Here is a 1,138,208-nt window from a genome sequence, read left to right on the forward strand (position 1 = left end):
GGAATAGAATTGAAGACCCAGAAAAGAACCCACACATATAGGGTCACTTGATATTTGACAAAGAAGCTAAAAACATCCAGTGGAAAAAAGACAGCATTTTTAACAAATGATGCTGGATCAACTGGAGGTCTCCATGCAGAAAAATGCAAATTGATCCATTCTTATCTCCTTGTACAAAGCTCAAGTTCCAAGTGGATCAAAGATCTACACATAAATCAGAAACACTGAAGCTTATAGAGGAGAAAGTGGAGACAAACCTTGACATGGGCACAGGGGGAAAGTTTCTGAACAGAACAACAATGGCTTATGCTCTAAGAACAAGAATCAACAAATGGGACCTCATAAAACTGCAAAGCTTCTGTAAGGCAAAGGACATAGTCAATAGGACAAAACGGCAACCAACAAATTGGGAAAAGATCTTTACTAACCCTACATCTGATAGAGGGCTAATATCCAATGTATACAAATAATTCAAGAAGTTAGTGTCCAGAGAATCAAATAACCCTACTAAAAATGGGGTACAGAGCTAAACAGGGAATTCTTAACTGAGGAAACTCAAATGGCTCTAAAGCACCTAAAGAAACGTTCAGCATCCTTAGCTATCAGGGAAAGGCAACACTGAGATTCTACCTTATACCAGTCAAAATGGCTATGATGAAAAACTCAGGGGACAGCAGATGATGGAAAGGATGTGGGGAAATAGGAACACTTCTCCATTGTTGGTGGGATTGCAAGCTGGCAAAACCACTCTGGAAATCAGTTTGGCGATTCCTCAGAAAATTAGACAGTACTACCTGTGGACTCAGCTATATCATTCCTGGGCATATACCCAAAAGGTGCCCCTACATGTAAAAAGGACATTATTATTGCTCCACTATGTTCATAGCTGCCTTATTTATAATAGCCAGATAGTGGAAAGAACCCAGATGTCCCTCAACAGAGGAATGGATACAGAAACTGTGGTATATATATACACAATGGAGTACTATTCAACTATTAAAAACAATGAATTAATGAAATTCTTAGGCAAATGGATGGAACTAGAATGTGTCATCCTGAGCGAGGTAACCTAGTCACAAAAGAATGCACATGGTATGCACTTACTTAAAAGCAGATGCTAGTCCAAAAGCTCAAAATAAACAATTTACAATTCACCCAGCACAGGAAGCTCAAGAAGAAAAAGGGCGTAAGTGAGGGTGCTATGGTTCCTCTGAGAAAGAGAACATAATACTCAGAGGAGCAATAAGGGAGGCAATGTGTGGATCAGAGGCTGAAGTAAATGCCACCCAGCGACTGCCCTACCTGGGGATTCATCCTATAAACAGTCACCAAACCCCGACTCTACAAGTAGTGTGTACCAAAAGGAACATGCCATGGCTGTCTCCAGAGGGCCCTGCCAGAGCCTTACAAATACAGAGGCAGAAACTAGCAACCAACTATTGGACTGGTCTTGGGGTCCACAACGGAGGATCTGGAGGGTGGTCCAGAGGAGCTGAAGGGGTTTGTAGCCTCATGGGAAGAATAATGACTTTGGACACCCAGATACCCCAAGATTCCCCGGGACTGAACCATCAACCAAGGGGTACACATGGTTCCAGCCAAAAATATGGCAGAGGAATGTCTTGCTAGGCATCAGTGGGAGGAGTGGTCTTTGGACAGGTAAAGGCTCAATAGAGGCCCCAACAAAGGGAAACAGACAGGGGTTGGGTGGTGGGGGAGAGGTGGGATTGTATAGGGTAGAGGGACATATACATGGAGGCAGGGGGTTGGAGGAGGGTTTAGGGAATCTTTAGGGAGGGGGGCCTAGGGAGGGGGAAATTGGGAAAAGTTTTACCATTAGCAATGTAAGGAAGAAGATACTTAATAAAAAAAAAGAAATGTTTGATTAATTATGACAGTGCTTGGCACATAGGAAAAAGAAAGTCATTGTTAGACATCATTTCTATGGTTTGACTTTTTCCATTCAAATTTGTATGGATATAATTGTATATAACTGTCTACATGAGCATAAAATTCATTTATGAGGTTTTAGAGATATTAAAACTTGATAACATGCTTGTTCACCAAGAACACTCAGTGGATAGAAGTAACTTTTTGCAAATAAAATCTGAGTTCAAACTCTAGGATTCAAAATGTGGCACATGTTCCTAATGACCTGCATAAGACTATAGACACTTAAGTATACAAACTAACTAACTAACTAACTGAGTAACTAACTAATTGCCTATTTACCTACCTATCGACATACATACATATGTAAATAAACAAATAAACAAATAAATAAATAAACTCTCTTTCTTGTTTTCTTTTCTTTCTTTTCTGGCATGATTTTGCTTAGGTCTTTTATTTCATTTAGCAATATTTGCATATCTTTTGTCAAACTTATCTCTAAAAATGTTGTAGTTTGAATGGTGTGTAAATTGTATATGATCATTACTCAAATAAAAATTTGGCCTGGAAAATGGAATATAGAATTTGTAAAAAGTTATAATTCTGAGATTTTATGTTAAATATTATAAATAATAATTACTACTATAACTTACTGTTAATAGCCATATTCCTTTGGGGGGTTTCAAGACAGGGTTTCTCGGTATAGCCCTGGCTGCCCTGGAACTCACTCTATAGGCCAGGCTGGCCTCGAACTCAGAAATATGCCTGCCTCTGCCTCCCAAGTGCTGGGATTAAAGGCATGCACCACCACCGTCCGGCTAATAGCCATATTTCAATATCAGCTTATCCATTATAAACATTAAAAGATGAACTCATTATTTTATATTTAAATTTATAATGCATACTTGTTTTGGTGTTCTGTGAAACACCATTATAAGATGTGAATGAATGTCAACCCCAGACAAAGAAACCACAACAAACCAAAATAAATCCATCCAAATTTAGTTTAGTGAATTATTGAGCTTCTTCAGATTATATACCAGGGCATAGTTAACATAAAGTTAGCTGTATCCTTTAAAAGCCCATGTTAACAAGGGTGGCAATTCAATAAAATATACATTTGGTGGTTTTTGAATTGCCTAAAGGCAGTAGATTATCCAGTGAAAGTGTCCAACAACAGTTACCATAGATGTAATCTTATGAATACCTTTGTAAATTATGTAAGCTTCAGGAGTTTCCTGAAACTTGTAGCTTTATGTAACTTCCTGAGTCTTAACATTTATCTTTCAATCTTGTTATAAGTTATCTATAATTCTTACACTTTAGAGATGATTAAAACAAAGTGCAACAAGGAAAATATCAACGTTTACCAAATTAACCACACTTTTTTTCATTTTCCACCTGTGGATCTGTGCCTTTTACCCAAGCAAAATGACAGATCCATACAATATTCTATGGATAAGAAGTAGGATTTTATTAATAGCAGTAACTAGAAAGCCTGTTAATAATTATGTCCAGAACCATCTCAAATACATACTGAAGTTATCCTCAGAAAAGATGATTATATTTGGTTAACATTAGGAAGAAAACCAACAGAATTTCTGAGTTCGAGGCCAGCCTGGTCTACAGAGTGAGTTCTAGGACAGCCAGGGCTACGCAGAGAAACCCTGTCTCGAAAAATCAAATCCAAAAAAAACCAAAAAAAAAAAATAATCTACAACTCTACTTCATGAAATGACTAGGCTTGAAATATTTGTAAATCTTGGATTGGTCTTAATCAAAGTCCCTAAATCTCTGGGGAAACTCTTCAGATTCCTGAAGAGTACCATAGAAAACTGTAGCTCCTGTATATATGTCCCAGTACTAACAACAATATTCTCTTAGGTTTCAAGGATGCTGGGGATTTTGTTATGCCCTTCTTTATTTGGCCATGACTTGAAGAATCAGAAGAAATCAACTACATAAAACAGATACAACTAGCTTCACTCCCCATTAGGTTGAGACATTCCTTTATTAATGGTCATCTCTCCCAGTTGTTTCTCTGCTGTTTCCCACAAAAACTGACAAAGACAGAAATTGTGAAGATGCTGAAAGTGTTATCAGTCCATTCATAAATTCATGCTAATCACACATAGATCAAATGTAGCAAATAGAAATAATTCAAACAAAAGGAAAGATGATTTCAGGTGCTTTATTGCACATGAGGACATATGGGAAAATTTACTGAACACTGGAGCAAGAGGAATTCCCGGTATTTGATGGTTTCTTAGGGATTCTGGAGAAAGTCTCTTGGTTGTGATGTCAGCCATCATAATGACAGCTGAGGCTCAGACCCAGCTGAAGAGTACAGATGGAGTGTAATGAAGGATGAGTATCCTCACTGCCCTTTGCTCTTCACTAAGCCTATGTCTATCAAAGATAAATGTGCTCCTGTTTCATATGGGCTTAAAAGGTTTCAAAGCTTTTTGAGTTTGTGCAATTCCTTGAAGCTATTTCAAAAATTCTCTGAACCCATGCAATTTTCTACATATTGGTAACATGAAAAGAAGCAAGCCAATTACTAGTCAGTTAAATGTTTGTTCACTTGTTTGCTTGCTTGTTTATTTGTTTATTCGTATATTGTGTGGAGACAGCATCTTCCTAAGACTCTTTTCTGTTCTTAACTTACCCAGTTTTCAAAGAGCTATGATTGCAGGAGTAGTCTATACCTTGCCTAATACTTGCTCTTATTTTTTCCTCATTTTTTATTAGATATTTTATTTATTTACATTTCAAATGTTTTCCCTTTCTTGGTTTCCACTCCAAAAATACCCCATCATATCCCCCCTCTCCCTGCTCACCAACCCACCCAATTCCCCATTTCCTGTCCTGGTATTCCCCTATACTGAGGCATCAAGCCTTCTCAGGGCCAAGGGTTTCTCCACCCTTTGATGTCCAACAAGGCCATCCTCTGCTACATATGCAGTTGGAGGCATGGGTTCCTCTTTGGTTAGTAGTTTAGTCCCTGGGAGGTCTGGGGATACTGGTTGGTTCATATTGTTGTTCCTCTCATGGGGCTGAAAGCTCCTTCAGCTCCTTGGGTTCTTTCTCTAGCTCCTCCACTGGGGACCTTGTGCTCAGTCCAATGGTTGGCTGAGAGCAGCCACCTCTGTATTTGTCAGGTACTGGCAGAGTCACTCAGGAGAGAGCTATATCAGGCTCCTGTCAGCAAGATCTTGTTGGCATCCCCATTAATGTCTGGGTTTGGTGACTGTATATGGGATAGAACCCCAGGTGGGGCAGTCCCTGGATGGCCTTTGCTTCAGTCTCTGTTCCACATTTTGTCTCAGTATCTTCTCCCATGGGTATTTTGTCCCCCCCTTCTAAGAAGGTCCTAAATATCCATATTTTGATCTTCCTTCTTCTTGAGCTTTGGTGTGTGAATTGTATCTTGGGTATTCCAAGCTTCTGGGCTAATATCCACTTATCAGTGAGTGCATACCGACTATCAACAGGACAAAATGACAATCAACAAATTGGGAAAGATCTTTACCAACCTATGTCCATCAGGGGGCTAATATCCAATACATACAAAGAACTCAAGAGGGAGGATGTGGAGAAAGAGGAACACTCCTCCACTGCTGGTAAGATTGCAAGCTGGTGCAACTACTTGGGGAATCAGCTTGGCAGTTCTTCAGAACATTGGACATAGTAATACCAGAGGACCCAGCAATACCACTCCTGGGCATATACCCAGAAGTTTATCTAACCTGTAATAAGGACATATGCTTCACTATGTTCATAGCAGCCTTATTTACAATAGCCAGAAGCTGAAAAGAACCCAGATGTCTTCCAAATGAGGAATGGATACAGAAACTGTTGTACATTTACACAATGGAACACTACTTAGCTATTGAAAACATTGAATTCATGAAATTCTTAGGCAAATGGATGGAACTAGAAACTATCATCCCGAGTAAGGTAACCCTTTCTCTTAATTTTAATGGCTGAAAGAAAATGGCTGTTTGCAATAATTTAAGCCTTTAAAACTAGGATAGGAGAATGAAATTAAAAGTGAATTACAACTCTCAAAATGACATCCATCATGTGTTTTAATATATTAATATCTATCAAATTAATATACTATGTATAAAATATATAAAATTAATATATATGTATTCAATGATAGCCGAGGTGTTCATTTTTGTCTTTTATTTTTATTTGGGAGTAAGATGTTTCCCATTTATTTTTACCTATTCTATATTTATTTATTAAAATTCATTGTTAAACCATACTTAAATTCAAGTTATAAATTTCTTTCTTGTCCAGAAAACCAGGCATGATGGATAATTTTCTCTAATGCCGTATACTGTCTCTAGAGCTAGTTATATTGATACAGAGATTTTGCTAGCTAATTTTCTGTCTCCTTGGTACAGGCTAGTGTCATTTTATATTAGTAATTAACAATTGAGAAAATATCTCTGTAAGACTAAGCTCTAGATTATTTTTAAAATTAATGACGAGTGGAGAGGGCCAAGTCCATTATAGGGGATGGCCTCTGTGCAGGCTGTCTTGGGTTCTGTAAGAAAGTAGAGTAAGCAAGACTTGGGATACAAGCCAGTAAGCAAAAGTTCTCTATGGCCTCTGATCCACCTCTTCCTGCCCTGTGTGTGTTCCTACCCTAATTTCCTTAGTAATGAACTGCTACCTGGAAGTATAAGCAGAAATAAAACCTTCATCCCTGAAGTTGATTTGGCTATGCTGTTGGGTTTCATCACAGCAATAGTAGGAGAGATTTTTAAAAATGCTTGTAGAAAATTAAGAAACTGCTTAACACAGTACACACTCACTGAGTATAACCAATGTTCCCCATTAGAGGTAACAATTCCCTAGGGTTTACAGTCATGACATTTTTATCAAGATAGTCATAGGAACTCTCAGAAAGTCTGAGAAGAGATAGCAACACTTTTCAGATTAAGAAAAAAATTTCAGAATTTTTTGTCAGTAGATTTTCCTGTCTTGCTGGCTCTATGTTGTTTACAGATGTAATACCTTTAACTTACCAGAAAATATTAATGAGCTTACAATGTTTGACAAATAGTCATGATTGTCACTTGAGACTCATTTTTTTTTAAAAAAAAAAAATGAAAAAAAACATATAAAGAGTAAGAAGGAAAATATGGAAGTTGAAAGGGGAAAATGGCCCTTTTGAAAATAAGACAGAGGAAGTGACTAGAAAGGAAGGAGAGAAGAAAGAGTGAAACCAAGTTGGGGAGGGAAAGACAGGGTAAAAGCAAAGAGTTCTGTTGTCAACTCAACCCAGACTCTCCAGTATATCAACTGTGTGAAGTACAGAAATTTCTAATAATTCAACTGCTCTAGATATAGAATATGACTAACAGGAAGTTATGCACACAGGCCATGACCTGTAGCATTCTCTGAAGCACATGTTCTGTCTGGCAGCAGAAAGATCTCAAACAGGTTTTTTGTATAATCACCCGTGCTTTAGTCTCCCTTGTCTCTGGGTTTCTCTATCCATGGGGACTCCAGACAATTTTTACACCTTCGCAAAAGAAATGAATTACTTTGAATTACTTTTTTTTTTAACTTACAGCTTTGTCTTCAAGAAAAGGCGTTATCTCTTTTGTGTTCTCTTGTGCCTTTGGCTAAGTTCAAATACAAAGTGCTTTTGGCACCCCACAGCCTCTAGCCAGGAATACAGTAGTAATGCTGATGGCTGTTCTTAAGAACTTGCTTTACTTCACCTCTGAAATTTTCAGACATCAATCAGCTGTGCCTTTTCAATGACAACCGAGGTGTTCCTTTCTGTCTTTTATTTTTATTTGGAAGTAAAATGTTTCATTTCCCATTTATTTTCATGCATTTCTGAAGGAGGGGATTTTAAGAAGCAAAGATTTCTGACATTCTGAAGGCTCGTCTTCTAATTCTGTGAAACTTCTTTCAGTCTTTCCTCTTGTCTTCCAAACTATGCTTCTGTTTGCTCATAACCTTCTCCATACTTTTTACAAGCATCATTCATTGTGAGACCGACAAATTGTAGTGTTGAGGGAAAGAATCCATTTTTCAAAAGGATATTTTCTGTCTTCTCCTCCTAACTTTTATAATGCTACCCAAAGGATACAATTTATCCACTTAATATCTATCCCCATCACAAGATCAATCCATTGTTGTTTATTTTCCTTCCCCAAAGAATGCTTCATCTTGGCTGAGACACACCTCATGCTTGTAAACTCATAAATTTCCCTGTGGAACAGATAGGAGAAATTTTTGTTTCTGACATCAAACATTTGGATGTGTTTGTAATATACTATGGAGCAGTTTATACTTAGAATGCCAATCTTTTCTCAGGAAGGTGATGTAATTTGGAAACATAAAAGATTTTCTTATACTCATGGAAGAAAGACATAATGCTATTGTCAGCGAGAACTAGTATGTTAATTATTAACCATCTGTGCAATAAAACATAGAGAAGAGCTTTGTTATCAGTCCTCAGGTAAGTTTTGGTGTAAGCACTACACTAGTATTCAAACTTCAAATATATGTTCGTTATCATAATATTTTTCTGCTTTTAATTGATAAATAATTCACAAGTATTTATGGTCCATAATTATATTATGTCCATCACATGGAGAAAATTATTTTATTACTCTTTCTACATAATAAATTCCTTCCAGTGTGCATACATATGCATGTGAACATGCATGCGCATGTCTGTAGTATACACATCTACAAAAGAGGTTTCTGCAAGTTACTTTTGTTTTGGCATCAAAGTCTACATAAAAGATTTTCTAATTTATACCTTTACAATCCATAGCTGTAAAAATATCTGTATTACCTACTTACAGTTGATGATGTTAAAAGTTTATAAATTTTTGACAAAACTGATCATGGATTTTTTTCTCTGACTCAGCAATTCCTAATTTATAGCAAATTAAACTCATAAGCATTAGAAATGATTTGGCAAATTTCAAAAACTGAATGCATTTAACTTGTCTATCCAGAGTGCACATTCATTTAGCAATAGTGAAGTTGAGTCACCATCAGAAATAGGAGAGCAGCATGCCCATATCTAAAGAAGTCAGAATCTACCCTGTACACTCAGTAGCATTCCCCCATATGTAAGGTGGGCTGCCAGTCTGGAGCTGAGTCCATCAGTGAGTTATTCTCTCTGATACATACTCACAAAAACACAGACACATTCTCTTCCTGGAGGGGAGCCTTGAGAGCAAGAAGCCATCCTTCTCTATTATATTTTCTCTCAAATGGCTTTTAATAGAAATATGACTATAATATAAAAGTGTTATTTTTCTCAATTTAAAAACAATTTAATTTATATCATAGGGACCCTAAAATATTATCATATTGTATATAAACACATGTGCAAAGATATGCTCCTAATACTGAATAAATAAAACTCGGCTACAGTAATTCCTTATTTTAACTGATTCATTCTTATTTATTTTAAAGTCCCTACACTGAGTTTCTTCATATTCTTGAAGAAAACCATGAAGAACAAATTTTATTGACCCAACGTGTTTGCCTTTTATATTTAATTTTTTATATGAAAAATTCATAACTTATTTTCCATCAAACTCATCTCTTGGGTCTTGTGTTTTAGGGTGGGTGGGAGTGTTGAACCCAGGCCACTGTGTGTACTAAGTACACCTCTGGCTAAGGTGCCATGAAGCATTCTATCTGACTGAATCTTTCTGCATTTTCAACTCCAGTTTTCAAAGGCATTATCAGAACTTTAAACATTTTCTTTGGAAACAATAGTCATGTCTAACAAGTTTGATGTTTTGTCTGTGCCTGATATTATTGCTGATACCAAAACAGGTAGCTCGAAGTAATTTTCCTAATACTGTATTAAAGAGGAAACTTACAATCAGTGGTTATAGACAGGTTCTTCTCATATCACATTTCTGTATCTTTGCTTTATGAACTATTAAAGACATAGGCTTATTTGGTGTTAAATGATAAATTATAACAACAAACATATACAGAATATTATTATTAAATACATGTATTATAGCATCTAAAATCACCTAAAATGTGAGAACCTCATATTACATTTCTGTGTAGAAATCAAAATATGCCCAGGAGATTTTTTTTTTTCTGAATGTGAAAATGTCCAAAGATATGGCTTCAATTTCCACTTACCTGTGTCAACATGTGATCCAAGTCATAAATCTCTAACATGCAGAACTCATTAGCCACTGAGAATTTCAGATCTGACTTCAAATTTGAATTTCAGATCTACTTGGGGATGCACGTGGCCAGGAGTTCAGTTTCCTAGTGGCATTACTCATGTCTCTTTCCTCAGAAAATCACCTAGGCTCCTGTTATCTCACTCTGCATCCCGTGCATACCACCCTTCTCTAAAGCATCCACTGTATTACTTAGAGGACTGGTTCTTCAGTCACCCTAAAGCTGTGATCCTTTAATATCATTCCTCACATTGTACTGACCCCCACCATATATTTATTTATTTTTATTGTTACTTTATACATGTAATTTTTATACTGCTATGAATCATAATGCAAATATGGTTTTTGGAGATAGGGCTTTGTAAAAGGGTTGTGACCTATGGTTGAAAACTGCTTATTCAGAACTTTATCACATGTATTTCATAAGGATTTCTATTTTTTAATATTAAATATTTTCAGAATGACTTTATCTTCATATTTTAAATTTTTAATAAGAATAATTTCCATAAAGACTGGCAAAGATGGAAATGTCTATAACTAAAGCCACTAGTAAAGACCAACAAAATTAATTGAATTCATTTTTTTTGCATTGATATATTTATTTTGAACTCCATATTTTGTTCCTTTCCTGGACTACTCTCCAACTCTTCCACATCCTCTACCTCTTTCCTATCGCCCTGTCTTCATGAGAATGTCCCTACCCCCATAACCCCACGCCACAAGACTTCTAACTCTCTGGTGCCTCCAGTCTCTTGAGGTAGGTAGATTTTCTCTGAGTGAGTAGGCCACATATCAGCTGTTGTATGCTGCCTGGTTGTTTTCCAGTATATGAGAGATCTCCAGGGTCCAGGTTAGTTGAGACTTTTGATCTTCATAAAGAGTCGCCCTCTTCCTCAGCTTATTCTTTCCCCTAATTCAAGCACAGGGGGGCAGCAGTTTTTGTTCATTGACTGGGTACAAATACCCCCATCTGGCTTGTTGGGTTTTTTTGAAGAGCAGTCATGATAGATCCCTTTTTGTGAGTGCTCTATACCCTCTGTAATAGTGTCAGATCTTAGGACCTCCTCTTGTGCTGGATCCCATGTTAGCCTGTTGCTGGACCTTTTTTTTTTCCTCAGGCTTCTCTCCATTTCCATTCCTGAAGTTCTTTCAGACAGGAACAATTGTGTGTCAGCGTTTTGCCTGTGGGATGGCAACTCTATCCCTCACTTGATTCCCTGTCTTTCTGCTAGAGGTGGGCTTTTGACGTTCCCTTTACCCAATGTAGGGCATTTCATGTCAGGTCCCTCTCTTTGAGTCTGAGATTCTCTCACCTCCCAGGTGTCTGGTACATTCTGGAGGGTCACTCAACCTCCTACCTCCTGTGGTTGCATGTTTCCATTCTTTCTGCTGGTCCTCGGAAATGTCAATCCTTTTCCCCAACCAATACCTGATCATGTTCCATTTTCAGCGCCTCCCCATCCCTTTTCCATCCCAGGTCCCTCCCTGTCCCCTTTGTGGTTGCTTTCTTCTCCCTCCCAAGTGGGCCTGAGGCATCCTCATTTGAGCCATTAGGCTTGCTGACTTTTATGAGTTCTGTAGGTATTTGGGTATTTGGCATTTATTTTTTGGCTAATATCCACTTGTTAGTGAGTACATACTATGTATGTCCTTTTGAGTCTGAGTTACCTCTTTCAGGATTATATTTTTTAGTTCTATCCATTTGCCTGAAAGACTCATGATGCCCTCATTCTTATTAGATGTGTAGTATTCCATTATGTAAATGAACCATATTTTCTGTATCTATTCTGTTTTAAGACATCTGGGTTTTTTTTCCAGTTAATGGCTATCACAAACAAGGGTGCTATGAACATAATAGAACATTTGCTCCTGTGCTATGGTGGGCGTATCTTTTGGGTATATTCCCAAGAGTGATATTTATGGGTCTTCAGGTAGATCTATTTTCAATTTTCTGAGGGACCTCTGTATGGAGAAACAGGCTGAGAAAGAAATTAGTGAAATAACTCTCTTCACAATAGCCGCAAATGATATAAAATATATTGGTGAAGCTCTAATCAAACAAGTGAAAGTATGACAACAAATTACATCTCTCTCAAGAAAGAAATCAAAGAAGATTTCAGAAAATGGAAAGATCTCCCATGTTCATGGACTAGCAGAATTAATATACTAAAAATGGCGATTCTATTAAAGGGAATCTATAGATTCAATGCAATCCTTGTCAAAATGCCAAAGCGACTTTTCAAAGACATGAAAAGAACAATTTCCAAAATCATCTGGAAAGGCAATAAACTCAAAATAGTGGAAAAAATTCTTAACAATAAAGGAACTTCAGGGGGAATCACCATCCCTGACCTCAAGCTTTACTACAGAGCAATAGTGATTAAAAAAAATGCATGGTATTCATACAGAGACAGACTCATTGATCAGTGGAACAGAATTGAAGACTCAGAAATAAAACCACACACTTACTTTCACTTGATCTTTGACAAAGAAGCCAAACATATACAATGGAAACAAAAAGAACGCGTCTTCAATAAATGGTGCTGGTCTAACTGGCTGTCTGTATGTAGAAAAATGAAAATAGATTCAAATTTGTCACTTTACACAAAGCTTAGGTCCAAGCAGTTCAAGGACCTCAACATAAAACCTGAAACACTGAATCTAATAGAAGAAAAGCAGAAAAGCTTTGAACTCATTGGCACAGGGGGAAATTTCCTAAATGGAACTCCAATGTCTCATGCTCTACAATCAAGAATTGATACAATGGAATACTACTCAGCTGTTAAAAACAATGAATTCATGAAATTTTTTTAGGCATATGGATGGAACTAGAAAATATTATCCTGAATGGGATAACACAATCACAAAATAACACACATGATATAAACTAACTGATAAGTGGATATTAGCCTAGAAGCTCAGAATAACCAAGAAATAATTCACAGACCACATTAAGTTCAAGAAGAAGGAATACTAATGTGTAGATACTTCAGTCCATCTTAAAAGGGGAAGCAAAATACTCACATGGGGTAACATGGAGACAAACTGTAGATCAGAGACTGAAGGAAAGGCCATCCAGAGAATGCGCCACCTGAGGATCAATCCTGTATACTGTTTCCAAATCCAGAAACTATTGTGGATGCCAACAAGTTCTTTCTTATAGTAACCTGATATAGTTGTCTCCTGAGAGGCTCTGCCAGTGCCTTACAAATACAGAGGTGGATGCTCTCACCAAACCATTGGACCAAGCACATGGTCCCCAATGAAGGAGCTAGAGAAAGGACCCAAGGAGCTGAAAGGGTTTACAGCCCCATAGGGGGAACAACAATAAGAACCAACCAGTATGCTCAGAGCTCCCAAGGACTAAACTACGAACCAAAGAGTACACATGGAGGGACCCATGGCTCCAGCCACATTTGTAGCAGAGGAGAACCTTGTAGCACATCAATGAGAAGAGAGGACCTTGATCCTGTGAAGGCTCATTTCCCCAATGTAGGGGAATGCTAGGACAGAGAAAGAAGAGTGGGTAGGTTAGGGAGCAGAGGCAGAGGAATGGGAGAAGGAGGTTTTGGATGGGAAATGAAGAAAAGGGATAGCATTTCAAGTGTAAATAAAGAAAATACCTATTTAAAAATAAGGAATTGGCAAATGGGATCTTATGAAACATGAAAGTTTCTGTAAGGCAAAAGACGTAGTCAATAGGACAAGTATGCAATCTTCATATTTGAAAAAAATCTTCACTATCCCCACATCTGGCAGAGGGCAAATATTCAAAATATATAAATAATTCAAGAAGTTAATCACCCCCCCCCAAAAAAAACCCAACAAACAACCCAATAAAAAATGGAGTATAGAACAAAACTGAAAATTTACAACAGAGGAATCTCCAATGGCTAAGAAACACCTAAAGAAATGTTCAAAGTACTTAGTGATCAGAGAAACACAAGTCAAAACTATCCTGAGAATCTGTCTTATCCTTATCAGAATGGCTAAGATTTAAGATCTCAGGCAACAGTACATGTTGGCAAAGATGTGGAGAAAGAGGAACACTTCTCCACTGCTGGTAGGATTGCAAAGTGGTTCAACCACTCTGGAAACATTCTTAAATGTTTTAAATAAAATATTGTGAAATGGTTTCTCTGCTACTAATGAAAGGAATCTGAAGTGTCCTAAATTCAGTATGTGATAGTAATGGCTTACTTTGAAGAATACTACTATCATGCAAAATTACGGTCTTTAGAGTGCACATTTAATAATTCTGTCTCTTTTTTAAAAGAATTATTTATTGATTTTATGTATATGAGTACACTGTAGCTGTCTTTAGACACACAAGAAGAGGGTTTTCAATATCATTACAGATGGTTGTGAGCCACCATGTGGTTGCTGGAAACTGAACTCAGGACCTCTGGAAGAGCAGTCAGTGGTCTTAACCACTAAGCCATCTCTCCAGTCCAATTCTTTGTCTCTTACTTGTTTGGTCTCTTTGTTTTAATTGTGAATTCACCCAGCAAGCTTCAGAGATCTGCCTATCTCTGATTTACCAGTACTAGTGTTACAAAGATAAGTCAGTGTGCTCTGCTCTTGAACATGGCTTTGGGTGACAGGTTTTAGGTTCGTACTTGTCCAGTATGCACCTTAATGACTAAGTCATGCTCCCAGCATTCTACTTGTCAGAGGACGTTAGACTGACACTGCTAACCTTGACAAGGGGACAATTATTATTGTTGTCCTGTCATCGAACATTACTATAGCCTTTAATCTGGTTTCTTTAATTTTGTTTCAGGTCTCTTGCCTAAGTGGCCACTAGTCATGATAACCACTATGTAGGTAGGACAGGACTGAAGGGAAATGGTAAGTTCACATGTACTGATCAGGTGAGATACAATGAACAGTCACAACTAAAATGACTTAAGCAAAAGAAGTTTATAACTCAAACTTCCAGAAGTACTTGCGTGTTTCCAATGGCTGAAAGCTGTCCAGAACAGAGTGAGTGGCAAATGAAACCTAAGGACAGGATTTTATCAGTGTTGTGTTCTCCATATTTCCCCATGAAATTGTAGATCACTGGCTTATGGAAAGTTATGAGAAAGAAAAATGTGTACTGGACTCTAGTGTCTACACTCAGGGTATATCTATTTAGTATCTCTGAAATTTGTCTAGGTTTAAATCAGTGAGATAAAGCACAAACAACTCTTCAGGAAGGGGTAATTTTAAATGATCTAAAACTGAGGAGATGCAAATGAGTTTGAAAGTCAAAGTTTAAAGTGAGGTCTGAAGTAGGAAATGTATCAAGAAAGTTGATGACAAGTTCCATTACCACCCCACTTGTTGCATAACATGTCAAAGTGTGTAAGCTACACCCCATGGTGTAAATGTAATGATCCTGGCAAGGTTAGAAGCAACAGATTCATACCAGGATCTTCTTTCTGACTTGTGAAAGACATTTCCTGACTTTCAATGTGAACTTTGGTAATTGGAAATCTCCATGGGTTATCTTGTTTCCACCATCCTCCTCACAGCCGGAACAGTATGATTATACATTTGTGTGCCATTTTGCCTGGCTAATAAACTTTAGGATTCAAATTCAGGATCCCAGGTTAGGCAAATGCTTTATTTGCTACCTTCCTCCTGATATGGATAAAAATAGAAAGTCAAAGTAATTTACTTACCTTACTATATAAGCTTCTCTCCAATTTAGCTATAAAATAGTGTAAGAGGCAAATAAAATATGAAAATTTTATAGGAAAGTGTAACAAGTATAAAATCTTTTTCTAAACTTTAAAGAATACACATTAAAACATGATAGAAAACATAACTCATGAGTGAATATGGCATAAAATAGAACAATAACCTGATCACCAATTTGATAACCATATAAATCAAAATTATAGGCTAAAGTATTTATAGTATGGTTGGTAATGTTTTTAATAATTTGTGACTAATTATTTTTAACTAATAGAGAAATAAATAATCTACCATAAAATATGTAAGTAATTGGAGAAACACTCCACACACAATATAAGAAATAATAAAATATGCTTCACACTATATATCTTTAAGATAATATATCTATTTATTTACATAGAGAGATATATAGATATACAGATATATAGATATATACAAACAGTAGTGAAATATACTGATATAATTACTAACATAATTAATACAACACTGATAGTATTAAATACAGTGTAGGAAAGAAAAACAGATGGCATTTAAAATTAGCCCTTCTGACTGCAATTTGAAGATGAATTAAATTCTTTTTGATGTCCTTGACAGAATATCTGATAAAGTTAATGAAGAAGAATTTATAGTATTAGAGGCTATCACTCTATAAATTTGTCAGTAGCATGACAGCTGGGAGCACCCTGCAGTGGTGGGCTGCCATACCTTCTGGGCCACATATCTCAGCATTAGGGAATGGGAAATCAGGAAGTGATAGAAACAGGTTAATCTGAAAACTCTCAAGTGTTTTTTGCTTGTTTGCTTGTTGCTGTTTTGGTTTGGATTTTTGTCATTTTGTTTGTTTGTTTGTTTTTTTCTGCTATCTAGTGAACAGGTCCAAGGGTTTTATAACCTCTCAAACAGGACAGCAAGCTCAAAATTGATTGTTTTGAAATCATCAGCAATTGAGAATATTTTATACTCAAATCATAGCATCCTTTTCTGAGGGATACAGCTTATCATAGAATCCAAGGACTCTGAAATGCTAGACATGTTATCAGCCACAAAGCTCTCTGTCAGCTTCTAGTATTCTGATGGAGTTTTTTCTGGTTAGCTCTGGCTAGCCTTGCTAATTCTAATTAATATACTTTTCTAAAATGTTATCAGGATAAAATATACTGTTTTTGTCCTGTAAGCCTGTAGAAATTTGATACTACAAACAGAAAATTACCAATGAAAGATTCATTCTATCTTCGGGTAAAATGAAGCAAAATAGTTATTTTAAGCCACTACCTACATGCAGAAGGATTGAAGCTGGTAACCATCTGGTAAATGTGAATTCCACCTCAACTTCAACCACAGTTCATGAATGATAACAGTTCTAATCATAAGGAAATGTACAGAATTAATAAATTTATGAGGGATGTTATTAAATGGATATCACTAATGTAATGGCATTTAACATCACCCTAATATAAAGCTCAAGTACTTCCAAGGTTATCCCATCTCCATACCACTGTTATGCTAAACCTGATGTTGATCAGATGGAGGAAAGGAATCTGACCTCAGCAGATTCAAGGCCGTGGCAGAGATTACAACAAAACACAGCAGTAATTACTGAATAAAGTTTCCTTTAGCAATTCATGATTTACTATCCTATTAAACAGGTGTAATTTTTTGCATAGAAGTTAGTGAAATAAGAGGGGGAATTGGAAGATAGGGAATAGTGGAATGATTTATGAATGTATGGAGTTTGGGAAATGGAGGAAGAATGATGCTAGTCAAGGGAAATTGCTTGAACCTATGCAATGCTTTTTATCCTGAACTTCCAATTGACTACATTTAACAGTTGTTTTGACATTTTTGTTTGTTTGTCATTTCTGTCTTTGGGTTGAGGACTAAAACCAGAGCTTTGTTCAATCTGAACATGAGTTGTCACCGAGACCTTAGCTGTAATGTAATCATCCAACTGTGTCAGTAATTTTTGCTTTAATCATTTTTTATTCAATAATATCAGACACTGGCAAAAGCATTTATTGGTATATTGTTGCCAGTCATCCTCAAGATCTTCAGGAGCAACATTTATTAGTTCATAATAAAATCAACAATTTCTCATCCTGACATTTGAGGAATCTATATGGTCTAACTCATTTTGCTCCCCTTCTCTCTTCCTCTCACTAGTTCTTTGGAGTTTCAAGGTTTACATTCACTCCATCCCAACTTCTGCCTATTCCAACTCCTGTTTGATTTTTAGCCCCCACCTCTGCCTGGCACATACCTATACCTACCCCATTCAGTTTTGTGTCCTTTTGTTAAAACTATAAAGATTAATTTGTGGTAACCCACTTTGTAGCACATTACCTGGTACTATAGAGCTTCTTGTAATCTTTGTACTCACTAACTTTTATATTAAGCAGGACATATTGTGAGCACTTTTTTATATTAGAGTGTATTAAATCAAAAGTATTAGAGTGTATTAAATCAAAAGGATTGGTTTATAATTTATAGCAGACATTTGAGCCAGGACAATTTGTGATGCTGATTGGTTTTCAGAATCTCTTTAGTCTCTTCTAGTTCAATTTTCTTGCTTCATGTTTCAAAGGCCTTTAGTACTGATTTCAGGATTTCTTGTTCTCACAGTTTCTTTCTAAATGAGATAAGAGAAAGTGATTTCCTCTAGTTTTCTTTCAAAATTTCAGTAAGCTTTTGACTAGCCAACTTCAGGTGATATGGCCAATTATTTGGCTATTTACCAAGTTCAGAGAAGACTTGTCAACTAGAGGGAGAAAGGAGATGTAGACATATAGCAACAGGTCCTGCCTGCAGCAGCCCCAGTTATGCTGACCATACCTCAGCATCCTTATAAGAATCTTGTAGCATAGTCTTCCCATTTTTGACATATTCTTAATGACTTGGTAATTTCTGTGTTTAATACTAATTTGTAAACTCACCAAGGCCAAGTATGGCCTGTGTTATATGATGTTTCTAATTTTGCCACTTATCCTCATTTAGAGAATGAAATGGTATTTTTTTTACATGCAGTTTGCAGTAAAAATTGAGATCCTCAGTAATATTTGTTATGTGTTATTCAATGCATGTTGTCTTCAGAAATTATAGTTTAATATCAGCAGTGCTTTGCTCAACTATTTCTTTACTCATCTATTATTTCAAAATGATGAAGTTTAAACAATAGTTTCATTCTTCTCTTTACAAATCAGAAGGGATCACCATTTAAGTTATGACAGCCTTTTAAATGTCACTAATGGAATATTGTTTCAATAGTTGCCAGAAAGCCTATTCTTAATTATATGAAGGAAATTATGTTGAAATATATTTATATGGATTTTCATGGCTATTTGATGATTTGTAACTGTCATTCTAAGGAAGTATATGGAAAAGACAAATGATTGCCTGTGAGAGTTTCTTTTAATATTGATCCTTAATCCAGTTCTTAGAGCAGAATGGTGTTTGAGATTCATCATATTCCCAGTCTCAGTCTTACTTCTATGGATTCCGTGGAGATATGAAGGCAGAATGCCTAGAAGTTTTACAGCTGCTGGTGCTATGAGTATCCCAGTGTTTGTCTGATGGTGTTTGAATGATACTGTCAGGTACTGCTAAACTGTATCTTGACAGAAAGTGCAGTAATGATGTAGCCCACTGTGTTTCTACCTAGTTAATTTGCTGACTGTTTTCTACGTTTAGGCAGGTCCATTCTTTCAAAGTAAAAAGAAGTCAGAGAGAAGACAGCACACAATGTGATGATGTCACCATATGAGGTGGCTATGCTGTGATCATAAACACTGTATTTTGAAAGGACTAAATGAGAGATATTTTTTGTAATGATCTTCTAGTGTGCTGTCAATGCAACTCTGTGGGTAAAGTTATGTGATGTCAAGGCAAAAGATGCAAGTTCACTTCGGACACACGTGATAGAAAAGGAGCATCAATGATTTGATGTCCTATGATCTGATACATAGGCTGTGGCATGGTGGCATGTGTATGAGTACAGCCACCCCCTACACCCACCACCCCACAGAGAGAGAGAGAGAGAGAGAGAGAGAGAGAGAGAGAGAGAGAGAGAGACAGAGAGACAGAGAGACAGAGAGACAAAGAGAGACAGAGAGACAGAAAGACAGAGAGACAGAGAGACAGACAAAGACAGAAAGAAAGAGAGAGGAAGATCACAATAATTTTAAATGCTCAGATGTAGATAGAATGATAGAGATACCAATGTCTTAGTTTAAGAAATAATCATCATATTTTTATGTTTATTCAATTTTGTCTAAAAATACTGGCTTGTCTATGCATTAGTTATGATAAATAATAATTAAACTGTTAGGCATTGCATTTACAAAATGGAAAAACATGTTAACAAAATCTTATATTGATTTGGATCTAGTGTTGCAAGATCACTTAGACGTGTATCTTAGTTTATATCACCTGTCACTCCTCGATGTTATAGGGATGCATAGTTTGAATGTATGCCCAATTGTGAGCTAGTCCTTCTTATCTTCAGGTCAATAGAGTTTAGAGGAAATTAAATGATTTTAGATTTTATGAGTCTCTCTGTTTCAAAAGTGGCTTTGGGAAAAAATTAATGCTGCACTATTTGATATATTTTCCTTTGAGGCATGAGTAATAAACACAGATATATGGAGGAAAGAATTTTATATCAAGTTTTAATGAAAGGTTAATTACTTCAGCATCAATAAGTCATTTACTAGGAGAGGTATTCTAATTCATAACTGCAAGGTTTGATATGTGCTTCTTTGTATTAAAATGTAACGAGAGAAAACTCCATACAATCAAACAAGATACAGCTATTAATAGCTTGGTGCTCCTTGATGCTTAGAGAGTCCTGTCAAAACAGAATCTGATTTCAAATGACCTTGGTCAAAGTCAACTACTACAGAAATTCAATTACCTGCCACATTAGAGTAGTAATGAGGGCACTTTATTACAGGGTGTAACATCCAGAAGAGACAAAGCCCCAGAGTGCCATCTGGTAAGTGTGCCACTGAGCAGCAGAGATTACAAGGCAATGCAAGCAACTGAGAACTTGGTGTAACAAGTGTCTTCATGTAATGATGTATAGAGTCACTGCTCCTTCACAGGGAACTTTGGAATATGAGAGAGAGAGAGAGAGAGAGAGAGAGAGAGAGAGAGAGAGATGTTGTGAATAGTTACACAGTGAAATAAGATGGGCAATTGGAATAGAGGGAATACTTGAATTATTTATGAATGTGTTGAGTTGGGAAATGGAGAAAGAATGATGCTAGTCAGAACTTCCAATATACTACATGTAACAGTTTTTTGATATTTTTTTTTTAATTTCTTTCTTTGGGTTGAGGACTAAAATAAATCAGCTTTGTACAATCTGAACGTGAGTTGTCACAGAGATATTAGCTGTAATGTAAACATCCAACTGTGTCATTAATTTTTAATCTAATCATTTTTTTTTATTTAAGAATGTAAGCTGTCTTGGCACACAAGACTAATAGCCAAACATATTCATGCTTCTTTTTTCACTTTTTCTTTTCTATTTTCTTCTTTTCCTTTTAGAGACAGAATGTCATGTTGTAGCCCCAGATAGTCTGGAACTTTCCATAACGTCCATGCAAGACTTGAACAACTTTGTAGCACTACTAGATCTATTTTTATTCTACAATTTATTCTACAGTCTACAAGATTTGCTTTTTATTTCCATGTTTTTTCTAAGTGACTTTTGTGCAATGTGAAGGTGTCTCAGTGACTTGTGAGGAAAGTAAATGTTTGCTATTTTGAACTACTGATTTTCACAGAAATGAATTCCATAGCAACAGATAATCAATATTATTGATTATACTGTGTTAGAATAGCTTTCCCTTTTAGGTTTTGTTTGCGTGATGCAGCTAAAATCACTTCCCCCATCACTATACACATCAGTATTACATATGAGTAGCTCCTGTGATTATTTTTAGTTAGAAGTAACAGAAATAGAGAAATAAAATTAACTCTCCATATAAAAGCTTGGTTCATCACAAGAAAAATAATCCTGTTGAAATTTTTGACATTTTAATTGTTCTCTTAGTCGTGGTGAGGGTATATCATCACAGTATTTTCTCTTAGACCTCAGTGTCCCTCTCCAACTGTATTGAAATCTATTAGTGGCAGACATTTGGCAGCAAAATCCAATTTCTTCTGTTTCTGTTTGGCCCTTGCATGTCATAGGTTTTCTATTAGAGCAATGGAGTATAACGAAACCATACTCCAGTAGGTTTTCTGAATTAGCCTCTTTCCTTCCCAGACTAAGTTTCCTTACTCTATGATAATATTAAATTTGATATAGATGTAAAAATTCTATTCCTCATATATGATTCTTCATGGATAATTTATTGCCTCTTGTCAACACTCAAAATGGCTTGCCATTTGTCATTCACAACTCAAGGCCCATGTGCCATGCCCCACATATGCAGAGTACTGCACAAATAAGTCTCCAGGATATTTACATTTTAGTCTTAGTAATGGTAAATTGAATATATATTTATTTTCCAAGATGATAAAGAGTATATACACACACACACACACACACACACACACACACACATATATAAAATGAATTGTAGCAGCAATGGTGGGGCCACATTTATGTAAACGCTGGAGGCCGTGCAAGCCACAAAAGCATGTACTACAAGAGGACCTAATTGAGGACTACCTGAGAAACTAAGGATTACTGACACAGACAATGCCAGCCAATCAGGAACTCTTTAGAAGAGATGCTTCTTTGGGACTATGGGGAATAGGTGGAGGGTACGGAAGGAGCTTGTTTTCTTGTATGCATATGATTTCAGGCTGACCAGTTGGTACCTGATAATCAATTTGGGGATGGATTGTTCCCTGAGGAAAACTCTTTCCTTACAGGCAGAATTTCTCTGTTACCTGTTATTCTTTAAACAGTTGGGCCCCATCAAATTTACTTCTCTGTGTCGGCAAGAATCTTTGTAACTGTCTTGTTCAAGTCTTGTTTAGGCAGATATGTTATTAGTAACACTGCACAGACAGAACAGATTGTGCATATTTATATATTTAGGAATATACATCAGCAATTAAAGTAAAAGAGACCAGAGGACATGAATTTGAGATAGAACATTGTGAGAGGTACATTGTACAGTTTGAATAGAAAAAAAAGAGAAAGGGAAATGAGGAATTGTATATTAATCTTAATTTAAGAAACGAAAATAATATTTTCTGGAACACCCTGTCTTCTAAAATTTTTTCCCTGCTCTTTGGCTTCTGAACATCTGCCTCTTTCTTTCTGTGTGCATAGATCTTATATCTTTGAACATTCCTACCTGCTGTCTCATGATGTATTTCTTCATTTAAATTCATGCTGTTCAAACATCACATCCTTACCTCATTCCCAGCACCTTTCCTTCATGTAAAACAAAATTCTTCCTACCCCGTATTCTCTCTTCTTTTTATCTATCCACATTTCTCATTGACACTTGTCCCTGTTACATGTGTTTATCAGCCCTAGACAACCTAGAGTTATCTGAGAAATGAAATCCCGGTTAAATAAATGCCTCCCTGAAATTGCCTGTATATGAGTGAAGAGTTTTCTAATTTTTGATTGATGTGGAAGGGTCCAGCCATTCTATTGAATGTAGTAACCTCTCTGGACAGGTGAATCTGACATGAATAAGATAAGAAATTTAGCAAGCCGTGGAAAGCAAGTGATTAAGTAGTGTTCTTTCCTGGCCCCTGCTTCAGACGTTTTCACTGGATTCTTCCTGTGAAGTCCTGTGTGACTTCCTTTGATGATGGGATGTAATGTAGAACTATAATCTGAAATAATCCCTTTCCTCCACAGTTTACTTTTGGTCATAGTGTTGAATGGAAAATCATAAGTAAGACAACAACTAACATCAAATTTTGCATTTATTTGTTCGTAAACTTTGTCTCTGTACTAGAAAAATAAGACAGTAGCATTGTACTTGTTCAGGCTCACTACTCTGCAGAGGAACAGCCAATGATTGCACCGATGCGAGACACATCCTACGTGAGGAAGACAACCCCTGACACTATTAATGATACTCTGCTATGCTTGCAGTTAGGAACCTAACATAACTGTCTCCCGAAGGGCTTCATCTTGCACCAGATGGAGGCAGATGCTCAGACCCACAGCCAAATGTCATACAATCCCTGGGGAGATTTATGTAAAAGTGGGGGATAAAAATAAGCAAGCCAGACTGGTTGAAGACACCAAACAAGACCTACTAAATCAACTAAGCTGAGAACATGGGGGCTCACAGAGCTTGGGTTACTAACCAAAGAACATACAGGAGCTAGACCTAGGCTTCCCCCACCTTTATAGCACATGCTCAGCTTGGTTTTCATATAGATCTGCTAACAATTGGCAGTGTGGGGGCTGTTTCAGTCTCTTGCCTGCCATTGGATCAGCTCCCCTCACCCAACTGAACTACCTGCTTGGGCCTCAGTGGTAGAAGATACACTTAGTCCTGTTGGAACTAGATGTCCCGAATTGGGGTGGTACTTAAGGAAGCTAGCCTTTTCTGAGGAGAAGGAGAAGGAGCAAATGGGGGAGTGGGTTGTAGGTGTGGCACTGGGAAGTGAAGAGGGAGCGGGCAATGGTCGGGATATCAAGCGAATAAAATTATTAAAATAAATTACTGAAAAAAATGTGTAACTTGCAGCTGCCTGTCACTGAATAGTTGTCCAGCACACATTCAGATATCAAAGTGACTTATAAAGATGTTCTCATTCATCCTTGTAAAATAGAATTACAAAATTTCAATGATAAAGGTTTTTTGATTCACTATCTATATGTTTTATAAATTTATTCCCAGAACCTATGTAAAATAATACTTTTTTTTTATTATATAGTTGCAGCAAAGAGAAGGGATCTTAATTTTATTATGTTTTTAAACTTCATGTACTTTTCATAATGACAAATATTTTAAAGCATAATTTATAGTTATTAATGCCTCAAATAATTTTACTTAGTAGAGTATTCTGGTAATATAAATACATTTTCTTTTCAGTCAGGTAATGTTTTGTAGTTATTTACATACAATGCTATTTTTTTTATTTCATCGGTGTCTTTTATGGATGTTAATACCTAAGAAAAAACGTGTTTCCAATTTATAATACGTTATTTTTTTACAGAATCATAGTTTTCATTTTTTATAAGAGTTTCTTCTTCTTTCGGACTTAAGAAAAAGGAGTATCCAATGTAGAATATACTGAGCTTTCTTTCCTGGTGTATTTTCTAGCACAAAGCATCAGGTTTTTTTTTTTTTAGGTAGAAATCTAGCAGTCTGTAAGATACTGAGTTGAAGAAGAAGTGCCTTATGGGTGACTGGGAATAACAATGTAGAGAAGAGAGGATGCCTCCTGAGACAAAGGCAGGAATGAAATTAAGAGACAGAATCTGCAAAATGCAGGATAACTGCTATCATTGAGATCTAAGATGCTGGGATCTATAAATGGCTCAGTTAGACTTTTACTGCTGTGAAGGGATACCATGACCAAGGCAACTTTTATAGAGGCAATATTTAAGTGGTGTTGTCTTATAGGTTCAGAGGTTCAGTCCATTATCATCAAGGCAGCATCTAGGCAAGCATGGATCTGGAAGAGCTGAGAGTTCTAGATCTTGTTCTGAAGGCAAACAGAAAAAGACTGGGTGGCAAGGAGCTAGGATGAGGTTCTTTTTTTTAATTTTTATTTTATTTAATATTTTCTTTTTTATTTGAAATATTTTTATTTACATTTAAAATGATTTCCCCTTTTCTGGCCCCCCACTCTCCGAAAGTTCCATAAGACCTCTTCCATCCCCCTGTTCCCCCATTCACCCCTTCCCACTTCCCTGTTCTGGTATTGCCCTATACTGCTACACTGAGTCTTTCCATAACCAGGGGCCACTCCTCCATTCTTCTTCACATCATTTGATGTGTGAATTATGTTTTGGGTATTCCAATTTTCTAGGCTAATATCCACTTATTAGAGAGTGCATACCATGATTGATCTTTTGAGACTGGGTTACCTCAGTTAGTATGATGTTCTCCAGCTCCATCCATTTGTCTAAGAATTTCATGAATTCATTGTTTCCAATGGCTGAACAGTACTCCATTGTGTATAGTCCACATTTTTTGTATCCATTCCTCCGTTGAAGGACACCTAGGTTCTTTCCACCTTCTGGCTAGTACAAATAGGGATGCTATGAACATAGTGGAACACGTATCCTTATTACATGCTGGGGAATTCTCTGGGCATATGCCCAGGAGTGGTATAGCAGGATCCTCTGGAAGTGACATGTCCAGTTTACTGTGGAACCGCCAGACTGATTTCCAGAGTGGTTGTACCAATTTGCAACCTCACCAGCAGTGGAGCAGTGTTCCTCTTTCTCCACATCCTTGCCAACACCTGCTGTTTCCTGAGTTTTTACACTTAGCCATTCTGACTAGTGTAAGGTGAAATCTCAGGGTTGTTTTGGTTTGCATTTCCCTAATGATTAATGATGTTGAGCATTTTTAAAGATGCTTCTCAGCCATCCAAAGTTCTTCAGGTGTAAATTCTTTGTTTAGCTCTGTACCCCATTTTTAATAGGGTTATTTGGTTTTTGGGGGGGTCTAACTACTTAAGTTCTTTGTATATCTAGAAAGAGTAATTATCAAATTCATCTGTAATAACAAAAAACCCAGGATAGCTAAAACTATTCTCAACAGCAAAAGAAATTCTGGGTGAATCAGTATCTCTGACCTCAAGCAATACTACAGAGCAATAGTGTTAATTGGTACAGTAACAGGCAGGCAGATCAATGGAATGGGTTTGAAGATTCAGAAATGAACCCACACACCTATGGCCACTTGATCCTCAACAAAGGGGCTGAAAACATCCAGTGGAAAAAAGATAGTCTTTTTAACAAATGGTGCTGGTTCATCTGGAGGTCAGCATTCAGAAGAATGCAAATTGATCCATCCTTATCTCCTTGAACTAAGCTCAACTCCAAATGGATGAAGGATCTCCACATAAAGCCAGACACTCTGAAGCTAATTGAAAAGAAACTGGGGAAGACCCTTGAGGACATCGGTAAAGGGGGAAAGTTCATGAACAGAACACCAATAGCTTATGCTCTAAGATCAAGAGTTGACAACTGGGACCTCATAAAATTACAAAGTTTCTGTAAGGCAAAGGACACCATCAAAAGGACAAATGGGCAACCATCAAATTGGGAAAAGATCTTCACCAACCCTACATCTCACAGAGGGCTAATATCCAACATATTGCATAAGGTTCTTAAAGCCCATGCCTGCAATGACACATTTCCTCCAACAAGGGCAGACTTCTTCCAACAAGGCCACACCTCCTAATAGTGCTTCTCCGTGGGCTAAGCATATTCAAACCATCACAATAAGTTTATGACTGAATTAATGATATAAAAATGTCTCTGCCACTGTCCTTCCACTCCAGCACAAAGTGTGGAGCAATAATTATTAATTTCATATTGCCGGAAGAAAGACATCAGTGGACAATAGAGAAACAGACTACAATTGACTTACCATAGAATGGAAGATGTAAAGTCAATGATGCCACAGTTAAAAAAAAATTAGAGAGAGACATGTGCTGGAGTTTTAGATTAAGGTTAAATTGTACCATTCATATCCATAAAGATTTATAAATGCTGGAAAACAGGTAACAGGCATAAGTAGTAAAAAACAAAAAAGGCAAATATTTTATTACCATTATGAATGTGTTTGGTGACTAAATATTCGCTATATATACCGAGGCAAAGCTCTTAGGATATCCCTTGAAATATCATTGAAGACTACTTTAGTGTGGCCATAGGTCATGTGAAAAATGTTCTTTGTGCTTTCAATGGTAGATATTAGATATAGTACAGTAAAAGTGAAATATCCCTGAAAACAACCAAATGCTGACGTTCAGTATAGTAGTTTCTAGTGACTTCTTGGCTAACGAAGCATTTTTCTCTTCATTTCTACTTTACTTTTGAGATTACATATAATTACATCATTTTCTGCTTCCCTCCTTGAAAATCCTCCTATATAACCTTCTTTCTCAGCTCTCAGATTCAGTCCTATTTTATCCATGGTTTTAATATACATATGTGTATATATCAGCAAAGAAAATCTATTCAATCTGTACTTGTTTCTTATATGTATGGTTTCAGGAATGGCTTTTTGCTATTGGATAACCAATTGATGTGCTTTTCCCTAGATAACACATATTTTCATGCCTCCAGCATTACTTAGATGCCTATATACATTCTGTAGTAGAACTGTGGCCTCCCAGTCTTCTCTCATATACTTTGGCATATCTAACACCTTTGTCCTTTTTGAGTTCCTGTTTAAGCATCGTGGTAAGAATTTATGAGTACAGCTTCTGCCTTACAGAATAACCTTGCAGCAACCTGCCTGATCTTCAGCTAGCCACTTTCCCTCCTAGATCCCACCCTCCCTCCCCATTTGTGATTGCTTTATTCTCCCTCCCAAGTTGGAATAAGTTCTCAGCTTGTTGACATTTTTGAGTTCTGTGCACTGTACCTTGGTTATTCTGTTCTTTCTTTCTTTCTTTCTTTCTTTCTTTCTTTCTTTCTTTCTTTCTTTCTTTCTTTCTTTCTTTCTTTCTTTCTTTCTTTCTTTCTTGTTAATATCCACTTCTTAGTGAGTACATACCATGCATGTTCTTTTGGATCTGAGTTACGTCACTCAGGATGACATTTTCTAGTCCCATCCATTTGCCAACAAAACTCAGGATATCCTCATTCTTAATAGCTGAGTAGAATTCCATGGTGTAAATGAACCACAATTTCTGTATCCATTTTTCTATCATGGGACATGTGGCTATACAGATCTGGATATCCAGATGTCTGGCTATCCAGGTGTCCAGCTTCTGGCTATCAGAAATAAGGTCAATATGAACATAGCAGAACACGTACCCCTGTGGTATGGTGTGGCATCTTTTGGATATATTCCCAGGACTGATATTGCTTGCTCTTCTGTTAGATCTATTCCTAATTTTCTGAGGAAACTCCAGTTAAATTTCCAGAGTGGTTGTACCAGTTTTCAATCCCACCAGCAATGGAGGAGTGTTCCACTTTCTCCACATCACTACCAACATCTGTGGTCACCTGTGGTTTTGATCTTAGTCATTCTGACTGGTGTAAGGTAGAATCTCAGGGTCTTCATGATTTGTATTTTTCTGATCACTAAGGTCTTTGAACATTTCTTTTGATGCTACTCACCCATTTGAGATTCCTCTGTTCCAAATTCTCGGTTTAGTTCTATACTCCATTTTTTGATTGGGTTGTTTGGTTTTATGGTGGTTAGCTTCATACTCATGGATTGGCAGAAATAATATAGTAAAAATGGCCATCCTACCAAAGGCAATCTATAGATTCAAAGCAATCCTCATCTAAATTTCAACACAATTCTACAAAGACAAAGAAAAAGCAGTTCTTAAATTCATCTGGAAAGGCAAAAGACCCAGAATAGTGAAAATAATTCTTAACAATAAAAGAATGGCTGGAGGAATCACCATCCCTGATCCAAACTTTGTTATAGAGCAATAGTGATAAAACCTGTATGGTATTGGAACATTGGTAAATGATAAACATGTTGATCAGTGGAATAGATTCAAAAACCCAGAAATAAAATCACACACTTCTGGATAGTTCACCTTTGACAAAGACGTCAGAAACATACAATTGAAATAAGAAAGTATTTCAGTAAATGGTGCTGCTCTAACAGATCTAATAGGCTGTCTGTATGTAGAAGAATGAAAAGAGACCCAAATTTCTCACCTTGCACATAGCTCAAGTCCAAGTGGATCAAGGACCTCAACATAAAATCAGATACAGTGAATCTAATAGAAGACAAAGTGGGAAAGAGCATTAAACAAAGTGGCACAGGGGGAAATTTCCTAAACAGAATTCCAATGGCTCATGCTCTAAGATCAAGAATTAATAAATGGGACCTCATGAAACTGAAAAGCTTCTGTAAGGCAAAGGACATAGTCAAAATGACAAATCAGCAACCTATAGATTGGGAAAATATCTTCACTACCCACACATCCAATAGAGGGCTAATATCCAAAATATATAAAGAACTCATAAAGTACTTTTTTTTACATTTTTCTTGGACTTTTTTTATTAGATATTTTCTTTATTTACATTTAAAATGTTATCTGCGATCCTGGTTTCCCCTTTGAAAGCATCCTATCCCATCCCCCTTGCTACTGTTCACCAACCCACCCACTCCTGCTTCCCTGTCCCAGCATTCTCCTATACTGGGGCCTCGAGCCTTCTCAGGACCAAGGGCATATGTCCTGAGATATGACCTTTGATGTCCAACAAGGTCATCCTTTGCTACATATGCTGGGGGTGCCATGAGTCCCTCCATGTGTACTCTTTGGTTGGTGGTTTAGTCCCTGGAACCTATGGGATTATTGGTTGCTTCATATTGTTAAAGTACTTTTTAAAATATATATAAGAGAAGGATCAGCATTTGGTGTTTTGATTAAATAATTGCATGTAAATAGTTATTGAGTCAGCTTTCCATCCAACAAACACACATTCCACACAGCAAAAATGGACTTAAAAATTAACATAAAGAAAGATTTCTTTAGCTCAAAGTTTCAGAGCTTGGTGTATCATTGGTTCTATCACTGGGGATTTAAGATAGTACATGTGGAAACACACTGATGGCAGAATTAAAAGAAAAAAAAACACTTCTTAAATGTGTCCAAGAAGAAAAGAGAAGGAGAGATGACTCTGGGATCCAACTGTGCTCCAGCACATGACCCCTATGACCCAACATCTTTCCACTAGGATCTACCTTCTCCCATAGTGCCTTGGGTTGATAACTAAGCCCTTAATACATAGTTCTTTGGTAACATTTCACATTTAAACAATCACTATTACATTTAGAATAGTAAGTGTAGATAACTGTATAACTTATAAATTTGATATTTAATTTTAGTACATGAATCTCTACAATTTCTGTGAAAATTAATACTTTAAAACTAAAGGTTAAATTTATTTAACTTACAAGTTTATTTGTGTCTAAACTTCTTTCAGTATTCATGATAGCTTAAAATATAAAGTAAGCAAAAATCTCCAAGTATTAATACATCTGAAATTTCTGGACTTTATCTATCTATATGTGATTAAAGTAAATAGATGTTTCGTTCTTTCTTTTTTCTTTTATTTTCTGATTTCATTCTTATTGTAACAAATGCAGAAAGTAATAAAAATTCAAATTAAAGATATTATTAACACTTCTTGGGTAAAACTATCTAGTTATATTTAGTAGTAGTAACAGATGATACTTAGATATTGTAGGGGATCCTCTGCCTCTTGATTCCTAGTTAAAGTACTAGTTGCCAAATGGTTGTAGCATAAGCACCAAACAACTGGCAAGATCAAGAAAATAGGCAACAAATACTATCAGTTCCAGGTCTTAAAGTCCTTGTTAAATATCTGCTATCTTTTGCATGCAAGATGAAGGAATCTGCTGGTTCTGCCTCAGTCACAGACCATTATGGTCCCTCACCTGACAACTTGGAATGAGAGATAATGAATGCAGCTCTAGAAGCAGGAGGGGAATGGAAGTAGGGTTTGAATGAAAGTTATCAAGTGCTGACAATAGGAGCAAGAGACTCCGAAGGCGGCTCTCTTTATAGATTCTGTAGCCTGGCAACTGGGATGGAAAGTCTGAGCAGGCAAATGAGGCACCAGCATGTTACCTTACTGTACTGTGGCTCTTAAAGATTGATGGCTTTTTGTTCTTCTTGAACTACATGTGGGATGGATGAAAAGGGTTTGTGGTTTGCTTAATGCACTAGGTTAGTATCTTGATTTATAAGCTGCATGGACCTTTCCATCAAAGTAACAAAAAAGGCTTTATTGTTGCTTAGAATGGCATTCTGACTTTTGTCTAAGAATGAAATGTGATTTAAAGTGTATTACTGTCTTGATAGGGAATTCAAACCCCTCCCTGCTGCCAATTTTACAGCTTGTTTCAAATAAGTCTCTCAATTTGGTTTGTGGTCAGTATATTTTCAGTTTTTAGAGATTTATTTTGGTTCTGACAAAACCTCACCAAATAATGGTTGTGTTCTAAAAGGAAGGTACTTTGTTTTGCCTTTGGCAATGTAACAGCTTAGCAAGGGGATAATGTTCAATAACTAAATATCCACTGTGTGGATAGGAGCTAGCTCACATCTAGGACTTCATCTAACATGTAACCTAGTGAATGTAAAATTCAAAAGAATGATATTCTGACCAATGTTGGTGTAACATTTTTAAAAGATCAATAATTAGGCAGCAACATTTCTAATTTTTCTTACATATAACTAAGAGATTCTAAAGGCAACATGTTGCATACACACACACACACACACACACACACACACACACACACACACATCTAGAGCTGATTTATTTTGTATACTGCTATTTTGAGCAAAGTCTACAAAGCAGTATACAAAGAAGTGTTCAAAATTAGTAGCTTTCCTAGGGAAAAAAATGACCAGAATGCTAAGAAAAAAAAGGGGGAGAATGAACCCCATTCACAATTATATACTTACAAATGTTTTGAAATTCACCAAGCTAGGGAAGCAACAGACCTCTACAACAAAAAAGATAGGACACTGAGAAAAGAAACTGAGGAAGACACTGAAATGGAAAGACTTCCAATGCTCATGGATCAGGATATACAATAGTGTAAAAGAATAGAATTGTACCAAAAACCTGTGTACAGATTAAATGGAATACCAATCAAAGTTTACTGGCCATTCCTCACACATATAGAAAAGAAATCTTAAATGGCACTAAGATGTATAAAACTAAGAATAACCAAACAGCTTTGATAAAAAAAAAGTTTTATATAAATATTTGAATAAGTAACTCTTCAAACCCCCATGCTTAATAATCAGTATTTTAAAGAAAGTGGAAATATAATAGAAGCTTAAAATATTAGAGAAGGTTAAAATATTAAAACAAATTTGTTCTCTTTTTAATAAGTTAGATGTTATTATTTTTACATTATTTTGGAAACTATTTTTCACTACCTTCATGGAATCAGATAGGCTATCTGCAGACTTTCAACTCTTCCTCCACTCCTCCAAATCCATTCCCCCAGTTTCATCTCCAGCACTGTCGCAGAACATCTGCTGCAGCCTCCTTTTGTGCTTTGTCCTCACTTCCAGTAAGTTCAAGATCCTCCCCTCTAAATGTCTTTCCCCCAGTCATCACTCTATACCAGCTTACAAATCCAGTAGATATTCACCAAGAACATTCTCTCCAGCCAGAGAAGGAGGTATTCTCATTAAAGATCTTAACCTTTCTTTCCTTTTCACTAATTTGAAAGCCCCAAATCACACCCCAGCTATATAAAAAACCACTTGCTCTGGCCATCCCTTCCTCTGTACTCCCATCACTAGTGGATCAGGCAAATCTTCTCTTCCAATTTTTCTCTTCACTAATTTTGTTATCCCAACTCCCAATTCCAGCACATACTCTATGAAACTGCAAGCTTGTTATGGAGTCTCCTTATTTGCTGTCCTATTGACAGAGAACTAAGCAGACCTTGGGAAAGCCCTGCTTTCTTCTTCAGTTCAGAACTCCACAGCATACCTTTTATAAATGTAAACCCCAACACTTAAAAGCACATTGTGCCAGATAGTGCCAATGGCCACACCTAGGAAGGCCCCAGAAGAATTTCCTGCTAGGCAACACAAATCCACCACACACCTAAAATCAAGAGAGGACAGATGAAATCAAGAAGCCCAAAACCCTGTCAACAAAGACACAACCAGATATCAGCACATAGAAATACAATCTTCTAAATCCAAGATAAAAATCACAAAAATGTCCATGGCAATATCTCTTGATGAGAATACAGACACCTTTCCTTAGTGGTCACTGATAATGTCAACCTAGCAGAAACACAAAACAAACACATTAGAATGCCCTTTATGGAGATAACAGAGGTCCTAAAAGAAGAATTAAAAAAAAAATCTTTAAAGAATTCTATGAAAATGCAAATAAAATTTGAAAAAAAAATTAGTAAAACAGTTTGAGACCTGAAAGTAAATATAGAATCAATAAGGAAAACCCAAGCTAGAGAAAATATGGAAATGATATTTTAAGACCTCAAATATGACTTGGTCGGCAAGCTTAACCAACAGAACACAAGATATGTAAAGCAGGAATCTAAGGAATTGATGGCAATATAAAAGAAATGGATAATACAGTCAATAATGTGAAAAATAAAATACTGGGAAAGAAATCCAAGACATCAGTGAAGAACTCAGAATAACACCAAGGAAACCAGAGCCAAATGTATAAATATCTGATAATAAAGAGGCACGTAAACATATACCTCAAGATTTATATTTATTGCTGTGATGAAATCCAATGACCTAAAGCAAGTTGTTGTGGAAATGGGTTGATTAATCTTATACTTTAATATCACTGCTCATCACCAAAGGAACTCAGGATACGAACTCATACAAGGTAGGAGCCTGGAGGCAGGAGCTGACAGAAAGGTCATGGAGAGGTATTACTTACGAGTTTGCTCTGTATACTTTATTCATCTTGCCTTCTTATAGAACCAAAGACTACCAGGCCAGCCATCTCACTATCCACAATGGACTATGTTATCTTCCCCTAACTATTAATCAATCAGTAATTTAAAAATGCACCACAAGCTTGGCATCAACCCAGTTTTATGGAAGCTTCTTCTTAATTGAAGTTCTTTCCTCTTAGATGACTTTACTAGTATCTAGTTGACATGAAACTATCCCTAATACATTAAAATCATCATCTATGGGAAGACAAAAATACTATAAAGAAAATTTCATAAATAAATATAATGGTTGAAATAAAATGAATTGTTTTTCAAAGCACCATTGTGCAAGTAAGAAAACATAATAATAAAGGTAAATTTCTTTTTTTTTCATAAAACTGGGAATCTTAGATGTCGTTTATTATACCTTGTTCACATTCATTCTCCCTTCCTCCTGTCCTGGCCATGTTCCTTCTTCGATTTCAGGTGGATCCATTGCTTCTCCAGTCATTTCTTCATTCTGCTTTCTTATTACATCAATGCCTTTATCCTATTTCCAGCCTCTCTTAAGATCTCTTCCTCCTCTCTCATGATCCCCTGTCTGGGATCATGACCTAAAACACATATAGATAAATATACACACATATCAATATCAATACATACATATGTACATAAGTACATATTAATATATACTTATGTACATATGTCTATAAATAATACAAATGTAAACACACACACACATTAAATCTTTAAGTCTAGGTTCTACCTAATCAGAGAAAAGATGAAGCATTTGTCTTTCTGATCCTGGCTTGTGTCACTTAACACTTTGATTTCTAGTCCTAATTATTGTCTTACAAATGTCATGATTTCTGTTTCCTTTTTGGCTGTATAAAATTCCATTGTATATATGTATCACAGGTTCTTTACCCTGTTTACTCTGTTGACAGATATTCAGTTGGCTCTAGGAACAGCACAAAAAACACAGATGTACATTACATCTGTGGTGTGCACTTATAGAGTTCTTCAGTACATACTCAAGAGTCGTATGGCTGGGTCACATGAGAGTTCTGCTTTTAGCTTTTTGATGAAGTGCCCATCCGATTTCCAGAGTGGCCACACATCTTTCTATCCCCAAGTGCAATGTATACATGTTTTTTTTTTCTCCACATCCTCACTAGTGTTTGCTGTCATTTATTTTCTTGTGATTGCCAGTTGACAGGGAAGAGCTGGAGCTCAACATGCTTTTTTTTCCCTTTTTTTTTATTCGATATATTTTTTATTTACATTTCAAATGATTTCCCCTTTTCTAGACCCCCACTCCCTGAAAGTCCCATCAGCCTTCTTCCCTCCCCCTGTTTTCCCACCCAACCCTTCCCACTTCCCTGTTCTGGTTTTGCCTTATAGAAAACTGGAATACCCAAAACATAATCCACACATCAAAAGAAGTACAAGAAGAACGGAGGAGCGGCCCCTTGTTCTGGAAAGGTAAATTTCAAATTTAAAACTATTTAAAAGATAATTCTCATAACAGTCTTTCTTGCTCTACTTTTTGCCTCTAATTTTATACAAATATTTAAGAACAAATCTACTCATAATCTTATTCTAAGACTTTCACAAGTAGATACAGCACAATTCTTCACATTGTGTGATTCACAGACTATCAATTTCCTACTGCCAAACTCAACACAGACAAAAATTAAAGAAAAACTTTGTTCATTACTTGAACAAAATATTGCTAAACAACAAAAAATTAATTCTTATAGAGGAGATTTATTTATATCACATCACAAAAGAAACAGTGTCTTCATTTACCAATGGCTGAGTCCTTATATAATTAAAGTGGAATTAGGTAATATATCCCATGCTTGAACAAATAAAATCATAAATATTTCAATATGTAGATAATGATATTTAATAAGCAAATAATAAGAAACATAATCTGACATGGCTTAGTATGTCAGATATTCTACAGGAAATGTTCTTATTTTAGTTTTTAAATATGTATGTTATGTGGATGGATGTGTGTGTTCTTGAGCCGAGTGGCATACAGATGATAGGAGAAGATAGGAGATGACAGGAGAAACGTTATATTATACTTCATTGTGAGCTGTCTAGTATAGGTGTTGGGAAACAAATCAAACACTTTGCAAGTTTGCTATGTACTCTTGTTTTTATTAGATATATTCTTTATTTACATTTCAAATGTTGTCCCCTTTCCTCTTTTCTCCTCTGAGAATCCTCTATCCCACCCTTCTTCCTGCTTCTATGAGGGTCCTCGCCCACCCACCCACTCCTGCTTTCCTGCCTGGCATTCCCCTACACTGGGGTATTGAGCCTTCACTAGAGCAAGGCCCTTTCCTCCCATTGGTGCTCTATAAGGCCATCCCCTGTTACATATGCAGCTGGAGTCATGGATCCCTGCATTTCTACTCTTTGCTTAGTGGTTTAGTCCCTGGGAGACTGGGGGATCTGGTTGATTGATATTGTTGTTCTTCCTATGGGGTTGCAACCCCCTTCAGCTCCTTCAGTCCTTTTTCTAACTCCTCCATTGGGTACCCTGTGCTCAGTCCAATGGTTGGCTAAGAGCACCCACCTACTTGTCAGACTATGTCAGAGCCTCTCAGAAGACAGCTATATAAAGGTCCTGTCAGCAAGCACTTCTTGGCATCCACAATAGTGTCTGGGTTTGGTAACTGTAATTGGGAAGGATACCCAGGTGGGCCAGTCTCTGGATGGCCTGTTCTTCAGTCTTTGCTCCATACTTTGTCTCGGTATCTCCTCCTGTGGGCATTTTGTGACCTTTGATTATTTCTCCACCCTCTCTGCACTGAAAACTTTCTATGGTAAGTTGCTTATAGCTAATCTCTCTATTCATACATGAGATAAGAGTCTCAAGACTAACACAGCTATCAAATATTTAATTAGGCATACCAAAACCAAAAAGGCATGTAAAGTGTGAAAAAGAGAAGGATTTTATCAGTTATTGTAATTTGTGAATTGAGAAAAATTAAAAATCAATTAGTTGATAGTCACAGATTATTTGTTAGGTTTATATAAAAATGTAATTACTTATAAAACTCTTTAGTATGTAACTTAAAAATGCTTATAACATACATTTCTAAAAAATTCTATGAAATTATAGAATAGTACATAATGTTTATACATGTTTTAGTAAATAATAAACATACTAAAGTTTTCTATTAGCCCCTCAGAGGTATAAGAGATTCATAATGAACTTTAGATGTAGAATATTTAAAGCCAAATCATGTTTTTATTTACAGTTTTTAATTTTTATTTACTTTTGAGAAAATTGTGAATGGGATTGTCATTTTGATTTCTTTTACAATATGTCATAAGAATAAACCAAGACTACTGACTTTTGCTTACCAACTGTCCTAATATCAACTGTTGTTATCTTATAGCCCTTTACTGAATTTATCCTTTTCTATCCATCAATGATATTTCCTCTGAAATTTTATGTAGACCTGGCTTGGGGTCAATTTTGCTAGCCTGCTTTTATTATACATTATTTTTGTTTATCTTTTAATTATGTTTTATTGGGTGTATTATTGACTAAGTACTTATTATTTGCCTGATGTAATTTTGTTCCAGAGGCTTACTGCTGAATAAGTTCACCCTTTCTATTTCTTGAATTCTAGCTGGATGATTCAACTCTGCTATTCTGGCTCAAAGTCCTCTCCAAGATAATGGATTCAATCTGGCTTCTCTCAGCTTCTTACTGAATTGCCCTGCTTGGCCTTAAACTAACTGTAGCAATTGTTCTAATTTTCTAGATCCTTCTTATGCTCTGCCTTCATATGCCTCTGCTGACCTGCACTGAACTGTACAAATTCACGAACGAACTCAACTCCAATGCACTATACTCACTGTACTGACCCTCTCTCCCTCACTAAATTTAAATATCTCCTCTTCTTTGTGCTGTTCTTCTGAGAGTTATGTGTATCCTATCTCTGACTCATTCTGTCAGATCTTTCCCTGATTTATTACTTGTTATTACTTTATTAGGTATCACTTTCAAACATTTTGAAACTTTTATAAATTTTTCAAACTTTTATAAATGATAGCTACCTGCTGGCAGTTACATCAAACAGGTGACCTGGAAGGGAAGCTAGGGATATATGGGAAGGCAGAAAAAAAGAGATGGAGACCAAGATAAAACCTGCTATTCAAGGTCTCAAAATTTAACAGAGAACTCCCAATATATATAGGCAGGGGAAAAGTCTGGAGGCTTCTCAGCAGAATCAGTTCAGTTGTTACTCAGGAGACTAGTGTTTTTCAGGAAACTGCAGGTTCTTGAAGAATAGGCTTCACCTTTTTCTGAGCACTCCACCCTAGGTGGGAGGGATTATGGCTGACATAGGAGTTCCCACTCAAGGGATGGATGAGGAACTTCACATTGGTTGATGTCAAGTTCCTGCCAGGTGGCATGGCACCTCAATTAGGCTCTCTACAGTTTGAGATTAAAAGAATGTACTAACAGAGTGTCTTTATTATAGACAGAGATATTAAAGTTATGTTACTCTAATTGGATCACACAGACCTAAATGGTCTTTGGATGTAGCTCCTTGATAGAGCAGCTATGTTGTTGAATTAAAATTTCTCTAAATTTTAGACTTCGTTGAAAACTGTACTACAGAGCAATAGTGATAAAAACTGCATGGTATTGGTATAGAGACAGGCAGTTAGATCAATGGAATAGAACTGAAGATGCAGAAATGAACCCACACACCTATGGTCACTTGATCTTTGACAAAGTAGCCAAAACCATCCGGTGGAAAAAAGATATCACAATTACAGTACAAGTTATTATTTTTGATAATTAGTATCATGCCATTATAAGAATCCTTTTTTTAAGAGGTAATGCTAAGGAGACATAAATTCTCCAGGTATTAAAAAGTTAATGTCATTATACCTTAAAGCCATCATGTACTTGTTCATACAGTTGTCATTATAGCAACTGCATAACATATGAAGATTATAATCAAATAAGTTTTGTTCAATGTACTGCTTAAATATTGACACAGATGTGCAGTGGTAGATGGACGTTAACCAGTAAGATATATATTGCTTTATGACATGATATCCAATTTTATAGAATTATAAAGTGAGAACTATAGCTCAAAGTGTTGGTGGAACACTTTGAGCTATAATACTGAAGTATTATGAGACATATAATAGCAGGACTCTTTGTTAATTTATTTAGAGTCAAGATGCCCATGTATTGATCATAGAGCCTTGTGCAAAGGAGGCATGTGCTAAATTGCTGAGCTATATCCCAGCTAATGCATCTCTGCTTTTGAATAGATATGCATATGAAACAAAGCACCTAATTATAGCTCTTCTTATTGGATGTTTCCTTTATTTACATTTCAAATGTTATCCCATATCTGATTCCCCTCACTCCCTGAAATCCCCTGTCCTATCCTCCCTCCCCCTGCTTCTATGAGAGTGTTCTTATACTCAGCCCACTCCCACCTCTCTACACTTAAATCCCTTACTCTGCAGCATCTATCAAGCCTTCATAGGACCAAGGACTTCTCCTCCCATTGCCACCTGACAAGGCAATCCACTACTGCATATGTAGCTAGAGCCATGTGTACTCCTTGGTTGATAGCTTAGTCCCTGGGAGATCTGGGGGCTTCTGGTTGGTTGATATTGTTATTCTTCTGAAGAGGCTGGAAACCCCTATGTCTCCTTCAGCCCTTTTTCTAGATCCTCCATTGGGGACCCCATGCTCAGTCCAATGGTTGGCTGCAAACATCTACTTCTGTATTTGTAAGGTTCTGCTGGACCTCCCAGGAGACAGCCATATCAGGCTCCTTTCAACAAGCATTTCTTGGCATCCACAATAGTGTCAGGGTTTAGTGACTGCATATGGGATGAATCCCTAGGTGAGACAGTCTCTGAATGAACTTTCTTTCACTCCCTGCTCTATATTTTACCTCCATATTTACTCCTGTGAATATTTTGTTCTTCTCAGAAGAACCAAAGCACCCATACTTTGGTCTTCCTTCTTCTTGAACTTCATTTAGTCTGTGAATTTTATTTTGGTTATTTGAGCTTTTGAGCTAATATCTACTTATCAGTGAGTGCATACTATGTATGTTCTTTTGTGACTGGTTTACCTCACTCAGGATAATATTTTCTAGTTCTATCCATTTGCCTAAGAATTTCATGAATTCATCATTTTTAATTCTGAGTAGTACACTATTATTTAAATATATCACATTTTCTGTATCCATTCCTCTGAAGGACATCTAGGTTCTTTCCAGCTTCTGTCTATTATAAATACAATTGCTTTGAACACAGTGGAGCATGGGTACTTATTGCATTTTGGAGCATCTTCTGGGTATATGCCCAAAAGTGGTATAGCTGGTTCCTTAGGTAGTACTATGTCCAATTTTCTGAGGAGCTGACAAACTGATTTCCAGTTGGTTGTTACAGCTTGCAATCCCACCCGCAGTAGAGAAGTGTGCTACTTTCTCCACATCCTCTCCAGTATCTGCTGTCACCTGAGATTTTTTATCTTAGCCATTCTGTTTGGTGTCAGATAGGATCTCAGGGTCATTTTGATTTGGATTTCTCTGATCATTAAGGACTTTGAATATTTCTTTAGGTATTTCTCAATCATTTGAGATTGCTCTTTTGTGAATTCTTGGTTTAGTTTTATGCCCCATGTTTTTGATTGTGTTGTTTGACTTTTTTGGTGATTAGTTTCTTGACTTCTTTATATATTTTAGATATTAGTCTTCTATAAAATATGGGGTCAGTGAAGATCTTTTTCTGTATGTTGTCTATTCCTCTTGTTGTCTATATCTTTGGCCTAATATAACTTTTCCAGTTTCTTGAGGTCCCATTCATCAATTCTTGATCCTAGAGCTTGAACCATTGGAGTCATGTTTAGGAAATTCCCCCTTGTGCCCATGAGTTTAAGGCTCTTTCCCACTTTCTCTTCTATTAAACTCAGTATATCTGTTTTTAAGTTGAGGTTCTTGATCCACTTGGACTTGAGCTTTGTGCAAGGCGACAAATATGGGTCTATTTTCATTTTCTACATGTATCCAGCCATTTAGACCATTGCCATATATTGAAGATGTTTTCCTTTTTCCATTGTATATTTTTGACTTCTTTGTAAAAGGTTAAGTGTGGGTATGTGGCTTTATTTCTGGCTCTTCAATTCTATTCTATGCACCAATACCATGCAGTTTTTATCACTATTGCTCTGTAGTAGATCTAGGAGACCCTCTGGAATGTACCTGGGATGTAAGAGATGCTCTGGACTCAAAAGGAGCGACCTTGCATGAAATATCATGTAGTGGGGAGAGGGAACTTGTAGAGATGACCTCAAACAGGAAGATAGGGCATCAATTGAGGAAGGGCATCAAGCCATCCCTCCATTACTTGTTCCAGTCTGAAAGAAATACAGGGATGGAAATGGATAGGAGTCTGAGGAAAAGAATGTCCAGTGACAGATCCAAAGTGGGATCCAGCTCAAGGGGAGGCACAAGGGACTGACACTATTACTGAGGAAGCTATGAAGTGCTCACAAAAAGGGACCCATCATGACTGCCCTCTAAAAGACCCAACAACCAGCTCAAAGTGTCACACTCAAATATTTTCACCAAACCAATCAATGGACAGAAGCTTCTGACTCCTGTGGTTGATTAGGGAAATGCTGGAAGAAGCTGAGGAAGAGGGCGACCTGTAAGAGGACTAGCAGTTTCAATTAACCTGGATCCCCAAGATCTCTCACACACTGGAAAACCAACCAAGCAGCATACACTGGCTCATATGAGGCCCCCCAACATATATACAGCAAGAGTACTGCTGGGTCTGGGTTCCGTCAGAGAAGATGAACTTATCCCTCAAGAAACTGGAGGCCCCAGAGTGTTTAGAGGTCTGGTAGGGTGGGGTTAGTGGGGTGGGGACATCTTCATGGAGACAGGAGAGCAGGGAGGAGGTTTGAGAACAGTCAGAGAGTAGACTAAGAGAAGAATAAAAGCTACAGTATAAAAATATATTAAATAAAAAGAAGAAAAATCTCAGTAGGACTTAATCTGCAAATATTTTCTTTTCACATTAGGTTTTCAGGAATATATAGTCACTGAATTTTTTTGTGTTGAAATCACAAATAAGCAAATTCTTATCCCAGAAACTGGTATCATTCACAGAAATTTTTGAATGATACCACTTACAATTGAATATTCTGTCCTCAAAATAACACTCATGATTCATTTCACAGAGTTCATCTACGAACATGTAATATAGGGATTCAAATGGTCAAAGAGCAACCCTGGTTCCTATGATGACTCAGAATATTCATTCACTGGAAAATGCAATGTGAGTACATTGCTAGCCAAATAGGCAAACAGATTATCAATCTAGCAACATAATCATGTAATTATATTTAATGTTCAGGATCTCTGGTATTGTGAATAGTTCCTAGAAACTTGACCATGATTGTAAAGGAATCAAGAACGGACAGGCACAGACAAACATACAACCAAGATGAGGGAAGATGTGATCTTACATTCCAACAGAGAGTACCTCCTCTGGCCATGAACCCTCAGCTTCTTTCTTAGGTACCACACAGAGGGAGATGTGAGCTAGCTTCAATATTTGTTATTTATAGGCAAGAAGTCTCAGGCTATAAATATTTCAGAAGACTAAGAATCTACAACTGACAATTTTTACATACTCATACTTGGGCAAGAAGAAGAAGCTTTTGCCAACTTAAAGCCTGGTCCATATGGGAAAGCAGACTTGCCAATTTCTGGTGAGTCATCATTTTGTCATGGCTATGTCCATGTCAATAATATAAATCCATTCAAGACTTCACTCACTAAGGGGTTCCTCTAATTTTTACATTCTAGCCTTCCTGTAATTTTCTCTGCACCTATGATAGTCTCTTGATCTAGATACGTATGAAGTACAAAGAAAACTATGTTTTCTCATTGAGTACTCAACATCTAGCCAATTGATGAGAAAATTAACATAATTCAAAAAATTATATTTATTTGAATAATCAAAGAAAATAGAGTAAACTTCCTTTGCAGTTTGGGATGCTGAAATTCCTCTGGTCAAACAGCTAAAGGAGGAAGACAGCAGTCCCCTTCATATCTCTCCAGGGAAAAGTACCCTTACTCTGCCAGGAACTTACTTCTTCTTTAATCTGAAATGAGACCTTGCATAGGGCCTATCATTGAACAGCATTCTTTAGACCATGTAATAGATATAGTCATATTGAAACATGTTTTACGGTAGGTCATGAATCATTATATTTTCTTTCAGCTATCTTAGTAAATGTGGATCTCTCAAGAATGTAATAAGATTTTTGTCCATCAAATAAGTCACTTCCCAAGGTGGCAAAGTTACCACATAGCCCAGGGTTGTAGATCAGTGGTAGAATGCTTGTTTAGCAAATGTAAATGCCTGGATTATTCCATTCATATCATTCAAAATTTAACAGGAATGAACATAGTTAGAGCTTGCTACAGTTAGCATCATTTAGGAGGACACTTGATTCAAACAGTATGTGACAACTGTGATATAAATGGCCACACTACAACAAAAATTGAACATCTAAAAACACTTGAAAATCTTAAAGTATGTATAAATTACACATAATATTACTTTTATGTCAAAATATACTAGTTTGTTTTACACAATATATTCAATGACATTTTGGGCCTGTACAACGTTCTAAACTCATTTTTCATTTTCTCACTAAGAAAGAGCTAACAAGTCTTAAATTTCTTACAAGTGCTACTATCCCCTTTAATTATGTGACCTGCTTTCATGTAACATCCATCCTGGGATGTTGCTTTGGCTCAATGTGTGAGTAGCACTTCATCATGTATCTAAACTCATGACATAGTTATCTGGTGGGATCTGCTTATTTTTGTGTCCAATTATTTTCTTCTTATAATTCTCTACCACGTTCTCATTTCTAAAATTTATACTTATACTTGCAAGTAAACATTATTATACTGATTGAATTATTTTGTACAATTAATCATGAAGCTTCTGCTTTAAAAGTCCATTGTACCTTGGTATTATCCTAGCATTCCTGAAGGAAGAGATGTGTGAATTTGCTAAACATTTGCCCTGTCCTCAGCTACAATAGCTGAAAATGTTAAATTAGAGAAAAAATATGTTATAGCATAAACATTCTCAAAGCAAACCTTGGCTACTTGTGACTACTAGTTATTTGCCAAACAACAAATTCACTGCAAAACCCACTGAAAATCCAATGGTCAGCTTATATCCAAATATCCTAATCATGGACATATATGCTGTAGGACCTCAGCACAAGAAAAGAGCATTGGCAAAGACCACAAAACCTAAAGCCCTCCTTTGCCTTTGAACATGATATATTTGTTAGATTTATGCATATTCCACATGTGTTATAGACATATTTTTTGTCATTTATACTTTAAATAAGTATGGGCATATATCATTGTCCAGTTAGATCCAGAAGGGTCATTGTCAACATAACAATATCAGCTCCATAGAAATGGCTTATCTCCTGCTTTCTAAGGACATAGAGGCATTTTGTTTCATTTAATTTCCCAATAAGCCAAAAGAATAAAAGCTAAAGATATATTTTCTCTGTTCTAAATGAAATATGAAAAGATTATCATTTTTTAAATAAAAATTTGACGCACACATGATTGTTCCTACTATTTAGTTTTAAAATGATATTTGATTAGAAATGTCCTATTCTTTAAATATAATGGTTTCTAAGCCCTTTGTAAGATGTAAAATTTATTAGATATAAAGTATCATGCTTCTGAACAGCATTAATTAATACAATTGCTACTTGACACTAATTTTATTAAAATGTCTTTTTCTTTTTCTTTTTAAGTGTAATATTACAATAAACTATGTTCATCAATTTGAACAACTAAGTAGAAAGAAAGCTCTCTTGGAAAATTAAAACTACATTAATAAAATGAAAGTTCTGAAAATTTTTATAAAGAAACATTAGAATGATTTTCAGTAATGCAACAACAGCATAATGGGAAATTGCTAAATATTCAATGTGTTTAATGAACTAGTAATAATATGACTAAAAACATCTGTTAAATATAGAAAAATTATCTACCTCACCAATACATTCAAATAATAAAAATTTAATGATATAAACATAGTATTTTAAATATAGAGTGTGCTAATTTTCACATCAGACTTCAGATAAAATTGTAATCAATTCAACCTTCATAATTTATAAATATATGTTATACGTGCATCTTTTTATACACATGAGATTTAAACAACCATGGGTTTTATCACACTACAACAAAATGCAGCAATACCTCACATGTTAGAATATACAGAAGTGTCCAACATAAACACTTAAATGTTTTAATGTTAATTGGTGTCAGAATGTAAATGTTGTATAATTGTCGCGCGCGTCCACCTTCGCCAGCAAAGAGTACAGGACACAACGAGTTTCTTCCTTAAAATGGTTTTATTCGGGAAACCTTGAATTGAGCTTGTTTCTTCTATTGGCGGTCCTGGGCTCTCTCCCAGCCTGACCTTATAAGCCCTAGATAGCTTCATTTGCCCAGGGAGATAAGCAGCCATATTCTCATAGGTGAACTCAGTGAGTTCTTCATTAGCATGTAAGTGAAATAAGGAATGCAGCACACTGCGCATGTGTTCCAGTGATTTACTACCAGGGAGCTGCATGTGGCCAGCGCGATCTTGTAACAGAGAAGAACAAAGGGTAGCTCACTACATATAATCAGTATATATTGATGCATTTTCATAATTTAATTATTTATTGAAATTGTAATTATTATAACATATTGTAAAATGACTTGTTTAAGTAGGGACAAATGGATTTATTTACTTTACAAGTTACAATCCATCATCAGGGACACCAAGGCAGGAACTTAGAGGCAGAAACTAACTTAGGGATCATGGAAGAATGTTGCTTGCTTGGTTGCCATCATGGCTTCCTCATTTTACTTTTTTACCACCCGGTACCAACAGCTAATAGATTATACCATCCTCAGTGCTGAGCCCCCACCACCAATTATTAATCCAGAAAATGACTAAAGATTCTTGCCTATAGGAAATCTACAGAAGGCATTTTCTTAAATAATATCTCTCTTCTCAGAGACTAGATGCATGGTATGTATTCACTGATAAGTGAATATTAGCCAAAAAGTACAGGTTCTAGGATACAACCTATAGATTATAAGTATAGCAAGCAGAAAGACCCAAGTGAGGATGCTTCAATTGAAATTAGAAGAAAGAAAGTAATCGTAGGAGGAAAGGGGAGGGAGAGGACTGGGTGAGAGAGGGGAGCAGAAGAAAAGAAGAACAGGATTAGGTACCAGGTATGGGGAGGAGACAGGAGAAAAGTCCAGAGGGATAGGCAAATGGATGGAAATAAACAGCCTGGAGGTAGGGAGACTCTAGAAAGTACCAGAGACCAGGGAGTTGAGAGATTCTCAGAACTCAATGGGGTGACCTTAGCCAAAATGCCCAACATTGGAGAGAGGGAGCTAGAAGAGTCTATCTCCAGTAGAGATAGGACTTCAACTGGAAGGACAGGATTACTAACCCACTATCCAAATTTCTGACCCAGAATTTTTTTCTATCTAAATGAACTTCAGGGAGAAAAATAAAGAAGAGACTGAAGGAAAGGCAGTCCAATGACTGGCCAACTTGGGAGATTTCTCATGGCAGGCCACCAAGGCCTGACACTATTACTGATGCTGTAATGTGCTAAGGGATAGGAGCCTAGCATGGGCTCTGAGAAGCTCTGACAGCAACTGACTGAGACAGATGTAGATACTTACATCCAATCATTGGACTCAATTTGGGGATTCCTATGGTTTTATTAGGGGAAGGATTGAAAAAGCTGAAGGGGAAGGCAATCCCATAAGAAGAGCAGTACTCTCAACTAATCTGGACCACAGAGATTGAGCCACCAACCAAGGTAATACACGGACTAGTCAAAGGCTCCTGGCATATATATTAGTAGAAGTCTGCCTGGTGTAGCCTCAGTGGGAGAAGATTTATGTGAGAGAAACTTGAGAAATACTTTCTCCATCTATATTTATTGAAAATCTTCCTTGGTATAAAAATCTGCAATGGTATATGTGATCTCATAGGGTTTGTAAAATATCTAACCATACTCTTAGTTATAGCGTATCCTTGAGAAGTTTAGTGTTTCTCTAACAAATAAAATTTTCTTTTACAGGCTATTGGACTTATTTTCTTGCAGATTTTGTTTGGCAAATTGAGTGAAAAATGTCACATTATCATTTCATTAGATGCTGAGAAAGTCTTTGACAAATTCTAACACCCCTTCATGTTAAAAGTCTTCGAGAGCCCACAAAATTTAAGGAACATACCAAAACACAATAAAAGAAATTTATAGCAAACCAATACCAAACATCAAATTAATTTGAAAGAAACTAGAAGCAATCCCACTAAAATCAGGGACAAGACAAGGCTGCCCATTCTTTCTTTACCTAGTCAATGTAGAACTGAAGCTCTAGCTAGAGAAATTAGACAACAAAAGGGAGATCAAAGGATTCAAATCAGGAAGGCAAAAGCACAAAGTGTCTGTGAGTATACTCATAGTAGTTCTTTGAAATCCTTGTTTTATGCTTTAGCTACACTGCATTTCTCCAGGCCTAGTGCAGTAGGGTTGCTGGATTCTAGTGGAGAAATGTTCTGTTTGTTACTGAGTGTTTTATCATGTTTTATTTGTGAATGATATGATAATAAATACAAGTGACCCCCAAAATTCTACCATAGAACTGCTGCTGATAAACAGCTTGAGCAAAGTGGCTGGATATAAAATTAACTCAAGCAAATTAGTAACCTTCCTTTATACAAATTATGAACAGGCTGAGAAAGAAATTAGGGAAATAACACCCTTCACAATAGCAGCAAATAATATAAAATATCTTGGTATAACTCTTACCAAGCAAGTGAAATATCTGTATGACAGGAACTTCAAATCCCAGAGGAAAGAAAATAAAGAAGACCTCTGAAAATTGAAAGATCTCTTCTTGAATTTGCAGGATTAAAATAATAAAAATTTCCATATTACCAAAAGCAGTCTTCAGAGTCAATGCAATATAGATCTAAAATCCAACACGACTTTTCACAAACATGGAAAGAGCAATTCTCAACTTCATATGGAAAAAAAATTCATTTCTTGTATTCTATTGGCAAGGCTTTATCTGAGATCCTGATCAAGGAATTCTCCTGGTTGTGGAGGATACAGTTGATCACCCCAGATACTAGGTAATTATTTCATTTGAGTAAAATTTGTAGGCCTGATGTTGTTAAAAGTATTTCTTTATTGAAATTATCAAGCCATTATAAGACCAGGACTAAATGACTCATGTCTTTAAATGCTTTTATTGGTTATTTGTCTTCTTTTCCTTGTTATACTGGCTAAGTATAATTTAAGTGCAATAATAATTGTATTGATTTTTAAAATAAATATCAGTTGGACAATGCAGACTGCTACAGTTTTTCAGATCATACACACATTCATCTAATAATTTTCTTTCATTGAACTAAGGATTAGCACCAGGAAAATATAATGGTTTTAAATAAAATATTGTTATTCTATTTGTCCCATGCTAGTCATTTTTATTCTTATATTTTTTGTAATCATTTCAGTATGAAAATGTTTGAAACTATGAGATCTTTTAGAATTATTTACTTTTTTATTGTTTGATGTCTCTTGATCATTAACCATTTTTGCTCACCAAAACTCTGAGTTTAAATCTCTATAACTAAGCCTGTTGTCTTCTCTGATGAAATGGTGGCTTATGTTTTCATATCGATTTTTAACTCATTTAAGACTTTAAATGCTATGTAAGCTTCTTGCATAAAGTACATAATTGGATGTAGCTTTCATATTGGATGAAAGCTTTTATACTTAAACCTTTGTAGATTGACAATTCATTTTAAAATGAATATTCATGTAGTAGAAATACTATCTCATGCTCTGCCTCATCACTTCTCCCTTTTCACTCTGAGTTTTCTTCTAACTTCCCAGATTTGTGATTTCTCTTTTATCCTCTCATAATATCTAATGTACTTTGCAATCTGTTGATATATGGTAATATTTAAAATAAAATATATCAAAATACAGAATATCCATGATACAACTCACAGACCAATATAAAGGTATACTTCAATCTTACTTAAAAGGGAGAATAAAATAATCATGGGCTGCAGAAGGAAGGAGGGAGTTGGGCAGGAGAGGGGAGAGGGAGTGGGAGGAAAAAGAGGGGCAGGATCAGGTATCTGGGGAGACAGGAAAGAAGCCCAACAGGCAACAATAATGAACCAAAATACACAGCAGCAGGGAATTGGGTCAGGGGGTGGGAGTGGTGTGTCTAGAAAGTCCCAGAGACCTGGGATATGAGAGGCTTCCAAGAATCAATGGAGATGACCTAAGCAGAAATGAGAAAGAGTGAGTAAATGAAATCTGAAGAGACCACCTCCAGTAGATAGACATGGCCCCTTGGTGAGGCATAGGGGAACCCAGCCCTCTTCAAAATTTTGATCCTAGAATTGTGCCTGTATAAAGGAAATGTAGTGACAAAAATGGAGCAGACACTAAAGGAAAGGTCATCCAGTGACTGACCCCACTTGGAATCCATCCCTTGTATAGGTACTGAACCTGACACAATTACTGATGCCATCTTGTGCTTTACCAGCAGCTGACTGAGACAAACATAGATACTTACAGCCAACCATTAGACTGAGATTAGGGTCTCCTATGGAAAAGTTAGGGGAAAAACCTGAGGAGCTGAAGGGGTTTGCAACCTCATATGTAAAACAATAATTTCAGCTAACCTGGACCCCTCAGAGCTCACATGTACTAAGCCACCAACCCAAGAGCATACATGAGCTGGTCTGTGGCCCATTGCACATGTCTTGTCTGGCCTCAATGGGAGGGGTGTATCTAATACTAAAAAACCTTGATACCCCAGAGAAGGGGGATGCTGTCGGAGGTCAGGTAGGGTTGAGTGATTGGATGGGTAAGCACCTTATCTGAAGCAAAGGGGAGGTGGGTGGGGTGAAGCGCTTGGGGAGGGTGGACCAGAATGTAGGCAATATTGTGAATGTAAATAAATAAAAATAATTTAATAAAAATAAATAAATTAAATAAAATATATCTGTGATGTTTAATTTTCACTGTAAAAGTGACTCAGTTTATGATTATCTAGGAGACATATCTCTGGGAATGTATGCTTCCAGAGAGGCTAAACTGAGAGGATAAAGCCCTACATGGACTGTGTACTGTACACTCCCACTGGTAGCCCAGACACAACGAGGTGTGAACCTAAAGCAGTTCCTGCCTGCTTCATTATGTCCTGAGCAAGGGCATTTCCTGGCACTGTTGCCACCTTCCACTGACCCCCGACCCAACGTCTCTGACATGCCAATACAGATTCATTAGCAGAGACTCACCCAGGAACTTCTCAGTTTTCAGCATCAGATTGTAAATGTTGAGATATCTACTTTAGGTAGACTGAGAAGTTACCATTGTGTGACCTCGGCAGCATTTTGGTATTTTAAATGGTAGTAGGAACCTCAGTGATTGAAATCGTGCCTTCTTAATAGTATGATGTTTCTGTTTAATAAGAATCCCCACCCCAATATGGATAGTACCACCCTGTGTACTGCCATGCGACAAAAACTCATGAAAAGGGGGTAAGTGAGAAGAATTTGTCACTGTTCCTTGACTGCAAATGCAGTGTGACAAGAGTCCTCATGATCCTGGGGTCATGACTTTCTCACCCTGATGGGCTGTGACCCAAATAAATCCTTTCTTCCTTAAATTGATTTTTGTGATGTCTTCTGTTATAACAAAATAAGTAACTAATTCAGTGGTTAATAAAATAACAAGCATTAATCTACTCTGAAATAGTATTATACTACAGGCAGTACAGGCTGTTTTCACCAGAATAATATAATTTGTTACTCCAATACTTGTAACCCTGCTGAATCTGCTTCTCTTGCATGTATTCCATAATCACTCAATATGCTGGGAACTCTGTTACTTTAAACAAAGCAGTTTCATTTCCATATTATAAGAAAAAAGTAAATTATTTTACGTTACTCTCTAGTATGAATTCTCTGATGTACTTTTTAATTACAGTTTCTAAGCTACATAGCTTCATATCTGCTTGAATAATTTCTATTAACATTTTTTGTGGAACAGATTTGCTAAATAATAATTCTGCTTTTGTTTCGGAAAGATAATTCCTTCTCAAAACTGTAGTATAATTTTCCTAGGTTAAAAAGTTCTTGGATGATTTTCTTTAAATACATTAAATATTTGTACTTATTTTCCTTTTTATTAGATGTCTTTAGATAAGGATATGTAATGCTGATATTCTCTGATTATTTAAAGTGCGTTACCATTGCCACTTAGCTTTCCTCTTTCACTTTTCTTGTATATCGAAGATATGCCATGCATTTTTTTCATAGTTAGTTCTTCATGGTGGTGGTCAAGCACCTCACATCCCAAATACATCAGGATGCAGAATGTGAAAGTCTTCAAGGTCTGGCCCTAGTGGCCTGTAGCTTCCAGGTAGGCCCTATACAGTAAAGATCCACAGCCTTCCAAAACAGCAACACCAAGTGGAACTAAGTGATGAAACCTGTGGTGGGGACAGAATTTATATCTATTTACATTTATATTACAGAACTTACTGTGCCTGGGAATGGTGCTGCTGTTTTATTTGTTTAGCTTTCTTTTTTAAATCTTTTCTTCCTCTTATTGTATATTTTCCTTATTTACATTCTAAATGCTTTCCTCTTTTCAGGTCTCCGCTCTGAAAACCCCCTAGCCTGTTCCCCCTCCCCCTGCCTCTATGAGGGTGCTCCCCCACCCACCCACTCATCTCTTCTGGCCCTGACATTCCCCTACACTGGGACATAGAATGCCCTCAGGCCCAAGGGCCACTCCTCCCACTTATGTCCTACAAGGTCATTCTCTGCCACATATGCAGCCAGAGCCATGGGTCCTCCCAAATGTACTATTTGGTTGGTAGTCCAGTCCCCTGGAGATCCTGGGGTCTGGCATGTTGACACTGTTGCTCTACCAATGGGGCTGCAAACCCCCTCAGTTCCTTCAGTCCCTTCTCCAACTCCTCTATCAGGGACCCTGCAGTCAGTCTGAGGTTGACTGTGAGCATCCACCTCTGTATTTGTCAGTTTCTGGCAGAGCCTGTCAGAACAGGCTCTTGTCAGCAAGCACCACTATACATCTGCAATAGTGTCTGGTTTTGGTGACTGTATATGGAATGGATCCCGGGGGGTGGGGGGGGCAGTCTCTGGATGGACATTCCTTCAGTCCATGCTCCAAACTTTGTCTCCATATTTCCTTCCGTGAGTATGTTGTTCCTTCTTCTAAGAAGCACTGAAGCATCCACATGTTGGTTTTCCTTCTTCTTGAGCTTCATGTAGTCTGTGAATTGTATTTTGGGTATTCCGAGCTTTGGGGCTAATATCCACTTATCAGTGAGTGCTTATCATATATGTTCTTTTGTGACTGGGTTACCTCACTCAGGATGATATTTTCAAGTTCCATGCATTTTTCTGGTAATTTCATGAAGTCATTGTTTTTAATAGTAGTATTCCATTGTGTAAATGTACCACATTTTCTGTATCCATTCCTCTGTTGAGGGATATCTGGGTTCTTTCCACGACTGACTATTATAAATATGTTGCTATGAACATAGTGGAGCATGTGACCTTATTACACATTGGAACATCTAATGGGTATATGCCAAGGAGTGGTATAGCTGGTTCCTGAGGTAGAACTATGGCCAGTTTTCTGAGGAACTGCCGGACTGATTTCCAGAGTGATTGTACCAGCTTGCAGTTCCACCAGCAATGAAGGAGTGTTCCTCTTTCTCCACATCCTCTCCAAAATCTGCTGTTACCTGAGTTTTTTATCTTGGCCATCAGAGCTTTCTGAGCCTGTTCTTTGGTTCTTGAACTTCAAATATTGCTCTTTTCTCGAACTTCAAATATTGCTCTTTTCTCCTCTATTTCTGACATTTCAATTGTTATTATATCATCAAAAATGAGGTGCATTGTCTCACAGTCTTGGATGAAAATTTCCCCAGCAACCTCAGCTCTCTACAGAGACTAAGAAGACTAAACAGTGTTCAGTTAGTCTCATGTTGATATAAGAATTCAAATCATGGCCTATGGAATCATTATACCACAGGACATATTTTCATCTCATGCAACAGGTTACCACCTGCTGCGTCCAGTTCTTGTCAACCACCCTAGTTATCAGTTTTCTTTGATCATATTACTTATTCTATAGTTTAAATGAAATTTTAAAATAATCTCACAATTCTTTACAGTTTCTAAATATATATTTAGTTATAGAGTACCAAATTGATATTCATGATACCATAAAATTCTGTGTTCTTTCAGGATTATGAACTTAATAATTGATTAAGAGTTGTAATTAATATAACTCCAGATTTCTATAATCCAGTTGAGGAGCCATACATATAGTTCATGTAAGTAAAGTAAATTCTTATCTAGATAAGAAAATTTTACTAGCCTCTGGGAAGTAATTTTATTCCAAAATAACTTTTCTAAAACTGATATGTGAAATTACATTTACTAGAGATCAGTCTATAAACCCAATGAGAAATAAAGCTTCAAATATCTCCTTGGAGATGTAATATGCTGAGTTCAGTTCTTCTAGGGCAAAATTAGATAACAAGTCCTTTGAAGGAAATAAGAACCTGTAAGAGAAATGTAATGGATCAGATAAACTGGAAATACATACATACCTTTATATATATATATATATATGTAGGTATACACACACATACACATGTTAAGTCTTTGCTTTTAGCTCTAGATATTCTGTCAGATTCAGGAATTAGGGATGTTTTCTAATAAACAGTTAAAAAGTGAAATTGGAGTTAGAAAGGGAAGAAAAATACCTCTTCTAGCTAACCTATTTAAATTGTTTTCCATTTTCATATATCTCTTTGGTCAAAGTTTTGTTTGCTCTCAATATTTCTATAAAGAAAATCTTTGAAATATTTTTCTCATTTTCTTTGTTTAATCTTATATATTGTCTGTCTTAGGTAAATTAATGATTTTTATGATTTCTGCTAATGAAAACAGTTATAATAGATATTGAATTGATAACTAGGAATAATGCCAGAGGTGCCAATAAATAGTTGTACATGTAGGTATATATAAACGCAAGGAATGGGAAAGTATCAAAAGCTGTAGTGTTCAAAATTATGTAGGTTTTTGGGATCAGTAGTTTGCTGAACTAGACTGCAAATGAAGACCTAATGAAGCCTCACCAAACAGTAGCTGGATAGCCAAGTGCTTTATACCAACAAGATGCCAGCTATCTTGTTTCTTTTATATCAAAATGGAAATTACAATTTATATACGTAGATAGCCAACACTAACATGACTCAGAATGTTGTAGAGCAATAGTGATTTGAAGGAAAGCTAATATTGTATAATCACATGCTAAAAGTTGGTAAATATTGACTCAAAGTCCTAATGAACATGATGGAATATACCAGATAACTCTTATAACAACAGGAATCAAAAGGCTCCACCCTGTGGTTAATGACTACTAAAATAAGAACAACTAGGCAATCCCTGGGTGAATCTCTCAAATGGTTTTCTAATAACAATTGATATTAGCCTTAAACACATATAAACAGTTAATATACTCAGAAAAATTCATCTATCTATCTATCATCTATCTATCTCTCTATCCATCTATCCATCTATCCATCTATCACCTATCATGTAACTGTCTTCTATGCATGTATCTTTCTTCATATTATCTATCATATATCCATCTATGTCAATGTAAGTATGATATGACAACAATAGTTAAAGAAATAATAATTAAAGAAAAAAGCTTTAAATTTGTAAGGGACTGGAGTGGTGGCATGGAAAGACCTGGAGAGGGATAAGAGTATCCAGGAGAATATCCCCTATGACCTTTTTTTAATAAGCTAAAAATTAAATGACATAACAACATAAATTTTTAATGATGGAGAATGAATTAGGTAGGAAAGGAGAAATCACTTATTCTTTCATTTTCCAATTTTTAAAGGTTGAGAGCTCTTAAATGGAGTCACTTTGTAGGTTTAATAACTGTAGTGTGCTATTCTTATCTGTAAAACTAGCGCTGGTGCAGCCATAGCAGTTAGCATAAGGCTGAGAAAATTGATAGGTTTGCTTAGTGTAACTGTTGCACTCCATGGCATCTCTTTGCTTATATTTTGGAAACCCATGAGAAGAAATACTCCGTGTGGTCTATGATTATTATTAGAGATCAAATGCAATACTAAGCCAAAATTGAATTAGTAGTGTTAACCATGCTTTGCATTTTATAATACGTAAAATATTTAAGTGCAATATATTATCTAATATAAATGTTACTAAAGTTGATATTGTGTTTTATAAGAAAAGAATCAATTATAGTTTAGTCAACAGTGATTTATTAGCTGGGAAATAAAATATTAACCAGTTATGGTTCTACAACACAAGATATCTCTTGGGGAAACAGATCAACTCTCCATAGCTACAAGAAGCATGTCTATGTCAATCAAATTATACAAGCCCAATACAACATTTAGAATATGTCACATGAATGCTAGAATGCATATCTGACATATGAATTCATGGTATAAATGTACATTGTCTCTCATAAGAATATAAACTTATTGTTGTAAAAATTGTTCATTTTTGAATTTCATAAGCATTTAAAATATTTTCAAAATTACTTTTATGAGAGCATCCCTGTCTCTTTCCTTGACTGTTCTTTCTTCATATTCAGAACAATGTTCACTCTTTGGTTAGCATTGCTCTTGGTGTGACGAAATATTTTGGCCATAAGAAATCTGGGAAAAAATCTAATTTCACATCTAGTTTCTATATATCTGTTTATCTCTCATCAAAAGCATTAAGTACAGAAAGTCAAGCAGCACAGGAACCTGAAGGCAGGAGCTGACGCAGAGGTCGTGGAGGCGTGCTTATGAGCTCACTCATCAGAGTTTTTTTAGCCTGTTTTGTTATAGAACTCAAGATCACCTGTCCACAAACGGCACCACCCATGATGGACTGGGCCCTTCTCCAAACATTACTAATTAAGAAAATATTTTACAGACATATATTTTAGAGTCCCAACTTGACACACAACACTTTTCAAGTAGAAGAACCTTTTCTTTTTCATTTAATCCCAAAATGAAACTTCAATGTCAATATCATGATATAAATCATAAATAACTTTAAAAGTACCCATTCTTTACAAATTCCAGCACATTAAAATGTCATTCTCTTTTTAAAAAATCCTAAATATCTCAACTGTGGGTTTTTATACAGTCAAAAATAAAGTAAAATATTTTCTTAAGAGGAAAGAACCAGGGAACTGTCGCAATCTGAACAGGTAAACCAAGTCTCCTGAGCTGTTCCAAGGACTTGGGCCACTCCTCTGGCACTGCCCTCTGCAGAACACACACACACACACACACACACACACACACACACACACACACACACACACAGATTGTCTGCTAGGCTATGATTGACTCCACTGCTGCTGGTGGTAGCAGCCATCTCACAGCAATGGCATCTCTAAAAGTTGGAGACCTTTGCTTCAACTGGTTTTCAATTAAATCAATAGCCTCCTGGTGTCTCTTCAGGGACTCTAAGCCTGTCACATGGTGGCAAATAACAGCTGCTCTCTCTATGGCCCACCCCTTCATATCGCCAAATCAATACAACTTAGATGATTCCTATACTACCACATTTTACAGGCAGCATGAGGTACAACCTTGGTCATGTTTTGTACAGAGTTTCTTTGTGCTGACCATGAGAATACACTATCCAGTTGGTTACTACCCTGCAGAAATGCAGGTTCAGAAAGGGACATTATTATGTGTGAGAGAGGGAATGACCAAGAGTTTCTTTTATTTTTAAGGTAGGTTTTAATTCTTTCATCTTCAACATAATGGACACATTATGAATTTCCAGTTTACATTCATCCAGAACTTTCTGCTTCTAAGGTCATAGTGAAATTTCTTTCTGAGACCTCTGTTGTTTCTGTCTCCCACTTTGCTCATTTTCTGAGTTTTTGCAGTTCCTTATGCATTGATGATCCACAGAGTTGGTGGTTCCCATGAGACAGGATTGAGGGGTTTTCATTTCATGGATATTGGGTTTTTCCTCTGTTTGAAGCCCAAATAGCTCCCACTAGAACTATTTAAAATTAATGTTCCTGTTTGGATTTTCATGGGTTTCAGCAAGAAATAGTCTCAAGGCCCATGCCACTGTGGGCACAGGACTGTGTTTACAAATGTTTTTTGAAAAATAATTTTTTTCAGATATCTCTGTTGATAAATGCCTCTCAGTGCTGCACATGAAGTTTGGCTCCCTCACCTTCCTTTCATATACACCATTTCTTCATAAGTCTTTAACCTTGTTGGGTGTCCAGAGAGGATTGTGAAGAAATAAAATCTTTATTTCTGTCCCTATCTCTTAGATGGCAAACTCTTGTATTTTGTCATCTGTGTGATTTTTGGATGCCAAGATTCAACATGGGCAGACACTTAAGGTTAGATATGCCTTTATCACTTCCTATATTCCTCTGGTCATGGCTCCACTTGCATGGCCTAGAACTTTTCTCAGGAAAGCAGTCAGTACAAATCTCTTGTCTCTCTCTCTGTCTCTCTCTCTCTCTCTGTCTCTCTCTCTCTCTCTCTCTCTCTCTCTCTCTCTCTCTCTCTCTCTCTCTCTCTCTCTCTCTCTCTCTCTCCTTTCTGAATAGTAGGTAATTCCTCTACTATTTGGGTAAATGGCCATATTGTGGGATTTTCTGAGACCTGCTTGTGGTTTAATAATAAAGATGTGGAGACTGGGTTGGTAATATCATCCCTCCTCTTGAGGCCCTGTCTATCTACTGGAGGTGAACTCTTTGAGTCCTATCTCCACTGTTGGATATTTCATTTAAGGTAACTCCCACTGAGTCCTGAAAGTCTTTTACCTGCAAGGTCTCTGGTAATTTCTAGAGGGTTTCCCCCCTTCCCTCCTTCTGAGGCTGCATACTTCCATTCATTCTGCTGGTTTTCTGGGCTTCTCTTCTATCCCCTTGACCCCCAACATACCTGATCCCATTCCTCTTTTCCCCACTAGCTCCTCTCTCTCACCCAAATTGCTCCCTACCTTTTCCTCCCATGATTATTTTCTTCCTTTTAAATGATATTGAAGGATCCTTAGTTGGCTATTTTGCTTGATAAACTTCTTAAATATTGTGGGTTGTATACTAGGTATGAGCTCTTTTTGGCTAATATCTATATATTACTGGCACATACAATGTGTGTCTGCGGTGAATGATATTTTTAAGTTCCATCTTTTTGCCTACAAAAACTCATGACATTCCCATTATTAATAACTGAACAGTATTCTATTATGTAAATGAACCACATTTTCTATATCCATTCTTCATTTGAGGTACATCTTGGTTGTTTCCAGCTTCTGGCTATTACAAATAAGGGTGCTGTGTACATTGTGGTATAGTTCACACTATGTGCATGTGTCTCTGTAGTATAGTGTGGCATCTTTTGTGTATTTGCCCAAAAGTGGTATAGGTGGGTCATCAGGTAGGATTATTTCAAATTTTCTGAAATACCACCAGATTGATTTCTAGAGTGGTTGTACCAGCTTGCATTCTCACTAGCAATGGAGGAATGTTCCTTTTCCTCCACATCCTCACCAACATACACTGTCACTTGTATTTATCTTAACCATTCCGATGGGTGTAAGGTGGAATCTCAGGGTCATTTTTATTTGCATTACCCTGATGACTAAAGACTTTGGACACTTCTTTAAGTGCTTCTCAGCCATGCAAGATTCCTCAGTTGAGAATTCTTTGATTAGTTCTGTATCTCATTTTTTAATTGAGTTATTTGGTTTTTTGAGGTTTGCTTCTTGAGTTCTTTATATATTTTGGATAATTGCCCTCTATTGAATGTGAGGTTAGAGAAGGTGTTTTCCTAATCTGTAGGTTGTTGGTTTGTCCTATTGACTATGTCTTTTGCCTTGCAGAAGCTTTTCTGTTTCCTGAGATCCTATTTATCATTTGTTCATCTTAAACCCTAAGCCACTGCAGTTCTGTTTGGAAATTCCCCCAGTGCCAATGAGTTCCAAGCTCATTCCCATCTTGTGTTCTATTTAATTCAGTGTATTCAGTTTTGTGTTTTACTTGATCCACTTGGACTTGAGATTTATATAAGGTTATAAATATGGATGTATTTTCATTTTTCTACATACAGACAGCCAGTTAAGGGTTGTGATGCTGTTACTAACCCACAGTCAAAATTTCTTTACCAGAAGTGTTCCTGTCTAAAACAACTACATGGACAAAAATGGAGACAAGACTGTGGGAAAGGTTGTCCAATGACCAGTACAATTGTGGATTCATCTCATGGTGAGACACTATCACTGATTCTATAGTGTGGTTAAGACAGGAGCCTAACCTAGCTGTCCTCTGAGCAAACCAACAGCAGCTGACTGACACAGATGCAGATACTTATACCCAACTAATTCCACAGGTGTTGGGTGGCCCCTATGGTTGAATTAGTTGAATGATTGAAGAAGCAGAAGAGGAAGGTGACCTCCTCATAGCAATCTCAATTAATCAGAACCCCTGAAAGCACCCAGAAACTGAGCTACCAGCCAGGTCACATACACGAAATGGTTCTAGGTCTGGAATACATATATAGTGGAGGACTACCTGATAATAACCTCAGTGGAAGAAGATACACCAAATTCCCAAGAGACTTGAGGCCCCATGAATGGGGGGAGGCCCAGGGGTGGAAGAGCATCTTGTCAGAAACAGCAATAAGAAGGAACATGATGATCTTAGCCATTCTGACTGGTGTGAGGTAAAATTTCAGTGTTATTTTGATTTGCATTTCCCTGATGACTAGGGATGTTGAATATTTCCTTAGGTGCTTTTCAGCCATTCGATATTCCTCAGGTAAAAAATCTTTGTTTTGCTCTGTTCCCCATATTTTAATAGGGTTATTTGGCTCTTTGGAGTCTACCTTCTTGAGTTCTTTTTAAATCTTGGATATTAGACCTCTGTTGGATATAGGGTTGGTAAAGATGTTTTCCCAATTTGTTAGTTGCTGTTTTGTCCTTTTGACAGAGTTCTTTGCCTTATAAACACTTTGTAATTTTATGAGGTCCCATATGTCAATTCTTGATCTTAGAGCATAAGATATTCGTGTTCTATTCAGGAATTTTCCCCCTGTGCCCATGTGCTCAAGGCTCTTCCCCAGTTTCTTTTCTATTAGTTTCACTGTGTCTGGTTTTATGTGGTGGTCCTTGATCCATTTGGACTTGAGCTTAGTACAAGTAGATAAGAATGGATTTATTTGCAATTTTCTGCTTGCTGACCTACAGTTGAACCAGCACTATTTATTGAAAAGGCTATCTTTTTTCCCACTGGATAGTTGTAGCTCCTTTGTCAAAGATCAAGTGACCATAAGTGTGTGGGTTCATTTCTGGATCTTCAATTCTATTCCACTGATCTATCTGCCTAGAGCAATTAGACAACAAAAGGAGGTCAAAGGGATACAAATTGGAAAGGAAGAAGTCAAGCTATCACTATTTGCAGATGACATGATAGTCTACTTAAGTGACCCGAAACCTCCACCAGAGAACTCCTACAGCTGATAAACAATTTCAGCAAAGTGACTGGATATAAAATTAACTCAAGCAAATCAGTAGCCTTCCTATACTCAAAGGATAAACAGGCTGAGAAAGAAATTAGGGAAATGACACTCTTCACAATAGACACAAACAATATAAAGTATCTTGGTATGACTCTACCCAAACAAGTGAAATATCTGTATGACAGGAATTTCAAGTCTTTGCAGAATAAAATACAAGACCTCAGAAGATAGAAAACTCTTCCAGGCTTTTAGATTAGAAGGATTAATATAATAAAAAGGGCCATCTTGCCAAAAGCAATATACAGATTCAATGCAATCTCCAGCAACATCCCAACTCAAGTCTTCATAGAGTTAGAAAGAACAATTCTCAAAGTCATCTGGAATAACAAAAAACCCAGGATAGCTAAAACTATTCTCAACAGTAAAAGAACTTCTTGGGGAATCAGTATCTAGGACCTCAAGCAGGACTACAGATCAATAGTGTTAAAAACTGAATGGTATTTGAACGGGATGAGAAACTGTGGGAAAGGACATCAGAAGGCAGTAAGAGTTGAATTGTAAATAAGTAATAATAATAATAATAATAATAAATGATGATGATGATGATAAGGAGGAGGAGAAGGACGATGAAAATAGCAAAGATATCTAGTCAACTGCATATTACAAGACTTTTTGTCTTTTTGCTGAGGTAGTATCTCAAAGAGCCTCAAACTTAACAGGACTTCTCAGCCCTAGATGTTTGCTGTTGTGTCTCTCCAGGAGGCTCTCTCTGCCTTACCTCCATGTTCCATTCCTGCCTCCCCAGCCCTGGCATTTGCCTTCAGTGGTCAACTCTTTCTTTTTTTTTTAATATTTTTATTTTCTATATTCTTTGTTTACATTCCAAATGATTTCCCCTTTCCCAGATCCCTCCTCCCCATATGTCCCATAAACCTTCTTCTCTCCATCCATTCTCCAATCACCTCCCTCCTTTTTCTCTGTCCTTATATTCCCCTCCAATGCTAGATCAATCCTTTCCAGGACCAGGACCCTCTCCATTCCTCTTCATGGGAGTTATTTGTTATGTAATTTGTGCGTTGGGTATTCAGAGCTTGTGGGCTAATTAATGTCCTCTTATCAGAGATTGGATTCCATGTGTATTCTTTTGTGATTGGGTTACCTCACTTAGGATGATATTTTCCAGATCAAACCATTTGCTTAAAAATTTTGTGAATTCATTATTTCTAATTGCTGAGCAGTATTCCATTGTCTAAATATACCACATTTTCTGTATCCATTCCTCCTTTGAGGGACATCTGGGTTCTTTCCAGCTTCTGGCTATTATAGATAAGGCTGCTATGAACATAGTGGAGCATGTGTCTTTATTGCATGCTGGGGAATTCTTTGGGTATATGCCCAGGAGAGGTATAGCAGGGTCCTCTGGAAGTGTCATGTCCAGTTTTCTGAGGAACTGCCAGACTGATTTCCAAAGTGGTTGTACCATCTTACAGCCCCACCAGCAGTGGAGGAGTGTTCATCTTTCTCCACATCCTCACCAACACCTGCTGTCTCCTGAGTTTTTGACCTTAGCCATTCTGACTGGTGTAAGGTGAAATCTCAGGGTTGTTTTGATTTGCATTTCCCTAATGACTAATGATGTTGAGCACTTCTTTTTTTTTAAAAAAAATGTACAATTTTGTTTCTACCTTATTTGCAAGTAACATGTGACTGATTGAATAGTCTACCTACATTAATCTCCAACAATGACAACAGTTCCTATCTATTAATGATAAGACCCTGTCCATCATTATACAGATACAGTATCCCACAGACAGAGTAAATATATCTGATAAAAAAAAAATCCCACAGGGGATATTGATTTGAAAACAAAACAGAAACAACTATGGGAAAATACTGTCATTCTCAAGCCCTTTCATCTCATGTGGAATGTGTAACTCATAAATGCATGCTTAGTAGTCAACATTGCTAATCAAGGGCTAGTGTTGAGCACTTCTTAAGGTGCCTCTCGGCCATCCAAATTTCTTCAGGTGAAAATTCTTTATTTAGATCTGTACCCCATTTTTAATAGGGTTATTTGGTTCCCTGGGGTCTAACTTGAGTTCTTTGTATATGGATATTAGCCCTCTATTAGATGTAGGGTTGGTGAATATCCTTTTCCAATTTGATGGTTGCTGTTTTGTCCTTTTAACAGTGTCCTTTGCCTTACAGAAACTTTGTAATTTTATGAGGTCCCATTTGTCAATTCTTGATCTTAGAGCATAAGCTATTGGTGTTCTCTTCAGGAACTTTTCCCCTGTGCCCATGTCCTCAAGGGTCTTCCCCAGTTTCTTTTCTATTAGTTTCAGCGTGCCTGGTTTTACATGGAGGACCATGATCCACTTGGAGTGAAGTTTAGTACATGGAGATAAGAATGGATCAATTCGCATTCTTCTGCATGCTGACCTCCAATTGAATCAGCACCATTTGTTGAAAAGGCTATCTTTTTTCCACTCAATGTTTTCTGCTCCTTTGTCGAAGATCAAGTGACCATAGGTGTGTGGATTCATTTCTGGATCTTCAATTCTATTCCATTGGTCCACGTGTATGTCACTGTGCCAATACCACGCAGTTTTTAACACTATTGCTCTGTAGTATTGCTTGAAGTCAGAGATACTGATTCCCCCAGAATTTCTTTTGTTGTTGAGAATAGTTTTAGCTATCCTGGGTTTTTTGTTATTTCAGATGAATTTGAGAATTGCTTTTTCTAACACTGTGAAGAACTGAGTTGGGATTTTGATGGGGATTGCGTTGAATCTGTAGATCGCTTTTGGCAAGATGGTGATTTTAACTATATTAATCCTGCTGATGCACGAGCATGGCAGATTTTTCCATTTTATGAGGTCTTCTTTGATTTCCTTCTTCACAGACCTGAAGTTCTTGTTGTATAGATCTTTCATTTGTTTGGTTAGAGTCACACCAAGATACTTTATATTGTTTGTGACTATTGTGAAGGGTGTCATTTCCCTAACTTCTTTCCCAGCCCTCTTATCCTTTGAGTATAGGAAGGCTTTGATTTGCTTGAGTTAATTTTATAACCAGCCACTTTGCTGTAATTGTTTATCAGCTGTAGGAGTTCTCTGGTGGAGGTTTTTGGGTCACTTAGGTAGACTATCATGTCATCTGAAAATAGTGATAATTTGACCTTTTCCTTTGCAATTTGTATCCCCTTGACCTCCTAACTCTTTCTAATGTAAAAAGCCACATCCCTTACTCTTCAAGTTGATGTTGAGGCTACCTGTCCTTCCCCATAGCAGTTTGCCTTTCTTTGAGGCAAGTAAGAAAGTGATAAACAATTATATATCCAGCTAGGCTGTCTCTGCTGAGCACCCAGTAACCATTAAGAGCACAGGGACACACTTGTTTTTAGTTAGTAAAAACAATATTTTCCAGTTATCCCAATATTACTTTGAGTTCAATTAATTATTTGTCATATAAATATAAGAAGTGATAGTGGCGGTGCAATGTCTTTTTTTCAAAATTCTTTTGCTAATTTTGCCATCATCTGTCTCTAGTGAAAATAATTACTTATATGACTGAGAGAAAAAACATTATTTTTTTCATGTAGTAGGTGACATATTAGCTTCAGTGAATTATATTGGTTATTCAAATTTTTTGGATTTAAACATCTATTCAGTTAGTTGGCAGCCTACCTGCTATATAAATAAAGAAAGCTTTCATTTATCCATTTTTTTTGGACTTTCAAAGATATTTTGAAATATATATATATCAGAATAGCTCTATTTACTATGCATTTAATATATATTTAATATGCTATTCTTTTATGTTAAGAATACCTAAAATTTATTTCTATATCACATTTCAACATATTTCACTGTTAACTATAAAAAGCATGAATGAGACTTCCATAACAAATTCATCATTTAGCTACATACATATGTTGTTTGGCCAGGATCTCTTGTCACCTCTGCTGCTCTGTTCTTTGATATAGTTACTTCAAGCGTCATATTGTAAGATGATATAGTATCTTAATTGTTGTCAACTTCTGAATATAATAGCTATCTGACATTGTGTTGCAGTTATTTGGGGCATTCTTTTTTTCTTTTCATATTAATGTTGGAAATCATTTTTTATGATCATAGCAAAGTCTTTTCTTCTGAAATCTTATGTACTTATGTTCCTCAGTGTTTTAAAGCTTTCATTATAAAGGTCTTTCAGCTTTGGTTAGTTTTCCTAATAGTCCTATCACTTACTGTTTAAGTGGAATTTTTATGACATTGTATAGTTACAGAGAAAATCTAAAAAGGTTTAATAGTTTTAAATTGTACCCTTCCAATTTTTTGTAAGACAACTTTAGATTTCAGAATTTTCTGACTTAATTTTTTATTGGATATTTGCTTTATTTACATTTCAAATGTTATTCCATTTCTCAGTTTTCCCTCTCCTAGAAACCCTCTATCCCATCCTCCCTCCCCCTGCTTCTATGAGGGTGTTCCTACAGCCAGTCTACTTCCACCTCCCCACACTCAAATTCCTTACTCTGGGGCATCTATCAAGCTTTCATAGGACTAAGGACCTTTCCTCCCATTGAATGGCAATCCTCCACTGCATATAATGCTGGAGCCATGTGTACTCCTTGGTTGATGGCTCAGTCCCTAGGAGATCTGGGGTTCTGGTTGGTTGATATTGTTGTTCTTCTGAAGAGGTTGCAAACCACTTCAACTTCTTCAGCCCTTTCTCTAACTCCTCCATTGGGGACACCGTGCTCTGGCCAATGGTTGGGTGCTAGAATCTACCTTTGTACTTGTAAGGCTCTGGCAGGGCCTCTCAAGAGATAGCCATATCAAGCTTTCAGCAAGCATTTCTTGGCATTTACAATAGTACTGGGGTTTGGTGACTGTATATGGAATGAATTTCCAGAGGGAATAGTCTCTGGATGACATTTTCTTCAATTTATGCTCTACACACTATCTCCATATGTACTCCTGCAAGTATTTTATTCCCCTTCTCAGAAGAACCAAAGCACCCATACTTTGGTCTTCCTTCTTTTTGAGCTTCATGAGGTCTGTGATTATATCTTGGGTATTCTGGGCTTTGGGGCTAATAATATCCACTTATTAGTGAGTACATACCTTGAGTGTTCTTTTGTGATTGGGTTATCTCACTCAAGATGATATTTTCAGAGCAATAGTGATTAAAAACTGTATGTTATTGGTACAGAGAGAAGCAGGTAGATCAATGAAATAGAATTGAATACTCAGAAATGAACCCACACATCTATGGTCACTTGATCTTTGACAAAGGAGCAAAAACCATCTGGTGGAAAAAAAGACAGCATTTTTCACAAATGACACTCATTCAACTGGTGGTTAGCATGAAGAAAAATGAAAATTGACCCATTCTTTTCTCCCTGTAGAAAGCTCAAGTCCAAGTGGATCAAGAGCTCCACATAAAACCAGACACACTGAAACTTATAGAGGAGAAAGTGGGAAAGAGTCTTAAACACATAGGCACAAGGGAAAATTTCCTGAACAGAACACCAATGGCCTATGCTCTAAGATCAAGAATTGACAAATGGGACCTCATAAAGTTGCAAAGCTTCTGACTTAACTTTCAAATATTGTATGTTGCAGATAGCAAGTAGAAATATTTTTTCTTTGGTCTTATTTTTTTACTTCTTTTTCATTCTAACAATTTGTGCAGCATGATTCATTAAAAAGAAAACAGTAAATAGCTTTGACTTACTCAGGTTTAGCAGAAATGCTTTCACTATTTCAGCCTTTAGTGTGATCCTGTCTGTAGGTTTAGTCCCTGTATCCTTTACTATCTTGAAGTATGGTCCTTCTATTCCTACAGTCATGTGGACATTTTCCAGGAAAGGAATGCTTGTCAGAGTATATTTTTGTGTCTGCTTAAATGACTTACTCTGTTTAGCTTTAAAACTGCTTATGTGCTGTGTTTCATTAATTGATATGTGTATGTTGAAGCAACCTTCGAATACTGGAATAGAATCAGTCAGGTCATATGGATGACATTGTTAATGTGTTCTTAGGTTTGTAGGCATGTTACTAAGAATTTTTTTTACATTTATTTTAATCAGGATATAATTCAATAGATTTTTTGTGTTGTGTCCTCATATGGTTTTTGTATCAATGTAATATTAACATCATAAAGTTATTTTGCTAATGTTTATCTTCTTCCCATTTCATGCAACAATTTGATAAATCTTAGTGTCATTAGTTTCTTAAAGTTCTAGATCATGTCTGGTCTTAATTAAATTATTGGAAGAATATTACTGCTTCAGATTCACTTTTTCGTATATATTTCTTCATATTTTATGCAAATTTGATTTAATTGTAGTTTTATTATATGTCTACTTGAGCAACGATGTTTTCTAGATTTTCTCTATTAGGAAGTATGACCTTACAATATAATTTCTACTGATTCTTTGAATTTCTTTCTTGCTATCTGTTGTAATTATAGATTTTAAATATTTAATTTTATGAAATTATATTTTTCTATTTTTTTGCTTAGTTTGCTTAAGCATTTGCCAAACTTCAGCTCATTTGATGACAACTAGAAATGTATTGCTCAGTTATTTGTTTAATAAATCTATGACTGTTTCAATGTTATCAGTAAATGCAACATACTTTTTAAATCAGTTTTTTTTTAATCATATGTCAAAGTTTATATAAAGCTATACTTAATCCAAGAAAACAGTTAAGATGTTCCCAGGACTTGTTCAAAGCTCAGCCAGTACCTCGTGCATACATTACTTAGTCTTAAAAAGTTTGGATGAATTTTGTGGTTTATCTTTTCTTGATTTCTAGTTTTATTCAGTCATGATCTAAAATTTCAAAAGAAGATATTTAGATTCTTTTGAGTGGACAAAATGTTGTTTGATGGCATTAACTATTATATATTCTAAATGCATATTTGATAGACACTAGATAGAATATATATGCATATCTGTTAAGTCTATTAAATATATGTGTTCTTTCATTTTGAAGTTAATGCATAGCATTTTGTTTTAAATAGTCTATACTTATAAGAGGTGCTTATACAAATCACCAAGTGCTATTACATTAAGAGCTATATATTCTTACATGTTTTTAGATGTTATTAGGATTTTATTATTTATTTATTTATTTATTTATTTATTTATTTATTTATTTATTTATTTATTTATTGTGTGTATAGCAAACTTTATTGATGGTATTAAAGAGAGTAAGGCTCGCTAGCCGCCTCTGGTTATTATAGTGGTCTGGGATGGAAACTATGAGAGAGACGCTCAGTGTTAGGGGCTAAGTTGTGAGAAGAACTCTTCAGCATCTAAGAGCCTGTCTCTTGTTCTCCTGTGCTTGATGGGGTGAGTGGTATAGAACTTCTTTCTCTGCAGGGGTCATGTAGATCCTGAGGTTTGCCACCCTGTTGCTGTAGCTATATTCATTATCATATCACGACATGAGCTTTATAAAGTTGTCATTGAGAGCAATGCCAGCCCCAGCATCAAATGTGGAGTAGTGGCAGATACTATTCAAGTCCTCAGTGTAGCCCATGATTCCTCCTGATTCTTGTTTCTTGATATTCTCATACTTGGGAAGTTTCTCCAGGAGGCATGTCAGATATATGTTACATTGGGGGTAGGAACATAGAACGCCATGCCAGTGAGCTTCCAATTCAGTTCTGGGATGACCTTGCCAATAACCTTAGCAGTACCAGTGGATGCAAGAATGTTGTTCTGTGTAGCCCTATGATCACCATAGCACAGCTTTCCAGAGGGGACATCCACAGTCTTCTGTGTGGCAGTGATGGCATGAACTGTGGTCATGAGACCTTCCATGATGCCAAAGTTGCCATGGATGACCTTTGCCAGGAGGGCAAAGCAGGTAGTGCAGGATGAATTGCTGACAATCTTGAGCGAGTTATCATACCTTGCCTCATTCACACCCATCACAAACACCAGAGCATTGACAGAAGAAGAGGGGATGATAACCCTTTTAGCTATACCTTTCAAATGGGCCACAGCATTTTCTGCGGTGGTGGAGATGCCAGTAGATTCCAGAACAAACTCAAGACCATCATCACCCCATTTGATGTTAGCAGAATCTTGCTCCTGGATGATGGTGATGGAATTCATGTTGATGACAAGTTTCCCATTCTCAGCCTTGACTCTGCCACTACACTTGCATGGGTAGTCACACTAGAAAAGGTAGACCATGTAGTTGAGGTCAATGAAAGGGAGATTTATGCCAACAATCTCTACTTTGTCAAAGGCAGATGAGAAGGCAACCCCATTGGTAACCACTCTTGCAATACAGCCAAATTTATTCACTCCATCCTTCACAACCATGTTTAGGGGATGGATAAGTCTGGCACTGCACAAGAAAATTCAGTGGTCTCTGGAACTGGCAAGAGCAAAGACCTCTTTTTAATTATTTTTTTTAGTTATTATTTTTTAATCTTTACTTTTTTATACTTCAGTTGTTATGTTCTCCCAGACTGCCCTCTGACTGTTTCTCATCCCATACCTACTCCCCAGTCTCTAAAAGGATGTCCCCAACCCCCAGCCCCATCCTACCAGATTTCCCTACTCCCTCAAATCTATTGTGGATTAGGTGCATCTTCTCTCACTGAGGCCAGACCAGGCAGTCCTCTGCTTTATATGTGCGAAGGGCCTCATATTAGCTGGTGTATGCTTCCTGGTAGGTGGCTCAGTGTCTGAGAGATCTTTGGGGTCCAGTTTAGTTAAGAATACTGATCTTCCAACGGAGCTGCCCTTTTGAGTTATTTTTAATGAAATATAGAACCTTGATGTTTGGTACATGTACTTTTATAATTATTATTATATTTTGAATGATATTTTTCTTTTATCAGTACATACTGCTCCTCTTTAACTCTTCTGTTCAATTTTAAGACAAATTTTGATTTATTGGAGGTAAATATATATTCTTAATTCCTGTATGCCTTTCATTTACTTCATAGATATATATTCTTCCTCTCATTTGGAGTCTGTATAAACCTTTGTTAATGACATGTTTTTTGTTTGTTTTATAGACTACAGAACATTTACTTGTTTTCTTTAAAATAAGTCAAATAATTGGTGTCCTTTATTAGCTAGAGAATTTAGAGCATTTTCATTAAGGTTAACACTGAAAGAAGTTTGTGAGTCCTTATGATGTTATTCCTCATTTTTCTGGTTTGATAGATTACCTATTTCCCTGTTACTTTTAAGACTTCAATCATTTACTGTGTTGGACATGTTAGATCTTTTCCTACCTCTCTTGTAGGAGTCTATTCAAATCAAGAATATATTCTTCCTTGCATCTTGTGGTTCTGGTTTTCTTTGTTCTTCTTGTTTAGGAATTCTTCAAGTATCATTATGCACTGCTGCGGTATGAGGGATCTTTGGGGTCCAGGGGTTGTGATAAATCTCTTTTTTGTGTACCTGCTATGAAATACTCTTATTTCCCTCTTAGTTTAATTTGCTGGATTAAGCAATCTTAGTTTACAATAATTTACTTTAGCCATTTTAAGAACAGTGGGTATTTGCCCTTATACCTTTTGTTTTGTTTTGTTTGGATTTTTTTTGTTTGTTTGTTTTTGAGACAGGGTTTCTCTGTATAGCCCTGGCTGTCCTGGCACTTACTCGGTTAGACCAGGCTGGCCTTGAACTCAGAAATTCGCCTGCCTCTGCCTCCCTGAGAGCTGGGATTACAGGCATGCACCACCACCACCTGGCCCTCTTATACCTTTTAATACTGTTTCTTTCTTTTTTTTTCTTTATCTGTACTTTGGATATCTTAACTTCAACATGTGCAGAGTTTCTTCTGTGTCCATTCCAATTAAGGATACCTCTGTACTTGGATCTTCATTTATTTCCCTTGATTAGAGAAATTTTATGCAATAATTTCATTGATACATTCTATGTGTCTAGTTTTCATCTCAGGTCTTTTTTCTAGCCCTGTTTCATATTATTGATCATAACCTAGAATTATTACATATTTTGGATACTGTTGGTTTTTAAATGGATTTTAAATGTACCATTTCCTTATATTTTCACTCCATCTCCTGCTTTTCCTAGACTATGGTAATGTTTTTTTTATTTAATTTGAGCTTTAAAAGAATTCCCACTCTGGGATCCATCCCATCTGCAGACACCAAACCAAGACACTATACCTAATGTCAAGAAGCGCTTGCTGATAGGAGCCTGGTATCTCTGTCCCTTGGGAGGTGCTGCCAAAGCCTGATCAATACATATCTGGAAGCTTGCAGCCAACCTTTAGACTGAGCAAGGGGATCCCAATGGAGTAGTTAGGGGAGGGACTGAAGGAGCTGAAGGGGTTTATAACCCCACAGGAAGAACAAGAACACCAACCAAACAGACTCCCCAGAGCTCCCGGGGACTAAACCACCAACCAAAGAGTACACATGGTGGTACACATGGCTCCAGCTGCTTATGTAGCAGAGGATTGCCTTATCTGGTATTAATAGGAAAAGAGGCCTTTGCTGCTGTGAAGCTTGATGCTCCAGAATAAGGAAATGCTGCAGCAGTGAGGGAGAAGGGGGTGGGAGGGTTGGGAGCACCTTAACTGAAGCTGGGAGGAGAGTATATGAGATAGGGGGTTTGCAGAGGGGAAAGTGGGAGGAGAGACAACATTTAAAATGTAAATAAATAAATCAGTAAAAAATAATAGGGAAAAATATTAGGGAAAAATATATGAACAGGGATTTTATAAGAAACAAAGACCAGAAATAATATCCTGTCTTTTTAAGCCAGGATTGATTAAAAAAAATCATAATTAAACTTAAAAACAAAAGAAGAATTTCCACATTTCCTCTTTGTATCATCTCTTTTTTCATGTATCTCTCAACTATGATTCTGGGTTTATCTCATATGTTGCTATATTTCATGTCATTACCCTGCACTGATCTCCTCAGATCATTTATTTGGTTGTTTCTTTTGAAATTCAATGTACTAGTTTTAAAAGAATACTTTTAAATTTTTAGTCTGATATTTTCTCTGTCAGTACCTTTGGTGTCAATAAGTGAGGCGTTATCTTATTGGCGCATTATGCATCTTGAGACATGCTCATTTCTTTATTTGGAAATATCATCCATTTTTAATTGGGGATTTTTATTGAGTAGGCAACTCTGCCAGCTTGAAAACCACCAGTAGCACATAATAAGAAAAGAAAAAACTACTTCATGAAACTTAATAAGATATAGAAATACACTGACATTTGATTAACATTCAACATCATATGATCAATGCTCATAAATAAAAATACTGAAAAATATATAGTTAAGAATTATAATACATAAATAGTAATTGAATGACTTAACCAGAGTAAGAAAGGAACAGGAAAATTAGGTTAGACAAAATTAAATAATAAAGAAATGAAAAGACCCACTGGAAATAATTGTGGGAAAGAGATAGAAACACACGCACACACTCACACACATACACACACACACACACACATATACACACACATACACACACACACATACACCATACACACACACAAACATCAGGTGTGGCAAAAGAACAGCCTGTATTTTTTCATGCCAGGAACTATACTGACCTCTATCAGACTTCAAAGTTAATGAGATGTGATAAGTTCTGCTTTAAAATAAACAGGAACAGACTTCATCCTTTTTCACACTCCACCATTTGAACAAATCTTATGCATTTTAAGATTCCATTTGGATCTATGTTAGAATCTCTGACATGTAAATTTCCTTGGCTTTAAATTCCTCTGCTTCACCCAATTTTATAGAGTATATTCCTAGGCAAAATATCAACTTGCAACAACTTTCTGAGATATGGGTTGAGATATACAGGGTTTATTGTGGAGAGGTTTTTGGGGTTTTTTTTGTTTTCTTCCAGAGGTATTTAATCTAGCTCTAGCAATTCCCATGGTCTTGGCAATTATCCAAGATCTCAAAATGTCCACATTCAAACGTCCCCTAAGAGTGTCAACAATAAACTACTATGAAATCAAGAAAATGTTATATACTTTCAGCATAAAACAATGCAGAGTGAATATTTCCATCACAGCAGGAAGGGGATAGAAAGGCAAGGCCCAATCCCAGCAAAGTAAGCAACTGAGTTCTGAGGGTCGAGTGTTCTGACACGTGACACTCAGGCACAAAGGCTTTCCATTAGCCCTGCTCCTAATGGTTCTGCTGTGTGCAGACCATAGAGCTTCACCCTGGGCCAGCTCCTTGCATTCCCTGGAGCTTTCCTTGGCAAATGAGGACTCTCCTGAGATTCAGACCCCTGCTGCCAGGTTCCAAAAGAACTCAGCTAGAAAATTCTGAAGTCACCCACATGATGCTGGTACACAGGCAGAATGTAAGAGTTGTAAGAGTGACTTGTGCACAGGCTTGGCCTAAGCACTCAAAGGACAGTGAAGGAGACAGATTGGGCAGCTTGGGGGAGGGCCAGGAGCCTTGTAGTGAGAAATCAGGAATTACAGATCTGTGGAGAACTTTTTGGTGCAGCTTGGCAAGAATGTGACTTTGGGCTAGGTCAAGGAAATGGGCTTCAGGCTGGAATCTGACAATGGACAATGACAAGGAAGTAAGTTCAAGCAGGAGTAAATTTTAGGCTAGAACAAAGAAGTAGGCTTCAGGCACGAATATGTCTTTGAGCTAAGACTGGGAAGTAGGCTTAGCTATCATTGTCATCCTGATAAGCCCTTAGAAACAGTGATCAAGGGAGTGATCATGGGACTGCATTTGTTGCCTTTTTTGTTCCTTGACTATTTGTGTATATTATACGGCTTGACCTTATGACTTGTTTGTAATTAAAATGGTATAAAAGCAGATTGGGAAAAAAATAAACTCGCCTTAACCTGAAAACTCACTGAAATCATTCTACAATGCTGTCTAATTACCTTTTTTCTTTTTGAGGATTATCACTGCTGTGCTGGAAAACCTGTTGACTGACTGAGCTGGCTTGGTGAGTCTATGATTTATCTGCTCATCCTCAAGATCACTGTCTCCCCAAATTCCCAACTAAATTTGAGGTTTGTGGAACATGGGTGTTTATTATTTGAGTAAACCAGCCAGTGTTTACACACTAAGGCCATTTGACTTAATGTTTTTTTGCAAGAGGACTCTGCCAGCTGTTCATGAGTGGGACTCTCAGCTGAACTGTGCTCCTTACATCTTTCGGTGCAGTTGTCCTTTTGTCTCTTAGAAATTGTACTATTGTCTTCTATTTTCCTTTGTGATTTCTGATACAATTTTTTTCTTTGTTAGAACAGTATTTCTTCTGGGATCCTTAAAATTCTCATTCCTTTCATCACAACATAGAGCTTCTGTACCACTGTACTCAAAAGTTTTTCAAAAGTTTCTAGCATTTTAGTGGATGTATTTGGGCCAGTTATGGTAGCATACTATCTTTATTTTAGAATATCTTCATAGATACTGTTTTAACTTTTAGATTTATGTCTTTTATATTTCTCTATTTTCAAGTCCATATGTCAAATTTCCTCCTGCAGCTCAAACATGCCAATTTTGTACTAATTTGCTGACTACATTAAAAGTGAGATCTATTTTTATTATTTTTCCTTATGTTGATTTATGAACTTACCAAAAATATATTTTCAAAGAAAAGAGATTTAACATAGTTCTATCTATCAATACTATATTGGTATTTTCTATAACTGAGTGCTTGCTCATAAGGTTTTTTATGTTAATCTTTAATTTCCCTGTCCAGTGTAGCAAAATCTATCATATTATATTTTGTATAACCTATGCCTGCAATTATTTTCAACTAAGAGTTTGATATAAAAGTAAGAATTTAAGAAAAATAACATCATTATGTCTGTACCACTGTACTCAAAAGTTTTTCAAAAGTTTCTAGCATGAAACTAAATGAAAATAAAAATTAAAGATTTTTGTTTTAAATTTGTTATTATTTACAATACTTGACTCATCTTTCTCTGAGTTGTAATTATTTTAAGAAATTATTTTAAGAATTATTTAAAGAAAATTACTGAACTAGACATTCTCGTTGTATATGATACCATTGAGGAATAGAAAGAGAAAGAAAATAATGAAGAAAGTGTAGAGTTTCTATCTCATAAGAGCATATTTAGCTAGCAATGTAGATTATTGCTGATAACCAACCATGTATTTGCCTCTTGAGTCACGACTTTCAAAATAAAATAAGCATCAAAGAAGCATCAGCACAATTATACTTGTACATAAATCACTATTTATATATGCTATAGACACCTTCTCTATATTTAATTTTCATAGAAAATTTATAAAATAAATATTTTATCCTTATTCCACTTGGCAAAGATGATAAAATTTCTTCATAGTTGTTGTAGTCAATTAAAATATCTGATCTTACTTTTAATCTAGATGTAATCACATCAGAGGACAGAAAAAGAAATAAGGAAAAGAAACATATAAACTGTCAGAATAAAAAGCAAAAAAAGCACAGGACCAGATGGTTTCAGTGCAGAATTCTATGAGACCTTCAAAGAAGACTTAACACCAATACTCTTCAAACTTTTCCACCAAATAGAAACAGAAGGAACACTACCCAACTCCTTCTTCGAAGCCACTATTACGCTGATACCAAAACCACACAAAGATCCAACTAAGAAAGAGAATTTCAGGCCAATTTCCCTAATGAATATCGATGCAAAAAATACTAAATAAAATTCTTGCCCAACGAATCCAAGAACACATCAAAATGATCATCCACCAGGATCAAGTAGGCTTCATCCCAGGGATGCAGGGATGGTTCAATATAAGGAAATCCATAAATGCTATCCACTACATAAACAAACTCAAAGAAAAAAAAACACATTATCATTTCATTAGATGCTGAAAAAGCATTTGACAAAATTCTGCATCGTTTCATGCTAAAAGTCTTGGAATAGATAGGAATTCAAGACCCATATCTAAACATAGAAAAAGCAATATACAGCAAACCGGTAGCTAACATCTAACTAAAAGGAGAGAAACTTGAAGCAATCCTACTAAAATCAGGAACTAGACAAGGCTGCCCCCTCTCTCCATTTCTTTTCAATATAGTTCTTGAAGTCCTAGCTAGAGCAATTAGACAACATAAGGAAGTCAAAGGGATACAGATTGGAAAGGAAGAAGTCAAACTATCACTATTTGCAGATGATATGATAGTATACTTTAGTGACCCTAAAAACTCTACTAGAGAACCCCTAAAGCTGATAAACAACTTCAGCAAAGTGGCTGGCTACAAATCAGTAGCCTTTATATATTCAAAGGAGAAGCAGACTGAGAAACAAATTAGGGAAATGACTCCCTTCACAATAGCTACAAACAACATAAAGTATCTTGGGGTGACTCTAACCAAACAAGTGAAAGACCTATATGACAAGAACTTCAGATCTCTGAAGAAGGAAATCGAAGATCTCAGAAAATGGAAAAATCTTCCATGCTCATGGATTGGCAGGATTAATATAGTTAAAATGGCCATCTTGCCAAAGGCAATCTACAGATTCAATGCTATCCGCATAAAACCCAACCCAGTTCTTCATAGAGCTAGAAAGAGCAATTTTAAATTCATCTGGAATAACAAAAAAACCTGGATAGCTAAAACTATTCTCAACAGTAAAAGAACTTCAGGGGGATTCAGTATCCCAGACTTTAAACTTTACTACAGAGCAATAGTGATAAAAAAAACTGCATGGGATTGGTACAATATCAGGCATGTGGATCAATGGAATAGGATTGAAGACCCAGAAATGACCCAACACACCTATGGTCACTTGATCTTTGACAAAGGAGCTGAAAGCATCCAGTGGAAAAAAGATACTCTTTTCAACAAATGGTGCTGGTTCAATTGGAGGTCAGCATGCAGAAGAATGTGAATCGAACCATTCTTATCTCCTTGTACCAAGCTCAACTCCAAATGTATCAAGGACCTCCACATAAAACCTGACACACTGAACCTAATCGAAAAGAAACTGGGAAAGACCCTGGAGGACATGGGCACAGGGGAAAAGTTCCTGAATAGAACACCAATAGCTTATGCTCTAAGATCAAGAATTGACAAATGGGACCTCATAAAACTACAAGGTTTCTGTAAGGCAAAGGACACTGTCAAAAGGATAAAACATCAATCAACAGATTGAGAAAGAATGTTCACCAACCCTAAATCCGACAGAGGGCTAATATCTAATATATACAAAGAACTCAAGGTAGAACCCAGAGAGCCAAATAACCCCATTAAAAAGTGGGGTACGGAGCTAAACAAAGAATTTTCACATGAAGAACTTTGGAGAGCTGAGAAACACCTTAAGAAATGTTCAACATCATTAATCATTAGGGAAATGCAAATCAAAACAACCCTGAGATTTCACCTCACACCAGTCAGAATGGCTAAGGTCAAAAACTCAGGAGACAGCAGGTGTTGGGGAGGATGTGGAGAAAGAGGAACACTCCTCCACTGCTGGTGGGATTGCACAATGATGCAACCACTTTGGAAATCAGTCTGGCGGTTCCTCAGAAAAACTGGGCATGACACTTCCAGAGGACCCTGTTATACCACTCCTGGGCATATATCGAGAGGATTATTCAGCATGCAATAAGGACACATGCGCCACTATGCTCATAGCAGCCCTATTTGTAGTAGCCAGAAGCTGGAAAGAACCCAGGTGTCCTTCAACGGAGGAATGGATACAAAAAATGTGGTATATATACACAATGGAGTACTATTCAGCCTTTAGAAACAATGAATTCATGAAATTCTTAGACAAATGGATGGAGCTGGAGAACATCATACTAAGTGAGGTAACCCAGTCTCAAAAGATCAATCATGGTATGCACTCACTGATAAGTGGATATTAGTCTAGAAACTTTGAATACCCAGGACATAATCTACAAATTAAATGATGTCCAAAAAGAATGGAGGAGTGGCCCCTGGTTCTTGAAAGACTCAGTGCAAGATTATAGGGGAATTCCAGAACTGGGAAGCAGGAAGGGGTAGATGGAGGAACAGGGGGAGGGAAGAGGGCTTATGGGACTTGCAGGGAGTGGGTACCTAGAAAAGGGAAAATCATTTGAAATGGAAATAAAAAATATATCAATAAATAAAAAAAAGAAAAAAAGACCAGTTAATAACAAAACAATTTGTTCTGTATAAAATGTTTTTTAAAAACTTCAACTTTCATATATTTTTCTTCTGATTCTAATATTGATCTGTTCTCCAAGTAAGAAAATATTTTCTGTTCCAAGCAACTAGACGTGAAATTTATTTATTCAAGCATATTAAATGGCATATGGAATTGCTATATTGCTCCATAAAATGTCAAAAATAATATTTCAGAATTTATTCATATATATATATATATATATATATATATATACATATGTATGTATATATATATACACACACACACATTTATATATATATATATATATATATATATATATATATATATATATATATATATATGGAGAGAGAGAGAGGCAGAGAGAGAGAACAAGAGTAGAAATGGACTTGATTGGCCTGACAGTATTAAGACGAGATACTAAAATTGAGAGATATATGTTATTATATAATATGTTCCTCATTTCTGACCCATATACAGCACAAGCTTCTTCAAGATTCTGAACAGTATTACTCTTCAGTCAGGCTATAGTCGCCGACCATGATGCTTCTATTATTTAGAGTTGATTACTGCTTAAATCAACTCTAGAGAACATGTCTCTCCAAGCCATCCTAACAAAATGAATTATCTGCTTTCTGTTCATTTCTAATTGAATTTATGTTCTCACATGATTACATATGATGAGATACCCACTAGTAACTTGAGGTAAAATTAACTAAGAAATTTTCATTTTGAATTTTGATCCATTCAAGGAAAGTCACTAGATGTTGTCTGACTAACTCCCCACAGCTTCATAAACTTTATTATTTCACTCGTTTTTTTTATTGATACCTTATTACATAAGTTGACTCATGTTTGCACATAATTTAAGTCTATAATATTCAAATAATTAGGGACTTAAATGACTGCTTTATAAACCAATATAATAATTCTTATCTATATGAATAGAGTAGGACAAAACATAGTTCTGGTATTCACTTCGTTTTTCTAAACATTCTGTATAACAAGGAGCATAAGTAAAGCCTCATATGAAATTAGTACACATCTGGATAAGTATATTAGTGATGAGAACTGTTAATCAAATTTTATAAAATTGAACAACGTTGTATAGGAAATAGGGAACAATGAGAAAATTTATGTAATATAAAATCAACTATTGCTACAATCCATCAAAAATGATGTATAATTTGCAAAATGTTAAGATACCATTATATCAAAAGAACTATAATATTCATATTGTGTTATGGAATTCTCAAAGGCATGTTGATTGATACTCATGAGAACAGTGTTTGAAATGAACTGCTTTAACAGCTGTTTTTGAAAAACACAAAGCCCATAAAATTTTATAGTTCAAACAAAAGTTCTAGTTTATGATGTTATATAAAATGTCAAATTATGCCCTCTATCACACTTATGAAAACTCACCATGACTGGAATTATTTCTGTACTGTAAGGGCCTTATATAAATATAGTAGATTTCTGTCACTACAATAATACACTGAATAACCAGCTTACAGAGAAGGAAGTTTATTTTCATTCAATATTATGTTGTTTAGAGAAGATGATTTGTCACTGAATTTGGGCCTGCCATACAAGGTTGTAGTGTGTGATGCTCTATATTATTGAATGTACAAATGGTGTAGAAAAACACTCTCTTCAGAAAACAATAATGCATATGATGATGGGCTCAGGAATTTAGCATCACTATCACTGTGGTCTTCCTATAGATGTTCTACTGACTGTCCATAGTGATGTTGAAGGAGTTACTTTCCTATGCTTTAATGAAATACAATGGACAAGGCATCTTAGGGAAGAGTGATTTTCTTCTGACTTAGAGTTCCAGAGGCTTAGAGTCCATGAGAGCAGAATAAAGGTATGGCAGAAAAAGCAAGAAGCAAGGGATCATGTCATGAACACCAAGCATGAAGCAGAGAGTAAAGTGGAAATGGCAAGAGTCATTAGTCCTCAAAGCCCAACTGATGTGGCTGCTTTTCAGGGTTTTTAGATCTTACTGATCTAAATTCTTACTGAATTGATCAATAGAAGCTAAACAGGATTTTTTACTTTATTTTTTATGTGTATGAATGTTTTGTGTGCATGTATGCATGTATACCACATACATGTCTGGTGCCAGAGAAAGTCAGTATAAGACTTTAGATTTCTATGATGGGAAGTATGCATAGTAGTGAGCTTCCTTATTGGTGGTGGAAATAGAACCCTATTCTTCTGCAAAAGCAACTAGTGCTATTAGCCACTTAGTCAATTCTCCAGACAAAGCCAAGTATATATGTGATCTTGATTAAAAAATTCACAGCAGGATGACCTCCATATCTGCCTCATGAGTACATCATGGGTGTTTGGGTGAAGAAAATATGGTTTAGTGTTTGAGTGTTTATTGCTCCCAGTTTTAAAGGACATCTTCTATACCAGGTATTGTTAATGAGATTTAAAATGGATAACAATACATCCAATATTTCAGAGTTAAGTCTTCACTCCTTGCTGTAAGCTAGCATATCTAGTTACTTCCCCTGATAGGCATAACACAAAGGTAATGTGATAGTGGTAGTGACACCTGGTATTAAATGTCCCTTCTCTACTGTCCTCAATGACCACATTAATCTAGAATCTAATGTCCCTGTAGTTCATATGATCTGTTCTTTGGTTTCTTATTTGACCATGATTATAAAATGCCACGCATGAGTTCAAAATAGGAAGTTAGTACATATTCTGCAAAGACAGGATGGGAGAAATGTGTTTAGAGATATGAAAATTATATTTGAAATTAAATTGAGCTTTCTAAGTTCATTTAGACCTTTTATATAATTTCCGCTTGATAGTAGAATTCAGCTACCCACATGTGATTCACATGGGCAGTCAAATTAGACAATGTTAAACATTTTTAAAGTGGTAAATACTAATTTCCTGGGGAAAGAAGCCAATTTTTCAGTCTCCATCAATGAGGTTCAGCAAGTACTTTCCTTTAAAAGCTGTCATCCTTTTACTTTTCTTTACCATTTTTTTGAGAATTATGCATAATGTATTCTGATCATAATCATATATCTTTCCAAAATCCACAGAAATCCATAGTGACTTTCTTTCAACAGCTAATTTGAGTTAAGGGGAGCAAATTAACCTTGTTTTGCTAGGGTCATTACATTATGATTTGCTTCATCTTCTAAGAATCTTACAGGTTGTTTAAGGTTCTGACTGACAAGGAAAACAGAACTCCATACTGGTCATACACTCTCATGTTCCAGATCCTATGTAAAAGGCAAGGGTTTGTAAATAAATGGAAAAAAATGTACCTTCCAAATACAAAGAGGTTCATTAAGTTGTCCCTTAATATTAGATAGTATAATGTTCAGCAACATGTCCATTACTTTAATGACTAAAGCCAAAATGTGTAATTGGTAGCAATACTTAACATTTACAATTTATCATATCCAATGCAGAAAAATTGTACTTACTGCAAATTTCTGCTTATATTTGCCAAACTTGTGTATGATGGATATTTTCATTTTTATTTATAGTTATACTATTAATAATATATTATATTAATAAATTACTAATGATACATTACTAATATTAAGGCATTACAACAATATTTGTGTGTTTGAAACTGATCAAGAGCCGACATTAAGTTAAACTGTGTGAATTGTTTCCCAAAATGAATAACAAGTTCATTAGTAATTTTCCTTCCTGTAGTCTCATTTCCATGGCTAAATCCCAGTGATGTTTGAATAACATTTGATTACTTGACTATAAGTAAATGTCTGATGTAACTTGGATCATTGAACAAATTCTTTTATTCACTCAAGTTATTTTTGAATTATTAGAAAAGAAATTTTGTATCTACTTACTTGATAAGCATCATAAATACTTCATAAAAAGTTACCAAAGAGATAATAGATACTACCCATGAGATAACTTAAAACTCATTGTATTATTTATGAAGTAAACCACAATATCTTTTTTTAGGACATCTTACTATAAGATGAAGAAGGGTAATGGGTGATGCAGTTAAAGCCAGAAAAAAATATAACATAATGTAATCTATAACAAATTAAATAGAAAGAACTATAGGATATTTGAAATTATTTTTTGATGTTTTTTAGGTTCCAGGGCATCCATATTAATGATAAACTTGATAAATCTGGAATAATCATATTTTTATAAAAATGATTGCGGTTGTTCTTAAAATATATTTTCTAGGTATCACTATCAGTAGAAACTATAAGATGGACACTATCCAACAACATTGGTTCTCCATGTACAGCGATCTTCCATAAGATATGTTTCCCATCCTGGGGGGTTCATGAGACGTTATTGACAATACTGTAAGAAACATGGTAAAGATAAATGACAAAGGAATGACTTACAATCAGAAAAAATAGAAACCAGCTTTCAGACAAAATGAAAATTTCTGCTTCACTGGGTTGGAAAGCTTGGTTGAATTTCTTCAGCAGTATTCATTCTGAAGATTGTTCCTAGCCTGCAAAGCCTCTTAGCCCAACGTGCTGACAAGAGTCTTCCTTTTCTTCTTTTAATTCTCTAAGTTTCACATTAAAGCATGGAAATATATAAATTTTAGTGAAATCTACATCAGCCAAAGGTAAATTTATTTAATTTGCCCAACATAGTCTTGTAATCAAGGAAATAAGAGATTTTGTTATACCGTAGGATAAACCTGCTTTCAAATAATTACTTGAAGAATTGAAATGCTGAAACTTATTATTTGGTTGCCTCATGTGTGGTTAAAAAGAAAGACCCTGAGGAAATACTTCTCTTAAAAATTGCTTTTGAGAACAGATAACCCCCTCAGTAGCATTTTTACTTCCAAAAGAATTTGCGTCTTCAGAAGGGGAAGTCTTTTAAGGAAGTATCGCCTTCAGGGTAACTATCCTAGTGTCCCCATTTAGAACACTAGTTTTATGTTTAACTGTTTTGCTTCTTTTGAGTAACTTTATTTTAAACTTTGCTTAAGCTCTCTTCTTTAACAAACTACGTTCTAAAGCTATTTTGCCCATTTGTTACTTCTTTTCTCTATAGACACAGATAATAATCTTTCTTAACAATAACTAGGCCATAGGCTGAAATCCACTATGATTTAAAAGATTCTGTGCCAAACATACTTATTTATTACTTTAAAATTCATTTACCTTGAAATTCAATCTCATTCATATTTATTCTAAGGATACTGATAACCATATACTTTGCCAACATATTAGATGGAAGACATCTAACTCAGTTTGAATTCTTTTTCCTACTAAAGCTTCATGAGCAAAACAGAATCTTATGTTTTTCTGAGCCATCTGTTCTTCCAGACTTCCACTAAAATGGCTCCAGAGTTCTAAACTCTTCGACATCCTTTCTACAGAGCAGTTCCTGTGGCCTATGATCCACACAGCCCAATTTAACACAGCAACAACCTTACACCTTGATACTAATTTTTTGCATTACTTGTACAGAAAATCTCTGTATGCAGTAAGGATGCAACACCTGTCAATTAAAGCTGATTGGCCTATAGTTGATTCAGCAAATGGGAAGTGTGACATCCAATAGGCAGGAGTATACTGGCCTAGACCTATTCATGGCAGGAGTGTCATCATGCATGATGTGAGGAAGACAGATGCTGGATCTGTTGCTAGGCTGCCTGTCTGCCTCACCACTGGGGTGTTACAACCTATTAGGGGAAGCAGAGCGCAGTTCATGATATAGGTCTCCAGGTATGGTTCTTTGTAGAACCAGAAGAGATAAATCTTTGGTCCATCTGAAAAGAAATTTTCCGAGAGGCTCTGGTCTGGCCAAAGGTAGCTGGGGTTTTTCCTGCTACCTTTGCATTGCCAATGCCAATGGCAGCAGCAGTGGCAGACTGACTAAAGCTCGAGTCCCTGGGCAAGTGTCAGAGTTGGGGATATGAGACTGGCATGTTGGTGGATCCAAGGCCCAGAGATAATGCTTTAGGAGAAAAACTATTCCCAGAATGTCACAACTCAATAAAATAGTCACTCTCAAGTAATATTTGATGAAATAATACTTGTACTTTATTCCATGTGGATAGGGCCCTTATAAAGCAACCACATGGCAGAATGTAGATTAGTATGGGTTATCTTAATATATGAGCTATTGGGGAACCATTGACCAAGGTATTTGTAAATGCATATTTTGAATTTCATAAGTTGATTTTCCAGGAACTTGGAACTGGGAGGAAAACAGCCTATTTCAACTTGTCTTAATTCTACAGTATAACACCCCCACAAACCAACATAAGAGATGGAGGATTCTTTTCATATATAGTTATACCCAATACTGTTTATTACATCAAGGAGGATATGAAACTCATGATTAGAAGTGGCTGATCCATTGTATTCAAAACCATTAAGCAAAGAGTAGAAAAGTGTTTATGTTCTTCATTCCCTTTTGTATTTTTTCTGAACCTCAGCCCATGCCATTGTAATACATTCATGGAACATGTTCTAGTCTCAGTCTAATCTAAACATTATGCTATATGCTTCATAATTCCACTTACTTTCTAGCATGCCACAGCAGCAGCAGGGACCCCGGATATGACTCTGCTCTATGATCTATGCTCACCAAATCCCGATAAACAATATCAAAAGGCCAAACTTAAGAATTAAAGGAACAGAGGAAAGAGATGATTGTCCGCTCAAAATTATGTTCAATACAATCATATAAAAAATTTTCCTAACCTAAAGAAAGAGATATCAGTGAACTTACAAGAATCTGATAGAAGACAAAATACATTTGACAAAGAAAAAAATCCTGTCATATAATAATCAAAATAATAAATGTACAGAACAAAGCAAGTTTATTAAAAGTTACAAGGGCAAAGGGCAAATAACATATAAAGGCAGACCTATTAGAATTACAGCAGAATTCTCAACAGACTTTAAAGAAGATTCTGGGGCAGATGTTTTCTAGTCTCTAAAAGATCACAGATGCCAGCCCAGGCTACTATACCCAGCAAAACTTTCCTTTACCATATATGGAAAAAAAACAAGATAATCCATAATAAAACCAAATTTAAACAAAGTCTGTCCATAAATCTGGCCCCAGAGAAGATAATGAAAGGAAAGAAGTGCTAAGAGGAAAGTTCATAACACTAAGTGCTTTGTCATTAAATTAATCATATTTCATACTGTGACTTAAGAGTATACCTAAAAGTTCTAGAACAAATAGAAACAAACACATGAATGAGAACAGGAAAATATCAAACCTAGGGCTGAAATGAATAACATACAAACAAAAAGCATAATTCAAATAATCAATAAAATAAACAGTTGTTTCCTGAGATAGACAAACCCATAGCCTCTCCTTCTGTCTCTTCTGAGAATTCAACCTATATTTTCTCTGACTCAGTTTTTCATACCTTTCTCTTATTCATCTATTCTTCTGTGCCTCAGTTAGAGGTCATTTTCAAAAATTATTATTCCTTATACAAACTACTTTCAGGAATTAAATGTGAGTATTAAGGGAGTGTCTGTATGTCTGCAATAAAATACTGTAATTTTCCATCTAATTCCATCCAGATCAGAACTTTGAATGTGATCCCTTGGCAGAGAAGCTGTGTTAATATATTAAAATTTCCTTATAAAAACCCACTCTTCATGATAAAAGTCTGAGAGAGATCAGGGATACAAGACACAAAGCTATATAAAATAAACACTATAAAATATAGAGCAAGTGGATGCCTACACTAAGTTAAACGGAGAGAGCCTTAAAGCAATTCCACTAAAACCAGAGTCAAGAAAAGGCTTCCAACTCTCTCTATTTCTCTTTAATATAGTACTTGAAATTATAACCAGTGAAATAAGAGATCAAAGGATAAACCTGGAAAGGAAGATGTCAAAGTATCACTATAAGCAGATGATGTGATATTATATGTAAGTGACACCAAACATTCTACCAGGGATCTTCTATAGCAGAAAACACCTTAAACAATATGGCTGGATAAAATTTAACTCAAAATATATAAGTAGACCTACTTTATAAAACTGATAAATTTTCTAAGAAAGAAATTGAGGAAACAACTTCACAATAGGCACAAACAATATGAAATACATTGGTGAGACTCAAACAAATCAAGTAAAAGAACTTCATGGCAAGAATTTCAAGTCTTTGAAGAAAAAATTTAAAGATGATATTATAAGAGAAAATATCTTCCATGGTCATGTGTCAGTAGGATTTTCCCTGTAAGAAATGGCTATCTTACTAAAAATCATCTACAGATACAGTTTAATCCCCATCAAAATTCTAACATAGTTACTTACAGAACTTTAAAGAACAATACTCAAATTTATGTGAAAAAATAAACAACTCAGGATATCTAAAATCTCCTGTGAAGTGGCAGGAAGTTCAGAGGTATCATCATTCCTGATTTCAAGGTGTATTATACAGGGCAGTGGACTGTGAAAGAAAGCCTGGTAATGTCCCGCTAAAGACTAGGAGCCTGGGAGATCCTGAAGAAACAGTGGATCTTCGCCTGCTCCTGGCACCAGGCCCCTGTCACATAGCTGTAGCCACCTGCCCCAAAGAGGGATTTGTGGTCATAAGTCATGTAATACCCCCAAGTCCTTCCACATGAACTGACCACCATCACATAGGACCAAAACAGAATTATCCATACTAATGAGAAACCTAGAGGCACTGAGGTCTTATTAGCCAATAAGCTTTCTTTCCCAAACATCCCTACCAGCAAAAGGTATTTAATCTCAGGCCCACCTGGAGAAGTGGGTTATGGTTTTAAGAAGCTACTTTCCACCACGACAATAAACTGTTTAGAATCATGGACTGTCTTGTTTCACCAAGATCCACCACAGAGAGCCATGAAGAAGTTTTTGGCTTGCAGTATAATTTCCTGTAGAAGGTCTCTTTGCACTCTCAGCCAAAAGCCTCCCACCACCAACCTAATGACAATAATCTTTGCTGGGACAAGCCAAAGCACCCTAAGGCCCTGGCCCCAGACAAGATGCTGTCCCCAGTCTAAGGATCATCCTGACTCAGTTCTCTGCTCTTCTGCAACTCTCTGAGGTGCTTGGATTTCTATGTCTAAGAATACCACGCCCCCGGCCTTTTCACAGACCAACTCTGGATTTCCCACCCCTGGAGTGGTGACTTGGTGCTTCCCTATAACTTAGCACCTACCCAGTGAGATAGGATAAGTGCCTGACTTCAGGATAGTATAACTCCCCAACCTACCACGCTCAGTGGCAGAGCAGATGCAGGCCTACAACCCTATAATATCACAGAGCAATAATATTAAAAATTGTGTGGTGTTGGCATAAAAATAGACAGGTTGATAAATGAAATAAAGGTTGAAGGTCCAGAAGTAAATCTGTATACCTATACACAGTGATTTTTGACAAAGAAGCAGAAATCTTACTATGAAAGAAAGAAAGTATCCTTAAAAAAAAAAGATTTTGATCTAACTGGATGTTTGCATTTAGAAGAATGCAAATAGAATTGTATCTATCACCCTGCGCAAAACTCAAGTGCAATGGGATCAAATGCCTCTACATAAAAATAAATACTGAAACTGAGAGAAAAAAAAACAGGGAATGGTTGAATATATTGGGACATTAGACAGCATCTTAAGCAGATATTGATTCCTCACAGATTAAGTTCAACAATTAATGAATGTGACCTCATAAAACTGCAAAGCTTCAGTAAGGCTAAGGACACCATCAAAAGGACAAAGCAGGATACAGAATGTATAAATATCTTCAATACCTCATATCTGACAAAGGGCTGACATCCAAAACATACAAAGAACTCAAGAAAATAAATATCATTAAACAAATAGCCCAATTAAAAATTGGATAAAGATCTACAGAGAGAACTCTTTACAGCAGAATTTCTAATGTCCAAGGAACATTAAAAAAATTAACATTTTTAGTCATCAGAAAAATGCAAATCAGAATGACTGTGAGATTCCACTTCACATCAAAGCTTATAACTGAGGTCAAAATCTGAAGTGATAGCTCATGCTAGTGAGTGATTATATGGAACAAGGGGAACACTTCCCCATTTCTGATCATAGTACAAACTTGAACAGTCACTTTGGAAACCAATTTGACAGTTACTCGGAAAAATTGGACTAGATCTACTTCAAGACCCAGCTGTATCACTACTGGCAATTTACCCAAAATATACTCTACCATATTACAAGGACACTCGCTTAGTTGTGTTCAAACATATTTATTTGTAATAATTAGAAAGTGGAAAACCTAGATACCCCTCATCTGAAAAATGAAGAATGAAAATGTGGTACATTTACACAACGGAATATTACTCAGCTATTAAAACAAGTGGTATCATGAAACTTTCAGGCTAATTGGTGGAACTCAAAAAGATCATCCTGAGTGAAGTAATCCATATCCAGAAATACATATGTGATATGTACTCACATATATGTGGATATTTATCTGTAAGGAAAAAAAAGCTATTCTACAATCCACAGACTCCAGGAAGTGAAATAAAGAATGCAGAAAGGCATGTGTGTGAATCTCATTGAGAAAAGGAAATAAAACAGACATCTTTCTTGGGGATTTGAGTGGGAGGGTAGGGAAATATAGAGGAAGAAAATGCTGTTCTAGAAAAATTAGTGGGGCAGAGACACCTGTGCGATGAGCTAAAGGCCTAGGCAATGGAAACTCCCTGCAATCTATGAGGTTGACACTAGCTAAGACCCCTTGAAATAAGAAAAGCAAAGCACAAACAGGGTATCTCCAATATAACCTGGCAAGACTTCCAATGGATTTAGGCACCAAGCCTGACACAAAACTTCAGACTACAATTTGTTCTGCCTACAGATATGCAGGTTAAAGACGGAAAAGAAACCTAGAAAATGGCCAACCAATGATTGGTCCAGCTTGAGACCTATACCATAGGAGCCCACCCTTGATATTCTTAATGATATTCTGTTCTGCTTGCAGATGAAAACCTAGCATAACTCTTATTAGAGAGGCTTCACCCAGCCATGAATAGAAATAGATGCAGAGTTTCACAGCCAAACATTAGGTGAAGCATGGGAATCCTGCTTAAGAGGGGGCAGAAGAATTTGAGCAGCCAGAGGGATCAAGGGCACCACAAAATCCCCACAAAATCAACTAACCTGGGCCCATAGCTGCTCAAAGATTTTGAACCACCAAACAGACCATACATGGGTCTTACTAGGCCTTATGCACATATGTATCATTAGTGTAGCTTGGTCTTCCTGTGAGTCTCCTAACAGTAGTGACAGGGACAGTCTCTGATACTTTTGCCTAAGTTTGAGATGCATTTTCCCTACTGGACTATTTCTTTTAACTTCAATAGGATATTCACATATCCTCCTTACTATAACTTGATATTCCAAGTCTGTTTGATATCCAAGGGAGGCCTCCCATTTTCTGAAGAGAAGGAGGTACAGTGAATGGGAGCAATATGGGAAGATAGGACTAGGAGAAGACCGAAGAAAAACAGTGATAAGGATGTAAGCTAAATACATTTATTTATTTGTTAAATAAAGTAATATAAATAATTATAAATTAAAACATTTTTCTACAGATAATCACTGAGAAATGTCCCTTCAGTGTGTATAGATCCATCATTGTGAATCAATACAAGACATTGCATGTCTTAAAGTTATTTTATTTTATCTATGATCATTTTATTATTTATATATATATATATATATATATATATATATATATATATATATATATATATATAATACATATATTCTTTAGGTTCATCTTGGTGTTATTTGGAGTTAACAAATCAAGGAAATTTTTATGTAAGGTTTTATGGGATATAAAGAAATGTCTTTATATTCTAGATAACAATAACACTACAGACCAGAGTAAAGATTGTTTTCTTAATCTATTTTAGGAAGCTAATAAGATTATTACAGTTATTTAAAGGACCCTTAGTAAAGTACAGGCAGTTAAAAAGTGACAAGATGCTCCAAGTAAATTGTTTACCTTTTATACAATGGCGCCTTCTGTATTTGAGCTGTTTAATAGTGCTTATTTACTAGTCTTCCAGATGTTTTGATAAATCTGTAAGACATTCACAGTAAGACATATATTCTATGTAATTACTTTTTATTTTCTATCATTATGTGGCCCTGTATTGAAGCAACAATTTGTACTATCACACAATGATAAATAGAGGGACAATGATATTAACCTTTGTACACTATCATACATTACAATTACATGAAAATAGTCTTGGGAATCAGTGACTAAGGTATTTTACACACACACACACACACACACACACACACACACACACACCAAAAACAAAAACAAACACAAAAACAAAATCAATAGTGAAGGTTCAAAATAGCATGAAAAGTTCCCCTTGGTTATTGAACAAATATTTTATTCATCATAATGTAAATTATAGTAATTCTCTATTAGTCAGTCTGAATTGTAACCACCCATATCTGCCTGCTGAGATGACTTATGGTAATGTAATATAAATTATCTTTAACTTTGTAAGTTCTCATTTCATCTAGTCATACTTTATCAGCTTTTTTCATGTTGTCAACAGAAACATTCCATTAATAATATGCTAGCTGCACTCTAATCAGGTATAAAAACTGACTATTCACGGATCTATAGAAGAAAAACACTCAGAAAACTCTAGGGAAGAATAGATGCCCATCTATATGTTAGGCTTAATTTAGTTCATTTTAACATACTGTATATACATATGTTAATTTTTCTCAATGCTTATATTATTTGGAAGGTTATTGTTTTAAGAAATATATAGGTCCAACATATACTAGAGACCAAAGGTATTTTGCATAATAACAGGAAACTAAAAATTCTTAATTTTAACATGGAGGTCTTTCACTGGAAATCGAGCTGTGAAAGCAACTAGAGGATGTGCAATAAGGACACATGCTCCATTATGTTCATAGAAGCCTTATTTATAATAGCCAGAAGCTGGAAAGAACCCATATATCCCTCAGGGGAAGAATGGATACAGAAAATGTGGTATATTTACACAATGAAATACTACTCAGCAATTAAAAACAATGAATTCATGAAAATTTTAGGCAAATGGTTGGAACTGTAAAATATCATCCTAAGTGAGGTAACCCAATCACAAAAGAATACACATGGAATGCAATCACTAATAAGTGGATATTAATTAGCCCAGAAGCTCTGAATACTCAATATACAACTAACATATCAAATGATTCCCATGAAGAAGGAAGGAAAGAGCCTGATCCTGGAAAAACTTGATCCAGCATTGAGGGGAGACAGAGAAAAGGGAAGGGGGTGATTGGAGAATGGGTGGAGAGAAGAGGGCTTACAGGACATATAGGGAGGGGGGAACCGGGAAAGGGGAAAGCATTTGGAATGTAAACAAAGAATATAGAAAATAAATTTTTAAAAAAAAGGAAAAAATAAATAAAATGGAGGTTTAACTTAACAGTGTTACCTTACATACAGTCAGCCTTATCCACCATGTTTGGTTATTTAGGTATTCCCACCCCATGAAATAGTCTCAATTTACACTTATTGGTATGGTGACAATCACTCTTCCTGTTCTTTGATCTCCCATTTAGACTTTAAAAATATATTGAGATTGTAAAACACAAGATCTGCTTACAAGAAGCACAAGTCAATATTGAGAATAGAAATTACTTCAGAGTAAAGTGTTGGCAAGAGATATTCTAAGCAAAGAGACCTTTGGAAGTTAGTCACCAAACTTCCAAATGGATTTATCACTTCAGCCATTTATCATAAAATTATATATACATAAAATTATATATACATAAAATTATATGTACATAAAATTATATATACATAAAATTATATGTACATAAAATTATATATACATGAAATACACACACACACACACACACACACACATATAATTAAACTGAAGAGATGTGATAGACACTTCATACACATCAAAGAAAAACCCATAATGATGGCTTTTCAATTCTTAACATCTGTGCCTCAAACAAAACGGCTCAAGCTTTTGTAAAGGAAACACTACTATAGCTTCAAATACATACTGACCCTCACACAGTGATAGTGCAAGACCTCACTATCCCATTCTCACCCATGGACAGGACCTGCAGACAGAAACTAAACAGAAAAAAACATTGAGGTTAATAGACTCTATAAACCAAACGGTCCTTACAGATATTCACAGAACATGTCTCCAAACACAAAAGAACATATTTTCTTCTAAATACATGATTAAACTTTTTCCAAAATTGACCACAGATTCAGACACAAAACAATTCTCAACTAGTATATGTTAGTATACTATAGTTATTTTATAGAATAGTTACTAATAGTATAGTTAAATAACTCCCTGAGTCCTATCTGACCAACATGGATAAAACTGGATATCAACAACCTAAGCAAGAGAAAGCTGACCAATTAATTGAAACTCTCCACTGAATTAAAAAATGATAGAAATAAATCAAGACTATAGAATACTCTAGAGTGGCTCTCTGCTTCCGGATCCAGATCAGCCTGAGCAGCAACACCACATCTCCAGGTCCTGAAAGAGGCAAGTGGGGCTTCCGGGCGGGCAGCAGGGAGAGTCGGTGTGCTCAGGTGAATCCAGCGGGCCCCAGCAGGAGCCTTCAGGCGCCTGCTTTGGGATCTGAACAGCCTGGGCCACAGCACTCAGTCTCCAGGAAGTGCAGGAGACCTGGTGTGCACCCAGAGGCAGTCTGGGAGCTCACAGCACAGCTCATTCCTGAGGCGCAGAGCTTAGGCTTCAGTCCTGAGGCCTCTGGTAGTAGCCCTCAGACCTCTCCGCTTCCGGATCCAGATCAGCCTGGGCAGCAACACCACATCTCCAGGTACTGAAAGAGGCAAGAGGAGCTTCCAGGAGGCCAGCGGGGAGAAGTCGGTGTGCTCCTGTGAATCCAGCGGGCCCCAGCAGGAGCCTTCAGGTGTCTGCTTTGGGTTTGAACAGCCTGGGCAACAGCACCCTGTCTCCAGACAGTGCAGGAGGTAAGCTGTGCACCAGAGGCCAACTGGGAAGGGGCAGCTTGCACTGGTGAGTCCAGCATTGACAACACCAACGAACACCAGTGAGAACTAGATGGCAAAAGGCAAACGCAGGAACGTCACTAACAGAAATCAAGGCAATATGGCAACATCTGAACCCAATTCTCCTTTACCAGCATGTCCTGGATACCCCATCACACCAGTAAAACAAGATTTGGATTTAAAATCACTGGTCATGATGCTGGTACAGGAACACATGAAGGACATACTTAAAGAAATTCAGGAGAAAATGGATCAAAAGTTAGAAGCCCTTGCAAGGGAAACACAAAAATCATTGAAAGAAATCCAGGAGAATACAAAAGCGAATAATGAGGAAACACAAAAAACACTTAAAGAAATACAGGAGAACTTTGGTCAACAGGCTGAGGTCATGAAAGAGGAAACACAAAAATCTCTTAAAGAATTATAGGAAAGCACAAACAAGCAAGTGAAGGAGCTAAGCAAACCCATCCAGGATCTAAAATCAGAAGTAGAAACAACTAAGAAAACTCAAAGGGAGACAACTTTGGAGATAGAAAGCCATGGGAAGAAACCAGTGGACATAGATGCAAATATCAACAACAGAATACAAGAGATAGAAGAAAGAATCTCAGATGCTGAAGATACCATAGAAACCATGGATTCAACAGTTAAAGAAAATGCAAAAAGCAAAAACCTTGTAACCCAAAATATCCAGGAAATTCAGAGAAGACCAAACCTAAGGATTATAGGCATAGATGAGAGTGAAGATTTACAAATTAAAGGGCCAGCAAATATCTTCAATAAAATTATGGAAGAAAACTTCCCTAACCTAAAGAAAGAAATGCCCATGAATATGCAAGAAGCCTACAGAACTCCAAACAGACTGGACCAGAACAGAAATACTTCCCGTCACATAATAATCAAAACACCAAATGAATTAAATAAAGAAAGAATATTAAAGGCAGTAAGAGAAAAAGGCCAAGTAACATATAAAGGAAGACCTATCAGAATCACAGTAGACATTTCACCTGAGACTATGAAGGCTAGAAGATCCTGGGCTGATCTCATGCAGACTCTAAGAGAACACAAATGCCAGTCAAAACTACTATATCCAGCAAAACTCTCAATCACCATAGATGGAGAAACTAAGATATTCCATGACAAAACCAAGTTTACCCAATATCTACCCACAAACCCAGCCCTACAAAGGATAATAGGAGGAAAACACCAATACAAGGAGGGAAACTTCACCCTGCAAAAAGCAAGATAGTAACCTTTCATCAAACACAAAAGAAGTTAAGCAATCAAATTTAAAAAAAATAACGTCAAAAATGACAGGAAGTAACAATCACTATTCCTTAATATCTCTTAACATCAATGGACTCAATGCCCCAATAAAAAGACATAGAATAACTGACTGGATATGTAAACAGGACCCTACATTTTGCTGCTTACAGGAAACACACCTAAGGGTCAAAAACAAACACTACCTTATAGTAAAAGGCGAAGACAATTTTACAAGCAAATGGTCTCAGGAAACAAGCTGGAGTAGCCATTTTAATATCAGATAAAATTGACTTTCAACCCAAAGTCATCAAAAGAGACTCTGAGGGACACTTCTTGCTGGTCAAAGGAAAAATACAACAAGAAGAACTCTCAATCCTGAACATCTATGCTCCAAATGCAAGGGCACCCTCTTTCGTAAAAGAAACCATATTAAAGCTCAAAGCACACATTGCACCTAACACAATAATAGTGGGTGACTTCAGCACTGCACTTTCCTCAATGGACCGATGAGGAAAACAGAAACTAAACAGGGACACAATGAAACTAATTGAAGCTTTGGAAGAATTAGATTTAACAGATATATATAGAACATTCTATCCTAAAGCAAAAGAATATACCTTTTTCTCAGCACCTCATAGTGCCTTCTCCAAAATCGACCATATAATTGGTCACAAGACAGACCTCAACAAATATAAGAAGATCTAACTATTCCCATGCCTCCTATCAGATCACTATGGAGTAAAAGTGGTTTTCAATAGCAACAAAAACAACAGAAAACCCACATACACGTGGAAATTGAACAATATTCTACTCAATGATATCTTGGTCAAGGAAGAAATAAAGAAAGAAATTAAAGACTTTTTAGAACACAATGAAAATGAAGACACAACATACCCAAATCTGTGGAACACAATGAAAGCAGTGCTAAGAGGAAAACTCATAGCCCTGAGTGCCTCCAAAAAGAAAATGGAGAGAGCATACATTACCAGCTTAATGACATACCTGAAAGCCCTGGAACACAAAGAAGCTATTTCACCCAGGAGAAGTAGAAGGCCGAAAATCATCAAACTCAGGGCCAAAATCAATCAAGTAGAAACAAAGGGAACCATACAAAGAATCAACAAAACCAGGAGCTGGTTCTTTGAGAAAATCAACAAGATAGATAAACCCTTAGCCAGACTGACCAAAGGGCACAGAGAAAGTATCCAAATTAACAAACTTAGAATTGAAAAGGGAGATATAACAACGGAACCTGAGGAAATCCAAAAAATCATCAGATCCTACTACAAGAGCCTGTACTGAACAGAACTGGAGAATCTGGAGGAAATGGACAATTTCCTTGACAGATACCAAATACCAAAATTAAATCAGGACCAAATAGATCATCTAAACAGTCCCATAATGCCTAAAGAAATAGAAGGAGTCATAGAAAGTCTTCCAACCAAAAAAAGCACAGGACCAGATGGTTTCAGTGCAGAATTCTATCAGACCTTCAAAGAAGAGTTAACACCAATACTCTTCAAATTATTCCACAAAATAGAAACATAAGGAACTCTACCCAATTCCTTCTATGAAGCCACAATTACGCTGATACCAAAATCACACAAAGATCCAACAAAGAAAGGGAACTTCAGACCAATTTCCCTTATGAACATCGATGCAAAAATACTCAATAAAATTCTTGCCAACCGAATCCAAGAACACATCAAAACGATCATCCACCATGATCAAGTAGGCTTTATCCCGAGAATGCAGGGTTGGTTCAATATACAGAAATCCATCAATGCAATCCACTACATAAACAAACTCAAAGAAAAAAACCACATGGTCATTTCATTGGATGCTGAAAAAGCATTTGACAAAATTCAGCATCCTTTCATGATGAAAGTCTTAGGAAGAACAGGAATTCAAGGCCCATACCTAAACATAGTAAAAGCAATATACAGCAAACGGGTAGCCAGCATCAAACTAAATGGAGAGAAACTTGAAGCAATCCCACTAAAATCAGGGACTAGACAGGGCTGCCCCCTTTCTCCTTATCTTTTCAATATTGTACTTGAGGTACTAGCTCAGGCAATTCGACAGCATTAGGAGGTCAAAGGGATACAAATTGGAAAGGAAGAAGTCAAACTATCATTATTTGCAGATGACATGATAGTCTACCTAAGTGACCCAAAAAAACTCCGCTAGAGAACTCCTACAGCTGATAAACAACTTCAGCAAAGTGGCAGGTTATAAAATCAACTCAAGCAAATCAGTGGCCTTCCTATACTCAAAGGATAAGCAGGCTGAGAAAGAAATTAGGGAAACGACCCCCTTCATAATAACCACAAACAGTATAAAGTATCTTGGGGTAACTCTTACCAAACATGTGAAAGATCTGTTTGACAAGAACTTCAAGACTCTGAAGAAGGAAATGGAAGAAGACCTCCAAAAATGGGGAAATCTCCCATGCTCATGGATCGGTAGAATCAATATAGTTAAAATGGCCATTTTGCCAAAAGTAATCTACAGATTCAATGCAATACCCATCAAAATCCCAATTCAATTCTTCACAGAGTTAGAAAGAGCAATTATCAAATTCATCTGGAATAACAAAAAACCCAGGATAGCTAAAAGTATTCTCAGCAACAAAAGAAAGTCTGGGGGAATGAGTGTTCCTGACCTCAAGCAATACTACAGAGCAATAGTATTAAAAACTGCATGGTATTGGTACAGTGACAGGCAGGAGGATCAATGGAACAGGATTGAAGATCCAGAAATGAACCCACACACCTATGGCCACTTGATCCTCGACAAAGAGGCTGAAAACATCCAATGGAAAAAAGATAGCCTTTTCAACAAATGGTGCTGGTTCAATTGGAGGTCAGCATGCAGAAGAATGCGAATTGATCCATCCTTGTCTCCTTGTACTAAGCTCAAATCCAAATGGATAAAGGACCTCCACATAAAGCCAGATACTCTGAAGCTAATAGAAAAGAAACTGGGAGGACCCTTGTGTACATCGGTACAGGGAGAAAGTTTCTGAACAGAATACCAATAGCGTATGCTCTAAGAGCAAGAATTGACAAATGGGACCTCATAAAATTACAGAGTTTCTGTAAGGCAAAGGACACCATCAAGAGGATAAATCGGCAACCAACAAATTGGGAAAAGATCTTCACCAATCCTACATCAGATAGAGGGCTAATATCCAATATATATAAAGAACTCAAGAAGTTAGACTCCAGAAAACCAAACAACCCTATTAAAAAATGGGGTACAGAGTTAAACAAAGATTTCTCACCTGAAAAACTTCGGATGGAGGAGAAGCATCTTTAAAAATGCTCAACTTCATTAGTCATTAGGGAAATGCAAATCAAAACAACCCTGAGATTTCACCTTACACCAGTCAGAATGGCTAAGATTAAAAATTCAGGAGACAGCAGGTGTTGGAGAGGGTGTGGAGAAAGAGGAACAGTCCTCCACTGCTGGTGGGGTTGCAAATTGGTACAACAACTCTGGAAATCAGTCTGGCGGTTCCTCTGAAAAATGGGCACCTCACTTCCAGAAGATCCTGCTATACCACTCCTGCGCATATACCCAGATGATTCCCCACCTAGTATCAAGGATACATGCTCTACTATGTTCATAGCAGCCCTATTTATAATTGCCAGATGCTGGAAAGAACCCAGGTATCCCTCAACAGAAGAGTGGATGCAAAAAACATGGTATATCTACACAATGGAGTACTATTCAGCCATTAGAAACAATGAATTCATGAAATTCTTAGGCAAATGGATGGTGCTAGAGAACATCATACTAAGTGAGGTAACCCAGACTCAAAAGGTGAATCATGGTATGTACTAACTAATAAGTGGATATTAACCTAGAAACCTGGAATACCCAAAACATATTCTACACATTAAATGAGGTACCAGAAGAAAGGAAGAGTGGCCCCTTGTTCTGGAAAGACTCAGTGAAGCAGTATTCAGCAAAACCAGAACGGGGAAGTGGGAAGGGGTGGGTAGGAGGACAGGGGGAGAGAAGGGGCCTACGGGACTTTCGGGGAGTGTGGGTGCTAGGAAAGGGGAAATCATTTGAAATGTAAATAAAAAATATTTCGAATAAAAAAAAAGAATTTGAAAAAAAAAAAAAAAAGAATAATCCAGACTGTTTTCTGTAAGTCTCTACAATTAGAGGACTTTCTAGAATTCAGTGAAATTGAAAAACAGCACACTAAAACTTGTGGGACACCATGAAACCTGTGATAAAATGAAAGTTAATAGCACTACGTGTAGCAACTTCATACACACCTGAAATCTCTAGAAGAAAATGTAAGCTTACCTCAAAGGAGGAGATAGCAAGAAATAATCATTAAGTGCTTCTTCGTCATTCAAGATTTCTCTATTAAGAATTTTTTGTTTAGCTATGTACCACATTTTTAACTTGGATTATTATTATTATTTTGCAGTTTATCTACTTCAGTTTTATACATATATATATGTATATATATATATATATATATACATATACACATTTATATATATACATATGAATAAGTAAAACTACAGATGTACATATATACACATACATTTATACATATACATATATATATACATACATTTATACATATACATATATACATACATTTATACATATCCATATACACATTTATAAACATATATACATACATTTATACATATACATATATACATTTATACATATATATATATACATTTATACATATACACATATATACATGCATTTATACATGTGTATACATTTATACACATACATTTATACATATGCATATATACACACATATATTTATACATATACATATATATACACATACATTTATACATATACATATATATATGTATACATACATTTATACATATACATATACCTATACCTACACCTACACCTACACATACACACACACACACACACACACATATATATATATATATATATATATATATATATATATATATATATATACACAACCTATACTTTTACATATATTCACACACTCATGCACATGCACACATATACATATATATGGGTTGCAGTTTGGCAAGAAGTCCCATTTATCAATTGTTGATTTTAGAGCTTGTGCTATTGATGTTCTATTCAGGAAATTTTCTCTTTGCCAATGCAAAGGTGATTGCTCACTTTCTCTTCTATTAGATTCAGTGTATCTGGTTTTATGTTGGACTTGAGCTTTGTACAGAATGATAGATATGGAACAATTTGTGATCTACAAGCAGACCAGGACCATTTGTTGAAGATGCTTTATTTTTCCACTGTATCTTTTTGTGTTCTTTATCAAAAAACAAGTGCCTATAGATGTGTGAATTTATTTCATGGTATTTGATTCTATTCTACTGATCAAAGTATTTGTTTCTGTAGCAATATTATGCAGGTTTATCACTATTGCTCTGTAGTATGGCTTGAGGTCAGGGATGGTGATTCCTCTAGAAGTTCTTTTATTGCTCAGAATTATTTTGGCTATCTTGGGTTTCTTGTTATTGCATATAAAGTTGAGAATTGCTCTTTCAATGTCTGTAAAAATTTGTGTTAGAATTTTGATGGGAAGTGCATTGAATCTGTAGATTGCTTTTCATAAAGTAGCCATTTTCACCAAGTTATCCCTACTGATCCATAAACATAAGAGATCTTTACACCTTCCCGTACTTAGTCATCAGGAAAACACAAATCAAAATGACCCTAAGATTCCACCTTACACCAATAAAAATGTCTATGATCAAGAACTCATGAGACGGACAGGACAGGCAGCTCCAGGTAGAAAAAGATATCCTGAGTTTAACCTTACTTGAGAGACAGACCTCTAGTCTTCTGCCTGCGCCCAAGACTTGGGCAGCTCTATGGTTCGTCTGTGTGCCAGTCTATTGTAGGTCATTTGCCCTGCAGAGTAATCAGCACCTGCAGGGGCTCCCCACCACCATCTTTGTTCCCAGACAGACAGGACAGGCAGCTCCAGGCCACACAGAGACAACCCCGAGTAGAACATTGCTTGGGGCAAGGCACACCAGGGCTCCAATAGGACCCAAGAGTAGAGAAGCCTATCAGCAATCTGTGCCATGGGAAACCCAGACATCCAGAGGAGCAGAAATAGCCTTACAGGCTTACAGGATGTTCAAGCACTGGACAGTGACAACAAGACCAATTAAGGCCAGTCATCATCAGATGGTAAAAGGCAAATTTAAGAACGTTACTAACAGAAATCAAGTCAATATGGCAGCATCCGAACCCAATTCTCCAACAACAGCAAGTCCTTGATACCCCAACACCCTGGAAAAACAAGAATTGGATTTAAAATCACTGGTCATGATCCTGTTAGAGTAACACAAGACAGACATAAATAACTCTCTTAAAGAAATACAGGAGAAAATGGAACAAAATGTAGAAGCCCTTACAAGGAAAATGCAAAAATCATTTAAATCAATTCAGGAGATTATGGATCAACAGATAGAAGCCAATAAAGAGGGACTGCAAAAATCACTTAAAGAATTACAGGAGAACTTGGATCAACAGGCAGAAGTCAGAAAGAGGAAACACAAAAATCTCTTAAAGAATTACAGGAAAACACAAATAAGTGAAGGAACTGAGCAACACCATCCAGGATGTAAAAACAGAAATAGAAACAACTGAGAAATCACAAAGGGAGACAACTTTGGAGATAGAAAACCCTGGGAAGAAATCAGGGGTCATAGATGCATATATTAACAACAAAATACAAGAGATAGAAGAAAGAATCTCAGATGCCAAAGATACCATAGAAAGCATTAATTCAACAGTCCAAAAAAAAAAGGCAAAATGCAAAATGTTTGTAACCCAAAACATCCAGGAAATCCAGGACACAATGAGAAGACCAAACCTAAAGATTATAGGTATAGATGAGGTATAGATGAAGATTTACAACTTAAAGGGTCAGGAAATATCTTCTACAAAATTATAGAAGAAAACTTGCCTAACCTAAAGAGAAAGATGTCCATGAACATAAAAGAAGCCTACATAACACCAAAAATACTGGACCAGAACAGAAATACATCCTGTCACATAATAATCAAAACCCCAAATGTACTAACCAAAGAAATACTATTAAAGGCAGTAAGAGCAAAAGGCCAAGTAACATATAAAGGAAGACCTATCAGAATTAGACCAGACTTCTCAACAGAGACCATGAAAGCTAGAAGATCCTGGGCAGAATTCATGCAGACTCTAAGAGAACACAAATGCCAGTCAAGACTACTATACCCAGCAAAATTCTCAATGACAATAGATGGAGAAAACAATATATTCCATGATAAAACCAAATTCACACAATAACTTTCCACAAACCCAGGCCTACAAAGGATAATGGGTGGAAAATATCAATACAAGGAGGGAAACTACACCCTGGAAAAAGTAAGATAGTAACTTTCTTTAATCAACCCCCCAAAAAGATAACCACTCAAACATAAAAATAACATCAAAAATACCAGGAAGTAATAATCAGTATTCCTTAATATCACTTAACATCAATGAACTCAATTCCCCAATAAAAAGACATAGACTAACAGACCGGCTATGTAAATTTTGCTACCTACAGTAAATACACCTCAGTTTCAAAGACAAACACTCAGAATAAAAGTCTGGAAAACAATGTTACAAGCAAATGGTCTCAGGAAACAAGCCAAAGTAGTCATTCTAATATCAGAAAAAATTGACTTTCAACCTACAGTCATCAAAAGGGACAAAGAAGGACACTTCTTAGTAGTCAAAGGAAAAATCCACCAAGAAGAATTCTTCATCAACACTCTTCAAAATATTCCACAAAATAGAAACAGAAGGAACAATACCCAACTCATTCTAGGAAGCCACAATTACACTGACACCAAAACCATACAAAGATCCAACAAAGAAAGAGAACTTCAGACTAATTTCCCTAATGAATATGGATGCGAAAATACTAAATAAAATTCTTGCCAACTGAATCCAAGAACACATCAAAAAGATCATTCAGTTCATTCACCATGATCAAGTAGGCTTCATCCCAGGGATGCAGGGATGGTTCAATATACAGAAATCCATCAATGCAGTCCACTACATAAACAAACTCAAAGAAAAAAAAACACATTGTCATTTCATTAGATGCTGAAAAAACTTTTGACAAAATTCAGCATCCTTTCATGCTAAAAGTCTTGGAAAGAACAGGAATTCAAGGCCCATACCTAAACATAGCAAAAGCAATATACAGCAAACCGGTAGCCAACATCCAACTAAATGGAGGGAAGCTTGAAGCAATCCCTCTAAAATTAGGGACTAGACAAAGCTGCCCCCTCTCTCCATATCTTTTCAATATACTACTTTAAGTTCTAGATAGAGCAATTAGACAGCATAAGGAGGTCAAAGGGATAGAAATTGGAAGGGAAGAAGTCAAACTATCACTATTTGAAGATAATATGATAGCATACTTAAGTGACCCAAAAACCTCCAGCAGAGAACTCCTACAGCTGATAAACAACTTCAGCAAAGTGGCTGGTTATAAAATCAACTCAGGCAAATCAGTAGCGTTACAAAGCGCACTTCTCAAATTCATTTGGAATAACAAAAAACCCAGGATAAAACTATTCTCAACAGTAAAAGTTCTTCTGGGGAAATCAGTATTCTGGACCTCAAACAGTACTATAGAGCCATAGCAGCCCTATTTATAATAGCCAGAAGCTGGAAAGAACCCAGGTATCCCTCAAAAGAGGAATGGGTACAAAAAATGTGGTGTATATAATCAATGGAGTACTATTCAGCCATTAGAAACAATGAATTCATGAAATTCTTAGACAAATGGATGGAGCTGGAGAGCATCATACTAAGTGAGGTAACCTAGTCTCAAAAGATCAATCATAGTATGCACTCACTAATAAGTGTATATTAGCCTAGAAAATTGGAATACCCAAAACATAATCTACACATCAAATGATGTCCAAGAAGAATGGAGGAGTGGCCCTTGGTTTTGGAAAGATTCAGTGTAGCAGTATTAGACAATACCAGAACAGGGAAGTAGGAAGTGGTGGATGGGGGAACAGCAGGAGGGAAGAGGGCTTATGTGACTTTCTGGGAGTGGGGAGCCAGAAAAGGGGAAATAATTTGAAATGTAAATAAAAAATATATCCAATAAAAAAATAAATAAATTCATATAAAAAACTGTATTGTATTGGTACAGTGACAGGTAGGTAGATCAACAGAATGGAATTGCAGACCCTGAAATGTACCCACACACCTATGGTCACTTGATCACAAAGGAGCTAAAACCATCCAATGGAAAAAAGATAGCCTTTTCAACAAATGGTGCTAGTTCAACTGGAGGTCAGCATGCAGAAGAATGTGAATTGGTCCATTCTTATCTCCTCGTACTAAGCTCAACTCCAAGTGGATCAAGGACCTCCACATAAAACCAGACACACTGAAAGTAATAGAAACGAATCTGGGAAGACTCTTGCCATGGGCACAGGGGAAAAGTTCCTGAACAGAACACCAATACCTTGTGCTCAAAGATCAAGAATTGACAAATGAGACCTCATAAAATTACAAAGTTTCTGTAAGACAAAGGATACTGTCAAAAGGACAAAACGTCAACCAACAGATTGGGAAGAGAACTTCACCAACCCTACATCCGACAGAGTGCTCATATACACTATATTCAAAGAACTCAAGAAGGTAGACTCCAGAGAACCTATTAGAAAAATGGGATATAGAACTAAACAAAGAATTTTCACCTGAAGAATTTCGAATGGCTGAGAAGCACTTAAGAAATGTTCAAGATCATTAATCATTAGGGAATTGAAAAATCAAAATAACCCTGAGATTTCACCTTACACCAGTCAAAATGGCTAAGATTAAAAACTCATGACATATCAGGTATTGGTGAGCATGTGGAGAAGGAGGAACACTCCTCCACTGCTGGTGGGATTGCAAGCTGCTACAACCACTCTGGAAATCAGTCTGGTGGTTCTTCAGAAAACTGGGCATGACACTTTCGGAGGACCCTGTTACACCACTCCTGGGCATATACCCAGAGGATTCCCCCGCATGCAATAAGGATACATGCTCCACTATTTTCATAGCAGCCTTATTTATAATAGGCAGAATCTGGAAATAACCCAGATGTCCCTCAATGGAGGAATGGATACAGAAAATGTTGTATATTTGCACTCAGCAATGAAAAACAATGAATTCGTGAAGTTTTTAGGCAAATCGTTAGAATGGGAAAATATCATCCTAAGTTAGTAACCCAATCACAAAAGAATACACATGGAATGCAGTCACTGATAAGTGAATATTAATTAACCCAGAAGCTCTGAATACTCAAGACACAATTAACATATCAAATAATTCCCAAGAAGAAGGAAGGAGAGTGCCCTGGTCCTGGAAAGGCTTGATGCAGCATTATAGGGGAGTACCAGTACAGAGAAATGGGAGGGTGGTGATTGGGGAATGGGCAGAGGGAAGAGGGCTTATGGGACTTATGGGGAGGGGGGAACCAGGAAAGGGGAAATTACTTGGAATGTATACAAAGAATATAGAAAATTAAAAAAAAATACCTCATAATATAACATATGCTGATGAGGATGTAGAGGATGGGGAACACTGCTCTAATGCTGGTGAGATTGCCAACTTGTAAACCTCTAGAAATTAATCTGGCAGTTCCTCAGAGAATTGGAAATAGTTCTACCTAGAGAAACTGTGGTAACTCCTGGGCATATACCCAAAAGATGTTCCACCATATCAGCTGGACATGTGGTCCACTGTGTTCATAGAAGACTTATTAGTAATAGTAAGAAAGTGGAAGCAACCCCCAGATGTCCCTCAACCAAAGAATAAATATGGAAAATGTAGTTAATTTGTACAATACAATACTATTCAACTATTAAAAACAAGGACATCATGAATTTTGTAATCAAATGGATGGAACTAGAAAATATCTTCCTGAATGAGGTTACCCAGACCAAAAGGTCCTTCATGGTATGTACACACTGATAAATGGATATTAGGCAAAAAGAACAGAATACCCCTCATATATCCCACAAAACCTAAGAAGTTCAAGAAGAAAGGCTCAAGTGAGGATGTTTCAATACTACATAGAAGTGCAAACAAAATAATCATGGGAGGTAGATGGAAGGAGGGAGGAAGGGAGGAAGGGAGGGGGGAGGGAAGAAGGGATGAAGTTAACTGGGTGGGAGAAGGGATGAGGGAAAGGGGGCAGGATCAGGTATTGAGGGGAGACAGAAGAGACGCCTATATGACCAGGAGAATGAATGGAGAAAATGTGTACCTGCTGGGCAGGGTGTTAGGGGAACATCTAGAAAGTTCCACTAATGTGGGATGGAGGAGGCTTGCAGGACTCAATGTCGCTGACCTTAGCTGAAATGCCCAACAGTAGGAATATGAAACCTGAAGAGACCACATCCACTAGTTAGAGAGGCTCCCCAGTGAAGGGATAGGAACACCAACCCACCTATGAAACTTGACCCAAAATTGTTCCTGTCTAAAAGAAATGCAAGGGCAATAATGGGGCAGAAACTGAAGGAATGGCTGACCTGCCCAATGGAATCCATCCATTGTGCTGGAAGCAAATACGGACACTATTACTGATGGTAAGTTGTGCTTGCAGACAGGAACCTAGCATGTCTATTCTTTGAGAGATTTTGCCATCATCTGAAGGATATGGATGCACATGCTCACAGCCAAGCATTGGGCAGAGGTAAGGTAACTATATAAGTGTTACGGAGAGACAGAAAAGCTAAAGGAGATGACAAGCCCATAGGAAGACCAACAGCATCAACTAACCTGGACCCCTTGGAGCTTATGAGACTGAGCCTCCATCCAAAGAGCATACACAGGCTGGTCTGGGGCCCCAGGCACATATGTAGCTGAAGGCTGCGTTGTCTGGCCTCAGTGGGAATGGATGTGCCTAATGCTTTGGAGACTAGATTCCCAAGGATGTGGGCATCCTCTCAGAAGCAAGGGAGATGGGAGATGTGAAGAACTCTGCCAAGGTGAACTGGGAGGGACCAAAATATGTGTGATGTAAATAAATAAAATAATTTAAAAAGAAATATTCAAAGTGAAGTATGAAATCAATAAAAGAGAAACCAACACAAACAGTAGAATGAGAGACATTAATGGGTTCTCTGATAAAGGGAAGCTTATAGCAGTGTGCCTACATCCCAAAAAGAAAAAGAAAGAGAGAGAGGGGGAGGATGGAGGAAGAGAAAGAGAGAGAGAAAGTAAGAAGGAAAAAATGTCCAGACAGAAAGCTATTGAAGAGAGTTCTTAAAACCTGAGAGAAAGTTTCTGAAATGTAGTTCTTCACAATTCTGGTAGGACGATAGTAAAGGGCTCAGTTTTCTTTAAAAGGCCACTAGGAGTTTGCCCATACTCTAATGAGTATATTGGCAAAATGATTTGGATTTGGTGGGGTTTGGACCTTGTCTTGGGGCAGGGGCACAAGAATAGAAGGACACAACTAGAAGGAATGAGCAGCATGTGTGAGCAGGGTGCCTTGTACAAAATTCCCAAATAATTAATGAAATACAATGCAAAAAAGGAAAAAGAAACAATGAAACAATGATTTGTTCTTTGAGAAAATTAACAAGATAGACACAACTCTATGCAAACTAACTAGAAGACCTGCTATTTCTAAAGGCGGAAGTAAGGGAGTGGATCCAGGGTAGAAGGGAGGAGGCATGAGCTTAGAGGAAAGGAGGGAGGGGAAACTACGGTTGGAATTATTGTATGAAATAAGAATCTATTTTTAATAAAAAATAAATATAACTTTTAAAGAATAAGTTATGATTTTGATATGAAGGAGTTGAAGGAATTAGAGGAGATAAACATGTAGGTGATAATAATAGACTTTCTTATGTATGGAATTCTCAAAAATATAAGTAAAACTACGTGGGTATATTTAACTGTCTTCATTGTCAACATTAGAGTCATCCAGAACTTAGAATTAAATGAGTCATCTGGTTTCCATTTTAAATAATGAAAACATTTTATTCAGTAACTTTTTAAGTCATGTTTTGGTGCTAGTAAAACATATTACAGACTGATATGACAAGAAATATGCTTATTTTGGCTCATAATTCTCGTCAAAGCTCAACATCTAGTATTAGTCCTGTTGTTGGTAAATTTTTGTAGGACAAAACGACTAGATACTGAACAAACAGGAACACATACCCTCAAGTTTCAGGGTTTTTTTTGAAACGAACACTATTTAATGATGAAATAAAACTTTGAAATTTATCTAATCTTAGCCACCCCTACAAGGCCACACCTCTCATGTTCTACCATCTCAGAACCTCACACAGGAAGCATTGAAGGAACAAAGCAAGAAAGATAATGCCACAGGAATTTCATCTGTTAAATGCATAATTATTTCTCTTATGAAGTGTATTCTTACCTTCTATAAAGCCCATGTACAAAATTGAAAGAAATGTGTTATAGAGAGAAAATTATTAGTGTTCATCTTTAAGCAGGTGTGATTGACAAATCTAATTCTTTTCTTATTTTATGTATTTTTCACTAATTTTTGGAAACAATATCCATAGTACTCACACAGTTCTTTCTCTTGTGTATACATCCCTGATTGCAAATTCAAATAGTTCTGATTGCTACTAGTAATTTTAAGATAATACCAGTTTTTATAAAGATAAAAGGTGTATAAAGTTAAAAGGTGTGAGGGAGGAAATCTGACAGTGTTTTATAAAAAGGGAAGAAAGAAAGCACTTCAAGAACAGAGCACTCTGAATAGTGCTCAAACTGGTTAACACTCCCCCAGGCACAGTAAAAAGAACTAGAACTTGAGAAAATTCTTGAAAAGCAATTAGCAATTATTCTGGGGGAAAATGTAGGGTAAAAAAGAAGAAAAAAGGAGCCAAATGTGTTCCAGGTGACTGTCCTTAGATGCTGAATTCTCTGTGGCTTCAAAATCAATACCAATTGATGATCCCAGTTTTACTGCTGCCCTCATGTATTAAAAAAACCCATATTTAAAATTCTGGTATGTGCAGAAGTACAGAAAATCTGTTTATTAAAATTTAGGAAAATTCAAACCTATTAGAGAAATTCTTATTATGAAAATTATAGAAATGATGATCTTAAGCATTGTAAAAAATAAAATTATAAATTATTACTAGTATGGAAGAAAGGATGTAATGCTTTCTGAATAGACAGTTGTCTTTTAAGAAATACTTTAAAATATAGATGGAGAGAATTAACAATTTAAACAAAATTATACAGATGGGAAATTGTAAGGCAAGAAAATTGAATAAACTTATCTGAAAACAAAGCATTCATTATGTCCCTAGATAATGTAGAACCAATTTAATACATGTGAGGCTTTTTTGTGTAATTTCTTTTTCAATTTCATTTGCTGTTATTTTTTATAATATACTGTATTTTCATGATTCATAATAAAACAATAAAACATGTAAATTAAGAAAAATAACTTTCACACATTTTTGTATCCAATATTTTTGTCACATATAGTTTTTCCCCTCTCCAATAAAATCTTGTCAGGCCCCTTCTAATAAATATATTTGTACTCTCTCAAAGGGTTCAAATGTCATTCGTTTTTAGCTGATTATGAAAAGCACTTGAAATGGTGAAACATTCTTTGTTCATATATTTATTTGCTGATGTACCTTCATTTTGCCCCTGTCTGGAATTATTTTTTTTCACATACCTCCTGGATCTTTCTGATAAACTGTGGGATAACTTTGGTGAGTCTTCTTTTCAGCTCAGTGGTTATTAATTGTCCCATTTTAGAGCAAGAGTTCTAGATTCTGATGGATTTCTAAAACAATTACAACCATTATTCTTGGATCAACTTCATTCACTATTGATAGAAATAACCTAATTGTAACTTTATTCAACATAATATTATTGCCAAAAGCAAACAGAAATAGAAGGTCCAAGTTACCAGGACTCATTTCTAATGGCATAACCTATGAAGAAAAGAACATGCCCTCAAGCTGGGGAACCTAGCAAACATGTCATTAAGGGATGTTTATATGGATGACTATTGCCTTTGTGTCCTTGAATATTATTCTGGACAAAGACATAAAGGCCAACTATTATGGCCTAGAGCAAGCAAAGTTTTTAAGCAAATGATGTTCATGTTTTGAAACAAGACCATTTCTATGCAGAGAAGAATCTCTGCAGACAAAGATAAATATAAGAAGTAGTGGTTTGGCGTGAGGCCTGTGTCGTGCCCAGAGAGCAGCAGAAAGAGAGAAGTGCCTCAGCCATATTCACTCCCTGCCAGGACAGAAAAGGGTCACAAGGTACTGTATCACCCTGAGCTGTAGATCAACGGTGGTGCAAACTGTCAGGGGTCTGCCTGCACCAAAAAACTGAGCACATAGGCAGTTTGTCTGCCAGTCTGCCGGGCGTGGGGCCTGTGTCCTGCATGGAGAGCAGCAGAAGGAGAGAAGCCCTGCGGCCATAGTTGCTCCCTGCAGGGACAGAAAAGGGTCACTAGGTACTGTATCACCCTGAGCTTTAGATCTCAGGTGGTGCAAACCACCAGGGGTCTGCCTGTGCCAAAGAACTGAGCACATAGGTGGTATGTCTGCCAGCCCTCGGCCAGAGTCGCACCCTACCAGTACAGAAAAGCATCACTAGGTACTGTATCACCCTGAGCTTTAGATCTCTGGGGGATTCAAATCTCCAGGGGTCTGCCTGCACTAAGGAACTGAGCACATAGGTGGTTCATCTGCAAGCCTGTCCACCCGCAGGACCTGTGTCCTATGTGAGAATCAACAGAGGGAGTGACCCCCACCACACCATCTTCGCTCCATAACAGAGCAATCAGAGAACACCTGATTGACCTTGACAACCGAAGTCCTAAGTATAACATTGCTTGAGGCAAGACTGAACAGGGCTCCAAAGGCACAAAAGAGGAAGGTAGCATATCAGTAATCTGTGCCAGAGGAAACCCAGTCATCCAGTGTTGCAGAAATAACCTTAAAGATCCACAGTAGGTTGAAGCACCAGCCAGTGACAATAAGACCATCTAACACCAGGGAGAACTAGATGGCTAAAGGCAAATGTCGGAACTTTACTAACAGAAACCAAGGCATTGTGGCAGCATCTGAACCCAATTCTCCAACAATAGCAAGTCCTGCATACCCCAACACACCAGAAAAACAAGAGTTGGATTTAAAAGCACTGATAAGGATGCTGATAGAGGAACACATGAAGGACATAAATAAATCTCTTAAAGAAATTCAGGAGAAAAATGATCAAAAGCTAGAAGCCCTTACAAGGGAAACACAAAAAACACTTAAAGAAATTCAGGAGAATATGGTCAGAAGTTAGTAGCAAATAAGGAGGAAATGCAAAAATCACTTAGAAAATTACAGGAGAAGTTTGATCAACAGGCAGAAGTCATGAAAGAGGAAACACAAAAATCTCTTAAAGAATTAGAGAAAAACACAAACAAGCAAATGACAGAACTGAGCAAAAACTTCCAGGATCTAAAAACAGAAGTAGAAACAACTAAGAAAGCACAAAGGGAGACAACTTTGGAGATAGAAAACCTTGGGAAGAAATCAGGGACCATAGACGCAAATATCAAAAACAGAATACAAGAGATGGAAGAAAGAATCTCAGATGCCGAAGATACCATAGAAACCATGGACTCAACAGTTAAAGAAAATGCAAAATGCAAAAAGTTTGTAACCCAAAACATCCAGGAAATCCAGGACACAATGAGAAAGCCAAATCTAAGGATTATAGGCATTGATGAGAGTGAAGATTTACAACTTAAAGGGCCAGCAAATATCTTCAACAAAATTATGGAAGAAAACTTCCCTAACCTAAAGAGAAAAATGCCCATGAATATACAAGAAGCCTACAGTACTCCAAGCAGACTGGGCCAGAAGAGAACTAACTCCTGTCACATAATAATCAAAACACCAAATGTACTAAACAAAGAAACATACTTAGGGCAGTAAGAGAAAAGGTGCAAGTAACATATAAAGGAAGACCTATCAGAATTACACCAGACTTCTCACCAGAGACCATGAAAGCTAGAAGATCCTGGGCGGAGCTCATGTAGAGACTCTAAGAGAACACAAATGCCAGCCAAGACTACTATACCCAGCGAAACTCTCAATTATTATAGATGGAGAAACCAAGATATTCCATGACAAAACCAAATTTACACAATATCTTTCTACAAACACGGACCTACAAAGGATAATAGGGGGGAAACACCATTACAACGAGAGAAACTATACCCTGGAAAAAGCATGATATTTAGATTCTTCCATCAAACCCAAAAGAAGATGACCACACACGTATAAAATTAAAATCAAAAATGATAGGAAACAATAACCACTACTCCTTAATATCTCTTTACATCAATGGACTCAATTCCCCCCCAATAAAAAGACATAGGCTAACAGACTGGTTACATAAACAGGATCCTGCATTTTGCTGCACACAGGAAACACACTTCAGTGTCAAAGACAAAAACTACCTTAGAGTAAAAGGCTGGAAGACAATTCTACAAGCAAATGGTCCCAGGAAACAAGCCGGAGTAGCCATTCTAATATCAGATAAAATTGACTTTCAACTAATGTCATCAAAAGAGACATGGAAGGTTACTTCTTGCTGGTCAAAGGAAAAATCCAACAAGAAGAACTCTCAATCCTGATCATCTATGCTCCAAATACAAGGGCACCCTCATTCACAAAAGAAACTTTAATAAGCTCAAAGCACACATTGCAACTAAAACAATAATTGTGGGTGACTTCAACACTCCACTCTCACCAATGGACCAATCAGGCAAACAGAAACTAAACAGGGAGACAGTGAAATTAATTGAAGCTTTGGACCACATGGACTTAACAGATATATATAGAACTTTTCATCCCAAAGCAAAAGATTATACCTTTTTTCAGTACATCATGGTACCTTCTCCAAAATGATCATATAGTAGGTCACAAGACAGATCTCAACAAATATAAAAAGATTGAAATAATTCCATGCCTCCTATCAGATCACTATGGAGTAAAAGTGGTCTTTAATAATAATAAAAACAACAGAAATCCCACATACACATGGAAACTGAACAATATTCTACTCAATGATACCTTGGTCAAGGAAGAAATAAAGAAAGAAATCAAAGATTTCTTAGAATTTAACGAAAATGAAGGCACAACATACACAAATCTATGGGACACAATGAAAGCAGTGCTAAGAGGAAAACTCATAGCTTTGAGTGCCTCCAAAAAGAAACTCGAGAGAGCACACACTAGAATATTAACGGAACAACTGAAAGCCCTGGAACAAAAAGAAGCTAATTCACCCAGGAGGAGAAGAAGACAGGAAATCATGAAACTCGGGGCTGAAATCAATCAAGTAGAAACCAAGAGAACCATACAAAGAATCAACAAAATCAAAATCTGGTTCTTTGAAAAAATCAACAAGATAGATAAACCCTTTGCCAGACTAAGCAAAGGTCACAGAGAAAGTATACAAATGAACAAAATTTGAAATGAAAAGGGAGATATTACAACAGAAACTGAGGAAATTCAAAAAATCATGAGATCCTACTACAAAAACCTGTACTCAACACAACTGGAGAATCTGGAGAAAATGGACATTTTCTTAGATAGATAACAATTACCAAAATTAAACCAGGATCAAAGAGACCATCTAAACAGACCCATAACCCCAAAAGAAATAGAAGGAGTCATAGATAGGCTTCCGACCAAAAAATACACAGGACCAGATGGTTTCAGTGCAGAATTCTATCAGACCTTCAAAGAAGATTTTACACCAATACTCTTCAAACATTTCCACCAAATAGAAACAGAAGGAACACTACCCAACTCCTTCTATGAAGCCACTATTACGCCGATACCAAAACCACACAACGATCCAACTAAGAAAGAGAATTTCAGGCCAATTTCCCTTATGAACATCGATGCAAAAATACTCAATAAAAGTCTTGCCCACCGAATCCAAGAACACATTAAAACGATCATCCACCAGGATCAAGTAGGCTTAATTCCAGGGATGCAGGGATGGTTTAATATAAGGAAATCCATAAATGCTATCCACTACATAAACAAACTCAAAGAAAAAAAAACCACATGATCTTTTCATTAGATGTTGAAAAAGCATTTGAAATAATTCAGCACCCTTTCATGCTAAAAGTCTTGGAAAAGACAGGAATTCAAGGCCCATATCTAAAAGTAGTAAAAGCAATGTGCAGCAAACTGGTAGCCAACATCAAACTAAATGGAGAGAAACTTGAAGCAATCCCACTAAATTCAGGGACTAGACAAGGCTGCCCCCTCTCTCCATATCTTTTCAATATAGTTCTTGAAGTCCTAGTTAGAGCAATTAGACAACAGAAGGAGGTCAAAGGGATAGAACTGGAAAGGAAGAAGTCAAAGTATCACTGTTTGCAGATGGTATGATAGCATACTTAGGTGACCCCAAAACTCTACTAGAGAACTTCTACAGCTGATAAACAACATCGGCAAAGTGGCTGGCTACAAAATCAACTCAAGCAAATCAGTAGCCTTTATATACTCAAAGGATAAGCAGACTGAGAAAGAAATTAGGGAAATGACACCCTTCACAATAGCCACAAACAGCATAAAGTATCTTGGGGTGACTCTAACCAAACAAGTAAAGACCTATATGACAAGAACTTCAGATCTCTGAAGAAGGAAATTGAAGAAGATCTCGGAAAATGGAAAAATCTTCCATGCTTGTGGATTGGCAGGATTAATATAGTTAAAATGGTCATCTTGCCAAAGGCAATCTACAGATTCAATGCTATCCCCATAAAAATCCCAACCCAGTTCTTCATAGAGCTAGAAAGAGCAATTTTCAAATTCATCTGGAATAACAAAAAACCCAAGATAGCTAAAACTATTCTCAACAGTAAAAGAACTTCACGGGGATTCAGTTTCCCAGACCTCAAACTTTACTACAGAGCAATAGTGATAAAAAACTGCATGGTATTGGTACAATGACAGGCAAGCAGATAAATGGAATAGGATTGAAGACCCAGAAATGAACCAATAAACCTATGGTCACTTGATCTTCGACAAAGGAGCTGAAAGCATCCAGTGGAAAAAAGATAGTCTTTTCAACAAATGGTGATGGTTCAATTGGATGTCAGCATGCAGAAGAATGTGAATTAATCCATTATTATCTCTTTGTACCAAGCTCAACTCCAAATGGATCAAGGACTGCCACATAAAACCTGACACACTGAAACTAATAGAAAAGAAACTGGGGAAGACCCTTGAGGACATGGGCACAGGGGAAAAGTTCCTGAACAGAACACCAATAGCTTACACTCTAAGATCAAGAATTGACAAATGGGACCTCATAAAACTACAAAGTTTCTGTAAGGAAAAGGACACTGTCAAAAGGACAAAATGTCAACCAACAGATTGGGAAAGTATCTTCACCAACCCTAAATCTTACATAGGACTATTATCTAATATATACAAAGAACTCAAGAAGGTAAAACCCAGAGAACCAAATAACCCCATTAAAAAGTGGGGTATGGAGCTAAACAAAGAATTTTCACATGAAGAACTTTGGAGGGCTGAGAAACACCTTAAGAAATGTTCAACATCATTAATCATTAGGGAAAAGCACATCAAAACAACCATCAGATTTCACCTCACACCAGTCAGAATGACTAAGGTCAAAAACTCAGGAGACAGCAGGTGTTGGCGAGGATGTGGAGAAAGAGGAACACTCCTCCACTGCTGGTGGGATTGCTAGATGGTGCAACCACTTTGGAAATTTGCCTGGCAGTTCCTCAGAAAACTGGGCATGACACTTCCTGAGGACCCTGCTATACTACTCCTGGGCATATACCCAGAGGATTCTTCAGCATGCAATAAGGACATATGCTCCACTATGTTCATAGCAGCCCTATTTGTAGTAGTCAGAAGCTGGAAAGAACACAGGTGTCGTTCAACGGAGGAATGGATTAAAAAAATGTGGTATATTTACACAATGGAGTACTTTTCAGCCATTAGAAACAATGAATTCATGAAATTCTTAGAAAAATGGATGTCTCTGGAGAACATCATACTAAGTGAGGTAACAAAGTCTCAAAAGGTCAATCATGGTATGTACTCATTGATAAGTGGATATTAGCCTAGAAACTTTGAATACCCAAGATATAATCCACATATTAAATGATGTCCAAAAAGAATAGAGGAGTGGCCCCCGGTTCTGGAAAGACTCAATGCAACAGTATAGGGGAATAACAGAACAGGGACGTGGGAAGGAACTGGGGGAGGGAAGAGGGCTTATGGGACTTGCGGGGAGTGGGTACCCAGAAAAGGGGAAATCATTTGAAATGTAAATAAAAAAAATCAATTAAGGAAAAAATTTTTTAAAAAATTTAATGGCTTGTTTATGAATAAAAACATGAATAGGTTTAACTTATATGACCTTATACTTAAAACTGTTTGTGTTATAACTTCTAATGTGTTGGTATTCTTACATTTTATATATATATATAAATATATATATATATATATATATAATCTTTGCCTGTAAAACCTTTTCTATTTATTATATGTTCTTTACCAAACAGGGAAATCTCACAGACAACTACAATGAGGAGAGGCAGTGGGCTTACTTCTGTCCATATTTCTTTCATATAACATCTTGGAGAAACTTTCATATACAAGGTAAATGTGTCCAAAAGCCTTACGTGGTGACCATACAAATCCATACAAGAAACAGTCTAAAAACAAATGAGAAAACTGTATTTCTAAAGAGAACAACTGTATTAGAGATAAATTTAATTTTAGAAATTTTTTATGTGTATTCATGAGTCCAAAGGAAAAGAAAGCAAATTTAATTTTGGAAATTATTTTTTGTAAGTTCATTAGCCTAAAGGAAAGATGAAGAAAAAATTAAATTACAGTTAATCTGAGGTTTTATTTTTTTTTATAGGCTTGGCTTTACCTGTAAGATTAGTATGCATTTATTTAAAATCCAGTGCTTAATTATTACCCTATTCAGAACAATTCAATTCAAGGAAACTTAATTTTTATTATCTATTATTGCTTTGCATGAACATTACTACATGTAGAAATGAATGAATCCTGTATGCCAAGTGATACACCTAGAGTAGACACAATGGACATTCCTATATCCCCTGAAAGTGTTTCATGGAATCTGCTGTTTCTGCAGATGCTGGGTAGTCATGTTACTGATGACACAACCCATAATTCAGCAGAGTAAACATCAACATCATTTGTATGATTTGGGCAACATTGGAAGAGCAATACATGAAAACAAATATTCCTAAGTATATCATAAACTTTATTCAACTCATAGAATGAAGTTAATTGCACAAATTCAAAATGATGACTAGATTTTTAGTTGTTTAATTTTGGAGCTAAGTGTACATATTTACTGTTATTGATTACTTTGGCACTCAATGAATCTAGACTTTCTAATTAGTAGAAAAGCTCACTATAATTAAACCTATTTTTACAAGGATGACAGGAAGTAGAACTCCCCCATTGTCATCTTCAATTAACTAACCTATCACAAAACTTAAAAAGGCATATAAACACATTTTTCTAAAAATACTGAACTGTAATTTTCCTTTATCATTTTTAAAGATTTATTTATTTTATATATGTGAATACACTATTGCTGTCTTCAGACACACCAGAAGAGGGCATCAGCCTTTGAATCCCATCACAGATGGTGAACCACCCATGTGGATTCTGGAAATTGAAATCAAGACCTCTGGAAAAACAGTCAGTGCTCTTAAAAGATGAGCATCTCTCCATCCCCAGTTTTCCACTTTTTTTTAAAATTAGCCATTTATTTGTTTACATTTCAAAAGGTATCCACTGCTGGTTTCCCCTCTGCAGCCATTCATCCTGTCCTTCCTCCCCTTTGACTCTATGAGAGTGCTCCTCCATCCACTCACCCACTCCTGCCTCACCACTCTGGCATCTTTCTATGCTGGGGTATCAAGCCTCCACAGAACAAAGGGCCTCCCCTCCCATTGATGTCAGATAAGGCCATCCTTTGCTACATATGTGTCTGGAGCCATGGATTCCTCCATATGTACTCTTTGGTTGGTGGTTTAGTCCCTGAGAGCTCTGAGGGGTCTGTTTAGTTAATATAGTTCTTCCTATGAGGGTGCAAATCCTCTTCATCTCTTACAGTCTTTACCCTAGCTCTCCTATTGTGGTACTTGAGTTCATTATGATGGTTGGGTGTGAATTTCTGCATCAGTATTGTTCAGGTGCTGGTAGATACTCTCAGAGAACAGCCATAAAAGACTCCTGTCAGCAAGTGCTTCTTGGCATCAGCAGTAATGTCAAGGTTTGGTGTCTGCAAATGGGATGGTCTAGGTGGGGTGGTCTCTAAATGTCCTTTCCTTCAGTCTCTGTTCCATTTTTTGTCCCTGTCTTTCCTTTGGTCAGAAATATTTCTGGGTTAACAATTTTGAGAGGGGTGGGTAGTCCCATCCCTCAACAAAGGGTCGTGCTTATCTAATGGAGGTGGTCTCTACAGGCTTTATCTCTGCTTTGCTGTGTGTTTGCCACTTGTGGTGCAGCTCACTGGTAGGATTTGCTGAAAAAAGCAAACGCAGGAGGATCACAATTTCGTGCCCACCCTGGGATACACAATTTTTCACTTTTTAACTGAGTAGAAAATAGTCTTTAATGAAACTGAGGTGCCTTTTGAAATACTTTAGTTTTTCAAATTCTGGTCACAATCTAATAGTTTCTGAGATAGCCAAGATGTAGCAATGGCTTAGCCTAGGCTCTTCATTATTTTCTTTTATCATCATTTAAATTTAATTGATAATTATGAGAATGATGAGGTATAAGATTGTATAACCTTTCCCACTAGAAACTTGTTTGATTAGATAATATTCATAGAATACAATTCTAGTTTTCCTGTCCTGATAATAAAACATTGAAACTTACAGCCTAAAGGTACTAAAATCAATATAAATTTTAACAGTTTTACTCAGAGACATCATCTATGAATCACAGTAATGTCCAGCAAGGCAAAAATATACACAAAGGTACAATAAGTTGAAATCACACATTGGTGATAAACAAGACCTATCTAATTGGACTTAGGGTTAACTCACTCAGAGAGAAACCATGCATAGACTAGAAATTCACCCAGTTTATTGGGGTTACTGTTATCATGGACATAAGAAAAATGATCTACTACTACCACTTTCGTACCCGAAGCATAATTTCTTACATTTTATTTTTTAGCATGAGAGAATAAAATATAGTAAGATAGAGTAAATATTCCATATGGAAGTGGGACTCTGTAATCCAACAGTAGGAAATAATTCCCTGAACAAGATCCAAAATGTCAGGAACCCACTCTTTCTCACAATCAGAAGTTGCATGAAAATACGAAGCAAATACAGATGTGTATATGTGTGTGTGTGTGTGTCTAGATCTATCATCTATCTATCTATCCTTCTATCTATCTTTTTATCATAGAGATCCATATATATGTGTGTGTATATATATATATATATTAACAAAGATCCATATATATATATGGATCTTTGTCTCTGTCTCTCTGACTTTGTCTGTCTGTCCATCTGTCTATCTGTCTGTCTCTCTCTCTCTCTCTCTTTCTCTCTCTCTGCTGTTAGTTTGTGAAGAACATTCTTTTTCTTAGCAAGAGCCTAGAGTTGGGGGGATTTTCATGGTATCTACTTGGACAACTATAAAATTGAATAATCTCTAGTTCCAATACTTGAAGCCTCACATGGCTACAAGACCAACTAAAACTCTGTATCATATATTACTAAGAGTCATTATTAGAATCACCGTAAGAGATTTGAGGAAGTTTCCAGTGCATTTGGTTTACATACATACATACATACACACACACACACACCATATTCTGACCAATTTCGAAAATCTCTTTCCAAGCTATCCCTCCCCCATGAACTTTCTGCCCCCGATACCCTTTCCTAGCTCTCATGCACGCCCAGTCTGCCCATAATTTATTTCTATTTTCCCCTCCAAGTAAGATCCAAGTACCCTACCACAAAACTAATGACCTTGACTTAAATTCTCTTTGGATATGGATTATAGATTAGCTATCATTTATTTAGTGGCTAATGAAAAATAAATACTTACACTTCCGGTTCTGGATTACCTCACACAGGATGATTATTCTAGTCCAAGCATGGTCCTGCAAATTTCTTGATGTGACAGTTTTGTTGTTGTTATGTTTGTTTATTTGTTTTTGTTTTTATTTTGTATCAATTACCTAATACTCCCTTGTGTGAATATAGCACATATATTTATATTGTTTACTATATTTTGGTTATTATGAATGAAGCTACAATGAACATGTTTGAACAAGAGCCTTCTGGTAGGATGGAGTGTACTTTCAACATGTGCTCAAGAGTAGTATAGTTGGGTCTTGATAGATCATTTCCATAATTTTTGAGGAACTCCAATAGTGACTTTCATAGTTGCTATAAAACTATGACACCCAGCAACAATGAATGAGTGTTCATTTTACTCCACATGCTATCCAGGATGAGCTGGCACCTTTGCTGTTGATCTTAGCCACACAGACAGATTTAACATGGACTCCAAAAGTAGCTTGATCTGCATTTCTCTGATGGCTAATGATGTTGATTATTTCTTTATGTATTTCTTGGTCACTTGAGATTCTTCTGTTGAGAATTCTTTATTTAGTTGTGGTCCATATTTTATTTTTGAATTATTTTTTTTATATCTGGTTGTTTGAGTCTATATATTTTGAAATCTAGTCTTCTATCAGATGTTGAGTTGGTAAAACTATTTCTCCTTCTGTAGGCTGCCACTTTGTCAGATTTAGATTTTCATTTGACATACAGAAGAATTTTAGATGCAGGAGGTTCCAACTACAATTCTTAGGGCTTGCACTATCAGTGTTCTGTTCAGAAAGTTGTCTCCTGTGCCAATGTGTTTAATGTTATTCCAAAAATTTCTCCTTTATCAGGCACAGTGTATCTGGTTTTGTGTTGAAATATATAATCTAGTTGGTCGTCATTTTTGTGTAGGATCATCATGGATGAATATAGATCTATTTAAATTTTTCTATTCAGTTAGATCACTACTGTTTGCTGAAGATGCTGCCTATTTTTCAGTATGCCTTTCTTGTTTCTTTATCACAAATCAGATACTCATATGTACATGTGAAATTGTACCTGGGTCTTCAGTTTGATTCTCTTGATCTACATATCTGATTTTTTTGCCACTAACTTGCAGTTTTCATTGCTACGTCTTTGAAGTATAACTTGAAATAGGGAATGGTGGGGCATTCAGTAGTTCTGTTTTTATTTAGTAATATTGTAACTACTAGAGGCTTTTTGTTGTTTTTCCATATTTGGTTAAGAATTGTCTTTTCAATAGCATTAAAGAATTTTGTTCAAATTTCATTGGCTACTGCTTTGAATATGTAGTGGGTTGCTTTTATTAGGATGGCAGTTTTTTAGTATGTTAATCCTACACATCTATGAACATTTTTACTGTTGTTTTTAAAACCACACAGTACACTTTCCCTCTTCTGATATCAATTTCAATTTCCTTCTTCAAAAACTTAGTTTTCATGATGCCTGTCTTTTTTTATTTGTTTAGAGCTACCTTAAGATATTTATATTATTAGAGGTAATATAAGGGTTGTTTTTTCACTTTTTTCTTTCTCAGTCTATTTGTTATTTGTATTTAGTAGGACTATTAATTTTTGTGTTAACCCCATATTCATCCACCTTGGTGAAAGAATTTATCAGTTGTAGGAGATGCCTGGTAGGATTTTTAGGATTATGAACACTATCTTAGTATGGTAGTGTGAATAAAAATTGGCCCATAGGCTCATAGGAACTGGCACTATAGTGAGGAATGTCTTTGTTGGAATAGGTGTGTTTTTGTTGGAGGAAATTTTTTCTTCTGGAAGTCTTTAAGAATGCAGATGCTCAATCCAGGCCTGTATCTTACTGTCTCTTCTTGCTATCTGTTGATCTGAATGAAGAACTCTCAGTTCCTTCTTTAGCATCATGTTTGTCTACAGGCCTCCATGTTCCTTGCCAAGATGATAATAAAATAATCCTCCAAAAGTATAAGTCAGACTGATTTAAAGGGTTTCCTTATAAGAGTTGCCATGATCATGGTGTCTCTTTACAGCAATAGAACCCAAACTGGGACAAAACATTGTACCAGGGGTTACGGATTTGCTGTGATAGACCTGACTATATTTTTGTTCAAAAGAATTTGACATTAGGGACTATGGGTTAGGAAAATTGTGGAATGTTTTAAGCACTATTTAGTGGGCCATATTAGGAAGAATATAAATCACAGTAGTGCTGAGGGTGATTTGATTTGTGGGGTGGGTCCTTGATCAAGAGATTTCACAGGAGAATAATATTAATATGTGGGATAGAGACTATTTTGTGATATTTTGTAAAGAACATGTCTTATTTTTCCCTTATTTGAAAAGGTGCCTGATGCAAAGTTGAAGAGTTTTTGATTAATAAGATTGGCAGGGAAAATTTCAAACTGCTCTGGTACAGGTATGGCACTTACAAGAATAGAGACTCCCTGATGGATCAAAGGCTAGTATTGATATCAGAAGTCCAGCCTTAACTCTAACTGGAACTCCTTGCAGGACTAGAGGTCAAACAGGCCACCAGAAATACAGAACACAAAGTCTATACCCAAAGATGAAACATAAACCAAGAGAAAAAAAACCTACTCATCCAACAAAGAAAAACTCAGAAAATTGGCACCTAGATCTATATTCATCCCAAATCAAGATTCATTTATTCAAGTATAAGAATGTAACCAACAATTGCCAGGCAAGTGTGGCACCACCACACCTCAGCTGTCCTACTTCAGACACACCTGAATATCTCAATACAGCTGAAAAACAGGAAAATGACCTTATAAAGATATATATGAGAGGTCATTAAAAAAGAAATAATGAATCCCTTAAAGAAATACAAGAAAACACAGACAATTGGAAGTAATGAATAAATCTCTTTTTTAAAAGCCACAAAACAAGCAAAACATTCAATAAAACATTGAATAAAACCATTCAAGATATGGAAATAGAAATAGAAACAATAAAGAAAAGAAAAACTAAAGGAATACTGGATATTGAAAATCTAGTTAAGCAAGCAGGTATTACATGCAAAAATTACCAAGAGTATACAAGATATGGGAGAGGGAATCTCAGGCATAGAAGATATGATAGATCAAAATTAATGGTAAATGAAAATTTTAAATCTAAACAATGCCTAATATTAAAACTCATCCACAAAATCTTGGACCTATGAAAAGATCAAAGCTAAGAAAAATATGATTAAAAGAAGAAGAAGAATCCTAACTCATAAGCTCAGAAAATGTGTTTTATGAAAATTATAGAAGAAAACATTTCTAACCTTAGGAAAGATATGCTTATTTGGGAATAAGACACTTAGAGAACATTAGACATATAAGAGAAGAAAAGAAACTATCCAATCCACATAATAATGAAAACACTAAATAAAAGGTAAATAAAACACCAAGAAAAGATATGAAAAGCTATAAGCAAAAAAGGCTAAGTAACATAAAAATGCATAGCTATTAGAATTACACCCGATTTCTCCAGGAAGGCACTAAAAGCCAGAAAGGCCTAGACATATGTCTTGCAGGCTTTACAATACAAAATAAGCTAATGTAGACTACACAGCAAAACTTTTAAACACCATACATGGAGACAACAAGATAGTTCATGAAGAATCCAAATTTAAACATTATTTATCTACAAATTCAGCTCTACAGATGGTAATAGAAGGAAAATTCCAACCTAAGGATGTTAACACACACACACACACACACACACACACAAACACTCACTATACCACTACCAGTACCACTATCAAAATTAACCACAAAATAACAGAATTCAACAATCATCAGTCATAAGTGCCTCAATATCAATGGCCTCAATTCCTCAGTAAATGACACTTGTTAACAGAATGTCTGGAAGCACAGATTCATCCTGTAACAAACAAGAAACACAATTTACCACCAAATAAAACAAAACAAAACAAAACACAAAACAAAATAACAACAAAAAATACTTTACCTAAAAGTGAGTGAGAAGGACATTTCATATTCATTAAAGGAAATGTCCATCAAGATGATCGCAATTCTGAACATCACTGAACAAATGCCAGAGCAGACAAGTTAATAAAAGAAACTTTACTAAAGCTAAATTCACACATCACACTTGATATATTAGTACTGACAGACTTTATTACCTCATTTTAACCAGCGCATAGGTCATCCAGACCAAAACTAAATAGGAAAATAATGGAATCAAATAGAACTAAAAGACACCCACAGAATATTTTACTAAACACACAAAAAATATACTTTCTGCTCAGAAACAGACAGAACCTTCTTAACTATTAACCACATACATGGTCACAAGGTATGTCTCAACAGACGCAAGGAAATTGAAATAAAATTTCACATTACCTTTAGACTACCACAGAATAAAGATGAATTTAAGTAACAACAGAAACAATAGAAAGTCTACAAACTCATGGAAACTGAGCAGCTCTCCACTGAATGAAAAAGGAGTCAAGACAGCCATAAAGAAATTAAAGACTAGATTTCAATGAAAATGAGCACACGGCATACTGAAACTGGTGGAGCACAGTGAAAGCAATTTTAAGAGGAAACTTCATAGCACTGAGGCCCTACATAAAAACATTGGAGAGACCTCATACTAGCAATTTAACAGCTCACCTAAAAGCTCTAAAGAAAAATAAATAAATAAACAAGCAAACATGTAGTCTCACTGAAGAAGAGTAGACAGCAGGAAAAATCAAATTGGGTGCTGAAATCAATAAAATAGAAACAAAGAGAATAATACGAAGAATCAACAAAACCCACAGTTGGTCTAAGAAAATCAATAAGATAGACAGAGCCTTATTCAAACTAACTAAAGCTCATTTTTGTACATTGAAACATCCTTGCATCTCTGGTATGAATCCTACTTGATCATGGTGGGTGATTTTTTTGTTGTTGTTGTGTTCTTTTATTCGGTTTGCAAGTGTTGTACTGAGTCATTTTGCATATATGGTTCTGAAATAACTTGGTTTGTAATTCTCTTTCTTTGATGAGTATTTATGTGGTTTGGTTGTCATTGTAAGTTTAGACTTATAAAGTTAATTAGTCTGTGTTCTTTCTGTGTCTATTTTGTGGAATATTTGAGGATTATCAATACTAACTCTTCCTTGAAAGTCAGATAGAACTCCATGAAAAAAGTGTCTGACTGTGAGCTGTTTTTGGTTGGATGATTTTAATGACTCCTACTTCAGCGGCAGTTATATGCTTATTAAACTGTTTATATGATTTTCATTTAACTCCAGTAGGTGGTATATAACATGAAATTTGTCCATTTCCTTTAGATTTTTCAACTTTCTGAGTACAGTTATTTGACATATGACTTAATGATTCTTTAGATTTCCTTGGTGTCTGTGGTTATGACCCACTTTTTGGGGTAATTTTTGTTCATTCAGAATGCCTACTAATGTTGGAGGCCTTGAAACTGGCATGACTTGAGGGAAGGAAGGATTTGAGGGGAAGTTCCTTTTGATCTGTTGGTGATAGGGTCAGAAAGAAAGGGAGACTACAGTAGTGTGTTTCTAGCTACAATGATGGAGATAAGAATTGGTGGGAAAAATCTCAAGAGCAGTAGCAGAGATGTGGGTTTTTCTTCGGCCTATTTGTTGCTTTAAAAGGAGTTGCCCTTGTGCTAGTAGGTGTGCCTGCTGGAACTAGGGTCTGGGACAAAGCAATAAGTGGTGGTGGAGGAGGAGTTTGGAAGAGTATGCTTTGAGGGATCCACAGGAGATGTGGGTAGGCCTGATAGAAGTGTTCTTTTTCAGTGCTAGGATTGATATTGTGGTATTCTTTCTGGTGGGGGGAAGAAAGCAACAAGACAGTTTAAGGCTAGCCTTCTAATCATTTTTTGGCAGGCATGGCTAGTTACTTATCTGTGGTATCTGTTGAAGTTTTGGCTTGGAATACAGCAGTGAGTGAGATTAGGGAGGATAGGAGCAGATGGTCTATGGGATCCACAGGACATGTGGGGAAGTATGCAGGGAGGCTGAACCTGGTGCTCTGCTGCAGAGTTTAAGATAAAACTGGAGAAGAGAGACCTCCTGTCTACATTTTCAATCATATTCTCCTACCTACAGATAAATGTAGCTACCATTCCTCATTCTCTCTATTATAATTGGAATCTAACATAAACAATCAGAATAGGACATAACAGGTAATAGAGAATCATAATTTAAACATGAACAGATTATGGGGAACCTAAACTCAGGATATATCTTAGTCATAGTTTCTGCATCTGTGGCTCTGGAAACATTAAAAAAAAAAAAGAAGGAGGGTGGTGGAGGGGAGAAGAACTCCATGAAGATCTTCATAAATTGCTGAATAAAAAATGACCAAAACAATGACAAATATCAATACATACTCCTGAGGAAGTAAGGACATCACATGGAGTCCCAGCCCAAAACAAAGAACTACAGGCAACAAATGACTTCAGAAGAGGGAGAATTAGCCTCACCCAAGGGTAAGACCCTATTTTGGTTATCCAGTACAAGATGGTCACTTCTGGTATCATATACACTTACATAATAAAGTGTGTGTGTGTGTGTGTGTGTGTGTGTGTGTGTGTGTGTGTGTGTGTGTGTAAAACAGTAATAAGCAAGCAAAGTGTTTAGCTTGAGAGTGAGGAGGTGTGGGCAGGATTTAAGCGAGAGTACTTACATATGGTTGGAAGGAAAGGGAAAGGGGAATTGATGTAATTCTTTTTTAATTGAAATCAAATGAAAAGTTAACAATGCCTACTGATGTTTGGGGCCTGGTAACTGGCATGAGTTGCGGGAAGGAAGGATTGGAATCAAACTCAGGGCTCTTATATGGATGGCAATGACTCTATTAATTGGGATATTTCCTTAGCCCTTGGAATATGGATACTTTTGAACTGTATATTTAAATGGTCTTTCCTATGGAAATAATGGCATCATAGAGTTGATAATATCTCTAGAAAAGTAAAATATATTGAATATCTTTACTCCTTGGCATATATTTCATCATCATCCTTACTCTTTTATTCTCTTCACTTTATTTGTGCAGTTTGCTTATGTTTGGTTTTATTCAAATTAAGATCTTGAGTTGTATGTCAAATATTGCTCAAGAGTCTGTATTTGGGATTTGGTTTTTCTGATTTACAATATAGATAAATAGGTGCTTATGAAAGACATTAAGTAAATGTTTAGAAAATTAGAAATGTGGTATTTTACTGGTGATTTTTAGAAAAATGTAATGATTGAAGTATTTTGAGTGTCCAATATTTTTCAATCATTGAATTTAAATCAATGTAAATGAGCAAAAAATAAAAATTTATGTTTATATAAATTAATATCAATCATAAATCAATCAAATACTTGATATTTTCTTTGCTTTGAAATGTGTATATTACTGCCATGTAGTTTTGTTTTAGAGACAAGATTTCATGTTTCCCAAGCTAACCTGAGTCTCACTATGTAGCTTACAAGTCCTTTAGGACTTTGTTGAGATTCTGACCAGCCTGACTCCTGATAAGTGGCATCACAGTGTGCATATAATGCAGGTTTGATTATGCAGTGCTGGAATCAAACCCAGGGCTATCATAGGTATGACAATGACTCTATTACTTGGGTTATCCCCTTAGCCCTTGGAATATGGATATTTTTAACTGTATATTTAAATGGACTTTCATATGGAAATAATTTTATAGCACATTGGACAATGACTGCTTTAATAAGTTGCAAGATTTGTTTACTCTGTCTCCCTCTTTCTCATTTTGCCTCTCTCTCTGTTTCTCTCTCTTTCTTTCTTTCTTTCTTTCTTTCTTTCTTTCTTTCTTTCTTTTTCTTCTTGCTGTCTTCTTCCCACTCATGCACTTCATCAATTTATGTTTCTTTCCCTTTTTGAGAACTTCCTCTATTCCGTCTTTCTCTTGTAAGTTTTATATTTCATCCTTTTTCATTTCCTCTTCATTAATATCTCTTCTCCATTCTACTTCCATTCCCTTTATTACAATATTTTATTAGGATATTAGTTCATGAATTTAAAACAGCTTTTCAGCAAGGTTCGTAAAGTGATTTAATGAACAGCTTCAGTTCTGAACTTTCATTTCATCACCTGTCAACAAAGGAAGGATAAGTTATTTTTCAATACTACACTGAGTATGAAAAACATACAAACATAGCTAGAATCATGAGTTTCCCTATTTGTCTCATAATTAGTTATTCAATTTAACTCTTATGCCTTGTAAAGTTAAATTTATCTATGCCTAGGAAACAAAAATAGTGAGATATTTTGTATATTCTAAATTAACACAAATTCTTTTGACAAAAATAAAAAATGTCTGACAGCAAGGTTACACAGCTGGTCACCACTTGAACTCCAATTTGGCAGGTTCACAGCACTGAACCAAAACCCTCCAGTAGCTGTCAAACAACATTCATCACTGGGATTTTGTCTGACTAATTAACAAAAATAATTCATCTTTCTATTTCATTACTTGGCTCCTATGTACTGATTACTTTTGCATTTAATTTTTTGCATTGTTGTTATTCCATGGTTTTTTATTTAAAATTTTCAATGACAAAAGTATTTTTTGTGTATCACAATATTTTACAATTTACTGAGAATATTTGTTTCCAAACTCATGTGACAATAATTGATGCTATTATTAATAACTGTTATTTCCCCCAAAACATATTTTATTAGTATCCATGTTTTTATTAGTTAGTAAATATGTTAAGTACTTTAAGAAATATCTCATCTAATAACATTAATATAATTCATACAACTAATTAATATGTTGCTATTAAATATAATTGCTAAAATGAATATACATGATTAGTCTCATGTAACAAAGGTTATAATACTGACACTGTCAAATAACAAATAAATACAAAATTTCTAAGATATGTTCAGAGCAGCTTTATTCATAATAGCCAGAACCTGGAAACAACAAAGATGTCTCTCAACTGAAAAAATGGATACAGAAAATATGTATATTTCATGGTGAATTATTACTCAACTATTAAAATAATAACACCACAAAATATGCAGGCAAGTACTATCAAAAAATGTCATCTTGAACAATAGAACCAAGGTAATCAAGACAAATAAATATTGTCTGTATGCACTTTTAAGTGGATATTAGCTGTAAAGTGAAGGATAACAATCCACAGGCTCAGAAATGCTATGTAACAAGGAGGGTTCACTTCAGGGATTCATAGATCTATCTGGGAAGGGTAAATAGAATAGATTTTGCAAGTGGACTGGGGGTGGGTAGATACAGGAATAGCAGAGATCAGTTGAGGAAGATGAAAAGGGAAGAGAGTGTATGGAGAGGACTGGTGTCATCATGGACATTATGTTAAAACCTACTGCATAGAAAACTCCTTGGGACATGAATATAGTCACAGAACCTTCAACCTGAAGTCTCTCCTGCCTGCAAGGTGTGCCACAGCAATGGGAATATAAAACTTGTGGCACTGGTCAACCAATGATTCTTCTAAATAGTGCCTTATGCCATGAGATATAGACCCTGCCCTATATTGCCTGGATGATTAGGAACTAAAGGCTGTGTATTCCAGAAACTGAGGGTAGACTCAAATAAATCTGAAAAAAAAATCATTGAAATGAAATGATTCCTAATGATGTTCAGCTGATGGGAGTAAAAGCAGAGAACTATAACCAAACATTAGTTGAAGAGATAACTCAGTTTGGAAGTCATTTCCTTCCTTTTAGAATTCTGGAAAGATTATAGATGAGGGAGAGGAGGAATTATGAGAGACATAGTAGTTAAAGACACAGAGGGAACAAGGCCCAGTAATTAACTAGGCAGGAATCAAGGGTGAACACAGAGACTGAAACTACAATAGTGAAACCTACAGGAAGTAACGTGTCTGCCCAAATTTTTGGCACAAATGGACCCATCAAATTCTCATTGCAAACATGTCTTTTTCACCACATCTTTTTCAGATACATTGCTGAAAGTATTTCAGAATTTTATACTAAAAAATTACACTTATACTAAATAATGCCTAAAAGAGTAAAAAAGTATATTTCAAATACATTTAAATATCATTCTGCATAAATATGTAAATGTGGAGGAAAATTAACATAACCCTGACATAATATTGTAAGTAATTTTGTTAACTTCTGGAATGAATGACAATGGATAGAGTATGTTAAGAGGGGCTCCATTGATGGCTCAGAGGGTAAGAACACTAGCTTCTCTTGCAACATACCCAGATTAGTTCCTCCTGAAGTAGATGGGTGTCTTTGGGATTTTACTGATGTGAACAGACACCATGAACAAGACAACTATTTTTTCAATATATTCTTTATTTACATTTCAAATGATTTTCCCTTTCCTGGATCCCCCTCCTCAAAAGTTCCATAAGTCCTCTTTCCTTCCCCTGTTCCCCAATCCAACCCTTCCCACTTGCCTGTCCTGGTGTTACCTTACACTGCTGCACCGAGACTTTCCAGGACCAGGGGCTACTCCTTCCTTCTTCTTGGGCATCATTTGATATGTGAATTATGTCTGGGGTATTCTAGGCTAATATCCACTTATCAGTGAGTGTATACTATGAGTGTTATTTTGTGACTGAGTTACCTCATTTAGGATGATATTCCTAATTCCATCCACTTGTCTAAGAATTTCATGAATTTATTGTTTTTAATGGCTGAATAGTACTTCATCGTGCATACATACCACATTTTCTGTATCCATTCCTCTGTTGAGGGACATCTGGGTTCTTTCCAACTTTTGGTTATGAACATAGTGGAGCATGTATCCTTATTGCATGCTGGGGAATAATCTGGTATATGCCCAGGAGTGGTATAGCAGGGTCCTTCAGAACTATCCTGCCCAGTTTTCTGAGGAATGGCCAGACTGATTTCCAGAGTGGTTGTACCAGCTTGCAACCCCACCAACAGTGGAAGAGTGTTCCTCTTTCTCCACATTCTCACCAGCACCTGTTTTCTCCTGAATTGAGTCATAGGCATTCTGACTGGTGTGAGGTGAAATCTCAGGGTTGTTTTGACATTTCCCTGATGACTAAGGATGTTGAACATTTTGTTGGGTGCTTCTCTGCCATTCTATATTCCTCAGGTGAAAATTCTTTGTTTAGCTCTGTACCCTACTTTTTAATGGGTTTATTTGGCTCTCTGGAGTCTACCTCGCAACTCATTTCTTCATTGAGCTAGAAAAATCAATTCTCAAATTCATCTGGAATAACAAAAAAACCCAGGATAGCTAAAACTATCCTCAACAGTAAAAGAACTTCTGGGGGAATCAGTATCCCTGACCTCAAGCAGTCCTACAGAGCAACAGTGTTAAAAACTGCATGGTTTTGGTACAGTGACAAGCAAGTAGATAAATGGAATAGAACTGAAGACCCAGAAATGAACCCACACACCTATGGTCACTTTATCTTTGACAAAGGAGCTATAATCATCCAGTACAAAAAAGATAGCCTTTTCAACAAATGGTGCTTGTTTAACTGGAGGTCAGCATGCAGAAGGATGCAATTTGATCCATTCTCATCTCCTTGTACTAATCTCAAGTCCAAGTGGATCAAAGACAACCACATAAAACCAGATACACCAAAATTAATAGAAAAGCAAGTCGGGAAGACCCTTGATGACATGGCTACAGGCAAAAATGTCCTGAACAGAACACCAATAGCTTATGCTATAAGATCAAGAATTGACAAATGGGGCCTTATAAACTTACTAAGTTTCTGTAAGGCAAAGTACATTGTCTAAATGACAAAATGGCAACCAACAAATATGGAAAAGAACTTTACCAACCCTACATCCAACAACGGGCTTATATCCAAGATATACAAGACAACTTTTATAAGGACATACTTTAATTGGTGCTGCTTTACAGGTTCTGAGGTTCAGTCCATTATCATCAAGGTAGGGGTATGTCAACATCCAGAGAGGCATGATGCAAGAGTTGCTGAAAGGTCTACATCTTCATCTGAAGGCTGGAAGCAGAATACTAGCTTCAAGGTAGCTAGGAGGAGCCCATGCCCACAGAGAGATATCTACTCCAACAAGGCCATACTTTCTAGTAGTGCCATTCCCTGGTCTACGCGTATACAAACCATCACAATGGAACAATACAAAAACTAACAAATGGTCAATTTGTTGAGAATAGGAGATCTTGGAACATTCAACCAAAATGAGATGTTGTCATCAAATTCCTATCCTCAAGTACCAGGGAACTCTTCAGAAAAGGAGGCAGAAAGATTATAATAGCCAATGAGGATGGACCACTCCAAGAAAATATAGCTTTCTAGATGAAGTAGGACAGTGGCACTTGTGAATTCCCAGAGAACCTGACATCATATTCAGGTACTGCTGTCTAAGCCAGGTAGGGTCCCAGCAGTGATTGCCGAAGTGCATGCAAGCCCCCATTCCAACTCAGAAGCTGTCTCCAACTGATAGCCAATCACCGAGGAAATTACATTTTCTCCTGTATAGAGTCTCTGGTCATATAAACAAAAATGGAGGACAATCTCCATGCCCAGATGTAGATGGTCAACCAAAAAAAGCTTGGTATTCTGGAGGGGGAGTGCTGTTTTTGTTTCCTAATCCTTCATTGGGTCATTTCCTTCCTTCCTTCCTTCCTTCCTTCCTTCCTTCCTTCCTTCCTTCCTTCCTTCCTTCCTTCTTTCTTTCTTTCCTTCCTTCCTTCCTCCTTCCTTCTTTCCTTTCTTTCTTTCTTTTTTTCTTTCTTTCTTTCTTTCTCTCTCTCTCCCTTCCTTCCTTCCTTCCTTCCTTTCTTTCTTTCTTTCTTTCTTTCTTTCTTTCTTTCTTTCTTTCTTTCTTTCTTTCTTTCTTTCTTTCTTTCTTTCTTTCTTTTGCTCTTTCTTTCTATCCCCACTTCCTTTCTCTTTTACTTTACAAGAAAAGTCAAGGTAAATATTTATTCTTAATACATTATGAAAGCTGAAATGAACTATATCACTTAATAAAACTAAAATTAGCATTTCATTTTGTTTTCACATAATTGAAGTCTCCAGATAGACATGTATACTTTTTGATGCTTCAGATGGGTATATTTACATAGATGTTAGGAGATATCATTAAATAAGGATTTTGGCAAAACAAAATAGTGAAGTAACTATAAAGTAAATGGATAAATAAATGTAAAACGAGTATACTCTGATGCACAAGAGATAAGCATGCAAAGACATTTTCAGGACTAAAGCCTCTACTAGTCCCAATGTGAGTGACCTAATACAGACCTGTCATTTTCTTCTTTATACTATGAATTGTTTTTTGGTCCTTAATATCTGGAATAGGTAAGAGAGGAGCACACAGTGTTGATAACAATGGTGCAAGTGTTCCCAGGATGAAGGATCACTAAGAACACTCCTATGGGTATTCAGTAGATATGAGTCTATAGTGTGTGAATGTCACATCGCCTGAGAATTTGCTGGTTCCAATATCACTGTCAAATATATCTAAATGAACAACAAATCTTCAGATTCATTCTAGGATCACAAGTTTTATTTTGTTTTCTTTTGATTTTTTTTGTTTGTTTTTTTTTGTTTGTTTGTTTTTTCTTTTTTTATTCGATATATTTTTTTTTTACATTTCAAAATATTTCCCCTTTTCGGCCACCCACTCCCCGAAAGTCACATAAGCCCCCTTCCCTTCCCCTGTTCTCCCATCCACCCCTTCCTACTTCCCTGTTCTGGTTTTGCCCTATACTGCTACACTGAGTCTTTCCAGAACCAGGGGCCACTCCTCCTTTCTTCTTGTACCTCATTTGATGTGTGGATTATGTTTTGGGTATTCCAATTTTCTAGGCTAATATCCACTTATTAGTGAGTGCATACCATGATTCACCTTTTGAGACTGGGTTACCTCACATAGTATGATGTTCTCCTGCTCCATCCGTTTGTCTAAGAATTTCATGAATTCATTGTTTCTAATGGCTAAATAGTAGTCCATTGTGTAGATATACCACATTTTTTGCATTCATTCTTCTGTTGAGGGACACCTGGGTTCTTTCCAGCTTCTGGCTATTATAAATAGAGGTGCTATGAACATAGTGGAGCACGTATCCTTATTACATTCTGAGGAATCCTCTGGGTATATGCCCAGGTGTGGTATAGCAGGATTCTCTGGAAGTGAGGTGTTGTTTTCTAAGGAACCACCAGACTGATTTCCAGAGTGGTTGTACCAATTTGCAACCCCACCAGCAGTGGAGAGTGTTCTTCTTTCTCCACATCCCTGCCAACACCTGCTGTCTCCTGAATTTTTAATCTTAGCCATCCTGACTGGTATAAGCTGAAATCTCAGGGTTGTATTGATTTGCATTTCCCTAATGACTACGGAAGTTGAGCATTTTTTAAGATGCTTCTCACCCATCCAAAGTTCTTCAGGTGAAAATTCTTTGTTTAACTCTGTACCCCATTTTTTAATAGTGTTATTTGGTTTTCTGGGGTCTAACTTCTTGAGTCTTTGTATATATTGGATATTAGCTCTCTATCTGATATACGGTTAGTGAAGATCTTTTCCCAATGTGTTGGTTGCCGATTTGTCCTTTTGATGGTGTCCTTTGCCTTACAGAAACTGTAATTTTATGAGGTCCCATTTGTCAATTCTTGATCTGAGTGTATACGCTATTGGTGTTCTGTTCATGAACTTTCCCCCTGTACTGATGTCCTCAAGGGTCTTCCCCAGTTTCTTTTCTATTAGCTTCAGAGTATCTGGCTTTATGTGGAGGTCCTTGATCCATTTGTAGTTGAGCATTGTACAAGGAGATAAGGATGGATCAATTCGCATTCTTTGATTTATTGATTTAGTCATTTCCATTTTGGTTCAAGTTTAGGTTTTCTTTAGTATTCCTTTCTGTTTATTGAACTCAGTATTTATTTCCTCTATTTTTGTTTAATTTCATTGTCATTGAATACCTTGCCCTTATCCTCTGTTAGTTTACACATTTATCTGTAATCTCTGCCTTCTTTGAGCATAGGTCTTTTGAATAGTATCTTGGTTTTTGTCTAAGTTGTTGTAAACAAGAATTATTGTTATGTGATTGATGAAGTCAGAAAGAATACTTTCTATAATTTTCATATTCCTTGTAATTTCATAAGGAACTCATATATCTGGTGTTATGTTGTTAGTTGTATGTTTCGTCTTAAGACTTTGTCCACTTGGCCTGAGTTGGAGAGGTTACCTTGGTGGTTTGTGAGCATTCTTAGGGCATGATATAGAACTGACCTCTTAGTAAGATAGTGGGTGATGAGAAAATGCCACTACTGGACAGAGGACTAGGCAGGTTGAAGAGAATACCTAAGCCTTTGATGGTTCAAGGCCTAAGGAGGGATGCCAGGTCTCTTACTTGGGATCAGAGGAATCATGGCCAAGGTACGTAAAATAGAGTTCATCAGTCCACAGAACTGCAAGAGCATAATCTATATGTGTTTCTAGATTCCCAGAAGCTGCTCTAGGAGACTGAAATTGAGCATCTAGGCATAGTGAACTAGAGTTTTAAACAAAAAAATTAGTAATCTTCCCTGGTTCTACTTTTTCACATTTCCTAAATATCCTTGATCATATTAACATGCTTTTCTTGTATTCATAGAGATAAATACATTCTTATCTATTAGAATCATCTCTTTTATATTTGACATTTGTAAAGCTATTTTAATGTAATGTACTGCTTACAATTATTGTACTTTTTATATCGTTTTGTTTTCCAAATATCCTCTTCTCTTGTTGTTTTAAATTTATTTTCTTCTAGAATAATTAAACATTATTTTATTTAATCTATAATGAGCTAAAACTAATACTTCTTGTCTTCATTGCTTACTCTAATGTTACAGTATACAATTTTATCATCGCTTCCTGAATAAAGTATTGTTTCACATAAATTGTAAGAAGTTTACAAACTATAGTTTTTATTTTCTTCCCCTTACTCTTGAAATTTTGAAGATGACTTTAGTTTTGTATATGCGGTATATACATATACATATATGAATAGATAGATAGATAGGGAATATATATATATATATATATATATTAGAAAAAAAATGCATGCTCAAGTTTCTGGATTCTTCCCTGAAAGAAAAATTAACAAGAAAAGGATGACAAAACAAAAGCAAGAAACCCAAGCCTTTTAAATAACTATTAACTGGTAATTTTGACAGATGTTACTTTGTAAAACCTAAGTGTTAAAAACACTAACAATAGACTAAAAGAGTGGCTTTTATGATACATTTCAATCCTCTGTGTACATGCAGATTTTCACCAAGGCAATGGTTTCTTTTATCTCGAAAATCTGAGAGTGTTTGAATATACAGCTCATATGAGCTCATTTATTTCATTTTATTTTTATATGTTTAATTTATATAAAAAACTGAAATTTTTGTTACTTTAGAGAGGGATTCTTTTTCCTCACCTCTTTTGTTGCATCTTTTTAATCCAATGTTATACTTTGAATCATTTATGTAACTATAAATGACTATATTTGAATAACTATAAAACTCAATGTTATGATATTTTTGAGCATTTGTTTTTAAGATCCTATAATGCACTTTTTTAATATTACACTATTATTTTAGTATTGTCTACCTAAAGTGTCTTCTATATCTTTAATTATATCTTGCCTTCTTTAAATTATTATGCATATTTATAACTCAGTTAACTTCATTAATTATATTATTTACATTTTTATATTGCTCATATTTATCTTTTTTCTTCAAGTAATAAGTCATAATTTTCAGATTCATAGTATGACTGATACATTTATTAGATATCAGGATAAATTAAAGTTACCAATTTCTTAGGTTTATAATTTGTAGTCATATTTTAAATGTATTAATTTCATACACAAGAAAGTTTAAACATAACATTTCAATATATACAGACAAATTCATCCTCCTTTTATCCAGCCATTTTTTTTATTTCTAGCAATTAGTATGCTATACTTGTCAACCCTTTAAAAACATAAACATAGTGATTTAAAGACTATAGTGTGTATTTAACAGTCCTTTCAATCATTCTCAGATTTGTTTCCTACTCTAGTCTGTATGTATGTATAGATATACCTTATTCTTTATTCTAGTGATAATATAATCTATGTACTTAGAATGACTTCAGCCATACAGGCATGCAACACCCTTAAATTTTCTTGCAAAGCAAATATGCCATGTGTAGCTTTCTTCTTTTTTCTCATTCTCCCTCTCCCCCTTCTTCCTCTCCCCCACCCTCTCCCTCTTCCTCTCCCTCTCCCCTCTCTCTCTCCCTCTCTCTTTCTCTCTGCATAATGTTGAACGTATTTTATGTTCTACTTGTAAGTGGAGAACTGTGTTCACTACTTGTTTTATCAGTGGAAGGATGTGCATACTAACAAGGGAGAAGAAAACAGTATAATTGACCCAAGTAATTTCTCTCCCAACTCATTGACCATATTTCACTTGAATATCCTTATTCCTTATATTCAGTTACAAGTTGATTATTTTTATGTGGATGAATGTTTGTTTTCATGCATGTCTATGGACTACATGTATACAGAGGACAGAAGAGAATGTGAAATCTCCTGGAATATAAACTGTTATATGAGTGCTAGAAAGGAAACTTAGGGTGTCTCTGCAAGAATATCAAGTACTCCCAACTTCTGAGTTATCTGTCAAGTTCCTAGGTTCAGTGTTGTTATGTTAACAAAAAATACAAATCTGGAAAACATTTTTAAAACTACCAGAAATTAAGAAATAAGAATTTGTTTTCTAAACCTATGTCCAGGAGACACTCAGATAGGCATTTCTTTCCTATAATGATGCCATCAATAGTGTGGGTTTGGTTTCCAGTGAAGTGTGATACAGTCCTTGCTGTATATTTAGTTATATTTATTTATAGAACATAAATGTGCAATTAGAATGTCCAGGGGAGGTAAAATAGGTGTCAGCTTGAGCCCATTAAGTGTCATCTAATCAAATTCGAGAATTAATGCTCCCAGCAAGGAGAGTCTCCTGGAGATGTATTGGCCAAGGTGTGAAATGGAGAGGCAAATAAATTGAAAGTCATTTTTGTCCAGATAATAGACTCCCAGGTTATTTCCCACTGCAGATAAGCTTAAAGACACTTTGTATAATAAAAAAAGAAAAAAAAGACAACTGCATAGCCTTCCTGATTTCACTCATTATCTAATAATGCCTAAATCTCACATTCATGACCAGCTTGCAATTGTATGCCAGATATAAAAAAACACATTTTTTGAAAATTTATTTTTTGAAAATTAATTATTTTTATGTTTGTGTTATTTATTTTGTAACCTCCGTGATTATTTCTCTTTGCCACTGGTCATTATGACCATGTAAATCCAGTTCATCTTTATGTTTCTGGGAGTATTGTCTTTCAATTAGACATTTCTAGTGAAGGGACAGTAAAATGAAACACTTCATTGGAAAGGTCATTAGATCACTAAATTCATAGCAAACCTAACTGCTTCGATAACAGCACATTCATAAGCACTCAAAAATTTCTTAAATATGTGTTATTTCTGGAAAAAAATGAAAAATATATAGTTAAATTAATTATTCCCCAACTCAGAACCCTATGAAACTGAAGGTTACTTAATTTCTTCCTGTGTGACCTTATGTCATACTAACTTAGTTTGATCTTCAAAAGAAGCCCTTATTCATTAAGACAATCTGCGGAGCTAGAAAACTGTATGAGAAAAGTGATTACAAAATTCAGAACATTACAGTTATTCAAACACAGGCATCTGTCTAAGTATGTGATAATGTGACAACCATTGCTTAAGAACAGGATTTTCTAGAGAAAGGACCCAAGGAGCTGAATGGATTAGCAGACATATAGTCTTAAGAATTTCCAGACCCATAAAAGGAACAACAATATGAACCAATCAGTACCCCTTTAGGCCCTAGTGATTAAACCACCAACCAAAGAGTACACATGGAGCGGTCCATGGCTCCAACTGCATATGTAACAGAAGGTAGCCTGTTGGACATCAATGAGAGGAGAGGCCCTTGGTACTATGAAGGCTCTTATTTCCTATATAGGGGAATGCCAGGACAGGGAAGCAGAAGTGGGTGGGTTAGTGAGCAGGGGGAGGGAGGGTGGGATAGGGGTTTTTGGGGGGGGGAACAAGGAAAGGGATTACACTTGAACTGTAAGTAAATGAAGTATATAATTAAAAAAGAGAACAGGATTTTCATAGGCATAAGAAAATGATAGCCATAAGTGAGAATCAGGGCATCAAAAAAGTTTTTTTAGCTATTTAAAATTGTGTCTTGTAGCTAAGTTTTACAAAAAAAGGGTAAAGTTAGTACCAATGTTCAAATATAGGGAATAGCAGTATTTCAGTTTGGTTTTTGTCTTTATTGTTGTTGTTGTTCTTGCTCTGATAAACTTTACTAACAGTCATGTGCAGTGGAAAGAGATCATTTCTTCTTGCACTTCCAGGCAAGTCTAAGACTGAGGAAAGTCATGGCAGCAATACAAACAGAAACCTGGAGAAAAAACCCAACAGAGTTACCCACACCACTTGTCAGGGTATAGAGCAACCCACAGTGAACTGGCTTAATCTCACTTTGATTATTAATCAAAACATACTTGAATAGATATGGCACCAAGACAAAGTTATCAGGCAATTGCTCCAAGTTCACCCTTCACTTGTGTTGATGAAACCTCACCAGCTCAAATGGTGCTCTAATATTCTTTCATGAAGGAGTTGCCTCTATATTATAACTAACCTTACCTGATTTGACATTTTAGTGATTATTCAAAAATGGTAACTATTTTTGAGAACTCTCAAAGAAAATCCTATTTTAGGAACATAATTCCAGGTAGCTGCTCTTATTCCTACATGGAAATATCATTCTGTAGGTTATCATCACAGCTAGGATTCTTATACAGTTAGAAATCATTGATTTTATTTTAATATATTCACAACTAAATCCTAAGTCTAGGATTTAAGAACAACAAAACAACAATGACAATTGTTGCATTCTATATTGAGGTCACATTTCTTGGCTCCTTTTCCTAAACATACATGCTACATTTGATCCTATAACCATTCACATGTAAATATCCTTGAGCATTTCTTACAGTCTGCATTTTCAAGCCAATATATGATTTTAACATTTTTTAATGACGATTTTCCAAGAAATTAGAACTTGGAGAATCTAAATCACACTTCTTTTCTGCCTGTGTTTGTTTCTGCAAGCCTTTTGAAACATCATTTTTTGATTCTGGAATCTCTGTTGTTTTTGATGAGTAGGTTTAAATTTATGGTACTGATTCCTAGTATAAAAATATTCTTTTCTCATAATTGTTCATATGATTTTGGTTTCCTTTTGAATGTACTTGAATATGTGTTTTGACTCATTCCTCTCATTCTTAGGAAATTGTTCTCAATTTTCTTCTCAAAATGTTCTAACCTGTGCATAGTTTTTTTTTATGGAACTCTTCTATGTACACTAAACTGGTTTATTACCACAATTTCCAGCTTTGTTGTATATTTTTTCCTTCAATCTTATTTTTCTCTCTTAATTAGATAGCAACATTTCTGTGAGCAGAAAAAAATACAAAATTTTAATCCAGTTATTGTAACTGTCATTTCTATAATTTTCTCCTTTTTGTAGATGTCACTTCTCTGGACAAACACACACACACACACACACTCACCCACCCACACACACACATACACACACACACACACATATATATATATATACATATATATATATATATATATATATATATATATAACAAGAGTTACAGAATAAGGACCTATGGACAATATTGAACATTGAACATTCTGTACGATTAGGTTCTGGTCAACTCCATATATCAATAGTGAACTGAAAATGTTTATAAGTCACTGTTCCAAAATTGCAAATTCATACAATTGTTCTGCTAGTGCTTTGGAAAAAAATTTTCCAACAATGTTCTCTACTTTTCCGAAGAGTTAATATCCTACTTTTGAATGATCTTAAATATAAATGCAGATCTAGTCAATTAATTTGGTCCCATGAATCAGTAGTCATTGTAAAAATGAGACCTCTGGTGATAGCACACTGCATGTAATAAATCAAGAGGTTTATATTTGACCTTCATGTTCTCCATCACCATGAGTTGGGTATGATACATGCTTCTCAACAGTTTCCTTGATTTACTTAGGTTGTCAACTATTGAAGGAGATTGTCTGCTCTGAAAAGCAGAGGATAGCTTAAGATGTCATTTGGAAGATGGTGAGCTGAAACTTGCATCAGAGCACTATTAAGACACTGACCAAAACCCCAAGGATACTTATTCTACAATGTGCTATGTTTACCTTTTTATTGTATGTCACAAAGATTTTCCATATATATTTGTGTTGGCTATTTTTAAATCAGTTTGGCACAAACTAGAGTAATAGGAATGGAGGAAGCCTCAATTGAGGAAAAATCCCACCATATGATCTGGGTGTAGGCAAGGAAGTTTGTTGAGCATTATTTTAAATAGTGATTGACATAGTAGGGCCTGGACAATTATGTGTGTGGTCACCCGTGGTCTAGTAGTCCTGGGATCGATAAGAAAACAACTGATCAAGCTATTAGGAATCAAGCCAACTAGCATCACTTCTCCAAGGTCTCTGCATCAGCTCCTGACTCCAAGTTCTTGAATTGCTTGAGCTCATGATTGATTGTGATCCGTTATATGGAAGTGAGGATACAAACCCATTCTCCCCATGGGTTTCATCATGGTTTGTTTTTCATCAAGGCATTTCATCATAGCAATAGTAACTAAATAAGACAATCATAAACACTCTGCTATACAAAATGAGCCTGTATTTTTAACATTCTTCTTTTTGCTATGCATTATGCTTGGTACATACTTTCTGAAGTTATTCTCTGCAGAGTTGCTGACACTTTACATTATTCATAAAGTTTTAGCATCAAAATTTAAGGAGAAAGGTTCATTTTTCTAAGATGATTCTTGCTTAGTTTTATTTCACACCACTCCACATTTTATGGCACAATATAAAATATCATAGGACAGCAGCATCCATGAATCATTTAGTGTCCTAGAATATATGAACATAATTGTCATCTAAGACAATAGGAAATACATAAAAGAAATTTCCTGAACTCAATGAGCATATCTTACATCCAAAAAATATTTCTTGCACACAGAAATCTTTATCGTGGTATAATGAGCAAGAGAATGTAGATCGCATAATTCAATAATCATCTGCATAAAATAACCAGAACTCAGACCAAGATGGTTATTTAATAATGGAATAGCTCCTATTCTTAATGCTCAGAATGCTTGATATATTATGTGAGTTAGTCCAATGTATTCCTCTGTGGTAAGATACATTTTGTTTTAATATTTCTTTGAGTTTGTCTACAAGAGATAAGTAATTAAAACTGAAGATGCAATGCTTGTTCCCATCATGAATCATACCTCATTGTAATGCACAGTTTTAGATACACATTTAAAGTATATCCATCATAAATTTTTATGTTGTACATGAAAAAAGTGGCTAATATTGCAAGTAGGTAATAACATTACAAATTATATGGAAATGAATGGTGCCAATGTACTGGCAACTTTTTATTTTAGAAGTAAATAGGATAGCAGTTCAATCCATCAAACAATCATCATCCTAGAACTACCCCCCTCAATTCATCATAAATATTTTTTAATTAACAAAGAGGTAGAAAATAAAATCTAAAGGTTATTCTTTTTTCCTGCATGATTTTTAAATTCTAGAGGTAATTTTATAGCATCTGGTTTTTGTAACAAACACAGTTTCTCCTTTCTTGTATTTTTATTCTTTGTTCTTTGTGTATTGATTTGTTTTTTCTCTTCTAGAGTTTCAGAACATGAATAGAATTAGTCATGTACAAGATCAGACCTGAGGAATTGGAGAGAACTGGAAGTTAGGTCTGTAGTACTCAGCAATATTGAGGGGGAAATTCAATGCCATTGACTATCAAGTTTGTGCTCATGAACATATAATCCCTTTCGTAAGACACAGTTTCATGTGGAGTACAAAATTCATGTCAGTAGCTTTGGGTAAGGAAGGAATGGTTTTTTTCTTTTCAGATTTCACATCTTGGGGCCTCTGCTTTCCATGAGTTTCATGTTTACAATACAGGGTCCAATACAGGTTTGGGAATTGCTGAATTTAACTTGAAATGGAATTTGATAACACATTCTAATAAAATATATTTTGACCAAAAGTTATTGAGGAAAATAATTAGCATGCTTTATTTACATACCTAAATTTTGTTCCATCATTTCTAATAAGAAAACAAGAAGATATTTCATATACTTCTAATGATATTTAAATGAGTAATTAATTTTAAATATCTTTGATTGCCTCTTAAAATTGAAGATAAAAATAAATGTGAGTTCTCTTTCTCTTACATTTACTGACATAAATAAATGATTCCTGATACATTCCTGTGGGATTCCAAACAAAGAGACACACATACTGGAAATTACCCAGAAAAAAAAGAACTCTTTAGTAAGGACAAAAGAGATAAACAGTCTATTACCACAATATAGTGGTTTAAATGAGAATGTCTTTCTTTCACAAGCTCATAAATTTAAATGTTTAGCCCTCAGTTGATGGAACATTTTCAGAGAGATTAGGAGTGGGACATTGTTGGAGGAGATGCATCACTGGAAGTTGAGATTTGAGGCTTCAGAATGCTATACCATTTGCAGTTAGTTCTCTCTTTCCTCTTGCTTAAAGATGAGTTACAAACTTTCAGCTACTGCTACAGCACCAGTCTGCCTGTTGGCTGTTGTTCTCTCCATAGTAATGGTAATAGACTCTAATCCACTGAAAGTGTAAGCCCCAAGTAAACTCTTTCTTCTGTGAATTGCATTAGTCATGTTGTCTCTTCACATCAGTAGACAAGGAACTATTACACACAAAATTCAAAATACCACTGAAAGAAGTTTGGAAACTATCAATAAAAGTATTGGTTAACTTCGAAAGACATGCAATACAAATATCAAAGATAACCAAGAAATGTTCCCTACATATCCATGCTTGTAGTATTTGTACTTCTCAAGAACTGAAATTAACAAAACAAACAAAAATGAAGCAGTATAATAAGGGTAAAGACAAGAACTTCATCAAAAACAAAAAGAGCCTATCTAAAGTCTACCTGAGATGTACCATGATAGCATAATCTGATAGTTAAATTAATACACTTATAATGTGCATTATTTTGTTTCCTCTTGACTAGAATTTATTCTCTGCAAACTATACTTAAAGGATGTATGCTTCTGTTTTCATGCAATGAATATCAACAAAGATGATCTGCAATGAAGAAAAACAACAAATGCTCATAAATATGACATTAAAACTCCCCAAATACCATATTAAAAGGAATATAGGAATATACTCAAGAGAATTTCTAAGAAAAATATATCAAAATGCATGTAATATAATCACAAGTTTTGTCAATTTCAATTGTGGTACATTTAACCAATCTCTAATCAAAGCCATGACCATATCTGCAAAACCCTATACCCATGCAAATAAACCTTCTACCTCTTCTTATCTCTATTTCTTATTCCATCTGTAAAATTTCTGGATAATTTTCCTCAATATGTTCACTGAAAGCTTTCAAAGTGGAAACTTGACTCTGAGAATTATTTCTCTACATTTTTCCTATGCAACATTACTAATATACAATCAAGAGCCTTTACTGCATATTAAAAACTGGGTTAATGGACTGCCTTAGAAAACTTAATGTCTCTGAAACAAGAAAAGAAATAGAAAATCAGAGATAAATCTAAAATTTTGAAAGGAAAGTATATTTATTATGAAAACATAAAATAGAGTTTAGAAATGAGTTGGATATTTAAGGGAATCATGACAAGAAAGCAAGCAAGCAAAACAACGTGGTAAAAGACGTTAAGTGTATGACTCGACATTGCCATGAGCCCGGACTACTAACATCTTCATGTACTAAAGATAGGTTTCTTTTGCCAACAGTATGAAAAAAAATTACACAGCCTGACTCCTAATTATGGATGCCTGATCTCTTCTTCTTTAAATAGCACTTACTTTTAAAAGCTTGTTCATAAATTATTTTGTATGCTTTTTGAGATGTATGTTCTTTAATTTCTTTAAAATTTACAGTTTAAGCACATGCTTCTCAAAGAAATAAAAACCTTAATTTTGTAGAAACAACATTATGAAAATCACTAGAAACCTAATTTTTTTCTAGCTCTAATCCTTTCATAGAATTTTCACTTGGGCACTAGATATATACATAAAATATACAGTACATATTAAATATGTATCCTAAATTCTAAATTTAATCCCATTGAGTTATGTAGATCTGGGTCTGGCTACTTTTGATTTATGATGTTTGATATAATAATTATAATTATTATAATAATAAAATTTGAAAGGAAATGGATGCCAGATTCAAATTTACTTGTGTACAATGTTATAACAGCCAGATTCCAATCAAGTCTTAGCCTCTTTGATTTAATTTTTTACTTTGATAATTTATTATATGGCACAAGATTTAAGTAAAATAAAATACTAGCCTTACTATAATAAATGGACTAAGAAAAATTAGGAAATATATGTATTTGCATATTTACATATTCAATATATTAATATAATACAAAAAACCTTCTGGTAAAAAGATGGAAAATCTTCCATGTTTGTGGATCAGTAGGAAAAAGAAAAGAAAACTGACTATCTCATCAAATTCAATCTAAAGATTCAACACATTCCCCACCAAAATTCCAACACAATTTTTTACATACCTTTCATATGAAAAAAAAAACCCAAGGATAACTAAAACATTCTTGTACAATAAAAGAATTGTTTAGAGGTATCATCATCCTTGATTTCAAGCTGTACTACAGAGCAATAGTAATAAGAACCACATGGCATTACATGGTATTGTCATAGATACATAAAGGTTGATCAATGTATTTAAAGCTAAGACCCAGAGGTAAATCCTTACTCTTAAAAATTCCTGACTTTTGACAAAGAAGCCAAAATTATACAATAGAAAAAAAAACAATGGTGGTCTTCTAACTGGATGTCAACATGTAAAGAATGAAAATAGATTAATACCTATCACCCTTAAGAAACCTCAAATCCAAGTGGATCAAAGACCTCAATATAAAACCAGGTACATTGTACCTAATAAAAGAGAAACTGGGCAATAACTTTGAACTAATGTGCACTGGAGGCAACTTCCTGAACAGAGCACATACAGTCATTAAGATCAGCAATTAATAAATGGGACCTCATGAAATTGAAAGGTTTCTGGAAGGCAACAGACACCATCTGTTTTACAAAATGGCATCCTACCAATGTGGGGTTGGTAAAGATCTTACCAACCCCACATTGGACAGAAGACAAATTTCCAAATTATAAAAAAAAAAAAACTCAAGAAGCAAATACAAACAAACCAAATAATCCAATTTAAAAATGGGGTACTGATCTAAGTAGAGAAGTCTTACCAGAGGAATCTCACATGGTCAAGAAGCATTTGAACAAATGTTGAATATCCTTAGCCATCAGGGATATGCAAATGAAAATGATTCCATTTTATCCCTGTTAGAGTAGATAAGATCAAAACTACAAGTGCGAGATCATACTGACAAGAATATAGAGCAAAGGAACATTCCTCTATTGTTGGTGGGAGTACAAACTTGTATAGACATTTTAGAAATCAAATATGATATTTTTTTTCAGAAAATCAAGAATCAATTTACTCCACACCCAAGAATACCACTCCTGGGCTTATGGCATATATCCAAGACAAGATGTCCTACTGAACTATCAATCAAGTATGTTCACAGCAACTTTATTCATAATAGACAGAAACTGGAAACAACATAAATATCCCTCAACTGAAGAACAGAAAGAAAGAAAAAGAGAAAAGAAAAAGAAAAGAAAAGAAAAGAAAGAAGGAAAGAAGGCAGGAAGGAAGAAAGGAGGGAAGGAAGCGAAGACAATATTGTATATATTACATAATGGAGTATTCCTTAACTGTTATAAGCAATTACATCTTGAAGTTTGTAAGCAAAACAATAGAATTAGCAAAAATCATGCTGGGTTAGGAAACCCAGATCCAGAAAGACAAACATGGTTTGTGCTTAATTCTGCAAGGATAGTAGCCTTAAAATAAAATATAATCATGTTACAATCCACAGACCCAAAGAGGCTAAGTAACAAGGAGAGCTCAGGGTATAATGAATAATATTCCTGGAAAGGGGGAGGAGAACAGATTTCATGGACTGGGGGCTGGTAGGGGTAGAACTAGAAGGGATCAGATGGCATAGAGGGGTTGAATACTGTGAGAGTCAACTGAAATTGGGGGCTATTTTAGGGACAAGGTAGAAACTAGTGCAATGGAAATTCCATGGAATTTATGAGGGTCACCATAGGAAAGACTCCTAGTATTGTGGCATAAGGAGTCAGAACAGACTGCTATCTGGAACAAGTCAAGGCTTCCAGTGTTGGGTCTGAGAGATCAACGAAACTATAATAAAATCTACATTGTGTTCTCCATGCAGGGTAAAAGTGGGACAGAGCTTGTGGGAATGGCCAGCCAATGACTGGTTCAGCTTGATAACCATGGCATGAGAGGGAACTCACCCCTGATTGCACTTGTCAGGCCAGGACACATAGAGTGGATAGCCCAGAGACCTGGGATGGAATTAAACACAACTGGCAATTAAAATAAAAGGTCAATGAAAATTATTCCTAATGATAATTCTGCTATAATTGTTGATTGGTTCCTAGCCTAATTATCATCAGAGAGGCTTCATCCAGACACTGATGGAAACAGATTCAGAAACACACAGCCAACCATTAGGTGGAGCTCAGGGAATCCTGACGAAGAGGTATATGAGAGATAGCTGAAGACAGACACGTCAGGGCAGCACCCTGAGAACAAAATGTCTCACAGACCAAGGAGTCTGCATGTGAATGACCTAGGCCCTTTGCATATATTTTATAATTGTATAGTTTGGTCCTCTTATAGGAATCCTAACAGTGGGTGGAGGGTCTGTCTCTAACTCATTTGTTAGCTTTTGGGACTCATTTCGTTATACTCGATTGCCTCATAAGCAGGGGCCTGGTCTCATTGCATGTTGATATGCCAAGTTTGGCACATATCTACAGGAGGCCTGCCTTATCTGAAGATAAATGGAAGCTAAGTAGATGTAGGGTTAGAGGAATGTGGTGCAGAGGACTAGAAGGTGTGGAGAAAGGGGAAAATATAGTCAGGATGTAAATAATAATAATAATGATTAACAATAATAATAATAATAATAATAATTTAAGTAAAATAATTCAGCCAGATTTGGTTTCAATCTAAGGGCAAAGAAATGGCATTCTTTCAATAATCCTATAATTGCAAAGACACAGGAGGAAAACAATTTGAGAATGAAAACTGCCATCAGTGTCGGAGGTCTTTAAACTATCCTACATGACTGAGATTTCCAATACTTGCCTTTGATCAAGACAAATGATTCATGAGTATACTTTAACAATTATATTTTATGTATATTGGCTCAAATACATGGACATCTGTCCTCCTAATAATCATGTACACTTTAAAACCATGGTCCAGTAATACAAACCACTAGACATTATATTTTGGATCACTTATCACTCTAAGCAATACACCTGAAGGCATTGTATGCTTATCTTTAAAAGATGTTTCCCTTATGGCAGTGACTGTTGAATGTAGCTAGTCTGCACATCACAGTATAAAACAGACCAAGAAAGTATTTTTTCCTCCCAATTTCTTCCCAATCTAGGAGTATATATTATACACCCAGGATATATTACACATTTGTTTGTATGCTATGATACCCTAGAGACTATAGGACATTGTTTATCTAAGATACGATTGTGAAAAAGAGACAAGTTTCACTCCTTTTGGAGATGATTTCATTCTTTTTGAAGCTATATTTTACATAATTCATCTGAAGATAAAGATAGCATAATCTCAACTATGCTGTTCTCTGTAATAGTGTTAATATAAAACACAGTTTTTGTCAATTAGCTTATATGTGAAATATATAAATCCCATTACTATTCATTCAATTCAAATGATTTTAGTTTACCAGGGTTAATGAAAAAAATGGCCTATAGGTGTTGAGGAAGGAGCAGATTGCAATCACAAATAGTTAAAATGCCAACTTGAATGCTTTTGCATGGAAAATACCATCAAAATGAGTGCACACACATTCAACAGTACCCATAATATAAACAATTAAGTGACCAGAAACAACACAAGGAGGATTCATTAATCCTCTAAAGAAGTAGTTTTTTGCGTTCATCAGCACCTCTATTCCCGTGTTTCAATATGTGTAACCACGGCTTTTACATGATGTTAAGAAAACAGAATTTGCTGCTTACTCTGGACATTCCCTCAGCTTGTCAATAATTTTCTTCTGAGATCTTAATGAGAGCTTTTAAATTTTAGTAAAGAATGTTTTTCCTTTGGGAAGCTTATGAAGAGCTTAGAGCAATTCACTCCCAGACAGTATTTCAGACCACCGCTGTGACAGAATTGCCACTAAGTAATTTAACCAAAGAATTCTGTAATGACACATTGCTGTAAAATGTTGCACAGATCATAATAGCATGAACTGACTAATATCAATCTTCAAAAATATTAGCACAATACTACTATGCTGTTAAATCCCAGTTGCTACTATTGCTAATTTCCCTTTATCAATATTTCTGTCAAAATTAATTAAGCTAAAGACCCCATTAATTTTATTGTAAACTGTACTTTGTTTAAATGTGTAAATTGTATACACTTTTATATTGACAAAAATTTTTTGTACTGCTTTAACTCATTTGTAGCTAGGTAATCATTGGAGGGATGAAAGGGTACATTAAAAGCCTAATTTTGAGAACTCACATCAAAATAAATGTAGATACAATAATGTTATTCACTCAGACTGTTCATTAGTTTCTCTTTGAGCATTTAAATAATTGTGTTAGTTCTGCATTTTCTATTTATCATGCTATCAAATCATGCTAAAATGATACAAGAGGAAGACTGACCCAAAGAAATTAAATAATAATAATAATAATAATAATAATAATAATACATTCTAATGCAATTAAAACACTAACTCAGATAGTTATTAGATATTTTGGTATTTAACATCAGCATATGGAAATGCAAGTAAATACACATTCAGCACATCACTCATGAACATGAATTCTGAAACACATTCATGAACTTCTAATCTGGGATATGATGAGTTGAGTCTACATGACCTGACTCAACTCTTAACTTAGTCACTGCTCATTTAGTCTCTTTATGCCACTTCCTAGGTTGTGAGAGAAATTAATAGGGTTTTAATGGAAAAGAAGCCTTAATTTATATTGTATGATTGTAATTACATAGACATTTATTTCCTTGAGACCTGCTCATAGGTAGTGCATGCTGAACTTGGACATACTATGTAAATGGGAAATATTACTGATCTTTCTGTATATTCCTCCCACAGAAATTACATTTGTGCAGTGCTAGTGTTTAACTGATGGCCCTGGGAATGCTTTATAATCATTCTATTCCACCTAGTTACATCCCTAGCTACTAGTTACTGTTTATATAAACATTTGAAGTAGAGAAAATAAAGCCAAGATAGATTCAGAATAGGAGGCTCTAATGACAGATGAGTGCTTAGTAAGAATAAAGAGTAAAGTGCTGGCGAGGATGTGGAGAAAGAAGAACACTCCTGCACTGCTGGTGGGGTTGCAAGCTGGTACTACCACTCTGGAAGTCAGTCTGGCAGTTCCTCAGAAACCTGAGAATGATACTTCCTGAGGACCCCGCTATACCACTCCTGGGCATATACCCAGAGGATTTGCCAGCATGTAATAAGGATACATGCTCCACTATGTTCATAGCAGCCCTATTTATAATAGCCAGAAAATGGAAAGAACTCAGATGTCCCTCAATGGAGGAATGGATACAGAAAATGTGGTATATATACACAATGGAGTACTATTCAGCCATTAGAAACAATAATTTATGAAATTCCTAGACAAATGGATGGAACTGGAGAGCATCATCCTAAGTGAGGAAACCCAATCTCAAAAGAACACTCATGGTATGCACTCAAAGCTTGGAATACCCAAGACAAAATTCACATATCAAATGATGCCCAAGAAGAAGAAAGGAGTGGCCCCTGGTACTGGAAAGACTCAGTGCAGCAGTGTAGGGAAATACCAGGACAGGGAAGTGGGAAAGGGTAGACTGGGGAACAGGGGGAGGGAAGAGGGTTTATGGGACTTTCAGGGAAGGGGGATCCAGGAAAGGGAAAATCACTTGTAATGTAAATAAAAAATATATCAAATAAAAAAGAATAAAGAGTAAGAAGTTTCAATGGTAAATAAACTTACAGTAGATCATGATACAATGGTAAGCAATATAGAGGCACTCCTTAGTCCAAAGTCATCACTTCTGTAGTATTGCTTGAAGTCAGGGATACTGATTGCCCCAGAATTTCTTTTGTTGTTGAGAATAGTTTTAGCTATCCTGGGTTTTTTGTTTTTCCAGATGAATTTGAGAATTGCTTTTTCTAACTCTGTGAAGAACTAAGTTGGGATTTTGATGGGGATTGCGTTGAATCTGTAGATTGCTTTTGGCAAGATGGTCATTTAACTATATTGATCCTGCCAATCCATGAGCATGGCAGATTTTTCCATTTTCTGAGGTCTTCTTCGATTTCCTTCTTCAGAGACCTGAAGTTCTTGTCATATAGATCTTTCACTTGTTTGGTTAGAGTCACACCAAGATACTTTATAATGTTTGTAGCTATTGTGAAGGGTGTCATTTCCCTAACTTCTTTTGCAGCCTGCTTATCCTTTGAGTATAGGAAGGCAACTGATTATCTTGAGTTGATTTTATAACCAGCCACTTTGCTGAAGTTGTTTATCAGCTGTAGGAGTTCTCTGGTGGAGGTTTTCAGGTCACTTAAGTAGACTATCATGTCATCTGCAAATAGTGATAATTTGACCTCTTCCTTTCCAATTTGTATCCCCTTGACCTCCTTATGTTGTCTAATTGCTCTAGGTAGAACTTCAAGTACTATATTGAAAAGATATGGATAGAGAAGACAGCCTTGTCTAGTCCCTGATTTTAGTGGGATTGCTTCAAGTTTTTCTTAGTTTAGTTTAATGTTGGCTACAGGTTTGCTGTATATTGCTTTATTGATGTTTAGGTATGGGCCTTGAATTCCTGTTCTTTCCAAGACTTTTAGCATGAAAGGATGCTGAATTTTATCAAATGCTTTTTCTGCATCTAATGAGATGATCATATGTTTTTTTTTCTTTGAGTTTGTTTATGTTGTGGATTGCATTGATGGATTTCCTTATATTGAAGCCTGCCTGCATCCCAATGGAATAGAATTGAAGAACCAGAAATGAATCCACACACCTATGGTCACTTGATCTTCGACAAAGGAGTCAAAAACATCCAGTGGAAAAAAGATAGCCTTTTCAACAATTGGTGCTGGTTCAATTGGAGGTCAGCATGCAGAAAAATGCGAATTGATCCATTCTTATCTCCATGTACTAAACTTCACTCCAAGTGGATCAAAGACCTCCACGTAAAACCAGACACACTGAAACTAATAGAAAAGAAACTGGGGAAAACCCTTGAGGACATGGGCACAGGGGAAAAGTTCCTGAACAGAACACCAATAGCTTATGCTCTAAGATCAAGAATTGACAAATGGGACCTCATAAAATTACAAAGTTTCTGTAAGGCAAAGGACACTATTAAAAGGACAAAACGGCAACCAACAAATTGGAAAAGGATATTCACCAACCTTACATCTGATAGAGCACTAATATCCAATATATACAAAGAACTCAAGAAGTTAGACCCCAGGGAACCAAATAACCCTATTAAAAATGGGGTACAGATCTAAAAAAGAATTTTCACCAGAAGAAATTCAGATGGCCGAGAGGCACCTTAAGAAGTACTCAACATCATTAGTCATTAGGGAAATGCAAATCAAAACAACCCTGAGATTTCACATTACATCACTCAGAATGGCTAAGGTCAAAAACTCAGGAGACAGCAGGTGTTGGCGAGGATGTGGAGAAAGAGGAACACTCCTCCACTGCTGGTGGGGCTGTAAGATGGTACAACCACTTTGGAAATCAGTCTGATGATTCCTCAGAAAACTGGGCATGAAACTTCCAGAGGACCCTACTATACCTCTCCTGGGCATATACCCAAAGGATTCCCCGGCATGCAATAAAGACACATGCTCCATTATGTTCATAGCAGCCTTATTTATAATAGCCAGAAGCTGGAAACAACCCAGATGTCCCTCAAAGGAGGAGTGGATACAGAAAATGTGGTATATTTATACAATGGAATACTACTCAGCAATTAGAAACAATGAATTCACAAAATTTTTAGGCAAATGATTTGATCTGGAAAATATCATCCTAAGTGAGGTAACCCAATCACAAAAGAATACACATGGAATGCAATCTCTAATAAATGGATATTAATTAGCCCAGAAGCTCTGAATACCCAAGGCACAAAGCACATAACAAATGACTCCCATGAAGAAGTATGGAGAGGGTCCTGATCCTGGAAAGGATTGATCTAAGGTTGGAGGGGAATATAAGGACAAAGAAAAAGGAGGGAGGTTATTGGAGAAGGGATGGAGAGAAGGTTTATGGGACATATGGGGACGGGGGATCTGGGAAAGGGGAAATCATTTGGAATGTAAACAAAATATATAGAAAATAAAAATATTAAAAAAAGAAAAAGAAAAAAGAAAGAGAGAAAAGAAAAAAGTTATCACTTCTTTGCTATGACACATCTGAGTTCTTTATATGTATATTTCCCTAAATATTTTTACACATAATGATAAAATATTCACTCATCTTATTACCATAGAGTAAGTGCACCATAATATTGAAGTAGGGGAACAATGTCCTGGTAAGTCAGGGCTTGGGCTTGGGATATGTCCAGTGATCACTGGATTTCTCTTTTTCCTTCGTGGCTATAGCTGCATATGTAGCAGAAGATGGCCTCTTTGGGCATCAAAGGGAGGAGAGGCCCTTGGTCCTGAGAAGGCTTAATGCCCCAATATAGGGGAATGCCAGGACAGGCAAGTGGGAGTGGGTGGGTTGGTAAACAGTGGAAATGGGGTGGGATAAGGTGTTTTCAGAGGGGAATCCAGGAAAGGGGATAACATTTGAAATATAAATAAAGAAAATAATAAGAAAATTCCCTTTGACTTAATCTGCACAGGAAAGTAGAAGAGAATATAAGTATTGCCTTAAAAGACCTGAAAATAGAGCTTTCACCAAGATGGCTTAATTTACCTTTCCATTCATAAGTCCTGACTTAGAGTCTTCTAACACCTCCATAAAGCTTAAGCCACACCAGGAATGCTTTATTCCTGACTCAGAGGCTTGGGACAGGGTGACTTTAGATATACCTAAATATTGAGAGTAAAAGAATGTCATTTTGACTAATATATTCTCATTTTCAGCTACAGACTATGGTTTCTTTGCATTTAGTCCTTTCTTTTCTTTCATTATACTACCGAAGTAGGTGACAAACTAGTTATTGGCATATTCTTATGGGAATTTGAATCAGTTTTATATTTTATTGCTATAAATAAATATTACAATTAATTAAAACTTGCATTGTTTTTCTTCTTGATCCTGATAGTTATAAACCTTAAGCCTATTTTGAAATCTGTAAGTGCATCAGAAGTTTATGAAAATAAAATGCTTTTAAATGTCTACCCTGATCAATAGACCTTACTTCTTGGGAGTTTACCTCCTAATGATACAAACGTATGACATGATAGTCCTATGAATATTCTGGTATGATAAGATATATGTAATCAATTAAAAGATATATGTAATAAAATTAAATAGTCAAAAATCACAGTATACTCTCAAAGCTGTGATACTGTGGAAACAAAGTAGTTAATTGCTTGCATTGTCAAAAAGAAAGTTGACTAGTTAAAATTGCAGTGACAAAACAGACCATCTTGGAAATGTCAGACATTCTAGTTTAGCAAAAACATGCCAGGTATGAGTAGCTATCAATATTTTAGACTTCTAGGATCTCAATTGAGTCATTTTCATTGCACCGTGGAGCGTGATTACTTATCCAGAACAATTTGAAAATCTAGAGAACTCAGTAAAATCCTTTTCCTTTGGTCTCTTTATAGAGTTTCATATAAATACAGAGCCACTGTGCTATTTTGTTTTATGTTGTATTAGGTGTGGATCTAACAGGTGTGTCCCACTGAGCTTTTCGATTACATCTTGATAAAGACTAAGAGTCCTTCCCAAGTACACTTCAGGCCACAGGTAATTTCCTCAGAATCCTTACCGAGTCTAGGAGTTTTACCCTCTTCACTTGAGGGAGCCACTTCTGATGTTAAAACAAAACAAAAATAAAGTACTTAAAAAGGATTCAGTGCCTGCCCTATTTTTCAAAGTTATTTCTATCTACAACTGTAAAGTCTAAAGGAAAGGTAGCAAGGAAATATATTCTTAAGGCTCCTTTTCAAACCCTGTTCATTCACCACAGATTTTCCCATGTCATTAAGTATGAAAAAAGTAAACAAAGAATAAAATTAACCATATTACTGTAGCCATAAAATATGGCATTCATCAGCAAAGAACATGCAAGCTTGTTTCTATTTTCCCTTAGAAACCTGTCAAAGAAATAAACATGAAGTTGTGGCAACAATATTCTACTTTAATCCCAGTCCTCCTGAGGCAGAAGTAGGCAGATCTCTGTTAGGTCGAGCTCAGCCATGTCTACAGAGCAAATTTCAGAACAGCCAAGGTTACACAGAGAAATCCTATGTAAAACAAAACAAAAAACAACAAGCAAAATATCAAAAAAAAAAAAAAACCAAGAATAGCAAAAAATAAGCATGTATTTATCTGTAAATAAAACTAAAATATATATCAGCGCTAATGTATTATAAATTGTGTTTTGCTACACTATGATGCATTATCGATATATATCAATGTTTATTGTGAAATAGTGCTTGCTATGTGAACCTCCCCTTTATTTAACATAGCATTTTTACTGATTTTCTGAGAATTTCACATCATGAACCCAAATCACATGGACTTTCTAGTTCTTCCATGTCTGCCCCTACCATTGTGATGCTCCCCCAAAGTAGTAAAAATAAGTTTTAAAAGATGAAAGAAACAACACAATTTAAAATAAGTTTTAAAAGATGAAAGAAACAACACAATTTATGTTATCCATATATTTATTGCAGCATGATCAAACTCTCAGAAGTTGTCCCCCTTAAAGAAAACTGAGTCTTTCCCATCTCTTATCCCAACAAAACTCTATCATTTGTGGAGAGCTATACTTCATCATCCCTATTACATATATTTTTATTGGATATTTTCTTTGTTTACATTTCAATTGTTATCCCCTTTCCAAGTGTCCCCTCTAGAAATGTTTCTTTAGTGGCTTCCTGTCTCAGCTGTTACTTTTTGGGGAGGAACTGGAGGGTGGGAGGATTGAGAAACCTTCCATATCCTTTCCTCCTAACTGTGCATCTCTAGAAATCTATACCACAGCAAAACCAAACTTCATGCTCTCGATCAGTGCAAGCCGGGATTGCAGGCCTCCACATGGCTTCCAACAACAAAACAGACCACAGTCCCAGCCCTTGGCTGCAGTAGGACCCGGGACACAGCAAGGTCCTCAAAGGCAGTAAGGACCACAGACATCAACATGACTTCAGGCTTCATCACGGACAAAGGATATCTACACGGCCCTGGGTGCTAAAATTGGACAAAGATAGCAAAGTGAAGGCATGAGCTACCTATGACTTACTCATGCCAATGCTGCCTGCTGGACTGGCAGTGGCCTGTGTGTTTTGTGGCTTTCTAATGGTAAAGATATTGTCTTGGCTTTTATGGGTAAGGTCCTTTGTATTCAGCAATTGACTTATGACCAGTTGAGATGCAAAACAAACCTAAGTATTTGTTTTTAAATGGAAGATATAACAGGCGTTCAAAGTTTTCCATTGAAATCCCACGTTTCTTCATGTTTACTTACCAGGGTAGTGATTAAGAGAATGTTTATTCATTCACATAAGAATGCTCTGTTGTGTTCTATTTTTGCTAAATAATGAAAGATTAATTGAGTTCCATTGCAATGAAGAGAATTTCTTTTTCTTTCTTTCTTTTTTTTTCTGGGCAGAAACTTAATTAAAAGATAAGCTAATGAAAATAATTGATGTTTGCCAAATGTTTATCAGATATCAGGTATATAGCCATAAATGTGTGTGGAAGGATCACACAGATGTATGTTGGAGTCAGGCAAAGTTCAGATCGAATCTAACCAGTATTATTTATGATCTTAGACAAAAAACCTCCACTGAGTAACTTATATGAAACTGCAAATAGCATCAGTGATTTTTAGTAATTTCTTTAATAGTTAATTAAATTAACATGTAAATCAGTAAAATAAAATACCTGCTGTCATTAAACCATTACTTTGTTTATTCTCAAAAATCTTACACCATTCAGCCATACTAGTGTTCTGGTGAGAAAGAAGACTGGAAAGAACTTGGTACCAGAGGACTAGAAGGTCTCTTTTGCAAGGTTGTCACTCTTATAGATAAAGGGATTTTAAAATATACTCAGAAAGAAGCTTGAGTTCACTTCTTGTTTTAAAGTTTAAGAGAGAAACAGAACAACAACAACAAAAACCCATTCTAATTGCAATAGTTACCATGAAGAGCTATGTGCACAGGAAGAGAAGGAAAGCCAGGCATTTGGAATTTGAGATTAAAAAAAGCCAGCTCATCGGCGGAAATAAACTTTTTTCATCTGTAAGCACCTGCACTGAGGGTAGAAGGAGAAAGAGTATGAATAGCCAGAAAGTCAGAATCAGCAGGCTTAGGGTTTGGGCCATTGCATAAGGAAGGGAAAGAAAAGTTTAACAAGGGGGAAGTTACACTGTTTCATGTTACAGCTCAGAAACAATGGACAGGTGTAGCAGCAGGGATTTCTCAGCAACTAAAGTGAGGAAGGGGCTTCTTGGATATTGTTGACACCAAAGTAAAGTTGTTATCTTACTCTATAAGGGAAAGTTTATTCTGGAGCTAATTAGGCGTGGCCATGACATAGGAAAATGTTGAAATTTCCTAAATACCACCTTCCAAGAAGGTAGAATTTTTATTAAGGTTTCATAGTGAAAGAACTAAGACAAATCATAAATCAAGAGTTTAAAATAATATATTGGTAGAAATATCAGGTAAGATAATTAGATAGAAATAAAAATATGTCTTTGTTATAGGTCTCAGTTTTTTTTTTCTGACTATATTCTTGGCATTTTAGTTGATAAGAGTTAAGAGTTTGTTTATACATTCAGAAGATAACCCAAAAGAAGATAACCACTCAAATATAAAAAGAACATCAAAAATGACAGGAAGTAATAATCACTATTCCTTAATATCTCTTAACATCAATGGTCTCAATTCCCCAATAAAAAGACATAGACTAACAGACTGGATACAGAAACAGGACTCTACAATTTGCTGCATAGAGGAGACACACCTCAGTGTCAAACATAAAAAATACCTTAGAGTAAAAGGCTGGAAGAAAATCTTACAAGCCAATGGTCATAGGAAAAGAGCAGGAGTAGCCATTCTAATATCAGATAAAATTGACTTTCAACCTAAAGTCATCAAAAGAGACACAGAAGGACACTTCTTGCTGGTCAAAGGAAAAATCTACCAAGAAGAACTTTCAATTCTGAACATCTATGCGCCAAATGCAAGGGCATCCTCATTCGTAAAAGAAACTTTACTAAAGCTCAAAGCACACATTGCACCTAACACAATAATTGTGGGGGACTTCAACACTCCACTCTCCTCAATGGACTGATCAGGAAAACAGAAACTAAACAGGGACACAGTAAAACTAATTGAAGCTTTGGACCAATTGGATTTGACTGATATTTATAGAACATTTCGGCCTAAAGCAAAAGAATATACCTTTCTCAGCACCTCATGGCACCTTCTCCAAAATTGACCATATAATTGGTCACAAGGCAGACCTCAACAAATATAAGACGATCGAACTAATCCCATGCTTCCTATCAGATCACTACGATGTAAGAGTGGTTTTCAATAGCAACAAAAACAACAGAAAGCCCACATACATATGGAGGCTGAATAATACTCTACTCAATGACACCTTGGCCAAAGAAGAAATAAAGAAAAAAATCAGAGACTTTTTAGAATTTAATGAAAATGAAGGCACAACATACCCAAATCTTTGGGGCACAATGATAGCAGTGCTAAGAGGAAAACTCATAGCCCTGAGTGCCTCCAAAAAGAAAATGGAGAGAGCATGCACTAGAGGCTTAAGGACACAGTGTCCCAGTTTAGTTTAGTTTTGTTCCAGGCTGAAAGTCCTGGAACAAAAAGAAGCCAATTCACCCAGGAGGAGTAGAAGACAGGAAATCATCAAACTCAGGGCTGAAATCAATCAATTGGAAACAAAGAGAACTGTACAAAGAATCAACGAATCCAGGAGCTGGTTCTGGGAGAAAATCAACAAGATAGATAAACCCTTAGCCAGACTGACCAAAGGGCACAAAGAAAGTATCCAAATTAACAAACTTAGAAATGAAAAGGGGGATATAACAACAGAAAATGAGGAAATCCATAAAATCATCAGATCCTACTACAAGAGCCTATACTCAACACAACTGGAGAATCTAGAGGAAATGGACAATTTCCTTGTCAGATATCAAATACCAAAATTAATGGGGTACAGAGTTAAACAAAGAATTCTCACCGGAAGAACTTCGGATGGCGGAGAAGCATCTTAAAAAATGCTCAACTTCATGAGTCATTAGGGAAACGCAAATCAAAACAACCCTGAGATTTTACCTTACACCAGTCAGAATGGCTAAGTTTAAAAATTCAGGAGACAGCAGGTGTTGGCAAGGATGTGGAGAAAGAGGAACACTCTTCCACTGCTGGTGGGGTTGCAAATTCGTACAACCACTCTGGAAATCAGTCTGGTGTTTCCTCAGAAAACTGGGCACCTCACTTCCAGAAGATCCTGCTATACCACTCCTGGGCATATACCCAAAAGATTCCCCAGCATGTAATAAGGATACATGTTCTACTATGTTCATAGCAGCCCTATTTATAATTGCCAGAAGCTGGAAAGAACACAGGTATCCCTCAACAGAAGAGTGGATGCAAAAAATGTGGTATATCTACACAATGGAGTACTATTCAGCCATTAGAAACAATGAATTCATGAAATTCATAGGCAAATGGATGGAGCTACAGAACATCATGCTAAGTGAGGTAACCCAGACTCAAAAGGTGAATCATGGTATGCACTCACTGATAAGTGGATACTAACCTAGAAAACTGGAATACCCAAAACATAATCCACACATCAAAAGAGGTACAAGTAGAAAGGAGGAGTGGCCCCTTGTTCTGGAAAGGCTCAGTGAAGAAGTATAGGGCAAAACCAGAACAGGGAAGTGGGAAGGGGTGGGTGGTAGGACAGGGGGAGAGAAGAGGGCTTATGGGACTTTCGGGGAGTGGGGAGCTAGAAAAGGGGAAATCATTTGAAATGTAATTAAAAAATATATCGAATAAAAAAAAAAGTTAAAAAAAAAAGAAAAAAAGAAGATAACTAATAGTTATGCATGCAGAACAGAAATCAAACACAAAGTGGACAATGACAGTAAACTAAATGGAATAAGATGGTCTAGAATAATTGGATTTCAAACCTGTAACCTTGTCTTTCATTAAAAGCAGAGATGTTCTGTTTATATAATTGGCATATAAATTGCTTAACAAAGATTTGTCTCTTTTCAGGTAAATTCAGTTCACGTTGAATATGCAAATATCTCAATAAGGATATGGCTATTTCATTTTTTTCCAGATTTTTTTATGTAAATAAGATTTCATGGGTGATTTCTTCTACAGAAGTAATTGAAAGGAATATTTGGCTAACTTTTTCCTTTGTTTTGAGACTGAATCTTCCTCTGTAGCCCAGGCTGTCCTAAAGCTTACTAGTTTTGCTAGAATAGTCTGTAACTTACAGTGAGTGTCCTGGCTCAGCCTTAAGTATTACAGAATGTCAAGCTCGAGGCATTCCTCTTTTACTTGCCTTTCTTTCTTTTGGGTTAAGTCAAAGAAAGGGACCCATAGTAAAAAATTATAATTTTTAAACTCTTGGGCAGGTTAGAATCTCATGTTTCCATAAAGAGACTGAAAAATAACACAGTTCTTATTCTTTTTTTTAATTTATTGATATATTTATTTACATTTCAAATGATTTCCCCTTTTCTAGCGCCCCACTCCCCAAAAGTCCCATCAGTCCCCTTCCCTCCCCCTGTTTTCCCACCCACCCCTTCCCACTTCCATGTTCTGGTTTTGCCCTATACTGCTTCACTGAGTCTTTCCAGAACAAGGGGCCACTCCTCCATTCTTCTTGTACCTCATTTGATGTGTGGATTATGTTTTGGGTATTCCAGGTTTCTAGGTTAATATCCACTTATGAGTGAGTGCATACCATGATTCATCTTTTGAGTCTGGGTTACCTCACTTAGTATGATGTTCTCCAGCTCCAACCATTTGCCTAAGAATTTCATGAATTCATTGTTTCTAATGGCTGAATAGTACTCCATTGTGTAGATATACCACATTTTTTGCATCCACTCTTCTGTTGAGGGATACCTGTGTTCTTTCCAGCTTCTGGCAATTATAAATAGGGCTGCTATGAACATAGTAGAACATGTATCCTTATTACATGCTGGGGAATCTTTTGGGTATATGCCCAGGAGTGGTATAGCAGGATCTTCTGGAAGTGAGGTGTCCAGTTTTCGGGGGAACCGCCAGACTGATTTCCAGAGTGGTTGTACCAATTTGCAACCCCACCAGCAGTGGCCACTTGATCCTCGACAAAGGGACTGAAAACATCCAATGGAAAAAAGATAGCCTTTTCAACAAATGGTGCTGGTTCAACTGGAGGTAAGCATGCAGAAGAATGCAAATTGATCCATCCTTGTCTCATTGTACTAAGCTCAAATCCAAATGGATCAAGGACCTCCACATAAAGCCAGATGCTCTGAAGCTAATAGAAAAGAAACTGGGGAAGACCCTTGAGGACATCGGTACAGGGAGAAAGTTTCTGAACAGAACACCTATAGCATATGCTCTAAGATCAAGATTTGACAAATGGGACCTCATAAAATTACAAAGTTTCTGTAAGGCAAAGGACACCATCAAAAGGACAGATCGGCAACCAACAAATTGGGAAAAGATCTTCACCAATCCTACATCGGATAGAGGGCTAATATCCAATATATATAAAGAACTCAAGAAGTTAGACTCCAGAAAACCAAACAACCCTATTAAAAAATGGGGTACAGAGTTAAACAAAGAATTCTCACCTGAAGAATTTCGGATGGCGGCGAAACATCTTAAAAAATGCTCAACTTCATTAGTCATTAGGGAAATGCAAATCAAAACAACCCTGAGATTTTACCTTACACCAGTCAGAATGGCTAAGATTAAAAATTCAGGAGACAGCAGGTGTTGGCGAGGATGTGGAGAAAGAGGAACAGGGTTCTTATTCTTTTGACCCAAATATCAAGTCACAATGAAGATTGGAAAGATGAAAAGAAAAAAATGTACTTCTTTTCATTTTTTTATTGGATATTTTATTTAAATTTCAAATGTTATCCCCCTTTCCCGGTTCCTCTTCCTGAAAACCCAATGCCATGCTCCCTCCCCCTGCTTCTATGAGGGTGCTCAACCACCTGCCCACTTGCTCGTGCCTCCCTGCCCTGGCATTCTCCTATATTGGGGCATGGAGCCTTCCCAAGATCAAGCACCTCTCCTCTGACTGATGTCCCACAAGGCCATCCTCTGATACATATGCAGCTCAAGCCATGGTTTGCTCCATGTGTACTCTTTGGTTGGTGGTTTAGACCCTGGGAGTTCTGGGTGGTCTGGTTGGTTGAAATTGTTACCCTTCCTATGGGCTTGCAAACCCCTTCAGCATCTTCAGTCCTTTCTTTAACTCCTCCATTAGAGTCCAATGGTTGGCAGCCAACATCTGCCTCTTTATTGGCTAGGCTCTGAAATAACCTCTCAGAAGACAGCTATATCAGGTTCCTGTCAGCAAACACTTCTTGGCAATCCAGTGTCTGGGTTTGGTGTCTGTATATGGAGCTGGAGCCCCAGATGGGGCAGTCTCTGGATAGCATTTGTTTTAGTCTCTGCTCCACACATTGTCTCCATATTTCCTCCTGTGAGTATAGAAAAAAAGCTTTTCCTCTGGGCTTCAGCAATAATATCTCCATCTTTCTCATGCTCACATCACTTAGCCTTAAAGAGAGATTTCTATGATGTCACCTCTATTCCTTAACTCTGTATTTCAAATTATTAGGAAAGCCAGTGTGATATTTTTAATTTCATAAAATTATTGAGTTATTACAGAAACAAAACGTAGGATCTACAGCCAGTTTTGAGAACTGGAGGTAAAAGTGTCCATCTTGAATATTTTTCAGTCCTCATAATTGTCGAACTAGAAACCTCTTTCATAAAATTCTACCATTAACTATAACCACAGTTACCTAAGTCTTGTACATGTAATGATAATCCTATACTGATTCTCTGGAATAATAATAGATATGCCAAAGAGAGAAATTATGCAACACTCTTCTTTCAAACCCTTTTTTTTCATTTGCAAAATTAATGCATTTTTCAGTCATGCAGGACCTGGTAGTTTGAAGCTTACCTTCAAATACCCTAAGGCATAGTAGTTTTCCATCCTATTTCTGAGTTAGGAAACAGATGGAGCATGAGCAGTAAGGTATAGGACCTAATGGAAATCCTGGCCATCTGGGAAACAAACATTATCAAATAGCCTTATTTCCTGGATGGTGACCCAATCCCAATAGCCTTATTTCCTGGATGGTGACAATCCTAAACATGGTGACCTTTAAATTAGCCATCATTTTATTTATAGCATACCAAGAGCCTGACACTGGAAAGTGTTAAAGTGTTAAGGCATTTGTATCTTCTACCTTTCCCTTTAGTGTCATCTTATAAACTGCTGCACAGGGATGCTTGAGTGTCCTCTCCTCTTGGTGTTCAGCCTGACCTGAGAGAGTTTCTCTTTAACTCTTTAACTCTGAAAACTAGCTGATCACGTGCACCCTAATGAGTCTTCTGACTCCATTGTCACCCGTGTTAAAACAATGTAATCTATGACAGTGTACTAGCAGTCCTGGTTTCTTTTAGTATTTGTCAAATGACCTCAAAACATTAGGACCAACCCATGTCCCCAATGTCCAGTTATAGAATGGATGAGATCATCTCTCTTGGAAACTCAGCTGCCATTAACAGCACCCCATAAGATATCAGAGGCTTGTCCCTTAATCTCCACTTTGGTCATGGCCAGGAATATTGGTTATCCACCAAAATGGTTTTGCCTCAGACTGATTTCCAGGAAATAGATAATAGAGGTGTCCTTGGTAAGGACATACAATGAGAATGGGATGCTCTTTCAGCTGACTGAGACTGCACCCTCATGAATGTGTATCTGGAAAAATAATCTCTCTATATTCTAACCACTTTTCTATGGAATAGAGATGCTCCAAGATTCCCTCAGTAACTCCGTTTTGTGCGATCTGGCTGTGCTATCATTAACACTCCCGTGTAGTATCTCTTCCAATGATGCACAGAACTTTCTCTGTCTACCATGAAACAATGAAGTCCCTCAGGGGTAATGGATTTCTTCCATTCCCTTCTCCAGGTGCTGATAGAAAATTGGGGTGTTGACTTCTTAGGACAAAATTCTAGATCTACAAAATCTCATGCAACATAGATGGTAAAAGAAACCAGAAATGTTGCAGGTTCTCATCTGTTAAGTTTACTCTGGGTCCCATAATCCCACACCTGAAAAACTGCAGGAAGAATGTGAATCAAGAGATTAATTTTTCTTGGATCCTTAGTCCATTGAAAACAAGAATAAGAAATATTTTGGTGGATCCCTTAACTATACATGGATTTAATTTGGACCAAGTTATTGAGACTGCTTACCTGTGCCATAAGAAGCTTCTGTTTGCACCTCTTTACTTTCTATAAAATATCTACCTCTATAAGATATCCCTCTGTAAAATATAAGATACTTCCTTTAAAATATTTCTCCTTGGTACTAAAAGCTTTCTAACAGTTTACTTACTGGGTCAAATACATTTTACTCCTGATGGTGACCTAAGAGTTCCCTTGCAGAGTGTGCCTTTATTCTTGGCTTGTAAACCATAAAAGGCGATTTCACCTCTATGAACTAGAAAGCTTGAGGATAAGACTCAAGAGTTCTTTCCCTTCATAGCTTTTTGGTATGAGAGGGCAACTGTGCTGGTGTGTCTAGAGCCAATCACCCCTCAAGGACATCATGAATTAAAGAGTAGATCCTCTCATGGCTCACACCTAGCAGAATGTCAGAGAATGTCTTGACTACAATTCACAGAATAGGAAACAGAGGAAATCTTTCCCCTTTGTTGTTTTATAGCCAGGAAACTTTGCATCAAATTCCAACCCTGTTTTTTTTTCTAACTTGAACATACTTACATACAAGGACAATTTGGATCCTCTATCCAAAACAAAATGTAAATGATGCTTTATTTCACCAAAAGTTGGTCAGAAAACAAATTAGGAGATGAAGAAAATGACCCGTCAAGAGGGATAATGTGATGAAAGTGGAAAAATAAGACATATTTTGCCTAAAATAATATAAAAATTATTTGCCTAAAATTGCCTAAAATAATATAAAAATATATGCTAAAATATAAAAAATATATTGCCTAAACAAAAAGTACCTGTAGCCTGTCTTAATTGATAGCAAAACCATGGGTACTGGACTGTCTCTAGGGTGAACAGCCAGAGTGAGAAGTGAAATGCATTCATATCAAAGAAGAATAGAACTTAAGGGCCACAGGCATATATTTATATAAACCCAGAACATTCAGTCAATGAGAAAATGAGCTATGATTGTTTTGCCACAAATAGGAGCCTTCCAAACTCTTCTTTATTGAGGTATGTTCTTATTTTTTCCCCAGTAGTACAAATCTGGTAATAATCCCAGTAAACCTAATAACTTCTTACCTCAATGTGTTAGTTTGAATGAAAACTGTCCCCTATAGGCTCTTATATTTGGAAAATTGGTCCCTAGACGTTGTTTGTTTAGGATTGTTCTAGAAATCTTTGGTGATATAGTCTGTGTTACTGGAGGAAGTATGTCACTGAAAGCAGGCTTTGGGGTTTATGATCTGGTTCCATTTTCTGTTCTTTCCAGAAGAGAGAATTTCCTGTTTGGGACTAAAATGTCATCAGCCATCTTCTGGCTTCTGATACCATGTTTTCCCTGAATGGTAACACGTATACCTGCTGTCATACACTCTATTTATTTGAAATCTTAAGCCAAATATATTATTTTTTTCTTTTTCAGTCTTCCAACATAGCAACAGTAAATGAAATAATGCATAAATTGGTAGATAAAATGGAATAATTGCTGTGTTAAACTTGACTATATTGATTTTGAGTCTTTGGTTTCTGAAAAGATTGTGGATAACCTCTGAACTTTAAACTGCAGAAGCCATTCATGCAGAAATCTGTTGGCATAACAGGAGATAGAATTGGAGAAAGACATGTAACAGAAAGAGTATTAGATCATGAGATTTCAGATATGACTCTAATTTGGGTATAGGGTAGAGGTTGCACATATGATATTTTGGTGGACAATCTGGTTGCATTCTGTCATTTCCTGAGAATTTGTCTGAGGTAGAATTAGGAAATGATGAACTGCTTTGCATAAGCAATTTTCACAGGAGCATAACATTGAGTCCATTATACTTTTTCAGGTCTGCAATTACAAAGAGCAACAAGTGGGGCAGAAACAGATTCAAAAAAAAAAAATGTGTAGTTTGTGCAGGGAGATTGTAACCAAATCACATGATGAAACAAAGCTATCAATGCTAGGAATTAGCTCCAGTTAGTCTCTTCCTCTGCATTGGGTTTAAAGGAACCGCGGAGGAAACACAACTTGGCTAAGGCTCTAACTCTAGAAGGGTAGGAATAAGGACCATTCTCAATTATAAAAATGTATCTTTGGAAAGTGGGTTTTTGTTTTGTTTTATTTGTCTATTTATTTTTATTGCTTTCCCAGCAACAGCATACAAAAGCTGCAGATAACGCTGGTCCAAGATGACCAGAATTTTTATGCTGGCAGCATATTTTCTCAGTGTAATGGATTTGGAGACAAAAAAAGATGTAAGAATAGAAGAATCATGGGATTTTCTTTTTATGTTTCAGAGATGCACTGGAGCCAAACAGCCTGTAACAGTGATAGAGTCCATGAGACTCCGAGAAGCCTATGGAGCTCTGAAAATGTGGTGGAAGATACTGTAGGTGGGAGAGATGTTAGACTCTGCAAAGGAGAGCTGCTGAATTCAAGGTGCGGAACTATCTGAAAGATACACCACGGAAAGGAAGCAATGAAAACACCATAAAACAAGCAAAAAAGAAGTAAGCAAACAAACAAAAACAAAAACAAAACAAGAAATATTCCAGGCACCTGAAATTGATCTGATAAAATTTTGACCATCCATAAAACTGGTGATGGTTTCAGCAAATGAGCTGACCTGTTTGGCTACTAAATTTACACACTTGTGCCTTTGGCTTATGACATTTGTGAATTGTAAGAAGGAACAATAAGCACACATTGCCTGTTACTATTCATATCCTTTATGATTTTCAGTATGTACCTAGTTTCAAATGATGTACGATTTTACACTGGTATATTCATTATAGCAAAGAGAATTTTACAATTATGAGAGATAAATAATTTGCTTAAAGTAAGGCACACTGTTAAAATAACTTGACCCTAATTTTTTAAAGCAAGTTGGTGATTATTGGGACAATACTCTCACCTATTTCTCATTGTCCTAAGTTTACTAGATAGCAATTGTACTTATTTGACTATGCATTTCATTTTGTGCATGCATAATATAGACTTATGTCTATATCAGAATAAAAATCCCATTTAATGTTTATTTCCACTACTTCTTGGGTAAAGAATATCCATGAAAAAAAATCATTCCAGTTAGTTTTCAGGAAATCTGTAAACAATTAATAATTTTACTCTGATTAATACAAGCAAAAAACAGCCTTACACATGAGCATATTGCAATATATTAAGAATATAACAGGGATTCCTCACCATACAAACTACCTCTAAGAATTATAGATATAATTAATCATATCTCATAATTTATACATCTTAATGATTTGCAATATATAAAAATAAATTGGACCCTTTAGTTATGAATATTCTAAATATTTAGGTGTATAGAACTAGAAGGTGGCCTTCTAGTTTAGGGTTGCACACCGAGCAGATGTAGGGGGGCAAACTGCTCAGCCAGTCCCACAACACCCAGAGGAAGTTCTGCTCCCAGGTGCTCTAACATATCCAAGATCATAGGATCAGAGGTGAGGAGGACACAATATCTGTCCCAACACCAGGAGTAACTGGGACCAGCAGGACTCAGGCACACAGGAGCTCTACCAGACCAGTGGCATGGATTCCTTCCAGTCTTGGCCAGCAAACTGAGGAGACCTTGGGTGCAAACTGCATAACCAGTGCCACAACACCCAGAGGAAGCTCCACTCCAGGGCACTTTAACACACCCAGGATCCCAGGATCTTGGTCACAACAGGATCTCAGGGTCCCAGAGGAAGCTTAACTGCCAGGAACTTGGACACATCAGGATCTGAGGATCACAGTATTCCAGAATCACAGAATCACAGAAATAGTTTGACTCTGAGGAGTTCTGACACAACCAGGATCACAGGAAGGACAGGCTCCCATCAGATATAGAGAGGGCAGGTAGCACTAGAGAGAACCAGAGGGCAGGAGGCAAGCATAAGAACATAAGCAACAGAAACCAAGGTTACTTGGCATCATCAGAACCTAATTCTCACACCACAGCAAGTCTTGGACACCATCAAACTGGAAAAGCAAGATGTAGATCTAAAAATCACTTCTCATGATTATGATAGAAGACTATCATCATCAGATGACATAAGAAGGACATAAATAACTCCTTTAAAGAAATACAGGGGAAAATGGATAAAGAGCTCGAAGTCCTTAAAGTGGAAACTCAAAAATCTCTTAAAGAATTACAGGAAAACACAATCAAACAAGCAAAGGAAATGAACAAAACCATATCCAGGATCTAAAAATGGAACTAGAAAAAAATAAAGAAATAAGAAAGGGAAACAACCCTTGAATTAGAAAACCTAGGAAAGAGATCAGGAGTCATAGATTCAAGTATTACTAACAGAATGCAAGAGATAGAAGAGAGAATCTCAGGTGCAGAAGATACCATAGAAAACATTGACACAACAGTCAAAGAAAATGCAAAAAGCAAAAAGCTCCTAATCCAAAACATCCAGAAAATCCAGGACACATGGAGAAGACCAAACCTAAGGATAATAGGTATAGAATAGAATGAAGATTCACAACTTACAAGGCAGTAAATATCTTCAACAAAATTATAGAAGAAAACTTCCCTAACCAAAAGAAAGAGTTGCCCCTGACCATACAAGAAACTTACAGAACTCCAAATAGACGAGACCAGAAAAGAATTCTTCCTGTCACATAATAATCAAAACACCAAATGCACCAAACAAAAAAAGAATTTTAAAAGCAGTAAGGGGAAAAAGGTCAAGTAACATATAAAGGCAGGCCTATCAGAATTACACCAGACTTCTCATCAGAGACTGTAAAAGCTAGAAAATCCTGGGCAGATCTCACACAGACCCTAAGAGAACACAAATGCCAACTCAGGCTACTGTATCCAGCAAAACTTTCAATTGCCATAGACAGAGAAAAAAAGATATTTCATGAAAAAACTAAATATACACAGTATCTTTCCACAAATCCATCCCTATAAGGAAATGTAGGTGGAAACCACCAACACAAGGAAACTAAATCCTAGGAAAATCAAGAAAGTCATCTTTCAACAAACCCACACAAACATAATTCTACCTCTAACGTAAAAAATAACAGTATGAAAAAATCACTTTTCCTTAATATCTCATCATATGAAAATCAATAATACCAACATATCCTAAGCGATTGAAATTCAAAAATATGATGAATTAGAAATTTGTTGGCAGTGCTGTGAGATGGTTCAGTGGTTAGGAGAAATGACTGTTTTTCCACAAGTTCAGAGTTCAATTCTCGGCAACCAAATGGTGGCTCACAACCATCTGTAATGAGATCTGACATCCTTTTCTGGTATGTCTGAAAACAGCCACAGTGTTCTTACATATAACAATAAATAGATCTTTAAATAAAGAAATTTGTTAGCTGTAATCCACTTGTCTCTCTGATTTAGTAATTGGAGAAATAGATCCAATACTGTACAACCCATATACACTTTCTGCTTGTTTGTACATGACAGTGTCTTGCTGTGTACCACATAATGGTCTTGAAATCATGCTTCTCCTATCTCAACCTCTCTATTAGTAGGATTGTTTTTTTTTTATGTTTTACACTATACTATGCTTTTTAGAACCGTTTACATATTTCAAAATTATTTACACAGCCAAAAGAAACATAGACAACTAATTATGTTAAAAATTAACATAATTGTCTATGTTTCTTTTGGCTGTATATTCTTTTAGAGGTGGCTTGTAAGAGAACAACAAAGAGAAAGACTGAATATTTTGCTTGATGTTTATAATTACTGTATCAACTTTGAAGAAGAGGCCCTTATACATTTCTCTTTTTCTGAGATGACTGATTTTTAAAATCATCACAGCCAATGAATCAGAATATAACCCTTACCTAATGTCTGTGCCACCCTCTAAGCAGAACCATTGTTCATTGAAACAGCTGATGAATGAGTTCATTGATAAACCATCTTAATATACACACTATTTCTTAAATGAATGTAACCTGTTCCCTGTGGGCTGAGAATAATGACAATCACTCAAGTCAAATAACTTTTACCATAGCAGGAAATCTGTATCCAAATAATTGTGTTTACAATTGATTCCTTGATGCAGAACTGTCAACTCTTAGCTTAGCTATGGGCGTAAAGTCCATTGGTGATTTGAGGGACTTTGATGTCCATCCTTATTCCACTGAGCTTCAATGTCTAAAAATTGTTCTTATGTTGGGTTTGTACCACAGTAAGAGCCAAGATTTTAAGCTCTACTAAAAACAAAACAAAACAAACAAATAAACAGAAAAGACTTTATTTATGTTCACTTAATAAAATGTCCATTATTTTATGATTGGTATGAAAAAATATATACTGTGTTGAATATAATAGAATAGGAGGTATGGCCCTGTTAAAGGAAGTATGTCACTATGGGGGTAGAGTGTAGAGATCTCCTGTGCTCAGGGTCTACCCAGTATAGAAAAGACCCTCTTCTGAGCTGCTTGCAGAAGAGAGTCTCCTTCTGAAGGATCAACATGTAGAACTCTTCGGTCCTCCAGCACCATGTCTGCCTACATGCTGCCATGCTTCCTGCCATGATGATAATGGACTGAAACTGTAAGTCAGGCCCAATTAAATGTTTGCATTTACAAGGCAAAAAAAGAACCAGAAAATGATCTGTTGTCAACACAATAGACATGTTTACTCAATAGAGAATTCCTGGTTAGGGTAAAATTGTACGAAGAAACTTGGTACTGGTAGAGTCTGGATGCTTCATGGGTCAAGGAATGATGCTACTAATCATAGGTTATACCCACTAAAGAAAGTGTATTGTATTTTTTTTTAGGTCATCAATTCTTCCATTTAATATCAATAGTATAAATCGGTTATTTCATGCTAAATGACTATGGAAAGTGTGTGTGTGTGTGTGTGTGTGTGTGTGTCTGTGTGCATGTGTCTGTGTGTGTGTGTATCTGTGTGTGTGTGTCTGTGTGATAAGGATGATGTTGACCAAATTCTCTTGCTCCACTACTCAAATATTAGGATTAGAGTAGAATACAGTTTTTAATGTCTTTTTACCAAATAAACCGAATGCTTATCTTAGACAGATGGGAAAATTAACACTCCTTTACATAAATCATTTTTCAAAAAAAAATAAAAGTATATTGGAAAACTTAATGTGAGAGACTTTCAGGACTCAAAGAGATGGACCTTAGATGAAATGTCCTACAGCTGGTAGAGGGAACTTTCAGAGCCCACATCCATCAGAAAGACAGGGCATCAAGTAAGGAATGGGTTTGCCGTCCCACAGTCAAAACTCTGACCCATAATTGTTCCTGTCTGAAAGAACTACAGGAATGGAAATGAAGAGAAGCCTGAAGATAAGAAGGTCCAGCAACAGGCCAAAAGTGGGATCCAGCTCAAGTGGAGACTCCAAGACCTGACACTATTACAGAGGCTACAGAGCACTCACAAAAAGGGAGCTATCATGACTGCCCTCTGGAAGATCCAGCAAGCAGCTGAAAGAGTCAGATGCAGATATTTGAACCCAATCAATGGACAGAAGGTGCTGGCCCCTGTGGTTAAATTAGGGAAAAGTTGGAAGAAGCCAAGAAAGAGGGTGACCCTGTAGGAAGACCCAGTCTCAATTAACCAGGACCCCTGAAGTCTCTCAAACACTGGACCACCAACCAGGCAGGATATCCCAGCTAATATGAGGCCCTCAACACATTTATAGTACAGGACTTCTGGGTCTGGTTTCAATGAGAGAAGATTCACCTAACCCTCAAGAGACTGGAGGCCCCAGGGCATTTAGAGGTCTGATGGGTTGGAGAGTATGGAGTTGGGGACAGCCTCTTGGAGACGGGGGATGAGGAGGAGGTATGAGATAGGGAAGAGTCAGAGGATGGACCAGAATGGGGATAAAATCTGGAGTGTAAAAACATAAGATTAAATAAATTTTTTAAAGATAAAAGGTAAAATGTTTATTTCAATTATCCATTGTGGGACTCCAATTTCTTTTATGTCCATTATAAAAAATGGCATTGCAAATAAAACATGGTAACAGAAAATTAAAGTTAAATGAGGTATGTAGGAAGGAATTTAGCCTGATTTAGTTTTCTAAAACTTGACTGAGTGTTATAATTATATATATATATATATATATATATATATATATATATATATATATATATATATATATATATGTATACACACATACAACACAGACACACATTTCTGCACCCATGTTTCACCTTAATTAACCAGTCAGAAAGAAAGATACTAAAGATGTGTCCATGATGAGGAAAAAAAATCACATCATTATTTTTACCTTTAAGAATGATCCCTTAGATGATTCCATTAAAAAGGAGGTACCAGCAGTCTCAATGAACCTGGAGCCCTGAGAGCTCTCAAACACTGGACCACAAACTAGGCAGTATACACCAGCTGATATGAGGCTCCCAACCCATGTACAGTAGAGGACTTCTGGGTCTGGGCTCAGTCAGAGAAGATGAACCTAACCCTCAATAGACTGGAGGCCACAGGGAGTGTGGAAGTCTGGTGGGGTGGGGTGGGGATGGGAGGAGCATCCTTGTAGAGAAGGGAGGGGCAGGGAAGGGGAGAAGGTATGGGAATTGGAACAATGTGTGGACCTGGAGGGGGATAAAATTGGGAATGTTAAAAAAAAGTAAAGACAAGTTAAAAAAAAAAAAGAAGAAAGGAAGAGAAGAGAAAAGGAAGAAAGGAAAGGAAAGGAAAGGAAAGGAAAGGAAAGGAAAGGAAAGGAACGGAAAGGTAAGGAAAGGAAAGGAAAGGAAAGGAAAGAAAGGAAAGGGCCACAGAAAACCCAGCCATTGATTTCATGCCTATGGCACTGTTGTTACATTGTTACTAAAGGTTTTAGGATGCAGGAGAGTACAGCTTAGCCTGTGAGCTAGGCATGTTCTTCAGTAACCCTATTAGGTAAGTAATAGTAGAGAAAAGTCGAGGAAGTTTCAGTGTGACCCCTCTGGAGAGACCCAGATATATACAGTCATACCATTCCCTACAGCCTGAGTTTTGGGTTCTAATTTGAGATTTGGGTTTAGATACAGAACAGGAATATGTATCACTAAGCAGTCCTGACAAAACTGTCATGCCTTCCATTATTGGCCTGTCATTTTATCACTCCAGTCTTCTCAAGTAGCCTGACAGTTTTAGAAATTCTGGGATATAAACTTATACTCTGGCTCCTACCACTTTTCAGCATTTTTCTATCCCAGAATTAGATACCCTGGGGAATTGCAATTCTTTTGGGGAACACTATCTTGCAAATATTCAATAGTCAAGAGGAAGGGCAAAGATGTTCCTTTAGTTTAATTTCACTCCTACCAACTTGCCAATAGTTTCAAAACATGTCTGTCAGATACTTGGGGTATCTGCATACCATTAATTTCAAGAACTCTTAAGGATCTGTGACTATCTCGTGTTGTATTGCTTAAAGTCACTGAAAGGTGACATTCATGTCCTGATTTCATATATTAGGAAAACATATTTAATATTCATCATAGGTATTATATAAGGGAAGGTTGTTTATTTTTATTTTCATTGATTACTTTAGCATAGAAAGGTCCTGGAACTTATAGTACTATGATTTTATATGAGGAGTCTGAAGTAGCTAATATTTTAACAAGTTAACAATTAGCACATAAGAAGGCATCTGGAGTCAGCTAAACACTGTGATGTTCAAATTTTAGCAGTTGTTAGATATTTAAACATTTATTGATTTCTGAAGCAGTGAACTTCACTATCATCCTGCCTGAAAATACAGAGATACTCTGTTTTTAAACGCATCATCCTGTGTTCTATTTACACAGTTTCTTCCATTTTTTCTCTTTCTACTGTGGTTTGTTAGATTGCTCTAGGATATTTTTTTATCAGCACTTTAGGAGCAAAGAGACTGGTTCATAAGAATCACTTAGATAGAATTTAAAGAAAAGTGACTATGGAAAACTTCAGATCACTAACTTGCAATTTACTCTGTCCAATTAATTCTTGTTTTGGCAAAGTTATTGTAAAACACACATAATAATGGTACACATAATTCACACAATCTGTTGCTGTAATTCTATGATAATCTAAATTGACATCACTATACCAATCTCCATGAATTTTTGCTATTTTGTGTTAAATTTATTTATTTTAACTATATGAGTTAACTAGCTCAAGTTTTCAATGCTATGGAAGGTAAGTTCTACAAAATAGATGGTACAGAATATCGGATGTTAGTGCTCTACTCCAAGTTTGTGCCCTTTTCATATTTGCATGTTCAGTGATCTCCCTGTGGCTAGCACTATAGAGGAAACAAATGGGCCAAAAATTATAATCAGAAAGACAATATTAACATAATTTTCTAGTAAGATCTTTCCATTAGAAGGACCTATTTAGAAGACTGCCAGTAGCTATAGATATTTGATTCTCAGGATGCAAGAGAATTATATAGAAAACTGAAAATAGAGGTAGACATTTTGTAAGGATACTACACATTACTGTAGTAGTTTTGTTTATGAGAATCTAGACAAACATAATGCAGTCCTCTGGCTAGGAATGCCTCCTCCTCTGGTCAAGAATGCCTCCTGTGGTCAAAATTGTTAGCTGACATTGCTATAGTAGTATCTGTCACAGAGATATGCACAGGTAGATTGTTTAGTCTCTGGAGGAAAATCTCAGAATATTACTGAGAAAATATCTCCTCTGTTCTTCCTTGTTCCCTTCTAAAGAGTATCTATTTTATACTCTAATTATAAAAATATCAGCCAAGGAAAAACAGAATCCAAAACCTAGAAGATCTGAGAAGAAACTTGACCAAGACATCAACCTATTTTGAATAATTGCAGATGATTACAGGACAATTTGTTTTATTCTAATTGACTCCTGATCTCTGGGCTCTAGATTCTGCAGCCAAAGATTCACTGTACTTTAACTACTGATCACCGCTCATTCTTAAATCACTGCAATTATATACATTGTCTTGTATTTAATGGAAAAGCAACACCTTTTCTCATACAGTCTTCACTGATACTGTCTTATAGATCAAACACTTTAATTCTATAAATAAGCAATTGATTTTTAACACACCCAAACAAAGGTGAGGCTTCCTTTGGTGCATGTTAATATAGACTCACATTGCTTGCATCTAATTAATTAATTAATTATAAAATATATTTAAAAGAGCTTGCTATGGTTTATTAATCTTCCGTCCAAACTTCATGAGTTATTGCCTTACTCTTGAAAGTACTTATCTCTCTTTCAACAGTTTTCTCCTTATACATTACCCATTCCCACCCTGCCTAAAATATAAGAAATAAAACAAAGCATTTCACCTGTTTCTTCTGGATCCTTCTGAAACATCTGAAAATAATTACAGTAAATATTTATTTTTTCATATTCCGTGTTATCAAGTCCTTTTGGGAATCAATGTTGTCATTAAGTCCCTTCTGTATTATTTCTCCTTTGTTTTCCTACTGTGTAAGTATTAGTACCAGTAAGTTAGGGTTTACTTGCATTTAAAATGCTTTTTAAAACTTCAGTTAATCATCTATTTGTCATTTTCAAAAGAATTTAGCTAAATCATTTATTTTAATTGACAACTAATTATGTCTACTTACAGAACAAAACAGAAAGATGTTCTCTTGATACAGGTGCACATTGCACAATGGATGAATCATGTAATTAACTTCAACTGTCACTTAATATCCTATTTTCTTCTTTTCAAATCTATTCTCTCAGCTATTCTTAAACACATTAAAATATCCATAGTCACTATGCCATGCACACAATTTTCAGATCTTGTTCCTTTATACACTTAGTGCCATTCACACAGCACTTTAATATGGTCCAGCCTTCCTTGATGTACACCAGCAAAAACCCTTCTGTCAGCTTCAGTAAGTTCTACTACTTTACATTCAATTATTAAATGAGGTGTGGATATATTCTTTTCTTGAGCATATCTCCCTGGATATGCTCCCTGGATAATACTTCCCTGGCCCCCTCACACCTTTGCAAATATAAATTCATCTTTTTATGATCTATCAGTTTTCACTGCTCCAAATGTGGTGGAACCTTGGGGAATTGAACCAATAAATATCACATACTACTGTCTCAATCAGAATAAAACTTTATTCAGAATCTCAGACAATTTATACAGTGAAGGTTCAGAGAGGTCAGATAGGATAGAGGTAGGCAGTGGGCAGTTCTCTGAGCTACACTGTTTGGTTCTGGGTTCACCCTTAGGTTCAAAGGAGGCTTACAGGACAACAAGAGCATCCTGCTTTCACATGGAAGTCTGCGGGGCCCAAGAATAGCAAGCTTAGAACACTGCTCCACCAATCTCTTTCCAGTCCTCTCTGCTTGGAAAACAACCTGTAGAAGTGATTTTTGTTAGGTCCTTTGAAACCCAATGTCTGGCTCTTGGCTTGTCCTTCAGTCCCAAGAAGAACATCCTCCTCCCCTGTGAAGTCCTGAGGCAGGCCCAAAAACCTACCAGCTTGGAACACTTACCAGTGGGATTCACAGCTAGCAGAGTGGAGTCACATTCCCTGACCATCATTGTCTGGCACATGGCTCCCCCTTCCTTTCTGAGAAATCATTCTATCATCAGGATCATCCAGGTAACACCAGGGAAAGCCATAAATAAAGGGTGGCATGAGAACACAATCTACAGAGCCAGGGAAATATGATACCATCAAAGCCCAGCTATCCTGAAACAACAAGTCCTGGTTATCCTCATGGACAACTTTAAAGACCGAATAAATAAATATCTTAAGAAATACAAGAAAGCACATACAAACTGGTAGAGTCATTAAAAGTGTAAACAAATAAATATAAAAAATACAGTAATATACAATAAAATAGTTGAATATGATTAAAACTTACCAAGAAATGAAATGGGAAGTATAAACAACAAAGAAAACACAAGCTGAGAAAATTCTGCAGATGGAAAACCTAGTAAAAAAGCAATGGAACTAGAGAAATAAGCATGTCAAACAGAATATAGACATGGAAGACAGAATCTCAGGCATAGAAGATACAATAGAAAAAATAGATATATTGGTCAAAGAAAATACAAAATCTAAAAAAGTTTGTGCCACAAAATATCCAGAAATTTGGGACATTATGAAATGACCAAAACCTAAGAATAATAGGCAATGAAGCAAGAGAAGATTTCCATCTCAAAGGCCCAGAAAACATCTTCAACAAAGTCTTAGAAGAAAATGTCCATAACCTAAGAAAGAGATGCCTATAAATATAAAAGAAGCTTACAGATCATCAAGATGATTGGAGAAGAAACGAAAATCCTCCTGTCATATAATACCCAATACACTAAATATACAGAATAAAGAAATAATATTAAAAGTGACTAAGGAAAATGGCCATGTAACATACAAAGACAAATCTCTCAGAATTACACCTGTCTTCTCAAGAAAGACTCTAAAATCTAGAAGTTCCTGGACAGATGGCTTGCAGACCTTAAAAGATCACAGATGTTAGCCCAGAGTACTATATCCAGCAGCAAAATGTTCAATCACCATAGATGAAGAAACCAAGATATTCCATGACCAAACCAAATTTAAACATACATGTAAATAAAAAATATATCGAATAAAAAAAAAAGGAAAAAAAATAGCCTAGATGGCACAAGAAGCAAAACTCCAACCCAATGAGGCTAACTAAACTCATGAAAACACAAGAAAAAATAATTACACAATATTAAAACAAAAGAAGAAACACACACTATCACCAGCTAAATCAAAATAGAAGGAATTAAAAGTCATTGATCATTAAGATCTCTCAACATCACTGGACTCAATTTCCCTGTAGAAAGATACAAACTAACAGAAAGGATGCATAAAGGAATCCATCATTCTGCTGCATAAAACAGACACACCTCTGCAACAAATTAAGTATATCAAAGAGTAGAGAACTGGAAAAATGTTTTTTGAACAAATTAACATAAGAAACTACCTAGTGTAGCCACTCTAATATATAATAAAATAGATTTTCAAACAAAAGTAACCAGTGCACATGCACACACACACGTGTGTGTGTGTGTGTGTGTGTGTGTGTGTGTGTGTGTGTGTGTGTAAGAGAGAGAGAGAGGGAGGGGGGGAGGGAGGGAGGGAGAGAGAGAGAGAATGGCATATAGTTTCCAAATTATTTATGGATTTATGATTAATGAATCATTTTAAGCATTTTAGACCCAAAATAGAATTATTCTACATTTCCTGTTTTAATATACTGCTATGCATATATTACTTTTTCTGTTATGTATTTATTACTCAGGGACAGATTTTAAAGCACAACAAAATACTTGATACATGGCTTTCATATTTAGCAACTATAAAAATAGTAATTAAAGGCACTTTTTTGGTTGGGTTTTTTGTTGTGTTTTTGTCTGTTTCTTTGCTTTGGTTTGGTTTGGTTTGAAGACTGGGTTTCTATTTTCAGTCTTGCCTATCCTGCAACTAACTCTGTACACCAGACTGGCCTAGAATTTGGAGTTCTGCCTGTCTTTGCATCCCATGTGCTAGAATTAAAAACATGTACCACCACTGCTCGGTTTGATTGACTTATTGACTGATTGATTGATTGATTATTTAGAAGAGCAATGGCTCTACTTATTTGTTTGTTTTCTAGACAGGGTTTCTCTGTATAACAGTCCTAGCTGTGCTGTACCTCACTCTGCAGAGATGGATGTCCTTAAACTCACACAGATATGCCTTCCTCTGTTTCACAAGTGCTGGAATTAAAGCATAAGCCACCACTGCTTGACATATATCTTACCACAGAGCACTGAATAGTGAACATTTTGAAGCATAGAAAGGACATAAGAGTTTCCTCTCTAACAAAAAAATTGTTCTACTTGCAGAAAAGGAAATCATGCAGTAATACTTTGGCAATCTGGTAGCTGATTTATATCTATACCCTCTGTATTTTTTATTTTCTTTCCATTTATAAATTCTCAAATTTATTACCATGCGCACTAAAAACTTAAAGAATGTGTTTCCTGCTATAATGCATGCCATTGTATGTAGCTTGAGGACAGTGGCATCTAAGATTGGAAACTTTTTGTTATTTCAAAGCTGCCCTTGCACATCCTTATCACATTCGCTATTCCAAGAACAAAAGAAGAACCTATGCTGCTAGTTTAACAGTGCTAAGTCACCAATATGGAAATTTGGAGAGAAGACATCTCATACCTAAGAATTCTCCTTGATATTTAGAAAATGAGGAATGACTTATTCATTGACTTATTCACTGCCTTATTGACTTGGATTGGAATCACACTTACAAATCTGCTGAATTTAAGTGCAGAAACTTGATTAGTATAGCCATATCTAATTAAACAAAACAAACAAGCAACCCTGGGAAGCAGTGCCCAGGATAAGCAAACAGTTATTTATTGGGTTGTTTTCCTCCCAGTACCCTCTAAATTCACACTTTAAATTTAGAGATTCCTCACCATTTAAACATGTTTATCTTGTTCAAAAAAGATGTAATGTCTCTGTTGAGGATGCATTTTATGCTCACATAGCATTAGGGTTTGGATCAATCAATGGTGTTAGAAGAAATTGCTTTTTAATACATATTTTCTTAAATGTGTTAATAGATTCAAACTTAGCTTTGACTTACTTGGCTTATATAAATATTTTGCTATAACCCTTTGAAGTATATTTTATAGTTACAATCTTATACATTAATAATATTTTGTGTAAAATTACATTCTACTGATAAAATACATCTACTGAAAAAATATCTATTGTATTCCATAAAATCCAGTAAAAAGTGTTTCAGAAAATGATTAATACCATTTCATGTGTCAAGACAAACAATGATTATGGTATATTTTAAAAATTAATGAAATTAAAGAATATTAACTACTGATACATAACCATTCTAAATCTGTACTGAGAGAAAAATTGTACCTAAATGAATATATTTAAGCCTGCACCACCACACAATACATCAGCCAGATTGTGGTTTTAGAACATTTCTAAATGAGTAAAAATGCATTATTCATACATATGACAATGAATATGAATATAATATGAAATATAACCAGTACAGACTCACATCGTTTTTATAAAAACATAGAAAGTATGGGCACTTTTTTAAATAACAAGAACCCTAAATTCTCAGATGGCAAAGAATTTGCTTTATAGCTGTTAGATATAGAAATTAAAGAATGAAAAATGTAAACCTTCTTATCTATCAAAATAATTATGCTCATAATGAAGACAGAGTATGAGACCAAAGGTGTTCATGGCATTACCTTGATGCAATGAGTGCCCAACGCTTTAAATAACCATTATCATCAGGTTTTACACAAATACTGATTTATCCTAACATCGCAACTCTATAGAAGCAGTCCATACCTGAACACCAATCTCAATTACAACACTGGGCATATGAAAAATATGTATAGAACAATCTGTCCCATTTTTATTACAGCAGTAAATCCAAAAGGGAAAACAAATTAACAGTAAGATGATTTTAAAGATGTGAGGATTTTATAGGTTTTGCAGTAAATGCTTACAGTGATAAATTTTAAAAAAATTTTAAAATCACAAGACATATAATGTAAAATAGCTTAGCACAGAAGAACAAGCTAAAATAACATGTTTTCTTTGAAGAGTCAAAGATGTAAGTACTTAGATGTGTCAGTTTTAATTGGTCTATAGTTGTGAGTTTTAGGTTTTTTTGTTTGCTTTTCTGGGATGTTCTGTGACTTTATTGGATACTCGGCAGTTAGCTGTCATCCATGTTGTCTATAGATATTTGAATGTGGTAACATGGACAAAAGTCACCAAAGCTTTGATCTTAGTTGATGAATTCACATCCTCATTACATATTTGGATAAATGTACATGATTGTGATATAGAGCATACTTTATTAATTTGACTGAGAATGTTATATTAATGCATGCATCAGGATTTATTTAGTCCTCTATTACAATGTTTTACATTTCCTTGGATGTCTGAAGGGCTTGTTTCTCAAAGATTCTCAAAGAGAACTCTAGGATGTGTTCATGTGGGTTTATTCTAGCCATTGTTCTTTGCGCAAACAATTCTACTTGTCCCAACTTGGGAAAGCTAGTCATATAGTTTTAATGCTTTATTTATAAATGTAAAAATATTTTTTAAATTTTATTAGATATTTTTTATTTACAGTTCAAATGCTAGCGCCTTTCTACTTTTCCCCTCCTAAACCTCCTATTCCTTACCCCCACCCCTACTCACTCGGGCTTCTCTGTCCTGACATTCCCCTACATTGGGCAACAAGCCTTCACAGGACCAAAGGCCTCTCCCCTCATTGATGTCTAATAAGGCCATCCTCTGCTACATATGCAGCTGAAGACACGGGTCCCTCCATGTGTACCCTTTGGTTGGTGGTTTTGTCCCAGGGAGTTCTGGGGAGTGTTGGTTTATATTGTTGTTCTTCCTATGGGGACAAAATCCATTCAGCTCCTTCTGCCATTTTTCTGACTACTCTATTGAGGATCCCATGATCAATCCAGGGGTTGGCTGTGAACATCTGCCTCTGTGCTTGTCAGTCTCTGGCAGTTGTCTCTCTCAGAAGATAGCTATATCAGGCTTCTGTCAGCAAGCACACGTTAGCATCCACAATAGTGTCTGGGTTTGCTAATTGTACATGGGATGGATCCCCAGGTGGTGCAGTCTCTGGATGGCCTTCCCTTCATCCCACAAAAAAATTTAATTTGTTAAATTATCTAAGTATTTGCAAAGTGACTTTGAATGCATTGCTGGCTTCTCTGTGACACTTTTTGTTCTTTTATACTCTAACTTATAAGACAATCTATGTATAATGCCGAGTGTAGCATTTGTTTTAAGATACTTATTTTCTCTCATACCCTATGCTAGTTTATTATTTGGCTATAAGGAAACAGACAAACATTAATGTTTACAAAATAGTGTAGTGTCTGCAGGGTCCTGTGATTTCACACTCTTCTGTGTGGTCAGGAAAGGAGCCAGGATAACGACTATCACCCTGTGTCAGGGTAAGTCATTGTCGATCAGATGCTTATGCTCCATACTGGGAAAGAAATTCAAAGTTTAGGTAATGAACAAGAAGAACATGCATCCAGCAGAGAAGAGGTTTGTGAAGCCAGAGGGCATGAGATGGACAGGTGCATTTTGTAGTGCAAAAGATAAAGGAGAATTAAGAAATGAGGCATGCCAGAAAATCTGCTTGCACAGGCCTGCATCCGAGCTCTAGAGAGTTTGAGCCAGGGGGCTCATGAGTTCAATGATAGCTTATAGTTCAAAATAAAGAGAAAAGAGGGAAATAATGGGTATATATCAAATAGAATTGCACTCATATTCTCTAAGGTAAGCATTTTAAGGCTATGCCTAGACAGTGCTGTTGGGATATTTTAAATATATTTGCATTTCAAAGAATGTTTTGTTTATGTTTGGTAAAATGGATAAGCATGCACAATGTAGGAAATAGGAATAAAAATCTCCGTTTTTCAGCTAAATTAGTAATGGGGTTGAGGTGGAATAAAAAGAAATGAGCTAGCTGAGGATATAGGGAGTACAGAATCAAACAATGAATACAGTGAAAAATTGGAAGGCAAGTATACAGAAAAAATACACGAAGAAGACAAGGTTCCTGTGTGTACAGGATGGCCAGTGGGTAGAAGCAGGACACTCTTGAACTGGACAAATACAGGGACAGTGTGCATATGAGAGACAGATCATTTTGAGTATGAATATTTTTCTATGTTAGCTGTCAAAGTAACATCTCAGTGGAAATATTGAGTAGACTTTGCCTCAAAGTGATAAATAAGGAATTAGGTTTAGATTTATCAATACTGGTCCTATATCTTTGTTAGTTTTCTTTCTATGACCAAAACAAGAAAAATCTGAGATGTTTGATAATGAAAGAAAAAATGTTTTAGTATGCCATCTTAGAAAGTCTGATTCATAACTGGTTAATATGTCTGCTTCCTTTGGTTGATGGAAATCATCAAACTGCTCACTTTCTCATTAGAATGCAAAAGAGAAGAAAAGAAAAAAAAGAATGGGAGTGTACTGTGATCATGTAGATGGCACATGCACTCTTCTAATGACTTCCTGCCTGGGTCTACCTTTGGAGTCTCTAACACTTATTACAATAATAGCATCAGTCAGGCTAATATATAATGTTTTCTTCCTGGATATTGACAGTCTAAAACATAGCAATACATTAATCAATCATGTATAGCTTAGTAATTATTTCCCACAGTACTTTTTCCCCAGACCCTGAGTATTTGGAACAATGATACTCTTGGAGAAAAAAACAAGATGTAGGAGCAATGATAGAGAAAAATAACTACCCAGGTTTTTTTTTTTGTTATAGTTTTTAAAAAGGAGTTTATATGATTCCAAATGCTACAAATGTCCATTATTGGTCTAAGTAAACATAAGATATACTTATGCATAATTTAATCATTATACCTTAACTTAATTAAATACATTGCCTCAAGATATGTACAATAAAGGAATACATGCACAGAATATTCATAAACTTATATTCATATATACATCATAGATACATATATTATAAAAGCTTAAAATTTACTTTTTGTGATAGAAAATAACTTTTAAACAACCTGAAAACATATTCGAATAAATCTGACTGGATTTTTATTTCTTCAGCTCACGGTAAGTATTTCTCTATCCTGTTACAGACTAAATCGGCACATTCTTCTAGTGAAAAATCTTCTTTCTTCTGTCCACTTCACCTAAACTAAACAACTTTGAAATCTATACTGGCATAAAATTTCAACCAACTGTCACAAATTTCATACCTGTTGTGAGTGTTCCTTTTGTAGAAAATAAAGACGCCTCTTGCATATAGAGGAGTTAATGCATTCTTAGTTTGCATTTGACTTTCTTTGGAAAAACGAAATTGTGCTTCATAGCTATTATACAATGGTTTTTCATAATGTATGCAGAATGAATAGAATAAGAGCAATCTATAGCTCTGTATAAGAGCCTTTTATATATCCTGAATGAAGATTTGTTCTCTTATAAACAACAGATGATTATTTTATGATCTAATAGCTGCAGCAATCTGAACACACAGCTTCAATAACCGATGAAATCAGACTGTTTGAAGTCTTCAATCACGAAAAAACAGAGTGCTCAGGTCATAAAAAGTGCACTGCAATTAGAGTTTCTATGGGGGAAAATAGCTTAATCTAATTCTATTTTATAAATAACAAAAGGAACAGTGATAGTGATTTATCATCACTCAATGCCAATGGAATGCATAGAAGGGGAGAGCAGGAATATGAATGCCTGATGGCTGTATGCTGGGCTACTTTAAATCAGCAGTCGATCTTGGATTAGAACTTCAAATCTGCTCGCACTTAGTTAATAATTGAAAAAAATTAAATTATCCTACTTTTAGTTGGGTATAACTGACAAAACTATGCATATTCAAGTTATATATTTTTGGCATTTTTCTACATTTGAAGTGATTATCTATATCAATCAAGCTATTATATGTACTCCTTCACCCACATTGTGCATAAGTTGCTGCTATGAGTCCTAATAAAAAGTGTCCAGATTAGCAACTCAATGGTAAAATTTTGCCTGGGACTCCTTGTTTCCTTGCTCTTAAACTCTTGTCTATGGACACATAATACAATCATTTCTAAAGCTTACCCTGTTGGCTCCCCTAAGTCTCATTCTTAGAATCTGCAAGATCAATCTAGGAGACACTAGCCCAGAATGACTTTGGTGATGTGTGTTTTCCAGAGACCCCACTCCTTCAAATCATGGCTTACCACAGGCACCAAAATTCTGTCACTATTAAACACCCCTCTTTTGCTCTTTATCAGCAAACATCTGAGACAACCTTAAATGGCATGTTTTCCAAACTCTGAATCACAAGCTGCCTTGAAAGTCACTATGTACACCAATCTAGATTTGGACAAGTACTACTGTCTTAGTGACCTTAGGATTATTTTTACTATAGACATGAGACATCACTTAAGGTACTAACTTCTTATTTTTAACAATTTTGACATCAACTGGAAATTTTTTTATGATTACATTCTAATATTTGTACCTTGGATAACAATAACAAGCATTTAATATTATTTAAGTAAGGTATATGTGGGGTACTTCTAAATTATTTTACAATTTTCTGTTACATTTTAAGCCAGGAAAACTCATTTAAATTACTGAAATGCTACCTTTTTTTTTATACACAAGGGAATTTTGATTTAATATTATTTTCTTTTGGAGCTGCTCCTCAAGCAATTTTGCATTCCATTTCTTTTGGGACTGTCTAGGTTTGTCAGAAAATCACTTAAAGTACACACATAATTCTAGTACATTGAAATGCTTTTAACATGCATCTTCACACAGACAAATGAAATATTTGCAGCAGTGCAACCACCTCATGTTACAGAAACCTGAGAATGCTAGTTTTTATTGTGAAGAATTTTCAACCAGGCCTCCGATCATGGATCAAGCTGTCTATCTATCGATCAGCCCACATATGCTTTCATCTGGCACAACTGCAAAGGTGAATTCGTTCTTTTTCACCAGTAGGACACACCCATTCAATCTCAGTCAGGCAAGAAATTACAATTGATTCCATTCACACTGAGAATAATTACCTTTTAATTCTGAAATCAAATTCTACTAAACTGTCCCCACACCATTCATATGTTTCTCAACTCTGGTGTTCTAAATCACATCTATATAATGCTTAGGCTTTGGACCTGGTCACTATATTAAAAAAAAATATTCCTAGTGCCTGTTCTAGGCTTTGAAATTAACCAGTGAAAAGCTACTGAAGAATTTACTAACTGAAAGATAAAATTCCCAAAGATACCTATAATCTTAACAATTTCACTCCCAGGGACAAAAACATCAACTAGATAGTACACATGGTGTTAGCTCCAGATGCATAGGCAACAGAGGATGGCCTTGTTAGCCGTCAAAGCAAGGAGAGCCCCTGGTCCTGGAAAGGCTCAATGCATCAATGTAGGGTAATACCAGGACAGTGGGAAGGGGTTGATATGGGAACAGGGGTAGTGGAGATGGCTTATGGGACTTTCGAGGGGGGCCAGGAAAGGCAAAATCATTTGAAATGTAACTAAGAATATATCTAATAAAAAAAAATTCCAAGCCCATAGAAGGAACAGCAATATGAGTCAACCAGTAACCCTAGAGGTCCTAGGGATTAAACCACCAAGCAAAAGTACACATGGAGGGACCAATAGCTGCAGCTGCATATGTAGCCGAGGATGGCCTTGTTGATCATCAATGAGAGGAGAGGCCCTTGGTCCTGAGAAGGCAAGTTGCCCCAGTGTAGGGGAATGCTAGAACACAGAAGCAGGAGTGGGTGGGTTAGTAAGCAAGGGATAGGGGAGATGGGATGGGGGTTTTTGAAGGGAAAACAAGGAAAGGGGATAATATTTAAAATATAAATAAAGAAAATATCTTAAAATAAAAAAAGAAAAAGAATTTCCACAGTTGTTGTTAATAGCAATTATAGAGGACAACCATACTTTCACACTAGCTTACTGCACAGCAAATAAACTTCCTATATGTACACAGTACTGGAATTCATTTATTAGTAAAACTGTACTTAAGGTGCTTTCTTATCTGTGTGGATTAGAGTGTTCTGAAAAGGTACCCAGATTCTGTAGAAACAAAATGTTTCAAATAAATGACTCATTGAAATATACCAAATCAAAAACCATTATATTTTTTAGCAAAGTTGTAACCCACCCCTCAAAAGGCACAAAATCATTTTGCCTGGAAGTTAAGAGTTCTATATGAATATTGGAAATTCTATCCAGGGCTGGGAAGTAGCACAGTTGCAGCAGAGTCTAACATTTAAGAAACTCTGTGTCTATTTCCTAACAATGAAACTTATCACTTGCTGCTCCTCAGAAAAGGAGGGAGAAATAAGCATTACTAGGCCAGTAAGACAAGTTTAGCAGGTAATGATATTTTCCACTGAGTCTTAGGACCCAAGTAATAGAACACTGAAGTGACTCCCATAATGTTGATTTTGTCTCCCTTTATCTATACATGTTTAAGTGAATCATTCCCCACACCCATGGTAAGTAAGTAATAAATAAATAAATAAATAAATAAATAAATAAATAAATAAATAAATAAATATGTTTTAAAGTTAAAATTATTATCCAGATCATATCATTACACTTTCTATGTCTTTTATAATTATTTACTTTCTTACTGTAAGATTTTTTTCATCATTCAGGACTTTATTCTGGAATGTTTTTCTTTTTTTCAGCCATAATTCCTACCTTCATTAACTAGCCCATTTAGCAGCACATTGCTTATATTTGTACTGTTTTAATTTCTGCTTTTAGTGGCAAGGAATTTATGCCCTAAAAGTTAGCTCAACGACACTACCACTGTAGGTAAAGGTTTGTATGTTTACTTTTATACACATATCCTATCTTCAAAGTGGCATAAAAATGTCTATGCTGTGATTATTTATTCATCAAGCCAGAATTACATGCCTTAATAAAGAAAGCATAGTTGATTATAACTTTGACCTCTGTGAATCATTTCTTGGCTATCTCTGCTGCAAGACAGATTTTTTTTCTCTTTCCCTTCCTCTCGTTAAATTAGCCTAGTTTATACAAGTGTAAATTATTTTTTGGTCATAAAACAATGGAAATTCACAAAAGAAATTTGGTGTTTATACACATTTGTTTTACCTTTGTTTTCTGGTTTAATCTCAATATACCAAGTTATTTTGACTCAGTGTTAAAATAACCATAAAAATACACCTCATTTGTAATAGGAAATTTATAGCGCGTGGGTAGGAATGCCTGTCTCTCTCAGAAATTGTCAAAAATCATCAATGATAGCATGTTTAATGAAACAATATGACAGAGGCTGCAAGGAGGCTAAATGATGTCCTAGAAGCCTCTGACATCATTGACAGGTGGCAAAAGACTGGATATGAAGGCAGAGATAACAGCACACCTTGTTTTTGTTTTTTTGTTTTGTTTTGTTGTTGTTGTTGTTGTATTTTCTTTTGCTTTTTCCTTTAAAAAAAAGTCTTGTCTTTTGATTAACAAACTGGTAGCTGAGTCTCCGGTTTGACACTACCTTTCTAGAAGAAATGCACCATGAAGAAGTAACTGAGAAAACCAGAGTGATTGAAAAGTCATTAAGTGTGCTCCTTTCCCAGCAAGCTGTCTGTTGGTAAGCATGGTTACAGAGATGATTATGAGCATCCCTGCATCTGCAGATATCTAACAACGGTAAATAAGAGCTGACAGCTGAGTCTACAATGTCAGAGTCTCTGGATCACCTTTTGTGTTTTTCCCTAGCACTTTCCAACTTACAAGCCCTACATTAGGGTTTCAGATTTGTTTGGAGTTGACATTTGTATCCACATAAGGATTGAATTCATTCCGTGATCTATGGTAGCCTGGGTTTCCTGGGTAACAGTTTTTGAAGGAACCCTTTTAAAACCAATGTCTGTCTGCTTTTGACACTTAGGTCAAAATGGTGGTTGTAGCAGCATAGGTGTTGTTGGCATGGAAGGTATCTGTCTTATTCCATCTGTCTACAAGCATGCTATTTTGGGTTTTGTCCCCTCTATTAATACTATGAAATACGTATTAATTACTAAGACTTTATAACATAATTTGAGATTAGACATTGCAGTATTTCCAATGTTTCTCTTTTGCTTAGAATTGTTTTGACAGTTTAAGGCCTTTTGTTTTCAGTCATGAATTTTAGAAATATTTTTTGTAGTTCTAATCAGAATATAATAAAATTTTGATGCATCTAATTTTTACATCATTTCCAATAATATAATAATTTTTATTTATTTTTTATTTTTTATTTTTATTTTCTATATTCTATATTTACATTCCAAATGATTTTCCCTTTCCCTGTTCCCCCCTCCCCATAAGTTCCCTAAGCCCTCTTCCCTCCGCCTATTCTCCTATCAACCCCCTCCTACTTCTCTGTCCTGGTCCTTCCCTACAATGCTGGAACAAGCCTTTTCAGGATCCAGGACCTCTCCTTCTTTCTTCTTTGGAGTCATTTGATAATAGTAACACTTTTGATCAACAAACATAGAATGTTTCTCCAACTGCTGGGATTGTCTTCAGTTTGTTGTTACGTTTTATTTTGAAAGAAGTCTTTCATCTATTCTCTGGGTTCATTTCTAGACAGCTTTTGTTCCAAAATTAATTGTAATAAAATATTTCTTGGTTTATTTGTTAGCAGTTGGCTATTGGCATATATATATATATATATATATATATATATATATATATATATATATGTTTCGGTTAACAGATGAATGAGGAGAGAAATGCAGTATATATACATGATAGAATTTAATTCAACAACAAGGGAATAGTAAATCAAGAAATTTTCGCAAAAATGAATGGAGCTAAAATTGTTGTGTTCCACACAATAACCCCAAATTGGAAAAAAAAAACAGTTCAGGCTTCTCCTATGAATGAAAGTTCCCAGAAAGAAACTGGAGCTTCATCTGGACCTTCCGCAAGGCTAATAACTGATTGGAACTTCAATGGCTATTGAGAGAGAGGAAAGTAGGAGACCCATATCCTAATTACAATTTATCTTAAGCTATCTTTAGTCTCCTAAACAGCCATTCCTTGCTTACCTCTCTATGGGACCTGATCTTCTTTGGTTCACACATAAAAATGTATTTAGCATGTATTAGGAAGACCACAGTTTCTACTAACTTAAACTATAAGATGACACTAGGTAGCATCTGAGAGCTCTATTCTAGTGGAGGTTTCCTAGCCTTTCTTCAAGCTACATATTCAATGTTACCATTTCTAAGTGCCTGACTTAGAGTTACTACAAAACGTCAGTTATCACACTATAGCATGAAATATGAGGTAACATGAGCATGAAATCACACACAAGATTGGGTCTTGATAATTCAAACAAAAGTTTAATCCCTGTGAGGTGAAAGTTGTTTTCTTCATGAGGATAATCTTTCATGTAGATAAAAGTGTCCCTATTTCTGTTAGTGAGTGTCTGGGTGATTGTGTGTGATTGTGTGTGTGAGAATGGGTGTGTAAAACTGCAAAGGAAACCACTAGAGCATAAGAAGTATTTAAAGAAGGGAATCAGTGGGAGGTTTTATATATATTCATATACATACACACACACACACACATATGGTGTGTGTGCGTGTATGAGATGAGTATATATCATATATATGATGAAGATATCAAAGTTCGTCACATTGTTTTTTACACCAGCTTAATGTATACTTAAGAAAGAAACAGCTGATTGCTATGTGGAACAGATGAAGTGAAAACATTAATGGTCCTCCACAGTAAGTTATTTTTTTTTTGAGAAGTAATCCAGTCATGTAATCAGTTTGGAAAGTTCTTTGGAAAAGTTACCATTTAGACAGGGAAGAGAGTAGTGTTGCAGAACACACCAACACCAAATATTTACATATGTACAGTTGAAGCTGTGGGAAGACAGACAGTCCTTAATTTATGTGGATTTCATTCATTCCACGATATATGCTCTGAAACAATGGTGTTCATTATGAGAAATTGAGAAGTGATATTGATGATCATAAAATGTTACTAAGGACCTAAGTATAAAACTTTTTCCCTTGATTCTTTTGTGCAGGCTGTCCAAAAGCAAGCTAAGGCACAACTGCAGGCTCCATCTTTTGTCCTCAAGAACAAAGTACCTCCATTCCTATAAGTATCCATGCCTCTGAACCATTCTTTGCAAAGGGACAGGAGTACATAGGAACTTCAGTTTCTGCCTTCTAGGCTCCATGCCTGTTATATTATGAAAGGCAAAATCCCACCACTTCTAAAATATTGAAAATGCAGTCTCTGAATTGAGAACCTCTATCAACAGCTTGGCACTTGATGAATGAAAGATTGAATCTACAGATTGTTTAAAAAATCTAAAGGAAACCAAATCACAGTGAGAAAATATTTATCCAGTGCAAACATTAGGATTGTTTGCTGACTCCAGGTTGCTGACTCTGGCTTTGTGTACAGTGTGTGCAGATGTCTGTGCAGATGTCTCTGTTTCTATCTGGTTGCCTCTGTACACATTTTCATGTTTTCGAATTGAAGAGCTCTTGGGAAGTTAGCGGGAAAATGAAAAGATATGTGGAACCTTTAAATTGAGATAAACATTACCATTTATAATACTATTGAGACAAACTGATCACAAATGTGAGCACCCATCTAACACAATTACTTAAATAAGTAAGAAGCTGGAATCTGTAGTTAAAACGGATTTTGAGTAGTCTGGTTTTCTCAAAAGTCTCTGCAGTATGAGATATTATTGGACATAACATTTTTGAGTGTAAAACTTGTTCAAATAAATTATAAACATAATTCTTGTGCATTGCTTCCATGCCTTATTGAGGGTATGCCTGGCATTTTCAATATATCAAAGGAAATCCAAGCTGTTTGGATTTTATTGAAATGATAAGAATTTCTATGCTTGCTTTGAACTGTCTCAGAGTCACCAGTGATAGCTATATTAGCAACAGTGGCAACTATTTTATGAAGCTACTGGTAACTTCTGCCAAAAGGGTTTAACTTCTCTTATTCCTCCTGCAACAGGTAATTATTAAGAGTTTCTCAGACTTCAAGTCCAGCCCCACCACCGCTGTCACTTATGAATGTCACTTAACAATTTGCTTCTGTCTGCTCTCATCAGGTTCATCACATGAAGTTATGAATTTTAATGTGAGTGTTTTCTAACTAGAAGATAATTTGCCTGGAAATAACATTTTCAGATTCCTTTTTTGGGTTGTGAGCCTAGCCTTTAATGGCAGAGCCATTTCTCTAGCCCCAAATTCCTTTTTGTATGCTGTGACCATTTTACTTTATTTTTCTCTTTTATAAAAATAGATTCTTTCTCATACAATATACCCTGATTACAACTGGGCCTCCCTCTACTCTTCCAAGTTTATTCCACCTCCCCTTCCATTAGATCCACTTTTCTTCTGTCTCTCTTTAGAAAATAAGAGGCTTCTGTGTGTCCTCTAATATACTAGAGCCAGAAGAATGTATGTTTTGTGTGTGTCCAAAAAAAGAGTCTATATTTTGTCACTGCTTTCACTGTATCACCTCAAAGCATCATTCAAGGTGCAGTTAAACTGCCACATTCCAGATTAGTCAAGCTTTTGAAGATTTTTCTTGCATTCATGATGATTTCATTTCTCTGTTGATATATTTTATCACTACTTCCTTTTCATGTTTTTTTTTTTTAATGCGGTAGTATTTGGTGTTACCCTAGGTCTCTGGATCTGAATTATCCAGTGTTGGGTATAGTTTTCATGTCATGCAGTGGGCCTTAAGTCTAACCAGACATTGGTTGGTTACTCAGACAAGCTTCGTGACACCATTGCACTGGCCTATATTTCAGGATGGACAGTACTGCAGATTAAAGGTTTTCTGGATGGGTTGTTAAATAAAGCTTCTCCATTGGTAGACTGCAGAGTATTTTTCCATAGCAAAGATATTAGAACACAGGGAGGAAGATTCTATTTAGGCACCAGCTCAGTTTCCCCATGTTTAATGAGCCTCTGAAAAGGTATTCTACATATTATTTGCCAAGTCATCACACCTTCAAATTATCTCAAATTATGCCAGCATAAAAAAACTCAAAAGAACAAAAAGCAAAATAGCAAAAAGACACCAAAATATTAAATTTTCTTGGTATCATTGAATTTTAATATTCTGAGCTCAATTTCTCTTAAAAGTGTGTGTTTTGAAATATAACTTTTCTTTTTTTTCATTAAGGTTTACAATCTGTTTATCTTTAGACATGATTTGTGGAAGTGAGTCAGCTTTTCTATTTTTAATGTAAAGTATGTACGTTGCTGACAGTGTTCAGTTTTTTCATAAATATGAATTTGTGGTAATCATTCATTGACCATTACAAATTGAAAAGGTCAGTATATACCATTACAAAGATAAGTCATGCCCCAATCCATGGTATTTATTCTTTCCTTAAATATCAACAAAACAGAATTTATGAAGATTGACATGTTGATTTAGCCTTGACCTAAAAATATCTCCACAGATTTTAAATTTGATGTAATGCAAATTCTCTCTCATAAAATGGAATGTGATTGGCACTTTAAAGGTCACTGAAAATAAACGCCTAAATCTCCTGGAACTACTATTCCATAGGGGTAAAGATTTTGTGTAGATAGCTATTCTTTTAATTATTTAAAGTTAATAAATCTTTGTAAACTTGCATGAGGTGCTAAAAGTATTTAACAAAAATTAGAGGAGAGGTGGGAGTCTACACAAATTAATTCAAGAGAGATCATGAGGGAGGTCAGAAGGATGAATAGAGAACAAATATGTAGAGCTGGGGGTAAGGATGAAGAGCCTAGAATTAAATACAGTGTGCAGCATCATGAGCAGTGAAGTGTACATTTCTAAGATGCCTGCATTTCTTAAGAGTTCAAAATAATGACTTCAGGTAATGAACCTTCTACTAGCAAAACTATTCCAAATTTCTTTTAGAATGCTCATTTTTAACTACTATAAAACATTTATTGAGATATAACATTCAGTGCATGTCCATTATCCTCAGAAAACCATGGTTTCCCCAAAACATATCTATTAATGCTCACAATTGTTATAGTAATAGGAGAGGAAAAGCCAAGATTGAATATGTTTTCTGTACTTTAAAACTTGCCTCTTACTTAGCTGCTTATTTGCAAATGAATCTTTTATAATGGTCTCTAAGGAACTTCAAATACTTGTGCTCTTTGTCTTTCACAGGTGAGAAGCCTCAAGTGCCTCCTACCATAATTTCACTGGAGCCTTTGCTAGCCTTTCAAGCAAGTAAAAAGATTTGAAGTGCTGTGATATTCATCACTTAGCACGAGTTTAATGTTTATAACATTGAAAGGAACATGCACAATTAACTTGAGGTTGTCTAAAAAAAAAAAAAGAAAAGAAAAGAAAGAATAAAGAAGAAAATGAAGAGGCCTTTGTCCACAGCTCAGAATTTTGCCTAGCATAGACGAATTTATTTATACTTACATTTAGTATGTATTCTTTGGTTTCAAAGAATTTTACCTACATGCATGCATCCATATTTCTGTTCATTTGGAAATATTTCCTTACTTTTCTAAGTAAACAAGGAAATTGAAGCCTAAAGTAAAACACTACTTTCAAATAATGAAGAATCTGCTTTCAGTGGTACAGCACAATTTACAAACTGTGTGGCTTGTAAACAACAGAAATTCAGTTCCACATTGGGAAGCTGAAGAGTCAGGAAAAGTTCATTGAAGTGTAACTGCCACCTCAGGTTTATCTACATAGTGCATAGATGGTTGTCATCTAGATCAGTGTTCACATGAAAGATAGAAAGAAATTTATTTAAGAATTCTAGTTCCATTCAGAATATCAACCAGAATGTGATTTCCTGTTTAAGCAACATAAAAGAAGTAGGTACATTTTCCTTTATTTGAAATATTTGAATACAGTAGATGTCATTGTCAAGTATAGTGTTGGAAAAGAAGGGAGGATCCCTAAATTTCCTGCCCCATTGAAAATAATTCAGCAAGACACAAAGACAGAGAAAACAAAATTAAATCAAAAGATGCATACAGGTAGAAGCAGCCTTTCTCTGTAAGATCTTGATGCTCGTGAGACTTGGGGTTCCACTTCTCTTCTACCCTGCTCACTCTTGCAGAGATCACCCTTTATTCTTATTCCCACCTTTGAAACATGCTCCCTTCCCTGTGTTTGCTTAGATATACTTAAAATTTGAGTTTTCATATTTCTTTTAGAAATGACTGAATGTCTTCTGTTTGATATAATAATTCCAAGTGGGCTAGGAAATTTTTACCATTCCAAAGTTTACAAATCCCATACTTTTTAAAGTAAAGATTCAGGAGAGCCGTGTGTTGCTACCAAAAAAAAAATGTCATTCAAGTATAAAATCCAAAAATTGTGGTTTGGATTTGTGCTTTTCAGTGGGGCAATTCATTTGAGATATTAATGTAATGTGAAGTTGTACGATTTCTCCTTTTATTTTACTCTCTCTCTCTCTCTCTCTCTCTCTCTCTCTCTCTCTCTCTCTCCCTCTGTGTGTCTCTTATATCTCTCTGTGTCTCTGTATCTGTCTGTCTGTTTCTCTCTCTGTCTCTCTCTGTCTTCCTCTCTCTCTCTCTCTCTCTCTCTCTCTCTCTCTCTCTCTCTCTCTCTGCCACAGTCAATTGAGTGGACAGGAGGGTGACTAATTATAGCTGGTTCTGAGACAGGTAGCATTCCTAGGTCTGAAGAAATTTAAACATTATTCAGTAACAATAATTTCTTCTACATACTTAAAAGAAATTAATTATTCCCATAAAGGCAAGACCTTCAAATTCAGACAGGATCATCTCTTTGATTTAGAAGCCCTGGATCTTTTGTTAGGCTCAAATATCACATATCTTTCTGCTACCTCATGGAAAAAAATTAACTAAAATAGTTTTGTTTTGTTTTGTTTTGTTTTACTGATTTATTCATTTACTTTGCTTCCTGACCACAACTTTTCCTCTCTCGGCTCCTCCCAGTCCTGCTGTTTCTCCTCTGCTCCAGCTTTATCATCTTTCTCTGCTTTCTGCAGGGGAAGCATCCCATGGCTATCAAACCACCTTGACATATCAAGTTAGCATAACACTAGGAAAACTTCTCTTAATAGGCCTAGACAAGGCAGCCCAGTTAGGACAAAAGGACCGAAAGACAGGCAACAGAGTCACACAGTTCTTACTCTAGTTGTCAAGGGTCCCACATGAAGACCACACTGCATATGTATTATAAATGTGTACAGGACCTAGGTCTCATCCCATGCATGTTCTCTGGTGTTTCAGTTATCTGTGAGCCCCTATGTGTCCAGGTTAGTTGATTCTGTAGGTTTTCTTGTGGTGTCCTTCAGTCCTACCCCTCTCTGGCTCCTTCAATCCTTCCTCTCTCTCTGACACTAGATTCCCTGAGTTCCACTTAATGTTTGGCTGTGGGTCTTTCCATCAGCTGATGGATGATACCTCTCAGAGAATAGTTATGCTAGGCACCTGTCTGCAAGTATGAGACTATCATTATCAGTGTCAGGTCTGATCTCTCATGGATGTCAAGTTGGGACAGTCATTGGTTGGCCATTCTCTCAATTTCTGCCTCATCTTTACCTCCAAACATCTATTGGCAGGATAAATTGTGGATTGAAGGTCTTATGGGTGGACTGCTGTCCTTATCCCTCCATTGGAAGTCTTGCCTCATTATAGAAGGGAGTCATTTCACATTCCATATCTTCTATTGTTAGGAGTCTTAGCTTGGGTCACACTCACACGCTGCTGTGAGTCCCTTGTCCTAGGTTTCCTTGTTACCTAACCAGTACTCTCCTTCCATCCACCCTTGATATATATCTCCTTGTTAATTAGCTTTTTTGTGTCTGTGGATTGTAACAAGTTTATCCTGTACTTTATAGCTAATATCCACTTGTAAGTAAGTACATTCTATTTGTGTCTTTATGGAGTAAGTTACCTTACTCAAGATTATATTTTCTAGTTCCATTCATTTGCCAGAAAGTTTCATGATGTCTTTACTTTTAATATCTCAATACTAATAAATTGTGTAAATCTACCAAGTTTTATTTATCTGTCTTTCATTTGAGGCCTAACTAAGTTGCTTCCAATTTCTGGCCATTATCAACAAAACTGCAATGAATATAGTTTAGCAATGATCCTTATGATGGAGAATCTTTTGGGAATATGCCCACAATATTGAGGTAGATCTATTCCAAGTTTTCCTAGGAACTGTCAAATTGATTTTTAAAGTTTACACTCCCACCAAAAATGGAGAAATATCTCCCCTGCTCCACATCCACACCAGATGGTTGAAGATGCTTTTGTTTCCATTGTATGGTATTGGCTTCTTTGTCAAAAGTCAAGTGTCCATAGATGTGTGGGTTTAATTTCTGGGCGGTAAATTCTATTTCATTGTCCAATGTGTGGTTTTGTGCCAATGCCATATTTTTAATACTACTGTTCTATAGTACAAATCACTGATAATGTTATCTCCAGAAGTTCTTTTATTCTACAGGATTTTTTTATTATGATTTTGTCATTTTTTCTATATTCTTTCTTTACATTCCAAATGATTTTCCCCTTCCTGGTTCCCCCCTCTAAATAAGTCCCATAAGCTTTCTTCCCTCCACCTGTTCTCCCATCAACTCCTCCTACTTCTCTGTCCAGGTACTCCCCTACAATGCTGGATCCTTCCTTCTTCTTGGGAATCATTTGATGTGCGAATTGTGTCTTGAGTATTCAGAACTTCTGGGCTAATATCCACTTATAAGTGACTGCATTCCATGTGTGTTCTTTGTGATAGGTTACCTCACTTAGGATGATATTTTCCAGTTCCAACCATTTACCTAAGAATTTCATGAATTCATTCTTTTTAATTGCTGAGTAGTATTCCATTGTGTAAATATATTGCATTTTCTGTATACATTCTGCCATTGAGGGATATCTGGGTTCTTTCCAGCTTCTGGCTATTATAAATAAGGCTGTTATGAACATAGTGGAACATGTGTCCATATTGCATGCAGGGGAATCCTCTTGGTATATGCCCAGGAGTGGTATAGCAGTGTCCTCCTGAAGTGTCATGCCCAGTTTTCTGAGGAACTGCCAGACTGGTTTCCAGAGTGGTTGTACCACATTGCATTCCCACCAACAGTGAAGGAGTGTTCCTCTTTCTCCACATCCTCCCCAACACCTGCTGTCTCCTGAGTTTTTAATCTTAGCCATTCAAACTGGTATGAGGTGAAATCTCAGGTTTGTTTTGTTTTGCATTTCCCTAATCACTAGTAATGCAGAACATTTCTTAAGGTGCTTCTCAGCCATTTGAAGTTCTTCAGGTGAAAATTCTTTGTTTAGCTCTGTACCCCATTTTAAATAGGGTTATTTGGCTCTCTGGAGACTAACCTCTTAAGTTCTTTGTATATATTGGATATTAGCCCTCTGTCAGATATAGGATTGGTGAAGATCTTTTCCCAATTTGTTGGTTGCCATTTTGTCCTTTTGACAGTGTCCTTTGCCTTACAGAAAATTTGTAATTTTATGAGGTCCCATTTGTCAATTCTTGATCTTAGAGCATGAGCTATTGGTGTTCTGTTCAGGAACTTTCCCCCTGTGCCCATGCCCTCAAGGGACTTCCCCAGTTTATTTTCTATTAGTTTCAGTGTGTCTGATTTTATGTGGACATCCTTGATCCACTTGGAGTTGACCGTAGTACAAGGACATAAGAACGGATCAATTCGCATTCTTCTGCATGCTGACCTCCAGTTGAGCCAGCACCATTTGTTGAAAAGACTATCTATTTTCCAATGGATGTTTTCAGCTCCTTTGTCAAAGATCAAGTGAACATAGGTGTGTGGGTCCATTTCTGGGTCTTCAATCTTATTCCATTGATCTACTTGCCTTTCACTGTTCCAATACCATGCAGTTATTAACACTATTGCTCTGTAGTATTGCTTGAGGTCTGGGATACTAATTCCCCCAGAAGTTCTTTTGCTGTTCAGAATAGCTTTAGCTATCCTGGGATTTTTGTTAGTCCAGATGAATTTGAGAATTGATCTTTCTAAATCTATGAAAACTGAGTTGAGATTTTGATGGGGATTGCATTGAATCTGTACATTGTTTTAGGCAAGATGACCATTTTTTTTACTACATTAATCCTGCCAAACCACGAGCATGAAAGATTTTTTTCCATGTTCTGAGGTCTTCAATTCCCTTCTTCAGAGACCTGAAGTTCTTGTCATACAGATCTTTCACTTGTTTGGTTAGAGTCACACCAAGATACTTTATATTGTTTGTGGCTATTGTGAAGGGAGTCATTTCCCTAATTTCTTTCTCAGCCTCTTTATCCTTTGAGTATAGGAAGGCTACTGATTTGCTTGAGTTGATTTTATAACCAGCCATATTGTTGAAGTTGTTTATCAGCTGTAGGAGTTCTCTTGTAGAATTTTTTGGGTCACTTAAGTATACAATCATATCATCTGCAAATAGTGATAGTTTGACTTCTTCCTTTCCAATTTGTATCCTGTGGACCACCTTATGTTGTCTAATTGCTCTAGCTAGAACTTCAAGTACTATATTGAAAAGATATGGAGAGAGTGGGCAGCCTTATCTAGTCCCTTCATCCTGGGATGAAGATTACTTGTTCATGGTGAATGATCATTTTGATGTGTTCTTGGATTTGATTGGCAAGAATTTTATTGAGTATTTTTGCATTGATATTCATAGTGGCTAGTAGTTCTTCTTTATTGGATCTTTGTGTTGTTTTGGTATCAGCTTTATTGTGACTTCGCCGAATTATTTGGGTCGTGTTCCTTCGGTTTCTATTTTGTGGAATAATTTGAAGAGTATTAGATCTTCTATGAAGGTCTGATAGAATTCTGCACTAAAACCATCTGGTCCTGTGCTTTTTTTTTTTTTTTTTTTTTTTTTTTTTTTTTTTGGTTGGAAGACTTTCTATGACCCCGTCTATTTCTTTAGGTGTTATGGGACTGTTTAGATGATCTATTCTATCCTGATTTTATTTTGATATTTGGTATCTGTCTAGGAAATTGCCCATTTTCTCCAGATTTTCCAGTTGAGTTACATACAGGCTTTTGTAGTAGGATCTGATGATTTTTTTAATTTCCTCAGTTTCTGTTGTTTTATTTCACATTTCATTTCTAATTTTGTTAATTTGGAGACTGTCTCTGTGCCCTCTGATTAGTCTGGCTAAGCGGTCATCTATCTTGTTGATTTTCTCAAGGAACCAGCTCCAGGTTTTGTTGATTCTTTGTATGGTTCTCTTTGTTTCTACTTGATTGATTTCAGCCCTGAGTTTGGTGATTTCCTGTCTTCTACTCCTCCTGGGTGAATTAGCTTCTTTTTTTCCAAGGCTTTCAGGTTTGCCATTAAGCTGCTATTGTGTGCACTCTCCATTTTCTTTTTGGAGGCACTCAGGGCTATGAGTTATCTTCTTAGCACTGCTTTCTTTGTTTCCCATAGATTTGGGTATGTTATGCCTTCATTTTCATTAAATTCTGAAAAGTTTTTGATTTCTTTCTTTATTTCTTCGTTGGCAAAGGTATTATTGAGTAGAGTATTGTCCAGCCTCCATGTGTATGTGGGCTTTCTGTTGTTTTGTTGCTATTGAAGATCACTCTCACTCCATAGTGATCTGATAGGAGGCTTGGAATTAGTTTGATTTTCTTATATTTGTTGAGGTCTGTCTTGTGACCAATTTTGTTGAGATCTGTCTTGGGTCGATTTTGGAGAAGGTAGCATGAAGTGCTGAGAAAAAGGTATATTTTTTTGCTTTAGGATGAAATGTTCTCTCTCTCTCTCTCTCTCTCTCTCTCTATATATATATATATATATATATATATATATATATATATATATATATATATATATATGTTAAATCCAATTAGACCAAGGCTTCAATTAGTTTTGCTGTGCCCCTGTTTAGTTTCTGTTTTCCTGATCGGTCCATTGAGGAGAGTAGAGCGTTAAAGTCACCCACAATTATTGTGTTAGGTGCAATGTGTGCTTTGAGCTTTAGTAAAGTTTCTTTTATGAATGAGGGTGCCCTTGAATTTTGGAGCACAGATGTTTAGAATTGACAGTTCTTCTTGGTGGATTTTTCCTTTGACCAGCAAGAAGTGTTCTTCTGTTTCTCTTTTGATGACTTTAGGTTGAAAGTCAATTTTATCAGATATTAGAATTGCTACTCCGGCTTGTTTCCTGAGAGCATTCGTTTATAAAATTTTCTTTCAGCCTTTTACTCTAAGGTAGTGTTTGTCTTTGACACTGAGGTGTGTTTCCTCTATGCAGCAAAATGTGTAGTCCTGTTTACATATCCAATCTGTTAGTTTATGTCCTTTTATTGGAGAATAGAGACCATTGATGTTAAGAGATATTAAGGAATAGTGATTATTATATCCTGTCCTTTTTTATGTTATTTTCATAGTTGAGTGGTTGTCTTCTTTTGGGTTTGATGAAAGGTTACTTTCTTGATTTTTCCAGGGTATAGTTTCCCTCCTTGTATTGGTGTTTTCCATCTATTATCCTATGTAGAGCTATGTTTGTGGAATGATATTGTGTAAATTTGGTTTTTTCATGGAAGATCTTGGTTTCTCCATCTATAGTGATTGAGAGTTTTGCTGGGCATAATAGTCTTGTCTGGCATTTATGTTCTCTTAGAGTTTGTATGAGATCTGCCCAGTATCTTCTAGCTTTCATGGTCTCTGGTGCTAAGCCTGGTGCAATTCTAATAGGTCTTCCTTTATATGTTACTTGGCCTTTTGCTCTTACTGCTGTTAAGATTCTTTCTTTGTTTAGTACATATGGGGGCTTTGATTATTATGTGACAGGAGGTATTTCTATTCTGGTCCAGTCTGTTTGGAGTTCTGTAGGCTTCTTGTATATTCATGGGCAACTCTCCCTTTACATTAGAGAAGTTTTCTTACACAATTTTGTTGAAGATATTTGCTGGCCCTTTAAGTTTTAAATCTTCACTCTCATCTATACCTATAATCCCTAGGTTTGGTCTTCTCATTTTGTCCCGGATTTCCTGGATGTTTTGGGTTACAAGATTTTTGCTTTTTGCATTTTTCTTTCACTATTGAGTTAAAAGTTTCTATGTTATCTTTGGCATCTGAGATTCTTTCTTCATTTTCTTGTATTCTGTTGTTGATATTTGCATCTAAGGCCCCTGATTTCTTCCCAAGGTTTTTTATCTCCAAAGTTGTCTCCCTTTGTGATTTCTTAGTTGTTTCAACTTCTGTTTTTAGATCCTGGATGGTTTAATCAGTTCCTTCACTTGTTTGTTTGTCTTTTCCTGTATTTCTTTAATAGATTTTTGTGTTACCTCTTTCATGACTTCTGCCTGTTAAATCAATTTCTCCTGCATTTCTTTAAGTGATTTTGTGTTTCCCCTTTATTGGCTTCTATCTGTTGACCCATATTCTCAATTTCTTTAAATGATTTTTGCGTTTTCATTGTAAGGGCTTCTAACTTAATCATGTTCCCCTGTATTTATTTAAGAGGTTTATTTATGTCCTTTTTGTGTTCCTCTAGCACACCATGACCAGTGACTTTAAATACAAATGTTGTTTTTCTGGTGTGTTGAAGTATCCAGGACTTGCTGTTGTTGGAAAATTGGGTTCAGATGCTGCCATATTGCCTTGATTTCTGTTAATAATGTTCCTGTGTTTGCTTTTTGCCATCTGGTTATCTCTAGCGTTAGTTGGTCCTGCTGTCACTGGCTGGTGCTTGGGCATCCTGTGTGCCTGTAAGGATATTATTGTACTTCTGTGTGACTAGGTTTCCCCTGGCACAGATTACTGATGTGCTGCTCTACTCTTGGGTGCCCTTGGAGCCCTAGTGTGCCTTGTCCCAAGCAATACTATACTCTGGTTGTCTCTGTGTACCTGGTGTTGCCTGTCTGGTCTGCCAGGTAGTGAAGATGGTGGATGCCGTGAGCTCCCCCTCCAAGCACTGATCACTCTGTAGGGCAAATGGCCCAGGACAGGGCTTGCTTTTGGATTTCAAATGCTCTGCTGATGCTGGTTCTTGAATGCCCCACTTCTACAGAATAAACTGCTTCTGTCCATTCTTGAGAGAGTATCAGGATGTAGGATCTTCCCCATGTCAGATGCGGCACAGGTCTACCACATCTGATGGAAAGAGGAAGTAGCAATTAACCTGTTCATGCTGGTTTTCTAGAGAGTATCAGGAAGTGGGATCTTCCCCATGTCAGATGTGGCAAAGGTCTCTGTCCAACCAGGCTGCTTGGCTACAGTAGTCAAGATGATGGGGACCTCAGACTGCCAGGTTCCCTTTAACTGCAAGACTCTCTGCAGGTCAGATGCTACCCCTTAGGATAGGTGCCCAAGAAGCTGTAGAGCTGCCCAGCTCCCTTGTGTGGAAGGAACCCAGGCAGGCTGTGTCCTGAGCAATCCTTCACTCTGGTGTCCTTTGCATACCTGGATGAGCTGGCTGCTTTCTCAGGAGCAACCTCAGACCAGGGCTCCATCTAACTGTGGGACTCCCTGTAAGTCAGATGCTTCCCTGTAGGTGACGTGCCCAAGCATCTGTAGAGCTGCCTAGCTGCATGTGCAGAAGGAACCCAGGCATGGTCTGTACAGGATTTTTAAAGATATCCTGTGATGTTGTGTTTTTTTTTCCATATGAAGTTTAATGCTGCTCTTTCAAGACATGTAAAGCATTGTGTGTGGAAACTTTGATAGTGACTGTGCTGAATCTGTGGATTGCTTCATGAGATGGCCATTTTTTAGTATATTATTCCTACTGATCAATGAGCATAGGAGGTTTTTTTCACTTTCTGATATTTTCTTCAATTTCTTTCTTCAAAAACTTGAAGTTCGTGTCATACAGGTCTTGGATTAAGTTGTCTCAAGATATTTTGTACTATTTGTGGCTATTGTGAATGGATTCTCCCCCATATCCTTTAGCAGACAGTTTATCATTTATATAAAGTTGGGTTACTCATTTTTTTATTTAATTTCGTATCTAGTCATTTTGCTGAAGGTTTTTATGATCACTAGGAATACTCATAAAATTTAGTTACTTATGTATACTATCATATCATTTGAAAATAGCAATATTTTAACTTTTTGTCCAATTTGTCTATTTTTCATCCCATTTAGTGGTCTTATTACTCTAACTAAAACTTCAAGTACTATATTGAGTAGATACAGAGTGAGTGAGCACCCTTGTCTTTTTTGATTCATAACAAATAAATATATTGTCAGCTTTTAAGAACACTGAGGTACCTATGCAGTATACCAACTCTCAGTGTCATTTCTCTACCAGCCCTCCCTGGGATGCCTTCCTGGCTCTTCTTGCTGGAATTATCACTTCTACAATGCCAGCATTAGTTTATGTATTACCCATTCTATAGCTTGTCAGCCTTTGTTTGCAACTGCAGTGTAGTACTGCCCATGAATCTTAAAAGGTATATGATAAGTCTGAACTTATTCAGTGATTGGGTGTGTTGACCTGAATCTTAACATCTTGCCTGCCTATACCATAATCCTAAGGTTCTGGTTTGTAAGAAATTTGCTCATCTACTGAAAGCATATTTGTAAATCAAACCTTAGTATATTTGAGATCTTCTGTCTTCTTCAATGGAACAACTACAGAATGTTCGTGGTTATAGGTTTTGGTTCTTGCCACACCACCAAGACTTTTCACATTGAATATTGCTTTTGGCAAGATGGCCATTTTAAATGGCTTAGGTTAAAAGCTCAGAAGACAGCAGGTGTTGGTGAGGATTTGGAGAAAGAGGAACAGTCCTTCACTCCTGGTGGGATTGTAAGATGGCACAACCACTATGGAAATCAGTCTGGTGTTTTCTAAGAAAACTGAGCATGACACTTCTGGAGGACCCTGCTATACCTCTCCTTGGCATATACCCAAAGGATTCCCAAGCATGCAATAAGGACACATGCTCCACTATGTTCGTAGCAGCCTTATTTATAATAGCAAGAAGCAGGAAAGAACCCAGATATCCCTCAATGGAGGAATGGATACAGAAAAGGTGGTATATATACACAATGGACTACTATTCAGCAATTGAAAATGATGAATTCATGAATTTTTTAGGCAAATGGATGGAACTGGAAAATATCATCCTAAGGGAGGCAATGCAATCACAAAAGAATACACATGGAATGCAATAATTGATAAGTGGATATTAATTAACCCTGAAGTTCTGAATACTGAAGATACAATTAGCATGTCAAATGATTCCCATGAAGAAGGAAGAAGAGGACCCTAATCCTGGAAAGGCTTGATCCAACATTGTAGGGGAGTACCAGGACAGAGAAAAGGGAGGGGGAAAGATAGGAGAATGGATGGAGAGAAGAGGACTTATGGAACATATGGGGGAGGAACTGGGAAAGGGGAAAGCTTTCAGAATGTAAACAAAGAATATAGAAAATAAAATAAAAACAAACTGGGAAAAAAAACCAAGAAATCCCAAGTAGTTTATATTGTCATCATGCAAGAAATAATCTTGCCTGCTTTACATCTGAAAAATTTAAAAATTATGAAGCAGAGCACTGAAGTATTTCCTGTAATGAATTCCCTATAATAATTGTCAAATGAGAACTACCATCTGACTTTTATCATACAGAATTACTAATATTTATGTTGATGTTTAATAACATATTTTATTTATCTAATTATACCTTTTCAGAAATATGAACATATACTTGAACCTAGAACAAAAATTACATGGGTACAAATGAAATATAGTAGGGTACTTAGGAAATATTTAAATATTGTTGACATTTGTTTCAGCTAATTTACAAACAAGGTCACTGAATATTTATCATCATTTTCTGAAGTGCTAATGTAACTGTTTTCCTTGAACATGTTTGGTTTATAAGCATCAATAACAATTCTAGTGAGAAAGCTGTATCCAATTATAAAAGTTAGAAAGCAATCTCATGCAAATAATTGTATTTGTTCCTTAGTGTGTCCTTATGGTACAATAATACTTCTGGGAAGTATATGAAATGTAATACATAAAAGGTAATTTATTAATACAAAAATTTACAAGTTTATTTAGCCTTTAATTCCTTGGTAACTAATGGTCATTTTCTCAATCTTGAGTTAAACAACCTGATTACATTATGATATTTTCTACTATAGTTAAGAAATATAAGAAAACTCTCAGTAATAGCTGATAGAAGCCCATTGTGAGAAATTATATAGTTTTAGACTTCATAGCTTCTGTGTAAAAAATTATCCATTATTTGACAGATATAACTTGTGTCTTGGAGGCTTACTACTGAATAAAGTCACCCTTTCTTGCTCTTTCTGGTCCATATTCCTCTCCAAGCTGGTTGATTCAAGCTGTCTTCCTTCAGCTTCTGACTGAAATTCTCTGCTTGGCCTGAAACTAATTCTGACCATCTGTTCTAATCTTCTGCCTCCATATTCTCTGGTTTAGTCTGTCTTCACTTGCAACTTGTCTCTGTAAAACTGTATTAATAAAATTGTCTTCTCTCTCTCTCTCTCTCTCTCTCTCTCTCTCTCTCTCTCTCTCTCTCTCTCTCTCTCTCTCTCTCTCTCTCTCTCTCTGTGTTCTACTCTCAAATAGCCTTTCTTTCATGTCTGTTTTTTTGATAACTGGAAATATCCTATCTCTTGCTCATCCTGTCAAATCTTTCTCCAATTCATCACTTTGTCTTCCCCTCAATTACAAACATTGTTGCTTCCTTCTAATATATTAGCTTTACTTTTATTGTTTAAGATTAAGAGTTTATAGAAAAGACATATCTGGGCCGGGCGTGGTGACACACGCCTGTAATCCCAGCACTGGGGAGGCAGAAGCAGGCTGATTTCTGAGTTTGAGGCCAGCCTGGTCTACAGAGTGAGTTCCAGAACATCCAGGACCACATAGAAGAGAGAGAGAGAGAGAGAGAGAGAGAGAGAGAGAGAGAGAGAGAGAGAGAGAGAGAGAGAGAGAGAGAGAGAACATGTCTGTATTCCAACCAGATTATATTATAATCCAGGGAAAGTCTGAGTTCCACCTATGTCACACAATCCTAGAAGGCTTTGGATGTGATCTCTTGCCAGAACATCTATGTCACAAAAGAAGGTAAGAAGGAAAATATTTCAAAATTGTAAGAATTTCATACAGAGAATATGTTTAAAATAAAGGTGTTTGAATTACTTTTAAGAAATATAATAATAAAATATGTGTACTATATTTATACAATGAAATCAGATCAATCCACTAAAATATGCATTGTTGCTCAATGTTGCATCTTGGTCCACTGAATAATTAATGTTTAATCTATAGTCTGTGTACCTATTTCTGAATATCTCCAAAATAAAATGAGAAAATTAGGGAAGATTAACACACTAAATGTATATATCTTTAAATTAAATTTTCTGTTAAAAAACATTTTATTTTTCTCTCATATATTACATGATAACCAGAGTTTCCCCTCCTTCCACTCGTCACACCTCCTCTGTTTCCCAGATCTATTCCTCCCTCATTTCCTTTAAGAAAAAGAGCAGGCACCCAACATTCACCAAAGATGGTGTAACTTTATATAATAAGACTTGGCCACACACACACATATCAAGATATGATGCAACCCAGCCTGAGAAAAAGGGTCCCATTATATGGACAGAGTCAGAGACAACTACTACTCTCATTGTTGAGAATTCCAACAAGAACAACAAACTGTGTAACCATCCTGAAGACCTAGCTCTGACACATACCGAAACTGTGTTTGTTGCTTCAATTTCTGTATGAGTCTTGTTTTGTTGATTCTCTGGGCATTGGTCTCATGGAGTCCTCAAACTATATGCCTCCGACAATCCTTCCTTCCCTTATCTTCGCTGTTGTTCTGTCTTTGCCTAGTATTTGGCAGAGAAACACACAGGACCCTACATCAACTGAAATGAGGGAAAAGATCAGGATTCAATGCAGTACTGATACCCACTGGAGTTGTTTTAAAGAACAACAACCTCTCTTCTTGCTAAGAAGAGAGGCTATGAGAAGAGAGAAAATGGCTAAAGAATGCCATTTTACAAGGACCTGTGCTATAAAGGTAGCAGGCTGCCTCAGTCCTTCTTGAAAAGCACTCTTGGGAAACAAATGTCACAGGACTGTTGTGGGACTTGATCTGAAATAAGCACTGCAACACCAATGAAAGTGGAAGACAGGTTTCCAGTAGACTGAGGGCAGGCTAGCTCCTTGAAGACTTCTGCCCTTAGTCTGTCCTATATTACCATTTTAAAACCTATAGCTGCAAGGTGAGGTGGAAAACAAGCAAGATTGTACAAAAGAGGTGGTAGTCAGCAGGTTGTTAAGGCCCCTTTGCATGAGCTATTCCTCCACATCATTGTGCTCAAGGGAAACAGAGAAGTCGTGCTTGCCAAATAGGCAGGACAGGAATTGTTTAGAGTAAATTGCTAAAGAAACCATTATACAATAATTCATCCTTTCTACCTTATTCTACTGCATTACCGTATGCTGAAACATAGCCAGCAGAACACTGCTAGACTGTGGACAGTAGATAATCAGTCCTCCAAGGACTAATAAGTTGGAACTCATGAATGATGTAGATAATACCAGAGAGTTTACACATATGAGAAGTTTCTTTATTAATTCATTTTTTCTGTTGTTTTTTGTTTTTGTTTCTTTTGTTTTTAGTTTTACTTTTTTATTGATTGTTTTATTTATTTACATTTCAAACATTGTCCCCTTAAACAAAACCCCTATCCCTCTTCCCTCCCCTTTGTTTCTTTTTTTTATATTCTTTATTTACATTTCAAATTATTTCCCCTTTCCTTGATCCCCCCTCCCTGCAAGTCACCTCTTCCCTACCCCTGTTCCCCCATCCAGCCCTTCCTACTTCCTTGTTCTGGTATGAAAAGTTTCAAACAAGGTCAAAGCCAGCACTGGCAACTGAACTCCTCAAGGAATGTCCCTAAGTGTAACGGACACTTGGCATTTTCTTCTCTCAAGGAACAGCTTGGTTTGGTTTGTAATATCTTTCTGCCTCAGCTCCTTGGCAGCTAGAAGGTACTTCTTTGTATGATTATATTCATTACATTGCTTTACATCTCTCACACTTTTGTCCCTGTAGCATTGATTTCTGTATTGTTTCTCTCTTCTACATTTTCTCTTTAGTTCAGTATTAATCATTACCACATTCCTCTATTTTGTCTTTCTCACTTATGTCTACAATATTAGATGTGTGAAACACAGAGTACTACTGCCCCTGTGCTTCCTAAAATGATTGACACTTAAAAGACGATTGCTTCATTTCAAGATATTACTGAATCTGCATAGTGTGAATATCCTTAGTGATTGTTGCTGGAAACAATACTCTGCTTTCTAAGGAATACTGGAGCTCAAAACACCAGTTTAACTGAGGTGTAAGTTCATAGCCTTTATGTTATGCCCAGTAAATGCTCAATATATGGCCTCTATTTTTGTTGCTATTAGCGTTACTGAGAGTGGCAAAATAAGAAGAGTACAAGCTCAGAAAAATCCAGTAGAAATGGTTTAAACTACTTTTAATTTTCCATGTAGCTAGAGATTTCCTGCATCTTTTTTTAAGCACTCTGCATTAGTAAGTTTAGAAAGCATCAAACAGTACAAAGGAGTGAGTTTGGAGAGGGAAAAGAAGCAAATAAAATGAAAATTCCAGAAGAGTATCACTGAACTATCAAGAATGCTAATAACTCTGGGGTATCAACAATTACTATTAGTGTTTTGTCACATCTTAATTGTTTAGCAAAGAAGTACCTTGTTTTAATCAAAAGAAATATTCTAAGGCAAATTATGATTTATCAGAATATTTAATTTGACATTCAGAAAAATCATCTTTGACTTCATTGTTTGGGACAATTTTATGGTGGCTTGAGATATCACAAAAATAATATATTTGCTATTTTCACTTTTTAAATTCATATGTCTTTGTAAAAAATATATTCTTTTGGTTTTCAATATAGATAATGATATCCATAAAAAACCTTACATTACTTGTAAAAATAGATTCTTCTAGATTCATGCATTGCCAAACATCTCTGAGTCATGTGGGCTTTTCTGTGTGGAAAGCAAAGTGCTCACAGCCTGATCCCACTCAGAGATAACAACACTGTAGTTTATACACCCGATTCCTCTTCATGCTTGCAGAGAAATCTCTCCAAGGTGAAGTGGAGAGAAAATAGGCATAGGAGAAAGGCTAGTAAAGGCCCATTTTCTTAGCATTCCTTTAACAAAATATAAGGATTCAGAATCTATACTCAGCAGACAGTAAATCACTCGGGAACCACCTTTATCCTTACAGAGAATGGTGGAAAACTAAAGTATCAAAATTGCTTTTACTGCACATGTAGAGACACAAGATAAGCACACAATTTCCTCCAAATTCTCACTGAAAAATTAATGAACAGTCTGATAATGAGTCTATTTCCTCTGCAAGCCAAGTCAGGAAGTTATTTCCTTTCACAACCAAAGTGCAAACCGAACTCAGTTAACTACACACTCAAACTTCACATTGAAGCTTTAAATGCCAATCAATGACGTCTTTCTTCACTGACATTTTGAGAGAAACAAAACAACTGAGAATATTTTTCTCATGATCCTTTGAGAGATATGTTGAATGAAACACTTCCATTTTAACTTTGAGTTGGGCAACTTTTTTTTTTTTAGATTTTATAAGGAAATAAGATCATTCTTACCTAGATAGAATTTATGCTTATTGATATGATACAGAAATGTTTACATTTCTTAGGAAATGATATATAAATGAGGCTGAGTAACTTTTAGAGTTTGAAGGGAATTTGGAAATTATCTTTAAGTCTAAAAGAAGTTGAAATTAGAGACAGTCATCACTTTTGAAGTGTTTCAGTATCGAGCAATGCAATCTATGTTTCATAATATAAAGATCCTGGTCTGTATACTTTTCAAAAATGATGGGGTACCTTAGTTCTAAATTACAATGTAGCATTAGTATTCATTTTGTGATCTACCTTTCCACATTAGCCATTTCATTGGCAGAAACCTCTTTATGCTGCAATGAACATTGAAATAGTCAGGATTAGTAGGACATTTTCACGTGATATAAATATTTTACAAAAACTGTTATTTAACAGTTGCATTCTGATGTGTGTACTACTATTTTATTGTGTTATCTGAATTTTCCTCTTTGTAATTATTGACATGTAGTTTCACTCTGATCATCACAGTTGCAGTAGATATGGTCTTGTGCTCCAGGGTAGCCAATTCCCTTGGTTGTTCATATATCTGGATAAGAAGAGAGACTGAAACAATTATTTGTTCCTTAGATAATTTTGAATTTTTTTTCTTTTTTGAAATGAACAAAATGATAAACCAAGACTTTGAGCTACATATGCAGCTATAGGTCCCCACATAAGGACTTTTTGGTTGGTAGTTTAGTCCTTGGGAGCTCTGGTTGGGGGAGGGGGGTCTGTTTGGTTGATATTGTTGTTCTTTCTATGGAGTTGCAAACCCATTCTGCTCCTTCAGTCTTTTATCTCTCTCCTCCAATGGTTGGCTGCGATCATCCACCCCTGTATAAGTCAGGCTCTGGTAGAGCATCTCAGGTGTAGCTATATCAGGCTTCAGTCAGCAAGCAACCGCAATAGTGTCTGGGTCTGGTGTCTGTCTATGGGATGGATCCCCAGGTGGAGCAGTCTTTTGATGGTCTTTCCTTCAGTCTCTGTTCTACATTTTGGCTCCATATTTCCTCCCACTAATATCTTGTTCCCCATTCTAAAAATGACCGAAGCATCCACACTTTAGACTTCCTTCTTCTTGAGTTTCATGTGGTCTGTGAATTTTATCTTGGGTATTCTGAGCTTTTGACCTAATATCTCTTATCAGTGAGTGCATACCATGTGTGAATATCCAATATATACAAAGAATTCAAGAAGTTAGACTCCAGAGAACCAAATAACCCTATTAAAATGGGGTACAGAGTTAAACAGAGAATTCTCAACTGAGGAATATAGAATGGCTGAGAAGCACCTAAAGAAATGTTAAATATCTGTAGTCATCAGGTAAATGCAAATCAAAACAACCCTGAGATCCATCTCACACCAGTTAGAATGGCTAAGATCAAAAACTCAGATGACATCATGTGCTAATGAGGATATGGAGAAAGAAAAATATTCCTCCATTGTTGGTGGGATTGCAATTCTGGAAATCAGTCTGGCAGTTCCTCAGGAAGTTCCTGAGGACCCAGATATACCACTCTTGGGCATATACCCAAAAGATTCTCCTCCATCATATAACAAGCACATATATTCCGCTATGTTCATACCACCCTTATTTATAATAGTCAGACTCTTGAAAGAACCCAGATGTCCTTCAACAGAGGAATGGATACAGAAAATGTGGTACATTTATACAATGGAGAATTACTCAGCTATTAAAACCAATGACTTTATGAAATTCTTTGGCAAATGGATGGATCTGGAATATATCATCCTGAGTGATGTAGCCCAGTCACAGAAGAACTATTCTAATTCTGTGATCCTTTAATGTAATTGCTTGTGTTGTGGTAACTCTAAACCATAAAATAACATTTATTGCTACTTCATAATTGTAATTTTGCTACGGTTATAAAAAATAATGTTAATATTTACAGAGATATAGATTTCTAAACGGTGTCATGACCCACAGGTTGAGAACGATGGTTCTAGGCCAAGTAAAGTGCAATGGCAGATCAAGTTACACAGTTAAAGCAATAAAATTCTTTAGTGAGAGCTTATTGTGTACCTATTCATTCACATGTCTTTACATATAATTTTCTTTTCTTATTCTGCAAGCTTTGGAAATGTCTCAGCCAGTGTTCTATTACTATAAATAGATACTATAATAAAGGCAACTCATATAGAAGTATTTCCTGTGATCTTGTTTAGAGTTTCAGAAACATAGCTCATTATCATTATAACAGGGAACATGGTGTCAAGGAGCAGGAGTGCTAGAGAGTTAGTTAAGATCTATAAGGTGATCAGTGAGAAGAAATAATGAATCTTGGCCTGGCATGGGCCTTTGACTTGTCAAAGCCCATAACCAGTAACATATTTCCTCCATCAAGAGCCATAAGTATGGCCAGCCATACTAATACTATTACTAATACTAATACTAATACTAATACTAATACTAATACTAATACTAATACTCCTGATCCTTATGAACAATTCCATTCTCCGCTGACCAAGCATTTAACTATAGGAGCTTATGGGTGCTGTTCTCATTTAAACCACTATAGGAAAGGAGGATGCATTAAGAAGGGATCAAAGAGAAAAGGGAATAAAAGGAAGGAAGGAGAAATAATGAAAGAGAGAGAAAGAGAGAGAGAGTGTGTCATAATACTCATAATTTGGTATTTCCACAGTGACTCTTACTATTTATTTCTTTTCCATTTCTATCCATGACATGAGGATGGTCTGCTTCTTTAAACACTTTGAGCAGAAAGATAAAACAGGCCAGTAGTTCTAAGCAATTGATTTCTACAAGATATTTTGTGGCCCAGTGGGAATTTGGGATCATTAGACTAAAATTTTAGGCACAACAGAGCACAATTTATGTATATGGTTAAGGGAGTTTGTCAAGCCTTTAAAACTTTGGGTTTTTTTGTTTTGTTTTGTTTTGTATTGTTTCGTTTTGTTTTGTTTTCAGGCAGAATTCAATCAAGAAAGCAGAGTTTATGTGGTTTTCTCTTGACAACAGATTTATAGGGCAAGCTTTTTAAACTTATGGGCAAGCTGAGACAGCAAAGATTGGAAAGGGAATTAGAGGGACAAAATGATACTGTATTTTCAACTGGCAAAAAAAAAAAAAAAAGCATGCCCAGGACAGTTTAGAGAGAAGGAGGAGTGCACAGTTAGAATGATGCTCAGGGAAGTGACTAGGATTATTCTCAAGGTCCCTGGTAAACCCTTTGGTAAATAGACCAGCTGTCACTGGGCTCAATAGATTGAGGAAGAGCTGTGATTGAGGAGAGCTTTGGATATTGCACACCTCAGAAAGTAATCACTGGAACTTCACATCTGTTTTCCAAAAATTACACCCAATCAGCTGAACCAAGCAGAATCTGCTACTGTAAAGAGAAAGTATGAAAACCAGGGTTCTCGCCAACTCACATCAGCAGAACACAGTACAATCACACTCCTAGACCTTATGTAATTAAGTTTCATAATATGCCTATAGAGTGGAAGTCGATCAGAGAGAACACACATGTTTTAGAAGACATGGAAAAGGAGAGTGCATGTGCAATAGCATAAATAAACAGCATTTGAACACAACTGAAGAACATAATGTTTCACAAAACTTACAGTTAGTATAAGGAAGACTTCTTATTGTCACTTTGAATGTTTGGAACATAAAATTTGACTTCTCTAAAACCGAAATCATTATCAAGGGAAGAGGTTCAAAATGATTAAAAAGAACATTTTCCCCACCACACATGGAAAAGACCATTGCATTGAACATTAAAATTCTTAAACAAGAAAATAGATGTTAAAACAAAACAAACAAAGACAAAAATATACCAAGCATTATCAGAACACTAAAACTGAAAGAAAGTAGCACGCAAAGCAGATAAAGGACATACGTAACCAAACAGACATGGGACTAACAGAATTTAAATATTATTGGTTAGCACGGGAAACATGGCACATTCTAATAGCTGAAAAGAAAAACAACACACTGGAGAAGAGAGGCCAGTGCCTCAAGAAAGCTACTTTTCAAAAAACACTTGAGTAATTGTTGATGGAGACGAAGGAAAAAAAATAAAAAAGATGATACTTTCAAATTGAATATAATGTGCATATGTTTTATACACACACACACACAAACTACAACTCTTACTCTTTTAATTTTTGGATATTTTTTACTGGATTGTTTTAGACTATTTCAGAATTTCCATGTTTACTAAGTAAAATCTGAAGTATACTATTTGTTGTTAAAATAGGAATCCTGGTGGTCCTACTAGACACAAAAGTAACATTAATGTACTTACCAAAAATTGAGGAGCAGCTGCCATATTAAAACCAATTCTATGTATAGCACTGTGCATTGTTAGAATACATTATATATTCCCAACTGTACTTTCTCAGCTGCACTTGGAGGGAACTTAGCCGATCAAACATCCTCTCTGCAGTTACAATAGTGAAATGCTCCTCCCCCAGCAGGTTAATTTTTTCCAGGGCCCGGGTGAGAAGGTCCTTCAAGAGTCCTGAAATTTCAACTGTCCAAGACATGAAGTGTGTCTATTTCCTGACTCTCACAAAACTCCTCCTTGCCTCCTTCCTGAAGAAAACTCTTAACACTAAAGTGATTGATAATAATACATTTAAACTGCACAGGAACTTGAGAAACTAGACATATGGCCTTGCTCTAAACTTGATATGATTTTTCTTCAAATTTCCAAGTCATATTTGCCTGAATTTACAATTACGATAAGGCATATATATAAATTTTGAAACATGCCTAAGAAACATCATTAGTTACATTCCCTAAGTATATTGTAGTTATATAAAGATAATTTCTTGCTGAAAAAATAAAGATTTTTGACTTTGCAATTTTAAACAAGAAACAAGTTGTGAAAATAGAACCCAATTATCTATATTTCCAGAACACTATAAATCTTTATTTGCTATTAATGACATATTGATGTCAGAACAATAGGATGCCATTGCTGTTATTTACACACATTCCTGTTCACATTATAGTGTTGCTGTCTTCCTCAGCTAAAATTAATAATTTTCATCAACTAAACATCCACCTGCCTTTGTCCTGTACAAAGTAGTGAACACATTAGCAATCTGACACAGCACCTGCTCTAAACTAGCCATGCTGAAATCCCAGTATTCAACACATAGCACAGGCTTCGGTATAGTAAATCTCACTGTCTTTCACATCTATTAACTTCTTTTGCCCATTCTGCTACCATTCATATCTGTGAAATGAGGGTTCATAAAGCTTTGACTTCCTACCTAATTTAAAAATTTCATTGAGGGAAATATTAGAAATGTGGAACCAGCTCATTCCCAAACTTGTGCCTTTGCTGACCTGTTTCTATCTCATAATTCTGACCTCAACAGTCTCTCTACTCTGCTCACTAGGCTCCCAGTGGCCAGTTGCTACCAAGCCAATCCTGTGCTTCAAATTCTCCATGGCCTTTTAGGAGCCCCTCAGGCAAACCCAGACTTTGCTACCATACCTTTCTCTCTTAAAACCAGATGAGCTGCCACGTGAAGGAAAATGCAACACAAATATAGTTCAGAAACAATGGTAACTCAATCTCTGAGCACAGCAAATAAAACCTAATCTTGTAAACCTTATTAAAATCTGGTCCCTTCAGTGGTGAAAACTTGCGGATCTGCCAGGATACTAGAAAACCCTAGCAGCTACAACTTATCCCACTGCTGTCCATGCTCCAAAGAAAGCTAAGTCTCTTCTGCTTTCTCTCTTCTTCTGTCCAAGCAGAAGTCCCACCTACTCACCCAGTAATTGCCTCCTTTATTCATTAAGGGATTGGTTGACAAGAACAGCACTATGCTCATCCACAACAAAATTCAACCTCTGACAAAAAAAAGAAGGAAAGAAAGAAAGAAAGAAAGAAAGAAAGAAAGAAAGAAAGAAAGAAAGAAAGAAAGAAAGAAAGAAAGAAAGAAAGGAAGGAAGGAAGGAAGGAAGGAAGGAAGGAAGGAAGAAAAAGAAAGAAAGAAAGAAAGAAAGCCAATAGGAGGCCTGATGTTATCCCTTTCTTTTCAGAGTCCCCTACCACATTGTAGCCCCTAGCAGTCTTATCACACAACCAACTTTCCTATTAATTGCCCATTTCCAAGAGTTGATGATCGCTGGGCTGTCACTGTCTCATATCTCACCTAACTTAACAAGTCTTTCAATCCAAGCTTAAACTACACATGCCTATTGCAGAGAAGTTTGGCTATCTAACACTTTTCTCCAAAACATGTCTTTCTTAGTCAGGGTACCCCTTCAGAGCCTCCACTGTTCACTCCAAATACCACCCTAGTGTCTCTTCCCTGGTGTTCTTAACTTAGAGCTTATTTTACACAAGAATTCTATAAAGGCATAAAATGAGATATGATCCAATACAATACATCATTTCTCTCTCAAACTTATCCCAATACTGTTATCTAAAACACAGGTTTGCTCTGCTGACCAGAGGAAGAAGATTTTAACTTTCCTATTTTATTAAGTCCCATGAATAATCTAAATGAAACACTCGAAACAAGATAAGCAACATTCTAAAACTTTTAAGACACATTTACACGTAATTTTTATTTTAAACATGAGGTGGAAGCTTATAGGAAGATAAATAGTATCACACCATTTAAATGTTGAGAAAAAGACACGGATCACAAGTCCATCTAAGCTGCTCTTGGTACCCACACTCTTGGTAAGTGTTTATTTTTCAGCCAATCTTCCTGCCCTGCTGCTTCAATCCACAAGGTTTTCTGGAAGTTTAACACAGATCAAAAATAAGAAAGATATGCATTAGGCAATCTTTTGTTTGTGATACCTGCTCATTTCATGTGGTTTCCTTCTAAAGTAAAAGTCCTTTTCTGAGGTTTAAAGTGTCATCAATTATCATGAGTGGGATTTGTCCTTACATTTTGACTTTATGGAACTGCTTTGTTTGGAACCTTAATTACTATTTTAGAAAATTATATCTTTCATAATGAATATAAACTGTCTATCAAATAAAAAAAACGTATCAAATACATTGGGGTACCTAAATGATGATCTGGACTCCATATATAATTATACGAAGCAAACTAAAATCAGTTTTCTAAGAATCTTAAAAAGTCAACGTTACACATATTACATATAAAGTAGATATTGACTGTAGTGATTTGCTGTAACACCATAAATACAAATGAATAATAAGGTCCTTGACATATTGCCCACTCCGAATTAAGAGAAAGATCACACATTCATCAACATACAGACAGTACAAATAAGACTTGATAGTTTAAAAGAAAAGTGTGTGTGTGTGTGTGTGTGTGAGAGAGAGAGAGAGAGAGAGAGAGAGAGAGAGAGAGAGACAGAGACAGAGCGATTTTACATGCTCACTCATGTCTATGTATTGATTGAGTAGAAAGGGGTGCTGGATCTCTGAGGTACTGGCAGAAAATGTGAATGTAGTCCAAATCCACAGATCAAAATTCTCAAAAAAACTAAATTGAAAAATCAATAAAGTTATATAGCTCTGACAACAGAATTTGAGGAATCTGTACTTAAAATTTTGTCATATTTCTAATGGTCATATCTTTTGACTCCTTATATAAAATGGAGCGAAAGAAATCAGATCCAATAAAGAAATATAGGACTCCTAGATGGAATTGACCACTACAAATAGAATTGCATTGAAAAATATAAAAGATATCCTGAAAAATGGTAAATCACTGTTTTGCCACTAAAAAAATATTGATCTGAAACAAGACAGAATAATGAATATTCTTGATTCTTATTTATAGTTCTTAAAACTGAAAATAAATTAAAAAATCCATGAGTGCATCTATGTGTTTACACAATTACTCAAGAATTTTAAAGTAACTGAATAAATAAATTACCATTTTACACTGTATATCCTTTATTTCTCCGATAAGAAGGGGCAGCTGAGTTAGAGAAAAAATATTTGTCGTGAATTAGAAAATGAAACTGATTCCATCATTTACTTTGATTTGGTTATGTGTGTTTATAAATGTTTAAGGTAGGAATTTCCAAGGCAATATATAAATAAATAAAATTCAAAATAAAACAATTAAACTGATTAGGAATATTTATATAATTACAGCCAATTTACAAAGCCTAGAATACTCTATGTCCAAATGTTGAATTTCCTATTTCCACTACACCAATGGCTATCTCCTGTTGGAGAGAGAAAATGCAGGAAGTACCGGAAGTAATAAAAATGACAATGTTCACATTGATATTAAACCTGGCCCAGCAAGACTTTGGTAATATAGTTATCATAAATCATATATGCTCCTATAGGTGACCAGTTACATGTGTTCCTAAGAGTGGTTTTTCACAAAAGCTCCTCTTAAAAAGTATGATGAATTTGTTATCATAAGAAACTTTATTTCATCAATGCACTGTCTTGGATGAATTTTCTTTTAGTATTATATTCATTAAAAAGTCATTCCACCAAAATAAACACATTTACAGGCTTAATTCTATGTTTCTCAATATACTTTCTTATATTAAATACTCAAGTGATGTATTTGAACATAAGCAAAACTCAGGACTCTCACAGATACTTTTAATATTCCAAATAAAGTTCCAATTTGCTTTTAGAAAAGAAAAATAAATATACTTAAAATACTTGGTACATAATATATAATAAAATGTTTAGTTCTTCAGATTATATTTGGAGCTTCTGACATAACAATCATTCTATCACTTAGATATACTCCTATCCCATAAATAAATACCCTTGAACAAGAGTCTTTAAACTTAAATTCCATATAGTTGAAACTTAAATTTGTATTTAATATATTTTCTACTTCTTTAAAATGCCATTATGACTAAAGCTCTCTCTCTCTCTCTCTCTCTCTCTCTCTCTCTCTCTCTGTATATATATATATATATATATATATATATATATATATAATCTCTTAATCAAGTCAAAGTCAAATAAAGAAGTTAATGGGAAACAATTTGATATAAATTTTATCGCAACATAATCCAAATATAAATTTTAATAAAAAAGTCAGGTGTGTTTCATCAGATATAGCATGTGTGTGGAAAGGATGCAGAACTCTTTCTTGCTTCAGTTTCATATTAAGTTATGCAGATGAATCTCTTTACTCTTATGAGATGTTTGAACATATACATTCCACTGAATGTGATTAACTTAGCCCTGTATTAGCCTTTTTTTTCTGTGTCAAAATCCTGTATTCCTATAATTCTATACGTCCTAAAATACATTCAAAATGATTTTCTAGAGAAAATGTCATGGATGCATGGTCTCAGGATGAAATTCTGTATTCTTTCCATTTGAGAGAGGCAATGGAGATGGTGTTGAAATGTGGAAATGATGTATGTGTGTGAAGTGAGAACACAGCCTGCAGCACAATAAGTCTAGTGTTTTAACATCTCTTCCCAAGCTCCACACAGTGGTCCTGGAGTGATTTCCTGAGGGCATTCTTTTGGAGGGGAATTGTTGCAGCAATCTACTTAAAAGACTATAATAGAATGCTTAGGACTTTTCTGCACAATCACCCTCTAGTACCTAATTTACCTGACATCTTCCTGCACTTCCCTTCTGGTTATCTAAATTGATATCAGTTTTTAAACATCCCTATCTATTTACATCTTAAGGCAGCCATGTTCCAAGGATAAGAGAATATCTTAATATCTCTTTAATGGCAAGACTTAGTAGTACTGAGTGGATTTGGCTGATGAATTGAAAATACCTCAGCAAAACAGAAACCCTTGAAATAAAACCTTATAGACACTTCTGGACTATTATTCAAAACAAGTCTTCTTTTCCCTTGGTTATACACAACCAGTTCAGTGAGAATAAATTGTAGCATAAGTGGTTGTAAATGCATCATATAAATACACTTTTTCTATTCTCAAAGACCAAAAGCTCTAATGTACTACTTCCCACTTTTATAGTGTATAACCTCCCTCCACTAACTTCAAAAGCAGATGCTGTATAATTTATCACTGTGATTCGTTTGAAAATGAGATGTGATGTAAATTAAAATAAGTGACCTAGATTTTAAGGCCTCATTTTCTTTTTAACTTGGGGAACTTGGAAATGCAGCATTCCAGGTATATGGAAGAAACCAACAGTTATATGCTTCTGATCTTTATACCCTTCTCACAAACCTTGGTAAAGCAAAATATGGTATTCATATATTCATGATGATGGGAGTTCATTCTAAATGTACAGTGCTTTGTTCATTTTGAATACCACAATATTTTATTAAAAAATATCATTCACATGGGACCATGCTGGTATGCAACATGTTGTTTACTAGAATGTGATGAGGTAGGGCCTATATAGATTTCAGCCTATTCAACAAATTATCTCTTATACTTTTCATGGTAAAACATCTTGTAATATGCTCTTTAAAAAAATCTACAAGGAGAACATCAGTTAAATGATGTTTTATAAATATGAATTCAATTTAAAGAGAATATGTGATATGACTGATAATTAGCGTTATTTCATGACCAGGGAATAGCAAAGGAATATTGAGAATAACAGAGAATAGCAGATAAACAGAGTTGACAGAATTCAACGTGAGGTGAGACTTGATTCTAAATTCCAGGGTCACACAGTCATTTGACACTACAAGTTTCATTGGTTGTCAAAATTCACCAAATAAATCATTTCCCCCAAAACATGAATTTTTAACTACTGTATGTCCATATAATGGATTAATATAAACCACATAGAATAAAACTGTTATGATTAATATTTTGAATTACAAACATTTGAACCACAAACATAAGGAATATAAATATTTTAGCAAGACAATATCATTGAAGACAAATTACCCCAAAATTTCTCTGACAGGGAAAACACTAGTCACAGCCTGCCCCTGTGATTAAGAATGGATTAGCAATTTACTGACAGGAAAACTATTCTATTTTCTGCCTGGAATCATGAAACTTCTAAGGAGAATTTGTTTCTCTTGATTTTATTTTCCTATTGGCACTTGCTAGGTAATCAGATATCAGTAGTAAGAACTAAAACAATGAGTGATTTAATGTCTAATCTTCCTAATAATTGTACAAAATTAATTATTTTACTAACAAATTATTTACTAACTTAAATTCATTACTAACCTAACTATTTTACTACTAATCAGTGACTGCAATATGAAACACCCCCCAAAATTTATGTAAATTCAAGATCAGAGACATATATCTGTTATAAATCTGTTATACTTAACTTAACTATTAGATTTAATTTCCATTACAACTTGGGAAAGCATGAACAACATCAGGATGATAGTGCTTTTTAATCCCATAGCAAATGCTGTAGATCACATGCCAATGTAACTTGAAACTACACGCAGCTGTGTAGCTGAATGGAAGTAAAACGCCTGCAATTTCAGATATGTATATGCCTATTCAACCCATTTATTTGATATTTTGAAAACATTATATACTTGAGAATAGCTTTAGACTTGTAAAATACTGATCAAATGCAGTGAGTCAACTAACACTGTGACTTACTTCATGAACTCTTAAGAAGATGGTGGGAAAACCATCATTTTAGCAACTTTAAAACTTGCAATCCATCAATATAAAATGTTGCCTCGTTTACATACAAATTAATTTCTTTAGCGTTTTTTTTCTGGTTTTCAATAATCCTTTATATATATATTTGGCTAAAATTTAAGCTGAAATGCTCAAATTTTAAGTGCTGTTGTAGACTGACTCTTTTTTTTCTTGATTCCAAATTCCTTTGAAAATACAAGCTAAGTTTGTTGTGTATGTCTTGATCTTGTATTCCTCAACTTTATAGAAAGTATAATTAGTCAAAAGGATTTTATGGGTACTTATGATCCTTTGTTCAAAAGATTATGTGACCTGAAAATATTGTTTTGCCTTTCATTCCTGTGGACGTGCCTTCTATTTATTTTCCTTTTCTTATTTCTCTAGGGAAAAAAGTTTTATATCAGTCAAGGGTCTCATTTTCTTTTCCTGAGACTCAACTGTCTATTGGGTTCATTGTTTACAAAATCTTCTTAAGAATTAGGATATAAAAAAAACATGAAGCAATCCCACTAAAATCAGGGACTAGACAAGGCTGCCCCCTCTCTCCATATCTTTTCAACATAGTTCTTGAAGCCCTAGCTAGAGCAATTAGACAACATAAGGAAGTCAAAGGGATACAAATTGGAGAGGAAGAAGTCAAACTATCAATGTTTGCAGATGATATGATCGTATACTTAAGTGAACCTAAAATCTCTACTAGAGAACTCCTACAGCTGATAAACAACTTCAGCAAAGTGGCTTGCTACAAAATCAATGCAAGCAAATCAGTAGCCTTTATATATTCAAAGGATAAGCAGACTGAGAAAGAAATTAGGGAAATGACTCCCTTCACAATAGCTATGAACAGCATAAAGTATCTTGGTGTGACTCTAACCAAACAAGTGAAAGACCTATATGACAAGAACTTCAGATCTCTGAAGAAGGAAATCGAAGAAGATCTCAGCAAATGGAAAAACCTTCCATGCTCGTGGATTGGCAGGATTAATATAGTTAAAATGGCCATCTTGCCAAAGACAATCTACAGGTTCAATGCTATTCCCATAAAAATCCCAACCAAGTTCTTCATAGAGCTAGAAAGAGCAATTCTCAAATTCATCTGGAATAACAAAAAACCCAGGATAGCTAAAACTATTCTCAACAGTAAAAGAACTTCAGGAGGATTCAATATCCCAGACTTTAAACTCTACTACAGAGCAATAGTGATAAAAACTGTGTGGTATTGGTACAATATCAGGCAAGCAGATCAATGGAATAGGATTGAAGACCCAGAAATGAACCAACACACCTATGGTCACTTGGTCTTCGACAAAGGGGCTGAAAGCATCCAGTGGAAAAAAGATAGTCTTTTCAACAAATGGTGCTGGTTCAATTGGAGGTCAGCATGCAGAAGAATACGCATCGATCCATTCTTATCTCCTTGTACCAAGCTTAACACCAAATGGATCAAGAACCTCCACATAAAACCTGACACACTGAAACTAATTGAAAAAAAACTGGGGAAGACCCTGGAGGACATGGGCACAGGGGAAAAGTTCCTGAATAGAACACCAATAGCTTATGCTCTAAGATCAAGAATTGACAAATGGGACCTCATAAAACTACAAAGTTTCTGTAAGGCAAAGGACACCGTCAAAAGGACAAAACGTCAACCAACAGACTGGGAAAGAATCTTCTCCAACCCTAAATCCGACAGAGGGCTAATATCTAATATATACAAAGAACTCAAGAACGTAGAACCCAGAGATCCAAATAACCCCATTAAAAAGTGGGGTACAGAGCTAAACAAAGAATTTTCACATGAAGAACTTCGGAGAGCTGAGAAACACCTTAAGAAATGTTCAACATCATTAATTATTAGGGAAATGCAAATCAAAACAACCCTGAGATTTCACCTCACACCAGTCAGAATGGCTAAGGTCAAAAACTCAGGAGACAGCAGGTGTTGGCGAGGATGTGGAGAAAGAGGAACACTCCTCCACTGATGGTGGGATTGCAAGATGGTGCAACCACTTTGGAAATCAGTCTGGCGGTTCCTCAGAAAACTGGGCATGTCACTTCCTGAGGACCCTGTTATACCACTACTGGGCATATATCCAGAGGATTCCTCAGCATGCAATAAGGACACATGCTCCACTATGTTCATAGCAGCCCTATTTGTAATAGCCAGAAGCTGGAAAGAACCTAGATGTCCTTCAACGGAGGAATGGATACAAAAAATGTGGTATATTTATAGAATGGAGTACTATTCAGCCATTAGAAACAATGAATTCATGAAATTCTTAGACAAATGGATGGAGCTGGAGAACATCATACTAAGTGAGGTAACCCAGTCTCAAAAGATCAATCATAGTATGCACTGATAAGTGGATATTAGCCTAGAAACTTTGAATACCCAGGACATAATCCACAAATTAAATGATGTCCAAAAAGAATGGAGGAGTGGGTCCTGGTTCTGGAAAGACTCAGTGTAAGAGTATAGGGGAATTCCCGAACAGGGAAGTGGGAAGGGGTAGATGGAAGAATAGGGGGACGGAAGAGGGTTTATGGGACTTGCGGGGAGAGGGGACCCAGAAAAGGGGAAATCATTTGCAATGTAAATAAAAAGAAAGAAAGAAAGAAAGAAAGAAAGAAAGAAAGAAAGAAAGAAAGAAAGAAAGAAAGAAAGAAAGAAAGAAAGAAAGAAAGAAAAAAAGAAAGAAAGAAAGGCATAAAAAAAAAAAAAAAACCAAGAAGCCTGAAATAAGCAGAGGCCAGCAGAACTTCCAACAATAAAATAGACCAGCGGAGCTAAGTAGGAATCCACTGAGTCACCTGGGCAGGACACTCTCACATGTTGAGCTGCCTGCAGGCTGTACCCTGTGTCCAGGCTTCTTGACATTTGTCAGTTGCTAACCCTGTTTGGCTCAGCTTTGCTTATTCAATTATTTTTGAGTCATTTCTGCTCCGTAAGTGACCCCTTCCAACATTCCTAAAAGTTACTCATTTTCACCAAATGAAAATATTGTAGTGTCTGTACTTTGGTCTGTTGTCAGTTCCCTAACAGGTGTTTATGTGTGTGGACCTTAAATCCAATCAGACTCCAGTAATGACATGTGCCAGGTACTCAGCCTTTTCTCCTGGTCACTTCTATTCTCTGCCACCCATGATTGTAGATCCAAGAGTGGGGGGAAAGAAATAGGGGGTAAGGAGAATGTTTAGGTAAGGAGGTAATAGAGAGATGTTTAGCTAAAATAAATATATATTTGTGAGATCCTATTGAAACATACTACAATAGTCTCTTAAAATATATAGATTTAGATGTATATTTTTTAAAAATTAAAATTGAATCACTAAATAAGAATGCAGAAAAAGATGTGACTAGATCATCTCTCATCACCAAATAAAAACTTTTGTGCTTGGGATGATTTACACCTAATTGAGCTACTGACCAAATACATGGAAATCTCCTAACAATTATAGCCTCCACAAACAGATAATAAAACCCTACTGCTAAGCACAATGCCTGCATAACTCATTGTATGTAGAGAAGTTGATTTCGTACTTATCTAGAGTCCTAGCCTTTGCTGACTAGTGTTCATTGTACTGGAAGGTACTCTGTTGAAAGTCAGAGGAGAAAAATAAACAGCAAGCCAGCTACAAATCCTTAGATTTACAGCTATGACCTGTCTCTAGGTTACACTGATAAAATAGTGGTACAAAATTTGCAGGAGTAAAAAAAAAATCATTGTCTGATTGTATTTAAGGTCTACTCCATGATTTGGATCCCACAGCTGACACTAATCAGGTAGGCAGGAACCTGGAGAAAATCAAATGCTACTTATATGCTAAAGGAACACAGCAACAAAATAACTCATAAAAGCATTCTTCTATACCTGTAGACCTGTACGGTGTTCACGACCATCACAGAAGTTTTCTTAAGCAGATGGGAACTAATACTGGATGCTCACAATGGGACAACATGTAGAGACTGGGAGAGCATGAAACACTCAGTCCTAACTCAGATATTTTGATCACACTCTTCTCAGCTGAGATTAGAGAGCTCTGTGGAAGAGGCAAAAATAGCATTAAAGCCAGAGGGTTGGAATACACTAAGAAAACAGCCTTCCATACTCAACAGGACAGAAGCAAGTATTTTATGTACTCACAAAAAAAAAAAAATGTAGCAACATGCGCACTGCCTATACAGTTCCAACTTCTATGAGGTCGCAGTGCTGAGAGGGGAAGTAGACATAACCCTAAAGCAGAAGCTATCCCCAACTGACAACCTCAAAAAAATAATTTCCTTAAAGGGAGTCTCATTGTGTATACAAACATTACTTAAAGGAGGTTCCAGACCTAGCTACCCAGTGCTAGACAATAAAAAACCAAAATATTGTATTGTTGGTGATGTTTTTGTCATACAACTTTTAGCATTTTTTAACCTTGCCAGTATTTTAAGATTTTTTTTGCCTGTACTTTTGGGGTGCGGAATGTGTACAGTTAGTTAGATGGATTAAGAAGATCCGAAGGAGATGAGGCATTGGAAACTGATAATAGCATATTATATGAATAAAAATTATTTTCAAATAAAAACTAGAAAGTAACTGTGGTGGTTTATATAGTAATGCCTGATGCAAGCTGATACAGCTCAATGCTTATTAATAAGGGAGCAGCACTACTTGAGGAGAATGAGTAGTTGCTGGCTTCTTGGAAGTCATAAGACCATATCCCTAACCCAGAATCTTGTTGTGGGCTTCTTGGAGAACATATGTCACTAGGGATTGCCTTTGAGGTTTTCAGTGATCTGACCTGAGACAGGCCCAGTATCTCTTACTGCCTGCTTCCTGGAGTATATATATATATATATATATATATATATATATATATATATATATATATATATATATATATATATATATATATATATCAGCTACATCTCCAGGACAATATTTCCCTGTGTGCCTCCACACTCCTCAACATGATGAGGGACTAAACCTCTGAAACTACTGAAACTGTAAACAATGAATTGCTTTCTGACTTAGTTATAGTTATTATTGCTATGACTTAGCACCGTGACTAAAGCAACTTAATGAGGAAAGTGTTTATTCAGCTAAAGCTTCCACATCACAGTTCTTCATCAATACAAGGCAAGACAGGTACCCTAAACAGGGCAGGAACCCAGTGGCAGGAGATGATATAAATGCTATAAAGGGCTACTACTTACTGACTTGTTCTTTATAACTTTCTTCTTATACAACCCTGGACCACCAACCCAGGGATGGCAACACCCAGAAAGATCTGCGTCCTTACCCATAAATTACCACTTAAGAAAATATCCCACAGGCTTATCTACAGCCTGATATTATGAAGTTCTTTTCTTTTTTTTTTTTGAAATTAATATTTTAAAAATTCTTTTTTTTATTCGATATATTTTTTATTTACATTTCAAATGATTTCCCCTTTTCTAGCCCCCCACTCCCTGAAAGTCCCGTAAGCCCCCTTCTCTCCCCCTGTCCTCCCACTCACCCTTCCCACTTCCCCATTCTGGTTTTGCCGAATACTGCTTCACTGAGTCTTTCCAGAACAAGGGGCCACTCCTCCTTTCTTCTTGTACCTCATTTGATGTGTGGATTATTTTTTGGGTATTCCAGTTTTCTAGGTTAATATCCACTTATTAGTGAGTGCATACCATGATTCACCTTTTGAGTCTGGTTTACCTCACTTAGTATGATGTTCTCTAGCTCCATCCATTTGCCTAAGATTTTCATGAATTCATTGTTTCTAATGGCTGAAAGAGAACTTCAGACCAATTTCCCTTATGAACATCGATGCAAAAATACTCAATAAAATTCTTGCCAACCGAATCCATGAACACATCAAAATGATCATCCACCATGATCAAGTAGGCTTTATCCCGGGAATGCAGGGTTGGTTCAATATACGGAAATCCATCAATGCAATCCACTACATAAACAAACTCAAAGAAAAAAAACACATGGTAATTTCATTGGATGCTGAAAAAGCATTTGAGAAAATTCAACATCCTTTCATGCTTAAAGTCTTGGAAAGAACAGGAATTCAAGGCCTATACCTAAACATAGTAAAAGCAATATACAGCAAACCGGTAGCCAGCATCAAACTAAATGGAGAGAAACTTGAAGTAATCCCACTAAAATCAGGGACTAGACAGGCCTGCCCCCTTTCTCCTTATCTTTTCAATATTGTACTTGAGTTACTAGCTCGGGCAATTCGACAGCATAAGGAGGTCAAAGGGATACAAATTGGAAAGGAAGAAGTCAAAATATCATTATTTGCAGATGACATGATAGTCTACCTAAGTGACCCAAAAAACTCCACTAGAGAACTCCTACAGCTGATAAACAACTTCAGCAAAGTGGCAGGTTATAAAATCAACTCAAGCAAATCAGTGGCCTTCCTATACTCAAAGGATAAGCAGGCTGAGAAAGAAATTAGGGAAATGACCGCCTTCACAATAGCCACAAACAGTATAAAGTATCTTGGGGTGAGTCTTACCAAACATGTGAAAGATCTGTATGACAAGAACTTCAAGACTCTGGAGAAGGAAATGGAAGAAGACCTCAAAAAATGGGAAAACCTCCCATGCTCATGGATTGGTAGAATCAATATAGTTAAAATGAAGTTATTTTCTTAATTGAGGCTCTCTCTTCTCTGCTGACTCCAGGTCATGTCAAGTTGGTATAAAAGTAGTCAGGATAATTTCTAAGAATTGCCATGCTCCTGGTATTCCTTCACATCAATAGAACACTCTCCAAGAGAGCAAACTACACTAAAAAGCAATGTCTTAAACAAATATCTCAATTATCTCAGTTACAGAAAACATGCATGGACACAGTTCTAGAGGTTTAAATCCATGATTAAATGACCATTGCTTTGAATTAGTAATATTTTGGCTGAAGAGATGGCACAGTCGCTAACCTAGTGACTGGTAAGAGGAAAAAGAGACTGGGCATGTCTTGAATGATCTAAAAACTACCCACCCTTAAATGTTCCACCTCATCCTACAAACATATCTCTAGGGATCAAGCATCAATCCATTGTTCTTCAAAGAACATTGAAGGTCTCATGTTAGCCATATCAAATAATGCTTTTAACAGGGCACAAGTTCAGGGTTTCAAACATCACTGTGCACTATGCCCTAGCAATCGGGATGCAATTGATAAACTTTTACAGACCACCTTTATAGACAGCATAATTCTTGTGGTCTACCTCAATTTCAGAAACCTAAAAATGTATATGATATCTGAGTACCATCCTCTCTCCTGCATGTTTGTTTACATTTTTCTGTATGCATTTGTCTTAATTTCCCTTAATTAACATTCCCTAAATTTCTCAATGTCATTTGTTCCCTAGTTGTTCTGGCCTTTTAAGTAGTATCTTTTATGTATAACTTCAGGAATATGACCTGTGCCTTTTGTTCAGTGAAATAAAATTAAAAATTTAGTTTTGTACATCTAAACTGTGGTAAAAATAACCAATTCCTGTCCACTCATCAAAAATATTACATGATACGCTGAGCAAAAGTAATTTTGATGTTTGGCAATGCAACCGCACTCAAAACTCTTGTTATTCCTCATTTTTAATATTTCTAGGCTGAGAAAATTGTTGTCAGTAGGTCCAGGATTGTACAAGTCTTCCCTTTTTTCAGATGCTCCCTGCTGGATGCCTCTCTGTTCCCATATGACTTCCCTAAATCCCAGCTTCTTTCCTTCAGAAATGCACAATGTAATTCCAGTTCATTGCAAGATGACTTAAAGTGATTCTCTGACAAATTCTACTCATTTTTAGATAAGCTATCTCTTTCTGAATTATAATTCTTTTTAAATAAACATGGCCATTTTTGCCTGCCAGGCACATCTCTGATAGTTACTTTCATTGTCAGAGCATGACACTGGGTAGCTTTTCTCTTTACTTAGTTTGACTAGTTGATGGTGCTCATATAGATTGCGATTTCAAGAACAACTACAAATATGATTGAACAGAATGTTCAAATGTGTAAATTACATTTTTTTAAATCTTAGGACATTGGTACATTTAAATGACACATTAGCATGAAGATAAAGTCGGTAGCCATTAATAGGACAAATACTGAAGCTTCAATTTGAATTGAATTTTGACTGAATTGAATATTACATGTACATTATCACACCACTTTGAAAGGAAATGAAGTTGAAGATGCTGAACACAGAGGGAGTTTGAAGTGGAAAAGCCTGTGGGATCACATAACAAATTTTCTTAAATGTGTGGAAAATATTTCTCAGTTTTCTGGTTACAACTTCATGTTCATGACTACAGAGGACATGAGAGCACTTACTAACAACAGTTCCATTGGGTATAAACTTTAGATTTTAATAGAGCAAACAGGGTATTTGATTCGTGCATTTTTATTACTGTGTCATACTAAAGATTTTAAACAGTAGGACTCTAATTGAGCTGATACTTCAAAATTTATTCCTGAGCTAAAAGGTCAAAGATAATCTATTTATGCATACAGAATGGCATTGTTTCATTATTAATCATACAAAATCTATATTCGGTACATTTCCTTGACACAGTAGCTCAGTGTAAACATGCAAGCTATAGATAAATGCAGGCATATATATTTATAGCATCTCTTATAATTATCCAAATGTCATATTCACTTGCAACCTAAACTGAATTATAAAGCTCATGTGACCAGTTCTATGTCACTGACAATCAAACAGCTGCATAACATCGACTGCTGATCCATTTCATTTCTGCCTGGATATCTCCACACTTGCCTTTCACAAGTCCTGTAAATACTACCTACTGATCTATAAAAAAGGAATGTCAGTCTTTGTTCTTTATATTTTGAAATGTTTACAAATGTTTAAGAACATTATACCCGACCTGCTATAATAGTCCTAAAATAATGACCAAACATGCCTTTATTTGATACAATACACATGTTATTTCCCTTACAGATGCAAATTTGCAATTTTATGGTTTATAGTCTTTATCCTATAAGCTATAGTTAAGAGTATTTTTTATTTCCCCTAAACAGTAACACAACCAAATTATAATCTATAAATTAGCAAATACTCTTAGATGTACTATTTGTTTATATGTAGCACACCATCTATATATCTGTGAGATATAGTAAGTACTATAAAATATCTAGAGAAACCACATACATTTCAATTTTGTTATTTTAAGCACAGGAAGATCTTTTTCTTATCATCATATCACTTAAATTAAAAGTAGTTGAGAATTTCTGACTCTGAATTGTCTTGAAACAAACCACAGCCAACAGTTACTTAAAAATTTATGGATGTACTGAATAACTGCAGGTATGCTCCTTGACAAATGTGGCAGTTTCCTAGTCACTTTTTTCATTTAAAATGAATTAAAATTGGTCAAGTCAGGAAACCTTTTCTTTTATTTTAGTTAAGCCCCACTTCCAGGAACGAGCTTGTAAGACTAATACCTATATATTAATATACTTAATTAATTTCTTCTTATCAGCAACATATAATAACATCATTCTTCTGTTTTTTCTTTGGTAAAAAATGTCTAATATTTTCATACATCTATTAAGTGCATTTTGATTATATTAACCCCTAACTCATCACAATTATTTCTATCAGTTCCACCCTTGCCTCTCCAGCATCTATCAATTTTATGTGTTCTTTATTTTTTTAATGTTGAATATATACTAGCCATATTGTTACTCATGAGTATTGTCTTTCCCAGGTATCCTAAGCTGCTTTGAGGTTGCATGTGCAGACACCTTTTTCATGTCCACTGTTCAATGACCTCTGAGTCTTATTGTTTTTCTGTTCTCACATCCACAAATGTTCATGAACCCTGAAGGGAAGGATATCTGTATTCAGTGAAATTTTATTTACTTGTACAAAAGATGAAATCTGAATTACAACTGCGGTTAAAGAGATGCAAAAATAAAAACATCCCATATTATCAATCATGTGTACATCTTAGCTTTGACTCTAACAATTGATTTGTTTAATTTGGAGTAGTTATAGAATACATGAAACTACAAAGTATGGAGAGAATGAAGAAAAATCTTAAGGAGAGGAGTAGATAATATGAAAGGAAATGAGAAAAAAGGTAAAAGTTAGGTTAGTGTGAAGAGAGATGGAAAGAATAGTGGGAAGGAGAACCAATATTAAGCATGTTTTCAAAAGGCATGTGAAAACCTGCTGTTTTGTGAGTTTCCCATGGTGCTATATACTAAGGATTATGCTCTTCGAAGAGCCAAAATGTTGAGAAGTAAAAGCCTTTCCATGAAACCATCATAGTCCTAGTCCAAAAGCTTATAAAATATTCTGTCAAAAAGCTTCAGATTGCTACCCCCAAATAAATATTATAAAAACATTTCCAACAATTCGGGAAAATTATATTGTAAAGCCAAAATAGAACTAGTTCATGCATGCAAGTTTGGTCCAGTGTTAGAAAATCATTTAACTCAGCATGCTAGAAAATTACACAGAAAAAAAGACCACATGATTATGTCAATAAATGTGGAAAACTCACTTGAAAAAAATCTATATGCATAATAATGAAAAGAAAAAAAGAAAAAAGAATGGAGTTCTACAATGCTACAGAGAATAGCTGTACGCAATCTAGAGTTACCATCACATTTACTAAGAAACATTAATCTTTCTGATTAAAATAAGGAAAAGACAAAAATGTCCCACTCACTGTTTCATGCCCCACAATAGTCTTAACTAATGAAAGGAGAAATCAAATGTCTACTGGAATTAGAAGGAAGAAGTAATGTTCTATGTAGAAACTCAAAAGATTAAAAATAATTTTGAATATAATAAATGATTCTAGTAAAGTTACAGAATACAAGGTTGGTTAATAAACAAAGGCTAATCTTTGGGGTGAGAAAGAGTACTAGTTAAGAGTACGAAAGGCTCTTGCCAAAGACTAGAGTTTAGTTCCCAGATAGCACATTAGGGAGCACAAAAATACTTGTAACTCTGTCTCCAGGTAAATCTACCAACCTTTTCTGGTCTCTACAATAACTTACACATGTTATTATAGATGTACAAACATGATAAATAATAAGACAAAATTAGTTTATAAAAGTCAATTACTTTCTAATCAGCAAAAAAAAAAACTTGAGTATAATTTCAATGACATTTAAACTAAGATGTTCCTTAAAAATTAAACACATGTGGCATATATTCACACAAACACATATATAAAATCAATTTTTAAAAATTCTTAGGCAGGGGCAGTGGCAGCAGTAGCTCATCCAGTGGACAAGGCCACCACCAGTGGAACCAAGGCAACAGGGTCCAGGCAGGCCCTGTGCCCGCTACCATTGGCCACCTCCGGTCAGCTGAGCTGCCAGCAACAGTGGAACAGCAGTGGAGTTACAGCGCTTTTCACTGCACTGAAGCCACATTAAATCTCTGCCTCCCAGCAGCCAGTTATGAGAGGCTCTCTACCATCTTGGCTCCCGGACGCCAGAGAGATCTGACAGCCCCAGGCACGTAGACATAGTCTGAGGCTAACATCTCTTGGGTCTAAGCCTGACAGGCTTATGGCTGCACTGAGGCGCTAGGCAGCTCCCTGGGCCATCTGTGTACCAACCCGGCTAGGAGATTGACTGCCCAGCACTTGTAGGGACACGCGGAACCATCTTGGTTACCTGACAAAACCAGTTAGACATAGACCGAGGTGAACATTGCTCAGGCCTAAGCCTGTCAGGCCTTTGCCTGGACTCAGGGCCTGAGAAGCTAGGCTAGCCATGTGTGCACAAACCCGGTTGGGGGGGTCACCTTCCCGGTAGAGTGTTTAGCACTCAGAAAAGAAAAACAAGATTTGGATTTAAAATCACTGGTCATGATGCTGCTAGAGAAACACAAACAGGACATAAAGAAAAACAGGGGAACATGAATAAGTTAGAAACCCGTATAACGGAAACACAAAAATCACTTAAAGAAATTCAGGAGAATAAGACTCAAAAGATAGAAGCCAATGAAGAAAACACACACACACACACACACACACACACACACACAAAACCAAACAAACAAACCAAAAATAAATAAATAAATAAATTAAAGAAATGCAGGAGAAAATCAGTCAAATGGTAGAAGTCATGAAAGAGGAAACACAAAAATCTCTTAAAGAATTAAAGGAAAACACAAACAAATAAATGAAGGAACAGAGCAAAACCATCCTGGATCTAAAAACAGAAGTAGAAAAATCTAAGAAATCACAAAGGGAGACAACTTTGGAGATAGAAAACCTTGGGAAGAAATCAGGGGCCATAGATGCTAATATCAACAACAGAATACAAGAGATGGAAGAAAGAATCTCAGATGCCAAAGATACCATAGAAGCCATTGACTCAACAGTCAAAGAAAATGCAAAATGCAAAAAGCTTGTAACCCAAAATATCCAGGAAATCCAGGACACAATGAGAAGAACAAACCTAAGGATTATAGGTATAGATGAGAGTGAAGATTTACAACTGAAAGGGCCAGCAAATATCTTCAACAAAATTATGGAAGAAAACTTCCCTAACCTTAAGAGAGAGATGCCCATGAATATACAAGAAGCCTACAGAGATCCAAACAGACTGGACCAGAGCAGAAACACCTCCTGTCACCTAATAATCAAAACCCCAAATGTACTAAACAAAGAAAGAATATTAAAGGCAGTAAGAGAAAAAGGCCAAGAAACATATAAAGGAAGACCTATCAGAATCACACCAGCCTTCTCACTAGAGATCATGAAAGCTAGAAGATCCTGGGCAGATCTTATGAAGACTCTAAGAGAACACAAATGTCAGCCAAGACTACTATACCCAGCAAAACACTCAATCACCATAGATGGAGAAACCAAGATATGACAAAACCAAATTTACACAATATCTTTCCACAAACCCAGCCCTACAAATAATACCAGGGGAAAAGCTCCAATACACGGAGGGAAACTACACCCTGGAAAATGCAAGGAATAACCTTCTTTCATCAAATAGAAGAAGATAAACACATATAAAAATAACATCAAAATGACAAGAAGTAATAATCACTATTCCTTAATTTTTCTTGGCATCAAAGGACTCAATTACCCAATAAAAAGACATAGACTAACAGACTGGATAAGGAAACAGGACCCTACATTTAGCTGCAAACAGGAAACACACCTCAATGTCAAAGACAAAAACTACCTTAGAGTAAAAGGCTGGAAGACAATTTTATAAGCCAATGGTGTCAGGAAACTAGCCAGAGTAGCCATTCTAATATCAGATAAAACTGACTTTCAACCTAAAGTCATCAAAAGAGACACTGAAGGACACTTCTTGCTGGTCAAAGCAAAAATCCAACAGGAAGAACTCTCAATTCTAAAAATCTGTGCTCCAAATGCAAGGACACTCTCATTTATAAAAGAAACTTTACTAAAGCTCAAAGCGCACATTGCACCTAACACAATTCTTGTGGGTGACTTCAACATTCTAGTCTCCTCAATGGACCAATCAGGAAAATAGAAATTAAACAGGAACACAGCAAAACTCATTGAAGCTTTGGACCAATTGAATTTAACTGATATTTATAGAACATTTCACCCTAAAGCAAAAGAATATACCTTTTTCTCAGCACCTCATGGTACCTTCTCCAAAATCAACCATATAATTGGTCACAAGACAGACCTCAACCAATATAAGAAGATCAAACTAATCCCATGTCTCCTATCAGATCACTATGGAGTAAGAGTGGACTTCAATAGCAAGAAAAACAACAGAACGCCCACATACACATGGAGGTTGAACAATACTCTACTCGATGACACCTTGGCCAGAGAAGAAAGAAAGAAAGAAATCAGAGACTTTTTAGAATTTAATGAAACTGAAGGTACAACGTACCCAAATCTTTAGGACACAATGAAAGCAGTGCTAAGAGGAAAAGCTCTGAGTGCCTCCAAAAAGAAGGAGGAGAGAGCATACACAAACAGCTTAATGGCACAGGTGAAAGCTCTGGAACAAAAATAAGCAAATTCAGCTAGGAGGAGAAGAAGACAGGAAATCATCAAACACAGTGCTGAAATCAATCAAGTGGAAACAAAGAGAACCATACCAAGAATCAACGAATCCAGGAGCTGGTTCGTTGAGAAAATCAACAAGATAGATAAACCCTTATCCAGACTGACCAAAGGGCAGAGAGAAAGTATGCAAATACACAAAATTAGAAATAAAAAGGGGGATATAACAACAGAAACTGAGGAAATTCAAAAAAAATCACTAGATCCTACTACAAAAACCTATACTCAACACAATTGAAGAATCTGGAGGAAATAGACAATTTCCTAGACAGATACCAAATACCAAATTAAATCAGGACCAAATAGATCATCTAAACAGTCCCATAACCCCTAAAAAATAGAAGGGGTGATAGAAAGTCTTCCAACCAAAAAAAAAACACAGGTCCAGATGGTTTCAGTGCAGAATTCTATCAGACCTTCAAAGAAGACCTAACACCAATACTCTTCAAACTATTCCACAAAATAGAAACAGAAGGAACACTACCCAATTCCTTCTACGAAGCCACAATTACACTGATACCAAAACCACACAAAGATCCAACAAAGAAAGAGAACTTCAGAACAATTTCCCTTATGAACATCGATGTAAAAATACTCAATAAAATTCTTGCCCACCGAATCCAAGAACACATCAAAATGATCATCCAACATGATCAAGTAGGCTTTATCCCAGGGATGCAGGGATTGTTCAATATACAGAAATCCATCAATGCAATACACTACATAAAGAAACTCAAGGAAAAAACCCCACATGGTCATTTCATTGGATATTGAAAAAGCATTTGTCAAAATTCAACATCCTTTCATGCTTAAAGTTTTGGAAAGAACAGAAATTCAAGGCCCATACCTAAACATAGTAAAAGCGATATACAGCAAACTGGTAGCCAGCATCAAACTAAATGGAAAGAAACTTGAAGCAATCCCACTGAAATCAGGAATTAGACAAGGCTACCCCCTCTCTCCTTATCTTTTCAATATTATACTTGGGGTACTACTTAGGGCAATTGGACAACATAAGGTGTACAAATTGGAAAGGAAGAAATCAAACTATCACTATTTGCAGATCATATGATAGTATACCTAAGTGACCCAAAAAACACTACTAGAGAACTCCTACAGCTGATAAACAACTTCAGCAAAGTGTCAGGTTATAAAATCAACTCAAGCATATCAGTAGCCTTCCTATACTCAAAGGATAAGCAGGCAGAGAAAGAAATTAGGGAAATGACACCCTTCACAATAGCCACAAACAATATAAGGTCCCTTGGTGTGACTCTGACAAAACAAGTGAAAAGTCTATATGACAAGAACTTCAACTCTCTAAAGAAGGAAATGGAAGAAGACCTCAGAAAGTGGAAAAATCTTCTATGCTCATGGATTGGCTGGATTAATCTAGTTAAAATGACCATTTTGCCAAAAGCAATATACAGATTCAATGCAATTCCCATCAAAATACCAACTCAGTTCTTCATAGAGTTAGAAAAAGCAATTCTCAAATTCATCTGGGATAACAAAAAACCCAGGATAGCTAAAACTATTCTCAACAACAAAAGAAATCTGGGGAAAATCAGTATCCCTTACCTCAAGCAATAGTAAAGAGCAATAGTGTTAAAAACTGCATGGTATTGGTGCAGTGACAGGCAGATCCAGAAATGAACCCACACATCAATGGCCACTTGATCCTCAACAAAGGTGCTGTAAATATCCAGTGGAAATAAGATAGCCTTTTCAACAAATGGTGCTGTTTCAACTGGAGGTCAGCATGCAGAAGAATGCGAATTGATCCATCCTTATTTCCTTGTACTAAGCTCAAATCCAAATGGATCAAGGACCTCCACATAAAGCCAGATACCCTGAAGCTAATAGAAAAGAAACTTGGGATGACCCTTGAGGACATCGGTACAGGGGGAATGTTTCTGTACAGAACACCGATAGCTTATGCTCTACAATCAAGAATTGACAAATGGGACCACATAAAATAACAAAGTTTCTGTAAGACAAAGGAAACCATCAAAAGGACACTTAGGCAATCAACAAATTTGGAAACTATCTTCACCAACCCTACATCTGACAGTGAGCTAATATCCAGTATATACAAAGAACTCAAGAAGTTAGACTCCAGAAAACCAAATAACCCTATTAAAAATGAGGTACAGACCTAAACAAGAAATTTTCACCCGAAGAACTTCCAATGGCTGAAAATCACCTTAAAAAAATTACAAAGCTTCTGCAAGGCAAAGGACACCATCAAAAGGGCAAATTGGCAACCAACAAATTGGGAAAAGATCTTCACCAACCCTACATCAGATAGAGGGCTAATATCCAATATATATAAAGAACTCAAGAAGTTAGACTCCAAAAAACCAAATAACCCTATTAAAAAATGGGATACAGAGCTCAACAAAGAATTTTCACCAGAAGAACTTCAAAGGGCTGAGAAGCATCTTAAAAAGTGCTCAACTTGATTAGTCATTAGAGAAATGCAAATCAAAACATCCCTGAGATTTCACCTTACACCAATCAGAATGGCTAAGATTAAAAATTCAGGAGACAGCAGATGTTGGTGAGGATGTGGAGAAAGAGGAACACTCCTCCACTGCTGGTGGGGTTGCAAATTGGTACAACCACTCTGGAAATCAGTCTGGCAGTTCCTCTGAAAACTGGGCACCTCACTTCCAGAAGATCCTGCTATACCATTCCTGGGCATATACCCAGAAGATTCCCCAGCATGTAATAAGGATACATGTTCCACTATGTTCATAGCAGCCCTATTTATAATTGCCAGAAACTGGAAAGAACCCAGGTATCCCTCAACAGAAGAGTGGATGCAAAAAATGTGGTAAATATACACAATGGAGTACTATTCAGCCATTAGAAACAATGAATTCATGAAATTCGTAGGCAAATGGATGGAGTTGGAGAACATCATACTAAGTGAGGTAACCCATCCTCAAAAGAGGAATCATGGTATGCACTCACTAATAAGTGGATATTAACCTAGAAAACTGGAATGCCAAAAACATAATCCACACATCAAATGAGGTGCAAGAAGAACGGAGGAGTGGCCCCTTGTTCTGGAAAGACTCAGTGAAGCAGTATAGGGCAATATCAGAACAGGGAAGTGGGAAGGGTTGGGTGGGAAAACAGGTAGAGGGAAGTGGGTTGATGGGACTTTTGGGAGTGGGGGTCTAGAAAAGGGGAAATCATTTGAAATGTAAATAAAAAATATATCGAATAAAAAAATGAGAGTAAATAAATGCTCAACATCATTAGTCATTAGGGAAATGCAAATCAAAACAACCCTGATATTTTACCTTACACCAATCAGAATGGTTAAGATTAAAAACTCAGGGGACAGAAGGTGTTAGTGAGGATGTGGAGAAAAGGAACACTCCTCCACTGCTGGTGGGCTTGCAATTTGGTACAACCACTCTGGAAATCAGTCTGGAGTTTACTCAGAAAACTGGGCACATCACTTACGGAGGATTCTGCTATACCACTCCTGAACATATACCCAGAGGATTCCCCCAGCATGTAATAAGGATATGTGCGCCACTAAGTTCATAGCAGCCCTATTTATAATAGCCAGAAGCTGGAAAGAACCCAGGTATCCCTCAGCGGAGGAATGGATACAAAAAATCTGGTATATATACACAATGGAGTACTGTTCAGCCATTAGAAACAATGAATTCATGAAATTCTTAGGCAAATGGATGGAGCTGGAGAACATCATACTAAGTGAGGTAACACATTCTCAAAAGATCAATCACTGTATACACTCACTAATAATTGGATATTAGCCTAGAAAATTGGAATACCCAAAACATAATCCACACATCAAATGATGTACAAGAAGAATGGAGGAGTGGCCCCTAGTTATAGAAAGACTCAGTGTAGCAGTATAGGGCAATACCAGAACAGGGAAGTGGGAGGGGGTGGATAGGGGAATAGGGAGAGGGAAGAGGGCTTATGGGACTTTTGGGGAGCAGGAAGCCTGAAAAGGGAAAATCATTTGAAATGTAAATTAAAAATATATCGAATAAAAAATTCTTAGGCATAAATCATATAACATATACAAGGCATCAACAAGGGGAAATACATAAACTTCTGACAGATGAATTAACTATATAAATGGAAAACTCTTCCATGCTCAAATGAATGCAAACATTTTTCAAAATCCAAGTCATTCCCAACTTATTCTTTTCTAATGTGTTAATACCCAATTTATATTATAATCCCAATCAAAACCCTCATTTTATTTTTTGTTCATTGATTAACTTATGTCTAAGGTACACAGAAAATTTGAGATAAAAGATAGAACATCTAATAGAACGTTAAAACTTAAGGTGACAAAACGTCGAAAGGTAATATTCAGGCTTTAAAAAAATAGTAATCTAGAGTTACTTCACATCTTTCACAAATATTGCCTTAAGACACATCATAGACCTAATTATAAATTGAAATAACTCTAGTATATGACATAGAATAAAACATAGTAGTATTATTTGTGTTTAATGGCATTTGTGATACATGCAACCCTAAAACTATGATCATAACTGAAAATGACTACCAATTGAATTTAACTTAAGAATGTCTTTTTCACTTAATTCTTTAATCCTTTTTACAGACCAGTATAATGTGCAATCTAACCAAGATGTTTTTGGTTTATTCTTAACAAAGAACTATACCATATAAGTCTATAGTCAATAATTTAGCATTAATATATGCATTTGGATATTTTCTTTCAAAGCAAAACCAAGTTTCTATCATAGCATTTTTATTGCTGTGACAAAACACCATAACCAAAAGTAACTTGGGGAGGAAAGTATTTATTTGTCTTATGGATTTAGTCTAGCATAAAGATAAATCAGAGTAGAAGCTCAAGGTAGGGCAGTATTGATTCAAAGGGTACAAAAGTATGCTACATTCTGGCTCCTTTCTTCTGAAGGTTTGCTTTCTTATAGCACCAAAGACAACCAGTCCATGAATGTCACGCTCACAGTGTGTTGGATTCACATATCATCAATTATTAATCAATAAAATGTCCTATAACCAGGAAGTAGGAGTCGGAGGATTGGTGAGCAGGGGCAGGGGGAATGGGTTAGGGGTTTTCGAGCAGGAAAACAGGAAAGGGGACAACATTTGAAATGTAAATAAAGAATATATGTAATAAAAAAAGAAAATACCCTATAGACTGTCCTGTGGGTCAATCATATCGAAGCATTTTCTTAATTAAGATGACTTCCTCTTAATATTTGATTTATTCACCATCATTTGGGCTTGTCTCAAAAGAATTTTAATACTATAGCTGAATCTTGCTATGGTGCTATCTGCACAGTGATAAAAGTGATCTTTAAGGGAGCCACTAGTCTTTGCTTCCTCAATCAAATGATCCTGGACACACCCAAGAGACACCTGCGGGAAAAGAAGGCACCATAGTAAGAGCAGGAATCAGATGCAATGAACAACTTTTTCATGACTACATGTATGCAATTTCCATTTGTGTTCTGCTTCTTTTCATATACAATGTTATGATTCAATAGATCAGAAAACAGAAATATCAGTCCACATGAAAACTTAGTTGTCCATTTTCCTAGTTAGGGTTTTGCTGCTGTGAACAGACACCACGACCAAGGCAACTTTTATAAGAACAACATTTAATTGGGGCTGGCTTACAGGTTGAGAGGTTCAGTGCATTATCATCAAGGTGGGAGTATGACAGTATCTGAACAGGCACAGTACAGGAAGGGCTTAGAGTTCTACCCCTTCATCTGATGACTGATAGAAGAAGAATAGCTTGCAGGCAGCTAGGAGGAGGGTAGGAAAGCCCATACCCACAGTGACATACCTACTCCAACAGGGTCACACTCCCTGGGCCAAGCATATACAACCATCACATCCATCATAAGACATTACTTTGCTTCTCTTAAAGTTGTCTGCAGATGTCAGAAGAACCTTGACCCAAAATCCCAATGACATTAACTGTGAGTCAAATATGAGAGCCTTCCCACCTGGCCAAATATCTCTCCTATCTGCCATTGAAACTTTGAGTACGATTAGATATGTGGGACTATATATTCCAAGTGGCAGAATGCCCTGCACTGACATCCAAGACTCAATGAAGAGCCTTCTCATTTTTTCCAAGTTCCACTCAAAGTCAGTGGCTTTCCAAATCACTTGGAATATGGGCTCTCCCAAGAAGTACAAGTACAAAACATGTTATCCCCAGATTCAAAGAGACCTAATAGGTATTGTATGATTTTTATTCATATCCAAAGACCAACAAAACTGAATTCTGATTTTAAGAAAAAAATAGCAGCAACATTATCTAACTATTTTCTCTGATATAAAACATCATGATTAGAGATGAAGTTTGTCGAGACACAGGATGTTTTAAATGGGTTCATTTTGATTTGCACTAGCTTTCTACCTAGGGTGAGCAGATAATTGCTAATATCTCCCCAAGAGTCATATCACACAATGAACAGCACTGCCAGCCAGGAGCCAGATGCACTCACCAGCAAAGGAGGAAAGGTGAGTAGGAAGAAGCAGATCTTTTTCCACCCTCAGATCTCTTTTTCTTTTACTTTGATATTTTATTTACATTTCAATTGTTATCCTCTTTCTCTGCCACCCCCTGAAATTCCCTATCCCATTGTCCCTCTCCCTGCTTCTATAGGGTGCTCTCCCATACCCACCCACTCATGCCTCCCTACCCTTGAATTCCCCTACACTGGGGCATCTGAGCCTTCACAGGACCAAGTGCCTCTTTTCTCATTGATGCACAACAAGACCATCATATGCATCATCCAACATATGCAGCTGGATCCATGGGTTGCTCCATTTGTACTCCTTGATTCATGTTTTTGTCCATGTGGTCTCTGGAGGCTCCAGTTGGTTGATATTATTGTTCTTCTTATGGGGTAGAAAGTAGAATATTCTTAGGCATGATGTCATAGTAATGTTGTTTTAGGCTGACTAAAACAAGGTGGTTGTAAATTCTTCCTTTGTTAGTTAAAAGGATTGTGAACAAGTTATTAAAATTGTTTCTCTTGTTTATAGAACAGGTAAAAGTCAATAGATGTCTGAGAGAAATTTGAATGTATCAGAGACATTGTCATCAGAAATCCATTGTTGTTTTAGACATATAGTCTCCTTTTAAAATTTATTCATATAGAATTATCTTTACTGACCTCTTTTCACAGTTTTTCACACTGAGGTTACTTCCAAACACATGTTCCCTTTGAAAGGTTGTTCTTTATCAGTACCTATTCAAAATAGTACTCTATAGGATGTTTTCATTTTATCCCACTAGAATTTTTCCATTGAAAATAATAAAATGTATTATTTACTGCTTCTTTTCTCCCAACAGAGAAATAATTAAATGTTGCAAGGCCATTCACTCAATCTTACTCTCCACTGCAGTTCCAAGAAATGTGCCTAGTGCAGAGTAAGTGTATAGCTTTCAGATGGCTACCAGACAAAAGAAGCTGATGCACTCTAACCCTGACCCTTATATATTGCTAAATATAATAGTGGTTATGATGCATAAAGTTTTAGTAGAATATACCTAAATAGAAAATATAAAGCATAAAAATATTGTGTATTAAATGAAATGTGTTGTAATTCTTGTTTAATTTATGAAAACATTTAGTATTTATAAGAATAATTTATTACAACAAATGCTGTACACTTGCTATCTCAGTACTTGAGACACAGGAAAAAGATAGTTGCAAGTTTCAGACTGCCTGGTATTAATAATGAGACTTTTCCCCAAAAGTTGCTGTGTGGAGGGGTGGAAAATTTGTCATGGAATAGTCTTAAAAGACATGCCTTACCCACCAACCACAGTTATAAAATCATTCATGTTGGGAAATCATTTGGTGCAATATTTAAATACTAAAATTTTTGTCAAAGGTTATATCAAAACATATAGGAATAATCTTTTCTAATGGATAGGTCATAAATATAAAATTTGTACTTCTAAATTACCTCTATGTCACAATCAAACGTCAGTGTTAATGACTGAGGAAGAGGGCAAATGCACTTAGAATGCATTTCAAATCAGTCTCAAAAATAATTAATGATACCACATTTGACATATTGATATGGATAAAGGCACACAAAAACATAAGGGAGCATGGGAAGGAGAGGAAAACAGCCTCTACCCTAGAGTCTATTTTAAGATTCCTACCAGCTGAGAAACAGCAATTCTAGTACAACTGGAAACATTTTCTGTTATGTCTAATTATATACAGAAATCAGACAATTAGTAAATTGATAATTCAAACAATAATATTAAAATTACAATAACTCATGCTTAATACATTTTCTAGTGCTAAAATCCATTTACTTCAGAATGTCATGAGTAACTCTAATCATAGTAAATGTGTGATTTAATACACTAGTATAAAATCTTGCTCTTGCTTTCAGTTTAGTAGATCTAAATCCTATGTAAACTTATCTAAATCCATGCCATAGTTTTGCTGCTGCAAAAGAGGAGAAAAAACTTTCTTAGTATTGCTTTGTAATGCATTTGAGGACTGAAAAAAATGGCTTCTATGAATATTTCTTAGACAGTTTAGTACAAGTCATGTTCAGTAACCTCAACCCCAAGTTCCTGGGTTTATCTTATCTGTTCTTCAAGGCCCTCTGTTTTTCTATTAACTCTATGATTAAATCTATGTTAAAAATTTTCTTTTCAAACATTTCAATTTTCCTTCATACTAGCTTGTCCTCAAATTCTTTTCTGTGGTAAATCATGGGTCCTTCTTTGAAGGTAGTTCACTAAAGAATAATAGACATTTTCTGGCTTCATACAGCAGATCTGGCCTATGACTTCTAATGAAAAGCTACTAACAAAGTGAGAATTTGCTATAAAAAGGGTTTACAAGTTGATCCCACGTGTATTACAAATCAGTTTCAAAAATAATTAGTGATGCCACATTTGACATATTGATATGGATAAAGGCACACAAAAACATAAGGGAGCATGGGGAGGAGAGGAAAACAGCCTCTACCCCAGAGTCTATTTGAAGATTCCTACCAGCTGAGAATCAGAAATTCTAGTACAACTGGCAGCATTTTCTGTTAATTTTCTGAATTATCTATGTAATTGTACCTATGTACTTACTGTTTCTGTTTACCTCCATGTTCATGGACGCCAAAGATGCATCCTGCCCCCATCAATGATGCTATAAATGGTCAAAGCATCTCCGGCAACAGCAGTTACCACTGAAGATCTCACAAAACCCAAAGCAACTTAATAACATAGACAAATGTGGATATGTTCGTTACACATAATAGAAACAATAATTATATAACATATAAACAAGCTGAAAATTTAAATAACTCAATACAAATTAAACCACACATTGGTAAGTCTAGCTTGTGGTTTTAAAAAAAAAACTTTTAAGTCAAATTTCATAGACTCTAACCAAAAATCTATAGTGAATATTTCAAGAATAAAGGTGATATATAAATGAAATTACTTGGAGGTTCAGCATTCATATAAGAAATCTATTAAAAACTGTGGGATTGTAACCACTCAGCTGGTTTCTCTACTCCTCTTCAACCTAGCCAGGAATGACTAAGAGTAGGCTCTTTGGGGGCTATATACAACAACCACTGGAAAATCATTATAGCTCCTAGATTGCCAAAGGTTGGTAAATCAACCCTTCCATTGCACAGAGTTTAAATGTGGTGAGACAAACCATACCTTCATGTGGGCCTAAAGTTTTCAAGGCCTATTTTCTTTAGAGTTCTTAAACACTTCAGCCTTCCTTCTAGCCCACTGATCAAAGTAGGGGAGCAAAGATGTTTAATAGGACAAGTAAGTTGTGTTTAGAAGCAGTTCTTTAGGGCTATTCCACTCTTTATTGTCATGATATCATCAGTTCAGTCCAATAACAAACACCAAACAGAAATCAGTAGCAGCAGATTAATCAAGCAAAAGCCACAAAGCTCCAATGAATTGGCATGAGTCAGCTGAAGTGGCAAGAATCAGCTGGAATACCATGAGAAACTCTTTGGTCTATTTTTCTCTGTGAAGTGAAGTCTAGCAAAGCATTGCACCACTAGAAAAGCCTAGCTAAACACAAGAGCATCCTTTCACTGTCTAAGAGGTTCTACTTATAATCTTTTCAAGCATCAATTACTCTCTCAAGTTTCTGCTTCAGCAAACATCTTCTCTGTGTCTGCTTCTGCAAAATATCCTTTCACAAGACAGCTGCCAGAAAAACATCCTGGGACAATACTGAGCTTCCAAGGAAAGCAAAAATTTTCATTTTACTTTAACCTTTCATATATATATGCACATTATCTTGAAATTCTGACAGACATAAGGTAAACTCAGTAAAGTTTCATAGTTTTACTTTATTACATATTATAAGTTTTTATGTAAGAGAGTGTCTTATATGTATCTGTACTGTGGGAGCTTATGTTTTCTTAACTTTTTCTGTAACAGTTTTTTATTTATTTTCTTTATTCTTTGTTTACATTCTAAAAGCTTTCCCCTTTTCCAGTTCCCCCCTCCCCATATGTCCCATAAGCCCTCTTCTCTCTATCCATTCTCCTATCATTCCCCCTCCCTTCTCTCTGTCCTGGTACTCCCCTACAATGCTGGATCAAGCCTTTCCAGGATTAGGGCCCTCTTCTTCCTTCTTCATGGGAATCATTTGATATGCTAATTGTATATTCAGTATTCAGATATTCTCCAATCCCACCTGTGTCCTCTTCCTCCAATAATTGCCACCTCCCCTTACTCCCTCTCAAATTCAGGGCTTTTGTTGATTATTATTTCACATACCAAAATATAGGTATGTGCAGGATGTGCACATGCATGTACACACACACACACATACACACACACACACACACACACACCACAACACAAATACAGATTCTGAGTTCTTTTCCTATTGCTTGTATAAATATATTTGTGTATATATATTTATATATAAATATATATTTATATATATTTGTGTATATATATATATATATTTATGGCTGACAATTTAGTATTGGATAATCAATTAGGGACTTAATTGCATATAGCTTTTTGTCTAGGAGTATCCCCTATCATTAGTTTACTTCTTACATGTTAGCATGTCTACAAAGAAACTTTACAGCTGATGGGGACCAGCGCAGAAAAAATACAACTTACCAATCTGATTGTGGGTTGTTCAGTACCAATGAATACATCTATGACTCAACTCATAGCCACAGGATTCAAGTTGCATTGAGGATGTAGAGTGGTAAACATTGTAAACAGCAGAAGAGAAGGAAGTCTGGTTTAAAATTGTGTCTTCTAGAAGAGACAAACAAGCTGTACTTATGGTATGTCAGCCATAGGGATGCCTAACAGGTCCTAAACAAGCATAATGAAAAGACTCATTCATTCATTTTTAAGAGAGCAGCAAGTACAAGCCTGTGCTTCTGTTGGTACATCCAAAACCTATTGACCAATACCAATCTCAGGAAGCTTATACCCTTAAGTAAATCAAAGCAAAGAGTATTTTTATTTGTATCACATTATTTCTACTACATTTCATTTTCAACTAAGGAGTTGTTTTTGTTGTGTCCTAACAATAATCTTACTATCAGGCTATATTATGCTATATACTGAACAAATTACCCATACTAGAACTCATGAAATGTTACTAAACGAAAATGTATTAGCCTTAACGACTTATAGCAGACATTAATATACACATACCGAAGGGCAAAATGCTTCACTACAGAATAATATACACATACAGAAGGGCAAAATGCTTCACTACAGAATGCTACAGTGCATTAAATTAATATGCCTGTTAATACTAGTGAAATCAAGTAACAATAGTTCCCTCATTAATTAGGGCTATTTATAAAGCCTGCATCCCTGGGATTAAAAACACTTAAATGATTTTGTTTCATTAAGCCATTACATATTCTAGAACCAAAAATGTGTTGCAATTATAGACTTTAGTTTGGAAACTTATTGATGCTTCACTCACCTGAGGCTTGACTTTTGTTTGCATTTTACTTTTGTGAGGTGATGGGTGGGCACATGTCTATGCTCCTGTGTACATGTGTGGTAAGTGGAAGACAGTATGTGTCCTGCTCTGTCAGTATCATATTCCCTGGAGAGTCTCCTCTAAACATGGAGGCAGCCTGGAAGCCTGCGAGCCCTAGCAGTGCTCCTGTCTTCAGCTTCCACAGCACCTGGTTTGCAGGTAGGTGCTTCCATGCCCAAGTGAGCTCTGAGGTCTTAAACCCAGGTTCTTCATTCTTTTTTTTTTTTCTCCAAACAACTTTTATTTCCTCAAAGTCTTCCTTAACCCTATGGAGCAAGAAGCTGCCACTGATACTCTTAGCTTCGGAGCTACCTTCCCAGACTCTCTAGATTCAGTTTCTTGAGGAATTATAAATCATTTGATAAAACATTAGAAATGAATGAAACATACTCAAAATGCCTCTCTGGGAGTCTGGGGGTTGTTGTCAAGGGAATCCAACACTACAATTGCGAAGATTAAAAAACCTTAGATATCCAGGAGATTTACCATTGATAAGGTTTAACCTTGGATAATCTCACTTTACTGTGCTGTAATTTTATCAGATTAAAAAAAAGACTTTATTATGAGATTGTTTTTTTTCTTTTTTTTAATTGTGTATTTTATGAATTTGCATTGCAAATGTTATCCCATTTCCTGTTTTACCTCCAGCCTGACCTCCCATCCCCCCTCACCCTGCTTCTCTGAGGCTGTTCACACTCCCTCCCACCCACTTCCACCTACCCACTTCCACCTCACTGCCCTGGCATTCACCTACACTGTGGAATCTAGCCTATCCAGGACCAAGGGCTTCTCCTCCTATTGATGTCAGACAACACCATCCTCTGCTACATATCTGGCTGGAGCTTTGGGTCCCTCCCTGTGCACTCCTAGATTGGTGGTTTAGTCCCTGGGAGCTCTCAGGGGTCTGACTGGTTGATACTGTTGTTCTTCCTATGAGGTTACAAATCCCTTCAGCTCCTTCAGTGTTTTCTTTAACTCCTCTATGGGGCCCTGTGTAAAACCCAATGGTTGGCTGCTTTAAGTGTGTTGTTTATGTAATGTTTTGGACAAAACTATTAATACTAGGAACTCTGGTGACTATCTTTCTTCCTCTCATTCTCTGTGCCTGCTGATACACATATATTTCAATATTATTCCATTTTTCTAAATTATATTCTATTCCAATAGATTCCTTATTTAGATTTGACTACTACAAATGTTATCCTATTTAAGAGAACTTTATTTTATTAATAGCATAAGTAATAGAGACTTATCACAGTGATGGAACTTTTGTTTCTTTGTTACTTTTTTCACTAAATTGGTATTTTTAATATTCCTCTGCAGTCACCATCATATTTGTATCCAGGAAGTTTATTAATATTTATTTCAAATATCAGTACTATTATGGGAAAAGAAATAAATAAGAAAAACTGTTGAGTTTAACAGTTATCTTAATAGGTATAAGGCTTTGCATTGTGCAACATACAGTCTTGTGGTCAGTCCCATAACTGCAAAAACAGATAAGGAAATAAATAAAAGCTAACATTTTAACAAATGTAATTTGCTCTGTAGTATTTGTGTTATCACTTCCAAAATAGTAATAAGAAACAATTAGTATATAATATTTTGAAGACCTTCTTTTACAATACTGAGTGGTTCTATTAACTCCAGTGCTTGAAAAGTATTCTTGAAACAAAACAAAGTCATACAACATCCTCCATTGAGTACTGAACACAATCATTGTACCGTGTAAGACTTCAGGATGAGCATGGGAAAGACAATCTCATATGCAGAGTTTAGAATAAACAATAAGCAATACTTCAAAAAGCCATGCTGAGTTCTCCTTCGTCCTGCTCACAACCAACAGCTTGAGACACCATTCCTCTGCTGTATCAGTCAGATCTAATATCCCTCTTTTATAGAAAATATTAAAAGTGAATTCCCTATAGAGCAGAAGGTACTAGCTTAGTTTATAGTATAAGAACATTCAAAGATGTTTTTGGGTTTTCCTAATCTTCCCACTTTATGGGATGGGAGAAGCTGCATGACCAAACACCTGGAGCAGAACACTAATGAGGAGCAGGTGCAAGACTGATATCTTCCTCTGTGTCTATCCAGGAAGAAACTTTTGAATAAAGTGCTTATCTGTGATGTAGAAAATATCACCGCAATCATCAGGGAAATGTAGGGGATATGTTAAAAGTTGTAGTAGAAGCCTCTTCAGAAAGAATATTCTAGAAGATATTTTAATTCAAAGGTTTATTCCTCACTGATACAATTTCACTCTGCTTCTGAGCAGGTTCACTTACTGTTGTTTGGTTTGTATCTGGTCACTGAATGATATAATACTCAGTGACATTCAAATAGGGTTAAAATATTTTCTATTGAGATTCATGAATTCAGGAAGTAAATGTTAATAAAAGGCAGAACATGCCTACAGATTCTGTTGCACTAATAAGGTTGCCTTGTCTGGCATCAGTGGAAGAGGATGTGCCTAGTCCTGCAGTGACTTGATGTGCCAGAGTGGCTTGGTACCCAGGAGTGAACTTCCCTTTTCTCAGAGGAGAAGTGTAGGGGGAAGGAGGAAGGGCTATGTAAGGCGTGGTCTGTGATTAGGGGAGTCTGCAATAGGGATGTAAAGTAAATTAATAGCAAAAAGAAAAGGCTGGACAATTAAATAACATATTTTATATTATGCATTTATATATAAAATACATTAGTCACAGATTGTATGTCATTTACATACAAAAACAGTTGAAGAGAAAAATTAGATACATAAATTCATGTAAAAATAAGACTTACAAAATTTGAAAATAATTGCTTTGATTAGTGTATATTGTAGAAATGTCTTTAAACTGTCCCATGAATTTACTTTTATTCTCTCATTTTTCCATGAAAGAAGATGGCTTAGAGGTGTACAGGTTTTAAATGGTCTGAGTAACCATTTATATGACTAAAATTCTCTTGGACTACAGTATATTACGAGGTAAGTGTTTTTCTAAATACTATTTATGGTGGAAGTAAATTATTCAAAAGAACCTAAAAGAATGAAGTATGCATATTAATTTCAGTAAACAAAATTTGAATGTAAATGCATTAAGTGCACTGGGAACACAAAGAGATACTTCCATTCCTAAGAGTGGCCCAGAAATGGTGAAAAGAAAAATCCTGGTGTGGTTACTGGGCAGGCTAATAACGAGGCAAGTCAGCACATAAGCTTGCAGCTAATGATTGGGAAAGAGATTTCTGTGTGGAAAGCTGAGAATCATGAAATGTTTTGGCATGAGATGGAATGGAAGCAATCCCACAATGCAGAATATTATAGATATTCTATGACACTGATGGGAGCTTTGATATACCTGGCGAAAGTCCCCACTGGAAGAACAAGAGTATTGAAGAGCCTGGACCAGCAGAGCAACATCTGGATTCTTTACTCCAAAGTATGTGCTTAACTGTTAAATGCTTCCTGTTATTATTCTTAGAGGGGTTACTGGTTTCTTTTCATAACTCAGCTCTTCTTAAAAGTGAACTTTGCTAATTGCCATCTAGTGAAAACAGACGCTTCTCTGATGAAGCCTGAAAAAGCATACATCACAGTGCTTAATAGGACAGTCTTACACAATAACTTACAGTGGCTGTGACTGAATGTACAATGTACCTGCAGAGGAAAGGTAACGATCTAAATAAATCCACAGCATTACAGAAAGTGTTCAGGAAGTCCCACACTTAGCTGAGAAATTGTTGTCAATTATTGGTTGCTGAAAGAGGGAGAATATATTTTCATTAGAGACGTGGCCTCTGAGAAACCATCCACATCCCAGTAGATACCCGTACACCTATCTAATCACAGATACACAGCACCAAGTGAATACAGTGGATTTAAAAGGAAGTAAATGGAATTGAAAGATCACAGGGGTATAATCAGATCTATTTGGTTTACCAGCAGAACAAAGACTCTGGCACAGGAGTTTCCATGTGGATGCTGGTCAAACTGAATGAGATATTTTCATGAAACACGTGTGAGTGGACATCTCAGAGAAATGTTAAGACTTTATTGAATTTTAAGCTGATATGAAATCTTCGCAGAGAATATTTGAATAAGTAGGTGTCCTAAGGGTATTCAAATAATTCTTCATATTTCAAAATATAACATGTAATGTGACAGGAAATTTTGTGTCTGAAAAGAAGACCATACCTTAGACCCTTCGGAACCTGTGACAGGTCATTCCAGGCCATTTGAGTCTTCATAGACAAAGCCATCATCCCAGAAAGAAAGCTTAAAAAGTTGCTGTATAAAGCCATTTGGTACCAATGTTCAGTTGCATCAATCCTAAACTAAGTGGGCATGGCTACAGAGTTCAACAGAGCGTGACGAACTCATTAGATAATTAAAAAGAAAATCTCAAAGAAACTTTAGCATTGCTCTGATGATTTTTTTCTCAACTATCCACAAATTCTTTTTTTTAATTTATTGATATATTTATTTACATTTCAAATGATTTCCCCTTTTCTGGACCCCGACTCCCCGAAAGTCCCATCAGTACCCTTCCCTCCCCCTGTTTTCCCAACCGACCCTTCCCACTTCCCTGTTCTGATTTTGTTCTATACTGCTTCACTAAGTCTTTCCAGAACAAAGGGCCACTCCTCCGTTCTTCTTCTACCTCATTTGATGTGTGGATTATGTTTTGGGTATTCCAGTTTTCTAGGTTAATATCCACTTATTAGTGAGTGCATACCATAATTCATCTTTTGAGTCTGGGTTACCTCACTTAGTATGATGTTCTCCAGCTCCATCCATTTGCCTAAGAATTTCATGAATTCATTGTTTCTAATGGCTGAATAGTACTCCATTGTGTATATATACCACATTTTTTGCATCCACTCTTCTGTTGCGGGATACCTGGGTACTTTCCAACTCTGGCAATTAAAAATAGGGCTGCTATGAACATAGTAGAGCATGTATCCTTATTACACGGTGGGGAATCTTTTGGGTATATGCCCAGGAGTGGTATAGCAGGAAGTGAGGTGCCCAGTTTTCAGAGGAACCGCCAGACTGATTTCCAGAGTGGTTGTACCAATTTGCAACCCCACCAGCAGTGAAAGAGTGTTCCTCTTTCTCCACATCCTTGCCAACACCTGCTGTCTCCTGAATTTTTAATCTTAGCCATTCTGACTGGTGTAAGGTGAAATCTCAGGGTTGTTTTGATTTGCATTTCCCTAATGACTAATGAAGTTGAGCATTTTTTAAGATGTTTCTCCACCATCCGAAATTCTTCAGGTGAGAATTCTTTGTTTAACTCTGTACACCATTTTTTAATAGGGTTGTTTGGTTTTCTGGAGTCTAACTTCTTGAGTTCTGTATATATATTGAATATTAGCCCTCTATCAGATGTAGGATTGGTGAAGATCTTTTCCCAATTTGTTGGTTGCCGATTTGTCCTTTTGATGGTGTCCTTTGCCTTACAGAAACTTTGTAATTTTATGAGGTCCCATTTGTCAATTCTTTTTTTCTCTTTTTTTTATTCGATATAATTTATTTACATTTCAAATGATTTCCCCTTTTCTAGCCCCCCCACTCCCCGAAAGTCCCGTAAGCCCCCTTCTGTTCCCCTGTCCTCCCACCCACCCCTTTCCACTTCCCCTTTCTGGTTTTGCTGAATACTGTTTCAGTGAGTCTTTCCAGAACCAGGGGCAACTCCTCCTTTCTTCTTGTACCTCATTTGATGTGTGGATTATGTTTTGGGTATTCCAGTTTTCTAGGTTAATATCCACTTATTAGTGAGTGCATACCATGATTCACCTTTTGAGTCTGGGTTATCACACTTAGTATGATATTCTCTAGCTCCATCCATTTGCCTAAGAATTTCATGAATTCATTGTTTCTAATGGCTGAATAGTACTCCATTGTGTAGATATACCACATTTTTTGCATCCACTCTTCTGTTGAGGGATACCTGGGTTCTTTCCAGCATCTGGCAATTATAAATAGGGCTGCTATGAACATAGTAGAACATGTATCCTTATTACATGGTGGGGAGTCTTCTGGGTATATGCCCAGGAGTGGTATAGCAGGATCTTCTGGAAGTGAGGTGCCCAGTTTTCGGAGGAACCGCCAGACTGATTTCCAGAGTGGTTGTACCAATTTGCAACCCCACCAGCAGTGGAGGAGTGTTCCTCTTTCTCCACACCCTCTCCAACACCTGCTGTCTCCTGAATTTTTAATCTTAGCCATTCTGACTGGTGTAAGATGAAATCTTAGGGTTGTTTTGATTTGCATTTCCCTAATGACTAATGAAGTTGAGCATTTTTTAAGATGCTTCTCTGCCATCCAAAGTTCTTCAGGTGAGAATTCTTTGTTTAACTCTGTACCCCATTTTTTAATAGGGTTGTTTGGTTTTCTGGAGTCTAACTTCTTGAGTTCTTTATATATATTGGATATTAGCCCTCTATCTGATGTAGGATTGGTGAAGATCTTTTCCCAATTTGTTGGTTGCCGATTTGTCCTCTTAATGGTGTCCTTTGCCTTACAGAAACTTTGTAATTTTATGAGGTCCCATTTGTCAATTCCTGCTCTTAGAGCATACGCTATTGGTGTTCTGTTCAGAAACTTTCTCCCTGTACCGATGTCCTCAAGGGTCTTCCCCAGTTTCTTTTCTATTAGCTTCAGAGTGTCTGGCTTTATGTGGAGGTCCTTGATCCATTTGGATTTGAGCTTAGTACAAGGAGACAAGGATGGATCAATTCGCATTCTTCTGCATGCTTACCAAACATGTGAAAGATCTGTATGACAAGAACTTCAAGACTCTGAAGAAGGAAATGGAAGAAGACCTCAAAAAATGGGAAAACCTCCCATGCTCATGGATCGGTAGAATCAATATAGTTAAAATGGCCATTTTGCCTAAAGCACTATACAGATTCAATGCAATACCCATCAAAATCCCAACTCAATTCTTCACAGAGTTAGAAAGAGCAATTATCAAATTCATCTGGAACAACAAAAAACCCAGGATAGCTAAAACTATTCTCAGCAACAAAAGAAAATCTGGGGGAATCAGTATCCCTGACCTCAAGCAATACTACAGAGCAATAGTGTTAAAACTGCATGGTATTGGTACAGTGACAGGCAGGAGGATCAATGGAACATGATTGAAGATCCAGAAATGAACCCACACACCTATGGCCACTTGATCCTCGACAAAGAGGCTGAAAACATCCAGTGGAAAAAAGATAGCCTTTTCAACAAATAGTGCTGGTTCAACTGGAGGTCAGCATGCAGAAGAATGCGAATTGATCCATCCATTTGTCAATTCTTGATCTTAGAGCATATGCTATTGGTGTTCTGTTCAGAAACTTTCTCCCTGTACCGATGTCCTCAAGGGTCTTCTCCTGTTTATTTTCTATTAGCTTCTGAGTATCTGGCTTTATGTGGAGGTCCTTGATACATTTGGATTGGAGCTTAGTACAAGGAGACAAGACTGGATCAATTCACATTCTTCTGACCTCCAGTTGAACCAGCACCATTTGTTGAAAAGGCTATCTTTTTTCCATTGGATGTTTTCAGCCCCTTTGTCGAGGATCAAGTGGCCATAGGTGTGTGGGTTCATTTCTGGATCTTCAATCCTGTTCCATTGATCTTCCTGCCTGTCACTGTACCAATACCATGTAGTTTTAAACACTATTGCTCTGTAGTATTGCTTGAGGTCAGGGATACTGATTCCCCTAGAATTTCTTTTGTTTCTAAGAATAGTTTTAGCTATCCTGGGTTTTTTGTTATTCCAGATGAATTTGATAATTGCTCTTTCTAACTCTGTGAAGAATTGAGTTGGGATTTTGATGGGTATTGCATTGAATCTGTATATTGCTTTTGGCAAATGGCCATTTTAACTATATTGATCCTGCTGATCCATGAGCATGGGAGGTTTTCCCATTTTTTGAGGTCTTCTTCCATTTCCTTCTTCAGAGTCTTGAAGTTCTTGTCATACAGATCTTTCACATGTTTGGTAAGAGTCACCCCAAGGTACTTTATACTGTTTATGGCTATTGTGAAGGGGGTCATTTCCCTAATTTCTTTCTCAGCCTCCTTATCCTTTGAGTATAGGAAGGCTACTGATTTGCTTGAGTTGATTTTATAATCTGCCACTTTGCTGAAGTTGTTTATCAGCTGTAGGAGTTCTCTAGTGCAGTTTTTTGGGTCACTTAGGTAGACTATCATGTCATCTGCAAATAATGATAGTTTGACTTCTTCCTTTCCAATTTGTATCCCTTTGACCTCTTTATGTTGTTGAACAGGGGCAGCCCTGTCTAGTCCCTGATTTTAGTGGGATTTAGTGGGATTGCTTCAAGTTTCTCTCCATTTAGTTTGATGCTGGCTACCGGTTTGCTGTATAATGCTTTTACTATGTTTAGGTATGGGCCTTGAATTCCTGTTCTCTCCAAGACTTTAAGCATGAAAGGATGCTGAATTTTGTCAAATGCTTTTTCAGCATCCAATGAAATGACCATGTGGTTTTTTTCTTTGAGTTTGTTTATGTACTGGATTGCATTGATGGATTTCTGTATATTGAACCAACCCTGCATCCCCGGGATAAAGCCTACTTGATCATGGTGGATGATCGTTTTGATGTGTTCTTGGATTCGGTTGGCCAGAATTTTATTGAGTATTTCTGCATTGATGTTCAGAAGGGAGATTGGTATGAAGTTTTCTTTCTTTGTTGGATCTTTGTGTGGTTTTGGAATCAGCGTAATTGTGGTTTCATAGAAGGAATTGTGTAGGGTTCCTTCTGTTTCTATTTTGTGGAATAGTTTGAAGAGTATTGGTGTTAGGTCTTCTTTGAAGTTCTGATAGAATTCTGCACTGAAACCATCTGGTCCTGTGCTTTTTTGGTTGGAAGACTTTCTATGACCCCTTCTATTTCTTTAGGGGTTATGGGTCTGTTTAGATGATCTATTGTGCATTTGGAAAATGAGGTACATATATTGTTGTTTGTTTGTTTGTTTTTGCTATGACAACATTTTGTGGCACTTGTTCATATCTCTGGGATTTGAAAAGTATATTATGTCCCATTTTGGTGTCTTTTAAAATTATACTCTATACATTTCTCTGCCCAATTCTCTTTAACCTCTACCATTCTGCAAGCATTTTAAGATTTCTGCTGAGGGTTAAAAGTACAGCATGTAGGTGGCCGAGTATCCATACCATGTTGGCTCTCTTTTACAGGCAGTGGTCAGTGAAGACCAGAATTGCTTTGGGCTATACAGAGAAGTTTATAGTTCTCCACTGATATCTGAAGATATTTGCAATTTTCTCTGTCTCTGTCTCTGTCTCTGTCTCTCTGTCTCTCTGTCTCTCTCCTTCTCTCTGGAGATGATATTTACTTGTGTATTACAAAATGCTAACTGTATTTTCTGAAAATACAGTAATGTTACTTAATCAATCAATATTTAAAATAATTAGTTCTTTAATTCTTCCTCCTTTGCTTTTGATAAACCCTTCCAGATTGGTAGAATTCTGCAAAATATGTTATCCACAACTGAGATTGTTCAGCACTTGATGTGTTTATATTGATTTGTTTGTAGGGCTAGCTTATAGTATAATGTTTGCACAATGTAAGTATTTTGTGGCAGATGGTTCTGTAGTGCATATTCTTTGTGGAATTCAAAGAAAACCCCAATTCAGTCATTAAGAATGAAAAGGAAGCAAATTACTAGTCATTGATTATACAAATACACACATTTTAAATTAGACAAGCTGAGAAGAGTAATTATAGCATGCAGTAGTTCACAACAGAAATGCAAAATGATATAAAAAGTGGGATGTGTGAGAAACAACACCCCCATTCTGTAATAACGAACTCAAGAGACCAGGGAAAATGTGGTGGTTTTTATTTTAATATCCTTCAGAATTAGGATTCAGCATAGAAAAAGACAAAATACCAGTAGTTTGCTCCTTTTCTTTTCTTTTTTCTTTTCTTATCTTTTCTATTCTTTTTTCTTTTTCTCACTTTTCTCTTTTTTCTTTTCTTTTCTTTTCTTTTTGTTTCTTTCTTCCTTCCTTCCTTCCTTCCTTCCTTCCTTTCTTTCTTTTTTACTCATTTATATTTTCTCAAGCTAATTATTCTCTCTTTAGCTCTGGCTGTCCTGGAACTCACTCTACAGACAAAACTCTCCTTAAAGTTAGGCCTCTTCCTACCTCTTCTTCCTGAATGCTGGCATTATAGAAGTGTGCCATAACTGCTTGCTAAATATATTTTGTTTGTTTGTTTGTTTTTATATTGAGTTCATGAATATGAATATTTCACCTGCATATATGTAAGTGTAGCACATGTGTATCTGTTTCTCAGGGAGTCAAAAGAAGGTACTACATCATGTGGAATTAGAATTACAAGTGGTTGGGAGCACAATGTGGGTGCTGAGAATTAAACCCAGGACCTCTGCAAGAGGAGAAAAGGCTCTTAACCACTGAGCCATTCTATAAATATATATTGCATGAACATTATTTTTATCTTCATAATCATCATATACACTTTGGAAAGTAATCTTTGTATCCTTTATCCCAAATATACCTGTCTTCCTTTCCCCATAGGCATGGTGTTTTACAGACTTACAGAGTAGAAAGTTTATCATATTCTCTCCTGCTCAGTCCATATTCTCCTGGAGTGGACAGCCCCTCCATTTCCTGTTTATTGGGCTCACTCATGTAGTAGGCTGTTTGTAACTTTTCAACCCTAAGGCAAACCAAGAGAGATATTAGGCAAGTAGGCAACAGCTGCTAGCAGGGAGGTCAGGAGACTCATGTCTCCTGCTTAACTTTCATCATTTGATGAGTCCTGAATACTTTCAGAAAGTATTTCATAATGATTTACTTCTTATCCTTTGCTACTTAGTTATTTTCCATATTTCAGGTGGCAGATTAAGTTTATCATTCACTGTTTTAGAAATGATCATAAAATTTGCTAAACACTATTCAAGCAGAAGCAGCAGCAATATAGAACAGACATAATATTTTCTGGGGTTACACATATCATAGTAGAGGAAGTTGATGTATGATATTTCAATCAGATATTTGTTTCTCTGGGTAAAAACAGTTAACAGACTCCACTGGCTCAAAGACACAAAAATAAACATGAAATCTTCCTTGTCATTCAACAGATGCCTGAAGGCTTCAACAAAACAATGAAGTTGGTCAATGGAACTTCCAAATTGGCAAGGCATAGCAATGGCTCAGAAAGATTTCAGGAGATGAAATGAGTAACAAAGTAGCAGTTGCCAATCTTACAGAAAGAATCTGAAAAGCTCAATGAGCACCACTCATAACCTACAATGCAAAGGGACCAATAGGGAGAAAAAATAAGAATTTATTGAGAGCTGGCATAAATGCTAAACCTTATTTGCTCTCGGTAGGCCAAAAGTCAACTGATTCTGGTTGAAGTGGAAAAAATGTCAACAATTCCTTAGAATAAACTGATTGCAGCAGATGCATGATAATCATGAGTCCTCTGCATTAGGGTCAAAGTGATGCAAGGGGCTGATATGCAAAATGTTTCTTCTGTGGCATGTCTTGAAAATCATTACCATTCTTCAGCATTAGATTCTAGGAAGAAATTTCAATTTCTTGGTTTCACTAACCAGGTATTCAAAAAGAATGGTGCAGAATCATTCTTCAAAATCTCTTCATTTTTGCCAGGATGGTTACCAGAACAAGGAAGAACAGCAGAGATCAGGCAAATTTCGAACTGTAAGCCATTGATCCTGTTGGATTGCTGCACAATAATATTGTTCGGACCACTATATTTTTAATGTCAGGATTCTTTGTGGCTATGAGTACATTTGACTTTATCATTAACTAATGTTGGATATGTTGCTTATATTGTTCTGTGAGTTCCCTTATCTAACAAGGGAGATGTACCGGAATTTGAGACACTATTATAGGAATGACAGGTGTCAGAAATGACATTCATAAAACACCTGAAATATGTGACTTTTAATGTAAAATTTAATGTAAAATTAAGACTCTATATAACCTAACACAGAATGATTATCCTTATGCAAATAAAAGTTATTAGCTCTCCCTGCCTAAAGCATAGAGAGAATGAGTAGTAACTAACAGTTTATCTAAGAAAAGCATCTGTGGAATTCTGAAGCTGGCCTATATCTGGTGACTGGATCACTCACAGTAGCTCCCAGAAGTTAATATGCTTTGATACTTTAACTAATGTTATTATTTATTATGGAGTATATTTGAGGGACTAGCCAACCAATGACTGGCTGAATTTGAAAACCATGCCATGCGAGGGAGCCAATCCTCACACAATTAATGACATTCTATTATGGTTTCAAACCGGAGCCTGTGAACTGAGAGGCTTCACTCAAAGACTGATGGAAACTGATACAAAGACCCACAGTCAAACATTCACTGGAGTTTGGGAAATCCCATGGAAAAGTGGGAGGAAGGATTGAAGGAGCCAGTAGGGTCAAGATCCCAAGAAAACCTACATAATTAACTAATGTGGGCCCAAAGGTGTTTCTAGAGACTGAATTGTGAACCAAAGAACATTAATGGGATGAAACAAAGCCCCCTGCACGCATGTAATCACTGTGCATCTGGGTCTTCATGTGTGACTCTTTTTTTTCTATATTCTTTGTTTACATTCCAAATGATATCCCCTTTCCCAGATCCCCCCTCCCCATATGTCCCATAAACCTTCTTCTTTCCACTCATTCTCCAATCACCTCTCTCCTTTTTCTCTGTCCTGTTAGTCCTCTTCAACACTAGATCAATCCTTTCCAGGATCAGGACCCTCTCCACACTTCTTCATGGGAGTCATTTGTTATGCTATTTGTGCCTTAGGTATTCAGAGCATGTGTGATTCTTAAAGCAGGATTAGGTGCTGTTCCTGATTCTGTTGCCTGCTGTTGTATTTCATTCCTGTAACAGGGTTGCCTTATCTAGCCCAACTGAAGATGTACCTAGTCTTACTGAAATGATATGCCAAGGCTGGATTATAGCCATGGGAACTATTTACTTTTCTGGGAAGAAGAGGAGGAGGATTGAAAAGAAGCTGAGAGGGAGGGACTGGGAGAAGAGAAGGGAGGACAAGCTGCAATAAGGATATAAAGTAAATAAATATCAATTAACTAAAAATCTATTGCCACAATTAACTATGCAACATGCCATTTTGTAATACTATTGTAATTTGCTCTGCATTTATAAATTCATTGAGTAGTAGAACGACAAAAGATTTCCTGGGAAAGTGAGCAACTAGTTAACAACCCAAAGGGCCCAAGTGAGGATGCCTCACTTAGGAGGGAGAAGAAAACAATTACAGGATGGAGGAAGAGGGAATGAGGAATATGGGTAGGAAAAGCAACAAGGAGGGGAAGAGGTGAATATGAGTATGTATTGAGGGATGGGTAAAAACAGGACTGAAGTCCTGAGGGCCATCAGAAAGATGGAAAAAGGCAACCTCAGGAGGTAGGAGGTAGGGGAACACTCTAGAATGTACCAGAGACCTGGAAGGTGAGGGACTCAGAATTCAAGGAGACGAACTTTAGAAGAAATGCCCTGTAGTGAGGAGAGGGAATTTGTAGAGTCCACATCCAGTAGAAAGGCAAGGCATCAAGTGGAGGGGTGGGGGTGCCGTCCCACAGTCCAAAACTCTGACCTAGACTTGTTCCTGTCCGAAAGAACTGAAGACACAAAAATGGCGAAGAGACTGAGGAAAAAGAGCCCTAAATTGGTATCCACTCAAGAAGAGTCCCCAAGGCCTGACACTGTTACTGATGCTATAGTGTGCTTACAAACATGGGCCTATCCTGACTGCCCTCTGAAAGGCACAACAAGCTGCTGAAAGAGTCAGATGCAGATATTTACACCCTACCAATAGAGAGAAGTTGCTGAACTCTGTGGTTAAATTAGGGAAAAGCTGGAAGAAGCTGAGGAGGAGGGTGACCCTATTGGAAGACCAGCAGTCTCAACTAACCTGGACCCCAGGGATCTCTTAGACACTGAGCCATCACCCAGGAAGCATATACCTGGTATGAGGCCCCCAACACAAAAACAGCAAGGACTAGACTCAGAGAAGATGCACTTAACCCTAGAGAGACTACTTGGGACCCAAGGGTATTGGGAGAACTGGTGGGGGTAGAGAGGGGTGGAGAATCCTCTTGGAGACTGGGGTAGAGGGAAGGAAGTGTGGGATATGGAACAGTCAAAGTGTCAGTGTGTGGACCAGGATGGGGATAAAGTCTGAACTGTTAAAAAAAAAGGAAGAAAAGAAAAAAGAAAAAAGAAAGCAAATCCTGACAGAAAACACTCAGCCAATCTGAGATACTACGAAAAGTTCTAACATAAGAATAACAGAAATAGGTGTAAAATCCCAGCTCCCAGAAACATTTTCAATAAGATCATTGGAGAAAATTTCCAAATGAAAAGAAAGAAATGCCTATAAACATACAATTACAATAAGATTACAGAATGCAAATTAGATTGGACAAAAAAAGAAAACGCTCTTGCCACATAATAATCAATGCACAGAATCTAAATAACAAAGAAATAATATTAAAAGCTGCACGGGATAAAGCCCAAGTCAAAGACAGACATATAAGCATTATACTAGACTTCTCACCAGAGACTCTGAAAGCGACAAGGCTCATGACAGGTGTCTTACTGCCTTTTAAAAACACAGATATCAAGATGGACTCTTATACCCAGAAAAACTCTCAATAAACATAGATGGAATAAAAACAAGACATTCCAAGACAAAACCACATTTAAACAATATCCATGCACAAACCCAGCCCTATACAAAACTTGAAGAAAAATCTTAACCAAAGGAGAGTAACTACACTTAAGAAATAAATAATTCCATGACAGTGAAAACAAAATAAAGGAAGCACATACAAATACACATATTGCCACCACTATTAATAATAACATCACAAAAACAGGAGTTAACAACCATTGATCATTAATATCTCTCAACATCAATGGACTCAAGTTTCCAATAGAAGGATATAGGCTAACAGAATGGAGGCAAAATCAGGATCCTTCATTCTGCTGCATACAAGAAAGAAAGCTCAGCAAAAAGATAGACATTTTCTCAGAGTAAAGGGCTGGAAAATAGTTTTCCAATCAAATATACCCAAGAAACAAGTTGGAATAACCACTTTAAGTTTTAATAAAATAATCAACCAAAATCAATCAAAGGAATGAAGAAGGACACTTCATACTTATGAAAGGAAAAATACAGTAATATGGCATCTCAATTCTGAACATGTATGTCCCGACAGTGCACCTGCATTCATAAAAAAAAAATTGCTAAAGCTCAAACGGCACATATTAATAGTGGAAGACATCAACACCCTACTTTCACCACTGAACAGGTCATCTTAACAAAACTAAACAGGGAAATAATGTAACTAACTGAGGCTATTAGTCAAATGGACCTAACAGCTATCTACAGAAACTTTCACCCAAACACAAAGGATGTAACTTCTCAACACCTCATAGAATCTTCTCCAAAATGGACCAGATACTTGGTCACAGAGTAAGCCTCAACAGATAAAAAAAATTTATTGTAATTCCTTGTATCTTATCATATCACCATGGATTAAAGCTGGATTTCAACAACAGCAGAAACAACAGAAATCCTACAAACTCATGAAAATTGAACAATTCTCTACTGAATGACCACTGGGTCATGGAAGGAATAAAGAAAGAAATTAAAGAATTTCTAGAATTCAGAGAAATGAAGGCACAATATACCTAAACCTAAGGGACACAATGAAAACAGTGCTAAAAGGAAAGTTTACAGTACTAAGTGCTTTCATAAAGAAATTAGAGAATTCTCATACTTGCAATTTAAAAGTATACTTGACCAAAATTTCGGTACCAAATAATCTGTTGATGGACATCTTTGTTGTTTCCAGCTCTAGCTATTATAAATAAGGCTGGTATAAATATAGTGGAGTGTATGTCCTTGTTATATGTTAGAGCATCTTTTGGGTATATGCACTAGGGGTAGAGCTGGGTCTTCAGGTAGAACAATTTTCTTTTCTTTTATTTTCTTTTTCATAGAGATCTGCATGCCTCTGCCTCCTTTTTTTTTGTTTTTTTTTTTTTCATTTTCTACATTCTGTTTACATTCAAAATTATTTTTTGTTTCCTGGTTTCCCTCTCCCCATAAGTTCCCTAAGCCTTCTTCCCTCTACCCATTCTCCTATCAACCCCCTTTTACTTCTCTGTCCTGGTACTCACCTATAATGCTGGATCAAGTCTTTTCAGGATCCGGGACCTCTCCTTCCTTCTTCTTGGGAGTCATTTGATGTGTGAATTGTGTTTTGGGTATTCAGATTTTCTGAGCTAATATCCACTTAGCAGTGATGGTATTCCATGTGTATTCTTTTGTTACCTCACTTATGATGATATTTTCCAGATCCAACCATTTGCCTAAGAATTTCATGAATTCATTGTTTTTAATTGCTGAATCATATTCCATTGTGTAAATATACCACATTTTCTGTATCCATTCCTCCATTGAAAAACATCTGAGTTCTTTCCAGCTTCTGGCTATTATAAATAGGACTGCTATGAACATAGTGGAGCATATGTCCTTATTGCATGCCAGGGAATCCTCTGGGTATATGCCCAGGAGTGGTATTGCAGGATCCTCCGGAAGTGGTATGCCCAGTTTTCTGAGGAACAGGTAGACTGATTTCCAGAGTGGTTGCACTAACTTGCATTCCCACCAGCAATGGAGGAGTGTTCCCTTTTCTCCACATCCTAGCCAACACCTACTGTCTCCTGAATTTTTAATCTTAGCCATTCTGACTGGTGTAAGGTGAAATCTCAGGGTTGTTTTGATTTGCATTTCCCTAATGACTAATGATGTTGAACATTTCTTAAGGTGCTCTCAGTCATCCGAAGGTCTTCAGGTGAAAATTCTTTGTTTAGCTCTGAACCCCATTTTAATAGAGTTATTTGGCTCTCTGGTGTTTAATTTCTTGAGTTTTTGAATATATTGGATATTAGCCCTCTGTTGGATGTAGGGTTGGTGAAGATCCTTTCCCAATTTGTTGGTTGCCATATTGTCTGCTTGACAGTGTCATTTGCTTTACAGAAACTTTGTAATTTTATGAGGTCCCATTTGTCAATTCTTGATCTTTGAGCATAAGCTATTGGAGTTCTATTCAGGAACTTTTTCCCTGTGCCCATGTCATCAAGGTTCTTCCCCCATTTGTTTTCTATTAATTTCAGTGTGTCTGGTTTTATGTGGAAGTCATTGGTCCACTTGGAATTGAGCTTAGTACAAGGAGATAAGGATGAATCAATTTGCATTCTTCTGCAAGCTGACCTCCTTTTCCCCAGGAAACACAGTTTGATTTCCAAGGTGATTTTATCAGCTTGCAGTCCCACAAACAATGGAGGAGTGTTTCTCTTTCTCTACATCCTTGTCAGCATCTGTTGTCACCTGAATTTTTTTAATCATAGCCATTCTGATTGGTGTGAGGTAGAATCTTAGGGTTGTTTTGATTTTCATATCCTGATGACTAAGAATGTTGAACATTTCCTTAAGTGCTTCTTAGCCATTCAAGAAATTCATAGACTACATGAAGCTCAAGAAGCAGGAAGGCCATAGTGTGGATACTTCCTCCTTCTTATAAGGGGAAATAAAATACTCACTGGAGGAAATACAGTGACAAAAGGGGGAGCAGAGACTGAAGGATAGGCCATCCATAGACTGCCCCACCTGGGGATACTTCCAATATATAGCTACCAAATGCCAATTCTATTGCTGAGGCCAAGAAGTGCTTCAGTCTCTAATGGAGGAGTTTGAGAAGCAAGTGAAGGAGCTGAAAGGGGTTTGCAATCCCATAGGAAGAACAACAATATCAACCAACCAGACTCCCTACAGCTCCCAGCAACTAAACCACCATCCAAAATGTATAAATGTAACACAAGATGCCCTTCTCAGGCATCAATGGGGGGAGGGGCCCTTGTTCCTGTGAAGGCTGGATGCCCCAGTGTATGGGGAATGCCAGGGAAAGGAAGTAGGCATCGGTGGGAGAGTGGGGGATCACCCTCATAAAAGCCAGGGTAGGAGGGATGGGATAGCTGGACTCCAGAGTGGAAAATATCCAATAAAAAAGGAAAACCAAAAAGAAAAAAGGAGGGACTATTAAAATCAATGCCTTCATGAAATTCACAGGCAGATGGATGGAACTAGAAAATATCATTCTGAATGAGGTAACCCAGAGACAAAAGAACAGACATGGCATGTACTCACTGATACGTGGATTTTAGCCCCAAATCTCAGAATACCCACTATACAACCCACAAAACATATGTAGCTTAAGAAAAAGGAAGACCAAAGTGTAGATGCTTTACTGCAAAGTAGAAAGAGAAACAAAATAAGCAAAGGAGGTAAAGGGAGGGAGGAAGGGACCTGAGAGGGAGAGAGGATGAAGATGATACTAGCATGACTATTCCTTGAGAGGCTCTACCAGAAGCTGGCTGAGACAGGTGCGTATATTTACAGGCAGTCATTGAACTGAGTTGGGGAACCCCTATGAAAGAATTAGGAGAAGGATTGAACAAGACGAAGGAGATGACAACCCCTAGGAAGACCAAGAGTTTCAACTACCCCAGACCCCTGGGAGCTCACAAAGACCAAACCACCAACCAAAGAACATACATGGGTAGGTCTGTGGCCCCCTAGCACATATGTAGCAGAGGACTGCCTTGTCTGACCTCAATGGGTGAGGAAGCACCAAATTCTGGAGAGACTTGCTGCCCCAGTGAAGGAGAATTGGGGACAAGAGTTTAGGTGGGTATGCATGTGTGGTTGTTGACAATGGGAGGGTGGGGATGGGGTCAGAAGCACCCTCTCAGAGGCAAAGGGAGATGGGAAGGGGTGAGGAACTCTTGGAGAATGTACCAGGAAGGAGGGCAACACTTGGAATTAAATAAATAAGTAAATAAATAGATAGATAGATAGATAGATAGATAGATAGATAGATAGATAGATAGATAGATAGAATTTTCAACATCCTTAATAATCAGGGAAATAAAAACTTAAAGGCTCATTACAACTTACAAGCATTGGAATGGCTAAGATAAAAAACTCTAGTATTAGCACAGGCTGCTGAGGATGTGAAGTAAGAGGAACATGCTTTCATTGCTTGTAGGAGTTCAAACTTCTACAACTACCTTGGAAATTTTAACCTTTTCTCAGAAATCTAGGAATAGTTCTATCTCAGTACCCAGCTATACCACTCTGAGATATATGCCCAATAGATGTTCCACTGTACCACAGAGACACTTGCTCAACTATGTTCATAGCAACTTTATTTCATAGCCAGAAACTGAAAACAATCTAGTTGTCCCTGAACTGAAGAATGCATAAAAAATGTGATACACATACACAATGTAATACTACTCACCTATAAAAACAAAGACATCATGAACTTTGCAGACGAAATAATGGAACTTGACAATAACCTGAGTGAGGTAATGCAGACTCAGAAAGAAACATGTTGCATGTACTCATTTATAATTGGACATCATGTAACCATAATACAATCTACAGACCCATAGAAGCTAGGCAATAAAGGAAGGTCCAAGGGAAAATTGTGAATCTCACTCACAGAAAGAGAAACAAAATATTCATCAGAGGTGGATGGAAAGGGTAGGAGAGGTAGTGGCGAGCGGTGTGAGGATGGTGATATGGTGTCAGGGGAGGAGGCCGGGAACGGGCTGGGAGTGAGGGTGGGGGTAGGTAGGGAGCATCTCTCAAGCTGCCTGGAGTCTTGGGATGGGGATGTCTCTGGTGACCCTATCTGGGATTCCTGATAGCATGAAGACTAAAGTTGCCCCATCCTGTAGCTGGGCAGAACTTCAAGTAGAAGGAGGAACCCAACCACATCTTCAAGGTTTGTCATGTCTAAAAGGTATGCATGGATATAGATGGATTAGAGACTAAGGGAATGGACGACCAATGACTGGCCCGACTTGAGACTAATCCCAAGAGACCTAGCATAACTATCTGTTGGGTAGGTTCATCCAGCAGCAGATGGAAAAGGAAGCAGGGACCCACCCCACAGCCAGGCCATGGGCAGAGCTGCATGAGGGAGATGTCTTATGGAAGAGTGGAGGATACGTTTGAACAAGCTGGAAAGGTCAGGAACACTACAAGCAGACCTGCATGGTCAGCTAGTGTAGGCCTGTGAGGACGGACAGGCATAACCACTAACCAGAAAGTATGCAGGGGGGCAGGGGAGGGGTGTTAGACCTAGAATCACCCCACATTTAAGGCAGATATACAGCTTTGTCTTTATCAGGTTCCATGGCAATTGAAGTAGGGCCTGTCTCTGACTCTGATGCTTGCTACTAGGTCCGTTTTCCCTGCTGGAACTACTGGGTTGGGCCTCAGTGGAGGAGGAGTTGCTTGGTCCTGCAGGGACTAAATATCCCAAGGCATGATGGGAGAATGTGGCTTCCCTTCTCTCAGGAGAAGAGGGGGATGACAGAGAATTGTGGCATTGACAAGAGATGAAGGATGGATGTTTCTATCAGGATGTATTATGAATGAAGAAAACTTTATTATTTAAAAAAGCAAACAAACATCAAAACTTCGTTGAGATTTATTGAGATACTAAGAGGGGTAGTTCACACCTGTAATCCCATTATTCCAGAGACTGAACCATGAAACTTATAGCTAGACCCTATCTGGAAAAACAAATGCCCTCAAGATATTTTCAGTGAGAAATTTCGTATATCATTGTATATGATTAATTCTATGCATGTGCATGTGAGCTTGTCTAAGAATTGTTAAATCGGGATAATTTATTTTCATCAATAAAATGTTTTGTGTACACAAATATTAAATATAAGCAAATATACATCAAAATATTCCCCACAAGAATAATTTAATTGGCTGACTAAATTAAAAATCAAGACATAACTTTCCCTGATTATGGCTCTACTATATAGAGTTTATTCATCTATATATAACCAATTATTTTTACCTTCATATTATATTTCCCAGGATACTGTGAAATAAAAGGATCATATTTTATTAAGTAGAAAAAAATCAGAAATGTAGGTTTTGTATAAGAGCATTTAGAGTAATGCATATGAATTTCAATGTAAATGTGACATGTGTCAAGAAACTACAGTTCCATTCATTTGGGTTTGTTTTGTTTTGTTTTGTTTTTTGGTGGGTTTTTTTGGTTGGTTGGTTGGTTGGTTGGTTGGTTTTTTTTTTTTTTTTTTGGCTTTTTGGTTTTATGGATTTGTTTTTTTCGAGACAGGGTTTTTCTGTGTAGCCCTGGCTGTCCTGAAACTCACTCTATAGAAGGCTGGCCTCAAACTCAGAAATCCACTAGCTTCTGCCTCCAAGAGTGCTGGGATTACAGGCATGTGCCACCATCGCCCAGATGATTTGGGTTTTAAAATTAGCTACATCTAACTAACACAAATTCTGATAAAGTTGTAATAGCATCTTGAATTGTGGAATCTTACATTATAGAACAGAAAGTTAAATATTATAATTTGTTTAAGGGCTAGTTTAGAGAAGATTTATAATGTAATTATTTTCATATAGATGTGATATCCAATTTATGCATATAAAAAACTAGAAAAAAACTGTATTCAAGAACATTTATAAAATGTAAAACATTTTACTCTGTTCTTGGTATATTATTGGGGAAAGTTGTTACAGAGACTTGAAAGTATCTGTTGCTGTTACAGTTGCTCTTGATGGTTGAATTCTCAGCATTATTTAGCTATGATAAAGATGTAAGATGTTATAATTTAAATTTAAATATAATATAATTAAGTATATTATATAAATAATATATTATAAATATAATATAAATTAAATATAAACCTTCATTTAGATATATGGCACTGTAACTATTACAGTTAATATGGAATCAATAGTGTCATTTAAGTCTTAGATATTAAGAGCAAAGTTTACTAAATATTATTTATTAGCTTGGCCATATGTTTTATCAATCCTAGCATAAATCCTGATAAAGAAGTTCTTTAAGAAAATTAACAGTGCTAATCTATGTAATACTTCAATATGAGAAACAAAAATATATTGCACTGGATTCTCAGACATGCCAAAAAAACAAAACCCCAAGAACAACAACAACAAAAACCAGAACTGAACAGCAATTATTACACTCAGTGAAGAGAAGACTAAAGGTCTGCATAAGGTAGACACCATATGGTTTAAAGTAAGAGTAAAATCATTGTAGGAGAGGAACACACACTGCAGTTCAGTGTGGCTTCGTGCCTAAGGTGACAAAACTTGTATTGCTATTGCAAATTTCAAAGATTATAGTCACTTATTGCTCTTTAAAAAGTAGTAATGGTGTAAGTTTTGGAAAACGTGGCTTCTGTATGAAATTCAACTTAAAGTGGTTTGTCTTCAGGTCACAAATGCATGCCCTTTCACAAAACATCATAGCTTCTGAAAGGTAGAATTGCAAATCCTGTCTCTAAGGCGACCAGAGTTGCACTTCCCCCATGCTTACATATAGCTTTCAGATTATATGACTGTTTTGATTAGAAATTTCTATCCCCTGTTCTCAGACAGCCCTGACCTCTCTTGTTCCTTTCACATGTTCTACGTTCTCCATGTACCTCTTTAATTTTCACTGCCATGTTCTTTTCAAATGGAATGAACAATACCCTCTAAAAGACAGGAGGAATTACTGACTCGGTTACTTTATTTGACTCATCCAAAAATGAAATAAACAATGGATTCTTATTCTTAACACAAGAGAAGTCATTATAATTCAGGGGTTTGATTACCATTCTACCTCCTATTAAAATTCAAATCATACTTTTATTTCAAAATGTCTGTAGAATATTTGAACTTTCAAAACACTAGCTACATAACAGTAATGTTTATCCTAATAAGAAGTCCCTAGATACAAAAATGTAAGCTATCCAACTATATAAATAATTATTGATACTGTATATGTTGTTTCTTTTATTTTCACAAATTTAAGATTAATTACTGTCAGAATTTCTCTCTTTCATGTGCTATTTTTAATACTTGAAAACATAATCACTCAGATTTGATTTTTATTTTACATTTTAAGTGTGTGTGTGTGTGTGTGTGTGAGAGAGAGAGAGAGAGAGAGAGAGAGAGAGAGAGAGAGAGTTAGAGAGTTTTATGATATTATATGTTTTTTGGGGATTGACAGCAAAAACCTTTACCTACAGAAACATTTTATCAATCTTGTTCTCTTTTATTTAAAAAACCTATTAAATGATATGATTTGAAAAATAAGAGTAAACAGTATATTAAGTGGAATACCTCATGCATAAAATTTATGAAATTTTTACATAGATGCAGGCATAGCATCACTGTTACAGTTTATTTTACATTGATGTGATAAAGCATTCTGAAAAACAGTGAATCAGCAGGGGACAGGTTTATTTCATCTTATGGGTTACAGTCATGGAGAAAAGGCAAAGGAAAATCTAGGAAAGGGCTTGAAGTAGATACCAAGGAGTCATTGAAGATCTCTCCTTATTGACTTGATGAGGTATCTTCATATGCAACTCAGGACTACCTATGGAAGAGTACACCTATCCATCCACATTAGGCTAAGTCTTCCTCCATCTTATCAATAAAGTTCCCCAACAGTCATGTCCACAGGCTAATTGATAGAGGCAATTCTTCAATTTTGGTTCTCTGCCCATAATATTTCAGGTTGACAACCAAGATAAACTATCACAATTGCCCAAGTTTAGAGTGGGAATATGAACAGGTATATTTAATTCATTTACTTGGAAAATAATCTTTCAACCTAGTTCTCTCTGAGCATAGTGAGGCAATCACTGATCTCAGCACTTGGGTTCTGAGGGGAAGTAAGTTAACAATTTGAAAGCCATTTTGAGCTACATTTTGAGTTTGAGGCAAGCAATCTTTTCTAGGGTATGCTACATTGAATTCTGGAAAAGAGTAAAGCTTAAGTACTGTGAATAATATTGTAAATGCTTGATTTTTATTCAAATAAAATATGAAGGTTTCTTAGAGAAAAATATAGATTCTCTGGTGCACTTTCTTGCTAAACGTTATAATTTGTCCAATGAAATATTGCCTCATATCAACTTTCTCCTCATGCTGAACCACTATATACATGGATCAATTTTATACATAAAACATCTTTCAAAATGTAAGTATTTGACCCCAAAATATTTGAGCTAAAAAAGTAGAATTATTTCCCTGAGAACATATATATATGTATTATAATACATATATATTATCAAGAGTCTGCTTGAAACATGGATATAATCATATAGATCGCAAGGATGCTAGCCTGGTTCAAACATTCATTGCAACTAACCCAGAATTACAGTGGATTTCTTGAATGTGATTGGTCAGTTTAACTCATGAAACCACAGTAAAGATTTATTTATGTTTTTATAGTTTTTTGAATGACTGAATGCATTTATCAGTATAGATATTGAAAACTCATATTCTCAACATGGAAAAATAAGTGAAAATTAAGAGCAGTAAATTTCAGGCGCCTAACATGTTTGCCCTTGATGAAGTGGTTAAATAATGCATAATAAGACAATTTATATTTCTAGGTTTATATCTGAAGAAAAGAGTTTTTATTTATGAAATGGTAAAGTATTCAGGGAAGATGTTATCCATAAAGGAAGAATCTATGCTGCTAGTAAACCTGCCTTTGGGACAAAGGATAGAACATGATTGTGTAGTAGCTACCATTAACATCTTGTATTGAGTTACTTAGAGTTTACATGAGGCATGAAAAGACTTTGTTTTCCACACAAACCCAAGAATAAAATGAATATGGAAAAAAGTAAGTTAATGAGTTAGAAAAGCTACCAGTCACTTCTGGGAATCAGTGAGATGTTTCAGAACTGGAGAAACCTTGATGATAAACAGTCAAAGGCACTCCCAAATCAAATGCCTTCACTATGAGATAAACACATGTGGGCCAACATTGGTGTGTGTTTCTGATGTATAATTATGATGTGATGACATTCCGGTCAGGTATGTCATAATCAGAAATATCTTCTATATAGCTTTGACAACTATGATAAAATATGACTAACACTCATAACATATTTTATGTTGAAACAGCTTTTGAGAAACAACTCATAACAGATATTAACTATGCACGATTCTCTAGAAAAATATTTAAGCAAAAACAGTGCCTTAGTTCCTTTTGTGACGGCGTAACACAATGTCTGAGACTGGATCCTTCATGAAATAGAGAAAATTATTGACTTGTTACTTAGAGATCAAAAGTCTCATATAAAGGCCTGGAATCTGAGCTGAACAGCTGTTTGCTATACACTGGCAAGATACAAGACTGGGCAGGTGTGTGGGGGGGCATGGAGATGAAGCAATTGGATCTGAAGACATTTCATATTGTGATGCCACTATCATAACCATGAAGTTTGTCAATATGTTGTAAAATGGGCTTTTACAGGACTTATATGATGTCTGGCTTACATTGAACAAAAAATTGAGCAGACATGGAGAAATGGTAATGACTATGGATTTATTAGAACTGAAAAAGAAAACATAAGTACATTTGCAAAGATCAGTTTAAATAGGCATGGTGCTCAAGAGCTGAGCTTTTCAGCAGGAGGGTTTTTGATACACAGAAAAGGGAATAGGTCTCTGAGGGTTAAACCATTTTTGGCTCTCATACATGATTGATTTTTGTTGTTTGTGAGAAGTTTTGCACAATCCTTGGGGCAGTCTGAGGCTAACCAAGGACTTTTGTTTGTTTACTTGGAAAAGTCTGGGGCTAACCAAGGACTTTTGGTTACTGTGTCTCAGAGTTAACTTTCCAGTGACCCAGTCATATGTGACTGACCCTCCCTTCCTGCCTCCCATTGACTCTGCCTTCTTCTGTACTTGCTTATTCAAGCCATCTCGTTTTGGGAATTACGATTCTCGTGCAGGCTTTTTGAGGAACACTTTTAAAACATGGCCCTGATGACTCACTAAGTTTTTATTTGCTTTGCTAGTTCTTCAAATATAGTGTTAAGACCTGCAGGGCAAAGCTTAGAAAAGTTTTTGTATTTTTTTATATTCTTTGTTTGATAAGGCAATGATAAAGTTTGCAGCTCTACACTGAGGTCTAAAAAGCCACACCTGAAAGTTTACACATTATCAGGCTATTTTTAACTCAAGAACTTAACATTAGTTTTCTGTAGGATGACAAATCCTCTAATAGAAAGTTGGACTACTATTTTTTTATTTCTATTATTAAGGAAATCTTTTCTTCAATATCTTTTCTAAGCTCTCATAGGTCTTTCTCAGAAATATAACAATGAAATTTTCATCTATTTCCTCTTTAAATACACTTATTGGCCAACAGCTCTTTAACGCAGAGCACAGAAGCATGAACATGTTATTGATTAAAATATATCCTTAAATGAGATTTTAAAAAAGTATTCTTCAATACAGAAAAGCTTGGTAAAACATTTGCCCCATTTTTGTTGATTCCATGTGTCTCAGATCTTCCCTGGTATTTATAAATGACACAGATTCTTGGATTTCTGTTCAGCATCTGTATTGTTTATATTTGTCCCCAAGGTATAGATAATACCTATAAATATTAGTGTATGAACAAATAATGTGAGGAAAATACTTTTTTATGAGATGCCTTTTTACTCGAATCTTAAAGATGATGGACACACAGCTTGAAGGTCAGTTTTTGCTGAAAGACCACTGTTTAAGACACTGAAGTGTCTCTATGATAGACTGTTCATGGCTTAAGGTTGAAGAGACACAACAGAATAGTGAAACTCCAGTACCAATTGTAAGGGTGGCTATTTGGGAAGATCTTGGTTCATAAAATTTCAGTCTTCTAACTTAGTTCTCAGGGTGTTTATCACGGTTTTTGAAATGTTTCTTTCAGTGTGCCAAATGTATTTAGAATGTACTTTCCGTGGTTACTGTTTTAGAATAGAAAGTTACCATATACCTGGTTTTACATGGTCATTCACAGGGAACAAAAGATACTGCAGATTTTCCCTTGAACAAGTAATAGGTCCCCTTCCTGGTCAAACTCTTTCTTTTCCTGATCGACATAATAATGAGACAATGCTTCTCAGCTTTTATTTGAAGATTTCACAGTTGTCTCAGGAATATTTGCTAGTCTTCCAGACTAAAGCTGATGTGCTCCATTTCATTGGGGGGGGGTTCTTTCCTGCCTTCTTCTTCTGCATGTACTTATTATACTTCCCTCCCCCTGTTCTCCCTTCCTACTTCCCTGTTCTGGTACAATTTCATTTCACTTTTTGTTTTTGCCATGTGTTTTCACTCACCTCTGTTCTTTGGGAGTGTTCATATTTATAAAATGTCCTGTGGTTTTATCTCTTGCAGAGAAGGAGGCAATGCAACTCCGCAGTTTTCTGTCCATGTGTAAACCATGGGGCTTGATGAATAACTGAGAGGTGATAAAAGAGAGAATGTTGTTATACATTCATAATGCTCTGTGGCTTTTTACTCTGGTGACTGGACTCATAGGCTGAAGAGTCAGCAGAGAAGATTGTACTTTGCACAAATAATTGTTTTTTATATCCTTGCCCCTTTTTCTTTTTTTTTCCTAGTCATCACTTCTTTTTTTTTATTCGATATATTTTTTATGTACACTTCAAATGATTTACCTTTTTCAGCCCCCCCCCCACTGCCCGAAAGTCACATAAGCCCCCTTCCCTCCCCCTGTTCTCCCACCCACCCCTTCCCACTTCCCTGTTCTGGTATTGCCCTATACTGCTACACTGAGTCTTTCCAGAACCAGGGACCACTCCTCCGTTCTTCTTGTACCTCATTTGATGTGTGGATTATGTTTTGCATATTCCACTTTTCTAGGCTAATATCCACTTGTTAGTGAGTGCATACCACGATTGATCTTTTGAGACTGGATTACCTCACTTAGTATGATGTTCTCCAACTCCATCCATTTGTCTAAGAATTTCATGAATTCATTGGTTCTAATGGCTGAATAGTACTCCATTGTGTATATATACCACATTTTTTGCATCCATTCTTCTGTTGAGGGATACCTGGGTTCTTTCCAGCTTCTGGCTATTATGAATAGAGCTGCTATAAACATAGTGAAGCACATATCCTTATTACCTTCTGGGGAATCCTCTGGGTATATGCCCAGGAGTGGTATAGCAGGATCCTCCGGAAGTGATGTGCCCAGTTTTCTGAGGAACCGCCAGACTGATTTCCAGAGTGGTTGTACCAGTTTGCAACCCCACTAGCAGTGAAGGAGTCTTCCTCTTTCTCCTCATCCTCGCCAACACCTGCTGTCTCCTGAATTTTTAATCTTAGCCATTCTGACTGGTGTAAGGTGAAATCTCAGGGTTGTTTTGATTTGCATTTCCCTAATGACTAATGAAACTGAGCATTTTTTAAGATGCTTCTCAGCCATCCGAAGTTCTTCAGGTGAAAATTCTTTGTTTAGCTCTGTACCCCATTTTTAATAGGGTTATTTGTTTTTCTGGGGTCTAACTTCTTGAGTTCTTTTTATACATTGGATATTAGCCCTCTATCTGATGTAGGGTTGGTGAAGATCTTTTCCCAATTTGTTGGTTGCCGATTTGTCCTTTTGATGGTGTTCTTTGCCTTACAGAAACTTTGTAATTTTATGAGGTCCCATTTGTCAATTCTTGATCTTAGAGAATATGCTATTGGCGTTCTGTTCAGGAACTCTCCCCCTGTATGGATGTCCTCAAGGGTCTTCCCAGTTTCTTTTCTATTAGCTTCAGAGTGTCTGGCTTTATGTGGAGGTCCTTGATCCATTTGGATTTGAGCTTAGTACAAGGAGGTAAGGATAGATCAATTCGCATTCTTCTGCATGCTGACCTCCAGTTGAACCAGCACCATTTGTTGAAAAGGCTATTTTATTTCCACTGGATGTTTTCAGCTCCTTTGTATAGGATCAAGTGGCCATAGGTGTGTGGGTCCATTTCTGGATCTTCAATCCTGTTCCATTGATCTGCCTGCCTGTCACTGTACCAATACCATGCAGTTTTTAACACTATTGCTCTGTAGTATTGCTTGAGGTCAGGGATACTGATTCCCCCAGATATACTTCTATACTCTATTTCTCTCTGTGTGGCACATAAACTTAGAACTCGGGGGCCAACACTAGATTTGAATAGCAGATAATTTTTTCATTAATTTTAACTTGCTTTGTTTATGGCCTGGGGTTTTTGGATTTTTCTTAGCCATTTATGTGAAGAATTCTGAGTACTTTAAGGAAGTTACTGCAAGAAAGATGGTAAAAATGAAGACTTGAGAACTGACAGTGATAGCTTAAAGCTAAAACAAAAAAAAAAAAATTCTTCCTCATCTTGTCCCAGTAGGTGGAAGATTAGACCATTTGCTTGCAGTTTGCAGAAATAACCAACATAGAAGCAATAAGTACTTCTTATGTAGAAGATAACTACCTAGCAACAGACTTTGCCATTTGTGTCTTTGGGTCTCTCTGATGTACACCTAATACAACATGAGTTGCCTGTAAACTGCTGCCTTTTACTCCCAATGGGGTATTATAATTCTAGATTTTTCAATTTCACAGACACTTTCCACCTGCTATCTCACCAGGATGCTTATGGAGTTTGTTTTATAATAAATCTTTTACAAGCTTAAAAATATTTTTAGCTACATGCAGATAGAACTATAAATATAAGAATCTTTATACAATTTTATGAAACTCTTTTCTTCCAAGAGTTTCCATAATTTTTTGTTGTTGACTTGAGTTTTAGATACTCTCCATGTTCTATTTTTTTCTTTAGTTTTGTGTATTCATTAAATTCCTTTTCATTATTGTTCTTAGAACACTCTCTTGGAACCTCTTTGCTACAGGAAGTTAAATGATAGCAAGATTATATTGATGGAAAAATTAAAAATGCCTCTCTCCACTCTAAGCATTTTGCTTTAATACTAGAATTATACTGTCAATATGATATAGCAAAAGATATTTTAAATGTTTCATCGCAGGTTGGAGTATTTTTAATATGCATTATATTTTACTTTTCTTTGAATTTTGAATATCCCAGTATTTTATTTGGTTCTAGCTAGTATATTCCCTTCATCCATTCAAAACTGTCAAAGAAGCAGAGTTCTGTCTTCAGTAACAATAGTTTCTAAACATCAGTTTGTTGCACCTTCTATTAAGTTAGCGTTAATATTTGTCTTCCCAGCCAACACTTCTGATGTAGTTGTAATATGCAGCAGGCTACCAGACTTCCACGTTTTTGTTTATTTTCTGAACAGGTAATATATTTTTCTAATGTTTATATCTTATGTGCTGCTTATCCCTGTTTTTAACTTGTGCTGTGAATAAAAATCCTCTTATAAACAAATGTGCTACTGTGAAAGAGGTCGAATGAGGTGCCTGAAAGGAATATTGTAATATTTATTGACTTTAAATATTTTCATTGTAGAATATGACCATTAGAGATTCCGTATATATCATCAAGCTTGTCATTATTCTGCTGGTTAAAGTACACATTAGGAGTCAACACTTCTGAAGAAATCATTATCTGTCTTTACATGTAAAATAACTCATCTCTCAAAATGCTTTTGTTTCATTTTAAAAGGAAGCATTATTTGTACGTTTTGCTTCCTGCTGTTTAGATAGTCGGCATAAATAAAGAATCAGGCTGTTATCAGTATACTGCATAAAAAAATCCTGTGAGTGAACGTGGAACTTCATTCTCCCAGGTTCCCCAGATCCCTGGATATCAATATTCCTGGGTCAAAATCACCCACTGGTCAATACATCTGCACATTTAAAATATTGGTCAGGGGTGGGAAGAGATGGGGGAGTACTAAGAGGGCCAGAAATGAGAATGGAAGTGTGTAGCATTGGAGCATGGGGAACTGGGGTTAGCCACTAGAAAGTCCCAGATTCTAAGGAAACAAGAAGTTCCCAGGACCCAAAAGGGATGACATTAGCTGATGATGACCCAACAAATGAGAGAGAGAAGCTGTAGAGACCATATCCAGTAGATAGGCAAGGCCACCAGTTGAGGGATGGGGCCAACCATCTGTATCAAAAACATTAAACTAGAATTGTTCCTGTTAAGAGGAAATGCAGGAACAAAGTGGAGCAAAGACTGAAGGCAAGGTTATCCAAAGATTGCCCCACCTAGAGAGCCTTTCCATCTCCATCAGCAGACACCAAACCCAGACATTGTTGCTGATGCCAAGAAGTGCTTGTTGACGGGAGCCTGATATGGATGTCTCCTGAGAGGCCCAGCCTGAACCATACTGATACAGAAACAGATGCTTGCAACCAACTATTGTAATAGGACTGCAGTGGAGGAGTTAGGGATAGGCCTGAAGGAGCTAGCAACCCCATAGGAAGAACACCACCAACCGAACAACCCCTCCCTCAACCTCCAAAGTTCCCAGGGACTAAACCACCTTGGACAGACCCTTGGCTCCAGCAGCATGTGTAATAGAGGATTACCTTATCTGTCGTTATTGGAAGGAGAGCTCCTTGGTCCTGTGGAGACTCCTTAACCCAGAATAGAGGAATGTTAGAACACAGAGAGAGGAGTGGGTAGATGGATGGAGGAACACCCTCATAGAAGCAGAGGGAAGGGGGAGGAGATAGAGGTTTTGGAGGAGAAGGTTGGAAGGGGAATAACATTTGAAATGTAAATAAAATAACCAATTTTAAAAAAGGGAAAACTGGATAAATTAGTAAATGTTTGTTTTTTTTTTTTTTCAGCAACCTCATTTCTCTAGGGACCAGATTGACAAGCTGTGCTGTTTGCTTCTTCAAGGCTTCTAATTTATACTTGCCTTTACAGCAACTAAAAATTCCCTAACTTATGGAAAATATTGATTGTCAATTTGACAAAATGTAGATTCAGAAAATAGATAAGCCTCTAGGAATATCAGTGAGGGATTGTCTAGATTAAATTAATTGAAACTTGCCCTATATGTCTGCAAGAATATTTAGTGGATATATTTTCTAGACTATATAAAAAGAAGAAATCTAGTTATGTTTAATTTTCTGTGGACTTCCTGACTATTAATTCAATGTGACCAGCTGCCTGAAAATCCTGCCACCATAATTTTCTCCCATGTTGTAATGTCCCCTCAGACTGTGAATTAATTAGGTCATGCCTTTCTTGATTTGTCTTTGTGCCACATTTTTGCCTTAACAAGCAGATAACAAATGCCTCTGTAGACTATTAATTGGTTAGGAATATATAGAATATTTTCATATGTAGATTATGAATGAAACTAGATGGCAAATCAGAAAGAACAGGCTTTTGTTAAAAATCTTTAGTTAAGAATAACATTGGAATGTATTTATCTTAATTATATGTTTTGAAATAATTTGATATTAAAATACATGCATTAGTAGTTTTTATTGACCATCTTCTTCATTTACATTTCAAAAGCTAAAACATTTCCCAGTTCCCCTCCTCCCCGAAAAAATCCAACTCCTCCTTCGAACCCCTGCCTCCAAGTATATGCCTCTCCAACCAACCCATTCCCATTTCCCCTACCTCCATTTTTCTTTTTTTTTATTTGATGTATTCTTTTTTGTATTCGATATATTTTTTATTTACATTTCAAATGATTTCCCCTTTTCTGGCCCCCCACTCCCCGAAAGTCCCGTGAGCCCCCTTCTCTCCCCCTGTCCTCCCAACCACCCCTTCCCACTTCCCCGTTCCGGTTTTGCCGAATACTGCTTCACTGAGTCTTTCCAGAACAAGGGGCCACTCCTCCTTTCTACTTGTACCTCATGTGATGTGTGGATTATGTTTTGGGTATTCCAGATTTCTAGGTTAATATCCACTTATTAGTGAGTGCATACCATGATTCACCTTTTGAGTCTGGGTTACCTCACTTAGTATGATGTTCTCTAGCTCCCTCCATTTGCCTAAGAATTTCATGAATTCATTGTTTCTAATGGCTGAATAGTACTCCATTGTGTAGATATACCACATTTTTTGCATCCACTCTTCTGTTGAGGGATACCTGTGTTCTTTCCAGCATCTGACAATTATAAATAGAGCTGCTATGAACATAGTAGAGCATGTATCCTTATTACACGGTGGGGAATCCTCTGGGTATATGCCCAGGAGTGGTATAGCATGATCTTCTGGAAGTGAGGTGCCCAGTTTTCAGAGGAACCGCTAGACTGATTTCCAGAGTGGTTGTGCCAGTTTGCAACCCCACCAGCAGTGGAGGAGTGTTCTCTTTCTCCACACGCTCTCCAACACCTGCTGTCTCCTGAATTTTTAATCTTAGCCATTCTGACTAGTGTAAGGTGAAATCTCAGGGTTGTTTTGATTTGCATTTCCCTAATGACTAATGAAGTTGAGCATTTTTTAAGATGCTTCTCCACCATCCAAAGTTCTTCAGGTGAGAATTCTTTGTTTAACTCTGTACCCCATTTTTTAATAGGGTTGTTTTGTTTTCTGGAGTCTAACTTCTTGAGTTCTTTATATATATTGGATATTAGCCCTCTATCTGATATAGGATTGGTGAAGATCTTTTCCCAATTTGTTGGTTGCCGATTTGTCCTCTTGATGGTGTCCTTTGCCTTCCAGAAACTTTGTAATTTTATGAGGTCCCATTTGTCAATTCTTGATCTTAGAGCATACGCTATTGGTGTTCTGTTCAGAAACTTTCTCCCTGTACCGTTGTCCTCAAGGGTCTTCCCCAGTTTCTTTTCTATTAGCTTCAGAGTGTCTGGCTTTATGTGGAGGTCCTTGATCCATTTGGATTTGAGCTTAGTACAAGGAGACAAGGATGGATCAATTCGCATTCTTCTGCATGCTGACCTCCAGTTGAAACAGCACCATTTGTTGAAAAGCCTATCTTTTTTCCATTGGATGTTTTCAGCCTCTTTGTCGAGGATCAAGTAGCCATAGGTGTGTGGGTTCATTTCTGGATCTTCAATCCTGTTCCATTGATCCTCCTGCCTGTCACTGTACCAATACCATGCAGTTTTTAACACTATTGCCCTGTAGTATTGCTTGAGGTCAGGGATACTGATTCCTCCAGACTTTCTTTTGTTGCTAAGAATAGTTTTAGCTATTCTGAGTTTTTTGTTATTCCAGATGAATTTGATAATTGCTCTTTCTAACTCTGTGAAGAATTGAGTTGGGATTTTGATGGGTATTGCATAGAATCTGTATATTGCTTTTGGCAAAATGGCCATTTTAACTATATTGATCCTGTCGATCCATGAGCATGGGAGGTTTTCCCATTTTTTGAGGTCTTCTTCCATTTCCTTCTTCAGAGTCTTGAAGTTCTTGTCATACAGATCTTTCACATGTTTGGTAAGAGTCACCCCAAGATACTTTATACTGTTTATGGCTATTGTGAAGGGGGTCATTTCCCTAATTTCTTTCTCAGCCTGCTTATCCTTTGAGTATAGGAAGGCCACTGATTTGCTTGAGTTGATTTTATAACCTGCCACTTTGCTGAAGTTGTTTATCAGCTGTAGGAGTTCTCTAGTGGAGTTTTTTGGGTCACTTAGGTAGACTATCATGTCATCTGCAAATAATGATAGTTTGACTTCTTCCTTTCCAATTTGTATCCCTTTAACCTCCTTATGTTGTCGAATTGCCTGAGCTAGTACCTCAAGTACAATATTGAAAAGATAAGAAGAAAGGGAGCAGCCCTCTCTAGTCCCTGATTTTAGTGTGATTGCTTCAAGTTTCTCTCCATTTAGTTTGATGCTGGCTACCGGTTTGCTGTATATTGCTTTTACTATGTTTAGGTATGGGCCTTGAATTCCTGTTCCTTCCAAGACTTTAAGCATGAAAGGATGCTGAATTTTGTCAAATGCTTTTTCAGCATCCAATGAAATGTCCATGTAGTTTTTTTTCTTAGAGTTTGTTTATGTAGTGGATTGTATTGATGGATTTCCGTATATTGAACCAACCCTGCATCCCTGGGATAAAGCCTACTTGATCATGGTGGATGATCGTTTTGATGTGTTCTTGGATTCGGTTGGCAAGAATTTTATTGAGTATTTTTGCATCGATGTTCATAAGGGAAATTGGTCTGAAGTTCTCTTTCTTTGTTGAATCTTTGTGTGGTTTTGGTATCAGCTTAATTGTGGCTTCGTAGAAGGAATTGGGTAGTGTTCCTTCTGTTTCTACTTTGTGGAATAGTTTGAAGAGTATTGGTGTTAAGTCTTCTTGGAAGGTCTGATAGAATTCTGCACTGAAACCATCTGGTCCTGTGCTTTTTTTGGTTGGAAGACTTTCTATGACTCCTTCTATTTCTTTGGTGTTATGGGACTATTTAGATGATCCATTTGGTCCTGATTTAATTTTGGTATTTGCTATCTGTCAAGGAAATTGTCCATTTCCTCCAGATTCTCCAGTTGTGTTGAGTACAGTCTCTTGTAGTAGGATCTGATAATTTTTTTGATTTCCTCAGTTTCCGTTGTTATATCTCCCTTTTCATTTCTAAGTTTGTTAATTTGGATACTTTCTCTGTGCCCCTTGGTCAGTCTGGCTAAGGGTTTATCTATCTTGTTGATTTTCTCAAAGAACCATCTCCTGGTTTTGTTGATTCTTTGTATGGTTCTCTTTGTTTCTAATTGATTGATTTCAGCCCTGAGTTTGATGATTTCCTGCCTTCTATTCCTTCTAGGTGAAATAGCTTCTTTTTGTTCCAGGGCTTTCAGGTGTGTCATTAAGCTGTTAATGTATGCTCTCTCCATTTTATTTTTGGAGGCACTCAGGGCTATGAGTTTTCCTCTTAGCCCTGCTTTCATTGTGTCCCATAGATTTGGGTACGCTGTGTCTTCATTTTCATTGTGTTCTAAAAAATCTTTAATTTCTTTCTTTATTTCTTCCTTGACCAAGGTATCATTGAGTAGAGTATTGTTCAGTTTCCATGTGTATGTGGGTTATCTGTTGTTTTTGTTGCTATTGAAGACCACTTTTACTCCATAGTGATCTGATAGGAGGCATGGGATTAGTTCGATCTTCTTATATTTGTTTAGGTCTGTCTTGTGACCGATTGTATGGTTGATTTTGGAGAAGGTACCATGAGGTGCTGAGAAAAAGGTATATTCTTTTGCTTTAGGATAGAATGTTCTATATATATCTGTTAAATCTAATTTGTCCAAAGGTTCAGTTAGTTTCTTTGTGTCCCTGTTTAGTTTCTGTTTTCCTGATCAGTCCATTAAAAAAAGTGCAGTGTTAAAGTCACCCACAATTATTGTGTTAGGTGCAATGTGTGCTTTGAGCTTTAGTAAAGTTTCTTTTATGAAAGAGGGTGCCCTTGCATTTGGAGCATAGATGTTCAGGATTGAGAGTTCTTGTTGTTGTATTTTTCCTTTGACCAGCAAGAAGAGTCACTCGGAGTCTCTTTTGATGACTTTGGGTTGAAAGTCAATTTTATCTGATATTAAAATGGCTACTCCAGCTTGTTTCCTGACACCATTTGCGTGTAAAATTGTCTTCCAGCCATTTACTCTAAGGTAATGTTTGTCTTTGACCCTGAGGTGTGTTTCCTGTAAGCAGCAAAATGAAGGGTCCTGTTTACGTATCCAGTCAGTTAGTCTATGTCTTTTTATTGGGGTACTGAGTCCATTGATGTTAACAGATATTAAGGAATAGTGATTGTTACTTCCTGTCATTTTGACGTTATTTTTTAAATTTGATTGCTTAACTTCTTTTGGGTTTGATTAAAGGTTACTATCTTGCTTTTTCCAGGGTGAAGTTTCCCTCCTTTTATTGGTGTTTTCTTCCTATTATCCTTTGTAGGGCTGAGTTTGTGGATAGATATTGGGTAAACTTGGTTTTGTCATGGAATATCTTAGTTTCTCCATCTAAGGTGATTGAGAGTTTTGCAGGATATAGTAATCTTGGCTGGCATTTGTGTTCTCTTAGAGTCTGCATGAGATCTGCCCAGGATCTTCTAGCCTTCATAGTCTCAGGTGAAAAGTCTGCTGTGATTCTGATAGGTCTTCCTTTATATGTTACTTGGCCTTTTTCTCTTACTGACTTTAATATTCTTTCTTTGTTTAGTACATTTGGTGTTTTGATTATTATGTGACGGGAAGTATTTCTGTTCTGGTCCAGTCTGTTTGGAGTTCTGTAGGCTTCTTGTATATTCATGGGCATCTCTCTCTTTAGGTTAGGGGAGTTTTCTTCCATAATTTTATTGAAGATATTTGCTGGCCCTTTAAGTTGTAAATCTTCACTCTCATCTATGCCTATAATCCTTAGGTTTGGTTTTCTCATTGTGTCCTGGATTTCCTGGATATTTTGGGTTACAAGCTTTTTGCATTTTGCATTTTCTTTAACTGTTGAGTCCATGGTTTCTATAGTATCTTCAGCATCTGAGATTCTTTCTTCTATCTCTTGTATTCTGTTGTTGATATTTGCATCTATGTCCCCTGATTTTTTCCCAAGGCTTTCTATCTCCAAAGTTGTCTCCCTTTGAGTTTTCTTAGTTGTTTCTACTTCTGAGTTTAGATCCTGGATGGTTTTGCTTAGCTCCTTCACTTGCTTGTTTGTGCTTTCCTGTAATTCTTTAAGAGATTTTTGTGTTTCCTCTTTCATGACCTCAGCCTGTTGACCAATGTTCTCCTGTATTTCTTTAAGTGTTTTTTTGCGTTTCCTCATTATTGGCTTTTGTATTCTCCTAGATATCTTTCAATGATTTTTGTGTTTCCCTTGCAAGGGCTTCTAACTTTTGATCCATTTTCTCCTGAATTTCTTTAAGTATGTCCTTCATGTGTTCCTGTACCAGCATCATGACCAGTGATTTTAAATCCAAATCTTGTTTTACTGGTGTGATGGGGTATCCAGGACATGCTGGTAAAGGAGAATTGGGTTCAGATGTTGCCATATTTCCTTGATTTCTGTTAGTGACGTTCCTGCGTTTGCCTTTTGCCATCTAGTTCTCACTGGTATTAGTTGGTCTTGTCAATGCTGGACTCACCAATGCAAGCTGCCCCTTCCCAGGTGGCCTCTGGTGTACAGCTTACCTCCTGCACTGCCTGGAGACAGGGTGTTGTTGCCCAGGCTGTTCAGATCCCGAAGCAGACACCTGAAGGCTCCTGCTGGGGCCTGCTGGATTCACTAGAGCACACCGACTTCTCCCAGCTGGCTGCCCGGAAGCCCCTCTTGCCTCTTGCAGGACCTGGAGATGTGGTGTTGCGGCCCAGGCTGATCTGGATCCGGAAGTGGAGAGATCTGAGGGCTAGTGCCAGAGGCCTCAGGACTGGAACCTAAGCTCCTTGCCACAGGAGCAAGCTGTGCTGTGAGCTCCCAGACTGCCTCTGGGTGCAGACCAGGTCTCCCGCCCTTCCTGGAGACTGAGTGCTGTGGCCCAGGCTGTTTAGATTTGCATTTCCTTGATGACTAAGGATGTTGAACATTTCTTTAGGTGCTTCTCAGCTATTTAATATTCCTCAGGTGAAAATTCTTTCTTCTGTATCCCATTTTTAAGGGGGATATTTGGCTCTCTCATGTCTACCTTCTTGAGTTCTTTATATATCTTGCATATAAGCTCTCTGTCGGATGTAATGTTGGTAAAGTTTTTTTCCCAATTAGCAGGTTCCCTTTTTGCCTTTTTGACAATGTCCTTTGCCTTACAGAAACTTCAATACTCATGGACTCACAGCAGCTCCTGCCCCACACTTGCAAAACAGAGAGCTCTTTAGCATGGGGATGGAATGGGTTCATGATCCTGGCCACTAACTGAGGCCAGTGGATAACTTCTGAGAGAGGTAATGTCAGTGTTCTATAAAGATGTGGCCCCTGGTAGGTCAACCATACTCAATGGAGGGTCCCATATCCTTAATTATAGGGGCAACACTCTACTCAATGATACCTTGGTCAAGGAAGAAATAAAGAAGGAAATTAAAGACTTTTTAGAACACAATGAAAATGAAAACACAACATACCCAAATCTATGGGACACAATGAAAGCAGTGCTAAGAGGAAAACTCATAGCCCTGAGTGCCTCCAAAAAGAAAATGGAGAGAGCATACATTACCAGCTTAATGACACACCTGAAAGCCCTGGAACAAAAAGAAGCTATTTCACCCAGGAGGAGTAGAAGGCAGGAAATCATCAAGCTCAGGGCTGAAATCAATCAAGTAGAAACAAAGAGAACCATACAAAAAATCAACAAAACTAGGAGCTGGTTCTTTGAGAAAATCAACAAGATAGATAAACCCTTAGCCAGACTGACCAAAGGGCACAGAGAAAGTATCCAAATTAACAAACTTGGAAATGAAAAGGGAGATATAACAACCATTTCTCAATTCTTGACCTTAGAGCATAAGCTATTCGTGTTCTGTTAAGGACATTTTCCCCATCTTCCCCTGTTTCTTTTCTATTAGTTTCAGTGTGTCTGGTTTTATGTGGAGGTTCTTTATCCACTTGGACTTGAGCTTAGTACAAGGAGATTAGAATGGATCAATTTGCATTCTTTTACATGTTGACCTCCAGTTGAGCCAGTACCATTTGTTGAAGAGGCTGTCTTTTTCCCACTGGATGGTTGTAGCTCTTTTATTAAAGATCAAGCGACCAGAAATCTGTGGGTTCATTTCTGGATCTTCAATTTTATTCCATTGATCTACCTGCCTGTCACTGTACCAATACCATGCAGTTTTTAACACAATTGCTCTGTAGTACTGCTTGAGATCAGGGATACTGATTCCCCCAGAATTTCCTTTACTGTTGAAAACAGTTTTAGCTCTCCTGCATTTATTGTTATTCCAGATGAATCTGAGAATTGGTCTTTCTAAGTCTATGAAGAATTAAGTCGGGATTTTTATGGGGATTGAATTGATTCTGTAGATTGCTTTTGGCAAGATGGTCATTTTTACTATATTAATCCTGCCAATCCAAGAGCAAGGAAGATTTTTCCATCTTCTGAGGTCTTCTTAGCTTTCTTTCTTCAAGGACTTGACGTTTCTGTCATACAGATCTTTCACTTGTTTGGTTAGAGTCACACCAAGATACTTTATATTGTTTGTGGCTGTGGTGAAGGGAGTCATTTCCCTAATATCTTTCTCAGCATGTTTAACCTTTAAGTATAGGAAGACTACTGATTTGCTTGAGTTAATTTTATAACCAGTCACCTTGCTGAAGTTGTTTATCAGCTCTAGGAGTTCTCTGGTGTAGTTTTTTGGGTTACTTAAGTATATACTATCATATCATCTGCACATAGTGATAGTTTGACTTCTTCCTTTCCAATTTGTATCCCTTTGACCTACTTGTGGTGTCTAATTGCTATAGTTAGATCCTAAATCAAAAGGATACACCTTCTTCTCAGCACCTCATGGTACCTTCTCCAAAATCAACCATATAAGTGGTCACAAAACAGACCTCAACAGATATAAGACAATCGAACTAATTCCATGCCTCCTATCAGATCACTATGGGCTAAGGGTCATCTTCAATAGCAACAAAAACAACAAAAAGTCCACATACACATGGAAGCTGAACAATTCTCTACTCAACGCTACCTTGGTCAAGGAAGAAATAAGGAAAGAAACAAAATACTTTTTAGAATTTAATGAAAACATAGGCACAACATATCCAAATTTATGGGACACAGTGAAAGCAGTGTTAGGAGGAAAACTCATAGCTCTTAGTGCCTACAAAAAGAAGCTGGAGAGAGTATACACTAGCAGTTTCACAGAACACTTGAAAGCTTTAGAACAAAAGAAGCTGATATACCCAAGAGGATTAGAAAGCAGGAAATCATGAAACTCAGGGCTGAAATCAACCGTGTTGAAACCAAAAGAACAAAGAATCAACAAAAGTAGGAGATTATTCTTTGAGAAAATTAACAAGATAGATAAATCTTTAGCCAGACTAACCAGAGGACACAGAGAAAGTACCCAAATTCACAGACATGAAAAGGGTGTTTTAACAACAGAAACTGAGGAAATCCAAAAAATTATCATATCCTATTACAAAAGCCTATACTCAACAAAACTGGAAAATTTGGAGGAAATGGACAATTTCCTAGACAGATACCAATTACCAAAATGTAATCAGGATCAGATAGACCATCTAAATGGACCCATAACCCCTAAATAAATAGAAGTGATCATTGACAGTCTCCCAACCAAAAAAGCACAGGACCAGATGGCTTTAGTGCAGAATACTCTCAGACATCCAAAGGTGGCCTAATGCCAATACTCTTCAAACTATTCCACACAATAGAAACAGAAGGAACGTTAACCAACTCGTTCTATGAAGCCACAATTTTGCTGATACCAAAACCACACAAAGATCCAACAAAAAAAAGAGAACCTTAGACCAATTTCCCTTATGAATATCAATGCAAAAATACTCAATAAAAAGAATGCATCAAAATGATCATCCACCAAGTAGGATTCATCCCAGGGATGCACGGATAATTCAATATTAGGAAATCCATCACTGCAATCCACTGAATAAACAAACTCAAAGAAAAACCACATGGTCATTTCATTAGATGTTGAAAAATCATTTGTCAAAATTCAGCATACTTTCATGTTAAAGGTCTTGGAAAGAACAGAATTCAAGGCCCATATCTAAGCATAATAAAAGAAATATACAGCAAACCAGTAGCCTACATCAAACTAAATGGAGAGAAACTTGAAGCAATCCCACTAAAATCAGGGACTAGACAAGGCTGCCCTTTCTCTCCATTTCTCTTTATTGGGATATCTATTGAACCTTCACAGGACCAAGGACCTCTCCTCCCACTAATGCCCACCAAGGCATTCCTCTGCCACACTTTTGGCTAGAACCATGTGTACCCCTTGGATGATGGTTCAGTCCCTGGGAGTCCTGGGGCATCTGGGTGGCCAACATCATTGTTCTTCCCATGGGCCTGTAAACCCCTTCAGCTTCTTCAGTCTGTCTTCCAACTCCTCCATTGGGAACCCCACCTTCAGTCCAAAGGTTGGTTGCTAACATCTGCCTCTGTATGCAGGGACCCTCCAAAAGACATCAATAACATGCTCCTTTTGGTATGCACATCTTGTATTCCATAATAGTTTCGGGATTTGGTAACTGTTTTTAGGATGAATCCCCAGGTAGGAAAGTCTCTGGGTGTCCTTTCCTTCAGTCTCTGCCACACACTTTGTCTTAATAATTGCTCCTGTGAGTATTTGTTCCCTTTCTCAAAGGAGCCTAAGCACCCCCACTTCAGTCCTTTTTCTTGGGCTTCCTGTGGTCTGTGAATTGTAACTTGTTTATTTTGAGCTTTTGGGCTAACATCCACTTATCAGTGAGTGCCTACCATGTGTGTTCTTTTGTGATTGGGTTACCTCACTCAGAATGACACTTTCTAGTTCTAGCCAATTGCCTACGATGTGCATGAATTCATTGTTTTTAATACCTGAACAGTACTCCATTGTATATATACACCACAATTTCTGTATCCATTCCTCTGTTGAAGGACACCTGGGTCCTTTCCAGCTTCTGGCTATTATAAAGTTGCTATGAATATAGTGGAGCATTTGTCCTTATTATATGTTGGAGCTTTTATGAGTATATGCCCAGGAGTGGTACACCTGGATCCATGGGTATTACTATGGCTAATTTTCTGAGGAACCAGAAAACTGATTTTCAGTGTGGTTTTTCCAGCTTGCAATCCCACCAACAATGGAGAAATGTTCCTTTTTCCCCACATAGTCTCCAGCATCTGCTGTCCCCTGAGTTTTTCATCTTAGCCATTCTGACTGGTGTGAGGTAGAATCTCAGTGTTATTTTGATTTACATATCCCTCATAACTAAGGATGCTGAACATTTCTTTAGGTGCTTTAGAGACATTTTAGTTTCCTCAGTTAAGAATTCCCTGTTTAACTCTGTACCCCATTTCTTAGTAGGTACTTCAGAGCCATTTGAGTTTCCTCAGTTGGAAATTCCCTGTTTAGCCCTGTACCCCATTTTTAAGAAGGTTATTTGACTCTCTAGAGTCTAAATTCTTGTGTTCTTTGTATACATTTGATATAAGCCCTCTATCAGATGTAGGATTGATGAAGATCTTTTCCCGATCTGTTGGTTGCCCTTTTGTCCTATTGACAGTGTCCTTTGCCTTACAGAAGCTTTGTAGTTTTATGAGGTCCCATTTTGCCGATTCTTGTTATTAGAGCATAAGCCATTAATGTTCTATTCAAGAAATTATCCCCTGTGCACATGTTCAAGGTTCTTCCCCACTTTCTCCTCTATAAACTTCAGTGTGTCTGGTTTTATGTATAGGTCCTTGATCCACATAGACTTGAGCTTTGAACAAGGATATAAGAATGGGTGGATTTGCATTTTTCTGTATGCTGACCCCCAGTTGATCCAGCACCACTTGTTAAAAATGCTGTCTTTTTTCCACTGGATGATTTTAGCTCTTTTGTCAAATATCCTTCTCAGCTTGTTTATCCTTTGAGTAGAGGAAGGTTACTGATTTGTTTGAGCTAATTTTATATCCAGCCACTTTGCTGAAGTTATTTATCAGCTTTAGGAATTCTCTGGTTGAAGTTTTGGAGTCCCTTAATAATAAGATCATATCATCTGCAGATAGTGATATTTTGACCTCTTCCTTTCCAATTTGTATACCTTTGACCTCCTTTTGTTTTCTGATTTCTCCAGCTAGGACTTCAAGTACTATATTGAATAGATAAGGAAAAAGTGGGCAGCCTTTTCTGGTCCCCAATGTTATTGGAATTGCTTTAAGTTTTTCTCCATTTAGTTTGATATTGGTTACCGGTTTGCAGTATATTGCTTTCACTATGTTTAGTTAAGAGCCTTGAATTCCAGATCTCTCCAAGACTTTTACTATGAAGGAATGCTGAATTTTGTCAAAAGACTTTTCAGCATCTAATGAAATGACCATGTGTTTTTTTCTTCCTTGACTTTGTTCATGTAATGCATTACCTTGATAGATTTTCTAATATTGAACCATTTCTGCATCCCTGGGTTAAAGCCTACTTGATCATGGCAAATCATCATTCTGATGAATTCTTGGATTTGGTTATCCAGAATTTTGTTGAGTATTTTTACATCGATATTCATAAGGGAGATTGGTTTGAAGTTCTCTTTTCTTGTTTGGTCTTTGTTTGGTTTAGGTATAAGCGTTGTTGTGGCTTTATAGAATGAGTTGTGTAGTGTTCTTTGAGTTTCTATTTCATGGAAGAGTATCGGTATTAGCTATTCTTTGAAGATTTGATAGAATTCCCCACAAAACCCATCTGGTACTGGGCTTTTTTTTTTTTTTTTTTTTTTTTTTTTTTTTTTTTTTATGGGAGACTAACAACTGCTTCTATTTCCTCAGGACTTATGGGACTATTTAGATGACTTATCTGATCCTGTTTTAACTTTGGCATATATCTAAACAGTTATTCATTTTGTCCAGATTTTCAAATTTTTTTGAGTATAAGCTCTTGTAATATGATCTGATGATCTTTTGAATTTCCACAGTTTCTGTTGTTATGTCTCCCTTTTAATTCTGATTTAACTGATTTGGGTAGTGCCTCTGAGCCCTCCTGTTAGTCTGGGTAAGGGTTTATATATCTTACTGATTTTCTCCAAAACACAGCTTCTAGTTCTGTTGATTCTTTGTATTGTTCTTTTTGTTTTTATTTGGTTGATTTTGCCCTGAGTTTGATTATTTCCTGATATCTACTCCTCGTGGGTGAAGTTGCTTCTTTATGTTCTAGAGCTTTCAGGTGCACTGTCAAGCTGCTAGTGAAAGCTCTCTCCATTTTCTCTTTGGAGGCACCTAGAGCTATGAGTTTTCCTCTTAGCACTGCTTTCATTGTGTCCCATAAGTTTTGGTATTATGTGTCTTCACTTTCATTAAATTGTAAAAAGTCTTTAATTTCTTTATTTCTTCTTTGACCAAGCTATCATTGAGAAAAGCATTGCTCAAGTCCATGTGTATGTGTGTTTTCCATTGTTTTTGTTTGAACTAAGACCAGCCTTAGGCCATGTTAATCTGATGAAGTGCATGGAATAATTTCAATATGTCTGTATCTGTTGAGGTCTGTTTTGTGACCAATTATATGGTCACTTTTGGAGAAGGTACAATGAGGTGCTGAGAAGAAGATACATTCTTTTGCTTTAGTATGGAATGTTCTATAAATATCTGTTAGATCCATTTGGTCCATAACTTCAGTTAGTTTCATTGTGTCTCTGTTTAGTTTCTCTTTCCATGGTTTGTCCATTGTTGAGAGTGGGGTGTTTAAGTTTACCACCATTATTATGTGGAGTGCAATGTGTGCTTTTAGCTTTATTAAAGTTTCTTTTATGAATGTGGGTGCCCTTGCATAGGGAGCATGGATGTTCAGAATTGAGAGTTCATCTTGGTAGTCTTTTCCTTTGACCAATATGAAGTGTCTTTCCTTATTTTTTTGACAACTTTTGGTTGAAAGTTAATTTTATCTGATATAAGAATGGCCACTCCAGCTTGTTTCTTGGGACCATTTGCTTGGAAAATTGTTTTCTAACCTTTGACTCTGAAGTAGTGACTGCCTTTGTTACCAAGGTGGATATCTTGTATTCAGCAAAATGTTGGGTCCTGTTTATGTATTCAGTCTATTATTCTATGTTCTTTTATTGTGGAATTGAGACCATAGATGTTAAGACACATTAAGGAATAGTGATTGTTGCTTACTGTTATTTTCTTTGTTAAAGGTGAAATTCTGCTTGTGTGGTTGTCTTCTTTTGTGTTTATTAAAAGATTACTTTATTGCTTTTTCTAGGATGTGGTTTCCCATATTGTGTTGGTATTTTCCACCCATTATCCTTTGTAGGTTTGGATTTGTGGGAAGATATTGTATAAATTTGCCTTTATCATGGAATGTCTTATTTTCTCCATCTAAGGTAATTGAGAGTTTTGTTGGGAATACTAGTTTGGGCTGGAATTTATGTTCTCTTAGGGTATGTATCACATCTGCCCTCGATCTTCTAGTTTTCATAGTTTCTGGTGAGAAGTCTGGTGTAACTCTGATAGGTTTGACTTTATATGTTACTTGACCTTTTCCCCTTACTGCTTTTAATATTCTTTCTTTGTTTAGTGCATTTGGTGTTTTGATTATTATGTGAATGGAGGAATTTCTGTTCTGGTCCAGTCTGTTTACAGTTCTATAGGTTTCTTGTATGTTCATGGGCATTTCTTTCTTTAGGTTAGGGAAGTTTTCTTCTATAATTTAGTTGAAGATATTTATGGGCCTTTAAGATATAAATCCTCACTTTCTTCTATACCTATAATGTTTAGCCTTGTTCTTCTCATCATGTCCTGGATTTTCTGGATGTTTTGGAGTTACAAGTTTTTTTTGCATTTTGTATTTTCTTTGACTGCTGAGTCAATGTTTTCTATGGAATCTTCAGCATTTAAGATTCTTTCTTCTCTCTCTTGTATTCTGTTGTTAATGTTTGCATCTGTGACTCTTGAATTCTTTCCAAGGTTTTCCATCCCCAGAGATGTCTTGCTTTGCGATTTCTTTATTGTTTCTAATTCCATTTTTAGATCCTGGATAGTTTTGTCCAGTTCCTTCACTTGTTTGTTTGTGTTTTCCTGAAATTCTTTAAGGGATCTTTGTGTTTCCTCTTTAAGGGCTTCTATCTTTTGACCCATATTCTCCTTTGTATCTTAAAGGGATTTTTGTGTTTTTCTCTTTAAGGGCTTCTGCCTGTTGACCCATGTTCTCTTGTATTTCTTTAAGGGGGTTATTTATGTCCTTCTTGAAGTCCTCTATCAGCATCTGGAGATGTGATTTTAAATCCAGGTCTTGTTTTTCTGATGTGATGAGGCAACCAGGATTTTCTGTTGTGGGAGAACTGGGTTCTGATGGTGCCACGTTGCCTTGGTTGCTGTTGGTAATGATCTTGCGTTTGCCGTTTGCCATCTAGTTAGCTGGTCTTGCTGCCTCTGACTGTGGCTTATTTATCCTGCAATCCTGTGTATCTGTACTCCTGGGATTCCTGCTCTCTCAAATGCCCTGCATACAGCTGATTCTCCAGGAAGTATCCTGGAATGGGGTCTTCCCTGTGGCAGACCTGGCAAGGGTCAAATACCCTGAGTGCTGCTGCTTCTCCAATGCCCTACATGCTGTTGATTCTCGAAAGCTCTGCATCCTGCTGGTTCTAAAATGCCCTGCATGCTGCTTGTTCCATCAAAAGTATCAGGAGATGGGGGTTTTCCCTATGGCAGAACTGGAAGGGGTCTACTGTTCTAGATGCCTATGAGTTATTGACTATTGTTATGGGGAACCAAAGTCTGATGTATTACCATTTCTCTAGGAAAATTCTGTGCACATTCTTCCTTGAATTTAAAAAACAAAACAACAAACAAAGCAAAACCATACAAAAAATCCAGAACCAAACCAAACCAAAAAAAAACCAAAATAAAACAACAACAAAAATAACACAAACAAAACAAAAAAGAAAACAAAAACAAGGAGTAGATTAGAACCATCTGTTAAACAGCATTCATACACATGATTTATCTGATATCTTGGTTTACCATCACCATACAGGAAAGATGCCTGCTAGAAACCATTGGCATTTCATTCTTTCAGAGTAGCTTTGTGACTTTGTTTATATATTCAGTATTGATATTTTATTCTATAAAGTCAATTAATTAAAAGATTATATTTTTCATCCCTTTCCCCCAGAGGTTTCTTCATGTAGTCCTAGCTGTCTTGGAACTCACTCTGTAAATTAGATAGGGATCAAACTTAGAAATCTACCTGTCTCTGCCTACTAAGCAGTTGGATTAAATTCCTGGGCCACCTTATATGACTGAATTACCCTTTTCTCAACTTTTTCAAACATATATACATATTAGAAGATTTGATTGCTGAAGTAACTTATGCTGTTTGCCAGGAGAAACATAGCATGGCATAGCCATAAGTAAATAATATGTTTACTAACCATTACCCAGTTCCCTAGTCACCAAACTACCAGGCAAGCTGTTACTTTATGATCCTCAACCACAATGACTGAAATCAATATTTATCATTGTATCTGCTTTCTTGCTCTATCTGGACTACGGGAGTAATAGAGGGAAGAAAGCATAAAGAGATCAGCAGGCAGAAGTGTCTTTAGTGCTTTCATTCCTGTTATATGTTTAGCAGAAGCTCCTCACAAAGCAGCTGTGGTTGATTCCAGCTTTTCCACACATGTTCTCTCCTGGTACCAGCATTGCTGAGACCACCTTGTGGCACAATGCTGACTCCCACTCCTTGGAGGGTGAGCTCCTTTCTACAGACCAGTTTCAGATAGTCCTCATCATGGCAATTCCAACAGTCCCCCATTCTTCCCCAAGGCTTAAGGGGTGGTTGAAGTCATGACCTACATCTTACTTTACTGATGTAACTATTTTATTTGTTTAGCCCATTCAGTTCCTACATAACAGATTTTCTGTTCAGCTCCTCATTTCAAATGCACAACATGATTCCTATTCTTCCTGTCAGCTGTATCATGTACTCATTTTAGGTTATTGAATGACTAATACTCATGCTTGCTACATCTCTAAATTGGAGACTTTAAATACAATTCATGGTAAGATCATTGGGAGACCAACTATTAAAAATAAAAGTTATCTTGGTATTATAATAATAAAATTGCTGCCAGGTAATTCTGTAACTATTATTTCTACTATCCAGACAAATAACTAAGGCCTTTTTATCCAAGACAAAAATGCATTCTACAACATAAATGTAGAAAATTTTTACAAAACAGAATAGCTGCCCATAAAATTCAAGTATAGATTTTTCTGATAATTTCTTTGTTCTAGGTTTGCATATTGAACTGGAAAAGCCTACGAATCATTCCAAACCTCATTCCAAACTTCTGTTCCTTGAAACAGAACACAAGGAAAAGAACCTTGTGAAAACTGTTTCACTTCATTTCCCCTTTCCTAAATGACATTAAAAATTTTGAAGGCGTATCCTAAAGGGATGTAAAATTTTACACTGCTTGTACAAAATCCCTGAAGATTAAGTTGTGGTAACTATGCTGCTTGTTTCATATAGACAATTCACTCAAAGCTTTAGGAATGAATTTTTTAAAATCTTCAGTGTTGGTTCTGTTTGGCTGAGACTAAGGATGATAAGTTGATTGATTCTCTGGGTGAGAAGTTGGATTCTTATTATTTGAGAATGTGACTATAAAACATTGTTTGTTTAAAAAAATAAACACTGAATTTTATTATGAGGTACATTTTTAAATAAAGTATATTTCTAATAAAAGCACGAGAATAAGCTATGTTTTCTTGGAATACATTAATTGCAGGCAGGCAGGACACATATGATGGGCAGAACATGAAGAAGAAAGTTCCACAAATAGAGGAACTCCATTTCTTTGTTTATCCTACAAAAATGTAAGAAAATAAAAGTGAATGGGATGTATATACACATGGGTATTGTGACAATGTGACATTTGAGAGATATAACTTGATAATCCCTTTTTATTCTATGTGAAATGTAATCCTCATTAGAATTAATAGACCATTCCTCTTTCATAATGAAAACCATCTACTATCATCATAGCATCTCTGTGTTTTTCTCAGTCTCTAGCCTTCATTTCTTCTCATTTTATAGACTTTTTTTTCCTTCCTTTAACTTATGTATCGCATTATTCTATTTAATTTTTTTGTTGTTGTTCTGGGACTATGTTGACCAGGCTTGTCTTGAATTCACAAGGGTATCCCCAACTCTTGTGATATCAAAGGATTATAACACCATACCCAGCAATATTCCCTATATTTTAAAATTATTTTATTTTATTATATTTAATAGTATTAAAACTGGAAAAAACAGCATGCTATCTTAATATTCAGCTTTTAAATGAGTATGCATTTCCTGAGAACACCAAAACTCAACAAAGGAAAACAAATAAACAAAGTTCAGTGGGAAGAAACAATTACAAGGAAGTTATACATTTAAAATGATGTTTAAGCTTTTGTTTTGTTAGTACCTCCTAAATTTGCCTGTCTGTTCTTCTAGAAGCCCAGTTGCCAGCAACATGAAATCTGCTCTTTTAAAAGTTTGCATATGTTAAGACCAAGGAAATATTCAGACATTGGTTTATGAAACATAGGAGATATTGTTCTGTTTCATTCTACTGTGTTCTTTTGTATTTTTTTAAATAAAACACAATCTGTCAAATTGAGTGAGGGTGAAACATAAAAGTAAAAGATGCTGCCATAAAAGTAGGGAATGTGTCCTCGATAACTGCTTCTGGGCCAATATGCATATCAAGCTCTTGGTTGTTTATTCAACAAGGAAGCTAATAAATCTACTTGTGATAACTCCAAAAAGCAGATCATTTTCAGAAAGAACAAATTCAGACAATAGCCCTTTTTCCAACAAATTCAAATGGCATAAGCTGTAATCTAGTAATACTTGCAGGTTGAGGTATAGAGTACATTTTAAATTCCTAAAAGTAGTCATTCTGTGTGGCTGACTCTAAGTCGTACCTGCTGTGCTGTCATGTTCAAGGCTATGATCATAATGTTAAGAGAAGAAAGACAACACATTGTACATGTCCATGGACCTAGTAATTCTGCAAGGATATCTTTCTCATACTTCTTAACTTTTCATGGATGTGTTATGGTTATACCCACTCTGCAAGTTCACTTAATGTGTTGGCAGATAATACTCTGTCACTATTTCGAGTTTTGTTTTATGGGATGTGTGTCAAGTGTTTTAAGAATTACTTTCTAGTATATTGGTCATTGCAATAAACTATAGTTTTAAATTAGTGAATGAAACCACATTTTATTTTGCCTTGAGCAAAATAATGCTTTGTGATGCCTTGCAATATGGAGATCACTTAGTATATTTCTTCAGTTTCTGTTTTGTGTTTGTTTCTGAGCTATAGTGCACTGAACAGTGTAGAAAATGAGATGTGATAGGCTGTGCACTGCAGCTTACAATCTGAGCAGAAAAACATAAAACAGAGTCAAAATACTTGAATAGCTGTAGCAATATAATATGAATATTGTTAAAATAAGGCAACGTGAAGGAAAAACAATATACTGTCAACAGAAGCTTGGACTACAATTTTACTATCTGTAGACTAGACAGCCTCCTAAGCTATGTGCTGCTAGATAATTACTAGCAATCACACTGGTTCAGATGCTTTTTCTTGTGTAGTTGTTGACATAGATACTAATATGCCCTGAAATGTCTGTCACAATCCACACTGGTCAGGATCTACAGATAAAACCAAGTCTTTATCCCTCTGATTTCTTATCACATTCTTGAACTTCCTATCCCATCACCAGTCTTTTAAAGGACTTTTGTACATGGATCTATACAGCTTCTCAATTCTGAGACCACGTTTCCTGTGTCTCTTTTCTTGATTAAGACATTCTCACTCCCTTGCCAACCCTTAAAGCTAAAGATTAAATGAACACTCACTAACATCTAAATAAATACTCAGGTTAGAAGAAATCAAAAGAACATGTCCAAAAGAGTTAACTAAGCAGGGTTCATAGGGGCTCCCAGAGACTGAAGCCAAAATCAGGAGCCCGTATGGGTCTGAACTAGATCCACTGAAGATATGTTATGGTTAAGTAGCTTGATGTTCTTGTAGCACTCCTAAACGTTTTTGAATGGGGGTTATCTCTGACTCTTTTGTCTGCTTGGGGGATACTTTTTCTCCTACTGGGTCACCTTTTCCAGCCATGACACAACAGTATGTGCCTAGTCTTACTGTAACTTGTCTCATCTTCAGTGGATATCCCTGAGTGGCCTATTCTTATCTGAAGCAAAGCTGAGAAGGAGTACAACTGGTGCAGAGGGGAAGTGGACTGTGGCTAGGAAATAAGAATGGAGGGGAGTCTGTGGTCAGGATATAATATATGAGAAGAATAAATTAAAAATTAAAAATAAAGCCTTGCTGCTCATAATAAAAGAACATAAATATGTTGCTTAGACAAGTTCTAATTTAATGCATATATTATTAGTACATTTCTTAATTATTTTAGTTAAGTATGTTATAAATATTAACATACTTACTGGTTATGGGAAAGTTTATTATTTATATTAAGTTTTTAATTCTTATTCTTTTTCTTTTCAAAGTTAAATGTTTGTATTAATTATTCGAGAATTTCATGTAATGTATTCTATTTGTATTCATCTTAGTCCTCCCCGTAACCACGTTCAGACCTACCCACATCCCTATGCCCCACCCCTAATTATACTGTTTTATAATATTGCCTTTTATATATTAATAAGCCCAATTTGTATTTTTCATTTACTCTTGGGGTATTCAATGAAACATAGCTGACATACTACAGGCATTATTGGCTGCAAACCTCAGTTGAAGGGGTCCTGTATGGTAAGGTGAGTGACAGGGAAGATAGGGGGAATGAGAGAATAACTTGAGATGACCAGGATGGTTTGCATAAGCTGATTACTTATGCCAATTAAGTTTACAAAGAATTATTGTATCTTGCATATTTACAGTAAAGGAATGGGGGAAGAGTTGAGATAAATCTACTTAAGCAATGATGGCAAACAGCATACCTCAGACACGGATGCCTTACGAATGTTAACCATGTCCCTTCGGGAAGAGTCGGGTTTTAAGAAACTAAACCCTTCATTTCTTTAAAGCTTTGACCCCTGCATCAGACCAGACATTATCCTGCTTCTAAGTAAGGGCAGAATTTTTGGGTGGTTTGTCCTTTCATCAGGGCCTCTGACAAAGATTCGGGTCTTTCTGTGTCCCAAAAATCAATTCTTAACAGTTCCTCAATCAGGGATTTTGGTCTCATGAGCCCCCTACACACATACATACAAACTCTCTCTCTCTCTCTCTCTCTCTCTCTCTCTCTCTCTCTCTCTCACACACACACACACACACACACACACACACACACACACACACGCGCGCGCGTGCGCGCGCACATCGCACATACAAGTAGTCCATAAAAATATTGATGGCTTCATCTTGTGCTGATCTTGTGTGGGCTGTGGTGAGTTTTTCAGCACAATTAGTATGACTCCCATTCTTCCTTAGCTCTGATCTTAATTTTTCTGTTCACTTTTCTATAAAGGTCTTTGACCCTGGGGAGCATGTCATTTAGATGTCTCATTTGTGGTTGAACATCCCATTGAAAGTTATTTGCTAGACTTTGCTCTGTTTTTAGTTTCTGTATTAGTCACTCTACATTGTATAAGGAAGCTTTTTTGATGTTGGCTTAGAGTTAAAAGCTGAGCTAATCTCTACAGAAGGAGATACATATTTAAAGAGAGGTAAGCTACTATGTCCATTTAGGAGATTAATAAAAGTAGGTTCGCCTCTGATTCCCATTAGTTCCAAACAATGGTTATTGGCCTGATTTATACCAAGAGGCTTTTGTATTGCTTTCAGAGGGGTGATACTTGAATTCAATCAGAAAGTGAATGTCCCCTCCATAACCTTTATGCCACTAGTACACGTACACACATGGGAATATTTTGCCATATCAGCGATTACTGTAGTCTATAGCCTTCATGCTGGTTATGATTGTTGACTGGTTATTTTCTATAGAAGCCTGCATACCATGTTCTACTACCATGACAGCTAGACAGAAAGCTTCCTGGTCATTACCAACTTGATGCTTCCCTGACAGTGATAGAAGAATGAAATGAATTCAGCAGCAGGATCATACCAGTTTCTGCTGGGTAACTAAAACCAATACTAGTGGCAATATCTTCTATCATTCTAGGGGTTTCTGTTGCATTTCTGACCAACAGCTTCAGGGGAGATTTACTATGGCCGTTATTAGAATTTTTGATTGCGACCTATGGCTTTAGAGATGAGCATGTTCCCCTGAGCAAGAACTGCAAGGAAAGTAAATAACCAATATTAAAATTCATATAGAAATACACATACACACACACACACACACACACACACACAGACACACACACACACACGCACACACAATTAGGCCAAACAATCCTCAATGTAAAAACAAAATTTTGCTGAATATATTGCCATCTCTGATCTCAAGTTAATACTATTGAGCCATGAAAACAGCTTGGTATTGGCACAAAATTTTTCATGTAACTCCACTTGCCTATAGCCACCTGATTTTTGATAATGAAGGCAAAATCAGACCTTGGAGAAAAGTCATAATTCTCATAAAATGGTGATGGGAAGACTGGATATTAACATTTAGGAGAATGAAATTTGACCCTTCTCTCTCACTCTGCACCAAACTCTATTCAAAATGGATTAAAGAGTTCAGTGCTGCTGGGCAGTGGTGACACAGGCTTTTAATCCCAGCACTTGGGAGGCAGAGGCAGGCAGATTTCTGAGTTCGAGGCCAGCCTGGTCTACAAAGTGAGTTCCAGGAGAGCCAGGGCTACAGTGAGAAACCCTGTCTTGAGAAAAAAAAAAGAGTTCAGTGTTTTTGGTGGTTTGAGTGTGTATGGCTCCCACAGATTCATGTATTTGAATGCCTGGACATAGGAAATATGGCTTTATAGAACAATTTGTGGCCTTATTAGAGGAAGTATGCAGAGGTGGAGGAAGAGGTTTGAGGTCTTAAATGCTCAAGCTATGCCCAGTGTGAAAAAATAAAATTCAAGCTTCTCTAGGCTGCCTTTAGAGCAAGGCTCACTCAGCATTCTGTCTTTGTGAACATTGCCATGCTTCCTGTCATGATGAAAATGGACCAAACCTCTGAAACTCTAAGCAAGCTCCAATTAAATGTTTGCCTTTATAAGAGTTGCCTGGGTCAGGGTGTCTCTTCACAGCAATAATCTAAGAAAGAAATTGGTACCAGAAGTGTGGTATTGCTGTGACAACCCTGTCCTTGTTTTGGGAAGGATTATAAAATGAATTTGGAACTTTGGGCTAGAAGAGAACTTTGGGTGTTAAAATATCTGTGGGATGTTCTATTAGAGACTTAGAAAATAAGGACATTAATAATAGTGCATAAATAGAGCCCTGACTTGTCAAAATTCAAAGGGAAGTTTAAAGACTATCAGGGCCGTTTGCAATTTTGATTTAAGTTTGTTCAGTTCTAGTTAGCTAGGGCCCAAAAATCAAGTGTGATTAAAAAGGCATTGTGTTACTGGGACAATTAATGCTGGTTAGCTGGAGCTAATAAATTAATGTTGATTGAGAAGAGCCCAGTATCACTGAATCACAGCCTATGGGAAGTAGTTACTGAGAACACAGTGAAACTGCCTTTCAGAGGACTATATTTTATTGGATATTAGAATGGCTACTCCAGCTTGCTTCTTGGGACCATTTGCTTGGAAATTATTTTTTTCCTGCCTTTTACTCTGAGGTAGAGATTGTCTTTGTCACTGAAGTGTGTCTCCCATATGTCAGAAAATGCTATGTTCAGTTTATATATCCAGCCTGTCTTTTTCTTTGGGAAGTGATTTCACTGATGTTGAGAGATATTAAAGATCAATTATTGTTACTTTTGTTGATAGAGGTGCTTTTATGTTTGTGTGGTTCTCTACCTTTTGGTTTGTTGTGAGATGATTAATTTCTTGGTTTTTCTTGGATGTAGTTTCTTTTTGTTGAAGGTTTTTGTTTGTTTGTTTTTTTATAAAGTATCCTCTGTAGGGCTAGATTAGTGGAAAGATATTGTTTAAATTTGGTATTGTCATCAAATATCTTGGTTTCTCCATCTTTGAGAGTTTTGCTGGGTATAAAAGCTTGGACTGGCATTTGTGTTCTCCTAGAGTCTTCATGACATCTATTCAAGATCATCTGACTTTTAGAGCCTCTGTTGAAAAGTGTGGTGTGATTCTGATAGGTCTGTCTTTATATCTTACTTAGCCTTTTTTCCTTACCGCTTTTAGTATTCTTTCTTTGTTCTGTGTATTTAGTCTTTTGGTTATTATGTGATGGAAAGATTTTCTTTTCTAGTCCAATCTATTTGTGGTTCTATAGGCTTCTTGGACTTTCAAGGCCACCTCTTTCTTTAGATTAGGGAAGTTTTCTTCTATGATTTTTGAGCAGAGTCTGAGGGAAAGTCCATCCAGAGACTACCCCACCCAGGGATGCATCCTATATACAGTTACAAAAATCAGACACTATTGTGGATGCCCACAAGTGCTGGCTGACCAGAGCCAGATATAACTATCAACTGGGAGGCTCTTCTTATATGACAAATACAGAGGGGGGTCACTCTCAGCAAGCCATTGAACTGAGCACAGGGTCCTCAATGGGGGAGCTTGAGAAAGGACCCCTGGAGCTGAAAGTGTTTGCACTGCCACAGGAGGAACAATATGAGTCACCCAGTACTCCCAGAGCTCCCAGGGACAAAAACCATCAACCAAAGAGTACCCATGGCTCCAGACACATCGGCAGCAAAGGATGTTCTTGTTAGACACCAAAGGGAGGAGAGGCCCTTGGTCCTGGAAAGACTTGATGCTGTAGTGTAGAAGAATACCAGGACAGGGAAGCAGGGAGGGTTGATTAGGGAAGGGAGATGGCTTGTGGAATTTTTGGGGAAGCAGGGAACAGAAAAGGGGACATTTGAAATGTAAATAAAGAATATACCTAATTAAAAAAAAGAAAGAAAAAAGAAAATGTTTTCTGGCCCTTTCAATGGAGAATCATCACTCTGACCTATTCCTGTTATTGTTAAGTTTGGTCTTTTCATTGTGTCCTGAATTTCCTTGATGTTTTGGGTTATGAGCTTTGTGAACTCTGTATTTTTTTTACCCTTGTATCAATTTCTTTTATAGTATCCTTTATGCCTGAGACTCTCTCTTCTCTTATATTCTGTTGGTGATGCTTGCATCTGTAACTCCTGATCATTTTCCTAGGTTTTCCATCACCAAGGAAATCCTTTTGTGATTTTTTTATTGATTCTGTTTCCAACTTTAGATTCTAAACAGTTTTTTTTTTCAATTCCTTCACGTATTTGATTGTGTTTTCCCATATTTCTTTAAGAGATTTATGTGTTTCCTCTTTAAGGGCTTCTACCTGTTTTCCTCTGTTCTCTTGTATTTCTTTAAGGGAGTTATTTATGTCTTCCTTATCATCCTTTATAACTTTCACTTTAGGTCAGAGTTTTGCTTTTTAGTCATGTTAGGGTATCTAGGAATTGCTGTGGTGAGCCGACTAGATTCTGATGATGCCAAGAAGCATTTGTTTCTTTTGCTTATATTTTTGTGCATGCCCCTTGCTGTCTGGTTGTCTCTGTTGCTAACTGGTCTTGCTGTCTCTGACTAGAGCCTGTCCCTCCTTGTAAAAAGGTGGAGTTCTGTGAACTGTGTTAGAGCAGGCTTTCTTAGAGGTAAACAGTGCTAGCTCTGGTTAGTGGGACCTCCTACATTCCTAGTTAAGGCAGGCCTTCTATGACCATGGCTGTGGCAGATCTCCTGTGACCTTGGTTAAGGCACACCTCCTGGGAGTTTCTATGTATTGGGGTGGGGGGATAGGGGCAGGGATAGAGCACCCAATCTGCTGCAGGCAGGCTGATCTATCTGGCAGTGCAGATAGTTCCTGTGTGCTGGGCCCCATGGAGGTCTCAGATAGACTAGGGAATGGCTGGAATCATACCTGTAAGCCTGGTTATGTGGGAACTTCTGGTAGTCAGTCTGTCTCTGGATGGACGAGAAAATATTTTATTGTAGTTCACATTTAAGATACTTTGAATTTCAAAAGACATTGGATTTTAAAAGATTGGTTATTTTCTAGGGACTAAAATTTTAATGTGTTAGAATTTGTAAAGGCTGGGAACTTCTAAAGTTATACATCTTGGGGATGAATAAGAAAGAAAAAGTCGAGGTTTAATAGTGACTTTTGTTTGTGAAGTTGATGAGAGATCAGTCATATTGGCTGGTTTTGTATGTCAACTTGATACAAGGTAGAGCCATCAGAAAAGGACCCTCAGTTGAGGAAATGCCTCAGTGAGGGCCAGCTCTAAAGCCTTTTCTCAATTAGTAATCAATGAGGGAAGCCCCAGCCCATGTTGGGTTATTTGTCCTGGATTCTAAAAGAGAGCTGGCTGAACACGGCATGGGATGATAGTCAGTACACTCTGCCATGGCCCCTATATCAGCTTTTGTCTCCAGTTCCCCATCCTACATGAGTTTCTATTCTTACTTCCTCCAATATTGGACTATGTTATGCAAGTTTAAGAGAAATAAAATCTTCCCTTCTCAACTTGCTTTTTTTGTCATAGTGGTTTTGTCACATCAATATAAACCCTAAGATAGTGTTAGACCTGAAATTATGAAGCACATAGAAGAAAGTGTCTCTATATCTATTGTTAGTAGATTCAGGTATGAACTTTCTGAATAGGGCCCTGGGAACCCATAAAACAATACTTGTTGATATATATATATATATATATATATATATATATATATATATATATCCACTTTGGTTTAATAATAATTATTTCTACTGGGCATTGTGATTAACTTCTCCAATTTTAGCATATTTATGGCAGAAGCAACAATATTGTCATGAGCACAAGGATTATCCTGGGATTAAAAAATCCTAGAATGTGTTACCCTGACTCCAATAGATAGATAGATAGATAGATAGATAGATAGATAGATAGATAGATAGATAGACAGACAGACAGATAAAATAAGTAAATACATTTTGATATTGTAAATTTAACCCTTACTTGGGTTTTCATTGAAATAATGAGGGGAAAAGGATGCATTTTATTAATTCCATTTATTGTTATATAAGGTATACTACAAACATACCATCAAACATTAGGTAACATACTTGCCCAGCACTTCCCTGTAGAGGAGGAGTTCTGATGCTTTGACTTAATAGGGCATCTGTTTTTACAGATACTGAAGGTCCTTATAAGCTATAACCAGCTTTAATTTACCAGACCCCATGAGTGGACCACAAGGAGACTGAAATCGATGCAAAATGCAAGAGTAAACCAGCATGCTGGGGACACCTGCACACATAGAGCGAATGACTCACACTCTGGGCTATGTGGGCCTTTTATATGGTTCTCGGGCAGATACCATTAGGCACAATGTGATTGACAGAACAGTGTTACCTTTAAACTAATTGGCTGTTAGGTGATGAGGTAGGTTGCCAACAGTTAGGCCTGTGGAATGTGTCCCCACCCTTAGGTTAGTCTCCCCCTCCCCTTTGTGGTCTGATGAATGTAACTTAACCTTTAACCTTTTTAAAGTTCCTGAGTTAACTCTTTCACTCCTAATTGTTTTTTGATTTATCAATAAACATGCCAGTGGCCAATGGCTGGGCAAAAAGAAAAGGTAGGACTTCTAGGTTCCCACAGGCCAGGAGAAAGGAGAGGGCAGGAAGAGAAGAATTGAGATAATTGGGAAAGAGAGATGGAATAGACTTAGAGGTTAAGGGGAGCTCTTCCAAAATAAAAGAAGAAAGTCACCCACGGAAGGGCAGGATGAAAGTGCCTTGGGAAGCAAGACTAGTGGGCTTCATAGAAGGTAACTAGGCCACTAAGTTGAGGGAAGATTTAGAGATGTTGACCTAGGAGTAAAGACAGGGCATGCTAGCAGCACAAGGCTTAGAAGAAGCCAGCACAGAGCCAATAATGCAGTTTAAAAATGAGCTATTGTTGCTGCAAACATCTGCCTCTGTATTTGTCAGGCTCTGGCAGAGCCTCTCAGGAGAAAGCCATATCAGGCTTCCATTAGCAAGCACTTCCCTGCATCCACAATAGCAGTCAGGTTTGGTGGTTGTATTTGGGGACTGTGTGTGAGGGGCAACTTATTGAGGGGGCTCCCTTGATTGAGGAGTTGGAAAAGGCACTGAAGGAGCTGAGGGCTTTGCAGCACCATGAGGGAACAACAGGGTCAACGGCCCAGATCCTTTGGAGTTCTCTGGGACTTGACCACCAACCAAAGGGTACACATGGAGGGACCAATGCTTTTGGCCATATATGTGGCAGAGGATGGCCTTGTTGGTCATCAGTGGGAGGAGAGGCCATTGGGCCTGAGGGTGTTTGATGCCCCAGTGTAGGGTAATGTCAGGGGAGGAAGATGGAACTGGGTGGGTGGGTGGGTGGGGGAGCACCCTCATGGAGACAGGAGGAGGTGAGAGATGGATAGGGGGTTTCTGAAGAGGAGACCTAGAAAGGGGCAAATATTTGAAATGTAAATAAAGAAAATATCAAAAAAATAGCTATTGTCTGTGTGTCTTTCATCTGCTGATTTGAGATATCTCCTGTTGAGGTAAGCTCTTACAATGCTTAGGAAGCTAAAAGTGGAGTAGACAAAACTCCAGCATTTTCCTATCTCAAGGATACTGACAGGCACCCTGCTGAGTCCATTGTCTATAAATCTCCAGCTGACTTCCAAGTACTAGATTTCCTTACCTGCAGAAGTGCTTTTATATCACCTGGAACTTGCTCTACACCACACATCCGGCTTTCTCTATAGGAATCAGAGGGCCTGGCTGCAGGCTTTTCCTAGAAGAGGATCCCTCACCCTCAGCAAGATATAAGAATAAATTCCCATTCCTCTTGTGTCCTGATTAGTTTTTTCCAAACCCCAGCCATGTTGTCCATATCTAGTGCTAGGCTCTGAACTCTCCTCATACCTTCTCAGTGTTGTCTGTCTGTCTGTCTTCTTCTGGTGTTGATAATTATTCTAATATGCCTTAGCTACAGTGATCTTTCTCCAGTTCCCTCATCTAAGATTTTTCAATAAACACATTACTTGTGAGTTTATATTATTTTTGGAGATTAATGTTGCCTTTGAATTCTGCTATGTTGCAACAAATGAATACTTTGTTCATTTGAAAGACATTAGACAAGAGACACAGTTGAAGAAGATCATTTACCAAAGCAAAGAAAATTTTCCTAAGATAGGTTTTACTGGACTTTTCCAAAGGTTAGCAGCAGCCCAATGGTTCCATACTAGGGACTTTTAAAACTTCTTAGGTTGATGTAAAGTCCTTAAAGTCACTTTGCTAAAATACTCTGAGAAGTCCAAAAGTCTCATGAATTTTCAGAAGAAGAATGTTTAAACTGTTTCCACAATTTTAAATGTCATTTTCTATTAGTTACTACTAGTCAGTCTGTCAATGATGCTATACTTATTTTATATATTATTTATCACAACACAAACAACTTATTTATATTTATGTGACAGGTGTCATAGTCCCAAAACAAGGTGGACCATATCTTCCATTGTTGTACTTTCCCCCATGGACCCCCAAAAGACACATAGGCAGAGGGATCAAAATCCCAATGCAAATAGGATTGTTGCAAAATGAAGAGTGTTTGGTGATTCAGACGCTTAGTGCACATCTGAGGAAAAACCCTGGTTCCTTACTTTTGTATGCAGTGGGAACAGTCTGTTTAAAGCTCAAGAGAGTTTAGACTCAAAGGGACATTCTAGCCATAAAGACAAAATCATACCATGCTAAGTACTTTTACTTACCTCATATCTATCCCTGTTTTGAGATTTTTTTTCAGTTCTCGTATTTGATTTTATAACTTTTCTAAAAAACAACTTGTTGACATGTGGTTAGGATATTTTGTTGTTCTTAAATTGGGATTTTATATGGAAGGCTAGTGATAGAGTCATTGCAGTTAGATTACTGGGCTGCACAAATAAGACTTAAGATGCTTTTAGGACCTCAACCTTCTAGATGTCCCAATCATGTAGGTCTTCATAATAGTATCATATCTTACTAGAATACAATGTAAGTGATTTATTGAATTAATAATTATACTAATGTCAGTGGCATTGCCAATATCTCTATTAGTCTTGCAATGTCAAAAGAGAGAGTCCTAGCACCCCTTGAGAAGAAGCTCTGTGAAATGAGATTCAAAGCCTGGACTCTGCCTCGCATGCTCATTTTTCCTACCTTTTTATCTAACCTGATGCTTTCATGGCTCAATGTGACAGAAGGAAAGAAGGCGTGCCACTGGAACATGTTAGAATTTCAATGTAAGCAAGCATTTGCAGTTCATTATTCTTTCAAAGAGTAAACTGATCCCACATAGTAGAAAATATTATTTATCGGTGGCCTGGCTGCCACGCCATACCACCTGCCTTGATCTAGTTTCCCTTTCATTATCTATCTGGCCCTTCTCCAGGCACTTCATAGTTGTGAGGAGGATCACATGACAGGGATTTTATTGTCTCTGTGAGCTAAGAATCAAGGATAATAACTGAAAAACAAAGGGCATTCAGATGAGCACTGCCACTATTGTTGAATGCAAAGCTACTTCATGTGCTTGAGAAAAAAATCAAGCCCTTACATTTGAAAAGCTTCAGCATTCAGAAGTACAAGCTTGTGGAATGTCCTCTGCAACAGTCACAGTGGATCATCCTCTACGTTCACAGGATTTCAGCTTCTCTGGTCTGAATATTGAAACAGGGGCTAAGAGGGAAACATGGAGCCCAGGAAGCAAGGCATCAATGAAGCCTACTTTCTAAGATGTTTGTGTGTCAAGCCTTTGTGTCCATGAGACTTGGAGTTGAAATCTTTTGATGGGATGAATGAACTTGTTAAAGGACAGAGAAATCTTTCGTTGTGTCATGTGAGAACCCAGACAGGAAAAAGACCTCTCTCGAACCCTATTTAATGACTCCCTGACTTGAATATCACTAACAGCACATAAAATGTAATCCAGAGATTACCATGCATTCTACCATGAGGCAAAAAGACTATTATTGGCCTTACCCAGACTGGCAGCACTTTTTACTCCCTCTTCTCTAAAGCAAGCCCATGTACTAACATACAATTACAAATATTCTTTCTGACTGGAAGAATTCTTTAGAAGTCATTTGCTTGCATTTCTTTCCCTGCAGGTCATTGTTTGCAACCACACTATCTCAGTAAACCTAGCCTGGATGCTTTGTTACCAAATCTACACCTCAGGCCAGCCATTTTCTGGCTTCTTAATCAACTCTGTATTTCTCTGTTTCATATTTTTCATAAAATATATCATTGTTAATTATGCTTATTATTAAATGAATCACATGACCACTAATCTATAGACTTCACAAATCTGTTGTCCTTTGGATTGTTATTTCTTTCTTGATGCATCACAAATACCTATAAGAGAATAAATTTTTCCTTAGTTATTAAATTAGTTTCTAGGTTAAGTTTTCTTATAATCAGAATCTTTTCTTATAACTAATATTTATTATTGGAAAGATTTGTAATTTTATTTTATTATCTTAAGCATTACTTTATAATGTTATAACCTACTAGTTTCATATTTTTAAATGACCTCTTAACTCATAAAATATAACCTTAATAGATTATTTTATTCATATATTGATTTTTTTTTTGTCCTAAACTGGTTAGTGTGTGTGTATGTGTGTGTGTGTGTAAAATCTAGAGTTACTGTCATAAATCACCTAAATTTCATTTCAAGAAATCTGTGATATACTGATGATAAAAACATCCTATTCCTTATTATTATATTACAGTGCATATATGTTTCCTGTTCACTGACTCTGAATCCTCCACAGTTTTCAATCCAAATATAAAATTTTCTCTTTTCTATTTTATCCAAATAGATAGCCCATTTCACACTACAAGACTGTGTTAAAATATCTTTTCAAACACATTGTTTAAATTAAGTGCCTGATATCCATATTCTACTCTTTAAAATACAATATATTTAACATATAGATATATATTATATATTACCCTTTTGTTTCTGTTTTTTTGTGTCAAGGGATTTTAGTAATCTTTCATATTTATTTCATATAGAATTTTTTCTTTCTTTTTATACATTGTAAAATATATTATGTAAAGTAAGTTTGTTTATATAAAATAATTTTATATAGAATTAATAGAATAATAAATAACCATTCAGATAATGCCTACTCACTAGCATTTAACGCTCCTAACACACCCTACCTTGATTCATTTTCATCTGCTTTTGAGAATTCTAGCCTAGTACAAAGCTTGTCAACTATTACATTTCACTCCTTTTACTGTGTTTCTTTTTTGAAGATTCACCTTCTTTTCATTCCATTATGAAAATGGGTTGAAAAGGATTTAGCTGCATGTTTTTCGGTGTTGGTCTCAAGTCCCTGCCTGAGTGTGAATTAGGTACTTAGAGAAGAATGTGAGCACATGAAGCACACAGAATAGGACCTGCATGCCCGGAAGCCTGTTTCTTACAGGGCTTGCCTTGCTTAAAGGAGGGGAAGGAAAAGCATGATAATAAGTAACAGGATCCTGAGAGAGTATCTGCTTTGCTCTTTGCCTTCAGACAAGAGACTATTGATGTTTTGCAGGACAGATATATTCTTATGATCATTCAAAAGTATAAGATTCAAGATTCTTCTCTGCAAACTAACACAGCCTGTTAGGAAGCTGCAGAGTTGTTACTCCCTGATGCTTCTGGCTAGAATGTTTCTCTTGGATGGTTTCTGTTACTTGTAAGTCCTCACATGAGAAAATTAAATACTTTTCAATGTGTTCATTATTAAATTTACTGAAAACATTAAGGACAGTCTAACGCCGGCAACATACAGAATGAGCAAACTACGTGGTATGAGAAAAGATTCTTTCTGCTTCTGGCACTGGAAACTTCATGTTTGAAATACATATATAATTTCTCTCTTTTAGAACAGTAAATTTTGCATTTATGAATATGCTAACTACCTCATTAGTTTTGTATAAAGAATAAAAAATTAGATGCATGTAAAAATACTGATAGACCTATAGAACACACTTCAATTGTGAAGTCTCTCTTTTCTCCCCTTTCTACACATACACAGAGTTTTGTTTATGTAGCTATTATTGCATCACGAATTTTATGCCTTTGTTTTGCTTTGATTTTTTCACCTCTGTATATATCCCACAAAAATTGAACTTAATATTCATGTTTTGGTCCTATTTGAAAAGGATAACTCAGAGCAAAATGTTAAGGTCTAGTTTATCATCTGTGATTATGTCTGCTTCAAGTATGAAAGCCCAGCACATTACACTCTGGACTAGAAAGTAATGAGATGACCTGTACTTCAAATACAGGTCAATCGTCATATCATAAATGCATCAGTTTGTGAAGCAGAGACTATTATGATTTGTAAAGGACAAGAATGCATGCTACTCAAATTTAAATATATTCAGCCACTGACCAGCTTTGTAAACATGTTATCTCATTGTTTGGAAGTTCTAGTCAAGTCTTATTTAAATATTTTTCAAATCAGATCCAAAATAATTTACCAAAATTTGTGAGTTAGAGTTATATATAATTAAAAGAAACACATTAACAACTAAAATATTTAGATATACTCAATTTTTATTATTATTGGAAGAAATATTCTACTTTGAAATTTTTAAAAATATCAATATCATTATGTTCACAAAGTTGTGGTGTGTAGAATTAAACTACTCCTTTGTAGAGGAAGACTGGAAAATTGTAAGGCTTAGGAAACTCAGAAAGTTACAAGATTCATAAGGTATTCCTCAATCAATAATTAAACATTTGTGAGGAAATTAGACTGTCTTCACAGGGTCTGACTATCTGTTGTGTTGGGAGCTTCAGTGATGGCAGCTTTTGTGTATCTTCACCTTGGCTGGGGTGTGGTTTTTAACCCACATAGCTGCCTCCTAGTAGCCCATGCTTCTATGAGCACCATCACTAAACTCTTAGTTCACTAGGCTACATTTGACTGGAATCATTTCCAGAGACTGTTGCTAGTACTTTATTATTTATTTTAATAATATGTAGGCTTTTAAAACTTTCAGACATTTATAAAATATATAAATGGACAATACACACCCATTCCTATCACCCTTCAAGTCCCTTAGTAATTATTACTCAATTTTCTTCCAACATTTCCTTTTTATTATCAATGACCTCTTAAACCCAATTATTATTACTGCCCTTCTACACACACACACACACACACACACACACACACACACACGTGCGCGCGCGCATGTGTTTGTGTGTGTGTTTGTGTGTGTGTGTGTGTGTGTGTGTGTTGGCCCAATGGTATATAACAATCTACCATTTACCATGACCTCAAAGGAGAGTAACTCTCTCCTTCAACAGCCATCAACTAAATTTGCCTCAAATTCTCCAGTAGGGGCAGGACCTCTGTGTCCCCTTCCAATTCCCAATTTATTCTGGAGTTTTGATTGGCTTTATCATACACACATCTTGTGTAGGTAACCACAGCTACTAAAAGTTGATTCATGTCAGACACATCATGTCCTGTGGTCAGGCTTTCACAGCTGTCCTCAATAGTCTTTAGCTCTCAAATTCTTTCTGCACCCTGTTCTGTGACTTGGAGGTTAAGAGTTTGATAGAGACAACCTATATGCATCTGAATATTCAGTGTTATTTATTTTAGTATTTTGATTAGTTACAAGTCTCTAAAGATAGGAAATATTTACTATAAAATAAAGCATCTCAGACATATGTTGTTTGCCTTTCAAACCTTTGAGTAAAAAACATAACTATTTAGAATACTATTTGCCATCAAGATCAATTAAGTGAAACAACCACAGTAGCTTTATTGCTTCATTGGGAGTCTATGATATCTAGACATGGGATTCTGACCCAGTGACGGGACTAGAAATATTTTTTTATAGAGTTGGCCTTACATTTAGTCAGAAAGTAGTTGATTGTTCTACAACAAACATGTCACTATATTATCATTTAGCATATTTTACCAGTCAGCCAATATTGTTTTATACAGAATCCAAAGGTACATAAGACCTAGCTCTGTCATAAGACTAGGTACTATTGTCCATCAACAGCCTAAATAGTACCTTCCAGTATTATATACTTTAGCCAGTAGGAATTTAAAACTGATAATTCAATGCTTCCAAAGTGAATAGTTTTTAAGCAATAGAGTGTTACAATAGGAAACCAAAAGTGATGTTATTTTGGGTGTCTCTGAGATCTGCCTGAGCAATAACCCCATAGGGATATATTTTATACTGGGTACTAGCCTCTCTTCTTCTGGAAGTATCATCATTTCACCTAAGCAAGATGCTTCTGTTCAATCATCCCCCCCCACTCTCTCTCTGTTTCTCTCTCTTTTTCTCTCTCTTGCATGTGTGTATGGGTTTGTGTGTGTGTTTGTGTGTGTGTGAGAGAGAGATAGTTTATAGTTTATAAACTACTCAGTTTCCATAAGGTTTCTCTATCCACAGTATTTCTGACATCACCCCTAACTTTTCCTCTCCAACTCTCAGTCTTCTCACTTAAACCTTCAACCCCCAGTATTCCCCCAATCACACTTTATTTCCACAACAATCCTCTCTCATTCTATGTGAACTTTTGTCTTCAGTTGGAATATTAGTTAGTTTTGCAAAGTTTATTGTACTTTTCATACTGATAAAATCTTTCAGTAGTAACCAATTTCCTATTTTTCATTCATCTCCATGACTGAATCTTTCTGCCCCAAGATCTTTCCTCTATTCTAGTTTTCCCTGCATTTTACTATCTTCCTACCTTAAACCATCTACCCTAATGATGTTTCTAACTGTCTGGAATCTATACATCCTTCAGGTTAAGTATATATATTAAACATCTAAATCTAGAATCTATATATGGTATAGAAAATGAGGCATTTGTTTTGGGTTTGAGGGATGATGCATATACACTATTCTATTTATCAGAAAAATATTATTTAAATTTTTCCTTACAGATACATTATATTCCATTGTGTATGTATACTACATTTTCCTTATCCATTCATCATTTGATGGCTATCTTGGCTGATTCCATTCCCTAATCACTGTGAATTTAGCCACAGTGAATATGTACATTTGTGTGTCTATTTATTAGTGTACATGTTCTTTAGGCATATGATTAATAGTATATTGCTGGATCATTCTGTTTATATTTCTATTTTTTTATAAGCTGCCAGACTGATTTCTAGAGAGGCTGCACTAGATTACAATCTCCTCACAGTGTATAACAGTTCCCTTATCTTCGTATCCATGACAGCAAGTGTTGTAATTTGTATTCTTCATCATGTTCATTCTGTAGAGATGATATCACTAAACAGTTTTAATCTCAAACACTCTAAGAGACAGGGGTGTTGAAATTTTTTTAATGTTTTAAAAAGTCTTATTCACAAAAGAACACTCATGGAATTCAGTCACTGATAAGTGGATATTAACTCAGAAACTCTGAATACCCAAGACACAATTCACATATCAAATGACTCCCAAGAAGAAGGAAGGAGAGGTCCCGAATCCCGAAAAGGCTTATTCCAGCATTGTAAGGGAGCACCAGGACAGAGAAGTAGGAGGGGATATATAGGAGAATGGGCAGAGGGAAGAGGGCTTAGGGAACTTATGGAGAGGGGGGAACCGGGAAAGGGAAAATCATTTAGAATGTAAACATAGAATATAGAAAAAAAAAGTCCTATTTAAAAGTTCCATACCTGTGCCTATAATTTAAGATATATTCCCTGATCTATACTAAAGTAGTTTCAGAGTGTTAGGTTTGCGTCTGAAAAAATGTAGACTTTAGTTTTGTTCAAGGTGAGTGGTAAAGATCCACTTTTTTCCTGCATGTGGAACCCTAGGTTTCCCAACATTATTCATTGACAATGCTATCATTTCTCCAAATTACATTTTTTGGTAACTGGGTTTTTGTGGATTATTATCTAGGTATTCTGTTCATTTCGACTGATCTAAATGTCTTTGTTTTGTACCATGAACATGATGCTTTAATAATATAGATTAATAGACTAAAGTAATAACTGAAGTAGCTCAAGTAATAATTCAATTCTTAGTTCAGAATTGTTTCTCTCTCTTTCTCCCTCTCACCCCCAGCTCCCCTCTCTTTCTCTGTCTTGTATTTTTTCTATACTGTGAATAATGGCCCTGAACACTATTATTAGGACTTTAGTAAGTCTGTAGAAGATGGGTTTTGGAAGGATGGCCACTTTCATACATCACAAATGGAATATCAAAAGTATTTCCTTCTTCTAATATCTTCTTCACTTTGTTTCTTTAAAACTTAAGAGATTCCCAGATACCAGGGAAGAAAGAGGCTCCCAGGACCCAACAGGGAGGACATTCGATAAAATATCCAACAAAAGAGAGGTAAAACCTATAGAAACCATCCTCAGTGAACAGGCATGGCCCCAGTAGAGGGATGGGGCCACCCACCCATCTCAAAAATTTTAACCCAGAAATGTTCTCATCCAAAAAAAAAGACAGGGCCAAAAAAATGGAACAGAGACTAAAGGAAAGGCAGTACAGATGCTGACCCCCTAGGGATCCATCCTACCTGCAGACACCAAACCCAATACTATTGCTGCGACCAATTGCTGTTGGTAGTTGTTTTGTCCTATTGACAGTGTCCTTTGCCTTACAGAAGCTTTGTACTTCACACAGTAATTGTAGGAGACTACAACATCTCACTCTCATCAAAGGATAGATCATGAAACAAAACACTAAATAGAGACACAGTGAAAGTAACAGAAGTTATGAACCAAATGGATTTAAGGAATCTATAGAAAATTTTATCCTAAGACAAAGACTATACCTTTTTGTCAGCACCTGATGGTACCTTCTCTAAAATCGACCATATAATCAGTCACAAAACAGACCTCAACAGTTACAAGAAGATTGAAATAATCCCATGCATGCTATCAGAACACCATAGATTAAGGCTCGTCTTCAATAACAGCAATAACAACAAAAGCCCACAAAGCCCACATACATGTGTACTGGCTGGTTTTGTGTGTCAGCTTGACACAGGTTGGAGTTATCACAGAGAAAGAAGCTTCAGTTGTGGAAGTGCCTCCATGAGAGCCAGCTGTGGGGCATTTTCTCAATTAGTAATCAAGTGGGGAGGGCCCATTGTGGGTGGTGCCATCCCTGGACTGGTAGTCTTGAGTTCTATAAAAGAGTAGGCTGATCAAGCCAGGGGAAGCAAGCCAGTAATAAACATCCCTCCATGGCCTCTGCATCAGCTCCTGTTTCCTGACCCACTTGAAATCCAGTTCTGACTTCCTTTTTTTTTTTATTCGATATATTTTTTATTTACATTTCAAATGATTTCCCCTTTTCTAGCCCCCCACTCCCAACAACAATGAGGAAGGTGTAAGCTAAATAAACTCTTTCCTCCCCAACTTGCTTCTTGGTCGTGATGTTTTGTGTAGAAATAGAAACCCTGACTAAGACAAATTGGTACCAGCATAGTGGAATATTACTGTGACAACCTGACAATGTTTTGAGGAAGACTGTGTAAGGACTTTGGAATTCAGGTTAGTTGATCCATTCAGTGTTGAGAGCTCTGCGAGATGTTGTGTAGGATCCTGGAAGATAATGTTGATAACAGTGCAGAAGATGGAGTTTGGGATTGTGAAATTTCAGAGAGAAGATTAAAGACTCTTTTCAGGGCTATGTATCGATTATGAAGATTATGTGGTTTTGGTTTTCTGGGGCTGAAGAATCAGCTGTGACTAACAAGATACCAGAACCACTAAAGCATATTAACAGGACTGTGGATGCTGGTTGCTGGAGCTAAGAAATTAATGGTGATTAAGAAGAGACTAGTATCACCGAGGGGAAATCTTCTGGGAAGTATTTTCTGAGAGCACAAAGGCTGTGTTCCAGAGATAGCTAAGGTTGTACCTCATACTGTAGCAGGACTTGGTACTTCATAAGAGTCACTCACGTGGTACTGATTTTGAAGGCATGAAGGGGTCATAAAGAGCAACTGAGGCTCAGAACTGTGAAAGGCGGTGGAAGACCATTGGTGAAGGTGCAGCCCCAGTTGCAATTGATGGCCCAGGACTTGAAGGGGTCATGCAAAGGAGCTGAGGCTTGGCACCATGAAGCGAGCTGATGAGAGGCTATTGGTGAAGGCTATTTACAGCAGAAAATATCAGTGTTTTGGAGATATGAGTACTATGAATGATCACCAAGAACATCAGCAGTAGTTGAGTACAGGCATCTGGAGCCTAGATGACAAGTTCTGTGCAACAAAGGGAAGAATTGGAGAAGTGACCCAAACCCTCGGAGAAGCCCAGAAGATCATGAGTTGTATCCCAGGCATTGGATGGTTGGAGTCTGATTTTGCTTTTGATTGTGACTGTGCCATGATATTTTTCCCTCTTGAAGGAAGAAAGTATTTTAGTGGTACCCATAGTTAAGAGACTTTGAATTTTTTTAAAGGCTTTGCATTTTAAAAGATATTGGATATTTTAAAGGGATAAATTTTTTAGTATGTAAAGACTGTGGACTTTTAAAGTTATTTAGATCTTGAGGATGATTAAGAAAGTAAGGGTTGAGGCTTAATAGTGATGTGTTTGTGTGTCAAGTTGGCAACGGTCAGTTGTACTGGCTGGTTTTGTGTGTCAATTAGACACAGGTTAGAGTTATCACAGAGGAAGGAGCTTCAGTTGGGGAAGTGCCTCCATGACAGCTAGCTGTTGGGCATTTTCTCAATTAGTAATCAAGTGGGGAGGGCCCATTGTGGGTGGTGCCATCCCTGGACTGTTAGTCTTGGGTTCTACAAGAGAGCAGGCTGATCAAGCCAGGGGAAGCAAGCCAGTAATAAACATCCCTCCATGGCCTCTGCATCAGCTCCTGCTTCCTGACCTGCCTGAGTTCCAGTTCTGACTTCCTTTGATGAACAACAACATTTCCACAGTGTAAGCTGAATAAACCCTTCCCTCCCCAACTTGCTTCTTGGTCATGATGTTTGTACAGGAATAGAAACCCTGACTGAGACAACATGTAAGTTGGACAATACTCCACTCAATGAAACTTGGGCAAATAAGAAATAGCAAAAGAAATTAAAGACTTTTTAGAATTTAATGAGAATAAAGGCAAAATATACCCACACTTATGGGACACAATGAAAGCAGTGCTAAGAAGAAAACTCATAGCTCTAAGTGCCTACAAAAGAAAGTGGAGAGAACATATATTAGCAGCTTAACAATACACCTGAAACTTTTAGAACAAAAGAAGCAAATACACCCAAGAGGAATAGATGGCAGGGAATAATCAAACTCAGGGCTGAAATCAACCAAGAAGAAAACAAAAAGAACTGTCTAAATGAGCAAAACCAGGAGCTGGTTCTTTGAAAATATCAAGAAGACAGATAAACCCTTAGTCATACTAACCAGGGAGGCCAGAGACAGTATCTAAATTAACAAAATCAGAAATGAAAAGGGAGATGTAAGAACAGAAAGCAAGGAAATTAAAAAAAAAAAACCATCAGGTCCTACTATAAAAGCCTATACTCAACAAAACTAGAAAATCTGTATGAAATGGACAATTTTCTAGACAGATAACAAGGTACCAAAGTTAAATCAGGATCAGACATTTTCACAATTCTTTATGACAATAAAAGTAGTCCTAAAAATATTCATATTGCTAAATGTGTATATCAAAGAATTTGAGAGACCTAAAATTAATAACTTAGTAAAATGAACAATCTACTCTAAGATCAGCAGATCCGAAGAAATAAGATTAGGCATGAAAATAAAGAAATAGAAACAAACAAAACAAATGAAAGATACAAGAAAACCTAATGAAACCTATGTTAATTCTTAAAAAGTTAAACAAGATGACGAAATCTTTAGCCAATCTTAAAAGAATAAAAATTCATAAAATTAAAAATGAGAAGAAAAAATTTCAACAACTATCACTATAGCTGTTGAAATCTTAACTAGAGCAATAACAGTGGATTAAATAAAAGAGATATAAATAGGAAAGAAGTCAAAAATCCATATTTTTCATAGATATACTTCTATATATTAAACTATGATATTTTATTATATCATTTGAGATGAAACATCATGCAATAGGATATATGAGATAAAAAATTGGAAAGTATAAAATTGTAAGCTTAGAAAACATGTATTGTTTTATTTCTACCTGAAAAAATATTCATAAGAAATGGATGAAGCAAAGTTGATTACAGAATATTTAAAATGTCTTTCTTTCATTGAATTTTGGTTACTAACGAGAGTATCACGTCCTTGATATCACTATAAAATGCATAAATATATCCTCTTTCTATCCAAATTTATGATTAAATGTGTCCATTTTCTTCTCTCATCTTACCAAAGAGCATGAAAGAAATGTGAGCATATCTTGAAATCCCCAGTGACATGCTTGTCTAATATATGTATGCATTAAATCTATATTAATATATACATCTCCAAGATGCAAACATACTCCATGTCTATCCAACTTTGTGTCTTCTTTATTTGTTTCTTTTCTTCTTCATTCCTTAGAACCTTCCTTCCTTTCTTTGTTTCTTGCATGCTTGAATTCTTCCTTGCTTTCATTCATTATTTTTCATCCATTAAGTTCAATTTGTGATGCTATTATTTTATTGAATGTTTGATTTTCCACTGAACCATGGTTGATGCAACAAGGTTAACACTTTTAATAAAACCTGACTCTCCCTCTGTCAGCATCTATTAATTTCCAATAGCTACCTGGTTAGAGGTGGGACTTTAATTGCATTTCCCCTTTACATTCTGATGTTTTCTCTAGCTTGCGCTTATGCAAGGCTTGTGCATCCTGTCTCTATCCTAGTGAATGTAACTGACATGTCGCATATGGAGAGCACTGTTTTCTCTTACTCACCTGTCACAGCTCCAAAGTCTTTTTGCCCCTCTACTGGATTGAGACTTGAGCCTTGGGAAGAGAAAATATGATATAACTTTCTCATTTAGGACTCATCATTCTACAGTCTCTTATTCTCTGCACTTTGTCCGGAGTGGCTCTCGTGGTAATCAGTATCTACATCAAATAGAAGAGTCTCTGTTAAAGGCATGAGTTTAAACTCACGAGTTCATTAAAAAAATAAATGCAAGTAGTTTTGAAACTTTTGAAAATAATGATCAACATCCTTGTTCATCAAGGAAATGCAAATTAAAACTGCTATGGAGATTTCATCTTACATCCATCAGAATAGTTAAGGTCAAAACCCTGAGTGATGAAAACTGCTGGAATGGATAAAAATGTAATATTCACTTCTGGTGGAAGTGAAAATTGGTGCACCGTGCTGTAAATCAATATGGAGGTACTCTAAAGGGCTAAAATATATGTACCACAAGATTCTGCTGTACTACTCAGGCATATACTCAATGGAATATGCATCCTGCCATACACAATCATGTTTAATGGTGCTCTCTTCAGAATATAAAGAAAATGAATAGCTTAATGTTTCATCATAATAATTGATAATGCAAATGTGGCAGTTTTACACAGTGGAATTTCATCGAGAGAATAAGAAAAACAAAATTATAAAATTCACTGTTAAATAGATAAAAGTGAGCACAAAAATTCTAAACACCATAATACACAGAAAAATAAATATCTTGTTTTCTCTTATTTCTGAATGCTAGTTTTGAAACTTCAGATATACATGCTTTATCTGCAATACACATAGAAGTCACTAGATTAGTAAAAAGCCTCCCTGGGACAGAGAGATTTAAAGGAGAAAGAGGAGAGAGAGAGAAAGAGAGGGAGAGAGAGAGGGGGAGAGAGAGAGAGAGTAAGACAGCATGGGTTAAATTGGATTAGGGGATATGAAGCCAAGGTAGAGTAGTAGATAATATCTGGAGGGATAATTTACACTAAATAAATTTAATAGGAATAGTCCTATTAAAAACTAGTAGTATTACTATTAATTACTATTGCCATTACCATTACTATTACTATTATTATTACTATTATTATTACTATTACTATTACTAAAGTTCATTAATATATGTGTGTATTAGCTACTGCTCTATTGCTGTGAGGAGACACCATAACCAAGGCAACTTATATATGAAAGCATTTTATTGGTGGCTTTCTTATAGTTTGAGAGGATTAATTATGGAGCATAGACACACTAAGTTAAATGGAGTTATCCTTTAGATATTTTTAAATGTCCAACACTATAGCATTTTACATTTGTATCACCTTATTGAAATGTTTGTAAATATTTCTTAATATCTTAATATATTTTATTATTTTACCTATATAATTTCCATGATAATCTTTAATTTTAACATGTTTTCTATATATTTCTTGAATTTTATCAGAAATATTTTCCATGTAAATCTTCAAGTTTATCAGAAAATATTTATAATTCCATGTTCAATCAACTTAGGAATACTTTTATACCTACCATTATTATATCTATATAAAGTTTTCCATGACAATCGTCAATTCTGACATGTTTTTCTACATTTATCTACAATTTTATCAGAAATATTTTTCATGTAAATCTTCAATCCTATCATAAAATGTTTCTATCCCATATTTCAATTAATTTAGCAATGTTTTACATGTCTACCACTTCATTCTTTAATTTTCCATGAAAATTGTCAATTTTAACATGTTTATTTGAAATATTTTCCATGTAAATCTTTAATTTTATTATAAATTGTTTTACTTCCCTTTTCAATAAATTAAAAAAATTAAAAAAGGAAAAAATATATATATATGGATGGTTTTGCTATTTCAAATACATCTTGGAACAGGAAAAGAAAAGGAAACACTGTTTACTGTAAATGCCTTGACCTGCTAATATAAACAACAAGCTAAATTAATTAAAATAAACATCCAGATTTTGGGGCAGCAGCGGTGGCTGCGGTGGCAGCAGTGCAGCAGTGGCTGGTCCAGCTGAAGGGCCATCAGCAGTGGAACCAAGGTGACACAGGGTGCAGTTAGGCCCTGCGCCCACGACCACTGACCTTCGCTGGCCAGCAGCTGCGGATTTACGGTGCCTTTCACCACACAGAAGCCACTTCAGAACTCTGCCTCCCGCCAGTCAGGAGAGAATCACCTCCATCTTGGTTTCAGACTCCAGAGAGATCGGACAGACTGAGGTACACAAACATAACCCGAGGCCAACATCGCGGGGGTCTAAGCCCGACAGGCGTTGGCCTGCACCCAGGCCCTGGGCTGTTCGGGGGGCCATCGGGGTGCCAACCCAGCCAGGAGGTTTTTTTGCCCGGGCCGGCACACGCTCCGCCATTTTGCCTACAGGACACCAGAGAGCTCTAGCAGGCAAAGCCTGCTAACAGGCATAGCCTGAGGCTAACAAAGCGGGGGGGGGGGGGGGGGGGGGAGGGCTAGGCCCAAACAGGCCCTGGACTGACCCCAAGAACTGGGAGACTTGGAGGGCCATCTGTGTGTCAACCCGCCCAGGAGGTTGTTAGCCCAGCAGACTTTCCCAGCACTTTCAGGGAGCTTGAGCGCACATGCCCGCCATCCTGGCCACCTGACAGACCAATTAACAGTCATAGCCCAAGGGGAACTTTGCTCCCAGGCTTTTACCTGGACCCAGGGCCTGAGCAGCCAGGCTAGCCTTGTGTACACCAACCTGGTTGGGAGAACGGCTGCCTAGCAGAGTGATCAGCATGCGGAAAAGGTCCCGGCAGCATACACCATCAGCACTCCCTGAAGGTGCAAACGGGCTCCATCTGGTTCACAGGCACAATCTGGGGTAAAGCACACTAGAGCTGCAAGGGCACCCAAGAGGAGGACAGCACATCAGCAATCTGCTACAGGGGAAACCCAGCCATATAGTGCTGCAGTAATAGCCCCAGAGCCCTTCAGGAGGCCCAAACACCAGCCACAGACAAGACCAACTAACTCCAGAGAACAAGATGGCAAAGGGCAAACGCAAGAATGCTACTAACAGAAATCTAGGCAATATGGCAGCATCTGAACCAAACTCTCCAACATCAGCAAGTCCTGGTTATGCCAACACACCAGAGAAACAAGATTTGGATTTAAAATCACTGATCATGATGCTGCTAGAAGAACACAAAAAGGACATAAATGAATCTCTTAAAGAAATACAGGGGAACATGAATAAGCTAGAAACCCGTATAATGGAAGCAGAAAAAATCACTTAAAGAAATGCAGGAGAATAAGGCTTGAGCTTATTCTCCTGAGATAGAAGCCAATAAAGAAGAAACACACACACACACACACACACACACACACACACACACACACACAAAAACTTAAAGAAATGCAGGAGAACTTGAGTCAAGAGACAGAAGTCATGAAAGAGGAAACACAAAAATCTCTTAAAGAATTCCAGGAAAACACAAACAAACAAATGATGGAACTGAGCAAAACCATCCTCGATCTAACAACAGAAGAGGAAACAACTAAGAAATCACAAAGGGAGACAACTTGGGAGATAGAAAACCTTGAGAAGAAATCAGGGGCCATAGATGCAAATATAAACAACAGAATACAAGAGATGGAAGAAAGAATTTCAGATGCCGAAGATACCATAGAAACCATTGACTCAACAGTCAAAGAAAATGCAAAATGCAAAAAGCTTGTATCCCAGAACATCCAGGAAATCCAGGATACAATGAGAAGACCAAACCTAAGGATTATAGGTATAGATGAGAGTGAAGATTTATAACTGAAAGGGTCAGCAAATATCTTTAACAAAATTATGGAAGAAAACTTTCCCAACTTAAAGAGAGAGTTGCCTATGAATATACAAGAAGCCTATAGAACTCCAAACAGACTAGATCTGAGCAGAAATACCTCTCGCCACATAATAATTAAAACCCCAAATGCACTAATCAAAGAAAGAATATTAAAGGCAGTAAGAGAAAAAGGCCAAGTAACATATAAAGGAAGACCTATCAGAATCACACCAGACTTCTCGCCAGAGACCATGAAAGCTAGAAGATTCTGGGCAGATCTCATGCAAACTCTAAGAGAACACAAATGTCAGCCAAGACTACTATACCCAGCAAAACTCTCAATCACAATAGATGGAGAAACCAAGACATTCCATGAGAAAACCAAATTTACACAATATCTTTCCACAAACCCAGCTCTACAAAGAATAATAGGAGGGAAACCCCAATACAAGGAGGGAAACTACACCCTGGAAAAAGTAAGATAGTAACCTTACTTCATCAAACACAAAAAAGATAATCACTTAAATATAAAAATAACATCAAAAATGACAGGAAGTAATAATCCCTATTTCTGAATATCTCTTAACATCAATGGACTCAGTTCCCCAATAAAAAGATGTAGACTAACAGACTGGATAAGGAAACAGGACCCTACATTTTGCTGCATACAGAAAACACACCTAAATGTCAAAGACAAAAAGTACCTTAGAGTAAAAGGCTGGAAGACAATTTTACAAGCCAATGGTCTCGGGAAATGAGCCGGAGTAGCCATTCTAATATCAGATAAAATTGACTTTCAACCTAAAGTCATCAAAAGAGACACTGAGGGACACTTCTTGCTGGTCAAAGAATAAATACAACAAGAACTTTCAATTCTGAACATCTATGCTCCAAATGCAAGGGCACCCTCATTCGTAAAAGAAACTTTACTAAAGCTCAAAGCACACATTGCACCTAACACAATAATTGTGGGGGACTTCAACACTCCACTCTCCTCAATGGACCAATCAGGAAAACAGAAACTAAACAGGGACACAGTAAAACTAATTGAAGCTTTGGACCAATTGGATCTGACTGATATTTATAGAACATTTCACCCTAAAGCAAAAGAATATACCTTTTTCTCAGCACCTCATGGTACCTTCTCAAAAATCGACCAATTAACTGGTCACAAGACAGACCTCAACAAATACAAGAAGATCGAACTAATCCCATGCCTCCTATCAGATCACTATGGTGTAAGAGTGGTTTTCAATAGCAACAAAAACAACAGAAAGCCCACATACACATGGAGTCTGAACAATACTCTACTCAATGACACCTTGGCCAAAGAAGAAATAAAGAAAGAAATCAGAGACTTTTTAGAATTTAATGAAAATGAAACACAACATACCCAAATCTTTGGGACACAATGAAAGCAGTGCTAAGAGGAAAACTCATAGCCCTGAGTGCCTCCAAAAGGAAAATGGAGAGAGCATATTCTAGCAGCTTAATGACACACCTGAAAGCCCTAGAACAAAAAGAAGCTATTTCACCCAGGAGGAGAAGAAGACAGGAATTCATCAAACTCAGGGCTGAAATCAATCAAGTGGAAACAAAGAGAAACATGCAAAGAATCAACGAGTTCAGGAACTGGTTCTTTGAGAAAATCAACAAGATAGATAAACCCTTAGCCAGACTGACCAAAGGGCACAGAGAAAGTATCCAAATTAACAAAATTAGAAATGAAAAGGGAGATATTACAACAGAAACTGAGGAAATCCAAAAAATCATCAGATCCTACTACAAAAGCCTATACTCAACACAACTGGAGAATCTGGAGGAAATGGACAATTTCCTAGACAGATACCAAATACCAAAATTAAATCAGGACCAAATAGATCATCTAAACAGTCCCATAACCCCTAAAGAAATAGAAGGGGTCATAGAAAGATTCCAACCAAAAAAAGTACAGGACCAGATGGTTTCAGTGCAGAATTCTATCAGAACTTCAAAGAAGACCTAACACCAATACTCTTCAAACTATTCCACAAAATAGAAACAGAAGGAACCCTACCCAATTCCTTCTACGAAGCCACAATTACGCTGATACCAAAACCACACAAAGATCCAACAAAGAAAGAAAACTTCAGACCACTCTCCCTTATAAACATCGATGCAAAAATACTCAATAAAATTCCTGCCAACCTAATCCAAGAACACATCAAAATGATCATCCACCATGATCAAATAGGCTTTATCCCAGGGATGCAGGGTTGGTTCAATATACAGAAATCCATCAATGCAATCCACTACATAAACAAACTCAAAGAAAAAAAAAAACACATGGTCATTTCATTGGATGCTGAAAAAGCATTTGACAAAATTCAGCATCCTTTCATGCTTAAAGTCTTGGAAGGAACAGGAATTCAAGGCCCATACCTAAACATCATTAAAGCAATATACAGCAAACCGGTAGCCAGCATCAAACTAAATGGAGAGAAACTTGAAGCAATCCCACTAAAATCAGGGACTAGACAGGGCTTCCCCCTTTCTCCTTATCTTTTCAATATTGTACTTGAGGTACTAGCTTGGGCAATTCGACAACCTAAGGAGGTCAAAGGGATACAAATTGGAAAGGAAGAAGTCAAACTATCATTATTTGCAGATGACATGATAGTCTACCTAAGTGATCCAAAAGACTCCACTAGGGAACTCCTACAGCTGATAAAGAACTTCAGCAAAGTGGCAGGTTATAAAATCAACACAAGCAAATTAGTGGCCTTCCTATACTCAAAGGATAAGCAGGCTGAGAAAGAAATTAGGGAAATGACCCCCTTCACAATACCCAAAAACAGTATAAAGTACCTTAGGGTGACTATTACCAAACATGTGAAAGATCTGTATGACAAGAACTTCAAGACTCTGAAGAAGGAAATGGAAGAAGACCTCAAAAAATGGGAAAACCTCCCATGCTCATGGATCGACAGGATCAATATAGTTAAAATGGCCATTTTGCCAAAAGCAAAGATCCAACAAAGAAAGAAAACTTCAGACCACTCTCCCTTATAAACATCGATGCAAAAATACTCAATAAAATTCTTGCCAACCTAATCCAAGAACACATCAAAATGAGAACACAGATTCAATGCAATACCCATCAAAATCCCAACTCAATTCTTCACAGAGTTAGAAAGAGCAATTATCAAATTCATCTGGAATAACAAAAAAGCCAGGATAGCTAAAACTTTTCTCAGCAACAAAAGAAATTCTGGCGGAATCAGTATTCCTGACCTCAAGAAATACTACAGAGCAATAGTGTTAAAAACTGCAAGGTATTGGTACAGTGACAGGCATGCAGATCAATGGAACAGGATTGAAGATCCAGAAATGAACCCACACACCTATGGCCACTTGATCCTCGACAAAGGGGCTGAAAACATCCAATGGAAAAAGATAGCCTTTTCAACAAATGGTGCTGGTTCAACTGGAGGTCAGCATGCAGAAGAATGTGAATTGATCCATCCTTGTCTCCTTGTACTAACTTCAAATCAAATGGATCTGTGACCTCCACATAAAGCCAGACACTCTAAAGCTAATAGAAAAGAAACTGGGGAAGACCCTTGAGGACATCGGTACAGGGAGAAAGTTTCTGAACAGAACACCAATAGCATATGCTCTAAGATCAAGAACTGACAAATGGGACCTCATAAAATTACAAAGTTTCTGTACGGCAAAGGACACCATCAAAAGGACAAATCGGCAACCAACAAATTGTGAAAAGATCTTCACCAATCCTACATCAGATAGAGGGCTAATATCCAATATATATAAAGAACTCAAGAAGTTAGACTCCAGAAAACCAAACAACCTTATTAAAAATGGGGTACAGAGTTAAACAAAGAATTCTCACCTGAAGAACTTCGGATGGCAGAGAAACATCTCAAAAAATGATCAACTTCATTAGTCATTAGGGAAATGCAAATCAAAACAACCCTGAGATTTCACCTTACACCAATCAGAATGGCTAAAATTAAAAATTCAGGAGACAGCAGGTGTTGGAGAGGATGTGGAGAAAGAGGAACACTCCTCCACTGCTGGTGGGGTTGCAAATTGGTACAACCACTCTGGAAATCAGTCTGGCGGTTCCTCTGAAAACTGGGCACCTCATTTCCAGAAGATCCTGCTATACCACTCCTGGGCATATACCCCAAAGCTTACCCAGCATGTAATAAGGATACATGTTCCACTATGTTCATAGCAGCCCTATTTATAATTGCCAGAAGTTGGAAAGAACCCAGGTATCCCTCAACAGAAGTGTGGATGCAAAAAATGTGGTATATATACACAATGGAGTACTATTCAGCCATTAGAAACAATGAATTCATGAAATTCTTAGGCAAATGAATGGAGCTGGAGAACATCATACTAACTGAGGTAACCCAGACTCAAAAGATGAATCATGGTATGCACTCACTAATAAGTGGATATTAACCTAGAAAACTGGAATACCCAAAACATAATCCACACATCAAATGAGGTACAAGAAGAACGGAGGAGTGGCCCCTTGTTCTGAAAAGACTCAGTGAAGCAGTATAGAGCAAAATCAGAACAGGAAAGTGGGAAGGTTTGGGTGCGAAAACAGGGGGAGGGAAGGGGACTGATGGGACTTTCAGGGAGTGGGGGTCCAGAAAAGGGTAAATCATTTGAAATGTAAATAATTATATCAATAAATTAAAATAAAATAAAATAGACATCCAAAATCTGAGGCATATCCAGGCTTCAGAAAATAGCATAATCCACATTTCAATTTATAATCAAGAGTAATGACTGACCAGGATCTCTAGCATGATAGGAAGAGCAAACCAGACTTTTATGACATGCAAGACAGAGTTTGTTGGACCTTTGGTATTTACATGGCAATACAGTGAGCATTCTACAGTCTTTGGATATATACTATGATAGTCACAGAGATTAAGGATTTAGGTTGTGGGCCTCAAAGAAGGTTCAGTAGGAAACAACAGTTTCTGTGAAACCATTGAGACCTACATTTAAATCTCCACTATTAATGTAAAATGCCTGGCATGGCCACATTTACCTATAATACTTGATATTCCAGTAGTAAGATTAGGCCTGAGACAGAGGGTTGCTGGAACTTGAAATTTTCCAGCTTAACCAAAACATGTTTAATAAGACACTTTATATCAAAGAAATGAGAATAAGAAGAAGAGACCTTATATTCCCTTCTGGTCTCACACAAAATCACAGGGGTACACAATACACTCTCCCAGATATTTTTGATTTGAAACAAAATCTTGGACATTTATCAGTGACATAAACATGGGAAGTATATCTTCTCTGTGCCTTTGTTTCTTCTTTTTAAAAGGAAACCCCTCTTAGCATTTTGAACATGTACAGTATTTGTATGCAGAAGAGCATGTAGCATAATAATCATATAATAACAAAGATGTATTAGTATCTTTCTCATGCTATACCTAATAATCTGAAACAACAGGTGATGATATAAATGAATTCTGACATACATGCAGGATCAAGAAATCTGAAATGGGATGAGTTTGCATTCTCATCAGATGCTCTAGACAAAGTTCTTCATGTGTTATTCTCAAACGCCACCCAATATTCTCAGCTCATAGCCACATTACATTTTGGGCCTCTTTCTAAAAATATTTTTCTGTCTCTAATCTCTTAGGTTATCTATCACAATATTTAGTGCTCAAAAGATAACCAAGCACAAATATTCCTCATCTTAAGCTTCCTATTTGTTTTGGTAAAGCCATATAAATTTTCAAATATGAAGACACTTATGTTTTTATTCATTTGGGTAGGACCTGACATGTTTTGGCAAGTATTATTATAGTGCCAGTACAAAAAAATATGCATCACTACCCCTTGGTTTCTGAAAGAAATTCCTATCTATGAATAGGTGTTCTTTATTCCATCATTTCTTAGTTATTGCCAACTTAGTGTTTAGTTCTATAGACCAGCTCTAAATAGAGATGTTTAGATGCATTTTGGTAGCAACCCACACTGTCATGAAATTCTCTTCATAGAGACATTTTTTAAGCTTTACCAATGACGTTAGCCAAGAAGCAGGGTATTAATTATCCTTTAAAAGGAGGGAAAAAAAAACATCAATTGCATAGAACCTTTGTGCCCAAACGCTATGGACACCATAGATTAAAGGGGTCCCTATTGGAATCTTATAGTTGATACTCTAAATCTGGCAGTCAGTTGCAGCCCTTAGGAGGTTAAGGAAGAGAGAGATTTAAGTTCAATTGTAGGCAGGGTTACAAACTGAGACCTTGTCTCAAAATTCTTAGAAAGCTATAAGGGCAGGACTCAGTGACAGAGTTCTAGCAGATGCAAGGGTCAGGCCTTCAGTGAGGCAGAGGAATAAGACATGACTAAATTCCACAGGAAAATAAATGTGTAAATTATTACATCAGAAATAGCCATTTTATTAGTGTGTTGATATTATCTACTCCCAAATTATACACAGTTCACAGATACAGTTTTATCAAATTCCAAATAGTTTCATTCCTTTCAATTTGATCTCAGGAAAATCTCAGACATAGCAGTTTCCTATATTTGTACCTATTATCCTGGGTCATGTGTCTTCCCTATTCATATCTATACAGACAAGTACATTAACTCATCAACACAATTTCTCAGAGCACAAGACATGACTGTCAAGATTACTTTACCCAGATTACATCTTTTTATTTGATATTAATGTCATGAAGGCAGAATCTCATTAATGTTAAGATAGCACATTAAAGTTTATTGAAATTTTCCCAAGTAAGTACAGATTCTTGCAGATTTTCTTTTACTGCATATTGAAAAAAGCAGGGACTAAGATCAATGACAATATTCTCTAACACAGAAGTTCTAGAGATAGGCATCCTGGGTTCACACTCCAGCTTCAATTAATAAGTATGTCACCAAGGCCAGGAAATATTCTTATGTATTTCAAACAGCTAATATTGCTTCAAACTTCACACTTCTTTTAGCATTAATATAAAAAGATCTCAGGTTTCTATTCGGCTGACCTCTTAAACTAGCGAGGACGGCAGACATCCATACATCAGCAAGATTTAATATTAGTCAAATTTTGTGAAACATTATACTATGGTAATCCCCATTCCACTATGAACAAATTTTATGCGTGGGGTTTCTTGTCCTCATTTTCAGTCTTTCACCACTGTGCCCTCATATGTGTCCAGGGGAACAGCAAACTGTGTCTTATAGTTTATAAGGAAGGCAGAAGCCCGAAAGTATACTACAAATCTGTCTCATTCATTCACAGTGCAGTTAACAGCAACAAGGAAAATAAAATCTTTTTTCCATTCATTTTATTTCATTTTTCTGACACTCTAATGTTGTGTAATGACCAGGCCACTAAGCAAAAAAGTGTGTATCTTCAAGCGTGTGTCACTGGAGATAGTTAATCCAGTCACACCTCACATTCCTTTCCTCATCTTCACCTCTTTTTATTGTCCTGAAATTTTACCACTGAGAATTTTTTCTAAAATTGTTAATAGATGTATTTGAAATTCATTTAATCTATGTGTTTAACACCAGTTCAGTAAAGGTATTTGTGCAAAACAGAGGGGGTGGTTTCTGAATTTTAACAATCCTCCTGCTCTGAAGACAATAATCACATGAGGGCCACCTCAATTTTCTAGGATGCTCTCATATGGCTAGCTGGCCTCCATCTTACACAGATATTGTTGATAAACCAATCATAAGATGTAAATGCTACAAATCAAATGCATATTAATATGTTGCTGATAAGTCTCTGCATTTTGGCATTTTGCCAAGTTGTAGGTCTCTATATTTAATCCCATCAACTGTAGAAGGAAGCTTTTCTGATCATAGCTTAACAAGACATTAATCATAGAGTAGAACAGAATATCTTTAGGAGTCAATTTATTGCTATATTCCTTTAGTAGAACAGTAGTATTTTGTTTCTCCATAAGTGCACTACCTATCTAGTCTCAGATTCTTAGCCACCCAAGCAATGGGCTATGGACTCCACCTCATGGGGTAGAATGTAAATCTAACCAGATAGTATATGTTACTCCAATAACTTAAAATGAATGTGTTAAACACAATATTTATTAGCATATCCTATGTGATCACATTATTTTCAAGGAACTTTATTGGTATTATTTTGAAGTTCAATATAAGTAGGAATACTGTATTATTGTTTAATAATTTTAGTCATGTATACAATGAAATTTGCCCTTGGGAAATACTTAGTGACTTAAGATTGAACAGAAAGTAGACTGTTTATAAAGGAATCATTAATAACTGTTGAGAAAACATCCACTGTGCCTTTGAGAAATGTCATGACTTCTACCCTTTCCAGCATGTTGTCATTGAGAGCTTCAGCAGTTAGACTGGAAGAAGAATAATAGAATTGTGTAGAAGGATATAAATATCATAGCATAGAAAAAAGAGATTGGAGTGAGTAGAATCACAGCTTTTGAAATCATCAAGAATGGTACTAGAGGTGAGGGCAGTGGCTGTCAATGGGACAGAGCTAAAACAGAAACAACAGAAAGATTTTCTTTCTGACTTCCTGTCCCTTTGTCATTTCTGTTAAACAAAAAATTCTCTAAAGCAAAGTATTGGAAGTTTTTCAATGGTTCTTGATTTTGATCTTTTGTTTTTGTTTTTCTTTTTATTAAAATTAGATTTTTTTCTCATATAGTACATACTGGTTACAGTTTCCCCTCCCTCTACTCCAGAGTTAAGGAGGCAGACAGGATGGTTCTTGCTTCTGGTGAGCCAGCATAACCTTATCAACCAGATCCACATTCCAGAGAGATAGAAATAAAATGGATGCTTCTTGAGGTATAATACTTGAACTTGTCCTCTGTGTATATTATGTGCATGTGTGCATGGATGCGTGCATATGTGCACACACACACGCACACACACACACACACACAAACATACTTTCTTTTTCCCATTTATTAAAAATAGGCTCTTTTCTCATGAGAGAGGGCTGAGTTAATCAGAGTCAGGCTGAGTTCATGACAGGATGCAAACTGGCAGTTTGGGAAATTACGCCTACATTTCTATTTTCCAGAACTGGAAAAACACAAAACAAGTCATTTCAGGGGAATCCATCCATTGGGGGCAGCCAATCAGGAAGTTACCCCACCACCTAGCCTTAGTGAACCTCACATGCAGCCAATCAGGAGCTGTCAGAAGCTGCCTCCCAACCCAGTCTGTGCCAAGTATAGCTAATCGGCAGACATTCCCAAAGATCCCACAGAGCCTTAACTAATCACAAAGGCATCCATATCTCTAGAGATAGAACCAACCAATCAAGGGAAAGAAAAGTAAAAGTCACCCACTTTCACGGGCTTTAAACTGACCCTGGAAAGGATACATCTCTGTCTTCCACTCCAATGTGTGGTAGACCCCTGCATGCAGGTTCTCTACAGAATAAATGTTCTTTTTTGTGGCATACTGTTTGAGTGTAGGGTTTCTTCTTCATGAATCATAGACCCTTACATTCATAGGATATATTTTGATTACAATTTCTTCTTTCTCTACTCTCAGTTCCTCTCCATGTCTCTCCTCTCTGAATCCATTCGCTTTCTGTATCTCATCAGAAGACATCAGGCTTCTAAGAATAATAAGAGAACATGACAAAATAAAGTATCAGAAGATAAAGCAAAAACCATCACATCAAAAGTTGTCAAGGCAAACAAACCAACATACAGAGACGATCCCCAAGAGAAGTCACATGAATCAAAACCCTCCTTGTTCATGCACTCAGGAGTCCTATAAAAAATACTAAGCTGAAAGCTATAGTACACATGCAGAGGACAGGGTGCAGGCCTGTCGAAATTGCTGTTTCAGTTTTTTTGAGTGTATATCAGCCTTAGTTGGAAGGACCTGGTGTCCTTCATCTCCTCTGTCTCTTATACTTTTTTCTGCCTTCACTTAGGTGGAGTTCCATGAACTTTGAGATGAGATACATACATCCCATTTAAAATATTCCAAGGACTTTCTGTTTTGTCTCTGTCTCTGTCTCTCTCACTGTGTGTGTGTGTGTGTGTGAGAGAGAGAGAGAGAGAGAGAGAGAGAGAGAGAGAGAGAGAGTCAGAGAGAGAGACAAAGAGAGAGAGAGAGAGAGAGAGAGAGAGAGAGAGAGAGAGAGAGAGAGAGAGAGAGAGAGAGATCTGACTGTGGGTTTCTGTACCTGTTCTAATCTCTGCAGGAGCAAGCTTCTCTGGTTTCTCTGATAATTATTTACTAGCTGAATAGCACAAGTTTGTGAGTATAGGAGAATATCATTAGGAGCCATTTTGCATTTTGTCACTTTTTTTAAACCAATATTATCTGGTTTTCCCATAGGTTTTAACCATAGGGTTACTTAGTCTCCAATTTTGGGTGTCACATGTGGGCTCCATTTCATGGAGTAGACCTTATCAGGTCCTCTATAAGAGGAGTGTTTCTATTAAGTGATGACCTGTCTTCTCAACACTATGACTTCATTTTTGTCATTGTTGTTGGTTGTTTTAATTTTTGCATTTATTTCATATCTATGTATTGTCATCCGTTTGACCAGAGCATCACATGATTTCTTTAAAAAAATCTAATTGAATGACAGAAAGTATAGAGATGTTTGGAAGATGAAGGAGAGGCTCCTCTATTGAGTCACAAATAAATGAGCAGCTGTCATTTATTTCTAAAACAAAAACCATGTCATAACTATACAATTTTATTTTTGTTTATTGCTCACTAGATTGATAATTTGAGGGCAACAACAGCACTTCCATTACCTGGGTTCCTGGTGGTAGACAGTAAGCTATATTATTAATCTAATTGAATTAAATATCTAGAAAGATCCTATTGTGCCATATTGAATAGGGAGCATCCTGGACTCTGAAACAAGAACATCCTGGTCTCTGAATTATCACTATTCCTTTTGAAATTTTCTGCAAAAAGGTAACATTAAGAAGATGTGCCTGCTGTCTTCATACCTTGACAAAGAAATAATTTGATCTCTTAAATGTTTTCCTTCATAATCCCATTACTTGAGGCAAACATCACAATAGGTCTTGCCAAACAGCTGTTACCACCCACCGTGTTTCAGCCTCTCAGGATGTGGTGGCTGTGCAGGGAAGGAGGCTTGACACTGATAATTCAATCAATTGGTTCTGGAAATTGCCTCTTCTAACATAGAACTGATTTTGCACAATAAGAGTTTTGTGCTTCAGTACCTCTAGCTACAATTTGATTTGTGCTGATAAAATATTATCTATATGAACCAACTGAGAAAGAGAGAAAGCAGTAGGCAACAGAAACAGACAAATACCTTAACAATAATACCAGGAGTGCAGAGGATAGACAGCAATGCGGGGCCTGAAAACTTACTAATTCTTACATTTTCAAGGCAGATTTAGAATTCCAGAGATAAGAGTCTAGTCAGAATTCCACATCAGGGTAAGAACAAGTCGATATGTTAGATATCATACTTGTTACATGTAAAAGAATGTTTCTGGCTTCACAATGTTTGGCAACTCTGTGCTGTTGATGCTTACATATTTTATTAATAAGGTCCATTAGGTTAAAAATAGAATTCAAATTAATTTTAAAATTTATATGCTAGATTGGCATGCTGGCACACCTGTCATCCCAAAACATGGGAACCTGAGGAAGGAAGATCATAAATTCATGGCTAGCCTTGATTACATAATGAGAATCTTGAGGTCATTGTGTGTGTCCACTGTGATGCAGAATTACTAAAATATATTCAACATTGCAGATTGATTTCAGTTCAGATACTTTCTATAATTTTCTATACTTACAAAACATTTTTCTTGTGTAATATATTACATTTATGTATTAGAGAGAAACATAAAGGTGCCTTTTAAGTAAGGTAAAAAGGCAGAGTAAGGTAAAAGGCTTACTATGCTTACAAAAAAATGTTCATATACATTCCTGTTCCTGGGGTCAAAGAACTTTAAAGACTATATATTTTCCTTAAGCATATTTTATATTCATTTCTGTTATGATATTGAAAATATATTTTCCTCTCATATCTGTATAAGGACTTCAGTTTCCATTGTCTAAACTCTCCCATTTCCTCACCACTCCCCATCAACTCAGATGCACATCCTGTTTCTCATTGGAAAGAAACATGGTTTCAAGGGACAATAATAAAACATACTAAGATAAAACAGGGGCTAACACATCAGCTTAGGAAGAAAAAGGAGATAAAGTTGCAAAAAGAGAGAAAAGAGCCTCCCACAGAGGCAAAAGAAACAGATAAATAATACAGAGAGACCTCATTACCTCAGTAGCGTACTTAAGAATACCACAAAAGCAATAAAGTAGAATCCATAATAGACACACAGAGAACCTGTAGGTTAAACAGCCTGTATGTATGTGTGTGTGTGTGTTCATATGTGTGATTTACACATAAGATAAATTTGTAAACATGGAAAAATTCTGATATGACATTATAAGACACAGATTCCCCAAAGACACTATACAGCACTATACAGTTTGTTTTTTGGTGGCCATGGACTGCTGGACATACAGCTTACCCTGAAGAGGAATTTGTATCCTCATTTTGAGTTCCTTGAAAAAAACAAATATTCATTTGCAAGTGTTTATCGATTTTATATAACTTTTGGGTTAGAGATGGGGAAATGTGTTCCCTTCTTCTTCTACCTGTAGGATTACATCTGGTACAGGTCTGTGCAACCCCTAGACATGCTGCCTCTGTGTCTGTAAATTCATCTGTGGTTCTATTTTGTTAATTTAAACGTTTCCATTTCCCTGGTGTTCTCCAAGCCCTCCAGCCCTTATAGTTTATCCACCTCATTTTCTGTGGGATTTCTTAAGACCTGAGGGGAGGGATTTTATGTATACATCCCATAAAGGGCTGAGTGTTCTACTGGTCTCTTACTCTACACTACCTAATATTTGTCCATATGTCTCGTTATATCTTCCCATATGTTATAGGTGGAATTTTCTCTGAAGATGATTGAGCAAGGCAATGATCTTTAGCAGAATATCACTATGAATTATTATTTTTATTTTAATATTAATTTATTTTGATTTCCAGTATTATCCCCTTACACGGTTTCCTCCTCTCTTGGAAAACCCCTGTCCCATTCTCCTTCACCCTACTTCTATGAGTGTGTTCCTCCACCCACCTACCCACTCCCACCTCCCAACCCTCGATTCCTCTACACTGGGGCAATCTACCAAAACTAGGAATTATTTTATTCCTAAGAACTTTTAGTAGAAGAGAATATTTTGTTTTCTAGTCACAGGCTTTGTTCCCCCAAACCATGTTGGGTATGGATACCCACATTCTATCCATGGAGTCAACCTTAAGTCAAATGCTTATATATTTGGTTGATTACTCTCATAAGCTTTGTGCCACCATTGCACTAGTATATCTTGCAGGCAGAATTCGATTGGCAGGCAAGGGTTTGTAGCTGAGTTGGTGTTTGCTTCTCTATTGGGAGGCTGCAGATTACCTTACTGTCTCAAGACTCTAACCTATAGGCATGCAGGGATTTTAGAGACACCAGCATGACTACTCTATGTACAAAAATAAATTTTGTAGGTGTTGTCTTCAGTAATAGAGCCTTATTCTCTGTTTGTGGTAAGTACCCTGTAATCTTGACAACAGTTTGGATTTTCTGAAGTTTCATTGAAAAATATTGGCCAATAACTTAATTAGATGGAACCCATTCCTGGGTTTGGAAGCTTCATTTGGTAACATCTGTCTACTTTGGGCTCTATCTCTATCATTATCAGGCAATTTCATTCAGACCATCTTCAAATATGTATATATTTTAAGATTCTCCTACAGTAGTAGTTTTCTATGCTACCCTTCAATAATCCTTAATTTTATCTATCTCTCCCTATTTTCCTTCTCTTGTCTTCATCTTCACTCTCCCTCTCTTCTAGATTCTCCTACGACAGTCAGTCCTGTCAAGACACCTAGAACTATCTATTCTAGCTGGCTCTCCTAGTTTCTTACTCTTTACTTATGCTTGTGGTTCTATGAACTGTAGTTTGATTATGATTATCTTCAAAGCTAATATCCCCATAAAAGTGAATATATACCATATTTGTCATTTTTCCTCTTTATTTAGTTTTAGTCATTTTATATCACCTCTTTATTTATTTTTGGGCATTTTATTTTACTAGGATTATAATTATTCATACATACATTAGACTAGATAATTTAAAATATTCCATATGTCCTATGTAGGTGTTTCTTTAACCCTTCTCTTTCTAATAGCTCATACTAGTAATGCTGTTTTGAGAGTGCTTCAGTTTTAGGGTGGGTTCTTAATTAAATAATTAATTAATTTATTTATTTATTTTAACATGTCCCCTCCCTCTTTTTCTCCCAGTTCTTTGTCCACCACCCTGCCATCCACACCTCCTTTTCTCTCCAGAAAAGCAGAAGCCACCCATAGCTTTCAACCACCTTTTGTATATCAAGTTGTGGTAAGACGAGGCACATCCTCTCAAACTGATGCTAAATTAGGCAGACAAGTAGAAGGAAAACAACTCACAGATGGGCAAGATAGTTAGAAACAGCCCCTGACCCCAATGTTAGGAGCCCCACTTGAAGATCAAGCCACATAATTGTAGCATATGTTCAGAGTGCCTCCTTCAGTCCCATCCATTCTCCCTGGTTGGCACTTCAGTGTTCATGAGCCCTATGAAGCCAGGTTAGTTGATTCTGTTGGTTTTCTTATGGTATCCTTGACCATTCTGGATACTAAATCATTCTTTCCCCTGTTCCTCAAGATTCCCCAAGCTCTGCTTAATATTTGGCTATAGGTCTCTGTATAACTTTCCATCATCAGTTGCTGGCAGAATCCTCTCTAATGACAATTATACTAGCGCATAGCAGGATCACATTAGAAGTGTCAGGGCTGGGCTCCTTCTCATGACTTGAGTCTCAAGACACGTGGATCAGTCACTGATTGGTGACCTCTCAATTTCTGCTCTCTGTTTATTCAAGCACATCATGTACACCGGATTACTTGCAAATTGAAGGTTTTGTAGGTGGTTTGCTGTCCAAGTTCCTCCATTGGAAGTCTTGTCTGATTAGAGGAGAGGATCAGTTTAGGCTCCATGTCTTTCTTTTTTTTAATTAGATATTTTCTTTATGTGCATTTCAAATGTTATCTCCTTTATCTCCTTTCCTGGTTTCCCCTCCAAAAACACCCTATCCATCTCCCATCCCACTGCCCACCAAACCACCCACTCCTTTCCTGAGCCTTCTCAGGACCAAGGGCTTCTCCCCACTTTGATGTCCAACAAGACCATCCTCTGCTACATACACAGCTGGAGCCAAGGGTCTCTTGATGTGTACCCTTTGGTTAGTGGTTTAGTACCTGGGAGCTCTGGGGGTACTGGGTGGTTCATATTGTTCTTCCTCTTATGGGGCTGCAAGCTCCAAAGCGATTGCTGAAAGGAGTCTGATATAGTTGTCTCCTGAAAGGCTCTGCCTTTCCTCTACCTGACAAATACAGAGGTGGATGCCCTCAGCCAGCCATTGACCTGAGCACAAGGTCCTCAATAGAGGAGCTAGAGAAAGGACCTAAGGAGCTGAAGGAGCTTACAGCCCCATGTCTTTCATTGTTAGGAATCTTAGAGTTAATGTGATAGATTCCCGAGAGCTTCCATTTTCCTAAGCTCATCTCATAGATGCCCCTTATTCCAGGTGTCTGCCCCAGTACTCTCTCCCTCTTTCCTCCCATAACCTGTTCTCTCCTGTTCTTATCCCCATTCCCAACCCATTCCCATGTCCATCCACACCTATGGCCAGTTTCTTCCCCCTGTCTACCCACAGTGTCTATTCTATATTCTCTTTCCAGTGAGATTCCTGTGTACCCTTCTTTAATCCTCCTTTTTACTAATATCTTTGGATCTGTGGATTGCAGCATAGTTATCCTTTAAAATACAGTTAATAGCCTCTTATGAGTGAGTACATACCATAGTTTTCTTGGTGGCCTACTATTCTTGGGTATCTTTGCTTCTTTTTTATTGTAGAGTTTTCAGGTGTACTATTAAATCAATTGTATGAGATCTCATTCATTTCTTTATGAAGTCAGTTAGTGCTATGATCTGTCCTCTTAGCACTGCTTCCATTGTGTGCCATAAGCTGGGTATGTTGTACATTCATTTTTTTTAATCCTAGGAAGCCTTTCCTTTCTTTCTTTTTCGTGTCTTGGTGATCATTCAATAGAGAGTTGTTCAGTTTCAATGATTTTGTTTTGGCAGTTTTTTCTCTCCTTGTTAAAGTGCAGCTTTAAGAATGTTCAGATGAGATGTAGGGGCTTACTTCAGTTTTCTTGTATATGTTGAGACTTACTTTGTCACCAAATATATACTCAATTTTGGAGAAAGACCCATGAGGTGCTGAAAAGAAAGTATATTCTTTTGTGTTTGAATGAAATGTATTATAGACATTTGTTAGGTCCATTAATATCGTAATGTCTGTTAGTTCCACTATTTCTGTTTAATTTCTGTCTGAACTACCTGTCATTTGATGAGAATGGGGGTGTTGTAGTACCCTGCGATTAATGTGTGGTGATTGATATGTGATTTCATCTTTAGCAGTGTCTCCTTAACAAATTTGGATGCCTTTGCATTTGGGCACATGAAAATTCATTGTTGACGCCTCCACTGCTGGTGGGGTTGCAAATTAGTACAACCACTCTGGAAATCAGTCTGACGGTTCCTCAGAAAACTGGGCATGTCACTTCCGAAAGATCCTGCTATACCACTCTTGGGCATATACCCAGAGGATTCCCCAGCATGTAATAAGGATATATGCTCCACTACGTTCATAGCAGCCCTATTTATAATAGCCAGAAGCTGGAAAGAACCCAGGTATCCCTCAACAGAAGAATGGATGCAAAAAATGTGGTATATATATACAATGGAGTACTATTAAGCCATTAGAAACAATGAATTCATGAAATTCTTAGGCAAATGGATGAAGCTGGAGAACATCATACTAAGTGAGATAACCCAGTCTCAAAAGATCAATCATGGTATGCACTCACTAATAAGTGGATATTAGCCTGGAAAACTGGAGTACCCAAAACATAATCCACACATCAAATGAGGTACAAGAAGAACAGAGGAGAGGCCCCTAGTTCTGGAAAGACTCAGTGTAGCAGTATAAGACAAAACCAGAACAGGGAAGTGGGAAGGAATGGGTGGGAGAACAGAGGGAGGGAAGGGGGCTTATGTGACTTTCGGGGAGTGGGGAACCAGAAAAAAGGAAATCATTTGAAATGTAAATAAAAATATATCGAATAAAATTTTTAAAAAAATTCAGTGTTGATATATCTTCTTTATAGATATCTAATTTGATGAGTATGAAGTGTCCTTTCTCACCTCTTTGATTAATTCTTGTTAAAAGTCTATTTAGTTAGGTATTAAAATGGCTATTCTATCTTGTTTCTTGGTTCCATTTCCTTGCAATACCTTTTTCTATCCTTTTACTCTGAGGTAATGTCTATCTTTGATGCTGACACTTGTTTTTTATATTAAGCAGAATTATGGGTCCTGTTTTTACATTCACTCTCTGAGCCTGTAGCCTTTATTAGGCAATCAAGTCAAATAATGGGAAATACTAATGATCAATGATTGTTAAATCCTATTACATTGTTTTTAGTAGTGGTACTGTGTGTGTGTGTGTGTGTGTGTGTGTGTGTGTGTGTGTGTGTGTGTGTACACGGATGCAGTTATTTCCTTTCATTTGACTTTTCTGGCATAAAATTATTTCCTGTGTTTTCTTGGGTGTAGTTAATCTTGCATTGTAGTTTTCCTCTAGTATCATCTGTAGAGCAGAATTTGTGAATACATATTGCTTAAGTTTGGTTTTGTTACAGAAAAACAAATCTATCTCTATGGTGAATGAATGTTTTACAGGGTTTTTGTAGTCTCAGAATCTATAAGACATCACATCAGCACATCCCATTCTGGTGGTTAGAGTCTCCCATTGTTGACAAGTCTTGTATAATTCTAGTAGGTCTGTCTGTATATGCTACTTGGCTTTTTACCCTTGTAGTTTTTAATATTTTTCTTTATTCTTTATTTCTTTATTAAATTAAAAAATTAATATTTTTCTTTATTCTTTAATTTATTATTTTTATTGATTACTAGAAGTGCTGTTGTGGGGAGCTTTGTTTTCTGATCCCATTTGGTGTTTTATTGGATGTTCAATAAGCTTCTGTTACATATATAAGCAACTATCTTTAAGTTAGAGAAACATTCTATTTGTTTAAAATAGATTCTGTTCCTTTGAGCTGGGAATTTTCTATTTCTATTCCTATTATTCTTAGATTTGCTCTTTTCAGTGTCACAGATTTCCTGGATGCTTTAGGTCTGGAATTTTTTAAGAGTTAACATTTTACTTTGTTAACAGCTTTGTTGACAAATGTACCACTGACTTCTATTAGATTCGCTAAAACTGAATGTCTGTTTTATATCTTTTGTATTATGTTGTCCATTCTTGAATTCTTAGTTTCTCTTTACTTACCTAGATTTTACATCTCTAGTATCTCTCAGTTTTGTGTTTTCTTTATTGATTCTATATCCATTTTCAGGTCTTGAACTATTTTACTCATTTAATATTCTCCTCTCTGTCAGTATTTATATTTTCCTGGATTTCTTCAAGAGATTTATTCATTTTCTCCTTAAAACCTTTATCATTGTCATATGAATGCATTTAAAATCTTTGTGTGTGTGTGTGTGTGTGTGTGTGTGTGTGTGCTTCAGCTGAGATGGAATATTCAGGGCTCGCAGTAGTAAGTTATCTGGACTCTCATGGTACATACTGCCCTGGCTATTGTTGATTATTTTCTTGCACTGGCTGTTAGCTGCATTGGGGTTGTTATTGGGTTGAGTGCTAATGTCTGAGTTTATTTTGTTAGATGGGTAGTTTGGGGATGCTTTCCCTCTTGATTTTTTTGTCTCTTTCTTGGTCTTCTGAGCTCCAGAAAAGTAGAAGTCTTCTGCCAAAATTGTGGGCTGGAATATGGGTATAGGGTGCAATTTAGGACTGTTGGAATTGCATTTTGGAGAGTTGTAGGGCAGAGGGGTGTATCTTACTGGGGTTCCTTGGTGCCAGTGTGAACCCTTTGAATGTTGCCAGAGTTCTGGGTGGAAATATGGAGCCCATGGAGTAGGGTGGAGTTTGAGACTATTTGAGTTGCTTTAAAGAAGTTGGTAAGTGGGAGGAATCTTACCTGCAGTCCCTTTTGACATGGCCTTTTGAGCTCCTGGGTTTAGGCTCATAGTTGTCTTCCTGTGTAAGGGTTAATTGCTTAAAATACTATTTTTTTAGTTAGTTCCTTTTACATGGGGATTTCATGATTTCACTGTTTTTCAAATGGCTAATACTTCATTAGGTAACGGAACCACAATTTCTTTGTATATTTGTTGGTTGAGTGAACTACATGTTGTTTCCATTTCTGTATTATGAATATAGCAGAAATAAACATGATTGTGCAAAAGTTTCTGTGATACGATAAAGAGTCCTTTGGGTATTATGCCCATAGCTAGATTTTGAGGTAGATCAATTCCCATCTTCCAGAGTAACCACCACATTGTATTTGGTAATGACTATACAAATTTGCAGTTCCACCAGAAATGGATATGTATTCCCCTTACTTCATGTCCTTCCCAGCACAAGAGCCATTAATTGGTTTATTTATCCATAATAATAAACGGAGTTGCACATCTACATATATGGAGCGGCTCTAGGTTCAGTCCATGTATGCACTTTGGTTGGTGGTTTAGTCTCTGAGCACCCACAGGGTTCTAGATTAGATAACTGTGTTGACATTCCTGTGGAATTACTATGTTTTGGGGGGCCCTCAATCCTTCCCCCCAACTTTTCCATAACTGTCTCCAAGCTCAGTCCAATGTTTGACTATGTTTTTTTGCAACTGTTTCAGTCAGCTCCTAGGTGGTACCTCCCAGAGGACTGTTATGCTAGTCTTCTGTCTGCAAGGATAACTGAGTATCATTAATTATGTCAGGGACTGGTGCTTGCCCATGGGATGGGTCTCAATTTGGATTGCTTATTTGTTGGCTTTTCACTCAGTCTCTGCTGCATCCCAGTCTTTGCATTTGTTGTAGACAGGATAAATTTTGAGTCCAATGTTGGGTTGGTATTCTTAGTGCTCCACTGGGACTAACTGGTGGAGGACGTCTCTTCAGGTTCCATCTCCCTAAAGTTGTGAATTTAAGCTATGGTCACCAGCATTAAGTCCTGGAAGATTTTCACATCCCAGATCTCTGGGACTTTCAAGAAGTTCATCTCACTCCTCAGGCTCCACCCCTACCCCTGGCAGCCACATATTTCCATTCATTCTCCTGTCCGTCTGGACTTCTGCCCTGTCTATCCTCGTATTTGATCCTGTTCCCCTTTGCTTCTCCCTGTTCCCTCTCTCATTCATGTCTCTCCCTTCTTCTGTCTCTTGTTATTATTTTATTCCCCCTTCTAAGTTGGATTGAAACATACTTGGGCTTTTCTTCTTGTTAAACTTCTTAAGGTCTGTGGATTGTATTGGGTTATTCTGTACTTTTTTTGGCTAATATACACTTTTCAGTGAATATATAACATTCATGTCCTTTTGGGTCTTGGTTAATTCACTGAGGATACATTCAAGTTCCATTCATTTGCCTGTAAATTTCATGATGTCTTTGCTTTAAATAGCTGAACAGTATTCTACTGTGTAAATGAAACACATTTTATGTATGCATTCTTTGGTTGAGGAACATCTGAGTTATTTCCAACTCCTGGCTATTACAAACAAGGCTGCTATGAACATAGTGGAGCACATGTCCTTGTGATATGGTAGAACATTTTTTGTGCATATTCCCAGGAGTGTTATATCTGGATCTTGAGGTATATTTCTGATTTTCTGAGGGATTGCCAGATTGATTTCCAAAGTGGTTGTACCCATTTGCAATTCCACCAGCAAAGAAGGAGTATCCTTTTTTCTACACATCTTTGTCTGCATGTGTTGTCAATTGAAGTTTTGATCTTAGCCATTCTGATTGGTGTAAGGTGGAATATCAGGGTTGTTTTGCTTTGCATTTCCCTGATGACTAAAGATATTGAACATTTCTTAAAGGGCTTCTTAGCCATTCAAGATTCATCAATTCAGAATTCTGTGTATAGCTGTATGCCCCATTTTGAGTTATTTGGTATTTTGGAATGTAATTTCTTGACTTTATACAGCTTGGATATTAGCCCACTCTAGGAGGGAGATGTAGTAAAGATCTTTTATGAGTTATGGGTTACAATTTTGTCCTATCGACAGTGACATTTTCCTTTATAGAAGCTTGTCAGTTTCAAGAGGTCCCATTTATTAATTGTTGATCTTAGAGCCTAAGTCATTCCTGTTGTGTTCAGGAAATTTTCCTGTCTGCCAATGTGTTTGAGGCTATTTTCCATTTTCTCTTCTATGAGATTCAAAGTTTCAGGACTTATGCTGAGGTCCTTGTTCCACTTGGTATTGAACACTGTGCAAGGGAATAAATACTGTTCAATTTGCATTCCTCTACATGCAGACCACTAGTTAGACCAGCACCATTTGTTGATGACAAAAAAAAAGAGAGAATTCCTCTGTCCATGACTGGAAAAATTTGATGGGAGTTGCACTGAATGTGTAGCTTGCTTTTGATAGGATGGCCATTAGACTATGGTATTCTTACTGATCATGATTTTGGGAGATCTTTCTATATTCTGAGTTCTTTGGTTTTTTTCTTTAGGGACTTGAAGTTTTTGTCATACAGATTTTTTCACTTGCTTGCTTAGAGTTCCACAAAGATATGTTACATTATTGGTGGCTATTTGGAAGGATGTTGTTTCCATAATTTCTTTCTCAACCAGTTTATAATTTGTATAAATTACACTGTTTTGTTTGAGTTAATTTTATATTCACTCACTTTGTTGAAGCTGTTTATCACTTGTAGGAGTCCTTTGGAAGAAGTTTTAAGTTGCTTATATATACTATCATGTCATCCACAAATAGTGATACCTTGATTGTTCCTTTTCTACTTGTATCTGTTTGATCTCCTTTGTAGTCTAATTGCTCTGGCTAGACCTCCAAATACTCTTGGGTGTATTTGCTTCTATTGTTCTTTCAGGAGTGTTGTTAAGTTGCTAGTATAGGATTTCTCCACTTTCTTCATATGGACACTTATTGCTACTATTTTTCCTCCTAAAACTGCTTTCATTGTATTCCATAAGTTTGGGTATGTTTTACCTTCATTTTCTTCTGTTGTTGTGCCGTCATTTCTTCATTTGACTTCTAAAATGTCTTCAATTTCTTTATTTCTTCCTTGACCAAGTTATCATTGAGTAGACAGTTTAAAAGTTTCCACAAGTATGTGGGTTTCTAATGTTTTTGTTGTTGTTGAAGTCAGGCCTTAGTTTATGGTGATCTGATAAAAATGCATAGGATCATTTCAGTCTTCTTGTGTCTGTTGAGGTTTGTTTTGTGTCTGAATTTTGTAAAAGGATCCATGAGGTACTTAGAAGAAGGTGTATTCTTTTGTTTTGGGATACATAGTCTAGAGAGATCTGTTAAATCCATTTGGTTCATATCTTCTGTTACTTTCACTGTCTCTGATTAGTTTGTTTCAATGACCTGTCCATTTCTAAGAGTGGGATGTTGATGTTTTCTACTATTATAATGTGAAGTTCAATGAATATTTTGAGCTTTAGTAAAGTTCCTTTTACAAATGTGTGTTTCCTTGTGTTTGGAGCACAGATGTTCAGAATTAAGATTTCATCTTGGTGGATTTTTCCTTTGATTAGTATGAAGTGTCCTTTTCCGGCTATTTTATTGGATCTTAAAATGGTGGCTCCTGCTTGTTTTCTGAGACCATTTTGATTGGAAACTTTTTCCACATCTTTATTCTGAAATATTTCTTTTTGTTTGTTATTGAGGTATGTTTCTAGTATGCAGCAGAATCATGGATGATATTCACATATCCGGTCTGTTAGTCTGTGTCTTTTTATTGGTTAATTGATGTTGAAAGATTATGTTGTAGAAAGATCTAATGATTCTTTGAATTGTTCCTGTTAATTTCTTTAATATTTGTTTTGGGGGGGTAGTAGTATGTCTTTCTTTTCCTTCTCTCTCTCTCTCTCTCTCTCTCTCTCTCTCTCTCATGTGTGTGTGTGTGTGTGTATGTGTGTGTGTGTGTGTGTGTGTATGTGTGTGCAAGAAAGAAAGAGACAGAAATATACAGAGGGAGAAATTTTCCCTTCTTTTGTGATTTTTTTGAGATGATTAATTTCATGTTTTGGTTTTTTTTTTCTTGAATATAAATTACCTTCCTTGTGTTAGAGTTTTCTTTCTAGTGTACTGAGTAAGGTTGAGTTAATAGAAAGGTGTTGTTTAAATTTGCTTTTGTCATGGAAGATCTTGGTATCTCCATCTATGTTAATTAAGAGTTTTACTGGGTATAGTAACCTGGGCTGGCATCTGTGGTCTGTTAGAGTCTGCATGACATCTGTCCAGGTTCTTCTGGCATTTAGGTTCTCTCTTGAGAAGTCTAATGTAATTCTGATAGATCTAACTTTATATGTTACTTGGTCTCTTTCCCCTTATAACTATTCATATTCTTTTTTATGTACATTTAGTGTTTTGATTATTATGTGACAAAAATATTTTCTTTTCTGGTCCAATTTATTTCGTGTTCTGTAGACTTCTTATATATTTATGGACATCTCTTTCTTTAGGTTAGGGAAGTTTTCTTCAATGACTTTGTTGAAGATATTTTCTGACCCTTTAAATTGATAATCTTCATCCTCTTCTATGCCTATTAATCTTAGGCTTGATCTTTTCATTGTGTACTGAATTTCCTGGATGTTTTAAGTATGAGCTTTTTAAACTTTGTAATTTCTTCGAACGATCACTATCTTCTATGGAATATTCTATGCCTGAGATTCTCAAAATTATCTTTTGTTCTGTTGGTGATGCTTGCATCTGTGATTCCTCATCTCTTTCCTAGGTTGTTCATATCCAATGCTGCTTCCATGATTTTTATTTTTTTTTCTATTTCCATTTTTATATCTTGGACAATCTTCTTCAATACCTTTACCTGCTTGATTGAATTTTCCTACTTTTCTTTAGAAGATTTATTTACTTTCTTTTTAAGGGCTTCTACCAGTTGCCTGTGTGTTCCTCTATTTCCTTAAAGGAGGTATTTATATTTTCCTTAAAGACCTCTATCATCTTCATGAAATAGGATTTTAGGTCAGAATCTTGCTCTTCAAGTGTGTTAGGATGTCCAGGGTTTGTTGTGGTAAGAGAACTAGCTTCAGTTATTTGCAGATTCCATTGGTTCCTTTGCTTAAAAAAGAAAACTTGTGCTTGCCTTTAGCTATCTGATTATCTCTGGTGTTAACTGGCTTGACTGTTGGCCAGGCCTCCTGGGAAACAGGTAGAGCTGTGTGACCTGGGCTAGCGGGAAGCCTTCTGGGAAGCAGGCAATGTTGTCTCTAGTTAGAGCAGGCCTTCTGTGTCCCTTGTTAGAAGAGTACTCCTGTAACCCTTGGTTAGGGCAGACCTTTTGGGAGACAGGCAAGCTGTGGGTTGGGGGCTAGGGGAGTGGAGCATCCATGGTGGTCACCCAAGTGTGCAGGTAGAGACACAGTCAAAAAGGTCTATGGGACTCCAGCAGACCAGGGTAGATCCCACATCTGCTAGGCTCTATCAGGGTCTCAGATGGCAGGAATTTTAAGGCAATGTTCTCACTTGTGTTCCTGGTTATGGCAGATCTCCTGGGAGACTGATAGGCTCTGAGTTCAGGAGCAGGCATGCATATCTGCCCTAGGTGTGGGTGGATGTGCAGACCAGAAGGGGTGATGCAGCTCAAACTTAAACATTTCTTTCTTTCTTTCTTTCTTTCTTTCTTTCTTTCTTTCTTTCTTTCTTTCTTTCTTTCTTTCTTTCTTTCTTTCTTTCTTTCTTTCTTCTTCCTTCCTTCTTCCTTCCTTCCTTCCTTCCTTCCTTCCTTCCTTCCTTCCTTTCTACTTAGTGTAGTGGTTTTATTTTTCATTAGATTTTTTTTTAAATTTACATTTCATATGTTTTCCCCTTTCCTTGTTTCCCCTCCAAAAACCTCCTATCCCATTCTCTCCCCCCCCCCCCCCCCCCGATCACCAACTTACCTACTCCTGCTTCCTTGTCCTGGCATTCCCCTACATTGGGGCTTCAAGCCTTCACAGGACCAAAGGCCTCTTCTCTCATAGATGCCCAACAAGGCCATACTCTGCTACATATGTGGCTGGAGCCATGGGTCCCTTCATGTGTACTCTTTGGTGGTTGGTGGTTTAGTCCCTGGGGGTACTAGGTGGTTCATATTGTTATTCCTCCTATGGGGCTGCAAACTCCTTCAGCTCCATGGGTCCTTTCTCTAGATCCTCCATTGGGGACCCTGTGCTCAGTCCATTGGTTAACTTTGAGCATCTACTTCTGTATTTGTCAGGAACTGGTAGAGCCTCTCAGGAGACAGCTATATCAGGCACTTGTTGGAATCCACAATAGTCTCTGTGTTTGATATCTGTATATGGGATGGATCCCAGATAGGGCGGAGTGCTTCTTGGTCATTTAAGATTCCTCTATTGTGAATTCTTTGTTTACCTCTGTACTTTATTTTTTAACTGGGTTATTCAGGTTTTTGCTATCTAACTTCTCAAGTTATTTTGGATAATTATTCCTCCCCTGTCAGATTACATGCTGTACTAAAAACAAGGTATATTATTTTTGTTTAGATAACTGTTCTGTAAATATCTGTTAGTCCCATTTGGTTCATGGCATCAATTACTTCCAGAATTTCTTTGTTTAATTTCTGTCTAATGATTTATTCTTTGGGGAGAGTGGGCTGGCTTTGTAGACAGATATTGCTTCAATTTGGTTTTATAACTGCATGTCTGATTGTTTATTCCTTGGGTTTTCATAATGTTCTTAACTGACCCCTTTGAAAAGTCATTCCACCACCAAAGAAGTCACAACCCACAGACTGGAGGGTTTTTTTTTTTCAGTGCCTTCTGTAGGTTGAGGCATTGTTTGAATTTATATTTTTCATGAATGTCTTATTTTCTCCATATATTGTGATTGAAATATTTTTGGGTATTCTAGTCTTGGATGTAGCATGTCTCTTTCTTTAGGTTTAGGGTAGTTTCTATAGTTTTGTTGAATTTTTTTCTGTGCTTTTGACCTGATTTCCTCTCCTTCCTCTATCTCTAGTATTCTTAGATTTAGTCTTTTCTTAGTGTCCTAGATATCCTGTATATTTCGTGAAAAAAAATTATCATGTTCCCAGAAAATGCCAGCTGGTTTGGGGGCTGAGATAATGTGTTGCCTTGTGGGAAGACATATTGATGGCTAAGACCTCTGTGATAGAGTGTAGGAGCAAAGAAAAAGGTGAATGCCCAAAGTTTTCTGCTACGGAGTTTGGGATCAAATGGAGGATTCAGCATTTTTCCACATCACATTTACAAGTAGTATATTCATTGTTGCTCTAGGTATATCTTCATTTTCTTCAGGTTTGAAGGCTTTTGTCTCTCTTGAATAAAATTGCTTTCAATTACTTTTTTCAGAGGTTTGAATTATCTCTTCCTTTTGCTCTGGGCCTTCACTGCAATGACATATTTAGTATTTGTTTGGCTGTCCTATTTATAATTCAAACCTCATGTTTCTTCTCTGGCTGATTTTTCTGTCAATGACATTTGGGGTAGCCACAGGTATGTGTGTGTGGTATGCATGTGTAAATATGCCTGTTTGTGTATGGGTCATGGTTCTTGCAAGTATGTGGAGGCCAGAGGTTTATATCATACACCCTTCTTATTTACTCTTAGTTTTTATGGAGGAAGAGACTCTGGTTAAATTAGCTAGGTTTGTTTATTAAGCAAATCTAGATAATGACCATGATATAAGGATCATTGGTTTCTGCTTCCCAAGGACAGTATTACAAGAGAGGTGATGTGCTTGTCCAATATTTATATGGGTGCTAGGAATCCAAACAATGGCCTTTTGATTTGTATAGACAGTACTTTATCCAAGAAGCCTTCTTTCCACTCCTGTTCTGTGTACAAACAGGCATCTTAGTTCTTACAGAGATTGACGCCATCAAGCCTTTGCTGACATACATTCTTCCTAGGAATCCCATTCATGCATTGAATGTTCACTCTGTTTCAGAAGCATGTTACCTGTCCTTAAATATACTAGTGTTGTCTTCTCCAAATTCAAATATCTTCTAGTGAATTATTTTTTCCCAGTTGTTCAAACTTTCATTTTAAGTTTCAGTTCATTTTCCTTTTTATATCCATCTCTTGATAAGGATGTCTCCTTTGAGAAAGATGTTGCTGTATTATTGACTTATTCAACCTGCTTTCTTCAGATTTAGAAACAAATGTGCAGTGCCTCCTTTGAGGGCTTCCTGTCTCTTTCCTGGTCCCTGACATAATATTTTGACTGCTTATTTTAACCCTTTACAATTTTTACTTTTATTTTCCTTTGCATTTTTATTATTTTTCTCTGTTTTAAAATAAAGCATATTATATTACAATATGACTAATTTCAAATCCAACAGAGCAACCTAATGGTTGTTTATTTGTGTATAAAGATTTAGCAAGACTTTTGTGGTGAGATATAACCCCTGCAAACCATAAAGCCTTCAACATCAGGACTCAGTGGGAGCAGCCTTGACATTTTCATAGTTACTATAGAATGAGATTAGCTAGCAGGGTTCTTTTTGGTTATTCCTTTACAAAAATGCTCTGTTTAGCTATCTTTGCCTGTAGGTGTGATGTCCAGCTGTTAAGCTACACTGATTGCTGGCTCCTTTTGGTATTGTAACAGTACCCTGGGGGGTAAATTGTTCTATAGTCTGTCCAAATTGAATTCTAGACTCTCTGTAAGGGTAGCTTTTGAGACTTATCTTTGCACTCCATTCTGGTATTAGGAGTGGTCTTTTCAGCTGCCTCTTCACCCGATTCTCAGTGGTAACAGTAGTTGGCTGGGAATTTACTTTGTTGTGTGTGCATGGATCTATCAGCTTTGGCTTCACTGTGCAAAATAAAACCTTCATTGCTTTGAAAAGTGATAAAGTGATTTTTATCACACTAAATTTACAGGTGTCTGAATTTCTGCTAATGGCGGAGTTCTTTTATATATGACTAAGTTCTTTTATATATTGGACTAAGTATCTGGACACTGCTCTGAAAGCATAGATGAGAAGGCTTACTCAATTTTTTTTGAGAGATCTTCTCTTTAGAAGAGAACACCAGCAAATTTGATTTACCATAAAAACTGGTATTCTGAACTTACCTCGTCTTCCATGAAACTCCACCTTTTAAATAAGCTGATGTTCATTTAGACCCCAGTTTTGTTTGTTTCTTTTTTCAGCTGACTTGAGTATTTTTTCTGTTCTATTAGTCTACTGCCTTATGTCAGGTGATAATAATATTTCTGTGTGCAATTTAAATCAATGAGTAACTTAGTCCAACATGGTCAATACTCTGTCCTCTACTGGATAAAATAATAAACAAGAAATTGCTTTTCATCTAATAAATTCCAGATCTACATCTATATCTGCAAGGTGGCAGTCAGGAAGCCTAGCAAGGATATTATTACAAGATTAGAGTCAGCATGGGCTTTATAGTGAAATCTTTTTTGACAAAGAAAGGCAAAATTTGAATTTCTTCTGGCAGAACATGACAAGGCTATATACTCCAAGATAAAGAGAAACTCTGAAGAACATATTACAGTATCACTACTGCATCAGGGCTGGTCAAGAGCAAATAGAACATGACACATTATTAGTTAATTATTGCTTTAGGCAAATATCAATAAGGCTTATTTCAATTATTTTTTAGTTTTAATGAAAATTAGAAAGAAGTTGTCTATCTTATGGTCTCCACTAACCTCCTCAACATCTGCCTGAAGTCTGTTTACCTCCTAAGCTCCTTTGTTTCTACCTCCTTCTGCACTGTCTATTTTTCTTTTATAATTAGCATAATCAATATGTTGCTATTTAGTTTTTATAATTTAATAGGACAGTTGGAAATAATACTGAATGAACAAATGAAGTAAAACAAGGAGGATATAACTACTCCTAAAGTATGGAGAAGATTTTTGTGTAGCTATATGTATTGAAGCAAATTATTTTTTAGCTTTGCTGCACATCTTTTTACTCACAAATACCCATTGTGAGTTTCCTTCCCATTATTGTCCATAGAGTTCTCAAGTAAACAACACAGATACAACCCAGTTTAATTTGTAGGCATTATGTGAACAGGTCTGAGCTATTAAGCCCCATGCAATTGTCTGTCACTTGCCAAGCTGATGTCTCCTGAGCTGCTCTGCTCCATCACCCTTTCACTATCTTAATTCTATAAAATTCTAAGTTGAACCCAAATCTTTCCTATCTTTAGGATGAACTTTTCTTGGCCACATGCATCTTGTCTATCCAATCTGATAGTGACATCCTCTTCTCTCTCCTCTCTCTCCCCTCTCTCCTCTCCTCTCTTGCCTCATTCATGGTCTCTCTCAAGACTTCTCATTTAACTATAAGTTCCACTTTCCTATCATCTCTGTGCCATCACAAGGCCCAGACAGGTATTACTGTTTTTGTATATCATAGTTAAGACTCAAGGTTTATGTTTCATCATAATGACTTGAAATTTTCTTTTAGTTTTATTTATTTTAGTTCTTCTTTAAGCAATTTAGTAAGTCTTTATTAGGTAGCCTGCAACTATACAAGGTGCTCAGGATTGCAGTGTGGCCTTTCTTAAGATGAGCTGTTAAGCACAAACACAAACAAACAACTACAAAAAAAAAAAAAAAACTGTCCTGGGTTTCTGGATCACGATGCTTAAGTTAACAAGAATAATTATCCAAAAGCAGAACTACAAAAGCCAAAAAGCAAGCTTAGGGCATTTAGAGACTTTTCCAGAGCTATATGGACTTCAATAGGCTTGGCTTTGTTTATTACTCAGCAGTTAAAAACAATGGCATCATGAACTTTCCAGAAAACAGAACTATCAAAAAAATCATCTACAGCAAGATTTTGAAGTTTTGACCCAGACCTAGAGAAATATACATAACATGTGCTCACTGAGATTGGATATTAACTGTACAGTAAAAGACAGTCACCCTATTGTCCACAGAGTCAGAAATATGTTTAATTAATTAATTTTAAAATCTTTCTGGTATTTGTTTCAGAGATTATAATTTTTTTTTGTTTCTCATCCTCTAAAGCCTTTTAGACTCTCCCCACCTCCTTTTTGTTTGTTTGTTTTTGTTTCTGTGTTTGTTTTTTGAGAAAGGGTTTCTCTGTGTAGTCCTGGCTGTCCTGGAACTCACTCTATAGATCAGGCTGACCTTGAACTCAGAAATTTACTTGCCTCTGCCTAGCAAGTGCTGCGATTAAAGGCATGTGCCAGCACTGCCCAGCTCTCCCTACCTCTTAACCCACCCAACTTAATTTTTATTTTGTTCTATTGCTCTCTCAAGGGTGCACACGCGCATGCGCGCGCGTGCACACATACACACACACACATATACACACACATACACACATACACACACACACACAGGCTCACAAAGTTGCTAGTGAGCAGAAAGTTCAAAATGAAAGTTTTTTTTAAAGAAAAAAAAGACAGAAAAACAAAAGCAAAAATAAAATACTTCAGTAAGACAGAAAATACCCAAACAAAAAACTTGATCGAAATGCACAAGAAAAGTATCGAAAAATAGCCTATGGAATATATTTTGGGTTGCCCAACCGTAACTGGACATGAATCGCCCCTGGAGTGTGTTTGATATATCTATTGATACTCCATTTTAGAAAATTGGTATTTTCTTTCATTAGTAGCATTGCTACTTCTTGATTAGGAGTAAGATTTTCTCTCCAGTTCCCCTTCTCTGTGCTCTTAACTGATGAACCCAACCCTACTGTTAGCTTCTTAATTTGTTTTGGTTTGGGCTTGAAGGTTTTGTAATATTAGCTCTGGACTTCAACACTTCCAGTTTCTCCTGTCTGGGATATATATGCCTCAGCCATCTTTGCAATTTTTTTTCATCATCGTTAAAAATTCACTTGCCAGTAAGAATTGCTTTCTGCCCCATGAAAAACTAGCATTTTCTTTTGAAATTCCCAAAATATAGCTACCCACATTTAAATTATTTAAGCCAGACTAAATTCTGGTAGTATACTCTTTTAGGAAGGTGTCTGCTTTAATCCTATGCAGGTCTTGTGCTTTCTTTCATAGTCTGTGATTTTGTATGTGCATCAGTCCTATTGTACTTGGAAAACACTATTTCCTTGCAGTCATACACCAATTTTGGCTCTTGCAATCACTCTACCACCTATTCAATATAAATACCTGAGTCTTGAGGGGACAGATTTGATAAAGACATGTCATTTATGACTGAATGCTCCAAAAATCTCTTATTCTCTGTACATTGTTCAGCTGTAGGTCTTTGTGTTGATTTCCATCTACTCAAGAAAAACTCTGATGAGGGGTGGAGCAATTTTCGGATCTATGAGTTTATCAGTTAATATTATTGCTATATTTCTTTATCTTTCAATATAGTACTTGAAGTTCTAGCTAGAGCAATTAGACAACAAAAGGAAGTCAAATGAATACAAATTGGAAAGGAAGAAGTCAAACTATCACTATTCACAGATGATATGATAGCATACTTAGGTGACCCAAAAACTGAACCAGAGAACCCCTACAGCTGATAAACAACTTCAGCAAAGTGGCTGGTTATAAAATCAACTCAAGAAAATCAGTTGCCTTCCTTTACTCAAATGATAAGCAGGCTGAGAAAGAAATTAGAGAAATAACACCCTTCACAATAGCCACAAACAATATAAAGTATCTCGGTATGACTCTAACCAAACAAGTGAAAGATCTGTATGACAAGAACTTCAGGTCTCTGAAGAAGGAAATTAAAGAATACCTCAGAAGATGGAAAAATCTTCCATGCTCATGGATTGGCAGGATTAATATAATAAAAATGGCCATCTTGCCAAAAGCAATGTACAGATTCAATGCAATCCCAATCAAAATCCCATTTCAGTTCTTCGTAGAATTAGAAAGAAAAATTCTTAAATTCATTTGGAATAACAAAAAACCCAGGATAGCTAAAACTATTCTCAACGGTAAAAGAACTTCTACAGAGCAATTGTGTTAAAAACTGCATGGTATTGGTACAGTGACAAGCAGGTAGATCAATGGAATAGGATTGAAGACCCAGAAATGAACCCACACAACTCTAGTCACTTGATCTTCAACAAAGGAGCTGAAACCTTCCAGTGGAAAAAGGATAGCCTTTTTTAACAAATAGTGCTGGTTCAACTGCAGGTCTGCATGCAGAAGAATGTGAATTAATCCATTCTTATTTCCTTGTACTAGGCTCAACTCCAAGTGGATCACGGACCTCCAAATAAAATTAGAAACACTGAAACTAATAGAAAAGAGACTGGTGAAGACCGTTGAGGACATGGGCACAGGGGAAAAGTTACTGAACAGACCACCAATAGCTTATGCTCTAAGATCAAGAATTGACAAATGAGACCCCATAAAATTGCAACATTTCTGTAAGGCAACAGACACTGTCAAAAGGACAAAATGGCAACCAACAAATTCAGAAAAGATCTTCACCAACCCTACATCTGACAGAGGGCTAATATCCAATATATACAAAGAACTCAAGAAGTTAGACTCCAGAGAACCAAATAATCCTATTAAAAAATGGGGTACAGAGCTAAAAAAGAATTTTCACCTGAAAAATTTCAAATGGTTGAGAAGCACCTTAAGAAATGTTCAACAGCATTAGTCATTAGGGAAATGCAAATCAAAACAACCCTGAGATTTCACCTCACACCAGTCAGAATGGCTAAGATTAAAAATTCAGGAGACAGTTGGAGTTGGGGAGGATGTGGAGAAAGAGGAACACTCCCCCACTGTTGATGGGATTGCAAGTTAGTACAACCACTCTGGAAATCAGTCTGGTGGTTCCTCAGAAAACTGGGCACGTCACTTCCTGAGGACCCTACTATACCACTCCTGGGATATACCCAGAGGATTCCCCAGCATGCAATAAGGACACATGTTCCACTATGTTCATAGTAGCCTTATTTGTAATAGCCAAAAGCTTGAAAGAGCCCAGATGTTCCTCAATGGAGGAATGGATACAGAAAATGTGGTATATTTACACAATGGAATACTAATCAGCAATAAAAAACAATGAATTAATGAAATTTTTAGTCAAATTGTTGGAACTGGAAAATATCATCCTAAGTGAGGTAACTTTTTCACAAAAGAACACACATGGAATGCAGTCACTGATAAGTGGATATTATCCCAGAAGCTCTGAATACCCAAGACACAACTCACATATCAAATCATTCCCAAGAAGGTAGGAGAGGGTCCTGGTCCTACAAAGGCTTGATGCAGCATTGTAGGGGATTTCCAGGACAGAGAAGTGGGAGGCAGTTGATTTGGGAATGGGCAGAGGGAAGAGGGCTTATGGGAGTTATGGGGAGGGGAGAACCGGGAAATGGAAAAGCATAAGAAATATAAACAAAGAACAAAATAAAAAAGAATAACAATAGTAGGTTTTTATCTAGTTCTTTTATCACTCTGGACTCAGGTTCTTAAACATAGAGAATAATAAAAATATAAATCCAAACTTTCAGTCATTTCATATATGTTTATTGACAGTCTGACATGTGCCTGCTAAGCCAGGTTCTGAGTGCAGTATAGCAAACAGACAAAAATCACTTACCATTAATTTAGATTATATGTAAGAAAATGATATAATTCAGTAGTAAGACAATATTTCTATTATGTAGACAATTAAATGCCTATAAAACTATGAAAGTCTATCTCAGTAAACTTAGGTAGTTATATTTTTGGAATTTGTAAATACTGTTAATTTTACATGGGGTAGAAAATAATTCTTGCTTGCAAGTGAGTTTTTAAAGAGGGTTCAAAAATGTCACAAAGGTAGCTCATGCATGTATAGTCAAGTCAGAAGGAACAGGAAGACTTAGAAGAAACAGAAAGGCTTAAAGCCCAGTGCTGGCATTACAGAGCCTTAAAAAAAAAAGGAAAAGAAAAAACAAAGTTTGTTCAGAGATAGTTTAGCAGTTCAAGGCACTGACTATAGCCATAGAAAAGTAGGGTTGCTTTCCTAGGACCCATCTATAAGTTCAGTTGCAGGAGATGAAATACTCTTCTCCCACTTTAGCTGCTATTGTGAATATGGGTGTTGTACATACACAAAAGTATATATATATATATATATATATATATATATATATATATATATATATATACAAAAGTTAAATTAAAAATACAATTTCAAAAAAACAAAAAAGAAGGAAAGTTGATCCAGGAGAGAGACGTGCTTCTCATGAGGTTTTGACTGAGGAACTGGTAAGACACTATATAATTTAATTCCAATTTTAAGGTTTCAGTTTCAGAGATGGAAGCTGTGAAGGACGACAGACAATTATTTATCATCCAATTTCCTTGTCATAAAAGGGGACTTTCACTTTTAGAACAGGCCTCATAGCTACCAGCTCTAAATGTGTGTCTGTATTTGGCAGCATGGTGCGAGGAACCACATGAATCAAGGAGAAGATAAAGCCTGATTGCTTCAAAAGAAATTGAAGTTTTGGTAGCAATCAGTTAAGAGGAAGGTGGTAGGTGACCATAGCAACCCCATAAACCAGAAGTCAAGTCAGGGTCCAGAGACAGCCATGGGAAACATAGCAAAAGAAGTACTTCAAGTAAACTCCTAAGACTCCCAAATTACCCTAGCAGAGCAGGTTGGTGAAGTTGGAGGGACCCAATTATTTCCCACGATGTTTGGAGAAGGCAGAAATTTTGTAAAAGCCAAAGTGGTAGATAACATCAAGAGATCAATGTTCTTCAGACACAACAGAGCATGGCACATATGAATTGCTAGGGTTTTTACCAGAACACTGTTGCTCGCTTGGACAGAGGAACTGGTTCAGGGTATCTGGCCTGTTTCCTGAAACACATTTTGATAAAAGGAAGATAGCTGTTTTAGTCTCAGCATGCCTCTGATCCTCCTATGTGTATTTAGTGAAAACAATTTCCACAGGTCCAAGGCATGAGCCTTTCCAAATGGAGGAGCCAGCCCAACCCTGAGCTTCTGAAACTTGCAAAATTAGGTACCACCATGCCATTTACTCCCCGGGAGTCTAAAATCTCCCTTGTTCCTGTCCATGTGTCTAACTTAACTGCCACCAGTCTGAAGAATATCCCCAACGTGGCTCTTCCTTTCCCAATCATTTCTTCTGTTTCTCCCAAGCTGTTCACCTCTCATAGTTCTACCCCAATCCTTTCCATACCTACAACTCTGCTTTCATTCAGATCCTTATCCAGAGTCCAAACTTAGTTAATTTGCATCCTCTCATCTCTATGGCCTCCTTAGCCATACAGGAAGGCAAATATAAATGATTGCCATCTGAAACTTACAAGGTTGGGCCTCAGCTGGGGCAGGGTTACTCATGGCACAGAGTGACTGACTGATGCTACAGAAGACACAGAGCCTCTGTATGAGTGCAGGGGCTGCCTCATGAACAGGAACCAAGCAGCCCCTCCTAATGCTTTATCCACACTAAGCCTCCAGGCCTCTCTAAAGCCTTGATAAGCCTGTGAATCCAGGGCCCCATCTCAAAGTGGCAACAAGTATAAGGTGAGTTTTTCTGTGTGGGAGCATACTTTAGTTGTGTTGCTTAGTTGTTAAAGCCATTATGAATATCGCCTACAGGAAAAAAAAATGTTTTCTGGAAAACATCTCAAATAAGAATACTAAAACACATTCCCTGTGCTTATGTAGGGGCAAAAATGTTTGTAACCTTTAATGTTATCATATTAGCCCTCAATGCTCATCCCAGTTCTAAATAATATACCCTCATCAAAACCACTTACAATTTCATTTACAAATGAAAATTCTGTAAGCCATCTCATGTATTTTTAACTTTTAATTTTCTTAAATTTTCTACTCCGCTTGCTCTTTCAGCCTTGTTTGCAAATTTCTTCCCTTGAGGAAGGTAACCTAGAAAGTGTGATATCATTCACAGAGCCATTGTAGGCTTGGTTGTGATCATAGGATTTAATAGCTGATCTATCTCTCCAGCCCACAGAGCCATTATAAAGACACTATGTGCCACTCGAAATGGCCCACATTCATGCCTTATTCTTTTCTTAGATGAATCTGTGAAAATAATAAACCCACTAACTTTTCTTTACTATGGTTCATCCAAAAATCTTTTCCACATTCTAGTCAAGGATCCAAGTTTACTTGGTTGATGGTGGCTAAAGCTAGAAGCTCCTAAGGATACTGCCTGGCAGTGAAGTTAGGACCCCAACCATTGTTAACTCTGACTCTTGTGCTTAGTATTTAGTCTTCGAGAAAGAGCAGAACATTCACCATGTCTTCACATACAGCTGAGAATTCCTGCAATATCACTTTCAGACTATATCTCTCCATTGAACTTGTCAGAAGATATTATGGTTGGAAGAAACATGAAAATAGCCTTTGGGGAAGTATGCCATTCCTATTACTCTTCCTATATTAATGTCTTATGAGAAAAATAATACTGGCATGTGACATCAGACCTGTGTGAGCTCTTACAACTGTGACTTTAGGTTTCATTTCATTCTCTAATATATTAGTATTTATGAACTTGAACATTTTTCTATTTTAAAAACTTATGTAATAATACAACTTGTCAGATATAATTAAACACATTGTTCACACTGTAAAAATGTAATTAGCGAATATAAAATTGAATTTAGTTAACTTATTTCATAGAACAAAACTCTCCAAAGAATGTCTCAAGGTACATCTGGCAGGGATAAAGTTTGGAATGGAATTTTGTGGTTTTTACAGTTTGTCAGCCTCTTACATATGTAATTATCTAGGCAGGTATGAATCTTAGAAATAGCAAGTTTGCTGTGCATGCTGACACTTATCTGATATAGCCATTGTGCACTCCCATCAATTTCTCTTTGGTCTGAATCCCCATTCCTCTCCCTAACTCTGCTTCTTCCTCACGTCTTTCTAGGTGCTCTTGACAATGTCCCATGCAAAGCCTATCATTTCTCTCTTTTTATGACCCATGCCTATTAAGCTGCCATCAACAAGGTTTGCAATTTCACTGTCATGTTCTAAAGACCCCAACCTGGCCACCTTACAATTTCTGAGATATCTAATTGATACCTTTCTTTTAATTTCTTTTTTTCAATTACATGTTTCCTCTGTTAAAATATAAAGTTTTCTTCTTTGGTTTTATTTTTCTTTTTATTAATCATTTTATTTGTTTACATGTAAAATTATATCCTCCTTCTTAGTTTCCTCTCCACAAACCCCATCCCATCCCCCCTCTTTTTCCTCCCCTTTGCTTCTATGAGTGTGTTCTTCTACCTGCTCATCCACTCCCACCTCACTGCTCTAGCATCCCTCTACATTGGTGCATAAAGTCTTCATAGGACCAAGGGCCTTACCTCCTGTTGATGTCAGATAAGGCGAATCTCTGCTACATATGTGTCTGGAGCAATGGATTCCTCCATGTATATTCTTTGCTTGATGGTTTAGTCTCTGGGAGCTCCAGGTGGTCCAGTTAGTTGATATTGCTCTTCCTATGGGGTTCCTTCGGTCCTTCCCCTAGCTCTTCTATTGTGGTCCCTGAGCTCAGTCTGATGGTTGGCTGTGGGTATCTGCATCTGTATTGGTCAGATGCTGGTAGAACCTCTCAGGGAACAGCCATACCAGGCTCCTTTCAGCAAGTGTTTCTTGACATCAGCAATAGTGTCAGGGTTTGGCATCTGAAGATGGGATGGATCCATAGCTGGGGAAGATATCTGGATGGCCTTGCCTTCAGTCTCTGTCAAGTGCTGCTATCACTAGGTTTTCTTTGTTTCTACAATATTAGTGTGTGTGTGTGTGTGTGTGTGTGTGTGTGTGTGAAGACACTACACATAGAGGCCAAAGGTCAAGTTAAGCTCTCTTTCCCCAGGAACCATCCATTCACACACATTTGAGAAAGAACTGCGTTGGACAGCAGTAATCAGTCCAGTCTTTATAGGGCTTTCATTCTGTACCATGTCTCAGAATCTGACCATAAGCTACCACCCCCTTTTAACATAGCTAAGTTGCCTTCCAAATTACTGTCATTTTCTTGCATCTGGCTTTGGTAAGGTCTTCCCATGTTAAATGCCCCCTTCCCTCTGATAGTCATATCCCTCCCTTCACAGCTGTAACTCTGTTTTCTTCTCCTGACTTCCACTCTCTGATGCTGCAGCCTCTTTGTAAGACAGGTTTCTAGTGATTATCTGGCTTTCCCTTCACCTTCAGTTTTTGAATAGAACTGTTGAAATGGCTACCTGAAATGCAGCTTTAGTCTCTACCTGTAGAGTGATGCTCAGGGTTTGTCAAATATCTCTGCTCTGTCTTTGGAGAAAGAAATGTCTACATCAGTAACAACACAAACATGATATAAGCGTTTTGCTTAGTTCCCAAGTTTAGATTTTAACTCCTCTGCCTTTAAAAAAATGTTGTTCAGTCAGGGAGCATGGGTAACAAACCTGAATCCCTGATTTCCTCAACAATGAAAAAAAGGCAAATTTATATAACTATCATTTATAGATAGGGGGAGAAAATTTTGCTTTTGAGTTTACTTTTGAGGACCTGTGAGGACACAATCTCTTTAAGCTATGAGAGATTCTACAGAAACAGACAGCACAGGGTACAGGCTTTGGGACAAACATTGAATGTTGAAGGTACACAGGGCAAGACAATGCAGGGGTTTCTACATCTGGTACTTACTGAGGCCTTTTTAGATTTGACTAGCATTTTACATCCCCAACTATTCAAGGAAGGCCTCTGTTATGTTCCCTGCATGTGCAAACCTCCCACTCAATCTAACTGCTTGTCTTGTGATATGGAAAGCTGCTTGTTGGACAAAAACTCCTCTTCAGTTCTAGAGCCAGATAAAAGGATGAGGTTATTGCCATTAAAAGTCCCTTGCTCTAAACACTCCAACCTAAATTCACTTGCTTCCCCAACACTGAGTATAGTCCCAGCCAGTTGGAATAAAGACTTTAATTGGCTATAAACCATGTCTGAGGATTCTTCTCAGATGGGCTCCCTGTAACACAGAGATGGAAGAACATTGCTATTTTATGAAAAGCTGGGTTGAAATTTTCTTTGGTCTCCCTTCAGTTTTCTTCTATGCTCCACCTCACTATGATTTTTACAATGACATGGGGCACCAGATTATTTCTGAAGCCTATGGAGGCATAAAATATCAGGAACACTAATTCATTTCTGAGCACACAAGCAATAAAACATAAGATGTTTATTTTTTTATCAAGCAATGACACCAGACAGCATCCACATGGTAAAAGCTTCTAAAAGATGATGTACATGTACAGGTTAGACTTACGTCAAATCATTAACACAAAGACACTGCATGATTCATGTTCCCAGGGGAGGAAATTACTAAAGAGTAAAACAGACTCAATCAGTAAAAATGTAGGCTGATTTCTGTTGTTTATTAAATCTATTTCCCTTAAGGTTTTCTTAAGCTTAGAAGAAATCTATTATCACACAGCCCATGATACTATATACACAAAAGAGAGTGCACACTATAAAATTCCAAGTTTCTATGCAGTTTTACACAATTTAAACTTGAATAAAATTCGTATTTAAAAAAAGATCTTATTGGATTACCTTCAGCAAATGGGCATTACTTCAATAGCTCATCACCAGTTTTAGCAACAATAAGAAGAAAAATAAGTAGAAAAGATTCTCAAACCATGTATGCTATTCCCTTACACCTGGATTGTTTTCCTATTCAAATAACCAAACTGATTGGTATTAATCTATTTCTACTGGTTTTCTATTTTCTCCTTTAGGAAAAAGGATAAAGGCATTTATTTTTACTTCTCTACTATTTCTCAAGAGACTCTGTTAGGTCACAGCTAGAGCACACAGTTAAAGAGAAGCTGCTTTAGAATATGCAGAAGTAGAAGTCATCTTGGCCATTGATAAAGGATGGGCTTATTTAGTAGATACACCTAAATAGCAAAAGCAGTGGAGTTCACTTTTCCACTCTCCATTGTGGGCTCATCTTACTGTTTTCTGCTAAAACCCATTCATCTTCTTTGGACTAACCAAGTGAATGTTGTCTGATGAGGATTTAGGCCACTGCACTACAGAGAGTGGTTCCAACTTTGTCTGTCAATTTTCCTACAAGTGGTTCTTTCTGTGAAGACACAGTCATGCTCCTTTTCCAGAACTGAGAAAGTTCCTGACTTATGCAACACTGGGCTACATAAAAGAATCAATCTTCATAATAAAGAAGGAAACCTTCTGTAAGCAGTTGAATTCCCAGATAATCATACACCAATAATATAATGCACTCAAGTGAATGAAAGCAAAACATGTACACAATACATTGCAAACATTTTTACCATACACATTTTTCTTCCTTCCTTTCCATTTTCTATAGCACAATGCACACAGTACAGTGAATGTTGGATAGCTTCTCATCTGTATACAGCCCAAGGCCAAATTATGCCTTCACATGACATTTCATTGAAGGTCAAACAAATGCTGGAAGGCAGGATTTGGCGCAAGATATAAACATTTCTTAATGACAGTAGATTCATTGCTTATGAGGTTGTCCAATATGCAGAGTTTAGCCTTCCTTTTTTTTCCCCCATGACATTTCCTTCAAGGCACAAAAGATTTTAAACAGTGGACGGGACAGAGTATTTTGAATTAAGAATTTTAAGGTTTGACACGACCTTTTATTTCTGATTTAAGCATAGCAAAATGACAGAGGAAAAAAAAATACCTTAAATGACACGATGCTTAGGTCATCTGAAATTCCCTGCAGTGTGTGTGTGTGTGTGTGTGTGTGTGTTTATAAAGAATTTTAAATCTTATTTTATTGGTTTAAAATATAGCTACATGTTTGATTCTTGCAAGTGCTGTAATTCCTAATTAAATATTGTATGAAATGTTCTAACCTGCCAATATTATTGTAAAGTTAAAAAAAAAATCTATCTTATTTGGAAATAAAACGGAGGGGGTTTTGACTAGAATATAAATTCAGAAAAATTAAGTTTTAATTTAAATATGGATCAAGTGCAATGTACTGTAAAACTCTTCTTTCATAATTAGGTAATAGGGCTCCTTAGGCATCGCCTACCCAAATGACTGTATTTCCTTTCTGAACCTCGGTGATCTCACAGTTTAACTTATTAAGGCGACCGTCCAGGATGAAGAGGGACTCTTTGGAAGGTGTCATCAGGTATTGTCCAAACAGGCCGCTGCCTTGGATGTGCCTGTTCTTCTGGCTCCAGGGCCAGTCTTCTGCCTTGAGAGGTTCTTTGAGGCTTTTGATCATCTTGACCTTCCCAGAGGAAAGCTCCACAAAGAGTACATCTGTTTGTTGGCTTGAGCTGCCATAGATGTTGTACTGGTGGGCTTCTGTGAAGGATGGCTGGAAGGCTAGGTCAGATATGTGCAGGTTGGTGTGGATGTCAAACGCATCTAGAATTTCTCCTCGGATGGTGATATATTGGACTCTGACAAGACCTTTCATGTCGTTGACACTGACTAGATAGTGTCCATCTGGAGAGACATAGGGAGTGCCCGTGACATCACTATTGAAGCCAATGATAGAGTCAGTCACACTGTCTACCACAAGCTGTGGTGGAATGGCTCCAGTGATGTCAGGCTTGCAGCTAATGAAGTAGTATCCTCCCAGATGGGTGTATGCCAAGGACAGAGGAATGCACTTTGAGTCCTTCAGGCTAATTGTTTTGATGTAGGACATGGTTTCAAGATCAATTTTGTGTAGTGCAGATTCATCTTTATGAAGAATAAATCCAAATCTGGAATGATAAAAACAAGGTTAGGAAGGAAACCGGAGAGTTGTTCCACAACAACGTATATCACAGACAGAAACAAGGTCTGCCCCAAGCCAGGGCCTTGACTGCTGTGGTAAAAAAATTTTATGTAACATTAATATTAAATTAATTTTTATGGTATCCTGTTACAATGCTTTATCAAGGTTACTTAATTATACTTTACATCCAAATAATTATAAATCCAGATGAAGAATGGAAAATAATTTAAAGCAATGGCAATAGTTAATATAAAGAACCAATTTTCCTTTTAACATGAAATTTTGTTTTATATATCTAAAGATGATACTAGTAAAGCAGATAACTGAACTAAGCCCCGCAAGAATAACAGGTTTGAAAAATGATAATTTGTGCATTTACTTATTTCATTTGCATTCTTTGTTTGATAAAAGTTTGACCAATGACTCAAAGATGCCAGGGAGCACTCAGTTTCATTCCTGGATTCCTTTGACTATGAACTAAATAGCCAGCATTAACATGTAGATAAATAGTCAGATCAGTTTTATTATAATATTTTGAGGGATTATTTTATATATGTATAGTTTTACATTTGATGTACTATATTATACTTACAATTACTACATCTTATTACCTTCCTAAACTGCTCTTTTGATTTTTATATTATTTATATATTTTATGTTTAAATTTTTCCACCTTACCATATTTAGATTGTCCTCATTTTGATTTCATAAGCTCATTGTTTTGGTTCTCATATTGAGCAATAAAGAAACTTCATTTTTATATTATTATTATTAATATTGATAGAATAACTTTTTGATAGTTCAAAAGCCTTATCAATTAAAGGTGAAAAAAATATTGTTCTCACTTATACGTGGAGAAAAAAGAAGATTGTATTGCATTAAGATGATAATAAACAAATAGGACTGCTATGAATATTTGTAGCAGCCTTACTTGTAATAGCGAGAAGCTGTAAATAATGCAGATGTCCCTCAACCAAAGAATGGATACAGAAATTGTGGTTCATTTACACAGTATAATACTATTTAGCTTTAAAAACAAAGATATCATGAATTTTGCAGGCAAAGGGATGGAACTAGAATATATCATCCTGAGTGAAGTAAGTCAGACTCACAAGGACAGACATGTTATGTACTCACTAATAAGTGGAAATTAGCCAAAAAGTACATAATACCTAGGATACAACACACAGACTTTAAGAAGTGTTCAAATTCCTTAGTGATCAGAGAACTGCAAATCAAAATAACCATGAGATTCCACCTTACACCAATCAGAATGGCTATGATCAAAACCTCAGGTACTAGCACATGTTGGCAAGGATGTGGAGAAAGAGGAACACTCCTCCATTGCTGTTGGGATTGCACAACCCCTCTGGAAATCAATCTGGAGGTTCCTCAGAAAATTGGAAATAGATCTACCTAAAGACCCAGCAATACCACTCTTAAGAATATACCAAAAGATACCACACCATGCTACAGGTGCACATGTTCCACTATGTTTGTAGTGGCCTTGTTAGTGATAGGCAGAAGCAAGAAACAACTCAAATGTCCCAGGACAGAAGAATGGATACAGAAATGTGGTTCATGTAAAGAATGGAATACTAATACTCAGCTATTAGGACTGAGGATGTCCTGAGTTTTGCAAGCAAATGGATGGAACTAGAATATCCATCCTGATAGAACATCCTGAGTGAAGTAACTCAGACCCAAATGGACATGGATTACCATCCATGTACTCACCAATAAGTGGACATTAGCCAAATCAAAAACAAAAAGTAATAAAGCAGAATAGTCAAGATTCAGTCCACAGAACTCAAAAAGCAATCACAAGGGGCGGGTGAGGAACCTGGGACAGAAAGTGGAGAGGGGGTGAGGGGAGAGAGGAACATGATGTGGTATTGGGTGGGGAGGTAGAAGGACTGAAGTGCTGAGGGCCAGCAGAAAGAATGAAAACAGGCAACCTCAGGATGTAGGAGGTTGGGGGTCCCTCCAGAATGCACCAGAGACCTGGGAGGTGAGAGACTCTCGGGAATCAAAAGGAGGGGCCTTAGATGAGATGTCCTACAGTGGGGAGAGGAAACTTGTAGAGCTCACCTCCACCAGAAAATCAGGGCATCAAGTGAGGGATGGGCTGCCATCCCACAGTCAAAACTCTGACCCATAATTATTCTAATCTGAAAGAACTGCAGGGATGGAAATGGAGAGGAAAGAAATGATCACTTAGGGGAGGCAGAGAGAGGGAGGGATCTGGGTTGGAGAGAGGAAAGAGAGCGGAAAAGGGGAACAGGATCAGGTATGGGGTGGGAACAGGAGAGAAGCCCAGAGGGCCAAGAGAGTGAACGGAGATAAACAGCATCTGAGGGTGGAGGTGGGAGAACTAGAAATACACAAGAGACCTTGGATGTGCGAGACTCTAAGGACTCAGTGGGGGTGACCTTAGCCAAAGGCAGAGAAACTTGAATAGTCCACCTCTAGTTGATAGTCAGGGCCTGAAGAGGAGAGTCAGGGTTACTAAACCACAGTCAAAATTTCTGACCCAGAACTGTTTCTGTCTAAAACAACTGCACGGACAAAAATGAAGAGATTGAGATACATCTCATGGCGGGGTGGGGGAGGGGTGCACCAAGGCCTGCCACTATTACTAATGTTTAGATGGGATGCTGGCATGACTGGCATCTGAGAAGCCCTACCATCAGCTGCCCCAGACAGAAGCAGTTACTTACCCCCAACCATTGACCTGAAGTTGGGGACAGACCCCTATGGTTTATTTAGGGGAAAAAGCAAGGGGAGAGCAGAGCAACTCCATGTGTGTGTGTGTGTGTGTGTGTGTGTGTGTGTGTGTGTATGTGTGTGTGTGTGTGTGTGTACGTGTGTGTGCATGCACATGTGTGTGTGTGTGTATACACAAAGACATGACACGTACACACACACACACACACACACACATACATATGACAAAAAAAAAATCATAGGCTATGTAATAAAACCACAGTAGAGGCATAAACCTCCTCCTTCCAAGTTTTTGGTCCAGAGTGTCTAAAAGCACCAAAGCAACTGAACCTATTATTGCTATTACTTGGTTGCCAGTTGCTCCCTTTTTCTGAAGACACCAAGCATTTTTTTATACTGGACTCAGAAGATTTAAGCTGTTACTAACGAAAAATTTCCCTCACTGATGAGCAACTTTCAAGGAAATGGAAAATGAAGAGCAAGCTAAAAAGGAAGGGAAACAGTCAACTATCCAACTCAGTTATGGTATTTATGAAAAACAATAACCATCATAGCAAGATATTCCCAGAAATGCAATACTGGTATTTAAAATAGTTATGATAACCAGCAGAAATTTAATTGGGTTTAAGTCACAATTCACAGCTCGAACATATGTGGGTACTGAAGAAATGGATCATAGAGCAAAACCAATTTCCTATACTAGTGTAATTTTTAACAGTTATAAATACTTACACCCACAGATAAGTGAATATCTCACCTCTCATCAAATAAAGTTGTTTTTGCAATACAAAGGTATCATTAATAAAAGAAATATCTAATAAAATTGCACAGAGTAACTGACCCTTGGGTGTCCCTACAGTTCTTACATCTAAGTTTCAAAAGCATCCTAAAGGAGGGGAAGAAAGATTTTAAGAGCCAAAGGACGAGGAAGTATTCTGAGATTGTGACTTCTAGCTTTGATAGAGTAACAACACCTATGACATCTATACAGCATGGCTCCCTCAAATCGTCTTGAAAACCAAACGTCTTGACATCCCAGCATAGATGGAAAAATCTCACTGTTCCCATTTATAAATTAGATCTACAAGCTACAAGTGTTGAGAAAGGGAGGATAAATCCTCCCCTGGGATGATCATAATGACTGGTTATCCAATACCAAGTTATCAACCCTAGAAATATATGCACCCAGGCCAGACTGAATGAACCCTGGGGGTAGTTTTTAATGTTTATTTGTTATATGTATATGTAAAGAAGAGGCTGTGAATTTGATAGCAGTCATTGACATGGAAAACAAACATTGAATGGGTAAGAGAAAGCAGAGAGAAAGGAAATGAAGTAATTGTAATTCATTTAAATAAATAATAAATTAAAACAATTATAAGCAGTTATATAACAGTGTATTTTGTTTTCTGTATAGTGATAATCACAGGAATTTAATTTATATAAATAGAAATTATTTCCACATATGATACAAAAATAATTCCAGTAATATCTTATTATAATTTCAAAAATATTTTAAACCAGAATATTAATATTAATAAATACATAGGTTTACTATAGTAAAAGTATTTCAGAAATCAGTAGCATGTATGATTTATGGTTTGAATAAAATAATTTAGTGTATAAGTTTACTATGAGATGCATAAAATTATACTGTTTCTACATTTCTTATATCACATATAGTTTTAAGTTTTATATTGAAGACTTAAACACAGAAACTCCTTTCAACAGCTTTGTAAATATGTATTTTAGAAGACATTGTAGGTATATTGAAGACCAAGTCTTCCTGCTTTTAAGAAGTCTAAAGGTTTTAAGACAATGAAATTTGGAGATTTACTAGTAATTCATGCTTATGTATTCTGCTCCCTGCTTCTAAAATACCAACTACTATTATCCCTGTATAGTTGAGGTAATAGAATTAAAAATAATATTTCTAGTGTATTTCTGAATTATAACCATTTCTGATTTCTTTCTGGTTTCATTATTCTCCATGTACCTTAAACCCTTATTTGTGGTCTTTGAATAAATAGCTCATTCTATATCAATTCTAGATAAAATTCTAGAGTGCTGAAGAAATGAAAGAATAATCATCATATGTTTATCAGACTCTTCAATGTACTTAATAATATCTAATGCAGGAATATATTATGCTCTTTGATTTTTTTCTAACATATAATAAAAATTTTCAAAAGCTAAGTGACTCACATTTTCTAACTCAGTATCAAAAACGTAGAATCTTAGGTTTTGCTATCCATGTTTAATTTTGTCTTAATAAACAACTTCATTGTCAAATAAATCATCTTGTCTTGCTATTAATAAGTAATGATTATTAATCTCTTGGAATAGAAGTATACAATTAATGAAATTATGAAATAGGATGACAGATATTTTCTGATATAAATTGTTCATGGGCTCAGAGGAAAAGCAATATCTCACTCGTTTAATAAAAGCAATAATCCAACCAAGTCTTGGCATTTAAGCAATCCTAGTAATGTCAAGTCCTCCAATCCCTTCGAGCAATGGGTTGCACTTGATAATGAGAAGGAATGAACTAACCTCACCATTCACCTGAACTATTTCAGCTGTGATAGTGAAGGATGTACCAACATTTTCTGAGATCTCCCTTGGCTTCTTTTCCATAACTTAAAAAAAAAAAGTTCTGGTTGAAAATCCAGGAACCCCACAATGACGATAAAATGGTAATCATCTTAAACACGTACTGTGCTGTAGGATTGAGCAACTCAGCCAAAAAAGCAGTTTATACCACTGCTTTATTGTTGAGAAAGTGAAGTTTCTAAATAAAATTTCAATTTAGAACAGCTTGGTATTCAGAAAGCTCTTACTGTTCATCAGGCAGTGATTAATACTTAGGAGACTGAACTTTCATGCATGCTTATCTTCATAAAATCATGCAGGGTGCTGCTCTGTCTAACATTTGTAAAAATATTAGGGAAAAAAGTGAAACAAAGATCATTAAAAATGTACTCTCAATATCATATTTTGACTGAAAATTATTGTCCTGTATAATCCCATGTGAATTGGTGAGATTTAGTGTAGTATGTTCTGTTTTTCTTGTTTCTTATTTTCTTTTTTTTTCTTCCAGGGTGTCTACTCAATACAGTTTATTTGGAAGTGGTTAAAAAAAAAGAAATGTCCCCACTTTATGTGACTCTCTCCATGCTTGAGCTATGTCCTGGAATCCTATTGAATGCAATGAAGCAGGGCCTTCTTTCTGGACTGAATTAGTTTCCTGAAACAATTCTGACTGTAATAGATGCTATGGAAATATGATCTTCCACAGAGTCCTCTCTCCCATAAGTTTCAGTTTCTGCACTCGCAGGAAGAGGAGACTGTTGCAGAATACTCTGAGGAAGGATGAAGTATTTCTTTTTATTCTTTTCTTTCTTTTTTTGTTAGATATTTCTTTATTTTTATTTCAAATGTTATCCCCTTTCTTCCATTCCCCTCCAGGAAAACCCCCTATCCCATCTCCCCTCTCCCTGCTCACCAACCCACCCTCTCTGGCTTCCCTGTCCTAGCATTCCCCTATAATGGGGCAAAGAGCCTTCACAGGTCTGAGGTCCTCTCTTTTCATTGATGTCCAACAAGCCATCCTCAGTTACATATGCAGCTGGAGCCACTGGTCCCTCCATATGAACTCTTTGGTTGGTGGTTTAATTTCTATGAGCTCTGGGGGACTGGTTGGTTCATATTGTTTTTCCTCCTATGGGTCTGCAAAACCCTTCAGCTCCTCAGGACCTTTTTCTTCCTCCTCCATTGGGGACTCTGTGCTCATTCCAGCAGTTGGCTGAAAGCATCTCCATCTGTATTTGTCAGGCACTGGCAATGTCTCTCAGGAGAGAGCTATAACAGGCTTCTATCAGCAAGCACTTGTTTCCATCCACAATAGTGTCTGGGTTTGGTAACTGCATATGGGATGGATCCCCAGGTAGGGCAGTCTCTAGATGGCCTTTTCTTCAGTCTCTGCTCCACACTTTGTTTCTGTATCTCCTCTCATGAGTATTTTCTTCTCCCTTTTAAGAAGGACTTAAGTATCCACACCTTGATCTTCCTTCTTGAGTTTCATGTGGTCTGTGAGCTATATTTTAGGTATTCCAAACTTCTGGGCTAATAGCCATTAGTGAAGTGTTTCTCTTTTTTCCAATTGAATTGCTCTATGAATTTATTATCTATAGTTAATGTAGTAAGAGGGGTCAAAATGCTTGCAGGCTATACAATTTCACTAGAAGCATTGTAGGGAAAGAGAAGGGCTGAGCTTTATCAAGTATATCTTAGGGTCTTGGTGGACACATTTCTGGGGGCAGGTGGGCCTCTAATTCCTGGTGGAGGGGGTCTCATTCCTGGAGGGGGCGTATCTATAGGTGTCCCTCGAGCAGGGGGAAGGCCAATGGGTGGGCCCATGGGTGGTCTCATACCAGGTGAAGGAGCCATACTGCCTGGAAGTGGGCTTGCTCTGTCTACAGGTGGAGGTGGAGTTCCCTGTCCTGGTGGGTACTGGGTTGAGGCTCCTGTAATACTGGCAGTAGCAGAAACAGCAGCAGCTACAACAGTGTCTCTTCCCTGTGGTGTCACGACCTGCTGGGATGGGCCTCCAATTCCTCCGGGACCTGCTAATCCAGGAGGAGCTTGGGGAATGGGCACACCTGCTGGTACACCTCTGGCAGCTGCTCTTCCAACCCCAGGGCCACCTGCAGCACCAGTAAGAGGCACAGGAGCAATGCCAATATCTTTAGGAGGTGGACCTTCCACAGTCATGCAAACTAAGTTCTCCCCATATAGCAGGACCAGACCCAACACAGGTTTTTCTTTACATTCTGGCTGTTTTGCATTCTTTGGCTTGAACTTCCTGAACTCATCACGATCAGAGAGGATCAAATTCATATGCATAAGACTCAATGAAGCAGTATTCAGCAAAACCAGAACGGGGAAGTGGGAAGGGGTGAGTGGGAGGACAGGGGGAGAGAAGGGGGCTTACAGGACTTTCTGGGAGTGGGGGGGGGCTAGGAAAGGGGAAATCATTTGAAATGTAAATAAAAAATATATCGAAAAAGAAAAAGTCAGAAAAAACAAAAAAAAAGCCTTAACGGTGCCAATGAAAATTCTTCCATCTTGTAGGATTCATCTCATTCTACAGTCAATGTGATGCAGCACCTTGCTACTCTTACCCACAGTCATGATTGCTATTCCACAATAGTCATTGTCAACCCTAAAATTTCAAGATCCTTAGTACTTGGGGAAAGGCTATAAATAAAGGTTTGATGCATGTTATTAACACACAATGAAAGCTTAACCAAAGTTTCACATACAGTAGATGAGTCCTGTTTTCCTTGACTTCCACCACTTTGAAGTTGCAAAACTGCTTTAACCACCTCTTGGTGTCGCAGCTAAGAAAACCTGTCTCAGTTCTGCCTAGAAATCCACCACAGGAACTTGCTGTTGTTGAGAACAACGTATTGGGTATAAGTGACACTCTTGGTTGCTCAGTGAGGCTGTTCTTCTGCTTCTGCATTTGACCTGGACCTCAACCTCTGGCACGTGTTGTCCAGTAGTTCTTCTCAAGTGTAAGTGATCCCTTCCTTGCTCCATTGTTTTGACATTAAGTCCTAAGAACCAAGCTTCTGGCATCTCCAGCTCCCTCTCCTCTCTGCCTAGAGAAGTGTTTCTATTACTAAACATAAAACCAGCAGCATTGCAAGCTTAAGGAGAGTGTTTTCCTGCAGGAGCCGAGCACATTACATTTGCTCTGTAATTTTATGCTCTTTGTATCTATTTCCTATTCTCCAAGTAGGTAAAGCGGGGTTTTTTGTCATTGTTATTGCTTTTTTTAATTTTCATTTTTATTTTAATTTTCACCATATATGCTTATTGTTCATGTCACTGTTACACAATGACATGATACAAGTACACAATTGTACCTGACATACTCAAATCATTCACATTCCACCTCTTACCCAATTGTCGCTATGTTCTGCTATATGATTTCAAGTCTATTCTAGTCTCATGTACATTCAGGATTTTATTTGTGCCAAAGTTCCATGAGTCATGACATAAAACCAAAACCAAACTTGTGATCCACTCTTCTTTGTCAACCAATGCTCTGGCTGTGTTTCAGATGACAGTTGTTCCTTCAGTTTTCATGATAGAAAGCTTGGTCCTCAGTTTGCAGTGTATATGGTGTTGAAGATTTTAAGGCTAGGGGCTGTGTTCTCAAATGTAATTGAGGAATTTCTAGGCTCTTGGCTTACTGATGCTGTCTTCTTCCTACTGGGATCACACTGAAATGAATGGGTGTCCCAAAACAAACTTTCATGATAGCTGTGTTGAGCTTTCAGCTTCTAAGATGGTGAGTTAAATACACATATTTGATTTATAAATTGGACTGCCTTGGGTATTTTGTTATAGAAATACAATCTGGATTAGCACAGGTAGATATATTGTTCCATACTTGAGAGATCAGAATAACTATCGGAATCCTGAATGACTTGTAACTCTCACTATATCTATAGGAGAAATGTTCAGTTTATTCCTTCCCTGGTCTCTAAATTTCTCACACAATAAAGGATGAAATGATTCACTCCACTTTTTGTTCATATTCAGTATAGTGTCTCATTAAATTGTTCAGGGTGGTAACTGATTTCTGTAATCATTTGCCTCTACCTCTGAAGTTGAACTATGGCACATGCCTCTTCCTCATCAGGCTGTCTCTGAACCATTTCCTAAAGGACTTACTGAAAAGATTGCCTATGGGCCATGGTGAACTGGGTTCTGTACAAATATTGGCATCACAAATAGATACTGGTGTTATTTGAGATTTTTTTCTAACATCAGAGAATGTTGTGGATGATATTACGATGTAGTTATCTAAGGATATCAACCAAGGCAGCACTATAAATTGCCACTGCAAAGACATCTTTTAGTTTTTACCACTGACATTCTTCATGGACACAAGCCATGGAACTTGCATGAGCCACCATTCACTTTTTGGGATTTCCTTTCCTTTATTGTGCTCTATTATCTTAGTCATGCCCATGTAAGGAAAAGCATAAATTATGTTCCTGCCTAAGCACCAGATTTAGAGTCTTATCAGAATTTTACCTAAATGAGTAAAAATCATATTGTACTAGGTATTCATGGTTTTGAGAGATTGAGACCAGGAACCAGAATTGTCACATTATAATCAGTGTTTTCTAACTAATAGGAAGACAGACTCTTAGCTACATGGTGCTTTGACATATGGTACTATTTGGAAGTTTTCTGGTTTTGAAACATAGTCTAGAAAATGCTGAAAGTAAAAAATGTCCTCCTATCCTTTCTCACGTTAGTTGGGATATTACTAAAATGTCAAAGGATAGATCACATGTCTGTTATTTCCTGCTTAAGATTGGTTTTTATATTCCTTTGTTTAAAAAGGAATGAAATACATTTTTGATACTGTTCTTTGTTCTCTGTTCTTGTTATTCTGATATATTGACAATCAGGTTCATCCAATGGATATAAAATAATACATGCATAATTTAACTCTGCTATATTTAAAGTATATGTTTTTTGAATTTTAATGAGTAGTGAAAATCAGCATTTTAAATTATATTCGTGTCATGTATATAGTTACTTAATTCGTGTCATGTTATAGTTAACTCTATAGTTAGAGTGTCTCTCAAATATTAAAAACCTTCACTTAAACTCCAATTTGTTAAGAGCTCGGAACCTACTGCTGTGTATACTGGCCTGTGACTTCTATAGGGGTTCATCAAACACTTTCCTGAACTCTATTTCCAATCCCCATTTTTCATCCTTAGCCCTGTTCCAGACAACTTGCAGGGGCCTAGCCATTTTTTCTCTGACTCCGCTGCCCAGAGATTCCCCCAAACCTCATGACAGATTGAGCTTTCCTCCTTCCTGTGGACCCTTTCAGAAACTGCTCTCTTATAGATCATACCCATATATATTATGTGTGTGTGTGTGTGTGTGTGTGTGTGTGTGTGTGTGTGTGTGTATGTGTATGTGATAGCATCCTGTGGCAACAATAGATAGGAATTTGAAAACACTCCCTACAAAGCAACCCAGATGGAGAGACAGCAAAAGAGATCAAGAAATGGAACACCCACCCAGCAAACCTAGGACCACATAGTAATAGATATCAAGTCAAAAGAAGAGTATATGTCATGAGCAACTACAATCACTGTAAGAATGAAAAAATGAAAATACGACAAGAATAAAAGAGAGATGTTTTCCAAGACACATTTATATGCTGGTTTTTAAACACATGAACTTTTTATCCATGTGGCAAATTTATTCTAGAAAAAAAACTGAAAAAAAAATCTTTTTAGAATATCATCCCAAGCCTAGATACCTAGAGTCCAGCACAACAACCCAATCATTAACATCCTAAGTTATATACCTTCACTACAACCCAGAAAAGAGGCCTTAGAAAATGCAATATAGCTGAAGCCAAGGACAAGGATTTCAAACTATAAATAATGGTCAAAATGTGCCACAAAAAACCTGGTGTGACTGGAATTGGCATTTAGGTACAATATGAATGAGTCCAGTGGTTACAATGTGTCATGTGAAGTACCCTATGTTGGCATGGGGAAGGAAATAGAAAGGAAGTAAATGACCTGTATCCTCAAGGAAACCTGTTATCAAGCACTGGATGTTTACAATGTAATTGTGACTTTCTAAGAGGGTTTGGGAGAAGGGACAGATGTAGCTATATTCTTCTTTTGACTACTAAATCACATTTCCATTGTACCAGGATTCTTCTGAAGACACTATATTAGTCTGCATCCCAGAAGTAAAAGGGCAATTTGCAATTAGAATTAAAAATAGAGAGAGAAAAAATTAAACAATTGTTTGCAGGAAATGAAAATATGGCCACGGGGATGGGATAGTGAAGGAATGTGGGGACTATTTTAATAAAGCTGTTACATGCCAGTTCCTGGAAAGAATTTGTGCAGATTTGTGTTTTATCCAGAGCTTCGAACTTTGATCCAAAGAATCAGCTTTCACAAATCCACAGATAATGAACTGAGAGTATAGGTAATATACTATGGTCTCATTATTTACTATACATTTTCGTCAGGCCTCTCATTGGTCAAACTCACAAAAGTCATCTTTCATGCACTTGAGAATAAGCCACAAAAAGAGTAATGATCACTCATCGCTAGATCCTCTCTGAACCCACCCACTCTGAGCCCTCCATATGAACAAAGCCACACAAATACCAAGTTGTTGAGGGATTAATACATGGCCGAGCATGCTATACAATCCTGTGCAAAGTTTTAAAACTGAAATAAATTTACATAGAACATCACTTGAATGTGCTTAAATTAAATAAAAAATTATGACACAATATGAGAAGCATATTTTTGCATATTTTCATTTATATAAATAAAAATGTAACATCACAACAATATCAACTTTATAAATAACAATGGAATTCAAAATGGAAAAGCCATATTAAGATATTGACTTTAGAAACTAGAGAAAATAATTAAAGTAAAATAAATGGGTAACTATTAAAATGAAGTTTTATGCCATAAAACATGTAGCATTAAATGTAGACTTAAAAGAAGCATCATATTAAAATATTTTCATATGAAGGTTTTTAACCTTGTAAATATTATTTAACCATTTGGCAAATTTTATTCTAGGACAAAAAGAATTGAAAAAATCACTTTCATGTCATTTTCTCTTATAATATGCTTAATCATTCATTTTAGAAAATAGATTAATTACTTTATGTATGGAAAATGCATGTACTTAGGTATATATATATATATATATATATATATATATATTATCCTTTAATGATAAAAGCTCAAACACATCAAGATATTTTATCTAAATGAAAACTATTGCTAGAATAAGTCATTCAGAAGTAGATTAATGTCATGTGCCTTAAATTAAATTAAATAGTGTATGTGTTATTTAATGTTATAGACAAGACATAAACTACATGTATATTATGTTAGGTAATCAGCTACATGATAAATAATCAGATAAACATTCGCCAAGATATGATGTCCTTAAAGAAACAGCAATATTATGGAAATTTAATTGATATGTCTTAATGAGAATGGTTAATATTTATCAGTCATGTTCAAGGTATGTTTATGTTTAACATAAAAGATTGAGAGAAATTTTGAAAGGAAAAATATCAAACTTCACCTATAATACTAACTAGGGAGAACTGAAAAGCAAAGTGATTCCATCTACAAGTAGGGACTCCCTTCCATAGAAAGACATTAACTGCCTGTCATATTAAGATTCAAATTGGACACACAATTAGGTGAATGTAAGTCGCTGACAAAAGCTCAAGACTATGTCAGCAGTAACAATAGAAGATGCTAATATGGAGACCCTGTGTTGATGTGGGTGCTCTCAGATAATTAGGATAATTGTAGGCTTTCTGGAAAATAATTCAGCATATTCTTGTAAACGTAAAATGGGCATCTATTTTAATAAAGCAATAATCACTCTTACTTCACGTCTTTAATAAATGCTCAAATGCACAAAGATATTGTCTGCTATAATGGATTCAGTAAAGAGTGGTTTGTTTTTAATTAAACATTAAACAATATATGACTATATGCCAGTAGAACTCTACACTGAAGCTATAAAAATGATAATGTATAGGAATGAGACAGGTATTTATATGTTATTTCAATATTTATTATTTATGTAGTGGATGTGCATGTGTGCATGCATGTGCACGTGTGTATATTTGTTCAGAGGGCTGTGAAGATCAGTAGAAGGTATTGGGTTCCCTTAGAGCTACAGGTAATTTTATAGTGCTATGTGGATGCCATGTAGGTGCACTCCAATAAACTTGTACGCTTTTTGTGGAGCAGTAAATACAGAGCCATTTCTCCAGCCCCAGCTGTTGCATTTTAAATTAATACTTCCTATAGTGAAATGAATTTATAATTTATAATAATAAATATATATTATAAAAATAAAATATATATTTTATAATTTATAAAATAAATATATATTATAAAAATATATAAATATAATTTATAATTTAAAGTAACAAGGCAACATTTCTTTAATTAGTGATGTCAAATATCAATCAATAACTACTATTGAATGATCTTTACTGTGTAGATAAAAGTTCTTTAAGTGAATCAGAGACATAAGAGGATATTTATTATTGTTAAAGTCTCTAACTAGTACTAATGAGGCCTAGAATCCATCTATCTAGAAGATGAGTTGGAATAGGATTCTCTCTCGCTCTCTCTCTCTCTCTCTCTCTCTCTCTCTCTCTTTCTCTCTCCCTCAGTCCTTTCTCTGTGTGTGTGTGTGTGTGTGTTTATATTCATATTCTGTTAGGATTTGTCAGCTGGAGAAAATTTAATATGTGAGAAACTAATTTCATATTCAAAATTTGTAGTATGTGTTAAAGATTCTACAAAGTGGAAACTTCTTTCATTGCTACTGACACATTTAATGTGTGTAGACAATAACTAGTAATTACCGTGAAGAATCTTTGTCATATTTATATGCCTTGTGATAATAACTCATTTTGCTGTTAACTATCTATCCTGAAGAAATAATGATAAATGTGTATAAATGTTTCTGTGTAAAAAAAATTCATAAGACTATTATGTACAATTGAGAAAATTTTGAAAGTAATTTAAAGCACAAATGTGCATATTTATAAAATGTTGATATAGAAATGTGATATACTATAATATACCTGTTAAATTGTTTTTAATAAAAATTTTGTTTTACATTAACTTTTTTGAAATTATATATAAATATAGCAGATTATTGTGTGAACAGTATATTTTATATTTTATAACAGTATATTTTATAAATAAAATAAGCAAATACATGCATGTGGTGAAAAGACAATGGATTTTAACTATGTTCAGAGACTGGATCAAGTTTACTTTATGTTTTTATTTGTGCATTTGTTATTTAAGTTTTATATGCTTTGTTCATGAGTAAAGTCTATGTCTTTGATAAGGACTCTATGAAGAAAGTTACTCACAGATAGATGATAAATATACATAGAATGTATCTTAGTTTTAATTAAAACTTCCATAGCGCCTATAATTGGTCAATATCATTTTAAACTTCAACTCCACTAAAAGTCATGTAGATATATGTAGGGACTATTCATGATGCTTTCTTTTATTAGCATTTTTACTGGATATTTAATTTATTTACATTCCAAATGTTATCCCCTTTCCAGTATTTTCCTCCAGAAATCCCCTTCCCTCCCCCTCCCCCTGCTTCTATGATGGTGCCCCGCCCCCCCACCCACTTCTGCTTTCCTGCTCAGGCATTCCCCTACATTTGGGCAACAAGTCTTCACAGGACCAAGAGCCTCTCCTCCCATTGATGCCCTACAAAGCCATCCTCTACTACATATGCATCTGGGGCCATAAGTCACTCCATTTGTACCCTTTAGTTGGTCATTTAGTCCCTGCAAGCTCTGGGGGATCTGGTTGGAGGATATTGTTGTTCTTCCTATGAGGTTACAATCCCCTTCAGCTCCTTTTGTCCTTTCCCTAATTCCTCCATTGGGGAACTCATGTTCAGTCCAACAGCTGAAAAAAACTTCAGCAAAGTGGTTGGCTATAAAATTAACTCAAAAAAACAAAACAAAACAAAACAGTAGCCTTCCCATACTCCAAGGATAAACAAGCTGAGAAAGAAATTTGGGAACTAACACCCTTTACAATAGTCACAAATAATATAAAATACTTTGGTGTGACTCTAACCAAGCAAGTGAAAGATCTGTATAACAAGAACTTCAAGTCTCTGAAGAAAAAAATCAAAGAAGATTTCAGAAGATGGAATGATCTCCCATGCTTGTGGTTTGGTAGGATTACTGTAGTAAAAATGCCTTCTTGCTGAAAGAAATCTACAGATTCAATGCAATCCTGATAAAAATTTCAACTCAATTCTTTATAGAGTAAGAAAGAGAAATTTCCAATTAATCTGGAATAACAAAACCCAGGATAGCAAAAATTTTTCTCAACAGTAAGAGAACTTCTGGCAGAACCACCGTCCCTGACCTTAAGCTGTACTACAGAGCAAACATGATAAAAACTGCATGGTATTGATACAGTGACAGGCAGGTAGATCAATGGAATAGAATTGAAGACCCAGAAATGAACCCACACACCTATGGTCACTTGATCTTTGACAAAGCAGCTAAAACCATCCAGTGGGGTATCAGGGGAAACAAGCATTTTCAATGAATGGTGCTGGATCAAACTAGCAGTCAGCATATAGAAGAATGCAAATAGATGATCTGTATCTCCTTGTACAAAGCTCAAGTCCAGGTGTATCAAGGACCTTCACGTAAAAACAGTTACAATGAATCTAATAGAAGAGAAAGAGGGGAAGAAGCTGGAACACTTGGGCACAGAGGAATATTTTGAACAAAACACCAATGACTTATGCTCTAAGATCACAATGCTTTAATACGATGGTTCATTTACACAAAGTCTCACATTCAGATATATACATGTCCAGTTAATTTTAAGTATTATTGTACATTTACTCCCTTAACTAAATTATTTGTAAATACAAAGATTACTTATATAATCAATGAGCATGGAAAAGATGAGAATGATGAACTAATAGTGTAGCTAAAAAGAATAACAGCTATTGCTGTATTGATGATCCCAACGAAATGTGCCCATTTGTAAAAGGATAAAACAATTGTCATTGGAGAATTAGCCAGGGATGCAGTTCATAGCTAACTAGTATTCATTTTTACTAGATTGCATATATGTGCAAAATTTTAAAACTGATACATAATTACATCATTTTTCTCCTTCACCTTCCTTCCTCCTATCCACATCAATGTTTCTCAAATTTGTGATTTCCTTTTCTTTGTAATTGTTACATATATGTTTAGATGAAGAAATACATACAAACCATCAGCTGAATCTATTTAGCATTATTTGCATGTACATGATTTCAGGCATGAATACTTGGAATTAAAAATATGTCAGGTGCTTCATTCTCTCGGAAATCTAATTTTTCCTTTTTGTGTGTCCCTAGTTGCCTGTAGTTCTATGTTTAGAAGTGGGCGCCATACAGTATTTCTATTGATGTCGTCATTACTTGGGTCCTGTTTAAGTAACTGTTTTGTTGTGGTGTTGTGGATGTACTTTCCCTGTCAATTCCAGGACAATTCATTTTTAAATACTCGCCTTGAAATCCATCCTCTCGTTAACCCAAATTCTATACTCAGAAGTGCACCTACACTAGTTATCTGAATTCTAAGTTTTGAACCCCATTGGAGAATGTTCATTTTTATACTTACTACATGCAATCTGATGTCTAAATTACATTTAAAATTAAGGGTGCTGTTATTGCAATATCAGAAAAGATGGACTTTTGCAGAGATTGAACTGAGAAGACAAAGTGAAGAAGCCACAAAGTGAAAGCTGAACTTTTAACCGTACTTGGAAATGGCTCTTCCTGAATTCAGTAGTCTTTCTCCAGTGACTCCTTTTAATTTCCCCAATGATACAATAGAGAAACGTATGAAATATTATTAAGATGATTGTAGAATAGAAATCCCAAAGATTTCCTAATGCTAATGCTGTTTAGTTTTCCCAAAGACTATAATCTCATGGATTTAATTTCTATTTGTATAATGGTGATTGTGCTAACTGAATCCCAGAATAATCTGAGAATAAATTAATTTTAGGAACCTTCATATTTAAATAATGACATTGATGTGAAAGGTGAAGACTATAAAGTGTTCACAACAATGAGCTGAACTTGCTTGTGCTTCACTGAGAAGGAACACTTTCACTGCTGTTCAAAAAATACATAATTCATATTTTAAAATTTAGAATTTAATTGAGTGCTTTTCTTAGTATTTAAATATATTTATATTCCCATACTATTACTTTATTTTATCTTTGATTTTACTTAAAATATTTTGAAGTATGAAACACATGCACACAAATATACACACATGTGTACACACACACACACACACACTGTGCATCAATTAAAAGCAGACAGAAAATACAGTCTGCTTCTGGAGAAGACTTCTTCATAGATGGAGCTCACACTTCTGACCAGAATAAATGGAGAACAAGATACATTCAAATGTAGCATTTTCAAAACAAAATAAATGCTAAAAAGCCATAGAAAAAAATCTTTCACAAAATATATTTTTAAATGTTTTTCAAATAAAAATATTTTAACCAAGAAAATGAAATTATAAATAATTGCCAGAGTTGTCAGGGTTATTTATTTTTTTTTACTTTTTTTTCTTTTGGCAGTGGCTTAGCCTTTTTTTTTTAATTCAATATTTTTTATTTACATTTTAAATGATTTCCCCTTTTCTAAACCCCCACTCCCCGAAAGTCAACTCCTTGCTAAATGATCCTAAAGAGCTGAATCTCATACTTGTTTGTTAAGATATGATTACTGAGCTAAGAAGTGCCTCTTTTAAAACAGCATTGTTGTGTTTTTCCTTTGTTTTATTGTTGTGTTTTTCCTTTGTTTTATTGTTGTATTTTGTTTTTTTTTTTTTGCAGAATGTATTACAGAATCTACAGTTTGTATAGTATCTTTTTTTTTTGACTCAAGTGGAAATAATACACTTCATTTTTGTGAGAAAAGATTTGTACCCTGATCTTTCTCAGTCTGTGACGCTTCCTTTGCTTGTCTTTCTGTTTATTACTGGTACCTGAGGATGTAGCCTTTGAACCAGGCAAATCAAGACCTGTTTCATGGCTGTACCTAGCCTCCTTTAAAGGGATTTAAAATAATAGACACAAAATCTACTTGTACAATCTCGTATGCACATTTTCTTCAGCACCATATTTTTCTGAAACATCAACATTTTATTTGTAACTTGTAGGAACTATTAGTAATCATTTAGTATATGTGAAAATTAACCCACTGGTTCATGATAAGAGCTTGGAACTCTTTACCACCTGGGATAAGCATTGCCACTTACTGCTCTCTAGTTTACTGTTGTCTAAGCATTTCTACTCTAGATTCTCTTACTATCTTTATAAAATTAACCCAGCTTGTTTTTATTTGAAAGCAAAGAAGGCTTACTTTAAAGTAATGAACTTCATAAAAGTCTTCAAATTTTAGAAGTTCCGCTAATTGTTTTAGCAAGCTTATTCTAATTTACCAATATTGAAATGACTCATCAGCAGCACGTACATTTCCTTTGCTCATTTCCCAGGAGAGTCTCCAGAACTGAGTAAGCTTGTACTCTATTGCTGATCTGTTTTCAAAATTCATCTTATGCTTGAGCAAAACTAGGAAGGGTTTATAATAAAGACTTGGATATTGAGCACAGTTTTGCCCATCATCATATCATTTATTATACAGAATTTCAAAGAGAAGGAAAATATCCCATAGAAGACTGCTAAAGTCAATAGTCACAGAAACAAGATAAAGGTTGACAATTCAATTAAACGTATATTTGTTTGGAAAAAGTAAAAAAAAAATACGCATGTTTTAATGCATGGATAAAAATCCCCTATGTCTTACATGTCTTTGTGTTACTTATTCTTCTAGAAACTTTCATGTTACTTAGTTGTCATTTCAAAGGTAATTTATGAATTCTAGGAATACCCCATAGGTGTTCCGGCCCATGTTACATTTCATAAGTTATAATAAAACAGAGGTATACGCAAAATTAAATGGCTTTCTAATATTTGTGAATTGAATTCAACATAAAATTATAACAAGTATTGGTATTCAAGAAAAAAAGTAGGATATGACATACTTAAGAATAACACATAGGGTGAATAGATGGCTCAGTCATTAAAAGTTAGGCTGGCAAACCTAAATATAAGAATAAAATATAAACGAAAATAAAACCATATGCCATAAGTTTAAATACTTTCAATTGGCATCTCATTTTGACCTCCATCTGGATTTATCAGGTACTTGGTATTTCTGTCCATTAAGAGATATGGATTTAAAAGTTCAAAGAGAATATATTGACCTGGATAACTGATGTGTGAATAGTTAAACACTGAAAAATTGTGTTTTTCAGTCAGGTTGGTTTTGAGTTCTTATATCACACTTTGAAAGGGTTACTGGAGATTTTTTTCCGTGTCTTTCCAAATAATGGTTATTTGTTTCTTTATTTATAATCAACAAGTATTTGGAATTATGTGCATAATGTCTGATACATTGCAGGTACTTAGTGAATTACAGATGTTATCATTAAGAAAAATAGTAAAAATGTCAAGAAAATACACTGAAATTTTAAAAAAACTGAAAATATCAGTGAGTAGTTTATTCTTTTATAGAATTTAGACCAGTTTCCTGAAAAAGACTGATGCACGGGAAGACGTAGGAACACAACTTCCTCCTTAGTCTGTGTTCTCACATGTTTATTTTCATGTCTCTTCTACAGTTTTTAAAATAATGTCCTATCTTTGATTACACAAAAGAAATATGTAGTAAAATAATACAACAAATGCAGCACTTCAGAGTAGTAGCTGCTAATTACTTTTGACTTTATAATTGGCAGGATATAATGTATGGCCAGTTTGTATAGTTTATTAATTTACATCCATATGGAAATATTTGTACATTACATATTTAAATATTTGAGGCAGTATTTACATTAATTCTGTGCATGTACTAATTCAATTTTTGATGGGGTTTTACATATCATCCTATTAATATCAATATATAGAGGGTAAATGGTTTCCTTTTAGTATCATGATCTATTGCAATGATTCTCAACCTGTGTCTTGCAACTGTTTTACCTTGATCATGTCTCAGATATCATGCATATCAGATTTTTACATTATGATTCAGAACAGTAGCAAAATTACAGTTATTAAGTAACAATGAATATAACTTTATGGTTGGGGGTCACTACAACTTGAGAAACTATATTTTAAAGGTAGCAGCAGTTGAGAACTACTCATACATTGGAATAAATAGCCTCATGATTAGTATTCTAAAAGAAAAAATTTCAAAGCCTCATGTGATTGTGGGTCACCACACACTGTTCTGATGAGGAGGAAAGGCTTGGTGTATTATTCAATTGATGTATCCCAATGTGTGAAACACTTCAGAGAACTGAGGAGGCCACTGACCCTTCATCCAGTCCCTTTAATGTCTTCGTGTTGCTATCATTGAGAGTGTGATTCCTTAAAAGCATTTCCTATTACTGTTTTGTTTCTTAAGATATTTGTCCTTGCCTTTATCTCTGTTGCCATGACAGTACACTGGTGACTGGGTAGTTTATGAAGCACAGCACTCTGGAGACTGCGAAATCAGTGAAAAAATGCAGAAGTATGTGTCTCTTGATGAGAGCTTCTTAGTGAGTCCTCGCATGGTGGGAAGTTAGAAGGACAAAGAGGGGCTCATTCCCTCATTTAATTTCATTCATAAGACAGAGGTTCATTGCCTAACCCTGAACCTCCAAAAGTGTTGCCCTCCCAAAAGTGTTGTATTGTAGTTATGCAATGAAAATTTTAGCAGGTACAAAAAACATCATTCAAACCATAGCAGTGACCCAGTTTTTGTCAGCTTCATCTCAAATATTATTGAGATTCTTATCACATGTTGATTTCTCAACATGTTATAGCTTCAGTTACATAGAGGTGCTATTTATGCCTCATTTAATAATTTACATTCTTCCTGACCTTTAATTTTCTTTTTCATTGTAATCTGTTCCAAAACTGTACTAGAGGCTAGAAATCTATCACTGACCACTGAGGATTTTGAGGATAAAGACTAAAAATGTGGTCCCAGGGTTGGGATGTCTCCTTCCAGATCTCACCACATGCTAAATTTTTTATTTTGCAGGATATATATTTCACTTCTGTAAAATTATATCACCTGAGTGATCTCTTATAGAGGGTTTTTGAAGACCACATTAAATCATACAAGTTATAAATAACTGTGTCTTGTGTGTATTAACTTATACAATTTAATTTCATAAATATATTAAGATCGCCATGAATTCATGCCTTCCTTTAATGTGTGTACCTAATATTTTATTAGATACAAATTACCATGGGGGGTGAATTTTGCTTACTCTTTGTATTAGTTTGAGTTACAATTGCTGTGATGAAACTCCATGGTCAAAGCAACTTAGGGGAGAAAGGGTTTATTTTAGACTCCATTTCCACATTGTTGTTCATCTTCAAAGGATATAGGACAAGAATGCAATCAGGGCAGGAGCCGATGCAAGAGTCATAGAGGGGTGCTGTTTTCCGGTGTATTCATAAAGACATGCCAATTAGTATTTTCTAGGTCCCAGGACCATCAATCTAGCCATAGCACCACCCACAATGAGCTGTACTCTCTCCTACCAATCACCAATATAAAAACGTCCTACAGCATTGCCCAGAGCCAGCTCTTATGGAGCCATTTTCTGAACTGAGGTTCTCCCCTCTGAAATGACTTTAGTTTTGGTCAAGTTGACATGGAACTACCCAGATACTCTTGGAGAATATGAAAGTCTTTCTCAGTAAATAAAGCCAAGGTTTACAAAGTGTGGGTGAGAAACAAGACAGGCACGATGCTCGAAGAGCAAACAGAATTCTTGAATTGCAAAAGTGATGTGCGTAATATACAGCTGTGTACTTGAGAACTTCTCTAGGCCCTGAGCATTGAGTCTTGGGAAGGCTTGTCTGTAGAATAGACTCTTTCCAACACTGAGCTCCAACTACGAGAAGCTCATCACCCTGCATTATTTCTCTATCACCTTCCAATTAGCCTGATATACTCTGCTCCATTATTTTGCAGGGCTTATGCAGGAGTTCCAGAATAACTTATGGTTCACACATAATCTTTCAGAAGAGTGAACTACGGAGTTTCAATTGCTGTGGATTACCAGCTGCCTTGGAGACACATCACTCTGCAATCACTCTGCATGTGTTTTTCTTGTCTTACGGCCTCTATATACTTCACTCAAAATTAGCTTTTCTCTCTAAACCATATATATTTATTTTCCTGTATATGGACTACACATACGTTTTCTGACAGTGATACATACGTTTTGATCATCATTCTTTGAGTATAAAGGGTTTTGAAAGGTTTTGGAGGAAAAGGGAAGGGAATATCAGAAAACAAACCAACAAAAGTACTTCTGAAGGCAGGAGGTGAAGGTCTAGTATCCTAAGTAGCCTCTTGAAATTGAAGCACTACCTCCACTAAAGACGCTTTGGCCATGAACATCAGCTTCATTCACAATTCTGATCGACGCCAGACACTGCACTGAGAAGGAAACACTCCCTGTCCCACTCTTCACACTCACAGTCTATCTATAAAACCACAATGCATGCTTTGAATGAGGGTGCCAATGAGGTGGCACTGCACACTGCCACAGTGGCACAGTGGCAGAAGATCATTTCCTTTTCTGTGAAGTTCTGTTATGCTTGCCTAGCACAACAAAACAATGAGGAGACACACACAACAATGATCTGACTGAACTAAGGGCAGCTTAGGACTATCAAGAAGCACTTTGGGAATTTGCAGTAGCTAGCTTTAATTATCAAGTTAACAGCAGCTAAAATCAGATGGTAAGAGAGTTTTAGTATAGCAATGTCTACATTTAGTTGGACTCCAGGACTGTCTTAAGTTAAGTGATGTGGGAAAGCCCAACCCACTGTGGATGGCTCCATTCACTAGTCATTGGGTCCTGACTTTGAGACTTTGAGCTGAGCACAGTAAAGTAAAGAGGACCATGTATGCATTTCTTTCTCTCTGTTCTTGACTGCGGATATGAAATGAGTTCCTGTTTCCAATTCTTATCCAGGTTTTTTTGAAATAGACTATAACTTGGAATTCTGAATATTCTCTCCTAGATTTTTTTCCATCAGGGTATTTTTACTACAACAGAAATGAAACTAAACATTACCTCATTTCTCAGCATAACAGGCAAAGAAAGGGTTCAAAGCTCTGGATCTTCCTAAATACATTAAGAAACTGACCAAATTTTATCCAATGGAGAAAGGAAGAAGACATCTAGAATATGAGAGACAGCTTCTCTGTACATCCAGTGTTTTACAATACACCATGACCTTATTATAAACAAAATTCACATTTTGGGTAGCTTAATTACCAAAAACAAACCCCAAAACACAATCTCATAGTTTTATAAAGCATATATATATGCTTATACATATATGCTTTATATGTATATAAAAAGTATATAAGTATATATGCTTATATACTTATAAGTATATAAGCATATACTTATACATATATATGCCTTATACATATACAAAAATATATACACATACATATACATGCACATATATACACATATCATATATCATATGTGTATATGCCTATATTTGAATATGTATATATGCATACTTATGTACACTAACACACACACACATATATATATATGCACATGATCATCTATTCATGAATATATCTACCTAATTATGAACATTAGATGAGGACATGTGCATTTCTGGTAGTACACCTCGTTAGCTCACATTGTGAATCAGGTCAAAGAAAAACTGCACCATTCAATTATCATATGACTGTTATAGCTCCAGACACTTCAAAGCTACAAGTTTGAGTCATCCCACCAGGGTTAAATCACAGGCCAATAAAGTGTATGCTGAAAACAAATGAAATATGTACTAGATTGTGGTGGTAGACAGGTAGGAATATCAGCAGTGTCCATGTGGTTCTGTAGATATTTAGAAATACTATCAGTGCCCAAGTGGCCACATAGACATGGAAACTATAATCTTAGATTTCTCCTCTTTTAGTGATGAATCAATGTAATCAAGTAACTTTAAATATGTTTTCTTTATTTCTTATTTTCTTATCATGTCACATCAGTGTGTTGCCCTAATTATAGTGTCTAATGCCCCAAGTTTTGATTCTAACCCTTCAACATTCAGAGATACAACACTACTTTCTAGTATAGAACTACAACATTAATTTTCTAACTCTCAGGCCTGAAAACAAGTTTTCCTGAATCTATAGTTTACAAATGACTTACTTTGATTCCTTAGCTTTTACAGTCACATGAGCAAGGACCTTATAATAAATCCTACCCTGTAGTTTTTTTTTTTTTTTTTTTGGAGGCTTTACAAAACTTGCTTTCATATTGTATAATTTAGATATTTAATTCTTGATTAATGTTTATAAATTCTTTTTATGTTGTGTTATTTTGAGCATTTCACATGTTATATATAAAATACTCAGGAAGCTGTATTAAAACAGCTGATTAATGGGGCTGGCAAGAAGTCTCAGAGACTAAAGGCACTGTCTGCCAAGTCAGATGATTCAATTCCTTTAATGCGCATGGTAAAAGGAGACAATACTGACAAGCTAAACACACACACACACACACACATACACACACACAGAGAAACACACACACACACACACACATACCTCGGCATATGTGCATGCACACCAAATAAAAACAACAAAATGTATACATATATCCCTCTCCCTCTCCCTTTCCTCTCTTTCTCCTCCCTTCCCCTCCCTTCCCCTCACCCTCTCCCTCTCCCTCTCTTCTCCCCCTCTTCCCCCTCCCCTTCCTCCTCTCTCTCCCTTCTCCACCTTCCCCCTCCCCCTCTCTTTCTCCCCTCTTCCCCTCCCGTCCCCTACCCCTCTCATTCTCCCTTCTCTCTCTCCCTGTTCCCATATCTTCCATGCTGACCTCTCTTCCTCTCTTCTTCTCTTTCTCTCTTCCAGTTTCACACACACACACACACACACACACACACCTTTTCTCTGCCTCTACCCCTTTCCAGGTACCTGCTGGTATATGTATATATTATATATATATATATATATAATACATAAGTTAATGAATGTAAATCAAAAAGCAAAATAAATCTCTTTTTAAAAGAAAACAATTTTGTGCAATTAAGAATATTGAACTTAGACATTGTACATATGCAACAAATGCCCACTGCCAAGCTACAAACTTGATTCTTGTCTCTATTAGAAAAATGGTCAGTGCTCCAGTCATTTGATTTGTCATTGTAGCACAAACTGGCTTAGAACTCAGAATCCTACATCCATTTGCAAAGTGACTTCTCCAAGTGGTTGCCAAATTTTAAGAACACTTAGTATCACGGCTACGGATAGTCTATACAAGTTCTTGAGATATCTGACCATCTTACCTTTTCTTCTTGGGTTAAGAAGATTCATAGATCTAGAGCTATTTATTATTATTGATATTGCCTGAGAATGCTGTAAAACATAAATAACTTAGGAACAATAAAGGAAGAGAGAGTATTATTCCTGGGGTCTAATCTACACACTGCAAATACCAACACCTATCTGAGCAGCCACAGAAGGCCTTAGAGCTGCCTGTCTATCTTTGCCTTGGTTTCTTCAAATGGACTGTGTAATAATAGTAACAAAAACAGGCATGATTTGAGCATCCCTATAGGATACCTATATGCAACACTTTAAAGTTCCTTGGAGTATTTGTTTTATTTTTCAGAAATTGGTAATAACATAAGCCACCACATTTCTTACTTAGTGGGAAAAAGAGTGTGGGAGAAGCCAGAGAGCTGACTTGGAAAGCACTGGTGGTCTGCAAACATTAAATGCATTCCTGCCCGATCACAGTTCCACTTATCTATTTGAAGAGGCATTTATATTGCTCTTATTACCTAGTACCTGCTAAAACTGTTTATGGAAAACACAAGGAAGAAATAATTTTTATGCTCCTTTTAGTTTGCTATAAATTCAGAAACAATTTTGCTTGAACAGCTGATCTGTGAATTAATAATGAGCGACTATAACTTTTTTTCACTACAGTATGTCAAGTACTTCCTTTGTGTTTAAAAATTGATGAGGCTCAAAATTCTATTTCTTTACATGAAACAGATTTCAAAAGCATATTGGGTAATCACCACCTCTCTCTTATGGCAAGTTGTTTTCCAAGCTCGTGTCTTGGCTAGTAAAAATGAAATAAAAACAGCATTCAGCTCAGTATAAAAATGTGATAATCCTCCTTTAAAGACTTCCAGAAAATGCTGTCTTGAAAAATCATGCCAAGAATTATTTCTAGTAAAATGCCTCATGCTCTGTCTCAGAAACATTGTCTAAAGCAGCAGTTTTGAATCTGTTTTTTCTTTTCTTTTTAAGTAAAAATAAATTTTTCTCTCATACAATACATCCCAACCACAGTTTCGCCTCCCTCCACTGCTCCTGGCTTCTCCCCCCTCCCCACTGTCACTGTCACCTCTCCTCTCCCTAATATGAACACCCCTTCCTCTCTTTTCACTTTTAAAAAGACAATGTTTCCAAGAGATGACAGCCAACAGGACAAAACAAGATGCAGTAAGAGAAGGCAAAATAATGTGCATAATCTTTACTCTAAATCTATGCAGTTTATTCTGTGTCTTTTTTTCCTGCATGATACTTTCTTTACATTTACTTCCTTCAAAGAGGAAGACGTTTCTTTTAGTCTTACAGTAGGTTCCATTCACTCACTGGCAGTGAGCCTTCCTTCCATCACAGGATAACAGGACACATACAGGGCAGAATTACACTCTTGTTCTCTTGGGAAGCTAATGTCAGCTGTGCGTAGTCATAGCAGCATCTTAACCAAGTCAGTCTGAAGGATGCCCAAGGCAGTAAACAGGGCTTGACTCCTTCTAGTGTTTTATATTGTGCCTCAGCAGATTGAGGCTGGGTAGAAACAAGGATTAAATAAACCCAAAACCCCAGCCTATCACCCATAAAGGGAGAACATTTCTTTATTTTATAAAGAAACTTTCACATTCGTGTACAGAGTAAAGGTCTTCCAAGGTACTTTCCTGCATGCTTGGCTCTGCTCATCTTTTCTCCCATTTTTTTGACCCCTAGTCCTCTTGTTTTGTCTGATGCCTTGGTCCTGCACTAGGAACCCTCTATCTATTTTTTTTAATCACCCAAACTCTATTACCCCCTATTAATGTTGGCCTCCATCCCTCCTGTAACAACTACCAATTTGCCTTATAATATCAGCACCTATGCCTCCCACATGAAAACTACACATATTCCCAGAAACTAAATATAGGATATATAAATATGAAAGACACCATACAATATTTATCTTTCAGTGTCTGGATAACTGTGCTTAATATAACAATGCATCGCTCAAAAATATAAAATTCTAGTTTGAATGTGTAGCACATTTAAGCAAGAATAATTCTTAATGTTTATATATTTATTTTATCTCATGAAGGAAAGGTTAATATTTTTCAAAATATTATCTATATGTCTTCTGAAGTCACTGTTTTAAAACGCATATTATATAGAAGTATCTACTCTGTGCTGGTTGAAGTTTTATGTTTGGGATGGAAAAAAGTTTCTAAAGCAGCTTGAGTGAAGTAGCTGAGTATAATTTTAAAGTCAAAACTGATATGTCCTCTTCCATGACTTCTTAATGACTGAGTTTTCAGATTATGTTATCACTTCTTCAGCTTTCTTCATAATTTTCTTTCTTTTCTATTTTCTATTGTCTTTTCTATTTTCCTCTAGGAAACAATTTGACTGTTAGAGATTTTCACCTAAGGTGGTAAACACTAATTTGAATATTTGCAGAAATAATATACTCTACAAATGAGACTCAATCTTAAGATGTTAAAAATGATAAAAATATTTTGTGAGGTTGAACGTTCTAGAGGCAAGCACTAAGGTTAGAGAGACACTAGATATAGGATTTAAAAAAAAAAAAACAAAATACATGTTCATTCCAAGTGTATGTATAATCGCAGCAGTTTTGTGCTGCCAAAGCGTATCCTGAGGAGGAAAAACTGGATGTTCCTGGCAGAGACAATAGTAAGACCTCAGAGTTTGATCTGCAGCAGGAGGACTTTAAAATGATCTGTTCCAATCCCTTCATTTTACACAGGAGTATCTTGAGAGCCAGTGAGATTAAAGGATGGACCTGAAGTCACACAGTCTGGTTATTGAAGGGCTTGGGTTAGATCCTACTGCTCTAAGGTCTAGTCACTCAAGAGTGAGGTGGTCAAGGTGAAAATTTTATATCTTGCTATGGAGATTTTTTTAAGGAATCATTTGTTGTCCAATGGAAAATTGAAGTGTTTAGGAATCTTGAAATTTCTACACTGAGGAAAGGCTCATACTTGTAATTGAACTCATATCTTATATGTGTCTGAGCCCTCAGTTATCTTGGATGACTTATAAATAGTTTGAATCTACATAGTTCTTACTACACACAAGGGTTAAATATTAAAATAACAATGCACATAGCATAGCGATTTTAGTTAATAAATGTTGCTGGCTGTGCATGGTGAGCAAGTTCACTTTAATATTGCACCTTTAGAACCTTAATATCTGAAAAATCAAAATGAAAACTTCTGGTAGAAAGTACAGTACAGTAAATTCTGCAATAGCACTACCATAATCTTTGAATGAGCACTTAGAATAAACATTCGGCTGCCAAAATTGTTCCTTTTTTTTTTTCTATGTACAGAAAAAGTTGAAAGCTACTTGAAAATGCCAGACCCAATTTTAAAGGTTTTCAACAAAGTTAACTCTGAATTACAGAAGTGATAGTCATTCAGTCCCAAAAGTAATCTGAGTCAACTTCCATCACATATCACCATCTTTCTCCATGTGGAGGTTATAACTCAAATAACAGCATGTATTTAATTAAACATAAGTAAAGTACTGTTTGGGGCTTATCTAAAAATGATGCACGTGGATTCAAGTGTCTGGACCTGTAGTCCCTAATACCTTCACATGGTCACATGACGTTCTGTTATTCCCCCAAATCCATGATAGGCACAATTGCATTTGCCACACCTCTGAATTGTCCAGGATGAATGTGTCATCATCTCAATGACAGCTGCTATACTTATGTGATAAATCAGCATGAGGATTTATAGTAAACTTTTTACTAGGTCATGGAAAAATGAGAGAAAATCAGCAAGAGTTACCCATTGTACCAGATGCATAGGCAGCAGAAGATGGCCTTGTTAGATGTCAAAGGAAGGAGAGGCTCTTTGTCCTAGAAAGGCTCAATGCCACATTGTAGAGGAATTCCAGGACAGGGAAGTGGGAGAGGGTTGATTGGGGGAACAGGGGGAGAGGAGATGGCTTATGGGATGTTTTTTTTGGGGGGGAATAGGAAAGGGGACAACATTTGAAATGTAAATAATATATCTAATAAAAAAAAGAGAAGGAAAAATAAGAGTACTATCACCTTAAAAATAACTTCTCATTTAAATATATGTAATATATATGTAAACACATTCTATATCAAAACATTTTTTCTGCATGTGAAAACTGAAACATTTAAGGATGTAGAGATGACTTTTCTTTTCTTCTTCTTCTTCTTCTTCTTTTTTTTTTTTTTTTTTTTTTTTTTTTTTGGTTTTTCGAATCAGGGTTTCTCTGTGTAGCCCTGGCTGTCCTGAACTCACTTTGTAGACCAGGCTGGCCTCAAACTCAGAAATCCACCTGCCTCTGCCTCCCAAGTGCTGGGATTAAAGGCGTGTGCCACCACCGCCCAGCTGAGATGACTTTTCTTAAAAGCACATGCTGAGGCTGGAGAAATGGCTCAGTGGTTAAGAGTATTGATTCTTCTTTCTGAGGTCCTTTGTTCAATTCCCAGTAACCACGTGGTGGCTCACAACCATCTGTAATGGGATCCAATTCCCTCTTCTGGTGTATCTGAAGACAGCTACAATGTACTCATAGACATAAAATATAAGCACATGCTTCTTTTCCAGAAAACATGGTTCAATTCCTAGCATTCACATGGGGGCTCACCATGTCTATGCCTCCAGTTCTAGGGGATCAGATAAGCTATTATACACATTATGTGGTATATAGACATGGGAAAAATACTTCCTCCTCAACAATACAATAAAAACTTTTAATTGAAATATTTGGATTTCCATCTGTGCCTGGGAGCTGGAGATGTCACAGACCTCAGTACCCCAATCCTGCCCAGACAAAACTTGTCCCCTAGGAGTGTTGACCCACCCATGCTCACAAGAAATGCAGCGACAAATGGAGTATTTAGACTGAAGGAAAGGCTATCCAAACACTGCCTCAGCTAGGGATATATCCCATCTTCAAACCAAACCCTGAAACTATTGCTGATTCTAAGAAGCACTTGCTGACAGGAGCCTGGTATAGCTGTCTCCTGAAAGGCTCTGCCAGAGCCTAACCAATACAGATGTGGAGGCTTGCAGCCAACCATTGGACTGAGCATGGGGTCCCCAGTGGAGGAGTTAGGAGAAAGACTGAAGGAACAGAAGGGGCTTGCAACCCCATAGGAAGAATAACAAAATCAACCAACCAGATCCCCCGGAGCTACCAGTGATTAAACCACCAACCAAACAGTACATATGGAGGGACACATGACTCCAGCTGCATATGTAGCAGAAGATTGATTTATCTGGCACTGATAATAGGGAAGGCCCTTGGTCCTGTGGAGGTTCCATGCCCCAGCATGGGAGAATGCTAGGGAGGTGAGAAGGGAGTGGGTGGGAAAGTGGGTGGGTGGGGTAGCACCTTCATAGAAGCAGAGGGAAAGGGAATAGAATAGGGGATTTTCGGAGGGGAAACTGGGAGGGAGGTAACATTTGAAATGTTAAAAAAAAATTAACTATTTGGACCAGTCAGAATATTCTCTTTCATACTTACTTTTCATTTTCTTCTTTTTTATAAAGTTCTTGTTTCCTAGTTTAGTTGTGGGATCCAAATTTATTGTTATGTGAATGTTAAGTAAGCATTCTACTATTCATATTTACTCAGTCTCAAAACTGTTTGATTGTTCCTTTCTCTATTATACTTTCTATTTCCTCCACTTCTACTTTCTCCCCCACGTCTCACTCATCATCCTTCTCTACATTCTCCTCCTCTCTTTCTTCCATCTTACTTTGTCTACTACCTTTGTTCTCCTATGCTGGCTTCTGTGTGGTCATATGGGCTCAAAAGCTGCATGCCTTTCCAAGTCTTTCTCAAACTCATAAACCACCAATTCTAGCTTCCCAATAGACATGAACTGCCTCATTGAGTTACCGGGATATTAATTAAGAGGGGGACAGATAAACAAAAATGGCTTCAAGACTGCAGAAGAAAAATTAAAGTTATCTTCAAATAGCTCTTTATTATATTTAATCATTCATTTACATACTGTACAGTTCTTCAGGCAGCGAGCTGTATTCACTGGATAACAGTGCAGTGATTATGATCCTGCTGTTAGGTTTTAGAATTATAGTTTAATTATCATTATGAATTAATATGTATTTAATTCAACCTGAGGTTTGAAATATATGTGATAGGTTAAGCTATCCGAGAAGCACAAGAGACTGACATCAGGTAGTAACAATAAGCAAATTTATGGAAGGATATAAACAGAAATAAGTAGCATATAGAAGATAAAATAATATAAATTAGTCACAAATGGTATTAATATCATGACAAAGATTTTTACCACTCTGTCCCCATATGCCCCCCAATTTCAGTTCTCTTTCCTTGTATTCTCTACCTCTATCTACCCTAACATGATCTCTCCTACTCCCATGCCCACCAGCCCTAAGTCCCCTTGAAAATTCTGTCTCCCCTTTCGAAGAGTATACTTGTGTCCCTCCAGAGACCTCCACTTTACCTAAACTCTATGGGTCTGTGGATGGTTGGTTATCATTTACTTAACAGATAAGCTTAACCTGTATTTGACAGACATGGATACAATTATAAAATCTGAGTTAATAACTCAATTGTAAATGCAATAGTGAGTGATGAAGGAAAACATTTATGGCCATATGTGTTGGTGAGATGATGTACTAACATTTGGGGGTCTTTTGAAAGCGATAAATGAGCTGGCATGTGGATTGTGCGTAGGGAAGCAGAGATCGCTACAAAGACTTGACACGGGGAGAAGAGTGTCATAGAAGGTTGGCAGTAAGTGTGTGGAGGCAGAGTGGCTTAGATACCAAGTAGGAGGCGTGGATAATGAAAAAAATGGTGCGAAGAATTGAGAGTGTCTAAGAGTATTCTTTCAATCTTGTAAAGAGGTCAGTGAAGGACCAGTGACTTAAATGACTGTGCACAACCCTGTGAAAGGCAAACAATTTCACCATCTAGAGATAGATGAGAACTTCTAAAGGCAAGCATGAATAAAAATGCTCCTGAATGCCTAAGTGTGGAAGGAAATTTAATTCAAATAGCTGTCCATAAAATGCATAATTTTGCCCATTTGAAATGATTCTCTGCCTTTTAGCTGATCTGACCATTTGAGGTTATCTCCATTTATCTATAAGTGGGCCAAAGCATGGCAATAGTGTTTCCTGCATTATGTACATAATGTCCCAGAGGGATAATAATGGCTGCCACTCCGGAGCAGGTGAGCAGCTCATTATGCACAAATCATGAATGATAACATGAGAATACCACATTTTCCAAACTGCTTTATGTGTTCCCTTTTAATTTATCTCCCTATCTCATTCTGCTGCTGATTTCCTTAGAAGACAATCTAATTAGCTTTCTGTAAGCTAGAGAATAGAGGGTTTACAATGCTTCATGATGAGAGTCTTTATGAAATTTTAAGAAACAGGTGTTTCAGTAATAGAATTCCTAAATATACATGATCAGAGTATACTTGATTTGGAATAGAGTATATTATTACTGTGTAAAATGGAATTAATGAAGTTAATTTTTATTTAAGGATTAAACTTTAAATGCTTTATTATTAGATTATTATATATGAAGTCACATTTTGAAACAGACTATGTACTCTGATATAACAGATTAAAAATAAAAGTCTATAGATTCCAGCTTTCCTAATTCTTTTACTTTCTCACATATTATACCCCAACTTCAGTTTTGCCTCCCTCCTCTCTTCCCAGACCCTCCCCTTTGCCTCTCCTCTCCCCCAATCCACTCTTCCTCCACTTCCCTTCAGAAAGAGGTGTGGTTCCTAAGAATATCAACCAAATTTGTCATACCAAGTTTGAATAAGTTGAGGAACTCCTTTTCCTGATTCTTGAACTTAACTTATGTTCTCTCTGAAGCTTAAGTCTTAGGTCTAAGTAAGTACAAATATGGATGCATACAGTAGCTTTTATAAAAAAAAAATGGTAACTATAAAGGATGTTCTTGGTAAGGTTGAAGTAATAAATATTAATTTTTCTTCCCTATGGAATAAGAAAAACTCCAGAAACACCATATTATAGTCACTATGTTGTAACACATAAAGTATACTATGATCTGTATAGCCTATTTGGGCCAATGACATATAATATGAAATAGTAGATATGACACATTAATAACAGCTATATATCAAAATAAGCAAGATCAGAAATGTATCTGATCACATAATAGTTTCAATATGTGTTCATTAAACAAACAAAATATGTATATACAATTGAAAGTTACCTTGAAACACAGGAAGAGACAGATGAAATGGATGTGTGCTCAATTGCATATGAATGTGTGCCTGAACAGGTACATCATCTCATTATCATTTGACATATACATGTATATACATATATACAGTATGTATACGTATCCATATGTATATATATATGTATGTATATGTGCATATATATATATATGTATGTATATGTGCATACATATATATATATATATGTACAACTGTTTGTATTCACATGTATAAATGTTGAAAAACTCCAGGGCTTTGGAATATATATATATATATATATATATATATATATATACATAATGCTTTATTTCTCAAAACTTAAGTCATTTGTGTATCAATTAATGAACAAAGGCAGCTGTCTCTGAATTAAGAATGTCTTGTTCTTAGCTGTGAATGTTTTTCTGGAAATGGAGCATGAAAATGATGTGTTTCTGTCCTCAGAAACACAAGGCTTTGCAGAAGCAGGTAGTGCCAATCGCCATACCATCTACTATTACAATCACAATCATAAAAAATACCAAAAAACAAACAAGCAAATGAAAAGTGTAGGATGATTTGCAGGTGATCTAGCAATGCCATGCTCAGTGTTAATTATTTTTTTATGGTGGAGAAAATAATGTTCATAATGTTCCATACCAGCACAGACAATGAATGTGTTATGTTAGGCATGGAAGGAGTTTCTAATACATCTACCTCATTGCTGAGATGGTTATTCTCATAAAATTATGAACATGCCTTGAGACTTTCTCGATATCACAGTCTCTGTTACATTCATTTATCTTGATTGCCAAATGAGAATAATATTACATGTCTGAATATTTAATTCAATATTTTCCCTTCACCAAGTGAATATCTCCAATGATTTTATTCTACAGGTAAAGAGGGTTCTGCCTAATTCTTTCATGGCATTCTGAGCTTCTGATGATCATTTACTACCCTGCTCAAGTGGTTTCTCTCAGAAAAACACCAATATGCCTCAGGACCTTCCAGATATCACATTCAGTTATTATTTTAGAGGTTTGTCTTGTTGATACAATTTCCGTTTCAGCCTCAAGGAAACAAAGGTTTCCATCAAATCTATATTTCAACTCACTAATGGCTTTTTACCTCAAAGGCTCTGAGGTGAATTACTGTACAATTGGTGTACAGTTTTAGACCAGCGGATACATCATGCTATGCAGAAGTTCCTGTAAGTTATGACTTTTGCCTTTTCCATGCATGTTGACAGTCCCAGTAAGCTAAGTATGTTTTTGAGAGAATTTAAACCTTTACATTTCTAGGCATTATTAGTTAATAAGTAAATGTTTGTTATTTGTTAACTTCAATATTAATTAGTTCAATGTTAAAAAATAATCTAATTTGTCAGAACTCTTCCATGTTATACATAGTTCCATCTAAATATATCTGGCCAGCTATAAGACATGGGGAATTTGTTACATGCTTACTCTATATACCAACATTAAGATACTATTTAAAATCAACAAATGAGCAAGGTTCCTCTAGATGTATAGAGTTATTTCTTTTGTGGTTGCTGCTGCGACTAGAACTCAGGGCCTAGGGAGCATCATACTTCCTAGCTAGAGCCCCCACTACTTTACATAGATTAATTGTAAATGGTTCTAACATCAATAATAGAAGACAAATGCTTAATTGTCTTGCAATTTGATATATTTCATTTTATGAAAATGAAATATCCATTTTACAAATATATTAGCCATGAGCTGGTTGATTTATTGAATTACTTATAAATCTGATCTATCATTCCTTAGTTTTCTAAACCAGGTTTATATAAAATAAAAACATAAGAACCAATGAAATATTCACTCCAGTATATATGGCTTTAAATAAGGAAAGGAAAATCACTGAGTAAATATTACTTAGGGAATTTCAAGACTTGCATCAAAGACATAAATCTCCAACAAAAGCAATCTCAAATATTTGTAATGTATTCAACCTGAGTTTTAAAATATAACGATTATCTGAGGCTTAGAAGAACTCTATAATATTCCCAGTGCTCAAGATTTTGTTCAGTTCCACATTTTAGTCAAACCATGAATGATATAAGAATTTGCCTTAGAGGGAAGTCCATGTAGGACTCTTATAAGCCTTGTTAGATAAAGTGGAGGTGACGTTTGAGAATTCCCTGTAGACAAAACCAGGTCAGTTCTGCCATCTGGGAAACTCTAAGCATGTTTAATTTCCAAATATTATGAGATTAAATTAAAGTTATTGGATAACATAAGTAATAGTTGGGATATTAGAAGAAATTCCATATGAAAATTAAACAAGACAGAAGCTCACCAAAAAGAAACCATCTTTGCAAAAGGATATACCAAGTACAGTATTCAACATGCATGCCACCAAGTGTTTGCACCTGTCCCTCCTGAATTAGGCTACTCTTTGTCCTCTTTCAGCAAGACAGGAATCACCTTCTGTCAGAGCTTCCAGATTCCTGGTGCATTTCTTTTGCCCAAACAAGCACTTTATATTTTGTATTTTCACTTCATTTCCCTGTGAGCCATACCTTCATATTTCCTAACAGAAATTAGAAAAACAGTTATGGATTTTTACAAGCCTCACGGAGTAGGAACCCAGACAGAGAAAATCAGCAGCTTCATAGACATTGGTTATAATTTAAAAGACACTAAAAATTGTTACAGAGAAACCAAGCCTGTATGTATGACTTTACTTTTGAGTTAACTCCAGTGACCTAAATATGCTCAGCCCTGGTTGCCACCTGGCAGGGATACACAGATAATTCCCAGTGGCAATTTCCTGTCCTTTTATTGCACTTAAAGCTACAGATAAATGTTAAGAATACTAATATTTTAGCCTAGACACCATACTTTTCTCCTTTCCTGAAAATTGCTGTGCTAGTCAGATATTCAGAAAAATATATTTTTAGTAAAAGTATAAGGAGTCTTAACTGCCATAGGCACTGTGGGAGATTCTCTAAGGGACAATGCATTACCCAATTTGTTAGTGAGATATTGTATGACAATATCTGCAAAAAGTCTGCAAATGATAGTGTCAAGTATATGTGTTAAACAAACAAACAAACAATCAAAAAGCCACATTTTATTATGTTTTAAACTTCAATTTTGAAATAATTAAAAAATATCCAAACGTTTTAATTCAAGAAAATCTGACAATTCACAGGGAATAAACAGAAATTTGAGTTAACTCAATGAAAGCTGAATTTTGTTCTAGTAAAATATAAGTATAGTAATTCTCTTATCAACTTAAAAGATTGTGTCTGCTATGACTACAGCATCAGACCCAGGCTTTGTCTTAGATAATCAGTTACACATCTCAGATGGCCACCTACTGCTGGGCTGGACCACCATCCCAAACACAAAGGAGCATCTACAAATGTAGTATTGCATCATACTGCTCTTTAAGTCACACGCTTAATATAACAAGTAAATATTAAGAAGTATTATTAATATTTGAATAAAATTTAGAGGAAAAGGTACATATTTGTATTAATTTCTTTAAAAAAATGTAGTTTTGTACATAAGTGTTTTCCCTTCATGAATGTCTGGGACACATCTGTGCAGTGCCTACAGAGATGAGAAGAGGGCATCAGAACCCTGGATTTGGCATTGTTGATGGTTTTGAGTGTGTGATGTTGTGAATCACGTCTGGGATTTCTGGAAAAGCAGACAGCAGTATTAAACATTGAGCCATCCCTTCAGGCCATGTTCTTGATGTTCTTGATTCCATTATCTTAAATTTTGTAAGAATTACTTTTAGACTGTTTTACCTATAGGCTTAGAACTAAAGAAACATAATCAAAGCATTATCTCAGTTGAATACTCTCTGAATCACTTTTTATAGTTTCATGTTTTAAAAATAACTATCTAATTTGTTGGTTGCCGATTTGTCCTTTTGATGGTGTCCTTTGCCGTACAGAAACTTTGTAATTTTATGAGGTCCCATTTGTCAATTTTTCATCTTAGAGCATACGCTATTGGTGTTCTGTTCAGAAACTTTCTCCCTTTACCGATGCCCTCAAGGGTCTTCCCAGTTTCTTTTCTATTAGCTTCTGAGTGTATGGCTTTATGTGGAGGTCCTGGATCCATTTGGATTTGAGCTTAGTACAAGGAGAAAAGGATGGATCAATTTGCATTCTTCTGCATGCTGACCTCAAGTTGAACCAGCACCATTTGTTGAAAAAGCTATCTTTTTTCCATTGGATGTTTTCAGCCTCTTTGTCGAGGATCAAGTGGCCATAGGTGTGTGGGTTCATTTCTGGATCTTCAATCCTGTTCCATTGATCCTCCTGCTTGATAGCCTTTTCAACAAATGGTGCTGGTTCAACTGGAGGTCAGCATCCAGAAGAATGCGAATTGATCCATCCTTGTCTCCTTGTACTAAGCTCAAATCCAAATGGATCAAGGACCTCCACATAAAGCCAGACACTCTGAAGCTAATAGAAAAGAAACTGGGGAAGACCCTTGAGGACATCGGTACAGGGAGAAAGTTTCTGAACAGAACACCAATAGCGTATGCTCTAAGAGCAAGAATTGACAAATGGGACCTCATAAGGTTACAGAGTTTCTGTAAAGCAAAGGACACCATCAAGAGGACAGATCAGCAACCAACAAATTGGGAAAAGATCTTCACCAATCCTATATCAGATAGAGGGCTAATATCCAATATATATAAAGAAGTCAAGAAGTTAGACTCCAGAAAACCGAACAACCCTATTAAAAAATGGGGCACAGAGTCAAACAAAGAATTCTCACCAGAACTTCGGATGGCAGAGAAGCTTCTTAAAAAATGCTCAACTTCATTAGTCATTAGGGAAATGCAAATCAAAACAACCCTAAGATTTCATCTTACACCAGTCAGAATGGCTAAGATTAAAAATTCAGGAGACAGTAGGTGTTGGAGAGGGTGTGGAGAAAGAGGAACACTCCTCCACTGCTGGTGGGGTTGCAAATTGGTACAACCACTCTGGAAATCAGTCTGGCGGTTCCTCCGAAAACTGGGCACCTCACTTCCAGAAGATCCTGCTATACCACTCCTGGGCATATATCCAGAGGATTCCCCACCATGTAATAAGGATACATGCTCTACTATGTTCATAGCAGCCCTATTTATAATTGCCAGATGCTGGAAAGAACACAGGTATCCCTTAACAGAAGAGTGGATGCAAAAAAATGTGGTATATCTACACAATGGAGTAATATTCAGCCATTAGAAACAATGAATTCATGAAATTCTTAGGCAAATGGATGGAGCTAGAGAACATCATACTAAGTGAGGTAACCCAGACTCAAAAGGTGAATCATGGTATGCACTCACTAATAAGTGGTTATTAACCTAGAAAACTGGAATACCCAAAACATAATCCACACATCAAATGAGATACAAGAAGAAAGGAGGAGTGGCCCCTGGTTCTGGAAAGACTCAGTGAAACAGTATTCAGCAAAACCAGAACGGGGAAGTGGGAAGGGGTGGGTGGGAGGACAGGGGAAGAGAAGGGGGCTTACAGGACTTTCGGGGAGTGGGGGGCTAGAAAAGGGGAAATCATTTGAAATGTAAATAAATTATATCGAATAAAAAAAATTAAAAAAAAAAAAGAAAAAGCTATCTTTTTCCATTGGATGTTTTCAGCCCCTTTGTCGAGGGAAAAGATCTTCACCAATCCTACATCAGATAGAGGGCTAATATCCAATATATATAAAGAACTCAAGAAGTTAGCGTCCAGAAAAACAAACAACCCTATTAAAAAATGGGGTACAGAGTTAAACAAAGAATTCTCACATGAAGAAATTCAGATGGCTGAGAAGCATCTTAAAAAATGCTCAACTTCATTAGTCATTAGGGAAATGCAAATCAAAACAACCCTGAGATTTTCACCTTACAACATTCAGAATGGCTAAGATTAAAAATTCAGGAGACAGCAGGTGTTGGAGAGGGTGTGGAGAAAGAGTAACACTCCTCCACTGCTGGTGGGGTTGCAAATTGGTACAACCACTCTGGAAATCAGTCTGGTGGTTCCTCTGAAAACTGGGCACCTCACTTCCAGAAGATCCTGCTATACCACTCCTGGGCATATACCCAGAGGATTCCCCACCATGTAATAAGGATACATGCTCTACTATGTTCATAGAAGCCCTATATATAATTGCCAGATGCTGGAAAGAACCCTGGTATCCCTCAACAGAAGAGTGGATGCAAAAAATGTGGTATATCTACACAATGGAGTACTATTCAGCCATTAGAAACAATGAATTCATGAAATTCTTAGGCAAATGGATGGAGCTAGAGAACATCATACTAAGTGAGGTAACCCAGACTGAAAAGATGAATCATGGTATGCACTCACTAATAAGTGGATATTAACCTAGAAAACTGGAATACCCAAAACATAATCCACACATCAAATAAAGTACAAGAAGAACGGAGGAGTGGCCCCTTGTTCTGGAAAGACTCAGTGAAGCAGTATTTGGCAAAACCAGAACGGGGAAGTGGGAAGGGGTGGGTGGTAGGACAGGGGGAGAGAAGGGGGCTTATGGGACTTTTGGGGAGTGGGGGGGGGGCTAGAAAATGGGAAATCATTTGAAATGTAAATAAAAAATATATCGAATTAAAAAAATGACTATCTAACTATCACCATTTCTTCAATGACTATCTCTGACTTTGGAATATACCGATTTTAAATTTATAGACAAAAGTTAAAAATGGCATATGTAAAACTAACATGCAGTCACATTAATAGAAAATTTTAAAATTGTTTCCATTAATTTTTGCATATGTTCTAAATTAGAAAGTTATTTACTTATTATTATTAGGCTCTTCTGGCCTAACACAACAGCATGATTTGAGAAAGGTCCTCTTATGTTATATAACTTGGGAAACTGCATTATGACAAGTTTAATATACAGAGGATTCCCCACCATGTAATAAGGATACATGCTCTACTATGTTCATAGCAGCCCTATTTATAATTGCTAGATGCTGGAAAGAACCCAGGTATCCCTCAACAGAAGAGTGGATGCAAAAAATGTGGTATATCTACACAATGGAGTACTATTCAGCCATTAGAAACAATGAATTCATGAAATTCTTAGGCAAATGGATGGAGCTAGAGAACATCATACTAAGTGAGGTAACCCAGACTCAAAAGGTGAATCATGGTATGCACTCACTAATAAGTGGATATTAACCTAGAAAACTGGAACATCCAAAACATAATCCACACATCAAATGAGGTACAAGAACGGAGGAGTGGCCCCTTGTTCTGAAAAGACTCAGTGAAGCAGTATAGAGCAAAATCAGAACAGGGAAATGGGAAGGGTTGGGTGGGAAAAGAGGGGGAGGGAAGGAGACTGATGGGACTTTCGGGGAGTGGGGGTCCAGAAAAGGGGAAATCATTTGAAATGTAAATAAATATATCAATAAATTTAAAAAAAAGAAAGAAAAAAATCTATGCTAAAAATATACCATGTGCTATATTTCTTCTAAGAGGAAATCAATCTTCTATGCTAACCTTAGAAGCACAAGAAAATACAGGATGTTGTCACGCTCTCTCTCACCCTTTCTCTCCCCCCTCTCTCTCACTCTCACTGTCTCTCTGTCTGTCTCTCTGTCTCTGTCTCCCCCCCCTCCTCTCGGTCTTTCTCATACACACACTTTATTTGGTTTCTTTCTTTTTTTTTCTTTGTTTTGTTGTGTTTAGAAATTCCTACTGTTGAGTTCACAGATTTCAACTTTATGATGTTGAGAAAAGAAAATATACTCAGTAGAATCTACCTTTCTAGTTTTCATTTTGAGCTTTCCTCAGACTGTGGACAGGCACAATGAACGTTATCTTGGATGATGGGTAATAACAGCAAACCACAGGTCCTAGTATGCTTGTGGGTAAAGTAGCTGGTGTTGTATCACATACAATTTACCTGAATGAATGCTTTTCAACTGATGCCTCATGCAGTTTTCTATGTTTACATTATGATATTTTCAGATTAGCTTGGGACTATCAGGCTACAAGTCCATCAGAAGTTGAGAAACATCTGCATTTCTTAAACAAGTTCATTACTGTTTGAATATGATTTTACTAAATTGTAAACTGAGCCAAGTAGTCCCCCAAATATATAATTTGTATGTTTGCAATAACATTGAATTATCAGTCCCAGAAATTCCCTAAAATTATTTGAAAGGAAAAAATGACAGAGGTTTTATGCTACATGCACAGCACAACTGTCTCTTAGGGAAAATATCTGGAAACTCAAAGACAGTCATGTGTTTAAGTTATTCCACATTCAGTGTGGTTGACAAGGAAGACCAACCAACATAACTGTGCTATTATCAAAAGAATATTCCAGAGAAGAAAGAAGAATTTCATACTCTATAATAAAACTGAAGTAAGATTGACAACATGGAATGCTTCTAAGCTGTATAATGTTAATATTCTTATCTAATCAATAAAAAGCTGCAGAATTAGTCTATTTAGAGTTTGTTAAATCTTCACACTTAGAATCCACTAGTGATATTAAAGTAAAAGAACTTCTTTTTTATTATTTATTTGTTTAACTCCATACTTTATTCCCACTCCTGGTCCACCCTCCAGCTTTTCTACATCCCATACCTCCTCCCTGCCCCTGTCTCCAAGAGGATGTCCCACCACCTTTCCCTGCCCCCACCTGACCTCTAAACTCCCTGGGGCCTCCAGTCCCTTGTGGGTTAGGTGCAGCTTCTCTGATAGAATCCAGACACAGCAGTCCTCTACTGTATTTGTGTTGGGGCTCTCATCAGCTGGCATATGCTGCCTGGTTAGTGGTCCAAAGTCAGAGATTTTGGGGACCCAGGTTGAGACTGCTGGACCTCCTACAGAGTTGCCTTCCTCCTCAGCTTCTTCCAGATTTTCTCTAATTAAACCACAAGGGTCAGCAGCTGCTGCCCATTAGTTGGGTGCAAATATCTGTATCTGACTCTTCAAGCTGCTTGGGAAACTCTTTAAGCTGCCTCCATTCGGAGGGCAGTGATGATAGGTCCTTTTTTGTGGGTACCTCCATGGCCTTAGTAATAGTGTCAGGGCTTAGGACCTCCCCCTTGAGCTGGATCCCACTTAAAATATTTTATTTCCCTCCTCTTATTTGAAAACAACCTTACTTTTGCATCTTTCTATTTTTCTTTTATTGAAAATAACACTCTTTTATACAACATATTCAGATGACTGTTTCCTCTAACCATTCCCTCATTCAGATTTATATATTTTCTATCTCTCATGAGAAAAGAAATGTCTCTAAATAATAATAATGATGATGAAAATGATGATGATGATGATAATAGCAAATAGATCCTTAATGTCTCTCATTAGAAATAAGCTTAATACTGATAAAAATAAGAATAGTAATGAAATAAGATAAAACTTTAAAATCAGAATAGGAAAAAACAAAGAGAAGAAAAAGGGTCAAAGAAATTGCACAAAAAACACATGTAAACTCAGAGACATACAGGCTAGCACACACAGGAATCCCACAAAAACACAAAACAGGAAGCCATTTATGTATATACAAAGGATCTATTAGATTTTAAAAAATGTTCTGGAAAAAATTATGAGACAAAGACCCTGCACAGAAGTCTTTGAGTTTTTGTGTGTGTGTGTGTGTGTGTGTGTATTAGGTATTTACTGCTGGGCATGGGGGCTGCCCCTTAAAGTGGTTTGTTTCCCCAGTGAAATTCCCTAGTGCAACCAGTTCTTCATTTGGGAGTGATTATCAATTAGGTAAGGATGGAGCCTTGTGTTTACTTTCCCCATTCAACAACAACAACAACAACAACAACAACAACAAAAACAACATCTCTCACAGAAAAGACAGGGCAATAATCAAACTAAAAATTCCTTAAAGGAGTTGCTGGCTGCTTACCTCAAGCCTTTGGAAATATATATATATATATATAAAATTATATATATATATATATATATATATATATATATATATATATATATATATATATATATGAAATATTTTTCTAAGTAGGACAAATAGAATTGAGGGAGTTCTAGAATTATTACCAGGCAGGGAAAAAGCAGGAAAAGTCAGGACCTATTAACTCAAGAAATATGAAAATAACAGATTCTCTTTCTCTCTTTCTGTCTGTCCTTCTGTCTGTCTGTCTGTCTCTATATATGTGTGTGCATGCACGTTTATGCTAGTCTGTTATCCATATGCATCCAAGTATGCACAAACATACAGACACCCAGGTTTTTTTTTAAGTGTTCATCTATAATAGCAAAGTAAAGAGGGATAAAAGCAGTATTAAAAATAAAAGTAGATTCAGTTGTTATTAAGAGAGGCTGATTGCAAGCATAGATCAACGCCTTGTACATTGTGCTTATTGCTATACTAATCACAGTAAGCAGTTTAAATAGCCTAAGAGTTCAGAAACATTTTGTTTATTTCTTTTAGTCATTTTTCTTCATTAGTTGATTAGCATATAAGAATGAATGAAATAAAAACTTCTTGCACTGAATAGAGATTTCCTTGTGAATTTTGCATTACAAATAATTTTCTTGTTCTTTATGTTTTACTGTTTGTTTTTGTTTGTTGTTTTTTGTTTTTGTTTGTTTCATGTCTTTGTCTGGCCTTGAACTAACAGATCTACTCGCATCTGTCTTCCAAATGCTGGGATTAAAGGGTATACCACTACCCCTTAAACTGTTGTCTCTCATCAGGAGATTGTACTTGAATTAAGTGCTCTTTTACAACATACCTCTTCATACCTCAACATAGTGTTGCCTCTGCACCTTCATACACCTGGACTGTCTGTGACAAGAATAGAGTCCTACTGATGTATGTCTCACCATACACGCATACACACACAGACACACACACACACACACACACACATATATATCTATATATAATTTTGCTTCTGCATATTTCTTAAAATATGAAGGGGAATGATGTACTTTAACTTTCGGAGAATGTTTATTTTCCCTGCAGAAGAAATATTTCCTCCTTGGAGAAGCTTTAAGGAAACATATATCAAACTCAATGTTTTCTTAATCATTTTTGCTATAATTTATAACAGGAAAAATGCATTGTAGATGCTCTCTGACTGCAGAGCAACGTTGCCTGCTTCACACTTTAGGTCACTGTGAGGTGAGCTGCCATGAAGTCCTGGCAGTGAGTTGGGGTAGGGCTACAGTCCATCTGAGACTTCACAGGTCTTTAATGTCTTACTGTCTGATGGTGCCTCCAACACTCCAATGTTTGTCTTAGCACACAAATGACTTTAAGGATCAAATTGTAAAGGAGTGCCTACTAAGTAGCCTTGTTCTTTCAAAATTGAAGAATCATACAATATAAAAATTCATTGCAGAACAGCACCATACTGGGAAAGAGAGTGGGCATAAGAGAGAAAAATAGAGGGAAAACAATTTTTCTTCATGAACTACAGTGGAAAGTAAGTTTAAAGGCCATGAATATCACAGAGATGTCTTTCAGGTATTCACTGAAAATATAATTAGGGGATGGAAAGATCATTAATCTGTCAAGAGTTTGAGATGCTTTTGGTACTGCGATTTAACAAGAATTCTAATTATGATATACGATAACTACTAATATGAAACATGTTACTAAATAATTAATGGACCGGATTCATGTAAATATCCCATCCATATTTAAAACATAAACCAAAAAGTAATCCAATCTGGGGCTGGAGAGATGGTTCAGTGGTTAAGAGCACTGACTTCTCTTCCAGAGGACTTAAGTTCAATTCCCAGCAACCACATGGTGGCTGAAAACCATCTGTAATGGGATCCAATGTCCTCTTCTGGTGTGTCTGAAGACAGTAACAGTGTACTCACATACATTAAGTAAATAAATAAATATTTTTAAAAAGTAATCTAATCATGTACTATTTCATACAAATGTATTTTATTGTATTAAGTTCTTTTAGATTGGTTAATATTATTTTTGTATGTATGTGAACAACTTGCATGGCAAGTGTCCACATTGGTCAGGAGTGAGCATTGAATCCTCTATTTCTGGACATGGGGATGGTTAATGACACACCAAATGAATGCTAAAACTGACTTTGGGTACTCTCTAAGAGCAGCAGTGTTTTTGACAACTCAATGTTCTCCCCAGCCCCTAAATACATTTCCACTGAACACTTGAAGGACATCTTAGTGATATTCATGGCCTTTAAACGTATTTTCAATTTTCCTCAGCAGCCAGAGACTCAACTCAAAGTTTGGGTTCTTGAAGTTAAAGGTTATCAAGAAGTATGCGTGCATTTGCTAAAGCTCCTCGGGTTATAGGAGGATATCAGAATTACAAGCATCCTACATGCTCCTGTACTTGCCAGAAAACTGAATCAAGTGCAGCTTCTGTAGGAAAGAAATGTGGAGACACAAGCTTGGTCCTCACACCAGAGCTCACAAATTTAAGGAAACTGAGATGAGAATCAAATATTGTGTAGCATTGTTAATAGCAACTGGCTGAAGCTGAGGGCCCACGTAGTCTCCTGATTTCTTTAGAAAGGAATGAGAATCGGTACAGGGAGAAAGTTTCTGAACAGAACACCAATAGCGTATGCTCTAAGAGCAAGAATTGACAAATGGGACCTCATAAAATTACAAAGTTTCTGTAAGGCAAAGGACACCATCAAGAGGACAAATCGGCAACCAACAAATTGGGAAAAGATCTTCACCAATCCTACATCAGATAGAGGGCTAATATCCAATATATATAAAGAACTCAAGAAGTTAGACTGCAGAAAACCAAACAACCCTATTAAAAAATGAGGTACAGAGTTAAACAAAGAATTCTCACCTGAAGAACTTCGGATGGCGGAGAAGCATCTTAAAAAATGCTCAACTTCATTAGTCATTAGGGAAATGCAAATCAAAACAACCCTAAGATTTCATCTTACACCAGTCAGAATGGCTAAGATTAAAAATTCAGGAGACAGCAGGTGTTGGAGAGGGTGTGGAGAAAGAGGAACACTCCTCCACTGCTGGTGGGGTTGCAAATTGGTACAACCACTCTGGAAATCAGTCTGGCGGTTCCTCCAAAAACTGGGCACCTTACTTCCAGAAGATCCTGCTATACCACTCCTGGGCATATACCCAGAAGACTCCCCACCATGTAATAAGGATACATGTTCTACTATGTTCATAGCAGCCCTATTTGTAATTGCCAGATGCTGGAAAGAACCCAGGTATCCCTCAACAGAAGAGTGGATGCAAAAAATGTGGTATATCTACACAATGGAGTACTATTCAGCCATTAGAAACAATGAATTCATGAAATTCTTAGGCAAATGGATGGAGCTAGAGAATATCATACTAAGTGAGGTAACCCAGACTCAAAAGGTGAATCATGGTATGCACTCACTAATAAGTGGATATTAACCTAGAAAACTGGAATACCCAAAACATAATCCACACATCAAATGAGGTACAAGAAGAAAGGAGGAGTGGCCCCTGGTTCTGGAAAGACTCAGTGAAACAGTATTCAGCAAAACCAGAATGGGGAAGTGGGAAGGGGTGGGTGGGAGGACAGGGGAAGAGAAGGGGGCTTGCGGGACTTTCGGGGAGTGGGGGGGCTAGAAAAGGGGAAATCATTTGAAATGTAAAGAAATTATATCGAATAAAAAAAAAGAAAGAAAAAAAAAAGAAAGGAATGAGAAGTTCATTAACATAAAGGAGAAGCATTTTCTCCAGGAATTACTTACTCTTTTGAATAATGAAAAATGTGATTATTAGGCAGAGCCTGTATTAACCTTGGGAGGAGATGGAATTCTCTGAGGAGCAGGGGGAAAATAGGGAACATGGCCCTCATTTTCGCATGAACAATGCTCTCTTGAAAGCCAAATTTCTAAAGCAGGTCAGAAACAGCCTAACAAGATTTCAAGAATTGTTGAAATATTGAAATTTTCAAATAAACTCTTCAAACCTTTTGAATGTAAATCACTTTTGTAACAATGTATATAAAAATTTAGTATAATATATTGGTATTTGATATTTGACATTTGATTAGCATATTTAAAGTTTATAACCATATAGATTATATGTGCACATTGTATATTTTTATGGATCTCAAGGTAATTATTAAAGCATATAAATGCACACAGACATGTATGGACATATATATCCCAAAAAAGGAAATTTGTTGGTCAATGCTGTTCATTAAAATGCAAACTTATGTGTATAGATTTCATTATGTAGCTCCAAAAGTAATAGAGACATAAAGATGCATACATACTGAAGTTACTTTGAAGGAAAACAATCTTATACACTTTTAAATTTTAAATTCTTCAATCTTAACCTATTTTATAGACCAGAATAAGGAACCCTGAAGGTTACAGGAACAGAAACAAAATAAGACATAGACATGATGTGGGGGAGGCCTTAAATACATAAATAAAACAGACTAAAAGTATTCATACTTTTGGTATAACTGTAACTAATTCCAGAATGATCTAGTGTACCTGAGTATATGTTGAATTGTACAGACAGTTATCACTGGAAAAAGAATTACTTCAGCAATATATCATGTCAGTCTTTAGAAGGAAATGGAGTGCTGCCATCAATAACAATGGTGTAGCTAATGAGTTAGCCCAGCATATGCAGTAAAGTAGAATCTCATGACATGCTTATGAGCTGGCAACATGAACTTGACAAAAAGAAGCCACTGGCAGAGACTATGAACCCCTGGTGACTGTCAAGGACAGCCAGCGTTGCATTGGCTTGATCCTGAGCCAAGGCTAGCAGCTAACAAAGCAAGTGAGAGATGACTGGGGAGATAGGCTTTAACCTCCATAACTGTGCTGAACAGTACATGAGTATCCCCTGATTATGTTTGGGGCCAGAAGTGTATGCACAAAAAGTGGTACCCCACATCGACTGGGCCTGATGTATGCACAGAAAATGAAATACCACAGTGTAAATTTCCTTCGTCTTTATCTACTTTCTGCCATAAATATTCTAGGCAGCCACCAGACAAGAAGCCCAACATTGTGCCTCTTCTCTGGGGACCCTTTCCTCTCTCAGGTGTTTCTGTCATTGTTCACCATTTCAACACAATCCATGTGTTCTGAAAGTGACGTGGCCAGACACATATTAGACAAGAAGAAATTCGGTATGTCTGAAAGACAGCGCTTCCCCAAGCAAAATCATAGAAAATGTGACACTTCCCACCTTCCTATGAGAAAAATAAATTAAGTATCCATCATTTTAGGCACTGAGAATATTAAATCCTGACTCTGGCCCAGGTGTATATCAGACATTAAGATATTAGTTACATGAAATGAGGATGATGCCTCCTGGGAATAAGGCATATTAATGGGATACTGGGTCAGAAGAAGAAAGCCAATATTCATCAAAAGCATATTACATGTCAGGCCCTCTGCCTGAGGATATGGAAGTATGTTTGAAATACAAAAGTGAACAAGTACTGAAAAAGTATAAAGATACAGTTCACAAAATTTCAGTCCCATCATATTTGCACACATGTGAAATTCCATGTTAACTCATTCCACAAAATCTATAGAACAAACCACATTAATTGGCCAGGTGTTTCAAGTGAATAGTAAATTCTTATTTGAAAATTAGATAAATAACAACCTAATGTGTGAAAAAGAAAAATCACTTTTGCAATAGTTTGAACAATCACTTTGAGCTGTAATTTAGGAAATTTGATGATCAACCCGGTTCATTAAAATTTGATTCTATTAGAGATAGGATTGCTATTGTTAATGTTAAATAGCTATTGGTTGAATTACTTATAGAGTACAGTTTAGAACCAAGTATGTTAATACACAATCCTAAAGGAATACAAATGCTAAAATGTTGAAAGATCATCATCCACAACTTTAAAGCACTTTAATAATAACATTAAAAAATCTTCTTTGTATAGTGATTTAGATCAGTGCTAGGAGGCCTTGTACAGATATCACTGTGAGTTAATGCTACCTACAGATCTTGGAAATAATGGGAGTGAGAGAAAAATGTACTCCTTTCAAAGCTCAGAATTCAAATATTTCATATGAAATAATTATATTTCTAAATAGAATGTTATATTAATTGCCACATGAACTGGACTGGCATATGATAATAAAACACTGAACAGATAACTGAACCTGTAATTCTTCCTCACGACACATTGAAATACACATTGTTTCTGAGAGTCATTCATTTATTAAAATCATTTGATTTTTTTAAACATACAAATGTTTTATAAGATCCTAGTGTGAAATAAATCCCTTGACAGCAATTTAGAAAAGTTTAAATATGAATAACAAAATACACTTAATTTTTTGTTTCTAAAGTTTGTTCATTAGACATAAAATGAAGGTTATGGTGGCAGATTCATCACTAACACTGATAAATCACGGAAAGCAGAAAAACTAAGCATCATGTTAGTGTTCTTTGTATTTATTTTATAAATAAACTACTTTGTATTTTATGTATCTTTTATTAAAATTAAATAGAAAACTTTTAAAACTAGCCCTTCATTTTAGCACTTACCTCATGTGAGTAATAATAAGTGTTGGGGTGGGAATAAAGAAGTCATCCACTCTGTCAAACTGTTTCCCCACGGGTTGTGTGTGGATGGTGTGGTGTGGGACATTCCCGCTGGCCAGAGTGATCACCTAAACAGAATACAAGGCACTGAGTCCAACAGTGGGGAGAAGGAAGCTTCATTTTCTTCACGTTAAAATACATTTTATGAATAAACTCTATTTTCCTTCTCAGAGTTCATATTTAGTAACAAACTGGGATATAGAATGTGAAGCTAAGCATAGGGAAACTTGTTTCTACAAAGAATGCTTGTGCATGTAACTATTGCAGGAGGTAGACAGAGGACACCTTACATGGTGACATCCCTATGACACATCTAATTGTAAGAGACACAAGATTATAAATACACTTAGGCACCCTATACTTTGTGGAGTCTATTAAAATAGTACAACAAAGAAACATGATGTAATATAAAACAGGTACTAGATTCAATTTCATGTATACAGTAAACATAGATATATAGCCATGAAAGTAAAAATGAAACATGTATATCAAGTTAATATTTCAAACTCTTGGAATAAATAAAAACATATTTTAAAAACTTTTATTCATTTTAAAATTATATTTATTTATATGGTATGGTCTGTGTGTATGTGTGTGTGTGTGATGTGTGTGTGCGTGTGTGTGTGGTTTAAATGTGTGTTCATATTCATAAGTATGTACAATGCCACATATATGGAAATCAGCAGACAACTTCCAAGAGCTGGTTCTATATACAATATCATTATATTTAAAATGCTTTATTGCTCATATCCTTCTACGTATTAAGTTCTGGATATCCTCTTTATATTTCTTGCACCATGTATATGTTTAAAGAAGCAATTATTTGGTTAAAACTTTGTTTTCAAGTGATGAGCATTCAGGGGCACGTTAGGTGGATAAGCAAGTAAACATGATTGCTTTCAAGCCTGACAACCTGTGATATATTTGAAAACATACTTCTACCAACATGAAACTGTGGAAGAAACTCTCATCATGATTTTGTTTTGTTTTGGTTCTGTTTTTCTTTTTTCTTTTCTTTTTCCTTTTTCTTTTTCTTTCTTTCCTTTTTTTTCTTTTTCTTTTTTTTTTTTTTTTGATTTGGTTTTTTCGAGACAGGGTTTTTCTGTATAGCCCTGTCTGTCCTGGAACTTCCTCTGTGGACCAGGCTAGCCTCGAACTCAGAAATCCACCTGCCTCTGCCTCCCAAGTGCTGGGATTACAGGCGTGTGCCACCACTGCCCAGCTGGTTTTGTTTTTTGAGACAGGGTTTCTCTGTATAGCCCCTGGCTGTCCTGGAACTCATTCTGTAGACCAAGCTGGCCTCGAACTCAGAAATCCCACTGCCTCTGCCTCCCAAGTGCTGGACTTAAAGGCGTTTACTACCACTGCCTGGATCATCATGACCTTTAGAATAGCAAATTTTACATTTTATAAGACATCAAGGTCATTTTAAAAATGAAATGAGGCTATGATATAACTAAACATTTGTTATGATATAACAAGTCACTAAGTAGTATGATGATAGCTCTTGGGCATTTTTAATAGTAAAACTTACAGAAAATTAATAATTTTCTAAAAAATTTGTCAAAAGAGTGCACCTTAAAATCTAGCTTAAAAATATAAAATGAAAATGTTCTAGCAGTTGCGTAAAATACTACCAAAATGGAAAGACCTTAGAATCAATAAAACACTGTTAATTACAACTAATTGGGATTCAAAATAATCGCATTTACCTACTTTATCAAAATATTTAAAAACCTTGATGATTTAGTGCTCAACATTAGTGGCACACTACAGGTAATACAGTGTCACAGGCAGTTTGAAGAAATAGTTCATAATGAATCTTGAGGGGCATGACACAGGGTCACAGCCAAAATTACTTTCTTTCTCTGTTTCTGTGAAGTCATCATGTAAATAACCTAAAATAGAGGCAATTATCCCAAGAATAACACAGAACATTCCTCAATTAAATGGAGGCCTATCCTCTAGATGCTGGAACACTATAGATCAGCCTTTATGGTGGCGGTCAGATTCCACAGGCCCTACCTCCTGGCTTCACTGAGAATATTCTGGCAAGGCCAAAGTTCAAATCTGTCCTTACCTATTTATTAATGGATGGATGTTTACTTAGGATATGGCTCAGTTATTTCACTAAAACTTCCCTGACACACAAATTCTACTGCACCATATAACCTTCATGTCATAAGCTGCTAGTAAGTACTTAATGGTTCAGAGGTTCATTCTTCAATTGCCAGTCAAAATAACCCATTGTGTTCTAAAAGTTACTCAGTGTCAGGAAATCTGTTACAGTAACAGCATAAGAAATTAGGCAAACTATATATTTTTTTCCTAATGGCATTAACTGTTATGGTCACTTATTCTTTTATCATATAAATGGAAACTTTATGAAATATTATCTGTGATGATCCTAGTCTGAAATAACAACTTTAGTTTTACACATTTTTCCTTCTCTATGCACAGAAAATAACTGAAACCACAGTTCCCTTCAGGAAGAATGTCATAGTTAAATGCTCAAAAACATCTGTGAGACACCAAAATGTTTTAAAGTCATCATTTCCTCAGCTCCCATGACATACTTTACCTGAAGAGTTGGTGATGTCTTCTCCATGCTGCCCCAGCTCAGCACCCAGACTTGGTCATGTGACTTGTCGTAGTGTAATTTAACTGGCACAGGGTCTGTACTCACTGCCTGTAATCAAGAAAAATTAAAAAACAATGTTTTAAAATTTTGGCATTATTGGAATACTGGGCAAGAAATGAAGGAAGAATTCAGGAAGTCAGGAATAAGATTAAAGTTGTATTTGGCCAGATACCTGATTTTCTAAGCACTATTAGACTAACCTGAAAATATCATATTCAACATCATTTTCCTTCATCAGTTATACAATTTTTATAATACTATCCTTTCATCTATCTAAAATGAACTTAGAGTCACAGAGAGCTGTTTCTAAAGTCAAATATTATAAAATATGTTATGTCTGCTCACTGCAGTTCAGTGATGACACTGTTTGGCTGTGTTTTCCTTCTCTGTATTCACCATCTCCATAGAAGACCAGACTGAACTGAAGTCACTAGGGTCCAAAAGCCATGTCTGCATTAAAGGTCTTATGAGCCTCAGGAAAGATTAGAGCTCCATGATTGTAATGCTCCAGCTCCAAAGCTGAAGTGGCCTTGGTCATCTTAGCAACCTTTTTAACCACTCATTGCTTACTTGGATCTAAACTAATAGCTGTTCAACCATCAGGTTGAGAAAAAAACATATGTGGAGTGTATTAACAGAGCACCAGATTTCTCTAGTCCCCATTGTCATCAAATAGCATCAAAACCTACAGCAATTTTTTTTCTGGCTTCAATGAGACCAACCCAAGTACTTGAAAATGCTTTTGTTCTTGACTTTCTATTGTTTTGTGACTACAACTATTCATAGAATCATTTTCACATCAGAACTTGTTATTCAAGAAAATAGGACTCCATGCTCCTATGTATTACCATTCTTTATTTTCTTTTGATCTGAGAATTGTATTGCATCACATGAACATTCATGGACCCAAATGGCAGCAGTTTGACCAATGGGATTAAATCTATTATTTAATTTCTTTTATGAGAGGTAGAATGTTACAAAACAAAAGTAAGCAATTTTTAAAATTGTTTGTAACATACTTGGTGTGTTAAATATATTTTATTAACAATATTTATCATAGTAAGCATCTATTCTAAATGCGATTATAAGAAAACAAATGATATCTAGGAAGTTTTTCTTTTGTTCTCCCTAATTTCTTACTGTTAATATTATAAAACTAATGGCTATAAGGTAATTTACTGTAGTTGTTAATTTTATGTGCTTTCTAAGTTTATAATATAAAATAAATAATATTCAGTCAAGCTTTAATACAAAAATGATAGTTTTATCCACAATATGTTAAATATTAGCAGAATTCCCCTAAATGTAACTCACAGGAATATACAACTCTTGGTGGGTTAGTAAAAGGTAAATTACATTTGTGGCTGAACATATGGAAATTGATATTTCAATTTATATTAAAAATTTAGGTATACACATAAATTTCTTCTAAAACTTTAGGATATATTTTATATATCCAAATTCACCGTATAAAAAGATTACTAAAATTATGTGTGGATTCAGAAAAGACCTGATAATTTTTTCTGTATTGATAATGTTCTTATTCTATTCTTCTTGGATATTAAAGTTGTATTGTAGTTTGTCAGCCAGCTCAGCAGAAACATTATGTTATATGTACAATTCTACTATATCTCCTGAGGAATCACCCTTCCCTTTGACAGTCTCCTATGAGTTGCACTAGTCTTAATGTTGTAACTACCAAGTTAGCCTACAATCTTAGAGAATGATACTGTGCTTCATAAACAAAGACAGCAATGAGACATCCTTGTAGCTCTGTCTTACATGGCCTTTCTGCATTGAATGTTATCTTGAGAGGATATTGTTCAGGTTTCCAAGGCAATATTGAGTTTACAAAGTAGTAAGTTCAAGTAGGAAAGCAATTACTTGCAGTAGTAGAAGTAAAAAGACCTGAAATTTTACTAAAGAATATCAGTTTTTGCACAAACCCATAGAAAATACTTGGCTTGGCATTATTAAGGTACTTAACTAGTTGTATCACTAGCTGACTACAATTGTGTTTACATAACTGTGTTTGTATCAATGTTACATTTAAATGAATACGTGCAGTAATCATAACTTCTATTCATGTGCAGAAAATAAAAACTGCCTTCAATCCACACTATAGTGACAAACCACCAAAATCTCTATGGGATTTTATAGTTTAAATTTCATCTATATGTGGTTATAACAACCTAGTTTGTATACAGTCTAAAACAGAGTGATCATTATGTCAGTGTAATGTTAAAAAAACTGTTTACTGAAAGCAACAGCAGCAGCAAGAAAGAAAGTACTTCAGGATGCTTGGTTTTTAGAATAGAGTAGGACAAAAGATGAAAGTTTCTAAATGACTTTAAGATCAAGAGGGATTCTAATGGAAATGTCTAGTCTGATAGAGCTTAGACAGTGATATTGCTTTTATGAGGCCTTTTCTGAGTAGTATCCACCTGGTGCATGGTTACTGACAGGAGTAAGAAAACTATAGCTGGTCCATCAGAGTCATTTATCCCATAGCCTATTACTGTACTTCCTTCCCAGAAAGAGAATGCACACAAAAGATCCTTTGCCTAAGAGTCCTCCAACTTATTCTTCACATATCTGAACATTTGGGAGACACTATTTGGAGACAGACAGAAACTCAAAGAATATCCAATATCTGTAACGTATTGAAAGGTATAATCCACAATGCAGAGCCAGGTAGATGCAGGATGCATAATGTGCATGAGGGGACATTCTAAACCCTTTATTTAAAATAATTAGAAAACCATAGTAAGTCGCTATACTTATTTTTTTTTCTTGTGAAATAGAACTAACTAGCAATATCTACTTTCAAGAATGCTTGTGACTATTAGGATAGATAATGGAGATCTGCGTCTGGTGACTATTAAACAATACTGAAATACTATTACTGTCACTGTTGTAAGTACTGAGCTGCAGTAGAGCTCACAGCTATCCTGCTTATTTAGCATGATTTTCAATGAGACTCTGGTTCCACACAGAATTATGTATAGAGATGCATATTAGGAACCTTGAATTTATCATTATTATGCTACCAACAAAATAGTATTTTAATTACAAAACAGTGATAGTGGATAAAATAAAGGAACACTGTCTCTTTAAACAATTTACAGAAAAGAAGCATTCACATGGATTTAGAATAACTTGATTTGATAAATGACAGCTCTGTGGAAGAAGTGCAAGGCAGGATGAGAGGCTAAAGGGAAATATGATACTTTCATTGAGTCATAAAATATGAACTTTTTATATGCAGAAGGGTCAGATCCTTTAAAAAGATGACTTATAGAGCAGGTAAGATATCTCAGTGGATATAAACTTGACCTGAAATACATCTACAGAATTTATCTGATGGAAGGAGAGAATGGAATCCGGCATGTTGTCTTATGTCATTTGCAAATGCATATGTGTCAAAAGCACACACACTGAAACAAGCACACATAGAGAAATAAGCATATAGAAACATTAAGCTAAATTTAAATCAAGAGATATACGAGAAGTTGGTCTATGATTAATTTCCTTCAAATAAACTCAAATGCATCTGAGAGAGAAATTGTTAATCAAAATTTAAAAGATCAAAAGAATTTCAAAATACTTTCTCAAGTTTCAACAGCTGTTTGATTGTTCTGAATTTCAACATTTCAAAAGTGTGTAAGTAAGTTTAATCATTTTGCAATTTCATTTAAAAAATTTATATCAAATGAACAATAAAAGTGAACCAAATGTGATCTGCCTTATTGGAGAGACATTAATTATTTGGACGACTCTGCTTCTAGGATTTTAACTGCAAACTGATACATTTAATATATTTCAAGTGACTCCAGTTGCAAAATGTAGGGCAGGGCTGCACACGTTTGTAGATGGTTACTTGGTTGGGCTCCTATATTCAGCCTAGCAGTCAATCAGGCTGTGAAAACACATCAACTCTCAGGCTCTAATCACCCACTTATTGAAGAAATAAATATCATGAGTTGAATTTTTACAAGATATGTGTAAATATACTTCTAAACTTTAAATGATTGTCTAAACCTGCACAATCTGCTCTTTAAAGGTAGAGAAATATATTTAGTACTTGGTAAATATATTTATTTATTTGCCAAGGATAACTTTGTGAGCCTCTGATCATAACATAATTTATGGGTGAGCAGACATTTTGCAGGGATGACTCCCAGAATTCATGTGAGAATACGCAATCTGCAGAGCTGTACAGCATGCTGAAATTAATTTATGTTATTGAGAAAAATAATACTGTTCTAGTTTGCAAAAGCAATTATACTATTCACATGATTCTTTATGAGTACTAGTAAGTATGGGCCTTTAAATGTAACTCTTCTTAGGTGGAGGTGAGTTCCATCCTTAATTTCTAATATTTATCTTTATAGGTAATGGTTTTAAAGGGTAATGGGATTCTTCCGTCACAAGACATAAACAAATATAAATAATGGTTTTGGGGTCAAGTCTCCATGGCTGCTCTTTCGCTATGTCAAACAGAAGGTCATGCAGTGGATAACACCCAGGGTGTTTAAATATTTGACATTGTGACACGACTGCGTTTCCAAATGTGGTAGGCCACATTCACACCTATTTGAGAATCCTGAACTCTATGGGATTGGAGGGACACAGACTTGATCTTGATACATCTGGTTGCACACACTGTTTTTGTGTTTATGTGGTTCTAAGGTCAGCCTACCTCTTCTTGCTTCAGGAAAAAATGATATATGTATTTTAAAAGATAGTATTGGATGTATGTTTGGAATGTGGTGTGCTGGTGTGTAATTATCTTTCTCCCAAGCTCAGCCTCTGTTGAACTCTTTCTTCATGGACATGTTTTACATCTCTCTATAAATATTATTATTCTAGAATATTGTTTTCAGATACTTTCACCAGAATTCTCCAGAAACAAAGAATTATCTTGTAATTTAGGGCATAACTCTTTTAACAGAAATGACTCAACCAATCATATTTGACTTAATGAAATATCTTAGAACTTTTTTAAAAAGGAAAATACTATGATATTGTAGTTAAAAAAGGGCCTGACATTATTTTCTTAGTGATTATTAACTAGATGTTTTTGCACAAGTATGTCTCTGCTTTGTCTAATTCTATACAAACAATTCTATTGCAGTACATTGTCTGAAGATCTGTTGGATTATTAACCTTTTCTGAAATATTTTCAAGTAACAAGCATGATATTATCTTAACAGTTTGAGGCCCTAGAAAATTTTTTCTCATAAATACTATGTTCAGTGCTATATTTTTCTGGTGTACTAAACTAACTTCCTATTTGTTTTGTAAATGTTATTGAAAATGAACTAAGTAACAGTAATACAAGGATTTTGTTTGATGCATTATAGCTTTATAGGGGCATTGATAGAGGCTGTCTGGTATCATAAAAGTAGTGTTCATAGTCTACTTTCAGATAAACTTTCAGGATTAATTGACTTTTATATACGTGTTTATATCTTTGTTGAGCTATAGACATTAATGTTCACGTCCATAGGTAAGGTAATAAGTCACCAGTCTCTCTGGAGCAACTACAAGAAATACAGAAACCTAAGTGCACAGTACACTGCTTATGGACAAAGGTGCATTCGATTCTCTATTCTGTGGCGATGGTTCACTTTGTCATGGAGAAACACTGACAACAGCAGTGAGACACAAAAGAGAGCCTGAGACTTGACACGAGGGAAGAGTACAGCACAGCTTGTTTACCAGTCTGACAAGGAGAGTACCAGCTGGCTAATTAAGTGAGCCTAATTTAAACTAATGATGTAGATTCTCAAGATAATGTGATAATGGCTGGAGGAGACTGTTGATGATCCCAGTAGTACTCCTGAGGTGTCACACTTAGCCACTACTGCACCCAGGCAGAAAAGAATCTTGTTCCATAGAAAAGAAAATGAGGTCAGTTGTTTACTAGTTAATCATCTACACAGCCAAACATCATCTGTGTGTAGCTCTAGAAAATAATTGAAACTATTTGACACTTGAAACAATATCAAGTTTAGCTATGCTATTAAATTATCGTGACTTTTAATTTTTTGCTAAAAATAAAAATGATGGATCTACTGAAAACAAGTTTAAAAATGTTCTCTCATCTCTATCACCTTTCCACCAAAGCTGGAAAGTTTTATGACAAGAAACTAGCCCCTTTTCTAAAAATAATATGCAGCAATGCAGCTTAAAGTTGAATAGTCTGTAGTCCTCAAATATCCATATAAGATGGGGCAATAAAGTCAAATAACACAAAAGAAAATACATAAATATGGTATCATACATTAATATATGATTCTGGGGATGATGGTAAAGATTGTACACAAGTATAGTCCCAGCACTCCTGAGAAGTCACAAGAGGTCAGTTTCTGCATAGTTGCAATTGCATGTGTAAATCTTGTCTCAAGAAAAGCAAGGACTAGAGATTAATCTCTGGAGCAGAGACACTAAACTTGGCCAAGGCCTTTGTGTCAATTGCAGCTCTATCAAAGATACTGTGGACTTACTCATTTACAAACAGGAAAATGAATTCTATAGCACTTTTTCTATTGTCTACTTAGGAGACAGCTAATTTTTATTGTTGTTACTTGTTTTGTCCTAGTTTTCTTTTTTTTTTCCTTTGTTTTTTGTTTTGTTTTGGTTTTTTTTTGTTTTGTTTTGTTTTTTTTTGTTTTGTTTTGTTTTTTGTTTTTTTCGACACAGGGTTTCTCTGTGTAGCCCTGGCTGTCCTAGAACTCACTTTGTAGACCAGGCTGGCCTCGAACTCAGAAATCTGCCTCCCAAGTGCTGGGATTGAAGGTGTGCGCCACCACCACCCAGCTTGTCTTAGTATTTTCAACAAGTGATAGAAGAAGACATGGATACAGGCAGGAAAGATAAAGCATTTGAATATGAGGAAAAGCTAGGTTCAATTTAGAATTCACAAGTGGACAAACCCAGAAAATATATATCTTGTAATATTTTCTTCATACTCTACAATCACAATAAATTTTCCATATTCTCTCTTTGGATTAAGTTTATACTAGAAATAATAATATTTTTATTTAGATTTTAATAGATAGGAATATTGTCTTTAAATTTGAGTTGCTAAGGTTACCCTGTCATCTGCAGAATACTTGATTTATATCTATGAAAGCTTTTTAGATATTTTTTTGATTTTAGGAAGAATCATTACAGTATTTAAGATCATAAAAGTTACTGTGGGTACAGAGATAAAGTCGCCAGGATATGCACTGTTTGCTTTTAAACATGCATGTTATAACACTGAAATGTATACACAGATGAGATAATTTGGGGACAAATATAAGGATATATTATTTCACACAACTCGTAATAGAGTTAGGAAGCTCATTATCTAAACATAGGAATGAGCTAAAATTATATGTAGAGGGCAAATGGAGAGCTTAAATAAATTCAAAATGACCTATTTTTTTAATAAAAAGATAAAAGCACTCTAGTAGCATCTCTCTAAAGTGAGAGGATTAGGCTCTAGGTTAGTTAGATGCTGGAGGACCTGCTTAACAAACAAAGGCCCAGAGTTCTATCTCTAGAATTGAAGAAGAAAAGTGGGAGAAGCAGATAATCTTAAGGTTATTTGGAGATAACAGGCCTTCATATATATCAGAAAGAGTGCAATATACATACTAAAATGGTGGGGTAGGAAGTGGCTCAGTGGTTAAGTTTACATCTGTTACGCAACAAAGGAAATTGGAGTCAGGATTCTACAAATCTATATAGATGTTGGGTGAGTGCCAGATACTTATACTTCTAGTCTTGCTAGGCAGAGAGAATATCACTTTTTATGTTATTTACCAGTTTTCCTTTATTATTTTTAATATTTTTTATTTATTTTCTATATTCTTTGTTTACATTCTAAAAGCTTTTCCCTTTCCCAGTTCCCCCCTCCCCATATGTCCCATAAGTCCTCTTCTCTCCATCCATTCTCCTATCTTTCCCCCTCCCTTTTTTCTGTCATTGGATGATTTTTTCCATTTCTCTTACCTATTTCTGTTTAGATTTTGTTTTGAGTACATAGATCACTGTGCTTGGGATTCACATCTAAACAATATGAGATATTCTAAATCATGGTTATTAGCTATGTTTTTATTTGTTTCTTTAATTACTTTTACTAATATGTTATTACTTAGCTTATACAGATTGTTCACTCCCTTATTTTAGTGTTCTGTCATTTAGTTCTATGCCAAATAAATTGCTTTAAACTTGTACATGATTAACTAATGGAGAATCTTAGTAATTTGAGAGTTTGTCCTTCTTTGTTCATCTATGCAAGGTTGTTTGAATGCTGCTAATCTTATAGAAGACAGGAATTTTAGTTTCAATTTTTGACATTTCTAGGTATTCATTATTTAACTTATTTTTCTTTTGCTCCTTACAATTTTTGCATTCAATTTCTTTGTGTTTAAGAGTCACTGATTAAATATTTAATTCATCTCATTCACTCAAATGAAATAAAAACATTGATTTCATTAGAAAGAGATGCTGAACTACTAACTTTAAGGTACATTCGCTTTTAAATTTATAGACGTTTAAATTTATATTGCTTTCAAATCATGTATAAAACTAAACTTTGAAATGGTATAATCACTAGTCATTCTTAATTCTAAAGAATTTACCTGTATGCCAGAGACTGCCCCACCTGGGGATCCATCCCATATACAGACACCAAACCCAGACATTATTTCTGATGCCAAGAAGTGCCTCCTAACAGTATCCTGATATAGTTGTCTCTTGAGAGGCTCTGCCAGAGCCTGTCAAATACAGAGGTGGATACTCTCAACCAACCATTGGGCTGAGCAGGAGGTCTCCAATGGAGGAGCTAGAAGGAGCTGAAGGGTGAGCACCTTCATAGAAGCAGGGGGAGGGAGGACAGGTGGAGGAGTTCCAGAAGGGAAAGCAGGAAAGGGGATAACATTTAAAATGTAACTAAGTAAAATATCCAATAAAAAATGTCCATATTCATGTTGCTGAGTGACTATGTCTTCACTTCATCAGAATTCTCAGTGGAATTTCTGAAGATTAACAGCAGGAGTAATGACCCTTATGGACTTTTGCTTATCTAAGAAGGCCTTACATTTTCTCTCTTGTGTAGAAGACAGTTTTTGTTTTGTTTTCTGAATTACTTGGTGGATTGATTCTTTCTTCTTTCCCTTATTTATATTCACTTTTATATAGTTTTAAGATCATTTATGTTAGTTTGTGTTTGAATATTTGTATATGCGAGAGCACACATGTTTGTGGAACTACCTATGTGTATGAATGCGATGGCCAAAGGAAAACACTAAGTATTTTTCTCTACCCACTCCGCCCCCCGAGGCTTATTCTCTCTCATTGGACAGGCTCTGTTACTAAACATGAATGTCACCATTTAGCTACCTGTCAGGCTGAGGAGCTTCTGGAGTATACCTCTCTCCACAGCTCATCTCTCAAGGCTGGCCATGTCCAACTTACTTTCATGTGGATGCTGGGTGTTCATATTCAAGTCCTCAATGCTAGTCTAGCAGGGATCTTACCTTTGCTTTCCTTCAACAGGCTGAGTACTTTCATCTTACTTTGAGTCATTCTCCTTAACTGACTAGTTGAGGAGTCCTTGTTACTTTTATTACTATTTCTAACAACTATACAAATTTGCAAGTATATAAGACATCATGCTGTAAGGCAATCTGAGCATTTTTTGTAAACTAATGAACACCTGGGAATTTGTATTGGTTGTTTTCATAGTCTATCAAAATGCTTACCCATTTATCATTTCTCTACATATTCCTAACATTTCATTTCTACCACTTTTGCTAGAAATGTTCAGTCACTATATCTGTCAGAAGTGTGATGCTTCTCAGGACTGTTAGGTTGTATTTATTTATCTTTCATCTTTTTGTTTTTGATTTTGTTTTTCTTGTGTTTTGTTTTATTTTTGGTATTTTTTTTACTTCATTGACCTCAACCATTTTGATTATCTAAAGTTCAGTGTTATACTTTCCAATGCCTAACACTAGCTTGCAACAAATTTAATACTTTTATTTAATGTGTGTGTTGTGTTGTATGTATGTGCACATGTATGGACACATGTATGATGTGCCTTTTTCGTGGATATCAGAGGACAAATTTGTAGAGTTCACTCTGTCCTTCCACCATTTATGTTCTGGTGATTAAACTTAGGGTTGGCAGCAAGGACCTTCACCCAGTAAACATACTACTGCACTTCTATAATATTTATGCTACTTATTTATTTATATTTGTATAATAGAATAATATTTATTATACAAAATATAATACTTTGGCTACTTTCCATCTAGAGTTAAATGCCAATACAACTCAACCTTAAACAGAAAGAATATCCTTTTGAGAGTTAAATTTTAATATATTACATGTATATTCATTAATTTGCTCATTTGTTTGAGAAATTTAATGATTAAGTAATTGTTCTCATTCCAAATGTAAGTAATTTCAGTTCCAATTTCAATTATAGTTTATTTTATGGGAAAATATATATTTATGCAAAACAAAAAAACAAACAAAGAAACCAAACTAGTCTGTTATTAGTTTTTCCTGTAGATCTGAATGCTACCTAAAGGATTAATTTCCTCCTATTCAATCTTTCAGATATGTGTCTTCCCTTGTCTCTTGTGCATATCTCTAAAGAAGTCTGTAGCTTGCCTCTCCTCATTTCCTCCATGCAATGATTCACCTGCCTTTCCAAGTTGGCTTTGCATTGATATTGAATGCAATATCATTGACTGCAATAATAGTTGTTCTGAACAATTATTATTTTAGAACTGCTTTTCCAAAAAAAATGTGGTTAAAATTTGGTTGCCTTTATACAAACTGTTATTTAGCATTTCTTAAGCATTTGCTTTAATCTGATTAAATTTTAGGTTATACATTAGAATTTTTCAATTCAAAGGTGATTAAAATGCAAATTTTGTTGTGATATTCAAAAGTACTTATATCCAGTTTTTGTTTTTTGTTTGTTTATTTTTAAGTATGTTACTGTATAACTATGGGAAAGAACACCACTAAGGAATTGTGTCTTTAATTTCTCTAACTGTGTCATTACTACTGCTTGTTAGAATTTTTAAATATGTTTTCATAGAAATAATCCACTAATCCTATCACATGCTATTTTAATATGATTCATATGATGTTTCAAAATTTGATGATTAAAATTAAACACATATAACAAACTTTAAAACAATGTTGTTTTTTAAATATCACCTCATATAATACATCCATGTTTGTATATTTATAACTGGATATATATACTGGGTTACATATATGATCGTGTGTATGCAATTTTATACATATCTATGTAATTTAATACCCATGTACAGTAAATAGTAACACAAATATATAGCTACTGGCAATATTCATACTAATCAAATTTGAATGTGTTTTAATTGTCCATTTATTTTATACAATTAAAGCAATTGCTGACATGTGTGTGTGTGTGTGTGTGTGTGTGTGTGTGTTTGAAAATAAATTAAACATATATCATTTACTAACACTGAGCACATGTATTACGACAATATGGTTCCTGCCTAGAAATAGTTTACCACTAGGCACATCAAGGTCTTATCATCATTGTAGACGGTTTCTTTATGTGAAAAAAAGACAAAATTATGAGTTAGGAACACCCATGTTCACTGACAATGCCCCTGCAAACTTGTGCCTCCAGAAGACAACAGAATGCTTTAATTGCAGGTTTTGACATTATGCTTGATTTTACTTGGATGGATATACAAATATAGACTCCAGAATCATGAATCATTAACTCTAGTAAATTTCTTACAGCAAAATTGCAATGCAAATATAGTCTACATGAATATAAATCTTTGTTGTAGTAATAACTACCAGACCTCTCAGGAGCCAGAATCAAGTAATCTATATTATACTTTTCTATTCATATAATATCCACAATCTGGCAATAGATATGCTGGCAAAAATATATATATATAAACCCTCTATATAAATATAGAGATTAAAAACCCTCTAGAGTAATAGTTGTATCAGAATGTACCTTTCACCGATTTCAAATTGCACAAGATCTTACAATTTCCTAGTATTTCATAGCTGTAACAAAGCTTAAAAATAATATGATTTATGTGGTAATTGCATAGCATTTGGCCATTTTATTATCCATTACTTCTATTAATTTTTAATTTGACATCATTGTCTGAAGGCAAAATTCTATGAATAATAATTGATACCAGCTTTTCCTCACTTTTGAGATATATTGAGATACTCAATATATATATGAATATATATATATATTCAGTAAGTGTTGGTCTCCATTTAAAATTTAATTTAAAGACCAGCTTGATTATTTTCAGATCATACATCTAATTTAAAAATTCTGGGAAGGAGACCTGATCATTTCAGACCAAATGCCTCTAATTTACACTGACCTACCTTAAAATAAATCAAAAAAGAACTACTCTTGTCAAAATTCAACAGCCTTCAAATCATATGCAAATGAACTGTAACATTAAGGCTATTTGTTCTCACAGTATGTAAGGGAAGAAAATTGGATCTCGCTGATAAATGTGTAATCCTGGAAACCTTAGAATTTTCTAGTTGAAGACCTGTTCATAATTTTATTCAAGATTTTATTATTCATTTTTACATCAGAAACTGAACCATTAGCCTCAATGTCATTTCAAAACTTAGACTCTGACAGGAACCAGAACTTTGTATTAAAATCAATGTCATTCATTTATAGTCAACATATCTTACAGTAACAATTAATCCATGATCATAGCATAAATAGATGACTGAATGGATGCATAGATGTATATATTGATGGCTGGCTGGATGGCTGGATGGCTGAATGGATGAATTCATGTAAAGTTGTTAATAGCTCAATTATTTATTTATCGTGTGTTTCTAAGCTATTTTGTTCTTTTAGATCAGAACCAAGATGTGTGTATGTGAATGTCATAAAAATATCATCATTAAATTTTATACATATAAGATACAAGCATCAGTTGAGCATCACTGTCTCTAAGGCCTATTGAGAGTAAACAGGTGATAGAAAATGTGGTCTTCATATATAATGGTCTGCTCTAAATCATATACATGCATGAACTTATTTTAACTCCAATGTAACTCTAAAGTGGATTTAGTTATTATTCAAATTTAAGAGTAATATGCATGTTATAATACAGGACTAAGCTTTCTTTTTGTTTTCAGTATTAAGGCCAATGATCTTAACTGTCCATTTAGAAATTCTGAATGCAGATACCAAGATACAATACCTTGTGTATGATACTTTATATTTGAATTTTGGCAAATTTTCTTATAGCATAATATTGGAAGTAGTATTTGAACTAAGTGATAAGATATGATGGTTCATACTGGAGACATAAAGTAAACATGTTGTGAATCCATCATCATGGCAGGGTCGACGAAAGGGTGTCATCTGTATCATTGACCTACAAGCTTCTTTTATTATTAATAGTCATCAAATAATATTTCATAACTTGTGAAATTTTGTGGTGAATATTACCATTGTAATGAGCCATGTTTGTAATGACAATTAAATGACTAAATTACTTAGATGGTAGATACTCTAAGACTGAAGCAAGTATGTATTAAAATTTTATTTTTCTAAATACCCATCACTGTACCTGAGCAACTTTTTGGGACTGCACATCAACAATCAAGATTCTGTCCAAATTTGGCTGAGCAACATAAATGAACTTGTCTTTGACATTAACAGCAGAAGCCCACACACATCTCTGCACTTCATCCTCTTCATCTTTGGGACAGACTTCATCCTGCATTTTAGGAATCAGAAAAACAAATTTGCATCTGAAATCATGACAGGATAATGGCAGTATTCTGAGTAAAACTGATGTTTTGTAATTGAGGACACTCAGCATCAATTATTCAATGTGCTAATAAAAAGGGTTGGTCAATGGAATTCAGAGCAAATTAAGTTTGAGAAAGAGCATCATACTAAGTAAGGTGACCCAGTCTCAAAAGATCAATCATGGTATGCACTCACTGATAAGTGGATATTAGCCTAGAAACTTGGAATACCCAAGACACAATCCACATACCAAACGATATCCAAGAAGAACGGAGGAGTAGCCTCTGGTTCTCGAAAGGCTCAGTGCAGCAGTGTAGGGTAATACCAGAACAGGGCAGTGGGAAGGGGTAGATGGGGGAACAGGGGGAGGGAAGAGGGCTTAAGGGACTTTCAGAGAGTGGGGAGCCAGAAAAGGGGAAATCATTTGAAATTTAAATAAAAAATATATCGAATAAAAAAAAGATAAATAAAAAAAGAAAGAAATGAGACTCCTATAATGTGACTCCAGGTCCCCAGACTATGGGAAGGAGCAGAAAAACAAACAAACAAACAAAACAAACAAACAAACACCCTAAGATGACTTCCCATGATTATAGAGAATGTTTTTCTTTTAGAGAAGAGAGATAAAATATCCAAATGTAGAAGACTCCAGAGCTGAGAAAAAGGCAGATTGGGCATGGCCATCCTAGGGAATGAGAATTATAGAGAATAGCAAGAAATCAAATAGTGAGAATTGCCGAGGTAGGAGGAAAATTCTTTCCATTATACAGTGAATGATTAAGGGTTATTTGGGATGTGGGAGGCCTGTGAAATACAATAATTGGTATATGTGATTGGGGACGAGGGAGCCTACAGGCTAGCATGGATTTTGATAAGCTGAAAAGCACCACAGGTATATGCCAATAGTAATGAGTCCCTTCTGCCAAAGACAAGGGAAAAGACTTACTTCTTTTGGCAGACAGAAACCTGTTTTACAATTTCTGAGGAATGCTGTCTTTTACTGGGCTGACAGAAATCCATCTACAGTCCAACTTCAGCAGAGCCCTTACTCAATTTTGGACCACTTCAAGTAGGCTTGAATTTTGTGGGGTTAATGGGGAACTCTTTGGGTCTGATACTCAGTTACTGATTTTTCTCATAAAATCTAAACCCTTCTCATTTTATCCTCTTGTTTATTAATTCAATAGTTTAAGAAAAACATAAAAATGTAATTTTCTTTCAAGACCTCCTACTGTCAAGAATTTTCAACAGAAAAAAATCATGAAAAAATGTACTATTTCCTCTTTTCTTTTTACCTTTATAATAATTGAAAATATATTCTTCTTTCACACAATGCACACATTGTATACCTCTCTCTCCTAGCATCTCACACTTCCACTTTTCTCTAGATCCATTCCCTCTCTATTTTTACTTCAGAAAAGAGCAGGTCTCCAAGAGATGGTAGCAAAACAGGACAAATCAGGATACAACAAGGCAAAAGACCTCATATCAAGGCACATAACTGGGAACAAAAGGGTATCAACGACAGCAAAAGTCAGAGATAAACCCATTTCTGCTGTTAAGACACTCTGCCCCATATATACAAAATACACCAAGGTAACATAAAACAATTCTAGAAACTGCCTAATTACACTACAGTTCTGAGCATACAGGCTGTTAAATAACCCCTCGAGAGATTTACAATTATTAACTGATGTCTACTTTCTTTCACTGTACCTTCTTGCACACTATTTGCACACTATCAAGTCTAAAACTGCTTTAGCATACTTGCTTTCTTCTCTAATAGACATGAAACATTGTTCTATGGACAGTACATTTAATGTCCACATTTAAAAGAATTAGCAAAACCCATGATATAAACATAATAGTGACTGTAGACATACATGATTATGTTTAATATCTAATAATGCAACCTAGCTTTGGTAACCTGGCCATTGCAGGTAGTTTTCATGTTTTTCTTACAATTTGGAATATAGTAGACATAGCAAAGCACTTTGCAATAAGGCTGTTATGGTCTGGTCTTTACATTTTGTAAAATCTGTAACTCCAAGGAGGACCTAGAGCATTCACTAGTGCAAATCTTCTAACGTTGGGGAACAGTCTACTCTTCTGTTGTTTAAACCATACCATTATTCACAGTAAGTAAATCCTGCAAATAAACTGAAATTCAAGCAGTCAGTGTTGAATGATGTACACACCTCTGGGTTAGAAAATGAACTTTGTTCAGTAACTAGTAGCACAACGGCTCTTTAGCAGTGGGACCATAGAGAGTACTGTGGCAGGTTAAGGAAGTCGTGCAAACCTGGAGGCAGACCCTCTTTAAAACAGTGTAATTTTGAAATTTCACTCCTGAGTTCCCATGAGACACCTGAATAACTTTTCTTCAGAACTGTACTGAATGTCATTGACAAGACCCTGTCTTTTTTTTTTTAAGAAATAAACACCAGATAAAATATTTATGGAGGTACAATGTGCTGGGAGGGATTTGGACTTGAGGTGATGTCTGATGAAAGAGCCTGGGTATAGGGAAATTGTTTACAAATGCATTGGTCTTGTGTAAAATCGCCCCGCTAAATCTGAAGAAGTAATGCACGTGTGAATAACCTAACACATAGCTGTCAGCCAAACAACTGTCAGACCAGAAGCAATTTCCACAGTTTTTGTCTGCTTTAGAAAGATCCAACTGTAAAATAAACTGCTCAGCTGGGAATGATTTTTTATTTGTATGCCATCCCCCAAAGACACCCCTGGCCACACTTGCAATCATTTTTACAAAGCCATTAGGAGCTTCCACACAGACACCTTGGATTTCATTTACTTTGCTTTATGTCATTATTTCTGATTAAAGGCAGTTACATCCCATTTAATAAAAACAAAACTCTTTTTCAGCTTATTTGTATTAATACTTATATTTGGAGATGGCAATTATAGAAATGTTATTCACGTGTATTAAACATTTAATGGGAAAAGACAAAAATGCCAAAAATAAAAATAACATTAAGATAATATATGCTAGTAGAATACAAGTAGGAAGAAAAAGACAATTCTGTTCAAAATTAGAACTTATTCTGGCTGAGTCAATTTCAAATTAAATTCTATATTTTATGTATATCTATTATGTTACTCCAAAACATTAAAGGTCTGGAAGATTTATTCAGGCTATGGTAGAAGTTTAATTTTGTGGTTTAATACTGTTATTGGTGCCTCCTTTCTGGACCTTAATAACTCAAAGAGGAAATTACATGCACTTGTTTTACCTTGGTAACTTATTATTTTATTTTTATACAAATTACCCATTACAATGATATGGTCTCAAATGCCTACTTTACCACCCTACCTCCTATCTTCATATTCCTACCTTCAGCAATCTTGCATCATTACCCTTGGAAAAGACATTATACTTGCATTAAATACATCCATGTTTTTAATCACTCAACAGGTTCCTGTCAAGGTCTGTCTGCCTTCCCATGTACTTCTTCCTTTACTTCCTTCTACCCCCTTCTCTTCCTTTCTTCCTTTCTTCTTTCTTTTCTATATTCCTTCCTTCCATTATTCTCTTCTTCATTTCTTTCATTTATTTTTAGATAAGATTTCAAATAACTCATTAACCTTGAACTCTCTATGTAGTCAAAGATGACATTGAACTTCTATTCTTCCTGTCTCTACCTTCTGTCTGCGTGCCATTGTGCCTGGCATCTGTTGTTGAAGGCTGAATCTAGGGCATCACATTAAAAAGCTAAGCTCTTTACCCACTGAAGCTCTTTACCTCTAGAGTCCTTTTTGCTTCTCTTTCTGACCTTAGGTTACCTGCCCCAGTTTCCTGCTTTCAGCAAGGTTTATAATTCCTCAAAGTTAAACACCATACTATGAACCTAAGTGAATCTATCTGTGTCTTTACTGCAAATATTCATCATATTTTCCTCAGACCATTTAGAGTGTTCTAGAATGCTATTTTGTTTTCCTGACTGCATTGGTTTCTTCAGCAACCGAGGCCAACAGAATAATCATCCACAGGAGATAAGAAGGTCACACATGGTCACACCAAATCATTCAACACATGGCTGATGTTGGTTCAAATTTCAAGAGTCTGACCAAAATTTTTAATTTTAGCTTACTTACACATAGCATAATTTGGAGAAAAAGTTTCCTGGAGATAATTATCTCAATTCCAAGTGCACAACAAAGCTTAAGATATGATTACATCAAAACTCTTCATAAGGTAGGAATTCCATGTTGCATAATTATTAGTTTTATAGAGTAACTTTTAAAAGGCTAAAAATAAAAGGGTTAAAGACAAGGTTCTAGGGGAGAAACAGCATTATAGATCGATTGAGACAAACAAGCAGAGAGTCAGTGTAGTCTGGCCACACAGCCAGCACAAAGGTCCCCATGCTATTATCCACAACTGTTTAAGGCCTTCTAGGTGGAAAAGAGATCTCTCGCTTTGAATAGACAACCCTGCTTATTTGATATTTCTGGCTTTTCTAGTGCTTATCTGTGAGCACAAGGATTTCTATGCCTCCTCCACTTAAGTTTCTCCTCTATGCTTATCATATTCAAAACTACTCCTGCTGTTTTACCTTCTCTAAATGATGGTCTTTCAAAGTCAACAGAGAATGTAGAATTTTAGATGGCAGCCATGTCTCAAATATCTGAGAATTACTAAAAGAGATGTTGAGTGGGCAGTGGTGGTGCACGCCTTTAGTCCCAGCACTCAGGAGGCAGAGGCAGATGGATTTCTGAGGCTGGGGCCAGTCTGGTGTACAAAGTTGAGTTCCTGGACAGACAGGACAATACAAAGAAACCCTGTCTCAAAAAACAAAAACAAAGAAAGAAAGAAAGAAAGAAAGAAAGAAAGAAAGAAAGAAAGAAAGAAAGAAAGAAAGAAAGAAAGAAAGAAAGAAAGAAGGAAGGAAAGAAAGAAGGAAAGAAAGAAAGAAAGAAATGTTCAGCATGTTCAGTCATCATGGAAATGCAAATGAAAACAACCCTGTAATTCTGTCTTACCCCCATCAGAAGAGCTAAGATAAAACCCTCAGGTGATAGCACATGGAATAGAAGATGTGGAGTAAGGTAAACATTCTTCCATTGCTTCAAGGAGTGTAAACTTATGCAATAACATTGGAAATGAATTTGTTGGTTTCTCAGAAACAGGGAATAGTTCTACCTCAAGGGCCAGCTATATTACTCCTAGGCATAGAGCCAAAAGATATACTACAGGGACACTTGCTCAACTATGTCCATAGCAACTTTATTTGTAATGGTTAGAAACACTAGGAAGAATGTAGAGGTCCCTCAACTAAAGAATGGATAAAGAAAATGCGGTACCAATGTTAACCAATGGAATGCAATTGAGCTATTAAAAACAAAAACATTATGAACTTTGCAGGCAAATGGATGGAACTTGAGAATGGCATCCTGAGTGAGGTAAGCCAGAGCCAGAAAGACATGAATAGTATGCATGTACTCATTTGTAAAAGTATATTAGCAATAAAAAGCAGGACCACCAAGTTACAATCCACAGACCAATAGAAATTGGGTAATAAGGAGGTCCCAAGGGAGAATGCCTAAGTCTGACTCAGGAGAAATTAGTAGTCATTGGAGGTGGAAGGAGAGAGAGAGAACTGGGTAGTAGAGGAGGTGAGGAGGGTAACAGAGAAAGCCATCAACTGGAGGGGGGCTGGAGAGCTCTAGGAGAGAGAATGGAAATGGGTTGGGAGTGGCCACTATAGGAAGCAGCTGGAGTCCTGGCACAGGAGTGGATAAAAGATATAAAGACATGACCATAGCTGAGATTCCTCCCAGGAGGGATATGGAGATTGGACTGGCCAAATCCCATAGCAAGAAAGGACTTCCAGAGGAGTGAGGGGGACAACAGCCCACCCACAAAACCTTCAACACAAAATTTGTCTTGCCTACAGGATGTGCAGCTTGGAACTGAGACTGAAGAAACAGCCAGCTAATAACTACTCCACTTCAAGACTCATCCCATGTGAGAGAACCAACCCCTGACAATATTAATGATACTCAGCTGTGCTTGCTAGTATAACTGTCTTTGGAGAGACTTCATCCTGTAGTGGATAGAGGCAGATGCAGTGACCCATAGTCAAACATCAGGCTGAAAACAAAGAGTCTTGTGGAAGAGTGGAGGTTAGAAGCAATCAAGTTGAGGGGGTCAAGCACACCACAAGAGGACCCACAGAGTCAAATAACTTGGGACTATAGGGGCTCACAGTGCCTGGGCCACCAACCAGGGAGCATGCAGGAGCTGGAACTAGATCCCTTACACATTTCTAGCAAATGTGCAGCTTTGTCTTTATTTGGGTGCCCTAACAAGTAGACCAGGGTCTGTCAGTCTGCTTTTTCTCCCATTGGATCACCAACCCATTACCTGGACAGCTTGGTTGAGCCTCAGTGTAAGAAGACATGCCCAGTTCTGTTGGGACTAGATGTCCCAGGAAAAGGTAGTACGCAAGGGGTGCATGGTTCCCCTTCTCTGAGGAGAAGAGAAGGGTACAGTACAGGGAAGGATTTGTAAGGGTCTGACTGGGAAGAAAGGAGGGAGACAGGCTATGATTGGGATGTAAAGTGAATTTAAAAATAATAAAATAAAATAAACCCTTAAGAGTGAAAGTAAAAAGAATTCTAATTCTTTAGCCACAGAGGCCTTGAATTTTCTGTCTTTCTGCCTCAGGCTCCTTAGTAGCTTAAATTATAGATCTTACACCAACCACTATTATTGAACATTTGGACAGTATTAATTGAGTAGCTACTGTGTGCTTAATGTGGTACAAAGCAATAGTTCCAAAGAAAGCATGTTTCATTGCAATATCATGTTCTCAAGGTGCTTAATGAAATTTTAAACATTGTTTTCTTGTACGGTGTTCTTCCATGACTCTGAGACAAATATCAGAAAGTAAGAGGCACAGCACCACAATCACTATACTATCTATTTACCTATTGTTCATGAGTTAAAACTGTGTTTAATGTCTTGTAATAAACAAAATAAAATAGAAAAAAATATAATTACAGTGTGTAAATCATGCATCAGATTTTATTTTCTGTAAATAAGTGTGGTCAACCACACTGACCCATTTATTTGAAAGAAACCAGGAGTGTCTTTCTGCTATACAAGTAATGATTGCATGGGGGTGCACAATCTATAAAACCTGTCTGAATAGAAATGTTTGCTGGTCTCCAACTTCATAAAATCCTTACTTTAGCCATCGGGTTAATATTTAGTTAAATTCTCTTTGATTCTGAAAGCTTCTTATTTTCTACTAATTGTGCAAAGCCAGAGCTAAATCTGGCATCTTTGATCCATTCTCTGTATACTAATTGTTCATTAAGCCAAGCACCTGCCCTACTCTGATGACACTAGATAGTAGTCTGTGGCCAGCCTATCACCAGCCCTTCTTCCATTTAACTGCTTCTAGAGAACCTGCAAATTTTATAGCATAGAACAAAAATTATGCATACAAAGGAATACCTAGAGAAGTGAAAACTTATTCAAAACGGAGAGAAAAGTTGAATTATTTGCCAGTGTGGGGCATGGCTAGGCAGATAGTTTGAGAGACAAAATAGAGCTTGGTTTATTTTAGGGAAACTCAAAAGGGGCAGGAGGGAAAGAGAAAGGAAACTTGCAGTTCCAGTCTCAAAAGGTGTTAGGTGTAAAGAAACAGATCAAAATTGAACATTAAAATAGTTTCTAAATGTGTGTGTGTTTATTAAGAACAGTTGTATTTAAAATAGCTTAACAATTAGAACTTAAAAAGAGAGTGTAAACTGTAATGTGTATTATGGCCTATAGTAGCACCTATGTGGCATGGGAGAAGTCCTGTAATGTAGACACTAATTTTGGACAATTAATTAAGCAGTCACATGGTTCACTCCAGAGTGTGTCATGGACAGCTATAGGTGGACAGGGAATAAATGTCAAGGTGTTGGAACCAAGAGGCCAGGGTCTGAGATCTTAATTAACTAGGTAGATAGAAGCATTTAAGTTGAAAGCTTGCAAGTTGTTGCATGAGAGTTCCTGGTGCTTGTCAGTGGTTTGGAAAATGTCAGTGGTCTGAGTAGCATTCCCTGTCTTACTTATGTGCTCTGCCTCCAAGAAGATTCCCTGGTATCCAGAATTTTCTCTACTGGCAAAAATTGAAAATAGAGTGGGGAGACTTGGACTCACTGTTAACAATGAGTCACTGACTTCCCCTGTTTCTTAATGCCAAAAATGATATATATCCCTTCATAGAGAAAAGACAAGGGACCTCTGTGTTTCATTATGCTTCCTTTATAGTTGTGGGTAATGAAGGATTTCATGCTTATACACACATTTTGTAAACCAATTAAAAACAACTGAACTAATTTTTATCAAATTCTTTTATTGTAAAGAATTTTCAAGTAAAAACTATCAGGCTGCCAGACTGATGTAGCTCCTCAAGCAAACAATTGGCCAAGAACATTCCATATCTCCAGATGAAGGTCTATACAGACATTAATTGTGCAGATATACACACAATATATTTTTGAGGATTTTGTTTATATTATTATATTATGTATCATTTTATTATATTATTTTATTTTATATTAAAATATATATTTATATTTGTATTTATTTATATTTAATGCATAAGGCTCAATGTATATTGTTTTTAGTAACTGTTCTTACTCTAAGTAGACTTCATATTAAATAAACAACAATTTTTCTCAGCTCTAGAAAACACACTACCCACCATATTAGTCAGTGTGTTTTTGATCTAGAATTGGTCTCTATATTACTAGGTTCTGCATGTGGATATTCTACACACTGTTTCTAAGGAATCTTCTTCCCCAGAGTTCCTCAGAGCCTATGTTTGCATTCCATGGTTTGATAATAACATATCCATCTGTACCCAATGAAAATATTCACCTTTGACACATTTAGTAAATGTGTTAATGAGGCACAGAGTTTGGACAATGAATACATGTTTGTTTTACCGGTGATAGAACATAAATGGGTAAAAGATTTTTCTGTTCGGTACCACATTGTCATTCACAGTCTGAGGAAGCCCAGCTCTACAGCATTAATAACCATAATTGGTTCTGCACTGTTGTCTATTAGACCATCATTAGTTACTAAGTTAAAACTAACCTATAGCTTAAACCATCTGTTTAGAGTCTTCTTTCACTTTGAAAAGAACAGGCTTGAGGGCATGGTATACAGTATCTGGAGTATTTCATTTGGTCCAAACAACTTAGTAACCAAAAGCAAACAAACAAAATTAAATTGAACTCTTGTGTCTAGATTTCTTTGTTTTAAAAATTATATGTGTTGTATTTTCTCTCTCTCTTCCTCTCTCTCTCCTCTCTCTCTCACACACACAACCAATATTACCATAATTAATTTCACTAATGTAAATAAAATATCATTATTCTTGGACTATTGTGTGATATGATGTAAAAAATTTTTGCCAGGTGAATGATTCAATTTATGATAAAAAATGATTAAATATTGATCATTTTAAAACTGCATCAGAATATTTAGTTCTGTTATCATGAAATCTCTTATGATCTTTTACAAATGTGTATATATAAAATTATGTGTAATGTATATAATCTACATGTATATATAATTACATATATAGATATATAGATTAATATATATTATATATAATATATTGTGCATTGTATATAAATATTACATAATATATTATATATAATCAACCTGAGCTATTCATAAATACTCTAGTTATAATGTCTTTTTAAATTCTGCTTTGCACAATAAGTAAAAATTATTTTCAAAGTAGGGTATTAAACAATTTAGAACAAAAGGACATTTTATTTTTCGTCTTTCTTTGTTGTGAATTAAAACTCAGTGATTTGTTTACATTAGGTAAGTATGTACACTGAGCTATAACAAAGCCTCCAAGGATAACAAACTTGTTTTTCCTAAATACAAAGAGAAGCTGAAATAAAAAGCTTTTATCTGTTTTCTAAGTGGGATCATTGCTCATAACACAAGCAATATTCCATTCCACACATCCCAGAAATGGAGTCCAATGAATTTTTCACTTTCTATGAGAGGTTTAATTTATGCCAATATCAGCCAGAAAATTTGCACTTATAACTTACAAGCTACTTTTACCTGAATTGAAGCTACACCAGAATGCTGTCTTATGATAGGATTGTGATTTTCAAATATCAAAAGCACACACTATAAAGCAGAAATCCTTACTTTTAACCTAATAAAAATACTGAGGGCGTTGTGCAGTCAGAAGCCAGGGCTGGAAAAAGGAAGCGCCATTCATGAGGCTAATGACTCCCAGGTGTAACCCTCACCAATACCCTTACATTCATTTTGAAACACTTTTCATAAGCCCTGATTACCTCTTTAGTAAAATGCATATAATAATGTTTTCCATCAAAAAGAGTCATTGTGAGGATTAAAGAAAATCATGTTTGTATTGTTCAAGTAATCAGTACAACTTACCTCTTATTTTCAGATGGAATTTTCTCTGGGGAATGTACTTCATGAAATTACCCTAGTCTACACATTTCACATAAACATTGTTTTCATTTCCCTGAAATGTTTAGAGAAATTTGGCCTCATGGAAGAGTTTCTGCTGCATCTTAAGCATTTCACATACAGAGCACAATGGAACATATTTCTGAAACTCTATCATTGACTATTTTTACTGAACAAATTAGAATATTACTTATTTAGTCATCTGGATTTTTCATAAGATTGAATTCAAATTGTAGCAACTTTACTTAGTGTATGGGTGAAAATCAAAGGAGTAGAATGACTTCAACTGTATCTAAATGAAAAACATATAAAATGTAAATTATATATAAAATAGTTGATTTGATACATAATAAAGTGTTAAATATTAAAATACCTATAAAAGTATAATGAGAATATCGTAGACATTATAAATAAGTCAGCAAATGAGACAGCATTCTGCTCCTCCTAGCTTTTCCTAGAGATCAGAATTCTGGGTTCAGCAATGGCTTACAGGGCTGAGAATCCTAGGGACAGAAATATCATGTAAACTGTACAGGCCTGCATTTGAAGCAATGACAGAGACTAACTCTCCAGTCCAAAGGTCTCAGTTATGCCATATAACTAGAAGAAAGTAGTTAGTAAAATGTGTCAGGCAGAAAACTAATACCAAAACCTTAGTGAGATGCAGCAATTATATTGGTTGTCAATAAAAGTGAATTAGGTGAAAGCTGGAGCTTCTCATTCAATCAACTTGATTAAGAACTAGCATGAGCACTTGGAATTAAAAGGCTCAGTTTAATTTTGCTTCTCAACATAATGAAGTTTTTATCATAATGGAGCAGTAGATTTGTTTTACAAAGTGAACCTAACAAGATGTCTAGTTAAACATGTAAAAGTAAAAAAAAATCTGTTACTACATAATATACACACCTTTTACTGTCATATTCTTAAAAAAATGGAAAGTTGATTATGATCAAACTGTCCAAGAGAAACAGTCAGTCAACCTAGAAATACAGATGCTCCTTTCAAATATCTTCTGTACCTCTGCCATCTGACAAAGAGAGCCCGCTAACTTCAAACACACTGTGTAACCTAATTGTATTTGTTTTACCCTCAATTACCTACTAACTCTCAACACATTTTTAGAAATAAAGAAATCAGTAAGACAATGATGCTTAATCATGTGCCATGATTTTCTTTGATAGGTAGACTTTTGGTTATTCATCAGCATAGTTTTTAAACATATTCCAGATTTGAACTTTAGTGTTTCCTTCAGTTCATGTCTATCTTGGGCTCTTCACTTACTTGATAAATTAGCACTGTAATATTATTTTAAAAGCCTACAGTGGCTTTATCATTATGATCTGAAATATTAGATGTGAAATAGATGAGAGAGAAAATTTTAGTAATTTCTGACAGTTTTAATGACTCCTAGTTAGGTTTAATTTATCTTGACAGATGCATTTTATTTGAGGTTAGTCTGGGCTCATCTTTATAAATCCATAAAAGAAAAGAGATAGAAACTTTTAAGAAAAATAGTTAAATAATTTGAATGACGCAGAGAGCCACCAGCCTCCTACCCCTCTGTGTTCTTCTTTCTTAGTATGGCATTGTGATTTTACTGGCTTCTCCTTTTGGTATATTTAAATGTAGAATAATATTTTCCTTCTAGAGACACTGAATATCTATATCACTCTTCTACATATTATGGGTAAGTTGGAAGTATGAGTAGAGTGCTCTGTCAGTCTATTGACTCATCTGCACATATTCAGCCCATGTAATACCATTTATCCATTGTACTCCCCCAGGCACACAGTGATAGAGGAAGATGGGAGTGGGGTCATGTAGATGGCATTCTTCTATCCTCACATATTGTCCACCTATATTCCTGGGGACAGACTGAGTAATTTCTGAGCCTTCCACTGACTGAAACATTTATTCTGAAGTAACAGATTTATTTCCTCCAGATTATAAATCTATTTGCAGACATAATTACATATATTGCTATTTTTAAACTTGACTGAATTTCACAGAGACATTTGTTCAGCATAAAAATGCTAATAAGGAGCAAAACTGCATATGATTAACCTTCTCTTTCTCCTAGCATCAGTGATGGAACCTAGGAGTTGACACATGTGACACAAGTTCCTTATCACACAATCACACTTCCAGACATAGGACAAGAATTAAAATAATTTTAAATATGTTATGATACTTATTGCTTGATTATTGTTTTAGAAAACTTAAAGTCTATGTAAATTTTAACATAGAGTCTTACTATGTAGCCCTGACTAGCCTGGACTCATAATGTAGACCAGACTTGCCTTAAAGTTGCAACACTCACCCTATGTCTACATTTAAAATACTGGGATTAATTTTATTGTGTGTAGCTTTATTGGGAAAAGATAATAAAAATACATGCAAGTATATTTATTTTATCAATTATCAAACATATACAAATATCTGTTCTATAGAATCACATTTTAAGTTATTTTAAAATGTTACATCTGTAAAATTATATCACTTAATAAGTGCACCAAATATTGCAGATTAAAGAATTAACTATAATGAAAACCACACTGTAGATTTAAGGATTTTTTTAACATGGTCATATAATTTTCCTGTGTTCCTATCATAAATATCATGATTTTCATCCTATAAAATATAGTTTAAAATGAAACTCTCAAGATTTTAAGCCTAACATTTGAAGATGGTCAGGGCCAGGCACAGTTCTTGTGAAATCTCAACCTTGTTTCTAATCACTGACTTGTGATGCCTGTGGTACCATTCCCTGAATCCCATTGGCTGTGTAGCAGTGAGCTGAGACTTAAATAGAACACTGTTCGTTTGGCCCAGTGCCAAATTGTTCCTGCCTCTTACTCTTGAATATCTTCAGGATGGCATATTTTCCTGTTTTGGGAAAGATATTAACTGAGGGAAGTTCATCAGGGTTATATTATTCAGCATACTTCATTATTAACATGTGTACAAGAGCAACTGCCACACTTACTTATACACTTACACACTTATACACAGGCATGTGACTTGTAGCTCATATACATCCCCCTGTTTTGACTTCAAGGCATAATTACTGCAAAACATGATACAACAGGAGTTCTCAGAAAATATCTAAGTTCACTTAAGATGTGCATTAGTGAAAATATAGAGTTGAATTCTCAATTAATTCATAATTAAGAAGCTTATGTTAGATCACAATGAGTAAATGAGGAAATGAGGTACAGCACATAATAGAATATTATTAAGCTCTAAAATTCCTGTGAACCTGGTATTTGTTTGAAAATAGATGGAACTTAACGTTATGTGTAGTAAAATAGTACAAATTCAGACAGAAAGACACATGGCTCCAAATACCTCCGATGTAGTAATAAACAAAGAAAAACAAACTAATGTTACAGTCATGGAGATAAATTGGATCATACTAGAGCATAAAGGGCTTGAGCACCTAGAGGAGGAAAAGGCTGATCTGTAGGGACCTAGTGAAATTAAAAAGAGACAAGACATTCTGGGGTTCTCTTGAAAAACATAGGGATTGTATATTTCAAAATTCTATAAGAATTTACACTGTTTCTACCACAAAATAAAAATATTTCCAAAAACATGTACCTAATCTAATCTAAACATAATATGATGACTACATATATTGAGATGGTATATTGTGCTGAAGGATACATATAATTATATGTTTTATGTACATGTTGAAAATAAATATAAACAAAAATTAAGTTTGGTTTCATCTGAAAGCTCCTTGATGTTCCTTCCATCTGGAAACCCGAGCGTCACCATTTTGAGTAATTGACTAGGCAATAATTTTTGAAAAACAGGACTGAAGCTTATGGGTCTCTAATTGGTATAGAACATACTGTTTTGTACATATGCATACACAAATGACACCAGTATTTACCATAATAATTTTGTTTTCTAAACATTTTAAATAAATATGATGGTATAGCTACACTATGGCCTAGCAAGCTCTGGGAAATATTGACTGAATCATTAACAGGTTGAAAAATCTATAATAACTGCTTTAAAATGAGGCAGTAAAGTTTTCAAAATAAATGAATCAACATTCAAATTCTGAATTCTTCTGTGCAATGTATTAACAGCTTCTTTAGGTAAGATAAGTGATTTTTAGGTTTAGGTAAGATAAGTGATTTTTAGGTTTAGGTAAGATAAGTGATTTTTAGGTTTAGGTAAGATACGTGATTTTTAGGTTTAGCTCATTGTCATTTGAATTCTTTTTTTTAAATATTTTTATTTTCTATATTCTTTGTTTACATTCCAAATGATTTCCCCCTTCCCAGATCCCCTCTCCCCATATGTCCCATAAACCTTCTTCTCTCCACCCATTCTCCAATCACCTCCCTCCTTTTTCTCTGTCTTTATATTCCCCTCCAACGCTAGATCAATTCTTTCCAGGATCAGGACCCTCTCCATACTTCTTCATGGGAGTCATTTATTATGCTATTTGTGCGCTCTGTATTCAGAGCTTCTGGGCTAATTAATATGCACTTATCAGAGATTGCATTCCATGTGTATTCTTTTGTGATTGTGTTACCTCACTTAGGATGATATTTTCCAAATCAAACCATTTGCCTAAAAATCTTGTGAATTCATTGTTTCTAACTGTTCAGTAGTATTCCACTGTGTAAATATACCACATTTTCTGTATCCATTCCTCCTTTGAGGGACATCTGGGTTCTTTCCAGCATCTGACTATTATAAATAAGGCTGCTATGAACATAATGGATGTTGCATGCCGGGGAATCCTTTGAGTATATGCCCAGGTTTTTTTGTATCTTAATTTCAATGTAGAATTTATATTGTGTTCCCCTTGCTCCACATCCTCACCAGCATGTGCTATCAGTTGAGTTTCTGATCTTAGCCATTCTAAAGGATGTAAGATAAAATTGGGGTCATTTTGAATAGCATTTTCCTTATGACTAAAGTTGTTGAACCTTTCTCTCTCTCTCTCTCTCTCTCTCTCTCTCTCTCTCTCTCTTTATTGCATATTTTAAGTGCCTCTTGGCTACTCAAGATTCCTCTGTTGAGAATTATCTATTTAGCTCTGAACGCCTCTCTTACTTGGATTATTTGGTTTGTTGGTGTCTAACTTCTTGAGATTTTTATATATTTTGGATAATAGTTATCTGTTAGATGTAGGGTTGACAAAGATCTTTTGACCATGTCATTTGCCTTACAGAAGGTTTTCAGCTTTATGAGATCCACTTTATCAATTGTTGATATTAGAACCTGAGGTATTGGTGTTCTGTTCAGGAAATTATTTCCTGTATCTATGTGTTCAAAGTTTTTCCCAGCTGGACCTATGGCCCCTACACATTTGCAGCAAATGTGTAGCTTGGTCTTCGTGGGGGTCCCCTAAAGACTGGAGCAGGGGCTGTTATGATCTTTGTTCCCTGTCATTGGATATCCTACCCCAACCTGGACTGCCTGGTTGGGATTCAGTGTGAAAGAAAATGTATCTGTCTCCTGGGAGTAGATGTTGAAAAGTACCCAAGAAGTGGTCCCCTTTCTTTGAAGACAATGGGAGTGGGCAATTGAAGGAGGTGATTAGAGGGGGCAATTGGAGGGGAAAAATGATATAGGGTGCAATTAGAATGGTAAGTGGTTGAGATATTTGTAAGAATGGGACTGGAAGGAAATGTAGGAGTGGGGCATGTGATCAGGATGCAAAAAGAATAAAAAATAAATTATTGAAAAAAGAAAGTATAATGCCTGGAGTATTAAGGATAACATCTTATAGGTAATAATATGATATAAAATAAAACAGGTATCCAAAATTAAAAATACTTTATGAAAAATTACAAAGCATGTAAAGAAATTTGATTTTCATCACTGAGCACTTTTTGTAATATTGATTAATTCAAACATTAATAAAATAAAATTTAAAATGTTAGTTTGCTGAATTATGCTTCCCTTTCATCCAGAATAATTCAAATGGTTTGATAATCTGATATAGTTTTCAGTAATTTACAAAATAATAACAGGTATTGTTAAATTAAAATGATTAGTTGTTAAAACATGCAAACATAAAATATTTAAGAGTGATATTTCAAAACATGTTATATTCCAAGGGAAAAAAAAAACTGTGTTCAATGTGCCATGTGGGACTACACGTGAGTAGAAATAGAATGTTTGTATCAATAATGTTTCAATCACCTAGCATCTGTATCCTTAAGACTCATCTAGTAAAAATTTAAACTTTGGACACACTATTCAGCTCTCAATCATTAAAATAACTTGGCTGGTGTTACAGACAGTTCATTGAAGGGTCCTTAATTTGCTGTCTTCTAGAACCCTGAGGGACCTAAATCACAAAGGCATTACACAGTTTCATCAAGACACTGCTATATGCTATAAAGCCCTTTCCTCCAAAGTTCACCAGACTTTTAACTTTTGTTCAATTGAAACACAGAACAAAAATTGTCTAATAGCTTGAATGTTAAGAAACATCAGAAGATCTTACATCCAGCACTTCAAACAACAAATTCATAAATGTATTTCTTTTGAAATCTAGATACTAATCTGTAGAGGACTATTTAAAAGGTGTTTATATACTCTCCATAAGAGTAGCATGGTGTCACAGAACAAGAAAAGGGACAAAAGCTTAAACTCTCACCACTCCATAGTTTTGCAAATGAAGCTCCTTTGAAAAGTACCCATAGAGACAGCAATGTGCAGCAATGTTCTGATTGTGTTTCCAGAATGCACAACAGTGTGGAATTCAGAGAAATGCTCACTGTTTATGCATATATTCCTGGAAGTAATTTGTCCATACAATATATTAGAGATTATATTTAAACAAGTATTTGGAGTTCCAAAGATTGAAAAGTAATAGTTGGTTTAGAAACACAAGGAAAAGTAAAGGGAAACTGGAATTGTCTGCCTGAGAGTTACTAAGAGCACTGTGGAGAAACCTGCTGGGCTGCTATGCTAACTTGCATCAGTCCTGCACCCAGGTATCATGCTCACTAAAGATCTTTGATTCCTAGGTTCACTTTCTATTCTAATAGAGTGCCAATGTTGATTTCTCAAGGGAAAGTGATTTTCAAATGAAGAAGCTCATAAGCTAAATTGGAAATCTTAGAGATTCATGCCCAGTTTGCTGCAAAAGGCTGTGAGTTCAGTTTTGCTTCTCAGAATGGCTTTAAGTAGGCATTAAATGCAGCAACTGAACTTCTGGCCATTTTTCACAACAGGGAAGCATAGCAAGCCAAGGCCCATTGTTGTGAAAGGTGGTAAAGTAGCTAGCTGGAGTAATATCCTGGTTTTTGAAAGTCCTTGAAATCAAGAAGTGTGAAAAGTAAGAAGTCTGAAAAAAGTTTAAACATTTTCCAAAATTCATTTCATTTGAATCTGAATCCATTATCCTGGAAGAAAAATATATTTACTTGAAAATCATGCCCTCCCTGACAAGAAGAAATTGTGTATACAGCTAGCATAAATATAGCAAGAGTCCTGCCTATCAGAGAAACAAACGAAGGGCAAAAATCAAACAAGGAGATGAAAGAATAGCACAGCTCACTGAACGAGTCCTTGCCAACAACTCTCCCAAAGTAAGAAACCTAATGTAAGCTGACATTGCACCAAAATTGAATTTTTATTTAGAGCAAGAAAACAGCAACTTTTGAAAAATTTGATGGAAGATTCGAAGTGTATCATTTCTTATCTACACTTCTGTGATCCATACTCTGTGTTGGGAACTGAACTGTTACTATCTTAATGTTAAAAATGACTTTGAAAAATATCATATCAATGTTTATTCTTTATTCATGAGGAAAAGTGATTCCAAAAGATTTCTCCCCTAAAGCTTATATCCAAGAGAGTGATCTTCTAAGATCAGATAAGATAGGTTTAATTTCTCTACTCCAAAGAAATCCTTTCAAATATCCAAACAGTATCTCAGATATTTATCATCATAAATTAATAGGCACTTGAGATTGTTTATCTTCTACAACCTTAGAGATAAATTATTCTTTGAAAAGTTTTTTTGACCAACAAAAAACAAAAAGAAAAACACTGTTTTGGTGAAATTGAAAAAATATGGATTAATGTTAAAGTATGGAAGAAATATGATGCATCCCTCTTTAAATTTCCACAAAAGAGAATGACTAGCCAAGGATTCCAGTAAGTACCTTTTTGTTAAATTATTTTATGAGTACTGCTTGAACATGTTGATGTATAGTCCCTCATCATGAATATGCACCTTGTCAGGCACTAAAGGAAACAGAGGTGAAATCTGCCACCTACATACACATGGCTGACCCATGCTATCCAAATTCTTGACAAAATCTTACTACAAATGTAGTGAAGGTGTTTATGGAGGTGACTTCAGTCTGGTGAATAGGTGCTAAAACTCATGTGTCTCAAGAAAGATAAAATTCTATCTCAAGATTGTAACACTGAAATCTAGAGGGAGTTTTCTACCAGCACAAAGATCGATACTCAAGACTCCACATTCACATTGATTTCAGGTTCTAGCCTGAGAAGCTGACCCACAGAAGTGTTAAACGGGCATGCCCACTCTCACCTACATGGTCTACTGTAGGACAGTTTTACTGATATCAAACTTCATGTATTAGCCCTTAGCTTTTAATTCTCAGAATCAATATTTTAACATAAATTTATGTTCAGAAAGACATAGAGAAGATAGATAGAAGAGGGATTGAGGAATTGAGAAAGGCGGTAAAGGAGGGGGAAGGACTGGAGGACATGGGCACAGGGGAAAATTCCTGAATAGAACACCAATAGCTTATGCTCTAAGATCAAGAATTGACAAATGGGACCTCATAAAACTACAAAGTTTCTGTAAGGCAAAGGACACTGTCAAAAGGACAAAACGTCAACCAACAGACTGGGAAAGAATCTTCACCAACCCTAAATCCGAAAGAGGGCTAATATCTAATATATACAAAGAACTCAAGAAAGTAGAACCCAGAGATCTAAATAACCCCATTAAAAAGTGGGGTATGGAGCTAAACAAAGAATTTTCACATGAAGAACTTCGGAGAGCTGAGAAACACCTTAAGAAATGTTCAACATCATTAATCATTAGGGAAATGCAAATCAAAACAACCCTGAGATTTCACCTCACACCAGTCAGAATGGCTAAGGTCAAAAACTCAGGAGACAGCAGGTGTTGGCGAGGATGTGGAGAAAGAGGAACACTCCTCCACTGCTGGTGGGATTGTGAGATGGTGCAACCACTTTGGAAATCAGTCTGGCGGTTCCTCAGAAAACTGGGCATGTCACTTCCTGAGGACCCTGTTATACCACTACTGGCATATATCCAGAGGATTCTTCAGCATGCAATAAGGACACATGCTCCACTATGTTCATAGCAGCCCTATTTGTAGTAGCCAGAAGCTGGAAAGAACCTAGATGACCTTCAACGGAGGAATGGATACAAAAAAATGTGGTATATTTACACAATGGAGTACTATTCAGCCATTAGAAACAATGAATTCATGAAATTCTTAGACAAATGGATGGAGCTGGAGAACATCATACTAAATGAGGCAACCCAGTCTCAAAAGATCAATCATGGTATGCACTCACTGATAAGTGGATATTAGCCTAGAAACTTTGAATACCCAGGACATAATCCACAAATTAAATGATGTCCAAAAAGAATGGAGGAGTGGGCCCTGGTTCTGGAAAGACTCAGTGCAAGAGTATAGGGGAATTCCAGAACAGGGAAGTTGGAAGGGGTAGATGGAAGAATAGGGGGACGGAAGAGGGCTTATGGGACTTGCGGGAAGTGGGGACCCAGAAAAGGGGAAATCATTTGCAATGTAAATAAAAATAAATAAATTAATTAATTAAAAAAAAGGAAAAACAAAAAAAAGGAGGGGGAAGGAGACTGAGAGACAGAGGGAAAGAGAAACAGGAGACAGGGAGAGATAGGAAGGCAGAAACACAGAGATAGAAACAGAAAGACAAATGTCCCTAGTGAACCATTATCATCAGGTATTATACTCCACTATCTGCACATAAAATTACTTAATAATTAAAAATCTGAAGTTGTGGAGGACTGTATCATAGCATGCACACACACACACACACACACACACACACACACACACACACACACATTAGAATAATCAGATTTTCTCTGTTCTAGCAAAGAAAACTTACTTCATGTAGTAAATAATTTTTTTAATTCAATATTTTATGTCCCCCATTTATGACTGTTTCTCTTTCTAGGGCATTGCTTTAATCTGTGAATTGTATTCTTTATACATAAATGACCAGCAGCCCCACTGGTCTCCAATAGGTTGGATAAAGATTTAATATAAAGTTCTAAACCAAGATATTAAATATCTTCTTTAGTAACATGTCATGGCCTTATCAGCTTTAAATAAGGCTATCAGGAAAGTTTGTTCATTATATTTAAAATTTGCTCATTTTGAATGTTTAGTATGTGAATACATTTGTATGGATAAGATAGATAAAATGAGTTAGTATCACATATTCTAAAAATATACATTCCCAAATATTTTTACACCCAGTTTTCTTTTACTGGTAAAGAAATGCTATCCTCATAACCTGGAGATATTTAAAATTAAAAAGCCCAACAAACTCACCAAATAGTATGTTTATTGTTGAACTTTGATGTTATCAAATTTGTTTTAAAACAAAAAGTATAAAAATTTTAAGATGTGTTATTTCTGTTCTCATATATATAAGCTTCATGAAATCAGACAGCATCATAAACTTTGAATTTTCTTACATCACAAATTATACATACTCATAGGCTTAACTGACTTTCCAAAATATGATATTACCTTACTTTCATTAAACTGCAAAGCAACTTTTCAGATACTTGCCTGAAATCCAAGGAGCTTTTCACTGGGCTTAATGTGCCTCTGAAATTCACATTCCGTCGGTTGTATCACTTTGATTCCATCTTCATAAAAAACATAGAACATGTTCCCAATTCCCAGACCTTAAGAGTAAAACACATTTCAAAACTTCAAAACAGAATTATCAGAAACATTTACAACAGCAGCAGAGAAGCCATCATCTCCCTGGCAGGCATACATTTAAGAAGTTGCATAATGCTAATAAAACAAGTGAAAGGGACCCCCCTTGCATGAGACACACAGAGTCTTCCTGAACTGCAGTGATCAGGAAGATCACTCAGAAAATGAAGACATTTTCTGAGTAGTCTTCCTGATCTGGAGTGAAGTTGAACCCTTTGTATAAATCAGTACATGTTTCATTTGTCTTCAAATAAGTACTAATAAACTTTTGACATAGAGAATATTAAAAATCCTTCTCTAATTAATGTGGGTATTAGTTAAGGGGTAAAAGCCACTCATTAAGAATAAAATCCACTGTAGTATTTATCATAGTTCCCTATAATGAAAGAAATTTCACTCATGTAGGATGTCATTGAGTATAAAGACCAAATGTACTATATATTGAAGAATATATAACATTAAACATCCTACATAAAGGTTTTAAATATCCACTTCTAATTCAACAACTTTGAAAGTCTGTTTCTTCAACCTAAAATAATTTTATTAAACTTTTATTTAGAAGTAACTGTTAAACTTTGAAAATGATCATTTTAAATTCTGTCCATTAAAGATCTGAGTGCATTGATATAAATTACCCTCTTTTTTTTAAAATAAATCCATACCAAGAGGTTCAGGAAGCTGAAAGGATACTGTGTGATACATGGGTGAACTTGGAAGAAGTCTAAACTCTGATGCTCTCAACACATCCTACATAACACTTGCCATAGAGAATGTACATTTGCTTGGGTCTTCTGTATCCTTATAAACACGAGTTTAAATGAACTCAAGATGGTAGGCTCCAGAGAGCCAAATAACCCTATTAAAAATGGGGTACAGAGCTAAACAAAGAATTTTCACTTGAAGAATGTCGAATGGCTGAAAAGCACCTTAAGAAATATTCAACATCATTAATCATTAGGGAAATGCAAATCAAATCAACCCTGAGATTTCACCTCACACCATTCAGAATGGCTAAGATTAAAAACTCAGGAGACAGCAGGTGTTGGCAAGGATGTGTAGAAAGAGGTACACTCCTCCACTGCTGGTGGGATTGAAAGTTGGTACAACCACTCTGAAAATCAGTCTGGCAGTTCCTCAGAAAACTGGGCATGACACTTCCGGAGGATCCTGCTATATCACTCCTGGGGATATACCCAGAGGATTCCCCAAGCAGGCAATAAGGACACATGCTCCACTATGTTCATAGCAGCCCTATTTATAATAGCCAGAAGCTGGAAAGAGCCCAGATGTCCCTCAACAGAGGAATGGATACAGAAAATGTGGTATATATACACATTGTGTATATTTACACAATACTACTCAGCAATAAAAAACAATGAATTCATGAAATTTTAGGCAAATGGTTAGAACTGGAAAATATCATTCTAAGTGAGGTAACCCAATCACAAAAGAATACACATGGAATGCTGTCACTGATAAGTGGATATTAATTAGCCTAGAAGCTCTGAACACTCAAGACACAATTAACATATCAAATGATTCCCAAGAAGAAGGAAGGAGAGGGCCCTGATCCTGGAAAGGCTTGATCTAGGATTGTAGGGGAGTATCAGGACAGAGCAATGGGAGGGAGTGATTGGGGAATGGGCAGAGGGAAGAGGGCTTATAGGACTTATCGGGGAAGGGGGAACCGGGAAAGGGGAAAGCATTTGGAATTCAAACAAAAAATATAGGAAAAACAAAGACTGCACACTTGTACAGGTCTCCCAAGTAGAGACAAATTCTGACTTATCCAAAGAAAGTATATATATGTAGTAAGGGCCACACATATTAATGATGTATGCACATGTGACCCAGCGCACCCAGGTTCTCATATACATCCATCCATGGAGACTGTATATCTGTGTATGGATGCTATATACTCCTACATACCCTTCCTGGAAACAAACACACCTGACTAGGAGCTCACATATCTTCACATACCTGTGTCTGGGAGTGTATAAACCCATCTAGACACCTATGTACACAGGCTTATCTGGTCTGGACTCTAACATATTAACTCACATCTGCCCTGGAATCATACACACCAGTTCTGCAAGCCCAATATTCATGCAATCTTTTATCTTTCTGGATTCAGTCTTAGCTTATGTTCAACATATTCAACTCTAAACTTATGGGTTTTCCTTTTCTAGGCAGCCAGTTTCTTTTTTCAATTATATTGCTTGCTTCTAGGATCTGTCCTGCCTGGCATCCATCCCATCTGTGATTACCAAACCCAGACACTATTGATAATGCCATAAAATGCTTGTTGACAGGAGCAAGCACCTGATATAACTATCCCCTGAGAGGCTCTGCCAGAGCCTGACCAATACAGATGCAATGCTGGGAACCCCAAAATAAGAGTTAGGGGATAGACTAAAGGAGCTGAAAGGCTTTGCAAACCCATCGGAAGAACAACCCTATCAACCAACCAGACACCCCAGAGAGTTCCCAGGGACTAAACACCAACCAAAGAGTACACATGGAGGGGCCCATGACCCCAGATGCATATGTAGCAGAGGCTTGCCTTATCAAGCATCAGTGGGAGGAAACACCCTTGGTCCTGTGGAGGATGGAAGCTCCAGCAGAGGGGAATGCTAGGGTGCTGAGATAGGCGTGGGTGGGGGAGCACCCTCATAGAAGCAGGAAGGATGGGGGTAGGGCATAGGTTTGTAAAGGAAAAACCAGAAAGGGGGGTAATGCAAACAAATAAAATAACCAGTTAAAAACATAATTTATTCCATCGATGTATTCAATGTATTGAATTATATTTCAAATGTTCTTTGAAAGCTGAGGGAAGATACTGAATTCTTGATAAATTGAAAGGCCAAGTACTGGTTAATTTTATAAATTGGAATGCCAAATATTGGATAATTTTTTTAAGTTCTCAATTCATCTAAAAACTCTAGAGTAATTCATCTAACTTTTAACAAGAAACATTGACACTGAGTCAATTTGGATAATAATCAGTCTAGTGTCTGGCTTTGCATCCATGGAGGAACAAAATAATTTTGTAATTAATATAAGTATTTGTCTATGGAACATAAGTCATATTTTATCTTATAAATCAGCAGCTACTAAATAAAAGTCATAAGCTGTAGACATGTAGAACTGTATTTCTCTATTTTCATTAGCAGAAGGAAAATATAACTCAAAGAATTAATCTGACTTTTTTGTTTTTATACATAGTATGTTTATATTTGAACTTCATGTAATAGCTCTTTTGGGTTAAAATGATTCTAGATGATTTCAAAAATGAGATGTTAATTATAGTTCCACGGAATGCCAATTAAGAGAGGATATTCCCAAACAGTAATGAAATAACAAAAACTTACATAGTACTCACATTTGTCACAAAAAAAAATCACAAGAAATAATTTACTACTTTTCAGCTTTAAGCTACATGTATAACTGTGTATAGCAGAATATAAATTCCATATAACACACAATAAGGCTTGAAATGTATATTTATATTTGTACCAAAACTTTATTTATATCAGTAAAGCCTAGATGTAAACATTTACTGGATTGATATATGCTATACTTTAATAACTATCAATTTATTGCTATTGGATCCTGTCTGTTGATATTGACATTTATAATCAAACATGACTGACTCATGCTGGGGTGTATATCTAAAGTGTGCAGGCATCTCTGAAGTTAGTATTTTTTGAAATTATTCTTTTAATTGTGAATGAGTAAAAATATTTTGTGAGTTTCTCCTGAAGACTTCCATCAGGAATGGCAACTCATTTGGAACTGACAACCAAATCTCCTAATTTTAATGAAGTATTTCCATCCCTTGACTCTAGATTCTCTCATTACAGTTTTTTAAACTCTGATGTTTGCACAGCATACTCAGTGGGATCCCACTCTGAGTTACTGGACTGTTCAATTTCTGAGTTGAACTGTCCTTTGAAACACCAATTTATCCAAATCACAAATATAAGCTTGCAAGTCTGACTTAACCTTTAAAATATAAATTCACTCCAGTAATTTGATTAATCATAAATATATGCCGGGATGCTAGTTACAGATGAAATATAAATAAATATCATCAATAAGGTTTACATTGTTAAATTTTAATTTTTCAATTGCCCATATTGAATTTAGAGGTCATAGCTATATCACACAGCTATTAGTATTAAATGAGATATGGGGACTCTGATTTAGCAGCATAATTGGCATCCAATAATATTTAAAACTAAGTTGAGAATTCATGATGCTATCTCTCCAGGACAGGATGTGGGTGAGAAGCCAATTCATCACTCTATTCATTTTTTCTTGAAACTAATTTGGTCCCTCATTCTGTGCTAAACTTCTTACTTCCCAATAATATCCAGTTTTATATCATTTTCCCCAAGAATTCATGATCCCACCTAAATTTTAGTTTTGATGTTCTTGTAGAATGTTTTTTACAGTCTGTCATTTCAGACTGACTTTCTGTCCATGTGCATAGTGGAAGAAAATGTCATTCTCATTATCCTACACAAGCAGTGTGTTGCGCTTGAATGCTACAAGCGCGTAGTGTTATCTGAACCATACCAACTGATTCATAAATATTTAAGTAAGCTGATACCTGCTATTAAACCCTTCATAAAAATATTTGAAATTTTAATATACTTTATGTCTGCTAATTACTTTTGGAAACATAATGTTAAAAACAATGATTACTCTGATACCTAAACCATACAAGGACTAAAACAAAAAAGAAAACTTCAGACCATTTTTGCTTATGAATAACGATGCAAAAATACTCAATAAAATTCTTGCAAACTGAATCCAAGAACAAATCAAAACCATCATTCACCATGATCAAGTAGGCTTGAACCCAGGGATTCAAGATTGCCAAAATATCTGAAAATTCATTAACACAATCCACTATATAAACAAATTCAAAGAAGAAAAATCACATGATCATTTTCTTAGATGCAGAAAAAGCACTGACAAAATATAACACCCCTTCATCTTAAAAGTATTCGAGAGATCAGCAATTTAAGGCACATAGCTAAACATATTAAAAACAATTCATAGCAAACCAATGGAGACATAATTGAAGCAATGCCACTAAAATCAGGGACAAGACAAGGATGCCCACTCTCCCCATATCTATTCAATATAGTACTCCAAGTGCTAGCTAGAAAAATAAGACAACAAAAAGAGATCAAAGGGACACAAATTGGCAAAGAAAATATAAAGGTATCACTATGTGCAGAGGATATGATAGCAACATAAGTGACACCCAAAATTCTACAAGAGAACTTCTCCAGTGGATAAACAACTTCAGCAAAGTGGCCGGATATAAAATAAACTCACATAAATCATTTTCCTTCCTTTATACAAATGGTAAACAGTCTGAGAAAGAAATTAGGGAAACAAATCCCTTCACAACAGCCATAAATAATATAAAATATCTTAGGGTATCTCTAACCAAACAAGTGAAAGACCTATATGACAATAACTTCGAGTATCTCAAGAAAGAAATCAAAGATCTCAGAAAATAAAGAGATCTCTCATGCTCATGCATTGGCAGAATTAATACAGTAAAAATGGCCATTCTACAAAAGGCAATCTACAGATTCAATTCCTCATAAAAATCACAACAAAATTCTTCAAAGACATGGCAAGAACAATACTCAAAATGATCTGGAAAGGAAAAAGAAACAGAATAGTGAAAACAATTGTTAACAATAAAAGAATGGCTTGGGAAATCACCATCCCTGACCTCAAGTTTTACTACAGAGCAAAAGTGAAAAAACTGCATGGTATTGATACAGACATAGACATGTTGATCAATGGAATAGAACTGAAGACCCAGAAATAAAACCACAAACTAATGGGCATTTGATCTTTGACAAAGAAGTCAAAAAAATACAACGGAAAAGGGAAGCATCTTCAATAAATGGTGCTGGTCTAACTGGCCGTCTGTATGTAGAAAAATGAAAATATACCCATATTTGTCACCTTGCACAAAACTGAAGTCCAAGTGGATCAATGAACTAAACATAAACCCAGATACGCTGAATCTAATAGAAGAGAAAGAGAGAAAGAGCCTTGAACACTTTGGCATGTGGGGAAAATTTTTATACTGAACTCCAATGACTCATGCTCAAAGTTCAAGAACTAATAAATGGGACCTCATGAAACTGGAAAGCTTCCGTAAGGCAATGATCTGTACTTTAGATAACATGTGGTGTCCTTTCTCTTTTGAATTCTAGGATTCAAAACAGTCTGAGTGCATGCTAACTGCACAAATGTAAAGATGCCCTATGTCTCACGGGCAACTCACACAAGTTAACTTACACATCCTCAGCATTTATTCAAGTACTAATGTGTAAATGCATATTAAGAAACAGTATATATATATGATACATACTGTTGTAAAGGTAAAGTAATCTTTATTCTCAGATTAAAGATTAATTAATTATGCAGCTTTTTAATCACACTGTATTTTATTGAGTGTCCAGTGCTGTAGCAAATTACAAACACCCTAGAATTCCATAAAAGCTTCTGCTATGCTAGTTCCAATAGCCTTTTTGTTTCATTTCCATTTCTCTATGCTGATGGAGACAAACACATGTGTCATGTCTTTCCCAAACCAATCACAAATCTTGTTTTATATAGTGGAAATTAGATTGTGATTTTCTCATTCCTCTGTACTATGTTTTCCTTCTCTACAGAGGTTATAAAAAGACATAGAAAGAATTAGAAGCACTCTTGTAAGTAGAAATTATTTCTAATCTATTCGGACCATTCCAAACACTATGGACTGGAGGACACATGGCTACAGTGTATCCTTGTATATAGCATCTGGAGAGAGAACACTGATAGAATGATTTTATAACCTGTTAACTCTGATATTAATTACAAACAGCATATATGTGATGAATTTTGTTTCTATATGATTTGAGTCACTTCTGAATGTTGGGTGCATATTGAAGTTAATAGAATGAGGAATCTCGTAAGGATCATTTTTCTAGATTAAAATGTCAAATGACATTATAGTTTATTAAAAAACACCCCATAACAACTTAAAATTCTACAATGATTTGGTAATTGAAGATGTCTTACTGCGTTTAAATATTTATGAAATATTTTATTACTTAATACTATCTATATTCAATGGCTATAAATATACCTTTTTATATATATACAGATTATTTTCCAAAATTCTTGACATATTTAGCTAAACATGAATATCAGCATTTTCTGCCTTGACTGGAATATTCATTTGTATATTTTTGTTATAAATTACCCTTACTTGTGTCATGATTTTGCAGCTAGAACTAAGAACAATCATGTTAGTATATGGATATAATGCTTTTATACTATGCTTACCTAAAGTAAGACTTTCTTACATATAAAGCCCTGGATTCAATCCCAAAAATAACAGAAAAAGATGTCTCACTTATTCTTTCATTTTTAGGGTAAAAACTTCTAGAAGTGATGATGTGAAGACTTTTCCAGGCAGTAGTAGCATACAAGAGTGGATTACCTCACTACTAGTGCTTTTGACAGAATGATTTATATTAGAGTTGCATTTTACTGGCTCTAATAATCCAGTTGGTGAATAATTTTGATATTAATATTGCATTATCATTGTGCATTGATTATTATGAATTAATAATGATGACATTTATAAAAGTTAAAACAGATTATTTGATGCACTATAAGTTGATTTGCACATCACAGATTTGAAGAGGGAGTACCCAGCATGTGTGAAGTGCCAGGAGCAGTAGCTAGCTCAGCAAAGAGAGAACAGTTCATTTAATTTTCCCAATAGTTAGCCATTAGACCCAGATCTACGGCTGATGATCTTGTGCACTGGAGATGTTGTGCTCTCCATCACAATGATGGGTTGAAATAAAACTTTTTATGTCTAGATCAATATTTATTTTCTTTGGAGAGGAAATATGGTATAAATAAACATTAAAAACATGTCAGTGCTGATTTCAGCATAATTGAACTATGTGCATTCAAAGGTGAAATATTCAAGTTGAATAGAAGGGGTACACAGTCACAGAAGTGCTTCAATAATTCCTTAATGAAGAAGATCAGAAAGAAGTATTGAAGAGACTAAGGTGAAAGTCAGAATACCTTCTCATTCTTCTCATTGGCAACAGAAGTGAGAAAGCCGTTGTCTATAGCATTTTGGGACTAAGTGAAGGGGACAAAAATTGGGGTCTTAAGTTTTTTTGTATAACTTTTTTTCCAATTCAGACTACTGTTAGAAAGCCAAGAACAGTCTTATGAGTATTAATAAAAGTACTTATAAATATGAAGACTTATACCAAGTGGCAGGACTGTATTTAGGAATGAAACTCTACTTAAGTATCTTTCAACTTAGTAACTCATTTCTATATAAAATAATATTGCAATTTCATAAGACAGTTTGATAATTGTTCTTATTTAGATTAAAACAAGGTTTTCTATGGAAAGTATGGTAATTGTGAATGATTTTACTGTCATGACCTACTTTTAAACATTTAAAACTTCTATAATGGAAGAGTCTGAGTATTATTAATGAATCCAAGTGACATGAAATTATAATTACTATGTTTACATTTACTTTATGTGTGTGGGGGGTAGAGGAGGAGGTATCTATCACAGCATACAGAAGGAGGCCAAAAGTACTCTCTACAGAAGTTCATGTTTTCTTTTAACCACATGGGCCCCAGGGAACAAATTCAGGTTATTTAGTTTGGTTTTTAAGGGCCTGATCTATTATTCTATCCCATGTAATTCATAAATTCTTTAATAGTGCTAGGCTTATATGAAAAAACTGCAATACAATCAAAATATAGAATCATAGTGAAAATAATCCCAATATTGAAGTGAATAATCATCTGCAAATATAGTAAATGTCAAGAAAAACACCAATACAGTATAAAAATCAATTGAATTAGTACCTTCTTCTCTCCATAATATGTTAGCTACTGCAGCATGCCAAAAAAGAAAGAGAAGAGAAAAGCAAATCAGTCAAAGTTAGCTGACTTGTGATATGAATAGCTATTAGCAAGGTTAAAATTGTAGGGTGAAAAAGATAACAAACTGTGTTAGTGATGCCACGTGCCTGCAAAGCTTCTATACCTCAGCAGGAGGTGAGTTTTGAAACAGTCTATTTTTTAGACAAAAGAATTTTGGAATGGCCTAAAAATACTTTTATTTCACTTAAAACAAGAACATTTAGGTTAGGTTATTAGAAACACATTTAGAGGAATCAATGATAGTATAAACCATTGAATTGGTTAACAGTTTAAAGTAAATAAAAACGTTATTTCCCAAGTTTTATAATCGATAATATACTTCCAAAATATGAATTATCTGTAAGGAAGCAGACTTAGGAAAATTTATAGATTCTCAACACAGTTGTATTTATTTTTATGTAACACATACATTCATTATTATAACCAGAAAAAATGACATTATATGTAAACATATTTTGCTAACTTATGGTCATACTGATTATTTGTGAATAATAGGGTTATTAAATACTAAATAGAGACTAAACCAATAAATAGGAAAAATATTAGTAGAGAAATAATGGAAAATGATGTTCACTTCTTTACAAATTCAGTCTTTATAATCTTTGTAACTAAACAATTTATATTAAACAAATAGATAACAGAAATTGCTGGTACATATAATTATTATATGAGTGCTTTGACAGTTTAATATTTCTTTAATCAAAATAGCATATGTTTGAAGCCAAAATCATATATTTTTCTCAATATTTTTTGTTTGTTTGTTTGTTTGATTGATTGATTGATTGAATTAGGGTGTCACACTGTAGCCCTGGTGACCTGAAACTGATCAGGTAGACCAGGCTGGCCTCAAATCCTCAGTAGTCTTCCTGCCTCGGATATTTATATGCTGTTATTACAGGTACAAGCCAGCTTGTTTGACTACGAAATACATTCTGTGAGAAATGGGAATTATGTTATCATAAGCATTCAATAAAAGTACTCATAAAGTTTTTCACACAGGGAAATAATGTAAGAAGGTAGAAAGTAAATGATGAAAAATTCATATTCTTCTTCTGGAAGAACTAGAATACACTAAAAAATGTTGTTACCCCCATGAACATTAGCATATATTGATGATTTCCTGTTATACAAAATATGAACTATTATACTTTTTGAATGTATGCTTGTTTTCAAGACTTGGACTCTGAATATTATATATATATATGTGTGTGTGTGTGTGTGTGTGTGTGTGTGTGTATGTATGTGTGTGTGTATACATATATATATGTATATTCATATATAGTATATAATGTTCAGATATTACATAATTTAAAAGTACACAAAGCAGTGATTAGAAGTGCGGAACACTGTCGGGGTTGCGGTTTAGTACCAATAACTTATGATTGATTACCACAATGTGTACAAAAGATCACTTTCACTCTAATTATTCTCATCAAATAATCAAGATCCCTCCTTTCACATATTGCCATAGGTTTTTTCAGTGTTTGTATGAAATATATATATAAGTAGAAAAGTATTTTTGATCCATTCATAAGTATGTAATATGGAAATAAAAATTTGTACCATAGTTCTTCATTTACATTAGCATATCTAGCTAGTCTTCGAATATTCCACTTTGTAAAACTTCACTGTGGAGAACTGTCCCAAGCTATTCAGACTTATGCTTACTCACAGCCCTAAGATGGCAGCTGGCGAGAAGGAAGAACAATTAACTAGAGCCTTCTCCTTGAGCTATCGGTGCAAGAAGATTCCTGAGAATACCACAAGATGTTCCTGCCCTAACCGCGGAATGTTCCTGCTGGTGTTAACTCTGGGTGTCCCCACTTGAATGACCTCCTCGCTTCCTGCTTCTATCACTAGGGGTGTCTCTGCCCTTTCCTCCTTTGTTCTTGTGTGAAGGTCAATTCCTTCTCTCTAATCCTTAAAACCTCCCATGCTCATGGATCGGTAGAATCAATATAGTTAAAATGGCCATTTTGCCAAAAGCAATATACAGATTTAATGCAATACCCATCAAAATCCCAACTCAATTCTTCACAGAGTTAGAAAGAGCAATTATCAAATTCATCTGGAACAACAAAAAACTCAGGATAGCTAAAACTATTCTCAGCAACAAAAGAAAATCTGGGGGAATCAGTATCCCTGACCTCAAGCAATACTACAGAGCAATAGTGTTAAAAACTGCATGGTATTGGTACAGTGACAGGCAGGAGGATCAATGGAACAGGATTGAAGATCCAGAAATGAACCCACACACCTATGGCCACTTGATCCTCGACAAAGAGGCTGAAAACATCCAATGGAAAAAAGATAGCCTTTTCAACAAATGGTGCTGGTTCAACTGGAGGTCAGCATGCAGAAGAATGCGAATTGATCCATTCTTGTCTCCTTGTACTAAGCTCAAATCCAAATGGATCAAGGACCTCCACATAAAGCCAGACACTCTGAAGCTAATAGAAAAGAAACTGGGGAAGACCCTTGAGGACATCGGTACAGGGAGAAAGTTTCTGAACAGAACACCAATAGCGTATGCTCTAAGAGCAAGAATTGACAAATGGGACCTCATAAAATTACAAAGTTTCTGTAAGGCAAAGGACACCATCAAGAGGACAAATCGGCAACCAACACATTGGGAAAAGATCTTCACCAATCCTACATCAGATAGAGGGCTAATATCCAATATATATAAAGAACTCAAGAAGTTAGACTCCAGAAAACCAAACAACCCTATTAAAAAATGGGGTACAGAGTTAAACAAAGAATTCTCACCTGAAGAACTTCGGATGGCGGAGAAGCATCTTAAAAAATGCTCAACTTCATTAGTCATTAGGGAAATGCAAATCAAAACAACCCTGAGATTTCATCTTACACCAGTCAGAATGGCTAAGATTTAAAATTCAGGAGACAGCAGGTGTTGGATAGGGTGTGGAGAAAGAGGAACACTCCTCCACTGCTGGTGGGGTTGCAAATTGGTACAACCACTCTGGAAAGCAATCTGGCGGTTCCTCCGAAAACTGGGCACCTCACTTCCATAAGATCCTGCTATACCACTCCTGGGCATATACCCAGATGATTCCCCACCATGTAATAAGGATACATGCTCTACTATGTTCATAGCAGCCCTATTTATAATTGCCAGATGCTGGAAAGAACCCAGGTATCCCTCAAGAGAAGAGTGGATGCAAAAAATGTGGTATATCTACACAATGGAGTACTATTCAGCCATTAGAAACAATGAATTCATGAAATTCTTAGGCAAATGGATGGAGCTAGAGAACATCATACTAAGTGAGGTAACCCAGACTCAAAAGGTGAATCATGGTATGCACTCACTAATAAGTGGATATTAACCTAGAACTGGAATACCCAAAACATAATCCACACATCAAATGAGATACAAGAAGAAAGGAGGAGTGGCCCCTGGTTCTGGAAAGACTCAGTGAAGCAGTATTCGACAAAACCAGAACGGGGAAGTGGGAAGGGGTGGGTGGGAGGACAGGGGAAGAGAAGGGGGCTTACGGGACTTTCAGGGAGTGGGGGGCTATAAAAGGGGAAATCATTTGAAATGTAAATAAATTATATCAAATAAAAAAATTAAAAAAAAAAAAAAACCCGTACGTCTCCCCAACATTAAATGAGGTCTCGACACAACCCAGATTGACTGACTTTGTTAGCATGCTTGGTCCCCCTTCTCTCTTCCCTCTATTTTTGACCCTCAGGTAGTGCTTCTTCGGGACCCTGGAATAACAGTAAATGATGAAAAATTCATACATTTCTTCTGGAAGAACTAGAATACAATAAAAAATGTTCTTACCCCATGAACACTAACATATATTGATGATTTCCTGTTATACAAAATATGAACTATTATACTTCTTGAATGTATGCTTGTTTTCAAGACTTGGACTCTGAATTATATATATATATATATGTGTGTGTGTGTGTGTGTGTGTGTGTGTGTGTATGTATATATACATATATATGTATATTCATATATAGTATATAATGTTCAGATATTACATAATTTAAAAGTTCACAAAACAGTGATTAGAAGTGCGGAACACTGTCGGAGTTGTGGTTTAGTACCCATAACTTATGATTTATTACCACAATGTGTACAAAAGATCACTTTCACTCTAATTATTCTCATCAAATAATCAAGATCCCTCCTTTCACATATTGCCATAGGTTTTTTCAATGTTTGTTTGAAATATATATATAAGTAGAAAAGTATTTTTGATCCATTCATAAGTATATAATATGGAAATATAAATTTGTTCTTCATAGTTCTTCATTTACATGAGCATATCTAGCTAGTCTTTGAATATTCCATTTTGTAAAACTTCACAGCATAGAGTTCTACCATTTAAAAGATATTTTATTCTTCATCAGTTATAAAACTAAATATATTTCTAGAGTAAGAGGACAGAATAGTTGCTAGGGCTTCATAAACTTCTGTCAGTCATCAAGATGTGTGCATTACATAGGTAAGGTATGTGTATGATTGCTATGACATTTGCCCATACACACACACACACACACACACACACGTGTGTGTGTGTGTGTGTGTATGGTGGGTATTTGTACAGTTTTTGAAAATTTTATTTTTAGATTATAATTACATTACTTTTCTGTTTACCTTTCTCATATCAAACCCCTCGTAATCATGTTCTTGATCCTTTTCAGATTGGCAGCCTTCCTTGATCCTGTGAAGGCTCAATTCCCCAGTGTTTGGGAATGTCAGGGCAGTGAGGTGGGTGTAAGAGGGTGAGAGGAGGAGCACCCTGGAGGAAGCAGGGGAAGAGGGGATCGGATAGAGGGTTCAAGAGAGGAAACCATGAAAGGGGATACAATTTGAAATGTAAATACTTAAAATACCCAATGAAAATGGGGAAAAATTGTGGCTTCTTTTTCATTAATTGTTGTTACTTGAATATAGAATTATATACATATATCCTTAAATATAACCTGCTCAATCTATATAAATACAACATAATCAGTCCAGATGTTACTTGTGTGTATGACAATTCAGAAATGGCCATTCATTATTGGAGAACTGATAGCTGTACTATTCTCTTGAGAACTGTTTCTGCCAAGAGATTTACTGCATGTTCTCAGCAGTACCATAACTGTATGTAAAGTTCCTCATAGAGCTGATTCAGATATATGATTACTGATATGTACCTATGTGCAATCAAGTGTGAACAAACTTTACTAAATTAGAATACTTAAATATAAATTATAGTACATTAATAAGTTTGAAAATTAGTCATGTGAAAACATCTTTGCACATATAATGAGCAAATGACACCCAATGCTCTGTCTTCCTGAATATTCCACTAGAGTCCTTCAACTAGCAGATTTTTTAATGAAGACTTTTTTTCATATCATTATGAAATAGTTCTTGTATGTTACCTAAATCTGCCCTGTCTAGAAATAGTTTAGACTAGGCAGGCAGTGGTGGTGCACGACTTTAATCCCAGCACTTGGGAGGCAGAGGCAGGTGGATTTCTGAGTTTGAGGCCAGCCTGGTCTACAGAGTGAGTTCCAGAACAGCCAGGGCTACACAAAGAAATCCTGAAAAACCATGAAAAAAAACAAAATAAAAAAAAGAAGAAATAGTTTATATTAAATAACTTGTATTTACATAATCTTATTAAAGATGTAACTTACTCCATAATATGACATAAAAGTTAATAGTTTTAATCACTTGGAAATATAGTTTTTTAAAATGTTACTAAATACTTGATTAGAGAATTACATTCAAAGATAATAAATGTCTTCCAGTGAAAATACAGATCAATAGGAGAGATGCCAAGCACTGGTATTTTAATATTCTATTATTAATTATTTTACTGATTTCCTCATTTTGTATATTAAGAAGCTGAGATTCTTGTTAAAGTGATGGTTCTCATATTTATATGCTCTATAAGGAAGCACTTTTGCAGAGTTAGAATATTATAAAATCAACAATCGTAAGACAGTTAATTGACATAATGCTGTACCAGACTACACAACAGCTGTTTGCTTTGTCTATGCCTAGTTAAACTGTCTGGGTTTCATCTGAGCATTCCTATTCCTTGCCTGTCTCCTTCTGAAAGCTTACAGTTTTCATGGTAAAAGACATTGTTTTTGATGAAGTGCATTTATGTGAGCATAACATTTAGGCTACATGTTTTATTGTCTGCTTTTCTTTCACATTTAAGAAAATGACTTAACATTTACATTACCAAGCAAATGTAAAAAGACAAGCTTAAGATAAAAATTTAATATATCTAAAAAATGTATGGTTAGCATTATAGGACATGAAATTTCTGTGAATGTACATATGGGAAATGAAATGAGATATTTTTAAATCCTATTTTTAGGCTAGAAATTATATTAACTATGTCAGGTTCGTTGCCTTCCACATGCCTGATTAAAATATGCATTTAAAGGAAACTAATTTTCTTTTTGTCCTGAATGAAAGCAATTCCCAGTTGCTAGCGTCCAAACCTGTGTCTTATTATAACAGACCAACTGAAGTGGCTGCTGTGTCTACTGGAAGATAATCGTAAACTAGCCAGGAAATTGTACACCCAGGTTTAAAATGATGAGATGGAATAATCCAATTATTGTGTTGGAAGCTAGTTGTAATGGCAACAAGAAACTGTCAGTAAATGGTGAGTAGAGAGGACAGATACCTCAAGATCGCACAGCAGATGGCAGTGTGAGGTGGAGCCTGGACCCTGGAAAATAAGTGTCTATGCAAGCCGAGAGAGGCACCCATAAGAGGGTGTAAGTCACTGATTGTCTAATGTAGATTCTCAAGGTACTGAATAAGAATTCATGCTCTCAAGAGACTGAAGAAGAATCCATCCTGATCACTACATAATGTCAGCTTAGAGTTGACAGAAGTTTTAAAGTAAGAACATGCTTATTCAGACACATCAAGTCTACTACTGGCAATTGATTACATGAAAATAAATCCCAGATGAAGCAAGACTCATGGCTCTGTAAAAGTATTGAAAACAGCAAAGTCAATAGCACTACCTCCAAGTAAACACATACAATACAAAGGCTATATCATGGTATTTCAAAAAATGTCTAAATGGTTTGAAAAAAAAGTAGTGTGGCATCAGTACAGATTGACAGGACCTCGCCAGAAGCCTGTTAATGAGTTATTTGATATTAATGTGGATGTGGAGGTCCAAGCCGAGAGCCCATTAAAGCATTAAATGGCATCAGCAGGAGTGGGTGTGTCCTAGGTACTATCCTTCCATAAGCCACTATCACCTAGAGAATGGAAATGAGCTGAGAAGTCAGCTTCTTCACAGGCTCAGGGCTAAGGCTGGCATCTTCATTCTGGATGATGTTAAGTAGCAACAATTCTTCACTGTTCAGCTCAGAACTATTCAAGAATTCACCTAATCAGGCAGAAATCTTTCTCTGGTATGAACTGTCTGAAGCTATCAAGAAAAGGTCATAATACTCTTATTGCCCAGCTCTAAAATCAGTCTCCTTTTCCACGCCTATAAAACTGAGACTCTCCTTGCTTCTGTGACATGCTTGGGCATAGCAAGATAGAACACTAGGTAATCGAGTGATCAGAAAGTCATCTTGGACATTGGATGTATTAAGGATAAGAAAATAAAATTTATGAATACCTTTTTATCTAACACCTACAAATCCAGAATGCTAGCACCCAACCTTTGCTAGACATGGACTTCTGACTTTACCACTGTCATGAACTATGAATGAGCTTCCCAATTCATCCTCAACTGACTGCTTCGTAGTATTCAGTAAATGGTAATATTAATAAAGATGAATTTGTGAATGACTGTAGAAAAATTGGGAGAAAAGGTGGCTTGTAGCTTGACTATGTACCCTACCATCATGTTCCAGGAGCCAAGATTTCATCCTTTGGTTTTATATATCTTGAAAATATACCACACAGATAATCGAATCAGAGAATTAAAATAAAATGCTCTAAAAAATATTCAGTGCATGCCTAGTATCAGTTGTTTAGAATATGCTGACTATAAAGACATATATAGTCTTTGCTCAAAATAATAAAAACATATCAAAACTGGAGCATTGAAGAAGAGTACATTGTAATTCAACAAAATGGCCATCTTTGCTTCTTATAAACAAAGAGACAAAAACTATGACAGTAGCAGAAAACCAATTAGATATTAATTAGCATATATGCTAATCAGGATATTAAGTGTTTCTCTAAAACTGTTGCATATACTATACAATTATGTAAAAGACCATTATTTATTTATGACACTTATTACTGAACATGTATTTTAAGCTCCATGCTACTTATGTGAACTTCAATATGTTTAATATAGTTACATAATCCTATGAATTTAGATACAAGCATTGTTATACATAAATACAGAGTCAAAATAATATATATCATTTCAGGAAAATGGACATCTTTAAAAATAATTTATAGCAGGGCAGTCGTGGTGCATGCCTTTAATCCCAGCACTTGGGAGGCAGAGGCAGGAGGATTTCTAAGTTCGAGGCCAAAATGTTCTACAGAGTGAGTTCCAGGATAGCCAGGGCTACACAGAAAAACCCTGTCTCAAAAGAAACAAACAAACAAAACAAAAAACAAAGAAAAATGTTTTATAAAGATAATAGATATCATTAAATATTTTGTACAAAAAGGAACAAATTTTAATTTCAGAATATGTGATTTAAATAGTCTGATGATTCTTTATTCTGGGAAACATATAGTTTAGTAAAATTGGCTTAACATTACAGTTATACAACAGGAAATAGTGAAGGGCTACAAGGTAAACAGAACATGAATAGGAGCATCTCTGAAATAGGTTATAAATGTGGCTTCTGGACTCATTAAGAAATATAAGAAAATAACTAAGATACATTTGGTATCACATTGAGTAAGCCATGCTTCTATGGAAAAAAAAAAGTGTCCTACAAAACAAAAGCTGATTTCAAGTAAAGTTGATGAACTTCATCCTCACACATTTTTGTAGAAAATGTACTGTGTGTGCTGTGAGAGATATAAATGAGCTAGCATTGCCTTTGTGAGCATCAGATAAGATAAAATTATAAAGTGCTTAAAATAGTGCATGACATACAAACAATGTGTGTAAGTGTATATAAAGTATGTATAAAACACATTTGCTTCTGTATAGATATATACATATTTTTAAGCAAAATCATGTACATAGAGACATCTTTGAAGACAAAGATGCTTTGCATGTGACTAAATATCAAGGAACTTGAGTTTTGCAATAGTTCTAGATAGGCTCCTGAGCAGGGGCCTTACAAAAGATGTGCAAAGCCTTAGGTTCCACTTATAACACAGATAAATACCTGGATTTTCTAAACAGAGCACACTTACATTCTTAGCATTTAAGAGGCAGGGTCAGTAGGAGTTTAGAAACTTCGTAGTGATTCAGTTACCTTTCTCTAAAATTCAAAGATAGTGTGGGAAGCTTGGCTCAAAGGCACGAGTCCTACAAACATGAACGAATCCTGGGTTTTGTCACTAGTACCAGAATAGGTGATGCTTTCCTCTTTGGACCATAAATATACAGAATATCAGAGAAACATGAACTTCAGCAGAGCCAAAATAAATTTGGTAATTTTTAAGCTAATATTAGAAAGCACAACACGTGCTGTAGAGCTCCAGGAACCATTATTGAGTTGGCCTATATAAAACCTCCTTGAAAATCTATGCAGGCAAAACTAGTCCAAGTCAAGGTCAGTCACAGAAATTTTAACAAAACATGTCCAAGTCCAGGTATAACTTAATCTGCATACATTAATAATCATATTGCACGTGGATTTTAGAGGTGACTTTCTTTCTTTTTTTACTTCAAACAAAAACACTTTTCTAAAAAATATTTTTCCACTGTTGTTTATACATTGTTTGGGCTGCTGTTAGAGACAGCACTGGCAGCTAAGTTAGATTAACCAGTATTGTCCAGGGTCTGAGATTTTTTTTTAATAATTCCCTGCCCTTGTGGTCTTGTTTTGCTATGAAGGGCATTCTGTTTAGGCTTTAGCCTGTAGTTTTTTGCATTTATTAAGCTACACATGAGTCAGAGTTTGTGTGTAATGGACCTATTGGCCACCTGGACTGTAGAAATTCAGCACAATTGTTGTACAGCATGAATGAGGAGGTGGGTTAGCTAATCTGGGTAGAAGGTCTCCATATGGGTGCAGTCTCAGGTTGTCGTCATTTGGGAGGAGAAGCTTCCAGATGATAATTTCTGCACACAATGTCAACATCATATTCTAACTCGGTGAAAGCTTTGCTATCCTTCTGAGCCTGTTTCAGGTAACGTTGTCATTCCTATGGATCTGAGGAATTGAGGACCTTAACATGACTGTGCTCACACCAACAATATCCACTCATTAAGGACTTCACCTGCTCTCACAATATTTTCTACAATATCAACATTTTTTTACTGATTTCCCAGTACTCTAGTCATTTCAGTTTCAATAGCTAATGGTTTTTGCATGAATTCTGGGTGAAGTAGCCTTATGAAATTGTCCAGATGACTTTTGCTACAAATTCAATGCCAGTTTTCAACAAGTACATTGATGTTGTTAGATACAAAGCATTTCTGCTTGTAGGGGAATGTGGCTATCTGTGGAAACAGAATTTTGAATTTTGAATTTTCTCATAACACAAAAATTATAAGAATCTGAGGAAATGAGCTTTTTAAATATCTAATTTCTGGACATATGTGTAGCATCACTATGCGTCCATAAATATGTACAGTTGTGTCAAATAAAATCAGCATGCAAAGTAAAAATATAGACATCTGTTACCATCAAAGCCAGATTTGACGGTAATATATGGCTCAGAATTTGACCAGCTTATGTTTACTAAAAAGAGAGGCTTCTGATGAGGGGAAGATATCCTAGTGATGATCTACAAATGACATGCTAGTGACAAGCCCCAAGTGGCATTCAACATACTTTACATATGAAAGATACACACGAAGGAGGCAATATAGCTGGAAACTCAACAGAGCAAGAAGTGCAAGGGTGATCTTAATTACTGTTTATAGCTACATTCCCCTACCAGCAGCAATGCTTTGGATCTGGAGGTGACTTTCTAACCATAGTAAATATTGGTGTCCAAGACTGAGTAAGAAGAGGAACACAGTGCTGCCCCACAAATTTAAACAACTTAGGCTGTGGCTTATACTATCTCTTGTATTTCCCTTTGAAATGTTAATGCTTCTACCATTGGATGACTACCTCAAATTGTCAAATGAATACTTGACAAGGGCCAAAGGATAGCACTACCTAGTTCTTCTGTAGTCCTTGATATATCTCTCCCCTTTGCCATCCATGCTTTCACAACAATAGCAATTGAACTAAAAAGAGACTGAAGTCAGGTGCTTTATCTATTCTCAACACCAGAGGGGATAAGAATGATCCACATCGGATGACTGGATCCCCCCCCACAGTGCTCCTAGGGACCAAACCACCAATCAAGGAGTGTCCAGGGAAGGAGCCATGGCTCCAGGTACATTTGTAGCAGAGGATGGCCTTGTCTGACATCAATAGGACAGGAGGCTCTTGATCTGTGGAGGTTTGACGCCCTAGCATAGGGAGATGGTGGAGTGGTGGGGCAGGAATTATGGATATGTGGGATAGCACCCTTGTACAGGCAAAGGGGAGGGCTGATGTGTGAGGGGGAATTGGTGGAGGGGTAACGTGAACGTGGCATATCATTTGGGAAGTGGCGTGGCATGTCATTTGGGAAGTGGGATACCATTTGAGATGTAATTGAGCAACGGCAGCAGTGATGCTCTTTCTGTCCCTGTTATTTAGATAGACCTCAAGGGAAGTGGGTCAAAGATGTTTAACAGAGAAGATGCAATGAAAGAAAACAAGCTCAGTCTGCCAGCAGAGTGGAGAGAAGCTTCTGGAAAAAAGAATGCTGCTGTCTACTATAAGGGCTTTCTGCACAACCTCTTGATAGGACACAGACTCTAGAAATAAAGTGTTATCATGAATGATGTATGAGATAAAGTGAGCACATTGCCTTATATCTATATGTACACTTTCCTCAAATCTTATATTCTTCACACTCACACTGTTGGTAAGAAAATGACCAGATTTTTAAAAAAAAAAAAAAAAACTATAAACAGGAATGAAAATGACAATATTTTAATAAAACTACAAACAATAACAGTAAATTTTACCAGTAATAAAGTATTTAAAATGTAAAGTAACATATTAAACAAATTAACCAAATATTAAACAACTAGATGTTGGACTTTCTAACACTGAGCAAGTAATTTATAGAAAAGCTGCATGTTAAATAATTTTGATAATTAGTATAAAACAACTAAATTGCTTTGTCTCTTTAAGAGTCATATATCCAGAATATATTTTTACAATTTTATTTAAATGGTGATTTTTATCTACTGTTAAATTCAGAGTAATAATGATAATTGCAAGTATGTGAAACATCTGTGCTAGACACTGTCAAGGGTTTCAGATCACCAGATCCACAAGATATTTATTTCTACTAATGTCTTCAATGACGTTAATCTATGTCACAATTAAATCGAAAAATGTAAAATAGAATATGCATTTTCTTCAAATCCTATGGAAGAAGTAAAGAACTGGAATTAAGGCAATGCTTTGAAAGTCAATGGATGTGTTGACCAAGAAATTTTCTTGACCATTACACAAAATATATTTAAGTGAAGCTCTCCAGCACAAAGTATCCCTTCACAAGGTTGGTCTGAATCACATAGGAACATGGAAAGTTGGAGGTAGATAGTCTCCTAGGCCTCTTCACAACAGGCTGTTTCCTTTTGTTGTGAGAATAGCTTTATCTTCACAGTTAACTAAACAAACATGAGAAGCTTGAAGACAAATATTTAGTCCCTGATCATTTTTATATGCTTATGCATTATGAAGTACTCTTTTTAAAATTATTGATTTTCTTCTTAGAAGCCTGAGTAAGGTAATAAAGAAAATTGCAGTAGCTTTTTAAGTTCTGCATTATGCCCAGCAGTTGTTAGAAGATGAACAGAATAATCCACACATCAAATGAGGTACAAGAAGAACGGAGGAGTGGCTCCTTGTTCTGGAAACACTCAGTGAAGCAGTATATGGCAAAACTAGAACAGGGAAGTGGAAAGGGTTGGGTGGGAAAACAGGGGGAGGGAAGGGGGCTGATGGGACTTTTGGGAAGTGGGGGTCTAGAAAAGGGGAAATCATTTGAAATATAAATAAAAAATATATCGAATAAAAAAAAGAAGATGAACAGAAGATAAGCCAACTGTATTCCATGAGGCCACATGATTGTATATCAGCAGAGATGTGTAATGAGTTTCTAATACAGATGTTTCCCTGAGATTAAACAGAGGAAACACAACAAAACTCTATTTTACTATGATGGAGATTGAAATTAGGCTAACTCAGATGACAAAGAGAAACACACAGGGGGTTGTTGTATTAAAAGTAAAATCCAGCAAAACAAAGAAATGAAATCTTGCATATTTTGATAAATCTTACAAAAAGTCTCAGTAATAAATGAGTACAAAACTGGTTCACATTTTCAGAATGCAACAATTATGCCTTTCTTAATGTGAACTACTCCAGTCCTGCTCTAAGAGTTGTATTAATCAAGTCTTGCAAATTATAGGTGATTAATGTTGCAACCATATTACAGGGTAATTCCAAAGGTAACCTAATGAAGAAAGGGCTTTATGATTCTCCCCTAGCTTACGTCTCTAATCCAAATGGAAGAATTGTTCAACTTACTACAACTGTTTTGTATTTCGGTGAATTATCATCCTGGTCTTAGTGGTTATAATGCTGCCATGTTATATGATCCTTTATTATAAATGCAATCTGAACTAAATTTGAGGTTTTGGAATATGGAAAAATGATTTATTCAGCATTGAATACACATCAGCAACATGTTTGTTCCAAGCAGACAAAACCATGAATAAACAAATGTATTCTTCTCTGTAGATATTTTATTCTCTGTAAAATAAAAGTTCTTACTGGGAATCTAAACTCTGTGTTTATTTTCAGCTGCCAATTAATAAAGAAATGGTGAAGTCTAAAGTTTAATAATGCAGACAATTTGCAAGGTAACTAGGTTCACAGACATTTACATGGCATAAATTAACCAGGCATTTTGTAGGCAGTAGCAAAGGATCATGAGTCGAGATTGGATTATATTACATAATGAGAGTCAGGCCCAACCCTCCCTTCTCTCATGAATATTATATTAATCAAATTATAGATATAGTAAAGAGTTTATGTAAATACAATTAATTTGTTTGTAATGGAAATTTGAAAAGGAAATACAAATGGAGCTTACGGCTTGCTGACAGGAGCCTAATATAGCTGTCTCCTGAGAGGTTCTGCCAGTACCTGACAAATACAAAAGTGAATGATCTCAGCCAACCATTGGACTGAGCACAAGGTCCTCAATGAAGGAGCTAGAGAAATGACTAAAGGAACTGAAAGAACTTGCAACCCCCTAGGAGGAACAACAATATGAACCAACCAGTATCCCAAAAGCTCCCAGGGACTAAACAACCAACCAAAGAGTACACATGGAGGGACCTATGACTCCAGCTGCATATGTAGCAGAGGGTGGGCCTGTTGGAAAGGGAAGAGATGCCCTTGGTCCTGAGAAGGCTGGATGCCACAGTATAGAGGAATGCCAGGACCAAAAAGCATGAATGTGTGGGTTGGTGAACAGGGGAAGGGGGGATGGGATAGGGTGTTTTCAGAGGGGACAAGGAAAGGGCATAACATTTGAAATATAAATAAAGGAAACATCTAAAAAAATAGAAAACAACAGGAGCTTAATGTAAAAACAATAAAAATCAGAACATGTCATTTTTTTCCTAAATAATATCAAAATGCAGAGCAATCCCATGACTCTAATGTACTTCTGGCTGTGCGGTGTAGAAAAATTAAGTCTAAGAAATTTATGCCAATGCTATTTGCATAGGATGCAAACATATGCATGGTGGCAGCAGTCTGTACTAGCTCTGTTCCCTGTCATGGAATTACCTCTTCTATAAGTGTAAATATCACTTTTATTTCTTCACATGAAGATAAACGGAGACCTTTACAAATACATGGTTTGAACTAAGCCAAGAGTGGTTCTAACTCTCTCTAGGCCTAGGCCTGGAAGCTTTTAATGTCTGTATAATCTAATCTTCTACAAGCTCAGATCTTGAAAGATTCTGCTTCCAGCTTCCATCTGCTAACCTAGACCTAGAATATTTCAACCTCCAAGACTTATTGATGAATAGATTCAATCTTTCTAGTTCATTCTGAACTCTAGCTGGCTAGGTCAACTCAGTTGTTCTGGCTCAAACTCCTCTCTAAGCTGACTGATTCAAATTGGCTTTTCTCCACTTCTGATGGATTTACCTTCCTTGAAAAGATTGCTTCATACTCAATTGCTCTGTTCTTTACTAAACTGAACTGAACCTAAATCCACTGGATCCCCACCCTCATTTCTCAGTCTGAAACAAGTCAGCTTTCTCTGACTGTTCTTTAAGTAGCCTCTTTCCTGTCTAGTCTTATGAGAGTTAGGCTTATCCTATTTCTGACTCATTCTGTAAAATCTTTCTCTGATTCACCACTTTGTCTGTACCTAATTAGACATAATTGTTTGGGAATAAAGGTGTGTGTGAAAGACTTTGTTTGTATTCCAGCCACAGGGACCAAAGGTATGTACAAAGGGCTGTGTGTATTTTAGCCAGAGGAATTAAAGGTTTGTATTCTGGCTAGGGCAATTAAAGGTATGCGGCATGCCTGCATTCCAGCTGGATCATATCTTTAGATGTGATCCCTTGCAGAAGCAGCCATGCTGCAGGATTAAAAATCCACCACAGCCCCCTGAAATTCTGTTCAGCATTTATTATTGTAAAATTAAAGAGGAACTAATTTTAACAGATGTTTCCTTTAAAAGTAAGGGGCATTTCAATGTGAATCATGGCATTGGAGATTCAAGCTTCCTTGTCTCTAAAATATCTTCTTAAAACTACATGGAAGTTTGCATCTTGGTTGTGTATTCATCTGTACTATGTATTTATTTAGCACAATACTTTCCCATGTATTACTTGTATTTCTCTGTCCCTAGTACATCTTTTAGGGATTAGGTTTTTTTTTTTTCAGACACATAGCACACACTGATAGTCTCTGCACAACATGGTCTAAGGAAAGAAGTTCTCATCTATATAGGAAAGGGAGGCTAGACTAGACATCAAGTCTATCTCTATGATAAATACACAAATAATAAAAAGATAACATATTGCCAATATATCCACATTGCTTCCTCTGACATTTCAGTCAATATTATGGAAGATCTTGGGGTAACTCTAACCAAACAAGTGAAAGACCTATATTACAAGAAATTCAGATCCCTGAAGAAGGAAATCAAAGAAGATCTCAGAAAATGGAAAAATCTTCCATGCTCGTGGATTGGCAGGATTAATATAGTTAAAATGGCCATCTTGCCAAAGGCAATCTACAGATTCAATGCTATCCCCATAAAAATCCCAACCCAGTTCTTCATAGAGCTAGAAAGAGCAATTCTCAAATTCATCTGGAATAACAAAAAACCCAGGAAAGCTAAAACTATTCTCAATAGTAAAAGAACTTCGTGGGGATTCAGTATCCCAAACTTTAAACTCTACTACAGAGTAATAGTGATAAAAACTGCATGGTATTGGTACAATATCAGGCAAGCGGATCAATGGAATAGGATTGAAGACCCAGAAATGAACCAACACACCTATGGTCACTTGGTCTTCGACAAAGGAGCTGAAAGCATCCAGTGGAAAAAAAGATAGTCTTTTCAACAAATGGTGCTGGTTCAATTGGAGGTCAGCATGCAGAAGAATGCGCATCGATCCATTCTTATCTCCTTGTACCAAGCTCAACTCCAAATGGACCAAGGACCTCCACATAAAACCTGACACAGAAACTAATCGAAAAGAAACTGGGGAAGACCCTGGAGGACATGGGCACAGGGGAAATGTTCCTGAATAGAACACCAATAGCTTATGCTCTAAGATTGAGAATTGACAAATAGGACCTCATAAAACTACAAAGTTTCTGTAAGGCAAAGGACACCATCAAAAGGACAAACCATCAACCAACAGACTGGGAAAGGATCTTCACCAACCCTAAATCCGACAGAGGGCTAATATCTAATATATACAAAGAACTCAAGAAAGTAGAACCCAGAGAAACAAATAACCCCGATAAAAAGTGGGGTACGGAGCTAAACAAGGAATTTTCACATGGAGAACTTCAGAGAGCTGAGAAACACCTTAAGAAATGTTCAACATCATTAATAATTAGGGAAATGCAAATCAAAACAACCCTGAGATTTCACCTCACACCAGTCAGAATGGCTAAGGTCAAAAACTCAGGAGACAGCAGGTGTTGGGGAGGATGTGGAGAAAGACGAACACTCCTCCACTGCTGGTGGGATTGCAAGGTGGTGCAACCACTTTGGAAATCAGTATGGCAGTTCCCCAGAAAACTGGGCATGACACTTCCAAAGGACCCTGCTATACCACTCCTGGGCATATATCCAGGGGATTCTTCAGCATGCAATAAGGACACATGCTCCACTATGTTCATAGCAGCCCTATTTGTAGTAGCCAGAAGCTGGAAAGAACCTAGGTATCCTTCAATGGAGGAATGGATACAAAAAATGTGGTATATTTACACAATGGAGTACTATTCAGCCATTAGAAACAATGAATTCATGAAATTCTTAGACAAATGGATGGAGCTGGAGAACATCATACTAAGTGAGGTAACCCAGTCTCAAAAGATCAATCATGGTATGCACTCACTGATAAGTGGATATTAGCCTAGAAACTTTGAATACCCAGGACATAATCCACAAATTAAATGATGTCCAAAAAGAATGGAGGAGTGGCCTCTGGTTCTGGAAAGACTCAGTGCAAGAGTATAGGGGAATTCCAGAACAGGGAAATGGAAAGGGGTGGATGGAAGAACAGGGCAACGGAAGAGGGCTTATGGGACTTGCGGGGAGTGGGGACCCAGAAAAGGGGAAATCATTTGAAATGTATATAAAAATATATCAATAAAAAAAGAAATTTTAGTAAGCTTAATGAATGTTTTAGAATTAGAGACTCTCAAAAGGAATACAGTTATCTAAACAACAACAAAAAAATTTATGAATTTTAAAAAATTATTTAACTTGGTAAAGTAAATGTTTTCTATGGTTATCACTTAAAAGAATATATAATTCTAAAATACAAATAAATAAACATTAATTGCATTTGTGTATCTTCAAAGCATTATATTTGACATTTTTTTCTATAATGTATTTTGGAATTTTAAAATGTGATTTTAGAGAGCCAGAACACATACACATTGTTTTCATAACACTGGTTATATCTTTAAATACAAATGCACACAAACACACATCATTAATTTTAATAATAACCGAGTATTATGTTGCAAAGCTCTACCCATTTATTTAACTAATTTCTTTCTGATAGATGTTCAGGTTCGCTAAAATATACAAACCATAACTTCTTATTTCTCTTATTTATCTTTTGCTTTTACTTCAAAGTTTATACAGATTTTTATATTGAACAATGCCATTTTATAAAAGTTAGTTATCATTCCAAAAATTATATAAATAAAATATATCATTAAATAATAAATGTGCCTTGTATAATGCATTTTAATGCTAACAAACTCAAGGTAATAAAGTAAAATAAGATAGATTTCATCTGTATTTGTCATGGGAAATAGTGATTTGTAACTGTTCGCAATTGCTAAAAACTTAACAATTTAGTCACATTCAGATCATATGCTTCCATATTACATGACCCAGTGATGTTATTGCATAAAATGATCACATATTAGAAACAGATTAAACCAATATCATTGGAAACATTATTTATACAAGTATAGGCTTTATTTGAGCAGGTGCTGGCAAAAATTGAAAGATTGATTATACAATTTACTTCATGGATATGATAGTGTTGTCCAAATTAAATATCAAAAAATATTTTAACTGATGATAAAATAAATCCTATTGAATAATAAAAGCTTATCAGATATTTATACTATAATAAAATTACTGTTCATTTGATTATATTATTTTCATGCAGACTACATAATATTTCCTTTAATCCATACAACTTTCCTTTTATGAAATTAATTCCCTTTTCTCACAATTAGGTATATATGCTTAGAATACTAGAATCAGCTCTGCCTCCAGGTTTGTATCATCATACTCAAATAATGCCATGCTTTAAGCCACTTTATAACTTTTTCTTCTTTTAAAATAGACAAACATACCATAAACTTTTGTATAACATTAAAAGGTTTTGCAGAGTTGGAAAAAAGGAGTTTTGAGAGCTTGCTGTTCTTCTGAAGAACTAGATTTCAGGTACCAGCATCCATATGAGGCAGGCTATAGCCTCTACCTTCAGAGGATCCAAATCAGTCTTTTGACTTCTATGGATACCTGTACCCATGTGGGGACACACATAAACACACACACACACACACACACACACACACACACGTATTTTAAAGAAACTATAATCTTAAAAATATGTTTTTTAAAAATAATGAATTCATGAAATTCTTAGGCAAGTGGGTGCAACTGGAGAATGTCATCATGAGTGAGGTGACCCAATCACAAAAGAACACACATGGTATGCACTGACCGATAAGCGGTTATTAGCCAAGAAGCTTGGAATCCCCAAGATACAATTCACATATCAAATGATGCCCAAGAAGAAGGAAGGAGAGGCCCCAGGTCCTAGAAAGGCTCAGTGCAGCAGTGTAGGGGAATACCAGGACAGGGAAGCAGAAGGGGTGGATTGAGGAATAGGGGGAGGGAAGAGGGCTTATGGGACCTTCAGGGAGGAAGGATCCACAAAAGGGGAAATTATTTGAAATGTTAATAAAGAATATATCGGCGGCGGCAGCGGCGGCGGCAGCGGCAGCAGTGGCTGCTCCAGCTGAAGGGCCATCAGCAGTGGAACCAAGGCATCACAGGGACCACATAGGACCTGCGCCCACGACCACTGACCTTCGCTGACCAGCCGGGCAGCAAGCAGCTGCAGTTGTGCAGCGCCTTTCCTGCACGGAGGCCACTTCAGAACTCGGCCTCCCACCAGTCAGGAGAGGAGCATCCATCTTGGTTCCGTACTCCAGGAATCGGACAGACTGAGGTACACAAACATAATCCGAGGCCAACACCGCGGTGGTCTGAGCCTGACGGGCGTTGGCCTGCACCCAGGCCCTGGGCAGGTCGGGGGGCCATCAGGGTGCCAACCCAACCAGGAGGTTTTTTGCCCAGGCCTGCGAGCGCTCCGCCGCCATTTTGCCTGCAGGACGACAGAGAGCTCAGGCGGGCAGACCTGTAACAGGCATAGCCTAAGGCTAACAAAGCGGGGGTCCAGGCCCCAAAAGGCACAGGACTGACCCCAAGAACTGGGCGGCTTGGTGGGCCATCTGTGAGTCAACCCGCCCAGGTGATTGTTAGCAAAGCAGACTCTCCAGGCGCTTTCAGGGAGTGCGGGCGCGCCCGCCCGCCATCCTAGTCACCTGGCAAACCCAATTAACAGTCATAGCCCTAGGGGAACTTTGCTCGGACCTTGGCCTCCCAGGCTTTTGCCTGGACTCAGGGACTGGGCGGCCAGGCTAACCTTGTGTGCGACAGCCCCGTTGGCAGATCGGCTGCCCAGCGGAGTGAGCGGAACACAGGGGAGGTCACAGTAGCATACACCGTCGGCACTCCCTGGGAGTGCACAGGGGCTCCATCTGCTCCACAGACACAATCTGGGGCAAGGCCTCAGGCAGAAGCCCTTAGCTCTACTCTCTCCGCTTCCGGATCCAGATCAGTCTGGGCGGCAGCATTACATCTCCAAGTCCTGCAAGTGGCTAGCTGGGCTTCCGGGCGGCCAGCTGGGAGAAGTCAGTGTGCTCCCGTGAATCCAGCGGGCCCCAGCGGGAGCCTTCGGGTGCCTGCTTTGGGATCTGAACAGCCTGGGCAGCAGCACACTGTCTACAAGCAGTGCAGGAGGTAAGCTGTGCACCAGAGGCCAACTGGGAAGGGGCAGCTTGCACTGGTGAGTCCAGCACTGACAAGATAAACTAACACCAGTGAGATCTAGATGGCAAAAGGCAAACGCAGGAACGTCACTAACAGAAATCAAGGCAATATGGCAACATCTGAACCCGATTCTCCTCTACCAACATGTCCTGGATACCCCATCACACCAGTAAAACAAGATTTGGATTTAAAATCACTGGTCATGATGCTGGTACAGGAACACATGAAGGTCATACATAAAGAAATTCAGGAGAATATGGATCAAAAGTTAGAAGCCCTTGCAAGGGAAACACAAAAATCATTGAAAGAAATCCAGGAGAATACAAAAGCCAACAAGGAGGAAATGCAAAAAACACTTAAAGAAATACAGGAGAACTTTGGTCAACAGGCTGAGGTCATGAAAGACGAAACACAAAAATCTCTTAAAGAAATACAGGAGAACTTTGGTCAACAGGCTGAGGTCATGAAAGACGAAACACAAAAATCTCTTAAAGAATTACAGGAAAACACAAACATGCAAGTGAAGGAGCTAAGCAAAACCATCCAGGATCAAAAATCAGAAGTAGAAACAACTAAGAAAACTCAAAGGGAGACAACTTTGGAGATAGAAAACCTTGGGAAGAAATCAGGGGTCAGAGATGCAAATATCAACAACAGAATACAAGAGATAGAAGAAAGAATCTCAGATGCTAAAGATTCCATAGAAACCATGGACTCAACAGTTAAAGAAAATGCAAAATGCAAAAAGCTTGTAACCCAAAATATCCAGGAAATCCAGGACACAATGAGAAGACCAAACCTAAGGATTATAGGCATAGATGAGAGTGAAGATTTACAACTTAAAGGGCCATCAAACATCTTCAATAAAATTATGGAAGAAAACTTCCCTAACCTAAAGAGAGAGATGCCCATGAATATACAAGAAGCCTACAGAACTCCAAACAGACTGGACCAGAACAGAAATACTTCCCGTCACATAATAATCAAAACACCAAATGTTCTAAACAAAGAAAGAATACTAAAGGCAGTAAGAGAAAAAGGCCAAGTAACATATAAAGGAAGACCTATCAGAATCACAGCAGACTTTTCACCTGAGACTATGAAGGCTAGAAGGTCCTGGGCAGATCTCATGCAGACTCTAAGAGAACACAAATGCCAACCAAAACTACTATATCCAGCAAAACTCTCAATCACCATAGATGGAGAAACTAAGATATTTCATGACAAAACCAAGTTTACCCAATATCTATCCACAAACCCGGCCCTAAAAAGGATAATAGGAGGACAACACCAATACAAGGAGGGAAACTTCACCCTGGAAAAAGCAAGATAGTAACCTTTCATCAAACCCAAAAGAAGTTAAGCATTCAAATTTAAAAAATAACGTCAAAAATGATAGGAAGTAACAATCACTATTCCTTAATATCTCTTAACATCAATGGACTTAATGCCCCAATAAAAAGACACAGACTAACTGAATGGATACGTAAACAGGACCCTACATTTTGCTGCTTACAGGAAACACACCTCAGGGTCAAAGACAAACACTACCTTAGAGTAAAAGGCTGGAAGACAATTTTACAAGCAAATGGTCTCAGGAAACAAGCTGGAGTAGCCATTTTAATATCAGATAAAATTGACTTTCAACCCAAAGTCATCAAAAGAGACCCTGAGGGACACTTCTTGCTGGTCAAAGGAAAAATACAAAAAGAAGAACTGTCAATCCTGAACATCTATGCACCAAATGCAAGGGCACCCTCTTTCGTAAAAGAAACTTTATTAAAACTAAAAGCACACATTGCACCTAACACAATAATTGTGGGTGACTTCAGCACTGCACTTTCCTCAATGGACCGATCAGGAAAACGGAAACTAAACAGGGACACAATGAAACTAATTGAAGCTTTGGACCAATTAGATTTAACAGATATATATAGAACATTCTATCCTAAAACAAAAGAATATACCTTTTTCTCAGCACCTCATGGTACCTTCTCCAAAATCGACCATATAATTGGTCACAAGACAGACCTCAACAAATATAAGAAGATTGAACTAATCCCATGCCTCCTATCTGATCACTATGGAGTAAAAGTGGTCTTCAATAGCAACAGAAACAACAGAAAGCCCACATACACGTGGAAACTGAACAATACTCTACTCAATGATACCTTGGTCAAGGAAGAAATAAAGAAAGAAATTAAAGACTTTTTAGAACACAATGAAAATGAAAACACAACATACCCAAATCTATGGGACACAATGAAAGCAGTGCTAAGAGGAAAACTCATAGCCCTGAGTGCCTCCAAAAAGAAAATGGAGAGAGCATACATTACCAGCTTAATGACACACCTGAAAGCCTTAGAACAAAAAGAAGCTATTTCGCCCAGGAGGAGTAGAAGGCAGGAAATCATCAAACTCAGGGCCGAAATCAATCAAGTAGAAACAAAGAGAACCATACAAAAAATCAACAATACCAGGAGCTGGTTCTTTGAGAAAATCAACAAGATAGATAAACCCTTAGCCAGAATGACCAAAGGGCACAGAGAAAGTATCCAAATTAACAAACTTAGAAATGAAAAGGGAGATATAACAACGGAAACTGAGGAAATCCAAAAAATCATCAGATCCTACTACAAGAGCCTATACTCAACACAACTGGAGAATCTGGAGGAAATGGACAATTTCCTTGACAGATACCAAATACCAAAATTAAATCAGGACCAACTAGACCATCTAAACAGTCCCATAATGCCTAAAGAAATAGAAGGAGTCATAGAAAGTCTTCCAACCAAAAAAAGCACAGGACCAGATGGCTTCAGTGCAGAATTCTACCAGACCTTCAAAGAAGAGTTAACACCAATACTCTTCAAACTATTCCACAAAATAGAAACAGAAGGAACACTACCCAATTCCTTCTACGAAGCCACAATTACGCTGATACCAAAGCCACACAAAGATCCAACAAAGAAAGAGAACTTCAGACCAATTTCCCTTATGAACATCGATGCAAAAATACTCAATAAAATTCTTGCCAACCGAATCCAAGAACACATCAAAACGATCATCCACCATGATCAAGTAGGCTTTATCCCGGGAATGCAGGGTTGGTTCAATATACGGAAATCCATCAATACAATCCACTACATAAACAAACTCAAAGAACAAAACCACATGGTCATTTCATTGGATGCTGAAAAAGCATTTGACAAAATTCAGCATCCCTTCATGCTTAAAGTCTTGGAGAGAACAGGAATTCAAGGCCCATACCTAAACATAGTAAAAGCAATATACAGCAAACCGGTAGCCAGCATCAAACTAAATGGAGAGAAACTTGAAGCAATCCCACTGAAATCAGGGACCAGAAAAGGCTGCCCCCTTTCTCCTTATCTTTTCAATATTGTACTTGAGGTACTAGCTCGGGCAATTCGACAACATAAGGAGGTCAAAGGGATACAAATTGGAAAGGAAGAAGTCAAACTATCATTATTTGCAGACGACATGATCGTCTACCTAAGTGACCCAAAGAATTCCACTAGAGAGCTCCTACAGCTGATAAACAACTTCAGCAAAGTGGCAGGTTATAAAGTCAACTCAAGCAAATCAGTGGCCTTCCTATACTCAAAGGATAAGCAGGCTGAGAAAGAAATTAGGGAAATGACCCCCTTCACAATAGCCACAAACAGTATAAAGTATCTTGGGGTGACTCTTACCAAACATGTGAAAGATCTGTATGACAAGAACTTCAAGACTATGAAGAAGGAAATGGAAGAAGACCTCAAAAAATGGGAAAACCTCCCATGCTCATGGATTGGTAGAATCAATATAGTTAAAATGGCCATTTTGCCTAAAGCACTATACAGATTCAATGCAATACCCATCAAAATCCCAACTCAATTCTTCACAGAGTTAGAAAGAACAATTATCAAATTCATCTGGAACAACAAAAAACCCAGGATAGCTAAAACTATTCTCAGCAACAAAAGGAAATCTTGGGGAATCAGTATCCCTGACCTCAAGCAATACTACAGAGCAATAGTGTTAAAAACTGCATGGTATTGGTACAGTGACAGACAGGAGGATCAATGGAACAGGATTGAAGATCCAGAAATGAACCCACACACCTATGGCCACTTGATCCTCAACAAAGAGGCTGAAAACATCCAATGGAAAAAAGATAGCCTTTTCAACAAATGGTGCTGGTTCAACTGGAGGTCAGCATGCAGAAGAATGCGAATTGATCCATCCTTGTCTCCTTGTACTAAGCTCAAATCCAAATGGATCAAGGACCTCCACATAAAGACAGACACTCTGAAACTAATAGAAAAGAAATTGGGAAAGACCCTTGAGGACATCGGTACAGGGAGAAAGTTTCTGAACAGAACACCAATAGCGTATGCTCTAAGAGCAAGAATTGACAAATGGGACCTCATAAAATTACAAAGTTTCTGTAAGGCAAAGGACACCATCAAGAGGACAAATCGGCAACCAACAAATTGGGAAAAGATCTTCACCAATCCTACATCAGATAGAGGGCTAATATCCAATATATATAAAGAACTCAAGAAGTTAGACTCCAGAAAACAAAACAACCCTATTAAAAAATGGGGTACAGAGTTAAACAAAGAATTCTCACCTGAAGAACTTCGGATGGCGGAGAAACATCTTAAAAAATGCTCAACTTCATTAGTCATTAGGGAAATGCAAATCAAAACAACCCTAAGATTTCATCTTACACCAGTCAGAATAGCTAAGATTAAAAATTCAGGAGACAGCAGGTGTTGGAGAGGGTGTGGAGAAAGAGGAACACTCCTCCACTGCTGGTGGGGTTGCAAATTGGTACAACCACTCTGGAAATCAGTCTGGCGGTTCCTCCGAAAACTGGGCACCTTACTTCCAGAAGATCCTGCTATACCACTCCTGGGCATATACCCAGAAGACTCCCCACCATGTAATAAGGATACATGTTCTACTATGTTCATTGCAGCCCTATTTGTAATTGCCAGATGCTGGAAAGAACCCAGGTATCCCTCAACAGAAGAGTGGATGCAAAAAATGTGGTATATCTACACAATGGAGTACTATTCAGCCATTAGAAACAATGAATTCATGAAATTCTTAGGCAAATGGATGGAGCTAGAGAATATCATACTTAGTGAGGTAACCCAGACTCAAAAGGTGACTCATGGTATGCACTCACTAATAAGTGGATATTAACCTAGAAAACTGGAATACCCAAAACATAATCCATACATCAAATGAGGTACAAGAAGAAAGGAGGAGTGGCCCCTGGTTCTGGAAAGACTCAGTGAAACAGTATTCAGCAAAACCAGAACGGGGAAGTGGGAAGGGGTGGGTGGGAGTACAGGGGAAGAGAAGGGGGTTTGCGGGACTTTCGGGGAGTGGGGGGGCTAGAAAAGGGGAAATCATTTGAAATGTAAATAAATTATATCGAATAAAAAAATGAATATATCGAAAAAATAAGTTTTAAGATTTTTTTCTATAAATAACTGCATTTTATCATATATTTAAGTCTTTATAAGTTAAATTTCAGCTACTACAATTTTACATTTTAAATATATGTCTAAACAATTTATTCATCCAAGTAACTTGTGTAGAATTTAACTTATTTAGATCACTTTTGCAAAGTGACAGAATGGTAATCATTTCATAAAAATCCCCAAGTTAAGGCTTGCACAGGCAACACAGTGGAAAAGGCAGTCTGTACAATATTAATGGATGTAGAGCTCATGGGTGACAGACTGACCACAGGTGAGAAAATACATTCTGAGCTGGTCTTTAAAAACGTTGGCAATACTATGAAACAGTCTTAGAAATGAACTCAGAAGAGGAAGCCATTTGGGAAATGGCACTAACATGAATAGACATTCAGTTTTAGAATTAATTTACTTCTAAAACACTCTAGAAACACTCTCTTCAAGAATCTGAATTTTTGTTTCATAATTAAAAACTTAAACAAATATGTTAACTTTTGTTAACAAAAAAGGCCTCTTTTATTCCAGCCAGTGGTGGTATATACCTTTAGTCCCAGCACTTAGAAGGCAGAGACTGGCAAATCACTATTATTTTGAGGCTAGCTTGGTCTACATAGTGAGTTCCAGGACAACCAAAAGTAGATCCTGCAACTCTGACTCAAAACACCATTTTTTTTTTTGTCTAAGAATGGCTGAATAGTACTACATTGTGTATATATAACACATTTTCTGTATCCATTCCTCCATTGAGAGACATCTGTGTTCTTTCCAGCTTCTGGCTATTATGAATAGGGCTGCTATGAACATAGTGGAGCAGGTATCCTTATTACATGTGGAAGAATCCTCTGGGTATAAACCCAAGAATGGTACAGCAGGGTACTCTGGTAGTATTATGCCCAGTTTTCTGAGGAACTACCAGACTGATTTCCAGAGTGGTTATACCAGCTTGCAATCCCATCAGCGGAGGAAGAATGTTCCTCTTTCTCCACAACTTCTTCAGTACATGCAGTCTCTTGACTTCTTTTTTTTCTTTTTTTCTTAGATATATTCTTTATGTACATTTCAAATGATTTCCCCTTTCTTGGATTTCCCCTCCCCGAAAGTCCCATAAGCTCTCTTCCCTCCACCTGTTCCCCAATCCACTCCTTCCCACTTCCCTGTCCTGGAATTCCCATATACTGCTGCAATTTCCTGGACCTGAGGCCACTCCTTCCTTCTTCTTGTGCATCATTTGATATGTGAATTGTGTCTTGGGTATTTCAAGTTTCTAGGCTAATATTCGCTTATCAGTGAGTGCATACCATGAGTGTTTTTTTGAGACTGGGTTACCTCACTTAGGATGATATTCTCCAATGGTGTAGCAGGGTCCTCCAGTAGTATCATGCCCAGTTTTCTGAGGAACCGTCAGACTGATTTCCAGAGTGGTTGTACCAGCTTGCAAACCCACCAGCAGTAACGAGGAGTGCTCCTTACTGCACATCTTTGCCAGCACCTGATTTCTCCTGAGTTTTTGATCTTATCCACTATGAATGGTGTGAGGTGAAAACTCAGGGTTGTTTTGATTTGCATTTCCCTGATGACTAAGGATGTTGCACATTTCTTTAGGTGCTTCTCAGCCATTCGATATTGCTCAGGTGAAAATTCTTTGTTTATCTCTGTGTTCCATTTTTAATGGGGTTATTTGCCTCTCTGAAGTCTACCTTCTTGTGTTCTTTGTAAATCTTGGATATAAGCCCTCTGTCTGATGTAGTGTTGATAAAGATCTGTTTCCAATTGGTTAGTTGCCCTTTTGTCCGATTGACAGTGTCCTTTGCCTTACAGAATGTTAGTAATTTTATGAGGTCCCATTTGTCAATTCTTGATCTTAGAGCATAAGCTATTGGTATTCTGTTCAGGAACTTTCCCCCTGTGTCCATGTCCTCAAGGATCTTCCCCAGTTTATTTTCTATTAGTTTCAGTGTGTCTGGTTTTATGTGAATGTCCTTGATCCACTTGGACTTGAGCTTAGTACAAAGAGATAGGGATGTATCAATTTGCATTCTTTTGCATGTTGACCTCCAGTTGAACCAGCACCATTTGTTGAAAAGGCTATCTTTTTTTCCACTGGATGGTTGTAGCTCCTTTGTCAAAGATCAAGTGACCATAGGAGTATGGGTTCATTTCCAGGTCTTCAATCCTATTCCATTGATCTACATGCTTGTCACTGTACCAATACCATGAAGTTTTTAACACAATTGCTCTGTAGTACTGCTTTAGGTCAGGGATACTGATTTCCCCCAGAAATTCTTTTACTGTTGATGATAGTTTTAGCTATCCTAGGATTTTTGTTATTTCAGATGAATTTGAGAATTACTCTTTCTAACGCTATGAAGAATTGAGATGGAGTTTTGATGGGGATTGTATTGAATCTGTAAATTGCTTTTGGCAAGATGGCCACTTTTACTATATAAATCCTGCCAATCCAAGAACATGAAATATTTTTCCATCTTCTGAGCTCTTCTTCAATTTCTTTCTTCAAAGACTTGAAGTTCCTGTCATACACATCTTTCACTTGTTTGGTTAGAGTCACACAAAGATACTTTATATTGTTTGTGGCTATTGGGAATAGTGTCATTTCCCTAATTTATTTCCCAGCCTGTTTATCCTTTGAGTATAGGAAGGCTACTGATTTGCTTGAGTTAATTTTATATCCAGCCACTTTGTTGAAGTTATCACCTGTAGGAGTTCTCTGGTGACGTTTTTTGGGATGCTTAAGTATACTATCATATCATCTACAAATAGTGATAATTAGACTTCTTCATTTCCATTTTGTATCCGTTTGACCTCCTTTTGTTGTCTAATTGCTCTAGCTAGAATTTCAAGTACTATATTGAATAAATATGGAGAGAGGGCAGCCTTCTCTAGTCCCTGATTTTAGTGGGATTCCTTCAAGTTTCTCTCCATTTAGTTTGATGTTGTCTACTGGTCTGTTGTATATTGTTTTTATTCTGTTTAGATATGGGCCTTGAATTCCTGTTCTTTCCTAGACCTTTAACATGAAAGGATGCTGACTTTTGTCAAATGCTTTTTCAGCATCGAATGAAATGACCAGGTGTTTTTTTTTTTATTTAAGTTTGTCTATGTAGTGGATTATATTGATGGATTTCTATATATTGATGGTGCCATATTGCCTTGATTTTTATTAGCAATTTTCCTACATTTCCCTTTTACTATCTGCATATCTCTGTTGTTAGTTGGTCTTGCAGTCACTGGCTATATAAATCCTGCCAATCCAAGAACATGAAATATTTTTCCATCTTCTGAGCTCTTCTTCAATTTCTTTCTTCAAAGACTTGAAGTTCCTGTCATACAGATCTTTCACTTGTTTGGTTAGAGTCACACAAAGATACTTTATATTGTTTGTGGCTATTGGGAATAGTGTCATTTCCCTAATTTATTTCCCAGCCTGTTTATCCTTTGAGTATAGGAAGGCTACTGATTTGCTTGAGTTAATTTTATATCCACTGGTGCTTGCCCCTCCTGTGTGCCAGCAGGCATGTCTCAGCAACCCTGGGTGACCTGCTTTCCCCTGACATAGATTGCTGTGGTGCTGCCAAGTTCCTGGATGCAGGCAGAGTCCTGGTGGGGTGTGTCCTAAGCAATCCTCTACTCCAGTGAACCCTATCTACCAATCTGTTACACAGTCACAGGAGCAAACAGAGCGGCCAAGACCCACTCTCTTGTAGTTTTATTTGTGTATGTAGCTCTGTGGACCCATTCAACTCTGGCTGCAGGCTGTGGTGGCTGTCTCCTCTGCACTGCTGGGTGTATAGCTGGCTTCCTGAGCCACTTGGAGATAGTGAGATATGGCCAATTATGTTCCTGATCTGGAGGCGGAAACCGGAAAGCTCCTGCCAGAGGCCTTCAGACAGGATCTTCAGATCTGCAAGGCTAGTCTCACCTGTGCATGCTGCCTCCTCTTTGCTGGCTGCTGGGTGTAAAGCTGGCTTCCTACATCTCTTGGAGATGGAACACTGTGGCCGGGAATGTTCCCGATCCAGAGGCATCAAAACACCAGTTTTTTAAAAAAGATTTTAACGAATGTAATTTGTAAAAGGATTATTGTAATATGCTATCATTGTCAACTGTAAGAAGGTGACATTGAAAAAGCCAGGTACACATAATATATACATAGTCATAGCATTTTAATAATTTTAGATGACAATATACAATATACAAAATAACTTCTGTATAGAACATTTATATATCATGTTTTACCATGATTAATTTGCTGTATTAACCTCATTTCTTTCTAAAATTCTGTCCAGATGTGATAGAATTTTTGCTTGGATTTATGTAGCCAGTAGCTTCAACACTCCCTATGGCCAACAGATTGTTTTTCATGTACTTTAACCCTGAAGGTGAATCTTTGCCAGCTTATCACTGCTGGGAGTCGATATGTGTAAAGCATTTGCCAAATGCAAGAGGTTTTCTTATAAATAGCATATGTCCGTTGTCTAGATCCACACATGTGCTTCACATTATTCTCTCCTAATTCCTGTTGCAAGCACCACATGTTCTCCTATGACTCACCATTGAATCATACTTACTACACCCTAAACTTAAAAACAAGCAAACAAACAAACAAACAAAAAACAGTAAGGGTGTCAGTTAGGAGTCCTTTTATACAATTCAGTCTCTAACTGAAAAAACTTACAGTGGAGTTTGCTGACAAAATCAAGCTCTGTGGCTCAAAATAGTAAAGTTGAATGTCATTGCTGCCCATCAGATGTTTTTCTTGAATTATTCTCTCAAATGTGTCATGATGCTGGAAAATGAACTATGGAGAAACTGTGATTGATAGTACTATGCCTGTTCTATCATGTATGAAATTGCTGGGTTATAGTTACAAGGCTGTAACTAAACAAAGTATGTATTTTGCCATTTATTGAGCAACTAAATCTTTCTTCAGTGTTATACTATAAACAGAAGCTCCACACTTCACAACTTTCAGAAAGGAAGCTGAAGACGAACACCCAGCCATCTTCACTGAGAGTCCTTAAATGTGAAGTGATTTGGACTCACATCTTTGGTTTGACTCTTTCTGTAATGCAAGTAATTTTGTGGAGCAGAGATACTGTGACCTTTATTTAAAATATTTCAATATCCACAATAAAGAAACATATGTCAGTTTTCAAAGAGCAGAGTTTATTCTTCTTAATATGAAAAGAAATATTTCAAGTATGTTTTCCTGTCAGTAAACATCTTTATGTACCATCTATAGCTATACGTATTTTATATTCATGTGCCTCATTCAATGTGGAAACTCTGATTTCCACTAGGACCTGGATTTTCTAGGTGCTTATTTGAAATGAAAACTTGCTAACAACTATCCAAAAACTATTTTGAGAAAGTTTGTATGAGTCAGAGGAATGCTCTTGTGTGCTTACCAGTCTGATAAAAACATCATTTTGTGTGTGTGTGTGTGTGTATACACACACAGACACACACACACACACACACACACACACACACACACACACACATATATATATATATATATATATATATATATATATATATATAATCATATTTGGTTCTTACCTTGTTTATTTTTATTTTCTCTTATATAAAAAGTAGAAGGTAATGAAGCTCAAAGTGGGTAAATGACAGGTTCAAATCATAGAAATGGCAGGTGATCCAACCCTGTCCTATTACAAAAAGTATACTTTTCCATTAAACCAGTCATTTGTGTGTGTGTCTGTGTGTGTGTGTGTGTGTGTGTGTGTGTGTGTGTGTAGTCACTTCTAAAATAAAATATTGCTTTGAAATTGCTTTTGGAAAAGTTAAAAACAGTACAGAATACCCAAGATACAGTCCGCAGAATTCAAAAAGGGCAACAAGCTGAAGGGCCCAGTGAGGACGCCTCAGCCCCACTTGGGAGGGAGAAGCAAGGAAACACAAGGGGAATGGTAGGGAGGAACCTGGGAGGTAAAGTGGACAGTGGTTGGGAAGAGAAGGGAACCTGATCTGGTATTGCGTGAGGGAAATGGACTGAAGCCCCGAGGGCCAGCACAAAGAACAGAAAGAATCAACCAAAGACCCAACCAGCTGAGAGAGTCAGATGCTGATATTTGCACCCAACCAATGGACAGAAGCTACTGACCCTTGTGGTTGAATGAGGGAAAGGCTGGAAGAAGCCGAGGAGGGTTACCCTGTAGGTAGAACAGCAGTCTCAATTAACCTGGACCACCAACCAGGTAGCATATACCAGCTGATATGAGGTCCCTAACCCATATACAGCAGAGGACTGCTGGCTCTGGGTTCAGTATGAGAAGATGCACCTAACCCTCAAGAGACTGGAGGCCCCAGGAAGTTTAGAGGTCTGGTTGGGTGGAGGGTGAGGGGTGGGGACATCCTCATGGAGACATGGAGTGGAGAGGAGGTATAGGATGTGGAATGGTTGAAGGGTGGATAGGGCAGAAAGAAGGGGGAATAAAATCTGGAGTGAAATAAATAAATAAATAAATAAATAAATAAATAAATAAATAAATAAATAAGACTAGAAGTTATTCTTTTTCTTGTAAATGCTTGAAATAGCAAGAAAAATAAAACTTTCATGACTGTCAGGTTCTTTGGCTTTCAAAAAACAGATGTCCAAGTAGAACTGTTGTCTCTAAGTTCCTAAGAAGAACCAGAAGTAAGCCTTAACAAGGATAAGCAAAGGACATCTATTTCCATAGCATAGCCTCTTCTTAATTTCAATTCTACTTTGATGTTGAGAATTTCAAAAGGATACACTGTACCTGAAACACCTTTGGAAACACAGAGACTTATTACATAAGATGAATAAAACTCTAGTTTAGGTACACTAAGCTCAGTTCGTATTCTTCTATAACTATAATATCAAATATGACTTTATAAGTACTTTCTAAAATTGATATTTTTACATCAACATCATATGCAGGGCATTAAAAAGAAAATCAGATGAAGTAAAATGGTTCATGAATGCAATCATCAATAACAAATAAAAGAGCAACATTTTAGTTTCTTATGATGAAGTTTTAAAAGAAACCAAGTTAAAAATGTTGTTAGTAGGGCAAATAAAAGGGATAAAGAAATTATGGCCTTTGTTTCTGTTAAGAAGTTGGCTTTCATTTTTACTTTCTGCCTTATAATTTTTCTGCTTGAATATTTCCTTATAATGATAATTGCTATTCACAGAAGAAAAAAAAGCTATAAACAATGTCGTACTGACTGCCAGGTCTCAGCGGCCTGTCCTTTCTCACTCATACTTCCGAGTTCATTGGTGAAACAGCAGATGTTTCTACCTTCATCAAATTTGGTTCAGAGAAATATACACCAAACAAGAGATCCAAAACATCAGAAACATGCAAAATTTACACTTGTCAAAGATTGACCAATGAGCAGAGGCAACAACCTGTTCAAGTGCATCTGGACCAAGTCATGAAACTGCCACACTAAGGCCAATGTGAGGTTAAACACCTGAGCCTTTGCCCAGAGTTCACTTAGTCAAAAACTATCAGCTGTAACAAACACATATGTGCTGCTTTAATTTTCCCTTTCTGTATCCACCGTCATGACACAATGGGGTGAATAAAATTAACAGCACTGCATACCTTATCACAGAATAGAGATACATTTAAGTGTAATCAGGAGAAATTATAAGCTGTTTAATTTGAAGGATACTCTAATTAGCCTGAGTTCATCACAACTCCAGAATCCAAGAATTCAAGTGTTCATTGAACTCTACAGGTATGTATAGGCGAAATAGCTTTGAATGTTTATACACAGTACATTTTTTCCAATCCCAAGAGATGATCATATGGCACATGAATGAGGACAAAGAATTTTTCCTATAATAGACACCGGGACAGGGAGGATCAGCTGCAGAGGTCACAACATAGCTGCTGCTTCAAAGGCTGCTGTGTCACTGGCAGCTCCAGAAAGAGGCAAAGTTAAAACCGCATATAAACACAGTGATGATTATTTGAGGGCTTTAAATTTCACAAACTGTTTGGGAAAGGGATTTTTTTTAAGGATTTAAATTCTTGCATGAGCACACAGAAAGTTAGGGTCTGGAATATCTTATGTACATTGTTGTACTGACACTGCTGCTTCAGGGAAAACTGCACCTGCTTTCAAACATCATCCAACCTATTTTAAGTATTTTAAGATTTCCAATCTTCCTGAAAACAGAAATTGTTTGATTTTATATTCTGTGCATATTGCAAATGGCAAAAACAAATATGCTCTGTGTGTGTGTGTGTGTGTGTGTGTGTGTGTGTGTATTGGGGGTGGAGCACAATACATACGTGTCTTCCTAGCAGAATCTTCCACAAAAAGAGAGGAGATGTCTTCATCCACACCGGCCTCATTCCTAGCAATGCACGTGTATGCTCCTGTGTCTTCATAGCGCACATTGCTTATGTGGACCTCACTGCCATTTGCTGTGAACAGAAGGCAAATGCATCTTGTAAACTACAGTCTCAGCTTTGGTACAGTGCATTCCCACACACAGCCAAATAGCTCACTGAGCTTGTCCTAATTAAGCTGTTTTCCTTACTGCTTCCATACTTTGGAGATGTGCCAAATTGCTCCAGAAGCTCTCAAGTCTTTGCACATTGTTACGTGACTCAATGGGCAAGAGCAAATGCAAACATTTTACATTTTATGCCATTACCTTTTTCTATATTACATATGAAATATTTCATATAAATAACTATCATCCTATATGTGTTTACAGCTAAAACCCATTGTTTAACTAAAGCTTTTCTAGAACAAACAATAGCAATCCAGTTCACTTAAAGGAACACATGTGAAATTCTCTCATGAATTGAATGAATTTTATCTTCAAGTAAAGTTTCATTAAGGAAGTTTTACAGTGTACTACTGTCATTAAGAAACTTTATTACATATTTGGAAATATTAAAGAGAGCAGTGAGATAATATAATTATCTGAAATTTCACCAAAAACTTACCTAAAATAAACTGATACAGAAATATAACAACTTTAAGTATGAATAAGATTTTAAATCTTGGGGAAAGAATATTTTAATCTAACCCTTGAAAGATAAGTGAAATTCCCAACAGCAAAACTAAGGTGCAATTAATCATGTATGACATGCTCACCAAATGCTGGGGACCTTGACACATCATATTTAATAATCTATACAAGTGGTATTTAATTATGAGATGAGTCTGAGATTTGTCGGTTGGATTCTTACAGGTCACTCAAATAAAATGGTTTGATTTTATGAAAACCACACACTTCCCACATCTGGGTTCTATTGCTGTCATGAGGTTTTATGTTTCTTTTCACCATTTCATTTTTATGGTGATGTCTCTCTGGTGTTTTGTATCTATGCTCTGCCTGTCTCAGCCACAAGATCAATGTACTGTGGACTGGAACACAACTTTACATGTCTAGTGAATAATAGTTAAAGTGGTGTGGTTGAGTTAGAGAGAAGAGAGGTTGGTTGAGACAGAAGGGATTGCTGAGAAGAGGGGGGAATGTCTTCCTCCACAAAAAACTATCAGAAAATGTAGCTTAAATGGGAATGCCTCCATAGGTACATATGTTTGAGCACTTGGTTCCCAGAAAGTGGCACTTATTTAGAAGTTTGTGGAATCTCTAAGGGATAGACTCTCTAGGGGAAATACAGTGGGAAGAAGCCACGAGGCTTCCCAAAACAGATTCATTTCCTGCTCACTGTTCAATTCCTCACTGCCAAAACAATCTGATCAGCCAGTATCCTTCCATCTTGCCTGTGCTGCCATAATGGAATGTATCCCTCCAAGTTGAGGACAGAATAAATCCTTTTTCCTTAAGTTGCTTTGGTCAACTCTTCACTCCCAACAACAGCAAGTAACTAATACAGAAGACATCTGACTCAATTTTTCTGTCTGAGATGAATAGTGCTTCTACTTGCCTGTAGATACCCTGCCAAAAACCAAACAGTGTGTGTGTGTGTGTGTGTGTGTGTGTGTGTGTGTGTGTGTGTGTGTGTTGGGGGGAACGATTCCCTAAGAAAGAACTGATACTGAAGTTTATTTCTGTTTCATATCATTTGCTAATTTTAATTTTTCTTTTATTGTCCTTAGTGTTGGGATTTTACTGTTCCGTTGTAGTTTAGATGATCACCCCTTGGAACAGGCTTCGTTTCTCTGCCCATACTCTGCATCGTATTTTCTAGTGTTTCTTATACCCATGACCCATATGTTTTCTTATTCATTTACCATTACCCACTTACTCCCAACTTTCCATCTCCTACTCATTGACTCTTAATTAGGAACAGCCTACAAACCTATTCACAGCTCAGAAAATCTGTAGGATACATTTGCTAGTTTTTAAATTTTTATTGTATATCATTTGACTTGCTTATTTTTCTAGAATTTTTTAAGGTTAAACATTATTTATTTGAGAACTTTCAGTCCTTTTTTTCTTTTTCTTTTTCTTTTGTGGTGTGTGTGTGTGTGTGTGTGTGTGTGTGTGAACACTTAGAGTTGTAAATTGTCCTTTCAAAACTTCCTGGTCCTAGTCTTACTATTTTAATTTAATTACAAGAATTTTCACTTCGCCCTCCAATTTACTCATGACCCAGGATCTTCCAAAGAATATTACTTAGTGGTTAGATAGTTTCTGTGGTTTCTCCTGTTGATTTCCAGTTATACTTTAATCTGATATGAGACAAGGAATTATTACAATTTTTATAAGGCTTGCCTTATGACCTAGAATGTGATAAATCAGAGAAGCTTCCATGGGTCACTGAGAAGAGTATATATATATATATATATATCACATTTCATAGGATATTATGGAGAGAGCTATAAATTCAGGTGACCTATGGTATACTTAAACTCTTATGTTCCTTTGTAGACTTCTATTTTTTTTTTGAGGAAATATCCAGAGATTCAAGTGGAATATTTAAGGCTTCAATTTTTATCTGTCACTAAAAGCAAATGGCCTTGTTTTCTAACTTACAAAATAAATAGAAATGATCACATAATGATAAGGACATGCTTAAAATCCTGTTCTTCATAAATCAGTAAGTAAGAAGGACACTCAGAGCCCGTCAAAGGGGACTGGTTCTCACATTGTCCTTCTCAAAGAAAATTTTGCCTCTTTCAACATAAAATCCCCTGCTTCCCTCCTGATGTTTATGGTCCTTTTACGTATGTATAAAATAGGTTACTGTGACAAATGGGCAAAATAGGGCAGGAGTGAAGGATGTTTGGACTGTTCTTTATTCTATTTCTATTAATTTGGTTAGCTTTCTGTGGCTAGGGTACAGACACAGACATGCAAACAGCATAAATGCATAAATTTCATACTCTATTTGCTGATGTATGCAGGTAAGGAGTCCCCAGACACTGACCGTTCAAGGCGAATTCTGGTGATGATTAGTGAGTGTCACTAGATCATGAAGGCCTGGCCCACATGTCCAATTTTCTCAACACCTTTGTACTTGGTGGTGTGGACAAATGAACAGTTCAAAGTCAAGCAAAACCTTGTCCACTATTCCACTCAAGTAACTCCAGATGTGAGAGTTGCAGTGCAGAAATAAAATCAACATGAACATCTGAGAAATGTAGTGACCCCCAGTGAGAACTAGCTGGAAGAACTTGCAAACAAGAATTTTAAAGAATGATAAAATAATTAATAAATTTAAAAAAGAACTCCAAAGAATGATTATAACTAGGTTAAGAGGACATCAAGGTGTCATTGCTGTACTTCAAGAAAACAACAACAAAAATACATTAATGAATAATGAATTCAGAACAACTTGTGAAAATATAATTCGTACAAAGAGATGGAATCATTAAAGGGAAGCTTAAATTAATACTGGAAATGACTACCTTAATATACCAAAACCAAATCCTAAGCAGAAAACCTCTCCAACAAAATGAATCCTATGGAAAACTGAGTATCGGGCTTAGAAGAAATGGTAAAAGAATTGGATTACCTAGCAAATGTCAATGATATATTTATAAAAGTATATTGACAGAACAATGTAGAGCCTTATAAAACATGGAAAAGTTAGACTTGTAATTGTTGAAATAGAAGGAGAACATCATAGCAAATTTCTGTCACATATTATGGTTGCAGTATTAAAGCCACAGATGTATAAAAGAGTATTGAAAGCTGTAAGAGAGAGAGAGAGATCAATTACAAGTGTGGTCCCATCAGAATAACATCTGATTATTTGATGGAAATTTTTAAAGCCATAAGGGGGTTAAAAGGATGTATTTTAAGTTTTGAAAGGCCACAACTGATAATCCAGACTACTCATAACACTACCCACTAAATTAATGGAGAAATAAAAAAATAAAAGAACAAAAAAAGCAGCAAGAACAAAAACTTTCCGTGACTTTAAAAAAAAAAAAGCAAATTAAAGGAATGTTTAACTACTACATCACCCCCAGTTCTGCAGAGAATGCTAGAAGTGATACTTCAATCTGAAGAGGTTGATAAACACACTCAAGATGTCACCAGGGAGCAAAGAAACAATTGTAGACCAATTAATCAAAAGAGGTATGCAATTAAACAGTTTTCTTATCACCAAAATAATGGCACCTTATATTAATCTCTATGACAAGACTATTATTTACAACACTAAACATATAGAAAATTCTATCACTTTTGTCTTAGATGTGACCATGTTTTACTTACTCCTCAGAGTTGCTACAATAACTCATTTTCTCACATTTCTTCTGTCTTGGATTCTTTTTCTCAAGTTTACTCTAATAGATGTGCACACTTATTTAATGAAAAGAATGTAAGAAACAGGCACCTTGGAGTGTGAGCTGTTTGGAGAGCTTTGGGGTAATGTCCATTCCATTCTTCAGCCAGCCAATCTGAGGGTCGGGTATGCCCTCTGCATGGCACCTAAGGCTTGCAGTTACTCCAGGTTCTCTGGCCTGACTCTCTGGATACACTCGGATGACTGGAGGAACTAAATGGGAGAAAAAATGGGTAAGTCATCAGCATTTACTATTTGATTCTGGAAATGAAGAAAAATATAAGATGATCACTTATGAATTATATATTTTTATTAGGTTGTATAATTAGTTTCCTGATATAAGAATCTACTATAATGTCCCAGGGATTTTTGAATGTCAGGTAATTCTGAGCCAATGTCAGAAAAAGAAAACCACAATCCAAACATGATATATCATGTTTCAAAAACTATAAAATCTTGAAAAAATAATGTTGAAATAGGCCAACTAAAGGATGACATAGTCATTAAATTAGCACTTAAAATGCATTATAAAGAACTAATACCCTATGGGTTGAGTTATTTGAATAAATATGTATATAGTTAGAAGGAATACTTTTCCTTGCAACAGTACAATTAGAAATTAATACAATTTTATATATAAGAGTACACTAAACCCTAACTATTAGCAATGAATTTTGTTTAAAGTGTGTAATACATTATACTAAACACGACAAAACAGTATTGCAAAGATTTAAAGTAGATAAAATAAATAAAATCAATTGGTTGGTAAAATGAAAACATTATTGATAAATTTAATATTCCCAAATTGATTTGAAGGTGTAAGTTCACCCTCAATTAACCTTTAAATTTAGTTTTATACAGAAGTCTAATAGGTAATGCTCAGATCCATGAAGAGTTAAAAGGAACCCCAAGTGGCCAAAATAATCTCAAAAAGTAGAATGAAATCTAAAGTGACACCATATTGGTTGTTAGAGCTGTAAGATACTGAAATGAAGATAATCACAGAGAGCTGTGGAGTATAGTTGAAAGCCAAGAAATAACCAGACACTGCTACAGTCAACTGATATTTTACATAGTGCCAAGATAATGTCCAGTAGAACAGTTAACTCACCCAGGAACATGAACTTGACTTCTTCTTCATAATATATTTAAATTATATAAACATATATAATATATATGTATATATATATATTGATTTAAGTTAAATCAGAGCTCTAAATGTATAAGTCAAACATTATAAGTCCTACTTGATAAAATATTTAAATTATGTATACATATATATATTATATGTATATATAATCTATACATAGTGCCCTGATAATGTCCAGCAGAACAGTTAATCCATCCAGGAACATGAACTTGATTCCTTCTTCATAATATATTTAAATGTATATATAATTTAAATCAAGTTAAATCATAGTTCTAAATGTACAAATCAAATGTTTTAAATCTTATGAAATAGCCCTTAAAACAGAAGTACAAAAAGTAACATTATATGGACTGAATGGGTTATATTTTAGAATATATATGTATATACATATATGTAATAAATAACAAAGAGAAAAAGCAGGCAATAAATTTAAAGGAAAGAGTGGACGGTCACATGTGAGGGTTTGTAGGATGGAAACTGAAGGGAGAGATATGATTAAATTATAATCACAAATGTAATACTAATAAAATGGAAAAAGTATAAAATTGTTGTCATGTGATATGTCTTTTATTAATGTATTCATACATAACTTATCTCTACTTATAGAATAAACAGCATATTTCAGGAAAAATGGAAAAGAAAGGAAGCATAGTAACCCATTCTATCATTGAATTTGCTGAAAATGCCATAGCTATGACCCCCACAATCACAAGCACCAACACAAATCAGTAACTTAAACCTCAATTGAATTACATTTTTTTGGATCATCACAGGAAATTATCAAAAAAGATGAAGAAGGCACTGGAAAATGTGGCTCAGTGGCTAAAACCACTGGTGCCAATTGCAGATGGGAAGACTTGGGTTCAGTTGACAGCACCGACATGGTTCTTCCAAATCATCCAATTCCAGTTTTAGGGAATCTGATACTCTCATCTGACTTCGGTGAGAATTAAACACACACACGACATGCATACATAGAGGTGAAAAACTCATGCACATAAAATAAGTCTATAGCAATAAGAATGGATAAAAAGAGGAGAACTAGGAGACAGCTTTAGTCTTTAATATGATAGACACACAAATGTGGGACGTGAGTGAAATATTCAGACTACACATTAATAACAAGCCAGGTGTAGAGGGGCAAGTTTATTATTTGACTAACTGAGAGTATATTAATGATCCTTGCAGTCACTGGACATCCATCCTAGCTTGTGAGCTACAGCCAGTGAAAGGGACTGCCCAAAGGGGATAGGAACTCCACAGGAAAACTAACAGAGTCAACAAACCTGGATCCTTGGGGCTCTCAGACACTGAACCACCAACCAAAGAACATACACAGGTTGGGTCAACACTCCTCTCCCGTGTGTGCACACATAGGTAGCAAATGAGAAGCTTAGTCTTTATGTGGGTCCAAACAACTAGAGCTGGGGCTATCCCAAAAGCTGTTGCCTGTTCCTGGGGTATGTTTTTCTAGCCTGGCTGTCTTGTTTGGCCTCAGTGGAAAAGATTTGCCTTGTCATACAGAGTGTCAGGATGGAATGGATGCCCACTAAATGCCATGGTGGGGGGATACCAGGGGGCATCACCCTTTCAAAGGAGAAGGCAAGGGGATATAAGGGAAAGATTGTGGGAGGGGCTGATGGGGTGCAGTGAGTGGGATGTAAAATTAATAAATAAAAAAAATAAGTATATAAGTAATCAAATAAAATAAAAGATGTAGCCTTGAGAGACAAAGAATGTCACTGAGGCAGCCTTGCTTGCTGGTGGAAATATGTCATCAGAGTCATGAGTTGAATCTTTTTCCTCACACATCTTGCAGGTCACTCTCCCTGCTTTGTGCTTGAGATTAAAGGTAGGAAATTTGAGCTTTCTGCTCCTGTCATTTGTTCTTGTGCCTTCTGTGACATTGCGGAATCTCCCTCTTGTGTAAGTCAAAAAACAAAATCAAAATAAACAAAACAAACAAACAAAAAACAAAACTGTTTTACAAGTCTTTTGGTAATAATTGTGATCACACCATAAAATAACTGGGACACCTTATATCCTTTGTGCTTAATAGGCTGTGTGTGCGTTAATGTCAAATTTATATGTTACAACAAATTTAAGATTCTCTTTAGTATTTAAATCTGGGCAAAATTTAATTTCATGGCACCTGTTTCTAGTGCTCTGCTGCTAATAAAATTCTGATTGACCAAGGAAAGCATCATCTTTCAAGATCTATTGACACAGTAAACCCCATGTAAATCACATGGTAGTTTAAGTAATAAGGTCCAGAGTGTAGGCACACAATTAGTATGGAATCTTTTGTTCTCTTTCTAGTGATGCTGTAACAGTCTAAAAGTAGGCTCTCATCAGCTGTAATGAAGATAAAGCAGGATTAAGAGAAGACCTGAATGGATGGAGAGAAGAAGGTTTATGGGACATATGGGGAGGGGGGGATCCGGGAAAGGGGAAATCATTTGGAATGTAAACAAAGAATATAGAAAATAAAAATATTTATTAAAAAAATAAAATAAATAAAAAGAAAGTTCTGCAGGTTGGACTATCTTAGTATTGCCTTTAGCATTTATAAAAATGGGAACCTCATAGATATTCAAAGCTATAACTGCAGCAAGTTTACTGTATCCCATCTCCTGCAATACAATACAAAAAATATAAAAATAACCTATTCATGATGGGGAGGTAGTTCCTAGCTGTTTTTCCAAATCTACTACAACTTAAATAATTTGTTTTGATACATAGGTTACATTTTTCATGGTCGTCATGATACTTTTAGGACCTGGTCTCATTATCACATTTGTCTCCTATATCTACCACTGAGTAGCTTTGTTAGCATTTTATTTTGTTTACATTTAGAACAGCCAGCTTTTTAAAATGATAGGCAAGTCCACACAAACATAGACAAAATATCTTTGAAGCACTCACGCCTCATCTTTCATCTCCTAATCACCAGAGAGTCTGGAAATGAGCTTTTAAAAAAGATTTATATAAAGATCCAGGAGGGAAACAACTCTTAATAAATATTTAATAAAAAAATGTATCTTGCCACATAATATATGACCAAAATGAGAATCAATACAATCTGTGGCCTTTTCCTTTCAGGATAGAAAGCAAGAGACAGCATAAACATATTAGTTAGCTTTAAAGAATAAATATCAATCAACTCAAAAAGATAGATTGTACATTATCCATGTAAAATGTATAGATTATATATAGGCTGCCTTCAGTTATACTAATCCTCACCGCCAAAGGAAAGGATTTCAAAGAAGATCAATCTCTTTCTGGGTTGTTACCTGTGTTGATTTACCAAGTATTCTGATTTCAGAGAAACAAAACTATTGAATACTAAATTTGCAATATTGAATTTTAATTCTCAGCTGAACTGTTTGGAGAAAACAACAGATTTTTGTTCTGATATACACCTCAGTCATTCTACTGGCATTAAATGATGGTCAGCAACAGAATTAGAGGGTAAACAGAGATTAGTATAGCAAATATTGAACCTCATAAACAACAAGCAACAACTTTAAAAACAAATTCATTCCTGATAAATATGTAATATAATATCAATGAGGATTGGCAGCAGCTTACATTCAAAAGTTAATAATCCTCCAAAGAACATTTTAAGTTCTTCGAGGACAAATATTTTTAGTAGGAAGTCACTATGAACTAACTATTTTTTTATGTAAAATTTTTGCTTTTAATTATCCTATTATACCCATTTATCCAATTATTCATGTATATTCTTCGAAATTACATAACATTTTCTGTCTATTTTGCTTTGAATGATAGAATTATATTATTATCAACTAAATATGACATATATTATCAAAATTCACATGTACAGTAACAAAAGATCTTCATTCTTAAATAAATTTTCATGTAAATTTCTAGAAAAAACTCAGAAAATACAGTAATGTTGGGCTGTCATTCTATAAGAAATTAAGCTGAGCGGGCCATGACAAAAAAGCAAATAAGCAGCGACCCTCCATGACCTCTGCACCAGCTCCCCTCTCCAGGTTCCACCCCACTTAGAGTTCCTATCATGACTTCCTTCAGTGATGGACTATAATGTAGATATGTAAGCCAAATATTTCCTTTCCAAACTTGCTGTTAATGATTCACCATAGTAATAGAAACCCTAAGAAAGGCAAGTCTTTTCAGATGAGATTGAGCAACTGGTTGCTCACACTGAAAAGGAAGTTTTCCAACAGACTTCCAAGAATGCACACAAAGGTAGGGTGCTTTCCTGAATTTTCTCTTTGCTGTCCTTTTTCACTTTTCCTTTTTAGTTTGTTTCTTTCTTCCCACACAGCCGCTACCCAGCAGTCAGGTGTTAAGACTGCATCCTCCTTATTAAGTTTGGTTGAACTTATGTTTATGATCATTCCTCAACCTCCTGCACCTGAAGATGTTAGCGGTGTGACAGCACCATGTATAAATTCAGTGTTTCTTGATGATATTTGATATCTCTCAAGAACTGAAAAGCAAAAACAGTTTATGGATTGTTTCCAACCACACTAGTTTAAATGCTTGATAGGTCAATAAAATATTGCCATACAGTATTGCCAAATTATGAGCCAACAAAATTGCCCAGGTGATATTGATGAGATAGCCCAAATAAGCTATCAACTTACACAGCCAGAACTGGAGAGTTCAAGGGAAAAAAAAAAGAGAACCTGATTCAGTAAGTTGAAGAGTTCTTGATGAAGAAGTCTGCTGTCAGCTTAATGCCTCATATCCATGCACACATAAATTCATGAAGAGCTGTACCTAGAGATCTACCCATACACACATGTGAATACACATATGTGTAATGCACATACACACAGACATAGATAAGTACTTAAAATAATACAGAATAATATAATATTATGTACGAATCCAAAATTATTTAATAACTGAATTACATGCTGTTAAAGTTGTCCACAAAACCTAACTGATTTTTTTCTAAAATGTAAAAGCCCACAAATGATATGAATGTATGAATTTTAGTCAGACAAAATTTTTACCCAAACATGGGATTTGTACCTATTTAAAAGATTTTTCAAAAAAGTATTGAAATTGCTCAAACTTACATTACCAGCCATCTTCTATTTCTCTCTTTTCTACATTAACATGCTATCTTAGAGTTTTACTGCTGTAAACAGATACCATGACCAAGCCAACTCTTATAAAGATTATATTTAATTGGGGCTGGCTTACAGGTTCAGAAGTTCACTCATAATCATCAAGGTGGGAAGATTGCAGCATCCAGGCAAGCATGGTACAGGAGAAGCTGAGAGTTCTACATCTTCATCTGAAGACTGCTAGAAGAAGACTGACTTCCAAGTAGTTAGGATGAGGGTCTTAAAGCCCTTATCCCACAATAGTCCACAATCCTACAAAGTCCACAATGACATACTTCCTATAAAAAGGCCACACATCCTCATATTGCCACGCCCTAAACCAAGCCTGGTCAAACTACTACATACATTGAAGTGTTCTGAGTTTACAATGGCCAGACACATCACCAAACAATATAGTTTCTAAATCAAATTTTTATCATCTGGTGCAGATTATTAAACATGACTTCCTCTGTGATTATAATGAGACTCAATTAGTTTGTATTAAAACTCTAAGATAGACTTTTAGTTGAACTATATTTGATAGACTGTCAATATTAAAAATATATTAAAATCATCCTTTCAAAGTGCTATTGTCATGTAAATTAATACACCAGTGAATTTTGCAAAGAATTGGAGTAAAAATTATCAAGGAAATTGAATAATATTCTATTATATATTTAAAATAAATGTTAATTCTTAATACATTAAAGAAAGGTAATCAAAAAGTTGTCTAACAATTCACATATAGGAAATCTAAATAAAAAGATATTGAATAGGGATAAACAGCTTGTTCAAGAGTAAAATATGAGACATTTTAATGAATCTTTGCACAAACTTTATTGTATAAATGGGACTCTGATACTCAAAATGTAGAACTTAAAATACAGTTAAAATAAAGTATAATATTTATAATAATATTTACTTAGGTCTTTCTGGAAATTTTGGTATTAATATGGAAGTATACTTAATTAACTTAAAATTATACTGTATTCAATAAAGGTAGCCATAAAATTATCAAGCATATGAATATATTTTCAAAGGCTCACAAACCTCATTGCATTTGGAAAGACAGGAAATGTCTAATAAAATAATTTTATCCTAAAAAATTGCCTAACCTAACATTAGAAAACATCTAAAGAGAAAATATTATCTCCATTGCCTTCAAAGATGTTTCTGCCTCTTCCCTATATGTTCAGATTATGATTTGTCTCAGAAGTTGCTGCACTTTTTTGCCTAGGCCATATGGAAGTAGCAGAGCCTGGCTGCTATGGGAACCAGATTTTAACTAGAGTCAAAGATCTAGACCAAAGTGATGACTTCATTCCAACCAAAGGTCCATAGTCAGGTCTCTGATTGCTTTTCATTTGTTTTATGCCATTATCTTCAACTCTTTTGCAGAATTCTATCACAGCTCTCCCACAAATTATTCAAACAGCTGCAACTGTTAGGAAGGATTCTGAGAAAGCTTGAGGGTAGGAATATAAATGTGTCTGAACAAGTGCTGATTCACTGTGGCATCTGGATTGTTCTGTTTGTATTATGACTTTCTTTGTCATTAAAGCAACTTTCCTATGAAAAATTACAGACTGGGTTTAATAAATATTTTAAATGCTACTGAGCCTGTCCAATGCCTTTTGTCTCTGACATTATTAAAGCCATCAATTTCTCTTTAACACTGTCCCAAAGCAGTCTTTTTGTATTCATGAGATTCACAGTGCCTCTTGTCAATATTACAGAGCTCTCTGATCACATTATCACAGTCTCCATGAAAGGATGGTCTGTAACAAATGTGGAAGGTAAAGTATAAAATTAAGATCAGAATACATACAGCTATAATCTTTTGTGAGATTTATATATTATATCTTCCTATTCCATGATATGTTGAAAAATCATTCAATTTTTAAGCTGCTTGGGTGGCAATAGTTTATCTAGGCTTAATTTAGTTAGATCTGCTCTGCTCTTGCTTAATATTGTGAAAGCTCATGTGTTCACACTCTAGTCTCAAAGTTTCAAAAGTTATTACTTTTAGAAAGTCTACCTGAAAAACACACACACACACGCACACACACGCACACACGCACACATGCACACACACACACACAAAGTTCAGAGAGAGAGAGAGAGGAAGAGAGAGAGAGGGAGAGAACAGATATGTGTCTTTCACTAAAGAAGACTATCAGATCAAGAACAGCCTGGGTTATATAGAGAGCTTCTGGCTCTGTACTGTTTAGATTTCTGCAATTGAGAAACCACCTCTATAAAACTGGCCTGTGGGCAAGAGTGTAGGGAATTTTCTTTTTTTTCTTTTTTTTTTAATTTTTTTTATTCGATATAATTTATTTACATTTAAAATGATTTCCCCTTTTCTAGCCCCCCCCACTCCCCAAAAGTCCCGTAAGCCCCCTTCTCTTCCCCTGTCCTCCCTCCCACCCCTTCCCAGTTCCCCGTTCTGGTTTTGCCGAATACTGTTTCACTGAGTCTTTCCAGAACCAGGGACCACTCCTCCTTTCTTTTTGTATCTCATTTGATGTGTAGATTATGTTTTGGGTATTCCAGTTTTCTAGGTTAATAACCACTTATTAGTGAGTGCATACCATGATTCACCTTTTGAGTCTGGGTTACCTCACTTAGTATGATGTTCTACCAGTTGTTGTGGGGCCCCCATGTGAGTGCCAACCATTGGCAGTTGGTTCTGAGTTACATAAAAGGTAAGGTGAGAAAACCAGAAGGAACAAGTCAGTAAGTAGCACTGCTCCTGCTCTCTATTCCAATCCCACCTCTACATCACTGCATTCAACTCTTACATTAACTTCCCTCAGTTAGTGACTATTCCCTAGAAGTGTAAGATGAAATAAACCATTTCTTCCCTGGGCTACTTTGAGTCAATGCATACCACATTAGTAGAAATTAAAATAAGAGAGTTCTAAAAATGGATTAATTATTAATATGCTAAAAATTAAATGAAGTAGTCCCATCATTCATATTATATTGAAAAGCAGGTGAAGAGTTATATAATCATGGGAAGTTTTATTCGTCCTTTTCTAAAGCTTGTGGCCTTACTAAGTATATAAGTGACCTTCCTTGGGTCTGTGACATACACCAACTGAAAGCATCTTAATGGGTGAAAGCCTACTTGCATTCATGTAACGGCATTGCAGTCTGCTGTGGAGGGAAAGGCACAGGCTCGCTTTTATCAGTACTGCGGTCCTTGGTGGCAGGGAAGCCATGGCAGTGAGTGCAAGTGGCAGCAGCCTATTCATATCTAGCACCTGGCTACGTTTCTCCTTCTCTGTTTCTTGTTCAGCCTGCGATTGAGTATGGACCATAGAATCCACATTTAGAGTGTGTCATCCCCCAGGGAATCATACATAGAATGTCCTCATGTCACGGAGACATGCAAAGATATGTAGCATGGATGATGAGGACTTTTCTTAATCCAATGAGGTGGGAAATGTCACTGTCGTACTAACTTTATTCCACCATGTGGAAAAACTGTAGCACATAGGAAGACACAAGGCCAAATGTCCAAATGTATTACAGAAAATTACTTATGATGCAGAATTTCAACAAGACTTGTTCCTACCTAGATAAGAGACTTTGAAGACTCATTCCTGCCTGCTACTTCAATGCCTTTTTTCCTCGCTTGAAATATGAAGCATTTTAATGTAATAATCTGTAATAGATATTTGAGATACAAAATCTATATAGATGAGTAGAAATTAAACCATGATACCATTGCTGTTTACAGTGATATTAGGAACGTTTTCAATAGAGAAAATATAAAATTATTAATATTAATTAACTTAGTTTGGAATTTTGAAAAGAAAAGTATAATAAACCAAAAATAAGAAACTTCTCCTGGCTTAGGTTAAATTCTTCTATAGATGTACTCTACTTATGTACCCTATCACTCCAAAGAAGCATAGATAGTTTTGTAGCAGGTTGAAATTGTCAAGAGAGAAAAATTCTTTGGAACTTACCTAGCTATGAACACTTAGGATAGTATTTTGAGACTTATAAATATATTTGCCCATTTCAGAATAAATTTTAAATATGTATTATAAATACTATTTGAACTAAGGAATAACTATGATGTTAATTTATTTAAAAGGCCCTCTTAAATAAAGCTGTTAAAACCATTGTTAAAAATAATGTTTAACACATTAACATGATATTTACTTTCAAAAGAAATCTCAGCAGTACAAAACTATGGTAATAAAAAGAAGTCTTAAAATAATATATGGATATACTATTGTAAAGCAAAGAAGAAATTTCATTGTATGGCTTTTAAAAATAGCAATGCATATTTTTTCATGTTTTTACACTACATAGAATAATATTTTAAATTTTTATATATTATGAAACTCAACCAGAACTGGGGATATTGTTCAAACTTAGAACTCTGTACTAGAAACACATGTACTGAGGGCTCATACTTTACACTACAAAACACCATTAATTAAATGCAGAATATGATGTTACTAAGGTATTACTACAATGTATTTAAATGTTTAAAATGACAATGTCAAAAAAAATGTCAAAACTGTAAATCAGCCTATACATTCACACATTGATAGTAAGAATACAAAATTTTAATGCTAATTCTTTTTCTCATGAAAATAAAATAGAAAGTAAATAAAAGCCTACCATGTTATTAATCAGTCAAACTTAAGCATTTATCTCAGAAAAATGTAACTTCTGTTAACATAAAAACTGAACATTAATGTGTAGACTTTTATCTGCAATAAGATGAAACTTGAACCAAGATAGTTGTCTTATAATAAGTGATGTTTAGACAATCTTATCCATTAAGGTTAAGTTGGTACTACTTGCTTTATGATTGGTTTTAAGGCCTGCTCTACAGATATAAACCAATGCTTCATATTGAAGTGGAAATTTCTTAAATTTTTTTAAGCCTCTGTTGCGACATGTGATGTTTTCCTGAAAGCTCTCTTAATGAGAGGATATTTTAGTGAAAGCACACATGTGAGAGGATATTATGCTGAGACAGACACTTGAGAGGATACATGATGTTTGAAAAGAGTATAAGTAAAATCCAACAGACAGTGAATGAAGCATTGGTACACCTTGCAACGGTTTGCTGGTCGTCATTATTCATTACTTATCATGACTTTGTAGAGGGAAAACACCTCATGGTATTGTGGCTGCTTCTGCAGACTCATGCTAATTTAGCTGAGCCTTTCCTTTTCTTTTGGAATGAGCCACTGCTACTGATTCATGTTTGGGGTTTGCTGATTGGACTGAACTGTTGCTCCTGATTAATGTTCAATGGTCTGGAGTGGACTGTTGATATTCTGATAATGAAGATTGGAACAACTACCAAAAACTATTTCTAAACAGGTCCACATACGCCTTGCCCTATTAACCATCTTCTTCTGCTATCTTAGATCAGTGGGTGAGAAGGGAGGTTGAAGTGTTTGAGAACCCTAATTAAAGCTTGTTTTGAAAAACCTAAGCCTACATCCTACTGTTAGTATGGCTCAGAGATCATAGTTGGGAAGATCACAGGCTTCAGGCAAGACTTACTACTAAATGGATATATTAACATCACCAAAATTTCTCTCTTCATTCTTATTTCCGTATACATACAATCTTCTATATTTCAGATCTTATCAGAGAAATTTCTTAGTGCAGAATTTTGCTAGTGCAGAAACTTACAACTGGTTAATGTGCTTAGAAAAAAATGCACCAAGAGTTTGTTCAGACATAAATGGGATACATATCTCATATCATCCCCCTAAACCTCAGAAACCACCATAGAATAGTCAAAGAAAGGTTGTTTATTTGATATGATAAGACTTCAATACTCATGGACTCATAGCAGCTCCTGCCCCACACTAGCAAGTATTAAAACAGAGAGCTCTTTAGCATGGGGATGGAATGGGTTCATGATCCTGGCCACTAACTGAGGCCAGTTGATAACTTCTGAGAGAGGTAATGTCAGTGTTCTATAAAGATGTGGCCCCTGGTAGGTCAACCATACTCAATGGAGGGTCCCATATCCTTAATTATAGGGACAACACAAACTGGAATCAGTGAGCTATTTAATAATAAAGGTATGAAGTTAAAGAATTCAAGTGTGGCTCTTAAAGGAACTACTGGAAATAATGATATATATATATATATATATATATATATGATCAAAATATATGAAATTCACATGTAGTTAATAAAATATTGCATTTAATAACCCTTTATTCTCCTAAAATGTTTGATATCTCTCTAACAATTTGCCCAGAAGCATACATATTGTTCTTGTCAAATATTGCACAGCAAATTTAAAATGGTAAATTCATAATTCATAGAATTGAAAATTAAATCTTGCAAGTTTTCTAGTCAAATAGAAATTATTAAGCTAAAATTAAAAAAATACATGCAAAGAAGTCATAGCAGGGTGCTTAAAAGAAAATAAATTGCTATATTAAAAAATATCACAGATATGCTAAAATAAACTGTATAAAAATGAAACCATGATTCGTTCTTCATTATACCTGCATTGATAATTTATTCTTCAAAGAAAATAAGTATTAAATTAATTTATCTAAAGAATGATTACATGTATTATTCAAAATAATATTATTAGAATTAATCATAGCTTAATTAAATAAATGCTAATTAATGTTTATTATCAGTAGCATCTGCCTTCTCAGACATACATACACATGAATCATTATTAAACTTACACATGTATACATATATATGTAAATATGCACACATATAGGATTTCATACAAACAATTATTTTTAACACATTTTCCACTTTTTACCTGATCTAATAATAATTTAGAGTGATAATCATAACAGCAAAGAATAATTAGCTTTAGAAGCATCGTCCTATCAACATCAAAGTATGAGTTATCCCTATTTAAAGCAAAACTGCAGTTTTGAGCTTTATCAATAGATGGCAGACCATTTACAATATGTTTTACTAAAATAATGACATTTACTCAAACATACCAAGTGATAAATAATATCACCTAATATAATAAACTTGATGTATGTAATTTGTTTTCCTAAAATTTACTGTTGGTTATGAATTCATTCTTTCTTTCACTGACCTATGCATTTCTTTGTTCTATATATTATATTCACTTTCAGAAATATCTCCTACTATTTACAGCAAAATATAGTACCTTATTAATCATTTTCATTGTTCTGACAAGCCTACTGCTTTGAAACTATCTTTATGTTTCTATGTTCAAGCATCTGATTGAGGATTTTTTTATAGAAAAGACAACCATCATGAATTTTAGTAGTACTGCTGTCATAGAACTTTGCATATTTATTAATATTTTATTTTGCTGTATTTTAATTTGTTTTATTTTATGCCAATCTTGATTATGTCCCAGAATGTCCTATACTCTCTCTGTAGACCTTCAAGCTTCCAAACTCCTGAGTTTTTCTGCCTAATCCTCATGAGATTAGAGCTAATGGCTATTTTATTTTGGAATAAATAGTGACCTAAGATCAAAAAGTGAATTATTTAATAGTACTATAATAGTAAAAAATAATCTAATCAGAGTGATGGAATTATACTGACAGCCACAAATGCCATATGTGGTAAGCATCATGCATTCAAATACCTAAAAGAAAATATATTTAGATTGTTTTAGTAGAATTTAGATAATCTGTTTATATGTAATAAGATAGCTAGGGGATCTTACCAAACAATGAATACAAAACTCAGTTATGCTTATCATAACTTATCATAACATCAGAAAGTAACTTCGTGCAATATTTGGTGTGTTTCACATTCATTGATGAAATATCATGAGATTTAGTGTGAAGTGCTTGGTACATGTGGGCAGTAAATCAGCACGAAAAAGTATGCAGAAGCTGGGGCACTTGGGACTTCAGGGCTGCTCCTTAGGCATGCCCAGCATATGCTTTAGAATGTTAATCACACAGTGAATAATAGACAGACTGAATTTCACTTTAAAGCACATTCTCACATAATTATTGGAGATCTAGTAGAGGTGCTCAGAAAATGAATCACATTTTCCTTCTGGAAAACAATCTTAAACTGCTGTGTATTAGCTGGTAATGTCCTAGAAGCAAGGATGGGAGGCTCGACATATCCATAATAAGAGTAAAGACATTGGAGAGTCATATCCATAATGACTTTCCCTGTTATTTTGGATTTTCTTGCTTGTCAGCACCATCACATTCATAATATTAGCCAGAAAATCAGGAACTATTTCACTGGATCACTATAAAGTCTCTGATTGGCACTAAGTTGTTTAAGGCTAATTTGTCTAAATATTTCAACTAACTTGAAGCCTCTTTGCCTTTGAAATAAATTTAATAAACATGTAAATCAATTCACATAGCTTTCAATGGAAATCCACATTCTGCAAGTCTGAAACTTTACTCAGAAATCTATAATTATTTAGTTGCAATCTTGTTTATTAATAGAAAAATTGAAGAAGCCATGGATATACTTTTGGCACATTTTGAGATGGCATTCTCTTTTAAACTACATACCTCTTTAAGAAATTGTTTGTCATGACAAACCTCAAAAGACCTCTTAAAAAGTACACCTTTGTGCCAACAGAACAAATATTATGGAGTAAATAATTTATGTTTTACCAAAAAACACTTTTCTGCATATTTGATATGCTAAAATAGTTAATAGTATAAAGCTTTCTGGTCAACTTAAACATACAAGGGGAAACAAGAATTTATGGACTAAAGCAATATTTAAATCTAATAAACATCTGCATATATATTAAAAATCTAAGAGGATACTAGTATAAGTTTTAAATTAAGTATTGACTGAATAAAGAACTGCAATGGCAATTATCTGAAGTGAAAAAGATTAGTTTGAATTGCAGTGTTTATTAAGGTATTCGAGGAGAGAAATGAAAACTCAGACAGATCTCAGGAAATTGTGATATCAGCCAAAGAAAGGGAGACATTTAAGCCAGTCACCATGCAGTGATTATTTTAAACATTCAAATGTCTTAGAAACACAAATTTATGTACAAGTTCCTACATCTTATGAGAAATCACTGGGGAAAGTGATAAGAGACTATTGAAGTTTTTTTTTTTTTTACATTTTGTAAAAAGTTAAAGGAGGTCAAAATGTCTGTAGAAATTATATATATATATATATATATATAATGCATTGACCATAATACCAGAAGATAGTATATCATTGACTGGGTAACATTTGTAGAACAGATGTTGGTCTGTTTCTCTAAAAGATTAATTTCTGTAGCCATCTCTTTGACCACAATTAATAATGATATCTGGACAAAAGAATAAAGAAGTTTGACGATGCATAGTTCAATAAAGTGTTTTAATCACATCGGAATTACAAGAATGTAACTGTAGATTGTCATAACTCTATTAATTATACAAAGCTATTGTTCAAGACTGAAAGATGTCATTGTAACTATTTTGGATTGAGCTGCAATTCAAATAAAATATAGAAGAAATAATCACAAACTTTAAACAGTAGATGAAAAATTCTGAGATCCCTCCACCAGTAACAGCAAAGCAAACCCAGGAAATAAAGCTGATACATTATTAGTTTAAATTAAGTGAAATTTATTTTTAGATCACAGGTATTAGCAAGTGCACATGCAAATTGGAAAGGGTGCTTAAATTCTAATTAAGCTATCTTAAGAATGTCCTCATGTTAAATCTTTAAGCTCAAATCAGCATCATTACCACATTAACCTCCTTTTGACTCTCTTGTTACACAAGTATCATTACATTAATTAGTCTTTATGCTGCTCTTAAAGTGTTGGCTACCTTGTGATTATTTTGGATTTTTCTCATTTCTAAACACAGCAGTAATCTACATATGAAATATTCCTGTGGAGTATCACATACTAACCTAGGAAATTATATCATACCAATTTAAATATAAATCTCTAATTAAAATCAGATTATAGTTTTATAAACAAATATGATAATTAAATATCTAACCAAAACTTAGTACCTTTACTTGCCCTTGATAAAAATAATTTTGGCAAAAAACCCACAACAAAACCAAAACAACAACAAAAAGTACAAATTAATCAAAGTGAGAACAGGGTAATAATACCTATGAATGAATTGCCTGCCTGAGAGATCTGCTTTTAGCATGAAGGCTATGCAAATTTCTCTGACATATTTGGAGTCTGATACTTGTCCTCCAAAGCTCAGAAAAGAAGAAGGAATCCTGTTAGACTGCTATAGGGAGATCTGCTTTGCTTCCCTGAGAGACGGCATTGGTGCAGTCAGAATAGGCACTGTGTGATGGGGAGCTTCAGAGCAGCACCATCCACAGGGCAGAGAACATCTGCCATTGCTATGAGTGTATTACTGCATTTTATTCTCTGTTCATCATTAAATTAAAAACAGGGAGAAAAGAGAGTTGTGCTATTTTGTGTTCTTCACACCCAATGTGTGAAATTTTGATAAGCTGGTTAGTACTTTCTCATTAACTTACAAAGCTGCATTGGCTTTGGGTAGAAATAATATAGACTTGGTACAACAAACATAAACATCACAATGAATGCTGTTTGCCACACAACAATGGGATGTAGCTTAGGATGCATGGCACATGCAACTATACAGTAAGTGGCCTGAAAGAGCCTACAATATAATAAAGCATTGGAAGTTTCTTCACTACTCCCTACCTAAAACTGCTACTAATAACTCATCACTATATTATGGTTTGTGTTTTGTAGCTCTAGAGGAAATTTGTTTTTAAAAGGAGGAAAAAGACACACAAAATCCCACCCCATTGATAGATATATTTGCAAAAATCCAAAATATTTTGAATGATATCTTAAAAGAATTCATTGAATTCACCTATATTCAAAGTAACAGGACAGTGTATCTTTCCAACTCAAAGCTGAATAATGACACCTTATTAAAAAAGATAACTTGCATCCTAAATATCTTAGTCTTTTAGACAGCTCTGCCTACATTCACGAACACATATTTTATGATTATCAGTGTCCAAATCTACATTATTTTCTCCAAAGAAAATATACATTCTAAAAATTAATGAAAAAATACCAACCAAAAACCATGGCTGCCAAAGAAAAGTTTATCATACCCAAGATACAGTCCCTAAAGAGCAGAATTTTGTTGAGATAAAGGTGAAAGTTGTCAGCTATAATGTGTTCCTTGGGCCAAATAATATCCACAATTTTAAGCCGTTAAACATAACTCAGCTTAAAGAGATTAAAAAATAGCATCATGAAACTAATGAAACATTGAAACCTAAATCAGCAATGAAAATTTGTTCTTTCATTGTCTCTAAGACTAAGAACTAAAACTGCTAAAGATGTCAAGTATTGAAGAATGAAGACACTAAGAAAGAATTAAAAAAATGCATAGTAGATTCCAAATTAATAAGATATTTTCAATGAAAGGAGAAAAAAAAAAAGAAACCAGATACAAATGAAATGTATGCTGGTCTAACTGGCTGTCTGTATGTAGAAAAAGGAAAATAGACCAATATTTGTCACCTTACGCATAGCTCAAGTCCAAGTGGATCAAGGACCTAAACATAAAACAAGATGCAATGAATCTAGAAGAGAAAGTGGAAAAGAGCCTTGAACTCATTGGCACAGGGAGAAATTTCCTAAACAGAACTCCAAGGGCTCATGCTCTAAGACCAAGAATTGACAAATTGGACCTCATAAAACTGGAAAGCTTCTGTATGGCTAAAGACATAGTTAATAAGAAAAATCAGCAATCTACAGATTGGGAAAAAAAATCTTCACAAACCCCACATCAGACAGAGAGCTAATATACAAAATATATAAAGAAATCAATAAGCTAACCACCAAAAACAAACAAACAATTAAAAAATGGGTTATAGAACTAAACCAAGAATGCACAACAGAGGAATCTCAAATGGCTGAGAAGTACCTAAAGAAACATTCAAAGTCCTTAGTGATCAGAGAAATGCAAATCAAAACAACCCTGAGATTACACCTTATACCAATCAGAAAAGCTAAGATCAAAACCTCAGGTGACAACACATGTTGGAGAGGTTGTAGAGAAAGTTGAACATTCCTCCATTACTGGTGGAATTGCAAACTGGCACAACTACTCTGGAAATCAATCTGGAGGTTCCTAAGAAAATTGGAAATAGATCTACCTGAAGACTCTTGGGAATATACTCAAAAGATGCCAAACCATGCCACAGGGGCATATGTTCCAGTCTGCTCATAGTGGCCTTATTTGTGATAGCCAGAAGCTGGAAAAAAACCTAGATGCCCCACAACAGAAGAATGGATACAGAAAGTGTGGATCATTTACACAACGGAATAGTACTCAGCTACTCAAATATTAAGAACAAGGACATTCTTAGTGAGGTAACTCAGACCCAAAAGGACATGTACTCACTAATAAGTGCATATTAACAAAAAAAGGGGGGAGAAGTAAAAATACCCAGAATACCCAAGATACAGTTCACAGAACTCAAAAAGGTCAACAAGCTCAAGGGCCCAAGTGAGGATGCCTCAGTCCCACATGGAAGGGAGAAGAAAGTAATCATAAGTGGGGAGGGAGGGAGGGACCTGGGAGAGAAAGTGGATGGGGGTCAGGTGGTAGAGAGAAATCTGTTAATGGGTGAGGGAAAAGGACTGAAGCTCTGAAGGCCAGCAGAATGTAAGCAGGCAACCTGTGGAGTTAAGAGGTTGGGGGGACCCTCCAGAATGCACCTGAGACCTGGGAGAAGAGTGTCTCTCGGGAATCAAAAAGAGGGAACTTAGATGAAATGCCCAACAATAGGGATAGAGAACTTATAGAGCCCACCTCCAGCAGGAAGACAGGGTATCAAGTAAGAGAGGGTGTTGCCATCCAATAGTCACAACTCTGACTCACAATTTTTCCTCTCTGAAAGAACTAGAGGGATGTAAATGGAGAGGATCCTGAGGAAATAAAGGTCCAGTGACAGACCCAAAGTGGGATCCTGCTCAAGAGGAGGTCCCAAGGCCTGACACTTTTACTGAGCCTAAAATGGGACCTATCTTGACTGCACTCTGGAAGACCCAACCAGCAGCTGAAAGAGTCAGATGTAAATATTTGCACCCAACCAATGAACAGGAGCTGCTGACCCCTGTTGTTGAATTAGGGACAGGCTGAAAGAAGCTGAGGAGAAGGGCAACCCTGTAGGAGGACCAGCTGCCTGAATTAATCTGGACCCTTGAGATCTCTCAAGCACTGGACCACCAAACAGGCAACATATACTAACTAATATGAGGCCCCCAACACATACAGTGCCAGGTCTGTGTTCAATCAGTGAAGATGCACCTAACCCCCAAGAGACTGGGGCTGTGGGGAGTTTATTGGTCAAGTGGGGTGGGGGATGGGGATGGGGCATGGAGGTATCCTCTTAGAGACAATGGTTGTGGATGAGGTATGGAATGTGGAACAGTTGGAGGGTGGATGGGCTTGGCAGGAAGAATAAAATCTGGAGTGTAAAAAAAAATAATCAAATGAAAAGTGTGAGCTCTGAATTTTCTCTACCCAATATATGCACACAATATATGCACACTAAGGACTACTAATGAAGATATCATTTGAACTTGATAGAGTGTTTTAGTGGTGTAATTTGTAAAAGCATCTGTAAGGCCCCATAACCTTGTAAGCAAGAATAACCAGTAATCCTAAGTGTAAGTGACATATGCAATGTGATCTTCAACCTCATAGAGGCAAGGGGAAGAGAGGAGGTTATGGGGGCTTGTGGAGGGGAAACTAGGAAGGGGGATAACAATGAAAAGTAAATAAATAAAATAACCAATGAGGAGTGCCAAAATTAAGAAGAAAGTATCTAGGAAGAAAGAGTAAAAGAAAAGAGAGGCATAAAGATAGAGACAGAGAGAGAATGCCTTTATAGAAAAACTAATCTATAAATAATATTTAATTATATTTAATGTTTAATAGTTTTTCATTATTTAACCAAATTTAATATGCTATTATTGATATGAATAGTAGTGGTTGAAAGGGCTAAGCTTAATAACACTTTGGCTTTTAACCAGTTTAACAGAATGTATATTTCTTTTAAAAATAACAAAATACAGAGGGAAAAGTATACTATTGTAGGTCTGTCAGCTGTGCATTATGCCAAAAGGTGGTAGTGCTTTGTATATAGGGAGATAGTTGAGATTAATCACAGGGAATGGAGATGAGGGTAAAGTGTTATGCAATTTTAAATTTTAAATGTAGACTAGATTTCAATGAGAAAGTAACATTTTTTTTAAAGAAAGAATTTGGGATTGAACCTCCTAGAAATGTGTCAAACTATCTATTTGTTCAAGAGAATGGGCAAATGAAGAGATTTGATGATATATATCGTGGTAGAGAACGGTGTGAGAATCAATAGCATTAGGAGGGGCCATTCCGCGGAGAAGCATCTTAAAAAATGCTCAACTTCATTAGTCATTAGGGAAATGCAAATCAAAACAACCCTAAGATTTCATCTTACACCAGTCAGAATGGCTAAGATTAAAAATTCAGGAGACAGCAGGTGTTGGAGAGGGTGTGGAGAAAGAGGGACACTCCTCCACTGCTGGTGGGGTTGCAAATTGGTACAACCACTCTGGAAAGCAGTCTGGCGGTTCCTCCGAAAACTGGGCACCTCACTTCCAGAAGATCCTGCTATACCACTCCTGGGCATATACCCAGAGGATTCCCCACCATGTAATAAGGATACATGCTCTACTATGTTCATAGCAGCCCTATTTATAATTGCCAGATGCTGGAAAGAACCCAGGTATCCCTCAACAGAAGAGTGGATGCAAAAAATGTGGTATATCTACACAATGGAGTACTATTCAGCCATTAGAAACAATGAATTCATGAAATTCTTAGGCAAATGGATGGAGCTAGAGAACATCATACTAAGTGAGGTAACCCAGACTCAAAAGGTGAATCATGGTATGCACTCACTAATAAGTGGATATTAACCTAGAAAACTGGAATACCCAAAACATAATCCATACATCAAATGAGGTACAAGAAGAAAGGAGGAGTAGCCCCTGGTTCTGGAAAGACTCAGTGAAGCAGTATTCAGCAAAACCAGAACGGGGAAGTGGGAAGGGGTGGGTGGGAGGACAGGGGAAGAGAAGGGGGCTTACGGGACTTTCGGGGAGTGGGGGGCTAGAAAAGGGGAAATCATTTGAAATGTAAATAAATTATATCGAATAAAAAAACTTAAAAAAAAATATCGAATAAAAAATCTTAAACTTCTTAAAAAAAAAAGGAGGGGCCATTCCTTTCTTGGGGAGGGTTTTTCCTGATGGTTGGCTAGGAGGGAAACTGTGTGCTCACAGCTTTCTAGGTAGTGCCATATACTGACCTTCAAACTGACAAATACTGCTATCACAGATGTAAAGTTAGGAATACTCAAAAATAATAACAAAAAGGGGTGGGGGTAGTCAAAAAAAGAGGAAGGATAAAGCTACTTGTCCCTCGCTCTGATGACCTGAACCCACATGAAAAGAGAGACACAAGTGATACAAACTGTCCTCTGATTTTCCTATATGGGCAATAGCATGCACATAGTAAATAAATAAATGTTATCAATATATTCCGTTAATAGTTTCATAATTTCAAAGATCCATGCCAAGCATTTACTTAAATATTAGATAGAATTATAAAAAATAAATTATAAAAAGAACAGTCTAAAATTCCCCTGAAATTTCTGTAGTTATTTCAAAGTTACAGTGATGGCAGGGATTGTATTAGGTTCTCCTCCATACATAAGGGCACATGACTAGGGAATCTATGACACTAAGATTCTGCAGTTAAAAAGAGCCAAGATAAAATACACAAAAAAGAAATCTGGAGAAGAAAATGACTGATTCTGTTTGGGAATAGGTTACAAAGTGTTTGACTGAAGAAAAGCCCCTGGGCCGGATTAGTCAAATCACCAAGGACAAGGTGGAAATATTTGCTTGAACTGTGAGCGCTTTTGGCAGAAAGATGTGATATTTTCCTATCTCTTACTGTGACAGATCCCATAGGACAACAGAAAGTGGCACAGCAAGCCCAAGGCTTCTGTGCTAGGAAGAAAGGCACCACAATAGCGAAGAAGACAAATTTCTTATGAACTTCCTTTCAAGGAAGATTAAAAAGGTGGCTAACCTGCCTTAAAAGATGGATCTCCCTTAAGAGAAAGAATGGGAGAACAAATGGAAAATGAGCAGTATAAGCAGAGGAAAGACATAACAGGATATGCAACACAATGAACACAAGCCAAAGCCTGCAGCATTTATAACTCAAGACAAGACTACATCAAGAGCTGTCAATAGGAAGCAGGCTTCCAATCATCCCAGGAGAAATGTTCTTCAAAAACAATTACGGTTTTGGATTCAAAATCAGCCAAAGCATGTGTGCCAGATAAGTTTGTATAGAGATGTACTGGGATTACTGTGCACCCAACATGACAAGCATATGCTATTCTGTTATAGCACTAGATCCCAAACCACCTGCTCCCTGGGAGCCAATGTGAGAATCTTAGATGCTACCTTACAGGTAGCCCATGTCATTCCTCCTTCAAGAAAACTGGCGAACACAGTGTTCTTAGGGAAACAGTAGGCCACATGTACACTGCACATATCCCCTTTTCTATTATAAACCCAGCCTGCTACCCTTCTCAAAGACCATGTGGTAGGTAGAACATAGCGACTGGCATGCTTGACAGAGGGTAGCAATGATCCAGACCATCATAAGGCTTTCCTGTAAAGCCTCCCCAGCCTCCTTTGGCCTGGCTCTTTTATTGTGTTATGAATAGAAATCCCCAAGGCCTTTCTTGGGAAAGGGATTTGGAAACTCTGTTGCAAAAATATACTTCCTCCACACCACACACATTTTCTTTTTTCTTTTTTTTTCATTGAAGAACGGAGGGTGTTTTTTTTTTTTGATATATTTTTATTTACATTTCAAATGATTTCCCCTTTTCTGGACCCCTACTCCCCGAAAGTCCCATCAGTCCCCTTCCCTCCCCCTGTTTTCCCACCCAACCCTTCCCAATTCCCTGTTCTGGTTTTGCCCTATACTGCCTCACTGAGACTTTCAGAACAAGGGGCTACTCCTCCGTTCTTCTTGTACCTCATTTGATGTGTGGATTATGTTTTGGGTATTCCAGTTTTCTAGGTTAACACCCACTTATTAGTGAGTGCATACCATGATTCACCTTTTGAGTTTGGGTTACCTCACTTAGTATGATGTTCTCCAGCTCCATCCATTTGCCTAAGTTCATTTTCTATAATTAGTAAAAAGTACAAATTGAGACATGGAAAGCTTGCTTTTATTTCTACACTTTACCTGATGGAAAAGTGACAAGTAGTTTACCATATCTGGAATTTCAATGAGTAGTGTAATTGTTCTGTGCAGTGCTGTCATGCCTGGTAGAGGCTTAAACTCGAAGCCCTCTACCAACTCATGAGTCAACTGCTATACAAATGAAAAACAAATCTAAAATGTCAATGCATCATTAGGCAAACAAACCAAAAAAAAAAAAAAAAAAAAAAAAGCAAAATGCATCATGTAAAGCCAAATGATCAGGAGTAAGAGTGAATAGTAATTTACTAATTTGAATGTCAGATAACCAGTTTGGCTAAAGAAACCCCATATGTCAATGTTTAAATGAAACTTAAGCCCCAATGCCACTGAAATCAGAAAGAAGACAATGTTGTACACTTTGTCCATAACTATTCAATATAATAATTGAAACCATTGATAGAGCAAATAGACAACTAGAGAAGATGCAAACAGAAGATGTCAACATACCTTTATTTGCTGAAGAAATGATAGCATATATACATGACCTTAAAAATTCCACCAGTAAACTCTTACGGCTGATAAATACCTTCAGCAAAGCAATTATATATAAAACTAACTCACAAAAATCACTAGATTCACTCATATACAAATGAGAAAAGGAGTGATAAAGAATCAGAAAAACAACACCTTCTACACAGCCTCGGATAATGTAAAATATCTTGAGTTAACCCTAACAAAGCAAGTAAAAAAAACTTTATGATAAAATCTTTCGGACACCAAAGAAAGAAAATGAAGAGAATATCAGAAAATGGTAAGAGCTATCCATGGTCATGTTCAGGTAGGATTAATATAGCAAAGATACCATCCTACAAAAAGCAATCTACAGACACAATGGAATCCTCATCAAAATTCTAACACTATTTTTTTCATTGAACTTGACAAATTTCAATTTCATATGAAAACATTAAAAAAAAACAGAATAGCTAAAACACTCCCAAATAATAAAATAGCTGCCAGAGGTATCACTAATCCTAAAATCAGAATTTACTACAGAGATAAAGTAATAAAAACTGCAAATTATTTCTACAAAGACACATAGTTTAATAGACTTTAATTGAAGAACTGGGCAAAACCCCATACCCTATGGGCACCTGATTTTTGATTAAGAGACCAGAAATACAAACTGGATAAAAGATAGCATCTTTAACATGAGTACTGGTTAATCTGGATTAATGCATTAAAAAGAATCCAAATAGATTCATATTTATCACCTAGCACAAAAATTATGGATCAAAGACCTCTACATTAAACAGGATACACTGAATCTGTTAACAGAGATGTGTAGAATAATCTTGAACTAATTGGCACAGGAAAAGCCATTACCACAAACACTAAGATCAAGAATTAATAAATGGAACCTCCTAAAACCAAAAAGATAAGGACCCTGTTATGCAAAATGTCAGGCTACAAAATGGAATAGGTTTTCTTTTTTCCAATTATTCATCCCATAGAAGACCAATATGCAAAATATATAGACAATTCAATAAACTAGATATCAAGACAACAAATAAACCAATTTTTAAAGATAAGTACAGATCTAAACAAATAATTCTCAAAACAGAAAACTCAAATGGCTGAAAAACCCATAAAGAAATGGTCAAGATTCTTAGACATTAAGGAAATGCTAATAGAAACTTTGAGATTTTTCTTTTTTTATTGAATATATTTTCTATTTACATTTCAAATATTATCTCCTTTACCAGTTTCTCCCCTCCCAGATAGTGCTGATTCTATCCTCCTTGCTGATAAATCAATGGAACTAGAAAAAAATCACCCTTATATGAGTCAACTCAGAAAAATGAATATGGTTTGTATTTACTTGTACATAGATACAATTTCCTAGGTGATTGATAATCATCTACAATCTCAACAACCATAGAAGTCAGATATAGAGGGGGAAGTTAGGGGTGGGAAGTGTCAAATATATTAATGCACTGTTCTGTTATGTTTGAAGCTTTCCAGAAATAGGAAAACACTAAAATTTTCCAGGTGGAGTAAAGAAATTGTGAAAATTAGTATCAAAGAAAAGCCTTCTCTGAGTTTGAGCATATTCACAAACAGAAACAAGGAAGCAACTTAGTCTCTACTTGTTCATTTGGAAGAAATGAGGCAACAACAAATAAATTGTGATTGATTAATAATAAATACCAAAAAGCAAATTAGATTCATAAGTATTAGTACTTGGTTCTAGTTTTCATTTTCAGAGAAGCCAAGAGGAATACAATTGATCATTCACTCGGCAGGAAATGAGAATTGTCCTTCCTCCCCACTTAGCAGCCCACCCCTGGGGGACTGTCCAATAACAATCAGGTTGCCTCTACTGAGTGAACAGCTGATAGACACACAGATTCTTGTAACAAGTTGTTGCAGGTGGTGGTCATCCCATGTCATTGTACTGCCTCTGTTGGACAAGGTGGCAGTCATGTAGAATGTTTTTCCCAGAGCCCTTGCATGGAAAATAATAAGACCATAATTGGTTGATAGCATCCAATGTGGGATAGCCATTCTCCTATTTCACCATAAATATAAACATTCAAGTCAAAGATCCATTTTCCTAGGAATAAAATAGTCTCAAACTTTAATATCAAACATAACAGGAGTATTTTTAAGATAAGTGGATCTTTACTGAGCATGGGATTGTTGTTCTTGTAAGAGGAGCCCTGAAAATTTCTACTTAATTCAAGTTTTTGATGATGTTTTGTGGTTTTTTTCCTTCAAAAAAAAAAAAAAACCCAACAAATAACCAAGCAAGTGGAGCCTCTCATGACTATCCTTTAAAAACTATGTGGTAAAAAACAGTGAAAAGGTCGATAGCTTCTTTCTTCCAGCTTTCTCAACCTCAGAGCTTAGAGAAATATTTTATTCTTCACTGAACTTTGGCAATATTGACCAAGATTTACTCTTAAACAGAGGTAACTGTGCTACCAGTAGTACAGCAGAAAGTTTAGCTCCATGTCACATAGAACAAACAAATCTTGGCTCTTTTTTTGTTTTTAAGTGGAAGAGCATTTCATCACTTTCTCCTCTCCCCATCCCTGGTAGCCTTCTTCCAACAGCTCCTATGCCCATCCCCTTCCCATTCTCTAGTTAAGAATTCTTTTATTTTTTAAATTATTTTATTCACTTACATTTTAAATGATATCCCCTTCCTGGTTCCCCCTCCACAAATCCCCCATTCCATACCCTCTCCCTTTGCCTCTATGAGGGTGGTCCTCCACCCACCCATCTACTCCCTCCTCACCACTCTAGCATCCCCCTATGCTGTGGATGCTATTAAGCATCCACAGGATCAAGGGCCTTCCCTCCCATTGATGTCTGAAATGGCCATCCTCTGCTACATATGTAGCTGGAGCCATGGGTCCCTCCTTGGTTGACAGTTTAGTCCCTGGGATAGAACCTGTAGAGATCACCTCAAGTATCAAGAAGATAGATCAAGATCAAGTATCATGGCTACCAGTTGAGGGATGGGGTCACCTACTCATCTCACAATTTTTGACCCAGAATTGTTCCTGTCCAAAGGAAAGTCAGGGGCACAAAATGGAGCAGAGGATGAAGGAAAGGCTATCCAGAGACCACCCTGCCTAGGAATCCATCCCATCTGCAGACACCAAACCCAACACTATTGTTGATGCCAAAAGAGATTGCTGACAGGAGCCTGGTATGGCTTTCCCTGAGAATTTCTGCCAGATACAGATACTCACATCCAACCATGAGATTGAGCTCAGGACCTCCATTGGAAAAGGTAGGGGAAAGATTAAAGGAGCTGAATGGGATTGCAACCTCATAGGAAGAACAATATCAACTAACCAACCCATCTGGTCTCTTACTTCAGTCATTTCCTCGAAATTCCCTTGTCAGTAGTGAAGATTAGATTTTGAGGCACCTATGTTTGGATTTCTTTTAGATATATTCTGACTGTAATGGAGAAAAAATTATTTTTCAAATATAAACAAGGTTGTGGCATGAATATGAAAATGAATATGTTCAATATTATGTGTAGGTCTTAAATTTGAATGTCAGAGCAGCAGCAACATACACATAAGTTGGTTGTGATTATAGATGAGCCTTTTGCCCAGTGGGTAGAATAAACACTGATGACTTTTAAAATTTCAAACATTCTCTCTTGTAACTTTAAGATCTAAAGGCAGTTTGCTTTATGTAAAGGGGAATAGAAAAGCAAGAAATGAATTCCACTGTAGAGTCAAAATCCTTTGGTAGGGGCATAATGATTTTTCAAACAAGGACACAGAAGTATGCTTTTATTTCAACAATCTAATTGTACACTGTCAGAAAAAAAACATGGTTATTGGTAGAACTTTATTTTGTCTCAACCCTAAGATATTTAATTTAATTTTGCATTTTAAAGCACTCCCATATTTCATTAGTTGTGGTAGTATTCAGGGACTGCCATAGTCATAGGTCATACATTTGTTTCTATTATTAGATAGATTACTGGCTGTAGAATTTCAAATTCCACATGATAATTTGATTTATTTAAGGTATTTATTTTGCCTTTTGGAAAACCTGATGGAAAATTTAAAGATACATATAGAAATTTATTAGATCCATAAATATACTAGCTGCTTTGCATTCCACTGTATATTTTTGATGCTTTGCCAATGTCTCTTTTTGTGCCCAACTATTCTTTTGTTATATTCGATATTGTAATAAATGCACAATATTGCAGAAAGGAAAAACCAAGTAAAATGTTTAAATATGCTTATATGTACTATAGTAGATTAATTTAGAGCTCTTTTGTATTTTTAATAAATATTACATTTTCTACATTTTATTATAAGTAGACATTACTTAATTACCACTATACAAAGTACTCTGGTATACCAGAAGCTTTCAGAATAACAAAAGCTTGCTATTTAACCAGCATTTTTTTTTCATTTCCTCTATGTCACTTAAAATCTTTTCAATTTAAAGATAGTTAATAAAATGTATTTTGAGTGCTTTCATTAAAGCCCTTTTAAGCATTTCTCACAGGCCAAGTGCCATTTCCCTTTCTTTTCTTTTCTTTTCTTTCTTTCTTTTCTTTCTTTCTTTCTTTCTTTCTTTCTTTCTTTCACTCCAGATTTTATTCCTTCCACCTCTGTCTACCCTTGGACTGTTTCACATCCCATACCTCTTCCCCACCCCTGTCTCCAGGAGGATGTTCCCACACCTCACTCCCCTCCCAACCCGACCTCTAACCTAACCCTCAAGAGACTGGAGGCCCCTGGGAGTTTAGAGGTGCCATTTCCTTTTCTCCAACCTTTATTTTTTCTGTTCAAAGGTGAAAATAATTTCCATGGCCATTTTCAAAAATATGGGCTGCTAGTGAGCATAGACATCCTGGAACTTTCACTAGGGAATGGCCTGTCTCAGGTACTAAGAAGCCCCTCATTTAACAGTAAAGTACATCTCTATGTCCTATGAAACTCCTCATTTTGGATCTTGGGATGGGAGTTAAAATCCCTACGTCTATACTTACATTCCATTGTCTACTCTGGCTTCTTCAAATAGGATTACATATTGTATTCCTTAAAATGTGTTTCTTGCAGAAGTTTGTGAACCCTGATGGTTGAACTCGATCATTCAGTATTACTTTACACTATGATTCTTTCCCTCCCCCAAAGGCAAGAAGCAGGAAACTAATTTAAAATACTTGAGCTACTTAATTTCTTAAGAACCCTATGCTAAATGGATGGAGCTGGAGAACGGAGGAGTGGCCCCTTGTTCTGGGGAAATCATTTGAAATGTAAATAAAAATATATCGAATGAAATAAAAAAATTAAAAAAAAAAAGAAAAGAACCCTGTGCTAGCTTCTGTTTTGTCAATCTGACACAAGCTAGAGTTGTTTTGGAAAAGGGAACTTCAGAACATTGGAAAATGCCCCTAGAAGACAGATCTGCAGAGAAGCCTGTGGGACATTTTTTTAAATTAATGTTTGATATTGAAAAGCACTGCTTTCTGTGGGTGATACCAAACCTTGGCAGGGCAGCCTATGTGATCATTAAACCACAATACAACAACGAAACAAGAACAAACAAAACAAAAGCAAGCAAACAAACAACAACAGGCTAAACAAACCATGGGGAGCATCTAGTAAGCAACATTCCTCCATGGTCTCTGTTTCAGTTCCTGCCTTCTGGTGCCTGTCTCGAGTTCATGTACTGACTTCCATTACTTATTACATTGAAGTGTAAGATGAAATCTATTCTTTCCTCTTTGGAATGCTTTGGCTCCTGGTAGTTTATCATCAGAGAAATAGAATCCCTAAATAAGACAAAAGTTTAGTGGCCCATATGCCACATATTTTGTGTTTTAAATAGTTTATTATTAGCAGAATGTCCAAGATGCTTGGAGAAATCTTTTGAAACCCAAATGGCATATCCTTTTCCTCAGTACCTCATTCTATTAGCATATACCAGTGATGGTGGGCGGCTTAAGTTCTCTACTCTCAACAAAGACAGCTTATCTAGATAAAGCCTAAATAGAGAAATTATGGATTTAATTTCTATTTATGTGCTATATCAAATGGACCTAGCAAATGTTTATAAAACATTTCATCCAAACATAAAAAAAAAATATAGCTTCTTCTCAGTAGCTCAAGATACATTTTCTAAAACTGACCACATACATGGGCACAGCTCATATTCTGAAGGATACAATTCTATTGAAAACCTCCTGGATTCTATTTTACCACAATGGATTAAACCTGGATATCAGCAAAAAGAGAAATAACCAAAGTACAAAAACTCATGGAAAGTAAACAACTCATTTGTGAATAAAAACAAGGTCAAGATACACAATGGAATACTACTTAACTATTAAGAACAAGAACACCATGAGTTTTGCAGGCAAATTGATGAAACTAGAAAATATCATCCTGAGTACAGTAACTCAGATCCAAAAGGATATGCATGGTATGTATTCACTAATAAGTGTAAATTAGCCATAAAAGTACAGAAGTCCCAAGATACAATCCATGGAATTAAAAAAGGCTAACAAGCCAAAGGGCCTAAGTGAGGAAGCCCCAATCCCACTTGGGAGGGAGAATAAAGAAATCACAAGAGGAGAGAGAGCAAGGAAGGGAACTGGGTTGGAAAGGCACAGGGAGGGGAAGAGGGGAACATGGTCAGGAGTGGGGTGGGGTGGGGACAGGTAGGAAGCTCTAAAGGACAGTAGAATGAACCAAAACAGACAACTTTAAGAGAAAGGAGGTGGGGGAACCCTCTTAGAATGTACTAGAGACCTAAGAGGTGAGAGACTCTTAGGACTCAAATGGAGAGACTTTAAATGAAATGTCCTATAGTGGAGAGAGAGAACTTTTATGGTCTACCTCCAGTAAAAAGACAGAGCGTCAAGTGGAAAATGGAGTTGCCATCCCACAGTCAAAACTCTGACCCAGAAATATTCCTGTCTGAAAGAACAGCAGGGACAAAAATGAGAAGAGTCTGAGGAAAAGGGGATCCAGTGATGGGCCCAAATTGAGATCCAGCCCAGGAGAAGGCCCTAAGGCCTGATACTATTACTGATGCTACAGTGTGCTTATCATGACTGCCCTATGAAAGGCCCAACAAGCAGCTGAAAGAGTCAGATGCAGATATTTATACCCAAGCAATGCACAGAGCTAATTATCCCTGCAGTTGAATTAGGGAAAGCTAGAAGAAACTGAGGAATATGACCCTATAGGAAGACCAGCAGTCTCAAATAACCTAGACCCCTGGGATCTCTCAGACACTGAGCCACCAACCAGGCAGCGTACGCCAGCTTCTATGAGGCCCCCAACACACATACAGCAGAAGACTGCCTGGTGTGGACTCAGTCAGAGAAGATGAACCTAACACTTGAGAGACTTGAGGCCCTAGGGAGTGGGGAGGTCTGGTGGGGTTGGATTGGGTGGGGACATCCTCTTGGAGACAAGGAGAGGAGGAGTTATGGGATATGGATCCATCAGAGGGTAGACCACAAGGGTGATATAATCTGGACTATAAAAAATGATTAAAGAATAAAACTTAAAATAAAATAAAATAAAATACAAGATTGAGAGAAAATTTCTGCAGATGATAAATACTCTCAGCAAAGGAACAGAATACAGTATTCCACAAAATACTTAGTTACCTACTTACATATGAATGAAAAATATACTAATAACTTTAAAAATATACTCACACTGATTATGTAATTTATAATGTATTTTTATTGACATTATATATTGAGTAAAATATATTATAAATATTACATATATTATATATATATTATACATGTGTGTGGTGTGTGAGAGTGTATATAATCTAACCAAGTAAGCAAAAGTCTTGTATTTTAAGAACTTTAAAATATTTTAAAACAAAGTTAAAAGAGACATAAGAAAAAGGAAAGATTTCTCATGCTAATGGATTCATAGGATGAATACTGTAAAATGGCCATTCTACAAAAATCTTTCAATAGAGTCAGCACAATTGCTATCAAAATTCCATCTAAATTATTCACATAAGTTGATAGGACTGTTTTCAGCATTATATGAAATCACAAAATACTCAGGATAGCTAAAAATTTCTAAATAATAAAACTTCAGAAAGTATCATTGTCCTCGTTTTGAAGTTGTACTGTCAAGTTATATCAGTAAAAACAGGATGAAATAGGCATATAAACAGACATGTTGATCAACAGAATCAGATGAGAGTCCAGAAATAAGTCCCCACACCAGCTGACACCTGATTTTTTGACAAAGAATTTACAAATGCACACTGGAAAAAAGAGAGCATGTTCAACAAATGGTGCTGGTTAAGTATGTTGGCTGTATTTAGAAAATGAAAATAAATCCATATTTATCACTCTGATAAATCTCAACTCCAAATGGATCAAGGACTTCAACATGCAGCAGGACATAAAAGCATATCTGATGGAAGAGAAACAAAGTAGTAGTCTTGAAAACTGTGATATTGGGAAATAAACTTCTGAATATTATATTAATAGCACAAGCATAAAGAACAACAATTAATAATGCAACCTCATGAAATTCAAAAGTTTCTGTATGCCAAAAGACATAATTTGGACAAAGTGAAAGACTAAAGAAAGTGAAACTATCACTACCAATTACAAATACATTTTGGGTGGGAAAGCAAGCTTGCAGAGGCATTAAGGAAACAAATGAGATATTTCCTCAGAATGTTTCAAACAGATCTACCTCAAGATTCAATCTTAGGCGTAAGGACTCTGCTTGCTGCTACATAGGTACATACTCATTCATGTTCATTGTTTGTCTACCCCTAGTAGTCAGCCAGAAATTAAAATAGTCTAGATGTTAATCAGTAAATGAATAGGCCACACATCAAACGATGTCTAAGAAGAACGGAGGAGCGGCCCCTGGTTCTGGAAAGACTCAGTGTAGCAGTATAGGGCAATACCAGAAAAGGGAAGTGGGAAGGGGTGGATGGGGGAATAGGTGGAGGGAAGAGGGCTCATGGGACTTTCAGGGAGTGAGAAGCCAGAAAAGGAGAAATCATTTGAAATGTAAATAAAAAAAAATATATCGAATTAAAAAAAAAAAAAGAAAAAAAAGAACATCATTACCTAACATTTAGACTAATAAAGTTTATTGGATAAGAAAAAAATGTGGTATACTAATACAATGAAATAATTCTCGGGAGAAAGAGAGAGAGAGAGACAGAGACAGAGAGAGACAGAGAAGGTGATATTGGGGAGTTTATTAACTTTGCAAAAGAATGAATGGAGCTGAAAAAAGAAAAGAAAGAAAAAATAAAAGAAAACCATTGTGCATGAGGTAACCCACCCAACAGACAAATAGAAACTATATTTGCACAGCTGTGAATTTTTGCTTTTAAGCCTTGTAACAGTTAATATAATCAGATGTTTGCAGTACAGTAAAGGGCTTGTGAGGAGGGCAGAATCTATCTAGGAAGTGAAAATAAATTATAATTTTATATTTTTATAATTTTATGGAGAAATGGGAAAACTGGAACTGAAGGATTAAACAGGGAGAGGGAGAGAAGAGGGTGTAGGAGAGGCAGTGCTGGGAGGGACATCTAGCACAAAGGGTCATTTGATGGGTTATGTGGCAGCCTCTGATTATAGAAACTACATAAAAACATGTATAATAGAAAAGTATTCACCAAATAGTGGGAAGGATAATGTTCTAAATAGACCTCTTTTGCCACCAGGTGAAATTTCTAGTGCCAAAAGTAGAATATTTCTATTTTAGGTGCTGGCCATTGGGGCGACATGGAAAACTACCAAGGTATTTCCAAGTATATTGATTGTCCACAAATTGATGGTGATGCTGTATTGCTGAAGACAACACTTATATACTTTATTTAACGTGAAGAAGTTGATCTGGCACCTAAATAAAGCCTTAATCCCTGCTTAATATTGTTAATGTAACTGAATGTTATTCTTCACTCTACTAGAGGAGACAGGTAATCGCCAACCCAGTTACAAAAGCTGTGATCAACAAAGATGACTTGTCTGTATCATAAGCAGGTCGATACAGAAGCATAAACAATGTGGGCATCACGAACCACTATCTGATTGAATTTCAGACCATGAGATGGAATACAAGTGGCTAAAAACCTGAGACTACATATACCTAGGGAAAAAGCAATATTATAAATACTCTGGTTCTGCTAAAGGAACATAACAATTAAGGACATTGTGTTCATAGATCAGTATCTTGCTCAGCCATCATCAGAAGCTTTTCTGATGGCAACAAATACAGAGACCCACAAGTGGATCATGCCTGAAAGTAAGAAACATTGGAACACTCAGCTCTAAGCGTGATATCAACATCAAATACTGGCCTTCAGTTTCAAGAGGACAATGTGAAAGAAAAGTCAGAAATAGTTTAAGAGCTAGAGTTGACGAATGACACCAATAAAATTGACTTTTACAGATACTGTGCAAGTGATATAAAAATGAACTCCTAGAGACTGTAGCAGTATACCCAGGACCTGCACAGGTTCAAAGCAGAAGTGGTCCCTGCAATGAGCAGGAGAATTGGAACATTATTCCATATCTAACCGAAAGACTAACGCTGATCAATAGCCATTTTGCAAAGGAAAACAAAAACTTGTTCTCTAGTGGAATTTCATGGGGTTTATAAACACACTAAAAGATAGGCACTATGTCCAGCAGTAGATGGCCAGCATGAAACAAAATCAGGGGTGATTTTGTAGATTTTTTTTGTCTCATATTGCTTCATTTTATCATCTTTTATCTTACTACTATTTTGATTTTATGTTATGGTTTCTGATTCTGAATTTCTATAATTTTGGTTTTGTTGTACTTGCCTGTGCCTGTGTATAGACAAGAATATGTATATATATGTGCCTGTGTATGTGTGGTATTTGTACTGTTTAATATCGGTTTTTTTTCAAAACTCTGGGTTTGTTCACTTTATTTTCCTGCTTGTTTTCTAAACAGAGAAAGAAATAACATACGATTGGATGGATGGAGATCTCAAGGATCTAACAAGACTAAGCCATTGTCAGAATGTACTTTAAGAATTTTACATTCAAATGTAAAAGCAATAAATATTTTAAAGCTTAAAGTAAGTAAATAATTGGTCTCCTGGATCAGTTAAGATGCAATGCCTAGAAAAATAAATGAATATGTACATATATGCATACATACATACATACATACATAGGAGTACTAGAAAACAGGTTAATTAATCAAGCAATCTTTAAAAGTGTGATGAAGTACTATGGACAGAATGAACTTATAGAAGAAAGAGTTTATTTTGTTTTTGTATTTGTATGTGTTTGTGGGTGTGCAAGCCTGAGGCAAATGTCTAAAGTCCCTAAGCCTTTCCGTACTTATATACTTCATATATCAAGTACTGACACACACACACACACACACACACAATACAAACATACACAAAGTGCATTGGTTGTTTAACAAACACATACACGTACAAAAACCATTTTTAAAATGGTTCAAATCGCTGCTTCAGTACTCATATCTAGCACTTATGTTGTACATTGCGTTTCTGCTTTTTCTTTCAGCATACATTTTTAATTACATCAACCACAATCTACTCAGGAAAGCTGGTATTGGGAACTCAAAGTGATTTAAATATAATCAGATAAATAGAAGGCTGGTATTACATCTAGTTTGATACTGACTTGAGGATCTATATACTTAGCAATGGGGAAGCAGAATTCCATAGATAAGATAACTGTATTGAATTCCTTGTAATTACTTCATAAGTTTAATGCTGATGGGGGTTGGGGATTCCTGTCAGTTTTTCTCTTTCAACCACAGGGAAAAAACCTGATATCAATGAACAAACACTTCATTCACAAGAGAGGATTAAACAGGGAGCAAGCATGTGCCTATGCCTGAGTCCTACAACATAGAAACCCAAAGTGTGGCTCCGGTCCTTGAATTTGTCACCTGTTGCTCAATGAATTTCTGAAAGTAGATGACTTTCCGAATAAACCCATGTCAAAGGGGAGCAAGGAGCAGGAACCACTGAAGGGCAGCCTTGTACAGTGGTTCTCATGACCTCCCACGGGGCACAAGCTCCCTGCAGTACCTTCTCCAGCATGTCTGGGAAAACCACACTTTCCGAATAGCTGATGAGGACTGGGAATTTGTACTTTTGATCCTTTAAAATATTGTTCTGAGGAAGAAGAAATGTGAGCTAGGCTCATTAAAAAAGGACTGAGCATTTTTTTTTAATTTTCTAAATTCTTTGTTTACATTTCAAACTCTTTCCCCTTTCCCAGTTCCTCCCCATATGTCCCATAAGCCCTCTTCTCTCTACCCATTCTCCAATCACCTCCCTCCTTTTTCTATTTCCTGGAACACCCCTACAATGCTGGATCAAGCCTTTCCATGATCAGGGCCCTCTCCTTACTTCTTCATGGGACTAATTTGATATGCTAATTGTGTCTTGGGTATTCAGAGCTTTTGGCCTATTTAATATCCACTTATCAGTGATTGCATTCCATATGTATTCTTTTGTGATTGGGTTACCTCACTTAGGATAATATTTTCCAGTTCCAACCATTTGTCTAAAAATTTCATTAATTCATTGTTTTTAATTGCTGAGGCAAAGGACACTGTCAAAAGGACAAAATGGCAACCAACAAATTGTGAAAAGATCTTTACCAACCATACATCCAATAGAGGGCTAATATCCAATATATACAAAGAACTCAAGAAGTAGTTAGACCCCAGGGAACCAAATAACCCTGTTTAAAAATGGGATACAGATCTAAACAAAGAATTTTCACCCGAAGAAATTCGAATGGCTGAGAAGCACCTTAAGATGGAAAATGAAAATCAAAACAACCCTGAGATTTCACCTCACACCAGTCAGAATGGCTAAGGTTAAAAACTCAGGAGACAGCAGGTGTTGGTGAGGATGTGGAGAAAGAGGAACACCCCTCCACTGCTGGTGGGATTGCAAGATGTTACAACCACTATGGAAATCAGTCTGGCGTTTCCTCAGAAAACTGGACATGACACTTCTGGAGGACCCTGCTGTACCTCTCCTGGGCATATGAGGATTCCCCATCATGTAATAAGGACAATGCTCCACTATATTCATAGCAGCCTTATTTATAATAGCCAGAAGCTGGAAAGAACCCAGATGTCCCTCGATGGAGGAAAGGATACAGAAAATGTGGTATATTTATACAATGGAATACTACTCAGCAATTAAAAACAATGAATTCATGAAATTCTTAGGGCTCAACTTTACAGGACTTGGTGTTAGGAGACAAAAATTAACTAACTGCCTGCAATGCAGTGAAGTAGAATATTTATGCTTTCACCCCACAAACAGTAAGAAAGTTCATTGAACAAGACTAGTCAGTTAGCTTGAAGTCAATTACTACCAAAAGGGAAATGTGGACAAGCCTTGCTGTGTCAGTTACACCAGGCCTAATGTATATAGACTATAAGCACCCACAGCATGGAGTCAACTGGGCAAATAGCTCAGGGATTGTTCCTGTTCAAAGCACCCGAAACTCAGAGTATGCCATTGCTTTGTGCCCTTCACACATTCCCTTGGAAACTGACTTCAAACTAGAGCCAGCAACATTTTCCTGCTGAGTTTCCCCATAAGCTACTATCTTCTGTACTAGAGGCTGTATTTTCTGTGTAGAAGCTCTATCTGCTACTACTGAGAGTCCAAGATCATCAGATTGTCTTTGTTTTCCAGCATTATTGTTATTAATGTCTTTTTATAACTGAGTCCTAAGGTAGCTTCAAATTCTCAACTATCTGAGAAGAGTTGAATTTTAGACTCTCTTGCCTTAAACACCTAGCCACATTTTCCAGCATTTTAGAACATTTCCTTAATTATATTGCTGGACACAGATTTCCTTACACTCACTGCTCCTACTGCTACTTTCCCTTCCTTGTAATTTCAGATCCAAGGCTCTAGTCTCTGACTTCATATACAATCTAAGCCCCTTCTTAAGTTATTTAATCAATCTTGTGCTTGGTTTGATTAAAATGTTTAATTAAGTATTTAAATACAGAGCAAGGCCTGTCAGATATCTCACTTGAAGACTTGACTTTTGCATCAATAACTGTCCAGTCTCTTTGTTCTTTTTCTTCCCACAGCACTATTTACCTACCCTTCCCCTCACATCTCTAAGACTTGTGTTTTCAGTCTTTCTTGTACTTACATATGATTTCTCAGTGACATTGGCAAGTTAAGCATGCTCCAAATATGAGCCCTATTATGTGACACTGAACAGCCAGCACTGCATGTTAGGACACAAGTACTTATTTTCAAGTGACTACAATTTTGTAATTATCATTCATTTGAAACAAATTAAAATATGCTATTGTCTACAACAAACACTTTCATAGCTGTTCAGGACACTTGGAAAGGAAACCCTAATGTGGATTTAAATGCATAAGACACTAAGGGCACCCCTCTATACTCATAGCCTCATGGTTCTTGTATAAATACAGGTTTGCATGTCAGTCACACTGTCTACCCACTCAAAGCAGGCTCTGCTTGATCACAGAGTAGGTAACTATTACATATGATAAAGTATGGGACATAGAACTAATAACACAAGATACATAGCATCTTTTGTCAACTCAAGTTAAATCTGTGCTAAATAAAATTTTTATATGTTTATTTTGATTAACATTCCAAACTACCAAAAATGTGTTTCACATAAATAATACTGTCAAACAAAACAAAACAAATCAAACAAACAAACCCAAGACAATGCTCCATATTTCCTAGGTTAGACTCATTTGGTAGTTACAGATGGCCTTCAATTCTCAGTCTTCCTCCCTCTACAACACAGGTATTGGAGTTATAGGACACAAAAATGAGTAGGAGATTTCTATAACGATAGTAATAGTAATTAAACAGCTGATATGAATTAAAATTCTACATTGTTAATCTTACCAGTTTCTAAAACTCATGTTTGCTTGAGGATTGATAGGATTTAGTTGATATTTTCAACTAAAACCAATAATTTCCTATGTTTTAAAATGTTACTTTGCAATAGTTTATGATGACTAAATTGTTGCTAATTTATAGTGTCAATCAGGTAGGATCTTAAAAATAAATGATAGTACATTAACAATAAGTACAAAAAATTGAATCTTGTTAAAATTAAGGTGCTGTCCAGTCCACTGTAATATCAGCTGAGCAAAAAGGGTGAGAGTAGGAGCATGCTTCTTACCATTCACTTGAAATATGTGTGTCTGATGAATATTTTCATAGCCATCTGCATAGCAGGTATAATTTCCCATGTGTACTGTGGTAACCTTGGTGATATACAGGGACCCATCATCGCCAAAGTCCTACAGAAAGGAAATAAGTCACAGAGTTGGTTACTGGAGAAGGCATTTCTTTTCAGGAGCAAAATAAATATAATAAAGATTTATAAAGAATGTAAATTGCCAATGTAAACTTAACAGATGTTGACCTATCTTACCATTTAATAAATACTTCCTTGAAAAGTGAGCTTTCATTGATAAGTATTCCATGGTAATTTGAAATATATAAATTAACAGATTGCTAGCATATTTATTTCATTTTATACTTTGAATTTTAGATAATAAAGCTTTCACTGATAAATATAAGTATTTCATGTTAACTTGAAATATATAAGTTAACAGATTGCTAGTATCATTTATACTTTGAATTTTAGAATAAAGCTCTACCAAGAATTTGTCTTATAGTTAAAAATATATTGCTAATTATATGTTTAGACTTATAATCATTTTATATCATTTAGAAATATAAATATCAAAAAACTGTTAAAATCATTATGTTCTGAATAAACGTAGAAATAGGCATATCCAGGAATAGAGTATTTTGTTTACTTCAGTTGGTTTGAGGGACAATTGACAATAAATCGAAACTTCACTTATGCTAACCATGGACTCTAACACAGTATTAAACACTCAGCCAGGATTTAACTTTAAATATCATAATATACTGTCCATTTTAATAAATATCCATGCTGCTTGATATTTGGGAGAATAAATGCATGGCCATTCCTGGGGAAACATATTAAAGACTTACCCCTGTTATCACAACTGAATCCAAGCCTTAGCCTTAGAAATGCACGATACAAATCAGAAAATCTCCACTCTATACATCAATGTGTGTGATGAGAAATATTGTCAAATCTAGTTTTCATTTCTTTGGAAAACCTTGTAATTTGCAGACTCTTTATTAAAAACACAACTGCTGATCTCTGGGAACATGCCTGTTTGTTGGCATAGGTGCCTTTACTTCCTTCTCTCACCTTCACACTTGAATTAAAACTTTTGAATCAGCAGCCTGCACTGTGCTCCTTGTGAACCTCGCCATCTTTACAGATTGGAAGAGGAACTTTGGGGCATCAGTCTACAGTTATGAAAATATTATGTTTTCATGACTGGGCTTCAATTAAACAAAGCATAGGAGTCACTCTGTATAACAGTTCTAGCCCATAGTCCTTTTGAAAAATAACAAAGCAAAACATCTCTTTACCATTGCATTTTATTGAACATAGATACTAGCTTGAGATACCAATAGCCTGAAAAACTATTTTAAAAGCTATATTGTAGAATGGGTCAGTCCCATACAAAACTGACACTTGAGTTTTGACAAAGTAGTCAGAAAAACATACTGGATAAAAGAAGGAATCTTCAATGAATAGAACATGTTGAAGTTGCTGGGTACACATTAAAGAATGCAAATAGATCCATATGTATCACAATGCACAAAACTCAACTGCAAATTGATCAATGGCATTGATACAAACTCTAATACAAGAGAAACTGTTTAAGATTAGCCTTGATGCCATTGCCAGAGGCTTTCTGAATAGAACATTGGTAGCACAGACTCTAAGAACAAAAATTAATAAATTGGATCTCATTTGAGCTTTTTAGACCTCTCTTTACTCCTCCTGGAATTGCAGGAAGAGAGCAGACTCCTCCCTCAGTCTTCTGGAGTCTCTAAATTCTGTCTGTGCTAATCCCTTTAAGGTCAAAGAACAGGTTCTATAGCAGTGTGCCTAGATCAGTGAGCACAACCTTCCCTACTTTAGTTGACTCAAAGGCTTCTCTCCAATAATTTTGGGCTGTACAACTTTTTAGAAATACTTAATGGGTTCAGCAACTATTTTATGAGATAAATAAAAATTATCTCATAAAAAAAAACCTGATCATTAAGAAATTAAATAACCTAAAAGAACATGAGTATGTAACTAAGCATTTTTCTGGGGAGATGAAACATATATATGTACATACATACATATATATGTATGTATGTACGTACTCACAACAAATGGAAACTCATGCTCAGAACTCATGATTCAGTCAAAGTCCAGTGACCTTCAGTTCACTTCTACCTATGGGCAATATTGAACACCATTGTGCTATCATTGTGTCTTGTAGTCCCTTAATATTCCACCCTATAGCCTCTAGAAATAAACTGAATTTTAATGTATGTTAATAAATTCTCTACATAGTGCTAATATTGTAGGTAGCCTAGAAAATTTATCATAAAATGAAACTCAATTAAATGTTTGTTTAAAGATTTAAAAATAAATAAATAATAAATTTGACCTCACAAAACTGAAAATCTTCTGATTGACAAAAGGTACTTTATTAGGATAACGTATCACACAGAATTTACCAATTACACATTCACATTTCAATTACCAGTTAAACATTCCATAGAGAGCAAATATCTACAATATACATAACTAAAATCCTGATCATTAAGAAATTAAATAACATAAAAGAACATGGGTACGGAACTAAGCATAAAGTTCAGAAAAATGAAACACACATGTCTGGGAAATATTTACAAAAACTTAAAAGTCTTTAAAAATCACAAAAATGCAAATAAAACTACTTTGATACTTTATCTTACACCTAGTCAGAATGCTAAGATACATTGTTTTCAAAAATGGTGGCTCATAAATTGGATAAAGTACCAGTGGACTGAAACCTTCTCCACTGCTGTTTCTTCGGGAACCTATCAATAACTTTTATGTAAAGATGCAGCTATCTCTCTCGGGCATATACTTCCAAAGGACTCTACATACATATAGAAAGACATTTGTTCGTCCATGATCCTTAATGCTCTATTTATGACAACTAAAAATTGAAAACAGCATCTACGTCTATAAACAAGTGAATGAATACAGAAAAAAGTTATTCTGAGTGAGTTAACCCAGACCCAAAAAGACAAATGCTGTAAGTATGCTTTTATATGTGGATATTTGTTTTTAAACCTTTGATAAGCAGGGCATAATTCATATCACCACAGAGTTTGGTATAAAATTCTAGTGTGGAGGGTACAATCACATATATGAAAGAAATACAAATGGAATCACCAAATAATGGGGTAAACAATGCCCTAACCACTTAACCAATCTTTATTTTGTGCCATCAAGTGAAACTTCAGATGCCAAGAATGGATTATAATTAACTCAGCAGCTATTTGAGTCCTTACCAAAGGAACCTCACAGGAATCAAACAAACAAACAAACAAAAAAAACAAAAAAAAAAACAAAAAAAAACAAAAACAAAAAAAAAACAAAAACAAAAACAAAAAAAGCAAAACCAAACAAAACCAAACAAAACAAAAAATAAAACACAAAAACCCTCAGGCTACTGTGACCATTATTGATTGCTCCCCACTAACAGATGGTAAGGACCTATTGCTGAAAATTGCACTTACATAATTTTAAATATGAAAAAGTGAAGCTAGTGGTTAAGTGAAGCTTTCACCCCTACTGAAGAGTGTTTTCTAGTATTGGAAGGTACCAATGTGCTACCAAATGTAAAAGGTAATCACTAAACCTGTTACAAATCCTGTGATGTAAGTGGTGACCTTCTTGCATGATACACTACTGCAATAGTGACATAAACAATGTGGGAGCAACCCACCACAACCTGATTGGGGGAACTAGTCCACTTACACATCAAGGAATTCATATCCCTGGCAGACAATCTAAGCTTAACAGTGTGGCCGGGAAAACTAGTCACATTTTGCAAGAAAGAATGGCCAGGGGGTCTACTAACTATTTTTTCGTCTTTAATTCCTGTACTGTGGAATGTCTGGGTCCCCTTGGAGGGGAAAATGGTAAAATCTTCATCTGCTGGCTGTTTACCCCTTTACTTAGTTTAACCGCATTTCAAGAATATTTAGAAAACTAGTGGCTGAACTGGGAGAAAAAAAAATGATAAAATGCTGCCCTTGGAGTCCTGCTCCCACCTGGACAAGTAGGCAACAAGCCAGCTTGGTCTGTTCGAACTGCTCTGGCAGGGGCCAGCAGCTTCTCAGTCTCTCTGGTAAGGAAGCTGATACTTCCAATGCTGTTGCCTGGGAGAATTGGATTCACCAGGTAAAAAGGAATGCCTCCCTTAAAATTGCAGCTAAAATTGAGAAAAAACACTTTTGTATTTCAGTTGTAAATGTATATATGTATATGGCCACTGCATGTTTAATTCTGACAAGTCTTAAGTATATAAGGTCTTGGTTATAAATATTAATTTGTAAATTATGATCTATGGTCAATAATGTATAATGTCAGTAACAAAAAGTTAGTGTAAAACAACTCAGGGTTAAAGCCATTCTAGGCTACAACACATGGCATGAGGCAATCAAGGTCTCTAAAGATACCTTTAAATTGGAATAATATTTTTATGCAAATTCTGTCCTAGAAATCATAAGAATAAAAGATAACAATTAAAACTGTTTCCTTGTTGAGGTTTGAAGCTTTACTTCCATGTGTTGATGTGCTGGAGTTCTTGCTGGCAGCCAAACTTTGTTAATGCACTTGATATTGATCTTATAGATACTGAACTGTTTAAACTGTTAAAATTGGCCTTGTCTTCTAAAAAAATATGATTAGATATATATAAAACTATGGGACATTTTAATATTTATTAAATGATTAAAAAGTCTTTGTTAGTTCATGATGGTTGTGATGAAGTTTTATTGGACAACAGCAATTAGGTTTTAAATCAATGGTGGGGGGAGACAAATATGCTAAGAAGGCCTGAGGCAATCCCTACTGTGATGGTTATAGATCTGATGACAGAAATAATAATATAATGGAAGGGTTTTGTTTAAAAAATATAGCTATTAATTAATGCAAAATAATGTCAATTAGATATACATTCCTGATGTTTTCTGTCTGCCATAGATTGAAGGGGTAAAACGCTAGACAGATTGAGAATCACTGGCTCTTGGAATCCACCTCTTCCTTCAGTTTGCCTGAGCTCTGCCCAAGTTCCAGAAGCCCCTTCCTTTCAGCCCATGGTGCAGATCACATCCAAGGACCTTGCCTTTTTTTTTCCAACTTGTTAATCTTTTTATACCTGACAGTGGCTAAAGCTTAAACTTAATCAGTTGTTATGCTCTATAATGATATACCAGTTAAAAAAAAGTTTCTGGTCTCTTTATGGACTATGCTCATGGTTTAAAAAGTCTTATTTTAATACTCAAAGACTTTATTTCAGAATTGCTATTTGTAAAGTTCAAACCAAATAGTCTCATAAAAATACTATAATGAAGAAATATAAATTATTAGTCAGAGACCCTATAAATGAGTATATCCTTTAATATATTCAGAATTATATTAAAATCATGCTAAGTACTGATATAGTTAATTACTAGGTTAAAGACTTACTTATTTGGCCTCTTGTTTTATGTTTGTAAGGTATAGTTTGAAACAGATAACTAAGAAAAGACAAACTTGTTTAATTAAGATATACTAGGTATATACTAGTATATACCTCAAAGCAATCAGAGAACTGTGGAATATGGTATTTAATATATTTAAAATTACTATGACAGACAGACTCCCAAATCCTAACAACATCTCCCAAGGTCTCTAAGAAGAGAAAGGCACAACAACAAAAGACACTACCAGAATGGCAGTACACTAGCCACTGGGACTAACTACCCCAATGCCCACCCTCTGCCAGGACCTAATCTAAACTGTGAACAAATAGAGGACACCTTGATTTCAATATAATTTGTTAACTAACATTCAGATAAGCCTTGCCAGGAGCCAGCCCTGGCAGAGGTGTTTCTTCTTGATGGTTCTTCTTGAGGCAGCAAGGGGGAAGGGTATAGGTGGGGGTAAGACTTTGTCTTACAGAAAATTTCTGTATAATAAAAAGTTTACTTATCTAAGTCTAAGTTACTATGCTAATGTAGCTGACCTGCCTTCTGTGTTCCTCTGAAGCCAGAGATTTCAGTCTCAGTCACTAAGCACCTCATCCTAAACCAGCAGGAGATTAAGTAAATTATTAGTTGCTAGGGCCTTCTCCATATTGTCCAGGTGCCTCTTGCTTGTCAGTCTAGGGGAAAGTTTAGAGCAACAAACTTCTATTGAACCAGGAGAAGAGAATAACACTCGCAGAAAGAAAAAATTTTATTTAAGTGAATATGCATAATCTCACATAAATTCATACACATCTTCAAACATACACATTTCCACACAAATTCAATTGGGTCCAGCTTGCATGCATTCTCACAATTTCATACTTACACACACACACACACACACACACACACACACACACACACACACACATGCATACATTCTCACAATTACATACTTACAAACACATCCATACTTACATATGCATATGGAGCAAAAGACCAATCACTGATGCAGAAAGAACTCAGTCATTCTGGATGAAAAATGAACACCAATATTTATTGCATCAAGAAAGAAAAGGCTTCCACCCTTTTAATGCTAAATGAATTAAATCCATGTTTATAAGAAAAAAGTTTTGTTCCTTTTAATAAGACTAAGCCTGCTTTCTCCTTACCATGGGACCTGTTCTGCCATTTCAGAAGCAGGCCATTTCAGGATGATCGCCTGCTAGTATATTAGCTTGTCCCATTAAGGCTCCTGACAAAGCCTCAAGAGATTATAAAGTCAAGATTTATTTAGATCTCCCTGCCACTGAACAAATGCACTCTACATAAGTAAACCTGCCTATTCTTGAAAATGGGATTTCCCCCTTATTCTTGGGATTTCTTAACCTTTTCCAGCTACCAGACAATTTTGACTTCTGGCCCTAGTTGATATTTGTCTCAGCAGATTTTCACCTGGCTGACAGACTCCATCTAGGCAATGAATATGTGAGGACTGCAAGCACCTGAGTTCTAGACTTACTAAAAGCTGATGTTAACTAGTACAGTTGGAGTCATGCTTCCCTATTCTTAGCTGAATCATCTAACCAGATTCATCTAAAGTGCCCCAATTGACCAACCTTTGAAAGGCATCTTTGTCTTCCTTGGTCTCCAAAAGACAATGTCCTAATGTCAGCAAGAAACAATTACTGAAGAAAAATACAATGAGCATTGTCCCATCTTACAAGCTGAAATGGTGAGTCAAAAAAAGCCCATATTTCAGCAAAAAAAACTTATGGTTCTTAGTCCCTAATTTACCTCTTGACGAATAAGTCAGACTTTGAAAGAAACTGAAGAGTCAAACATTTGATTAAATAACAAGTTTTGAGTGGAGAATGAGAGGGGAAACTTTGAAAATAAAACAAAAGTCTCAGTTTCCCATGGAAGCAGATTGGGCTCCTCAGTGGGAGATACTAACAACCACTGATGCCTCTAACAAGAGAGGATTAGTTCTTGGGAGTCAGTTCCTGGGACATCTGACCAAATGAAATAATGAGGCTGGAGCTGAGCTGGTTCCTAGAATTTCCTCAAGGCCTCATTAAATATAGTGAAATTAACAAAGCAGCAAACCAGAAACCAACACATATTACTTCCCCAGTACCTACCAATGGAGTTTTTGATTAGCTAATGTTTGCTAAAATTCCCCTAGTTTCTTATGACTTGTGCACGTTTGTTTAGTGTCACCATTTTGATGAATGCTTGATACCTGCATGCTGGTAATATCTACAGAACAAATGTTCTTGGCCTTTGCATACTATTTGAGTCTGGGGTCTTCCTTCAATGATTTTTGGATCATAATACTTGGCTGGTCAAGAAACTGATTTGATAGACCATAGCCCTAGGGAAAAACAAAATGATCTTCTTCTAAAGGAACACAGCAAGAAAATGACTCCCTGTAAAATTCTGCTGTAGACACAAATCAGTGTCTCAACTCCTCTTGAAGTAGATTGGAAGTATTACAAAGATTGAACAACAAGCCAAGATTGAGAGACTCTAGGACAATTAGACTAAATGGGAGGCCTTTAATATGTCCCTCCTGTCAAGACTCAGAGATCCACGTAAAAGAGCAAAACAGAAGTGTAGAAGAGCTGGAGGGGATGATGGTCACCAAGGAAACTGTCTTCCAAACTCAAGACTGAGGCAAAAATGAACTCAGAGAGACTGAGAGTTCATATATAGGTTTTGCACAGAACCAGTATAGACTGGACCTCAGCACTGCCAGGGGAAATGATTTCCCATACCTAACAAAAGAGCTGTCTCCAGTTGATAACTGCTAACAAAGGAAAAATTAGTTCTCCTCAGTACATCTGATTTAGTATATAAATCACACTTAAGGGCACCTGCCAGCAGATGGTCAACACAAAATAAATTCAATTTGTTTTATCATTTTTTGTTTCATATTGACTTGTTTGGGCCTTTTTATATTTTATTTTTGCAGTCTATACAGTTATATTATTTTCATTTTTAAATGATATTTTGTTGGATGTGTTCCTGTGTGTATTCCTTACTTGTTTTGTTTTTCTGGATTGTTTTATGTTTCTTGCTTGTTTGTTTGTTTTACTGTTTTTTTTTTTCTAAAGAGAAAGGATAAAGGCATGGAGTTGGGTGAGGTAGGAGGTGGGTATTTTATTGGAAGTGAGAAACCACAATGATGATCAGAATATATTTTATGAAAAAATATATTTTCAGTAAGAACATTTAAAATGACTGGTTATCAATGAACATTATAAAAATAAAAACTTACTACATTGGTCCTTAATTCTTTGGTTGCTATGTGCTAGACAATATTGTCAGCATTTTCCAAATATGCATTTCAAATGATAGAGAACATAGTTTATTAAAATCCTCCCACTATATAGGAAGTGATAGATATTAAGATGACAATATGTTCCTAGTTATGCTTGGCTCCTAATTGGTACATTAAAACTGGAAATAGATTGGATAGCATTCAAAGTTTGATCTCTATATTCCCCACCGTGCTGCCTTCCTTCTAAAGCATTAACTAAAGAAAGAACAAAGAAAGTAGTTGAGACACAGATAATGAAATTTAGCCTACTGCTGTGGTATTCACAAAATGCTCATGGGCTCATGTGTTCCAAATCTGGTGCTCAGTGAGAGTTGGGAATGTGATATTGACTCAGTGAGGTGGGTGGGGACTTATGGATGATGTCAATGTCGTGGGAGCAGTTTCCTTTGAGTGTGGTGAGATATCTCTAGGGACTTCTGAATTTTCTGAAAACTAAGCTGGTAATGGAAGTAGAAACAGGAGAGGGGGATGGGATTTGGAATATCTTGGGGGAAACTGGGAAAGAGAATAGTTTTTGAAATGTAAATAAAGAAAATATCCAATAAAAGAAAATGTCCAAAAAAGAAAAAAAGAAAAAGAAAAAAAGAAAAAAGAAGTAGAAATCTGACTGTTAGATTTCTGATCTTGAGAGGCTAAATGATTGTTTTCCCTCAAATAGACTTTTACCATTGTAATCCTACAATGAGGTTCTCACCGGAGTGAAGTTGAAGTCACTGTTATATCCTTGCATTCTCTGAACTCCTAGAAGAGTTAATAACAATACCCTTCTCCGCAACATGTCTCAATAGCTATTTTTTTATAGATGCAAAAATTATCTAAAGACACATGAACTTTCCAAGAATTGGTTACTTTCTCCTTTTAATTTTACCTTTGGTAACTTCATGATCACCTTCAATTTTCAAATGTGTAATCAAGTTTTATTTTGTACATAGTAGCTATGAATATAGCCTGGATATACCCTTACCCATTTTTGTAAAACTTCATTAATTGTGTCAACACCTATGTTCAAATTGTGATTTTTTTTAAAAAAAAACATTATGTCTTTAAGGTGTTATGGATCCCAGTGACATTCCAAAATTTTTATAGCAGTGTTCAAAAGTATGGGTTGAAAATTTAACTCTATTTGTGCTATATGCATTTCTACTAAAAATAGCTTCACTCAATTACAGATTGATTAAAATGAAGGAAAACCATGACTGGTAGTGGTGGCACCTGCCTTTTATCCCAGCACTTGGGAGGCAGAGGCAGATAGATCTCTGAGTTCGAGGCCAGCCTGGTGTACAGCTTGAGTACCAGGACAGTTACCGCTACACAGAGAAACCCTGTCTCGAAAAAAACAACAACAACAAAAACAAAAAAGAAAAAAAAAGTAAACAAGAAAAAAAAAGAAAAATCTCTATAGAAGTACTGAACCTGGGACTGACAGTGAGAAACAATGATTTAAACAGATATAGTCAGTGTGGGCAAGATAGATCAGCTTATAAAAAAGCTTGCCTGTTGGTCTAGTAATCTAAGTTCCATCCCAAAATTTGAATATAGGTAAGGGGAGGCCCTGAGTTCCCAAAATTATCTTTTGGTCTTCATATGTGCCTTCTCACAATGAATTATATAGCAACAATATCAAATAATAATAATAACAACACTAATAATAAATAATAATATAGGGTGAAATAAGAGATAAAGAGTAAAAATGGAGATAGTAGCAAGTTGAAGGGAGAAAGAGGGAAGAGCTTGAGCGAAGGGTCAGGAGAAAAAAAAGGGAATTATTAAGACCAGAATAAACATATTACACAGTGCCAACAAAATTGAATATTTCCAAAAGTACAAGATGAAGTACAAATATCTCACTATTATAGAATATAATATTATTCATACATTATTTCCACAGCTTCCTGAAGTAATTGAATGAGCAGAAATCCATGGGAAAATGAGGAAAATAGATAAAGATTGTCATAAGGGACTTATGCTCAGGTAGTTGACTTTTGCAAATTATAAAAGGAGAGAAGGTTTTTTTAAAATGTAGAGAGAAACATTTAAGCTAAACCATTTGCAGAGTAAAACCAGAAAATAATTACTACTGTTCAAAAATATCTTTTATCTGGTGTGGACGAAGTAGACATGTGTACTGGCTGGTTTTGTGTGTCAACTTGACACAAGTTAGAGTTATCACAGACATAGGACTGTCTTTTTTTTTCAAGTTTCTCTTTTTTTTTTTTCTATATTCTTTTTGTTTTATTTTGGATTTGGGGTTTTCTTTGTTGTTGTTATTATTTGGTTTTGTTTTATTATTTTATTTATTTATAATCCAGCCATTGACCCCTTCCCAGTCCATCATTCCACAGTTCCTCATCCCATTCCTCCTCCCCCTGTCTCCAATAAGACAATCTTCTCCCCCGAGGCCTCCCCCCTCTTTGAAACCTCATCTCTCTCCCACTGAGGCCAGACCAGGAGGTCCTCTGCTCTACATGTGTTGGGGTCCTCAGCTCATATATGCTGCCTGTTAGTGGCTCAGTGTCTGGGAGTTCCCAGGGGTCCAGGTTAGCTGGGACTTCTGGCCTTCCGATGGGGTTTCCCTGAGACAAAGTCTTTTCTTTTTCTTTTTTTCTTTTTTTTTCTTTTTTATTATTTTTTTATTTATTTTCTATATTCTTTGTTTACATTCTAAAAGCTTTCCCCTTTCCCAGTCCCCACCGATATGTCCCATAAGTCCTCTTCTCTCCATCCATTCTCCTATCTTTCCCCCTCCCTTTTCTCTGTCCTGGTACTCCCCTACAATGCTGGATCAAGCCTTTCCAGGATTAGGGCCCTCTTCTTCCTATGGGTTTGCAATCCCCCTAAACTCCTTCAGTCCTTCCCCCAAGTCTTCTATATGGGTTCCTTGACCTCAGTCCTATAAGATGGGTATACGTATTTGTGTCAGTAAGTGTCTGGTAGAGCCTCACAGTGGACAGCCATGCCAGGCTCCTGTCTGCAAGCACAATACACCTCAGTAATAGTGTCAGGGTTTGGTGTCTATGCATAGGATGAATCCCAAGTTGGGCTGGTCACTGGGTGGCCTTTCTTTCAGTCTCTGCTTCATTTTTGTCTCTGTATTTCATTTACATATGAACAATTCTGGGTTTTGAAGATGGGTGGGTGTCTCCCTGTCTTAAATGGGGGCCATATCTATCTACGAGAGATGGTCTCTTTAAGTTCCATCTCTCCACTATGGGCAGTTCTACTAATGTCTTCCCCACTGAAAACTAGTAGCCTCTAATATCCTAGGTCTCTGTGACATTCTAGAGGTTTGCCCAGCTATATTCTCACCAGCATCTGCTGATGCCTGAGTTTTTAATCTTAGCCATTCTGATTGATGTAAGGTGGAATCTCAGGTTCATTTTAATTTGGATTTTCCTGATGACCAAGGATGTTGGAGATTTCTTTAGGTGCTTCTCTGCCATTTCAGATTCCTCTATTGAGAATTATCTGTTTATTTCTATACCACAATTTTTTAATTTATTTTCTATATTCTTTGTTTACATTCTAGAAGCCTTCCCCTTTCCCAGTCTGCCTCCCCATATGTTCCATAAGTCCTCTTCTCTCCATCCATTCTCCTGTCTTTCCCCCTCCCTTTTCTCCGTGCTGATACTCCCCTACTATGCTGCATCAAGCCTTTCCAGGAATAGGGCCCTCTTCTTCCTTCTTCATGGGAATCATTTGATATGCTAATTGTATCTTCAGTATTCAGAGCTTCAGGGCTAATTAATATCCACTTATCAATGACTGCATTCCATGTGTATTCTTTTGTGATTGTGTTACCTTGCTTAGGATGATGTTTTCCAGTTCCATCCATTTGCCTAAAAAATTCATGAATTCATTGTTTTTAATTGCTGAATAGTACTCCATTGTGTATATATATACATTTTCTGCGTCCATTCCTACATTGAGGGATATCTGGGTTCTTTCCAGCTTCTGGCCATTATAAATAAGGCTGCTATGAACATAGTGGAGCATGTGCCCTTATTGCATGCTGGAGAATCCTCTGGGTATATGCCCAGGAGAGGTATAGCAGGGTCCTCCGGAAGTGTCATGCCCAGTTTTCTTAGGAACCGCCAGACTGATTTCCATAGTGGTTGTACCATCTTACAATCCCACCAGAAGTGAAGGAGTGTTCCTCTTTCTCCACATCCTTGCCAACACCTGCTCTCTCCTGGGTTTTTACGTTAGCCATTCTGACTGGTATGAGGTGAAATCTCAGGGTTGTTTTGATTTGCATTTCCCTAATGGCTAATGATGTTGAGCATTTCTTAAGGTGCTTCTCCCCATCCGAATTTCTTCAGGCGAAATTGTTTACATTCTGAATGCTTTCCCCTTTCCCGGTACCCCTCTCCTGGTCGGTCTCATAAGATCGGTCTCATAAGCCCTCTTCCCTCTCCCCATTTCCCAATCACCCCCCTCCCATTTCCCTGTCCAGGTACTCCTCTACAATGATGGATTAACTCTTTTTAGAACCAGGGCCCTCTCTTTCCCTCTTCTTGGATATCATTTGATATGCTAATTGTATCTTGAGAATTCAGAGCTTCTGGGCTAATTAATATCCACTTATCAGTGATTGCATTCCATGTGTATTCTTTTGTGAATGGGTTACCTCACTTAGGATTATATTTTCCAGATCAAACCATTTGCCTAAAAATTTTGTGAATTCATTGTTTCTAATTGCTGAGTAGTATTCCATTGTGTAAATACACCACATTTTCTGTATCCATTACTCCATTGAGGGACATCTGGGTTCTTTCTAGCTTCTAGCTATTATAAATAAGGTTGCTAAGAACATAGTGGAGCATGTGTCCTTATTGTATGCCAGGGAACAAAGAAGCTGAACACATCCAGTGGAAAAAAGATAGCCTTTTCAACAAATGGTGCTGTTTCAGTTGGAGGTCAGCATGCAGAAGAATGCTAATTGATCCATTCATATCTCCTTGTACTAAGCTCAACTCCAAGTGGATTAAGGACCTCCACATAAAACCTGACACTCTGAAACTAATAGAAAAGAATCTGGAGAAGACCCTTGAGGACATGGGCACAGAGGAAATGTTCCTGAGCAGAACACCAATAGCTTATGCTCTAAGATCAAGAATTGACAAATGGGACCTCATAAAATTACAAAGTTTCTGTAAGGCAAAGGACACTGTAAAAAGGACAAAATTGCAACCAACAGATTGGGAAAGGATCTTCACCAACCCTAAATCCGACAGAGGGTTAATATCCAATATATACAAAGAACTCAAAAAGTTAGAACCCAGAGATAGGAGTTTCTTAAGGAAATTCCTCCATGAGATCCAGCTATAAGGCATTTTCTTGATTAGTAATCAAGGGTGGGAATGACCATTTTGGGTAGTGCCATCCTGAGGCTGATAGTCTTGAGTTCTATAAGAAATCAAGCCAGGATAAGCAAGCCAGTAAGTAACATCCCTCCATGGCCTCTGCATCAGCTCCTGCTTCCTGATCTGCTTGAGTTCCAGTCCTGAATTCCTTTGGTGATGAACAGCAGTGTGAAGGTATAAGCTGAATAAACCATTTCCTCCCCAATTAGCTTCTTGGTTATACTCTTTGTACAGAAATAGAAACCCTAACTAAGACAACATTTATATGGGATATACATGTGAATGCATCTCTTTATAAAGAAGGTAAGTCATAGAGACGAGATCAGAACAAACTTGTTCTTCTACTGGTAAAATTTATTTAAAATGATAAAGAGAGGATGTGTCTGGAGTTTATGATCATGGTATATACACACGTATTAAGCTCTACATAAATTTTGACTTCTTTTCTGGAATTATACTTCCAAGTATCTATATAAATATCTTTAAAGTTTGTGGTGGACAAGTATTTGCTGCTGCATGTATCTGCCTGTATATCATGAGCCCCCAATCCCAGCTTTGGGGTTCCTGAATATGTTTCCAGCCTGTTGAGGCTTTAGAAGTGTGGTTATAGAATCATTAAAATTTGATAACATCCATTATTATGTAGTGATCCAAGTTAATCTATAACATGAAATTTCTTTTAGCTAAAAATAGAAAATCTCCATTCTAAATTAGAATATGCACAGCCACTGGTAACTGTCTGTCTTTTCATTCTTTGTTTTCCCAAATGCAACCAAAATCTTATATCTACAGACTCTTTCAATACATAATTATACAAAACATTTATTACAGAATGGGTTTTTTCCTAATAATTCAAATTTTAACATACCATATCTACTTTGAATATAATAAGCATCCTCTAAACTGCTGTTTCAAGTGGTATGATATATTTTATTTAAAAATATAAAAATTCATCCTTGAAATAAAATGAGTTAAGAGGTCTCATTTTACAAATAAAAATGTTGAAATATGATGATATGCAACTTGGTGTAAGTACCTAAACTTGGTCCCAGATGAGCCAATTTGGTCTACAATTCTTAATGTACTTTCTCTTCCAGAGATTCTCAATAAATTTTAGCCTATTTTAAGTTTACCTAATGCTATTTTACATTGACATCTTTATCTTCTTTCTAGTATCACCTTATTAATCTTTCAAACTGTAATATTCTCAGGACTATTCTAATCTAAGTAGTTTCTCTGAACTGTGTGGTTTTGTTGCTCAGCCTTTCTTGAGAGCTATGGTCTGAGAACAGACACTCTATTTTCAGGAACCAGTCCATGTCCTCATTCTGAATTCAATTATGTTACCACAGTCTACCAGCCAATAGACATTCTGTAACTATTTTTCTAGATATTAAATCTTTATGTGCCCTTTCACAATTACAAAGTAGCTTAAAGCACTAATGTTCAGGAAAAACTGATGGGCACAAAAAAACCAAATGGCATATCTGTTGGATTGTGGCTCATATTCTGTTCAAAGCAATGCAAGCAGAGAACATATTTAGTACATTTCCAAACTTCTCAGAATTTTTAGGGCAACTCCACACTGATTACAGTTCATCAAATAAGAGTAATATCAACACATCAATCAACCAAAAGATGATCAGCACAGCAGAGCACTGATCAAAGCCTACAAGGAAACAATGTTACAATGTGGATATATGATAATATTATCTGTATTTTTTTTACAAGCATTGTTTAGCTAGTGCTAATAAAAGTGATAAGCTTAATCTATTCAAAAATAATTTCCAAATTTAGTGCTAGATTTATTGTTATATTATGATTCTACATGAATTTCTAAATTGGTACTAATCATTATGATAATTCAAATGCTCTTTTCTATGCCAAAAACCTCACTTTGATTTTGCCATATTAAAGTAATTTTCTTTCCAATTCTTATTATTATAGTAGGTTTTTATAATGCCTTATAATGAAAACTTCATTCTTAAATTTTTTTCTTATATAAAAGTCATATTCATAAAATAGCAATACAATTAATTTAAGCATACATATGAAGTATTGACTGAAGTACTGCTATTGGCATAATTCTTAGGTTAAAAAAAAACCCACAGTTCTTTCATGAATCTTTCTTGATGAGGTAAATTCTTACATTTATTCAAAATGAACGTCCTGATGGCTGGAGAGATAGGACAGCAGTAATGAACAGTACTCTTTGCTTTCCTAGAGGACCCAGGTTCCTGGGACAGGACAAAAATGTCAAGGAAGTTCCACTTATAAGTTTCAGAGACCCATGAATACAGAGCTGATGATGAGTATAGAAGCTGGATGCTGTGCCTCTTACAACTCACCCTAAAAAAAGGGAACTAGCAACATCTAACTAATTTGTTGGTAGAAGGATAAGAGTAAAGAGAAATAAATTTAATGAGGTTCAGGCACACAGTCAAAAGATAAATTGAGCATAGTAACATCATAATCAGGAATTTCCTTGATAACTACTTTCAACCACAAGGTAACACTATAGGAAACAAAATGGTGTCACAATCATAGAAATCAGTGAAACTGAAAAGCTCACTGTGCTAATAGGGGTTAATCAGAAAAAGATATGCATCTAATACTATCTAGCAATATCTTTACCCAGAAATCGGTAATCCTTCAAATAATTTGCAGATTACAAAGAAACCACAGAAACAGTAAACAAAAAAGAAAAATAATTTGTTTGTTGAAGAAACTAATCTCAAATATTTCTCCAGTGTTGGAAATGTCAAACAAGAATTGAAAAAAATTATGAGAATGAACCCATGGATCCATTAATAACTTCACTGGAGGACTTGAAGATTCTCCTAGTAGATGGTAATTTCTTCTGTTTTGTGTGTGTGTGTGTGTGTGTGTGTGTGTGTGTGTGTTTATTGAGACAGAAGGTTACTATGTACCTTGTCTGGCTTCAACTCACAGTTCAACAAGTTTCTGTCCCCTGAGTGCTCTGACTGATTGCATAAGTCATTGTTCCTAGGTAGGAGGGTGATTTTATCAGAGAAATAGAAAAGAAAAGTTGGAATACTGAAAGACTTAGAAGAAATTGTTCCATGTATGCACACTCATTAACAAAGTCAGGGAGATTTTGGGAGGGCTCCAACCCAACTGACTAAAATAAGCAAAGAACTTGAATGTAGGGCCAGAGATACCCTTCACATTTAAATAGAAACATATCGTAATGGAAATCAATATAGAAAAGTTCTGCTCAGCACAGATACCTGGTTATTATTAAAAGTATCCATACATTAACAAATATATGAAGCTATAATTTTCATATTTGGAGAAATAATAAGGGGTTAAATTAAACATATAAGGGATGATAATTCTATATGAAGATTTACAGACAACATTACAATACCTTATTCTATAACTTGCTTCTAAAATATGTGCATTGTAGTGTATCTAAAGGAAGTCAGGAGAGTCATGGGAAGATTTGAAGAAATAAAAATGAAGAAAGAAACCTAATTATATTATAATCTCAGGGAAATGTGAATCAAAATAAACCCAATATTCCATTGTACATGTCAGAATGACTATGCTCAAAAAACTCAAGAGCTACCACATGCTAGTGAGGATGTGGAGCAAGGTGAACACTTGTCCATTGCTGTGGAGTGCAAACTTGCACAACTACTTTGGCAATTAATTTGGCAGTTTCACAGAAACCTGGGAACAGTTCTCCTCAAACTCAACTATACCACTCCTGAGGATATACCCAAAAGATGCCCCACTATACCCCTGGGACACATGCTCAACTACATCAATGGCAACTTTATTTGTAATAAGCAGAAACTGGAAACAATCCAGATATCCTTCAAATAAAGAATGAACCAATAAAATTGGTACATCTATAAAATGGAATACTATTCAGCTAGTTTTAAAAAAAAAGACATCGCAAATTTTATAGGCAAATGGATTGAACTTGAGATGGATGGATCCTGAGCGAGGTAACCAAGAAAGAAATGTATGGTATGTACTCACTTATAAGTGGACATTAGCCATAAACTGCACAACAACCATGCTACAGTCCACAAACTCAAAGAAGCTGAGAAAGAAGGAAGACTCAAGGGAGTATGTGTGAATCTCACTCAGAAGGGTAAACAAGTGATCCGAGGTGTATGGAGGTGTATAGAGAAAGGGAACTGGGTGGGAGGGAGGGAAGAAGGGGAAAGGAGATGATGGCAAGTTGTGGGGACAGGGGAGGAGGGGAGAGGGCTGGAGTGAGAATGAAAATTGGCAGAGATGGGGAACAGGAACATCTCTATTGATTAGATATGAGCCTGACTGAGACTCTTGAGGATAGGAGAAGCCTATGGATGTGACCCTAGCTTAGATTCCTACTAGAGGGAGCAGGTATAGAGACTGAAGTGGCTACCTCCTATACCCAGACAGGACTTGCAGAGGAGGAAAGGGAACATCAATTCACCCACAAAACCTTCAACCCAAAATTTGTCTTGCCTACAAAATATTCAGAGATAAAGATGGAACAGAGACTGAGGGAACACCATCCAAAAATTGCCCCAATTTGAGACCTATCCTGTGTGAGAGAGCCAACCCCTGACACTATAAATGATAGTCTGCTAGGTTAGCATAACTGTCTCCTAAGAGACTTCATCCAGCATTGGATGGAGGCAGATGTGGAGTCCCACAGCCAAACATCAGGCAGAGCTTTGGGAGTCTTGTGGAAGAGTGGGAGATAGAAATAAGTAAGTTTAGGGGGAGGGTATCAACGATACCACAAGAAGACCCACAGAGGCAATAACTTGGGACTATAGGGGCTCACAAAGCCTATATTACCAACAAGGGAGCATGCAAAAGCTGTGACTAGATCCCTACATATTTACAGCAAATGTGCAGCTTTGTCTTCATGTGTGTCTCATAACAAGTGAAGTAGAGGCTGTCTTAGTCTCTGACCCTGCCACTGGGTTACATTCCCTCCTCTTTGAACTGCTTGGCTAGGTCTCAGTGGGAGAGGCTGTGCCTGGACCTACTAGAATTATATGCCTCATGGTGGGGTGATATGCAAGAGAAGGTTCTTCTCTGAGGAGAATGAAAGGGGAAAATTGAGGGAGGGATTTGTAAGGCTGGAACTGCCAAGCAATGAGGGAGGGAAGGGAAGGGAATGTGATCAGGATGTAATGTGAATAAAAAACTAAAAATTAAAAAAAATATTGATGAAAACATGTGCTAATGAATGATCAATAACTATTTTCAATATTTGTTCCTGTATAATTTAATCATCCCCAGTTCCTTAATGATTTTACTCATATCACAATCAACATGCCATTCAATGATTCAAATCGAGGCAGAGTTCAGTGAGTGTGCAAATTCCTTAAACAATACAGTCATTATAATTACTGTGTTTTAACTCCAGCTCAATTTTTTGGAAAGTATTAATAACAATAATGTTTTAGAAATATGTAGTTACCAAGTCAATTTTATTTTAAATTTTGAAGAAATATATCACAAAATGGTATACCATAAGGTTTTTTCTTTAGCTTTTCCAGAATTTCCAGAATACAACAGTTTTAAAGATATTTTGCCACTGAATGTATTATAATGTAAAGTATACTATAATGTGCCATTTTTAAGCCCAGAATTTTTATAAATGCATAGTCTCTATTGATTTAGAGATTATAAAATTTAAATTCAGATCATGGCTTATATACTTACTTTGGTAGATTAAATAAATTTAAGTAGTCATATACAGTCTGATTTTTTTCATACTTGTAAGCTGTTAAGAGTTATGACACAAAGCAAGAGATTGAAATATACGAGATAAAGATCTTGCTTTCTCATTGCACAGAAAACCACATAAACTTCATGCATATCAGCATGTCTTTACCACTGTCTCCTAAGCCAATGCCAAGCAGCTTAGCTGAATAAACAGGAAAACCTTTTATTTTTTGGTGTTTTACTATATATGCAGCTTCAAAACTGGAGCTCAGAATGAAAAGCCTACGTGGCTCTGATTAGGAGTTATGGACAAACAGCAGAGTTCATAAGAGAATGCTTGTCTAAAGTATTTTTTCATATTAGTTTCTGTGAAGCAGTTTCGTCTGAGATTGAAATACACCATCCTGTAAGGAATATCTTTAAACCAGAAGACAAACAGCTCAAAATAGTCAGGAAGTCCCTGAAACTTACTAGATTCACTATATCATGGTCACAATGCCCCTATCTCCCAAGCCAATGTAGTAAGTAATGAAACTGCTGAGAGTTGCTCTCAGACAAAACAAGCTGCAAAGAAGACTCTGAGACAATGGCAGTTGCGTGAATGAAGTAGAAATCATCAGAGCTGCCTGGCAGAGGCACACATGGAATTTCTGCCTTGAAACTAAGAAATAGGAGCGAGAAGTTTGGTGATACTAGCTATATTATCCAGAATAGTTTAAGAGAGCTTGACCTAATTAATAGGTTGGAAGATAAATAAGGTATGCTTTGTTAGAGCAACTTCATGTCTCTACACACATGTACACATTATATTCCTGTATAATTTGTGTATTTGTAAACATAAAAATGAGGCACACCTGAACATAGATGTGCTTCAAGCACAAATAAATGCAGAGATGAAAAAACAGTAATGAATTCTGTCTTACACTCTTCCAGACTGTATTTATAACATTAACATTACACAACTGTAAAACATACTTCTGAGCAAGCTAAAGTAAAATATTCTGTAACAACAAAACTATGCACTTTCTTACACAAATTTATGATGGATGCATAAATAATGTCCTAGTAAAAGTACTTGATATCAAAAGTATGTTGCATAAATTTTAGTTCATCCTGTGGTAAAACTCTTAAAATCATTTTACCTACTATCTTAATTATGATTTTATTGCTATGAAGAGACTTTTATAAAGAACAAGATTTAACTTTAACAAGTTTGTTAAAGTTTCAGAAGTTCAGACCACTACCATCATGGAGGAAAACAGGTTAGTGTCCAGGCAGACATCTTGTTCTAGGAGGAACTGAGTGTTCCACTCTTGGTCCAAAGGCATCCTATAGGAGATTAGATTCAGCAAGCAGCTAGGAGGGGACTGACTCTTCCTCCCTGGAAAGACCCTGAGCACAGGACCTCCAAGCCCAACCCAACAGTAAAACACTTCCTCCAATAGAGCCACACCTCCTAATAATGCCACTTTGAATAGTCCCAGGATATTCAAACCACCTCACCCACTTACAGCTCAGTATTAATTAAATTCGTGCAATTAAACATAGCAGTCAAACTGATGTAAACAAGCACAACCCAGATTTCAGAAAATATGGTAGTCAAGGTCACTCTCAAGCAGGACATGGGAGAGGCCTTCAGTCAGAAATAGTCTCTTCCACTCATGGTAAATAAGGTAAGATCTCAAATACAGATAAACACAAATGGAAACTTAGGTCTTACCGGAAATTTCTTTCAGTAGTGCTAAGGCAGACTGCTAGCACACTGACAAGTTAGTTTTACATACTTATATCCATTTCCTCTAAAATGTGTTTCATTTATACTCTAGTTGTACAAGGAATATTTCTGTATCATGATTTTTCAGTGGTAAAATTGAGTAGTTAGTTCACTTGCATTTAAATTAGTAAGACCACTTATTAGAATAAGTGTTCTGTAACAATTGTACAGAACACTAATTCAAAAGACACACATAAAATTGTGAATTTCAGGATTGGCAAATAAGAAACTGATTAAGTTGCAGTAAATAATGCTGGACAAAAGAATGAAATAAAAACAAGGATTATGTATATATGCAAGTGATGTCAATAATTTTATCTGAACTATCATTTATAAAACAGAGGTATTAGTGCTATATTTCATATACCAAATGATTTAAAGATATGAAATTTCTACAAACGTGTTTCTACCACTATCAGTGCAGTATAAGTCCATTACTGTTGCTACAAGTTATTTTGATATTATACTTTAAAATGGATAAGTAAGGGCATTCTAAGACCTTAAAAATAGATGAAAAACTAAGTGATTGCTTCTTTCTGATTTGTATTTTCTATATAATTTCCATGTGGTTCTGAGTGAACTTCCTATAACACCGTGATAATCTAATCATATTATAAATTTCCAGAGATCTTGACACTGCTATTACTAAATGTAAAAAACCTGAATATAGGTTTAAATGAGAGAATGAGGCAGTATTACCATATTTAAGAAAGATATTTAAAATTCTATACTTTCTATTAAATATATATTTTTTTTTACATCTTGCTTTCTATTGAAAAATAAAAATTAAAGTTTAAATTGACAGTAGGGTTAAATTACCCTTACTTACAAATAACTTTTAAAACTATTGGCACAGGTATACTTAAAACTCACACTGCTTGTATGTCCAGTATCTCTTCTTCTGACAACGCACACACACACGCACACACACACACACACACACACACACACACACAAAGAAAAAATAAAATAAAGACGTTTTGAATTAGGCATGTGCAAAGCTTTTCTCGTGAAACCATTGTGATATAGACAAATTCTTTGTAGGTAGGTAAAATGTATGTGATTTAAAATTCTTTCTCTTTAATCTTTTCTTTGCTCTGATTTAAAATTCATTCCTGCTATTGTTTTGTTGATGTTAACATAATATGTTTAATGCTTGTAAGAAATGATAATGAGTACTTTTATTAACATGCAGATTACTTCATTTAGCTGGGCTACTTGTAATGTCTGGAAAGGGAAGAAAGCTATGAACTATCAAAAAGTTTTTAAGGTTCTTTGAACATATATTAATATTTGAGAGCCATTCCATAAATCTTTCTTTTATTTATTTATTTATTTGTTTATTTTTTTGGTTTTTTTGGAGACAGGGTTTCTCTGTATAGCCCTGGCTGTACTGGAACTCACTCTATAGACCAGGCTGGACTTGAACTCAGAAGTCTTCCTGCTTCTGCCTCCCGGAGTGCTGGGATTACAGGTGTGTGCCACCACCGCCCAGCCTCCATAAACCTTTCATCTTTATCAAAGAGAATATGTCAAAGCTGTCTCAATTCCAAAAATGAATTACCCAATTTTTTCCACCATAATATCTTACATTATTTTTCTTAATTTTTTGAAAATATTATGTTTGTCTCTGGTATATTTACTAGCAATATATCATGTCTTCTCTACACATTCAGTTTTCCCATAGTGACAAAACTAAGTTATACATAGGTCTCTACATTTGACTATATTGCCCTGCATCTCAGCGCTAACATTTCTCATATATGTTGTAAATATCTTCTAGAATTGTATTAATATATATATATATATATGTGTGTGTGTGTGTGTGCATGTGTGCGTGTGTGTGTGTGTGTGTGCATGTGTGCATGTGTGTGTGTGTGTGTGTGTGTGCATATGTATGACCAAACCAACTCCATCTTATCATTTTTTCAGGTTCCATCTTAGAGAACCTGATCTAAGGTTGTACTTGAGTTAACTATCAAGCCTACACCTATCACGCTCATTTATTAATTTAATTCAGCATTTACTAATTTCATTCACACTGAAGAACAGACATAAGAATCAATCAGAAAATTCAAAATTGTCTAAGTCATCTGTACATTGTTGCAATGATCATTTTAAAACTTGGTCTATGTTAGTATTTTCGCCAAATAATGATTGCTTCTTTGGCATAACAATCAACTTGATATTGTTACTAGATTTAAAAGACATATTGGTTCAAGGATCCTTCTGGTTTCTGTCTCAGCCCAGAGCAAATCCTGTGCCACAGAGATCCTTACCCAAATAATACTGGGAGAAAGCTGGTCTCCCAGGAGTGCTGACATGCTTGTGAGCAAAGGTCAGACCACCAATGGCTCAGGAGGGACTTGCCCAGAGCCAACAGGACACAGAGAACTATGAACAACCAGGAACAGAATCCTTCTAGTTTCTGTCTGCACCCTTGTGCCAGAGCTCTACATACCCAGATTCCTCCTGGAGAGAACTGGTCTCCCAGGAGTACTGACACATGGGCTTGCATAGGGGACAAGTCACAATTAGAGACAGCAAGACAAGCTAACACCAGAGCTAAACAGATGGCAAGAGGCAAGGGTAAGAAGATACAGAAACCAAGGCTACTTGGAAACAAGTTTTCCCACCACATCAAGCTCTAGAAAACCCAAAACACACACACACAAAAATCCCTTAAAGAATTACAGGAAAACACTACCAAACAGATGAAAGAATTGAACAAAACCATCCAGGGTCTAAAAATAGTAATAAAACAATAAAAAAAATCACTAGAGATAAGGAAACCTGGAAAAAAAGATCAGGAGTCATAGATGCAAGCATCAACAAAAGAATACAAGAGATAGAAGAAAGAATCTCAGATGCAGAAGATAGCATAGAAAGTATTGACACAACAGTCAAAGAAAATGCAAAATGCAAAAAGCTCCTAACCAAAAATATCCAGGAAATCCAGGACACTATGAGAAGACCGAACCTAAGAATAATAAAGAAGAGAGTAAAAATTTCCAACTTAAAGAGCCAGCAAATATCTTCAACAAAATTATAGAAGAAAACTTCCCTAACCTAAAGAAAGAGATGTCATGAACAAACAAAAAAGCTACAGAACTCCAAATAGATTGGACCAGAGAAGAAATTCCTCTTGTCACATAATAGGCAAAACACCAATTGCTCAAAACAAAGAAAGATTAGTAAAATCAGTAAGGGAGAAAGGTCAAGTAACATATAAAGGCAGACCTACTAGATTTACACCAGACCTCTCATCAGAGACTGTGAAAGCTAGAAGATCCTGGGCAGATGTCATACAGACCCTAAGAGAACACAAATGCCAGCCCAGGCTACTATACCTAGCAAACTCAATTAACATAGATGGAGAAACAAAGATATTCTATGACAAAACCAAATTTAAACAATATCTTTCTGCAAATCCAGCCCTACAAAGGATAAAAGATACATTGGTTCATTTAGAGTTTATGCCATGCCCTTCCTGTTATGACATCATCTTTAAGCATAGAATAATCTTTGTATTATGGAGAGAAAGTTAAAGCAGATAGAGAAAGTGTAAACAGGCAATATTTAAAAGAAATAGATGTCCCATTTGTCAATTCTTGATCTTAGAGCATACGCTATTGGTGTTCTGTTCAGAAATTTTCTCCCTGTACCAATGTCCTCAAGGGTCTTCCCCAGTTCCTTTTCTATTAGCTTCAGAGTGTCTGGCTTTATGTGGAGGTCCTTGATCCATTTGGAGTTGAGCTTAGTACAAGGAGACAAGGATGGATCAATTCGCATTCTTCTGCATACTGACCTCCAGTTGAACCAGCACCATTTGTTGAAAAGGCTATCATTTTTCCATTGGATGTTTTAGGCCTCTTTGTCGAGGATCAAGTGGCCATAGGTGTGTGGGTTCATTTCTGGATCTTCAATCCTGTTCCATTGATCTGCCTGCCTGTCACTGTACCAATACCATGCAGTTTTTAACACTATTGCTCTGTAGTATTGCTTGAGGTCAGGGATACTGATTCCCCCAGAATTTCTTTTGTTGCTGAGAATAGTTTTAGCAATCCTGGGTTTTTTGTTATTCCAGATGAATTTGTTAATTGCTCTTTCTAACTCTGTGAAGATTTGAGTTGGGATTTTGATGGGCATTGCATTGAATCTGTATATTGCTTTTGGCAAAATGGCCATTTTAACTATATTGATTCTGCCGATCCATGAGCATGGGAGGTTTTCCCATTTTTTGAGGTCTTCTCCCATTTCCTTCTTCAGAGTCTTGAAGTTCTTGTCATACAGATCTTTCACATGTTTGGTAAGAGTCACCCCAAGATACTTTATACTGTTTGTGGCTATTGTGAAAGGGGTCATTTCCCTAATTTCTTTCTCAGCCTGCTTATCCTTTGAGTATAGGAAGGCCACTGATTTGCTTGTGTTGATTTTATAACCTCCCACTTTGCTGAAGGAGGTTTGTTTATCAGCTGTAGGAGTTCTCTAGTGGAGTTTTTTGGGTCACTTAGGTAGACTATCATGTCATCTGCAAATAATGATAGTTTGACTTCTTCCTTTCCAATTTGTATCCCTTTGACCTCCTTATGTTGTTGAGTTGCCCGAGCTAGTACCTCAAGTACAATATTGAAAAGATAAGGAGAGAGGGGACAGCCCTGTCTAGTCCCTGATATTAGTGGGATTGCTTCAAGTTTCTCTCCATTTAATTTGATGCTGGCTACCAGTTTACTGTATATTGCTTTTACTATGTTTAGGTATGGGCCTTGAATTCCTGTTCTTTCCAAGACTTTAAGCATGAAAGGATGCTGAATTTTGTCAAATGCTTTTTCAGCATCCAATGAAATGACCATGTGTTTTTTTTTTCTTTGAGTTTGTTTATGTAGTGGATTGCATTGATGGATTTCCGTATATTAAACCAACCCTGCATTCCCGGGATAAAGCCTACTTGATCATGGTGGATGATCGTTTTGATGTGTTGTTGGATTCGGTTGGCAAGAATTTTATTGAGTATTTTTGCATCGATGTTCATAAGGGAAATTTGTCTGAAGTTGTCTTTCTTTGTTGGATCTTTGTGTGGTTTTGGTATAAGCGTAATTGTGGCTTCGTAGAACGAACTGGGTAGTGTTCCTTCTGTTTCTATTTTGTGGAATAGTTTGAAGAGTATTGGTGTTACAAAGTTGCTGTATGGCAAAGGACACCATCAAAAGGACAAATCGGCAACCAACAAATTGGGAAAAGATCTTCACCAATCCTACATCAGACAGAGGGCTAATATCCAATATATATAATGAACTCAAGAAGTTAGACTCCAGAAAACCAAACAACCCTATTAAAAAATGGGGTACAGAGTTAAACAAAGAATTCTCACCTGAAGAACTTGGGATGGCGGAGAAGCATCTTAAAAAATGCTCAACTTCATTAGTCATTAGGGAAATGCAAATCAAAACAACCCTGAGATTTCACTTTACACCAGTCAGAATGGCTAAGATTAAAAATTCAGGAGACAGCAGGTGTTGGAGAGGGTGTGGAGAAAAAGGAACACTCCTCCACTGCTGGTGGGGTTGCAAATTGGTACAACCACTCTGGAAAGCAGTCTGGCGGTTCCTCAGAAAACTGGGCACCTCTCTTCCAGAAGATCCTGCTATACCACTCCTGGGCATATACCCCGAGGATTCCCTACCATGTAATAAGGATACATGCTCTACTATGTTCATAGCAGCCCTATTTATAATTGCTGGAAAGAACCCAGGTATCCCTCAACAGAAGAGTGGATGCAAAAAATGTGGTATATCTACACAATGGAGTACTATTCAGCCATTAGAAACAATGAATTCATGAAATTCTTAGGCAAATGGATGGAGCTAGAAAACATCATACTAAGTGAGGTAACCCAGACTCAAAAGATGACTCATGGTATGCACTCACTAATAAGTGGATATTAACCTAGAAAACTGGAATACCCAAAACATAATCCACACATCAAATGAGGTACAAGAAGAAAGGAGGAGTGGCCCCTGGTTCTGGAAAGACTCAGTGAAGCAGTATAGGGCAAAACCAGAACGGGGAAGTGGGAAGGGGTGGGTGGGAGGACAGGGGGAGAGAAGGGGGCTTATGGGCTTTCTGGGAGTGGGGGGCTAGAAAAGGGGAAATCATTTGAAATGTAAATAAAAAATATATCGAATAAAAAAAAAGAAATAGATGTATACACCCATTTTACCCATGTCTGATATTGTCTCTTATTAACACAATATTTTTCTCTTAATTTTCAATTGATCATTTTATTTATTTATATTCCAAATATTGCCTCCTCCAGGTCCCCCTCCCAGAGTTCTTTATTCCCTCCAAGACTAATTCTTAAATCTCATTTCTAGAACTTTTTAAAGTATGTTTTCATCACATTCAATCCAAGTGTGAGATGATCCTGTCTGACTTTTATGTCTTTTATTGTGGACTCACTGTATCGAGAGCATAACAGAGCTTTCTACTGCTGCAGTGAGAGCAGCAGCAGGGTGATCTGGATATAGAAATTAATATGAGTTCATCATATTATCTTCCTTTGTTCACTTCTTTCTTCTGAGAAGTAAAACACTATTGACTTCTCAAAGAAAGCACATAAACAGTGTCTTGGCACTATTATCCTTATTATCTAGGGCTTAGGTTAAAAATGAGCACATTTCTAAAAAATAATATAGAGTATTTTAAAACTATTAGTGTTATTACCTAATGTCCAAGTAAATATCAATTAGATACAAAATATAATAATAATATGACCAAACTCAGGAAAAAAGACCAAAATCAAAATCAATATCAGTTTTAACAGAGTGTTAAATGGCATACTTATTTTATACATTGGATATTAAGAAATATATGGACATAAAGAGCTAATACATAATTCAAATGGAAAAATACATGTATAAATTATAAAGTTGAAAACTCATTAAATTAAAAATCTCTGTAACCAGGAGGTGATGGCGCACACCTTTAATCCTAGCACTTGAGAGGCAGAAGCAGGCCTGGTATGTGCAGCAAGGAACAAAGGATTAGTGTTTTAAGGCAGAAAGCAAGATCTGATGGCTGACATTTTTCTGACCTTCACATATGTGTCATGGTATATGTGAACCTGCACTCACACACATGATCACATTCATATATAAAGATACATAAATATCATACACATAAAGATGAGTGAACTTTCACTAAAATACAAAAAATGTTTTGAATTATTACTCATGAATATAGGCAACAAATACAAACTACATATTAGCAATTTAATAATAAATGACATGTAAGATGACTTGATTATTCAAAAACCAAGCAATTTATCTTACAATGCTACCATAATAATGTCACCTTAACTGATGAATAAAATACTGAGTAATTTTCAATTCTTGCTAATGGAACCATTTTCTAAACTCCAGGAATAGAAAATAATTATCTCAAATGAGGATCACTTTGGACATGACAGAACATTGTAGAACTTTTGTTTAATCCTGAAATCAAGGATAGTTTATAAAAATACACAGCTGAAAATAAAAATAGAAATGTAAAACTATGTAAAACTCCTAAGAAACCAAGAGTTTTGTTAGTAAGAAATCATTGATGATAGTTTTTACATTCTCAGATTCAATTTCATAAGTCCTGGCACATTCATAACTAACACACTGAGATTCATACTTTTTAAGGGTCTAGGCCTATCAGTTTCCTTTTAAGATGTGTTAAAATGGAAAGAAAACCATTAGCATCACTCCATCAACACTTGCGTTATTTCGTGGAGGTGCAATAAGTAAAGAGAAGAAAGTATGGAATGAAAGAAAAGGAGAAAGAAGATGAGGGGAAGGGCAGAAGGGAGAAGGGAAGGGAGAAGGGAGGGAGAAAAGGAAGGAAGGAAGGAAGGAAGGAAGGAAGGAAGGAAGGAAGGAAGGAAGGAAGGTGGGAAGGACTCTCGTGTCTGTATTCACAGATAGGAAATTGAACTAAGATAGTCTCAACAACTATCAAATCTCAACAACTAACAATTATCAATGGCTAGTAACCAGAACAAGCTCAAAGTAATTCTTAGACAATTCCAGAAATTCTAAGCCCCATAAGGCAATCATTCCATTTCGTTTTTCTTTAGTTTCATTGTCATCAGGAAGAAGGAAGCCTCATTGTAGCTGGTCTGCTACTGATTGAAGGTACTTAGGAAGACCACACTAACATTTGCTATTAGTCCTGTGTTATGATCTTGATCATCATCAAGTAACATTCTTCCAATATGCTTTCATGGTAATAGGTTATTTGGTAGTTTCAATATTAACTTCAAGTATAACTCTGTGATTATTTGAAATGTTTTGTTTATGCACAAACATTTGTCCCTAGGTCCAAGATGAAGGGCCTAGAATGGAATCTACAAAAGGAAAAAAGGACAGAGGACAAGGTCTCTCAAGATGGGGTGAAGATAGATATCAGTAGCAGAATGTTCTTGGTACCCTATTTTAATCACCAGACTATAAAATAAGCTAATTTATATAGTAACAGAACTATAGATTTAGAGCAATTGGTGTGTTATTTCATAGTACACATTAAGATATGTAAATCTTCAGTATAAACGTTTAGTGCAGTGTTAAGCTAACATGTATAGTGTTCCACTTCAATCTAAAAGATTATGTAGTAATTGAGAAAACACAAAAACGTACTAATTTCTAATAAAGTAAGAATTAGAAAAAACTGGATCCATTGCAAGATTCCAATATGAATTCTGACATTTAATCTGTGCTTGTGCCTTAGAACATAATTTTATTTTATGATTATTGATTTTTATCCTTTTAGCTTTTTGAGACAAGTTCTCATTTTGCATCTCAGGCTAGCCTCAAACTGGTAGTCCTCCTGCTTGTTCTTTGAGAGAGATGGGATTGTTGACATAAATCATAGCAAAACTCCATAGTAAATATAATTCATGATCTTCATAGATCAGTTTCTGAGCATTTGAAACCTTCTGTTGACAAATTTGCATTAACAAAACTTTGTTGTCAATTGTTATGCACTAGTGAAGCAGGTGTCACAGTAAACACCACGAACTGTGCTGTAGGGACCTCTTAGCCATCATTATCAGCAGCTGCAGTTGGAATTGCCTTAGGAAATACTGAATCCTATTCTAACTCTACTCTGATGGCCAGCAGCATACAATATTCTCTACTAATGAAATATGAGAATAATATACCCATCACATAGAAACAACAGCCTTCAAAAGTATCCTGCAGAAAAGCCTACAGCTATTGACTTCTAAATAGACATGGAAGCAAATTGTGTTATAAATACTTATGCTTAATCTGCAGATTATTGCAGCTCTCAGCCTTCATTAGAAAATTCCTTTTTTTTCAGTGAATAGTGGTTAATGGAAAAACTCACAACTCATCAAAGTACAAAGAATAAGTGACTGCAGAGGGCTCAGACCTAAACTAAACATATATAACAGTCCCACTTCTATCAAACTTGGAGTCTATCAAGAAAGAGGCATCAGAATGAAGGTAAGAGCCACCATTTGGGGAGAAGAATAAGACAGTGTTATCTGGACAAGACACACCAATTACATCCATCAAGTCACTTTATCTGTGATTATCTTCACATTACCAGCACACCATTGTGCCTATCAACCTTTTGTCCTGTAAGGGCAAAAGGCTCATCATGCCCCACTCCTTTAGGAACTAGGGATAGTTAAAGGTAGCTTGGGAAGGGTTGTCACTTTCTTTAATGGTGTAACCATTGATATCTTGCCAGTATTCAAGTTGTCATTTATGTTTGTGCAATTTTATTTAAATGTAGTTGGTCACACACATAAAAGACATGCAAATAGAAGGGGAAAAGTAGAGTTACAGTATAAAGAAGGGTAATGAGGCAGAGAAACAAGGCAATCTAAATAAGAGAAATTAGGTACAAGCATTAGGTATAAGCATAACACTTAATGAAAGAAACTAATAAAATGATGTACTGGCTGGTTTTGTGTGTCAACTTGACACAGGCTGGAGTTATCACAGAGAAAGGAGTTTCAGTTGGGGAAGTACCTCCATGAGATCCATTTGTGGAGCATTTTCTCAATTAGTGATCAAGGCCCCTTGTGGGTGGTACCATCACTGGGATGGTATTCTTGGGTTCTATAAGAGGGCAGACTGATTAAGCCAGGGGTAGCAAGCCAGTAAGAAACATTCCTCCATGGTTCCTGAATCAGATCCTGTTTCCTGACCTGCTTGAGTTCCACTCCTGACTTCCTTTTGTGATAAATGGCAACATGGACATGTAAGCTGAATAAACCCTTTCCTCCCCAACTTGCTTCTTGGTCATGATGTTTGTGAAGGAATAGAAACCCTGACTAAGGCAAAAGATTAAAATAAAAATTTAAAAAGAAAAGTTATGTGCTTTTAAAATCAGGTTATGATTATTGTTTGTCAGTTCCAAATACAATTTCTCATTTAAGAAATTCTCTTAAGTTTCTCTCCATTTAGTTAGATGTTGGCTGTGGGCATGCTGTTTCTTTTTCTGATGGTGTTTATATGCCTTGAATTCCTGATCTCTGTAATACTTTTATCACGAAGGGCCTTTGATTTTGTCAAAAGATTTTATCATCCAATGAGAAGATCATGTGATTTTTTTTCATTCAGGTTGTTTATACAGTAGATTACATTGATGGATTTTCATATATTGAACCATCTCTGCATCCCTGGGATGAAGCCTACTTGATCATGATGGATGTTTTTTGATGTGTTCCTGGATTCAGTTTGTGAGTATATTACTTAGTATTCATTCATCGATGTCAATAAGAGAAATGAGTCTCCAGTTCTCTTTCGATGTTGAGTCTTTGTGTGGTTTAGTTATGAGGGTAACTGTGGCATCATAGAATGAATTAGGCAACGTTCTTACTGTTTCTATGTTGCAGAATTATTTGAGGAGTATTGCTCATATCTTTAAAAGTCTGGCAGAATTCTGCACTAAAACCATTATAGTACAGTTTATATAGTTTACCTAATCTTGTTTTAACTTTGGTAAGTGGTATCTGTCTAGAAAATCATTCATTTCTTTTATATTTTTCAATTTTGTGGAATAGAGGCTTTTGAAGTAAAACCTAATGATTCTTTCAATTTCCTCAATTTCTGTTTTTATGTTTCTTATTTCATTTTTTATTTTGTTTATTTAGGTACTGTCTCTCTGACTTTTGGTCAGTTTGGCTAAGGGTTCATCTATCTTGTTGATTTCCTCAAAAGCAAACAAAAAGAAACAAACAAAAAAGAACAAGCACCTCTTGGTTTTGTTGATTCGTTGTATTGGTTTCTTTGTTCCTAACTGATTGATTTAAGCCCTGATGTTGATTATTTCCTGCCTTCTACTTGTCTTTGGTGTACTTGCTTCTTTTTTTTCCTAAAGATTTTAAGTGTACTTTTAAATTGCTGGTATTAGAACGTTCTCAAAGCTTCTGAAAAGCAATGGACACTGTCAGTGTTGGGTGTTTTGGTAAGACAAAAAAGCAGTCTACAGATTTTAAAGGATCTTCACCAACCCTACTTCTAAAAGAGGACTAATGTCCAAATTTTAAAAAGAATTAGCGAAGTTAGACACCAACAATAAAAGTAACCCAATTAAAATAGAGCTAAACAGAGGGCTTATGACAGAAATCTCAAATGGGTTAGAACCACTTAAAGAAATGTTCAAAGTCCTTAGTCACTAGGAAAATGCAAATCAAAACAACTCTGAGATTCTATCTTATGCAGGTGAGAATGGCTAACATCAAAAACTCAAGTGATAGTACATGTTGACAAGAATGTGGAAAAGGGGAACACTCCTCCGCCATTGTTGGTGGGAGTGCAAGCTTATAAAACCACTTTGGAAATCAATTTGGCAGTTTCTCAGAAAATTGGTAATAGTTTTATCTCAAGACCCAGCAGATACTAAACCATCCCACAAAGACACTCAACTATGTCCATAGTAGCTTTATTCATAATAGCCAGAAACTGTCAACAACTTAGATGTCTCTCAACTAAAGAATGGATTAAAAAATTGGTACGTCTACATAATGAACTGCTATTCAGCTAATAAAAACAAAGACATCATAAATTTTGCAGGCTAATGAATGGAACTTGAGAATATCATCCTGAGTGATATAACCCAGTCCCCAAAGGACATGTATGGTATATAGTCACTTACAAGTATATATTAGCTGTGAAATACTGGAAACCCTGCTATAATCCATAGACCCGAAGAAGCCAAATAAGAAGGAATGCACAAGTGCTTAGAAGGGGAAATAAAATAGTAATAAGAGAAAGATGGAAGGAGGGAACTGGGTTGGGGAAGAAATAGGAAGAGGGTAAGTAGCAGGGGGACAAGATCAGGTGTGAGAGGGACAGTAGAAATAGCCATATGACCAGGAAAATGAAAGGAAATCTGCAGCTGAAGAGGGATGGGAAGTGTGGGGCGTCTCCAGGATCTGACAGAGACTTGGAATAAAGGAGGCACTCAAGAATCAATGGGTATTACCTTAACTATGACTCGGGGTTTGGGGGGATATGGATCTTGAAGAGGCCAACTCCTATAGCTATGCAGGAATGCCAGTTGAGCTATAGGAATAACAATACACCCACAAAATCTTCAACTCAAAATTTATCCTGTCTACAAGTAATGCAGGGAAGGAGGATGGAGCAGAGACTGAGGGAATTGCCAGCCAATAACAAGACCAATTTGAGACGCATCCTGATGACAAGCACTAATTCCTGACACAACTAATGCTACTCTGCTTTGTTTATAGGCAAGAGTCTAGCATGGCTCTCCTCTGAGAAACTCCAACCAGTAGCTGACTTAGACAGATGCAGACACCTATAGCCAAGCAGGAGATGGAGCCTGGGGACTATTATGAAAGAGTAGTGGTAAGGATTGTGGCCCCCAAATGGGATAAGAACTCCACAGCAAGATGAACAGAGTCAACCTACCTGGATCCTAGTGGTTCTTAGAGACTGAATCACCAACCAAAGAATATATACAGGACTAAGCACCACACACATATGTAACATGTGCAGCTTCATCTTCAGGTTGGCTCCAAACAATGGGAATGGGGGCTATCTCAATATCTGTTGCCTGTCCATAGGATATGTTCTTCTAAGTTGGTTGCCTTATCTGGCCTCAGTGGGAAAGGATGTGCCTAGTCCAGCAGAGAATCGCTATGCCAGGGTTGGGAAAATCCCTGGAGTCATTTCTATTTGATCAGATGAGAAGGGCAAGTAGGGATAGTGGAAAGGATGGGATGACTGGGATGAGCGCAGTAAGAGGGTTATAAAATAAATAATCTTTTTGATTATTCTATTTATTTACTTTTCAAATGTTAGCCCCCTTCCCAGGCATACCTCCACAAACCTCCTATCCCATCCCTCTTCCCCCAGCTTCTAGGAAGGTGCTCCCCCACCAACCTACCCATTCCCGCCTCACCACCCTGGCATTCCCCTACACTGGGGCATTGAACCTGTACAGGACCAAAGGCCTCCCCTCTGATTGATGTCAGATACCGCATCATCTACACATGCAGCTAGAGCCATGGGTCCATCTGGTTGGTGGTTTAGTCCCTGGGAGCTCTTGGGAATCTGGTTGGTTGAGATTGCTGTTCTTCCTATGGGGTTGCAAATACCTTCAGTTCCTACTGGGGTCCCTCTGCTCAGTACAATGTTTGACTGTGAGCATCAACCTCTGTATTTGTCAGTCTCTGACAGAGCCTTTTAGAGGCCAGCTATACCAGGCTCATATCAGCAAGCCCTTCTTGGCATCAGCAATAGTGTCTGGGTTTAGTGACTCTATATAGGATGGATCCACAGGTAAGGCAGTCTCTGAGTGGTCTCTTTCCATCAGTCTCTGCTCCACAGTTGTCCCTGTATTTCCTTTAGACAGGAGCAATTCTGGCTTAATATTTTTGAGAAGGGTGGGTGGCGCCAATTCTCCACCAGGAGCCATGCCTAAACTCTACAGAATCTATTCTTTGTTGGGTGTTTTGGTAAATTTTAAAAATCTCTTTAAACATTTTTAATTGTAAAATGTAAACATATTTAAATGTAAATTTCAGACAAAGTGATGTTACTATTTTTCTACATTGTGAGTTTTAATATTACTATTTCAAAAAAATTAAGGAATGTGTTTTTATATGAAACCTATTAAAATATGTAAGCTCATTTATTTTAGTTCTGTTTTTTTTCATGCTTGGAATATAACTGGAGTCAGAACTGCACTACAAAAATATACTTCATTTTTTTGTTTTTGCTGCTATAGTTGTTTTGAAATAATTAATTTATGATGTGTCTGAAATTAGATTATAATTCCAATATTTCTGTTGCTATCTCTTGAGTAATGTAATAAAAAACCTGAGCCATGAAGCCTACCTAAAATTAATTTCATTTTTTGATGACAATTTTTCTTGTAGTGTTTACAAGAAAACCTTTTATATGCTCTGCCATTAATAAAACCTAGAGCTAGCTACATCTCTACCCTAAACCAAATATTCCAGTAGGTAGTTAAATGCAAATAATTTTTATAAACTAGTATATTTTTTATATTGGTTATTTTAATGCTTAACAATGTATATGATTAAATAATTTCCCCTGTGATATCTTAGAGCACTCAACAATACACTTGAGTACTAAAATAGAAATCAACAAAAATAAAATATTTTAATTTCTGTATATAAATCATATAATCATATAATTTCATGTCTGGTATATAAAATATTAAGAATAATTTTGTTATTATTATAAAGATATAGACATTGAAATAGGTTTATGACACCATATGCAAAAATAACTCCTTTTTAATTCAAATCTACTCTAAAGAGAAGGAATAGGCAAGAATGGGAAAATACCCACACTGAATAAATGAGTTTGGACCAACCAACCCAGCTTTTAAATACAGATGCATCTCCTGCTCCTTATTTCTTGATTTTGGTCTGATAAATCATTTCAACTTTATTTCGTTATTCTTCATGAGAAAAGAAAACCTGATGTGACAATGGTGCTTTACAAGTGAGCACTGCATGCAGAATCTCACTCCGCAGTTTTATTCTATACACTCAAATTTAAATGTATAATACCACAAGATGAATTGCTAAAAATATTTGTTTTGATAACTAATAACAAAGTAATAAATAATAGTGGAATCCTATCAAATCTAATTTTTATATGAAAATATTGTATACCATACAGAAACATAGTGATAGAAATCATTCGAGGAAAAACACAAATCAAGATTGCTTTTAAAATTTAAGTCTAATGACTAATTAACATATAATACAATATCTATCACAGTTATTTACTTTTTTAAATTATCCAAAGATAAATGGAAGCTATAATCTGTTTTATGTGTAAAGAGATGCCAAAGGAACATCTGAAATCACTTTAGATCATTAAATGGAACATTAAACTTCAATGAAATTTATCTTTAATTTCAGAATGCACATTAATTTGAAATTTTCATTTCTAGTTAGAAATTCTCTCCTTTAACTTCCTATAGGTTGGTTGCGCCAACTTTATTCTCTTGCTCACACACTTTTCACTTACTCCTTTCTAGTGTCAAGGTTCAGACTTATTGTCCATTCAGAAAAAGAAGTCCCCAGTCTGCAGAAACAGTGAACTACCAGATTCTGAGTGAATATCATATTTGGCTCACTAATATTTTAACTAATGTTCTAAATGGAAATAATTTTCATAATTATTAAGGTAGCAAGCTAGTAAGGGCCTACATATTTATAATAAAAGCTCAGTAAAGATGTTTGTAAAACATTTTAAATAGAAACAGAAATTCTCATCAATATTTATCCATGAAATCTGAGTTACCTTAGATCTCTAGTATGACAATCATGTTCATATTCTAACTGGACCACAAAATCCTATAGCTAAAAGTAGAAGTCCCAGTGCAAGAGTATTCAGTTTAATCATCTTAGTTTTTCTTTTCTTTTTGGTTTAGTTTCTTTTGTAATTTCCTACGATGTTTCAACACTGAATTTAAACAGTAACATCCAATATCATTGTGTTTGGAAACAGTATGGTTCTAGTTTCTCCTGCCCTTATATACTTGGGGATGTGGCTATGCACTGGAGTGGACCAACCAGGGGGCACATCATTGAAGAAACCTAACTTTATCTATCTTAGTAGCTATTAATTGCCAATAGTTCTTCAGATAGGAGTGAAAATTTTTGGTAGCAAACCTTACATGCTGTGATTTGGTGAAACTTTACTATGTGTAGATCTTATGTATCTTATTACAACTAATTGAATTCATATGTGTAATTGCCCTGTTGTGTTTGTTAGACATCTTTTTCTTGTACTTTACTACCTTTGTGTTTAGAATCTCTCAATCACATTTTTTTGATTGCTGAGCCTTGGAAAGAAAAGGCATGACATAAATATTTCCTTTAGTACTGGGCAGATCACTGTCTCTGTATTAATCATGATCTATAATTAATAGAATCTTTTAAAAAGAAGGTTGAAAACTGTATTAAGCTATAGATATAGCAAGACATCATTAGACATTGGTTTCAGACTCTGTCCATTTAGCAGCAAAATATCAATAGGTTTTCCTTTAAGGTTTATGATATAACTAGGCACAGGTTTTTAATTTATAATGACATGTGACTCTACTTCTCACTCTATATTATATAATAGGCTACATTAAAGGTTATTAGCCGTAGATTTTCTAGTAAGGAATAAAAATACTATGGGATTCTGTAAAATATATGGCAGTGATGTCATAGTTTTTCACATTAATGTACATGATTTTTTGATACATGAGAAAAATGTCTTCTATGAAAGAAATATTATTATCCCACAATCTATACCAGTATACCTCTTGGTAGTTTGTGGTAAAATTCTTGAGGAGTCCAACTCATTGACAAAAACCTATGAACAAGGGTTTAGGCCTGTTCATAAACAAGCATAAAACTTTGACCTGAAACCACTTATGAAGGGAAGGTCTCACTGTTACAAAATCGTAAAGCACTAACCATTTATTATTGCACATTGAAAGTGTGATCCAGAGGTCAGGATCCCTTCTATCTGCATTCCTAATGAGGATGTTCTAGAAAGTCTTTCTCAGCTATGTTTGCTGAGACCTCAGAGTAAGGAAAAGGAGGGCCTCGGAGAAACATTTCCAAATATCTCTTACTACTTCTTTGCTCCTAGCCCTTGGTTCCCATTCTCGAGTTTATAAAGTGCCATGGTTCTTTAGTATCTCAGGGCAGGGATCTGATTCACTGTCTATATGTCAGTTAATATGATCACTAGCAATTACAGATTTTTGATAGTAATATACAATGGAGATATTGACATGTTCTAAAATCTAGCCTCTTAATTATCTTTCACATTGAGTTTTTGGTCTTGTACTCATGTCAGCTTGGTTCAAGCAAACAGCCACTATTGGCCTTGGCAGTATAGTTCTCTTCAGCTCAAATTAGCTACTAAAATGTTAGCTTTTGAGAAATTCTTGCCTAGGAAACGAAGATGAAACAGAAGAAAGGTCCTGAACTCATGAAACAAAACTATATAATGGATCCCAACAGGGAATGTCCACACAAGATTGATTCAGAAATCTCAAACACATAAAATCTTGTGTCTTGCCCAGCTGTTAGCTTGGAAATGCTGTAACTGGAAACCATGAAACTGTAATCATGTGCATAAAACTGAACACTGATCAACCACAATTGCCTTTTTTGGAATGCTAGAGATTGCATAATTGAAAATTAAGTAAATAATAATTCCTAGCCTGAACATTGGCCCATCTGGACAATCTGAGAAATTGTAAAAAGTAACTTATTCCTAGCCATGAAAGTATTTCTTCAAAATGGAGGCCTCTGTAACCCATTGGCAAATGATGTAGTTATTATCCTTGTTACTATCATAAGTACTAATCATAGTCATATAATAAGTAAAATATTTTTAGTTCCTATGTTTTTCAAAAGAGAGATTTCATTCCGTACCTTCCAGTTTATTCCTCCATACCATGTAGCCAGTATGCCACAGACAGCAGCATTTTTCTACTCACAAGTATAATAGTTATTATATGATAGTTTGCTATTATATAATGAGAACTAAAAGATGCTCATCTCGGTCATGTCAAAGTCATAATTAAAGCTTTCAACCTAATGAGATGGTCAAATATTTAATCACAGCATTGGATAGATGAAGAACATTAATAATAAGTTAGATATAAACTATATAAGTATGAATAATACATCTTATAATGTGAATCATTTTGTAGGATATAGCTTATCTCAAGATAAGCACTTTTGCGGAAATTTTATAGTAATAATAACAAGAAAATAACTTACAAGGTCTTTGTTTTTAGCAAATGGCACTGACCTTTGAGTCACTTGGAAAACAACTTTACTTACCTATTTTTAAATCAATATTTAAAATTATGAGTTGTATGTTAACAGCAGCCATATCACAGACTAGCATATGATATACTAGTGTACTTCACTTGTGATTTTTCCAACACACCAATGGGAGAAAGTAATATACCTCACTGATTACCAGTATTTTTTAATAATTCTCTCTCTCTCTCTCTCTCTCTCTCTCTCTCTCTCTCTCTCTCTCTCTCTCTCTTATACACACACACACACACACACACACATACACACACACACACACACACACACACACACACACACATACAATTTTTCAGTTTCCCCAGCATTCCCATAACATATTGCAGAACTTAAGCAACTTGTGAGAGTCAGTTATCTCTCTCCACTATGTGGGGTCACATTCACATCATCAGGCAGCATGTGTCCTTACTCACTGGGTCATCTCAAGAGTCCATAGTGAGTATTTTTAAGTCCTGGTTCAGAAGTATTGATTTCTGTTGGAAACTTAAAGCAAGACGTGCTGTAGCAGGTGATTTTGCCCTGTATGAGTCTCCTGAGTAAGAGTCCCCCATTTCTGACTTCACAATAATGCTTGCAGAAAGAACTGCCTCGGAAGTATTTTACTTCTTATGTACAAGACCAAAGTTTCAATTTCCTCTTTTTCTTTCAGTTTGTAGGTTCATCTTTCATTCTTGCCATACATACAAAATATAAATTACATTACCCTGGAGTTTGACACTGTTGTGTTTCATTCACTTGGCAGCTTAACTCCTATTCAATGTGTCATATATCCTCCTTGGGCAAACAAGTCCTGTAACATTTTGAATACCTATTAGTAATAGCAAACTCTACAGTTTATGTGCATATTTATTATAAGTTTTAGAGAGTAAATTCAAATTCTCTCTTCTATTTGAATAAATATACTGACAGAAGAACATTCTAGAATAAATTTCTAGACCTTTTTGTTGGGAAATGATAAAACGCATCTGTACTACATTTCATTTAATGATACTTTTTGTTTGACTAGTGAAACTGTGGTTTGCTTATCCAGGATTCATTCTTGTATACAGCAATATCTGCTCCAAAGTTAACAATCACAACAATTTTTATGTGGCTCTTCCCACACTAATTACAGACAGCAGCATTTTTCTACCCACAAGTATAATAATTATTATATGATAGTTTCTATAGTAGATAGAACTATCTATAGTTTCTATAATAGATAGTTTCCTATTTTATAGAAGGAAATTGGTCCAAGTGGATATGGTGATCAAGTGTATAAGGCATTGGAGTGGACATTTTCAAAGTCTTAAACATTTACATAATTTAAAGGCTAATAACACTTTTATTCATAAAACTGGACTTTTTTATTCATCTAATTGTGGATTTTTAACTAATTTTCTACAGTTAAAACTTGTAAATTTTAACCTTTGAAAGCATATATCAAACAAAAAATATATTTCTAAATTATTAAATCTGAGATACATGGAATACTTCCTTACCAATTATTTTCCATTTTGAATGTGAATAAAATATGAAATATTCCTGTCAAATAGTCAATTGGGCTTATAAAGAGTTTTCTAATTTAAGAGTTGATACTCGATCCTTTGATTAACAGAACATCTAACTGCAGTTAAATATTATTAGCAAATAAAAAAGGAAATTTAAAAGAGAACAAATGGAATAGGAAAGTCATATAAAATATGTTTTAATTTAATGTCTCTCAGGAACAGTTTTTAGATGTATAATATATCTTCTGTAAAAATGAATAAGTAGTAATGTAAAGAGGAGATACTTATGGCTGTGTTCTGTTGCCTGGAAAAAGATGCTTCTAAATTTATCAGCTGATAGGTGGAAATCCATGTTAAGCTTGGGATTGTTCAAAGAAGTACTAATGTTGTATAAATATTAACAAAGATTAAGCCTATCAGCAAACATATTCTGTTCTTGATATTTAATTTTATTACAGAAGATTTCAATAACATCTTTCTTTTTGTTTAATTCAGTTACATGGCATAAAAATATTCTTTAAAATATCAGTATGATTTTGAACTAAATCTAATATGACTGCCATATACTGGGAAGTCTTGTCTACAGTTCAGGCATTATTTGCAGAGATTTATCTGTTAGCCAATACTCCAGAAAGTTCACCCATTGAATCAGCTTTGTAGTTAACAGTTACTAGCCAAATGTATATATATATGGAAACTTCGAGGATGGGAGGCTTAGAACATGTACAACAAAGGCTAAAATTTATGTTGGTCTTTGATATTTTCTAAGATCTACTAAAAACATACTTCAAATTCAAAACTAATCAAAGAAGATAGAAAAGGACACTACATACTAATCAAAGGATAAATTCATTGAGATAGCATTTCATTTCTTAATATCTATGCTCCAAACACAATGGCATAAACATTTGTAAAAGAACACTATGACAGCATAAATCACATATTGACAGCCATACAATGATAATGGGAAACTTCAATACTCTAAGCAATGGACAGTTTAATTGAGACAAAAACTGAGCAGAGAAATGCTGGAATTAATAGAGATTATAAGGCAAATGGACCTAATGGTATATCTATATACCATTCAACCAAAACACAAAAGAATATGCTTTTATCTCTGAACCTCTTATAATGTTCTCCTTAAATGAACATAGACTTGGACAAAATACAAGTCTCAAAAGAAACAAGAAAACTGAAATAACTCCCTGTGTCCTATCAGTCCTTCATAGATTAAAGCCAGATAGCAACACCAGCATTACTATCACCACCAACAACAAAAATAATGGAAACTGAACTACTGTCTAATGAAAACTGAGTCAAGACAGAAATAAAGAAAAGAATCAAATAATTTTGAGACTTCAATGAAAATAAGTACTTAATGTAAGTGAAAGTTCAAAGCACAATTTATCTATAACAACAAAACAAAACAACAACAAATAACTGAAGAGTTCTCATATAAGCAACTTAATGGCAATCCGGGATGCTGTAGAAGAAAAGAAGTTATCACACCCAAGATGGATAGACTGCAAGAAATAATCAAATGGGGAGGATGGGTGTCTGAAATCAGTAAAGTGCAAAGAAAGACAATATAAAAAAATCAAAGAAACAAAGAGTTAGTTCTTTGAGGAAACCAACAAGATAATCAAACCTTTATTGGAACTAACTAAAGGGTGGAGAGAAAAAATATCCAAATTAACAAAATCAGAAACAAGGGATTCCAGATTTGAGGAAAATATTTTTTAAATGTATCTACTCCAAAAAGCGAAAATCTAAAAGGAATGGATAATTTTAATATGTATCACTTAGAAAAGTCAAATCAAAATCAGAATTAAGACAACTGTAGGAATTCAGAGGGATTCAAAGTAAAAAGGAAGAATTCAAAGTATCATTATTTATAGATGATTCCCTCTGCACAGACATCCCACTGCCAGGGTTTTACACTCCTGTTGTGATCATTCCAGTTTTATTTCTATGAGGACAAGGAGGAGGAGAAGACAGTATTACTGCTACAGAGCAGACAGAGATATGCCATCCTGCTCAAGGAGAATTTGGATTTGACATACCCCTAGAATCTTCTAGGGCCTAACCAGCTGCCATGGAACAGATGCACCGCCTAGTTGGAAACTTTAACTATAAGTTTGATCAGGTGATGCCATCCACAACTGACAGCCTTGGATCCCTTCATCAACAGATGAACTCTATTGTCAGAGTCCTGCTCCAAAACAGGAAAGCACTAGACCTAATAAATATGGAACATGGAAAGACTTGCATAGTGTTGAGAAAATGTTGCTTTTATGTAAATGTATAAAATGTTGAGATCACTGTTAAAACCTTCAACAAGTCCCTTTTTTTCTCTCTACCAATATAATAATTGCATGCTTAATTATGACTAATTAACCATTTCCACCCATACCCTTAAGATTCTTAATACACCCTATCCTTGGAATAATAACATAGAGCTGTCTCACTAAAGCTAGACTATACTCACAGTTAACTGTGTGCCCCTGCTCACTGCTTCTGCTCTTTCTGCCTAAGTGAGCTAAAAGGGAACCCAGGAAAAAGATACCCATATTGCATGAAAAAACTTGAAATCTTTGAAGAAAGAATTTTAAGAAGATATCAGAAGATGTAAAGATTCTCCATACTCAAGGATTGGTAGGATTTATATACTAAAATATGATCATCTTTACAAAAGTAATTTATAGATTCAGTGCAACCCACATCACAATTCTAAAACAAATCTTTACAGACCTTGAAAGGACAATTCTCATCTTCATATGGAAATGAAAAAAATTCCAAGGTAGTTAAAACAATCCTGAACAAGAAAAAAACCACAGTATGTCTCACCATTCCTGATTGCAGGTTGTACAACCGAGATACAGTAATAAAAATAACATGGCACTGGCATCAGAGCAAACATGTTGGTGAATAGACTCAAGCTGAAGAACCAAGCATAAATTCACACACCAGTGTACAAGTGATTTTTGATAAAGAAGCTGCAAATACACACTGGAAAAAATATAGCATCTTTAACCTGTGGTCAAACTGGTTGTGTGCATATAGATGAATACACATTGACCTTTGCTTATCACCCTATCTAAACCTCAAGTCTACTTAGACCAAAGCCATCAAGATAAAGCCAGAAACACTGAACTTGATAGAAGAGAAAGTGGTGATTAGCATTGAACTCTGTATCATAGTAGAAGATATCCTAAACAAAACATTGACAGCACAGGATAAAAGATCAACAATTAATAAATTTTGTGAAACAGGAAATCTTCACAAAAGATACTATCTATCAGATAAAATAGAAACCTATAGAATTTGAAACAAATTTTATAACTTCATTTCTAATGTAGGACTAATATCTGAAATACATAAAGAACTCAAGAAAATAGATAGCAAAAACAAAACAAAACAAAATAACAACAATTACCAATAAGCCAGTCAAAAAATGGGGTATATGCTCTCTGCTCCTCCCTGTTCCACAGACAGACATATCTTCTTGTGCAGTGGCAGCCTTGTCCTATAGACAAAATGGTGAAAGCTGGTGTGAATGGATTTGGCTGTATTAGGTGCCTGGTTACCAGGACTGCCTTCTGTTCAGCATCTGGCAAAGTAGAGTGTTGCCGTCAATGACCCTTTAATTGGCCTCAACTATATGATCTACATGTTCCAGTATGACTCCACCCATGGCAAATTAAAAGGCATAGTCATGGCTGAGAATGGGGAGCTTGTTATCAATGGGAAGATCATCACCATCTTCCATGTGCAAGATCCTACAAACATCAAATGGGGTGATGCTGGTGCTGAGTATGTTGTGGAGTCTACTGGTGCCTTCACCACCATGGAGAAGGCTGGTGCTCCCTTGAATGATGGGGCCAAAATGGTCATCATCTCTGCCCCTTCTTCTGATGCCCTATGTTTGTGATAGGTGTGAACCACAAGAAATATGACAACTCACTCAAAATTGTCAGCAATGCATCCTGCACCACCAACTGGTTAGCTCCTCTAGCCAAGGTCATCCATGACAACTTTGGAATCATGGAAAGGCTCATGACCACTATGCATGCCATCACTGCCACTCAGAAAACTGTGGATGGCCCCTCTGGGAAGCTGTAGCAAGATGGCAGTGGGGCTTCCCAGAACATTATCCCTCCATCCACTGCTACTGCCAAGGCTGTGGGCAAGGTCATCTCAGAGCTGAATGGGAAGCTCACTGGTATGGCATTCTGTATTTCTACCCCCAATATATTGTTGTGGATCTGACATGCTGCCTGGAGAAACCTACCAAGTATGATGACATCAAGAAGGTGGTGAAGCAGGCATCTGAGGTCCCACTAAAGGGCATCCTGGGCTACACTGAGGACCAAGTTGTCTCCTGAAACTTCAACAACTTCCACTCTTCCACCTTTAATGCTGGAGCAGGCATTGCTCTCAGTGACAACTTCATAAAGTTCATTTCCTGGTATGACAATGAATATGGCTACAGCAACAGGGTGGTGGACCTCATGGCCTACATGGCCTCCAAGAAGTAATAAGCCCTGAACCACCCACCACAGTAAGAGAGCAAAAGAGAGGCCCATGGTTGCTGAGGAGTACCTGTCCCAATTTGACCCCCAACACTGAGCATCTCCCTCACAATTTCCATCCCAGACCCCCATAATAACATGAGGGAGTACTCCCTACTCTCTTGAATACAATCAATAAAGTTTGCTGCACTCACAAAAAATGATGTCACAAATATAAACACAGAAATCTCAATAGAAGACTCTCAGACACCTGAAAGATACTTAAGAAATGCTCAACATCCTTAGTCATCAGGAAAAAGCAAAATAAAACCACTTTGAGATCCCATCTTATACCTTTCAGAATGGCTAAGGTCACTAACCTGATCAGGTCATGCTGGGGAGGATATGGAAGAAAGCAGACATTTATCCATTTCTGTAGGAAGTACATATTTATACAATCACCATGAAAATCTATATGGTGATTCTATGGAAATTTAGGATCAATCTAGCTCAAGGTCAAGCTATACAATTCTTAAACATATAGTCACAAGATGCTTCATCTTTTCCCCAAGGGCACTTGCTTAACAATGTTCATTGCTACTCTATTCATAATAGCCAGAAACTACTAGGAAGTACTGGGAACATCCTAGATGTCCATCAACAGAAGAGTGGACAAAGACAATGTGGTATATACATGAAATGGAATATTGCTTAGCTGTTAATGACATCACAAAGTTTGTAGGCAAATGAATATAACAAGAAAAAAATGTCCTGAGTGTGGTAACCCAGACAAAGAATGAGAAGTATGTTATATTTTCACTTATATGTAGATATTTGTCACTAAATAAGTGAAAATGAATCTAAAATACATACATGCATAGGTATGGACAAAGCACAGGGAGGGTACTTTGGCAGAAATCAACTAAGTTTTATGGGTAAATGGGGCATATGGGATAGAAGAATAAGTTGGGAAATGGGAATATGGATGATGGAGGAAACTCGTGGAGAGACATCTGGAATTGAAGGGCATTCGAGTGATGATGTGGAAACAGTGTAGTCAAACTGCCTAAAATATATGGAGTTGATCCTAATGAGGTCTCCTAATAATGGGGATATGAAGTCCCTAAAGGCCATCTTTTGTTACCAAACAAGACTTCTAGTCATGAGATTAGCTTTCACTCAATTAAGTTGTCATGAAAAAGAAAGTCCCAAGGAAATCCCCAAATAACCCATGTCATTGCTAAGGAAGTGAAAAGCTCTTGCCAAACAGACAACATGGCTCCATCTGCAGAAATAATGTCCACACTCTGCCTTACATTATAGCTTTCACTTTGGGTCTCTGAATATTATGACTGCTCTTGGGACTCTTCTTATTTTTTTTTGTTTGGTTACTTTGTCTAGCCTGGATGTGATGGTTTTTACTTTAATTATTATTAAACTAATTAATTATTTTTTAGTTTGTCATGTTTGGTTCTCACTTTCAAGCCTGTTTCTTTCTAATGGCAAACCAACTTGGAATGGATTCAAATGAGAGGGGAAATTGGGTGGTACTAGAAGGGATAGAAGGAAGGGAAACTTTATCAGGATATTTTTTATGGGACAATGATAAGTTTTAATAAAAGAAAAAAATAAAAATATATATTCTACTAAAAAATTAAAATATAATGAATAATTTATTTATAAAACTTAAAATATCATTGCTATTTCATGTTAGATTTGTGAGGAAGAAATGTTTTGTTTTGATTTTTGTTTGTTTTAATTTAGAAGACATGGTTTCATATACCCTATGCTGTCCTTGGACTAATGATGTAAATAAGAATGACTTGGAATTTCTGATTCTTCTTAGTCAAGCACCTCAGGGCTGGGATGTTCTATCGTTTTCAGTAAATACCTGAAGATCTACAGAAGCAAATTTTCATTCTTTTTAGTAAATCACTAGTTATGATGATTTCCTGTATTATATCTCAGAGTGAAAAATGCTGTGTTGATTTTTAAAATATTAAAGAGAAATCTTGTTAATTTATTTTTAATTGTTTTTCCAAATATTATAATATTTTAGGGGGGGGGTTCTTCCCTATATGTTCCCATTAAGCTCCCAAGTAATCAATACAGTGTCATCAGAATTTATTAACAAGAAACAAATGTACACTGGCAGTTTCTGAAACTATTATTACCAAGATAGGCTATTAATAACCAGATAATTGCTTGCCAACTGTGTCTTGCTGTATTTCATGTGTGTCTTCAATGCAAGCCTGCTTTGGCAACATGCTCAAGTTCCACCTTTTGGTTATCCTGCTTCGTGGTGACGTCCTTCTTCTATTCAATCTTTCCTTTGTTACAGTATTTTCATGGAGAATTTGTGACCATTCTAGCCTGTATAGCTCTCAAATAAATGAAACAAAGACGGCAACATTTATTTAATCAACAATTATGGAATAATAACTGAGAAGTTATTAGTCTATTGTACTTATCCAAACTAATCTGGTTACTTTCCAGCCAAAATCCATAATTTTGCATGTTAGTGTTGTTCTGACTTTCCCTGCTCCATGTGTGTTTGCATGGCATCTCCTAGTCCCTCTCCACATGGAAAATTCTGCTTTTCTTTCTCTTCTACCAAGTCACAAGCTCTAGTCTACTGTTAGCCAGAGTCTTTTGTATAGCCAGGGCTCTTTATAGCACACTGGTTAATATTATACCCATGTACAGGGGCCACAGAACTGATCATCTGAATACACAAGAGCAAACGATCAACCACAAAATTACCCCATTTTAATCCAGTAAAAGGCTCTTCTCTTATAAAAATAAGCCATATACAATAAGAGCATTACTAAAGTATTATGAGAACTATCATGTAAGAGTTACAATCACAATGTCCAGTCCATTTGTATTTGACAGATTATGAAAAAGTACATTATTATTTATTTTATCTTGGTGAGTATAGATTTCTGTACTTAACTCATTTTTTATTATAACTTGCATTTCCAAGAAAAAAGCATATTCTTAGACCTAAAAACATTTTCTTAAATTTTAAACAACTTAAAGTTAATATGAGACTGAGGGGTCAAATTTAGAAAATATTTTCCCATTGCTGTAAGTATTAAAATTAGGTGGCATAGTTAGCATATTCTACTATAGAATTCCTCCCAACAAATTGAAAGGACTTGATATGACTGGCTAATTCTAATCATAAACAACATATAATACATACTTTTGAAACAATTTTAAATAGATTTAATAGTCCATGCTATGTATGCAATAACTTAAAATTCTTCCACACAATGCCAATTTGTTTATTACTATATAAAACCTTCCTAGACTACTCTCACTAACTTAATCGCTTGCCTCAGAACTGTTTCTCTCTCTAAAATTTAAGAAACTGGTAATTTGTCACATTAGTGGCAGAATCTGGTTTGTTTTCAAATGTGAGCTTCAGTTGCTTGTAACCCACCGGTGATAGGTTTTGATGGAACACTCTTCCTTAAATGGGGAGAAACTCTATGACAAACACTGAAACACAGTTCAGAAATGGGGCTATTATGAGAGTGATCATGCCTAATACTTTTATGTAATATTTTCATCTACATCTGGCAGGAGGCTCTCATGCAGTGCATTTCTCTATTTGACTTCTCACCCTGGCTTAGATGGCCTCTGATGTGATGAAAACAATTATGAGACTGTGCGGTGTGGCTCTTCTGATTTCACAGGAAGAATTATTCATTTCACCAATGAGTTGTTTCCACCTCTCATATTCCCATGTGTAACACTTACCTTCAGGTTTCCTTCTGTGCCTAGTTCATTAAATGTTTCTGTTATGAAAGCATGTTGATTTTATGGACTCCAACTTATAAGCATAATAATAATATTAATAGTAATCACTATAATCTTTAACACAAGTAAATATGGGAGAGAAACTAAGTAGACAATTCCATCAAGAAAATATACAAATGGCATGACAGATGCCTTGAGATTCCCCACCATGTAATAAGGATACATGCTCTACTATGTTCATAGCAGCCCTATTTATAATTGCCAGATGCTGGAAAGAACCCAGGTATCCCTCAACAGAAGAGTGGATGCAAAAAATGTGGTATATCTACACAATGGAGTACTATTCAGCCATTAGAAACAATGAATTCATGAAATTCTTAGGCAAATGGATGGAGCTAGAGAACATCATACTAAGTGAGGTAACCCAGACTCAAAAGATCAGTCATGGTATGCACTCACTAATAAGTGGATATTAACCTAGAAAACTGGAATACCCAAAACATAATCCACACATCAAATGAGGTACAAGAAGAAAGGAGGAGTGGCCCCTGGTTCTGGAAAGACTCAGTGAAACAGTATTCGGCAAAACCAGAACGGGGAAGTGGGAAGGGGTGGGTGGGAGGACAGGGGAAGAGAAGGGTGGTTACGGGACTTTCGGGCAGTGGGGGGGCTAGAAAAGGGGAAATCATTTGAAATGTAAATAAATTATATCGAATAAAACAAAAGAGACTTGATAACATTAATAGAAAGTCAAAACTGGAACCATAAAGGAGAACCAGAGAGATGGCTCTTGAATATAGAGGCAAACCAGGGAAAGTGAGTTCAGTCTCTGCTATCCATGCAAGGTGGGAAGGGGATACCTCACTCCACAAGGTTGCCTTCTGCCTTCCACAGAAGCTCCATGGTACATGCAGACACTGACCTATCGTATACACAAGATAATAACAAACATAGATACAATAATAAAATGTATGTATTATTTCTTGCATTTGGATGACTATTGCCAAATAAAAAGATAAATAAAAATGGAATGATTAGTCAAAGTTATAGATCCACTTGAATCTATGGATACTTTCTTACAATATATTACATAGTATTTAGAATGAATCATTGCATACACTTTTTCAGAAATTATAAAATAAATTATCATATCAATAACCAATCCCATTTTGGGAGTACTTACAAAATAATTGTAATCACCAACTCAAAATATATTTATATGCAAATGTATATTTGAGTGTAGCCAAGTGTACTTGATAGTTTAATGTATCAACTTGACACAGAGTAATTGGAAAGGAAGGAGTTTCAGTTTCCATGAGACCCAGCTAAAAGGCATTTTCTGAACTAGTGATCAATGCAGGAGTGCCCAGCCCATGGTGGGTGGTGTTACTCCTGGTCTGGTAGTCCTACATTCTATAAGAAAGCAAGCTTATCAAGCCATAGGTAGCAAGCTAGTAAGCAACATCCTTTCCTGGCCTCTGCATTAACTCCTGTCCTATGCTGTTGGAGTCCCTATCCTAACTTTCTTTGGTGATGTACAGCAATGTGGAAGTGTAAGGTCAATAACCTCTCTCTCCCCTATTTGCTTTTTGGTTGTTGGGGTTTTGTCACAGCAATAGGAAAACCTTAACTAAGATACCAAGGTAAACAAATTAATAAGTATGTGAAAATGAGAAGATGTACCATTATTTGTCCTTATAATAAGCAACATTGATAAACCTGAAGGTTATTATGTTTAGAGAAATAAGACAGTCACAAAGAAAAATCTCCACATGATTCCACTTTATGAGGAAGCTACAAAAGTCAAGATCATAGAAATATAGTGTGGAATAATGGTCTCTGTGGACTGTGGGAGGAAAATGAGTTATTACCAGTGGTCTGTTATGGAAGATAAATAAGTTCTAGGAATGTGCTGTAAAATAGTGTGTCTATTGTTAACAAGACTTTATTGTGCACTTAAAAATTTAGGAAGATTGATCTCGCACTACATTTTTTTTCACCACAGTGGAAACGATAAAAAAGAATGTACCATAGATGTTAGCAGTCATCAGCCTTCTTTCTTTAGTAATCCATGTGACTTTAAGAAAGGCATCCAAAATTAATAAAGTAGGACAGGAAGAAGTTGTGGATTTGCTAGGGCTGAAGTTTATAGAATTTCAGTTGATTTCTCCTTAAGTAAGGAAATGCCCAATGACTTAAAAAAATCTGTAAAGATCTCTTTGAAAGTATGTAATGCCCATGCAACTGAGATACCCATTACAGTATACCTCAGTATTCTCATTATCTGGGAAGCACCTCCTGTAAGGAAGTCTCTCTCTCTCTCTCTCTCTCTCTCTCTCTCTCTCTCTCTCTCTCTCTCTCTGTCTCTCTCTCTCTCTCTCTCTCTGTACACACACAGAGAAACAGACTAATTGGCTCATGAATGTAAACATGACAGAATGTTTTATATATACAGGAGTTAGAAAACAAAGTTTCAGACCATGAGCATTCTGCAACACCTTATAAAGAGCTTTAATGGGATCAGAGAAATCAGTAGCTCAGGCCAATGGTAGTCAATAAAATATTAGCTACTAAAGTCAGGAAAGAGAATAACTGAATCACAATTCAGCCTATGCTGACAGGTAACTATCAGCAGAGATGATCACAAAATGGATATTATTCAGTTGCCCAGAGGCATATATTTGATCTGATTTAAATTTTGAAAAACTGTCCAGGGAATGATAGATCATGAAATCTGCACGTGAGCCCAGTATTCCAGTAGTAAATTACTACATTTGCATTTTTTCTTTTCCTAACAGAATACAAAATGATTTTATACTTCCTTTGAAAGAGTATACATTCTAGTTGAGGTAGTTTATTTGATAGGTGGATTAAATTTCATGCCCATAGTGTGAAAAAAATAATAATTCGAGTAAAAAAACTGTACCTACAGGCAACTGGGGAAGGTGCATAAGGGGAAAGTCCTGTTAAACTATCCAAACACATCATCAAGTGAGTTCTTGTTCAATTTAACACAGAAAATCAATTGTGTTTAGTGTTGCTAAGGTTTAAGCTAGATGGATAATCATATTTAACCAGCACACAAAACAAACAAAAAGGATAGAATAAATTAGAATATTATGGGTATCTTAAATGTCCTGGTTTAGAATGATAAAGGTTTCTTGTTGGCAACAATATCTATCTCCCTCTTTCACCTCAGTAACATAATGTGGGGAGATGACATGTGCCTGGCTAAATAATTTCTTCCATCCACCTTCACACAATGTTTACTGTAGTTATTATAACATATTTTCTATCTATATGTGTGTAGTATTTCCAGAAAGATTCCTCAAAAGCAGAGATAACCTTAAACCTATTTTGTGATGTTCAGTGTAGAATCTAGACTATTAAAGTACATTTTGGTAGTTATAGCCCTTGCAGTATTCACAAACCCTGATATGTCCTTAGAGATGAAAGCCAGGATCCTGGGTGTGGTATAAGATTTAGCTTCAGGGCAACCATTCCAGCAGTATGTTTGCATTCCTTCACGCACAGATGTCTTTAACCCTTGACATAATTTAGATTGATATACAGAGGAATATATTGAACCAAAAAAATGTTCAGAGAATATATATGCACAAAGTTTATGGATATAATTTGCATGTAATTTTGTCAGTTCCAGCACTTAACACCACTGAAATAATGCAGAGCATCCTTTGAAGCAAAATGACTTAATACAGTATTCAAAATAATTTGAATGTCATACTACTAAAAAGTCACATCTAGAAAGCATAAATTAAGCAGTTTCAGAAAAACAGGAAGGCCTTTGAATAAGTATTTCATACTTAAAATTAAAAAATATATATTTATAACATTTAAGTGTAAGATTATCTGAACATTCTTTGTTTATCTAGTAACACTTTCTGTAAAACGAAGGTCATATTAATATAAATTATATCATTTTTATTCTATATTTTATGAAATCATTTTCTTACTATATATGATCAGCATTGTCATGTTGTATTTGGCTTCTTGTAAAGGTAGAAAATAATATATATTTATGTATACATATATATATATATGTAGTCATTTTTGTAGTACTGAATATAACAAGAATCTGCCATTTATATTTATGCTATAGTTTAACTATATTGAATTAATTCTTGATAGTAGAATGTCAAACTAGAATTTTAATCTGAATAATACAATATAACTTTACTTCAAAGTTTAGACTATGTGAGAATAAAGTATATATTAATAATTATTATCAATAGCAAAATAGCCATTGATAATATAAATAAGATGCAGACAAGACTGTGTGGGGTTGATTGTTTCTAAAATAAAATGAAACAGAGTAAGAGCTGTGGTCTCTAAGTGATCGCTGATAGTGATTTTTCTAGCTTTAGCCTCTACAATGGCCACATAGTGAGTGTTCAGTCCTCAATTATGCCACACCTGTCTTCCAATTTATCATCTGCCCATGTATTTCCTGAAGATGTACCTGTATTTCTATGTCAGCCTCCTTTCTGTTTACTCAATTTAGCAGGACTAGATAACTTGAAAACCAAAAACACTGAATAGCTCTTTCAAGAATTTGGCAAGAAATTGGAATAAGGATGCAGACAGATCCATTCAGCTCAGTGAATGCAACGACATCCTTTTCCATCCAATAAGATGTTGGTAAGCAGATATGACAGCAAGTTTTCTAAAGGAATAGTGACTTGAAATAAATAATACCCTCCAGTTTTGTGTGTATTGTTATTGCAAAAAGTTGAACCTAGTGTTTCCTGGGAAATCTCAGACTTCCTTAGTACTATATGCAACTTAACATATAACAATAGGTAAATGCCTATTGTCTTAGGCAATGTTGAGGATACCTATATTCTTTGAAATATGCATAAGAGGAAGAGAAGAAAGGCAAGTAAGGAAACTAAGAAAGATATTGAGTATAAGACTCAACAAAAGACACCCGTAGTTTGTTCTAAATACAGCATTTAACGTGTTTTTTACCTAAGAATTTATGAAAGAGGATCTAACCTTATAGTTCTGTATGTCTTAAAGCTTAGCAGTAAACCAGGCTGACCTTGTACTGTAAAGGACAAACCTTGTCTCACTTTGGGAGAAGTCGTGTTTGGGATGGGCAAAAACAACTTGAAAGTTGCAGGCCCATTCTAATGCAGCTTGGGTGCTCCTGGAGGGCCTGTTCTGGCTCTGTGTACCTATTGAAGGAGACCAAGCCAGGGGTGTGAGACCTGGTCTTTTCTGTTGGCTGGAAATTCTGAGAGGCCTGTTCCATTGCTCCAGCAAGGGAGTTTGATAAAACGACACAGCCCATGGTTTTCAAGCTTTATTATAGAAGAATAGAGTGAGAGAGGGGAAGTAGGGAGATGATAGCCATGTGGAAAGAGGGGAAAAGAATGGGGAAAGAGAAAGGTAAGAAAAGAGAGTGAGAAAGAAGAGAAGAGAAGAGAAGAGAAGAGAAGAGAAGAGAAGAGAAGAGAAGAGAAGAGAAGAGAAGAGAGCAAGAGAGAAGGGCAAAAAGGGGGACAAGAAAGAGCACAAGAGGGAGGAGGGGCCAAGAAGACCCTTTCATAGTGGGCCAGGCTACCTGGCTGTTGCCAGGTAACTGTGGGGGTGAAGTTCAGCCAGAATACCAGGGCCTTGACTTAGGCATTGCCCTAAGTGACTGATGGTCACAGGGTTATGTGGTACAGATAGTCAAATTGAGGGTGCAAGCTGATGGACTATTTTGTGCTAATATGGCTTTCCAGACTGCACTATCTCTGTCTCTGTAGCTGTCTCTGTCTCTCTGTCTCTCTGTCTCTCTGTCTCTCTGTCTCTCTGTCTCTCTGTCTCTCTGTCTCTCTGTCTCTCTCTTTCTCTCTCTCTCTCTCTCTCTTTGTGTGTATGTGTGTGAGTGTGTGTGTGTGTGTGTCCTGCTGTGCTCTAAACAGGTTTTTCTTGCTATTCTAAAATCTTTATGGTTGAGAGAACTGACTTTCTGCTCCAGACAGTTCTTTCTACTAGTAAACATTCTGAAAGCTCTCTGTAAAGCTCATGGGTATTCTGAAAAAAGTCAGAATCCCTGTTAGAAAAATTCTTGAAGAGCTGCTTTTGCTTCCCAAAGATCTTCAGGTAGCTCTGCTCTTGCTACTGAACGTTCTAAAGAACTGCTTTCTCTTTCTCCTAGCTCATCCACAGATCAAAAGCAGATTTTTATTTACATATCAATCCAGTTATTTATTCCAGGTTCCCTTTTGATTATCCTATAAATTATCACACTTACACACACACACACACACACACACACACACATACACATACACACACAATCTTGATTCTTAGGAGACAAAAAGCACCCTTTCTTTTTTTTTTCTTTTTTTTTTATTCAATATAATTTATTTACATTTCAAATGATTTCCCCTTTTCTAGCCCCCCCACTCCCCAAAAGTCCCGCAAGCCCCCTTCTCTTCCCCTGTCCTCCCACCCACCCCTTCCCACTTCCCTGTTCTGGTTTTGCTGAATACTGTTTCACTGAGTCTTTCCAGAACCAGGGGCCACTCCTCCTTTCTTCTTGTACCTCATTTGATGTGTGGATTATGTTTTGGGTATTCCAAAAATTCAGAAATCTGCCTGCCTCAGTTAATCATAAACAATAAGGTAGTGAGTGGGTGGGACCAATTCTTGAAATTACCATTTCTACCATACCTGGGCCTAACCTTGCTCTGTCCCAGGCTGACCCTGAACTTGGGATTCTGTCTGCCTTTGTAAGTTGTATGCATTTAAAAACAAAACAAAACAACTACAACAAAACCAACTTAGGCTTAGCTGAGTGGGATCTCCTGAGATCACTTCTCCCTGCTTAGTATTTTTTCTGACAAGTTGGCTCACAGCACAGCTGCTCTTGTTCCCTTGGAACCCTGAAATCTCTTGTACAATTCCTATGGCATCCTTATATTTTTGCATAGTTAAGAAATTGTATATTTTCAAGATCATGTTTTTAGAGTTCTTTTCCACAGCCCTAAGGGCTGTCCTGAAGGTCCCAGCATTTACCATCTTGCTGAGACATTAACCAAACCTTCAACTCCTGGACTCATGTTGTCTATAATTATCATGGAGTCATTAACATTAACAGGGAGGACATTCCTTGGCAGAATGTGAAAATATGTAAGCTATTAAACAAACCGGTTGGCTTTATACCACAGCAGCCATTCACAGTTGTGGAGGCCCACACCTGCTGGCCCTAACCCAAGAGCAAGAACCATGTCATTCTGTCCCTACCAAGACTGTGCCAGACTTGGCTTTGAACACATAGAGATCTACCGCCTTCTACCTCCCAAAATGCTGGGATTAAAATACGTGATACTATACACAGCTCCATAGCCTACCTTTATAATGAGCCCCATAGCTCAGTGCTATGTTTTTAGTCACATGTTGAAAAAGGAGAGGTAAGTTACAGAGATCATAGAACCTAGGAAGAATCTCCCATTGATATATATACACATAATATCCAGCTACCTTCTAATTACATATTCTCATACCCATAAAAGAGTGTTCCTCTCACCCTTGGTCAGAGAAGCATCTTTTTGCAACACTGGTTTAAGAAAAGTAGAAAGCCAGGGCCCTGGAAAACTGCTTGGAAATAATCTCATCTACATATGACACAATGGTGTACCCATGACTCTCAATGGCTATGGCTGCCTGAACAAGTCATGCAAAGGACCCAAACAGTCAATATTCCAGTAAGGATAGGGTAAGGACTCAAAATAATTCAGCCCTAGTTGAGAAGCTACAGGCTTTCAAGAATTGCTGAAGGGAAAGAGAGTCAGTGGGATTTTAGGGCTATGGCACCAAGTAGAGTGCTATTTTCTGATGGTCAGCTGAAGACTTATGTGTCTGTAGGTAGCACTAAATCCTTCAGGATAAATGTGTATGTGTGTGTGTGTGTGTGTGTGTGTGTGTGTGTGTGTGTGTGTGTATGTAAACAGTAAACAAGGACATGAATTTGAATAGCAAATGTGGGGGTTTGTAGTGGTTGTAGAGAAGAATTGAGGGGTACTTAAGATTAAGATGCCTTAATATGTATGAAATTATCAAAAATAAAAATAAATAAAATACAAAACATTCAAAAAGGATAAAGGTCAACAATTTGAAATAAGGTTCCATCTCAATTTCACATAATTCCCTATTGCAAAATCATTTCATCAGAGAAAGGGATGCTATCAGAGATATGTTCTATAAATTAGCAATGTATATTCCTAAATTAATAGGCACATTTAAATACTAAAGGAATATGTAGTTTAAGAAACATAATTCATATTTTCAAGTAACTAAATATTACTCCATCCCAACAACTTTTATTAAGTCTAAACACACATACATTCATACAGGGATGGATACACACTCACGCATACACATCATACACTCATGTACATTATCACACTTTTTATGTGTGAAAGTCTTAATTTTTTATTCTTGAACTCCAAACATGCACAATTTCATCCATGCAAATTTGAGCTTAAATGACTGTGTTTGCTGAAATAATTATTAAATGTTAATTTCCTGGAGAGACAATTTACATTTGAAATCTAAGAGATATTTATAAAAATGTTATGATGATATATTCTCTCATTAATTCATTACTAAATAATCTTACTACACCAATATAAATGATTTGCATAATTACAGCTGCTCTGTTGGGTACCTACCAACTAGTAGAATAGAAATACAATCTTTTAGTAACTCTCTCCTACTTTATATCCAATATTTATTTAGTTCCACAGATACCACAGAGGCTGACATAATCCATGCAAGATTCACACACTGGACAGCATCCCAGTTTCACGGACTCACATTGATGTCTTCCAAATCTAGGTTATTTAGAACAATGTTGTTCCTCTTCCATATGATAGGGGGCCTCAGCGTTCCCACAATGGCACAGCTCAGAACCGCACTTTGTCCCACAGTGGCTGCAGTAATGCTTACTCTCTGATCTTCAGGCAGACTCAACTGGATCACCTCTGCAATGATCAAAGTATCAGTATATTATTGGTGAGTAGGTCACTTTCCAACATTAATTAGTTTGAAGGTTTTGAATAGCAGTGATTTCGGCTTTTAATTTGAATAACAGAGAAAAAATGAAATGAAGAAAAGAGAAAATTGTTTGGAATTAAAGGTCAAAATGACATTTCAATTTAGTTGATTGACAAGCATCCTCATGAGGAAATGAACTATTAAACATGAAATGAGTATCAGAAGGAGAGTTAAAATAAACCTGGCAGATTGCACCTGAAAAAGAGATAAATTATTTAACTACCAATTCAACACATACTGTGTCATCAGCATTGAAATAAAAAAAAATGATGCTGTTTGTTGTTTATTGTCTGATGGAGTTATACTAGATGAGAGGTGGAATAATTATTGGCCAGCCTCAGAGAACAGTTGCAGAGCTGAGTGGGTAGATCACTAAGCAGGGACAAATAAATTGACTCTTAAAAAGTAGATTTATTTGGGGGATTGTAAGGGTAGAAAAAAAGAATACAGTGCATTCATTTTCTGGTCTTTGAATTTTATACGTAAACATTTCTTTTATCTAATACTCATATGTCTGTCAATGACTATGCAGAGTCATGAGCACATTTTTGGAAAGATGACTGGCTTTTCTCTTTTCTGTCAATCCTCACCAGATGATAATTAACAGCTGACAGTTTCTCCCATTTCTGCACCCATGTGGATCTGCCCTGTAGTTTCCGCTTAATGTTCAGACTTTAATTCTGACTGTAGTATTGTTGAATATTACAGTTTAACTTATATAGCCTGAGCCAGGTTAAAAATATCAATTGTCAGTTTGGTTTTAGACACTTCTTATGGGAACTGAGTGACCCCCAATATGTCTTCTAATTTGAACTGGTGTAGTAACTATAATTTCTCCCCATACACTTGTCTCTGTTCTCACCAGTTAAGGTTCACAGTTTTTCTTATTTCTGTTCTTTTAACTTTATCTGTCTTGAAGAGTAATACAAGTGACTTTTATATCATTTAACCATCCAACAAATGGATGTTCGGAGTGTGGTACCATCATCAGTCTCAATACTGTTAATGGCATGATTTTACATTGGAAGAATAGAGCTGACATGACACCTACACCATCCCTATACCCATAGGAAGTGCTCACGTTAAATAATTTGTGTGACATTTAGCACAGTCCCACACATGATTAACTAGGGAAGTCAGAAATAGACAAACTCCTTTTTGATTGCAACATATCTTGTCTCCAAGGCAAGAAGAATTGTTATTTAGGTTCTTACTATTTTCTATTATTCAAGAAGTGGGCAGAGCAGTCTTTAAACTGAAAGCTCTTATTACAGAGATTCAATTCAATTCAATATTGTCTTTTAAAATTATATCAGAAACCTTGAAAAATAGATAACAATTACCTTGCTGAGTCATTTTTTATAGGTACTTTAATTTTTCTCAATAAGATTTACTCATATTTGTACTTTTCTGATGTTTCCTGAACAATATGAACATGAGAATATTTTCTTTTTTTCTCCTCCACAGGAGCTTTATTTATTTATTTATTTATTTATTTATTTATTTATTTATTTATTGATGAATATAATCTTCATTACATTTCAAATGGTAAAACCTTTCCTGGTTTCCTCCCTCCTCCAAAATTCCCAACCCCTCCTCCTACCCCCTGCCAATCTATCTGTCATTCTTTAATATAGTTCCTGCCAAATGTGTACACATGTATATTTTTGCCCTCACATATGTATATGTATATACATATATACATTCTCTCTCTCTCTCTCTCTCTCTCTCTCTCTCTCTCTCTCTCTCTCTCTCCACACACACACACACACACACAAACGCACCAACATGCATGCACCCAAATGCTGATATTACACATATATATAAATAGGCACAACTAATGGTCATTATCCTGATGATGAATAGGAATAGGTTGAAATTTTCAAATAATTGTGTTCTTAGCTAAAAAATAAAATCAGAATATTATAAACATAAAACTATATAACTATATATAGTATATAGCTATGAATATAATAACTATTAATAATTATCTCTATATTTCTGATTTACATCATCTATACTCTTTAAATAACATTAGGGATAATAAAAACTCTAATCTTTTTTGTTTGTTTTTGTTTTGTTTTTTTACTAGAATATATTATTTTTCTCAACATATTTTATTCTTTTTTGTTTTTTTATTGACTATCATCTTCATTTACATTGCCAATGGTAAAACCTTTCCCTATTCCCCCTCCCCAAAGACCCCCAACCCATCCTCCCACCCCTGCCTCAATATATATGCCCCTCCACCAGACTCAATCCTACCTCCCCCCTCGGTTTCCCTTTGTTGGGGCCTCTATTGAGCCTTTACCTGGCCAAGGACCACTCCTCCCACTGATGCCCAGCAAGGCATTCCTCTGCCACATTTTTGGTTGGAACCATATGTACCTCTTGGTTGATGATTTAGTACCTGGGAGTCCTGGGCATCTGGATGGCCAGTATCATTGTTCTTCCCATGGAGCTGTAAACCCCTTCAGTTCCTTCTGACCACCTTCCACCTCCTCCATTGGGGACCCCACCTCCTCCATTGGGGATCCAATACTTGGTTATTACCTTCTGCCTCTGTATTTGTAAGGCTCTGGCAGGGCCCCTCCAGAGACAACCATGACATGTTCCTTTTGGTATAAGCTTCTTGTTGTAGTGTTGGGGTTTGGTGACTGTTTATAGGATTAATCCCCAGGTAGGGAAGTTTCTGGGTAGCCTTTATTTCAGTCTCTGCTCAATACTTTGTCTCCCTTATTGCTCCTGTGAGTATTTTGTCCCCTTTCTCAGAGGAACCAAAGCACCCTCACTTATGTCCTCCTTCTTCTTGAGTTTCTTGATCTGGGTGAATTGTAACTTGTTTATTTTGAGCTTTTGGGCTAACATTCGCTTATTAGTGAGTCTATACCATGTGTGATCTTTTGTGATTGGGTTGCCTCGCTCAGGGTGAAACTTCCTCTTTCCATCCAATTGTCTAAGAATTTCATGAATTCATTATTTTTAATAGCTGAATAGTTCTCCATTGTGTATATATACCACAGTTTCTGTATCCATTCATCTGTTGAGGGACATCTGGGTTCTTTCCATCTGGCTATTATAAATAAGGCAGCTATGAACATAGTGGAGCATGTGTCCTTATTAAATATAGGAGCATCTTCTAGGTATATGCCCAGGAGTGGTAAAGCTGGGTCCGCAGGTAGTACTATGTCTAATTTTCTGAGGAATTGCCAAACTGATTTCCAGAGTGGTTTTACCATTTTGCAATCCCACCAACAATGGAGATGTGTTCCTTTTCCCCCCACAACCTCTCCAGCATCTGCTGTCCCCTGAGTTTTTCATCTTAGCCATTCTGACTTATATAAGGTGGAATCTCAGTGTTGTTTTGATTTACATTTCCCTCATAACTAAGAATGCTGAACATTTCTTTAGGTGCTTTAGAGCCATTTGACTTTCCTTAGTTGAGAATTCCCTGTTTAGTTCTGTACCTCATTTTTTAATAGGAAAACTCTAATCTTAGTAGCAGAATATCAATATAAGCTATGCTGACACCTAAAATATAATTGTTATAAACTTACTATATAAAGACATCTTCAAAATCTTTCTCCTAGAATTGTTATGTCATTTAAAGTAGTTGTGCTTTTTATAGTGATGTATTACATTGTAAACTATATAACATGATCAACAACACAAATATTGACAATGGGTTGACTTTCTAAATTGTTTTATTTAAAGAGAACCCATAATTAGAATAAAGAATTACTACACAGACATTATTGATATGTACAGAAAACATTTTCTCTAAAATTATATTTTAATTTATTTTAAAATACTTATTATAATTATTAACTATTAAAATTTTGGAAAAGTATTTAGAATTGTGTATATTCCTAGCTGTATTACAGAAAATTTTATCCACAAACATTTTTTGGATAATAGTTTTTATTGAAACTAATGAAATTCAAATCAGTAGGGTCTTCCCTTAGATAAACTGAGCAGAAATCCTTTCATCTATATGGACACCATATCCGTGTTTAATCTTTTTCATATAATTTATCTTCAAATATTAAAAGTTAAGCATCTTTATTCTTAACTTGCAGTAAGAATTCTTTATTGATGAAGTATTTATGCAAACATAATTGTATAAATTAGCATTTGCTGTTATAGTATGTATGTATGATTCAATTTAAACTGTTTTAAATTGATTCTTACTTAGCAGTAAGTAAGAAATGTGTTTCCATTTTGTGTGTATTTGTGTGTTTCTTAGTGCTTGTAGTTGTAAGCTTATAAACAAAGATTAATAGAGGAACATTGAAAACATAGTCGTTTATGTGATTTTGCTTGAATATATACAAATGATAGTGGCATTCTATAGAGTCATCTTTGGCTACTTGTGTTCAGACCACAGCATATAGTAATAACAGCATTTTCTTTCTTCTCACTTCACCTTTACTCTAGTTATAAACATCTTAATAAATCAGATTATGAAAAGTCATATGTAACATGATATCAAATATTCTCATGTATTTTCACCTATGAATCCCATGCTTGGAGAACTGTGGTAAGAGAATCACAAGTTTAATTCTGCCTTGAGCTATGGAATGAGTCTCTGGTAAATACATCAACAAAATTCCAAAAACAACAACAAATCTATATAATATTCTGCTGAAAGAAACCTGTGTGGATTATACATAGACTCTGATAGAAAAGATCTGCATTTTGCTGTCTCTAGATTGTCACATCTTCCTGGAAGCTCTCTCTAGTATACAAGGGAAGACCTTGAATTCTGATAATGCTATCCCTTATCTCATGTTTTTAAGATTCAGAAGTTATGCCATTTCCCCTGTAGCTCTTTTTTTTTCTGCTGTTTGATAACTTAGCAAAACAAAATCATGTAAATTACTTACTTATTGTGGGTTACTATCTATTTTTTCCCTTATCTTCAAGGTTAAGGGAGATACTTGCCTGGCATAGAGTCAAGAAAACTTGTGTTCAAACTACAACACCCAGTGAAAAGCTGGGTGTGGTGGCATGTGCTTGTGACTCCAGAGCTAAGTAGGTGGATTGGAGGGTTCTTGCTGCTGCCTTGTAGGCATAATGTTATTGTGGATTGTGCATGCATTATACTTGTATTATTAAAATGCTGCTTTTCCACCCCCATATCTGGTTGCAATTTGGACATGGTATTGCAATGCTTTTTCTAAATATTTCCTGCCTGAATATTGTCGAAACACTGTTCCCCATTTATTCTCTGATTTGTCAGAAATTTGATCTGCCAATGGCTGAGCAGTAGAGAGAATAGGGCTGGGCTTCTAATCCCAGCCACAGGAGGTAGACAGGAAAGAAGAAAGGATTCACCGAGAATAAATGGTCTACAAGCTACTACAGAAACACACCTATTGCAGGGAAACAGGATAATACTAAAATGCAAGTATCTTTGTGATTTGGGCTAGGAGGTAGTGAGATTACTTTAGAGGAATAGAATAGATTAATAATCATTCAACTATAGTGCAGTGAAGCTTGATTAAATAAATCTTGTAGTCTCTGTCTCATTTATTTTGGAGCTACATGGAATGAAAAAAAAATGTCACTTCTAAAATTACAAAAGCACTGGCTAGCCAGCCTAGGCTAAACAACTGTCTCCAGATTCCAATGAGACAGAAATAATAGGAATGTTTCATGAGGTATAACACTTGAGATTTGAGATTTTCCTCTTTGCATACAATGTGTATATGAGTATACACACACAAATACACACACATACACACATTTTCTTTGATTTTTACCCCACTTTATTAAAAGTAAGTTCTTATGCCATACAGAGTGCCTGACTAGTCTCCCCTCCCTCTACTCCACCCAGTTCCTACCTACCTGCCATCCTGTTCAGATTCATTCCCTATCTGTCTCTCATTAGAAAAGAGCAGGCCTCTAAAAGATAAGAATAAGATAAAACATAATATGATAAAACAAAAGTCAATAGAATGAAGTTGGACAAGGAAAGCTTACAGAAAGAAAGGACCAAAGCAAAGGCACAGAGAACAGAGAGTCACTCATTCTCACATTCAGGAGCCCAATAAAAGTACAAAACTGAAAGCTATAGTATATATGCCAATGAGTAGTGCAGACCCATCATGGCCTCGTGCTTGCAGCTTCAGTATATGACAAACATGTTTAAAAATTAATAAATAGATAAATAAACCTAACTCCAGAAGAAAAAGTCCAAATGATAAATACTTTCTAACTCCACTGATAACTGGAATATTTGTGACATATTCATTTTAATAGAGACTAAGCAGAAATTTGTGTAAAAATGCAAGAAAAGAAAGAGAATAAGGTAAGAACTTGTGAACTGGAGTAGAGCTAAAACCAGAATGATATTAGTTTGACTTTATTATTTTTAATAAATAAGAACTGGATACCAAAACTATCTTAAATTAACTGTGCATCTACTTTACAGAGGCTAAGTATAGATTCTTCTGTGTAACTAACAAATATATGAAGCAGTTTTACAGTGTTAAAGATCTGAATGAACATATAACATCTATTACTACAATGACATATAAGAGAAATTTAACCAATGATATATCTAATTATGTCTGCTTTTCCCTCCTTTACTTAAGCAAAAAACCACTTAATTAGAGACAAATTCTAACAACATACTAAGATTCAAATAAAATTATAACTAAGTATCCTAGGTATAATAAATTGATTATTCTCATAATGAGACAGCAATGATGATTCAATATCTTAGTTTTAAATAACTCTGAAATTTAAATGATATTTTCACAAAGGAATGAAGTGGTAATAAAAAAAATGCTAGTCTGGCTTAGTTAGGCCAAGATATACACTAATTTATTAAGTAAAGTGTATAAAATTATAGACTGAATGTGTGTAAAATGCAATATATTTTTATTATAGGTTGCATTATAAATAAAACTTAAAGCAAAAGAGTAAACCTAAACTAATTTTACCTTGGCTAAAAGAGTCTATATATATCATGTGGCTTTATATAACTGCATAAATGGAATGGTTCAGCCATAGTAAACAAGAAAGTGTATATGTATCTCAATGTCTTGATGCCTACAGATACTAGAGTCTGTATGTGATTGCCCTCTGCCAAAGGCTGAAGTTACAGGCCATTATCATCCACCTGGTATTCATTACCAAACATCAGACATCTGCAAGAGCAAACATACTCGTAAGCTCCCAGCCACTGTTCTACCACAAAAACAATTTAGCTTAAGGACATACCTATTCTGCGTTCTAGGAGAGGAGGGCTGCCTCTCACAAGAGATATGGTACCTGGGGCCAAATTTTTATTTGATTGATATCTATACAGCAAAATGCAGAATTAGTAAATAGTAAATGTGATAAAAAAGAAGTTTTACAACACAAAATTTATAAAGATACACATTGAGACTAGATGAGGCTAATGAAAATGAGTTTATGCCAAATCATGAAACTAAGACAATAAAAATAATACAGTAAATGATGCAAAGACAATGTTTCTTGTACATGTAGAAAATAACAATAAGTAGATTGGAGATGCTGCATAGATTTGAAGAAAAGGTAATAGAAACTAAATGGAATCACACACATAAAGTTAACAATGAAATCAAAGAAATTAAAACAGAGAACTTTTTAAATTCTACAAAAATATAAATTACCTATTTAGTACTAAGATGAACTTGGCAACATCTGATCTGTAACAGTTAAAACAAGAGAAAGGCATTCCTGTACAGTTTTGATACAAAATAAATCATATCTCAGAATTTTTATGCATAACTAAACAGAGCAAAATAAGTATTTTCTGCAGAAGATAAAGCAGGAAGGAAGGAAGGAAGGAAGGAAGGAAGGAAGGAAGGAAGGAAGGAAGGAAGGAAGGAAGACACAAGGAGGGAAAGGAGAAGCAAGGAAGGAAGAAGGGGGAGGGAACGAGGGATGAAGGAAGGAGGGAGGAAAGAAGAGAAGGAAGGAGGAGCTAAAAAGGAAACAAAGATGGAAAGATGATTTAGCTAGAAGCTTGAAATTACAGAAAGGAAGTTAAAACAAAACAAAACAACAAAAACAGATTTGAGAGGAAGCTTGGGATAGTAGTGGAAGGAGGAGAAAAAGAAGGGAAAGGTAAATACAGTGCAATACTTATGGAATAAAAATAATAATTTAAATTAATAAAAGACCCAACGAAGAATTATAACCAAAACTTGCTACTTCAAGTGTCATGTTTTTTGAATACTATCATAATCTTGGTAAAGGATAAGATTTCTTAAGTGAACCACAGAACTCTAAATACTTTACCACTTATTAATTCATGTAAATACACTATTAAAAGAGAAAATCTACAAGTCATTGAGCAGGAAATATTCTGCTCAGAAATCTAACAAAATTACACGTGTGAAATGAATAAAGGTCTCTTGCACATGATTGTAAACTATTCAGCAATCAATAGGAATAATAAAAGATTTGAGCAAATGTTTATGTATCACTTTAAGCTCCCTGCCCAAAAAGACTCTGAATAAATATTGTGCCCAAAAGCCCATGTAATCAGGGAAAGAAACTTCCAACCTAGACCCTAGAGGACTGGCCCACAGTTATGAATAGCAATAACAATGTTTGATAAATATATGGAGAAATGCAAGTTTTAAATACTTTAAACAAGAGAATAATTCATATGCACCCTTTCTGCTCGCACAGGTGAAGGTAAAGGCAAGCCGGCCAGTATAGACATGCTTCCCCCAAACAAGCCAAGCCTGTGTTTTGCAGATGCCTAAAGTTGTGAAACCAAGAGGCAAGTTGCAGATATCAGGATAAGTTACCATAAATGAAATGCATAAAGGAAGACAGAACTCCACTGGGACAGGAAACTTAATGATTCAGACAAGTGCAACTTTTATTCTTGCTAAATAACAGGTATCTAGAACATTTCTAAAAACTGAATTCAGATAGAATTATTTTTGCCCAAATTGTGAAAGTATAAGGTATTAGGATGGTAAGCACAGCAGGAAGTATTGAGCAGGTAAGAACAAAAACACTTCCTTTCTAACATTGCTGAGAATGAGAAGTATTGGAAGAAAAAGAATAGGATCATTTCCACAAAGATATAACACACACACACACACATACACACACACACACATACACACACACACACACATTTATTCAGAAATCCACAAAACAAAGTACATTATAGAAAATTTAAATCTTAATAAAGATATGGAGAATAAATAACACAGATAATACTGTCAACAGGGCTATATAATACATTGTTCCTAGTTCAGTTTTATTTCTAATGAACTGGGGAATTTCAGAAGATTGTTTTTCTAAATCCCCCCCATTTATAAAGTAACAGTGGTAATTAAACTTTTAAGATTAATGTGAACATTATGACACTGAAGTCTTAGTAAGGTAACTTGTAGACTTGGTCTCAAATTATAAATAGACTGAAACTGGCTTTACTAATAATGAGCAGTTGATACATTTTTGCATTGAGATGGGTATTAATTCACTATGCTTAGGATTATACATTAATTTTCATAATTTTTGCATGTAAAAGTCACATGCTTATTAAATACATTAATGAATCACAACTATAACTTTCACCCTTGTGATCATGGGCTTCAGATTAGACTTTGAGTCTAATCTTTAAAACAAGGTGCAAGAGCACCTCTGAAGTATATATATATTTGCAACCACCACTTAGTATCATAATTATCCCTATTCTACATTTAAAAATTATCTTGAGAATAATATTTAAAAGTAATTTGAAAAATAACAGAACACTGAAACAATCAAGTATATTTCCCCCCACATGGTATATTATAGAACCACACATTGAAGAAATTTGACAGTACATTCTAAGTTTGTGGAAGACTAAATATCTATAATGTTTCACATATAAGGTGACTATAATGTGACTTAGACCTGTAGACTCATATGTCTAAACATGACCTGTCAGCACTGTTTGAAGAGCTTTGTGAGTCTTTGAGAATGGTGCTTAACTGATATACTAGGCCACTGGGTAGAGGTCTTCAAAAGCTGTATTTGCCAATCATCTTTTTCTCTAGTTCAGTCTATGGGACATGATAAGGTACATGACAGTTTCACAGACACACACAGGCTCTTTTGCTCCTATTGGTATTTTTCCATACAATGACAGATTCATTTGAAATTTTGGCCCAAAATAGATCCTACCATACTTAAGTTGCTTCTGCCAAGCATTTCGTAAAAACAATGAGAATGCTTTACAATTGTTATTACAATCAAAATGGAACTCATTCTCATCCTAGAGTTCTAGACACCCTGTACTATAATGGCATTCACTTTAGCAAATCATAGTTACACAGATTGACAATGGCGTTGAACAATCTAGGATCCATTTGGGAAACGTCTTCTGTCAGGAGAAAGCAAGCAGTTTTAGAGTTTGATTCTGTGTTTCTTCATTCCTAAAACTGGTCTAAGGGAATCCCATATTACTGTGTTGGAGACAATCAATTGATGCTTGTATTTAATCCTTTCGTTTTTAAAATTATGTACAGCCAGAGAGGTAAGTTACACTGTTTCTTTTATGTGGGAAGATAGAATTTTGCCATATTATGTTAAAACAAAACATTTTATATTATTGTCTAATTAAAAGAATTTTGCAAAGAAATTGCTATTTACCAAGTGGCTCACTTTACTACTGATCAGCTGGAGGTGAGATCCAAGCATTGGCTGTCATAGGAAGCCTTCCAGAGTGTGTCATTTTAAAAGTTTACAGCAAATAGATGGGAAGGTCCTGGGAACTGCGAGCAGCCTACTCATTTTTGGCCACTCTTCACAGCATCCAAAGAAGGGCCTCAGCTATACAAATGCAGAAATAAATTTAGCACTTCATCCAGAATTAATTAGGCTATTGTGGGTTGACTGAATTAGTTAAAATGCCAGGCTTTTGTGGGAACATCACATCCTTTATTGACTGTGGGAAAGCTCAGGATTAGTCAAAAGCATCAGAGGTGAGTCTGGGAGTCTCTGTGGCAGTACAGGGGTCAGAAGCATCGGGGGATTGATGAGCATACAGTAAAGGGAATGGACTGGTACCAGGCAGGAGAGTCGATCTGCTAATGATCTGCTCTTCCAACTCTAGGTCTTGGCTGACTCAGGTCTTGCTTTTTCACTTTCTTTCTTTTTTTTATTATATATTTTTATTTTCTATATTCTTTGTTTACATTCCAAATGATTTCCCCTTTCCCAGTTCCCCCCTCCCCATATGTCCCATAAAACTTCTCTCCACCCATTCTCCAATCACCTCTCCTTTTTCTCTGTCCTGGTACTCCCTTACAATGCTAGATCAAGCCTTTCCAGGATCAGGACCCTCTCCTTACTTCTTCATAGGAGTCATTTGTTATGCTAATTGTGCCTTGGGTAATCAGAGCTTCTGGGCTAATTAATATCCGCTTAATTCCATGTGCATTCTTTTGTGATTGGGTTACCTCATTTAGGATGATATTTTCCAGATCCAACCATTTGCCTAAAAATTTCATGAATTCATTGTGTATATGTGACAAAGTCTTGTTTTTTTTTTTCCCCCCCAGCTTTATTATCTAAGCACATCACTGTATGTGTACAGCTATAGCATTAACTCAGGTAAACTACAGAAGAATTTTTTTTTTAAATTTAGTTTCCTACAGTCTCCTTCATTACCGCAATTGTTTCTTCTATGCTTAGCAAACCAGACTAAAGATCAAATCCAGCCTATGAAGCCTCTTTGTTATAGAAAAAAACAAAAACAAAACCTTGAATTTCCTTGTTATGTCTTGCCCACTCTTTATGACTGACCCAATAAACACAACTATCTAGAAAATACATGAATATTATTGATATGTATGTGTGGGTGTGTATTCCAGCCACCAGGCAGCAGCAGCACACAGTCAGTGGCTGCATCTCTCACCACAACAAACATGGAGAAAGGATTTTTTGTCTCTTTGCAGTGCTTGCCTAGCATTCAACATAGTCATCTTTTCTGATGAATTGAACAAGGATTCTTGTCTCCTCTTAAAACCCAGTCAAAATACTATTTGTCAGGGAATATTCTCAGCTCAATGGAAAATAAAGCTAATTATTCTTTGCAAATCATTCATAGTGGAAATCTAAGGATGGGAACCTGGGAATGTAGTTGGTTTTGCTTAAGAGTATTCACATGTTAATAGAACTCATTTTAATTTAAATGCTTCCTTAACCAAAGTGTTAAAAGAATGCCTCTATAAGGAAAAACCTCACCACATTCAGTGGCCTCTCCCTAGAACCCAGAAGGACCAAGGTCTGATTAAGATATCCTCAATGAACTTGAGGTTTGCAGACAGAGCTATTCCTACTTATAAGCCTCTGACCAGATGGAACATTTTTACTTTAGAAAAAAATACAACTGTAGATCCTTGTGACAACGTTGAGATATAACCATCTTATCCCTTGATAGTTTTTATGATTATTATTTGGTATTAATTAGACAATTTGAATGTGTGTCAATTGCAGGGTCTCATATACATCAAACAAGAACTGTGCTACAGAGCTTCATAACCAGCTCTGGACAGTTTTATAATCCTTGCGACAAGCTGAGTTCATGATTTGCTTCAAATTGGCAGTCCAGGAGACTAGACCTAAGAACTGGGCAAGTTCAGCCAAGCCCAGGCAAGTTACTAGAAAAAATCCCAGACTTCAGGCAGCTGGTCAGAAATTGCCCTGCCACCAGAAGCTACCCAGCAGCCACCTGGTCTGAAGCAAAGACAATTGGTCAGCAACAGCTTCTCGCCAACCCCAACACCTCCCCTCCCCCACCCCCAGCCCCCAGCCCCGCCTGCCCCAATGGAATGTCCCTAAACATGATAAAAGATAAATGTCACCTACCTTTGAGTTCCCTAATGTACTTTAAATCAAAACTGCAAGCTCACTTTGGGGTCTCTCTGTCTTGGGAATGGAAGAACCTAGCATGCTGGACTTCTACAGTATAAAACACTCTGAGTTTACATACTATTTGACTCTGGAGAATCATTTTTCAGCGAATAATGAACCATTGCATCCTGGGACATCTTTCTCCAAAGGTCCCATGACATTCTGTAAAATTAAATCCCTCGGGAGACTGGTGCCTGTCATTTCAGTCTCTAATAAAGGGCAAAAGTCATTCTTTAATGACCATCCTTCTTTAATGATTAGCAATTACAAGTGACCCAGACCCATCATGCTAACTGGTCTCAATCACCTCATCTACAGTGCCTGCCAGGACTTGCACATTTTCCAACCACAACAATTAGTACCCTTTAGTCTTTTAATGCAGCACAGTCTGCAACCCTGATGTGGCTTTCTCATGGAAGCATCCTGAGCTTCTTTAGTTTGTCTGATGTGAGACAGTTCTTTGACAGTAAATAATTAGCTCCTACTTCAGAAAACTCACCTTTTTTTCCTCCTCAATGTCTTCACTCCACTCATACTTCAGTGGGAATTTAAAAACAATTAATGAGAAACTGGGAACATTCATCTAAGTCCCATTACTCTAGAAAGACCCAGGGCACTGAGAATTACAAATGTGTACTGTTTTACATTATAGACTGGAAATAATTGCTACAAAGCAATGAGCAACAATGCAGTTGGTTTATGTACATTTCTGTCTACATTGATTGTTTTTATCACTTCATGTTCTTCTATTTTCATCTGTAAGGCATAATTTTAAGCAGAACTACTACTTTGAGACTATGGATCATCAAAATCTTATGTCAATACAGAATAATTATAAGCACTCCAGAAAATTAAATGCTATCTAAATGTCAGATAAATTAGACTCATTTTCATCTATCTCCATCACCAAAGAAGGTCTGTGAACCACTGTAAAATCAAAAATATGAACAGATTATCTGAATTGCCTAAAATAAAATGCTAAAATTAAAGTTTGAGAAACTAGGTTGCATTGGTATAAATTATATGTGTGTGATTCTGTCAGTATAGACAAGGGATTTGTCAGTAATGGTCATTCATCTGAAAGTATGGTCCAATAAAATAAATACTAAAATGTTTTTGGTCAATGTTTTTATGTGCAAATTTGTTTTACATCAATTAGTTATTTGCCATAAGTTTTCCAATTTTCTGGAGAATTTTCTGAGACACTAAGTCATACTCATTAGAAAAACTTTGTAGACATTATTCTATAGAAAAAATTATTTTAAACATGTAACCAAAGTCAGCATGTAAAAATCTACTATTATTAATAATTAGAGTCTGTCAATTTGTATAAAACAATAAATGAAATATATATTTTATATAGATTAAAAATACATCAAATTCTCATTCAAATAATTACTAATCACTAATTTATATTGAAATCATCCATGAACAAAAACATGTTAATATGTTAGTTTATGTAAAATTCCAATATGTAACATGTAACTAGGAGTGATATAAATTATACAGTACATTTTACAATGGAATATTTACATTTCTATGATTTACATAGAATTTTATTTTTAAATTCATGAAAAAATACAAAATGTCTTTAAGTTTACTTTTAAGCAGCAAGTAACTTTGATGTTTATTAATAATGAGTGAAAGAGAAAAACAAAGCATTTTTACATTTTTTAATATGTTTCTCTTTAGGTCATTTTAAGATCTGATCAAGATTTGTATTACACATACAATTGTCAAAGAAATTAAAGCCATATGTGGCTGGTATAGCCATATATTTATGGTGATGTGATTGTTGCAGCAATGAAAAGCACAGATTAACATGCTTTTAATGTTAAAACAAATCATAAAATAAAAAATGCTACTGAGAAAAATATTAAAAGGTATTACCTAGCCAGGATTGCCATTAAACTGACAAATACCACCTACAGATTAGTTTAGGACTACAAAATAACTAGGACAATCAAAGTTCTGAGTTCATAAAAGACTAACATGAATATTTTACATAACTTTGAACTCAAAAATGCTTAATACTAAAACTTCCAAATATAACCAAGTTAGACATTGCACAAAGCATGACAGATATAGCTTCCTTATTTAAAATAGTTTTACTGTGATAGAGTTCATTTTCTTCTTTTTCATTTACACAGAAAGTGGGATCTGTTGAAGGACATTTGATCAGACTGTGAACCCTAGCAACACCTCTTTCTAGTTGTGGTGTAGCTCAGCCCTAGGACACACCTTTAATCCAAGAGCTTTCTATAAACAGGAATTTAAAAAGTCAACCATAGTTCTTGAAGCAATGCAAGTAGCCAAAATGTTGACACAAAGTGAACATTGCAAAACAAATCAAAACAAACAAAATAAAACAAAACAAAAAACCAGAAAGGCCAATACAGCCAACTAAACTGCACCTTTGGGGGCTCCCAGAGACTGAACCACCAAGCAGAGAGTGAGCATGGACTACACCTAGACCCGGCACATATGTAGCAGATGTGTAGCTTGGTTTTCATGGTTCCCCCAACAATTGGAACAGTGGCTGGCTGTCCCTGAATTTGTTGCCTGTTTGTGGATCGCATTTTCTTAACTGGGCTGCATTTTCTGGCCTCAGTGAGACAGGAATTACCTAGTCCAGCAATGACTGGTGTGCCAAGGTGGGGAATGAGGGATGATGCCCAGTGGTGCCTCCCTCTTCTCAGAGGAAAAGAGGTGGATGGGAAGAAGATCTTTGAGAAGGGGGACTTAGAGGAGTGAGAAGCTGATTTGGCAATGTAAAGTGAAGAAATAAACATGTTTCATTTCTCTGTTGTGTCTCTTCTTAAGAGAAACAGATACTAAACTCTTCAATCAAACCTGCTAATGAAGAAACACTGTGTCCAGCACACTGAGACACAGCAGAATGTTAGATGGAGATTTTTACCCTGTCAATGGTACTTTGAATAAGTTCCACCATGTGGGTATGATACATCTAAGAATCAAATAGTGGTGACTGCATGAAGAGCTAAGATAGTAGACTTCATTATTAGAGAATGTGCAATGAAGTTAGGAATATTCAGTAGTCATTGGGTGACCTATTAACTTGATTATAAAAATTTCAACTAAGGTGGAGCACAAATAACAGGGGTATATAGAAAACTAGTTTACTTAGGAGGGTTGTACAGATTCCAGAGTGGTTTGTTACTATCCTTTCAGTGCTACTCCAACTGAGAGTCAGTCCTTATGTCACCAAAAGAAGTCTTATAGTTCTGAGATCAACTTTGAAATCTGATTTCTATCAATTGAGAACTCTCTTAGAGGATTCTTTGTATAGACATGTATAGAAGTAAAAGTTGGACTTCAGTTTGTTTATTATAGACACTCAAACTAAAAAAAAATAGACATGACTTTAAATATTTAGAAGATTCACAATATTTTAGTAAATAGTCTAGAAAAATAACCAGTGGATACTTAATTTAGTTTTCTCAATAGAAACACACTATAAAAATATCTCTTGGGAGTCAGAAACATGGTTCAGAGTGTAAAGACTTTCTGTTACTCACACAAGACAACCCTAGTTCAACTTCGGGGAATAGTCTTCTGGCATCTGTACATGAGCTATGAAATTTGTGACCCCATCACATGCATACATGTGCACACATACTAAAATTAAATATTTTAAAAGCTTAAAACTGTAGATGGAATTCTATTTTATGAAGAACTGTTTCCTTATTAGTAACTTCATGAATCTAAGCAAATTTTATTTCTGAATTTGTGCTATAAAAATGTCAAGTTCTATTCACTAAAACAAACTAACTAGTAATTCCAGTAACTAGTATGTGGCTATTCTGATGGTGAGTATGGAAGACTAGCAAGTCTTTAGTGTTCAATTATTATCAATTTAGTAAAATATAACATGCATATTAACCTTTCACTTGTGCTAAATCACTACCAGGAGCATAGCAACATCTTTAACTAACACTTCAGCCCTTCATTACCATGTGGTTTTATGAATAACAGACATATAAAAATATTTTATATTATCCATTTTCCTTGTTATCACATTTTTTTTTACTTTTAGAAACCAGTATTAACAGTACTATTACTGAAGCATAAAATTGGATTATTCTCTAAAAACAAAATTATTAACATTTTAATTAGACAATAAGTTCTAACTTTCATGATGTGATCAGGTTGTGGTTCATAGCTTAAAATGTAAATGAGATCTAATGAAACATTTCAAAACTCAAACCTGAAATATTGCTCTAATTTATGCTAATGAGATGCTATCAGATAGGAAACCTTTAGAGATGTTGCTAGATATTTATATAAATGATAAATGTGAATATTCTTGGAGAAAGTAACTTTTTTCATGGATGTACTAGGTTTAAATTGCATAGATATATTATTGCATAAAGGTACATCCTTGCCGTGTTGCATATTTTTTGCATCAAAAGTAGGGAGTGATCTAATTGTAGGCAGTAAGTCACCTTAGGTAAGTGAAAACTGGCCTTATTGCATGACTCTGAATTTCAGTTCAGAGGAACTAGGTATATGTTCTTGTTTTCTTTGTCAACTATTTGGAACTGTATAAAGATATCTTACTGAAATGGGTACATATTGAAAACTTGAAAAGCAATCCATGGTTGTAAGATTGAAATATCATCAAAATTAACATGTATCATTCTTCCAAGCTGTTCCAACTTTATGGCATGACATGTTTTTAGTTTAAAATAAACAGAATTATCTGTACCATAAAGTAGAAAATTATATCATATTTAGAAGTTTACAAACACCAGTAGAATATAAGAAAAAAGTTATTTGTCTTCAAACAGATAGTGTTAATATAAACTATTTATAAATTTAATCATTTTTATTATAGATATTAGCTAAACTTAATTTTAAGTAATTAAAATACTTTTTAATAAAACAAATCAAGACAGAAATATTGTAAAAGATATTGTAATTTCTTTGTTAAGATAGTAATAGTTTCATCTATGCTAGATTCTCTTCTCTCCATGAAATATATAACTATGTAACTATTGATAATTACTTCTGAATTGAAAAATCCACCTCAACATAGATTTACATAAAAGTATCATATGCTTTTTTGACAATGAAATTACAAATGTTCTTTGAATTCATAATAGATATTTCTTTAAGATGTTTACAATCAATTGTAACATTTATTTAGCGTATATTACAATGAAAAAGAATAAAATCTGTAGGACTGATAAGAAGGTATCAAAGATCCAAAAGGAAAAAAAATAGGAAGAAACAAAGAAAGAGATACACATAGAAAAAGAGCAATAGGAAGAAAAACAAACTAAAGTTATCGAATTATTGTATCTCAGGGTAATATATAGGATAGATATTGCCTTTTATAATAGATAAGTCAATTACAAACTTAGAATATGTTTTTTTATTTTTAAAAAGTTTTTACTGACTTATTGTCTATGTATTTATATTTTAAAATTTTATAGTGGAATTTTCTTCCAGCAACATGGAAGAAAATTACTCTGGCAACAGATCAGATCCAAAGACCTTATAGAGCTGAAGGGCCTGCTGGAAAGACACACCTTTAATCACTCTGCTGGGGAAAACAGACACACCCACACTACACACCTTTCTTTAAACCCAAACAATGCAGGTAAGGTTAGGTGGTAGAAAGATGCAGCCATGTTCAAAAGTGAGGTCTAATTGAGGGGCGAAGTGACAAATCTGAGGAAGACTGGACAGAATGAGTCAGGAGCAGTATATGGCCAACTCTCATGAGAATATACCAGAAAGAGAGGCTCCATACAGAGTGATGTTGACAGGGTCAGAGCAGAGGTCGCATAAGGTCAGTGAGTGACCTTTGTGTAGTGGAGTTGAGTTCAGTTCTATTCAGTTCATGTAGCAGAGGCAGTGGAAGACATGGTCTAAGAAGGAGCCAGAAGATTAGAACAAATTGTCAGAGTTTGTTTAAGGCCTAGTAGTGGAAATCAGTTAGAGGCTGAGAGAAGCCAATTTGAATCAGTCAGCTGGGAGAAGAGTTTGAACCAGAAAATCTTAGAATCAGCCAGTCATTGCTCAGAATGAACTACAAAGTGTGAGCTTATTCAGCAGTAAGCCTCTGAGATGACAATTTCATATGGCTTATAAAAACATTTAGATTATCTATCATACATTAAAATAACAATTATATTTCTTCTACTGATGAACTTTCTAGTAATTTTGGAGAATCATAGAACAGGAACAGAGGTTTAAGGGTTTGACCAAGTATAATACTGAATGCTAGGTCCTGTTGGCTCATGGGAAATTTATGTGTTCAACTTATATAATGAGCAGAGATGATTGCTACTTAAACTTTGTTAAGAAATAACAGGTTTTAATTAAGTATTCTCACTTAAGTGATTTTCAAGGTGTACTGATATCTTTCAATGAATTTTTTTACTTTATAGGATTTAGCTGAGATAAATATGATAATTAATTTATGATCCTAGGTTTATTTTCTTCCTGTGATGAAACAGGCTGACCCAAAACAATTCAAGGTGGACATGTTCATTTCAGCTTAGATGTTAGAGTTGCAGAAAGTCAAAGCATGAACACAAGCAAGAACATTAAGTAGAAATTATGGAAGAACACTGCTTTCTAGATGCTTCAGGCTCATGCTTAGCTTGCTTTCTTATGTAGCCCATTACTACCTGCCCTAGGAATGATGGCCTCACACATGGCTAGACTCTCCTGGGTTAATTAAGAATCATGAAAATCACCCAAATCCTGTGCACAGTTCAGGGTGACCTTGGCAATCCCTCAGTTGAGTCTCCTTTCTCAGGTGCATCTAAGCTAGCCAAAACTAGCTGTGTTGATTTGAATGTGCTTGGCCCGTGGGAAGTAGCACTATGAGGAGGTGTGGCCTTGTTGGAGGAAATGTGTCACTGTATAGATAGGCTTAGAAGACTCCTAGTGCTCAGGCTAAACCCAGTGTGAAATAAACCGTCCTACTTGCTGCCTACTTGGATCAATGTACAACTCTCTGCTCCTTCAGCACCATGTCTGCTTGCATGCTGCCATGCTGCCCACCATGGTGGTAAGGACTGAGCCTCTGAAAATGTAAGCCAGCCCCAATAGATGTTTTCCTTTATATAAGTTGCTTTGGTCATAGAGAAACCTCAACTAAGACATTACCAATCTTTGTGTATAGAAATTTCCAAATACTAGGCTGACTGCTGTTAACTTGCTTTTGTCAATAAAAGCTGATAAGCACCAAATTATTAAAATTAAAAAACAACAAGATATTAACTCAGATCATAAGGAACATTTGATCAATACATAAACTGATGCTAGAGTATACTATGTATTATTTAATTTATTCATTATAAATTAACAAATATATGGTAGAGTTATATCCATTTGAAAGTGCCAATGACAAAAGATACATACCCCACCTAAAGAGGAAATAATTTAATTAGAGGCTTGAATATGTGTGTGAGTGCAGAGTGAAGGGTATAACTATAAATCTACTCTTTTTGCTTTTCCTTCATCAAAAGAATAAAACAAAACAATAATATTATTAGCAGTCTTTATCCTCATTTCTGAGTCACTAGAGATCAGATAAAAGAAAAAAACACAGAGAAAAAAGAAAAACAAAACCAAGCCATGATAAGAACAAGAACAAAAGCAGCATGGCAAACTGTGTTTGAGTGCGGATAATGCCAGTTCACATTCAAGTATTGTTTCTATCACTGAAATACAAACAGTTACAAATAAAAGCATTAAGTTGTATTTATGAAAGTCTTCAAATTTCAAATTTCATCATGAGAAGGGAGAGATGGGTTTATAGGAATACAGATCTAATTTTGAAAGTAAAGAAAATGTAGAAGAAGGTAAAAGCTTCACAATGATGAAATGTGATTCACAGGAAAACAGAAATCTAAGATGAGATTTAATTTAGATAAATATAAGAGAACAAACAAGAAACACCAAGCACAAGAAACCAATCGAAAAGCTGGGACTAGCGACCATCACTTAGAGATTCCTTATGCTTTTAATTATTGGTAATATACTCAAGTAGAAAAGGAATCAGAAGAGGTTGAGGAGAGAATGGAAATACTACATTTTAAATTGAAACTGTTTGCTCATTTTTATAAAAAAGCAACTTTTTGAATAACCATTATAATAGTTAAAATGTATTCAGCACTACCTGTGTGTTACAGGTTCAATTCTAAGTTAGAACTGAACCCTTGAGAAATTACTCAAACTGGTACTGTTACATAATGATCAGCTCCTAGGATTTGAGTGAGTGGCCGTCCATGGCTGGACCATTTTAAGCACTGATTCAAGGTAAATGAAGTTTAAAAATTCACAGTAGCATAATTTTTAAAACTGTGGAAAATAGCAATAGTATGTTAAGGGCTTGATTAGTTCACAGGAATGAATTATCAGTGGAGTATGATTCTGAAAAGTAACAATGGTAGGTAACATACACGATTCCTATGTTTGTTCCACATTTCTTTTATGCTGTGCTCTTTGGAATTTATTTTTTTAACATATGTAATAAAATCAGTGTCTCATTTTTACTGTAGGGAGAGTGAAGTCAAAAGTAACTATGTGTCTTGATTAATGTCACGAAGCTATTATTTTGTGGCAGAGATAGGATTTGAGGTCAACTCACACTGTGCCAGATGACAGAACACAAGCTGCTTGTTGTGCTGGCCAGGGAGCAAAGGAGGGACCAGGGTGAAAAGAGAGCAGAACACAAACACTAAAGCCCTGAAAGGCAAGAGAGGAGGGAAAATAATTGCTGATGATAAGGAACGTGGTACTTAACAAGCTCTTAATGAAAATAAGTGGACAGAAAATAACCTAAATGAGCTAACAAAAGTTCAAGATAAATGTACCTCATTGAGGAAGTGAAAAATAATAAATCAGCATGGTCTCATTGCCCTGGCAGGATTTGTCTTGTCTTTTAGATAAAATTCCATTCTGTAGCCCTATCTCTAATGGAACCCACTGTTTTAGATGAGACTAGATTCAAACTCACACAGAACCACCTGTTTCTAACTCCTGGGTGTTGGAGTTAAAAGAATGCACCACCATTCCTGGAAATGTCTATTTTTTTTCTGAGCATACACTGTGCTACATTCTTTCCTGGAAAGAGGAGGTGCTTTTTAATATAGAGAGGTATTGCTGTCACTTATCCAGGAAATATAGAAATAACAATATAGCAGGAACAAAATATACTTTTATTCCAAACTCTATCATACTCTTGTCCTTGAATGAAAAATAATTTCAAGATATAAAATTTAACATCTTCATGATGATACAAAAGATATTTAGATATAATATAAGTTAACTTTTAAAAACTGCCTTTATATAAGCATTTATTTTTGGAAAAGTTAAAAATGCAACTCTGATTTTAGACTAGTCACATAGTGTTTATTATTTCCAAGCAGTACCCTCAAGTATGCTGCTTGTTGCCAAGTGATATTTTACTCCTCCCATCCCATTCTGAACTCTAATCTACTCAATGAGTTCATGAGGGTAATGACTACCTACCCTGAGGACACACTATCTCAATACAAGCTATTCTATATAGTTTCAAAAGCAGTTCTGCTTGCTCATTCAATATCTGGGTTCTCTACTCTTTAGATAGTCTATAAAAGTTAAAATTGAGACTAAAAAAGGATCGAGTGGATAGTGATTAATAATACTTGATCTTGCAGAAAACTTAAGATTGGTTCTCAGCACCAACATGGTGGCTCAGACTCATATGGAATTCCAATATCAGTGGTACTGTAGCCTTTTGATATTTGAGGACACTAGGCATGACTGCCAGACACATACATTCATATAGACCAAGCTAATACAAATAGATAAATATATCTTACTTTTGAACATTAAGACTAGATATTTAGCATGCTTAATAGAAGGGTAATTACAAACCAGCAAAGTTTAAAAGTGGAGGATTTAACATTTCTCTTTTATTTTATTTTTATATTTATTAATTTATTAGTCTTGTGGGAGGAAGGTCATATGCTCTGTGTCTTCAGATGCTGATTTCTATGCCCTGAGATCTAGTTACATCAGGACACAGACAGCATTATCATAAACATTGAAGAATCTTCTACAATGAGAAACTATGGGAGGGCTTTTAGTAGGTTATATAATTTCAAACACATTTCTAAATTTTTCAAGACAGAAAATATCTGAAAGGGCATTTTGTTGAATAAGACATTTACAAAGATTTAACTAAAAAAATTGAGAAAACACTAGCAGTGACATGACAAAGGACTGAAAATGTATGAGTAAAAGACCAGAAATAGAAGGAAAAAATAGCATTTCTGGGCTCACTCAACTGCCTGTAGGTCTCTTTCTGGCACTAACAAGAAGGAAAACAGAGCACACTAGATGATTAGTTATGTGTCAGCTCAGATGACAACCATGTGAAGTCAGAAGAGGAGGAACTAAATTATAGCCTCAGACAAAACTCCATTATGTGACCAGGACTAAGGAAATCATTAATAGAGTGGCTAAATTACAGCATGAATCCATGAACAAAAATCAAATCTGGCATTTTTTATGTGTGCTGACATATGAAAACATGTGTGCTTAAATTGGAATTATCTTTATATAATAGAAATTACCCCACTTAAAATGTTATAATTCTGACATTTAAAACAAACACATCAAAGTCTCATTTCTCCATTGTGTATGTTTTCCTCTCAACCCAAGCTCCCAGAATAATGATTCAGACTCAAAATATATTTACAAATACCTAGGCCATAAAGCTAGACTCCTTTCCTGACTAGGTAATAAATTTAAATAACCCATTTATGAGTCCATCTGTCCTTACATCTTTCCTAGCCACCTCTCTTGCACCTGATTCTATCCCAGAATTCTTTATGTCTCATGGATGTCCCACCTTCTATTCTTTCCTTTCCTATAGGTTGTATATATATTTTTTAATTGACAGGTGATGCATCCATAAAATACACAAGATATTCTCTGTTCATATCTCTTTTTGATTTACTTCATTGTCACCATAACAAAAGGCAAACCAGGAACCACAGAACATAGCACTGAAATGTTAGAAAGCTGATAAATTTGATAAAGAGACAATGTGGTGAATGTCACAGCCCACTGCTATTTCTTTCTAGCTTGTTACTAGAACTGGGTGGACAGTTATTAATGAGTTCTAAACAATGGAAACTCTATAAAAAGGGGTATCCTGGACAAATTTCCCAAGCAGCATGACATTAACAATCAGCAATGAGGACAACATACACTGACAGCAGAACTGGGCAGCCCAGATCCTTGACAAAACTAGAATTTACTCAACTGTGGAATCTTTTTCTCATCTTGACTTAAACATGACTACCATGATATAAGGACTACACATCATTAATTATTTTTCCAAGAATAATAAAGCACAATAATTTGCATGCTTATAATCTCATGTTTGCCTTTTATTTCCTCCAAACCAAAAGGTCAAAGTTCATAATATTTTAAGATGCATAGATGTGTTGAAAATTTGGTTCACTGAGTAACAGTAATCTTATTTTAAAACATTCTAATGTGATTGTGTCTACATTAATTTTTGTCTTGGTATTATCTGATTTTCTTCAGGATGAGAAATAGTGACATAAAATGTTTCCCCTTGCACATATTTGCATAAAATAAACTAGCATACTCTGGATAAAATTATTACATTAATTGGGATAGAATAGAACATTTAGAAGAATGCTCAGACAATAGAGCTGTTTTGCACATGGACTCGCAGTACTATGACTGAAGGCACAGGAACAAGACTAAGCCTGACAAAAGGCTTCCATCCCTATCTGGGAAGCCACCCACCATGGCCGACTTCTGGGCAGGGCAGCCAATTTTCTTCAGGGATGCAGAGCTTCTTGAGAGGCTAGGATGCTTCTGTAGATAATCCCATGCACATATAAACAGTATTAAATGCATTTAAAACAAATGGCCTCTAGAGTTGAGAGGGAAATATGGTAGAGGAAACAGGAAAAGGTTGAAGGGTCTAAAATGGGGAATGTGGGGTCAAAATGTATTATATATAAAATCAAAAGGAAAATCTGATTACAGCTCGTAATAATTGATATATATATATATATATATATATATTTAGTATAATTTCATGATAGGTTTAAAGTTTTGCTAAATGTATTTCAATGCACATGAGTGTGTTTAAATATATACACATATGTGTCCTATAATATGCACATATAGGCACTAAGTATATTCATGCAGTACTAAATGATATGTATTTATAAAAACATAATTTTTTATTGAGTGTCTTACATCATTTCCTCCACTTTACAAACTTTTCTCACTGTTGGCAGTGTTGTTGCATTTTATCTCCTCTCCTCTCCTTCGTCTCTGTCTCTCTGTCTCTCTGTACATACATGCACATGCAGGCAGTGAAAATAATTTATGATAATAAAAATAATTATTTTGATAGATAAAATACACTATACGAACTTAGCTCTCAATTCCAGGTGTTTTAATTAACTTTATTGCTTTCAGCACTTTTGTGATCTCCATGAAATTTAGTTATACTTGGCAAAATTAATATATATTATTTTTACTCAATTTCCATAATTAAGGAAATGACCCACTGTGAGAGTATAGATATGATGTTCCTCTACCTCATAGGGAAACACAACATGCCTAGGCAATTCAACTTCTTACATGTAATGTAACCTCATGGAAATATTATTCCTAATATTTAGAAATATGCTTCCATAATTTCCATTACATACAACTTTTACTTATCAGTTTAATGAAATTTAATTGAAGTTAGTTAATTATCATCTCAATACAGACATTGCCATCTCTTATACTGTTTTCTAATGTTCACATCAGAAATAGAAATATTTCTTTTTTTCCATCCCTGAAAACAGCAGCCATTTTATCATAATCATTTTGCACTAATATCTTTTGGCTGTGTATATTAGCAGCTACATCATTTACAAATAACAATTGACTGTTTAAGCCCTCTACCACACATACATTATTGACCCTATTGTTGGCAGTGCCACTATCTATTTCATTCCAAGAAGCACTTGGTTTTGTTGAGAGGCGTTTATGGCACTACAAAGAGCAATGGGAACTCTGTTTACACCATAGGGCTTATTATTATTTTATAAGTCAATATAATAGACAAAAACTGAAACTACTTTTATCAGAAATAGAATTGTTTGCTTGAGAAAACTCCTAGTTATTTTCTGCAATAAAAGACTGACTTGCCCTTACCATGTGTAAAAGTTTCCTCACAAAAAAATGTCTATAAAGAAAATGGTTACTCATAACAAGATGACCACAGATAGTTCACTGAGTTGCTAACATACATGTCAGAACAGGCAAAAGCCATACATAAACATGAAATATTTGAAGTGTGGCTATTTGAGGTATGATATTTTGTGATTTAAAGTGTGCATTTGATTCCATCACAAACTAAATAAATGTATCATTATCACATCAATCATATACTAAAGTCATGTTCTATATTTACTTACAAGAAACATATTTAAATTAATTTTCATATACTCTCTTTTTCAGTTTTATAAATGCAAGGAAAGCTGAAGAAAAATATAAATACCATGAAATTTCTATACAAAAGCATTATTTTATGGAACCTTTTAAATAACATAATCATAATTCGCAAAACATAAAGTTTACTATGTTACAGTGTCCACTTCATTGTACTCTGTGCATACACAAGGTGTACAAACCCATCTGTCTAGAGTTTCCAACCTTATTATGACTTAGGAGAACACTGTATAATAAGCATTTTGATCTGATCCAACTTCTCAAGCACCTGAGAGGCACACATCAAATTTCTCATTCTATTTAAGAGCCTGATCAAAATAATTCACATTTAGTAAAAGATCTTCTTGTCATTATTTTCACATCACAGTGCTTTGTAAGATGAAGTAAGTTGTAGCATGAATTGTTATTCTATTCATTGATCACTGGATTCATGTCATTACATTTATATCCTGAAGTTACATTGTGTACTCTGTTGTAGGTGAACAGTTGGAATATTTCCATCTTTTTGAATCGGCCTGCTATGAACTTTAATAAAAAGAAATGTTTGAGTATTTGTCATCAATTCCTGAGGAGTATAAAAAGAGTAGAAGGTTTGCCAAATGGTAATGGTTGAAGGGTTTGAGCAGCCACCAAACATTTCTCCACTGAACGGTCTGCTTCAGTTTACCAGCAGCAAAGGACTTGAGGCTCTGTGTCACTGCAGGCTTGCCAAATTATTTTCTGTGGTTTGATTACAGCAATCATAGCAGGTGCAAGTGGTAAAGAATTTAGATTTTGAATTGGACCTCCTTAAAGATGCTTAATTAGTTTTCATGTTCTCACTATACTTGCATATCTTGGATGTATGTAAGATATTTGGCTGTTTTTCTCTGGGTTGATTGGTCAATATATATCTATATCTATATCTATATCTATATCTATATCTATATCTATATCTATATCTATATCTATATCTATATCTATCTATATATATATATATATATATATAAATGTAATTTTCAAACAGTTGTGATGACAATGCCAAGAACACAGTTCATGAGTTTTAGAAAAGTATGTTTTTTTCATTCAGAAGCTGAAGGTTATAAACATTATCATTATACATGTTTTCCTTAATGGCTTCACAATTGTACCTCACTGTTCATGATGAATTACTTTGTGACTTGGACTGAAGAAAAGGATCCAACTTCACTGATCCACAGTGGATTACCCAGTTGTCTAAAAGACAGTCAATGGTCAACACAATTCTTTCTAACCATAAGTGCTCCTATCAAACTTTTGCAGAATCACTTGCACAAATATATTTTGGTTCATTTAATTTTTCTTTATTTCTTTCCTTTCCTTTCCTTTCCTTTCCTTTCCTTTCCTTTTCTTTTTCTTTTTCTTCCTTTTTTGACTTGGGCTTTCTTTCTTTCCTCCTTTCTGTCTTTCTTTTCTCTCTTTTTTTCTTTTTTTAATATTTTTATTTTCTATATTCTTTGTTTACATTCCAAATGATTTCCCCTTTCCCGGATCCCCCCTCCCCATATGTCCCATAAAACTTCTTCTCTCCATCCCTTCTCCAATCACCTCCCTCCTTTTTCTCAGTCCTTATATTCCCTTCCCATGCTAGATCAATCCTTTCCAGGAACAGGACCCTCTCCATACTTCTTCATGGGAGTCATTTGTTATGCAATTTGTGCCTTGGGTATTCAGGGCTTCTAGGCTAATTAATATCCACTTATCAGAGATTGCATTCCATGTGTATTATTTTGTGATTGGGTTACCTCACTTAGGATGATATTTTCCAGATCAAACCATTTGCCTAAAAATTTTGTGAATTCATTGTTTCTAATTGCTGAGTAGTATTCCATTGTGTAAATATACCACATTTTCTGTATCCATTCCTCCTTTGAGGGGCATCTGGGTTCTTTCCAGCTTCTGGCTATTATTTACTTACATTTCAAATGTTATCCCCTTTCCCAGTTTAACCACCAGGAAGCCCATATCCAATCCCCTCTTTCCCTGTTTCTATGAGGGTGTTGCCCCACCCACCCACTCACTCAAGCCTCCTTGCCCTGGCCTTAAGCCTTCACCGGACCAAGGGCCTTCCTCCCATAGAAGCCTTACAGGCCCATCCTCTGCTACATATGCAGCTCTTCATGTGTCTCTTCATGTGTATTCTTTGATTGGTGGTTTAGTCCCCAGGAACTCTGTGGAGTCTAATTGATTGTTACTGTAGTTTTTCCTATGGAGTTGCAAACCCCTTCAGCTCCTTCAGTCCTTTCTCCAACTCATCCATTGGGGACCCCATGCTCAGTCTAATGGTTAGCTGTGAGCATCTGCCTCTGTATTTGTCAGAGTATGGCAGAGCCTCTTAGGAGACAGCCATATCAGGCTCCTGTCAGCATGCCCTTTCAAAACTGTCTGGGTTTGGTGACTGTATATGGGATAGATCCCCAGGTAGGACAGTCTCTGAATGGCCTGTACTTCAGTCTCTGATCCACACTTTGTCTTCATATTTTGTCCCATGAGTGTTTTGTTTCCCCTTTTATGAAGGATCAAAGCATCCACACTTTAATCTTTCTTCTTCTGGAGCTTCATGTGATCTGTGAATTGTATTTTGGGTGTTCAGAGCTTTTGGGCTAATATCCACTTATCAGTGAGTACATATCATGTGTGTTGTTTTGTTACTGGGTTACCTCACTCAGGATGACATTTTCCAAATCCAAACATTTGCCTAAGAATTCCATGAAGTCATTGTTTTCAATAGCTGAGTAGTATATAGTACAACATTATGTAGATGTACCACATTTATTTGTATCCATTCCTTTGTTGAAGGACATCTGGGTTCTTTCCAGCTTCTGGCTGTTATAAATAAGGCTGCTATAAACATAATGGAGCATGTATGTTATATGTGGGAGCATCTTTTAGTATGATGTTCTCCAGCTCCATCCATTTGCCTAAGAATTTCATGAATTCATTGTTTCTAATGGCTGACTAGTACTCCATTGTGTATATATACCACATTTTTTGCATCCATTCTTCTGTTGAGGGATACCTAGGTTCTTTCCAGCTTCTGGATATTATAAATAGGGCTGCTATGAACATAGTGAGCATGTATCCTTATTACATGATGGGGAATCCTCTGGGTATATGACCAGGAGTGGTATAGCAGGATCTTCTGGAAGTGAGGTGCCCAGTTTTCTGAGGAACCGCCTGATTGATTTCCAGAGTGGTTGTACCAATTTGCAACCCCACCAACAGTAGAGGAGTGTTCCTCTTTTTCCATATCCTTGTCAATACCTGCTGTCTCCTGAATTTTTAATCTTAGCCATTCTGACTGGTGTAAGGTGAAATCTCAGGGTTGTTTTGATTTGCATTTCCCTAATGACTAATGAAGTTGAGCATTTTTTAAGATGCTTCTCCACAATTCACAAATTCATCTGGAATAACAAAAAACCCAGGATAGCTAAAACTATCCTCAACAACAAAATAAATTCTGGCGGAATCAGTATCTCTGACCTCAAGCAATACTACAGAGCAATAGTGTTAAAAACTGCATGGTATTGGTACAATGACAGGCAGGTAGATCAATGGAACAGACTGAAGATCCGGAAATGAACCCACACACCTATGGCCACTTGATCCTTAACAAAGGGGCTGAAAACATCCAATGGAAAAAAGATAGCCTTTTCAACAAATGGTGCTGGTTCAACTAGAGGTCAGCATGCAGAAGAATGCGAATTGATCCTTCCTTGTCTCCTTGTACTAAGCTCAACTCCAAATGGATCAAGGACCTACACATAAAGCCAGACACTCTGAAGCTAATAGAAAAGAAACTGGGGAAGACCCTTGATGACATCAGTACAGGGGGAAAGTTTCTGAACAGATCACCAATAGCGTATGCTCTAAGATCAAGAATTGACAAATGGGACCTCATAAAATTACAAAGTTTCTGTAAGGCAAAGGAAACCATCAAAAGGACAAATTAGCAACCAACAAATTGGGAAAAGATCTTCACCAACCCTACATCAGACAGAGGGCTTATATCCAATATATACAAAGAACTCAAGAAGTTAGACCCCAGAAAACCAAATAACCGTATTAAAAATGGGGTACAGAGTTAAACAAAGAATTTTCACCTGATTAGTTATTTTAAAACATGGAATGTGGAAGGATTGAGTGTGTGTGGAATGTGGGAAATCCTGATCAAATATTTAAATTGCAGATTGAAATCCAGTGTGAATTGTGTTCTTGAAGCAGAAACATCCTCATTCATCTGAATGCAATTAGCCAGCGTCCTCCATTCAGGTGTATAAAATAAACATTGTTTAGAGTTTGACAAAAAGAATTGCAAACGCATAGCTCCATAATGTTGTGAATTGTTTACAATATATATAAATTTTTTAATACTGGGGTTCAGTGCATGGCCTTCTGCATCTTGGAAAGCAGCTTAACCGCTAAGTCATATCAGTCATTTAAAAGGTACTTTTTGAGATGGGAGCATCTGATGAGGTACATAAGCAATAGATGAATTCATTAAGAAGCTGAAGAGACAGAGGATGACCCTGTAGGAGGACCATCATTCTCAAATAATCTAGACCCCTCAAGAGTTCTCAAACACTGAACCACCAGCCAGGCAGCTGATATGGGGGCCCCAACACATATACAGCAGAGGACTGGTCTGTGTTCATTTAGAGATGATGTACCTAACCCTCAGGAGATTGGAGGGCCCAGGGAGCTTAGATTTCAGGTGGGGTGAGGTTTGGGAGTTGGGTTATTCTCATGGAGACAGGGATGTGGGATGTGGATCAGTCAGAGAGTTGGCTTGGGGGTAGTGAATAAAATCTGGAGAGAAAGAAAGAAAGAAAGAAAGAAAGAAAGAAAGAAAGAAAGAAAGAAAGAAAGAAAGAAAGAAAGAAAGAAAGAAAGAAAGGAAGGAAGGAAGGAAGGAAGGAAGGAAGGAAGGAAGGAAGGAAGGAAGGAAGAAAGAAAGAATTATAACGAAACTGAAAAAAAAAAGAAGCTCATAGTGCTTGTGTTTCCTCTACCTCAGTCTATCTAGTGGGTGGGATTCTACAAAATGTCCTCATTTTTGATAGTTTCAGCCAATATAAATTAGTAATAAAGTGCACAGGAGAAATACTTCCTATATGTAGTAAATACTTATGACATTCATCATGTTATTAATTCTGCATTTGTGCTCATCTCCAAACTCACTAAGCTCTACATATTTTGAGAAACTTGACATCAGAAGTAAGAGAAAAGTTCTGTTATGTTAGAAAGAATGGAGTAAAAATTAGCAAATGAGAAGTCTTCACACGTTGGCATGCTTTTCTTTGTAGTAGGGGCATTGGATAGAAATACTTCATTATCCCTGTTTTTGTAAAGATTCTAGAAGAGTGATGTTACAGTATGTTTCAAGTTTTTTGGAAAGATCATAGCCAGGTATTCGTGTAAGAATGAACCAGGGGGGCTGGAGAGATCGCTTAGCGGTTAAGGGCACTGGCTGCTCTTACAGAGGTCCTGAGTTCAAGTCCCAGCAACCACATGGTGGCTCATAACCATGTGTAAAGAAATCTTATGCCCTCTTCTGAGGTGCTGAAGACAGCTACAGTGTACTTACATATAATAATAAATAAATATTTAAAGAAAGAATGAGCCAGGGGTCAAAGTAATTCTGTTCTTTTTAAAGACACAAAGTATATCTAGCAAATTTCATTATAATTAAGGAGAGATAGTGTCTTATTTTATGTATAATACGGATGCAAATATAGATGAAAAGACTTTTAAAATGTATTTCTTTTTCATTTCATTTCTCCTAATGACATGACTAGCTTCTATTTCCTTGCCTTAAGGAATATGTGGATGTCTGGGATTAGTTCCCAGAAATGTTAATATTACTCTATTTTCATTCTTTCAAAGCTACTAAAACACAGCTGGGAAATTAAATGCAAATGCAAACATTTTCCTTCACCAAATTCTTTCTTCTTTAGCAAAAACCACTTACATCTATTTGTTTTAATGATGAATCCTATTCAACATTTGTCATTAACTTTAATGAATTCGCAACATGGATTTGAATCAAAGTGAATAGATGGGTTGTGTAAATCTTTTCAGACTGCTGATTCAAAGGCTGTTTTAGATATAGAAATCTGAGTTACAAATATCTCCTACTCTGTAGATGATTGCCTTTGATATTCAACTCACGTTTACTTTGTCTCCTTCTTTCATTTGAAGGGATGTTCCCTGACTGTATGTCCCCAGCACCTTAAATATTCTGATGTATGTAAATTGCAATGATCTATATCCTTATAATGACACTGCTGATCCATCTACATGCAGAATTAACCCTGTGGCACTTAAAGAGCTATTTTCTCCATCTAAAGTTCCAGACAATTTCCATTTTAATCCTTCCCACAGATTTTATTCCTTTAAATAGATTGAATGACACTCTTAGACAAACAATTTTTAAATGGCATTTCTCATAATGCATGATTGATTACTTATTAAAATAAGATATGCTAAATGTCGCTGGATACATGTCATGGAGTTATGTTAATCCTTCTGGGCCACTACTTTACCATGGAAGATTTTGGACCTTTACTAGCTACTGTTAAAAGATGTCTGTATTAAATATAGTAAGAATTTCAAGTAGTTTTTTAGAATATTATTTCCATTCATTAGCAGGAGCAAACATCGTTATTTCTTAGAAAGAATATAATTTGTAAGAACAGAATTCAGCAATGCCCAGTTATCCAATGACCAAGCCAGAAATCACAATTCTTAAATGGCAATCTATGTTCATATTTAGTGTGTACATTTTAATGTACTTTTGCTGTTTAATTTGCAAAGAAATGAAAGAATACATCTTTACATGAACCTACTCGACAAAATATCTGTTATATACATACATTAAATTAAATAATCTCTCTTAGTACTAAACTAAAAAATATCTAAACCGAAGTCTGGAATAATAAGCAATGTATTTGGAAAGTTAATACATTTCCACTAATAATGCTGATTACTGAGTTTGACTGAAATACCATCATGCTATGATACAGGGAAGAAAAGTAAGCAGTCAGTTGTTCTCTCAGGACTCTCCTCTAAGATAGTAAGGGTCAAGAACAAAGAGCTTTGAGATCGTGTAATATCCATAGGACAGTGTAGATATTAGATATTGTGATATTATTTGCTGCCTTTTATTTTTAAATATTGTTCCATCAAATGCACAAAAGGAAGCTAGTTGACAAAGGACTCAACTGGAAAGCTAAAACCAGTGTTCAGATCTCCAGCACCCACATAATGATGGGGAGTATAGTAGCTTATCTGTAACTGCAGCATACGGAAAGCTGAGAGAGAGGCACTGCAAACACGCTGCATCAACCTATAGAGAATTTAGGACCCTATGTAAAAGCAACTATGTACAAATGTACACGTGTGTGCCACAAAAGTAAGAACACACGCACACAAACTCATCTGTCACTCTCTCTCTCTCTCTCTCTCTCTCTCTCTCTCTCTCTCTCTCTCTCTAAATATATATGAAATATATTTTAAAGTAAAAAGCAAATTCTTGAACTGGGAGTATAGTTCAAAGGGAGCACACAGGTCTAGTGTCCAATGGGCACTGATAGCACTCTGTCTATCACAGTTCCACACTTTCAAAAAATAGAAGTTATTTCAATAAATAACTCAATATTGGAGCGCTCACCTGTCATAACCAACAGTTCAATCTCTAGTACTAATAAAATCTTCTAGTGATTTGTTATATACATAGCTGTAATCCCAGTACTTAGAAGACTGAAGTGGGAGAATCAGGAATTCAAAGATGCTACATGCTGTCATATATAGAGTTGTAATCCAGTCTCAATTAGTTGTGATCTTGCTTCAACAAATAAAATATATGTTTTTTAGTAAATTAACAAGCAGAAATGTAAGGAAATGAATATTGAATTTGTACTACATCTTATCTGAATAGGAAATGACTTTAAGAAAACTAGATTAGGTATACAAACCAAATTGTGGGCATCAAGGAATTAACAATATTGCAATATTGTACACATCTATGAAAATGAAAATTCATAGTAGCTATTAGTCCAAAAGCTAGACAAACTTCTGTAAAAGAGAGAGGTAATCAAAGTATAAGCAATGAAAAAATAAATTACCACCAGATATAGTAAAGACCTTACAATTAGAAATGATGCCCAGAAAAAGCAGGTATAAATGTGGAAATAATTTCACAAAAAAAAGGAACTTATGAATTCCTCAGTAAAATGTATTTTGCTATGAAAAATAAAAAGAATGGAATACCATTGAAGGGTTAAGATTTGAAAAGGAGTAAAATCATAAAAGTTTTAAATGAAGAGGTTTTAGAAAAAATCAGAGAGAAAATAGTGTTAGCCTAACTAAAACCCATATAAAGCACACTAAGAACACCTGGTAACACAGTCGTAAGTCCTGTCCATAGAACTTTGCTTATATGCATTCGATAAGAATGAGATGAATCCAATTTCAATTTTCAGGGATTTGTGTAGAATGATATTTCCTTAAATATACAGTAGATGTCTTCAACTGAAGTTTAATTTGGAGCATGTTGATTTTATGGTTAATAGACAAAGGTGATAGAAATTTCCATGTTGTCAGTTCAATATAAGCTCTTTCACTTCTAGGATAGCTCTTTAAATCTACCTACATGGCCTCAGGATGGGCGTCTCCAAAAGGCAGATTGTGATTTTGCAAACTTTATATTCTAGTATTTTTATTTTGAATTATTGATTATTGACCATTATTTATATGGCTCCTGGTTCTATAAATAAGTATAAGGAGACAATTCTAGCTTGAAATTTTTATTATAATTTGAGAAATGAGTACTAGAAAAAACTAAAATAGTTTAGTCTAATTATATACACCAAAATAGTCTATATAAAATGTTATTTAAATGAAAGAACAGCATTTAAATAATAGATTATGTCATGTGATTAATTTAGAAATATTATGCTGAAAAACAATTTATTGATAAAATTCAGTGTACTAATGCATTAATATGACCATTAATATGTTTAAGAAAAGTAATTCTAAAATTCCATAAACTCAAACATTTCATTATTGTTCTTTAGTGAAATTGTAAAAGAAAACATTCATCATTAGAATAAAATACCGAATGAATACTACCATCATTTATTGATTTGATGATAAATAATAAAATAAAATAAAATAAATATTGTACTTAATAAATGACCTGAAATCTACTTATTTTATGAAATAATTACATTAACACTGCATTTAAAATGGAAGAGATTTTAATTCTGCCAACATCAGATTGTGATTATTTAAAATCACTAATAAAAATCAAATGTACAATATTTTCCTTATCAGATATTATATTTTTTGAGCATAAATATCTAGTCAGATTGATATTACATAACAAATTTTCTGAATTCCTGACACTTTCACAGTATAAGATATTAGTTACCACCATGTTGATTCTAAATTTATCTAGAAACACACACACACACACACACACACACACACACACACACACACACACACATACACAGGGCAGGGGAGGGAAGAAAGAAAGAGATGGAGGGATATAGGGGGAGGGAGAAATTAAGAATTACAGGTTAAGATGTCTATTCTAGTTTAGATTAAGTGCAAATTATCTGTGTTTCTGCAAGTGTAAGCAGATACAAGCTATGCTTTTCAGACAAAACAGCAATGACATGCATAATTAAATAAATTAAGGGAGCCAACTTTTCAAGTTCTTTCTATTCACCTGACTCATTTTTTGATTCAAGAGCCTGATGAACTAGCTTGATGTTTACGAAAGTGTGGTCAGTTTCAATCTGTGCTGTGGATCATGTAATTTCACAGGGAGTCTTTAATATTTGCTGTAATAGAAAATTAACTATTTTTATGGTATTAAAATGTGATTTTGGTGGATTATATTCCTTCTCATTCTTGTTTACTACTAGGCTCTTAATCTTAGTCACAGCAAAGAACATAGAAAAGAAGGGCTATGAATAAAAACATAGTAGTGGTTTCTTTTTGTAACATGACTTATTTTTGCAAACTTGAACAAGAAAGGAGAGAAATATGTATTCCTGGAAATAAACCTGAGTATTTTAAGACTATATATTAAAAAGAACAACAACAAGAAAAACATGTACAATTTCACATGTCTATGAGGATGTGAAATGCTAAATGTAGGCTATGAGGATGTGAAATGCTAAATGTAGAACAGAGGAAAGAGTGAACATCACAAGGTTCACTGATTCCAAGAGGGTTCGATGCCCAAACTATTAGAAATCCATTGAGAAATTATCATCTGGAGAGAAGCACAGTGCTGAAGTTTAGACATCTGCAGCTTACAGAACAAGCTTGGAGTAAGCTTGGAGTTCTGAAATAAGACCAGGAGTTATGAGACATCCCCCTCTAACAAGTACACTGCAGAAAATATATATAAATCATAATCAGGTAGTAAAGATGTGAATAAAAATGAGTTCTTAAGTAGGACATTCAATTAAGTAGACAGTTTTTGAATCTCACCCATATCTTTTTTTTTGTGTGTGTAGGGTCTAATAAAGCTTTATTTATAAAACCAGATAGAGGGTTAACTTCACCCTATGGCTCTTATATAACCTATAAGTCTAAAGTCATACTCTATAGCAATTTTCATAGAGAAAATACATACAATTTCCTTCCATAAGGGAACTGTCTATACACCTGCTTTTCTAAACAACCATTGGTGACATAAGCAGTTAAAATAGAGAAGAAAAAAGAGATTTAAAATTTCTATTAAATTTTTATTATTTCATATGTGAATAATCACATAGGATTACTGACCATACAGTATGCACTGTACTTCTTAAATTGTTTTAAAAATCTGAGTGAAGATCTTGAAATTTAACTCATTTCCTGCTTTCTAACATAAAGGCATCTTTTTCATGCTTTGAAGACTGTCAAAGTACAAAATTTTGGAAGCTAAATAAATATTGTTACCTCCAGACACAATGGGCCTGAAGCAATATGAACTCACAGAGACTATGGCAGCATGCAAAGACCTGCCCAGGTTCAAGTCAGATGAGGATCAGGGCAATCCTTACTATGGTTTATAAGCAAACATTTTAAAGGCAAAGCCAATGAGAAACACATCGAAGGATAATAATGTTGATTAGTTGAATTATTTTTGTGACAAAGCTTGTAGAAACTCCCAAAGGAATATATATATATATATATATATATATATATATATATATATATATATATATATATATATATATATCTCAAAGCATTTATTTGTGCTTGAGCTTGAACTCAGTTTCCAATGGCAAAGGAAACAATTTCCAACATCCTATATATAAGGTTCAGTGACGTATACCCTCTGAATGCTTTCCTACAGAACTACATAATGAAGTTAATTTTAGGCTCTGTAACAGTTTTTAATAAGAAATATTTTATAAGTGGAATGGTGCAGGTGTACAGTGTTCAGTGATGTCATTTCAAATATCATATGTGCATTTAAAACAGATTTTAGAACTCTGACAATATAAATTTAGTATGATGTTACCTTCAGGTAATATTGCTATACTTACTATAGATCATGTATAACAAACTTTTTTTTCCAGATTTTTGATAGGTCATCTGATAATGTATTAAAAATTCTCAGAAGTCAGTCCCAAGAATATCATGAAGCATCCATGACATTGAGAAGCTTCTCTTCAAAACCAAACACTGGAGGTGCACGCACGCACACACATGTGCGCACACACACACACACCACACACACTCACTCACTTGCCTCTCACTTAGATAGTAGCAGAGCAGTGCTACCCCTTAGCTTTGTCATATTTAAGTAAGTCTAAGCCGTGCCTCTTCCCTCCATGTCCACTCAGCAAGGATATAAACAGTACCTAGGTTAGTCTATCATCTGGACTTTCATTCCCCATCCCCCAACAGTAGTGATAAATCAAACATTTTATTGTCCTCTCCCCATCAGTTGTTCTGTAACATGGTGAAAGGCAGGAACAGAAATAGGGGAATTATTTTTGCCATGCTGAGCATGTGAGGATTGAAGCTTCCTGAGTTTTAAGCACATGGTTGTGAATAACTCTGCCCTTATGTCTGATCTTTCCAGCCGAACAATCATATAAAATGAAGCAATTACTATTTCATCATGTCCAGTGATAAATGATTTTTACCTTAAAAAAATATTTTCAATGACCTAAAACTTGTAAGAGAGAACAGGTAGGTATTTTTGGCAAAGTAAAACCTGAAATATGAAAATCTATTAAAACACATCACTTACAGCTTTGGGAAAATGCCAATACATTTTCATTTGTCTATATATAAATATTCCTTTATGCCCACAAACATTTGTGATGAATGATGAAGAGGACACAGCAGATTGAAAGTGAATCCCAAGGAATTTCAGGAGTAAACAGATGGTGAAGATGGGCGTGAGAGCATCCTGTGCTCTTGTGTACCACTCAAATGACGGAGGGAGTAAGTGAGCCTCCAGCAGCACATAAGCCAGCATGAACTATTCATTCCCTATGGTAGTTATAAAGCTGCAGCCATGATTTTCCTGTGCGTGTTAGCAAGACCCCACGCACGATTTCAGCCTACAAGGTCAGATTAGCATTTAGTAAAATGTGTCAATGTATTTTATTCCATTTTTGAAATAAATAACACAGTCTTTTATGCTAACACTGAGGCTTCAGTATTGGTGTATGTAAAATTGTGTTTCATAGTCAGAATCATTCCCAAGAAGCTGTTCTGTGATAGGAAAGTGATGTTGTTTTTAGAAACAGGAAGGGCCCATTATTGTGTTGAAAACTTTGGCTCCAGAATACGGTATCAAAGGAATGATAAATGTGAACATTATTTTGAGAACTTCCAGATAAATAGGATTCTTTTTAACTCACAAAAATGTGAGATTGAGAATACTGTTAAATACCTGGATCACAGAAAGGCATACATTTAACTATTTTGCTTCTGATGAAACACAGCAGCTAATATTGACAGGGATTATATCCAAAATGATTGAAAACACAGACTAAGGAGACAGCCTGAGCAGACATTAACATCTTTTGCTGGTGCTGTTTTCTACAAGTGCAACTTATACAATTTTGAGCACAGAAAAAAAGGATTCTCTGCCAACTTAAACCTTTTTTTTTCAGTTGTGATATTAAATTAATGCTCTTCAATTGCAGTGCAGGATGACAATGATTCTTTATAAGCAATGGTACTTATAACACTTCTGCCTGTTGCTTAAACATACATAACAGGTATAAGAATATGTAATTTTACTTTTCAATAGCATGACAAAGTGTCTAAAGGGTTAGAAGAAAGACTAGTGCATTTAATAAGATTTAATAAAAAATGTTACATATACAGAAAATGTGTCTATAATCATACTGAATACAGGTAAAAACTTAATATTGGCCTAAAGTGTTAATATATACTAGTAATGATGGAATTATGAGAAAGATATTTGTTTTTAATAAAATAATTCTAGTAAAGTTAATTTAATCAAACACTATTTTATATATACAATGTACACCATTATTACTAGCTTATACCTTCAGTGTTTTCACTTAGCCTAATTTGATATTATTTCAAGCTACATTTTCATCACCAAGAGAAAATTTAAAGTTTAGAACTTCAAGTAGTTAATTTATTTTTGCCTCAGTAGTGTAAGTACCTCATAAAGGACTGTTAAGAACTCATTTTATTTTGGCACATTGCAAATTATTTCTACTCTAATAGTCATAAAATGTTTGGTTGAAATATGAATTGTTCTATAACATGTTTTATAAAGCAAAACTTATGACTAGATTATTTAAATGTCTGTACAAGTTACAGAAAAAACTCATTGAAAGGATAAATTTACATGTTTATTTGGCATAATTTTCTGATTTTCTGAAAATATTTTTATCAATATAAAGCTTACAGTATCTTATAGACAACCAAAATATTTGCTTAAATTCATATTCAGACAACTAGAAACATCCTAGTGTGCTACAGCACAAGACATGATTATATTTCAAAACTACCCATTGCTGATGGTTTATTTTGCAAATAACTAAAAGAGAAGATCAAAGGCTTTGAACAGAAAGGGATGATACAGAGAGAAATATTAGCCACTCTGATGTGAGCAGAGAATATTACTGAATATAACAACTGAAATATTGTTTTCTCTTTATGCATAAATAATCATTACACCCATATATTTTTTTACATATTCAAGGAGAGGAAAAAGTCAACTACTAGTATTCGATGATTACACACTGTATAAATATATTAACTTACTATACTCTACATGATGCCACTAATATAATTTTTTTAAATGCTAAGCTCTTGGTGCCAAGCTGCAGCAGCATCTGTTAATGCCCCCAGAAGTACCACTTCAGGAAAAAGCCCCAGCTGTCACCATGTAATAAAAAAAAGAAAAGCTGCGGAGAAAATTGAATTGAAGCGTAGTTCTATGGCATAGAGTTTTTTAAAAAAAATTATTAGGTATTTGCTTTATTTACATTTCAAATGTTGTCCCCTTTCCTTGTTTCCCCACTGAAAACCTCCTATCCCATCCCCCCTTCCTCCTGCTCATGAACCCCCAAGTCTGAAAAGGCCATCCTCTGCTACATATGTAGCTGGTGCCATGGGTCCCTCCCTGTTTGCTCTTTGGTTGGTGGTTTAGTCCCTGGGAGCTATGGGGGGTACTGGTTGGTACACATTATTGTTGCTCCTATGGGGCTGCAAACCTCTTCAGCTCCTTGGGTCCTTTCTCTAGCTCCTCCATTAGAGACCCTATTCTCAGTCCATTGGTTGGCTGTGAGCCATGGGTATTTTGATCCCCCATCTAAGAAGAACCAAAGTATCCACACTTTGGTCTTCCTTCTTCTTCAGCTTCATGTAGTCTGTCAATTGTATCTTGGGAATTCCAAGATTTTGGGCTAAAATTCACTTATCAACAAGTTCACACCATGTGAATTCTTTTATTATTAGGTTACCTCACTCAGGATATTTTCTAGTTCGATCCATTTGCCTAAGAATTTCATGAATTCACTGTTTTTAATAGCTGAGTAGTATTCCATTGTGTAATTGAACCACATTTTCTGTATCCATTCCTCAGTTGAAGGACATATAGGTTCTTTCCAGCTTCTTATTATTATAAATAAGGCTTATATGAACATAGTAGAGCATGTGTCCTTATTACATGCTGGAGAATCCCTGGGTATGTTCCCAGGAGTGGTATAACTGGATTATCAGGAGTACTATGTCCAATCTTCAACAAATGGTGCTGGTTCTACTGGTAGTCAATACGTAGAAGAATACAAATTGACTCATTCTTGTCTCCCTGTACAAAGCTCAAGTCTAAGTGGATCAAGGACCTCCACATAAAACCAGATATGCTGACGTGGAGGGATGCGGTTACCATCCCACATTCAAAAACTCTGATACAGAATTGTTCCTATCTGAAAGAACTGCAGGGACAAAAATGGAGAAGGGACTGAGGATGTCCAGTGAAAGGCCCAAATTGAGATCCAGCTCAGGGGGAGGCCCCAAGGTCTGACACTATTACTGATGCTAAGGTATGCTTACAAACAGTAATATAAGGTTGCTAGATCACAATAAAATATAAATGGATTACATTTTTCAATTAATCAACAGTTACTAAATGTCACCCTTCCAAAAGAAAAAGAAAAAAGAAGAAAAGTCAAAACTACATGCTGCTCACAAGAAATGGAATAATCTCTAAGAACATATATAGATTGAAACATCAATCCATTCTTACTTTCTTGTACAAAGCTCAAGTCCAAGTGGATCATGGACCTCCACATAAAACCAGATACACTGAAACTAATAGAAAAGAAACTTGGGAAGAACCTGGAGCACATGGACACAGGAGAAAGTTTCCTGAACAGAACACCAATAGTTTATGCTCTAAGATGAAGACCAGGGGACCTCATAAAATTACAAGGATTCTGTAAGACAGAGGATACTGTCAATACGACAAAATGGCAACCAACAAATTGGGAAAAGATCTTTACCAACCCTACATCTGATAGAGGGCTAATATCCAATATATACAAAGAACTCAAGAAGTCAAACCTAAAGGAATTCTTCAGCATATAACAAGGTTATGTGATATCAATCCTTTCATATGTAGGTATTAAATAGTTCTGTTAAGTCATATTTTAGTAGTGATTGTGATTTCTTAGGAAGAGAATTCTTATCATTATGAAATCCAAATCCATTGAAAGTGTTTACTACAACCATGCATATTTTTATACCTTTAAGTAGCTATTTTATCATTTTCAATTTCTAATAATATTTATCAATTTTAAGAAGGAGAAATAAAAAAGCTATCAAACAATCATTTTAAATAGGTTCATAGTTGGTATGTAATCTATTCAAATAAGTATTTTTGTCACTAGGAGAATCATAGATTTCTTATTTATTTATTTATTCGATATAGTTTTTATTTACATTTCAAATGATTTCCCCTTTTCTGGCCCTCCCACTCCCTGAAAGTCCCATAAGCCTTCTTCCCCCCTTTCTCCCATCCACCCGTTCCCACTTCCTTGTTCTGGTTTTGCCCTATACTGCTACACTGAGTCTTTCCAGAACCAGGGGCCACTCGTCCATTCTTCTTGTATATCATTTGATGTGTGGATTATGTTTTGGGTATTCCAATTTTCTCACCTAATATACACTTATTAGTGAGTACATAATATGATTGATCTTTGACACTGGGTTACCTCACTTAGTATGATGTTCTCCAGATCCATCCATTTGTCTAAGAATTTTATGGATTCATTGTTTCTAATGGATTATGGAAATGCAAATCAAAACAACCCTGAGATTTCACCTTACAGCAGTCAGAATGGCTAAGATTAAAAATTCAGGAGACAGCAGGTTTTGGCAAGGATGTGGAGAAAGAGGAACACTCCTACTGCTGGTGAGGTTGCAAATTGGTACAACCACTCTGGAAATCAGTCTGGTGCTTCCTCAGAAAACTGGGTAGTCACTTACGGAAGATCCTTCTATACCACTCCTGGGCATATACCCAGAGGAATCCCCAGCATAAGGATATGTGCTCCACTATGTTCTTAGCAGCCCTATTTATAATAGCCAGAAGCTGGAAAGAACCCAGGTATCCCTCAATGGAAGAATGAATACAAAAAATGTGGTATATATACACAATAGAGTACTATTCAGCCATTAGAAACAATGAATTCATGGATTTCTTTGAATTCTTTTTTTTTTCTTTACAAGTTTTATTGTATTAATCCAAATTTTTGTGGTAAAAGCCTCTGTACTAATTATCAGTAGGTGAGTTTACAAGACCATCTTACACACATGGATGTGTGTGTGACCAAGAGACAGAGACAAATGACACACACATACATACACACAGAGGAGAGAGAGAGAGAGAGAGAGAGAGAGAGAGAGAGAGAGAGAGAGAGAGAGAGAGAGAGAGAGGAATATGAGGATGTCCAAAGCTATTATTTGTCAAATCCAATGTAAAAACTTCAAGAGGCCATTTAATGCTTAGAATCTCATTCTCTCAAAAATAAAAATGTACAGAAAACATTAATGAAAGTTCTTTCTCCTCTTGTTATCATTTTGAACAAATAAATACTAGTTAAATGTGCCTTTGGAGGTTGAATCCTATAAAATACTAACAAATTTAAAATGTTTGCATTGATATGATGAAGGCTTATATAAAATTGGACTACAAAAATCTCTCAGAAGTACACAGGCCAGTGAAATATCTCAACCAGCAAAGCCATTTGTCATTTGAAGATGTAAGCTGTACAACCTGAGTTGTGCCCTAGAAAACATGTATAGGTGTAAGGTGTGAACTAGCAATGCAAAGATGACCTTTGGCATCCTACATGGATACCTCTGAGCACTCTCCCCCCAAAAAACAATACCATACACACAACATACTCACATATATGAAAATAATAAAACAATTACCAAAGAGACATTGGCTTGAACACTTTTCCTAAAATTAAATATCTGAAGATTTTAGTCATTTCTTGGATTATTCAAATTTACTTTTTGCTACAGATTTAACTCATAGTTGTATAATTTTGTGCAATTCACATTTAACCTTACAAATCATATTATTTTATCTGGGAAGCATAGTGCTAGTTTACCTAAATACAGCTCATTTCTCATTCTCAAAGAAACTTTTGGCCACTTTAAGGGTACACATCATCTGACAGGAGACTTAATGTTTCTTTCAGATGTGAAAGGTAACAGGATTTTGCAGTATTTATGTCTCAAATATTGAATATGTAGACCCTTATGTTATCCTTAACTCTGACCTAAGTGCAGAAATAGTATAGTAATCATTAAGCTAATTGCATGTACAGTAAATGATTTTCATTAAATTATGTTTGTGTTACAGTCTAAGAGTAAATAAACCACATAACGTTTCTTCTGAAAATTAGGTAGTTCCTTGGATAAATTATCTTTGTGACCATACAATGATGTTTTGTTGTGTTTGAGTTTCACTGGATATTGATTTTTAATTGTAAAATATCATTTATCAGAACAATGTTACTACACATCAGCACCAAATCATGTTTGAAAACATGGTATAATTTCCCTATGAGACAAGCAAACTGTGATAATGTAGGCAAAATTCTTAACTGCTGGCACAGAGATACTTGCAAAGACTACTCATAAGCTAACTAGCATAAAATAACATACTCTTCACACTTACCTTTGATTTTTTTCCCACTATTTCACCATTAACAAAACAAATATGTTTTACCATTCTTCCAAATGCTTTATAAACAGTATATCACACAATTATTTACAGCTAATGCTACAGATTACACACCCACATTTATTTACTCCATGATTTCTTAGTATAAACTGGGGACATTAACATATAATTTGTGAAATTAGTTACTAATAGAAAACTCAGCTGTTTTAGTAGAACTTCAGATAGAACTCATGTTGGACTAGTTTTGTTTTTTTTTTAAATACTTTCAAATCACAGGCACCTGGCTTGATTATGTCATTCTATTCTCTGCTCTTTGATCTCTAGAAGATTAAAGCCACTTAAGCCAAGAAGTTCTGCTGCTATAATCTTTGTAAAGACCCTCTCCACCAAAGCACAGATGATAATCTCCCTCATTGTTTTAACTTATGTTTTTATAACATTCTGCCTTGTATGGTATTGTCAATTAATAGGTATTGCAGGTTTTATATAAAATTATATGTACATATTTTTCCTTAATGAGCCATTATTTTTTTCTCTTCTTATTTCTTGAGATCCCAAAAGAGTGCCTGGTGTATAAGGTGAGGATTAGTGTAAAATGCACAGTTAAAAATAACAAATTTGCCATAGGCTTGATACTATAACCAGCAGTTTTCCTTAAACTCTATGATTAATCTTATTCATTGGAGCTTCTGCCATTGCCCTATTTTTGTTTTGTAAATACCTTTTAAGGGACCAGCAACTTACTGAGTCATTTTTCCCATAAATATTTCACTTACTCATATAAGAGACCATGAAATTTGATTAAATCCTAAGACTATTTATACTGATCATAAAATGTATAGTTTCCAGCAATATTTTTCTTATTTGTGAATATGTGTATTATATATGTGAGTATTCCATGTATGTGGCTGTTGATGCAAAGCCCAAAAGATAACAGTAGATCCCATGGTGAAATCTAACACATACGCTCTGAACCGAACCAGGTTCTCTGTAAAAGCATTACGTGGTCTTAAATACAGAGGCATCTCTCTAACCTAAAGAAATTATATTTTTAAGTAACTTCACAGTCAATCATTTGTAATATTAAAACATTCAAAGTCATGTCTTTTACATTAAAAACATGTTTTTACACACACACACACATACACACACACACACACACCCCACACACACACCCCACACACATTTGCAAAGGCCACCTGTCTATCTGTAATCCAGCTTTCTGTCTTAGGTTTTTGTTTTTCATGGGCTCAATAGAATGCATGATATGCTTCTTTACTGCTTTGCAAGTAGCCACATTTGTTTCTCTGTTTCGTTCGCTCTTCTCTTGAGCATAGATCTTGATTATTTCATTGTTTTTCTGTGGCTTTGTAGTCTGTTCTCTTTATGTATTATATTGACTAAATCTTCATATTTTGTTTTATAGGGAAAACACAGTTTGTTATTTTAAGGTACCTTTAAATGGCTCAAACAAATATAAATTGTTCTAGAGTCCCTTAGCATGAATATAATGTCTTATTGCAATGGAAGAAAAAAGTCCTTAAGTGCCATAGTTTCTGGAATGTACAGAAACTTCATCTGTTAATTCATTTTTGCTTTTGTAATGATGTTGTAAATGTCACTGCACAAGTAATTAAATTGCTCCTGATGTGTGATGATGACGGATCAGTGTTTCTCCTAGAGAGGAGCCTCTAAGACAGCATTGTAAACTGCCTCTCACACCAAAGTCAATAAGACATGGGATACCCAGTGGAAGAGAGATCCTGTCTACAGAGTTCTTTCTGAAATGTTCAACCGCCTAGCTTTGTCTACATACTGGAGGAGCCAAAACCTTAAATTCTCTCTGTTATAAAACTTCTTCTAAGAAACAGCTTGCACTTAGGATTAAGCTTACAAGCCATATTGTATAAAGCATCAGGAAGAAAAAAAGAGCAAAATGAGATAGAGTCTGCACTCACGAAATGCTCTATAGAATTCTTCGAGAGCCAGGTGCTTGTCAGCATTGAAGTCGTCATACTTGAGCAGATCATACAAAGTACAGTCAGAAAGGTCCTTGTTCAATTCCTCCTGTTTAATCACCTGACAATCAAAACAAAGAAATGTTTATATCCTTGTCTTGATGTTTCTATATAATACAATTAATTATAGAATTATAGGTAATAGAATAGATTATTTTAAATATGAAGAACAGCAAAGAAAGCAATATTAAACATGAAATTGAAAATTTATTTTTTTCAACCACTATAATGACAATGTAATGATAGATTTTTAGAATTTTTCAAAATTTTCTAATGAAAAGCATCACAATATAACCTGACAAATCTGCATGTTTTCTCTTGGTTTGAATTGTTTTCTTCATTTATACCAACTCAGGGAGATACCTGCACAGGAAAACCAGGTTCTGTGCGTCATTGACCTGTGTCAGAAGAAAACACCGCTCCACCCTGTCTTGAAAAGTGCAGCATGCTGTGACTATTTCCTTCCTCATATTATTTGTGAAAAATAAGTTAGATTTTTTCCCCTCATGCCTAAACTCCTCTGTAGCTGGGGGATGACTCATTTGAGATTGGGCCAGACTCCCTGCTCACAAAAGAACTATTAAGCAAATGACTGTTTCCAGGAGGCAGACAGAATTAATGCACCGATTGATAGCAAGTCTATTCAAGCATGGTGAGGCAAACCATCACCGTCATTCTGCTCCCATAGACCGAGCTTCAACATTTTTATACTCTGCTGATTTTGACTATTGCTTGTCAGAAAGCAGAGCTCACACAATTTAACAGACACTCCTATCCATGGTATGCAGTAGCATTGCTATGCCCACAATTCCCCAGTCCTTTAATATTCTACAGTATACAGATGCAGCCATTCCTACTGCTTGTAGCTCAGCTTTGGGATGCATTGTTGTTATTTTAAAGTCTATGTAGTATAATCAGAATACATAACATCTGTAGTCACCAGCTGTGTATTTGGGTCCTACCAATGTCACTTTATAGTTGTTTAATTTATTACAAGTCAATTCATATGACTCAATTAGAAAATAGATACAAATATTATACCTCCATTCATATAGAAGTAGTCAAGTATAATCAAGCCATGTAGTATGTTCTCAAAAATGATCATTTAGCATTAAAAAGTAATTGATCTTTATCTAATGTTTATCATTAGATAACTACATGCTAGGTTTCAAGTACCAACTTTGGTGTGTTTTGAATTCATAAGTGTTTGTCTTTCTTTTTGTAAAACATAGCATTTCACCTAGATGTTGCTAAATAAGGTAATTGCTGATACCATTCTGAGGATCTTCTGATGGTTTCAATCTATATTTTAACTGTTTATGGGATACCCATGTATTAAAGGTTTGGTGGCCAAAATTAAAAGTAATATGAATGACTTATGGACTTTTTCTGAAGATAGGATCAACATATACTAAATACCTATGGAGTGACATCCAATGACAACACACTAGCTGCCAAATTGGACCTCCCTAATATATTTATTTATTTTATTAAATTATATTATAAATAACTAGAAAATTGAAAAATGCAATATAGAAATAAACCACGCCCACGATCTGCATCTAAGAGAACTTTTATAACATCAGAATAGCCATTCTTAAGCTTCAGACCTTCACTTGAATTTTACATTTTATCAAATATGTTATTGTTGAAAGCATTAATTTTTATTGTTGGTTAAGCTGGTATTTCCCAAATAGAAGTAGGAAAAACATAGGTTTATAATTCTTAACATTCTTAGAAATTGATGTTGTTGATGATGAGTATTACACCATATGCTATGCACATTCTAGCTGCTGGGATTAACAATAATACCTAATGGCTGAAGCCATCAGTGCTATAAGCCTCTTGGGAAAATCAAGTCTTTCTTTTCCACTTAGAAGCAAAGATTCCTCAGTCATTATCCATCTGTTATTGATGAGACTGCATATAATGCTTTTGCTTGGGGCTGGGTGTTGGCAGTGCCTCTAATTGTACCTCATTGTAATTTTTCCTGAACACTCCAGTTGCTGAAGTTAGGATAGCATGTAGGACACAGAAACACCAGACTTCATCAGACATTTCAATAGTAGTAACTGCTATGTCACACATAAATCTATAAATGGATAAGTCAAGTAAAGAGGTGATTTTTTTTATTATTCTATGCCTTATTCCTTTTTCTAATCTGCTGCTAACATTAGATTCATTTTTAGGCCTAGAAAATGAATTTCCAGCTTTTTGGTACTTGCTTGTCTGGTGTGTTTTGTTTTATATCATTTGAATTATGATGGTTTAGCTCATGCTGCTATAATGATGGTCTATAACAGTGTGAATCTTGAATCTACATGAAAAGCCCACAGAATTTTATAAGCAATGCCATCATTCAGAGATAATTCAATGTTTTAATATTGTCTTATATCTGGTCCAGATTCTTTTTCTCTCTTCTAAATAAGCCTTTCTCCTTCCTCTTCTTCTTTAGTCACTTACAGAGGGATTAGTTTCTAACTGCCTTGTATTTTCAGCCACTGATCCACAGTTTGATATACAGCATATGATAAGATAGATTTTAAAAAGTCTGTAACTGAAAGCAGAGCAAGATAATAGAAAGAATATCACAAAGATGTATACCTAGGAAAACATTAATTGGAAAAATCACTTTGCAATAAAACATATTCACACAAACCATGGAAAGCAGTCACAAAATAATGGAATTTTGGGAACAGAGTTGACACGTTAGCATGGCCATAAAGCAAGGTCCCATTCTAGTCAAGAGGAAAGACTTGCTCACTTTAATCATCTCCAAATTTCAAGCAATGCATCATTGGAAAGGGTGCTCCTTTGTTCGAGAGAGAGAGACAGCAAAGTCCTTAACACAGAATTCAGTGCCAGGCCTAGCATGAAAACACAGTGTAGGATAAGGCAGTTCGACTGTTGCAGCATGCTGATGGATTGGATGAAGCCGTTGGAATCAAGCTGGCCCTGACAGTCAGTGAAGTACCCAGTCTATAAATACTATTGTATTTATACATGGTTAAACAGAACACAAAGCAAAACTCAAAGAACCTTGTCTCCAGAGCAGTCTAGATCTATGTTGGGTGAAAAGAGATTTGCACCAGCAAAGTGATATTTCAGTTTAATGGAAGTTGAGGTGTTGGCCTGACATACATCTAAGGAAAGAGGACAGATGAGTTAGAAGCCCACAGGCCTCCCCAGGATTAGTGCTAGCCTTAGTTATCAAGGCACAAACTGGACCATCTCTCTTTTAATGTTAGCTACTACAATTTTATGAGTGGCTCTGTCTGCCATGTAATAGAATAGATGTGTAAGTTCAGAAATTGCTTTGTATTTCAGGGCTAAGCTTGTCATTATAAAATCCAGCAACATTAATATACAATGACCCCTGTGCTCAGGCCAGTGCTTTTGGATAGGACTTTGTGATTCTCCCTGGTGACAAACTTTATAACCCTAAGCTTTATAACCCTGGTAGGACTGATTTATAATCTAGTCTACACTGTTTCTGGTAGATACCTCAGGCCTCTACTTTTGTTGAGTACGTGATCATTAAATAGATACATAAGAGGAAGGCAACAAAACATGTAAAAAGGATCATCAAAATGAAAGTTTCAAAATGAGTAGAGTACAACTGTAGTTTGTAATTAAGTTCCCCCTTCTGTTCTCTCATTTGAAAGATCATTTTACAAACATATGATTAAAATGAAGAAAGAGATTTGCAGAACTGATGGAAATAACAGAATAAATCTAATAGTTGACTCTTAAAATTTGCTTTCCATTGCTATGATTAAAAAAAATGTGACCAAAACCAGTTTAGACCTCCACTTCCATACAGTCTGTCATTACAGAAAGTCAATGCAGAAATTCATGGAAGAACCTGGAGGCTCCATGTGAAACAGAGGCCTGGCAGAAATATTGCTTAGTGCCCTGCGTTCTCTTGTTTGCTCAGATACTTTTCTTACAATGCTCATCTTGCTTAGTGATCTGTACCCTCTCACAAAGACCTCAAGTGACAGTACATGTTGACAAGGATGTGGAGAAAGAGGAACACTTTTCTATTGCTGATGGGATTGCAAACTTGTAAAACCCCTCTGGTAATCAATCTAGAGATTCCTCAGAAAATTGGAAATAGATCTTCCTGAAGACAATAACTGTACCACACTTGGGAATATACCGAAAAGATACCCCACCATGCCACAGGGCATGTTTTTCAGAATGGTCATACTGGCCTTATTTGTGATAGCCAGAAGCTGGAAAAAACCCAGATGTCCCACAACAGAAGAATGGATACAAAAAATGTGGTTCATTGACACAATGGAATACTATTCAGTATTAAGAATGAGGACATCATGAGTTTTGCAGACAAATGGATTGAACTAGAAAATTTCATCCCGAGTGAGGAAACTTAGACCTTTCATTGGAGTCCTTTTCCTCAGCCACCTGCATTTCCTCCTGCATCCCATGCAGTCTAAACAACATGCATGGAATGAACTCACTAATAAGTGGATTAATCAAAAAAGTACAGAAGACCTACTATATAATATACAGAATTCAATATGGGTAACAAGCTGAAGGGCCCAAATGAGGATACCTCAATCCCATTTGGGAGGGAGAAGAAAGCAATCACAGGGGCAGGGTTAGGGAGAGGAAGGAATGAACCTGGGTGGGAAAGGAGACATGGAGGGGAAGAGGAGAACATGATCAGGTATTAGAGGTGGAGGGAGGTAACAGAGCTGAAGTCTTGAGGGCTAGCAGAGAGGATGGAAACAGGCAACCTCAGGAGGTAGGATGGGGGATGGACTCTCTAGAATAAACCAGAGACCTGGGAGGTAAAAAGAATATCAGGACTCAAAGGGAGGGCCCTTAGATTAAATGCCCTACATTGGGGAGAGGGAACTTGCAGATTTCACCTCTAGTAGAAAGGAATGGCATCAAGTGGAGGGATCAAGTTGTTATCCCACAGTAAAAACTCTGACCCAGAATTGTTCCTATCTGAAAGAACTGCAAAAAAAAAAAAAAAAAAAAACTGAGAAGAGACTGAGGAAAAGGACTCCACTGCTGGTGGGGTTGCAAGATGGTGCAACCACTTTGGAAATCAGTCTGGCGGTTCCTCAGAAATCTGGGCATGAAACTTCCTGAGGACCCTGCTATACCACTCCTGGGCATATACCCAGAGGATTCCCTGGCATGCAATAAGGACACATGCTCCACTATGTTCACAGCAGCCCTATTTGTAGTAGACAGAAGCTGGAAAGAACCCAGGTGTCCCTCAATGGAGGAATGGATAAAAAAAAAAATGTGGTATATTTACACAATGGAGTACTATTCAGCCATTAGAAACAATGAATTCATGAAATTCTTAGACAAATGGATGGAGCTGGAGAACATCATACTAAGTGAGGTAACCCAGTCTCAAAAGATCAATCATGGTATGCACTCACTGATAAGTGGATATTAGCCTAGAAACTTTGAATACCCAAGACATAATCCACATATTGAATGATGTCCAAGAAGAACAGAGGAGTGGCCTCTTGTTCTGGAAAGACTCATGCAGCAGTATAAAGGAATACCAGAACAGGGAGGTGGGAAGTGGTAGATGGGGGAACAGGGGGAGGGAAGAGGGCTTATGGGACTTTCAGGGAGTGGGGAGCCAGAAAAGGGGAAATCTTTTGAAATGTAAATAAAGAATATATTGAATAAAAAAAAAGAAAGGCCCAAATTGAGATCCAGCTCAGTAGGAGGCCCCAAGGCCTGACACTATTACTGATGCTATGGTGAGCTTACAAACAGTAATAAAAGTACTGTAATCCATTTAGATCACAATAAAATATAAATTGATTACATTTTCCAATTAAAAAACAGAGTTATTAAATGCCAGCTCCCACAAAAAAGAAAAAGAAATATAAGTCCTAACCACATGTTCCTCACAAGAAATAGAATAATCTCTAAGAATACATACAGATTGAAACATTAATCTATTTTTATCTCCTTGTACAAAGCTCAAGTCCAAGTAGATCATGGACCTGTACATAAATCAGGCATGCTGAAACTTATAGAAAAGAAAGTGGCAAAGAGCCTTGAGCACATGGGCACAGGGGAAATTTTCCTGAACAGAACACCAATAGCTTATGCTCTAAGATCAAGAATTGACAAATGGGACCTCATAAAATTACAAAGATTCTGTAAGGCAAAGGATACTGTCAATAGGATAAAACAGCAACCAACAAATTGGGAAAAGATCTTTACCAACCCTACATCTGATAGAGAGCTTATATCCAATATATACAAAAACTCAAGAAGTTAATCTCCAGAGAACCAAATAACCCTATTAAAAAATGTTCGACATTCTTAGTCATTAGTGAAATACTAATCAAAGCAACCCTGAGATTCCACCTCATACCAAGCTGAAAGGCTAAGATCAAAAACTCAGGTGACAGCAAGTGACACCAAGGATATGGAAGAGGAACACTCCTCCACTGCTGGTGGGATTGCAAGCTGGTACAACCACTCTAGAAGTCAGTTTGGCAGTTCCTGAGAAAACTGGACATAGTGGATATTAGCCCAGAAGCTTGGAATACCCAATATACAATTCACAGACCATATGAAGCTCAAAAAGAAGGAAGACCAAAGTGTGGATGTGACACTGGGGAGAAACTCACTGGATCCTTAGTCTATTGAGAACTAGAAGGATGCAAATTTGACAATGAAGAAAAAAGTGAGCAAATTTCTTCAATGTACACACTGCACACACTGTACACAATCTAATTGAATCATATGACACATGAATAAATCAAAAACCCAGACATTCCATTAAGAGTAAGAACATACTCTTTGATGTATTTCATCAAAAGAAAATAAAACATGATTTGATGATACCACTGCTAAATTTTGCCAAATCTTTAATGATACAAATGATCTCAGATAAGTCAGAAAACCTTGAGGAAGATCTAAGTTTTCTGTAGCACATTCTAATAGGTCTTAGTTATTTTCATATGAGACACCAGACATTAGAAGAAAAGGCAAAAGAGGCAAAAGACAGAGGAGAGAAAGGAGAAGAGGGATGGAAGTAGCGGGAGAGAAAAGGAAGGCATGAACCCAATGATCAGTATCTCTACTGAATAGATACAATGACTTAAACAACTATAAACCTCAGTCATATTGTACATTAAGATTATGCATTAAGTTAATCTCAGGATCCACTAAGGAAGATGTGAAGAATTAAAGGAGAATTTATATGCATAAATTCACAAATATATTATGCAGCACATGAAAAAATGAAGAATGAATGGTATAGGATTATCTCAGTAAGTAGAGAGGTCATAAAATTCAGAACCATTTCATGGTAAAAACTTAGTACAAATTTCATGTGGCAGAAATATGAAACAAGGTTTGCAACACACCCACTGTGCCCCTAATAATAAGGGAAACAGTAAGCTTGTTCTGGAGGAACTGGAGTGGAGCAAATGTGCCACTTTAATTACTAAAATAATAGTGGAAATTCAACAGGATACAATCAGGAGGTTCAGAGTCCAGGGCAACCAAGTTAGAAAGGAAGGAGTAAATATTTCACTATTTGGTGAAATGTCTTATATAAAAACAACCGCAAATTCAAAGACAAAAGTTTATTTGAAAAAATAAGTTTGTTATCATCACTAGAAACAAAAAAATCAACATATAAAAAGCAACAGTAAATGCTATTCTTGACTTTAATATTATATTATAACAATGTGTGAGTACAATTACTAATACTCCAGAAACTTGGGTTCTCCTCTTCAGAAATTAATTTTACTGATCAAATCATGATGAATCCAAGGCCACAGAGCTCTTAGTAGAGTCCAAGCTCAATGCTGTTCAATTTTTAGGAAAATTTACCGAAGTGATCAATGAAGTCAAGAAAATGTATAAATATATTAATTCTGCACCCAGTAGATTACATCCAGGACTAGAAAATGGAGATATATCTGTCATGAGTCATGACAGATGTCATGTACATCTTTGGGTATTAGATTCAAAGCACTTCGAAAAAAATCTTGTACTTCCCATAATACACTGTATGGACACTTCTTTTTCTTACATTTCTTCCTATCTCCACTTCATTTTTGCTGTTTTAAAACATTTTTCAGAATGGAGGAGCATGTCATGTGCAAAAGTGAGTTAGCACAGAAGGATGCATAGGCCCAAGACTGATGGAGTTTCTATTGTAAAGAAGTTGAAAAGAAACAAGAGATGCTATAATTAAGGAAGACAATTATAGATTATCTTCAACACTCTACTTAAAATCAACCTGCAAAGAGAATAGTCAATAGAGTAAATTGTATTTTTAAACACATGAAATTCTACTATCCTCTAAAAATAATAAAGGAAATTATTAAATATTGAGTTATTTCTTATTTTTTCTACAGTGCTTAAAATAACTTTTAAAAATCAAGATGAATGAATGGCTTTGCAAGATGGCCTTGCAGGTAAAGGCACTTGCTGCCAAGTCTGACTACCTTATTTAACTCTCTTCTGGACGAAGGAGAGAACCAAATCCTCTAATATATTCCCTGACCATGCACAAACCTTGGCATGCAGATACACGCACATATACATCAAATGAACAAAATATAATTTAAAATATCAATATGGCAATTAAAACATTTGAAAAATCAAATGAAAATATACTGATTAAACTACCGTTAGAAACGTAAGTATTTTATTTATATGAAATACTATTTCTCCTGTGAGAGTTATCAGAATATAGATTAAAAATGTAAATTTTTTTGTATTCTAATGTAAAATTCCAAATAATGCTTAAAATAAAATTTCTAAATTATAATAATCCAGTTGTCTTGGTATGGGTTGGATATAGCTTTTTATACATACACATACACACACACACACACACACACACACACACACATACTAATACACTATACATTAGTTGAGGCCTTTATCTTCTTACGTTATGTGCCCACAGTTGTTATTATAATTATTCTGAAAACCTTAGCATTGAAGGAATTTCCATTATTTGTAGGACCTATCTGCAAAAAATTGCCAATGGTAGTATAAAGCAAAAACCTGCTTTTCCACTAAACTGTTTTGTGTAAATGATAGGATTATATGTTTTTGATATGAAAATATTTACCAATCCTCCTTTAAGATGTGATTTGGACAAATTCCTTTGTACATTTTACCTTCTGTATTAAATGAGATTAATCCCCATAAAATACCCAGGGGAACCTAAGCCTTACTTCTCTGTATTCACAGAAGTACTTTTGTGTTTGCATATACTTATTTCTAACTAAAATAGCTTTTGTCCATGAGACATAACAATCCTTACTAATCTCACAGTAAATAAGTATGCCAAGTGGCTACAAATTAAAGAAAAAGGAGAAAAATATAATAGCTTTCATTGATTCAAAATAAGCTTTAATGGTCCCTTTGTAACTATTTTAATTATTTTAAAACAAACACATGTTACATGCAAATATTGCAAAATCATCATTACAATGCCTAACTTGTTCTCTGGAAAAACAACTCCCTTTACTTATTTTTACTTAAGATTTAATTTTGTAAATGTATTTACATGTGGTTTTCATTGAGCAAATGGCATTGTAAATCAAATTTATATAACAGAATAATCTAAGTCATGTAAAAAGCAATTCTTTCTATAATTTTAATAAAGATTTGGCATATGTGCCCATTAGGAAAATATTTTATATTAATATGAATTTATAATGTGAATAGGCTTGTTACAATGACAGAATCTAATGGAGAAAAACTGAAACCAAAGGACTTTCTACTGCTTCTTATTTAAACTCAGCATTAGCAGAATTCTATGAGCAAATCTATCCTCTCCTTTTTCTGTTCTTTAAGATTTATTTTGTTTATTTGTTGGTTTTATTTAGCATATATATACATATATACATACAAATACACATACACTCACACACACACATGTACCTGCATGTATGTGTGCGTACCATATGTATCCAGGAGCCTAAAGTGGCTATGGAAGTCCCAGACTCTGTGGAATAGGAGTTAACAGGTAGTGGTGAGCCACTAACTTTAAGTGTCATAGGTCTGCCCTGGATGCTCTGCAAACATAGCAAGAACTCTTATCATTTGAACCATCTCTGTGTTCTACCACCTCACATTTGGTAGGACTGTAGGATATATGTTTCTAAGTAACAATCACCATTTGACTCCAATTGTCACAACTTTGTGCTGGTATACAATATTCTGCTTTTTCCTGTTGATGTTATATACATACATATATATATATGTATGTATGTTTTATATATATATATATATGTTATATACATACATACATATATATATATATATATATATATATATATATATATATATATATATATATATATATAACCTGAAGGAAAGAAGGGCTCATCTTGGAATTAAAGGTAGCAGGAGTTTGAGGCAACTTATTACATGATGTCCAGAGTCAAGAAGAAGAAGAGAGATAAAGTGCTGCGGGTATGGCCTAGAGGACAAAAAATTGCTGTGCAAGTGTGAGAACCAGAGTTTTGGTGCTAGAACACTGTTACCCACATAAATGCTGAGCAGGCAGAGACTACCTATAATCCCAGCATGTGGTAGCAGAGACAGGATCCACAAAAGGAAATTGACTCTATTGAATGCCTAGATGAGTTCTGAGTTGAGTAAGGGATCTGTCATGAACAGAGTGGAGAACAGTGAAAGAAACCACTGTACATACATTTCAATTCCTTCACATGTAAACATGAGTGTACACAACACATCCATACAAGGGGACAAAACAGATAGACACACAAACGCACATAACACAGAGAAAGAGAGGAGAGAGGAGAAACGTCATGGAGAAAATAAAGGAGGGAGGGAAGTGGGAGGGAAGAGGGAAGGAGAGAGAAATAGACAAACACAGGTATACACAAATACACACACACACACACACACACACACAGAGAGAGAGAGAGAGAGAGAGAGAGAGAGAGAGAGAGAGAGAGAGAGAGAGAGAGAGAGAGAGAGAGAGAGAAGAGATTCTTGTTCAGCTATCTTGTTTTTATGTAGTCTATGATTGAAGCTCAGGGAAGGTTGCACCCTCCTTTAGGCTGGATCTTTTAATATCAGTTATCCTGAGAAGATGACTTCTGACAGACATGTTTAGAGAACAACCTACTTTAAATAGTCTGTCATAACTCTGCTTTCGGTCTTATCTCCTGGGTGTTTTCAGATCCTGTCTAATTGACAATCCAAACTGGCTCTCTCTCCTTTCATTTGACCAAAATAAGTTATTTCATAGCACTTAGTTATTTAACATTTAGTTTCCATGATTTTAGTTATCCATGGTCAATGCTATGTGGGCCCAGGTATCTGTGTGTGTGTGTGTGTGTGTGTGTGTGTGCACATGTATGTGAGTGTATGTGTGTGTGTATGTGTGTGTATGTGTGTATCTAATAATAATTTTCTGAATGCAATCCATTTTATTACCTCGCATTTTAGTAATTATTTAATAATTATTCCATTCTATTATTTGTACATAAAAAGCACACATAAATATGAAATCTGTGCATAAAACGTTTAGAATTTTTTTTTGTTTTAGGTTTCCAGTTGGGGTCTTAAAAAAATTTACCACAGAAAAATAAGTACTACTTTACGAATCAGAGTGTAGGAATTAATTATTCTCTTTGAAGGATTATTTGGATACTCTTTGGTTACCAGTTTGTTCCTGTTGAAGCAAACTAGAAAGACAAATATTTTGGGGAATCAGGAAAGAACAGAACCCCCATATCTCCCTATCTCCCCTATCAAGTTAAAGCCTCTCCCCAGCTGAGAAGTACAAATTCCAGGAAAATTAGCAATAATCTCTGTAAAGGCTTATTATATTTATACAGCATTAATATTCCTTTTGCATACAAATATTACACTAAAATAGCAATTACCTATATGCTTAAGGCTTAGCTTAAGCCTATTATGATGCTCTCACTTTCCTTATAGGAATCTCACAAACAAAATTATTAACTTTGATTGTAATGAAGATAACCTCATTTCCTGCATCTCTTCTTTGACCTTATCAATTACAATTTTGCCACACGCATCTCAGAGTACTTATACACCATCACTTAGGTTCTTTAGTAACCCTTGCCAGATATTAGCTTCAAAACAAATAGAATTAGTCTGTGGCTATTGTAAACACAGTGAAATAAAACTCTCCTTTAAGAATCCTATAATTCATACAAGTGCGTCATACTGTTTCTGAGTGTCCTTTCTTCATTCTGTATCAACTCTATGTTATAATCTTTTTAAATAAACTCGGACTCTGTTTATACTGCCTTGTACTGAAATTAACTTTGTAGATCAAAACTTCTGATTAGCTGAGAAGAGTTCCCTTCATGAGAACTTGAAAACCTCAGTAATTGGAACCATGGTCCATCTCTTGCATATGTTATACTCTGAAGTCCCCTGCTTTGATTCAATGCCTGGTCCCTCCCTTCCATGCCTAACTAACATTTTACTTCGAGGAACTCCAGTTTTGTGGGTAAAGAGTTGTTTTCCTCTACAATCTTGTGAAAACACATTGTATCTTTTGAGTCAGGCATACAGATTCATACTATAAGACAGAGATGTCTAAGAAGGAAAATAAACGATAAGAAAAGAAAGTGAGTGAATGAAGGAAGAGGGGGAAATTGGATATCACCACAAATTTTACTTGGAAGCTATTTTTTATCCTGTAGCTATTCTAACATAGTAGAAATAGGGTAAAGGATAACTTAGCACTTTAGGTTATTTCTTCTACTCAAAGTAACTTTTACCAGACAGATAAATAGAAAGATGATTATAAAGCAATATTCTTCAAATTGACTTAACAACCCATTGTGTGAATGTGTCTCATTGCTGCCTGCAAAATCTTAACAAATATACAATTTTCATAAACAGGGTTATAAGCTTCAAGAAATAGGTAGATAATTGGTTGTATGACAATATGGGAATTCATACCTCTGAGTCAAGAAATTCAGTTACATAGTTACTACCTCATAATTCACAAGTGTCTTAGATTCTTAGAGACTTTGTTTCTTTCCACTCGGTTCCTTCAACATTCCTACTGACTTCAATATCATATGCAATGTTTCATTTCACTTGGAGTGATAACTATTTGTCCTTTTTCCTAAGACTAATCTTTTACATTAAGGGGAAGTCTGACATACATATTCAGTTATTTCATTATGAAATGTTGATCTCAAGCATTACATATTCATGTCTCTTTTAAGAATAATGTGCATTTTAAAAACCACAAATTCAATTCTCTATGACTGAGTGTCAGGTCACAGATGGAAATACAGACATTTAAAATAAATAACCATTTATTTGTTGAAGCTTATAACCATATTTTTTTAAATTGTATGTTTGTTAAGATGTTGCAGTGAGAAATGAGACACAATCACACATTGGGCTGCTAAGCCAATTTGAAGAATATTATTTCAAAGACAATATTCTTAGGAACAAGTGTTATTTAAGTCATATTTCATGAAAAAGTCAATGAGACTGTTGAAAGTTTATTGTTAAAGTAGAAAATTTAGAGGAACAGAGAAATACAGTGACATATAACCTGTTTAGATATGTGGAGAGTAAGGAAGCTGGTGACCTCTCAACTCTGCAGCAATAGATCTGAGACAAAAGTGCACATGATTGTTTCCAGGTAAAGAAAGAGCAATAGCTCAGAATGAGACCCTGACAATAGGGAGCTAATTTGAGAAAGGACGGAACATCAACAGAATTGAGCAAATAATTCATCAGTCTACCCATTTCCAATCAAGGATGAACTTTCAAAACTGAGAAAGAAAAATAGTTTAACTACAAACCTAACCTCCATCACATAGTTCTTAATAGTTATATGTGAAAGGAATTCTATTCTGGTCCTTTTAAAATTAATTTCAATACCTTACCATCCTGCTGGGTATCACCTGGGTTAGGGAAACCCTTGGGAAAAAGGTGTGGCAGGACTGATACTCACTCAAGTAAAACTGGTATGAAGATATCACTCCATTTCAATTGTCTACAATCATGGCAGAATACATGGCCAGTGTTCCCACTAGGTCTGTCAATTGTAGGGTGAGTTTCTTCATGGAAGATTATGGCATTGTCTGTAGATGTTATTGTTTTTATAATTTTTAACTTAATATGCAAGAAACTTAGGTGTTAGAAGTTATAAAATGTGATATATTTAGCTATGCAAATTTATAAGGAGATAATAAGGCAGAGCTATATTAAATGATATTAAAATTGCAATCACTCAATAAAGAATAGAGATTTATAGCTGACAATTGTGGAAACTTTATCTTGGGTGATTAAGCTATAAGAGGTTTCATGATCACCATGCACTAGCATCCAAACAGTAATACATTATTCTATCAATGACAACAGAGGTCATTTCATAGATTTGACTATCTGCAGTCCAAAAGGACTTTGTTCCTGAGGTTGCAATTTATACATCTGGAAACCTGGAATCACATAAACTGACCCTATCACAAATCAGCCTACCTCACTATTGACATAACTGAACTTCAAGCAATACCAATCTCCAAGTCATTACCAGCTAAGACAAGAAATTACTTATCCTTGTCCTTAGCAATCTCTTTTTTTATGAACAGTATATCCATTGTTTATAACAGAATATTATTTCTTACAAGATAACATCTTTAGTGTTCCTGAGATGAATGTGGACTGGACTGCACAGTTCTACATTTAGTGTCATGGTGCTCTATATCGTACTGTAGAAGCATGTCGACTGTTTATAGTTCAGTGTCCTTCAGAATTGTATCACTACATTTTCTGTGAGTGTCAATATCCAAAAATTCTTCTGAGACAAGAGAGCAACTACCTTCAATCTCAACTACAGATGTTTTGAAAAAAGATCTTGGCTCTGAAGATTCATCTGACTTGGCAGTGCCAGTTACTGTCACTGAATCACAGCTCTGCCTCACTCTTGCTCTTCTCCCGGTGTTGATCCTAAAGCCGCTTCCTCCCTAGGTTTTCACATGCTAACTTTTATTCTAATATTTTTATTTTCTATATTCTTTGTTTACATTCCAAATGATTTCCCCTTTCCCGGATCCCCCCTCCCCATATGTTCCATAAACCTTCTTCTCTCCATCCATTCTCCAATCACCTCCCTCCTTTTTCTCTGTCCTTATATTCCCCTCACAGTCTGGTGGTTCCTCAGAAAACTGGGCATGACACTTCTGGAGGACCCTGCTATACCTCTCCTGGGCATATACCCAAAGGATTCCCCGGCATGCTAACCTTTATTCTAAAACCTACATTGTGGGACAAGTTTTATTCACGAAAACAATCATACAGTGAGTGAGTATCTTCTCTGAAAAGTTTTAAATTTAAACTGTTTTAAGTTTATATGTATAAGTCATCATATAGCCCATATGGTCTTGTTGCATATTCAGTCCTATAGTACACTGCAAAGAATTAGGTATGTGGGCAATGTCTGGCCCTATCCAATCATTCATAACCTATGGTGCACTTTACAGATGAATAGGTATTTCTATAGGAATGAAAAAGGAGTACAAAGGTGGAAATAGAATCTGGATTATTATAATGATAACTGAATGAACATACACATATGTAATAGTTAGACTATAAATATAATTAAGTAAAATGCAGTTGCATAAAACAAGGGTCAATTTTTAAACAGTAATTTCATTCTTTTTAATACACTTATTTAAAATTAATACTTTAATTCAATTTTTGAAAAATTCTTTTAGAATTTCATTTTGTATTTTTTAAAATTGTACTTAGAACAAATATAATGTAATTTATAGGGAAACACTGCATGTAAATAAGTGTTAAAGTTTAAATTTTCCTTGAACTACTTTAGCACAAAGAATATCAGCATCTCAAAGCAAACTATGTCTTAGTTTAAGTTTGTTTAACTTTAAAATTCGCCTTTAGAATCCAGTGGTCATAAAGATATGACCACAACTTATTCTAGAAACCCTAGATCTCAGTGATTGCAGAAGAATATATTTATGTCTCTCTGGGCAGAAAGCTAGGATTTCATTAAATACTAAATATATGGGATTGGCAAGTGACAACATTCACAGATAAAATAGATACTATGCACCCATTCATTATTTAATTTATTAGAATAAAAATATATTTCTATTCTCATTATTTTATTATCAAAATTTCACTTGAAATATTTTGCATGGTCGATTTATGCATGTTTGAGTTATAATAACTTCAACTAGTACTGGACTGCTTTTACAAACAACTCAATAAAGATAGTAATGCAAAGTACAATAGAAATATTTGTCTGTAACTCATCCCCTAACTTGATCAGAGGTCTTGTTGTCACCTCCATTATCATCCCACTGTGCACTCTTGAAAGTCTGATTTGAATGTGTTATAGTCAGCATCATGTAGCCCAGGAACTTAGCATAATTATGAGACGCTCATGAGCATTCGATCACACAGGTGTCACATCACATTGAAGAAGTAAATTCTTTTGACTTTACTAGTTTATACATAAATAACATGAGATGTTAAGGATGTGACTTGCCAAACATTACACAGCAAATAAGTAACTCTGTAATCAAAGTTCTTGTTTGTCAACTTGTGATCATAAACTCAAACATATTGTATAAATTCTTAACTTTACGCTCCAATTTCTTTGCCAAAAGAATATTCTTTTTTGATCTTGAGGAAAAAAATCTTGTCTTGGTATTTATTGACATATACTGTTTAACCTCATACTGTTACCAACATTACATTTTAAGCAATTTTAGGCTTATAAAGTCAATGAAAAATTTCCCAATAACCTAATATTCCTTTTATCAGTTTCATGCAATATTACTATATTAAATGTTTAAGACTTTTAATATTCTGTTTAGTGCACTTTGTGTTTTGATTATTATGTGATGGGAGGAGTTTCTGTTCTGGTCCAGTCTGTTTGGAACCATTCTGTAGGCTTCTTGTATTTTCATGGGCATCTCTCTCTTTAGTTTAGTGAAGTTTTTTTTTTCAATAATTTTGCTGAAGATATTTATTGGCCCTTAAAGTTGTAAATCTTTGCTCTCTTCTATAACTATAATCCTTAAGTTTGGTCACCTGGGAGTCTCTGCTAGTGCATATACAGAGGGGAACACTCTCACCCACCCATTGACTGAGCACAGGAACCCCAATGGAGGAGGTAGAGAAAGGACCCAAGATGCTGAAGTTATTTGCAGCACCATAGGAGGAAAAATATGAGTCACCCAGTACCCCCAGAGCTTCCAAGGACTAAACCATCAACCAAAAGGTACACATAGAATTACCTATGGCTCCAGACACATAGGCAGCAGAGGATGGTCTTGTTAGACAACAAAGGGAGGAGAGGCCCTAGGTCCTGGGAAGGCCAAATGATAAGTTTAGGGGAATACCAGGATAGGGAAGTAGGAGTAGATTGATTGGGGGACAGTGGAAGGAGAGATGGGTTATGGTATTTTTGGTGGAAACCAAGAAAAAGGACAACATTTGAAATGTAAATAAAGAATATATCTAATAAAAATGTATTTGATAGAAAGAAGAACTTTTAAGATTTTCCAGTAAATTGGTATTTTATTTGAACATATTTTATGTCCAAAGTAACTTGTGTTTTTATTATCATTTGTGTTAACCCATGATAAAGAAGGGGTATTTGAATGTTTATTTCTATAACCAGTAAGTCCATTTTAGGCAACAACATTCTTCCTGCTAACAAGTTCGTAACTATCATGGCTTCAATTTGTTAACTTTAATCTTGTCATCTTTAATTACTGCTTTTTATTATCTCTCAACAAGATAAGGCTATATCTGTTGATTGACTTTAAAATATGCAAGAGAAACTCTAGAGTATATCTTCACTATGGACATTAAAAAAATACATGCAGACAGCTCCCAGGCTATACACTTGAAATCTCAGAGAGAAGTTTGAGCCTTTAATTATCACTTGTACTGCAGTAAATCTTAAAATAATGTGTTGTATATTTTTTCCTGAAAATGGTTTATGAATTATTAACAAATATCATTAAATCATGTCTACTTTATTTATTAAAATGTAATTAATTTATCTTTACATTATTATAAAATATCTGTTTTTAAGCTTTTGTGTTTATTGTAACACCTTTGCAAGAAACATATTGCAAATTATGTTTATTGCAACACTTGACTAATAGATTGCTTAAAAAAGAGCTAAACCCACAAATAGGTAAACACTTATAAAAATATGTTTATCACACATTTCTTAAGGAACTGAAACAAATGTTTGATTATTGTCCTAAACTGCTATTGGTAGATGAGATATTAACATTTTAACTAAATACTAATGAAAGTAAAAGATAATAATGAGTTATTGGAGGATACAAAGGGACCTTATTAAAAATTCTATAAATACTTATAAGTGGATATTAGCTGTTCAGTAAATGATGATCAAACTTCAACCAGAGACTCAAAGAGGTTAAGAAAACTGGGAGATTCTGGAGGGGTAGGGGATAGGCAAAATAATCAGAGGAAGAGAAAATAGAAGATACTTTGCATGTAGACTGCTGGTGGGAGGGGACTGGATCAGGAAGTTTAGAAGGGAATGTGGGAAAAGAGAAATGGAGAAAGAATGAATTAGGGAACAGTGGGGAGGTACTGTGGAAACATAGAACAGTGGAGACTTCCTGGAATATATGTGAGTGATACTAATAAGGATTTTTTTGAAAAAGAAGGTACAGAATCTGAACTAGCAATTTTTTTGTAGCCAGGAAAGGCTGTCAGTGGTGGGCCTGGGTTATAGTACAGTTGAGTTGTTGGCTTAGGGGACCCTATGAAGATCCCTAAACAATCCAGGATAATGCTAGTACAGAAAGCCACTCTCTGAAAAATGACAGTGTTACCTCTTTGCAGAGTAAATGTCCATACAAAATATTGATTATAGAGAGGTTGAGCTGGTACCTTCATGGAGCCTTTACCCATGCATTCTAGGATTTTTGACAAAAGAAGTTACTCTGCAAGTTTTGCAAAGAAAAACCTGCACACCAAACCAACAACAAAATCTTCCACCAACAATAAGATCTGCCTGAAAGACAGGCTTGGGCAATGGTGGCACAGAATTTGTGGGAGTGACTAAGCAATGTTTAGTTTAACTTACGTACCACAATTTAAGAGGGAATCCATGCTGTACAACACCTAGAAGGCCAAGATCTAGCGACTGGATAGCCCAGAGAGCTAGAGTTGAAACAAACCCAACTAGCAAAAGAATCAATGAAATAAAAAATGATTAATGAGTTATAATGATATTCTGCTATACTCATAAATTGGAGATTTGTCCAATTATCATAAGAGGAGCTTCTTCCAGCTGATTGAAGCTAGTGCAGAGAATCACATTAGGCAGACAAAGTTGAAATTGGAGGACCCCATACTGTTTTTCCTCTTGGACATTCAGGAACCAATTGTAAGAGTGAGAAAAAGAGCTTAGGAGTCAGATGGATTGATTGGAGGACAGCAGAACATGGCCTACTAAACAAAATGAGCAAGACTCATGTGGACTCACAGAGACTAAAATGCAAGCACAGGAACTGCATGAGTTCGCACCAGGTCCTCTGCTTATTTGTTAAAGTTGTTAAATAGGTGGTTTTGTAGGACTCCTAACAATGGTGTTTCAATGACCCTTCCTCCTGTTGAGTTGCCTTGGTTTGGGGCTCTCTAAATGAGGGCTTTGCCTTGTCTTATGGTGTCTTGCTTTTTTCTTGTTAGGTTGAAGTCTTTTGAAGGCCTGCTCTTTTTTGAAGAGAAAGAGGAGGGGAACTGAATCTGGGGAAGAAGCAAGAAGGGAAGTGGAGCTGTTAGGAATAGAGTAAGGGAAAATTGTTGTTGGAATATATTGTATGAAAAAACAATTTCAATAAAAATAAAAAAGAAGCCTTTGAACATTACAAAGAAAAATAAAGAAATATTAGGGACAAGTTTTTTTTCTAAAATTGAAAACTGGATAAATTCATCAAAAATATCATTTTCTAAAATGAACATGTTGAAATCTACATATCATCAGTTGCTGACATTCCACACTTAAGCCCAGCAAACAAACACTGAGTGATATCTCCGGGCTTTCTGAGTGAGGATGAAATTACATATCGCAGTCCAGTTTCCAACCCCATCATTCCCCTGCATATAACTCCATAACCAGTTAAATGGTCAAATTTTGCTTGACATTTTATTTCTACTCTTTTAATAATATGATTTAAATATATTATTAAATTGAGTAAATTTTAACAAATATAAAACTATTTTCTATATTTAAGATTTTATTTTATCATTGATTATACCTGAGTTAATTCATTGATGTCTATAAGTCCATTACTGTCTGCATCAAAAGACTTGAACATTTGATCCACCAACGGCTTCTTCCTAGGTATGTCATCGCTGTTGGGATTCTCATTTTCTTGTGTAACATACTTTTGATTTTGTAAGTCTAAAAGTATACTTTTCATCTTGCTGTATTCAGTGGCCTTGCAGTTTTCTCCTGTAACAAAAAATGTTTGAGTCATTTTTAAAGCAATCTTATTGAGAAAACAATATTTTAATATTTAGACATTGTTGCTATATGGGCAATGATTGAAATATAAACAAATTTAAATTCCAATTTTTCAGACATTAAAACCTAAAAAGAATGAATGAACTCTTCCCGAAGTGCTAGAAAACTTCTTTCTGCCAAAGTGGCCAAATATTTACTATGGATTGGCAACCAACATATTGGGAAAAGATCTTCACCAACTACATCCGACAGAGGGCTATTATCCAATATATACAAAGAACTTAAGTTAGCTCCAGAGAGGCAAATAACACTATTAAAATGGGGTACAGAGTTAAACAAAGAATTTTCACCTGAAGAACTTCGAATGGCTGAGAAGCACCTTAAGAAATGTTCAGCACCATTAGTCATTAGGGAAATGCAAATCAAAACAACCCTGAGATTCCATCAGAAAATCATTTGAAATGTAAACAAAGAATATAGAAAATAAAAAAATCAGATTTGCTAATAAGATTTTTAAAAAAATAAAAAATAAATAAAACTCCAAAAAAAAGAAAAACATTACTATTTGAGAAACTAAAACAATAAATCATGTGGCCAACTGGCTATAGAATAAAAATTAATTGTTTTAGTTTTTATCCTAACAGTGCTACATTGATAAACTCAGATATACATAAAGTAATATGCAGGGGCAGAAGAAATGACCTTGCAAGTAAGAGCACTTGTCTATCTTATAAACAACCATGAACTCCTCCCCATATCAGTTGGTTCACAACAACTTGTTACTCCAGCTACAATGGTTCTATACCCTGTCCTGACACTGACATATTCATATATATACACATAGATAAAAAATAAAATACACCTGTTTATTTTTTTGTTTCATGTAAGTAGGCAAAGGATTAGAGTCTGCCTGATTTTCAGGTAAAGCTTATTTATATATGGCTCCACATTAATTATACCATGTTACACAAGATTAGCTTAAATATGTATTTAAAACATTTTGACTTGTCTTACACTCTGTTATATTTCAATCTTTCTGAGTATATTTAACATTTTCTGTCTCCAAGTGGAAATATTCTTAAAAGGACTAAGCTCATATTAGGATTTGTCCATGTGCCTTTCCTTACTGTCATGATATCCACTTGTCTTCCTTCAAGTACAAGATTATAATACAATAATATGTTTTGTTCTTAACTTAACATCTCAACTTTGCAAATTTCTTATCCCAGCTAAAATCAATTGTAATAAACATTATTAACACACTACAGTATCTCTTGTGTATTAATGTTAATAATAGAGGCATTGTAATTAATTAAAATAATTTCTCTCTAAACCAGAACAAAACAAAAGTTAAAAATAATACAACTGCTCTGGTATTTTCACTTAATTATTGCACAAAGCATTTAGCTTCACACATTTCTACAATGAGGTCTATTGAAGTAAAATGTTGAAAAGATTATGCATCCTGCTGACAGGAAATGTGACATAAAACATATAATATGACAGAGAAGAGTGTGATTATGAAAGAAACAGTAGGCATTATATTAGATGGGAAGTTTTATGGCATATTTTTAGTTAAAAGAAACCAACTCTATAATTGAGTTGCTTTTAACAATTAGTCTTGACAGCATTGACAATTTTTAAAGAAGAATCCTAAAAATTTATAAATATAAGTCTGGGAAGCCTGATATTGAAAAACAACAATTGAAGTTCCATTCTCTTTCAAGACAAGATGGAAAACACTCTATTCTGGAGAGAAATGAGATTATCTTGGGGTTTTTTGTTTTGTTTCTTTGGTTGTTTTAGGACAATGAAATTACTACTGTGCAGTGATATTGGTGTGTACTAATCCTACCAAGAAGCCCTTTTTAACAACAAAAAGTAAATATGGTGCTACAGAATAAGTCAATCTTACATTATTCTGTTCTCACTTAAGAATATAATAAAAATGTTTTCATAGTAGCAAAGAACTCACGTTCAAAGGAACAAAGTGATTAAATCTAGAGTCATAAATAGCAATTTTTCTGTCTGGAAGAACAGTACAAGAACAATGCTTTAGGCATATGTATGGTTATACACATATATGCATCATGAAGAAGATACATTTTGTGAGAATAGGGAAAAGCTGGAAGAAGCTGAGGAGGAGGGCAACACCATAGAAAGACCAGCAGTCTCAGTCAATCTGGACCCCTGAGATCTCTCAGATACTGAGCCACCAAGCAGGCAGCATACACCAGCTGATATGAGGCCTCTGACATAAATACAGCAGAGGATTGATTTGTCTGTCCACAGTGAGAGAAGAAGCACCTAACCATCATGAGACTTGAGGCTCCAGGGAGTGGAGAGGATTAGTGGAGTGGGGGTGAGGGGTGGGGACCTCCTCTTAGAGACAGGGGAGGAAGTTTGGGACCAGGAGGGGGATAAAGTTTGAACTATAAAAAAAATGATTTCCCCTTCTCTGGGTCCCCATTCCCCTAAAGTCCCATTAGCCCTCTTCCCTCCCTCTGTTCCTCCATCTACCCCTTCCCGCTTCCCTGTTCTGGAATTCCCCTATACTCTTGCACTGAGTCTTTCCAGAACCAGGGGCCACTCCTCCGTTCTTTTTGGACATCATTTAATATGTGGATTATGTCTTGGGTACTCAAAGTTTCTAGGCTAATATCCACTTCTCAGTGAGTGCATACCATGATTGATCTTTTGAGACTGGGTCACCTCACTTAGTATGATGTTCTCCAGCTCCATCCATTTGTCTAAGAATTTCATGAATTCATTGTTTCTAATGGCTTAATAGTACTCCATTGTGTAAATATACCACATTTTTTGTATTCATTCCTCCGTTGAAGGACACCTGGGTTCTTTCCAGCTTCTGGCTACTACAAATAGGGCTTCCATGAACATAGTGGAGAATGTGTCCTTATTGCATGCTGAAGAATCCTCTGGGTATATGCCCAGGAGTGGTATAACAGGGTCCTCAGGAAGTGTAATGCCCAATTTTCTGAGGAAACGCCAGACTGATTTCCAAAGTGGTTGCACCATCTTGTAATCCCACCAGCAGTGGAGGAGTGTTCCTCTTTCTCCACATCCTCGCCAATACCTGCTGTCTCCTGAGTTTTTGACCTTAGCCATTCTGACCGGTGTGAGGTGAAATCCCAGGGTTGTTTTGATTTGCATTTCCCTAATGATTAATGATGTTGAACATTTCTTAAGGTGTTTCTCAGCCCTCCGAAGTTATTCATGTGAAAAATCTTTGTTTAGCTCTGTACCCCACTTTTTAATGGGGTTATTTGTTTCTCTGGGTTCTACCTTCTTGATTTCTTTGTATAGATTGGATATTAGCCCTCTGTCAGATTTAGGGTTGGTGAAGATCCTTTCCTAATCTGATGGTTGATATTTTGTCCTTTTGACCGTGTCCTTTGCCTTACAGAAACTTTGTAGTTTTATCAGGTCCCATTTGTCAATTCTTGATCTTAGAGCATAAGCTATTGGTGTTCTATTCAGGAACTTTCCCCCTGTGCCCATGTCCTCAAGGATCTTCCCCAGGTTCTTTCTATTAGTTTCAGTGTGTCAGATTTTATATGGAGGTCACTTGATCCATTTGGAGTTGAGCTTAGTACAAGGAGATAAGAATGGATCGATTCACATTCTTCTGCATGTTGACCTCCAATTGAACTAGCACCATTTGTTGAAAAGGCTATCTTTTTTCCACTGGATGCTTTTCAGCTCCTTTTTAGAAAATCAAGTGACCATAGGTGTGTTGGTTCATTTCTGGGTCTTCAATCCTATTCCATTGATCCGCTTGCCTGATATTGTACCAGTACCATGCAGTTTTTATCACTATTGCTCTGTAGTAAAGTTTAAAGTCTGGGATACTGAATCCCCCTGAAGTTCTTTTACTGTTGAGAATAATTTTAGCTATCCTGGTTTTTTTGTTATTCCAGATGAATTTGAGAATTGCTCTTGCTAGCTCTATGAAGAACTGGGTTGGTATTTTTATGGGGATAGCATTGAATCTGTAGATTGCCTTTGGCAAGATGGCCATTTTAACTATATTAATCCTGCCAATCCACGAGCATGGAAACTTTTTCCACTTTCTGAGATCAGGATTGAGAGTTCTTCTTGTTGGATTTTTCCTTTGACCAGCACAAAGTGACCTTCCATGTCTCTTTTGATGACATTAGGTTGAAATTCAATTTTATCTGATAATAGAATGGCAACTCTGGCTTGTTTCCTGGGACCATTTGCTTGTAGAATTGTCTTCCAGCCTTTTACTCTAAGGTAGTTTTTGTCTTTGACACTGAGGTGTGTTTCCTGTATGCAGCAAAATGTAGGGTCCTGTTTACATAACCAGTCTGTTAGTCTATGTCTTTTTATTGGGGAATTAAGTCCATTGATGTTAAGAGATATTAAGGAGTAGTGGTTATTGCCTCCTATCATTTTTTATTTTAATTTATACATGTGTGGTTATCTTCCTTGGGTTTGATGAAAGAAGCTTAATATCCTGCTTTTTCCAGGGTATAGTTTCCCTCGTTGTAATGGTGTTTTCCCCCTATTATCTTTTGTAGGGCTGGGTTTGTGGAATGATATTGTGTAAATTTGATTTTGTCATGGAATATCTTGGTTTCTCCATCTATAGTAATTGAGAGTTTCGCTGGGTATAGTAGTCTCGGCTGGCATTGGTGTTCTCTTAGAGTCTGCATGACCTCCTCCCAGGATCTTCTAGCTTTCATGGTCTCTGGTGAGAGATCTGGTATAATTCTGATAGGTCTTCCTTTATATGTTACTTGCCCTTTTTCTCTTACTGCCCTAAGTATTCTTTCTTTGTTTAGTACATTTGGGGTTTTGGTTATTATGTGACAGGAGGTATTTCTGGTCTGGTCCAGTGTGTTTGGAATTCTGTAGGCTTCTTGTATATTCATGGGCATCTCTCTCTTTAGGTTAGGGAAGTTTTCTTCCATAATTTTGTTGAAGATATTTGCTGGCCTTTTAAGTTGTAAATCTTCACTCTCATCAATGCCTATAATCCTTAGATTTGGCTTTCTCATTGTGTCCTGGATTTCCTGGATGTTTTGGGTTACAAGCTTTTGCATTTTGCATTTTCTTTAACTGTTGAGTCCATGGTTTCTATGGTATCTTCGGCATCTGAGATTCTTTCTTCTATCTCTTTAATTCTGTTGTTGATATTTGCATCTATGGTCCCTGATTTCTTCCCAAGGTTTTCTATCTCCAAAGTTGTCTCCCTTTATGCTTTCTTAGTTATTTCTATTTCTGTTTTTAGATCCTGGAAATTTTTGCTCAGTTCTGTCATTTGCTTGTTTGTGTTTTCCTCTAATTGTTTAAGAGATTTTTGTGTTTCCTCTTTCATGACTTCTGCCTGCTGATCAAAGTTCTCCTGTAGTTCTTTAAGTGATTTTTGCGTTTCCTCCTTATTGGCTTTTGCATTCTCCTGAATTTCTTTCAATGTTTTTTGTGTTTCCCTTGTAAGGGCTTCTAATTTTTGATCCATTTTCTCCTGAATTTCTTTAAGTATGTCCTTCATGTGTTCCTGTACCAGCATCATGACCAGTGATTTTAAATCCAAATCTTGTTTTTCTGGTATGTTGCAGAATCCAGGGCTTGCTATTGTTGGAGAATTGGGTTCAGATGCTGCCATAATGCGTTGGCTTCTGTTAGTAACATTCCTACATTTGCCTTTAGCTATCTAGTTCTCCCAGGTGTTAGATGGTCTTATTGTCACTGGCTGGTGCTTCAACCTACTATGGATCTTTAAGGTTATTTCTGCAACACTGGATGACTGTGTTTCCTCTAGCACAGATTACTGATATGTCTTCCTCTTTTGTGCCTTTGGAGCCCTGCTCAGTCTTGCCTCAAGCAATGTTATACTTAGGTTGTCAAGGTCAACCAGGTGTTCTCTGTCTGCTCTATTATGGAGTGAAGATGGTATGGTGGGGGTCACTCCCTCTGTTGATTCTCACCTAGGACACAGGTCCCACGACAGACTAGCTTGCAGATGAACCGCCTATATGCTCAGTTCCTGAGTGCAGGCAGACCCCTGGAGATTTGCACCCCCAAAGATCTAAAGCTCAGGGTGATCCAGTACCTAGTGACCCTTTTCTGTCCTGACAGGCAGCGAATATGGCCACAGGGAATCTCTTCCTCTGCTGCTCTCTGGGCAGGACACAGGCCCCATGTGGGGGTGGGGGGGGAGCTGGCAGACAAATCACCTATGTGCTCAGTTCCTTGCCGCAGGCAGACCCCTGGTGGTTTGCACCACCAGAGATCTAAAGCTCAGGGTGATACAGTACCTAGTGAACCTTTGCTGTCTAGACAGGCAGCGAATATGGTCGCGGGGCTTCTCTCCTTCTGCAGCTCTCTGGGCAGGAAACAGGCCCCATGTCCAGGGGGCTGGCAGACAAACCGCCTAAGTGCTCAGTTCCTGAGTGCAGGCAGACCCCTGGCGGTTTGCAGCAACAGAGATCTAAAGCTCAGGGTGATACAGTACCTAGTGACCCTTTTCTGTCCTGGCAGGTAGCGAATATGGCCGCGGGGCTTCTCTCCTTCTGCCACACACACTTTTAATATAAAGATCCATATTTTTGTATAAGTACATTATTTTTCTATGTCTAACAAAATTGAAATAAGTACAATTTCCATCTATGACTTATTTATTTATTCATTCATTCAATGAGTATATATCTTATTAAGACACAATGTCCTCAGTTCTGTGTATTTCTGTGATCTGGCATTGTCTGTATAGAGAAATATGGCAAAGTGCTCTCTGTTATATGTAAAGAGATCATTGTGGGTTATCACTCTAGGTTCTTAATGAGAAAAAAATTTCCTGTATTCCTTCCAGACAGTGTAGGTCCCAGATTGAAAACCCCTTATTCAGCAGAGTTCAGCTTTAAAGATCCTACAATCAGAGTATTCAAAGAGGCTGATATATACTTGTGAGATTATGTTGAAAAATATGTTTTTACTGTGTTGCATATAAATATTTAGCAGTATGCTACTATAGCCAATATAACAATTTCTAAAATACTTTTTGAGAAAAATGTCTCTACCTAGCAGGCATCCCATCAATTTTCCTGAACACCTGATGAGCTGTGATTGAAATGTGTGGAGAGAAGATTAAAAGGAACTTCTGGTTGGGATTCTCATACTAATATGTTTGTTTCCATTTTCTACATTCCCAGGCATGTAATTTCAGATTCTGGTATTCTTAGAAGTCATCTTTCAATCAGTTTGCACAATATTCAGCTATTTTATTTTTATTGTTATTTCTTATTATTAATCACTGTTATTATTTTACTTTATTTTTATTTATTATTATTTTACTTTTGGTATTATAGTAAGTAAAACTGAGAAGGATTTATTAACTACATGTAGTTTAAAAATATTTTGATAATGTACTAACTACTCTTCTTTTTTAATTACATTATTTATTTTCACTTCAAATATATGTTTGATCGGTATTTATCTATACCACATGAGTCTCTAGTACCCACTTAGCAGAGAAGAAGGCATCACATTCTCTGAACCTAGAGTTAAAGATGGTTTGAGAGATCATGTGTGCAAGTAATAATCAAACCCATGTTCTAAATTTGGGCAGGGACTGATCTTGACTGGTGAAGTATTGCTCTAGTTGAAGCTTTTCCCTAACTTGTTAACCTGTAGGTACTATGTATATGCATGGGGAGTTGGGGGGATTATCTGTTAGACTCTAGTTTCAACTTCTTGAGCATTTCTACAATTACACAATCCAGAATGATCACTGCCAATAAGGTCTGCACATGTCTCACTCTGATATACTTTTGAGTCAAGGCATCTGGTCAGGCAGAAGAAAGTAAGCTTAATACTTCCCAGCCTGCCTGGTCTACACGTCTCTATTGGGTGATTCTGAATAAGGACTCTTGCAATTTCAGTAAACATGGCAGGTTATTAGATACTTTAGTTCAGGGATAGTTGCTGTTGCCATATGGGATGAAAAGAACATAAACATTTTAAGAGGGCAGAAGCCCTCCACAAGCATGGGGCAAGAAGATAAAATATGATTATTCTGTTGGATCAGTATTAATGTTTATTATATGATCTACTAATATATGCTGCCTACAATTTTTAACTTGAATATAAAACAAAGTAGAATATGTTTTGTGCTTTTTTTTTTTTTTTTTTTTGGTTGGAAGACTTTCTATGACCCCTTCTATTTCATTAGGTGTTATGGGACTGTTTAGATGATCTATTTGGTCCTGATTTAATTTTGGTATTTGGATCCAGATTCTCCAGTTGTGTTGAGTATAGATTTTTGTAGTAAGATCTGATGATTTTTTTGAATTTCCTCTGTTTCTGTTGTTATATCCCCCCTTTCATTTCTAATTTTGTTAATTTGTATACTTTCTCTGTGCCCTTTGGTCAGTCTGGCTAAAGGTTTATCTATCTTGTTGATTTTCTCAAAGAACCAGCTCCTGGATTTGTTGATTCTTTGTATGGTTCTCTTTGTTTCTATTTGATTGATTTCAGCCCTGAGTTTGATGATTTCCTGTCTTCTACTCTTCCTGGGGGAATTGGCTTCTTTTTATTCCAGGGCTTTCAGGTGTGTCTTTAAGCTGCTAGTGTATGCACTCTCCATTTTCTTTTTGGAGGCACTCAGAGCTATGAGTTTTCCTCTTAGCACTGCTTTCATTGTGTCCCAAAGATCTAGGTATGTTGTGCCTTCATTTTCATTAAATTCTAAAAAGTCTCTGATTTCTTTCTTTATTTCTTCTTTGACCAAGGTGTCATTGAGTAGAGTATTGTTCAGTCTGTATGTGGGCTTTCTGTTGTTTTTGTTGCTATTGAAGACCACTCTTACTCCATAGTGATCTGCTAGGAAGCATGGGATTAGTTCGATCTTCTTATATTTGTTGAGGTCTGTCTTGTGACAAATTATATGGACGAATATGGAGAAGGTACCATGAGGTGCTGAGAAAAAAGTATATTCTTTTGCTTAAGGGTGAAATGTTCTATAAATATCTGTCAAATCCAATTGGTCCAAAGCTTCAATTAGTTTTATTGTGTCCCTGTTTAGTTTCTGTTTTCCTGATTGGTCCATTGAGAATAGTGGAGTGTTGAAGTCACCCAATTATTGTGTTAGGTGCAATGTGTGATTTGAGCTTCTTCTAGTAAAGTTTCTTTTACAAATGAGGGTGCCGATGCATTTGGTACATAATAAAAAGAATATGTTTTATGGCAGTAGGTTTGGAAGTACATTTTGAAACTTTATAATTCACAACTTTATAAATATTTTCACATATTTTATAGTATTAATCTATAAATGGGTATGCAATATAAATCAAATATACTGAATTATGAACATTCTTGATATTCTAGCATACATATAATATATGCCTTCTCTTTCTTTGTTTTCAAACTTGGAGGTGAATGCATTTGGTGCTGTATTTAAAAGAATATTCCAGGGCTCCTGTTTTAGGTAAAACATTATTTAGGCCTTCTTACTTTACTACAATTTAGTGTAGTACAGAATATCTACCTCTGGTATCTGATTTAGTATTGAGTAAAATTAATCTTCCTATATAGTAAGTTTCACACTAAGACTAATAATTTGTACAAAATATTTAATATAAACAAAAATTGGCATTGATTAAGCATGTTAGTGTGTATTATGTTTAAAACATGAGTTTGTAAAATATTGATGATCAATTATTTTTATCATTGACTTAACACAATAGTGAAAATTTAGTTAAAAATTTGAAATATTAAAAGTTAGAAGTAGTAACCAATCTTACAACAATTCAGGAGCAGATGATTTTTCTATTTGGAAAAATGTCAATAAAATATACGTAAAATTGTACTGAAAAAATGTCTGTTGTATTCTACTTGAGGATCTAACAAGTTATCATCAATGTTCCCTTCACTGCTGAACTCAGCTTGAGGAAAATCTTTATGAGTTTCCAGGTTTAGATGACTCCTGCCCAGATAATGCAGTACAATATTAAGAACACATGTAGAGTGTTCAGTCAGGTAATATATCACAACAAGATAATTTAAAATTTCAGATATGGGTTAACTGACCACAAATATGTTCTGTGCTATTTTATATTTTTATTATTATATTATCTCAGTTCCCCACCTAGAGATCTATCCCATCTGCAGACACCAAACCCAGACACTATTGTTAATGCCAAGAAGCACTTGCTAACTGGAGCCTAGTGTAGCTCTTCCCTGAGAAGTTCTGACAGAGCCTGGCCAATACAAATTCAGATGCACACAGCCAACCATCAGACTGAGTGCATGGACCCCAATGGAGGAGTTAGAGGATGCACTGAAGGGGTTTGTAGCCCCATAGGAAGAATAACAATAAGAACCAACCTGACCTCCTAATACAACCAGGGACTAAACTACCAACCAAAGAGAAACCTATGGCTCCATCTGCATGTGTAACAGAGGATTGCCTTATCTGACATCATTGGAGAGTGGAGCCCCTTGATCCTGTGTCAGCTCGATGCCACACTATAGGGGAATGATAGGGTGGCAATGCAGGAGTTGGTGAGTGGGAGGATGAGTGAGGGGATAAGGGGTTTGTGGACGGGAAACTGGGAAGGAAAATAACATTTGAATTGGAAATAAATAAAACAACCAATAAAAATGAAAAAATAAAAGACAATACAAAATTTGAAGTCTGTAGTTTCTTCTGTAAATAGATATAAGCTAAATACAAGTTATTTTCTAACAATGTAAAAAACATGTGACAAGTTTCTTATTTAGAAAATATGTTATAAATATAAGTTTTCATCTTTTAAATGAAATTAGATGTTAAATAAAAAATTGTTCAAGCCAATGGCTACGATATTCTAAAGCATTGTACCTAAAATACACACAATTAAATTCGTTTCCTTAAAAAAATAATTGAAATATGTTTTTATTTATTCTCTGGAGTCAAGGACAAGGGTGAAATCCTGTCCAACCCTAACCCAGCTGGCTGAGTTCAAAATAAAATTTAAAGAGTCAGTTCATATTTTCCATCAGATAGGTCACGGTGGTGGCAAGTGCCTTTATCCTCTGAACCACTGTGCCTTGCCAGACACCCAGTTTCTTAAAAGTATGACACAGGTGCTTCTTAAACACACAACTAATGGTGAAGATAAACACAGAAACAAAAGACAAAACAAAACACCACTAATAACTACTATACTAAAGAAATGAAACACTCATTACATAAGCTTTTGGGACCTCTCAAATCCAGACTATTAAAGTCTCCCTTTGATCCTTGGTGTAAGACCTAGGTGTAAGACCTCGGGGGAGGCAGACAACTGAGCTGTGGGCTGCCGCCTGCACCTAGGAACTAGGAGAACAGTGGTAACTCCGTGGGCCACCAGATGTAGGTACTCTGCCTTGCAGAGAAGGCAGAGTCACCATATTTGTCCCCAGCCAGACCAGACAGGCCACTCCAGGTACTGAGCTATCCTGATTGTAAGACCTCAGGGGACACAGACAACCGAGCTGCAAGTTGCTGCCTGTGCCTAGGAACTGAGAGAGCAGCGCTTCCTCTGAGGGCCAGCCTGAGGGTGCTCTGGCCTGTGGAGAAGGCGGAGTCCCCATCTTTGTCCCGAGCCAGATGAGACAGGCCACCCCAGGCACTGAGCTATCCTGAGTCTAGGACCTTTGGGGATGCAGGCAACTGAGCTGCTGGCTGCGCCCAGGAACTGGGAGAGCAGTGGTTCCTCTGTTTGCCAGCCAGTTCTGGGTACAGTGCCCTGAGGGATGCCCACTGCCATCCTTGCTCTTTGACAGAGCAGATAGGCAATACCAGGTTTAGTCCACAGAGAAAACACAAGCATAACATTGCTTGGGGCAGGACACACCAGGCTCCGATGGCATCCAAGAGGAGGGCAGCACATCAACAATCTCTGACAGGGGAAAACCAGCCATCCAATGTTACTGAAATAGCCCTACAGCCTCACAGGAGGCTCAAACACCAGCCAGAGACAAGATCAACTAACACCAGAGATAACAAGATGGCAAAGGGCAAATGCAGGAATGCTACTAACAGAAATCTAGGCAATATGGCAGTGTCTGAACCAAACTCTCTAACATCAGCAAGTCCTGGTTGCGCCAACACACCTGAAAAACAAGATTTGGATTTAAAATCGCTGGTCATGAGGCTGCTAGAAGAACACAAAAAGGACATAAATGAATCTCTTAGATAAATACAGGGGAACATGAATAAGCTAGAAACCCGTATAATGGAAACACAACAATCACTTAAAGAAATTCAGGAGAATAAGGCTCAAGATATAGAAGCCAAGAAAGAAGAAACACACACACAAAAAAAAATAACTTAAAGAAATGCAGGAGAAAGTGAGTCAATTGGCAGAAGTCATGAAAGATGAAACACAAAAATCTCTTAAAGAAGTAAAGGAAAACACAAACAAACAAATGAAGGAACTGAGCAAAACCATCCTGGATCTAAAAACAGAAGTAGAAACAACTAAGAAATCACAAAGAGAGACAACTTTGTAGTTAGAAAACCTTGAGAAGAATCAGGGGCCATAGATGCAAATATCAACAACAGAATTCAAGAGATGGAAGAAAGAATCTCAGATGCCAAAGATACCAAAGAAACCATTGACCATATCCAGGAAATCCAGGACACAATGAGAAGACCAAACCTAAGGATTATAGGTATAGATGAGAGTGAAAATTTACAACTGAAAGGGCCAGCAAATATCTTCAACAAAATTATGGAAGAAAACTTTCCCAACTTAAAGAGAGAGATGCCCATGAATATACAAGAAGCCTACAGAACTCCAAACAGACTGGACCTGTGCAGAAATACCTCTCACCACATAATAATCAAAATCCCAAATGCTCTAAACAAAGAAAAAATATTAAAGGCAGTAAGAGAAAAAGGCCAAGTAACATATAAAGGAAGACCTATCAGAATCACACCAGACTTCTCACCAGAGACCATGAAAGCTAGAAGATCCTGGGCAGATCTCATGCAGACTCTAAGAGAACACAAATGTCAGCCAAGACTACCATACCCAGCAAAACTATCAATCACCATAGATGGAGAAACCAAGATATTCCATGACAAAATCAAATTTACACAATATCTTTCCACAAACCCAGCTCTACAAAGAATAATGGGAGGAACTCTGTGTATGTGTGATTTTTTGTGGCGCTGGGATGAGTCAGATGGGCTCAAGCACAGGAACACTATTAGACCACTGAGGTCCCCTGCTGTGGGGAAGGTAGGCTGCTTTGAGTCAGAGAGCTGGAGAATGGAATCTGCCCACTTCTTGGGGCAAAGATTGATTGAACTGTGAATTTTTAAAATTGGGACCTTTTGCTTTTAGGATAGATTTATATACAGATTTTGAACAATCATGTGGGGAATTTCACTTGATGTTTGGAACTATAATTGGCAAAATTAGCCACTGAGTCCAAGTAGAGAGAGCAGTGATAATTGCCTGCTATGAGCAGGTATTAATTAATAGAAGTCTGTGGCTCCATGCAGAGAGCATAACAGATTGATATTATAACAAGTATTACTAAAATAAATGTCTGTTGCTCCAGGTAGAGAGCAATATAGATAGATATTATAACAGGTATTAATAAAATAAATTTCTGTGGTTCCAGGTAGAGAATCCAACAGATAGATGGTATAAGATGATGACTGCTCTAGGCAGAGAACTTAACAAGTAAAAACTACCTGCTTCCTATAGGTAGATATTAGTGAAAGTTTGAATTAATTGCTTTAAGGATGGTATAAAGATATATTGCTCTAATATGTTTTACAGGATACTTATATTTTATCTCACATTGGCTCCACAGGAATTTTCGGTTTAAATCCTGGTTTGAAAAACTGCCTGCTTATAAGCAGGTGTAGATAGAAGTGTGAATCAATTGTTTTAAAGATGGTATAATACAGTCTGCAGGAAATTAATACAAGAAGCCTATGATTAGACAGAGAAAAGGAAGGCAGAGCTAAGGGTTTCAGAGACAGAGGGGACAGGAGAGAGAGGGAAGAAGAGGAACAGATAAGGTGGAACCGATAGGAGAGGAAGAGGAGCCAGAACCACACAGTTCTGGGAGCTCTAAGTATTGGGGATTTCTTAGATTAAATAATAATTAAAGTGTGTCTGCCCATCTAGGTATGTAGAATGTGTTTATATCAATTAAGTTTTGAGTCCATTGTGCAGGTGTTTTGTGGGTGAGAATTTACTAATATAAATCTGATTGATAAATTACAAGTCTCTGTAGTTTTGATTTTACTGCAGCTGGGGATAGGAGCAGAACGCGCAGCAACAGAGCCAGAGATCTGCAGTTGCCACATGGAGTGAGTCATGGAGGCAGCTAGGTCGCCAGGGCCAGAGAGCAGCTGGAGATAGCACGGGATGGTTCCACCACTTTTTTATTTTCCCGCAACAGAAACATGAAGATTACAAGACAATATTATCTTCTGCTATACAGAGACTCCAGATAATCCCAGAATATGAGACTTTGTTTCAAAAAAAAGTGAAAGTATATTCCTCATAAATGTTGTATGGAATGAATTAATGCATGACAATACCAAGAAATATTGAAGATTTCAAGACCAGCCTGGTCTACAGAGTGAGTTTCAGGAAAACCAGGGCTATACAGAGAAACCCTGTCTCAAAAAAAAAAAAAAAAAACAAATCCAAAAATCAAAAAAAAAAAAAAAAAGAAGAAGAAGAAAGAAATATTGAAGATAATATAATAAATTAGTGATAGAAATATTCTACCCCAAAGTTAAAGAAAAAACAATGTCTATTTATGCCGAAGTTCACAAGATGACATTTTAAATGTAAAGGCTATATACCATTGTTATAATTGTTAATCAAACCTGCTCATTGTGCCTTCTTCATGCTAGGCATTCTTGCCATTTGTCAATCACTTTGCTGATGCAGATGGATCTAAATGGTTAAATACATGGCAGTGTTTTATAAACAAAGTTCTAAATCTCACTCAAGCACATTCTGATTTCAAAATTATAATATGGTGATAAAGTTTAATTAAATCAATGATTTTTTTAAGTGCAATAAAGTCTTACAGAGGATATGGGAGAGTAGGGATGTGATACTGTAGAGAGTCTTAAGGAAATGAAGGGAATTCTTAAACTGCCATTAATGAACATACTAAACCGAATAATTAAAGACATTTGATAATTATTATTATTTATTGGGAAATAATATAGAACTCAAAATCAACCACTTAGCAAGTGGTCATGAAAACTCATTAAATTTATTTGAATTTTAATTTGTCTTTTATAGTGATGAAATGAGGAATAATCCTGTGTGTGTGTGTGTGTGTGTGTGTGTTCTTTACTGGTATTTTGCATAGCTCAGTCTTGCCATTACTTAAGATATTATCTAAATGACAACCTCAATAATGACTCCTCCAAGAGTAAATATAAAAGAATAAATTCATAATTATTGTTACTTTATTATTTTACATCAAGTTTTAGAAACTAAAAGAGTTTGTTGTTTTGTCTCTGAGATGAGGTCTCATGATGTCACCCTTGCAGGCCTGTAACTATTTATATAGACCAGGTTGAAATTGAAATCACTGAGCTCTCCATGCATTTGCCTTATGAAAATGAAATGAAATATAATCAACATTCCTCAAAAGAATGAGGTCTTGTTAAAGCTCTCTGGCCTTGATAACCCTGAAAATAACAGAAAGGATCAATTTAGGAGAATATCTCATAGATTTGTTTCTCTTTTAAATTTTTGAATAAGATTTTTTATCTAAAATACAAAACAATGAAAAGAAATTGTAATTAAACAAATTTTAATAAAAAATATATAAAATTTGGATGGACAACCATTGTGCCTACAGGTAATGGTACTATGTCATTATATATTTTAAATGCCCAAAGAAGAGATTGCTAAGATTTTTATCTTAAAAGATGCATAAGTCCTGGAGAGATACAAATGGATTCTCCAGGTTTATGGAAGGTACACGTTAGTTGAAATACTAAATGAGTTTCATGGATATATAAAATTTTGTTGCTTTAAGTATCAACACAAATTCAATTAAAAAGACCAAAAATCCCACATATTATAGAAACTGAATACCGACAGAAATGTACAAATGAAAATCTTTTTTTTTAAGAACACACTTAATTTGGCTCACAGTTTTAGAATGTTGGAGTCCATTGTGGATAGCAAAAGAAGAGTTAAGAGCTCATTTGCTATCCATAAGGGAGATGCTGGTGCTATCTTAAGAGAGTGAAAAGGGAGGAAATTGGGCAAATATGATCAATATACATTACACTCATGAAATTGTGTTCTAAAATGAAAAAGTAAGGAAGAAGTTAAAATATACTTATAATATGTTTATTTGTAGTCCAAAAGATTCTATACATAGGATATATCAAAGAATCCACCATGATACTCTTCAATCTGATAAACACTTTTACCATAGTGTTGGACACAAAATTAACATGTGAAAATAAGTAGATTTTCAGCAAGATACAGCAATAATGAGTGCCAGGAGAAAAAATAAGAAAAATAGTTCTTCTAAAATATCAATTAAAAAATAAGCCTAGCCAAAGATATGAGTGCCACTACAGAGACTGAAATCACTGATATAGACAATATAGGCAATATTATCTTACTACAGGACTCTCTGAACAAGACTCCAATGACTTTCAAAATAGTATCAATAATTTATAAATGTAAAGAAGTTTTACACAGCAAATGAAACTGGAAATTGTGTGGAAGTCTAGATGACTGAATGATAGAAGAGTTTTGTTAAGAATGTATCTGACAGAGGAAACTATCTAGAGTATACAAAGAACTAATAAAAGACTAAGTAACTAGAAATCCAATGTGTAGTCAATAAAAGGGCTACTGAAGGACATATAATTCTCACTGTGAATAAATAGATTTAACCTCACAAGCCACCAGAGAAATTACAATCAACAATGCATTCACATCCAGTCAGAGCGACAATCAATATATGACGAATACTGCTGAAGCCATATCCAAAGGTAAATACTATACAGTGTTAGTAGGAACATAAACTATTCCAGCCACTATATAAGGGTTACTCTATAAAAACTGAAAACCAATCTTATATATTATCCAGATATGCCATATTTGTGTTCATCTAAAGGACTCTAAGGCAACATATCATGGATTTTTGCACTTCAATATTTATTACAGTGCTCTTAGCAGTAGCTATTCGATGGAATCGACATGGGTATTAAGTATTACTAAAGTCAATAAATAAATTGTTGTTTGTAATCATCATGAGATATTAATAGGTGATAAAGAAGATAAATTCATTTTATTTTCATTAAATGTGAGACAACTAGAACTAATAGTATTTAACAAATTAAGCAAATCTCATACAAATATCAGTCATTCTTGAATGATCCAGGAGATGCCAGGCCACACTGAATTGAGAATTTGGTAGACAATCTCAGTTCTCCTTCTGATCCTGCATTGAAAACTCTGTCATCTTGGGCCCCAAGGTAGACTACTTGCAAGTATCTGTTCTTCCTGCCTGACTTGACTCTATGGGAAATTTTCTGAACTCAAAATTTCTCACCCAACTCCATAACAGTCCATACCCCCATTTCTTTGTTCAAGCCTTTTATAGCTAGAAACACTTCCTATCCAGGACTCCAATGCCCACACTTGGTAGGGACTCAGGATCACTTCCTATTAGATAACCCACAAGGACCACTATGTACTAAGATTCAGATAAGGCAACAGAAACCTAGGAACAGAATGTGTAAATACACAACAAAGACAAAACTGTCTCATAACTTATACTAAGAATCACCCAAGCCCAGATGCCTAGTTTGAATACATATCCAATTACAGCCAGGAAAATATGTCTCTATTCAAAACCCAGCAAGCTTACCCACAATAGGCCATGTGAAAAACAGCATGTCTGAAGCACAACACAAGGATTTCAAAACCACTTTCAAGAATATCTTCAAGGACGTTAAAGAGGATATGAGTAAATCCATTAATGAAACCAGAGAAAGCTGTCGTCTTCAATTTATTGTTTGTTTAAGAACAAAAGTAGAAACTGAATCACTGAAGAAAACTCAAATTGTAGTAAATTGTAAATGAAATATCTAGGAAGCCAAAGAAAAAAAAATCTCAGAGGTATCCCACCCAACAGAATGAAAGAGAATGCAGAGAGAATCTCAGGCACTGAAGACATGATAGCAGAAAAGGATAGCAGCCTCAAAGAAAATGTTGAATCTAAAATAGCTCAGGTGAGAAATACCAAGAAATGTGGGACACTATGAAAAGACCATGTCTATGAATAATAGAAATAGAAGGAAAAGAAGCCGAAATCAATAACAAAAAATTTTTCCAAAAAAATCCAAGAAAACAATTTTCCATACCCTATAGAAGGAGATGCCTATCCTTCCACGATGTACACACAGCAAATACACTGGACCAGCGAGGAAATCCTTCATAGCCCAAATAATCAAAGCAGTAAAAGGACATAACAAAATAAAATACAAAATAATAAAATAAAATAAAAATACTAAATTCAGCAAACGGAAATAACCAAGTTACATATAAAAGCAGATAGAAATATTAGAATACCACCTTACTTCTCAGCGGAGTCTAAAAGTGAGAACATAGACACATGTTCTACATACTACGAGACCAAAGATGGCAGCCCCTATTATAATCACCAAAATTTTCAGTCACAATAAATGTAGAGAGAGAAAATGGTACTACAAAGTACAATTCAGTTATGATCTAACTACAAATTGAGCTCTACAGAACACTTTAGAAACAATGTTTAACTAAAAGAGGAGGTTAACAACACTTAAGAAAAAAAAAATCCCCTATCAAGAAATCAAAAGCCTAGGATAAACCTCACACATTTACAACAAAATTACAGAAATCAATGAACACTGCTTATCAATAGCAGTCAACATCAATGGCCTCTTCCCTAATAAAAGCAAAAAGACTAAGTCCCATACAGGATCCACATTGCTGATTTATTTAAGAAAAACACTTTACAATCAAGGATATTCATCACCTCTGGGTAAAAAGGCAAAGAAGTTATTCTAAATATAGACCCAAGAAGCAAGCAGGTATGCCACTTTAATATCTCATATATTAGAATTCAAACAAAAACTAATCAGAAGGGATAAGAAAGGACACTTCATACATATCAAAGGAAAAATAAAATCAACCAAGGAGATATTGAATTCTAATTATTTATTCACCAAACCAAGAGCATGAAAGTAGCACAACTACAAGTAAAATCACAGATTGACTTTTACACACTCAGAGTAGATAACTTTATTACCTTACTCTCAACAACAGGCAGCTCATTTAGACAGAAATGTCTTAGGCTAGTGACATTATAACTCAAGTGACCGGAACAGATATTATAGAGTATTTCACCCAAGCACAAAAGATTATACCATCTTCTCAAGAGCTCATGGATCTTTCTCAAAAGTAAACTACATACCTGGACACAAAGCAAATTTCAATGGATACAAGAAAATTTGATTAACTTCCTGCAATTTATATGACCACCACGGGTCAAAAGTGGATATAAACAATAACAAATAACAATGACAGCAAGGCCATTCTGAACAAGAGACTAAATGAAGAGGAACATAGCACTTCCACTAAAATCAAAACTAAATAGAGGATGTGCACACTCTCCATCCCTATTCCATATAGTACTTGAAGATTTAGCTAAAGCAATAAGAAAACTGAAGGAGTTCAAGGGGATATAAATTGGAAAAGATTATGTCAAAGTATCTTTATTTGCAAATGCTATGATTTTAACATACAAGATACTAAAAACCAGGTATGTTCTACTACTGATAAGATAAGGACTTTTGACAATGTAGCAGGATATAAACACACACACACACACACACACACACATACACACACAGTTTCCTATATGGTAATGAAAAACATCTTGAGAAAAAAATCAAGTAAACAATGCCTTCTAAATAACCTCAAAAAGTATTGTTGAACAACTTTGAGAAAGCAAGCAAAAGACTTGTATAATAACTTTAAACGCTGAAGAAGGAATGAAACAAAAACTAGAAAGATCTCTAGAGTTCATCAATGAAAAGAATTAATATAGGGAAATTATGATAGAATTCTTCACAGACATTAAAATATTAGCATTGTATATATACATACACATACATATATATACATATATATATATATACATAAAACATATATATGCTAATGACAAACAGGCTGAGAAAAAATCAAGTAAACAATGCCTTTTATTTATTTTTTAAGATTTATTTATCTGTTATATGCAAGTACACTGTAGCAGTCTTCAGATAACCCAGAAGATGGCATCAGATTTCATTACAGATGGTTGCGTGCCACCATATGGTTGCTGGGATTTGAACTCATGACCTTCGGAAGAGCAGTCGGTGCTCTCAACCACTGAGCCATCTCTCCAGCCCAACAATGCCTTTTAAATAACCTCAAAAATATATAAAACATATATATTATATGCATTATATATGAATATATCAGCAACCAGGATATCTAAAACAATCTTAAATAATGAAAACACTGCTGGAGGTTTTTACTGTCCCAGATTTCAAGTTGTTCTATAGATCTACAGTAATAAATATATAATGACATTGGAAAAAACAGACCTGTTGAATAATGAAATAAATTTAAAAACTAGATATAAGTTTCTACTCATATGGAAACATGATTTTGACAAAGAAATCAGAAATTCCCAATAGAATCTTCAACAAATGAGGCTGGTAAAATTGTATGCCTGCATTGAGAAGAATAAATATATCCACACTTACCACCCTGTACAAAATTCAACTCCAAATGGTTCAAAGATTTCAACATAGAACTAAATACTGTGAAATTGATAGAAGAAAAAGAAGAGAATAGTTTTGAATTCATTAGCACAAGAAGACTTCATAATAGGACACCCCTGATCACAAACACACTATGATCAATATTAAAAGAGACCTCATGGGAAAAAAATCTTTTGAATGCCAAAATACACCTTCATTTGGTCAAAGCAGCAAATTTCAGAATGAGAAAAGAATTTTACCCAGTCCAAATTCTATACCTGGCTAATATCTGGAATATATAAGGAACTGAGAACATCCAGCATCAAGATGACAGATTTTAAAAGAGAGTTTTAAAAATAGGAAATACACGTGTCTGGAAAATCTCTTAAAGAAAAGTTTGACATCATTAATAACAAGGTACGTAAAAATTAAACATGTTTTGAGATTTCATATTGTATCTTTCAGAATGACCAATTTAGCCAGGCCAAGATCAATAAACAAAATGAGAGCTGGTGCTGGGTGAAGATATCAGGTAAAGAAACCACACTTTCCTTACTGGTGCCACTGAAAACACATAGAGCCACCATAGAATGACTGTGACACTTCATTAGGAAGCTGGCAACAGATCTGAATCAATAACATATATATATTATGTTATATGTGTGTGTGTGTGTGTGTGTATGTGTATGTGTGTGTATATGTATATGTATATGCATATGCATATGTATATGTATATGTATATTATATATATGTATATGTATATGTATATTAATCTTTTGTTTTTGGTTGGTTGGTTAGTTGGTTTGTTCTTTGATACAGGGTTTCTCCATGTAGTCCTGGCTGTCCTGGAACTCACTCTGTAGACCAGGCTGGCCTTGAACTCAGAAATCTTCCTGCCCCTGCCTCCCAAGTGCTGGGATTAAAGGTGTGCGGCACCACCTCTGGCTCTATCTATATTAATCTTGAGCACTTGCTAAAAGGAGTCTATATCCTATTGGAGATATAGTTCTTCAACTATGTTAATTATTACTCTATTCATAATAGCCAGAAGTTAGGAATAGCCTAGATGTCCATTAAAGTATGAATGGATAAAGAAAATGTTATACATGTATACAATATACATAAATATACACAATATAATGTTAAACAGCTGTTAAAATCTCAAACTATGAAATTGACAGGTTAATTGATGAAGGTTGAAAATAATCATACAGAATAAGGTGATCCAGATCTCAAAAGAAAAATAAGGCAAAAACTTCATTGTATGTAGAAGCAAGCTGTTATAGAGGTCAATACACAGACCATATAAGCACCGAGGTTAGGAGTAGATTGGTAGCAGTAGTAGAGTAGATTGGGCTTGGGTAGCAGGAAGGATCTCCCTAGGAAAGGGAAATAGATTAGATATATACGATGGGTAGTGCGATGACTCCGGACAGGGGGAAGGATCAAATTGGAAGCAACAGGGAAGAAGTGAGGTAATATGGTAAGGGACAGTTAAAAGAAAGGGTCGTTGGATGGAAAACTTACTACAGTAGTATGGAAACTTAGTACAGTAGTAGAAGCTTCACAAATATATATACATATATGCTAGAAATATCAATTGATATAACCAAAGGAGAGACAACACCTGAACAAGACATAGACATCTCTTACTACCAGATTTATATAACTCCAGTTCCAGGAATGAGTTACATCAAATTAAGTTGTTGGCCAAAGGGGCCCCATGAAAATCCCAGTCACTGAGACTATTGGCAAGGGTATTGGTTGCTCTCCGCAAATTGATGCTAAGACCTCACTGCTGACAAAAAAAAAAAAAAATCCCACATAACTCACTAAACATGAAGAAGTTGAGATTTATATCTGTAGCCTCATCAGTAATACCACTTGACTTGTTTGTGGTACTAGAAGGTCTATGCACACCACCAGTAAAGAAAAGTAAATCACAGGGCTTGTAGTTAGTCTGTGTTAACATTTCTCCTCTTGGGACATTTTTCTCTATTGATAACTTATGGAGGAATTCCTAGCCCGCTATGAGTATTATCATCTCTAAGTAGTTAGGCATTGGCTGGATAAGAAATGTAGCCAAATATGAGATAGACATTGAGCAAATCACCATACTTGGTAGAAGATGGACATTTCCCTTTCATACCATGGTATGTGGGTGGGTAGAAAGCATGAGCCACTTGTAAAGAGACAGAATGGAAACATGGCGTTTTCAGGCCTGGACGACTAGGGCAGCTTTTTATAGTGGGTTAGCTTGTTTCCCAGCTAATGCAGTTCAGGAAGAACTAAATTTATGGCCCTAGGAAGACGGAGCCATAGAATGTAGGAACCTGAGCCTATATTACTATCTGGGGAATATAATTAGCTTTATAGAGAAGTAATTTGATTTTCACATAAGCAAGGAAATGACTATTATATTTGCGATCACAATGTTTTTATAATGCATAGTTTCATACACTACTTTAATATTCAAAGTTTTTAATGTTGGTCTTCAAAGAAGTTACTCTAGTGAAAAATGTTTTGACTGAATGGTTTTGTATAATACTACCTGAAAACTGCTAAATTAAAAAAAAAAGTACCAAAAAATAGATAGATATTTTAAAAGCTCTTTGGATAGATTCAAAAATTTTAAAGTTTTTTATTTAGAGGGGGAGTATTTTAAATTATAAAGAATATCTGACTCTCAGGGTGTTTTCTAAATTTATTTGAATCTAGGATTTCTCTAACTCTTGTTTCCCTGGAGTAAGTTACATGTCACTACGCTCCTTAGAACTAAGACTTAGTTAACTTTAACAAAGTTCTTTAGTATATTTCAATAGTCTCTTTGAATTAATTTTATATTTTACATCCAAATTTACTCTGCTGTAGTACATGTTAAAAGAGAGCAAGAGCGAGATGGATTCTCTGAATTAGTCTAGCCAAGCAGAGGGAACAGTTTCTGCAAAGACACATCTTAGTGAAAATACCAAAATAAGCATCCTGACATTGACCAAATTGCAGTCTAGAACCAGGACAAGAAGTATTCAGCACTTAGTAGCTGTCAATCATGATTACTTAACGGTAGTTAGGAAGACATATTCTCTAAGGAAACAAATTAGATAAAAGGACACACAGTTTCAGTGATGTATGATAAGTGGCAGACAGAGAGTGGGATCTCCGTCCTGGAAGAGATGCCTTGTGGATTTCGCTTATTTCCAGATGATAATTTCTTTAGTTAGTACATTAATGAAACATGGTACATCAACATGTTTCACACTTGGGTAGCCAAATGCTGTGGGTATATATTCATCTGTATATTTTTATTTTTAAAAGTATATATATATATATATATATATATATATATATATATATATAATATTGATTCTTATGAGAAAATCTGCAGAAGTATTATAAGTGTTCATTTAATGAATAGAAAATATGAGGAAAAAATCAAGCAATTTATTTTAAGGATTATCAGGATAATCACAAACGAGGAATTATGCCATGATGATGGCAAAGCAAAAAGCAAGCAATGGGAAAAACTACATTTTAAGCACAAAATCAACACAAGTCACTCGATAAACCTTTAACAATTGGCTATGAGTGTACATAATTTACATTCATTCTGGTTTTTCTTCAAAATCTTTATGTACGAGTTACTTATGAATGAAAACAGTTCCCAGTCTGTTTTGTACCATCAAATAACAAAGACTTTGGAAATGAGGATAAATCAAGAATCCATTTGGCTACTGTACAAAGAAGGACCATAACAGCAGGTGACGACAATAAAGCTACCTTGTTGTTATATGGTTAACATCTGTGCTTTCTAAGCCATAAAGCAAATGAGCATAATGGATACAGTTTGGGATTCGCAATGTGCCACCTGCCTTTGGAAAAGCAGATACAGTGTGTGTTCAAAATCACACAGTCCAAATATCAAACGCTTCTTGACCCTACCCTGGGAATACGCACCAGTGACTGGGATATTGCATACTTGTGCGATTTAATCTCAAGGAAAGAACAATACTTAAAAGGCTAAATTCATGTATCGCCATACTTCTATACAAAGACCACTATCACCCATGGCATTATTATCCTATAGAATATAAGTAACAATATTCCGAAAAAGTTTATGAAAAACATAATATATAAAAACTTAAATAGAAAGGACACGTAACATTGGCCAGTGGTTTTGATATAATAACTAATAAAACTTTCTTTTTAATAAAATATGAGGTTTTGTGCAAAAAGAAATATCCTCAGTTTACCTGTGGTTTTTCGTTATACTGAATAGAAAATCTTTCTAATCCACTGAGAAATGCTGCTTTATACTTTTAATATACTAGGAAGTATTTTAAAGTGGTTCAATCTACTGCATAGAAACTGTATTCAAGAAATTCTGTTGCTCTTCATGCTGTAATTTCTAAATTCATAAAGAATGGGTGCATAATATGTGGAGCAGAGACTGAAGGAAAGGCCATCCAGAGACTGCCACACCTTGGGTTTCAGCCCATACACAGCCACCAAACCCAACACTATTGTGGATGCAGGGAAGTGCTTGCTGATGAAAGCCTGATATGACTGTCTTCTGAGAGGCTCTACCAGAGCCTGACATACACAGAGGCATGCACTCATAGCCAACCATTAGACTAAGCACAGGATTGTTGATGGTCGATGAAGTAGTTGGAGAAGGGACTGAAGGAGCTGAGGGGGTTTGCAGCCCCATGGAGGGAGCAACAGTGTCAACTGGCCAGATCCTCCAGAGCTTCCAGAGACTAGATCATCAAATAATTCACACGGAAGTACCCATTGGAACTGGCCATATGTGTAGCAAAGGATGGCCTTGTTGGACATCAGTGGGAGGAGAGACCCTTGGGCATGAGGATATTCGATGCCTCAGTATAGGGGAGTACCTGTGTGGTGAGTAGGTAGGTGGGGGAGTACCCCATAGAGGCAGGGGGAAGGGGGAAGGTATAGGGGGTTTCCAAAGGGGAAACCTGGAAATGTAAATAAATAAAATATCCAACAAAAAATAAGTGCATAAGTGCATTTGAAGTCATAGAAGCAGTGATGTTTATTGTTCTTTAATATTGCATATACTAAAACTTACGTTTGCTTAGTTAAGATTTGATAAATCATACAATTATATTTTAGTAGGTACTTTTATTCATTTCTGAGTAAAGATCTAGAATGTCTATTTGATGAAGGACTGAAAAAGTACTACAATTTACTTTCCTTAAGATCTTAGATACAAAATAAAGTCTCTAATTTCAGTGGATTATAAACACTGGAAGTAGAGGTGGTTTTGTTTCAAAATCATATCATGAAATGCAGTATTACTTGATGAGATTTTAGGACAATAATCATGCCAAAGACTTCATAACAAATCCATGAAATAGATAACACAGTAGATATAAATAATAAAATAAATTAAAACTTTAACTCAAATTATTTAAAAACAGTCATAGATCAAGAATGGATTAACATCTCTGACCCTGAGGATTTTGTCTTTTTATTTTAATGAAAATGACATGTTACATAACAATAGGTTTTTAAGAGCATCAGCATCTAAGAGTATTTGAAAACCTCACAGAAGATAAAATGAGGCCATCAGGTCTTGTCCTAGGCAGAAATATTTTCAGTTTTTTCTTATTTAATCTAAAATCTAATCATTATTAATATTAAGGTATTTCTGTCTATAGTCATGAATGGAAAATAGAAACTGATAAGGATTTGTGTAAAAAATTATAAAATCAATTATAAAATCACTTCTAAAATATATTGTTAATATCTTGCTAAATGAACATAGTATTTAACTACCTGCTAATCACATACACACAAATCTATGTGTATATATATATATATATATATATATATATATATATATATATATCCTCATTGAGATCCTTCTATTCTCAACAAATGACACAATACAGACCCACAACTTGTCAAGATATAACTAATAAGATACTGAAGGAAGTCCATTTCAAGGTGGAGCCTACATGTCACACATCTGCTTCCCAAAGCTCCAGATCGTTGTGGAAGAGAAGGCAGAAGGATTATTAGAACTGGAAGTACAAATGACCACAGGGGAACAGTTTCTTCTGGATACAACAAACAACACTTTAGTGGAAGCATATTTACCCAAGTATGTATGTACAACATTAATAGGGCCTGGCATGTATAAAATAATACAACACAAAACAAAACAAAATAAAAATGAAAAGAGGACACAGAGTTCGGTAGGAAGGGAAGTGACATGGATCTAGGAAAAGTCTTTGAAAATGTTGAGCATTATTTGAAATTCTCAAAAACTAATAGAAAATTTAAAATTAGAATGGCTAGTTGCCAACTTATAAATGCAAATGTGAAGTGGAAAGTATAGAATATGCTCTAAAATATATTGCAAATAGAAACTAAATTTAGTTGCCAATATCAAAAATTTCTTATATTTGAAAAGTGGAATTTATATTGAGGCTGTTACAGGAATTTTAGTGTGACCTGTTGATAAAATGGTATCATTTCCAGTTACAAAATATTCTACAACTTAAATGTTTTAATAATGCTACTAATTTGGATTGGTCAACATTGTTCTCCATAGAATCTCAGTAAGTGAACGAGTGAAAAGTTCTCTTTTCTTTCCATTGTAAATGGAAGTAAATAGGGAAAGTGATTTTTATTTCATCTTTTTAATCCATGGCAAAGGAAAGACCATGAACTGTGGCTAGTTGAGGACAAGTGGAAATTTGTGGTTTCAAGATGCCTGACTGAAATGGGAACTATGAAGAGGTAAAAGGAAAAGAATTCAGTCTGTAGTCACACCATACTAAATGCACCTGATCTTGTGTTCAAGCCTAGTTAGTTCCAGGAAGAAAGAAGTCACTCTTTTTGAAAATTCGATCCTATGTTATATACCTACATATTTCTATATACACATACACAAACACACACATAAACACATATGCAAACCACAAGTGTGTGTGTGCTGCACACATATGCTTGTGTGCAAGTGTGCACCCATTTAACTTTATATAGAGGTGTAATTATAGATTTGTTCCTCAAGAAAGCAGTATTAACCACTCAGCCTAATTCCTTCAGGGTGCAATTTTGGAGAACAGTAAATGCATAGTAGATAAAGCATATTAGTGCTTGATTGTTGTTTTTTTTTGTTGTTGTTTGTTTAATTTAGTTTAGTTTGTTTTGTTTGTTTGTTTTTTTTTGGTTTTTTTTTTTTTTTTTTTTTTTTTTGGTTTGCTTTTCACTGACTGTTGTTGGTGCTGATGAGGTAGCAGTACCATTCCATGGGCATTTGGATCTGCTCCCATCTGCACATCTGTTCAGATGTAAGCATGAATAGGAACTGAGTATATCATCTTTTCAATTATTTTCCATAAATTCACTCATGGATCTACACTATGTCAGCTGAAGGAATCCTCTAGTAAAGCAAGGATTCCTTGTTATATAAATATAGCTACAAATTGACAACTGTTACCAAGTATTCAAAAACAAGCCTCCTAATTACAGTTGAAAATGTAATGATTTTTGCAGTTTTGAAAGTTCTGTCTCCCAGTTTTCCTGTGTGTGATCAAAAGGGCAGTTTTTATATGCACAATGGATGGATCTCACCTCTCATCTACAATTTTACCAAGCTACCTTCCAGAATTGACTTCGTACCCTCAATTATCTGTACTATACAGTTTATTAAAATAAAAAGAGCTAGTTATGAACCTAAAATAGTCCTTTAAATTGATAGCAGCATATAATTTAAAGTTTTGTTTTCCCTCTAGTTACAAATAATCCAAAATGAAACAGAAATGGCTTACATAATCTTACATAATGACATTTGTATCTCTTTTAATTCATAATTATGAATTAGCAGATAACAATAATCAAGATCTATTTTACTTTATTTTTTTCATTTAAGTCCTGATATCATTGCAATATATAAGAATATTTCTTAAAGCATGAAAATCTTTTGTAGCCTCTGCCTTCTATGACACATTGAGGTAAATCCTCATCAGAATCTCATGTGCATGGAATGAGTTAGTAATGTGACCAAAAAGTTATTTTTTCCAGTCTACGGTTGGCTGATTCAATTACATTGGCATCACTGTGTTTTCAGACAATAGTTAACTATTCCATGAGTACTAGTATTTTGTTCTTACTAAGGTATTATAAAGATCACTCTTTTTAGTGTTATACTTTTCTTTTTTTTTCTATACTATTGACTGTTCTCTAAGCAGTCTCATTTTGAGCAAAGTTCCTCTCTACATTTTATAAATATTCAATTGGTTTTTGTCATGTTCTTTGCCACAGGGTCTTAAAATTTTTTTGTGATAATGGGGCACCTGGAAACCTCACTTCAATCTGTAAATTAAAGAATATAATTGAAATGAAAGAAAACAAAATAACCACAAAACAAATAGAAAACCCACTGCTATCACAAATTTAAACATGTTTCATCATCTGTAATGATTTTAAATAGCAAGCATCCAATCTTCAAATTTTATGCTTCTTGCTGTAATTTAATGATACTAACAATGTTATTTATACAGCACTCACAATTTTAGTTATAATTTATTGCCAAATTACAGCTATGGAGAAATGTTATATTTCTTCCAGGTTTTCATTGAACATAACTGTTCTCTTTCCTTTTGCACCAGGAAACAACCATATGAGGATATAAACACTTTATAATGTAACCTTGGGATTGCATTCAGAACACATAGGCTTGAGAAGCTGCCCTTATGTTAGGGCATCACACTGCTAAGTGGAGGACTGGAAATATGACTATTAGTGATACAGCCAAGGTTAGTTTTTGTCTTATTAACCAGGTATGAGTAGGTCTTCTCTTACAATAGAGCATCATCTATCAGGGCAGAAGAGGAGAGAAAGCCCAGTACTTAACAACACTTGTGACTCTAGTGAAGGTTCTAGATTTGACTCCCAGCACCCACATGGAAACTTACAAACATGTGTAACTCCAATTCCAAAAGATTTAATACTCTCGACTGACCTCCAAGAGCACATTAACCATGTGGTGTGCATAAATGCATACAGGCAACATATTCATTCATATGAAATAAAATAAATTTATCTTTAAAAAAAACGGCTTCATTGCCATTTCTGAAGATTCTGGAAGCTTTGGTTTTAGGGCCCAAATATACTTACAAAGGAGAAAGACCAGGTGACACTCAGAAATTACAACATAAATAGATTTTCAGTTTAAGTTCATATCTACTAAGCTATGCAGAATTATTTTACTGCTTTTTTTACATTATATTTTCAGGTATATGAAAATGTTTCATTTAATTTCAAGAATAGAGGTGTGTGTGTGTTTGTGTGTGTGTGTGTGTGTTCATATTGTTCTTGTTCACAATGTTATTCTTAGAGGACTAATATTTGAATTGTTTTCTGTAATCAAGTAAAATGTGAACACATTTATTTTAGATGTATGATTTCAAATTGTCTTATGTGATCATAATTTTGAAACTTGACCACATATTTTAGCATTTATTAAAGTATTAAAACACAATAAAAGTAATTTAAAATGGATTTGGGGAACAAATATTTGTCAGAGATTATATCAAAGATAAAATAACTCATGAACATAGTTTCATTACTAAATAAATGTGCATTATTTAAGGTATTTAGGTATTTGTATGTTTTCTTATTAGCAGCATGTCAGTAATGATTATTGCAAATTCTAACTTTATTTTGCAAACATGGTGTAGATGGGCATTCATTGCAGAAAATTCTATGAAGGATAAACTAACTGTATCTAATTTCAAAAAAAAAATACCTGAATACTCAAATGGTACATTGAACTTTCCTGCTATTACTAATATCTATTAAGAAATATTTGCCAGTATTATGAAATTGTATCACTGAAATAATATATGTTAAAATGTGGTAAGTAAAATTTTAATGTGTAACTAGTCATATTATTGTTAGGTTATTCAAATCTCATATTTTGTATATTGTATTTAAAAGTTGGGAATTAATAAAACAGAGTTAGTACAAAATTAACCTGTTTCATATCACAATATCACCAAAAGTTCTATTAAAAATCAATAGAGAGAATTGTAATAGCCATTCTCAGTTTCATTCCTGGGTATTCAATTCTATTCCATTGATCTACCTGCCTGTCTTTGTATCAAAACCATACAATTTTTATCACTATTGCTCTGTAATGTTGCTTGAGGTCAGGGATCACTAAGCTAGATTCAAAAACTCAGGTGACCCCAGATGCTGGCAAATATTTAGAGGAAGAGAAATACTCTTCCATTGTTGGTGGGATTACAAGCTGGTACAACCATTCTAGAAATCAGTCTGGTGGTTCCTCAGAAAATTGTACATTGTATTAGCTGGGGATGCATCTACACCACTCCTGGGCATATACCCAGAAGATGCTCCAACATGTAATAAGAACATATGCTCCACTACGTTCATAGCAGCCAGCAGAAGCTGGAAAGAACCCAGATGTCCTTTAACAGATGAATAGATATAAAAACTATGGTACATTTAGACAATGGAGTATTAATCAGCTATTAAAAACAATGAATTCATGAAACTCTTAGGCAAATGGATGGAACCAGAAAATATCATCCTGAGTGAGGTAACCCAATCACAGAAGAACATACATGGTAGGAACTCACTGATAAGTGGATATTAGGCCCAAAGCTCAGAATACCCAAGATATAATTGCAGACCACATGAAACTCAAGAAGAAGGACGACCAAAGTGTGGATGTTTCAGTACTTCTTTAAGGGGAACAAAATACCCATGGGGGGAGATACAAAGTGTGGAGCAGAGACTGAAGGAATGGCCATCCAGAGACTATTCCACCAGGGGATCCATCCCATATATTTTAAAGAAACCCAGAAACTATTGTGGATGCCAAATGTTTGCTGACAGCCTGATATAGCTGTCTTTTGAGAGGCTCTGCCAGAGCCTGACCAATACAAATGTGAATGTTCACAGACAACCATTGGACTGAGCACTGGGTCCCGATATGGAGGAGATAGAAAAAGACTGAAGGAGCTGAAGGGGTTTTGAAAACCCATAGGAAGAATAATATCAACCAACCAGACCCCACAGAGCTTCCAGGGACTGAACCACAACTAGCAACCAGAGTACACATGGAGGGACCCATGGCTCCTGCTGTAAGATGTAGCAGAAGATGGCCTTGTAGGACATCAATGGGAGAAGAGGCCCTTCGTCCAAAGAAGGTTGGATGTTCCAGTGTAAGGGAATGCCAGGGCGGGATGGTGAAAATGGGTGGGTGGGTAGTGGAACACCTTCATAGAAGCAGGGAGAGGGGGAGGGTATAGGGGTTTCCCTGACGGGTTCAGAAAGGGGATAAAATTTGAAATGTGAATAAAAAAAATACTCAATAAAAAGAAAACAGGGAAGCAAAGACCAATTGCCTTGTCTCTAGAGGAGACTCTTCTGTAAACAGTTTGTGAAATCCTGACAGCTACAAATACTCTGAGGTAGTCTAGAGTTATTTTGCCAAAGTGTGTGTGCGTGTGTGTGTGCGTGCGTGTGTGTGTGTGTGTGTGTGTGTGTGTGTGTGTGTGTGTGTGTGTGTTTATGTGTTTATTCAATTCAGGAGCATTTGTAGTTTGTTTTTTTATTTTACACAGTGATTCCGCTGCCTGTCCTGGAACTAACTCACTCACCATGTAGCCCCAGTTTAAGTCCTGAATTTCAGTTTGTACTCCAGTGTCAACTGACTCAATGTTACTACTGAAGTTGCCTTCTATCATTGCCAAGGTTTAGGAGAAATCCTCTTAAAAGGAAAAATTTAAAGATAACTTACCTGTTTTCTACTTATTGAGATCTATAACCTCTACATTTTCATTTTAACATAATACTACAAACAGATTCTACTTCAAAACTGGCCAAGAATTTCAAGGCTTAAAATTTTATGTTTCATGATTTTTTTAAAGAAAAGGAAATAGTTTGTGGCATGGAGAATTATAGTAATCATTGAATAGTGAAATTATTTACTATTTATCAAGAATGTAGCTTTTTCAAGAGTTATCCATAGAAATGATCTCAAGTAAAATTAGGATTTTTCACAAACATAATAATACTATAAAATAATCATAAGTCCAATAATTTATATGACAATTAATGCTGATGGAAGCTGTGATTTGGGAACTATGAAATTATTAATTATGAAGTTATATTTTGAGAATATATTTATTAAACTTCTATGATTTTTCTAATAATGATATTTTAAGTCTTTCTATAATGGGATTTCAATAAAAGTTTACTTCATCAGTTTTTCTTTTTTTTTATTCGATATATTTTTATTTACATTTCAAATGATTTCCCCCCTTCTGGCACCTCAATCCCTGAAAGTCACATAAGCCCCCTTCCCTCACCCTGTTCTCCCACCCACCCCTTCCCACATCCCTGTTCTGGTTTTGCCTTATATTGTTACACTGAGTCTTTCCAGAACAAGGGGCCACTCCTCCTTTCTTCTTGTACCTCATTTGATGTGTGGATTATGTTTTGGGTACTCCATTTTCCCAGGCTAATATCCACTTATTAGTGAGTGCATACCATGATTGATCTTTTGAGACTGTGTTACCTCACTTAGTATGATGTTCTCTAGCTCCATCCATTTGCCTAAGAATTTCATGAATTCATTGTTTTTAATGGCTGAATAGTACTCCATTGTGTATATATACCACATTTTTTGCATCCATTCTTCTGTTGAGGGATACCTGGGTTCGTTCCAGCTTCTGGCTGTTATAAAGAGGGCTGCTATGAACATAGTAGAGCATGTATCCTTATTACATGCTGGGTAATCCTCTCGGTATATGCCCAGGAGTGGTATAGCAGATCTTTCGGAAGTGACATTCCCAGTTTTCTGAGGAACCACCAGACTGATTTCCAGAGTGGTTGTACCAATTTGCAACCCCACAAGCAGTGGAGGAGTGTTCCTCTTTCTCCACATCCTCACCAACACCTGCTGTCTCCTGAATTTTTAATCTTAGCCATTCTGACTGGTGTAAGGTAAAATCTCAGGGTTGTTTGGATTTGCATTTTCCTAATGACTAATGAAGTTGAGCATTTTTTAAGATGCTTCTCCACCATCCAAAGTTCTTCGGGTGAGAATCCTTTGTTTAACTCTGTACCCCATTTTTTAATAGGATTATTTGGTTTACTGGGGTCTAACTTCTTGAGTTCTTTGTATATATTGGATATTAGCCAATATCTGATGTAGGGTTGGTGAAGATCTTTTCCCAATTTGTTGGTTGCTGATTTGGCCTTTTGATTGTGTCCTTTGCTTTACAGAAACTTTGTAATTTTATGAGATCCCATTTGTCAATTCTTGATCTTAGAGCATATGCTATTGGTGTTCTGTTCAGGTACCCTGTACCGATGTCCTCAAGGGTCTTCCCCAGTTTCTTTTCTATTAGCTTCAGAGTGTCTGTCTTTATGTGGAGTTGAGCTTAGTAAAAGGAGACAAGGATGGATCAATTTGCATTCTTCTGCATGCTGACCTCCAGTTGAACCAGCACCACTTGTTGAAAAGGCTATCTTTTCTCCATTGGATGTTTTCAGCCCCTTTCTTGATTATCAAGTGGCCATAGGTGTGTGGGTTCATTTCTAGATCTTCAATCCTGTTCCATTGATCTGCCTGCCTGTCACTGTACCAATACCATGCAGTTTTTAATACTATTGCCCTGTAGTATTGCTTGAGGTCAGGGATACTGATTCCCCCAGAAGTTCTTTTGTTGTTGAGAATAGTTTTTGCTATCCTGGTTTTTTTTTTTTTTTTTTTTTTGTTATTCCAGATGAATTTGAGAATTGCTCTTTCTAACTCTATGAAGAATTGAGTTGGGATTTTGATGGGTATTGCGTTGAATCTGTATATTGCTTTTTGAAGCTTTGGACCAATTGGACTTGACTGATATTTATAGAACATTTCACCCTAAAACAAAAGAATTTACCTTTTTCTCAGCACCTCATGGTACCTTCTCCAAATTCGACCATATAATTGGTCACAAGACAGACCTCAAAAAATATAAAACGATCGAAATAATCCCATTCCTCCTATTGGATCACTATGGAGTAAGAGTGGTCTTCAATAGCAACAAAAACAACAAAAAGCCCACATACACATGGAGGCTGAACAATACTCTACTCAATGACACCTTGGCCAAAGAAGAAATAAAGAAAGAAATCAGAGACTTTTTAGAATTTAATGAAACTGAAGGCACAACATACCCAAATCTTTGGGACACAATGAAAGCAGTGCTAAGAGGAAAACTCATAGCTCTGAGTGCCTCCAAAAAGAAAATGGAGAGTGCATACACTAGCAGCTTAAAGACACACCTGAAAGCCCTGGAATAAAAAGAAGCCAATTCACCCAGGAGGAGTAGAAGACAGGAAATCATCAAGCTCATGGCTGAAATCAATCAAGTGGAAACAAAGAGAACCATACAAAGAATCAACAAATCTAGGAGCTGGTTCTTTGAGAAAATCAACAAGATAGATAAACCCTTAGCCAGACTGACCAAAGGGCACAGAGAAAGTATCCAAATTAACAAAATTAGAAATGAAAAGGGGGATATAACAAGAGAAACTGAGGAAATTCAAAAAAATCATCAGATCCTACTACAAAAGCCTATACTCAACACAACTGGAGAATCTGGAGGAAATGGACAATTTCCTAGACAGATACCAAATACCAAAATTAAATCAGAACCAAGTAGATCATAACTCCTAAAGAAATAGAAGGGGTCATAGAAAGTCTTCCAACCAAAAGAAGCACAGGACCAGATGGCTTCAGTGCAGAATTCTATCAGACCTTCAAAGAAGACCTAACACCAATACTCTTCAAACTATTCCACAAAATAGAAACAGAAGGAGCACTACCCAATTCCTTCAACAAAGCCACAATTATGCTGATGACATTTTTCCTAATCATTCCAGGGTAAATGTGGTTTAATGAGCCCATAGATGTAATATACTAGCCTACAAAGTAAGATTTCAATAATTTAATATAATATGTGTATATTCTACATAACATTCTTTCTTACCAACATTCTATTGAATGAAGGTAGAAAGTTTGTTACATACCACCATCACTGAGGGACTGAAGTGCTGATATGCCCTTTATATGTAAAGCTGCAAATTCTTATGGAGAAGTAGATTGGTCAGCACTTATACTATTAATAACTAACAGTTATCACATCTTCTTTTCAGTTAAATGTAAGAGAGCTATCTCAACCGATGATGGTGTAATAAACGATAATCTGAGCAGAAGATGCCTTACAAAATATGTGATGAGATCTGACATGGAAGATATTATGGATATTGCTAAACAGAAGAATTTTGAAACACTGGTGGTGGTGGTGGTGCTCCTCCTCCTCCTCCTCCTCCTCCTCCTCCTCCTCCTCCTCCTCCTTCTTTTCCTCCTCCCCCTCCTCCTGCTCCTCATCCTCCTGTTTCTCTCTCTCTCTCTCTTTCTCTCTCTCTCTCTCTCTCTCTCTCTCTCTCTCTCTCTCTCTCTCTCTTACATGCACACACATACACACACATATCATATGTACTGTTTTGAGCTAATGATACAAATACTAGCATAAATTAGATAAGCTGTATGTTTATAAAGTGTAGTAACAAAATCTTGCAAGTAGAGATGAGGAAATACAATAGTGAATATTAAGATGTTACAAGCTTTATAACACTGTTATTTTTCTTTTCTTTCCTTTTTTTTTTACATTCCAGATTTTATTCCCCTCCCAGTCTACCCTCTTACTATTCCAAATCCTAAAGACACACCTGCCTCCACAAGGATGTCCCCAGGCTTCCCCTACCCCACCAGACCTCTAAACACCCTAAGGGCCTCCAGTCTCTTGAGGTTTAGGTGCATCATTTCTGAATGAACACAAACCTGGCAGTCCTCTACTCTATGCATGTTGGTGACCTTGTATCAAAGGGCATATGCTGCCTGGTTGATCACCAGGGTTTCTAAGAGATCTTGGGGGTACAGGTTAATTGAGACTGCTGGTCCTCCTACTGGATCACCCTCCTCCTCAGCTTGTTTCACTTTTTCTCTAATTCAAATACCAGGGGCAGCAGCTTCTGTACATGGGTTGGGTGCAAATATCTGCATCTGATTCTTTCAGTTGCTTGTTGTGTCTTTCAGAGGACAGTCATGATATTACCATTTTTGTGAGCGCATCATAGCCTCAATAATAGTGTCAGGCCTCAGAACCTACTCTTGAGCTGGATCTCACTTTGGGCCTGTTACTGGACCTTTGTTTTCTTAGGCTATTCTCCATTTCCATCCCTGCAGTTCTTTCAGACAGTGGTCAGCATTTTGACTGTAGGATAGCAATTGCATCACTCACTTGATGCCCTGTCTTTCTGCAGGAAGTGGGTTCTACTAGTTTCCTCTCCCCAATGTAAGACATTTCATCTAAGGTCCCTTCGTTTGAGTCCTGAGAGTCTCTCACTTCCCAGCTCTGTGATATGTTCTGGAGGGTTCCCACATTTCCTACCTCCTGAGTTTGCCTGTTTCCATTCTTTCTCCTGGCACTCAGTGCTTCAGTCTTTTCCCCCAACTCAATGCTGGAACATGTTCCCTTCTCCCCATGTCCTCTTTCCCTCCCAGATCCCTCCCTTCTTCCTTGTGGTTGCTTTCTTCTCCGTCCCAAGTGGGACTAAAGTGTCCTTACTTGGGCCCTTCAGCTTGTTGACATTTTTGAGTTCTGTGAACTCTATCTTGAGAATTCTGTACTTTTTTTTTTTGGACAATGTCTACTTATTAGACACACCATGCATGTCCTTTTGGGTCTGACCTTCCTGACTCAGGATATTTTCTAGTTCCATCCATTTGCCTGAAAAACTCAGGATGTCCTCATTTTTAATAGCTAAGTAATGTAAGTGAACAATTGTGTAAATGAACCACATTTTCTGTATTTATTTTTTTGTCATGGGACATCTTGGTTGTTTTCAGCTTCTGCCTATCACAAATAAGGCCACTGTAAACATAGTGGAGTACGTACCCCTGTGGCATGGTAGGGAATTCATTGGGTATATGCCCAAGAATAGTATTGCTGGGTCTTCAGGTATATCTATTTTCAATTTTTCTGAGGAACCTCCAGATTGATTTCCAGAATGGTTGTAAGAGTTTGCAATCCCACCCGCAATAGAAGAGTGTTCCTCTTTCTCCATATTTATGCCAACATGTTTTATTACCTGGGATTTTGCTCTTAACCATTCTGATTAGTGTAAGGTAGAAACTTAGGGGTGTTTTGATTTGCATTTCTCTCATCACTAAGGACTTTGAACATTTCTTTTGGTGCTTCTCAGTCATTTGACATTCCTATGTTGTAAATTCTAGTTTTAAGACTATACCCTATTTTTTATTTGTGTTGTTTGGATTTTTGGTTCTTAACTTCTTGTGTTCTTTATATATTTTAGATATTTACCCTCTATTGGGTGTGGGGTTAGTGAAAATATTTTTCCCCATCTGTAGGTTGTTTATTTGTCTTATTGGCTATGTCCTTTGCCTTACAGAAGCTTTCCAATTTCATGAGGTCCCATTCATTAATTCTTTTTCTTAGAGTATAAGAGATTAGAGTTCTGTTTAGGAAATGGTCCCTTGTGCCAATGAGTTCAAGGCTCTTTCCCCCTTTCTCTTCTATTAGATTCAGTGTTTCTGGTTTCATGGTGAGGTCCTTGATTCATGTGGAATTGAGTTTTGTGCAAGGTGGCAAATAGGGTTCTGTTTTCACTTCCCTACATACAGACAGCCAGTTAGACCAGCACCATTTAATTGAAGGTGCTTTCTTTTTTCCATTGTATATTTTGCCTTCTTTGTCAAAGATCAAGTGTGCATAAGTGTGTAGTTTTATTTCTAGGTTTTCAATTCTCTTCCATTGATCAAACTGTCTGTCTCTGTACCAGTCATGCAGTTTTTATTACTATTGCTCTGTAGTAAAGCTTGAGGTCACAGATGGTGATTTCCCCAGCCTTTCTTCTATTGTTGAGAATAGTTTTGGCTATTCTGGGTTTTTTCCCTTTCCAGATGAATTTAAGAATTTAATTTTCCATATCCTTGAAGAATTGTTAGGATTTTGAGGAGGATTGCAGTGAATCTGTAGATTGCTTTTGGTAGGATGGCCATTTTTACTATGTTAATTCTGCCAATCCATGAGCTTGGGGGATCTCTCCATTTTCGGAGATCTTCTTTGATTTATTTTTTGAGAGACTTGAAGTTACTGTCATACAGGTCTTTCAGTTGTTTGGTTACAGTTATCCTAAGATATTTTATATTGCTTGTGGCTATTGTGAAGGGAGTTGTTTTCCTAATTTCTTTCTCGGCCTGTTTATCATTTGTAGAAAGGAAGGGTAGTGATTTATTTGAGTTAATTTTATATCCTCCCACTTTGCTGAAGTTGTTTATCAGCTGGAGAAGTACTCTGGTAGAATTTTTTTGGGTCGCTTATGTTACTATCATATGTTACTGCAAATAGCGATACCTTTATTTCTTCTTTGCCAATTTGTATCCCCTTGATCTCTTTTTGTTGTCTTATTGTTTTAGTTAGTTCTTGGAGTACTATATTGAATAGATATGGGGAGAGTGGGCATTTGATACTGGCTATTGGTTTGGTGTAAATTGCTTTTATTATGTTTAGGTACAGGTCTTGAATTCCTGATCTTTCTATTAACATGAAGGGGTGTTGTATTTTGTCAAATGGCTTTATGGATCTAAGGAGATTATCATGTGATGTTTTTTCTTTGAGTTTGTTTATATAGTGGATTATTGTCTTAGTCAGGGTTTCTATTCCTGGACAATCATGACAAACAATTAAGTTGGGGATGAAAGGGTTTAATCAGCTTACACTTGCACATTGCTTTTCATCACCAAAGGAAGTCAGGATTGGAACTCAAGCAGATTTGGAAGCAGGAGCTGATGCAGAGGCCATGGAGGGATGTTAATTACTGCCTTGCTCCCCCAGGCTTGCTCGGTTTGCTTTCTTATACAACCCAAGACTACCAGCCCAGGAATGGCACCACCCACAAAGGGCCTGTCACTTTTGATCACTAATTGATAAAATGCCTTGCAGCTGGATCTCATGGAGGCATTTCGTCACATGGAGCTCCTTTCTCTGTGATAACTGCAGCCTGTGTCAAGTTGACACACAAGACCAGCCAGTACAGTTATGTTAATGGATTTTTGTATATTGAACCAACCTTTCATCCCTAAATAAAGCCTACTTGATGGTGGTGAATAATGGTTTTGATATATTCTTGGATATGGTTTGCAAGAATTTTATTGAGTACTTTTGCACTGATACTCATAAGGAAAAGTGGTCTGAAGTTCTCTTTTTTTTACTGGGTGCTTTAATTTTAGTGTTCACAAAATTGTGAGAATTGAATATCTAATAATCACAAAGTATAATCTATGCTTTCTGTGATACTACCATGGTTTTAATGAAGATATTTGTCAAATGAAGATCTTTGATGCCCTGCTATGACAAAAATTAAGGAAATAAATGCCTGTGTTTAAATACGTATTTTGACCCATAATTGAAATCACAAATATCATAAAGGAACAGTTAATTGTACATTTACATAGTAGCTTACTCTACTATGTCTAGTGAAAATATATATTGCAAATTATCAGTGTCTTTCATCATACAAAGACTTACTTTCAAAAGATTATCATTAGTCCAACACTACTCTTATGCACTCAGGTGCTTTTAGCTGAATCAGTTGAGGTTAGAACTGAAGTAGGTAATTAATACTTTTCATTATTTATATATCTGTGAATATATATAATGGGTGTATACATGCCATGAGATGCACATATGAAAGTCACAGAACAATTTTGTGGAATCGCTTCTCTAATCCACCTTTCATTTTGGTTCTTCAGGTTAAACACAGGTTTCCAGGCTTGCCTCTACCCAGTGAGCCATCTCACTGGCCCCACACGCACGTTTTTAAAGCAGCCATTGTTGAGTAAAAGTTGCAGTTCATGAAGGAAAATGAAAATATGATTTACCACTTGTCACTGTAGATCTGTTAATTATTAGTTCAGTTTTCATTTGATAAAACAATTAGGAAAAATAAACTTGAATTGTTTCATAGAGAGAAACAGTGTGTGTGTGTGTGTGTGTGTGTGTGTGTGTGTGTGTGTGTGTGTGTAAAAGAGAAATTTGAAGAGAAACAGAGGCAGAGACAGAAACATAGAGTGTGTGTCTTTCTGTACATGTGCATATGTAGGTCACACTAGTGCAGAGGGAACTTGTTACACATTCTATTAAGAAACATTACTTTCTCATGTTCATCTTCCAGGCTAATCTATACTAGGTATATCCAGGAGACATATACCCTTCTACATCAATGGAATCCAAACTTATTTTTTAGTAATTTCAGATGTATGTATCTCATGTTCAGATAGATGAGTAATGTGGATTTTAAATTTGAAACCTTTTAAATTTTTACATAGATAATAGGATAAGTTTATTTAAGAAAATCTAGTGCAGTAAAGAAATCATTATTCCTGTAATCCTCATATGAAAAGGCTGAAGCCTACATTGAATTTTTACTCACCTCTTGAAATGCTACCTGAAAGGGAGAGGATATGGGAGATCATTATCTAGTCAAAGGAGGTTTTATATTTTTCTGAAATAAAATTTATTGAAATAAAGAAATGACTGCTTTATACAACAGTCAAGCAACATAAATGTAGAAGTCTCTCACAGTATGTTGCTTATTTCAGTCTTGGGAACTCCAGCTGAGATTGAGTGGCCTCCTGGGGAACTGTTGCAGTACATTGCTGCTAATGCAGACAATCACAATGATATGTGAGTATATATATTATATCTCCAACATGTTAAGTGATTTATTTCTTTTATTTCTTAATTGAGAAATATAATTAGATTTCTATTTATTTCTACCAAAATTTTTATGCCAAATGTTAACATGCTACAGCTAAATGATATAAAGGAAATTTTAATTCCTCTTATTCCTTACACCTTGAACTATTCTACTGCACTTAATTTACCTTTTATTTTACTAGTAGTAATTTTCCCTGAAACTATTGTCATTTTAGTAATTCCTAGCATTAACAAAAAATGCACCAGCAATTGATTAAGCTAACCTCCAAATACAGCCAGGTAGAATTTGAATTTAATAATCATTACTGATTATTGTACTCTATCTAAGATTAAGAACACTTAACCTAGATCTTTCAAAGTACTCATTAATATGTGCATTTTCATGGGAGACTATAACACATACTGTATGTGTCAAAATAGAAAAAAAAGCTGTGAATTATAATACCTAAAGTAATTAATTAGAAGAAAATAGAACTTAAAACCAACAAATTGTATTAAATATATTTTATGTATGATTGTTATTTTTTTCTCTTTTTTACTTTTTTATTGGTTATTTTATTTATTTACATTTCAAATGTTATCCTCCTTCCTGGTTTCCCCTCTGAGAATCCCCTGCACTGGAACCCCAATGGAGGAATTAGAGGAAGGACTGAAGAAGCTTAAGGGGTTTGCAACCCCATAGGAAGAGCAACAATATAAAGCAATCAGAATCCTCAGAGCTCCCTGGGACTAAACCACCAACAAAAGAATACGCATGGAGGGACCCATCATTCCAACTGCATATGTAGCAGAGAATGGCCTATAGGGCATTAATGGGAGTGGAGGCCCTTAATCCTATGAAAGTTTGATGCCCCAGAGTAGAGGAATGATAGGGTGGTGAGGCAGGAGTGGATGTGTGGGTGGGGGAGCACCCTCATAGAAGCAGGGGGAGGGGGAGGGAATAGGAGGTTTGCAGAGGAAATACTGGGAAGGGGCATAACATTTGAAATGTAAACAAATAAAATAACCAATAAAAATAAAAAGTAAAAAGGAGAAGACAATAAAGAAAAGAAAATTTTGCTAACAAAAATTTGGAAACTAATAGAATAGAAAGTGGGTCATAGCCTCGAACATATAATCACAGGGGGAATATTTACTGAACAGAGCACCAATGCCTCAGGCTCTAAGATTATCAGTTGACAAATGGGATCTCATGAAACTGAAAACCTTTTGTAAGGCAAAGGACACTGGCAATAGGACAAAATAGGAACCTACAGATTGGGAAAAGATCTTTAGCAACCCTCCATCCAATAGAAGCCTATTATCTAAAACATACAAATATCATAAGAAGTTATACTCCAGAAAACCAAATGACCCAATAAAAATGGGCTACGGAGCTAAATAAATAATCCTCAACAGAGGAATCTCTAATGGCAGAGAAATAGTTAAAGAAATGTTCAACATCTTTAGTCATCAAGGAAATGTAAACCAAAACAACCCAAAGATTCTTCTTTACATCAATCAGTATGGCTAAAATATAAAACTCAAGTGACAGCAGATGCTGGCAAGGATATGGAGAAAGAGGAACACTCCTCCACTGTGGATGGAATTGCAAACTGGTACAACCACTTTGGAAATCATTCTGGCATTTCCTCAGAAAATTGGAAATAGTTATAATTGAAGACCCAGCTATACCAGTTTTTGTTATATAACCAAAAGATGCCCCCACTATATCACAAGGACACATGCTCCACTATGTTAATAGCAGACTTATTTATAATATCCAGAAACTGGAAAAAAATCCAAATGTCCTTCAATAGAAGAATGTATATAGAAAGTGTGGTACATTTACATAATGGAAAACTACTCAGCTATTAAAAGTGAAGTCTTCACAAATTTTCCAAGCAAATAGGTGGAACTAGAAAAGATCATCCTGAGTGCAGTAATCCAGACACAAAAGGAAACATATGGTATATACTCACTGATAAGTGGATATTAGCCCAAAAGCTCATAATGGCCATGATACAACTACCAGATTTTATGAAACTTAACAAGAAGGAAGGCCCAAGGATGGATGCTTCAATCCCACTTAGAATGGGAAACAAAATAATCACAGGAGACTGAAGAAGAGAGCAACCTGGGTTGGAGAAGGGAGGGGGAAGGAAATGGAGGGGCAACCTCAGATATGAGAAGAGACAGGAGAGTAGACCAGATGGCCAGGAGAATGAAGAGAAATATGTAGTATTGGGGGGGTGGGAAACAGGGAGAACCACTAGAAAGTCCCAGATTTCAGGGATGTGAGAAGTTCCTAGGATCCAGTGGGGATGGCATTACCAGAAATGCCCAACAGTGGAGAGATAGAACCTGAAGAGACCACCTCCAGTAGATAAATACGGCCTCCAGTTGAGGTATGGGGCCACCCACCCATCTCAAATTTTTTAACTCAGAATTATTCCTGTCTAAACAATGGAGACTGAAGGAAAGTCTATCCAGAGACTGCTCCACCTTCGGAGCCATCCCATTCACAGACACTGAGCCAAGACACTTACTGATGATGCCAAGGTGTGCTTGCAGACAGGAATCTCATATGGCTGTCCTCTGAGAGTCTCTGCCAGCATCTGATTAAAACAGATGTAGACATGCACAGACAACATTGGACTGAGTCCAGGGACCCCCAATTGAAGAGTTAGGGGAAGGACTGAAGGAGTTCTGGGGCATTGCAATCCCATAGGAAGAACAACATTGTCAAATAACCTGGACCCCTCAGAGCTCCAAGGGACTACACCAAAGAGTATACATGAGTAGATCAATGGTTCCAGCTACATATGTAGCAAAGGATTGTGTTATCTGGCATCAGTGGGAGGAGATGCACTTGATTCTGGAGAGGCTTGATGCCCCATTTGCAGAGGGATGTTAGAAGGATGAGCAAGGTGGTGTGCAAGAAATACCCACTTAGAGGCAATGAGGAAAGGAAAGAGGAGGTTGGCACAAAGAGGGGAGACCTAGAAGAAAGACAATATTTGAAATGTAAAGAAATAAAATAATTAATAAAACACAAAAAATATACATTTTTACATTTCAATAATTACCTTGTGTGTGTGTGTGTGTGTGCACGTGTGTGTGTGTGTGTGTGTGTGTGTGTGTGTGTGTGTGTGTAGTATAGGCACATTTACATTTTGTTTTGGTAATTGTTTCCTGTATATGGAGTCAATGAGACAAACCTGGAGGACATTTTTATTTCTAATGGCAATAATGTAAAACTGTGACATTTATTTTCAAACTGAATATGTTGACACCTAAGCTTAATTTAGTTCAATAGAATACCATGACTCGGGGTGTGCCTGCAAGGGTGTTTCTAGAGACAAGGAAAAGATGATAGTTTTGTTTTGACAGGAAATGAATCCTAGAAGGCATTATGAGGTGAAGCTGAAAAGTGAGAGGGGAGATCCTAGCTTGAGTCCTAGCTTGAGTACAGAGACAATCACTAAAAGGATTTGTTATGAGAAGGATGGAGACAATATATTTTAGTCTGTATAAATTTAAAGCCATTTAACCTTAAAGCCTGTGTAACAGTACTTTGGGGCTGGAGAAATGGCTCTGCAGTTAATAGTCCTGGCTGCTCTTTCAGAGTACTGGGATATTAACCTCAGCACTCAGACAGTGGGTACAATTATCAGCTACTCTTATTCCAGGGGATCCAACGCTCTCCTCTGGCTTGGGCATGTCATGAACATTGTGCACAGACACAAGTACAGACTAAACACTCACATGTAAAACAAAAATATATAAATATTTTAAAATAGCAGCCAATTAACTACCTTGTGAAAATAAGAGATTCAGCCACTAAATTTTGGATGTACAATCATCTTAATAACTAATTTGATATTAATAAAGTGATAGAGGTTGTTAATTTTATTTTAATTTAATGTGTTGTCTTTTATTCAATACATATGGATATTTTATTTTTCTTCTATTTTGGAGAGAAATAATATTAGATATAATTATTGTTACCAATTAATTTTTTATTATAGTATTCAAGAGTGTCAGGAAACAGCATATAATAGCATGTTATATATTTTAATAGCATGATACAGTAATTACCTATGTTACTATATAGTACACTAAATAATAAGTGAGCATCAATTATGCATATTAATACTCTTCTCATCTTTATTTTAGTTTTAGAAATCACAGCTTAAATTGATGTTGAAATTTCATGTTTCAGTATTTGCTACAGTTTTATTTCCTATTTGTTGCTTTATTTCTTCTGGTGGTCCATTGAAATACCAATCTAAATACTCCAGTGTAAAAGGAATACAGGCTGTTACTGTCTACTCAAAGGAGGTAACACTTTACTGTATTTTAGGTCTGCTTTTATGAGAGAAAATAGTTTCTCTTTCCTGGCTTGTTGGCGGTCTGGTTACATTGCAGGCCCAAGAGAAATAGTCTGATGTTGCATGGCCATCCTAAAATATGGTCATAAAAGCCTTTCTCGCCATTCAATTTATTTATCCTAACTGATGCCCTGATTCTAAATATAGCAACATCTTAACTGGTAGATCCCTCTTAGCTTTAAAAGACTGGAAACCATGCTAGCAAGTAATCATATGTTTTATAAATGGCCTACAGGTGACTGATTTTACTTCCTGACTTGTTCATGTCCTTTATCTGATCATTTGAAACTTCTGTTTGATCAGACTGAATGAAACAGAAATATTCGCTGACCTTGTAATGTTCAAAATATAATTCCGGCGTTCGCCATGTTTTATGAAATCGTTTCTGCTTGGGTTAAGGTCCTTCTTGCTCAGCCCTGTGTTCTTTCCGCTGCTGGCTGAACATTTTCCAGACTGTGGATCATCTGTAATATTTTTTCCTTCGTATAAAACCTAAGCCAGTGGTAATGGGCTTTAAGCTGATCACTGTCTTATCTGAAATTGTTTCTCTTTAATTCAGGATTTGCTCAAATCACTGCTGACCCACTGCATGGGACTCGCAATCTCCTATTAATACCCGACATGGAGGACTATTCAGCAGCTTCGCACACTCATATAGCTTTGCAGACCCATTTTAATAACATGCTTTTCTTTTCCTTGTCTGTTTTCATGTGCTATATGTATAATTTACTAAGAATATTATTTTTAAAGTAAAAAAAAATTAAGCCTAATATATACTATTTATAAATCTAAAATAATTTTTAATAAAAAGAATAATGGTAAATGAGGTATAAGAATATTATATCTATGACATTTCCCACTTGAATGCCCAAAGAATTAATTTAAGTCTTCTTAAACGGTTTTGTCTCAGCCACATTTTCTGAATACTGTATTTTCATTTTCATAACAACCATTATTTTGCAAAATAGTTAATCTTCCAGGAGACTGAATGGCTACAGAAATTAGCAACCAGCATTTTGTTTTCTGATTTCTGGTTATATATTGAGAAGATTGTTTTTAAAACAGAAGTTCATTTAAATGCATTATTTTATTTTATTTTATTTTATTTTATTTTATTTTATTTTATTTTACATCTAAAATATACCCCAATATGGCCATACAATTTGGCTTGAAACAAATTGGGAGTTTGGTTCAAGTTGGAAATTAGTGATCTGGCTAAAATCATTACCAAGTAATACATACCTCTCCTAATTTTTTATCAACAGAAGCTAATTTTCTTATTATTGAATTATTCGTCTTGCTACACCATTAAACTTCAGCTTGAAAAGGCTCAGAATTTAATGAATTCATAGTTTTTAATTGCTGAGTGGTATTCCATTGTATAAATATACTAGATTTTCTGTATCCATTCCTCCACTGAGGGACATCTGGTTTCTTTCCAGCTTCTGATTATTATAAATAAAGCTACTATGAACACAGTGGAGCATGCGTCCTATTGCATGCCAGGGAATCCTCTGGGTATATGCCCAGGAGTGGTATAGCAGGGTCCTCTGGAAGTGCCATGTCCAGTTTTCTGAGGAACCACCAGACTGATTTCCAGAGTGGTTTTACCAATTTGTAATCCCACCAGCAGTGGAGGAGTGTCCCTCTTTCTCCACATCCTCGCCAACACCTGCTGTCTCCTGAGTTTTTAAACTTAGCCATTCTGACTGGTGTGAGGTGAAATGTCAGGGTTGTTGATTTGCATTTCCCTAATGACTAATGATGTTGAACATTCCTTAAGTGAGGTAACTCATTCACAAAAGAACACATATGGAATGCAGTCACAGATAAGTGGATATTAGCCCAGAAGCTCTGAATACCCAAGACACAACTCACATATCAAATAATTCCCAAAAATAAGGAAGGAGAGGGCCCTGGTCCTGGAAAGGCTCGATGCAGCATTGTTCAGGAGTACCAGGACAGAGAAGTTGGAGGGGTTGATTGGGGAACTGGCAGAAGGTAGAGGGCTTATGGGACTTATGGGGAGGGGGGAAATGAGAGAGGGAAAATCATATGGAATGCAAACAAAGAATATAGAAAAATTTTTAAAAGGCTCAGAAATGTGATATAATAGTGCATATGCATAAGACTTCCATCCAACTTTAGCTCTATGGAGACTGCCATGAACAGTTTCATTTAAGTAGATTTGAAAACACTCAGTTGAAAAACCTCATTCATTTAACATTCAGTAAGAAAAAAAGTCCCTTAACTGACTGACATCAATAATTCATTTTCAGGTTGTATGAAATCATGCCTCTTTTCCATCACACTTCATAATGGGCTACTAACTCCCTTAACTGCCACTAGGTCTACCTTAATCACATGTAGCTTCTCCTAAATAACCTAAGATTCAAATAGACTTCTTTCTTGGTACTTCCTTTAATGAACAGAGAAAACAAACCAACCATTTGGGATGGGGAAAGTGCTTGTATATGAGGACTCTAAAAATCAACACTCACAGGCTACTTTATCATTCATACTTTTAATTTAAATATATTATAGCTAGTTCATCAAAATATAAAGTTGTACATATTGGTGAGTTACAATGTGATGTTTTGTTATGTATATATACTATATACTATTTGAACCAGGTAACCAAGAACCTTTAGTAGAAACAGAACATAAAAGTCATTATAGTGTATGAGTTGAAACCAGGTACTGGTAAATAATGGTGTGAAGCTCTTATGGGTCACTGACATGAGAGTCATGTGTCTGCAGATCCCCTCAACTTTCCCCAGTTAGGGCATAACTATAGCAGGTGACTTCTTGAAGATAAAAAACCTTTACTTCAAGTCCGGAGTGCATTATTGTACACTCTGTGTAAAAATTCCCTTTTTTCTTTGAACATTTTTCGTGAAATCTGTTCAATATTTTTAAAAATACATTTGCATATTTTGATATTTAACTGCAATATTTTTACTCCGAAATTGTGCTTACAACATATTCTACATTCTTGGTTATTAGCCTATTTTAATCACTGTAGTTGAGATATGTAATGGGAACAAATTGAAACAGGGTGGAGTTGTTGTTGAACAGGTCTATACTTATCCAGCACAAATAATACTCAGAGTTCAAAAACTAATGGTGAACAAATGAGGCAAAGAAAAAATACAAAGGAAAAATCTAGCAGACTAGCCTGGAAGTGAAGAAATGAGAAAAAAATTTAATATAAATATGTGACAAAAGGAAAAGAAAATCAAATGTTGGACTCACAGTTATCATCAGTTCCACATGCACTAGTACAGATTTTTCTAGGATTTCATGTGTGCATAAGTCATAGTCATGTTACTATAATGATATTCCAGAAGCAAGTAACATATAAATACAAAAACCATTTTATCTCATGGTTCTGGAAATTTCTTTCAAAACTGAGCTGCCCCTTTATTTAGCAAATCATAGAAAAAGCATGTGGTGTGACAAACTAATTAAATATTGAAATGAGAGAGAGATGGTCTTAAGGAAAGGTTCTTTGAGCTGCCCCTTTTATTTAGCAAATTATAGAAAAAGCATGTGATGTGACAAACTAATTGAATCTTGAAATGAGAGAGACATGGTCTTAAGGAGAGGTTCTTTAATCACTCTCCAAAATTAGGGCTTACTGGTCCACAGCCTTGAGCTATAGTTTATCATCTGCAGGCTCACTTAGAGCTATCCTGGGGACCAAGCTTTCAGAACATGGACTGTTGGACTAAGCACTTCCACTCATAGCCTACAAGATGACTGATGGACTGACATGCAAGTAACTTGCAATGCATCACTGTTGCCATTTATTCTCTCCCTCCACCACTTCCTGATTGTGCAATGGAATGTAGTGGATAATACAATGCAGATCACACTGCATTAATAATCAGAGAGCACAGATATGCTTTAAAGAAGATAATCTGAAACTTACTCCCCAAAAAATATTCATACAAGTGAATTTCAAGCAAAATTCACTCTGCTTGAAATTAGAAAACATGTAATTAAGCAATTTTTCATTTGTATAGTTGCACCTTATATAATATTTACTTATTTAGAAAATTTAGAAAAATAAAGCAAAAGGTACTTTCTATTAAAAATTTTAATTTAAAGGTATTTCAATAATAATGCATTTTCCAAATCTATTTATTCTTCTCAATTATAAATCTCTAGAATGCTCATTACCACACAGCCCAGGGGCCTTACCACCATCCTATCCAGCACTATGCAAATAAGAATAATTGGTAATGCTATGATAGGAGAATTCTGGAAACATTAGAATACTAGAAGAGCTTTGTCATTCTGTCCCTTCAGGTTACTCTTCTCTGTTCAGAAAAGAAAATGGCTTAAAATACATGCTAAATAATAATTATATATTCAACGACTATTAAAAGTGATATTCTCCTATACTGTTGCTTTTTCCCACATTCTTAGAGAGTTTGAAATGAAATTTGACTTACATTTGCTTTTTTATCTAAGTAACTTTTATGCATGAATGAAGCTGTACAAACATAGCCAAATTATAAGTGAGAAAATTCCCATTTAAATTTATAACTAATAGGTACATTTATGGTGATATCTACTGATGTATAAGAAAAAAAACAAGAAATTATCTCATATAAATTAGGAGATTGCCAAACACATATGACACATATAAAATGATAAAATACAATAATTTGAAATGTACAAAATAGGTTGAAGATATATGCAAATGGATAATTATGATAAACCACTACCCATAGTCACAACATATATAAGAAAAATATTAGATATATACATATATATATATATAACATAAAAATAAGATTTTTTTCTTCTTTCCTTTTTTGAATAATAGCATCTCACTGTGTAACCCTAGTTTTTCTAGAACTTACTGTGTAGGCAAGGCTGGCCTCAAATTCACAGAGATCAACTTGCCTCTGCTTCCCAGGTCATGGAGGAATTTTTGCATATGACTGTTTCTTAGATGTTGGATTATGTTTCATTGGTGCAATCCTGGGAAGGTTAGTAGCTATAATTACATGAATGGAATCTGTGATCACTATAAAGTTGATATTACTGTATTCTAGCATTACAAATATATTGTGGCACACATGAAATGCCCTTCTAGACACACACAATCAGACACAGACACATACACTCACATAGAAATGGACACACACATAAACACATACATATGCACATATACGCATAGACACAGATATATACCCACTTAGATATGGACACATAGAGAAGCATGTAGAGGCATACACATAAAATACACATGCAAACACACAGATACATACACACACAAACACACACACACACCAATAGACACACTCACAGACACATAGAAACAAACAGTGACATATACACACATATGAAAGAAATAATACAAAATAAGTTTAATTGCAGCTCTGTTGGTAGAGTGTGCATCTTCCATGCGTGAAACCTTGAGTGTGGTTCTCACAACCACAGAAAACTATTACAATGATCTAAGAACGGCTGCTTTATATTTGAATATTTTAAATTAAAAATGTATCTACTTTAAAACTAACTTACAATTGAACTTCCTTTTGTTTTAAGAAAACAAAAATGTTTTCATTGTCAAAAAGAAAAAGATTAAAAAGAAGTTAAGAGATTCCCTACATTTTAAATTAAGAAACTGATGTAGGACTGGGTTTGAGATCTCAAACATTACCAAAATCTAATTTCTGTAATTGACTAAGAAAAATTTGGATCCAACAATAGATGAATTATTCTGGTGAAAGTCTTTGCTGTTTATTACAAGTTTGAATGATTTAATAAATCATGCAACTTGAAGATAGTCATCAGAGTTAAAGGTTTAAATGACCACAAGGTTTTAACAAAAAGCAAATCTTCAAATTTTTCAAAGTAAGTTTGTAGTATTAAAGGTGGACTGGAAAAAAGATTAAATAATAATAATAATAATAATAATAATAATAATAGCAGTAGTAGTAGTAACACATGGTTGGGGGAAAATTGACCTTTAAAAATTTTATAGTCATCTAAAAATGATACATTTAGGCGTGTAAAACAATTTCTATATTTTTTTAATTTAAGTTTTCCTGAACAAGTGACCCCTAAGGAAAATTTAATAAATAGGCAAGTGATCATATTTAGATCATATTAGAGATTAAATTAATTAAAAATAATAAAGATATATCAGGTATTTTTACATCAGTATTAGCTGAGAATATTACTGTGATTTGAAAAACTAACACTGCACTTTTAAATCTATGCAATGGATCCTACAAAGAGTTATTGCTATAGTAACTCTTAAAAACACAAAAGTGACTTTGTTGAATTTACTTTTGTTTCCTTCATGTCCTCTTGTTAAATATGTGCTTGTGTCAATGTGTCAGCAGATGGTGGTGCATATTTCTCTCTCCTACTGGCTTTTCAAATTTTGAATAGTTAGATATCCTCAACTTTTGAAGCAATAAAACAGTTGCGACAGAATTTAAGAATAATATTACTTGATTAGCCATTGGTCTTTATTATTCCTCACTTTTATCTCGAGAGCAACTACTTTTTAAAAATATGTGCACACTAAATATAGAGCAGAACACTGTTGACATAAATAGAACACAGCTAACTTGTTACAGGAGATGAATGAATGGATACTTAGAATGTTGAGAAAATGTTCTAGAGAGAAGTCTCCTATGGTATGCTTGCTATTGCAGTCACAGATCAACTGCAATTTCTAAGAACAGTAAAACAGGCATAGGGAAAAATATATCTCAAGTTACAATGGAAAAGGGTTGCATGGGAAATAACGAGCAGAAAAAGCTCTCAGATCAACTAGCTGTATGTGAGGAAACTAGAATCAAGCTTTATTTGTTCTAGTTAGCTTTCTAGCTATGTAACAACAACAACAACAAAAATAACCCTTGAGGTAATTTACATATAAAATAATCAGAGGTTTCTTGGAAGAACTTGTGACTACAAGAGTTTATGATTAACTAGAACACCAATGAAGTTGAGAGGTTAAAATGTTGCAAGGTGGTCCAAGGCAAGTCTTGAGCATAGCACAGGAAGCATCTGAGTGGCAGAGCAGTTGGGACAGGGTCTATTCCAGGCTCCATCTGCACACAGGAGCTGAGCACTTCCAAAGCGCTCTATGCCAGGGTAGAGTTGGTGTCCAAGGGGTACTGAGATAGGCTTATAAACACATAGAAGGGACAAGCTACAGCCAGAGACAGCAGGACCAACTAACATCAAAGATAACCAGATGGTGAAAAGTAAACCAAGAATGTTACCAATAGAAACCACGGTGACATGGCATTATCTGAACCCAGGTATCCGACAATAGCAAGTCCTGGTTACCTCACCCCACCAGAAAAATAAGATCTTGGGCTTTAAAATCACAGCTCATGATGCTGATAGATGACTTCAAGAAGGATATAAATAACTCCCTTAAAGAAATACAGGATAACACAGATAAACAGTTAGAAGCCCTAAAAGAGGAATCACGAACGTCCCTTAAAGAATTTCAGGAAAACATAACCAAACAGGCAAAAGAATTGAACAAAACTTACCAGGATCTAAAAATGAAAGTAGAAACAATAAATAAATCACAAATAGAAACATCTCTGGAGATAGAAAATCAAGGAAGGAAATCAGAAGTCATATATGCAAGAACCACCAACAGAATATAAGAGATAGAAGAGAGAATCTCAGGTTTAGATGATATCATTCAAAATGTTGACACAACAGCCAAAGAAAATGCAAAATGTAAAGAACTCCTAACATAAAACATCAAGAAAATCCAGAACACAATGAGAAGACCAAACCTAAAGATTATAGGTATAGAAGAGAATGAAGATTTCCAGCTTAAAGGGCCAGTAAATTTCTTCAACAAAATTATAGAAGAAAACAACCATAACCTAAAGAAAGAGATGAACATAAAGATACAAGAAGCCTACTGAACTCCAAATAGATTGAAACAGAAGAGAAATTCCTCCCATCACATAATAATAAAAACAGCAAATGCACTAAACAAAGAAAGAATATAAAAAGCAGTAAGGGAAAAATGTCAAATAATATATGAAGGCAGACCTATCAGAATTATACCAGACTTCTCTCCAGAGACTATGAAAGCCAAAATCTCCTGGGCAGATATCATCCAGATCCTAGAACAGAAATGCCAACACAGGCTACTATACCCAGGAAAATTCTCAATTACCATAGATAGAGAAACCAAGGTATTCCATGAAAAAAAAATCTATACAATGTCTTTCCACAAATCCAGCTCTTCATAGGATAATGAATGGGAAATACCAACAAAAAGAGGGAAACTACACCCTAGAAAAAGCAAGAAAATAATCGTCTTTTAACAAACAAAAAGAAAAGAGCTACATAAACATAACTCCACCTCTAATAATAAAAATAACAGGAAGCAAGAATCACATTTTCTTAATATCTCTTAATATCAATGGACTCAATTCCCTAATAAAAAGACATAGACTGGGCACATAAACTGGACCCAGTATTTTGCTGCATAGAGGAACCTCACCTCAGGCAAAATGACAGGCACTACCTCAGAATAAAAGGCTGGAAAACAATATTCCAAGCAAATGATGCCAAGAAAAATGCTGGATTAGCCATTCTAATATCTAATAAAATCAACTTTCAATCTAAAGTTATTAAAAAAGAAAAGGAAGGACAATTCATACTCATCAAAGTAAAAATGTACCAATATGGAATACTCAATTCTGAACATTTATGCTCCAAATGCAAGGACACCCACAATCCAAAAAAAAAAAATCCTTTACTAAAGCTCAAAGCATAGATTGCATGTCTCACAATAATATTGGGAGATGTCAACACCCCACTCTCATCAATGGACAGATCATGGAAATGGAAACTAAACAGAGACATAATGCAACTAACAGAAGTTATGAACCAAATGGATTTAACAGATATCTATAGAATATTTTACCCTAAAATAAAAGAATATATCATCTTCTTAACACCTAACAGTACCTTCTCTAAAATTGACCATGTACTTGGTCATAAAAGAGACCTCAACAGATATAAGAAGATTGAGATAATCTCATGTATCCTATCAGATCACCACAGAGTAAGGCTGGTCTTCAATGACAACAAAAACAAGAGAAAGCCCACATAAACATGGAAACTGAACAAGATTCTACTCAGTGATAACTTGGTCAAGGAAGAAATAAAGAAAGTAATTAAAGATTATTTAGAATTTAATGAAAATGAAGACACAACATACCCAAACTTACGGGGCACAATGAAAGCAGTTCTAAGAGTAAAACTCATAGCTGTGAGTGCCTCCAAAACAGAAACTGGAAAAAGCATACTAGCAGCTCGACAGCAAATGAAGGTTCTAAAACAAAAAGAAGAAAATATACCCAAAGGGAAATAAACTCAGGTCTGAAATTAACCAAGTAGAAACAAAAAGAACCATACAAAGAATCAAACTAACCAGGAGATGGTTCTTTGAAAAAACTAACAGGATAAACCCTTATACAGACTAAACAGAGGGCACAGAGCCAGTATCCAAATAAGCAAAATCAGAAATAAAAAGGGAGACATAACAACAAATACTGAGGAAATAAAAAAAAATCATCAGATACTACTACAAAAGTCTATAGCCAACAAACTGGAAAATCTATATGAAATGGACATTTTTCTAGACATATACCAGGTAACAAAGTTAAATCACAAGCAGATAAATGGTCTAAACAGTCCCATACCTCCTAAAGAAATAGAAGCAGTCATTAATAGTCTCCCACCAAAACCAAACCAGGACTAGATGGGTTTAATGCAGAGTTCTATCATACCTTCAAGGAAGACCTAATACAAATACTCTTCAAATTATTTCACAAAATAGAAACAGAAGGAACACTACCCAATTCGTTCTATGAAGCCACAATTACTCTAATACCTAAACCATACAAACACCCAACAAAGAAAGAGAACTTCAGACTAATTTCCCTTATGAATATCAATGCAAAAATACTCAATAAAATTCTTGCCAACCAAATCCAAGAACACATCAAAAGAATCATCCACCATAATCAAGTAGGCTTCATCGCAGAGATGCAGGAATGGTTCAATATAAGGAAATCTATCAATGTAGTCGACTACATAAACAAAATCAAAGAAAAAAAAACCCACATGTTCATTTCATTAGATGCTGAGAAAGCATTTGACAAAAATCAAACAAACACCCCTTCATTATAAAAGTCTTGGAAAGATCAGGATTTCAAGATTGATAACTAAATACAGTAAAAGCAATATATAGCAAACCAGTAGCCAGCATCAAACTAAATGGAGAGAAACTTGAAGCAATCCCACTGAAATTCCGGACAAGACAAGGCTATCCACTCTCTCCCTACCTATTCAATATAGTACTAGAAGTCATAGCTAGAGCAATTAGACAACAAAAGAAGGTCAAAGGGATACATATTGGAAAGGAAGATGTAAAAGTGTCACTATTTGCAGATGATATGATAGTATACTTAAGTGACCCCAAAAATTCCATCAGAGAACTCCTAAACCTGATAAACAACTTTAGTAAAGTGGCTGGATATAAAATTAATTCAAACAAATCTGTAGCCTTCCTATACTCAAAGAATAAATAGGCTGAAAAAGAAATTAGGAAAATGACACCCTTCATAATAGTCAAAATAGTATAAAATATTTTCGTGTGACTGTAACCAAACAAGTAGAGATCAGTATAACAAGAACTTCAAGTCTCTGAAGAAAGAAATTAAATATCTCAGAAGATAGAAAGATCTCCCAGGCTCATGGATTGGCAGGTTTAATATTTTAAAAATGGCCATCTTGTCTAAAGCAATCTACAGATTCAATGCAATCCCAATCAAACTCAATTCTTCTTAGACTTAGAAAGAGCAATTTCCAAAAATATATGGAATAACAAAAGACCCAGGAGAGCAAAAACTGCTCTCAACAATAAAAGAACCTCTGGCAGAATAACCGGCCCTGACCTCAAGCTATCATGATAAAAACTGCATGGTATTGGTACAATGACAGGTAATTAGATCAATGGAATAGAATTGAGGACCCAGAAACACTTACGTTCACTTGATCTTTGACAAAGGAGCTAAAACCATACAGTGGAAAAAAGACAGCATTTTCAACAAATGGTGCTGGTGCTGGTGCAACTTTCAGTCAACATGTAGAAGAATGCAAATTTACCCATCTTACCTCCCTGTACAAAGATCAAGTCCAAGAGGATCAAGGACCTCCACATAAAACCACATACACTGAATGTAATGGAAGAGAAAGTAGGGAAGAGCCTGAAGCAATGGGCACAGAGGAAAATTTCCTGAAAAAAAACACCAATACGATCTAAGATCAAGAATTGACAAATGGATCTCATAGAACTACAAAGCTTCTGTAAGGCAAAAGACACTGTCAATAGGACAAAATGGCAACCAACATATTGGGAAAAGATCTTTACCAATCCTCTCCAGAGAAACAAATAACCCTATTTAAAAAAAAAAATATGGTACAAAGAGTCCTCAATTGAAGAATATTACATGGCTGAGAACACCTAAAGAAATGTTCAATATCCTTAACCATCAGGAAAATACAAATCAAAACAACCCTGAGATTCCACCTCACACCAGTCAAAATGGCTAAGATCACAAACTCAGGGGAGAGCAGATGCTGCCAAAGATGTAGAAAAAGAGAAATGCTCTTCCATTGTTAGTGGGATTGCAAGCTGGTATGACCACTCTAGAAGTCAGTCTAGTGGTTCGTTAGAAAATTGTACATTGTGTTACCAGAGGACCCAGCTATACCGCTACTGGGCATATACCCAGAAGATGCTCCAACATCTAATAAGGACAGATGCTCCACTATGTTCTTAGCAGCCTGATTTTTAATAGCCAGAAGCTGGAAAGAACCAAGATATCCCTCAACAGAGGAAAGGATACAGTAAATGTGGTACATTTAGACAATGGAGTAGTACTCAGCTATTAAAAATAATGAATTCATGAAATTCTTAGGCAGATGAGTGGAAGTAGAAAATATCATCCTGAGTGAGGTAACCAAATCTCAAAAGAACACGCATGCTATGCACTCATTGGTAATCCTAAGCAAGGTAACGCAATCACAAAAGAATACACATGGAATGCAGTCATTGATAAGTGCATATTAATTAGCACTGAAGCTCTGAATACTGAAGATACAATTAGCATATCAAATGATTCCCATAAAGAAGGAAGAAGAAGGCCCTAATCCTGGAAAGGCTTGATCCAGCATTGTAGGGGAGTACCAGGACAGAGAAAAGGGAGGGGGAATGACAGGAGAATGGATGGAGAGAAGAGGACTTATGGGACATATGGGGGGGGGGGACTGGGAAAGGGGAAGGCTTCTAGAATGTAAACAAAGAATATAGAAAATAAATTTTAAAAAAAATTTAAAAATGAGGTACAGAGATAAACAGATAATTCTGAATAGAGGAATCTGAAATGGCAGAGAAGTACCTAAAGAAATGTCCAACATCCTTGGTCATCAGGAAAATCAAAATCAAAATGAACCTGAGATTCCACCTTACATCAATCAGAATGGCTAAGATTAAAAACTCAGGCATCAGCAGATGCTGGTGAGAATATGGAGGAAGAGGAACACTCCTCCATTGCTGTTGGGATTGCAAGCTGGTCCAACCACTTTGAAAAACAATCTGGCGGTTCCTTAGAAAATTGAAAATAGTTTCACCTGACGACCCAGCTATATAGAATATACCCTGGGAATACACCCCAAAGATACCCCACATACCACAAGAATATATGTATGTTCATAGCAGCCTTATTTGTAGTATCCAGAAGCAGGAAACAACCTAGATATCCCTCAACAGAAGAATGGACACAGAAAATATGGCTCATTTATACAATATAATATCATACAGCTTTTAAAAAGGAGGATATCTGAAGTTTTCAGGGAGATGAATGGAACTAGAAAAGATCATCCTGAGTGAGGTAACCCAGATCCAAAAGGACATGCATTGCAGGTACTCATGATAAGTTAATATTAGCCAAAATGTTCAGAAAATCCATGAGACAACTCACAGACCATAGAAAGCTTAATGATAAGGTAGATCCAAGTGTGTGTAAGTCAAACCACTTAAAAGGGGAACAAAATAATCATAAGAGTCAGAGAAAAAGAAGGAATCTGGGTGAGAAAGGGGTAGGAGGAAAGAAAAGGGTGGAGTAGGATCATGTATGCAGGGAGACAAAAGAGAAGCCCAGAAGGCCAGGAGAATGGATGGAAATATGAAGCAGTGTCGGCTGGGGAGCTGGGCAAAGGTCTAGAATGTCACAGAGACCTAGGATATGAGAGGCTACTAGTTTTCAGTGGGGATGACATTAGCAGAACTGCCCATAGTGGGGAGATGGAACTTAAAGAGACCATCTCTTGTAGATAGATATGGCCCCCATTTAAGACAGGGAGACACCCACCCATCTTCAAAACCCAGAATTGTTCCTATGTAAATGAAATACAGAGACAAAAATGAAGCAGAGACTGAAAGAAAGGCCACCCATTGACCAGCCCAACTTGGGATTCATCCTATGCATAGGCACCAAACCCTGACACTATTACTGAGGTGTATTGTGCTTGCAGACAGGAGCCTGGCATGGCTGTCCACTGTGAGGCTCTACCCGAAACTTACTGAGACAAATACTTATACCCATCTTATAGGACTGAGGTCACAGAACCCATATAGAAGACTTGGGGGAAGGACTGAAGCAGCTCAGGGGGATTGCAAACCCATAGGAAGAATAACATTGTCAACAATGCCCCTCAGAGCTCCCGGAGACTTAGCCAAAAACCAAGTAGCATACATATGCTGGTCTGTGACCCTATACACATATGTAAGAGAGGACTGACTTGTCTGTCCTCAGTGGGAAAATATGTGCTTGATCCTGTGGAAACTTGATGCCTCAGGGAAGGATGCTGGTAGGGGTGAAGTGGGGGGGGGGAAGGTTGTAGTATACTGTTTCAGAGGTGGGTGGAGGGGATGAAGAACTGGAGGAAGGGGGCACAAGGAAGGAGACCAACTTTTAGAATATGAATAAATAAAATATTTAAAACAAAACAGGAACTCCCACCAGGTTTCATATCTCAAAACATCCACCCTCTACTCTTAATAACATAATTCTAGATCCCTTGTGGACATTAAACACCAAATTATTGCAGTTTATTTAACATCACTCTGTAAATGTTAATGTAAACTTAATTATATCTCAGGAAGCTAATGCAAATTGTAGACCTCAAAAGTCACAAACTATGTATTCATTCATACTCAAAACCAGTAAGAAGCATTAAGATAAATTGGTTCTATGTTCTTCAGTCATATTTGTGTATATTAGTAAACAGTATATTTTATGCTACAAGTAGACTTCTCAGAATATTTCAACAAAAGCCTGCATTTCCATAATATTACCCTTGACAGTCTGAGGAAGCAAACATTAGCTATTCATTCATCAGAAGGCACAATCTATTTGAAAGATCTGTCACCACATCAAAGTGTTATATTCCTTTATCAGAAGATCAATGCATGGACTCTGTGTTTTCAGTAGAAATTTCCTCTCTTCATTTAATAATAAAACAAGTGATATATTTCTACCAAGAGTTCCTAGGCTGGCAACACAAGGATCCTGAAGCAAGAGCCACTTCAAATTCTATACTGCAAGACATGATTAAACACTGAATTCCTTAAACACATTTTCTTGATCAACCTAAATTTTAATAAAGTTAAAATTACAACTGCTAACATTTTGTTAATTTGGTACTTGAAAAATGGATTGCATGATGTTTCAGAAGGAAGTCTCTCACTAAATGGGATAAATAGAAAATGAAAGTATGGAATGGTGTGAGTACTGTATGTTTTAAAGCTATCGTACAAGTATTTAGACAGAAATAGACATGGACACTTTTGGCCAAGAAAGAAAAGTAAATGTTCTACAACAAAAATTGCAGCCTCTTCTGAGCCACTTATGGTTTATCCCACTACTTAGCATTTTTCCTATATTGTATCTATCCATCTCTATCATTTCTTTACTTCTACTATTGATGCTACTTATTCTGAAAATTGTAAATACTGCTCAGCCTTTTTATCTTTTCTTACAATATATCTAATATTAAATTAAGTGATTTTAATTTTCTAGAACCCTGAAATTTAAGTGTTTAGAATTTATTATATAATTTCTACTATAGTTATATATGTGTAAGAGGAAAATCAAAGATATTTGATACTACTCATTGTTAAATACCAGTCATAATTGTAGGTATATAAAGAGATCTAGATATGTGCATATATCAATAACCCAATTTGATTTAGCTTTCTTTTAGAGTTGTCACTATAAAACTGAATATTATGAGAATTCTAATGGAGAAAGTTGTTCAGTATGGGCCATAGTATAATCAATATATTTTACATTTTTTGATCATAGTAAAATTACATCACTTCCTCCTTTATTTTTCCTCCTTGAAACTTCCTATATATCTTTTTGTCTTGTTTCAAGATATGGTATCTTTACAATAATAAATGTACAATATATTCCATACATTTTTACAAAGAAGACACTAAAGTCTAGAAAAGATGGCACTGAAGTCTAGAAAATATTGTCTTAAAATCCAGTATTCAGGACAAGATGACTCAGTGAGTTAAAAGCTCGTAATAATAAATAAATAATAATAAATAAAATAAATATTTTAGATATTCTAAGTTTAATCTTGAATTTGTCATCTGTAATGGATATGCACATATACCTATACATATATATCACACATAGACATACAAAAACTAAATGAATAAAATTATAGTTAAAAACAACTCTGATGTTCTGTATACTCATTTCCTTACAGAGCCTATTTTCCCTTTTCCTTCATTTATTAACCAATATCAATAAAATATAAGTGAAAGCGGTTGGAGTATTTTATCAAGAAATAACCAAAAGTATATGGTGGCTTTAAGATAGACATTCATGTTAGAATTTCTTTTCCTTTGCACAGAATAAGGCTAAAGCCTTTAGCTATACCTGCAGATGTGGCACAGCAAAGTTGTTGAATGATACAGTACTATGTGCCATTTTCTACTTGGCCTCTTAAGACCTATTTGGATTTTTCTCATTATCCTTTTACTACTGAATGAATAAAATCTATGTTATAAAACATGTAGCATAAAACCAACATGGAAGGAGGTAGTGTCTCTGAATTCAAAGATGCATGGTATAAAGCTAAAAATCAGAGGCTAGAATCATGCAGATGAATCAATGCAAATTTTCCTGTACTACAGTGGATCTTAAAATCCTGCATTATTTCAAATAAACATCAGTTCATATTGTAAACAAATTGCTAAGGAATTTTAACCCTTGGTTGTTTTATATTAGCACTTAATTATAAATTCCATTGCCTATTTTACTAATGCATACAGTGTCTTTATTCAAACATAAAGAATACTCAAATGAAAAATAGATGACATTTTTTTTACTTAAACTTTTTATTATCATACACAGACATACACACATATTTTATATATATGTAATACCTCCTCATAATTTCATGTATGTCTCATGAACATGCTTCTTTACTGAACATGAGTTTTGAGTTTTATCTTTTTGGTTGTTTTGCTGTTTTGTTTTTATTTGTTTGTTTTTGCTTTAGCATACTCCTAAACCCAATGCTAAATAGCTGGTTGCTCAACAGATTGTGTTAAGTATTATAAGTAATCTCAACTGAAATTGAAATTTAATTTAAAGTGCAGATTTCAAAGTGATATATTTTATAGGCATTGTTTTATATTTAATAAATATATTTCTATATTTTACAATATGGCCAATAATCATTTTCTTATCTTTTACCAACTTCAACACTCCAGTGAATTTCCATTTCATACCTGATTTACCTTTCCATTGTTAATTAACAAACAATTTTGTTATTCAGGTTTTTTAATTACTATTAACATAATCCTAGTCACTAAAGAAACAAAACAGCTATAATGTTGAAGTAGCCTTGAAGATCTCAAGATGTTAGAAATGTCAGAGCCATAGGATACCTGCTGAGGAAAGCTGCTAACAGTGGAAACAGCCCAAAAGAAAAAAGTGTGTTGCAGACATTGATGCAGAAAGAACCTAGAGATCTGTTGCGTGCTTTGACATCATACATGAAAATGCAGTTCGGAGTTTGCCCAGATGTTTTCTGGTCTGTTTTTGTCCAGGATTTCCTCATTACAATTTGTACTGTCTGTGATGTTGAAGGTTTGTGATATGTTTTTTAATCTTGATTTTATTAGGAATTATAGTTAAGAGATTGCATGAATGTCAGGAGAGACTTTAAACTTTGGACATTTGAAGTTAGATAAGCATGTTTTGCATTATGCTATGCCTACTTATGGCCACCACAGACTCATCATAGACCTATGATGATCATGGAATATAACATGGTGGTTTGAATATGCTTGGCCCAGGGAGTCAAGATTATTAGGAGCTGTGACCTTGTTGGAGAAAGTGTGACAATGTAGGGGTGGGCTTTGAAACCCTCCTCCTAACTGCCTGAGGACAATCTTCTCTAGACTTCCTTTGCAACAAAATGTAGAACTCTGGTCTTCTCCAGTGCCATGTCTATTTGGATGCCTTGGTAATAATGGACTGAATCTCTGAACCTTTAACCCAGCCCAAATTAATGTTGACCATTATATATATAAAAAAAGAAACCCAAGGTTAATTCTCATTTATATAATTCATTATAATTCTATTTCACTCAACCTCAAAAACAAAGAAACAGATTAAGAAGAAATTATTGTAAGTTGGCTTACATTTTGTAATTCTCTGACTTCATACAACCACTAAATTAAAACCACCAAAGTACCTCATTGTCAAAAACCCTACATAATAATAACATCAGTTATGTTTTCCAATGCAAATAATTGTATTTGTGGGTTCAAGTACACACTAAATATATTGACCCAAATAGTTACAACAGCTTTTTGAATTTGAAGAATTAAAACTTAAATCAGCTTGTGTTGTTGGAAATGATCAAGTAAGATTATATTTCTTAGTTACTGTCATTTAACATGTAAAACAGTGCTAATTATATTATATATAGTAAATGAAAATTACTATGAAGGTCACAATATCTAAACTTGTTAGGCTAAAGCTTAGCAGCTGAAGAAAAATCTACCAAGTACAAATTCCAAAGCATTTTATTAGAAAAATAGAGTTGTTATGAACCTCAAGCAATATAATATATAATATTATTTTCTATCTTACTTGCCTTTTAATTAAAGTATTTAAGTATGGAAGAGTATTTTTCTTAAAGGTTTTTTCCTAATTTTCTTTTTTAAATCAGTGCATACATCCATTCCTGTGCCTTACAATAAGAGAATAAATTCTATTTTTTGGATGATACAATCTGTGTTTTTTTTTAAGTAGGTAAATATCTACTTAATTGTATAAAAAATAATGGACATATTTCCTGTATATCCATTTACCACCTGGCCAAGGACACACATGTAATAATAGTACATATGTGATCATTGACAACCCATATAAGAAAAGGAAGAGGCAGGACTCTAAAATTATGAGCTGTATTTGGTACTCAAGAATGAATTAAACCTTTATGTACCATTTGCATCACAAGATCCAAAATTAAAGAAAAGTTCAAATGACCAAATAAAAGGAAATTATTCATTCGGCAATTGTTTCAAATTGAAGATAGATGATGGAACACCTAAGTCATCATTAGCTTTTAACGTAGTAAGATTGATTTTAAGTTCTGTATTCCATACTAATATTAACTCTAAGCTTATTATTTTGCTATTATTCTTATATTGTTCTTGTCTTGTGGTTCTAATGATGTCATCAATTCACACTAAAATTAATCCCAATTACTATCTAATTAATAGGACAACAGAAAAAAATAATGACTAAAGTATTTCAACAAAAAAAATTGAGCAGTTTCTCTTATCTGGTAACTTAATAACTGTTATTGAACACCGCATAGTTACTGTGGTCCTTGTTCAAAGTGTAATTGCAAAGGACCTGACAAAACCTATTAAAGTACAGAAAATACAGATACAGACACCCATAGTCAAATAGTGATTGAAGCTTAGGAACATTTATGGAAGAATAGGAAAAAGGATTCCCGTTCTAAAGGGGATAGGAACTCCACAAGAAGACCAACAGAGTCAACTAACCTGGGCCCTTGAGGCTCTCAGAGTCTGAACCACCAACCAAAGAGCATACACTACTTGAACATAGGCCTCCCCATGCATGTGTATAAGATACGCAGCTTAGTCTTCATGTGGGTCACGAATAACTGGAAAGGGGGCTATCCTAAGAGTTGATGCCTGCACATGGGATATGTTCTAGCTGCATAGCCTTCTCTAGCTTCAGTGAGAGAGAATGTGTCTAGTTCTGATGTGCCAGGGAGGGGAGATACCCAGAGGGCCCCCATCCGCATTATATGCATTTCCTCAATTTGTAAAATTCAGTTATTCTAATTACTAAAGGTTTTCATTTTGTCCCAGAATAGTAGGTAAAGCCACATGTTTATTTCTGAAAAGCCAATATTAAACTAATTTTCCAAGAGAATTTCTGAAGAGATAGAAATATAACAAGACCAGCAATAGGTAAGCTTTCTACCAGCAAATTAGTTCAGCATGATACTCATCGATCAGAAAATGTCAATCATGGATGAATTCTTGGATAGACTTACACCAGGCCACCAAATGTGGTTCACTCATAGGCCTGATCTAAAAGTAAATTTCTTCTCTATACAATAAGATGTGAGCAGATTTTATATCATGCAATTACTTTTAATCCATACTCATCAATGACAGGATCACTGACAATTCCCCTTATCTCCTAGAATTTGAACAACTAACAAGCACACACTGAATATTTTTAGTATAACAATAGGCCTGCATCTGAGAAGGTGGCTCTTCATAATATATTTGTATAGACATATCTGTATACATACTGCTAACTTGTGTATTGTACATTTGTTTCATGTGTCCTCCTAAACATGTAGACAAATCTTTATATTATTTAAGAATATGCACAGTATTTTTAGTAAATCTCTCTTGGCTTTATTAGTACATGTGTAAATCAAATAAAATTTAGCCAAACAATTATATCCATAGCTCATATTTGCCTGGTATTCAGTGTACCATTGGGATGTGCTTTGTGACATGTTATTTAAATATTCAGTATATTCAACTATTACGTTCAGCCAGTATAATTATTATCTCTATCAGAGAGAAGCATCTAGAATTGAACTGACAACTTGCAGAAGGTAAAGCTAATACTAGCAGGGGCTTTAGAACTGAGCATCTCCCACTGCAAATGCCACTGTGCTAATCCCTTGCCATCCTGCTTTCCATCATTTAATTTAAAAATCATAGAATTATCTATCCTTCCTATTGTTAGTGGCATGACCCTTTTACTGATAATGTATTTAGTTGCATGGTTCTTAATCTGCTTACAAGTAGTAGGAACAGAAACTTAATGCCATATTTTAAGTTCAGGACCACTTCAGCAAAATAAACGAAGAATTTTTATTCTGTGTTGTTGAATTTACTCTGCAGGCTTTTGAGTTGGCTGTTTAAATTCTATTTTCATTAGTTTATTTGGGAAGATCCACATTATATTTAATTTCAATGTGGAAAACTATTCATCTTAATAAGAATGAGGACATCATGAGTTTTGCAGGCAAATGAATGAAACTAGAAAATATCATTCTGGGTGAGGTAACACAGACCCAAAAGGACATGCAATGTATATGTATTCACTAATGAGTGGATATTAGTCAAAAAAGTACAGAATACCTATGATATAATCCACAGAACTCAAGAAAGTTAAGAAGCAGAAGGGTCCAAGTGAGAAGGCTCCATTCCCACTTGGGAAGAAATAGGAGGGCAGAGGGAGGGAGGGGACAGGTTAGGAGAGGAGAGGGAGAGAGGAAAAGGAGAACAGGGTCAGATAAGGAGGGTGGAGACAGGAAAGAAGCCCTGAGGTCCAGCAGAATGAATGGAAACATGCAACTTTAGGAGGTTGGAGGTGAGGGGAGCCTCTAGAAAGTAACAGAGACCTTAGAGGTGAGAGACTCTCAGGGCTCAAAGGGAGGGACCTTAAATGAAATGGAAATAGCAGGGACATGCAATTCATAGACTTCACCTCTAGAATAAAGACAGGATATCAAGTGGAGGGATAGGGGTATGTGTGTGTGTGTGTGTGGGGGGGGGTTGCCATCCTCAAACTCTGACCCAGACCTGTTCTTGTCTAAAAGAACTGCAGGGACAAAAATGGAGAATAGACTAAGTGACTGGCCCAACCTGGCTCCAAGGCCTGACACTATTACTGCTGCTATTGTGTGCTTATAGACATGAGTCCAGCATGGTTATTCTCTGTGGTAGGCCCAACAAACACTGTCTGAGACAGATGCAGATACTTATACCCAAACATTGGACTAAATGTGGGGACCTCCGTTGTTGAATTAGTTAAAGGCTGGAAGAAGCTAAAGAAGTGGGTGATCCCATAGGAAAACCAGCAGACTAACCTGGACACCCCGAGATCTCTCAGATACTGAGTCACTAACCAGGCTGCATACAAGAGCTGGTCTGAAGACTCCAACATATATATGAGCAGAGGACTATGTCTGGCCTCTGTGAGAAAAAAACATGCCTAACTCTTAAGAAACTTGAGGTCCCAGGGATTGGAGGCCTCATGGCAGGTAGGAGGACAGTCTCTTGGAGACAGAGAGAAGAGTAATGGATGAGGAACTGAGGGAGGGTTAACCAGGAGGGGGGCAATGACTGGCTTGTAAAAAATAAAAGTAATAAAAAAATAAAAAATAAATATTATTTTAAAGTGCACAACTCTGAGATAGTCACTGAGATAAAGTGTCTCTCTCTCTTTCTCTCTCTCTCTCACACACCCATTATTCGTGCAGGTATATAGAAATGATATGTATTTACACATATATGCATATATGCATATATATAAAAAGACAGAAGGAGAGGAGAGAAAATGAAAGCAAAAATGTATTTCAGTATTCTGTTACAGCAATACCAGAGAAAACCAACTTAAAAAGAAGAAAGTTTTATTTTGGCTCACAGTTTTGTAGGTTTCAGTCCATGGCCAGTAGACTTGTTGCTTTGGACCAGCAGCAAGGCAGTACATCATGATGGGAGCGCATGGCACACCAAATGTCTCATCTCACTACAGCTGAGAAGTAAAGAGAGAGGAAGAGGAGGGACTGGGCTCCCATTATCAAGGACATGCCTCCCAGGAACTAACTTCCTCCCATTGGGTTCCATCTTTTAAAGCACCCATTTCCCAACAGTATTACATGGGCAACATATGATCGTCTGGATACATTTCAAATCAAAATATCTCCGTCCTTAATTTTCACAAACCCCTATATTGTTGTACTTCACATATCACATACTTTTTTGTATACTAGTCACTGACCAGAGGTCCAGTAACTTTAAAGGGCTGAGAAATCACACCACCACTGTCAATGTGAGGGAACACTGCTACTACTTTCTTTTATTTTTTTCATATTGTTGAATATATATAACTCTCAGTGGTAAAGACAAGGGATGAAAACGTACTTCCACAATCCAATTAATTATTTAATCCTTAATTAAATTAAAATTATTAATTACACAATATAGTAAAAATTAAAAACATTGTTTTGCAGGATAATACAGGAAGGTGATACATGGGCTACATGTATCAGGAGGTATAATTGTTAACACAAAAACAGATTTAATTAAGTAAAATGAGTTTCTGTCTCAATAATTTCAGAATCCAGCTTTTGTGGGATGTTAATCCCTGATGACTATCAATGCATCCCCTCTCATGTGATAATATCTCACTTTCAATGGTTATAAGATTATAATTGTTTTCATCTAATTGAAGAGTGATATTTAATTAACCCAAACAAGTAGTGACTAATTCTAGAGAGATAGTTCAAGTTAAACTTTGTCAAACACTTCATAGACTTTTGTAATATTGCTTTACTTGATCTTTTCCTAACTTATGTCAAATACCAAAATCTATTTTTTCTTTATTAAGCCCTCCGGGAATTACTCTCCTCATTTTAAGTGTCATCATTTTAAAGAAGTTTAAAGAAACTATTGAAGAGACTGGCCTCAAGTGGTCTTCCTAAATATAATTTCTATTTTCTTCAAGAATAAAAAGAAAATTTATTTTTAAAGAAAAAATTTACATCAAAGTCATTATATCTTTCATTTGTAAATGTTAGTAAAATGACAAATGCTTTATTTGCCATTTCTTCATCTTAGTATATGAACTTATGCTTTCAAAGTTTTCTGCTATTTCTATAGAAGATATAATTTATTAGTATGTGCTTATTTTAAGTATATTAGAAATTAAATAAAATGCATACTATAAAAATAACAAACTTGCAATTATGCTATTGAAAGCATGAAAGGTCAATTTTGGTCAATTTTTGGAATTCCAAAATGAAAATATTATCCTTCAAATTTTACTGAGGGATTGGAGCATATTTTGAGTCTCAATTTCTATTCTTGAGGAAATATCGTGAATTTTCCAAAGAGTTTGTAGCACATATTTCTATAGATACATAGCAACACAGAATAAAGACGTAAACCTGAAAATGAATGTCACAGCCTATAAAATGTCACTCTGTTCTGACAAATCTTGTAAGTCACTGGCTTTGTATCAGCAATAATGGTAAGACAAAACAGAGATCACTGTAAAGATAGTCCTATATGGGGAAATTTGGGTTTGTTTACAGCTATAAAGTATGAACATCAAAAGTTAAATGTAATCAGTTATCTTTAAGAGCTTGAGTGTGATAGTAGGGGAGCTGAGCAAGGACATAAGACCCACTGGGTCCTGTGCTTCTTTACTGATGGCACGCCTCAGGTTTCAGCTGCTAATGGGAACAGCTCAGGAATTGTGGGTATGGTAACGGATATGATGGTGCTATCTGACCGTAGCTAAGAGTCACAATTTCTTTTCCTAAAAATGTTTAAAAGCTTATATACTCAATTGCTGTAGGACTTGATAATTTGAAATATATATGTACTCTATTTTAGACATCAAGCCATTATTGGTTCATGTCAAGAACTAATGTGTAAAATATCCCATTATTTGTTTCTCAGGACATAAAATTTTATTATGGAAGCTATATAACCTCAAAAATGTAAACAAACCACTAGCATTGTTCAGTTTAAAAGAGAGATAAAATCATTTTATTTGGTTATATAAAGACAAAGGGCAATTTCATGTTTAGTAGGAGCTTAAATAAAAACAAACTACTTCCTTATAATAAGAACAACAACAAAACCCCTGCAAAATTATCATGTAACATGAATATATATATTTATTCAACAGAAAATGCTAAAAATAATTATGGTTCGCAAAATTAAATGAAATAAATTCACATGTTCATTTATGTTGAAAATTGTCAGTGCTAATAAGGGTGCATTACCCCTATTCTGACAAAGCAGATATTTTGGTTTCAAAATAAAAGATCCTTCAATAGTTTCTTTTGATTGTAAAGATATAATGTAAATGGAAGAATTTATTATGGAAGAATATAACAATTATCAACCAATACATGCTTTGCTCAAAAAAAATAAGCATCAAAATAGAGCGCTCCTTTTGATTGAATTGACATCTAGGGATGGAGCTCTCAGGGATCTTAAGCCTGTGGAATACAGTGGATAAAAAGGCAGCCCAAACTGGGATTAGAAAACAGAAAACTCACCCTGAAAAGACAGCTCAGCATAAGGGATAGAGCAAAGGACATGGTTGGTTTTTGTTGTTGTTGTTGTTGTTGTTGTTGTTGTTGTTGTTGTTGTTCTGTAACCCTCTCAACCACACTTTAACAAAAATATTCCAGATGTGTGTTCAAATTATGTGGTTAGAATGCAACATACTCAATATTGCAGTGCACAAGTGAGTGCAGATGTCATTTTTACACAAGAGAAAATTAACACCAGGATTTTCAAACCTCTAAGATCTTCATTGTTCTCTTCTTCTTACCTGATTACCATGAGATAGAGTCATTTTAATCACATTCTGATGATGATGTGCTATATCTCCATAGATTCAGATTTATAGAGCCAGATATAGATTGAGACTTCTGTAACTTTAGCAAACTTGTATTAATATGGACTTTATAGTATGGTGTAGAAATAGCATATTCTCTCAGAGGATTTGTTTGTTGAATCCAGTCATTGAAAAATGATTATATCATGAAGGGTCTATTTAATCAATGGCTTATATCCATTCATTGATTTGTAATTTCATGATATTGTCAAACATGGAGCGAACAAGAATGTGGGTCTTATAGGATAGAAGATGCTGGATAACCTTAATTTTGGAGAGAGGACTGAAGGAGCTGAGGGGGTTTACAACACCATAGGTAGAAAAATAATATCAACCAACCAGACCCCCCCTATCTCCCAGGGACTAAACCACCAACCAAGAAATACACATAGAGGGAACCATGGCTCCAGCCAATTATGTAGCAGAGGATTGCATTGTTGAGCATCAAGGGGAGAAGAGGCCCTTGGTTCTGTGAAGGCTCGGTGCCCCAGTGTAGGGGAATGTGAGGTCAGGGAGGAAAGAGAGGGTGGTGGGTAGGGGAACACCCTCATAGAAGCAGAGGGAAAGGGGATGGGATAGGAGGTATTGGGGCAGGGGGCTGTAAAGGGGAGAACTTTTGAAATGTAAATAAAGTAAATATATAATCAAAAAAGAAAGAAAGAAAGCTTATATTAATCTAGATGATTCATTCCCACTGGTAATATTCTTAGTACTGGAGTGTTGTTGTGCACTATTGATCTGCTAAAGGGAAATAGTATTAAACTGACTTCTAATAACATCATGTTTCTAATGGTGCAAAGTTCTATCTGTAGAGAAATGTGGATGGTTCTGAAAATAGTTGGACCTTCCCAACTCTTATGTGAATATGATCAAAATATATTGTATGAAATAAATAACTAATAAAATAAAGCTGACAAAAATGAAAAGCATACAACCTTGATTTCAAAAGTATCCTGGACCCATTTAGAAATTCAACTTACTTTCTGAGAATTGTGTGCAGGCCAAGAACCAAATATTCCTTCCAATGTGATATTCTGCCTTACCTTAGTACCAATTCAATGGAGCCATTAAAGAGTGGAATTAAAATGCCTGAAACCAGTACCAAAGTAAATGATTCTTTTAAAACTATGTCCAGCATTTTTGGCTTATTTTTAAGATACCAGATATCACTGCCAATTTTTTGTTACTGCTATCAAACCTCAGAAAACAATACTCCCTGCCTGGAAGATGGAAACATCTACAGGGAAGAAATCGGGGGCAAATAGAGGCCTTGACTCTGAACAACAAAAAGCAAATATGTGGGAGTTAAATTTATATTTAACATTATAACCTGGGGTCATATACTGCACCTATTATTTCTAAGATAATGCCTAGATATATGGCTGATGATTATACTTATTTTTGTCTTAAATGGAATTTTGTATGACTAGAATTGCATTTGAGGGAAGTGGCATAATCCTTTCCTATATTTATACATGTTCTTTAATTATATTGAGTTTCATGCTTGTTGTTTCCAGTAGATGTAGACTCAGCAGTCAAACATTTATAGAAGAGGCAGTTTGCATGTTTACTGTGGAATAAATGAACAAATCTGTTGCTATGTTGTAAACCAGCTCCTTTTGAATTGTGGAGACTGTGCTAATGTGTCATGTAAATGTTTCTCCTTGTCAAAATTTCTAAAGGCCACAACATGTGTTATATTACCCAGGAATATTTTTTCTCCAGGATATGAAATAAATTTTGACATAAATTTAATTAAATCTCCAAATGCTGCTGTTATGCTTTGTAGACTGTCATCACAACTAAATACCATACTTATTATTCTGATCTTAAAAACACACAGTATCCAGGTTTATGCATTCCTTAATATTTCACACGAAGTACTATTTAAAAAGCCTAAGAATATCTGTCCAAGAAAAATAAATCTAATACTTGTTTGTGTGCCTTATGTACTTAGTTTACTTTACATACACAGGTTTCTTTAAAATATGTTTATATGTAGGGATATAGAAATGAAATACTGGTTTCTGATGAGTCATAAAATAATTCAAACTTGACCTCTGTGGATGTTACTATGTTTGAGTGGAAATGAAGCATAGAAAGGTACAAGATAAATGACCAGGTACCCTGAATATGAGAAGATCAAAATATCTCTCCCTCATAATTAGCTATTCTAGATTGTCTAAAATTTTACAAACATAAATGTATACATGCATTTATATTAATGTATATATACATAATATGCAAGTATAAATATATATATTATGTATATAGTAAGTATATATTACTATATATTTTGTACATATATTTACACACACACATACATATATATATATACATCGATACATATATTTACATGTATATGCATATGACTTTGAGCCTGCTCCATTACTGATGTTTCTTTTTTTTTTTTTTTTGGTTTTTTCAAGACAGGGTTTCTCTGTGTAGCCCTGGCTGTCCTGGAACTCACTCTGTAGACCAGGCTGGCCTCGAACTCAGAAATCCACCTGCCTCTGCCTCCCAGAGTGCTGGGATTATAGGCGTGCACCACCACTGCCCAGCCACTGATGTTTCTTAATACCTAAATATGTCAGGTTTAGTAATCAATTTCCTCTAGGTGTTCATAGTTACCTTAGAATGTTGGAGATATTTATAATTTTTCAAGCATTTATGTTTATTTTATGTATGTGGGTGATTTGCCTGGATATTTGTCCATGCAGTTACATGAATGTACTGCAGTACCTGCAGAGGCCAAAAGTTTGCATAGAATTGCCTGGAACTGGAGTTATAAATGTTTGCAAGCTGCCATGTAGATGATGCAAGCCAAGTCTTCACACTCTGGATGAGTACCTGAACTGTTAAGCCATTCTTATTATAAAACTCCGTCTACATATGCAGCTGGAGCCATGGGTTCCTCCATGTGTACCCTTTGATTGGTGGTCTAATCCCTGGGAGCTCTGGGGTACCAGTTGGTTCAATTGTTGTTCCTCCTCAAGGACTGCAAAACTCTTTAGCTCCTTGGGTCCTTTCTCTAGCTCCTCCACTGGGGACCCTATGCTCAGTTCAAGAAAGGACAGGCCCTTGGTCATGAGAAAGCTCAGTGCCCCTGTATAGTGGAAGGTCAGGACAGGGATGCAGGAGTGGGTGGCTTTCTGAGCAGGGGTAGAGGAAAGGGTTAGGGGGTTTTCGAAGGGGAAACCAGGAAAGGGGATAATTTTGAAATGTAAATAAAGAAAATATCTAATGACAAAAAGGAAAAAAAACACTGTGTACTTATTAAGGCAATATTTCATAAGCCTAAGCTTTAGATAATACATGTACATGGTGAAAGGAACAATTAATTGTCAATATGATCTATGCTATTTCAACATTTTAATTATTGCAATATATAATCCCTCTTTAATTTGAAATAAAATCAATAATTTTAAATTTCTAATAAGAAAGGTATGTCTATGAATGATGATTAACTCCAATGTAGAACATAAACACTGCAGAAACTTATTTTGGTTAACAAAAACACAGGTATCCTTTAGCGTCAAGTGATTTCAATTTTCATAGTAGATAGTCATCTAAACAGATTTTCCAATATTGGGAAAAGTAATGCAAAAGAATTTTACTCAACAAACCACTTAACCCCACCCAGTGGGTTAGAGTGAGGACTAGATCATATCTCCATGTTTGAATAAAACCTTATTAATAAGTGATCATCAATGAACAGTTAGATATCATGCAGTCTCAAACTTAAAAATCTATCATAGATGTATGCATCTGTAAGCATACTAAATGAATTTATATGGATTTTGTAGTACAAATGCAAATGATAATAAGACTTAGATGCTGAAAATAATTTTGATAAAATAATTTGGGTAAGTATTGTATGGTGACTTCCTCCAGGCTGATACATTCTAACTTGGAGGGAGGCTCCTAGGATCCAAAAAACTCACAAACCTCAGCAAGGTCCTGGACATTCCCCATTCAGTGTGCTTTTCTTGTGAGGACATATACGTAACAGGGCCTGGTAAAGGAGAAGAGGCCTTCATCTTCTTTGGTTTTTATTTTTTCCTAATTAGATATATTCTTTATTTACATTTCAAATGTTGTCCCCTTTCATGGTCCCCCCCCCCGAAAAAAAATCCCCTAACCCATCCCCCCTTCCCCTGTGCACCAATCCACCCACTCTGACTTCCCTGTCCTGGCATTTCCCTGTACTGGGGCATCTAACCTTCTCAGGACCAAGGGCCTCTCCTCCCTTTGATGTCCAACAAGGCAATGCTCTGCTGCATATTCATCTGGAACCATGGGTGCCACCATGTGCACTCTGGTTGTTGTTTTAGTCTCTGGGAGCTCTGTGGGTACTGGGTAGTTCAAATTGTTGTTCCTCCTATGGCACTGCAAACCCCTTCAGCTCCTTGGGTCCTTTCTCTAGTTCCTCTATTAGGGACCCTGTGCTCAGTTCAATGGTTGGCTGAGAGTGTCTCCCTCTGTATTTGCCATTCATTGGCAAAGCCTCCCAGGAGACAACTATATCAGGATCCTGTCAGCAAGCACTTGTTGGCATCCACAATAGTGTCTGGGGTATTTTTTTACTGTACATAGGATGTATCCCGAGGTAGGGCAGTCTCTGGATGGTCTTTCCCTCAGTATCTGCTCCACACTTTGTCTTTGTATCTCCTCCTGTGGGTATTTTGTTCCCCCTTCTAAGAAGGAGTATAGTATCCATACTTTTTTCTTCCTTCTTCCTGAGCTTCATTTGGTCTGTGAATTGTATCTTGGGTATTCCAAGCTTCTGGGCTAATATCCACTTATCAGTGAGTACATACCATATGTGTTCTTTTGTGATTGGGTTATCTCACTCAGGATGATATTTTCTATTTCCACCCATTTATGTTAATAGCAGCCTTATTTATAATATCCAGAAGCTGGAAAGAACCCAGATGTCCCTCAACAGAGGAATGGATACATTTGGTACATTTACACAATGGAATACTGCTCAGAAAATGTGGTACATTTACACAATGGAATACTGCTCAGCTATTAAAACAATGAATTAATGAAATTCTTAGGTTTTCATCTTCTGAGTAGGCTAAAAATAATGTTAAGAGTTGTCATTCATGCTGGAGTTAGCTTTTCATTGATGCAGCTGCACTTAAGCATCACAAGCTCCTTTAAGTACACCTTCATCCATTCTCCTACAAAACTGACAAACTCTTTGCTTACTGCATTTTACTTAGTAGAACTATGTAGTTTGCCTTTCATTGAAATGTCATACAACAAGCATATAGCATATACTATTTTGAGCAACGATGAGATATATTATGTAATAATTGTGTTAATTTTTGATACAGTTATCGATTAGATTCACCAAAAACATAAATTTTTCTCATTTTTTATAAAGCTTTTAAATTTTGAATATTTCATCTTCTACTATGTAGAAATGCAGAAATTCACTTTGGACTACATGTCTACAGTGGTTCTCCAGGCTTTAACATACAGCATGTAGTCCATGAATCCCAGTAGCTGTCTAAAACAATCATTACTACCAAAGTGTATGTTACTTGTTTTTCTATAATATACACCTATGGAAAAATTAACTTATAAATTAATCACAATAATTCATTCAGAATAACTGATGATAAAATTGTATAGTTATAAAAATATTACTGTGGGAGTCATTTAATATGGTATTCTTCTTTCCCCTTCACAGCATCTTGGTGTATTTTGAGCTGATGTTCTTGAGAGATCTAAAGACACAGTATTTGCTTGTGTGGTGACATTTTCTGACAGGAATCACTCTGTGGCTGTCCTTCCTAATCCAATAATGTTAGCATCAATGGCCTGGAAGCAGTTCTAAATGAAGTAAGAGGCACAGGGAAACAGACACTGCAATATCTCTACAATTGGTATGATCACACAGTTGGCTGCTAAGTGATTAGTAGATGCATATCAATTTCTTAGAAAATACATGAAACAAAGGGTGACTCATTTCCTAGCAGAGGGAGGTGAGGGTAATCCAGGAATGGAGATTAACTCATCTTGCTCAAGTAGATAAAACAGTTTAAGCTTATGTAATACTCTTTCTGGATTTACTACTTAATACTTTCAGACTGTGGTGGATTATGCATACACAAAATAGTTAAAAGCAAAAAATAAAACAAAGATGACTGTATGACCTGAGGGCACCTGATCCCCTTCTCAGGTAGAGTGGTTAATGTTCTTTGCCTTTGTGCCTTGAGTCCCATGTCTCTGGTCAGCAGAGAACCTCTCTTCTCTATCCCCACCCCTTTCCCTTGTGTACTTTCTTGTTCCAATCATGTACCTGTCTTGGTAATATATTTTGAAACATTCTTGTTCTTATTCAAGGAACTCATTCTATTCTACTTGAAACTACATTTCTTCATGACTAATTTTCTCTTTGCTCTTTCCAAAATCACATATGACTTAAGCTTTCCAAATCAGGCTTTGTTTCCCTATCTGTAGCCTAAGCAACTTCAGAACCATTTAATACAATTCAGGATCTGTCAACTTACAAATTTCTAGTTAAATTATATGTCTCATTACTCTCTTGATGTGTATCACATGCCACTAGTTATGTCTTCTACTGGGCTCCGCCCATCCTCTGACGTATACAGTGCATCATATTTTTGTGCTGAGCTCCATGATCTTCCTGATTTTTCTCAATTCCATCTACATTTCAGGGACAGAAACTCTTAGTTTTGTACCTCTCCTTCTGTAACTCCCAATGGTATGTGTCCTCATCAAGCTCTCCATTCATGGCCTACTCACATCCAATGTGTGCATGACAATTCTGTCTCCATAACACGATGTTAGCCAAATCTTCATAATACATATTTACAATATATGAGCCCCCCACTGTCTCACATACATCTATTCACAATTCAACATAATAGTCTATAGAAAGGAAGTAATTTATGGCTACTCATAAGTGGGCGAAGGTTAGGCAAAGAGCAAAACAAACTAAAAATCGTATTTACAACACGTGATATGATTTCGATGAATGCTTATAGAAACCTATTATTCATAATACTAGATATGTATCTTTTGATTAGAAACAGTAGTTAAGGTGATTATCATGTAAAGAATGCATGAGATGTGAATGATCCACTTAAATACATGTCACACAAAGTAGTGAAGCTCTGCTCCGACAATGTGACCTGTAAATCACTAAATGTAAGATGTTGATTTATGTTCTAAAACTTACTATATATTATTAAATTAAATTTATTTACATCGATATTAATTAACCTGCAGACATTATTCATTTATATGTTACATTTTTGTTTCTTTGCTTGTTTGCTTGCTTGCTTCGTTGGTTTGGACATGTTTTCCTTTAAATATGGATATTCTTGTAGAGGCTACATAGGCTATGACAATCTATAGCTCCTAATTCTGCTACATCTAACTCCTGAATGTTGGGATTGCAGATATTTTCTATGATAAGAAAGCTAAAGGCATTCTTCATCTTTTTCTTAATGAGAGTCAAAAGAGTAGCATTGCTAATTAATCACAATGCATTTACATTGTGCTGTAAAGTACATAATTTCATTATTTAATGCAATTTTGTCTAAATGTTTTCATTACATATAGCTCTATAGAGGATACATGCAAAACTATTCTCTTTTACATTTGGTTTTAATTTTTTATCATTAATAATTTTCAACCGTTCTCTGGAATAGCTGTGGGCACTTTAAAAATATAATTATAAAAGTAATATAACTCATAGTAATAGTGAACAATTTCCAAATTCATTGCACAGAATATTTTATCTCAGTGTCATGAAGAATGTAATCAGTTATTATTTTCATCACCCTGAGTTCAAAAAGGACGCAGAAAAATAAATATTAACCACATTAAAAGCAATGTTCTTTAAGAAAATTTTTACTTTTAATATTTTGAAGAATATATTAATATTGTATTGAGAATTGAAAACAAGATAGTAAGAACATGAAGATAATAATAACAGAGATTGATCAATGATAACAAAAATTGAACCGAAATAACAAAAGATAGAAGTAGTATTGTAGTATTTGAATTACTAAAATGACTTTGATGTTTTGCTTTCTTTATGCTAGCAGGGTGAGGTGGGAGTGGATGGGGGGGACACCATCACAGAAGCAAAGGGGGAGGGATGAGATAAGAGGTTTGCAGAGGGAGGAAACCAGAAAGGGAACAACATTTGAAATGTAGATAAATAAAATAAGCAATTGAAAAATTATGAGAATCTAAAGAAAAGAAAAAAGTAAAAGAAAAACTCATACAGGCTTAGATAAGAAAACATGAAATAGTAAGAGACAGTACTTAAAAACTGGAAACTGGGAATCAGTTATAGCTTACAAATATACTATAACCAATTAAAATTATCTAAATGTTTGAAAGTTAAACTTAATTCCTATATATCATAAATGGGGGAAATTAAGAAGTAAAAGAACCCCTTCTCAATGTTTGATATTGGCTAGAAAATAAAGAAGAAAAATGAGATAAAAAAAGAGAAATGAGATCATAAAACGACATTTTACCTATCCAAAAAATATTCTACACATATAATTTAAACATAAAATAGTTGTTTTTAAATGTCAATAAATAAGAATCATGTTTCCATACCCATTTTCTGTTAATGTCCTTATAAAAATCAGAAGATTTTTTTATAATTAATTAGTTTATAATAACCTGGCAATTTTGTTTTATTTTATAGTTTCACCATATACAAGGCTAGACTTTATATGAACCTAAAATATATATGTGACTTCACACTCAACTCTGAAAATTCAAATCAAATGTGCACAGGTCCTGAAGCCCCAATAATTTCAGTAATTTTCAGCAATGGTATTTCCATTAGTCAAGAACTGCTAAATACTTGATAGTTTCTCCACATTTACCACTAAAGTCAGAGTGTCTAAAACTGATTGCAAATGTTCACTACTAAGTCATGGCTGCAGGGAAATATGAAGTGTAAGATATTATCATCCACTGATGGTAAACACAGAAGACCTATTTCCAGCCCAGCTCAGCATTGCATTGTAGTTTGAATGCTGTCAAGTCATTCATCTAGCCCTTCATTTATGGACTTCCTTTCAGTCCATTGGTTTACTGTATGAACTAGTCACATAGCACAGCTACCATTTTCTTCAAATGATTGACCATTGCTCTGGAGTTTACTTTTCAGCTACTGCCCTCTCTAGGTCTCACTGATTAGAAGCTTGCTTTCTTGCTTTCTTGCTTTCTTGCTTTCTTGCTTTCTTGCTTTTTTGCTTTCTTGCTTTCTTGCTTTCTTGCTTTCTCTTTCCTTTCTTTCTTTCTTTCTTTCTTTCTTTCTTTCTTTCTTTCTTTCTTTCTTTTACCTTCCTTTCTTTCTTTTTCTTCTCCTTTACTTTTCTTTCTTTTTTGTTTCCTTTTCTCTTCTTTTCTTTCATACACATACTCATAAACACACAAACACAGTCTTATCTTCTCTCTTGCTCTCGCTCTAGCTCTCTGGCTAATCTGAGTGATGAACCTTGTGCCTCATGTGTGCCAAAATATGTTCTCTAGTGATTCATTTTTTGGGCATTGTATTGAACATAATACATCTGTTGATCAGCACTAACTAAAGTCTCCATTAAATGATTATTTAGCCTAAATATTATTTGAATCTTTAGCTCATTTACATATTCTATAAAACATCTGTATATCATACAACTAAAATATATTTCTAAGTGGCAGGTAAATATGTAAGCATTTATACCCTAGTAAGTGTATTGCAGAGGTCCTTAAAATCATTAGGGAAACACTGTATTAGATTAAAAATGAAATGAGTCAACCATTTTATATCAGGAAAGTCAGGAAAGTTTAAGATAAATTCACCAAAAATTAGGAAATCAATCAAATTAGTTTGGATAAGTTCTGAATGAATTCAGAAAAACAGCCACTTCTGATTGTTTAGAGTAATGAATTATACGAACTTTATCATTGCCTATATTATTAATTTCACCATCAGCCTGCATTTCAGCTGACTGATTCTAGCCAAAACAAAATTCTTTGTGTTAGTCCTCAAAGTTCAATTTTTCTTAAGGTGATATAGAAGAATCTATAAACATAAAATAAAATAGAAGCTTTATGAAGGTAAGATTTGCAAACGAAAGACAACCTAAATATATGTGCAATGTAGTTTATGTAGTTTATGATACACTGAAAATAATAATAACTTTCACCACTTTTTTAGGTTTTTCAGAGACAGGGTTTCTCTGGGTATCCCTGGTGGTTCTGGAACTCACTCTGTAGACCAGGCTAGCCTCTAACTCAGATTTCTGCCTGCCTCTGCCTCCCTAGTGCTGGGATTAAAGTTGTGTACCACTACTATTCGGCACTTTCACCCATTTTCAAGTAAAGCTTCTGTAATTCTTTGATTTGAAAGTCATGGTAATATTACATTAAAATGATATGAAAATGCCTGATCAGATTATGCAAGGATAAATTTAACAATCTGAGATTTCATTCAAATAGTGCACAGATAATTGTTGACAAGCAGATCTCCAATTTCTTACTGTTTGTGCTGCTCATTTAAGTGAACAGAACATTTGCCTTTATGGAAGTTTTATTCCCAGCATAGTAGATGGCAAAAGGGTTTCTGTTCAGTTGACTTTTTCTTAAGAGGTTTAATTCCTTCTTCTTTTTGGCATAGTTTGTATCTGAGTTTTTGTATTCCAGCTAACCTCTGAATTCTGGGTAAGTAAATTCCACTTTGTGTGACAGACTGACCTAGTGTCAAGAAATGGTAATTATAGTTCTAATGTGAACAGCTGCAGTTTTAGAAGCCCCTCACAGGAGAAATGACTTTCAGGCAACCGACTCTTAGCACAAAAATAAAGAGCTAGACATTGGGTAGAAAGATAACATTTAAGTAATGCTGAACATTACTACAAAGTGATGGTAAATTCACTTACATATTTCACTTTTAGGAAATACTATGTTACAGAGATACTTCAATATTTCATAATGATACTAAATGAGAAACAAAAAACTATATGAAATATTGGATAAGAGACATATTTTTATTTACATTGTAAGCACAATTTAAAGTACACATATACATGGCTATGTAAATTAAATCTAATTTTTTAAAATACTATTTCTAGGTTTTTCAATTCTCTATGATTTAATACTTTGGACAATTTTTGATTCATAGACATTTACAGGAATTAGTATGTAGATCCCATGTGCACTTTACTATGTTCCTTTCAAGGGCAGTATAATTTCAATGATGGTTCTACACTATAATTTGGATACTTGCTCTCATCCCATCCTCATCCATGACTAAGATTTACTAGTTTTTCACATTTGTGTTTCTGTGTTTTGCTCTATTCAACTTAGGACACATGGCAATACTCTTACTAGCTTTAACAGTCAGAAGGATACAAATAGTAAACATCTAACGAAATTTTAAATGTGAATTTTAAGGTAAGAATAATATTTTAAAGCAATTGTCAAAAAATATTTTAGTCTGTGTGACAAAACATGCATTGTATGTATAGCATTTAAGACTCTACTTGTATAAGGCTATTGAAAAACGTGTGTGTCTCTCTCCTGTTAAATTTTGAGAAAGATAAAGCCATCTGAGAGGAAGGAATGGGATTTGGATTTCATCATAACATATTAGGTAATAATGCAATTATGAGACAATTATGAAACAATAAAAATGTTTACTTTAAACACAGCATAGAGCAGCCAATAGTTCTTTAATTATTTATCTAAGATTTTCACAATAATAATTAGTTAATCTTAAAATACAAGATGTGTTGGACATTTGGTTTTGCATGGTTTGATTTTACATTTGAACCATGTAGTTAATTAAAAGATTTTTATATTTTCTTCTAACGTGACACTGTAAGAAGCAAGGGAACTGGTTAAAATTCTAGAAAAAAAATTCATTATCACAGCAACTATCACAAAACCTCCCAAAGCGGTTCCAGTTCCTGACGGTGGAATTGTTCTTTCCCAGCCTGAAGTGACCACACTTGCACTGCTAACAGGACATGCTGTTTGTTTCATTATTTATTTATACTGCCTTTGCTCAAACACAGGCTTTTTAGGAACTAACAGTTCTTTAGTCAAGACACTAAATCAAACAGAAGTCCTCAATTCCTGGGAGATTTGGAAATATGTTAATATCTATAATCTAAATAAGATAAATGAAAATTCAGTACTCTATGATGAGAATGTGTTTTGAAACACACATAGAACTAATTAATACTCATGATTAATCTAACGAACCAAAGCTTTCATACAAGCATTTTATGATAAATTATAAAAAGATTCTGGGTATTGTTCACATATTTTATGTTATTTTGGTAAGTATTTAGTGGCATTACAAATAAGTATTCAGTTATCAAGCAGAACACTTTATATTCTATCATAACATTGAACACTGTGTATTCAATTGTACATGTCATATTGTCAGCGTCTCAGTGTAGTTAAAATTTCATGCTACTTTTCCAGGGGTTATGGGTCTTGTTCCAGCACTGAGTCACTCAACATCATTCCATTTCCAGTGGATTTGAAAGTGCTGTCCTTAGTGAGCACTGTAGCCATATATACATATGTATATGTCAACATGCACACACACACACACACACACACACACACACACACCTAAACATACATAAGTTTACAACAATGTGCTTACTAAGTTATATATTATACATAACTTACTTAATCTTAAGGTATCAGTGGGGTAATATAATTTTTATCCTACCATCTTAGGGTAAATGACAGAAAAAGAGTTCCCTTTCAAAGTCTAACATAAACAACTAAGTACTGAGATTATGGGTTAAATTGAAAAGTAAAACAGACTTTCATTCACTGTATTCAATGTATTTACAAGTTGGTAGAGGAAGACAATCTACTGTGATAAAACTTTGCAAAAAATGTACTCAGGTTGTAGTGAATAACCCTAGTATTCTTACTCTCACAGAAATTACGTGTTGCTTCTAGAAGTCACAATGTCCACAGTATACCACATCTCACTTTGTCTTAAAAATGTCCTGTTATCATTATTAACTTCTTGAAGTATACTGTATTGGAAAACTATATTGAAAAGTAATAATTTTAAATGTTTAATTTTATTTAATAAATGGAGAAATGAAGGGTTGCAATATATTTTATCTCAAATTCAAGAGTGAAATACCATGTAAATTTTATATTGTGAATATAGTTATGTATTTTGATTAACTGAGATGCAGGAATTCACAAAACTTCAAGAATACACTTGACCTGTTAGAACTGCGGATGGTAATATAATCTAGACTTTGAATTAGTCATAAGAAAAGAAATATTACCTCCAAGTTAAATAACAAAGTAACAAATCAAGGTATAAATAAATAAGTGACAATAAAACCCATTTGATGATGTTTTTGTAGAACACACTAAAATAGCATATCTAAATGCTAATTCAGAAGTACTATTCACTAAAATATCATTTCAATTGTATGAGTGTAAATAATATTTTAAAATGTTAAACTATCATTGCCTCTGATTTGCTAAATGATTTTCTTATGACTTTATTGTTATTGAAGTGGGCAAATAGAGGTCTCATATAATTTGAGTTGTGTGCTGTGATCTGAAATTATTCTGTACATCAGGAAGCAGCTACAGCACAGCTTGGTCTTCCCAAGCCCATCACTAGAATTCTAGGTATTTTACAGTGGCAAGATTTGGCCTACAAACTAAACTGGCTATCCTCTATCCCTATAATAACTCTGTGATTAGGAAACCATATGGCACAACGCTGACTTTTGTATTAAATTGTGAGTCAGAGTTTGGCCAGCTTTAGTCTCATAAATGAATATCAGAATTCAGAATTCTATTCATGCAAATTTCTGTACACTACTGCATTTTGGGTTGGTCAGGGTTATTTTTGCCTTCTGCTTCTTTTAGATGCTTACAGAGATAAATTGATACCATGTTCAAACTTTAACAGCAGTAGCAGAAAATAGGACAGGTAGAGGGCTATGAGACTATAGGCCTCACCCTGCTCTTACCTTTAAAGAAGCAGTCTTCGTTGTGAACGATGGTGATCTTTTGCTTTTTCAGGCAGGCAGCTCTGTGCACCTCACAGTGGTTTTCATAGAATTCCCCATCAGATCCGCATACAGGTTTGTAGTGCTGTTTGCAATGGTCCATGCAAGCACACTCTGCATGCCTTGTCTCTCTGCTGATAACACAGTGCCTCCCCAAGCCACAGTACTTATTTTCACAAGATCCAAAAGGTCCATCATGAATTAGAAATTCTGGAAATAAAAGAAAAAAATCAAATTCTTGGTGCTGTTATTGAAATTATGAATGCATTCCAAAAGAGCAGATGAAAAATATGTTCAAGTACTGTCACAGAAACTCAAGAATCCTACTACACAATTAAGGAACTGGCAACGAAACCCTCAGGAAGCCTACTGAAGAAGCATTTCAAATGCTATAAGGGTTTTCTCTGTTTCTTCTCCTCCAGTTCTGTTCTCACTTTCAAGTCCAGCAATATTTGAAAGCTTATTATTGTATTACTCAATTATAATTTTCAACATTTTGACATGTTATGCAATGCATATTGACCCAATTCGCCATGCCCTACTTATCTCCGCATACCACCCTGCCCTCTCACAAGTTTCTTTCTTGTCTTCATGTTTGCTAATTTGTTTCTGTGAGCCACTGAAGTTATCCTGGTCTGTCTGTGTGACTATGGGTTTGGAGTTATTCTGTAGATTCTGCTTGAATTTACCTGATGCCATCATAATGATTACATGAATAAATTTGTAAGCAGAGTTCAAAATGTACCTAGACTAATATTAGAGAATTGGACATGTATGAAGTTCTACTTGTTAGTTATTAGTGGGGGCCCTTCAAAAAGAGTATTTATAAGACATGCATACAGAAAATGTCATCCCCATTGCATCCCGGGAGCCTCTCACAGCCCTGTGCCTGGGACTATCTAGTGGTTCCCAGACTCCTCCATACCACACTGCTACATATTTCTATTCATTCTGGCCATCTGGGCTTCTCTCCTGTCTCCCTCCCATAACTAATACTGCCCCCTGTTTTACCTGCCCTCTCCTTTCCCACCCAGGTCCTTCTCTACCTCTGCCTTCGATGATTGTTTTTCCTCCTAATGGTACTGAAACATGCATATTTCAGAACTCCTTCTTGTTAACCTTCATATGGTCCTTGAATTGTATCATGAGTATTCTGAACATTTTGGCTAATATCCACTCGTTAGTGAATACATACCATGTATGTCCTTTTAGTGCCTAATCTTGAGTAAACGGGCTCTTGTCTGCCTAAGACAACTAAATAGGGCCTACAACTCAGACAAATGGAGTTGATTTCTATTGCCTAAATTTTATCTCAACAAATGTAATACATTGAAGTGGGAAATTTTAATTTATGTCATATATCTATAAAATAATGAGTGATTTATACATTAATAGAGTAATATTCTTATTCTTACATTCATACTGATGCAAATTATCAGTGTAATGTTAGGTCCTTGATGGCTACAATTACTACACAGGAATTTGACTATGAATGGTATGTTTTAAATCATTGTATCTTTACTTTCATTATTAAATAATAAAAATTTATCAAGAAAATGCCTATTAATTAAGTGATGGCTTATTCAAAGCTGATCATTTTATTCTTTATTCATACATTGAGGTAGTTCTTTGAAATTTCATAGTTTCTCTTAGCTGACTTGTGATAAAAGGTGGTGGCCCTATTTGGTATACTAATTTTGGTTTGCTATCAGGTGGCTATCTAATACACTGATGTGAATGTAACAAGATTACCTCATACATGAGCTTGCTGTATTAAGAGATAGTGCTACCTGATCTTGGTACAATATGATGTTGATGTGATAACAGGTGGCAGTTTCTTGTCTGTGAGCTTGGTATAATAACATGGAGGTCATAGTTACAATGATGTTGCTTTGGCAACAGGTGGCTCTTTCTGATTCACTGATGTTAATGTGTGTTTCCAAAAGTCTTCATTAATTTTTGTCTTTTTATTAGATATTTTCTTAATTTACATTTCAAATGTTGTCCCCTTTCCTGGTTTCTCTCAGAACACATGCCCCCTCTCCCTGCTCACCAACCCACCCACTCTTGCTTCCCTATCCTGGCATTTCCTTATACTAGGACATCTAGCCTTCTCAAGACCAAGGGCCTCTCCTCCCTTTGATGCCCAACAAGGCTATCCTCTGCTGCATGCATCTGGAGCCATGGGTCCTTCTATGTGTACTCTTTCATTGGTGGTTTAGACCCTTGGACCTCTAGGGGTACTGGGGTGATCATATTGTTGTTCCTCCTATGGCTCTGTAAGCGCCTTCAGCTCCTGGGGTGCTTTCTCTTTCTCCTCCATTGGGGAGCCTGTGCTCAGTTCAATGGTTGGCTGAGAGTGTCCCCTTTTGTATTTGTCATTCACTGTCAGAGCCTCCCAGGAGACAGCTATATCAGGCTCCTGTCAGTAAGCACACATTGGCATCCACAATAGTGTCTTGGTTTGCGGACTGTATATGGGATGGATCCCCAGATGGGACAGTCTCTGTCTTTCCTTCAGTATTTGCCTCACACTTTGTCTCTGTATCTCCTCCTGTGGGTATTTTGTTTCCCCTTCTAAGAAGGACATAGTATCCATACTTTGTCCTTCCTTCTTCTTGAGCTTCATTTGGTCTGTAAATTGTACCTTGGATATTTCAATCTTCTGGGCTAATATCCACTTATCAGAAACTGGATACCATGTTCGTTCTTCTGTGATTGGGCTATCATACTCAGGATGATATCTTTTAGTTCCATTCATTTGCCTAAGAATTTTATGAATTCATTGTTTTTAATAACTGAGTAGTATTCCATTGTGTAAATGTACCATATTTTCTATATCCATTCCTCTGCTGAGGCACATCTGAGTTCTTTCCAGCTTCTAGCTATTATAAATAAGGCTGCTACGAATATATTGAAGCATGTGCCCTTATTACATGCTGGGAAATCCTCTGGGTATATATTCAGGAGTAGTATATAGCAGTATTATGTCCAATTTGCTGAGGAACTGCCAAACTGATTTCCAGAGTGGTTGTACCAAGTTGAAATTCCACCAGTAGTAGAAGAGTTTTCTTCTCTCTCCACATCTTCTCCAGTACCTACTTTCTCCTGAGTTTTTGATCTTAGCTGTTCTGACTGGTATGAGGTGAATTCTCAGGGTTGTTTTGATTTGCATTTCCCTGATGATTAAGGATGTTGAACATTTCTTTAGGTGGTTCTCAGCCATTCGATATTCCTCAGTTGAAAATTTTTTGCTTAGCTCTGTACCCTATTTTAAATAGGGTTATTTGGTTCTCTGGAGTCTAACTTCTTGAGTTCTTTTTATATTTTTGATATTAGCCCTGTGAGAAAGAAAGTAGGGAAACTATACCCTTCACAGTAGTCACAAACAATATAAAGTAACTTGGTGTGACTCTAAACAGACAAGTGAAATATCTATATGACAAGAACTTCAAGTCTCTGAAGGAAGAAATGGAAGAAGTCCTCAGAAGATGTAAAGATCTCCCATGAATTTAATATATTAAAAATGGCCATCTTTCCTAAAGCAATATACAAATTAAATGCAATCCTCATCAAAATTCCAACTCAATTCTTTATAAATTTAGAAGGAGTAAATATCAAATTCATCTGGAATAACAAAAACCCCAGGATAGCTAAAATTATTCTCAACAATAAAAGAAGTTATGGGGAAATAAGCATCCTGGACCTCAAGCTGTACTATAGAGAAACAGTGATAAAGCCTGCATGGTATTGGCACAGTGACAGGCCAGTAGATCAGTGGAATAGAAATGAAGACCCAGAAATAAACCCACACACCTCTAGTCCCTTGATCTTTCACAATGGAGCTAAAACCATCCAGTGGAAAAAAGATGGCCTTTTCAACAAATGGTGCTTGTTCAATTGGTAGTTAGCATGCAGAAGAATACAGATTGACCCATTCTTATCTTCTTGTACAAAGTTCAAGTCCAAGTGGATCAAGGACCTCCACATAAAACCAGGCACACTGAAACTAATAGAAAAGAAACTGGGGAAGACCCTTGAGGACATGGGCACAGGGTAAAATTTCCTTAACAGAACACCAATAGCTTAAGCTCTAAGATCAAGATTGACAAATGGGACCTCATAAAATTACAAAGTTTCTCTAAGGCAAAGGACACTGTCAATAGGACAAAACAGCAACCAACATATTGGGAAAAAATCTTTACTAACCCTACATCTGAAAGATTCTCTATTTCTAAATTCTTATTCTTATACTTTGCTCTGATTCAGAGAATTCAAGTAAAACACCTGGCCATTTTGTGAACATCAATAAAGTATTTCACACATCTAGATAAATATTGTTGACTATTGCTGCTATATTTAAAGGAATTGAAATTAATTTATATGAAATCCATAAGAAAGGTTATTTATGTAAATGAAAGGCAAGAACATATCTTTCTTTGAAGATAATTATCCATAACTAATATTAAATTTAAGTTTAAGCTGACATTAAATCAATTAAATATGATCAGCATGTCAAAGATTTTTTGAAGTACAGTCAGGTAACACATTTAATTAATTTTAATTAGGGGTTTATAACATGATAACTTGTAGCTTGATAAAGTAGCATTTGTTTCTCTATAAATGGACTATATATTTATATCATTTGATAATTGATAAATTTTGTGTGCCTTCCTAGCATTACTGAACATTATAAACATTGAAACATTAAAAGCTTAATGTCTGGGTCTTCAGGTAGAACTGTTTCCAATTTTCTAAGGAATGGCCAGATTGATTTCCAAAGTCGTTTTACCAGCTTGCAGTCCCACTAGCAATGGAGGAGTGTTCCTTTTTCTCCACATCTTCTCCAGATGCTGTCTGCTGCATTTTTTATCTTAGCCATTCTGATTGATATGAAGTGGTATCTCAGGGATTGTGATTCCCTCAGAAGTTCTTTTATTGTTGAGAATGGTTTTTGCTATCTTGAGGGTTTTTTGTTATTCCAGATGAATTTGAGAATTTCTATCTTGTGAAGAATTGAGTTGGAATTTTGATAGGAGTTGCACTGATTATGTAGGTTGCTTTTGGAAGATGGTCATTACCCTAAGACCCATCTAACTATACCACTACTAGTAATATACCCAAAAGATACTACAAAATATCACATGGACAAATGATCTACTATGTTCATAGCAGCCTTATTTATAGCAATCAGAAGTGGGGAAAAATCCCAGATTTCCCTCGACAAAAAAATGGATAAAGAGACTGTGTTACATTTTCATGATGGAGTACTACAAGGCTATTAAGTTCAATGACATCATGTAATTTTTCAGGCAAATAGGTGGAACTAGAAAATATCATCCTGAGTCAGGTAGCCAAGACACAAAAGAACACACATGGTATGTACACACTGATACGTTGATATTAGCCTCAAAATTCAGAATACCCATAACACAACTCAAAAAAGATATTTAGCTTAATAAGAAGAAAGAACAAAATGTACATAGTTCAATCCTACATAGAACAGGGAACTAAATCACAGGTGGTAGAGGGAAGGAGGGATATGTGAAGGAGAGAGGAGGGGGAAGAAAAAGAAAAGGTTAGGATCAAAAATTGTAAAGCACAGGAGAGACGTACAGAGGGTCAGGAAATTGAATAGAAACATGTAGCACTGAAGTATGAGAAACTGGGGATATTCACTTAAAAATCCTACACTCCTGGGAAGAAAGAGTCTCCCAAGAGTCAATGGCAATGACTTTAGCCCAAAGCACAAAAAAAGGTAGATACAACCTGTAGAGACCACCTCCAGTAGATAGACACATCCCCCATTTAACCCAGAAATGTTCCTGCCCAGAGGACATAAGTGGATGATAGCCAAGGGAAAAAAAAACCCAACAAAACAACAACAACAGCAACAACTAGAGTATCCAAGATACAGTCTACATAACTCCAAAAAAAAAAAAAAAAAAAAAAGAGTCAAGAAGTAGAAGTTCCTAAGTGAGGATGGCTCAACCCGACATGGGAGGGAGAAGAAAGCAATCACAATTGGGGAGGGAAGGAGGGAACTGAGAAGGAAAGTGAACTGAGGTGGGGGAGGGAGCAGAGGGTAAAGGGGAACATGATCTAGAACTGGGTGAGGGAAAAGGACTGAAGCTCTGAGGACCAGAAGAAAGAATGGAACCATGGATCGGGCAGCGGCGGCAGCGGCGGCAGCGGCAGCAGCGGCGGCAGCGGCAGCAGCGGCGGCAGCAGCGGCAGCAGCGGAAGCGGCGGCAGCAGTGCAGCAGTGGCTGGTCCAGCTGAAGGGCCATCAGCAGTGGAACCAAGGCGACACAGGGTCCAGTTAGGCCCTGCGCCCACGACCACTGACCTTCGCTGACCAGCTGGGCAGCAAGCAGCTGCTGTTCTGCGGAGCCTTTTGCTGCACGGAAGCCACTTCAGAACTCGGCTTCCCGCCAGTCAGGAGAGACTCACCTCCATCTTGATTTCGGACTCCAGAGATCGGACAGACTGAGGCACACAAACATAATCCGAGTCCAACACCGCAGGGGTCTGAGCCCAACGGGCGTTGGCCTTCACCCAGGCCCTGGGCTGTTCGAGTGGCCATCGGGGCGCCAACCCAGCCAGGAGGTTTTTTTGCCCTGGCCAGAGCACGCGCCGCCATTTTGCCTACAGGACCCAGAGTGCTCGGGAGGGCAGAGACGGCTAACAAGCGTAGCCTGAGGCTAACAAAACGGGGGTCTAGGCCCCAAAAGGCACAGGACTGACCCCAAGAACTGGGCGGCTTGGTGGGCCATCTGTGTATCAACCCGCCCAGAAGATTGTTAGCACAGCAGACTCTCCCGGTGCTTTCGGGGAGCACGGACGCGCACACCGGCCATCCGGGTCACCTGGCAGAACAAATTAACAGTCATAGCCCTAGGGGAACTTTGCTCGGACCTTGGCCTCCCAGGCTTTTGCCTGGACTCAGGGACTGGGTGGCCAGGCTAACCTTGTGTACGCCAGCCTGGTTGGGGAATCGGCAGCCCAGTGGAGTGAGCAGAACACAGGGGAGATCACAGCAGCATACACCTTCAGCGCTCCCTGGGGGTGCACACGGGCTCCATCTGGTCCACAGACACAATCTGGGGCAAGGCCTCAGGCAGAAGCCCTCAGCTCAACTCTCTCCGCTTCAGATCAGCCTGGGCGGCCGCACCACATCTCCAGGTCCCTCAAGAGGCTAGCGGGGGCTTCCGGGCGGCCAGCTGGGAGAAGTCGGTGTGCTCCAGTAAATCCTGCGGGCCCCAGCGGGAGCCTTCAGGTGCCTGCTTCGGGATCTGAACAGCCTGGACAGCAGCACCCTGTCTACAGGCAGTGCAGGGTGTAAGCTGAGCACCAGAGGCCAACGGGGAAGGGGCAACTTGCACTGGTGAGTCCAGCACTGACAAGACCAAGTAACACCAGTGAGAGCTAGATGGCAAAAGGCAAACGCAGGAACGTCACCAACAGAAATCAAGGCAATATGGCAACATCTGAACCCAATTCTCCTCTACCAGCATGTCCTGGTTACCCCATCACACCAGTAAAACAAGATTTGGATTTAAAATCACTGGTCATGATGCTGCTACAGGAACACATGAAGGACATACTTAAAGAAATTCAGGAGAAAATGGATCAAAAGTTAGAAACCCTTGCAAGGGAAACACAAAAATCATTGAAAGAAATCCAGGAGAATACAAAAGCCAACAAGGAGGAAATGCAAAAAACACTTAAAGAAATACAGGAGAACTTTGGTCAACAGGCTGAGGTCATGAAAGATGAAACACAAAAATCTCTTAAAGAAATACAGGAGAACTTTGGTCAACAGGCTGAGGTCATGAAAGAGAAAACACAAAAATCTCTTAAAGAATTACAGGAAAGCACAAACAAGCAAGTGAAGGAGCTAAGCAAAACCATCCAGGATCTAAAATCAGAAGTAGAAACAACTAAGAAAACTCAAAGGGAGACAACTTTGGAGATAGAAAGCCTTGGGAAGAAATCAGGGGACAGAGATGCAAATATCAACAACAGAATACAAGAAATAGAAGAAAGAATCTCAGATGCTGAAGATTCCATAGAAACCATGGACTCAACAGTTAAAGAAAATGCAAAATGCAAAAAGCTTGTAACCCAAAATATCCAGGAAATCCAGGACACAATAGAAGACCAAACCTAAGGATTATAGGCATAGATGAAAGTGAAGATTTAGAACTTAAAGGGCCAGCAAATATCTTCAATAAAATTATGGAAGAAAACTTCCCTAACCTAAAGAGAGAGATGCCCATGAATATACAAGAAGCCTACAGAACTCCAAACAGACTGGACCAGAACAGAAATACTTCCCGTCACATAATAATCAAAACAACAAATGTTCTAAACAAAGAAAGAATATTAAAGGCAGTAAGAGAAAAAGGCCAAGTAACATACAAAGGAAGACCTATCAGAATCACAGCAGACTTTTCCACCTGAGACTATGAAGGCTAGAAGGTCCTGGGCAGATCTCATGGAGACTCTAAGAGAACACAAATGCCAACCAAAACTACTATATCCAGCAAAACTCTTAATCACCATAGATGGAGAAACTAAGATATTTCACGACAAAACCAAGTTTACCCAATATCTATCCACAAACTCAGCCCTAAAAAGGATAATAGGAGGACAACACCAATACAAGGAGGGAAACTTCACCCTGGAAAAAGCAAGATAGTAACCTTTCATCAAACCCAAAAGAAGTTAAGCAATCAAATTTAAAAAATAACGTCAAAAATGATAGGAAGTAACAATCACTATTCCTTAATATCTCTTAACATCAATGGACTTAATACCCCAATAAAAAGACACAGACTAACTGACTGGATACGTAAACAGGACCCTACATTTTGCTGCTTACAGGAAACACACCTCAGGGTCAAAGACAAACACTACCTTAGAGTAAAAGGCTGGAAGACAATTTTACAAGCAAATGGTCTCAGGAAACAAGCTGGAGTAGCCATTTTAATATCAGATAAAATTGACTTTCAACCCAAAGTCATCAAAAGAGACTCTGAGGGACACTTCTTGCTGGTCAAAGGAAAAATACAACAAGAAGAACTCTCAATCCTGAACATCTATGCTCCAAATGCAAGGGCACCCTCTTTCATAAAAGAAACTTTATTAAAACTCAAAGCACACATTGCACCTAACACAATAATTGTGGGTGACTTCAACACTGCACTTTCCTCAATGGACCGATCAGGAAAACAGAAACTAAACAAGGACACAATGAAACTAATTGAAGCTTTGGACCAATTAGATTTAATAGACATATATAGAACATTCTATCCTAAAACAAAAGAATATACCTTTTTCTCAGCACCTCATGGTACCTTCTCCAAAATCGACCATATAATTGGTCACAAGACAGACTTCAACAAATATAAGAATATAGAACTAATCCCATGCATCCTATCTGATCACTATGGAGTAAAAGTGGTCTTCAATAGCAACAGAAACAATAGAAAACCCACATACACGTGGAAATTGAACAATACTCTACTCAATGATACCTTGGTCAAGGAAGAAATAAAGAAAGAAATTAAAGACTTTTTAGAACACAATGAAAATGAAAACACAACATACCCAAATCTATGGGACACAATGAAAGCAGTGCTAAGAGGAAAACTCATAGCCCTGAGTGCCTCCAAAAAGAAAACGGAGGGAGCATATATTACCAGCTTAATGACACACCTGAAAGCCCTAGAACAAAAAGAAGCTATTTCACCCAGGAGGAGTAGAAGGCAGGAAATCATCAAACTCAGGGCCGAAATCAATCAAGTAGAAACAAAGAGAACCATACAAAAAATCAACAAAACCAGGAGCTGGTTCTTTGAGAAAATCAACAAGATAGATAAACCCTTAGCCAGACTGACTAAAGGGCACAGAGAAAGTATCCAAATTAACAAACTTAGAAATGAAAAGGGAGATATAACAACGGAAACTGAGGACATCCAAAAAATCATCAGATCCTACTACAAGAGCCTGTACTCAACACAACTGGAGAATCTGGAGGAAATGGACAATTTCCTTGACAGATACCAAATACCAAAATTAAATCAGGACCAACTAGACCATCTAAACAGTCCCATAATGCCTAAAGAAATAGAAGGAGTCATAGAAAGTCTTCCAACCAAAAAAAGCACAGGACCAGATGGTTTCAGTGCAGAATTCTACCAGACCTTCAAAGAAGAGTTAACACCAATACTCTTCAAACTATTCCACAAAATAGAAACAGAAGGAACACTACCCAATTCCTTCTACGAAGCCACAATTACGCTGATACCAAAGCCACACAAAGATCCAACAAAGAAAGAGAACTTCAGACCAATTTCCCTTATGAACATCGATGCAAAAATACTCAATAAAATTCTTGCCAACCGAATCCAAGAACACATCAAAACGATCATCCACCATGATCAAGTAGGCTTTATCCCAGGAATGCAGGGTTGGTTCAATATACGGAAATCCATCAATACAATCCACCACATAAACAAACTCAAAGAACAAAACCACATGGTCATTTCATTGGATGCTGAAAAAGCATTTGACAAAATTCAGCATCCTTTCATGCTTAAAGTCTTGGAGAGAACAGGAATTCAAGGCCCATACCTAAACATAGTAAAAGCAATATACAGCAAACCGGTAGCCAGCATCAAACTAAATGGAGAGAAACTTGAAGCAATCCCACTGAAATCAGGGACCAGACAAGGCTGCCCCCTTTCTCCTTATCTTTTCAATATTGTACTTGAGGTACTAGCTCGGGCAATTCGACAACATAAGGCGGTCAAAGGGATACAAATTGGAAAGGAGGAAGTCAAACTATCATTATTCACAGACGACATGATAGTCTACCTAAGTGACCCAAAAAACTCCACTAGAGAGCTCCTACAGCTGATAAACAACTTCAGCAAAGTGGCAGGTTATAAAATCAACTCAAGCAAATCAGTGGCCTTCCTATACTCAAAGGATAAGCAGGCTGAGAAAGAAATTAGGGAAATGACCCCCTTCACAATAGCCACAAACAGTATAAAGTATCTTGGGGTGACTCTTACCAAACATGTGAAAGATCTGTATGACAAGAACTTCAAGACTCTGAAGAAGGAAATGGAAGAAGACCTCAAAAAATGGGAAAACCTCCCATGCTCATGGATCGGTAGAATCAATATAGTTAAAATGGCCATTTTGCCAAAAGCAATATACAGATTCAATGCAATACCCATCAAAATCCCAACTCAATTCTTCACAGAGTTAGAAAGAGCAATTATCAAATTCATCTGGAACAACAAAAAACCCAGGATAGCTAAAACTATTCTCAGCAACAAAAGAAAATCTGGGGGAATCAGTATCCCTGACCTCAAGCAATACTACAGAGCAATAGTGTTAAAAACTGCATGGTATTGGTACAGTGACAGGCAGGAGGATCAATGGAACAGGATTGAAGATCCAGAAATGAACCCACACACCTATGGCCACTTGATCCTCGACAAAGAGGCTGAAAACATCCAATGGAAAAAAGATAGCCTTTTTAACAAATGGTGCTGGTTCAACTGGTGGTCAGCATGCAGAAGAATGGGAATTGATCCATCCTTGTCTCCTTGTACTAAGCTCAACTCCAAATGGATCAAGGACCTCCACATAAAGCCAGACACTCTGAAACTAATAGAAAAGAAACTGGGGAAAACCCTTGAGGACATCGGTACAGGGAGAAAGTTTCTGAACAGAACACCAATAGCGTATGCTCTAAGAGCAAGAATTGACAAATGGGACCTCATAAGGTTACAGAGTTTCTGTAAGGCAAAGGACACCATCAAGAGGACAGATCAGCAACCAACAAATTGGGAAAAGATCTTCACCAATCCTACATCAGATAGAGGGCTAATATCCAATATATATAAAGAACTCAAGAAGTTAGACTCCAGAAAACCAAACAACCCTATTAAAAAATGGGGTACAGAGTTAAACAAAGAATTCTCACCTGAAGAACTTCGGATGGCAGAGAAGCATCTTAAAAAATGCTCAACTGCATTAGTCATTAGGGAAATGCAAATCAAAACAACACTAAGATTTCATCTTATACCAGTCAAAATGGCTAAGATTAAAAATTCAGGAGACAGCAGGTGTTGGAGAGGGTGTGGAGAAAGAGAACACTCCTCCACTGCTGGTGGGGTTGCAAATTGGTACAACCACTCTGGAAATCAGTCTGGCAGTTCCTCCGAAAACTGGGCACCTCACTTCCAGAAGATCCTGCTAAACCACTTCTGGGCATATACCCAGAGGATTCCCCACCATGTAATAAGGATACATGCTCTACTATGTTCATAGCAGCCCTATTTATAATTGCCCGATGCTGGAAAGAACCCATGTATCCCTCAACAGAAGAGTGGATGCAAAAAATGTGGTATATCTTCACAATGGTGTACTATTCAGCCATTAGAAACAACGAATTCATGAAATTCTTAGACAAATGGATGGAGCTAGAGAACATCATACTAAATGAGGTAACCCAGACTCAAAAGGTGAATCATGGTATGCACTCACTAATAAGTGGTTATTAACCTAGAAAACTGGAATACCCAAAACATAATCCACACATCAAATGAGATACAAGAAGAAAGGTGGAGCGGTCCCTGGTTCTGGAAAGACTCAGTGAAACAGTATTCGGCAAAACCAGAACGGGGAAGTGGGAAGGGGTGGGAGGGAGGACAGGGAAAGAGAAGGGGGCTTACGGGACTTTCGGGGAGTGGGGGGGGCTAGAAAAGGGGAAATCATTTGAAATGTAAATAAATTATATCGAATATAAAAAAATTAAAAAAAAAAAAAGAATGGAACCATGTAACTTTGGGAGATAGGATGTTAGGGGGGATACTCCAGAATGCACCAGAGACCTGGGAAGTAACCCTCTTAGGACACAAAGAGAGGGACCTTAGATGAAATGACCAACAGTAGGGAGAAGGAACTTATAGAGCACACCTCCAGCAGGAAGACAGGGCATCAAATGAGGGAGAGTGGAACCATCCCACAGTCATAACTCTGACCCATAATTGTTCCTGTCTGAAAGAATTACAGGGATGGAATTGGAGAGGACCTTGAGGCAAAGAAGGTCTAGCAATAGCCCCAAAGTGGGATCCAGCTCAAGTCCCAAGGCCTGATAGTATTTCTGAGGCTATGGAGCCCTCACAAAAGGGGAGCTAGCAGGCTGCACTCTGTATCAGAGTCAGATGCAGATATTTACACCCAACTAATAGACAGGAGCAGCTGACCCATGTTGTTGAATTAGAGAAGGATGGAAGAGGCTGAAGAGAAGAGTAATCCCATAGAAGCACTAGCAGTCTCAATTAAATTGGACCCCCAAGATCGCTCAAACACTGAACCACCAAACAGGCAGTATACTCCAGCTGATATGAGGACCCCAACACACATACAGTAGAAGACTGCTGGGTCTGTGTTCATTCAGAGATGATGCACCTAATTGGCAATAGACTAGAGGTCCCAGGGAGTTGAGAGGTCAGGTGGGGTAGGAGTTGGGGGGGGGACATCCACATGAAGACAGGAGCTGGTGGGAGGTATGGGATGTGGAACAGTCAGAAGGTGGACAGGGATCAGGGCGAATAAAATATGAAATGTAAAATAATTAATTAATTAATTAAAAAGTAAAAAAAATAGCTTAGTGTCACACAAAACAGATTTACTCAATATTATTTTAAAGATCTTTGTCCTAGATTCGCAATCTACTTCTCTTTTATATATATATATATATATATATATGAATATATATATATATTCAATGTAAAAAGATACATACTGTAACAGGGCCCCAGATCTTAGGCCTTCCAGAACTTAGCACAACTGAATGGAAGTACCATTCAGGCTGTAAAAGTTAGAACTTAGTTAGACAGCACCACTTACCACATCTAAAACAAAGACCTGATCCTTTGAAGTCCATATCGTTCTGGGAATGTTACAAAATATACTAGCCATGGTTTTCACCATCTGTAACTCTACTTCTAGCTAATTATTCTTGTTAACTGAAGTATGTCAACCCAGAACATCATTTTTATTTATTTTATTTTATATTTTTGCACATAAAAGCTCACCCCAACAAAGGCTTGGTTCCATAATGGGACCCCAAGCACCCAGTACAGTTGCTGACAGGCTATTAAGACTTTAGATTGGACATGTCCTAGTAGTCTTCTCTTTTGAATACCATTCAGGACATACTTAACATTGAGTGAATCATTTGAAAATACATTTATTTTTATGTGTAATTTGTGATATTATTTTGCAGGATGCAAAAAAAAATTGCCAATCATTTCAAATGACTTACAAAAGGAATAAAATAGGACTTTAGTAGGAAAGATTTAGAGGACTGGTGAAGGGAACACAGGATATTAAGATATACAGCACTTAAGATTCCACCACTGGATGTCATAATTGCCCTGATAATCATAACTGAGACACTTAAAGAATAAGCATTCAAGGCCGGGCGGTGGTAGCCCACGCCTGTAATCCCAGCACTCAGAAGGCTGACAAAGGATATGAAGGAGAGGATCAAAATATGAAGTGCTAATAGCAGAAGGAGAAGAACAGATGATGATGAGCTATATTAATTATTATGTGGAATATAAACACATCATTTAATTAGTGTCATTATTTCATGTGTTGCCTCCTATCATGTGTTATGTTAATGTGTAAGATGTATTTAGCAGCAACTCTTGTTAACAATTCATCATTCACATCTTTGCTAATACCTTATATTTTTGGCTCATCTGATAGTCTAGAAGTAAATAAAGAGGTTAAAAAAATGGTTTTAGTCTCTCAATAACAGAATCTCAGAGTTTAAACTTGTCTACTAAAGCACAATTCTTACTTAAATCAACATATGCAAAATAAACTTAGCTGTATCTAGAATAACTAAGCCATGTTCACTTATAATCACTAACTATGACACAATAACAATGCTCAAATTAAAAACATTTACATAATATAAGATTTCATCAACTATACCAAATACAAACTAATTTAATCTTACACTTTTTAAATTGGTCTTTTAATCCAAGACTTTGGTACTTGTTTTGTTTCACCTGGGTAAGTGTAGGTTAGATCTTAAAATCTAAAATTTTATTACCAATCCACCCTCTGAATGGTGTTAGCGAGCTAATTATCTGCTTGAATCTCATTTTATTTATCAAATAACACATAGAATTCTGTATGTATTACTTAAATACAATAAATAAGAGAAATAGCAACAAAATTAATAGTGTTATCATATAGTTGCTAAGAAGATTCAGTATACATGGCATTAAAAATTCCTGGCATTGAATATTTTTTTAAGAAATGTAGTTATTATGATTAAGAATGATAATTTACTATGGATTTAATACATAGGATATATTAATAAGATTATTATAAAAAATAACTGTCTTTCCCAAAAAGCTGTATTAGAAATCCTGTTGGAGCTGGGCAGGTGGTACATGCCTGTACTCCCAGAACTCAGGAAATGTAAATTGATAAACATTAACTTCTAGGCCAGCACGGTGTACAAAACAGATCCTATTACAAACTAAAGATGCAAGCAAAATACATCAGGAACTGTTGGGATGAATGTGCTTCAAAATAACACTCTTAAAATTGCCAAGAATATCTAACACGATATTTTTCTTTGCTGCCAAAAAGTTAAAAATAATTAAGAAATTTTAAAAAATTGAGATGAAAAAGAGAAGCAAGAAAACCACAAAACTGTGTGTGGGGGTTTAAAAGTTCTATATGCATAATTTTATATTTTTAGCATCCATTTTTGTGATAATTTTCACCTACATATGGAAAATTTTAAAACAAAAATCAAGTTTTTGTTTATATATCATAATCTAACAAAATGGTTTCATTTCTCATAGATTTTCTGACTAGTGATAAGTGATGTAACTGGGAGACATGCGGTGGGATCTTTCTTTGACCTCTGTAATTGGTCTGTCTCCTAATGCTGCTCTGTTAGGCAGGCTGAAAATTGCTCCCATGTCACTATTGCAGACAAGCCATATGTAAAGAGTGTCATCTTTACCTTGGATTTGGAACTGTCTTTCTATCTTATTTGAAATGACATGTTATGTTTTCAGCTAATCTGCAAAATTCCATTTTTAAAGAGAAAATAAGCAGGAAAGCAGAGGATTTGCATACAATCTACAACCACCCTCAAATACACAGGCTCCCAGCCTCAGCATATTGCACTAATATGCAAGTGGTACACCATGTGAAATGCTTTGCTTAAGAGGGATTTCTTACATCCATTTCTCTGTATGCATGGTCTCCTGAGACCCTGACAACCACTTATCTTATGAACACATCTCCATGATTAGGGCATTCTAGAATGTTCTATAGATGAAATTAAACACTATGTAGCCAATTTTAACAGCCTTCTTTAAAAAAAAAAAAAAAAAAAACAACAACAACAACAAAAAAAAACCTTAACAACATAATTACATTGCTCCTTTGCTTTTTTTACTTCCTAGCCTTTCTATTACCCCTCTCACAAATCTGGCAAGTCCAGTAATAGTTATCTCCATTAATAGTTATTTCCATGTATATATGTACACATTCCTAAATATAAGCCATTCAGTCCATATACTGTTTTAATGTTAGTCTTTTACTGAATAATATACCTTAAAGTTTGAGCCAAATCTATTCACAGGTCTTTAGATAGTTGTATTTGTATTGTTGAACACTATCCTACTGTGTACTTTATAAATTTGTTTATTTTCCACCTGTTTTAGGATGTATGAGTTATTTCTGATCTTCTTAGCTTTATAAAGTTCATATACACCAATATTCACATGTGTTCGGTGTTGTATGCTTTCAAATTATTTTAGGACATTGTTTTTCAAACTGTGGGTTGTGAGCCCATTTGGGGCATCAAATGACCCTTCTACAGGGGTCAACTAAGACCTTCTGAAAACACAGATGTTTATATTATGATTCATAACAGTAACAGAATTACAGTTATGAAGAAGCACCATAATTACTTTATGAGCAGAAGTCACAACAGCATGAAGAACTGTGATAACGGGTCACAGCATTAGGAAGTTTGAGAAACACTGACTTAGTAAAAAAAAATAGCAGTGCACATGCTTTGTGAAATTGTAAGTGCATAGGTAATTTGGAAGTAGATACTCAGTTTTATATTTCTTCAAAGCAATTAACTTTCATTCTTACAACTAAAGCCTATGGTATATCTAAGAGTTTGTATTTTTTCCTTAAAATGAAATACAAATATATATGTTTATTATTTTGCTCAAGAATGTACAACATATCATAGTGTTCATATGATAGAGAATATATTTAAATTATTCTGTCAGATCAAAATGGTAAGGTTGCCTTTAAGGAGTGTCAAACAATTTTGTAAGAAATCCCTATTTAGCAAGGAGAAAATGTTTCAAGAGTACCAATGTCTCTACTGCAGATTCCATCCAAATAGCCATGATTTCCCTATAATCCTGTATTCCAGCACAAATATACTGACTGTTATTCTTGATGGTCTTCAATATCCAGGCAGTAAAACCCACCCAGGCTGCCTCTGGAGACTGCAGAACATATGCTTGCATTGAAACTGCCCTGATACACTGAGGACCACAGCTGTGTGTGGTCTGAGACTAAAAGACTACATTAATTGTACAGGAGAATATTAATAAATGACCCTTAGACATAACCATAATGTTGTCAAATTTCCTCTTCAAATGATGGCAATGTGAGCAACTGCTAGCCAAAAAGACCTCCTGAGTTATGGTAGCATTTATAGAGACCTCCTGTGTTATGGTAGCATTTACAGAGACCTCCTGAGTTATGGTAGCATTTATAGAGACCTCCTGAGTTATGGTAGCATTGATAGAGACTTTCCTGTGTGGAAAGTCATGAGTTACCATCATCACTCGTAGGCCCGAGTCTGCTTCACCACTGGGTATATGGCAGCTTGTGGTGGTGGAATGTGATGAGTTTGACTATACTTGTCCAATCCTGCCCCTGGGGTGGGTACTGAGCTATAGGGAAGTTCTGAGACACCACTCAGAGGGTCGGAAAGCACAGTCCACGTCATGGGAAAGCCAGAGTTCGTTCATGGGTCCCTGGGCCTGCAGTGAGGCCAGGGCTGGAGGGTTCTCAGACTCTTGGACATCTAGGTGCCACTGGGAGTCACAGAAGAGCAGAGAATAGAGTCAGAAGCCTACAGGATTGGGACAACATCTAACTCTGATCTGGGGGCAGGGGAAGGGGTTAGGGGAAGGGGATCTCTGAGTTGTCCTAGTGAGTGATTGTCTTTTGCTTGGCAAAGCCAGGCTGGAAGCACAAAGAGGCCTTCTACAGGAGGTTAGGCTGAGGAAATGATGTGCAAAGCCATACCACACTTCTTAGGGTGGGCCTGAAGTTCAATACCTTTTGCAGGGAGGAATGTCTGGGAAGGGAAGCTCATTGGCTACACTCTCTGGGCTTTTAGGTAACTTCTTAGCATGGAGAACTCTGTTTTTAGCCGATGTGACCATAGGCTTATGTGAGAAGCATAGCAGGTGTTTCACATCAGGAGTCTGGCAGGGAGCAGGGAGTCACCTAAGCTTCAGGAATTTGTCCACCGAGTCTCTGGGTCTCCACTTGCTCTATCTTACCAAACTTCCTGGCATGGTTTTAAGTTCCACAGTCACTCCCTGCACACCAGAAGGATTTTGCAGTTGAAAGTAGACCCTATCACTTCCTTGAGATTCTTCTTGTTCTACCTTATGTTAAATGTTGGCATTCAGCCTCTCACCTGCCTTATGTAATATTTCCTTTAAGGTGATCAAAAATGCTAAAAAGCAAGTGTGGGGAATATGGGGACAAAATATTATTATAAGACAAAACATGCAGATACCAGGTGTAGTGAATTATTTATAATTAAAAGGAGCTGAAAATGCTACAGGCTGATAGACAATATAATACACACTAAGGTGGGAAAGAGCAAAATCCGCAGGCCTATACCAAGGGCCTTTCCCTAGATTTCTAAGTGGAATGGATCTGCTGATTCTTTTGAGACCTTTCCTTGATTATGACATATCAGGTGGAGGACAGGCCTGAAGATCCCATATGAGCAAATCCATAGGGGATCTTTTTGTATTCACTTGGCAGATGGAGATGCTAGATCTTGAAGGGCTCAGGGTCTGTTGCTATCACAATGAACTCACAGACACCCCATTGAGTGTTGTAGCGGTCTGACTGACTTCTTTTTGAACTAGTTGTAGTAACACAACTGCTGAACAAGGTGGAGAAGCTTCTTTGTGATGTGGGCATCTGCAAGGCCTTTGGATTTACTTGGTCATGGTTGCAGTACACAGGTTTCACTGTGATACAAGAACAATCCACCTAAGACATGTCTGTGTTTTTCCTATTCTCCTTACATGTGTCTGTGTAGGATCTGTATTTGTGAATATGAATTTAAATTCCCCTGATCATAGAAGATGCCTACTATAATTACATTTGCATATTTGCCAGTCTAACATCATCTTTGTTAAGGTTTCTACTCAGAACTTTTTACGTCCTTTGAAATTAAGTGATTTTGTTTTGTTGATACATTGAAAACAAGCATTTTATGAAATGCAATGTAATGTTCTTCAAGGCCTTAAAAAAGTGCACACAAAATGCTAAAGCAGCATACAGCAAGAAATGATGAAGACCAAGGCATAAGAGAAATGAAAACAAGGAAATTGCAAACAATGAATGAAATAAATAGCTGTTTGAAACTGTATCACTAGGGGGTCATTTTAGGCTCACTTATTTGCACACAGCTGCACCTAGAAGCACAAAATAAGAACTAAGAAAAGAGCAATATAAAAAATATGACTGGCAACCTCTTAGCCAAACTAACCAAAAGAAAGAGAGAACCGAAGCAATAAAATTAAATCCAAAAGGGGAGATACTTTACTGATTAATGAAAGTCAAAGGATCATTATTCCTTGTTTTGAAAACTCACATAGTAAAAAATTTGAAAATCTTAAAAATAAAAATAATTGAATCTCTAGAGACACATGGTGTACCAAAGTTAAATGAGAAGATACAAACAAAATAAAACACAAAAATGTAACAAACAATGGGATTGTAGGAGCAATTTAAAAGAAAAACTATAACAATAACAAAATCCAGGGCCAGATGGACTTATTATTAAATTCCTCCAGATCTATAAAGAAGAATTAAAACCAATGGTCCTCAGAATATTTCACAAAATAGAAAGAACACTTCTCTCTCTCTCTCTCTCTCTCTCTCTCTCTCTCTCTCTCTCTCTCTCTCTCTCTCTCTCTCTCTCTCTCTCATTTTTTGTTTTTCACAAAGCCCAGTAATACCTTGATATCAACACCAGAAAACAGATGGAAGAACAAGGGAAAATGTAAATGAATGTTCTGGAGGAAACTATGCAAACAACTTCAATCAAAATATCCAGAACTACATGTAATTCTTTACTGATGAGTATCAACAAAGGTAATCTACTCAGGGTGTATCTGTGAATATGACACACTCTGTCATGTTGAACTCCTACTGATGGCTCTCAACCCACATGTAGGAAGGTTGGTGAATTTTATCCACATCTACCACAATAATTGTTCTGTTCAAACCAAGATACCAAGCCAGAGATACCACAATGAGTTGGTTGCTGTTGAGCATTTGGACAAACTTTCCTCACAGTAGCTCTGCAGAAGCTTAGGACTTTTTTTGAAACTCTATATCAAATCTTTCTTCATTCTCAGTGTCGCCATCATATGTAATTCCTTTTCCTTCTAGATCTTCAATGATCTTTAGCAATTCATAGAATGATTCTACATTTTCTATGCAGTTTTACAACGTTTAAAACTCAAGGGTCCCCACATTTTATTAAAAACATAAATCAACAAACTTTATGCAATATTTAATTTCTTTAAATGAAATATGAATTCAATGCTTAAAAATGTCGACCTTGGTGAAATATAAAAATATATGAAAGAATGCAGATTTTATAAATTCCTATTTTCTCAAAATATGCATATGCAAACACTGCCATAGATACATTTTTATCCTGAGCTGACTTCCCTTTAGTAAGGAGTATTGAGTACATAAACATAATTATGATCATTTTTAAACATTTGAATCCAGTATAAAGTAGTGATTTTAATATATATATTAAATATCTTTATAAATATACATTTATGTTTATGCCCATTATAGAGATAATGAGACTCTCTTTGGTGGGTCTGAAAGTTGACTTTAAGTTTTTAGGTGAGTAAGCTGTAAATATTTCCTAAGCAGATTCCCTTTGTACATAAATTTCAAGTATCTTGAAATGTAAGATTTATAGTCATTACTATAGTACAGAGGCCTTATTTAATCAGTCATGAGATTACTAGTTACCCACCAATATACAATCTTTTCATGGATCTAGTGATGGAAAATGTGGAATTTAAAAGCAGAAAGTATCCCTGTTTCAGAAGCTTTTCCTATAGAACAAAACAATAATCTTCACTGTCATGGCAATAGCCTTTGTGTTAAGGATCCAAGAACTAATAGGAGCAATTTCTTGGCCATGATATTTGGTGTTTATTAAAAAGTATTTAGTCATCTCATCCACAGCAAAGTTTACGTTTGACAATATTTACCCAATGCTCTGAATTAACAAGCCATAATTTTTGCCATCCCTATTTTTCCTCATCCTCCTCTTTATCATCTTTTTTAAAATAAGTTTTTCCTACATACCCTATGAGAGCTTTGAACTTGTCATCTAATGGATCTGTCCCTAACATATCACCCTGAGCACTTTCTTAAAGATGTGAATGATGAACACAAAGAGTGTCCCTCTCTTAATCAAGAGTGGAAAGACTAAATGAACCGTACAATTTAGCAAGCCCTCACGTAGACAATCAAGTCATAAATAAACATATAAACAATGTAAAAGGAGATTAAACAATGAGGATAAGTTCTGTCCAAGCAAAACAAACAGCCCTGTAACTTACTGAATTATATTCACAGAAATGAGATCACAGTAATGCCTGAAATAAAGCAACAAAAGTCTTCATAAAAAGTGGAATGAGCTACATAAATTTATTTTAAAAGATATGATACTTTAAAAACTGTCCATTAGAAGTACAGAATATAAGATTAAGAAAATAATATAGAAAAATATGTGAATATAAAATATAACATAGGAAAGAGAAAATTTCAAATCATATAACCATCAGTTCCTGAATTTCTAAAGCCAAATAATATAAGTCCAGATGGACAAGAAGAAAAACAGATGGTGGGAAATAATTAATAAATTATTAAAGTGTTTCCCAGAACTGAAAAAAATGGGGTTGCCAAATTTAGAGACATCACTCAACACACAGTATGAATGAATTAGAGTATATACTTTTCATAAAATACTTTGAAATTTAGAAATAATGAAGGTATGGAGAATTTTCAACAAGTTTGCAAAAAATAGTAAAATGTTCAATCATATAAAATAAAGTAGAAATCCAACTGCATTTGATGTTGAAGCAACAAAAGAAAACCAGAAAGACAGACCACACACAGTTCTGAAGAGAAAAGACCTAGCTCTGGTGCCCTGCTGCCCTCACAAGATCTTCCTGCTGCAGCAGGCAGGTCATTTTCTTGTTTTACACAGGAACTTCAGCTTTTATTTTCCTCTCACATTTGGAGGAAACAAATGATAAATACACAAACAAAGCTAACAACTCTCTCCTTTCTCATATTTGTTTAATGATCTTAGTGTAAGATCTACACTACTACCTCCACTGGCCCTATACTTCAGAAGCCCTAGACTTTAAGATGTAGGTGTCTTAAAGGTGACATAAGTAACTTAAATGCTTATGTAATAAAGTCAAACAAACCTTCAAAAGATCATTCACCTCCAACCAAGAGGGAATCCTTCTGTGTTGCAAAGTTCATTCAATAAGTCAATATAAAAAAATTTCAGATAATTAGACCTAAGTATAGAAATCACATGATGAATATGATAGATGCAGGAAAAAAATACCTGATCGCACCCTTAATTATCCAAAAGTAATTAATATTAAAAGAAACATACACCAGAGAATGTTCGTACTTTAGACAAGAATTTGGATTCAGGATTTGAACCAGTGAGCAGCAAGGAAAACTTCTTTTACTGGCACACCAAACTTTGTCAGCTGCTTTTTGTATATATCCCAGGCCCACCAAGCCAGGAATCACACTGCCCATAATGGATCATCCCTATTATATCCTTATATTAGCAATCAAGAAAATGGCCCCACAGACATGCACACACATCGATCTGATGGAGGCATTGCCTCATCTCAAATTTCTTTTTCCCATTTGTCAAGGTTTGTATAGAGTTGACAAAACTAACCAGCACAGAAGGGGGCAAAGATTAAAAATCTGCATATGGAAAAGAAAGTATTACTTGTTTTAAACATAATACACATAGAACTGCAGTTCACTGGAAAACAACTCAACTCCTCACGAAATCAGATGCAAAGAACAATACAGATTATCTTTACCTAGGACTGCTGAATATGTCTGAGATAATCTAGCTTGCTTTGATTTAGGTACCCGTTTACTAACTAAAAGGGGAGAAATTCATTTCTTTTTTTTTCTTTTTCTTTTTTTTTATTCGATATATATTTTTATTTACATTTCAAATGATTTCTCCTTTTCTAGCGCCCCACTCCCCGAAAGTCCCGTAAGCCCCCTTCTCTCCCCCTGTCCTCCCACGCACTCCTTCCCACTTTCCCGTTCTGGTTTTGCCAAATACTGCTTCACTGAGTCTTTCTAGAACCAGGGGCCACTCCTCCTTTCTTCTTGTTCCTCATTTGATGTGTGGATTATGTTTTGGGTATTCCAGTTTTCTAGGTTAATATCCACTTATTAGTGAGTGCATAGCATGATTCATCTTTGAGTCTGGGTTACCTCACTTAGTATGATGTTCTCTAGCTCCATCCATTTGCCTAAGAATTTAATAAATTCATTGTTTCTAATGGCTGAATAGTACTCCATTGTGTAGCTATACCACATTTTTTGAGTTCTTTATATATATTGGATATTAGCCCTCTATCTGATGTAGGATTGGTGAAGATCTTTTCCCAATTTGTTGGTTGCCGATTTGTCCTCTTGATGGTGTCCTTTGCCTTACAGAAACTTTGTAATTTTATGAGGTCCCATTTGTCAATTCTTGCTCTTAGAGCATACGCTATTGGTGTTCTGTTCAGAAACTTTCTCCCTGTACCGATGTCCTAAAGGCTCTTCCCCAGTTTCTTTTCAATTAGCTTCAGAGGGAATGCAGGGTTGGTTCAATATACGGAAATCCATCAATGTAATCCACTACATAAACAAACTCAAAGAACAAAACCACATGGTCATTTCATTGGATGCTGAAAAAGCATTTGACAAAATTCAGCATCCTTTCATGCTTAAAGTCTTGGAAAGAACAGGAATTCAAGGCCCATACCTAAACAGAGTAAAAGCAATATACAGCAAACCGGTAGCCAGCATCAAACTAAATAGAGAGAAACTTGAAGCAATCCCACTAAAATCAGGGACTAGACAGGGCTGCCCCCTTTCTCCTTATCTTTTCAATATTGTACTTGAGGTGCTAGCTCGGGCAACTCGACAACATAAGGAGGTCAAAGGGATACAAATTGGAAAGGAAGAAGTCAAACTATCATTATTTGCAGATGACATGATAGTCTTCCTAAGTGACCCAAAAAACTCCACTAGAGAACTCCTACAGCTGATAAACAACTTCAGCAAAGTGGCAGGTTATAAAATCAACTCAAGCAAATCAGTGGCCTTCCTATACTCAAAGGATAAGCAGGCTGAGAAAGAAATTAGGGAAATGACCCCCTTCACAATAGCCACAAATAGTATAAAGTATCTTGGGGTGACTCTTACCAAACATGTGAAAGATCTGTATGACAAGAACTTCAAGACTCTGAAGAAGGAAATGGAAGAAGACCTCAAAAAATGGGAAAACCTCCCATGCTCATGGATCGGTAGAATCAATATAGTTAAAATGGCCATTTTGCCAAAAGCAATATACAGATTCAATGCAATACCCATCAAAATCCCAACTCAATTCTTCACAGAGTTAGAGCAATTATCAAATTCATCTGGAATAAAAAAAAAAACCCAGGATAGCTAAAACTATTCTCAGCAACAAAAGAAAGTCTGGGGGAATCAGTATCCCTGACCTCAAGCAATACTACAGAGCAATAGTGTTAAAAACTGCATGGTATTGGTACAGTGACAGGCAGGAGGATCAATGGAACAGGATTGAAGATCCAGAAATGAACCCACACACCTATGGCCACTTGATCCTCGACATAGAGGCTGAAAACATCCAATGGAAAAAAGATAGCCTTTTCAACAAATGGTGCTGGTTCAACTGGAGGTCAGCACGCAGAAGAATGCGAATTGATCCATCCTTGTCTCCTTGTACTAAGCTCAAATCCAAATGGATCAAGGACCTCCACATAAAGAGAAATTCATTTCTGTGTTTAAAACATTTTGTAGTATATAAACACCACTCGGCTTTATATATAACTTTAAAAATGTCTCATTTAGAAATGTTAAAATCAATACATTAATTAAATTCATTAATGTATTTAAGAAATATATATAGAATTATGTAAAATATAGTAATAAAATGGTAGTCAAGATATTTAAGTTTCTTCTGGGCTTGAAAACAGAATTTACTGCTAATCTTGTAATGAAATAAAATTATAGTACATAATTTAGCTACCACAGCAGAAAAAAAAAGAACTATGACATTAGTAAATTTAGACATGGATCAGTACGTAATGGAACATTTTACCACGGCTGAGGACCTGACTTTCATTTCTGAAATCTGAAATAGTGGACAGAGAAAAACCAACTCCTGAGTGCTGTACACGGATATTCAGGTAATTATGTGCCAACTATCACACACACACACACACACACACACACACACACACACATACACACATAAACACACACATACCACACATGCTAGATAAATACTTAAGTTGATATAAAACTTAAAAATTTATATTACTTTATTCTTAAAAAGCAGGAACTTAGTAAAATCATATGTTAATTGTGTATTGAAAATAAATTTTTTTCTCTCATGGAATGCATTCTGACTAGTTTCTCCTCCCTCCACTCTTCTTATCCCGTCCTTCCTTCTCATCCAGATCCACTCTGCCTCTATTTCCTCTTCAGAAAAGAGCAGACCTTCAACACAGGACAGTTAAACAGGACAAGACCCAATAAAATAAGGAAAAAAAAACCTTCATAATTAGTCTAGGCAAGCAAACCAATAAGAGGAAAACAATCTCAGGAAAAGGCAAAAAGGCCAGAGAACCACCTGCTTCCATTGCTAGGAAACCTACAAAAACAGCAAGCTAACAGCCATAACATATTCACAGAAGCCTGGGTACAGCCCAATGATTCAGTTTCTGTCTGTGAGTCCATATGAGCCTTGCTTAGCTGACTAGGTAGTCCATGTTCTTCTGGTGTCCTGCTCCCCTAATTCCTATAACACTTCCTTCCTTAAGGTGAAGAAAAGATGAGTTTCTAATGAATTAAATATGTATTAAATTACATAGATATTTGTTATTAGCCCAGGACAAGGTTCTTTATCTCCACCAATATTAGACATAATTCCTTTAAATATTTCAGGTGCATATGGTTCTTGAATCCCTCAATTTGTTGAATAAAAGGATTCTTTTTCCTACCTTTCTGTTCTAACATATTATGTCATGGGCAATCAAAAAAAAAAAAAAAAAAAAAAACCTTGTAAAATCTACTTTTAAAACCTGGCAGCTCCTCATTTTCAGTATTAAAGGATTATATGCTAACATGAGATATAAAAAAAAAATGGGGCTTGGAAAATGGGTCAGTATTTAAGAATGACTCTTCTTGCAAATAACCTAGCTCCACTTCAAGCAATCATATTCAGAAGTTCATCTGGATTTAAAGTCTAACTCCAGGACTTCTGATAACTCTGGCCTAATGAACCACCATACGGTGACCCATTCCTACACATAATTAAAAATATAAAAATAAAATTTAAAGATAAATCTAAATTATGAGTTATGAAAGGAGAGGCATTTTTTCCCTTTGGCTATGACCAAGCTCCCAACATTTTCCTTCTTTCAGCAGGAGATTCCTGGGTAAATTCATATCTTGAGGGCATTGCTTCCATAGTCTGATAGTCAGATTGAAGTCCACAGTGCCTGTTTTGTTTTTTTGTTTTTGTTTTTGTTTTTGTTTTTAATTTTTTTTATTTGATATAATTTATTTACATTTCAAGTGATTTCCCCTTTTCTAGCCCCCCCACTCTCCGAAAGTCTCATAAGCCCCCTTCTCTTCCCCTGTCCTCCCTCCCACCCCTTCCCAGTTCCCCGTTCTGGTTTTGCCGAATACTGTTTCACTGAGTCTTTCCAGAACCAGGGACCACTCCTCCTTTCTTCTTGTATCTCATTTGATAAGAACATTTTCATTTTGGCCAGGCCATTTATACATGTGGGCTTTTGTTTTGTTTTCATGTAATTGTCCATCTCTTTGACTGTGACTCAAACTTTCCTGTTTCATTCTGCTTTTCTTTCTCATTCTCCTCCAACTCATGAAGACTGAAACCTCAGAAAGAGAAATAATTTACTGTCCAAACTTTTTTAATCATCCTGGAACACAGAATGGAAAGAGATTAAAAGTATCCACAGATAGAGGGGAGTCTTTGGGGTAACACCACACGGATGAGAACAATTACTTATGTTGACTAAGTCAAAGACTGAAGCAGCTGTGATAGGAGCTTCTCTCTGGATACAACAATGTTGAACAGATCAACAGTCCATGTGATGCTACAAAGGATGCACCTTGCATCAGTTTTTCATCTGATTTAACCTACAGCTCAAAACAGTAATATAATGAACTTAAGGTATGAACTCCCTTTACTGTTTTTCCCTCAAGTAAGTTGAATTGTCCCTTGAAGATTTTCATCATCATTCAATTTTGAATGGTGTATTGCTATGCATGGAACAGCTTAGTGATTGGTAATGCCTATGGAGGCAGACCTGGAATCGGATTGGCACTTATAAACTACAATGTGGGTGTTGGGTCCAAACTGAATCTTTTACAAGTTATTTTAATTATTTAAATTTAAAATTTTAAATATTTCAGAACATAGTCTTGGCAAGATCCTAGAAGTGGGGGCAAGAAATCCATTGTCAGATTGTGTCTTTTAAAAATGACTTACATTGAAGGTACACTCAAGACACCTCAAAAATATGGCTACCTAAGTAAGACCTGAACAATGGCAACAAAAAAAGATATGCTACCTTGAAATAGAAAGATTTCACCAGGCCTCACGCCTAGATGAAGAACTTCAGGCAAATAGTGATTGCTGAAACAGGGAGAATTAATGATTCCTGGGGATGAACCCCTGAGTTGGTTAGCCTATATGAAGAGGTCTGTCCTAATATTTTATGCACACAAATAACAAAAATGGGCTCAGTAGATCATATTTATATATTGATGTGTGCACTAGGTGTCCTTCAACGGAGGAATGGATACAAAAAATGTGGTATATTTACACAATGGAGTACTATTCATCCATTAGAAACAACAAATTCATGAAATTCTTACACAAATGGATGGAGCTGGAGAACATCATACTAAGTGAGGTAACCCAGTCTCAAAAGATCAATCATGGTATGTACTCACTGATAAGTGGATATTAGCCTAGAAACTTTGAATACCCAGGACATAATCCACAAATTAAATGATGTCCAAAAAGAATGGAGGAGTGGCACCTGGTTCTGGAAAGACTCAGTGCAAGAGTATAGAGGAATTCCAGAACAGGGAAGTGGGAAGGGATGGATGGAAGAACAGGGAGATGGAAGATGGCTAATGGGACTTGCAGGGAGTGGGGACCCAGAAAAGGGGAAATCATTTGAAATGTAAATAAAAAAATATCAATAAAAAAAGAAGTAATTATATTTTGTCGTATACCGTAATTCAATTTTAATTTTCCTATAAATTTAAAATTATTTTAATGAATTTATTATTATTTATAAAGTTAATATTTAAAGTTTAATCAATCATTGCCTATGTATCCACCCATTGTTTTCCTTTACATAATAATTAAGCTTCATGAATTCTCTGATTGACTTACAAGTTTTTTTTTAACAAATTAGAAATTTAGATGTTTATATTCCAATTTCCCTCTGTTTCCAGGAGCCTGATTACACTTACATTTGATGCCTGTAGTTTTCCTACCAAGGACTAAAGCTTTGTTTTACCACTGTTATCTGAATCCACTTTTCATTTTATATATATTATGCAATTGAGTATTCAACATCTGAAATGCTGTTTTCTGATATGTTTCCTTCTATTTTGTATTTTTTTATACTATGTGGTTTTAAATTTAGAGGTACAAGTCACATTTAATTTTCTATCTATATTTCTCTTTCCTTCCTTCCTTCCTTCCTTCCTTCCTTCCTTCCTTCCTTCCTTCCTTCTTTCTTTTTCTTTCTTTTGGACTCCATAGTTTATTTCCCTCCCAATTCACCCTCTGACTCTTCGACACACCATACCTCCTTCATGGTACCCTGTCTCCACAGGGATGTCCCCACACCCCCACTCACACCCCACCAGTCCTCTAAACTCCATGGGGCCACCAATCTCTTGATGGCTAGGTGCATCTTCTCTGACTGAACCCAGACTTGCCAGTCCTCTGCTGTATATGTATTGGGGGCCTCGTATCATGTGCTGTATGCTGCCTAGTTGGTGGCCAGATGTTTGAGAGATCTCAGGGTTCCAGATTAATTGAGACCACTGGTTTTCCTACATGGTGTCCCTCCTCAGCTTCTTCCTTTTTGCTAATTCAACTACATGGGTTGCTGTTCTATATTTCAAATTAACACACTAAATCTTTCAAGTAGTTAGAATATATAGAATGAGATATGATAACTTTATAATGCTGCTTAGCTATAGCTTCAATAATATCTGTCATATAAATGTCTATTGTAAGTAATTGGTACTTCTAATTTTTATTCCAGTTTTCTGATTCTTTGCATTACCGACGAATTCATTCTTTTCTTTCAGTTTTCTCTGTTTATTTAGTTGTTTGTTTTCTGAGGCAACACCTCATGTATCTCGTGATAGCTTTAAGTTCACTACAGCTTCAACACTGGCTTATTCTTGCCTCTGCCTCTAGAATGCTGGAATTTTAGGTTCTTGCCAGGACAAACAGCACATGTCTGCTGAATAGCAACTGAACAGAAGTTATTGTAAAATTAAATTCATGTACTTTATACTTTTATTTAAATATTTCTACATACATTTCTAGCAGGAAGCTAAGTTCTTTAGAAACAATTTGGCCTATTTTGTATTTTGATTCTTAAGCTTTGTCTGTGTGCCCTAAAACTCTCAGTAATTTGATGCTATATTTGACCTAAGGCTCAACTCATGAATTTTGTAAATGCTTGCTTCTTGGGTTGTGAACTGTGTGCTCTGAATGGCAGGACAAGTATTATTCCAAGTGCTCTGAGGTATCCAGGGACTGCACCAGGCAAACTTTCCCTTGAGTTTTCCACCACCGCAGTGAATTTTCTCATATCTACTGTGTGGAATATCATAGAATAGGAATTGTTAGACCAGATACCAGAAAGAAAACATGGCAAACCCTGAGGACTCAGATGAAGACTGGAGTAAGGACTTCTGCCTGTGCCCTCTTTTCCCCTCTGTAGTTCTTTCCAAGTAATGTGTGCTTTGAACTCTCCCTGCCTGAGCCTCCACAGACTCTCTGTTCAATTTCAGTTCAGAAAAACTGCTTTGTTATCCCTTTGTGATGGTCTACAAACTGTCTAATCCATTCCCTACAGAGCCATAGATCTCACATGGGTGATTGCCTTTTCTGAGGGTCACTGCCCTTTCTTCCCTGATGTCTACATCTTGTAAGAGCTTTCATATATTTGGTCTCCATTTTTTTAGCTGCTTCCTTACAAGCAGAAATCCTTCATCTAAACTAGAAACTTGAGTATTGTAGGAAATGGAAGTTTGATTATCATAAAACAACCATGTTATAAACAGTGGCAAAACATTAAAACAAAGCTGATAAATATGTATGCACCTCACTGATTCTAAGACATATTTTTAATTTCGAGATTTTACTGTATACAAATAATATATGACAATAATTTAAACCACTCCAGAATTTAAACCATGGTCCTTCTGATAATTATATTCTTTAGGTAAATAGTTCAAAAATACAAAGTATATAGCTACATTTTATGTTAAAAAATAGAACTCTTACATAATAGATGTTACAAAAATAATAATAACAACAATAATAATAATAAATTGAGAATAATAATTATGTTTTTATTAATTAACATTTTAGAAAATCAGCACTTCCTAAATTTATAACACAAAATAAATATGTATGAGAATATCACATATTTACATTAAAAATGGTTCTTTCTATATAGTTGGTTTGAGGAATTTGTTTCCAAAACTGTTTAGTACTATTATAATTTGCAAAATATTTATCTGTGTATTGGCTGTCTTAAAACATTAGTTCAGAAATGTGATGTTGAATCTGCCTTTATTTAAAATAGTGATTCATTAACCAGTGTCTAGGTTGTCTCGATGGAAGAATTCTGCAGATTTGCAGTGAAGAGAGTTAAAGGAAGATCAGATATTGCCTCTTGTTTCTTTATAATAACAATGTTAGTATTTTAATATAGTATTGATACCAAGATAAAGCCACTTTGAAATGTTACTTAGGAATTTACGTTTCACATGAATGAGTATGCATAATCTACTGATGGTCTGAGAACTGAAAATTTCAGTTAGCTGTTTAATAATTGATGTTTTAATGTTAAATATTTATGTTATAAATATACAGTTGGAGAGAAATATCATAATTCTATACCCTAAAAATATCCTAATTCTATACCCTAAAATTTTAAATACCTCTTCAAATATCTTCAATAAATATGTATGGTTAGTTATGATATAGAAACCTTTTTTTGTGTAGTTGACTTAAAATAATGTCTTATAATCTGTGATATATTGTTCAGTCTTAAATAATCTTTTAGATTACTTAGTGTAGAGTTGTTCTTATCTATATAGAGTCTCGCTTTTTTTAAGAAGTTAAAGAGTTGACAGTTAAAGTGTATGATTTCTATCAACCTCAAACATGAATTCATTAAAATAATGAGGACAAGAAAAATAAAACAGGAAGAATAACTTCAGAAGTATTAGACAGAAATGGGAAAACCACCTAACAATTTAAGATAAAGAAAAGCCAAGACCCTCTCTGAAACCAAGCTAGGGAGAGTAGAAAATATAATCAGTATGAAACCCTCTGACTTTAATATTGCTTCTTAATATTTTATTTTTATTTTTTTCTGAAAAGTAATGGGCTTCAGTAAGACATTCCAGCTATGGGTACTTTGTTTGATCAACTTTCCTCCTGCATTGATTTCCCCTTGTCTCTGTGCATTACTGTAACTCTCTTCTGTAAATTGTCACCTTTGAATGTTAATTTATGTACATTATATTAAAAGCACTAATTTTTAGGGATCTAACTTCACTAAAACCTTTTTATCCATATTATATCCTATCATAAACAAATGCATATATACGTATAAAAATGAAAATCTAGAATATGTATAAAAGAAAAAAGCAGCATGGTTTTCTGAATCTGAGTTCTTTCAATGAGTATAATAATAGTAATTTCTGTCCATCTTCATGCAAATTCATGTTTTTATATTTTATGGATGAATAAAACTTTATTGTGTATTATAATGTATTGTTTATTTGTTTATCTATTGATGGATGTATAAAATAAATACTTGTTCAACATTTTAGAACTTTTAATAATGTAGAAATAAACATGAATATTTAAGAATCTCTCTGATACATCAAAGTATTACTCTGGTACAACTTGGAATTCTCTGGCATAATCTGAGAAGTAAACTTACAAGGTCATGCAATGGCTTCACTTCTTATCTTAGAGACAAACTTCATTATTGATCTCCATAATATCTCAAATAATTTATATCCCCCTACAGCATTTGGCATTTTTTTCTTAATGACTAGCATTCTGACATTCTGATTAGTATTAAGTGGAATGAATCTCTTTCAGTTTTGAATTTTCATTGACCTAGTGGCTAAGAATATAGAACATTTCTAAAAGTTTGTCTGATATTTGTTTTCCTTTGGGGAGCTTTATATTAAGTTTATTAGTTCATTTTTTGATTAGAAGATTTGTTTTCAGTTTATGTTCTTGGGGGAGTTTTTATTTGGTGTTAATTTCACAACTAGTTATAATTCTGTATGCAATTCCCTGTCTAAGATATCATCACATTTGCCTTTTTATTTCTATCCGTTCCTTCCCCTTGCTTGCTCAGTCTGCTCTCTTATAGGACCCAAGAATACCAGCCCAGGAATTGGTACACTCACAAGGGGCCCTCCCCCCTTGATCCCTAATTGAGAAAATGCCCCACAGTTGGATTTCATGGAGGTACTTCCCCAACTGAAGCTCCTTTATCTGTGCTAACTCCAGTATGTGTCAAGTTGACACCCAAAACCAGTAAGTAAAGTGGTCTAGTCCCCAGGAGCTCCAGGTGGTCTGGCTGTTGACCCTGTTACTCCCCCTATGGATCTGCAAATACCCTCAGCCCATTCAATCCCTTCTCCAACTCCTCCATCTGGGACCCAAAGCTTAGTCCAAAGGTTCACTGCGAGCATCTGCCTCTGTATTTGTCAGGCTCTGGCAGAGCCTTTTAGGAGACAGCCATATCAGGCTCCTGTCAATTCTTAATAATAATTTTAAAAACCAACTCAGGGTCAGTGAACTGGCTCAGCAGAAATAATGGCTTGTTACTGACCTGGATGGCAAGAATTTGAATTTCCAGAAACGAATAGTGGAAAGGGCAACACAACTCCAGCAACATATTCTCAGACTTTGATCTGGTATGACATAGACACACAGGCTCACACACATACACATATACACACACACAATCACACACAAAAAGTATATTAATATTTATTTTAAAAATTACTGAACCCAAATAAACAAACAAGTGATGCCTATAAAAATCTTAGAAAACAATGGTAAGCCAAACAGAACCATTAGATGGAAATCAGTGATGAAAACATTGGAGAAATTAATTGCACTGGATGGTTTTGTGTGTGAACTTGACACAACATAGAATATCAGAGAGGAAGGAGCCTCAGTTGAGGAAATTCCTTAATGAGATTTGGCTTTAAGGTATTTTCTCAATTAATGATAAATAGGAATGGTCCAGCTCCTGGTGAGTGGTACAGTTCCTGGATTGGTAGTCCTGGGTTCTATAAGCAGCAGGATGTGGAAATTGTGGGAAGCAGACCAGTAAACAGTACTTACTGGCTTACTTCCCCTGCCACACCCAGACCCCAAGCCCTCTGCATTAGCTCCTGTCTTCAGACTCCACCTCTGCTTGAGATCCTGTCCTGACTTCTGATGGTGGGCTGTGATCTGGAAGTGTAAGCAAAATAAATCCCTTTTTTCCCCAATTTTCTTTGTGGTCATGGGGTTTTGTCATGGCAATAAAAATGCAAAGTAATCTTAGGGTTGTTTTGATTTGCATTTCCCTAATGACTAATGAGGCTGAACATTTTTTAAGATGCTTCTCCGCCATCCGAAGTTCTTCAGGTGTGAATTCTTTGTTTAACTCTGTACCCCATTTTTAATAGGGTTGTTTGGTTTTCTGGAGTCTAACTTCTTGAGTTCTTTATATATATTGGATATTAGCCCTCTATCTGATGCAGGATTGGTGAAGATCTTTTCCCAATTTGTTGGTTGCCGATTTGTCCTCTTGATGGTGTCCTTTGCCTTACAGAAACTTTGTAATTTTATGAGGTCCCATTTGTCAATTCTTGCTCTTAGAGCATACACTATTGGTGTTTGGTTCAGAAACTTTCTCCCCGTACCGATGTCCTCAAGGGTCTTCCCCAGTTTCTTTTCTATTAGCTTCAGAGTGTCTGGCTTTATGTGGAGGTCCTTGATCCATTTGGATTTGAGCTTAGTACAAGGAGACAAGGATGGATCAATTCGCATTCTTCTGCATGCTGACCTCCAGTTGAACCAGCACCATTTGTTGAAAAGGCTATCTTTTTTCCATTGGATGTTTTCAGCCTCTTTGTCGAGGATCAAGTGGCCATAGGTGTGTGGGTTCATTTCTGTATCTTCAATCCTGTTCCATTGATCCTCCTGCCTGTCACTGTACCAATACCATGCAGTTTTTAACACTATTGCTCTGTAGTATTGCTTGAGGTCAGGGATACTGATTCCCCCAGATTTTCTTTTGTTGCTGAGAATAGTTTTAGCTATCCTGGGTTTTTTGTTGTTCCAGATGAATTTGATAATTGCTCTTTCTAACTCTGTGAAGAACTGAGTTGGGATTTTGATGGGTAAATTCAGAAGACATCAGGTGTTGGAGAGGGTGTGGAGAAAGAGGAACACTCCTCCACTGCTGGTGGGGTTGCAAATTGGTACAACCACTCTGGAAATCAGTCTGGCGGTTCGTCCGAAAACTGGGCACCTCACTTCCAGAAGATCCTGCTATACCACTCCTGGGCATATACCCAGAAGACTGCCCACCATGTAATAAGGATACATGTTCTACTATGTTCATAGCAGCCCTATTTATAATTGCCAGATGCTGGAAAGAACCCAGGTATCCCTCAACAGAAGAGTGGATGCAAAAAATGTGGTATATATACACAATGGAGTACTATTCAGCCATTAGAAACAATGAATTCATGAAATTCTTAGGCAAATGGATGGAGCTAGAGAATATCATACTAAGTGAGGTAACCCAGACTCAAAAGGTGAATCATGGTATGCACTCACTAATAAGTGGATATTAACCTAGAAAACTGGAATACCCAAAACATAATCCACACATCAAATGAGGTACAAGAAGAAAGGAGGAGTGGCCCCTGGTTCTAGAAAGACTCAGTGAAACAGTATTCAGCAAAACCAGAACGGGGAAGTGGGAAGGGGTGGGTGGGAGGACAGGGGAAGAGAAGGGGGCTTACGAGACTTTCGGGGAGTGGGGGGGCTAGAAAAGGGGAAATCATTTGAAATGTAAATAAATTATATCGAAGAAAAAAAAGAAAAAAAAAGACAGCCATAAAAAAAAATGCAAAGTAATGCAATAATGAAATGGAAACAAAATGAAAAACCCAAAGAATCAATAAAAGGAGAATCCCGGGTTGGTGGCTTGCCATGGCCATCCTGCACTGTCTTGGTGAACCCACCTAATACTATTGTTTTCCAATTCACTATATCGTTCCCCTTCCTCGTCACTATATCCTATAGCCCAACTCTTGTGGAGATTCCCTGCTCTAAAAGAGGCCACATGAGCCAACCGAACTCTAGGTGGGACACCTGACTGAAGACCTCCTCCACCTTCTTGGTTCCCTTTAACAATATTCCCAACTGACCCTGCTTTGCTCATCACCATGTACCAGGTGACGTACATCAAATCAAATAACATGGAAGGAAACTCAAGAAAATTCCACTAAAATCAGGAACAAGGAAAATATCTACTCTGTGTATCTAAACAATATAGTACTTGAACTTCTAGCTAGAGCAAAGGGACAATGGAAAAAGACCAAGGAGATTCAATTTGTAACAAAAGAAGTGAAAGTATAATTTGCAGATGATATAATAATGTATATAAGTAACCCCCAAAATTTGACTAGGCAACATCTACAGCTGATAAACATCTCCAGTGAAGTGGCTAATAGATTAAATAAAAATTAAGTAGCCTTCCTGTATATAAAAGGCAAATGTGATTAAAAAAATAAACCAGGGAACCAACACCTTTTATAATAGCCACAAATTATATGAAATATGTTGGGGAAACTTTAACTAAGCAAGTAAAATACTTGTATGACAAAAACATCAACTCTTTGAAGAACAAAATGATGAAGATATCAGAGAGGGTCAAGAACCCCCATGCCCATTATTTGATAAAATAACATAGTAAAAATGAGCATGATTTCAAGAGTAATCTACAGATTCAATGCAATCCCCATCAAAGATTAAAAACAATTATTTACAGTCATTAAAAGGACTATACTCAACTTCATATGAGAAAAGCAAAATATCCAGAATAGAAAACAATCTTGTACAATGGAAGCACCTAGAGGTAAGTAACACAACCCCTGATTCCAAGCTTTACTGCAAAGGTATAAAAACTGAAGTGGCAGTTACAAAGCCTTCCTGGATCTACACTAGGTTCTCTGCTTATCTGTTATGATTGTTTAGCTTAGTGCTCTTATGGGAAATGGGATGTTCTCTGACCCTTTTGCCTCCCCCTGGAAGATTTTTCCTACTATTGGATTGCCTCATCCAGCCTTCATATAAGGATTTGTGTTTTGTCTTATTTCACTTTGTTTTGCTCTGTTTGGTTAGTAACCCTGAGAGGACCTGTTTTTTTTCCCCTAAAGAGGAAAGACAAGAGGGTGAATCTGGAACCAAAGGGGGGAGGGGGGAGAGTTGGAGGAAAGGATCAACAGGAAACTGTAGTGTGCATATATTGCATGAGAGAAGAATAAATATATTACTTAAAAAATAGTTCAAACTTTAATGGTTTTCTCTTCTTTCTTCCAATTAGATTTCATATAGTTCTAAAACGTTTCATTTGTATTAGAATATTTATGTAAACTCAGTCTCAAGACAAAAATGTTGAGTAATAATATGCTTTGAATGTTTTCTATATTGCATATACTTACTTGAAAATGCATTGACTTCAAATTTATAAAATTATAATTTAAGTCAACAAAAATCATTCTCAGCTACTTTGTTCATCATTAAGCTTATTAATCATGCAACTGAAATGCAACAGTAACCTAGTCTCCCCTGAAATTCTGTTAATACTCTTAAATATTTCCAATTAGAAGTGAAATAGGCATTACATTAAATAGAACTAAATCACCAGATATATATCAACTCCCTTAAAAGTGAAGAAAATCAATATTCTTACTTTTGGCTTCAACTTCTTGTTAACCTGACTTGTGAGAAAATGACTGTTCAAAAGAAATAGTTTCTAACTATGTTTTCACAAAGACTCCCAACTCTTTCTCAGAGGAATCAAAGCACCCTCACTTAAGTCCTCCTTCTTGAGCTTCCTGTTCTGGGTAAATTGTAACTTGTTTATTTTGAACTTTTGGGCTAACATCAGCTTATTAGTGAGTGAATACCATGTACGCTCTTTATAGAGGCCCAAGCAAAGGGAAACCAAGGGGGGAGGTGGGAGTGTGTCCAGTGGAGGGGCATATATATGGAGGCAGGGGGTGGGAGGAGGGGTTGGGGGTCTTTGGGGAGGGGGAAATCAGGACAGGTTTTACCATTGGCAATGTAAATGAAGACTATATTCAATTAAAAAAAAGACTCCCAACTCATAGCTTTCAAGTAATTAATGTCAATCAATAGCCTTGACCATGCTTAAATACAGTAAAAGTAAACAAGGAACAAAAGCAAAGAAATATTTTCTTTCCTGCTTGAGGTATGTATAATTGTAAAATATGCAAGGAATGATTTAATTTGATTCTTGATCTATCAAAATGCATGGTATAACTTTTAATTGGTCATGTGAGATGTTTTGCAGTTTGTTCTCAGGAATTAAATTGCAGTTGTGAACTCTGAATTATGAGTGGATATTTATGAGTGGATATCAGTTACTAGGAACAAGGATTTCAGAAAAGAAAATAGAGAATTCTAATCATCATTGGCACATTCCTCTAGCTTTTTGTAAGCTCTATGAGTACTAATTGCCAATTATTCATATAATCACAGTTTCTGACTGAACTAAATTCTAATGTAACCTTCATAGGTAATGATTTTTAATAAAAAAATAAAGATGCTTTCATCACACCATGAAGACTATTTATAGAATAGTTCTGAATTGACAGTCCTTTAATAAAGATAAAAATTTCAAGTCACAATATCAAGTCAGGTTTTATTCTAACAGGAAAATGGCATTTACACATGTCAACTCACTGATATGTTATTAAATTTTATTAAATTATCAATCAATTTCTCATATTCTCCACTGTACTCCACTGAACATCTCAGCAGTTTCTTTCCCATGGTTTATACTTCTATGTGGATAGCCTCTCATGTGGCTTTCCTTTGAAATCACGGCACTATTTAAAGGTTTTCACAAAACTTCAAAGACTAATTCTATATTATTTACCTCCAAAAATCTCTCAATGTCGAGTAAAATGAGAGATTTAATAGAATTGAAGGAAACTGTTTTAATTGAGTACTTTTTGCTATTACTTTTCTATTATTGTAGAAAGTCATGTGATAACATGGGTCAATTTACTGTTTCTCCTGAAAGGCAGATAGTATATAATTTATAATGCCAGCTACATTTTTATTTTGTAAATATTAACAATGTTTCTTGTCTCACACAACATAGTACAATAGTTATGATAGTGATGGAAACTTGTGGAACATGGGGTTTTTCTATTTCTATTTATAGGAGTTATATTTTGAATTAGTTATCTTCTAATTTTACAACACATGCAGTCACAATTTCAAATAATTACTTCCCTTGGCTTCCACACAGTATAATAAAGTTTTTTGTTAATGAATAAGAATCACTTTAATTGTTTCATTATACTACTGCTCTGTTGGATTCTAGAGCAAGATAATGCTTCCTTAATTAAAAGACAAGCATTTTCAGTTGCTACAAAAAAGCACAATTTCCCCAGAGTATTAAAACATTGAAAAACAAACTCATATTATTTAAATACTTTTTTCTAAAGCACATGCTTCATTGGAATATGGACAGTTATTATGTGTTTTCTAGACATGCTGTCTCTCTTTGGTGAGCCTACTTCCCTTAGTCCTTGAATCTAATTTACATGCAACAATTCTGATTCCTGCAAGATATAGTTTTAGAGTCATGTGTACACGCCTCCTGCTACACATTCTGCAATGAGCTCCAAACATATAGAACTAGAGAAAGCCTAGCCTTTCATATGATTTTGGGAGTTACACTCTCTCATATCTCATTTGGGGGTAAGCTCAAAAGATTTTCAGTTTTCAATTTTTCTGAATTCAATAGTATGTAGAATGGGTTTTTCCTGTATTACAGACACAACTTTTCATTTGTGTTCTTTATTATACCTGTAATGAAGCTTTTTATTCCTATTAAGTATTCAGTTATAGCAAACCACTTAATAGTATGAGTTTCCCAGAAAGTCAGGATGAGATTTTTGTTACCACAAAAAGTGATGCTTAGATTGAGGCCCAACAATGCAAGGTATATTTTTAATAATCTTGCTACTGTCTTTAAAAAGAATATTAGTTTAAACTATTATTAATGAAATTGATTTTAGTAAATACATGGATACATTCTTTTTATATATAACTAAGAGGACAATGTGATATGGCAACACACACACACATATACATTTATACAATGCTTAAGAAAATTATACATCAAAACAGTATATGAGGTGAATACTCATGTATATCAATCACCTCATGACAACTAACTGGTTGTGCACAGACCTTGAATATTGGACACAGTTGTCACCTAGCCTTTCTTTGTGCTTTTGGATTAAGGCATTTAATGGGAGGGAATGCCTAATTCAGAAATTCATGGTTAATGACTAATAAATACTATTCTCTATTTATCACTTACTTATGTTCTATGGATTGTCTATCCATAGAACATTATTATCATTGCTAAGGTACCCACATCCTTAGAATTTTTTTAGTTTAAGAACATTTTAAAGCCAGATGAAAATTAATGAAATGCAAAGTTGAGACCTAATATATGAAAGTACACTGTGCATATGTTGAAATGCATACATTTATAGGAACTCGTGTGTGTGTGTGTGTGTGTGTGTGTGTGTGTGTGTGTGCAGCTCATTCCATAAAGATAATCAAGCTCTAATACGCTCTTAAGGATTAAAATGTAAAACTATAATAAGAAAATATTACGATTGTTCCGATTCATGTTGAAGTATCTGTTACAGTGTAAGAAGAGAGTTTGGAAACCTAAACTTGTAATCACACTGATATTCATCTTACAGGTCTACAATTAAGTATATTCATCCTGATATTTCTGAAGATGTTAATTCTATCCTTTATTAATGTAACTATCTGAAATATTAAACCAATTATTCTGGATATATTGAGAGAGATTTTCATAGCATTTAAAGAGGTCTCCAGAAAAACACTGACATGGAATAAACTCCATCTAACCAAGCATATGCTGGGGTACACTCTGTCTACTTCAGAATGTAGCTCTATTTAGAGATATACCATTGCCAAAGTCATTGACTTAAATAATCTCATTGAGGTGGACCTAAAAGAATAACACTAATGTGTTGCTGTTTTGACAAAAGTTCTACATAATGACACAGATGAAGTGTTTATATGGCACACACAGAGCAATGACATCTGGGACCTGAGGCTAGTTTGACAGAAAGGCACCCAACTCAGATGTCACAAACTTTAAGAAAAGGAAATATATACAATAAAACTATATATTTTATATATAATAATACATATTATATATAAAAACATATATATACAAACAGATGAAATATGTTGTAAATATGTGATTATATGCTTTTGTATACATGTGTGTGTGTTATATGGAAAGTTTAAGCGATGTTATGAAATTCTTCACCAGAAAGCTTTAGATTACTTAACAAAAATCCCAATGTCAAATATAAGAAGTTTCCCTAGTAGTGTAAGACACTACAAACATAATAGAAGCCATTTCTACTACACACAGTTGCCTCTCAGAACATAAAGGTACACACTGTTACAGAATATATCACACACTTCAGACAAAGGACTTGGAAGCACTGACTTGTAACTGACATATAAGCATCTTTACAAACTAGCTCTCATAGATGATATGCAAGCTGCCAAGGTCAAAAAGGACAGCCCTACCGAGGTGTAAAACTTATGAACTACAATAATGACCAACAAGGCAAGGCATTACCAATATGCAATGCAGCACAACACAGTACAATACAATATTCACTTTTTTATCATCTTAGTAATAAGCCTTATTGTAGGGGTTCACTATAGAAGAACATACTGGGCACTGGGAACCCCACAGGTCACTGTTTAGAAAAATCACGAGCACTTTAAAAGCACTCATCTGCTACCAGAAAAAAAATGTTTTTGTGAGGAAGAATGTGAGTAAAACCTATCTATGTGTATAAGGATAGTATTTAAAATATAGTTAGATATATTATTCGTTTAGGAAGATGTAACCAGTTAGTTCTCTACAGTCTGTGTCCTCTTTAGACATGGATAATTTTTATGTTAACAGTATTAATTAGTATTAATTTATTCTTATTGAGTAGTCCTTAAATACAATTAGATCACTGCTTATTACCAACCAGTAACTCCAGAGCTCCCAGGGACTAAACTATCAACAAAAGAGTACACATGGAGGGACTCCAGCTGCATATTAGCAGAGGATAGCCTTGTTGGACATCAAAGGAAGAAGATGCCCTTGGTCTTGAGAAGACTCAATGGCCCTGTAGAGGGGAATGCCAGGGCAGAGAAGCTGGAGTGGGTGGGCTGGTGAGCATGAGGAAGGGGGATGAGATAGGGTGTTTTCAGAAGGGAACCCAGGAAAGGGGATATCATTTAAAAGGTAAATAAAAAAAATTAACAAAAAACAAAAAATAAACAAAAACATTTATAATATGAAAAAATCATTACCCTAATCATTCTATAAACTGTGCAACTTTAATAGTTCATTATGTTACACATTGCTTTTCTCAATGTAAAATGCATTTTTCTGTTAGATAAGTGGCATACATGCCAAGTTCTATACCTGACAAAACGATAAAGACATTGAGAAAATAAGTATTCTTTATCAGTTAAGCAAAATTAACTGCATTGCAAACTGTAACATAATCACTTTGAACTCTCTAATCTTTACTCCTCATTGATATAAAGTGATAGAATCCCCAAATCTTCTAGAAATTAATATATATCAGAACTAAATAATCTGAATGCTATCATAAATGTGGTTAAAAATACCAATCTAGTTTGTTATTTTTTATTAAATTATCTTTTTAATTTATTTACATTGCAAATCTTGCCTGCCTTCCCTGTCCCCACCCCCTGCGTTCTTCACCCCATCCTCCTCCTCCTTGCCTTTTTAGGGGGCTCCCCACCCACCCACCCATGTTCACCTCATCCCTGCCAGCCTCTTCTTTCTTCAATCTAGTTTAATGCATACTGCTGTTATAGTGATGTTTCCACATCCACTATAGAACACTTGCAGGTCTTGAGAAAAGTCGTGGGTTTGTTTAGCTCACAGCTCAAATATCAGAACACAAAGAGGAAGTATCATATTTTATATGCTGACATAAATAATCAGAGACCCTTATTATAATCTTTAGTGACACATGAATACTAGAGTCCACCTAAATCCCAACAATGAGGCAAACAACTACTAATCCCAAAAAGAAACACTAATGGATGTGCTACATGTGCATATTGAATATTCAGTAAATCATTGTTTAAGTCTCCCTTATATATTCAAAGCCAAGTTGATAATACTTTTTAATTGTCTCAAAAATCTATCAACTTCGTTGCATCACCAGTCACCACATCAAAGCTACTTACTTGTGTTTTTTGTTTTTGTTTTTGTTTTTGATTTTTTTCAAGACAGGGTTTCTCTGTGTAGCCCTGGCTGTCCTGGAATTCACTCTGTAGACCAGGCTGGCCTCGAACTCAGAAATCCACCTGCCTCTGCTTCCCAAGTGCTGGGATTAAAGGCATGCACCACCACCGCCTGGCTTTACTCGTGTTAAGATGCTAAGATGTTCCTCCATGATTTCTGGTATCCATTAACTTACATAATTCTTACCTCAGACCTTCCAGCTGTATATGTAATTATGGAGGAAATTATAACCTGATACTTAGCAAATTAACCTGGCTCATGTAAAAGGAACTCATAATATTCAGCATCTATCATCCCAAAAGAATCTTTCCTTTAGTTACCTTTTCTCTTCTTCCACATACAGAGCAATCCCATGTCAAAAGTATCTGAGGAAGACTTGTAGTTAAGAGCAAGCTAGAAACCATGATCTTTAGTGAAAAGACCCCATTTACTTCAGATCATCCACTTCCTATTAATTTAAGAAAGTTCACGATGAGTCTTCTCATATGATATTTATATGATATATCTTATAAATATGTATGTATGTACTGAAAGAGACAGAGAGAGAGGGGGGGAGAGGGAGAGAGGGAGGGATGGAGAGATGGAAAGGAAGAGGGAGAGGGAGAAAGAATATGATGTACACAGAAAGTCTCAATCAGTAGTCCAGTAAGGCCTCCTATCCTTGATCTTCTAGCATCTTCCTTCCGATGACAAGCATGCACCAGGATGGCTAGCCTGATTCTTTTCCCTCATAGAAACCACTACGTACAAATGCAATGGGGTTAGTAGTAGTTCATTATGAGGAATACAGACTCCAGTCACATCAGTCTCTAGTGGAGCCCTCTAACAAGCTCTCCATCTCAGAATCCAAACTTAGTGCTAACACCTTCTTCTTTCACCCACACATTCTGTTAGAACACTTGTCCCAGATGGCTTTTCATTGAAGCCAAGGCAAATATAATCTTTTTCTAAGATGACTTTAAAATATTACCATATTCCCTATCCCTACCTCTAAAACCTCTCATCATTGTGCCTTAGTCATGTGCCATCAGCAGGCTTCTTTCTCAGTGGCAATGGAGTCATCTGCCACAGTGATTGTTTCTCTTGTATTATTTATGTCTTAAAAATACAATAATTGCCAAGGTTTAGGTGTGACTAAGTCATAACCTGAAGGCAAAGAAAAGGGCTCAGCATCTACATAAATTAGTTTTGTAGAGTAAAGACACAAGTGGTCATCCTGAAGCACAAATATATAAAGACAAATATACAAATTAAATAAGTGATAGACAAGTAAATTCCTTAAGTATGATTTTCAACAGGATATAATAATATCAAGTGTTTTTTCTTTCAATTTCTTTTTATTCACTGTAATTCTCTCCTCTGTCTACCATTCTCTCTCTTCCCACTTTTATTTTATTTCTTATCATTTTACCTTTAGTGTTGGTGTCTCATTTTTATCATTACCAATAACCATACAGAAATTATGAGACATTAATGGTATATTTGTGTTTAAACTGACACATAAATTAATTTAATAAAGACACCTGTGCACTTTCCTAACATGAAGGCAGCTCTGAAACTGTATTTCACACTGAAGAATACAAGGCAAAGGAAAACAAGACAAAGCAACAACAAAAAAGTGAACATTTGCTATTAAAAAAAAAAACAAAAGCATACAGTGATGTGCTCAGTTCTTTCCCTGTGGCAGACAAAATTAGTTTACTCTCCCTTAGTGAAGAAAGTTATGTCTTGCTTTCCATTTTCTGGCCCACAGCACTGCCTGCTTTCCCAGAAACCCAGCAGACATCAGGAACACCAGGTAGAACTCATCCCCAAGATCTGGCTTACCATATCCCCTTAAAGCACAGCCAACAGCCTTAAACTGCACCATACAACTACACTCCATTTTCCAGCTCACAACTACTTAGGTTTTCCTGGAGACCACGAAACTCTGTCTCCAGGACCATAGGCCAGCTGGTACTAAAGACCTCAGAAATCTCCATTTTCATTTCTAATTTTGTTAATTTGGATACTTTCTCTGTGCCCTTTGGTTAGTCTGGCTAAGGGTTTATCTAGCTTATTGATTTTTTCAAAGAACCAGCTTTTGGTCTTGTTGATTCTTTGTATGGTTCTCTTGGTTTCTACTTGATTGATTTCAGCCCTGAGTTTGATGATTTCCTGTCTTCTCCTCCTGGGTGAATTAGCTTCTTCTTGTTCCAGGGCTTTCAGTTGTTCCGGTAATCTTCTAGTATATGCTCTCTCGAATTTCTTTTTGGAGGCATTCAAAGCTATGAGTTTTCCTCTTAGCACTGCTTTCATTGTGTCCCATAGATTTGTGTATGCTGTGCCTTCATTTTCATTAAATTCTAAGAAATCTTTGATTTCTTTCTTTATTTCTTCCTTGGCCAAGGTATCATTGAGTAAAGTATTGTTCAGTTTCCATGTGTATGTAGGCTTTCTGTTGTTTTTACTGTTACTAAAGACCACTTTTACTTCATAGTGATCTGATAGGAGGCATAGGATTATTTCAATCTTCTTATATTTGTTGAGGTCTATCTTGCCAGAAGCTGGAAAGAACCTAGGTGTCCTTCAACAGAGGAATGGATACAAAAAATGTGGTATATTTACACAATGGAGTACTATTCAGCCATTAGAAACAATGAATTCATGAAATTCTTAAACAAATGGATGGATCTGGAGAACATCATACTAAGTGAGGTAACCCAGTCTCAAAAGATCAATCATGGTATGCACTCACTGATAAGTGGATATTAGCCTAGAAACTTTGAATACCCAGGACATAATCCACAAATTAAATGATTTCCAAAAAGAATGGAGGAGTGGCCCCTGGTTCTGGAAAGACTCAGTGCAAGAGTATAGGGGAATTCCAGAACAGGGAAATGGAATGGAAGAAAACAGGGGTGGATGGAAGAAAAGGAGGAAAGGGGGACAGAAGAGGGCTTATGGGATTTGAGGGGAGTGGGGACCCAGAATTAATTTGAAATGTAAATAAAAATATATCAATAAAAATAAGACCTCAGAAGCAAGATTGGCATACAAAACCACAGGGGGGATGGATAGGCCACAAAAAAAAAAAAAAAAAAAAAAAAAAAAAAAAAAAAAAAAAAAAAAAACAGTTGAGACAGCTCACTGGACCTGAAGATTCCTCACTAGTCACCAGAACCCCAGGCCACTCAGGACTGAGATAGAGGAAACAGAAACCAGAGGGATAATTCATAATTCAAGAAAACAGCCATCTAACAAACATAAGCTCAGAAATCATCATTTAAACTTATAATAACCATAAAACCCATATGGGTAAAGGCCAGTATAAAAACACAAGAAACAGCAGCCAGGGCAAAATGCACTATGAGATCCCAGCTATTGGATATTTCAGCACAGCTAAAGCACAGGAAATGACTTTATCTCCAATCTTAGGAAGATTATAGTGACCTTTAGAGAGGAAATGAATAAATCCCTTAAGGAAATACAGGAAATGTCATCAAACAGGTCACAGAAATGAATAAAACTGTTAAAGACCTAACAATGGAGATATAAAATAAAGAAAACACAAAGTGAAAGAATTTTAGAGATGGATAGCCTTGATAAGGAAACAGAAACAACAGAAGCATCACCAACAGAATACACTACATAGAAGAGAAAATCTCAAGCATAGAAGATAAAAGAGAAGAAATTGATACATAGGTCAAAGAAAAATGCTAAATCTACATTTCTGACAAAAATTATCCAGATAAAACTGTAACACTATGAAAAAGTTAAAACTAAGAATAATGGAAGAAGGAGGAGGAGGAGGAGGAGAAAGAGGAGGAGGAGGAAGAGGAGAAGGAGGAATGGGAAGGGGAAGGGGAAGAAGCTGATGATTATTCCCAACTCAAAGACCCAGAAAATAATTTTAACAATATAATAGAAAGAAATTTTCCTAACCTAAAGAAAAAGATGCCTATAAATATAAAATAACCTTAAAGATCATCAAATAGATTAACAAAAAGGTATATCTTCATGCTACATAATAATCAAAACACTAAGTCTTCAAAACAAAACAACAAAAAAGAATATTTTAAAATACAAGGAAATAGGCCAATTAACATGAAAAGGCAGTCTGAAAATTAGACATAGTATTACCTGAGGACCCAAATATCCCACTAAGGGGCATATATCCAAAAGATGCTGCAACATATAACAAGGACATATACCCCACTATGTTCATAGCAGCCTTATTTATAATAGCCAGAAGCTGGAAAGAATCCAGATGTTCTTCAATAGAAGAATGGATACAAAAAATGAGGCCATTCATCCTGTAAAGACTCCCCAGAATAGGAGAATGCAAGTCAGGAAATTGGGGGGGGAGTGAGCAGGAGGAGAGTGGATAGTATAGGGGGTTTTCAGAGGGGTATTACAAAAAGGGGATACCATTTGAAATGTAAATAAAGCAAATATCTAATTAAAAATGTACATTTACACAATGGAGTACTACTGAGTTATTAACAATGACTTCATGAAACTCTTAAGTTAGGTAACCCGATCACTAAAGATCACATGGTATGCACTCACTGATAAGTGGCTATTAGCCCAAAAGCTCAAATACCCAAGATTCAATTCACAGACAGCATGAAGCTCAAGAAGAAGGAAGACCAAAATGATATTTTGGTCCTTCTTAAAAGAGGGAAATCTATCCACATATCCTTGAGATGAGATACAGAAGCAATGTATGGAGCAGAGACTGGAGGAATGGCCACACAGAAACGGCCCTGCCTGGGGATCCATTCCATACACAGACACCAAACCCAGACACTATAGGGGATGGCAACATGTGCTGGCTGACAGGAACCTGATATAGCTGTCTCCTGAGAGACTCTGCTAATGCCTGACAAATACAGAGGTGGATGCACTCAGACAACCATTGGGTCCCCAATGAAGGAGTTAGAGAAAGGACTGACGGAGTTAAGAGGATTTGCAAGTCCTTGGAGGAACAACAATATCAATCAACCGGACCCATCCCAGATCTCCCAGGGACAAAACTACTAACCACAGAATACACATGGAGTATCCTATGACTCCAGTCACATATATAGCAGAGAATGGCCTTGTCAGACATCAATGGGAGGAGAGGTCCTTGGTCCTGTGTAGGCTTTGATGCCTCAGTGTAGGAGAATGCCAGGATGGGAAAGCAGGTGTGTGGGGGAAGACCCTCATAGAAGCAGGGGCATGGGAGATAGAATTGGGGGTTTTTAGAAGGGAAATCAGGAAAGGGGATAAGATTTGAAATGTAAATAAAGAAAATATCAAATACAAAAAGGAAAAAATTACTTAAATAAAAATAATGCAAAGGAATACCTATCAGAATTATATCTAACTTCTCAGCAGGGACTCTAAATACAGGAGGACTTGGAGCAGATATCTCAGTTCTGAATATCTATTCCCCATTAGCAAAGGTATCCATTTTTAAAAGAAAAGTACTAAGGCTTAAGTTACACTTTGAACCATGAGCAATAATTGTGGAAGATAATGTTCTAACTAATATACACATCATTAAGAGAAAAACTAAACAGGAAAACAATGGAACTAAATGGTTTTATGACTGAAATGAACCTAACAGATATCTACAGAACCTTTAACTCAAACTCAAAAGAAATGCATTCCTCTAAGCACCTCATGTAAGCTCTACTGGCCAAGATATAAACAACATGCTTATTCATTAGAAAATGCAAATTATAATGATTCAAAGAGTCCATCCTATATACACCCATCAGAAAGACTAAGTCAAAAACTCAAATGACAGCACACGTTGATGAGGATGTGGAACAAGAGGAAAACTCCTCATTGCTGGTGGGAGTTCAAACTTGTACAACCACTTTGGAAGCAATTTAATGGTTCCTCAGAAGTATGGAAATTGATGTACCTCAAGACCCAAGTATACCACTCCTTGTCAAATACCCAAAAGAGGCTCTGCCGTACAAAGATACTTACTAAAATTTACACATAGCAGCTTTAGTCATAATAGCCAGAAACTGGAAAGAACCTAGATGTCTCTTAACCAAAGAATGGATAATGAAAATGCACAAGAAAATATTAATCAGCCACTAAAAAAGATGACATCATGAAATTTGAGGGCAAATGGATGTAACTAGAAAAGCTCATCCTGATTGACATAACCCAAAGAATAACAAAGATGGTATATACTCCTTTGTAAGTGGATATTAATCATAAAGTACAAACAACCATGCAACTATCCACAGACCCAAAGATGCTAAATGAGAGGAGGTGTTAAAATTTCTGTGAGAAAGGGAAATGGATGAGACAGTGGGGCTGCAGATAGGAACAGGAGGTGTCAGATGGGGAAGAATAGAGGGGGACAGTTCTGGGAGAGACAACTGAAATGGGGCTGGGGTCATCTCTAGGAAGAAACCTTAGATCAATGGAAACTCCCAGAAATTTATAAGGGTGATTTTGATGAAGACTCCTAACAATGGAGGGTATGGAGTCTGAACTGTCTTTTTCTTGTAACCAGGCAAAAATTCCAATGTATGAATTCAGACACTAACCAAGCCACAAAATCCTTGACTGACTATTTGTCCATACAAGATGTGCAGGGTTAAAGATGGAGCAGAATTTGAGGGAAAGGGCAACCGATGACTGGCCCAGCTTGAGAGCCATGCCATGAAAGAAATCACACATCTGGCACTTTTAATGACATTCTGCTATACTTGCAGACAGGAGCATAATATAACTGTCATGAGAGAAGATTCCCAAGCAACCTATTCAAACAAATGCACAGACCTACAACCAAACATTAAGAGGAGCTTGATAAATACTGTGGAAGACGGAGGGAATGAGTAAGGAGCCAGAGCGATTGAGGCTATATTAAGACAAACTACATAACCAACTGCTGTGAGCATATAGGTGCTCATAGAGACTGAATGTCCAACCAGGGAGCATGTATAGGAAGGATCTAGACCCACTGCACATACGTAACAGTCGTGCAGCTTGGTCTTCATGTGGGACTCCAAAAGTGAAAGCCAGGGCTGTCTCTTACTAAGATGCCTATCTTTGAATCCCTTTCCCCTTACTGAACTGCCTTGTCTAGACTTAATTGGAGAAGGTGCCCATCATCTTAACTGCAACTTTATATGCCAAGGCTTATTGATATCAATGGGGGGATAATGGATGAAGGGGTGAATAGGAAGAAGAGGGGGTGAAAGGGAAGAACTGGGAGGAGAGGAAGGGAAGCAACATGTGATCAAGATGTAAAGTAAATAAATGCCTTAATCAATTAAAAAATCCAATCATAAAATTAATTTGATGTTAAACATAGTTGGCTATTTCTTTGAAGATAATTTTGTAAAATGTAACAATGAGTCCTTTCTCTTTTCTTCAAGATGCAGAAGTTAATTTACAGTTCTAAGATGTACATTTACAGAAAATCTAATAGGAAAAGTTTTAATGAGAAAGCTTAGGAGATCACAAATACTCCTTCCTAGTAAGATGCAGATATGATATCAGAGTTTCCTCAGCTAAGGGTCACTGCCATGTGTAGCATATATTTCATGCTGCAATGTAGATCCATTAAGAGATAATGAAAATGCTTTGCTAGTATAATGATGATCATCATTTCACAATAACATTATGTTAAGAAAGCAGAGTAAAGACTTTCAGGTTTATCTTCAGAAGCAGGTTGCCTTTTGATAATTTGCTGCAAGACATTTAAGATTGTTACAGTATAATACCATTGCTCAGTTCAGGGTTACCTCTGCAGCTCTGCAGGTGTGGTGCAGTGCTATAAAATCTACATGCACTTGCAGATTTTATATACATACTCAGCACATTTCTCATGTGTTTTCTTATATGCCTGCGTTTTCCATAATGAGATATGATTTCTCCACACATGCACATGACAAGTGGGCCTTAAAAACACTGAGTAGCAAAGACAGGTTTGCATCTTCTCTCTTTGATTCTTGAGCCTAGTCTTATCCTAGTGACTAAGATCAGTAATTTTTCTTACCAACCCTTATTCTAAGTGTTATTCTAAATATTAACACTGAATGGATTCTTAAAATGAATAAACTTTGTATATTGTTACACTCCACATTTATACACTAATTCTGGATACAATTGATTCATGTAAAATACCTTATAATTACATATATATAAATGTATTCATACTTATGTTAATATATGAATACAATGAAAGTTAGTAAATGAAGAAGGCATTAATTTGAAGGATAGTGGGAAGGATATAAGAGATTTGGAGAGAGTAAAGCGAAAGGAGAGATGTAACTAATTTATAATCTCAATTTAAAAAAAGTAAAAATTATAGAAACATTTTTTATCTAGATTTTTGCCCCAGAGAGAAAGTTAACCATATAATATTTAGTCACACAGCACAGAGCTTTAAAAACGATTACTTATTTGAGGTTTAACTGACTTCTGAGGTTTTCAGTGGATCTGGATGTTTATGTTACCAATGTTAATAGAAAGGTGACGGCATGACCGTAAGTTGTCTAATGTGAGAGTGAAGAGAACATTCATCATTTCAAAGCATATGGGTTCTCCAAGAAGTTAATGCTTCCATTAAACATATTTACAGCACATACTAACAAAATAAGTAGTGGTGGGATTTGAGATGTATCTATTTTCCCATCTGTTTTCTTGATCTACCAGTGCATACATTTTCCTGATGATCATTCCATGATTGGGAAAACTCATCATATCTCTATAAAAAACATAGCTTTTGAATATAAGAATAACACTCTAACAATATTTAACTTTCCTAGAGATATTCAGTCAAAGAAATCATTTATATTGCATCAAGTATGTGCTTCTATATCTTACTATGGTCCTTTAAATAATAATTAAGAAAAGTATGGAAATACTTAACATATAACTAAAAACTAATTGCTTAAGATACCCAATCTCAGGCCATTCACAAGACGTAGTCCTTCAAAAAGAAATAAAACTTTTTTGCATGTTTCTTTATTCATGAATTAAAATTATTCATTCTCTACTTGTTAGGATTATAAAACAATCCTCTGAATTTAAGATACTTAGTGTACTCTAAATTCAGTAAAAATACTCTAATTTTATTTTTACTGAATAAAATGAGCTTATTACTATTAAAAGATGTAACATTCTTTTTTACTTTTGGAAGCTTTTATGGTATGATCTTATTGAAATTCAGTCAAATAACTTGTTTTAATTAAAAAACATGAAAGACAAAAGAGAATATTATTATACCAAATGATAAATTAATCCAGTGAAAGTAAATCTATTCTAATTCCCATGTAGGTTGTACTGACAAAACAGGACAGAAGAGATGAAAAAGCATCTCAGAGATTATGAATCATATAAACTATTCAGAAAAGGTTTGCTTATTTATGCTACTTTGAAATACTACATTAGAAGGGATTGGTTGCTTTTCTGGATCATCATATATGAAACACAGCCCTTGTTCATGATTGTTATAATCCTGGATTTTCCATCTTCATGACCACTGTTCAACTGGTAGCAGGGAGCCCTGGTTGTCCCAATAGATTTCTAAGGTAGACAAATGCATAATATTTCATGTAAAGTCTTTCCTGGCTTTCTACTCTAGTTGTTGGAACAACTTTGATAAAAATGCCCCTTGTCTTCACACACTGAACTTTTGCCATCTCTTGCAATCAAGTCAATAATATGCCTGAAACCATGTACTAAATGAACCTTGCTGTTGTCCAGTCTACCTAAATTTAACCTTTCTAAAAACAAGGCTGTTGTTGTAACAAATCTTACTATACCAAAATATCCATGATCAGTTTTTACAATCTAAGCTCAAGATTTAGCTTTACTATTAAAATAATGTGGCCTCCCCTCCACCGCCATAACAAAGGGTAGTGTGTGTGTATGTGTGTGTGTGTGTGTGTGTGTTTATTTGTAGTAATATTTTATTAATAGCAGCAGGATGAAAGCAACTTTCCTTAAAGACAAGACATACCACATAAATGTTGGAAGAACTATATATTGTAGGCTGATAACATGTTTGTGGTTTTGCTATTTTAGGTCAGTTGGGGTCAGTAAAGTAACATCTATCTATACAAAATTCTGTTAGGCTATTAACCCCCAAGAAAGATCATACCAACTAATTGTCCAGTTCTGAGATATATATGAGAAATTTGTAGGGAGAAAGGGGAAGCATAAAATTTTGTATTTAAGATATAATTGCATAGTAAGTTTTCTATAATGTTCAATAAATACAGACTAAACACTTTCACTAATGACAAAGAGATTTCAGATATATACAACAGAATTTTAACACTGCAGCCTCAGCCCAAAGGCTATGGGCAGACAGAAGACACAAGAAAATAAATAGAGAATTTGGATTTAGGTTTATCTTTGTCTAAATTACTTCAAGAAAAATACTCCCCCCCCCTTAATGTAGTATCAACACACAGCTTATATAATACTGACTATTCCAAGGTTATCCACCTGTGATGTGGGAAAAGGACACTTAAAATATGTTCCATGGTATCTCCATTTGACCCAGTGTAATAGTGATTCTGAACTACAAACATCAGAATATTATTTAAAACATTTCCATGCCTTATGAATAATATTTATTATTTTAGCAAAAATATGAAATACATTTCGGCTTAGAGTTGTAAAGATCTATTTACATCTCAAACATGACAAAGGTTGATTGAAATAGAATACATTGAGTCAAATATCCACAAAACGAACCTTTTGGTGTTATTCCTAGCTCAATGGGATCTTATGTCCATTTTTGGCTTGAATGGGCCACTGGCCATACCAGATACACACATACACAGATATACATCTCTCAAATTATTAAAAATAGTATGGTCAAGACTGGCATCTTTTTTCAAATCTAGGAACAGATTTAATGATACTAATTAATAATTATCTTAGATTACATTATATCAGTTTTCTATGCTATAGATTGCTTTCTTTTCTTTGCCAAATTCAGTTTTAGTCAATATATCTAAGATGACACTTAAATCATAAGCTCTTTTCTATATTACAAAAATGTAATGTGTCTACAGAATTAATATGTATAACATTAATTAAGTTTAGTCTCAAATATTATAAAGAGATTTGACATAATGGAATAAAAGCATACAGAAACAAGGAGTTTTAAAAAGGTGTGTGTGTGTATGTGTGGGCATGTGTATGTGCTTGTATATATATATGTGTGTGTGTTTGTGTGTGTGTGTGTGTATTATGCATGTACACATGCACATGTTTACAGGCTTACTTTAATGATTCTGCATATATAGGTCAGAAGACAATTTTTCTCAGAATTATGGCTCTTCTACGACGTGGTTTCCCAGGATTGACCTCAGATCACCAGGCTTGATGACATGTGTGTTTATCAGCTTAGCCATATTGCTGGCTTTCTAGAAACTGATTTCAATAATGATTTTGCCACTAATCTTAGCCAACCCAGTTCTTCAATCTTTAGTACTTCAAAAAGGATTATAGTAATACAAAATTAACCATTTAATAGATTCAGAGTTTCTAATTCATAGTGGTATACTTATTATGACAGCTGTGGTTGTTCATATCTGCATGAAAATTCCATAAAAGTAATCTGTGTTCAATTATTTTTTAAAGTAAGTTATGATCCTATAAAATAAATGAATGCAAAAAGCAAATATATTTCTTTAAAATATAGATACAATTTATAACATAAGTGATTTATTATTACTCTATTATTATCACAAATTTTAAATTTTGAAATAAATATATTTTCAAATGAAATATACAATTAAAATACTTTCTAAAATAAATAAAAGCTTACAAGTGAATATAATTTTGAAGATACCTATACTTTCATATATGTATAAACACAGCATTAGATTTGAATAGCTCAGTGTGCATTCTTCTTGTGTAAACTACATAAATTTATCTTCGGGAATTATAATTTATAAACATTTATAGACATTTATTGTTAAAACTTATCTGTGTTTCACACACATAATATTTTAATGAATATGCATGTTCAGTATTGTTGTAATATTCATTCCCTTAGCTGTGATATTATCTGTGCAATGATTTTTTTCTGGTCACCTCATATTGTCAGTTCTTTTCATTGTCTTATTAATTATACTATACTCTGTATGGCTTTCTATGGCTGTGTTGATGTTCTGTTTTGTGTTTTTGTTTTGTTTTTCTTTTTATTTTGTCAAAAAAAACACTATGCTGAAACCAAAGCATCACCTTCAGGAAATTTGCAAAAACAGTTAATCAGGCACAGAGGATATGAAACATTTCAAGCATAAGGAAGCCTTGTATTTCTAAAGCAACAGATCTCTATATAAAAATAAAAGTCACTGAGCTTACATAGGCTACGAGAAATCATACTCAGTGAAATTCTAGGGTCAATGTCTCAGATTAACATTGACCAATAGGCTACACATTCTCAGTGTAGGGCATGACCCACACCTCAGTCATTATCAGTCAAAGCAAATACTGAGCTGCAGAGCTTCTACTTTTAATTGTCTGAGAGATTACAAAGATGTAACCATAACCAAGTAAAATGTGTTTTGTACCTAGACCAGTTTTATATTTTTTACATTTAGTAAATTAAACTCAGCATAGTGAAGAATCATACTTCTAAGATTTACAATGATAATCATAAAAATTTCATCATAAAATAATGATGGAACTTTAAAGGCATTTTAAATGCCTTTTAATTTGGGCATTAAAGGGATTTCTGGATGGCTTATACAATGTGTTTCAGTCATAATGGCTTGAGTAAGATCACTATCACTCATATAAAAGCAAAAGAGATCTAACTCAATAAACTCTTCCTCTAACCTCCACAAAGGTGTCATGGCAAAGACATCTGTCCACTCTCACCACATAAAAAACTTAAACAAATTAGAGATAAATATGTAATTTATGTAATATCATATAATCCATAGATTTTTTTTGTTCATTTCTCAAAAATTACAGTACATTCTGGGACTATAATAAGTAAATAAGTTTTGCTAAATGTAATTTTTAAACAGATTTGTCAATTTTTATAATCTGTTGACTATAATGGAAGATCAAATACAAAAATCATATGTAGCTCAACAGGGAAAAGATTTTCTGTAGCATTTAAGCTAATAGAAACATTGCAGAGGAAAAATTTAAAAAATATAGGTTGATGAATCAGTAACAGCAGTAGAATACAATGTCTCAGAATAATAGTGAATAGCATTCACTTATTCTCAGAGCAGCATTACAATTTTTAAGATAAGACTATTGCATGCAAAGTAGAGCTTAAAAATTGATTATCATTTATAAAATGTGACAGTATTATTCTCATTTGAAGACACTGAGTTCTATTAAAATATCAGAAACTTCCATAAAGATGAGTTCCACAATGCATACATTCTAAAGATTAAGTGAACCAAGAATAAGTTGAAATCTTTGAAAATTTATTTATATGCACAACCTGCCATTTATGAGCAAAGAAGCTATTTCTTAAATATTTAAAATTTTCCTACTTCTAGTGATGTTTTTAATTAAGAAATCTAAAATGCTAAGTCGGCAGTTGCAGCAAAACTAATTCTAATAAGGAAACACTTTGCAGCAAGTCTGCCTATTATTAGAGGATTTTCAGATAATTTCTTGTGAATGCAAACAAGATAATCACAGAGGTGCATATATCAAGTAGCCCTTTGTTCAAACACTAGTGGTCATGCATATTCAACAGAATGTAAATATTGACTTTTCTGATAGCAGTAGGAGCAGATTGAAAAGGTGTCTGATGGGAAATTATAATCATTTAGTAGAATAGGGCAATGACCTTCATACCCCCTAAGCCAAGTGTATTGTGCTTGAACAATTTCTGCAAATTCAGATATAAAATAAAATCTGTAAAAAGGTAGCCTCTGCTAGCACAATAAAGCCTGCAGAGAAATAAGTACTCCCTAAGTCTGAAAATGTTACTCAGGAGATTTCTGCTAGAGAGAACCTTAAGTTGCAAGTAACTTCTCAAAATAACAAAACAGTAAAATATAAGCTCCCTCCCTTTGCATACAAAGGGAAGATAGTAAAAAAATTGGTCAGGAATTATTATATGAAACTTATACTTAACTATATACTAGATGTTTTAAGGGACAAAACAAACTTCCGTTGATGTGTACTGTAGATAGGAACTAGTCAGGAGAGACAACTTGGACATTTTGTGGTCGAATCAACTAGGTTGATGACTTGTTATCCTTCTGATACTCATGCGTGTTTCTGCTTTAAGCTGTTAGACTTAAAGATTGCCATCTATAGTGTATCAGTCAGAAGACCTTACCTTTGAATCCACACTCAAGACAATGCAGAAGCTCTAACCCCTTTCAAGCCCCACCTTGAATCAATACTGAAGACAATGCAGGAGCACTAACTCTGGTGGAGCCCTCACCTTTGAATCAGTACTAACACCTCTCTGACTTCATTACTTGATTTTGGTAGAAAAGTATCTGTAAACCAGCCACCAGCTCAGAAAGTTTTGGCAATCTGAATTTGTATGATCTGAGCGGCCCAACCTATGTTCACCATGAAGAGAGCAGCTTATGTTGAAGTTGGCACCTCAGATTTTGCCATGTCACTAGAACCATTCATTTCATAAACAGAATTATTGAAATTTAAGCAGCAGGCAAAGAGGAATGTTAAAATCAATTTTTAATGCCAAGAAGGCTGGCCTTAACATTTATGCAGATTTCTTGGTGTATTAAAGCTGTTACTTATTAAATTAACAATAAAAGTCAGGGTTAGAAGAGCAGAAAGAAGTTGGGTTTGAGATGGCACATGTTTCTTTTTTGAACTTCAACATAAACGGACTCAATCCCACCTCCCACTAGAGTGTGTTCATGGAAGTGGTTCTGGTCGACCCTAACCACTGGCGCTTCCAGGGGGACAAGCGGGTGACCCGCGGCATATCAGACAATAACATGCAGGGTAATACGATGTACATTCACCCAGAAGCTCTTAATACCGGCTCCCACTGGATGAGGCAGGAGATTTCCTTTGGGAACTTTAAACTCACCAATAACAAAGGCGCAAACAACATACAGATGATAGTGTTGCAGTTTTTGCACAAATACCAACTGCGACTGCACATCGTGGAAGTCACAGAGGAGCACGTGGAGGATCTGAATGAGCTTTCCAAGACCCAGACCTTCTCAGAGAGCTCATCACTGTGACTGTCTTCCAAAACATGGATATTACCGAGCTAAAGATCGACCATAACCCCTTCGCCAAGGGTTCCAGGACAACTATGATTCATCCCATCAGATTGTCCCTCTAGGTCAGTACTGCGTTCAAAACTTCTTCCAGGATCCCTTTGTCAACACTTTACCTCAAGACCATATTATAAAGGTGACAGAACCATGCCACAGACCAGTGGCCTCCTCTCACCCCAATAAAGAGGTGGCCAACTGTCCCCAGCGGTGGCTTGTCACGCCTGTTCCGCAGCCTGTGAACAACAAGCTAGACATCGGTTCCTATGAATCTGAATACACTTCCAGTACCTTGTCCCCATATGGTATTAAGTCCTTTCCCCTGCAGACATTCCATGCCATGGGGTATTATCCTGACACAACCTTCCCTGCAAAGGCGGGATGGGGAAGCCAAGGTGCTTATTAGAGGAAGGTGGTGTGGCGGCTGGACTACCATGAACATCCAGAATGCACCCACCTGTGTTCCCTGAAGATCAGCTTGCCAAGGAAAAAGTCAAAGAAGAGATTAGCTTCTCCTGGATAGAGACTCCTCGCTCTATCAAGTCTCTAGACTCCAAGAACTCTGGAGTGTATGATAGAGTTTTCAAGAGAAAGCACCTGTCTCCCAGCACTTCCAGCAATGGAAATGGTTTCAGGTTCCTAGGATTGTTGAGCCTTATGTGCTGTACCTCCTGAGTCAACAATGCTAGGAAGCTGAAATCATTCTGAAACACATAAAATGTTATGAGAGATCCAAGCCCACAAATATGTCCTTTTACCTCTTCATGTGTGTCATAACATGCACACATGCCCACACATGTACACACTCACACACATACACACACACACACACACACACACACGTGTGTGTGTGTGTGTTGGTATAAAGAAAGAAAATGTTAAATTTAATTTAAATGATATTAAATATAAATTATTTTAAAATAAAATGTACTATATATGACAGGAATGTATATATACTACACAGATATTTATATATCCATAAGGCTATCAGACTAGTAAAACCCAAGTCGACCCAAGAAGCTGAGATTCTTCAGGCTGTTAAAAAAAAATAACTAAAGTCTGTGCCAGGTGCTACATAACCAGCTGGAGCCATGGGTACCCCCTGTGTACTCTTTCATTGGTATTTTAGTCCTTGGGCGCTCTTGAGGGGGCAGGGATCTGGTTGGTAAAGGATGGCCTTATCTGGCATCACTGGGAGTGAAGTCCCTTGGTCCTACGGAGGCTTGATGACCCAGGATAGGGGAACACTAGGGTGCTGAGGCAGAAGTGTGTGGGGGGATGGAAGCACCCTCATAGAGGCAGGGAAAGGAATCAGGGATGGGGGCTTGTGAAGAGGAAACTGAGAAGGGGAATAGCATTTGAAATGTAAATAAATAAAATAACCAATAAAAATGGAAAAAAAATGAGGCTTGGCCAGCTGAAGAGCAAACTTTCCATTAGGAAATAAACTTTTGACATACCAGTGCATCTCACAGAGGTACAATGCTTGATTAATGCTCAGTGGAGAGACAGCAGGTTGACCAGTATTACTTAACTATGTCCTGAAGATTTATTTGGTGGGTCTTTTGGATCAATTTTGTTACTCTTCACACATATCCACATTAAGCGAGTCTGTTCCCTGTTTCTCGGTGTTACCTTGGCTGATTTCATTAGCTTATGAACGATGCATGGTTGAACCTGGCTTGTGGGGACACAGAGTGTAAGCATAAGCTCAGTATCACTACTCCTTAATTTATGATGATGCCAAGATGGATATACAATCAAATGTAGTAGGTATTCTTATATATCTAATATTAACATTTAGGCATGGAAATAATATTCCACATTTATTAATTTTTTGCAGTGTAAGACATTTTAAAAGTATAGTTTATATACAACTCAATGTTATCTGGAAGCTGACAGAAATGCCAAAGGAAAAGTCTTTTATTACAAGTTCGGGATTTTGTTCTTTTTGTGTAATAGTTAAATCCTGCATTCCTGTAAAGGTCTGTAATCTTATTTTAAAATGATCCAAATGAACACCTATATTTTGACTCATTTCCTACAAAAGAAATGTGTGAGGAGGATCAGTGCACATAGTCCTGAGTGATACGGCCACGTACCTCAGTGCTGGGCATACATTCCCAAGCTTGCTCCTATCCAGTTATTAATAACGACATTACATATCTAAACAAATGGAAGTATACTTGAAAGTTTTTTCACCAGACATAGGCCAACTCTAGCTGTAATTTCTGAACAAAATATCTTATAATGTTACTCTCTTAAATATTCTTAAGATATAAAATTGAAAGCATTATTATGATTTTCATCCCAGAAATGCCAGATTGTAATTTTAAATGATTTTGAATTTCTTTTTTATGTATATTACTTCACATAACACTCTGGCTTTTCTATCATTTTTATAATGGTTGTCATTTTATAAATTTTTTTACGTCTATATTTTTAAAGCTGGAGTATTCACACTTTGGAAAATCAAAGCAAAACATATATTGAAGAATTAAGAAATAAGGAGATGCCAATTTAAGTAAATTTCCTCTATCCTTTCTCTTATGATCACTTTAGTACTTGTGACATCTTAAGACACAAGTATATATAAGGCAGGCATTCACAATATTAAATAATTAAAAAATCATCTATGATATATTAGGTACAGAGAAAGACAAAATTCCTCAGACTAGTGCAGCGATGAATGAACCAGATAGAACTCTGTCTTCAGACAGAAAACAGGATAATTTAGCAGAATTTGATGTAAAGTGAAAAAGGCTATGGTAAAATAAAAAACTGAGGCAATGGGTAGGAAGACCTAAGAAAAAAGAGGATTTTTGTTATAAATAAGAGAGTTAGAATAGATCTCTCAAAGAAGCTGGCCTTGAGCTTTGAATCTGCAGAATGAATGAGAGGAACAAGTATTTCACTTCATAAACCACAGAAAGTGAACTTAGCGTACCAAATAGATATTTGTGGTCTTTCTTTAATGCAGCAGGCTATGAAATAGCTGAGTTATATAATTACCCTAGTTGTACATCAACAGATGACTCTGTGTGTGTGTGTGTGTGTGTGTGTGTGTGTGTGTGTGTGTGTGTGTGTGTGTGTGTGATAGAGAGAGCCAGAGAGAGAGAGAGAGAGAGAAAGAGAGAGAGAGAGAGATGTATACATGAAAATTAAAATCTGTCATTTGCAGCAAAATACATGGAATTAAAGTGAAATACTAGAGACACAGAAATACAAGTAATTCATGGATACTCACAATAGGAAGCCTTAAAAATGACCTGAAAATAGAATATTTACTGACAAGAAAATTGAGGTATTAGGGGAGAAAGAGAAAATTTTCAGATTTGATCCATGCACATCACTCTCATTCAAGGATACATCACTGAGTCACTTTGACACGCACAATTAATGCATGTTAATGAAAAATCTCAAATACATAATTAGCATGGGCACAGGAGAAATTTTCCTGAACAGGACACCAATAGCTTATTCTCTAATATTATATATTTCAACATGCTTCTTGCATCATAAGCACAGACTACATCAATTCAACAACTTCCCATAGCTATAAAATCAAAGCTTAATAAAAGCTGGTTGGCCATTAAAGCGATTTTCTGTATGTGCCTTAAAAAATTAGAAAGAAATTCTAAGTATTAACTGTCAAATATGTTAGAAAGAGTATAATTTTATTTCCACTGGGATTCAAAATGGCTTTTAATCACTGGACCTGGGGAGTTCATGGAAAGAAATTATGCAGATGCTTGACAAACAAACTATTCAGAACAAGACAGCATTGTGCAGTACAAAAGTTCCAGGAAATAAACTCAGAATTCTAGGGAGAAATCTGTAGGCCTCCACTATTCACAACAGTTGAAATATGGTGTATATATCTTTTAAAAGTTAGAATAAAATGATAAGCTATGAATACTATCCTTTTCTAAAATATAAATTGCACTTTACATTTGCTTAAAATTTAATTGTAATATGAATTATTTAAATATAAGTGGGAAAACAATATTTTTATGCTTTGGGTATGTATTGATGACAAAGATTTTTAAAATCATAATAAAGGACTGTGCTGTGAAATACACAAGACACAGAAATACAAGTACTCAAATACAAGTACTTAAAGGCTCAGAAAAAGAATGTTTGTCTTGGTTTAGTTTGTTTTTTTTTTTTTTGATTTTGTTTTGTTTTGTTTTGTTTTGTTTTTTGAGCCAAGTCTTACTGTGTAGCCCTGTCTGGAACTCACTTTGTACATAGACCAGACACTCCTTGAAGTCACCAAGGTCTATCTTCTTCTATCTCTAGAGTTCTAGAATTAAGGTGAGTTTCTCCATATCTGCTCAAGGATGATTTTGTATTAGAGATTGGGACACATCTGTACACTCTGCAGGAAGGAGGAGTTGAGACAATGAAACAATGTAATATCATGCTTGGCTAGTTTTCAGCTTTTCTCATGAGTTAGTTTCTCAATGTATTTGTCTAATTAGGAATATATAATTGGTGCAAAATATCTACAATTTATACAGCAACAAATATACCATCTAATGAAGTATGGTGTTATAAAAAAAAGAAAAGTTGTAGCAAAATAAAATCTAGGACAAACAATGATGTTGTTCAAATAGTAGTGACTTTTTATGTATAGAGCAACAAATTACATAAGGAGACCCATTTATTTATACCTACACTATTTTACAATATTCATTTTATCAGTCAATGTGAAATTCTTCATGTAGAGAGGAAAAGTGCCTTGGGAAGCAATTTTCTCAGTTTCACAAAGAGGAGAAGCAATAGGAACAGAATCCACACCAATCCTGGCCTGGCACCTGCGTGTGGATTGCTGCACTTGGGGCCAGCTCTGTGATCACATTGACATTTTGAACAGCTGACTATCTCTAAACAAATGACCTCTGAGTACATGAAGTGAAGGTTATTCTTGGGAAATGTTAGCAGTAAACCAGAGAACTCATCTGTCAAGTCAAAGAAGGCAATAATTAACACTCATTAGTGCTTAACTCTGAAAACACACCTTTCTACTGAGACAGAGCCACTTAAACACTTAAGTAGTTACAGAAATATATAAATTTTGATTTTTTAAAGGCTTCTCTTATTGACCGATTCCCAATATTTGTATTAATAGTTAATGATGGGTTTTAGTAACGATTTGATTTTATATTCAGCCTAAATATCTGAAGAAAGCACAAAAGCACAGCTTACTGAGTTTGTCAAGAGAGCTCTCTGGAACCCACCATTTTTTGTAACTGAATACTTTCTATTTCTTTCATTTGTAATTATATCCAGAAATGTATAGGGTCAAACTTATCAGTTCTTAGAATGTAATCACTAAGGATTTATCTAATTCTCTGTAATTGAACTATTTTTCTGCTATTAAAAATGTTGTATCCTTGTACAAATAATCTTGTGTTTGACAAAAAAGCAGAATACTCATCAGAATCTAGGTGTCTGTCATTTTTCTTGAAGGACCCCATGTTAATGAATGTATGCTGTGATGGAGACATACTAATTTATTACCAAGAATCAAGTGTTATGGGAACAATATTATAATAACCTTTCAACTGAGACCCAGAAGAACCACTAGTGAAGCTTGGTATGTAGACAGGGAAGGAAAGCTATGAAATAAGTGCTGCAGCCTTCCTTCTGCATCAATAAAGGCCAAACACAGATGAGTACATTATCAAGGCTTGCAAGAACTTTGAAGAAAGGCTGTTAGATTGTCAAACACTAAAACTTACTTTGTGAAACTGAAGTGTAGCTCAGCGGTAGAAAATGTGCCTAGCATACATCAGCTAGCATGTATAAAATCCTCGATTTGAATAAAAAGTAATCCCCTAAAGGATTTGCTTTCACAAAAATCAGAAACTCCCAGGAGCCTTGAAATCATTTACAACATCCCTTCCTTTCCTTGCATAGCTCAGTCTTCACCACAAATACTTACTCCTCCAATTACTTCAAAAGCTCCACAGTTCAAATTTATTTCTATCATTATAATTTGGAATTTACAGTTTTCATGACTTCCCGCTTTCCTGCATATCTCCTCTGTTTAGCAGATTGTTCTGCTGCCAGAGCAATCTTTCTATCATGACCTGATCAAAGCCACTCAGTTGCCTTTGCCTACAGCACTGTACATTTTGCTTCCTGGAAGCATGTCTCATTTTACACAACCTGGTGTGCAATTTTCCCACTTCAGTAATACTGGTCTAGTAATTGTTTTGTAAAACTGTCAACTTTCTTTGTTTCCTAAAGTTATCTCACCTTGTCGCTATATTTTTTCACATGACTTGAAGATTCAATCATAACTAGGTAATTCATCTGTACTCTAAGAATAATTTTAACTGGAAAACCCTACTCAATTCACATGAAAACATACACTCCAACTTTTAATGATAATAGATGACTGTTTTTCTTACAGTTATTCACAATGTGGCATCAGCCCTTATATTTTTTATGTATACAATGACAGTATATGTAAATAATACATTTTATTACATCAGATATTTATGTCATGTTTGCTTAATAACTTACAAAAATATATGTGAATATATTAACTGTAAGAACTATTTCCTAGAGATGACAAGGAAATGTGTAAGAAAAAGACATATACAGCATCAATTTCTAAAGAATCTAGGCAACCTGTCTAGATTTCCTAAGTATATTCTATACAAATAGTGGATGGTTGACATAACACAAATCTACTCGTTTCAATGGCTATTTTGCCCATATACCCAGGATTTCCAATTAAAAACTACAATTGGATGTGGTCGGTCCATAACATTTGTGATGACGGTGAATTGTGAAATGTGAGTATTGTTGTGTATAATACATACACATGGATTTCATGAATGTAGATATGAATATATCAGTATTTTTACTACTCTTCAATAGTCAAAACTGTAAGAAGGAAGAGTTCCTGAGGCTCCAGAGCGTCAAGCAAGAAAGAGCCCAGCAGCAGTGGCCCATCTAAAGCATCCAAGTAGAAAAACCAACCGTGCAGTCTGCAGTTACCAAGAAAAGCAGGTGGTATGCTTTAACCTGAAATAATTTAAGACAAACATCTAGAATAAAGGTTCCTAATTTGCCCTATAGAGATTTTACTTCAGAAAACTCTTAATTATAAATTCTTCTCCTTCTGGATGACATACAAGTACTCTGTACCTCAGAAATACTCTTTTTGAGAGGCAAACCCTACCCTTTGCCATGTGACTATCCACAGGAATGGGTTGCCTGCCTTTTTGCTAATGTTTTTCAAAATTCTTGTTTCATAAAATTCTAACCAATGAGTCACAGAACAATAATATTTTATTCCTTCAATTTCAATATTTTCTTTATTAAAATTAGCAAACTATACTTTAAAAAGTAGCACTGTATTGGGGAATAATTTGTGAATTCAAATTTATGATTCAATTTGAATAAAATCTTTTTAAATGTGAATTTACATGAATAATTATGAACAATCTAGTTGCTTAAGAGAAGGAATAGTAAAAATTTGCTCTTTGTTCTGCAATTTTTTGTTGTTGCTGCTGTGTAAATATGTTTAAAAGTTAATATAGTTTTGTTTTATATAAAATTGTGCTGAGGAAGCATTTTAGAATAGGCATGTTTCTAATAATACTTTTTAAAAATACAGATGACAGATATTGCTCAAATGAACTACAAGATATATCTAAAATTATATTCATGAAGCAAGATTCCAGCACAATTGTTATTAAATTTCCTGTCCTTAGATGTACTCATATTTTAATTGGGAATATTTGGTAAAGACATTTTAACTTAAATTTCCACTAAAGAAATTTGAGCTCAATATGAAAGAGGTGGGAAATCATAAAATTTTTAAGGAAATTGATGAAGCTAGAGACAATGATCCCAAAGGAGGCATCCAGACCCAAAAACAAATACAGCATCTGTTCTCTTGTATGTGATTGTCTTCTTTTAGAATAGCCATAGAGGCTAGATGTAGAGCAGGGAGAAGAAAGGGATATTCCAATAAAGGCAGTATAGCATATAAATTATAAAAAAAAATATAGAGAAACCAAAGCAATTAAATAGAGCAGAAAATGATAGGGTGGGTACAGGAGGGAATATGAAGAGTGGCAACTACCACTAAAGGTATCTTGGAAGCCAAACAGAAAGCTACTCCAATTGAAGCTTCCGAAAATATATACATATACAAAAGGATTTAATTGGAGTTACCTTAAAATGGAGGATATAGTATCCTTAATTGATGTTATATGGTACCAAATATAACACCCAGTACCAAAGATAGGTTCTTTTTGCGATATTGACAAGAAGTTTTCAGTAAGCTCACTAACATTATAAGAAAGAGGAAAGGCTTATGGAAACATAAAGAAGAGGAGACAGAAGGATTATAAGAGAAAGAGGTAGAAGATGATTTAAATGGAAGAGTGTCCCCCAGATAACACAGGACTAATGTACATATGAATTAATATAGACTGTATAGCATGTTCAATATCTGCATATTTCCAAAAAAAAAATTCCAGAACAGAAAGAGTAAAGTAGTAGGCACAACATACAAGGTCTAGCCTGACATACATTCTGCCAAGAGAGAGAATTGGGTGACATTGTTTATATCAACCATATTCCAGGACAGGCCTCATGCTCAGGAGTGCTGGTTGAAACAAATATATCTTTTCTTGGCTTTGTTTATGCTTCCTCCTCCTCCTCCTCCTCCTCTTCCTCCTCCTCCTCTTTCTCCTCCTCCTCTTCCTCCTTCCCTACTTCTTTCTTCTCCCTTTTATTCTTTCATCATTATCATCACCACAACCAGTGTCAACATTATCATTATTATTATTATTATTACTATTATTATATCATCATAATCATCATTATGAGAGAAAAATATAAGAAATTGAGTTGGAATGGAAGTAAGACAGGCCAGGGAGATGAAGTGAATGCTTAAAATATATTGTATGAAATTCTCAAGGAATAAATAAAAGCTCTTTTTATAACCTGAAAAAAGGGAAGATAGTGAGCTCCTCTAAAGAACCAGCAATAGAAATAAAAGCTATTACGTGGAGATTAAAGTTCCAGCTTTGTGTAAAGTACAGACAGAAAATAAATATTAAATAATTCCTAATAAGTGAACTCCAAATAATACCAATGTTAGCTTGGTACTATTAATTAAAATAATGAAAAACAAATTTATTCTGAATTATCTCTTTTAGTATCTAGTAAATCTCTTTCTAATTATCTCCATGTAGTAAATACTTCAGGGTGCCATCGACACATCTGCATTCACCAACACACAGTTTGGCTAAGAAGGTCTCAGAAGAAAACTACACTCATGGAAAATATTTACTAGATTATATATTCACAATTTATCTTATGAGGAAAACATTTCAATACGGCTGAATTACTCTTGTAAGAATCTGTAAATTCCATTCATGCCTTAATCACAGCTTAAATTTAAAAATAGAACCTTCAATAGAATCCATGTTCATAAAAATAACAGCATAATGGAAATAAGATGTAAAATATCCTCCTGGGTAACCTTCCTTTAACAATTCCCACAGAGACAATCAAAGGAAATTGTACAGCTTAACATTAGAAAATATTTTAGGAGTTAACTTTTCTTCTTTTATCCAAAGAGTTTGTGTTAACACAAGGAAATTTTAAAACAAAAGTAACTATTTGCTGATTCCACAAACATTGTGAAGTGAGCCTGCACTGGGTGACTCAGGTTTGAGATTTATTTATTTTTTTTTATTCGATATAATTTATTTACATTTCAAATGATTTCCCCTTTTCTAGCCCCCCCCCACTCCCCAAAAGTCCCGTAAGCCCCCTTCTCTTCCCCTGTCCTCCCTCCCACCCCTTCCCACTTCCCCGTTCTGGTTTTGCCAAATACTGTTTCACTGAGTCTTTCCAGAACCAGGGACCACTCCTGCTTTCTTCTTGTATCTCATTTGATGTGTGGATTATGTTTTGGGTATTCCAGTTTTCTAGGTTAATAATGAGATTTAACTTCATGAGGTCCACTGATCTACTGGATTTGCAGTTCCCTGTTTTTTGTTTGTTTGTTTGTTTTGTTTCATTGGGTTTTATTTTGTTTGTTTTAAGGGTTATCAGGAGAAGAGGTTTCAAGAAGTTTGATATGGGAACATGAACCAGTCTCTTTGATTATCCTTGCCAGACACAAAGAAACAGATATTATAAGACTGAATATCCCAACCTTTAAAACTAATGATTAAAAAAATGAATCATCTAAAGTTTCACAAAACCTTTTAAAGGTCTACTTTATACATGAATGACATTTTTTAAATCTATGTTACATGAAATGACAGAGTTAAGGTCATATATGGGTAATTGTGCAAAATATTCATGCTGGCCTCTGATATTAAGGAGTACTTAGAAGTTGTATTTCCAAAAGAAATTTCATTACCTTACATAAAAAGTCTACGGTGATCTGCTCCATTATAGGTGGTTGGAATTTGGGCTTAAAATAAGTCACAGCTCTTGAGACAAAGCATAACCATTATCCATAATTGAAACTATAAAATAACTATAAATAAAAAAGCAATAAAATAATTTGATTAAAACCATGAAGTAAAATAATAGAAACTGAATCAATAAACTAAAACAATAAATTAAAATTAAATTAAATTTGAAAATAACAAATAAAAACATCAAATAATTCCCCAATAGAGAAAGTTAAATATGAAAGATATATTAATTTGATAATATTATTTTAGATTAGTTGAAAAACAAATCATTTCTGTGTTGTGGTTTTAGTGTACACTAAATCTCTTTCTCTTTTTTTTTGTGTGTGTTTTTGGTTTTTTTTGTTTGTTTGTTTTTCGGAGACAGGGTTTCTCTGTGTAGCCCCGGCTGTCCTGGAACTCACTCTGTAGACCAGGCTGGCCTCGAACTCAGAAATCCGCCTGCCTCTGCCTCCCAGAGTGCTGGGTTTACAGGCGTGTGCCACCACCACCTGGCCTAAATCTCTTCCTAACCACCACCGTGTAGTAAATGTGGAGAAAACATTGAGAACAAGAATGGGGTGGAGAAACAGGGGAAAGAGGAGAAAGGGTAACAACAGAAAGAGAAAAAGGAAGGAAATAGGAGGAAAAAGAGAAACAGGGGAGAGGGATGCAAGGGGAGGATCCATGAAAGCCAGTGAAACAACTGCTTTACCCCTTAAGCCTGAGTATATTTATTTTATGTGAGACTTTTTGCATCACATCTTTCTAATTTGGGAATTGTTTAGCTACAGAGAAATTAAGATGCAATAATAATAATAATAAAGAAAATTATTAAAAATAATTAGTTGTTACATATATTCATGCATACACATGCACACATACACACACACACACACACACCACACTCCTAACTTTTTCCATGAATTTTAGATTATGAAATTAGCTGTGGGAGACATTCTCAGTTTGACTCACTGCAGATCACTCTTTGTCATACTTCCTCATGTTTCCATTGGCCCTGTGCCAGCTATCTTGTTTGCCTTACTCATTCTCAAAACAGCGACATTATAAAAAGCAGTATGGGCACTACTACTAGAGATGATCAGACAAGAAATAGCACAACTTCAATGAAAAGTGTTCCATTTGTTAGTGTATACTTGTCCATTTGTCCATTCTGTATTAGTGAATCTTAAATCCCCAGCAGAACAAATAGTTCATAAATAAGGCCTTGTTATTGAATGAGAACCTTGAAACTGTTCACTAGGAGACCAGTGAGGTCAGGAAATAATACTACAAAAATTCAGAAGCTGAGGCTCTACTGGAGGAAGGAAAAAAAGCTATTAGAAACTTCAGCCTTTTCCTCTTCCGTTATGCAAAGATACACAGAAACTAGTTGCAAATGCCAAGCTCTATTCAAGCCTATTTCCATAAACTGCCACTTTTAGGTAAAAACAGAAAGTGGCTAAAATTGGTTTTACACAGATAAGCTCACTCATTCAGTGTGCATAGCTTCTTCTGTACATATTCACAGATCCTGACTGAATGTGCAAGTTATTTTCATATGTTTATTACAAATAACATGTTTTTACATATATTTACACTACCTCTGACATGCATGATTAAATGCTGGCAGCTTCACATGAATTTGAAGTATTAGTCACTATTACTGCATAAGTAAAGTTAATATAAAATTTAATGTTAGAGGTTATAAGTAAAGAATATGAAGGATGTTGTGGTACCTGAGTGTGGCTTTATGAGGATTAACTTTGCCTACTTTGTATATTATGATGGGTAGATTCCTAAATTTTTAAAACATTTATTTTTATTGTCCACAATATTAATCACATTAAAAAGAATTGAAATAATTTACTTCTAACATAGGTATTCTTGATAATTTACTTTCCCCATAAATTTGGGAGAAAATGAAAGAAAAATATGTAATATAAAACTTTTTTCTATTTTTTTCTTTTGTTATTCAATATATTTTTTATTTACATTTCAAATGATTTCCCCTTTTCTAGCCCCCCATTCCCCGAAAGTCCCATAAGCCCCCTTCCCTCCCACTGTTCTCCCACCCACCCCTTCCCACTTCCCTGTTCTGCTTTTGCCCTAGACTGCTTCACCGAGTCTTTCCAGAACAAGGGGCTACTCCTCCATTCTTCTTGTACCTCATTTGATGTGTGGATTATGTTTTGGATATTCCAGTTTTCTAGGTTAATATCCACTTATTCGTGAGTACATACTATGATTGATCTTTTGAAAATGGGTTACCTCACTTAGTATGATGTTCTCCAGCTCCATCCATTTGCCTAAGAATTTCATGAATTCATTGTTTCTTTTTTTATTCGATATAATTTATTTACATTTGAAATGATTTCCCCTTTTCTAGCCCCCGACTCCCCAAAAGTCCCATAAGTCCCCTTCTCTTTCCCTGTCCTCCCACCCACCCCTTCCCACTTCCCCGTTCTGGTTTTGCTGAATACTGCTTCACTGAGTCTTTCCAGAACCAGGGGCCACTCCTCCTTTCTTCTTGTTCCTCATTTGATGTGTGGATTATGTTTTGGGTATTCCAGTTTTCTAGGTTAATATCCACTTATTAGTGAGTGCATACCATGATTCACCTTTTGAGTCTGGGTTACCTCACTTAGTATGATGTTCTCTAGCTCCATCCATTTGCCTAAGAATTTCATGAATTCATTGTTTCTAATGGCTGAATAGTACTCCATTGTGTAGATATACCACATTTTTTGCATCCACTCTTCTGTTGAGGGATACCTGGGTTCTTTCCAGCATCTGGCAATTATAAATAGGGCTGCTATGAACATAGTAGAGCATGTATCCTTATTACATGCTGGGGAATCCTCTGGGTATAGGCCCAGGAGTGGTATAGCAGGATCTTCTGGAAGTGAGGTGCCCAGTTTTCGGAGGAACCGCCAGACTAATTTCCAGAGTGGTTGTACCAATTTGCAACCCCACCATCAGTGGAGGAGTGTTCCTCTTTCTCCACACCCTCTCCAACACCTGCTGTCTCCTGCATGGTATTGGTACAGTGACAGGCAGGAGGATCAATGGAATAGGATTGAAGATCCAGAAATGAACCCACACACCTATGGCCACTTGATCCTCGACAAATAGGCTGAAAACATCCAATGGAAAAAAGATAGCCTTTTCAACAAATGGTGCTGGTTCCACTGGAGGTCAGCATGCAGAAGAATGTGAATTGATCCATCCTTGTCTTCTTGTACTAAGCTCAAATCCAAATGGATCAAGAACATCCACATAAAGCCAGACACTCTGAAGCTAATAGAAATGAAACTGGGGAAGACCCTTGAGGACATGGACATCGGTACAGGGAGAAAGTTTCTGAACAGAACACCAATAGCTTATGCTCTAAGAGCAAGAATTGACAAATGGGACCTCATAAAATTACAAAGTTTCTGTAAGGCAAAGGACACCATCAAGAGGACAAATTGGCAACCAACAAATTGGGAAAAGATCTTCACAAATTCTACATCAGATAGAGGGCTAATATCCAATATATATAAAGAACTCAAAAAGTTAGACTCCAGAAAACCGAACAACCCTATTAAAAAATGGGGTACAGAGTTAAACAAGGAATTCTCACCTGAAGAAATTCGGATGGCGGAATTCATTGTTTCTAATGGCTGAATGGTACTCCCTTGTGTATATATACCACATATTTTGTATCCACTCTTCTGTTGAGCTATACCTGGGTTGTTTCCAGTTTCTGGATATTATAAATAGGGCTGCTATGAACATAGTGGAGCATGTATCCTTATTACCTACTGGGGAATCCTCTGGGTATATGCCCAGGAGTGGTATAGCAGGATCTTCTGGAATTGAGGTGCCCAGTTTTCTGAGGAACCGCCAGACTAATTTCCAGAGTGGTTGTGCCAATTTGCAACCCCACCAGCAGTGGAGGAGTTTTCCTCTTTCTCCACATCCTTGCCCATGACCTGCTGTCTCCTGAATTTTTTTTATTCGATATATGTTTTATTTACATTTCAAATGATTTCCCCTTTTCTAGCCCCCCACTCCCCGAAAGTCCCGTAAGCCCCCTTCTCTCCCCCTGTCCTCCCACCCACCCCTTCCCACTTCATTAGGTGTAAGGTGAAATCTCAGGGTTGTTTTGATTTGCATTTCCCTAATGACTAATGAAGTTGAGCCTTTTTTAAGATGCTTCTCAGCCATCCGAAGTTTTTTGGGTGAAAATTCCTTGTTTAACTCTGTACCCCCATTTTTCAATAGGGTTATTTGGCTTTCTGGGGTCTAACTTCTTGAATTCTTTGTATATATTGGATATTAGCCCTCTATCTGATGTAGGGTTGGTGAAGATCTTTTCCCAATTTGTTGGTTGCCAATTTGTCCTTTTGATGGTGTCCTTTGCCTCACAGAAACTTTGTAATTTTATGAGGTCTCATTTGTCAATTCTTGATCTTAGAGCATAAGCTATTGGTGTTCTGTTCAGGAACTTCCCCCTGTACCAATGTCCTCAAGGTTCTTCCCCAGTTTCTATTCTATTAGCTTCTGAGTGTCTGGCTTTATGTGGAGGTCCTTGATCCATTTGGAGTTGAGCTTAGTACAAGGAGATAAAGATGGATCAATTTGCATTCTTCTGCATACTGACCTCCAGTTGAACCAGCACCATTTCTTGAAAAGGCTATCTTTTTTCCACTGGATGTTTTCAGCTCCTTTGTCAAGGATCAAGTGGCCATTGGTGTGTGGGTTCATTTCTGGGTCTTCAATCCTATTCCATTGATCTGCCTGCCTGTCACTGTACCAATACCATGCAGTTTTTTTTTATCACTATTGCTCTGTAGTATTGCTTGAGGACAGGGATACTGATTCCCCCAGAATTTCTTTTGTTGTTGAGAATAGTTTTAGCTATACTTGGTTTTTTGTTATTCCAGATGAGTTTGAGAATTGCTCTTTCTACCTCTATGAAGAACTGATTTGGGATTTTGATGGGTATTGCATTGAATCTATATATTGCTTTTGGCAAAATGGCCATTTTAACTATATTACTCCTGCTGATCCAAGAGCATGGGAGATTTTTCCCTTTTCTGAGGTCTTTTTCCATTCTCTTCTTCAGAGTCTTGAAGTTCTTGTCATACAGATCTTTCACTTGGACTTGAATTTTGTGTAGGGTAATAGATATGGATCTATTTCTTTTATTTTACTTGTAGACATCAAGTTAGACAACCACCATTTGTTGATGATGCATTCATTTTTTGTTCCTTTCTATAGTTTTTGCTTCTTTTTCAAAAATCAAGTGTCAATAGATGTATGGATTTAGTTTTCGGTCTTTGATTCTATTTCATTGGTCACTTTGTTTGTCTTTTACCCTGCACAAAATTCAAGTCCAAATGGATCAAAGACCTCAACAGCAACAAAAAATACATATACACTAAATCTGATAAAAGAAAAAATTGAGTAGTGCTTTGAACCCATTGGCACAGGAGACAACTTCTTGAACAGAACACCCCAGCTCAGGGACAAAGATCAACATTTACTCAATGTGACCTCATGAAACCGAAAAGCTTCTGTAAGACAAAGGACACCATTAAAAGGGCAAAATGGCAGCCTACAGAATGGAGCAAGGTCTCCACCAAATCTATAACCAAGAAACGGCTGATATCCAAAATATACAAATAACTCAAGAAATTAGACAGCAAAAAACTAATACAACACAATTAAAAAATGGGTACAGAGCTAAACAGAATTTTTGAAAGAGGAATTTCTAATGGCTTAAAGGGACTTTAAATAATCTTCAACACCCTTAACCATTGGGGAAGTACAAATCCAAACACCTCTAATTTGACCTTACACCTGTCAGAATGTCTAAGACCAAACTCAAGGGACATTACATTCTAGAGAGAATGTGGAGTACAGGGAACACTCTCCATTGCTAGTGGGAGTGTACACTTGTACAACAACTTTAGAAATCAATTTTATGGTTTCTTAGAAAATTGATTATAGACCTACCTCAAGACCCAGCTATACTACTCCTGGGCATATTCAAAAGATGTTTTTGACTATATGCCCATGCCACAAGAACACTGCTCAACCATGTTCATAGCAGCTTTATTTGTAATAGCCTGTAACTAGAAACAATACAGATAAATGCTCCTCAACTGAAAAATAGTTAAAAAGATATGATCCATTAACACAATGGAATCCTACTCAGCTATTAAAAACATTAACATCTAGAAATTTGTAGGCATGGATGGAACTAGAAAAGATCTTTCTGAATAAGGAACTCAAGACTCAGAAAGACAAATATGATATATACTCATTTACATGTGGCTATTAGCTATAAAGTACAGGATGGACGTGCTACAATCCACAGACCCAAAGAAGCAAAGTAGTAGGTAAACCCCAAGAGAGGATGCTTGAATCTCACTAAGAAGAGGAAAAAAATAGATTTGATATGCCATGGCTGATTGATATTCATGGGAGGACTCCCCTCCTCTGTGAAGAAATGGAGTGGAGTATAGAAGGATGGTGGCTAAAGTGTGGGATTAAGAGGATAGGAGGGAACTGAGCTCTGATTGGGATATAAAGTTAGTTAATTAATTAATTAATTAATGATAAACCACACACCTATGGCCACTTGATCCTCGACAAAGAGGCTGAAAACATCCAATGGAAAAAAGATAGCCTTTTCAACAAATGGTGCTGGTTCAACTGGAGGTCAGCATGCAGAAGAATGCGAATTGATCCATCCTTGTCTCCTTGTACTAAGCTCAAATCCAAATGGATCAAGGACCTCCACATAAAGCCAGACACTCTGAAGCTAATAGAAAAAAAACTGGGGAAGACCCTTGAGGACATCGGTACAGGGAGAAAGTTTCTGAACAGAACACCAATAGCGTATGCTCTAAGAGCAAGAATTGACAAATGGGACCTCATAAAATTACAAAGTTTCTGTAAGGCAAAGGACACCATCAAGAGGACAAATCGGCAACCAACAAATTGGGAAAAGATCTTCACCAATCCTACATCAGATAGAGGGCTAATATCCAATATATATAAAGAACTCAAGAAGTTAGACTCCAGAAAACCAAACAACCCTATTAAAAAATGGGGTACAGAGTTAAACAAAGAATTCTCACCTGAAGAACTTCAGATGGCGGAGAAGCATCTTAAAAAATGCTCAACTTCATTAGTCATTAGGGAAATGCAAATCAAAACAACCCTAAGATTTCATCTTACACCAGTCAGAATGGCTAAGATTAAAAATTCAGGAGACAGCAGGTGTTGGAGAGGGTGTGGAGAAAGAGGAACACTCCTCCACTGCTGGTGGGGTTGCAAATTGGTACAACCACTCTGGAAATCAGTCTGGCGGTTCCTCCGAAAACTGGGCACCTTACTTCCAGAAGATCCTGCTATACCACTCCTGGGCATATACCCAGAAGACTCCCCACCATGTAATAAGGATACATGTTCTACTATGTTCATAGCAGCCCTATTTGTAATTGCCAGATGCTGGAAAGAACCCAGGTATCCCTCAACAGAAGAGTGGATGCAAAAAATGTGGTATATCTACACAATGGAGTACTATTCAGCCATTAGAAACAATGAATTCATGAAATTCTTAGGCAAATGGATGGAGCTAGAGAATATCATACTAAGTGAGGTAACCCAGACTCAAAAGGTGAATCATGGTATGCACTCACTAATAAGTGGATATTAACCTAGAAAACTGGAATACCCAAAACATAATCCACACATCAAATGAGGTACAAGAAGAAAGGAGGAGTGGCCCCTGGTTCTGGAAAGACTCAGTGAAACAGTATTCAGCAAAACCAGAACGGGGAAGTGGGAAGGGGTGGGTGGGAGGACAGGGGAAGAGAAGGGGGCTTGCGGGACTTTCGGGGAGTGGGGGGGCTAGAAAAGGGGAAATCATTTGAAATGTAAATAAATTATATCGAATAATAAAAAAAAAAAAGAAAAAAAAAAAAAAAAAAAAAAAAAAAAAAAAAAAAGAAAAACTACACATAAAACTCAATGAATAAGCAATGTATTGATCAAAAAACTAATCTCATTGGTAGCTAGACATTTTAGTCCAATTCTAAGTTATAAGTTTGCTACTAATACCTCATGTTTCTTTTTCCTTGAGTAGTTCTGACTTCTGGACAAGTTACCTCAACTATGTCACATAGCCAAGTGCAAATTGATTCAAATATGTAGTTCCATTATTATGAAAATCAACAATACTTGATAAAATATTGTTTTATTCAAATACATACTGGGTCTACTAATTGAACAGCACTATGAAAAACTATATATTTAATTGTTATGTATACTAATATATGTTACAAAAAATCAATACTTTTATAAGAGGTAGATAAAATAAACATGTATATTCATCCTGGGATTTTTTTTTTGTTACTGTAGTTGTTTTGTTTCAGACTCAGATCTCTTTCTGAGTCTGGTTAAATTTATCTTGTGTCTACATGTATTGATTCCCATGCTAACTTAGCAATGCCCAGAATATAATACATCATATCACTCAATTCTCTCAAAAAGCAGACAGAGAATTTATTAAAAGTTGATTAACAAAAAGTTAAAAGTAACTTGAGAATCTTCAGATTTCAACAATCAGTTCATGGCCATTTGTTCTTGATCCTAAGAAAATAACATGTCTACACAAGCACCAGAATCAAATTTCTACTGACCAATGGCTACTCACACAAATAAGCAGTGTCAAGAAAAACAGCTTCTGCTATAAATTTTAGTACTGAACAAAGCAATGAATGTTCCTATTTTCTTCTCAAATACAGAGTCCTCAAAAAACAGCCTACAAGGAAAATGTCAAGGGTTTGGAACCCCATAGGACACACACACACACACACACACAGAAAGAGAGAGAGAGAGAGAGAGAGAGAGAGAGAGAGAGAGAGAGAGAGAGAGAGAGAAAGCAAGAGAGAGAGAGAGATGCAATAAATAAAAGAAAATAGTTTATTTTTTTGACAATGTTGGAGAAAACTGTTTTCCTGTTTATTGTCATGAAGAGAAAAAATGAAAATTTTAGTTTTGGCTGAAAGATTTATCTAATTTTTATAAAATATTGCCATAATTACAAATGATTGATCTACTAGTAAATCATAGATTAGTTTTAAGTCCTCTTAGAAATTTTGTTCCCTTCATAGTAATCAGAACTGACACTCTCATACACCTTTGACACTAATGCAGCACACAGCCTTGTTAATTTGACCCATTGAAATTAATGAAATATGTATAAGTGTCCAGCATAATTTTTAGTAGTAGACTTTTAATAAGGTTTAATTTAGACTTGTCTGTAATATCACAAGGCTGATATAAAAGTCAACCAGAGCTAGCACTTTTAATTGTATTCTCAGATCAAAGAGCAAGAAAAATAGTATACTAAGAACTGGGGTATGACCTTACTAGTTGATGAAATGGAAAAGTTCTCTGAGAATGCAAAGCAAAACATGAATATGATAATTGTTATAACAGAAATGTGCTCACAATACAAGAGGCTGTGATTATAAAGTACAGCACATGAAAAGCACACTTGGATTCATGTTCCTATGCTATATAAGAATTGTTATTTATGTTGTCAGACTGAATTTAATAGAAAGTTATATATATTGATATAATTAATAAACACTAGAAGTTTTAAGTCATAATTTTCAATGAACAGCTGACATAAGTAAAGCTAATAATATACTATGTCCAAGGAAATATATTATTTTACTCCTATAATATTTTATCAATATAAAATTGTTTTATCACAATATTTTATTTTGAATTTCATTGTATATTATAGTCCATCAAATCAATAAATACAATCCAAAACCCAGGGAAAACAAAGGAAGATAGGTTGAAAAGAATCTAATATCCAATGAGGATAATCTAAATTTTTCAACTTTCATTGTTTACCTTTTATTACACAATTACATATTATTTCATTCAGGACCAAAATTATTCATGCACTTAATAAAATTTTTATATCTTTTTCATTTTCTCTTATGATAGTGTTCCTATGAATATTTTTATAAAAATTTTGTATGAGTATTTTTTCATTTTTTCTTACTATATCAAATATGTAAATGGGAATATCATATAATAAGTCTGATTTTAGATAACTAAATTTTGATATAATTAGTACAACATAAAAATCTTATATCTTATATAAGATTATCTTATATATATATATCTTATATAAAAAACTTATATCTTATATAAAGAATAAGTCACATGAACATTTGATAGGTACAGAGAAGTCATCTGATAAAATTCAAAATAACTTTATAATAAAATTTCTGAAGTAAATTAGAAAAAAAATATATCTGAGCCTAGTAAAGTACATATATGATAAAAATTACAGCTTAAATTTTGGAAAAAATGAGAGCATTTTCTATAATATTTTTCATATATAGGTATTAAGGGATTTGGTTTAGGTTTTACCTTGACTGGTTTTATAACTTTTTTTAAATTTCAGCACTCATTCTTTGGCAAACTCTACTATTCTTTGTTCAGTCTTTCTTTCTAAATTCCTATCTTTCTCATGCTGTATTCTTTTTTACATGTTACCTATAATCTCCTTAAGATGATGAGTATTTAAATTGTAGATCCTAAAACTCCCAAATACCCTATTTATTTTTTCTCATATTGACTTTTTATTACATTGATTTAATACCTATCATGATATTGCCTTTTATTACCTGCAGTTCCTATGTCAACCAGCAGATATGGGAATAACTGAATGAAGCAAGAATAACAACACAGCATATGTTAGAATTCAATAGAGATAGGAATAGTAAAAAATAATGTTCCAATTGAAATATTAGAAGTAAAATGCATACAAACTAGGTAATTTTTCAAGTATTGTAAAAAGGAATAGATTAAGTGGAAGACAAAACCAGTCACACTGAAACTAATAGAAAAGAAACTCAAGGGGAAACCCTTAAGGCCCCGGGCACAGGGGGAAAGTTCCTGAACAGAACTCCAATAGCTTATGCTCTAAGATCAAGAATTGACAAATGGGACCTCATAAAATTACAAAGTTTCTGTAAGGCAAAGGAAACTGTCAAAAGGACAAAACGGCAACCAACAACCTGGGGAAAAAAATCTTCACTAACCCTATATCTGATAGAGGGCTAATATCCAATATATACAAAGAGCTCAAGAAGTTAGACCACAGAGAACCAAATAACCCTATCAAAAAATGGGGTACAGATCTAAACAAAGAATTTTCACCTGAAGAAATTCAGATACCCGAGAAGCACCTTAGGAAATTCTCAACATCATTAGTCATTAGGGAAATGCAAATCAAAACAACCCTGAGATTTCACCTCACACCAGTCAGAATGGCTAAGGTTAAAAATTCAGGAGACAGCAGGTGTTGGCGAGAATGTGGAGAAAGAGGAACACTCCTCCACTGCTGGTGGGATTTTAAGATGGTACAACCACTTTGGAAATCAGTCTGGCAGTTCCTCAGAAAACTGGGCATGACACTTCCAGAGGACCCTGCTATACCTCTTCTGGGCATATACCCAAAGGATTCCCCGGCATGCAATAAAGATACATGCTCCATTATGTTCATAGCAGCCTTATTTATATTAGCCAGAAGCTGGAAAGAACCCAGATGTCCCTCAGTGGAGGAATGGATACAGAAAATGTATATTTACACAATGGAATACTACTCAGCAATTAAATACAATGAATTCATGAAATTTTTAGGCAAATGGTTGGCTCTAGAAAATATCACCCTAAGTGAGGTAACCCAATCACAAAAGAATATATATGGAATGCAATCTCTGATAAGTGGATATTAATTAGTCCAAAAGTTCTGAATACCCAAGGCACGATTAGCATATGACTCCCATGAAGAAGTAAGGAGAGGGTCCTGATCCTGGAGCGGCTTGATCTAGCATTGTAAGGGAGTACCAGGACAGAGGAAAAGGAAAGAGGTGATTGGAGAATGGGTGGAGAGAAGAAGGTTTATGGGACCTATGGGGAGAGGGGAACTGGGAAAGGGGAAATCATTTGGAATGTAAACAAAGACTATAGAAAATAAAAATATATAATAAAAAAGAAAAAAAGAAAAATGTATAGAAGACATAGGTAAGTTAGAGCATTCAAAAATAACAATGAAAACATGAAAATGTTTAAGCTTCCCATGTGCAATTGTGGGACAAAGCTGAAAGGCCACATTTAAAATTCATGAAGAAAGAGGAATAGAAATTCAGGTTAATAACTAAATCATTAGAGAAATATTCTCAAATACAGAGAAAGGAATGGACATATACATTCAGGAGGCATTGAGAATGCAAAACAGATGATCAATGGCATGTTGTAGTTAAAACACCAAGCATAGAAAACATAATAAAAATTGGAAAGCAAAGCACCCAGTGACATGCAAAGGCAACCCATCAAAAATGTACTATACATTTCAATAGAAACTCTGAAAGCGAAGAAGGAAGAGAATGGTGTACCCCATGCTATTAAATATGATAACTGTCAATACAGATTTCTATGCCCACTGATAGTACTTATCACTTTGACACAGAAAGAAACTTTCCATAATAATACAAAGTATACAAATTTATAATCATTAAGTTAGCACTATAAGGAAATACAACAGTAAGTCACTGTTTTGAAGGCAACAAGTTAGATTTCAAGCCAAAATAAGGCAGAATACCATTGTTAAATGTCACTTAAAGAATCTTGAATGGTTCCACAGACTTGCCCTGCAAAGTCTGATAATTTGAATTCAATGAGAATTCAAGTAAGTTACATAATAAAGACCCTTGGCTATTGAAGCAGTATTCAAAACTATTTCCCCTATTGCTGAATACATAATCTACATAACTTACTGGAAATGAGATGTCAATCTGGTACAATAGTGGCACAAACCTTGAGAAAGTAAGCAACCACTATGTGATTGGTAATAAGTCCCACTGCATGAGATGGAACCCATCCCAATATGGCTCAAGTTGGCGAAAAATTGAGACTAGATAGGCCATGTTCCTAGGGGAAATCCAAACACTACTGCTGAGCTGTGAAAATGTAGTGATAAAATTAGTTTAAAAAACATTCTGCTCAACTCATAGAATTGAAAAACCACTCTGGAAATTAATCTGGTGGCTTCTCAGAAAATTGAAAATAGTTCTACTGGAAGACCTAGCTATACCTCTACTGGGCATATACTCAAGAGATGTTTTGACATATAATAAGGACACATGCTCCACTATGTTTATAGCATCTCTTTTTTAATATTTTCCACAATCCTACCCAACATTAAGCACGAGTATCCAGTAGCAAATTAAGTTTATTAGCCTAAGATTTAGAGTTTTATTTTATTTTTTAGAGAATAGCTGGGTAACCCTGACAAGCAATGTGTACTCAAGCACGGGAACTTTGAAACAAAGAAACTGGTAGCAGCCCTGAGATCCCCTACTGAAGGGAATTAGAGGATGCTGTGAGAGAGAAAAAGAATGAAGTTGTCTACCATATAGAGCAAAGGGACTGAGTTGTGAATTTAAAATTGAGATTATTTGCTTTTAGGATAAATTTATACAAAGATTCTGTCTGAATCACATGGGGAATTTCACCTGCAGTTTGTAACAAAGATAGGGAGAATTACTCACTGACTCCAGAGTAGACAATGCAGTGATAATCATTGCCTACTTTGATCAGGTATTAATTAGTATTTTCTGTGGCTCCAGACAGAGAGACAAACACATAAATGGTATAGCAAAATGGCTTCCCTAGGCAGAGAGCCAGATAGTAGATAGTACAAATTGCTTAACCAGCTATAGGATACTCATTTTCTGTCTAATATGTGTTCTGCAGGAACCTTGGGGGTTTTTTTTGTCCTGCCAGACAAAATAGACAAAGCCTAAGAATATGCACATATAGTATTTCAGTATACTTCTTTTGTTTTGGATTGTTTTAATATGAGCTAGGACAGAAAATATTAGCCACTGACTCCAGTATAGAGAGTGCAGTGATAATATTGCCTACTATATACAGGGAAAAATAATATTCTCTGTGGCTCCACGTAGAAATATCAACAGATAGATAGTATATAGGTATTTATAAAATATATCTGTGAATCCAGGCAGAGAGCCAAACAGATAAATGGTGTAAAAAGATGGCTGCTCTAGGCAGAGAGCTCTACAGTAGATGGATGGTACAAGAAGATTACTTAACCAGCCACAGGGTACTCATATTCTGTCTAATGTGGGTTCCACAAGAATCACGGTTTTTTTATCCTGCTGGACAAAATAGACAAGGCCTAAGAATAGACACATATGATATTTCAGTTTACTACATCTGCTTTGGATTGTTTTAATTCTCAAAATGGGTGTTATTTTGGGTTTTATGGTTATAGTATTCCTCTGGGAGGGAGTCAAAAATGTTTTTATGGTTATTGACTAAAGAATATGCTATTTTTTGGAAAAGGTTATCTTGATACTAAAATTTTGTTTTGAGATTTGTATATTCCAGAATATGTAGTCTTGGTGAATCTCCTAGTCAGACATGCTGAACTGCCCTGCTTGAACTCCTGACTTTCACCCAGATCCAGTCAAGACACAGATATCAGAGACTAATCACTCCTATTTTCCTTACCCTCCCAACTTCATACTATCTCAGTGTACATATTCAGCTTGAGTAAATTATTAAGAGTCATTTACTTAGTTCCCTAGGCTTTGGGGCTGGAGAGTGTTATTATAGGTTGTCTTTCTAGAGAATGTAGAAATGGTCATATTGGAACAGGGAGGAATATCTAGAATTGATTGCATAGCCCTAATCTCATTTGATAGAAATCTCTTTAATTTTTACTAAGCTGAAGTCATAATTTCTTGTTTTGATGCAAAATCAAGGTTTTCATTGGTACAAATTTCTTCTATTGATACTAAAAAATTGAAAGTACTTGGCTTAGACTTAGTCCTTCTATTACTGTTTTTTATAAACTGATCTGAGATGATTAAGCCTGTGAGTTAAGGACCAAAGAGAAAATTCATGGCTCTAAGTTTATTGTTATGATATTTTCAGATATTTTATTTGAAAATAGCTGAGAGTAGTTAACAGAGAACAGTTTAGATTATTTTAAATACATATTTTGTTTTCAAAAACATGAGACATCCACAGAATGTGACATTTAATATTATTTATTCACTCATTGAGACAAATCTGCTCCTAACAGCTTCCATTTCACGGATTGAAAGAAACAACTGAGCATCTTTCCTCCAGGTCAGGCTGAACATTTGAGGCTAGGTTGCCACTAGGCAGAAAATTTCCAATCTCTCCTGCAGACCAATACTGTTTTTGAAAGGACACAATTTACAGGTTAGGATAGCATAGTTCTGCATAGACAGAACAGGCTAATATTATTGGATTTCAAAAGTCTGTCAGATGATCCTTGTTCAGAAGGCTGAAAGCAGATACATAATTTGCTCCAACTTACTCACCTACTGGGGCTGTATAGGTAAGCACCTGTCTTTGCAATTTATCTCAGTTTTTGAAGCTGTGTTAGGCTTCCTATATCTTCAGATATGTTGGTCATGATCGATTTTTGACAGGAATGAAAAATTACTTATTTACTCATAGGCAACCCAGGTTACTTACTTTGAGAAGAACAGATATAAGAGGATGACCAAGACATAAGTCAGGTACCGAATTAGGATATAGGACAGTGTTTTATTTTATTTACAAAAATGTTGGAGTGGGTAGGTCTATTTTATACCTCATAAGCTACAAAATGGTAGTAGTTGTGTTCAATTTATATTTGAGAGAAAGGATTTTTTAAATTTAATTAACAGAAAGGGTGATATGTTGCAGGATTTTTCCTGTCCTGTTACATTAGTAGAAAGGAGGCCTGTGATAGAATAGGGAAAAGGTCGGTGGAGCTAAGGGTTACAGAGACAGAGAGTGTCTCCATAGAGAGAGGAAGAAGGCAAAATGGAGGCAGAATTGAACCAACATTTTACCAGCTACAGATGGCTGTGATATCATAAGGTTAGAATAGTTGGGGCAAAGATTTTATCATTATCAATTGGCTCTGAAGTTATAAGATTGACATCTTGTAAATTGGGACTTTAATGATACATAAATCTGATTGGTTATAAGCTTTAAGAGTTTTAATTTTACCAGGTTACTGGGTATTTTGATATCTAAGCATGACATTGGAGTTTCAGTTTGGTTACTGGTATGTGGGACAGAGCCATTGCGAAGTGTTGGGTCCTGCCAATGCCAGCACTGGAGCAGGAATGTGCTTTCTTCACTGTGGTTTTAGTTCTGAACATACAACATATATGCTTTGTACTGCACAGGCGATCACACTGTGTAACATTGTCTACGTTTTCCTGAAACACCTCAGCTCAAATTCAAGACTATGGGACATTATGGACTGCATGATTTTACAGTACATTCTTAGAAAAATAATGTTTTAATTGTAGAAAACAACTGCTTTTAATACTTTACTGCTGTCACTACACAGCATATAAGCATCAAATTAGCATATCTTTGCATTGTATTGCATTAGAGTGTAAGATTATAAAAATTTCTACATGAGATTCCAAATGGAGATTTAAAAAATACTGTTAAATGAATGTTAGTGTAGGACAGAATTTCCAACAATTTTTAAATTGGCTTTATAATAATGAAGAGACTGAATGGTGGGTTTCAGAAAGAGCATGTCACATAATTAGCCTTCAGAATGAGCCTTCTTAAGAGATAGACCCTCTTGATTATGGGGGTCAGGATTACCTCTTGGGGTCAGAGATGCAGCTTCACATTAGAGCTAACAAACCTTAGGGGGCCTCCATAAGAGGGTGGCCTTAACACACAAACCATGAAACAGAGCTTCCATGAGAGAAAAAGCTTAAAATAAGAATAAGCAAGGCAGGCACCATGGACAACCCGATGTAAGGTCTGGATAAGAGAGTGTTCAGAACAATGGAAGTCCCTGATTTATCTAGCTTTCAGAAGTATGTGGAAAGTTCAACACCATGTGATGTACATTCCAAGAAGATAAGCTACAAGGCAGAGAGAACAGGCGTGACACTCCCAACAGTTCCCACTGAGAACTGTTATGTTCTGACTTTTCCAACCAGTGCTTAACAGCTTCAGAGAGTCATGGCCTGACTTTTGAGATAACAGAGAGCTGCAGGGTCTGCAATGTAACTGACATCAAATACACTTCTGCTATTCTCTATGATATATTTATTCAACAAAACATTAGCAATTATAAAATCAGGATGACAGTAAATTCTGGAAAACACTGTAAAAGCTATATTGCAGTATCAATATTCAGCCAAAACTAATTCCTTATATAAAATAAGTACATCTCAATAGCATAAAATTTTGTCTGTACCTTTATTTTTTTGTACCTTTATTAAGATTGTAGTTATACTAAAATGTCTTAAAACACATGTCACTATTTCAAGTAAGTAAAGGTTTTACTTGCATTCCAGATTTCTAAACCTATATAGATAGGGTCATTTTTTATGTTTTAAATTCAATTTATGTACTTATCTACTCATTCATGTATTCATTTGTTCATTCATTCATTTTTAGCAAAAATTATTCCTGGATGAAAAAAGTTTAAAAAAAAAACCTGATCATAATTATCCAGAATTATTACAGTCTGCCACGTTTCTTTATTTCTTTAAACTTAATTAAGTATCTCTAGCAGGCTTCAGATGAAATTGATCATGATCACAAATGTGAAAGGTTCCAAAGAGCATTTGCTTATAAATATGTATAGGATTCCAAACTAAAAGTCTTCATATTTGCTTGCTTATGGAGAGTCTTGCTTTGGGGCTGATTCCCTGAGCTTCTGTAGCTGCAAGTGATGAAACCTGTTCTTATCTTTGACCATGGTGGTTTTCACTTTGAACTCACCAAAATGCAAAGCACTGAGCTTTGTTGTAGACTGACCTCAAAACAAAAAACTGCTACAACTTTATCTGATAACTGAGACACAAAATAATGTGGAAAATTTTCTATAATAAAATAGTATGATGTTTTCAGATTCTCTTAAAACACAATGAAATATTAATGTTATCTATGCCTATTTGATGACTCTAGAATGCAAACACTATGTTAGCTTTGCAAGAGATTCTGTCTATCCAAGCCTAGTTCTCATTGACATTTAGAGCAGTAACTTAAAGAAGACACTTAGCAGAATGAAAAAAGAAGTTTTTCTGAGCATTTTTTGCAACATGTGCTCTTTCTCACTTCTGGCATGCCTTTTAATTAATCTGCACAATACAGGTATTGGAGAAAAGTGCCAAAAAGAGCTAAAAACTGATAGAGATTGAAACAGCAAAATGAATACAAGCCACATGCTCATAGAAAGTTATAGATGCAACCTTCCCAAAATACGATGATTTAATCCCAAGCAAGTAATTGTTTTTCCATATGTAATCTTCCTTGTAAGATTCTTCTAATACTAATGTGCCTACTTGTTGCAATGTTCTTTATTCATTCTTCCAACTCAGTATAAGGTCTCATCAATTGGTCTCAGGCTTTAGGGACTCTGCCAGAGATCTATGCTTCAGTAGATCTTGTATTTAACTCCTTGGCTGGCTTGTCCTCACAAGGATGCAGTCCCTAGGGAAACTGAGGCCTGTATGTTCTTCTTTGCTTAGACTTTCCCAAGAATTTAGACTACAATATTTTGTAATAATGACCTTCAAATTGCATGGTTTCCATTCCATGACTAATACTGTTGGCTTTTGTCTGTTTCTAGTTGCTTGAAAGTATAAAATGCATAGCATTATATGTAGAACAAAGTTGAGATACACAGATAAATGAAGGGCAAACCATTTGACTCAAAGTGGTAGTTGGATAGAAGCTCGGGATGATGTCAAAGGAGAGGAGACATGGGGCGGGTAATCTACAGTAATCTGCAGGATTAGAGGAAGTCAAGAACTGAAGACCAAAAGTCTCTTTTGTTTTTAGAAAATGGTTGAAGAGGTCTGAAGGCCTGTGGTAGCAGTGGTTAGCAAGTGAGTCGTGTCTTTGTTGTTTTCAGCCTTGGGGAAGCTCACGCTATGAAATGTCAAACAGCTTCTTTCTCCTGTTTGGTCTTGCATTACATAGATATGGGGACCTTGGTGTCACAGTAAATGAAGAAATGGGGTATGCAACAGGAGTAGAAACCATTGTAAGGATAGCATGGAGTCTCTGCTTATTTGTCACACCAGGTCCTCAAGGAGGAACTCCTATACCTATGCCATGTTCAAGCTGCATTATCCCTAACAAGTCTTGCAGTTTTCCTCATAGTCATATTCATAATTTTTCCTATGTGCAGCATGGTTGAGTTATACACACACACACAAACACACACACACACACTGATGGCCTCCAGCTAGTAGTACAAACCTTTCATATACTAGCAACTGGTCATCTCAATCTTAGTGATGAATTTTCAGTTATGCTTCATAAAATATTCACAAATATTTTCTATATAACTTTTGTGAAAATGGTACTTGTTGGGTATTTAAGAATATAGAGATGTATTTCTTGATTTTAACCATTTCTACATGAAGTTGTTCTTTAATATGAGATGATTATATAGATTACATATATATATAATAAAGCATAATAACTTTCACAAACCTAATAGTCAATTTTATAATTTTACTTATCTAAATATGTATTTAGAAATATCTTATATTTAACAGATTTTGTTTCTGTACACTTTTATAGAAATATTTAAATTATACATATGTCACATATGCTATAAATATGCATATAGATATATAGAACATAGTTATAAACTGAAATTTGATTCAGATCCTATTGGCAACTATTACATTTCAGTTGATGTCATACATAGTCATATACATTATCCTTTTTGTGACCTTCACAAGAAAAACTTGTTGTATATAAGAAGTGAATACATACATGATTTGTGCACATTTTTAACATGTAAATTAATATCCTGGAAAGTCCTTCTCATAATTAACCAGGAAAAGGGAAAGAAGGTATTACAAATAAACTCACATGGTAGATAAAACTGAATAGTGCGTGGTAAGAGTTAGCAGAATTGGGACAAACAACAATGCAATGTTACTGTGAATTTTAATGGAAACATTTGATTTGTGACTGCCAAAAGCATGAAGATGCATGGAAACACAAGAGAAGATGCATTCATGTTAAGCAACATACTGTAAAAGATGAATCACTTTCATAAATACTGAAGGTTATATTCCAAAAGTAAGCAGCAGATCCAACTGAAAATAATAAATAAAGTGAAAGGTGTGTGATAAAATTCCTATTGCCCCTCCCTGCTGGCACACAAGCAAAATGTAAAGGAAATATCTCTGGAAAAAACTCACAACATAATCAAAATTTCATGTTGCAATCCAGGAAGCTGAATGAAACAAAATTGGGACATAGACCAGGTTATGCAAGCCTCCTATCATACTGAATTGATGAGTAAGCAGGCTGTGAGGGAAATTCCACAATACTTCCAGGCTTCTTAGGAGATTAGAAAGCTTATCATGTCTCCAAAACATATCAACCATCCACCCAAGGCCAAAGATAGCAATAACTCAAAAAGATGTGTAAAAATCCAGCAGAAGTACACTTGAACACAAACTACACATATATAAGTGTCTTCATGCAAAAAAATACAGAAAGACACCTCTGCCAGTAAAATAAGAATATTCATCTCCAAAAGTAAATATACATATTGGCTCTGAAACTGAAACTCATATATGAGAAGGTTTACCACCCAACACACCAGGAAGGTAGATGATCAAAAGGAATGTAGTGTCTTAAGGGGTTGGCACAGATTGAACATTGGAAACACCTAAAAGGTGATGGGATCTTGTACAGAAGTTCAATTGAGTAGTGATGTGAGACAAAATGCAGCTTGCATCTAGACAGCCATGGGCTCTTTGAACTTCAGAGAAGTAAGTAGTCAGAAATTTTACTTTTTTTTAAAGACGAGTGAAAACACTTAATACATGCTTGCCGTAAAGAAATATTTACTCAGCAAATGTGTCAGATTCTCTTCAGAACACCTTTTTAGAAGCACTAAAAACAAGGAAATTATAGATTTTTATAGATCTAGCCCACAAAATAAATAGCTAGCAACCAAGACTGTTATATGCAGCTGAAATATCTTTAAAAGCCAGTCAGAAAATAAACATTTCAAACCTTAGTAAAAAGTAAATGAATGACTACTATCCAAGCATTATAAAAGCTACATTAAGGAGTTCTTCAACGAAAGGGAAAAAGACAATCATGAATTCTTAGAAAAATTAAAGATCATGAGAAGTAGATAAAAATTTGAAACTAGGAAAATTTTACCATGTCCAAATTATCAAATTCCAAAGAGGAATTAGGAAAAAGAGAGATAAAGCTACTCAAGACAGAAACTGCATGTGGAACCATTATCAGGGCAGGAAACTGTTGGAAGGTAGGTCAGAGACCTTTGTGAGGTTGGTTGGAGTAGGATTCAGGGTAAAATAAAATCACTCTACCAAATGAGCACAGCATTGCATCAATCCTAAAGATTTCTTTCTATACTGGTAGATTAATGCATCCCTTAACCCTCAACAGAGAATCTTGTTCCTACAGTCAAAGGTGCCTAAAACAAAGACCCACAATTGGTCCATGTGCAGAAAATATAAAACTATGGAGCACTCATCCCTAAATGAGATTTCTCTATTATATCCCTTCTTTCTAAGGCTCAGGGACAATTGCAGAATAAAAGGTAGAAAGACTGTAAGAGTTAGATGTGGTGGAGAATTATGATAATGTTTTAGCATTTTAGACACAAAGGGCAATTTGCACATATGAGCACACAGTGATTATGATAGCATGAAGACACACCCTATGGAGGAACTACTGGCAATTAAAAGTTTCTGGCAGGCACATACCAGTTTTGACTATGTCCTAACTTTTCTAAAAGCTTGTGGAGCCTATTGACAATTCAGAATATTCCAGAGAGGACCAAAAAGAATAACTTTTAATTGGAGTATATATAACACCATAACAATACAAATTTAAGGCTCTAAAGCTGTCCTGGGGGGCGGGGGAAAGAGAAACATTGCACTACCTGAGTTCAAAATAAACCACATTAACAAAAGAAAAAAATCAAGACAACAGTGTTCCTTTCCAAACTACAGTGATAAAAAAAAATAGCAAGATTACCAGTAGTCCTACAAGTTTGTCATGAACTGATGTCTCAGAAATGTGGCACAGCACAGATTAGAGAAGACGTCCTCTTCAATGAATGATGCTGAGAAAATTGGACATCACCAGGACAAGAATAAAAATAGACTCCTATGTATTGTAACCTAAAATAAGTTACTGAAAAAGGATTAAGTACTTAAATATTAGAATAAACCCTAGAAAACTGCTGCCAGAAACCTTAGGTGATGTCCTTCTTAGGAGGGATTAGAAAGGTCATGTAAAATTTCTTCAGTTCAGGCAGCCTTCTGAAAAGATTTAAAAGGTGGAAGAAAAGTTTATGATACCTAAAAACATATTGATTAATAGACTCTACAACATATTTTAGAGAAAAAAGGCAAAGTAAGCAAACCAAAGACCATCACTCAATACTATACTTATATTTTTCAAGGTCTCTAATTCAACATTAGAATTCTTGGTTAGATATGAATAGTTCTGACTTTCAATTTCAGCACCATAAATAAAAACACCATGACTTCCCTAGCAACTATTATTTATAGAATACATTATAATATATATATACTATCAAAATGTATTTTATGTTATATATTAGCATTTTAAGAGGTTGGGGGGTGGAGGGTGGGGAAAGATGGGAACCTTATCTGGTATTGGGTGAGGAAAAATGAAAGAAGCCCTGAGGTCCAGCACAAAGAAGAGAAAAAAGGCAACCTTGGAAGGTAGGAGGTTGAAGGGACGCTCCAGAATGCACCAGAGACCTGGGAGGTAAGGTACTCTCAGGAAGCAAAGGGAAGGACCTTAGATGAAATGTCCAACAGTAGGGAGAGGGAACTTATAGAGCCCACCTCCAGCAGGAAGACAGGACAGTAAGAAGTGAGGGAGGGGGTTGACATCCCACAGTCAAAATCCTCACCTATAATTGTTCCTGTCTGAAAGAACTGCAGGGATGGAAATGGAGAGGAGCCCGAGGAAAAAAAGGTCCAGCAACAGGCCCAAAATGGGATCCAGCTCAAGGGGAGGTCCCAAGACTGACACTCTTACTGAGGCTACAGAGCACTCAGAAAAAGGGAGCTATCATGCCTGCCCTCCAAAAGACCCAACAAGCAACTCAAAGAGTCAGATGCAGATATTTGAACCCAAATAATGGACAGAAGCTACTGACCTTTGTGGCTGAATTGGGAAAAGACAGGAAGAAGCTGAGGAGGAGGGCGACACTGTAGGGAGACCAGCAGCTTCAAATAACCTGGACCACTGAGATCTCTCGGACAGTTGGGCCACCAACCAGACAGCATACACCAGCTGATATGAGGCCCCTAAGTCATATACAGCAGAGGAATGCTGGTTTTAGTCAGAGAAGATGTACCTAACCCTCAAGAGACTGGAGGCCCCAGGGAATTTAGAGGTCTGGTTGGGTGCAGGGTGGGGGGTTGGGATATCCTCGTGGAGACAGAGGGTGGAGAGGAGGTATGGGATGTGGAACAGTCGGATGGTAGATGGAGGGTGGGTGGGGAATAAAATCTGGAGTTTAAATAAACAAACAAACAAACAAACAAATAGTTAAAAATTTATATTACAAAAATTTTCTATGCCCAAATCTCTTTTAGATTATTAGACAGGGTTTCTCTGTATAGCCCTGGCTTTTCTGGAACTCATTCTGTAGACCAGGCTGGCCTTGAACTCAGAAATCTGCCTGCCTCTGCCTGCCTCTGCCTTCCAGAGTGCTGGGATTACAGGCCTGCGCCACCACCACCCACCCAAATCTCTTAAAGAGAAAAGTTTAAGAAGTGGCTATTAGCACATCATTAGCTGTTCCCTGTCCAAAAATTAAGAATTCGGATGGCCGAGAGGCACCTTAAGAAGTGCTCAACATCATTAGTCACTAGGGAAATGCAGATCAAAACTACCCTGAGATTTCATCTTACACCAGTCAGAATGGCTAAGGTCAAAAACTCAGGAGACAGCAGGTGTTGGCAAGGATGTGAAGAAAGAGGAACACTCCTCCACTGCTGTTGGGGCTGTAAGATGGTACAACCACTGTGGAAATCAGTCTGGAGGTTCCTCAGGAAACTGGACATGAGACTTCCAGAGGACCCTGCTATACCTCTCCTGGGCATATACCCAAAGGATTCCCCGGCATGCAATAAAGACACATGCTCCATTATGTTCATAGCAGCCTTATTTATAATAGCCAGAAGCTGGAAAGGACCCAGATGCCCCTCAAAGGAGGAATGGATACAGAAAATGTGGTATATTTACACAATGGAATACTACTCAGCAATTAGAAACAATGAATTCACAAAATTTGTAGGCAAATGGTTTGATCTGGAAAATATCATCCTATGTGAGGTAACCCAATCACAAAAGAATACACATGGAATGCAATCTCTGATAAGTGGATATTAATTAGCCCAGAAGCTCTGAATACCCAAGGCACAAATTGCATAACAAATGACTCCCATGAAGAAGTATGGAGAGGGTCCTGATCCTGGAAAGGATTGATCTATCATGGGAAGGGAATATAAGGACAGAGAAAAAGGAGGGAGGTGATTGGAGAAGGGATGGAGAGAAGAAGGTTTATGGGACATATGGGGAGGGGAGATCCAGGAAAGGAGAAATCATTTGGAATGTAAACAAAGAATATAGAAAATAAAAATATTTAAAAAAAAGAATATCATCAGATAGTATCTCAGACATAAAGCAGAGTTTCCTTAATCTTCTGTGAACCTCATCTGACAAACACCCTGATTTATGTCCCTTTTTAATTTTCTAACTAATTAAATACTATGTAGCCATTCCCATTATGGAATATGCTATTTAAATAAATGTGAATCTGTATTTCTGGGCTCATCTGTAGCTCCTGAACAAAATATCTCTTATTCCTTTTACTGTGATAACTGTGCTTTTGTGTTGACATAGAAATAAAAATACTCTAAAACAGTCAAGATGAGAAACCTCATGCCTATTTATCATCATTACATCATTAGTAGACTAGATCTCGAGAACTCTTCAAATTACAATCCAATAATTAAAATAATTAAATAGTATAAAATTGATATGATATATTCTTTTATTTTTGTATATTTATGTATTTGAAGTTTTATAATATGTATTTTTCTACATTTTATGTTATGTAGCAGTCTCTAAAAAACGAAATAAACTGCACAAAAATATGTGGTATAAAGGGGGATTATTGAGTTAGTTTACAAATAGAGCAGGGAGGTGCACAGTACTCATCTATCTGTCAAAGTGGTTGAAAATCCACTATTTACTCATTCCAAGTATCTGAAATATTTTTAGTACAGACTCATTGCTAAAAGTCTCACAGATGCATTGATATTGATTCCATACAATGAGGCTGAAGAACATCTAGTGTTCTTCACATATATTACAGAGATACCTGTGTACTTTCTCAGAAAGATGAGGAAAGGGCTCGACCTGTTCACATACCACTTCTGAACCCTGTTCTATCTGCTCGGCCAGGTGGAACATACCACCCATAGTCAGGGTCAGCTATTCTAAGTTATTCCTCCCTACATTCCGGGACAGTTACCAATAATTGTGTTTCCTAGATTACTCTAAATCCCTTCCCAATCCTTTCAATTAATACCACTCATCAAACATGGATAAATTAAAAATGATTATAAGGTTTACATTTAATAATATGTGAACAATAACTTGGATAATATAAGATCTTTTCATTTTACTAAAATGAGTCAAAAGAAAGTGAATGCTTTACCTCATTGAATTCTTAGGCCAGCATCCTTTAGTATATTTACATTAGCAATGAGAGGGAAAAAATACAGAGAGCTTTCTGAAAGGGTGAATAGTTGAAGAATGTAGCAAAATCAGCCTTTCCCAGAATGTGAGCCCAATTACTCTAATGACATGAACCATGTTCACTGTTTCCTGGAAGGTGGGTGATAGGGTACAAACCCGTGATTAAATTAAAAACTTGAAATGTATAATGAACTACTGGCCAGAAACATTATGATCATGGAAAAAACTGGCATTGGCATAATGCATTTGAAGCACATGTGTATTATTATTCTCATGCATTAAGATAAATCCACCAATAATTTAGGAAGTTATCATTTTAGAATAAAGGTTTAAAATTGGTCACTAATCATATTATATAGGACTTTATATATTCACATAATACATAGAAATAAAAATGTATTAGAATTTTAAAGGGAAATTTTTATGTATTTCACAAACATTACAAAGCTGGGTAAAGTATATTTAACTAACAGCACAGAAAAAAACTAAATAATACATCACTTTTTTATGTAACATCTAATTTGCTTTATTTCAAAGAAATTCAGATACCTCACAAAACATTTTAAATTTATGATATTAAATTATCTTGGGGAACAAAATATTGATAGATATTCAAATACACAAGGTAATATACTTCTTTTAATGAAATAAATGTCATATTTAATGCACCCAAGTGTCAAAACAAAACAAGAAAGCAAACTGGGTAATGGACCATAGAGGTTTTTCTTTGATATATAATACAGGGACAACATAAAATTAAAACATGCAGCCACAAGACCATTTCAGAAAATAACTACTCAAGAAATTATTCATTCTAGGAGCAACTATTTCCTTACCCTAAATATAAAAGACATTGAGTATAAGTTATTTTTTTTATTGAAATGTTAGTTATGTGACTATATCAAAAGACAATATACACTTTTAAAAATAAAATCTCTGCTGGAATCACTTAACTTTTTTAAAGTTCATAATAACAGAAGTTTTACATTAGAAATTAAAGGGAAGGTCAATGTTCATAAGGTAGTGTATGGTTTAAAATGCACTGAATCATAAAACCACTGACTTAAATACAAAAAATAATTGTATTTTATATGAACCATTAAGTTATTAAGAAAACAGTCATTTGTAGTCTGTTTTCTCAAAATCTCCAGCCCTGTTATATTCTGCCGTCGTTTACGCTGCACTGCTTGTTGGTGGATAAGAATTTGCAGCACAAATAATTGTGAACTAAAATTAATGATATGCTGGATAACATGATTTATTGAAAGCCTTTGGAAATCTAAATAATATGAAAATTATTTTAAAAGACAATATGTTTTGATAAAAATAAAATTAACTCTTCTCTGCATAAATAATAAACTTGAACACTTGCTTTTGGACTGTATTCTACTTGCCTTAATAAAGTCATTCTACAGGAAAAGATGTCTATCTTCCAGGTTGAGGTTGCAGGATGAAATTAATCAGGATCATTTAATATTGTAACAACTTATTTTTATGAATATTTTTATTTAAAATTTTTATCCAATATATGTTTTCCCCTCTTTAAATTCCTTACATCCTCTTCAACTCCATACAAACCCAATTTAGAGAGAGGGGGGTGCTTACTGTAATGTATTTATCTGTTCAAAAATACTTGCAAATGTTTCCACTAATGTGAGTATATGTAAAGACTGGAAGTTATATTCAGATCTCTTAGTAATTTTTTTCCTGTATTTAACTTTTTTCTCTCTATATAATTCTCTAACTACATGGAGGTAGCTAACTAGGCTGGACTGGGATCTAGATAGTCTAGGTATTCAGTTTTCTCTCCCATCAACCTAGTGCTGGGGTTTTAGACAGACTTCTATACCCAGTTTCTATTCAAAGTAGATGTTTAAGTATAGTCCTTAGATAATGCTTGTGCAGCATTTTCTCCCAGTTCTATCTTCATGAATTTTTAAAAGATGAAAAGCATATTATCTTAAATCCTAGATAAAGTCGCCAAATATATCCCATTGACAGCAAACTGGATAAAATCTGATAGAATATTTGTTGGCATCATTCAGATTGTTCACAGTTAATGTGTTAACATATTTCTTCATATATGAAGTTGGAGTAGGGTGAAACTCCAGAAAGCCTAAATCTCTAAGAATGTACAAACTGACTTCTTATATCTAGAATAAAGTCCATCGTCATCTTTTTTCCTCACGTATCAATATTTGTCAATTTGGCAAGATCTAGAATCCCAGAGGATGTAAGCTGATGGATAGATTTGTGAAGCATTATTCCACAAAATGATATGGGAAGATATATTGTAATTGTTGATATCACTATCCTACAGACCTGTATACCGGACTAAATAAAGGGGAAAAGCAAGCCACGTAACGTTCATCTCTCTTTACTTCTTGCCTGGGAATAATAGTAACCAATGGCTTTACACTTCCACCCCATGTCCTGCTAACCATGGTAGATTTTTCATCCACCTGTAACCCAAAAGCAATCCATCCATAATTCAGTTGTTTTAGTGAAACACGCAGCCAAAATAAAGTAACTAGTAGACAGCTTTTTAAGAATTAGAGTTTTTTGCAAGGTGGGTTTTTATCATAATAAAACTATCCGAAGATCTTATTAAATTGCATATAAAATTCTGATGTGTAAAGAATTGTATTACCATTCAATAAATTGTACTAATATTTACCATCAAAATGTGTACATAGACAGTTAAATTACTTTTTGAAGTCTATAAAATATAGTTTGTCAGCACAAGACTTAAAGAAGTTCTCTATAACAGAATTTTGCTGCATTTCATTAATGTCATTTAACAAAAGGTTACACTGATGAAAAGTGCATCTTTGGTCTCACAGTCTTGCCACTGTTAAACATTAGATTACTCAAACTATAGCTAGCTGTAGAAGGGACACATATTTTATTTCTATCATTTCTACATAAGAAGAACATAGTGTGCTCAGTAAGAAGATGAAAGATGAGATAATGCTAGATGCTCAGTTTTGCTCTTGAGTATGGTTACTAGTCCTTTATTTAGAAATCAAAAGAAAATTTCATATTTTCACCAATAGATAATCATGGCCAAACTCTCTGTAAATATATCAACCTGTGTTTTAAACTATTTGAGCAACATAAAGGATTTTCAAGTTGGTAGAAATGTAAAGCTGTTTTTAAGTCACCTATTATTCCAACCTAATCAAAATGTCACTTCACCACTGTGGTCTAAGGAAACTACTTTTTAATTTGAAATGTGTAGATGACCACTTAAGTCACTTCATTGTGAAATACCGGCAGGTTTTAGTGAATTTATTGTGTTGCTTTTTTAAAAATTATCTTTAAAATGAATTATTTGCTAACAGTGTTTTTATAAAACTAAATGGATATCAATGCAATATATGATATGTTGATGTTATATACACATAATACCCCTATGAAAGTATGTTAGAAATAGTCTGACTACAACATCAAACCTTTCAGATATACAGCACTGCCATGATTTATATTATGTTAGAATCAAACTCCTGTAAATCTCTCAAATTGGAAATTAAATAAATATTCATACCTAACATAAAATATAGAAAATGTATACACTAAAATAATTAACAATTCAATTAAATGCTTTTTTGGTCAAATCACATGAACACATAATTTTTTAAAATATAAAAGTATTATTTTCCAGGGCATTTAAAGGAATGTCATATTCTACAAATATGGGACATGTTACACAATTAAAAATTTATAGGTTATTTCAAAATTTATTTATACATACATTAAATAGTACAGATCAAGTTTCATTTGACTGCTTTATAATTTGTTTATTGAAGAGCACTGGAAACATTAAGTTAGAATCATTAAGTTGGAGTTCTTGTTATGAGCAAAACCAGGTACAAATGCAGGAAATTAAATTAAAGCCTTTCTCTGGACTTAATTCCATGTAATAAATTTGTTTGAACAAATGAGATTAGCTGTTGCACAGGAAGTTCATGGAACTACTAGATGAAAGTAAGTTATAAATATTAACATAAATTACAATGATTATTTTCTAAGAAACATACAATTTTCAAATTGTTTAACAGTCCTTTATAAGCTATGGCTTCATGCTGTGTTATTTGTTTTTGTTTTATTTAACACTGACACTATAAAAGCTATTCTTTAGATGACATCATCCTATACCCAAGGAAACAGCAGTCCTGGGTGAAATAAGCAAGTTCTGGTGTCAGAATCCATCTCTCATTCACATACAAGTCAGTAATTTTAAAAAGCATCCTGTATGTGTGAGTTTTGAATCATACATCAGCTAAGTACACAGGAAGGTCTGGCAAACATCATCTCAAAAATTTTATTACACATTTAAAACATATTCCCAGACAATACTTGCAAAACATTATTTCTACTTCATATGGTGTGGTTTGTATGTCCAGCATAATAAAACATCAAGAAGAATGCTTCATTAAACTTATTTCTGCTTCAACAACAGAGTTACAAATATGATTTAATGTTTAGCTGATACAGTGTAGCCCTTCATGGGCAGGAATTCATGTCATGTGAATGCATATCAGACAGCACACCTTAGACCAGAAATTCTCATTTGCAGCCCAAAAGTGTGCACCTCAAATCTAGTATTAGTTTGTTGAACATAAATGTGTATAAAAATTCCAGAGACAAAAAATACCATGCTTCTTATTTCTCAAACATAATTTACTTAATTGTCATCTCAGGACTTGCTACAGTTTCCCTTTTCTTATTAGAAACATTTCATTCTATGCTATTATCAATTTAAAAACGTTAACAAAGATCTTCAATATTTTATATATAGGTAAAGTAAGATACCAATGGCCTAATATTGAGTTCATATAGAATGTATTTTGAAAAGTATCATTTATCTATTTATACATGTGGAAAAAAAATACTAAATCCTAGCGACAATGGTTGGGGCAGTGATCTTATCTGGACCATTCTGTGAACAAAGATTTTCTCAACAGAGAAGTGTGCTGGCCACACAGAGTACTAAGAGGATCAAATAATTTTAGAATTACATGGCAGATTGTGAATTATACTATTATAACTGTATTTATAAGATGTTATTACATACTTTTCTATTTAACCTTTGAAAGATTGAAAGATCATTTCTTACCTTTGATTCTTGAACTTTCTTGACTTTTTTCCTGCTGAAATGGAAACAGAAATGGGTCAAAATCTTTAAGTAAGTATGTTACTTATATGCTGATATAAGTTTTATCGTCAACATGAGTCAAATGCATTCTATACATATACCTCAAAACTTAATTTTGGAAATTTATCTATCCAATTAATAAAAACCCTTGGTGCACAAATCGCTGTAAGAAACCCAAGAAACACACACACACATAAGCACATGCACACGCACACACACACACACACACATAAATATATATATATATATATATATATATATATATATATCAGATAAATAAATGGCTAATGAGTAATAGATATTCATGCCTCTTTACAATAGATAGTAATATTTTCTAAATTTGTAGTCAAATCAATATTAATTATAAAATATTGACAATAGTAAATATTTAAGAATAAAGTGAAAACTCTGATTAAAGCGGTATAAAAGATTGTCTTTACTGCAATTTAAATTAAAATTGTTCTTATTTTAAGGCTAATGTTGATAATATGTTCTTCATTAAAAGGTTGGATATTAATTCGCCCAGAAGCCCTGAATACCCAAGGCACAAATTGCATAACAAATGACTCCCATGAGGAAGTATGGAGAAGGTCCTGATCCTGGAAAGGATTGAGCTAGCATTGGAGAGGAATATAAGGACAGAGAAAAAAAGGAGGGAGGTGATTGGAGAATGGATGGAGAGAAGGTTTATGGGACATATGGGGAGGGGGGATGCGGGAAAGGGGAAATCATTTGGAATGTAAACAAAGAATATAAAAAATAAAAATATTAAAAAAAAGGTTGCTACCGTCAAACCTGTACATCAGCTTAACATTGTCTTTACTAGTTTTAAATTAGATGTTGTGTAATCTGTAACTTCTCAATTAAGATTCAAACACAGTTTAATCTCCATAAAATTTCAATATCTCACCTAAAATAATTTTAAAACATATCACAAATAAAATATCAAATATTAAATATACATATAATCTAGTATTAAATTAATACCAATCAAATTTTTCAATAAAAATGTTGCTGTAACCATTCACCTAAAATTTCAAACTCAATAAAAACTCAGCTAAGTTATACATATATATGTATATATGCATATGTAAATTTAGCCTATTTACCAAATATTATCAATCTGAAAGACTATTACATATGGAATTTCATATAGCTATATATACACATGTAGCTTTATCATCATATAGTCATTTCACATGTGGATTATTTTATATAATAAAATGTCATACACTTTAAGCATTTTCACCCAAATTTCTTCTTCTCTTCATTCTTGCTATTCCTATTGTTTCTCTAGTACAATACTTCTAGGTTTATTTCACATACATAAATTACTTCTTGTATATATAAAATATTGACCCCAAACTGAAAGAAAAGTAGTGGCATTTATCTTCTTGTGTCTGCCTCATTACCCTCAGTATTACACTATCCAATGCCATTCATGGTCCTGCAAACAACATAATTATATTACTCGTTATAGCTCTAGAAATCTCTATTGTAATTGTTCACAACAGCATTTTATGATTTCATTTTTATCCTTAATACAATTAGGCAATTTTCATGTTTGGTCTTTAAAAAATGTTTCATAAACATGGAGGTAAAAGTGTCTCGGTGATGTGATGAATTAAATTTCTTTGTTTACTTAATACATACTATGTGTTTAGTAGCTATTTTTTCCAATTTTGTTTTATTTTTATATACATATCTAATGTACCTAAACTAATTTTTATTCCCACTGGCTCCATATATTTCCTGCTTTCCTTCAAATAGCATCTGCATCTAATTTTTTTCTTAATGAACAGCCATTCTGACTAGGGTAAGTTGAAACTTAATTGCAATTTTAATTTCAATTCCTCCGATAATGTAGGATATTAAATATTTTTCACATTTATTGGTTAATGGTATTTCATCTTTTTACAGTTGAATGTTCACTAACATTTACTGATTGAAAGATCTGAAAATTTAATGATGTTTAATTTTATAGTTATATATTTTTATTATATATTATAGATGTTAATCTAATGTGGCAAAGATTTTTTCCCATTCTACTCTCTGATTCTTTACTCTGGATAACCCCTTTGGCTGGGTAGATGCTTTTAATTTCAGGTGACCCCATTAGTACACTTGTGAGGTTTATGTGCTGGGGTATTAAAATGCATGCTTACTACATCCTTAAATATTCCTCCAATATCCTTCAATACTTTCCCCTAGAAATTAAAATTATCAGTTCTTTCAAAACATTTTTTGATTTATTAGCACTCTTTGAATCTGGAAGAAATCTGATTTTTATTCTTTTATATGTGGGAAGCCATTTTCCAAGCAACATTTGTTAGAAACACAGTTTTACTTCAGTTATTTGTTTTGATGACCATTTTCAAAATTCACATGGCTTTCTGTAATTTTTGGTTTGTGCTTGAATTGTCTGCCTGCATGTGAATCCTGCACTCCTAAATAGCCAGCTTTGTATTGTCTCAGTGGGAGAGGATGTACTTATTCCGGAGTTGATGTCTGTTGGGAGGAGGGTTGAAATTGACCCTCAGAGGGTGGATTCCATATTCTACATACTCAGACTATAAATTCACTGTTATCACCCTTTCTTTTGAAACATGATATAACACAATATTTTCGGGAATGTGCATGTGTGTTTGTGTGTGTGTTGTGTGTGTGCTTGTGTTATATAATCTCATATTTTCTATAAAATAATGGTAACATTGCTGTAGAAATAGTGGAAAATAATAGTCTTTCTCTGACTTGGCCAATTTGCAACTAAATCCATTTTCTCTCTAATTTCTGTCTAATACTTTTAAAATACAGTGAAACAAGATAAATAGAGTGAAACACTGGTTCCAAGAAAGAAAGATTCTTAAGGTCTAGAATTGATGGGGTACTACTTCAAGAAAATACATACTTTTTGAAACCTTTAGCTTCTGTATAAATAACCACAGTCCTTATTCAGAGAAGAAAGATAAATATTCTATAATTAAGTATTCAAAATTAGGACAAATATAGTTTAATTATCCAGAGAAAGAGAATGGAAAGCTATGAAATTTTAGGATGAAAAACCAACGGAATCATAGATTCTCAGCTAATGCATTATTTATGAAGTAAGTTTTTAATTGTATAGATTCTTCTCAGAGGTCAAGTACAATTATCTCTTAAAAATACCAATTAGAGTTATTGAACTAGGAGGAATCATTGCCTTCAAATAAAGGACTATTTTATCTCTCTTGTGGGTTTAGATGTAATATTGAAATTATTCAAATAAGGAAAAGGAATATATAAAAATGTACATGCTGATAAAAATTTCATCAAAAAGCTACCTAGTAAAGAATGACTTGAGTTGTGTATTTTTGTTTACAAGACTTGTTTCATTTTATCTAGTTGTCATTTAGATTTATGTTGTTATTATTAAGTTTTACTTATTGCAGTAGAGTTTGACAACATCTACATAATGGAAGGAAAGTAAGGTAGAGAAAATGGCAACATTACTGATTTTATATTATTATTAATGCAAAGCATGAGTAGAAAAATGTGATAGAAGGAAGGTCAGTTTTTTGTAATACAATATGTGAGAAAAGAAAAGCTGAGGTATTCTGGGCTTACCGATTAATTGATTTAGTTCAATATAATTATTTTCTTTATATAATAAGAGAAATGGTTAGTTCAATATCGAAGGTTGAGTGCTTTTCCAAATTTCAAGAACATGACAGTGACTTAAATATATTAATTCAAGAAAAGCAGAATCACATACCTCATGGCTTGGCCTTCTTGAGCTAATCCTAACTGGTTCCATCCATCATGATTTTATGATACATAACTATTGCTTATATTACATGAAGTTAAATAGGTTAAACAGACACTGATACTGTATTTTGCTGAATAGATTTATAGTAATACACATTTACATAAATCAGTTTTGATATTGCTTCAAAATATTTTCTGATATGGCAGTCAAATTTTAAAATAAGTACATTTTCCCACCTATAAAATGCATTAGTAGGAACACAACTCATTTTTCATTTGTCTTACAGTTTTTCTTAGAAAGTTTTTAAAGCATTGTATTTTTATAATATAAACAGACAGCATAAAAATATAAACCATAGGTTAAAGTAGCCAACAATCCTGTGTCAAAGGTTGATTAAAAATTATCTAATGATTCTACTTTCCTTGGAATTTAACTATTATTTTTCAATGCTGTCTTTGATAATGTTATATTACAACTTTGAAGGCACTTTTGTGACAGAGAAAAAATTCAAAAGTAAATTGGATGAAAGGATAAATTCAGAAGAATCATTTGGATATAAACAAGAATCTCTTACATTTTAAAAAGCAATTGGGTTAACATTAAATGGGTAATAAAAAATGGTTGGAGATTGGTTCTAATGCTTGGATTCAATCAGAAATCTACACACCCAAAAGCTAAAGGTTCTTGTCCCCAATTGGTTTTGAATCTGTCACTAAAGATGCCAAAGGCCAATGGCTAGGCATGGGGAGGGGTATGAAGAGTTGTGCAGTTGAGGAATCAGAAAAGAATGGGAGAGAATCTTCAACTAGGTGGGTAGAAGGATGGAAAACAGGAGCAGCAGGAGATGAATTCAACTATCCAGGTGAGATTTCACGGTATTGGCCACTGGTTACTTCCAAGATTGGGCTTGGAGAAGCAGGGGAAGGTTTTGGAGTGCCAAACCTTTGAGGTAGCAAGAGCATTTACAAAATAAGCTAGTGTGTGTGTGTGTGTGTGTGTGTGTGTGTGTGTGTGTGTGTGTGTGTGTGTTTCATTCAAGGATCCAAAGATAGCTCCTGGCAGGTGCATGCATGCGATCTGCTAGAAGCCAAAGTTGTATAGCCAAAACTCACCACTACATAAAATTAAGTTTTGTTGGCATATACAACTGTTTTATAAATAAGTACAATTGTCCTAAAAGATCTATAGAAACTGGTATATAACCACATATATACCAAGCCACACAGGCAAATTTTTTAACTTAGTTTACTGTTATCAAAATAGAAAATATAATTAAGACTAATAATTATCAACATTTGAATTTGTAGCATAAGACTGTATTATCATGGTAGGCTAATAAGTTTAAATTTCTTCTGAAAACTTTGTGTCTTTTATTTCTCAAACAAATGCTACCAAAAATAGTAATGAATAAATTTGTAGAACATGTATATATCATATATTTCCCCATATATTTTATAGTGTAAACAAAATATTAAGCATTGTTAAACATAACTATTAGTATTACAATGCTTTGAAGCATAAATTCATGAAAGTGGTCAATAGGAGAGTTATTTAGTATAATTAAGTCATTACAATTTGATAGTACATTTATATTTTAACATTCCAACACATGAATATACCAAAGCACATGTTTTTTCACCTGCTCTACTGACAATTATCTCAATAATATTCATGTTGCTAAAGTTAATTTAATTATAAAAATTCCTGTCAAATAAAGCACACAGTAAATAAGAAATAATGCCTAAGACTCACTTAACCTTGCTGTTAAAAAAATACAGCCAGAAAAACAAAATGATGAAAGGGTTTTTCTTTGCTTAATTTAAAAAATAATTTTATTATATTTTATTTCAAATCTTTTATTTCTTGGCATTTCAATAGTGTACCTATTCCACTGCCCCATGACTCTTTCTTTTGCTCTTTAGTTTCAAACATCATCTCTATTACTTGACCATCTTTACAAGTGGTATTATTCCCATTTATGCAACATTTGTGATCATGCCTTTTCCCCTTAGTGGAATGTTGATTTCATTGACTAAAGAACTTTGAAATCTCCTCTTATAAACCCTCAGGCAAAAGCTCCAAAATTCAATAGTTGAGTAGCATGAAAAGGCATGAACACACACACATACACACACACACACACACACACACACACACACACAAACACACACACACACACAGAGGATGATAACATATACCAATGAACGGTGAAATTATACACTGTTTGGAGTACATTCAGGGTGAATTGAGGGTCTCTTGTGATTTTGCATGTGTGAAGGTAAACAATAAGTAGTGAGAAACTGAAAATCCTTAAAGAGATGGAGAAAGTAGGTTCTATATACAATTTAGAGAAAGAGCAGAGAACTGCATTATGTCATAGGCTCAGTGTTCCCTTCCACAGTGGATCCTATAACCAAATATTCAGATTTGTGCGCTAAACTTGAGAAAACATATAACAGAAAAATACACACTAGAAATGTTTCATTGGGTTGGGGATATCTTAAGAGAATGGGATAATATAACTATGATGTAAAAACAGAATGTGCACTGTACAGAGCCATAATGGGGAGTCATTCCACATGGTACAGCAGGAATTTTTATCCTTGGGAGGAATGCTAAGAGTGTACTTGACATTGGCCAAGGACAATCCCTGGCTTCAGGCAGGAATCTGCCATTAGGATGTAATATAGGACATAATAGGGAAGTAGGTTAAGGCAGGAATTTTTATCCTAGGGTGGAGAAGCTCAGTGAAGGCTAAGCTCATTGTTCCTCCAGGTCTAGGAATTCCTGAATTAAGCAGGTGACCCATTCAGCTGTCAGAGCAGACAAGAACCTCCAGGAGAAGCTAGACAACCGGAACTCAGCCCAGAGTCTTGGGGGAAGGGTTTGCCCAAACTGTTAAAAGGTCTGAGGACATTAAAGTTTCGGCCTCGATCAGTAAAATATTGTCCTGGCCCTTCTTTCTTTTTGCCCCTTCCCCATCTATCCCTCAGCTTCTGTTCCAGCAACCTGGTTCATAATAGCTGCAGGCAGCTATGTAATACAACAGTGCACATTAAATGGGTGGAAAATTCAAATAGGTATATTGGTATGGATATATCCGGGTATGTGACTGAGGACAGAGAGCTCACTAGTTCATTAAAACTATGTTAAAGCTACTTGGAAGCTACTTGGGAATTTAAGACCTTTGTAAGTCATTTTAAAACTATAAGTGTGTGTAAGAGAGAGAGAAAGAAATAATGTGTATAACAAATGTGTTTCTCATTTATCTTTGTACAAGCTGCCGTATAACTATGTTTATATGCATAAACAAATGCAAACTCACACTAGACTCTAATAATAGAAGCCCTTCTTTGCAATTAATGGTGGTATGTGTAGATATAGTTGTTGAAGCAAATGAGGGATCAGTCCTAGGCAAAACTTTCATCCTCAACCTCTAAGTTCAGGGAGCACTGCAGAGGAGGAAGTGGAAAAACTAAGAATTGGGATTTGGGCTGAAGGCCTGTGAAATTCTGGTTTCTGGGCATAAAAGCTGTGGTAACATGAACCAGACCTATAAATAACTGGGCCTCCCAGCAGTTAATGATGGATTGGGAGATGTTTGTAGGACTCTGAGCCTTTCTGATGAGCTGTTGTCTTCTGATGTAATCTGGGGAAGATGCCATCATTGTCTTTAGTCATGTAATAAAAAGAAGGCCATCAGGTGCGAGGACATAATTCCAAAGCCATAGAGACATTGATCATGATTACATTCACTGTCTTCAAACAAAAGCAAAAACAGTCACAAATATAGGAAGGATATTTGAGGGGAGGATAGGCTGGGTAAAGGAGATAGGAGGGAGATTAGAGATAGGACATTATAGTAAATATTCATGTTATATGAAGTTGTCTAACAATAAACAATAAAATCTAAAAAGTGTTATGGGTCTGAGGTTTTAAAGAAAAGTAAGAAATATATAAGGTATTGAATAGTGTTGCATAAAATAAGTTTTAATAGACCATAGTGTATGAAATAATTTCCTCTTTTTATAATATATATCATGTCATTAATAATCTAATATATAATGGGTATAAAATATCTTACTATCTCTTATAGTTAATATAAGTGTTCTTGTGGAAAATGCAATAAAAAATTCTAGATATTATTTTTGCATAATAATGTCTTTGGCTAAATACAATTGATGAGAAGATGTTAGTCCTCTGAGAATCATAAATATGTGCTAGGTAACTCCTGTACAAGCAAGAAAGGGAGAAAGAACTTACTATTGAATTGCTGAATGTTTTCAATATTCAATTATTAAAAAGATCATAATTAAAAACATATATGCTCAAATTTACAGACTAGAAATGAATTTATCTATATAATCTCTGCTATGTCCAGTAATACATGAATTATTATTTTATTACATATGATCCAATTTCAAATATTTACCTAAGTGTCTAATGGTTAGACAATGGATCCAATGGCAATTATGGAAACACTTATGATTTACATTTACTTGCAAACATCAGAAATTTTAGTTTTTTTTTTAAATAAGTTCATTTTCATTAAACTCAAACCTGGAAACATTCATTATGTATATGTCAAATATAATAAAATACAATTTTATAAATGTGCCACAGAGAAGATATTTTTTATTGGCTCTGAACAATGCACGCTCTTGACTTTAAATGTCCTAGCAGTGTTAAACAACATAAAAAATTTTTTGAAATCCAAAGTGGAAATTTAACCATTTGAAGGGAATAAATTAAATGGTGTATATATTTAGAAAAGCACAGAGACTTGCATTAAGCACAGAAGATGAACAAAAGAATCAAAATGATAATCATTCACTAAAATGTATACATGTTAGATATATATTAAATCACTCTTTATTATAATAATTATTTTATGGTTTTAAATTTAAGAATTAAAGGTATAATGAAAGAGTGATATTTGAACTGAGAACAAAATTTGAGATAATGTTAATTTTGTGTTGTAATAGAAACATTATTAGCTACTATTATATTTTTGTTTAAAATATAAGAATGTAAAAATAAATTATCTGGTGCGAAATTTATATTTTTTATTCTTCTGATATTTCATATTCAGTTAATTAGAGCTGAGTCTATTTGCTAAAAATCCCCAAATTAAATAGGCATAACAATTATTATAACAGCTTTGAAGTTTACTTTAGTAATGAGAAACATAGTGTTGATTTTCTAGCATAATTAAAAAATTTATAATAAGTGATAATATAATCACTAATTAACGTATTTGTCTTGGAAATTGTTGATCTTATATGATCTTCAACACAGCCATTCTTAATTTCTTCTACATTTTGTCTTTGTGAGAATTTGAATTTATAATTTACTAAGTTAGTAGACAGTTGTTGAGTAGTCACTGTTACAATAATAAAACCATTAGATTTCTTGAAAGTCCATAATTAGGGGTATAACATAGTTTATATACTAATATATTTTTAATAGTTACAAAAAAAATTATATTGAGACTATGTTTTGTGAAAGAAAAAATCTGTACCGTAGCGTATAAAATATAATGTTATTTTCTAGATCTCTATGGCCAGACCACAATACTGCATAATAATCTGTGCACTGCAAGTCCAGAGGCTTTCTGGAAAAAAGTGGAGTGAGAAATGCTAGGAGCATGTAGTGTGAGCACAAACACACAAAATGTCAATCCGCTTACACAGAAAGATGATTTAACATCTCTAAACAAAGAAGATTGAAACTCAGTGACATTTAAAGAGATGGCAGGATGTACTGCTATTTTCCCAAATCAGTACAATCTGCGTCCTTAATACTTTTCCTTATGCCAACAGAAAGATGCAGAGCTCACCCTGACCCAAGAAGCTTATTATTGAAATGGAAGACTACCATTACACAAAGGCACAATTTGTGATAATGAAGAGAATCTTTGACCATGGTACTGCAGTTGATATGAACCCTATATCCAAGGTTCAAACAACACCATAGAAGGGGCAGAAAGATTGAAAGAATCAGAAGACAGGATGTATGCCACAAAATGTCTGTATCTGACAGAGAAGCTCCACTCATGAACTAGTGACAATATGGTTGTCTAAGCAAAGATTGAATAATGATCGTACCTATTGAAAACCCAATCTGCGTGGGGAAATCCCACAAGGCCTCACTCCTGTATGAAAAGCCACAGATAAATTATGACTTCTAAGAAAGTTAAAATCAGCTGTAGCTTGAGAGGAGCTCTTTAATTTGTTATCCAACACCATTGAAAAGACACAAACTATAAGACTACAAACACACACACACACACACGTATATGAATAGTATATGAAACCAGCAATTTTCATTTCTATATTCATGTATGAATGTTTATGTGTATGAGAGTGTGTATGTGTATAAAATAATAATTTTTTAAAGAGGATGTGAGTTTGAGAAGATTATAGTTGTGAACTATGAAAAAGACCTGAGGAATGAGGAAAATGATACAAAGAATACACATAAGTGAATATTACTTTAAAAGAAGAAAAATAATAAACACAGTAAGATACGTTAGGCTTACTACATAGTAGTTGATTTTAACACATTATTCTCATAAACTAGTAGGTGATTTTTAAGTTTATTTCATTTGTAGCTTCATTTCAAGTACACAAAAATCGTAGACTAGTTTTTCCTACCTAGTCCTCACAGCCTAAGCATCAAAGGGAGTCATAAATTAAAGGGACTTTCATAAAGTTAGAGTAAATAAGTATTTGTCAAATTACCAGAAAGAATTATGGTTTTCACAACTCAGATCTTCATCAAATAAACAAGAAAATTTAACAATATCCCTTTACCAACTTGGCAGGTGGGTAAAAATAGCTACTGTTAAAGTACGCTAAATTTTATGATAAGGTGTGTGACATCAAGGGAATTATCATTACAACTGGCCGTGATAAAGCTTCTGCTCTCAAAAACTTTACCATCTGTATGAAATATTTATGCAAAAGAAAATTCAAACTACATAATTAGACCTCAATAATATTAAAGAAGAAGACACAATTTTGATTACCACGAATTTACCTGATGTCAGTACTATTTGTTTGTTCTTTCTGAAAACATGAAATTCACAAATTTATTTACTACTGGAAAACTTCATATATAGTTTCACAAAATTTTTGTTGTTTGCAAATTAAAGTTTCTGAGAAAACAAGTATACATAAATAGTAAGAAATGTTGAAAAAGTACTTGAAAACTTTTGATTTATGATAATTGTATAAAATAGGTATATCTATAAATAAAAGACATACCTGAAAATTAGAATATAGAACAAAACAATAAACAAAAACCTGCTGTTAAAACTATAGGCACCTCTTATTATACACAATTTGGAGTGGGTAAAATGCTTTGGAACATTGAAAATTAAGTTTTTCAGAAAGTTGACATAATACCAAAGCCACTGAAATAATTTGAGGCAAAAAGAGACTCCAGTTGAAGCATTTAGTAGTATGAGTTTTTTCTTTGTTGTTGCTGTTTCTTTGTTTGTTTGTTTTGGTTTTTAATTTACAAAAGTAGAGTTGAAATATGCTATCAGTTTCTTATAGAAACTGTTGATAAAATTCACAGGGAAATAAAACATTTCTTTGTGTGGGTGCTCAATGGGAATGCATTGATGAAGTAGAAAAACAAAAGCTTAAGAGGGAAGGGATCTGGATTGTGATTACTGAAAGAAGAGGAAAGAAGAGAAATGGAGAGCAGATATGAGGAGGGAGGCTCATGAGATAGTAGAGAGGTGGATAAGAGGAGGAAAAGAACACAAAGGATACATAACAATACCATATGAAAACGTCTATTTTTTTAATTCGATATATTTTTTTATTTACATTTCAAATGATTTCCCCTTTTCTAACCGCCCACTCCCCGAAAGTCCTATAAGCCCCCTTCTCTTCCCCTGTCCTCCCACCCACCCCTTCCCACTTCCCCGTTCTGGTTTTGTCGAATACTGCTTCACTGAGTCTTTCCAGAACCAGGGGCCACTCCTCCTTTCTTCTTGTACCTCATTTGATGTGTGGATTATGTTTGGGGTATTCCAGTTTTCTAGGTTAATATCCACTTATTAGTGAGTGCATACCATGATTCACCTTTTGAGTCTGGGTTACCTCACTTAGTATGATGTTCTCTAGCTCCATCCATTTGCCTAAGAATTTCATGAATTCATTGTTTCTAATGGCTGAATAGTACTCCATTGTGTAAATATACCACATTTTTTGCATCCACTCTTCTGTTGAGGGATACCTGGGTTCTTTCCAGGAAAATGTCTATTTTATAAGGCTCCTAAAAGCACAGATATTTTTTTTAAATGTAATTGAGTGATCCTATTAAGAGGAATAGAAAATGCTCTAGTCCCAAGTATTATGTTGTCAAACAAAAGAAACCTAGTGCCTGATTGAAATACCTCACAGAGACAATAAAAAGATGCAAAGAAAGTAGGATATATACATTATTCTCCAAGACCTTTCTTCACCCCTTCACACATCACCTTTTCATTCCCATCCCAGCTTTTGCGTCTTTTTTGTCCTTCTTTACAACCCGCTCAGTCTAATCAGTGCTGCCCAGACAAAATCTCCTCCCAGAGACTGGAAAAACAACAGAAGCTCTTGTCATTGCTCTTGGTTACCCACCAATATTTGATGGTATAATATGATTGCTGGAAACACCACCACTCTCTGATCACAGGACATAAAGAAATCAAATTGAGATGGAATTGAAAGCATTAACCCTGCTGGCTGGCTAGTTTGCATAATGCTAGATGATTATATGGGACAGGGAAAGACATCAGCAGTATTACACAGCTGTGACCATTGAGAAATACAGTGATGATCAGCTTGGTGGGGGGAATGTTATGGCACTAATCAACATTTTCACTGGACTGAGCTGTCATGAGAATGCTGTATTAGACAAAGAATATTTGAAAAGATATTAGAAAATATGTCCTGAAAAGTTAATGAATGGGCATTTAAAGTCAATACAGCCACCAATTATTTCTAAAAATTCCAGATTTAGGGAAACATAAATTGAGAAGAAAGAAATCAATCAATCCACAAGTAAATATAAAACTTGTAATTCACACACACACACACACACACACACACACAGACATGCACACACACACACACACATTTTCCCTGGACTCTACACTGGTCTACAGGAAGAAACTCGTGGTACAATAAAGCTAGAACTTGTGAGAGATGTCATATGCTCTCTGAAAATTTACAAAAGAACATATTATCACACTGTTTTCTAAATACTTATGTTTAAACCATAGACTACTGCAACTCTCACCCCTTATCAGAAAACCTTTATTATGTAACAAATAGCTGTTAATTCAGGCTCATAACTGATCAAAGTGCACAAAGTAACTGGCTTAAAGCTGTTTAGGTATTAATGAAACATCTATATCACACCTTCTTTTCATAAGTTTCAGGAAATTCAAAGAAGATGGGTAAGAAAGATAGAAACAAAGTCAGAGAAGATTTCTGTGAATAAATGTCTTCTAGATGTGATGGGGCCATAGCAATCACTAAACCAGGTCAGCATTGGTTGCCTATAAGATACTTTTTCAATATCAGGTCAATCAACATTGATGCTTAGAGTGCAGGGGGTTCACAAGTTCCCACAGCCTGTTCAGGAAAGTTGATAGGCACTGAAAGATATAGAATGAAAGGTGGAAAGTCAGTTTTTTTCTCTGTTGTCAGTCACAAAGTATTCACCATGGTACAATGGAAGGTGCCCTGAATATATATGCAAATGGGCAGTGCTAATTAGACATGATTAGAAATTTAAAAAAAGACAGGAAGCTGCGTTTGGAATGAAGGAAGAGACTAGGAGAAACTGAAGGTAGGAAGCCAAAGATAAATGGGATATAAATATTTTATGTATTAAATTTCCATACTATGTATGAAATTCCTACACTATCAATAAAATTCAATATATTATTTGTTCTGCCCTCCATGTATAACTGTGGTGGTTTGAATAGGTTTGGTACCACAGACTCTTGTATTTAAATGCGTGGTCCATAGGGAGTAGCACTAGTGGGAGATATAGACTCAATGTATGACTTTGCTGTAAGAGCTGTGTCACTGTGGGAGTTGGCTTTGAAGGATCAGAAGCTCATGTCAGTTCTCTTACTGCTGTATGTGAAGCAAGATGTAGGGGTCTCAGCTCTTTCTCTAGAAATACACCTCACTAAATGCTGCTGTGTTCCCTACCATGATAATCATGGACTAAGTCTCTCAACTGTAAGCCAGTCTCAATTAAATATTTTTGCTTAGAAGCATTGTCATCATCATCATATCTTTTCCCAGCAGCAGAAACCCTAAGAAATTATCCAATCCAAAGTCATATAAGAGCCCACACATTAGCAAGTTAAGCAGGAATACTTGTTATTCTAGTCCTCAAATCAATTGTAGTGTATAAAATATTGATAATTCTAAAATCAGTATGATGAACCTATCTAAAATATTTAAATTACAAAAGAATAGAGATGTATACAAAAGTTAAAAAAAAAAAAGAAGAATTCAAGCCAAAGAAACTGAGATGTCCTGAGAATGCTGTATTAGACAAAGAATATTTGAAAAGATGTTGAAAATATGCCCTGAAAAAGTTAATGAATGGGATTTTAAAGTCAATACAGCCACCAATTATTTCTAAAAATTCCAGATTTGGGGAAACATAAGTTGAGAAGAAAGAAATAAATCAATCCACAAGTAAATATAAAACTTGTAATTCACACACACACGCACGCACACACACACACACACACACACACACAAGAAAGTGGTGTGTGTGTGTGTGTGCGTGTGTGTGTGTGTCAGTGTGCCTATAAATGGTCATGTCTCCATGCAATTTTTTGTCTCTTGAGGTCAAAGGACAATATTGAATATATTCCTTATATACTGTGTCGTCAGGAAAGGGTGTCATGTTTGCTACTTCATGCAGCAAGTTTCCAGGCCGAATCTTGTCTCAACTTCCCACTTTTCTGTATAAGAGAATGATAGTATTAAGTCTCACTTGATATGATAATGATAATGTTGAGGATATGACCTCAACATTAAACACTTTATCTCCTAAAACAAGCTTTGTAGCCCTGAAAGTATTTCTTTTATGGATTAGTTTGAGTAAGTATACAGAAAATTCATTTTTATATTTTATAATGTATACCATTACTCTTTGATCACATTTTCTTTCTCTCAACTCTTGTTTGTCTCCAGTGCTCCTTCATACCTTGATCCCCCAAGTATCTGCAAGTATATATATATAAAACATAGAAAGTGCAGATACTTATATATGTATGTATATATGTATAATATATATTTTTCATAAAGATTAGGTCCATTTAGTGAACACAAAATATTTAACTATATTTTGTTTTTTCCATTAGTTATATATTTCTTACAAAAGATTTTAAGTTCAATTTTGACATAAGAAAGAAATCACAACTGTAAATAAAAGATTTAAAAAAATTTATCATAAATATATATTTATTCATTTCCAGCAGAAAACAAAGGTTTATAAAGAGAAAGGAATTCTCTATTATCAGCCTTTTCCATAACACCATTCTTATAAAAAAAAGATGGTTGGATATTACTTTCTGAATGAGAAATAAATAAAATATATTTGACTTTTATATTGGCCTTTATGACACATATATCTATAGGAATAGAAGCAACTCAACTACTTGCAATATTTTCAGTTGTCTAAATTGGAGCATAAGCGAGCTAAAGAGATGAGCATAAGTGAGATAAAGTGATAAGAGCAGCTACTCTTCTTACTGAGAACCCTGATTCAATTCCCAGCATCCACAGGGCAATTCACAACTGTCTACACCAGCAGCTCCAAAGAGTCTGATGCTGTCTGTTCTCCTCAAATGCACTAGGCTTTCATGTGGGACACAGATATAAAACAGACAAATATGCATGTATATGTATTAAAATTACATATACATATATGAATATGTGCACCATAGATGTAATTGTTCATGTGCCTGTTCATGTGCCTGTTTGTTTGCATGTATGTATGCATATTTATATACATATACATCATATGCATACTTATATATAAGATATATATTAAATAGATTTTATTCAGCATAATATTTATCTACTGGTATAGGATATATTCTCTTTGAAATGTAAAAACTCGTTGTTTAATGCTTTAAATATTTCTTTAGGTATTAAAGAAAAACCAAGAAAGAAAATAACTCCATAGCTTCAAATGTATTGTTTTCAAATAAATGCAAAAGTAGGAATAAATAGCTCTAAAGTAAGTTAAAATGCTATTCCAACCAACAGTGCAGCATGTTATGCAGAAGGAAATTTTCAGTTCCAAAATATTGCCCTTTCATAGAAAGATATAATTATTAGTAATGTTCATAAACCAATAAAGAATAAATAAATATGTTTAAGCAAATATTTGCTGTGGATTTCATTATCATAAATAATACATGCTGATAAATGTGAGATATTTGATTTTATGAATCTTCACAGGATTATGATTAAACTATGGTTTCATATTAACAGTCCTATGTGCAGCAGGTGGCAAATAGGTCATGAGGGAATGGAGCATCCAACTGGAGTATGTGACCCATCTGTTCTAAGCACTGTGGCTGAAGGAAGTTAAAAGCAGAATCAACTTTATCTAGATTTAAATTCTGCAAAACCTCATCTCACTAAGTCATAACTTTCTGTCCTGCCTAGAAAAGCTTTCATTGATGTCCCATTTAATCTAGATTTTTCTCAAGTGCTCTATCCTTGGAAGACTGCTATTCTGATAAACTCTCCATTTCCAAATAACATTTTCAAAAAGTAAATCCCTTGAGCTAAAATTAAAAAAAAGAAGGGTATCTAAAAATTCTAATACTCTACCCAGCATTTACTCAGGTATAAACTTATTTTAATAAATATAAAGATTAATATGTCATTTGATCTATAATTAGTGAATTATGCAAAGTATAGAGTAGTATGCAAAAATTAATATAGTTATATTATGTTATTTTGCTTAAAGAGGCATAAAAATGTAACCATGAATGTATTAAATATTCCAAAGATTCTTTAAAATATCTTGGTAAAACTCTCTCCAAGAAAGTAAAAGACTTATGTGATAAAAATTTTAATTCTTTGAACAAAGAAATTGCAAAATTTTTCAGAAAAAGAAATGACCTTCCATGCTCATGGATCAGCAGGATTAACATAGTAAAAATGACCATCCTACCAAAAGCATATCTACAGATTCAACACAATCCCAAACAAAATTCCAACAGACTGCTTTACAAATTGTGAAAAGACAATTCTCAGCTTCATATTGAAAAAATAAATAAAAAAAGCCCTCAGGATAGATAAAATAATCTTATAGATGAAAAGAATGGCCTAAGGTATCACCATCACTGATTTAAAGTTGTACTGCAGAGCTGAAGTAGAAAAAATCCACATGGTATTGGCATGAATGAAGCATGTTTATCGATTGAATTAAAGAGAACATCCAGATTTAAATGGATCCACATATAGACACTTGATTTTTTATAAAGAAGCCAGAAAAACATACTGGAAAAAAGAAAGCATCTTCAATAAATGGTAATAGTCAAATTGCATTCTGGATTAAGAAGGTTGGAAATAAATCCATATTTATCTTCTGCATAAACCTCAATTCTCAGTGTATCAAATGTCTCAACATAAATCCAGACACACCAAACCAGATAGATGAGAAACTAGGGAACAACCTTGACCACATTAGCACAGGAAATAACTTCCTGAACAGAATATCCAAAGCATAGCCATTTAGATTAGCAATTGATAAATGAGACCTCAAGAGACTGAGAAGATACTGTCAATAAAGGAAACTGTCAATAAGACAAAGAAGCACCCTACAGAATGGAAAAAGATTCTTAGTAACTCCACATCTAATAGTCATCTATTATCCAAAACATATAAAGAACTCAAGAAACTAGATATTAAAAAGCCAAATACTCCAATTTTAAAATGGGAGTACAGATCTAATGAAAAACCTCAACAAAAGAATCTCAAATTGTTGAAAAACAAAGAAATGTTTATTATCCTTAGCCACTGAGAAAATGTAAATCAAAAGTGCTTTGAGATTCCATCTTATACCTATCAGAATGGCTAAGATCAGTAACACAAGTGACACTCATGTTGCTAAGAATGTGGAGCAAGTGGAAGACTGTACAGCCCCTGCGGAAATCAGTATGCATGTTGCTCAGAAAACTGGGAATCCATCTTCCTCAAGACCCAGCTATACAATTCTTGGATGTGTTCTCCAAAGATGTTTTATTCAATTACATGGACATTTGCTCAACTATGTTAGTCACAGCTTTATTTATAACAGTTAGAAACTAGAAGCAGCCTTGATGTCCCTCAACTGAAGGATGGATAAAGAAAGTGTGTTACATTTTAAAAATGAAGTATTACCCATCAATTAAAGAAATGGCATAATGAAATTTTCAGGAAACTTAATGCAACCAGATAAAAGTCATCCTGAGTGAAGTAATCAAGACTCAAAAGGCAAATATGGTATGAGTTTACTTATGAATGGATAGTAACTGTTAAATGACAATCAAACTACAATTCACAAATCCAGAGATGTTAGCCAAAAAGGGGCACTATAGGTAGAACTTAAAGTTCTCCCTTTAAAGGAGAATAGAATATATTCTAAGGGTGGATTGGGGAGGGTGGAGAAAGGAGCAGGAGGGACCAGTTTGGAGATAATTGGAGGAGAGAGTATAGGGAACAACAGGTGAACCTGGACAGCATTTTTTTTACTATTTTTATTTTCTATATTCTTTGTTTACATTCCAAATGATTTCCCCTTTCCCGGATCCCCCCTCCCCATATGTCCCACAAACCTTCTTCTCTCCATCCCTTCTCCAATTACCTCCCTCCTTTTTCTCTGTCCTTATTTCCCTGGACAGCATTTTAAGGAGGGGGCTCTGTGGGAACCTAGTGCAGTGGAGAGTCCTTGGAACCTTTGAGGTTGATAGTGACACTGAGTACTGGAGGATGCAGATTCTGAGCTAACTGTATTTTGTAATCAAGCAAGGCTTCTAGCGGTAGGACTGAGGAATATTCATTTGTGTTGTTGGCTAGGTCCTATGGAAATCTTGAAATATTCCAAGCTGATGCTAAGACAGAAGTCACCCTCTAAAAACTAACAGTGCAGCTCCATTGCCGAAGCCACCTTTCACTCATCTCAACAAATGAAGAGAGGTTGAGATGGTGTAGACCTGGATTCTTTCCTGAATTCTAGAATTTTGATGGTTTCCAGACTCTGGAAAAAGATACCTAGACACCACCACAGCCACAATACTGTCCTGCCTGCAAAATGTACTAGGACAATGGTAGCTCAGAACTTGTAGGAGTAGCCAACCAATGACTCCAATTTGAGGTCTCTCCTACAGAGGGACCCATGCTTCACACAGACTGTATGGCAAGAAACTGGAGACTGGATAGCCCAGAGACCTAGGCAGAAACAAAAACAACTGGCACAAAATAAAGTCAATGAAATCATTACTAGTCATAGTCTACATATTCATATGTAGATATTCTACATATCAACAATGTCTAGTCATTATCAGAGAAGTTTCTTCCAGCAACAGTTGGTAGGTAATACAAAGACTTCCAGCCAGACATAATGCAGAGATAGAGTCTTATATTTTTATTGAATATATTCTTTATTTACATTTCAAATGTTATACCCTTTCCCAGTTTCCCACTCCCAGAAAACTCCCAACCCATCCTTCCTCTGCCGGCCTCCAAGTAGATGCTCCTCTGCCCAACCCACTCCCACCTACCCCTCATTGATTTTCTCACACTGGGACCTTCAAGCCTTCATAGGACCAAGGACATCTTCTCCCACAGATGTCCAACAAGCATTCCTACACCACAATTGCAGCTGGAACCATGTGTAACCCCTGGTTTATGACTCAGTTCCTGGGAGCCCTGGGGGTCCTGGTTGACTAAACTCATCATTTTTCCCAAGAGGCTGCAAACCCATTCAGATCCTTCAGTCCTCCCTCCAACTCCTCCATTAGGGATCCAATGGAGGATCAGGGCCCCTCAAGAGACAGTCATAACAGGTTCTTTTGGCAAGCACTTCTAGGCATCCACAATAGTGTCAGAGTTTGGTGACTGTTTATAAGATGAATCTCCAAGTAGGACAGTCTCTGACTGACCTTTCCTTCAGTCTCTGGCCAATACTTTTCTCCATTATTGCTCCTGTGAGTATTTTGTTCTTTTTCACAGAAAAACCAAAGCACCCACACTTTGGTCTTATTTCTTCTTGAGCTTCATGTGGTCTCTGAATTGTGTCTTATTTACTCTGAGCTTTTGGGCTCATATCCACTTATCAGTGAGTGCATACCATGTGTTTTCTTTTGTGATTGGGTTACCTCACTTAGGATGACACTTCCTAGTTCCATCCATTTGCCTAAGAATGCCATGAATTCATTGTTTGTAATAGCTGAGTGCAAATATACCACATTTTCTGTGTCCATTCCTCTGTGGAAGGACATCTGGGTTCTTTCCAACTTCTGGCTATTATAAATAAGGGTGCTATGTGGAGCATGTGTTCCTGTTACATGTTGGAGCATCTTCTAGGTATATGCCCAGGAGTGGTATAGCTGGGTCCTCAGGTAGTACTATGTATAATTTTCTGAGGAACCACCAAATTGATTTCCAGAGTAGTTGTACCAGTTTACAACCACCAGCAATGGAGGAGTGTTCCTCTTTCTCCACATCCTTGTCATCATCTGCTGTCCCCTGAGATTTTCATCTTAGCCATTCTGACTAGTGTGAGGTAGAATTTCAAGGTTGTTTTGATTTGCATTTCCCTTATAATTAAGGATGTTGAACATTTCTTTAGGTGCTTCATTTCACAGTCATTCGAGTTTCCTCGGTTGAAAATTTTCTGTTTAGCTCTGTACCCCAATTTTTAATAGGGTTATTTGACTCTCTGGAGTCTAACTTCTTGAGTTCTTTGTATATTTTTGATATTAGCCCTCTATCACATGTAGGATTGGTAAAGATCTTTTCCCACTCTGTTTGGTCCTATTGGCAGTGTCCTTTGCCTTACAGAAGCTTTGCAGTTTTATGAGGTGCCACTTATCGATTGTTGTTCTTAGAATATAAGCCATTGGTGTTCTGTTCAGGAAAATTTCTCCTATGCAAATGTGTTCAAGACATTTCCTCACTTCCTCCACTATAAATTTCAGGATATCTGTTTTGATGTGGAGGTCCTAGATCTACTTGGAATAGAGCTGTATACAAGGAGATAAGAATGGGTTGATTTGCATTTTTCTACATGTTGACCTCCAGTTGATACATTACATCTTGTTAAAAATGTTCTCTTTTCCACTGGATGTTTTTAACTCCTTGATCAAATATCAATTGGCCATGGTTATGTGAGGTCATTTCTGAGTCTTCAACTCTATTGCATTGATCATCTTGCCTGTCTTTGTACCAATACCATACAGTTTTTAATCACTATTACTGTGTAGTAGAGCTTGAGATCAGAGATGGTGATTCCCTCAGATCTTTTGTTGTAGAGAATAGTTTTCGATATCCTGGGTTTTTTGTTATTCCAAATGAATTTGAAGATTGCTCTTTCTAACTCTATCAAGAATTGATTTGGAATTTTGATGGGTATTGCATTGAATCTGTAGATTGCTTTTGGCAAGATGGGCATTTTTAGTATATTAATTCTGCCAATTCATGAGCATGGGAGATCTTTCCAACTTCTGAAATCTTCTTGATTTCTTTCTTCAGAGGCTTAATGTTCTTGTCATACAGATCTTTCACTTGCTTGAATAGAGTCACAACAAGGTATGTAATATTATTTATGACTATTGTGAAGGGTGTCATTTCCCTAATTTCACTCACAGCTGGTTTATCCTTTGTGTAGATGAAGGTTACTGTTTTGTGTGTGTTAATTTTATAGTTGTTTATCAGCTTTAGGAGTTCTTTGGTGGAATTTTTGGGGTCACTTAAATATACAATCATCTGCAAATAGTAATATGTTGAATTCTTCCTTTCCAATTTGTATACATTTGATGTTCTTCTGTTATCTAATTTCTCTAGCTAGAACTTCAAGTACTATATTGAAAAGACAGGGAGAGAGTGGGCAGTCTTGTCTGTTCCCTGATTTTAGTGTGATTGTTTCAAGTTTTCCTCCATTTAGTTTGATAATGTCTACTGGTTTGCTGTATATGGCGTTTACTATGTTTAGGTATGGCCATTGATTCCTGAACTCTCCAAGACTTTTAACATGAAGGGGTGCTGAATTTTGTCAAATGCTTTTTTAAAGCATCTAATGAAATGAACGTGTAGCTTTTTTTTCTTGAAGTTTGTTAATGTAGTGGATTACATTGATGGATTTCCATATAGTAAGCCATCCCTGCATCCCTGGGATGAAGCCTACATAATCATGGTGAATTATTGTTTTGATGTATTCTTGGATTAGTTTGGTAAGAATTTTATTGAGTATTTTTGCATCAATGGTCATAAGGGGAATTGGTCTGAAGTTCTTTTTTCCTTGTTTGGTCTTTGTTTGGTTTAGGTATAAGCAAGTGTTATTGTGGCTTAATAAAATGAATTGGGTAGTGTTCCTAGTGTTTGTATTTTGTGGAATAGTTTGAAGAGTATCTGCATTAGGTCTTCTTTGAAGATCTGATAGAATTCCCCACTAAACCCATCTGGTGCTGGGCAGTTTTTGGTTGGGAGACTGTTAATGAATGTTTCTATTTCCTCAGGACTTATGGAGCTATTCAGACGTTTTATCTAATCCTGTTTTACACTGGCAACTGGTATGTGCCTAGAAAATTGACCATTTTGTTTAGATTTTGCAATTTTGTTGAGTATAAGATTTTGTAGTAGAATCTCATGATTTTTTTGAATTTCCAGTTTCTGTTACTCTATTTCCCTTTTCCTTTCTGATTTTATTAATTTGGGTATTGCCACTCTGCCCTCTGGTTAGTCTGGCTAAGGGTTTATCTCAAAGAACAAGCTCCTGGTTTTGTTGATTCTTTGTATAGTTCTTTCTGTTTCTATTTGGTTGATTTCAGCCCTGAGTTTATTTCCTGCTGTCTACACCTCTTGGGTGTATTTGCTTCTTTTTGTTCTAGAGATTCCAGGTATGCTGTCAAGCTACTAGTATAAGCTCTCTCCATTTTCTTTTTGGAGTTTCCTCTTAGCACTGCCTTCATTGTGTCCCATATGTTTTGGTATGATGTGTCTACATTTTCATTAACTTCTAAAAAGTCTTTAATTTCTTTATTTCTTCCTTGACCAAGTTATCTAGAGCATTTTCCAGCTTCTATGTGTTTGTGTGTTTTCTGTTGTTTTAGTTGGAACTTAAGACCAGCCTTATACCTGGTGACCTGATAGAGTACATGGAATTATTTCAACATTCCTATATCTGTTGAGGCCTATTTTGTGACCAATTATATGGTCAATTTCGGAGAAGGTACTGTGAGGTGCTGAGTAGAAGGTATATTATTTTGTTTTACTATGAAATGTTCTATTAATATCTGTTAGTTGCATTTGGTTCATAACTTCTGTTTATTTCACTGTGTCTCTGTTTAATTTCTGTTTCCATGATTTGTCCATTGCTGAGAGTGGGGTGTTGAAGTTTCCCACTATTGTTGTGTGGGTATAATGTGTACTTTGAGCTTTAGTAAAGTTTCTTTTATGAATGTTGGTGCTCTTGTATTTGGAGCATAGATGTTCAGAATTAAGAGTTCATCTTGATAAATTTTTCCTTTGACCAGTATGAAATGTCCTTCCTTATCTTTTTGATAACTTTTGGTTGAAAGTTGATTTTATTCTATATAAGAATGGCCACTCCAGCTTGTTTCTCTGAACAATTTGCTTGGAAAACTGTTTTCCAACATTTAACTCTGAGGTAGTGACTGTCTTTGTCACTGAGCTGGGTTTCTTGTATGCAACAAAATGTTGGGTCCTGTTTACATATCCAGTCTGTTAGTCTATGTCTTTTTATTGGGGAACTGAGTCCACTGATGTTAAGAGATATTAAGGAAAAGTGATTGGGGTTTCTTTTTGTTGGTTTGTTGTTGTTGTTGTTGTTGTTTAGAGAGGGTTTCTCTGTGTAGTCCTGGCTGTCCTGGAACTCACTCTGTAGATCAGGCTGGCCTAGAACTCAGAAATCTGACTGCCTCTGCCTCCCACGTGCTGGGATTATAGGTGTGTGCCACCCCCACCTGGCCTTTTTTTTTAAAAAAAAAATTATGAATGTCATGACTTCATTGTTTCTAATGGCTGAATAGTACTCCATTGTGTATATATACCACATTTTTTGCATCCACTCTTCTGTTGAGGGATACCTGGGTTCTTTCCAACTTCTGGCAATTATAAATAGGGCTGCTATGAACATGAAATTCTTAGGCAAATGGATGGAGCTGGAGAACATCATACTAAGTGAGGTAACCCAGACTCAAAAGATGAATCATGGTATGCACTCACTAATAAGTGGATATTAACCTTGAAAACTGGAATACCCAAAACATAATCCACACATCAAATGAGGTACACGAAGAACGGAGGAGTGGCCCCTTGTTCTGGAAAGACTCAGTGAAGCAGCGTAGAGCAAAATCAGAACAGGGAAGTGAGAAGGGTTGGTGGGAAAACAGGGGGAGGGAAGGGGACTGATGGGACTTTCGGGGAGTGGGGATCCAGAAAAGGGGAAATCATTTGAAATGTAAATAAAAAAATTATGGAACACTTCACGAATTTGCATGTCATGCTTGTGCAGGAGCCATGCTAATCTTCTCTGTATTGTTCCAGTTTTAGTATATGTGCTGCTGAAGCAAGCTTTTTTGTTGTTAAAGGTAGAATTGTGTTTGTGTGGCTATCTTCTTTTGGATTTGCTGAAAGAAGATTACTTTATTGCTTTTTCTTGGGTATAATTTCTCTCCTTGTGTTGGTATTTTCCAACATTATACTTTGTAGAGCTGGGTTAGGGGAAAGATATTGCATAAATTTGGTTTTGTCATGGAATATCCTGTTTTCTTCGTCTATGGTAATTGTGAGTTTTGATAGGTATAGTAGTCTGGGCTGACATATCTCTGGGTTTACAGTCTCTGACATCTGTCCAGGATCTTCTACCTTTCAAAGTTTCTGGTGAGAAGTCTGGTGTAATTCTGATAGGCCTTCCTTTATCTGGTACTTGACCTTTTCCCCTTACTGCTTTTAATATTCTTTCTTTGTTTAGTGCATTTGGTGTTTTGATTATTATGTGACTGGAGGAATTTCTCTTTTGACCCAGTCTGTTTGGAGTTCTGTAGACTTCTTATGTGTTCATGGGCATCTCTTTCTTTAGGTTAGGTAAGCTTTCTTCTATAATTTTGTTGAAGATATTTACAAGGCCTTTAAATTGGAAATCTTCGCTCTCTTCCATACCTATAATCTTTCGGTTTGGTCTTCTCATTGTGTTCTGGATTTTCTGGATGTTTTAGGCTAGAATCTTTTTGCATTTTGCAATTTCTTTGACTGTTATGTCAATGGTTTCTATGATACCTTCTGCACCTGAAATTGTCTCTTCTATATCATTTATTCTGTTGTTGATGCTTGCATATATGACCCTGATTTCATATTTTTAATTGGATATTTTATGTATTTACAATTTGAATATTATACCCTTTCCCAGTTTCCCCTCTGGTACATCCCTATTTAATCTTCATCTGCTACTATGAAGGTGCTAACCCCTCTCATCCAACCAATCACACCTTACTGCCCTTACATTATTCTACAGAGGAATCAAGCCTTCACAGAACCAAGGTCCTCTCTTCCTATGGATTCCAGACAAAGCCATCCTCTGATACATATGAGGATGGAGCCATGGGTCACTCCATAAATATTTGATGGTTGGTAGTTGTATTAGTTTGGGTTCTCTAGAGTCACAGAACATATGGGCAGTCTCTATATAGTGAGAGAATTTGTCGATGACATACAGACTATAGTCCAACTCCCCAACAATGGTCAGCAGCAGCTGTGGATGGAAGTCCAAGGATCTAGCAGTTGCTCAGTCCCACAAGGCAAGCAGGCAAGGAAGAGTGAGAGAGAATCTTACTTCTTCCAATGTCCTTATATATCTCCAGCAGAGTGTGTAGCCCAGATTAAAGGCTGTAGGTCTCCAGCAGAGGGTGTGGCTCAGATTAAAGGCGTGTGCCTCCATGCTTTAATCCCAGATGATCTTGAACTTGGAGATCTCCTTGTTTTAGCCATTATGCTTCAAGATCTCCATACCAAGATCCAGGTCAGAAACTTATATCTCTGAGCCTCCAAATTAGGATCATAGATGAGCCTTCCAATTCTAGACTGTAGTTCATTCCAGATATAGTCAAGTTGACAACCAGGAATAGCCACTACAGTAGTTAATTCCCTGGGAGCTCTGGGGGGGTCTAGTTGGTTGTTATTGTTCTTCCTATCTACAAACCCCATCAACTCCTTCAGTTATTTCTCTAACTTCCCCAATATGGTCCCTGAGTTCAGCCCAATGGTTGGCTGTGAGCAAACACTTTGGTATTTCTCAGGTTCTCAGGAGACAGCTATAATTGGCTCCTGTCAGCAAGCACTTGTGGCAGCTATAATAGTGTCTTGATGTAGTGTCTTATATGGGATGGATCCCCAAGTGTGGCAGTCCCTGGATGGCCTTTCTTTCAGTCTGTGTTCCACACTTTGACTCCTATTTCCTCTAGAGAGGAACCATTCTGAGTTAAAAATTAGGAGATTAGTAGGTGGCACCCTCTACCAACAGGGACCTTACTTAAACTTTGGAGATGGACTCTACAGGTTCTCCCTCCCATTTGTGAGACATTTTGGTTAATTTCATCCTTGTTGGGTCCTGGGAGCCTCTTGTTTTCCTGGCTTCTGGGACTTGCTTGTGGCTAACCCCAGTTCTCCATCCTCTGTTGCTACATTCTCTGTTCAAATTCTTGATCCTTTGTATTTCATCCCTGTCTATTCCCATACCTGATTCTGCCTCCTCTTTTTTCCTTTCCCCCTCTCTCTTCCTCCCAAGTCCCTCCCACCCTTTACCTCCCATGAATATTTTATTCCCCTTTCTAAGAAGGACTGAAGCATCCACATTTTGGTCCTCTTTCTTCTTGAGCTTCATATGGTCTGTGAATTTTAACTTGGGTACTCCAAGCTTTTGGGCTACTATCCACTTATTAGTGAGTGCATACCATGTGTGTTCTTTTTGTGACTGGATTACCTCACTCAGAATGATATTTTCTAGTTGCATTCATTTTTTTACAAATATCATAACGTCATTGTTTTTAATAACTGATTAGTACTCCACTGTGTAAATGTACCATATTTTCGGTATCCATTTTTCTGTAGAAGGACTAAAGGTTTCCTTTGGGCCCCTTCCCACTGAAATGGCAACCTGGTGGAAGATGGAGAGGAAACACTATAGAAGTCAGAGGAGATGGAGAAGACAGGGAGACCATGAACCACCAAATCAACTAAGCAGGGCTCACATGGGCTCATAGAGCCTAAAATTACAACCGCATGGTCTGCACCAGGTCTTATGTTTATTTGTTATGGCTACTAACAAAAAGAGCAAAGTTCTTGCTCTAAAAAAAAAAATAGACAAATAATTCACCATATTGGCATCGTTCAAATGATAGCACACAAAAGTGAGCCTAAAAGAATTAATGATAAAATTCTTCATCTTGTGAGAATTCACACAGTGGATACAGGTGTATCTCTGACTCTTTCCCTGCTCTTGAGACTCTCTTCCTCTTATTTGGTTTCATTGATATAAGGATTTTTGCCTTGTCCTGTTTCTGATTGTATCTTATTTAGTCATATTGGAAAACTGTTCTTTTCTAAATACAACCCTACATCTGATAGAGGGCTAATATCCAATATATACAAAGAACTCAAGAAGTTAGACCCCAGGGAACCAAATAACCCTATTAAAAATGGGGTACAGATCTAAACAAAGAATTTTCACCTGAATAAATTCGGATGGCTGAGAGGCACCTTAAGAAGTGCTCAACATCATTAGTCATTAGGGAAATGCAAATCAAAACAACCCTGAGATTTCACCTTACACCAGTCAGAATGGCTAAGGTCAAAATCTAAGGAGACAGCAGGTGTTGGCAAGGATGTGGAGAAAGAGGAACACTCCTCCACTACTGGTGGGGCTATAAGATGGTACAACCACTTTGGAAATCAGTCTTGCGGTTCCTCAGAAAACTGGACATGACACTTCCGGAGGACCTGCTATACCTCTCCTGGGCATATACCCAAAGGATTCCCCGTCATGCAATAAAGACACATATTCCATTATGTTCATAGCAGCCTTATTTATAATAGCCAGAAGCTGGAAAGAACCCAGATGTCCCTCAAAGGAGGAATGGATACAGAAAATGTGGTATATTTGCACAATGGAATACTGCTCAGCAATTAGAAACAATGAATTCACAAAATTTTTAGTCAAATGGTTTGATCTGGAAAATATCATCCTAAGTGAGGTAACACAATCACAAAAGAATACACATGGAATGTAATCTCTGATAAGTGGATCTTAATTAGCCCAGAAGCTCTGAATACCCAAGGCATAAATAGCATAACAAATGACTCCCATGAAGAAGTATGAAGAGGGTCCTGATTCTGGAAAGGATTGATCTAGCGTTGGAGGGGAATATAAGGAAAGAGAAAAAGGAGAGAGGTGATTGGAGAATGCGTGGTGAGAAGAAGGTTTATGGGACATATGGAGAGGAGAGATCTGGGGAAGGGGAAAATCATTTGGAATGTAAACAAATAATATAGAAAATAAAAATATAAAATAAAGAAAATTGAGGGGGAGTATGTCGGGGGAGGAGGAGAAGATGAAGGGAGGAAAGAGGAGAGGAGGGAGAAGAAACTGGTCGGGATGCATTGTGTGTGAGAATATTCTACTTTCCAAAAAAATAAGTTCACAAAAGTTGTCTTTAATTTTATTCTATATCAATGTAATTTTTACAATTTAATATATAATGCTCAGAGTTATAAGCAGTGTTTGCACATTCTGAAAAATAATATGATGATATAATGTAATATTTTAGAAGTTAGTTACTCATGTATGTTGACGTAATTAATTCCATTTGTACAAGAATTTTACACCTGAGTGTAAGTAATAAAACACATTAAGATGAGGATGGTAGAAGATAAACAATATACAATTATATGCTATGTTATGAACAAGTTTATTTTTCAAAACAGTACAGTAAAACTAGACAGGAATTATAGAGAAGTACCTGAATCATTGATTCTTAAGAAAGCAAAAATGTCAGGTGGCAGAAAAATAAGATCTGAGTCAGATGTAAGGTTTCTGAAAACAATACTAAATATGACCCATTTCAATAGTGTAAGCTTCTGATGATTCTATCAAAATATTTATTCTAGAATATAATGAAGTGTGTCGGATTTCTGATCCAATACAAAGAGGACAAAGTTCTTATTCTGAGTAAAACAATTGAGACAAAAAGTTACCATATTGGTGTTGTTCAAATGACAGGACAAAAAAGTAAATCTAAAAGTAATTAATGGGGCGGCGGCGGCAGCGGCGGCGGCAGCAGTAGCTGGTCCAGCTGAAGGGCCATCAGCGGTGGAACCAAGGCGACACAGGGTCCAGTTAGGCCCTGCGCCCACGACCACTGACCTTCGCTGACCAGCCGGGCGGCAAGCAACTGCGGTTCTGCGGAGCCTTTCGCTGCACGGAAGCCACTTCAGAACTCGGCTTCCCGCCAGTCAGGAGAGACTCACCTCCATCTTGATCCCGGGCTCCAGAGATCGGTCAGACTGAGGTACACAAACATAATCCTAGGCCCAACACCGCAGGGGTCTGAGCCAGACGGGCGTTGGCCTGCACCCAGGCCCTGGGCTGTTCGAGTGGCCATCGGGGCACCAACCCAGCCAGGAGTTTTTTTTGCACTGGCCGGCGCACAAGCCGCCATTTTGCCTACAGGACCCAGAGTGCTCGGGAGGGCAGAGACTGCTAACAAGCGTAGCCTGAGGCTAACAAAACGGGGGTCTAGGCCCCAAAAGGCACAGGACTGACCCCAAGAACTGGGCGGCTTGGTGGGCCATCTGTGTGTCAACCCGCCCAGGAGGTTATTAGCACAACAGACTCTCCCAGTGCTTTCGGGGAGCACGGACGCGCGCGCCCGCCATCCGGGTAACCTGGCAGACCCAATTAACAGTCATAGCCCTAGGGGAACTTTGCTCGGACCTTGGCCTCCCAGGCTTTTGCCTGGACTCAGGGCCTGGGCGACAAGGCTAACCTAGTGTGCGCCAGCACGGTTGGGGAAATCGGCTGCCCAGCGGAGTGAGCGGAACACAGGGGAGGTCACAGCAGCATACACCTTCGGAGCTCCCTGGGGGTGCACACGGGTTCCATCTGGTCCACAGACACAATCTGGGGCAAGGCCTCAGGCAGAAGCCCTCAGGTCAACTCTCTCCGCTTCAGATCAGCCTGGGCGGCCGCACCACATCTCCAGGTCCCTCAAGAGGCTAGTGGGGGCTTCTGGGCGGCCAGCTGGGAGAAGTCGGTGTGCTCCAATAAATCCTGCGGGCCCCAGCGGGAGCCTTCAGGTGCCTGCTTCGGGATCTGAACAGCCTGGACAGCAGCACCCTGTCTACAGGCAGTGCAGGGTGTAAGCTGTGCACCAGAGGCCAACGGGGAAGGGGCAGCTTGCACTGGTGAGTCCAGCACTGACAAGACCAAGTAACACCAGTGACAGCTAGATGGCAAAAGGCAAACGCAGGAACGTCACTAACAGAAATCAAGGCAATATGGCAACATCTGAACCCAATGCTCCTCTACCAGCATGTCCTGGATACCCCATCACACCAGTAAAACAAGATTTGGATTTAAAATCACTGGTCATGATGCTGGTACAGGAACACATCAAGGACATACATAAAGAAATTCAGGAGAAAATGGATCAAAAGTTAGAAGCCCTTGCAAGGGAAACACAAAAATCATTGAAAGAAATCCAGGAGAATACAAAAGCCAACAAGGAGGAAATGCAAAAAACACTTAAAGAAATACAGGAGAACTTTGGTCAACAGGCTGAGGTCATGAAAGATGAAACACAAAAATCTCTTAAAGAAATACAGGAGAACTTTGGTCAACAGGCTGAGGTCATGAAAGAAAAAACACAAAAATCTCTTAAAGAATTACAGGAAAGCACAAACAAGCAAGTGAAGGAGCTAAGCAAAACCATCCAGGATCTAAAATCAGAAGTAGAAACAACTAAGAAAACTCAAAAGGAGACAACTTTGGAGATAGAAAGCCTTGGGAAGAAATCAGGGGACAGAGATGCAAATATCAACAACAGAATAAAAGAAATAGAAGAAAGAATCTCAGATGCTGAAGATTCCATAGAAACCATGGACTCAACAGTTAAAGAAAATGCAAAATCCAAAAAGCTTGTAACCCAAAATATCCAGGAAATCCAGGACACAATGAGGAGACCAAACCTAAGGATTATAGGCATAGATGAGAGTGAAGATTTACAACTTAAAGGGCCAGCAAATATCTTCAATAAAATTATGGAAGAAAACTTCCCTAACCTAAAGAGAGAGATGCCCATGAATATACAAGAAGCCTACAGAACTCCAAACAGACTGGACCAGAACAGAAATACTTCCCGTCACATAATAATCAAAACACCAAATGTTCTAAACAAAGAAAGAATATTAAAGGCAGTAAGAGAAAAAGGCCAAGTAACATATAAAGGAAGACCTATCAGAATCACAGCAGACTTTTCACCTGAGAATATGAAGGCTAGAAGGTCCTGGGCAGATCTCATGCAGACTCTAAGAGAACACAAATGCCAACCAAAACTACTATATCCAGCAAAACTCTCAATCACCATAGATGGAGAAACTAAGATATTTCATGACAAAACCAAGTTTACCCAATATCTATCCACAAACCCAGCCCTAAAAAGGATAATAGGAGGACAACACCAATACAAGGAGGGAAACTTCACCCTGAAAAAAGCAAGATAGTAACCTTTCATCAAACCCAAAAGAAGTTAAACAATCAAATTTAAAAAATAACGTCAAAAATGATAGGAAGTAACAATCACTATTCCTTAATATCTCTTAACATCAATGGACTCAATGCCCCAATAAAAAGACACAGACTAACTGACTGGATACGTAAACAGGACCCTACATTTTGCTGCTTACAGGAAACACACCTCAGGGTCAAAGACAAACACTACCTTAGAGTAAAAGGCTGGAAGACAATTTTACAAGCAAATGGTCTCAGGAAACAAGCTGGAGTAGCCATTTTAATATCAGATAAAATTGACTTTCAACCCAAAGTCATCAAAAGAGACCATGAGGGACACTTCTTGCTGGTCAAAGGAAAAATACAACAAGAAGAACTCTCAATCCTGAACATCTATGCTCCAAATGCAAGGGCACCCTCTTTCATAAAAGAAACTTTATTAAAACTCAAAGCACACATTGCACCTAACACAATAATTGTGGGTGACTTCAACACTGCACTTTCCTCAATGGACTGATCAGGAAAACAGAAACTAAACAAGGACACAATGAAACTAATTGAAGCTTTGGACCAATTAGATTTAACTGATATATATAGAACATTCTATCCTAAAACAAAAGAATATACCTCTTTTTCAGCACCTCATGGTACCTTCTCCAAAATCGACCATATAATTGGTCACAAGACAGACCTCAACAAATATAAGAAGATCGAACTAATCCCATGCCTCCTATCTGATCACTATGGAGTAAAAGTGGTCTTCAATAGCAACAGAAACAACAGAAAACCCACATACACGTGGAAATTGAACAATACTCTACTCAATGATACCTTGGTCAAGGAAGAAATAAAGAAAGAAATTAAATACTTTTTAGAACACAATGAAAATGAAAACACAACATACCCAATCTATGGGACACAATGAAAGCAGTGCTAAGAGGAAAACTCATAGCCCTGAGTGCCTCCAAAAAGAAAATGGAGAGAGCATACATTACCAACTTAATGACACACCTGAAAGCCCTAGAACAAAAAGAAGCTATTTCACCCAGGAGGAGTAGAAGGCAGGAAATCATCAAACTCAGGGCCGAAATCAATCAAGTAGAAACAAAGAGAACCATACAAAAAATCAACAAAACCAGGAGCTGGTTCTTTGAGAAAATCAACAAGTTGGATAAACCCTTAGCCAGACTGACCAAAGGGCACAGAGAAAGTATCCAAATTAACAAACTTAGAAATGAAAAGGGAGACATAACAACGGAAACCGAGGAAATCCAAAAAATCATCAGATCCTACTACAAGAGCCTGTACTCAACACAACTGGAGAATCTGGAGGAAATGGACAATTTCCTTGACAGATACCAAATACCAAAATTAAATCAGGACCAACTAGACCATCTGAACAGTCCCATAAAGCCTAAAGAAATAGAAGGAGTCATAGAAAGTCTTCCAACCAAAAAAAGCACAGGACCAGATGGTTTCAGTGCAGAATTCTACCAGATCTTCAAAGAAGAGTTAACACCAATACTCTTCAAACTATTCCACAAAATAGAAACAGAAGGAACACTACCCAATTCCTTCTACGAAGCCACAATTACGCTGATACCAAAGCCACACAAAGATCCAACAAAGAAAGAGAACTTCAGACCAATTTCCCTTATGAACATCGATGCAAAAATACTCAATAAAATTCTTGCCAACCGAATCCAAGAACACATCAAAACGATCATCCACCATGATCAAGTAGGCTTCATCTCGGGAATGCAGGGTTGGTTCAATATACGGAAATCCATCAATACAATCCACTACATAAACAAACTCAAAGAACAAAACCACATGGTCATTTCATTGGATGCTGAAAAAGCATTTGACAAAATTCAGCATCCTTTCATGCTTAAAGTCTTGGAGAGAACAGGAATTCAAGGCCCATACCTAAACATAGTAAAAGCAATATACAGCAAACCGGTAATCAGCATCAAACTAAATGGAGAGAAACTTGAAGCAATCCCACTGAAATCAGGGACCAGACAAGGCTGCCCCCTTTCTCCTTATCTTTTCAATATTGTACTTGAGGTACTAGCTCGGGCAATTTGACAACATAAGGAGGTCAAAGGGATACAAATTGGAAAGGAGGAAGTCAAACTATCATTATTTGCAGACGACATGATAGTCTACCTAAGTGACCTAAAAAACTCCTCTAGAGAGCTCCTACAGCTGATAAACAACTTCAGCAAAGTGGCAGGTTATAAAATCAACTCAAGCAAATCAGTGGCCTTCCTATACTCAAAGGATAAGCAGGCTGAGAAAGAAATTAGGGAAATGACCCCCTTCACAATAGCCACAAACAGTATAAAGTATCTTGGGGTGACTCTTACCAAACATGTGAAAGATCTGTATGACAAGAACTTCAAGACTCTGAAGAAGGAAATGGAAGAAGACCTCAAAAAATGGGAAAACCTCCCATGCTCATGGATCGGTAGAATCAATATAGTTAAAATGGCCATTTTGCCTAAAGCACTATACAGATTCAATGCAATACCCATCAAAATCCCAACTCAATTCTTCACAGAGTTAGAAAGAGCAATTATCAAATTCATCTGGAACAACAAAAAACCCAGGATAGCTAAAACTATTCTCAGCAACAAAAGAAAATCTGGGGGAATCAGTATCCCTGACCTCAAGCAATACTACAGAGCAATAGTGTTAAAAACTGCATGGTATTGGTACAGTGACAGGCAGGAGGATCAATGGAACAGGATTGAAGATCCAGAAATGAACCCACACACCTATGGCCACTTGATCCTCGACAAAGAGGCTGAAAACATCCAATGGAAAAAAGATAGCCTTTTCAACAAATGGTGCTGGTTCAACTGGAGGTCAGCATGCAGAAGAATGCGAATTGATCCATCCTTGTCTCCTTGTACTAAGCTCAAATCCAAATGGATCAAGGACCTCCACATAAAGCCAGACACTCTGAAGCTAATAGAAAAGAAACTGGGGAAGACCCTTGAGGACATCGGTACAGGGAGAAAGTTTCTGAACAGAACACCAATAGTGTATGCTCTAAAAGCAAGAATTGACAAATGGGACCTCATAAGGTTACAGAGTTTCTGTAAGGCAAAGGACACCATCAAGAGGACAGATCGGCAACCAACAAATTGGGAAAAGATCTTCACCAATCCTACATCAGATAGAGGGCTAATATCCAATATATATAAAGAACTTAAGAAGTTAGACTCCAGAAAACCGAACAACCAGTCAGAATGGCTAAGATTAAAAATTCAGGAGACAGCAGGTGTTGGAGAGGGTGCAGAGAAAGAGGAACACTCCTCCCCTGCTGGTGGGGTTGCAAATTGGTACAACCACTCTGGAAAGCAGTCTGGCGGTTCCTCCGAAAACTGGGCACCTCACTTCCAGAAGATCCTGCTATACCACTCCTGGGCATATACCCAGAGGATTCCCCACCATGTAATAAGGATACATGCTCTACTATGTTCATAGCAGCCCTATTTATAATTGCCAGATGCTGGAAAGAACCCAGGTATCCCTCAACAGAAGAGTGGATGCAAAAAATGTGGTATATCTACACAATGGAGTACTATTCAGCCATTAGAAACAATGAATTCATGAAATTCTTAGGCAAATGGATGGAGCTAGAGAACATCATACTAAGTGAGGTAACCCAGACTCAAAAGGTGAATCATGGTATGCACTCACTAATAAGTGGTTATTAACCTAGAAAACTGGAATACCCAAAACATAATCCACACATCAAATGAGATGCAAGAAGAAAGCAGGAGTGGTCCCTGGTTCTGGAAAGACTCAGTGAAACAGTATTTGGCAAAACCAGAACGGGGAACTGGGAAGGGGTGGTAGGGAGGACAGGGGAAGAGAAGGGGGCTTACGGGACTTTCGGGGAGTGGGGGGGGCTAGAAAAGGGGAAATCATTTGAAATGTAAATAAATTATATCGAATAAAAAAAAGAAAAAAAAAACTTAATTCCCTCCACTGCTGGTGGGGCTGTAAGATGGTACAACCACTATGGAAATAAGTCTGAAGGTTCCTCAGAAAACTGGACATGAGACTTCCAGAGGACCCTGCTATACCTCTCCTGGGCATATACCCAAAGGATTCCCCGGCATGCAATAAAGACACATGCTCCATTATGTTCATAGCAGCCTTATTTATAATAGCCAGAAGCTGGAAAGAACCCAGATGCCCCTCAAAGGAGGAATGGATACAGAAAATGTGGTATATTTACACAATGGAATACTACTCAGCAATTAGAAACAATGAATTCACAAAATTTTTAGGCAAATGGTTTGATCTGGAAAATATCATCCTAAGTGAGGTAACCCAATCACAAAAGAATACACATGGAATGCAATCTCTGATAAGTGGATATTAATTAGCCCAGAAGCCCTGAAAACCCAAGGCACAAATTGCATAACAAATGACTCCCATGAAGAAGTATGGAGAGGGTCCTGATCCTGGAAAGGATTGATCTAGCATGGGAAGGGAATATAAGGACAGAGAAAAGGGAGGGAGGTGATTGGAGAAGGGATAGAGAGAAGAAGGTTTATGGGACATATGGGGAGGGGGGATCTGGGAAAGGGGAAATCATTTGGAATGTAAACAAAGAATATAGAAAATAAAAATATTTAAAAAAAATCAAAAAAAAGTAATTAATGATAAAATTCTTCATTATGCCCAAAATATTGTCATCACTGCATTAGAAGTAAATATATTTTCAATATTTGAGCAGATTTTTTTAAAAATGTTAAAAATATCACAATACTCAAAATGATTAAAAAAGTACCACGTCAGTAAAACATATTTGAAATAATGTCCCAAATACATAACCTACTGCAAAGAGGAAGAAAAAAAACTTGAGTTTTGACACAATCAATTATTTTTGGAATTATATACCAACAAGTGAAAAGTGACATAATTTTAATATTAAAAAAAGATACAACTCTGGTTCCTAGTACTGAGGGAAAGAGGAGGGGGGAGAAAATATGAGTCAAAGGACAATGATTCCTGCTCTAAGATTGTGTCTCCCAGAAATGAGAAGTTGTCTACACTGCTCATACCTCAATAGTATGGCTGTCTAAACAAGGCCTGAACAGTGAAAGCACAGAGAGACATGCTGACCAAGAGGAGACACTCTCACAGGCTCCCCCAACTAGAGAAAGAACTACAGGCAACTAATGACTGCTGAGTGAGAGCGAGTTAGTCCTCCCTAGATGTGAGCCCCTTACTTTGTTATATAACAATAAGTGGACTATACTTAAGTAATGTAAATATCAACAACACTGAAAAAAGATTTAGCATGATATGTGTGTGAGTATAACAACAATAAAGAAAATATACACCCTAAATAGATTTAACAGATCTTATTAATGTATTTGTTAATATGTGTATATGTGTGTATTTCTGTGTCTTTGCAAATACATAGAAATGCACTGTATACATATACATCTATATGCAATATGTATTATTGCTTTATATTTTATATTTATATATATATATATATATATATATATATATATATATATATATATAATAATCAAAGAAAACATTAACAATCTGAGGGTAAGGGGAAAACAGGAGGTGGTGGGATGGAATTAAAAAGGAACATGATGTCATTGTATTTTAACTAAAAGTTTAAAATTCATTTAAAAAAGAGAGAAAAAAGATTGAGGAAGCATGTAATTTTTTTTATTCGATGTATTCTTTATTTACATTTCAAATGATTTCCCCTTTTCTGGGTCCCCACTCCCCGCAAGTCCCATAAGCCCTCTTCCCTCCCCGTGTTCTTCCATCTACCCCTTCCCACTTCCCTGTTCTGGTATTCCCCTATACTGTTGCACTGAGTCTTAGCATGTAATATTTTTATACTAATTACTAAATATTTCTCAGAACTGAATATTAGATAGTGCATCATAAATATGAGTGTATTTTGATTCTTACATGAAAGTACCATAACTATATTAAAGCATATAGATGCTTAAATTAATTCATATCAAAATCAGCCTGTTTGTAGATTAATATAGTTAAATTCCATGCTCCAAGATTTACTATCATATTGGCAATTAGGTAAAAATGATGTAATATTTCATGGTGCAGGGTTGTCACTGTGTGGGTAGGAGCAAGAAGACGTTTCACTGTGACAGCCTGCGAAACAGAGGTGAGGCCAGACTCAGGGGCATGTGTAAACCCTGAAGTCCTGAATCCAATGAACTGCTTCCACCAGCAATGTCACACTTCTCACACTTACTGAAGGTCACCAAGACTCCCAATGCAGCACGTCCATCCAGGCAACAGGCATTTAAGGCAGACCTATGCCTTGCCATACATCTTTGGAAATACGGAAACTGTTTCTATCTTATAATGAAGCACTATCATACTTGTCTACAAGTCAATGCACAATAACAAAGGTCAGGAAAAATCAAGAGTCACAGTGGAATAAAAATGATAATAATAGTCCTTAAGTAGCATCATTTATAACAGTGACATATGAGAACTTGCTAAGTCTGTAAACAAGAGGAAAAGGCAAAGACCAAGCTGAAAACTTAAATCGACACAGGAGGAGGCTGTGTTACAAAGATAAAGGGCAAAACATTGGAAAAATTATTCAAAGGCATCTGACTCTGAAAATAAAAAGTTCAAATGTAGAAATAAATGCAATGTTGCTCAAGTTTTTATAAATTTTATGATTCATTAGAGAGCTGATAAAACAGAATTGGTTGAAATCCAAAGCAGCAGAAGATGTACATCCACTGATAAATGAATAACAAAATTGTGGGTGCACATTCAGAACACAATTTTATTCAGCTCTTAAAAATGAAAGTATTAAACTTGAAGAGAACGGAGGTGTGGGAAAATTCTGCACTAAGTGAGGAAAGCCAGGTCCAGAATGTATGCTTTTCATGTTTCCTCCCTTATGTGGATCACACCTTTTAAGTTTTAGCATTGTTTCTTTATGTCGGACCATTTGTAAAGGACTGGAAGCTAGAAAAGGCCACAGTGTGAGAAAAAGGAGACATTAAGGAGGGCTGTGGAATGGTAACATTATTGTGATATGCAAAGAGCAGAGGGTAGACTATAGTGACAATGTTTAAATAGTGATAGAGTATGAAATGGGAGAAAAGGAAGATGTGGGGATGGGGTGACCTACAGTAAGGACACATGCATGATAAAGTCACTTCTGCTACTTCATAAGCAAAATGATTATATACATAGGAACATATATGCATATACATATACAAACATGCATGTAACAACAGTTAATGATAAATAAGTTTATGACTTTGAAGGAGAAGAAGGATTTTTGTATTGAGCATTTGAAGAAGAAAGGTGAACTATGTACTAATAATATAATCTCAATAATAAAGGAAATGTTATTTAAAGTCACTACATAAATGATAGACAAATGAATGGAAAACAGATAGCAAGTAGTTAAAGACTGATGATAGTTCTGAAAACATAGCTAAAAACCAATTTGAAGGAATGCATCATTATATTGATACATAATGTCAATCCCAGAATCCATGGGTTATTACACAACAATTCCAGTTATAGGAATCCCTTCCCAAGAATTTCTGACCAGAGTTTTCCAAAACACTACAGACAATTGATAATTCTCTCAATTTCTTACCAAAAGTGAGTGGTAACACTATTGAATAAGAAACCACACTCATTGGTTGCAAACTACAGAGAAACAGTTTTGGAACTGAGCTGGAAGCTTTCTCTTTAATAGCTGAAAGTTTCTATATAGGCAGCAGAGAGAAAATTATTTGGATCGAGCATGCTACAGTAACAACCTGCCTGGTGACTCAAGAATGGCACTGTTGTTGTAGAGGTGGTTAACTTAATTCTACTTGAGTGAGAGGCCTTCTATGCATAAAGAAATTAAATCCTGGTACTGTGGACTTGGTAAAAGGCCGCGGAATTCATAGATACTGAGGATGAACCAGCTACGTTATTTTGCCAAATGGGTATGTTCAAGAACAAAAGTGCGAATTTTGTCCTACTCATCTAAGATCTATAAGCATCTACTCTATGAGCTTATCCTCATCTATACTTCTTCCAGTTCATAAATTTATGCCTCACTTACTTAGAAATTTCCTTAGTTATTAACTTAAATTTATAATGATTTGAGTGCTTCATAAATATGATTTTTAATGTTTTACAAGTAGTTTTTAAAATTATTAATTGTCAAAATAGTTTGAATATATTCGTGGAATATATTGTGATTATTTATATATAAATAATTACTAAAATTAAAGTAAATCATACATTTCTGTAAGATTTATAGAACTGTTATTGTTTATGTTTCATAATCTTGAATCCTGTTACAGTGTTCTAATATATGGACAAGAAAGGGTGGAGTCATAATCAAGCAGCAATTCATTTTTTTCAGTGGTGAGTGTCCCTTTAATTGACAACAGTTCAATGAACAAACACATACATGGTTAATGATGAAATTTATCTTATTGGAGTGTTTAATGATCCTTCTCATCTGAAAGGCCAAAGTGCTTATTAAAGGCATATTTATCCTTTCATCTTACCAAGCATGCAACAAGGATAAAATACCATGAGCAATAATCCAACTATTAATAATTCTCAAATATATGGAGTTCACCTAAACCACAATAAATGAATGAACGTGATGGAAAACCTGCTATAAATATTTCAAGTAAATCTTTCCTGTAACAAATGATTTAAAGAGTAATCATTTATCAAATACTGCTTTAAGAACATGCACACACACACACACACACACACATCTCAATATTTGGAAATAGTTCTTAAAAGAGACCCAAGTTTGATATTTATCTGACAAACATTGAAATTTTTGTGAGAACTAAGATAGACTACCATTCTAAATCTCCGTGAACAGAGAAGGAATAAAAAGTACATACGATCCAGAGATCGAGTGTAGCAATGGAAAATACCACTCTCTAGACTCACTACAACCATTGGAATCTTTAACTCCCAACAACCTTAATTATAATTGGAAGGTTCTAAAATGACAGGAACTATCAGTTAAGGCAAGGGGAGGAGGCCATGGGACCCAATTCTTTACCTCTTCAGTATTGGCTTTTGCTAGATCTGAATGAGGAAGAACCACAGACTTCCTTTGTAATCCAGGGAAACCAGCAGGCTTGAGTGGATAACTCCAAGCTCACCTATACAGCCCTATCTTAATCTCAGCAGATTACAGAACAAAATGAATGAACTAGAGCAGGGTTATTGCTTTTCTTTAGGCTCTTCTTTGTTTGTTTTGTTCCTACAGTTCTTTCAGAAAGGAACAATTCTGGGTCAGAGTTTTTGACTGTGGGATGGCAACCCATCCCTCCACTTGATGCCAGAACTTTATACTGGAGGTAGATTCTACAAGTTCCTGCTCCCTACTGTGGGGCATTCCACCTAAGATCCCTGCCTTTGAGTTGTGAGAGTCTCTCACCTCTGAGGTCTTTAAAAAGTTCTCTTCTTTGTCTAAGCAAATGTAATATCACCTTTCAAATATACTTCACCTTCCTTCCAAGTATAGTGCTAGGCCATTGCTCTAAACATGGAGTAACCTTGGCTTCCAGGAATAGCAGAAACTTTCAAAAGAGGCTGACCCTCAGGAAAGGTCAATTATTTATGAAAGTAAGTCTGCCACATAAATCTGGAGTAAAGATCACTCAAGATCCAACTTGCTCCCTTCAAACTGTGTTAATAATCATCAAATCGTTAACAAATAATTACCAAAATATCAAACAAGAATAAATAATTATCAACAATTATAATAATAAAGACTTTAGAAAAGAAAAGCACTTTTCACAGGGATGGACAATGTAGCAAACCACTCCTGGACCAAAGCTTCTCAGTTATGTATATATTTTATCCCTGCCAAACTTAGGTCATTACCTCAGAGATAGACTTGGGATGACTGGACAATGTTCTTCCTAGTGTAAGAACACACTGGTAAATATGTTCTCTGTATTTCATTTGTCTATTTAACTGTCATTTTGGAAATGGATGACTGGGCCTAGCTATCTAGAATCTAAAACTTTTACGTAGAAACTCTACTAAGAGATAAAATTACTTCAAGTGAGCTGTGGCATGACTGTGGTATGTTAGAAGCAAAAAAAAAAAAAAGACATAACTAAAGACATAACTTTCCACAATGTCAAAATTTATTGAATTATACTAGCAAGGTAGGGGGTAGGGTAATTTAATTATTATTAATCTGATATATATCACTTTTCTTTGTATTCCTGGCAAGGTACACACAGACTATTTATACAAGTATCAATAACTAACAAATAACACATCATGCAATAAATTGCTATATATATGTGTGTGTGTGTGTGTGTGTGTGTGTGTGTGTGTGTGTGTGTGTGTATTATCAAATGACTATAAATGGTTAAGGAGCCAGGAATAGTACAAAATGTTGCAAAGGTCTGAAAAGCAGAAAACTGAAAAATCATAAGGAAAGTCAGATGATGGGAAAAGTTCTTAGGAACTTGCTGGGTGTTGGCTAGACATGGAGAAGTTGTTGATGGTGCAGTCAGAATTGAGCTACGGAAGAGAAATACCATGCATGTTAGAGGCTTCAGAGCCTGGACATTCATCATGTGGGCAAGAGAGTCTTCTGTGTGTCAGTTTTAATAATTTCAATATTAAGAGCTGGAGAATTGCAGGAATGATTTTCCTTACATAATAAGGAGAGTCTTCCAATTTTGCTGGTAGCTAGAGACACTGGTCTACTGCATTATAAGAAAACGACTAAGTTATTAATGACAAAACAAGAAAGTTTAAGATTCAAGGATTTTGCCACTTGTCATTATATCCAAGCTCATCCCATTCAGTGAAGAAATAGACAAATAGATGCTGTATTTCTTTCTAAAGGATAGCCACCATATTGGCTGGCTAATAACAGGTTACAAAATCTGTCATCCTTGTGCAAAACTAGGCTATCCTAGAACTCCCTTTATGGATAATCTGGATCCATATTGCAAGCTGCCTGTAAATTAACTCCATCCTCTGCACAGTCCTCTCAGCATTATTACTTAAAGATGGTCCTCTCAGGACTTCTGCAACAGAGAACTTCAAATTTCTATCTTAGCATAAACATCCAACTGGAGACATATCACATAGCAGACAAAAATAAGACATGATTGTTTGTAGTACAAGTACTATGAACAAATTTACTGAAAAGAAGTTGTACCTTTTAATAAGTGTTCTGCAGGACTAGTTAATAAATTAGAACTGTTGTGGCCATAGACTTGAAAATTTCAGTTCCATGGGTTCATTATATTTGGGTACCTTCATCCCCTGTAATTGTCATTCATTTTCCTCCTCTATAACTTACCTACCTAATATCTTTGTGACAACTAGATATATAGTTTACAAACAGAACACTAGTTTCCAGACAGCAAAGAGTTAAAAATGCCATCAGATATTTTCCTGGGCCTATATAGGCCCAATTTGCTTCAGCCTACCTATTGAATGTTTCTCCATTATATTTGGAAAGTCATTCATTTATAATATTCTTAGTTGTTATTTTTTGAAACTAATGAAACTGTTTTCACATTGAAGCATGGTATTTTGAGTAACCTAAATCTGTTTCTGGACTGCAATCACTAAAAATGGGTACCAGAATATATTAACTCTTACCCCTTTGATAGGGTAATTGAGGGTAATTGTGGAGTTGTTTTTCATTGATAGCACAAAGGTGCTCTTCAATACAGGTGGAATTCCATCACAATGAAATGCATAATAACTTGAAATTTCATTTTAAAAACCAAAAATACAACTTTGAGAGTTTGAACACACATTGTACTTTGAACAATTCATTGTTTCCTTTGTGATAGCATAGCCATAAAGAAGCAAGTCACAAGCTACATGTCAAAAGAGGACATGGAATCATGTCAGTAAAAGAGGAAAGATTAAACACCTCGATCATAACAATGAGTTCTACTGGTTCCATATCACTATTGTTCCATTGCTAGAAGTTGCTTGTACTAGAATCTGGGTTTGGGACATCTACAAAATCATTGGGGGTATAAACAGGTGCAACTCTGGAGTTGGAAGTGGAATACAAAGTGCATAAGCAATCATGTGCCAAAATATTAAAATCTGTCATTCCACAAAGCTATTAATAGATATGTGAAATTTATGCATATTTCTTAAGAAACTAAATGCTTTATTTTTCTATGCTATCTTATTGAAAATATTTGTAGAAACAAGAGGTTCTAAAAATAAAGATAATGGTTTACATTTATGGCAAAGAAACCCTTTTTCATTTGCTGATTGCTTTTAAGTTAAACATCTGACTTTTGGTAAATTTTGAGTGTTTGAGTAGAAATCGTTTCCCATGTTTATATGTTCAGTTACTTGGTTCCTGAAAGGAATATTTGCAAAGTGTTGGGAAGTGTGGCCTTATTGGAGGAGATGCATCACCAGGAATAGACTTTAAATACCCATTCCATTCTTGGGTATATTTCCAGCTTAACAGTTATGGATCAGATGTAAGCACTCCAATACTGCTCTAGCACAATGTCTACTTTACTGGTACCATGCCCCCTGTTATAGTCATGGATGCTATCCCTCTGCATACAAACCATGAGCCCTTTTAACATACTTTCTTTTATAAGGTAAATTAGTCATGGTTCTTTGTTACAGTAGTAAAAAGTAACTATGACAAGCCTATTACAAAAGGTCTAGGATTGTAAGATGTGGTTCTTTTAGCTATGAGGTCCTAACTTCTTCAGTTGCAAATGTTGACATAGATTAGTCCTTTATATAACATCCATTTACATCCAAAGTGAAATCAATATTTCAGTGGGTGAAATGGTTGCTGCGATACAAAATCAAAATGGGGAATAAAATTGTGGGTCTGAGACATGGCTGTTTTTGTTGCCTAGAATAGAAAATATTCTAATCTAGGGACTATTATCTCATATGAAAGTAAAAAACCACCCTAGTTAATACATAATCTTGTCCTAAAATGTCTTCTCTTCCATGGGTGGAGTTGCTATCATAAAATAATCAGTGTTGGGACCAAATTTTGTGGCAATTCATACATACGAATTTTATTTGTAGTTTCTCCATAGCACTTAAATGTGTCATATACCAATAGGTAGAAGTGGGTCTTTGTAAATTAAAATTGACCCAACTAGATATCTTGCAATACAGTTCCAGATTCTTTAACAAATCAGGCTATCAATTTTGTCTTTTACAACAGAAAATCTGAAATATTGTTTTGTAAGGAACAGTGATATTAGTTTCTGTATTTGGAAGCTGGGGGAAAAACAAAGTCTGGCAAGACCCTTTCAGGTTCAGCATTCTGTGCCAAAAGAGAAAGGATGAGGGAGATCAAGAGGTACTGTCTTAGTTATTGTTTCTATTGCTGTAAAGAAACACTGTTATCAAGGCAACTATTACAAAAGAAAGCCTTTAACTGGGCGAGTGGTTCCTCCATTATCAGTCATGGCAGGAAGCATGGCAATGTTCAGGATGTCATGCTGCTGGAGGAGCCAAGAGTTCTACACCTTGATCCAAAGGCAGCCACTAGGAGACTGGAATTCCACACCAGCAAGAGCTTGAGCATAACATCAAAGCCTGCAACAACAGTAACAAGCTTCCTCCAACAAGGACAGTCTCTTAACAGTGGCACTCACAATGGTCCATGCATTCAAACACATGAGTGTAAGGAAGCCACCTTTTCAGACTTCGACAGGTACTCCCTTTCTTCTATTCTGTAGTCCCTAAATCAACAGCACTAGAACTTAAAGAGGCCAGCACCATCATAAACCAACAGTTACACTTATACTGCTATTACATTGTCGATCAAATTTATAACCCTTAAACTTTGGGGTATACTGTTGGGGTTGGTCTTGTGATGCTGATCTCTGTGACCTGAGATCTAGTTGCAGTCCAGACACAGTCATTGCCATGAATATTAAGGAATCTCCTGTATCAATAGGGGGGTGAAGGACACTCCCCAAGGCTTACCAGTCAATGACTGGGCAGAGGATATAGAAAGAATGAGCTTATGAAAACAGTCAGGAGTTCCATACCATTTTTTTTTAAACTCCATCAGAAGTGTTTTATTATGTTCTTTAAATATTTTTTTATTCGATATATTTTTTATTTACATTTCAAATGATTTCTCCGTTTCTGGCCCCCCATTTCCCAAAAGTCCCTTAAGCCCTCTTCCCTCCCCCAGTTCTCCCATCCACCCCTTCCTACTTCCCAGTTCTGGTTTTGCCCTATACTGCTATGCTGAGTCTTTCCTGAACCAGGCCACTCCTCCGTTCTTGTACATCATTTAATGTGTGGATTATGTTTGGGTATTCCAATTTTCTAGGCTAATATCCACTTATTAGTGAGTGCATACCATGATTAATCTTTTGAGACTGGGTTACCTCACTTAGTATGATGTTCTCCAGCTCCATCCATTTGTCTAAGAATTTCATGAATTCATTGTTTCTAATGGCTGAATAGTACTCCATTGCGCATATATACCACATTTTTTGTACCCATTTCTCCGTTGAGGGACACCTGGGTTCTTTCCAGCTTCTGGCTATTATAAATAGGGCTGCTATGAACATAGTGGAGCATATATCCTTATTACATGCTGGGGAATCCTGTGGGTATATGCCAAGGAGTGGTATAGCAGGGTTCTCTGGAAGTGAGGTGCCCAGTTTTCTGAGGAACTGCCAGACTGATTTCCAGAGTGGTTGTACCAATTTGCAACCCCACCAGCAGTGGAGGAGTGTTCCTCTTTCTCCACATCCTCGCCAACACCTGCTGTCTCCTGAGTTTTTAATCTTAGCCATTCTGACTGGTGTAAGGTGAAATCTCAGGGTTGTTTTGATTTGCATTTCCCTAATGACTAATGAATTTGAGCATTTTTTAAGATGCTTCTCAGCCATCTGAAGTTCTTCAGGTGAAAATTCTTTGTTTAGCTCTGTACCCCATTTTTAATAGGGTCAAGAGGAGATAGAGTTTGAAGCAAGTCAGGTGAGGATCCAATTGAATAAATGACCATAAGGTGGAGAAAGAAGAAGATGGTTGCCATGAGGTTGGATATTAGGAGGAGTCACCAGGAGAATTCTTCATGGGAACTGACAGCAATAGCAGGAGAGAATAAATGCATGGAACTAGGGTTGTGTGTTTGGGAAATAACTACAATAGCATAGCGGGTTAGGAATATATTTATATATTCATATATATGTGGGTTTTAAAGCCCATAACATAAAATATAAGCATCAAGGATAGATTTGTGGTTAGTTGATTTTATATTTCTATATATACATATACTGTTATGCTAAGAACTTTCTTTCATTTGTAGAAATATTACATCTTCAAAGCAGAATAAAGCAATACGAAAGCATTTTAGTTTCCCAAGAGGAAAATATTCATACTGAAGAAAGGCATCAGGATTTGGAATGAAAGTCATAATTGGATTATAGAAAAAACATCTAAGAAACTTCTTTATAAATTTTTATTAATAGAATTTAAAATGATCTAAGTAAAGATGGCTTAGCTGTAATGCTAGAAATGCAATGGAGAGCAGGAAATCACCACTGGTCTTCAGAATATATCACATTGATTGCATAGATAAAGTGTATAATTATACTTTAGGAAAGTAGGAAGGGATTCGAGATGGTCAAACTTGATAGTAGATGATAGAAAAGGCAATGTGTTCAAGTATGCCTGAAATTATTACAATATTCTAACAAAAAATAAAACAGACTGCACTAAGAAAAAACGCAATTACCTCCCTAAAATTATTTTGTTTTTAATGTTATTCTCTGTGAACATTGAAAAACCCTATCTAGATTACAAGCATTGAGCGATGCTTAAAACCACATACTGTTGTTATTGTTTTATATTTGATGGATTCTTTGTGTTACTTAAGACTCATCTAAAACATCTCTAGTAATACTTGTATTTAGATCTTGATAGTATTTATTTTTCTATAGAAAACCATGTAAACATTTACTTTGATTAGTGTATTTAGTGGGTGTTCCAACACTGACAGGAGTAATTAAAATCTCATGCTGCAGGGCATAAGCTTATTGCTAGAGGGTTTTAATGAGAATGATATGACAGCACTCAAAATTCTGCAATTATAGAAAGCAGAAGCTCTGTAAAATTCCATGTAAGAGGCTTATTTTTTATATTTATTTAAAGGCTTATGGTGTATACTATGTAATTTTGTAACTATGTGTAATTCAGCTACTTATATTTCAGTGTTTCACTAATCTCTTGAATGTTATAGTTTTTCATTGCATTGCCTTATCTGTAAATTGTTAGATTTTATTTTCTTTAGCAATATCTTGAATTTGATCTAGCCAAATTTTCTAGGCTTTAAAACATGCTCATGTGCTCTGTTTCTTATTAAAGTTTTTAATGTTAAATTGACAAATTTTGCACAGGAGATTGAATATTGGTTACGTAAATATAATTTCTTTAGCAATAAAGTCCTAAATACATTGATTAAAAAGACCCTAGTGTATTTAAGTTGCTAAAATTTAAAAAATATGTTACACAATAACATTATTAAGCAATGTTTCTTTACACGAAATTATTCTGGACAAATTATGCCTAAGGGATCCCTCTTTAACCAAACTGCAAGATAAATTTCTGAGACTATAATACACCATTTGTTTGATAGAGCTGCAAAGTTCTGCTTATTACCAGTGTTTACTTGACCTCTGAATAAACTTTATTTTAGGAAGCATCCCAATTATTTAATAATAAATGCATAATCACTCCCTATCTATTGTCAGTGCTCACAGACTGGCACCATTGAGGTTTATCCAAAGTTCTCCTGGGTCAGAGACACCAAAACACTCTTAAGCATCCACATCTACATAACAGAAAATCAAAACAGACACAATATAATGGATCACAGTGGAACTCTGAGGTCAATAGGCTATGATGCTCTCTGCTAATGAAGTGGATCAGAGCAAGGATCAAAAGGATTTAATTCTCTTTTATCTCTGGCCTTGCCTTTGGCTAGTCAAAGGCCAATTTGCAAAGTGATTATCTTTGTCTATAAACAGAAGTAAGATAAACAATGTGCAGAAAAAACAAATCAAGGTCAATATTTCATCTTTGCCCTTCCAGAAGCAGAATATAAATAAATAACAAACAGATCTGATACATTATTTTTTAGTGGAATCAGGCAGTAGTACTGAAAAAGTGGTTAAAATATTCCTGTTGGAATATTCCTTTGTATCTAAGGAGAATTTTCTAACAGAAATCTGTTTAACAACAAAATAGAATGCTATTTTAGTAAATACTCTATTAGAGTAAAAAATATCTCATATATAATATGCCATCAGGTTCACAGATAAATGAAGAAATATAAATATGTAAATACATCCAGGAAGAAAATTAGCTTTTTCTCCTCTCCCTCATGAAAAAAAAATGCATGCACACATGCACACTCTCATCTTCTTAGCTAAATTTACAAAGTATAAACCTCAAAGTTCTAGAGAACTAATAAAATCTACCCTAATAAGATTCTTCACAACTGTTTTGACCTAAAAGTCTTTAGTCCTGCAGTGCATTAATGTGCTGGAGGGGGTTCATACGGGGGGGGGGGTGTTCCCCCCATCTCAAAGAAGAAGAGCAGAAGGTAATTGGGGGAGAATTTTGTGAGGAGGTAGTGGGAGGATCAGGGGCCTATATTGGGGTGTAAGATGCAAAAATAAATTTTGAAAAATTTTAAAAATTAAAAATAATATTTGAAGTAATTCAAAAACTTAAAATTGAGGTGTTATATACTAATATAAATAGTTTTTTTTTTTTACAATTCTTTGAAAATTAGTGCCTTAATATCACTAGGTTTATAGGGTTTTTGAAAGTTAAATTCTGTCAGGAATTCTGTTTAATTCAGTACTGTACTTTTAAATTGGTTTGTTTGATTTGTTAACTGTCAAATTTTTTAGGTTCTTTATGAGTTTTGTAAGTCATCCCTCTGTCAGATGAAGAATTCGTTAATCTTTTCCCATTCTGTAGGTTACTGTTTGTTCCTTCAGACTGTCATTTACTTTACAGAAGCTTTTCAGTTTCATGAGGTCCTATTTATTCACTGCTGATCTTAGTGTCTGAGATACTGGTGTTAAGCAAGTTTTCCCCTCTGCCAATGTGTCCAAGGCTATTACCTACTTTTTCGTTTTTTGTATTTATTGTATTTGATTTTATGGTGAGGTATTTGATGCACTTGGACTTGAATTTTATATAAGGTTGAAGTTTGGGATCTATTATCATTTTTCTATATGCCGATATCCAGTTAGATCATCAAAATTTGTTGAAAATGTTTTGTTATTCTCTTCTATAGTGTTGCCTTCTTTGTCAAAAATCAAGTGTACATAGATATATGGGGATTTACTTCTGGGTCTTTGATTCAATCCCATTAATCAACCTTTCTGTTTTTATGCCAATATCATTTACTTTTTACTACTTTTGCTCTGAAGTCTAGATTGAGATCAGAGATGTTGAAATCTGCAAAGTTCTTTAATTGCTGAGAAGCACTTAAAGAAATCTGCAACATCATTAGTCATTAGGAAAATGCAAACCAAAACCACTCAGATTCCATCTTACTCCCATCAAAATGGCTAAGATCAAAAACTCAAGTAACAGTACATGATGCCAAGGACATGGAGCAAGGGGAACACACCCATTGTGTGGTGTAAATACACACTTGTATAACTTTGGAAATTAATTTAGTGGTTTCGGAGAAAAATTGAGAATGTTTATACCTCAAGACACAGCTATACCACTCCTGGACATATACCCAAAAGATTCTCCACTATACCACTAGGACACTTGATCAACCTTGTTCATAGCCAATTTACTTTTAATAGCCAAAACTAGAATTGATCTAGATGCACCACAATTATAGTTGAAAAAAGAAAATATGGTATATTTACACAATAGAATATTACTTAGCTACTAAAAACAATGATATCATGAAGTTTGCAGAAAAGTGGATAGAACTGGAAAAGGTCATCCTGGGTGAGGTAACCCAGACCCAGAAAGACACCATGGAAATTATTCACTTATAAGTGTATATTAGCCATAAAATACAGGAAAACCATGCTACAACCAACAGACCCAAAGAAGTTAAGTAGCAAGTAGGGTTCAAGGTAAGATACATGATTCTCACTGAGAAGTGGAAATAACATACACATATAGGATTGAGGGAGGGAGGAGGGAGGGAGGGACTGCTAGAGGAAGTGGGGAGTTAAACAGGACTGATCAAGTGTGGGGAGGATTGTGGGAAACAGATTTGGAAGAGAGAACTGGAATCTGTGATTGGGAGGAGCATCTCTGGAACAAGCTAAAAATCTAGGACAATGGGAACATGGAGGAACCTATGAAGGTAACCGTAGCTAATAAGGTCTCTTAGCAATAGGGGATATAGAACATGAAAATGTCAGGTTCTGTAACCAGGCACAACATGCAGTGGAGGAATGGTAATACCAACCCAACTGAAAAAAAACAAAAACAAAAACAAACAAAAAAAAAACTTCAACCTTCAACCGGCAATATTTTCTGCCTGGAAGAAGTGCAGGGATAAAGCGGGAGAAGAAAGAGAGGAAATGGCTAGCCAGTGGCTAGCCCAACTAGAGTACCATATCATGAGAGAGAGCCCGCCCCTGAAACTATTAATAATATTCTGCTATAACAGACATCTGAGTAGTTTCACCCAGCAACTGATAAAAATAGATGATAGAACTAAAGGAATTTGGTGGAAGATAGAAAGGAAGAATTAAAAAAGTCAGACAGGTTAAACACACACACACACACACACACACACACACAAAAGAAAACACAAAGAATTAACTAACCTAACCACAAAGAGGTTCACAGAGACTGAAGCACCTACAGGAGACCATGCATGGGACAGACCCAGTTCCGCTACACATAGGTAACATGTATACAGCTTAGTGCTCATATGGGACCTCAAACAGCAGGAGCAGTGGCTGTCTCTGACTCTGTTACCTGATTTTGGATCCCTTTTCTCTAACTGGAGAGCCTTGTCTAGTCCGAAAAAAAAAAAAAAGATGCACCTAGTTTTACTACAACTTGATATGCAAATGTGGGATGATATACTTGGGAGATTTCCCCTACTCTGAGGAGTAAAGGTAGGGGGCTTATGGGAAGGAAGGGGAGAGGGAGGAGCTAGAGAGAGAGGGGGAAGAAGGGAACTTGGATTGGGAAGTAAGCCGAATGAATAAATTAATTAATGAAAAAATGTCTGCAGACACCAAACGCTGTTATTGATGCCAAGAAGTAACAGGAGCCTGAGAGACGCTTCCAGAACCTGACTAATACAGATACAGATACAGATACAACCAAGCATCATACTGATCCAGGGAACCTGAACAGAACAGTTAGGGGAAGGAAAAAGGAGCAGAAGCAGATTGGAACCCCACAGGAGGAACAACAATATCAACTAACTGATATTGCTCCACCCCCCAAAGCTCCCAGGGACTAAACCGCCAATCAAAGAGCATATATAGATGGGTCCATGGCTCCACCTTCATATGTTGCAGAGGATTGCCTTATCTCACATCGATCAGAGGGATCGATGGTCCTGTGGAAGCATAATGCCCCAGCATAGAGGAATGCTAGAGAGGTGAGGTGGGAGAGCTCCCTCTTAGAGGCAAAGGGGAAGGAGAGGGCATGGAGAATTTGAGGTGGGGAAAACAAGAAGGGGGGCAATATTTGAAATGTAAATAAATAAAATCACTGATAAAAAATAGCAAAACATATCTGACACATTAAAATAGGAAAAATAGATATAAGAAGTCAAGAAGAAAGTTAGATTCTGCTAAATGATGATGGTCAGTTACACTCACAAGCTTTTCTCAAAATATTGCTATTATTATTGTATCCACCACTCAAAATTAATTTATGGGGTCTTTTGGATGTCAGAGTCACATGAATTTGTATATTGACTTTTGTGACCTCATGATTAACAGCTAATTAAGTATAAATATATATATATATGTATATATATATACATATATATATATATTTATTATGTGTTATAACCACATAACTCATATGTGGTTCCAAAAACACAATTAGAAACTAACAAAAAAATCTGCTGTTGTATTCACTGTGAGACAAATCAATACAGAATATATAAGTGCTAATTTTGAAGCTACCATATTGTGAAATTTTATAATCATGCTAAACAATCTGTACCAGTTAGAAACAGATGTAAACTTGTAATGCTTTCTTAATAATGTTGGTTTGAAAAACATCTATTTGAAAAGAAAACAGTCCTTTTGTGACTGGGTTACAACACTCAGCATGATATTTTCTAGTTCCATCCATTTGCCTATGAATTTCATGAAATCATTGCTTTTAATAACTGAGTAGTACTCCATTGTGTAAATGTACCACATTTTCTGTATGCATTCCTCTGTTGAGGGACATCTGGGTTCTTTTGAGCCTCTGGATATTATAAATATTCAGGTACCAAGGGCCTCTCCTCCCTTTGATGTACAGCAAGGCTATCCTCTGCTACATACGTGGCTGCAGCCATGGGTCCCTCCATGTGTACTTTGGTTGGTGGTTTAGATCCTGGGAGTTCCGATGGGTCTGGTTGGTTGTTATTGTAGTTCTTTCTATGGGGTTACACACCCCTTCAGCCTTTCTCTAACTCCTTCATTAGGGATCCTGTGCTCAGTCCAATGGTTAGCTGCAAGCATCTGCTTCTGTATTTGTTAGGCTCTGGCAGAGCCTCTCAGAAGACAGCTATATCAGGTTACAATCAGCAAGAACTTGTTGGCATACACAATAGTGTCTGAGTTTTGTGTCTGTATGTAGGATGGATCCTCAGGTGGAGCAGTCTCTGTATGGCCTTTCCTCCAGTCTCTGCTCCACACTTTTTCTCTGTATTCCTAAAACCAACATTAACTACACATCCTGTATTCTACCCCAACCTATTCTGTCCATATCACCCCAAATACTAACAATGAGGTCCACAGGCCCAAATCTCATGGCAAAACATAAACATAGTAAAGATCAAGGAAATGTTCCCTGTGAAAAAATAAATCCTCCATTCTAGTAGAAATATCCACCAAAAAGAACTATCTAACAGAGCATAGAAAACAGTACCTAAAAGAAGATTCATGAACTTCATGAATTCATGGAGTTTCAAAAATCACTCTGCCTTTTCTTGTCTTTTCCTCTTATAGGGTTCATTTGTTCAGCCTCAATATGAGTGCACTTGCCTTGTTTTATTATACCTTCTTTTTTCCTGTGTGACTGTAATCTCTTAAAGGTATACTCTTCTCTAAAGAGGAAATGAAGGGGAAATGGAACTGGGGGAGAGAAGAGATAGTGGGGGAGCTAGAATGAACAGAAGGTGGAGAATCTGTGATTTGGATGTATTGTGTTGAGAGATGATTCTACTTTCAATAAAAAAGTCTCAAAGAAACAAGTTGATTAATTTAAAGAGAATGAATATGAACTGCCTGAGTAATGTTCCAGAAAGCCCTCATAGCAGGCTTTTTGAGATGATGAAGTTATTCTATAATTAGTAAATAAAATTCAATAAATAGATAGAAACAATGAAGGAGCTCAAGTTGAGGTTGCAACAGATAAAACACTAAAAACTCAACTAGAAACAGCAAGGGAAAGATTAACAAGTAGAACAAAGTGAAGTAAAGGTAGAATATCAGGACTGGAAGAAAATGTATAGGATCTAGACAAAATAGCCAAATATTGTGAAAGAAAAAGAGGGAGGGTAAGCTGTGGTTAGGATCTATTTTATGAGAATAATCTATTTTCAATAAAAATTTTAATAAGGAAAGAAATTTAAAACATAGTAAAAGAACATGCAAGAAATGTCAGGCAAAATCTTCCAATTATAAACATAAATATAGAAAGAAAAATAATTTCAAATTAATGGCATAGATAAGATCATCAACAAGGGAGGATAAAGCTTTGACAAAACAATGCATACCCATACAAATAAAAGAATCACATAGAACACCAAACAGACAAACCAGGTAAGAAACTCATTATGGTATACAATAGTTAAAATAGTAGACAGAATAAAGAAGGAGAATTGAAGCTACAAGTTGTAAAAAAAAAAAAAAAGTCATATACAAAAATAACTTATGACAATAGCTGGCTTGTCAAGGAAAACCTTCAAATCTACATGAGCATAAGGTAAGACATGCCAAGCCCTAACATGCCAAGAGACTTATGTGTACAATAAAACTATCTGCCATCGTTGAAGGACAAAGAAAAACTTCCCATAATATAAACAGCTCTAAAATATTATATCCAACAAAAAATGTAGTACAGAACATACACAAAAGCAATATTTCATGGTAAGGAGAGAGGTGGTGAGAGCCAAGAGATTACACTGTCCCTAGCAATCAAGGAAAACCAATCAAAAGGAAATTTGAGATTTCATCTTGCCCTAAACAAAATGGAAAGAACATCAATTCAACCAAAAAATAATGCTGCAGATAACTTTTTGGAGAAATGGAACACACATTCCTTGTTGATAGTATTATAAACTAGTGTGGACACTCTGAAAATAAAGGTGTAGAATGTTTAAAGAAAAAAAAACTAATACCTGACCCAGGTATAGCATCCCTTGGCATTTACCCTAAGAACAGGCTACTGTGAAGAAACTTTCTCAGCTGTGTTTATTGTTGCTCATTCACAATGAGTAGTGGTGAAAACAACCTTAATGTGCTTTAATTGACTAGCTGACTATGAAGATGTGATAGATATCCACTATGAAATATGACTCATCAGTAAGAAAAAAGAATGTTTAGGTAAATGAATGGAAATATAAAAAAACATATTGAATAATATAACCCAAAGACAGAAAGGCATGCATGCTGCCTCTCATCTGCAGGTCCTGTCCCCAAATCTTTATATGTGGGTATTTGAACCTGAAGTAACTGCAGAAATCAGAAAAGTGAAATGTAACAATAGGGTATGGGAGGTTGATAGAGAAATAACATGGTAGAAGTCACATGAAGGGGAAACTGAAAAAAAAATGAAGTGAACCATAGATAGGGAGGTATTAGGAAATTAATAGAGAATAAGAAGCTTAAATAGCTGGGATGTTTGAAAAACACAAGGTATCTTATTACCTATATACCTCAAATTCCATACAGTATTTATAGGTTTGTTCATACATACATACTTTAAATTACATTTTTTCCATCTGAGCTAACAGTGTTCCCTATGGGCTATAGACCATCTTAGAATAAAACACCACAGCATGAGTACGAATCCTCCTTTTCTGTTGTTGGTCAAGGTTTGGCAAGAGACTCTCAAAACATTGTAAACTATGTTGTCCTTGATTTTTTCATGTGGGTTAGTAAAAGGTAAGTTCCAATTGCTGAAGACACATTGCTGTTCAGATACAGACTCAAGAGGGCTTGAACTATATATGACCTGAAATCCTCTTTTTTGAGAACAGTCTTGCAATCTGAGGAAGATATGGATTTATTTTGCTTGTTTTATTTTTGTTAAGTTTGAGATTGTAATTTAATCACAATCTTTCTCCTTTCCCTTTCCTCCCTCCAAACTCCTCCATATATACCTCCTGCTCTCCTTCAAACTCATGACTTCTTATACTATTGCATGTATATATGTATTTATATAGGCATATATTTTTAAATATGACTTGGAAGACCATATTATGTGACAAATGCATATGTTTTAAGGGCTCACTGCTTGGCACTGCACATCTAATTGGTGTGTTCTTCCCTAGGGACAACAGCCTCTCTTGCTCCCAGCTTCACTCAGTTGCCTGTAGATTTTTGACTGCACAGTTCATCATTAAGTGAAATTGAGGCAGAAACCTGGAGGCAGGGAGCTCTTGCCTGAGGAAGAGGCTGCAGAATAATGTCTTTCCATGTCTTTCTCAGTTCATTCTCTTGTTTAATCCATGACCAACCACCTGCCCAGAGGTGCCACAGCTCACCGTGGGTTAGGTCTTTTAACATCAATCATTAATTAGGAAATTATCCCACAGGCATGCTCACATGTCGATCTGATGAAAACAGGTCTTATTTAGGGTTTCCTACTCCCAAGTGACTCTAGCTTGTATCAAGTTGACAAAAGGTAGTTTTTCCTCAATTAGTGCTACAAATATTCAGTAACCTAAAGATCCAAAACTAACAATTAAACAAAATGCTAAAACATGTCACATAAAGTATATATACTGGCATTTTTATTTTATAGTTTGTATTGCCATATTAATGTCATTTCTCACTCTGCTTCTGCCTCTCCCTCTATCTCTCTGTGTTATTCTCTCTGTCTCTCTCTGTGTGTCTCTCTCTGTGTCTCTCTCTGTGTCTCTCTCTGTGTGTCTCAGTGTATCTCTGTCTCTCTCTGTCTCTGTCTCTCTCTCTCCTTCTATGTTTACTTTTCTTTCTTATATAATAGAAATTATTTAATCAATTGTGTCTAATAAAACATGATTCCAGGTAGGATTTTAAGATTTCATACCCTGGAAGGAGAAAAGACATTCTAAATCTTTGTGCTTCTGCTTTGGACTATCAAATTGACTGAAACAATAGATCCCCAGGTATTTAACTTTTCTCAAAGAGTTGAAGGAATGGAAAGACTGAAGATCTGGCATCAAGGGGAGACAGAACTTGCCTCACTGAAAGAAAACACGACTATTAAAGTATAAACAGGCAAATTATAGTAGAAAAGAGAGAAAACTGAGGGTTGTCATGAAGAAGGGTATACCTTGCCTAGTGCTCAAGGGTTGCTTGCATCTTTTTTTAAAGCTGTGTTTTTACTATTACTAATTATGAGTAATTTTGTGAGTGAAGTAGGTGTGTAGGTGTCCTTGGAAATCAGAGTTGTCAAATATTCTGGTTCTGTAGTTACAGACAGTCATGAGCTGCCATGTGGGTGCTGAGAATTAAACCCAAAACTTCTAGAAGAGTACTGGGTGCTCTGAAACTCTGATCCATATCTCCAGGTCCCGCTGGTGCACTCTCCATATCTATTTAAAACTTAACCTTACTCTTATGCTCAAAGATGAATTCAGACCTTGTTAGATATTTGTCCTTTCAAATAATAATGACAATATGAACAGTATGTGGTTATTTCTAAAGCTCTCAGTTATAGTATAGTAGACACACAGTGTGTGGTATTATTATTTTAGGCATTAAAGGACATGTCTCTATAGGAACATTTCAAAAATTGATAGACTCTAAGGCAATAATATTTATTGTTACATTTTTATTATTACATATTTAGTGCTAAATTCTGGGTAGTTTTTTATGCTTTACTACAAATGTTTTTTGCCTGGGAAACTTCTTTTTAGTTTCCCAATGTTTTGTCAACCTGAGAGCTATAGATGTGTTTTATTCTTTCAAAGTGCAAAATGTTTCATTCCTGCATATTCAACAAAAATATTCTATTGAAGAAAACTATAGCACTATCATATATTATATAAATGAAAATATTTTAGTAATGCTTCGTAGTTTAAAAAATTGAGACAAATATATTTGGCAACCTGTTGAAATTTCTTCAGTATGCAAATAACATTCCAATATTAAAATAAACCTTGTGAATGTGGTGATGAAGATTTTAATATTTGACAGTAATAACTTGTTAATCATGGAACAATGAGTATTCATATCCATAAAATATTAAATCATCAATGTACACAATAGAAGTGCATCTGCAACTATACACATTGTACTCATGTTGAAAATATTCTGATTTTGCAGAGCTCTGATGTTTGCATTTATTTCAGTCAACACTGGTATATTTCAACATGAAGGAAGCTAGCTGAACCAATGTTTGAATAAGAGAATCTTAAGAATGGAAATACATTCAAATGCAAAGTCTGTCTAAATGTAATATGATAATGGTGCCTTTCTTAATTGAAGCTATAAAAATCTAACTCAATTAATGAAATTAAGCTCTGCAAAAGCACATTTGTTGATTAATTGGCTTATAATTCTTGGAAATTGTCTATAGGCAAGGGAACCTGAATTATAATCAATAAGAGTGATAAAAAAATATTTCCAGTCAGGTGTAATGATGTGGATACTTTCCATGAGAGAAATAAGAAAAAAACCTCAGATATATGTAATGGACAAAGAATTACAAACAGAGGAACTCTACCACCAGTTAAAGCTAATGAATTCTCCAACATTGTATGCCTCATCTTCTGTAGAAATCATGAGAGCACTGGTATTTGGGGTAATTTGTATAGGCAAATATTAAATATGCCATCAATATTCTACTTTGCACATCATGGTTAACTTATCTTAAGCAAAATTCTCAGAGAGTATTTTTTTTTAAGATTCATTTATTATTATATGTTTAAGTACACTGTAGCTGTCTTCAGACACCCCAGAAGAGGGTGTCAGATCTCATTACGGATAGTTGTGAGCCACAATGTGGTTGTTAGGATTTGAACTCAGGACCTCCGGAAGAGCAGTCAGTGCTCTTAACGACTGAGCAATCTCTCCAGCCCTCAGAGAGTTTTTATTGTTATTTTCTTTAGTGTAAAGCATGACACATGAAGTAGTGGTGGAAAACTCAGGATCACAATATTCTCATCCATACATTGAAGTACACATACAGAAACACACACACACACATACACACACTTAGAGAATCAGATTGAAATTTCTGTATCACTGAGATATATTGAGTTCCAGTTGCAATCACATAAGCTACAAAGAAACCAATGTGATATTAATGTTGTTACTGATATTCTTAGACCACATTTATACATACACCCTAGCACTCTGTTAATGGCTTAAGACAATCCTAACAAGGTATAGTTAACATTTTACAAATGTTCTGAAAATTTGAATAACAGTTTTATCCAGGAGCAAGCAATATGGAAAATTAAAGATCACAAGAGGTAGGCAAGAATTTCAACAACCTAGAACTCTGGTTTCTGTTTTCTACTCAACTAATCCCTCAAATCCCTAAAGGAAGGAATAGAGGGATTGTGGCCTAAAAGGACAAAGATTATTTTTCTGTGAGATAAATCCCAGATATTGTTGAAAGAGCTAATAAGTTATTCTTAAAGCCAGATTTTGTGTAATATATATGCGTAACATTACTGGCACTCTTGATTTCACTTACAATGAAAATGATTTTAGACAAGACGTATAGATAAGCCAATTCACATGTGTGCTTACTTGATTTCTAAATTCTACCTAATATTATAAAACATTTTTCAGATTTTTTAAATATGTCTATTTCTACATAATATAAATACCAAAATTTCTAATTTTTTTCATTATTTTATAGAAAAGAGACTTTCATTATGGGAGTTCATACTCATTTTAACTGCTTGATTTATTATTTAAAGTGCTGGGAACAAACCCAGTACTGACCATTGAGCACATATTTATACTCTTTTAAAAATGACTTTAAACGAGACTCTTAGTTGGTCTGCTCCAGGAAGACACCATATCCTGATACATCCTAGAGAACCCGCTGTACTAAGAGCAGTAGAAGACCTACTTCATTCAGAGCAGTTGAGTATCGACTACACTCAGAGAAGTTGAGGATGAGCTGCACTCAGAGAAGTTGAACAACAGCTTGACTGCTCCTCTGAAGACCCAAGAGTCTAAAGGCCTCCCAGGGTGTCTACTGCAGCTAGAGCAACAGATCAGCAACTTTTCTGCCCCTGTGAAGAGCACCCAGTTGGAAGGCCCCACAGGTGGTCTGCTAGAGCCAAGGCTGCAGGCCTACCAGGAGACCTGAAGCAACCCAGGGACAAAAGAGGCAGACTCTAGTCACCCAGACCAACAAACACCAGGGATATCCAGATGATGAAAGGCAAGCACAAGACCATAAGCAACAGAAGCCAATATATGTCAGCATCATCAGAATCCAATTCTCCCACTACAGCAAGCCCTGAATACAACAGCACACCTGAAAATCAGGAATCTGTCCTAAATTCCTAACTCATGAAGATAATAGAATCCTTTAAGGAGGATATCAATAACTCACTGAAAGAAATACTGGGAAACACAGGGAAACAGGTGAAGGAAATGAATAAAGTGATCCAAGACCTAAAAGTGGAAGAAGAAACAATAGAGAAAACACAAATGGAGGTATACCTGGAAATGGAAAAACCTAAGAGAGAGGTTAGGAATTACAGATGTATCACAAACAGAATACAAGAGACAGAAGAGATAATCTCAGGTGTAGAAGATACCATAGAGGAGATTGACACAATGTCAAAGAAAATTCAAAACATGAAAAACTCCTAACCAAAAGCATCCAGGAAATTCAGAACACAATAAAAAGACCAAATCTAATAATAATCAGAATAGAGAATGAACATTCTCAGCTCAAAGGACCTGAAAATGTCTTTAACAAAATTGTAGAATAAAACTTCTCCAACCTAAAGAAAGAGATGGCCATAAAGGTGTATGAAGACTAAAGAACACCTAATAGATGGGACCAGGAAAAAATCCTCTCATCACATAATAATCAAAAGACTAAATGCTCAGAACATAGAAATAATATTAAAAGCTGCAAGGGAAAGGGGCCAGGTAATATACAAAGGTAGACCTATCAGAATTACACCAGACATCTCAGTAGAGAGTATGGAAGCCAGAAAATCCTGGTCAGAGGTCACATAGTCTCTAAGAGAACACAAATGCTAGCCCAGGCTAATATACTCAGCAAAACTCTCAATCAACATAGTTGAAGAAACCAAACAAAACCAAATTCAACCAAAATCTATCTACCAATTCAGCCCTACAGAGGAATTCTAGAAGGAAAACTCCAACACAAGGAAGGTACATGAAGCAAAGAAAAGACAAGATATTAAGCATCTTGCAACAAAACCAAAAGTAGAGAACCACAAACACATTAAGCCACCTACAAAAACAAAAAATATCAGGAATCAACAATCATCTCTTTTTAATATCTCTTAATATTAATGGACTCAACTCGCCTAAAATATACATAAGCTAACAGACTGGATATGCAAACAAGATCAAGAATTTTGATGCATATAAGCAACACACCCTCAATAACAAAGACAGACACTGTCTCAGAGTAAAAGGATGGAAAAGGGTCTTTCAAGGAAGTGGTCCCAGGAAACAAGCAGGAGTTGGCATCCTAATATCCAATAAAATAGATTTTCAACCAAAAGTTATCAAGCATGATGAAGAAAGACACTTCATGTTAATCAAGGGTAAAATCCACCAGGAGAAAGTCTGAATTCTGAGCATCTATGCTCCAAGTGCAAGAGCATCCACATTCATAAAAGAAACTTTACTAAAGCACACATTGAACACCACACAATAACAGGAGGAGACTTCAACACCCTACTCTCACCAATGAACAGATCATTGAAACAGAACCTAAACAGAGTCACAATGAAACTAAGAGAGGTTATATGAACCAAATCAATTTAACTGATAGCTATAGAACATTTCACCCTAAAACAAAACACTACACCGTCTTCTCAGCACCTCATGGTATCTTCTCCAAAAGAGACCAAATATTCAGTCACAAAACAACCCTCAACCAATACAAGATGATTGAAATAATACCATGCATCCTATCAGATAACCATGGACTAACACTGGTCTTCAATAAGAGCAAAAACTACAGAAATTCCACATATACATGAAAATTTAAAAACTTTTTTTTCCTTTGAAAGCTTTTAGTTCCACATCTTCTCTTCTTTTTTATTTTCTATATTCTTTGTTTACATTCCAAATGCTTCCCCTTTCCCAGTTCCCCCCTCCCCATCAGCCTCATAAGCCCTCTTACCTTGGCCCATTTCCCAATCACCCCCCCTTCCATTTCCCTGTCCTAGTACTCCCCTACAATGCTGGATCAACTCTTTTCAGAACCAGGGACCTCTCTTTCCCTCTTCTTGGGTGTCATTTGATATGCTAATTGTGTCTTGAGAATTCAGAGCTTCTGGGATAATTAATATTCATTTATCAGTGATTGCATTCCATGGGCATTCTTTTGTAATTGGGTTACCTCACTTAGGACTATATTTTCCAGATCCAACAATTTGCCTAAGAATTTCATGAATTCATTGTTTTTCAATGCTGAGTAGTATTCCATTGTGTAAATATACCACATTTTCTGTATGCATTCCTCCATTGAGGGACATCTGGGCTCTTTCCAGCTTCTGGCTATTAGAAATAAGGCTGCTATGAACATAGTGGAGCATGTGTCCTTATTGCATGCTGGGGAATCCTCTGGGTATATGCGCAGGAGAGGTATAGCAGAGTGTCCTCCAGAAGTGTCATGTCCAGTTTTCTGAGGAACAGCCAGACTGATTTCCAAAGTGCTTGTACCATCTTGCAATCCTACCAGCAGTGGAGGACTGTTCCTGATTTTTTTTTTAATATTTTTATTTTCTATATTTTTTGTTTACATTCCAAATGATTTCCCCTTTACCGGATCCCCACTTCCCATATGCCCCATAAACCTTCTTCTCTCCATCCCTTCTCCAATCACCTCCCTCCTTTTTCTCTGTCCTTATATTCCCTTCCAGTGCTAGATCAATCCTTTCCAGGATCAGGACCCTCTCCATACTTCTTCATGGGAGTCATTTGTTATGCAATTTGTGCCTTGGGTATTCAGGGCTTCTGGGCTAATTAATATCCACTTATCAGAGATTGCATTCCATGTGTATTCTTTTGTGATTGGGTTACCTCACTTAGGATGATATTTTCCAGATCAAACCATTTGCCTACAAATTTTGTGAATTCATTGTTTCTAATTGCTGAGTAGTATTCCATTGTGTAAATATACCACATTTTCTGTATCCATTCCTCCTTTGAGGTGCATCTGGGTTCTTTCCAGCTTCTGGCTATTATAAATAAGGCTGCTATGAACATAATGGAGCATGTGTCTTTATTGCATGCCAGGGAATCCTTTGGGTATATGCCCAGGAGAGGTATAGCAGGGTCCTCTGGAAGTCTCATGTTCAGTTTTCTGAGGAACCTCCAGACTGATTTCCACAGTGGTTGTACCATCTTACAGCCCCACCAGCAGTGGAGGAGTGTTCCTCTTTCTTCACATCCTCGCCAACACCTGCTGTCTCCTGAGTTTTTGACCTTAGCCATTCTGACTGGTGTAAGGTGAAATCTCAGGGTTGTTTTGATCTGCATTTCCCTAATGACTAATGATGTTGAACACTTCTTTTTTTTTTAATTTTTTTTATTCGATATAATTTATTTACATTTCAAATGATTTCCCCTTTTCTAGCCCCCCCACTCCCCGAAAGTCCCGTAAGCCCCCTTCTCTTCCCCTGTCCTCCCACCCACCCCTTCCCACTTCCCCGTTCTGGTTTTGCTGAATACTGTTTCACTGAGTCTTTCCAGAACCAGGGGCCACTCCTCCTTTCTTCTTGTACCTCATTTGATGTGTGGATTATGTTTTGGGTATTCCAGTTTTCTAGGTTAATATCCACTTATTAGTGAGTGCATACCATGATTCACCTTTTGAGTCTGGGTTACCTCACTGAGTATGATATTCTCTAGCTCCATCCATTTGCCTAAGAATTTCATGAATTCGTTGTTTCTAATGGCTGAATAGTACTCCATTGTGTAGATATACCACATTTTTTGCATCCACTCTTCTGTTGAGGGATACCTGGGTTCTTTCCAGCATCTGGCAATTATAAATAGGGCTGCTATGAACATAGTAGAACATGTATCCTTATTACATGGTGGGGAGTCTTCTGGGTATATGCCCAGGAGTGGTATAGCAGGATCTTCTGGAAGTGAGGTGCCCAGTTTTCGGAGGAACCGCCAGACTGATTTCCAGAGTGGTTGTACCCATTTGCAACCCCACCAGCAGTGGAGGAGTGTTCCTCTTTCTCCACACCCTCTCCAACACCTGCTGTCTCCTGAATTTTTAATCTTAGCCATTCTGACTGGTGTAAGATGAAATCTTAGGGTTGTTTTGATTTGCATTTCCCTAATGACTAATGAAGTTGAGCATTTCTTAAGATGCTTCTCCGCCATCCGAAGTTCTTCAGGTGAGAATTCTTTGTTTAACTCTGTACCCCATTTTTTAATAGGGTTGTTCGGTTTTCTGGAGTCCAACTTCTTGAGTTCTTTATATATATTGGATATTAGCCCTCTATCTGATGTAGGATTGGTGAAGATCTTTTCCCAATGTGTTGGTTGCCGATTTGTCCTCTTGATGGTGTCCTTTGCCTTACAGAAACTTTGTAATTTTATGAGGTCCCATTTGTCAATTCTGGCTCTTAGAGCATACGCTATTGGTGTTCTGTTCAGAAACTTTCTCCCTGTACCGATGTCCTCAAGGGTCTTCCCCAGTTTCTTTTCTATTAGCTTCAGAGTGTCTGGCTTTATGTGGAGGTCCTTGATCCATTTGGATTTGAGCTTAGTACAAGGAGACAAGGATGGATCAATTCGCATTCTTCTGCATGCTGACCTCCAGTTGAACCAGCACCATTTATTGAAAAGGCTATCTTTTTTCCATTGGATGTTTTCAGCCTCTTTGTCGAAGATCAAGTGGCCATAGGTGTGTGGGTTCATTTCTGGATCTTCAATCCTGTTCCATTGATCCTCCTGTCTGTCACTGTACCAATACCATGCAGTTTTTAACACTATTGCTCTGTAGTATTGCTTGAGGTCAGGGATACTGATTCCCCCAGATTTTCTTTTGTTGCTGAGAATAGTTTTAGCTATCCTGGGTTTTTTGTTGTTCCAGATGAATTTGATAATTGCTCTTTCTAACTCTGTGAAGAATTGAGTTGGGATTTTGATGGGTATTGCATTGAATCTGTATAGTGCTTTAGGCAAAATGGCCATTTTAACTATATTGATTTTACCGATCCATGAGCATGGGAGGTTTTCCCATTTTTTGAGGTCTTCTTCCATTTCCTTCTTCAGAGTCTTGAAGTTCTTGTCATACAGATCTTTCACATGTTTGGTAAGAGTCACCCCAAGATACTTTATACTGTTTGAGGCTATTGTGAAGGGGGTCATTTCCCTAATTTCTTTCTCAGCCTGCTTATCCTTTGAGTATAGGAAGGCCACTGATTTGCTTGAGTTGATTTTATAATCTGCCACTTTGCTGAAGTTGTTTATCAGCTGTAGGAGCTCTCTAGTGGAGTTCTTTGGGTCACTTAGGTAGACGATCATGTCGTCTGCAAATAATGATAGTTTGACTTCTTCCTTTCCAATTTGTATCCCTTTGACCTCCTTATGTTGTCAAATTGCCCGAGCTAGTACAATATTGAAAAGATAAGGAGAAAGGGGGCAGCCTTGTCTGGTCCCTGATTTCAGTGGGATTGCTTCAAGTTTCTCTCCATTTAGTTTGATGCTGGCTACCGGTTTGCTGTATATTGCTTTTACTATGTTTAGGTATGGGCCTTGAATTCCTGTTCTCTCCAAGACTTTAAGCATGAAGGGATGCTGAATTTTGTCAAATGCTTTTTCAGCATCCAATGAAATGACCATGTGGTTTTGTTCTTTGAGTTTGTTTATGTAGTGGATTGTATTGATGGATTTCTGTATATTGAACCAACCCTGCATTCCCGGGTTAAAGCCTACTTGATCATGGTGGATGATCGTTTTGATGTGTTCTTGGATTCGGTTGGCAAGAATTTTATTGAGTATTTTTGCATCGATGTTCAAAAGGGAAATTGGTCTGAAGTTCTCTTTCTTTGTTGGATCTTTTTGTGGCTTTGGTATCAGCGTAATTGTGGCTTCGTAGAAGGAATTGGGTAGTGTTCCTTCTGTTTCTATTTTGTGGAATAGTTTGAAGAGTATTGGTGTTAACTCTTCTTTGAAGGTCTGGTAGAATTCTGCACTGAAGCCATCTGGTCCTGTGCTTTTTTTGGTTGGAAGACTTTCTATGACTCCTTCTATTACTTTAGGCATTATGGGACTGTTTAGATGGTCTAGTTGGTCCTGATTTAATTTTGGTATCTGGTATCTGTCAAGGAAATTGTCCATTTCCTCCAGATTCTCCAGTTGTGTTGAGTACAGGCTCTTGTAGTAGGATCTGATGATTTTTTGGATTTCCTCAGTTTCCGTTGTTATATCTCCCTTTTCATTTCTAAGTTTGTTAATTTGGATACTTTCTCTGTGCCCTTTGGTCAGTCTGGCTAAGGGTTTATCTATCTTGTTGATTTTCTCAAAGAACCAGCTCCTGGTTTTGTTGATTTTTTGTATGGTTCTCTTTGTTTCTACTTGATTGATTTCAGCCCTGAGTTTGATGATTTCCTGCCTTCTACTCCTCCTGGGCGAAGTAGCTTCTTTTTGTTCTAGGGCTTTCAGGTGTGTCATTAAGCTGGTAATGTATGCTCTCTCCATTTTCTTTTTGGAGGCACTCAGGGCTATGAGTTTTCCTGTTAGCACTGCTTTCATTGTGTCCCATAGATTTGGGTATGTTGTGTTTTCATTTTCATTGTGTTCTAAAAAGTCTTTAATTTCTTTCTTTATTTCTTCCTTGACCAAGGTATCATTGAGTAGAGTATTGTTAAGTTTCCACGTGTATGTGGGTTTTCTGTTGTTTCTGTTGCTATTGAAGACCACTTTTACTCCATAGTGATCAGATAGGAGGCATGGGATTAGTTCGATCTTCTTATATTTGTTGAGGTCTGTCTTCTGACCAATTATATGGTCGATTTTGGAGAAGGTACCATGAGGTGCTGAGAAAAAGGTATATTCTTTTGTTTTAGGATAGAATGTTCTATATATATCTGTTAAATCTAATTGGTCCAAAGCTTCAATTAGTTTCATTGTGTCCCTGTTTAGTTTCTGTTTTCCTGATCGGTCCATTGAGGAAAGTGCAGTGTTGAAGTCACCCACAATTATTGTGTTAGGTGCAATGTGTGCTTTTAGTTTTAATAGTTTCTTTTACGAAAGAGGGTGCCCTTGCATTTGGGGCATAGATGTTCAGGATTGTCAGTTCTTCTTTTTGTATTTTTCCTTTGACCAGCAAGAAGTGTCCCTCAGGGTCTCTTTTGATGACTTTGGGTTGAAAGTCAATTTTATCTGATATTAAAATGGCTACTCCAGCTTGTTTCCTGAGACCATTTGCTTGTAAAATTGTCTTCCAGCCTTTTACTCTAAGGTAGTGTTTGTCTTTGACCCTGAGGTGTGTTTCCTGTAAGCAGCAAAATGTAGGGTCCTGTTTACGTATCCATTCAGTTAGTCTGTGTCTTTTTATTGGGGCATTAAGTCCATTGATGTTAAGAGATATTAAGGAATAGTGATTGTTACTTCCTATCATTTTTGACGTTGTTTTTTAAATTTGAATGCTTAACTTCTTTTGGGTTTGATGAAAGGTTACTATCTTGCTTTTTCCAGGGTGAAGTTTCCCTCCTTGTATTGGTGTTGTCCTCCTATTATCCTTTTTAGGGCCGGGTTTGTGGATAGATATTGGGTAAACTTGGTTTTGTCATGAAATATCTTAGTTTCTCCATCTATGGTGATTGAGAGTTTTGCTGGATATAGTAGTTTTGGTTGGCATTTGTGTTCTCTTAGAGTCTGCATGAGATCTGCCCAGGACCTTCTAGCCTTCATAGTCTCAGGTGAAAAGTCTGCTGTGATTCTGATAGGTCTTCCTTTATATGTTACTTGGCCTTTTTCTCTTACTGCCTTTAGTATTCTTTCTTTGATTAGAACATTTGGTGTTTTGATTATTATGTGACGGGAAGTATTTCTGTTCTGGTCCAGTCTGTTTGGAGTTCTGTAGGCTTCTTGTATATTCATGGGCATCTCTCTCTTTAGGTTAGGGAAGTTTTCTTCCATAATTTTATTGAAGATATTTGCTGGCCCTTTAAGTTGTAAATCTTCACTCTCATCTATGCCTATAATCCTTAGGTTTGGTCTTCTCATTGTGTCCTGGATTTCCTGGATATTTTGGGTTACAAGCTTTTTGCATTTTGCATTTTCTTTAACTGTTGAGTCCATGGTTTCTATGGAATCTTCAGCATCTGAGATTCTTTCTTCTATCTCTTGTATTCTGTTGTTGATATTTGTATCTCTGTCCCCTGATTTCTTCCCAAGGCTTTCTATCTCCAAAGTTGTCTCCCTTTGAGTTTTCTTAGTTGTTTCTACTTCTGATTTTAGATCCTGGATGGTTTAGCTTAGCTCCTTCACTTGCATGTTTGTGTTTTCCTGTAATTCTTTAAGAGATTTTTGTGTTTCCTCTTTCATGAGCTCAGCCTGTTGACCAAAGTTCTCCTGTATTTCTTTAAGAGATTTTTGTGTTTCGTCTTTCATGACCTCAGCCTGTTGAGCAAAGTTCTCCTGTATTTCTTTAAGTGTTTTTTGCATTTCCTCCTTGTTGGCTTTTGTATTCTCCTGGATTTCTTTCAATGATTTTTGTGTTTCCCTTGCAAGGGCTTCTAACTTTTGATCCATTTTCTCCTGAATTTCTTTAAGTGTGTCCTTCATGTGTTCCTGTACCAGCATCATGACCAGTGATTTTAAATCCAAATCTTGTTTTACTGGTGTGATGGGGTATCCAGGACATGTTGGTAGAGGAGAATTGGGTTCAGATGTTGCCATATTGCCTTGATTTCTGCGTTTGCCTTTTGCCATCTAGTTCTCACTGGTGTTAGTTTTTCTTGTCAGTGCTGGACTCACCAGTGCAAGCTGCCCCTTCCCAGTTGGCCTCTGGTGCACAGCTTACCTCCTGCGCTGCTTGTAGACAGGGTGCTGCTGCCCAGGCTGTTCAGATCCCAAAGCAGGCACCCGAAGGCTCCCGCTGGGGCCCGCTGGATTCACTGGAGCACACTGACTTCTCCCAGCTGGCCGCCTGGAAACCCAGCTAGCCACTTGCAGGACTTGGAGATGTGGTGCTGCCGCCCAGGCTGATCTGGGCAGCAGAACTCCCAACCGGGTTGGTGCACACAAGGCTAGCCTAGCTGCTCAGGCCCTGAGTCTAGGCAAAAGCCTGGCAGGCCAATGTTGGTGCAAAGCTCCCCTCAGCTGTGGGTGTTAATTGGGTGTGTCAGGTGGCTAGGATGGTGGCATGCGCGAGTTCCCTGAGAGTGCTGGGAGAGTCTGCTGGGCTAACAACCTCCTGGCTGGGTCAGCACACAGATGGCCCAAGGAGCAGCCCAGGGCCTGGGGGCAGTCCAGGGCCTGACCGTCTGAGACCCTTGCTATGTCCTCCTTGGGCTATGCCTGTTAGCTGGTTTGGTTTTGCCTGCTAGGTCTCTCTGGCTTCCCGTAGTCAAAATGGCAGTGGTGCGCAAACTGGCCAGGATAAACAACCTCCTGGCCGGGTTGGCACACAGATGGCCCACCGAGCAGCCCAGGGCCTGGGGGCTGTCCAGGGCCTGACCGTCTGAGACCCCTGCTATGTCCGCCTTGGGCTATGCCTGTTAGCTGGTTTGGTTTTGTCTGCTAGTCTCTCTGGCTTCCCGTAGGCAAAATGGCGGCGGTGCGCGCTGGCCTGGGCAAACAAGCTCCTGGCTGGGTCGGCACACAGATGGCCCCCCCGAGCAGCCCAGGACCTGGGGGCAGTCCAGGGCCTGACCGTCTGAGACCCCTGCTATGTCCGCCTCGGGCTATGCCTGTTAGCTGGTTTGGTTTTGCCTGCTAGGACTCTCTGGCTTCCTGTACGCAAAATGGCGGTGGTACGCAAACGGCCCCGATAAACAACCTCCTGGCTGGGTCGGCACACAGATGGCCCACCGAGCAGTCCTGGGCCTGGGGGCAGTCCAGGGCCTGACCGTCTGAGACCCCTGCTATGTCCGCCTTGGGCTATGCCTGTTAGCCGGTTTGGTTTTGCCTGCTAGGTCTCTCTGGCTTCCCGTAGGCAAAATGTCGGTGGTGCTCGCCAGCCCAGGCAAACAAGCTCCTGGCTGGGTTGGCACACAGATGGCCCGCCGAGCAGCCCAGGACCTGGGGGCAGTCCGGGGCCTGACCGTCTGAGACCCCTGCTATGTCCGCCTCGGGCTATGCCTGTTAGCTGGTTTGGTTTTGCCTGCTAGGTCTCCCTGGCTTCCCTTAGGCAAAATGGTGGTGGTGCGCGCGCTGGCCTGGGAGGAAAAAAACCTCCTGGCCGGGTTTGCACCCCGGTGGACCTCCGATCAGCCCAGGGCCTGGGTGCAGGCCAACGCCCGTCGGGCTTAGACCCCCGCGATGTTGGTCTCAGGTTATATTTGCGTACCTCAGTCTGATTTCTCTGGCGACCGAGAACCAATATGGAGCCCTGGTAACTGACTGGCGGGAGGCAGAGTTCTGATGTGGCTTCTGTGTGGTGAAAGGCACCGTAAATCCGCCGCTGCTTGCAGCCTGGCTGGCCAGCGATGGCCAGTGGTCTTGGGCGCCGGGTCTGCCTGGACCCTGTCCGCTTGGTTCTACTGCTGATGGCCCTTCCTCTGGACCAGCCGCTGCTGCTGCTGCTGCTGCTGCTGCTGCTGCCCGATGTTGAACACTTCTTAAGGTGCCTCTCGGCCATCCGAATTTCTTCAGGTGAAGTTTTAACCTTAGCCATTCTGACTGGTGTGAGGTACAATCTCAGAGTTGTTTTGATTTGTATTTCCCTAATGGCTAATGATGCTGAACATTTCTTAAGGTGCTTCTCAGCCATCCAAAGTTCATCAGGTGAAAATTCTTTCTGTAGCTCTGTACCCCATGTTTAATAGGGTTATTTGGTTCTCTGGGGTCTAATTTCTTGAGTTCTTTGTATATATTGGATATTATCCCACTGTCGGATTTAGGGTTGGTGAAGATCCTTTCCTAATCTGTTGGTTGACGTTTTGTCCTTTTGATAGTGTCCTTTGCCTTACAGAAACTTTGTAATTTTATGAGGTCCCATTTGTCAATTCTTGGTCTTAGAGAATAAGCTATTTGTTGGTGTTCCGTTCAGGAACTTTTCCCCTGTGCCCATGTCCTCAAGGGTCTTCCCCAGTTTCTTTTCTATTAGTTTCAATGTGTCTGGCTTTATGTGGAGGTCCTTGATCCACTTGTAGTTGAGCTTAGTACAAGGAGATAAGAATGGATCAATTCACATTTTTCTGCAAGCTGACCTCCACTTGAGCCAGCACCATTTGTTGAAAAGGTTATCTTTTTTCCACTGGATGTTTTCAGCTCCTTTGTCGAAGATCAAGTGACCATAGTTGTGTGGATTCATTTCTGTATCTTCAATCCTGTTCCATTGATCCACTTGCCTGACATTGTACCAGTACCATGCAGTTTTTATTACTATTGCTCTGTAGTAATGTTTGAGGTCTGGGATACTGATTCCCCCATAAGTTCTTTTACTGTTGAGAATAGTTTTATCTATCCTGGGTTTTTTGTTATTCCAGATTAATTTGAGAATTGCTCTTTCTAACTCTATGAAGAACTAAGTTGGGATTTTGATGGGGCTCAATGATAACTTGGTCAGGGTATAAATAACGAAAGAAATTAAAGATTTCTTGGAATTTAATGAAAGTGTTGACAAATCATACCCAAACTTATGGGACACAATGAAATCAGTACTAAGAGGAAAGTTCATAGCACTAAGTGCCCTGGAAAACAAACTGGAGAGATCTTACACTAACAACGTAACAGCATACCTGAGAGCTGTAGAACAAAAAGAAACAAACTCACCCAAGAGGAGTAGAAGGCAAGAAATAGTCTAACTCAGAGCCAAAATCAACCGAATAGAAATAAAGAAAACAACACAGAGATTCAACAAATCCAGAAACTGTTTATTTGAAAGAATCAACAAGATAGATAATCTCCTATCTAAACTAACTGAAGGGCTGAAAAGAAGTATTGAAATTAGCAAACTCAGAAATGAAAAAAGAGACATAACAACAGAAATGGAGGAAATTCAAAAAATCATCAGATCTTACTGTAAAAGCCTATACTCAAGAAAACTGGAAAATCTAGATGAAATGGATAGTTTTCTAAACAAATATCATACACAAAAGTTAAATCAAAAGCAGGTAAGCTATCTAAACAGGCCCATATTGCATAAGGAAATAGAAGTCATTAAAAAATGCTCAACATCATTAGTCATTAGGGAAATGAAAATTAAAACAACCCAGAGATTTCACCTTACACCAATCAGAATGGCAAAGATTAAAAACTCAGGAGACTGGAGGTGTTGGTTAGGATGTGAAGAAAGAGGAACACTCCTCCACTTCTGGTGGGAATACAAATTGGTACAACCACTCTGGAAATCAATCTTGCGGTTTCTCAGAAAACTGGGCACATCACTTCCGGAGGACCCTGCTATACCACTTCTGGGAATATACCCAGAGGATTCCCCAGCATGTAATAAGGATACATGCTCCACTATATTCATAGCAGCCCTATTTATAATAGCCAGGAGCTGGAAAGAGCCTAGTTGTCCCTCAACGGAGGAATAGATACAAAAAATGTGGTATATTTACACAATGGAGTACTATTCAGCCATTAGAAACAATGAATTCATGAAATTCTTAGACAAATGGATGGAGCTGGAGAACATCATACTAAGTGAGGTAACCCAATCTCAAAAGATCTATCATGGTATGCACTCACTAATAAGTGGATATTGACCTAGAAAACCGGAATACCCAAAACATAATCCACACATCAAATGAGGTACAAGAAGAATGGAGGAGTGGCCCATTGTACTGGAAAGACTCAGTGTAGCAGTATAGGGCAAAACCAGAACAGGAAAGTGGGAAGGGTTGGATGGGGGAACAGGGGGAGGGAAGAGGGCTTATGAGTTGGAGAACATAATACTAAGTGAGGTAATCCAGTCTCAAAAGATCAATCATTGTATGTACTCACTGATAAGTGGATATTAGCCAACAAACTTGGAATACCCAAGACATAATCCACATGTCAAATGATGTCCAAGAAGAACTGAGGAGTAGCCTCTGGTTCTGGAAAGGCTCAGTGTAGCAGTATAGGGCAATACCAGGTCAGGGAAGTGGGAAGGGTTGGATGGGGGAACAGAGGGAGGGAACAGGGCTTATGAGACTTTCGGGTAGTGGGGAGCCAGAAAAGGGAGAATCATTTGAAATGTAAATAAAAAATATATCGAATAAAAAAAATGACATCACTCCGTTAAAAAAAAAAATCCCAAATAAAGAAGTTCAGGGACAGAATACTTAGTGCAGAATTGACCTGATGTCTTGAAGTTCTTGTCATACAGATCTTTCACATGTTTGGTAAGAGTCACCCCAAGATACTTTATACTGTTTGTGGCTATTATGAAGGGGGTCATTTCCCTAATTTCTTTCTCAGCCTGCTTATCCTTTGAGTATAGGAAGGCAATTGATTTGTTGAGTTGATTTTATAACCTGCCACTTTGCTGAAGTTTATCAGCTGTAGGAGTTCTCTAGTGGAGTTTTTTGGGCCACTTAGGTAGACTATCATGTCATCTGCAAATAATGATAGTTTGACTTCTTCCTTTCCAATTTGTATCCCTTTGACCTCCTTATGCTGTCGAATTGCTCGAGCTAGTACCTCAAGTACAATATTGAAAAGATAAAGAGAAAGGGGGCAGCCCTGTCTAGTCCCTGATTTTAGTGGGATTGCTTCAAGTTTCTCTCCATTTAGTTTGATGCTGGCTACCGGTTTGCTGTATATTACTTTTACTATGTTTAGGTATGGGCCTTGAATTCCTGTTCTTTCCAAGACTTTAAGCATGAAAGGATGCTGAATTTTGTCAAATGCTTTTTCAGCATCCAATGAAATGACCATGTGGTTTTTTTCTTTGAGTTTGTTTATGTAGTGGATTGCATTGGTGGATTTCCGTATATTGAACCAACCCTGCATTCCCGGGATAAAGCCTACTTGATCATGGTGGATGATCGTTTTGATGTGTTCTTGGATTCGGTTGGCAAGAATTTTATTGAGTATTTTTGATCTTCAGGTGTGTCCCAAAAAATTTGAATGGGGGCTGTTGCCAGGCAGTGGGATGTTCTTCTATCTGGACAGTCTTGCCTGTCTTCAATGGAAGAGGAGGCGCCTAGCCTCACAGAAACCTGAATGGGCAGGGTGGGGACATAGCCAGATGAGTCCCACCCACTCAGAGCAGAGGGGGGATGGGAGAAGAATTGTGGGCAGGGGAGTGATCAGGAGTGGGGCTGTGAATGGGATGTAAAGTGAATAAGAAAAAATTAATTGGGCGGCGGCAGCGGCGGCAGCAGCGGCAGCAGTGGCTGCTCCAGCTGAAGGGCCATCAGCAGTGGAACCAAGGCGTCACAGGGACCAGTTAGGCCCTGCGCCCACGACCACTGACCTTCGCTGACCAGCCGGACAGCAAGCAGCTGCAGTTGTGCGGCGCCTTTCCTGCACGGAGGCCACTTCAGAACTCGGCCTCCCACCAGTCAGGAGAGGAGGATCCATCTTGGTTCCGTACTCCAGGAATCAGACAGACTGAGGTACACAAACATAATCCGAGGCCAACACCGCGGTGGTCTGAGCCCGACGGGCGTTGGCCTGCACCCAGGCCCTGGGCGGGTCGGGGGGCCATCGGGGTGCCAACCCAACCAGGAGGTTTTTTGCCCAGGCCTGCGAGCGCGCCGCCGCCATTTTGCCTGCAGGACGACAGAGAGCTCAGGCGGGCAGACCTGTAACAGGCATAGCCTAAGGCTAACAAAGCGGGGGTCCAGGCCCCAAAAGGCACAGGACTGACCCCAAGAACTGGGCGGCTTGGTGGGCCATCTGTGAGTCAACCCGCCCAGGTGTTTGTTAGCAAAGCAGACTCTCCCGGCGCTTTGCTTTCAGGGAGCGCGGGCGCACACGCCCGCCATCCTAGTCACCTGGCAAACCCAATTAACAGTCAAAGCCATAGGGGAACTTTGCTCGGACCTTGGCCTCACAGGCTTTTGCCTGGACTCAGGGACTGGGCGGCCAGGCTAACCTTGTGTGCGATAGCCCGGTTGGCAGATCGGCTGCCCAGCGGAGTGAGCGGAACTCAGGGGAGGTCACAGTAGCATACACCGTCGGCACTCCCGGGGAGTGCACACGGGCTCCATCTGCTCCACAGACACAATCTGGGGCAAGGCCTCAGGCAGAAGGCCTTAGCTCTACTCTCTCCGCTTCCGGATCCAGATCAGCCTGGGCGGCAGCATTACATCTCCAAGTCCTGCAAGTGGCTAGCTGGGCTTCCGGGCGGCCAGCTGGGAGAAGTCAGTGTGCTCCAGTGAATCCAGCGGGCCCCAGCGGGAGCCTTCGGGTGCCTGCTTTGGGATCTGAACAGCCTGGGCAGCAGCACACTGTCTACAAGCAGTGCAGGAGGTAAGCTGTGCACCAGAGGCCAACTGGGAAGGGGCAGCTTGCACTGGTGAGTCCAGCACTGACAAGATAAACTAACACCAGTGAGATCTAGATGGCAAAAGGCAAACGCAGGAACGTCACTAACAGAAATCAAGGCAATATGGCAACATCTGAACCCAATTCTCCTCTACCAACATGTCCTGGATACCCCATCACACCAGTAAAACAAGATTTGGATTTAAAATCACTGGTCATGATGCTGGTACAGGAACACATGAAGGTCATACGTAAAGAAATTCAGGAGACAATGGATCAAAAGGTAGAAGCCCTTGCAAGGGAAACACAAAAATCATTGAAAGAAATCCAGGAGAATACAAAAGCCAACAAGGAGGAAATGCAAAAAACACTTAAAGAAATACAGGAGAACTTTGCTCAACAGGCTGAGGTCATGAAAGACGAAACACAAAAATCTCTTAAAGAAATACAGGAGAACTTTGGTCAACAGGCTGAGCTCATGAATGAGAAAACACAAAAATCTCTTAAAGAATTACAGGAAAACACAAACATGCAAGTGAAGGAGCTAAGCAAAACCATCCAGGATCTAAAATCAGAAGTAGAAACAACTAAGAAAACTCAAAGGGAGACAACTTTGGAGATAGAAAGCCTTGGGAAGAAATCAGGGGACAGAGATACAAATATCAACAACAGAATACAAGAGATAGAAGAAAGAATCTCAGATGCTGAAGATTCCATAGAAACCATGGACTCAACAGTTAAAGAAAATGCAAAATGCAAAAAGCTTGTAACCCAAAATATCCAGGAAATCCAGGACACAATGAGAAGACCAAACCTAAGGATTATAGGCATAGAGGAGAGTGAAGATTTACAACTTAAAGGGCCAGCAAATATCTTCAATAAAATTATGGAAGAAAACTTCCCTAACCTAAAGAGAGAGATGCCCATGAATATACAAGAAGCCTACAGAACTCCAAACAGACTGGACCAGAACAGAAATACTTCCCGTCACATAATAATCAAAACACCAAATGTTCTAAACAAAGAAAGAATACTAAAGGCAGTAAGAGAAAAAGGCCAAGTAACATATAAAGGAAGACCTATCAGAATCACAGCAGACTTTTCACCTGAGACTATGAAGGCTAGAAGGTCCTGGGCAGATCTCATGCAGACTCTAAGAGAACACAAATGCCAACCAAAACTACTATATCCAGCAAAACTCTCAATCACCATAGATGGAGAAACTAAGATATTTCATGACAAAACCAAGTTTACCCAATATCTATCCACAAACCCGGCCCTAAAAAGGATAATAGGAGGACAACACCAATACAAGGAGGGAAACTTCACCCTGGAAAAAGCAAGATAGTAACCTTTCATCAAACCCAAAAGAAGTTAAGCATTCAAAGTTAAAAAATAACGTCAAAAATGATAGGAAGTAACAATCACTATTCCTTAATATCTCTTAACATCAATGGACTTAATGCCCCAATAAAAAGACACAGACTAACTGAATGGATACGTAAACAGGACCCTACATTTTGCTGCTTACAGGAAACACACCTCAGGGTCAAAGACAAACACTACCTTAGAGTAAAAGGCTGGAAGACAATTTTACAAGCAAATGGTCTCAGGAAACAAGCTGGAGTAGCCATTTTAATATCAGATAAAATTGACTTTCAACCCAAAGTCATCAAAAGAGACCCTGAGGGACACTTCTTGCTGGTCAAAGGAAAAATACAAAAAGAAGAACTGACAATCCTGAACATCTATGCCCCAAATGTAAGGGCACCCTCTTTTGTAAAAGAAACTTTATTAAAACTAAAAGCACACATTGCACCTAACACAATAATTGTGGGTGACTTCAACACTGCACTTTCCTCAATGGACCGATCAGGAAAACAGAAACTAAACAGGGACACAATGAAACTAATTGAAGCTTTGGACCAATTAGATTTAACAGATATATATAGAACATTCTATCCTAAAACAAAAGAATATACCTTTTTCTCAGCACCTCATGGTACCTTCTCCAAAATCGACCATATAATTGGTCACAAGACAGACCTCAACAAATATAAGAAGATCGAACTAATCCCATGCCTCCTATCTGATCACTATGGAGTAAAAGTGGTCTTCAATAGCAACAGAAACAGCAGAAAGCCCACATACACGTGGAAACTGAACAATACTCTACTCAATGATACCTTGGTCAAGGAAGAAATAAAGAAAGAAATTAAAGACTTTTTAGAACACAATGAAAATGAAAACACAACATACCCAAATCTATGGGACACAATGAAAGCAGTGCTAAGAGGAAAACTCATAGCCCTGAGTGCCTCCAAAAAGAAAATGGAGAGAGCATACATTACCAGCTTAATGACACACCTGAAAGCCCTGGAACAAAAAGAAGCTATTTCGCCCAGGAGGAGTAGAAGGCAGGAAATCATCAAACTCAGGGCCGAAATCAATCAAGTAGAAACAAAGAGAACCATACAAAAAATCAACAATACCAGGAGCTGGTTCTTTGAGAAAATCAACAAGATAGATAAACCCTTAGCCAGAATGACCAAAGGGCACAGAGAAAGTATCCAAATTAACAAACTTAGAAATGAAAAGGGAGATATAACAACGGAAACTGAGGAAATCCAAAAAATCATCAGATCCTACTACAAGAGCCTATACTCAACACAACTGGAGAATCTGGAGGAAATGGACAATTTCCTTGACAGATACCAAATACCAAAATTAAATCAGGACCAACTAGACCATCTAAACAGTCCCATAATGCCTAAAGAAATAGAAGGAGTCATAGAAAGTCTTCCAACCAAAAAAAGCACAGGACCAGATGGCTTCAGTGCAGAATTCTACCAGACCTTCAAAGAAGAGTTAACACCAATACTCTTCAAACTATTCCACAAAATAGAAACAGAAGGAACACTACCCAATTCCTTCTACGAAGCCACAATTACGCTGATACCAAAGCCACACAAAGATCCAACAAAGAAAGAGAACTTCAGACCAATTTCCCTTATGAACATCGATGCAAAAATACTCAATAAAATTCTTGCCAACCGAATCCAAGAACACATCAAAACGATCATCCACCATGATCAAGTAGGCTTTATCCCGGGAATGCAGGGTTGGTTCAATATACGGAAATCCATCAATACAATCCACTACATAAACAAACTCAAAGAACAAAACCACATGGTCATTTCATTGGATGCTGAAAAAGCATTTGACAAAATTCAGCATCCCTTCATGCTTAAAGTCTTGGAGAGAACAGGAATTCAAGGCCCATACCTAAACATAGTAAAAGCAATATACAGCAAACCGGTAGCCAGTATCAAACTAAATGGAGAGAAACTTGAAGCAATCCCACTGAAATCAGGGACCAGACAAGGCTGCCCCCTTTCTCCTTATCTTTTCAATATTGTACTTGAGGTACTAGCTCGGGCAATTCGACAACATAAGGAGGTCAAAGGGATACAAATTGGAAAGGAAGAAGTCAAACTATCATTATTTGCAGACGACATGATCGTCTACCTAAGTGACCCAAAGAACTCCACTAGAGAACTCCTACAGCTGATAAACAACTTCAGCAAAGTGGCAGGTTATAAAGTCAACTCAAGCAAATCAGTGGCCTTCCTATACTCAAAGGATAAGCAGGCTGAGAAAGAAATTAGGGAAATGACCCCCTTCACAATAGCCACAAACAGTATAAAGTATCTTGGGGTGACTCTCACCAAACATGTGAAAGATCTGTATGACAAGAACTTCAAGACTCTGAAGAAGGAAATGGAAGAAGACCTCAAAAAATGGGAAAACCTCCCATGCTCATGGATCGGCAGAATCAATATAGTTAAAATGGCCATTTTGCCTAAAGCACTATACAGATTCAATGCAATACCCATCAAAATCCCAACTCAATTCTTCACAGAGCTAGAAAGAGCAATTATCAAATTCATCTGGAACAACAAAAAACCCAGGATAGCTAAAACTATTCTCAGCAACAAAAGGAAATCTGGGGGAATCAGTATCCCTGACCTCAAGCAATACTACAGAGCAATAGTGTTAAAAACTGCATGGTATTGGTACAGTGACAGACAGGAGGATCAATGGAACAGGATTGAAGATCCAGAAATGAACCCACACACCTATGGCCACTTGATCCTCGACAAAGAGGCTGAAAACATCCAATGGAAAAAAGATAGCCTTTTCAACAAATGGTGCTGGTTCAACTGGAGGTCAGCATGCAGAAGAATGCGAATTGATCCATCCTTGTCTCCTTGTACTAAGCTCAAATCCAAATGGATCAAGGACCTCCACATAAAGCCAGACACTCTGAAGCTAATAGAAAAAAAACTGGGGAAGACCCTTGAGGACATCGGTACAGGGAGAAAGTTTCTGAACAGAACACCAATAGCGTATGCTCTAAGAGCAAGAATTGACAAATGGGACCTCATAAAATTACAAAGTTTCTGTAAGGCAAAGGACACCATCAAGAGGACAAATCGGCAACCAACAAATTGGGAAAAGATCTTCACCAATCCTACATCAGATAGAGGGCTAATATCCAATATATATAAAGAACTCAAGAAGTTAGACTCCAGAAAACCAAACAACCCTATTAAAAAATGGGGTACAGAGTTAAACAAAGAATTCTCACCTGAAGAACTTCGGATGGCGGAGAAGCATCTTAAAAAATGCTCAACTTCATTAGTCATTAGGGAAATGCAAATCAAAACAACCCTAAGATTTCATCTTACACCAGTCAGAATGGCTAAGATTAAAAATTCAGGAGACAGCAGGTGTTGGAGAGGGTGTGGAGAAAGAGGAACACTCCTCCACTGCTGGTGGGGTTGCAAATTGGTACAACCACTCTGGAAATCAGTCTGGGGGTTCCTCCGAAAACTGGGCACCTTACTTCCAGAAGATCCTGCTATACCACTCCTGGGCATATACCCAGAAGACTCCCCACCATGTAATAAGGATACATGTTCTACTATGTTCATAGCAGCCCTATTTGTAATTGCCAGATGCTGGAAAGAACCCAGGTATCCCTCAACAGAAGAGTGGATGCAAAAAATGTGGTATATCTACACAATGGAGTACTATTCAGCCATTAGAAACAATGAATTCATGAAATTCTTAGGCAAATGGATGGAGCTAGAGAATATCATACTAAGTGAGGTAACCCAGACTCAAAAGGTGAATCATGGTATGCACTCACTAATAAGTGGATATTAACCTAGAAAACTGGAATACCCAAAACATAATCCACACATCAAATGAGGTACAAGAAGAAAGGAGGAGTGGCCCCTGGTTCTGGAAAGACTCAGTGAAACAGTATTCAGCAAAACCAAAACGGGGAAGTGGGAAGGGGTAGGAGGGAGGACAGGGGAAGAGAAGGGGGCTTGCGGGACTTTCGGGGAGTGGGGGGGCTAGAAAAGGGGAAATCATTTGAAATGTAAATAAATTATATCGAATAATAATAAAAAAAAAAAAAAAAAAAAAAGAAAAAATTAATTAAATTAAAAAGAGAGAAAGAAAGCACTGAACACTATAATTCGTAACTCTCTACTTCCTGATGGCAGACCAGCTGCTTTGTGCTCTAGGCTTTATGCCTGGACACAGATGTAACCCCTTCATACTCTAAATAGCTTTTATCTTGTTATTTTATTTCAGGAACAAGACAACATAACTGACAAAATTAGACCTTACAGTAGAAAACTATTCTCTCTCATAGACTGATTACCTTGGTAACACTATTTTAGAGAAGTGTTGGCATTTCTTGAAAGATATTTAACCTCATAATTTTTTTTCTAATCTGATTGCTCTGAATTGAAAACTCAACTAAGAATCTAAGAAAATTACACTGATTATAAACACAACAATACTAAATAAACATATAAATTAACTTAAGGGCAGTCATATTTGGGTAGTTTTCACTTGTATTGATTGGTACATGAAATTCTTAATCCATTGTTAATTTCTCCCACCAGTGTTTCTAATTTATTCTTCTGTTGAGTGACACTTGATATTTATTTACATTGTCAGTTGTCTTTATCATAGTCTTATTTCCATTATTAGTAGGGACAAAATGAACCTAGCAGATCACCAATTTAGCTCTTCATATCTGACAACACACCTTTGAAACACATGACAGTAGTAAAACTTAGACAAGATCTTGGATAAAGAACTAAAAGCAATATAATGATTGTGCACAGAGATAATATATTATATCATTCCCAAACAACTTGACATTTCTAGGCAAAGAAAATGAATTTCTCTCTCTCTCTCTCTCTCTCTCTCTCTCTCTCTCTCTCTCTCTCTCTCTCTCACACACACACACACACACACAAGCTTCATGACAAGAACCAACAAAGTTTGCCTCAGCATATGAATTCATCCGTCCAGCCCATGGAATATTATTTAAGCCTTTAATGCACATCACTATTTGAAAGAAGCCAATATATTCAGCCTAATTATTGTGTGATTCCATTTATATAGAAGGGAAATTATGAAAGCTTGAGTTATTGAGAAGGGGTGAATGAACACAGTGCAGAGGTTTAGGTTATTGAAATATGCTATTTATGTTACTCACATTTATCAAAGCCTCACTTAGTTTCAAGCCAAAGCCACAAATGAATTGTTTTGCAAACTGTGGGCTTTGTATGATAACCAAGCATCACTGGATGATTGTAACAAATGTGCCACTCTACTCCACAGCCTGAATAACAGAGAAAGACCATCTATGCAGAAATGTGAACATATGGGAATCTATGTACTGTCACACTATCATTGTTGTTTAACCTACAATTCCCTTTATAATTAAAATCTATTACTAAAAACTGATAAAAAAGAAAAACGAAACAAATAATGTTTTTAACATTTTTGAGCAAACTTTAGACTCACTGTCTATTAAAATAGACATCAGTTATTGGACATCTTTATCATAATGACTGACAGAAGCTTAGGTGAAGATGCCCTGGTGTTTAATCCACACAGATGATAAATACATCCTCAGTCAGAATCCTTAAGCTCAACACATTTAATCTAAGCCTGTTTGCACAACTAATTGCCTCATTAATTTCCTGAAGACAGCTTAGTATAAAATAAACTTGGTGCTAGCTCCCCTAAGAGACACTTTCCTTATTACACATTTCAATATATATTGAATCATACTTTCATTCAATCATGTTTTCAATCATTTGAGGCATTGACTTCAATCATATGATGAATTAGGATATGTTCTGGAGAATTCAATATGGAATCTTTTGTTCAATGCTATACACTTATTAGGCTCTTAATAAATATGTGTTGCAATAATAAGTAAATGTGATTTTAATTATTATACATGCTAGAATACATGCCAGAAAAAGGTTTGCTGGAGGCTAGAATGTTGAAAACAAGAGAAAGTTGAGAAATATGCATTCTATTTTCATGTGTACAGCACCTCTTTTGGCATATACAACAAAGCATGTGAGTTCCCAGCCCTTTATTATCCTAACTGCAGTGTCTGCATGTGGTGTGTGTGTGTGTGTGTGTGTGTGTGTGTGTGTATGGTGTGTGTGTGTGTGTGTATGTGTGAAAGACAAAATATTGTATATATTTTTATATGTATACAAAATCCTTTCTTTTTAATTTCATTTTTGTTAATTACTTTATTTATTTATATTTAAAATGCTGCGCACCTTCCCAGTCCTACTCCACAAGCCCTCCACCCCTCTTTCTTCCTCATTTTCACCTCTAAGAGGATGATCCCCTACCCACTAACCCACTCCCATCTCACCCCTCCAGCATCCCCCTTTTCTGAAGTATCAAGCCTCCACAGGACCAAGTACATCTCCTCCCACTGAGGACAGTCAAGACAATCCTCTGCTACATATGCAGCAGAGGCCATAGACCAAGCTCATGAATGCTCTTTGGTTAGTGGCTTAGTCCCCTGGAGCTTTGAGCAGTACAGTTAGTTGATAGTATTTTTCTTCCTATGGAGTTGGAAACCCCTTCAGCTCCTTCAGTCCTTCCCCTAACTCTTTCATTGGTGTCCAGGACTCAGTCCAATTGTTGGCTATAAATATCTGCATCTGTCTCAGTAAGGTACTGACAGGCTCCTGTTTGGAAGCGCAACACAGCATCAGCAATAATATCTAGTTTTGGTGCCTGGGCATGGGATGAGTCCCAAGTTGGGATGGTATTTGGATGGCCTTTCCTTCAGTCTCTGCTCCATTGTTTATCCCTACATTTCTTTTAGATGAATAATTCTGGGACAAAAATTTTGAGGTGGGAGGGTGTACCCACCCCTCAAATGGGGGCCATGACTGTTTACTGGAGGTTGTCTCTTCACGTTCTGTCTCCCCACTGTTGGGCATATCAGGTAATAGCTTCCACATTGGGTCCTGGAGCCTTTCACATTGCTGATGTCTGTGACTTTCAAATGGTTCCTGCCCTGTGACTCCTGCCCCACACTGCTGCATATTTCTCTTCATTCCCCAGGCCCTCTGAGCTTTTCTCCTGTCTTCTCCAATTCCTGATCTCATCCCTTATTTTTCCTCCCCCTCCATTCTACAACCAATGTTCCTCCCTCCATCTGCCTCCCATTATTATTTTGTTCCCCCTTCTAAATGGAGTGGAAGCATCAACACTTGGGTATTCTTTCTTGTTAAGCTTCATATGGTCTGTGAATTGTATCATGGGTATTGAGAACTTTTTGTCTAATATCCAGTTGTAGTGGCTATTTCTGGTTGTCAACTTGACTATATCTGGAATGAACTACAGTCTAGAATTGGAAGGCTCACCTATGATCCTAATTTGGAGGCTCAGAATATAAGTTTCTGACCTGGATCTTGGCATGGAGACCTTGAAGCATAGTGGCTAAGACAAGGAGATCTCTGAATTCAAGATCATTTGGGATTAAAGGCATGGATACACACACCTTTAATCTGGGCCTCACCCTCTGCTGGAGCCCCACATGCCAATAATCTGGGCCACACCCTCTGTTGGAGACCTACAGCCTTTAATCTGGGCTATACCCTCTGCTGGAGATATATAAGGACATTGGAAGAAGGAAGATTCTCTCTCACTCTTCCTTGCCTGCTTGCCTCATGGGACTGAGAAACTGCTAGATCCTTGGACTTCCATCCACAGCTGCTGCTGATCATTGTTGGGGAGTTGGACTATAGACTGTAAGTCACTGACAAATTCCCTAACTATATAAAGACTATCCATACGTTCTGTGACTCTAGAGAACCCAAACTAATACACCAGTTATCAGTGAGTACATATAATGTATGTCTTTTGGGGTCTGGCTTACCGAACTCAGGATGAATTTTTTCTAGTTCTTTCCATTTGTCTACAAAATTTGTGATGTCTTCATTTTTAATAGCTGGATAATATTCCATTAAGTAAATAAACCATATTTTTCGGTTTGGTTGAGGAATATCTGGGTTATTTTCAGCTTCTAGCTATTATAAATAAAGATAATCATAGTGGAGCATGTGTCCTTGTAATATGGTAAGGCATCTTTTAGGTTTATGGCCAGGAGTTGTATATCTTGGTTCTTAGAACTATTTCCAATTTTATGAGGAACTGCGAGATTTCCAGAGTGGTTTTACTAGTTTGAAATTCCATCAGCAATAGAGAAATGTTCTTCTTTCTCCACATCCTCTACAGCATCTGCTATCTCCTGAATTTTTTATCTTAGCAATCATGTATTTTGAGGAGGGGTCCCCATTGAAAGTCTTTTTAAATTTTTTATTATTTCTTCAATTATAAAAATTGAAGAAATTACATCATTTGTCTGTTTCCTTTCCTTCCTCCAAATCTTCCACATGTTCTTCCTTGCTCTTTTTAAATCAATGGCCTCCTTTTTCATTTACTGTTCTTGCATGCATATATACATACATGCATACATACATACATATACACACAAAAATATATAACCTGTTTAGTCTGTAGTTTTCAGAACTAGAGATAACCTCAGGCTACTCAATTCCTGGCCTTCCCAACTTTCCTTTGAAATCTACCATCTATTACCCTGTAGTTTTGGCATTCTGCATACAAACTGGCAACAGACATTGATGTCACCACATTATGCCATTTTTACAGATCTTAGCCATTATATTTGGTATAAGGTAGAATCTCAAGGTCGTTTTTATTTGCATTTCTCTAATGGTTAAAGATGTTGAACATTCCTTTAGGTTAATCTCAGTTATTGAAGATTCCTCTGTTGAGAATTCTCTGTTTAGTGCTGCAGCCCATTTTTTAATTGGGTTATTTGGTTTTCTAGAGTCTAACTCCTACAGCTGATAAACCATTTCAGGAAAGTAGTTGGATAAAACTCAAACAAATCAGTAGCCTTCCTCTATACAAAAGATAAGTGGACTGAGAGAGAAATTAGGGAAACAATACCCTTTATAATACTCACAAATAATATATCTTATCTTAGTATAACTCACCAATCAAGTGGAAGATCTGTATGGCAATATGTTCAAGTCCCTGAAGAAAGAAATCAAAGAAGATCTCCGAAGATGGAAAGATCGTCCATGCTCTTTGATTGGTAGGATTAACATAATGAAAATGGCCATTTTACCAAAAAGCAATCTACAGATTCAATGCAATCCCCATCATAAAAAGATAGAAAGATGGAAAAATAGAAAGAACAATTCTCAACTTCATATGGAATAACAAAAATCCCAGGACAGCAAAAACAATTCTCAACAATAAATGAACTTCTGAGGGAAATCATTATGCCAGAACACAAGCTATACTACAAAACAGTAGTGATAAAAACCACATGGAATTTGTACAAAGACAGACAGGTCCATCGATGGAATAGAAAACCCAGATATAAACGCACACACCTATGGACAGTTGATCTTTGAAAAAGAAGCTAAAACCATACGGTAGATAAAAGAAAGCTTCTTCAACAAATGGTTCTGGTCTAACTGGAGGTCTACCTATAGAAGGCAAATGATCCATATTTATCATCTTGCACAAAGCTCAAATCCAAGGGGATCAGCATAAAACAGATGCACTGAATCTAACAGAAGAGGAAGTGGAAAATAACATTGAACACGTTGTCACATGGGAAAATTTCCTGAACAGATAACCAGTGGCTCAGGCTCTAAGATCAACAATTGACAAATGGGACCTCATGAAATTGAAAAGCTTCTGTAAGGCAAATGGTGCTGTCAGTAAGCAAAACAGCAACCTACAGAAAGGGAAAAATTCTTCATTAACCCTATATTCGATATAGGACTAATTCCCAAAATATACAAAGAACTCAAAAGGTTCGACTCCAGAAACAACATGCTATCTAGTGTTATAACTCTAAATGTAGAAAAGTTCAATTCTAAATATCAGTAAGAAAAAATAATATCACCCTTTCAATTGTTTATATTCTATCAGGTTTAGAATTTTCACCTGGTGAATTTTGCATGGCTGAGAAGCACCTTAAGAAATGTTCAACATAATTAGTAATTAGGCAAGTGCAAATCAAAACAACCCTGAGATTTCACCTCACACCAGTCAGAATGGCTAAGATCAAAAACTCAGGAGACAGCAGGTGTTGGCAAGGAGGTGAAAAAAGAGGAACACTCCCCCACTGCTGGTGGAAATGCGAGTTGGTACAACCACTCTGGAAATCAGTCTGGCGGTGCCTCAGAAAACTGGGCACAACACTTCCGGAGGACCCTGCTATACCACTCCTGGACATATACCCAGAGAATTCCCCGGCATGCAATAAGGACACATGCTCCACTATGTTCATAGCAGCCTTATTTCTAATAGCCAGAAGCTGGAAATAACCCAGATGTCCCTCAATGGAGGAATGGATACAGAAAATGTTGTATATTTACACAATGGAGTACTATTCAGCTATTAAAAACAATGAATTAATGAAATTCTTAGGCAAATGGTTGGAACTGGAAAATATCATCCTAAGTGAGGTAACCCATTCATAAAAGAACACACATGTAATGCAGTCACTGATAAGTGGATAAGCCCAGAAACTCTGAATACCCAAGACACAATTCACATATCAAATCATTCCCAAGAAGAAGGAAGGAGAGGGCCCTGGTCCTGGAAAGGCTTGATGCAGCAATGTAGGGGATTGCCAGGACATAGAAGCGGGACTGGGTTGATTGGGGAACGGGCAGAGAGAAGGGGGCTTATGGGACTTATGGGGAGGAGGCAACCAGGAAAGGGGAAATCATTTGGAATTTAAACAAAGAATATAGGAAAAAAACATGCTGAATTTAAAGCTCATAAATTAAGAGATTTATTCCCATTTGTAATGTAGAACTTTTTCTAATCGTATTCAAAATATGCTCTTTAAAGAATTAAAGATACAGTGAATAATATATAATTTATTTAACAATTAAAGAAATTGTTAAATTTTGAATAAACAACCACAAATGCCAACTTGAAACTATATTAATTTTAGATGAGTTAGATAAGTGTATCTTGATTTATTCTACATCAGAGTCTCTATTTCTTATATTTTGTGTATACACACAAATACACTATTTAAAGTATTTTTCTACATACATTATATTTAAATATGGTCAATTAAATAGATTCAGATGTGTTGTTCCAATGTAGTTTTGCACCATTTTCCCACAGAAAAATGAGAATAAGCTCTGATAGTAAAGACAGAAACTGCCAAACACCATACATAAACATATATATAAGTAGGCATAGACAGAATTTTATCTCTGGTGTTTAGACAAATACATACTTGTGTGAAACACAAGTCTTATATGTGTCCAAACTTACATATAATAGAATATACTGGAATCCTAACAAGCAAGTCTAATTGCAATTGATATATAATTTATTTCATTTGACTACATTTTTACTTTCATACTAATTTGGAATCAATAGAATGATAATTTGTCACGCTTCTTTCATTTCAATACTTGAAATCAGAGATCAGTGATGTGAGAAGCCCCATTCTGCAAAACACCTAAAACCTTATGAATTTAATTCCAAGGGACAAAGATGGGTTTCTATCAAACAACCTTATATTGAGAATTTCATACTCCAAATATATCTCTGTGATTGTTAAGGTTAAGCAAAGTGATTTTAGCCAGAGGAACAGCTAAACATTGGTGAGAAGTAACAAACAACACTTCCAAACATTACCGCAACATGTCATCTTCTTAAAGCTTTTAAGAGGATTTTTACTGGGAAGGAGGTGGAATGCAGCTGGAGCTGTACACATGGTTTTTAAGTCAACTTTATTTAAACAGATACGTTAAGTGCCACTTTTGACTTGTTTTATGTTCCAGGTAGCATTCTCAATATACATTGGAAGATGATCTAAACATAGCTTTCTGTGCTCCTGCAAATCTTATGAGCTGAGCCATAAGATTTACTCTTATTAATCTGAGCCATCATTTACTCTAATTTACATGTTAAGCATGTTAATAAAAAATGAGATTCCCAGGAAAAAAAGACATAGGTCTATTGAAGATACTGCAATGCAGACTGATTAGAACCTCATGACTGTGTTGAAGAACACAGTAAGTGTTGTCCTTCAATAGTCTCTTTAATCAATCACTCATTTCCCACCTCAGAATCTGACCTAACAACATTATACAGTGTGGAATAATAACATTGTCCAAATGTTTATACTATGGCTACTATTATTGCTATGATAATTGGATTGTTTTGAACCCTGAAGATTCTGACTTTTATTGCTTCTTAGGAAATTATGTATCCTAAAAACTAATCTTTAGTTATAAAAATGACTAATTATAACCTCAGATCTTTTCTGATTATTGATAATATTCAGACCTACTCACTGAACCAAGCTTAGTACATGTTGCTCTTGTCTCCCAGTGTTTGCAAGATAAGGAGTATCAAGGACCTCATAAGAATTCAGCAACAACGTCTCTACTCATATTTTTCATGATATTAATGACTCAAAATTATCCAAATGTATCAATAATTCAAGCAGAACACATCTCTTAAAAGATTTCTTTTATATGTTCTTTTTCTTCATTTTTATTGACATATTTGACAAAAATTTTGTGCACTTAAGGACCATGAATAGATATCATATATATACATACATACTGAAACAATTATTGACACTGAGTTAGTATACCATTACCCACATTTTCATCATTCATTTTATATATATATATGATGATTACATTTTCTGTGTACATGTTTGTACATCTTTTGATTCACTTCTCACAAATAAACTGAAATAAATTAATGCTATTGGTGTGGCCATAACATCATACATCATATCTCCAAGCTGCTCATCATGTCTGGCTGACATTTTGCCAAACACTTAGCTGTGCCAGTGTTACCATGATCTTTAAATTAATGAAGAAAACTTTTTTCTCACTTGTGAGCTTGACAAAGCTTTCCCACTGTAGCTTGACATCGTCTGAAAATCATTTTGTAGCTAGCCCAGGATGGCCTAGAACTCATGGCAATCTGCTTGTTCTATATAAAAAAGGAATTGTGTAAAAACTCTAGGTATTTCTAAGATTCATTCTATCAATAAAGACTATGGATTTAATATTGTACTTTAGTTGTATAACCTGAGACTCAGTTTTTGCACAGTGAATAGATTGGGTGGAGGCAGCAGTAGTTGATACAGGGGTTAATTTCCTTGGGGGAAACTGTTTCCAAAAGATCCTAATTTTTCAAATGCAAAGTATTTATTTGAAACAAATCTAAAATTTATCCATATTCAATCTTCTTAATATGCATGGAGTAAATGTGCCCATACATTTTAACTAGAATAACTTTATAACATTTATTAACTAATTCTTCACAATAAATTTGTAACCCCCTTGACCCTACCCACAGATTTCTTTGAAGGAGTAGTCCAAATTGTTTCTTGACCTCAGAAAAATTACTTAACATTTTAATGATCTCTCTGAAACTTCCTACTAGCATCATGGTAATTTCTAGGTCTTGCCACCAGTCTTCCAGTAAGAAAATAAGAGTCTTGGGTTCCTTAAAGTCCCTGTCACTGAGCCCTGGGAGTTTGAGATTCTTTTAGTGTTTATCTCTTTCCCTGTATTTCTCTCCTGCAGCTTTCCATTTATGCCACAACTATCAGTGTTAATACAAAAGAACAGAAAGGAAAAGAAAGTCATATCTCACAAATTAGATCCTTGAATTATATTGTGTCATTGTGAACAGCTACACTCTCATGAATGATTACATTTCCCACACTCTGCTTCATTCACACAATGATCCTCACAGGCAAGTACTTCCATTTCAGAAAAAAAAAAAATATATATATATATATATATCATAGATCAACTTCAATTTGCTAGGTGAGCTGGACTTGACACTCCGCTCAAAGGGAGATACAAACACTTCAAAGGCTTTAAGTGGTCCCATTAGATACACTCAAAGAACTCTACTGTCCTCATACAGTCTTCTATAAGCCAATACTCTAGCAGTATGATAAGCACTATAGGAGAGAAGAGGTGTAGACAGGTGCTAAAGCCAGGATGATTAACAGGCAGACAAGTAAAGAAGTAAAGTGCTTGTTAATATTTAGAAATGCCAGAGCATGCATGCAACAAGTTATCCAAATAAAAGGAGGCTGACTTGTTGTGAGAAATTATAGCTGAGTGATTAGAAGAAAAAAATCAGAAATACGGGAGAAATGAATATCAGAAAAGCCAAAAATTAAAATAAAAAAAGATGACCTATAAGGGAGAATGTGTGTGTGAGAGAGAGAGAGAGATAGAGACAGAGAGAAACAGAGACAGACAGACAGACACAAACATACACACAGAGAAACAGAAAGAGATAGACAGAGACAGACACACCCAGATAGAGACAGAAATACACAAAGAGAGAGACAGAGAGAGACAGACAGACACACACAGTGAGAGAGAGACAGAGAGGGACACACAGAAAGAGAGACAAAGACACACAGAGAGAGAGACAGAGACATACACAGAGAGAGAGGAGGTAGGGAGAGAGAGAGAAGTTCTAGTTTTTTCTTTTTCTGTGAGAAGCAGCTGGGAGCACATGGAGATAACAATGAACCCCAAATTTAATGATTTAGTTTACAAAAGATTTTCTCTCCATTCCTTGCTCCATGATACCCTAATTAACAGGATATATCATTCACTATGTTTTTTGAGACAGGCTGGATTATTAAATTACTACCTTTTGCTATGCTATAGGGCAAAAGAGAGTTCTGGGAGATTTTTTTTCAGCTATAGTACAATATCCATTCAAAAACACTTCATGCTTTTCTGTTCCTAACTCACAGGCTACAGTATTACCAGATTTTCTCCCCACGTTTTTGTTCGTTTTTTGTTTTGTTTTGTTTTGTTTACTTTAGCCTGCTGGAAGAGGGCAAGTGACTACAGAGAGGCTATTAAGCAAGGAGATAAGACTTTATTCAGTGGACAATAAAAGATCATTGCTACTCACCAGACCACTGGATTAAAAGGTCCTACACTTTTGGAAAGACCAAAGGATTGATAGGTACAAAATATTTGTAACTTTTCTAGGAAAGTGCCATATGTCTAGAGTGTTCCTGTTCTCCTCTTTGTGTTTCAATGTTTCATCTGTTTTAGGGGTTTCATGGGAATTTTAAACCACCCCAGCACTGGAAATGAGAAATTTATAGTTTAAAGAACTAGTAATGAAACTTAAGAACAACCAGAGGTCAGGAAGTCAGGCAATCATATTTGAACTGGTGTCGCTATGGTGCCTCTACCCTGTCACTTTTTGCAAAACTTCACCACTGTAATACAACCAAGCACTGTAGTGCACATGTTAATCATGCAAGGGCACTTGGGGAGGGTAAAGAAAGGAAAGTAAGGGGGAAAATGAAGAAGTATAGGAGAGAGGTGTCTGGCAAGGAAGAATAACATAGATAAATACCTAACAGGCTGGAGAGAAGGCTCAGCAGTTAAAAGGACTTGTTGCTCTTGTGAGCAACTCAGATTCTATTCCAAGTGCCCACATGGTAGTTTATAGCCATCTGTAACTCCAGTTCTGGAGAGTCCGAAACCCTCTTCTGAACCCCATGGCAAACGAACAGTCAAGGGATGAGCATAAATACATGCAGCCAAAACATTTACATATTAAAAATAAAATGAACCAATACAATAAAACATATAAGCCCATTTTTGAAAATTTCACAAATATGAGAATGTAGACAAAGCTGTAAATGCATGTCACAGAGTTCAAATACCTATGAAAACAATCATTTTATTTTAAATTCGCTTTACATTTTTTTAGGTTCTTTTAAAATCCTACTCTATAATTTTGGATGACATTACAATCAACAAGTTCTAAATTTCCATGAAATCATATTTCCTTATCTATAACATAATAATAAACCCATGTCATCTGCGAAAATGCCCTTAAAATTAAAGGACCTAACATAAGGAATTAAGTGGAGTGACAGCTCCACAATAATAAATATCTAGAGACATAGTTACATCTGGTGACATGGACTGCTCAAGTTGCATTAATTGACCATTGCTACCAGTGTCTCAAAATTTAGTAATTCTTCACAATGCACATGATAGCTGGTAATTATTGTACTGTGACTAAAATTCATATTTCTGATAACAAGATCATTTATATTCCAGATGATTTCTACATTTCCTAGTAAGCCTCTTCTAAAAGGTTATCCCAAACCAAGTAAAGTCACTGTTAGTAGATACTCAATTCAGAAAACAATATGAAAATACAGTTGATTTGCTTTATGGGCAGCAGAGGGGACGATCTATAAAGCAGCCATTTCTCTCTCAGGTCAGTCATGTTGCTTTATGATCATTATGTTTACATTTAGGGTGAACCTCCATTATCTACCCTACCTTCACATTGTTCCTGTCCTATTGATAATGTCTGTTGCAGTCTCTTGATCACGTGAAAGCTGAATAATTTGAATAATATCATCCAAATCATAAGCAGTTAGAGTGGTCCTGTGTCCCAGGCTATACCACCGTCAAATGACAATTTGTATGAAAGCAGCTTCTACAATATCACACCTTGTGTACATTTTAAAGTGCAATAAATAAGAGCAGAACTTTTTGGGGTTGGGATTTAGTGGTTGCATTTTACAGTTCCTGCGTACTAATGAATTGCCTCAGATGAAGTTGCATAAATGTAGTGGGATAAACACATTAGTAAAACACACAATCAGCTCTTCCTCAGACATATATTTGTAGAGCATAATTAAGATTTCTATAATTAGCATGACAAGTTTATTGTTACTCATTTTTACTGCAAGAAACAGCCAAATGAATTTTAATGACATTTTTGGATACATACAGCTGCAGATGATGAAATATGTATGCATTTCTTCATATCTGCATCATTTCAGCATGTACTGACAAATTAGTCCTATGTTTTGTCTCAAAATGAACATTGTCTTTATTTGTTTTCTTTGCTCTGACGAACAGATGACTAAAAGCAACTTAGGTGTTATTTGGCTTGGTTGTCCCATTTGCAGTTTCTCCTTGAGGAAACTCAGGGCAGAAACTATGGACCGGAAACTGGAGAGAGGCACTGAAGCAAAGACTATAAAAAGATAATTTTTATGGTCTTGCTTCCTGTTTCTTGCTCAGTTTACTTTTTTCACTTTTCTTAAATATACCCTTATACACAAACACACACACACACACACACACACACACACAAGTACAAGCTGGCCTACATACATAAAAATTCTCACTAGGTACCTTTGGTAGCTTAATCATAGAACCACAGACAGCTGTCTAAAAGTGATATATTTTCATGACAATCTCTGACCTGTGTGTTATATACCAACAATCACATAGTATTTCTAGTGATATAGAAATAGCATACAATGATGTAAATATTAAGATATAGCAATTCTTGAGAGTTTATATTCTTCTCAAGCTCATTTTATTTATTTCTTTTCCTTCAAGATCTCTTAAATTGCCTGGATAAGTATATTGATAATTTAACCTGAAATTTTTCACAAAAATGTTCACAGCAAAGCACAAACCTGTGGTCATGTATTTTGTAGAAAACCATTGGAATATAATCAAGTATTTTATACATCAGTTCTTTAACACAGAGTTAGTCCATCTGTGTCTTATATGTACACAGTACTGTGAAATGCAAAAATTTGTTTTTCTGACCTCAGGATATAATGTTAAAGCAAGGAAACAGCCCACAATTAATATTTACTAGATATGTGTTATCATAATGCAAATTGCTGTTCATTTTAAGGTTCAAAAAGTTGAAAGTGTAAAATCATTTGTTCCAAAACACTTCTCATTCCTATATTGAAGAACCTAAAATTTAATAGTTTTTGAATAAATAAAAGCAATCAATAATTTCTATATGAGCTGGATTTCTCCATTGCCAACATACATATGTGTACAATGTGTACATATATATCTTTGTAGGGATTTGTAAAACCTAACACTTAGCAGTTTAAAATATTCTTTTGGGGGGGGGGGTTGGGTTTGGTTTTTTTCAAGACAGGGTTTCTCTGTATAGCTCTGGCTGTCCTAGAACTCACTCTGTAGACAAGGCTGGCCTCGAACTCAGAAATCTGCCTGCCTCTGCCTCCCAGAGTGCTGGGATTACAGACATGTGCCACCACTGCCCAGCTAGTTTAAAATATTCTAAGATGTATGCAAAAGTAATATAAATTAACTGGCTAACTGAGCCTTAACTTTTGGTATATAAATCAGTATGAATACTCAGGAGGAACTTTAATAGCAATAGTTTTTAATGAATAATTGTTTTTATTTTTGAATTATGTGCATATGACTGTGTGAGCCTGTAAGTTTATGGACATGTGTGTGGCAAGTGCCATAGAGTTTAGAATACGATGCTGGAGTGGCAAGTGGTTGTGAGCTGCCCAACAGACTAAAAAAAAAAAAAAAACTCTATGTAACAAGATACACTCTTAACCACTAATCCATCTCGCCAGTTCCAACCTAGTGCACTTTGTTTTATATCCAGGATACAATCTTTTCCTCATAAAGATAGTATTTTATTCGCTAAACTGTAATCTTTCAGTTGCTGCTATTTTCAATTTTTAAAGATTTATGATTTATAAAATGAAAATTGTTGAAAGCATGTTCAGAAGCAAGTGTCCCTATATGAATAGTAAGCTTACATCTAGTCTCTTGGTTCATAAATATAAGCCACTTTGAGCAGACAGACAACTTGGCCATACCTTATGTCGTAATCTTGTAAGAGGCTGATAGGATTTAAGGCCATATCCTGACTCTTTTGTTGGCCTCCCTTCAGAATCCAGAAAGACGAATCCAAGAATCAAAATGGCTGACCAGTACTTAAACATCTTTATTGATTTTCACCTGCCAAAATCAGAATTTAGAAAATCAGAGAAAATACGATGAAGAAATATATTGAAATTTTTATTACCATTGAGAAATCCTCATACATTGAATCAGAGCTGACTAGCTTATGAGCATGGCTACTATTCTAAATATGTTTGCATAACACGATTGTATTTTTATTAGACATTTTCTTTATTTACATCTCAAGTGCTTTTTTGTCTTCATATTTAAATCAGAGGTATGAATAACTTCATGAGAACTTAATTCAATTAAGCTGTAGAGTATTTTAAACTCTTCTCAACTATTTTTCCATCTATAAACTTTGAAATAACACAGTTAAGATATACTTACTCCTCTACCTCCTGAATTTTCTGAAACCATGAGAAAGACAAGCATAATTTTGTCTATTTTCTTTTCCTGCCAGTTTTTCATGGTTTCCCCTTAGATCTCCATAAGACATTTTTTATTTCATCATTCATAGCCACTACCATGCATGTTACAAAAGAGTGATAAATAGACATTGGACCTCTTTTATAAGGCATCTGTACCCATGCTTAAGCCCTGTAAGAGTCTTCTCAACTATGTTCCCTCCCTCTCCAAATAATCCAATACACTCATTTCTTCAGGAAGCTAGATTGAGTTGAATTTTAAGTGCATGTCATTGATATACTATTTTGGGATGCATACATACTTGTTCATGTCTCTAAAGGAAAAAAATAAAAACCCTTAATACCATGCCCAAGTAATTCTTCACTCTTTTTTAAATTTTATTTAATTTTTTTTCACACTCCAGATTTTACACCCTATTGGTCCACCACCTCCTCCCCAACCCCTGTCTCCATAAGGATGTCCCCAAACCCCAGTGTTCACCCAACCAGACCTCTAAACTCCCTGGGGCCTCCAGTCTCTTAAGGGTTATATGTCAATTTCCACATATTTGACAGCATTTACTTGTAATTATTTATCACTGTTATGATCCTTATAAAACACTAATCATTTCTAGAAGATGGTGTGTCTACCTTCTCCAACCTTCACACACATTAAAAAAAATCAGTTAATTTTGTTTTACCTTTTATAACTTTGGGGTTATACTACCTGACACCTAGTAAGTTCCCAACAAACTAATTTTTAAAGACTCTCCTTGCATTCCAAATATAAGGAAAGATAGAATATTCTGTCAGACAATGTGAAATCCAACTACTATTTACACTGCTGCTACAAGTTACAGAAAAGCAAGAGTAAACTATGTATTTTCTTTTCCATTGATCTCTTTTCTCTCATTTTGATGAACTCTATAACAAATAATCTAAGTATCAACACTGAATGCCTTTTTAAATACACTTTTTGTAAGCTATTTATAATTTTTTATTTAGATATACAGTTTAATCATTCTTTCAAAGGTAGATATTTGTTTATGAGACACTAGATGGAATATCCTAAATATAAGAGAGAACAGATGGTTAAGAAGAGATCAACTAGGGTATAATGATAGTTACCACAATTCTTATGCTGTACTTAACCAACTGGGTGAAGGAGAAGAATGCAAAAGCCATGTTTAATAAAGACCAGTCAAGGTGAGGGTAGATATTGCCTAAAGGAGCCCATTAACATCACCCTCCTCCATCCTCTTCCAATCTTTCCAATGACATTCTTTCCCTCTGTTCTTTGTACGTATTTCTACATGTATATACACACACAAACACACAAACACACACACACACACACACACAGGACTAAAATTTAATTCATTTAGTATAGAGTACCAAACATCATTTACATTTGCTATATAAAATTCTCCACACTTATGGTTAAAATAGAATTCTCTTGTAATGATATTTTTTGTGTGTGTCAAAAACAGGAAATAAGAAATGTTCCTTTAAATTTCATCAGAAACTCATCATCAGTAAGTCAGTATGTACATTTTGAGTCATGCACAGCCCTGTGTTAAAACTCCCCAGTCAATCACAGACATTTATAATAGCTGACCCACAAGGCAATGATTGAATACAATAACGCTACAAAAAGCCAAATAAATAAGCAGATGCCGCCTCCATATTGGTGAATCAGAATTTTCAGCTTAGTTAGACAATCTCTGAGCAGGTTCACGAGGGTTTTTGCAGAAATGTTTAAGTGAAGAAGGAAGGCAACAGTGTAGGCAATAGGGTTTCAGACTCAGTAAAAAGGAAAAAATGAGTTTAGAACCATTCGCACCTCTCACTGCTTACTGAATGCATATTTTCAGGTACATCCTGATTCAGCCAACATAGTAAGAGCTGTTCTAGCCAGGGTTTTCCATTATGATGAATTGTACCACTAATGTATAAGCTAAAAGAGACCTTTCTTGTTAAGTTGTACTGGTCAGAAATTTTATGACACCAATGAGAAAAGCAGCTAGTACTAAAGAAGGGGGAGGAGAAGAAAGCAGAAGAAGAAGAGGAAAAAGAAGATAGAGGATGAGGAGAGATGAGAGGATAGAAGAGGAGAGGAGAGGAGAGGAGAGGAGAGGAGAGGAGAGGAGAGGAGAGGAGAGGAGAGGAGAGGAGAGGAGAGGAGAAAATCAAGAAATGGGGTTACTTTTGTGATAAGCCTGACCATTCAAGGTCCATTGGATCTAATTTGTAGAAGCAATGTAGAAAAGTTTAGAGCCATAAGCTAGAATGCCCCTAGGCAGCTGTAAACAGAGTTTAACAGGACTGGGTACAGTGAAGGTTTCCTCACAATATTTTAGAAAGGAACAAATACTTGGTTGGGAACATGGATTCAGGCCATCTGTGTTTTATTTTGGCAAAGAATCTGGGTGCAGACTGCTTGTACCTTGAAAATTTCAGTGACTTTTGAACACAACGTGGTCAGATGCCCCGTGTTCCCAATGCTATATCAATCACTGTTGCTATTACAGTGCCTCCTCACCAAGACAGGCTGTACCCCCAAACCATGAGCTATAATAAACTCTTTCCTTAAGGTTTTTTTCTTTTTTTGAGGTGTTTCGTCACAGCAACCAGAAGAATAATTAGTACATCATATTAATGGGAACTCAGAAAGTAATTAGGATCATTTCATTGCACTTTAGGGTAAAATTACATCCTCCAACCTTAATTCATCCCCACAGGGTTGTAATAGAAATTGTAAATGGCCAGAAATCAATTCCACAATTTAACGCTTCACTTTAGTATCTTCTGACAACCTGTTAAACTTAACAGTTAATTGGCAATTGTTTGCCTGCACATTGGGAACATTGAAAAGCGTGTTAATAAAATACCAGCCAAGATCATATGATGCAATGAAAGCCCTGTGGCACTCTGTAACCTCTTCACTTACGTAAAAGCATAAATATACATCATTGTTAACTGATAGAAAATGCTTATGTGCCTAAAAATTTTCAGCCTAACGAGATTTAATAAAATTATATTTTTCAATATTGAGGAACCTGATATTCCAAATGCGCAGAAGGCAGAGGCTGGAAGATTATCCCAATTAGACTCAGTCAGTATAGTAAACATAGGTAGTCCTAGGCCAGCTAGAACTACACAGGAAGCATACACATGTGCCTTTAATGGTAAGACTTGAGTCAATCTGCCTCTGCTTTGCTTCCTGGACCTAGCCTAAGAGTGGTACACAAATGATAGTTGGTAACAGACAACTGAACACTACTCAGCCTCCCACTGTACAGTGCTATCAAAGAAGCTATTAATGTTCTCAGTGCCTGGTAAGATCCCTCATCCCCAGTCTTTGAACTGACCCAGAAACTTGAACAACCAGACACATGCATCAAATAGGACCACAGTGTCACCCTCCACCACCACGCCCCCCCCCCCCCGAGAGGTCACTGAATTGAAATCAGTGCAGCCTTCACACAAACCAACATACAGTTATCAAAATACTGAGTTTCAAACACATTTTTCCTGATAGAAAATCAGTCAAGTTTGGGTAACACCAAATAAGAAAAAAAAAAAAACCTACATAACAAATATAGCTTATAAACCCATGTCAGAAACACATCCAACAAGCAAACTCAAGGTTGTTCAGATTCCATCACAGAAACATAAGTAATATGAGACATAAAGACAATGAGTCTTCCTCATCATTATCGCTCTCAAAGAAATGTTCAGAAAGGAAAAGAACTTAGAGGAATTGCAAAACACACAATTTAAAACAGCAATCCTAAAGACTTTCAAAGAGTTCAAATAGTTCAAGTAAGGTATCAATCAACACAAAAATAAATATAGAATAAACTTCTGATTGAAGCCCAGACATAATGAACACAATTTAGAACATGAAAATTCAATAAAGAAAAACCCTGAAAAATCAGGAATGAAAATTATATGTCAAAATGGGTTAGAAAGCTCTGTGAACAGAAAACACCAAGTAAATATCAAAACTTGAAAACAGGGTAAAAGAATCATTTCTGTCATAAAAAAAAAAAATGGCCCATTTTTCAAAAGAAAACTCATGAATGTAATATTCGGGAACTTGAAAAAACAATTAAACATACAAATAGATGGCATAGAAAGAGAAAAATTCTAAGACAAAGACGTAATATTTCTTAGGGTAAAGGTGTTCACTTTATCAGAGAAACTTCTGATAACAGCAGATGGTAGTTACTTCAAACACCCATAATTTGACAACTTTCCCAGAATAAACAATGGTGGCACGCGGTCCCAAATGGGAAACTACAATTTCCTTGACTAAGACTTAGAGAATGTTATAGAAGAGGAGGCAGAAAGAATGAAGGACCCAGAAGCAAGAAAGAAGGGATATGGAATGCCATTTTCTGCGAATGATACAGGCAATACTTAAGTGAAGTCAATGCAACTGTGCTCAAGACACACAGCAAAAGACTAGGTGGAAGGACTATAGAGCTAAAGGTGGGAAGACATACAATACAAAGCTGTGTTTGAGAAATGGCATGGACAACTTCTTATGCAGCCATCGTTATCGTCACAAGACATGCACAAGATTTGGCCTGTTAATGCTTCATCACCCAAAAGCAACAAGTCTACAATAGATGTCATTTACTTCAGTGCCACAGCACCAGATATACTACCCTTCTTCCACTGAGTAACTTCTCACAGATGCTCAGGGAAGCAACCCCAGTTAAACTCAGTGGGTTACACAAAAAAATAACATGAAAGTAAGAGATGGACTTGTTGAGAGAAATGTTGTCAGAGGGAAGGGGGTAGAATGAAGAGGCCTTAGACAGGGTTTCTATTGCTTCCATGATAAACCATCATTTATGCATATTCACGTGTGTGAAATTTTTTTCTTCTGCAAACATGACTCTCTTCTAATTCAATAAAAGTTTATTGCTACAAACCTTTCTCCTGTATGAGAAGAGACAAGGCTTCTGGGCAAAAGGAGAAAAGCCCTAGCAATAAAATCCTTTACTTAATACCCTGCTGTTTTCTCATGAGACCACTAAATGCCAGAGACTGCAGTTTCTGGACTCAGAGGAACTTAGAGAGGCGGCCAGCAATGACTGCAAAGTAACCAAGACTTTAAAAGGCTTAGTATACCTCACTCCATTGAAAACACTCGGTTGAGTTGACTATGAAATCAGCCTAGAGCTGAGCTGCTGTTCTCATAAGTCGTTCTTTTATGTCTTACAAGCAGGACCTCCTGTGGGAGGTTCTTATAAAGGCCTCCCTACCCAAAGCAAACCTTCTTCTTTGGTGCACTTAAAACTAGAAAGAACCAGAAAGCATTCCTTGCATTTATTAGGCAAGTTATTATACATTCTCATCTTTTTTACCCACTTTAACTTTGCATTGATGTGCTGTACTCTATGTGGAACTGCAATTTAATACTTATTTAAAAAATGCTTGATCATACTTCAAAGTATCCATTTTATGAAAAGAAATAGATTCACCCGATAGGCAGTGGAGTCTCATCAAATGGATATGTGTTCTCTAGCATCTCACCTGCTTCACACATTCTAATTACCCAATATCACTGAAAGCAGAGTGACTTAGAAAACTAAGAATCTCTGTTCCTTATGACAAGCAAGAAGAAGCAAAAGGGGGAAATAGACCATATATATCCTAATAGATATACATCAATGATACTGTACAGCATTTAAATGTAAAAATAAATTGTGGGTATTTTGATGTTATTTTAAGTATATACGTAACATACAAGAAATAATATGGTCAAATTCTTAAAGGTAGTTATTTTTTCAAGGGGGTATGACCTGAACTAAATCCAATCAGGTTTCACTCAAGCTTCTGTTCTATAATTGTATTTTTTATACATGTGATAATGCATCATATAAAGATCTTATGTGAAAGAGAAATGCAATTCTTATTAAAGGACACCTCGAAAGAGAGATTTTCATTTATACTAGGTGTAGAACTTCATAAATATAACACGGGACATGGAATGCTATGATGTCAAAATGGCAGCACCTTTGAGACTGTGTTCAAATAGTGTGGGGATTGACTTTTGAATCTATGATGACAAAGCATTTATTAATTCTTAATTCTGAGCAAGGCATGGTGGAGCACGCCTGCAATCCTAGTACGTGGGAGGCAGAGGCAGGCAGATTTCTGAGTTCGAGGCCAGCCTGGTCTACAGAGTGATTTCCAGGACAGCCAGGACCACACACAGAAACCCTGTCTTGAAAAACCAAAAAAAAAAATTAATTTCATCTTATTTCTCATGGTATAATTATCCAGATATTTTTATAGCTTGCTGAGCTGAAAAAAATTATAAATTATTCATAATAACTTTTACTTGGTAGTGAAAATGTGACTAGGAAAAAAAGTAAGTATTGAATAAACAATGATGGTCATTCTTTTAATTCTACTTTTTGAAACAGGGATTTTTATTTCAGTGACTCTTTCATCATTATGTTGAACAAACATGTCCAAATCCTAATTGATTTTATCTTTCAATAGACAACTTTGTTAGAAACTAAAGAATATGCTAAATCTTGTTTAAAATACTCATTGCTATTTCAGAGACAGATTGCATGGTGAATGCATAGTTATTTCAGTTTTCACTAAACCAAAAAAAAAAATGTTTGCTGAATTTTGTTAATACTTTTTTTACAAAGTTATGTACACAAATAAAATTTATGAAAATGTCATTTTATTAAGAACATTGGATGTGATAAATGTTTGTTTGCTCAAAACAATCTTTAACAAATTTTTCAGGGCCAGAGAAATGTCACAGTGGGAATTAAAGCTGACAACCTAAGTTTGGTTCCTAGAACATATAAGGACAAAAAAAGAGAATTGTCTCTATTGTGTTTTCCTCTGACCTCCACGTGTGCAACATGACACATGCACTACCCACACATCATTAACACACATAAATGAGAAATGATAGATAGATAGACAGATAGATAGATAGATAGATAGATAGATAGATAGATAGATAGAAGATAGATAGATAGATAGATAGATGATAGATAGTAGATAGATAGATAGATAGATAGATAGATAGATAGATAGATAGATAGACAGAGATAGATGAGCATAAATAGGTAGATTAGATTACTTGATAGAACATAGATGAGTTACTTTATATAAATGTTCACATATGTAAATATCTGTTGATATACAAAAATACATATTTGTGCTGTCATGTAAAATTGACTAAATTTCACACATAACTATATATGGTTCAAATTGTAATTTAAAATTTGAATTTAACTAAATTAACAAAAAACATTTAAATACATAAGCTTGCTATATATTCAAACATCATATTATATATAGCAATGCCTTAATTTTAAGTAATTTTACACAAAATAACAGACAATACCTCATTAACTCCTTCTCAGAAAAGATCCCAAGACTTAGCTTTGATTTCTGACATAAATGCATCATTAAAATATAATAAATTTAGCATCAAATGAAATGAATACTAGTGGCAGAGCATTAAATTTCTTGATTTTTACACTCAAGGAATGGATCTGTTCTCCAAAACTGAAATTAACTCTGTATGTTTACTTTTAAAATGATTTTCAGTACACAATCTTAAAAATAAGCTTTACTGAACTTGCTATATACCTTGTTAAATCAACTATTATTGGTGTCCTCTTCACAATAAACAAACTTGGTTATTTCAAAATGGACTAAATTTGAAATAAGTGATTTGTGTTAAGTTATATGATTTTAAATAACTGAATAAAGTACCTGTTAAAAGGTGTTCAAGACAAAAAGGTACAGCTCAGGGTACTGCCAATAGACCTCGGCCTTGGATATCACCCGACTTACATGCAATGATGTAAAGAAGAAACTATTCTGATTATGTAAAACTTTATTTTATGCAAGTAAATTTCTGGATTCTAGTTTACTTTCACAAAAGTTTGACATTGAACTATTCTTCCTATTGCAGATAAACTGAAGATATTTCACTTTATGTATGTTTCAATTCAGGACAAATATTCACTACACAGCAGCAAACTGTTTACTATAGAAAGAACAAAATTACTGTAGAAGGGCAAAATTCAAGAGATCACATCCTAAGCAGCTTGTGTAGACCTCACCTTGCTGGCCTCTCCTCACTGCTTTAGCGCCAGCCCTAGACTGACCCACAAGCTTTGAGGTCGCTCTTCATTTGACCTTTCCCCCTGTTAGCTTTAATCATGTTCTATACTCATGGTTCCCGGTTGCATGTCATGCCTCCTGTTTGGCATATTCCTCTATTCATCTCTGAGTTTTAAAATAAAGAATAGAATCACATGTGAATCTGATAAGTGCACAGTGTAGTCAGAACAATTGCCAGTATTTTCCCTTGTGTTTTATTATTAAGAGAAAATTATGAGAAATGAGGGAGAAACAGTGAGAAAGCCCTTGGTTCCTTACACAATACATCCAAAGCAGATATCATCATCCAAATTAGAACTATCCAGTCACACAATCTCTGCTATATATTTTCTCTGCTGCACTGTGGTTATACCTCATTGAACATCTCACATGTACTCTGGCTGAAAGAGTTATTACCTTACTTTGTATCTGAGCTGCATGCAGATGTACTTGATACAGTATGAAAAATGATGTTTTAAGAGTTTTAAAATAATGTATTATATGACCTTGAAAAATCTTGCCCTGATTAAAGGAATGATAAAAATTATTACAGCTTTCTCTTCTGGATCCATTGTTCTCAAGCATGATGAGCACTTAAGATGTAAATTACAGAGGAATACAGCTCTTAGGACTGACTTTGTTTGAAATCCCAAGGGCACTATGTTACATATTTTATTTGCTATTAAGGAATTGGTGCAGTTCTGTCAATGTCAGATTTCAAATTCAGCCTGTATAACAGCAAGGCCTCTTCTAACATGTGTTCCTTAAGTCTAGGACAGTGTTTATTATCAAAGAGAAAAAATTGTCAACAGTTTTACAGTGAAGTACTGCACAGGGAACTGCCTAATTTCATCTCTACTTAAAGCTAAATGTCATGGGGAAAATGGCCTAATCACGGGCATTAGATGACTTTCAGAGGCATTTTGGTTTATTCTCCTGAAACTGGAGAATAACAGAAGGGAGCCTACAGTTAGTGGAGGTCATTACCACCCAATGCATTGCCCAGAATATTCCTAAACATACCAGTCTTCCATATATACAAGGCAAAGTAAAAACATAATTATGACTCTCCACAGTAAGATGTCCTACCTCTTTTGTGACTTACCGCAGTCTGAAAAGTGAAGAAGAAATCAGCCCTGAGATAAACCAAGGTAGTCATCAGACACTTTGAGAACATTCTTACACTCTGAACAAAGTCGGCAAGGGTAGATGAAATTTTCAAAAATAAAGCTGAAAGCATCACCACCAAACTCTAGAGCTGTTGTCCCCATGCCGGGTATGTCAGTCCTGAACCCCAGCCAATGATAAAGAACAAATCACAACCACCGTCACAGCCAAAGCTGAACTGGTCTTCAAGAAACAAATCTCTACTTCTATTTCATTTTACTTTCCCCATTTTATATTACATCACATAGAAAATTATGTCAATTTCAAAAAAAGAAAGGAACAGTATAAAGAGATGACACGGCCATTAGGGGTGCTTGTGGCTCTCTCAGTTTGATTACTTATTCCCACACTGTACCTGCACCATGTTGGGTCACTCAGTAGTACCTGTAACTCCAACACCAGGAGCTTTGACTACCTTCTCGCCTTCCTGGGTATTCACATGGGACATACACACAGGCACACATACATACCAAGATAATCCATGTATAATAAATCAATATCCAACAACCAGTTAATAAGTGACATATTGATGTGGCTTGGATAAGTGTTCCCCATACAAGAATGTATATTACAAGTATAAAGAAAAGTTTCTGGCCAACTTACACCTTCCACCAAAACTCCTATAAGGCTGAATTTCAATAACTGTGAAGTTAGAGTGCTACAGGTACAAAGCCTAATTACAACTTATCTCGGGCTGTCTTAAGTCCGGCAAATCACCAACCATTCATTTGACCTAACATCATGTGACTAACAAAGAAAATTTTTGTTAATTCATTTACTTAGCAAAGCCCTAATTTAAATCAACCAAAAAGCTAAAAATGATTCCTATAGCTGAGATTTCCAGTGATTTACCAAAGCCTATCTAATGTTTCCAATGTTTTTGAAGCATGCCTTGATTTATGACTTTCTTTGTTTCTAAAAAAATACCAAAAGCATTATCACATGGACCTTGAAATAATCTAAATCTGTGTTCATAGGCCTTAGCTATGTTCACCTCCAGAATAAGCTAATCCCTTAATATCTTTAAAGTGTGAGTTTTGATCCCTGGCAACACAGGTTGTCTCTATAGGCATAGCATCAGAATACATTCTATATCTTTAATATGTGAGGAGACCCATTGAAAGCCCATGGAGGGTTCCCTCAAAGGGAAATGGGGAGCCAAAGCTCTTTCACTGTTACTTCCTGTGTTGACATGTGATGTCAACTTATACACTATCACTATTGCTCTGCTCCATCAACAGACAAACAAGTGAGAGGAAAACAACCTTTCATTTCTAGTAAGTAAGGTGCCACAGGTATTGCACTGGGGTCATGCCAAGTGACATTTCCAGCAATGTATTTCCAAAGTGATTTTGTTCTGTTACTAGAAAAATATATCAAATTGTTGCTATTTAAGAATGCAGAATTTGGAATACCTTAAATCTGTGTTCAGTGGACATTCAAATCTGGCTTCAAAATAAACTCTTATCCCCTTTTAGGTTAGAGTCATGAACTAACTCACTGCATAACAAAGGTTGGCCCTGAGCTTCTGACCCTCCTCCTTATGCAGAGTTGTAGGTATCTGCACCACACTTGGCTTCAAGAACTTTACTTTTAATGAGTTTCTCAAGCAGAATTTTTTCTTACTTTATTACTTTTGTATATAATCTATCTTTTAAATTTGTTTAAATGTCCATGGATATTCTTGTCAGGACTTCAATTCATTTTTTTCAAATGTATCAATTGTTGTATTCATTCTGACAACCATTTAGTAAATTTTTATTATTTTTATATCTTATGCCATCTTTTCAAAATAATTTGGATATATCTACTTTTCATTTTCTGCATTTTTAATTCTATTTATATGGTAAAATATTTTAACTTATTTATTATTTGTCTGAAATTTACAGAATGTATATGCATATGAATAGCTGACAGACAGGTGCATTTTCTGTGGATGCCCTCCCTCCCCAGCTGGGGCTCTCTGGTTCTCTGTGTGTGGCCAACCTAAGTAGCTCAGCTGCAGGTGCTGTGTGCCTTTTGCTCTCTGCCTGTTAAAAACACCTTTTGTTTTCTGTATCCATCTCCCTCAACACAAATGACAGCTAAGTGAATCCATACCTTTCACCACAGCAAAATTAAACAGAACCTCCTGGACTTGGATTTTTAAACAGTTTCACTATAGCATCTTCTAAGAACTGGCATACATTTTCATTCTCGTTATCTCAGAAGATGTCATTTTTCATGCATGTCACTGCCCAGGAGTCGCTCTAAACCCTCAGCTTTTGTCAGAAGCTCAAGTTTCCTTAGATATTATGTTTGCACCCTTCCTTTTTTATGATGTTTCTAGTGTGATTTTATCTTTTATCTTTTCAATAGGAAACATAAAATTATTACAGCATTTTCTTTAAATTTATATTTTGACTCTACCAGATATGTAAATATAGTATAATTTTATTGGCAAAATATAATGTCTTTCAGGTAAATAAAGCAGCTAATTAAACAGTTGTGAAAATTTCAAAGAAATTTGGTGTCACAGAAACACTATTACAAAAATGTGTACTTATATCTTGGGAATAATTTGATTCTTTCAATGTATTTTGATAAATCAATGACATTTTTGTTAAGCTTGAATGAAACAATGAAAGTTAACTGTACAACTTTATTTAAGCATTTATGAACACAAAGACTAATTTGAATAAAACACACCAATGCATGTTACTATATAAACATACTTATGCATATGTGTTTATATACAAAATGAGCGTCCAGTTTTATGCTTCATATATAAACTAAAACCTAGAAAAAAAAAGAATTTACCAACTTAAATTCTGACATGTTACTGCTCTATCACTATTTTTCTTGGTTGGTTTTTTTTTTTTGGTTTGGTTTTTTGAGACTGGGTTTCTCTGTGTTGCCCTGGTTGTCCTGAAACTCACTCTGCAGACAATGCTGGCCTTGAACTCAGAAATTTTCCTGCTTCTGCCTCCCAAGTCCTGGGGTTTTAGGTGCTCTATCTCTATTGATCAAATATGCTTGGGAGCATAAAATTGATGATATTTGCTTATCATTTTATTGCATCTACAATCCTACAAATAAATCCACTTATGGGCTAAGAAGGTTATTGTAAAAGAGATTTATTTTGCAAAATAATTATATAATTTTACTAATTTAAAAAAATCTATGGCATAATTAATATACTAACTTTAACTTCATGTCAATATGAATCTAACTTGTTAAACATGTAATATTAAAATTTACCACTGAAAGGCATTTTAAAACTTACATTTCTCATGGACACATGGTAGGAGTAAGACTTAGTAAGCTCTATTGGTACTTAAATACAGTGATTTATCTAGAACATATGTGGATTCATAGAGAAGAAGGTATATATAAATTTTTCTAATAGGTTTCTCCATATTCTTAGTTGAAGATTCTTCTTTGAGACACATATTTATGCTGTTGGCAAATTTCTGTGATGAAAGGAGAAGTATAGGCAGTGACAGTAGGAGCGGATCTCTTGGTGAGGTATTTACATCATGAAAAGACCATCTACAGAATGAGACTGAAGCTCTTATGACTAAGATTCAGGACACCCTTCTTCATTTTACATGTGAAAATGATTTGAAGCCATCTTCTATAAACCAGAAAGTGAAACATCACAGAACTCTGATTGTTCTTGACATTGAATTTTACATGCCTCAAAAGTAATATTACGTCTTTTCTAATCTCTCCATGTTAGAAGCTCTAATAGATGAAGATACAGTCTATATAAACATCATAAAGAATTATCCCAATGAAATAGCAGAGAGAGAAAATTGCCAGGATAAGATAAGCAGATACACTAGTATTTTATTTATCCTGATCTTCCTAACAGTGTATTCCATTATTTATTATAAAGTATTTACAAATTACCACCTTTTAAAAAAGTGATATGCACAGTCAAAATTTTGAACAATGGATGGTGATATGTGGCAGATTCAGATTTAGTTTTACTATAGTCCTTCATTCAAGATTATAAACTTTTATGTTTAATTAATCCACATGTTTGTTGATAAAAAGAACTTACCACAAGTGTGACCCTTTGTACATAATGTGGTAATTTACTTGATATAATTTATGCTTCAAGTTTTAACAATTTCTATACTTATAGAATAAGACTTTGGAAGCTATAATGTTATTTACAAAATAATACAGAAAAAAACCCTCTGATTTTATACTTAAAACAGTACTGGCTGGTTTTGTGTGTCAACTTGACACAAGCTGGAGTTATCACAGAGAAAAGAACTTCAGTTGGGGCAGTGCCTCCATGAGAACCAACTGTGGGGCATTTTCTCAATTAGTGATCAAGTGGGGAGGGCCCCTTGTGGGTGGTGCCATCTCTGCTCTGGTAGTCTTGGATTCTATAAGAAAGCAAGCTGAGCAAGCCAGGGGAAGCAAGCCTTAAGAAACATCCCTCCATGGCCTCTGCATCAGCTACTGCTTTCTGACTTGCTTGAGTTCCAGTCCTGACTTCCTTTGTTTGATGATGAACAACAATGTGGAAGTGTAAGCTGAATAAACCCTTTCCTCCCCAACTTGCTTCTTGGTCATAATGTTTGTGCAGGAATAGAAACCCTAAGACACACAGTAAGTTCCTAAGGTTTAGAAAATATCAAAGACCTTCTAACTTTCTGTTGCTAAGAATGCAATTCCAAAGATTATGTTAGTTATCGAGAAAATAAACAAAGACCTTCTAACTTTCTGTTGCTAAGAATGCAATTCCAAAGATTATGTTAGTTATCGAGAAAATAAACATTTTGCCCTATTATTTTGGGACATATCTGAAGTCTATATCTCAGGATGACCTCCTTATTTGCAAAGCCCTGGAGTTAACATCACATGACAAGTGGAAGAAAGGACATGTCTGCATCCTAGATCTCTGTCTTCTTACAATCATATCAGTGTCTAGGTGCGGGGAGGGGGTGTTCCACTCTCATGACCTTATCAAATCTAATCACTCCTCAAACTTTCTCTTCCTATCTCTACAACCATCACCAAGTTATGTTTCTAACCTGTAACAACTCAAAGTGGGAGAGAAACTCCAACATGAATTTCAGAGATTATACAACATATGCAAAGCAGAAGTAACATATACCTATACAATCTTTCAAAATCATTGAGACTATGACTTAATAAAAAACATCATCCTAAATGATTTGTTTTAGCAGACTAAGGTAGAAAAATAACGTTCATATTTGTCTTGACAATTAATATGAACCAAATTATCCATTTTTGTAATGTATGATGCATACTCTGACTAAAACAGCATAATAAAACAAATTTTTAGATCCTATAACTTTGGATATCATGTTCAGAAGCATAAGCAATGAAGGCAAAAGGAAAGTGCCCAGTCAAACAAAATCATTCAATACTGTTACACATAAATCACATTTTTAAACTATGCCCTGTTTTTTTAAAAAGTACCATGTTAAAACTGTACATATATTTTATTTTAAAAAAATCAAGTAAGAACACAAATAGAATTCGGGGATTCTAAGGAATCCACAGTCCACCCAGGTCTGAGCACTTATCACTTTGTAAAATTGACACCATTTTGAGGCTTACATGATGGTTGTTTTCTGCTGTTTTGAAGCACTTGACAAAGAGTATGTGATAAACAAAACTCAGGATTTGAGAATTGAGTTTTTAACCTGCCTTTTCCTCTTTGTTTTCACTGTCAGTATGATTTTTAGGAAGGAATCTTCCCAAATTCATTACAACTTGTAACAGCGATAGAGAATATTACTTTTTGAAATGCTCAGTAAGTCCAAATATGCAAGCACTTTACATAACTGATAAAGAGCACACACGCAATAAATACCTATGGCCTTTGCAAACAGAAGCTTATATTCCTGACAGCATCATTATTTTTCAAATGACAATAAGTTAATATTATATAAAAAAATCTCAATACATAGTGCATTTAGTGTTTTTAATACTTTATTTTATATTCACATGTGATATATACACCAACAAGAACTATTTAAAAATGCCTCATGAGTATAGCAAGCTTTACAGAGTCAAAATAATATAATAATGATTTAAGCAATGGTAAATGACTGATTATGTTAGACTCTCTAGAAGTGGATTTATGCATAAATAAAGTTAATTGGCAAGAAAAAATCCATAAGATTCAGAAATATGGAGCTGATTAGCCAAGGTAACTGTGCTGACAAAGATTTGAAAACCAGTTACTTTTGAAATTCAAAAATAGGTGTTTTTCTAATAATCAATTGAGTCTAATTTTCTAAATGTTTGTATTATCAATATTTTCATAATTTAAATTTGATATAAAATATTTAAAACAGGAAATGATTATGCATTTGTCCTGTGCCCTACTAAATCTCTAAGGAAATGTTATATTAAAAGAATTATTCATAAGGGAAATTGGTCTGAAGTTCTCTTTCTTTGTTGGATCTTTTTGTGGCTTTGGTATCAGCGTAATTGTGGCTTCGTAGAAGGAATTGGGTAGTGTTCCTTCTGTTTCTATTTTGTGGAATAGTTTGAAGAGTATTGGTGTTAACTCTTCTTTGAAGGTCTGATAGAATTCTGCACTGAAGCCATCTGGTCCTGTGCTTTTTTTGGTTGGAAGACTTTCTATGACTCCTTCTATTTCTTTAGGCATTATGGGACTGTTTAGATGGTCTAGTTGGTCCTGATTTAATTTTGGTATTTGGTATCTGTCAAGGAAATTGTCCATTTCCTCCAGATTCTCCAGTTATGTTGAGTACAGGCTCTTGTAGTAGGATCTGATGATTTTTTGGATTTCCTCAGTTTCCGTTGTTATATCTCCCTTTTCATTTCTAAGTTTGTTAATTTGGATACTTTCTCTGTGCCCTTTGGTCAGTCTGGCTAAGGGAAGAGAAGGGGGCTTACGGGACTTTCGGGGAGTGGGGGGGGTAGAAAAGGGAAATCTTTTGAAATGTAAATAAATTATATCGAATTTTAAAAAAAGAATTATTCTATTAAAATTTTTACTTGTTTGCTCAAATATGTCAGAGCAGCTTAGTTTATAAAAGCCAGAAACTACAAAGAACCTTGATATCTCTCAACCAAGGAAAAGATAAAGACAATGTGTCACATTAACATAATGGAGTATTACTCCATTGTCAAAAACAATGGCATCATAAAAAACAGGCAAATGGATGGAACTAGAAACAAAATCATCCTGAGTGAGATAACCTGGACTCAGAAAGACATGAGTACTCTGTACTAACTTATAAATAGATATTAGCTGTTAAATAAAAGATAATCATGCTTCAATCCACAGACCCACAAAGGCCATGTAACAAGAAAAACTCAAGGTGGGATACATGGAACTCAATGTGAACGGGAAATAGAATAGACATTACAGGTAGACTAGGAGATGGGAACAGGAGAGATCAGGTGGGGAGAGAACTGGAGGAGAGAGTACTGGTAGAGACAACTGAAATTGGAGGGCAATTCAGCAGCAAGGTAGAAATCTATTGCAATGGAAACTCTCAGCGATCTATGAGAGTCAACCTACCTAAGACCCCTAATAATATGGAGCCTGAACCAGCCATCTTCTGTAACTTCATATGTCATGTTTGGTTGATATCTCTGGGAGTCCTAATTTTTCTGAAGGGTAACAGAGTAGTGGATAAGGAGGGAGGAAATGGGAGAGGAAGGAGGATATGGAGGGCAAAGAAAGGGAGGGAGTAAAAACTGTGGTTGGGATGTAATATATGATAAAAAATAATAATAATTAATAATAATAATAATGAATATGCTTATGTGTAATCATAAACCATGAAAAATGCAGAGAGTAACCATTACAGCATCAAAACTATTCAGCATAGATACCTGAAAGTTTGCAATAAGGATAGAAGTGCTTATCACTACACCTTCCCACTGGAAGACAATTCCAGAACCCACGTGGAAGAATAAAAGAACTGAGTCCTACAAGTTCTCTGATCTTGTATACTTATCCACAACACAGATGCATACACAGCAAATAAAACATTAAATATTAACACCTCTTAGAAAATATTAAAGTGAATTTAAATGCAGAAGATTGAGTGGACATCTAAGATTTAGTTCCCGAAGTTCTATAAATGAACTACCTGGTAGCACCATATGAAAGAGCTGTCACATGCCAAAACTTTGGTTGTTCTAAAGAACATGGTTAAACAATTGGACTAATTTTATAGGATTAGAGTAACCAGATGTCACAATTATTGAGTGGGTATTACCTAAAGGAGCAAGGGCTTCTCAATGAGAAGAGAAACAGAGACCAAAAATGCAAATGCATCAACAGAACCTCAGACATACAAGGTGCAAACCAAGGGACAGCTCAGAAATGCAAACACAGCAATAGAAAATCAGATAGGCTGGGTGCAACCCAAATGACTGCTGGTGTGTATGTCCACCAGAGAATCTCTCTGCCAGCTTCCCCTCCCCAGTTGCTCCAAAGATTACTGTCCTTTCTCCAAACTCAGGCATTTATATTACATCAAAATTGAGACTTTGGTGAACAACACAATGAAGAATAATCAGTGCTTGTTAAACTTACCTATACTCAAGATATAAAGTTTGATTCCAGGCAGGGGTCATAGATGAAATATAAAATGTGTATTTTTGTATATATTAGATATTAGCCCTCTGTCAGATTTAGGGTTGGTGAATATCCTTTAGCGGTGATTAATGTTTTGTCCTGTTGACAGTGTCCTTTGCCTTGCAGAAACTTTGTAGTTTTATGAAGTTCCATTTGTCTATACTTGATCTTAGAGCCTAAGTTATTGGTTTTCTATTCAGGAACTTTTCCCCTCAAGAAGGTATAACCAAAAGAACCAAATAACCCCATTAAAAAGTGGGGTATAGAGCTAAACAAAGAATTTTCATATGAAGAACTTTGGAGGGCTGAGAAGCACCTTAAGAAATGTTTAACATCATTAATCATTAGGGAAATGCAAATCAAAACAACCCTGAGATTTCACCTCACACAGTCAGAATGGCTAAGGTCAAAAACTCAGGAGACAGCAGGTGTTGGAGAGGATGTGGAGAAAGAGGAACACTCCTCCACTGCTGGTGGGATTGCAAGATGGTACAACCACTTTGGAAATCAGTCTGGCAGTTCCTCAGAAATCTGGGGATGACACTTCCGGAGGACCCTGCTATGCCACTCCTGGGCATATACCCAGAGGATTCCCCAGCATGCAATAAGGACACATGCTCCACTATGTTCATAGCAGCCCTATTTGTTGTAGCCAGAAGCTGGAAAGAACCCAGGTGTCGCTCAACGGAGGAATGAATACAAAAAATGTGGTATATTTACACAATGGAGTACTATTCAGCCATTAGAAACAATGAATTCATGAAATTCTTAGACAAATGGATGGAGCTGGAGAACATCATACTAAGTGAGGTAATCCAGTCTCAAAAGATAAATCATAGTATGCACTCACTGATAAGTGGATATTAGCCTAGAAACTTGGAATACCCAAGACATAATCCACATATTATATGATGTCCAAGAAGAACGGAGGAGTGGCCCCAGGTTCTGGAAAGATTCAGTGCAGCAGTATAGGGGAATACCAGAACAGGGAAGTGGGAAGGGGTAGATGCGGGAACAGGGGGAGGGAAGAGGACTTATGGGACTTTCGGGGAGTGGGGAGCCAGAAAAGGGGAAATCATTTGAAATGTAAATAAAGAATATTCCGATTTATAAATAAATAAATAAAATGTATATTTTTACCAGAAGTTAAAAAAATACTAGTACTTGAAACAAACCTATTCAAATCTTTACCCTGTTATATGTTTTATGACCTGAAAGAAGTTAATTTACATCAAATTAGAGGATTTAAAATTGTACATGAAAGCCTGGAGTATATTTGTGAATGATCAAACTACTGACTGAGGTTTATATAAGAAATAAAGAGGAGAATTTATAGCCTAAATACTGGCTTTGTTTTCTACTTCATCAGACAAAATTACTTAACATAGATAATTCTAAAAAGAGTTCTTATTGACAGAGTTAGAAGTCAGAAACAAATATATGATGTATATGTGTATATACATATGTATGTGTGTAGTAAATATGTGTGCATCCCAAATTCCATCACTGAAAAAATATCATTCACTTTCAAATCTTTATATCCAGTCTATACCATCTGAGCAATTAGTTACAATGAAAAATGCATGTCACATCACCACAAGAACATAGTCCACTGCATCATCTGAGAGAGATTCATGGGGACTGTAGATGAGGGAACCTGTAGGAGTCTGACTTAGGTCTTCTGCATATATGCTATCATTGTTACCTTGGTGTTTTGTGGAATTCCCAGCAGTGGGAGTGAGACTGTTTCACACTCTTTGGCCTGTGTGGGCTCTTTTCCTCTTACTGAGTTTTCTCTTCCTTGATGGAATGGTATATATGTGCCAGGACATGTTGTAGCTTGTTACTCAAAGTTTGTTATTCAAAATCCTGGGAGGCCTGCGCTTTTCTGAGAGTAGGGAGAGATGGGGTGGATCTGGCAAAGAAGGGAGGTTAACCAGGGAAACTATGAAAGGGGAGGGGAAAATGCTGCCCGGATATAACATATGAGAGAAGAATAAATATAAATAAATACCAGGAACAACCAGGTTGCATCCGTTCCTGCTTATCCCCTGCCTGTTGGGTTCACTTGGGACCCAGGCAGCAGAAGTGAGCTGTTATATTTCGCCAAGCTCCATCTTCAGGTCTACATCTCTGCCTCCATCCCTGAGGAAGCCTGCAAGAGTCCAGGAGCATGCAGTTTCACCTAGGACACACCCAGCAGAGGTGAGTAGTTTGACAGTTTCTGAGCTACGATGCCAGGCTGAAGGGTCTATCTGACTCCCAAAGGAGTCCTGTCAACATCCGGAACGCACAACTAACTCCAGGGACAATCAGATGGTTAAAGGACAGCATAAGAAGACAACCAACAATAGCCAGAGTACAACCAGTACCCAGCTATCTTACTATATCAAGCCCTGGATATTGTAACACACCTGAAGTAAAAAAAAAAAAAAAAGACTACCTTAAATGCAATCAAATAAAGATGATAGAGAATTTAAAGAGGAAGTGAATAAATCCTGTAAAGAAATAAGGAAAATACAATCAAGCAGGTGAATGAAATGAATAAAACTTTACAAAACCTGAAAATGAAAAGAGAAGCAATAAAGACAACATGAACTGGGGTAATCTAGGAGACAGAAAACCTAAGAAAGAAAGAAAGAAAGAAAGAAAGAAAGAAAGAAAGAAAGAAAGAAAGAAAGAAAGAAAGAAAGAAAGAAAGAAAGAAAGAAAGAGAGAGAGAGAGAGAGAGAGAGAGAAAGAAAGAAAGAGAGAGAGAAAGAAAGAGAAAGAGAGAGAAAGAGAGAAAGAGAGAGAAAGAAAAAAGAGAAAGAGAAAGAAAAAAGAGAGAGAGAAAGAGAGAAAGAAAACAGGAACTATGCATGTATCGCCAACAAAGTAAAAGAGATGGATGAGATAATATGAAGCATAGAATATACGAAGGAATTGATACATCAGTCAAAGAAAATGTTAAGATCTAAAAAGTTCCTGATATAAATTATCCAAGAAATCTGGGAAACTATGAAAAGAACAAACCTTAGAATATTGGAATAGAAGAAGACAACCAGTTCCAAGGCCCAGAAAATATTTTCAACAAAATCATAGAAGAAAACTACTCAACCTAAAGAAAAAGATGCCCATAAACATACAAGAAGCTTTCAGAACACCAAATAGTTCGGACCAGAAAAGAAAATCCTCTACCACACAATAATCAAAGCACTAAAAGTAAAGAACAAAGAAAGAATGCTAAAAGGTGCAAGTCGGAAAGGCCATATATCACATAAAAGAAGGCCTATTAGAATTATATATGAATTCTCAACAGAGGCTCTAAAAGCCAGAAGGGCCTGAGTAGATACCTTGCAGGCCCTAAGAGACTGCAGATGTCATTCCAGACTATTAAACCCAGAAGAACTTTCAATCACCACAGAGGGAAAAAAAAGGAAGATATCCTATGAAAAAATATTTAAATAATATCTGTCCACAAACACAATACTAGAAAACATACTAGAAGGAAACTCCAACTTAATCAGGTAAATGAAACCCAAGAAAACACAGGAAATAAATAATTCCACACCAGCAAAACCAGAAGGGAAGTACATAATGAACACATGTACAAACACACACTATACCACCACCATCAAAATAAAAGAAAATAACAATCATTGATCATTAATTTCTCTCAACATGAATGGTCTTAATTCCCTAATAAAAAGATGCAGGCCAACATAATGGATGCAAAAGGAGGATCCATCATTCTGCTGCAAACAGCAGAAGGAGGAGAGGATTACTTTGTACTCATCAAAGGAAAAGTTCATCAAGATGATCTCTCAATTCTGAATATCTATGCACCAAATGCAAGGGCATCCATACTCTTAAAAGAAACATTACTAAAGCTTAAGCCACACATTAAACTCCACACATTCATGGTGGGAGACAACAACACCACACTCTCACCAATGGACAAGTCATCAAGAGAAAACCTAAACTGAGAAATAATAAAACTAACAGATACTATTAATCAAATAAACATAACAAATATGTACAGATTTTACCTAAGCACAAAAGAATATAACTTCTTAGGACCTCATGAAACTTTCTCCAAAATTGATCATATACTCAGTCACAAAGCAAACCTCAACAGATATAAAAAGAGTGAAAAGAAAACCTTGTTTCTTATCAAATCATCATGGATTTAAACTGGATTTCAGTAGCAACAAAAATGGAAAGAAAGCCTGCAAACTCAGGAGAACTGACCAGCTCTCTAGTCAATGAACTGATGGGTCAGGAAAAGACATAATGAAAAAAAATTAAAGACTTTCTAAATTGTAATGAAAATGAAGGTACAACGTACCCAATATTATGGGGCATAATGAATGAAGTCCGAAGATGAAAGCTCATAGCACTATGTGTTCTCATTAAAAAAAAACAAAACAAAAACTGTAGAGATCTCAAACTAGCCATTTAAAAGCCCACCTAAAAGCTCCAGGACAAAAAGAAGCAAACACATCCAAGAGGAGTAGATAGAAAACAAACTCAGGGCTGAAATCAATAAATTATAAATAAAGAGAACAATACAAAGAATCAACAATACTCAGAGATAGTTCTTTGAGAAAATCAAAAAGATAGGCAGTTAGCCAAACTAAGCAAACATCAACATCCAAATCACCAAAATCAGAAACGAAAAGGGGGACATAAGAACACATGGAGAACATCCAAAGAATAAAATAGTTTATAGGAGTGTAAAAATATGGCATTATTTACTCACAAATAGATAAATGGATGGATGGATAATAGATAGAAAGATAGATAGATAGATAGATAGATAGATAGATAGATAGATAGATAGATTTTTTTTTTTGCCAGTACAGGAAGTCTTATTTATTATTATTATTATTATTGTTATTATTATTAATTCCATTTGTTTACATCTCAAATGATATCCACCTTTCCAGTTACTCCTCCACAAACCCACCATCCTACATCCATCTTTAAATGTTATCATCAGTGAAGGAGCTACCAGAGCATGATCAATGGAAAGGCAATCAAAAGGCCTTCTCATGCTGGTTGTCCATTCTCTTTCCAGAATGCTTGAACTTGGTAAATGTTTACTGCAGATTCTTATTTTGAATTTTCCCTTTGGTTGTTGGTGGTTGGTTGGTTGGTTGGTTGGGTAATTGGTTAGTTTTGTTCTGTTTGTTTGTTAGAAGAAAGTCAACCTTCTTGTCATGTGTCCTCGAACTTGCTGTGTAGATCAACCTGGCCTCCAACTTGCAGTTATCCTACTGACTCTGAAGAGCTGGAAATACAGGTATACAGTACCATACTCAGTCAAGACACAGCTCTTAAAAGTACTATTTCTTCAAATGCCCTAGGATCTATATTTCATTTATTTCTGATTTTGAACCTTCTTCTAAAATATTTAAGATGACTTCATTTGAAATTATATACATAATCTTACTGGGTTAAAATGCATCTTCTTAAGAAAAGGTATCTGACCTCCAACTGAAGGCTATTGTACCTTGTAGGGGAAATAGATAAAAAAAAAATATTTTATAGAAAAAGAATATCCAAGTCAATATAATAGAAACCCCAATGGTATTTTTAGTCAAAACAAGAAAAGATATCATTGAGTTGTAAAGGTTGTCAAAATATTCATGAAGTAGCATATAATGAAGAATGACCTTAAATGGATTGGATTGAGCCGATTAAGGAATTGTCTTTCTAGCCCTGCTCCTTGTGTGAGGATAGAGAGTTCATTCAGAGAGCAGAGATTAGGCTGAGGGAGTAAGATGCTCAGAATAACAAGAATGTGGGAACAAAAAGTTTCCAGAGTAATGAAACAATTAAAAATTATACTAAGGAGAGTTTTTGGTAGAATAAGGACTGAGCTAAGACCGTTCAGTTCAATCAGCAACCAGGCTCAGCAAAAACATTTTCATACAGTGAAAGAAGTAAAGGCCAGGATGTGAACAGTGAAGAGGGGATTTGCAGAGATGGAATGCATCCAAGAGCAACGACAGAGCTGTGTGACATAGCACTGGGAAAAGAGAAGAGGACAGAATGAGACCTTTCAGAAGTATGCAGACAAAGCACACTTCATACATGTCTTGGGAAAAAAAAACATATGCAGAAAAGATAAAATTAAATGGCAGGGGCAAGGATCACCCCAAAGATTTCTATTAAGATGAAAGACTCCACTTGGACACAAGAATAATAGAGAACATCCTAAAAGGACCCATGTGTGCAACTCTCTCTGGCATGGCTATGTAGACAGGGAGACTGGGTTGACATAGTAAACTAAAAGATCCAAGGGCAGTCACTGGGACTTGTATGTCTGAGTGTCAATTAGAAGCCCATCTCTATCTGCAGATTGACCTAGGCTAAGCCAGCATACTTCTCTTAACCTATCCTGTGAGTGCAATGAAAGATATTTTTTAAAACAAAACAGGTGTTCTATAATCTGTTAAGAAAGCAATAGGGCAGTTTTGCTAAAGGTGAGATTGAATGGCAGGAAACAGTGGCGTGGAATATCTGTTCTTCAGCATACAGTTGAATAAGTATAGCTGAAAGGGTCAGATTTTCTCAAAGTCATACAGTCAATCTAAAGTTCCCCTTACAGACTAAGCCCTTACAGTCAAGTTGATGGTGTTCTGCAGAGTATCTCTCAGATGAGATAAAACAGAGCGTATGTCCTTGCTCACTGGGGCTTCTGCCAGTTGCTCTGCTTTCCTCACTTACCCTCTCACTCCAACATTCCTCTTATTTCTTAGAAGTGGTAGCCATTATATGGATCATTTAAAATATGAAATAAAATAGATTTATAAATATTGATAACTCTATATGCTTTAAAATACCCTCATCTCAGAACAGTTCAATGTCAATAGTCACATGGTAAAATAATAATAGTTGAATTATGCTTAGCCTTGTTAGGTTTTCTTCATATAGTAAAACTTCCTGTATTTGACACTTGGTGCTATAAAATCACGCTTCATTGCTCCAGTTTCTAAGTAAGATGCTTTAAAATGATAAAGGGCAGAGTAATGCCTTGTACAGATTGAAAATCTCACCCTTTCACTCTTCCAAGGAAAGTAGGTCCAGCCTGATACTCCTGCTAAAAAATCCCATGACCAAGACTTCTCTCAGTCTTCCTCCTCTAATTATCTATTGGGGGTTGGAAGTAGCTTGCTTGTTTATTTACGTTTTGAGGGGTTGTTCCCTGAGTTTCTTTGTTTCCTCCCACCTTCAGTAAAAAGTAGATTTGGTGTTTGCACTAGGAAAAAAAGAAGACTAATCCTGAAAAACAGTGACCTGTCATGTTCTTTAGTATTTAGCTGTATTAGGTAGATGAGTAAAATTGCTTTGGTATATTAATGTTAACTACAAGGCTCAAAACAAAAGGTTGTCATATATCTTAAGGCCTAGAATTCTTATCTCTGATATATATTTCCCTTACCTTTTTTACAGGGTTTTTCTACAGATGGCTGCATTTTAAATGTTGACAATGAGAAGAATCCTGTAATTTACAAGGGCTGTGGTTTCTTAGAACATACAGTTTTGAGAGCATATAATTTTAGACAATAGGACCCAGACAGAGATGACCTCAGTACCACAAAGTAATCAATTTTTCCACTATGTAAGATCACTGCTACCAGAGTTTCACATCTTAGAAAGAGTTTACCAAATTGGTTGATGTTTGGCAATTGCACACTATTTTCAATTAAAGGACAAGAAATATACTTCAAAGTATTAATCTATTTATGAAAGTTATCTTGTAAAGGACCTCAACAGCTTATAGTATTTTGGAGTGCTTTTAATAACATGAGGACATTGGAAGAAATGGATGTAACCTTTGATCATTTGGCTCTTGCAGATTGGAATCCCGTGGTCCCACTCATAAGCTCTAGAAATAAAGGTATTATCTTATGTTGTTCCCTGTGGAGTCATTTTAATGGAACAGAATCAAGGCTGATGAAATCATTTTCCTATAAATGTTCACAGCTCATTCATGGAAAGGCCATGTTTACCATCGCTGTTGCCTCTAATGTTTATAATCAGTGTTAACACAGGAAACTTGTACAGTGAGCCAGGCACTGTTTTTCTTCTTTTGTTAACTAGGCTTGTTATTACTGTTTCCTCAATTTCCTAGAGGATTCATGTACATAATCACGTAGCTGCTAAACTGCTGGGAATTGAAGCTATTCTACATTTGAAAGCATTAGCATCTGCCAATGTAGGAGCTTCACAAATTACTGCCTGACTTCCCACTCTTTGCAAACTTCTCTGAGCTCTGAGCTTCATGGATGTGTATTGTCAGCTAGAATGAGAGGATCTGGGCAATTACCTTCGTAACTAGAACATTATGGCAACAATCACAGCAATGAAGACCTCAAACTGGGGTTGCTCAGGTTTCCTTAGTTGTAGTTATTTGAATAATTTTTTGCAACTCTTTATATTATCATTCTTATAATCTATAAGTAGCATCCCTCCATTTTATATAATAAACCTCATTTGAACAAGGTATTTTAGACTTAACATTATTTGTATTATAAGAAGACTATGCTGTCAAGGCAGACACATGTCAAATACATGTGAGTAAAATGCATAGATGAGAAAACGTATTAATTAGAGGTCAGTTTCCCACATAGCTTGGAGTTATTGATGTGGCTATTTTAGCTAATCTTTCCTCCTCTTCTACAGAATCATATTTCTATGGGTGCTTTACATATTTATTGTTGTCTAATTTAATAAATACCTCTAAATGCATTTGAAAGCATCTTGACTTTTTTAAATATGTAGCTACTTGAGCATTCTACCTGAAACAAATAGGGGTTCATGGGACCCAGCCCAACTGAGAAGGTGTGGAGAGTTGGTATCTTCTGGGGAAAAGAGAATTGGTTTTCATTAGGAATAGCTCCAAACATGCTATAGTGCCTGGTCCTATACCCAGAAGTGTATGAGCGGCATTCAAGTGGATTGGTTATTATAACAAAAAAAAAAATAAGAACACAAAGTTGATGGCTTGAGAGATGGGAATGGACGGAGACAAGTTGGGAAGCAAGATGGGAATAAATAAAACCAATATATATTGCATAAAATTCCGGAAAAAATTAACAAAAATATAAATAAATCATAATATATGCATACATTTGTAATCTAACTTTGAAATATAAATGAATACATAGACATATAAAGTAAGTACTAACTAAGGCTAAGAAATAGACTGTTCTACATAAGAAAGGAAACCTGCTAAAACTATACATTAATATTTTCACAATAATTATCAGAAATTATTTGTTTTATATTCCAAGCATTTCTCCATTTATATTTATTCAATCCTGAATGCCAAACTTATCAGAAGCTATTTAGATCCCAGTAAAGCAAATTCAAATATTCAAAGGCATAGTGCATAATTACTAACATTTGTTAGAGTTTTATGAAAAATGTTATATAAATGTATGTGGGGATGATATTTACATGTCCTATAAGCCTAAGTAATTATGAAAATGCAATAGCAGACACAGAAAAATAGCTATCACATGATCAAACTCATTCATAATATAAAATTAATGATCACAAAAGAGTTTGTAATAAATGGTAGACAGCATAGTCTATCAGAGAAGAGGAAATATTGATCAGTAAACACAAAGTTACAGAAAGATTTTAGAATGAAATTCTAGTGTACTATTGTGAAATAGAGGTATTTGATAATAAATAGTTCTGTATAATTTTCAAAACAAGAGCATTCCAAATGATATTGTTTTAATGGATACATAAATATTTGGTTTGGTAAATATGACATAAACATTTTACTTGGCATCGGTATAATGTTATATCCCATGTCACTGTAATGTACAAGTATTGTGTGTTAATTTAGAGACTGAAATTTTCACTTATGATAGCCAAGGAACAACACTGTGAAAGTAGAAATGGAGAGTTCTTTGGTCAGATGCATTTTGTATTACTGCTTTGCTAATTAAAGCTGCATGACCTCCAGTGTCAGAATCACTCTTCTGTTGCCAATAGCATATATTACAATAAATGCTTATCAAAGTAATGAACCCACCTAAATTCTATGATGATGAAGACTTCTTTCATAATACCAACCTTCCTCAGAAAACTGCTATCTGAGGATGTGTGAATATATCACACATCCACCTACTTTGACAATACACATAAACCTAAATATGTCTTCCATTTCCCAATGTTTGAAATAAATGATGACGTAAAAATCAACCACCTCCAATCAGAATTGAAAGCAGTTTTCTCCCTACCAAAATTCCCAGGATGAGATGGGTTTAGTGCAGAATTCTATCAGATCTTCAAAGAAGAACTAATATCAATACTCTTCAAATTATTTCACAAAATAGAAAGAGAAGAAACACTACCCTATTCGTTTTGTGAAGCCACAATTACATTGTTACCTAAAACACACACAGACCCAACAAATAAAGAGAACTTTAGACCAATTTCCTTATGAATATCTATGCAAAAATAATCAATAAAATTCTCACAAACTGATCCAAGAACAGATCAAAACAATCATCCCAGGGATGCAGGGATGGTTCAATATAAAGAAAATCTACCAACATAATCCACTGTGTAAGCAAACTCAAAGAAAAAAATCACATGATCATCTCATTAGATGCTGAGAAAGCATTTGACAAAATTCAACACCCCCTCATGATAAAAGTCTTGGAACGATCAGAAATTGAAGGCCAAACCTAAACAAAGTAAAAGCAATATATAGGAAACTAGTAGCCAACATCAAACTAAATGGAGAGAAACTTGAAGCAATCCCACTAAAATCAGAGAGTAGTAAAAAGCTGCTCACTCTCTCCATACCTATTCAATATAGTACTCAACGTCTTAGGCAAAGCAATTAAACAACAAAAGGAGGTCAAGGGGAAAGACATTGGAAAGGAAGATGTCAAAATATCACTATTTGCAAATGATATGGTAGTATATGTAAGTGACCCTAAAAATTCTCCCAGAGAACTCCTACAGCTGGTAAACAACTTCAGCAAAGTGGCTGGATATAAAATTAACTCAAACAAATCAGTAGCCTTCCTCTATTCGAAGGATAAACAGGCTGAGAAAGAATTTTGAAAAATGACACCCTAACCAATAGTCACAAATAATATCAAATGCCTTGGCGTAACCCTAACCAATCAAGTGAACGATCTGTATGACAAGAACTTCAAGTCTCTGAAGAAAAAAATTGAAGAACTCAGATCTCCCACGTTCGTGGATAGGCAGGATTAATATAGTAAAAATGGCCATCTTGCCAAAAGCAATCTACAGATTCAATGTAATCCCTATCAATATTCCAACTCAATTTTTCATAGAGTTAGAAAGAGCAATTTGCAAACTCATTTGGAATAACAAAAAATCTAGTATAACTAAAACTATTCTCAACAATAAAAGAACTTCTGGGCAAATAACCACCCCTGACCTCAAACTATATTACAAAGCAATAGTGATAAAAACTGAATGGTATTGGTACAGAGACAGACAGAGAGATCACTGGAATAGAAATGAACCCTCACACCTTTGATCTTTGACAAAGGAGTTAAAACCATTCAGTGAGAAAAAAAGACAACAGTTTCAACAAATGGTGCTGGTTCAACTGGTGGTCAGCTTGTGGAGATTTCCACATCTATCTACTGTTATCTCCTTGTACAAAGCTTAAATCCAAGTGGATCAAGGACCTCCACATAAAACCAGATACATTGAAGCTAATAGAAGAGCATGTAGGGAAAAGCCTTGAACATGTGGGCACAGGGAAAATTTTCCTGAAGAGAATACCAATGGCATAAGCTCTAAGATCAACAATAGAAAAATGGGACCTCACAAAATTGCAAAGTTTTTGTAAGGCAAAGGACACTGTCAAGAGGACAACATGGCAACCAACAGATTGGAAAAGGGTCTTTACCAATTCTCCATCTGATAGAGGACTAATATACAATATATACAAAGAACTCAAGAAGGTAGACTCCAGAGAGCCACATAACCCTATTTTATTTGTTTTTTGTTTTGTTTTGTTTTGTTTTGTTTTTTGTTTTTTGTTTTTCGAGACAGGGTTTCTCTGTGTAGCCCTAACTGTCCTGGAACTCACTCTGTAGACCAGGCTGGCCTCAAACTTAGAAATCCACCTGCCTCTGACTCCCAAGTGCTGGGATTAAAGGTGTGCACCACCACCACCTGGCCCCTATTTAAAAAAAATGAGGTGCAGAACTAAAGAAAGATTTTTCAACTGAGGAATATTGAATAGCCGAAAAGCGTCTAATGAATTGTTCAATATCCTTAGTCATCAAGGAAATGAAAATCATAACAACCCTGAGTTTCCACCTCAATCCAGTCAGAACAGCTAAGGTCAAAAACTCAGGTGACAGCAGATGTTGCCAAAGATGTGGAGAAAGAGGAATACTCCTCCATTGTTGGTGTATAGCAAGATCGTACAACCACTCTGAAAATCAGAAAATTGGACATAGTATTACTTAAGGAACCAGCTATACCACTCCTGGATATATATACAAAAGATGCTCCAGCCTATAAAAAAGACACATACTCCACAATGTTCATAGCAGCCTTATTTATAGGCAGAAGCTGGAAAGGACCCAAATGTTCTTCAACCTAGGAATGGACACTGAAAATGTGGTACATTTACATAATGGAGTAATACTCAGCTATTAAAAACAATAACTTTAGTAAATTCTTAAGCAAATGGATGGAACTAGAAATTATCATCCTAAGTATGGTAACCCAATCACAAAAGAATACACATTATATGCACTCACTGATAAGTGGATATTAGCCCAAACCCTTGGAATACCCAAAATACAGTCCACAGACCTGAAGCTCAAGAAGAAGGAAGATCAAAGTGTGGATACTTCAGTATTTCTTAGAAGGGGGAGCAAAATACTCATGGGAGGAAATACAGAGACACGGTGGAGCAGAGACTGAAGGAAAGGCCATCCAGAGGCTGCCCCACTTAGGGTTCCATCCCATATACAGTCACCAAACCCAGACACTGTTATGGATGCCAAGATGTGCTTTCTGACAGGATCCTGATATAGTTGTCTTCTGAGAGGCTCTGCCAGAGCCTGACAAATACAGCAGCATATGCTTGCAGCCAACCATTGGACTTAGCAGGAGGTCCCCAATTGAGTAGTTAGAGAAATGCCTAAAGGAGCTGAAGGGATTTGCAACCCCCATAGGAGGAACAACAATATCAACCAACCAGATCCCCCCAGAACTCCCAGGGACTAAACTACCAATCAAAGAGTACATATGGAGGGACCCATGGCTCCAGCTGGATATGTAGAAGTGGATGGCCTTGTCAGGCATCAGTGGGAGGAGAGGCCCTTGCTCCTGTAAAGGCTCAATGCCACATTGTAGGGAAATGCCGGAGCATGGAGGAAGAAGTGGGTGGGATGGTGGGGGAACACCCTCATAGAAGCAGAGGGAGGGAAGATGGGATAGGGTTTTTCAGGTTTTGAGAGGAAACCAGGAAATGGGATAGCATTTAAAATTTAAATAAAGAAAACATTCAATAAAAAAGAATAATCAAAAAGGAAAAGAAAAAGAAATATTATTCTTGAGGAAAAACAGTGTTCTAAGAGAGGGGAAATGTCCCAGGTCATGATGTTAATAAGTAGACAGCTATATGTCTTTTTAGACAGTCTCTGATTTACAGAGATGAACAACTAGGGCACAGTACCTTGTGAATTTACACTCTTTGCAACAGCATTTTTGTAGGAAAAAAGATGGACACTACTAAAGCTCTTCCTCTGAAGATAATGGAAAACCGTAGGTAAATATCTTGCCAATGGGGCTAAGGGTCAGCTTTTAAATTCAAGTACAGTATCAAATTGAAGCATAAACTCTTTTCAATTTCCACCTTCATTCTAAATATATCTATACATAACATTGTTTGAAAATGAAGATACATGTTTTCTGGTTCATTCTTTTTACATTTAGTTTCCTTCTTTTAAATATCTGTCACAGTCACTGTCTCTGTCTCTGCCTGTTTCTGTTTCCGTCTCTCTCCCTTTTTTTCTCTCGTGTGTGTTCATGTGTGGGTGGGTACATACATAACTGTGGTCAGAGGTCAACTCCAAATGTTGATTCTCAGGAGCCATTTACCTTGGTTTATGAGGCTGAAACGTTCATGAGAATTAAGCTCTCCCAGTAAGCTCTACTTGTTGGCCACTGATCCCATTACAGGGATCCCAATTCAAATCTGTCCATAATCACAGGTTAACTGTCTTGGCAGAATTAAGATTTTCTAAAGAATAATTGTGTCTGATTTCCAGACAATGAGAGAATGGGCTGTAAAGAAATGTGAATTTCCACCAAACTCTCATGTTGGGAGAAAAAAGAGGTACCAACCAGAAGAGGAGCTTATCTCCTAAAAATGAAGAGAATTCACAGTTCACATTTCACATTATGAAACTCAGTGCAGAGCCTTCTCAAAAAGTAAAATAGCACAACAATGAACCCAGTTATAGCTATTCTGGGCACATCCCCAGAAGACTTTAAATAGTATCCCCTACTTTCTGTTCACATTTATCATGCATCTCATGTTCACATTTATCATGCTCTACAATAGCAAACATATAGAATCACTCTGGATGCTCACCAAATGATGAATGGATAATAAATATGTGCCACATGGATACAATTAGAATATCACCCAGCCATAAAGAAAAATGAAACCTTTAAATTTGCAGAAAAAACCCACAAAACTAGAAAATATATTAAGTCAAGTGATAAAAATCCCATAGAGAGGATGTAAACATTCTTGCATTTAGCTCCTAGATTCTAAGTTGTATGTGTTTGTGAGTTTGTTTTATTTACAATTCATTTATTTACAATTGTGTTGCCCCTCTGTCCTGGTTGCTCCTCCCACAGTTCCTCATCCCACTCCTCCTTCTCCCTAAGATTCTAATTTTTATGTAAGTTGTTTATCTGGAAGTCAGTTGGTATAGTGACCAAAGAATTAAGAGCAGCCCAAAAGAGGAGGAAAAGGGAGGATACTAGACACATGTTTATGATGACTGAAAATTGAATGCTGAGTTTAGGGCTGGAGAGATGCCTCAGTGGTTAAGAGCACTGACTGCTCTTCCAGAGATCCTGAGTTCAATTCATGGCAACTACATGGTGGCTCATAATCATCTGTAATGAGATCTGATGCCCTCTTTTGGCGTGTTTTAAGATAGCTACCGTGTACTCATATATATAAAATAAATAAATCTTTTTTAAAAATGCCGAGTATAAAAACACTCAAGAAGGATATGAGGTGGGGAAGTGAAAAAGTTGAGAAAGCCATGGATGTATTTTTTAAAAAGCCATAACTAAACTTAACTTTTGTAAAGATAACTTAAACCTAAAACTGGTTCCAAAAGCCACACTTTTCTGGTTTTTGGTGTTTGACAGTTATGTAGAATTACAGAGTGAAGTTTATTCTCTTTCATCATCCATCCTGCCCTGTTATCATTTCTTACTCCCTATAATTCTCTTCCTAACAAGTCCCATCCTATAGCGATATCTTCCCTTTTCATGTGACTGAGTTTAGAGTTTGACAGAGCAGGGATGGGACATCGTTTACTGGAGCAAGGGCAAGCTATGAGTGGGTACACCAATGAATATATAAACACTGGGAATGGATCATAATAAAATAAACAGCTGATATTTTTATACAACCAATAATTACATATCAAAACCATCCAGAATGTAAAATACCATGAAGCTGAGATTTGATGTAATCTCTTTAAAAAGCTAATGTGTCTAGCAGGGCTGAATAGTTATATTCTTAACAATTCTAGAGAAAATTTCACCCATGTGTGGATATTTACAGCAGCCCTGACCTTTTTAAGAAAAAAAAATAGGATGACACAGGAGAAGCTGGCAAAGGAGTATTTGACTCAAGAGGATTTATAACACTTTGTAGAGTATCATGTTGATATCTAAAGGATGATCTTGAAGCAAAAAGACACAAAAAATCCTAGGGAAATAAGAGAAGCTTATTGAAGGAAAAGAGCATGGAGGGTGATAGAGCAACGTTTGGATTATACCTGTATGGTAAGATTAACTTAATATGATTACTGAGTAGGCATTATGAGACATACAGTGGAAAATTAGGAGTGTAGAATGGCCACAAGATATAGAAGTATTTTAAAGAGAGATATCAGGAGGGAAACTAGAATGTTGATGGGTATCATGGGGTGATGTAAAGTATCTCCATCTGTGGCACAGAAAGTTCAGGAGCCTTGATATATGTAGACATCAGACTGTGAAGCAATAGACTCTGAGCCATAATAGATGGTGTGATATTCTCCTAAGAGTTGAGATCTTCCAAAACTTGTAAAAAGGTAAAACACGAAAGGGTAAGCTCTGCCTCTTTAGTATGTAAAGCATTCTTTGGTTGAATAGTATTTTGATTTTGCCAATTACTACCTATTGGATTTGGTCATCATGTTATTTATGCTTTTCTACTTCAGCTTTTATAATGATCAATAATTCACATCAAATTCCTCTATAACTAAATGCACTTTTAAACATATAATACATAATAATGGTCTTGACACACATTGGGTTTTCAAATAATGAAAACATAATATTAGTGGAACTTTAATAAGAAAACTGTGCCAATAATCTCTTTATTTCAGTCCCCATTTCCAGAAAGCATTCCCTAGGAACATCTCTTATACTCTGGCCAGGGAAGCAGGAAGATTAACTACAGCTGCTCACCTCTTCCTCTTTTTCCCTAAATCCAGTCATCTGGTCTCACTACCAGCTGTACAGAAAGCCATCTGCTGTAGCTTCTCCTTCTCTACCTCTTTCCTCAGGATATCACAAAAATCTTCTCCAACCATATTTCCCAGTTCATACATATATCCCAGTGCCCATTTTCCACAGGCATTCTCTGGGAATTCACAGACCAAAGTATCAGATGAGCTTATCTACACCTCTCCCTTTCTTCCTCCAAAAATCAAACTTCAATCTCCCTATCCCACATTTCTCTAACATACCACTTCCAGCAACCTCCCCTTCTTGCTTCCCAATCTTCAATGGATGACACAGATCTTCTCCAACTTTTCGTCTACTCACAACTTTATCTCAGCCCACAGTTCTACTGAGCAATTCCTGGTAACACACTCCAGAAGATCTACCTAAGCAATAAGCAGGCCAGTGCAGGTGGAAGGATACCCACAGATCTTCACTCTCCTTTCTGTCCTCTAGATTCAATCTGTCGTTCTCAACTCCCACTCTGTAGCAGACTACTTACTTTGACATCTCTCTCTTTCTCTTTCTCTCTCTCTCTCTCTCTCTCTCTCTCTCTCTCTCTCTCTCTCCCTCCCTCCCTCCATCTCTCTCTCTTTAGTGCATGCACACGCACACCTTCTGTGCCCCCTCTTTCTCTGTCTCTACTCCCTTCTCAACTCCTCCTCCCATGGCCCCAGTTAAATTCGATTTCTATACTAGGCCTGTCATATGACTGGTATCCCAGGGAGGAAGGTTGCCTTACCTTGTGCCTGCCGAGGCACCCATTCTCACCACACTATACCACACTCTAAAAAACATAACCTTGGCTTTATAAAATACATCAACACATCAAACGTCAAGTTATAAAACTAAATTAATTAATTAAAAACAGACATATATACATGAAAGACTATTTTTAATATATATAGTGATCAACCAATTGACTATATCCCATGCTAATAGAAGCTTTAATTGCTATTATTATCAATTTAATGTTCAAAGTGTATCACTTTTTCTGGACTTTTATTACAATATTTACTGTGCCTTGGGCCGGAATTGGTATAAACCAATCACATACTTCTTTAGGTGACCAGATTTTTGTTCTTTTTATCATTTTATACAGGTTAAAATACTAATGTTCAGAATCTCAAATTTCAACACATCAAATGATATGTCATATTAAATTCACACAACCAAATAATCACATAAACCTCTCTATCACTCTCTCTCACACATACATACATACACATATAAACAGACACACACACACACAGAGACAGAAAAACAGACAGATACACACACACAGAAACACAAACACACATAGACACACACATACATATGCACGCACACACACACTATTCAATGTAAACTTTTGCATCTATAATATTTATAAACTAAAGAATTTTGTTTAAACTTTGTTGTGTTTTTTTTCAAGATTTAAAACTGAATCGTAATACTACTTTTCTCATGGCATTTTTACCTTTAATCTTCCTAAGACTTAAGAATTCCTAGAAATTACTTCATAAGAAAGTTCAAATTAATTATCTTCCAATGATAATATCACAATTTGAAATATTCCATAATTATATCTGAAACAAATACAACCAATTTTAAAACTTGGCTTATAGTTAGGTGATTGCAGGCAAAGTCTCTGTGGGGTAAGTAAGAAGGATTTGCCCACCCATATTTGCCTAGTCTGTGAGATATCAACAAAGTGTATTCTAATGCGGCTCAAAGTTAATGAACTTTAAGGCATACAGGAAAGGATCAAAACTCAAATGCTCACCTCAATGAATTACAGAGCTATAACTTAATCATTTGGGAAGAATTTCCATTTGTGTTATATGTTCTATTATCGATGTAACTCAATTGGATTGCATTTTATATTTGCATTTTAATGCACTAAGAGGATTTAATTTGAACTTTCCTCCTACAAAGCTATTCCAAATGGAAATTTATTTCTCTTACTAGTTGAGCTATATTATATTCATCACAGTTAAATATTTCAGAGTAGCTATGTTACATACAATCCCATGAGTGCAGAGCACATGATTAGGATGAATCAAATTCAATTAGAATTTCCATGATGAGATGTTAAACATGAACAACATTGTGGCTCTTTTGAAAGAAAAAAATGATTAATACAAAGCTTTGGTTTAAAAGAGATAAATTTGATGATTTTAGGTAAGTTGTATAGGATACTGAATATCACCAATAACCACTGAGCTCCATATATTTAAATATCTCCAAAGCAATAAATTTCTAAAGTTCTTACAAGAAAAATAAGCAAAATTTTGAGTGAATAGACATGTTAGTTTAGTTTACTCTTTACAGAGTATATGCAAAATTACATCACTTTTTATCCCATAAATATATACAAAGTTAATTTGCAAAAATATAATAAGATTGAAAAACAAATGCTATAATCCATAAGAAGAATATGAAATGACTTTCTCACTTCATCCCTTTGTCTCACTCATCAACAGCCAGGGTAGGTAACACCTGGAAGCCCACTGAAGATGGAAAATCAGTTAGGAAATCTGCTTTGCCCTTCCTGTCCTCCATTTCCAATTCCACGTTCTCATCGCCAGACCTGCAGAAGATCAGCTATAGGGGCCTGTCTCCCCTCTCATTTGCCTTTGCTTGGTGGCTGGAAAAGCATCCGGATAGATTTAGCATTCCTCCTTCATCTTTACTATCTTAATCCCCCTAATTCTCTGCAATGCCTATTCCTACTTGTAGTTCTTAATAACTAGAAACAAGTCCTGTTCCAGAGCTCATTCCGGGCAGAAATCCAGAAGTACTTTCTAGAAGGAAACTCATGAAATATAATGTTCTGAATATCGAGTGAGGACAACAGAAACAAAGGAACAAAACATCTACTAAACCAAGCCAAGACCAGATATCAAAACACAGAATTACAATCAGAAGTCTAGACACTACCATAAAAACACAATCATCTGAACAATGTGTGTCCCTTAGAGCCTAGCAACCTACAAGAGTATATCCTATGACATATTATATATCTGAAGCACAAGAAAAGGAATTCAAAATAGATAATATGAATATGTTTAAGGTTTTTAAATAAGATATAAATGAATCCATTTATGTTATATACAAGACAAAAAGTGGAGTGAAATGAAGGAAACTGCATAAGACATGAAAGTGGAATAAAGAAAACCCAACTGCAATCCATCCTTATCAGCACGCACAAAATCAAGTCCAAATAGACCAAATATCTCAACATAAGACCAAATTCACCTATTCTGATAAAGAACATGAAATTAAATAATGGACTTGAACTCATAGGAGAAGACTTTCTGGGCAGAACAGTGATAGTGCATGCAACTAAGAACAATTAACAAATGGTACCTTGTTAAATAGACATGCTTCTATATATGAAAAACAACATAATTTGGGCAATGTGGCAAGCCACATAATGAAAATGAAATATACCAATTACACCTTTAATTCAAATTTATAACATATAAGCAAATCAAAACTCAACATCAAAAAACAAATAACCCAATTTTAAAAATGAAATACAGATATATTCTAAAGGTAGGGAATACAAATGACTGAGGAACATGTAAAGAAATGTTTGATAGCCATGTCATTTTGGATATGAAGATCAAAACACTTTGAGATCACCTTATGCAAGCCATAATGAAAAATTACTCAGCAATTAAAAATAAATCATGTTATTTGAAAGTGGAGATAGAAAAAAAAATCATCCTGAGTGAGGTAGCCAGAACCAAAAAAAGAAAAGAAAAAAAAAGAAAAGAAAAATGAAAAAAAGACAAATATATTTTATATTTACTTATATGTGGATTTGGATGTTAAATCTTCAATAAGCAAGCAATCATATAATCACAGAGAACAAATAAAAGAATACCAGTGTGGCTTTGAATACCATAGGAAGGGAAAATAAATTATATAGTTGTATGTAGAGGGTAGAAGCTAGAATAAGAGGGTCAAAAGGAAGGAGGGAAGGTTATTGAAAGGGAGCAAAGGGGTGAGGTCAGATAAAATCCAAGAGTCTTTGAGGGGTTGTATGAAAATCAGAGTCAAAGCTTTGAAAAATATATACATATATGATATATACATATATGAAGGTAATCTAAATGAAATGAGTCAATAGTAAGGGAGATAAAGCTCCAACAGAATATCTTTTGTTACTAAATGAAGCCTCAAATTCCAAGAATGAGTTACATCTAACTGAATTATTGGACAAAAAGCTATCTATAGTTGCCCAAATAGCCCAGGTGATTACCTAGAGGATATTGGTTGATCTCTGCAAAATGATAGTGGCAACCTTTGTAACGATAGTTGAAAAAGTGACCCATATAACACATTGAACATGGTGAAGTAAAATTGGTACCTTGCTAGAGCTTCAGCCCTACTAAGTAATGTTGTTGGTCCTAGAAGGTACTCTACATGGTTATAAAGGAGAAAGGAAAACATCTACCCAGGTGCTAACCCTTCTATATACAATGGTAACCTGCCTTCAAGATGTGTGAGTACAATGGTGCGACACAAAGGACTAGTGAACAAATATCTGGTAGAATTTCAGAGCCCTTCCAAGAGATGGAACCCATTCCTTACACTGCTTAGGAGGCCAAGAACCTGAGATTAGATAGCTCATGGATCTAGGGGAAAACCAAATGCCAATGTTCTGCTAAAGAAATATCACAATATAATGACTTCTAAAAATATTTTGCTATACGTATACATCAGTTTGTTCCTCGCCAATCATCCGGGGCGAGATGCTTCTTCTTGCAGTTCATAGAAAGAAATGCAGAAATCTACAGCTGGACAATGCATAGGGAGGCAAAGACTTTGAACTACTTATTTGTCAATGATATGTCTCCATCGATTTCCTCAACTCAGGGCTTAGAGAATACTGCAGAAGCTGGGGAAGAAATATTGTAAGAGTCAAACATGATGGAGACCACAAAGGACACTAGACTTGCTAAGCACACCAGGATCAACTCACATACGAACTCAGAGATACTGTAAAAGCTCACCCAGGGACTGCACATGTCTCAGACTGATGGGGGCTGTGCTGAGCTCAGAGTTTAAGTGGACACAGGCTTACATCCCTAAACCAGAAGCTGTCTCCAATTAATAACCCCTCTGAAAAGAAAAAAAATAGATTTTTTTTCCAAGAGAGTCTCACTGGGTATACAAACCACTTCTTAAGGAAAGAATCCATGGCCAGCAATAAATGGTCAACACAAAATAAGTCTGATTATTTTTTTTTTTGGTGGAGGGACTCTGCCTGGCATTTTTATCTTGTATCTCTTTTTATCCTACAGTTATTTTGTGTGTATATTATGATTTCAGATTATGTGCCTCTAGGAATTTTTTAGCATGTCTAATAATAAAGACTGTACAATTTCTTATCAGGGCAGAATTATATATTTGTACCAATGCATAAGTAAATACGAGAATCAGTGATAAATATAAACTAGATTCACATTTTTATTACCATCTAAGAGTTATCTCTTTATCATGCCTTGAAATAAGCCTTCTCTATAGTTTAATAAAATATTTCAACTGTGTTGTTATCTTCTTCCAACTATGTCTCATTGACCTACACTTAGAAAAGTAATGTTTGAATTATATGTACTACTTAGGATAATGAAAAGCTTGCTTCTAGATTGTGTACCTGATCAATTAGCATAATTTTTGTTAGCTGAGATGAAGTCTGATGATTGACTTTGAATAGAGCAAATTTCCAGGCAATTTTCAAAGAATCTTAATAACTAAAGTTAATAAATACATGCATAGTATTTCACTAATTTCAGAAAACCTTTAAAAATAAACAGATAAGATTAACATTTTACATTTTATATTTTAGCATCACAAATATTGTTTCACTAAAGTTATTCTATGTCCTTCTCTGAAGTTCAGTAACTTTGCCTAAAGATACACAATTCCAGAATTTTCATTTATTCTTGTCTTCATATAGCAATTTACAGCTCTATTAAAACAAACTAATCTTTACAGCAAGCATGAAAATTCCAACTGGCTTGATAATTTTAAAAGCTATGTGTACATTATAACACATTATAAAAATACAATGTCATACATTTCAGGCTAATCATAGTTAAGTTAGTGTCTATTGACAGAAATGAATTATCATTTATATGGTTCACAATCCCACAAACTATATTTGTGCTCATTTCAACATCTTAAATTGTTTTATGGCCCCACTCATAACAACAACATATGAAACTTCTCTAAGTCTAAGTGATTTATGACTCTACCTGAGTCGGGCATTATTAACTTTCATTTCACAAAGAAATGATCTGTCAAACTATTTTACAAAGGAATGCAGCATATTTTATCTGAAATGAATTTAAAGTGCTGTAATGATTGCATAGCATAAACTGGGGAAAATATCACACTTAGTAGGGCAATTGTGTATATATGTAAATACACAATTATATATATGTACACACACACACACACACACATATATAAATATCTCAAGGCAGTAAATGAACAAACAACACTTAAGGTTATGTTTCCTGAGCTTGTTTGAGGAGTTATTATGTGAAGTCAGAAGCAGAACGCCTCATTTGTGCCACGCACCATTCATTACCCATCCTTGTATAAAACTACAGCATTAAAGTAATTATGAGAACATCCCCAAGAATGAAGTAATTGAAATTATCTGACTAGAATTTCCCATAAATCTGAAAGTGTATAGAAATTAAGGTGAGATCCATATATTGTTAACTCTGATGCCCTGCAAATTGAAATGACTATATATCTCATTAATGAGTTATATGATAGCAAGGAATTGTGAGCATTGAATTCTATGGAGATTCAATTTTCCTCCATATTTCTTTCATTTATATTGTAAACTAAGTCAATCTGCATATATACACATGCATGTCTATATAAATAAGACATATAAAGATCTGTAGAAATTTTTCCTTCTGGGATAAATGTTTGAGACAAATTAAGATTGTGTTCCCTTTAACATCTGTCAATAAGATAAAATATTTGCTGTCTCCTGAGTTTTTAAGAGACAGAAGATGTTGGCGAGGATGTGGAGAAAGAGGAACACTCCTCCACTGCTGGTGGGGTTGCAAATTAGTACAACCACTCTGGAAATCAGTCTGGCAGTCCCTCAGAAAACTGGGCGTGTCACTTCTGAAAGATCCTGCTATACCACTCCTGGGCATATACCCAGAGGATTCCCCAGCATGTAATAAGGATACATGTTCCACTATGTTCATAGCAGCCCTATTTATAATAGCCAGAAGCTGGAAAGAACACAGGTATCCCTCAACAGAAGAATGGATGCAAAAAATGTGGTATATCTACACAATGGAGTACTATTCAGCCATTAGAAACAATGAATTCATGAAATTCTTAGGCAAATGGATGGAGCTGGAGAACATCATACTAAGTGAGGTAACCCAGTCTCAAAAGATCAATCATGGTATGCACTCACGAATAAGTGGATATTAGCTTGGAAAACTGGAATATGCAAAACATAATCCACACTTCAAATGAGGTACAAGAAGAACAGAGGAGTGGCCCCTAGTTCTGGAAAGACCCAGTGTAGCAGTATAAGACAAAACCAGAACAGGGAAGTGGGAAGGGATGGGTGGGAGAACAGAGGGAGGGAAGCGGACTTATGTGACTTTCGGGGAGTGGGGAACCAGAAAAGGGGAAATCATTTGAAATATAAATAAAAAATATATCAAATAAAATTTAAAAAAAGATAAAATATTTGCAATATACTAAAGATATGATATTCAATTTATTTAGTAATAAGACTTGCACAGTGAAATTCCATAGAATAGGGTTTACAATAATTTAATACATTTCATTAAGATAAAAAGTTCAAGCCTTCCCCATACAAAAATAAATAAATAAAATAAAATAGTGTTTAAAAAATGGAAATGTACCTCATCCTGCAGAGACTTGATGCACCAGGGTGAGGGCCTGACCCTCTCAGAGGAGAAAGAGAGAGGAACTCTGTGAAGTGGGGCAGGGAGGAGGCAACATTTGGCATGTATATAAATAATATTTTTTAAAAATATAGAAAGAATTGACGGGAGAAATGTTCAGCAGTTAAGAATGTGACCTGCTATACCAGAGGACCCAGGTTCTATTCCCAAATCCCACATGATACCTCACAAAGATCTGCAATGCCAGGTCTATACCACTCTCTACTGACTTCCATAGGCACTGGGCACACACATGCACACATAAAATAAATAGATAAATCTAAACAAATATTTTCTTTAAAAGAGGTACAAATAGATGTATCTTCTCTGACTTTTTTGGGGACATAATCTCACAGCAAACTTCCTTCGTGTCTGGCTTTTACAGTCTTTCTGCCTCCTTCTGCAAAGATCCCTGAGCCTTAGATGCCATGGTTGTATTATAAATGTATGAGTTGTGAATGAGTTCTTCAACTCCACATTTGTGGTTTTCTGTAATGCTCACTCTGAAACAAAGAGAGGTTTCCTTGATGAGGAATGAGGATGTGGTCGCCTAAACATGACCTAAATGAGGATGATCCTAGTAGACATGCTAATGTGAACAGGGAAAAGCTCAGAAACCTCAACTTTCAGGCAACTAAGGAATTTGGAGATCTGAAGAAATAGTTCCTGTCTGCAAAGAGCACAACACTGGTTAGCCAGCAATGAATGATCAGCACTGAAACTACATGCGTTCAAGAAACGTTATACAGACCTGCCTGGTTATAGTTATATATTTGGGAACACACACACACACACACACACACACACACTAATGCAGCAACAAGAAAAGGAGGTCATGAATTTGAAAGAAAGCAGGGGGTAAATACAGAGGGCGGGGGGAAGTAATGTAATTTCGTTATAATCTCTGAACCAGTAAAAACTAAGTTTTAAAAATTAAAGAGCTAGAAGAAGGTGACGCAGAAATAACAATTATCCTGATCACAAACTGGAGGCACAGATATGTTTATGAGAAATAAGAAAGTGTAGCAGGTGTGCAGCTTTGTCTTCATGTGGGTCCCCTACCAACTGGACCTGGCCCTGTCTCTGACTCTGTTGCCTGCCTATGGATCTTTCTCCTAGCTGGGCTGCCTTGTCTGGTCTCCATGGGAGAGTATTCACTTAGTCTTGCTACAAATTGATGGGTCAGATCAGATTGGTACCCATGGAGGGCCTCCCCTTCTCTAAAAAGAAAAGGAGTTGGGGGTGGAGGGAAGGACTGTGAGGGTGGGCCAGGAGGAGATAGGGGAGCTTCAATCGATTAAGATATAAAGTGAATAAATAAATTCAAATTTTTTAAAATTTTAAAGAAAAAAGAAAATTGTGGGAGTGAGATTTATTTCAAAAATGATAAATAGCAAAGATTTTTATTTTGTCTAATACCTTGATGTTTTTTAATTAAACAATATTTGATAGCATTACATCAGAATAATATATTCTATTTAGATTAATATTTTGCATATGTTATTTTGAAGAAATGTCCTTACCCTTGAGAAATCCATGTGCTTCCAAACAAAGACTGAATAAGATGATTTTAATGAAAGTATTATATATCAAAGAAAAATGTTCAACTTACATGTGAAATTTAAGAGTCCTAGATATAGAAACACAAAAAAGCACTGGCTCCCTTGAAACCTTCAGTGTCCATGTATGCTTCTGTCTGCAGCAGTTATGACCCCTTGGTGAGGTAGCCTATATCTCTCATAGTGTGATTAGCTTGCTCAAGCAGAGTGATTATCTGACAAGTCCTGCAATGATTTCATAGTTCATATTATAGATTTTATACAATCCACCTCTGCTTCTCCTCAACTGACTGAGAAACATACAAAGAAGTGGTTCATCTCCTAAGAAAATAATATAAGACCATATTCATGAATAAGTAGATCTAGGTAAAAATCCAGAAATTTATTTTCTGTATCAAGAAAATAACAGCAAGAAAATTGTGGTCAAGCCTGCTTGCGTGAAGTTGTCACAGGAATAGTGCAACATTTACCCTATCTCAGCCATAAGATATTTACCCAGTAATTCAGTAAAAGTCATGTTTATGTTATATAGAAAAATATAACGTAATTTAAAATATAATATACTAAAATAATATCTAATAAAATGCTATATGGGGAGTTAATACTGTCACAAAAAATTATGTGAATAAATTATTAGAAATAAGAGGAGATGAACTTTGAAACACTCTCTTAACCTCAACAATGAGGAGGCTGAGGCAGAAGGATTATGAGACACAGAAAACGTGACCTCACTGTGATATTGAAGCCAATCTGTGGCATATACTTAAGCCTTCCTCTAACAAACAAAAAAGAAAAATTATATGATCCAAAATTATTATATGATCAAAAATTATATATGATCCATTTTTTCATAAATCATGCTATATTAGCTAATTTTGTATTATAGGTATTCAACTGAAATCTGAGAAGATATTTAGTATTTTCCAGTAGAAATAAATTTTAAATTGAAGAGCCTTTAGATGGAAAATGTTTTGTATTTTGAGAGAGACTTGACAGACATGCAGCAAAGTCTCAATAAAGCATAACCTGAGATATTTGCTACCTTGAAATTGATGAGTATTGAATGCATCAGACATGTTTAACAATTTCAGAGGATTTATGGGGTTAGCATTATCTCATTTTTTGTTACAAACGTAGTGTGGTAAAACAGTAATTAATATTTATCTCCAAACTATTTGAGCTAGCTAAGCAACAAATTTTGAGAACCAAGCCTGTAATACTCTTCTAGCCATCACAGAATTTAATTTCATGTAGTGATATTTCTTCAAGTTCTTTTTTCAAAAATTATTGGTTATTTTATTTATTTTCATTTTAAATGTTATCCCCCTTCCCGGTTTCCCCTCTGAAACCCCTGATCCCAACCCCTCTCCTCCCTACTTCTATGAGGGTGGTCCCACTCTCACCTCACCTACCCTAAATGTAGACATTTTAAAAACAATCAAGCAGTGAGAAGAGCTATAACGTGGGATGAAAAATGGATGGTCTCCCATAGTGAGTTTGCCATACTTTGCATACATGAAGCCCTCCTACAGGTGATACCAAACAGGACAATCGGAAGAAATGCTAAAGCACCAGAAGATGCTTAAGTGGTGGTAGTTTTTGCTAAGCACATCAGGGCTATTTTGCACTTGAAAAAATACTTTTGCCTATACCTGAAGATATTTTTGAAGAAGAACACAGTGGTACCATAAAGCTCCTAACAAAATACCTTAATATCCTTCTCAGCTCTCCTTACTGATTTAGAGGCATTCAGCAAAACATATATAATTAGCAGGAAGGCCAGGAGAGTGCTAGCCCGGAGAGAGGTTCTCACACAGAGAGCTGGCACACAGTTGTCTGCAGATTTCATCAGCTGCGTTGTGCTATTCATGTGCAGACAATGGGCCTTTCACCTTCTTTCAGCCCCAGGAGACAAAGAAACAGGGCACTTGTCAAAAGAAAATTAATGGTTTCAGAAAGTGTTTATTTCCAACCTTTTTTTTTTGTGAAATGTAAAGGCATATACTTAAAATAAAAAAAAAAGTTTCTGGAATTTTGTTTTCTTTTTTTTTTTCATTAAAGGTTTTAAGCTCAAGGAATTATAGCATTATGAGAACTCACACAAAAGAAAATAATTCAGGCCAAACTTTGGCACAATTTGTGGAAGTTCTTTCAAGCCTTACCTTTTGTGGAGGCACTAACTTTTGGTATTTTGCCAAGAAATAGAAAAAAATGTGCCTTTAATTTTGACATTTATTTTTTGTAAAGCTATACATTGTTTTAAAATAATTAAATGCTAGTCCCTTTGTGTTTTACATGATTTCCTTCTATACTACTATCCAGAAACATGATTGAATAGTAACTATAACATAAACCCTAGTTCTCAAGCGCATGAACAAACCCCAAGCATCCTACACATATCTGCCTCCCTCATAATGCCAGACTGTCTGGAATAGTAGATCATTTTAAATAACACTGTAGTTGAAGGAACACAGGTTTTAGCATATGTAGCTGTTCTATTAAAATGTAAACTAGTCACCATGTAATTCAGGAAGAACACAAATTTATTTTCAGACATTCACTTAAAAGCCACAAAATTCCACTGTGACTACAACAGAGCATCTAAGAAAAGTCAGGCATGAGAAGCACTTTTTTGGCCTCAGTGTCTCAGGTGCAGTCCACAGGAGTTTGCTTTGTTACTGGTTCTAGCTGAGTCAGAACCAGTGACTGTGCTGTGGGGCGCAGACAGTTGAGACTTCTAACTTCCTTGGGCCAGAGAGAAGGTCTGAGAACACGCACAACTGAGTAAAGAACAGATACCGCTCCGCAGTCAAATTCTTCTTCAGAATATAATATGTATGGTCTCTACTCCAGTGACCCACATGTTCTAGATAAGTTCCACATTGGAACATTTCCAACCCCTTCAAAATTTCATCACTAAAGAGAAGACAAGCAGTCAATGCCCAAGCCTATATGTAGCATTTTATTTAAGTTTCAATAAATTTAAAATTCTAGATATTGGTTCTTGCCCCCACACTCCCAACAAAGAGTAATAATAGTCATTTCATACTGCAAAACAAATACAGCAATCTCGATAAATCGCCAGCGTTTAAATACTGTTCCAACATAAAAATCCTAACCTATGTCTTTATCTTATAGTGGTGCATAGTACCCTTGTACAAAAGAGAGACTTAAAAGGATGACCAAGAATAACTGGACTAAATCAAGACTTATATCCAGAATGGAAAATACTAAATTTTGTATCTACGTGACCAACACTAGGGACAGATGTATCATGATGTGAGTTCTGAAACAACTGGAAAGTTCTGCCCCTGTGGTTTTGCTCTTTGGAGCTTACCTGCTCTGTTCCCATGCTGGCTCCACCTGCAGACTCTGGCTTTCCTTTCTGAGTACTTGGGAGCTGGACTGCTGCTTGTGAATCCTGGGGAAATTACCTCTCAGGCAGGTTCATGTGCAGGGAACCTGGGAAACACCCTCAGAAAGGATCCAAAGGACTTATTCTTCCACATCCTTGATCACGCAAAGGATGATGTCTAGCCAAATTTCTAAGATAGGCTCAGGGATTCTTGCATGTTGTTCCAGTACAACACACTTGGTTTCTTACAAAACAGTGCCTTTCTGTGCCCCACCTTTACACAGACTTTTTCAATCAAATCAGAAGTGCATCAAGTTTTCCTTCTTTGGCTTCGGCTCCTGACTCCCACTGCACAGCTATCTAAAAGCAGCCATAAAACCTAAGCCAAAGCCCAAAAATCGTGACATTTTCTCTGCCCTATTACCTAGTCTGTCAACTTAGATTCAGCCTGATACAAAGTCTATGGACATGAATAAACTGCAGTCAAATTCTTCTTCAGAATATAATATGTATGGTCTCTACTCCACTCTCAGTGAGTTCTTCCTCCCACCAAAAGCCCCATGAGCACAGCTTTATTGTATTTACTTCTCTTGGAGTTTAGTCTGCTGAGCTCCACATCAGATTCCTCACTAAGCACTGGTGCTTAATTAACTTTCTGTGGCTTCTCCTGCCTGCATAAACTCAAACTCTTGCAAATAAAGCTTAAGACCTACTGGGTCGGATTTAGTCACAATGATAACACCTTTTCTAATATCAGGGTTTCTGGATATTGGGATTTTTGGTAACCATGATAAATATATGATACACAGAAGGACATTTTGTAATGGTGGCTACCAGTTTCTGAGGATTCAGTCCACAGGGAAGAAAATGGGTGCAAGATCACGCCATAGTCACCACAAGATGAGAGAAACAGGGCCCACACTGGGCCAGCACGCTTCTTCTCCTTCTTACTTCATTTGACCCCCTACCAGATGGGACACTCTCACTACCATATTAGTTAATATTCTATAGAGATGGACTGTGAGACAGCTAGAGGTGTGCTTTACTATGTGTGTGTATGTGTTTGTATAAATGTATATGTACCCAAGTGATAGATAACATTTTCTATCTCACAATTTCCCATTACTATCACTGGCCATTTTTTATTCTGCAACAATATATTTAATCTGCTGTGCTTCTTAATAAACTTCCTTAACACAAGAAAGATAGTATATAACACCTCCTGACCTGAGCTTATATATCTTTCTCATCCCCTGGCATCTCCCATCAGGACCCTGTAACTGGAGAAGAACCAGGTAGTTCAGGTTATACAATGAAAAGAATAATTTGCCATGAGCCATTTTTTTAAATATAAGACTTCTACTTATAATGTTCTTCTGTAAGGAGATATCCAGTATACAACATTATTCCATCTTGAATTTAAATTACTATTAATTTAAAATGTAAATTTGATTTCCTGATAATTAAAACCTCAAGTCCCTGACATGTATTAATGTCATTTCCCTCTGTGTCAAATTAATAAAATAAATTAATACATTTTAGAAAAATATATTTTAAAGAATATAAATGCTAAAGGTGTAAATCAGTAAGAGGCACGTGACTATTATACACAGGGCCTGGGTTCCATCTCCAGACCATCAATCAGTAAGTCAATCAATAAAAGTGTTGTTAACTTTGGACAGGAATTATTTAATGGATATCTGGAAATGATACTAACATGCCCTTGAGGTGACACCTCCTTTCGGCTCCACCCCCTCTTCCTTTAGCAATCCTCTCTCTGTACATAAGTTTTATCATAGCAATTACACACATGGGGGAATTATATTTTGAATTTATTAATTTTCTTATAACCTGTCTTTCAAAAGAAACATCAGACCAAGTATTCTATCTCTGTCATTCATGCTCAGTCCAAGCGCCTAAGAGATGACCTGCCAAGTAGCTATGCAATATGTTTGTTGAATTTAGTTACAAGAAAATGAAGATGATCTGAAATGTCTTTAGAAAATTACCATTTATTTAAAATTTAAAATTGAATTATGTACTAGCTAATCTCTGTTAGCTTGCATCAAGGTCAAATTCCTTGCACTGTAAGTAAATTACAAAATATATAAGTACAATGTCATTTTTACATGACCCTTTGGAAAAAAAACAAATCAAATTATTCACCCACCTATAACTTAATAATAAAGAAAATGTCATCATGCATCTGATATATATTTAAAATACCGTCTTTAGAAATGTAAATTGCTTCAGAGTAAATATAAATTACATTTATTCTACTTTTCCTAACTAAGAAACATAAGGCATCATTTTGCCTTTGGCTACATACTTATATTATTATCTGTTAACTTAATAGCTATTCATGATTTACATGGCAAAGAATAAGGTATCAGTGAACCAGGCTTTGTGTTATTTTCAGTTAGCAACCGAAGAAAAGGATAAGAAAATGACAGAAAATAAAAACTTAAAAATCTGCAAACCAAATCATCAACATAATTTTTCTCTAGTCTTCCATATATAAAACACTTAACAAATTTATTACAGTTTTGTATGAACAAAATATAGACAATATAAGTAGCATTAACTCCACCAACCATTAAGTGATATAAATATGTGATCACTTTGTGTGCTTGATATATGTGTGTATTTATGTATCTGAGTATGTGTGTATTTAAGTATATGTGTGTGCATACATATATTAATATGACATCTTCCTCAATTTCTCTTGACATCAATTTGCGATCCTAGGTCTTTCAGTGAGCCTGAGCGCATTGATTTAGCTAGACTGGCTAACCAACAGGTCCCCATGGATGTAAGTATCTCCTCACTGTTGGTGTTGTATGAATGCTCTGCCACACTCAACTTTTCTTGGTCCTGGGGATACAAACTCAGGTCTTTAAATTGCAAGGCAAGCAATTTAGTGACATAGCCATCTTGGTAAGAGCTATGTATTTTCAAAGAAGCTATGAAAGGACAATAGTTTTATTCTGGATTGAAAGGGCTTTTTGACATGACCACACAGAGGAGGCTGAAGGTTGATTCAAAGGACTGGTAGATGCAATGGGGCAAAATTCCTGATTGTTGATATTTTGTAGCAGATTCAACATCAAGAGAGAAGCACACACACACACACACACAAATAAAAGTCTATCACATTCCTACTTAGAACTTTCTCCACATCTCCATGAAAACAACCTTACAAACTTTTTTTAAAACTGTGCTTTGGGATTTGTTAGTTAAGATGAGCATAAACTTGCATAATGAGGATGCTCTTGGGATGTGATGCAAGTCTGTGGCACACCTGGCAGCTGAGCTATGGGGACATCACCAGAGTTGCCTTCTTCACCTGAGCCTCTGACCTTCTGAAAATGAAGAGCTCCAGCTAGTGGTCAGTGTGCACCTTTACCTCACTCAGACCTGGACAGAGTGTGGTTCTGAGTGGTGCTGCACATACCTAAGACCTCCCTTTCTGCAACCCTGCTTCAAGACTGGGGAGGTTATTCTGATTATTTCATCTAACCTTGCAGACTATTAAAATTTTTTGACAACCTACTGACCTAAAGCTTTGAAAATGAGAAATAGCCTACAAACAGATTGCTTAAGTGAGCTGAACTTCCTGTTGCATTTGTGCTTGAATTTTGTTAGTTAGTTAGGAAAAAAGTAATGGATTCTTAAGAAACTAATTGCCTTATTCAGCAATTTCTTCTTCTGTTAGAGACAAAAATGGAAAACATTTGCTGTCAATAATACTTTAAAGCTATTTAAAGTGGGAGATCAGACAATGCATCATACTTACTAGCATTATATGTAGAGGAACATTTTTGCTAGAACTCTGGGACTAGACACTCAAAAGTGTGCCTGCTCCACAGGAATGTTTGTAATAATTTCAATATAATTTAAAATTTAAAGATACATCAGAAAATAATGAGTGGCATTCACTGTAACACAGAGTATAAAACAGAAATGTTTCTGGTAGCTGAACAGGTGACCACAGCAGACAGCAAGACATGCACAGGGGTCTCAGGAGCGTGGTATGTTTTATAGCTCCTAGCTCATGGTAAACCTGCTCATCCTTCAAAAATCTAACATATCAGTGAATGAAAGTAATCATAGACAAGGTAGAGAAATATTTTATGATGTAAATAGTCACATATAAGAAGTGTATGGCTCGCTATCAGATGATGTAAAGGAAAGACAACTCTCTGTCATATTGGTATTTTCATAGGTAATTTTCTGGCTTTTGAAATTTTTCTTTAACTTTTATCAGAAAAAATAATGGAAATGTTTGATTTGAGTTTCTTGGTTTCATGTGTAAAAGGATAATAGAATCAACCTTTACCAAGATTACAGAAATATTAAATGAAAAGATGAGTTAAAAGTGACCTAAGATAAATAACAAGTTCATATCTATTAAAATTTGAATGGTTTCTATCTCGAATGTGTGTGTGTGTGTGTGTGTGTGAATGTGTGTATGTGTGTGTGAGTGTGTGTGTGAATGATTGTGTGTGAGTGTACGTGTGTGAAAGTGTGCGTGTGTGTTTGTGTGTGAGAGAGTGATTGTGTGTGTGAGAGAGTGTATGTGTGTGAGTGTGTGTATGAGTGTTTGTGTGTGTGTGAGTGATTGCATGTGTGAGTGATTGTGTGTGTTAGAGTGTATGTGTGTGTTTTTGTGTGTGAGTGTTTGTGTGTGTGAGTGTGTATGTGTGTGTATGTGTTTGTGTGTGTGTGTACGTGCACGTGTGTACTTCTTTGCACAGATGAACAAGTGAATCCTGCCTCCGAAAACAAAGTTTCAAATACCAAAAGGTCATTCCATGGTGGAGCAGCCATTGGAATGACCATCAGCATCTCTGAGGCTTTGCCTTAGGAACATGGAGTGTTGACCTCCTCACCCCTCTGTGGGACAGCTCTATCTGATCTTGGCTTGTAGCATTAGAACATAGAGTTCAGTAGAGTAGGTGACCACAGAACACAAGGAATGGTTTCTTCATGTGTATAAGGAAACGGTATAGCCTTACAGAACAAAAAAGATCTTTGTGGTTTTAAAAACTATAGCTAATATGTTGGAAATTATCTAGCTCCAAAAGAAAAGATAAAATAATTTTATTTTATCATATATAAGGAATGTGGTTTGTGGTTATTTTTAAATTTCTATTGTATGTATAACTTAATTAACTACATAGCAAGCAACAGATATCTGTTTATTATGCTTACCATAACTATCAATTAGTACATTGAAATAAAACTCAATGACAAAGTATTTCTAACTCTTTTGCATTATGTTTTAGAATTGTTGGCAATGCTATAAGCCAGTTATAAGGTGGAATAATATTCTTTGTACTGACATGCCCATGAACTCACTAAGAAAGCACTTTATTTATAGATTTACATGGTTTAAAACCAAAAGCTTCCTTTAAGTAATATTAATTACTTTGTTTAAGAGAAAGTTCAGAGATAACTATGTTTCTTCCCCCAACTAATATGTAAGAGACAGTCACACACAAGAATTAAAAATGTTTTCTATTTTGGAATAGCCACGGCATTTCCCTTTATAAGTATGTGACATATTATCAGAAGATATGAATAAAACCATTTATTTTCATACTCATTTCTTTTATGTACAATAAGCTTCAAGTTATTTACCAGAAGTTTATATTATTGGACTTTATGTATAACTTCTTCTTTATTTGTACTTCCATTCTCTTTCCTTATTTCTACAGGAATTAATTTTCTATTGCTATTTATTCTAAGAGCTTCTGAAAAATATTTTCATCCAAAAATAAGTGAAAAGAATCCCCCCCTAAAATTAATGTGTCCTCAAATGAACAAGTTTAAACAAAATGGCAGAAATTAAGAAACACATTTGTCACCCAAAGTATACATTTTATTTAGGTCTATTATATTATTTCTGTATTAAGCAGCATGTCTTGAACTCACATCTTTCAGATCATATTCTTTGCATGCTTATAGTAGTCCAGAAGAGATACAAACAAACACACATAAAACACACACAAGTAAGTATGCGCACACACACACGCACACACACATACACGCAAACACACGCGCACACACACACACACATATCTACAGTATCTCTCAGAAAACTAACCCTCAATAACATTGTTTAATTCTTTCTCTATCAAAGTATTCATGTTCAAACTCACAGGAACTCTGAATTTATCAAAACAGTATTTTAATCCTTACAACCCCATTAATTGCTAAACACTAAGATCATTTAAAGCACAAAGGGATCAATTACTAGGGTAGGCATACTGGTTAAATTGGAAAACTGGTGTTTTCCCACAGGGCATTCTATGTCACCTTAAGAAAACTATACCCAAAGGACATTGGTGGCCCTGAGTCACAGGGTGATTAAGATTGTTTGGAAGGAATAATTAGCCACCTGGCTGGCAAAATGATGGTAAATATAGAAACTGTTTTTCCTAGTCTTTTAGTTCCCAACAAAATTTTGAGCATTATATTATCATATGTGCTAGTATTAGTATAGAAATTTGACCAGATATGAAGGACTAACAGTACCTACACACACACACACACATGCATATATGTGTGTGTGTGTGTGTGTGTATGTGTGTGTGTGTAGAATATACCTTGAAAATATAATCCTCATGTTAAATCTCAAAATATATAGAGGGAAGCTTATCATATATTTATAAAAATAAAATAAATGCATCTAGCAAGTTTATTTTATTTTTACCTCAATGTGTTTTAGGATATTGAAAACAATAATTACACACCTGTCAAAGGTCATCACTTTAAAAGTGAGCTGTGTTCACTTTCATAATTTCTATAACGACATAAGTTATTGTTTTAATAATATATCTAGTGTTTGATTTTAAATACAGCTTTTGATTGTCTTGAATGAACTAATGTTCATTGTATGATTTTTCTGAAAGAGCAATTAATGAATTACTATATTTGACTGTTTCCTAACTGTCTCTAAAACTAAAAATTTTATTACTTTATAGTGTGTTTTTTATTCTCCATTGAAATAAGATCTTCTAAGTGAAAACTTTTGACATACTATGGGAACCCAATTATCTTACTTCATAACTAAGACATAAAAGCTACATGTGTATAAAACTGATTGAGTAAATTGACTTGTCCCATTGAATTAACTTATTAGTGATCTAGGGTGTATAATTGCCACTAATAATTTAACTTGTATTTAAATATCACATTTTCATAACAAAAGTCCATCTGTAAGAACACTGGATATTTGTCTCTTTACATTTGAATAATGACAGAAAACTTTCTGCAAACAAAAACCATTGGTATCCCAAAAATATTGAAATAAATGTAAAGTTCATATGTGGCTGCCTTTTAAGCCACTTGTAGAATTAAGGTATGCATGAATGTGTCAAGATTAATAAATATGCAGCAACCATCATTTCACTTGAACTTCCAAAGTGAAATATTTATTCCACTATAATTAGTTTTTAAAAGAAAATCTATGATGAATAGTAATGAAAAACAGTTTCATAAAACAAAATCCTGTTTATCAAAACTCTCAGGCATGCCTTGTTTCATATGTCTTACTGACTGTTGTGGTAGATGATGAGGATTTATTAGTCTACTTGTTCAAAATTTTAATTACTTATGACTACTTAAACACAAGATCTAATGGCTAAAATGAATTCTACAAAGAATATTTGTTAAGTAGGAAACAGGTAACAACTTCAGAGGATTTACTTTAGCTTGGGATAATCTGCAGCAATACACATTTCTTGTAGCAGTCCCTCCCTTAGAAGCTGAGATATAAACAAAATGAAAAAATCTCTACTCAGATGAATGACTTGAAACCGTATGTACCAAAACTTCATCCCAGTAACTCTAATCTAACTGTAGTGCAAGATCATTTAAACATCCAAAATATATGAAGTTAACTGACTACACCCTGATGATGTGCACAGCATACCTTTGGTGAGTTCAGATGGTTAAGTGTGAAGCAGCATCACAGCTAACCTATTCTGATTAACACAAGAACCGTAAGAAAACAAGCTTTGCCTTTTCCTAGGTATTATTTCTCCTTCATCTAATGTCACTGAATGACATGAATGGAGAATCACACCACTTCCCAGACAAGTCTCATCTGTTTAATAGCTGCATGAACAGTAGCAAGATCTATGGGAACACTGAGTAACTTCCACCCTTTAGTGGTTGCTCACTGTGAGGAGCAGTCTTGTTCGGTGTTTAGCCATACCGATTTCTCCTTTCAAAACACATTCAGATCACACTGCCAAATGACAAAAGGAAAATAGCTTCACGTGAAACCTCTCAAGTAGAAACTGTTCTCTGTTAAGCGTGCGAGAGGTTAAAAATTGATGAAATAGCAAGACATCTTCTCAAGCCAAGATTACCTGCTCCACTCAATCACCAAAGCAGTCAAAGCTAATACTATATTATTAAATCAGTGTATGTCATTTGCATTCACCTCTGACCTGAGGGGGTGAGAAGAGGTGACAGCTACTAGGCAATAGCAGAACAAGCAGTCCCCAACTTGGAAATTCATAGGACCTTGGGTGTGAAATTCTCACAGACTGAGTTTCACTAGTTTTATTTGCATCCACAGCACAACAACATATGTAAATGAAGCCAGCCTGGCAGAAATAGCCCTAGCCCTCCTGTCTCCCCTCCAAACCATGCTCACAAGCTCAGTACTTTGTAATCCATGTATTGGACACACAAAATATCATTTGTTAACCAAATATATTTTTAAATATTTTTTGATTTAATGTATTTTAAAGAACTTGAAAATTTTTATGACATCCATACACATATTTGTGGGCTTGATACTGAACAGTTACTAACCCAAGCCACACTAGAAGTATTCATCTAAAATATTTACATTGATAAAGCAAGATGTATCATGACATTAACTTCACAAAAACAGCTTTCAACTTCTTTAACACTTTAAGAATCACTGTCTTTAGTATTATTAGAAGAGCATTTTGTATTGTACCAAATTATTTATTTTTATAATTATTTCCAAGGTCCTGTCTCAAATTGTAGAAATAAACATAACTTATTTTTAAATATTTCCATGGCTGTCTGCATTTCTCACCCACTTGCAATCATTTGTAACAATATTCTATTCTTACCTTATTTTAAGTAAAAAAAAAAAGTCCTCCAAAAAGATTTCTAAATGATGTGGAAATATGAGTCACAGTACAAAAAAGAAAAAAGAAAAATAATAACGATGAAAAGATCCTCTTAGGTTGGAAAAAAAATCAAAATACTTTGAGTTAAAACTACAGAAATCTCCAAAGTCACGCCTGAGTGGGTGCCCAGATTGCAAACATAAGAGTCTCTCCCACGTCCGAGTCGCACTCCTTTGTCAAGTTAAATTGGGTCCAGTGGTGAAGCGGGTCCCACTGGGCACAGAGGGTTCCAGTGGGCGTTGCCTCCAGGGGCCCAAGCAGGCGATCCCTCACACCCGGGTTTCAGCACCGACTCACTGTGGACAGCACCAGCTCCGCTCACGTCCAGTTTGTCTCAGTCACTGAACCAGGCTGATTCTCGCGCCTCCTCCCTCCGCAAGAGCCAGGCTGCCTGTCAACCCCGGTGTGCCCCGCCCCCACATCTGACGTAACTGTTTTGCATATTAACTCTCCGGGAGGTGAGGGGCGGCCCCTTGACTGGGCTTCTGATGGGTTCAGCCACCCGCAACCCAGAGGACCAGAAGCAAGATTAAAATCGGCATGGGCATTGTCGGACTTCACGCTCCATTCGCGGAGCCCAGCAGCTGCTGCGGTGTCTGCGCCTCCTCCTTCTCTGGGACCGCAGATCCCGGGACTCTGCGACCTCACAGCCTGTTAGGGAGACCAGGCCTCCTAGTATGGGACTGTGGGGGAAAGAACTGCGCACTAAGAAGCCATCAAACCCTGTCTCATGCATCAGACCCCTTTAATCTCCCAGACCAAACTTTACTCTCTCTCTCATTTGGCTGTAAATAGGTGTCTGCTCAGACTTCTGCTCCTATCTGGGGCTCTTGGAGGGAGGCCCTGCTGCAGAAACTTGACTAAAAAGAATTAAAACTATCTGAGCGCAGGAAGGGTATTTGAAAACTTGTAACGAGAGGATTTTTTTTTTTTGCCACGTGACTGTTTAGTTTATGATAAGCTTCTTAGAATTGGAGATGCCAGGATTTTAGAAACATTAATAGTGCTTTGTCTGAAACTTCTCAGCTTCAACTCCAGTCTCCAAACCAAAACGCTTGTACAGTATCTGCTAGGTCCGATACACCATTTGTTCTATGAAAGATGGGACAGGCTGGAAGCAGTGTCATAGCTTTTAGCAGTTCTCTCAGTGTGTATGATCTTCCTTGTCCCAGGATGCTGCAAAGAGGACTCTGACAAAGGAAGAGGCTGAGACAGGTCAAATCCACAGTGCTCTCCAACTTGTGAAAAAGACAAAAACAAAACAAACAAACAAAAACCACTCCTGAATCAGACCCATGCCTTCCACACACAAACTTCCTGCCCCTGGTGTTAACTGCACAGAAAGTAGTATATAAAATCAAGCCCACGATTTTTAATTACATAAAGCTTTTTCATGCAATGTGTATCATTTAAAAAACACCGACTATTTAATGTGCTATTTTCCACAAGTTTGTCATCGTTTTCCAGGAATCTAAGCTAACTTCTCACTGGACCCACGCCTGTGTTCCCAGCAACACTAATTAGATGATCAACTCGAGTTTCCTGGGAAAGCACCTTTAACAAAGACAATAATTCTCACATTCGGAGCAATCTGCCATGCTGCATTCTCCTCTGCAGCTACCAACTTCATGTTAATATATACATGGCAAATGTTATTTTGAACTGCTCATTACGTGTACACACAGGCAGGCGCACACAGTTATTGTTTCTGTTCCCAGTGCACTTTTAATGACACTTTCAGACATCACGGCAGGAAATGAAAGGTAATTCATGGGAGCAGGTGGGTATTGTCAATTACAATTACAGTAGAGCCAGTTGAGTAACCTGCCCTTAGGCTGGTGGTGGGAAGAGAAATAACCCCAGACGTTGCTTGGGTGTTGTTCATGCTACACTATCAGAGAGATTTGATAGTTTACTGCAGAAATATGTACGACATTCTATATGGTCTTATAAGGTATCAAGAAAACGCATGGCAGTTATTTAATCAGCATTAATTTTCAGTTCACTGCAGTAATAAGATTTTAAGGGTAGGAATCCAAATGAGGCAATCACAAAATTATTCAAAGACTTAAGAGGGTGGACTGGGAAACTTCCATGTGTGATGGTGGGGTGCTAATTGTTTTCTCATTGACTCTAAAAAGAACAGAAGAGAGTAAAGGAGAGAGAAGAAAAGAGAAAGAGACATAGGAGGCAGAGCAATTCTGACAAACATGCAGAGACACAAACACCAAGGCAAGCATCACAGGCTCCAGCGCATCCTCCAAGGGAGTCGCCAGGGTTGGGGGTGGGGTCGGGGGCGGGGCCAGGGGTGTTTGTTTGCTTACGTTTCTTAACATCCTAATGAAATGTGGTGACTTTCTAATTACTCTGGCCCTTCAGGACTTCCTGGATTTGTATGATTTGAATGTTGTGATGTATCTCTTTTTTTTTTGTGAACGTATAAAATACAAAAAAAAAAAAAACTTAAATTTCTCTTTTAATGTCTTCAATTCTTGAAAAATGCAAAACTTTATGAAGTTTCTGCTGAGTCGGATGATTTTGCATCTGTCTACTACACTTGTAAAAACAGATCTCATCATAAACAGGATGGGAGATGAGAGGGGAAGAGGAAATTGAATGAACTACACTATGAGACGGGTGGGACGTCTCATCTTCTCAGGGAAAACTAAGAAAAGGCAGAATGGAGGCCTCTTGTCTAGTCATCGTTTATGTAAGCATATTAATATTATGTAATGTCACAGTGGTGGTGAAGAAGCTCAATGTGACTTCAGATGACTTTAGCCTCCGAGCATCATTATTTCAAGTTCATATTCAAATTACAATTGTTTTATTGTATATGATATCCCAAAATTATAATCATTTTCTCGAATATAATATGCCAAAGTTGTAAATGCTTTAAGGGACACAGTGATATCTTGTACTGGCTAGATTTTTGTTTGTTTGCTTGCTTGCTTGCCTGTTTGACAAGAGCTAGGGTTATCCAGCACTAGGGAACTAACTGCAAGGCTGTGATGCATTTTCTTTTTGAATGATGTTGTGATGTGAAAGAACCCAGCCCACCAAGGGTGAAATCAGTTCTGGACTGGTTGTCATGGGGTGCATAGGAAGGCATGCAACGCAAGCCAGGGGAGCAAGCTGGAGCCCTGTAAAGCTAATCTGCTTTGGCTCAGCCTCCAGGTTCCTAGCCAGACTTTTTATGCTGACTTCCCTCCATGATGGACTGCAACTACGAACTGAAATAAAACCTGTCCTCACAAGTTGGGTTTGGTCATGGTGTTTGTCACAGCAAGAAAAGGTAAACTGAGACAAGTCTTTCACAACATTTGCTGCAAATGAAGCATGGGTTTGCTGTGACAAGCACAGGACTAGCACTTCTTACTCTGTGCTCCCTTAGTCCCAGGAATGAGAACAGGGCAAAAAGAAAACAATAGCCATAAATAACCTAAGCATCTTTAATTAAGAAAATCAGGAGGTTATGGCATAGCATGAATGTTGGTACAATCTGGACTCCACCCCCACAGTTACCTGGAAACAGCCAGGTATGCTCTTCCCAAAGGTTACCTGGCAACAACCAGGTAGGCCTGGACCACTACAAAAGCGACTGCTTGGCCTCTCCTCCCTCTCTTGCCTCTCTTACTCTCTCTCTCTCTCTCTCTCTCTCTCTCTCTCTCTCTCTCTCTCTCTCTCTCTCCACGTGGACATGTCTGGTCTCTACTTCTCTACTCTCTCCTTCTCTCTGCCTTTATTTGCCTGTCCTACTCTCTTAACTCCCCTCCTCTTGCCCTAAACAAACTCTATTCTGTACTATACCTTCCTGTGTGGTCCCTCCAGGGGAAGGGATACCTCTGCATGGGCCTGCTGAGGTACCCCCTTCCCCCACGTGCCCACAGAACATATCTTAATAGTTTTCTCTTTTTATGATCATACGATAAATGTTCCACAGCCCCCACCGCCCCCCGGTGCCCACAATGTGGCATTTACGTCATGGTGCTCTCTCCTAATATCCTAAGAATGCATGTTTTCAAATATGTTCAATATACCAGTTAAGTTAGTTAAGAAAGGAAGTTTAAGTTTAAAAGTATGCCTTTGTGTTGTGGCCATTTTACAACAATCCCATCCTTAATTACTACATAAAAAAGATTTTATGTTTGGCATTTGAAATTTTATACTTTCTTCTTTTTTTCTACTAACAACTTCCTTTTCTCCTTTCTTCCTACCTATTATCTGTAGTCAATTTATGAGCTTTATTTAAGTGCCATTAAATTCTAATGCGTTATTTAAGCAGCTCCCCAGCTATTTATGTGTTGTGCCAATATGAGTCTTAAACATACAAACATGTTACTGAAGAAAATACAGATTTAGCTCTTTTTTTTGTAAACATCTTTACTTAACATAAAATTCAAAACAAAACTGTTTTACATATATCTGTGTATACTGGGTTGCTCTAAACAGATTTTCAAGTTGGTTTTCTTTACAATTGTGACATACAATTTTAGATATATGAAGAGAAATTTCAGGGCTGAGGAGATGGCTAAGCAAGTGAAGACATTTGTTGGCAAGCCTGAAGAACTGAGTGTAATCCCTACTACCCACTCAAGGGACAGAGAGTCTGTTCTCATAGGGTTTCTTCTCCTATCTGCCGGTGCCGTGGATTGTAACACGAAATAAAAACATAGATAAATATGAGCTTCAAAGGTAACTAAACTTCAGTACTCAAATATAAACTCATTGGTGACTACTAGTTTTAAACATAGTTTGTAACTACTACATTCTTTTTCATGAATTACAGTATTTAATTTAACAACTTCCAAAATATGTTACAAATGGAAATCACATTCTGTCCTCGCATCCACAGTATAGGAATTCTCATTGGTTTTAGGCAATACATTTCAAATTAAACTTATAGTATTAAATGTCTGTTATTTTTAAATATTTAAATATTTACTTGTTAATTTTTACTAATTGAGTGTTGTGCCTTTGGATGTTTGTCCCATGTGTCCTTAGTCCCTGTGAAGGTCAGAAGACGGCATCAGATTCTGGAAATCAAGCCCAGGTACTGTGGAAGAGTAGTCAGTGCTCTTATCCAGTGAGTCATCTCTCCAGAACTCAAAATGTTTACTTACTTGTATGAGAGAGGAAGAATGCATGGGGGAGAGAGAGACGGAGAGACAGAAGGGAAGAGAAACAGAGACAGGGACACAGAGAGACAATGGGAGAGCAAACGGTGTGTACCCAGAGTTCCCATGCGAAAGCCAGAGAATACCTAGCCAATGTTGGCTTTCCAGCTACCATATGCTTCTGGACATCTAGCACAGGTGTTTGGGCTTTGCAACAATCATCTCTATTCACTGGCCTATATTATTGGCCTATATTTTCACTAATACATAGAAACTTACATTAAGATCTTTTGTTTGTAATCCTGAATTTATCATCATCATATTACCATTCATCAAGAATTAAGGGCCACCCTCAGAAATACTGGGTTAAAGGTTACATAGACCATGTAGTATGACTTTAATTTCTAATGTGTAAAGAGGCCTTTTTAAATTTCACAATAGCAAGAGCAAATGTATAGTATAAATGAAATCATATATGCAAAAACCCGACTGCCATCATTCTCTACTTAAGTGCTATTAAACAGAAAAAGAACAGAACATATTTTACTGAGTGCTGCCTAACTTGAATGCTAAAACCTATCACATTTAATGAGATATCAAGGCTGAGGGTCAAATAATAAATGTATTCATGCTCGTCAACTTTTGGAGCGAAAGCAAACTCAGAATTAAACCCTATGGTGAGCCATTCAAAAGATCACAAAAAATAGCACTCACTGGCTTGTAGAGTCAATCAACAGGAGGAATATACCCAAGCATGTTTTCCTCAAGATGAGCAAATAATTCATTGCATGTGTTGATCTTCTGATGCTCTACCTAGCTTCTACAAGGAGCAATTCTACCTTCCCCAGGGCTTCACTGATCTTGTTTGAGCAAGGTAAACAGTGCTTGTTTTTTCCAAACCAGGCAGCAGTAATGGAAACAAGCATCTAATGATACTTGGTATCTGTCCATATGACTATATAGAGGATTCTCAAACACCTGCAGATAGATTTATAATTCATTGCTATGTTAAATGGAATATGTAAACTGACAGAATTAATTAAGGAAATGTCTTCATAGCATATATAATAAAAATAACAATTTAAATTAGTTTTATTTCTGTATGTTTTTTGAATTTTGAGATTGCTTTATTAACAAAATGCTAAATACGGACATACGCACAGAGGCACATCATTTAGCCATTTTCTTAGTATAAAAAAACACATCTGAGGTTAAAGTTAAAAAAAATTAAAGGTGGAGAAAAGAAAACATAGTTCTATTTTGCTAGATGTATATGTATGCAAATATACATGAATAATGTTTATGTAAAATGCTAATTGTTATACATAAATCATGATCTGCAATTAAGATCTCATCTCTTATCATGTTTCTGTGTAAACTCTAGTAGTTGCATTTATAAAACAATGAGGTAATAGAAAATTCAGAAACACAAAAACAAAGCAGCTAATTCAATAAATATTGTGCAATTCAGCCTCGTCTGCTTTCATGAAAATTGCTCCTACAATTATGTTTGTGCAGCATAATAACAACACTGTTGTTCTCATTTATGAAATTGGAAATAATCAGATAGATTGCTGCCTTTATTGCAGTTTTAAAAATCAATTTTGCAATCGTTCCCTTTTCTTGCTTCTTTGACTTTAATAAGCAGAATTTCAGGAAAGAATTCAAAATTTGGAAATCATGAGAGTCTTTAGAATGTAAAAATATGGCGCGAAATTACCATTTCACAAGTGTAACTGAAACTATGAAAACAGCAAATAGAAACTTGATGTTCAGACGCAAGTTCCTGTTGTAGACACCCATGTTTGGAGCTCTTCCCCCATCTTGTGGTTGAACTTAACATTGCAAGAGTGGATTTATGTTCACACAGCTCCATTAGGTATTTCTAGGCAATTCCGAGACTGAACTGTGAAGCATGGCTTGGACCTAGGCCTCTCTGCACAGATATAGGAGATGTGCATCTTGGTCTTCCTTTTGGTCCCACAACAACTGGGGTGGGGGCTGTTTCTGAATCTAATGCCTGCCTGTGGATCCCGTTCCCTTCTCTGAGCCACCTTCGCCGGCCTCAGTGGGAAAGAATACGCCTAGTCTTGAAAAGAATTGATATATCAGTATGGGGTAAGACCCAGATCTGCATTTATCATTTGCTGATATTGATTTGAACAAAATGTAGCAAACGGTGCCACCACAGGCCTTCAAAATTCAAGGTGTGCCTATTGGGAATCCACCATATAACTCACTTTGTAAATCTAGTTTCCATCCTGTGAGCAAATGTGGACTCACTGTGGGATCTAGGGATTAAGTGTCATCTGCAGCAACATTTGGAAAGATAATCATCCTAGACAGAGAGCTATGTGGTTACTTCTACTGGAAGCTAGAATTCTATTATAAAACTCACCCTAAGGCATTGACTCCTACTTTCTATGGACCTGGCTCCCACATATCAAAAACTTGATCTCTAGACTTGAAAGTGATGAGGCATGTCCTCTACTTCAGTACTGTCCACATGATTCACAGCAGCCAGTTGGACACTGTATTTTCTATTATGCATCTAAGTGTGACCATAGGATATCTCTTCCTCTGAGTTATGTCATTTGTTGAGTTGCCTAAGTTTCAACAATTAGTCTCCATTATTCTTGTGTGTGTGTCCATGTAGCTATGTGTATGTCCATACATACATGCATGTGCATGCTGGTAGATTGGGCATTGTGTGTTACGCTCATTTTCTACCTTAATTTTTGAGTAGGTATGTCTCACTGAGACTGGAGCTCTCTGATTCCACTATACTATTCTCTATGGATTTTACAGATGAGTACCACTATGCATGAGGTTACATATATGTGCTGTGCACCTAGTGTGTCCTTATGCTTGCATGAGAATGTCTCACAAAGAGCAGTCTCCCCAGACTTCTGTATTGCTTCTTTAGAGCACTGAAGTGGTCTATTTGTTTCGCATTCTTCTACTCTATTCCCAAAGCTCCTTCAAGCACACACTGTTCTTAAGAGTTAATTATTGACTAAATAGTTGTACCGGTGAATTTTCTCATTTCCATGGCAAAATATATGAAAAATGCATCTTGAAGCAAGAAGATTTTTGACCCCGAGTTCAGGGAAATAGAGAGCCTCATGATGGAGAAGTCATGGAGTCAGCAGTATGAGGCAGTTGCTCACACTTTATCCTTAGTCAGCAGGCAGAAGATTTGCTGGACAAGGCCTAATTTCATGCCTTGGGACTCACGGTGGAAGTGACTGACTCCAAGTTGTCCTCTGGTCCTCATACACATGCTATGGGATGCATGTGTAATGGCTTTTTAAAATGGAAAATGAAATATAAACTGAATCCTAGTACTTGCTCAGTCCAACAACCACTCCCTTCTAGTCAGTCCTGAATCAGAGCCTATGGAGTGGTGCCACCCAAGTTCAGGATAGGTCTTCTCTTCATCTGAAGTGTACTCACTCTCCTCTCTCCTCTTCTCTTCTCTTCTCTTCTCTTCTCTTCTCTTCTCTTCTCTTCTCTTCTCTTCTCTTCTCTTCTCTTCTCTTCTCGTCTCGTCTCGTCTCGTCTCGTCTCGTCTCGTCTCGTCTCGTCTCGTCTCGTCTCTCCTCCCCTCCCCTCTCCTCTCCTCCCCTCCCCTCCCCTCCCCTCCCCTTCCCTCCCCTCCTCTCCTCTCCTCTCCCCTCCCTTCCCTTCCTTTCCCTCTCCCTCTCCCTTCCCCCTTCCCCTCCCCCTCTCTCTCCCTCTCTCTCTTTCTCTCTCTCTCCCTCTCTCTTCCTCTCTCTTTTACAGTCCAGTCATTATCCTCATCTAGGACCACCCTCCAACAGTTCCTCATCCCATTGTTCCTCCTCCCTGTTTCCAAGAGGATGTCCCACCCTCCCACACTGCACCCCGCCAGGCGTCCCCATTCCCTGAGGTCATCAGTTTCTCAAGGCTTAGGTGCATCTGCTCTCACCAAGTCCAGACCAGGTAGTCCTCTTCTGTATATGTGTTGGGCCTCAGACCAACTAGTGTATGCTGCATAGTTGGTGGCTCAGTGCCTGAGAGATCTCAGAGGTCCAGGTTAGGTAAGACTGCTGGTCTTCCTATGATGTCACCTAACTCCTCAACCTTTCCCTAATTCAACCACAGGGGTCCCTGGCTTCTGTCCATTGGTTGGGTGTAAGTGTATGCATCTGTCTCAGTCAGCTGCTTGTGGAGCCTCTCGGAAGACAGCCATGCTAGGCTCCTGTCTGTAGCATCATTAATAGTGTCAGGTCTCAGGGCCTCTGCTTGAGTGGGATCCCACCTTGGGCCTATCACTAGACCTCTTTCCCTCAAGCTCCTCTCCTTTTTTTTTGTCCCTGCAGTTCTTTCAAACAGAAACAATTATGGGTTAGAGTTTTTGACTATAGGATGGCAACCCCATCCCTCACTTGATGCCCTGTCTTTCTTCTGGAAGTGGGTTCTACAAGTTCCCTCTCCCCACTGTAGGGAATTTCATGCAGGGTCCCTCCCTTTGAGTCATAAGAATCTCTTACCTCCCAGGTCTCTGGTCTATTCTAGAGGGTCCCTCTACGTCCTACCTACTGAGGTTGCCTGTTTCCATTCTTTTTGTTGGCCCTCGGGGCTTCAGTCTTTTCCTCACCCATTACCTGATCATGTTCCCCTTTTCCCCTCCCTTTCCCTTTTCCCACCCAGGTCCCTCCCTCCCTGCTTCCTGTGATTGCTTTCTTCTCCCTCCCAAGTGGAATTGAAGCATCCTCATTTGGGCCGTTTAGCTTGTTAACCTTTTTGAGTTCTGTGGACTATATCTTGGGTATTCTGTACTTTTATTGGCTAATATCCACTTATTAGTGAGTACATACCATGCAAGTCATTTTGGGTCTAAATTATCTCACTCAAGATGACATTTTCTAGTTCCATTCATTTGCTTGCAAAGCTCATGATGTCCTCATTTTTTAAGATATATTCTTTATTTACAATTCAATGTCCCCTTTCCTGGTTCCCGCCACCTAAAAATACCATAATCCATCTCCCCTTCCCCTGTTGCCCAATCAACCCCCTTCTGCTTACCTGTCCTAGTATTCCCCTACACTGCAGCATCAAGCCTACCCAGTACCAGGAGCCTTTCCTCCCTTTGATGTCCAACAAGGCAATCCTCTGCTGCCTATGTGTCGGGAGACATGGGTAACTCCATGTGTACTCTTTGATGGTTTTGTTCCTGGGAGCTCTGGGAGTACTGGGTGGTTCATATTGTTGTTCCTCCTATGGCAATGCAAACCCCGTCAGCTCCTTGGGTCCTTTCTCTAGCTCCTCCATTGGGGACCCTGTGCTCAGTTCAATGACTGACTGAGAGTGTCCCCCTCTATTTGTCAGGCACTAGCAGAGCCTCCCAGGTGACAACTATATCTGGCTCTGGTCAGCAAGCACTTGTGGGCATTGAAAATAGTGTCTAGATTTTGTAACTGTATATTGGATGGATCCCTAGGTGGGGCAGTCTCTGGATGGTCTTTACCTCAGACTCTGCTCATTCTTAATAGCTAAATAGTATTCTACTGTGTAAATGAACCACATTTTCTATATCCATTCTTCCATCGTGGGATATCTGGGTTGTTTCTAGCTTCTGGCTATTAAAATAAGATTGGAATGAACATAGTGGAACAGGTGCACCTGTGGCATGGTGGGGCAAATTTTTGATATATGCCCAAGAGTGATACAGCTGGGTCTTCAGGTAGATCTATGTCCAACTTTCTGAGGAATCGCCAGACTAATTTCCAGAGTAGTTATATCAGTTTGAAATCCCACCAGCAATGGAGGAGTGTTCTTCTTTCTCCACATCCTCACCAACATGTGCTGTCACCTGAGATTTTGATCTTAGCCATTCTGAATGGTGTATGGTAGAATCTCGTTATGATTTCCATTTCACTGTTGACGAAGGACTGTGAACATTTCTTTAAATGCTTCCCACCCATTTGAGATTCCTCTGTTGTGAATTCTGTTTAGTTCTACACCCAGTTTTTTAAAACTCCCTCATAGACACACCCAGAGATGTGTTTACATAATGATTCTATATCCAGGGAAGTTGATAAAGGCTCTCCATAATAATATCTAAGAAATTTAATTCTAAGTCCTATGGCAAAGTATTGAGAAAGAAAGTATCTTTAAATGAGACAATGTTTCATGATAAATATAGCTAGGTCATTTATAAGTATTTCTTTAATAGCCACTGTTACTATGACTACTGATTTACAGTGGTAGAAATATATTAAATTTTTCAATATTGAAAGTCAAAAAGGTTCAATATTCCAGAATTAACACAAGGCTGTGTAACTAAAACATGCCATTTGTCTTGATATTGAATCTCCACAGTCCTTAAAATTGCAAAGTGTTATTGTTCAGGCAGACAAAAGCTGTATATTATTCAAGAAACTCTTGAGACAATAAACTTAAAAGAAGAAACATAATTTTGGGCGTTCAGTCCATGGTCTATTGACTTCACTGCTTTGGCCGTTTGGCAAGGTAACCCATCATGGTAGAAGCATATGGATTTAAAATCTGATTGGAGAATGAAGGGGGAGGGAAAAGACGTCAGAGCTCAAATGTCCCTATAAAGGACATTTCTTCTGTGTCCTGAAGACTTCCTACTAGGCCTAACCTTTTATAGGTTCCAATATTTCTCAAGAATGCTACAGAGTTTAAAATGTCAACACTCAGACCTACAGGAACACGTACCCAAACCATAGTAAGGAGTGAGAATATGACCAATTTTCTTCAAAGAAACTAAAAAAAATACCTCACAGCGGATCATAGAATATTTTATAAAGAAGGAAACAATTAAGAAATTTGCGCTTAAAAATACTATTGGGTTTTGATTTATGATTTATGAGTCAATCCAGTCTAGAAAAGGAATTCAATTATTAGATTTATGGAACAGAGTACACTGAGACAGAAAGTATTTTATTTTTTTAAAACAAGTATCTGCAATGATGATCAGTACTTTCATCTTTGCATCCATTTCTCCATATGCTCTTCTTTTGACTGTATCTGCACCAAATACTCTTCAGGAACTGTTGTAGTCAGGACAAAAAAGGTCTCTCAATTATCTCAAAGATGTCTTTATGTTGCAGAATCTCTAATTCTGTTCCACATTTCACTTTCAGTTGACTTTTTTGTCCTTCCTTATTTCTCTCTTTTCTCCTTGATTTGTCTCTCTTCCTTTCTCCACCTCCACCCCCCTTGGTCATTCTTTTTCATTCTCCTATCCCATAGATCTGTAATGATATTACATTTTCTGTTACACATATGTATGTTTTCTGTTTCCTACATAAACTTAATAAAGGCTATTAATCATGAGTAATTGCACTATATGGTTCTTCAATTTTAGCTTATATCAAGGCTACACCTCAGACTGAATAGATAAGAATTGTATTGCATACATTGACATATATGCATGTGTATATGTATATGACTTACATATATACAGGTCCAGGAATTTGAAAATTTCCAAATGATGCTTTGTAGAGGAATGAAAATATGTTCACTGTAGGTATGCTACATGGAGACAGGATGAAATAAGAATCATGGATCTCATGTTTAAATAAATAGTCAACATAGAGATATTAAGGAATATGACAATGTGACTCCCACACATATATGTAAATCATAGGTAGCTCAGAAATATCACCAACTTTCCAGAAGAAATGAACAAATAACTTATACAAACTTCAATTAAAAAAAATCAATAGATTTCTCAGGAAAAACGTTTTGAAAGGTTAATTATCATCACAGTGACTACTATATATGGCAATTTCTTCTTTTATATTTTGATAATTTAATATGTGAGTACATATTTGCATAATTTCCACTCCCCCTTCCATCTTCCCATGCCCTCCTTTATTTCCTTCTCAAACTATAGATTCTTTTTCTTTGACTAATGTTCATGCTTGTGCGCACATGCACGCACACACACAGACACACAAAGAAACACACACACACACACACAAATCTGTTTAATCCAGTTCCTGTTGCTCTCCTGCACATGTGTTTTGGAAAGTGACCTCTCAGGGTGCTCATCACTTACAAAAACTAATTCTGGCTCTCTCAAAGCCATTGCCTGGCTGCAGCTCTTCATCTAGGGGTGAGACTTTTTGAAATGTTCATATCCCTGTTGACATGGTGACCAGTGTTCTCCTTTTTCATCCAAACACCCCATGAACTTCACAAAAATAGAACCGGACTCATCAGTGTGTTGTAGCGTGTCAAATATTTGTTGTTACTACTGTTGTAATGTTTCGTGTTATTGCATTAAATAAAAACACCTGTGCAAACAGCCATAGTTGGGAAGTTAAAGAACTGGCCCAACAGGACTCTTGCCTCTTTCTAACTGTAACCTTCTACCGTTTGATCTACCTTCTCTCTATCTCTCTTGTGACCCAAACAGATTGTACATTCAGGATTAATAAAAAAAAGAAGGGAAATGGGAGGGTTCAATAGAAAATTGGTGGGGAGATGAGAGAGCTAAGAGAAGGGTAGCATGGAGAAGATGGCGATGAAATTAATAACAAGAAGTAACAAGAACTGATGGAGAGAGGAAAAGGGAAGGAAGAGAAATAAAGAATAAGAATGTGGAAGCTTCAAAAGGAAGGAAAGACAATTGAAGGAAAAAGTCTAAGAGTTTAATGATTTTCTCTTTAAGAAGGAACATATCACAGGCTGTGACACGTTTGAGACGTATATGAGCAGAGCAGTCTATAGAGAACACGTTGAATAAGAATAAATATTTCAGCACTATGAGAATCTAAATATTATGCACATTCTAGTTATTACACATAAAACAAAAATTAAAGTAATGCAACCATTTTCAGAAAGAAAAATGTACAACAATTCAGTATAGGTGTCATACATAAACATAATCATATTTAAATTATCCTCAATGGTGCATAGCAATTATGAATAAAAACAGAGTATTATGAAATAATTTCATAGAATGTTAGCCCGAATAATTTTATAGCATCACAGATTTTATAGAGTGCTGCTTAAATTATTGAAAATGGTTCTGTGAGGACATTTTACACTAAATAAATAAGGCCCTCCGTTAGCAAGCAAAATATAAGAAATTAAAACTTATAAACAAAAAGAAATATATATTTTAAATTGAGTACTGAAGATAAATATGTCCTACTTGCTACATCTATTACTTGAGAATAAAATATTCCAAAAAAGTACAGCGAATGTTTGTGAAGAAATGCTAACCAGATGCTCTAGAATCTAGCAGCTATTCAGCACACTACAGTGCAATGTTTTGTCTGGTTATTCCTATGTATTTTATCTCAAATAATGTGCTATTATTGGAGCAATATTTTTAAATCATGGTTCTGAGCAAGTGACAAGTGTCTCTGAGAATCACAAGATGCATCCCAAAATAATTGTAGATGATGTAACAAAATTATTTCTCAGCTTCAGTTCACAGATTTCTTGTCTTTTTAACCAATCCTAGTCAATGGTTCCAGATCACTTGTTTCATTTGCATATGAATATTTACAATTCTAAATAATCTTAAAATTATGTTTCTTTGAGTTTTCCAGTTTATCCATTACAGAAGTACACAGTATCTTTTCCTACAAATATCCTTTCTTTTTATTCAATATATTTTTTATTTACATTTCAAATGAGTTTTCCTTTCCTGGATCCCCCCTCCCCTAGCGTCCCATAAGCCCTCTTTCCTCCCCCTGTTCCCCAATCCACCCCTTCCCACTTCCCTGTTCTGGTATTCCCCTACACTGTTGCACTGAGCCTTTCCAGGACCAGGGGCCACTCCTTCCTTCTTCTTGGGCATCATTTGATATGTGAATTGGATCTTGGGTATTACAAGCTTCTAGGCAAATGCCCGATTATCAGTGAGTGCATACCATGATTGATCTTTTGAGACTGGGTTACCTCACTTAGGATGATGTTCTCCAGTTCCACACATTTGTCTAAGAATTTCATGAATTCATTGTTTCTAATGGCTGAATAGTACTCCATTGTGTATATATACCACATGTTTGTATCCATTCCTCCATTGAGGGTCATCTGGGTTCTTTCCAGCTTCTGGCTATTATAAATAGGGCTGCTATGAACATAGTGGAGCATGTAGCCTTATTACATGCTGGGAAATCCTCTGGGTATATGCCCAGGAGTGGCATAGCAGGGTCCTCCGGAAGTGACGTGCCCAGTTTTCTGAGGAACCACCAGACTGATTTCCAGAGTTCATTTCCAGTTTTCTGAGGAAACACCAAACTGATTTCCAGAGTAGTAGTACCAGCTTGCAACCCCACCAGCAGTGGAGGAGTATTCCTCTTTCTCCACATCCTAGCCAGCACCTGTTTTATCCTGAGTTTTTGATCTTAGCCATTCTGACTGGTATGAGGCAAAACAGCAACCAACAAATTGGGAAAATATCTTTACCAATGCTACATCCGACAGAGGGCTTATACCCAAGATATTCAAAGAACTCAAGAAGGTAGACTCCAGAAAGCCAAATAACCCCCTTAAAATGAGGTACAGAGCTAAACAAAGAATTTTCACCTGAGGAATATCGAATGGCTGACAAGCACCTAAAGAAATGTCCAACATCCTTAGTCATCAGGGAAATGCAAATCACAACAACACTGAGATTACACTTTCCTACAAATATCCTTAATATTTACTTCTCATTGTCATAATACACCTGGATGATAACTTGGTAAGTCAATTTTAACCATTTTTCAAGTCACCTTTCTAAATTTGAGAAACAGTAGCTTATAAGTAGAATTTGATTCCAAATTATTTTAGAGATCTGCTCCCTTACATATGAGCACATTTAATTAGTATCAAGACGTACTTGAAATTAAAACAAAAAGTTATAAATTTCTGACATAGAACCTGACATAAATTATAAGAAAGAAATTTTGTTATGTAATTTATTATGGAGATGCTGAATGCCTTTTTCGTCCAGGTATTATAACAGACATTAGGAAAAGAGTAAATCAATTATCTAAGTTTGATATTGACTGGTATTTATTGTTGGGAATAAAAATATTACAATAGCTATAATAAGCACTTTATGGATTCCTAAGAAATAAAAATAAAAATAGAATTGTTATATGCCCTAATATTTTTATACCTGACTATATTCTCAAAAGTATTGTTAATTTTCCTTTTTGTTTTCTCTTAAATCTTTTTTATTATCTTCTTCATTTACATTGCCAATAATAAAACCTTTCCCAAGTTCCTCCCTCCCAAAAGCCCCCCTCCCCAACGATTCCCTACCCCTCCTCCTACCCCCTGACTCCATGTACATGTCCCTCTACCCGACACAGTCCCACCTCCCCTCCAGTATCCCCACATCCATTTCCCTTTGTTGGGGTCTCTATTGAGCCTTTACCAGACCAAAGACCACTCCTAGCACTGATGCCCAACAAGGCATTCCTCTTTCACATTTTTTGGCTGGAACTATGTGCACCCCTTGGTTGATGGTTCAGTCCCTGTGAGTCTTGGGATGTCTGGGTGTCCAAAGTCATTGTTCTTCCCATGGGGCTATATACCCCTTCAGCTCCTCTGGACCATCCTCCAGATCCTCCATTGGGGACCCCAAGCTTAGTCCAATAGTTGGTTGCTAGTTTCTGCCTCTGTATTTGTAAGGCTCTGGCAGGGCCCCTCTGGAGACAGCCATGGCATGTTCCTTTTAGTACATGCTTCTCATCATAATGTCGGAGTTTGGTGACGGTTTATAGGATGAATACCCAGGTAGGGAACACACTGGGTGGCCTTTACTTCAGACTCTGCTCCACACATTGCCTCCCTTGTTGCTCCTGTGAGTATTTTGCCCCTTTTCTCAGAGGAACCATAGCACCCTCACTTAAGGCCTCCTTCTTCTTGAGCTTCCTATGCTGGGTGAATTGTAAATTGTTTATTTTGAGCTTTTGGACTAGCATCTGCTTATTAGTGAGTGCATACCATGTGCGTTCTTTTGTGTCTGGGTTACCTCGCTCAGGATGACACTTTCTAGTTCCATCCATTTACCTAAGAATTTCATGAATTCATTGTTTTTAATAGCTCCATTGTGTGTATGTATATATATATATCACAGTTTCTGTATCCATTACTCTGTTGAGGGACATCTGGGTTCTTTCCAGCTTCTGGCTATTATAAATAAGGCAGCTATGAGGCAGTGGAGCATGTGTCCTTATTACATGAAGGAGCACTTTCTGGGTATATGCCCAGGAATGGTATAGCTGGGTCCGCTGGTAGTACTATGTCTAATTTTCTGAGGAACCGCCAAACTGATTTCCAGAGTGGTTTTACCAGCTTGCAATCCCACCAACAATGGAGAAATGTTCCTCTTCGCTCACATCCTCTCAAGCATCTGCTGTCCCGAGTTTTTCATCTTAGTCATTCTGACTGGTGTAAGGTGGAATCTCAGTGTTGTTTTGATTTGCATTTCCCTGATAACTAAGGATGCTGAACATTTCTTTAGGTGCTTTATAGCTATTTGAGTTTTCTTAGTTGAGAATTCTCTGTTTAGCTCTGTACCCCATTTTTGATTGGGTTATTTGATTCTCTGAAGACTAACTTCTTGAGTTCTTTGTGTACATTGGATATTAGCCCTCTATCAGATGTAGGGTAAAGATTTTTTTCCTAATTTCTTGGTTGTGGTTTTGTCCTATTGACTATGTCCATTGCCTTACAGAAGCTTTGCAGTTTTATGAGGTGCCTTTTGTCGATTCTTGTTCTTAGAGCATAAGCCATTGGTGTTCTGTTCAGAAACCTTTCCCCTGTGCCCATGTGTTCAAGGTTTGTCCCCACTTTCTCTTCTATAAGCTTCAGTGTGTCTGATTTTATGTGTAGATCTTTGATCCACTTGGACTTGAGCTTTGTACAAGGAGATAAGAATGGGTTGATTTGCATTTTTCTGCATGCAAACCCCCAGTTGATCCAGCACCATTTGTTAAAAATGCTTGTTTTTCCACTGGATTTTTTTTTTTTTTAGCTCCTTTGTCAAATATCAAGTGACTGTACATGTGTGGGTTCTTTTCTGGGTCTTCAATTCTATTCCACTGATCTTCCTGCCTGTCTGCACACCAATACCAAACAGTTTTTATCACTATTGCTCTGTAGTAGAGCTTGAGGTGAGGGATAGTGATTCCCCTAGAATATCTTTTGTTGTGGAAAATAGTTTTTGCTATCCAGGGTTTTTTGTTATTCCAGATGAATTTGAGAATTGCTCTTTCTAGATCTATGAAGAATTGAATTGGAATTTTGTGGGGATTGCATTGAATCTGTAGATTGCTTTCGGCAAGATAGCCATTTTTACTATATTGATTCTGCCAATCCATGAACATGGGAGATCTTCCATCTTCTGAGATTTTCTTCAATTTCTTTCTTCAGAGGCTTAAAGTTCTTGTCATATAGACCCTTCACTTGCTTTGTCAGGGTCACACTTGCTTTGTCAGGGTCACACCTAGGAATGAAATATTATTTGGGCCTATTGTGAAGGGTGTCATTTCCCTAATTTCTTTCTCATCTTGTTTATCCTTTGAGTAGAGGAGGCTACTGATTTGATTGAGTTAATTTTATATCCAGCCACTTTGCTGAAGTTGTTTAACAGCTTTAGAAGTTCTTTGGTGGAAGTCTTAGGGTCGCTTAAGTATACTGTCATATCATCTGCAAATAGTGATAGTTTAACTTCTTCCTTTCCAATTTGTATTCTTTGACCTCTTTTTGCTGCCTGATTGCTCTGGCTAGGACTTCAAGTACTATATTGAATAGATAGGGAGAGAGTGGGTAGCCTTGTCTGGTCCTCGATTTTAGTGGTCGCCTCAAGTTTCTCTCCATTTAATTTGATGTTGGCTACCAGTTTCTAGTATATTGCTTTCACTATGTTTAGGTATGGGACTTGGATTGTCGATCTCTCCAAGACTTTTATCATGAAGGGATGCTGAATTTTGTCAAAAGCCTTTTGAACATTTAATGAAATGACCATGTGTTTTTTTTTTCCCTTTAGTTTGTAGTGAATTACATTGACAGATTTCTGTATATTGAACCATCCCTGAATCCCTGGGATGAAGCCTACCTGATCATGGTGAATTATTGTTCTGAGGCATTCTTGGATTTGGTTGCCCAGGATTTTGTTCAGTATTTTTGCATCAGTGTTCATGAGGGAGATTGGTCTGAAGTTCTCCTTCTTTGTTTAGTCTTTGTTTGGTTTAGGTATAAGCATGATTGTAACTTCATAGAATGAGTTGGGTAGTGTTCCTTGAGTTTCTATTTCGTGGAAAAGTTGGAAAAGTATTGGCATTAACTCTTCTTTGAAGATCTGATAGAATTCCCCACTAAACCCATCTGGTCCTGAGCTTTTTTTTGACGGGAGACTATTAAGGGCTGCTTGTATTTCCTCAGGACTTATGGGAATATTTAGATGGTTTATTTGATCCTGTTTTAACATTGGCACCTCATATGTATCTAGAAAGTTATCCATTTCATCCAGGTTTTCAAACTTTGTTGAGTATAATCTCTTGTAGTAGGATCTGATGATTTTTTTAATTTCTACAGTTTCTGTTGTTATGTTTCCCTTTTCATTTCTGATTTTATTAATTTGGATACTGTCTCTGTTTCCCCTGGTTAGTCTGGCTAAGAGTTTATCTATCTTGTTGGTTTTTTTCAAAGAACCAGCTCCTTGTTTTGTTGATTCTTTGTATAGCTCTTTTTGTTTCTGCTTGGTTGATTTCGGCTCTAAGTTTGATTATTTCCTGCTGTCTCCTCCTCTTATGGGTATTTGCTTCCTTTTGTTCTAGAGCCTTCCAGTGCACTGTCAAGCTGTTAGTGTAAGCTCTCTCCATTCTCTTTTTGGAGGCACACAGAGCTATGGGTTTTTCTCTTAGCACTGCTTTCATTGTGTCCCATAAATTTTGGTATGATGTGTCTTCATTTTCTTTGAATTCTAAAAAGTCTTTAATTTCTTTCTTTATTTCTTCCTTGACCAAGCTATCATTGAGAAGAGCATTGTTCAAAGTCCATGTGTATGTGTGTTTTCCATTGCTTTTATTTGAGTTTAAGACCAGTCTTATGCTGTGGTGATCTGATAAGATACATGGAATAATTTGAACATTTCTATATCTGTAGAGGCCTGTTTTGTGACTAATTATATGGTCAACTTTGTAGAAGGTATCATAAGGTGCTGAGAAAAAGGTATATTCATTTGCTTTAGGGTGGAATGTTCTATAAATATCTGTTAGATCCAGTTGGCCCATAACTTCAGTTAGTTTCACTGTATCTCTAGTTAGTTTCTGGTTCCATGACTTGTCCATTTTGACAGTGGGGCGTTGAAGTCTCCCACTATTATTGTGGGGGTGCAATGTGTGCTTTGAGCTTTAGTAAAGTTTCTTTTATGAATGTGGGTGCACTTGCGTTCAGAGCATAGATATTCAGAATTGAGAGTTCATCTTGGTAGACTTCCTTTGACCAGTATGAAGTGTCCCTCCTTATCTTTTTTGACAACTTTTGGTTGAAAGTCAATTTTATCTGATATAAGAATGGCTACTCCAGCTTGTTTCTTGGGACTATTTGCTTGGAAAACTGTTTTCCATCCTTTAACTCTTAAATAGTGCCTGTCTTTGTCACTGAGGTGGGTTTCTTGTATGCCGCAAAATGTTGGGTCCTGTTTACATATCTGGTCCGTTAGTCTATGTCTTTTTATAGGGGAATTGAAACCATTGATATTAAGAGATATTAAGGAAAAATGATTGTTGCTTACTGTTATCTTCTTAATTAAAAGTGACATTCTGATTGTGTAGCTATCTTCTATTGGGTTTGATGAAAGATTACCTTATTGATTTTTTTTACAGTGTGGTTCACTGTCTTGTGATGGTATTTTCCACCCATTATCCTTTGTAGAGCTGGATTTGTGGAAAGATACTGTGTAAATTTGCTTTTGTCATGGAATGCTTTGTTTTCTCTGTCTATGGTAATTGAAAGTTTTGCTGGGTATAGTAGTCTGGGCTGACATTTATGTTCTCTTAGGGTCTGTATGATATCTGCCCAGGCTCTTCTAGCTTTCATAGTCTCTTGTGAGAAGTCTGGTGTAATTCTGATAGGTCTGCCTTTATATGTTACTTGACCTTTTTCTCTCAGTTCTTTTAATCTTCTTTCTTTGCTTAGTGCATTTTGTGTTTTCATTATTATGTGACAGGAGGAGCTTCTGCTCTGGTCCAATTTGTTTGGAGTTCTGTAGGCTTCCTGTATGTTCATGGGCATCTCTTTCTTTAGGTTAGGGAAGTTTTCTTCTGTAATTTTGTTGAAGATATTTATTGGGCCTTTAAGATGTAAATCCTCGCTGTCTTCTATTCCTATAATCCTTAGGTTTGTTCTTCTCATTGTGTCCTGGAGTTCCTGGATGTTTTGGATTACAAGGTTTTTGCATTTTGCATTTTCTTTGACTGTTGATTCAATGATTTCTATGGAAACTTCAGCCCCCGAGATTCTTTCTTCCATCTTCTGTATTCTGTTGTCGATGCTTGCATCTATGACTCCTGAATTCTTTCCAAGGTTTTCTATTCTCAGAGATATCTCACTTTGTGATTTCTTTGTTGATTCTATTTCAAGTTTAGATCCTGGATAGTTTTGTTCAGTTCCTTCACTTGTTTGTTTGTTTTTTCCTGAAATTCTTTAAGGAATTTTTGTGTTACCTCTTTAAGGCCTTCTACATGTTGATCCATGTTCTCCTGTGTTTCTTTTAGGGATGCTTGTGATTCCTCTTTATGGGTTTCTGCATGTTGACCCATGTTCTCCCATAATTCCCTATGAGATTTTTGTATTACATCTTTAAGGTCTTCAACCTGTTGACCCATATTCTTCCATATTTCTTTAAGAGATTTTTGTGTTTCCTCTTTAAGGGCTTCTACCTTTTGATCCACATTCTCTTGTCTTTTTTTAAGGAATTTTTGTGCTTCTACCTGTTGACCCATGTTCTCTTGTATTTCTTTAAGGGAGTTATTTATGTCCTTCTTGAAGTCCTCCATCAGCGATATGAGATGTGATTTCAAATCTGGTTCTTTCTTTTCTGATGTGATGGAGTATGCAGGATTTGCTGTTGTGGGAGAGCTGGGTTCTGATGGTGCCATGTTGCCTTGGCTTCTGGTGGTAATGATCTTGCGTTTGCCTTTGGCTATCTCCTTATCTCTGGTGTTAGCTGGTCTTGCTGACACTATCTTCTCTATCTTGCAGGCCTGTGTTTCTATACTCCGGGGATTCTCTTTCTGTCCAATGCCCTGAAAACAGCTGATTGTCCAGGAAGTATCAGGTGATGGGGTCTCCCCTGTGGCAGATTTGGCTAGGGTCGAATGTCCTGCTCCTGCCAATTCTCAAATGCCCTGCTACTATAGGTTCTCTAATACCTTGCTCCTGTCAGTTCTCTAGAGAATACCAGGAAGTAGTATTCTCTCTGTGCCAGATGTGGCGCAGGTCTCCCACATCTGATGGAAAGGGGCAGTGACAGGGGAGGAGGGAAGGGTAGAAGGGTGGAAGGGGATAGGTAAACTGGAGGTTGCTGGGTAGTGAGTCCCTGAGCAGAGGGGCTCTGTGACTCTCTGTGTTGGGCAGTGATGCTTACCTAATACCCTGCTCCTGTTGGTTCTCTAGAGAGTATGAGGAAGTGGTGTCCTCTCCGTGTCAGATGTGGAGTAGGTCTCCCACACCCGACAGCAAGGGACGGTGACAGGGGAGGAGGGAGGGGTAGAAGGGGCAGAAGGGGATAGGCGAACTAATACCCTGTTCCTGTTGGTTCTCTAATACCTTGCGCCTGTTGGTCCTCTAGAGTGTATTAGGAAGTGGTGTCCTTTCCATACCAGATGTGGCGGAGGTCTCCCACATCCGAAGGAATAGGGCCCTTTTTATTTTCTATTAATTAATTAATTAATTAATTTTTTATTTATGTTTTTATTTATTCATGCCCCATCCCACTAGCTATCCCCTCCCAGTTGCCCTTCCTACAATCCTTCCTCCCACTCCACCCCCTTTTCCTCTGAATGGGGTGTGGGGCCATGGGGAAGGCTGGGTATCCTTGACCCTGGTACATCAACTCTGTGAGGCAAACTTTGGGATAGCCCTGGCTCCAGTTGTTTGGAACCCACATGAAGATCAAGCTGTATGTCTGCTACATATTTGCAGAGAGATCTAGATCCAGCCTGTGTATGTTTTTTAGTTGGTGGTTCAGTTTCTGAGAATGCCAAGGGTCCAAGTTAATTAACTCTGGTAGTCTTCCTATGGAATTCCTATCCCATTGAAGGCCCACAATCCTCCCTTCTGTTCTTCCATAAGAGTCCACAAGCTCCATCCATGGTTTGGTTGTGGGTGTCTCCATTTGTATGAGTCAGCTTCTGGGCAAAGCCACTCAGAGGCCATCCTAGGCTCCGCAAGCATGGGATGGGTCTCTATTTGGGCTGGTTATTGGGTGGCCAATCATTGAATTTCTGCTCCATCTATTGTCCCTGCATTTCTTGTAGACAGGTTAAACTTGGGGTTAAAAGTTTTATGGGTTGGGTTGGTGCCCCTATCACCTCACTGGAATCCTGCCTGGCTTCAGGAATTGAATTTTCAGGTTCTATATCCCCAATGCTGTGAGTCACAACTAAGGTCACCTTCACTGATTCTTGGGAACCTTCCTTATGCCAGGTCTTTGTCTCATTCTGGAGATGTCCCCATTTCCCCACTGCTGTCAGTTGCATATTTTCTTTCATTCTCAGGGCCATCTGGCCATCTCTCCTGTCCCTCCCACACCTAATAGTGAATCACCCCGTTCCCCTTTCCACCTCTGCCTCTTGTGACTATTTTAGTTCCTCTTCTAAGTGAGATTCAGGCATCCTCAATTGTGCCTTTTTTCTTATTTAGCTTCTTTTGTTCTGTGGAATGTAGCATGGGTATCCTGTATTTTGTGGCTAATATCCACAAGTAAGTAAGTACATATCATGAATGTCCTTTTGGGACTGGATTAACTCATACAGGATGATATGCTTAAGTTCCATTCATTTTCCTGCAAAATTCATGTCTTTATTTTTAATAGTTAAATAGTACTTCATTGTATAGATGAACATTTTCTTTATAAACTCTTGGGTTCAGGAACATCTAGGGTGTTTCTCGTTCCTGCCTATTATGAATAAAGCTGATATGAACATAGTAGAGCATATGTACTTGTTGGGTATCTATAAAGCATATTCCCAGGAGTAGTGTAGCTGAGTCTTCAGGTAGAATCATTCCCAATTTTCCGAGAAACAAACAAATTGATTTCCAATGCAGTTATACAAGTTTGTACTTTTACTGGCAATGGAGGAGTGCTCTCCTTGCTCCACCTCCTTGGAGAAAATGTTATCTCCTGAGTTTTTGTTCTTATCCATTATAATGAGTATAAAATGGAAACTCAGAATTGTTTTGATTTGCATTTCCCTGATATTCTAAAATTATATTTTTTTTATCTTTATAACTTTAAAGTTATGCTTCTCAAAAGTCCAGAATACTAAAACCAATCCTATACAATAAAAGAACTTTTGGAAGTATCACCATCCATATTTTCAAGCTTTACTACAGAACAATACTAATAAAAGCTAGATAGTACTAGCACAAAAACAAGTTTGTCAATGGAACAGGATCAATGACCCGGAAATTAAACCACATACCTACACACACTTGATTTTTGATAAAGAAGTCAAAACCATACGATGAAATAAAAAGAAAGCATCTTTAACAAATGATGCTCATCTAACTGGATATCTGAATGAAAAGGAATGCAAACAGATCCATATTTACTACCCTGCCCAAAACTCAAGTCCAGGTGGATCAAAGAACTCAACATGAAACTAGACACACCAAATCTCATGGAAAAGAAGTAGGGAACTGACTTGAACACATTGGCATGGGGAACAACTTCCTAAAGAGAATACAAGCAGTTCAGGCACTAAGATCAACACTTAGTGAATAAGACCTCATGAAACTGAAAAGCTTCTGTAAGGCAAACAAAAGACACCATTAATAGGACAAAACAACAGTTTCCTGAATGGGTAAATCTTGAACAACCCTATATCTTACGGAGGACTAATATCCAAAAATATATAAGGAACTTAAGAAATTAGACACCATGGGATACAGAGTTAAACAGAGAATTTTCAACAGAGTAATCTCAAATGGCTGAGAAGCACTTATAGAAATGTTCAACATCCTTAGTCATCAAGGAAATGCAAATCAATACAATCTGAGATTCCATTTTACACCAGTCAGAATGGCTAAGATCAAATACACAAGTGACAACACATGCTGGTAAGGATGTGAAGCAAAGAGAACACTCTTCCATGGCTGGTGGGAGTGCAAACTTGTACAAAGACTTTGGAAATCAATCTGGCAGTTCCTCAGAAATTTGAGAATAATTCTACTTCAAGAGCCAGCTATATAACTCCTGGGCATAACATACCCAAAATATGCTCCACAATACCACAAGGACACTTGCTCAGCTATGTTCATAAGGTTTTCTTCATAATAGCCAGGAGCTAGAACCATCCAGATGTTCCTCAACTGAAGAATGAGTAAAGAAAATATGGTATGTTTACACTATGGAATACTACTCACTATTAAAAACAAGGCTATCATGAAATTTGCAAGCTAATGGATGAAACCAGTAAAATATCATCCTGAGTGAGGGACTCCAGACTCAGAAAGACATGCAGGTTATCCTCACTTATAAGTATATATTAGCCATAAACACAGGACAATCGTGCTACAATCCACAGACCTAAAGAAGCTTAGTAACAAAGAGAGCCCCAGTGATTGGAAGTGGATAGACAGAGGGAATTGTGTAGGAGACAGGATGTGGAGGGGAACAGGGGTGGAGATCAAGGATGGGGAGAACTAGGGTCGGGCTGTAAGAGGTCTGAGAGAGAGAAGGAAAACCAATGGGGACAGGCTTGAGACCTGGGAGGATATGGGGGTGATCCTATCTGAGACTCTTAGCAGCAACATATATGTAGCCCCCTGAAGGACTACCTCCTGAAACTAGGCAGAAATTCCAGTGGAGAGAGGGTTACACCAACCTACTGTTGATGCAAACTTTGCCCTGCCTATAAGATATGCAGGAATAAAGATGGAACAATGATTGAGGAATGACCAGCCAATGACTGTCCCCAATTGAGACCTACCACATGAAGAGTACTAACCCCGAACACTATTAATGATATTATACTATGCCTGCAGACTAGAGCATAGCATAACTGTCATCTGAGAGGCTTCATCCAGCATTGAATGGAAATAGATGCAGAGACTCACAGCCCAATATTAGCAGAGCTCTGTAAGTCTTGTGGAAAAGTTAGAGGAAGGATTGAGTAAGCTGGAGGGGTGAAGGACACCACAAGAAGACCTACAGAGTCAACTATCCTGGGCCTGTAGGGGCTCTCAAAGACTGAACCACCAACCAAATAACATGCATGGTCTAGACTTAGGCACCCTAAATACATGTAGCAAGTGTGTTGCTTGGTTGTCACATGGGTCCCCAAAAAAACTGGATCAGGGGTTATCTCTAATTTAGCAGCAATTGGATCCCCTTCCCCTAGTTGGACTGTCTGGACAGGCCTCAGTGGGAGAGGATGTGCTTAGCCCTGCTGTGACTGGATATCCCAGGGCAGGTTGGTATCTTCTCCCAGGGAGTGGGGGGTAGGGGGAAAGTGGCTCCCTTTCTCTGAGTAGTAGGGGATAGGTAGGGGGAAACTGTAGGAAGGTAGGAAGTGAGGAGAGGAGGGATTGGGACTGAGATTGAAATGCAAAATGAATAAATTATTTAGTGAAAAGAAAATAGAAAGGTTTTTTTTTTAAACTTATGCCTCTCTTTTCCTATAAGATTTCAAGTTGCCTTTTTTCCTATTCAGACATGTTTTTTAGGAAAAGCTACCATTTAACATCTATATTGGCTAATGCTACTGGAATATTTGTATTGCAATTATGAATAATAGGTGGGTGCACTGACTGCTTTTGTGTGTCAACTTGACACAAAGCTTGAGTTATCACAGAAATGGAAGCCTCCCTTGAGGAAATTCCTCCATAAGATCTAGCTGTTGGGCATTTTCTCAATTAGTGATCAAGAATGGGAAGAACATTCTTGACCTGGTAGTCTTGGGTTCTATAAGGAAGCAGCTGAGCAAGCCAGGGGAGTTAATCCAGTAGGTAACATCCCTCTCTGGCCTCTGCATCCTGACCTGCTTGAGTTCCAGTCCTGACTTCCTTTGGTGATGAACAGCAATGTGAGAGTGTAAGCTGAATAAAACCTTTCCACCCCAACTTGCTTCTTGCGAATGTTGGAAATGTGTGCAGATATGAGTGTTCATGAGCAACTGATACATCAATATATCCAAAACCTAGCAACTATAGGTTCTTCCTCTCTCATGTTTACAGCCTGAGAATTGTCTGTTTCAGAGACAACCAATAGAGTCTGATTCCTCCCCATTTAGTTGCACACAATTTATAGACGGAAGTTCTGAGTCTTTGCATACTTGCTACAGTTCTCTTGGAGCACAAAAAACCCACCTGACCATAGTCTGTTGGTACTTGAGTGTCTATTGTTTCTTCTCTGTCAACTTTGTTTTCACTCTCTCAACATCTGAGTCAGGTAAATGATGAATGGAACATGTGAAAGCTCTTAAGATTGATAAGTCAGAGAGGACTGTCTAGCTGTATCTTCTTGACAGAACAGGACTATTACACTTTTAAACTCACAGCATCTTGGTTGCTTGTATAAGACCTGCAGAAGATAGTGCCAATGAATATCTAAACTTAAATCAGTAAAGGAATTAAGGCACTTAACCGCAGCTGAGGAATTAACAACTTCCATGAAAGGAAGAATCCATATTTTAAGAGTATAGTCCCATATTCATGTGTATGGGAAAAGCAATAATTGAACTCAGCTGCACAATAGCAGCAAGTTCAAATCTGTGAAACACAGGCCCTGCAGCTTAGTATCTACTAGGAAATGGAATTACTGGTTCATAGTGAGGGTGTTTATGTGTACTGCTTCACATGATGAGCCAAACTGACTCCACGCTCACTCTCATGAAATCAAGTGAGAGGGCTAGTTTCACAAATCTGTTCAAGAAACTAATAATGTTGCTTATAATTATTATAACTGATAATGTTATTTATCACTTACCGATATGTTTTTTCGTTTCAATTTTCTTACTTCCTTTCCAGTTTTAAGTGTAAAACTATACATTATAATAAATATTTGGTAAGTAGAGATGTCTCTCCATGATTTATAAAAGGACCTTTAATTAAATTTCTTTCTCTAAATACTGGTTTAAATTTTATAGAGTTACAAATGACTTTTCTTACTAACTTAGTATACTAACTTGATAAATTACTACATAAATGCTGTGGATGTAACAAAGTTGTGATTGCCTAAAATATACACAGTCTTTGAACCCCAGCACCTTATAACCAGGTATGATACTGCACAGCTTTCATCTAGAAACTTGAGAAATGGAGGCAAAATGACCAGAAATTTAGGTTAAAAATCACCTATATAGTGAAATTCAAAGCCCAACTAGGATACATAAGAGTATATATCACAAAATAAATTAAACTTACCTTTTAAGTTGTAATAAATTGGTGCACAGATTTAGAATCTTCCATATCACCACGGTCTCCTTGTACTCTCTGGCATTTCTGATTAATTTTCGTCTTTGAGTTAGTTACTACTGATATACCATTAACAAAAACACAGGAGGCCCAGCATGTGCTCCCAGGGGGGAAGCACTCTACAGTGCACCATTAACTACTTTTAGTTGTAGACCTTTTGTAAGTATCATCTGTAAAGGTTCAATATACAGAAATCCATCAATGCAATCCACTACATAAACAAACTCAAAGAAAAAAAACCACATGGTCATTTCATTGGATGCTGAAAAAGCATTTGACAAAATTCAGCATCCTTTCATGCTTAAAGTCTTGGAAAGAACAGGAATTCAAGGCCCATACCTAAACATAGTAAAAGCAATATACAGCAAACCGGTAGCCAACATCCAACTAAATGGAGAGAAATTGGAAGCAATCCCACTAAAATCAGGGACTAGAGAGGGGTACCCCCTTTCTCCTTATCTTTTCAATATTGTACTTGAGGCACTAGCTCAGGCAATTCGGCAACATAAGAAGGTCAAAGGGATACAAATTGGAAAGGAAGAAGTCAAACTGTCATTATTTCAGATGACATGATAGTCTACCTAAGTGACCCAAAAAACTCCACTAGAGAACTCCTACAGCTGATAAACAACTTCAGCAAAGTGGCAGGTTATAAAATCAACTCAAGCAAATCAGTGGCCCTCCTATACTCAAAGGATAAGCAGGCTGAGAAAGAAATTAGGGAAATGACCCCCTTCACAATAGCCACAAACAGTATAAAGTACCTTGGGGTGACTCTTACCAAACATGTGAAAGATCTGTATGACAAGAACTTCAAGACTCTGAAGAAGGAAATGGAAGAAGACCTCAAAAAAATGGGAAAATCTCCCATGTTCATGGATCGGCAGTATCAATATAGTTAAAATGGCTATTTTGCCAAAAGCAATATACAGATTCAATGCAACACCCATCAAAATCCCAACTCAATTCTTCACAGAGTTAGAAAGAGCAATTATCAAATTCATCTGGAATAACAAAAAACCCAGGATAGCTAAAACTATTCTCAGCAACAAAAGAAATTCTGGGGGAATCAGTATGCCTGACCTCAAGCAATACTACAGAGCAATAGTGTTAAAAACTGCATGGTATTGGTACAATGACAGGCAGGCAGATCAATGGAACAGGATTGAAGATCCAGAAATGAACCCACACACCTATGGCCACTTGATCCTTGACAAAGGGGCTGAAAACATCCAATGGAAAAAAGATAGCCTTTTCAACAAATGGTGCTGGTTCAACTGGAGGTCAGCATGCAGAAGAATGCAAATTGATCCATCTTTGTCTCCTTGTACTAATCTCAAATCCAAATGGATCAAGGACCTCCACATAAAGCCAGACACTCTGAAGCTAATAGAAAAGAAACTGGGGAAGACTCTTGAGGACATCGGTACCGGGAGAAAGTTTCTGAACAGAACACCAATAGCGTATGCTCTAAGATCAAGAATTGACAAATGGGACCTCATAAAATTGCAAAATTTCTGTAGTTATCTTCTAATCCTGATTTGCTTAAAACTTTTGTCTAAAAGTAGACTGATATGGAATTTCTTTGCAAGATTTTTGTGTGCTGATTAAGTGGATTGTGTAGTTTGATTCTTATTCTGTTACTATGAGGAAATATTTTAATTGATCATGTAATGCTGCTATGCCAAAAAATGGTTAAATCTCATTTTACACTGTTGTTTCACAGCTTTGTTTATTGGTGAATTTGATTTCTTACTATTTTGTAAAAGAAAATTCTATTTGTATTCATAAAAGATATCTCCCCCTGTTATTTTTGAAAGAGGAGGAAGTGATTTCATAATGAACTTCATAATGTGCAGGTTGGGTTTGTCTATAAATAGTTTTTGTGCTCTTAACAATTATGCAAAAGTCAATGTAGCAACCATCTTAGTCTCAAGTCTGCATTGTGAGGTTATTTTCAGTTCAAATCCAAATATGAATATAATTCTAAAACAATAAGCTGTACTTAGTCATCATTATATTTTTCAACCAACTTTCTCCTTCATTTTCAACACTTTTATATCCCCATCATCAGAAAATATTTTAATTTTCCCTTGTTCCTCTGACATTTAAAGCTAAGCATCTTGAGATATCAGAATACGCTCAAGCTGATGCATTTGGTTTATTTGACACCTTGAGTTTCACTATACATATTTTAGTAATAGTGAAGAAGATAGGGTTTTTTCATTAATTTATTTATTTACTCACTTTATATCCTGATAGCAGCTCCTGCACCTCCATGTCCCCCCCTCACACAGCCCTTTCCCATTCCCCCCTCCTCTTCTTTTAGAAAATGGAGGGTCCCCTGGGTACCAACCTTCCCTAGCACATCAAGGCACTGAAGAACTAGGCACATCCTCTCCCACTGAGACCAGCCAAGCCAACCTAGCCTAGTTAGTGGAACAGAATCCGCAAGCCAGCAACAGAATCAGGGACAGTACCCACTCCAGTTGTTAGGGACTCACATGAAGACCAAGATGCACATCTGCTATATGAGTGAAGGTATGCTTGGGTTTTATCAGAGTGTTCTTCCCAAGAAAATTATAATTACCCAAGTGCTCATGGCTAAAAATTCTTGTCTTTCTTTAGAATAATGAATTCCTATCATGACTACACCTCACTGGCTACCCAAACCACATTTAACATGCCTTAATAAATAATTGATGACAAATCATAAGTTGGTCATACCAGTTTCTCATTTGATTTGAAGTCTGTTTATTTTATGTGCGGGAATTTACAATTTTTCCTATTTCAGTTGCTCCACACAACACAGAGCAACTGTTTTTATTCATTTGGTCATGAAGTACCAAATATAGCACAAATCCGACCAGTTCTCTTTTCTTAAGTCTTGTAGTCTACTGTGGTTTTTCCTGCTTTTGAATAACAAATGGAATTACAGACTTTGCATAAGAAGCAAACACTTGTTTATGTGTGCCAAGTGCATATGCTCACTAGTATTTCTAAACCTTTTGTGCAGAAGATCAGTCTCTGTCAATATAAATAACCATCTATACTTTTTGAAGAATATTATGTGATAGCTGTAACACAGTGTATGCAATCACAAAAATACATATCACTTATTATATCAAAAACAATTCTTCTTAAGTCCATTCCTCTGGCTGGGTTGCTTCATGCATCCCACCATGCAATAGAATTCTTATAGCTGTCTGATCAACCATGGTTATAAGTTCATGGTTTGCAGTCTGGCACTTTGCTTTTATCCTATATTTGCCATTCTACTCATTTAATTTTTAGTATCTTAAGTACTTCCCAAAAAATGCAGAAGACAAATTAGGAGCTGCCCTGTCTCTTCCAAAATGTGAGAGAAATACTTGTTATACACTTACCATTATCTTACCTATTTCAAGTGACTAGAGTTTGCTGGGAACTGATTTTCGAAATTAGGATCTAATTTTTTATTTTTAATAAATACAGCAGTTGTGTTCATTTGCTTTAAACTCTTAATTTAAGAATTTAATTAATAAGAAGGTTTTTTTTTGAAAACATAGATCTACTCTTCCCTTAAAAACAGAAAACTTCCCAGCAGCATTTGCTCCTATGTTTGCATCTGGTACTATGGTAACAGCGTCAGTGTTTCCAAAGATGCTTATGTTGCCATGTGTAGAATTTCTCTCCATCTCAGATTTGATTTTTTTTTTGTTGTTGTTTTGAAAGATGCATACTGAGCTAATCATTTCAATCCTCATGCTTCATATCCACATACACTGAACTCCTACTTTCTCAATATATTTTGAGTACAAATTTGATTAGATTGATAGGCAGTGATCAAATTATCTTCTGGTAAATATGGCTTAGAGAAAGAAACTTTTCATTGAAAATAAGCAAATTGGTACAACCACTCTGGAAATCAGTCTGGCGGTTCCTCTGAAAACTGGGCACCTCACTTCCAGAAGATCCTGCTATACCACTCCTGGGCATTTACCCAGAGGATTCCCCACCATGTAATAAGGATACATGCTCTACTATGTTCATTGCACCCCTATTTATAGTTGCCAGAAGCTGGAAAGAACCCAGGTATCCCTCAACAGAAGAGTGGATGCAAAAAATGTGGTATATATACACAATGGAGTACTATTCAGCCATTAGAAACAATGAATTCATGAAATTCTTAGGCAAATGGATGGAGCTAGAAAACATCATACTAAGTGAGGTAACCCAGACTCAAAAGGTGAATCATGGTATGCACTCACTAATAAGTGGATATTAACCTAGAAAACTGGAATACCCAAAACATAATCCACACATCAAATGAGGTACAAGAAGAAAGGAGGAGTGGCCCCTTGTTCTGGAAAGACTCAGTGAAGCAGTATTCGGCAAAACCAGAACAGGGAAGTGGGAAGGGGTGGGTGGGAGGACAGGGGGAGAGAAGGGGGCTTACAGGACTTTCGGGGAGTGGGGGGCTAGAAAAGGGGAAATCATTTGAAATGTAAATAAAAAATTATATCGAATAAAAAAAAAGAAAATAATTTTTTTGTAGTCAGCCAGCCCCAAGGACACTGGCTGGGCCAGCAGGGCAGAGAAACTACCATCAGCCCATCAGGTGACACTGCTAGGGGAGAACAGGTAGCAAAAAGTTGGGAGTAAATGAACAGTGCAGTGCTGTGTGCATTTTGGAGAGAGCAGATCTGGGGCTCTATACTGCTTCACTCAGTCTTTTCAGGGTACAATATTGAAAAGATAAGGAGAAAGGGGGCAGCCTTGTCTGGTCCCTGATTTCAGTGGGATTGCTTCAAGTTTCTCTCCATTTAGTTTGATGCTGGCTACCGGCTTGCTGTATATTGCTTTTACTATGTTTACGTGTGGGCCTTGAATTCCTGTTCTTTCCAAGACTTTAAGCATGAAAGGATGCTGAATTTTGTCAAATGCTTTTTCAGCATCCAATGAAATGACCATGTGGTTTTTTTCTTTGAGTTTGTTTATGTAGTTGATTGCATTGATGAATTTCCATATATTGAACCAACCCTGCATCCCCTGCATGGGATAAAGACTACTTGATCATGGTGGATGATCTTTTTTATGTATTCTTGGATTCAGTTGGCAAGACTTTTATTGAGTATTTTTTTTTTTGGTTTTAAAGCTTTATTATAGAAAAGTAGGAAAAGGAAAAGAGATAAAGAAGTAAAGAGAGAAAGAAAAGATAGAGGGGTGAGAGCTGGCTATCACCACATGGAAAGAGGGGAGAAGATTGGGGAAAGTTGGGGAACAGGAGAGGAAGAGACAATTTAGAGCAGGGACAAGAGAAAGGGGCAAGAGTATTGAGTATTTTTGCATTGATGTTCATAAGGGAAATTGGTTTGAAATTCTCTTTCTTTGTTGGATCTTTGTGTGGTTTTGGTATCGGCGTAATTGTGGCTTTGTAGAAGGAATTGGGTAGTGTTCCTTCTGTTTCTATTTTGTGGAATAGTTTGAAGAGTATTGGTGTTAGGTCTTCTTTGAAGGTCTGATAGAATTCTGCACTGAAGCCATCTGGTCCTGTGCTTTTTTTGGTTGGAATGCTGTCTATGACCCCTTCTATTTCTTTAGGGGTTATGGGAATGTTTAGGTGATCTATTTGGTTCTGATTTAATTTTGGTATTTGATATCTGTCTAGGAAATTACCCATTTCCTCCAGATTCTCCAGTTGTGTTGAATATAGGCTTTTATAGTAGGATCTGCTGATTTTTTGAATTTCCTCAGTTTCTGTTGTTATATCCCCTTTTCATTTCTAATTTTGTTAATTTGGATACATTCTCTCTGCCCTTTGGTTAGTCTGGCTAAGGGTTTATCTATCTTGTTGATTTTCTCAAAGAACCAGCTCCTGGATTCATTGATTCTTTGTATGGTTCTCTTTTTTTCCACTTGATTGATTTCAGCCCTGAGTTTGAAGATTTCCTGTCTTCTACTCCTCCTGGGTGAATTGGCTTCTTTTTGTTTCAGGGCTTTCAGGTGTGTCATTAAGCTGCTAGTGTATTTTCTTTTTGGAGGCACTCAGGGCTATGAGTTTTCCTCTTAGCACTGCTTTCATTGTGTCTCAAAGATTTGGGTATGTTGTGCCTTCATTTTCATTATATTCTAAAACGTCTCAGATTTCTTTCTTTATTTCTTCTTTGGCCAAGGTGTGATTGAGTAGAGTATTGTTCAGCCTCCATGTGTATGTGGGCCTTCTGTTGTTTTTGTTGATATTGAAAAACACTCTTACTCCATAGTGATCTGATAGGAGGCATGGGATTAGTTCAGTCTTCTTATATTTGTTGAGATCTATCTTGTGACCAATTATATTGTCAATTTTGGAGAAGGTACCATGAGGTGCTGAGAAAAGGGTATATTCTTATGCTTTAGGGTGAAATGTTCTATAAATATCAGTCAAATCCAATTGGTCCAAAGCTTCAATTAGTTTTGCTGTGTCCCTGTTTAGTTTCTGTTTTCCTGATCGGTCCATTGAGGAGATTGGAGTGTTGAAGTCACCCACAATTATTGTGTTAGGTGCAATGTGCTCTTTGAGCTTTATTAAAGTTTCTTTTACGAATGAGGGTGCCCTTGCATTTGGAGCATAGATGTTCAGAATTGAAAGTTGTTCTTGGTGGATTTTTCCTTTGACCAGCAAGAAGTGTCTCTCAATGTCTCTTTTGATGACTTTAGGTTGAAAGTCAATTTAATCTGATATTGGAATGGCTACTCCAGATCGTTTCCTGAGACCATTGGCTTGTAAAATTGTCTTCCAGCCTTTTACTCTAAGGTAGTTTTTGTCTTTGACATTTAGGTGTGTTTCCTGTATGCAGCAAAATGTAGGGTCCTATTTCCTTATCCAGTCTGTTAGTCTATGTCTTTTATTGCAGAATTGAGTCCACTGATGTTAAGAGATATTAAGGAATAGTGCTTATTACCTCGTGTCATTTTTGATGCTATTTTTATATTTGAGTGGTTATTTTCTTTTGGGTTTGATGAAAGAAGGTAACTATTTTGCTTCTTCCAGAGTGTAGTTTCCCTCCTTGTATTGGAGTTTTCCTCCTATAATTCTTTGCAGAGCTGGGTTTGTGGAAAGATATTGTTTAAATTTGGTTTTGTCATGGAATATCTTGGTTTCTCCATCTATGTTGATTGAGAGTTTAGCTGGGTATAGTAGTCTTGGCTGACATTTGTGTTCTCTTAGAGTCTGCATGAGATCTGCCCAGGATCTTCTAGCTTTCATGGTCTCTGGTGAGAAGTCTGGTGTGATTCTGATAGGTCTTCCTTTATATGTTACTTGGCCTTTTTCTTTTCCTGCCTTTAATATTCTTTCTTTGTTTAGTACATTTGGGGTTTTGATTATTATGTGATGGGAAGTATTTCTGCTCAGGTCCAGTCTGTTTGGAGTTCTGTAGGCTTCTTGTATATTCATGGGCATCTCTCTCTTTAAGTTGGGAAAGTTTTCTTCCATAATGTTGTTGAAGATATTTGCTGGCACTTTCAGCTGTAAATCTTCACTCTCATCTATACCTATAATCCTTAGGCTTGGTCTTCTCATTGTATCCTGGATTTCCTGGATGTTCTGGGATACAAACTTTTTGCATTTTGCATTTTCTTTGACTGTTGATTCAATGTTTTTTATGGTATCTTTGGCATCTGAGATCCTTTCTTCCATCTCTTGTATTCTGTTGTTGATATTTGCATCTATGGCCCCTGATTTCTTCTCAAGGTTTTCTATCTCCAAAGTTGTCTCCCTTCCCTCATCTGATTTTATGCCTTGCTTCTCTCCATTTTTAGGAAACAGGCAAGTTTAAAATGAAAAAAAACTGAACTTAAAAGAAAAAAAGAAATACAGATACACAGAAACAGAACCCATAAAATCACAAAATGAGAAACCCTAATATATAAGCAAAAGACTAGTAAGGTAATTTAATGAATTTGGCACCTTCCATAAAGACCCTGAGCAACATGTCTATATCTGCCCTGCTGGGTATGCTAGAAAGTTCTGTAAGACAGATCACATTAAATGTTCTTCCAGCTCTTGCCACAATGGTTCTGTGTGTCAAGGTATAATCAGTCTACTCCTGCCTCTGTGTGCCTGGATACCAAGGCAAGAGTTGTGACTTGGAAGTGGATGAATATGTTTCTGATTCCTGCATGAATGAGTTGATATGCTTCAGTGAGATAGGAAGACATGCATGTGTCTGTCCTCAAGAGTATTCTGGTGTCAGCTATGAGCTGGAAATTGATGAATGTGGATCACAGCAAACTCTACATGCTGCCTGGGTGCTCTTGAGGCTGACTTCTGGGAGTGTGTATCTGGAATCCTTGGACATCACTGTGAACTATACTTTGATGGATATGCCAGACAGCCATGTCTCTATAGAGGTCTATAAGTGAACTAACTGATAACACTTTACAACTGCCACTGTGTCTGCATGGGTAGCAGATTTGATGCCTCCTTTTTGGTCAAAGCCTTGATGCAACATGTGAAGACACTGTTGACAGCTATATTTGTCACTGATAGCCTGTATACACAGGTACACTGTGTGAAATAGACATAAATGAATGGAGTACCAACCCCTGAAAATTGGGGGGGGGGGATGTACTGACCTGTCTTAAAAGATTTATATGGACACATTGCAGGCCTGCCTTCCTCCTTCAACTACTCGGTGCCTCAAGCTATGCTTACATCTGTATATCTGGATCCACAGATTGGTGCCTAGCATAGCTGACCTCTGAGAGGCTCCACCCAGGAGCTGACAGAAACAAATGCAGAAACACAGAGCCAAATGTTAGACAGAGCTGAGAAAGTCGTGTGGAAGAGTTGGAGGAAAGATTGATGAACCCAGAGGAAATAGGGATTCTGCAAGGAGACCAATAGAGTCAACTTACCTGGACTCTTGGGGGTTTCACTGCTTCTTAAATGTTTGATAGAGTCTAACCTCTCCATTGGAAGTAAGGCTTCACTGGGGTAGAGGTGAAGCTTCATGGTGTTAGTGAAAAGATCAATTTACATATTTCTTTCCCCTACCTTTTGGTTGTCTTGGTTTATAACCTACTAAAACAGCCTCATAACTAAAATTTAGAATGAAAGTATTAAATTTTTACAAACCTACTGAGTGTCAAGTGGAAATTGCTAACTATGGCAAATCTTCTGTGGTATAGTTTAAGATATACTATATCCAATTATTGTATGAGATACATACATTCAATTATATATATTCAATCATAGTATGAGATATATACATTCAATTATTGACCTATATCTTATATTGTCAACAAATATCAGTGATGATCACAAACCTCGTCGTTTAATCCGAAGACCAATCCACCATTTTATATGCACTATTACAATGTATATAAACACAGCTTTTTATATTTAATATTTATGTGTATTGTTTTACAACAGACAGATAAAAGGATTTCTTAACACTAAGGATAAATATTCTGTAAATTGTTGTCAATTAGTATGCCAGCTTTCTTTGTGGCTAAGTAAATTATTCAGACTTGAATACTTAAAACGACTAAAAAAATACTTATATGCCAAAAGTGTTTAATTGAAATGCTTTAGTATAAACAACATAATATATATAAAGTTGATATATATCAAACTAAATGATTCTATTTATGTGGTCAGTGAAAAACCTGCAGCTGTTAAAAATAATAATAAAATAAACTGTATATTATCATTAATCAGTCAGTGACAGGTCATTATAGCCTTCAATCATCTGTCATCATTTAATTTTGATCAAGAAGCAATGACTTTACATGTTTTGAGGGGCAAAGTGTTGCTCGAATACATGCATATATTTGAAGCGGGCTAACTGGTTTTTCTGCCCTGATGAATCAGTTTGTTCATGGAAAGTTCATGTGCCGCCAGCATGATTCCTAGCATATTATACATATAAGATCATGTCCTCATACCCTTACAACTTTGCTTCCTTCTTTTCTACTTGTATTTAGTTGCTTATTTATTTATTATTCTAGCCTAATCGCTTTGGCTAGAGCAATTTGAAACACAATGAAGAGAAGAGAGAAGAAGGTACCATTGCCTTACTCATATGTCTTTGGTTACTAATTTGTGTTTTGCTTCTTTTATGGAGAAGGTTACTCACACTTCTATTTAATTTATCGTACAGAGAATTAATTTTTGTCATGACTACTTTGTTGTAATATATCTCTCTATTTTCCTCTCCAGTCTCTACCTCTATTTTCTTTGCAAGATTGTTTCTTAAGTCATACATTCTTTTCTTTTTCTTTTTAATTTATGTTTTCACGTTACATCCCTGTTTCTGCCCCCTTGTGCCCTCTTTCATAATCATTCCCCATCCTCTCTGAGAGGGTGAAGGCCCACACTGACAATCCCCTCCAACCTAACATATCAAGTCTTTGCAAGGTTAAGCACTTCCTCTTTCACTGAAGCCAGACAGGGTAGCTCAGATCAAAGAATATATTCCACACTCCCCTCCATTATAATAATGCACTACCCTGATAATAATTTTTTTCTATAAGCTGTTTTAGTTTCTCTTCACAGAAATAGAACACTAATGCAACACTGTATAATTCGTGAATTCACTTATGCAAAGAAGCAGCCTATGAGAATGCAAATATTGTAGAAACTTTTATGTGGTTATCCTGTTGTAAACATTTTTTTACCCTATACTGAGTGAATGCATGATGTTAATAAAAGATATAATAATTCTTAGTGCACAATTAAAAATAGATAACCAAAACAAAATATGAATATGCAATACTAAATATATTCTTTCTTCCTATGATATATTGAAAATAATTTGTATTTTAATGTCTTAAAGGAATTATCATAAAATTAATTTTTGTTTATTGCCTTGCATCTGGTTCAAGGAAAACCCTGGTATATAGACTCATTTTATTTTACATTAAACCTCCATAATTCAAAGCAAAATAAGCATACTACTACTAAGATTCCTGTATTTACTAAATTCAAGTACATACCCATCATGGACATCTGCTGTAAACAAAACCACAGAATCTCAAAATACACACAAACGTCTAGAAGTGCTACAAGGCCAAATCACGTTCAAAATGCACAAAAGGACTAAATTCTGGGATCTGGATTTTGAAAGTTACTATAAAGCTAAAATCAGAGAGTTGGATTCTGAATAGAAATTAGAGTACAGATCAATAGAATAGGACTAAGAGTCAAGGACTAAATTCTCACAATGAATGTCAATTGATTTTTCAACTAGGTAGCAGGGTGGTTCAGTGTGAAAGGACTATTTAATAAATAGTGCTAGAGAACTATAGATCCAACAGTAAACAAATAAAACTGGATTCATATTTTCTACTCTATGAATAAATGAATGCAAAACACAAAATTTGCCCAAATGTAGAAATTAAAATTATCATATGTTAGAAGAAAGTAAAAATAATGTTTCATGACAGTGACTGAGATTGACTTGTCTTGGGTATCTTAGACATATTACAGAAACTACAATGACAAACATGTAAGTTCATATTCCATCAAATTAAGCAAAAAAGCAATCTATCTTTAAATAACAGAGAATTTATAATTGTAATGAGCAAAACTAGAAAAATCTGAAAACTTATGAGATTTTCTAACCAGCTATAACTGATCAATCAGTAGACAATAATATATACACACATACTTGCACAGTCATTTTCTATAGTCACTGGCAAAATGACTGTGATAACCTTAGAAATAAACTTCACAGCAACTAAAATGAATCACCTTTATAAGCTATTCAGATGCTATATTGATGTGGAGAAATCAGAACCTTCATATATTTCCAATGAGAAATTAAAATCCCCAGTTCCTTTTGAAACTGTGTACACAGTACAGAGTAATCCTACTCTCTATGTATATTACCAAGAGAATTAGGAGCATGTGTTCAGGATGAAATGTGTATACAAATGTTTAAATTGGTAATTTTCAGAATGGCACAAAAGTAGTACTAAACAGCTGATGAAGTGATAAAATACACATACATATAAAAGAATATCATATGCAATAAAATGTATCAAAATTTTATATCAAGTTACAAGTTTACAAGTTACTAAACAGCTGATGAACTGATAAAACATACATACATATAAAAGAATATCACTTGACAATAAAATGTATCAAAATTTTATATCAAGTTACAAGAATAAGCATTGAAATATTAAGATAAATGGAGGAAACTAATAGCAAAATATCATAAGGTATGCAATTCCATGAGTTCTAGATTATGCAAATCTCTGTGGTGACAAAATACATTAATAGTTGTTAAGGACTAAGAGAAGGAAGGGGGAGGAGACATATTTTTTTCTAAAATTAGAATTTTGAAATTTTCTTACAACATATTTTAATCATATTTGACCTCTCTCTCAACTCCTCTGAGATCCCCACTTTTCTTGATTCATCCAAATTAGTGCACTTCTTTTTTGGTTTACCATTCAAGTCTAATTTGAGCTATCAAAATATTCTTGCACATGTGGCCTTCCACAGGAGTGTGGTCAACTGGCCAGGGTCAACAGTCTAAAAGAAAATGTATTCTCCTTTGCCAGAAGCCATCAATGTCAACTGTTCCTTGTTTTACGATTACCATCTCCACACTGAAATTGGTCTGGCTTGAGCTTGAATGGAGTCATGTGTACTGCCATAATTTCTGAGTTTGTGTGTTGAGTTGCCTTTTTTGTCTTGCAATCATTGTTTCCTTGTATCCATCCTCTGCCTTTGGCTCTTAAGGTTTTTCTTCCCTCTATTATACAGAGATGCCTTAGCCTTAGGAGAAAAGAATGTGATAAAGATCCCATTCAGAGCATAGTATTCTCCAGTAGGTCTCCATGCTAATCATCTTCTACTGAAATGTCTCAGATGAGAGCTGAGAGATGAACTCATCTATGGGTATAAAGATATGTTATTAGGAGTCATTTTAATGCTCATCTGTCAGGATAGTAATACGTTCTTTCATAATGTCTATGACTGATCCAGCTGCATGTTCCTGGGCTTACAATGTTGCCCTGTGTACATTTCATCTAGTAGAGCAGTCTTGAATATAATCAGAAGGTATTTGGTTATTCCCATGATATCCAAGCTACTATTCCTTAAGTGGGCATGTCTTTCCAGTTCAGACATGATTGTTGCTCACACACTTCATAGCTAGGGAAGACTGATGATTCTTTTTTGCTTCAAAGCATCTTCCAAAACTATGGAATCTTGTCAGTAGAGATAAAGCTTCCAGACCAGTGCCAGACTGAGAGAGCCGTGTGCTCCAATAAACTGTCATACATCCAGAATGTATCCAATAAACTGTCATACATCCAGAATGTATTTTCGGGAGTGGATACTATCTTATAGTTGTGGATACATACACATTCAAATCAGCTTATTGCAAAATTAGAATCTTGTGCAAAATTATATCTTATGAAAACTGTATGTTAAGAAAATGCTTAAAAAGAGATGAAAATATAATCAAATATCTCTTAACTCTGAAATGAAGAGAATTTGGAGGATGTTTTAACTATTAATAAAATTTTCAGATATGAGCAAAGGGAAAATAGAGACTCATTTACTCCCTTTGAACAATGGAAAGTTTGTATCATACTGATCTATTCAGGAAGTGGCTGAGCTTTCCTTGCTTTGCTTTTTGAGGAACTTCATAGTTTTATTTAAAGCTGTGAAGGACATTGCTGCTACTAATGAGTGGTTTGCTCATATTGATCTTTCTGAGATGGTGTTTTATCTGATGTGTTAAAGACCTTATTTCATCTCCTTGTGTTCCCTGGGATCATTGTAATGCAAATTTGAAATTAAGACATCTTTTATGAATCTATTACTTTCTCTTATTCTTTGGCTTATACAACATGAATTATGCTTTTTAGTAAATTCTATCTTTATGTCATCATTCAACACACTTTAGCATTAAAAATTAAGGAATAAAATGATATTCTGTTATAAAAGCACAAACACTTGTACGGTAATTATGAAGGAATAAAATCAATAGCACAAATGTATATATTACTCTACTCTTTGATTAATAATTGTTTTAGATATTTAAGCTTTTAATATATTTCAATGTATTATTCAATATTTGATTAAAGCATCTCTTCAATGAAAAGAAGAAACAGTATAATATACTCTGTTACTAATATATGCAATGAAATACTCATGAAAAGAAATATCATAAGAAGGTATTTAAAAATAGCCTCAATAATTGCTAACTTTCAATTTTCTTTATCCATTTCATGTATTCAATAGGAACATTTACCTTTAAAGAATAGATACTCCAGAGGAACTTATAAAGCACTTATTTCTACATGCTTATAAAGAACCTCCGTTGCTGGTGGGGTTGCAAGCTGGTAAAACAACTCTGGAAATCAGTTTGGAGGTTCCTCAGAAAACTGGACATAGCACAACCTGAGGACCTAGATATACCACTCCTGGGCATATACCCAGAAGATTCTCCAACATGTAAGAAGGACACATGCTCCCCTATGTTCATAGCAGCCTTATTTATAATAGCTTTTCAGAGTTCTTTCCAGAATATGGAAAGAACCCAGATGTCATTTAACATAGGAATGGATACTGAAAATGTGGTACATTTACACAATGGAGAACTACTCAGCTATAAGAAACAATGAATTCATGAAATTCTTTGGCAAATGGATGGAGCTAGAAAATATCATCCTGAGTGAAGTAACCCAATCCCAAAAGAATTCACATGGTATGCACTCACTGATAAGCGGATATTAGCCCCAAAACTTTGAATACCCAAGATACAATTCACAGATCACATGAAGCTCAAGAAGAAGGAAGACCAAAGTGTAGATACTTTGATCCTTATTGGAAAGTGGATCAAAATACCCATGGCTCACAGCCAACCAATAGATTGAGCATAGGGTCCCCAATGGAGCAGCTAGAGAAAGGACCCAAGGAACTGAAGAGGTTTGCAGTACTACAGGAAGAATAATAATATGTACCAACAAGTAACCCCAGAGCTCCCAGGGACTAAACCACCAACCAAAGAGTACACATGGAGGGACCAATGGCTCCAGCTACATATGTAGCAGAAGACGGTCATTTCAAACATAAATGAGATGAGAGACCCTTGGTTCTGTGAAGGCTTCATTCCCCAGAGTAGGGGAATGCCAGTCAGGAAATTGAGGGGCGGGGGTTGGTGAGCAGGGGCAGGGGGTATGGGATGGGGGTTTTCAGAGTGGTAACATGAAAAGGGGATACCATTTGAAATGTAACTAAAGCAATTATCTAATAAAAACCTAAAAAGGAATAGATACTCCAATCAAATAACCATATTAAAAATGGGGCACAACTCAACTGAGAATTGAGAACTCCTCAGAATTCTCAACTGAGGAAACTCAAATGGTCAAGAAGCACCTAATTAGGTTCAACATCCTTAGACATCAGAGAAATGCAAGTCAAAAAGTCTCTGAGATTCTAACTCACACCAGTCAGAATAGCTAAGATCAAAAGCTCAGGTGACAGCAGATGCTGGTGAGGATGTGGAGAAAGAGAACAGTCCTCCATTGTTGGTGAGATTGCAAACTGGTACAACCACTCTGGAAATCAGTCTGGTGTTTTTTCCAAAAATTGGACATAGTATTACCTGAGAACACAGCTATACTACTCCTGGACATATACTCAAAAGATGCTCCAACATATAAGAAGGACACATGCAGCCTTATTTATAAGAGCCAGAAGCTGGAAAAAACCCACAACTCAACAGAGGAATGGATGCAGAAAATGTGGTACATTCACACAATGGAATACTACCCAGCTATTAAAAAAAATTAATTCATCAAATTCTTAGGCAGGTGAATAGAACTAGAAAATATCTTTCTGAATGAGGTAAACCAATCACAAAAGAGCACACATGGTATGCATTCACTGATAAGTGGATATTAGCCCAAAGGGTCAAATACCCAAGATACAATTCACAGACCACATGAAGCTCAAGAAGAAGGAAGACCAAAGTTTGGGTGCTTTTGTCCTTCTTAGAAGGTGTAACAAAGTATTCACAGGAGCAAATACAGAGACAAAGTGTGGAGCAGAGACTGAAAGAAAGGTCATTCATACACTATCCCACCTGGGTATCCATCCCATAGACAGTCACCAAAAGCAGACACTATTGTGGATGCCAGGAAGTAAATGCGGACATGAGCTTGCTATAGCGATCTCCTGAGAGGCTCTGCCAGAGCCTGAAGTATACAGAGGCAGATGCTCTCAGCCAACCATTGAACTGATCATGGAGTCCCAAATGGAGGAATTAGAGAAAAGACTGAAGGAGCTGAAGGGGTTTACAACCCTATAGGAAGAACAAAATTATCAACCAAGCAGAGCTCCCAGGGTCTAAACCACCAACCAAAGAATACACATGTAGGGAGCCATGGCTCAAGCTGTGAATGTAGTAGAGGGTGGCCTTGTCTGGCATCAATGGGAGAAGAGGCCCTTGGTCCTGTGAAGACTTGATGTCCCACTGTAGAGGAATGCTAGGGCATTTCAGGGAGGCAGGAGTGGGTGGGTGGGTGGCAGCACACCTTATAGAAGCAGGAGGAGGAGCGATGGGATAGGGGCTTCTGGGTCGGGGGAATCAGGAAATGAGAAAATATTTGAAATGTAAATAAATACAATATCCAATAAAATAACAAAAATGAATAAAATCATTTTTCACAACAAAAGAATACTCACCAACACAACACAGATACATGTGCACACACAAATATAAAATTTTAACAACTTAAAATTTTAAAATGGACTCTTTCCTTTAAAGTCAGAGTGCAAGCTAGTATTTGTTTTGTTTTGCTATGCTTTGCTTTTTAAATATAAACAAGCTACTGTCCTCTGAGGAAAGATAACTGCAACTAAGAGAATGACCTGTAGGCAGTTCTGTGGCTCATTTTCCTGATAATCTTTGATGTGGGAGGGCCTAGCCCATTGTAGTTGGTGTCATTCCTGGGTGGCTGGTCATGAACTGTGTAAGAAATCAAGGTGAACAAGTCATTTGGAGAAAGCCAATAAGAAGTACTCCTCTACAGTACTTTCTTTCAATTCTGCTTCAACTTTCTGGCCTGCTTGAGTTTATACCTTGTCATTCCTTAATAATGGACTATGATCTATAGCCTGGATGTATAATCCAAATAAATCTTTTCCTTCTAAGTTGTTTTTGGACCTAGTCTTTGTCACTATAATAGAAATAAAAATAGGACAGAAATAGGTACCGTAGCATGGGGTATTGTTATGATGAGCTTTTATACCTTGGGGTTTTTATACCTTGGAACATCGTGAAAGAGGAAGGTGACAGGTTTCTGAAGATGTGGGACTAGAAAAGCCACTCAGAGCTTAATGAGCTATTGTGGTAACTTAAAGATAATGCTGATAGTGGTATGACAATGAAGCCCTGGGTTGCAACATTTCAAAGGAATACTTGAGAGCCTCTCAAAAGCTCTATAAGGACTATTTATATCATATATTTGAATTAAATACCTGATGTTCTAGCCATCATGATCTAAAGAATCAGGTATTATTACCAAGAGACCAAAACTACTGAAACAAAAGCTTTTCTTTACTGGGACAGTTGATGCTTGCTAGCCTGGAGGGAAATATCAGTCATGATTTCAGGAGACCAGCATTGCTGAGACTAAATCTTAGGGGAAGTAGTTCCTTATAGTCCATGGGAGCCAAGGCTGAATCTCAAACTGATAGCTAAATTTCACTATGTGTGAGAGATTCACACATGTTAATAGTTTTAAAGGCATGAAGGGGTCATGGAGAACAGAACTATATTCAGCAAGAATGTGGAGAGTAGAGATCTTACCATCTTCTTGCTTTTTAGAAAATATTGGAGTATTTCCTCCTATGATATATTTGCCACCTATAGTATTTATTGTGTTTCATATGTTCCCTCAATTACTAGTTATTTGTGGCTGTTGTATGTTGTGGGGGAAAATGCTTTAACTCATTGTATATCTTGAGATGACATATGATTTCTACCATTGACTCCATTAATGAGATACATTGCAGTTACGATTTCTATATGTTGAACACCCTTGTATACTAGAAATAAAGGTAACTTGAGCATGATAAATAATCTATTTTATGTGTACTTGAGCTTGGCCTACAAAAATTTTACTAAAATTTTTCATCTATTTCCATGGAAGAGATAAACCTATAACTTTTTTTGTGTCTTTGGGTTTTATATGAGGGTAATGGTGGTTGAATAAGAAATACACAAGTAATATATTAGATAATGAATCAATAATAATATAATGAAGTATTTTGAGATTCTCCTTTTCTCTTTTATTTAATGATATAATTTGATAAGCATTGTTATTGATTCTTCTGAATCTATCTTGGACTTAATGTTAATTATTTGAAAAGAAACATATCTATCATTATATACATTTTAACATCAGTTATTAGAGCTATGAATTTTCCTCTAAAGACTGCCTTCATTGTCCCACACATACTGACTAATATGTGGTGTTTTCTTTTTTTTTAAATTTTTTAAAAAATTTTATTCGATATATTTTTTATTTACATTTCAAATGATTTCCCCTTTTCTGGTCCCCCACTCCCCTAAAGTCACATAAGCCCCCTTCCCTCCCTCTGTTCTCCCACTTATCCCTTCCCACTTCCCTGTTATGGTTTTGTCTTATACTGCTACACTAAGTCAATTTTACTAAATAGGAATTTATATTTGCTTGTTTTCTATAATTTTATTGAAACTGATATTTTTCCTATAATGTATTCTGATTGCAGATTACCTTCCTCAAGCTCTTATCAGATCCTTCCCACTTTACCACCTACCTAAATTTGTTCTTTTTCTTTTCTCATTAGAATAAAGCAGGTATCAAAAATCAAAAATAATATGATTTAATTAAATTAAAAACAAACAGTAGGAAAAGATCCAAAGGAAAGAACAAGCAACACAATCACAGGGAGACACACACATTTGCACATAAAGAAATGCCATGAAAACATAAAAGTGGAAAACATAGGAGCTATAAGTTAAAAAACAAACAAAAAGCCCAGACAAATCAATGTGAGACCAAGAAACCCCCAAAATGTCACTAAGTTCATTTTCTATTAGCCATCTATTGCTACAATGGAGTCTCCCTAAAAGGGAGGCTTTGAATACCTTGTGTGATTTTATTGGAGTAAATTACTTTTTAATTAGAAAACAGTTATCAGTTGGAGACAGCTTCTGGGGTAGGGATAGAGCCTTTGACTACTTCCCCTCTAACACTGGAACTCTAGATGACTCAGAAACTTGCTTGACATATGCACGCTGCTACAGTCTCTGTGTCATTCTTCATATTGATATCTGGACTTGTCTTCACTGCACAGGTTTTCTGTTTTGTTTTTGGTTTGTTTTATTTTTTTTTTTCATTTTGGTTTGGTTTGGTTTGGTTTCTGTTGTCCTCTTTGGGTCTTACATATGTGTGGCTGTGACTTACACAGTAGAGAGAGAGTGCTTCTGAATCCCTCCCAGGTATTCCACTGGTGGTCTCAGGTAGACTGTTTCTAGATATTGGGAGTTGACATGAAGAGACTGGAATGGGATAAAAGGGCAGAGGAGCAGAGATAGTCCACAGGAGGAAGAGCAACTGGGTCTTCCAGGAGTATCTATGGAATATCTAGGGAAGGAAGGAAGGAAGGAAGGAAGGAAGGAAGGAAGGAAGGAAGGAAGGAAGGAAGGAAGGAAGGAAGGAAGGGAGGGAGGGAGGGAGGGAGGGAGGGAGGGAGGGAGGGAGGGAGGGAGGGAGGGAGGGGGGAAGGAAGGGGAGGGAGGGAGGGGGGAAGGAAGGGAAGGAAGGAAGTGAGGGAGGGAGGGAGGAAGGGAGGGGAAGGGAGGGAGGAGGGGAAGGGGAGGAGAGGAGAGGGGAGGGGAGGAGAGGAGAGGAGAGGAGAGGAGAGGAGAGGAGAGGAGAGGAGAGGAGAGGAGAGGAGAGGAGAGGAGAGGAGAGGAGAGGAGAAGAGAGAGGAGAGAGCTGCAGATGGTCTGCTACTGGGCTGCAGGTGAGCCTGAGGATTTACAATTGGAGGGTGGGATGGAGAGTGAAGATTGCCTACCTGGTTCCCCAGCTGGAGTTGTATGGCAGGTTCTAGGGACAGTGCCATAGTAAAGTAAGAAATACTTCTTAATTTCTTCTGTAAGCCATTTGTTATTCAAAAGTGTGTTATTTAAACTCCGTAACTTTATGAACTTTTTGTGATTTGTCTTGCTGTTCACACCATCTTTACTATACTTTGTCAGAGAAAATATAAAGCAACACTTCAATTTTTGTTCTCAATTGTTTTGTGTCCCAATATGTGAGATATTTTAGAGTAAGTTCTATGATATGCTGAGAATATATCTTATTCAGTGTTTGAATAGAATATTCTTTAAATGTCTCAAAAGTCTCTTTGATTTATGAATAAATTTAACTCCAACTATTATCTGTTTATCTTCAGTCTGGATAGTGTGGGTATTGGTGAGAGCAGAGTACTGAAGGTATTCAACAATATGTTAGATTCAGTTCATATTTGTTTGTTTTATGGAATTAGGCATGCTTATGTTTGATATATATATTCTATCTATATATATATATGTGTGTGTGTGTGTGTGGGTGTGTGTGTGTGTGTGTGTGTGTTTGTGTGTGTAATTGCAATATAATAATCTTGATACATTGCTACTTTCCAGAGTGTAAAGTAAATGAAGGTTGTTGGGTGTTTATTTTGTAAAGATTAGAATAGCTATGTCTGCTTATTTACTATGGTTTCCAGTCTCATGTTCAAACAGACTTAATTTATATGTTTACTTTGCTGTGGTCTTTTTAGTACCTACTCTCTTATCAAAGGGAGCCTGAGAAAGAAATTCAGAACTCCCATAGATAGAACAAAGGGGCACTAAAATTGGAATACCATTGAGGGTCGCTCGTTGACGTTCATAGGCTTTACTAGATGAAGAGTGGAGGAAGATGAGCTGACCAGTTCAAACTCCATTTCAAGAGCCTTGCTATTTTAGCCATGGTCTAAATATGGCTTCCAGAAAAGGTTACACTTTTAAAGCAAAAGAGATAAAGAACAACCACAGTAATATAGAAACTGATCACTTTCAAGGGTCTCCTTTTACCTTTCAAATGACATAGACAATCTCTTTTACCTTCTTTATTCTATCATTAATCCCTACTCCCAACCCACAGTTCCATTTCCTGCAGCAAAGGCCAATGTTCTCTTGAGCCACCTCCACGCCCCTCCACTTGTAGTTTTCATCACTGATATCTCACGGACCTAGCATCTCAGAATCCTATGGTCTCTGTTGTGATTTAGGCTTCTGCTTTATTCCTTTACAATACAGTTTTCCATTTATTAATGTGCTCATCTTCCCATAACCTATGATAAGTGTATAATCACAAGAAAATTAGTTTATTCAAGTAAGAAATGCTTACTAAATATTCTCTTCCTGTATCCAAGAAAATCAGAAACAAGAAACAAACTGCCATACTTTATCAGAATCCAATGAAATATAAATATTAAATAGAATTTGATATCCTAAAAGGAATTTTGATACAGGAAAAGAGGTTATCATGGAAAAAGCAAGAAAATGCTAAAATGGTTTGAATTTACTCAACAGTATGGGTTAGGAAGTTGTAGCATAAAACTCATTAATGTAAGATTTTATCACATCCAGACTGAATAGAAAAACAAAACAATACAAGAACTGTAGTATCTCCTCTCCCCCCCCCCCCTGTATGTCTGTGCCATCTAAAACAAAAACAACTCCAAAAGGCAAAAACAAGCCTTAGATAATGTTTATCAGTGACAGAATACTTGCCTGGAATGCATAAGATTCTGGATTTAGTTCTCACGCACCTTTTAAAAAGTAGACAATATTGCTTTGGAAGCTGGATTGCCCAAAGACATAGGGTAGAACCAAACACAATTGGTTAAAAGGAAAAAAATCAGTAAAATGATTTCTAATGATATTCTGCTATACTCATAGATGATTGTGTAGCCCAATAGTCATCAGAGAGGCTAATCCCTCCAGCAATTGGTGGGAAGAGATGCAGAGACCCATAGCCAAACATTATGTGTTGCTTAGGGAACCCTGCAGAAGAGGAAGATAAAGGATTATGGATGGTAGAGGTATGAAGGACACAGGAGGACAAAGCTGACAGAAATAACTAAGCAGGGCTCATAGAGACTCACAGAGTCTGAAGTGGCAGTCATGGAGCCTGCACGGTTCTGTGCTGTGTCCTCTGCATAGATGCTATGGTTATTAGCTGGATGTTTAGGGAAATTCCTGGTAGTGGAAGTAAGGATGTTTTTGACTCTTTTGACTGCTTTTGGGACCCTTTTTCTCCTATTGGACTGTCTCATCCAGCCTTGAAATGAAGGTCTGTGCCTAGGTATACTGAATCTTGTTATACAAGGTTCCAGTTGATAATCTCTGAGAGGCCTGAAGGGAAATGAATGAGCTATGAATCTGCATGTGGAGGTGGGACTGGGAGAAGTAGAGGGAGGGGAGGCTGTGGTCAGGACATAATGTAGAGAGGAGAATAAAAACAATACAACGTTCATTAAAATTGTTATGCTCTAGAAAAGCAATTTTCTCCCTTACTTATACAAAGTAAGTACTTTTCATCTGAGCAAAAATAATATTGACGATAAGGTGCATAGCAAACATTTATTGAGACACTTTTTCTAGTTGGGCTTTAAGTGATTTAAGTGCTGGAATACAATTTAAATAGGCTAAGCTGTAGAACAATGTCTTTGTTTATGCTTTACCATTACAGTAATGTTTGCATTCTTTATTTCCCCCACAGGTTCTACCAAGTGTGACAGAAGCAGCCTCAGGAAGGAAGGGTTTGTTTGGGCTCACAGGTGATGGTCCATGGTGCCTACAGAAGCGTGGGGGCAGTGGTGTGAGGTTCCACTGCATCCACAGTGAGAAGAAGCAGGAAGCACTGAATGCAGAAGCTCAGCTAGCTTCCTCATTTTTTTATGCAGTCCTGGATCTCAGACCTTGAAATAATGGGAGCCTCCACACAAAGGGGAGGGAGCCTTCCCGTATCAAGAGATTTAATCTAATGTCTCCCCCACAGATGTACCCAGAATGAGTATTAAGATATTACACAATTTCAAAATTTATCCTCTCTGTCTTTGTCTCTGTCTCTGTCTCTGTCTGTCTGTCTGTCTGTCTCTCTCTGTCTCGCTCTCTGTCTCTGTCTCTGTCTCTGTCTCTCTCTCTCTCTCTCTCTCTGTCTCTCTCTATATAGCTGCTTATAGCTGCTATAAACCTACTCTTATTTTCTGCTGCCTAACATTGAATGTATAGACTTTTACTCTAGGTTTCCTTCTTCCCTCTATCTATGTAAGCTGCATCATCACTAAGGGCTTCCCTATACAGGATCACCTCACTCTTTTATGTTACTATTTAGCTTTTAGTTCTTACCTAAAATCTGTGCATTGCTATCATATAATTTATTGTGTACAATGACTAGCATTTGGTTTCTGAAATTATATTTTTTTCAGTTTCCCTTTATTTTATACAACACTGAATTATGATGGGTTTGGGAAAGTACAGAAAAGGAAGAGGTAGGGAGGGTTGATCAATAGGTAATATAGGGCTGGAGAGATAGGTCAGTGGGTAAAGAAACTTCAACAAAGGAATGAGAGATTGTCAAACAAGGCCAATGTAGGGGAATACAAGGACAGGGAAGCAGAAGGGGATTGATTGGGGAACAGAGGGAGGAGAGATGGCTTATGGGACTTTGGGGGGGAACAGGAAAGGGGAAATCATTTAAAATGTAAATAAAGAGTATATCTAATAAAAAAAAAAGAATGAGGAATTGTGCTGGGCAGGGATGAAACATGTCTTTAATCCCAGCACATGGGAGGCAAAAGCAGACAGATCTTTGAGTTCTAGGCCAGCCTGGTCTGCAGAATGATTTCCAGGAAGCCAGAGATAAACAGAGAAACCCTGTCTTGAAAAACTAAAAACCAAAAAGTGAAATTAAAACAGCAAAAGTGAAGAATAAAATTGAGACTCACCCCCAGCTCTAACATAAATGGCAGGTAGACGTGTGCCTGTATTTATTTTCAGAAGTTAGTAGGCAAAAGCAAGTTAGTAGGCAGAGCAAGCTAACTCAGCAGACCAGCCTGGACAATAAGATCTGCTTCTGTTGTGATTACAAAAAGATAAAGCAGTATTCATATATGTTCTATGGGGCTGTGGTGAGGTGTCGGGGAAAGGCATGCCTCAGTGGGCCCATGGGAAGTCATCCCTTCCCCCTGAGGGACCAACCGCAAGATGGTATAGTATAGAATAGAGTTTATTCAGGGCATGGGAAGGGGAGTTAAGAGAGTAGTAGAGGCAGAGAAAGGCAGAGAGAAGGAGAGAGTAGAGAAGTAGAGGCTGGCCATGACCTCATGGAGATAGGGAAAGGGATGAGGGGAGAGGCAGAGCTAGGTGGCAAGAAGCAAGAGCAACAAGAGTAAAAGAGAGAGAGGAGGGGGCAAGCAGCCCCTCTTATAGTGGGCCTGGCCTGCCTGGCACTCAGTGTGGGGAGGAGCATATCTGGCTGTTGCCAGGTAACTGTGAGACAGAGCTTAGACAGAATCAATAACATTTCGCTGTTTTGGTTTAATCCAAAATATATATATATATAGAAAGAGGTGATGGTGAAGCAGGAATAGGGACTATGGTCGTCGTGATATCTGGCTGCTTCATGCTGACATTGGGGGCAACATGTCTCTGAGGAACCTAGAAGGATGGGTATAGGGGATGTTTGTCCAGTCTTAGGAGAGTTGGCTGTTTTCTTGGTATCCAGGGTTTGTGTCTGTGAAAGGAGACAGGAGCATCTGAAGGTTGTTTTCTGGAGCTGTCCTGATGTATTAAGCACCTGGACTTGACAAGTAGTTGAAACACATTATTATGGGTAGAAAATAAGATTAAGTACATTTAGGAGAAAGAAAATTTTTTTCTTCTACCTAAGAAATTTTGCCTCAAGTAATAATGTGAAGAGGGGAGAAGGAAGACTCCTGAAGTCAGCCTCAGGTGTTTAAGTGCATCTGACAACCCTATGCTCCCATACTTGCAACCTTGCATGCACACATATACCATATTACACACAGAAACACATTAAAAACAGGTAATAATCTCCAGTTAAATAGAACCATTCTAGGGTGTGATTGCTGATTTTTTAAAAATTTTTATTGGATATATTCTTTATTTACATCAAATGCTATTCCCTTTCCCAGTTTCCCCTTCCCAGGTAGCCCCATCCCATCCTCCCTCCCCCTACTTCTATGAGGGTGTTCCTCCACCCACCACCTCCTACCTCCCCACCCTTGATTTCCCTACACTGAAGCATCTACCAAGATTTCATAGAACCAAGGACCTCTCCTCCCCTTAATGCTTGACAAGGCAATCTTCTGCTATAAATGCAGCTAGAGCCATGTGTGCCCCTTGGCCTGATTGCTGACATTTTAAATCACCAGCCTCTTCTATTTTGCTTCAGAAGTTTTGAGAAACTAATTCAGACATCTTCTGAAGATAGGCCATGTGTTCTCATTTTGTTGGTTTGGTTTTCTTTGGGGGGGAGTTAAAGTTAGCATTACAAAGTAACGGGTTTAATTGTGGCATAGCTGTTCTTACTTATGCGTTTCCACACTACCATTTCCTGACATCTGTCTTATTTCTTGTTGATCTTCTGCTTCCTTCCATAGCCCCTTCCTCTTTCATATCACAAGCATTTATTAGATTCCTGCTGGAAAAAAAGCCTTTTAATCTAACATCTACATTAACACATCACTGTAAACAGATGATGAGAATAGGCACAAAATTTAATTATAGTTCATTACCAACCACACTAACTTTGGTTCTCTAATTAAAAGAGGAAGTAAATAGCTCCCTAAGGACCATAACAAAATGTTAATAGTATAATGATGAAATAGTCTTATTTTTCACCCAAGCAGAAAGTGCACATGTCCAAGCACACAATGGTTATTTGATCATTACAGTGATTAGACTGGACCTATATTTAGCAAATAGTAATGGAGGAGAAGATATTGCTCACAATAGATAGCAAGAAGGAGAGATCAAAAGAAGAATAAGTAAAATGTAAATTTTAACTCACATATCTTTTCTAACCAAATATAAAATGGGAAGAGAATGAAACCAGCAATGAAGGGACCCAATTTCTACTAGCCTGTGTGCTTTAGACACGTACTGTGTTCTTATTTGTCAAAACGATTTTCAGGTTTGGTAAAATGGACTTTGGTCCAGTTTGCTATATTAACATTAAGAGAAATAAAGCTTCATTAAAGGTAAGTAACCGCTAGAGTGAGGTATCAGAGACAGGCAGGCTCCTGTGTGAGATCACAGGAGCCCAAACATGCAGATAATTTTCTGTTTTAAGTTTTGTAAGTAAATTGTCATGTAAGTGAACTAACTTACCAGGTATTTTTTGAACAAGAATAGAAAAAGATACAAGGAACCAGCTTCTGGGTACGTTGATTCTTCGTATGGTTCTCTTTGTTTCCACTTGACTGATTTCAGCCCTGAGTTTGATGATTTCCTGTCTTCTACTACTCCTGGGTGAATTGGCTTCTTTCTGTTCCAGGGCTTTCAGGTGTGTCATTAAGCTGCTAGTGTATGCTCTCTTCATTTTCTTTTTGGAGGCACTCAGGACTATGAGTTTTCCTCTTAGCACTGCTTTCATTGTGTCCCAAAGATTTGGGTATGTTGTGTCTTCATTTTCATTAAATTCTAAAAAGTCTCTGATTTCTTTCTTTATTTCTTCTTTGGCCAAGGTGTGATTGAGTAGAGTATTGTTCAGCCTCCATGTGTATGTGGGCCTTCTGTTGTTTTTGTTGCCATTGAAGACCACTCTTACTCCATAGTGATCCAATAGGAGGCATGGGATTAGTTCGATCTTTTTATATTTGTTGAGGTCTGTCTTGTGTCCAATTATATGGTCAATTTTGGAGAAGGTACCATGAGGTGCTGAGAAAAAGGTATATTCTTTTGTTTTAGGGTGAAATGTTCTATAACTATCAGTCAAGTCTAATTGGTCTAAAGCTTCAATTAGTTTTATTGTTTCCCTGTTTAGTTTCTGTTTTCCTGATCAGTCCATTGAGCAGAGTGGAGTGTTGAAGTCACCGACAATTATTGTGTTAGGTGAAATGTGTGCTTTGAGCTTTAGTAAAGTTTCTTTTATGAATGAGGGTGCCCTTGCATTTGGCGCATAGATGTTCAGAATTGAAAGTTCTTCTTGGTGGATTTTTCCTTTGACCAGCAAGAAGTGCCCTTCTGTATCTCTGTTGATGACTTTAGGTTGAAAGTCAATTTTATCTGATATTAGAATGGCTACTCTGGCTCGCTTCCTGAGACAACTGGCTTGTAAAATTGTCTTCCAGCCTTTTACTCTAAGGTAGTTTTTGCCTTTGACATTGATAGGTGTGTTTCCTGTATGCAGCAAAATGTAGGGTCCTGTTTACGTATCAGGTCGGTTAGTCTATGTCATTTTATTCGGGCATTGAGCCCAGTGATGTTAAGATATATTAAGGAATAGTGATTATTACTTCCTGTCATTTTCGATGTTATTTTTATATTTGAGTGGTTATCTTCTTTTGGATTTGACAAAAGAAGGTAACTATCTTGCTTTTTCCAGGGTGTCATTTTCCTCCTTTTATTGGAGTTTTCCTCCTATTATTCTTTGTAGAGCTGGGTTTATAGAAAGATATTGTGTAAATTTGGATTTGTCATGGAATATCTTGGTTTCTCCATCTATTGTGATTGAGAGTTTAGCTGGGTATAGTAGTCTTGGCTGACATTTGTGTTCTCTTAGAGTCTGCATGAGATCTGCCCAGCATCTTCTAGCTTTCATGGTCTCTGATGAGAAGTCTGGTGTGATTCTGGTAGGTCTTCCTTAAATGTTACTTGGCCTTTTTCTCTTGCTGCCTTTAATATTCTTTCTTTGTTTAGTACATTTGGGGTTTTGATTATTATGTGACGAGAGGTATTTCTGCTCAGGTCCAGTCTGTTTGGAGTTCTGTAGGCTTCTTGTATATTTATGGGCATCTCTTTCTTTAAGATGGGAAAGTTTTCTTCCATAATGTTGTTGAAGATATTTGCTGGCACTTTCAGCTGTAAATCTTCACTCTCATCTATACCTATAATCCTTAGGTTTGGTCTTCTCATTGTATCCTGGATTTCCTGGATGTTCTGGGATGCCAGCTTTTTGCATTTTGCATTTTCTTAGACTCTTGAGTCAATGGTTTCTATGGTATCTTCGGCATCTGAGATTCTTTCTTCCATCTCTTGTATTCTATTGTTGATATTTGCATCTATGGCCCCTGATTTCTTCTCAAGGTTTTCTATCTCCAAAGTTGTCTCCCTTTGTGATTTCTTAGTTGTTTCTCCTTCTGATTTTAGATCCTGGATGGTTTTGCTTAGCTCCTTCACTTGCTTGTTTGTGTTTTCCTGCAATTCTTTAAGAGATTTTTGTGTTTCCTCTTTCATGACTTCTGCTGTTTGTCTTACTTTCTCCTGCATTTCTTTAAGTTTTTTTTTGTGTGTTTGTGTGTTTCTTCTTTATTGGCTTCTATCTCTTGAGCCTTATTGTCCTGAATTTCTTTAAAATAAAAAATATAATTAATAATAATAATAAAATAAAATAAATAAATATAATTTTTTATTTATAAAATAATAATAAAATAAAAAATAAATAAAAGAAAAAGAAAAAGAAAAAGAAAAAAGAAAAAGATACAAGGACATTATTTTTTATCATTAAAATTTTTTAGTTTTTCATTATTTTTACTATGAAGGCATATGACATCTATTTTTTTATTCGATATATTTTTTATTTACATTTCAAATGATTTCCCCTTTTCTGGTTCCCCACCCCCTGAAAGTCCCATAAGCCCTCTTCCCTCCCTCTATTCCCCCATCCAACCCTTCCCACTTCCTTGTTCTGGTATTCCCCTATACTGCTGCAACAAGTCTTTCCAGAACCAGGGACCACTGCTCCGTTCCTCTTGGACATCAGTTAATATGTGGATAATGTCTTGGGTATTCCACATTTCTAGGCTAATATCCACTTATCAGTGAGTTGCATACCATTATTGATCTTTTGAGACTGGGTTATCTCACTCAGTATGATGTTCTCCAGCTCCACTCATTTGTCTAAGAATTTCATGAATTCATTGTTTCTAGTGGCTGAATAGTACTCCATTGTGTAAATATGCCACATTTTTTGTGTCCATTCCTCCGCTGAGGGACACCTGGGTTCTTTCCAGCTTCTGGCTATTATACATAGGGCTGCTATGAACATAGTGGAGCACATATCCTTATTACCTGCTGGGGAATCCTCTGGGTATATGCCCAGGAGTGATATAGCAGGGTCCTCTGGAAGTGTCATGCCCAGATTTCTGAGGAACCGCCAGACTGATTTCCAAAGTGGTTGTACCATCTTACAATCCCACCAGCAGTGGAGGAGTGTTTCTCTTTTTCCACATCCTCGCTAACACTTGATGTCTCCTGAGTTTTTAACCTTAGCCATTCTGACTGGTGTGAGGTGAAATCTCAGAGTTGTTTTGATTTGCATTTCCCTAATGACTAATGATGTTGAACATTTCTTAAGGTGCTTCTCTGCCATCCAAAGTTCTTCATGGGAAAATTCTTTGTTTACCTCCATACCACTTTTTAATAGGGTTATTTGGTTCTCTGGTGTCTACCTTCTTGAGTTCTTTGTATATATTAGATATTAGCCCTCTATTGGATTTAGGGTTGGTAAAGATCCTTTCCCAATCTGTTCATTGCCATTTTGTCCTTTTGACAGTGCCTTTTTCCTTACAGAAACTTTGCAATTTTATGACAAATTTTATTTGTCAATTCTTGATCTTAGAGCATAAGCTATTGGTGTTATGTTCAGGAACTTTTCCCCTGTGCCCATGTCCTCAAGGGTCTTTCCCAGTTTCTTTTCTATTAGTTTCAGTGTGTCAGGTTTTATGTGGAGGTCCTTGATCCACTTGGAGTTGAGCTTAGTACAAGGAGATAAGAACGGATCAATTTGCATTCTTCTGCATGCTGACCTCCAATTGAACCAGCACCATTTCTTGAAAAGGGTATCTTTTTTCCACCGGATGTTTTCAGCTCCTTTGTCAAAAATCAAGGGACCATAGGTATGTGGGTTCATTTCTGGGTCTTCAATCCTACTGCATTGATCCACTTGCCTGACACTGTACCAATAACGTGCAGTTTTTATCACTATTGCTATGTAGTAATATTTGAGGTTAGGGATACTGATTCCCCCAGAAGTTCTTTTACTGTTGAGAATAGTTTTAGCTATCCCTGGTTTTTTGTTATTCCAGATGAATTTGAAAATTGCTCTTTCTAACTCTATGAAGAACTGAGTTGGCATTTTGATGGGGATTACACTGAATCTGTAGATTGCTTTTGGCAAGATGGCCATTTTAACTATATTAATCCTACCAATCCATGAGCATGGAAGATTTTTCCATTTTCTGAAATCTTCTTCGATTTCCTTCTTCAGAGATCTGAAGTTTTGTGGTATAGGTCTTTCACATGTTTGGTTAGAGTCACCCCAAGATACTTTATGCTGTTTGTGGCTATTGTGAAGGGTGTCATTCCCCTAATTTCTTTCTCAGTCTGCTTATCCACAAGGACATTCTTAAGATAATCAGTCAGATGTCAGAGATGGTAAGAGCATGGCAATGCTCCTTGCTGCCTTGATTGGTCAGAACTATGAAGGAGGGACATAAATGGAATTCACCATAATTCAGACACGTATGAGTCCCTCTCTCCCAGGAAGAAACAAAGTGAATTTGAAAATATCATTAAGTTTGATGTTTGATTCTGCTGTGCCAAGTAAAAGGATCCTTAGCAGGCAGAGAAAGTAAATAACATGAAAGCAGCAGAGATCAGTGAGAAAGCAGCGAAAATGGCCAAAGAGCTTCATAAACACTGCTTGGTGTGGATACAAATTAACCAAATTTTAAGAAAATAAACAGTAATTGAAAGAAAATGGAGAATTCTAATATGAGTTTGATGTTTACAAATTCTGTTGTTTTGTGTCTCATCTAAAAGTGGGATGCATGTGGAACAGACCCATAAAAAATAATTTGACTCTTCTTTTCAATTGAGGAAACTATAGGGGAAAATATTAGTGAGCTTGTTCATGCAATGATTGTGTTGGTTCATTAAACACAATATGGAGCCAAAACTTACAACAGAAAATGATCTGGATGATTGGGCTCCTGTGATCTCACACAGGAGCCTGCCTACCTCTGATACCTCACACCAGTTGTTATTTACCTTTAATGAAGCTTTATTTCTCTCAATGTTAATATTAGCAAACTGGACCAAAGTTCTTTTAACTAAATCATTGCATATCTGAAAGTAGTTTTCACAAATATGAGCACAATCTGTCTCTATAGGACATAGGCTAGCAGAAGAAAATTTATTTTGAGTAGACTAATATTTGAACACCATATCTTTCATTAGCTGGTTGTGGCTTCCATCAATCCTCCTTAGATTGTGAAAGTCAGTGTCTTCACTTATGAAACAAGGCTGATAAAATCCTGCTGTGCACCTGCCTTAACTCAAGGGAAACAGCAATTTAAAAGACAGCATCACAGCTTGCTTATTACTATTCCGGAATGTTTGCCCATCTATCGATCATCTGTCTGGCTCTCATCAGTCTCTCCATCAATCACCTGTCATTTCAAGATTATAAGATATGCCCAGACAAATAATGAATAGTTGATCTTTCTAGTGTCCAGAAATTATTGAAACTTTAACAAATAGTCATTACATTTTGTTATATTCAATGATCACCAGACAATCTAAAACACAAATGTTTGTGATATTATATAATATGTGTCATATAAATATATGTTATATATTTATGATATGTATATAATATCACATATAAAATGTAAACATAAACTCCATAACTATATCTCTCTAAAAGGATGAGTCTACACGATACCAGTAAGAGTAGTTTTAAGGTCATGAAGTCAAGCAGAAGTTTCACTTAGTGTAGCTTGAACACTATAAACCAAGATATTTTAACTATCATAAAAAGCAGCTCATGTTATAAACTTATCAGTTTCCTTCAAATTTTTTTAATTATTCAGATTAAAACTGTGCTTCAATATGTACCAACTATAAGAAGTTGTCACTTAAGGATTAAAGAATTACATGTGTAATCACTTCAATTAAATTCGAATAATGCTAAAAATGTCGATCCAACTGTCGCAGAATTTGTCACTCATATATTTATAATGTAACTTACAGTGAACACTATCTAACTAGTCTTGAGAATTGCCTTATCCTAGACTATATTTTGTGAAATATTTTTTGTGCTTCTTGTGCCCATTGCTAGAGTCAGTTTGGATAATGTTTATTTTGATGCACAAGAATTTAAAAAGTGAACGATAATTTAAAAAATATTAGCTATAATTATCCTTTTTTATTTGATATATTCTTAATTTATATTTCAAGTGATTTTCCCTTTCCGGGATTCCCCTCTCCCCAAAAGTCCCATAAGCCCTCTTCCCTCCCGCTGTTCCCCAATCAACCCCTTCCCACTTCCCTGTCCTGGTATTCCCCTACACTGCTGCACTGAGCTTTTCCAGGTCCAGGGTCCACTCCTTTCGTCTTCTTGGGCATCATTTGATGTGCAAATTGAGTCTTGGGTATTCCAAGCTTTTAGGCTAATATCCATTTATCAGTGAGTGCATACCCTGAGTGTTCTTTTGAGACTGGGTTACCTTACTTAGGATGATGTTCTCCAGTTCCATCCATTTGTCTAAGAATTTCATGAATTCATTGTTTCTAATGGCTGAATAGTGCTCCATTGTGTATATATACCACATTTTCTGTATCCATTCATCCTTTGAGGGACACCTGGGTTCTTTCCAGCTTCTGGCTATTATACATAGGGCTGCTGTGAACATAGTGGAGCATGTATCCTTATTACATGCTGGGGAATCCTCTGGGTATATGCCCAGGAGTGGTATAGCAGGGTCCTCTGGAAATATTCCCAGTTTTCTGATGAACTGCCAGACTGACTTCCAGAGTAGTAGTACCAGCTTTTAACCCCACCAGCAGTGGAGGACTGTTCCTCTTTCTCCACATCCTTGCCAGCACCTGTTTTCTCCTGACGTTTTATTCTTAGCCATTCTGACTGGTGTGAAGTAAAATCTCAGGGTTGTTTTTATTTGCATTTCCCTGATGACTAAGGGTGTTGAACATTTCTTTAGGTGCTTCTCAGCCATTCCATATTCCTCAGGTGAAAATTCTTTGTTTAGCTCTGTACCCCATTTTTAAGGGGGATATTTGGCTCTCTGGAGTCTACCTTCTTGAGTTCGTTGCATATCTTGTATACAAGCTCCCTGTCAGATGTAGTGTTGGTAAAGATCTTTTCCCAATTTGTTGGTTGCTGCTTTGTCTGTTTGACAATGTCCTTTGCCTTATAGATACTTTGTAATTTTGTGAGGTCATATTTGTCAATTCTTGATCTTAGAGCATAAGCTATTGGTGTTCTGTTGAGGAAATTTTCTCCTGTGCCCATGTCCTCAAGGATCTTCCCATTTTTTTTTTTCTATTAGTTTCAGTGTGTCTGGTCTTATGTTGAGGTTCTTGATCCACTTGGACTTGAGCTTAGTACAAGGAGATAAGAATGGATCAATTTGCATTCTTTTGCATGCTGACCTCCAGTTGAACCAGCACCATTTGTTGAAGAGGCTATCTTTTTTCCACTGGATGATTGTAGCTCCTTTATCAAAGATTAAGTGACCATAATTCTGTGGGTTCATTTCTGGGTCTTCAATTCTATTCCATTGATCTATTTGCCTGTCACTGTACCAATACCAGGCAGTTTTTAACACAATTACTCTGTAGTACTGCTTGAGGTCTGAGATACTGATTTCCCTAGAAGTTCTTTTACTGTTGAGAACAGTCTTAGCTCTCCAGGGTTTTGTGTTATTCCAGATGCAGTTGAGAATTTCTCTTTCTAAGTCTATGAAGAATTGAGTTGGGATTTTGATGGGGATTTCACTGAATCTGTAGATTGCTTTTGGCAAGATGGCCATTTTAACTATATTAATCCTGCCAATCCAAGAGCAAGGAAGATTTTTCCATCTTCTGAGGTCTTCAATTTCTTTCTTCAAAGACTTGAAGTTCCTGTCATACAGATCTTTCACTTGTTTGGTTAGAGTCACACCAAGATACTTTATATTGTTTGTGGCTATTGTGAAGGGTGTCATTTCCCTAGTTTTTTTCTCAGCCTGTTTATCCTTTTTGTATAGGAAGGCTACTGATTTGCTTGAGTTAATTTTATAACCAGCCACCTTGCTGAAGTTGTTTATCAATTGTAGGAGTACTCTGGTGGAGTTTTTTGGGTCACATAAGTATACTATCATATCATCTGCAGATAATGGTAGTTTGACTACTTCCTTTCCAATTTGTATCCCTTTGACCTCCTTGTGTTGTCTAATTGCTCTAGCTAGAACTTCAAGTACTATATTGAATAAATATGGAGAGAGAGGGCAGCCTTGTCTAGACCCTGATTTTAGTGGGATTGTTTCAAGTTTCTCTCCATTTAGTTTGATGTTGGCTACTGGTTGCTGTATATTGCTTTTATTATGTTTAGGTGTGGGCCTTGAATTCCTGTTCTTTCCAAAACCTTTAACATGAATGGATGCTGAATTTTATTAAATGCTTTTTCAACCTCTAACGAAATGACCATGTGGTTTTTTTCTTTGAGTTTGTTTATGTAGTGAATTACACTGATGGATTTCTATATATTGAACCATCCCTGCAACCCTGGGATGAAGCCTACTTGATCATGGTGAGTGATTGTTTTGATGTGTTCTTGGATTCGATTGGCAAGAATCTTATTGAGAATTTTTGCATCGATATTGTTAAGGGAAACTGGTCTAAGATTCTTTTTTGTTGGATCTTTTTGTGGTTTTGGTATCAGTGAAATTCTGGCTTCATAGAACAAGTTGGGTAATGTTCCTTCTGTGTCTATTTTGTGGAATAGTTTGAAGAGTATTGCCATTAGGTCTCCTTTGAATGTCTGATAGAATTCTGCACTAAAGCCATCTTGTCCTGTGCCTTTTTTGGTTTGGAGACTGTCAATGACCACTTCTATTTTAGTTTCTCCATTTATGGCAATTGAAAGATTTGCTGGATATAGCAGTTTGGGCTGGACCTTAGGGTCTGCATGACATCTGTCCAGGCTCTTCTGGCTTTCATAGTCTCTGGTGAGAAATCCAGTGTAATTCTGATAGGTCTACATTTATATGTTACTTGACCTTTTCCCTTACTGCTTTTAATATCCTTTCTTTGTTTAGTACATTTGGTGTTTTAATTATTATATGACAGGATGAATTTCTTTTCTGGTTGATTCCATTTGGAGTTCTGTAGGCCTCTTGTATGTTCGTGGGCATCTCTTTCTTTAGGTTAGGGAAGTTTTCTTCTATAATTTTGTTGAAGACATTTACTGGCCCTTTCAGTTGAAGATTTTCACTTTCTTCTATACCTATAATCCTTAGGTTTAGTCTTCTCATTTTGTCCTGGATTTCCTGGATATTTTGGGTCAGGAGCCTTTTGCATTTTTTTTTTTTTATTTTCTTTGACTATAGTATCAATGCTTTCTATGGTATCGTCTGCATCTGAGATTCTCTCTTCCATCTCTTGTATTCTGTTGTTGATGCTTGGATCCATGACTCTTGACTTCTTTCCTAGGTTTTCTATGTCCTGAGTTGTCGCCCTTTGTGATTTCATTATTGTTTCTACCTCCTTCTTTAGATCCTGGATGGCTTTGTTTAATTCCTTCACCTGTTTTGTTGTATTTTCCCTTAGTTCTTCAAGGACTTCTTGCTGTTTACATGTGTTCTCTTGTATTTCTTTAAGGGAGTTATTTATGTCCTTCTTGAAGCCCTCCATCAGCATCATGACTGTGATTTTTAAATCCAAATCTTGCTTTCCTCATGTGTTGGGGTTTCCAGGATTTGCTGTTGTGGGGGAATTGGGTTTAGATGATGCCATATTGCCTTGATTTGTGTTGGTAGCGTTCCCACATTTGCCTTTTGCCATCAAGTTATCTCTGGTGTTAGTTGGGCCTGCTGTCACTGGCAGGAGCTTGCCCCTCCTGTGTGTGTGTCTGTAGGCCTATCTCAGCAACTTTGAGTGAGCTTATTTCTCCTGGAACAAATTGCTGTGCTGCTGCAGAGTTTCTGGGTGCAGGTGGAGTCCTGGTGTGATGTGATCCCCTACTCTGGTGGAACCTGCCCACCAATCTGTTGCACAATCACAGAAGCAAAGATGACAGCCACGACCCACTCTTTTGTAGTTGTATTTGGTTATGTACCTCTGTGGCCCCGATTAGCTCTGGATGCAGGCTGTGCAAGAGGATCCTCTGCTCTGCAGGACCAGACTCACCTGTACAGGCTGCCTCTGTCTAGCTGGCTGATGGGTGTATAGCTGGCTTCCTGCACTGCTTGCAGATGGGATGCTGTAGCTGAAGCTGTTCCCAATCCAGAGGTAGAGACTGGAAGGCTCTTGCCAGAGGCCTCCAGACTGTATCCTCCACTCTACAGGGCGGGACTCCCCAGTACAGGCTGCCTCTTCCTAGCTGGCTTCTGGGTGTATCAGATATAATTATCCTTACATTAAATGCTCTTATGAGTGGCTTTATCTCTATCACAAGAATGTCTACCATCAAGTACTTTTATTATTCTGCTTACAGTATAATCATTTCTCACTGTGATTAGTTAGTAAATGTAAAGGATCATTTATAATAGAAATTACTTATGAATTTCACTGGGTAGATCCCACATATTGCAGTGTCATGGATTGATTACCTTCTTTTGTAAATTTTATACTTTTCATTTTAATGCCTTTTTTCATCTACATGTTATATAAAAGAATACTTTATGTGTTTTCATTGATATCTACTTAATTAATAATTAAAGATGCTTAGAGAAAATATGAAAATACTACATAACAGCATACTAAATTTTATACATTTGATGTTTGTAGCAATGTTCTAAATGTAGTTAATGTTACTTTTTTTCAAAAGTTAAGAACCAGGAAATAAACAATTCTCAAAATATAGAAACTAAAATTAAAATTAGTTTTTTAATCTCATTTTATATAGCTTTAATTTTTTAAAAAAAAACCTATTTGTAGAATTTCTATGTTTCACCCTATGTAGATCTCTTTGATATCAAAATGATTCTTTGTTTTGTGTCTTAATACAGTTTGAAGTCTTGGGTAGTCTAATTTTCATCATTATTCAAAAACAACATCCTGAATTTTCATTAAAAGAATATATTTATGGAAAGTTTTAGGTGAGCCATTGTCACATGATCTCTGTAAGGTAAACATTTATATCTTCTAAGAATAAGTAAATATAATGAATAGAAGTAACTGAGGCTCAGACTTTCTACGTAACTTTCATCTCTGTAAGCTTATGGTGTATATTGCTTTGATCACTTAGCAGTAGCCAGCTAGTGTATGGGATAGGGAATCAGCCCGGTCTAATTGCTGGATTCTGGCAAGCTGAATTCTGTTATTTGGTTCCCCAGCTTCTGGATTCCTGTCTCACCTCTGGGAGTTCTGTTTCAAGGACCATTCTCTTCTCCCTATAGATTTTCATTAGATTGTTCATTGTTGTAACCATCCACATGCCATTGTTACTACACTCACTGTAAACAACTGCCAAGTGATAAAGAAGCAGATAGGGTACACACTTGAAGACCCGATTCTGTTCCAGCTCCAGGTTCCAGCTGTGTAGGACAAAAAGACATGTCAAGGAACTATGCTTACTAAGCCTTGTCTCAAAAGGTGCTTTTGTTTATAAGCATATTAGCACAACACATACACTTCCTGTTTTTCGTACACATGACATTTGTTCATAGAAGCTCTTCTCTTTAATAAGAACACCTATTTCTTTCTTTCTGTTATACTGTTTTCTGTTACTATAACAAATGCCAAAGAATTTATTTGTAGATAAATAAAACACTTAATTTTGATTTGTCTTGATGGTTGTCTTGATAAATTGTCATGATCAATTTATCCTGTTGTTTGAGGGCCCAAAGACAGATAATGCATCAAGCCAGGAAGTAGGTGGTGAAGCAAAATAATTCACTGAATAGCTCAGAAGCAAAGGATAGGACAGAAAAGTAACTAGAGTCCCAAAATACCCATCATGATGACACCTACAATGATCTAAAAACTTCCCACTAGATCTCAACTGTTAAAGGTTCCACTGATTCACAAGTATCACCACCCAGGGCAACAATTGTTCAATACCTGAGCTCTTGGGTAACATTTAAAGTCCAAACTAGAGAATGTGTATTCCTGTACCTCCTGTCTTCCTGGATTGCCTGGCTCTCTATGTGATGACTGTCTTATTACAGTGTTGCTTTCTATAAGGATTACTGATGCCTGGCTTTCTTCATGTTGGGTCACATAGCTTCTTCTCTGCATTTTAATAGATACCTTATTATAAATAAATGATTTTTAAAAGACTCTAATTTTCTTACAGCACACAGGATTATTGTTTATTCACCTGTGCTCACTCTTACACAATTGAGTTCCGTAAAAGAGTATATATGCATGGTATTATTGCAGTTTATATAGGTTTGACACAGACCAAAAATGATTTAAGTAGCAATAAGATACCATGGAATGGATTAAAAACTATGCTGAGAAAATAGTTTCATAATTACTTTGCTGGGTTATGAAATATATTTTTTATTCATTGAGGATTAATTTTATTACCAGAGAAACCCATGCTTCCTAAGAATCTTTGAATATTTTTTAGTTTTCCTTTGGTATTAAAAAGATCTGAGCAAAAATTAGCTATGTACTGATTTCAGATGCTTGACATTATGTCTTACTATACAACCCTAGCTACTAAGTTCATTGCACTGTCAATGCAAACAAGTAGAGCAAGAATGTGCTCATTTGAGGGAGTCTTGGTGATCATTAGTTTAGAATGGCTTTTCAGTTGATAGTGCTCTTTCAGCAATTTGCCACCTTGGGAATCTTATTTGGACTGTGACCACTTGTCAAAAGTCAGAAGTACTTCATTTATCTGCTAGAAAAGAATAGATTGTCTATCCATATAGTCATCTCTAAACCTCATTTATTTGGTGACCTTGAGCAATGTGAAACTTGTTGAGTACATCACAAATTGGTATTAGATTCTGAAACCAAAAGATGAATTGGAGAGAGCAGGTCATTGAAACTGATAGGAATAATTTATCTTAACAGCATAATAGAATGATCACATCCTGATAGAGTACACGAAATGCTCAAAGATGAATTCGAGGACAAAGTCCAGGAAAATTAACAATTTGCAACCCCAGAGGTGCTTCTATAGTTGTATACATTTTCTCCAATCACCTAATACTGTTCGTTGGAAAACATAAGCATATCTTTGTGTAATAATTAGGAGAATCCAAATAACTGGCTACAATCAAAAACTGTATCATGTTCTTATGAGTTAAGTAATGTGAAGTAAGTGATCGCTCAGTTTTTATTTAGGTTTTCTATTTTATAGTTTAAAAACATGCCTAAAACCTCATTATTGTCTTTTTATCCTGTTGTTTCTTTTTACTCCTTTTCTTTGTGCTATTTTTTCTATAAAACATTGCAATTAACATTGCAACATGAACAATATAGTAAGGAGAAACACATTAGTAAAATTTTGGGTAATGTAACTTACCATGTAATTTTAATACAGATTTATTTCATTATATTCTCAAAGGGTATTTTTACCTGTTCATAAAATATATCAGAGAAATGACAGTCTGGTTAAGTGTACCAAATTTTGTTTTTAAAACCTGAAAGGCACAAGGAATGACATGATTGTGCATGCCTGCAATCTAGGAGCAGAGATAGGGATTCACCACGAGTTTGAAATTGACCTGGTCTTTACATTGAGTACTAGACCAGCAGGGAAGTATAGCAAAACCCATTTCAAAATAAGCAAATAAAAAGACAAAAGCAAGCAAAGTAAAACCTCCAAATTGAAAGACAGACAAGATCATACATATTTATTTTATATTGGTATGTATTCATTGTACATAGTGATGGGCTTTATAATAACACTTCACTGAAAAATACCATGCATTATGACTATTATCAGCCCTGTGTGCTCTTTCCCCCCTACATGATGATTATCTCCTTCCTTCCTTTTATCTCAATTCTGCTTTGAAGTGTGTGTGTGTGTGTGTGTGTGTGTGTGTGTGTGTGCAATTTTATGAATATATAACACCTGGAATCCATAAATAAGAAAACATATTCTATTTGTCTCTCACTATCTGTCTTATTTTTTCTTAACCTGATCATTTCCAGTTGCATCTGTTTTGTTGAAAATAACATAATTTCATCCTTTTGGCTAAATAAAATATTCTACTTTTGTATTGATTAACCCATTGGCAGACACATGGGCGGATACCATAACCTACTAAATTGCAGGTGTGAAGAGCTTGATACCATGCTCATTTAAAGTCCTTGTGGTGTATGTACAGGAGTAATACAATATGGAATTTTGAGAATAACTTGGTGATAGAGTACAGCTATTTATATTCACCTTTATGAGGAATGTCCAACATGATTTTGACAATGCACTAATTTATATTTCCCCAAATACAGATTAATGTTTCCTTTTTGTCCATCAACCAACCCATCCTCTAAATGCCAACCTCAAGCTCACAAGGATTTATTATCTGTGTATTTAGGGATAGAAGTGATGACTCACCTGAGATGCAGTTCTAAGACAGGTTTAATTTGCATTTCCCTGATGACTAGTGACACCGACCAAGTTTTTGTTAGATCATGAGTCTATCCCTTTAAAATGCTGGTCAATTGGAGTTGGCCAGCTCTCTAATTGCCTAAATAAATCAGGCCATAAAAATAATCCTTACCGCCCAGTCCTGAGGCCTCTGGCGGGAGCCCTCAGCTCAACTCTCTCCACTTCCGGATCCAGACAAATCAGCCTGGGTAGCAACACCACATCTCCAGGTCCTGCAAGAGGCTAGAGGGGCTTCCGGGCGGCCTGCGGAGAGAAGTCGGTGTGTTCCGGGGAGTCCAGCGGGCCCCAGCAGGAGCCTTCGGGTGCCTGCTTTGGGATCTGAACAGCCAGGGCCACAGTGCTCGGTCTCCAGGAAGTGTGGGAGACCCAGTGTGCACCCAGAGGCAGTCTGGGAGCTCGCAGCAAGGCTTGCTCCTGCTGCCCAGAGCTTGGGTCCCAGTCCTGAGGCCTCAGGCAGGAGCCCTCAGCTCAACTCTCTCCGCTTCTGGATCCAGATCAGCCTGGGCAGCGGCACCACATCTCCAGGTCCTGCAACAGGATAGAGGGGCTTCCGGGTGGCCAGCTGGGAGAAGTCAGTGTGCTCCGGTGAATCCAGCAGGCCCCAGCAGGAGCCTTCGGGTGCCTGCTTCTGGATCTGAACAGCCTGGAGAGCAGCACCAGGTCTACAGGTAGTGCAGGAGGTAAGCTGTGCACCAGAGGCCAACTGGGAAGGGGCAGCTTGCAATGGTGAGTCCAGCATTGACAAGACCAAGTAACACCAGTGAGAACTAGATGGCAAAAGGCAAACGCAGGAACGTCACTAACAGAAATCAAGGCAATATGGCCACATCTGAACCCAATTCTCCTCTACCAGCATGTCCTGGATACCCCATCACACCAGTAAAACAAGATTTGGATTTAAAATCACTGGTCATGATGCTGGTACAGGAACACATGAAGGACATACTTAAAGAAATTCAGGAGAAAATGGATCAAAAGTTAGAAGCCCTTGCAAGGAAAACACAAAAATCATGGAAAGAAATCCAGGAGAATACAAAAGCCAACAATGAGGAAATGCAAAAAAACACTTAAAGAAATACAGGAGAACTTTGGTCAACAGGCTGAGGTCATGAAAGAGGAAACACAAAAATCTCTTAAAGAATTGCAGGAAAACATAAACAAGCAAGTGAAGGAGCTAAGCAAAACCATCCAGGATCTAAAATCAGAAGTAGAAACAACTAAGAAAACTCAAAGGGAGACAACTTTGAAGATAGAAAGCCTTGGGAAGAAATCAGGGGACAGAGATGCAAATATCAACAACAGAATACAAGAGATAGAAGAAAGAATCTCAGATGCTGAAGATTCCATAGAAACCATGGACTCAACAGTTAAAGAAAATGCAAAATGCAAAAAGCTTGTAACCTAAAATATCCAGGAAATCCAGGACACAATGAGAAGACCAAACCTAAGGATTATAGGCATAGATGAGAATGAAGATTTACAACTTAAAGGGCCAGCAAATATCTTCAATAAAATTATGGAAGAAAACTTCCCTAACCTAAAGAGAGAGATGCCCATGAATATACAAGAAGCCTACAGAACTCCAAACAGACTGGACCAGAACAGAAATACTTCCCGTCATATAATAATCAAAACACCAAATGTTCTAAACAAAGAAAGAATATTAAAGGCAGTAAGAGAAAAAGATCAAGTAACATATAAAGGAAGACCTATCAGAATCACAGCAGACTTTTCACCTGAGACTATGAAGGCTAGAAGGTCCTGGGCAGATCTCATGCAGACTCTAAGAGAACACAAATGCCAACCAAAACTACTTTATCCAACAAAACTCTCAATCACCGTAGATGGAGAAACTAAGATATTTCATGACAAAACCAAGTTTACCCAATATCTATCCACAAACCCAGCCCTATAAAGGATAATAGGAGGAAAACACCAATACAAGGAGGAAAACTTCACCCTGGAAAAAGCAAGATGGTAACCTTTCATCAAACCCAAAAGAAGTTAACCAATCAAATTTAAAAAATAACGTCAAAAATGATAGGAAGTAACAATCACTATTCCTTAATATCTCTTAACATCAATGGACTTAATGCCCCAATAAAAAGACACAGACTAACTGACTGGATAAGTAAACAGGACCCTACATTTTGTTGCTTACAGGAAACACACCTCAGAGTCAAAGACAAACACTACCTTAGAGTAAAAGCGTGGAAGACAATTTTACAAGCAAATGGTCTCAGGAAACAAGCTGGAGTAGCCATTTTAATATCAGATAAAATTGACCTTCAACCCAAAGTCATCAAAAGAGACTCTGAGGGACACTTCTTGCTGGTCAAAGGAAAAATACAACAGAAAGAACTCTCAATCCTGAACATCTATGCTCCAAATGCAAGGGCACCCACCCTCTTTCGTAAAAGAAACTTTATTAAAACTTAAAGCACACATTGCACCTAACACAATAATTGTGGGTGACTTCAACACTGCACTTTCCTCAATGGACCGATCAGGAAAACAGAAAATAAACAGGGACACAATGAATCTAATTGAAGGTTTGGACCAATTAGATTTAACAGATATATATAGAACATTCTATCCTAAAACAAAAGAATATACCTTTTTCTCAGCACCTCATGGTACCTTCTCCAAAATCGACCATATAATTGGTCACAAGACAGACCTCAATAAATATAAGAAGATTGAACTAATTCCATGCCTCCTATCAGATCACTATGGAGTAAAAGTGGTCTTTAATAGCAACAAAAACAACAGAAAACCCACATACATGTGGAAACTGAACAATATTCTACTCAATGATACCTTGGTCAAGGAAGAAATAAAGAAAGAAATTAAAGACTTTTTAGAATGCAATGAAAATGAAAACACAACATACCCAAATCTATGGGACACAATGAAAGCAGTGCTAAGAGGAAAACTCATAGCCCTGAGTGCCTCCAAAAAGAAAATGGAGAGAGCATACATTACCAGCTTAATGACACACCTGAAAGCCCTGGAACAAAAAGAAGCTATTTCACCCAGCAGGAGTAGAAGGCAGGAAATCATCAAATTCAGGGCCGAAATCAATCAAGTAGAAACAAAGAGAACCATACAAAAAATCAACAAAACCAGGAGCTGGTTCTTTGAGAAAATCAACAAGATAAATAAACCCTTAGCCAGACTGACCAAAGGCCACAGAGAAAGTATCCAAATTAACAAACTTAGAAATGAAAAGGGAGATATAACAACGGAAACTGAGGAAATCCAAAAAATCATCAGATCCTACTACAAGAGCCTGTACTCAACAAAACTGGAGAATCTGGAGGAAATGGACAATTTCCTTGACAGATACCAAATACCAAAATTAAATCAGGACCAACTAGACCATCTAAACAGTCCCATAATGCCTAAAGAAATAGAAGGAGTCATAGAAAGTCTTCCAACCAAAAAAACCACAGGACCAGATGGTTTCAGTGCAGAATTCTATCAGACCTTCAAAGAAGAGTTAACACCAATACTCTTCAAACTATTCCACAAAATAGAAACAGAAGGAACACTACCCAATTCCTTCTATGAAGCCACAATTACGCTGATACCAAAGCCACACAAAGATCCAACAAAGAAAGAGAACTTCAGACCAATTTCCCTTATGAACATCGATGCAAAAATACTCAATAAAATTCTTGCCAACTGAGCAGCGGTGGCAGCAGCGGCAGCAGTGGCTGCTCCAGCTGAAGGGCCATCAGCAGTGGAACCAAGGCGTCACAGGGACCAGTTAGGCCCTGCGCCCACGACCACTGACCTTCGCTGACCAGCCGGACAGCAAGCAGCTGCAGTTGTGCGGCGCCTTTCCTGCACGGAGGCCACTTCAGAACTCGGCCTCCCACCAGTCAGGAGAGGAGGATCCATCTTGGTTCCGTACTCCAGGAATCGGACAGACTGAGGTACACAAACATAATCCGAGGCCAACACCGCGGTGGTCTGAGCCCGACGGGCGTTGGCCTGCACCCAGGCCCTGGGCGGGTCGGGGGGCCATCGGGGTGCCAACCCAACCAGGAGGTTTTTTGCCCAGGCCTGCGAGCGCGCCGCCGCCATTTTGCCTGCAGGACGACAGAGAGCTCAGGCGGGCAGACCTGTAACAGGCATAGCCTAAGGCTAACAAAGCGGGGGTCCAGGCCCCAAAAGGCACAGGACTGACCCCAAGAACTGGGCGGCTTGGTGGGCCATCTGTGAGTCAACCCGCCCAGGTGATTGTTAGCAAAGCAGACTCTCCCGGCGCTTTCAGGGAGCGCGGGCGCACACGCCCGCCATCCTAGTCACCTGGCAAACCCAATTAACAGTCAAAGCCGTAGGGGAACTTTGCTCGAACCTTGGCCTCCCAGGCTTTTGCCTGGACTCAGGGACTGGGCGGCCAGGCTAACCTTGTGTGCGATAGCCCGGTTGGCAGATCGGCTGCCCAGCGGAGTGAGCGGAACTCAGGGGAGGTCACAGTAGCATACACCGTCGGCACTCCCGGGGAGTGCACACGGGCTCCATCTGCTCCACAGACACAATCTGGGGCAAGGCCTCAGGCAGAAGCCCTTAGCTCTACTCTCTCCGCTTCCGGATCCAGATCAGTCTGGGCGGCAGCATTACATCTCCAAGTCCTGCAAGTGGCTAGCTGGGCTTCCGGGCGGCCAGCTGGGAGAAGTCAGTGTGCTCCAGTGAATCCAGCGGGCCCCAGCGGGAGCCTTCGGGTGCCTGCTTTGGGATCTGAACAGCCTGGGCAGCAGCACACTGTCTACAAGCAGTGCAGGAGGTAAGCTGTGCACCAGAGGCCAACTGGGAAGGGGCAGCTTGCACTGGTGAGTCCAGCACTGACAAGATAAACTAACACCAGTGAGATCTAGATGGCAAAAGGCAAACGCAGGAACGTCACTAACAGAAATCAAGGCAATATGGCAACATCTGAACCCAATTCTCCTCTACCAACATGTCCTGGATACCCCATCACACCAGTAAAACAAGATTTGGATTTAAAATCACTGGTCATGATGCTGGTACAGGAACACATGAAGGTCATACATAAAGAAATTCAGGAGACAATGGATCAAAAGGTAGAAGCCCTTGCAAGGGAAACACAAAAATCATTGAAAGAAATCCAGGAGAATACAAAAGCCAACAAGGAGGAAATGCAAAAAACACTTAAAGAAATACAGGAGAACTTTGCTCAACAGGCTGAGGTCATGAAAGACGAAACACAAAAATCTCTTAAAGAAATACAGGAGAACTTTGGTCAACAGGCTGAGCTCATGAAAGAGAAAACACAAAAATCTCTTAAAGAATTACAGGAAAACACAAACATGCAAGTGAAGGAGCTAAGCAAAACCATCCAGGATCTAAAATCAGAAGTAGAAACAACTAAGAAAACTCAAAGGAGACAACTTTGGAGATAGAAAGCCTTGGGAAGAAATCAGGGGACAGAGATACAAATATCAACAACAGAATACAAGAGATAGAAGAAAGAATCTCAGATGCTGAAGATTCCATAGAAACCATGGACTCAACAGTTAAAGAAAATGCAAAATGCAAAAAGCTTGTAACCCAAAATATCCAGGAAATCCAGGACACAATGAGAAGACCAAACCTAAGGATTATAGGCATAGAGGAGAGTGAAGATTTACAACTTAAAGGGCCAGCAAATATCTTCAATAAAATTATGGAAGAAAACTTCCCTAACCTAAAGAGAGAGATGCCCATGAATATACAAGAAGCCTACAGAACTCCAAACAGACTGGACCAGAACAGAAATACTTCCCGTCACATAATAATCAAAACACCAAATGTTCTAAACAAAGAAAGAATACTAAAGGCAGTAAGAGAAAAAGGCCAAGTAACATATAAAGGAAGACCTATCAGAATCACAGCAGACTTTTCACCTGAGACTATGAAGGCTAGAAGGTCCTGGGCAGATCTCATGCAGACTCTAAGAGAACACAAATGCCAACCAAAACTACTATATCCAGCAAAACTCTCAATCACCATAGATGGAGAAACTAAGATATTTCATGACAAAACCAAGTTTACCCAATATCTATCCACAAACCCGGCCCTAAAAAGGATAATAGGAGGACAACACCAATACAAGGAGGGAAACTTCACCCTGGAAAAAGCAAGATAGTAACCTTTCATCAAACCCAAAAGAAGTTAAGCATTCAAATTTAAAAAATAACGTCAAAAATGATAGGAAGTAACAATCACTATTCCTTAATATCTCTTAACATCAATGGACTTAATGCCCCAATAAAAAGACACAGACTAACTGAATGGATACGTAAACAGGACCCTACATTTTGCTGCTTACAGGAAACACACCTCAGGGTCAAAGACAAACACTACCTTAGAGTAAAAGGCTGGAAGACAATTTTACAAGCAAATGGTCTCAGGAAACAAGCTGGAGTAGCCATTTTAATATCAGATAAAATTGACTTTCAACCCAAAGTCATCAAAAGAGACCCTGAGGGACACTTCTTGCTGGTCAAAGGAAAAATACAAAAAGAAGAACTGACAATCCTGAACATCTATGCCCCAAATGTAAGGGCACCCTCTTTTGTAAAAGAAACTTTATTAAAACTAAAAGCACACATTGCACCTAACACAATAATTGTGGGTGACTTCAACACTGCACTTTCCTCAATGGACCGATCAGGAAAACAGAAACTAAACAGGGACACAATGAAACTAATTGAAGCTTTGGACCAATTAGATTTAACAGATATATATAGAACATTCTATCCTAAAACAAAAGAATATACCTTTTTCTCAGCACCTCATGGTACCTTCTCCAAAATCGACCATATAATTGGTCACAAGACAGACCTCAACAAATATAAGAAGATCGAACTAATCCCATGCCTCCTATCTGATCACTATGGAGTAAAAGTGGTCTTCAATAGCAACAGAAACAACAGAAAGCCCACATACACGTGGAAACTGAATAATACTCTACTCAATGATACCTTGGTCAAGGAAGAAATAAAGAAAGAAATTAAAGACTTTTTAGAACACAATGAAAATGAAAACACAACATACCCAAATCTATGGGACACAATGAAAGCAGTGCTAAGAGGAAAACTCATAGCCCTGAGTGCCTCCAAAAAGAAAATGGAGAGAGCATACATTACCAGCTTAATGACACACCTGAAAGCCCTGGAACAAAAAGAAGCTATTTCGCCCAGGAGGAGTAGAAGGCAGGAAATCATCAAACTCAGGGCCGAAATCAATCAAGTAGAAACAAAGAGAACCATACAAAAAATCAACAATACCAGGAGCTGGTTCTTTGAGAAAATCAACAAGATAGATAAACCCTTAGCCAGAATGACCAAAGGGCACAGAGAAAGTATCCAAATTAACAAACTTAGAAATGAAAAGGGAGATATAACAACGGAAACTGAGGAAATCCAAAAAATCATCAGATCCTACTACAAGAGCCTATACTCAACACAACTGGAGAATCTGGAGGAAATGGACAATTTCCTTGACAGATACCAAATACCAAAATTAAATCAGGACCAACTAGACCATCTAAACAGTCCCATAATGCCTAAAGAAATAGAAGGAGTCATAGAAAGTCTTCCAACCAAAAAAAGCACAGGACCAGATGGCTTCAGTGCAGAATTCTACCAGACCTTCAAAGAAGAGTTAACACCAATACCCTTCAAACTATTCCACAAAATAGAAACAGAAGGAACACTACCCAATTCCTTCTACGAAGCCACAATTACGCTGATACCAAAGCCACACAAAGATCCAACAAAGAAAGAGAACTTCAGACCAATTTCCCTTATGAACATCGATGCAAAAATACTCAATAAAATTCTTGCCAACCGAATCCAAGAACACATCAAAACGATCATCCACCATGATCAAGTAGGCTTTATCCCAGGAATGCAGGGTTGGTTCAATATACGGAAATCCATCAATACAATCCACTACATAAACAAACTCAAAGAACAAAACCACATGGTCATTTCATTGGATGCTGAAAAAGCATTTGACAAAATTCAGCATCCCTTCATGCTTAAAGTCTTGGAGAGAACAGGAATTCAAGGCCCATACCTAAACATAGTAAAAGCAATATACAGCAAACCGGTAGCCAGCATCAAACTAAATGAAGAGAAACTTGAAGCAATCCCACTGAAATCAGGGACCAGACAAGGCTGCCCCCTTTCTCCTTATCTTTTCAATATTGTACTTGAGGTACTAGCTCGGGCAATTCGACAACATAAGGAGGTCAAAGGGATACAAATTGGAAAGGAAGAAGTCAAACTATCATTATTTGCAGACGACATGATCGTCTACCTAAGTGACCCAAAGAACTCCACTAGAGAGCTCCTACAGCTGATAAACAACTTCAGCAAAGTGGCAGGTTATAAAGTCAACTCAAGCAAATCAGTGGCCTTCCTATCCTCAAAGGATAAGCAGGCTGAGAAAGAAATTAGGGAAATGACCCCCTTCACAATAGCCACAAACAGTATAAAGTATCTTGGGGTGACTCTTACCAAACATGTGAAAGATCTGCATGACAAGAACTTCAAGACTCTGAAGAAGGAAATGGAAGAAGACCTCAAAAAATGGGAAAACCTCCCATGCTCATGGATCGGCAGAATCAATATAGTTAAAATGGCCATTTTGCCTAAAGCACTATACAGATTCAATGCAATACCCATCAAAATCCCAACTCAATTCTTCACAGAGCTAGAAAGAGCAATTATCAAATTCATCTGGAATAACAAAAAACCCAGGATAGCTAAAACTATTCTCAGCAACAAAAGGAAATCTGGGGGAATCAGTATCCCTGACCTCAAGCAATACTACAGAGCAATAGTGTTAAAAACTGCATGGTATTGGTACAGTGACAGACAGGAGGATCAATGGAACAGGATTGAAGATCCAGAAATGAACCCACACACCTATGGCCACTTGATCCTCGACAAAGAGGCTGAAAACATCCAATGGAAAAAAGATAGCCTTTTCAACAAATGGTGCTGGTTCAACTGGAGGTCAGCATGCAGAAGAATGCGAATTGATCCATCCTTGTCTCCTTGTACTAAGCTCAAATCCAAATGGATCAAGGACCTCCACATAAAGCCAGACACTCTGAAGCTAATAGAAAAAAAACTGGGGAAGACCCTTGAGGACATCGGTACAGGGAGAAAGTTTCTGAACAGAACACCAATAGCATATGCTCTAAGAGCAAGAATTGACAAATGGGACCTCATAAAATTACAAAGTTTCTGTAAGGCAAAGGACACCATCAAGAGGACAAATCGGCAACCAACAAATTGGGAAAAGATCTTCACCAATCCTACATCAGATAGAGGGCTAATATCCAATATATATAAAGAACTCAAGAAGTTAGACTCCAGAAAACCAAACAACCCTATTAAAAAATGGGGTACAGAGTTAAACAAAGAATTCTCACCTGAAGAACTTCGGATGGCGGAGAAGCATCTTAAAAAATGCTCAACTTCATTAGTCATTAGGGAAATGCAAATCAAAACAACCCTAAGATTTCATCTTACACCAGTCAGAATGGCTAAGATTAAAAATTCAGGAGACAGCAGGTGTTGGAGAGGGTGTGGAGAAAGAGGAACACTCCTCCACTGCTGGTGGGGTTGCAAATTGGTACAACCACTCTGGAAATCAGTCTGGCGGTTCCTCCGAAAACTGGGCACCTTTCTTCCAGAAGATCCTGCTATACCACTCCTGGGCATATACCCAGAAGACTCCCCACCATGTAATAAGGATACATGTTCTACTATGTTCATAGCAGCCCTATTTGTAATTGCCAGATGCTGGAAAGAACCCAGGTATCCCTCAACAGAAGAGTGGATGCAAAAAATGTGGTATATCTACACAATGGAGTACTATTCAGCCATTAGAAACAATGAATTCATGAAATTCTTAGGCAAATGGATGGAGCTAGAGAATATCATACTAAGTGAGGTAACCCAGACTCAAAAGGTGAATCATGGTATGCACTCACTAATAAGTGGATATTAACCTAGAAAACTGGAATACCCAAAACATAATCCACACATCAAATGAGGTACAAGAAGAAAGGAGGAGTGGCCCCTGGTTCTGGAAAGACTCAGTGAAACAGTATTCAGCAAAACCAGAACGGGGAAGTGGGAAGGGGTGGGTGGGAGGACAGGGGAAGAGAAGGGGGCTTGCGGGACTTTCGGGGAGTGGGGGGGCTAGAAAAGGGGAAATCATTTGAAATGTAAATAAATTATATCGAATAATAAAAAAAAATATAAAAAAAAAAAATTCTTGCCAACTGAATCCAAGAACACATCAAAACGATCATCCACCATGATCAAGTAGGCTTTATCCCGGGAATGCAGGGTTGGTTCAAAATACAGAAATCCATCAATGCAATACACTACATAAACAAACTCAAAGAAAAAAACCACATGGTCATTTCATTGGATGCTGAAAAAGCATTTGACAAAATTCAGCATCCTTTCATGCTTAAAGTCTTAGAGAGAACAGGAATTCAAGGCCCATACCTAAACATAGTAAAAGCAATATACAGCAAACCGGTAGCCAGCATCAAACTAAATGGAGAGAAACTTGAAGCAATCCCACTGAAATCAGGGACCAGACAAGGCTGCCCCCTTTCTCCTTATCTTTTCAATATTGTACTTGAGGTACTAGCTCAGGCAATTCAACAACATAAGGAGGTCAAAGGGATACAAATTGGAAAGGAAGAAGTCAAACTATCATTATTTGAAGACAACATGATAGTCTACCTACGTGACCCAAAAAACTCCACTAGAGAGCTCCTACAGCTGATAAACAACTTCAGCAAAGTGGCAGGTTATAAAATCAACTCAAGCAAATCAGTGGCCTTCCTATACTCAAAGGATAAGCAGGCTAAGAACGAAATTAGGGAAATGACCCCCTTCATAATAGCCACAAACAGTATAAAGTATCTTGGGGTGACTCTTACCAAACATGTGAAAGATCTGTATGACAAGAACTTCAAGACTCTGAAGAAGGAAATGGAAGAAGACCTCAAAAAATGGGAAAACTTCCCATGCTCATGGATCGGTAGAATCAATATAGTTAAAATGGCCATTTTGCCAAAAGCAATATACAGATTCAATGCAATACCCATCAAAATCCCAACTCAATTCTTCACAGAGTTAGAAAGAGCAATTATCAAATTCATCTGGAACAACAAAAAACCCAGGATAGCGAAAACTATTCTCAGCAACAAAAGAAAATCTGGGGGAATCAGTATCCCTGACCTCAAGCAATACTACAGAGCAATAGTGTTAAAAACTGCATGGTATTGGTACAGTGACAGGCAGGAGGATCAATGGAACAGGATTGAAGATCCAGAAATGAACCCACACACCTATGGCCACTTGATCCTCGACAAAGAGGCTGAAAACATCCAATGGAAAAAAGATAGCCTTTTCAACAAATGGTGCTGGTTCAACTGGAGGTCAGCATGCAGAAGAATGTGAATTGATCCATCCTTGTCTCCTTGTACTAAGCTCAAATCCAAATGGATCAAGGACCTCCACATAAAGCCAGACACTCTGAAGTTAATAGAAAAGAAACTGGGGAAGACCCTTGAGGACATCGGTACAGGGAGAAAGTTTCTGAACAGAACACCAATAGCATATGCTCTAAGAACAAGAATTGACAAATGGGACCTCATAAAATTACAAAGTTTCTGTAAGGCACAGGACACCATCAAGAGGACAAATCGGCAACCAACAAATTGGGAAAAGATCTTCACCAATCCTACATCAGATAGAGGGCTAATATCCAATATATATAAAGAACTCAAGAAGTTAGACTCCAGAAAACCGAACAACCCTATTAAAAAATGGGGTACACAGCTAAACAAAGAAATCTCACCTGAAGAACTTCGGATGGCGGAGAAGCATCTTTAAAAATGCTCAACTTCATTAGTCATTAGGGAAATGCAAATCAAAACAACCCTGAGATTTCACCTTACACCAGTCAGAATGGCTAAGATTAAAAATTCAGGAGACAGCAGGTGTTTGAGAGGGTGTGGAGAAAGAGGAACACTCTTCCACTGCTGGTGGAGTTGCAAATTGGTACAACCACTCTGGAAATCAGTCTGGCGGTTCCTCCAAAAACTGGGCACCTCACTTCCAGAAGACCCTGCTATATCACTCCTGGGCATATACCCAGAGGATTCCCCACCATGCAATAAGGATACAAGCTCTACTATGTTCATAGCAGCCCTATTTATAATTGCCAGATGCTGGAAAGAACCCAGGTATCCCTCAACAGAAGAGTGGATGCAAAAAATGTGGTATAGCTACACAATGGAGTACTATTCAGCCATTAGAAACAATGAATTCATGAAACTCTTAGGCAAATGGATGGAGCTAGAGAACATCATACTAAGTGAGACTAACCCAGACTCAAAAGGTGAATCATGGTATGCACTCACTAATAAGTGGATATTAACCTAGAAAACTGGAATACCCAAAACATAATCCACACATCAAATGAGGTACAAGAAGAAAGGAGGAGTGGCCCCTTGTTCTGGAAAGACTCAGTGAAGCAGTATTCGGCAAAACCAGAATGGGGAAGTGGGAAGGGGTGGGTGGGAGGATAGGGGAAGAGAAGGGGGCTTACGGGACTTTCGGGGAGTGGGGGGCTAGAAAAGGGGAAATCATTTGAAATGTAAATAAATTATATCGAATAAAAAAATTAAAAAAAAATAATTCTTACCCCTGCTCCCATTTCTCTGTCCTGGTACTCCCCTACAATGCTGGATCAAGCCTTTGGGAATGGGTGGAGAGAAGAGGATTTATGAGACATATGGGGAGGAGGGAACCCGGAAAGGAGAAAGCATTTGGAATGTAAACAAAGAATATAGAAAATAAAAAAAAAAATAATCCTTACAATTCACTCTCTCTCTCCCCTTCCCCTTCCTTCCCCACACTGTCATGTGTATGTGTGTGTATTTGTGTGTGTGACAGTTAAGAAGACCTATTGAACTGTAGCCTTACAGTCTCTAAGTTCTGATCCTTCCCATGTCCTTTGTAATATAGGATATAATGAACTAAATACCATAGTATACATCCACCAATTGATAAGATGTCATATATTTTAAAGGTTCACCATTCTTGACCATCAAGGAAATGCACATTGAAACTATTTTGATAATTCATCTTACGTCAGCCAGCCTGCTAAAATGAAGAAAATAATTCATTAGAAATTCTGGAAAAATGTGAAGAAAAAGTAACCACTATTTATAATGAATTCACATGCAGTGAAAGTGCAATCACTAACAAAATGAAATCATAGGGTTTTCAGATAAATTGATGAAACTGAAAAATAGGACAGTAAGTGAGGTAACCCACTACAGAAAAAGTAAATGTAACCTACTCTCTTTAATTTATAGAACCTAGCACCAAATTCTTAATTCTCATCATATAACTGGTAATAACTTTAGAAGTCAAGACAATAGGGGCACAGCAGAATTACATGGGAAAGGAGGAAGCTTACCTAGAGAGAGGAGTAATGATAACTGAGAAGTGTAGGAAGAAAGGTGAGATAGACAATACTAACTAGTAAACCACCAACCAGAGAGTATACATGGAGGGATCCATGGCTCCAGCTGCTTATGTAGCAGAGAATGGCCTTATCTGGCATCAATGGGAGAGGAGGCCCTCGGTCCTGTGGAGGCTCGATGCTCCAGCATAGAGCAGTGAAATGTGAGTGGGTGAGCAGGTGGAGGAGCACCCTCATAAAAGCATATGGTAAGGGGATGGATGGGGGAATAGCATTTGAACTGTAGATGAATAAAATGATTAATAAAAAATAAAAATGAAAGATATAGCAAAACATCATCGTACATGCTTATTAAAAGTTTATATTTAATTATATATGAGCCTAGAAAGATGGATCAGTGCTGCTCTTGTAGCAAATCAGAGTTCAGTTCCCAGCACTCCCTGATGAGGAAGAAACGTGATCAATAATTATATTCAGTTATGAAGCCTAGATCCGGTAGAATTCTCAGTTCCTGTGACATTTCAATGAAGCTCCTTTCTCTTCATGAACTCTTATTTTCTCTCTTTCCTTTCTTTTTCACTGAGCACATTGAATTTATAAGCCAATTATTATCTAAAGGTTGAACACTACATAATAATTATTTATACAATTATTTTATTTACTCAATTCTTTTACATTTTTGCTACTTGATTTATCTAGATAAATGAATTAATAAAATGATCTAAAACTTAAGGAAGAACTTAGAGGACATAAGGTCTTTGGACTGAGGTTAACACTGGGGAAACCAAGAATGTTCAATGCATGGGAATGTCTCCTCAATGGAGAAAATAAAATACCACCATTTCTCCTAGAAAGCTGGGAGTGGATGTTACTATTGACCTTGTGGCTTTCACTCTCTGTAGAGCTGGACTTCAGCCAAATCCCCCAGAATGATTATCCAGACTCTTCCTCTTTAGACTTCATCTTTAGCTCTTAATTAATAGAACCCATCCTTAAAGAAGATGTCACCTGTATTTTATAGCCTACTGATCTATGCCACTCCAGATCCTAGACCTCTCTACGCTATAGAACACATCTTCATGGTAACACGTACTTTACAAAGGAATTTCTATGTAATCATGGTATAATCTTTATTGTGCACTTGGAAGTGGAATGATTGTTGCCTGGAAACGATTTTCCAAATTGAACTTAAATATGTTTGCCACAAATCACCAAGCATCAGAATCTCTAGAATTTTGATCCAGCCTATGTCAAGTTGAACCAGGTTTTCATTCCCACTGGTTCACGAATTATTTCACCAACAACTATGACACCTGCAGGTATTACCACAGAAGAAGAAAATATGGCATTTATTAGACCATCTAACTATCCTATCTGTTATGCATTCCTTCTCTTCTCAGGTGAGATGATTTTATGACAATCATCATGCCTGCAGAAAATGTACTGTCTTCTTTTATCTACTGCTCAGCCCTATGTATACTATGAAGTATGAGAGTTTCCATTTATTTTTTCTCATTTGTGGTGTTTTCATTTCTTTGACAGATTATTTTTATATTTAGTCCAGAGCCCTTCAATGCAAAGCATTAACTTCCTTTCAAATAATGCCAATATTGAGGTCACTTTGGTGCTCTGTTTTTCTTTTCCTTATATTGACTCTATAACTTTTTCATATGCTAAGTAGCTTGGGTATGTTCCTTAGGATTTATGAATTTGGATTGTGGGATCTTAATTATTTTACATTTTTTTCTGAAATAAGATATTATTATTATGTAGTAACACTAAGTCAAACCTCAAATATCCTAACTTTGGTGGTTTAGAACTCAGTTTTGTAAACCAAAATAATTTTTAATGAGTAGTGGTCACACATCAGACATTGGATCCTGTGTTCAGAGTTTGGCATTTTTTCCTGGATCTCTCATTTTCTAGAACTTCTGGACACTCAGAGCTGATACACACTCTCCAGGCAGTTCTCTTAAGTCTTGCAACCCAAAACACAGCTAGGCTTTTGATGGTCTTGGAGCTGCCTAAGATAAAATCCAAAACATCCATGAGATTTACTGTCTATAATGTTCAACTCTCAAAATTTGTCTGTGTTTTCATCTTCAGAGCCAGTTATCTAAAGTTACTGTAACATGTACCGGAATAATTTATGTTCATTTTAAACAGTTGTATGATTGATTGCCTGTGAACAATAGTACTAAGTGACTTCAGGTTTCATAAGAACTAATAAAAACTCTCTATTTAAAAATATTCCTTTTTAATACTACTAGTACCTTTAGGAGTATTAACAATTATAAAACCTTAGATGTGAACTTCTTAGTTGAAATGTCTCTAATAATATACATACTGTCTTAGTTAGGGTTACTATTGCTGTGAAGAGACACCATGACCACAGCAAGTGTTATAAGGGAAAATGACCAAACCAGCTCAGTCAGTCATCTGGGTCACAAGGAAGAGGGTGAGAATTGAAAAGGAAGAAAAACAATTAGACAAAATTAAAACATGACTCCAGCCAGTACTGAGGCTGAAACAGCTTTATTCTTTCCCAGTATGCTTTTATATCATTCTAGATGCATTCACAAAACATGCTCACACACACAAATAATCAAGCAAAGTAGTAAACAAAGAGATCACAGAAGAGAATAATGAAGCAAAGTAGTAAGTAAAAGGATCACAGGAGGTAATGATTAAGTAAAAAGGAGATCACACAAGGTAGAAATTAAGCAAACCAGTAAACAAAGCCCATGGTCACGGTTTCTAATATTCCTTTCTGAGCCTACTTCCTTGACCTAGCCTAGTGACAAATGCCAAATTCCTAGAAGCAGCACCAAAAGCTCTCAACAGGAAAATATTTAATTCGAGCTGGCTTACAACTCAGAGGTTTAGTCCATTGTAATCATGGTGGGAAGCATGGTTGCAAGCAGGCTGAAATGGAGCTTGAGGGATTGTTGACAGTTCTACATCTGATCAGAGACAGAGAAGAGAAGGTGACACTGGGCCTGGCATGAGCTTCTGAAACCTCAATTCCCCCTCCCCAGTGAAACAGTTCTTCCAACAAAATGACACCTGTTCCCCCAAGGCCTCACGTCTGAACACTCTCACTCTCTCTCTATGAGTCTATGTGGGACATTTTCATTCAAACCATCACATATACTTAATGTATAACACAGGTATATTTATTTTGCACTCAGACACAAGTGTTCAATAAGTACACGTTACCATGTTAGCATGTATCTTTGTGGTCAAAATTTTGTCTTTTGTGGATAATACTTTATCTACTAAAGATATTTGTTCTTATATTGTCCCTATTTGATTTTGTAAATACTATTGAAAGAAGGTCACATGTAAACTAAATATGTGTCTACCTTTGATATCTCTAACTTCATACTACTCTAATGGTTTAGTACAATGAATAATATATATCAACTAGTGGCCTATATATACATTTTTTTTTTTACTCTCAGACTTCATTCTGAAAGCACATAATGGGAAACTGTTTCATTTAGTAGTTTTTCTAGATTAAAACAGCCTTTAATATGCTGCTAAATAGTTCACTGACTCTCATAATTTTGTTTTTTTATTGAAACTCTAAAAGATATAATCTTTCTCAAATACCAAATTCAATTAAATATCTTTTGGCAATGATACCAAATGATGTTCATTTTCCTCAGCAATACTAATATCTATAGCATCTTGCGTCTTGCACCTGTTCGTAATTTGATACATTCTGGTGTCAGGTGATTGGACTGTTAGCTCAAAGAGCTTTTCATCTTGCTGTGGATAGTGCTTTGGCCATTATGAGGCATGGCAGTTTTATCATTGTTTTATGGGCAACATAATGATATTCATTAGAATATCTTTGAGATATTCTACTCTTTGAAACTGGGTTGAATAGTGTAGCAAATCTGCATCACAATGTCCTACTGTCCTTTCAGTGTGTGAGGTAGGACAGAACTTTAGTGATGTTTCTTATGACTTTGGCTGTGTATTCCATGTATGATAATGGGTTGGTGCTGGATCATTTAAGATATAATATGTTGTAAGACTCTTAATCAAATATTATACAAGAAAATGTGATATGACATATATATATCTCCCTGGAGATAAGGCTCAGCAGCTAAGAAGACATATTGCTTTACAGAAGATCCAGAGTCCCTTGATATCCAAGAGCATCTATACTCCCAGGCACACACCCTCACACAGGGCACACATGCTTACATGCACACACCCTCACACAGGGCACACATGTCTATGTGCACACACCCTCACACAGGGCACACATGCTTACATGCACACACTCTCACACAGGCACACATGTCCATGTGCACACACCCTCACACAAGGCACACATGCTCATGTGTACACATACTCACACAGGCACAAATGTTCATGTGCACACACATGTTCATATGCACACCCCCCCCCACATGTGCACACACTATCCCATAGGGCATACATGCTCATGCACACACCCTCATACAGGATACACACTTTCCCTGCACAGATGAGCTTTGAGTCTATCTTCCTAACTGCCTGGAAGACAGTGGTCTTCTCATGGTGACCCTCAGATCAAGATGTAGAACTCTCAGCTCTCCCTTGCCATGCCTGCCTAGACAAGGCCATGGTTCCCACCCTGATAATAAAAGAACTAAACCTGAATCTATAATCCAGCTTCAGTTAAATGTGCTTTATAGGAGTTTACTTGGTGATGGGGTCTCTTTCCAACACTGGAACCCCAAACTAAAACAAAAGTTGGTACCAAGAACTGGGGTTTTGTTGTGATATGCCTGACCATGTTATTGTTCAGAGGAATGTGGATTTTGGGACTTTGGAATGCAGTGGAATGCTTTAAATAGGGCTTAATGGGCCATCCTAGTAGAAATATGGAAGGCAGTGGTGCTGAGAGTCATTTGAATTGTAGAAACCTGGCTCTGGACAATTGAGAGGAGAAGAATTTTAGTAAGTGGCTGTCTTAATTAAGATTTTATTGCTGTGAAGAGACACCATAACCAAAGAAACTCTTTTAAGTGTCAACATTTAATTGGAGCTGGCTTGCCAGTTCTGAGGTTCCGTCCATTACCATGACAGGAAGCATGACAGCATCCACGCAGTCATGGTAATGGGATAGCAGAAAGCTCCATCTACATCTCCTCCCAAAGGCACACAGGAGAAGACTGTCTTTCAGGCCGCTAGGAGAAGGGTCTCAAAGCCCATCCCCAAAGTGACACACTTCCACCCACAAGGCTACATCTACTCCAACAAGGCCACAGCCACTGAGAGTGTTACTCCCTGGGCCAAGCATATTCAAAACCCCACAGTGGCCTAGAGACTGCTCTTGTGATATTTATTGAAGAATGTGGCCACCTTTTGCCCTTATCTAAAGAGTCTCTTTACCTGAGGCTAAGGTATAGAGATTGCAATTAATTGCTTTGACAAAGGAAGTCTCAGAAAAGCCCAGCACAGACTTTGTCCTCTGGTTTTATGCATAGCAAGCTTAAAAAGGAAAAATAGAAAATTTATGATTCAAGTAATAAAGGGGCACCAGGAAGTACAAAGGAGCTGGAGCCTGTATTCTAAGAGATAACCAGATTAGTGGAGTAGTGATCTCAGGGCAAGCTCCCACCCACAAGCTTCTTGTTTGTCTTTCTAGTTGGACACGGAATAGTTTAGTCTTTTAATCAGGAAGGAAATACAATCCAAAAATGAGGCCACACTTATGGTCCAGGTCTTGAGGCTGGAAGACACCAGCTTTAGACCTGGATCTTGGGGGAATAGTGGTCATGAAGAGCTTTAGTACATGGTGGTACAGACCTTTAATCCCAAGAGACAAAGCAAGGAGATCTCTGAAGTCAAGAACAATCTGGGACAGAGCAAGTACTATATGACGAAAGCTTAAATCCAGGTGTGGTGGTAGACAGAGCCATGAGCATTTCTGAGTTCAAGGTCAATCTACAAAGAATGTTCCAGAACAGCCAAGATTAGGCAGTGAAGGAGGTAGAAAACAGAAAGTTGGTGATAATGTAAGAGAATAGGTCATGTCCCAGTCCCAGCAAGCAGCAGAATTTGATAGCTTCAGCTATATGGCTATGGCATAAGAGTCAAGAATAGAGGGTACTACTGACACAATTGATGCAAGTTAAGTAGAGCTAAGAAATTAGTGGTAATTAAAAGAGACCAGCATCACTGAGGTAAAATCTTCTGGAAAGTATTTTCTAAGAGCAAAAAGCCTTTTTTTCTCTCTGTGTTTCAGTGATCGCCAAGGTACCTTGTGCTCCAGCTGGACTTGGTAATTAATGTCTAAGAATCACCGAGGAAGTACTGGTTTTGAAGGCATGAAGAAGTCATGGAGAGCTGTACTGTGAGAGACTAGGGAAGTCCACTGGTGAAGGTATAGCCTCAGTTTCGTTAACACCCCATATGAAGAAAACTCATATTTGCTTATTTATTTTATTAAACAGAACTTTCAAGGCCTTTAATAATCAGGGAGCGACCTCAAGAGCCAAAAAGGGCACACTGGAGAAATACACAGGTAAAAGGCACCTGCAATTAAAAGCAGTGGCGATGACAGCTCCTTGCCAGTCTCTGGAAATCCTAGCGCTCCATCTACTGGTCACTCAGTGCAATGTCAGGGAATTAACCAAGCCTTATACAAAAGGACTACATTTTGATAGCTAACAAGGAGTACCCAAGACCACAAGACTACAGGCATCCTTAGGGTCATTTGCAAAGCAGAGGCACAATAAAGAAAGAATGTTCTCCCCTTCTCCCTGACAGGCAGTCAGCCTCATCCAAAGAAGCCTTTCTATTCATCATGGGGAATCCCTTTTGTTTGTTTGTTTGGTTTTTTTTTTTTCTTTCTTTCTTTCTTTCTTTCTTTCTTTCTTTCTTTCTTTCTTTCTTTCTTTCTTTCTTTCTTTCTTTTGCTATGGGGAATGTTCTGCAAAACAGCTGGGCCTGAGTTCATAGAAAGGCTTCTGCAGAATTCAGATGATGAAGTTAATTTGTGGCTAACCTTCATTGTGAGGCCTAAAAGTTCAGAAGAAAGACTGTTCTATTGGGCTCTTGTAATTACTGGACTCGGACCTCTTAAACCTCTGTCCCAGCATTAGCTCTCCCTGATCTTACTAAATACTTCCCTCTGTGTGTATATGACCAAGAATAAATAGCTCTATTTAGTTTTAACCTGAACTTTGGGACCTCTCAAATGGCAAGTCAGGTATCTATTACAGCTTGCAGCACAGAACGGCCTCCTCGCCTCTGGGAACAAGCAGATGTACTATTGTGATTGGTGAAGTATCTACAAGAATGTTGCTAATCTTTGGACAGCGTAGCATGGATTGTATGATTTACTACGTCCTTGAAACTAAATTCCTGGTCTTTCCATCTGATCTTAGATAGAAAACCAGCATGTACCACACTTCTCTTGTGAACTTCAGATCTGGCAATAAAACCTCACCAAGGTAAAAACCGCCAGACAGCTCTCCACAGCACTCCTATGATGAGACAATTGGTGTCACCTGGAGTCCTGCCCCGGATTTATAGAATTGCTCACCTTTCCTTATGGGGAGGGGCAGCCTGGTTCAGAGGTGGATGTGATTTAATGGTGACAGAACAAAGGTTTTCAGAGGATATAAGTGAGCATAACGGAGGTCACTGAACATGAGGTTCTTCCAAGTAATTCCACTCTAGTCCCAAAGCAGAATTAGTTCTTTAGCTGATATCTTTGGGATATCCAGATGGAGGCAGAAATAAGTCTCAATGTAGTTTTACACGGACTCTATGCTTTCCATGTGATCCATACCCACACAGCCATCTAGGGAGAAAGAGGTTTCTCTACTCTAGATAAATATGTCCTTGAGTTTGTGAACCTACTAGAAGCCATTGAGTAGCCCAAATTATGTCACCATTATGCATTGCAAGGCCAGCCAAAGGACAATTCTGATATTTTGCTGGCAACAAAAGAAGAAGCCAATCAACTGGTCAAATTGGCAGTTTATTTGGCTTCAACTCTAGGAAGTCTTAGTTCTCAGCATCAGTCTGTCTTATTCACAATATACTTTCCAGGAAACCAACAACTTTTAGAACTTGTACAGACTCCTTAGAGGCTGCCTATGTAACCCAGAAAAAAATTGTTACTCCTCAGATGCACAAGTTTGAAAAATATCATATGAAGTAGTGAATTTAACAAGCAGAAGTGGTTTATTTGGACTCACACTTTTGGTCCCACTGTTTTAGCATCATGCTTTGCCATAGCTGGAGGGCATGGCAGAGAAGCCCATTAGTCTCATTCATGGGAACAAAATAGAGGAAAAGGTTACTGTCCCCCAATCCCATTCAAGGATTACACTCAATGTTCAAAGCCCCCAATAGGGTCCACCTAACAATGTTTCTTCTACCTCCCAATAGAATCACAAATGTGAGATGAAGTCTTTAATGCATAGACTTTTCAGGAGCATTCCTTATCAAAAATATAGCTCTTCATTTCTTACTCTGGAAATTTAGCTGCTATTCCATAAGGCTAACAAATTAATCTGACATGTGGAAAGACCTCCATGTATCTCCTGCTAATTTCCACATGAGTAAGCTTGAAAGAGGCCCTCCACTCCCAGCAATCTTTTCAGATGACTACACCATTGGTCAAAAGCTCAGTTGAGACTGAAATGTCAACACTGAGCCAAATTTAATCATTTAAGCTTCCTCTGAGATGTGACTTTCACAAGCCCCAGATAACAAACATTCTGTATTTATAGTCACTATTTTTATGATAATTGTTTACACAACTATAGATTACTGCTATTTATTAAACCTGAGGTGTTTCAAACCCTGGGGGAAGGGTAGAGATGTTAAGGACAAGAACTCTGGGAGGCCCTTAAGTCAATGAAGGTGTAATGTCAAAGGGATTCCTGAGAGTCTGGGCCCTTTTGTTTCTCTTTTGTGTTTCTTCACTGTGACGTAAATTATTCTGTTCATAAATGTACACACACACACACACATACATATACATATATGTTGTTTATAGGTACACGATTGCTGATGGACTACAAACTCTAACATTGTGAGCAAAATTAAGCATTTAGTTTTATAAGTTGATCATCTCAGAACTTTGTCACTATCATTGTGGAAATATATTGAACAAAGTTAACTAATACCTAGCCTGGTTCTTTTGTTTGTTTGGTTGGTTGGTTTTTGTTTTTCTAGACAGGGTTTCTCTGTGGAGCTGGCTGTCCTGGAACTCACTCTGTAGACCAGGCTGATCTCTAACTCAGAAATCCGCCTGCCTCTGCTTACCAAGTTCTTGAAGAAGGCAGTATAACGTAAATTAAATTATGTTAAAGAACATAATTAAAAACTAGAAACTGGAGTTCTTTGCTAGGACATAGAAAAACTCTTGTAAACAATGTCCTTAGTGATTATTGAGGTAATAGAAAGACACCTCCTCAAATGAGTGGTCTAGCCACAGAGATTGTGGAGCTGAATGAGAGGTGTCCCTGTAAACCCTTGGTCACCAGCTGATAGCACTGAGGAAGTTTGGGGTGGTGCTGCCTTGCTGGCGGAAGTGTGTCAGTGGTGGGGAGGGTTTTAAGTGCTTACAGCCTTACCCTACCTGTAGTTTGCTTTCTCCGCTTTGTGACAACTGTTCAAGATGTGAGCTCTTCGCTTCCTGCCTGCCACTTGCTGGCATACATCAAAGTCAGGGTCAGGATGGGCTCATATCCTTCTGCAATGCTAAGCTCAAATAAACCCTTTCCTCTAGGAGTTACTGTTGGTCACTGTGCTTTATGATGGCAATAGCAAAGGAGTTGGGAAACAGGCTTCAAAACAAAGCATTAAAATGCCGCCTATTGGTGCTTATGACAGTGTATGATAAAAGAGTAAAAAGAACAGGAGCTGTGCACTTCAGACGCTAAAGGGGTTCACTTAGCTTTGGCAAGTACCATAAAAATAGTGCTACAATCTGCAAATATTCACATGAAAATAATATTAAATTGCACACCTGTTTGAAAAGAAAAACTAAAAATCTTTGTAAGTTTTGATTAGGCAAATAGTCTTTGAAGGAAATATATTCGAATTGCAAAATAAAAATTGATAAGTAGGACATTAGAGAATTTAAATTTTATCAAAAATAAATAAATAGCTAATATCACATTAAATTGGGCTAGTAGAAATATTTAAATTTCATGCTAAAAGCTTTTAAAATGTTGCTTATTTCTAGTTTACTTGAATTTGACTCCTGTGGAATATCCTGATTGTAAGAATTAATGTTTGTAATTTCCCTTTTAATTAACTTAGTAATGTACTTTTATGTCTACCATTTTCTCTGCATTATTTTTCATAATAATCTTCAATTTTAATATGTCTTTCTATATAATTCCTCTATTTTATCAGAAATGTTTTCAATATAAATCTTTAATTTTATCACAAATGTTTCTATTTCCACCTTCAATTAATTTAGAAAGACGTTTTATATCTACCATTTTATATGTAAAATTTTCCATGAAATAGTCAATTTTAACTTGTTTGTCTATTGATTTCTTGAATTTTACCATAACTATTTTCCATGTAAATCAAGTTTATCAGAAAATGTCTAATTCCACTTTCAATCAACTTGTAAATACTTTTATACCTACCATTATTATATCTATATAAAATTTTCCATGATAATCTTCAATTCTAACAGTTTTTTCTGCATTTTTCTACAATTGTTACCAGAAATATTTTCCACATAAATCTTAAATTCTATCATAAAATGTTTCTATCCCATATTTCAATTAATTTAGCAATGTTTTACATGTCTACCACTTTGCTCTTTAATTTTCCATGAAAATTGTCAATTTTAATGAATTTATCTGAAATATTTTCTATGTAAATCTTTCAAAAAAGAATTAATAAGTGTACTTTTTTTTAATTTATTGAAATATTTATTTACATTTCAAATGATTTCCCCTGTTCTGGACCCCCACTCCCCGAAAGTCTCATCAGTCCCCTTCCCTCCCCCTGTTTTCCCACCCAACCCTTCCCACTTCCCTGTTCTGATTTTGCTCTATACTGCTTCACTGAGTCTTTTCAGAACAAGGGGCCACTCCTCCGTTCTTCTTGTACCTCATTTGATGTGTGGATTATGTTTTGGGTATTCCAGTTTTCTAGGTTAATATCCACTTATTAGTGAGTGCATACCATGATTCACCTTTTGAGCCTGGGTTACTGCACTTAGTATGATGTTCTCTAGCTCCATCCATTTGCTTAAGAATTTCATGAATTCATTGTTTCTAATGGCTGAATAATACTCCATTGTGTAGATATACCACATTTTTTGCATCCACTCTTCTGTTGAGGGATACCTGGGTTCTTTCCAGCATCTGGCAATTATAAATAGGGCTGCTATGAACATAGTAGAGCATGTATCCTTATTACATGGTGGGGAATCCTCTGGGTATATGCCCAGGAGTGGTATAGCAGGATCTTCTGGAAGTGAGGTGCCCAGTTTTCGGAGGAACTGCCAGACTGCTTTCCAGAGTGGTTGTACCAATTTGCAACCCCACCAGCAGTGGAGGAGTGTTCCTCTTTCTCCATATCCTCTCCAACACCTGCTGTCTCCTGAATTTTTAATCTTTACCATTCTGACTGGTGTAAGGTGAAATCTCAGGGTTGTTTTGATTTGCATTTCCCTAATGACTAATGAAGTTGAGCATTTTTTAAGGTGTTTCTCTGCCATCCGAAGTTCTTCAGGTGAGAATTCTTTGTTTAACTCTGTACCCCATTTTTTAATAGGGTTGTTTGGTTTTCTGGAGTCTAACTTCTTGAGTTCTTTATATATATTGGATATTAGCCCTCTATCTGATGTAGGATTGGTGAAGATCTTTTCCCAATTTGTTGGTTGCCGATTTGTCCTTTTGATGGTGTCCTTTGCTGTACAGAAACTTTGTAATTTTATGAGGTCCCATTTGTCAATTCTTGATCTTAGAGCATATGCTTTTGGTGCTCTGTTCAGAAACTTTCTCCCTGTACCCATGTCCTCAAGGGTCTTCCCCAGTTTCTTTTCTATTAGCTTCAGAGTGTCTGGCTTTATGTGGAGGTCCTTGATCCATTTGGATTTGAGCTTAGTACAAGGAGACAAGGATGGATCAATTCACATTCTTCTGCATGCTGACCTCCAGTTGAACCAGCACCATTTGTTGCAAAGGCTATCTTTTTTCCATTGGATGTTTTCAGCCTCTTTGTCGAGGATCAAGTGGCCATAGGTGTGTGGGTTCCCACACCCCTGCGTGCTGATCACTCCGCTGGGCAGCGGATCCCCCAACCGGGCTGGTGCACACAAGGTTAGCCTGGCCGCCCAGGCCCTGGATCCAGGCAAAAGCCTGGGAGGCCAAGATCCAAGCAAAGTTCCCCTAGGGCTATGACTGTCAACTGGGTCCGCCAGGTGACCAGGATGGCGGGCGTGCGCGCTCGCGCTCCCCGAAAGCGCTGGGAGAGTCTGCTGGGCTAACAACCTCCTGGGCGGGTTGACACACAGATGGCCCACCAAGCAGCCCAGTTCTTGGGGTCAGTCCAGGGCCTGTTGGGGCCTAGACCCCTGCTTTGTTAGCCTCAGGCTATGCTTGTTAGCAGGCTCTGCCCGCCAGAGCTCTCTGGTGTCCTGTAGGCAAAATGGTGGCGCCGCGTGCCGGCCCGGGGCAAAAAAAAAACCCTCCTGGCTGGGTTGGCACCCCGATGGCCCCCCGAACAGCCCAGGGCCTGGGTGCAGCCTAACGCCCGTCGGGCTCAGACCCCCGCGGTGTTGGCCTCGGGTTATGTTTGTGTACCTCAGTCTGTCCGATCTGTCTTGAGTCCGAAACCAAGATGGAGGTGAGCCTCTCCTTACTGGCGGGAGGCCAAGTTCGGAAGTGGCTTCCGTGCAGCGAAAGGCGCCTCACAACTGCAGCTGCTTGCCGCCCGGCTGGTCAGCGAAGGTCAGTGGTCGTGGGCGCAGGGCCTAACTGGACCCTGTGTTGCCTTGGTTCCACTGCTGATGGCCCTTCAGCTGGACCAGCCACTGCTGCACTGCTGCCACCGCCACTGCCGCTGCTGCCCAAGTGTTCTTGATATGTGTTTCAGCATACTTATTGCACATTTCCCTTGTTCATATGAAGGGAAAAATAATCTACTTAAAAACTATTTCATTAGTTCTTTGAGAATTTCATACAATGCATTTTGACCTTAATTTTTTATTTGGAAGTGAAATATTTGAAATGTCTCCATACCCTCTACCTTTGGAATGTTCAGTAAATCTAGTTGCTCATTTAATTATTTTCTGTGGGTTTTTTTAAAACACAGTCTTGAAGGAGGTATTAGATTTTATTAGTGTTTTTCTTTATATAATTTTTAGATTTTACAATTAAAATATTGCTTTATTGAATGTTTCTAGCTTACTTTTAAAATGGTTATTTATACCTGCCAGATTTTCAGTGTTGATGTTGCCATTTTGTATCATAAAAACACAGTCGTTTCTTTTTTCAATTACTATTTATAATCTACAGCTTAATACATGTATTTAGTAAAATTTTTACCTCCCATTTCCCTTTCTCCTTTCCTTCCCCTCTCCACAAGCTCCTTTCAGGTTTTGATGTCTTATTTGTTACCCACTGAACTTAAGTATGGCTGCTTGCATGAGCATGAGTGTGTACCTTGGAGAGCCTCTTGTCAGTGGCTACACTAGTGAAGAAAGTGATACTCATTGCCTTAGCAACTATTAACTTTCTGGAGGTTTGCAACAACTCATGGAGCCTCATGAACTCCCAGGCATGGTGGGATACTGATGACCTCAATCATAGCTGTGGTGAGTTAGTGAATACAACAGCAGGGTCATTTCAGAAGATGTTCATTCCTACCATTGGTTCCCACTGGTTCTGTTTTAATTTTTTTCTACCACTTCTGCAGTGGTGTTTCCTGAACCTTGGGTGGTGATATGATCTTGATAGAAATTTAAGGTTATTTAGTTTAATTATTGTATATTTATAGAAATTTAAGGTTCTTTTGTTTAAATTATTATATATTGATAGAGAGTTAAGTTTGGTTTGTTTGACTATTGTTTGACTGTCTAAGCCACTTATTTAAAATGTGGTGTAATTTTCTAGTTTTCTGGCTCCTACGATTATTTCTATTGTGTGTAAATTGTTAATGTTAGAGGAAAAGACAATTTTATAAACAGAAAGGAGGATATAAAGTGGAAATTTCTGGTTTCTTTGGAGACTCAGTTGTGTCATGTGATGTTTTTTCTGGAAGCTGTCTTGTGAGAGGAGATTTCGCTGAGAACACACATGTGGTGTTTTTCTGGAAGCTGTCTTATGAAAGGGCATGTGATGTTTTGCTGGAGCAGACTCTTGAGAGGGCACATGAAAGAATATAATATATTCCCACAGAGAGTGAAGGGACCCTCTTGCATTGGTTCACCTTGCAAAGCTTCACTGGTCTTAGCTGAAAATGCTTTTGTATTTTTTTTTTTTTTTTTGCCTTGCAGGGCTTTGCTCATCTCCACTGGTCTTCACTTGTCACTTCACAGAAAGAAGTGTGCCAGAAAACTTCATGTAATTCCAGCTGCTTCTTGCCTCTTCCTCCTGGTTTCTTCTGAATCAAGCTGCTGCTACAGATCGGTGTTTTGGACTGGACTGCTGATATATCCAGACAACAAATATTGAAATCACCCCCCAAAAGCTTCTTCCCCCACACCCCCCATTTTCCATTAACATTTCTCTTCCCCTAACTCTCATAGGTGGCCTAGAAGTGAGGTTGAAGCATTTAGGAACCTGTATTAGAGTAGGTTTTGAAAAATCTAAGCCTACAATGTGGCATAAATATCTCCCTTAGGACCATGATATTTCTCTTCCTGGTGTATTAAGGCTTCAGTCATTCCTTGACATTGTTACCAGTAAACTATCTTAATCTTGTTTGTATTTGCCTAATACAGTTTCAAACTATGCATACATGTCATTTTTGTTAGATCTTAATCACTGAGTCATCTATGTAACACCCCTAGTTATGTTTAATAATATTCTTGGATACATTTGAAAGGGGAGTGTTTTTATGTATTTAAAATATAGTTACACCATAATGCACTCACCATTTCCCCTTTAACATATTTCTTAGCCCACATACTTTGGCTCTCTTTCAAACTCAAATCATCTTATTCTTTATTTTTGTTACATATTTGCATGAATAAATATATAAATGCACCTGCTGATTCTGTTTAGTGTTGTTCATATGTATATATTTAGGACTTATCCTTTAGTGTTGGGTTCTTTCCAACACCTGGCAATTATAAATAGGGCTGCTATGAACATAGTAGAGCATGTATCCTTATTACATGGTGGGGAATCCTCTGGGTATATGCCCAGGAGTGGTATAGCAAGATCTTCTGGAAGTGAGGTGACCAGTTTTCTGAGGAACCGCCAGACTGATTTCCAGAGTGGTTGTACCAATTTGCAACCCCACCAGCAGTGGAGGAGTGTTCCTCTTTCTCCACACCCTCTCCAACACCTGCTATCTCCTGAATTTTTAATCTTAGCCATTCTGACTGGTGTAAGGTGAAATCTCAGGGTTATTTTGATTTGCATTTTCTTAATGACTAATGATGTTGAGCATTTTTTAAGATGCTTCTCCGCCATCCGAAGTTCTTCAGGTGAGAATTCTTTGTTTAACTCTGTACCCCATTTTTTAATAGGGTTGTTTGGTTTTCTGGAATCTAACTTCTTGAGTTCCTTATATATATTGGATATTAGCCCTCTATCTGATGTAGGATTGGTGAAGATCTTTTCCCAATTTGTTGGTTGCCGATTTGTCCTCTTGATGGTGTCCTTTGCCTTACAGAAATTTTGTAATTTTATGAGGTCCCATTTGTCAATTCTTGCTCTTAGAGCATACGCTATTGGTGTTCTGTTCAGAAACTTTCTCCCTGTACCCATGTCCTCAAGGGTCTTCCCCGGTTTCTTTTCTATTAGCTTCAGAGTGTCTGGCTTTATGTGGAGGTCCTTGATCCATTTGGATTTGAGCTTAGTACAAGGAGACAAGGATGGATCAATTCGCATTTTTCTGCATGCTGACCTCCAGTTGAACCAGCACCATTTGTTGAAAAGGCTATCTTTTTTCCATTGGATGTTTTCAGCCTCTTTGTCGAGGATCAAGTGGCCATAGATGTGTGGGTTCATTTATGGATCTTCAATCCTGTTCCATTGATCCTCCTGCCTGTCACTGTACCAATACCATGCAGTTTTTAACACTATTGCTCTGTAGTATTGCTTGAGGTCAGGGATACTGATTCCCCCAGACTTTCTTTTGTTGCTGAGAATAGTTTTAGCTATCCTGGGTTTTTTGTTATTCCAGATAAATTTGATAATTGCTCTTTCTAACTCTGTGAAGAATTGAGTTGGGATTTTGATGGGTATTGCATTGAATCTGTAGATTACTTTTGGCAAAATGGCCATTTTAACTATATTGATTCTACCGATCCATGAGCATGGGAGGTTTTCCCATTGGGGCCTCATTTATGAGGATAACTAAGTCTCTGAAAAGCAAACACGAAAAAAGTAAAATGCATTTCTTTCTACATCTTGAGAAAAGAAATATTTTGAAAAGATTTTTTTAAATTCCACTCTTTAAAACATCTTTTTAAATGTTTGGCTTAAAATATAATAACATTTCTCCCTTCCCTTCCCTCCTTCTGAACCTTCTAATATATCCCTACCCACTGTCCTTCAAATTCATTTTCTCCTTTTTAAACTAATTGTTATTGCACACATATATTTGCTAGCAAGTATGTATGTGTAACTCATACATTCATAGCCTGCAGAGGGCAGAAGAGGGCAACAGATAATGGGGAGATGTAAGTAAAGAAGGCTTTGAGCATCCTGAAAACAAAATCTTATGCTAAGTAACCCCAAGTGCTAATTTCCTCTTTCCAGCACCACTAATGAAACCTTAATAGTTTCTACTAAAGTTAGTATGGGATGTGGATGTTACACTGTGTCTTTGTTAGAGTGTCTCCTGCATTGTTCACTGTTGTAATTTCAAAGGATACTCTCACGAGCCTGAGACCAATTTTGTTACTTACATCGCAAAAGAGAACTTGAATGTGCAAACTATTAATACCAGAACAGATGCTTTCTGAAGAATGAACTTTCATCTCTTTCATGTGGCAGGGATATAGTCAACCACATAATAAACCTTTCCAGTCGAAGGAGAAAAAAAGATTTAACAAAGCAAGTGAATGTGTTTCCTCCTTTGATTCCCCAAGATAAGCAAGTTTGCTTGTCCAGATTCTTGAGCACACCTTACAGGATGAGTTTTTATAAACCACTTCACCATGGATTGGTAACTTTTAGTAGAGGCCTGTAACAGCAATTCCTATTCCAAGAAACATGAGACTAAGTGTGCTAGCTTTACACCAAAAGAGAAGGGAAGTGTCTAAGCTGGAGTTTCTGTTGCTGGGCTTACACACCATTGCCAAAGCCAACTGAGGGAAGAAAATGCTTTTGGATTCATTTATTTCAACTTACATCTTGTATTCTAGCATCTGGGGAAGTCATGGAAGGAACTCAAGCCTGGAACCTGGAGGCAGGAAATGATACAGAGGGTAGGAAGAAGTGCTGCTTACTGGTTTGCCCAGCCTGCTTTCTAATCGCTCCATCAAACCAGAATGGCACAACTCATAATGGGCTGGGTCCTTCCACATCAATCACTAATTAAGTAAAAGCACTATATGCTTGGCTGCAGGCCAATCTCATGAAGATAATTACTCATTTGAGAGTCCTTCTTTCCACGTTGACAAAATTCTCCAGAACAGTAATAAAAATTTAAAAATTAGCACAAATATTTTTTAGAATAATAAGCCATAACTTCTTGTAGCATGTGAACGCAGTTGTGTCAAAGGGAAAGAAGTCTATTTGCAGACTTTGAAAAACCAATGAGTTAAGAATCAATGAACAAGACTTGTACATTGTCACTTTGACATAATAAGCTCTGGTATGTATCTCAGCGGGTGACTGTCTTCTATAAGCATTCTTGCCTTCCAGTTCACCACACAATGTTCACTACAGTAAAAAGGCCTGGATTGCTACTTTCAAAAGCAATATGCCCAGAGTATAAGACTGATTGCATGTGTTACAGGAGAGAAGATAAATGGATGAAACTCTAAAAACTAGCAGAAACACTCCCTAGGGATCAACCCATGACTTCTTGATGTGTGTGAACACGTTACTGTAAAACAGTAAAGAAGCTATGGAACTGGAGTTACAGGCCATTGTGAGCCATCATGTGTGTGCAGAGAACTGGACATTTGGCCAAAGCAGCATGTTTTCTTGGCCATTTCTCCAGTCCCCAAAGAAATAACTTTAATAAGTTTCTTTAATATGTATCAAAGGTTGATTGTTTTACAGACTTACCTTATGATCTGTGATAGATTCTTAACTATAATATGTTTAAAAGGAAAATCTCAGTAACCCAAAACTGAGCTTGTTATTTGAAGCTCAAAAAGAAGGTAGACAAATAAAGATATATCAGCTAGTACAAACACTTTCTGAGCAGTAATCCTCCACTTACTATTGTACCTGAATTTTCTATAATCAATGAGAACAGAAGCTGTTTGTGGACTTTAAAATGAAACAGACAGGAACAAATAAATGCATGTCCATCCTTGATCCCATGGAATAAGTCTATTTTAAAAGATGTATTGGTTTTTATTCATCTTTTAAAATTGTGTGTGTGTTGCCTACACACACACACACACACACACACACACACACACACACACGAGTATATACTATTCATGCTCATATATGGCCTGCAGAGGACAGAAGAGGGCAACAGATACTGTGGAACTAGTTACAATCAGCTGTGAGCCACCATATGGATACCTGGAAACTAAAGAATCCTTGACAAATATAATTCCAATTTTAAGAATAAGATTTAGAATTGAATGAGGATTTAACGCTTGTCTAGCAAAATGATAGTATTTGATTTTTTCTAAGGTCTGTGACATTACAATGCTCAGGAAGCAAGTTAGGTTTCCAGTAGGTATAATTTCCCTCTATTTTAGTGAGGCTTCAGTCTAATTAGACATCCAATAGTTACTGCCAACATATGAGTATCACTTATTGCTTCTTTGTGTATATCTTGTCATGCATGTCATTGCCATGTTAATTGCTTCCCTCCCTTGGAAGCTTGCATAATGTTTTCTAGAACCATGGAAGCTAGACCACAGAAGAGAGACTTAGCTGCAATAATCAGATTTAGCTGTAATAATTTGAACTGTGTGTCCACAAATAAGTGGGTGGTATCTAGAAATAGGGGCCCACTCTCCACCCCGAGAAGCAACTAAGGGCTATACAGCAGTGTGAATTGTTCTAGTCTACATCTTCTCCCAATACTTAGGTGAAGTGTAGCTGCCACCCCTTACACAGAAAGGATCTCTTTACAGAATAGGGAGATGGATACAGAAAACCACTACTGAGCACAAAGCAAAGATCAACAGATCTGGGGGTCCCAGACACAAGGGATGCAGCTCCTGTATCTAGGTCTCTGGAAACATTTTTGAAAGACTGGGTGGAAAAAATATGTAAGAGCCAGAATACCAGGAAGATTCCTGTGAAACAGTCCCTCTTTGAAATGGATATAAAAAATAGCTACATAAACCAGACTGGAAAGATAGCAGTATCAATGAGCATGTTAGTGAAGGAGCAGAAAATTTTCTTTCATGGACCCCACCTCTAGACAAAACTACAGGTAACTATCGACTGCTGGGGAGGAGAATTAGCCATTCCCCTGAAAGCCCCATTATTGGTTGTCCAAAATAGAGTAGACTTCAAGGTACACACACACAAGCAACAAAAGTTGGACTAAGCAGGTTTTTATAGAGATATATAGATGTGTTAAGTAACACATATACATACAAATATATGTATTAAATATAATTTTAAAACAGGCTATGAACTTTAGAATGTGGGGATCATGGGGAAGATTTGAGGGACAACTGGAAAGGACCTAAGGGAAGAAAGGGGGAGGAGAAGAGATAAAGTAAATTCCAATTAAAAGCTGTTTGAGAACAGACTCCTGGGCAATAACAAAGGTCTTAGCTGCTGAGCCATTTCTCCCACCCATGCTCTAAGAGAAGTCATTTAATACCTTCACTAGGTGTACATTGCTTTCCTCAATTTATTTATTTATTCAGTTTAAATACCGATCACAGCTTCCTTTTGTAGAACACCCCTACATACAACCTCTCCCTTCAATCCTCCTCCCAACTCCTTGGAAAAGGGGGAACCCCCACCTTGGGTATCAATCCACCCTGCCATACATCAAGTCACTGCAGAACTAGTCACATCCTCTTCCATTAAGGCCAGACAAGGCAGCCCAGTTAGGAAAACTGGATTCACAGGCAAGCAATAGAGTTAGGTGCAACCCACTCTCCAGTTGTCGGAGGTCAGGCATGAAGACCACACTGCACAGCTGCTATATAAATGCAGGAGTGAGGGGATCGATCCGGTTCATGGTCACTCTTTAGTTGGTGGTTCAGTCTCTTGGAGCCCCCAAGAATCCAGGTTGGTTGATTCTGTTGGTTTTCCTGTAGAGTCCTGTACTGGCTATTCCTGGTTGTCAACTTGACTATATCTGGAATGAACTACAATCTAGAATTGGAAGGCTCACCTATGATCCTAATTTGGAGGCTCAGAGATATAAGTTTCTGACCTGGATCTTGGCATGGAGATCTTGAAGCATAGTGGCTATGAATTCCAGTAGATTAAGACAAAGAGATCTCCGAGATCATCTTGGATTAAAGGCATGGAGGCACACGCCTTTAATCTGGGCCACACCCTCTGCTGGAGATCTATATAAGGACATTGGAAGAAGGAAGATTGACTCACTGAGCAACTGCTAGTTCCTTGGACTTCCATCCACAGCTGCTGCGGCCCATTTTTGGGGAGCTGGACTATAGACTGTAAGTCATCGGCAAATTCCCTAACTATATAGAGACTGCCCATACATTCTGTGACTCTAGAGAACACAAATTAATACAAGTCCCTATCCCCTTCAGGTCACTCAATATTTCCCCAACTATTCCACAGAACTTAATGAACTCTGTCTAGTGTTTTACTGTGGGGCTTCTGAGTAGAAGCACATTTTATAAGAATTTTTTCTTCTGATTAATCAGTTTGTTGGTTCTTCTCCAAAAGAGAAATGGACATATCTCTTACACATAGCAAAAATACTTTCAAAGTAATAAGCCTTCATTTCCCTTTTTTCTTTTTTTATTAGATCCATTCTTTATTTACATTTCAAATATTGTCACCTTTCCTGGTTTCTGCCCTAAAAAAATCCCCTAACCCATCCCTCACACCCTGTTCACAAAACCACCACTTCCTCTTCCCTGTCCTGTTATTCCCCTATACTGCATCATCGAGCCGTCTTAAGACCAAGGACCTCTCCTCCCTATGATGTCCAACAAGGCCATCCTCAGCTGCATATCCATCTGGAGCCATGGGTCCCTCCATGTGTACTCTTTGATGGTTTAGTCCCTGTGAGCTTTGGGGTTACTGGGTAACTCATATTTTTGTTCTTCCTCTGACAGTGTAAACCCCTTCAGCTCCCTGGGTGCTTTCTCTAGTTCCTCCATTGAGGACACTGTGTTCAGTTCAATGGCTGGCTGACAGTGTCCCCTTCTATATTTTTCACACACTGACAGAGCCTCCCAGGTGACAGCTATATCAGGTTCCAGTCAGCAAGCACTTGTTGGTATCCAGAATAGTGTCTGGGTTTTTTGACTGCATATGGGATAGATCAGCAGGTGGGGCAGTCTCTGGATAGTCTTTTCCACAGTCTCTGCTCCACACTTTGTCTCTGTATCTCTTCCTGTGGTATTTTGTTCCCCCTTCTAAGAAGGGCCAGAGTATCCACACTTTGTTCTTCCTTATTCTTGAGCTTCATTTAATCTGTGAATAGTGTCTTAGGTATTCCAAGCTTCTGGGCTAATATCCACTTATCAGTGAGTGCATACCATGTGTGTTCTTTTGTGATTGGGTTACCTCACACAGGATTCTAGATCCATCCATTTGCCTAAAAATTTCATGAATTCATTGTTTTTAATAGCTGAGTAGTATTCCATTGTGTAAATATACCAAATTTTCTGTATGAATTCCTCTTTTGAGGGACATCAAGGTTCTTACCAGTTTCTGGCTATTATAAATAAGGCTGCTATGAACATAGTGGAGCATGTGTCCTTATTACATGCTGGAGAATCGTCTGGGTGGGTATATGCCTGAGAGTTCTCCAGTAGAATTATGCCAAATTTTTTGAGGAACCACCAAACTGATTTCCATAGTGTTTGTACCAGCTTGCAATCCCACCAGCAGTGGAGGAGCATTCCTCTTTCTCTACATCCTCGATAGCACCTGCTGTCTCCTGAGTTTCTAGGCTTAGCCATTTTCACTGGTGTGAGGTGAAATCTCAGGGCTTTTTTTTTTTTTTTTTTTTTTTTGATTTGCTTTTCCCTGACAACTGAAGATGTTGACATTTCTTTAGGTACTTCTCAGCCATTTGATATTCCTCAGTTGAAAATTCTTTGTTTAGTTCTGTACCCCATTTTTAATACAGTTATTTGGTTCTCTGGAGTCTAACTTCTTGAGTTCTTTGTATATATTGGATATTAGCTCTCTTTCAGATGTAGGGTTGGTAAAGATCTTTTTCAAATTAGTTGTTTGTTGTTTTGTCCTATTGACAGTGTCCTTTGCCTTACAGAAACTTTGTAATTTTATGAGGTCCCATTTGTCAATTCTTGATCTTAGAGCATAAGCTATTGGTGTTCTGTTCAGGAAATCTCCCCCGATGCTCATGTGCTTGAAGTTCTTCCCCACTTTCTTTTCTATTAGTTTCAGTGTGTCTGGTTTTATGTGGAGGTCCTTAATCCACTTGGACTTGAGCTTTGTACAAGGAGATAAGAATGGATATATTTACATTCTTCTGCATGCTACCCACCAGTTGAAACAGCACCCATATGTTGAAAAGGCTATCTTTCCCCCCAATGAATGGTTTAGCTCCTTTGTCAAAGATCAAGTGACCATAGGTATATGGGTTCATTTCTGGGTCAATTTTATTCCATTGATCTACCTACTTGTCACTGTACCAATACCATACAGTATTTAACACTATTGTTCTGTAGTACCACTTAAGGTCTGGGATACTGACTCCCCCAGAAGATCTTTTACTGTTGAGGATAGTTTTAGCTATCCTGTTTTTTTTGTTTGTTTGTTTGTTTGTTTGTTTGTTATTCCAGATGAATTTGAGAATTGCTCTTTCTAACTCTGTGAAGAATTAAGTTGGAATTTTGATGGGGATTACATTGAATCTGTATATTGCTTTTGGCAAGATAACCATTTTTATTATTTTAATCTTACCAATCCATGAGCATGGGAGATATTTCCATCTTCTGAGGTCTTCTTGGATTTCTTTCTTCAGAGAATTAAAGTTCTTGTCACACAGATCTTTCACTTGTTTGGTTAGAATCACACCAAGATACTTCGTGTTGTTTGTGACTATTGTGAAGGGTTCATTCCTGAGTTTGATGATTTCCTGCAGTCTATTCTCTTGGGTGTATTAGCTTCTTTCTGTTCTAGAGCTCAGGTGTGCTGTTAAGCTTGCAGTGTATGCTCTCTCCAGTTTCTTTTTGGAGGCACTCAGAACTATGAATATTCCTTTTAGCACTGCTTTCATTGTGTCCCATAATTTTGGGTATTTTGTGCCTTCATTTTCATTAAATTCTAAAAAGTCTTTGATTTCTTTCCTTATTTCTTCCTTGAATAAGGTATCATTGAGTAGAGCATTATTCAGCTTCTATGTGTATGTAGGCTTGCTGTTGTCTTTTTGTTGCTATTGAAGACCAACCTTAATTCATAGTGATCTGATAGGAGGCATGAGATTAATTCAATCTTCTTTTATCTGTTGAGGTCTGTTTTGTGACCAATTATATGGTCAGTTTTGGAGAAGGTACTATGAGGTACTGAGAAGAAGGTATATTCTTTTGATTTAGGATGAAATGGTCTATAGATATCTGTTAAGTCCATTTGGTCTATAACTTCTGTCAGTTTCATATTGTCTCTGTTTAGTTTGTCTTTCCCTGATCTGTCCATTGATGAGAGTGGTGTGTTGAAGTCACCCACAACTATTGTGTAAGGTGCAATGTGTGCTTTGAGATTTAGTAAAGTTTCTTTTACCAATGTGGATACCTTTGCATTTGGAGCATAGATGTTCAGAATTGAGAGTTCTTCTTGGTAGATTTTTTTCCTTTGATGAATATGAAGTGTCCTTCCATGTCTTTTTTGATGACTTTTGGTTGAAGTCAGTTTTATCCGATATTAGAATGGCTACTCCAGCTTGTTTCCTGGAACCATTTGCTTGGAAAATTGTTTCCAGCCTTTTACTCTGAGTGCTTGTCTTTGACACTGAGGTGCGTTTCCTGTATGCAGCAAAATTCTGAGTCCTGTTACATATCCAGTCTGTTAGTCTATGCCTTTTTATTGGGGAATTGAGTCCATTGATATTAAGTCAAGAGATATTAAGGAATAGTGATTGTTGCTTCCTGTTATTTTTGATGCTATTTTTATGTTTGTGTGGTTATCTTCTTATGGATTTGTTGAAAGAAGATTACTTTCTTGTTTTTTCTAGAGTGTAGTTTCCCTCCTTATGCTGGGGTTTTCCATCAATTATCATTTGTAGGGCTGGATTTGTGGAAAGATATTGTGTAAATTTGGTTTTTCATGGAATAGCTTGGTTTCTCCATCTATGGTGATTGAGAGCTTTGCTGTTTATAGTAATAATGGCTGGCATTTGTGTTCTCTTAGGGTCTGTATGAGATCTGCCCAGGATCTTCAAGCTTTCATGGTCTCTGGTGAGAAGTCTGGTGTAATTCTGATAGGTCTCCCTTTATGTGTTACTTGACCTTTTTCCCTTACTGCTTTTAATATTCTTTCTTTGTTTATTGCATTTGGTGTTTTCATTACTATGTAATGGAAGGAGTTTTTGTTTTGGTTCAATCTGTTTGGAGTTCTGTAGGCTTCTTGTATGTTCTTTAGGTTAGGGATGTTTTCTTCTTTAATTTTGCTGAAAGTATTTACTGGTCCTTTAATTTGGAAGTCTTTGCTCTCTTCTATACCTATAATCCCTAGGTTTGGTCTTCTCATTGTGTTTTGTATTTCCTGGATGTTTTGGGTTACAAGTTTTTTACATTTTGCATTTTCTTTGACTGTTGAGTCACTGTTTTGTGTGGTATCTTCAGCACCTGAGATTTTCTTCTATCTTTTGTATTCTGTTGTTGATGCTTGCACCTATGACTCCTGATTTCTTTCTAAGATTTTCTATCTCCAGAGTTGTCTCCCTTTATGATTTATTTGTTGTTTCTACTCCCATTTTTAGATACTGGATGGTTTTTTCATTACCTTCACTTGTTTATTTGTGTTTTCCTCTAATTCTTTAAGGGTTTTTTGTGTTTCCTTTTTAAGGGCTTCTACCTGTTGACTCATGTTCTCCTGTATTTCTTTAAGTGATTTTTATTTTTCCTTTTTAAGGGGTTCTACCTGTTGACTCATGTTCTCCTATATTTTTTTAACGGAGTTATGTATGTCCTTCTTGAAGTCCTCTATCAGCATCATCAGATGTAATTTTTAATCCAAATCTTGCTTTTCTGGTGTGTTTGGGTATCTAAGATTTGCTGTTGTAGGAAAACTTGGTTCGGATGGGCCATGTTGTCTTGGTTTCTGTTGGTAAAGTTCTTGTGTTTGCCTTTTTCTATCTGGTTATCTCTGGTGTTACTTGGTCTTGCTGTCTCTGACTGTGGCTTATTTGTCATGCAAGCCTCTGTATCTGTGCTCCTGGGAGACCTGATCTCTCTGTGCACACAAGTATGTAGGTACTCCTGTGAGACTGGCTCTCTCGTGGTGGTATTTGTGTATGTAGCTTTGTGTCCCACGATCAGCTCTGGGTGTGGATGGAAATTGGGAGACTCTTGTCCCAGGCTGCTCCTAAGCTCTTGAGTCCTCAGGGTTTCTGAATGTTTCCTCTGAGCAGCAAGGGTGGTCCTATCTGTGCTATCAGGCGTCTCCACACTCCTGGGTGGTTAGCTACCTCCCTGTGCCACCTGGATATGGCATGCTGTGGCAGAGGATGGTCCCCAGCTGGAGACAGAAACCAGAAGGCTCCTGCCTAAAGATTCTGGATGTGATCCTCGGAGCAGCAGGGGTGGTTCTATCTGTGCTGTCAGGGCTCTTCACATTCTGGGTGATCAGCTACCTCCTTGCACCACCTGGATATGACATGCTGTAGCAGAGGATGGTCCCAAGCTGTAGATCAGACTTTCATTTCTCGTTTTGTGTAAACACATTACACAAAGGGAAAAGAAGCCCAATTGTAATTAGGAAGCAACTAACCATATTTCCTTCCTTCACTCATTGAAGGGAGTAAGTTTACTAAGACTGATGGATGCACCTCAGAGGTTGACTGTGTTATATAAGTGGTCTCTACTTCCAACTTTCCATGCATCTGGTAAAGATGCTGATGACATCACTCCTAAAAACAAGTTCTTGCAACCCGAGATTGATTTTGTTAGATGTGCTTAGAAAACAATTTAAGTGGAGATAGTTGTAACAGTCCACACAAATAACTTCTGAGTAACAAGCATTCACTTTTTGTTAGATATAAACACATCACTGTCACAGGGGAAAACTGCCTATTAGCATCGCCTTTTCAAAAGCAAATAGATAGGAAGCAAGTTGTCATGTTCTTTTCCTTGACTCTTTGAGTTTAATGGACTTCCTGAATATACATCAAAGGGTGGCTATGTTATCAGCTGTCTGACTTCGCAATGCACCATACAATTTGATTGTAAGAAATGAAGTCTATATTCATAATTCAAAGCATCACTTGCATAAGCCTAAAGATGATATTTTTAGTTGCACCCCAAAAGAGAGTTAAGTGGACAAACCTTTAACACTTGGGACAAGTATTATGCAAATGTTGAAACCTTGATTCTTGATATATTGTGAATACTTTATTGACAAAGGTACAAGAAATCTATTGTATTCTGCATAAATGTAAACTGGAACTAAGTGAGCTTTCTTGTTTGACTTCTTGTGAGATATAGAATTGATAATCTTCCAGGATGACATTAAAAGGTATTTGTGTTATAAGTAGTGTTTCCTTATTTGTGTTATAAGTAGTGTTTCCTTCTGGTTCACTATGGATTATTTATAGTAGATAAATAATCAAACACTCATAGAAGTGGAAGAAGATTGATGTTGTCAGTTGTCCTCCAACATCGACCTCTCATTCTTTGACACTTTGAGAGATGTAAAGTCATAAATAGTTTTTGAGAAATAACCATTCATCCCTCATTGTATATGAACAGGTTACTGTCAAAGGGAAAGGTAACTCCAAGTAGGCTTTGCAAAAGCAAACTGGAAGCAATCAAATGTGCTTTCTTCTCTATCTCCTTGACGAGAGCAATCTTGATATATAACTAGGATGCATTTTATGGGTGAGTATATTACAAGTGATCTTTCCATCAAATTCAACATCCAGAATAGACTACAGGAAAGTAGTCCTTTATTTCCACTTCAAAAAATAACACTCCCAGAAAACACAGACTGATTTTAATTTGTTTCACTGTTGGAATGCCAAGGAAAAAGATTTCCTTATCTGACTGCTTGACAGTTGTAAGTTTTGTAAAAGTTTTCAATGCATCATGATGGGTGGCTGTGTTAGCATCAATCTTCCTTCTGATATACTATGCATTGTTCACTATTGGTACAAAGGCCTATATTACCACTAGAAAATGTAAAAGAACCCAAAACCTAAGATGGATTTTTAATGGGTGCACTCTAGAAAGAAATTATATAAACATAACAAATAACGCAAATAGCCTGCAAAAATATTTCCAAGTAATAAGCATACTAATATATTATTGTCAACATGAAAGCCTGTGTAATGTAGGCTGAAAAAGCAAATCATCTGGCTCCTTCCCTATTGAGTCATTTCACATCCACATAGAGTCCAACCTGTAACTATAGAGCTGCCCCATAACTGATCCATAAATATTTAAGTGACCTTACCTACTCTGGAACCAGGAGGAATACCAATTGGGGATCTCCAGAGCCAATCAGACTTCCTGTCTACCAGTCACCTAATGCACCAAGATATTCCACTCCCACATGGCTTCCTTTGACCCAGAATTCACATAGGAACCCCCAGACTTTATCCACTACACAGCATCCACCTACTTCCACCAGAAGACAGTATGCCATCCCGTGCTCCATATCCACAGAACACAAACCGCAGTTCAGTGGAAGATCATGCATGCAAAAAATTTGGGCAGAATCAATTGATCTTGAAGATTTTTTATTAGGTATTTTCTTTATTTAAATTTCAAATGTTATCTCATTTTGTGGTACTCCCCCCAGAAACCCCCTATCCCACCCTCCCTCCTCCTGCTTCTATGAGGGTGCTCCCCCACCCATCTACCTACTCCCATCTCCAGACCTCAAATTCCCCTACACTGGGGAATCGAGCCTTCATGGGACCAAGGGCCTTTCCTCCCATTGATGTTCAGCAAGGCCATCCTCTGCTACATAAGAGGCTAGCTAGGGCCATGGGTCCCTCCATATGTACTCTTTGGTTTGTGGTTTAGTCCCTAGGAGATCTGGGGGGTTCTGGTTGGTTGATATTGTTGTTCTTTCTATGGGGTTTCAAACCCCTTCAACTCCTTTCTCTAGCTCTTCCATTGGGGAACCTGTGCTCAGTTCAACGGTAACCTACCTGCACCCACCTCTGTATTTGTCAGGCTCTGGCAGAGCCTCTCATATTTTTAAGCAGCCCAAAGTTGGATAGATAAAAGTTGTAGATTTGCAAAATCTTGGAGATGATGGGTGAATGCAATCAAAACTCAAAGAATAAATAAAACAAATAAATAAATAAAATATCTTGGAATAAGTCTAACTATGCAAATTAAACATTTGTATAATGAAAACTTTCAAACACTAAAACACTGAAGAATGACCAGGAGATGGAAGTACCTCTCATGCTCAGGTATTGATGGGATTAATATTCGGAAAACAGCAATTCAATGCAATCTCCATCAAAATCCCAATGCCGTTCTTCACAGAAACTGAAAAAAAATCTTAAATGTCATTTGAAACACAGAAACACCAGGACAGCCCAAACAATACTGAACAACAGAACAGATGTAGGTATCATTGTTGATGATTTTAAGTTACACTAGCAATACACACATCAAGTTGGCATAAAAATACATGTTAAACAATGAAATATAATTGAAGACCAACATATATGTTCACCTCAAAGCTTTATACACTATTGTCATTCCGGTTTACCCTCAAGAACTTGATTGCAAAATCTTTTTGCTGAAGCCACAAAATGTAGAAAGGTCAAATAGATACTAACCAGGAAGTTTCATCACTACTGGCTAACCTTCCTGGTGCTGAATCGTATTGTGTATGTTCCTGCAGGAGAAAAGTAGTCCTCATTCTCACAGATCTGTGAATACTAGGAGCTACAATAGCAACTGGCCTGACAAGATATTCTCTCGTGCAATAATAGCACAAATATTGTGGAAGAAATTACTGCTTTTAGCTTGATCTAAGGCCTGCTCCAGAAGATGGACCCCGTAGATGGCACTGTTACCAGTCCACCTTTCCTATAGCTAGATAGGTCATTGGATCTAAGGAAGAATCTAATACTATTGTTTTGCTAAATAGATGTAGTATTAAAATGACTCCTAGTAACTTATTATACCCATCTGACCAATGCATCCTTAATCCCTTGTCATAAAAGCTTCAGTCTGCAGACAACACAGAGATCTACAACTGGTCAATGTGCAGAGAATAAGCATCTTTGAAGTTCTCAGCCCTAAATGGGATATCTGGATTACAAGTGTGCTGCTCGGTTTTATCGCAATGTGATATAAACTATCATAACTTAGGAAGAGGGACACTCATTTGAAAAAATACCTCCATAAGAAAAATGAAGTTCATTTTCTTTATTGATGATTGATGTGGGAGGGCCCAGATCATTGTGGGCAATGCCACTCTTGGTGGTCATGGATGCTATAAGAAAGCAGACTGAGCAAGCCCTCAGAAGCAAGCAGTAAGCAGTATTCTTCCAGGTCATCTGCATTTGTTCTTGCCACCAGGTTCCTGCCTTGAGTTCATATCCTGACTTCCCTGGATGATGGAATATAAGCTGTAAGCTAAAATAAATGCTTTGCTTTTGGTCTTGGTGTTTTATAACCAGAATAGAAACTCTAGTCCCATGCTAAATCTTAAGAGATTTTTGACATTTGGTAACTTCTGGAAAACAGCTAGTTTGTTTATTAGTGTAAACCCTATGAGGTAAAACACACTACAACACATGCCCACATCCAAGAGAAATTGAACAATACAAACTAGACTTGATGGGTTCAAACAAACAAAACAAACAAACAAAAAGAAGCAAAAAAGAAAACATGAAATTCAGTGGGTAGGTGGGTATGGGTGGATCTGGGAGGAGTTGAGGGCAGTGTATATATAACCAAAATATGTAGTATGAAATTATCCAAGAATTAATAAAATGCCATTTTATATAAAGACAAACTAGAAGCAAGTGGATGTATTCACTTCCTATACAAAAGTTTGGTATAATATATGTCAAAGGTGAGCTGTATTACAGTCTTTCCTTGCAAGTAACCATCACATACCACTTTAAAATTAACTTTTTCAAAGCCTAAGACTGATTTTATCACTTGTACTAAAAGAGAGATTTTTAAGTGTACAAAGATGTTAGCTAGCAAATAGATTCTACATTACAATACTTTGTTTTCACTGCATATAAGAACCCCATTGTAGCCTTAGAAAAAGGAAACAGGCAGCAAAGGGAATGAATATTTTCTCTTCCTTGAATCCATGGGAGAAGTAAGCTTAATATGTTTCTGGGATGTATCTCAGTGGGTGGCTGTGATATTTGCAGTCTTTCTTTCCAACTCACCTTGGATTTTCATGGTCTCTAAAGCGCATTAGTATTATAAATGCAAAGACAGCACTTTAAGAACTGGTTATGCTGGTTACACTCAGAAGATAAGTGGACAAAGCTCTAACAGCAACCAAAAGTAGTTTGTGAGTAATATATCTTCACTTCTTATTGCATGTAATTCCATTATTCATAAGGAGAAGAGAAAGTATAGTTGATAAATCAGAATTCAATTCCATATGTTCTATTCTTTGACTCATTGAAAGAAGTAAATTTAGTGAGTATCTTGGACATGTATCAAACAGTGACTGTGTTATAAGTGGCCTAGATTTCCAGTCCACCATCTCTCTCTCTCTCTCTCTCTCTCTCTCTCTCTCTCTCTCTCTCTCTCTCTCTCTCTTCTCTGAAGCCTAATAAGTGTTTAGCTGTACTCCAAAGGATAAATTAAATGAACAAAAACAAGTATTTTTTACATGCAGTCCAAAAGAGAATAAGGTGGTATCTTATTCATGCTCTATCGCTGTAAAAAAGCACTATGAACAAAGTAACTCTTATGAAAGCCTTTAATTGTGGCCTTGCTTACTGTGTCAAGAAGTTAGTCTGTTATCAGGATGGGAATTGTAGTGTCACACAGGCAGGCCTGATGCTAAAGAAGTAATTGAGGATTTGCTACATTCTAATCTGTGGACAGCAAGCAGGGAGAGAGTGGCAGGGCCTTTTCAAACCTTAAAGCCCACCTCATGTCACATACTTCCTCCAACAAGGCCACACCCTCTGATCCTTCTCACAGTGTCACTCCTTGGTCACTAATCATTCAAATATATGAGCCTAAGTGATGATTCTCATTCAAACTACCATAGGTGGACAAAATTGTAACAACCAGCACAGATACTTGCTCTGTAATAAGCCTTCATCTCCTCCTGCATATGAACACATTAGAGCCAAAGAGGAAAGAAGCTTATTGTAGCCTTTGAACATGCAAAAGTTAGTAACCAAACATGCTTCCCTCTTCGATTACTTGAGTGAAAGAAGTAAGTTTTCAAAGCTTCTTGGAAGTATCTTATTGATTGGGTGTGTGTATTATGAGCAGTCTTTCTTTCTACTCCATCATACATGGTTCAATACAGGTAAATAGACCTCCATTTCCACTTCAAAAAACAATACCCACAGACATCTAAGACTGGCTTTGTTAGTTGCTCAACAACAAAAGTCAACCATCCAACACAAATACTCCTGAGTAATAATCCTTTGTTCCTTTTTGCATATGAGCACGCCATTTATTATCCAACAGAAAAGAGAGGCAAAGGTAGATTTCTCCTGCCCTTTCATATTCAGAATTCTCCCGAGACTTTACCTTTCACTGCCCACTCTTCTTATTGTACATCCTTAATCTGTGCAATGTCAACTATTTCTTTTTATGTTTATATACTTGGATCTCTCCACTCTCTGCCTCTAGCCCAGAGACAATAGAATGACTCCCACGTGCATCACAACACTCATCTTGACTGTGATTCTAATCATCCTTCTTTTGAATGCATCTTCAGAATATGTTGAACCACAATTCATCCAAGAACCTAAGGTATAAAAAAATGTTATCCTATATTTCTTTTCTTTTTTTTTATAAACTTATTTTATACTGGAGATTTGAAGCCTGCTCGGGGAAGCTCTTAGACGAACCTTTAAAAAATGCAACCACAGCAATGCTACTACCCCAGAGACAACAGAAAGGAATACACCTGAGCAGGTAGCCTCCAGGGCCTTTTGCCCTTCCTAACTGCTCTGGAAAGCCGTGCCAGAGTTCCCAGAGTGGTGAAACAAGCAGCTTTCCCAGGCCTCTTACAGGTGAAAAGTTACTCCAGTGCAGGTCTCCTGCTTTTTCTTGTTTTGTGAAAGTAAAAAATCTCCTGGTCCAGAAAATAGAATGTCCACCTGGGTGATGATCTAACATTCCAGTTCATGCAGGTTCTGCTTCCGGCCAATGGACAGTCTAGGAAGAGGGCTCATCTTAAGCCTGCTAAACAGTTGGTTGGAATAATTACTTCTTTATTGAGATACTGTAGTTTCCCTCTAAGAATCCTTGTCCCTGGTATAGTAGCTTGCAGGGCCATAGGGCTATGTAATTTCTCATTGTGTTCTATCTCTATTATAAGCATGCTTTCCTTAATACTTGGATTTGTCCCTCCAACATCTTGGTCTTCATTATTCTTGCTTTTAGCCTGTATCCCTGCCGTGTGGCTGCTTGTCCACTATGTGCCCACCTCCCATGCCAACTTACAAAGCATGGGTCCCCCCCAACCCCCTCAGTCTCTGCTGAACCATGGCTGAAGATCATAGCTTGCTTGTCCGGAGTTTTGTTTTTCTATAAACTCTGATAACCTTGTCTTTGAGTTTCTGTTTGAGTTCATTCTTAAATTCATTTAGTAATGAGATTAAGAACCCCAAAAGGAACTGTAATTTCTCCTAAATCAGTATTCACTCTGGTGTACTGCATATTAGGAGAGGGTATGCCTTGTGTCTCATCACTTCCTATTTGGATATATTGTGTGTTCAGAAGAGGAGAAAATGGCAAAGGTACATGTGTGTAATATTTAACATATGTATTTGAATGTGTATAATAAACAGTGCTAGGAGCATTATAGAAATTAGCTCATGCAATTCTCCCAGGAAATCTGTAGGCTATTATTGTATCCAAAAAACTGAACAACACCTCTTAGACACTAAGTAATTCTTCTAAATTAAGACATCAAGGGAGGGTTCAGCCAGATGGATCAGCTGTAAATGCCCTGTGAATCTGGTGGCCCGAAGACTCGTCCTCAGTGCCCAGAATACACCAAAATTGAAGAGAACTTAATACATAAGTTATATTCAGACATTAACATGTACACCGTGACAACACCCTGGCACAGGTACATATGCACACACTCTCTCACACACAAAAGCACAATAATAATAAATACTTTTTAAAAAGTCAAGTAAGATTCAAACTTCAGTACCTCATAGTTTTAGTGCATTTCTATTATATTCCGTTTGTAACCTGCCATCCTAAACTGTGAGAACTTTGGTATGATTACTTTTAGTCAGTATCTTATATAAATGATAGAGATTGTAAGCCTATGACCAATTAGTCAACTTTGGATACCCTTTGCATTAATTTTCATCTACAAGAGATTTTGGCAGGTGGCAGAGAATGACTGCCACATGTGAAGCTTAAAGTCTGAATCATCATGTGTAGTTCCTGGAAGTCTTTGAGTCTGTAAGAGGCCATAGTTCCGGGGACAGGGTGCCACTTGCCCTATAAGATCTTGCTACTGTGCTAAGAATGTAAGGTTCTGACTATTCCCTACAAGAACCCCTCATGGTATCTTTGAGCAATTTGTATCTCTGAGAGATGAGCTTATGTCCACTAAGCAGTTTGTTTACTGCTTTCTTGAAAAGTGTTAGAATCTCCAAATCCCTAAGTCTGGAGTTTCTCAATTGTGATGCAAAACAACTGGACATGACCACACATGAGGACTCTGTCCCATTGTCCCCATAGAGCCAAAAGGCAGGAAACACTGTGGCTGGCAAAATCCCAGTTCTAAGTAGACCCTATGGCCAATCCATGGTGTACTTATTCTGATGCCATGTTGCGAACATGGTACCTTCCACAAAAGAAAACTGAAGGTTAATTAATGGTGCTAAGACTTTAAAGTAGATCGATTCTGATTTTTAGATTTTTAAAAAAAAATCTTTGAGATTAGAATATGTCTCTACCCTCTTTCTTTCCTTTGAACTCTCCCATATACCTCTCCCCACTCTCTTCAAGTCCATTGTCTTTTAAAAAATTCATTAATTGTTATTGCGTGCATATATGTATATTCACATATATTCGTAAATTCAACCTTCTTTTATTCTCATTATCGTCAAACCACCCCAAACATGCCTGATCTTGCCATTTCCTTTATCCTTCATGCAATCATTGATTTTATATACCAACCTGACTCTGCTCTTCTGGGTGTGTCAAAGAGGCACAGCCCATCTTGGAATGAGATGAACTTTTGATTTGGTAGCCTGAGTGGGTTCATCCACTGCAGGAGAGGTCCGAATTGAATAAAACGCTGAGGAAGAAACATTTTCTTCTGTGTCTGTTGCCTTCAAAGACCACTACCTTCTTTCTCAGAATTGTATTTAGTAGGGAATGCTATCTTTTGGTCCTGCTGTTCCTCAAATCTTGAATTTATTTAATCAGCTTTTGCACAGCTACTGGGGGAATGATCCATAATCTATCTTCTATGCTAGACTGTCTACTTTCCCAGGTGTGGCCCCTAAATACTTGCTGTTTCTGTCTTCCCAGACTATTTCAGTTCCACCAGGCTGCCCTCAGTGTCCCTTCCACCCTGGCATGTGCTCCTGGTCCACCATATCTAATAGAGGTCCGTTCTTATGTCTGTCTTCTTCCTCCAGTAGTCTTCTTCACCCTCTGTCCCCTTCTTGGTCCTACCTGTGACCCCCCTGCCCAGTAACTGAAACTCTGCTCCCTCTCTTCTCCTCAGAAATTGGCTGTAGCCACATTTATTTATCCAATAGTTTTAAACTGGGGAGCAAAGTTCTTATAGCATCACTTGGTATACGTGAGAATTTGCTAGTCAGGGCCAACCAGAGCTTGGGGGCCAGTATTTCACATTTGAATACACAGCAGCACCAGACAAATCCTCAACATTTCTCCTTTTTGTCTAAACAAAAGTCTCCTTCTCTTACAATAATAAATAACAGACAGTAAGACAAGTTACTGGCCAGGTCATATTAGTAATTAATAGAGTTTATTAAAAACCATTTCACGTTTGGTCACCCATGTTGGGTGTCAATTATAAATGTTGATTTTAATCTAAATGTATATAGTAAATTAATTCAGCAGTTAGGGATTTTTTTTTTGTTTTCTTTGGGTTTTTTTTGTGTTTTTGTTTGTTTAGTTGTTTGGTTTTTTGTTGTTTTTGGCTTTGTTTGTATTTTTTGTTTACTTTTTGTTTTCATTCTAGCTAGCTCCCCCGATAATGGTACAGAGAGACAAAGATTTATTTTAAAGCTTTATAGAAATTCCTGGGCAGTCATTTGATCTATTTAAATTTCCTAAATGAATATGGCTCCCAGCCAAAAATCCCACAAATATTTGTCCTTTGGTCCTTCCGTGTTTCTATTGAACTCTATTGAATTGTTGAGCTCTAATGAACTTTTTCATTCCTTGTAATGGCTCTGAATCCTTTCTCTCTCTCTCTCTCTCTCTCTCTCTCTCTCTCTCTCTCTCTCTCTCTTTTTTCTCTCTCTCTCTCTTTTTCTTCTTCTTCTCCTTCTTCTTCTTCTTCTTCTTCTTCTTCTTCTTCTTCTTCTTCTTCTTCTTCTTCTTCTTCTTCTTCTTCTTCTTCTTTCTCTTTCTTCTTCCCCTAGCTGATAAAAGTTCCATCCTATTCTCTCTTCTGCCCCACCATTGGGTGACCAGCTTTATCAACAAGGCAGAGAACAAGTGGAAAGAATTGTTTATACAAATTTGAGACAGGAGATGCTTGATATAAGTATTACAGTTCTCTGTCTGGACTGTGCCAAGATATGAGGACCGAGAAATCGGCATGTTAATAACACAAGCAGAACATCATACCAAGTGAGGTAACCCAGTCACAAAAGATCAATCATGGTATGCACTCACTAATAAGTGGATATTAGCCTGGAAAACTGGAATACCCAAAACATAATCCACACATCAAATGAGGTACAAGAAGAACAGAGGAGTGGCCCCTGGTTCTGGAAAGACTCAGTGAAGCAGTATAGGGCAAAACAAGAACAGGGAAGTGGGAAGGGTTGGGTGGGAGAATAGGGGGAGGGAAGGGGGCTTATGTGACTTTCGGGGAGTGGGGGACCAGAAAAGGGGAAATCATTTGCAATATAAATAAAAAATATATCAAATAAAATAAAATTAAAAAAAATAACACAAGCATAACCTTTACATTATGCACAAAAATATTATGCCTACAGGACTGGAACAATATCGTTAGTGCTTTTAGTTGTCCCTCTTTGAGACTTGAGGGCTTGGAACCTTCAGCCAACATAATCATGCAGATACTCTTTTATATTAAATTTATTTCTGTGAAAAGCATATTTGCATATTCTCTTAGTTCTTTTCTCTGGAGAAATGGGTTGGCTCTGAGGTTTTAGGCAATAGTTCTTTCTTTGTTCTAAGTATGTTCATCCAAAATTCTCATGTTGAAAGTTAATTGTTAATGTGACAGTTTTAGAAGTTGAGGTCCTTTGGTGGATGATTAAGTCATGGTGATTCTGATGATGAATATTACTGGCATTATTATAAAAAAAGAAATCTTAAGAGAGCACATTTGTCTTTCGCACCATGTAAGGATGTAGTAGGAAAAAATGCCACCGTTGAAGCGGAGAAGAAGGATGTGATAGAATGGAATTTCTTGGTTCCTTGATTTTGTATTTTTCAGGCTACAGAGATGTTAGAAATGTATCTGATGTTTATAAATTCCACTAGGAAATATTTTCCTTACAGGAGCCTGAGTGGACCCTGTTAAACTTAAAAGTACTAATCACTCTAATTCTATTAGTAAAGAAGTATTGACAATCTCTCAAATGTTTGGAAAACAGAAGTACTCAAAATGTATCTCCAATTATCATGCTAAGGAAGTTCTTGCCATATTGACTGTGATCATTGATCCTACCTATCAAGAGGAAATTAAACACTATTCCACAACAATAGAGGTGAGAAAGAATGGCCTTGGAAATTTCCTAAAGATTTTTATTTTAGTAGTTTATTTTATTCATATTTCTATGCCCTATGATAAAGACAAGAAAATTAAAAAATATGACCTAGTAAAGATTAGAAATGAACCAGTTTCTCTGGCAAGAAAGTTCTTTATCATCAGGTTAAAGAAGGTGTCTAGCTGCAGTCAGCTGAAGACAAAGGAAACACACATCAGGTAGTTACATAAAGAAAGATATACACATAGTCCACAGCCACATTACCAGCTACTGGAATGTTAACTTGGATTATCATACGATTCACCTCCCTCCCTTGTTGTAAATATCTATGTACCATCCACATATGTATCATCTATCATCTATCATTTAACCAATTATTATCTATCATCTACCTATATATTGTCATTATCTATCTTTTATTTATCATCTCTCTATGTGTCATCTATCATCAACCTACCATCTATCTATATCTATCATCTATTTATATGTATCTTCGATTTATAGCTATCTATCTATATTTAACTATCATTATCTTTTATATATTCATCATTTCTCTATAAATCATTTATAAATCATCTGTATATATCATGTATCAATCTAATCTGTATTTTGTCTGTATGTCTTTGTCTATCTTTACATATCATTGATATATAATAAAGCTATCATATTAACTGTCTATCATCTGTCTCTTTATCATACAGTTATGATCTATCATCTAACTATATCTATCTATCATCTATCTTCTACATCTATCATCTATCTATCCATCCATCTATCTATCTATCTATCTTCAATAAACTGTCCAATATACTGTTGAACTATTCTCTAAGAGTTAGCCACTTGATTTTAGTAGTCTACAGAAATTAACTGTTTTTATTTGTCTTAATTTATTACTATCATAAAATACTTGAGGCTTGAAAACTTGCAAAGAAGAAAGGATTACTGAGTTTATACTTCTGGAGGCTGAAAAAGTCCAAATAATGCCAGAACTTGTAAAGACTTTGTATCACATCATGATAAATGGCAGTTGGGGCAGAAACATGTCTGAGAGGAAGAAACACATCATGTCTGAGTTTGAAGAATGAGGGAAGGTCCAGCCCTGCCATTCTTCTAGCAATGCATTCATAAGAGCTAGATCAAGTTCCCATGAGAATAACCTCAATTTCCTCTGATATCAGAACCCCCAATCACTTCTCTTAAGCTCAACTACATCTTATGTCACTGCTTTGTAGACCAGTCCTCCAGCATAAAAAAATTGAGGATTAAACCACCATACCCAAAAAATAACACTCACTTTGCAGTGATAATCTTTTTATGAAAATTGCTTCTCTCAGATTGCATTTGTGAGCAAATTGCATTTCCCTGGGTGCATTTCTAAAAGAGAAATTCGTAAATCAAATGAGATGAATATTTTATGGCACTTGAGGTATACTGCCAACTTGCTTTCCAGAAATTGTGTCCTCATTTACAATTCCTTTGGAATTATTGTCTTTTTCAAATATTTTAAAACATGAACCATATATGATACAAACTTCAAAATAGGATTATCTAGAATTACTACTAATAAAAGGATTAATATCATTATTTTTATTTCTTTGATTACTAAAGAGAAAATGTGTATTTCCTGTTTCTCTTTAATCAATTATAAATTTCTGAAATTTATTACTTCAATCAATTCTTAGTGTTTTCCAAACATGTGTAAAATTACATAAATTTATTAAGCATCTGTGGATTTTATCTATACAAATGTTTTCATCTTAAAAGATTTAGTTAATTTACATGATTGTTTTATCTGCATGTTTGTATGTATCAATTGGATGTCTGGTGCCAAAGAGAACAGAGGAGGGGCATTGGATCCCTGAAACTATTATAAAGACAGTTGTAAGCTATTATGTGGCCCCACAAATATTTCTTTATGTTTTATTTACATTTCAGTTTCAGCATGGTTTTAACTGCAATAGATTAGCTGGAGAGATGGCATGGAGCCTAAGAGCACTTGATGCTCTTGCAGTTTCCCTCATCTAAGTTGTGGGGTTCACAACTACTCCACCTCAAGAGTGCCGAAAACCTTCCTCTAGTTTCTGAAGGCATCTGGACATACATGTACATATATTCACAGACACAATTCTGTGTACACATAAATAAATAGTAAAATGTAAAAAATTTAAAGGACTTCAAAGTGCAGTACTTTAATTATCAAACATAGTAATCCATTAATTCACCTCCTATGTTACTCCTTCAAACTTGTCTACACTTACAAAGCTGCACTAAATTTAAAAAGATTTTAACCCTCCTTTCTCTTCAGAACTTTACAATTCACTGTTTGTTTTCTTCTCATTTTAATGTTTGTTTTTAATGGTTCTGTTTAGGTGTCTGTTAAGTTTTGATGTTCACTGTGATAGAAAACAGATTTCACATATCTTAAGATCTTTTGTACATGTGGAGATGAGTATTGTACAGGGTTATATGATCTATTTGCATTCTTCTACAATCAGTGATGATACAGTTTGACTGACATCAATTATGAAGATGTTATCTCTTTTTCAATATACATTTCTGGCTTGGTTCTTTCTTTCTTTCTCTCTTTATCTTTCTTTTTTTACATTTTGTTAACTTATTCACACTGTATCCCAATATTATTCTTCCTTTCCTCCCAGTACTCCCTCACACAGATCCTTCGCCCATTACTCCCTTTCCTTCTCTGACAAGGGGGAACCTTCACCCTATCAGGTATCTCATAAACACACACACACACACACACACACACATACATTCCTGTTAGGGGAATGGGATCCACAGATACAGTTATATCTCCAGCTCCAGTTGTTGGGGAACCTGCATAAAGACCAAACTGCACATCTGCTATATATGTGCAAGAGTCGGGTGCTCATTCTTTGGTTAGTGGTTCAGTCCATGGAACCACCAACAGTCCAGGTTAGTTGACACTGTTGGTCTTCCTGTGGAGTCCCTGAGTTCTTCAGGTCCCTCATTCCTCCTTCCGACTCTTCCACAAGAGCTTCCGGCGAAGCCTCTGAGAGGACAGTTAAGCTAGGCTCCTGTCTGTAAGCATAACAAGGTATCATTAGTAGTGTCAGGGATTGGTTCTTGCCCATGGGATGGTTTGCAATTTTTGCCAGTCATTGGTTGTTCATTGCCTCTGCTCTATCTGTGTCCCTGCATATCCTGTAGACAGGACATATTTTAAGTAGAAGGTCTTGTGGGCCGGTTGCTGTCCTTATCCCTCCACTGGGAGTACATCTTGGCTACAGGAAATGGCCACTTCAGGATCCATATTCCCCCCACTGCTAGGAGTCTCAGCTAGAGTAGTCCCCATGGACACCCTGGGATCCACACATAACCCCCAATCTGGTCCTAGAAATATCACTCAGTTTCTGTTCACTATCCTGTTCTCCCTACAGCTGCCCCACACCTGGCTGCTCCCCTCTCCTTTCCCTCTCACACCCAGTTTCCTCCCTCCATCCACCTCCAATATCTATTTTATTGTCCCTTCTGAGGATTATTTAACCATCTTCTATCTGACTCTCCTCTTTCACTTTTTTGTTCTTCTGTTTTCATTTTTTTGGGTTTTTTTTTTTTGGCTTCTTTTGTTCTGTGGATTTTATCCTGTAGATATCCTGTATTTTATAGCTAATATCCACTTATAAATAAGTACATACCATGCATATTTTCTTGGGGCTGGGTTACCACAATTACAATATTTTCCAGTTCCATCCATTTGCCTGCAAAATTTATGATGTGCTTGTTTTTAATAGCTGATTAGTATCCATTGTGCATATCAACCATATTTTCCTTATCCATTCTTCAGTTGAGGGACATCTAGGTTGTGTCCAGTTTCTGGCTATTATAAATAAATATGTTATGAACATACTTGAACAAGTGTCCTACTAGGTTGGTGGAGCATCTTTTGTGTATATCCCCAGTAGTGGTATATCTGGGTCTTGAGGTAAAACTATTCCCAATTTTCTGAGAAACTGTCTGGGTTTTCTCAAATATCAGGTGTCTGTAGGTGTGTGGATATATGTCTGGTTTGTCAACTCAGTTCCATCCATTGATTAATATGTCTGTTTTTATGCCAATATCATGCTATTTCTATTTCAATGGCTCTGTAGTATAATTTGAGGTTACCAATGAAATCATGATATATCTCCAGATTGTTTTTTAATTATTCCCGTATTGTATTAGCTGTCCTGATTTTTTACTCTTCTCTCTCTCTCTCTCTCTCTCTCTCTCTCTCTCTCTCTCTCTCTCTCTCTGTGTGTGTGTGTGTGTGTGTGTGTGTGTGTGTGCTCTTACAAAGCTGAGAAGTCCTTTCTATGATCTCTAAAGAATTGTGCTGGAGTTTTGATGGGGATTGCATTCGATCAGTAGATTGCTTTTGGAAGAATAACATTTTCATTACATAATTCTATCAATACACGAGCATGGGGGATCTTCCCACCTTCTGATTTCTTTCATTTCTTTCTTCAAAAGTCTTAAAGTTTTTTATCATATATAAGTTTCACTTGCTTGGTTAGAGTTACCTAAGATATTTTATATTTTTGATGTTATTGTGTTGTTTCCCAATTTCTTTCTCAGTGCATTTTTCACATATGTAGGAAGGCTACTGATATTTATGAATAAATTTTGTCTACTGCTATTTTACTGAAAGTATTTATCAGCTGTAGGAGTTCCCCTGGTGGGATTTTCAGAGTTATTTATGTGTGAAAGTCATATCATCTGCATTTACATAAAGAAATTTTGGGTTCTCCTTTCTTAGTCATATACCCCTTATCTCCTTGAATTGTCTTATTTTTCTAGCTAAGGTTTTATGTACTATATTGGATACATATAGAGAGTTGTCATCTGTAGTGGCTGGTTTTGTTTGTTAACTTGACACAATTTATCACAGAGAAAGGAGCTTCCCTTGAGGAAGGCTCCATATAATCTAACAGTAAGGCATTTTCTCAATTAGTCCTGACTTCCTGTGGTGATGAACAGCAGTGTGGAAGATTAAGCTGAATAACGCCTTTCTTCCAGAATTTGTGTCTTGGTCATGATGTTTGTGCAGGAATAAAAACCCTGACTTAGACAAATTGCTCCCAGCACAGTGGGGTATTCTGGTGACAACCCAAGTGTGCTTTGGGGAGGACTGTGGAAGAACTTTGAAACTTTGTGTTGGAAGAACCATTGGGAGGTTAAGAGCTCTGTAGCATGTGTTGTAGGAGCTTGGGAGATAATTTTGAGTACAGTGCAGAAGATGGAGGCCTGGCTTGAGAAATTTCAAAGGGAAGATTAAAGGCACTTATCAGGGCCATTGCTGTTTTGATTGTGAAGATTCTATGGTTTTGGCTAGCTGGGGCTGAAGAATCAGCTGTGATTAAGACGATACCAGAATTACTAAAGAAAAACCTTTGCATTACTGGGACAATGTAATGATGTTGATTAGCTGGAGCTAAGAAATTAGTGGTGATTAAGAAGAGACCCGCATCACTAAGGTCAAATCTTCTGGGAAGTATTTTCTGAGACCACAGAGAAGCTGTGTTCTAGCGGCAGCCACAGTTATACTTCATGTTGTCAGCTGGACTTGGTGATGTGTAAGAACCACCCAGGTGGTACTGGCTTTGAAGGCATGAAGGAGTCATAAAAATCAGCTGAAGCTTGGCACTGTGAGAGGCCACAGAAGGCCACTGGTGAAGGTGCAGCCTCAGTTTCAACTGATGGCCCAGGACTTAAGGGGTTATGCAGAGGAGCTGACACTTGGCACCATGAAGAGAGCCTAGTGAAGCCTAGTTGTAACAGAAGACAGGAGTATTTTGGAGATGACAGTACCATAAGATGACCACCAAGAATAGCAGCAGCAGTGGCTTACAGCAGCTGGAGCCTAGAAGACAAGCTGTGTGCTACAAAGGACAGAGCTGGAGAAGTGACCCAAGACCTTGGAGGGGCCCAGAAGATTGTGAGTGGATCCCAGACATTGGACAGTTTGATTTTGATTTTAATTTTGATTGTGACTGTGTCCTGATACTTTTCCCGCTTGAAGGAAGAAAGTATATTAGTGGAGTTGACAGTTAAGACTTTGGTGATGTGTAAGAACCACCATAAGAGACTTTGAATTGTAAAAAGACTTTGAATTCTAAAAGATATTGGATATTTTAAAGGGATTGGAATATTTAATATGTAAAGACTGGGACTTTTAAAGTTATTTAGACTTTGGTGATTCACAAGAAAGTAAGGGATAAAGCTTAATAGTGATATGTTTGTGTGTCAAGTTGACAAGGGGTCAATTGTACTGGCTGGTTTTGTTTGTCAACTTGATACAAGTTGGAGTTATCACAGAGAAGGGAGACTCCCTTAAGGAAATGCCTCCATGAGATCCAGCTGTAAGGCATTTTCTCAATTAGTGATCAAGTGTGGGAGGGCCCATTGTGGGTGGTGCCATCCCTGGGCTGGTGGTCCTGGGTTCTATGAGAAAGCAAGCTGAGCAAGCCAGGGGAAGCAAGCCAGTAAGTAACATCCCTCCATGGCCTCTGCATCAGCTCCTGCTTCCTGACCTGCTTGAGTTCCTGTCCTGACTTCCTTTGGTGATGAACAACAATGTAGACATATAAGCTGAATAAATCCTTTCCTCCGGAATTTGCTTCTTGGCCATGATATTTGTGCAGGAATAGAAACCCTGATGACAGCATCCTTATCTTCTTCCTGATTTTAGTAAAAACTGCTTTGTTTTTCTCTCTATTTAGGCTGATGTTGACTATGGGCTTGTTGTAAATTGCCTTTTATTAACACTGGGGATTGTTCTTTGAATTCTCAGTCACTCTAAGCCTTTTCTCCTGAAGGGATATTGAAAGGCCTTTTCTCCATCTAATGAAATGATTGTGTAATTTGTCTTTCAGTCTTTTTTTATAAGCTATTTTATTTTATTTTACTTTTTACATTTCAAATGTTATCCCACTTCTTGGTTCAGTCTTTATGTGGTAGATTACACTTATGAATTTACAAATATTGAACCATCCCTGCATTACTTGGCTGAAGCCTACTTTTTCATTTTGGGTGATCTTTTTGATGTGTTCTTAGATTCAGTTTGTGAGTATTTGTTGGGAATATTTAATCTATGTTTATTAGAGAAATTGGTCTGTACCTCTTTTCCTTCATTGGTTATTTGTAGAGTTTGGTGATGAGTTGAA

The 1,138,208-nt window shown here is 36.4% G+C and overlaps 1 protein-coding gene, 2 non-coding genes and 4 pseudogenes across 5 annotated transcripts; 2 read left to right on the forward strand and 5 right to left on the reverse strand.

Moving 5' to 3' along the window:
- Nucleotides 1–367,400: 367,400 nt before the first annotated feature.
- Fstl5 (follistatin like 5) lies at nucleotides 367,401–952,982 on the reverse strand. Of its 3 annotated transcripts, none has more exons than XM_052180340.1 (15): nucleotides 952,857–952,982; nucleotides 856,622–856,652; nucleotides 756,088–756,336; nucleotides 670,685–670,881; nucleotides 650,319–650,439; nucleotides 602,961–603,127; nucleotides 544,351–544,471; nucleotides 505,142–505,303; nucleotides 500,663–500,797; nucleotides 465,672–465,698; nucleotides 456,571–456,689; nucleotides 435,035–435,184; nucleotides 421,329–421,436; nucleotides 418,691–418,815; nucleotides 367,401–368,103 (listed from the first exon to the last, which is right to left on the reverse strand). In XM_052180340.1, the coding sequence occupies exons 1-15, from the start codon at nucleotides 952,980–952,982 to the stop codon at nucleotides 367,401–367,403; spliced, it is 2,541 nt and encodes an 846-aa protein (XP_052036300.1). The 3 variants fall into 3 exon arrangements, with proteins under 3 accessions (XP_052036300.1, XP_052036299.1, XP_052036301.1); XM_052180339.1 differs by having other exon boundaries at nucleotides 856,622–856,655; XM_052180341.1 differs by lacking the exon at nucleotides 465,672–465,698.
- On the reverse strand, nucleotides 375,137–376,046 carry LOC127683252 (small nuclear ribonucleoprotein-associated protein N-like; annotated as a pseudogene).
- Nucleotides 376,227–376,451, reverse strand: LOC127683251 (SNRPN upstream reading frame protein-like; annotated as a pseudogene).
- LOC127683250 (glyceraldehyde-3-phosphate dehydrogenase-like) lies at nucleotides 589,387–590,387 on the forward strand (annotated as a pseudogene).
- Nucleotides 600,165–600,223, reverse strand: LOC127683857 (U7 small nuclear RNA). Its single transcript, XR_007977646.1, has one exon. It is a non-coding gene; the product is annotated as a U7 small nuclear RNA (small nuclear RNA).
- Nucleotides 814,670–815,782, forward strand: LOC127682454 (eomesodermin homolog; annotated as a pseudogene).
- On the reverse strand, nucleotides 881,151–881,253 carry LOC127683809 (U6 spliceosomal RNA). The gene has a single exon (XR_007977613.1). It is a non-coding gene; the product is annotated as a U6 spliceosomal RNA (small nuclear RNA).
- Nucleotides 952,983–1,138,208: the final 185,226 nt, after the last annotated feature.

This window comes from Apodemus sylvaticus, chromosome 4, assembly GCF_947179515.1.
Source record: "Apodemus sylvaticus chromosome 4, mApoSyl1.1, whole genome shotgun sequence".
In the NCBI taxonomy this organism is placed as follows: Eukaryota; Metazoa; Chordata; class Mammalia; order Rodentia; family Muridae; genus Apodemus; species Apodemus sylvaticus.

Bases quoted from the DNA above. Each gene is read 5' to 3' on its own strand.
- Fstl5 (XM_052180339.1), bottom strand. From the start codon at position 952,982: ATGTTTAAGTACTGGTCAGCCATTTTGATTCTTGGATTCGTCTTTCTG. The intron at 505,304-544,350 runs GTAAGAAGCATG...TCTCCCATTTAG, and splicing joins ACACATATTTCAAGTGAATG to TTCCTCCAGTCATCCGAGTG. The intron at 418,816-421,328 runs GTAAAGTATGTC...TATTCTGTTTAG, and splicing joins AGACATCACCAACTCTTCAG to GTGATCACTCTGGCCAGCGG.